This window comes from Carettochelys insculpta, chromosome 4 (assembly GCF_033958435.1).
Source record: "Carettochelys insculpta isolate YL-2023 chromosome 4, ASM3395843v1, whole genome shotgun sequence".
NCBI classification, from domain to species: Eukaryota; Metazoa; Chordata; order Testudines; family Carettochelyidae; genus Carettochelys; species Carettochelys insculpta.
In genome coordinates, this window is record NC_134140.1 from 108,374,650 (window position 1) to 109,528,082 (window position 1,153,433).

The window sequence follows — 1,153,433 nt, forward strand, 5'->3', positions numbered from 1 at the left end:
GATTTTGGCTGCTTTTATGAAACCAGGAATGCACCCCCAAATTATTATCTCAATTCAATAGGATATCTATGGTTTGACCACAGAAAAGGATTTCTTTTGACAGAAAAGCATTCCAGCTGTGATTTGTAGGTTTGCTCTTAAATGTCCCAAACCACCCCCCTATGACACATCCCAAGCCAAGCAACAATATTGATGGGACAAGTCACTGCAGGCTCAGATCCTCAAAGGTGTTTGCCCTCATAACATTAAATAGCTAAATAGCTTTGAGGATCTTCTGCCATACATTTTAGCCGGTTTAATTAAAAGCAGACAGTCACAGATTCTGATGTGACTCAAACATCACCCAAAGGACATTAGCTGAAACTGTTTTGCAAAATATTTTTGTTAGAAAACAACAGAAGATATCATTGAAATATTGTCAGATGGTGCAGATCCTATGCCCTAAATTTATTAAAACCTGTGTAAAAGATCATCCAGGCAATCTATGGTTACTCAGTGCTGGTTTAACCTTTCAATCTCTCTGTTAAATATTTTATCATATTTAACAGAAGGTCTAACCATCACTGTTGTGCAGAAAGTAATGATAAAGCAGATGGAAGCTATTAATTTAAAAATGGAACACTTACTTTTTGTTTGCAATGACATAAATACAGGGGTTATAAAATGTGGAAGATTTTGCAAAAAGAGGTGCTATGATGGCCATTGCAGGGGAAATATTTTTCGGATCTCCAAAGGAAGACCATAAGCATACAATGGAATATGGAGACCAAGCCACCAAAAACATCACAATCATCACAACAGACATCTGCAAAACAAGAAAAAATGTTTGACACTCATATATGCATAGCAATATCAAAATCAAACATTTATTGAAGAATTAAGATATCCTCCATCACCTTTGTTACATCTACTTGATCAGACCAGTCTATGTTGATGCTTTCCAGACAATTATTGGTAGTGTACTGTTTCATAGTTCGGGAAACATTGTAATAACAGTAAAACATGACTGTTAAAGGCACGACAAAATTAACAGCAATTACGGTCATTGTATAAGAAACAAAGGACCTGTAAACCAAAAAATAAATACAGGATATTACAACTGTGCAGCCAGGAAAAATGACTAAAAATGTGTTGTTCTCTCATGTTATATTATTAATAAAACAGTCAAAAAAACATTTTCAAATGGTAAGTACAATTTCTTCATTGACAAGTTTTATTAGGGTTAGTGATCCTTACATCTGGGTGCTTAACACTTTCCAATGTCAACAATTCTTACACCTTCTTCCTGTTTATTATAGACTACTTCTGTCCCTACTTCTGAACTGTTACTGATCTTCTAGAAATTGGATTGCATGTTGTAAGGACAAAACAACTGATCACAGTGGTGAATAAAAATAAGGGAGGGTCTGCACTGGAAAAGTAAAATAAAGATTTTCAAAATCTTACGCATCATTTTTCCTCCAGTTTATTGTGCAGGTGGCTCCTGTTGGATCTGGGGCATAGCTAGCCCAACCTACAATAGGCATCAGGGCCCAAAAGATGGCATTTATCCAAGCAGCTAGGATCAGGGAAGTATAATTGCGGGTTGTCATTCTTCTTCCTGTTACCAAGCAAATATTTTTACATCAGCCCGACTCTATTCGCTCACTGCCCGCCAAGGTTTTATTTGAACTCGGAATGTTTCCAAGCAAGACAATTAGCACAGCAATTATGATCCTTAAAAGCAGGTGCTTACTGCAGCCCATCTATTTTACTTAAGCTCTCCCATATCACAGCTAAATGACAGTTGTATACACCCAAAAGCAAAACTGGAATACATCTCAGCATTATCACACCTCCCCCTACACAAAACTTAGCAATAATAGATGTTTCTGATGCCAAATCGAAGACTTGAGAGAGAGGAAAAAGTGTACTGGGGGAGGGAGAGAGAGTTAGGGAAAATGAAGGAATTAACTGTTATAATTTTTAAACCAAGATAAAAATATAGTATAGAAAAAAAACAGTATTAAGAATATATGTCAGTTTCAACTAGTATTCTCAGTATTATTCAATTACTCACATACCTGAAGAAGAGCTTTGTGTGGCTCAAAAGATTGTCTCTCTCACTAACAAAAGAGAATCCAACAAAAGATATCACCTTACCCACCTGGTCTCCCCCACCAGCTTCAGTTATGGTCAGGAAACATTACATAAACCAGGGCCTACATCTTTCTTCCATACGCATGACTTTTTTAGCTATGTAATAGATAACTCACATCCAATTACTGCAGAACCATGCCCAAATTTTGGTAATTACATTTCCGTAAGAGGAAATAAAAGAGCTTGCACAATGGTTCATAGATGGCAACTAATAAATGATGTGCACTTTTGTGCAAGAATTATAACCAAAAGTACAGTACCTACATCAGGCCTGCAGATTGTCAGGTAGCGATCAATTGCAACAACTGTAAGCAACCCAATACTTGCCATTCCAAAGAAGATATTTAAGGCAGCATAGATCTGAAATTTAAAAAGATAACATGTCCATTTTACTTACTTTTGCAAATGCTTCCAAATATTTGAGTCTTCTCCTATGATGTGCAGTTAAGCATTAACCTGGTTGTATTCATTGCATTCTTTGGGGATCAATTTAACAAACTATTAACATTTTGGAGTAGGTTAAGTAAAACTAAACATTTTAATGCAAGCATGCATGCATAAATCATCATAAATCCCATTGAAAAAGTTTGCCAAATGCCACCATTTATTTTAACTCGTGTTAAATAATGAATCTCTCAATCTTGGCACACACAGTTGCTTATTTTTAACTAATGTTTTTGTTGCATATTGGGGAAGCACAAAAACAACATTTTTCTTACTGAACAAATTAACAAGAGTCTACAGTTTTAGTTTACCAGATTTCTTCAGCTTCCTTTAGTTGAGTTTAGAGTTCTAAATATCCTAAGAACTCGAATCAAGGCACAGGTAAAACTCTCAGATTTCATTCAAAAAATAGACATCATCCTAGATACAATCAAATGGGCACTCTGAATCACAGGTGTACATTGACTGAATTTTTAATTTGAAATCTGCAATTAGTCAAGTTTTGTTTGATTTCAGATCACATGGTAAGCATTCTGCTGCCCCTTTAAATTTTTTTCAGGCAGATATTTTTAGGGTATGTACTTAATATTATTTCTAAATACTCATTTTCTGGATAAAATCATATTTAAGTAACTGTATGCAGTCAGCAAAAATGATTACATTTCTGCTACAGGTATAAATTTTTATTGACAGTTTCACACAAACATAGAAAAATTGTGCAAATTCTAAAATAAAAGAATTCCAGTTTCTTTGACGTCCATTTCCTGTGTACCTTTATAGATAATGCCTTAAAGAGGCCTGATTTCTGAAAGTGCTATGTCCAAGTGATTTGCTCTGGCAAATCATTCTTTAAAGAATCTATCAGTTGACCATCAAAAATTACTAGATACTTGAAAGTCTTGCTTACTGAGTGGGGATTTACTTTGTAACAGCTATTTTATTATTGGATATTTAAAAGAAATGCAATTTTGTTTTAATAACTTTCCAAATTTTAATCATGATAATTAGCAAGGAATCCTAAAACAAATCCCCAGATCCAAGTGCCATTGAATTTTAAGGAACTTCAGATCCAGACCTGGACCCAAATTCTGCAGCTCAGACTCATCTCTAAAGAACGTTAAAAATCAAAAGAAGGTATTTTTCATATATTCAGATTTGTGTTTAATTGGTAAGTACTTGTTTGGTCCCTGATTTAATATTAAAAATCTCAGATACCTGGCATCCATTGTATCCAAATTTCCAGCTTCCATGTAGGTCTGAAGCAGCAGACATAGGATAACCAATGCCACTCACACCAATGTCAGTAAAAGCCAGGTTAATAATAATTGCATTTGTCGCTGTCCGAAGTTCCTTGTACTTAACAAAGATGCCTAACACAATTATGTTACTGAGAATGCTTATCACCCCTGTGAAAACACAGAAGGAGGAAGTTTTACAAGTGGCAGAAATAATGGTACTGTATAGATAGTATCAAAGCAAGATTCATGGTTTTATGAAATCTAAAGAGTGAATGGATTTATTTTAATCTGCAAAGAACATACTAAACAGAGAGCTCTCCTAACTTAAAGACTCAAACTCTGATTCAACAAGGTGTATCAGGACATGCTTACGTTTTCAGTACTAAGGAACATGCTTTAGTACAGGGCTCAGCAACTCCCAGCACAAGTTCAAAGAGTGGTATGCAAGCCAATTTTCATTGGCACGCAAGGTGGGAGCTCAGCCGTGCCCCTCTTCCCACATGCAGCTGGGAGCTTACTCAAAGCCATGCTGCCTGTGGATTAACACAAGACCAGCTAATGTTACAAACCACTACCTAAATGACAAAGCTCTGCATCTGCATTTCTTTATTGATGGAGCTGTTGTAAGCAGGACTGTTAGTGACTTTAAAAAGTATCACCGGTACTCAGACCATACAGGGGTCAAATGCCCAAATTTTGGCACTCTGCCTCAGAAAGATTGCTGACCCCCTGCTTTAGTACTTTGCTGAATCAGGGTTCAGTGGATGTGGCAGGTAACCAGCATCTCTCAGACTAGAATCTTAAAGGCTCAGTCCTGCAGAAGTATGCACAAGTGAGGCTTGAGCCTGCACTAGCGGTGCTGACCACAGTGCTTTGTCCTGATCCAGCAGAGTGAAGTAAACTGAAAGGAGTGGATGCTGCAGACTGTTTGGGCTGGAAAATAAAATCTGGATTTGAGCAGCGGGCTGTGAGACTGCTTCAGAAGATGCAAAAGAAGCTTCAGCATGGAAGACCCTCACAACAACAGTGACTTGCTCTCTGGCAATGGCAGCTCTGCAGCAGAATTTTAAAATAATGAAAATGGCTGTTTTGCACAGAATTTACAAGTGCTTAAGAATATGTAAGCTGAACTGCTTTCGTTATCCATCTCCATCCTGCCAATACCCACTTCCTCTCTGCTTATCAGTGCTCAGTTCATTGCAACCATGGGAGTTTGCTCACATTGTTGAACATTGTGTATTATTCCAATCCAGTAAATCCAACCCTGCTTCCTTTGAGCTTTCCAGTAGACTTCCCTAGCATCAAAGCGAGGGCCGTGCTACACATATGCTGTGTTCTGAGCACTCGCTCTACGCTGGAGACACTTACTTTCACCTGTCTACAGGATCAATGTGAATGAAGAGATGTCTCCATTTTTTGATCTCTTAGTTAACAATTTCCCTGTAAATCACTCAAACAAAACACCTGTACTTACACCAGCAGGGGTAGTTTCATAATGAGCATCAGTATATATACAGTCTCACTGAATAAACAGGCTGAGAAGCTGAAACAATAGCACCAATAGAGTTCTGAATCTTAATGGGGTGCTAAATTTGAATCCCAGTTGCTAGTAATCAGGTGCTTGGCACACACAAGCATGTACATGAACTCTGGCAGAGTGAAAGCTATGACGTTCAGACTGGGAAAGGCCCAGTTTTTCTTGGGGAGTGAGATAAGATACATTTCTTGGCTGATGAATAATACTCACAGTAGGTACAGTCCTGACTTTCCAATGCTGCCCTCTTGAGTTGCTAGTGTACATTCCTGAACTGCCCTCATCCTCCCCAGCCAAATCGCCTCCTGAAATCCTTCGTTCCTCCTGCTGCTTTGCTCTGGACCCTAACACTAATGGGCTTTATGACCTTCTGTTTGCTCTCCTCAGTCCTAACAAACATTACGCAGCTTCTGCAGACTCTGACATATGGAAAGAAGCGAAGTGTAAATCCTGAATTGAACAAAATTTAAATATTGAATATTGCTTTTCTGTATCTACACAGGTTAATGCAACAGTGTCCCACCAGTTCTCCATTACTGGTTTACAGGAAATTTTATGTACAAAGTACTTTGAAAAATTGGATGCCCCCCAAAAGCTCTTCAGCATAATACAATCTTCGCACGACAATATGCAAAGCCCAATGCCTTTGAAAGGAAACTCCTCTGAAAATACTGAGATAAAAAAAGGATGCATGTTGGCACCTACTCTGTTCAGAATATTCTTCTCAGTACTTTTGAGCTATGCATTTGTCAGGGCTGCCTCCCCACTCGGATACTCTGAGTGCAGAAAATGGGGGTCCACAAAAACCTTAAATATACCTCACCTCTATAAACTCTGCTTAAAAAAAGGTCGCCTAAATCACAGATTCCCTGACCCTGGGTTGATAGACTGCCACCACCCAAGTGAGAAAAAACCCCTCTTTAAAACCCAGGAAGAGACATTTAGGATGTCTCCCTGCAAGGTACCCCCCAAGCTTCACCCCTTCCTTAGGAGATAGCTTGGAAACAGAGAGCTGTAATCTGACAGCTGACCTTCCTTTAGGCGGGAATTCACACAGACCCCTCTAGGAGACAGAAATAAAAAACACTGCCATAAAAAAGTAATTTATTCAGAAACTGAGAGATGGAAAAATACCAAGAAAGTAACTGAACATACTTAATTGCTAGAGGTAATTAAAGCAACTGAAGATTATTAATATCAGAGCACAGAGAATTACTTCTCCAGGATTCAGCCTTAGAAGTTACAGAGTACAGAGGAAAGAATCAAATTAAGTAGAAAAACTCCACAAAGTCCCCCCCAAAAAAATAACCTGATCATGTCTAAACGTTTCCTTTCTACTTACATTTCCATGCTCTGATTATGTAGCAGCCAGGAGATTTACTGGATTCATTCCAGATGATTAGGATCAATCATTTCTGTCTGTCTCTTCTGCATCAGCCACACAGACAAAGACTCCTCAGACTGCAATTGTTCTCAGTTCAAAATATTTCTCTTCCTCCCATTGGCTTACCTGGTGGCCTCCCACAATCAGTCTTCTTTTAACTCTTTCCAGGCATTTATTCATGACAGCATTTATAAATGTAAAAGATGACATTCATCTGATGGCAAACCGCTCAACCTTGCTAGACTGAAAGTGAAGACTCGTGCAAAAAGCGGCTCTGAGAGAATTGTTTTATGTTGACGATATTGCTCGTCTCTCATAGTGAAGTTCACATACAAGAGATCCTACATCACCTACAAAATGTATGTTGAGCATTCTGATTCACTGTTAGTGTGAAAAAGACAACAATCATGGGGCAAGCCTTCCATTACACTCAGGAATACCAAACTGTGCACTCATTTTGCTAGCAGAGAGCTACCATTAACAAGAATTTATCTTTGGATGAGGAGTTGGACCTATGTATTGGATGCCAGCCCCCAGCTTTGGTCACCTCACAAAATGAGCATGGAAAATCAGGACGCTTACGATGAGCATAAAACTTTCATAATCAGCATCTTTCTTTATGGCACTCATATAGCTGGCAAGAAATGAGATTCACTAGCTTCCATCTGTGGTACCTGAGACATCCATTCTAAGCATCATCTGGCAAGATAAAATTAACATCAACAAAGAGACGCTTATGAAGGCAAAATCTTTTGCCTGACAGCTACTGTCAAGCACAACTGTCTTCTTTGGTTATATCATGTGCATAATATACAAGCTGGCTGATGTCCTAAAGGCATCTTATATGGTAAGTTAAAAGAAGGTCAAAGACACAGAGGACATCCAAAACTTAGGTTTCAAGATGCCTGTAAGAGAGGCCTAAAATGCTTTGGTATTGAGCCACAGAGTTGGGAACCCCAAGTGAAAGATCATTCACTAAGTCTGGAAACAGGCACGGCAGAATACGATAAACAGTGGCTCTCTACATTCAAAACAAAAAGAGGGAAAAAAAGACCGATTAGCCACATACAACAGGAAAACACATTTTGTTGCACTTGGTACAATAAAATCTGTTTGTCCAGAATTGGCTTTTCCTAACCCGCCAAAAAAACAGCAACACCCCAACAGTAATCTCACATCTACAATAAACCAAACAACCGTCAAGACAAAGGGGGCCATGTAGTATGTATGTAGAGAGAACAGATGCAGTACAGACCAATAGATATTCTCTCACCAACAGAGGTAGTATAACTGTAGGAGCTAATAGCCTCAAGCAGTTCAAGGCATTATGTACAACTCCCACTGGTGGTCAGTAAGAGACAGACAGACAGACAGACAGACAGACAGACAGACAGAGACAGACACGGCAATATACCTTTATGTATACAAATTACCTGGAAAATGACTAAACCATTATGTCCACCTGTGTAGCCATTTTACATATGCAAAGGAATGGAAATAGGAGAGGGGAAAACTGTAGCAATTTACATACAGAGAAAACGGAGGTGAAATCCTGGACAAGAACATTTAGAAACATGAGTACAATCCCAACATTTCAGTTCACAAATGAAATGGCTAAATTCCATTTTTGTAAATGGGTGAAATTTTATTACATATGTTCCTCACTGTAGGAGTTTCATTGCAATATATCATTAGTTAGCATGAATCACCTCCATTACACAAGCTCTCATACTTAAATATTTTAAATACAAATGTAGCAAAGTCTCACCGATTTTTCAGCTATATTCATTCCTTTTATTATCACAAGCTGACCAGAACATTAGCAGTTACCAGAGAGTGCATGTGTTCAAAGAGAAAAAGTTTCCTGTGCAGCAGGCATTTAAATAAATAGAAGCTGCTGGGTGTAATGAGACCACTTATACCTGGATGCTTACCCAACAGCAGGAATGGCACAGTGCAGACCTTAAAAATGAAGGAAAAACTTATCCAGATTGAGAAATAGTATAGAGGAGCCTCCACTTTATTCTGAGAGTAGTCTTGATATGAAAGGATTACAAATTCATAAGTTTCTTTAGTTAAACCTTGTGGATATTTTCCATGATCAAGGTAACAGAGTCTTGCAAATTCTTTGATTAAGAACAGCATAAGGGGCTGCTGTCTCTTAAGCCACTTGTTAAAAGATGTGAAGAAAATTAAGGTACTCTCTGTGCAATAAGCACTAAGGAAATAACTCAGGACCTTGTTACTATGAACTTCAAAATAATTAATTAAAATGAGACTCCTGAACAGTTGCAATGTTTTAACTATGCAGAGAGTTTGCAGCTTCAGTTAGTGACCCTTCAGATGCAATGAAACTATTCTATGACCAGGAAACATTTAAGATGACTCCAAAGAATTTCACTGTTTTGGGCGAGCTGCAGAGACAGAAATACTTTCAGTGGGTTGAACATACCGGTGTTCACCATTAAAACCAAAAATTGTCACACTATAAGCTAACCTCTAGCAGTTACTTCCTTTTTAGAGCCTGGTGAAATATCTGATGGTACTGTAGTCTGGCAGCAGTTGATAAATATTGACTTAATGGTGATTGCTCCATTTGCATTTCTTTTGTAATATTCTCCATCTTCTAACTAATACAATAAGGTTAAAAGTCTTCCATTAATGAGCTCTTTCTCCCTTGACAATGGATTAACTTGTTGCCAGATGAATTACTAGTTAACAGGTTCAGGATGTGGATTTTTTTTTAAGAGATATTCAGAAATGGGTCAAAATACTTAGCACAAGTTCCTGCACTAACCCTCAGTTCATACTATAGCTGCATTCATTGCTAGCACTGCTTCCCTAACCAACCAAGATGCCAACTTCCTGGTCCAGCACCCTCTGGACCACTGAGGTCCCAAACGAGGGATTTTGATGTCCCCAAGGGTCCCTGGCCCTCTGGCTGCAGTTTTCTGGCTTCCCAGCCCCCCACATGGTTACCAGGGGATGCTGGTTCAAGCTTGCCCTCCTGCCACAGCTCTTTGTTCCAAGAGCATCCCTGGTCCTGCTGGAGGAGGGATGTTGTCAGACCAAAGAGTGCCAGTTTTAGGAGATGCAATCTGTACCATGAAAGAGAAAAAGAAAGTGAAGGAAAAAGATTTTTCCTCTTTCGGCTGTAGTTATTTCAGACAGTATTCATAACGATTAGTAAAACATTTTCAGACCCAAGTATGAATGTTGATTAGACTATGTCCCTTTAACTCAAAATCAATACCAGAGGTTTTCATAATTTAAAAATACATACAACACATCCATTCGCAGAGCCCAAGTATCAGTGGACAGGTGAGAGAGAAACTAGAGAAGTTTTTGCCCTTGTTATTCTCCTGGTCTCCCTGTTCATTACTGCTCTTTATAAAATGGTCGAACCATTTGATAAAGCAGACATTAATACAACCCTAATCCAGTCAAGTTGAATTAATCAGTCTAAACAAATGGCATGCATGTGTGACTGTGTCAATATTATTCATTTACCTGCAAATGACCTGGGTGGCTCCAATGACAAGAAGAGCACATCTGAGATTTCAAGATAGTAAATGGATTATTATTGAATATAATATATTCTTAGTAAAAATATAAGAATTAAAAAAAGAGTACAGTTGTTAGACATATCCACCTTGATATAAAAAAAAAAACCTAAATGAGTTCATCTTCAACAGGATAATTTGCCAAAGACTACACAATAATATTCACTGAGTAAAATTTGATCTCCATAATTACTTGACATAAACCATGAGAAACAGACGAGTTAGTTGGAAAATATTTCATAAACTAAATCTAACGCTGAAATTGGATGGAAAAAGAGTGTCCAAAATTTACAGAGTATTTATACCTCAAGTGGCTTAATTTTTCAATTGAACAGGCATAAAACAAACAGGCATATTTTAAAATATGACAGCTTATAGAATTAAAGTGTTCACTTTAGAAACATTCAATTACCATATTGTAATAAAAAGATTTTCAGTAAAGTTATTTAATATTTGAGAAGAACCTCAGTTCCTGCAGCCCATGTCCATAAGCCCACTGCAAGCAGTCAGGGTACGCTGCCTTTGGATCAGGCACCACTTTCCTAAAATGTATCATCAGTGAAACATACTGCTGAAACGAGAGCCTGCTTATCTCCCATCCCTCTCCCTCTGTGACACTGCAACACTTCTGCTTACAACTCCCACACAGATACCCCTGCACCACTCAGCCTACACATATATTGCTTTGAACATGCCATCACCAGAGATACAGCAGGATAACTTCAAGCACATACTGAAAAATGCAAAATGTAGCAACTTCTGTTTTGACTGTTTTTGCACAGTCAGAATTCTGCAGGGTTTTTTTCCTCAATTTTTTCTTAAGTTCTATTTTTAGCTTTGATCACATATAAGCAAAACTCACATTTTAAAATAGGGCCAAGCCTTAAATTGTAACCCTGATTTTAAAAGGTTCTACATATTGTATAGCCACCCTAATGCTTATCTACCTTTTTTGAAAATAAAAGACATTTAATTGGCACTTTTCCCACATGTGAACATTAAAACCTAAATTCCCATTAAAAAGAAAAACGCCATCAACCACCATACCTGCTGTTATTAAGTAAGCTGCAACTATATTGTGCTCAGTCTGTGAAAAGGCTGACTGAAACTCATTTTCGCTGTCTGAGGAGTTAGCTGAGGCATTCCAAAACATTTTAGACTGAAGAAATTGAAGTATTCCCTCCATGTCAGTGCCTCAGAAGGGCATATACAAAAGTCTCCAAGATCCTTTCAGGCAAATTCTTTTGCTGTGGAACAAACTCACTGAATAATTTTTTAAAAGTTCCTCCCTCCCATCCTCCACTGACAAGCTACCAACAGGATTTAATTGGACTACACAAAGGAGTTTACATTCCCAATTTGTGCAAGGAAAAGCTTCGAAGCAAAACAAAGACTCACACAAAACTAGGTGCATTTCAAACAAGACGCTTACATTTCAGTCTTATGGCTAAAGAGATTAGCTGTCACATGCCCCCACATTTTACTTTAACTTCTTGTGCAACAGAAGATCTAGACAAAAGTTGGCTAGATTTGGTAGAACTTCAGTCTTATTTGGAATTAATTCTAATTAATTCCAGAAAGCACATGATAGGAAGACTAAAATAAAAATGCAGGATACCTAAACTCCACCTCTCCTCCTTACTGTAAGTTCTCATACATCTTTAGTTTGACTTTAAAAATTGTTAGTAAATATTAACTTTTCATAATTTTTGTATGCTAAACACTTATAATTCTTTTCATGTTAACCACAACCTTTTCATGTTGTATATTTCTCTATTTAGTCCCATATACCTACTGAAGTTGAAAAGTTCTTTGTCCTTCAGTTGAACCTAGTCCGAGTTCATGAAGAGAAAGTGAACTCACTAATGGAATGTATGCAATTTTTTACCATGACTTTACTAAGACAGCCAAGACATACAGGGAACGGACCCTAAATAAATATGTTAAAATAAATAAGGTTGGGTAATTGATAAGGGTGTGTGTGCTTATAATTTTAATTATGTTCTGTCATTTATAAGGGATGTTTGTAATCACAAAAGTTTTCTGTGATTTATGAGATTATGACCCTTGGAAAGAGGTTTTTAACTCAGAGGAAGTTCTTAACTGAGTTAGAAATTCCTTGAGCTTATCAATCATGTAAATAAATTTTCCAACAAGAAATTCCAAAAGTAAATCACACAGCTCAGCTAATGAAAACAGAATATAAAGCAAAATTAAGAATAGAAACTTTAGGCTTTCCCAACAAAAACACATATTTGTCTCACCCCCTAGGAAACAAAGCTTGGGAGTTAGTTTGGGAATGACCCCTGCCAATGTTCCAGTGTTACCGAGGAAGGGAACAGTGTGCCATCTTTTCACTGCTAGCAGGAGGAGATAAAAGTGTTTGTGTAATCTAATACTATATTAATTATTAATACTTTTGGTTAAATAATTCTATTTGGTCCTGCTATTTTGATATCACCCTTTGTTATTAAATTCAAACACACTATAATCAAATGAATGGCAGAAATGAGATAGAAAAAAACCACAACAACCAATATTTTCATGAATTTGAGCAGCTAATTTGAAATGCACTAAAAGGACCTGACTTTCTGCAGATGGGCATTCAACACTTTCTGGCTGTGTCTACACTAGCTCCCAACTTCAAAGGGAGCATGGTTAAGTAGGGTGTTGGGAGATTATTAATGAAGTGCTGTGGTGCATATGCAGCACTTCATTAAGCTAATTCTCCCCCCCGCCCCCCGCCCCCCGCCCAGCAAATTTGAAGCGGCAAACTTCAAAGTGCTGGCTTGCATGCAGCTGCGGCTAACCTGCCAGTACTACAAAGTGCCTGGGCTACTTTGAAGTCCCTTTACTCCTCAAAAGTTTGCCGCTTCGAATTTGCCGTGGGGGAGAATTAGCTTAATGACATGCTGCATATGCACCACAGCACTTCATTAGTATCTCCCAACACCCTATTACCTTTCAAAGTTGGGAGCTAGTGTAGACACAGCCTCTGAGGCAGGCCCTTTCTAAGTGGCTCACATTGAACAACCAAAACATGAGGCACCTTTACAGAATGGTAAACCGAGGTGGCCTCATGTGTAACTCCCTTGCTTCAGTTGATAACTGCCATAGTTGGCTGCGCATTACAGTACCTGAAGGAAAACATATCTCTTGCATCTCTCTCCAGGATGGAAGCTCTGCAGCCAGTCCAAATCTGGTACAGAAGCCGCAACTGCTAGTATTAGCTCTTTAATCAAATGTATACAAAGCACATGGCAGCACCCTAAACCGCAAGGTACTCTTAAACCTCTTGACAGTTATAAATGTTTTGACATTATTATTTGATATTTACATTACAGTGGCAGTTAGAGACAAACCAGTCTGGGGAGGTGGTTTGTACAGCATCTAACAAAATGGGCCCACAAAGAATCTACCTACTGCAATTTTTCCTCAGTACCAAAAATTACCACAAGCTATCAAGTCAGTGGTTTGCCACCCCTTTCCTCTCATAAAGTCATCTGGGTTTATTTTTATAGGGCTGAGCACATACTATCTCATGAATCTTAAATCTGTTAACTAACCCCATGTCTTCTATTACGCCTAGAAATCTGAAGTCACTACTAGACATTCTCACATTGCAGCAATTTACTTGTATCCATGGGGAACTTTTTGCCACATGAGGATGAGGACTTGAGTCAATCTTTGGAGTGGGGGCAAAGGAGAAGAGTCTGTCAGGGAGAAAATATGACATCATCTTGGCAATGAAACCATTTTCTTACTATCTGTTTCACAAGACCAAACCATAAAATATACCTCCACTGATAAGAGAATGAAATCTGTTCTTTCCCTAATATTTTGGCACAATTTTCAGAAGTTCTAAAGCTCTTGTAAATTCTATGTACGACCGCAGAGGTTAGCACCAGTCAAAAAGTGTACACGACTACTTTCATTCTAACCTGAATTTCAAACTCAGGTAGTGGCTAATGAAAACATGCACATTTTTATACCTAATTATCAGAAAAATTGCAGTTTTTTTATTTATTCAGCCAAGTAAACATCACAGAGCTATATTGCTTGATACCTTATATTCCCAAATTAGGATTTTTAGAGGAAATTCTCAGGCAAAAACTGTTAAGATTAAATTAAGGCCAAGACTATTTATCACTAACTTATGGATAAAAATTCTTACAAGACATTGCAGTTAGCAAAAAAAAAAAAAACAAAACCCCAAAGCAGTACATTCAAAATTATAGCATACAAAAAACCCAAGTATCTGAATGTGCATGTGGAGACGCACAATTAAATTAATCACACTGTCTTAAGTAAATAAATACTTAGCACTTTATCTTATAGCACAAGCTTGAGAAAATCAGAAATTGACTATAGGTTGAACCTCTTTAATCCACCACCCTCAGGACTGACTAGTGACGGACGAGAGAATTTGCTAGACTACCAGAGGTCAATATTGTCTAGCACATTATCAACCCTTTCACTGTTCCCTGGGCTCTTAGATGACATTTAGGGGTAAATTACATCTAAGTAACAGCACAGAATTCTAAGAGCCAGGACTGGCAGCTGGAAACAAACTTTATGAGACCCCACGAAACTTGTCCACACTCAGTATAAGCAGTCATCCTGCAAACTAAAATCATGCTGGATTACAGAGTTTTCTGGTCAAAAATTCCAGATTAGAGAGGTTCAACCTCTAGTTCTATCCATCAATAAGATATAGTTATTCAATAAGAACTAGAATTATTTATTCTTAATTAAAATGATAGTACCACCTCTAGCCTTGCTAAACAGCAAAACCACTTCTCAGACGATTTTTTAAAAATTCCTAACCAAAACCAGCTCACTGAATGCAATCATTCTCCATTCCTCTGTAAGGGCCCTATCCCGCAAGACGCTCAGTGTTCTGGGTAGGCAGTGGATTTAGCCTTATGACACAGATCCAGTGTCATTAGACATAACCAACAATGGAGGCATAAATCCAGAAAAGAATGTGCTCCTGGGTACTGGCCTTAGCCTGCTTGTGGATTCTACAAGTGCATAGCGTGGGGACATCACAAAAAGTCCATAATCCAAAACAGCTACAAGAGTCAGAAAGAAGATGGCATACTAACGTTGTCTTACAAGCATAGGTAGCGTAACTGTGAATTTGCGTATTTTGAAACGGTGGGGTTTCTTGAAGCTTGCTCTAAGATTTCCTGCCCGGATAATGGCTGCTTTTTTGCCAATCACAACTGGCTTGTAACAATTTTTACCTAGAAAGTTTTCCAGTTTGTCTAAATTATTCTGTACAGCTTCCAGTAACATATAGAACCATTAGAAAATGAGTTGCTTCTTTCCCATGAGTTTTCCTCTGCGCTATTCTCAGTCTCTTTGTTCAGCTTAAAAGCATACAGTATCTCGAGTACTTGTCTACATCCTAGATCATTTGTAGATTTTAAAATAGCTGAAGAGCTGAGCTAGACAAAAAAAAAAAGACTGAATACAATTATAACAAACAAAACTCTCCTCTCTGGCATCCTGACTCTTGGATTCACTCTTCATCTTTCTTCGCCGTTGTTCTATTGCCAGCACCACCACCCTAACATGTACAACAGATTTTATTTTCCTACTTTATCACATTCAAGACTTCATCCTGACTTGCAAGGCTATCCATAGCTCTGGCTCACCTTTAAGCAACCTCCCGTCCTTTCTGTGAGCTTTCTATACTCTGCAAATTTAACTCTTCTACAAATAATTATGCATCTCTGGCACTTCAGACCTAGCACATCCGTCCAGGTCTGAACACTAGTCTTCATATCCCTCTCACAATACAGTTAATTTTCCATCACTGTTCTCCACTCCAGCTCTCACTCAGAACACCATTCCAAAACTGTAAGGGTTCACTTGCAAAAGCAGAAAGGACAGTCAGGCACCCTACTTCTCTTGAGAAGATGAGAGCCTGACCACCCTGGCAAAGGGCTCCTTTGTTACAAAATGACACAGGACCAAGGATGCATATGTAACTGTAGTTGCCTTATGCCCCTTTTCACCCTCTGGCACTTTGTCAGCCTTTATTATTATGTGCAATTTAAAATTTTTAATCACCTTTGCCATTCAGCAGTTCTCAACCTGCAGGTCAGGACCTGAAAGTGGATTGGGGCTCCATTTTGATGGGCTCATCAGGGCTGGCATAGACATGCTAATGTCCTGAGCTGAAAGCCAACCCCCGCCACTGAAGCCTGAGAGTTTTAGCCCTGGTGGTAGGGCTCAGATTACAGCCGCCGCCCCCCCTCCTCGGGTCTGAAACCCTTGGACTTCAGCTCTGCTTGCCTGGGGTGGTGGAACTCGGACTTTGGCTCTCCCACCCAGAGTGGCAGAGTTAGGGCAAGCTCAGGCTTTGGTTGTCCCCAACCTTGGGATCATGTAGTAATTTTTGTTTTCAGAAGGGAATCGCGGAGCAATGCTTGAGGACCCCACTATAGCACATCCTTCTTGTATATAGAATACTGTGCCTGGCTAGCAGACTGTATGAATTATGACACAAGAGAGGGGCATGATTTGTGCCTACAAGGGACAAAGCCTCTTTCTTCATTAGATGCAGTTTAATCAAGATCAGTGGAAAATTTGTCTTGCCAGCCAACAATTATTAAAGGCATCAGTGAACTGAATTGAATACTTTCAGATGCAAGCAGCATAGAGATATCTCTATGTGATGACCGTCAATTATATCTGACAAAAATGAACTACACACAGACTCCATTTATTCTGTAATGGAGCAATGCTTAAAATACATTTAAAATCTGTGTATAGGTGACTAGTTTAACATTAAACAATAAGTGTTGCAAAACCAGGAAGAAAATTTTGTTTCTTGATGCCAAGACCTCCTGTGCTTGAACAAGCAGACAGTTTCCTCTCATAAAACACAACTACAAGAATTTGAATATATAGTCTTCCCTCTGTTCCCATCTATCGTAATTACACTGTAAATTTTTGGTGGGGCAAGGACAGCCGTTTTTTCTGCATTTGAACCTTTCATATTACAATAGGCTATGGACACCTGCATAAAGCTGCTAGGTGATATGGTAATACAAATCAGTATTTCACTATGTACGACAAGGACTGAAAAATAAATATTTTAGCAAAGGCGCATGTGTCAAAAATTATTATTTACAATAAAATGTGTTTGATATTAACCAGAAAGTTACAAAGGCATGTTCCACTCCAGTTTATTTTCTTCCAGATGGAAAATGCTACACAAAAACATGTATTCCTCATTTATTTTGTGTACCTTTAATAAAATGTCCAAGTCCGTGGTATAAACGATCTTGCTAAGGGCTTCCCTTGTTGACTTAAGATTTTATAAAATTATTCTTTCATGTTTGTCTGCGGAAAACAGATTTTCCCTCAATCCAAACTCTGAAGAGCCACAGTAGTTTTTAGCATTCCACTCATCCCACAATGCACGCCCTTGGACAAGGTTCCATAAACCAAATCTATAGGACAAATACATGCCAGCATATTGTGGAATCCTGTGCTCCTTTCTGCAATGCTTGTCTTACTGCATACATGCAAGAGACTAGCACCCCTCACCATTTCACTATGCCACATAATCTGACACTATGATCAAGGTGGCCCACAGAAGTACTTGGTATTAACAATCTTGACTTTCCAAAAAAGTTACTGGTCCATTTGCAGTTGTAATAAAGATTTATACAGGAAAACGTACAAGCATTCTTTGCTATCCTCGTTTCCCTGCACAGCGCATTTTATACAAATTTTCTACTTTTTAAAAAAGGTAAAATGTTGAAAAAGATGGTTTTTTAGATTGTGTTACTCATTAAAAATATTCCAAAATAGTAAACAAGAGAAAAACTTAAGCAGGGTATGTACAACAGACAAATCATAACTGACATGACAAAAGTCGGTGAGAACAAGATGTCATGTAAAATGCAGATTCGTATCTGTGCTTAGAGTCTGCAGCATCTTTTTTGTTTCTTCAGTAGATCGTTTACTGTCTACTTCAATGTGAAGACAAGCACTAACTGAAACAGACTGTCAGAAATAAAGAATCTAAAGATATAAAATTTAAAGTCTGCTTCAGATAATTACAAAACATTCAAGTATATTTCAAGTGAAGAATAAATAGCGTCCTCCAATTCATAAGTGAACACATCCTCTTCGTGTGTTGATAAGTATCCAGTAGGTGTAACAGTTAATGTTGGTAATGTATGTCGTTACCTAGATTTCTTTATTTTTTTTTTTAAATCTTTGTGGGTCCACTAGAAAATTCAGCAGTTAGATGCCACTATCTCCATTTTAACGTCCTCTACCTGTTTCAAAAGAGAAATGTATACATTAAACAATTCATGTCTTGAAGCAAAATGTCTGAAGCAAGCAAATAGAGCACAGATTACTGAACTGAGAAGACAGCAATTGCATTCTTTACCCAAGTTTTACCAAAGTTAATTTTGGTCTTATACAGAAATGCAGAAAACTGAACTTGGATTAGAGAATCTGTCACGAGGTATAGAAACCACCATACAGGCAACTTGTTGCGTAAAAACTAGTAGAAATGTATGCTTCTTTACAAGGCTGACTGCAGAAAAACGTTAAGTATTCGTTAACTTTGTTTCCTTAAATACCTCTTTAAACATCCTGAATTTAAACAGCACTCTTACCCCTGAAACCACGGCCACCACCTCCACCTCTTCCTCCTCTGAAGCCTCCACCACCTCTTCCTCCTCTGAAACCACCTGCACAAAAGGAAGTATGTTTTCAGAAGTTAGTTTGCAAGTCTGTTCTCTACTACGAACGTAGCAAGTTATGGACCAAACATTTTCTGTATGACAACATGTAACAAACATAACTATTACTACAAACAAGTTTTAGTGTCACCCAAGTCCCTTTTGCCATTAGCCACTGAAACTCCTGTCCCAAAACACCTGAAGGCAATTTTCAAAGACAAAAAACTTATTTAGACTTTCTACACCAAGCCGCTTTGGCCATATAGGCTACGTCTACACGTGCCCCAAACTTCGAAATGGCCACGCAAATGGCCATTTCGAAGTTTACTAATGAAGCGCTGAAATGCATATTCAGCGCCTCATTAGCATGCGGGCGGCAGCGGCGCTTCGAAATTGACGCCGCTTGCCGTCGCACGGCTCGTCCGGACGGGGCTCCTTTTCAAGAGGATCCTGCCTACTTCAAAGTCCCCTTATTCCCATCAGCTCGTGGGAATAAGGGGACTTCGAAATTGACGCCGCTTGCCGTCACGCGGCTCGTCCAGACGGGGCTCCTTGTCGAAAGGACCCCGCCTACTTCGAAGCGCCGCTGCCGGCCGCATGCTAATGAAGCGCTGAATATGCATTTCAGCGCTTCATTAGTAAACTTCGAAATGGCCATTTGCATGGCCATTTCGAAGTTTGGGGCACATGTAGACACGGCCATAGAGAGACAAAACAAGTTAATTTTTTTTAAAAAAAGTTAACAGAAATAGTTTCTTGAAAACTCAAATGATGTTTTATATGAAAGTTCTTGGAAATGATCTATCCTTGGAGGAGATGCAAAATAAAGTTTCAGAGCAAATTTTTCTTTTTGAGAAACAAAGGCTGTGTCTACACTAGCCCAAAACTTCGAAATGGCCATCTCCATATTACATATACAGTGCCTCATTAGCATGCCAGTAGCCGCAGCACTTCGAAATTATCACGGCTCGCCCAGACAGGGGTCCTCTTCAAAAGGACCCCACCAACTTCAAAATCCCCTTATTCCTAACAGCAGATAGGAATAAGGGAATTTCGAAGTTGCCAGGGTCCTTTCAAAGAGGACCCCGGTCTGGGCGAGCTGCATCAATTTCGAAAAGCCGTGGCTGCCAGCATGCCAATGAGGCGCTGAATATGTATTTCAGTGCTTCATTAGTAGACTTCGAAACGGCCATTTGCATGGCCATTTCAAAGTTTTGGGCTACTGTAGATGTAGCCAAGGTGTTTTTGTCTACAGATGCATGTTAGAAAAAAAAAAAACAGTCTTTTACGCAGAAACTTAGCTTTGACCTTACTTGTGGAGCAGTAATCACAAAGAAGTTAAATGTAAATCTCACCTTATATCCCAAAGCAGCTCACCTATCTAAGTATTTTCTCCAACCTTCATTTGAAATGTGTTATTAAATGGGGCTTTTGCCACCAACTTCAGGAGTATAGTCCATCATCTAATATATTTTACCGTTGGAAAATTATCTCTGGTATTCACCAAGTTTTCTTTTTCTTCATTTCATGCCTTTGTTTCTCGAGTGACTTGTACTGGACTACCTTTCACTGTGGTCTCACAGAGAAAAATATGTATAAAATGTGCATTTCTTTAAAAATGTCTAACGCATGGGGTCAGCAACCCCTGGCACAGCTGCCAAGAGTGGCATGCAAGCCGATTTTCATTGGCACACAAAGTGGGAGCTCACTCATGCAGCCGGGAACTTGCTCAAAGCCATGCTGCCGATGAATTAAGACCAGCTAATAATACCAATCAGCACCTAAACAACAAGGATCTGCATCTTAATTTATTTATTAATTAAGCTGTTGTGAGTAGGACTATTGCTGACTTTCAAAAGTATTACCAGCACTCAGACTGTACATAGAGGTCAAAAGGTCAAATTTCAGCACTCTACCTCAGAAAGGCTGCTGACCCCTAGAATACAATTCATGTGAGAGCCTGCATGCTTGCAAATTTTAAAGAAATCCTGCAATTTTTTTAAATGAACATTCACCTCCACCTCTACCTCCTCCTCTTCCACGTCCTCCTCTACCACCTCCTCTTGGACCACCCTTTTCACCTGGAGGCCTTGGCAAAAACCTTTGCAAGGGCAACAGCTTTGCTGGGTCAATATAAAACTACAGAAGAAAAGCAATGTTAGGCTCAGGAACAGCATAACATGAGTGTAATATTCACTATCTTCTCCCTCTCATCTATACATGTGAATCTGAGCTTTTGTTTTTAATTTTATGCCATGAGCATTTTTAAAGTCTCCTTTGCATAGAATGACACCAAATACCCAAAACTCTTTAAAATGTAGCTTGTGTCAAGAATATAAAATTATTTCTGTACCCCAATTAAGATTTGTTGTTAAAACAGTACAATATTCCAGGGCATCTTTAAAAAAGTATGAGAGCGCAGACAGGAAATGTAAATGAACACAATTCTAACAAACCATTTGCATATCAATGTTAACACAGTACTAACTAGACAAATCAACAGATTAAATAATTTTGGTTAGAGTGTCACGAAAAAGAAAAAAAAATAAATTCCTTGTATGAATAACTGCATACTAAACCAATGCACAACCCAAAAAATGTTACTGCATATGTATTTTACAGGGTCCCAATTTAACAAGCACTCTAGTGTTTTGCACTTCAATCATGAAATGTATTTTTAAATTATGTGGTGACAGGAAATTCAGACTACGTAAATGTTTATTTGGAAATTCTTCTTTAGATTTTATTTTCTTCATTCATTAACGAAAATAATGTTATACAATTAACGTACTCACCTTTTGTAATTTTTTGAAGGAAGAGGCCTTCATGTTCTCTGACAGTTTAACTGAAAAATACTGTTAGTTTGTTTAAGGAACATAAAAGTTAACTGCATTTGTACTTAGTTTTGTAAATGGACAGATGTTGGTATTCTACAAAATTAGGTTATTTAAATTAGATTTTTTCTTTACTATTACACTTAATCAATACAAGTGAAAGATTAAAGAAATATTTCTATTCACTTCGCTTACTGTGTGCATTTGACAGAATTTTCAGACTTAGTGTCTTTCTTCTGTATTAACATTTAAACCTGCAACAAACCAACAGAGGAAGTCTAAATTTTGGTCATACAATGTTATTGTATAACCACACAGACAGTATCAGAGAAGTAGCCATGTTAGTCTGTATCTTCAAGAACAAGAAGTCCTGTGGCACACACACAGTAGTACTCTTTTAGCCTTAATTTCAGCTCTGACATCTTGACAATCCAAGACTGAGACAATGAAAAAGTAAAGACCTGCAGGTTCTAGGTGGTTCACTTTTTGCTCAAAGAATGCCTATTCTACTAGGAGAAAACTTCCTGAAATTCAAGTACAATCCAAATGCAAAGGGTAGATCAGTGAGTTAACACATGAAAGCCAATATCCTCCCAACAGACTGCCAAAAATTAGGCACTAAATAGGGATCTGTAAACTTAAGTGCACTGATTTTCAAATATACTCAACATTCCAGTGCCCAGTAAAGTCACTGAGAATTACTAGGAGGTCTACACAGTACATGTGAAAATCCAGCACAATTGGGTATCTGAATTTGGATTTAGGAGCCTAGCTTCCAGTAGCTACAATGAGAAAATGGAGTGGGGATGAAGAGAAAATTTAGCAATAAAAAGAAAAAGGAGATGAATCCATTAAAATTCCTTGGTGGCTTACCGCTTCTGTCAACCAAGCCCCCTTTGCCAGTTTTATAAATATCAGCAACAGAAAAGTGAAGAAAGCAGCAAAACAGAGTTATAACCCATTCACAATCCAGAGTCCAGGTGGTGATTCTGGATTGTGAATGGGTTATAACTTTGTTTTGCTGCTTTCTTCACTATACACACGTTTTAACAGAGATTTGAGATGACCAAGACTTATAAACAGCCGACAGCTTTGTAAATGGAAAATGCCATCTGCATGGTTCACAAGCAATGTAAGAACCCTTCAAAGACAGTATTATTTATAGTACTATTAGGTACAAGTCAAGAAAAATTTGAGCCTTCCAGTCACAAGAATGAGGAAAGTTGTATCAATATATTAATTTAAATTCAAACCTTTACATGTAATTATATTAATAAGTCTCCGCTGTTAGAAACAGTCCAATATGAATAGGGTTTTCTTTTTGTTTTGTTTTGAGCTCATGTTACTTTGGAAGGTGTTTCAGGTAAGTTTAAAAAAAAATAAAAAAGGCATCATTATACCAAGTAAGTGTGCATGTTATATTGGTATTATCAGTTTTACTAGTAGACATTCTCAAGTTCACATGTCCTATGCTACTTTGAAATAGCAGATCAACTCTCTTCGGTATTGGCTTTAACCACAAGTATCCAGAAAAATTTATTTTTGAAGGATACAAAGTCTCTTAGCTGTCCAAATATTTCATCCACTTTGCCAATCTGCTCTTTGTTATCCAAGTAAACTGGTGCATTGAAATAAGGCACTCTGTTTTCTTCTGTTGTACATTTACAAACAATGTCATCTTCACAAGGATGCATGAACTCACCCAATACTGCAATAAGGAAAAAAAAAAGACACTGAAAACCAGAGCATTCATTCCAAACTAAAATAAATACAATCTTATGAAAGAACTTACTAACTACACTTTCAGGAGGTCCTTGGTCATATCCTCCTCTGTTGAAGCCTCCGCGTCCACCGCCTCCACGTCCAAAGCCACCTCGCCCACCTCGATTGAAGCCACCTCCTCCACCACGATTGAAGCCACCCCTGCCTCCACCACCACCTCCTCTGCCGCCACCACCTCCTCCTCTGCCGCCACCACCTCCTCCTCTGCCTCTAAAAGACATTTTCTACCTGCTAAACAGTAAAGAGGTAAGGTGGAAAACTATCAGTCAATTGAAAAGAAATCATGGAGAGCACTTCATGACTTACTAAATTTCCAAGTCAATGGTGACCCCAGAGTACCATGTAACTTGGGTTGCTGATTTAGCACTTATTGGTTTGGCTCACCACTGAAATATATTAGTTGATCAATGCATGATTCCATTTAAAATTAATGCTACTGCAGAGTCAATTCAGATAAACAGAATGGAAGGCAAAGATTTTTAAACTAGTACTTTTTAAATACAGTGCTGTCCATCTGTACATATAACACTTTCCCCCTTTGTTTTTATGAATGGACATTATAAGAGATTTCCGCTGTGACATAAATTAATAATGGCCACAATATAGGAAAAAAGATTCAGCATACATTTGTATTTTTTATTCTGAACATCCCCAAAATGAGTCTTAATTTTACATCCAGTATTGTTACAAGCCAAGTAAGGGCATACACAGACCAAACATTTCATCCAAATTGTCCATCTAAGTAAAATCCTAATGAAAAAGAATCAGTTTGTGGTTTTCATCTTCATAGGGAACACCAGATAAGGCCACAGTGTCCAACACGCTAGCCACTAGCCACACGTGGCTATTTGGCTGGATGAGTGTGGCTAGCCGGCTTGAAGAAAAAAAATTGTTTTTGTTACTTTATTAAGATCAATGAGGCCAGTTCACTATAGCAGTATTGCAACTACTGCTTCAAAAGCGTTTGGAAACCACCAAGTTAGTGTGTGTCTATACTGCAACAAAAGACAGACAGCAGCAAGTTTCAGCACCCAGGATAACTAATTCAGGCTTGGGCGCACAGCTAGCAGTGTAAGCATTTGGGCTTTGGCTGAGAAGTCTTTGAACCTTGGCTACAACCCAAAAATCTATGCTGCTATTTTTAACTCTACAGCATGAGCCCAAATTGATCCCGGCTCTGAAATCTGCTGCCACAGATATTTTATTTCAGTAAAAACATTCCCTTCGGGTACTTCTGCAGTAAGAGCCCTGCAACAGCTCCATGTCAGTCAATTCGAGCTTGTGGGCCTGTAAAACTGAAGCATAGACATTTGTACTCAAGGTGGAACCCAGGCTCCAAGACTCCTTGCTGCATGTGTTTTAGTGCAGCATAGCCCTTGTGGTAAGTCTTCATTGCCATTACACATACACAGCTGGCCCATGCCAGTTTATTGAGTTCATGGGAATTTTTAAATGCAGTGTAAGTGTTCAAAGCTCCGGGACCCTCACACTTCAAGAACAAGCCTGAACATCAAGATCACACTTAAACAATCCCACATCAGCTGGCATGGGCCAATCACAGGTTTTTAATTACAGTATGGATAAAAGCCCTAAGCCTTCTAAGAGTGTCTACACTTCAGCGAAGATCGACCTGGTCAGGGTCAATCTTCCAGAGTCTGATTTCACTCATCTGGTAAAGACACACAATAGCAATCTGTCTGGGGTCGGCAGTTGACCTCATACTCTTCAGTATCATGAAGAGTAAGGGAAGCTGATGGGAAACATGCGCCCATCAACTTTCCTTTGCGAAGACAGTCAAATAAGATGATTTTTATATGCTGATTCTATCTAGACAATTGACATAGCTAGACTTGCATATCTGAAACTGATCTTTGGGCGTAGTGTAGATTTGGCCTTAGAAAGAGCAGGAGCCTAGAGTTTACCCTGATATGTTAAATCAGGAGAAAATTACAAAGTGCCATGTGAGCACAAGTTAGCTGAGTGGAACTGATGCATCTTTCCTTGGCACAGACACTGCCCAGCATGACTTCAACATATTCTATACCACAGGCTTCTCACATTGGCCTAAGACCCACTTGGCTGAGGCATTATGAATACACAGATAAGTTTTATTCAAAGCTTGTTGGGGGCTCTCTGCAAAAGTATCCCTCCACCTCCAAACTGCCAAGCTTTTATAAATAAAAAATGAATGAAAGCCCCCTTGCTCAGGGTCTAAAACACCTTAATAAGCACTCCAGGGTTACTGACCAGTGCATCCTGTTCTCAGACACACACAGGACCTGGGCGACAGAGCCAGCTTGGGCAAGAGGCACTAAAGCATTTGGCCACACATGAGGCCTGAGTCCCAGGAGCACTGGGTTCTCTCCCTGCCTCTCCCCAACACCGGCCAGCGATGGGGCGGGTATATGCAGCCACACCCCACAACACATGGAAAGAGAAAGCGAGTAGCCCCAATACTGTTCCCCACCTCAAAGCTAGGACAGAAGACCGTTGGGAGGGCTACCTGCAGGCAGCAAACCTGGCACAGGGTATGGGCAGAGGCAGGGAAGTGGGGACATGCTCCGATACAGAATAGGGCCCAGACGAGACACCGGGCCGGGGGGCAGAAGAAGCGCTCAGGTGCAATGGGACCCAACCCAGCGGTCCGGGCAAGGAGAACTCTCCCGTGCGATGGGAGGGGAGGAGAAGAGGCCGTGAACAAAGGCCAGGAACTTCAAGCCCGTTGGGAGAAAGCGGCGGCAGCCCCCAGTGCCCGCGCTCTGCACTCACCCACAAGCACCCCACGTGTCCAGCCAGCGGCCGCTACTGATGTCGTCAACCAACCGCGACCAGCCAGGGGAGCGCGCATGAGTCCCCATTCCTCAGCCAATCCCAGATACGAACGGAAGGATCTACCGTAAAGCAAAGACATGGTTCTCTTTTCTTGTGCGTCAGTTAATACGTTTACGATAATGTGGGCGGTCCGCCTGGAACGGGGGCGAGCTGAGTGCTGCAGCGGCGACCAATGAGAGACTGTCTTCCTCCTTCCTGTTCCCGCCCCCTCAGCTGTGAGTGGCGGCGGGAGGAGAAGTTCCTCGCGAGCGGAAGAGGGAGGCGCATGCGTTCTCTGTCTTCTGTCGTTGCTTGTGTTCAGTCTGCCCTGTTGAGCCTCTTGAGCCCGTGCAGCGGTCCGTGCGAGTGCTGGGGCTCGTTCACGTGCGCTGGGTGGGGGTCAGCGAGGCTGGGGGCTGGAAGGAGGGGTGCTGCTGTACCCCGGGCTCTCCCCACCCACCCACCCAGAGCGTTCCAGTGTCCTTGCTGCAGGCAGGTGCCGTTGTTGTGCTCTGAAGTCCCAGGGTGCCCTACTCCTGAGTGTCGGGCATGTGTGGCAAAGGGGGCTCTCCTCATCCTGCCTGAGCGCGCAGGAGAAGCAGAAGCCCAAAGACTCAAATGACCAGACCTGCCCTAGTAGCTCTGCAAATGGGTGTTTTCGCCCCATACTTCCTGGCTTTTGCTACAGCCCCGGTTGACAGTCTCATGAGCAAACTCTGGGGACGTGGAGGGAGTTACTGTGAGGTAGATGCACAGCTGCACTCCGAAGGTCTGCATCAAGATTGGGTGGCTGCATCTGCTGGGATACATCAGGGCTGGTACTATGCAGAGGTTGCCTTAAGGAATTGAGTGATGGCATAGATAACACGCTTGTGGGTGACACCAAGCTGGGAGAAAGCACAGGGAGGACACTTTAAGAATTCAAAATGATCTCAATACATTGCAGAATTGGTGTAAAATCGGTATGATACAATTCATTAAAGGCAAGTTTAAAGTCATCATCATCATCATCATCAACAACCATAGGCTCAGTGCCCGTTCGTGTCTGATGCCTCTCTCACTATTTCCTTCCATCCTTCCCTATCCAGTGCAGAGTGGCTTAGTTTCTGTAACTTAACTCTGCACCAATCTACTATATGATAAACCCATAGTTGTAATTTTCTTTGGGTAGCCAACTTATCGACCCAACCCCTACCGCTCAATTGGTGTCGCATACTTAGTTTATCCAGGCGACGTCCAAGCCGGCATCTTTTATCATTTAGTCATACCGGCATAAGATTTCATTCGTATTGTTTCAAGGTCAGCGCATCGTCACTCATCTGACCAACTCTCCTCCTTTATCCAGGCTTGGGACTGGCATGGAACCCCCAACGGTTTCATGGCGGAGTTAAATTTAAAGTGCTATACTAAATAAATAAATGCACAGCTACAAAATGGGGAAGAGCTGCTAGGCATCCTTACTGCCAAAAAGGAGCTGGGAATATTGGGGATTATAGTGAATCACTGACTAAACACTGGTTAACACTAAAAACTTGTGTTGGTAAAACTACAGCCCTCAGGTGTGGATAATCCTTATCCCTGAGTTACACATAACACTACCCAGAAGAAGTCCTGTGGCACCTTATAGACTAACAGAGTTTTTGGACCGTAAGCTTTTGTGGGCAAAGACCCTCTTCATCAGATGCATGAGTTTGCCCACGAAATCTTATGCTCCAAAATATCTTACATGTTGGATAGTAACAGAGAGGGAGCCGTGCTAGTCTATATACTATCAAAACAAAAAGCAGTCAAGTAGCACTTTAAAGACTAGCAAAATAATTTATTGGGACAGACCCACTTCTTCAGACCATAGCCATAGCAGAACAGACTCAATATTTAAGGCACAGCGAACCAAAAACAGTAATCAAGGAGGACAAATCAGAAAAAAATGATCAAGGTGAGCAAATCAGAGAGTGGAGGGGTGGGGGTGGGAAGGTCAAGAATTAGATTAAGCCAAGTATGCAGATGAGCCCCTATAGTGACTCAGAAAATTCCCATCCCGGTTCAAACCACGTGTTAATGTGCCGAATTTGAATATAAAAGACAGCTTGGCTGCTTCTCTTTGAATAGCGGTGCAAAAATTTTTTTTCAGTAACATGCATACTCTTAAGTCATTAACAGAATGCTCCATTCCATTCAAATACTGACTAACTGGTTTGTGGATCAGGAGTCTTTTGATGTCTGTTTTGTGCCCATTAACCCTTTGTCGAAGGGAGTTAGAAGTCTGTCCAATACACAAAGCATCTGGGCATTGTTGGCACATGATGGCATATATGATGTTAGTAGAGGAGCATGGGAAAGTGCTCGTGATTCTGTGAGTAACCTGGTTAGGTCCAGTGATGGTATTTCCAGAGAAGATATGTGGACAAAGCTGGCAGCGGGCTTTGTTGCAAGGAAAGGTTCCAGGACTGGTGTTCCTGGGGAATAGACTGTGGCTATTTGTGAGCATCCTCATAATCCAATTCTTGACCTTTCCCCCCCCAACCCCTGCACTCTCTGATTTGCTCACCCTGATAATTTTTTTCTGATTTGTCCTCCTTGATTACTGTTTTTGGTTCTCTGTGCCTTAAATATTGGGTCTGTTCTGGTCTGGCTATGGTATGAAGCAGTGGGTCTGTCCCACAAAAGCTCACCTAATAAATTATTTTGCCAGTCTTTAAAGTGCTACTTGACTGCTTTTTGTTCCAAAATACCTGTTACTCTGTAAGGTGCCACAGAGCTTCTTGTTGTTTTTGAAGATACAGACTAACATGGCTACCTCTCTGATACATAACACTACTGTAACTTCTGTTTGTTTCCTGGATGTAGGGCTCAGGGGAGTGGGCTGAGGCCAAGGATTCTGCTTCCCACCACCACGGTGACATGGAACAACTCTGCTGGGAGTGGCGGTGGAGTAGGGCAGGCTGCTGGGCTGCTCCACTTCCCCCAGCTCCTGCCACTGTGGTGAATGGGGAGGGCAATCCCTGCTGCCATCCCACACTGGTTCCCCAGTAATTTCTGGGATGCGTCTCATGGGGAAGGAGACTTCAGGGAAGGGGTACAATGGAGGCAGGAGAGGGCAGAGAAGGAGCAGAACTGATGGGAAGGAGAGGGGTAGGAGTAAGGCAAGAAGGGGTGGGAGTGGAGCAGGGGCAAGGCTTTGGGAAGGGGTGGAGAGGGGGTGGGGCAGAGCAGGAGCTAGAATGGGGGGGACCTTGGGTAGGGAGAATTGCCCTGTGCCCCACACCCACCTAAGTACAGCCTGATGTGATAGGAAGTCTCCTGTCAGCATAAGCAGCATCTTCACTAAACACTGAAGTCGCACAGCTCAAGTGCTATAATATATAATATTAGACAACAATGTGATGCTGTTGCAGAAGAAGTTAATTTCATTGGGGGGTGACCAATTCTGAGTACCACACTTTCAGAAAGGTGAAACTATAAACAGTCCAGAGCAGTACAAATATTAGGAGGTTTAGAAAACATGACCTATGAGAAAAGATTGAATGAACTGAGCATCCTTTGTCTAGAGGTAACTTTTCTGCCAGGTGGAGTCAACAACACCCGGGGCTGGGTTCAATATCTCGGGGGTCCTCTCCCTCCATCCAACACAGAACTGGCTCAAGCTTCCACCCAGTAACCTGGGAAATTCACATATCACCCCTGGGTACCTGTGAGAGGCAATGCTTCCCCACTCACAAGTACAGAGGCTGAGTGTAGAAAAGAAACTTTTAATAAAAGGGATGGAAATACAGACTAAACCTCCCAAAACTGGAATTCTCTCCTCCGGCAACATCCATTGTCCAAAAGGACCACAGGTGTTACTGGACAACAGACCCAGGTTGGGAGATTAGTAAGGGAAGCCCGGTCACCTCAAGCAGGGGAGCCTAGCGGGGCTTGCATCCCTGGCCAGAGGCACAGACATCTGGAGCTGGCCTCCATGGAACCAGAGCTGCACCCGGCGCCCATGGGGCTGGTACCGTGTAGGCAGCCTGGCCGGGGCTGCACCAGGCACCTGCGGGGCTGAACCATGCTGACAGCCCAGCTGAGGTAGAGTCTGTGGTGGCTTCTTGCCGGTCCAGAGCTGGCCTCTGGGCTGGAGCTGGGGCCAGGGCCAGGGCCAGGGCCAGTGCCAGTGCCTGCACGGTCGGGGCCATGTCCTGCACCAGACAGAGCTGGAGCTGGGTCTGTAGGGCCCAGGCCGCGCCTGCGGCTCTGGCACCAAACAAAGAGCCCAGTTGGGGTGGAGCTGACACCGTTGGAGTCAGGGCCGGGGCCAGGGCCAGGGCAATGTCCAGAGCTGGCTGGGTCAGTGTTGGCCCAGGAAGGGCTGAAGTCCAGCAGGAGGTAAGGAGGTCCCAGTGCTGGGGGAGGGGATGAGGAGGAAGCAGCAGACACCCTTTGTCTGGCAAATTCCCTCATCCAGGACAGTAAGGACCCAAATGGCAGATGAAGGAGGTGCAACCTGCAACTTGGCATTAATTTGGGAAAACATCCCAAATGGGGTTCATAAACATAAAATATGAGTAAAAGTCCCATCCCAGCTAGGCTGGGCAGTGTCTTTTTCTTCTCAGGTTCTCAAGTCCAACTGTATAAATGTCCCCTTTGCATGCCCACCCCTTCTCTGCACGTCACTCACAGTTGCTGCTCTTGATCAGTGTAGAGCCAGAGTTCAGTGGTGCAGACCCAGAGTTCACCACTCACCCTGTATAGGGGAAGGTACAGAGGCATCTTACTCCACTGCCACTTGTTGCATCTCTCCACTGCCAACTGCTGGCGTCCACCTCTTGGCAGTGACTTCTGCCAATCAATCTCAAGCGATTTCAGCGGCTGGTGATTTCAGCTCTTACCAACCAGGATAGGAGAAACACAATTCCAACACAATTAATGTAAGAAAGAAGGACCTACTAACACCCTTTTAGGTCTTTTCTTTGAAGGGGAGAGATGGAACAGGTCAAACCAGTCCAGGCATGGCAGGCCATTCTGTTCAGAATAACCCTCATTCACCTCTCCCTCTCTGAAAGTCGAGGCCCTGATTAGCAAGGTAACTATGAGCCCCACAGCTATTTTACCTCATCCTTTTTTAAAATTGAATAAGCAGTAGGCTGCATTTGTATGATTAGAAAAAAAAGTTTTATCAGAGCCATAATTGCCTGTGACAAAACTTTGGGTGTATGATAGAGCCCATAACCTTCTCTAATCTCATTGTCAGAACTTTTGCCAAAATTTTGATATTGCTGTTATTGAGCAACATTGGCTCATCTTTGGAACACAGCACAGAATATTTTCTTCATTTTGGAGCAATGCATAATAGAACGTTTCTTATGTATAGGGAAGGGTGATTTCCAGAAGTGACTCATGAAACAGCTCAAACATCGTGACCCATGAGAGTTCAAGGAAGTGTCAATAGAACTTGGCAGAAAAGCCATCCAACCTGAGGATTTTCCCTACTTTCATTTTCTTAATTTCCTCAATTAACTTCACCTCCACCAGGGGAAAATTAAATCTGCCACAATGAGCACTTGTAATTTGTGGTAATGTAATTTTTTAAAAGCTGATCTAAAGCATGTGTGGGAGAGTTTGTTTCCAATTTGTCCAGGTCATTATAACTAAACTCATTATTAATATCTTTAGAAGCCTGTAAGTCTATTTTTGGCCTTTTCCTCTTCTCTGAGCTTTTTGATTGCTTTTAAATAGTATTAACTCACAAAGGTTGAGGGAGATTTTTATAAAGTAAATCAGCTGATTTTGCTATCTTTCCCTAATATTTGAAATGGTTGAGAAATACACAAGTGAGTGATAAGTTAGCAGAGTTTAACTCTCATTTTAGTTCCTCATATTCTAAATGCTTATTAGTTGTCTGATGGCTAGCACTAACAAGAAGATTGATATCGTAGCAGTAATTCAGTCTATTAAATCACTGATTAGTAAGCAAGCACACTCTAACTCATTTCATAAGTGAAAGTACTTTGTATATTGATTTCATTATACTGCTGGATAAAGTAATGGAAGGATTTGTGAGTTTAATTTCTTCATTATTATTCTATAGCATCTTTGCAGCATATTACAACAATTCCATGACTAAATTCTGATCAACCAAGTAAATAATCTGCATTTTTAAATATGTTTAGAGTCCTCTTTACACCAGAGAGTATTACAACTCATAAATTCATTGAATATTAATACTATATAAATTAATACATTAAATTACAAAATTTTAGAGGCAAACTGTAAAAGAAAACCCATCAAATTGAATTTAAGCCTAATATTTTGTTTTTAATTGGCCATGCAAGCTACCAAAACAATAAATTAAGGACTGATGTCTTTGCACTCTCTTCCATTTACACTAGTAGGGAGAAGGAACACCAGAGGAGGACATGGAGGAGGATTGCTTGCTCTACAGCATGCATGTTAATTCCCTACGGCCCCATAAAATTCCTTCTGTGTGGGGTTTGAGGATGGGCGGGAAGGAGGTAGACCTGGAAAGCATGCACTTTCCTCAGCAGTTTTCCTGCCAAACTCTTGAAGAACTCTATGATGGTGTAAATGCTGAGTCCACTTTCAAAGTTTGTACTACAAACTTTATAGGGAAAGTAGCTCTTGGCAAGTTGTCAGCATAACTCCTAAAGAAGCATCTGAAGAATAGGGCAAAGCCTCAGGGCTGCCTGGGGGTAAAAGTAACGTTCCTCAAAATACCCTAGGACATGAAGGCTCTTGGATTCTCTGCAGAACCCCTCATCCTTAACTTCAAATGAAGCATAAGCAGAAAACAACTTGTAGTTCAGGGTTTTTTGTTTTGTTTTGTTTTGTTTCTTTGTTTGTCTGTTTGTATTTGAGGCATGGAAAGGGAAATAATTTTAAATGTATTAAAATCCGTGAGGGGCTCCTGATTGCACCCTAGGAAACAGGCGTTCTCTTTGTTCAGAATGGGCAGTGGTGTTGCAAGCTTTACACCTTGACTTGGCTTTCTCCTAGGTGAAGGTAAGTCTCCACACTCTTCAGGCAATGATTATTACTGACTTTGCCAACAAGAGTGCCAGCTGAGATAGTAATTTTGGGGACATGGGCACTTGTCCTTTAAGAACTATACTAATACCAATTTATTTCACATAGGCTATCAAACAGTCACTAGTGGTAATGACCTAGGCTGGATTCAGGTAGGTGACCTAGAAGTGAAAGGATCCATATCCCATTGCTAGTCCTACACATTTCAGCTGTCATCATTAGGCTTAGCTGTTAAAATTCCTGGGCTTGAGCATTCCCTAATGCACAATAAAACATTCAAGTGCTGGAATTACATTACATATTCCTCAAAAACACCCCAAAGCACTGACATTTAGAAGTACAAAGTAAGTGCAGGAGGCAGTTGTCAGGGCCAAGTGACCAGAGTCCTCAAAGTAGTCTGAAATGCAGCACTTCCTTGAAAGGCAGGGAGGAATCAGTCAACACATTGTTCTTCTGAGTGCTGCTGTTCTGACTCTGACTGCCAGAGCAAGTAGCTGTCTAAGGTACAGTGATCACTCAGGCTATTTATATATAGGGTATGATTGTAGCTCAAGTAGGCGTAGCCTGGGCTACAATGTCCCAGGTTCTCTTTGTCCCTCTTTTGAAAGGTAGGTGCTGTCTCTGCTCTACTGCAGGCCTCTGGGGCCTCCCCCATCTTCCATGAGTTTTCAAAGATCACTACTTATTCTGACATTTTTTCAGCTAACTCCTTAAGTGCCCTAGGGCAGTGGTTCTCAATATGTGGTTCATGGACCCCTAGTGGTCCACGACCATTTTGCAGATGGGCTGTGTGCTCAGGACTTGCCCCCTGCAGAGAGAAGCCCACTTTGGTTCTCCAGCCGTGCGCCTTGCTTCCAGCATGTTAGAGCTGTGTATCTATGTTTGTGTGCTCCAGTAGACTAATACGAATAATTTAGTATTTAGAGATAAGCAAATGCATTTTGTCATTTTGGGTGGTTGGCTGGTGATTCATGGAAAAGTGTGTGTTGAGCAGAGTGGGCCACAGGCCAAATAATTTGGGAACCACTGCCTTAGGGTGAATTTTGTCAGTCCCTGTTGACTTGAATACATCAGATTTATCCAAATATGCTTTAATCTGTTCTTTGATGATCAAGCCTGTCTTTTTTTCCCTAACTACCTACATGTTATTTAAATAAAGAAAGTATAAGTGTGTGTGTGTATATAATTCTGTTACTTGCTTCTTTTGGAATATGAGGCAACAGGTGCTAGAGGGTAGATTTTCTTTGGCTTTGTTTTGATTCTAGTGTTCCTGGGAACTGACACTCCCACAATAAATCACACAATAAACACATGCTTTCACCAGTTGCCAAATAGTTAAGCAATGTCTCCTGACCACAGTCTTGAAATACGAAAATACAGTTCTCAGTATATCCTGGTTTTCCTCCCTTCCATTCCTTCTGATTATCTCAAAGGAGGCCCCTACATTGGAACAGCTAACAACTAGTATGGGAGCAACAGAAGCAGCCTGAGCATTTCAGTGGTAGTCTTTGGCAAAAGTGAGCAGTGGGGCCAATGATTGTGAATTAGAGCATGGAAAAGTGGGTGCTTAATGGGATCTGCCTTTTAATCATTTACTTTAAAGACTTTACTTTTGTTATCTTGCATTGCAGCAACAGTAAAACATGTTAGACTGAGGGAGGATTTTATGAGAAGCTCAAAATTATCTGTATTTGTGGAGGTTCCTGCTCCGTATTTGTAAACCGTTTTAAATATTTTACTAATGGTTAAAATTTAATCACAGACAAATACATAAGGCTACAAAGAATCAGACAACAAGAAATTCCTCTAGCAAGATAGACAAAAACTCTTCATCATGAAAGTATTACTAGTTCTCTTGGTTTTTTCATGCTCCTTCTTGCGTATTTGTGAATTAAAGGTAAGAATTTACTTAATTTTAAATAAGATGATTCCTCTATACATTTTCCTTAAATAATAGTTGTGAAAATATTTTCCTTTAGTAGCATCCATGCAATTATTTTAATCCAAACGTGAATACTTGAAATGTGACATGCATTTTTTCATATAATTGCTGTAATTGGAAATACATATCAGTATGCTTCTGAAAAAGGTGGATTAGAGAAAAATTATTACAGTTATAGTCCCAGGTCCAATCCAGAAAGGTACTCTGCAGGGGACCCAGGATCTGCCTATTATGAGTCAGTTGCAGGTTTGGGACCCCAGAGAATCAAATCTTGCAGTCTGCAGTCAGTTTACACTCAGACAAAACTTCTAATGGAGTAAAAGGAGGTATGCCAGAATAAGGACTGCAGGATTTGCTCTTAGTTTGGTCATAATTATAGGCATAATTAATTGAATTTAATTAATTTATGGACATTTAATTGAACTGAATTAATTACTGGCTTGAGAGTAACAGGAAGTATATAACACAATTACAAAACAGGGTAACATGTTTGGATGAAATCCTGGACCCTATGAAGTCAATAATAAAACATTCATCAGCTTCAGTGGGGTCAGGGTTTCACTTTTAGTACCTTAGACTTGAATTGTATTGATCTAATGGACACATTCAAGGTTGATAGTACCTTTGGCTTTTGTGTGCGTGTGTGTGCGTGTGTCTGTGTCTGCGTCTGTGTGTCTATATTTCCATGTTCTTTTTCCTGAAATAATAACAAGCACATAAAAGCACTCTGCAGTGAAATTGGTGTGGTTTTGCATTTTCAAGTTTCCAAGGGGTTGTTATAAATAATTGCCACTTCAGTGGACCTAAACCAAGCCAAAAAAAGTTAAACGTAGACTCACGTTTCTTTCTTACTTATGGCTTTTTAACATATGGGCATCTGAGTTTTAAAATCAATCAAGGAAGGCCAGTAAAAACTGTTTCTAAGCATGCAGCTGCAGGCTTTTAATTACAATTTCCTCTAAATCTCACTATAGACTGACTATACTTCCCTGGTCTAGCACCCCCAGAACTTGACTGGTCCCAAACCAGGGAATTTGCCACACCAGGGGAGGTCAATGCTGACTCCTATGCTGCTGCCGGCTGCAAGGCTTCACTCTGACACCCCAGAGGGGCCAGCATTGACTGAGTGGGGACTGGGGGGATGTTTGGGAGAAAGAGGCAGGGTGGCTATGGAGCCCCATGGTTGGAAGCCATGAAGGCAGCCCTGTGGCAGTGCACTAAGCACCACAGTTTCCTGGCTACGCTTCTGCTCCCTGCCCACCACTGGCCATAGGGCTGGGCTTCTGGCCCCCAACCCCAGGGCTCCCCAGCCACCCTGCCTCATCTCCTGAGCATCCCCCTGTTTACGCCCTTCCTCCTCCCTCCCTGAGCTTGAATGCTACAAATGATGCTCTGGAAGAGCAGGGGAGGACTTGCCAAGTGGAGTCAGGGGACAGCTTTTCCCCATGAATGCTCCAGCACACAAGCACCCACAGGGATGCCAGACCAGATATTGTTGGATGAGGGAAGTCTGGAATATAGAGGTCCAACCTTTTTCTACAAAACCAATATTTGAGTTTGTTAAGACATTTGTTTAAAATTCTAAAATCTGCTGTGCTGAAAAGTCAAGAACCGTTTGAAGGAAATCAGAAAGATCAGAGCTCACCCTGCATGAAAGGTCCAAAACAAAAGAGAGGAAGAACAATCAAACTCTAGAAAAATAAGAAAGGACCAAGGATACTACAGGTTGAACCTCTCTAGTGTGGCACCCTCAGGACCTGACCAGTGTCGAACAAAAGAATATGTGGAACCACGAGAGGGCAATATTGTCTAGCAGCATTACCAACACTTCCTCTGCTTACTGAGCATTTCGGGGTAAATTGAAACTAAATAATAGCACATAATATTGAGGGCCAGGACTGGGGGCTGTAAACAAACTTTATGGGACCATGGGAAACTTGTTCACACCATAATAAGCGGACATCTGGCTAATTAAAATCATGCTATACTCTGGATGTTGCTGGACAAGAGAGTGCTGGACTAGAGAGGTTCAACCTGAACTACAAACAGTGGAAGCGAAACACTCTATTGTTTCACAAAAATAGACAGTAAAATACAAGGAATAAGCTAGTGCTGCACCTGATCTACGACCCAATTGGAATCAATAGAGGAGCTTCCCAAAACTTTCAGTGAACACTGGACTGTGCCCTATATATCGACTGATTTGCTTCTTAACTTGATTTTTGATTTCAGGCTTTGCAGCCCAGTGGCAGCGAAGATGAAGAGCTAGCTGAGCAAGATCAGCCAGTTCAGCAAGAGACATTCCTGATAAAAGAATGCTTAAATCATAAGTACACTCATAACTCTTGTAAGAAAGTTTTCTGTGACGCATGGGAGAAATGTGTTGAAGGAAATTGTTTGTGCAAGCTTCCCTACCAATGCCCAAAGAATATCAGCTTTGTGTGTGCTACCACTGGAAGGACATTTCATAATTATTGTCAGTTAAAAGCCTATGAATGCCAGCACACACATGAGAAGTTTCAGAGTAAAAAAAGCTGCATAATTTCAGGTATTAAAATATCTTTTTCCATAACTTCACCAGCCACTGTGGTGGCAGGGGGAATGCTTAACTTTTTACTCTCAGACAGCCTGGCCATTTACTAGTAAATGTTTCTTTATACATGTGAAGCATCAAAAGAAGAATTGAAAGTAGGTAGTATTTGTTGATATAAAAAAATATAAAAAAAAAATAAAATAAAAAACTTCACAGGCCCCTCTACCTCCATTCCTTTCTGTTCCTGACAGCCCAGTCCTGATTCCACTGTAGACAACTAGATTTTTATTATTAACTTAGTGGGAGCACCATCCCATCTGGGCATTGCCTCAAGGTGTCATTGCTGTGTTATCAGAAGTCCCATAAGTTTTAATATTTCATCAATGCTAAGAGTCAGCGTTTTAGTGGAAAATTTCCTCTATAGATCTCAAAGCACTTTACAAAGGTGGGTATGATTATCCCCATTTTACTGAAAGAAGAAACTGTGATATATTGAGAGGAAGTGACTGGCCGAAAGTCACAGAATCAGTCAGCTGAAAAGTCAGAAATAGTAGTACAGGTTGAACCTATCTACTCCTGCACACTTGGGACCTGACCAGTGCTGAATGAGAGAATCTTCCAGACCATGGGAGGTCAGTATTGTCTAGCAGTATTACCATTACTTCCACTGCTTACTGGGCTCTTAGAAGAAATTTAGGGCTAAATTAAAGTTAAATAACAGCACAGAACACTGAGAGCCAGGACTGGTGGCAGTAACTAAACCATATGGGACCACTGGAAACTTGGACACACTCATGATAAATGGTCCTCTAGCTAACTAAAACATGTCAGATTACATCTTTATTGCCATGGTTATCTTTCATCTGATATACTTTTGCACTAATTGTTTTAGAAACATTTGAAGTTTCTTTGGACTACGCAAATTCATCATCAGAGGGTCTTATTCAAGTGAAGCTTGTGGATCAAAATGAGAAGTTATTCATATGTAACGATGAATGGAGTATGAATGAAGCAAATGTTGTCTGCACACATCTTGGTTTTAACATGTAAGCGTTTGGAGGGGGTTCAAAGATAATGATTATGTTTATGATTCATGATCTGGGTTATCCAGGCAGAAGCATGTAAGGGGCCAGACTTACACTCCTCTATGATGGTCACAAAGGGGCAAGTGACAATCTAAACGTGTGACGTCTAAACATCTTGCTGGAGCCCCCAGCACCACTTCTGAGACTGGTGGTCAGTTCCCTGTCCTGCAGTTTAACTCCTTAGAGAACAGCACACACGATCATAGATAAAGCACACATCCCTGATGTGGCTGTGACAAGATTTTCTGCAACGTTTACTTGAAGCAGATTTCTTGCATGCTCGATAGGGCACCAATAAAGTAAGTATAACAATACAAACAAGATATATCTAATCTTATTAGATCTGTGTTTAAAGGGTAATCTAATCTGGAACTAGAGCAAAGCTGCAGGATGTTTAGAAAGACATCTCTGTTGTTGTAGTTCTATTGGTCAAAAAGATTAGACAGCTAACTAATTCTTATTAAGGTTATGGTCCAAGAATGTCCGCAACACCACAAACCTTTAATGAGAATTGAAGGGGCTTAACATCATGCAATCTGGTCCCAAAATTTTGGATCGTGAGACTCTAGCCACCAATAAAGGTCTGATCCTACAAGTTGTTACAGATGGGCAGACCCCTGTGGTTGTGCAGAAACCCAGATATTTAGGTGTCTAATTCCCACTGAAATCAACAGGAGTTACGAACATTCTATATTGGTGTGTGTTCATGTTTCCCAGCTATATCCTAAACACCTTTCCCTTCATGGTACAGCAGGGAAATCAAGTCACTGCTACATAGTAAATAAATATAGATAATTCTCTGTGCAACAATAACAGATTTTGATATTTTTATTTCCACCTTCATAGGGGTGCTGAACATCACAATGAGACATTTGAAGTCCCAGAATCTGCTTTAACTTCATCTCAGTGTCTTCATGCTACTTGCAGAGGGCTAGAGACTAGCCTGGCGGAATGTACTTTAACCAAGACACCAACTGTTAATAGTAGCAAGAAATTTGCAAGTGTTGTATGCCCTGAAAAAGAGAGAGGTTGGTAAAATATGTGTGTCTCTTTTCTAAACACCCTACTTAGGTTCTTCAGTTTAAACATTACATCTTTAGACCTGGAAAGGACCTTGAGAGGTCATCGAGTTCAGTCCCCTGCCCTCACAGCAGCACTAAACACCATCCCTGATAGATTTTTTTAAAATCTCTTTGCCTCAGACATCCAATTAGGAAGTTGCAGTCTAGCTTATCGCATATAGTACCACAAGCACTGCCACTTCTAACTGTAGTTACATGTTTATAGTCTTCAAAATAATGTTCATCCTTTAGTCAGTTTAACAAGGAAATCATGCCATCTTCTGTCATCAAATATTTGAGTTAAAATTTTCAGAAGGAAAAATATGGCAAGATGTTGTGACTTCAACTCCATTCCCCCTTCAACCCTAAGAACTGCTCTTGCTGATGGAGTGTTTCTTAAAATCCTTCTCTAGAGGAACTTGTGCCACCTCTAGTAATTGTTGTCTTTCCTTGGTCAGCTGGAGGGGCGGACAGTGGCATCCTTCTAGCCACTGCTCTGTCCAGGATGACTGTGTAATGCAATTCAGAATATTTAAGAAACCAGTAGCCTGGTACCAGCCAAGAGCCTGAACAAGTGAATTGCTAGTGCTGCTGCAATGTGCTCAGGACCTTGTATCATTGCTCTCAAAGGCATTTCATTTCTGCAATTAAACCATGCTTTTGTTTAAAGCATTTCAAAGCTTTGTATTTTATATAATGAAATTGACAATAATGGGGCTTTCCTAGGCTGCTCTGGGAGATGTAGCCAATCGAAGAAGGGCTACAGATCTTTTCTGTCTGTGAGACAATAAAATATGATGATATTCTTCCAGAAGAGTGTAAGCCACATTTCTCACATAAACATCTAGCAATGAGTCCAAAATGGCATTGTCATCTTAGTACTTAAAGAGAAGTGAAGATCCTGTTTGCCAAGTTGCTGGAAGTCAGATGGGGAAAAGAAAAGGTCATGTTGTGGGTCTGATGCAAAGCTCAATGAAGTCAATTAAAAGATTACTATTAACTTGATCAGGCCCAAAAAAAAAACAAAAACAATTTTCCTCCTGCTTCTGATAATGTAGAAAGTTAAATAACTTTGTTTCTCATACTGCTTTGCAGAATGTACACAAAACGAATTCCGTTGTGTCAATCAGAAATGCATTCCTTTGACTGAAACCTGTAATGGAATCAATGACTGTGGAGACCTAAGTGATGAACTGTGTTGTAAAGGTAATGCTCTCTTCTACAGTGTCTCATAGTTAAATGCTTAAAGTTACAACGCATGATCAGTCCATTTCAATCCCATTGAGGAAAAAGTCTTTCAGCTATCTAAGGTAACAATATTACAGGTTCAATATAATTAAGCAAGCAAAGTTAGGTACTAGTTAACATCTAGAAGCATGTGGAGTATTAGGACAAAGAGAATAAAGCTGGGTCTACACATGACCACCCCTTCGAAAGGGCGAAAATCGAAAGGGGGCGGTTGAAAGCACGGCTTTCAAAAGGGAGCGACTGCACATTAAAAGTGGATTGACAGGTCCAAGCACTCCTTCAAAAGAAGAGAGGCAGAAAACGCTGTGGACAAGGGTCTCATGGCCGACAAGCCCTTCTGGAGCACAGCCAGCCACTCCCTTAAAGGACCCCTCTCACCCCCATCCATTCCTCATGAGCTGAGTGCTGCCTGGCTGTCCCCAGCCTGGCGGAGCTCACTCATGCTCCAGGATGGAGTCTCAGGAGCAACCCCTGCATGAGGACGCCCCATCTTAGAGAACCTCCAGGCATTGCTGTGCACCGTCACCGCAGCTGCCCCAGCGCTGCTCAGGGGGCTGAGCAGCCCTCCAGAGCCATAGGGTTCCCCAGCCCAGGACACAGCCAGGCCCCCCAGGGTGCCACTATGCCTCTGGACCCACACCAGCAGCACTGACTGATGGGAGCACTGACTGCTGGGGGAGTGGAATGAGGAGAGGTGGCTGTGGAACTTCCGCGTGTCGAGGCAGACCTTCGACGAGACCTACCACTGGCTCACCCCTACACACTGGCACCAGGACACCTGCATGAGGCCCGCTCTCACCCTGGAGAAATAGGTCACAATTGCCATCTGGAAACTGGCCATCCTGGACTCCTACTGCCCCATAGGACTACAGTTTGGGGTGGGCAAGGCCACCATCGGGGCCGTACTCATGGAGGTAAGTCAGACCCGGTTCACATGCCCCCCCATGGGTGGGTGGCGGTACCGGGGAAAGGAGAACCCTTGGCGGCAGGGGCCAGGCAGGCAGGGGGCAGAGGCAGGTGGGGCAGGGGCCAAGGGGCAGGCAGGAGGCAGGTGGGGATGGGCAGGGGGCAGACAGGTGGGCAGGGGAGGTGGGAGACAACACGCAATGCCCCCATGGGAGCACATGTCCCCCCACATAGGTTGTCAAAGCCATCAACACGATGTTACTGCACAGTCGTCTGCCTGGGGGATCCAGTTGCTGCTGTCACGGGCTTCGAGGACCTGGGCTTCCCAAATTGCTCTGACGCTTTGGATGGCACGCACATCCTCATGCATGCCCTGACACACAGCCCCAGCCAGTACATAAACAGGAACAGCTACCAGTCAGTGGTCCTCCAGGCCCTGGTGGATGCTACAGGCAGGTTTATGGACATCTATGTGGGCTGGGCCAGCCACACCCACCACACCCCCATGTCCAGAAACTCGGGGCTCTGCCAGCGCATGGGGGCTGGCACATTCGTCCCCCAGCATCCGACCTCAGTGCGAGGGGACATTACCATGCCTCTCTACATGGTGGCAGATGTGGCCTACCCCCTCCAGCCATGGCTCCTGTGGTCGTACACAGGTGACCTCACCCCCACCTGGGCTGCATTCAACCAGGGCCTCAACCACGCCCATGACATCATGGAGCAGGCCGTCAGGTGCCTTAAGGGGCAGTGGAGGTGTCTGCACACAAAGCTGGAGGTCAGAGTCCTCCATCTGCCCCAGGTGGTGGGTGCCTATTGCATCCTCCACAACACTGTGGACGGCAAGGGGGATGCCTATGTCCGGAAAGGCCAATGGGGCCAGCACCAGGTACAAGCAGCAAGGGGCCATCCGCATCTGCCAGGCCCACCAGGACAGCCTCTGCATTAAGAAGGCCCTCAGGCAGGCCTTCGCAGATGGCTGCCTGTGACCGACATCCACACACATCCCCTATGCATATTTGCGCCCCACCACCACCACACCTGCACATCCGCCACCCACCATCCCTCCCCGAGGAGCACGGCACAAGGGGGTGTGTGGAAAATATACATTTATGCACACCTAAAACATACATACAACTGGATGAGCAAGAGGGGATGTAGATGGTCAGGTCCCCCTCCTCACTCGACCACTCAGTGGTGCCCTAGGCCTCCTGCGGCTGCGGCTTTTCTGCTGATGTATCCAGAACTGCTGTGGGGGTGGGGGTGGGGAGCTGTCCCAGGGTCCCAAGACGACCCGTAGCTCCCAGAAATAGGGGCAGGTGGCTGGGGCTGCCCCAGAGTGGCCAGACTGGTCCCAGGCATGGGCATAGCCCTGGCAAAGTTTTTTAACTTTGGAGCATAGTTGGTCAGCAGTACACTCCGGGTGGCCCCTCATGAGGAGGCCCCCGGCCAGGCGGGTGAATGCTGTGGCATTTTGCTGGTTCACCCCCATTTTGTGGAGGACATCCTCCTCCTTCCTCAACCCAAAAAGCTCCCCCTCGGTCCAGGAGGGGGCCTGTTTTCTTCCTCACCCCCGGAACCCTGGGAGCCCTGGGAACGCTTGTGGGGGTGGGGTGCCGCTGCTCCTGTGGGGTCTGGCTACTGGCCACCATTGCCTGCTGCTGCTCTGGGGCTGTGCAGAGGGTGTGCTGCTGGAGCTCATGCTGGGGCTGCTTGTAGCATGCTCTCTGCTTCCTCCCATGGGGTTCCTGCATCCATGCTGCTTTAAGGCAGCTGGATACAGGGATCGTAGAGCCCCGCTGCTGCTGGCTGGAGCAGCCCTGCACTCCAGCTGACTGCTGCCATGGCAGGCCCCTCTTTCGACAAAGTGGACTGTGGAGCGTCTACATGTAGACTCTTCCGATTTAATTTTTTGAAAGGGGACGATCTTCCAGATATGGGATTGGGGTTTGAATTTTGACATCTGCTCCCCGTTCTTTCGATTTTCTTTCAAAAGAACGTGTTGCATGTGTAGATGCTCCTCCCATTCTTTTGAAAGAGAGCCACATATTTTGATGTTTCATGCATATGTAGACACAGCTTCAAGGTTTTTAGGGAACAGGTAAAATTTAATATCAAATTCATAAACCAAACCAAAAATGTGGCAAGTTGGCCTGAAAATTGATTATTAGAGATGGCCAAATAATAAATAATTCAACAAGTTTATATCTTTATTTCTGTTAGCAAATTGGCCACAAAACCAATTAAGATTTTATCAAAGTTACTTATAAAAATTATTCACAGAATAATATTCTTTTCTTGTAGCTTGTTCCTGAACAGTCATTAGCTGTGTCTACACGTGCACGCTACTTCGAAGTAGCGGCACTAACTTCGAAATAGCGCCTGTCGCGGCTACACACGTCGGGCGCTATTTCGAAGTTAACTTCGACGTTAGGCGGCGAGACGTCGAAGTCGCTAACCTCATGAGGGGATCGGAATAGCGCCCTACTTCGACGTTCAACGTCGAAGTAGGGACCGTGTAGACGATCCGCGTCCCGCAACGTCAAAATTGCCGGGTCCTCCATGGCAGACATCAGCTGGGGGGTTGAGAGATGCTCTCTCTCCAGCCCCTGCGGGGCTCTATGGTCACCATGGGCAGCAGCCCTTAGCCCAGGGCTTCTGGCTGCTGCTGCGGCAGCTGGGGATCCATGCTGCAGGCACGGGGTCTGCAACCAGTTGTCGGCTCTGTGTATCTTGTGTTGTTTAGTGCAACTGTGTCTGGAAAGGGCCCTTTAAGGGAGCGGCTTGCTGTTGAGTCCGCCCTGTGACCTTGTCTGCAGCTGTGCCTGGCACCCTTATTTCGATGTGTGCTACTTTGGCGTGTAGACGTTCCCTCGCAGCGCCTATTTCGATGTGGTGCCGCGCAACATTGAAGTTGAACATCGACGTTGCCAGCCCTGGAGGACGTGTAGACGTTATTCATCGAAATAGCCTATTTCGATGTTGCTACGTCGAAATAAGCTATTTCGATGTTGGCTTCACGTGTAGACATAGCCATTGTGTTCAATATTTAAAATTCCTCCTGTTGTGACTGGGAACAGGGAACAGAGAACAAAGACAGGTTATGTAATCTGACAATGTACATATTTTAGACATTTGATTTCAGAAGCCAGAAGCGTGATTACGAATTCAAAATTCTCTTTCCCTGAATAATGCTGATTTTGCTGTTTTGGCGATTGTTCTGCCAGGAAGTGCATGTCCATGAATATTCACAGCAAGTGAACAAAACAGGGGGTCAAACACAGTCAAATGATATATACATGGATTTTTAGAAGTATTTGACAGTCTCAGTTGTTACTTTTTTATTTTTATTGTAGCACCTGAATTGTGCTTATCAATGTGTAAAGCAAGGTCCCTGTCCTGACGCTCTTAGAACATACATAATATTTACAAGGAAAGTGTAAATAAAAATCAGATTTTTTTAAGTGTGATTAACAAAAAATCTCATCTTTTCACATGGTATTTAGATTATATTTGCATTACTGAAATCAAGTTTTTAAAGTTCAAAGAGGTTGCTAAACTATGGATTATTGGAGATAGAGATTTCTTGACCCCAAAGGTTGTGCATGAAAAGATTTACTTGAAGGAGTGCTTGTTCATGTGCTTAGTACTGTCTTTCTTCAATCTGGCCCTGATCCAAAGACTACTGATGTTAAATGCTGTCTTCCTTGTGCCTTGCACTTGTGTTAAGGAGCTTTCATATTTTCCATTAAATTAAAAAAAAATCCTGAATTTACAGGATTTAGAGCAGTGCCTGACTGTAATAAAGGGTCATGATCAATATTTTCACAATAGGAGTCTAAAGTTGAATTCCTAATCCTGTATTTCCCAGGAGAATTTTCAAAAGTATTGCAAACAATAGAATTTGTGTTCATTAAGGTGCCTAAATATGGACAAGAAGACTAACTTTATACTCCTACTTGTTGTCCCTAATCTTGGAGACATAAACCACTCTAAATTCCCATTGACAGCATTAAGCACACTAACAAGACCGAAAGGTGAGTGGGTGTTTGGCTTGGTTTTGGTATGGGCAAAAGTTCTGGAAAAAAATGGTAATGAGTCGTGCTCAAAAAATTGTTAACTATTTCATTAAAAGGGTGAAAGCATGGAAAGTGGAAACTCTGCTTTAAAGCTGGAAAACGGGAGGTCACCATCATTAATGGTATCAGTTTTGTTTTATTTATAGCATGCTTTATGTTTGGTTCCATTACCTATTTATGAACATTTTACTTCTGTCATAATTGTGCTGCATTGCAGTGATGTTAAATTAGGTTTTCTACAATGGCAAGACTGGTAAATCATTTGATTCCATTCTGCACAAACTGACTTTTCTCTTTTTGTTGCAGAATGCAGTAACAGTTTCCACTGTAACTCGGATGTGTGTATTCCAAACAAGTACCTCTGTAACAAGGAAATAGACTGCCTCGCAGGAGAGGATGAATCCCCAGCTCGCTGTGGAGGTTAAACTTTTTTGGATGTCTCTTCTTTGTTCTAGTCAGTTTAAATTACAGAATAAAGACTTTCTATTTTTTTAAATATGCAAGGGGGTCGACAGCTTCCCCGGGCCCATGGGCAATATATTTTGGGGGGGGGCAGCTCCATGCTCGAGAAATAGTGATGCTTACAATAGCTTCATTAATAAATAAATTAAGATGCAGAGCTTTACCATTTAGATGCTCCAGGGGGCCCTTTTGTCTACAGAACAGATCAAAATATCGATCTGCTTTTATGTGTAAACGAGATCTGTCGACAGTTTTGTTGAACCATCTCTTTGGTAAGAGAGTAATTTCTGTTGACAGATGCTTCTAGTGTAAATGTAGCCTTTATGTGAAGCTGTGTTGTTTCAAAATAAGATATTTTGAAATAGCTGTTTTGAAATACCTTATTTTGAAATAACTCCGTAGTGTAGACATAGCCTTACAGCCCTATGCTTTTAAGAGGACAGATGAACAATCAAAGCAGATGAAGCGTTCGGGAATGGGCACAAGAAGAGATAAGAAAGCATAAGAATAGAGGATGAATGTAAGTGTTTGGATGGTGAGAAAAAGAAGTTTGAACTTGAAGGAATGGAGAATGGGGAACACATCCCTCTAGCTGCTAATCCTACGTTTGTGTATTCATTAGATGATTTACCTGCAGTTGTTCAAATTAATTAATTCAATTAAATTATGATTTTTGGAAAATAACATGATAATGTACATGCTTCATTTAAATCATTGATCTGGGGATGACAGTTTCAGTACGCAAGCTGCCTCAGGGAGAGAGGACTACTCCAGTCCTCTCTCACTGCAACAGCTCTGCATGGTGGGCTGCAGGTGAGAAGTCTGCAACTTGGTTTGATGGACAACAAGAAAGACAGATATAAAATGAAGCCAACAGGAAGATTATGGAATAGCTTTATGCACAACTTGATGATTCTGTCTTACTTTAATGCACTAGGGTAAGAAGAAGAGTATTCTACATGTAATCCAGCCAGCATAAACTGGCTGATTTCTAGTAAACTGCAGTAGAAGTGGAGCTCTGGGGAGGATTTAAGGCAAATAGTAGTAGTATTACAAATTAGTTGAGGGAGGATGTTACAGGAGTACCATGGAAGAAAAAACAAAGAGGGTTATGAAGAAAAGGAGAGATGATCAGTCCTCAAAGGTATTTGGGCATCTGTCTCCATGGAAATCAAGAGGAGTTCGGTCCCTAAATACTTTCAGGAGCTGGGCCATAATTATTTATACTGTAATGATTTCCACAGAAGATTGAACATCCCATTGTTCTGTGCACTGCACAAACACATCAGAGCATTTGTGCATGCATATCAAAAGTGAGCAAGAACTTGACATATGTTGATGAGTTTGTGTTTTATTCTCACCGTTAAAATTAAAAATGCTTTTCCAAGGTTGTGAAACCTCTCCTTATTGTCTATTTTCTGCAAATTCAGCAAAGTGCACAAATTGAAAACTCTGTGTTGTAGCAACACTACACAAAGAAGTGTGTTCAAATTGTGCTGCTGTTTTTGTGCTTTATTCCGAGAAGATAAAAAGCAAAAATCAGTATCATCGGGTAAATGTTTTGTGTGTGTGCGAGAGAGATATGAATTCACAGGTATTTCAATCAGCCTGTATAATAAATATTTCTCAGTGCTAAGCAGTACAAATATGAGAGCATTTGTGCACGTGTGTCAAAAGGAGAGCAAAAATGTCATATACATTCATATTTCTGTGTTTTATTCCCAGCACGTACTTCTACTGAGGATAAAAGTAAAGGTAAATATTTTGAAGCCTTTATTTTTATATATTAATAGACTGCTACTGCGCATAGTTCTTCACATTAATTAGCATTTACATTAGCTACTGGGGTGTAAGACCTGCAAATGGAAGTCCCAATAATCAAAATTCCCATCCATTTCAAAGTGTGTTGCGTTTGGATAAAGCCTGAAGCTTCAAGTACAATATGGAACATTTACTTCATTATGACCTAGATACCCTCCTCTCACCAGGCTAAAGGAGGCATTTTGCAGAGAACTCTATCATCATCAAGCACACACAGGCTACTGAGCACTGTTGTGCCAGGCAAAGTGACCATGACTGGTGGCATCACACCAAGCATCATATAAAGCAGTGTTTCCCAATTTTATTTGGCCACGGAACCCTTTTAATCTCAAAAGAATTTTCCAGAACACCATTCCCAGGCTCTACTCCCCTTGGCCCCCAAACTCGCCCCTCATCTCCAGGTTTTACCCAGCTCAGTCTGCAGCCCCAAACCTGCCACCCTATCCCCAACCTTTACTTTCCATCCCACAGACCTGGCCCCCCATCCCCAGGCTTAACCCCTCTCAGCCCTAAACATGTCCACCCCATCCCCAGGACAAACCCGCCTCAGCCCCAAACTTGCCCCTGGGACTAATCCATCCATGGCACTGGATAGGGAGTCTATGCCAAGCAGCCATGTATTCCCCCCAGAAGGATTGCTGGCATGGAGGTCTTCTGCTGGCGGGGGTGAGCCAAGTCACACCCACCGGAGGGGTGTACTCAGGTATCTGGGTGAGTGAGGGGGTTCTCTGCACCTCCCTGCCCTGCTGCCTCTGAAATAATGGAACTAAATTCAGTTGGTTTAATGGCTGCATACCTCCTGCCTCCCTGCCAGCCATTAAGCCAATTAAATTTAGCTCTACTGTTTCAGGGTGGGGAGCCGCAGGGGAGTCAGCTATTCAAATGGAATTTTCTTGCAGAACTGTGATTTTCACTTCGCAGAACCCTGAGGTTCTGCGGAACACCATTTGGGAAACACTGATGTAATAAAATTCCCAGAGCTGTCTCAATCCCACAAATGCAGTAATCTCTGGGATGGTCCCACAGACAGCAAGAGGTACAATCGGGACATGTACCACTTTGTGTGTCAATGAGGAGTGTGAGAGTATAGTGTCTGAGATGTTTATCAATAACTGCCTCTGTAAAATCCTCGGAATCCACTGGCCATACACAAACAACAACCAAGGCCTGGGGCAACTGATTCACCAACTTCCTGCCAAAGAAGAAATCAGGATGTGAAGATTGCGATGGATAGGACATGCACTCAGAAAACCAACCACCAATATCACAAGGAAGCCTTAAGTTGGAACCCACAAGGAAAAAGGAAAAGAGGATGCCCAAAAAGCACCAGGTATAGAAACCTGAAGGCAGACACTAAAAAGATGGGATACACCTGGTCAGAATGGGAAGAGATCAACCAGGACAGGATACATTGGCAAATGGTCGTCAATGGAAGAGGCTTACTGCTACCCCTACTACTGATGACATTGCCAAAGTGCATACAGCACAGCTTTTCAAATTTAGAATCATAGAATTCTAGGGGTGGAAAGGACCTCAGGAGGTCTTCAAGTCCATCCCCCTGCCAACCCTAACTCAATCATCCCAGCCAGGACTTTGTCAAGTGAGGACTTGAAAACCTCTAGGGATGGAGATTCCACCACCTCTCAAGATAATGCATTCCAGAGCTTCACCATTGTCCTGGTGAAATATTTTTTCCTAATATGCAATCTACACCTCTCCCTCTGTAACTTGATACCATTGGTCTTTGTTCTGCTGTTCTTCTCTACTGAGAACAGCCTGTGTCCATCCTCTTTAGAGCTCCCTTTCAGGAAGTTGAAGGCTGCTGTCAAATCACCCCTCACTCTTCTCTTCTGCAAACTAAATAAGCCCAAATCCTCAGCCTCTCCTCATACGTCATGTGCTCCAGCCCCGTAATAATTTTTGTTGCCCTCCACTGGACTCACTCCAATGCATCTACATCTTTTCTATACTGGGGAACCAAGAACTGGACACAGTACTCCAGATGTAGCCTCACTCATGCCAAATAGAGAATAATAACTTCTCTAGATCTGGTGGCGATGCTCCTCCTAATACACCCAATATGCCATTACCCTTCTTGACTACAAGGGCACAATGTTGACTTATACCCAGCCTCTCATCCACTGCAACCCCCAGGTCCTTTTCTGATGCATGGCTAATTAGCCAGTGGCTCCCCAGCCTGTAACAATACTTTGGATTCTTCCGTCCCAAGTGCAGGACTCTGCACTTGTTCTTGTTGAACCTCATCAGACTACTTTTGGCCCAATCCTCCAATTTATCTAGGTCACTCTGGACCCTATCCCTAAGCTTCCACCTTTTACCTGTCCCCCTAGCTAAGTGTCATCTGCAAATTTGCTGAGGGTGTAATCTATCCCCCTATCCAGGTCATTAATAAAGATGTTGAACAATACCAGCCCTAGAACTGAAACCAACTGCCAACCAGACATTGAGCCATTGACCACTACCCATCAGGCCCAAATGTCTAGACAGCTTTCTATCCACCTTACAGTCCAGGTATCCAATCCATACTTCCTTAACTTATGGGCAACAATATTGTGTGAGACTATTAAATCTTTGCTAAAGTCAAGGTATATCACATCCATTGACTTCCTAGTGTCCACACAGCTAGTTACCTCACCATAGAAGCTAATCAGATTGGCCAGGCATGACTTGCCATTGGTGAATCCATGTTGACTACTCTTAATCACTTTCCCCTCTTCCAAGTGCTTCAAAATGGATTCCTTGGGGCTCCCCTACACAATTTTTCTGGGGATTGAGGTAAAGCTGACCAGTCTATAGTTCCCTGGATTGTTCTTCTTTTCGTTTTTACAGATGAGCACTACATTTGCCTTTTTCCAATCATCTGGGACATCTCCTGAGCACCACAAATTTTCAAAGATAATGGCCAATGGCTGTGCAATGACGTTTGCCAATTCCCTCAGTACCCTTGGATGCACTAAATCCAGACCATGGATTTATATATGTCTAGCTTTTCTAAATAGCCCTTAACCTGTTCTTTCCCCACTGAGGGCTGCCTGACTCCTTCCCAAACTGCATTGTCCGGGAAGACAGAGGGAAATAAAGCATTGAGTACTTCTGCTTTTCCCACTTCATCTATCACCAGGTTATCTCCGTCATCCAGTAATGGCCCCACACCTGCTCTGATCACCCTCTTATTGTTAACATGCCTGTAGAAACCCTTCTTGTTGTCCTTCACCTTCACTAGCTGCAGTTCCAGCTGTGCTTTCGCCTTCCTGATTACACCCCTGTATTCTCCAGCAATATATTTATACTCCTCCTTAGTCGTTTGTCCAAGTTTCCAGTTATTATGCACAGCCTTTCTGTGTTTAAGTTCACCAAGTATTTCCCTGGTAACGCAGCCTGAGTGCCTACCATATTTGTTTTTCTTATTGCACATCAGGATGGTTTGCTTCTGTTTCTTCAATGAGGCTTCTTTAAAATACTTCAGTTCTCCTAAGCAACTTTCCACTTTGTATTAGCTTCCCAAGGGATCCTGCCCGTCAGTTCTCTGAGAGAGTCACAGTCTGCTCTTCTGAAATCAAGAGTTTGTATTTTACTGCTCACCTTTCTTCCTTTTGTCAGGATCCTAAAAGCCATCATCTGATGATTGCTGCAGCCCAAGTTGCCACCCACTTCTATTTCTCCTAGTTCTTCCCTGTGACATAATGAGCAATTGAAGGAAGGCCACATGTCTGTGAGATTAGGACATTTCACACAAAGTACTTTATGCTCAGTGTTTGGTACTTACCACATATATAGATTGCCTCTTGTCTGCCTGCCTGAGACATTTTTGCATCCATTAGCAAGATACGGATTTCATACAGGAGGCAGCAAGACTTAATCACTGGAAAACATCCAGTTTATTGTCACTGTTTCAGTTCTGTTTGCAGGCTAGATAAATGAACTTCTCAGTGTACACACTTACACAGTTGGACCTTACAATAACCTCACCACATACTACTTCAGAGCTTCCTAAATACTGCAGAGCTTCCTAAAACAGATATCACAGGATGATGAAATTTTGGGGATTCATACAATCGGGGGGTTCATAGTGGAGGAGGATATTACTTGAAGGAAATGAAAAAGACAGGGAGGAAAATATTATCATGTAATTCTTTAGGTGCAGCATGCCCCTCTACTCTTGAGTTGTGGTGTATTTAGTGCACACATATAAATTAGACCTTTTGTTATTTGCATGCTACTTTTAAGCAGAGAAATGCAAAGAGTGTCATGTCATGTGAAGACTTAATTTAGAGAAATATCTATTAAGTACTGGGATGAAGAGTAATTCTAATAATGTGTGGAACAATGCATTTTCTTTCTTTCTTTTTTTAAAAAAAGACTACCTTTTTAATACAAACACATGTTTAAGTGACAGTATAATTTAAAATGTTTATAAACACTAAGCTATGTTAGTCTATTATTTTATTACAGAACAAAAAGACATCTCAAATACCAATATGGATGCAGGTAAGTTAGATTACAACTGTTTTTTCCTACCTCAATGCCATGTCGTGGGATGACCTTTCCCCAAATTCTCCTCAAGTGGAAGATCATCCATAAGAAATTTCAGGCCAATTGTACTAGATATATTTAAGTGATGGTAAATTCAGTTTATATCAGAAAGGTAGATCCACAAAGGTCTGTGGGCATCTATCTCCATGGAAGTCAAAGAGAATTTGATTCCTGAGTGCCTTTGAGGATCTGAACCATATTGGTTTCATTATGGTTTCCTCAGAGGAATGAGTATCCCATTGTTCCAGGTACTGTACAAATGCATATAAAACACATCTGAAGAGTTGACAGACACATTGTTAAGACCAATGAGTGTAACAGGCAAGGAAGAAGGAAATACAGTGAGAGTTTATGTGGTTAGACAGAGTAAGCTGTATGCACAACTTGATCGTACCAAATTATTTAAAACACTGAGGCGTTGGGAAGGAGTTTTGCTTGTGAGCTGGTCATTATAACTAGGTCTATACTTGCATTCCTCTTTTGAAAGAGGAATTCAAATGAGGGAAATTGAAAATGCAAATAAGGCAGTGAATTACATAGCTCTTTTGCATAATCTCTTTTCAGAAGAGGTTCTTTCAAAAGTAAAAAAGCAGTGTAGACAAGGCTCTTTCAAAAATAGGCCCCATCTTCGAGAGAACCCTTCTTCCTATTTTGGTTAAGGAAGGATTCTTCTGAGATGGGGTTTATTTTCAAAAGAGCCCTGTCTACATTGCTTTTTTAATTTTGAAAGAACCTCTTCTGAAAAGAGATTATGCAAATGGAGCACAAGCTGTGTAATTCAGTGCCTTATTTGCATTTTCAATTTCCCTCATTTGCACTCTTCATTCGAAAGAGGAATGCAAGTGTAGACATAGCATATCAGGCAGCTGATTTCCAGTAAACTGACACTGCAGTAAGCTTTTAGGAATGGTTTAAAGGAGATAATTGTGTCTTTACAAATTTGTTGAGGGACAGTATTTCAAATTTCAGAGGCAGGGCAGAGAAAAGCACAAAGGTGTTTTTTGGAGAACAGGACAGATTAGCATTTGGTGCAGTTGGGAAGTGACATATAAGAAATAAGAGAGTAACCATAGAAAACAGAACCTAAGTGCTTGGATCACAATATGAAGCTTGAACTTGTAGAAGTGGGAAATGGGGATCACATCCTTCTAGCTATTAAACTTAAATTTATGTATTTTAGAATTTATTCAAATATACCTATCTTTAATTCCATTTTGGTTTGATAAACTGTTCTGCAGTATCTTGTCCACTGACTCGTCTTTATCCATCTTTTGGCTGTGGGCTTTCTTGTGGTGAAATAGTCTAGTCAGGTTGAAGCTTCACATTCATGTTATGCATGGAACCTACAGAACAGACAGTGTTTCTTATTGGCAGAGGTATTAAACATACTCACCTATACCTGTTAGAGATAGTCTAGATAAAAATAGTCCTGCCATGAAAGCAGGGGACTGGACTAGATGACTTCTTGAGGTCCCTTCCCATTCTATGATTCATGATGTTAAATAAGAAATTAACAGTATTTTATTCATCCATTAGAAAAAAAAATAGACAAGGCAGATAGACTTTTCCAAATCTGTCCAAACATCTAGTTAATGACTGCTTTCTGCAAAATCAGCAAATGGCAGAGTTGGAAACGTTCTTACTGGAACAACGTACAGCAAACCGGCATGTTGAAACTATACTGAGGTTATTGTGTTTATGCCTTACGTTAACAGAAGCTAAGGCCAGAAGTTCCAGATAAATCATTTTTGTATTTGTTTATTTATATTTACAGTCATTTCAGGAATGTCAGTACAATAAGTATTTCCCTACTCAATGTTGTGCAAGTGTGGGAACTACTTGGATATCTTTATCTGTGTGTATGTGTATGCGAGAGAATTTGGTATATATTGATGTTTTTGTATTTTATTCCCAGAATGTTCATATGCAAAGTTTAAAATGCAAGATAAATATTTTGATGTCTTTTTATTTTTATACACTTCATTATAAACTGTGCAAAGAACCTTGTCAACAAGCCATTTAATCTTGATTTCCAACACTTCTGTTGTTATGCTATAGCATCTTTAATGAAAGTATACTGATTTTAACCCTTATTTAGGCAAAATCCTCACTGATTTCAATGAATACCTGGAGTAAAACTTGAAGAATCAAGTCCAAGAGACAAACTTCATATGGGCCAAATACCCCCATTAAGCAGGCTAAAGGAAGCATTTCACACACAACTGTGTCACCTAAATATAAAATAACCCTATTGCCTCAGCACACATAACATAATTTTTCTGCACATGGATGGAAAATATTAGAGGGAACATTGTCCTGAATGGTCATAGAAATCAAGGGTTTTTAAAGAAAATTTCATTTTGAGAAAAATTTATGAGTTCCTTAAATGGCATGCTCTTTCCTTTTTGTTAAAGAAAGAAGAAGAATAAAGACCTTGTTGCCTCAGTTAACATGTGGTATTACAAACCACACACTAACTCGACGGAAGCGAATCATAGGAGGAAACACTGCTGGAAAGGTACAAGAAACATGACCTAGTCTGAAATGTGTATATGTGTATATGCCTTGTTGTCTTCAGCTTTTGAGCACACTGATGTGCCACTGGAAGTATTGTCTTAAAGCATCTTAAATGCACAAATCTAATCAATTTGTCAGATTACCATTTTCGGAGCTAGTGAGAGCATGCCTTGAGCTGGGACTCACACTGCTAGCTTGAAGTGTAGACTCACCCAAAGGTGTTAGGAAAAGCTATAGTCAAAACTTGACTAGAAACTTTATACATTCAAAGAAAGCTCAGTCTGTGTCATGGTATAGGCTCCAATTTGCTCTTTTAAAAAATGCAAAAATCTCATATTTCCCTGTTTTGAAGATAATAGAAAAAAGATACTAGCTGTAAAACTAATTGAGTTGCACAGCAGTATTTTGAATAACTGTAGGAGTTTTATACTGCATCATTTGAAAGAGATGCAAAATCCCCAGCTGCTGTATGTTGGAGTAACACAATGCAGCACTACAGAATGGGAGTATAGTGAAGGTGCACCAGCAGAAACTGGAGCAAATAATTTAGCGAAATACTCTACCTAGAAAGAGTATCCTGCCAAAGCAGAATTAAAACTCAAGTAATATGCCTAGTGATAGTCATATATTATATTTGAGTGTATAAGGTCAGATCCTATCACATGAACCATACAAAAATCTTTTATAGGGTGAATTCCCTTGGCAAGTGGCAATTAGAGAAGGAAGTGGTTCCATTAACTGTGGAGGAATTTATATCGGTGGCTGTTGGATTCTGACTGCTGCACATTGTGTCAGGTAAAAACAACCATCCTACAAAGGATTTGCTTTTTGCAAAGTAGAGAAGACATTTTATAGGTTCTTGTATTTCTCATTTGCCTTTTTTTTTTCCGGAGTCTGATTGCTTATGGAAAAATACACTGAATCACACAAGTCAGTTATCCAAAAATTACTATAACGAAACAATTAAAAACCAGAAGGAGAGAGTCTGTACATTAATCTCAGTTCTCAGCTCCGAAATTCTTAATGTCATTTTTGGGTAGATTCAGCCCCATTCATATCATCATATCAGACACCTTCAGCTTCCACATCTCCATTTCTAGCATGTTCAGACTCTATCAGAAAAGATTTCCAGATCTGGTCCTCCTTAATGTCTGAAAATCCTTTCCTACTTTCTCATACTATTTATCTAGGCATTTATATAGCAGAGACTGCTACGGTATCAAGGAATCCCATAATGAGTGGTCTTATAAAGCTGAATTCTCTTCTCCTTTTCAGGAGCAAAATGAGATAAGTGGAGATAAAGAAAATCTTCAGGCTAGTCTGCCTGCTCCATCACTGTTTGCCTGCAGGTAGAACAGCCTCCAGATTCTCTGCAATTTAGCTTTGTTTCTCCTGTTTCAAGGGCAAACAGCTGAGGAGGTTTGCCTGCATTTTTCTTTCTGTTATGTGTTATGGAAAAGCTCTGGCAAAAGGACGGATCTTACAATTTGTCCTGAAAGTTGTCCTGTTAGGTCTGTATTCTTGAGGTAGGGAATTCCAAAATCAAGGAGCTGCAGCCCAAGTGGTCTCACCTCCAGCTCCCGCTAGTATTAAAGCCACCATAATGCCATACTCTCTCTGGGCTCTAGTTCAGTGCTGCATCTTTGAAGAGCAGCACAGACTCACCCCAGGAATCACTTTCCTGTAGCTAAGTAGCAATAGTACTCTGCCACTGGAGGGTGAATCAGTAGGTGAGATATGCAGGGGAGTATGTGCTCCACAGATTTTCTGTGGAACATCTCCTCAGGCCATCTCATGTCCTGGGAGCTCAATTTCACACTTCTTTTCACAGGGGTGTGGAATGAATTGGGGCGAGGGAAAAACAGTAACTTGCCTCTACACTTGATTGAAAAAGGAACAGGAAGTTCCTTGAATCAAAACTCTCCCCTACTGGCAGAAAAACAGCAGAGGGCAAACGTGGGCTTTATTTTGTCACTGTTCAACTTTACTGGCAGGTTGTGCATTAGAATATCGGAGAGGTTGCAAGAAGGCTTTAAAGGTGCCACACAAACATCCAAATGTACTTTTAAATCCACTTGTGTCATTTGTTCAGCCTAAATGCATAATTGATTTGTTTAAAATGTTGTTTACTAAGAGCTAAAGAAGTGCCATGCTGATATATATTTATTACTAAAAGATGCAAAGATAAGAAGAACTATGTCTTTGGTTGATGTGATTGGTGATGGTTTTTGGATCATTTGTCTGACCCTTCTCTGAGACTGAGCTCTCATGGGCTGTATGGCTATAACATTTATAAATGCATTAAGACAACTTTCCTGTCTCCCCTAAGTCACACAATGCATAGGTGATAGAGGAAAACAGAGCTATAGCAGAAGAACAATCTCAGCGGGGTAATTTACTCATTACAAGGACAATTTCCTTTCCTTTGATATTTGTAGGTATGGCAGACATCCCACTTAATTTACTTTGTTTTCTTTCTTTCTTTCTTCCCTCCCCGCCACACTCCTTACTTTTTACATTTTGGCTGATTCCTTAGTTCTCTCTCTGTTCTGCCCCAGAATCTGAAGAAGTGGATCTTTCTCATGAAAGCTCATGACCTCATAAATAAAATTGCTAGTCTTTAAGGTGCTACAGGACTCCTTGCTTTGTTATAGGAGAAGAGTTAGAGAAGGTGGGATATTTGGGTTTGGATTAGTAACAGAAAAAAATGTTATGTTTTTTTTTTAGTGATAGAGAAATCCCAGTTGTGCACGTTGGATGCAGAACATGCAGTAGAGGGCAGGTTGTAATCTGTCACAGTACTTGTGGGGGTAAAATAACTATTCCCTGAATGCACCCCTTCAGTATAGCATCTGCCCCTGCATTTGATGCAATTCAGAAAGCCCTGAGCAGAGTAAGAATAATACTTACTATGTGGTATTAACTATTGTTCTACAGAAATACTGATGAGCTGCTAAATGACATAATGCTTACCATACGCTAGAATTCATATTTGTGCTAGTATTTATTAACAAAGTACAATTGATGTTTCTTTTACAGAATGAGTCGAGTTAATCAGTATCGCATATGGTCTGGAATATTACATGTAATCCACTATAATCGAGAGATAGATACTTTTCAATTAAACCGAGTGATAATCCATGAAAACTACAATGCCTCAAACTATCAGAATGACGTTGCTTTGCTGGAGATGAAAAGTAATCGGAAAGGAAAACAATGTTCACTCGCCTACAGCATCCCAGCCTGTGTTCCTTGGTCAGAATATCAGTTCAGATCTGGACATCAGTGCAAGGTTTCTGGCTGGGGACTGGCAGAGGGTATTTGATTTTATTATAATTAATTATATATAGATAGATATTATGATAGTGTACAAGCGCTCATCTCCCTGCTGAGTACTGTGCAAACCCTCTGAAAGACACAGTCTGAATCCCAAAGCCTGTGTCTACACATGTCCCCTCTCAGAGGGGGCATGTTAAAGAGGCATTTCAGAAGATGCTAATGAGGCAATGATGTGAATATGCAGCACCTCATTAGCATAACGGCAGCCGTGCGTGATTTGAAAGTGATGGTTTCGGGACCCCACTGACTTCAAAAGCCCCTTCATCCTAAAACAAAAAACTCCATGTGTTTTATTTATAACATAAAATATAATTTTATGATTAGTCTGGAGAGGGGAAGGCACTCATGATTGACATGAAAAGGAAGCTATTATTGTTGGAGTGAAAGGGTGGCATACGTAAAGGAAGAGCAAAGCTGAATGGGACAGAAGGGAAAGAGAAATAGGGCAAAATATGTGGTGTAATGAAAGCCAAGCAAGGCAGCCAAGCTCTGGCAGTGATGTGAGAGGGGAATGATCAAGGAATAGAGTACATAAAATTCTGCATCCTGATTAGTTTGCACAGATGAATGGTGTATTTTCCGACCTGCATAGGGTAAAGACCTGAACATGTGTCGAAAGAAAGGATTCTGAAAAGCTTGCATCCTTCTGTTCATCACTTTTCTTGAAGTCCAGCCAGGTGCAGCCCTTCATTTCAGTCCTCCAAAGAGTATAAAAAGAAGGGACGTTTTTTAACGAGCTCTCTTTTTGCCAAAGAGATGAAATGATCATTTCACTCATGAATTACAACAATTGCTTAATAGTATATGGTGAATTAAAAGGCTGGAATGGAAGCTACATTTAAAACTGCTATAATATACTGTATTACACTCTAATAACATTACGCTTAGAAAATCAATTTCCATTTTGATCAGAAGTGGCTTGTGATTAAGGAGGTGAGATTTTACTTTTATTTTTGTTGTTTTTGTTGTCCCACAAACACATTTTAGTTTGCCCACAAGAAATGATGTGACTGTCATCTAGCAGCCCTTCTCTGGTGAAGAGAAAAAAGAAAAGGGACCATATAAGAGAGATTGACAGGAAGGGGAAATAAAGATAGGAAAGATGGGAGGACGAGGAAAGAGAAATTGCTAGTCCCTTGGCAAAATAATTAAATATTGAAAATACTCGTGCCAGCCAACGAGGGGCTGAGGTGGGAGCAGGATAAAAGGGGAAACTGCCACAAAGTTCAATTCAAAAGGCTTGAGAGTCCCAGATGTTGTTGCTCCTACTGTGGCTGCAGTGGAAGCCAGATCCCTGGCTCTTTAAATCACTGCTTGAGGCCAGAGCAGCACTCTGGTCTACCTGGGATAGCTGCCATGTACTCTAGGTGGGACTGAGGAATGCCTATGGGAGGGCAGCCCCAACCCTGCCTCTTTCACTTGAGACCCCGCCCTCTCCAAAGGCATGGAGCTACCCATGGCCCACCAGCTCTGCTCAGAGGCCTGGTGAGTCTGTCTAAATACTCCAACCTATCACAACATTTGTTTACTCCAAATGAGACCATGAAGATTTATGATGCTGGTGCATTTAAGAAGCCAAGCTGAAGAGCTAGAATGGAAAGCATAAAAATGGGATGACATTGAACAAGAATGCAGTATTTCCTTCATAAATAATTCTACTATTCTCAGACACAACTAATGTCCTCCCTTAAATGAGATTAAGATTTCCTTTCTTCACAGAAAATACAAGCACCATTTGACCACCATTTGTCATACTATGTAGTAGTCTATAAATTGCAAACACCATCAGGAAATGAGAAAACAAACTATGGAGGGATCAAGAACTGCAATTAAGTATGTCAGAAAATGTAATTGCTGTGTGAATCTGTAGTTGAACAGTACTGCTTTTATCTGGCTGATGCACTTATGCTACATACAAGGAGAAAGTAAGCATGCATTTAAAGTATGCATTGTATATAACAGAATAGGTTATAGTGAGTTAGGAAAGCTAGTATGAAACTTTATTTATGACAATGTATCTAAAATGTATTTCAAATTCAAAAATTCATTTCTTTCTTAGGTTATACCAAACAAATTGTTCTTCATTGGGGCAACATACATTTATTTCCAAACTGTTCGGATATCTATAAAGAACGTTTTTTTAAAGAAATGGAATGTGCAGGCAAGTAATTTCATCACTACTACACTATTTCTTTCTGGTGTCATCAAGCCAAACTTCCCAAATACCTGAAGTCCTACCACCGAGTGCTCTCTTTTCACCATGAAATATGTAAACTATACCATGGCAAAGCTCTTAGCAAAGCAGTAAGGAGCCAAAATACTCTTACTAGATCTGCTGTAAAAGCATGCAAACATTTAGGACCTATTTGCATGTACAGCTACACAGCTGTTTGCAAATGCCATTATGATTACATGCAATTACGTGTGCAAATTTTGGCATCCAGTTGTGTGTTAGATTGTGTGTAGATTTAAGCTACTCCCCATAGATCTGGCCTTTCCAGTCTTTGGCCCTGACTCAGCAAGGTAGTTAAGTGCATGTAATATACTGGTACTATGGCAATGGCTCTGCATTATTATATTTTCACATTCTTCACACTTTATATATACTTCAGAAGCACTATATACTCAATTAAAAAGTATGTTTGGTTCTTATTTTGGTACATTTTCTGTGGATTACTTTTGAAATGAGATAAAATACGATGACCTGAATTTTGCTGATACTCTGGTATAAAACTTCTTGAAATTACTAGACATTAGTGTAACTCAGGAGAATTTTGCCATCTATGATTTTAGAAAAGAACTGCAGTCTTCACAATAGGAAAAAATGCATGTAACAAATGTGCCTTTTTTGTTTTTTGTTTCTTTTGCCTTAGGTACCTTTGATGGTTCCGTAGATGCTTGTAAAGGTGACTCAGGAGGACCCTTGGTCTGTACAGATTCAAATGATCAGGCATATGTGTGGGGTATTGTGAGCTGGGGTGAAAACTGTGGGGTTCCAGGATACCCTGGAGTTTACACAAAAGTAGCCAGCTACTTTGATTGGATTAGCCGTCATGTTGGAAGGTCCCTTATTTCTCTGTATAATGTATGAAGCTGTGAGAACTAACTACTTCTTTCTCACCACTCACACACATACACACAAAAATGAAGATTAGTTTTAGCTTAAGATCAGCAGTTTTATTACATACTTAGTGACTCCTGCAGTGAACTAATGTCAGTATAAAACACTTCCAACAAAAATCATTACATTTATAGAACACTAACAGCATTTTCTAAAGTTAGCGAATTTAATTAGCAAATTTTTGAAAATAGTGTTAGTGTTCTATTAATGTAATTATATTTGTTGAAAGTATGTTATACTGAAATTAGTTCACTGCAAGATTCCCTATTAACTGCATGCTTACTATAGGGAAATTAAAACATCTGATTTTTAGGGGAAGAGGGATATAGGTTTCATGTTGTGCTTGCTTTGTGATGTCTATTAAAATGGAAAATTATACTGAAAACAAGGAATAACAAAAATGAATACATGCCGAGACTGTTCAAATCTAGCAGAGGGTATAGCAACCTAAATGCTCCAGAAATCCAGTCAATCACAAATACCTAAAGCCTCAAAACAGATACTTAATGTTCTACCAGCACCAGGCACAGAGGAATGAAACACTAATGTAAACAAAGGATGCCTCCACCCACAAAGGTGAGTAAGGGTCTGATCCTGCACAAATGAAATCTGAGAGCTCTGTCATGGATGCGAAGGTTACAGAATCAGACACCACAACTAGGGGTCATTTAATGGCAGCATGTAATAGGAGCGTCCAAATACAGTTTAGATTCCTCCTGAAGTTTTAATGAAGCCACTCTACCGGACCACTTGTGCTCTGCATGCAACAGAGATGGGAATTCTCGGGCAGAACCTAGATGATAGGTCATGCTCAACATGTTTTTACTGGACATGCTGCTGCACCATTTGGCTTGAAGTGATTTCCATTAAATACAGGTTTTATAGTTTGATTCACTGACTCTCAGTACTCCCACAATAAAAACTTCCAGTATCTGCCTGTTCCCTGGCATGAGGCACTTCCATCCCCGGCTGAATATTCTTATATTTGGCAAAGACTAGTTTGTGGCAAAAAGCTAAGTCTAGGTCCAGGGCAAGCCTGAAATCAGGCCAACAACAGTGGGCATCTGGATTCTTGCTAGAAAGTCAGAATTCTCATTCTTTATTCACGATAGGATAAAATGGTACAGACATTTTGGAGTGAATTCACAAGTCTGATTTAAACTGTACTTTTTATTTTCATCCCTCTTCCACTGCCCTGTGGAATCACAAATGACTGAATTTATTTTGCAAGGTGTGATGTACCAGTGTGCAAGCCAGACCAGTGAGGGACTGTCGCTCCTACACTGCAACCCGTCCTCATACAACCTTCCTGGTAGTAGCTCCCACAAACCACCTTACAGTGTGCAAATCACATTCTAAGTGTCTGCGTGTAACTCTAACCTGACAACCACACTTAGTTACACTCTCCTCCCACTAGCCTTAGTTACACTCTCCTCCCACTCATGATTATACTACATGAGGACATCAACACGCTCTCTGTCCCAGATATTTCACCAGAAGTTTATGTATTGTACTGCCCAAGCCTCTCCTTGGATTATTTTAAGTACACTTAATTCATTTAAGGGAACAACATATACCAGTTTACCACTTTAAATGGAGTTACCCAGACACTAATTGAAAACAATTAAATGGGTTTATTACCTCCAGAGACAGATTTTAAGTGAGTACAAGCAATAAGGCATCCAAGACGGAAACTGTTTTAAGAAAATTATGTTCAATTGTTTTTAGTGCCTAGCTTAATAAACTGTATATTAAATTCAAAGTTTCTCACCAAATGCTTCTAAAAGCATTACTCTCCAAATTTCAACATCAGGATCCCTTCTCCAGAGTCCACTATTTACTTTGTCCTCCCAGGTGTGGACAACAATATTTGCTCCTCCTTTTATAGGTTCAGTCCCTCTTTGAAAAATATTTGTAGCTGAGAGCCAAGAGACGGAGGGTATAGTGGATGAAAAAGACCTTATGTTATGGATGAAGACCACCTTTGGTCAGATGCAGATCTTCGTCCTTGCCCCATTTCCCGCCAAAGGATGGCCACCTGATAGGTGAAGGCCCTTCATCTTTGTTGACACTTTGATGGGGCTGTTAGTTTTCCTTTGTCTTTGACAAACTGGTTCAGCCTCTCCCCACCCCCATCTGGGAAACAAACTTCCCCTCTTTTCCCTTGATTCCTCAAAGCCCACTGTGACCAGATGCAGACTTTCTCCAGTCTCTTCTTCCCAAATCTCAGCTCCAGCAAATTCTGCTCACTGCTGCCCCTCCAGTATCACCCAGCTCCCATCTATGGCTCAGGGAGCCTTTACCTGGCCCATGTCTCCCTTCTCCCTCCAGCTGCCACACAGTGTCTTGCTCATTACATCCATCTCCACCAAAACTGTTCTACAGCAGTTCAGCTCTAGTGTGTCCTGCCCTTTCTGCTGTGCAGCCAGACACATGGGGCAGATGGCAGGCAAGAACTGGAGCTGCTGGGCATGGTCCTGCACCCCTCCAGAGTGGGGTTAAGTGACAGAGAGCTTATTCAAAAAGGACAAACAACCTTTCTTGGGGGTCCCAGATTATGGAGAAAAAAGGTCCTCATGAGGGGTGGTGGATCATCAGGGACAAGCCACTCTGCAGAGTGTGAGAATGGTGGGAAGAGGCTAACCAATCTCAGTTCCCACCCTGGTGCAAAACACTATTCCAGCCTCACCTCTTAGAGAGACTTCCATAAAGGATGCTGGAGACCAAATCCCTCACTCCACTTACATACAGGCATGCAGCTCCTAGTGGTGAAAGGGTAGCAGGGTAAAAAGCAAAAAAAGCAACAAAAGAAGAGAAAGGTGAGAGAATGGTGAAAAAAGGAAACCTAAAAGGAGAAACCCCATGTTCCCAGTGAAACTAAGGGACAAAATCCTAGGTGGGAATTAAAATTCTGCCACCTCAATCCAGCATTTTCATGGCTACAATTCAACCAGCACCAGGTGGATCAGACTGAACAGATTCCAAGCATCTCAGAGGGTCTTACCTCTCAATGGGGAAACTTGTTTTCAGTAAAACTAGGCAATGGAAAGGAGAAAACTCAAAAGAAATTCCTCCTGGAGGTACATACATAAGCCAAAATGCTCTCAGTCCCCAAGGAGAGAACTTGAGAAGGAGACTTGTGAAACAAAGCCAAAGGAATCTCTGAGGTTGGCCTGGCCCTGCACCCCTCTCCTGCCTGGATGATGTCAACCTCTCTCTGTCAGATTACCACCTCTGACCAATAGGCTGAGGTCCTGCCAAAGGCTGTTGTGATGTCACTGCCACACCCACCTTTTCCCTGCAGTGCTAATGTCTTGCCACTGGCCAGCCCCTTTGGATATTTAAGATGCTGCTGGTGATCACCTGATTCAATGACTGTTGATTCTGGGGATCCATCAGGATGCACAGTAAAATACCAGAGGCTGCTCCCTGTGCAGCATTCAGTTTTCCATCAGTTAGCAGACTGGGGCCAGAAGAGACTACTAGAGTATCTAATCTGGCCCTGTGCATATCACAGGTCTCCGGTATGCACAGAAGCCAGTTTTCCCACCAAACACATTCCAGATAAACATCTAGAGACTCCACCACTTCCCTTGGGAGCACGTTCCTGTGATGAATCATTTTGGCTATCAAATTTATGTCCATTATCAGAATTTGAGACACTGGGACTTGCTGTGCCTTTCTCTGCTGGATTAATAAGCACTTTAATACCTGGTCATTTTTCTCCATTAAAGGCACTTCAATACTTCAGTGAAGTCACCTCTCAATCTTTTATCATCTAAACAAGTTGAGCTCTTTCAGTGGCACATAGAAAGGCATTTTTCTTCAGCTCTCAAAATATTTTGACTTTTGCTGCTATAAATTTCTCAACTCTTTTTTCACGGGTGGACACCAAAACTGGATACGCTATTCCAATCTTAGTCTCATGCGGATGCTGGGAAGCGACCAGACATTTTCAATTCCCACCTAGCCTGAGACATTTGTATTTTGTTTTTGCCCTGGAGTTGTTCTCAAATGTCCTGTAAAGCAGCCTCTTCTGTGGATGCGTCCGCTCTCTCTTCCTTGACTTTCCAGTCCCTGGAGCTATCTGCAATAGGGAGGGAAGTTGACAGGGTGAGTCCTGCTGTCACTAGGTAGATGACAGAATGTGGTGGAGAGAGCAGGGTTAATGTCCCCTCTTCTACTTCAGGGACCCAGGACAGATCGGCTACGTCTACACGTGCACCCAACTTCGAAATAGCTTATTTCGATGTTGCGACATCGAAATAGGCTATTTCGATGAATAACGTCTACACGTCCTCCAGGGCTGGCAACGTCGATGTTCAACTTCGACGTTGCTCAGCCCAACATCGAAATAGGCACAGCGAGGGAACGTCTACACGCCAAAGTAGCACACATCGAAATAAGGGAGCCAGGCACAGCTGCAGACAGGGTCACGGGGCGGACTCAACAGCAAGTCGCTCCCTTAAAGGGCCCCTCCCAGACACACTTTCATTAAACAGTGCAAGATACACAGAGCCAACAACTAGTTGCAGACCCTGTATATGCAGCACGGACCCCCAGCTGCAGCAGCAGCAGCCAGAAGCCCTGGGCTAAGGGCTGCTGCCCACGGTGACCACAGAGCCCCACAAGGGCTGGAGAGAGAGTATCTCTCAACCCCCCAGCTGATGGCCGCCATGGAGGACCCCGCTATTTCGATGTTGCGGGACGCGGATCGTCTACACGTCCCTACTTCGATGTTGAACGTCGAAGTAGGGCGCTATTCCCATCCCCTCATGGGGTTAGCGACTTCGACGTCTCGCCGCCTAACGTCGATTTCAACTTCGAAATAGCGCCCGACGCGTGTAGATGTGACGGGCGCTATTTCGAAGTTAGTGCCGCTACTTCGAAGTAGCGTGCACGTGTAGACGCAGCTATCAGGTCCTATATTTCCCTCTCTCAAGGATGCCTTCCCCACTCAACTTCAAAGGCCCCTAGCAGAGAGCCCTCCCAACCCCCACTACTGTCCCCACCTCCCTGTGAGGTACCTGCTTCTCCAGAAAATTCAGGAAGGCAAGTGACAAACATTCCCAGTTCCCCTGGCCTAGTTCTCCTGGCTGCTGGGCAGCTGAGGGATGGCTGCAGGTGTTAGTGAGGTTCCCAGCATTGAAACCAGACACCTGAGATGGGGAGCCACACTGCAGAGCAATGGGAGAATTCCTGGGTCCTGTCCTCACTATCCCTTAGTTCAGCCTGGCTCCTAACCTGGAACAAAGTGAGACATCAGCCTGGCTGTGGCCAAAGTCCCAGGCACTGCAGCTCTCCCCCAGGAGCTGATTGAGCAGCTGGTGCTGAGATAAGTATCTTCCGACTCCTGCCCTGGGAGGGTGGATAGTTCTCAGATATGAGGAAAAATGATGCCTCTTGCTGGAAATCAGTGCCAGACTCCTGGGGGACAACCTTTCCACACAAGAGGCCCCACAGCCCTGCCTGGCTCCCCTCCTGGGCTGGGTACTATCTCTCTAGCTTCTTCCCAGGCAAACCATTTCTTGGCCCGGCTGGAGCTACTCCTACCACAATGTCTGCACTGTGAATTGGTCTCCTCTGCCAGAAGGCTGGGGACTCTCCGCTCCCAGCTTTACTGGGAACTACTTCCCCACCAGCATGGATGAAGCGGCCGCTATTCTGCTGGGTACTAGCCGCTTCCCTCAGGCTTCCTGCAGAACCTCCTTCCACAACTTCCTCAGGAGCCTGGCCATCCTAGAATCAAGCTGGGAGCAGATGTGATTCCAGACACTGACACTTGCTGTGCCTTTCTCTGCAGAAACTAACAGAAGCATGTCAAGGCACCCACAATAAAGAGGCCCTTTGGATACCTCCCAACATTTACCCCAGACACAGCAGCTCCTACTCCCCCCATAGGAATGCAGGGCATGCAAGCATGATACACAAGAAGGTCATTTCATGACCTGCTCCCAGCTTTCCACCTTGTCACCTGTGGTGTTACCATCTCCAGGGGGTCTCTTCCTTCTACAGCAACGGGTCAGTTACAGTAACCCTCAATCCCTTTTGAAAAGCATCCCACTCGTCCCATCCCAGGCCACATTTGCACCAGTGCTGGTGCAGAGGAATATAAACCAGGAATCTGGACTTCTCTTGGGAAACCGTTCCCCATGTCAAAGCCCCAAGTCACAAGGAGCCCAAGGCCCCCTCACTTCTCATTGATTTCCATACTCAGCACCCCAAAGTGTCTGGCCCAGCTCAAAGATGCTCAGTCTGGAGAACAGTTTCCCCCAAGGGAAGAACTGGGAGCCCCCTGAGTGGGGTGTTTCCAAAGGCATTGGACATGATTGTGGAGAACTCCCTGCACAAGGTGACAGTCATGGGATCCTGGGGGCTGTTTGCAAATCCAGTCTCCCTTGAGACATTCTCCATCCCAGTTTCTGCCTCTCTAAGGACAGATGTGGGAAGCCTCAGAAAAACCCAAATGCCACTCACATGCTCTAGGTGATGGATTGACAGGTGGTCATCAGCTGTCCCCTTGCCCTCCTCACTCTCCAAGCCCAAGGAACAGCAGGAACCTGAGGGGTTTCCCTACCCAGCACAGGCAGAGAATGACACTGGGTGATCAGTTGGCTATAAAAAGAAAAAGTCTGTCTTATTGCTAAGGGACTCAGAAACTCAGACAACTGCAGAGAGTTCAGAACGTGTCTCAGGTGCAGGGGTGAGAGTGTCTCCCAGCTCCTGACATCTTGGCACTTGACACACGTTCATGAAGCATCACAACCCCTCTGAGCTGTGGGGACCAGGAACGCAAACCTATCGATGGAAAACAGGCCTGGGGAGAGGAAGCTACTGACTCTGTGTCACGCCAAGGGTCAGAGCCACGGATGAGACCCAGCAGTCCTTATCTCCAGATCCCTTCGCTAATCACTGCTGCACATGCCTTCCCAGAGCTAGCAGTTACAGCCAGACACTCACATACAGTCTCCCGCTTTTGGGAAGTAGTGTGCTCAGCTGGGGTGACTGGAGAAGAGGACTGGGAGGCCAGACCCCAGGGTCCTATTGGTGGTTCTCTGATTGAGTTGGGGGACCCTGGGCAAGTAGCTTCCACTCTATGGCTCAGTGGGACTCACATCCTTCGAGAGGCTTTAAAAAAAACACTGGTTACAATTTGGCCCCAACCATTTTTTCCCCATAGACTAGCCATTTTAGCAAAGTTTAGAATTCTTTGGTGCTCTATGCCTTGAAACACACTTTTCTCCTTCACGAAGAGCTTAAACCCTCCATTTCACCCAGGCTCACTACTGCCCACAGGTAGAAAATTGTTCCCATATTCCCATGGGCCAGATGGGAATCCTGAGATACAGGGGAGGGAAGCAACCTCCCAGGGTCGCACAAAGAGAAGCAGTGGCAGAGCCAGAAAGAAAAGCCACCAGTCCTGACTCCTGTTCTAACTAACAAACAACTCCCTCATAGGCAGGGACAGAGCCCAGGGGATCTAGGGGGTGGGAAACATTTAACATCAGAAAATCCCAGCCAAATTAAACCAAAATCAGAACAAGCTGGCAGAAAATTCTTTGCAGAAATAATTTTGTGCAAAACAAAAGCAACTCCTATTTGTCACATTGTGCTCAACTGTCTCATCACACACAAAGAGGAGGTGATAGGATGTAGAACAGGGGTCGGCAACCCGCAGCACGCATGCAAGCCGATTTAGAGTGGCATACGGCATGGGGCTGAGCCCACCCCCACTCCCTCATGCAGTATAGGAGGGGCAGGAGCACAGGGCAATAGCCAGAGGCCTGCAGCAGAGCAGCAGCGTGAGGCCAGGGCCAGAGCCCTTGCCATGGCGCCCCCTCTGCAACTCAGACCCAGAGCCCCACAACAGAACCACAGCACAAGGCTGGGGCCATAGTCCCATTGGGGATCCCCTGCCATGGCTTGGGGTCAGGACCCCTACCCCCAGGGCTCCCACTGGAGGACAAGGCTGGAGCCCCCACAACAGCACAGGGATGGAGCCTGTGCCATGGGGCCCCTGCTGCAGCATGGGGTCAGGGCCAGAGCCTCTACCTCATGGTTCCCCAAAGCAGTATGTGCCACAGCACGCTGGAGCCCCGCTGCAACGTGGAGTTGGAGACAGCAGCCCCCACCAGCACAGGGCCATGGCCAGAGGCTCCATCCCCACCCCCGGTGCAGGGCAGGAGCCGGGGCGGATCTGGAGCCCCTGCCACAGGGCTCCATCTGAACCCCAGCAATGGGGTCCCCACTGGAGCATGGGTCAGGGCAGTAGCAGGAGCTGGCCTGCCCCGTGCGCACCCCGCAAGCAACAGGCACGGGGCCTAGGGGTGCACTGGCCAGTCCTTCCACCCACTTCACTAAATGGTAAAGCTCTGCATCTTTATTAATGAGGTGTTATACCTAGGACCATTAGTTACTATAAAAAGTATCACTGGCACTTGGACCATACACAGGGGTCAAAAGGTCAAATTTTGGCAGTTCGCTGAAAGGTTGCAATGCTTCAGTCTGAGCTCGCCTCAGGAGTTGCTGCTCCTAACAATTTCAAAACAATAAAGGAGAATCTGACTTATTATTTTTATGTCATGAACAGATACAATTCAAAATAATATGACACCTCATATTCTGCACTGCTATTAGTGACACTCATCAATGGATCCCCATTCTTCACCCACCATGAGGCAGGTAGCAGAGAGTTGTTATTTCTACTTACTGGACGGTGAAACCAAGGTTAAGAAAGAGAGAAATAGAAACGACTTGTGTTGAGTTGCACAGCCAGTCAGTGGCGGAGTTGGGAATAGGACCCAGGAGTCCTGACTTGCAAACTAACCATCAGATCTTGAATTTCATACATGGAAGGATGTGAAGAAAGTGCACTCAGATGAGTTCCAAATTAACTCTTCATGGCAACTATTCAGCAGACATCATAGGAGAATCGAAATTATCACTGAAATTATCAGAAACTGCTCTGAGACAACGCATGGAGAGAAGCTTCCAAATTGGTGAGTCACCTCATTGGTGATGACTTCTTTGCTTGGTCTTTAAAAAAAAAGTGTTCCTCTCCCACACTCAAGAGCCCGCTGCTGAGCCTATCAGGAGTGAGACTCTGAAGGGCAGGAGGCTGAGTGTTCTCATCAAATAGCCCAGAATGGCCCAGGTCATCAGAGATCACTCCCGGGCCACTATTCCAGCCCTATTTCATTGTGAGGGCCTCCCACAATGAGAGCTGGAGATGAAAGCCTCCACTTCACACACAGAGCTCCTAGTGGTGAGAGGGGAGCAGGGAAAAGAGGGGGAAAAAGCAACAAAAGCAGAGAAAGGTGGCAGGGATGGAGCAAAGAGGAAAGCAAAAGAAGGAACCGCCATATTCCCACTGATTCTAAGGGACAAAGTACTACATAGGAAATAAAATTCTGCTGCCTCAATCTAGAAATGTTTCCATATCTAGAATTTATCCAGCACTAGGTGTATCAGCCTGAAGAAGTTTCATAGCTCTTGGAGGCTCTTACCTTCTCAACGTGGATGTGTGTTTTCTAGGAAAATCAGGCAAAGGAAAGGAGAAAATTTGAAAGAGATGAGCCAAAATGCTCTCAAGTCCCCAAGGAGAGAACTTGAGAAGGAAACTTGTTGAAACAAAGCCACAGGGGTCTCTGAGGTTGGCCTGGCCCTGCACCCCTCTCCTCCCTGGATGAAGTCAACCTCTCTCTGTCAGATTACCACCTCTGACCAATAGGCTGAGGTCCTGCCAAAGGCTGTTGTGATGTCACCGCCACACCCACCTCTTGCCTGCAGTGCTAATGTCCTGCAACTGGCTGGCCCCTTTGAATATTTAAGCTGCTGCTTGTGGATGACCTGATTCAATGACTGTTGATTCTGGGGATTCATCAGGCTGCAAAGTAAAATACCAGAGGCTGCTCCCTATGCAACACTCAAGTTTTCCATCAATTAGCAGACTGGGGCCAGAAAGGACTACTAGAGTATCTAATCTGACCCTGTGCATATCACAGGTCTCCTGCATGGCACAGAAGCTAGTTTTCCCACCAGCCACATTCCAGAAAGACATCTAGTTGTCATTAAAAGATATCGCAGGATGGAGACTCCACTGCTTCCCTTGGCAGTTTGTTCCTATGGTGAGCAATTTTTGCCATATTTCTAAAAGGAATTGGTCTCTTTACAGATTCCAGCCACTGGGTCTTTCTATGCCTGACTCTGCTGAATTAATGGAGCCTTTTAAGATCCAATTTTTTTCCTATTAAGGTTCTTCAACACCTCAGTGAAGTCACCTCCCCATCTTTTATCAGCCAAACAATGAGCTCTTTCATTGTGTCACAGGAAGACAGTTTTCATCAGCTCTCGAAATATTTGGTGACTTAGGCTGTTCCAGCTTTCAATTTTTCAACATCTTTTTCAAAGATGGACACCAAAATTGGATACATGATTCCAGTCTCGCTGTTGCCTTGTCACTTCCCTCTCATATTTGCAGCTTGGTTCATATGTCCAATGATTCTGTTAGCTTTCTTCACAAGAGCAACCCATTAGGACCTCATGATGAACAGCTTGCCCGGTATGGACCCTAAATCCTTGTCAGAGTCACTTCTTTCTTGAATATACTTCTCCACGTGGAAGGTATGGATGGCATACTTTCTTGCTAGGTATAGGATCTTGCATTTGTCTCTGTTTATACATCTTTTCTTTAAATGGGTCCAGCTCCCCAAGGATTCTGGATCGCTCTGTATCACTTTCCCATCCTCATCATTCATTATACTGCCAATATTTTGTCACCCACCAATGTTAGCAGCAGTGATCTTAAGAGCCTCCTCAAATCCAGTCCCTGCTCCCACAGCAGAGTAAGGCATGTCATGCAGCCCTCCTGGGAGATAGGAGTGAAACACAGAACAAACACATACTTCAGAGTTGTGTTGTCCACAGGCTCTGAACAATAGTTGAGAGTCAGCATCTTACATACGAGCAATAGACCTAGAGTGTACCCTGGGTATCAATCTCCCATCCTGTAAAACAGGGGTAAACAAAGAAAATGTGACTACACTCATCACTCGTTAAACGAGTACTTCACTAACGAGTACTTGCTTAAACGAGGGACACATTTACTTACCTTCCCCGCTAATACAAGGCTAATCCCCTGCCCACAGCTCCAACCTGCCCTAGTCTGACCCCACAGCCAGCCCCGCAGCCCCAAACCACAACAGCCTGACTCCCCCACCCCCATCCCCGCTGGCCCTGCTGCAGCTTGACCCCTGCCGCTGGCCCCCGGCACCAACCTGCAGCAGCCTTAACCCCTGTGCCGGCCCGCAGACTGGCCCTGTGGCAGCCTGACCCCTCTCCCCCGCCAGCCCCACGGCAGCCTAACCCCTCTCCCCCCACCGGCCCCACGGCAGCCTAACCCTTCTCCCCCACCAGCCCCACAACAGCCTAAGCCCTCTCCACCCCCCCAGCCGCTGGCCCCTCAGACCAGCCCTGCATCAGCCTGACCCCTGTGCCGGCCTCACGGCCCCAACCTGCGGCAACCTTAACCCCCCTACCAGCCCCACAGACTGGCCCTGTGGCAGCCTGACCCCCTGCCTCCCCTCCCCACCAGCCCAGTAGACCTAACCCGCTGCAGCCTGACCCCCCTCCCCCACCCTACACCAGACCAGACACCCAACCTTCAGCAGCCTGAACCACCCACCCCCCGGACCCAACTAGCCACCAGGTTTTAACCCTCCCTCCCACTCATGGCCCTAAACTGGCCTCAGCCTTTAACCTTTTCCAACCCCCAAACCCAAGGTTCACTTACCCTTCAAAAGCAGCACCACCTGCTGCCACTCCTTCGCCAAGCTCTAGGAACCAATCAGAGACTTTTACATGTATTTTAATGAGAACTTAGTGTCCCTCTTACGAGTTTTTGCCTACGAGCACAAAGTTGGCAACCAATTGTGCTCATAGAGCAAAGGATGAATGTACTTCTATGTGAGAGTTGGGGAAACGGAGATAAACAGATGCAAAGAGAATCACTTGTGGTCTAAAAGCCAGGAACAGACAACCAGGGCGGATCTGCTGATTGCTAGCCCTGGCCACAGCCCTCTGCTCCAACTTCACTAACAGCCTGAGGAGAAGAAATGTAGCATTTTAAAGACTAACAAAATGATTTATTAGGTGATGAGCTTTTCGTTGGACAGACCCCCTTCATCAGATCAATCTCATTTCCAATACAGACTGTTGGAAATGAGATTGATCTGATGAAGTGTGTTTGTCCCATGAAAGCTCATCACCCAATAAGTGATTTTGTTAGTCTTTAAAGTGCTACATTTCTGCTGCTTTGTTTTGTTGGAGTACAGACTAACACACTACCTGTTACTATTCAGCCTGAGGAGAGGTTTTCTTCTTCTCCATTTCCTGCATCTCCATGTCACTGCAGAAGAATGATTTTCTCTTGGCCAACTGGCCAAGCCTGTGAAGGCTTTTCCAGCAGGTGTGCTCTGGCTCAGTCAAATATTAGGGGTTCACTCAGAGACACTTTCAGGCCTATGTTCCACAAAAGATCCAACTAGATGCACATAATGCACCTTTTCTGACATTCCAGTTTTAATGCTGCCAAGGAGAAAACTCTGGATTTATTTTCACTTACTCACTTTCACATGACATGATTTAAATTCAGTCCAAAACATTTCCTCTCTCACTGTGTCTTCAGCATCTGTTATAGTAAACTCTGTGGCTGTTTCTACACTCAAAACCAGCCCAAAATACGCTAATGAGGTGCGTATGTAAATTCCCGGGGGCTGCGCTTCTACACGCCATTTTGGAGTCTGGAAGAACGTCTTCCGGACTCCAAATCATGTGATCTTATGTTAATGAGGCACTAAGAATTTACATACGTGCCTCATCAGCATAATTTGCACTGTTTAGTAGCGTGCCACTTTCAGAGACAGTGGCACATGTAGAAACAGCCTGTGAGCTTCCAGGCTTCAGCCTGTCACAGGGAAGATGGCTACTAAGAGGACTGGAGCTCAAATGTACTGAGCCCAGGTTATGAAACTCCCCAGGGGAAGAGAATAACGGAGGGTGGGGGGCTGCATGACAACAAGCAGCATGTGCCTGGTAACCAGGCCTGCAGGGAGCCTGTGCTCAGTCAAAAGAGAGATCCCCCACGGGGAACAAGTCTGGCTTGGACCATCCTTGAAAAATAAGGGACCAGCCTGGAAGGGGCCAGGCTGAGCACATAGGACAAGGCCCTAAAAGAGAAAGACAAAGAACTTTAGGTACACAACCAAGTTGATAAGGATGGGAATGAAGCTTCTGGGCAGAGTCCAAGAACTGAAGTCCAGCATGAAAAAAGAAAGGATAGCTCGCAGAGCAACAACTCCAACTCTCATGGATTGTTCTTCTGTGTGAAACCAGGGTCTGTATCTGAGACAGAGATGGAAGCTGATGATCTCCCTGCACATGGTAATCATGGTGCAGGACAGCACTCAGGACTTACGGTTGCAGTTCCAGATCCAGGGCAAGCTTCCATCTGCTGGCAGGAAAGTGTGCATGAGGCCTTGCAGATTGGAGAGTGAGACAGGCACTGACAGGGGCATTTGAGGAATAGAACAGAAACCAGGCTTGAGAAAGGAGAACAGAGAGTTGGAAAGCAAAAGCAGAGGATCAAACACTTTGTGAAGCAGGGTCAGGATTATTCCCACTTCCAAGTGGGAGAAAGTAGGCAACACAGGGGAGAGGGACCTGACTGCCGCAGTACAAACAAAAGAGCTAAAAAGCGTCAGAACATTCCTCAGGGAACTGAACAGTTCAGGGCGGGACAGAAAATGGGCAGCAGTATATAGCATAAACCAGCATGCACTATGCCCCCTCAATGATCTTGGAGACAGAGGGGTTAGCGGAGCTTTCTATCAGGCACTCAGCTGCCATGAGTTTGGAACAGAAACCTCAAGGGACAATATGCTCCTTGGCTCTGCTACACACTCCACCCCCCAACCATTGTGATCTAAGACTTGGCTCACACTCCACTATTGTCTCTACATGTCCCAGTGTAAACCTGGGTGGGTATTTCATTGCCCTTCTCCAGTGCCTTTAAAAACACACACATACACACACACACACAAAATTCCCATAGAAAGGTAACTGGGGAGCCAGAGGTCAGTCTTCAAGGATTTTCAGAAAGGATTGAACAGGTTCCACCTCCTCACATTCAAGTCCTAAAAGAAACAAAAGAAAAGAATAAAGCAGCAGAAATGTAGCACTTTCAAGACAAACAAAATGATTTGGGTGATGAGCTTTTGTGGGCAGATCCACTTCATCAGATCAATTTCATTTCCAGTAAGTCTATATTGGAAATGAAATTGATCTCATGAAGTGGGTGGCCGTGTCTACACTAGCCCCAAACTTCGAAATGGTCATGTAAATGGCCTACTTCAAAGTCCCCTTATTCCCATGAGCAGATGAGAATAAGGGGACTTTGAAGTAGGTGGGGTCCTTTTGAAAAGGAGCCCCATCAGGACGAGCCGCGCGGCGGCGAGCTGTGTCAATTTCAAAGCGCTGCGGCCGCCTGCATGCTAATGAAGCACTGAATATGCATTTACATGGCCATTTCGAAGTTTGGGGCTAGTGTAAACGTAGCCGGTCTGTCCCAGGAAAACTCATCACCCAATAAATCATTTTGTTCGTCTTGAAAGTGCTACATTTCTGCTGTTTCGTTTTGTTAGAGTACAGACTAACACGGCTACCTCTCAGTTACTACAGAAAAGAATGGGATCAATAAAGTGTATGGTGAAGTAACAAAAATCTAGTTTTCACAACATAACTACGGGAAACAAAAGTAAAACTTGAACAACTCAGTCCACAGCAAACATGTAAGCAGAAAGAGAGATCCCAAAAGCTTGGGTTTAGTTCACCGAAAGATCAGTTAGTGTCTTTGATGACCAAATCTGAACAATTCGCTGAGTCTGAACCGTCTTCCCTTCACTTGCTTGTATGAATCTTCAGTTGGAGTCCCTGTAGATTTGCCTCCTCTGCGGACCATTCCCAGAGAGCTGGCTAACCGATTTAACAGAGTGACTGGTTAGTCACAAGTACGCAGGTTAAAGGACCCAGATTACAAGAAAATACAAAAACTGAGACTAACAAACTAGGAATGACGCTTTCCCCAGTACTCCATTCACACAGCCCTGGCAGAGGGTTAACACCATCGTTAGCTGCTGCAAAGTGTTTCAGAGTGAGGGACACCAGCCTGCTTTCTGCTCTTGATCTCAGCTTCTCCCCGTCTGCTGTCCCTCGGGGAGCCTAACCCCAGCACCAGACACAGAATCTAGTGGAGCAGACCCCACAACCACCACACCCAATTCCAGAACCTGCTGCCTGTCGAGAGTGCTAAATCAGCCTAGCAACAATGACCCAGATACAACTCACACCTACTCCCCTCCAGGGGTCTCTTAAAGAGATATCTCCCTATTAGCTACAGGGTACAGTTGCAGCTCTACAGACACTGCAGCTGGCTCATGCACCAGTGCTGGCACTGGCACTATGATGTGAGCTGGATGCAGCATTCTGCTTGCCTTCCTGCTTTCTGTTCTGCTGTCTTCATCCAGGAACCCCTGGAGCCATCTCTTGTGATGGGCCATGTTTCTCTCCTCCTGGGCAGTTTTGAAAGTAAGATACTCTTTGATCCTTCTTGTTCCTATCTTCAGAAACTCCTGCATGATGGTTCTTCTTCTGACCCACTGCTGGCCACTGTCATGCCCACAGTCCCAGGCAGCAGGCTTGGCCCAGCAGGTGCGGAAGAATCATCCAATGGAATGAAACACAGGCTGTGTTAATTGTATTATCATGGGGAGGAGGAGACAGGGGAAAAGAATCCTCCACTTTGCTTTCTTTCTAGTCACAAAGCCTTTATATGCAACACTCTGGCATTTCTACTATCATCATCAACAACAACAGCCATGGGCTCAGTGCTCGTTGGTGTCTGACGCCTCCCTCACTATTTCCTTCCACCTTTCCCTGCCCACTGTGGAGTGGCATAGTTTCTGTAAACAAGCTCCACACCAAACTAGTATATCATCTACCCAGTCTCTGTGGGGGTCTGCCTCTCCTATTTGAACTGTCCATTATGCCAGATACCAGGGTCTTGACTTTTCATTTGTCATTCATTCTGCAGATATGCCTGAATAGCTGTAATTTCCATTATACAACCTTCCATGGTAGGTTATCCTTGGGCTGCATCTTCCTATATAATTCCTTGTTGGTGACCTTCTGCATCCATCCTATACTCAGGATTTTTCTATAACAATGCCCCTCAAACACCAATATCTTTCCCTTTGAATCTTTTGTTATCACCCACGTCTCACATCCATAACACATGATGCTCAGCTTCATTCCTAAGCTAATCACTTTGCATTTCCAGATCTTATCCATCACCTTCAAACTCGCTCTTGCTTTCACTATTCTAGTCGCTATTTCCTTCTTACAGTCTAGATCATACGTCATGTTGCTCCCCAGATACGTGAATTCTATGTTCTCTAGTTCGATCCCGTGTACACTGTTCTTCCTTTCTATTTCCTTATCTCCAAATACCATTGTTTTTGTTTTATCAATGTTCATAATCAGTCCATACCACTTCCGTTCCTCATTTATCACCTACACTGTTCTTGCTAGCTTCTCTTCATCTTCCTCAATGATAACTATATCATCTGCGAACCTCAAGTTCTTAATTCACATCCTGTGCATTGATATCACTTCTACCTCTTCCTTGATCCTGTCCATCATGGTCTCTAGGTGCATGGTGAAGATACTTGGCATGGAACCCCTAGAGGCTTCATGGTGAAGTTGAATTTCTATCACTCTTTCATAAATTCTCACGTGTGCTTTATCTCATTTCTGTACTTGGAGGATTCACGCATGTACAACCTCTCCCTATGCAACTATGTAACACTGATTTTACAAAAACACATTACAATGACCATATTGGGTCTGATCAAAGATCCATTTAGTTTAGTATTCTATCTTCTGACAGGAGCAATCTTCTGTTTTCCATTCTCAGCTTCCAATAAACAGAGGCTTGGGACACCATCCCTACCCATCCTGGCTACGAGTCATCAATGGATCTATCCTCTGTGGATTTATCTAGTTCTTTTTCATATCTTTTTCTAGTCTTGCCTTTTTGTATGGTCTGGCAAAGATTTCCACAGGTGGACTGCGTGTTGTGTGAAGGAATAATATGTAAGGAATTAGATTTTGATACTGAAAAAGATGTTCTTAAAGTCTGCAACTTGTGAGCTGGTAGTTAACTCCTTGATAGCATTCAGCACCACGTCTGACAGGGTTCTAGGACTCTTTTTTCCCCTTATGACCCAGCCTCTGGTTCAAAATATGGAGATCTACACTTTTGACATAGTTGGCCATTGGGGGGAAAAACAAAACCTCACGGGGCAGACTGTGTGTAATTTACATGTGACGAGTGGACTTAGGTTCTGGGAGAAAAAATAAAGAAAAAGAGAAAAATAAGATTTATTAAAGAAAGAAAAATGAAGATAGTTTATTAAAGAGAGAAAATAGAGAAAAGATTTAAAGAAAATAAGGAATGGAAATGAGGCTCCTACAGACAGAATCCTTTGTTAGCTTACACAAGTGGCTGCCATAGTGAAATGACTCAGGGTATATCTATACTTACCTTGTTGGCATGCCACGATTGATCTTCTGGGGATTGATTTTGTCATGTGTGTGAAGACACAGGAAAATTGATGTCTCTGGGCTCGGCAGTCAACCTTATTACTCCATGTTGATATGTAGAGTAAGGGACATCAACGGAAACCTCAAGAGGCTTGATCTACACCAGGGAAGAAAGTCGATCCTGATATGTTAATTCTAGCTACACAAATGGCATGGCTAGAATTGCATACCTGGGATCAACTTTGATTCCCTGGTGTAGACTAGGCCTCAGGTCAGCATACTTTGGTAGCAAACCTCACCTTTTGGATACACCAATCACAAGAGGAAAGCATTTTCCTGAACCACTTAGAATGCCTGCCTTTATTTTTTAACCAATTAGAAATTGGGTGTCATGGAGTGGATTATTTGAAAAGCTCCAGCCAGTAAGTGTTTGACTAGCATGTATAAACTGAACAATTTGGCAAGTGGAATTTTACACTGGGAACCTATCCAGAATGGCCGTGTGCTTTTACCAAATGCCAAGTGTAGGAAAAGATATTTAATAGCCCACAGCTGGGCAAAATGTTTACCTGTCTCAATTGAAAATTTGGATCCAGTTTGCCTGTTGCACAGTGGTTTGAGAAAAAGTTATATAAACAATATAAGATAACATAATGTACATTTTCGTAGAGACTCAATTCCCCGCGTATAAACCCTTAGTAATTCTGCTGGATTTATATAGTATAATAATTGTCAAACAAAGTGGGTATAGTTACCATTCTAAATGAAGACTTCTTCCTTCTCTTCTCCAGTAACTTGGGCTACGTCTACACGTGCACGCTACATCGAAGTAGCTAATTTCGAAGTAGCGACATCGAAATAGCCTATTTCGATGAATAGCGTCTACACGTCCTCCAGGGCTGGCAACGTCGATGTTCAACTTCGACGTTGCGCAGCCCAACATCGAAATAGGCGCAGCGAGGGAACGTCTACACGCCAAAGTAGCACACATCGAAATAGGGATGCCAGGCACAGCTGCAGACAGTGTCACCAGGCAGAGTAGCGCTTCCGGGGCAACAGCTAGCCGCTCCCTTAAAGGGCCCCTCCCAGACACACGCAGCCTGCACAGCACGCGGTCTGCAGAGCCATAGGCACACAGACCCCGGGCGCCGCAGTCATGGACCCCCAGCAGCAGCAGCAGCAGCAGCAGCAGCAGCAGCCAGAGGTCCACCCAGCCCTCCTGGCAGGAGCAGGGCTTGCCCTGCTCTGTGCCATGCGGGAGGCAGCTGAGCACCTCCTTGCCCCAGAGGAGGAGATGCCCCCAGGGCAGCAGGGCTCAACCCCTACCCCTGCAGCACCCCGCCCCCCCCGCCTCACACGCCGACGGCTGTGGAGCTACCCCACCAGCACCGACTGGTGGGAGCGGCTGGTGCTTGGGGAGTGGGACAACAACCGCTGGCTCAGGAACTTCAGGATGAGCCGGCAGACATTTCTGGAGCTGTGCCAGTGGCTCACCCCCGCACTCAGGCACCAGGACACCGCCATGCGGCGTGCCCTCACAGTGCAGAAACGGGTCGGCATCGCTGTCTGGAAGCTGGCCACTCCAGACAGCTACCGATCCGTGGGCCAGCAGTTTGGTGTCGGCAAGGCCACCGTCGGGGCTGTCTTCATGGAGGTAAGAGAACCCATGGGGGGAGGGCAGGGCAGGGGAGTGGGGCCCGGGCACAGGAGGGCAGGGCAGGGCAGGGGAGGCCAGGGCAGGGGAGGAGGAGGGGAGGGGAGGCCAGGGCGGAGGAGGGCAGGGCAGGGCAGGGGGGCCAGGGCAGAGGAGGGCAGGGCAGGGCAGGGGGGCCAGGGAAGGGGAGGGCAGGGCAGGGCAGGGCCACGCACACCCTGCTCACGCCTCATTGGTGCTGTCCCATGTGCTTTCTCTGCAGGCTGTGCGTGCCATCAACGCCATGCTCCTGCACAGGCTCGTGAGGCTGGGGGACCCACATGCCACCATCGCGGCCTTTGCCACCCTGGGCTTCCCCAACTGCTTCGGGGCTCTGGATGGGACTCGCATCCCCATCCGCGCCCCGCATCACAGTGGAGGACGATACCTGAATCGAAAGGGCTACCATTCTGTCGTCCTCCAGGCCTTGGTGGACAGCCGGGGACATTTCCAGGACATTTATGCGGGCTGGCCTGGCAGCACACACGACGCCCGGGTTTTCCGGAACTTGGGCTTGTGCCGCCGGCTGGAGGCGGGGACCTACATCCCCCAGTGGGAGATCCCTCTGGGGGACACCACCATGCCCTTCTGCGTCATCGCAGATGCGGCCTACCCCCTCCGGCCATGGCTCATGCACCCCTACACGGGCCATCTCTCCGCTAGCCAGAAGCGCTTCAACCAGCGCCTGAACCATGCACGCCAGGTGGTGGAGCGCTCATTTGGCCGCCTGAAGGGACGCTGGAGATGTCTCCTGACCCGCCTGGATGCAGGCCCCAACAACATCCCCCAGATTGTGGGTGCCTGCTGCACCCTGCACAATTTGGTGGAGAGCAAGGGGGACACCTTTTTCCAGGGCTGGGCTGCGGAGGCCGGCAGGGCAGATGTCCAGCCACCTGCTGCCCCCAGTCGGCAGGTGGACCCCGAGGGGACCCGGGTCCGGGAGGCCCTGCGGGCCCACTTTGATGAAGAGGCCGCGGGGTGAACTCTGCCCAGGCCCCCTACTGCCCGCCCCTTCCTCCACCACACTCCTGCCCCAACACCTGCACCATGGAGCACCCCACTGCATCCCCCTCCCACTTGTCCTGGACAAATGACAGCACGCACTTGTGGCTGAATTTAAACTTTTTTTTTTTCTTTCCGAACCATTTTTTTTTAACTGTAAATATGCGAACCAAAAACAAAGTACGAACAAACATGTTGAAAAAAACTAATATGTACAAAAATAAAACAATACAAAGAAACAACTGTCCTCAATAATAAAAAGAAAACCAGGGAGGATAAAGGGGAGAACTATTTACATGGGGGGGACGGGGCAAACCGGGGGCAGAAAATAACAGGGTCCAACTATATACAAGGGGGGGGGCCACGTCCCGGGCCCCTCGCCCCTATAGCCCGGCACTGGGCGTGGGCGGCCGGGAGCCCCGCCACGGTCGCAGCCCTGTCCGGGGCTGGGTGGGGGCGGGCTGGACCGGAAGGTACGATGGCCGGCGAGTGTCAGGTAGCTCCAGGGGTCCCTCGGCGGTGGGTGGCGGGCCGACGGCGGACGGGACGGCGACGGGCAGAGCAGCTGGTGGTGGGGCTGCAGGAGCAGGCAGGGCGGGCGATGCGGCGGCCGGCGCGGCATGGGGGGCCAGGTAGTCCACCAAGCGGTTAAATGTCTCCATGTAGGCCCCCCATGCCTCCTGGCGCCAGGCCAGCGCCCGCTCCTGCAGCTGCAGGTGCTGCTCCGCAACCTCCAGCTGCCGACGGTGGATGGCCAGCAGCTGGGGGTCCGTCGCCGTCGGCTGTTGGTGGCGCAGGGTCCTCCGTCTAGCCCGCCGTGGGGCCGGTCGGTCCTCGGCCGAGGGGCTCCCCTGGAGCGATGGTCCCGGAGGGCTCTCCGGGACCACTGATGCCTAGCCGGCACTCTCTTCCGGTCCTTCTGATGGTGCAGGTGCAGGACACAGAAGAGGAGGGGGGGAAGAAGAATGGAGACAGGCGTTAGTGTGGGCCCCGAACCGTGGCCTTTGTCCCCCCAGCCCTGTGCTGCAGGTTCCCCATCCCCGTCCCCGGGAGATGCTGCTGTGATGGATGGGGTTCAGGGGTCCCCCTGCCCTGCACCCCGTCCCCTGGTGGGAGCGACTCTCACTTCACCCCCCAGGGTCTGACAGCAGGAGAGGTTTCTTAGGCCACAGATGCCCAGTTTCTCCCAGGAGTGACAGCACCAGCTGTCGGAAGAGACAGTCCTTCCAACCCATCCTGGGGAGAAGACCCCAAGGGGTGCCCCTCGGGGATGCAGCTTTCCCCCTCCTCAGGCTGGCTGCCTTCCAGCTCTCCCTTCCCCTAGCCTCTACCTGTGGGCCCCACCCTCGCCCCCCAAGTCCAAGCCAGCTCGGCTCCTCCCTCCTGTTTGTTCAGGGCAGAGGTGTCACCTGCCAGCTGTAGCCCCAGGATCCTCCTTTGCCCCTGGGAGCTATTCGGCTCTTGTTGCTCATATGTAGCCTGAGTCTCCCTTTGGCACTCCCCCCACTCCATCACATGCTGCTGCTGCGGGGTGTCCCACCCCCTCCTCCCAGCAGCCCCTCGAGGTTCCGCTCCCCCCTGCCCCGGGGATGGGGCATGGCACTGTCATGCGGGGTGCGGTGGGGGGGCAGGGGCTGATGCAGTGCTGTGAGGGCCATGGCCCTGCTGTCCTTGGGGCCATGGCCATGTGAGCATGTGGGGGGCCCTGGACACATATCTATTACCCCCGCCCCTCAAGCCCAGGGGTGTCCACCAGAGGGGGGTACCTACCTGTCGGTCCGCTCCCATGGTCCGGAGATTCCCGGGGGGCGGAGGCCCTGCTGCTGCTCCGGGATGGCAGGAGGAGGATCTGCAGCCCGGATTCTGCAGAGGAGGAGCCCCCCCCCCCCCCCCCCCGCCGCCGCGATGTCCCGGGGGTGGGCTCCGGGGGGGGCCCCCGGGGTGCGGGGCTTGCCTCCGGGGCGGACTCCGTCTCCAGGGCCTGCTGGGGCTCGTCGGCCGAGGTGTCAAGGGTGGCCGGAGGGGAGGAGGTGTGCCAGGGGCCCAGGATGTCCCTGAGCTCCCTGTAAAAGGGGCAAGTGACGGGGGCGGCCCCAGATCAGCCGGCCGCATCCCGGGCCCGGGAGTAACCCTGCCGCAGCTCCTTGACCTTACTCCTGATGTGATCAGGAGTGCGGGCAGGGTGACCCCGGGCAGCCAGGCCGTCGGCCAGCCGAGCGAACGCATCCGCGTTCCGCCTCTTGCTCCCCATTACCTGGAGCACCTCCTCCTCGCTCCAGAGCCCCAGCAGGTCCCGCAGCTCGGCCTCCGTCCAGGAGGGGCCCCGCTGCTGCTTGCCAGCCTGGCTGCCCTTCTGGCTGGGCTGGCTGCCCTGGCTCCCCTTGGGGGGGGTCCCCTGGGGGCACTGGGGGGGGCTGCCGGGCAGCCATCGCAGCTGGGTGGGGGGCTGAGGTAGGTGCAGGCTGGCCGCATGTGCAGGCTGCAGCCTGCACGTTCCCTCAGCTTCCTGCAGAGGAAGGGAGGGGGAGGGGACCTTTAAGGGGCCGCTCCACGCGGCCACCAGTGAGCTGAGGGGCTGGAGAGAGCGTCTCTCAACCCCCCAGCTGATGGCCGCCATGGAGGACCCGCCAATTTCGACGTTGCGGGACGCGCAACAACTACATGGTCCCTACTTCGACGTTGAACGTCGAAGTAGGGCGCTATTCCGATCCCCTCGTGAGGTTAGCGACTTCGACGTCTCGCCGCCTAATGTCGAAGTTAACTTCGAAATAGCGCCCGACGCGTGTAGCCGAGACGGGCGCTATTTCGAAGTTAGTGCTGCTACTTCGAAGTAGCGTGCACGTGTAGACGCGGCTCAGGTGTGTCAAAGATCCCTCAGGGTAAGGCCTTGCCTGTCTTGTGCCCTTCTAGTTTGAAGTCCTACAAGAATACCACAGAGCAGAGTCTTGGCTATTGCACTTTACAGCATTGCAGGCCTCTTCAGATGTTAATTATGAACTTCCTTCTCTTCAAAACTTTGGTTAACATTTATACCTTTACTGTCAAAAGGAGTCACAAGCCCCAGAAACATGCCCTGTGGGAATCTGATTACTAATTTTCTCTTAATTAATATTTAGAAGGGAACTGAAAAGATGCACTGACCAAAAACTGCTCCCCATTCACCCTCCCATCAATCATTCACTCAGGCTGCTAGCATGATGTCTTTCAAAGGGGTCATCTTGCCCCAAGTTACCTGTGCTAAATTTGCTGATCAATGAGTTTAGCTGACTGTTCTATTGTTCCTTAATTTGTCTCTAGTTCTATACCCCAGTCTGGATTATTCCATTCTATTTCTTCCAAATTTGCCAAAATTAACCTAGTGTGAGTTAGAAAGGCTTCAGTCATCTGGGGATGCCATGGGTATTGTTCCTACTGGAAATTATTTCTTCATGGTCCAGAGGCTATTGGTTATTTATTGTTTTATTATCTGTTTTGTTTCAGATGCCAACGGCTATGTCTACACTGGCTCCCCCCTTTCGAAAAGGGGATACTAATGAGACACTTTGGGATATGCTAATGAGGCACCTCATTAGCATACCCCAAAGTGTCTCATTAGCATCCCCCTTTTGAAAGGGGGGAGGTTAGCATAGACATAGCCAACATGTTTTATTTCACTGAGTTTTTACCAACCTTTTTAAAAACAATTCAAGCTATCAGGGTACCACAGCTGACCCGAGTACTCCAGGCAGTCGTGAGGAGCAAGGGAAGTTGATGGAACCTTTCTCTGACTGACCTCCTGCTGTGTGGATGGCAGCAAAAGTCGATTTTGGATTCATCAACTCCAACTACACAATTCTCTCAGCTGGATTTGTGTCTCTAAAATTGATTTTATCCCGTAGTGTATACCGGGCTAAAAGGAGACGATGAGAGTGTTTCTCCCCACTGTGGGGATGGCACCAAAGTCCAAATCAAGACAATAAACTCTTTCTTATCCAGTATTCTATCATCCAGAACTCCCAAATAACCAGTGTTTTAAACATAAGTAAATTTGTTGCATTTTCCATAAGTACAGTATAGTGAAAGTAAATACAAATAAATACAGCAATACAGTATCAGTTTACAGTCTACAATACAACTGTTGTTGGTAAATAACATACTCTGCATACATTTTTGTTTGTTTCTTAATTTCTGATTTTGTTTTTCTTTAGTGTTATGCATTGGTAGGCATACCTCTCAATTATTCAGCATCTTTGACTCTCCAGGAACCTCCAGGTCCTGGGACGGCCTGATAAGATTTTACTGTACATTGACTCCAGCTACACAACTATTAGAGCTGGCCTTGAGTCTCTTAATTGGCATTTATCCCCTAGTGCAGACCTAGCCTTAGGGAAGTCGATGGAAGTGGAGGGGAGCATTTTTCCTGCTGACCTGCTGTGGGGACACTGCGGCTACGTCTACACGTGCACGCTACATTGAAATAGCCTATTTCGATGTAGCAACATTGAAATAGTCTATTTCGATGAATAATGTCTACACGTCCTCCAGGGCTGGCAACGTCGACGTTCAACTTCGACGTTGGGCAGCACCACATCGAAATAGGCGCTGCGAGGGAACGTCTACATGCCAAAGTAGCACACATCGAAATAAGGGTGCCAGGAACAGCTGCAGACAGGGTCACAGGGCGGATTCAACAGCAAGCCGCTCCCTTAAAGGGCCCCTCCCAGACACACTTGCACTAAACAACACAAGATCCACAGAGCCGACAACTGGTTGCAGACCCTGTGCCTGCAGCATGGATCCCCAGCTGCCGCAGCAGCAGCCAGAAGCCCTGGGCTACGGGCTGCTGCACACGGTGGCCATAGAGCCCCGCAGGGGCTGGAGAGAGAGCGTCTCTCAACCCCTCAGCTGATGGCCGCCATGGCAGACCCTGCTATTTCGATGTTGCGGGACGCGGATTGTCTACACGTGCCCTACTTCGACGTTCAACTTCGAAGTAGGGTGCTATTCCCATCCCCATATGGGGTTAGCGACTTTGACGTCTCGCCGCCTAACGTCGATTTCAACTTCAAAGTAGCGCCCAACACATGTAGCCGTGACGGGCGCTATTTCGAAGTTGGCGCCGCTACTTCGAAGTAGCGTGCACGTGTAGACGCGGCCTGCCAAAGTCAGAATCAAGGTACTTCGACTCTAGTTACAGGATTAACGTAGCTGGCATTCAACAAGAAGTCCTGTGGCACCTGACAGATTAACAGGTATTTTGGAGCATAAGCTTTTGTGGGCAAAGACCCACTTCATCACATCCATGAAGCTGGAGTTGAGGCCCTTAATTTGAACTCATCCCCCGGCATAGACCTGGCCTGCCAGATGGGAATCCACGCGGGCACGACGTGTTAGCCCGGCTGTGTCGGGCGGGGGAGGGGGAATAGTACGCAGAACCGGGGCCTGTTTGTAGGGCGGGCGGCGACTAGCGCCGCACCTGCAGCAGCCGAGCCGAGCCCAGCGTCAGCGTGGAGCGGGCAGCTCAGGCTAGTAAGCAGAGCGCATGGCCCGTCGCTAGCAGGACTCAGGCACCCGGCCAAGCCCTGGCTCCGCCTCCCTGCCGAGCCCCGCCCGGGGCAGGGAGCGGCGGGCCGGGCGGCGCAGGGCTGGAGCCGCACGCGATGGTGGCTGCCGCGCGGCGGAGGCGAGCGGGGCAGGCCGGCCGCCCCCCGCGCACGTGAGAGGCACGAGCGGCATGCAGCCGGCCGGCGGAGCGTAGCGAGCGCCAGGCCGGCCCAGCCCCGCGGGCGATCTCCGGCGGCGGCGCTCCCGGGGACCGTCTGCGCAGGCGATGGCCTGGGCCCTGCTGCTGCTGCTGGCCTGCGACTGGCTGGGGGGCCGGCCGCCGCTGGCTCAGGGCCAGCAGGAGCCCCACACCCCGGACTGGAGGATGACCCTCAAGACCATCCGGAACGGGGTGCACAAGATAGACATGTACCTGAACGCGGCGCTGGACCTGCTGGGAGGCGAGGACGGCCTGTGCCTGTATAAGTGCAGCGATGGTAACGTGATGATCACCCCCCAGAACCTTCTTCCGCCCGCCCCGGGAGGCGGCTCTGAGGGCCCTGCAGCGGGGCGCTGGCTGGGGGTTGGAGGGGCTTATTGGAGCCAAACTTTGCAGCTGATTCTGCCTTACAGCTGTAGTGAACGCTGGCGGCGCGGAATGAAACCTGGCTCGAGGCATTCTCTCTCAGCTCTGGGGTAGCGTCCAGGGCTTGGGCCCATTTCTGGGGGGTGAATGATCAGTTTCAGCGGAGGGTGGGACTACTGCCTTCTGAACCCTTACATCAGCCCAGGCTTTTAGGTGAGGAGTTTCTCTTGCTCCTGTGCACTATCAAGTAAAGATCTCTCCCTCTGCCACCTTCAAACCAGAAAAGAACCAAAACTGTCAGTTTGTCAGTTATTTTGATAACTGATAACCTGACATTGGTATCTAGTCTGGAACTTTTTTAAACAAAGTATGTTAAACAGAATTAAATATAGCCCTGTCTAACACACAAGATGGGTGGTTAGTTTCCATGACTAGAAGATAATAGACTATTATCTACATGTTGAATAGTAACAGAGAGGGAGCCGTGCTAGTCCATACACTATCAAAACAAAATGCAGTCAAGTAGCACTTTAAAGACTAGCAAAATAGTCTGTTAGGTGAGCTTTCCTGGGACAAACTATTTTGCTAGTCTTTAAAATGCTACTTGACTGCTTTTTATATCTACGTGGTACATATAAGTCTGAAACTGGATTGTTTGTGATTTTTCTTAACTTTCATGACATTGGACTTTTGTTGCTTAGGAGCCCTCACTTCCTGGAGTTTATCAGTGAAAACTATTTTCAAAGGGATTGCTCTCCTCACACTGTAGTTGTTTGCAGCAGATGTAATTTAGTACTTTTGAAAGTTCAGGGATCTTTGTTACAGAAGTATTGGGCACTGAAAGGAAGGAACACTTAAGCACAGAATAGGTTTTGGCTCTTCTAGGATATAGTGATTTTCTGACTTTTGGATATAGAGCCCCAGAGGTACTGAGACCACTGACAAGGCAGAGTGAAGTCTCTGCTCTATAGCCCTGGCTGAGAACAAAGTGGGCGTTTGACCAGCATCTGATGAAGTGAGTCTGTGCTCACGAAAGCTCATGCTCAAAACTTTTCTGTTAGTCTATAAGGTGCCACAGGACCCTTTGTTGCTGTTACAGATCCAGACTAACATGGCTACCCCTCCAATACTTGGCTCATGCTGTAGAGCACATGGCTTTAGAGCTTAAGGATGGAGGTTCATTCCCTCATGCTTCAGTTACAGATATAAAAAATATGTTCCCTGAACTTCCCTCAGAATTGCCAATCTCCATTAAATATGCAAAAGAGATCCTGTTGAGATTATTCTAGAGAAGCTATCCTATTGAACGCACAATTGCTAGAAGTTTAACAAAAACCTTAGAACAAGAATTTAAATGAAACTTAAGTACAAGTTGACCATCTCTAGCCTGGTACCCTCGGGACCTGACCAGTGCCAGACAAGAAAATTTGCAACATCACAGGAGGTCAGTATAGTCTAGCAGCATTACCAACACTTCTACTGCTTCCTGGGCTCTTAGAAAACGTTTAGGGGTAAATTACCTAAATAAGAGCACAGAACACAGAGAGCCAGGCCTGGTGCTTGTAAACAAACTATGGGACCATGGGAAACTTGGCCATACCCTGACAAGTGGTCATCCAGATAAGTGAAATCATGCTGGATTGTGGATGTTGCCAGACTAGAGAGGTTCAATGTGTAACAGGGATTAAGCCAAAGCTTAAGTTAATGTATGGTATTTGTACTGGTAAGACAAGTTGAATCTTTGCCTGGAAGGGTTAAGACAGAATTTTTTACTGTAGTTATGGCATATTTAATTAGGTGCAGTGTGTTGGGGTTTACTTTCCTCTGCAGCCCTTGATATTTTTCACTACTGGTGTCTGTTTAGTACAGTGGTGTCCAAAAGGGAGATACCTGATCACCACGTGCTCCCTCGCCCCACCAGGTGTTGCCAGCCCCCAGCCAGGCCCCTGACCCTATCCTGTCGCTACCCCTGCAACCGGACACCCTACCCCTTTGCCCCCCAGTGATTCACCAGAGCTGCGCTGCTGGAGCCACCTAGCCGTGCAGCCCCGAGAGCTGCATGGCACCAGAGCCCCTGAGTCACCACCACTGTGTGGCACCCAGCACCTGAGGAGCAGCTGCATGAACCCCCAAGCCTCTGCACCAGTGTGCCAAGCCGCATTTGCCAAAATTCACTTCCTCATTCGCTGTGAATGGGGGGCATATTGGACACTACTGATTTAGTATATGCAAGATAGTTTAAGCAGGGTGTTTTTTCAAAAAAAATTAAAACATAAGATGTTAAAAATGGAGGTGGATTCAGTGGAATAAGTTTTTTTCAACTGGGATAGAATTAAGTCCCATCTAAAATTTTTTCCTTACAGTAAATGTGTTCTAGCTGTTTGTATGGACAAGCAGTTTTTCTTTGATGCTTCTCTCAGCTTTAGGAGTAGCAAGGACACTATTCACTGATTTCTAGCCTCTCGCCTCAACACGTCCTCTCCCATACACTCCCTTCTGTAGAATGTGTCCTTCAGTTTGGTCTCAGGTGCCAGAAGAAGTTTTGGTGTATTCTTTAAAAATTCCATACTTCTTATTTAGGGCGCACACAGTCATTTCATAGCTTTTCCCCTTTTAAAAATATCGAGGAAGTCCTGCTTAAACAGATTCAATCAATGCTGTGGTTATAGAAATAAGCAACAATATTTCTGTATTGTGTTCATTTCAACTATTATTTCTGATGTCTGAGATGACAATTCAGAGCAAAAGGTAAGTATGCAGAAGTCTATGTATATTTATTGGAACTTGTTTTCTGCTAGTTCTTTCATGTATATTGTACATTTCTGCTTTACCTAGTATATTCTTTGTAGACCAGATGCTTTGAATGTGGGTAATAAATTAAAACCTAAGAGGTTCTTAATACCTGTAGCTCCCCTGACTTGCAGCTTGGTGGAAGCTCTGAATATTCATATCCTCAAATTAGGGCTTTAAATGCCTAAAGTTAAGAATATCGTTTAGAAAACATTGGCTTATAGTGTTTTTAGTAGTAAGATAGGTGTCAGTAGTTTGAGGCAAAAGAACTGTACACAGCGTTTTTTAAATTTCCTTTTACAGGGTTGAAGCCTCTTCCTCGTTATGGGTATAAGCTTTCACCACCGAATGGATGTGGATCCCCGCTGTTTGGAGTTAATGTAAATCTCTGTCTTTCATCTATTTTATTTCTTCCATATCTACTTAGACTCTTATATTTAAAAGCAGGTTGTGAGTAGTCTGCTTCAAAAAGAAGTGTGTCAGTTTTACACTTCCATTCTAAGTACAGAAGTGTTGCTCATGTTTATAAGGCCAGTATGATCATTTTGTCTGCATAAAGAGGCCAAAGAATCGAATGCATTAATTTCTGCATGAAACCATAATTTCTGTTTTGAGTCATAGCAAGCCTTTTAGAAAGATATCCAGTCCTAATTTAAAGACTTCAAGTGATAGATCCTCTGTCACATCTGTATATAAAAGGTAGGGGGAGTAATATACAGCCCACACACCAAATTTTCCCTGCTGTGATTCTCCAGGCTGCCAGTGTCCCATGGCCCAGTGGGACTGTCAAGTAGGTACTATGTCTGCCGCATGTCACTCAGAGTGGCTGGGTACTAGGGCCAAGTGCATCTCTGCACACTGCAGGGAGAGGGGCTCTGTGAACTGCCTGAACCCTCAAGGGCAGTTTCCAGCCAATGGGAACTTTGACGATTGTGCTGGGAGTGAAGACGGTGCGTAACACACGCACACTCACTCACTCCCGGGGGCAGAATCGGTACACTTGGACCGAGCAGCCAGTCACTTTGGGCAGCGTGCAGGCCCCTGTTGATGGGGCACCCGCCCAAAAGTCCTGCTGTGTTGCTGACCAGAAGCCACCTAGGTAAGTGCCTCCCAGCCACAGTCTGCACCTGACATCCCACCTCCTCCCTCCTGTTCAATGCTGTGTCCCAGGTCACAACTGAAATCCTCTGCTCCCCTCCTGCATCCCTGCCCCGGCCACAGCTCCCTCCCAGATTCTACCCCAATCCCCTGCACCAGCTCACAACCCTCTTTCTTCACCAAAACTCCCTCCCAGACCCCACACCTCTCTTCATTCCCCTTCTCTATTCCAAGCTTCTTTCTGCATCCAACCTCCATCCCAAACATCACACCTCCACCATGGAAAAATGCAGCTCTTGACCACTTTCAAAATCTTGGTGGGACCACCCATCAAAAATTATTTCCCACCCCGATATAAACTGTTGTTTGCCAAGCTATTCTCACTTAAAATGTGCACCTGTTTTCTAGTCTGAACTTTTCTATCTTCAGTGTCCTACTCTGATGTACACATTTCAAAATAGGAGGCTGAAAAATGGGAAAAGGGTCAGAAAAGAGCTACAAGAATGATAAAAAAGCATGGACAGTGTGCTCAATAGTGAGAAAGTGTTTATTCAAGAGAAAGCTAAGAAGTGACTTCATTGTGATCTACAAGTACCTACATGTGGATATTTATGTTGTGTGGTCTGATTACCCAAATCCAATATTTCTGTTGTTATTACTTTGTTGCCAAACTTCAGTAATACTACATGGGAGGAAAAAAAATAGTCACTACTAATAATGGACTACTAAACATCCAGTTATTAATGTAAATATTTTTCTTCAGTATCCTAGAATATTAAAGGAAGTAAATTAAATAATAGATTCATTCCTCTCTTCCAGAAGATGTGAGACCTACTGTGGATAAAAACTTTTTCTTATTTAGAACTGTAGGCTGGCCCAGTGGTATCACACTCTCCTGCCATGAGCGAATCCCGAGTTCAGTTCCTATCTCACTGTCTGTGCCAGTAATATTTTGCTTGGTATTTGGAGTACTGAGTAATTTTTTCCCCCTGCATGTAAGTTCCTCAAACATATTATTCAGTGTGTATGGAAGCCAGGCAATTTTAACAATCCTTATGACAGGTTGAACCTCTATAATCCAGCACCCCGGGGACCTGACCAGTGTTGAATGAGAGAATGTGTTGAACCATGGAGGGTCACTATTGTCTAGCAGCATTACCAACACTTCCACTGTTTACTAGGCTTTTAGATATTTAGGGTTAAATTACAGCTAAATAACAGCACAGGCCACTGAGAGCCAGGACTGGTGGCTCTAAACAAACTATCAGATCACAGCAAACTTGACAACACTCATAAGTGGTCACCCAGCTAACTACAATCATGCTGGATTGTGGATGTTGCCGGACCAGAGAGTTTTGGATTAGGGATGTTCAATCTGTAATTACTGTTCAACCAATAATCTGAGGAAGTGGGTCTTACCCAAAAAAAACTCATTACCTAATAAATTTGTTAGTCTTTAAAGTGCTACAGAACTGCTTGTTATTGACAATCCTCATTCAACTCTTTTTTTTTTTTTTTTAATGTTGGCTGGGATACTAACCTTGAATTTCTTCCTTCACCAGTTTGACATTGGTATCCCTTCAATGACAAAGTGCTGTAATCAACATGACAGATGCTATGATACATGTGGCAGTAAAAAAAATGACTGTGATGAACAGTTTCAGTATTGTCTCTCCAAGATCTGCAGAGAAGTACAGAAAACACTAGGAATATCGGAGACTGTACAGGGTAAGGCAGAAAAATATTGTACAAGATTTACTGAATTGATCTTTTACCAAAGCTCTGTAAAGACTGAGACTGTAAGGCCAGAAGGAACTATCGTTATCTAGTATGACCTCCTATCACTGAAGGTCACAGAACCTCACCCACACATTATTGTTGTAGTGAACCTATAACCTCTGACTGAGGTACTCAAATCTTAATTTAAAGGTTTCAGTTTATAAAAAACCTGTCATTTTCTCTAATTCAAACCAACAAGACACTTATGCCCCATGCTACAGAGAATGGAAAAAACAGCACAGGATCTCCGCCAATCTGAAATGAGGGGAAAATTCCATCCTGATCCCCAGTATAGGTATCAGGACAGTGATACTTGGACTGAAGCTCACAGGCTGCAAGTACGTCTTAATGTGTCTTCTGTGGTTCTCTACAGTACATAAATCTTTTGTTTTTTTTAATAATATTAACGTGGCAAAAGCATCCTGATGGGTATCAATCAGTTGTACATGAGACAATAACTTAGTAGTTTTGCTGTGAGAATTTTATATTCTATGTATGCAAACACATTTTCAAAAGTAGCAAATGAAACAATGAATTCACTCTACTATGTCTGTTTTGGGTAATGCTGATTGCTAATTTGACTTCTGAACTACTGAGGTCTGAGTACCGTATGACGGATTAAGACAGGAAGATTTGGGTAGCCCTGAAAACTTGATTGCCAGAAAAACGCACACCTGTTAAAATTATCTTCAGTAACTTCTCCCATCTAGTATCCAGCCTCTCTGGCCATTGGAGATATTTGTTAATAGCAGCCATGGGTGGGCCATAAGCTGTTGTAGACTGTTTCTGCAGCTTCCAACTGATTGGTCCTCAGGCTATAGCAAAAATTTTTTTGTTAGATCCAGAATGCACGGTCTTGTATTACTGAATTTCATCCTATATCTATTACTCTAACTTTCAAGGACATCTAAATCACCTTGTATGATATTCTGGTTCCCCTCCATCTTAGCATTCTCCCTTAATTTTTTGTCATCTGCAAACTTTATCAGCACACCCACACTTATTCACACTCAAGGTCACTTCATAAAAATGTTCAGTTCTGTATGCTTAACATCCCCCCCCTCAAAATTTGTTTTAAGACTTTGTATAAAATAGAGATCAAACCAACAAGTCTATAGGTTCCTAGGTTATTTCCCCCACCCCCAGTCTTTCATTAAATATTGGTATTATATTTGCAGTTCTCCCATCTTAAAATATGACTGCTCTTCATTTTTATAGTAATTAAGTCTGTGCTGGAGATTATCCAGGGACCCTAGCTTGGTCCTATTTAAATATTTTGTTTAGTTCCACCACAGATGCTCATTTCCTGGTTTTCTTTTTACATGTATGGCTAAAGAACCCTTTACCCTTGCTTATAAATTTCCTCTGTAAGGTCCAACTCTGTTTGGCTTTTAGCAATTTTCGCTTTTCCCATATACTTTCTGACCTTCAGAAGTCAGGTTTCCTTCCTGATCCATCCATGGTTTTCTGCATTTTTGAGAACTTGTTCAAGCTAGTTGTACATCCAGTCTGATCTGCAACCCTTCTCTAATTTTTTCCCACTGGCTTGGAGTGCACTCTATCGGTGGTTTCTGCAGTTTTGATTTAAACTGCAGTATATAACTTATCTGTTACGGCCTGCCTCTACATTGCTCAACTCCACAAATCTGTTCGTAGGTTCTGTTTCTCTTTCATTAGTCACTCTTTGCCTTATAGTAACATGTTTCTGCTTACTACTTTTAGCATCTAGCAATCTGCCCTCACTGTTCTCTGAGCCAGCATGCATCTGGAAATCTTGATGTTACCTGTCAGCCTCTTCTTTCCTTCTCTTTATCTTCTCAAATCCCTTTCACAATTCAGCCAATAGATTCTATCTCAGCCATGTCAAACTTGTGGCCTAACTTTTTTTTTCTGGGTGGTTCAAGACTAGATGTTAATAAAACATCAAGTGCAGCCCACCTGGTCTCACACCCTTCTCTGGCATGTCCAAGTGGCAGGGGGTGGGACAAACACCAATCCTGCCACCTTGGGCTGTCCGTGTCTGTCGCATGCATATTAAAACCACAGGGAGCCTAGGGGGGTTTAATATGCCTGCGGTGGACAGACAGTCTGCGGAGGCGGGATTGGTGTTTGTACTGCCCCTCATGCGTGCCAGAGAATGGAGTGTGACCACTCTAAGGAGAGGGATGGTGAAATCCACATTGGCCAAGGCAGAGAGGGGCACCTGCCTGGGGCAGCTGCAGGAGGCGGAGCAAGAAGCAGCTGAGGAGCACGAGACAGAGTTGGATGGAGAGGGGATGGGGGGGTGCAGTGTCTGCATTGTAGGGTCTCGGGTAGTGCTCTGAGGGGCAGTGCAAGCGTCATAGAGCTTGGGGGGTAGTGAATTGTGGGGGGGCAGCAGTGCAAGCGTCAAGGGGTCTGGAGTTGGTGCCTGGGAGGTAATGCAAGTCACAAGAGACCTGGAGGGTAGTTCATAGAGGCAGGCAGCGCAAGGCTCAAAGTTCTGGGGAGTAGTGCATTGGAGGGTCAGTGCAAGCTTCAAGGGGCCTTGGGTTAGTGCATTGAGAGCTGCACTGCAATGGGTGGCGGTGCATTGAGGGCTGCAGTCCAGTGAGGGAAATACAAGCCCCAAAGTGTCTGAAAGCAGGGAGAATGCAGTATAAACCCCAGAATGTCTGAGAAGGAGGTGCAGAGAAATTGAGACGGGGGGGAGCAGGGTCTGGAGGGGAGGGCATCTAACATTTCTCCTTTGGTGGGACTGAAAGGAAATCTGCTTTCCAGACTTCGGATAATAGCCACAGAAGCTGTGAGATCCTGACCTGGCCTCTCCTCCCTATCACCCCTTCCCCTACTGTGGCCACCCAGCGCCCTTTTCCACTCTCCCTGCTTCCTCTGTGCAGAAGAAAAAAAAAAGTTGGATTGTCAGGTCTTCTGTGGTCCACTTTCTTCCCCCACTGCTACATGTATCGTTTCTATAGCTTTTTGTGCTATAAAAAGTCCTTCATAATGTCACAATCAAAAACTGCAAGTAGTAAATCTATAAAAAGGAAAATTTAAGACAAGCACCGAGTTTTCCAGGACAAATGAGAACTGTTATTTTTGTTGTCAACTTGATTGCATATTAAGCAGATAATCTTGCCTCTAAGTTATCAGTGTTCCGAAGGAGTATAACATCAAGCAACTTTATGAAACCCAGTCAGAAAAGTATGGCAAACTAGAAGGGAAATTACGGCAAGATAAGTTACTGGACTTAAAGATAACGTTGAATGGACAGCAAAATCTTTTTACAAAATTAACAAAGACAGTGACGCTGAAGTTAAAGCCAGTTATGTTTTGTCAGAATTAATAGTACATAGTTCAAAACCATTCACTAAAGGGGAATTTGTAAAAGAGTGCATGGTGAAAACTGCTGAAATTATGTGTCCTGGAAACATGACAGTGTTCAAAATTATCTCTGTGTCACAGAACACAGTTGCAGAGAGGATAAATGAAATGTCAAGATTTAAGTGATCAATTAAAAGATAAATCATCAGCTTTTGAAGCATTGTCAATTGCTTTCAATGAAAGTAAACATATTGGTGGTGTTGTGTACCTGGCTGTCCTCTTGCATGCTTGTGATGGTGATTTCAATTTAACTGAAGAGCTTCTTGAACTCATAGCTGTTCATGACACAACTGGTGAAGACTTTTTCAGTTGCATGATTATATTTCTCCAAAAAAGTACAGTTTAAATTTGTTAAAGTTGGTTTCCATAACAATCGATAGCGCGCCTTTGAAGACCAGAAAAAGAAAGTAGCTTTGTGACTAGATTAAAAGAACACCTAGCACCAAGAAACATAAAATTTAACCATATCCACCGCATCCTTCACCAGGAAGTGCTGTGCTCAAGGGTTGTAGACATGGAGCATGTGCTCAAAGCTGTGAAAAAAAATTATAAACTTTATGGCCGTGTCTACACTAGCCCCAAACTTCGAAATGGCCACGCAAATGGCCATTTCGAAGTTTACTAATGAAGCGCTGAAATACATATTCAGCGCTTCATTAGCATGTTGCCAGCCACACGGCACTTCGAAATTGGCGCGGCTCGTCCCAACAGGACTCCTTTTCGAAAGGAACTCACCTACTTCGAAGTGCCCTTATTCCTATGAGCAGAGTTCCTGATAAGAGAGGTTCAGCCTGTACTATTACTGCTTCTGTAGCTGTTGTAGCCTTCTCTCCTGAGTATCTGTCAGGAAGGAAGCGGACTGCGCCGCTTTGCCTAACTTCCTTGTTTTCATCCTGTTGCTGTTGTGCTAGTTGGTTGTCTTTATAGGAATGCCGATTAGGGAAGCTCTCTGCCCCCTAATTAAGGTTCAGGTGTGATCAAAACCTCTGCTTCTGTCATAATGTACTGCTCCTTATTAGAGTATGCAAGCTGAAAACCAACCAGCAAACGGACACACTCAAGAACTCACTCACCACCTTAAGGAACAGGGGCTTGTCTCTCTTCTCCTCCAATAGATATCCACTCAAATGCCCATTTTACCTGTGTGCGTAGAAGCACAGCAGCCAGCCCATTTGCATGGACTGTATAAACTAAGAAATTGAAATTCCTACTAGTAAAACTAATTTTATTTTGCTTTCCCACCATACATTATTTTAAGAGAAGAGATCTGTGACACATTTCTGGCTTTTACATTTGTAGAGCTATGAATGGCAGTGAGGAGGAAAAGAATTGCTTCCAAGAACTAAAACTAATAATTTTCCAACTCCTACACAAAGATCCCTTAACATATTATTGTGACTTGTATCTTCGTTAGACAGAATGAGAGATTATGAAAAGAATTCAGATAAATATTGGATGTTGTGTCTTAAATTCATGATCTTTTTTAATGCTCATGAAAAGCAGCAGTACAATTTCATAAAAACAACTATATTCAGGCTATTTGTAGTGCTTCAGTAATGTGTTGTGGCATTGTATGTGGTTTCTTCAACCTGCTACTCTATGTGACTAAATTGCAGGCAAATGCTGAGCTGTTTCCTTTTACATATAATATATACTTGCCTCTTAGGTAGTGAACATTAATCTTGCTGCATACATGTTCCTTTCAAGTTATAGACTCTTACTGGATTTATTTGCCAGTAACACACATACCAAAATCCAGTGGCATACCTGTTACTCTTGTGACAAGAGGCCTCTTAAGTATTACATTATGTGACAGGTTAGACTCAGTGATATTTTTGTGTTCTCTTAGGGTAGGTTTACACAGCACAATTATTTTGAGATAGTTGTCCTAGCATCTACACAATACACCTTATTTCAAAATCAGTAAACCTCATTTCATGAGGAATAGTGCCTATAATAGGTGCTGTTAAGATAGGGGCATGTGTAGACACGGCCTCTCTTTCAGAAGGAGCATATTAAAGCACTTCAGAACAGGTTCATTAGGTGCTGACATGCATATTCAGTGCCTCGTTAGCATGGTGGCAGCGAATCACACTTTGAAAGTGTTGCTTTTGAAATCCAAACTGGCTGCATTGATGCAGGTGCTTCAAAATAAATCCCACACTTCAGAATTCCCATATTCCCAAAATGAATTCTGGAATAATGCTGCTGTGTAGACATACACTTACTCCCATTGAAGTGAGAAGTAGTTTTGGCAGGGACTTCAATAGGAGGAGGACTGGGCATTAATGCAAGTAAGGGAGGAAAGTAAATGCCCTTTTCCACTGCTGTAGTGGGTGGAATTATCTTTAGAGAACAATACCACATTTTGATCAAAGTGGCGTATGTACTTCTGTGAGAGTGCAGACTTCACTACTTTATGATTGTGGGTCCAGTGCTTTAAACATACAATATATGACAGGTCCAGGATTGTTAAGTCCTATGCTCAATCAAGGCCATTTTGCTAGTTACAATTAGTATTATTAAGACCAATATGTTTGCAGGATGAGGCCCTCAGAGTAGTTTTTCTGCAGTGAAGTATTTGTCAGAACCATTGAGAGAACAACCATTTAAATCAGAGGAAGCTAAGCGTAAACTGAGTCTTAAAACTCAACTGTTTTACAAAAATAAGGTCAGCACTAAGCTGTATTAATACAAATTCAAGTGCAGTAAATTTGTACAAAAAATACATCTACTCTGTTAATGTTAATTTCATAAGAAATTCATCAGGTTGCGTCCACTCTCATGCCCTGGCAAGTTGAAAATCCTCAAGGAAGAAAAAGTCTGAGTAATGAATTTTTAGTTAAAGTATTTCATAATAGAGTAAATTCATTTTATAGTGATCATTTACTGATTTAATCTCTTCTGGTGTCTTGCAGCATGTGAATCAGCAGTACAATTGTTATTTGATGCAGTTATACATTTAGGATGTAAGCCATACCTGGATAGCCAGAGGGCTGCATGTATGTGCCAGTATGAGGACAAGACAGACCTATGAAAGAAGACACTACAAGCTCATGAGCTAGAATGAAGAAACAAGCAATGTGCACGGAGAACCAGTGTTTTGTTACAGAGATGTTTTATTTCATTTTCGTAAAACATAAGCACAAGAATGGTTCAAATCTACACTAAAGTATTTCCTAATTTAAAAGACTGCTTAGCCCTCCTTTTCTCCTACATGCAGATGGAGCTTGAAATTGAAAGTAGTTTCCTCCTTCAACACGTGCCCAGAGGTAAAGCAGGTTTGCTCATAAAATGCTACTGCAAAAACTACTAGTGCCGTTTGCTTTTAAAAATTGGTGGTGGGGAATGAAACCATGTAGATTTTCAAACTTTTTTTTTTAAATTAGGTCAAGTTTTGGGTTTACCAGCCTTTCATGTTTCTTGTATCTCTCAACAGGAAAGGAGGATTTTTTTCTATTGGAAATATTTTGTGTTTTCATGTAATTTTAAATGTCTTGCATATCTGTGCTTTTGGGGGAAGATCATTGATGAACTGACTTTTGTTTCTCTGCTTCAGCTGTTCTCATATACAGTATTTTGAAAACTAGACCAAAACGAGTACATCTTTCTCGCGATTTTACATATCAAAGTCACTTCTGAAACACAAGTCAGATCAAAAACACTTGACATTAAAGCTTGAATTGCATAATTGAACTGTCTAGAACTTAGCAAAATTTTAGGTGATACTTCTGATGTGACAACTTAGTGAAACATTGCTACTATTCTTACAAATTATTTCTTAAATAGATGTTTATATTTTTCAAATCAAATGTTATTTTTATTAATATGTACTACTGAGAGGCATTCTATTTAACACAGGTGTCTTATGTATAATAAGGATGGATCTCCATTGTCCAAAGAGAATGATTTATATTTAACTCTTGTAATGAAGACTTTGTTACTGTATTCACTAATTTTGTGGTTTATCTTCCTTTTATTCTCTTCTTAGGGGTTTTGTACGAATTATAAATAAGAAAAATAATTTAAGTGTTTTGGTATTTCAACTACTTGTACAAGAATCAGAATACTTAAGACCATCTTTTGTACAAATATATTGCACTGTGCAGCTAACAAATACACAATTCCAGAGTTTCCCTCAACTGTGCATTTTTTCCTATGTGACTTTTAATGTGGATCAGCTAAACCTCCTCAGTTTTATGTCCAGTGTGGTTTTATCTTAATTTTCTGTACTAACTTTAGAAAAAGTGCAAATTTCAGCAAGAGACCATGGGTTTTGATTGTTTTTCTCTAAGGCCAGATTTACACTACAAAGCTAAGTCTGATTGCCATAGCCATCTGGAGTGGGTTGGGAACCATACATCCCCACATTTCCAAGCATAGCTATCCCAGCAGAACACAACCTAACGCTCTCTGACTGGTCACTCAATAACAAGTAGGATGTCTTCATGTCACCCTCCTATTTGAAAGTCCATTGATGGCTGATCAGCCCAATTCTGGAGCTGCAGATCTTGTCACAAAAGGGGCAGATGTAAGGGCATGGGCAGTTTTTGACTCTTCTTTGCCTGTCCTTGTCTGCACTGCAGTGGGACCTCTCATATTGCACCACCCCCTCACAGATTACCATTCTCCACTGGGGACGGTCTTAGGCAAGGTTCTTCCAAGTGTCAACACTGATGCTGCGCTTTTTCCATGTGTGCCTTCACCATGTCCTTATATCACTTCTGTTGGCTCCAACACTCCTCTGACCTTCCTCCAACTTGGGAATGCTGATGAATGATAATGGCTTCCGTGCTGGTCATGTTCAACCGTTTCATGACACTAGTATACATACACATATCCTACCAATAGATTTTTAGGATTCCCCTGAAGCAGCATTGATGATATTGTTCAAGTGCCTTCAAATGATGCTTGTATGTTGTCCAGTTTTCACATGCGTACAGTAGCATTGTAACAACCACTGCATAGTATACAAGAAGCTTCGTCTGCAACAAAATGTTTAACTCTAAGACACATGATGTCCCAAACCAGGTATCTGCTCCAAATCTGTATCAAAACTGGCTAGAATATTTTCCACAATCCACAGAAAATAGTCGATTGGGTTGGAATGCTTTGAACCAGGCCCATTTGGCCTTCTGCGATATCACAAAAGGAGCAAGTGGTGTATTAATCTGCTAGATGGAACTGTAGTCCGGAGACAATTGCAATAAGACAAAAAAAAAATTATTTTTTCCCCAGTCGTGCAGCATAAATTTTGTTATGTGCACCAAGGTGTGTGTGGACTGGCACCACTAGTTGAAACACACAGGAACTGTGCTAATCAACTGTACAGCATTTGAGTCTCTTGTGGGTGGCTGCCCAACCACTCAGCTTGCAGGCCACACTGCTGCCCTGTTTACATGGCTATTTTTAGCCATGTTATGTTCCTATACAAGAGTGTAACTGGTAAGTCTCTTGGCAGTCACATGATAACCAGTAGGACAGTCTTCACTTCACCCTCCTATTTGTGAGTCTCTTGATGACTGACTAGGCTGATGCTGGAGCCACAGGTCTTATCACAGATTTGACATATGTTGGTAGCTGTTGGAGAGGGGTGAGGCAGGTTTTGCCAGTCTTCTCTGCCTTTCCTCTTCTGTGCTGTGGCAGGAGGTCTCAAATTGCACCATCACGTCACAGATTACCGCTCTCCACTGGGGACAGTCCTGGGCTAGGTTCTCCCAAGTGTTGACACCAATGCTTTACTTTTTAATGTGGGCCTTTAGCATGTGCTTACATCACTTCCTTTGTCCCCTAGTGCTCCTCTGTACTTCCTTCAACTCAGAAAACAGAACTGCAGCCCCATATGCAGAACGAATGACAAACTAAAAAGAATGTTTTCTTTTACTTATAGGCAGTTTTGGTCAGCTGCCCACTGGCTGCTGACATGTTTCTATTACATATAGTGTCAGGTATCACTCAGACACCAGAACAGAAAACCTGCTGCAGTTGTTTCCTGAAAATAACTGGGCTTCAGTTGCACAGTCTGTCAACATGAGTCTACACTACAGGAAAATTGAAAAGTAAGATAATTCCCTCATGAGCTAACTTTTACTTTCTTGGATTAATTTCATTCCTGATCAAGTGGCTCCTTTGAATGTGAAGTTTTAACTACATCACTTAATTTACGATTGAATTGCCATTAGGATTTAATGGGCAAAAACAAAGTGAGTGGGCTTTTTGTGTTTGGTTGGTTTGTTGTTTTTGGTGTGATATACTAGCTTTGCAATCCCCATAGAGGTGCCACATTTCTTCTGAATATGGCCCTTTTGGTTAACATACTGGACTATTTTAAAATGAAGGAAAGAACTTTAATCTGTTCTTTATTCTTTATGAAAAAGTTTCCTCTATTTCCCTAATATAGTTTACTTTGGAACTGGCAAACATGTTGTGATACAACTGTAGGAAGTAATTATATATATATAGCCTCAACACTTGTGGTAAAGGTACAAGAATAGTCCCACCTGGAGTTTTTCTTTACAAAATGAATAGGTGTGTAGATGAATAATTAGTATGGTATGTAGTATGCTCAACAGATTGGGATACCTACCCTAAGGTGTATGCAATGTAAGTGAAAAACAACTATGTAAGACAGCAATTCAGGTTAAAAAACAAAGCATGGAGAGACGAATGCAGGATAGGAAAGATTCTGGGCAGAGGCAAGCGGCCAGCAGGGACTGGAGGAAGATCCTGATGCTTGTCTGAAAGGAAATACCGTGACAAGTACAGAAGAGAGAAATGAGCAGGGGAAATAGGAAGGAGAATAAAGGGGGAATAACAGAGGAGAGTGAAGGGGCGCAGGAAGCTGGGTGGGAGGATATATAGGGCTTTCACTGTAACCGCAAGAAGCTTGCATTGGCTGCAGTAAGAGACAGAAGTCCAGTCAGTCAAAGGATTCCCAGGGGAGATAACTTGATCAGAACATCAAAGTTCCACAACTGAATGGACAAAACTCCGTAGCTGTGCGCGTTACCACCCGCATGTCCGGGGCCCAGGCAGGGCCGGCGCTTGGAGGCGAGGTCCGGGCCTCAAGGTACTGATTCAATTCACCGTTTAATAGCCCGGGGGCCGAGTCTGAAAGCTCCCACCCGCGGGCTCGTGCTGCTCGGCGCGGGAGTCTGGTCAGCCCGGGGATCCAAAACACAGCCGCTCCCTGGAGGAGGGCAGCGGGCTGGGCTGAACAATCCCACCGGGGGGGCCGGGGCCAGCTCCCGGATCCCCTCCCGGCCGGGCCGGGCGCGGGAAGGGGCGGGGGCGGCCGCTGAAGGAGGGAGGCGGGCTGGGGGCGGGAGGAGGCGTCCCCGGGCGGCCAGGAAGCCGCGGAGGAGGAAGACAGGCCGGGCGAGGCTGCCGAGGGGGGAGCCGCGCTGCGAGCTTCTCGGTGGGACCATGGCGAGCTGCAAGCACCGGCGCAGCGGCAGCAACTCGGGTAGGGCGGGGGCAGAGAGAGACCCGGGGCGCTCCGCGGTGGTGGGTGGGAAGTGAGACGTGGCCAGGGGTGCTGGGGAGGGCGGGGACCGGTGAGCCCGGGGGCTGCAGCACCCCCGAGCTGGAAGTGGGTTCCATTATATCCAGATTCTGGCTCCCTGGTTCCCAGCACCCCCCGCTCTGACCCTTGTCCCAATAGCCCCATGGCTCTTGGGAAGAGACGGCAACAGGCGAGAGCGGAGGGAGCCCGGCCTGTCCTTTCTCTGCGGCTCTCAGCCCAGAGCGTGCTTCCCAGCAACGCAAACGCCGCCTGCCCCGGGTCCCAGGGCGGCCGCAGCCCTGCCGAGCTTGGCAGGCAGCCTCCGGGCGGCAGCCGCGCAGGGCAGGAAGCAGCTGCTCCGGGGAATGCTTATTTGCACTGTGCTTCAAGCGGTGTTTTTACATCCATCGCTGCTCGGCAAGCCCAGAAACGCCGGGGACGCAACGGCCGCGTGGAGGGGTGCCAGGGTCAATCCCTGGCAAACGCCCGCACAAGTTAAGCAGTGGTTGCACTGTTTCTGTTCTGCAGTGGTAGGCAAACCCTCGGTTCGCTAACAACCACCAGCTTTGGGGAGCAGCATTTCAAACAGGCTGTGTAAATGCCTGCTGTCCACTCCCCAGGGCCACTGATCAAAGGAGGGAGAGAGAGAAATTATTCTAGTGCAGGTGGCGGCAGCCAAGATAGGAAGAAGCATTCTTTCCAATTCGGTAAAAAACTCAATAATTCAAGAGCCGCGATGCATGTGCACACAAGACAGTCTTTAATAAATATCAGACCCTGCTTTTTGCAATCCTAGTTGAAGAACAGCCTGCACCCACTGATTGGTACTGATACGTGTTTACTGCAGAACATTCACAACATTTTCACATAGTCTATTTCCTCACCCTTTACATGTGTGTTTGCACAGCTGTCTTCCTGACTTTCACTCCTGAACATTCTCTCTCTAGACATGCTAGGGGGAACTGTCCAGTGTTTCAAGATGGCATATCCTTTGCTATTTAGATATGAGTTGTTAATTTTTGGGCTTTTAGGTGTTCACCATGTATCAAAAATAATCAGGAGGATTTTGTTTTTATTTTTTTTTCCCCTAAACTTTGCAATTATAAGGTCTGGAGTCACAAAGGATTCCTTAAAGAGCCGCCTATGGCTCTGGAACCACAGTTTGCAGACCCCTGTTCTAGTGCAGGCATTGAGGGTTGTAATAATAGCATGGGCAGAAGTTGAGTCTCAAACTAATGTTTTCTTAAAATAAGTGAAAGCAGGTTTGCAAGGTGTGATACCAGTAATTACCTACAAAGGTAATTTAACAGTCTATTTTTTCTGAAAAGCAGTGTCATTTTTAAAAATTACAGCACCTTCTATTGTACTGTTTACATAAAAACATCTCAACATACACTTGATAAAATTCAGTTAAAAAGGAATAAGCAGACCTTCCCCCAGAACTGTGTGTGTAGCAGACTGCTTAAAAGTTTGTTCCCCTCTCCTGCCAGCAGACACTCAAACTTCAAGGTCTCGTGTACAGGGAAAATATATATATTTTAAACCAGTTATGCCATTGTAGTTATAGCTGTATAAACCTTTGGACACATTTCAGTGTAGGAGTGCCTTTTCCAATATGGCTTAACCAGTTTCCCAAGCAATATAAGCTAAACTGAAAGAGGCTGCTCTTATGCCAGAGTGAGACTTTGTCTACAATGCCATTTAATTTAAATATTGTACGTATTTTAGAAGCACTGCCTCCAAAGTGTGGGTGGAGTAGGATGTGGTTGCCTAGTCCTAGGTGCACCGTGTGGCATACTCCTAGCGTAGGTCAAAGGGCACCACTGGCACTTGCAGCTGACTCAGAATGAGATTAGAGAGAGTCAGGCTAGTGCATTGAAATTTGTACTCATGCTATCTGATATTTAGCTCTCCACCCACACAACCTGCTTATTGCTATTGCAGTAGAAGATATGCATAGTTGTGAACTCTAGTAACTCCTGGCTATGGGTTTTAGAGGTACGTGGCTATGAGTTCTAGTAACCAAGCCCTGTCATATCTCTATAAAAATTTGTACACACTGACTCATGCCTGTGCCTGTAGGAAAGATGGAAAAGGCATTTCTGATGCTAGACAAGGTTATCCATTGTAACTAAGTCAGTCTGCTTCAGATAAACACAGCTTTTGAAACAACCTTTCAGAATTCAACTCACACCTTTGAGCGATCACCACCCCCGTGTTAAGAATCATTAACTATACCCTCTCAGATTGTTCCCTTCTAGCCAGTCATCTATTTTTCTTCGCTAACTGAAACTAGTTTCATTCGCTTCATGTTGCTTCTTAGCTCTTTCCTTGCAAGGAGCTCCACACAGGAACAAGGTTGCATCTTTGCTAAGCTCCTTGCAGGATCCCAGCCATAGTGTGCAGAGCTCCTGAAATACATTCTATTTTCAAACAACTTTTTGGCTATTCACATATTTTAACTACTGATATTCTGCATTGTAGCATTATGTTGAAGTTCCCTTCAGTGAATGAGTGGAAGGGAGTGAAGTGTGTCAGAGGTAGAAAGTAGAAAAATGAGAAGCAGATGCAGAATGAGGGGAAGTGCCTCTTCCATTCCTCACCCCCAAAAACTTCTCCCCCCTGCTGTTGGTTACCATTAGCTTCTCCAAACCCCACAGTCATTCCCACAGCCCTCAGTATCTTGATTCTGTGAGTTGCAAGAGGACAGACTCTTTTAACACCCTACCCACTGCTATAGAACACGCATAGCAGGAAAGGTTACCATTTCTCCCTGACAAGAAATACCATGAATGGAGCTTTACAAAACTTTGCAGCAGTATTTGGCCTTTTTTGGTGCACTGGAATGGGCAATAGGAGGCTACAAGTTTAGTTCTAGCTCTTCCCCTGACCATGTACTTGGTCCTCAAAAGAGAATTAATGTTTTTATAGTTGGTTTCTTGGCATCTGATTTGCATAGGAGCTAATTATTCATTGGTCCAGTGGTTAGAGTACTAACCCGTGACTTGAGGGAACTGGGTTTAATTCCCTTTTCTGCCACAGACCTTAGGCAAGTCACAAAACTTTGACTTAACAACCTAACATTTAGACACTACTGATCTTCTCCAAACTCTTGTGTAGTTGGTGTCTTAAGTTTCCAGTGACAGGCATGTGCAAAATTGCTTGAGTCTTGATGCCTCCCCAGCTCATTTCTTAAGCTCCAGTAAGATTCTCAAAATTGTCATTCCCCTGCCTATCTTCCTAGTGGGGACTAATCCAGTTGATGTCCTCAGAGCACACAAACTGGTTCAGGGACTGCACAAAAATACTTCAAGCACCAGCTTGTCATTCTGTTCAGTAGACCCATGGTTAAGGCACTTTCCTGAGATGTGGGAGGTTCAGGTTCAAGTTCTGTTTGATGTGGAGCAGATGAATAGGAGGGCCTGGATACAAGATATCTGCTCCACATCAAACAGAGGCAGGATGTGAACTTAGTTTCCACATCCCAAGTGAGTTTCTTGCTTGCAGGGTTTGGGGACTTCCTCCCTCAAGCTTGCCTTTGGAGTGGTTACATTTTAAATATTTTTTGGAGCCAGGATTTGAACCTGATTCTCACGCTTCCCAGGTGGTACCCTAAAGCACTAGGTTGTAGAGCATAGGTAGACAAATATTGGCCCACAGATTGGATCCAGTCCCTCACAGTTAGTGCCTGACAAGCTCCCTTTCTCTACATTTACGTACGCCTTGACAGGGTTCAGGCAATTGCAGCTCTCATTGGCCGCAAATCATTGTTCATAGCTAACGAGAGTGGCAGGAAGAGATGTGCCACTCTGTGTTGCTTTCCACCACTCCCACTGGTCACAAACAGCAATCCATGGCCAAAGAGAGCGGCAATCACCAGATACCTGCGGAGGCCCAGGTACTTGTAGCGGCAGCAGCCCACCAGGGACTAACCCTGGCAGGCTGTTGCTTTTTTATTGCTTACCCCTGCTGTAGAGTCACAGTTTCTCTGGTCTGATGATAGAGGAGGCCTGAGTTTAAGACCCTGCTTTAAATTCCTGCTCTGCTTGATTTGAGAACAGAATCTTTCTGCACTGCAGGTGAGTGCCCTACCCACTGGAACATGGGGTAGGCAGAGCCAAATACTCCCCACCAATGCTTGTCCCTAGTTAAGGGCCCTGCACGAAAGATAGCTAAAAAGCATGCTCTCAGAGCATCTTCTGGTTTGATGCTTTTTGGCAAGATAGCTTTAGAATGTTACCAGGTCTTAGGAGTGACTATGGCATCAAGTAACTGAGTAGCACCAGCATTTAGGTGCTTTTATTCACTGCTGTTAACTGAAACTGGCTAGGGGACTTTGCCTGTATGGTTAAGCAGCAGCTGAACAGGGTGCTTGTGAATGTCATTGGAACTTAAATATTGGCCTGTGCTACTTAACTGCCTTTTAGGTTCCTAAATCCTTTTGTAAATCTTTGAAATGGGGATTATAACCTTTCCCTACCTCACAGAGGTGTCGTGAAAAGAGAGACACTGAGGAGTATGAGGTGCTCACATAAGGAGGTAAGAAACACCTATCCCCTGCATCACTACTAACTAACTCAGATAGTGAGTACTGAAGCTGTGGACCAAGGGCATCTTAGGCACTGGAAAGGAATAAGCAAGGAGTCAGGTAATCCTGAGTTCTAGAACTCTACTACTGAATTACTTGGTCCATTTGCAAAAGAGGGGGTAAGTACTAGTACCACCAAACTCTTAGGGAGTGTGGTGGTTAATTGGTGAATAGTATTCTGAAAATTAGGCCTTTCCAGTCTCAAGTCAAGTACCCAAACGTAGATGCTTTTGGAAATTTTGGCCACACTCTCTCTTTGCCATTGTGAAAGAGGGGACAGCATCACCCTCCTACCTCACTGGGTTGAAGTAGTGCTCTTAAAATAAATAAATATTTGTAAGTTACTAAATACTTATATATGGCAATGAGTGTCTTAGAAAGGTCAGTGAAGAATCTAATGGTTAAAGTATTTTGAGTATTGTGAAATCATGTCAGCCCAGGACACTTGTTGAATACCGAGGGTTAAAAATAAACAAACAGTTGCCCATTCTGTGAGTACCATCCCTCTTGAGAATGGAAGCAAACACAATATATACACTACAAAATATCATTTATACAGAGATGCAACTTAAGTTTTCACAGCCAGTATTAGTTTTGGCATTGCCTAACTTTTGTGTGCTTTACAGCCTCAAAGGTTTTTTTTTTTTTTTTTTTTTTTTTTACTAATTATAGATGTGCATTTCCCAGTTCCCAAAAAGCAATCCAACAATCTAAGCCTCAGTAACTATGCTATTACTGTGTGACTGTAATCATTCATATATTTTCAGTGCCCAAGGATCCTGTTGGTTAACTCTAATGGGGAGTACAGTATGCAGATTGGCATATCAGAACTTTGAAAGGAGTAGCATCACTTCATTTAGCCTACGTTTTAGACTTTAAAAAAAAAAAAAAAAACCCCCAACAACAAGAACAGCCCCACCAAACTTCTAATTTGGGATTTTCAAAAGGAGCCAAAAGAAATCTAGATTCCCAGAGCCTGTTGAATTGCAGTGGACGTTTGGTATCCCTCTAACTCCCTGCTATTCCTTAGGGGAGAAAAAGAAAATCTTAGCTTTACAAGATTTATAACTGAAGAACATTAGTTAAAAATGTGGAAACTTTAAAGAACAAAAATAAACAAACAAACAAAAAAGCCTTACAAACAACCCAGATGAACAGTTCCTAGCAGAATCCAAATATTGTAACATTTAAGTATATGAAACAAAGTAAAAAACTGACTAAACAAATGAAAGTAAGAGCAAGCAAGAAGTGCTTTTTAGTTTTCTTTAATCTGGTATCTAGTAAATAAAGGATATCTTATCTCAGTCAGATAAGACTTACCAAGGCTTACTTCAGTATAGTTCACCAAGAGACAATTCCTTTTGCTCAGCTGTTCTCTCTTAAAGCTTATGTGTCTCAATCCCCCTGCTTGATTCTGTTCCACTTTAGTGATATGATGAGGAATTCATTAATTCCCTGTAGCTTGCATTACCCTGAATATCGCTTCAGTAAGCACATGTAATCATTGCTCTTCCTAAATAGGAAGGCTAGCTTTCCTTGTCAATACTGATAGGGCCAAAACCCCTGATCACAGATACCTTAAGTATGTATTTGCATACTTATGTGTGTTGTTTTTTTTGGGAGAGATGGACAGTTAAACAGAAGCTTAACAAGGAATTTCTGAGCTAATGAAAAACAGTTTGTGAGAGAGACAGTAACATTTTCAAGGACTGAGTTTATTTTGCCTGAAGTGACATTTTGTCAGCCTTACTTCCAGGTTTGCAGGCAAAAATTATTGCGAGCCTCGTACACACGTGCTCTCTGCAATAGATTTTTTTTTAGGATTGTGAACTAAATCATCACTGCTAGGGTCAGTTGTGTCTATGCTAATACTTTTCAGCACTTCTCCCATCATCAGTCTAGCTTCCTTGTTACAATTTCTGTGGTAGCAGCTGTGGACTTGCTAGAGTAGGCAGGCTACAGGTGTTTTCTACACGATTCCATTTAACCTTGACAGACAACAGGAGCGTAAAAATACTGCCAGCTCATCTACATTAGCATTTCCATCTTTGCTGTCACCAGTGGAGCTGTACGTGTGGTAGATCAACAGTAGACATATCAACATAGATAAGACTTTAGTGACCTGATTTCAGCTATAGGGGGCTGATGGGGCAGGAGAGCGCAAAACATTTTCACAAAAGTTCACAAATATGGTCCCTGATGGCTCAGTGCTGTGACTCCATTAATTTGATTTATTATGGAAAGTAATTATGGAAAGGTCTGAGTTGTGCATATAAAATGTGTTTTTTTTTGTTTTGTTTTTGTTTTTTGCTGGTACAGTTATGTCTTGACAGTGCCATTGGTGTGTTGTTTTCAATTGCAGGGCAAATCCAAGTGGACAGTGGGCCAGCTTTAGAGACCAAAGGTACAGTAAAATGTAATAATTACATAAAACGGTTAGGTTAAAAAGAGTATTGTGGGTTGGCGCACTGTTGGTAATATGGATTGTGAGATATCTTAGGATTTATGGAGACACTAACATATAGGTGGAAAAAGGATTGGAACAGGATAGAGTTGACAGCTTTGTGGAACAGTAGGTCCAGCTCTTTATTCCTTGTGCATTCAATACTGTCATTAATTTCACTGGGAGCTCTGGGTATACTAACACCCCAGATGTAGGTATTCTATGCATTTTACCAAAAGAAAGGGTGTGAGTTGTTCACACATTTTTAAAGTTTTCTGCTAGTTCAATGTCCTTATACTTAAACCACCACTAAAGTGTTGAGTGATACAGCTAACTTCCAAAAATGCTTATTTCAGGCTGATTGCAATTGTCTTTAAAAGAAATGCCACAATGTGCTAGAAATTAAATAGCATACGCAGAAGCATGCACGGTTGCATGAAGTGACAAATACAGTGTGTTAAAATAACTAGACAACTTATTTTTATATGCAGTGTCTGTGGCTACAGACATACAATTTATGAAGGTGCAGTTTTAAAAATCTGGTCTTTTTGGAGTCACGTGTTTAAGAATGGCCTCCAAAAGTAAACTCATGAGATTGTGCCCCCATTCGTAAGTTTTAACACAAATCAAGTGATTTCATGCCTAATTATCCTGCCTGTACATGAACTGTCTTGTTTCTGTTCAAGTGTTCTTTGCAAATGGTCACACGTGCTCTACATCTGAGTCATTAAGAAAGAAGTCCTGGAATGGATTTCCAAAGTGATCACTGATACATGATAGTAACAGAACACTGCAAAACAAGTGCTGGAATGGCATTCTGGGGTCACCAACTGGTTGGTTCTGTGGACTCCCCCAGTCTATCATGATCTCCAGTGGTGCACTGGGGCTGTCACTAAGATGGGCTTGGTCCCTGCTGCTTGGCCCCATGTCGCTCCTGGAAGCGGCCAGCACAGCTGGGCTCTTGACATTCTGGTCCTGCCTGGAAGCACTGCCCCTGCAGCATCCATTGTCCGGGAATGGGGAACTGTGGCCAGTGGAAGCTGAGGGGGTGATGCCAGCAGATAGAGGCAGCACGTGGGGCTATCAGTTGGGAGCTGCCTGCAGTGAGTGCCACCTGGTGGGAGGCTGATCCCCCAAACCTCTCCTGTACCTCCAGCTCCAGCTCTGAGCCCCTCCCAGAGCCAGAACCTCAAACCTTCTTCTGAACTCCAAGGTCCTGCCCCAGCCCTACCCCACCCTCCCAGAGTGAGCACATCATAACCCCTTTTGCATCCCAAGCCCCTGCCCCAGTCTGAGCCCTTTCCCAGAGCTAGCCCCCGAAGCACTCACCTTTACCCCAACATTCTGTCCCAGCCTCAAGTCCCTCCCTGGTCCCAAACTCCCTTGCAGAGCTTGCACCCTTACTCACTCCTGCACCCCCATCCCCTGCCCTAAACTCAGGATGGAGCCCCCTTGCACATTGTGAGCCCCTGAGCCACAGCCATATCCTACTCCTGAACCCCAGCCCATGCTGGTGAAAGTGATTGAAGGTGGGGGAGAGTGAGCGATGGAGAGAAGGGGGATGGAGTGAGCAGGGTGGAGCCTTAGGGAAGGAGCAGGGTAGATCCTGGATTGTCCTTAAATTCAGGAAGTGATCTTGGGTGTAGAAAGGTTGGAGACCAGTGATCACAGATATCAAGTGTTCTTTTAATAACTGGTTTAGTAATTTTAAAGGCTCTTTGCTTTCTTTTTATTATAGGTGGAGACCAAAACATCACAGAAATAGATGCCCTTGGGAGAAGGTAAAGATGTTTGTTTTAATCAGAATGACTAAGGATGGTGATGGAAAGTGAAATTCAAAACATTTATAGCTAGGGGTTTTTATATCTTCGGTAAGAGTCCAAGCAGAGCACCCAGAAAAGCCCCCTAATGACACAGAACATGTGAATCAAAAACCTATATATCATTGCAGTAGTAGTGTAAATGATTATTTTATTATGGTTCCATTCAGGGGCCCCAGGAATCGGAGTTCTTTTATGCTGGACAAATGCATACAGTAGGAAGTAGGGACTGTGTAGTCATTGCGCGTCCCGCAACTTCGAAATAGTGGTGTCCGCCATGGCGGCCATCAGCTGAGGGGTTGAGAGACGCTCTCTCTCCAGCCCCTGCGGGGCTCTATGGTCACCGTGGGCAGCAGCCCTTAGCCCAGGGCTTCTGGCTGCTGCTGCTGCAGCTGGGGATCCATGCTGCAGGCACAGGGTCTGCAACCAGTTGTCGGCTCTGTGGATCTTGTGTTGTTTAGTGCAAGTGTGTCTGGGAGGGGCCCTTTAAGGGAGCGGCTTGCTGTTGAGTCCGCCCTGTGACCCTGTCTGCAGCTGTGCCTGGCACCCTTATTTCGATGTGTGCTACTGTGGCGTGTAGAGATTCCCTCGCAGCGCCTATTTCGATGTGGTGCCGCGCAACGTCGAAGTTGAACATCGACGTTGCCAGCCCTGGAGGACGTGTAGACGTTATTCATCGAAATAGCCTATTTTGATATTGCTACATCGAAATAAGCTACTTCGATGTAGGCTTCACGTGTAGACGTAGCCATGGCTACCTCTCTGATAGCTTTTTAGTATGCCTCTCTAGTTAGATGGAGGATCATTGTTTCATTCTGTAAGGTAATGTCTTTCTTCATTAGATTCTAATAAGGTGCGTGCACCAAATATTTATGGCTTACAGTCATTAAAGAAAAACAAACAGTTCCCCTCTGCCTGTGAGTTACTGTGAAAATGTATCTTTTAGACATTTAGACTGTTGCTGCTCAAGTGATCAGGAGATTATAGCTGGTTATCTTCTGCTATCTTTTTTGCCCCTTCCTGATTTTTGAGTGCTGAGCATGGTGATGCTAAGAGCAGAAATGCTGAATATTGCAGATTTGTCTCTTGGTCACTGGTATTAAGGACATTTTGATTTCATCTTGCTTGCATTTTTTGGGTTTAAGAGAACTTGTCTCAGATGAGCATGGATGAAAGTCCCATCTGTCCCATCACCATAAGAGCCTAACATTGCAATGTAGCCTTGAGAAAGGGGGTGGCTTATTTTGGATTTGACACAAATAAATCATGTCAAACCAACTTGACAACTTTCTTTGACAGCGTAACAAGCCTTATGGGTAGGGGGAAGTGTTAGAAGTGGCATAGCTTTACTTTAGTAAAGCTTTTGATACTGTGTGGCATGACCTTCTCATAAACTAACCAGGGAAATGCAACCTATGTGGAGCTACAATAAGAGGGTTGCAAAACTGGCTGGAAAACCATTCCTGGGGAGTAGTTGTCTATTGTTCACAGTCCCGCTGGAAGGGCATAACGAGTGGGGTGCTGCAGGGACCAGTTCTGGCTCTGGTTCTATTCAGTATTTTCATCAATGATTTATATAATGGCCTAGTGACTACGTTTGTAAAGTGTGTGGACAGTGCCAGGATGGAAGGGGTTGCAAGTGCTTTGGAGGGATAGGATTAAAATACAAAATCATCTGGAGTGACTGGAGAAATGGTCTGAAGTAAATAAATAAAATAAGGACAAATGTAAAGTACTCCATTTGAGAAGGAACAGTCTATTGCACAAATACAAAATGGGAAGTGATTGCTTATGAAGGAGTGTTCCAGAAAGAAATCTGAGGGTCACAGTGGACCACAAGTATGAGTCAACAGCGTTACACTGTTGCGCGCGCGCACAAAAAAATCACTTTGGGATATATTTGTAGGAGTGTTGTAAATAAGACACAAGGGCTACGTCTACACGTGCACCCAACTTCGAAATAGCTTATTTCGATGTTGCGACATCGAAATAGGCTATTTCGATGAATAACGTCTACACGTCCTCCAGGGCTGGCAACGTCGATGTTCAACTTCGACGTTGCTCAGCCCAACATCGAAATAGGCACAGCGAGGGAACGTCTACACGGCAAAGTAGCACACATCGAAATAAGGGAGCCAGGCACAGCTGCAGACAGGGTCACGGGGCGGACTCAACAGCAAGTCGCTCCCTTAAAGGGCCCCTCCCAGACACACTTTCATTAAACAGTGCAAGATACACAGAGCCAACAACTAGTTGCAGACCCTGTATATGCAGCATGGACCCCCAGCTGCAGCAGCAGCAGCCAGAAGCCCTGGGCTAAGGGCTGCTGCCCACGGTGACCACAGAGCCCCGCAAGGGCTGGAGAGAGAGTATCTCTCAACCCCCCAGCTGATGGCCGCCATGGAGGACCCCGCTATTTCGATGTTGCGGGACGCGGATCGTCTACACGTCCCTACTTCGATGTTGAACGTCGAAGTAGGGCGCTATTCCCATCCGCTCATGGGGTTAGCGACTTCGACGTCTCGCCGCCTAACGTCGATTTCAACTTCGAAATAGCGCCCAACACGTGTAGACGTGACGGGCGCTATTTCGAAGTTACTGCCGCTACTTCGAAGTAGCGTGCACGTGTAGACGCAGCTAAGAAGTAATTCTTCCCTCTGCTCTGTGCTGATTAGGTCCCAGCAGGATTTGTATCTAGCTTTGGACCCTACACTTCAGGAAAAATATGTACAAATTGGAGACAGTCCATAAATGAGCAAGCAAAATGATTAAAGGTCTGGAAAACATGAGCTATGAGGCAAGATTGGAAAAAAATTGGGTTTGTTTAGTCAAGAAAAGACTGAGAGGGGACATGATAACCATTTTCAAGTACGTAAAAGGTGGTTACAAAGAGGATGGGATGCATCTGATGAAGCGGGTCTTTGCTCACGAAAGCTTATGCTCCAAAATATCTTTTAGTCTGTAAGGTGCCACAAGACTTCTTGTTGTTCTGTTAGCAAAGGAGGCTTAGTTTTCACATTGGGAAAAAACTTCCTGTCAGGTTGTTAAACACCAGAATAAAGTGCAAAGGGAGGTTGTGGATTTCTCATCACTGGATACTTTTAAGAGCAGGTTAGACAAATACTTATCAGGAATGGTTTTTAGATGATACTTTTGCTCTGAGTGCAGGGGACTGGGCTAGATGACCTTGCGAGGTCCCTTGCACCCCTATAATTCTGTTAAAATTATGTCAATATATATGTTGCCATGTCCATGTTGCAAGTGACTTAGTAAACTGTAACTTGAAACAAATTCCAACTAATGCAAGCTTATATTACTGAAAGGTGTCTGCTCCCTAACTTTGAAAATAAGTCTGGCTAAAACTGTGAAACATAGAGAATCCATACTGGGTCCAAAGTCCACTTTATTGCACTGGCAGTCTTCTGTCCTGGCACTCAATGGGTAATCCAAGCAAACAATGAAAGTTACAGAAACAGCTTTTTAAACTCAGAATTTACTGGCCTTTATCTACTGCTGCCAGTTCTTGAATGAGATTTTTGAATCACTCATTTAACGTGCTCCAGATTCTCAAATGTGACTAGGAATCAGGTACCCAATATGTCTTGAAAATATTAGCCTCTGAACTTATATAGGTGAACGAATAACTATTTGTTAATTGAAAGACACTTTCACTCTTTGTAACAGCCGAGCATTTGATCCAGATGCACAATACAAAATGAACCACAGGCGAAGAGGGCTTGCTTTAATCTTCAATCATGAGCGGTTTTACTGGCACTTAACCCTGCCAGACAGACGTGGAACACACGCAGACAGGGACAATCTGAAACGCAGGTAAGAGGATATTTGGTTGCTTTACAGATGGATACTTTTTTAGATAAGTTAAATAAAAATACGCAATTGGAAGTGATTTGTTTGTCATGCAAGTTACATAAGCAGCTCTCCAATAACTCAGTTTCATTGCAATATGTGTTGAAAGATTTCTGCACAGTACAAAAAGACTTAAGTGCCACCTTCTGCTCCTTTAGAAATAATAGGCTGAACTCCCATTGATTTCAATGGCAGCAGAATCAAACCCTGTGAAAATAGATTGCTGAAGTACAGCGTGCAGAAGATTAAAGGGGTTGTCTTAATTTTTAAAGGCTTTTTAGCTGTGTGTAATTAAACAAGCTGTATTCTGGTGTCTCAGGGTCATGGGGCTGAGAAGCAGGATACAGCTATACTACAGCTATCTGTTGACAGAACTTACTGTTGGAAGATTATCTTCCGACAAAACTTCTGTCAACAGATTGCCACATATGAAAGCAGATCGCTCTGTTAATCCACTCTGTTAGCAGAGAGTGGCCAAACTGCCTGGCTGCTCTCTCAACAGAACTACCAACTGGAAGCACAGCAGGCAGAGCTGCCCGGTGTCCTGGAAGCCCTGTCTATTGGCAGAGGGCCACCCGGAACATCCACATTGGCTTTCTGTCGACAGATTCTGTCGAGAGAGGAGTTCTGCCTCCTGGGGGACCAGCAAAACACTTCTGTCAATGTCCTGTGAACGCATTTGTAATGTGGACACTCCACGAGTATTCCACTTCTGTCAATAGAACTTTCTAATGTAGATGTAGCCATAGAATGCAAATATTTCAGACATTAGTTGTAGAGAAAAGGTAAACTTGATTGTAATGTCACAAACTAGTAGGAAGGTCAGGCGTGCAGGAGGTATGGCACCTGAAATTATTTTTAACCTTTTGTAATTGACTAGATATCAAGTTGATATTGCCCATTTAATATTTGGCAACATTAGTTTATCTGATGTCCCTAAGGCATTCAAGCCAAGTGGTGTCTGGAGGCAAGTGAGATAGAAGTTCTATACAGGTGATTCTTTTAATTGTGCAGCTTATAGTAAAAGAGAAGTTGACTTTTTGCTGATTCATATCACATTGTCCATTTCTACACATGGTAATGAGCAGCCCGGAAGATGCTGATGAGGCTTGGATGTAAATTTCCTGTGCCTCATTAGCACAGGGCCAAGTGATTTGGAGTTGGGAAGAAGCTCTTCCAGACTCCAAAATACACATGTAGACGCGCAGACCGTGGGGATCTCCTAGAAGGAAACCCTCCTTCCAGAAGCCCCCTCTTCCTCAAAATTTTGGTGAATAAGTGCCTGAAAATGAAATTGCATTTTGGGATAATTGAATGTCCTACTTTATGTTGCATCTTGGTTGGTTGGGTTTCAGACAGTTCCCTCCGGAAGTATGTTGTTTTTTGTGTTTCTGTTGCCCTTTAAGATTATTTCCTATTTCATGAGAATACCTTCACTTTATAATTTGTCTTTTTTCTGTGCCTCTGTACGGGACTTCTGGCTGTCTGGTTTGGATGCTATTATGGAGCAACAAAATTGATGTTGCTTTTAGCTTAACCTAAAAAGATGTTTATGAAAGTGTGTGTGTTTAATGGTAGTTTGACTGAGCTTGGATTTGAAGTCAGATCTTTTGATGACCCTAAAGCAGAAGATGTGTTGCGGACCATTTATGAAGGTAGGAACCATGTAGTGAGTATGTCTGCTTACAGAAGCTGTTCTAGATAAGACTGTACCCCTCCATCATCAGTAGAAGGGATTTTAACAGTTAACCAGAGGGGGCTGGAGCAACCCTAGTGCGGGCTGTGGGTGAGGACTCTCCAGCCTGGCCAAAGCAGGTCTCCGCCCCCACCCCCACCCTTCCACATTGCCACACCAGCCCAGCCAGGTTGCACCACTCCCTTGCCCTGCCCCTCCTGTTTAATTGATCAGACTTATCCTGCACCCCCAGAGCCTTTGTATCTTAACTCTTTGTCCCACCCTAAGCCACTCAGCTTCAGCCCCCCCCACCCAGACAGAGTCCTTATGCTCCTGCACCCTAACCTGGGCCCAAGTCTGGGCCTCTCCCACACTCGGAGCCCCTTGGCTCCACAGCACCACATGAATTTTGTTATGTGCACTAATATGAAGGCTACATGTCACACATGACCTCCACATTGGTGCATATAACACCATTCCTTCAACCTAGGGATGGGACAGATTGTAATTCCCAAGAGGCATTGGTGACCAAGAAAAACAGTGTTTAATAAGCATCTCTCTAACTTCTAGTAGACTGGCTCCTCAGCCTGTATGAGCAGTGTAGCTCCTGACTTCAGCAGAGCTATGCTGATTTACAGCTGCAGAGAATCTGGCTCAACATATTTGGAAAAAGACTGCTTTGATATTAAATGGCTGAATGTGGTCTTGAGTAGACTAATTGTGTAAACTTGCATAATCTTCTAAACATCTCTTCTAGTGTCAGTGGACAACCACAGTGATGCTGACTGCTTTGTGTGTGTGTTCTTGAGCCATGGTGAAGATAATCACGTTTATGCCTATGATGCTAAAATACAAATCCAGAGAGTGACAAACATGTTCAGAGGAGATAAATGCCCGAGTCTAGTAGGCAAGCCTAAAATATTTATAATTCAGGTAAGATGTCTGTTTTTGAATGTATGTACTTTTTTCCCCCATGGAACAGAGGCCAGTTATTCTGGGATAACTTCTTCCCATGTGGAAAAAATGATAGGTATAACACTTCCAAGGGCACCTTGCTATTATCTCCCCTTAATGTGAGATGTCTTGTCTGTGGATTAGCTTCTTGTCTACATCAGTTTTTGGCAACACAAGCACTGCCTCTCAGGCCTCCACAGACATTACTGTTTCCCCATAGGTCAATGATAGGCATGTACCAATTCCATAGTCTTTGAGCATCTCCCGCAGCCCATTCCACTCAACGCACTCAGATTAATACAGTGGTTCACCAAAGAGAGAAACTTCTCCAGACAGGAAGCCAGAGACACTTGTTTCAAGATCTGCTGCCTTTAGCTACAAAACCTAAAAACATACTTGTAATTTTATATATATATAACATCTTGTACTGCTTGACATCTCCTGTGACACTGGCTTTCATCAGAGACTTTATATTACACCTTAAAGTGAGCACATAGGATGCCTTTATCTGTATGCCATATCTACTTTCTGTAATCCCCTTGGGTTATATTTATATAACCAGGGTTAGAAAACCTTAGCTAATGTGCTAAAGCTTTTGAGAATCAGTTAAACTGGATTTTTTTCATATGCATAACAAGAAACAATCTTGTACTGAAGCTGCCAGTGCATCACAATGGTAAAATTATACCGATACATGAAAGCCAGCTCAAATCAAGTATGAGAGGGGTAGCCATGTTAGTGTGTATCCACAAAAACAACAACAAGCCCTGCAGCACCTTATAGACTAACTGATCATTTGGAGCATAAGCTTTTGTGGGCAAAGAGCCACTTTGTCAGATGCACGTCAAATCAAGATGCTGTAGGACGGTTTGCCAACAATTACCCGGTGGCAGAGGTGCCTTCACCACCAGTGTTTGGGGGCGGGGAAAGTAGGTGGTCTCAGCTCAGTTCTTTAGGTGGCCACAGCTACATGCCAGACTTAGAAAAGCTGAAGACCGAAAAAGCAAATTCCGTGAACTATGTCCTTGCCCCATCAGCTGGTTCCTTCCCAGTCCAAGTTGAGGTCCCTTGATGCAATGCTTTGAGAGTGTTTACTATACAACCTGTGGCTTACCTTTTTGTGTAAACCCTGTGCCCCTCATATTTGGAGGTTGATTAGTCCTGCAGTATGATGGCCTCTCCTGGCCTTTTAGCAAAGGAGTTCTTGCTCCAGCAAGGTCTCAAACTGGCTGCATAACTCAAGATCAGTGACAGTGGCCAGGGCCTCCATTTACAGCAATCCTGGGCAGACCTGGCTACCACTTAAATCTGCTATCCCCGGATGAGCAACTTTATCGCACCTCTCCTCTAGGGGTAAAACTTCCTTCAGACACAGAGTTCCTGCAGAATTAAACCTGCTGTTAATTCAGCATCTTATACTAAAAGTAAATCCACTTTGGATTGTACAGAAGTCAGAGCGGCTAGCTGGGGATACGTTCAATACCTCAACTGGAAGTAGACACTAACCTAAAATCACTTCCATCTTTGCTGTAAATTAATTTACAATGCAAACTAAGACAGTAGTATAAGTTAATGTTTAACCCCTTGAAATACTGGAGGCTGCAGTGAGTCCCCTAGTCTGTTGTGCTTCACTGACAATACCAGGGTCATGCAACTGCTTCTGTCATCATTGTATCACCACACTCTTTACAAGCAACTGCTTATACACACACCACCATCACGATTCTCCAGAAGTGCAGAATAGGTCAGGATAGTGTCCCACTATGCTCTGATGTTTCTGAGTTGATGCCCTTCACTCTGAATCAGCTTGCTCTACTAGTGAAAGCCTTGGGGATGTACAAGTGGGACAGAACATAGTTTTTTCTTTGACACATTAATGAAGACCCTCTAAACAAACAGGAATGCTTCTACTTCTAGCAGTTTGTTCTGTGATTGCTAGCTGTACTTGGCAGATAAGAGGAGTCAACAGCTCATTCTCCTGTTAGGCATGTCGAGGAGATAAACATGATGACCCAGTCATTGCTCACGATGCAGTGGACAGTGTTACAGACAAGTCCAATGTCAATGAAACTGAAGTGGATGCTGCAACTGTATATACGTTACCTGCTGGTGCAGATTTTCTAATGTGCTACTCGGTTGCAGAAGGTACGTTGTTATTTTGCATTTATATTTCTAGCATCTAACTCCTGAACGAGTTTCACAGCTGGATTGTTACTGTTTTACTAAATACAGTAAGTTTGCAGCATTTCTTCTTTGCACAGTCAAAACAAAAGTTCAGGTTTCTTAAACTCCCCACTCTGCAGATCTGCATTAGTGGTTTCTCCCCCAAATGGTGTAAGGTTTGAGAATAAATGAACATATGCCGTCTAACTTGCAATCTTTAAATCATTTTGCACCTCAAGTCATCCTGATCCCATCCCTATCACTGAGTTACCTGTCAGGAGGAAAGAGTCTTCTGTGCCTCTCTTCAGTGTGGTGATTTGGATGTGATTTCTTAAACCTCCTCACACAGCTGGGTGCCCTGCCCAACCCATCTCTTACTCCTAAGGACTCTGCTATAATTCAATAGTGGGCATATTTACAGAACTGTTTGTCCTACTGAATCAATACTGCACTCCACTTAACATTACCTGACATTGGAAAGGTATACAAAATCATTTTTGCAAAACATGGCTAAGTCAAAGGGCAAAATTTATCACTGACTTGCAACTCCAGTGACAGAAATGGAGTTGCACTCATAGGTTTTGAGGAGAGATGAAGAAAACAGGGACTTTTCAACTTGGAAAAGAGACAATAAGGGTAGATAGGGTAATGGTCAATAAAATCATTAATAGTATAGAGAAACAGTATTACTGATCTATACAACCACCATGGGGGCTCCCCTGAAGACATTAAGAGGCAGCCGGTTTAAAAGAAAGAAAAGGAAATACTTCTTCACACAGCGCAGTCAACCTGTGGAACTTGTTGCCAGGGGATGGTATGAAGACCAAAACTATAGCTTGGTTTTTTTTTTACAAAAAAAGAAAAAAAAATTAAGTTCATGGAGGATAGGTCCATCAATGATTATTAGCCAAAGATGATCAGTGATGCAGCCTGCACTCTGGGTGTCCTAGGCTTCTCCCATCCTTGTCAGAAGCTGGGAGTGGATGACGGCATGCATCATTTAATAACCCCGTTCGGGTCATTGCCTGTGAAGCACCTGGCAGTGGGCACCATTGGTCTGATTCAGTGTCGATGTTCATGTTAATCCCATCTTAAGTTTGAGTATGCAAATTTGCCAAAGTACCTTTTTCGTCTCTGACATCTGAATACCCAAGATAGCACAAGCAGTGCACAGACATGTCTAAAATTTATCTGCAGTCCACAACAAATGTGGTATTGAGTGTTATTAATTGTCACTTGTAGTCTTCATTTAAAATTAAATGCAGTACTGTGCTCTTATTTCCCTGTAGGTTACTATTCTCATCGTGAAACTCTGAATGGCTCCTGGTATATTCAAGACTTGTGTGAGATGATAAGGAAGTATGGTTCTTCCTTGGAATTCACAGAACTTCTCACGCTGGTTAACAGAAAAGTCTCTCTTCGTGAAGTGGATGTGTGCAAAGACATTAATGCACTGGGAAAAAAGCAGGTTCCTTGTTTTGCCTCAATGTTGACTAAAAAATTACATTTCCATCAAAAATCAAAGTAGATATGCCCATCTGTGAGAATATCTTATTCAGCTTCACTGCAAAAAAACCTGAAACTATCTCTCTCACTTACACGCAGTCTAGATCACCAAGTGAAGGGATTTTTCTCTTTTTTTCAGTAGTTTATAACGTGATTTTTAATGTACCTACAGAACTACAGATTCAAATAATATGTTTTCCTCTACAGGTAGAAATTCTGGGATCAAATTTCAGAAGCCATAATTTAAATACTTTTTTATTTTTAAAAAACTTTTATATTAGAAATTATTGCTTTGTTATAATAAATCAGTGTTGCAGCAACAGCAGTCTCAGGGAATTTTGGGGGAAATAAATGTAACATTGATATCTGTGTAATAAAAATTGCCAGTGCTAAGATCCCGTGGTAATAGGATCCTAATAGAGAAATAATAATTCTCCTCATAGAGTAAGCACTTTTTAACCAGTTTTAAAAAATCTTTGGACTTACACTTGAATGGTACTTTGCCTACTTTCTAAATGTGTTCTACCATTTTGTAACTTTTTCACAATTTTTCTAAAATTGCATTAGATCATAAAAGCTTTATTTTTCCCTTGCACTGATGTTAACTTATGGGGAATACAACTAAGGTATGTTTGTAATGAATGTTTCTGTATCTTAAGAAATATTTAATACCTACATCACATTAAAATGTGCAGTGTGTGTTTCAGTAGGCTCCCAGCCTGTGTGGTATTTTTTTCAGGGGAGAAACTGAACATCTGAGCAATAGTGCTGTGGTTAGGCTCTTCCTTACTAGATCAATACCTTCACTTTACTTTAAAGTGCTGATGTAGTTAGAAAAGTGACAGTATGTGCTCCATTTATTCTCTGTCTAATTTACACTAACTACATTCAGCTCACAATCTAGAGAACCACCATCAATCAAAACCCCCCCAATCCACTATTCTTTTTGTCTTTTACTTCATCAGAATAGTAAACTCAGGTTGTCAAATATTTTACTGGACAGATTTAGTCTGCATTATTTTAAATACCCTCTTAGGAACTTGGAAGTCTTCACTGCAGGGTCAGATGTTTTCCCATAATCTTTGAATAGGGAAAAATAACATCTTTAAGTAAAATGTGCATTTAAAGTTAGAGTGCTCTGAATTCTGCATGCCCAATTAAATTACTGTAATAGCACCCTGAGTTTATATTAGTGCTACTTCAGAGAGCTATGTACGCATATTCTTCTGCCCCCAAACATGAACATATGTCATGCTGTAAAAATTAATACACAATACATTATGAATTAAGAAAATTGCAGAGAATTGGTGTCAAATTGTTTGAAGCACTGTATTATATAACCATTTGAGAGTTGATGTACAGTATATACTCATCTAAGATTGACTAGTTTTGTCACTGTTTTATACACTGAGTATAAAATCATGCACAGCTTGATTAGGACAAATGATCAACATATGTAACAAAGTTAGTAGTCTAAAATGAAACTGAGAACTTCTCCCCTGAATTTGATATTAGATGACAATTATGCTGTATGTTGGTGCTAAATGGGTATCTTTCTAAAAACTTATTCTGGTCATATAACTTAGGCTGTGGTTTTAGTGCTCTGATATTATCAGTTAAGACAACACAACTGCCAGAAGTTAGAAGTTTTCTTAATCCGAGGTCAGGAATTCCCTTAACTTTGGGTTTTAAGCAACCCACTTATTGTCTATATAGTTTACTTCCCACATCTGCAAAATGTGAACAAAACTTCTCCACTGTCATAAGTGGTGAGAGGTTCTGGATGGAAGGTGCTGCAGAAATATATAGATAGTGCTAATATATAGTAAGGACCATCTTTTTTGCTCTCATTCAAGCTTGCTTAACCACACGATTTAAAGTTAAGATCTGTCTGTCCAGGAAAGCACTTACACACATTTAATTTTAAACATAGACCTGTTAAAGCATAAAAAACACAATTGGTAATAAAAAACAGAATTACCTTTCCATGACATCATATTTTCTGAGCTATTAATCTTTTCTGTTAATAGTCTCATCAAAAGTAGTAAAATGCTTCAATAACCTAGAACGCATTCTGACTCTTATATCCGCATTAGTTCACTTAAATTGAGAGAGAACATTGTAAGATCTGAATGCGTATTCTGAAATACTTTTATTTTGGGAATTAACTTTTGAAAAATTAATGATATAATGTTCAGAACAACAGTGGTCAAAAATATCCAGTTGGCAACATAGTAAATAAATATTGGAATCAATTTTTGGACATGACAGTTCAGTTATGAAAAAATTAATCCTCATTAGTTTCGTGTATTGGAAGTCGCAGGTGTAGGGGCTGATGCAGGCGTCTCAGGGATTCTTCGGTCTGTAAACACAAGAGAAAATCAAATGGAGGATGGTAACAGAGAGATAGCCAGGCTAGTCTATATACTATCAAAACAAAAAAGCAGTCCAGTCGCACTTTAAAGACTAACAAAATAACTTATTAGGTGATGCTCTTTCGTGGGACAGTCCCACTTCTTCAGATCTTAGCCATACCAGAACAGACTCAATATTTAAGGCACAGAGATCCAAAAATGGTAATCAAGGTTGACAAATCAGAAAAATTATCTTCAATCTGAGCAAATCAGAAAGCAGAGGGGCGGGGGGAGGGAGTCAAGAGTTAGGTAAAGCAAAGGGAGGATGTTTGGTTGTCCATAGTTATCCCTATCAGTCATCCCTACTTTGTACCTTCCTTTCATTCTCTTGCTAGTCCTTTTATGTAGTCAGGTCTTTTGCATAAGACAACACTAACCTTATGACACCAATTTCCAACAATAATCAAGTGCAGCCATTGGTCATATAATTCTAGGAATTACCATCCCAAAACAATTCCTGCCATCAGTGAGTTAAATCTGTCAGGCAACAGACTGACCAACAGGAACTGCAGTTATACAGATACATAAACATCTTCCTTCCAGGCAACTCAATGTGTAACCCTGTGCACAGTGTCTTTGCCTAAGAACATTTATAAAGCCCATTTCCTCCAAAAGCAGAATTGATATATGTGCTCTAGCATAAATTGCAAAATTTACACTCCAAATTAGTGTCAGTGAAATTACATTTTGAAGTCCCAATGTTGATAAAAGGCACTAGTGTGAATCCTACCTAATTTTCTTTTTAAAGTTAATGTCATCCATTCACTAAAAGATCATGATCAAAAACCCACTAAAGCCAAGTGAATATTTCTATTTACTTTAATAAGGTGTAAAAAAGAGTTCTTTAATACCTCTGCCAGTGCCTCTTTTAACTTGTTGTACCGTTCCACATCAAAGTGCCGGCTTCTGGATTTCCGGTAGAAATAATGGAGGAATTGCCTGTCTTTAACATCTGGGTAAACACAATCCTGACAGACAGAAAAAGGATGCAAATGTTTGCGATTTGCGGGCAGGCAGAAGATTAGGAGTGCAAAGACATTTGTACAGACTGAGTTAAATCTAACAAACACACATAAAAAAAACCCTAAATCCATGACAAATAAATGACCTTATTTTAGACCAGCCGAGCACTCTCAGCTCTCATTGGAGTCAATGGGTGAGACTGTCAGAGCAGACTGAGGAGGAGGGGCTTTTGATTAACTAAGGCTTCTTTGAAAATCCCAAGTAATAGCAACCTCTGAAAAATCAGGCTATTAATGTACACCCCAATCAGAGCTGCTTCCACCCTCCTGAAAGTCAACAGCAAGAGGAGCAAAACTCATTCACAAATCCTGCTCTCAACAAACTAGCTGAGCTCCAAATCCCAGCATTCTTCCCCACCTGATGTTTCATATTTACCATAGGTTCCACATATGCAAGTATTGGACATTCACCAACTACGTTCATATCAAACAAAATAAAAATGCAGGTGTGCGTTATTGAATATAAATCACAAAAAGGCAGGCAAGTTATTATCCAACTATGTGTTTTAGAGGAGTGGTTCTCAGCCAGGGGTACGTGTACCCCTGCGGGTAGGTAGAACGCTTCCAGAAGGTACACTAACTTGGCATTTCTCAACCTTTTTTATGAATAAAAAAATTGGAGTTATTTTATGTTCATCTAATTTTTTTAATCTCTTTTGCACAATCATAAGTACGATGGCAAGTTTATTGCCTATACACAATTTCTTCCAATCAACCAGTTACGAATAAGTTGTTTAAGCAAATGTGTTGCAATGGTAACAAAAAATGGTGTGTGTCTGAAAATTGTAGGTACTGGGTACTTTATAAAGAAAGATTGAGAAACACTGCCTTAGAATACATTGTGGGACCCAGACATAAAATGAGCACACATGTATGTGCCTTTGGGTTGTAAAGGAGTTGATTTCCATTTTAACATTCTGCATTGTCCATGTTCTGGGATTTTGGTGTTCAGGAACTCTTTCCCCCTTCTCTTAATAAGCCTCATTCCAAATGGTGGCTTGTTTGCACATCCAAGAGCAAGAAAGGAAGTTGAGCCACTTAAGAAAACTCTGCATCTTACACAGGGACATAAACCAAGGTTCTCATACTGTGGATTGGAACCCCAAAGTGGGTCATCACCCCATTCTAATGGGGTCACCAAAGCTAGTGTTGGCCCTGAGGCCTAGCAAGTCCAAAGCCCAAACTCCATCACCCAAGGCTAAATTTACATACCTCCTCTTCCCATCCCCAGCTCTTCCCATCCCCAGCTCTTGAGCTTCCGCTTTGGCCCCTGGCTTGGGGCAGTGGGGTACAAGTGGTGGGGCTCAGTCTTCAGTCCCTCCTGCTGGGATTGGGTAGTAATTTTTGTTTTCAGAAGGGGGTTATAGTGGTAGGAAGTTTGAGAACCTCTGAAATGAAGTAAAGATCCTCAAAGGGAAAAATTTCCAAACCATTTGGCCTCCTGCATCAAGTGACATATGAATATCATTAAACAAAAAGAAACTCATGGATCTACCTTCTTGGCCCACTATTACGTTGCATTCCTTGACCAGCCCTGCTTTAGGACTTGCACTCTCTTTATGGAGAAGTATGCAATACAGTTACCCTACAGCCCACATATAAAGAATTGAATGAAGGAGGACATTTTCCACTTCTAGCATCGGCCAACATCTTCCAGTCACTAATTACACATAGAGTTTTTAAGTGCAGTTCAGAAGGGCAGCTTGCCTGTGAGGTACTTTATAAACAAAGTTCCTGCTTGAGTGCCATTCTACAAAACACACACAAGCTTTGATGTTTAAATACAATAATTTATTAAGTAAAATTTAATTTAAATGATTTATTTAAATACAATAATTTATTATGAAAATCAGTGTAATACTAACCTCAGACATGTCTATAGAATGGGACTTACCTGCTTAGTAAGTACAAAATAAGCATAGAATGCCAGGGCACTCCCATAAGTAATAAAATAGGTGACTGGTTCCATTATATCCCATGAATAGACCCACCACGTGAGCCAGGCCAGGGCTCCACCTTGAGTGGATAGTAGTGCTAAGCCAAGCCAAAGGAGCCTATTGGTTTTTGCATCCGCACTTGTTGCGATTCTGGCTTTCATCTACGACAAAGAAAGTTACTCATTCAGCATGTGGAAATTGATTTCATATGTTCCTCAGACACAAAGGAGAGACCATACCTCAGTATTAGAGTTGTAAAATCCCATTTAAGTCAACCGCTTATGTTTAACCGGTTAACTAAACGGGAGACGTGGGGAGTGCCCAGGGCAGAGAGGCCTGCTCCGGCTGGACAGGAGCACACCTGTCCACAGTTAACCATTAATATCCCTACTCAGTATATACACTTTCTTCCTGGATCAGTGTAATCCTACTCACTGGCAGGCCTTCCCTGCCCAGAGAGGCTTTGCATTTAATCCCTGCATGGAATACCTCTGGCCTTCCATCCACACCTTCACTCTCTACCACTTGGATTTGCATGCATCAGCTGATGTTGCCTGATTTTTCAGGCTGGAGCTTTTACAGCAGCAGAGTTTTCTCCTTTCAACATGAAGTTTGTTCCCATCCTATCAGGTTCTTACTAGTGTCTTCCTCCTTACCATCCCTACATGTCACGTGAGCTTGTCCTGTCTTAGATTCACCATGTTTACCCTTTCCATCCTAACTTACGACCATCATTAGTCAGACCCATTTGGCTGATATGGTGATAGCTTTGTAACAGAAAAACAACACTGTTTTTTAATTCACTCACCATTTGTTGTGACATGGCAACATCACTCTGGACACACAGGTGAACAACCAGGTTCAGGCAAAGTAACCTGGTGGCAGTCCAGGGTAATGCCAGCTCACCATAGTTTTTCTCCTGCTCTAGGTGTTCTCAATTACATAAGACAAGCAAAAGGAAAAGGCACTGGGTTGGAAATAATCCCGTCTCTGGATTGGCTATCACCAGCCTACCTGATGTGGAGGGCTTGCCCCATTCATTCATGCCATGAGATGTCACGTCATGGAAATTAGTCAAGAGAAATTTGGTTTTATATTTAAAAAATCTTTCCCAACCTCCTCAAGAGGTGCTAGCTCTTCCCTCAGGTGGTCCAGTTTCTGAAGCAGTTCTCTCTCTCTCCTTAACTGGTGATCTTCTAAATGAAGGGCCACGAATAGTCTATGAACCAAGGATTTGACATCTTCTGCTTCAGCAGCATGCTCACTACTTGACTTTTCTGAAAAAAAGACCATGAGAGAGATGGTGGGTGAGGCAATGTCTGTTAGTGGACCAACTTCAGTTTGTAAACATTTCCAAGCTACATACAGAGACCTCAAGAACACCTCCATGTATTCTTGAAAACTTCTCTCTCTTCCCAACAGCATTTTCTCCAATAAAAGATATTACCTTTCCCATGTTGTTTCTCTAATATCCTGAAACTAATATGGTTAAAAGACTGAAAACATGATTGTCGTGAATAGGAATTAAAAAAATGTCACTGTCTACAGAGTATATGTATGTGGTCATAAACTGAGTCTGAAAGGGGAAATGAAACTAGACTTCTTTTTTGTGGGGATTGCCATGATCTTTTAAAAAGACAAAATACACCTTGGAACAGATATAACTGGATAATTAGGTACATTAAGACTTCAACACACCTGTGGTTCTTACCTTTTACAGGGACTTGTACACTGTAAGTTATGTTGTTTATTACAAGTTTGAAGTCATTCATCAACAAAACTTCCATCAATGCTGTAGCAGGGACCTTGTTACCATCTGCAGGAGAAAACAGAAGGCTTACATCCTTCACACAAAAATGTGAAGTAACAACAGATAAAACTGCCTTTTAATAAATATTACATTAAGTTTGGAAACGGACAGTGTGCAGCTACAACAAACTAAGTGCTCTGAATGAATATGCTTCGTAACAACATTAAGCCAAGGAAACATCACCTCAGATATTTAGCATGTGCCCGTATTTCATTTGACCTGATGGGCATAACTCATTATTGCCAGTAGCCTCCCTCTTATTTCAGCTTAAGGAGAGGGACACTGTCAGGATAAAGCTACATTTATAGATTCTCTTTACCTGTAGCAAGACTAACATTTTCTCCACTTTACCTAACACTAAGTCTTGTTTACTTTTAACTGTTACTTTTGGCATTTGATTTTGTTCTGGAAAATTAAACTACTTAGATCAGAATGAGAAATGTTCTTGTGGTTACTATATAGGTCTCTTACCTCAGGAGATCTAGCTCCAAACATATTGGGTGTGTCTACATGAGCCCCTCCTTTCAGAAGGGGCATGTTAATGGGGGAGTTTGGAGGATGCTAATGAGGCGCTGCCAGGAATATGCAGTGCCTCATTAGAATAATGGCAGCCATGGCGATTCGAAAGTGCCTCTTTCGAATTGTTCGCTGCCTGTGTAGCCAGGGGCCTTTCAAAAGGACCCCCCAATCTTTGAAAGCCCCGTCTTCCCAAAACAAATGGGATGAAGGGGCTTTCTAAGATTGGGGGGTCCTTTCAAAAGGCCCCCAGCTACACAGGCAGTGTGTAATTTGAAAGAGGCACTTTCGAATCACTGTGGCCACCATTATGCTAATGAGTTGCTGCATAGTCCTCGCAGTGCCTCATTGGCATCTTCCAAACTCCCTCATTAACATGCCCGTTCTGAAAGGAGGGGGCTCACGTAGACACACCCATTGAGGAACCCAGGTATGTCAGAGTTTCTGTCTGCCTGTTTTCTCTTCAGCTATGTCTACGCTAGAGGGTTTTGTTGACAAAACCTGGGGAGTGTCCAGATTCCCAAGATGTTCTGTCAACAATAAATTGACAGAATGTAGCACTTTTGTCAACAGACATATCCCGTTTCCCACGAGGCAGAGCTCTATCGAAAGAATAGACAGAGCTCTATCGACAGAATGCTCAAGGACCTGATGGAAGAGATACCTGAGCCATTAGCTATCATCTTTGGAAAATCATGGGAGACAGGAGAGATTCTAGAAGACTGGAAAAAGGCAAATATAGTGCCCATCTATAAAAAGGGGAATAAGAACCATGCAGGAAACTACACACTGGTTAGTTTAACTTCTGTGCCAGGAAAGATAATGGAACAAGTAATTAAGGAAATCATCTGCAAACACTTGGAAGGTGGTAAACTGATAGGGAACAGCCAGCACGGATTTGCAAAGAACAAATCACGTCAAATCAAACTGATAGCTTTCTTTGACAGGATAACAAGCCTTGTGGATAAGGGAGAAGCAGTGGATGTGGTATACCTAGATTTTAGTAAGGCATGTGATACGGTCTCGCATGATATTCTTATCAATAAGATAGGCAAATACAACTTAGATGGGGCTACTATAAGGTGGGTGCAAAACTGGCTGGATAACCGTACTCAGAGAGTAGTTATTAATGGTTCTCAATCCTGCTGGAAAGGTATAACAAGTGGGGTTCCTCAGGGGTCTGTATTGGGAACGGTTCTGTTCAATATCTTCATCAACGATTTAGATGTTGGCATAGACAGTACGCTGGTTAAGTTTGCAGATGATACCAAGCTAGGAGGGGTTGCAACTGCTTTGGAGGACAGGGTCAAAATTAAAAATGATCTGGACAAATCGGACAAATGGTCTGAAGTTTAATAAAGACAAATGCAAGTGCTCCACTTAGGAAGGAACAATCAGTTTCACACATACAGAATGGGAACCGACTGTCTAGGAAGCGGTATGGCAGAAAGGGATCTAGGAGTTATAGTGGACCACAAGTTAAGTATGAGTCAATAGTGTGATGCTGTTGCAAAAAAAGCAAACGTGATTTTGGGATGCATTAACAGGTGTGCTGTGAACAAGACACGAGCAGTCATTCTTCCGATCTACTCTGCACTGGTTAGGCCTCAGTTGGAGTATTGTGTCCAGTTCTGGGTGCCACATTTCAAGAAAGATTTGGAGAAATTGGAAAAGGTCCAGAGAAGAGCAACAAGAATGATCAAAGGTCTAGAGAATGTGACCTATGAAGAAAGACTGAAAGAATTGGGCTTGTTTAGTTTGGAAAAAAGAAAATTAAGGGGGGACATGATAGAGGTTTTCAAGTATCTAAAAGGGTGTCATAAGGAGGAGGGAGAAAACTTGTTCTTCTTGGCCTCTGAGGATAGAACAAGAAGCAATGGGCTTCAACTGCAGCAAGGGAGGTTTAGGTTGGACATTAGGAAAAAGTTTCTAACTGTCAGGGTGGTCAAACACTGGAATAAATTGCCTAGGGAGGTTGCGGAATCTCCATCTCTGGAGATATTTAAGAACAGGTTAGATAAATGTCTATCAGGGATGGTCTAGACAGTACTTGGTCCTGCCATAAGGGAAGGGGGCTGGACTTGATGACCTTTCAAGGTCCCTTCCAGTCCTAGCATCCTATGATTCTATGAAAGCCAGTCTGGACATTCTAGGGGGGCCCCCTGTCGACAGACAGGGCTTCCAGACATCAGGCAGCCCTGTCTGCTGTGTTTCCACTTGGCCATTTTGTCGATTGAGCAGCCAGGCAGTCCAGCTGCTCTCTGTAGACAGACAATGGATTGCTCTTGCGATCTGCTTAGCAGTTTGGTCATGATCTGTTGACAGAAGTTTTGTCAGAATATATCTTCTGACAAAAACTTCTGTCAGCAAATCGTTGTAATCTAGTCATAGCCTTACTTGGAGATAATTCTGTTAAATTCTCAGAAGCTAAAAATGTTAGTGTTGTTTTGGATGGAGAAGGATGCCACAACATAAAACTGAAGACCTTAGAAATTCTACATAGGGACTCAAGGATTATTGAGAGATTGTCAATGCTTCATTGAAACTACTACATTTCCCAAATTATGTTTAAAACCTCAAAAAGTGCTCAAAGGCACTAGTTCTAAACAGGTAAAATCTGAAGTTTCTGTTCCAACTGGGGCTTAAACAAAATTAACTCAAAAATTAATTGTTATTAATCACGGTTTTAATCACATGGTTAAACAATAGACTACCAATGGAAATATATTAAATATTATGGATTTTTTTACGTTTCCAAATACGGTATATTGATTTCAATTACAACAGAACACAAAGTGTACAGTGCTCAATTTATATTATTTTTATTACAAATATTTGCACTGTAAAAATGAGAAACTCAATGGTATTTTCATTCACCCCAGATGAATACCACAATTTGTTATCAAAGTGCAAGTTACAAACGTAGGGGGTTTTGTTACACAACAGCACTCAAATTAAATAAATAAATAAATATAGAAAACCCCACAATGTTTAGAACCCACAAGCCCCACTTTGTCCTACTTCTTTTTCAGCCAAATCACTAAGAATAACAAGTTTGATTATGTTTATGGGAGCTAATACAACCACTAATACTACTTGCTTTTTATTTACAATGTCATCCGAAATTAAGAATAGGCATTTGAACGGCACTTTTGTAGATGGCATTGAAAAATATTTATGTGCCGGATATGCTAAACATTTGTATGCTCTTTAGTGCTTTGGCCTTCATTCCAGAGGACCTGGTTTCATACCAATGACACCTGTCAGAAACATGAGGCTGAACTCCTTGGGAGAGATTAGTATGTCTCCTACTCTATATTTCATCATATATTTCATGTTATAGCTGTCTTAGATGATGACTCAGTAAAGTTCATTTTACGAACACTCTGCCTGCAGATTTGACAAAATACAAAGGGTGCGTCCACACTTGCATTCCTCTTTTGAAAGAGGCATGCAAATGCGGTATAAATTTGCATATTTGGTGTCTCATTTGCATATTCTAATTTCAAAAGAGCTTCTTTCAAAAGAAGAAAGCCAGTGTGGATGCTGCTCTTTCGAAAGTAAACCCCATCTTCCAAAGAACCCTTCTTCCCATTAAATAAAGGCTTTCTTCTTTTGAAAGAAACTCTTTTGAAATTAGAATATACAAATGAGGTGCCAACTATGCAAATTTAGACCTCATTTGCATTTCTGGTTTACCTCATTTGCATACCTCTTTCAAAAGAGGAATGCAAGTGTCGATGCACCCAAAGAGAGTACCAATGTAAGATTTCTAAAGCTGTGTCACTCAGCCCAAGGTTTAAGAATCTGAAGTGGCTTCCAAAATCTGAGAGGGAAGCGGTGTGGTGCATGCTTTCAGAAGTCTTAAAAGAGCAACAACTCCAATGGGGAAGCTACAGAACCCAAACCACAGAAAAAGAAAAACAGCCTTCTGCTCGAGGCATCTGACTCCAAGTGATGAAAGGGACAATGTGTAGGTGTGCGCTGCTTTGGATTAGTATTGAGCAGAACCTATCCTTACCACAGATAGACGCCCTCTGGAAAGGTGATGGAAGAATGAATGAGCACATGAATATTTATCATATGTAGCACATAAACTTGCAGCGTGAGCTACAATAGTGCCACATGAAGTACTGGTCTGCCTTTCACGTGATATTATAAACATGAAGGAGATAATGTTATCTTCTGCAAATATAAAATGACTTAATTGAGCAATTGACTGAACAAGAAATAGGACTCAGAGTCATAGGCTCTAAAGTTTTCCATTGTTTTATTTTTTATGAAATTATTCTTCTACAGAATTTTACATTTGCATGTTCAACTTTCATCATAAAGAGACTTTACTACAGTAGTTCTATTAGGTGTACTGAAAAATACTTTCTTGTTTTTTACAGCACAAATATTTGTAATAAAAATAAATATACAGTAAGCAGTCTACTGTTGTAATTTAAATAAATATATTTGAAAAATGTAGAAAATATTTAAATTAAAGGTATTCTAATACTGTTTAACAGCGTGATTGATCATCTGATTGTGATTAATTTTTTAATCACTCGACAGCCCTAGTTGCAACCTATTTTAAAGATTCTCACACTTCGATTCCTCAAGGAAATAGTCCTTTAGGCTTCAAAAGGGAATGTGCAATATGAGTAGAGATTACAAGACTAGGCCCTGGATTTTTTTTTGTAAAGTTGAAGGAAAGATTTTTTTTTAAAAGTCAGATTTATGATGCAAAATAATATACAACCTTGATTATAGCACTGTTACTATGGCTCAGTTTCTCTAATTTTATTGTTTGAAACCAGAGTGTCAACCAGTGGAGGAAGACAGCTGAAGATGGAGTCTCCTTTCTATGGGGAGGGCTGACTGAACTGTCAGACCCCGGGCAAGGTGTGTGCGGTGGGTAGCTCTTGACTCTCTGAAGAGGCTAAGCCTCTGACTAAATGGATGGGGTGGGGACAGCCAGGCCACAGTGCTGCCCAGAGTGCATTTCCATCCCTCTGCCACCCTTACTGCTGGCAGAAGGCTCAGCACTCTGGCAGTAATTCAAAGGCACCCAGGGCTCCGGACACTGCTACTGCAACAGTGGCCAGAGCCCTGGGCCCCTTAAAATTGCTGGGCCCCAGGGAAACTGCTCCCTTTGAAACTCCCCCATCCCCAACCTCAGCAAAATGCGTAACACACATACACACACAAGGGAAGACTGACACACTGCAAGTGCAAAGTCCTTCTGCTTCTTTCCCCTTTTCTAATTGTTCCTCTTTCTCATTCTCTCCCTCTCTCTGTTTTTACTTTTCTTCCTAATTAGGACTGCTTTCTAGCAGAGACAAGACAAGGAATGGTGTTTGGGTCTGTATAAGGCTTAGGCTATGGTTTGAGTTAGAGGCTAGATCGCAGCTTGAATTTCATAGATTTTTTTTTCGTTGCTAACCAATGATACTGGTTTCCTACAAATTATTCTCAGCTAAATTCCTGTGGTATCAACTATTCCAGCAATATATCTGCCATAGTGAATGGTGGGAACCTTGTGAACATCATTGGCTTGTGAGAATTCATCAGCATCTAAACCAGAATGAGAAGATGGGTCTACCACTGAGAAGGACCTATCCCAGAAGCAGCAATGATAGTCACAGAGAAGTAGCCGTGTTAGTCTGTATCTTCAAAAAACACACCAACAGTCATGTAGCACTTTAAAAACTAACAAAATAATGTATTAGATGATGAGCTTGTGTGGGGCAGACCCACTTCTTCAGACCTGGAAATAGGATAGACATGGAGATTTCAGACCAATTCCCTGCCAAAAATGAGAGGGACTCAGAAATCAGAGGGTCTGGCTCTGTCCAGTATCTGCTTTTTGTTTCATTTTTTAAGACAGATTGCTGTTTTTAAATAGCTTCTCTCCCTTTTGTTCTGGTGTTTGTATTCATGTCCAATTGCTTCCAACTTCCCAATCTCCTGTTCTGTTGTTCCACTCCACCACACTCCCACTAGCATTGTTGACTTCAGTTTCCTTGTGGTCTACCGATGGCTCCCATTTTAGGAAAATACTTAATCAAAAGCTTACGTCCACTGCTAATGCATATAAACCAGCGCTTAAGTACTCTGCTGAACTGCACCTGAGATAGACTGCTCAATACATAGGGAAGGGAAAAGGTCTGAGAACGAGGAAATCTGTGCTCTGATCCCAGCTCTGACACTGACCAGCTGTTTGACTTTACCTCCTTTTCCCTATTATTGAAAGGGAATTGACATTACTGTTTGCAGACTCTTGGCTGAGAGGTGCTATACGTGTGGGAAAATACAAATCTACCTCCTGTCTTAGCATATTGCAGGTTTTATTCTGCCATGCTACAGTCTCAGACTTTCCATCTGTTTCCATGTAAGCCTGCTGTAAAAGGGAAGTGCAGGTGTGGACTTCATTGGTACTTTGTTGTCTGGATCCATTTGGCACTTATTTGCTGAGATTTCTATTAATGAGCTCAGGAAGTTGACACACCAGCTGGCTCTCCCTACACACTCTGCATGGGTAGACTGACAAACTGGGAGCCCTATCATTTTCAACCAGAAAATGTGAATTGTGCACATTAACTCAGTTTTTCAACATTTCACAAATGTCACCTTAATAATTTACATATAAATGAACTTCAGTAGCCTTATTAAAATGACATTTAGGAAAACAATACTTTAAAAAGGAGCACTAGTTTGAAAGTGACAAACAGGATTTATTTTCATATTTAATGCAGTATTGGGATGTATTAATCTATATAATGGTTTATTAACTGAAGGAAAATAGAGAGAACTGAAAGCCTGAAAAACAGCCATTTTCTGTGCAAGACAATTTTCCCTACCTTTGATCATACTGCAGGTGCAGAGATGTCAACCAAAAGCTTTTACTTTTCTAAATTTATACAGTATTAAAATGATAACCATAGAAAATTAAAGTAAATAAGCCAATTTTGGTTAGCTTATTTTTTTAAACAAAATATACAGTGTTAGAGTATTCTGCTTTCCTTAATCTAACAAAACCAGGAGAACTATCTGCATTTAAAATCAAAGCTTCTTAGGATATTATTTGTTTTTAATATTATATAGTCACACTTCAAAATGTAATAATCCATAGTGTTTGGCTAACACTTTTCAGTATAATACTCATTTCACGATACAGTAGATACAGACATCATCATTCATTGTTACAGTTTCTTGGCATTTGAAGGTATGCAGTGAAGATTAACAATGCTACCACTCTTAAATAAATGCAAAGCAGATACTACATCATACAGTATGTTTCTACTATCCTTTGTAAAGTTAGCTAAACTTCTTCTAGAATTGGACATCTGCAAAATGTGGCCTTATAATTTCTTATTGAAATAACATTGTGTCAACACAATAAATAAGTGTGAAGCTTGAACTGAAGCTAGCAGAGCTTGGTTAACATTACACTTTTGCAAGGGATAGGACTCTGCAGACAGTTATGTTTGTAAGTGTAGCTATGTAGTCTCCAAGAACATCAATAAGACTCCATACTGGGGTAGCTGTACTCATAGATTCACTTTCTGCAGGACCATACCTTGACTCAGTTGCTTGCAAAGATGGGGGATATTCCATATCACCACATAACGTATCACGAAACCTCATGCATATGGCCTTGTTTGGACAGTTCTGCAGGTAGCTATTTATCCCTAACCCATGTAAGATGCTTGTAGGGAATATGAGAAAATGTTACAGAAGATAAAATATAGTCATTGCAAATGACTGTATTTTATCTACATGCTCAAATAGACAATTGCATTCATAAAATCCATCTATATGCTTCATGGATTCAGAAGATAAAAAATATTTTAAGAGGTAAAAAATCAAATTACAAATAGGACATTAACAGCCTATTTTACAGTTCAAGTGTGATATGCTCTTTTGCTCCGGAAAGAAGAAAATCTATATTCCCTCTTATACTTGTAGAAATTTATAAGTGGAAATATGCTGCTTCAGTGATGACAACATTCTCATAGTAGGAGCATACCGCATTAGTGACAGGGTAGTTCTGGTTGAAAAGGCACCTTCATTATAAACTTTACTTTTCAGGAGATTATAAAAAAAGTTTCTGGCTCAAAAGCACACAAATTCAGCTCAAAGGTATGTCTTCCATTAGAAAGTTTGCCTAGTTTTATATTACACAGTGTGAAAAATAAAAATGTCTCATTCCCAGTTCAAAATCTACAGAAGATGCACATTCCCATAACTACCAAGCAATTTTGTGTTAAAGGACTGTAGAGCTCATAGCAGTCTGTGTTACTAGGGTGAATAGTTTGTTAAATTAAAGACTGGTAGAGAAATAGAGATACACAGCAACATTTTCAAAAGCACCCCAGTGACAATTCAGGTTCTCCTAAGGGCAACTCATCTACAGTAGGCATTGATATCCAAGTCAGGTGTCTGGAAGAATCTGTCACTCATTATCAGAGGCTCTCTGCTCTTCGGGGCTTGGTGATTTTGTTTTTAAAGGATTTATGCAGTCTATCCTCGGGACAACGAGTTCTACGTAGAGTGCCCTTGATCAGTACCAAGTTTTAGGGCTGCTTCAGTGCCAATGATACTTCCACACCCAGCCTTTTATTAACACTGTCTTCTCTGTGCAGGACTTTGGTATTGCTTATTTACTAGACAGAGAGTTGACTAAGGCTGGTTTGCCTTTTAACAGGATTCTAGAGCTTGTCTCCTCAGGACCTCATGGGACTTTCACAAGTTGCTCCAGAAGATGAAGCTTCACCATTGTTAGCTGTGACTTACACATTCTTGTGGAGAATGACAGGCTCAGCAGACAACAGATCCGCATATATAGCTCTCCTAACTAGATGAGCTATTTTTGCTCATCTTTTAGGAGAATGAGGACATCACCTGAAACTGCAAGTACACCAAGTGAAGTAGCCTGTACAGGGGAGCTGTTTAAGGAAGGTGGGGTTATCCTTTTATAGTCTAGGCCTCCACAACATCCTCCAACAAGGATTACCACAGACTGACAATTTTTTCACACAACTTAGAGTCGACCTGTCGTACTCTTGCCTGCGAATGTTGAAGACTATAAGAGGTCCAAAGAAGAATGAGATAAATTCATGGTGGATAGGTCCATCAATGGCTAGTAGCCAGACTATAGACCCTGTTTGCCAGAAACTGAGAATGGGTGACAGAGGACAAATCAATTGATGATTACCTGTTCTGTTCACTCCCTCTGGCATAAGCCAATATTGGAAGATTGAATACTGGGCTAGATGGACCTTTAATCTGATCCAGAATGGCCACTGTTATGTGCACAGCAGTCTAATCATCAGTGCTCAGTCCAAACAGGTCAATATTGATCACAGCAATCTTACACTGAATAATCAGAAGAGTGCTGAATGTTTGTAGAAAAATTCTGGAAGGGTTTAGTCAAAACTGAGAACTAGCACACTGGACAGGCTGCTCTGTTCTGCCTCATTGCCCGGGTAGTAAGCAGGAACTTACTCAAGAGGGAAGGATAAGGTCACTCTATCCTGCCTATTTAAGGCTGGAGAATTGCATTTGATAGACTTCATGGAAGACGAGTTTTAAGGAGGTATGTGAAAGAAGCAGCTTAGCACAGACAAAGAGCAAGTGTAGAACTTCCAGGGTGCAGATCAGCATGGAAGAAGGCACTAAAATAAAAAGAATGGTTCAAGGCAAGAATCCCTGGGCTGAAAAAAGAGATTTCTCTAGCATGAGATTAAAGAAGAGTCACAAGAAAGAGCATGGTGTTGTGCAGAGCCTTGAAAGAAAAGAGAAGTTTCAACCTGGTGAGAAGTCCAAGAGTAGGTAATGAAGGAATTCAGAAATTGGCTGCTAAGGAAGATAATCTTGGGCAGCAAGATCTTGAATTGATTGTAGGGTGTGATGTGGGAATTAAGGTGGTCAGAGCAGTTCATCTTGCATTAACCTGAGCAAGAGACAATAAAGCCACTTTGGGACAAGGGCTTGAGGAGGGATAAACTAAAGAGGAAGTCTCTTAGACGCATACAGTAAGAAGAAAGAGAATTTTGCAACACACTGGACATGTGTGGTGGAGGAAGAAGAGAAGAGGGTCTAATACAACACCGAGGCTGCAACAGGGATAAAAGTGAATTGGTAACAGAGAAAATAACATGACAATACTTGTTTTCCTTGTTGTGAGCTGTGTTACCCAGAGAGAGATAATTACAAAAAGAGACAGGATACGTAGAAGAGATTGTGGCAAAAAGGTACAGAAGCATGAGAGGTCGCCAAGGAAAAGTACATATGAAATTGAAGAAAACAGAAGCAGCAGGCCAATGGCAATTTTTAATTCATTAAGGTGTTTTAAATTTGAAAAACAAAGTCATTAACCCACTCAAAAAGTCCAAAATTGGCTTTTTGCTATATACTCATCTTTGCACAAGTCCTTAAGAAGTTCTATCATTCAGAGAATGACAAGAATTCAGCTCTCTGTTCCACGGTGCTTTTGGTTTCCAGAAGAATAGAACTCATTCAGTTGTGGTTGCAGAACAGCAGAAGACAGAGTCCTTACCATAGAAGGAAAAACCTAAGACCCCAAGAAAATGAAAACTCACCTACTGTTTTCTTAAGTCATCACCAAACTCTACGTCATACTTCCAGAAACACTGATAGGCACAGCTAGTCACATGGAGAGAGGCTCTCCCTCAACCCAGTGCTGTGTTCTTAAGACTAGCAGTAGAAGTACTAGGAAAGCTGGAAGGTACCCATTCTATCATTAAAAATCACTGTTTAAAAAAAAAAAGGATGAGCTTTTTGGAAAATGTAGCACAGAAAAATACTAGATCATAAGAAGGTTAAATTGATGGGATCAAATTTTGTATTTTTAATTAGGCTTCTCTCGGGAGATACTGAGATTAACTCATGAAACATCAATAATTTATAATGCTCTTAAGGAATACTAAACATTAAGAACCACTTGATCAAGAAAAAACATTACTATCCCAGACAATTATCCTTTAAAAGCTGTTTATGAAAGAACAAGTTCAGGTTATTTTAAATAGCAGCAGAAATTGCAAATACCGGTTGTAAAGGCTTCTGCCCTCTCAATTCCACTATCTTCTTTCTGTACATCCTGCAGGAAGGTCCCCACTTGTGTTAACATCGGCTTGATAGTAAACTGACAGCGCTCATTTCTTGAGGGTAACATAAGGGTCACCACAGGAAGGCCATATCTGTAAGTGATGGTTACTTCTGGGGAAAAATAAAAGAAAGCCAAATTGTAGTATAAAATACTTTAAATTCACACTTGTTTTTTAAAAAAAAACAGATGTTCAGTACAAAAAGACACACGGTAGTTAGTCCAGCATTTGTCAAATGTGCTGGGCTTCACTACAACACTATGATTTAAACTTTTACTTCCACAACATCTTTCATAATCAACAATAATGAAGACCCACCACACCACTGTGAAGCCAGTATCCTTCCCATTTTAATTCTGTGGCAACTGAAGCACCGAAAGGCAAAGTGAATTGCTCAAAGTCAGATAAGAAGTCAGTGGCAGGGGCTAGGAACAGAAACTCAGTTTCTTGACTCCTAGTTCTATGCTGTAACCCCTCATCAGGGCTGAAAGAGAAAAAATTTGCTGCTATGCAACCAAAGAAACACACATTTCAATTAGCAACAGAGAGAAAGCTGTACTAGTCTATATACTATCAAAACAAAAAAGCAATAAAGTACCACTTTAAAGACTAACAAAATAATTTATTAGGTGAGCTTTTGTGGGACAGACCCACTTCTTCAGACCATAGCCATACCAGAACACACTCAATATTTAAGTCATAGAGAACCAAAAATAGTAACCAAGGTTGACAAATCAGAAAAAAATTATCAAGGTGAGAAAATCAGAGAGCAGAGGGGCGGGGTGGGGAGTCAAGAATTAGATTTAGCCAAGTATGAAAAAGAGCCCCTATCGTGTCCCAGAAAATTTGCATCCCGGTTCAAGCCACGTGTTAATGTGTCGAATTTGAATATGAAAGAGAATTCAGCAGCCTCTTTCCAAATCAGAGTGAAAATTCTTCTTCAATAAGACGCAAACTCTTAAGTCATTAACAGAATGGCCCACTCCATTAAAATGTAGACTAACTGGTTTGTGGATCAGGAGTGTTTTGATGTCTGTTTTATGCCCATTAACTCATTGTCTGAGACAGTTTGAAGTCTGTCCAATACAATGCTTTGTATAGGGGCACTATAAGGGCTCTTTTGCATACGTGGCTTAATCTAATTCTTGACTGCCCCCCTGCCACCCCCTGCTCTCTGATTTGCTCACCTTGATAATTTTTTCTGATTTGTCAACCTTGATTACTGTTTTTGGTTCTCTCTGCCTTAAATATTGAGTCTGTTCTGGTCTGGCTATGGTCTGAAGAAGTGGGTCTGTCCCATGAAAGCTCACCTAATAACACATTTCAATGTTCTAATATGTGTCATTTTCCAAAGGCTGGAACTGAAGGGTCAGTTGATTTGTAGAAGTAATTGATGACACAACTTACCATCAGATGGCACCAGTGTGCCATAACATGCTGTTTTATGGTGCTTCAGAGTCCCGGTTTGGCTCAGACACTGCATCTGCAAGACAGATTTTAGCTGTAAGAGAGGGTTGGGATAGAATGCTTCCTTGGTAAGAGGCAGTCTGCAGCCAACATGGTAACCTACTGTACAGACTGCCTGGCAGATTTCTGAAAAATTGTCTCCCTAAATTCAAAAGACATCAGAGACCCCCAATTGCTGGGCAGGACCATATTCGGCAGGACCTAAACAAAAATACTGGTAGGGTAGAGGCAACAATTTTCACATACTATTAATATTTCAACCAGTATGCTTCTGATGTCTTAAGCTGAATGTTCTGCTCAGGAGTAGAGGAGCACTTCTTTTGTGTTAGGCAGTAAATCGTCAGGGTAACCTAAACAAATTACTTGAAATGTTCCTATTCTGTGATGGATAGCAGGACAGAATTCCATCACTCATTATGTGCTCACAATGCTTGGAGTAGGCCATGCGACCTACCTTTTATAATAGTATTTGTGTGCATTGTATGAAAAATGGATTATGAAGTACTGTATGTTTTACAAAACATTATCTGCTTGATAAGTAAATCACTAAGGCTACGTCTACACTAGCCAAAAACTTTGAAATGGCCATGCAAATGGCCATTTTGAAGTTTACTAATGAAGTGCTGAAATACATATTCAGCATCTCATTAGCATGCCAGCAGCCGCAGCACTTCGAAATTGACACGGCTCTCCGCCGCGTGGCTCGTCCAGACGGGGCTCCTTTTCGAAAGGACCCCAGCTACATCAAAGTCTCCTTATTCCTATGACCAGATAGGAGTAAGGGGACTTTGAAGTAGCCGGGGTCCTTTCGAAAAGGAGCCCCGTCTGGATGAGCCACGCGGTGGAGAGCTGCGTCAATTTTGAAGTGCTGCAGCTGCCCGCCTGCTAATGAGGTGCTGAATATGTATTTCAGCACTTCATTAGTAAACTTCAAAATGGCCATTTGCATGGCCATTTCGAAGTTTTTGGCTAGTGTAGACACAAACGGAAAATACAAGCAGCTGTGGTCCAAGGTTATTCATCATGTATTTCACAATGTACCAGTAATCACAGAAATTATTACTGCTTGCACTACAGTGCAACTCAGCTGCTAGAGCAACAACTTGAGACCATCAGCTCCACCCCACTGAAAGAGACCTACCAGGATGAAAAAAGCCCCACACTGCTACCTTCTGGAATGAACACACAGCATAATCACAGCAGGTGTTTTCATCAGAACAACGTCACCAAAAATATCCACCTCCTGAAAAACTGGTAAATAACTGCAAATATGCCTCACAAAGGGATTGTCTACACATAAAAGATGCTTTAATTATATTGGTAGAGTCAAAGCAGTACAACTCTTCTCATAGTACAGACCAAGTTAGATTAGTATCAAGATTCGTAATACTGGCATAACTTTTCCCAAATGGGGAGGAAATTGGCAATAGTCACCTGTATGGCAGTATCGCTACAACTTCACTAAGGATACCTATTTAAAAACAAACCAACCAACCACATGCACATGCTATAGTGAAAGTGACAAAACACTGTGTGGACAAGAACTAAGTGAAGATTTGAGTCTAGGCAGATAGGGAAGAAGGAAGCTGCAGTTTGGGGTCAATTTACCGCGTAAAAATGAGAGTAACCTTCAGGAAGGCTTGCAGCAGCCTTTCCATGAGAGGAAATATTTCTGCTTTCAGCACCTGCAAGCAAAACCTTTATGAAACATATCAAAGAGGAATTACAAAAGATCAAGGGACCCATCCTGCAGGTAGTGAAATGGGGAGCTGATTTTTATGTTCTTGTATTTAACTGAATTAAGAGCTTTTCATTTGGATATGCACCCTTTAAGGTTAGCAAAAATAATATATTTGCGAGATGTGATTCCATTGTATGTGTATTGTGTTTCATTTATGGGTGGTGCTTCATGGGGTGTGGATACAAGTTTTGTTCTTGTTTTTTTATTTTCATTTTTCCCCCATCCACCCCTCTTGCAAACTGGGGTTTTCCAGGTTTAAAAAGTTAGAGGTTTGGCAATCTGCAGCGAACAGGAGCTGTAAGAGCCCAGACCTGCAGAGGCACAAGTAAATACAGGGCCCATGGCCCACAAGGAGCTAACTTCATCTTGTTGCCCACCCCTGGGGCAACAGAGGGTGGCAACCGTCAGCACACTCTAATTCACTGGCAGCCCACAAGACATTTTGTTTGCAATCACTGTTCATAGGCACTCCTACAGCTCAAAGCTCCCAGTGGCCATAGTTCCTGTAGCCTGCAGCTCCCATTGGCTGGGAACGGCAAACAACAGCCCACCAGCAGATTAGCCTGATGGACTATGTGCCAAAGGCTGCCCATCTCTGCAACAACAGTTGGAAAATAAGAATTCACTTCACAGACGGCTCAGTAGGCATGAGTTCTTTAGAGCACAGGGATGTATTCTTCTTTAGAAGATTGGGTGTACTGTTTGTAATCCCCTGGAGGGGAAGAAAATCTCTGTATTTTGTTTTTAATAAAGATTTAAATGAAATTCTATCAATAAGCTAAAAGGGATATAATTTGGAACTGCTAATGAAGTACTGTTTCAATGAAACAAAAAGATTAGCTTCCCAAGCATATTTTATATGGTTCCTTTTTCTGCAGAAACTTGTTTCTGTGCTTCTCACCAATGCAACAAAACAAAATACATCTTGATTAAATATTTTTCTTTCTCACCTGAAAAATAACTGTTTGTAATCAAACACAATATTTACACAGAGAGAAAAAATGAAGGCAATTCAAGTAGCTTTATTAGCTTTAGGCAGTGGGATAGCAGGAAAGGTCACTGGCTAAGAGCAGAGTCATGCATTAGGGGATAAAATGCTTTGTTAAACCAGAAAATAGCTGAAAAAGGAATACTCCATGAGTGGCTATAACTGATAGCTGCATAATGGAAAGAGGTCACTAGGTGATATGCTCGAGGGTTTGTTTTTTGACTACCTTTGTGAGTGTGTCATATTTGATCAGCATATAAACATATAACAAAGGCTTGCTGCTGCAAATCATGTTCTAACACAGGGGTTCACAAAGTGAGGGCGGATCCCTGGGGGGGCATGAAATTTCCTAAGGGGAGCACAGCATGATTGGCTGCTGGATGTCAGGCTCATCCAGCTCATTAAAAGAATTTGAAATATGTTTCCGTTTTTATGTGCATTCACATTTATATACCAATCAATAAAGTTTTTACATTCTACAAACATTTTTTATACATGCTGAAAGGGTTTGTTGTTGGTTCCCCCCCACCCCATATGAACATAATTGAAATTTCCATGAGTTTGGATTATATCACACAGGTTGAGGAGACTGCTAATTGCGGGACGAAAAGTGGGACCAGACATAAAAAGTTTGCTCCCCCTTGTTCTAACAATTAATATTCAGCAACGCAACCAGACTGAGTTGGAATATTATGGTAGTTAAGCAACTGTCTCTATTTATGCACTATGCTGTTTAATGTATAAATATATGTTGCTAAGCCTAGGAGGGAAAACAACCATTAGATAGAGATGATACTTACTCAACATGACATTCAGGCAGCAGACTGATCAAGAAAGATTTATTTACAAATGCAGACTAATCATTAGTCATCTACACAGTGTATATAGCTGCAGTACAGGAAAACACAGGTACATCAAAGGAACACAATTAAATCAAACCAAGTGATTGTTTCAGTGCAAAGCCCAGTTTCTCTGCATGAGAAGGACAAAGAGGTGAGCTGACATTCCCACTCTCTACTCAGGATTTAAATCAGGGAGTTCCAGATGCAATTTCAAGTCTGAAGCTCTGGCCATTAACCTATCACCTCCGATTTAAAGCCGAATGCTGTGGTGATTGCAGTTCTGAAAGGTCACGATGTACAACAAAAGCTAATATCTTTTCAAACTACTGTCACAGTTTTTAAAGAGCCATGAAATCACCATACATTGTGCTACAACAGAAAGCAAAAACTCAAAATAGTAAGACTCAAAAAGCCTACAATGCTATTTCACATCCTGCTTCAGTAATAATGTTAACAATTCCAAGGAGTTCATCTTTAAGCATCTGAGGGATTTCCTGCATCCTAAGTTTGACTGCTAGACACAGTAACAAAAGTTGAAATCCATTACATTCTATCACAATCCACACCTGGCTTCACCAAGTATCATGTCTTCTGTTTTTAGGGTAAACAATACCATTTTAAGCTGTGCCTGCAACTCAACCCGAAGTGAGTTAAGGGACCCAGTTACAAGACTCTTGCAATGTGATCCTAAGTACGTTCTGTCATCAGTCACAAACGCGCGACTCCAATTACAGAATACTGTTCACCCAGCTGGACACAGAGGTTAGACATATTACCAACAGATCCCTTGACACGGTTCAGGCTCAGTGGATGGACCCTCAGACAAAGTCAGAAAGCAGTCACCTGTCAACCAATTCTTTTGCTGACATACCCCAAGAGTTCTGATTAAAACATCTGCCATTACAGAAACCATGCAGGCTTGTCCCTAGTACAGCACACTCCTCCGGGCATTATAAATCTCTTTTCTTATTGCTTCAGTCCTGCGGTGTCCAATACACACCCTGTTCGCCACATGTGCAAACGGGGCAGTGGGATGCGGCAAATGTGGGTCAGGAGAGCCACACATGTAGGGCGCCCCTCCTGGTGCTCCGAGCGCATGTGCCACCACTTGGCAGGACAAGTGCATGGTGGCAGCGGCTCTGAGCCATAGACTCCTGTGGTCCCGCGGGGCGGGGCAGGGCAGCTTGCAGGGAGGTGCAGCTCCAACCGCAGGGCATTCACATGGCGGTGCAGCTCCAGGCTCAGGGCACTCACATGGCAGTGCAGCTCCAGTAAGTAATCAGAGCAGCAGAAAGTGGGCAGGAACGGCACCTGGCTCACTTGGGGTGGGAGGCATGTAGCGATCCATTCCATTTCTTTTGGACACCACTGCTTTAGTAAATACATCTGGCTCCACAAACCCACAGACTCACAGATCAGCAGTTCTCAAGATCACCCTTAATGCTTTATTATTATACGTTTAACAAAAGGAGTCCACTTTTGCTACTGATCAAGAGAACTGATACTAATGAAATACAGTACATTTTTGTTAGCAGTCCAGTCACTTCATGGAGTTCCTTCAGAACTCAAGTGTTTGTGGTTAGCAGCATACAGAGATGACCAAATTAATGTATCAGCTTGTTCTAGACCTCTTCTTTTGACACCTCAGTCTGACAATTTCCATAGCCTTATATACTCTGTGTGTTAACATTTTAGTTTAACTGTTCTTCGGATTAATCCACCCAGTTTCATGTTATATTCCACCTGGCATAGTATACTTTGACTTCACTTGGGCTGGATTTCCATTTATTAAAGGATAGTTGATTGATTAAAAATACCACTTGGAGCTTTGCTATTTAACAATACCAATTTTGACTAGCTGTCTTACTTTCTTTTTTCATTTAGGAGCCTGAATGCTTTCTGTGACTCAGAGATAGTGCCCTTAAAAGCCTCCAGCCAGATTTTCATTGCCTTATTCTTGACTGTAAAGTTAACAGGTTTTCTAATTTATTTATTGTAAATCTCAATGTAATGTTGATGTTTATGGGTACAGCAATGGTTTCGTGCACAGTTCCAAAAGTGAGTTAAGAGACCTATCATTCAAACTGTAATCAGCCACAACCAAATCATGTTCCCAGGTTGAATCTCTGAATATGGACCACATCCAGCAAGAAGGATGAGGAAGAGGGGAGGAAATAAAAAACATCTGCTTTTATAATGCTCTTTGGTTTGCTGAATCAGATGTTAGCTATAGAGCAGACACACTTCAGTCCATGTTCACTGTAAGTACACATCCCACTCACTGCCAGCTATAGTGGCCTCATAATGATTGGTAGCCCAGAAGCCCTTTCTGTCGAAGCCCCTGGAGCATGCACACCGGCTTTTTGTCAACAGATCTCTGTTGACAGAGGTGTCCTTCCTCATGGTGAGCTGGGCACAGCTGTCGACAAAAGTACTGCTTTCTGTCAATTTACCGTCAACAGAATGCCCTTGGGAATCAGGACCCTCTAGTCTAGACATAGCCAGGGTAGTTAGTGTGGAAAGTTAGTGCTGGGGTCCAAAGCCAGTCCAGTCCAACATGGATTTTACCCAGAAGGCCCAGGCTTCTTCCAGATCAACCCAGGATTCTCTTGAGTTCCAGGGGATCTGTGGGATTCATTGGCAGAACATGTCCTGTTCTATGGAAGGAGGAGCCACTGCCATCTCAGCAAGATAAAGTGGAGAAGAAAGTTCTACAGAGGGGTTTAACAGTTTTCTTCCATCAAGAAGGTACATTGCCTCAATGCTCCATTGCAAAAAGACCAGTGAAGTTGATTCACTGGGACTGAAGTCAGTCTGATCTCAGACTTTCCTAGATGCTCATCTATCCCAGTGATGAACAAGAGGTACGCTATCTGAGTGGTTTCTATACTCCCCCACCTTGGATTAGGTAAGTACAGGATGGAGCTCTCTCATCTGGCACCCTCAGGACCTGACCAGTCCCAGATGAGAGAATTTACTGGACCATAGGAGGTTAATATGGTCTAGCACATTACCAACAACATTTCATTGCTTACTGGGCTCTTAGAAGACATTTTGGAGTAAATTACAGTTAAATAACAGCACAGAACACTCAGAGGTAGGACTGGTGGCTGGAAATAAACTTTATAAGACTACGGGAAACTTGGCCACCCACAATAAATGGTCATCCAGCTAACTAAAATCATGCTAGATTATAGATGTTGCTGGACAAGAGAGGTCTGGATTAGAGATATTCAACCTGTAGAACAATGCTTCCTGTACATTTATAATATCAACATTAAAAAATAAAATGAGATTAACATAACCTGCTATTTATGAGCAAGTTCTCCATATTTTACTTGCATGTTTTAGCATCCTCAGCACACAGAGACAGGCTGCTCAGAACACGGAAATGGGGAGATGCATGCGATATTATCTTCATTTTTTTCCTCTACGAGAAACAAATCTGGAAAGCACTTCATGCTGAATGACAAGTTTGAAAAGCCAATAGCTACGATTAGTGACCAAGCCTGTACTTCAGAAATATATGAAAATTTAAATACACAAAGGGTTTGCACATCCCACATTATTACTGATCTTCTACCTTACCCCAAAAAGAACTGGTCTTTCAGAAAAAGTTTGTGACATGTACAAGTGAAGTTACAATTTAACAGCTGTTCATAAGATTATTTTTTCCAGTGTTAGTTTTCTGTCAGTAAGGGAGCAAGATATTATAAGTCCTAATGAACACCCACCATCATTTTATCTAACTGTTCACTTGAGCTATGGAAATATACAGGGCAACACTTGTTTCAGTAATTTCTTCTTGTATTGACCAGAATTTCCATTGGGTTCTCTGCAGTTCCTAGAATTAAATCACTGTGGAATAAGACATTTTTCATACGATTACAACTCTTGTTCAGGAGGCTTGTAAATATGAGCACTTTATCAGCTAGAGGAGAATTAATTCCCTTTTCTAAAAATATCACTCCTTTTGAAATACTGCTGTGTACAGTTACAATTTCATCCCACAGAAGATAAAGGCCCAGAGCTCTAACTGTCAGAAACCGCTCCTTTATCTTTCGTACAGCAAGTCTTTGCAGATAAATTCTGTTATCTTTCTCACCAGCTTCTGCATTACAATAGGAACTAGCAAGCAACACACTAAGACGTCATAGTTATGAATGCCTCATGAATGGAGGTTATTTGTAACTGAAATGTTTGTGACTCTAAAGCAGGGGTGGGCAAAATTTTTTGATTGGGGGAGGGACTCCAAGAATCTGGTAAGTGGTCAAGGGCTGCGCTTTTCTATGATATTAATGTAGGGAGTGCAGGGTCTGAAACCACTGTGGTCCCCATCCAATACTGCCTCTGTATGGCCCTAAGAATGTCATGTCAGCCATGGGTCTCTGCTGATTGGGTCACAAGCAGCTCAGAGGTTGTAGGTTTAGAACTACTGTTGTTGACACTGTCGCTATTTTGAGATACCCGCAGCAACAAAGCATTCTTCCGGTCCTTGGGCAAAACAGCTCATGTTTAATATCTCTGGAAGCGAATGACACACAAGAGATGATCGTTCTTCTTAGTTGGCGTCAATTCTTCCTAACATTTGATAGCCACTAATGATCTTTTAATTTCCTCCCTCTGCATAGCCTTCTGCAGACGTTAACAAAGCCATCCCATCCACAGGATGAGGTGAGGCAGCCGTCCCAGGCCATGGGCATCTGGGGGGGGGGGGGGGGGGGGGGGCTGCAGTGGCCACCCCAGCCATCCTATGGATAAAAGGAGGAAGGAATACCTGAGATGGGGTGTGGGCAGGAGAAGCTGCAGGGTATAGCCTCCCCTAGGCCTCCATCTCCCCTCCCCAATGCATTCACCATGAGGCACAAGTGGACAAGCGGGTCTCAGCACATTGGGAGGACACAGTGGAGCACCATGTGGTGAGTGCAGGTGGGAGAAGTGAAGAATGCGGGGAGATGACCCACTGTGGCTGCTGCCACTGCCATCTAACCCTGCCCCAGGTAATCCCAGGCCTGGCTGGTGGGGAGAAGGCCGGGGTAAGGGTGGGAATGGGGCCCAGCAGTGGCGGGGGGGGGGGGGGGTCGGCTTCCTGGTGCCCTGCACCTAGACACTAGGTTGGAGAGTTGCCCTGGCCCCTGGCCCCACCCCCTCTGGATGGCACTGATGGTTAAACACTGGATTTAAGAAGCCAGATAAGTAAAATCAATGGCTAAAATGACAGCATTAATTAAGCATACTAAGATGTCAAAAATCACAGGACAATTTACCAAGAGATCAAATGTGGCCTTTCAAGAGCACAAAACTTTTGTAAACTTGCTTCAGATCTCAGTTTCAAAATTCACATGTGTAAACGAAGAGTGAAGAGTTGAGTTTTCATTATCTAAAAAGAAGAGTGCACTAAATTTAAGGGAAGGAAATGCACATGCTGTTGACATATCTGAAAGTGTTTTGTTAACATATGAAGAGACAGGACAAAGAGCTTCTAGCAAGAGAAGAAAGAACCAGGAATAAATCCAAAGTATTTTAACACCATTCCATTACGCTGTTCAGCAATAGCATACTAATGCTCTCTCCATCTATTGCTAGCTGTGCCTCATTTATCTTTTCTTAAAAACCTTATAAAATGAATATACAGTCTCAAGCTCCTTTGAATGCGAAGGACTACTTCAAAAGAAGGTACTTCTATAAAGAATTTATTCCTGCTAAAATTAATGGAGTAGGTAAGCCTTCAGCAAATAGGAACTGCATGTATCTTAACTCGCGCTTTGTAACCCACAAAAATAAAATAAAAATCAGAGTTCATACTGTTCTCCAAACATTACCTTGTAGTTTACACAAAACAGCCATTTGAGTAAAACACACAGGCTACATCTACACTTCCCCCAAACTTCGAAGGGGGCATGGTAATCAGGCTGATGGGAGGTTACTGATGAACTGCTATGATGCATATGCAGCACTTAATTAGGCTAATTCTCCCCAGCGGCAACTTCCAAGTGTCAAACTTTAAAGTGCCAGCATGCGTGTAGCTGCAGGCACTTCGAAGTGCCTGCGCTACTTTGAAGTGCCTTTACTTCCCAAAATTTTGAGGAGTAAAGGCACTTTGAAGTAGCGTGGGCACTTTAAAGTGCCCACAGCTACACAGCATGCCAGCACTTTAAAGTTTGACACTTCAAAGCTGCCACAAGGGAGAATTAGCTTAATTAAGTCCTGCATATGCATTGCAGCACTTCATTAGTAACCTCCTATCAGCCTGATTACCATGCCCCCTTCGAAGTTCGGGGCAAGTGTAGATGTAGCCACAGTAAAACAAGTGGCCAAGTTTATCCACTCTGCAATACAGTTATACCACTAATGCAGTTGGTCCATTATCTTGAGGCTGAAGCAAGATTAACACATGCCCTCCCGCACTTCATTTTTTATTCATCAGTTTTCTTTTGCTGGTTTCTCATCTCCTCACCCACTTCTCTTCTCAAATGTAATTGGCTTCTCCATCTCTACTATTTACATATGTCTATGGATATTAATTATAGCTCCAGTTATAAATTTAGCTGTTGAGTTTGGGATGTTTTGGAGGCACTGGTACTCATTGCCATCAATTTACTGTGTCATAACAACAGATGTTGAAAACACTAAGACAGGCTGAAAATTAAACCATAACCTCCTTTCTCTAAGAGTGCTACTGCAGAAACAGTGCTGTTAGTCTGCAAATGAGCAGCAATGAAAGCACAGGTGGGTGGGGGAGAGGCAATAAAACAAAAAAAACTGAAGAGGAGATTGGAGTTTCTAAGCACAAGAGCCACCAGGAAGCATAAAACTATTTGGAAACTACAAATATCCCCCAGCTTTCCCTTTCAAAGCAAGGCTGTCAAGCAAAAGTAAAAGGGTGGGCACAGGAAAAACAGACTAATATGGTGGCATGTTAGGTATATCTTAATGTGTACATATAAGTCATACTTGCATCAGTCAAGGAAGAAATTGTCTGTACTTCAAACTGATTTTGAAAATATATTTAAACATGAAGTTCAATATTTACCTGCTCAGTAAAGCTATTATGCAGTTGAGCTGATGGATAGATTATTTCTACCTTTTTAGGGAGGAGGAGGAGTGCAGGGAGAACTACAGCATATTACAATTATGACAATGAATTTTAAAATAGTTTTCAATCTTATCCTTGCTCCATGGTTTATTATTGCTTTCCTTCTCGAGCATCTCTCTTCCACACTTTACTGCCTCACACTCCAATGTGTCTCCCTGTGATCCTTCTATCTCTCTCTCTCCCCGGCCACCAACTCCATGCATGAAACCTTGTCCCTATTTAAATCAATATCAAAACCCCTAATGTTCAACTTTGAGCCTTCCATCACTCTCTCCACCTACTAGGTTTCCCATCCCACTCTTCTTCCTCAGAGGGAGAAGGAGGAACAACTCAAGTAGCTTCTGAAGGATTTAGGGTTTCAGGGCTCTGGCCATTCACTTTCAAGAAAGCTTACAGTTATAGTTCTCAGACTACAAAGAATCTATATAATCTTTACAATCTATTTTATTCACAGATCTGGGGCTGAAATGCACAGGGAGGCTCAAATCAGGATGAGTCAGACAGTGACAGGAAAGGATTATACCAAGAAAATATATCTGCTTCTAATCAGGAGGTAAAGTCTACATCTGAGAACTATGCCATCTCTCTTTAAATGGGATTCTCAGTCAAAAAATGAGCTTGTAGCAGACAGGAAGTGTTCACGTTGTTCTACAGAATACATCTCTGTTCTTGAGATCTGCTTCCAGGGATAAGGACCCCGCCCAGAGAAAAATTGTTGCAATCTTTGACTTTAAAACTAATGAAAAGAGACTTTATTCTTAAAAGCTGGCTTACAGCATTTTCTATTAGATCATCAGTATAGTTGCCTCTCCCCCTGCAAAGGTCTTGGGAAAAAGCTTGGAGAAGACATGCTAATTGGGTCTATCCCTATTAAAAATAATTCAGCCCATCTCTAGAAACAGCAAAGTTCTTCAGACTGCCTGCTAAAGTAAAGCCATGATTTTTGCCTTTGTATTTCAGCAGAAGTGAGATAACGGAAAAAAAAGAGTGTAAATCATCTAGTTAATCTGGTCATTACCAAAGATTTATGTTAAGAATTTTCTCTTCTGAAAAGCTTTTCAGTTATCTGAAACATTCCAGGAAATAGTGAAACCATTTTGATTTGCTACTCAAAATTGATTTTACAATTAAGTGATTTTGTTTAGTTATTTAAATAGTATTTTAAAAATTAAATTTTTTTTCAGCCATAAGGGGCTGGCAACAGAGGGGCTTTTAACCAGCAGAGGCAGGTCTACACAGCCTGCTTAATGCCAGCAGCAGCCTCTGCCGGCAAGGAGCTCTCATGTGGCTATGCTAATTAGCCTTTAGATTATGTTAATGAGCAGCCATTTGCAATTGCAAGGCTGCTTATTAGCATGAAGCTGCCAGGAGAACAGGTCAGTAGCCCCAGCCACGATGAAGAGCGAACAGATGGGTGCTTGAGGCACATCACAGGGTTTTGCTTTCCCTGTGGGCCTGACAGCAGGAAGCTTGTAAAGAGGAGCAGGAGAGGTGATGTACAGACGCTTGAAGAAGAGTGCAAACAGTGAAGGGCAACAGAACTCATAGAAAAGACAACCAAGAAATAAAAGCAACAAAAGAGAAAAATATAGATGAAAGTCCATCCTGCTGGGAGTGAAAGAGTCTTAATCCACCACAGTCAGCACGCGGTGCCACAGAGAGCAGACCCTGGAAAATGCAGGCGCATCAGCAACTAAGGCAGTGGTTAGAATTATCACCAGTGGAGCTGCGCTCTCCAATGACAGCATGCAGCTTTTCATCTCTTGTGGCAGTCACAGATCATCTGAAGAACCCCTCTTCCACCCCCAAGAAAACCAAAACCATATGATGGTATTAGTAATCCATTCCTGAGGGGCATTATAAGCAACTTATTTTTCTCTTCTACAAAGTCACATCCACCTATTACCCTCAGCGAAAACAATCATCTTCATCTTCAAGACCATAATCTTCTCTTCTTCAGTCTCCCTCTCATTTAATAAGTCATCAAAATATTTTGTTGTAGCTCTGACTCTAAAAGAAAAGGTGATGTGTTTTAACTGTAATCCAATTAAATGCATTTCACAACAGCTGAACTTCAGTTTTATCATTAGCATTCTGCCTGTGCAAACACTACCACGCTTGCCAAAAATAGAATAGATCTTGGCACCACAAAATTGTTAGCTGTAAATCCGACAGTTGTGCAAGCTTCCGTTTCGCTGCTTCTATCAAGCCTAGACTGTACAAACTATTAACAGCTGTGGACTCCCACCTCATTGCTTCATTTGCTCTTCTGTTCCCACCTTTAGCTCACCATATGGAAGGGAAAATCTTAGTGGGAAACACAAGACTAAGTCTTGTAAAATTCTACCTTCCCGCTCACATAGGAGACCACACAAGCAAAACATGAGGGACAGGTTCTGTGATGCATCTTTCAAGAGATACAGCTCAAATAGTGCAGTCCAACAGCATAGATGACAACAATCACCACCATCTGATGTAGCCCCTGAGGTAAATTACAGAAGCAAAGTCAGAATGTCTAACTTCTAAAGCTACTCCTCCCGTTTTCCTAGTGTATCTGCATTTGCAGGCATCATTTTTCTCACAGAAGTAATTTAAATCTGTAATTTAATGAACACCACACAACTGTCATTTCCTGAATGACAAATACCTCTCTACTGCTTTGTCTTTCATAAGGTCTGTGGTTAGGCCAGCTGTGGGCAGAAGCCTTTCCCAAGGAAAAATACACAATTTTTTTTTTTTTTTGTCCTTTAAACAAGTGAAGTAGGAACACAGGACCTATCACACTGAATCAGGTCAATGATCAAGTTAGTCCAATATCCAGTCTCTGACAATGGATGGCACCTTTATGCAGATGTAAGGTTCAGCAACTCTTACGAGTTACAGAATAACCTACCTATGGGGAAAGTTAGTGGTTCTCTCATATCCTGAAACACCGAGATTGAAAACTCCTCTAAATGTTACAGTGGAGGGTCTTGTAGGTCACAGAAGTGTCTAATACTTTTTTTAACTTTGCTAATATACAGACCTCAGCTGTTTATTCGAAAAGGGATACAAATAGGGCTGGAAGGAAGCCACGAAGAGACAAAATAGCAAAGGTCTGTCGAATGACAGAAAAAAAAATAAGGGTAGATTTTTTTAAGGAAAGCTTAATTTGCTAACAAATTATTGGATACTGGGTACTGGAGGTAAGGCTGGGTGGGAAGATTGGAAGAAACAATGCTGAAGCAACATCCCAAGTCCTAAATCAGGTATAAAAGGAAGATCTGAACTGTGTACTGGAGGTAAGGATGGGTGGGAAGATTGGAAGAAACAATGCTGAAGCAATATCCCAAGTCCTAAATCAGGTATAAAAGGAAGAACTGAACAAAAAAAGAATGCAGAACAAATAAAATACCTCAACAAGAAGAACACTAAGGATAGATTTGAAGAATGCACAACAACGAAAATAGGAGTAGAAGTCTGACTCAGGCCATGAGGTGGTGAGAAGGATTTGCAGACTGCCTGCCAAGTCCTTCTCTGCTTAGGCAAGGACATGAGGCAACAGAGGGCACATGCACAAACCACTGAACAGTAATACCTTTGAAAGCTCTGGGCACAGGGCCTCAGTGGAATACAACAGGGATCATCACTGGAAGAACAGAATCGCATTGAGAGATGAGGGCACGGAACCCGCAGTAAAACCAGTAATAACCAACAGATTAAAAGCCTCTTGCTTCACTGCACTCCTTGGAAAACAGCTGCAACAAGTCAGGTTTACAAGGCATTATAGTAGCAACAGTAACATTACACTTCAGAAGGCAGCTTCATTCTAAGTCCCTATTTTCAGGAGTTTATAAATATTCTAGACAATTTAATCCCCTCTTCCACCTTGATCTGAAGTAGCCCAAATCTAATGACATTCTAGACATACTGCAGCACTTATCTATGTACTTGGGAAGGAGAGATTTGTTGGGGGGAATTGTTTTGAATTGGCCCTATTTTAAGAGGATTATTTTATGAAGTTATGTCAAAGGGCCTACAGTATACATTAGTAACTGAAATATGAAGAAATAAGGGAAGTTTAATCATATTTAAGTAAAAAAGAAATTTACTTTTTTTTTCTTACAGCTTTAGCTAATCGGTAACAATGAAAGTAATTGCTGATGTAACTGAAGTCAGAATTTTTAATTAATTGATTGAACTGCACGCAAGCTGTTTCCTGAATAATTTAGATTAGCTGTGGAAAAGAAATTTCTTTTCTTATTTTGATTAATTTAAAATTTCCTCTGGGCCACATCTGAATCGTATGAATAGAACACAGATTGATAGGCTTCTATGTGATTCAGCAGACAAGCTTACACAATGTCCATCTTTCCTAATACACCAGAGAATGTTTTAATATGCTGTAGTACTTTGCTAAATACTATGATGAAAGCCTCTGATGTTTCTTTAGGCTGTAATTTTCTAAACTATTTTTTAGGAGTACTTTCTACTTTGTTTTAATACAAGACCCAGAATTATTTGAGGAGTATATTACATGATGTTTTTTCCCCAGGACTACTAATTTATTTTTTTTTTAAAAAGAGGTCTTCACTATTGGTTACTAAATCAATAAAAGTATTTATTATTCTCTCTGGAAATGGGGCTGTGGCTACACTGCCACACCCTTTCAGTAGGGGCATGTAAACGCAGCCGTTTGAAAATGCTAATGAGGTACAGATTTAAATATCTTGAGCCTCTTTAGCATACTCCTGCAGGATCTCGCTTTCGAAAGGGGCTGCTTTGGAAATGCAAACAGCTGCCTAGCTAAGGTTCCATCCAAAGGAAACCCCAATTTTGAAAGCACCCTTCTTCCCCAAAAAATTAATATATATAAAAAAACCCCTGATATGATACCATTATGAATACAGCTCAGATGATTCAATATTAGGGTTCTTAGAACAACCACATTTGACCTGTTCTTCACAAACACCATGACACTAAGCTTAACATCATGTCCCCTAATGCAGAATGCAAAGTGCATATTCAGTAATCTTTCAGCTCCAGCCTAGATTTTAAGGCATCCAGACAATTTGCTTATTTCTGTGAGACGTGGTGCTTGTGGCTATTCCATGTTTCTAACGGCTGTAGACCACAGATATCAAACAAAGACAGCATGCGCAGACTACAAACATGCAATCCTATTTTCTAAAAAATAAACTGAATGCAAAAGGGCAACTGAAAGGCACACAGATGACATGACAATGAGCCTGGTATTTGTCCGAGCGGGAAAATTTGATCTGTTGAGATTGGATTTAGTTAATGCACAAGCAAACCCTGACAAAAAACTTAACCTTCTTCCTAGCTAGAGCCTAGGCTAGAACTTGACCAGTTAAACGAATTACCCCCTTTTATTATGGGGAAAAGTTGAGTGGAGGTTAAGCACAAAATCAACAAAACTTCAGTCACTTTTCCAAGTCAAGACAATCCCCCATATAGGATGGATGAGAATTAAAGGCCACTAAAAGGCTGGAGAATGGATCAAATTTTTCCTGATTTTACAAAGGACATTGAAATTTCCAGGCAAATACTGCAACTGGCAGAATCAAAACAGAAGAGAAGCCCTGGAACACTAATAGGGTTACCATATTTGATCTTTCAAAAAAAGATGACATCCCTGAGCAGGAGCGTATCAGTACCAGTATCTACCAGGTCACATTGTATTAATGTACTATATATACAATAACACATTAATACAACATGAGTTGTTATATACTGATACACTCCCTCTCAGGGGTGTTCTCTGTTTTCTAGGGAACCCTAAAATAACAAGACCTTCAAAAAGTTAAAGCAGTATCTGCTTACATGCTTATACAAATTAGAAGCAAAGGCCACTATGCAGAATATTAATCAGAGAAAAGAGCCTAATACAGGCACTCTGCTTGGCAGAGTTATGATCTTCTATAATTTGCAAGCCTCAGATAGAAATTTATGCTGCTTCTAGGGACATGCAATATTCAAGAAGTTAAAACTATGGAAGAACACAGATCAGGTGACACTGAAGCAGTTCAATACTTTTAAATCAGAAATTTTAAAAATTGTAGAAAAATATGTATCATCTGTAAGCAAAGGCAACTGAAAAGTCTCCAATAAAAAAAAGCAGAGATTCATGTAACATAAACTGAGTTTTTGATTCAGCACAGCTGATCACTATAACTCAAAATTCAAGCACATATAGCTGCCTTTTCTTTAAAGTACGGCCAGGTACCAATTAATAGATGGTAGAAACATTTCTTTTACAGCATTGTAAAACAACAGAAAAACTCTTTGTAGATATGCGCAGATTGCCAGAATAGTCTGCTCCTAGGCAGCTGCTCTACTCCCCTGTCAATTCACCATGGCTTTGGTGGTGAAATCCCTGAGAGGATGTTTGGGGACAGAACAGTGTTTTTGTATCCAGCTTAGAGATCCCATGGAGGCAATTTCTGCTTTAAGAGAATTTTGGGGAAAAAGTTCCTGTGACTTTTTGGATGAAATACCAATTTTGACAAAGGTGGTAACTGTGGGTGTTGGAATGAACTTGGTTCTGACAGCATCACAAATGCTGAGTGCATTATTTCCAGGATGTTCCCTCTGAGCAAAGAGAAAAGTCAAAGATGGGACTAGGAAGAAACAGAGATCAAGGGTCTCATGCAGGGAATGCTGAAAGGGAAGGCAAAGCTCAGAACATCAAACAGGCAGATGAAATGTGACTTCATGTCAATGACAGAATGCCTGTCATAGACAGTGATTTTCTTGCCACAAATTGTGAAGTCAAATGGCCTTGTAGAGTGAAAAAAAAATCCACAAGAAACAGACATTGAGGATTTGCCATTGTGAAAAATTAAAGATATTGGCAATCAAAGCAGCTCATATTAGCTAAAAAGATGGGAAACTGACTATATCAGCTTTATTGCCTTTTCAAAAGGAGAATCACACTGTAACACAGGAATTCGGGGGTACAGGGTGTTGCTGAGCGTACCACCTCAGGGTGAACTGCTTACATAGAACTACTTACAGCCCAAGACTGGGGATCCTCTACCATAAGGCACAGACACAAAAAGCACATCTATTCAACCACATTGGCTTACAAAAAGCCATACAAGCAACTCCAGCTCTCCTGTGCCACCACCAGTACCTTTCCTTATACAGATGAGAGTTACGAAAACCAATCAGACTAAATAAAAAAAGGTCCCTCTGATCCCAAAGGGCCAGCAACATTACCAGGTCAATAGATAAAATTCAGAATCTGACCCAAAAAACGTGCTGTAAGCCAATCCTTTAGAACAGGAAATGGCAAAACACAGCCTGTGGGATGCATCCAGCCCACAAACCACCAGATTCAGCCTTCCACCATCTCACAGACAGTGTGAGCCTCAGGCAGACTCCCTGCCTGCAAGACCCCTATCAAAGCTGAGTGGAAAAGTGGCCACTGGAAGCCACCTGGGCCATACTTAAGGTTCAGGCAGCATGCAGAGCCCAGGGTTCTTGCTGCTGGCCACTTTGAGGAGCATGTAGGGGTGAAGCAGGCCCCCAACGAAAATTTCCAGTCACTCAGCTTTCAATGGATATGTCTACAGAGTCTACAGTAGCGAATCTCCACATTCAGTAGACTCAGACTTGCAGGGCTAGCATGACCACATTAAAAAAAATGCATAGACCTTGTAGTTTGGGCAGGAGCTCAGGCTCTGAAACTCACCCTCTTATCTAGGATTCAGAACCTCAGATGTAATATCTACTGGGTTAGTTAGAGACTCATAAAAGCCCAAGTCTGCTGATTCATTCACATGGGCTTCCACTTGCTGTGCAGACAGGTATCCGAACAAGCTAAACCAGAATTTCTAGCTAATTCTGAGTTTCCACTTTCAGGAAGAGTAAGGGTAATGTTGTTTATACCTGCAGGATCTTGTGTGAGCAGCTTCTCATGTGGCCAATTAACCATATCAAAGTTCGTAGCCCTCAAACTCAGGTTTGTCTCACCTTTTGAAAATTACAGGAAATATTATTAAAGCCAAACTTCAACTACAGGCAACTGCGCTATAAACTGGGAAATCTTATACCTCTTTTTCTAAAATCTATACTAAATACGTACACAAAAGTCACAATTTTCAGAACATTAATCATAACCAATTATAATGCATGCTCCAATGGTTCATGATATTCATTGGTAATAACCCCTTGCTACAGACAGAAAGCAATAGAATGCTAGATCTTACATAGAACTGAATCCTGGAATACTGTAGGCAAAGTAAATTAGATTATGCAGGATAGCTGAAAAACTACATTGACTCCCTTCCTTCTCCCCACTCTTTACCAAGATTCAGTACACAATCATATTCTGCTTTTAAATAATTAAGGGACACAAGAGAATGGAACATCCAAAAAAAAGGGGTGGGGTGGGTGGGAGCAGGGAATTGGGGGATTTTCTAAACCTACTGCAGCCCAGGACATCTCTGCAATGGAATGTCTATTCACACCCTACACGCAATTGTAATGATTTCTGTACAAAGTATACCTTGTACGATATCATTGAAAACTTAACTTGCTAGTCAGTATTGGCATGGTGAAATATACATAACATTGTAAGTGAAGTTATAAGATTCTCTTGTATTATATATTTAGCTCACGTTCCAAACATAGGCGATCTGGAGGGGAGGGGGGGCCACATGCACCTCCAGCATCACACCTCCCCCATACTCACTGTTGGCACCCTGCTGTTTCTGTTGAGTGAGGGGCAGTCCCGCCCCTCCCCTGGAGAGATGCAGCATAAGTGCAGCGTGAGCTTCCTAGCTTGCACTACTCTCAGGCCTCCCTGCTCCGAGGGATGGGAGGGGATGGCTCTGCACCCATTAGAAGCAGCACTGTGGTTCTGTGGGAAGAGGTGGGTGGAGTGGAGCAGGGCCAGTGACCCCCTTCAAATTCCCACACAAGTCTCCTCTGGGTCCAATCCCCACCATCCTGCTGAGGCTGAAACAAGATCTGCTCAAAGCAAAGGAATGTGTGTTACCTTAATTTAAACAGTATACAGAATCATCAAGCAGAAAGGGGGGAAACAAGAAGAAATTTCAAACATACAAAGGTGAAAAAAAAAACAACCAGCAGATAACTTTCTTCCACAGAGAATCTCCGTCTTCTGATTCTCACTATATGTGTTTTTCAAGGGACAGGGCCTGAAACTACAAGCGGGCAGGGCAAACACCCCAACTCAGTCCTCCTCTCTCTCCTTGTTCATCTCACTCTACTCACTTTAGACAAAAAGAAGCAGCCATGGGACCCTGAGGGAGGTGTGCTAACCTTGAAGGATTTGGCTAATAAAGAGGTTGGAAGCATCTGGTGAGAAACTTGGCTTAAAATGAATACAGTTTGTTAAGTTAAATGCTTAATGCCTTGTCTTTGTTTTTGTTGTAACCATTCCTGACTTTTATGCCTCCTTGCTTCTACCCACTTAAAATTTCTCCTTTTGTAGTTTATAAACTTTTTCCCCCCTAATCCTGTGTGTTTAAATTAAAGCATTTGGGTGACTACTTAATAAACCAGTGTATATCATTCCCTTAAAGAACAAGTGTCTTCATTATTTGAAAAGTCCACAAGAGGGCAGGAAATTGCAAGACATACATTTTTGGGGGAAAAGACCAGGAGTGTGTTGGGGTCTCCTGGCATAGGTAATCAAGACTGGTAAAAACCAGAATGTAACCCAACTGTGGGTGTCAGGCTGCAGTTACATGCAGACTCTCAGAAGCCAGTTAAGCAGTTTGTAGAGCCCTGGTCCAGAGAAAGTGGGGGCTCCTTCCCCACTCCTCTGCCTGCAGTATCCCCACCTCCCTTGGTACTTTAGTCAGGGGCTGGTTTGGAGAGCTGGGGCTTGCTTTTCTACACTCACTTGCCCAGCACTTCTGCCGGCGACCAGGCTCAAGGCACGGGGATTTCCCTGTTTCCTTGCAAGAGAGTTGGGTAGGCAGACGGGAATGGAGAAAGGCCCGACTCCTTGACCCAACCCTCCAGCAAGAGTGCTTGGTAGGTGAGTGGAGCAGGTCAGTGGATGGGAGTTCTCATTTTTTTCAGGGCCCCTGTTCATTGGCCCCCATTGGCCTGATGGTTAATCTGCCACTTCAGAGATTCACGGTACAACTTGCATGCTAGATGACTGTTCCCAAGTGGTCCAGGTTGGGAGCTACACTAGAAAGGCATTACTAGGCACCCCAGATTGCAGGGTAAGGAGGGACACACCCCTCATTGGAGCTGATTTCACCCTGGTACAGAAATGGATGCTTAAAATAGGTTAATACAGAGAGACAACCACATTTTTGTTACATCAATAAATCTATTTACTAGAAAGTCATTAACTACTCCCAGAAAATCAAAAGTGAAGAGTAACTAGATTTGTCAATGTGAAATTCAATTGATGATGACTTCTGGCCCTTAAAGATATTGATCTTGCCTTCCCATTTAGTGACTTTTCCCTGAATGATGAATGGGTACTCACATAGCTCATACCAACAGTGACATAGGTATAGAGCCAATCTCAAGTTTAAAATGTCGAATAATGGGCTAATGTGCAAGTGCCATGTCTTTCATGCGAATTTATTAGCCTCCACAAGTGTCCCATGTGTGTCCCACAAACCTACACACTGTGCCTGGCTTTCAGCTCCCCGCAACTAGTGGGAGCTGGGAAATTGACCAGGGCTGCTCCGCTGTCAATTTCCCAGGTCCCCCAAGCTGTGGGGACCCGGGAAACTAACCACACTGCTGCACCTGGCTCTCAGCTCCCTGCTACAGTAAAACTTTGATTTTACGGACCCCAGTTTAGTAAACTTCAGAAACAACGGAAGTCCACTTAAAAGTCCCTCCTGCCCCGCTCCCACCCAAAAATTAAGGGACATACCTGCTGCAGCCAGAGGAGCCTCTGCCACTGCCACCTCCTTTGCCAGAGCTGCCAGGGGTATGGTGGCCCCTGCTGCTGCCCACAACAAGGCAGCTCCGGCTACAGGCTGCAAGGACCCAGGAAACTAACCACAGTGTTGCACATGGCCCAGAATGCATGGCTGAGGGAACTGTGGGATAGGTTCCCATAATGCACTGCTGCAACAGTCAATGTTTGGTGGCTTCAGTGTGGAAGCAATATGTCAAATTTGTTGGGAGCCTGTGGGAAGTGAGGATACATGACAATGAATTTAAAAACCAGCATTATAAAATTGATTTTAATAAATTTGAATTTATCTTGTAGTATAGACGTAGCTTTAGAGAGGTGACTGAGAGAAGTGGAAAAACATTCCTCCTGCTACTCCACACTACTGTTCTCCATTTGCTTATATATGATTGCACATTTCCTCATCAAAAAAAATTACATCTCAGATAAACTCCAACCTTTGTCAATGAACAAGCACTGGAATTCCATTTGCTGCTGCTTTCAAAGATTCCTGGATGCAGAGATGGTCAAATTACAATTAATCAGGAAGAGCTCTCCAGCATCATTCAACAAAACAACTTCAGCTGAAGGCAAAGTTCTTGATTATCTTTCTTCCCAGGGCTTTTTTTTTTTTCTTGTGGAATGCACCAGAACTGAGTTCCAGCACTTTTTTCCATTGGCACACCAAAAAAAAATGTCACCGCCGGCTCTGCAGCAGTGCAGGAACCAGGGTAGGGGCCCCCACCACCCCACAGCAGCACGGGGACTGGGGTATTAAAATTGAACACCCTAACCCCTACGAAGAATCATCAGTCTTGAGTTCCGGAAGCCTTTTTTTCCCCTGAGAAAAAAAAGCAGTTTCTTCCTCTCATAAAAGTAACAGCAGAGTATACTGAAATATATGGAAGAGAGTCAAAGATTTGTAAGAAGTTAACCCTTTTGCTGCCATCAGTGGACTCGGTGAATCAGTGCCACTAATAAAATCCGGCAACGTCAAAACACTGTTTCCTTGAGAAGGTATGAAAAGATGTATGGTTAGACATAGAGTTTTACATTTAACTTAGTGAAAATGCAAAATGGAGGGATTGAAATTAATAAACAGCACATAACCTGTGAACAAAATCTAGGACTAACAGAAAATTACCTAGTGCTCACTACTCATACTGAAGGGCTCTACTTGTAACATTTCCTCTATCCTCCCATCCTTCCGGTATAATTTGCTTAACTTCTTTCAGGTAAAACATACTCCTTCCCCACTTTTGTATTATTATTTGGGGTTAATTAGTGAGGGAAAATGTGATAAAGTAGGATGGCCTCCCCGACTGCTGCAGCGGCAGCTAGCACCTGGGCTGAATGCAGATGCAGACTACATGTAACAGAGTGGGCCACTGGGTTCATTCTCTCCTAGGGGGCTTCATATTTGCTCTTTCTTCTTTATTTTCCTTAAACTGAAATAAAATATTGCAAGAAACTGGACTTGGTGACCTACTGAGATCATTCCAGACCTAAACTTCTATGATCATTCAAGTTCCTCTAGCTCACAGGTAAGCAAACTTTTAACATATGACCCCACTTTTCACCCGTGCAATTAACAGGCCCCCGGCAACCTGTCCAATGTAATCCAAATGACAGAAATTTCGGTTATATTCACATGAAAAAAATCCCTTTTGGCACATGTAAGAAAATAAGTCTGTAGAATGTAAAAACTTTATTAACTGGTATATAACTGTGACTACACGTACATAAAAACAGTAATGCATTTAAACACTTTTAACAAGATGGAGGAGCCTGAGATCCAGCAGCCAATGGTACTGTACCCCCTTATAAGCTTTTGCCTCCCCCACCCCCCCACTTTGCCCATCCCTGATCTAGCTCATCTCCCATGCCTCCCCATCAAGCCTCCCCATCTTCATAGATAAATAGACTCTTGTTCCTGCACAGTCTTAGGCACATGGTCAGCTTTAAGTGTTTCCCAGATTGGCTGCAGCCCATGCAAGCCAACATGACTCTTATGCTGGCAAGTGAGGCTGAGTCAAGAAACACAATGGCTCTCCTCCGTCCAAGCTTCTGATTGTACTCCACCCACATTGTACTTCCAGGGAGAGAGCTGGAGCCACCAACTTGAGTCCCATATCACTACCAGGCCAGTGCTTTGACTGCTTATAATTCTTTGATTCTATTCTTTCCTATTAAATGTCTTTAGTTTTCTGTGGCAGTTTGGCTGCTGTGCAGTGGTAATCCTAGCTGCAGTTTGGTAGGGTACACAAGCAGCCTTAGAGTTCACCACATGGGGGCTCCTTTTTGACCTGCTGAGCACAGAGGCTCCTATTTTCACAATGGTGAGAAGTAGTTTTTTCCTCCAATGTGCAAGATGTTCTAAAATTCCAGTCCCTGTATCTGGGTCATATCTTTCCCTACACTATCACAACAAAAAAAACAGTCAAGTAGCACTTTAACCAAATAATTTATTAGGTGAGCTTTCGTGGGACAGACCCACTTCTTCAGACCATAGTCATACCAGAACTGGTGCTATGCCAATGCACACCATCTGAGGCTCTGGCCTTATGTGCTCAAGCATTACAAGTTTAAATAATAAATGTAACTTATAGGGCAAAATTTGCCAACCAGACAAACAAACAAAAAAGCTAGCTAGTTCAATACTTTTCAGAGACAGGATAACAGTGTAGGGAAAGTAACAGAGAGGAAGCCATGCCAGTCTATATACTATCAAAACAAAAAAGCAGTCAAGACTAACTAAAGACTAAGGCTGTGGTCTGAAGAAGTGGGTCTGTCCCACGAAAGCTCACCTAATAAATTATTTTGTTAGTCTTTAAAGTGCTACTTGACTGCTTTTTTGTTTTGATAATATATAGACTAGCACAGCTACCTCTCTGTTACTTTCCCTACACTGGTATCCTGTCTCTGAAAAGTATTGAACTAGCTAGCTTTTTTGTTTGTTTGTCTGGTTGGCAACTTTTGCCCTATAAGTTACTTTTATTATTTAAACTTGTCATTGTTGAGCACATAAGGCCAGAGCCTCAGCTGGTGTACACCGACATAGAACCATTTTCAAATAAAAAAGCAGTCAAGTAGCACTTTAAAGACTAGCAAAATAGTTTATTAGGTGACCTTTCGTGGGACAGAAACTATTTTGCTAGTTGGTCTGAAGAAGTGGGTCTGTCCCACGAAAGCTCACCTAATAAACTATTTTGCTAGTCTTTAAAGTGCTACTTGACTGCTTTTTGTTTTGATAGTGTATAGATTAGCACGGCTTCCTCTCTGTTACTATAGCACCATTTTAATTGTATTCTCATTTGGTATAAAACACCACTAAGACTGTGACAAGGTGAGATTATGGAAGACACTTTGGGACTGTACCCTGGTATGCTGAGCAGGCCACTGACACCTACCTTCTTGCTTTTTGTGGCTTCCCATCATTCTGCCCTGCTGGGTCAGATCCTTTGGTCTTCCCCCCACCAAGACACAGAGTTGGGCTTACCACCCCACTGCAGAGCAATGCAGACCCTGATCCACTTCAGTTGTGGGAGGAAGCAGTTCTAGGGCACAGCACTCAAAAAGAGACAAAAAGGCATCAACCCTCAAATAAATCTCTCTCTCTCTCGGTGCAAAAGTAGATAGGCACAGTGGTGGCCCTGCATATCATCCAGGTAATAATTACTTACATTTGGCCCAATCATAAGAAAAAAAGACTTTTTATTAAACGTAAAGAGTAGGATTTAAGTGGTTGTAAGAGAAAACAGACAGATCAAAGCAGAGTTACTCAATGAAAATGAAAAGAACTCACATAGCTAGTTCTAATTTCCCTAACATTTGAAACTATAAACAGACTTATATTTCATATTTCTAACTTCACATAGAAGAATGATCCATGCACCAAAATAGAATACACAGATCCAGCAAAATGTAACGTTAAAACTGATAGGCTACATGAGGTATTTTCTCTAAACCATCTCTTAATTATGAATATTTATATTCACAAGCCAATTTTCATAAAGCATGGTGTGGCGGTGAGATTGTCACAGAGACAGTCTTCAGGTGTTCTTCATTACAGAAAGGTCAGGGTTCCGGAATGATTCTGCACCCATTTACCCAGATCTGCTCCTCCCACATCAGGAACACTCCACAGTAGCAGAGCAGAAGGAAAAGGGCTGCATATTCCTCCCTAAGGACACTCTGTCCCTTTATTTCCTTTCCTTTCAGTGTTAGCTCAAAACCACAAAGAAAATGAAAGTGAGGGCAGGAGGGCCACACAGAGCAATTAGCTAGGACAGTAGCAACATAAAGGGAAAAGTCATCAGCTGGTAAACAGTCCCAGAAAAAAGACCGGTAGCGCTCCCTCTCCTCCTCTGGAGGTCTGGCCAGTGGTCCCTTCGTTTGGCCCTTTGCAGGAAAAAAGAAAGCCAATAAACTACAACATAAATTTAAATTATCAATAAACCATCATTTTCCTTCATAAGATTTTAAATTTCTCATACAAACTGAGACCATTTCCTGTCTTATACCCGTCTTCTCCCCTAAAAACAGGGTAACCATCCGTCCCATATTTGGGACACCAAAAAGGCATTCCTACATATTTTTTAAAAGGGACTAACTGTCCCATAATTTGAGCCATCCCTCTCCCCCACTGACGTTTTCTGCCAGCAGCTGCTGGCTGGAAAGCACTCGGCTGCTGTGTCCGTGCCACTTCCCTGGGGCTCCAGGGAGGGAGGGCAGGTGGCTGCTGCTTCCTCGGGGCTGGGAGCTGGGGGGCAGAGCCGGTGGCTGCCACTTCCCCAGGGCTGGAGTGAGGGAGCACTGGTGGCTGCTGCTTCCCCTGAGCACAGAGGGGTTAGGGGGCGAGGGAACGCTGTTGGCTGCTGCCTCCTTCTGGGCTCCCTGGGACTTGGTGGAGCTGGGAGGAGCCAACCCTCCCTCCCCCATATTTGGGACAGGGAGATATAGTCACCCTACTTAAAAAGCACTAAGGAATATCATGTGATACTGTCCTTCATGTTTAACTGCAGTGGAGGATTAAGATAGCGCCCCTTCCTTTCAACTGTTTACTCTGTGAAGTCTCCACCCATTGAGAAGACCACAAGTAGTCAATGACTGACCAAAGCAGCCACATTATCTATTTGTGGAGTAAGGAGTTTACACTAGGAGTACAAAATAGTCTCATTTGAAATCTTTAATATGCCAAGTTTATGCCACTCTCTGAGAACACTGTTTGCATAGGATTTTGGTGTTGTACTGTCATGAGGCAAAATGCTATCAATGTTTGGAACCACTTTTTAAAATAGCTTTTCATTATCTGTTTCCTATTCCTATATTTAAAAAAATAAAAAAAGGCAAAGATTCTACTAATAACCAGCATCTGATGACAGCGTTTGCAGTTTTTAAATGCCCACACATGCAAATGAGAAACAGAAATTCTAATTATGCCTTTATGTGAAGTGTCACAAAACAGTAGGGATGTTGCAATTTCCATAAGGGAATGTTTAAGCCCTGATGCTGCATGTCATTTCTATACCAGGGTCAACAACGTTTCCGAGGTGAAGTGCCGAAATTTGACCTTTTGACATCTATGTATGGCACAAGCGCTGGTGATACTTTTTCAAGTCACTAATAGTCCTACTTACAACAGTTTCATTAATTTAAGAATAATTGAATTGAGAATCAGAGCCTTACCATTTAGGTGGTGACTGGTAGCATTAGCTGGTCTTTTGTTAATCCACAGACAGCATGGCTTTGAGCAAGCTCCCAGCTGCATGGGGGAGGAGAAGCAGGACTGAGCTCCCACCTCACGTGCAGAAGGAAATCAGCTCATGTGCCACTCTTGGAACCTGTGCCGGGGGTTGCTGACCACTGGTTTATATATTTATTTGTTTATCATTGTCAGAGGAAGTTATCTGGGTATCTTCATTCTGAAGTGGATTTAAAATTTGTGACATCTGCCACTTACAGTAATGACCAACTGCCATCAGAATTTACCAATTTAGGCAAAGTGACCAATGCGTTAACATGGAACGAGACTGTAGTACGTGATCACACATATTTTATATGAGAAAAGATTCTAAAAATCTATGTTGAAATAAGTAAATAAGTAAAAACCAGGGGTGGCAGGTTTATCAAGTTTTGGGGGTGCCCAGAATCATAGAACACTGGAACTGGAAGAGACATCAAGAGGTCATCAAGTCCAATCCCCTGCCCTTATGGCAAGACCAAGTACCATCTAGACCGGTGGTCAGCAACCACACTAGCCAGATGAGCCATCTTTTTAAAATTCCATAAAAAATTCAATAATTCAAGAGCCACAATGCATGTGAATAGAGATGATCCTTAATAAATAACATCAAACCATACGTTTAGTAACCTCTATTTTAAGAACACTTCATGTACAATGATTTGTAATGTGATACAGATTTACTTAAGGATGTTCACAAACTTTTTACATATTCTATTTCCTCACACTTTACATGTGTGTGATTGTACCACTGACTTCCTGAATTTCAATCCCAAACCCACTTTATTTATGGCAATTTTACTTCACGTTTAATTTCAGTTTTCTTTCTTAAAATGCATGCTGCCTTTCACAGGAGGAATGCCACAAGCTTCCTTTTCCTTTCCACAATAAAGACATTATTAGCAATATGATCAAAATACAGATACAGTATAAATGCACTGTCTATATTAAAGGGGAAGTTATCCAACATTTCAAGATCACATATCATTTGCTATTTAGATATGAGTTGTTCATTGTTGACGCTTCAGAAGATTCTCTGCAACATGGGCACGTGGATGGATGCCCTTCAGAAAGCGGAACAGAATCAGTACCGAAAAAAGTCTAAACATCTCCCCTCCGCCACCCAGTTCCCATAATTATTGACAAACCAAACAATTTGGTTTGAAAGTAACCTGCAGGGCAAGCACCAAGCAGAATTTTGAACATCTCAGATGTCAGGGTTCAGTTTTTCAAGAACAATAGTTACTTTATAAAAGATTTAGTTTAAACAGTGTTGGCAACAGAGAAGAAAAATATTCTGTAGCTGTTTGTTTTTCTGAGAACTTAGCACTGGTTTAGCATTATTAGATTTTAGAGACAGTCAATAACATTTTCCATAGCATCATAACCCTGCCCACAAAAACAAATCAAATCAGCTACTAGGCCAAGTTAATGGTCATCTGAAAATGCACAGATAAAACACAGTTTGCGTCAGAGGAGGGGTTTTAGAAGTGGCTTTTGTCTCTCAAATAAGCTTTTCCAGAAAATGTTCAGGGCAGCTCCCCTTCTGCCTCCACTTTACCCATAGATATGACAGCTGAATCAAGAAACTGAACTTCTGAAAGGCTTTATTTCAATACATCAAAAGTACAAGAATGCAGTCTTATGTTTACCTGCAGTACAAGTACTGACATACAAGATATGTCTACACTGCAAAGCTTGGGAGTGACCGTGCCACACACTGGCATATCCAAAACAGTTTTATTCTAGCTGGAGTGAACACCACCACCACTGTGGCAGTGCAGGATTCAGCATGAGCTACACAGGCCTGCTTTGGATCCTGGCTACTTAGTTATTCAGGAAGGAAGCACATTCTCCTACCACAGCTTTACTAACATTGGTACCAAAGCTAGCTCAAGTATATCCATTCTAATGACAATTACAACTGACATGCCTGAAAACTCACTCTCCATTTCTGAGTGCTCTGCTCAATACCTAAAATGTAATTACAATACAATAAATTTAAGTACTATAACAATTAATCTAGGTTTTCAGGGAAATTTGAATCACCATCATCCTTTCATTTTGTTCTTCAATCCATTTTTAAAAGAAGTCTTCCATCTAGGATATAAATCATCTAATACGATACGGACACCTATTGGTATATGAAATTGCTGAAAAAGGTCACATACATGTTTACTGTACATTAAGATAGTCCACGGACATGAAATCAAAGATGCCAATCTCAAGCTTCACCATCTGTGATGTTATAATTTTAGCTTTTATCCTCTTCCAATATGCCATTGCATGATCTGACAAAGAGCTTTCATGTCTGCCTGTGTGAGATATCCTAATAAAGTATAATTATATTGCTTTCGGTACGGAAAAAGGAAATGGCTTCTAACAAGAACTCGGAACTAAACTTATTTTAACAGCTCTGGTTCAGTATCAGCATTAGAAAAACGTCAGGATTTCAATCCTTCCTTAACAGAACATAGCAAGCAGCAACTCTCAACATTACGCCACCCATTTAAAATCCACCTTCCACTAAAAACATAGGAGTCAATCTTAAGGTGCTTTCTTAGCATGATCAAGAGTAAACAGACATTTTATTACGTGACTTTAGTCAGGAAAAGCAACTTTCAGGTTTTCCTCGTCTAATTCCTACATCCCATTTACAATGGGCAAGTTTACACTACAGCCTAAGTTGATATAACTTTTGCCATCCAGGCAAGTAAAAAAGGGCCCCCCACCCCTCCCAAGTGACACAAGTTTCATTGTGTCTATACCAGAGCTATGCCAGTGGCAGAAACCCTTCACTAGCCATGCTACAGCAGTGCACTTGTGTTGATGTGGAGTTGTAGTGCAAACTTGCCCAAAGATTTAAGGCACTACTGGACAGATTTAACTAGAGGAGCTATATATATATGACTAATTGTTTGGTGCACTATTCTGAAAAAATATTGGGGGGAAAGTTCATTTTAGGTCAACTCATTTTTTGGCTAAAAGATTTTGTTTTGCTTTGTTTTGTTTTGATGGTTTGATTATTTAAATAAAACTGAAAAACAAATAGTGTTCCATAAAACCCCATAAGCTTTTGAAAAAAATCAAAAACTGTCAATTTTTTTCATGTTTTTGTGTTTTGTACCTCCTCCCTACTGAAATAATTTGGCAGATTCAACACACATTCACAAAATGTTTCAGTAGATTCAAATCTCCTTTTTTTCCCCAGTGAAAAATTTCTCCCACATCTCTTTATTTTCTGTAATTTGTTCAAACTGTTAGTTTTCAATTCACTGTATGTAATTGAGAATAACTAGCAAGTACTGCAAGCTATACCAATTTCTAAAGTTTTCACATACACCCATCTTGCATACATTAGAGAGTATTTACCCAGTGTTCCTCCAGTGGAGATATAATTTAAAAGTGACAAAAAAATGCAGCAACTTATATCACTTCCCTGAACAAAATAAGCTACACCAGTAAAAAAAAAGATCTTACCAGTCTCTGGTAGGGTTTTTGCCTGAATAGCTATATCATTCAAGGGTGTAAAAAAGTCACACTCCAAACTTACATGCTGTCCCAGCAAAGTGTTAAAGTGTAGAGCAAGCCTAAATCACTCTCTTTATACTTGATAGCATGCAACAATTATGCCACAAGTACACACTAAATCAAAAAAAAAAAAAAAAGGAATCTCTCTTTTGTGTTCACTTTTGAATGGTAATACATACACACACACACTGGCAGAGATGTGGGTGACTGGGGGGGGGACAATGGCTAGAACTGTAACAGGACCAAGAGGAGTTGGACAGAAATCTTTGCTACAATGGGCTTTCCCCACCTACCATCAATATAGGTGAGGTAGACGGGGGACATGACATATAATTGCTTTATAAATGTGCAACAGTCCTTAGCCATTTCCACTAGTAGCCATGCTGGAATTAGTTCATATTCAGAAGGACAAAGTAAAAATAAATGCACAGATGGATCATGAACATCCATATTATGAGTTGAGCTAAAACCTAGTAGAAACTGATGTGTGAATGAATGCATCCTTCCTTCACTTATAACTGTAATAGACAGCTAGGGGGTCACACCTAAAACAAAGCATAATAGAATCTGTCCTGCAACTAGTAGCATGTGGGAGGAAGTTTCTAAATATCCCCTGAGTATTGTTGAGAGAGCAAGAGAGAGATACATATACAGAGAGAGAGTGTCTAAGGATACAGGAAAAGATTAGCTGGGGAATAAAGGGGCAGACAAGACAGAGGCATAGTAAAGCAGACAGTGTCTGGGAGAAGCCTAGAGAGGTCTGGGGTCAGGTGCGTTGGCTGGAAGAAGCTTGCACCTATAAATTGAGAAACTGCTCCTGTTCTTCATTTCTCCTGCATTCAGAAGCAGCACCTTGTACATTTCTTGGAAATAAGCAAGTCTGATTCAAATTAAATACCAGGCTCCGTTATTAATTTCTACTCCAAACTGGAACAGCTTACCAAGGGCTGAATTTTGACCTGGCTTGCAAAAAGGAGCAAACAGATCACAAAGTACTTTTAAAGATTAAAAAAAATTAAATAATCTCCAGTTTATATTTTCAGGGAGTGAGAGGAACGGTTTGGTTTTACACATACTGTACACAGGCACAAACAATTCTCAAGGCATTATTTCATAAAATGTGGTATTGCTTTGGAGGTTTACTGTTGATTCAAATTGGCAGCGTGTGTTTTTAAAAACAAATCCTCATTTTAACAACTGATACTTTACCACACCAAGAGTTTTTGGAGCTGATTCTCACTGACTTTTTTCTTTAAACCACATCAAAACACAAAGACATTATATAGCAAAATATTGACACAACAGCTAGGCTGTTTCAGTAATGCAGTCAGCTGTAATATGAGAGTTGAGGTAAGACAGCTTATTGTTAAATATATATTTATATGATGTATGTTGTACATAAATTCTTCCTGGTATTTTTTAATTAGAAATATTCTCTACTGGTTTTAATTAGTAATTACATTAACATCACATTAATATGCTACTCAAGATATTTTAAACCAAGCTTCCCAACATAAATAGAATGCAGTTGATTAATCATAGACTGCAGTGACAATTCACTTAAGAAAAAAAAGCAGCCTGGACTTCATACCACTAATCTTATATGTATATAATGGACGATGAACAAAGCCAGGGACATATGGGTTGCAAATATCAGAATACCCTCTATGTTCAAGGATATTGTAAACTTTTAAGAGTAAAACAGCATCCCATGAATTTCTAAGAGTTTTAAATCTTTTAGTTATTGCTACAAAATCTAACACAAACTTTGTCTGATCCAACTTTTTAGCAAAAAATTGTCCCCAATCCTGCAAACACCAAAGCTCATGCATATTTTTACTCACAAATCAGTCCATTTGATTTCAATAGAGTCAGTCATTCATATAAATGAAATTAGGCATGGACTAAATGTTTCACAGGACTGGGGTCTTTTTCGCACTGACATTTATGTGACCCTTTTCCTATGTGTTTGAGAATAAATTTCAAGTCTGTTTCTCTCATAGTATATAAATCTTTCTGAGAATGAGCACTTTAGAGAGAAGCTAAGTATCTTATAACCAGCATCCTTATTACTCAAGCAAATAATTTTTGGAGTAACAAAGACTTACATGAAAAACAAGTCCTGAGGCACAAGGACTTTGTTATTTTTGAAGATATAGACTAATATGGCTACCTCTCTAAAGACTACGTGCATATTTCAAAACTGGTTTATGTCACAGCTTGTAGATTTGAAAGCAGCAACTTCTGGAGAGCCAGGGACAACATAGCCACATAATCACTGTGCCTTTAAGAGGACACTCAAGGGCAAGTTATCAGCCTCTCTCGCACCATTTATTGCTGCAACATACTGTTTGAGTATGTCAACTCCTAGAGTGAGGATTTAACAAACAAAACCAGTTGAAGATGCTTTTGTCTCAGCTGACTGATGGGCATGCAGAACAAGAGCACATTAAACATTGAAAAAAAGAACTAGACAGATCATTCTATGAGAATGAAAGACTGAATCTGAATTAAAACATTGTGAGTATGCCTGTTATATACTCAATATGAAATAGTTTCTGGAGCTATTGCCAGGTTACCTTGTTGGAGGGGACAGGCAGTCAACACCCCCACATATAGACTTCCTTTGACTAAGAAAGTGCAGCTTGAAGATTTATTTTCTTATTAAGGGCTGAGATCATCCAGGAGCATCATGTATGTGAACCAGGGAGAGAATTTCCTTCAGCATGGATAGTAGATTCTTCCACAGCACGTCTGACAGTAATGTAAATTCCTCCCCACTCAATCTCCTGCACCGGCCTGTTAAGGACTCTCATATAAATTTACCCCTGAAGGGTTTCTGCACCAAAATGTACTGCAATGAGAAGTTCTCATCTGTTCTAAATTCAGAATCTCCAAGTTTTAAGAGCTGATGGAAAATTGCAATCAATTCAAACTGGTCTACAGTGAAATTAATATAATCAGATAACACTGCATGTCACAGAGCATCCAAAGTCAGAAGCATGGCATTTATGGCATAAATGAGGAAAACTTCTTCTTTACAGTTTCAATTATTTTCTCTGTGTAATGACAAAAAATGATCTACTTGGACAGTCACCCAAATTACTATCTTAAATGCTCACTCAGTTCAGAAATACTAGCCCCATGCATGGCTGCACACCAACAATGAAGCCAGTAATTCTAATTCTTCATGTTTTGTATAATATGTATCCTATCTGTGTGTCAATGCAGGATAACAGAAGAGAATAGAGAGCTTGAGCCATCAATCCTGCAAGCCGTGTGTGTTATGAAAACAAAGCCTGGGGAAATCAACAAGGGTTTCAAAAACAAAAACAAAAACAATCAGCAGAAGAATTATTGAGAGCTTCTGCTGACTGCAGTATTGATTACTGATCTCCTGTGGAAAATGTGTAACAACATATGGATGACTAGAAATTGGCCAGACAACTGGATCAAAGAAATCTTTCTGCTCTTACCAAAGGGGATAGAAGTGGTGCAGTAACTATGGTATCATCTCCCTGATACTGCATGTAAGTGAAGTGCTGGTCTACATAATTCAGGATTGCATAAAATGAATGATAGAAGAACCACCATACCACCAGCTGGTTTCAGAGGATGAGGCTCACATGATCAAACCACAATTACTGTATCAGTCATATTGTTGAGACTTGCAGGGAGTATGAAATCCCTCAGATAATGTTTGTAATTGACTACTCCACAGCATTTAATACCTTCTGATAGAGCCAGAAGAGGGGCACTGGCAGACAAGCAGATTCCAAAGCATCTCACTGAACTAATTGCAAATCTCTACTGTCAACAACATGCAATGTAAACAGCAGCTGCCAGCAGTGATGGTTTTCCACTGGGCAGGATTAGAGACAAGGATGTATTCTGTCAGCAAATATCTCCAACTAGGGATGTAAAATCCTTAATGATTTAGCAGGTTAACATTAGGTTTAACCAGTTAACTGATTAAACAGGTTGCGGGGAGTGGGAGGGGTGGCTGGTGAGGCTGGGTTGGAGCCAAAGACAGGAGCTACTCTGGCTGAGCTGGAACATCCCCCGCTGCAATGCTGGCATAGATGGGGATGCGCCAGCTGGGCCAGAGCACCCCCAGTCCCCAGTGGTACCATGGATGGGGGCACTCCAGCCCGGCCGCAGGAACCTCAGTCCCTGGCGCTCCATAGGCAAGGGCACTCCAGAGGGCTGGAGCAACTCCCTGCCTGCAGCAGGTAAGCAGCTGCTACACCCCTACCAATTAACCGTAAGGAGAGAGCCTCATCTGTTTAGGGTGAGGCTTACAGGTTAACTGAATCGTTAACATCCCTATTTTCAACATGTAAATACAATGGTGAGATAAGCCCTGGAAGGTGCTGATAAAGTAGAAGAAGCTGCCATTTCCACTGCTAAACTATGTATCTACATACACACACTGAAGATATGACAGTCTGTGCTGCAACTATGAATGCAAGGAAACATGTCTAAAAATACAGGAACAGAGACTATTCCTGAATGTGGCAAAACCAAAAAATTGACATGATAAACAATAACAGGATGAAAGCATGATTTACAAACTGTACAGGCAGTGGATCAGTTATCTGGGATCACATGAATCCAGCTACAGAGGTTGTCCAAAGAACTCAGAAGATGACTAGGGATGGCTCAGTCAGTGAATGCCTCCCTTATGGAAGTGTAGGAGAAGGTGGTATCTCAAAATGTCAAACCATTCAACCGGTAAGAAGCTTAATATTTTCATACAGTGACTTACAGATGTAAGTCCTCAGAAACTAAAGTAAGAAAATTGCCAGCACCATGTCTCAAAGGTGTCAAAGATTCTTGCATACCTCCTGGACAGAAAAAGTAAAGGACACTTACATTAGAATGGTTCAAATTCAAATATGGAGATATGCCTATCTCATAGAATTAGAAAGGACCTTGAAAGATCATTGAGGCCAGACCCCAGCACGACCTATTACTGACTGGTTTTTTTTTTTTTAAATCTATTTGCTACCTAAATGGCTACCTCAAGGATTGAGCTCACAACCCTAGGTTTAGCAAGCCAATGCACAAACCACTAAGCTACCCTCTCGCACAAGAGAACATCAGATTCCTCTTGCAACTCAAAAGTTAAACATATAGTTTGGTCACATCAGGTACAGAAATAGCATCAAGAAATCTATGCCCCTGACTTTAATAATGATGGGACACCAGAGAGGAGGTCAGTGAATGGTGGACAACAGACCACAGTGAGTTGGCCGCTGAGTGTCCAAAGTTAGCAAAAGATCCAGAAGTCTTCTGAAAGTTCTGCTATGATGTTACCAGTATTCAGCCATAAATATAAAGACTAATTTACTTGCAACAAGAGATTGTAAGATTCTGAAATAGCTTTCTCATGTATTTCTTTTAATAGTGTTTTTAACACTGTGCTAAGATTTTTGCAAAAGCAGACTTCAGATTTTCTCTATACCCAATGCAAGACTGGGACTATTATGGGTTTAGATTAGATCTTGGGAGGGTACTGCACCTTCCTGAAGATATACTGTTGGTTTACTATCTTTTCAAAGACTTTTAGACAGTGTTAATCCATCTTCATGTGTGGTAAGTAATTTCAGTTGCCAGAGCTCAGCCCAGATCAAGGTTTCTGTTTGCTCCATGATTAGACCACTAATGGCATGTTAGTCTTTAACTGCAGTCAAAACTCCATCAGACTTTTGCCTCAACCTCCCCACCCCCATTATTTCAATAAAAGTGCATGGCTGAATCCCCCACCCTTGAGAGAAACTTCAAATTAATCCTTCCAAGCCTAATTAAACCTAACTGGTAAATGAGAGTAAATTTCAATTTCACTGCATACACAGTACATTTTTTCATTGGTTTGTGCGCATCTTTTCACATGTGATGTTGACAATCTGTTTAAATGACCATGTAGTATTTTTGAATTTCAATGTCTACTTTCTTTTAATTATCAGATCCTTTCAATTTTTGACCCTCTTGCCCAATTTTCCACAGCTGTGAAAATGTAAGGCAAATAAAAACTGAAACAAATGCTGAGAGAAAAATATTATACATCAAAATTACTTTAGGAAATAATTTCTTTGGAGCTTACTTAAAAAGAAAATTTGAGACATCGCTAATTATCACCAAAACATTGCTTCAGTTTTAACTTTGCTCTTTGGGGCATTGTCTGTCACTTACTATATTGGTACAGCACATAGGACAACGGGCCCTGACATGGTGGGCCTGTACTTGTTTCCACAATAGAAAAATTAAACAGATGCAGATTTACAGAAGGTATGGGACTCTTGTTCTTTCAGTAAAGATTTTGCATGTTTCCTTCGATATGTCCTTCCCCCATCACTAAACATAATGAAGCATGGTTAAATTATTCAGCAGCATGAACACTGCAATCCACTACCTCAAGTAAGAAGCAGGCTAGTTCAAAAAATAAACCCAGTACATCAAACTGTGACTATTTCATATGAGCTGTGAAAAGGAACCCATGAACATTTCCTGGGAGGAAGAAAAAGCAAATATTAACACATTTTGCTCTGTAAGCAGTAAATCATATGCATTGCAGTCATAACTGACACCTGTACTGCTCAGACAGGTAACTGTAATCATCTTTTCATGGTGCAGAATATCCCTCTGGCCAAAATGGTTTTTCTGTGATGTAATTAGTTTCATGTTCAAGAAGGAAACAACAAGATTTCCCCTCTGCTGTGATAAACAGCAGGGACCTCTATTTAAGTACACCTCCTAAAACTCACCATAAAGCTGTCTCATGGGTCTCCACCACATCTTTCTCTAACAATGGAGTGATATTGATGAGATGGAATTGCCACCTATTGTGCAGGTAAAGAGAGAAATAATCCTTGCAGGGACCCAACCTGCACTCCCTCAGCAGCAGACTACAACTTGAAGGTTTTCAAATAACTCTGGTTTAAAAACCTTGGATGGTGAATATAAGAAGAGTTATAACTGCATTTGAATTCCTTATTCTAAGTAACAGGAAAATGTAATTGACCATTAAGATACTCAAACTGACTTATCTTTCTAAAGATATATACTCTGTGCTCATTCATGATTAATTCATCTTTTAAAAGAGGACACATACATTTTTGTAATGTGGAAGCTCTTTGCTTCAGCATCCTGAAAAAGCCTATACAGAGCAGAGAAAGTCAATGAATAACATAAGATGAAAGAATTACCAAGCAGACAAAATAACGTTAAATGTTCTTTTGGAAACAACAGTAGGAAATTCTGTCTGCCAATCACTGCACACAGCATGGAGTTATTTGTTTACCCACTTATTTTTTACTGCCACCAGAGCATCTTGTTTCCTTGCTCACAAGATATGAGACTCCATAGTTCTGTCAGTCCTTCCTGGATTGAGGAGAATTACTTTGCAGACTGAATAGATTACCATCTTTTAGTAAGCAGACAGCCAACTAATGTTCATGCTTAACTTTCACTCTCTTCTTTACATACACAGTTATGAGGAATATGGCCATCCTAAAGAGCATTTTATTTTGCTAGAGTTGGGCCTGACCTGAAGTCTGGATCTCAGCGTTCTTAAAATTCAGCAGGGACTCAGATCATGTATGCTATTTTAAACCATCTCTCTTTATAAAGGTGAAACTACAAAATATACATGACTAATCTACTACAACATAAAAGCACAACTGGGTGTGCAATAGTAAATTGCTATGTGACTTTGGACAATCTCTACCCCAAGAGATATTCCACATCACAGAGGAACTTGAAAAACAATCCCTTATTAGCCTATGCGAGAAATAAAACCTCAGTTGAGGTATACTCTCTCAAGACAATCCAGAATTCAAAGGACCCCCTTGAGGATGCAAGTAGATCACCGACAATTCAATAGCAGAACCACTAAGGGACAGGGAAAAGTTCCCAGGTCTGTCCATCTCACCCTTAACCTCCCATCCCCACTGCACCCTCTCCCAAGCATACAACTAATGACAAGGTTTAATGCTCACTGTTCTTTCCAGGCAGGTTGGGCTGCAGGAATAAAATAGTGGCCAATGAGAAGATAGAAAATGGTGACTTGATCAAAGGGCTCGTGGTCTTCCCACATCAAGGTGATCAGCAAATTCTTGGTAAATACTGAGACAGAAGGCATAGCCTCCCGGAGAACAAGGGATCAGGCCACCTCCTCCCTACCTACCTATGACAGGCCCAAAAAGAGACAAGAGAAACTAGGTAAGAAGATGAATTAATATGAGGAGCCCTGCCTTGGCACTAAACCAATGTCACAGCAAGGGCAGGCCCAAAGAAATTACATTTGAAACCTCAAATGAAATGAGGAGCACAGTCAACGCCCCACAACCAGCCACAGCAGAACTTAGCTCTTTCCATGAAGGGCAAGACTGGACATGCACCTTTACCATGGATTTGTAGACACACTGTTATGGGAGAGGTGAATTAGCACCATGCCACTAAACTTAACTTTCTGCACAGTGATATTCCATCAGCCTATTTCTATCCAATGTAAAAGAATCAAGGTTTATTATTTAACTGGAAGGTGTACAGCTCATCATTGAGGGCTGTCTATTGTTCTCTATGATGTCAGCAAAACCATAATAGACTTGTCCTAGTCTTGAAAATTTGATTATAAAGCTTGAACACAAACACTCACAGATGTGGGAGCAAGAATTGGTGGGGTCTGGAGGACAGATACAGACAGACACACCCTGGAGCACCAGGATTCCTGGGTTGGATTGCAAAAGTGCTCCAGCTGTAGATGGTCCATGGCCTGTGTGTTTGAGACTCTTGCATTAAACAGCTTCAATGATAAGGAAAGAGTTTTAAGTTTTAATAATATAAGATATTACTACTAACAGATAAAATTGTGTTTCTAAATATATATGCTTTATAATGACAACTTTTAAATATGAAATATTTTGTTAAAAAGGACTGTAAGTTTAAAATGCATTTTTACAAAATACTGTATTGTTTACCTATTAAAATAAAATGTTAAGTGCCATATAAAAACAGCAATAAAAATTTGGAACCAATGGTAGCTGCAGCTAACAGGCAGGATAGTCTATCTTCACATAGGCCATGTCCACACTACAAAAATAACTCTGAAGTTGCTTACTTTGAAGCACAACTTTGAGTAACAGACTTCGAAGCTCAGCATCTACACACACCCTACTTCAAAGTTAAACATCTAAGTAGGGCACTACTCCATTCTTGGGAATGGAGTGAGGACTTCGAAGTTGGGCTCCCTACTTCGACGTTAACTTCAAAGTAAGGGAAAATGTGTGCAGACTCTCTGCAGGCTACTTCAAAGTAGCGCCTAATTTCAAAGTTAGTTCCTAGCTTAGATGCACTCATATAGACCCAGATACCACAAAACATGTGTCCTTCGGAATCGTATTTAACCATTTCACTACAAGTCCCTATTGAAGACAGTGGGACTGAGGGGTTTCCTGTGCAGTATGGGCCTGTATCACCTAATGAAATGGTTCACAAACAAGGGTACATATACCCTTGGTGGTACGAAAATGTCTTCCAGGGGGTACATCAACTCACCTAGGTATTTGCCTAGTTTTATAAAAGTTTAATAAAAAGCACTAGTGAAATCAGCACATACTGAAGTTTCATACAATGACTTGTTTATACAGCTTCTTAATCTACACACTGAAATGTAAGTACAATATTTATATTCCACAGGATAAATTTTATAATTACTCTATATGCAAAAATGAAAGTCTGCATTTTTTCAGTAACAATGTGCTGTGTGATACTTTTTATTTTTATATCTGATTTTGTAAGCAAGTAGTTTTTAAGTGACATGAAACTTGGGGGGTACCCCAGAGAAACCAGACTCCTGAACCGGGTACAGTGTTCTGGAGACGCTGAGGAGCACTGAGCTAGTATGATCATCTGGGCACATCTCACATAAATCAATTCCCCTACAATTGCAGGGTCCTTGGACACTAGTGGCACCTCAAAATCTCTTGTTCTCAGTCTGTGATACAAAGCAGTTTAGTTTCCTGAGTACTGAAATGCTTCAGTGTAGCGAAAGCCACTGGGCTCAATATACTGCTATGTGAAATTTAATAGCTGCAATACACAGAAGGAAAGACTAGGTGATCTAATGGTCCCTTCTGACCTGAAATGCTGTGAAATCTACAGAACACATGATTAAATGCTGTGCTAGAAAAGTTGGTGTTTATTTCTTTTCATAGGCACCACTGCATAAAACACAAACACATACTGGATGGGTATATGTACAAACACCTGCAGTGAACATCACATAGAGACTCTAATCTTCTCTGGAAGCAGACTAGATTGGTTTTACAGCCCCAAATTAATCTCTTTCCTGCAGTTAGGTCCCTTCCAGCCCTACATGTCTATTATTCTATGTTATAAAACTGCATCAGCTTCTTTTAAACAACACTGTTACTATCTACAGCAGATGTCACTCTCAAATAGTCAGCAGAGCTGGCAATTACAAATCTCTTAAAATGTGAACAAAGAATATGGTATTATGTGGATAACTACATGTATATGCACATGAATGCTTCCTTGCCATTCAGAATCAATACTCAAAACAGAGACAGTGAGCTGTAGAGACCTACTGTATATTTTAGAGAGTGTCTGTCAGTCTGATTTTTTGGGAACTCCTCCTCAACAATAAGAGGTAGGACCACTACATTTGGTATGCAGCCCTCTCTTAGCAGAATTTAAAGCAAGGTAAGGGTTTTGTTGTGCCATGAAAATGGGCTGTACCTGCACTAAGAAGCAAACCCATAAAATCATTCAGCAAAGAGACCAAATCACCAGGCAGATGCTGGGCTGGCTGGTGGAGGGCACGTCCCTTTGTTCCACCATGATCCGGGACCGCCCCAGCTTTGAGCCTCACACCACAATTCCTGGGCACCCTTCAGGGGGGAGGGGGGAGGCTGTAGTATTCCCCCCTTCCCAATTGTACATGAACATTGCCAGCTGTTCCTCATCAACAGGGCTGGACAGGAAAGTGCACATGCAAAGGCACCTCCCACCTGGCCCCAAGCTGCTACGGTGAGAGAGTGCTTGGGGAGTCCACTCTCCTGGGAGCAGCATGAGTTTGAAGACCTCATCCACAGCCCTACCCCATGGGGTACGTATATTTATTAAAAAATAAAATAACAAAAATTCAGTTAAAGACCAGAGCAATGCCAGGTAAATCTTCTAGTCTAGTATATATACATATAGACCGTGTCTACACTAGCCCCAAACTTCGAAATGGCCATGCAAATGGGAATAAGGGGACTTTGAAGTAGGTGGGGTCCTTTCGAAAAGGAGCCCCGCAGTGGCGAGGTGCATCAATTTCGAAGTGCCGCGGCCACCTGCATGCTAATGAAGAGCTGAATATGCATTTCAGCACTTCATTAGTAAACTTCTAAATAGCCATTTGCATGGCCATTTCGAAGTTTGGGGCTAGCGTAGACGTAGCCATAAAGAGACAGTAAGTTTTAACTGCACTGTACCACAGGTGTCTCTCCTGTAAGACAGCTATTTATGTCAAAGAATATAGCTATATCCCAGCAGCCAGCTGAAACAATGGACAGCTTCCAAGCCCAATTCCATTATGACATATTGGCATGGACACAACATAAAAGGCTAACAAAGTGAATCTGCTGAGGCAGGCATGTTCCCTGAAGCAAGAGGGAGGAATGAGTGACAGCTTTTTTAAAAAAAAAAAAAAAAAGTAAAAAAATGCATCCATGACCATTTATTTGGCGGGTCCTACCAAATGTAGTCCATTTTGGCCAATTTCATGGTCATGGGATTTTAAAACTCATAATTTTTATGATTTCACTTATTTAAATCTGAAATTTCAGTGTTGTAATTGTAGGAGTACTGACCCAAAAAGGAGTTTGTGGGGAGTCACAATTGTGCTACTCTACTTCTATGCTACTGCTGATGGCAGCACAGCCATCTGAGCTGGACACTTGGCGAGTGGCAGTTGCGCCAAGATCCTAGATCTGAAGATGGAACCACCATCACCACCACCATCACTAGCAACAGTGCAAAACTATTGCCACGCAAACTTCAGTTGGAGGAATGTTGCCTTGGGAGCTGGGCACCTGGCCAACCACTACCATTCTCCAGCTGCCCAGCTTCTGAGACAGTGCAGAAGTAAGGGCATCAATACCAAACTTTCTAAAATTACCTTGTAATTCCTTCCAGAGTTCCTTTTTGGGACAGGACCCCCAGTTTGAGACACACTAGTCTCCCCAGTGGAATCTGTAGAGTACAGGGTAAAAGCACATAAAAGACCAGATTTCATGGTCCATGACACATTTTTCATTTGGTAGGGCCCTATTTAGTTGCTAGTCATTGCAAGTGCATAAATTCTCCACAAATAAACACTGCCTTGGGGTTGCGTGTGTTTTATTCACTTTTTATCTTCTCAGGTCTAGCACAAGTTTTATGTGCAGAGAATATTGGTCTATAAAATGTCTTTAATCTTCCACTGTTGGAAAGTGATCTATTCTTCTCAACTGTTGAGTCTAGTCAAGGTGCAATCAGTCCAAACCTGAGCATATGGGGCTTTAAGCCTCAAATAATTCCCTGTCTTCCAAGCTCGTCGGCGACCAATTCAGACCCTGGCGTAAATCAGTATGGCTTCAGGACTCTGCTCTAAGCAGTGACACCTACTACAACTCTTCAGGGTCATTGAACTGGCTGGAGTTCACCGCAGCATAGAAGAAATCTATTCACAGACTCTTCAATTGCCAATAAACCTCCTATGCCAGAGGATGACATAGAATGACTATTTGACTCCCTCCCATTGTTTGAAGTGGCCTGACCAGGAGACTGCAGATATGGCCTGAAGTTTGGAAGTAGAGGGACAAGAGAGGGTTAAACTGTACAAAGCTGCAGTTTATTTAGAATATTCAACTATATGGCAGCGGCTCAATGATGACTCATTTCTTGGGTGTGTTGAGTTGCCAGATTACAGCATTTTGCTGTAAAACTTGACAGTGAAGTGCAGGGATAAAAGGAAAAGAAAACAAGACAGACTAAATTTCAAATAGCCCTTTCTAAGTTGGTCCACATATTGGGTGTTGGCTCAGGAGCCGATGCACAACTGAACTTTAAAATGCAGTATTCTTAAGTACTACAGTAATTGGAGAGTAAGAGCGGACAGCTGGAGAGAAGAGGAAAGGATTGGAAAATTCACTCTGTGGAACCAGTCAACAGCTTACTAGCAGCAGGCATCACAGCATGATAGATTTTGGAGTTGGGGTTTTAAACAGGATGTAAATATCACTGGCAATTGAGAAGCAAAACACTTTTTCCTGCTGCCTGCAGATAAACAAAAGCTCAGTTTGCAACCAGAAAGACTCCTTCAGCAACAGGGTGACCTGCATAGGCCTGCTTGGAGCACAACATAGAAATTAAATATTCTTTCACAAAAAATGTCTAACTTTTTTTTGCCAGTTCTCTCACTCCTGAAATCTCCTGGAGAATGCATATTTCACTGCAGATTCACAGAAAAATTAAATTTTCACAGTGTAAATAACAGTTCCTCAAAACAGAAGACCACTTTTTAATAAACTGCAATGAAAAAGGGGACAAATTTTGAATTACCAATAAAATAGGAATACATTCAAATGTTTAAAATTTGTACTTTTGTACCTCTCGTCCTACTGAGAGCTATCATGATACTTAAAGAGTCTAGATTATGGTATTTCTCTCCTTATCCACATTCCTGCTGGTATCTGTTACAAAATAAAGCCCAGTCCATACCCAGGATAAGAGTACCAACATAACTTCCTGAGTGCAGACTTCCAGACTGGAGCTACTGCACCTGTGCAAAATGAGGATTGTACTTAAGTGGTTTTCTCTGGGTCAGCACCAGCATGGGTGATTTTGAGCTTACCCCGGTTTCACACCAACAGAAACCATACGAATGCAATCCCCATTTTGCACAGGTGAGTTACATCCACACTTAGGTATCTGCAACAGAGAACATCCAGAGCCCAAATGGCCCCGAGTTCACTTATGCCTGTGAATGGTAGGAAGAAGCAACATTCTCAGGCCTGCAGAAACTCACCATTCTTAATTAAAAAGATGCCAGCTGGGATAATTTGCAAATACATCCGTATACCAATACTGAGAATATTTTCTGACTCACTGCTATGCATGAACAGCAATAGCTCATAGAACAAGACAAAAAAGCAGTAAAGTAGCACTTTAAAGAACTTATTTTTTGTTTTGATAGTATATAGACTAGCATGGCTTTCTCTGTTACAAAAGAACAAGACAAGTGTTTTAGTTTTACTTCTGTATGTACAGAGCTACTCTCCAATAGGATTTTGAGACGGAAAACCTTTTATTTCAAGAGAATAGTGCAATCAGTGCACTTCTGTCAGTGAAGTCAGAACAAGATGTAATAATGATCACATAGAAATGAAAGAATTGGAAAGTGTTAGGTGTGAAATCTGTAAAATAATTCCAATAAAATTAAATAAATAAAAGAGCTCTGTGTGGCTCAAAAACTTGTCTCTCTCACTGACAGAAGTTAATCAAATAAAAGATATATTACTGTACCCACCTGTGTCTGTAAAATACTAATTTTGAAAAACACTAAGACTTTGATAACCATTTTACTATGGCAGTCTATTGTGTGTCATAAACTTTAATTTATATAACCTGCCATAAAAGTGCACCATTAAATAAATGCTTCATAGTTCTGCAAAACCTCCTCCTTATAAAAACAAACCAGTTCTGAGTGGTGGAGGGGATTCCAAGAGACACAGGAGATTCAACAATACAGAATGAATCAGCTTCTTCTATAATCATTAGTCAGCAGGCATAGTAATTACTCCAAGCTGGATTCCTGTGAACAGTTACATCAGCAGATTAGTTAATTTTGTCTGAAAATCACTCAGTTGGAATTCTCACAATTACAGATCCTGCCTTCCGAGAGAACAATAGACATCATTCCCTGCTTTTACAAACAATACAATAAACCCTCAAGTTTGAGAGGAGACGGGAACCAGTAGCCAGGACTGGTCAGTTTCTTGGCTCCCAGAGTGGTGGGGAGCCAGGAAACAGGGGGCAGCCTGGCTCTCCTCTCCCTAACATTTGCAGAACACAGGAAACTGACAAGCTCATGGCTGGTCAGTTTCCCCGACCTGCAAGCAGCCAGGAGAGAGGATTGAAGTGGCAGCCTCATCTGGGGCTGCCACTGAGGCGTGGGCTGGGAGCCCAGCAGCTTCTCAGCCGCAGGGCTGCAGGTCTTCCCACCCCTCGGCCAGGGACCCAGTGGCTGTCTCTGCTGGCAGCCAGATGGCTTCTAGCCATTGGACTGCAGGTCTCCCTGCCCTCCAGCTGGGGACCCTGTGGCTGGCTCTGTTAGCAGCCAGCTTGCTTCTACCCACAGGACTGCTGGTCTCCCTACCTTCTAGTCGGGGACCCTGTGGCTGGCTCTTCTGGCCAAGCACTGGCCAACTGGCTTCCAGCCACGGGGCTGCAGGGTCTCCCTCTCCACAGCAGTGCCCCCCAAACCCCACTCATGTAAACATGAGATACAGCATTTTGAATAAGCGTCTCTCAGGGTATTACTGTATCCAGCTGTCCTTTTAGGCACTTCAGTCCATTTGGTGCCAAAGTGGTCTATTTGTTAACCACAAAGGCAAACTTTTAGTTATAACAGGGTGGGGAACCTTTTTCGGGTTGGGGGCTGACACCTCAAACAAATCAGTGATAAATGAAGTGATAAATAAAAAACCTCACTCATATGGTTCCTGACTGGGTGGGGGACATGCTTATGAGGTCTAGCAGGGAGGGTGCAGGAGCAGGCTGGGGGTGTGGGTCTAGGTGAGAGGAAAGGTGCAGGAAGGTTTGGGGTGTGAGATCTGGGAGGGGAGGGACAGAAGCAGAGTGCAGCTAGGGAGTCTGGGTGGGAGGGAAGTGTGAAGTCTAGATGGTGGGGGACTGGGATACGGGGCCCAGGAGGGAGGGTGCAGGAAGGGAGTGGCAGGATCCATCTGGGGGGCATGGTGTCTGGGCAACAGGGTGCACTTACCTTTGTAGGATGACTGGATACATAAGGCTCTGCACCACTCCCCGCTCCCAGACACCACCCTTTGCTGCCCTGATTGGCTGGAGTTCCATGCAGCTCAGAGCTCTGCACGCTCCTCCTGCTGTGAGCCAAATGCCATGAAATGGAGCCCTGAACCTCAGGGTCCGGATCCGGACAAGTTGTGGCTCAGATCTGGGCTGGGGGTTTGCCACCTGTGAGTTATAAGTTCTAGCTATTTTAGGTAATGCCCCCATTACTACAGTATCTGAGTGCCTCAAAATAATATATTTGCCTTCACAACCCTTCTACGAAGTGGGAAATATTGTTATACCCATTTTATAGATGGGGAGATGAAGGCACTAAGTGACTTTCCCAAGGCAACACAAAGTTTGTGGTAAAGCAGAGAACTGAATTCTGCTCTCCCTAGCCTGCCAGGCAAAGCCCCTAACCACTGGAGATACTTTGTTTAATCCACAGACAAATGATGTGCCATGGACACAAAGATCACATATAGAAAAAATTGTTAACTGGAAAAGTTAGTTAAATTAGTAATTACAATGTCACTTAATCAGGAAAACACTTCTCTGGGACAACACTGAAGGCTTGTCTGCACCTCACAGAGAGGCCATAGCAAACTCGAAATGAGTTAGATTTGTATCATTATGTTGCTCAGTGGAGTGTGTACCCTACCTTGGGGACGTTTTCTGCGTGTTAAGTTGAATGAGACTCAGTTACATCAGACAAAGAAAACTGCTCAGATTGGTTTGTGGGGACAAATTTCAAAGCAAATACTTTGCCAATTATAACAAGAATCATATATAAGATTGTAACAGATCTCATCACTGAATAAATCATTTTGTTAGTCTTTAAAGTGCTACATTTCTGCTGCACATATAGGATTGTTATGGTAACAAGGCTTCAGCTGAATGAACTGAGCTGCAAATTCACAACTTGTGATTTACTGTTAAACATTATCTAACAAATGCTGTAAACACATTTATTTACAAACCTTGCTGCTAATATTTTAGATTAGAATCACAAATTAGGGTTAGAAGAGACCTCAGGAGGTCATCTAATCCAAGCCCCAGCTCGAAGCAGGACTAATTCCAACTAAATCATCCCAGCCAGAACTTTGTCAAGCCTTGCCTTAAAAACCTCTAAGGATGGAGATTCCACCATCTCCCTAGGCATCCCACCTACTGTTTCACCACCCTCCAAAGGAAATAGTTTTTCCTAATATCCAACCTAGAACTCCCCCACTGCAACTTGAGACCATTGTTTCTCATCCTGCATCTACCACCACTAACAATAACCTACCTCCATCTTTTTGGAGACTCTCTTTCAGGTAGTTATGTGCTGCTACCAAATCCCCTCCTCTTTCTTCTCTTCTGAAGACTAAATAAGCCCCATTCCCTTAGCTTCTCCTAATAAGTCACCATATCCACAGAGCCAAATTATCATCATATACATTATTGTGGCTGTGCCTGTCCATCTGTCTTGGCAAGATTTTACCACGTTCCCCCCTGCCTGCCACAAACTATGCCAGCCCCAGCCCCTCCCCCAGGCAGCATAAGGCATGGCACGGCCCCCCCAAAGGAGTGCCTTGCACACCATGCCAGCCCCTTCTCCACCCAGTGCAGGGCTCAGCCCTGGCCCCCAACAGTCCCCTCTCCCCTGCCAGCCCCAGCCCCTCCCCCAGCCAGAAGAGGGTTCAGTCCGGCCCCCCGACAGAGCCCCCCACCCTGCACTGTGCCAGCCCCTCCCCCACCCAGTGCAGGGCCTGGCACGGCCCCTCCAGCAGAGCTCATCCTGCACCATGTCAGCCCCAACCCCTCCCCCAGCCAGAGCAGTGCCTGGACCATATACTTTGGATGTATATTTCAAGTTTCTGTCTATAATTTTCCTCCTGTCCAACATCCACTTGGAAGCAGAGCTGCAACTGGACCTCTAGTTGTATTGTAAAAGGACAGTTGGGTGGTTACCCTATTTATTGTTCAATATTTATGTAACTAAGGAAGTCAATTTCACTTTACTATTACTACTTTCAGTTTCAGCTTTGTAGTTCTACAGTGCTGTGGCTTTCAAACAAGGCAGGAGAATGTCTGGGTGTTGTTGTTTTTAAAGAACATTTTCCCATATGAAGTACAAGACAGAGAAGAAAAAATTCTATTGATCTGAAGTTTTATAAGAGTGTTTTAGACGATGTTTTAGAAGAATGTCCAAGAAATTTGGGGAGGGACGGGAGTGGTGTCCATTTAAGTATTGGACAAATGTATTTTGGAAAGCAATGCCATTTTAATGAAACACTTCATTGGCTTCTAATATGACAGGTTTTTTTCTAAATTATAAATTTCCTTAACAAAAAGTTTCATAAAATTGCAACATGACAACACTTAGCATTGAATCCATGAGAAAACTCAATGGCAACACTCCACATGATTGCAAGAAGTCAAAATTTCACTCATGACCATGTCTCCACCTATTTTTCCATCACAATCATAGAGAGCACTGTTCTTTTCTGTGGCTTCACTTATACCATGGGTGTCCAACCTTTTGGCTTGCCTGGGCCGCACTGAGTGAAGAGGAATTGTCTTGGGCCGCATATAATATATATAATACAGTTAATGTATATAAATCACATAATAATGTTAAAAGTTTACGATCTTGTGGGGCCGCATTACTAGCTGTGCAGGGCCGCCTGCGGCCCGCGGGCTGCGGGTTGAACACGCCTGACTTATACCCTTCACCCCTGTTGACGAAAGAGAATCTTTTCCCTCCACCACCTCCAGCCCTTCGGAATGGCTTCCTGACTATATCAGCTCTCAATCTCATTTGACATTTTAGATTGTCCTCTCTTGGTAGCAAGGGAGAGAGCAGTCATTTCATACAGTTAAAGAACTGAATATTTTTTCAGCACAGCATTTTGAATTAAGTTTCCATGAAAGATGATATAAAAACATAAGACTAATCCCAAAATGCACTGAGCAAATTTCAAGAACAAGTTATATATTGCCTTATACTTAATTAAACTGTATTGTTCCAAAACTCTTATTGTACAAGCTATGAATTTGACACACAGAAAAATAGACTTAAGAAGATAATATACACATTACTACAATTTTATCTTCCTTTGGTGCAATTTCCTAAATTACAAATATAGATCCTCTGGGATACATACTTTACATAGGAACAAAATTTCTCAACTACTGAAAATTAAACCTGAATTTTTATCAGTCACCCTGTAACCCAACAGAAATCTGTTTTCAAAAGGAAGTTGACACTTTTTGCCTGGTGCATCCAGAAACCTTAAGGGGAGTGGAACATTTTCAAGAGGTGCACATGACAAAACCAGTTCCACTCCATTCTCTAAAGCTTTGTGGGACGGAGCAGGGAGTGACAGTTACAACACAAAGCCAGAATAATCAAAGCATATTTTCAAAGATCAGCAGAGGGTTTTTGTTGTACAAGGCCTACTGACGCATCAGTCCTCTGTCTAAAATCCCACTCAATTCAGAACCTAAAGTCAATCAAAATACTACCTGGTAGAACAGTTTCCTCTGCAATAAAAGAGATAAGAAACCCACACCTTATGAATATTCCAGATATAGCTTCTTTTTTATTAGAAAATTCACTAACCCACAGCGGAACCTGCAAGGATCTGAACCACTTCAGCCTTGCAGCAGGCTCCATGGAAGTAATTTCAGAGATGAATATGCCATTGTAGGCATGCCATAGATTTCAGAGTAATGTAGAAGCACTGGTGGAAAATATCTTCAAAGTGGGCACTGGGCATGAGCAGCCACTACACCCACGGTTTCCAATATATTTGCTACTTGCCACATGTCGTCAATAGAACACTAGGTCATGGTGAATGCATGCACACCTAACTCATAAGAATTAATAATTCTTTGAATTCATCAGACTTGCCAAAGGTGATTAGCACAGGCGCAATGTGGCGGGCAGCCTGCCAGCTCGTGGAGAACCCCTGAGGGCATTGACACTGCCCACGCTGAAAGGGGGCACTGCAGGGCATGGCAAGGATGGGGGGTTGGTATCATGCCCTCTAACATGTGGGGTCATCACAGCCATCTGCACACAATGTGCAGGAAACAGCTGGATCCATGCCACTCCCTGCTGTGCCGCAGGGTGTGCGGGGGGTTGTTATAGGCTCTGTGGGGTTCAAAGCCTTTCTGTAGTTAGCCTTTCTTTGCTGCAACAAGTCATGTTGAGTCTGTGACTATTACATCATCTCCCAGTCTCATGTGAATTCAAAGGCCAGAAGGTATTTATTTGTCTAATATTTAATGAAGTTTTGTGTACGGTAATGTGGCGAATATGGAAAGATGACAACATCAAACGTGGCGAGCTTTGAATTCCTATTGCAGCACTACACTGCTGCACTACACCAACCACAGCGTTGAATGAAACACTTGCTATGAAGGGGTGCAGTGAAGCCTCACATTGACCAGGCAAGGGGCTGTACATCTGAGAATCCATCCCCCGCTTCAGCTCAGCTATCTGAGGTTTTGTGAAAGAGGTGATTCTTACATTTACCGCATCAAACTGTCTGACTATACAAGTAATGAGGAAAAATTGACTAAGGATAATGTTTTATTTCTACAGGAAAACTGAGCAGCTGCAGCACTTCTAAGGACGTATCTATGCTAGAGGCTCCATAGTGACAGAGTTGAAGCTATGCTACCATAAGGTTCCTAACACAGAAGATGGCTTCCCACATTAATGGAACAGGGTTTTCCACCTAGGTAGGTTATCCAGCTCTGCAAGGAACTACCTAGGTTGATGGAGGAACTCCCCCATCAACCTAGGTGTTCCCACACTGGGGATTAGGTGGGTTTAACCAGAATGCCCAAAGGTGTGAATTTTTCATACCTGTGAATGATGTAGATAGACTAAAGGAAACGTTGAGTGTAGATCAGGCTCAGTAAAAACAAAGAATCTGTTCTTCTAACAGGCCGTGTCTATGCTAGCCAAAAACTTCGAAATGGCCATGCAAATGGCCATTTCGAAGTTTACTAATGAAGCGCTGAAATACATATTCAGCGCCTCATTAGCATGTGGGTGGCCGCAGCACTTTGAAATTGATGCGGCTTGCCGCTGCGCGGCTCGTCCAGACAGGGCTCCTTTTTGAAAGGACCCCGGCTACTTCAAAGTCCCCTTATTCCTATGTGCTCATTGTGCAGTGCCTATCTGCTCATAGGAATAAGGGGACTTCGAAGTAGCCGGGGTCCTTTCGAAAGAGAGCCCTGTCTGGACGAGCCATGTCAATTTCGAAGTGCCGTGGCTGCCCGCATGCTAATGAGGCGCTGAATATGTATTTCAGCACTTCATTAGAAAATTTTGAAATGGCTGTTGGCATGGCCATTTCGAAGTTTTTGGCTAGTGCAGACATACAATGTTTCACTTGAGAACATTCAACTAAACATCCTGAAGTTAAATTTTGAAAGTACATTACATGTAATCTGATTTGCATGGACTAGCCTCTGCACTTCAGCAGGGTCTCAAATGGGTGCAGAAGCCTGCAGATACAAATTAGACTGCAGAATAAGGGTCTAAATTAGAATCCAAGTTTTCCACATGGGCACAGCTTCCACTGAATTTCAAAAGAAAGGCAGGCATGTGAGGGCAGAATTTTACCCCAGGCTGGGATTTTTTTGAGTGGGTAGAGAGGAGGGTGCAGGTTTGAAGGAAGGAAGAATGGGGTCAAGGAGCAACGCCAATTAAATTATTTTTGCACACTTCTGTCATCTCTAAAGAAACTTCTCTCCTGAAGCATTTGTAGAAGGACTCAAACTTGCAGTCAGGCCTTGTCCAGACTAGGATAAAAAGCTATGTTGTTAGAACATGTTACTTTTGAGAAATATCAATGTAGGAAAGGCACATTGCCTTTAATATATGTTAAGTTAACAGAGCTTAGGCACAGCAAGCAGCCTAGTCTTTAAATTCCCTACTTCAGTGTGTGTTAGAGTACTTACTCCTTTGACTACAGCAGACTTTCAAAACATAGACAAAACAAGTTGTACCTTCAGTTTGTGTTAGCTAGTCAAGGTAAATCCTGGGAACTCCCCAGAGTTTAACTCCACCAGCACATATTAGCAAATACACCCTTCCTAGTGAAGACATGGCCAGAAACCATATTGCTTTCCTGTACCTCAGTACGGAGTGTCATCCATTTATAAGTCTCTGTCTAACTGCCATTCCATCAAAGCCAGCGTTCACCCTGTTCATTGCTTTCAACTGACTTTACAAAACATTGTTTCAGTAAAATTCAGTTAAGAGAAACTTTGCACATGTTAAATAAATGAACCTATAGTATTTACACTTTCTCTATTAATCTGACGGTCATGTTTCCTAGTCACAGATTTTGTCCTTCGATAGGTTAAAAATATACTGACAACACTTTGCTAAGCTTCAGCAGCGCAAACTTTAAAAAAGTTGACTCTTTAATAATCAAAAATTTAAAAGATCTTGACAGCTACATTTGTCTCTTTGTTCCCGTTTATTAGTACACAGTCACCTAATTACCTAGGGCTGCGCTGTCCCCAGAACTATCTTCTTTTAAAAATAACATTTTTGACAGTTTCTGCAAAGACAGTGGCCTGGGTCTTTAAAAAAAAAAAAAAGATTTCTTAAAGGGACTGACTTCAAACATTGAGACAGAAGAATGATTTTTTTTTTAAAATTTACTTATTTTACAGATAGCATTTAAGGTCACTACATAGAAATTGATAGGGGGATTCAGAAACAGGTGTATTTTTGGGGGAGACAGGGATTTCATTTAGTACTTTTTATGCATTTAATGCCCTTTTGAGAATAAGGCAATGAGAAACCAAAGGCCTGGAACAGGCAGCCCAAATGGATTTCCCCAAAAGCTTCAAGAGTAGAAGAGGGATTGCCTAGACTGCTACTACCTTAGGGCAGGGGAAAATCAGGAGCAGCTGTCACATCATCACAAAACAAAAAGTTATTTTCATCACAATTTCCAGATCTGAAGAAGTGGGTCTGTCCCACGAAAGCTCATCACCTAATGAATTATTTTGTTAGTCTTTAAAGTGCTACATGGCTGCTGATTTGTTTTGACAGAATACAGACTAACACAGCTACCTCTCTGTGACCAGTAACAACATGTAATTGGACATGACACTTCTAGTTCACCTGAAATAGAAAGAAGAAAAATGAAATTTACAATACAGATACCTTCATAAATCTGGAGTCATCAATAGCCTTTCATGTGCATCATAGAGTTCAAAGGCTCCCTTTTCTCTACCTGGTCTTCATTAAACTTCCTAACCTCAAAGCCTAATGCTACAACAGCCATCACTCTGGCAGACAGTTGGACTCCTAATCCTGTCAGCAGCACTCAGATATCCCTAAGAGTTGCCTGGGGCTGAGGGTACTACCTTCATAACTGTCCTTGTCCAGAAAACAACAGCTCAAAAACTGATCTCCTGCATTGCACTGCTACCCTTAGCGTTTATATTTCTGCAGCTCTTAGAAACCAAATGACCCCGTAAAAATTCAGGCCCTGCTGTGCTAGGTGCTGTATAAACACAAAGCATTAGACAGCCCCTATCCCAATGAAGTATTTACAACCTAAACAAGTAACTTAAAGAATAGCAGACAAAGGAAGTCAAAGAAAAATATAAAAGGTAAACAACAAGCAAACGTTTCTGCTTATCCCCAAAACTACTCCATTATCCCTACACACAACTGTTTCTTGCCCTAATACAACTGATCCAAAGAGTCCTTCTTTCAACCTACCCACCCACAAAGAAAAATACACTTTCCAAAATAAAGTGAGCAGGGAGTCCTAGGTCTCATTCTCTGTGCTTTGGTCAGATCCACACAGCTGGACCACCTGCACATATGACTTGGACAGACAACAGCAATGAAACCCAGACTACCAGATCACTCTCCTCAATCCTTTAGCTGTTCTCAGTCCATCTTTAAAGCATGATCATATTTAAGGGCTGAATACAGTATTCCATTTCAGCTGGTCCTAATCAAAATTAAACACTGACAACGCAGCCTCCCTAGTCTGAATATAAAAAATACAAAAGCAAAATACTTGAGCTACAGCTGCATTGTCAGCATGGCTATCTTGTATAGTTTTGTGTTAAAAAGAGGCAGGGAGAGATTTTAAGTCCATTATTGAGAAATATCTTCAAGACTTCACAATATTAACATTTCCTGTAGAGTGCTGAAAAGTCAGAAACTGCACTTAGCACTTAAGGAAGAAATTGGTAAGGATTATGAACAGAAACTGAACAAGAGGACTGTAACATCCACAGTGATGTTTTATTGTTTGGCTGACTTTAGGTTGACACAATAAATAGAAACGGTGAGAACTAAATTAGATGGAAAGAAACTTCAGTTATCTATTGTGTTGTTACTAAAAATAACAGCAAAAAAAAAAAAAAGCCAGAAGATGCTTATCCTGCCAGTATCCTTTCAAGAACTATGGTCAGTCTACCTTAGCCTTGGTTTTTACTGACTGGTGAAAGTGGAATTCTTTGTAAGATTCCTGGGGGTGGGGAGATCGGACGTTCCTCTTCCTCAGCCTGCTCCTAACCACACCTTCTTCTCCAAGGATATTTACCAACAGACATACGTCACACTCCGTGCTAAAACAACTGTTACTCATTCAGTTTGCACAGATGATTCACCATCAACCTTTCAGGGACCAGGGCAGCAACTAGAGGGAATGGAAAACACGTAAAGGCAACATGAATAGTCAACGTTTGCTGACTTCAGCTTCCCTCCTTCCTCAGCCTCACTCGGCGCGTCGCTCACTTCGCCTGACGCCCTACGGGTTCGCGTCCAGCAAAAGGCAGCGCGCCCCCAGGAGGCAGGCTGGCCGCGAGCCAAACCCCGAGCGCTTCCTGATGCCTCCGGTTCAGGTGCGCCCGGAAGCCAGGAGCGCTGGGCGAGCGCCCAAGGCGGGTGTCTGAGGTCACTCCGCTCTCCCGGGGAAGGAGGAGGCTGGGCGGAGTCACTGGCCAGCGCGTTTGTTTCACTAGCCTTTCCCAGCCGCTGCAGCCCCCCGGCGCTGATTTACTCCCCACACTGTGGGCCAGCCCTGGGCTGCTCCTCCAGCGGCGGGAGTGCGCCGGGACCCTTCTGCTGCTCTCGGGGCAGGAGGGGGCGCAGGGATCGCAGACTCCGCCCCTCCTCCACCGTGCACTCTGCTCCCCCAAACTGCTGCTGCCCGCCGGGCGGGGAAGGGACGTGCAGCCCGGCAGCTGCCCCCGCGCCGGAGTTGCCACGTGCAAACTTTCCCGAGCCGCGCCTCACCTGGGGAGCCGGCAGGCGGCAGCCGCTTCTCCCGGCTGGGGCTGAGAGGGGCCGTGGCCATCGCCCCCTGCCGCTCCGCAACAGCTGCCCGGCCCGCAGCAGCAACAGCAGCATCCTCCCGCTCCGGCCGCCGTCCTAGGGCGGGCTCTGGGGTAGGGGGGCTCTAGCTGGTGGCGTCCCGCCCGCAGCCTGGCTCCGGCCGCCGAAGGGGTGGCGAGTGAAAGGTGAGAGCGCAGCCTCCGGAGCGCGGCTTTCCGTTTGGCAGAGAAAAGCGAGGCAGCGGCCGGCGGGGCACAGGGAGCGGCTGTGCCTTCCCCGCGGGAAACATCCGCCCGCCGCGCGGGGGCCCTGGCAGCTGGGGCAGAGGCTGCGCCGCCCGCCTGCAGGGGCCGCCCCTTTCCCGGGCTCCTCCCTGGGCGGGCGGGCGCGCGGGCCTCAGCAGACCCCGGCTCGGAGCCGCTGAGCGGGAAGCGCGAGGCGGGCGAGCGCTGGTTCCTGGCGCTGTTCGCTCAGCTGCGTGGCCCTTCCTGCTGGGCAGTGGCGGGGGTCACGGGAGGGAAGGAGCTGTAAGTCGGGGGATGGCGGCGGGGGGGCGGTACAATACAGTGCCAAGTATCAGAGAGGTAGCCCTGGTAGTTTGTATCTTCACAAACAAGTCATGTGGCACCTTATAGACTAATAGTATTTTGGAGCATCAGTTTTCCTGGGCAAAGACCCGCTTTGTCAGATGACGAAGCAGGTCTTTGCCCACGAAAGCTAATGCTACAAACTATCAATACAGTGCCAGTAAGTGAAGAGCACACTAAAAAGAGCAGCCAGCGGCTGTGCAGCACTAGCCAGCCTAGAAATGCAAACAAATCATCACCCCACCTGCTGGGACCTGCAGAGAAAAGCCACCTCGAGCTGGTGCTTCCTACCCTTCTCCTGCAGCTGGGTCAAGATAACATAAGCAACAGGCCCTGTGCCAGGCTGGGAGTCGACAGAGGGGCACTTGACAATTACCTGTGATGGCCCCTTTATCTGAGGCACCTGTCTCTGCCCACCCTCAGATGGCAGATGACTGCTAGATGGACCTTTGTCTGACCCAGTGCAGCTGTTCCTATGTTCACTGACTAGGCAGGAGAAAGTTTCCAGCCTAGCCATAAGAAGGGTTTTTTTTTTTTGTTCCCCTCCTTCTGCCGTGGTAGACTGTGATTATCATCATGCGCTGAAGCATAATGATTTTGACCTAGCAAGTCCCTGACTGCCAAGGGACAGAGGGCATAATACCATACAATCCCTAACAAGCCTGATACAGGCATTGCCCTAACCCACTGTTGACCTAAACTAGCCACGGCCTAGGGGTGGGGTCACTGTCTGAGGTAGGGGAACCTAGACCATTCACACAGAGAAAGGAGGAGTCTCCTGTACAGTTTTAGCAGTGCTTTGGCTTTTAGCTCATACTATAGATGCTCCCACACTAAACCCCAGAGGTGCCGGGTATGAGTCTGCCTGGGGGCAGTTATGTAAAGTAGCATGCAAACTGGTAACATGTTAGTCATTAATATGTGAAGAATACGTTGGCAAACTTCCAGATGGCTTGAAGATTGTCTACAGAACAAATGGGAAGCTTTTCATTCCCAGGACATCGAAGGCTAGAAGCAAGACCTCCATGACCTCAATCATGGAGCTCCAATATGCAGATGACTACATGGTGGCTGCTCTTGTTCCCACTGCCCTTCAGACCATGTTAAGTGCCTTTGCTGAAGCATACAAGATTCTTGGCTTCACACCAAACATCAAAAAGACCAAGGTGCTCTCCCAAACTTCTACTGAAGTCAATGGAGAACTGCTGGAAAATGTAGAACACTTTCCAAACTTTCGAAGTAATCTTTCCATGAAGGTCTGTCTCCCTGCCCCATGGCACTGCCCCCTACACCCCTCTCACATAAATGCAAGATATGTACATTTTGAATACATATAATTTGGGGGATTACTGTATAGTGCTGGTCTGCCCATCTGGAAAAGGACATTGCAGAACTGAAGGAGGTTCCAAGAAGGACAATGAAAATGATCAAATGTGTTGAAAAACAAATATGAAAAGAATCTGAAAAATCTGGATTATTATCTTAGAAAGGAGATGAAAATAGGGCGCATGATATAAACATAAGAACATAAGAATGGCCATACTGGGTCAGACCAAAGGTCCATCAAGCCCAGCATCCCATCTGCCGACGGTGGCCAATGCCAGGTGCCCCAGAGAAGGAAAACAGAAGACAAGTGATTTATCTCCTGCCATCCATCTCCTGCCCTTGTTATGAAGGCTAGGGCACCATACTTTATCCCTGGCTAATAGCCATTTATGGACCTGACCTGCAAAAATTTATCAAGCTCTTTTTTAAACCCTAATAGAGTCCTGGCCTTCATATGAAATAATAGTCTAGAAATGGTAGATAGGAAGAACAGGAGATGCCAGTTTCATACAAAAGAAGAAAGTGACATTCAGTGAAACTGAAAACGAGCAAAACAAAAAAAATTTTGTAATGCAATTATACTGTGGAATTTATTGCCAGAGGAGGTCATTAAAATCAAGAATTTAGCAATGTTCAATAAGGGATTGGGTATTTATTTGGATAACAATATCCAGAGTTGTTATAATAACAATTGTGAAAGGGCTAGGAAAGCTTATTCTTCAGGGTTTAAAATTGTCTTTAACTATTAGAAAGCAGAATGAGACCTACTACGGGGTAGATATCTCACATTCCACAGCAGCATTCTTACACCTGGGTACACCTACTAAGGGACAGGCCCAACAAAGAGCAACAGAACAACACTGTCCAGTACCTACAGCCCTAGCTAAAATCTTTCCAACACATCATTGAGGATCTATAACCTATCCTAGATGACAATCCCTCAACCTCATAGACCTTGGGAAACAGGGAACCAGTCCTCAGTTACAGACAGTCCTCCAACCTGAAACAAATACTCAGCACCAACTACGCATGGCACAACAGAAACACTAACCTGGGAACCAATCCTTGCAACAAACCCTGTTGTTAACTCTGTCCGTATATCTGCTCTAGTGACACCATCATAGGACTTAACCACATCAGTTGCACCATCGGGGCTTGTTCAGCTGCACATATACTAATGTGTAATATATGCCATCATGTGCCAGCAATACCCTTCTGCTATGTATCTTGGCCAAACGGGACTGTTTCTGTGCAAAAGACTAAATGGACACAAGTCAGACATCAAAAGTGGTTACATTTAAAAAACAGTAGGCGAGCACTCTGACTTCCCTGGACTGTCAGTAACAGACCTGACAGTTACCATACTTGAGCAAAGAAAACCATCAAAACAGACTGCAGTGTGAAACTGCAGACCTGGATTCCTATGCAAACTTGACACTATCAAAATGGGTCTGAACAGAGACTGGGAATGGCTAGCTCACTAGAGAAAGTAATCCTCCCCCTTTTGGTAGTTTCATCTTATCAGCTGTTGAGAGTTGGCCACATCCACCATGTTGGAATAGGACTTGTTAGCCCTGATTTTCCACATAGTAATGGAGCTTCTTTGCACATGCATATATCCATGCCAAACTTAAGATTCCACTTCATGCATTTGATGAGCTTCTAGCCCACATAAATTTGTTAGTCTTTAAAGTGCCATGAGACTCCTTGGTGTTTTTTTTTCTGAAACAGACTAACAGGGCTACCCCATTGAAATGCTCTCCCTTATAATGACTAATTGCCTTATGCAAATAGGTGTAAGTAGATTACCTATGTATAGATAGGCAGTGGAATGTGAACTTCAAAGCAATGAGTCAGTGTGTGCTCAGGTGACATGATCTCTTCAAAACCATTGCCAGCCTGCTTCAGCTAGAAAAGTGAAATACGGGGACTGATATCCTGCATCTCTAGTCGGTCAACCTTAAACAGCGAAAGTGTAAGCCATGGGACTGAGAACTTCCAAACAGTTATTTGAAAAACTCCCAGGAAAGCATGAAAATACTTGACCAGACCTTACATCTAAGCTACATACAGATTCTAACCTTCTGAAAGCCAGCAGACTTATCTATCACTGCTACAAATCTGATAAAAGGACTTCGAACGCATTTGCAATGTATATAATCTTTAAACCATTCAATAACTCTTCTTTTATTAATACATATTTAATTAATTTACTCTAAATTTAGTTGACAACCTGATATTTGGGTAAGATCTAACACACACAATGACTTGGGGAAAAGTGTCTGATCCTTTGGTATAAGTAGCACCAACATCACCTATAATGATTTGGGCTTTTGATAAATATCTGACTATGTTAGACCTGTTTGTCTCGGTAAGGACTGGAACACTTAGAGGTCACCGTGTTTGGGTTCTTGTTCACCAGTGTGGTAATACAAAGGTCTTTTGTTCCTGGTTTGAGGTCTGTACAATAAACCCTTGAGTTACATGGGGGTTGTGCTTCTGCAGCCCCACATAACTAGAATTTTCATATAAGTTGAGGGGAGACTCCTGAGATTGCAGGAGCCAGGAAACTGACCAGCCCAGCAGGACTTATTCCCAGCTCCTGAAAGCAGTGGGGAGCTATGAATCAACCAGCTGCTTGGCTCCCGGCTCCCCTCTGCTTGCAGAGAGGGGAAACTGACCAGGGCAGCAGCCTTGTTCAGTTTCCTGGCTCCAGCCAGTGGAGGGGAGCTGGGAACCAGTGGCAGCCTGGTTCCCAGCTCCCCTCTGCTCCTTGTGTGGTGAGATTGCCAGCTATTTTTCTTATAGTCTGTCCTGCGTGTGATAGTCTAAGCGTGGCACATCCAAGCAACCAGTCACAATAACTTTTTCCATATAAAGCATTTTTCATCCAAGAATTTGAAAATATTTTACAAATATTAACTAAAGCTCATGTTCGCTCTTAGAAGAGGATGACTTCTCAGTTCTCAGACATCAAGTCAATGCCAGAGGAAGAAATAGAATAGAGACATTCAATCCACTGCTCTGAGTCTACTTCCTGCCCTCTTGAAAGTCATTGCCACATGCATTTGAATAGGAGAATGATTAGCTTAAATATACAATTCAAATTTTATATGCATTGGTTTCTGTATAACAGTTGTCACCCCATCTAACATGATAAACTAGGTCAGTACAGTAGTAACAGGCAAGTAATCATGTTAGTCTGTGTCTTCACAAAACAAACCAGCAGTCATGTAGTGCTTTAAAAACTAACAAAGTAATTTATTAGGTGATTGAGCTGTACTGGAAATAGTCTCTCCCCACATCTGAAGTGGATCTAACCCAAGGAAGGTCATCACCTGATAAATTATTTTGTTAGTCTTTGAAGTGCTACATGACTACTTTTTTGTTTTGTTTAGGGCAGCACACACATCTGCAAACTAAGGTTTGTGAACTTAAGATGAAATATGCAATGTATATTTTAAAGAAGTAAAATACCAGAGGTGGGACTGGGGACAAAAAGCATGGTTTTTGAGCTGTTTGGAGATGTTCTTCTCACTTTGACACCCATATCCTTAAAGATTCCAGATTAGTCAAATGTTCAGTGACATAAATAAGGGAGGAACGTCTGTTGCCAAAGCAATTGAGAAGGAAATTTCAGAGAGGCATTCAAAAGTGTTGGTTATTGATTATTAAAGTGTTGGGTAAAAAGGGGACCTGAAGTTGACATCACACATCACTAATCACTCATATTTGTGAACTCACCAGCCAGAGTGAATCTGAGACAGGTTTTTTTAAATATGTATTATATGGGAAATCATTGTAAAAAGATACTTAGAACACATTCAAACAGTTCAAAAGCTTTGTTTAAATTTTCAGTCCTAATATTCCTAGTCACATTATCCAGATTCTTCTCCAACAACATCACAGACCAAATACCATTAGAAAGGCAAAAATTGCTACTAGGCAGCTAAAGTCCTGTGGCACTTATAAGCCGTGTCTACACGTGCACGCTACTTCAAAGTAGCGGCACTAACTTCGAAATAGCGCCCGTCACGGCTACACATGTTGGGCGCTATTTCAACATTAACATCGACGTTAGGCGGCGAGACGTCGAAGCCGCTAACCCCATGAGGGGATGGGAATAGCGCCCTACTTCAAAGTTGAACGTCGAAGTAGGGCACGTGTAGACGATCCGCGTCCCGCAACATCGAAATAGCGGGGTCCGCCATGGTGGCCATCAGCTGAGGCGTTGAGAGATGCGCTCTCTCCAGCCCCGGTGGGGCTCTATGGTCACCGTGTGCAGCAGCCCTTAGCCCAGGGCTTCTGGCTGCTGCTGCTGCAGCTGGGGATCCATGCTGCATGCACAGGGTCTGCAACCAGTTGTTGGCTCTGTGGATCTTGTGTTGTTTAGTGCAACTGTGTCTGGGAGGGGCCCTTTAAGGGAGCGGCTTGCTGTTGAGTCTGCCCTGTGACCCTGTCTGCAGCTGTGCCTGGCACCCTTATTTCGATGTGTGCTACTTTGGCGTGTAGACGTTCCCTCGCAGCGCCTATTTCGATGTGGTGCTGCGCAATGTCGATGTTGAACGTCGACGTTGCCAGCCCTGGAGGACGTGTAGACATTATTCGTCGAAATAGCTTATTTCGATGTCTCCACATCGAAACAGGCTACTTCGAAGTAGGCTTCACGTGTAGACGTAGCTATAGAGTAACAGATATTTTGGAGCATAAGCTTTTGTGGGCAATGACCCGCTTCATCTTTGCTCACGAAAGCTTATGCTCCAAAACATCTGTTGGTCTATAAGATGCCACAGGACTTCTTGTTGTTCTCAAAGATACAGACTAACACGGCTACCTCTCTGATACTAGGCAGCTGCTTTTCAAAATTACAGGGACTGTCAAAGATGGGTTCAGGTAGGTACTTAAAAAGCTAATATTATGGCTGGACATTTTAGTTCGGAGCAGTCTGAGCTTTACATGTTCTTATTGTAAAAGCTATACTTATCAATTGAGATTTAACCTACTGGGGCTAAGACAGTCTGTGACATAACCTCTGTCTATTTAGGATAGCATTGGTGTGATGCCAAAGTTGAGAAATATATTGGTTACTTTTTGCCATAGTTATGAAGAACAGGAAATAATCTGAGTTCCTCCTTTGAGAAATAAGTGGTAGATAGTATTTCCCTGTGTGAAAGCTTGAAAATATGTTTTTAAACCAGCAAATCTGGTTGCTTCAAATATTAAACAAGCCAATACCTTTTTCATTCAAGTAAGTCTTAATATGTCCATAGGATGTCATAAATTGTTCTTTTCTGCTTCAATATATCACCTGTATTGTTTGGCACCTGGCAAACAAATGGAATAAAAATATGTATGTATGAATCAAGTTGAATTCTGAAAATGATGGGTCAAGCACATTTTTGCTACAGTCACAGAAGATATAAAGGAAGATACTCTGTTAGGAGGATCTACTTAATCTCAGACTCAGGGATATATGCAAATATGATTTAAATTACTAATAGTCCACCCTTTCATTTTTTGCTCCATATGTTTCATAAATCAAAGAATTACAAACAAAATCTCTTGTATATAAAATCTGCGTAATAAGTGAGGTTCTCTTGTCCTAGATGTAGATGTAATACTTATTAAAAGAAAGTTCCTGTCCTGAAAACACACATGGTTAACTTTATTAGTGTGAGCAGTCCCACTGACTTCAGGCTAAGCATATTGGTTATGTCTAGAACAGAGTGTTTTGTCACCAAAATGGCCGTTTAGTCAAGAAAACCTGCTGTGTGCCCAGATTCCCAAGTGTATTCTGTTGACAGTAAGTCGACGGAACACAGCACATTTGTCGACAGATATACCTCACTCGCCATGAGGAAGAATGCCGCTGTTGACAGAGATCCGTTGATAAAGAGACAGTGTAGACGTTCGGGGTGGGGGGGGGCTTCTGTTGACAGAAGAGGCCTCTGGGACATCAGACAACCCTGCCTGCTGTGCTTCTGGGTGGCCATTTTGCCAATAGAGAGGCTGGGCAGTCCAATCACATTCTGTTGGCCAAGAGGATTCCTCTTTCAATCAGTTTTAGCCATCTGGCTGCAATCTGTCAGAAGAAGTTTTGTTGCAAGGTATCTTCTGATGAAAACTTCTGCTGACCGATCCCTCTAATATAGACATAGCCATTTTAAGTGTTTGCAGAATTGCTACCTAATTCAATAAAAGTAATTGGCACTTACATAGAATATCTAACATTGGCCTGAGAGTGAAGGAACTAAGTCCAACCTCTCTTATTCTTCCATAAATAGGAAGCAACGCTGTTTAAATCAACAGATTTACACCAGTTTGAGATAATAATTCCACAAAATCTAGTACTATATCATAATCTGAAAATTTGGAATAAACTGCCGAATTTAAAATGACCTACTAAAAATTTACATCTGAACATCTGAAATTGCAACAAAAACAAAACAAGCAAGCAACCAACCAACCAACCAACCAAAACACAAAAACACGCCCCCAAGAAAACAAAAACAAAAGAAAAAACAAAACCTCCCTGAAAAATGTTCTAGAATTATTGCAAGAGCCAAAGGATACTAAACATTTGTTTCATGCCTGTAATAAAATTTGTTTAGCAGCTGAAAAATAAAAACAAACAATCTGGATGCACAAGAGAGGTCCAGCTGCAATTAAAGCTGTTTGCTAGGATTAGTGAGCTCAGTTCTAACATCTCAAAGAATCCAATGTCAAATTGAATTTAAAAATAAACCTTCAAAACCACATTTAGTACCTTACCTCTGAAGTCTGATAATCAGACCTTGATGTAAAGCCTTATAATACAATATTGTTATGAGCAAGAATAAGTTACCACCTACTATGCTATAAAGGAAAGAGTTTGCAGCATCATTTGTTCCTCCAATTAGAGAACAGTAAAGGATGCCAACCTTCAATTAACATTTCAAAATTCTGAACAAAATTTGACTGGAGCCTACAATTAGTTGGATCTGTAGAACACAAATTGTTGCTGGCAGCGCTTGAAACATCTACAGGAACGTATGCAGGTTTTGGGACTGTGCACAGGTGAAACCATATTAGGAGACTATATTTGCTTAAATACCACATTTTTAAAGGTGAACATGGGAAAATTACCTAGTGTACCAAGCCCTTCTCACACACAGCTCAAAGGGACATTTAAAGTGCTCAGTTTAGCCATTGCTAAGAAGGTATTATAGATTCCGGAGATATATCACTAGTTATTGTGCCTGGATAGATGATGGCCCTCTAAAATGCACTTCTTGGAAGAGACTTTTTTAGGGCATGTCTAATAAAAGCACTATTTTTCCACAACACAGAAAACACATTCTTCCTTCTGTCTCCCACATACACTTTTTACCTTTGTTTTGCTTATCCCATCCCACTCCTTTTTCCATTTTCACTTTAGTTTCTTTTACTTCAACCGTATAATTACATCATGGTTGTACTATCCTCCTGCAGAATTAGATGTCTTTCTCTATTTTCTAAGCTGTTAGTGCATGGAGTAGTTAAATTTTAGAAGAAGGAAGCAATATTGAATGCTAATCTGTATTTTAAAAATCTTTCAGACTTCAGCTTCAAAACATTTAAAATAACATAAATAAACGGAATACTGAAAATTTATCACAAACAAGAGTATGTACAGCCTCCATCTAGTACAGTGGTCAGGGAACCATAAGCATTGAACAAAAAGATTGGTTTAATATTTTCAGCAACATTATATTCTAATACAGTAGAATCCCAAGCTATGTGCACTCGACTTGTCGTATCTCAGGTTAACGCAACTTTGAGTGGTGGGGAACTGTCAGGTGCCAGCTCTCTGCCACTCAGAGCTGATCAACTGCTGTGCTGGTCAATTTCCCTGTCCCCGGGAGTGGCACAGAAGGGAAGCCTCCATGATGTGCTGGTCAGTTTCCTGGCTCCCCCTGCCCTAAATTTGAGTTAAGTGAGGTTGCCCAGGAACACAACCTTCATGTAACTCGGCAGTCTACTGTATACCTCAATGCTTTGTGAAGCCTCTATTATTAGTGCCTCTACAAGTACAATGCATCTATTACAATAGCAATACTAAGGGGAATTGGAGAGTTGAGAGGGATAGCTTGATGGTTTGAGTAGTGGCCTGCTAAACCCGGGATTGCATGCTCAGTCCTTGAGGGGGATGGTGATAGATTCTGCTGAGTGCAGGGGACTGGACTAAAGGTACCTTCCAGCTCTGTGAGATAGCTATGTCTCCATAACTAGATAAATGCAGGTACACATCCTGAGATAAAGGTGATCCACCCAAACTTAATGGATTATTTACATTAATAAGGTGCAACTTAGTGTAAAATTCTGGGGAAAAATTGGAACTTGTGCTAATTTGACCTTCCTTTCTTTTGTGTTATCATATAAAAACTGAAAAGCCTTTACCTTGCACGATGGACAAGTATCAGATGGGTAGACGAGTTAGTCTGTCTTTTCAAAAATAACAAGAAGGCCTGTGGCACCTTATAGGCTAACATTTTGGAGCATAAGCTTTTGTGGGCAAAGATGAAGTGGGTCTTTGCCCATGAAAGCTTATGCTCCAAAATATCTGTTAGTCTGTAAGGTGACACAGACTTCTTGTTTTTGAAAAGCCTTTGTTTACAGAGATTCCTTCTTGCAGGCTATATTCACATACTCTCTTAGTGGTAGATAGTTCTTTTGCTATGAGGAAAGTTTGATTTTTAAAAATGATCTTCCCTTCCTGTGCCCTAAGGGAACTGCTGCAGCAAGAGGCATCTGCTTTAGTAAAAAAAAGTTACTGGCACTTAAACCCATATTCTTTTCCATCTCACTTTGCTGCAAGGAACATTTTTACTCCACTTCCAAGCATGTTAGTATTCAGTTGCCAAAAAAAAGCACAATAATTTATGTTGGATGGAGTGACCGTAGAGTACCCAGATTTTATATTTTGTGTGTGTGACTATTTGCCAGAACTTTGATAGATAGTGTAGGTTTCTATTACGAAAATATTTTGGTCAACTCTACCCCGTCTTTTATTACTGCCTTTCCAGTGCCATGAAGACACCACCCTACTAAATGAAAACCACTGCTGGAATGAACTCCTCAGACAAAAGACACTAGTTCCATCCAGCACAGCACCTACAAATTTATTTAAAATTGGTCATAAGAATTCATCCTCATTTACCACGTTGTTTTTCTATCTCCTTTGTAGTCCCAAACACCAGTTCCAATACACATTATTCTGTAAGCCTGGCTATCTTTCTGTTCAAGACTATAACTCCCTTTATCTGGAAAGGGGGATTTTTTTTCCCTCCTTCATAGAAAAGCATTCTGAATAAACAATCTTGTAATAAAACGTTAAAATTTCTCCCAAATGAAAAAAATACAGTCCACCCCTAAGTACTACTTGTATCTTTGTACTGCTTTCCAGCTGGAAGACAGGTAATTTTCATCTTACAATTTCAACTTACAAAATTGTCTGACGTGCATTCGTGACTGTTCTGAATGTAGCAACCTCACAATTGTAATTAATCCTTTGTGGTACCTTAGTAGGCCAAAGAATATCTGTAACAGAGGTCCTGGGTTTCAGCTATGTGTGAGTTGGGATTCTCCTTCCAGATGATGTCACAATACCCACTTGTATTGAGGATGCCCTTCTGGGTGAAGGAACCCAGTTATTAGGAAAAGGCAGGGAATAGTTAAGGGGATACGATTATTAGAAATACATAGCTGGGTTGGTGAGAGCCAACAGAACTTCATGATGAATTTCCAGATGCAAAGTTGTGGACCTCTTGAGACATCTAAGTAGATGTGCAGCTGGGGAGAAGAGCAATGGTTGAGATACATGTAGGTACCAGTCCCATAGGGAAACAGCTGTACAAGACAAAGTCCAGGATTTCCACTGAATCTCTGAAATGTCAAGTCCCAAGTTCAGTGCCAGTTAGAGATGCAGAACTCCATGGTCTAAATGCCAGTGAGGTCATGGTGTGAGGAAGGGGGATACTTTATTAAGAATTAGGAACCTTTTGGGAAAGGAGAATTCCATACGGGTAGGATGGGCTCCACCTAGACCAGAACAAGGTTGATGGAATGTAAATTTAAAAGGCTGTAGAAAACAGAAGCTGACAAAATGCACAAGAAAAACAGTCAAAGGAAGCAGAGTTCCACTGAATTCCAACATGAAGGCAGACAATTAAATTGACAAATTTTACAAGTGCTTCTATATAAACGCAAAATGTCTAAATACTAATATGGTTGAAATTGACTGTCTGTTATTAAACTATATAATATGCACCAGAAATTTGAAAAATGACAATGGGACATGGTAACACCAAGCTATAACACCCCTCCCCCCCACCCAAAAACCCCCCCCACCAGGAATGAGAATAGATTGTGCAAGAAAACAAATATAGTAATCTTAAATTGATCAAATTGTGCCTCAGAATCTCTCTGGACAGAAATTCCACAACCAAGATGGTAACAAGGATTGTGAAATGCTTAGGGAAACTAAAGAGGCTTAACATAAATTCCTTACAGTAACAGACAGAAAGCCGTGCTAGTCTATATACTATCAAAACAAAAAAGTAGTCCAGTAGCACTTCAAAGACTAACAAAATAGCTTATTAGGTGATGAGCTTTCGTGGGACAGACCCACTTCCTCATACCATAGCCATACCAGAACAGACTCAATATTTAAGGCACAGAGAACCAAATAATCAAGGTTGACAAATCAGAAAAATATTAAGGTGAGCAAATCAAAGAGCAGAGGGGCAGAAAGGGGGGAGTCAACAATTAGATTAAGCCAATTATGCAAAAGAGCCCCTATAATGACCTAGAAAATTCCCATCCCAGTTCAAATCCCATGTTAATGTGTCAAATTTGAATATAAAAGAGTTCAGCAGCCTCTCTTTCCAAACTGTTGTGAAAATTCCTCTTCAATAAGATGCAAACTTTCAGGTCATTAACATTCCTTACAGGTACTGTTGTGTCCTACTTCCCATGTCCCCGAGGGTGCTCAGGGCAGGCAGTTGAGAGTGTGCAATAGGACATTTGTAAGAAATTACAATGTGGGGTGAGCGTGTGGGAGCTCAGGGTATAGGGTGGGGACAGTGGAGGAGTCTGGGTTGGGGTGCAAGGAGGGGCGCAAGGCAGAGGGTTGGGATGTGTGGAGGGATGCAGGAATCAGGGCAGGGAGTTAGTGAAATTGGCAAAGGGTATGGGAGGAAGTGAAGGGGGCAAGGGTACCATTTAGGGAGGGCAAGGGGGCGCTAACCTCCCCCACAAGATTTGTACCAAGATGTGTGCTCTTCTCCTTCCCATCACAATCAAGGAGCAAGAAGAAAGCTTGCAGTGTGGGTCACTCACTCCTCTGCCTCCTCCCCTCCCCAGCCAGGAGCAAGAGGAGTGCAGGCACCCTGAGTCCATCTCAAAAGGACATTAGAACTGGAAAAAGCACAGAGAAGTACAACAAAAATAATTAGGGATATGGAACAGCTTCTATCTGAGGAGAGATTCAAAGGACTGTTCAGCTTAGAAAAGACAAGACTGATGGGGGATTTGATGAATGTCTATAGATCATGAATGGTGTGGAGAAAGTATTATTTTATCCCTTCACATAGCACATGAATTATGGTCACCCAATTAAATTAATAGGCAACAAGTTTAAATGTGAGGAAATACTCTTCACATGACGCAGTGCATCTGTGGAACTCAATTTTGGGTATTGTGAAAGGAAAAAAAAACTGGATTCAAAAAAAGAATAAGTAAGTTTATGAAGGATAGGCCAACTGATGGTCAGGGATGCATTCCCTGCTCAGCGTCCCTAAAATCTCTGACTACTAACAGCTAGGACTAAACAACAGGGAATGGATTCCACTCTTAGGTTCATTGCCTGTGAAGCAACTGGCACCAACCACTATCAAAACACAGGATGCTGGGCTAGATGTACTATTGGTTCGACACAGTATGGCCATTCTCACATTTATTTGATAAATTTGTTCACTAGGAAGGGAGCAAACTACTGGAAGACACTTGACACCTTCCATTATTATGTATTTTGAATTCAAACAATAGATTAAAAAGGCACCTTAATGCCAAGTCCCTTGAATCATCTACTTTATAACTACCTTTCAGCATTCTAAGAGTTTCTGATGTCAGCTATTTTCGATGGCTAGGAGGCTGGATGTCTTCTATTTTATTTCTATGGCACATCCTTTTATTTTTTTATTTACAAAAATCTTTGTTTCATCTGAAGATGTAATGGGTCCAAGGAGCTTTGTTAATTTTTTAAATTATTAATAAAAGCCCAGCCCCCACCATAGACTGCTACTGATGAGAGGGTTTCATGCATCTTCACACACTTCTTGGTAGGACCACATATCTTATGGCTTACACACAGTTCTTTTACGATAGTTGGAAGAGAGACATCTGATATTCACCTACCATATAAAAAGAGCAGAAAACTACCAGCTTTTCTATATTGCAAATTGCTTTACTAAATAAATCAAACAGCTCATGTATTTTTATAACAACTTTTATATACAAAATATATAGAAGAATAAAGCTTTAAGTAGCAGTTTTACAGATTATGTCACCATAATCATTATTTTGAATGTGCCTGGATATTCAAAGTCAAATTCACAAGTCTGTATACTCTGAAGAACTGTTAAGATTATGCTAATACCCCCTTCTGACACTTCTTCACCTCTTACTCTTCAGTAGCTTGTACTCTTTATTTAAAATGTGCAGTATAAATAGAACAAAACGTGTAGTTATTTGTATTCTGCTGTCCTGATTTAGGGACACTATCCTGTATTTCTGCAAACATTTAGGATTAGTCTATACTAGAAATGCTATAGCAAGGCAGCTGCACGAATCAGCTGTAAAAGATGCTCTGTTGACGGGAAAGAAGTCACCCACCAGGATAATAAAATCACCTCTGCAAGAGTTGTTAGCTATGTTGGTAGGAGAGGGACATAGTGCTGTACACACAACAGTGCTGAGGCTGTTGTAAATTACGACAGAAGTCACAAGTTGACTTTCATCGCCCCCACTGACTGGCAAAAGTAATACCAACATATGTGGTAATGTGCACAAGCTTTTAGTAACTGACCATGAAGATGAATAATAAAGATTTACTTGTGTGTTGTCCTTGGTGTACTTGAATATATTTAAGGAGGGAAAAGATATACACATTTAAATAAGGAATCTCCAAAACTGTGATGTGATGCCAATACTCAGGATGGCACACTTTCAGGATTTGTAATAGAACTGCTGTAGTATTTAGCTGTTACATTTTTCTATTGAATACTGTACAGTGGACATCAATTCAATTTGAATCCACCGTTCCTTGGACAGGGTCACTAATATATAGCTTTTTGAATGCTTTAAAAATATTCTTCTGGATTTTAAAAAGGAAATATACTCACACAATTACCATTTAATTATTAAGCCCTTTTAGTTCAACTTCCTGAACACACACAGATTTAATTAAACCAAGCAAGTGACAAAAGTTCAGAGTGGACTGACCAAGTCTCAATCAGTAGTTGCAGCAGATAGGCAAATGTTCCTCCCTCTTCACCTGACACCAATATCAGATTTTATCTTTTGAGGCTAACCTGTGTTCAAAAACTCAGGCATTTAGTTGCATTTATTAGCAGAAATGAGGTTGTAAAGAAGGCAGCAGCAGCATGGTTGCATTTTGAAATAAGTGTCTTTAGCATGTACCCACTTGTCAAAATATTACTTTCATCTTTTAATAAAATATTTTATATCTTCCTATTTTTCATCACATTAGAAACCCTGTCATAGGATTCCACTCAATGATTACTCATGATTATTTTTAGAATCACAAAACTGAGCTGAAGAAATATGGCCCAGGATTGCTGTAAGTTTACAAAATATTAGGATGTTTTCCATAAACCAAATATATGCTAGGACCCAACTCTAGCCCTTATTGATACACATATTGAGCCTTTCAAACTATTAAATATTCTCTTTCCTGTTCTAAAAATCTGTCAAATTAAGTGAAAAACATTCTCTTCAAATGTGAACTTTAGCTTCAGTACTAGAGTTCAGATTCTAAATGTTTATCCATTGCATAAATATAAAACGCATGATCAAGCAAAATATTTTTAATTAGTAAGCTAATCATAAATAAATCCATGTAAAAGAATTAACAGGATTACAAAGTGGGTTTTTCCCATGTTATTCAGATTTCTTAATATGTATTATCTATCAGTCAATCTCATTTTAACTGGGCAAAATGATCTATTATTGAACACACAACACTGCTGCACACTGAGCAATTCATTGTGTAGTTACATTTTTACATTTTCTTTACAAATGTAACACTTATGTACATTATATACTTTATTTCTACAATTCGTGTACTGTACTGAAACTCTAATATAGTCTTCACAGGGAAAAGATTGAATTCTTTTTGTGAATACGACTCATTCCTTTTAAAAATATAAACAAAACACCATGTAGCACTGCCCTTGGCACCTCAGCAAGAGTTTGAATCCAGAAACATCATAATGTATGAAAAGGTTTTATCTAATTTTACATATCATTAAGAAATATCATCCCAAGTAGCTACATAAATTCAACAGCTTGCAATAAACAGAGCACCATACTGCTGCACTACTGGAAACCTGTGTAAACCAGTTTAAAATGCATTAATGAAAGAGCATCATTACTCCCTATCATTTTCAGGCTAAAGCGGATCTGTAAAACTCCTCCACAAGTGTGTATTTCTTCTTTAACTGAAAAGCTTCTGATACGGTGCTGTGCACTGTATGTTGTGAAGAGCAAATGCCAGTTGTGGCAATTTGCTATGTGCTTCTCTCACAGTTGACCTTTGTATTCAAAGTTGTGAATTTTCTTCTTTCTTCCATTTTCACTTACAAATCTGCTGTTGAATATGAAGTAAGAATTCATAGTAAGAGAATGCTGCCTCTGTTCGGTCTTCAATTAAGTGCTGGAAAAAATCTGTTTTGGCAGGACTCTCATCTCTGAAACAAGAAAATGTATTAGTCCAAGCACTATATACAAAGAAAGGCTATTGTAAAGATTAGCATAAGCAAGACGTCTGTGCACTGAATATTACTCTTGGACATTCAGGATTCAGCAACAAATGCTAATAAGTAGAAGTAATTGAGATTTTTTTCCCCATTTTTCTGAGGAAAATACCCTTTTTGCTAAAAATCAAAAATTTCCTTTCCCGTGCTGAAATTTCAGGTAGCCAAAGTGACAGCTCCTGGCTGTCCTCCCACTGCTGAGCACCCTGACTCTACCTCTCCTACACTTCAGAAGGGTTAGAGGCAGAGCACTCTGCCTTCCCACCATCCCTCACCAGACAGGCTGAGCATCCCCACTCCACTCTTCTTCTAGCAGAAGAGGGGATATAAGGAAGAGGACACTGTAGGGCCAGGCTCTCCCTATCTCTGGCTGCCAGAACTTGGGAGTAACTGGGCATATGTCTACACAGCAACTAGACACTCACAGATGGTCCGTGCCAGCTAATTCAGGCTCGAGGGTCTTGGGCTGCAGGATTGCTTCACTGCTGTGTGGACTCTGGGAGCTCGCATTTTCGGAGCGTGTGGGTGGGGAGGGGAGGAAGGGGGGAAAATGGGCAGCTTGAAAGCCCAGTCATCTGCTCAGCAACAAAACAGCCACATGGCCTGAGCCTTGGGAGTCTGAGCTGGCTGGCATGGGCCAGCTGCACGTTTTGTTTTGTTTTGTTTTTTTTGCTGCCTTATATATGCCCGGAGTAATCCTCAGCAGCCAGGCTCAAAGTCTCTTGTCAATTTCACTTTTTTGCTGGTGCTGAAACTTTCCGGTTTCCTGACCAAAATAGTTTTTTTCCTTGAAATCTGTTGCTGAGAAAAAGTTTCATGTTTCCACTTTGTAGTCCAGACAAAAATATTTTTAATTTTTCCACAGTAAGGGCTGTTCATTTTCTGGAAACTACTTACAAGCCTATCAGTTTTCCACAATAAAACACCAACATTCTTCCTGTTGTAAAAACAGGAGCTCTGCAATCTAGCTTAGAAATTATTATGTGGTAGACTAGGGAGAGGGGAAAAAAAACATTTAAAACCTTTAGGCTTAAAAAAAAACCCAAAAAGCCAAAATCAACAGGAAAAACCAGGATTTTTGTGAAGCAGGTGCCAGGAGTTCATTGACAACAATGACCTTCTGAGCTTGTTAACTTATATATTTTTAAGCTTTTCAAGCCATAGTCACTGCTGATATACAATCATCAACTTTTTCCTTCTGTGGAACAGAGTGAAAGAGGCAATAAGGCACCAACCCAGAACACACTATCAAATATGCTCAACTTTTAGTACATCAACATCCTCAAAGTCACTGCAAACTAAAAGCTAAGCAAGATTTTGTGCAGGATCAGGGTCTTAGACTGTAAATTTATTGGTGCACAAGCTGCCTCCAATTAATTGGGAAGTATCTACTGTAATTTGTGTCTCAGTCATTATTAAGGCTTCAGGATGCTATTGTAATTCAAACTGCAGCAGCTAGACTAAGAATTAAACATGGAATCTCAGCTCCAACTTTGAATTTCTTGTCTTTCATTAATTTCGGTGATAAAGAATTTAGAGATAAATTGAATACAATAACAACTGTAAGTATTAATTATCAGTAATTTCAGTTGATTTTTGAAGGTGTAAATATATATACTCAACATACAAGTATTTCACTCTTCACTTAAACAGTATCATCTGAAAAGTAAGAAATCAAAGGAAATGTTTGTTCAGCCAGTGGTGTCACTCTAATTTACCCAAACCTCTTGCTGATGTATAAAAAAAGACCAATATTTCCTTCATGGATAACAGCCAACATTCAGTGGAATTTCTCTGAAAAACCTATCAGACATGGTGTACCAATCACCATCACAGATGAATAATCTACTGACTGGATACAAGTGTAAGCATTTTATGAGCTCCTAGTTTTTGAAGTAGGCAATAGCTTCAAAAGAACAAGGACTTTGAGTAATTCAACAGTAGGTATAGTACTCTGATAAATTAGAATACAGGACTTATTTTATATTAAGGTTCCATTTATAAATGGTTTCTAAAGAATTTAATATATTATTAGATACCGTCAGTATGCTATAGACAGCAGTACATTAGTTTGGGGTGAGCACGGGAGTGGGGATGGGTCATTGCTTCCTGCAGCTCCCACTGGCCAGGAACGATGAACAGGGGCTGCAAGCAGTCATACCTGCCAACACTTAAGCAGATAAAGCATCTGGTGGGACACCAGGGGCTAACCCTAGCAATCTACTGATTGTCTATTCCCGTGTTGTATGGTGGTAGGCACACAAAGGCATTAGACATTGTTATAAACCATGGTTATAAGCTACTTATTGACCTGACTAAATCTACAATAAATGATTATCAAATTACTAAAACATCTATCAGGAACGCATTAGCTCTATAAATCATAGATTAATAGAGCCTTCATATGAACTGAAATTGGAAATTGATTCAGTGACTTCATCATGGGGCACATAGGCAGCATCTACACTAAGCGACCTTTTGAAAGAAGTAGTTGTTCTTTTTGAAAAAGGGCGCACATATAAAAAAACGGATTGAAAGATCGATATGCTCTTTTGATAGAGAGCATCCACGCAGCCTCCACTCTTTCAAAAGAATGAGCCAGGGATTGAAAAATCTGCTGCCATGAGGACTGCTCTTTCAAAAAAAGGGCCTGTGGAATGTCCACACATGCCTTTTTTTTTTTTTTTTTTGGAAGGATGCTTTCGAAAGGAGGTGCTCTTCCTCATCCAGGAGTGGAAGCCAGATTCCAGAAGAAGAGCTGTGTTCTTTCGATTTGGGATTGAAATAGTGCATTTTGTGTGTGGATGCATCGCGTTTTCTTTTGAAAAAGGGTGTGATTTTCCAAAAGAACTTGCTAGTGTAGATGCGGCCATATTGACTGGTAGACTCATAATACTAAAATGCATTAATATCTGACTAGGTATTCTAAACTTTAATGAATGTAAATATTTTGTAAAGCAATCTCTGCAACTAAAATGTTTTAGATACCACTGGGCCTCATCTTGTGAGGTGCTCAGCATTTCTAGTGATGTCCTGAATGCCTTTGCTTCCCACTGACTTCAATTAGAAGTTGAGGGTCTCAGTCTCGCTCATGATCATGATGTGAGAGCTGCTATTGTGGAATCTAATTCTGTTCTCCAGAGATGTCTAAAAGACGAGATGATAAAGTTTAACTGTAAAAATACTTACTTTATTACTTGAAGAACAGGGCTTAAAGGTCTACTGTCTCTAAGCCAGGATATAAAAGATCGGGTTCTTTCTGAAGAAAGCGTATCTAACTCTGGAAGCTGTGTCTGGTTGAAGAAAAATCAATTTTTATAATTAAAACAAATATAAACCTCTTTCTAACACACCTAATTAGTAAAATTAGTACATGCATACGAGTTAAAATCGTTTGGGAGAAAATGGATGCCAGCCATGACATGACCCACAAGGGAAACAGTCCAATCTGATCCTATAATATCATTTACTAGCAACAGAGAGGTAGCCATGTTTGTCTGCTACCTCTCTGTTGCTATTCAACATGCAAGGCACTACACTTAGCTGTTTGGAATGGAGATCCGTCAACAGTATCATTTACTATGAATTATATTACATAGGGTTATGCATTTTCTGTTTGATAAGTGGAAGAATCTTGTAATTTTTCTTCTTAAATAGAATTGCTCTCTCTATTTTAAGTACAAGACACTTCAGGAAATAGACCTATAAAAACTCAACATGTAGACTAATTGTGTCCTAACTATATTCATATTTTACCCCTTATTTCCCTCCAAAATCATTATTTTAACTTCTTTCCCATGCAGATTCCTAAGCATTGTCCTATATTACTTTTATAGCTCTAAAGAGACTCACATACATACAACCTCCACAAACAAACTCTGAATAGCAACCCCCCAAAGTTCAAACACAATGATCAGTCCTCTCTCCCTAATTGGCTGTGGGATTATTACTTAGCAGCAAAAGATGCTTCATTCTGCCTGAACTGATCACATTCCTTTTGAGGCTTGCTTAGTTTACAGGGCAATTAACACAGGATCAAAATTCATTTATCTAATTACAGTTTTAAAACTGATAACTGTCCTCTGTAGTAAATGGACAGAATGAATTGTATTTTTAAAAGGTTTCACTTATATTTCTGTAATGGTCAGTTCGACCCAAATATACTTCTGTTCAGAATTTTTTGCACAGTTTCTTAGTAAGATCCTTCTGTCCTCAGAACAAACAGCTGTACTCCGACATTTGGAAGTGAAATCTTAGTACCATCTCCAAATACATCTTGGGGGACATTTTCAAAAACACTTCAGGGAATGTCAAGTCCCAATGACTTTTAAAGACTGACTTTTTTGCTAAAATTGACCCTAAGCTAGATAAACTAAATAAGAAAAAATTAAACTCAATCCTCAATTCATGGTACTATATACTGGACTACACTGAGTTCAGAGAACAGCAACTCTTCATACATCATCATCTCAGGAGGCTAAATTATGAATGGATGAGTTCTAATATTAATTCTGGATTCCTTCAGTTTTGATAGCTGAGTCAGAAACTGTAATCTGATCACATGAATCCTTTGATATTTTTGTTCTGAGTGCTTTAGTTGAATTAGTTTTACAATTCAAACATTTTTATGGTGCTCAGAGAAAACACATACATATATGTTCTTTAAGCACATGTTAAACTTCTAAAAGATCTATGATTCACAGTGCCTACCAAAGCTGACAAATGGGTATTAACATTAAGAATGAAATAAAATCTAATTCAGTTTCATAATTTGATACAATACAAGGGAAGACATATGTATTATATGTCTAACGTGTTATAGTTCATTAAAACGCTTACCATATTCTGTGTTACTGATGCATAGTTAGGGAATCCAAGTACATCTTTTATGAAGCTATTATCACAGCTTTTCCCAATCCAAATGTAAAATATCTGTAAATGACCAAAATCCATTTCAATAAAGCAGCAGCCTTGGATATGTTTTAGTGTATCAAGTTGTATGTTTCATTCATTTTGGAGTTGTTTTTGAATGGAAATGTTTAGAATGATATTTTTCTGGTTTTGTCAGATTTCACGTAAAATTTCATAAATTCATAGAGAATTTGTTAATTCTTCCTACCAACTAAAGTTATCAGAATATATTTCTAATTCAAATGATCTGAGATGCAGCAACAGGAGCAATTTTATTCGATATTCTCCTGCTGACAATGATTTATGTGTTTATTAATCAACTGGCACCATCTACAGTTACTTCATTAAATAGCACATAAGAAGCTACAGTAAATACAAACTTTTCAAAAATGTTTTTAAAATTGAAGTACTCTCAAATTAATCAGACTAAGGAGGTCAACAGCTGTGATATTTGCAGGAAAATGCTACTTCACCAATTATGCTTGTCCCTCAAAACATACGAAGTTCAAATTTCTTCCTTTCCAGATGATAAAACTAAATTATACTTGATGGGAGAAAATATTTTTAAAGTACTTTAGTAGAAAACTGTTTTCTTCAATTGTGTCTGTATCCCTGCTTTCAATGACACAAGTATGAGCATACATACTTTGCTAGATTGGGACCCTGTTGCGTCCAGATCAAAACAACCAACATCATTAAGGGAACAACTGAAGAAAGGAAGGACAATTTAAATTAACATTGGTTTATGCGCAGAGCAGTGATCTCTGTAATTCGAGAGCTTGGGTGGCTGCCCAGGAGAGATTCAGGTGCCAACCAGCTGATTAGCAGAGTGCTCACAGAGTGCCTGAGTTTCTATTAGTGGTGCATATTCACACATGCCTCAGTGAACCTAACAAAATTATTTTGTCCATGGATGGAAAAAATTGAGAGAGAATACTGATGGAAGAGTAATACGGAGGAAGAACAAACAAGCAAACCCCACACCTTTAAAACATTAAACACCCATGCTTGTTTAGGAATTTTTTTGTATAAGAAAACTAGATATTTCTGTCCTTTGCTAATGTAATGTTGTCATTCAAAGCTGTCATTTGGGTCATGAATTTAGAATCCTGGAATACCTAAGGAGTTGAGTCTCTGCAGAATATTGGTACTGTTAGCTGCACTTAAAAGTCAGAAGTGAAACATTTGTCTCATTCGTATCAGATAAAAGCTACTGAAAAAGGAAGCTTACTGATCCACAGTCCATAAGAAAAGCTCCCTCTCTTGTCAACTTCTCTGCAGACAACTTCTGAAGAGGAGGCTGAGGAACAACCGTGTCATTAACATGTATTGCACCCTATAATAAAGAGGACCAGAAAAACCTATTATGTAAAAGAGGGCATATAATTCCACAGTGTTAAGTGTAACTAGTTTTTGACAAAACAGAAAAGAGACCTGTAGTTTTTTTTAGTTATGTCTCAGAGTCTTGTTTAACGAAAGGTCATATTTATCCTTCATGTGGATCTTGTGTCTTTCTAAAATGAACGACTAAAACTAATGCCAGGTGATTTTTTTCCAGACAGATCAAGAAATGATTACATAAATGATACTGCCATTATGTATATTTGTAACACATACACTAAGTGGATTCTCATCCTGGAGCTTCTAAATCTAAATATAAGCCAAGAAACCTAATCTCTGATATCTAATGAAAATAAGTTACAAATAGCCACAGCAATCTATGGCCACAGATTGTCTGTCACCAACCTCCTAATTTACAGAAACACTGTTATAGCAGATGTACACTATACTGAAAGCAGAACACTCTTCTTGGTAATAACTCAGATCATTAAAGCAGCTAACAAGGCCCTCAGACAAATCTTGGGCCTTGGCCACACAGTTCTGAAACAGCCTAATTGACCAGACTGCCCTGTATTTAAACAACAGGGAAGTAATTTTAAAAGCCTGTCTCCCACTAAGGGTGAATAAAACTGCCAGGCCTACAAAAGTTGGATCACTTCCACCCTGCCAGTGACCATCTGCCTAAATGCTAAAGATCTAACTGAAGGACATATGGATCCTACTGCACAGAAGAATATGGAAATTTGCAGAAGATGACACGCTCACATCTGGATTCAATATAATAATCATATTAAAAATGTAGAACTGAATTAAAAAGTCCACAGAGATACAAATTAACTTGTTAGTGGTCTAGTGGGATTTGTACATAGTGAGAAAATGAGAATTATCATATATAGCCTTCAAAAAGAAAAGCTAGAATGGACTTCACTGTACACAATTAAGAAGAGCATCAAGAGAGATGATCCTTGAAACTCAAAGGAAAGTCACCATCAGCTATAGCAGGGTTGGGGGACCCCTGGCCTGCAGTTTGGATGCAGACCGTGGCTCACCTGGATCTGGCCCCGTAGGCTCATGACTCCTTCCCCAGCAGCTGGCATGTGGCAGAATGAGGGGTGGGGAGCCCTGAGCCTCCTAGCCTGAATACAGGAAAGCCGTAGCAAGACCCAGACCACGGGCTGAGCTGAGAGACGGAGAGGCAGTGAGTGGCTCAGTGCAGCGCTGCTGCTGTGGGTCCCCCAGCTGGGGAAAGGGTAGGGGAAATGGAGAGAGCAGCTCAACCTGGAAGCTTTATTCTGGTACTCTGATTGGTCGAAATTCCAACCAATGAGAGCAGCAGAGGGTGATGACTAGGAGCAGGGAGAGGGGGCCCAGAGCCATGTGTCTCGGGGTGGGCGGGGAGAGGTGCTGCACAGGAAGTTGCATCCCTGTTGCCTAGTTTCCTGACCATCCCTGTTGCCTAGTGCTCTCTCTTCCCAACCTTTCCCACCCAGACTCCCCAGTTCCCACCCCACTCCTCAATTCCCACATCCCACTCCTGCAGTCCCTCCCACCCAGGCCTCCCAACCCACATCCCACTTCTGTACCCTCCCTCCTGCCCAGACCCCATACACCAAGATCACTTCCTGGCAGCCTTCTCTCACACTGAGCCCCTCATTTTTGGACCCACCCTAGAATGGCTCATAAAATGTATTACCCCTAGCTTTCCTAGTCTCTGGGGCAGGAAACACTGATGTAGGCAAAGTCTAATCAATCAATAGTATTCATGGTGGCAGAAGATCATCAAGAAACAGTATGGCTGCATTTTAAAAATTACAGAACAACACTATTAAAACAATCGCTATGCAAGGCAAGTCAATAAAGGAAATAAAATCTGATACTTCAAGGCCAAAGTTTGTTTCCAGATATGCCTGTGCCAATGGGCATAAGGGCAAATTATGTTTATAGCATAAACATTAAAAACATTGGGAAAGAGTTTTTTTTCCAGTATACAAACTGACTAGGTCATTATATTTATTTTGATCCTTCAACAACAGGTTTATCCTGTTGTAAGTCCAAACAATCCTATGTCTTCCCCACTCAAAGGGTTACTTAATGACTCGTAAGTAGGAACTGTGGCACATCATAAGTTATGAAACATATCATCATTATAACGAACAAAGAAAAACTGGAATTAGTTGGCTTGACTGGGCCCTCTTCTTGACTGTTTCTAATACAACTTAACTCTGCAAGGTTTAAACTGAGGATATACCCTGCGCTAATACAGACCATGCAGAATGAGGTATTTAAATTAACTTGTGCCAGTCAACAAAAATAGCAGACTGTTTTAAAAATATAGCTGTGCAAAAGACAAGTGGGTTAAAAACTTTTGACATGAGGAAATGGATCCCCCAATGAGATGTGATGATGTATTTCCATTAACACTAACTGATGAACAAACACATATGCTGACTACAGGTGTTTCAGCGTCAGTAGGAAAAAATAAAAAACTGATTGGCTTGCTTAAAGAACTGCTGTACGCAAACAAACTACCTTATTCAACTGGATGCATGAAAGGCTAGAAAACACCTGCTAAGTCATACACCAGAGTAAAGAAAACTTAGCTTCTTTAAACTCATTAATCAAACACTGAGATAGCACTGGTCAAAAAAGCTTGCAAGAAGTTTGTGAGCTGAAACCGTCAGATTCAATAACCATATGAAAGGAGTTATTATGTAGTGCTCTTTAAAATACTTAAAGGATAGTCCCAAGAAAACTTTCGAACTAAAGTTAGGGCGGTTATTTCATAAAGGACAAACTATAATCGAGGTATTAGTTATTTAAATGCAGATTTTATGATTTTGCAAACCTGATTAGCTTATATCCTGAGTAATACCCATTCTATACATTAAAAGGCCCTTTACTTGCAATCACTATAGCTCACCTACATTTTAATGGTTAGCAAAAAACAATCTTTTTGTAAAGAGTTGTAAAAGAATCCCACCAGCACATACTCAAACCACCAAGCCAGACATAACAACTTAGCTACTTTTCCGTTTTTTATGTATGAGGTAAGTATTTATCATTTCACTATGAGCCAGATAACTTTATCCACCATGTATTTACAAATTAAAACTCCCCAGTCTAACTACATCATCCACCCTTCCGCACACAGTTAAAGGAACAAATTCTAGTAACAGGCCTAATGGTAAATAGTCTCAGAGGCATAGCTGTGTTAGTCTGTAGCTTCATACTGTCTCTATTATTATTATTATTTACCATCATAAGAACAGGGGAAATAAATATTTACATTTACACCCAAAACTTCTAAAGGAACTTCAAGTGCAACACTGCAGTATGTTCAACAGATCATTCCACAAGAAATTATTTCATACTGTACCTCATCAGTCAATCTGTCTATCCTGTACAAGTTGGGATGTATCATTTTCATCAGATGAACAAGAGGCTGACTCTTTATCTGGCACATGGCATATACACGATCATCCAAGCGTGTGCTAGTGCCAGTTCGAAATGCTTTCTGTAAAAAAGTTATGTTGACTTTAGGCAACTTTTATATGTTTTGTATGGCTTTTAAATAAATCAGAAGTAAAATGTTTGTTTGGCACTGGCAATCTCCCCACCCTCAAAACCGTATTGTGAGCTCACAGATATATAATTGGCAAAAAACTTCCATTTTTCAAAAGGAAAAATTGGAATTAAAATATTTTAAAACATCCAACAAATCACGTTCAACCTCAATGCCAAATGTGATACATTTTAAATCCAATCCATCTTTCCTCTACTCAGAAGGAGAAGGACCAACAGGAATGATTCCCCATGTAGCATGATTTTACATTTTGTAGCCTCTATAATTTTCTTTACTTTTATCCATGACAAATATTAGTGTCCATGGAACTTATTGCTACAACATATCAATTAGGCTAAGAGCTTAATAGAAGTTAAAAAAAAAAACAAAAACCCAACCACTTACTTGGATAGCATGATGATATCCAAATTTACAGAAGAAAAGATTAAAAAATAATCAGAAGTTTTGAAAGTGATATCAAGCCCTTGTGTTTCTGTACACAAAGCAGCATCTACCAAATGAGGATTTGGACCCCTTTCCTTGAAGACAGGTTAGTCCATAATTTGCCTTCTTGCACCTTTCTTTGAAGCAGTAGGTACTGACCACTTTTAGAGACAGGATATTGAACTACATGGACTGGTCTGATCCAGTAGGGCAATTCTTATGCTCAGGAACCAGAAGTCTCTACAAAAAATGTAGTCAGGAACTCTGCTGGATTTGTATCTTTCCTGCTCTGGCACAAATTCAATTCTTTAGTATGACAAACTAATTCTTTGGTCTGTCATGTTTCTAAAATAATTCTGTATCCCACTGGGCTTCTGAATGAGAGAAAAAACATGTTTTTGTTAATCTCCCCAGCTGCTGTTACTTTTAAACCCATGTGACTTTCATATGAATTGAGTGTGTTAAAAAGGCCCCTTTTGTTGGTCTTATTTGCTAAGTCCTCCAGGGTAGCCTTAATCACTGCCCAATGCTGGTCCTCGGCTTGTAGCTAACTGTGAGCCCCAAAGAAGAGATAAGACATACCAACATCCCACCTCCCATTTCTGAGCCTCTGGTTTGAAGAAATTCTTCTTTACTATTTAATTGTATGGAGCAACCTTTGGTTTAGAAAATGTACAGGATATGCAAGCTTTACACCTGAATACCTCTCAGCTTTGGCCAGTATCTGTTGTTGGGATCAGGGCCTAAAGAGTACTCTTTCTACTTCTACCCTTTCAACAAAATTTTCCTTTGTTTTTAAATGAAAAGCTTTCACAAGTAAACATTTTGGCAGTGTCTACACTAGAGAGTTTTGTCAACAGAAGGAGCGGCTACACACTTACAGCATTCTGTTGATAGAGTCTCAACAGACCTCTGCATTTGCCTCGACAGTATTATCCCTAGAAAATTCAAGGCATAACACTCCATCGACAGAGTACTGTCAACAGAAGTGCAGTGTAGCCACTTCTGTGGACAGAGAGGACTTCTGGTTGCCAGGCAGCCCTCTTTGCAGCGTTGCCATTCCGCTTTCTGGCACCAGAGGGCAGTGCAGTCTGGGAGTTCTCTGAAAACAGAGCAAGTTGTGTGTAGCAGCAATCTGTCAACAGGGGTGTCGAGCCCTTCCATCGACAGTAATGTCTGTCAAAAGATCCTTCTAGTGTAGACGTAGCCTTTATTTTTATCTACATAATGGAAATTGAACAAAAAGAAATAAATGGCTTCTAGCCACAATTTCAAGCATCAGCGACCGACTCATTCCCAAATTTCAGAAATGTTAATGGGTTACAATATTGATTTCCTAGTTTGCATTATGAAAATGTTAAGAAAACTGATAGGAAGTACACGTTGAACTTCTCTAGCTCAGCTGCCTGGAAAGTGACCGTTGTCAACCTGAGAATTTGCCAAACCTTGGGCGGTCAGTACTGTATGAGCATTACCAACACTTCCCCTGTTTACTGGGCTCTTAGAAAACATTTAAGGCTAAATTAGAGCCAACTAACTGCATGGGACACCCAGAGCCAAGACCAGTGGCTGTACACAAACTTTATAGGACTATGGGAAACTTGGCCACACCCACGATAAGTGGTTATCCAGCTAACTAATATCATTCCAGACCATAGATGATGCTGGACCAGAGAGGTTTAACCTGTAATGAACTTCAGGAAAGAATGAACTGAAAGCTTTAGTGAGGAACTAATAACGCATCATTAGCAACATTTTTTCATGCAAATGAACCCTTCAAACAATTTATGTACAAAGATAATGTCCCCAAAAATAAAATGGCTAGCTCACAATTTAACAAAAGAATCTACCTCTGGAGGGGAAAGGGGACAACCTATGAATCTTATGCTTCTATCTTGCCTTAAAGCCAAAGACAAACCCGGATATCCAGCATGAACAATAACATATTATGAAGTACCTGTTTGAGAAGAGCCAAAACATATAAAGGAAATAGCTTGAGGGAATTTGGTGCTATCAGTGTGGATTGCTGCAGGTTTGAGGCAGTTGAGATATATGCTGACAATGAGTCTACTACAGCATTCACTAAGGCATCTCTTGCATCTGAAAGACTTGATGAAACTGATCGATCCACAGCTGCAGAATTAAAAGTAGACATACAGAAGCTTTAATTGCTGTATCTTTTTAAAGCAATCGTGAGAAGTATAAAAATCAGTTATGATTCCAACAAGTAATATTCTGAGATTTGAAAAACAGATATGATACTGGGAAAACAGAGCAATTATTACTGTGTTATGTGCCAGCTGTGACATAGTAACAGGAAAAAGAACACTGAATCCGAAGCAGTCAATAAAAAAAGAAAAAGAATACTGTGCTAAATGACAATGGTAAGGAAGTGGAAAACAGCTGACAATCATTGTTTTGGGGTGGAAGAAAAAATGAAGATGTCTGTCAAAAATGAATAAAATGACATGACATAACTGTTTTTAATGAACTGTACATACAATTCAGTCTCATGCTTTGAAAGACTGCAGGTCTTCCACTGTAAAAACTGACTAACTCCAACTTCAGAAGCTTTTTCCCCTGAACCTCTGCAGTTAGGATCAAATGTCTTAGAAAGAAACCTGATAAATGTTTATCATTTGTATTTATTTTAAAGGCAATCTGCACTTCAAATGCTTTACACTATTCCCATTTACTGAATGTTACAATCCTTACGACATTTTGTATACAATCAAAAAATGACTGGGGAAGAGTGAACCTATAGGAGTTTTAGTTGTCCTTTGGCCCACAGCTCCTAGCCTCCGATGGGCCTGGGCACACTCAAAATGTTAAAGCAGCACAGATGTGCCGCAGCAGTGCTTTAGCGCAGATAACAGAAGAGATCTTCCCATCAGCATAGGTAATCCACTTTCCTGACACACAGTAGCTAGGCAGAGGGACGAATTTTCCATTGACTTAGCACTTGACTATCTTGGTTTAACTATGCCACTTTTGTCTAACATCCGTGATCAATATTGTTAAATGGACCTAATTTTCTAGTGCACACCAGGACTAAGGCTTCAGATTTTGTTCATCATTCATACCAATGGTGGGCAAAATATGGCCTGCAGCCTGGATCTAGCCTGCCACTGCCCAGTGGGACCCCTAATGCGGGCTCTCTATCTGCCAGAGCGCCATATGCTGCACAAAATGGCCAGCCTTCTGCTGGGGACGATGTGTGTGTGTGTGTGTGTGGCATGCCCCTTACTGAGAGATGGGTCTCTACACATTGCCCTTGCCCCCCCACAGCGTAATCCTCATAAGCTTTTGTTCGTCAGAAACCAGCCAATGGGAGACACGGGCTGTGCCTGCAAACACATGAAGCAGATAGTTCCACTCTGTTCAACTATACTGCGTTGTCATCTATCAGTGGGAAAAAAAGCCCCGTCTCCACTAAAAGCTGAAGTATGTTGTTTGCAAAGCACTCCTGTTCCTCTCCTCTCCGCACCTAACAATAAAACTAGTTTCCTACACAGAACCAGAGAGTGAGCTGGCCTTTTCCAAGTAAACTCATCTGAAATTTCAGTGTAACTACTGAAAATCATCTGCAATATATCAGAGCTCCGAAGTACAGAGTAGAGTTCATTCCAAGAGTTTAAAAGAGTGTGGGTTCTGTCCCCAAGGACAGTGGGGGGTGTTGATAATAGCAGCTGCAATCAGTGGAAGCTCCTGCCCATGGGACCAGACAGATTGGCTCCAATGCTCTGAGTGTGTGTAAAGGTCAGGAAAAGCTCCAGCAGAAGAGCAAACTGCAGAACAGGGAGAGAAGCGCTGTGACTGAGGCTTGGACAGAGTATACACTAGGAGATAAATTCAAATTTGTTAACATCAATTTTGTAATTCTGGAATTAATAAATTCGATTTTGACTATCCTTACATCCCCACATGCTCCTCACAAAGTCAACTTATTGCTTCCACACTCATCTGGCAAACATTGACTGTTGCAGTAGTGTATTGTGGGAAACTATCCCACAGTTCCCTCATCCCCATAGCATTCTGAGTATGCTTGCTGGTCTTTGACGTCATCGCCCCACACTACATTTTCCTCATTCCCCTCCCATGCTAAGCAAACACCCATTTCGAAGGAAATTAAAGTAGTGCGTCCACAGAAATGGCAAAAATGTTTACAATAATCTCTTTTCTGTATCTGAATTCTCAAGTGGCCATCCACTGAGAGTCATCCCCCGCGTGACTGCATCCAATCCCTGAAAATAACACACAGGGACCCTGACTGTATTCTCAAAACAAGAAGAAAGAGGACAGAAATGTCTAGGAAGAAAGATTTTTGTCTTTCCTCATCACTACACACACATTGCCAACACGGGGGATGGCAGTGAAATCTCATACTGAATTTATAATGCAAACAGGAATCTGAACTGGCCCTCCCCACTGTATTTTTGGGGAGTCAAAGCATGAAGACATAGGAAATTTTAAGAAAAAGATTTTTGTAACAGAAATATCAAACCAGCAGGTGTCTGCATGGACAGCAAGACCCCAAAACTATTTTTGGCGGAGGTGGGTGCTGTGGTCTGTGGCTGCAGAGCCAGTTGAAATGTTGAAGTAGTCCTCCTGACTAGCTTAGCTGCTGGGGAAGATGTCCCCCTCCCATGGCAGTAAGCCCCCAAATATCTTCGCCACCATGAGAGACTTCCCTTTGGTGGCAGCAAGCCTCACTGATCCCTTGTGAGGGGCATAGCGGGGGCCAGTTGAATTAGTCCCCCCAACTATCGTAGCTGCCAGGGGAAACGTCCCACTGACGGCAGCAAGTCCGTGACTATTGTGGCCACCAGGGGAGAATTCCCACTGGCAGCAGCAAGCCCCTGATTATCTTAGTCCCTGGTGGCTGGAAGCCCACAAAATTCTTTCCCGCACTTGGAGTCCTAATCACGTGCAAGCTGGGACATGATGCTGCCTGGCAGCATGGTCAATACTGAACAGCAGGCACACCCTTTTACTGGGTCGGAGACAACCCACATGATGTGGGTGACTGTGGGAAAGACCCCGACTGTGTGGCACATGTGGGGGACGGAGGGTGGTTTGTACACAAATGTAAAGCCACTGAAAGAAGTTTCTTGGCCTCTTATCGCACGCAGGACCCCCACAACAGCCTTATTGCTATGTGGTGTGGCAGGGAAGCACAGGAATAAAAACAAGCATAGAGACAGAACCACAAACTCCGTGCAGAGGCTGTTTGTAGATTGCTAATTGGTAGATGTGCTCACAGCACTGATAGCAAAGACAGACAGACATTTCTCAGGCTCTCATACAAACATGAGCTCACAGGCATTTACAGTGAAAACAGTCACATGGCAATATCAAGTTAACTGCCTTAAATTCAAATTTATGTCGTAGTGTAGACACAGCCTTAGGGGAAATAGGAGGGAGAAGACTAATGCCTGTACTGAAAAACTGAATCTGGCTAGCCTCGCAGGACAGGCAGTTTTGTAAGTCAAATCAAAACATGGACTGCTGCAAGGTGTGCTTTTGTAGGGAAATGTTCATGTTTTGCTTAAGGAGCTACAGTTAAACTTTTCCTTTATTGCAATGTCAGGGCCATAAATAAGTTTTAGTTGTAGGAAGCCAGAATGGAAATTTAGCAACTATAAAAGTGAAGTGCTATTAGCTTCTCCCAATACAATTTGTTTAGTAGACTATTGGCATGAAAAACAGTATATACTAGAGTAGGGATAGATAGTCAAAGGGCAGACTGTAGCCTAATCAGGACTGCCTGATGGTTCTGAACAGACCCCAAAAAGCTATTAACTGATTTTTTTTTTAAAAAGTATTTTCCCTGGACTCTGGAGCTTGACCAAGAAACATGGACTCTCACAAAAAGAATAACTGACTACCCCTGTAAGAGAAGGTTACACTTTGTTTCTTCTGTAGGCTACTCTACACACGCAATGAGACAGAGCAGAATATGAAGCTACTGCCTGCAATGTGTAAGCAGCAGCACATGACACCTGCAGCAATTTGGTGCAGGAAGGGGCAACAAGAACTGAATTCAGGAAAACACCTTGGCCTCCCCATCAGCCTAGTGTAGCAGACAGATTGGTGATCTGTGGCACTACCTGCTGCTGTCCATATATATGAGAGACAGCAGCATAACTTGTTGGGTTCTGAGACTGATTCTAGCCTGAAGTCTAGGACTACATCTACACTACTGACTTCTGCCAGTCTATAGCACTGTTGGTCAGTAGTGTGAATAAGTGCACAGTGGACGCCGATGAACTGGCAAAACTGCCCTTTCACCAGTATAGTTTATTTCGTACATTTGGGGCAAGAGTGGGCAAGATGCAGGCCAGATCTAGCCCACTAAGCCTTCTGATCCAGCTTGTGGTCTGCCCTGCCAGGACCCTGAGGCGGGCTTCCTGCTTCCTGCAGCCAGAGGCTTCTCAAAACAGCTGATGGCTCCTTCTAGGCACCTTGTGCCCATTGGGGAGGACAGGGGAGGGCAGGGAGAGAAGGAAGAAGAGGGACTTTGCATGCTGCCCTCAACACGAGCCCAATCATTGCAGCTCCCTTGGGCCAAAAACATCCTCCTTCCTCCATTCAGTGGTTCTATGTGCACTCCCCAATTCCCTCCATCCTTGTACCAAGGTCTCCTCCTATTCTGTTTCTATTCCCACCATCTCCTGCCCCTCCACTAATGCTAAGGGCTCTCCTCTGTGCCCTACTTTACTCCATAAAAGGGTCTTCCTCAATTCCTCTTCCCCACACCAGGGGATATGTGTGCACACCCAGTCCATCCATGGCTGTTCTTCCCCTTACTTATTATTTTTCTGGGATTAAATCATTATGGATGTCAGCATGTTAAACTCTTTTGGGACGATGGACAGAGATGACGTAAGAGTAGTTTTATGCAAGAAAGTGTTAGGGCTACTATCAACCAGTTGTTAGCTCTACAAACAATTCCAGAGGTGTATGAAGCTATAGCTGTGCTAAACAGATTCAAGGATCCATGCGTTCTCTTCTCCCATAACAGGGTTCTGGTTATTGATGGCTAGAACATTTCCTAAAACAGAGTTGATCAGATGCAGCAGTCAAAAGTTATTGTGTTATATGCGAACAAACATAGATGTTCTATCAAGCTGAGAGTCAGCGGCCTTTGCAAACCTGGCCAATTACGTATTTGATGACCTATCTTCATACTCACCCATGTTTGCTAAGAGGCAGATAGCTGCTTGTACATCTGCTCCTGCATACACATCAGCCAATGAAGTGACTACAGGCAAGCACAGAGTGTGCACACGAATTCTCCGTTCACCTACACCAAAATGATGAACACATTAATAATGCAACATCCACTGATAGGAAAGAAATTGATTACTGTATTCCTTCTCTCATCCCAAACTCCTTTGCTTCACCAGTGACAAAAAGTCCTGAAGTTCACAATCATTCCCTTCCCTCATCCCTATGAATTTTTTACATGCTGTCTAATGTACATGAAATTTCCTAATCCTACCACCCACTTTACATTCAAAGATACCCTAAAAACTTACTTAGGCTACATCTACACTAGGCAAATCAAGTTGACCACAGATATGCAATTCTAGCTACATCAGCTGCATAGCTAGAATCAACGTATCTACACTCAGCTAACTTGGCTGTCTCTACTGAGAAAGGTGGACCAGAGTTTTTCTCCTGTCAGCCTCCCTTACTCCTCGCAGCTTGCAAAGAGTACAAGGGTAGATTGCATCCCCCAACAAGTCGACTTCATGCATCCATACTAGATGCACAAAACTGAACCCTGGAAGATTGAAAATCTTCAGAAACGTGTAGACATAGCCTCAGATAATGCAACATTCAAGCTGAGCTCATAACAATTTATAAACCAAATTTATTTACCAGAAACTAGATTTTCCAGTGATTCCTATGTATATTCCAACTCCCAGAATTCAAGATGCCTGCACCACAAGCTTTTGGAACTTTCCAGAAAGCCATGCTCTTCATGTCTGCACAAGCAATTTAAACTCTCACCAGTCCTTTGATCTCATCAGCAGTAATATACTCAAGCTCCTGAAGAGGAGATTTAGGACATAATCCAAAGGAAGGAGTAACTTATTTCCCTCTCTGTCTTCTAAATAATAAGGTCTTTGGGGTAGGACTATATTTAGCCCAGATTATGCATGCTATACTCAAATTTAGTACCTAATTCCACAAGAAGATCAACTTACTTCAATGGGATTATTCACAGAGTAAAGATGTGAGTATTTAGCCATTGGTGAACTATACAGTGGCAAGCACGTTACTGGTGATTAATACTATCATTTTAACTTAATTTTAACTTCCTGAATTACATTTTGTGTTACCTGAGTTAACTTAATTTGGGGGAAAAAAATCTAATTTGCAACAAAGTTTATAACCCTTAACCCTGGAAAGGCTTACATGTGTGCTCAACTAGTACACAAAGTGGTCCCATTGACCTCAACAGTGAGCTGAAGAGCACAAAGTTAAGACTGCGTGTGAGACTTTGCAGGATTGGTTCGTATATAAGTACAGCTCCATTAGGACATTTCAAACTTAGCACAAACCATTCAGAAGTCTGAAGTAAGTTGTCTGGCAGTAGGACAGTGCACTGTCATGAGCAAGAAAGAAATCTGTACTGAATGTAATGGGTCAATTAAGAACAGAGCTGGCCTCTGCGTGAGACATTAACTAGTAAGAGTATTTATTTCAGTGCAAGATGAACTGCTGTAAAACAGAAAATAAATTTCAAGACATGAAAGAAATAATGGAAAGGAAACTACTTAAGAGGTCACGGTTGAGTATAGAAATAAACACTGCTGCTTCAAAAGCATCAGAGGGATTTATATTGAAGAGAAACAGTACAATAAATTATTGGGTTTTTTCCAGTTACCTTTGCTGGAAGTATACAAAAGAGCAGTCTGAAAGCACACCAGAGATGTGTCTGTTAGACTTTCCTCAATGGACATTTGTACTGCAAATCCAGCATCAGGATTGACATTGGCAAGTGACAGCAAATCAGTAGATCGCACAAAAAAATTTCCATGGAAAGTATGTATTGAAAGACCTAGAAGCAGATGAAATCATTTAAAAATGGATAGTGGAAACATTAAAAAGAACTTGTATAAGCCTCCTATTTTATTTCCAAAAGGATAATATTTATGTATAAAAGTTAATTAAAAGTTATTTTCTACATACTAATGCAAATTCATCAATGACTGCGTAAGTAAAGAATGGTAAGAAACTTACAAATCATCTCACAAAATTCATATTTACATCCATTTTTGAATACTCTTTATAAACAAACTTCTGCACTGACTACAAACATTTAAACGTGAAAGGACGGACTACTAAATTTTAGGCCCTTGAACTCTTAAGCAGATGATTAATTTCAAGCAGTCTCATGGAACTTTTTTCATCCTTAAAATTAATCACATATACTGGAGCAAGACATAAATTCACATATTTTATTTTTGTATTAACACTGTCTCCAACTTTCTATTAAATGATAAAATATAACTTGTTCAAGTATCCCCACCTTGCTTTTGTTTTTTTTTCTTCCCCTTAAGGATTCTTTGGTACTCTCTCCGTCTCCTGTCCCACCTCCCACTAGCATGGGAGAGCATCTAGAAAAACTGGGGATGGATGAACGAACACCCCCACCCACCAGAACTGCTTATGGGAGAGCTGAAGGAACCGTTTTAGATGCTCAGCCTAAGATATGTAACTGTATGAAAAAGGTATTGAAGATAACTGTAAAAATAAAAAATGGATGTAGCCAGGCTTTTTTTTTAATTTTTTTTAAATAAAAAGATCATATTAGATCATTGTCCACAAGAATCAAGTCTAGAAGTCACATGTGGTTCCTAGACCACATGAGTAATGAAGAAAGCCAATTTGTTTAGAGAAATTTACACTTGAGTTATAAATGCAATTAACACTTCAAGCTAAGACAAATACTACCAGTGAAATAACTGACGATTTTTTGCCATAAAGGCTGATTAATACTGGCAAGTCTGTACAGCTAACAATGATACTGTAAGAGCCAATTTTTGTAAAGTAATGCACCAAGTCTCTAGCCATTTAATTTCAAAAAGGATGGTCTAGGCATGTTAGACACAAGCCCTCAATTAATTGAATGAATGTATCTGGACTTTCTAAGTACAAGAACAATTACAATTATTTGGTTTATCCAGTGCCAAATATTTTATATATGTGTGTGTTGCTGTTCTCCTGAATTTACAATGAATTAGTAACAAAATCTGACTGAAGCAGAGCAAGAAGAAAGGAATGCTGTCACAGCAATAAACTACTTCCCATGGATTTAGAAACCAGTCACTTATGAGAATCACTCAAAATCAGGGCATACAATCATCAAGTTCAGTAAAATAAATAATATAAAATTAGAAATGGTTCAATTTTAACACTGGAATTTAACATTTGTTACGGATGTTCACTGAGCATTTTGTAAATTTCTACAAAATCACACAGAAATTTTGAACCTTCATTCCAACTACTACTCCACAGATATAAATTACGGTATCTTAGATTGTTCTGAATCACACGACTGAGGATAAAATATAGTTAAAAGATTCACTTAGAGCACCAGAGAGTCTCATTTATACAAAATCAGGCATCAATGGCCAATTTTTGCAAGCACAATTCCTCCTTTTAGAGCACCTTAAATGTAGTCAATTGACAATTTAGGCAAAATTCATTCCCCTTGTGGAAGGTTCATGCAAGGCCATCAGTACTAATTAAGATTTGTGACATGCAGCAAGGGTCTGAAGGCATAGAGCTATTTATCCCTGAATGCAATACAAGGTAGACCTGCTTCATGTTTACATAATTCAGAGCCGATGGTGGTGATGAGACGGGAGACTCTATTATCTGGTCCATAATTCATAATTTTATCTCAAGGAAACTTCTTCCATAGGGTCGATGGAAGACAAGAAAACCAACTTTTTAGTGAAAATATGAACACTAACTATAATAAAGCTGTACTACTTTCACTGATACAACATCTCTTGCCTGTGAAGCCTGAGATCTAAGATTTTTGTTCTTCCAATAGTCACCTAATATGTGAAAAAAATACTATTTGAAAATATGCTGCACAGAAATTTATAATAATAGCTATAAGTTTCCTCCTAGAAAACGTCAATGTTAACAAATTTCAATGTATGCATGAAATCATGTCAGAGGCATTTCATTCAAGCAAGATTTTCCTTCTTTTTTTCCTCTCTCCCCTCTCTTCAAGGGCTGAAAAAATCTTAAATGAGAGCCACTATATTAGCAGATATAGGTCAAGAAAATGCATAAGTGCAAGAAACTACTATATATTTTATTTAAGGTTTTTTAAAAAAGCTGAAGTCCAAATGCTTAATGATACATGTATTGTATTTTAAACAGCTGACAGCTGACATACCAGTGTTCTCCAATGAGCCTTTTAAAAAGTAGCACATTTTGCCTCATTTACTTCAATTATCTACTGCAGGCAATTCCTGGTTTAACAAACAAACAATCTGAAACTATTTATAAAACAATTCCAAGATGTAAGCCATACCTTTTGTACACCTTATTCTCATGACTGCCTCAAATCCAATCTTCCTGGTAAGGTATCTTTTAAGATCTTTTTGCAATTTTTCTACTTGAGCAGGATTGTGGCGATGATGGAAAGATGGATAATAATAGATGCATCCAGCAGAATATTTGGATATACAGGCTTTTGAGAAGAAAGGGAAATGGTTAATATTTATATATGAATAGATGTAATATTTATACATCAAATTGGTTTTGATTTTTTAAAGAAATATAATCATCTTGCCATTTTAACACAGATTAAGCACGGAAAAAATAAATTGAAATTCAAGCCTTAACTAGTTAGTCCATAGGTGTTTTGAAAAGTTAAAGATGCTGTAATGGAGAAAGGATTTACAAGCACTAAGTACCTGGTTAGGTTATGACACATGAACATCGAAAATGGTGTTCCAACTTGCTGAAATGCCTATTCTACTTTCCTTGTGTGATCCATCTCTATTACTGCCAGTTACCAACTTCTTACTCAAGCCAAGAACTGGGAAGGGACCACGAGCCATCTTAGCCACTGTTATTTACCAACTGGTAAATAAGCATTTTAATGTAGCACACCACATTGTTAAGCGTATAGTATTCATGTAGACATAGCTAATTTCTGTTATGCAGTGACATAGTCCAGTTTAACGTTCAGGAAACTAGATGAGAATACTTTTCTTCTATGTTCTACACCAGTGGTTCCAAACCATTTCAGTAACACGGCACACTTTCACTGGACACAATTCCACAGCACACTCACTTTTTTCAGCTGAATCGACTGCTCATAAATGCCACATTTACTTACATTTACTATAGTTAGGACCTCACCACACAAGTTTGCAACATAGTATTGCATACAACAAGCTGACCATGGATTAAAAGCATTAATGTTTCAAATCCACCATAGAATATGATGTCACAGCAAGTACAGACACATTTTCAAAATCTGCTCAATGCCACGCTAGGGATGTTGAGTAAATGAGTAACCAATGAAAATTTCAGTGGATATTTGATTACTCGTGGGTGGGAGAGCTGGCTCCAGAAAGCAGGCTCCCCTCTCCTCCAGCTTGCTGGAGCTGGTATGCAGCATTTAACCCATGTCCCAGCCCCAACAGGCTCCCAGGCCAGGAAGTAGCATTTCAGCTGCCTCTCAGTGCAAATGGGGTTCTGCAGGGACAGCATTTTCCCAGACAGTTGCTCTGCAAAGAGCCACTGGAGGTGGTGGGAGGGAATTGATGAACCCACACTAGCTAGGACTCAGGCAGCCTTGCTGCTTGAGCCCCAGCTGGTAGGGGGTCATCTATTCTCTTCCCCCTGCCCTTTGCAGTGGCTCTGCAAGGAGCCACAGTGAGGAAAAAGTGATGAAATTTCATGGTACACTTGGGCAGTTCTCACAGCACACTGGTTGAAAACCACAGTTCTACACTGATGATTAACAAACTTGCCTTCACTCACCCTCTCTCTCTTTGCTTTAGTTTGTTCTTTTCCTGCATTTAACAAGACTATGCTCTACCTCTGCAATGGCAGAGCACCAGAAAAAAGCTGACTCTGATACCTACAGCCTGTTCTCTCTGTTCTTTCATGGTGGTTTTCATGCCAGCTCCCACACAGCAGAAGAAATGCATTTGGGGAAATGGTAAAATACTTCAACTGGTACACAGGAATTTTGTTTTAATGTGTTTAAACCACAAATTGTGGAAGCAGGTAAAAAGAAACTGCCATCTTACCTAAAGAAGCCAGATCAGAATACTGAGAACTTAGGAGAAACAAATCCACAGCTGTTTGCTGTCCAGAGCAGTCCAGTGCCAACTTTTTGTAAAAATCTGTAGCTGGGCCAAGATGCTGTACAACCTTCAGTAAAGAAATTACAAAACAAAGAGTACAAGCTGGAAGCATACTATTATTAAATAAAAATAAGAGTACAATATTTTGCATTTTTATAACCATTATCATTTGTAATTGCTTACTAACTTTTGCAGAAAAGTTTTTTTTCCCTACACTGAACCTACTGTTATATCCATAATCTTCCTTTAAATAAAACATATGCTTACAAAGAAATACTCTAACAATGAGCTGTTTAAACAACTACAGCATGCTCCTAGGACTTCTAAAATAACAAAGTGACAAAATGTTACAATAAGAACTCATGGTTCAGAATCCTTGTTGGTTTGGCACAGATATTCATTGTGGTTCCTAAGCCCATGTTTAATGGAGACAGTTAAAATAAAAAGCACTAGTGGTATTTGTCCATCACTGTCTATCAGTTTGTCTCTGGATTAAGGAAGATGGAACTATCTGCTCACTATCTGGCCATATGGAAAAGACAGAAGATATTGATGTGGATTTAAATCAGGTCACAATTTTATTATTAGATGTCTGATACTACCCAGCAGATAACAGTGTACAGTGCAGATAACCCCCATGTTTATTCATAATTACTTGGGGGATTTTTATTAGCTCCCTCTCTCTTCCATCCCTGTCTCTCCAGCAAATCTACTGCTGGGACTTTGTCATAACCTGGGTGAGGGGCTTCTACCCACTTCCCCTCTTTTCCCATCCACTGTCCTCAGTTCCCGACCACCCTGCCTTATTCACTCCTTTAACAAACACCTCTTTTTAAGTCCTTTTCCAAGCAATTCCAAGTCATCAGTGTATACCTCCTCCATGGAGTACCTGTACTGGACACCTGCCCTACCCTTAAATGAATTGCAACATATGGCCTACATATATGAACAAAGCCCTTTCCGAAAACCGTACCTAAGCTAATAAGGTGATAAGGGAAAAAATTCCTTCCCAGTACCCCTAAAAAGGGATGGCTGGCATAATGTTCACAGCAGGTGTTGACCAAGCCTGGTATTTTATCATCTGAAATGAGATTAGAAACGCACTGAAGTTTTTAGTTTCAGTAATAATGAATGATCCATCACAGAAAGTTAATAGTACCTTTGTGCTTGACCTTTGATTGGGATCTTCTCTGGAATGCAAGAGCCCAGCACCCAAGGATGGTAACTGTGACTGAAACACAGATACGCGGCCACCTGTTGGAGACATCAGTTTAAAGGCAGCCTGAAGCGCAGGACCCAGTGCGCTGTGTGTCTCTCTTGTATTGGTGAACATATTTGGTAGTGCGGTCAGCAAATCTTTTATCAGCTGCAAAACAAATTAAAAGGTATTACCGACAAATTAGGGATGCCCTGTCTCAGAGACTATACTCACATGGCTGACGACATGAGCATCTGGTGCTGAATAGTTCAGCTCATCTCAAAACACATATTGTATAGAAAACCGAGGATTTAAGTGACGAAATGGGAACTTTTTTGGGCTGGGGGTGACTGACCCACAGAAAAATTGGTCAGGGGCCACATAAAGTGAGGAATAAAAAATAACCCCCACAACCCCCCATTGATATGACTCCTGAGTGACATACCTCACTCCCCTCATGGGTTTGGGGTTCAGTATGTGGGAGGCAGCTGCTGGGCAACAGGTGTGCAACCTGGGTGGGAGGGAGGGCTCACGAATGGGCAAGGGTTGGGTGATCTGGGTGGGAGGTAAGATGCATAAATGGGCTGGGAGCAGCAGTTGGTGGGCATTTCACGAGCAGACTGGAGATGAAGAATCTGGGCAGGAGGGAGGGTGCAGGAAGAGCGTGTGGGTGGGGGTCTGAGTAGGATGGGGTGCAGGAGCCGTCTGGGCATGGGAGGGGCATTACCTCGGCCCACCATCATCCCCCTCCTCTGGCTGAGGGGGCACAGTGGGGAGAAAAGCCCTCTGAAGCAGCTTTTCTCCTGGCTACCAGGCATCGCCCACCTGCTGCTCTGAGTGACAGGAATTCTGGCCAATCAGAGAAGTAGGGGAGGAGTGTGGATCATCATCCAGGAGGTGCTGCACTACTGTTCCCCTAGCTGGGAAATGGGGAGGAGGAGCAGCAGAGAGAGAGGTGTAGGCAGCAGAGCTGTTTTCTGCCCCCACAAAGGCAGAGCCCTTAGGCTAGATCTAGCCCCAGACCATAAGTTCCCCAACACAATTTAATTGGAATAATAAAACAGCAAAAAAGGATTTCCAATTGCACACCACAATAATATCAAGACTTCCACCAAAATGAAAATGTTGAATTTAAGCATTATGTAGAATTGTAATCAATAGGATTTAACTGCGGGCCATATAAAAATAATTTAACAATATTTTTAGCATTTATTTTACTCATGAAATGTAATGGTACTTTTTTGATTAATCATACCTCTTTGCTTTCATGCAGATTTACAAGTAAACTATCAGGTGTAGGTAAGAAAACATCTACGGGGGAAGGAAAATACACATTTCATTAAAGATTACAAACATCACAATATATTAATTCTACGGCATGGTTACAAAAAAGGCCAAATAAAGCCTGTTTTTTCTGACTTTATATACAAAATGTTTTTTATACAAAGACGGCTGTATATCAGTGACAATATCAGTAGTATCTGAATTTCATTTTTAGGTGCAAGTATTTTGTAATTTACCTTCAAAGTGAACTTATTTTAACTGATCATTTTATATTATGCTGCTGTGAATATTCATCATATTTAAGCAGGACTTCAATCTGTCCTTAAAACATGAAAAACTAATATTTTTGATTCCTTTTCTTCTTGATACTTACCATCAATATCTGACACAATTAGCATTTGAGGCTGTGATAAACCTTCCTGCAAATTGTAGAACTGAACAGTGCTGTCAAATGTTATGAACCCTATTCTTGTTCTTGAATCTCCAGGCATCCTTAAGACAAAAAAGTCAAAATAAATACAAAGCCAGCTCCAGATCTCAGATATATGCCTGGAGCTTGAAATCTGCACCATAAAATGAAAAATCCAAAGCATTTAAGTTAAGTCTCTGTTCACCAGTTCCATTCTCCCATGTGGCATCCTGGCAGTTGAACTGTCACAGAATTTTGTAGGATGGATCTTTTAGCAGAAATACGTAGAACTGATATAAGAAGTAACCACCTTTAGCTATAGTTATTTTCGGCATTCAAAGTATACAACTTGGATTTTCTAAACAAACACTTTTGTAGATCACTTCTCACATTTATAGAAAGATGTTCCTTGCCATTACACAAATAGTCCTAAATTATATGGCTACATTCTTTTTCTGGACTATTACAGACATTTCAAAATCCAATTAAGTAAGCAGATCATTTGCTCTATACTGTTATATTCCATAAATGCTATATGAAAGTTGCAGTAAAATATACAACAGAAACTAACACTGCAGCCTGGTCTCACACACAAAATAAAGTCAATCCAAAAAGAAAATACTGTACATTCTTACTTCTCTAGGTTCTCCAGCAATGACTGACAAACAACTGTCAAGTATCCAGATTCCACTGCATTATGAGACACATCTAAAACAAACAAGTATACTGCAGGCTGAGGAGGACGAAGCTGTAAAGTATAAACAAGAATTAAAAATCCTGAAGTAGCAACAATGTTAATGGATAACATTTCCCTTTTGGGAGGCGAGAAAGGGAATGACTTGCATAAGGTATTCTCTCTCTCACACACGCACGAGAGAGAGAGAGAGAGAGAGAGAGAACTTCAATTAACCAATATCAGATTAACACTATCATTCTCGGCTTTTAACAAAGCACAATAAAAAAATTCTCTCTCATGCTAAATTTATCATTAATGTAGAAAACAAAATCAATACATTAGGCTGGCCCTTCCCTTGACTGAGACTCCCTCTTTAAACCCTCCTCTGGAACCCCACACTCATGCATCTCATGAAGCGGGTCTTTGCCGACGAAAGCTTATGATACAAAATATCTGTTAGTCTAAAAGATACCACAGGACTTCTTGTTGTTTTTGAAGATACAGACTAACTCAGCTATCCCTCTGATACAATAAATACAGTGTGTTTCTTCCCCATTCCTGATTTAGATGGACAGCCACTGCTGAGCTGTTTGAAGTCTGCCAGGACACATTTGCTATTTTTCGTCGCAGAATGGCAAAAAAGCCAGTCTCACTCCTCATTGGTGCAGTTATGTGAATAGCCTTTTTTCCTCAGAGACCGGCCTGAGCTAATATGGAACCTGTGCCTGTTTGAACCAGAAGACTAAAAGCCAAGGCTGGTATTAGAGAGTAGCAAATAGGGCAACTGCCACAGGGGACCTCAGCAAAGCTAAGTGCTCAGGGTTTGGCTTCAGCTTCCTGCCCTGAGCCCCAGAGAGTTTAAAGATGGCCCTGCTGTGGGACAGTAGTCCCTCCTCAGCGTCCTGAGCAGAGAGCTGCCCATCTATGCCCAAGACCCAATGTCCTGCTCTGCCTTGAGTTCCCCCCTCACACACAGCCCTGAGCACCCTCTTACACCCTGAAGTCCTCATCCCTGGTCCCACCCCTGGCCCAGAGCCCTTACCCCCTTCTGCACCTCAATGCCCTGCCCAGAGGCCTCCCCAAAACCTGAAGCTCCTCACCTATACTCCAAACCCCTCATCCCCAAGCCACACCTCAAAACCTCCATCCCCAGCCAGAGTCCTGACACCCAAGGCTTCTGTTCTATCTCTGAGCCCCTCAACCCCAGCTCCACCCTACAGCCTGTACCCCCGAGCCAGAACCCTCACACTTGTGCACTTCAACCCTCTGCCCCAGCCCTGATCCCCCTCCCACATTCACAACCTCATGGCCCCACTCCCACCACATGAATTTTGTTACTGGTGTTACGTAACCCAATAGGAAAGTGAAGTGTTGCACACCCGCAAATTTATTCTTTTTAGGGGAGGGAAAATTAGTATTGAGGCTAGTCTAAAAGGCTAGTCAGGGTACTAGAAATACCAGTTGAGGATGAGTCTCCAGAACACTTGATGTTATGGGACTACAAATATATTCTTCTTTTAAACTACTGAAGAGATAAAATTTCTCCTACTTGATTACAGCTCAAATAAACTGGAGAGACTCCATCTTGAATTTCAGCCTTGAACATTCAGCCACTTTAGATCCAAAATAGATTTTGTTCCAACTTCAATCCTTTTGAAACCACCAGTTGCCTATGCTAAATTCACATAATCTGCTGCTCTCTGATATCTAAGATGTTTCACTGTCTGTAGGTAAGCTTCCTCTTGATGCCAGGGGAGAGAGAGAAGAAGACGACTGTAGGAAATGGCAACTGTAAGCACAAGGGCAGAGCTTAAAGTCAAAATGGGACACAAAATGACAAGTGTCTGAAATGATCCCTCCCTGCTAGGACATAAAAGGTGAGATCCTTCTTTCTCTGAATCACTGAAACTAGGGGAAGGGAGCAGACAAAAAACCACTGACAGCTCTGGAAGTCCACAAAAAGCAGTCAAGTAGCACTTTAAAGACTAGCAAAATAGTTTATTAGGTGAGCTTTCATGGGACAGACCTACTTCTTCAGACCACAGCCAGACCAGGTATAGACTAGCACGGCTTCCTCTCTGTTACTATTAAAAAGTAGTTTAGATTCTTATTTCAGAAATGAGTAACTCCTGCCCTTTCAAATTCCAGATCTAGGTCGGGTGTTAATACATCATCTTTTGAAGTGGCTTTTACCTCACGAGTGCTTTCACTTCTTAGCTTGTGAGCCGCCACCACAGGATCACTCCTACAGGTCACGCCCCTCAACACCTAAATATTTCATATCCCCCTCTTAGAAAAACTGTCACACCCTGAATTGCTGATGGCTGAGTGGGCTGCTTCTACATGTTGCACTATTCCAATCTGCCTTGGGCTGCAATGGAATACTCACTTTCTGACTAACTGCTGGTCAGCAACAGTGGTTGATGGTCTTATTACAGGATGCACAGAAGCTAGGTATTTATTTTTTTGAAAAGATTGTCAAGTCCTATTTCCATGCTGAACTGTGTTCAAGATGGATAACAGAAACTGGCTGCAGGTTGCTTTCTAGCTGTTAATTTCATGAGAGGAAAAACAATCTGGGGAATGAAGAGCTCTTTGGAAGATGCCAAAATTATTCTGTCTGATCACATGTCCTGCCCATCTTTCCAAAGGAAAGAAGAAAGCCAGAGACTTCTGTGGCAGTCACAGAATGAATTTAATGATCTTTGGCAAGTTAGAGTGTAGGTGCCTTCATCTCAATTGGCTTTGACACCTTTACAATTAGTTTTGGCAGACAAAGATTCAAATGGGAACCTAAACTATCAGTTTTTCAGTTCTGGGTGGGCGGGTCCCTCCAAAAGAACACTCAGGCACTATGGCAGGGCACTGTGGGGAAGTGTGAAATGCCAGTGATGCAAACACTTTTTAATGATAAATAGGCTTATCACTTTAGTGCCTTGAACAAGTATTAAATTCACATACTTAAAATATATATTTTTACCATGTAGTCTGAAGAAGCAATGAACTCCACTGTAGAATTTTGGACCTCTGGTCGCTTATGAGGCTCCCCATAGGATCGTGTCAAAGGATTATACATAAATTCCTCAGGAACTAAACAAAAAGTATGAGTCCAAAGTGAATTACTCAGATATGCAGATTTAGTGCCTATTAATCACAAGCACCATAACTTTAATTGTATCATATGTATTTTAATTACAAAAAAGCATCAATTAAACCATAAACATTTAAAAAGTACATAAATAAGGAAACAGTAAAAATGTTATCAAAACTAAATATCATAGTTAAAGAACTGGAGACAAGAACGTCCATTTTATGGACAACAAGGTACATCTACTCTGTGCTTCCAAAGCCTTAAGACAACATGTTTCAATGTGCACTGTAGTTATGAAATTGATCTTTGTTTTTGGCTGCTGTTAATTATGACCATGACTTGACTGTGTATTATGCTAGCAGAGAGTGAGGAAAATTGCTTTTAAATTATATAGCTCAGCTGTCCAATCTGATATGTTTCTCTCAGGTTCATGACTTATTGCACAGTAACCTTCACTTGGGCAAAATACAAGTGCCTCTGACAAATGATTCAGATGCTAAAAATCCCAGATACTATAAGTGAAAGCCTTCTCAGCTGTTGAAACAAACGCAAAACATTTTAAATATGTTAGGTGGCTGCAAGAAGCCAACTATTTCTCTCTGTAATGAAACTTACCATCATTAACTCGGTAGCATAAGTTGCATTTCCATCTTCTTTGGTCTATGAAGGAAACAAATGGGTTGATATAGGTCCTGCAGGATCTGCACCTCACAATGGTGCTTGACGTTATCACTGGTAATTGCTAAAAAGTAAAATAAATCCTAGTAAATTTTTGTAGGACAGGATTATGCAATATCTCAATCTTTGAAAGCTTCGTAAAACTGAAATGTTCTGTTAATCATGTCTTCTACTTTGTCTTTTTAGCTCATGTATATACAGTGCAATATATCTAAGCCAACTCTCTTCCTTTACAATAGGAAGGCATAATAAAGTATTACTGTGATCTCCTATATCAGCGTAAACAATTACCTATTGCGTCTATAAAACGTTGGAGAGAAGAATCTGCTCTAAAAATGGACATTAACATATTTAGATGGAGAAAAAGAATCTGACTGACCACCAAAACTACAAGTGTCAGATAAGCAACCATTTATTGTAATTATACATAAGCGATAACAATGCTGAAGTTAAGTTATACAGTAATGCATGTACATCTTGGACGACTGAAGGCACTAGCTGTTGGATCCTGTGCCTGAAAGAATACACAAGAAAAGCAAATATCCATGGGGATAAGTTCTTGAATAAGCAACTGTATGCTATACAGAGAGCCACAAGTTTTCATAGCTTGAGAAATCGCTTAATCTGTATGCAAACTGTCTCACACACAAGATGTATTTTTAACATAATATCTGTAGACAGATTCAGTTTACCAAAGAAGAAATATAGTTGTTCACTTGCACAGTATATTATATATTTTTGAACTTGTTTACAAAGTGGATTAAATGGGACAGCTAGCACTTCTGCAATAGCACTGTTGGGACAAAAGACAGTCCTGTTCTGTTGCTTGAGCACTGCACATCTATTATTTAACTCCTTCCTTTGAAATAATTTAAAAGCTTATCCCATTCTGTGACAGCAGCAGTCACACTTGCAGTTAATGGGGAAGAGACTCTTCTGATTCTCATCTACTAAGGAGGTCTGCTGTAGTCGGGATGGAGTAATTTCAAAGATTCATTTCTGAGCTCCCTCCATTTTTCTCAATAATGTCATGAATAAAAAGGCTGGATGGACAAATGGATCTGCAAATTACGCTAAAATCTTAGTGGTAAACACTGTAGAATGACCTTGGATGTAGAAGGAGCTGATCCCTACACTGCTACCTCAGAATCTGATTAGTTGTGCTTGTTGAGAAGAGATTCCTAGAAGGTTGCACCTCAGCCGTGCAGAACGCAACACCATCAACAGCCTCAGAAACAACTCTGACGTTGTCATCCAAGAGGCTGACAAGGGAGGCACTGTTGTCATCATGAATAGGACAGACTACCAAAAGGAGGCTGCCAAGCAACTTTCCAATACCACATTCTACAGGCCTCTGTCCGAGGATCCCACTGAGGAATACACAAAGAAACTACAGCATCTGCTCAAGACCGTCCCTATAAAATCACAGGAACAGATTTACACAGACACACCCCTTGAACCCAAACCAGGTTTATTCTACCTGCTACACAAGATCCATAAACGTGGAAATGCCAGATGCCCCATCATCTCAGGCATTGGAACCCTCACCGCACGACTGTCTGGATATGTGGACTCTCTACTTAGACCCTATGCTACCAGCACCCCCAGCTTTCTTCGAGATACCACCATCTTCCTCAGGAAACTAGAATCCATTGGTGACCTTCCTGAAAACACCATCCTGGCCACCATGGATGTAGAGGCCCTTTACATCAATATCCCACATGAAGATGGACTCCCAAGCTGTTAGGAACATTATCCCTGATGAGACCGAGGCACAAATGGTGGTGGAACTTCGTAACTTTGTCCTCACCCACAACTATTTCAGATTTGGGGACAAATTATACCTTCAAATCAGAGGCACTGCTATGGGCACCTGCATGGCCCCACAGTATGCCAACATTTTTATGACTGACCTGGAACAACGCCTTCTCAGTTCTTGTCCCCTAGTGCCCTTCCTCTACCTGCGCTACATTGATGACATTTTCATCATCTGGACCCATGGGAAGGAGGCTCTTGAAGAGTTCCACTGTGATTTCAACAGTTTCCACCCCACCATCAACCTTAGCCTACACCAGTCCACACAAGAAATTCACTTCCCAGACACTACTGTGCAGATAAGCGACGGTCACATAAATATCACCCTATACCGAAAACCCACTGAACGCTATGCTTATCTACATACCTCCAGCTTCCATCCAGGGCACACTACACGATCCATTGTTTAAAGCCAGGCACTAAGGTACAAGCACATTTGCTCTGATCCATCAGACAGAGACAGACATCTCCAAGACCCTCACCACGCTCTCCTCAAACTACAATACCCACCTAAGGAAGAGAGGAAACAGATTGATAGAGCCAGACGGGCAACCCAGAAGCCACTTGCTACAAGACAGGTCTCTCAAGGAAAACAAGAGACCACCACTGACCATCACATACAGCTGCCACCTAAGGCCTCTCCAGCGCATCATCAGTGATTTGTAACCCATCCTGAACAATGATCTTTCACTCTCACAGACCTTGGGAGGCAGGCTTGTCCTCACCTATAGACAGCCTGCCAACCTTAAGCAAATCCTCACCAGCCACTACAAATCACAAACCAGTGACTCTAGGCCTGGAACCGGCCCCTGCAACAGTCTTCGCTGCCAACTCTGCTCACATATCTACACCAGTGACATCATCACAGGACCTAACACCAACTATATCGTCAGGGGCTCCTTTACCTGCACATCTCCTAATATAATATATGCCATCATGTGCCAGCAATGCCCCACTGCAATTTACATTGGCCAAACTGGACAGTCTCTCCATAAAAGACTAAGTGGACATAAATCAGACATCAGGAATGGTAATGTACAGAAGCCTGTGGGAGAACACTTCCATCTCCCTGGACACCCAGTGGCAGATTTAAGGATGACAGTCCTGAAACAAAAAAATTTCAAAAATCAAATGGACAGAGAAATCTCTGTGCTGCAATTTATTTGCAAATTTGACTCCATTAATCATGAATTAAACAGAGACTGGGAGTGGCTCACAGCTTACAAAGGCAGTTTCTCTGCTCTGGGTGCTAATATCTCCCCATTAGATTCTGACAAAGGCTCACATCCCCCTGTCTGATCTGACTTTTTTTTTCCTCTTTTGATAAGTACTGTTGATACTGGGCCATTTCCACCTTACTGAATAAACCCTGTCAGCTCTGGCCCTCCCTCTTACTGGGACCCCACTCTTTAAATACCCCTCTGAAATCACCCCCCCCACTCATGCATCTGATGAAGTGGGTCTTTGCCCACGAAAGCTTATGCTGCAAAAATCTGTTAGTCTATAAAGGTGCCAGAAGACTTCTTGTTGTTTTAGAAGGTTGGGATCTTTCAGATCTCTCCCTGTTATTCAAGTTCACCTTATAAAAATTAAGTCAACAGAAAGGTATATCTTCCATTGCCTATACAAAAGACATTTTCTCAAGAGGCAAAATTTCAAATAGCCATTAAATTCAGAGGAACAATCAATGTGTGGACACATAGAGCACAAGATGTGAAAATTTAAAAAAAAAATACCAAAGTAAGATGTTCCCTCTGATAAAGTTTTAAATAAAAGCCACAAAAAGACAATTTTGCCTGAACCACTCCTAAGTCACACTAAAGCATGTAAAAAGCCTTAATAGCTGCAATTTGTGTCATTTCTCTAAAATTTTGTTCAGTTTATTACATTTCGTTAAAGGATTAAATATTTATGTCGTAATTTCTTAAAGTATCTGAATCAATTTTTGTTGCATTTAAGATACAATTTTGAAACAAATTTTCACTATGATGAAGAACACCTGGAAAGACAAGCCACATAGAAATTCTACTTGAAAATAGTTCAATGCCTCTTGCTGTTGTTTAGTCCTAAGACTTAAAGAAGATAAAAAAAAAAAAAGGACCACAAAGTAAAAAGCAAAGCACTATGAGAGGATATTCAAAATAAAAATATTTAAATTTTACCGTTAGGTCTCTGAACGGATGCAACAGCAAACCCAAGGGAAGTTTAGCTTTATTCAGCAAAGCCTGAGTCTGTGGAATATTTGTCAGCGTACATCGGAATGAACTGGAAGGAAATCAAACAAAAATGAGCTTGCAAAGCAAACATGAGTAGAGAAGCTGTATTTGACAAAACTGGTGGAACCTCCATGCACAATATGTGTTTTGTTGACAAAACTTAGCACTTTCACTGGCAGCATTCTGCCTCTCGGCCATGAGGCATAACACTGTTGTTGACAGATTCTGTCGACAAAAAAAGCTGTGGAGGGGCCTTCTCTCAACAGACAGGGCATCCAGAACAATGGGCAGCCCCGTCTGCTGAGCTTCCAGATGCCTGTTTTGTTGAGAGCACAACCAGACAGTCCAGCCACTCTGTCGACAGAGCGGAGCACTCTTCCGATTGGCTTTTGTGTGTAGTTGAACTCTGTAGACAGAAGTTTTGTCAGAAAATCTCTTATGACAGTGACTTCTGTCTCCAGAGCACTGTAGCAGAATGATAGCCAAGGAGGAGTACTGCCTCTGAAATTGCTCCCAGGCTTAGGACTGAATGTAATATAATTTCCAATATAATTTCTCTCTTGGTTACAAAACAATACATTACCATTAGAGATTAGACCAAAAAGCAGACCCAAGTTTATACTTCAGATCGAAGCTTCTTTTGGAATTTTAACTAAGCTTTTGGGGGTAAAAACTCATTTTCCTTCTTTGCATGTGCTTGGCACAAGAGGTCTCAAGTTAGCAGAGGCCTTTATGCACCACTGCAATTTAAATGTTTAATCATAATGATGTCTCTACCACCAGTATACAAATGACTGGATTATTGTAGTGTGCTTGGTACAGCCTTCAAAAGCTGGCAGTTCAGTAATATTGAACATTTCCAAAACTGCACTATTTGTAGGCTCCTACTTCATATTCAAGCCAAAACAATAAAAGCATTCAGGCCCTGGTCCTGGCTTCTTGAAAGACTCTCTTTCCTAAAGTACCACCATTGCATCCAAAACCAGTTATGATTCTTTCCCTTAAAAGTCCCTTGATTTGAAAGCCAAGACATTCTCACCATAAGGAAGTTTGATGTGAAACTTGGTTTCTTCCACTGATCCCTCGGAGACGAACTCTGATGTGCCATTAGGACATAATATGAAGCCACTCTCTTTCCTTAGATTTTTATATTTTAGCAACAGACTTTCTAGTGTTCACACGGCTTACTAATTACATACAGCAATAGAAAGTTCTTAGCACTCATCCTTGGCTAAACTCTGCTCCCATTGATGGCAATGGGACTCCCAATGGCTTTACAGGGAACAGAGGTATGCCAATGACGGATGCTTTTGAGAAGTCTATGTTTTTTAAAAAATGATCACAAACTGAGTATTTTTTCAGTATTTTTCTCTTTTTTGCTTTTGCAAGTGATCTCTATTTGTCTTTGCAAACAGCACCACAGACAACAATAACTAGATTTTTACCAATAGATAGCATGAGGTGAATATTTGCTCAATATCAAAAGAAAACAATGGTAGAGTTGGGACTAGAATACGGCCTAGTCTGATCATGTTAAGGTTCATGAAGACTATTTCAACAGCTAGTTTCTAAAATGTTTCTCTCTTGATTTTAGAATATCAGGGCCTTGGGCAGGCCTGCTGACAGCAGTTGGAGGAGATGAGTGGGTCCCAGCGCTCATGCTGCCACCGCTAAAGTAGCGGCATCTGTGGGCAGCAGTCCAGGCCCTGTCAAACTGCCACTCTGCTCGGCTGTGGGATGGGCAAGCACCATGGTCTGGGTGGCACTAAAGGCTAGCTGCCTTTGGCTCCACCCCTTCTGGGGGCATGGAGGTTGTCCCTCCTCCCACCTTGCCCCATGGCCCACATTGACTGTTGACCCAACTGGCTTGGGGTTAAGAACAGTATAATGTTTTAACAGAAAGGAATACCATAAGTTATTCAACAATGATCTTGCAGACATACGACAATAATGGTAGACTCTAAAAAAGAGGCTCCACTAGTTGCCAAAGAATGGTAGCCATAATGCTAAGCCGTGGTGGTAGAAGATGTAAATTTGAAACAGCTTCAGTGTTCACACAGAAATTCAGAGGACTTAACCTCTTCTCTCCAGAGGCAACACCCCAAAGTGGTTGACCAGTGAAAGCAGAATATTGTGATCAGTTTCATCCCTTTTTTATTATTCTTAAACTAAAATATGGAAGGTCATAGAAAAATGCTATTTTTAATAGACTCAAAATTTAAAAAACTGTATACCTACTCTGGACTGCAATTTAATTTCCTAAGGTCTGAATTCAAATTAGGCACAGGAGCTAGAACAGGAGCAACAGGAAGAATATTCCTATCTTGAATAAGGTTTACTGGTCTCAAACTTTCTGGCTGCTGAGAATGCTGTAGACTTAAACCTCCCAACGTGGATGATAATTGGTTCACACCAGGATACTGCTGGAAAAAAATAAGAACATTGCAAAACATTTACACTGCCCTTTTAATGAATATAAACTTAATTCATCATGCTATTATTTCAGATCACCATAAAAGAAGATACAGCAGTAGCTAATAATCCTTCACTGATGAGAAGACACTAATTTTAAAGGGTTACACAAGCCTACTATCATTTTCCCAATTCTTAGTATATACACCTTTGAATTAAAAAATAGGATTATTCTCATTCTACAGCATGAAATCAACATAAAAGATACTTTTAGGCTGGGTCTACAATTGCCCCTAACTTCAAAGGGGGCATGTTAATCAGGGTGACGGGAGATTACTAATGAAGTGCTGCGGTGAAAATGCAGCACTTCATTAGGCTAATTCTCCGCCGTGGCAACTTTCAAGTGTCCAACTTCCAAGTGCCAACATACGTGTAGCTGCAGGCACTTCAAAGTGCCCGCGCTACTTTCAAGGGCCTTTACTCCTCAAAATTTTGGGGAGTAAAGGCACTTCAAAGTGCCTGCAGCTACACACATGCCGGCACTTCCAAGTTTGACACTTTGAAGTTGCTGCAGGGGAGAATTAACCTCACGAAGTGCTGCATATTCACCACAGCACTTTATTAGTAATCTCCCATCACCCTGATTAACATGCCCCCTTCGAAGTTGGGGGCAAGTGTAGACAAGCCCATAGAAGAACTGCATAATCCTCATTTTCAAGACATCTGAATCAACATTATCTAAAGAAATTTAGAGATTAAATCATATGATATGACAAGAAAACAGGTATTTCCCTCCTATTGTAAAGATTTAATTTTTTCTTTTTCCATATGAGAAACACAGCCTACACATATTCTATTTTCTCCCTTCAGTCTGGGAAAAACCTCAGACTGCCATGCATTTCCTTGTTTCTGTAGATTTGGAGAGATTATTTTAAATGAGTAAAAGCTCTCTCAATTGGGGGAAAAAAACCCTCAAATCCATTCAGGCTTTCTGTTTTAAAAGCAAAAAATGCTGGGATTTCATTATATAAGATTGCCTGGAAGAACTGTAGTAATGAGTGTAAGAGAGCTTTTTTTTTTTTTAAACCCATCTCCTCTTTGGCTCTAATCCGAGTTTCCAGGTGAATGCCCAATTATATTTTATTAATAAAATAGGGAAGGGTAAGACTATGGACCAAGCACAGAAAGGCAAACCTTAAGTTAAACAGAGCTTTGCTTTCCTTTCCTTTATAAGTATATTTTAAGAATTATTGCTACTACCAACAAATTTACATTCCCCAAAGTAAAAAAGTACTCTCTTCAGAATGACTGCCATCTACTACTAATTTACACAACCCAATGGGAAATCTAGATTGTTTTCTCGAAAAATTACCCATCTTCCTTCTTATTTTGTGTTCAATTCTACTATGGCTTCAATTTCTTAATCCTTCAAAAATAACAATAAAAGGCCTAAAATATTGAAGTAAAAAAGTTTTTGTTACTCTCAGTGAACAAGTACTTTCACGAGCTGCAGCAATTTATTATCCTCTTCTCAATAATTCAAGTAGCCATCTCATTTATTATACTAAACTTACAGCTACTACATCAATATTCAGAACTGTGTGATAGTTACAGTTCTTACACTTAAAACAGTACTCATTTTTCAATCAGGCTACTTGGAATGACACCAAAGGCATACCACTATACGCTTTACAAAAGGATTTTAAAAAAACCAACTAATTTCTCAAATAAAAATCTCACTTGTGGATATTGTTGAAACTCAGAATGATGCCCTGGATTACGGGGCTGCATAGCAGAAGTAGGTGATGCTGCATTCTGGTAGCCAGGTTGAAGAGCTGGGTATCCATAACCAAAGGGCTTCGGAGTCCTTGATGTCTGAGGAGTAGGAGCAGGACTGCTGGTCACAGAATTTGTCTCTAGGGTGGGGAATTCAAATATTATTTTAAATAATCTGTCTGTTGCACTAAATACAAGAAGCAGCAAAATCACAGCAGCTGAACATCAGAACAATGCTTTCATTAATTATAAACAAACAATCAAAATATGTCCCTGCATTGACCAAATGGATATTGTAAAAGAGTAGAAAAAGTTTCCCTCTCGCTGTCAGTATCTGGGGCAATATGCTGAAGCACCACAGAAAGTAAGACCTATTTGTCTTCTAATTCTTTTCTGCACTTAATTAAATGTAGGTCATCTACTAAGCAACTAAAAGTTCATAGTGACATTTTAACTGACTTTTTTAAAGAAAGGTAAAATATAATTGCAAAAATATAAAAATAAAAAATCTTTAATTATAATTTTTCTCCAAGATTGCTCTTGCTCCCTAATCTCCCCTGCCCTGTAGACGGCACCAAGATTTATAAGACTCTCTACTTCTCCTAGTCACCCAAGATGAGATTTATCAATTTTGTTAAGAAGCTAATTCTCTCTGGTTCCAGAGTGCACATGTGATTTCTGCTGAAGACAGCATATGGCCCATGCATGTATTCAAATATAGAATTTGGCCCAATCATTTTTAAAGGCCAATTTGTTTGTAGCATGCAGCTCCCGACTGTAAGAGTTTGTTACAAAGTGGTATGGAGAGGTAGATGGGGCAAGAAATATTAGTATTCATTACTGATTATGGACTAAGATGTCTCAACAGCTCTCAGAAAGGAAAAATACAACAGTTTTGAAAAGATCAACTTCAACATATGACCCTCCCTCCCTCAATGCCTTAAACTACCATCTACTGCCTGGGTGAATAGAGACTACTTGGACTTGAGGCACCACAGTGCAAGTCACCTATAGCACCCACCTACAGGGCTAATATTAACCTGTGCAAGCCTGAAAAGTTTGTAAGGCCAGAGAATCAGGGGATAGTCCCAGAAAAATTTAAACTGACACCTCCTTCCCACCCCCAAAAAAGGTGAATTCTCCCACTTCCACTCTTGTGCTCACAGGAAAGAATTAAAGCTGACATGAGTTAGATGCTACTGAACTCTACAGTGCTAAACAAATGTTTTGAAATAAACAAACCAGCTGAATTCAGAATCACTTTTTATAATATAATGGACTTCTCACTGCCGATAACTGAAAGGGGAGGAGACAAAGACAAGCAGGAATCCATGATGGGATTATGGGAAATCTAGGGTAAGAGGAAAAGGGAAATAGTTTAAAAAATGAATCTGAAATTCTAGAACTATATTAGTATACAACTAACAATTTTTTGTTTTATCATAGTGTAACAATAATTCAGAATTAACATGCAACTAACAGCTCACCTGGATAGCCACCTCCTTCAAGGGCATCAAAATTGTTGACAACAGGAGAGGCACTGCTAGTAGTGGACGAGCTGTCAATAGCTAAAAATAAAACAAAGATTTGCTTTGACAAATTGCAAGATTCTGTGAGGACAGGGCCTCAGAGAACATTGTTTTGTAAACTTTTGGTAAGAAACTGTTAAAGACATACAAAAACAATAATTCACTAAGAATCCAACAAGGTTATTACTATTGGAAAACACAAAGATCATGCCTAAATGTAGCCAATCTGGTATTCAGAAAATATGGAAAATGCAACAAATGGAAAAAGAAAACTAAAAGTAGAATGATTTCTTATTTCAAAGAGATTTTTAGATAATCTTTTCTAAATTCTTTTTAATCTAAAAGAGTTCAGGTAACTTAAAGTATTTCTATTTATGCCACCTCAGTGGCAGCATTCCCATATCATGCAAGACTTCCAATGATCTTCCAAAGGCAGTTTTGGCCAAGTTGACAGAGCTAGATAGATAATTTTGAAGTAACCTTCTCAGCTGAAATTATCCAGCATCCCTCCTTTAGTGGGCTGTTTCAGAGAAGTGACTTATTTTATTGTTAAATGCAAAAATTCTATTCACATATTCCACTGAACATTGCTTATTAAAGTTTTCTGCCATAGCCATAAAAGAGGATCATCTACTGCAGCCAAAAGGCATACCTAAGTATACTACAAAACTATGCATAACTGTTCCTACTACTACATACCTAGTTTATATTTAACTGATACATTACACAAAAATAAGAAAATGTTTTAAAAGCATTTATTTTAGTGTAGTTTCATACACATTTGCCACAAGAAAGGGAAAGGGGAGAATAGAAAGACTTTGTATGCTTGCTCCTTCAAAACAAAAAACACAGATAAATTCCCCCTCTGAATTACAAGTGACACTATGCAACACAAAGAAAATACTACATGGAAGAATGTAGCCAAAATAAAGCCACATAAAATTTCTGTGGATGGGGGAGACAGGATTAAAGGCTTTAAGAGATTCCCCTGCTGACTCAAGGTTATCAGCTACTGCAAACTGTCCTTCTCAGGGAAGCCAAAGGGGATTTAAAGAAATTAATGGAGAGAGCATGCCACCTCAGCAAACTGGGATGGTTCAAGTGCTCCATGCATAGCAGCAGAGTGAAATCCAACTGGCAGATAATATTACAGGTTGAACCTCTCCAATCTGGAATTCTCTCATCCAGCAACACCTGTAATCCTGTATGATTTTAGATAGCCGGATGACCACTTATTATGGGTGCGTCCAAGTTTCCCGTGGTCCCATAAAGTTTATTTACAGCCACCAATCCTGGCTCTTAGTGTTCTGTGCTGTTATTTAGCTGTAATTTACCCCAAATGTCTTCTAAGAGCTCAGTAAGTGTTAGTAACATGCTAGCCAATATTGACCGCCTGTGGGTCCAGCATATTCTCTTGTCTGGTTCCAGTCAGGTCTCGAGGGTGTTGGACGAGAGAGGGTTAATCTGTATTAGGAACATGGATATTCCACCATTGCAAGGATTATTTTGGGATTTCAATTGCAGCAATTTCTAGAAGTGTTTAAGTGCGATGTAAAACGAGGTTTAAACTCAACATTCAAAATCAGTTACTCTTAGGAACAAAATTTTACTTTCCATGATTAAAAATTAGATTTTTTTTTAAAAAAGTACAGCGTCAATTAAAAGCACCAAACCTGTGGTGTAAAGACCTTCCTTTGTTATATTTGTTTATGAGCTTGAAAAACACGTATTTCCCTAGAAACTTAAGTCTTTTTTCCCACAAGGGAAAAGCTCCTTAGAGCTGAAGCAAACAAGACAGCAGCCGCATAATGAAGACAAAATATAAAGGTACAAAGAATAGCATGAGGATCTTTGTGAGATGGATGACAACTCTGAAACACAAATGGTATCATTTTCCCTCATGTCACATTAAAAATTGAAATAAATCTGAATTATTTTTGATTTCTTCTATAAAAGTTCTTCAGGGCAACTTTGGGAGAAAAGTTCTCTATGAAAGAGATTTATACTTGGAGAGAAACATCTCAGGTTCTCCATTTTACAGGTCTAATAAGTCTTACACAATAAAAATAAGACTATGACTTATTCATATGAGAAACATATGACCCCATCCCAACAAAGAACTTTTACGTACTGTCCCTGCATAATAGTCATCAGAGGTTGAAAGTACACTGAAAAGTCTGAGGAACATATACATTTTTTTCCCACTGCAAGGCAAAGTCTGTTGATTGCACTACTCCACACTTACATTGCACTTTACACACACACACACACACACACACACACACACAGAGTCTCTGATAACATGAATTTTATGTTGTCTTCAGGTTCTGTAGTTTGTTCTGCAATTACTGTAGCTGGAATTTGAGACATTTCTGTAACCAGAATTCCACTACTCTAGTGGTACATTTGTTGCACAAGTATCTACTTGTAATTCTAAAGCAATTGTTTAGCTATAAGAAATAGATCTATTACTCCAGTGCCCCACATGCAATATCTAATTTCAATAAAATAAAGTGATATTTTGTAGCAAGGGCTTTAATGGCATTATTTTGCTTAAACTTCCTCCTCAGAGACGGAGGACCCAATGCTGTTCCCACTGAAGTCAATGGAAATGCTGAATCTAGAATTTCACACAGGCTGAACCTCTCTGGTCTAGAACTCTCTCGTCCGGCAAGCTCCGTAATCCTGCATGATTTTAGTTAGCCAGAAGACCACTTTTCATGGGTGTAGCCAAGTTTCCTATGGTCTCAAAGTTTATTTGCTGTGATCCGTCCTAGCTCTCAGTGTTCTGTGCTGTTATTTAGCTGTATTTTACCCTAAATGTCTCCTAAGAGCCCAGTATACAGCAGGGCCGTGTCTACACTAGCCAAAAACTTCAAAATGGCCATGCAAATGGCCATTTTGAAGTTTACTAATGAAGTGCTGAAATACATATTCAGCACCTCATTACAATGCGAGCGGCCGCAGCACTTCGAAATTGACGCGGCTCGCCACCACGCGGCTCATCCAGACAGGGCTCCTTTTTGAAAGGACCCCAGCTACTTTGAAGTCCCCTTATTCCTATGAGCAGATAGGAATAAGAGGACTTCAAAGTTGCTGGGGTCCTTTCGAAAAGGAGCCCCGTCTGGACAAGCCGCGTCAATTTCGAAGTGCTGCAACTGCTCGCATTCTAATGAGGTACTGAATATGTATTTCTGCGCTTCATTAGTAAATTTCGAAATGGCCATTTGCATGGCCATTTCAAAGTTTTTGGCTAGTGTAGACGTAAGCCCAGAAGTGTTGGTAATGTGCTAGAAAATGCTGACCTACCAATGTCCAGCAAATTCTCTCATCCGGCAATGGTCAGGTCCTGAAGGTGCCGGATGAGAGAGGTCCAACCTGCAGTGGCATTTGTAAGAGTAAAGTACAAAATGTCTCCTTTCTTAATCTCAACGAATATTTAACAATGGATATTTTCTAAAGAAAAATGTAAAAATATTACTGGTTAAAAAACTGATCATGCCCATTTGCTAGTAACAATTATACACGTTTTACAATCTGCCTTCATCACCTCTTCTAAACAGGTAACAAATTTGAGAAAATGATTACACAGAAAGCAACAATTGCTTTATAAAGAACAATTTAGCAGAAAATATTCCCCAGTCTTATGAAATAAGCCAGGAATAAAATTATTTTAAAATTAATCAGGATAAAGATTTTAGTTAATATCTTTCACCAATAAACACATTCTGCTTTTATTCAATTTTAATTTTCAACAACTCTGAAGACTAAATGGGTTAAATTAATTTAATTCAGAAGTAGATACTGGCCTCTGCCAACTGCTTTTCTGAGAAAAGTATAGATCAATCTTGCAATCTTTTTCTTTGGAAGAAGGAGATACAAATGTTATTCTGGTATGCCTTTTTGTTAAGGGAATTCTTCAGGAATACTTCTTGTTCAGTTTAATGCTTTCTGAACAAAAGCCGTTTATGAAAAGCATCCTCCAACTATATTTAATATGTGGGATTCATGAGCTGGTGTAAGACACAATGAAACAAATCACAAGCAAGAAATTATTCTCAAAGTATCTTTCTAAATCAGGGCAGAAAACGGACTTCAACACAGCACACCACAGATAAATTTTAGTGAACAACATGAAGAGCATGTATTTCAAAAGAAGCAGTTGCAGGAGCAGTACATTCAAGGCTATGGTGACTCATGACAGCATGGAGATATCCTCTCAAGCACAGCTCACGTACATTGTGCAAGAGAAGCAACCATTCTCTTCCTGAAATAAGACTTAACTGAGCCTGAAGCCTCTTCAGCTTTTAACAATAATACTTTCTAATAATCTTCCAAATCAACTGCACATTACACTTACATGAGCATCTATATGTTGGCCAGTAAGATGAACCAACAGCTACATACCTTTCTCTTTCAAGAAATCTCTCACACAATGAGATATTTAGCACTTTCCTCATCATCAAGGCTGTAAACAATTTTTTCCACTAGGGTTCATGCAGAGCAACTAAAAATAAATGACCTGAGAAACTATCAGAAAACATGGAACTAGTTTTGAAACCAAATCATTCAGATAAAAAGCAGATATGGCTCCTTGCCTGAAATACCCAACAATCCTACCCAAACAGTTTTCCAAGTAGGGGACCTCTCTAGGATACCCACCTGAGTTTGAGGACAGATAAACCACAAAGACAAGCAGCGTTAAGATCTCACAAGAAAAGGGAAGGACAACTTTGGGTCCACTTTACCTGTCACCCTAAATACTTGCAGCTAAGTGACTGCGGACAAATATTCTACTACACACATTGACATGTCTATTGCACATAATTAAGTCTCCATTATGAAACTGTACAAAACAAATTCTCTACTACATATCTTTTCTTAAAAAATAAACGAAATATCACAATGAAGGTTGAATAGACAGGGACAGAACTTTCTTGAAATGTTCTGAATTGTGAGGGTCTCACATTTTACAGTAGACTACAGAACAGAACTACTTGTGGGCCAACAGAAACCTGACAATCACTTTCACAGGGATCTTTATTAAAAAGCAAAACAAAACAAACACTGTCCTCCCCAAAGCCATGGCAATTGGTGATGTCTCTTTCAAACTGGTCACTGGCATACCAAAGAAGGAGAGTGAGGATGATATTGAGATTAAGTCACTAGATAGAGTACCTCAGGCATTTTATTTTTACCATTTCCTGCCTCCTCAAACTAAACATAATTGTCTTTCCCAATTCTAGAAGAAAAAAAAAACAAGACAGATTCTGTATTCTGCTACCACAATACCTTTCACTTTACCGAAATAATTACATTTCCTGTACTTCGGAGAAATACACACAAGTAAAAGATAAATGTAACTGTCAAAAACCATCTACTTCCATAGCTGAAACAGAGTAAAACCAATCATCCAAAAGCATTACATCCAAATAAATTCCATTAGAAAATTGCAAGTTTGCTTCAAGTTAGAATACTAAAATTAAAACATCCTCAAAGTGCAACCATTACACTATAAAATTTAAAGACGCATACTATTCAGAGGGAAACACTTTACTGAACCTATGCCAATTACTACATTCCATTTTAACTACCATATTCATACAATAGTCAGAAATTGTCCATTAGCTTGCTAGGAGTCTGAGGACTCAACTACTTCTGGATTTCCATTTTTAATTTCAGTAATTTCAAGGAGACTGAAATACAAAGAAAAATTTGGACAGGAAAAAAAATATACTGCCGTAAAGCTAAAGCAGACCTGCTTCCTCATCCTCCTCATCCTCTTCCTCATCATCTGAACTTGATGACAAGGGAGCTGGTGCAGAGCTAGCTTGATTATTAACATATCCACCATACTGCATGCCTGTGAAGTGGAAAGCACAAACACAAAAGAGTCAGACAGACAGGAAAGATGAGAAACAAAAGTCGCAAATTATTGCATTAGAAGTGAGAGAAATCAGGCATTCCAGGGACCATCCTAACATGCAAGTGATGAAAGCTCATTATCTAGTCTGAGACCACTAGTCCATCTCAGTAAGCAGTTTAGCAGAAGCAGCATTTTACCTAACTAGTTTGGTTCAGCATTAGCAGTAACCAAGAAAAATTAGCAGAAAGGAATATTAGAAAAAAAGAAAGAGAAAAATTAAACCTTTGCTATCTGGAGAGTTTTCAGAAAGGTATGTAGTCTTCACTACTTAATTTTAAATACGATGATAAAACTACTAGAAAAAATTAGAAGTTTGCTTGATAAGCATTCCCTTTTAAAAAAGAATTATGCCAATTCTTTAACATTTTGCAGTTTGGCAAGAGAAAAGGAAATGTACAATTACCTCACCATATAAGTGTATATATGTTCCATCTTTCTGAGTTTTCCATCACATTCTTATAATGTATTTTAAACAAGATATGTCAGTTTAATTAATGTTAGCACTACTGTGCCAGATAACTTGGTCACGATTACCAAAAATGAGGGCCTAAAGCCAGGCTCAAAAGTCCTTCTATAGGCCTGACTTTCAAATGCACTGAGCACCCAGCAACCTCACCACAAAACATTCCTACAAACTGTAACCAAGTTTTTAATTACAATAGGCACTATATACAAACATGAGATACACACACTGTGTAAAGTTGCGTAGCACAGTATACAGTACTGTTAAGTGTTGATCCCTTGACGCAGGCTGTGCCTACACTAGCAAATACTTTCAAAATATTTTTTGAAAGAAGGCGGCTCTTCAGAAAGACTCTATCGAACTTCTACACACAAAAACGTTCTTTCGAAAGTAAATCAAAATAATGTGACACTCCTTTTGAAATGGCTCTTCCTTTCCCGTTTCAGGAAGAGAACTGCCTTTCAAAAGCTTCTTTCGAAAGCAAACAAGTGTAGACTCTCTGACGGCCCTTTTTTCAAAAGAGCAGTCCTCATGGGGCCTGATTTTTCAATTCCTGGCCCATTCTTTCGAAAGAGTGGGGAGGGGAGCTGTGTGGATGCTCTTTTCTGAAAGAGCAGATCACTCTCTTGATCCGCTTTTTTGTATGTGGATGCTCTCTTTTGAAAGAAGCTCTTTCGGAAGACATCTTGGGGAAGGGCTTCTTTCGAAAGATCTCCGTAGCTACTGTGTGCACCACTACTGACTTTACATTACTCACATACTCAATATCTTCACCATCTGTTCATTTTACAGATGCAGCTTAACATAGATTTCCTCTTGGCAGCCCAAAGGACTATATTATGCTTTGGAAAACTTCGGACATGTCTGATTAAATTTTTTAGAGTTCTGTATTTTTCTAACAGAAGCCCTGATTCTACATTAGCCTAATGTACCACATATTAGATATGAAAATAGTTAACATTTTATTACATACACTAAAATTGTTGCAGATAAATCATATACATGTTAGCATTATGTATAAATAAAATTACATGTATATGTAATGACATTCAATTAACCCAAACTGTTGTATAATGAGCCATATTAACATGTATTTTATTAAAATACATACAAGCTAAAAAAGGGCTAGTCGTCATATTATTCCACTTCAAAAAGACACTCAAATGAACAAAATCAGGAATATTCAAATTGTACAAGTTGAACCTCTCTCATCCGGCACCCTTTGCGGCCTGACTGGTGCCAGAAGAGAATTTGCTGGACCGCAGGGGGTCAATAATGTCTAGCAGCATTACCAACATTTCCACTGCTTACCGTGCTCTTCGAAGAAATCTGAGGGTAAATTAGAGTTTAACAACAGTACAGAGCACTGAGAGCCAAGACAGGTGGCTGTAAACAAACTTCATGGGATCACAGGAAACTTGGCCACACCAATGATAAGTGGTCATCTGGATAACTAAAATCATGCTGGATTACAGATATTGCTAGACAAGAGAATTCCAGATTAAAGAGGTTCAACCTGTGCTTAATACAATTGACCAGGGTCAGATGGTAGAGCGGCTATCTAGTCAAATGAAGAGGAAATAAGACGCTAAAGAAAATACCAGAACTTTGCCCAGCCATGCCAGAAGAAAAGCTAGAGGCAACGAATGTGGTTTAATTAGTCCACACAATTTCAATAATCTAAACTATTTGAAAGTATCCAACAAAAATAGTACAGTACAAGCATTCCCCTAATCACTTCCAACTAATCCCCAACTTGGTTCCTTCCAACCATCCCGCTGGTGGACCCCTGATATCCTCCCCTCACATGAGGGGCTAGCCCTTGGCACCTCCTTTATGGGTAATTAGAAAAGACCCTACCAGCAGGTCAACTGCAGCTCAGAGTAAAGCAGGGCTTTAACCCTGGTGGGGAGTGCTAAATTATTCATGAATAGTAACAGAGAGAAAGCCGTGCTAGTCTATATACCATCAAAACACAAAAGCAGTCCAGTAGCACTTTAAAGACTAACAAAATAATATATTAGGTGAGCTTTGGTGGCACAGACCCGCTTCTTCAGACCATAGCCATACCAGAACAGACTCAATACTTAAGGCACAGAGAACCAAAAATAGTAATCAGGGTAGACAAATCAGAAAAAAACAATTATCAAGGTGAGCATATCAGAGACTAGAGGGGCAGAAGGTGGGAGGAGGGGGAGGAGTTAAGAATTAGATTAAACCAAGTATGCAAATGAGCTCCTATAATGACCCAGAAAATTACCATCCCAGTTCAAACCATGTGTTAGTGTGTCAAATTTGAATATAAAAGAGAGTTCAGCAGCCTCTCATTCAAGAGTGTTGTGAAAATTCCTCTTCAGTCAAACACAAACTTTTAAATCATTAACAGAATGGCCCACTCCATTAAAATGCTGACTGACTGGTTTGAGAATCAGGAGTGTTTTTATGTCTGTTTTGTGCCCATAGACAGAGATAATGCTACTTGACTGCTTTTTTGTTTTATTCATGTCGATCAAAAGCCAGAGTGAATGATCTATAACTGTCTCTCCCTATAATCTGTTCCTCTCTCTGTTCGTTGTGCCAACAACCACTGGCTCCAGCTATGCAGCAGCATCCAGACCTGTGTTGACTTTGGTAATCTCAGAGGAACGTACGAGGGTATGAAGAAGGCATTAGGACCCACCCAGAACAAGATGGCACCTCTGAAATCCAAATCTGGTGAAGTCATCGCTGACAAAGCCAAACAGATGGAGCGCTGGGTTGAGCACTACTCCGAGCTGTACTCACGCGAGAACGTTGTGGTTGATGCAGCCCTCGATGCCATCGAGCTCCTACCAGTCATGGACGAACTGGATCAGGAACCGACTGTAGATGAACTGAAGAGAGCCGTTGACAGCATTGCAGCAGGAAAGGCTCCTGGTCAGGATGGTATACCACCAGAGGTAATCAAGTGTGCCACGGACACACTCCTGGAACCCCTACATGAGCTGCTGTGCCTGTGCTGGAAAGAGGGTGAGGTTCCACAGGATATGTGCAACGCTAACATTGTAACGTTGTACAAGAACAAAGGAGACAGAAGCGACTGCAACAACTACCGTGGAATCTCCCTCCTAAGTGTCACTGATAAACTGTTCGCTCGCGTCATCCTTGGCAGACTCCAGAAGATTGCTGAGAGGGTGTACCACGAATCACAATGCGGATGCCGCGCAGAGAGGTCTACCATTGACATGATCTTCTCTCTAAGGCAGCTGCAGGAGAAGTGCAGGGAGCAGAGGAAGCCACTCTACATAGCCTTCATCGACCTGACCAAGGCCTTTGACTCGGTCAGCAGGGATAGTCTGTTCAAACTGCTCCACAAGATAGGCTGTCCTCCACGGTTACTCAAGATGATCCAGTCGTTCCATGAAGACATGAGAGGAACCATCCAATATGACGGCGCATTATCGGATGCTTTCAGAATCAGGAGCGGCGTCAAACAAGGATGCATGCTTGCTCCGACATTGTTCGGGATCTTCTTCGCACTCCTCCTGAAGCATGCCTTTGGATCTTCAACAGAGGGCATCTTGCTGCACACAAGATCTGACGGGAAACTGTTTAACCTTGCAAGGCTGAAAGCTAAGTCTAAGGTGCGGGAAGTCCTCATCAGAGACATGCTGTTCGCAGACGATGCTGCTGTAATGTCTCACACAGAAGACCAGCTTCAAAAACTGCTGGATCAGTTCTCCAAAGCGTGCAAGGACTTTGGGCTTACCATCAGCCTAAAGAAGACAAACGTACTCAGTCAGGATGTTGCTGAATCCCCATCAATCAGCATTGAAAACTATACGTTAGAGGTCGTCCATGAGTTCGTTTACCTCGGGTTCACCATCACTGACACCCTGTCATTGAACACTGAGCTAAATAGGAGGATCGGAAAAGCGGCCACAACTCTGTCCAGACTCAGCAAGAGTGTGTGGAATAACAAGCTGTACACTCACACCAAAATGCAAGTCTACAGAGCCTGCATCCTCACCACCCTCCTTTACGGCAGCGAGACTTGGACCCTGTATGCCCGCCAGGAAAAGTGTCTGAACGTCTTCCACTTGCGCTGCCTCAGGAGCATCCTTGGAATATCATGGAAGGACAGAGTGACCAACACCGCTGTCCTCGAGCAAGCTGGAATCCCAACCATGCACACCCTCCTCAAGCAGCGTCGGCTCCGCTGGCTTGGCCACGTCCACAGGATGAATGATGGAAGGATTCCAAAAGACATCCTGTATGGTGAGCTAGCCTCTGGCAAAAGACCTCCCAGACGCCCCCAGTTGCGCTACAAAGATGTCTGCAAGAGAGACCTCGGAGAGGTAGACACTGAGCTGGACAACTGGGAAGAACTAGCAGACGACCCCAGCAGATGGAGGCAGGGGTTACACAAGGGCCTTCAGAAGGGCGAGATGAGGATCAGACAGCTAGCAGAGGAGAAGCGAGCGCACAGAAAGCACACTAAGGACTTGCCAGACACCCACCACGTCTGCAAGAGATGCAGCAAGGACTGTCACTCTTGTGTGGGTCTTCATCGTCACAGTAGACGCTGTAAATGAAGTCCTCAATTGAAACTATAAAGGGCGCGATCCATAGTGTATGCGGACTGAAGGATGCCTACTATTACTACTCCAAAAAAGCTCAAAGTATTCCCAAGCCCCTAAAATCCTCATTGACTTCTTTATTAAATGTACATAATAAAATGGTTGGGCAGCTATTTCCAATGGCAACTAACAGTCTTGTGCAAAATGGCCAAAGTGATCCCCAGGCTACTACTCAGCATACAAAGTTAAGATGCCCAATAACTGATTGTAGTTCCTGCACTATATCCTTTCTGATCAGTATAGCCTTGATAATCAGTCCCAGAAGTTGCCCCAGAATATCCTGTGGGAATCTAAAAACACTGGGTTATCGATCTTGCTCCCTAAACAGGTCAGTTTAGCAGAGAGCCTTTTTTTTGGTTCCCCGCCCCCCCCTTACAGCCACCCAGTCAGCCAGAGTATCACCAACCTAACCATCACTCACCACCTATGGCTGTTGTCAGCATGCTCTTAACAAGCTGAGTTGTCAAATGCCATAATATGTTAGACAGGTTCAGAAATGGAGCAAGGTTGAGAATATCCCAGTTTTCCCAGTACGATATGCATTAACTTTCCCACAGGGACAATCATTTTGCTGAAGCTCCCATGTTTAACTGGCCACTGTGACACAGGCATAACCAAAAAACATGAAACAGATGAATTCTTCAGGTCCTTTTTGCAGCTAAAATGTGGAAAAGAACTTGTTCAGATTTTGTTATTCTCTGATACCATGGGGTGCAATGATAAAGAGGAGAAAAAGTAAAACACTCTTTCCACAGTACTAGACTATATTTATGCTTCCTCTTAAAATTTTATTTATGGCTCATCCAGAACTTCAGAGTGAAAATGACCAGGAATATGTCAGTCTCCTTTTACTATTCTACAGGGGCGATGAGCAATAATAAGAGCTGCAAAGATAAAATGAAGAGATGGGAGAGAAACAGATTAAGATCAGTTACAGAAGATGTGTGGAAGACAGAAGATAAGTCACAAAGAGTAGTGTCAGTTATGAAGAGGAGAGAGCAATATTAAAAGCAGTTAACTGTTTAAGTGGTATTGTATTCCACCAGCTGTGAATCAGAAGTTAAGACTGGGCTTGATCTCAAATTCCATGCCCCATAAGGAGACGGGTCTTCTTCAGGGGCAGTACATATAAACCATGAGGAAATACACGTTCAAAATCACTCTTTAATAATTCAAATCTATTCGGTAATCTGAAGCAACCATTTTCAAGAACTCATAAACAGGTGAGGCCCCAGAGACTAGCACTTGTCTTTAAAAATGTGAGCAAAGAGAACATGGGGACTTACAGACCAGTCAGTCTAATGTCAAAACGGGAACAAATTACTGAACAATCAATTCATAAGCACCTAGAGCAGTGGCTTTCAACCTGTGACCCGAGAACCGTTGGTGGGGTTTCACAACTCTACCTGAAGCGTTTTAGGGGACTGCAGATGAAAAAACGGTTGAAAACCAACAACTTAGAGACAGAGCCCTTGCATATTGCACATATCTGTGAAAAGTGGAGCAGGTACCTGTGCATGGCTCTCCCCTCCTCTGCCTGTCCACCAAGCAGGTAGAGGAATGGAGAAATGCCAAGGCAGCCCCCTGCACTGCCAGCAGAGAAAGGATGGAAGAAACTTCACCCTAATTTCCCCTGTAGGAGGAGCCAAGTGCCATCCCTGTCAGGCCTGGTGAGCATTGACCTGAAGAGCCCGTCAGCTCCTCCACATGGATGTAAAATCCTGGTTACTCAATTCAGAGGACGGGGAGCAGGTGAGGAGGCTGTTGAAGCAGCCTCCCCAAACTCCCTGCCTCCCCCTCCATGAAGTGCTGAGACTGGGGCTGTTCTAGCTAGCTGAATCACCCACCTACAGCATATTGGGAACCTGGGCCATTCCAGCCTAGCTAGAGCCTCCCTGGCTTGCAATGCTGCTGTGGAGGGGAACACTCCAGCACAGCTGGAACAGTCCTGGTCCCTGGTGCACCACAGGCAGGGATGCTTCAGGCTGGATGTTCCATCTGCTGCAGCCCTGCAGGGCTGGACCAACCCCTTGCCCACGCTGGATGGGGGACTGCTCCAGCCCCTACTGGTGAACCTATAACAGTGCTTCCCCCCACACTCAACCGCCTCTGCCCCGAGTCCCTCCTCACCTCTGAACACTCACTCCTGCTCCACCCCACATGCCCAGCCCCCTGCCCTGAGCCCCTCCACACCCAGAACACTTACTTCTGCACCCCCACACCCCTGCTGAGCCTCTCCTCACCCCCAAAACCTGACTCCTGCTGACCCTCAAACCCCAGCACCCTGCCCCTCCTCACGCCCAAACCCCAACTCCTGTAGCCCCCCTCCAAACCCCTGCCTTGAGCCCCTCCTCACCCACCACCCTGAGTTCTGCACTCCACACAACTCCAGCCCTCTGCCCTGAGCCCCTTCTTAAGGACCCAAGCAACAAGGGTAACTGTGCTAGTAGGATTATAAGGAACAGCCAGGATGGATCTGTGACATCTGTCAACAACCCACAGTAAACAAACAATTTTCTTTGGGTTACTGTCCAAGTGAAATGGGGAAGGGAGCAGAAGACATGAAATCTCTTGCTTTTAGTAAGGCTTTTTACATAGTCCCTTATGGAATCCTCATTAGCAAACTAAAATAAATGCAGCCTAGACCATATTACTGTCAGTTAGGTGCACACATTGTTAGAAGACCACATTCCAAGAGCAGTTATCAGTGATTTTCTGTCAAACTGGGAGAGCGTGACTAGAGGAATTCCACAAGGGTCATTCCTGGATCCAGTCACATTCAATATTTTTTAAATGACTTGGATGTTGGAATGGAGACTATGTTTATAAAATCTGCAGATGAGAGACTAAGAGAACATTTTGGAAAACAGGATTAGAATTCTGAAGTATCTTGACAAACTGGAGAATAGGTCTGAAATCAACAAGATACAATTCACTGGAAACAAGTATAAAACCCTTCACTTAGGAAGGAAAATTCAAAAGCACAACTACAAAAAGGGGAAATAACTGACTAAGTGACAGTACTGCTCAAGAGGAACATAAGGGTTATGGTAGATCACACACTGAATGGTAGTCAGCAATGTGATCCATCTGTAAAAAAGACTAATATTCTGTGGTGTATTAAACAGGACTATGATATGCAAGACATGGGAGGTAGTTGTCTACGCATGTTCAGTCTTAAGAGAAAAGATAACTGAGGACAGATCAGAGAACAGAGATCACTTAAGGTAGGACAAGTAGTAACAGGCTTAATCTGCAGGGGGATTTACATTCAATATTAGGAAAACCCTTCTAACTACATTATAAGGTAGTCAAGCTCTAGAAGGGAAGTTGTGAAATCCCTGCCAATGGAAGTTTTTAAAAATATTAGACAAAAAACTTCCATATATGGTCTACATTTATTTGATCCTGATTCAGTGTATGAGGCTGGAGTTGATGACATTGAGATCCCTTTCAGCCTTAATTTTATGAAAATGGACTAAACTAAACCCTCCTCAACTATTATAAAAAAGAGGACCTCAGAATACAGCGCACACTGAAACAGAAAGATGATGAAAGAGAAAAACTGGAAGGTTGCACTAAGAAATAAAATGCATGGATAGGAAAGTGAGAAAAAACAGGAGGAAAATGAAGGTAATTCTAGGGATATTTTATCTGGCATTTTTGACCAAAAGAAATTCCAAAATAAAGCTTCCCCTTAAAAATTTTTAGTGACAGCCTACCCACTCTAACAGTTGAATTTCCTGGGGAAGAGTGCTGAGAAGGAAGAGAAGTAGTAATAATTGCACTGGTGGGGCTGTAGTTCACTAATAAAAATTTCTTGAACCACTCAATCTTTGTTCCCTACCAGTGATACTCAGACCTGAGTGGCTCACAAGCCAAACTAGTGGTCAATACTATCAAAAAGATCCACAACAGTGTAAATTCAGAGTTTCATTTACTATAGCATTATTCATATTTATAAAGTATGACAGGAAATACTTAGTTTATTATTTTCACAGCAAATAAGTTAGTAAATTGAGCAAGTTGATAGTTGGTTGTTCACATGGTAAAAACGTATTCATTGGTTAATCACTCTGTGTTTTATTATGTGCTGCAAAGAACCACAGAAGATATATTAAAGAGCCTCTGGAGGCTTGAGAGTAGCAATTACTGGGTTTGGATTTCATTATAGTAGCAGTATCAAGAATAAAATAAGACCCATAAAATGAAAATGAATTAGATTATAAAAGTAGTTTCTTCACAAGTCTTCCCCTTTTATTACCCTCAGATTTCCTGTACAACTAACACTAAAGCAGTGGTGTCCAATAGTAATTCAAAGATCATCATACAGTGTGGTCCATTTTTAACAAACACAAGATTGATCTTAGTACTGTATTTGTCAGTGCCTACATACTCTAGTGCCATGTGTCCAACACATTTGCCACTCGCCACCTGTGTCGAACAGGACACCGCAGTGTGGCAATTCTGGGCTCTGGAGCCACACTTGTGGCATGCCCTCTGCCCATGCTGTGTACTTGCTCTACCACTTGGTAGGACAAACACAGCGGCAGTGGCAGCTCCTGCAGTCCTGGTGTGGCTCTGGCAGTGGAGGCTCTGGTGAGTCACTGGCATTCAGTTAGGGAGGAAGAGCTGGGGGGTGCCTGTCTCTAGGGGAGGACATTCAGTTGGGGGAACTGGGGTAGCCTGGCTGTGAGGGAGGAGGAGGGCATTAGTCAGTTTCTCATCCACTGAAATCCCAAGGTTCTTTTCTGCAAAACTGCTGCTTAGCTAGTCAGTTCAAAGTCTATAGCAGTGCTTGGGATTCCTCAGTCTTAAGTGCAGGACTCTGCACTTGTCTTTGCTGAATCTCAGATTTCTTTTGACCTAGTCCTCCAATTTGTCTAGGTCTGCCTGGACCTCATCCTAATCTCCAGTGTATCAACCTCTTCCTTCTAAGATTCGTGTCATCTACAAATTTGTTGAGGGTGCAATCCACCCCTCATCCAGCTCATTAATAAAGATGTTGAACAAAACCGGCTCCAGAACTGACCCTTAGGATACCGCACTTGTTAACGGCAACCAACCAGACACAGAGACATGGATCACTACCCATTGAGCCCAATGATCTGGCCAGCTTTCTGTCCACCTTAAAGTCTGTTTATCCAATACATAATCCTTTAACTTGCCAGCACCCTCCTTTATGGCAGCGAGACTTGGACCCTGTATGCCCGCCAGGAAAAGTGGCTGAACGTCTTCCACTTGCGCTGCCTCAGGAGCATCCTTGGAATATCATGGAAGGACAGAGTGACCAACAAGGCCGTCCTCGAGCAAGCTGGAATCCCAACCATGCAAACCCTCCTCAGGCAGCGTTGGCTCCGCTGGCTTGGCCACGTCCACAGGATGAATGATGGAAGGATTCCAAAAGACATCCTGTATGGTGAGCTAGCCTCTGGCAAAAGACCTCCCAGACACCCCCAGTTGTGCTACAAAGATGTCTGCAAGAGAGACCTCGGAGAGGTAGACACCGAGCTGGACAACTGGGAAGAACTAGCAGATGACCCCAGCAGATGGAGGCAGGGGTTACACAAAGGCCTTCAGAAGGGCGAGATGAGAATCAGACAGCTAGCAGAGGAGAAGCGAGCGCACACTCGTGTGGGTCTTCATAGTCACAGTAGACGCTGTAAATGAAGTCCTCAATTGAAACTATAAAGGGCGCAATCCATAGTCTATGCAGACTGAAGGATGCCTACTACTACTACTGCTGGAAAGAATACCGTGAGAGACCATATCAAAAGCTTATCAGGTTCAAAACAAAAAGCAGTCAAGTAGCACTTTAAAGACTAGCAAAATAGTTTATTAGGTGAGCTTTCGGGGGACAGACCCACTTCTTCAGACCATAGCCAGACCAGAACAGACTCAGTATTTAAGGCACAGAGAACCAAAAACAGTAAGCAAGGAGGACAAATCAGAAAAAGATAATCAAGGTGAGTAAATCAGAGAGTGGAGGGGTGTGGGGGAGGTCAAGAATTGGATTAACACATGGTTTCAACCGGGACGGGAACTCTGAGTCACTATAGGGGCTCGTCTGCATACTTTGCTTAATCTAATTATTGACCTCCCCCCGACCCCTCCACTCTCTGATTTGCTCACCTTGATTATCTTTTTCTGATTTGTCCTCCTTGCTTACTGTTTTTGGTTCTCTGTGCCTTAAATATTGAGTCTGTTCTGGTCTGGCTATGGTCTGAAGAAGTGGGTCTGTCCCACAAAAGCTCACCTAATAAACTATTTTGCTAGTCTTTAAAGTGCTACTTGACTGCTTTTTGTTTTGATAGTGTATAGACTAGCACGGCTTCCTCTCTGTTACTATTTATCAGGTTCAGTTATTTGAAAGTTTACACAGGCCACAAATTTTTACCCATTATAAGGAGGATGAAATCACTCATCTAATCTGTGTGTAAAAACCACATTGAGATACTGTAGATACTTTTAAAAAGAAAAACTGAACTTTCCCTGACCATTTTTATAAAATTGCTATTTTTAAAGTCCTATTTACATTTGATCAACATTGATCCAGCTTCCAAATATATAACAATGTAAACATCAGTTACATGAAAAGGCTTTCAAAACTGTGGCCTGAGTGACCAAAGTACTTCAGTTTATGTTTAACCAACTGAAGTAATTTAAACACTTTAAGTATTGAGGAATTTGGAATGGATAAGATGTAGATAAGACATACATTGTAATATACAGATCCATGGGACAAGGTAATGTAGTCACCCACAGCAGGCATATGTCATGGAGAACACACTTTATTAAACCTAAAAAATAATTTGTGACACTTTATATTCATCTGTACTATGTGCAGAATCCCTTCCCTAATGAAAAGTCACTGGCATTTCAATAGTGCTCTAACTGCAGTATTACACCATTTGGACAAGAACCTGTAACTGAAGAGGTTAAAGCTGATTAACTCCCAGTTTCTTCTGCTGGAGAATACCTACACCTGTTATTCATTTATCAAAGAAGATGCAAGTACAAAAACTTGATTGTGTGCATTTATTATTGATAACATTTAAAGCAAATATATGTGATAACCTTCAGGCTCCTGGCAAATTAAGAAGTGATCTGGTGTCATACCATTTGGAATCTCTGGCTTGAAAGTATAGTTATTCAGCTGTGCTATATACACCGTGAGAGGCCAAATTTACAAAGAAGTTTACATTTAGCTGTGCATTCAGCAGTGCTTGCAGTGATCTGTATAGAATGTATCAAATGTTCATGCTTTCTCTAGAAATAACTGCCAGTATGCATATATGGAATACTATACATCAAGATATATACATTTAAATATAAAATCATATCAAATTTGCTCCAAAGTTTGGAAATACAGATTCTAGACACACTTTGTAAGTGTGCTGTTGTGAGACTTCCTAGGAAGACTAACATTATGCTGTAGCAAACCCCATTTGGCGTGTCTACATTGCAATTAAATTTTGTTCAACTTTTTGTTCAACTGTAGGGTTCAAACCACTACCTAACATGGCTGTAAACTGTTTAAGAACCAAATGACAGATACATATCAATTTCCAAAAACATTTCCATATGATTCTAGAAGATTTAATAGTTTTTTTTAATCTCCACATGTTTGGGAGATAAGTCAGATCAAGAGATAATAGAAAGATTACTTGAATTGATTTTCCTGGTTTCTTTATTCATTGATAGCTATGGGTATTATAACAAATTACAAATGAGCTCTGAGATAAATTGTATATAAGCCAAGTATTTAAGATTACCATGCTTTTGTGAATTTTTTAAACCTGCACATATATTATTGTAACGGAAGCAAATGTTATCTGCTCAAATCAATGTATTCACTATTTAAACAAATGTATTAAAATGTTATTTTGTAGGAAGTTACAGATCTCTAAGTAGTCAAGAGAAAACACTGCAAATGTGTAACAGAATATGGAAATGGGAATCTCCATCTACACATATTATAGGAATTTACAACTTGGAAGGCAAGCAAGAACAGACCAGCAAGAAGCAGTGAGGAGAACGACAAAAGGTTCAAGACTCCAGATTCATTCCAGTTCTTCACTAGTACAGTGCTGCCATAAGTAAAGCACCAAGAAGCTTTTTTGATAACTCCCCTCCCTGCACCTACCGCAGTCTGTACTGCAGCTTGTTATGCAAGCAATTTACAGAGTACAAGATCAGGAAACAGCTCCCCCATCCCAAATGTTGTGTGTCTGCTTTTGCAACACAGTCCAGCTGCAACAGCATGTAACTAGATCACACAGTCATAAACAGGTGCATACTACCCAAATACAACATAGCATTTTGGTGAATTAGGGAACTGGAAGACAGAGAGACTAAGCAAAGGGGAGGAAAAATGAAAACAGCACGAAAAGGAGTGTGACAGGAAAATGAAAAAAAAAAGAATAGAATGAATGCAGACGCAAAATAATGATACATGGAATTCTGTATGAATGCTGCCAATGGTGCCCTTGCAATAGTTAACCACTGGAGTTTCACCCAAAAGCAAAAACCCTACTATAAATACACGTATGTAGGACAGGTTACAAATATGTCCGTTTTTAAAAAAGACAATCCCAAGTGTGTTTTATTTTAAATCAAAAGACAAAGACTCGCCCTGCATGCTCACTATGGCCATGTCTACACTAGCAAGTCCTTTTGGAAAGATCAGGCATCGATGCACAAAATGCGCTCTTACAAATTCCTTTTCACACAGCCCTATCTCTTTTGAAAAAAGGGGTAGGGATTGAAAAATCCAGCACTATGAGGACTGCTCTTTCAAACAAAGGTCCCCAGAGAGTCTACACATGCTTTTTTCTGAAAGACTTTTGGAAAAAGGTGCTTTTCCTCATTTTGGAGAGGAAGAGGGCCTCTGGAAGAAGTGCTATGTTCTTTCGATAGGATTTTTCGATCCCAGCCCCATTCTTTCAAAAGAGCTGGGGCTTTGTGGACGAGCTCTTTCGAAAGAGCAAATTGTTCTCTCTATCTGCTTTTTTGTGTGTGGACGTACTCTTTCCAAAGATCTTCCAGAAGATCATCTTTCAAAAGATCACTGTAGTGTAGACACGGCCTACAGGTATGTTCTGACAACAGGAAAAATGCAAAATAAAATTTAAAAACATTGAAATCTTGGTACATATTAAAAGTTAAGATGCCATCCTGTATTCTAAATTAAGCTAATTGTTCTATTGCTTTCAATACCTTCTTGAAGCAGTGATTCCTGTTGCTGTGCACTGGAAGGCACAGAAGCAGGTTCAGTTAAGTGGTGAGCAGCAGGTGTTCTTTTTGAAGAGGTCACAGCAGGAGAAACAACCGATGTTTCTATACCAGGCTTGGTAAACTGAACATTCTGGCTTACCGGATGCGATGAATCTACAATACCAACCGAAAACAGAGTGGGAAAAGAAGTTAACAGTTTCCTCATTAGCTAAGACAATTAACCAAATACTAATTAAATTAATACCGGTTTCATAGTTCCTAAAATTAAGTATATCAAAGATCAACAGCTTTAAACAGAGAGATCATGGATAAAGTAGAAAATCTTTTTCTTCAGTTGAACACCAGTTCTGTGAAGTAACCTTGCCCATTAAAATGAAGAGATTATTGTTTTGAACATTAATTATATGAAGAACTAAAGCAGAAGAAAGAATTTCACACAGAAGGCATCAGATAGCTGGATTAATGCTAAGCAGAGCCCTCCGATTCCCCCTCCAATAATCACTGTCATAGCCCAACAGACTGTTCTAATTTCCAGCCACAGATCTTCCTACCCAGTAAAGCAGCGTAGCCAAGATGCAGCAATCAGTGGTGCAGTGTTCCACTGCCTCTGCTTCCCTAACACATTTGGGCCCTTACAACTACGTGGCCCAGACACATAAGATCCTGCTTTAAATAGCAATGAGTAGTGCAGAGAATATTAAATTATTTCCAAAGGGTATCTGCAATGCCATTTTGAACATCTGAACATAAGATCTTGCCATTAATACACAAATGATTGTCTTGAGGCAGGATACAGCTGATTGTAGTTATTACTATATCAAAACTATCCTCACTTCAGTGAATTGAGTTTTAAAGGGGCACAGGTATTTTAAAAAGGTGTCAGTCAAATATAGTTATGAATACTTTTGTAAAGATACAATAATTTTGTTTCTACCAAAAATGAATCAGCCTGAATAAACTGCAGTTCTAGCAAGTGTATCCTAAAGCAACCTTTGCTCTAAAACTGAAAGCTCAATTCTCTCCTTATGAACCGACACTCCTGAGAGCTATTAGAAAACTGGTTATGCACAGGTGCTGAGCACAGACTTTTACCAAGTAACACCTGCCAATGCAGATCAATAAACCAGAATCCAGGTTCAAGTTGTGATGAGTCTGTTACCAAAACAGGCGATTAAAATGGCAAAAATAAAAAGCAAAAGCCATCCAACTGGTCACCAGTATTAGAACAGAAATGAGATAACTATCGTAAGTAATAAACATGCATTATATTTTTTAAAAAATAAAAACGGTTAAGGTTGCAACCAGTGTTCCCTGTAAGCTGAGCCCCTGCGCAGCTGCCCAGGAGAGAGTTACGTGCCTCCTAACTGATCAGTAGAGCATCCTCAGCTACCAACAGCTGGCACTAGGTGTTTTCTATTGGTGGTGAACAGCCACACATACCTTGGTGCAGATACCAAATTCTATTCCATCCATGGATGGAAAACAATGACAGGGAACACTAGTTATAGTTACAACTTAAGTCAGAAAAGGTTGTATGTGCAACTGAAACTCTATCCCCAGTGTATATATTATGACAGTCCAATTACATTATCCTATGTGATACTGCTTTTTTCAAACAGTACGCTATTATTTGAGTTGGTATTAGGGGACAATTGAGGAAAAGAAAGTCATTTAAAACAATGATTTGTTAGTTTGATTTCCTCAGCTGGTAAAGTTAAAATGTTAACTTAAATGTACATGAGAAAGGTTGTAAGGTGGTCATTGTATTTTAAGTTAAATTATTACAGTGCCTAACACTTTCTGAATGGCTTACCACTGAAATCTAAAGTAAACAAAATATATTAATGAAACAACATACTTTTTCTATACTGTACATACAAGTGTGAGCAGTTTCTAATAACGGGATTACTCACTTTTTATGCCACACAGTTTAGCTGAAACAGCTTGTACAAAAATAAGCAGCGGTAATGCTTCTAATACAGGTTGAACCTCTCTCGTCAAGCATTCTTTCATCCAGTAACATACATAATCCAGCATGATTTTAATTAGATGGACAGCCACTTATCATGGGTGTGGCCAAGATTCCCATGGTTCCATAAAGTATATTTACACCCACCAGTCCTGACACTCAGTTTTCTGTGCTGTTATTCAGCTGTAATTTACCCCAAATGTCTTTTAAGAGCCCAGTAAGCACAGGAAGTGTTGGTAATGCTGCTAGACAATATTGACTTTCTGTGGCCCAAATTCTCTCATTCTGCACCAGCCAGATCTCAAGGGTGCTGGACTAAAGAGGTTCAACCTATATTTAAAACACTGGTAAATGCATTAAAAGAAATAGCCACAGTACCTGTATGTGCACAATCATTCCAGTTAAAAAAAACTTAACCCATTTTCACAGGAACATTTGAAGATTATTAATGTTCTATTCCTTGCCAAATGTTAATTGTATTACAAAAATTGTTGCAGAAGAAACTAAAAAAAACTATTCAAAACTTATAGGGAAAGATTTGGGCCTTTCATTTATACTCTTTTAAACAGCTGAGTACTTTCTTTTACACTTTAAAAATATGATTTTGCTTTCAGGCCAAAACATTCCATACACAAAAGTTGTGGACAATGCTGAGCAACTGACAACAGGGGATAACAATGAGAACGCTTACACAATTTTAATTATCACCTTTGTTACTGGTGTAAGTATGTCATTCACTTTTGAAAGATCTCCACATGAACCACAGTCTTCAGCCATTTTAATTTTGCTAACAGTTTCTTTCTCAGCTACCAAGAAAATGAAATACACACTCAAGTAGTGATTAACCTACTATACTGCAATCAAGCTCAAGATAAACAGATGTTCAGTCTGGCTTTAAGTACATATTTCCTATTGGCTTACCCTAGACAGGCTTGATTAGCCACTACCACATTCTATTTAGCAGATGCCACAAAAATGCATCAATGAAACTAACAATGCTTTTCAGCTCACAATAAATGTGAAAAAGTGCAGAACACCTTTGAAAGTTAGCCAGCGTAAGTTGAAAACGTCAACACAATATAAAATATATTTGTGACATTAGTGAAGCTTTAATCACTAAAAATGTGTAAGAACTTATATTTAAAGATAAATTTAACAGGAAGCTGATATCTTCAGATTGACAAAACTTAAGGCAGAGATGGGTCAATGTACAATTGTATGACAAAGGAAAGTTGATGTTCAAATTTTATGTATTTTCTTAACTATAGTTCAGCCAGCTGCCTTGAAACCATGACATCCTCTTGCTTTATGAATTCAAACAATGAGCATCCCTCCCTGATTTTAAAAGTCAAGCTGGATCTTCTATTACAAATCATTAGTCAGTACAGTAGCACCCTTCACAGTTCAGAAATACAGAAAGAACTTTCAAAGGGTATTTTGGTGGACAACCTGTCCGGTATTTCAGATGACCATCTGGAGTCAGAAGACTTCACATTACAGCCAAGTGCAGCTGTGAAATCTGATTCAGAATTCTTCTCTTGCCACATAACTATACTCCTGTGTTTTAGCTGTCTTTTTATAGAAAGTAACATTTTCAGTGTTTGAGATTAAAGAAATAACTTTGCAAAGTGATTTGAAAATACACCAGTGCAGTGATTGTGTTTGCACAGACCTAAACCAGGGGTGGGCTATGAGCAGGTCAGACTTGTTTCACCTGTGCCAGTCACGGCAAGCCCCTAAATGCTCTATTTACCTGTGTGTACACAGGTATGCTTACACACAGCTCCCATTGGCCGCAGTTCGCCATTCCCAGCCAAAGGGAGCTGCGGCAAGTGGTGCAGTCCAGGCCACCCATTTCTGCAGCTCCCACTGACAGGGAATGGTGAATGGGAGCTGTCAGAAGCCATATCTGTGGATGCACAGGTAAACAAGGCATGTGGCAGCCTGCCGGGGCTAACCCTGATGAATCGCATTGGGCCTGTGGGCCACTTATTGCCCACCCCAGGCTAAAACAACATATAGTTCAGAGAAGTGTGAACTGCCTGATGCAGCAGGTGTTACGGAATATTATATTTTTCTAATATGCCACAGTGTTTGTCATGTGAAATGGATCACTGTGCTGCAACGAGTGCTGAACATTGTTGTTCTCCCTGCTTTCCTATAGCCTAGTGGCAACTGCTACCTCACGTTCCACAACTTCCCCCACAAAAGGAAACTGACAAATCATGTTAATACAATGTTACAATTTGTATTGGTCCATTAACCAAAATAAAACAATTCCAACAGCAATGTAGTCTAAGTCACGCTCAATATCCTGTATATTTTGTGCATACAAAAACGCAAAGCTAAGATAATTAACTATTTAAACAGATGTAGCAGAGGCAGACTTCCCACTGGACTGTGCTGGGCCCTGAAAGTGGCCAGCAGCAGGTCCAGCTCCTACATGGAGGCATGTAAGCAGCACCACATGGCTCTTGCCTGCAGGTACCCTGCCTATTAGCTGGTTCCCAGCCAATGAAAGCATTGAGCTGGAGCACAGTGTAGAGCACTGCATGGAACTCTACAGTCTTCCGCTGGACTTGCTGACAACTTCCAGGTCCATGGTATTCGAACAAGTACAGACACCTTTAATGGAGATCGTGACTCAGCTTTAGTCAGCTGCCAGGGCCCCTGAGCGCTGAGCAAGGTGACCCAGTGTTTTACATTCCACTACCCAGTAATGGCTGCAACCCAAAGTATGAAATCTAATGTGGCAAATGATGTGACCAGTTCAACACTGCTGCTGGCATTTCAAAATTATGGATCGCTGCTTGTTTCCTGCATGTTACAAAAGGACTCAAAATGGTTTTAGGAATATCTCCTGAGCTGTAACCTTTGCTACATCTTTAGATATATTTTAATCTGTAGGTATAATCTTAAAACCTTTCAGTATCTTAAAGTAAATAGTCAACAATTTCCACAAACTTATTCGCAAATGTAAGTCAAAACATCTCATTCTATGGATGCTCCCAGGAAGTGTGCTTTAAAGTTACCTTGAAAGCATCTGAGGTTCTTTCGACAACAAAATCTGTACTGTACCGCTGAAAATGAAACAATGAGGATGTGCACTTTGAAAATGTCTTCCTCAGACATTTAAATTACCTAAAATTCTGTTTCTTTTCAATTACTTTTAACAATTTTCAGATAAACCAGGAGAATGTCAATTTACTTCTAGCAGTGCCTGGCTTACTGGATTTTTGGCTTTATCTTCACATCAGTTTTGTTGTGAAAGAAATCCCTGTATAGATGAAGCTTTCAACACAGAAGATTTATTAAGCTGACCAGCTCCAAAACTGCAGCACTTTTTACTTCCAAGTAAAAATATTTCCAGTAAAATTATGCATAATAAGGTATGTTGTAGCATAGTCAATCAAATAGATAAAAGGGGAGCAGAAGCATTTAAAGTGATCAGCTCCAAGATTTTAAAGGAGCTGTTGTAAATTTTAAGTCAACATTCCCTAAGCCCAGGACATATTAAATGACACTATACAAAATTATCCTATATTGAACAAGTTACTACATAAGAAATAAGAGATATGGGGGAATGGAGATGAAAGAAGGCAAATCAAGAAAAATATTTGTGCTTATAACCATATTTTTCCCTAAATTTATGTGGTACTGGATTGAGGACTGGAGCTTTCATAAAAATACCAAACAAAATGTATTCAATCTCAAAATGCTTTCAGTCTGTGCCAAGAAACTGAAAACATAATTAAAACTATATAACAGACATGCCCTAAAGTGAATTAATTATACCAGGAACAAATAAACACATGGAATTGTTCCCTGAACTGACTTGCAGTAATTCAAGCTGTATTTTCATCATAATGCCACATGTTGCCATTGATAAAAATCGGCTGACCAATTTAAATGGAAAATGGAACATCACAGCAAAAAACTAATTCATCATTAAATGGACTACTATTTATTAATGCTTTGTTTACCTCAGGCTTCACAAATGGTGCCAATTACATTACACAATGGTACTGTATTTTGCCTAATTAAAATTAAAATATGCAGCCTGTCGTATGTAACATGGCACCCTCAAATAGAGGGAAATAAAAGTTAAAAATCTTTGGATCAGCCAGCAGTACAATTATCTACCTCACATTCAATGAGCTGTTATATTGGTCTAGCATAGTAAAAAGGAATACTATTATTAGTGCTTATTCTATAGTAGGCATAATATACTTTAAAGTTACATTATACCATAGTAGACAATTCCACTCCACCTTGGCTCTTCTGAAGCCCATTTTTTTTATTTATTTGTATTATGAGAGCACCGAGGAGCTCCACCCTGAATCAGGAGCCCCTTTGTGATAGGTACTATACATGCTAGCCCAGGAGAAATAGACTGTCCTGCCCCAAAGATCTTATAATCTAAATATTAAACTAGTTGAAACCTGAAAGTTAAAGTAAAATCCAAACAGATGCTTTTGGGAACTCAGTTAAAACCACACAAATATATCAGTGAAAAAATTTACAAAAACACAACTATAGCACTTATATTTCCAAGTAACCAATGAGTATTTATCTGACCTCTTCATTAAGGAGTGAAGTCCATAAAAATATCACCCCATACATCTTTCATATTCTCAATTAGGTTTTTGCCAGCTTCACTGCTGTCTTTCAAATCATGTCCCTTGGCATCAATGTTGTTAGGCATAAATAAATAATGGGTTTTATCATAAACAAAACACTCAATTTGAACAGACACAAAGGCTCACATTGACACTACAGATGTGTGTGTATGTTAGCTTTTTGGATTCTGTCAGTTTTTCCCAGGCTGACGCGTAATGTGGTTAGTTTAGTATTACCATGGAAACTATACATTTTCAATATTCTAATTTTTAATTTAAATTTTAAAACGTAACAAGATATTCACTGGTTTCTGTATTTTAAGAAAAACAAGAGGAGTAGGCAAGGAGAGAATTCAAGCAGATTTGGGGAAATTAAGTCATTTATGTCATCATCCTATTTCATATAAGTTATTAATGCAATGCTAGAAACTTCAATATGATTTAGTTTCAATTTTTAATCCTTTTTTCCAACAAGGAGGAGGGTGGAGAGAGGAAGAGCAACAGAGAGCAAGGAGAATGTAGAGGAAACTTTGAGGAGTGTAGCATCATAGCACAAATTGCACCTCCCTTAGCTGGCAAGCTCAGGACCTGACAGGTCCTGAAGAAGAGAATTTGCCAGACCATGGGGTGTCCAGGGTTTCTGCCCCCAGACAGCACTGTGTTCCAGTGCTGCTGCAGCTCCAGCCTACCTCCCCATGACTGCAGGGCAGACGGGTCTCCAGTTCCCAGCAACACTGCCACAGGTGGACAGGACTGCTGTCCCAGCCCAGTACTCTCTCACCCTGGAACATATCTGGTCTGCCAGATGAGAGTGTATCGGATTTGAGAGGTGCAACCTGCAGAAGAATCTTCAAGCAATGCAAATCTAGCACGGTTCTAGGCTGAAATCATAGCTAACTGAAGGAGACAAAGCAAACAAGGATTGTTAGAGGGCTCAGCACGGAACCTTCCATTCAGATAGAAGAGAAAAGCATTTTTTATTAGCTAGAACAGGGGTGGCCAATCTGAGACTCTTTGAGCCATTAAATGCAGCTCCTCCTCAGAGTCACAAGCTGAGAATGCTGTCTGCCATTCTGCACACAAGTCCCAGCAGCAGTGGTGGCAGCGGCTCTGGTGAGTCACTGCCATCAAGTTGGGTGGGGGATGCCTGGCTCTGTAGAGAGAACGTATTGGGTTAGAACAGGAACGCTGGGCATGCCTGGCTCTGGGGGAAATAAGGGGGATTGAGTCAGAGCAGAAGCTGGAAGTGCCTGGCTCTGGGGAAGAGGAGGGAGCTGGAAGGGACACAGAGGTGCCTGTCTCTGGAAGAGGGGGAGGGCATTGAGCCACATATTATATATTTATATTTAATCTATATATTACACACACACACACACACACACACACTTTATATCTAGATAAACAGACAAAAATAAACACACAATACATGGCTCTCTCTACTCTATCCACGTGGCTCTTCATCTCTAGATAGTTAACCACCCCTGAGCTAGAGGGAGGAAAAAAAAAACAGATGCTTTTCACTGAAGAATTCCAAGGATAAACATCCTCACGTCTTAGAATTGTTATGGTCAATATAAATAAGAATCATATACACACTTCTTTTTGATAATCTTTCGACAAACTATCACTTTCAACCCAGCAGGAGTCTAAGCTACACTACACTAACATCAAGATAAAAGTTATTCTTTATTCAAATTACAAAAATGATTCAAATTATTAACTAATTAATTAGCAAGTGCTTAGTCCAAAACTCTCTTTTAATAAGCCTCTAACCAAAGTCCCTCTTTTCCAGCTAGAAAAATTCTTACATCATCTCCAAATGTTCAATAAGAACCTGAAATAGCTGGTTGTTTCATTCTGGTATGTACAGAAGTTTCATATCCATTTCTCCCAGTAAAGGAAGACTATACCCATTTTGCTAAGATCACAGTTAGGAACTTAAAATAACATGACAAACACAACTCACTTTTTGTCTGAGGAGGCGTGTAACAGAACTAAGGGTTGGGTTTTTTTTCCTCTCTTATTACAGTTGATACTAAAAGCAACTACCCTGATAAAATTTGTTGTTGCTAATGTCCAATTAAGTTAGCAAGATAGCAAGTACCAGCAATAGTTTCAAATGCTAGCACTCTGTAGCACATTTAAAATAGGATTTTTAAATGCATTTAGGTTATATGCATTTATTTTACCTTTTGAATTTTAAGAGTGGGTTCAGAAAAGTAAGTACAGTTTTCCTTCACTAGCATCTGAAAATATTACACACCATGATGGGCCACAAGAAAGATTTGATTTTTTATTAGGTTCTCGGTCTCCATAGTTGACCGAGAGAAAATGTACTTCATTCATCTATTTTTCCCCTCTCAAGCACAGATATACTAGATAGTAGAAGTCTCTTTGATGTGACGGTTTACATCTTTTTCTTTCACAAAATTTTTATTAGAAACATTTGTTCAAAATAGTGTCTTTTCCTTAGCTGACTTCCAGAGATGAAAGTCACATCTGTCAGCTGTAACATTATTAGCCACTGAGAAGAGGATTGTATCCCTTTACGATGGAAAGGGACCTAGGGGTTATGGTGGATGAAAGGCTGGATATGAGTAAACAGTGTGCCCTTGTAGCCAAGAAGGCTAAGGGCATACTAGGGTGCATTAGGAGGAGCATTTCGAGCAGATCTAGAGAAGTAGTTATTCCTCTTTATTCGGCACTGGTGAGGCCACATCTGGAATGTTGTGTCCAGTTTTGCGCCGCCCAGTGTAAAAAGGATGTGGATTTGCTGAAGCAGGTTCAGCGAAGGGCCACAAAAATGATTAAGGGTCTGGAGCACAAGACCTATGAGGATAGGCTGAGGGATTTGGGCTTGTTTAGTTTACAGAAGAGAAGACTTAGAGGTGATTTAATAGCAGCCTTCAACTTCCTGAAGGAGAGCTCTAAAAAGGAGGGTGAGAAACTGTTCTCAGTGGTGTCAGCTGGCAGAACAAGGAGTAATGGTCTGAAGTTGAAGAGGGAGAGGTGTAGGTTAGATATTAGGAAAAACTACTTCACCAGGCGGGTGGTGAAGCATTGGAATGCATTGCCTAGAGAGGTGGTTGATTGTCCATCCCTTGAGGTTTTTAAGTCCTGGCTGGACAAGGTCCTAGCTGGGATGCCTTAGTGGGTGTTGATCCTGCTTGAAGCAAGGGGCTGGACTAGATGACCTCCTGAGGTCCCTGAGAGCCCTGTGATTCTGTGATCCCAAAGAAGAAATGATTTCAAAAAAGAGTGATTAACTGTATTCACAGAAATGTCTATTGAAACAAATTAACGAAAATGCCTACACTCAAATATTCTCTTATTTCCATGAGAAATCATAGATATAAACCAGTGTTGAGCACATAGCCCATTGGAGTTCTGTATGTGGCCCATCAGAGATTTTGTTTACTGTTGCCCACATGAAGGATTGCCAAACTCTGGTGGTTGCTGTTCACGTAGATTTTTTTTCCTCCACCAGCGTTACTGAAGTGACATGAACGTACAGCAAGGGCATGTGAAGTGAGATGTGTGCTGATTGTACAGACAATGATTATAAGAGCAGTGTTCTCCCTCTGCATTCAAAGTCCTACTATGGTTTAATCAGCATGACCCACAAATTCTAGGTACTCAAGGGCAGTTAGCATGATTACCCCATCCCAGGAGACTATCATTGTTAAGATAGTCTTGTAGCCCACTGAGATGGAGGGCAACTCATGCATCCCACTCACTAGCCTAGGTTACCCATTACTCTTATAAACTGTCACTTAAACGGTTATAATTAAGGAAAAAACTTCACTTCATTTTGAAGTTTCCTGCTTTTGGCATAGTACTATACCTGTATTAATCTGGTTGCTTGCTTTAGCCAGGGATCCAGTGTGATTCCTGCTGAAGTTGTCTTGACCTGACTGAAAATCTGAAGTGGACCATGATGTAGAATTATATCCCAACGGAACTTGCTGTTGCAGTGTACGTGTTGCAGATGTACTTTGACCAGGAAACGCATTATTTTCTTCAAACTGTCCAACAGTTGGAAGATTCTGGGAAGCAAACACTTGCCCATATGGACTACCAACAGACATGGAAGAATAGGAAAGATTAGGATGTACAGCACTAGAGACAGTAGGCACAGCATAATGACCAGAAGAAAGGGGAAATCCCTGAGATGCAACTGAGGAGCCAGTTGAAGAAATGTAGTGACTACTCAATGCAGAATATGACTGTGGAACACTTGGATGTAAATGAGATGCAGATGATATTGCTCCTTGAATAAATCCTCCAGTTGACTCCACAGGATGAGGAGCCCCACTGTACAACTGCTGTGCGTTTAACCTGCTGGGACCTAAAGAAGATGTCATGACATGTTGCGCTGGTATTGAATAGCGAGCAGAATGGTAATCAGCAACATACTGGTTATCCAACTGTGAAGGGATAGCTTCATGGGGCACTTGCGGATAGTGTGTGGAGGGAGCCTCATAGTTTTCAAGATTTAAGCCATATCTAGCAGGGAATTGCATCTGATTCTGCACTGGACCTGAAAAAAAGAGAAAAAGTAATACATATTAATGCTGTATGGATTACACTTATATCACAGTTAGTTGAGAGACAGACTAAGGGATCAGTGAGCCTACTACTGTTAACATGCCAGCAGGAAGAGCAAGCAACCAACATGAAAAAGAAACTAATTCTAAAACAGTGGAAAAGGTAGAATGGCTAAAGTAGCAGATGTGACAAAAAATATTTAAAGCCATTTGTGTGAACACACAGACACTTTTCAAAGTTCCATTTCAGATATATGAAAGTTTGTTGTAAAAAATTTCCCCAACCTAAAAACCTTACATATCACATTTACATTTGAAGGATTTTTAAAACAAACATGAAGCCCCTGAAAACGAACGGTATTTATAACAGATAAGTGCAATACGACATTTCAAAAACAACAACTTAAATGTGATAGGAAAAAAAATATCTTCCATTCATACAAATCTGTCACTGGAAGAACATTAGTAATATTTTGTTTTATGAATCCTTAATAGATGACTACAGTGAAATGCTGAGCAGCTTTTGCTTTTTCCAGTATACTCCCCTTCTTTTTTAAATCTGAAATTCCACAGAAGCCCAGCAAAAACAAACAGTACCCAAGAAGATAGCTCTTCATTTCCATTTACTGTCACATATTCCTCTACAGCACAGTCACTGCCAAACACTTTGATCAGATGAATTTCTCATTTATTTTTCCCACTCTATTTGGGCTTTACAAGAGAAGTTGCTTGCATCAAATAGGCTTTCATCTTTGGCAAGACTACCATGCATCCATACATTCACAGAGAATCTTGTATTTTGAGTAACCTGTTCGTACTTAAACAAGTATACCTCAAAGCACAGAGTAAATCAGATTAAGTAATGTGCCCTCTAAGGGTTTGTCTACATAAAATACAGTACAGTACAACATAATACAAGAAAGTTGCACTTTTGTAAGATGTGTGATTTTTAAGGCCCATTCAGCTAAAACATTGCAAAAGACTGCAGACATTCTTATTTTGGATTTAAGTGAAACCAAAATAAGCCTAGTTTAAATTAAAAATGAGACCATGTAATCCTTGTAATGATTTAAAAGGTGATTTAAACGAAAGTGGTAAAACTTATGTATGCAGAGGAGGCCTCAAGCACAGTAGAACCCTGAGATACATGCACTCAAGTTGCACATATCTCAGGTTAACACAACTCTGAGTGGTGTGGAGCTGGTGCCTGGCTCCAGGCTCCCGCCACTCAGGGAAGCCTGGAAACTGATCAGTGCAGCAGTGCTGGTCAGTTTCCTGGCTCCTGCGCATGGCAGGCAGCCTGGAGCCAGGTCCTAGCTGCCCACCATTCAGCAGAGCAGGGAAAATGACCACTGCTGCTGTGCTTCTAAGTTTCCCGTCTCCTGTGAGTGGCAGGCAGTGGGGAGCCAGGCACCAGTGCCTCACCATTCACAGGAACGACAGCCAAGAGCCTGACAGGAATGGAGAAACCACTCCTGTCAAGGTGACAGCCTCCCTACTCCTATCCGGGGCAGCAAGAGTCAGGCTGCCACCACTGACAGGACAGGGAGACTAACCAGTGCAACAGCAGCACTGGTCAGTTTCCTCTCTCCTATGAGTGGTGAGCAGCCCAGAGCCAGACACTCAGCTTCCTGCCACTCACAGGAGACAGGCTCCCTGAGTTACACAAAATTTGACTTAAACAGGGTTGCACAAGAACACAACCTCTGCGTAAGTTGGGGATCTACTGTACACGTTCTGGGGAGGCAATCATTCCCAACTAAAGGCCTTCCTCGGAACAGTAGATTTTGGAACAGAAATCAGGTTTTGACAGTAGCCAGCACCTGATAGCTAAATTGATGGGTTGGAAAATTGACGGGTTGGAAAATTGACCTGTGTTATCACTGCAACTGGTCCTACACACACACACATCCAGGTACAGTCCTGACAAGGACTTCCACTATTAATAGTAGCTGTGGCCCAATTTGACCTCACAGTTCATAGCTGTTTATATAAGTATGCTAGACCACAGTAAATCTAACCAGTTGGTTCCTCTCACTCTCTTTTAATGTGCCCACTAGATGACTATTTTCTCTTTGAGGATAAACCACTTTCCCATGGTTCTCTTAAAATTATTAACACCCCAGAGAACTAATTTACAATCACAAAAAAACAACCCGTTGTTTGGGTCATGTTGAGTTACTATACTGTTTTTTCTGCCATTACCTCACTATGCAGCAGAGACATGACATGACAACATGTAGTTAGGTCAAAAGCAATAGGAGAATAGACGTAAATAGTGAGAGAGGCATCAGACACCAACGGATGCTGAGCCCACAGTTATTGATGATGATGATGACGATAAAAGGAGAAGTTTGACATTCTGAGTGCTGATGTATGACTTAACCTTAAGTTTGTGTTTAACACTGTTTGGCTTCAAAGGAAAGTGAACATGTCACATTTTGGCCATTTCATTTAAAGAACCAAACAGTTTACTAAGAAATTGAGAAATATTTCCAGATAAAAACACTGATTTATTTGAAGAGCAGTTTGAATACTGTAACTATAAACAAAATCAATGCACTACTCATTCAAGGCTGCCTTGCGATTAGTTGACAGAGCCTTTTGGAAATTACTTGTCATTGTGGTCGATAGATGAGGAAGAAAGGTACTGCAGAGCAAGATAATGTACACGGTGGGGACAGAAAATGGAGACAGAGTTTGAGAGGAGTGATGAGGGACTCAGGGAAGGTAAAAAATAAAAAGGTGAAAAAATAGCCACCTTCTCCAGAATGCCAGGCTGCCCTTTCAACAGCAACGTCTCTCTCTTTTGGCATTCTAATCTACTATTTTAGCACTAAAGCTATATTGAGAGTCTTTAAAAAAAAATACAAGGTGAGGTGAGAGTATTTGTTAGGTGAAAGTGCCAGTGCAAGGGCTACTGAATTTCTGAGAAACAAAATATCACAAGCAGTCCAGGAAACCTTAAAAATGCTGAGAAAGAATATATTGAAATACTGGCCAAAAGATGCCTTCACCTCTTTCCCAAGTAGCTTTCAGAGTAGAAAGCTAAGATGAGTAAAGCCCATGAAAACATTTTAAAATATTAAATGTAAAATTAAGGAGCCCTATGCTAACAGTAATGAGCTCCATTACGGGGCATATGAATAGGCTACTGATGACTTCACGTCCTCAGCAACCTGAAAAGATGCATCAACACCCTGCTAATGCATTCCCAATCATGGCTTGTTTTAGTTAAATATTTTTCATACCTTACCTTTATTGGCTTTATACCTGACAAATTTTGAGACATTTCATTGATGATGAGTATGTGTTAACTGCATTTGATTATCTAAATTACAGTCTTTTAAATTTCTTATACTGATTCCAAAAAATTAAAACTATTTAGAAGATGAATTTTGTAGTGCAGCACAGTGTGTGCCTCACCACCAAGAGAGAGGGTTGTATATAATACCAAAACTTTATTATGCCTTTTTAAAATTAGCACTGAAAAAACTGGGAACTCGTACAGACTGAATCACTACTCTATCTCCTATAATGTCTGGGCTGTATTTATTTCTAGTCTTAAACATAAGTTTTAGTGTGTGCAGTACCCACTTCTAACTTCACAAACACTTTTTGTTCTTTCACAACATGTGGCAGATTACAGGCATGAAAACTAAAGAATAAAATGACAATCATGTGCAGCCAAGCCAATAAAGGAAAAATGTATCTCACAAAACCAAATTTAAAAACTGTCCACCATGACTTTTAGATTTAAAAAAAAAAAAAAAAAATCCAGTCCTTTCCTAGCAAATATTACATCTATAGAGGAAAGGTTCCGGGCATTTAGGGCCCTATCCTCCAACAGTAATTCTACATCAAAAAGGAATGCATTATCTTTCCCTTATGTATAGTTACATAAAAACCTCTTAGATTACACAACACTTACCAGCTACTATGACATTTCAACTGAACAACAGTTTAAAATGTCTAACAGTTTAAAAATAATTACCTCTGTTTCACAAAATAGTTTCACAATTCACTTATCCAGTATTAGCTTAAAAAAGTTCAAAACATAAAATCTAAAATATGCCTAAATATTAAGTGTAATTATATAGAAAAAATGTCAATTACAAAATTAGAAACTAAAGTTCTTCAAACACCAACCAGGTCTCCAGGAATTCAAGAGTCCTAAACTTCCAAAGGAGCTTTTGGAACAAATTTTCAGATTTGCAAAACTTTTAAAGCCTGAAAATTAATAAAAAACTCACTAGTTATAGGTTAAATTTAAGATACTGCTTTGTTGATGCCTCACATTTTGTTAGAGACTACAAAGGTGAATGGACCTTGGTCCAGTAGATTATCTTATAAATATGAAAAAGTTGTTCATTCAAAGTGCTAAGTGTATTTAACAAATACGAAAAATACTAATATAACATACAATTATAATACTAATATAATATACTCATATAGCAGACTCCTAAAAACGGAGGGTAGATTACCTACAATCTCAAATTCGCACCTCTTGTCCATGCAATTTGACTGACCAAAGAAAGACATGGACCTAAAATAAGATCTGGGCTAATTGGGAATATACCCATACCTTGACGTTCCCTCAAGCAGAGGAGGCTCAGATTCATCACTCATTGGATCAGAGACAATTTATGAAGTGGTTGCAACTACAAAGATAAAGTGCCTTTACCAAACTATATCTTAATCATAATTCTACCTTTGTTCTTTTACCTTCCTCCATTTCCCACATTTTTATCATACAGTAAACCCTCAAATTATGTGGGGGTTGCACTCCTTCAGTAACTCAAATTTTCGCACAAGTCAGGGGGAGCTTGCAGGAACCAAGAAACTGACCAACCCACCAGGGCTCCTAGAATGGTGTGGAGCTGGGAACCAGGAGGTAGCCTGGCTTCAGTCTCCCTGCCACTTGTGGGACCTGGGAAACTGACTAGCTCATGACTGGTCAGTTTCCTGGCTCCTGAAAGTACAGGGGAGCCAGGAATCACCCTGCTGCTTGGTTCCCAGCTCCCCACCCACTGCAGGAACTGCAAGTCTGACCAGCTCATGGTCCTGCTAGCAGTGAAGAGAGGGGATTACTGTACTGCTGACCTGCTCTTTGAAAACTTTACTCTTATGTATTCTTTACTCTTTCAAACAAATATTGCATATTACATCAAATGGTCTCTAGGGACGCACAAAAACAAAGATAACTGGGTTTGGATAACTGAGAAAAACATATGTGAAGATTTCATGGTGCTTCTCATTGATGTTTAGCCAGCTTAGCAGAGCTGCTGGAAGATGGATCTAGCTGTAAAGCTCCACAGAACTCTTTAGCCAAATCTTAGGATTTCTAGACAAGTGCTACTGCTGCACCAAACTGACTACACAAAAGCGCTATCATATACACAAACAAAAAAAGTATCTATTTTAATTGTGATCTCAGATATCACTTGTAACATTATAAAAAACCTTCCTAAAGAAATGTACTTTAAATTAGACTACCTCTTGAGTATTTACATTTCCAACATCTTAAGTTTTTAACACAGCAGTTCCTTAAGTATTGGAAAAAATCATGTATAGTCTGAATTCATATTATAGTATTGCCTTCATTAGGCGTCACTTTTCAGCCAGAAAGTTGCCTTCAGCAACGTGCTCAGTAATTTTATTTTCAAATATTTAGTGAGAAAATCTTAAACTTGGATTCAAGACTGATCAGCTAAGCAAAATAAGACATTTTTGAAAGACCCAAGCTTCGGTGAATAATCAATCAGGAAAAATTGAATAACTGGGAAGAAAACTATTAAGACAAACAAAAGGCAAGCCAATTTTACAAAATACTCTTTTGAGAAGAGCTACCTATCCAGTACACGTTGCTAAAGTATGTACCATGTGAATGATTCCTAACTTCTTTTCATACCGGTAAAAAAAAAATCACTAAGGATCTTTCACATTTCAATTACACACCTGATTAATTCAGACACTTCAGGCTCCCTTCTCAATCATCCGATGTAACAAAAAACACCAACTATTTTCGTTTTGATATGCCCAGACAGCTGCACATACACGTCTATGAAACTAAAAGTCACTCCTGCAAGGCTCTCCATATTGCCAAATATGTCACCCCAACCTGCAAATCACGCGTGTCCCTGAAATCCTCTCCCTCCCTCACACTCTTCTGTTACAGCCGCTCTGCCCCTCGTCCCAATCCCCCCACGGCCCTCCTCCAGCCCAGCCCCCTAGTCCCAACCCGCCCCCCCAGCCCTCTCTAGCCAAGGCCTCCTGTCCCAGTCCCTCCTCTAACCCAGCCCCGACCCTCCTCCATCCCAGCCACTTCATTCCAACCACCTCACTCCAGCTCCCCTCCCACCGCACTCCTGCAGCCCAGCCCAGCCCCATTCTCCACCCCCGTCACCACTGGTAGCGCCCCCCAAGCCCGGCTAGTCCAGCCCCGGCCTATATCCCGGGCCTCGGCTCCTCACCGTTTTGACAGGGCGGCGTCGTGGGCGGGGCGGCGGGAGCTCTGGGCCCTCTGGGGGCTGCGGCACTGTGCGAGGGGATCCCGGCGGGCGCCGACATAGCTCCCCGCTACGCCGCTGCCTCTGACCCGGCGGCCGTGCCGTACGTCATCAACGGAACCGACCCTGAAACGCGCAGCCGCAGCCTTCCGCCCTGGAACTGGTGCGCGAAGAAGCGAAAGCCCGGAGCCCCTGCCACAGCCCACAGCGCCCCCTAGCGCCCCCTGCCAGCCCTGCGCCACAGCCCCGATCCTACCGCCACAGTCCGCAGCGCCCCCTAGCGCCGCCTGCCAGCCCTGCGCCACAGCCCCGCTTCTACCGCCACAGTCCGCAGCGCCCCCTAGCGCCGCCTGCCGCTTTGTCCACAGCCCTCCCTAGTGCCCTCTCCAAAGTGCTACCCCACAGACATCTCTTGCCCTTCCAACCACATCTCATATGGATATACAAGTCTTGGCCTTACCTCTCCAGGTCCCAGTGCAGCCTTTTTACTGTATCTGCTCCATGGAGCCTCCCCTCTTGCTTTTCTCCTGCACCCTTCCCCTTAGATTTGAGCCTTGATGATCAGGGTGTGGAGTCCTTCAGCACTGGCCCCTTTCCTGTCCCCTCTCCAGTTGGAGTGTTCCTGAAGATTACAGCGGTAATAGTAAAGCTTTGTGAAGTATCTGGTTTCTGAGGTAAGAGAGGAAAAGTCCATGCAGAGATATGGAAGTGGTGCTGATCCTGGCAGAGCACTAATTTCAGTTTTCAGCTGGATTTAAGATAGGCAGAACACATGAGACTGATCTTGTCTGTTGGTGGTTACTAAGCCAAGGGAACAGTCACAATCTTCAGGCTAGACAGAGATCATAGAATCAAGAGGTCACTGAGTCCAGCCCCCCTGCTTCAAGCAGAATCAACCCCAGTTAAGTCATCCCAGCCAGGACTTTGTCAAGCCAGGACTTAAAAACCTCTAGGGATGGAGATTCCACCACCTCTCTAGGAAACCGATTCCAGTGCTTCACCACCCTCCTGCTGAAATAGATTTTCCTACTATCAAACCTACTCCTCTCCTTCTGTAACTTCAGACCATTGCTCCTTGTTCTGCTATCTGTCACCATGGAGAACAGTTTCTCTCCATCCACTTTAGAGCTTCCCTTCAGGAAGTTGAAGCTGCCAAGATGGACTAAAGGTGCTTTGGTCACTGTGACTTCATGTTCTTCCAACAGCAGCTGTGAACTCAACAGCACTTCTCCCAGTGGGATGCCTAATGGTAAAACAGAGAAGCAGATATCATGCCCATCCTGTTCTGGAGTCTACCAACATCACCTCAGTTTTATTCAGATTGAACTTCAGCCAGCTCTCTCTCACCCCACCCCACATCCTGGCTGGCTTGGATGAGACACAAATACAGAACCGGGTGTCATTAGCCTACTGAAAGCAGGGCATGTCTGCTGATTAGCCCCCCCCCCCCCCTTTAGCACCATATAGACACTGAACAGAAGAGGGAACAAGATCTAACCCTGTGGGACTCCATAACAGCACTAGTAGAAGCAATTGTCCAAACAATTGTGTGAGATCACTCATGAAACACCTAACAACAATTATTTCTATTCCACTCCTACTCCCATCACCTGAAAGTAAACAACGTTTAGTGACAATTGGTATCAAAGGCAGTGATAGCACTAATAGGCTATGTCTACACGTGAAGCCAACATCGAAATAGCTTATTGCGATGTAGCAACATCGAAATAGGCTATCTCGATGAATAACGTCTACACGTCCTCCAGGGCTGGCAACGTCGATGTTCAACTTCAACGTTGCGCGGCACCACATCGAAATAGGCGCTGCGAGGAAATGTCTACACGCCAAAGTAGCACACATCGAAATAAGGGTGCCAGGCACAGCTGCAGACAGGGTCACAGGGCGGACTCAACAGCAAGCCGCTCCCTTAAAGGGCCCCTCCCAGACACACTTGCACTAAACAACACAAAATACACAGAGCTGACAACTGGTTGCAGACCCTGTGCCTGCAGCATGGATCCCCAGCTGCCGCAGCAGCAGCCAGAAGCCCTGGGCTAAGGGCTGCTGCCCACGGTGACCATAGAGCCCCTCAGGGGCTCGAGAGAGAGCGTCTCTCAACCCCTCAGCTGATGGTCGCCATGGCGGACCCCGCTATTTCGAAGTTGCGGGACGCGGAACGACTACACGGTCCCTACTTCGACGTTGAACGTCGAAGTAGGGCGCTATTCCCATCCCCTCATGGGGTTAGCGACTTCGACGTCTCGCCGCCTAACGTCGAAGTTAACTTCGAAATAGCGCCTGGCGCGTGTAGCCGTGACGGGCGCTATTTCGAAGTTAGTGCCACTACTTCGAAGTAGCGTGCACGTGTAGACACGGCTATAGCGTGATAGAGTGTTTGTTAGCAGAGGGAGATTATAACAGGATGGCCTATCCCCCTGCACTGGAGAGACAGGGGCTAAGCTAACCTGAACATGAGCATGAACTCCACCTGAGAGAAATCAGGTATTTCCCCATACAGGGGAAAATGGTTCCAGTAAAGAAGGGAATAATAGGCCTAAGTAGTGATAAAGCTTAGCTGTTGTGCAAACGTGTAGGATGCCCTTTAGGTAGGGAAATCTGTGAGACAGCCTCACTAAGGAGGTAAGCAATGCATAGACTCACAGAGGAACTTAAGAAACTTGATCACAAGTGACTTGGGGAAAGTGCAGCAGTGGTAAAGTAACAGTTATAGGGTATGTCTATACTGTAACATCTGCAAACCAAAATGATGGAGGAAATAAGAAATGCGTTAGTGACGCTGTTGTAAGCCTATTGTTATAAAACTTTATTATAGCAAATTATTTATAGGCCACTATATGCAAATGTGAAATCAGAAAGAAGCAATGTTGTAAAATGGCACCAAAGCAATGAATCCAATAAAAATGTGTTTAAATTACTCATTCACAGTAGACTGAATAAAGCCTTCAAAATATTATGTCAGAGCAATCCTTTGCTGGCTCCAGGGAATGGACTAAATTTAGTTTAACAGGCCTTCCCCAGCTCTGTCTGTAAGTCACTGCATGTAATTGGCTGCAGTGATATTCACATAAATGTTCAACAACTCTTTAAAGACTTTAGAATAATCCCAAAACAGTTTAAACTTTAAAAAGTTCTGTATTTATTTTTTGTACTGTCATTTCTGAGAGGTTGGTTCAAAGTTGCCCCTTTTGCTGTCAACTATCTGCATTGTTGGACTTGCTTAAATGGTTGTAGGTTTCCTACGTTGTATATAAACTTGGGGGTTTTTCTTTTGTAGCTTTGGGGTTTTCCCCAATGATACAATTGTATTAGATGGACTTTTTAGCCAGACAGGTTACAGCGTTGCTAATGATGATGTTTAACTTTCTGTATAACAAAGAAAAATCCTTACACAAACATTAGCCAGATATCACATTAATCAGCACACGTGAAACAAAGCAGCGTTCTCATGAAAGGCATCCAAAAATGAGAGAATCCCATGAAAAACTTAAAAGGGTCATTTTGGAGCTTGTAGTATATTCCCAATCTATCTTCATGAAAAATTTACATGGTATTCAAAGTTTTCTCTGTCTAAATTTGTTATTCTAATTTTTTGTTTCCACAAAATAAAGTTTTAATCTCCTGCTAAACTGTAAATTTTGACTCAACTTTATGGAGTTTGCAATCTGAGCTATTATAACAAATTGGGTTTGATAATGGTATGTAGACAATTGCAAAGTAGGTAAATGCCATTTCAGTGGCTCTTACAAGGCTGTGAAATTCTAAGCTATGGTTTGATTTTATTTTAATTCCACAATTTTCAGACTAAATAATTAAGGGGTATATTTCCTAGGCACTAAGAGGGCCTCCAGGGCTGCTTGTTATTTGTGATTATTATTACTGTATTATTTGTGAAGCTACAGATTAACACAGTTACCCCGAGACTTTTTGCTATCGTATAATTATTCTTGGAAGGGGAACCCAGTAAAAATAAAAAAAAAATAAATAAAACTGAATCTACACCAAAGGGTTTGGCTTAGCTTTTACTGGTAAAATTATTTCAGTTAAAAGTCACATCTCTTCCTTAGGAGAAGGGGCACTTTGCAACTGGCAGCTGCCAGTTGTAAATAATGCCCTTGCACTGGGCTGAACAGAGTGGTCCTGTCTCTGGCTGCCCCTGAGGTCCAACACACTGTGTCATGCTTCATTGCCTCCACAGCAGCTCACGTATATGTCTGGCACCCACAAAAGTTTAATCTGGTCCTGACTCTGATGCCAGCCCAAAGATCCCATCATGCTTGGTCCAAGCTGGCTGTTTGCCCAAGGCTTCTGGCTGCCAGCTCTGCTGTTTTGTCCTGCCTGCCAGGGGCAATAGGTCAAAGGAGGTGCATCTCCACGTCCGAACTTCAAAAATTGATCCAGCTCCTCTCCCTCCTGTGGCCAACCTCACATGCATGGTGAACTAGCTTTGTTATTTGAATCTGTGTAAAGAGAGTGGATTCTTCTTATACAGTACTTTAAAACAACCTGTGTGAACTGTGTACCACTAGTGGTACATGCACTAGCTCACAGAGCTGACAAGTTCCATGATCAGGTCTTACTCTTTGAAATCAAGTATATAAAATGCAGAATTAAAGTTAACTATTGATTTTGACCTTCCGTGTTTAGCTCTGTTATACAGTGCTTGATTTTTCAATTTCACTGTTGTGTTAATAAGTTGTTGGGGAGTGTGTGTCTTTTATAGAATATATAGATTATGTGTAGGGAGAGATTTGTGTTTTCTCAGATGTTTATCCATCCTGCAGTTATTACATTAGTCTATTGCTATGGAAATTATTGTGATATCTAAACTAGTATTTAATATGCTCCCATTATAAAACTACAGTGCTAAAGTCAAAGAAAATGTAGTTTTGATGTTTAATTATTTTAAATATTGTTTTCCAAAGCTTAATGAACTGTTTTCCATGTATAGCATTTAGGCTGTGATTAAATCCATTTACTGCTAGCAAACCCAGATGTTCTAGCAGTTAACATATCAGCCCCACAAGGTAATTCTGTCATAAACTCAAATCCATTATGAATTGGGATGCATTTGCAAGAACTGGATATTAAATCTTGGAGCAGTTAATGCAACCAGTAACAGAAGAGTTGCCTTGCTTAATCAGATCATCGGTTCACCTAGTCTAGTATCCTGTTAAATGACTGAGGAAGGGAAAAAACGTGGCCATCATGCAGCTTGCCATTCATGCAGTGCTGTGGAAAAAATTATTTCCAGACCTTAGCAGTCAGTGATCTTATTCCCAGGGCTAGGTCTAGACTGCAGACTTCTGTCGGGAGACTGGAGGTCTTGAGGCAGAAATCTGCCGCATTGGAAACATTCTGCCAACATCCCTGTCTTCTTCTTTGACGAGAAAGAAGGGATGTGTCAGTAGAGGGAGCTTCCCTGACATCTGGCCCCGTGTAGCACCAAATGCCAGAAAAACCTCTTCCGACAGAACTGTCAGCAAGAAATACGCAAATTGCGTACTGCATTTGTGTATCTTTTGCCAACAGCTCTTGGCAATCTAGACACAGATCTACAAAGTCCAGTTTCCTTTCTATCCTTTAATTCCCATAAATTCAAGTATTATTGTTCATACAAATATTCAACCATTTAACACTTTGTCAGAATTGTTTTGAAGTAATATATTTAGTGCAACAAAGTATACTACTGTGGTTAAGGATCTGATCCTGCAAACACAAACTGTGGTGTTTATTATAATGAGTAATTTAATTACTAACAGTAAATACAGCATCTAGGGGCATTCACAGCATTGACATTGCTGATGGTTTTTGTTGGAAATAATGCAATTTTGACCATTGCTGGCAGTTTCATAATTACACAGAAAGTTCCAGCTCTCACAAGAATTTGGGGTAGCAAAATATGAGTGAACCTTTTCACCCCACAATATCCTATAGCCTAATTGAAAATGCATTACATTTACAAGCCCAGAGGTCATAAGTTAGGAGGATTTCAAATATCAGAAGGTAGCCCAAAATTATATTAAATCTTTCCCCTGGAATCTAGTGATTTTTGGGGAACAATCTTGTGATTTGGGGGAGGAGTGATAACTCATGACCTTTGGGGGGCTGGGAGTACTAAATGTAAATAAGCAGCGTCTGTATCTGTAAAACAGCCTTGCAAGTTTGCTCACTGAGATGTGATAGTACTAGCTTTTGAAGGGCTGACATTCATACTGACAAAGTCTCTTTAAAGAATTAGTTTCAAGGAGCAGATCCTTATATTGGCTTCTGCTGTCATCCGCTGACCCATAGGCAGAGGTAAGGCTTTGGAAACAATACCAAACTTAGGCCTTGCTCCTGTATACACTGAAGCATATGCTAATTTTAAATACAGAAATAGTCCCATGCACTTCACTGAGACTACAGTATTCTTGATTAGAGTAGAGCGTGTGTGTCTGCAGCACCAGAGCTTCAGTTTAGGGTTGCCAAGTGTCCAGTTTTTGACTGGAATGCACAGTTAGAGAGGACTCTCATACTTATGGTCAACACTGTTGACCAAGCCATTAAAAATCTGGTTGGTGGCGCAGCAGGAGCCCAGGACTAAGACAAACTCCCTACCAATCATGGCTCTGCACAGCTCTCAAAAATGGAAGTTACGTCCCTGCAGGCCCTAGCTATAGGGAGGCTCTTAGCACTGCACCCACCCTAAATACCAGCTCTCCAGCTCCCATTGGCTGCATGCGAAGGCAGCATGCGGAGCCTTTCTGACAGGCCACCCATTCACCTAGGGGCTGCAGGGACTTAGAGACTGCTTCCTGGGAGCTGCTTTAAGTGCCACTGGGACTCAACACCCCGAGTCCCCTCCCACATCCCCATCCCCTTCTCCAGCCAGGAGTCCCCTCCTGCACCCAAAACACCCTCTTACAGCCTGCACACTCTCACAATCCAATACCCTACCCCAGCCTGAGCCCTCTTCTGTACCCCAAAGCCTCATCTTCAGCCTCCCCACCCTCCACAGTCCTCCCTTTTAAATCCCACAGGTAAAAGTGACTTGAGGGTAAGGGAGAGTGATGGGAAGAGGGGGGCTTGGAGCCAGGGGCAGGGCAACCCTACTTTAGTTACATCGTTATTACAATAACCAGTGTGGTCAGAATATGAGGAAAGTATTGGGAATAAGATTTCACCCATTTACCATTTTTTCTTTTATTTTGGAGAGATGAATCCACACTAACGTTTGGAGCTCCCTGATGGACAGGAGCCAATATGCTACTGTTGCAGTTGGAGTTGTCCTGCAAATGGAAGAAAAGAGAGGAAAGGGTTTGATTTCTTTTTTTCTCTGTGATGTTTAAAGAAGGTTTGGAGTCTTTTTTTTTCCTTGTTTTTATGAGGTTTAGCTGATGAGTAAATCAGGTCTTCTCTGCTCTGAAAACTCTACCACGAATAAGGAATTAGTGATATGATATCACAAGATCTGAGAGCAGCGTTCCCCATAAACTGAATGCTTGGGCAGCTGCCCAGGAGAGATTCAGGTGCTGCCCAGCTGATTAACCAAGTGCCCACAGCCCCCCACAGTTGCTAGCATGTGTTACTGTTGGTGGTACACATCTACACATGCCTTGGTGTACATAGCAATATTTATTCCCCCCCCCATGGAAAAAATTAGAGGGAACACTGCTTGATAGAATAAAAGTTCAATAACTGAGACGAGACTTTTAGTGAGACTGCCCAAAATGTTGTGCTGTTTTTGACAGTCATTTAAGATGTTGGGTGGACATCTCTGATGTTTCAGAGTCTCTCCCCCTTCAGTAAGACTCAGGAGGAGGCCACAGTAATATGCTCTAAAACATCCAGGCGATCCACAGCAAAACAACCAGAGTGAAACATAAAACTCCTTATGATTCTAAGGGGGAAAAGCAAGCAAGAGAAAAGCCACTTTAAGCAATGGGAAGGGGTACAATACAGGTGCTAACATGGGGACAAAAAAGAGACAGCTTTAGTGCTTCCCTTTATAAGAGCAACTGGGGAGGCAGAAAGCAGTGGGACCATCAGCACAGATTAAGGCATTTCTGAGGCCCTAAATTGCACCCCTGCTTCAGTGGTGCAGCTTCTGGAGGCTTTCAGGGGTGCTCACCAATGCTCCTTCATGTCCTTGAAATACTCACTGCCTTCCTTAGTCCAACCCATTCCACACTGATCCCATCTCCATCTATTGCAGACCACTTCTTTGAACAGCTGTAAAGTTAGTGCAAAACTGGCAGAGCTGATTCTTCACGTGTCCACCTGGCTTAGGCCTGTCCTACTGTTTCTTTGGGTGTGTCTAGCTGGCACCAAGGGGCTGCACGACATTCAGGCTCCAGTTCTCAAAAATCAGTTGGAGGTCACCTTTCTAAATCCAAAAGGACCATTGGCATTATACATACACAATGGTACCTTCAACTTACCTCCTCTATGCTGCTTAGACCCCTCTTACAGAAAAGGTCGTGCCATCATGTATAATAAGATTGTTCAAACGGGAAAGACTTTGGAGGCTCAGTGACCTAGTCAGGCCTTTCGGTAACCGAAAAAGTAAGAAATGGCTAATACCAAGAAGAGCTGATAATAGAGACGGGATGCCTATGAAGGGAAGTATTGTCCTCTGTGACGGCTAAATCTAAGCAAAAGCATACACAGTGCTGTTCGTGAGATTCTGATAATTGGATTTGTTTCCTTTCCACTTTGAGACCCAAACATACTACAGCTTGAACCCCTCTAAGCTGGCACCCTCAGGACCTGACTGGTGCTGAAAGAGAGAATTTGCAGGACGACAGGAGGTCAGTATTGTATAACATCATTACCAACATTTCCACTGCTTTCTGGGCTCTAAGAAGACATATGGGGTAAATTAGAGCTGAACAACAGCACAGAACACTGAGAGCCAGGCCTGGTGACTGTAAAAACTCAGCTCACCCATGATAAGTAGCCATCTGGGTAACTAAAATGATGCCAGATCACGGATGTTACCAGGCAAGAGTGTGCTGTACTAGAGAGGTTCAACCTGTATAGAAATGATCCTTCTGCTGTGATCAGAACAAGTTGACCTTGAGTTTATGAAATACGTCAGTTGTAAATGATTACAAGTTTGTTCTTCCAGTAATATTTATTGAGCTTTGTAACAATAATAAACCACTGGAAGATTTATTGCCTGACATTTTACACATTTTCCCATTAAAAATGTGCCCTAGTTGTCTAATGCAATGGAGCTCCTACCTTCTTTCATGTGACTCCTCATATGCTTTTTGCCCCTAAAGCTACCCTTGCTGTTTGTGATGAAAGAACAATATAGTGCAAATCAGTGAAACTATAGTTAGAAAGAAATTACTTCAGATATATCTCCAGGAATGACCCCTCTCCATCTGTATGTTGGCAGGACATAGCAAACCCTTTAACAGAAACAAAACACAATTCAGTCTTTTCTGTGGGTTATAACCCTGCAAACACATGTTTCACTATGCATGTTGTAAACACAGGGCCTGCAGAGCTAATGCATGATAGCCTACTTAGTTTCAAAGGGATTTCTCACGTGAGTGAGATCATGCGAACTGTAGATCAAACCGTTCAAAAAGTAAACTATAAGATAATTAACCCAGTAAAAGCACAATTGAAGCTCAAAAGGACCATGCTGTGGATTAGCAGTTTCTTGGGAACTATAAACACCCAGGGTTCTGTGGTCTTAGTTTAGAAACTCTGGTGTTCTGTATATAGTGATTTCTAAACAACTTCAGAAGCTGAAACTGGCCAAATCTTTATGTGAAGAGACTTCTGCTCTCAAATGGATTGAGAAATTCCTTCCACAAGACACTTTGCAACACTTGGATAGCTTGTCGTGTCAACAAGCACGATTGCATGGAACTGATCAGGGCCAGATTTTCCATTGAGTATTCCCAGTTTGTTCTGCTGAAGCCAATGGGAAATAAAATATATACAATTACCTCTTATTAGGAAAAGCTTCACCCACATCATGTTATTCTATAACTTCTTGTTTTAGGAGTTGTGCAACTTTTTCTGAAGTATCTGGCACTGGCTGCTCATGGAGTAGTACCATGAATTAGATAGATTACTGGTCTTGCTTGTCATGGCAATATTGTGGTATATCGTATAAGTGGTAAATCTTTATCTTTTTAAAGTGACCGGGACATAACTGAAGTTCTGCTTCATCAAATCAGTCCGATTTTGCCCAGAGAAGTCCTGCTGGGTTTCAGGGGGACAAAGTGAGGAATGCACTACTCCGTGTAGGGAGGTAGGCAGGGTCTAGCTCTTGAATAAATTGTAGATTTCTAAAACAGAGGCTGCTCAAAATGATGACACAATGTTTGAGCCACAAATTGTGTTCACAGACAGCCTCTATTTTCACATTTCAAGTAAACACTAAGTAGCCCTTAAAGAGAAACTTTATTTCAAACCAATTTTAAGTTTTAAAGTCTCATATCTGTAAAATACTATTAAAAAATCCAATAGGCAGAGGTTAATTGTGTTGTAGCTATCCTAACTCAGATATCTCTTCTCTGTAACAGAGAGAAAGCCGTGCTAGTCTATATACTATCAAAACAAAAAAAGCAGTGAAGTCGCACTTTAAAGACTAACAAAATAATTTATTAAGTGAACTTTCATGGGACAGACCCACTTCTTCAGACCATAGCCATATCAGAATAGTCTCAATATTTAAGGCATAGAGAACCATATTTGGCTTAATCTAATTCTTGACTCTCCCCCATCCCTCTGCTCTCTGGTTTGCTCACCTTGATGATTTTTTTCTGATTTGTCAACCTTGATTACTGTTTTGGTTCTCTATGCCTTACATATTGAGACTATTCTGATATGGCTATGGTCTGAAGAAGCGGGTCTGTCCCATGAAAACTCACCTAATAAATTATTTTGTTAGTCTTTAAAGTGCTACTTTACTGCTTTTTTGTTTTGATCTCTTCTCTGTGTGTATGGAAGAGAGATGGGATGGGAGTCATGGGATTCTTCCCAGTAGTTACCCCCAATTTAATTTTGTTTTGCATGGAATGGAAATAGCATGTTAACTTTCATTGAATTAAATAGGTGTTCACTAGATACTAGGTTACCTGACAGGCAATCAGTCTAGCAAATATTTGTATTGGCCAGTAACAACATTTTGTTGTATGGTACTAGGGCAGGATAACAATAGTTGTAAAAGTGAACTGTGTCTATAAGCAATAGTTTCTCTTCAATAATAAGTAGCACACTGAACTCAAAATATATTTTCCAGATGTTCTTCACTGTCCGCTGTTGCTGGGGCCATAAGATGTTTTCTTTCATACATTTTGTATTACCAGAGGATGTCAAATTTAGCAGTTACTATAACCTAAACTTGTGCAGAGAACAGTGGCAAGGAAAATAATGTGACAAATTTAAAACTACAGCCTTACAACCAGGTATTTTCTTTACAGCGCTTTGCAGTGTTGGATTGGGCATTTCGCAAGCTTTAAAAGTTGCCCTGTCGGTCAAGGGTAAAGAAGGTAATGAGGTTCATAAACATCTCTGAACTTGTGTAAACCAAAGTTAGGTCAAATGGCCAATATCTAAAATCAGCTCAGTTGGTGAGTTCTCTTCAGATAAGGAACCTGAGTCTGGCTCTCATTCACAAAAGCATTTAAGCATATGCTAAACTTAAGTTAAATGTGACTTAATCATTTTCCTCATGGCACATTTTAAGGGGACATAGCCTCTTTGCAGATGAATTGTTACCCAGATTAATCTTCAGTTAAGTCCTTTAGGTGCTCTACCTCAGGGGTGGCCAACCAGTTAGGGACTAAGAGCCACAGATAGAGTTCAAAGAGCCACATATTCAGTCCTTGAGGAGGCCATTTAGAGGTCTGGGGCAAATAGATTAAAAAAAAAAATTCCATCAGGGATGGTGCTTGGTCCTCCTGAGAGAGGTCAGGGGACTGGACTTGATGACCTCCCAAGGTCCCTTCCAGTTCTATGGGATGAGTATCTCCATATATTTATCTATCTATGTAACCCTATACATTAGATATAGATAAAAATAAATATCTGTAGATAGTCGAATATAAATACTTAATGTGTAGCTCAATGCCCTCTCCCTCACCCTCTCCTCTAACTCAACGTCCTCCCCCTCCCCCAGAGCCAGGCACCCCCAGCCCCCACTCTAACTCATCATCATCAGAAACCATGGGCTCAGCGCCCGTTGGTGTCTGATGCCTCTCTCTAGATGTCAGCAACTTACCAGAACTGCCACCGCTGCTGCCGCCACATGCTTCTCCCACCAAGCGCAGGGGCTCATGCACAGAGCAGCGGATAGCACTCCTGGCGTGCAGCTCCAAGCAGAAGCCACATTTAATGACTCAAAGAGCTGCATGCAGCTTGAGAGCTGTGGGTTGGCCACCCCTGCTCAATCTGGATACTCATCACTGAAGCTTTTGCCACTTATATGATAGACAGTGTAGCACAGAGTGGGCAAGATACGGCCTGCGGGCCAGACGTGGCCTGCCTAACACTCAGGTCTGGCTCAGAGGCTGCACCTGGCCTGCATACTATTTATATCCTGCTGCTGGGGTTGTGATGAGGGCTGCAAGCCCATTAAATAGCAGCAATTTAAAGGCTCTGGTCACGTGGTTCCCAGCCCCTGCAGTTACCATATTGCCAGGCCACTTCTTAGGGTTTCTGTGGCTATTTAAAAGCCTGTGGCTCCCAGCCCCTGCTGCTGTGCTGACAATGGTGGGACTGGGAGCTGCGAGCACAGTAGTCAGGGCCGAGCATCCCTTCAAATAATTAGAAGCCCTGTTGCACCTGATAGACTAACAGATATATTGGAGCATGAGCTTTCGTGGGAAAAGGCCCTCTTCATCAGATGCATACTTCAAATAACATGAATTTAAAGGGCTTGCAGCTCCCAGCCCCCATTGCTACTGTACTGCCTGGCCAGCACCTGGGGTTCCTGCAACTATTGAAAAAGCCTGTGGCTTCCAGTACCCACCGCTACCCTAGTAGTGGAATATAAATAGTATATGGTCCACAAGCAGCCTGTGGGCAGGGTTCAGCCTATGGGTCATATCTGCCTGCCCATGCAATGAAGGTGAATAATTTCATTAATAAGAAAGGTACAGCCCCTGACACCTTTTCAAAATTCGTGGAGTGGCTGCCCAGCGAAAATTATTGCCCACCCTGATGTAGCAGCCCTCCTTGGTAGATGCCCTTTGTAAATAGTTCACCTAGTATGTCCATTCCCAGGGAACTGGTTAAAGAAAACCAGTGCGGATGGGGGCAATTCCTGGATTTAGCTAGGAATAGCCTCATTGCTGGTCTTGTCCTACCACTGAACACAAAGCACCTGGTGAAAATGATTAGAATGGGAAAAAAGTCCATCTGTCATTCTTCAGCCTTCCTCGCAGACCCTGTTTTACCACTGAACAAAAGAGACCTATAACTGTGGTTCTGGGCAGCTGCAGCTTATAACAAGCCTGCTGTCGCCACGGCACCACAAAGGGTCCAGAAGCTCCCAGAACATACCACTGGCTGCTGTTATGTAAGCATCCGGATCTTTCAAACATCCTCCTACTTGGCCTATGACTAAGTGTGCCTTTAACTTAACTTCAACAGGAGCTAATAATTTGCTCAAGGACAGGCCTGCTGACTGGAGGGGGGAGGGCAAAGGGAGCAGTTGCCCCCTGGCCTGGTGTTTCCTAGAGGCAGCAGCCAGCACGGTGGGCCCCTTTGAAGTGCTGCAGCAGCACTCCTCTGGCTGTGCACTGCTGTGAGGGAGTTGGGGGAGGGGCCCAGCGCCATGGTCCATGCAGTACTGAGGACTGAGTGAGCTTGGCCACGCCCCTTCTTCTCTTGGGCACACCCCTTATGGGGCAGAGAGCTGGATTCCCCCTTCCCACCTTTCCCTGGAGCTGGTGGCAGCTGTCAGTGCCACTGCTTTATGGGATGCCCTGAATAAGGCTGCCCTGTTCAATGCTGAGGATTTGCAATGCCCATTTAATTAAGGTTGAGTTGGGAGTGTTCAGCACCTTAGATGATCAGCCCCACTCTCTGAAAGCATGAAAACATTGTGCTTGTACTAATTTGCACCAAACTAGGCTAACATCTTGTTAACTAAAGATTTGGATTGAAATATTGTGTAGTCTTTTGCCATTGTGCCATGTTAAAGTTACTGGAGGGTTCAGTGTTGCTAATTAAAGTTAAATGTTGTTGTGCTGCTGATGGCAAGGACAGTGCTAAGAATGTAGAGTTGTTTCTCTTATAACTTTTTTGATCCTCAATTAATTTTTCTGTGCTGCCTACGTATTGCTAATTTACACTTCCCCCTTTTACATTCCAAGTATTGCTATTCCCATGCTGTCTTCAAATTATTTGGAATATCTGGAAATTATATGTTTCTGTTGTAATGCAGATGTGCATGGTTCCTGGCAGATGTATCAAAGAATAGGTCCTTGTCCTGGACTGCTTATACAAACAATGGAGATGGGAGGACAATAACCTCTCACACCCATGTAAATAAGTGGAATTACGCTGGTATAAAATCTGAAGTGAGAGCAGAATTGTATCGAATAGACCCCTGGGAACTGTGAAAACTCCACAGGAGTCCTGCCAATAAAGGATTTCTTGCGCCACTTTGTTCTGCCCCATTGATCTCCAACCACTCAGTGGACTAGTCCCATATCTCTAGAAAGAGCTTGGGTTGCTGGTGGCTTACGTTCTCCCAAGTTCTGGGGGTCTTGCTCTTAGTCTTTTTAATATTAGGAGTTGTGAGATAAAGAATAAATCAGACAAATCAAGCTCATGTGAATTTAACTGTAAAAAGGAAACATTGGGCACGTGGTTATAATATTCTCTTCTAGCTATCCACTAAGCAGTAGAATAGTATGGCCACTAGGAGATGCTGCTGTACATGGAAATACACTGACTATGCACAGATGAAGGGCAGAAAGAAGACCTCCTTGAAAACGTGTAGACTTGTCTCTCTCATCAGCAGAAGTTGGCCCAACAAAAGATATTAACTCACCCACCTTTTCTGTCAAATCGTGACACATTTTCAATAGCTATTTAAATGTGAGAGAAAGAAATGTCTGGCTGCCACTGTGAGTGGAACAGCAACTGTCAATTTCTAGTAACTGGAAGAAGGAATATTTTAACACTTAAAGGCTCTAACCTTGAGATTTTTATAGATTACATATGCAGTAATATGCATTACTGACCTCGGATTAGAAAGTTGTCTGAGATTGTTGTAGAAAAAGACTTAATGTGAGCATGTGGAGTTGGGGGGAGGTTATATGTGGTCAGCCTTTAACTTTGCCATATTTGGAGAAACTTGTGGGCTAAAATAAAAACTACTTTTTGGGGATGCTATTAAACTGAGGAATTAGAAATACTCTGAAAAATGTAAATAATGACATTTTTCTATGTCCGGGCAGAAACCTGATATCATTAATGATTTCCTTTTGAAACTCAGGTGTCTGTAAATCTTTTTGTGGAGCCAGTGGAAAGGTTTCCCAAAATAAAAATTAATTAAACCTCATAATGTGTTTCTGTTTGCTTGTCTGTGCAGCACAGTTCCTGAGTAGCTTTAATGTCCTCAGTAACTCGTGGTAGTACCAGGGCTCAGAATATTCTCTTGCCAATCAGATATTGTATTCGGCTGTCACTTTATTAGCCCTGCCATAAAATAATTGGTGAATATTAGTAGAACATTCCTTTGGCAACACAAAATGTTTATGTTGCCAACATAAATTACTGCTTATACACGGAACTATTAATGCTGAACAACTCTTTCATTGCCGCTGCACAAATCTCTGAATGGATATGGGACAGGGTGGGGGTTAACAGCAATCTGTTGGACGTGTACGTTAGGAGCATTAGAGCTATAGTATCTTATGGAGCAAGGCTGACATTTTCAGGCTTGGGTGCCTAGAAGCAAGCATTATTTCCATATTTAGTAAATGAGAAGTGAGGAGACTCACTCTGCCTGAAAATTAGGCTCCTAGATAAGGCACCTAAATATAGAGTTAAGAACCTAGCATAGTTTCCAGTAAGTGGCTTAACTTTCAGAGGTGCTGAGCCCCCACACATACATTGACTAAATATGGCTATAGCTGTTCAATTTTAAGCACCAAATTTTGACTTAAATACACAAAAATCTATGGCGATAAGCCAAAAAAGTTCAGGAAAGACATGCCACATGAAAGGGTGCCCAGAGGAGCTGGTATAAGATACTATAATTGGCCTTTTTTGTTGTATGGGTAGGAGGTGAAGTGTGGGGATGTGGCTTCTCCATATACTGGCACAGAAATTTTGGCAAATGACAAATTTCTTTGTTTTTCCTCTAAGAATTGAATGCTACGTTAGGGTGCTTTCTTCAGCAACTTTACTGTTAGAAACCCAGTTGAAATCCAGCTTACAGAACATATTGTTAGTAGTGGTGGTGATTTTAGTTCTATAATGCCATAAACATCCTTTGCAAACACACAAGACTAGGCTGTCTTAAGTAGTTTGCAGACTACTTCAGAAACCAATCACTGGATACTAGCTCAACATAAAGTGAGTACAGATGTTAGTGAGGAGACATCACTGAAAGGAAATGCATTTCAGGAGGGATTTGAAGGAGGAAATGAAGGAAGCTTGGCATGTGAGAAATATTTAGACTTTATCCATAAATGACCGGATAGCATTCAGAAGCCTCACAGAAATAGAGGGCTGGAAGGGATCTTGCAAGGTCATCAAGAGCAGTCTTCTGTACTGAGGTGGTATCCAGTAAACCTAGACCATCCCTGACAGCTGTTTGTCTAATCTGTTCTTAAACCTCCAATGATGAGAATTCCACAGTCTCTCTTGAAAGCCTGTTGCAGAGCTTAGCTACCTTATAATGTAATTAGAAAGTTGTTCTAATATTTAACCTAAATCTCCCTTGCTGCAGATTAAGCCTTGTCCTACCTTCAGTGGACATAGAGAAACATTTATCACTGTCCTCTTTTGTAACAGTCCTGAGCATATTACCAGGCCACACCTCACTCTTTCTCAGGAGTAACTGACAATTTTTAAGCTTCCCTCACAGAGCAGGTTTTCTATACCTTTTAGCCTTTTTATAACTTTTCTTTGGGCTCTTTCCAGTTGGTCATATCTTTCTTGATGTATGGCATCCAGAACTGGATACAACAATCCAGCTGAGGCCTCACCAGAGCCAAGTAAAGTAGAACAATCACCTCCCATGTCTTACATATGATATTCCTATTGATACACACCAGAAAGACAATAGCCTTTTTCACATCTGCATTGACTCTTATTCAATATGTGATCTGTTGAAGCCCCAGAGCCTTTTCTGCCAATTATTCCATACTTTTGTAGTTGTCCATTCAATTTTTTTCCTTCCTGAGTGTAGTGAGTTGTGCTTGTTCTTAATTGAATTTCACATTGCTGTTTTCAGAGCAGTTCTCTAATTTGTCGAGATCATACTGAATTCTAATTGTTCATCCTTCTTTCCTAGTCTGGTTTCATTTTATAAGTGTGCTTGCCCTTCTGTTATGCAAGACATTAATGAAAATATTAAATAGAACCAGAGAACAGACCCTTGGGCATAGGTAAGGATTTTAATTTTCCCCAGTGAGGGCTCCATTCTGCTCCTTCTGAGGCTTCACCCCATCAGCACACATACTCTGTCCCTTTTCCCTAGACCTTTCCCTGTTCCACCTATATCGTATGTCATAGAATTGGAAGGGACATTGAGAGGTCATTGAGTCCAGTTGCCTGCACTCACAGCAAGAATTATCACCACCTGTGACAGATTTTTTTCTTTAAATCTAACCTGCCTCTGACCCTTGAAAGGACCCACTAAAGATTGTGCTCACAACCCTGGGCTTACAAAACCAATGCTCTGACCACTGAGTTATCCTTCCCCCCACCTCTTCCTACCTTTAGTCCACCTCCTTGTCTCACTCCACCCTTGTCTCACTCCACCTCTTCACGTTCCCCGCTCTGTTCCCTTCCCAGATGCCCTGCCCTTGCTCTGCTTCTTTGCACCCCCACCATACCCCTCACTGAGACTTCCACTCGCTGCTCTCTGCCCTCCTTGAAGGTCCTCTCCAAGCCACCAAACACTGTTTGGTGGCTCCTTTGATCATTGTGGTTGGTGGAAGCTTCAGCCCTGGACCAGCCACAAAGTCAGTGCCTATGGCTGTGGGAATCCACTACTGATCACCTCCCAGTTTGACAGTGAACCATTGTTAACTACTCTTGAGTACAGTTTTTCAACCAGTGGCGCTTCTACCTTACAGTAATTTCATCTAGACCACGTTTTCCTAATTTGCTTGTGACTGTCACATGGGACTGTGTCAAAAGCCTTACTAAAATCAAGATACATCCTATCTACTGCTTCTTCATATGCTAGACTAACAACTTCATGAAAGACAGTTATTAGACTGTCTTGACCATGATTTCTGTTTGACAACTTCATGTTTGCTAATCTTTATAACCTTGTTGTTGTCTAGATGCTTAAAAACTGCTGCAGTATTTTTCCAGGTATGAAAGTTAGGCTGCCTGTTCTATAATTTCAGAGGCCCTTTTTTATAAATATAATTATTGTGTTTGTTTGTCTTCACCTGTGCTCCATGAATTCACAGAGATTATTGGTAATGGTTGTGAGATTGCTTCAACTTGTTCCTTAAGCATCTGAAGATGAATTTCATCAGGTCCTGCCAACTTGAATAACTCTAACTTATCTAAACACTCTTTAACATGTTCGTTCAGTTTTTTAGCTTGCATTTGATGTTAATTTTATATTTGAGTATCTGGTCGCTGTTCATCTTTTCAGTGAATACTAAAGCAAACTACAGTAAGGTCTTGACATTTGCGAGTGCGACATTTGAGAATTCAATTTTTGGCGAATGCCGCTTCTCCAGGGCTCTGGGGCGGGGAGGAACACCAGCAGCCGCCACTTCCCTGGGGCTCCAAGGCCCCTGTATTCATGAAAATCAACATTCGCGAGGGTTCTGAACACAGAACTCTCGTGAACGTTGCGACCCTACTGTAAATGTTAAATACCTCCTTCATGTCATCAGTTCTCTCTCCTTCCTTGCTAAGTGGAGAACATATATGTTGTGATTTTGTCTGTACATGCTTATGCTATTCTTTTGTACTCCTCTTTAGCAACTGAGCTATGTCTCTACTTTTTGTGGGATTCATTTCTGATTTTTCAGCCTATTAAAAAGCTCTTTATGGGTCCATAGTGACCTCTTTTTTTCTTCTTCTCTTTCTTTTGCACCAGGCTAGTTTGCACTTGTGCCTTTAGAACTGTCTCTTTGGAAAACTGCTTGCTATACAGTGCACAAAGTAATCAGGAATTGATCAGAGCTCTGCTCAGGATCTTTCCTCTAACAAGGGGAAAATAGCATGTTCAAAATAGCATTGGCTTTTTTTTTTTATTCTAGTAATTTGCATAAGCAAAGTAATGAAAATGTTGAAACAAAGCACAATGAAGGAAGGAACTGGAACCACTAATTGGAGGACCTGATCAAATCTCTTTTTCCTTGCTCTCTCTTTTTGCATTCTCTACAGTAAGAATTGTGCCAGACTAGAAAACTCAAAGCCATGTGCAGTGAATTTACAACAGCACCCATTCTTTTCCTTCTTGTTCTCAATACCCTGCGATTTTTAACTGCAGATTATGGTTGGGGCTCTCTGTAGGGGGATGCAGGGCCTAGGACAACAGGCAGCACAGCAGAGCGACCTGACTGGGAGATGAAGTGCGGATAGGCTGCTGGGTGACACTACTTCACATGGCTCCCACTGCCATGGTGGGTGGCAGGGAATGACGCCTGCTACTGGCCCCTGGCTCCCAGTTAATGTCCTCGCCACCCAGGGCCCCACAGATGAGGTTGGAGCTAACGTCAGTATAGGGTTCTGTCCTGTTCAAAGGATGGTTGGTGCAGCCACTGCAGCAGCCACCATCACTGCTCTCACCAGTGAGCAGTTCTGACTATATGGATATAATGACTGAGGTTTTTGAAATTTTCAGGGCAGTCTAGAGGACTTGGACCCATACAGCCAATAAAACTAGTGGCAGATGAATATCTAGAATCCTTTTAGCTGCTTTGAAAATCTCAACTTCTGCCTGTCTGATTATGATCACAGATCATTTGTCCACTAAGTGGCTTCATCCCTCCATCCTTCCCATGCCTATGTTGGCACACAGAAGGAATTAGCCTCATTTTCCTCTCTCATTTGCTGCAGCTTCCATCTGTTCCATGGTGTTGATCGACTGTTCTGCTCTCCCGGCTACAGAGTTCTTCTTTAGGTTTCTGTTGGGTGCCCTTATTTCTTCACCAGTTGGTTTATAGTCAATAGCTTCAAATGAAAATCTGTGTCTTGGTCTTTGGAGCACACATCCCAAATAGTCCATTGCTTCCCTCTGATTCATGTGGAAATTAGCTACTGGCTGGTGACCTATCAGTTCTCTTGGCTGGTAAACGAGTCTTTCCAACCAGTGTGCAGAATCTTTTGCATGAAATTATTTTTGAAGACATCTACCTTTTGCCTTGCAGAAACACTCTAGCCATCACAGCTGTATCTTAGCCATCTGTTAGGTAACAGAGATTACATTTGAATTGAGAAGCCTGTTTTGTTCTGATGCTATATTTACTTTTATCTAAATGATATCTTTCTTTTCCATATAAGCTGCTTCTACACATGCCGGCTACTTCGAAGTAGCCGCGCCAACTTCGAAATAGCGCCCGCCACGACTACACATGGCGGGCGCTATTTCGAAATTGACATCGACGTAAGGTGGTGAGACGTCGAAGTCGCTATCCCCATGAGGAGATGCGAATAGCGCCCTACTTCGACGTTGAACGTTGAAGTAGGGCACATGTAGCTGATACGCGTCCCACAACATTGAAATAGTGGGTTCCGCCATGGTGACCATCAGCTGAGGGGTTGAGAGACGCTCTCTCCAGCCCCTGAGCTCAATGGTCACCGCGTGCAGCAGCCCCTTAAAGGTCCCCGCCCCCTGCCTTCCTGTGCAGGAAGCTGAGAGAGCGTGCAGGTGGCAGCACAGCCATGCGGCCAGCCTGCACATCTCACAGCAGACCAGAAACACCCCCCCCGCTGTGATGGCCGCCCGCCAGCCCCCCAAGCGACCCCAGGGCACCCCCCCCAAGGGGAGCCAGGGCTCCCAGGCTGGCAGCCAGCCCAGGAAGAGGCAGCGGGGCCCCTCCTGGATGGAGGCCGAGCTTTGGGACCTGCTGGAGCTCTGGAGCGAGGAGGAGGTGCTCCAGGTAATGGGGAGCAAGAGGCGGAACGCGGATGCGTTCACTCGGCTGGCCGAGGGCCTGGCCACCCGGGGTCACCCTGCCTGCACTCCTGACCATGTCAGGAGTAAGGTTAAGGAGCTGCGGCAGGGTTACGCCCGGGCCCGGGATGCAGCCAGCCGATCTGGGGCCGCCCCTGTCACTTGCCCCTCTTACAGGGAGCTCAGGGAAATCCTGGGCCCCCGGCACACCTCCTCCCCTCTGGCCACTCTTGACACCTCGGCCAACGAGCCCCAGCAGGCCCCGGAGGCAGAGTCCGCCCCGGAGGCAAGCCCCGCACCCCAGGGGCTCCCCCAGGAGCCCACCCCTGGGCACCGGAGGAGGAGGAGGGGGGGATCCTCCTCCAGCGATGGGGGGCTCCATATCGCGCTGCCGTCCCAGAGCTCCAGCAGGGCGTCCGCCCAAAGGGTGTCCCCCAATCGTGGGAGTGGACTGTCAGGTATGTACCCCCCCGGTGCACACCCCTGGGGTTGAGGGGTGGGGGCAACAGACATGACCAGGGCCCTCCACATGCTCAGATGACCATGGCTCCAAGGACAGCAGTGGCATGTCCCTCAGAAGAGTGCATCAGCCCCTGCCCCTCAGCACGACAGTGCCATACCCCATCCCTGGGGATGGGGGGAGCGGAACCTAGGGTCCCCCGGGGGGAGGGGGTGGGACACCCATCAGCAGCAGCAGCATCTCCCAGGGACGGGGATGGGGAACCAGCAGCAGAGGGGTGGGGGGACAAGAACCACAGCTCGGGGGCCACACTAACGGCTGTCTCCACTCTTCTTCCCCCCGTGTTCCGCAGCTGCGCCATTGGAAGGACTGGAGAGCGCCAGCGAGGTGTCAGTGGTCCTGGAGAGCCCACCGGGACCATCACTCCAGGCCAGCCCCTCGGCGGAGCAACAACCAGCCCCAGGGCGGGGATGACGGCAGACCAGCACCACCCCTGGACGGCGACGGACCCCCAGCTGCTGGAGATCCTCCTGCAGCAGCTGGAGGTCTCGGAGCAGCACCTGCGGGTGGAGGAGCGGCGGCTCCATCTGCAGGAGCGGGCACTGGCCTGGCACCAGGAGGCATGGGGGGTCTTTATGCGCACATTTGAGCGCATTGCGGACTACCTGGCCCCCCATGCTGCTCCGGCCGCTGCTTTGCCCGCCCTGCCTGCTCCACCCACCACTCCGCCCACCGCTCCACCCGCTGCTCCACCCGCCGTCGCACCGCTGTCCACCACCGAGGGGTCTTCCGCCAAGGAGGACCTGGGGCCTGCTGACACCTGGTGGCCATATCTGACGGTCCGCCCGGCCCCCAGCCAGCCCTGGCCAGGGCTGAGGCCGAGGCGCGGGTTGCGGCCGCCCACCCCCAGCGCTGGACATTAGGGGGTGCGGGGCCCAGGACGTGGCCCCCCTCTCCACCTTTGTACATATCCCCTTTTACTTGTGTTTTGTATATAGTTTGTATGAGACCCATTATTTTATGATACCTGCCCCCCCATATAAATAGTTCTCCCCTTCCTTGTCTTCCCCTTTTTTTTGCTTAATCATCATATAATATATATAATATTTATATTTGTTGTAAATAATATAATAATAATAAGAGTTCAACGTTTGGTAGTTTCACGAACAACAGGTCTATTTTTATTTGCAAGAAAAGTCGGGGGGGTGTGCTCTTGGGTGCTCTGTGGCTTGGGCGTAGGGGCAGGGAGTGTTGTGGAGGATGGGGGGGTGCAGTGGGGGGCCTACCAGCATTCACCCTGCGGCCTGGTTGAAGTGGGCCCGCAGGGCCTCCCGGACCCGAATCCCCTCAGGGTCCACCTGGCGACTGGGGGCAGCGGGTGGCTGCACGTCAGCCCTGCCAGCCTCCACAGCCCAGCCCTGGAAGAATGCCTCCCCCTTGCTCTTTACCAGGTTGTGGAGGGCACTGCACGCGCCCACAATCTGGGGGATGTTGGTGGGGCCCACATCAAGGCGGGTGAGGAGACACCTCCAGCGCCCTTTGAGGTGGCCAAATGTGCATTCAACCACCTGGCGCGCGTGGTTCAGGCGCATGTTGAAGCGCTCCTGGCTGGCTAAGAGATGGCCCGTGTAAGGGTGCATGAGCCAGGGCCGGAGGGGGTATGCCGCATCTGCGATGATGCAGAGGCGCATGGTGGTGTCCCCCACAGGGATCTCCCACTGGGGGATGTAGGTCCTCGCCTCCAGCTGGCAGCACAGGTCCAAATTCTGGAATACCCGGGCGTCGTGGGTGCTGCCAGGCCACCCAACATATATGTCCAGGAAGCGGCCCCGGCTGTCCACCAAGGCCTGGAGGACCACGGAATGGTAGCCTTTCCTGTTTAAGAAGCGTCCTCCACTGTGCTCCGGGGCAGGGATGGGGATATGGGTCCCATCCAGAGCCCCGAAGCAATTTGGGAAGCCCAAGCTGGCAAACGCCACGATGGCGGCATCCGGGTCCCCAAGCCGCACGAGCCTGTGGAGGAGCAGGGTGTTGATGGCGCAGACGACTTGCAGGGGAAGGACATGGGAGAGCACCAGTGAGGGGTGTGCAGGGTGTGTCTGGCCCTCCCCTGCCAGGGCTCCCCTCCCCTCCCAGGGCTGCCTCCCCCTCCCCGTGGGTCCTCTTACCTCCATGAGGACAGCCCCGACGATGGCCTTGCCAATGCCAAACTGCTGGCCCACGGATCGGTAGCTGTCTGGAGTGGCCAGCTTCCAGACAGTGATGCTGACCCGTTTCTCGACGCTGAGGGCACGCCGCATGGCGGTGTCCTGGTGCCTCAGTGTGGGGGTGAGCCACTGGCAGAGCTCCAGAAATGTCTGCTGGCTCATACGAAAGTTCTGGAGCCAGCAGTCGTCATCCCACTCTCCGAGCACCAGCCGCTCCCACCAGTCGGTGCTCGTGGAGTAGCTCCACTCTGGCGGCGTGTGCGGCGGGGGGGTGGAGCGGGGGGCTGCAGGGTCTGGGGTTGCTTCCTCCTCCCCTGGGCGCAGCTCCTCTTCTGTGGCTAGAATGTGGTCAGCTGCCTCCTGCATGGCATTGAGCAGGGCGAGCACTGCTCCTGCAGGGGCAGCTGGGTGGACCTCTGGCTGCTGCTGCTACTGCTGCTGCTGCTGCTGGGGGTCCATAACTGTATCGCCGAGGTGTGCGTGCCTATGGCTCTGCAAACCGCGTGCTGTGCAGGCTGTGTGTGTCTGGGAGGGGCCCTTTAAGGGAGCGGCTAGCTGTTGCCCTGGAAGTGCTAGTCCGCCCTGTGACCCTCTCTGCAGCTGTGCCTGGCACCCTTATTTCAATGTGTGCTACTTTGGCGTGTAGATGCTCCCTCGCAGCGCCTACTTCGATGTGGTGCTGCCCAACGTCGATGTTGAATGTCAATGGCTGCGTCTACACGTGCACGCTACTTCTAAGTAGCGGCACCAACTTCGAAATAGCGCCCGTCACGTCTACACGCGTCGGACGCTATTTCGAAGTTAACTTCGACGTTAGGTGGTGAGACGTCGAAGTCGCTAACCTCATGAGGGGATCGGAATAGCGCCCTACTTCGACGTTCAACGTCGAAGTAGGGACCGTGTAGACGATCCGCGTCCCGCAACGTTGAAATTGCTGGGTCCTCCATGGCGGCCATCAGCTGGGGGGTTGAGAGATGCTCTCTCTCCAGCCCCTGCGGGGCTCTATGGTCACTGTGGGCAGCAGCCCTTAGCCCAGGGCTTCTGGCTGCTGCTGCGGCACCTGGGGATCTATGCTGCAGGCACAGGGTCTGCAACCAGTTGTCGGCTCTGTGGATCTTGTGTTGTTTAGTGCAACTGTGTCTGGGAGGGGCCCTTTAAGGGAGCGGCTTGCTGTTGAGTCCGCCCTGTGACCCTGTCTGCAGCTGTGCCTGGCATTCCTATTTCGATGTGTGCTACTTTGACGTGTAGACGTTCCCTCGCTGCGCCTATTTCGATGTTGGGCTGAGCAACGTCGAAGCTGAACATCGACGTTGCCAGCCCTGGAGGACGTGTAGACGTTATTCATCGAAATAGACTATTTCGATGTCGCAACATCGAAATAAGCTATTTCGATGTTGGCTGCACGTGTAGACGTAGCCAATGGCACCAGCCCTGGAGGACGTGTAGATGTTATTCATCTAAATAGCTTATTTCGATGTAGCATACACGTGTAGACGTAGCCATAGTGAGTTTAAGTAAATGCTGTGGATATCACTTTGTTCTTGAAGTCTCAACCAGTATAGCGCTGCCCAGATAGGTGAATTATTCTACTTGTTTTTTTCTGCTTTTTTCCTTCTGATCTAACGTTACTGCTTAACGCCTGAATTTCAAGGACCGCTGCTTTGGTGCAGGGGTCTGCAACCTGCAGCTCCAGAGCCACATGCAGCAAAGTTAAAAAGAAAACCCTCCTGATTATATTTGCTATTTCGGTGAACATCTAAAAGCCCAGCATTGAACCACTCATACATAAATAGCAAATAATATGTGAACTGGTAACATTGGATAACTCTCCCTTTAATATATGCAGTGCATTGTGGAATACACATGCGCTGTTCTCAAAATAGGGGTTACAAAAAGTATGGCTTGATGTTATTAAGGACCATCTCATTTTCTCATATTATGACTCTTGAAATATTGATTTTTTTTACCGAAATCAGAAAAATGGCTCTTCTTGCTATTTTGGTTGCCAACCTCTACTTTAGCATATTTATTTTTGAGCCCTGGGTGGCCTACTATGTTTGCCCGATAGTCTTTGTAACTTTCTGGGGCTGTCATTCAACAGTGCAGCATCAGTAAAGGTTAGGTCTTCTAAGCATTTGCAACTCAGCCATGCTATACCAATGTTTGTGTTGCATATATAGTTTATTATCCAGGGTAAGACACTGCCAAAATGCAGTAAAATGCTGCCCTGTCCTATGCTAGTCCCATGTTGAACCCCTCTGTGTGGTTGTTCAGAGGTTACTTGTGGTTTATGCTCGTGGAAGTGAGAGAAGAATCAGGCCCCCTGTCTCCTAATGACTGTCAAAAGCTAACCCAGTTAAAACAGACAAGAAGACTGAGAAGTGTGCTCTTGAACCCAGCCAGGCTGCGTGTGGACTTTGGGGGATCCACTTCCCCTTTTAAACCACTTCATAAAGTTGGTTCCTTCATTTCCTCAAAGAAAACTGATCTATCTGTGAACACAGTAGTTCTGTTGTTGGAAAAATCAGATACTGAGTGACATTAAGATTCTTGTGGGCTTTTTATTATTATTATAAGATGTCTTTTGAGTAGCTGTCATTTCTCATTGCTCTCATATTGGATTCTAGCTGCTAAAACAATGTTGCTGCTGGCATTGTGCCTGCTGCAAAAATAGTTTATTTGTATAGCTTTCTCATTCTTCATGCGCAGGAGACCTAATGCATTTTATTCATTCTTCTTGATAGAATGTGGCCACTTCTCATTCGCCTTTCATAATTTGTGTGTAGCTAACAGCTACCAACTGCTGTAGTGGAATAAGGATGAGGATTTGTAGTAACTCTCCTCTATTACCACAAGAAACTCTCTGGTCTTGTGCCAGCTTCTTCAGTGCTATCCCACTGTGAAACCGCCACTTGTGTTTCAGATCCTTAAGTCTCTTCTCTGCTATCCTATTCCATGCACTCGCTTCTCGGCAAGGCCTCCTTACAACACGATAGCACACAGTAGGGTTAAAAAGTTCTTTGTATTAGCACTTTATAAAGGGTTAAAACAGGTGTTTTAATCTTGGCATGCAGCTATCTAAGAAGTTGGAACATTGGCAGTTGCTCCTGGTCTGGCCATTCTGCTTTCAAATACCAGTTTATGTTGTTTAGCTTTTTACAAGTTTATATGTAAGGTGCACCATTCCTTCTGTAAGGGGTCAGATTAAAGAGTTTTGGAATGCAGACAGCCTGCACACCAGTCATTTGAAAATTGTAGGTTCAGGCTGTTTAGGCACCTAAATAGGTGGGATGACTTTAAGTTCAAATCAACAGAAGCTGAGCTACTGTGTGCTGGGCTCTTTTTAAAAATTCAGGCTGTTAATTTAGATGCCTAAAGCTACGTCTACACGTGTATGCTACATCGAAATAGCTTATTTTGATGTAGCGACATCGAAATAAGCTATTTCGATGAATAGCATCTACACGTCCTCCAGGGCTGGTGCCGTCGACATTGAACGTCGACGTTGGGCAGCACCACATCGAAGTAGGCGCTGCAGGGGAGCGTCTACATGCCAAAGTGGCCCACATCGAAATAAGGGTGCCAGGAACAGCTGCAGACAGAGTCACAGGGTGGACTAGCACTTCCGGGGCAACAGCTAGCCGCTCCCTTAAAGGGCCCCTCCCAGACACACTCAGCCTGCACAGCAGGCGGTCTGCAGAGCCACAGGCACACACACCCATCGAAGCAGTATGGCCCCCCAGCAGCAGCAGCAGCAGCCAGAGGTCCACACAGCCGCCCCTGCAGGAGCAGTGCTTGCCCTGATCAATGCTATGCAGGAGGCAGCTGACCACCTTTTATTCACAGAAGAGGAGCTGCCCCCAGGGGAGGAAGAAGCAGCGCCAGACCTTGCTGCCCTCCAACCCCCCACCCCCGCTGCACACGCTGCCGGCTGTGGAGCTACTCCACGAGCACTGACTGGTGGGAGCGGCTGGTGCTTGGAGAGTGGGACAACGAGCGCTGGCTCCAGAACTTTCGCATGAGCCGGCAGACATTCCTGGAGCTCTGCCAGTGGCTCACCCCCGCACTGAGGCACCAGGACACCTCCATGCGTTGTGCCCTCACGGTCGAGAAACGGGTCAGCATCGCTGTCTGGAAGCTGGCCACTCCAGACAGCTACAGATCCATGGGGCAGCAGTTTGGCATGGGCAAGGCCACTGTCGTGGCTGTCCTCATGGAGGTAAGAGAACCTGGGGGGGGGGCCTGGGGTGGAGGGCAGCCCTGGGTTGGAGGGCAGCCCTGGGGGGAGGGAGCCCTGGGGTGGAGGGCTGCCCTGGGGTGGAGGGCCAGACACACCCTGCACACCCCTCACTGGTGCTCTCCCATGTCTTTCCCCTGCAGGTCGTCTGCGCCATCAATGCCCTGCTCCTCCACAGGCTCGTGCGGCTTGGGGACCCAGATGCCGCCATCGCGGGGTTTGCCAGCTTGGGCTTCCCAAATTGCTTCGGGGCTCTGGATGGGACCCATATCCCCATCCGTGCTCCAGAGCACAGCAGAGGACGCTTCCGGAACAGGAAGGGCTACCATTCGGTGGTCCTCCAGGCCTTGGTGGACAGCCGGGGCCACTTCCTGGACATTTATGTTGGGTGGCCTGACAGCACCCACGATGCCTGGGTGTTCAGGAATTCGGACCTGTGCCGCTGGCTGGAGGCGGGGACCTACACCCCCCAGCGGGAGATCCCTGTGGGGGACACCACCATGCGCCTCTGCGTCGTCACAGACACGGCGTACCCCTTCCGGCCCTGGCTCATGCACCCTTACACGGGCCATCTCTTAGCCAGCCAGAAGCGCTTCAACACACGCGTGAACCATGCGTGCCAGGTGGTTGAGCGCACTTTTGGCTGCCTCAAAGGGCGCTGGAGGTGTCTCCTCACCCGCCTTGATGCGGGCCCCACCAACATCCCCCAGGTTGTGGGCTCATGCAGTGCACTCCACAACCTGGTCGAGAGCAAGGGGGAGGCAGTCTTCCAGGGCTGGGCTGTGGAGGCTGGCAGGGCTGACGTGCAGCCACCCGCTGCCCCCAGTCGCCAGGTGGACCCCGAGGGGATCTGGGTCCAGGAGGCCCTGTGGGCCCATTTCGACCAGGCCGCAGGGTGAACGCTGGCAGGTCCCCCACTGCACCCCCCCATCCTCCACAACGCTCCCTGCCCCCACGCCTACACCACAGAGCACCCAAGAGCACCGCCCACACTTTTCTTGAAAATAGAAATGCACCTGTTGTTTTTGAAACCAAAACACAGTGAATTCTCTTATATTAATACTAACAATATATATATATAGTAAGAACAAAAGGGGGGAACTATTTACATGGGGGACAGGTACCATAAAAGAACAGGGGTCTAACACAAACTATATACACAAAAATATGATGGGGGATATGTATAAAGGGGGCGGGGGGCCCACGTCCTGGGCCCCGCACCCCTCTGCTGTCCAGCCCCCGGGATTGGAGGGCACGACCCTCGCCTCAGCCTGAGCCCTGGCCGAGGCTGGGTGGGGGCTGGGCGAACCGGCAGGTATGGCCGGCGGGTGTCAGCAGGTCCCAGGTCCCCCTCGGCGGAAGGCCCCAGGGTGGCGGACGGCAGTGGGACGGCGGTCGGAGCGGTGGGTGGAGCGGCAGGTGGAGCGGTGGTCAGGGCGGCTTGGGGGGCCAGGCATTCTGCTATGTGCTCGAATGTGCGCATGAAGAACCCCCATGCCTCCAGGCGCCAGGCCAGTGCTTGCTCCTGGAGCCCCAGCCACTGCTCCTCCACCCGCAGGCGCCACTCCGACACCTCCAGCTGACGCCAGAGGGTCGCGAACATCTGGGGTCCGTGACCATCCTTGGGTGGTGGCTCCACCGTCGGCCCCATCCTGGGGCTGGTCGGTGCTCCGCCGAGGGGCTGGCCTGCAGCGATGGCCCCGGTGGGCTCTCCGGGACCACGGAGACCTCTCTGGCGCTCTCTGGGCCCTCTGATGGTGCAGCTGCGGATCACGGGGGGGGAAGAAGAGTGGAGACAGCTGTTAGTGTGGGCCCTGAGCTGTGGCCCTTGTCCCCCCACCCCTCTGCTGCTGGTTCCCCATCCCCATCCCCGGGAGCTGCTGCTGATGGGTGTCCCACCCCCTCCCCCCGGGGGACCCTAGGTTCCGCTCCCCCCATCCCCAGGGATGGGGCATGGTGCTGTCCTGCTGGGGGGCAGGGGCTGATGCACTCTTCTGAGGGACATGCCACTGCTGTCCTTGGGGCCATGGTCATCTGAGCATGTGAAGGGCCCTGGTCATGTCTCTTGTCCCCGCCCCTGAACCCCGGGGGTGTGCACCGGCGGGGTACATACCTGACGGTCCACTCCCACGGTCGGGGGACACCGTCTGGATGGATGCCCTGCTGGAGCTCCGGGATGGCATGGTGATGTGGAGCCCCCGTTGCTGGAGGAGGATTCCCCCTCCTCCTCCTCCTCCTCCTCCACCGGCATCGCAGGGGTGGGCTCCTGGGGGGCCCCTGGGGTGTGGGGCTTGCCTCCAGGGCGGACTCCGCCTCCGGGGCCTGCTGGGGCTCATCGGCCAAGGTGTCAAGAGTGGCCGGCGGGGAGGTGGTGTACCAGGGGCCCAGGATTTACCTGAGCTCCCTGTAAAAGGGGCAAGTGGTGGGGGCGGCCCCAGATCGGCTGGCCGCATCCTGGGCCCGGGCGTAACCCTGCCGCAGCTCCTTAACCTTACTCCTGACCTGGTCAGGAGTGTGGGCAGGGTGACCCCGGGCGGCCAGGCCCTCAGCCAGCTGAGCAAACGCATCCGCATTCCGCCTCTTGCTCCCCATTACCTGGAGCACCTCCACCTCGCCTCAGAGCCCCAGCAGGTCCCAGATCTCGGCCTCCATCCAGGAGGGGCCCCTGGGAGCCCTGGCTACCCTTGGGGGGGGTGCCCTGGGGGTGCTTTGGGGGCTGGCGGGTGGCCATCACAGCGGGGGTGGTGGCTTGGGGCTGCAGGGAGGTGTGCAGGCTGGCCACGTGTCAGTGCTGCCGCCTGCACGTGCTCTCAGCTTCCTGCACAGGAACGCAGGGGGCGGGGAGCTTTAAGGGGCCGGTGCATGCGGCGACCATCGAGCTCAGGGGCTGGAGAGAGCATCTCTCAACCCCTCAGCTGATGGCTGCCATGGCGGACCCCGCTCTTTCGATGTTGCAGGACGCGGCTCGGCTACACGTGCTCTACTTTGACGTTCAACATCGAGGTAGGGCGCTATTCCCATCTCCTGATAGGGATAGCGACTTCGACGTCTTGCTGCCTTATGTCGATTTCAACTTCGAAATAGCGCTCACCACATGTAGACTTGGCGGGTGCGATTTCCAAGTTGGCGTGGCTACTTCGAAGTAGCCAGCACGTGTAGACGCAGCTTAAAATGGACTTCAGGGCTAACTCCACAAAGAGACTTCTGCAGTGCGCAGTATTGCAATTGCAGACTTTTAGGTGCTTTGCCACTGAGTGAAATCCTCCAGTTTAGGTGTCTGAATTCCCTGTACAATGCATAGGGAGAGTTAGGTACCTAAGGATGAGATTCATAAAAGCCAGCAAGCTGAATGGAGTGCAGCCCAAAGCAATCTGAAGAAAGAATCTTTCACTTCTAATTGGACCATTTAGGCTCTTTATTCTAAAGAGCTTGGTTAGGCAAAGTCAGTTGGAAACATGCAATACATCAGCACCACACTGAATCTCTCACACATAAGCTTTAAGTCACTTACACTCTTTGCACACTCTACAAAATACTTCATCTTGTACTTGCGTCTACCTAAGGGTCAGCGGAATTTTCCACTATGGAGAGATTATAACTTACTGGTAGTGGAAAGAAAAATATCCTTTTAGAGGGTATTTAGAGTTCTATATTAGAGCCAAAGATGCCAAAGGTTGGCCACTCTCTTTAACAACCAAAAGGAATATTGAATGGTGAATTCTCATAGGGAATCAGCCAAATATTATTTAGCACAGAGGTTTCTGATGGCATAGCATATTGAGAATGCTTATAGTGTTTGTCTCCTCAGACTTTACCATGACCTAGAATGGTGCTATCTAGTATGCTGGCCTTGGACACAATTGCTATCCTGTCCATGCAGCGGACCTCATTTGGATCAGAGAAAAAGCTAGGCCATAGGCTCTCAGTGTAGCAGTTATATAAAAGTGTCAAGGAAAGTGGATATTAGCCCCCTCCTGCAGCCTTTAGCACGTGTCTACATGGGTGGGGGAATCCCAGAGGCAGGAAATGGATAAGTCTTAGAATCACTGATATAGCCTTAGGATATTAGCACTGTTATCAAAGTTGGTATTTACAAGTGTTTATATTATGGGGACCTACAATAAGTCCAAACTCCATGATACCAAAGCTGAGCACAAATATCGTGGGTGACTTGTATGTTTTGGGGTGATCATTGTGGTTCTAGGGCTATCTCAGTGATCAATAACCATGAAAATTCACTGATAAAACAGCTAATTTCTGTGCTGATGTAAATTGCATGTCTCATGTATATTGGTCAGAAAGAGAGTGTAAGTGATAAAACAGGGTATCCTGTTGCATTTACTGTATGTGAAACACATCGAATTATATGCTGAGTGGGAGGAGAATTGTATGTAGCAGCAGAAGCATTTAGTATGTAAGTGTTAAATAAAATAGCCCCTCTGATCCCTGTGCAATCCCCACTAATTGGTGTTTTGATACTTTTGCCCTCTACATATGCATGACACATTGCTTTTGCACATCCAGGTAATAGCAAATCAGTTCAAATTACTCTGTTTTACCATTTACACCCTTGTTTTCATTTTACTTACATTATCATTTTCATCATTGTTAAATTCAGTCCAGGGTTCCATATGGAGTGCATCAGCCCTGGTTCATGTTTAGCAGCCTTCTTGCTACACATACATTAGGATGAAAACCAACTAATTACAAAGCACAGTTATTGAAGAATTTGACTTCTCAGCCAGTGATCTCATGGGTGCCAAAGCTTTCATGAGCTTGGTAAAACAGGCAGTGGGGAACGTGAGCTCAACATTCAGCCATTTTAAGAACATACCTAAATGCTGATCCAGGTTATACTTGATCTTCAATGAACTTCTGTCCTTATGGGATTCACAATGATGAGATGAATGAATAGCGCACATTCACATAACGTCCTTGAGTCCTTGTGACATTAGGCCCTTGTGACTCTTTGCCTTGCCATTTATACTGAGCGTGCTTAGAGAGGACAGACTAAGATATGCAGGGTAATTGTTGTAGATGTCCATCTCACTGGAGAATAACAGTGCCAATATGCTGCAAGTATACACCAGAATAGCATGGTGATGGAGCAGAAAGGGAATATGATTTGTATGAAGTGAGATGATGACTCTTACTGAGTCCAGAAAGCTTTCAACCCAAGACGCTTTTCTGCCTTTTCTAAATTAGACTTAGCACAAATCAAATTTATGGGATTTAGGAATTAGTGAGAGAACGAGAGGCTGTCAGACTTGTTCATAATGAATAAAAGTGCAAGCATCCACAGAATATATTGCCTTATCTGTTTTTTGTCTCTGGGCAGGGGAGAGCATATTGACTTCAGAAAGTAGTTCAAAATACACAGTTGGCTAATGGTATACAACAGAGCCATAGTCAAGGTTTCAATATAGTGAAACTTTGCTTAGGTGCATCTCCCCAAAGGAGCAGCAGTATTCTGACTGATCCATTTCAATACTAAGGGCTTACAGGGAGCTCTTCATGTAGGCTATGTCCACAATTGCCCCCTCCTTCGAAGGGGGCATGGTAATCAGCCCAAGCCGAGTTTTTGGGAGGAAGGGCACTTCAAAGCTGTGCAGGTACTTTGAAGTGCCCGCAGCTACATGGCATGCCAATGCTTTGAAGTTTGTAACTTGGAAGTTGCCGTGGGGAGAATTAGCCTAATGAGGCGCTGTATATTCATCACAGCACCTCATTGTTATTTCCCACTCAGACTGATTACCATGCCCCCTTTGAAGAAGGGGACTAGTACAGACACAGCCGTAGTGGGAGAGGCATGCTGCAGATATCGATCTTTCAGGGTCAATTTAGTGAACCTAGTAGAAACCCACTAAATCAGTTGCTGATCATGCTCTTGTCAACTCTGGTACTCAACAGAAACAAGAAGAGTAAGAGAAGGTGATGGGAGAGTGTCTCCTATTGACCCACCAAAATGGTGGTGCCATGGCAATTCAACCTAAGGTACTAAGGTATTCACATAGCTGGAGTTGCATATCTTAGTTTGACATTGCCTAATTCTTCCTTCTACATAGAAAACAAAGTCTGATTCATGTTTATTTTGTTTTCTGTTAGGCAGTTGCTTTCCTGTGAGACATCACCAGCAAAATTTCCCCATAAGGGCTGTTTTTATCCTGTCCTCTACTCTTTAAATTAAAACAATGATACAACCACAAAGGTGGGACAAATACAGCTGCTCCCTCTTATACCAGGTCTGAATTTAGAAAGATAGGCTATAAAGAAAGGAAATAGATGAGTTCACAGTAAATTCATTTTGATCTTTTTTTTTATAGTGTGTATCTGGCTCACATGTATCCTTTACTTATAACCTTGGGCAGAACTAAATTAATCCCTTTTATAATGGTTCCATATTGCAACTGTTAGGCATCTCCTGAATTGAGAATAAATCACAAAAAAGTTTTGTGTTTTTGTTAACTTTCTATCCCCAATGGCTTAGAGTAGTAATCAGCTAATATTGGAAAAATGTCTGGCTTTTAAGTTTTAGAAACTCCCAAACTGTGCTGTAATCTTGCCAAGACACATAATTTTAAATTTATTAGTGATATAAATTTGATCTACAGAACATTTGATTAAAAAGTGCTGAAATGGATATCTAATTATTTTCAATATATGCAGTCAAATAGGATGAGAGGAAAGAAATAATGCTGAATAGTTCAGAGAATGCATGCAAACCACAGAATGGATACTTTTTTGGAAATAAAATGCCCCATCCCTGCCTTGAAGTATTTACAACATAATGGCTAAATAGCCTCCCAGAGCTACATCAGCAGAAAACTACATTTCCATGTCTCCCCTCAACACCATAGTGGCCAGGTTGACAGCTGCCTCTTCTCTGAACCCAAAAGCATAGTGGCCGGGTTGGTCCCATTTCTATCCCTGTACTCTGGACCCTATCTATGCAGGGATTTCTATGACTACAGAGACCTGTATATGAAGTCAGGAGCTAAGAAATGGTCCATTACACACTACAGAACCCACTTTAATGTTCCAGAGGCAGTCACCGGTGGCTAAAGCCCTGACTCTCATTCGTTTGGAGATGCATTGTCTGTGAGCTGGAGGTGAGACAGAGCCCTATAGAACCAGAGCAGATTCACAGAACCTTCATACTGATGGGCTAGTTTCCTGCAACCTACCCTGCCCCACCAGACTCCTCATGGCTCTGGTAGAATCCATAGCTTCTGGAGATGGAGCACTTGGTTCCACATGGGAACAAACATTACCCTTCCCTCCTGCTGAACCATTAAGAGGGAATGCCTTTAACTTGTGGAGTGTTCCTCCCTGAAGGTTTTCTACTTGGTATTTGCTACCAGAGGGGTGATATGAAGTACAGTCTCAACACTGATTTTTGCAAATGCATGTGTGTGGGATGCGGGGTGGGGGAATCAGAGCCCTGGCAAGCAGCGGCCGCCAGCACTCTCTACCCTGGAGCCCCAGGAAGCAGCGGCTGCCAGTGCTCCCTGCCTGGAGCCTTAGGTAAGCAGCGGCTGCCGTCACTCCTGCCCCAGAGCCCTGCGGAACCCACGTCAGCCACCAGCACTCCCAGCCCTGGAGCCCCAGGGAAGCGAGGCCACTCGTGAATAACTGAGTTCATGAATGAGGCACTCATGAATGTCTAGACTACTGTAGGTCCAACTTAGTCTTATGGAATGATGAAGAAGTGGCTGGGAAGGCAGTAGGAAAAATACATTTCTAAAGGGCCATAATGCTATAAACTGCTATCTGAGCATAATTCATTTCGCATTCCTTTTTGCTGCATGGAGCTTTCAGATAGTGGTTTTCTTCCTTCTTAAAGTTATTAAATGGATGATGTCTGGGGCAAAAACCAGTAAGAAGTCAATTATGGGGTTGGAGTGGTTAGCACTGGAAGCTTAATAACTAAAGTGTCTAGAATAGGGGTGAGAATGTCAGTAGTGAAGTTGCATGACAAACAAGATGTAGAAGGACATTCAGCTAAAGTTCATGCAAGTTCCACAGCTCAGTCCCTGTAAATGCTGAAAATGTACCCTGAAATGCAACATTGCTAAGTATGAGGTTGAGAACAAAGCATCTAAAGTATATATATTTTTAATTCTCAAACTCTTAAAAATAAAAAGACCAAAACCCATGCTGACAAAGTTTCAAAATAACATTTGGTCCTGGGCTGATGACTTTAATAGTGAGTTATGGATGAGCTACAAACCCTTGAAAATGGGGCTTATAATAAAAACTGCAACTCAACCATGTAACGATAGCATTGCAAATGTGATACTGTAATACCAAATCATTCACTGGCTGAATGAATTACCTATCTTGGAATGCTGAAGAAATCACTTGCTTCATACACTTCTTGTTTGAGCTGAAAAGAAATCAGCGGACTTTTCTCTGGATGAAAAGGATCATAAATGTCAGCATACTGAGAAATGCTATAGCTTATTTCAGGATTGGAAATGATAGAAGAACATTTAGAATAGTTTTAAATGGTTGGCAAACTGCAGCGTAGGCCACTTTGGGGGAAGGATAAAGATGCAGCAATTTAGTTATTTAACGTTTTGCCATATCCATAAATATGGTACAGATGTTTCTTATATGAATGGATAGTAGGCAACCAGTTTGAAAATAACTTCATTCCCTTTAAATCTACACAAAACTGTTTATATGCATAACTGCAACATAACAAAACAAAAACAAATGTTTTTGGACATTTCTTACAGTGTAGATTAATTGGATCATTATGGTATGGGAAATGTAGAGAGTTATGATCATGTTAAAGTCTGAGACACACCTAATTCTTCATGTAGAACAACACACTTTCTTGTCTTCTTTCCTAGGAGATAATGAGATTACATTTGTGTGGGATAGTACAAGTTGTTGCTCTATATGCCACCATTTTGCATTTATGCAAAATGTTAATACAGCAATCAGATAGAATTTTAAACTCACTGAAATCTCAGTAATGGAGCTAATGTTCCCTCTGTATGGATGCATTATGGTATTTCATTATGTGATCACATAACAAGGCAATGTAATAAAATGCGCTATTTTAGACATGTTGATAAATGTTTTACCCATGAGAATAGGTTTGGAATAATAAGTGATAGAATCTAGCATCTATAATGAAATGAAGGTTCACATATTTGTAGAGTTCATGGAAATTCTTTACCGGCATTGTGGAAATAACAAATTTTGAATGCTTAGCCCATCAGTTTAAAACAAATCTTTGTTCATTTAGATTGAGTTCTTGCTGCCTTTATTCCATTAACAGTCTGACTTCTCATTGAATAAGGAATTGTGCAATCTAAGTAACAGTGGGAAAATAATTTTGAAGCCAAAGATTTTTCAAAAGCAGTGGGTGATTTTTGAATGACCCACTTGCAATCCCCTGTAAAGAGAGATGATATTTCACTGGGAACTTATGTGACTGAGTGTTTTTGCCCGAGCCTAAGTTTGGATGCAAGTTCACCTCCAATGGTTTTTGATCCCAGACCTTCTGTATCTGAAAAGCAGCCTTGAATGACTTCCTCCCTATGATATCTATTATACATCGTTTTAAGGGAAAAGAAGACAGAAAACCATTGGGTTCTTAGGGAAAAGTGTCTCAAAGAAAAATTAGCGTCTCATAAGATAAGACTCTTCTGCATGGCTTGATAGGGGCATAACCTGCATTTCCCTCTGTTGCCTTGCCTCTCACATAGCACAAATGTCTGATCTAATACAGCATAGACTTCCAGTGGTTAGGAGCCAGGGTTGGAAGCCAGGAGTCTCTGTTATCCAGCTGGCTCTCATGCAAATTGCTGTGTGACCTTGGTCAAGTCTTTTCACTGTACTTCTGTTTTCTCAATTGCAAAATAGAAGTACTGGAATTTGCTCACCTTTGTAAAGCACTTGAAAGTCTATGGTGTGGAGGAAAAATACATACGTGTATATTCTGTGTTACTAGTAAGATACTGAGTCCAAGGATCATTTAGAAAGGGTTTGTTTTAAAATCTATACCTCCATTTTAAAAAACCCAACTAAATCAGAAAATACCTGAGATATTTATTTGCTAAGCACTATATTTCATGCCTTTTTGATGTCATCAATTTTGAGCTGTAAATATCCAAACTTCAAGAGTTTTTCCCCTCTTATTCTATTAACTGGCTTTATTAATGCCTTTCTAGCTACCCAGTAAATCTGTTCCCCCCAGCTATGAAGAGCAAGGTACAGAGTTGTCCCAGTACATCAGTAACAAGAATTTTGAAGCAGTTTCCAGGCCACTTTACTCCTCCTGAGGTGTCTTTTGTTAGAGAATTGCTGCTGTAGAATCACAAGGATGGCTTACAGGCTAAAAATTTAGCAACAGAAACATAGAAATATAGAACTAGAAAAGGCCTCAATAGTTCATCCAATCCAGTTGTCTGCACTGAAGCAGATAAAATATTATCTAGATCATCTGTGATAGGTGTTTGTGTAAGATTTTCTTAAAAACCTTGAGTACTAGAGATTTCACAACTTTGCTAGCTAACTAGTCTCAGTGCTTCACTACTCTTACAGTCAGAGGCAGTGCTAGCCCACTGGGTCTCCTAAAAAGGAATACATCCCCCAACACATAATAAGAGATAAAAGGAAGGTCCCATTGAATAGCTGGGCTCCTATGTAATTGCTTAGTCTTCTAATGCTTAGTGCTGGCTCTCCTTACACTTAGAAAGTTTTAACTCAGTCCAACCTAAACCTTCCTTGCTACAATTCAGCTCATTTCTTCTTGTCCCACCCTTGGTACTTAGAAAGAACACTTTTCACCCTCCTCTTTAAAGCAAGTTTTTAAGTACGTCAGGGCTGTTACCATGTTCCCTCTCAGCCTTCTCTTTTCCAGATGATACACACCCATTTTGTACATCTCTTCTCACAGCTCATGTTTTCTTGACCTTTCATCATTTCTGTTGCTCTCCCTGGATTTGGTCCAGTTTTTGCACACCTTTCCAAAGTGTGGTGGTCAGAATGGGATACACAAGACTTCTGCTGGTGTAATCAGGCCAGTGCTGAATAGAGTGGAGGAAACGCTTCTTGTGTTATTTACAACACTCAGAAAATCATAGGGTTGAAAGAGACTTCAGGAGCTCATTGAGTCTGTCCCCCCCACTATAAAAGCAGGAGAAATCCCAACAAAATCTTTCCATCTGGGACTTAAAAACCTCTAGTGATTCTACCACCTCCCTACATAACCCACTCCAGTGCTTCACCATCCTCCTAGTGAAACAGCTTTCTTCTAATATCCAGCTTAGATCTCCTCCACTGCAACTTGAAACTGTTGCTCTTCATTCTGTCACTGAAAACAGACTCTGTCCATCCTGTTTAGAACCACTCTTCAAGTAGCTGAAGGCTGCTATCAACCCACCTCACTCTTCTGTAGTCTAAATAAGCCCAAGTTCCTCATTCCTGCCCCTCAAAAGTCATGTGCTCCAACCCCTTAATTATTTTTCTTGCCCTCTGCTGGACAAACTCAAATATGTCCATGTCCTTTCTGTAATAGGGGTGGAGGGAGCATAATTGGATGCAATACTCCAGATGTGGCCTCACCAGTGCTGAATAAAGGGGAATAATCACTTCTCTAGATCTGCTGGCAATGTTCTCACTAATGCATCCTAATATTTCATTAGCCTTCTTGGTTTAAAAGGCTACATTGTTGACTCATATCCAGTGTCTCATCCACAGTAATCTCCAGAGCCTTTTGTGCAGAATTGTTGCTCAGCCAGCTGGTCCCCAGCCTGCAGCAGTGCTTGGTTTTCTTCCATCCCAAGTGCAGTTGTCTGTGCTTCTCGTTGAATTCCACCAGATTTCTTTCGGCACAATTGTACAATTTGTCTAGGTCATTCTGGACCCTATCCCTTCCCTCTTGGGTATCTTACTCTTCCTCTAGCTTAGAGTCAGACACAACCTTGTTGAGGGTGCAATCCATCCCCTTATCCAGGTAATTAATGTTGAACAAAACTGGCCCCAGAACAGATTCTTGGGGCACTCCACTTGATATGGACTACCAACCAGACATTGAGCTATTGAGCTAAAGATCCCTGCCTTCTATGCCCCTGCATGTGCTCAGAGCAGCTGGAGAGGTGACGTGTGCTGCTCTGAACTGAACGCTGAGAGCCTGGAGGAGGAGTACTTCACATGCTGCTTGTCCTGCAAACAAGAAGTTCCTATTGGCCAGAAACCAACAAATGAGAGCTGCTGGATATGGGCGCCGCATGAGATGCCTCTTTCCCCTTCTCCTCTGGGTTCTCAGCATTCACAGACACACATGTGGCTCTGCAGCCTGCTGTTCTGAGTGTTGAGCTGGGGCAGGACAAGCAGGGAGCCAGCAGAGGCTCTGTGGCCAGATCCAACAGCAAGGCAGGCTGGACCCAGCTAGCGGGCCATGTTTTGCTCAGCCCTGTGCTAGGATGTACGTCATCAGGCTCTGTCAACTGGAAGACCTCAAACTGATTTAAGTAATTCTTAACTTGCGCTTTTCCTATTTTAGTTTCATGTGCTACCCCATTTACACCGATGTTCGCTATGTTAATCACCTCATCACTTTTTTAGTGAAAATTAAAACATAAAAGGTATGGAATATTCCAACTGTTGCATGGTTTTCTATTTTCTTTCTCTTGTCATTAAATACTGGACCTACCCTGCCCTTGGTCTTCCTCTTGCTTCTTTATAAAATCTTTCCAGATACCCTTTATATCCATAGCTAGCTGGACCTCGTTTTGTGCCTTGGGTTTTATAATTTTGTCTCTATAGTCTTGTGGTAGCCTTTATGTTAATCCTTTTGTAATCTGGCCTAATTTCCTCTTTTCTGTATAACTGCTGAGTTTCAGTTCTTTGAAAATGTCCTGGTTAAGCCTGTGTGGCTTCTTACCATTCTTCCTCTCTTCCTTACATATTAGAATAGTTTGCTTTTGTGGTCTTTGTACTGTCTGTTAACACTCTCCCACCCCTGCCAAATCTCTGAAGTCTTTTCCCCTTAATTTGCTCCCCATGTGATCTTACCTACCATTTTTGAGTTTGCTAAAGTTTGCCAGTAAACTTATACTGTACCCCTTCAGGAAGTGGCAGGATATACAAAGCTCCTCTAGGTTTATTCATCTATTTAGTGTATATACATTTAATAAAGCTAATTTCCTTCCAGTGCCACACTTCTCAGTGTGTTCTCAGATATGCTTTCTGTATTTCTTTGATAGTCAGTGTTCTTCACACATACCTTTGAGAAAAGAAAGGTCTTCTAAATTCATTCAGTACCTGTTTCTGTTTTCACAATACCATATTCATCTTAGCTGTCACCATGCTAGAACACATGGCTGGTATTGGTCAATACGGCAGTCCAAGCACTTCACCATTGCTGATGCTTTTTTTAGTGGCAGAATCAGACAGATTCCATAACAGGAACTGCAGCTTTACAGACAACAGAACTCTTCTTACTTAACTTTTCCCACCATAATGTCAAGTTCTGTTACCAGGTCAGCTCAGAGTCTATGATTGGTCATCCTTTTAGCAATCAGACAGGACCAAATGGCTAAGTGAAGTGTTGGAAAAATAAAGTAGTAATTATTCAGTTACTTAGAGGGCTTTTTCTTTAAAAAAAATTCTAAACAGTTTGTCTGGTGGCACCTTATAGACTAACAGATTTTAGAGCACAAGCTTTCGTGAGCAAAGACCCACTTTGTCAGATGCAGTGTAGTGGAGATTCCAGAGGCAGGTCTAATTATACAGGCTCATGAAAAAGAGGGAGTCCCAATCAAGAGGAAGGCCAGAGTTGACAAGGTCAGTTCAGTCAGGGAGGATGTGGCCCACTTCCAGCACATCCACATTAGCTGCTGGAAGTGGGTCACAACCTCCCTGACTGAATTGACCTTGTCAGCTCTGGCCTTCCTCTTGATTGGGACTCCCTCCTTTTCATGAGCCTGTATAATTAGACCTGCCTCTGGAATCTCCACTACGTTGCATCTGATGAAGTGGGTCTTTGCTCATGAAAGCTTCTGCTCCAATATATCTGTTAGTCTATAAGGTGCCACAGGACTTCTTGTTGTTTTTGCAGATACAGACTAACACAGCTACCCCTCGAATAAATATTTGTGTCACACTGGATGATTCTGAACCATCTTACATGGTAACAGGACCAACTGATCTCATTCATTTTACCTTAGTGCTCCCTTTTCTTCTGTCATTTGTAATGCTCCCTTGTTGATCTTGGGTCATCCTGTAAGCTCTTCAGGGTAGGATCAGTGTCCCCAGTACTTAGGACTGTGGGCCCTACTGTGCTGGCTGAGGCTTTGGGTGCTATCACAATGCAGACAATTAATAGGTGTAAGTATCATGCTTGGAAAAAATTAGTGGGGGACATTAATTGCCATCTATACACAGAATAAATTTTGTTATGTGCACCAAAGGCATGTGCAAACATGTGCTACCAGGAGAAATACATGATGCTGGCTCTGCTAATCAGCTGGGCAGCATTTGAATCTCTCTTGGATGGCCACTCAAGCACTCAGCGCACAGAGAACATTGTTGGCAGCCCAAACCCATGACACCACAGAATTTTATGGTATCTCTTACCATTCAGCACAGTTAACACAGAAAGGGCTAGAGATCCTAATCCTGAATGTTAGGATCACTTGTGCACTCTGAGTATAGTTATTGTATTTCCAACTCTTTTTACGACCAGTTGGGATGTGAGTATTAAGAATTTTTTTCTGGACAATTTATTCTATTTCACTGGTATGATGAGTAGAAAAGTGAGAACACAGATGGCTTTTTACTTCATCATCTGTTTCCCCTGGTATAGGGCAGGGCCTCTAATTTCTAGGGCAGTCTAACCAAACTGAATACACCATTATGAATATAGGACACCAGTAAGAAGAATGAACAATGCCTCATTGTGAGAATGGAAAGAGATTGTTGATGGTTCAGCTTTAACCCCTGAATTCCCTCCTCTAGCTCCATATCTGACCCCCAAGAGCCCTTTCTCCCTGCCCATCACTCCTCTCCATACCCTAAGACCTCTTTGTTGTGTTGCTATTTAATAAGTGTGCTTGGTCTGCACATTTGCAAGCCAATGTGCAGTGCACTTCCCGCTCACAGATTGTCCCAAGCAACACTTAAGCTCCATCTCCAGAAGCAAACTGAAAGGTTTGGGAGCCCTTAAATTCATTCTTCAACAGCTGTTTTTGCAAAGCCAAAGGGGGGGCAGTCCCTTCGTTTAGCCTCCATAGTGTAGCTCTTTTACCAATAAAACAATGGAACACTTTTAAAGATTCTAATTTTAAAATCTTATGAGCAGCTTATGGTGCTGCTCTGCCCTCCTTTCAGGGAGAATATTTGTTATGACAAGGTTGTAATAAATAATGGCTTTTGGTGGACTGGGAGAAGGGTGAAGGTGGACTTTATTGTACAACACCCTAACTCCTTACATACGAATCATCAGGACTAAAACCTGTGACCACAGGGGTTCTGATGATTCCTCATTGTCCACAGAAGCTCAGTCTGGGTTTTTCTGATGAAGGGCCCTGAAGACCTAGGCACCGCAGAATGTACCACCCAGCAGGGCCTGAGTGGCAGCTTCAAGCAGCCCACTGATTAGCTCATGCTTCATGTATAAACAAGGAAACCATCTAGGAAGCTGTTTGAGGCCTGGTCCACACTAAGGATAAATGCTGATCCCAGACACGCATTTCTAGCCACCCCATTAGCATGGCTAGAATTGATGAACCAGGACCAACTTTGTATGCTGATGTAGACCACGGCTCTTCAGGCTTGTGCTGACGTCCCTTATTCCACATGGCTGCATGGAGTACCAGGGTCAACAGCCAAGCCTGGAGAGATCGATTTTGCTGCTGCTTCACTTATGCAGCAAAATAGAACTCTGGTGGATTGTAGACTTACCCTGAGCAATGATGCAGACTGTTTGCTTGGTTCTACTCCAGACCTCGCCTTGCTGTGAACCCTACATATTTGCTTCTGATGTGGGTTTGTCCCTGACTCTTTTTGATGCAGTCTGCAACCTGGACCTGAGATCTCACAGAACATAGTGAACAATGGATACATGAGGGATGCCCAGCACTGCTGCATGGAAATAGAGGAGCTCAGGCAGGCATACCAGAAGAAAAAGGAAGCAAATGGACATTATGGGGCATCACTACAAACATGCTAATTCTATGAGCAGCTGCATGGGCTTTGGAGGGAGAGATTCAAACTATCTCCCAAGAGATTTTGCAGGTAGCCTCTGGCAACAGCAAGGCACACATGGACAATGAGGAGGAGGATGACAATGGTCAGCAGGTGAACAGAACAGTTGCTCTAACCAACAGCTAGGAACTTTTTTAAACTTTGGATCTCATCCCCTCCTCTTAGGATGTTTCACTGCTGGACCCTGTTGACGGGCTGGGCATCTCAGGTGAGTTCTCATTTTTAATCCTGCTATTAGTGGGGTTGAGGCAATTGGGTGCGATCTGTGGCAGCCCCCCAGGAACAACTTGTTAACGTATCTTGGGATGGAGCACTGATCCTGCCTGCACTTCTCCATAAAGCTCTCAGGCGGGTACTCTTTAATTCATCTCTTAATGTTTTCGGTAAGCCCTGCTTTATTCCGACGTCCAAGAGAGGACACCTGTCTTCACCAAGCCGCCAATAAGTACACAAAGTGGTGCAGCATAATGACCAGCCTTCTGCCAACATTCAGTCAGCATCCATTCCTTTATCAATCTGCGTTTTCCTAAGGAGGCTAAAATCTCTCTTTGCTGAGCTTGGCAGGCTCACTGCTTCGGTCAGAAATGGCAGAGGCTCAAAAGACTTGTGCAGGATTGCGGGAGTTTTAAAAAAAAAAGCAGTGCAAAAATTACGGAATTAGGAAGGTATTATGGGGTGAAGGAAGTTGCATGCTGGAATCTTGACTCCTTGCTCCCAGAAATCCCTGGGATTTGTGGAAATGCCACAAAACAATGTGCCAAAAGGCTTGGTACTAAATGGGGATACTTATCTGTGGTACACTGTACTTTAGAGCATTGGAAGCATTCCTAATAAATATGTGCATGACTGCCACAAATAGCCACACATTCTATTGGCTGTTGGCCGAAGTAAATTGTGTCAACCAAAGTCTGTAGTGTTCACACGGTCTTACTCACCTGCCACCTAGTGAAGCCTTTTACCGGGATTTTCATGAACCAAGTTGTATCAATAGGTGAAAGTGTGCTGGGGAGATTTTTTCCCCTCCAATTTTTTTATTGGGTTGATCACAGATCCTTATTGAAATGCTGCCTGTTGGCTCCATCACTTACTTAAATAAAAAGTAGATGACAGTGCTTGCCATCAAACATACTTCCTGTTTTCTGTTATATGTATATATATTTATTAAAAAAAATAATCCTCCTCTGAAGCTTTATCTAACAGTCTCCTCTTCTGAATTAAAGTGGGTCAGCTCATGCCATTCCTCAGCTGTTGTCTTGTTTACATATCCTGGTTTAAAGAACATTCCCGCCATGGGACATATGGAGCATGTATGTTACATATTGCATTCTCAAGTAAGTCTGGTTAAATCCCATTTTTATGGCTTTAGTTTTTAGGTCCCTGTGTGACTTTCTAGTAGGAGACTGATGAGAGGGACAGGTGTATCATGCATTCAGCCTGGTGACAAGTTTTCAAATTCAACTGCATTCTTGCAGTGGCAAAGTTAGGAGCAGCTGGCTTCTCAAGAGCCTCTCTGCTTCTGTTGGAATTCCTGTGGCAGAGAAAAGAATGTACTATTTTGCTCTTTCTGTGAACAACACATCATGCAAGGCTGCCACATTTCAACTGAGACATGCCAGGTGCTTGGTCTCATCAGGTGAAATCTCTTAACGGATGATTTAACAGCCTTCATTTGCCCCAATCTGAGTATAGTTTTTATACCCTGATTCTGCAAGATTCTGAGATTATGATTCTTAATTTCCAGCAAGAACAGGTTTGGCTGCAGGTGTTCAGCATCTTTCAAAATGGGCCTCATTTTATGTAGAAGGCCTCATATTATGTCATTAATAGGACCTGTGAAATGAAAGTCATACTTTCTGGAGGAGAAAATATTGCAAAAGTGAAATGGGATTGTAGAAAAATCTCCCATTTTAGAGCTGGGGTGGGAATGCAATTCTTTCTTCATATTTCCCAGGCTGTTTAACCAATGTTTCTTTGGTGAATCAGCCATGTTAGCCTGTAATGGAGCAAGTTTAGAAGGTTCCTGCTAATGTGTCCCACACTATTTGGGCAGGCGAGCCAGGGAATCCATGTGCGACTGGAAATTACTCGGGCACAGGAGTGTTTCAGGCATCGTTAATCAGGCAACTTAGAAAATTGGGCACATAATAAATATGCAAAAATTAAACAAATGAATGTGATTACTGTTGCCAAACACCGTTGCATATGCTGTGGTGGGCTGACTTATGTGTCACTCTGTAGGAGTATAATCAGGAAGAGACTATTTTTACCCTTATTTTGTGTTCTAGACACAATCTGTTTCCCATCCTATGACAGCACAGAAGGAATGGCTTACATGCTGTCTAGAGGTGAGCCTTTCAAGGCGAGGAGTTTGCAGTGCTAGGGCAAATACTGTCTACACCTGTCAAACAGATGTAGCGTGAGTTCTTCTCTCCCAGTTCCACCCTAAGATGTTTCATTTGGATGATATTTTGTAAATCTTTTGTGTGTAATTTTGATTATTGGTGTATACCCGCTTCAGTGGTTCCCAGGGTAGGAGGGCTATATCCAATTCCTGGCTTCGTTTCTTAGGTCTCAGATAAATGCAGTCCTGTGGGAAAGTGACCAAAGAAAAGCAGGAACCTATCCCTGTGTTAGTTTGGCAAAGGGAATGGTGTGAGTCCCAGGGATGAAATCCTGGGCCACTGAAGACAATAGGAATGCTGCTATTGACTTTAGTGGAACCAAGATTTGTCTCTCTCTTACGGCCTGACCCTGCAAGATGCTGAGCTGTAACTGCGAATTGCTGAAGGTTCACAAGTATTGCTGAAGTCAATTGTAATTGGGTACACCGAGCAGTGTTCAGAAAGCATGCAGTACTGTGCAGGATCAGGCCCTTCTGAATCTTATCTGAGAGCAGCAAGAGAGATTTTTGTTACAAACCCAATTGATAAGGAATATTTGAACAGTATTAACTTTTTTCTTTTTTTTTTGGTTATGCTGTGGAGCTGCTCTGTCAGGCAACAGCAAGCCAAAGGAAACATTAAAATCCAAATAGTTTAGGTGCATATTTTCTTTGTCAGCTAGTGTGGAGCTGTCAGAACTGTTAACAATCTTATAACACAAAGCTGGGGATGGGTTTTTCTCACTATACGGATGCAGTTCCACACATAAGAAAGCCATCGCTTCTTCTGTTCCCTCCTCCTCACAGGTCATACAAAATGTAGAATTGTGTAAGTCACTCATAGCAAAGGCAGATGCTAAAGTTATCCTACCTTTAAAATTGTTAAGATTTTGTTTGCTGTTTTGTAATGGGAGTTGGCACCAGGGACCTCTCAACTTCCCTTATAGTCTTATGTACCATGGAAAGAGTAACAATAAATATCAACCATCTGATCACCAAACTATCAAATGGGTTTATTTTAAAAACAAAAACAAAAAAACCTAAAACCTCCGTTAAGGCTACCTTCACCCTCACTCTCCCCTCCCTCCAGAATCAGACTCTCAGAACAGCAGCTGTGACTGATGCATTCATCCAGTGGCTGGGAGGACAGTCAGCCTCTGAAACTGCATTGTTGCTTGGTAACCACCTGCTAGACTGAGCAAAAGTGGAACCACTAAGTGCCCTGGAGGCCGAGGACATCACATCTCATAGACAAATGGGTGCCTCACAGTTGGCCTGAGGATCAGCAGTGCTGAACACGGGTGTCTCTCTCATGGCAGCCACAGTGTTACACGCAGGGCCATCTGGCTGAGCCTCTTTTATATTGTGGTTCTTGTCTGATCTGAGCAGGGATAGTTATGTTATTTCTAGCAACAGTAATGTTCTCCTGCCACCCATACACTGGTTTAGAATACTGAAGGATATAAATTAAGAGCAGTTTTTATATGCAAATGAATAAGAAAAGACACTGCATCCTCCAGACTGTATTTGTATTTGGATATAACCATTTTTTACATCTTCAACGCAGAGACTTTCCTGTCTTATAATCCAGGTGTACTTTTAGAATTCAGTTTATTAAAATATGGCTCAAAATGTGGTGTTTCACTCCATATCAGAATCCAGATTAAAGCTAGTTATGGTCTGAAAACAATAAACAAATAGGCTATGTCTACACTACAGAGCTCTTCTGAAAGAAGCTCTTCTGGAAGATCTCTTTTGAAAGAGCTTCTTTCGAACGAGCGTGTGCACACACAAAAAAGCGGCTCAAAAGAGTGATCTGCTCTTTTGAAAGAGAGCATCCACACAGGCTCCCACTCTTTCGAAAGAACAGGCCAAGGATTGAAAATGAAGACAGTTCTTTTGAAAGAAGGGTCCTGTGGAACTTCCACACGTTCTCTTTCTAAAGAAGTTTTTGAAAGGGGGCGCTCTTCCTGAAACAGAAAAGGAAGAGTCATTTTAAAAGGAGCACCATTTTCTTCCGATTTATTTTTGGAATAATGCTGGTTGTGTGTAGACGCTCCATAGGCTCTTTCAAAAGAGCCCCCTTCTTTCGAAAAAATCTTCTGAAAGAACTTGCTCGTGTAGATGAAGCCCTAGTGTTTATGTTCAGATTAAACAGTGCTATAGTCCACTGCCCTGCTCTCTCACATAAGAGTTCAAATATTAGACATCTTGTGTAACTGAAACCTTGCAAGATCAGTTATTCTTAACAGGTTTCCACCCTCTTGACCTGAAATCTGATGAAAGGCAAATTTTTTGATAAATAAGAGATTTCTTGTACCATTGTATCCTCCAGTTCAACTGTATGTATGGACTAAAACTAACACAGAATTGGCAACTGACCAGAATCAAACAAGTCCAAAATGATACAATTGTCAGAATGAGGTGACAGTCACCAGTTAACCAGGCAGGTAGATGGAATCTCCCCACCATTGACTCACACAGCAGCACCATAATAGCTCTCATATGTGGAGGGGAAAGTTAGCAAGTTATTACTTACTCTTTACTATTTTTTAACGTTAGTTCTAAAGGACTGCAGAAAGCAGGAGATATTTGGCCCAGGTGATGGCACCTTAGGAAAAGAATATAAAAGACAAGAAAAAAGCATACACATCATTATTTACTCTCTCCACCCCTGCTTTGCGCAGGTAGTGTGATGGTGTAATAGTTTTGCTATCTTACTCTCTTTTCAAATGCTGTTCATCTTCTTAGCATCACTTGCTTGGTTTAGTAACAGAGAGGGAGCCGTGCTAGTCTATATACTATCAAAATAAAAAGCCGTCAAAGTAGCACTTTAAAGACTAGCAAAATAGTTTATTAGGTGAGCTTTCATGGGACAGACCCACTTCTTCAGACCAGAGCCAGACCAGAACAGACTAAATATTTAAGGCACAGAGAACCAAAAACAGTAATTAAGGAGGACAAATCAGAAAAAAATGATCAAGGTGAGCAAATCAGAGAGTGGAGGGGTATATTACCAGCAGGCTGTAGGTTCAAAATCCTACACAGAATCCTGTACTGTGGGGCTCCTCCTTAGCAGATGTACTAAAAATGTTTACAGTATTGCTAAGTCTAACAGTGCTTAGAATTAATTTCATGAGATTTGATGATTTTCTGAAAGCCCCGCCCTTTGGTGTCATACTATCATATAATAATTAATCTTCTTTACTAGAAAGAAAAAGTTGAGACGTTAGAGAAAAGTTTGAAAACACAAACCTTTACGGCTCAAAACCAGAAGCCAAACAAAAAAGTCAGAATGTATTCTTCAGGCTTGTGTGATTTCATGATGGGGGGTGGGGATGGTGTGTTTTTCAATGCTTGTGGTTGGCAAAGCTAGTGTGTGCATTTTGATTTGCTCTCTCAGCTGCTATTGTCTTAAATAATATAGCCAAGTTTCCTTGCATAACAGAATATGTAGGGCAGTTATGATTGGTTTAGGCTTGTCAGTAAATTATGCAGAATCACACTGTGGCTGACCCTTGAGCAGATGTGTGGGGTTTAATGGGTAAGCAAGCTTGGGCAGCCAGTACAAGGGCCTCTCATAACTGCATTTCTTATGCTTTGGGGCAGTGTTTTGAATCTGGGGTACATGCACTCTTGGGGGTACACTGAGGTCTCCTGGGGTACATCAACTCATCTAGATATGTCTAGTTTTAAAACAGGCTACATAAAAAAAACACTAATAAAATCAGTACAATCTTAAAGTTCATTCAGACAATGACTTTGCTTCCAGTGCTTCATGTGCCTTATGCTGAAATGTAAGTACAATATTTCTGTTCCAAATCATTTATTTGATAAGGAGATGGTAGAAAGTCAGCAAGTTTTCAGTAGTAGTCTTCTGTATTTTTTGTGTGTTTTTTAAGTAAGTAGTTTTTAAGTGAGCTGTAACTTGGTGGTATGCAAAAAAAATCTGACTCCTGAGAAGGATACAGTAGTCTGGAAAGGTTGAGTGGCACTTGTTTCAAGGCCTCAGATTGCCTTAGGACCATGTTTCTCAACTGATGGTACACATACCCTTAGAGGTACGCAAAAGAAGTCTAGGGGGTGCTTAAAAAAAGATTGAGAAACGCTGCTTTAGGGAGCACAAGGAACATTCCTTAAGTGTGTCCCCACAGACATAAGATGCCCCAAGAGGATGAGACAGGGAGGAAACAGGTCTTCCATTCCCTCCCAACTTCTCCAGCCAGCAGAATTGCCTGGCTGGTAGATCAGGGTCCCTGACACTCAATCTCTCCTGTAACTTATAAATACAATAATAAATACAATGCATAGCTTTCAGAGATAATAAATTGCATTTCTGCATCACCTTTCATCCTGAAAAATCACAAATGTAGCCCAGCTGAGATGCTGCCATCTCTGGTATGGAGTAGGGGGCAGCCATCTGGCACCCAGAATGCTGCATAACAAGGAGAGGAAGCATTAGAAGAACAATGTATATAAATGATTGCATGTCTGTGTTCTAATAGCTCTACTGTGACATTGTAAAACCATCAGGACAATATTATAGGGCCAATTTTCAAAGTGGTGCGCAGAAGATAAGTTCACAAATCTAATTCTGAAACTAAAAAAAGGTGTGGATCTCTACCAGGCTGTTTAATGTATTATTATGGCAAATATTTCAAAGTATTTTCTACAAATTGAACCTCTAAAACCTGGGACTTTTTAGTCCAGCCAATTCTGTTAGTTTTAGTCCACACATACAGTTGAATGACTTCAACTAGTGGTGTCAAATTGTACCAGTTTAGTTCAACCAGTGCAGTTCTGTGTGTGTGGCTGCCTTGCAATGCACCTTGAATCTTTGGCCTTGTTCAACTGGTGTAAGGCAAGCTAAACTACTATAGGCCAGGTTTACACTGATCTGAGTGCTCAACTACAAACTTGCACCAATTTACTTAAATTGGTGCAAGTTTGTACAGTAATCCCTCAAAATATGTGACTTTGAGTTGTGCTTAACTCACATTAACGTGAGTTAAGTGCAACTCAAAATCCAGCTCCCCTGGCCCTGGCTCAACCCCCCCAGCCCTGCGCAGCCCACTTCAACCCCCTCACCCAGCCCCCTTCAACACTCTCAAGGCCCGGCTCACCCCTCGGCATCGCTCCAGCTCACCTCCTCCCACCCAAAGCCCAGGTCTGGCTCACCCCCTTGTGCCTGGCTCCAGCTCAACTCCTCTCCCACCCTCCCACAGCCCTAACCGCCACAGGCTTAATCCCTCTGCCCCCTTCCCACATCCCCAACCCACTGCTGGGCTTAACCCTCCCCAACTGCCCTCCCAATCCCAGGACTTGCCTTTCAAAAGGAGCTCCAGGTGCTCCAGGCTGCAGAACATGTGTTCCTCCGGGAAAAAAAGCCGCTGCCCGACTTACATGAAATTCGAGTTATGCAAGTGTGTGTAGGAATGCAACCCTTGTGTAACTCGAGGGACTACTCTATGTAGACAATGTGTTAGGAGCATTGTTTCCATGCCTGAGCCTTCTCAGAGCAGGTAACATATCCCCTGCCACAGGTAGATTCCTGTTCCTTAGCTATCCTCTGCTATGACTAATATTTTCATCAGTCTTTTCCTGAGTCTGTGATGCAGACCGTAAATATTTGTTCCACACTGTCTGAAGCTGCCACTCACTTGTGATTCTCTTGAGACATAGTATCTGCTGCATGAGATCACTGAGCACCATCGAAGATTCATACAGTGCTGAGAAGTAATGTGAGTATACTGAGCGAAGCTGGTGGTGGCAGCAGCTGCTTTATATTGGCAGAGCTTCCCTGTATGATGGGTGCTGCCCTCCTCTGTACTAAAGACTGATCTTTGCTTCAACAGCATAATTGGCTTCTGATCTTTTGCCCAGGATGGACAAGTTGCAAACAGTATTTCACATACAATGTCTCCAACCCCGCTCAATATCATACAGTCTTTACATATCCCAAAGCTGGCGATAGCTACTGCTTCTCCCTACCTCTTTCCTTAGCATAATAAGAAGATAGATCTGCCACAGTGGTACTCAGGGATGCTTTTCACATCCACCTAGGTTTTGGTGTGTTGTTTGCACACTTTTTTTAAAGCTACTCGAAATGGTTGTGGATCATTGATTTCACCCTGTCCTGCTATAATATGCTGAGATGATGTGTTCTCCTTCAATTACCCTTTGTTTTCATTGTCCACAACTGTGGCTGTGACGTCTTTGTTTAATACAGGAGGTCCAAAGACCTGTTGTTGCAGGTTCAAGTCAGAGGCACTGCAGTTAAACTATAGTAGTTAACAAATGCTGTAGAAAAGATGGGATATAATAACATAAATTAAATTGGATAATGGTGCAAAGGCCAACAGGTTTTGTCTAACATACTGCCCAGGCAACTGTGAGCTGTGATGTACTATAAATATCTTCGAGACCAGGCAAACAAAATTCAAGTACTATACCTTGTAGATTCCTCCAAATCTTCATGCAAGTGCTAAGATGTGCTGCATTCGGCTTGTTTGTTTTAAATTATATCTGAAACATTTCCAGATTTTTTTTTTAAACTGAACTGCATTGGAAGCAACCTTCTGCCTTTCTCCATCTTTATTGTTTTGCTTCATTGCGTTAATAATTTGTTGTTACTGAAGAAATCTTTAGCTTACAACTGAATCTGAAGTTATTTATAGTTATTTATTAAACAGCTCATTGTGAGATGATGGAAATATAATTCAACCAGCAAACATAGCTAGCCGCTCATTTGTGTACAGCAATTGTTTGTTATTTCTGATGTATGGAGCGCCATTCCTATGTAAACTGGCCCATTAGGTTTACAGGAAAAATGTCCCCTCTACCCACTGCAGTGCTGTGTGTCAGTTGGTTAACTCCCTCCACCATAAAGATGGAAAAATAACGTTACTGGTACTGTCTGTACACAAAAACTGATTCTATCACAACCTTAATATTCAAAAAGAAGCAACAATGAGCTATTTATCCCAGTGAGAGTACTTAACATTACACCTGGTAGAAAGTGCTGGTGGTATCAGAACCATAATTTTTAAAGTGCTTGGGGATCCTTTGGGATGAGAGGTGTTAGAGAAATGTAAGTTTATACTAAGACAATGAAAAGAAATAAACCTGTTGGTTTCAGACAGATAAATATCCCTTCACAAGGGTAAAATATGGGAGGGGAAGTTCTGTCTGAATGGAAACAAGCGGCTGAGGGAAAAAAACAAGTGTCCCTAAATTCACAATGAAATGGAAAATAAAGTAAGGAACAGCATCTGGGGCATTTTTTGAGAAGTATCAATAAAGAGAGTGAGGGAAGCATTGTTAGAAGCATGAGAAATGGTTACAATATTAGTTTGTAAAGACAGAAACATAAGACAAAATCACCATGAGAGGTGAGAAATGCTAAGCAAATAAAATGGTTACAGTAAAAAAGGTGTTTAAGAGGTTTATTTTCCCTAGATGCCCACCCACAAATCTTATGAATAATGGCACTTAAATACATGGCTCAAGGAGCACAAATAGTGACCTTTATGTGTTTAAACCAGTCTTGTGAAACTCAATTAAAACCACAAATTGTGACCGTAAGAGGCTATTTAAGTTCTAGACATCTGTATTCAATGCTTTGAAATGATGCTATATTTTATAGTTAATCACGGGGAGGTAAAATTCAAGCAACAGCAACCAAGGATATAAGGACAATTTGATTTGTTTTAAAATTACCGTATTTCTTTTAAGCAAAATAATTTATATTGATTGCCTAATCGTCTACCATGGGAGATTACTTAATATATACAAAGCCATGTATTGAAAAGCAAAATGGCCAGATTCTCAGCTGGTGTCAATCATTGTAGCTCAGTTGCCTTCAGCTGAGCTGAACTAATTTTTACCAGCTGAGGATATGACCTATATAACTTTTGTATTAAAGAAAGACCAACCGATTTTGGCCAGTAACGGTGAGATCAGCTAAGACGACAGTAAATAATTGCAGAGAAACCAGGTAATGCAAAAAAGTGCTGCCAATAATTCATCAAGGGGCTCCTTCAAAAATATTCCCTCTTAACATGTGATAAATTTCACAGAAAAGAGGTGCATATGTTTGGCAAAAGAAGAGACTGGAGAATCCATTTCTTTCCACTAGCAGATTTACCCAGCATTGCTCGGATCCATAACTCAAATTAATTTTTGGGGGAAAATAAAATGAAAATGTACATGCTTTATTTAAATTATTGTATTTTTTAAAAATACTGTGTTATTTTATGAAGTTAACATTTTATTTTGGAGTTCTTTAAAAAAGGGATTATTAACATTTTTCCATTTAATTTTTTTAGTAATTTCTTTTAAATGAGAATTCCATCAAGTGTATTTGCTATGTTTCAACAAAAAGAGCTGTAGTCAGTTTGGTTTCACATGTAATTTTCTTCTAGTTTTCAAAACTTAAACATTGATTTAGCTGTGGCAAAATAGAGCACTACTCCACATTTCTGTTTTACCTCTTTTCTGTAAGGTTAAGCAATCTTATTCCAGGTTCATCTTGGTTCAGGCTCAACATTCACTCAGTTATATTAATTTTGAGGACTGTATTTGATTTGCCAATTTCCTCTTTTCTGTATAGATGCATGAGAAGCAATCCCATTATCTTCGCAAAACCAAATCTTTATATTGCTTTAAGTTATGAGAGGAAGCTGTGTACCAAATTTGGTTGTCTTAGGTCTTACCATGGAGGAGGCGTTCTTGAGCAAACAAACTCTAAAATCTATAGTAGAGTTGACAACAGTGCTACCTCATAGCCAGAACCAAAGAAACAGTGTACTATTTGTTATGCAAATTTTATACTGAGCAGTTTTTATTGGAAAATATACATGGCCACCTCTCCAGTGTAAATCAGTGGAGTTCATTGAAGTCCATGGAGTTAAGCTGATTTATTTTAGTTAAGGATCTGGCTCACTCAGTACTTTAATAGCGTTGTACTTGTGTAATTTGTAGAGGGCTCTGAGGAGGGGCTCCCTCCCTCTTTTCAGGGATGCATCTTTTCTTGAAAATAATTGATACTAGTTGACACTTAGTGCATTCCAAAGGCAGGAACAAAAGCCTCTTCTGAAGTATTTCTAAGATCCTCAGGAATAGGTCCCCTCAAGGAAGGGTTATGTAAGCAACACCTAGCGCCAGGACTACTGATGGGGGTTAGGTGAGGAGGAGACAAAGGAGGCAGCTGCCCTGAGGCCCTATGATTTAAAAGGGCCTGGGGCTCCTGCCCACTTCTGCCTCTACAGAGGCAATGGCAGCTGCCAGAGCCTCAGGTAATATGTACCAGGTGTTATTGAAAAACTAACTGGGGAAGGTTAACCCCTACCCATTTCACCCAATGCCCCGCACCTTCCAGGGGTCTAGACCTGCCTCCCCACACCTTGCATAGAGCCCAGCAAAAAATGTTGTCTGCCCTATCCAGAGCAACAATGAACTCCCTCAGAGAAAGGAAAGTTACCTGCACTTCCCTTCTCTTTGAATGCAGAACTTTAACCAGGAGAGTCACAGGAGCCACCACAGTAGTGCAAAAGGAAATAACCAAGGATTTATTGAGGTTTTCCCATTTTGCATTTAGGAGAGGTCACTCCATTTTGAGCTCCAAATCCTGGGCAAGTGACAAGGTGTCAATTATGCAGGAATACTTTCAAATTAATTTGATTCATGGTGGTACAGATGGTGTCACTAGTAGGGCTACAGCAGTAAATTACCCACTTGAAAACATAATCTGACAAAGGTTTACCTGCATTAATTTGTCAGTATCTTTTCAAATTAGACTCCAATATAGAAGTAGCTTGTAACCTCTTACTTAGGTGGGGCAGTATGCTGATAATGGGACACAACATTCCTCTGTTGCTCAAGAACGTCTTACATCACAGCTGTAGCTAATAATGTGTTAAAATGAATGTACTGTATTTTGTGCCAAGATCTTTCGGTGGATGCATCTTTCATAAATAAATAGGACTTACCATTTTCTTATAAACAGCTTGAGAAGAAGGATTGTGAGTTTCTTACAGTATGTAATCATATACAGCTGAGCTCTAAACTTCGCATAGGAAAAATCCAGTTTTATTTTAAGCATATGAGCTGGTAGTCCTGTGGGTAAACCACCTAAAAATTAGTTCCAGAACAGACGCATTAATAGACACTCAAATCACTAAAGCACATAGTATAGCTGATGAAAATTTGGCAGCAAAATCTTTAAGTATTTCCCAGAAAAGAGTGGGGTTCCCACTTTATAGCCAAATTTTATTATCCCTTTGATGACTGAGACTACCTGTATGTCCTAATCTTGGTATCTTTTAAGTATTTGTTACTCTCTTGAGATGAAGGTGTCCTTCCCTCAGCCATAGTACCTTGTGTTGTGATGCTGTCAATTTTCACAGATTAAGTAAAGGTCTAGCTAAGGTAGCACTTGCAGCACTTGTGTGATGCTGCTGATTCCATAGGTATACTTCTTCCTCCTGAGTCAATACACTGATCTGCTAACGTGGTGTTAGAGGGTGCTGTAAGTGCTATCTGTTTCATGAGGTGCAAAGCTGACATCCTACTTACTGTATACACTTGTTCATAAGCTGAACTTTCAGTGCATTTACATCCTCATTGTAGACTGGAATTGGCAAACTTTGGCTTCCAGCCTGCTACAGAAAGGTGTTGATGCATGGAATGTTTTGTTTACCTGGAGCATCCACAGTAATGGAGCCCTGCAGCTCCCAGTGGCTGACAGTCCCTGTTCGTGGACAACAGGAGTGGCTGAAAATGGCAGCCAGCATTTCCCTTGGCACACACCGCTTACTGCAGCTCACATTGTCCAGAAATGGTAAACCACAGTCACTGGCCGTGGAAGAGCTCCAGGCCTGTGAACACTTCAGGTACACAAAATGTCCCAGCACACCATTGGCTTACCCCAGATGGATGGGAACCAAATTTTTCTGACCCTGCTGTATTTTAAAATTTGACATCTCAAGAAGCATGGAAAGTTTAACTAAAACTATTTTAATGTAATATAACAAAAATCTATTATAATAACTGAACAAATATGTATTCACATACCTTCAAAGTTACAATGTTTTAAATATCCATTTACTGATTTTAAAGCCTCATATCATTCTAACGTACTTATTTAAAAAAAGTCTTAAAATCCTTCAGAGTTGAAATCAGACTCCGATTCACCACACAGTTAATTAAACTCTGCTTCAGTCATAGGTGCACCTACGCTGTAATTGTAGATGTTGGCAGTATCATCTTCAAACCAATTCCTTCTCATCCTCGGTTTCCATTGTGTCACTGTCAAATATATGCTATTGTCTTCTGATCCATCAAGTACATTGCTGATACAAAATTTCTGAAACATTTTTTCTGTCATTTCTAAGGGGATGAACTCCGATATGTTCTTGACCCACTGGGTAACCAGATTGATTTTGGGTTTCATAAAGTTCTTTCCTTTTGTTAGTTTCTCTGTGCCTGAGCACATCCGGTCAGACCACATTTAGCATAGCCTTTTTTTAAAGGATTTGTTCAGCCAGTCATCAAGCAGTTGTAGAACAGACGTTAAACCTCCAGGTATTACAGACAAAGTAGTTTTCATATTTTTGGGCCACGTTTCCCTCATCCATCTTGCATTCCCTGCACATGTCCCAAATGAGCATAGCAGTTTCTTTAAATGCTCATGGTCTTGTATTCCACTCTTTTCCCAGCCATTCAATAGTCTTACTTTCATCTGTTCATCATTTTTCACGTGCATTTACGATGGGACCAACAGGAAATTTCATGTTTTTAGGTAAGGTTTTTCTTTGAAAATAATAATAGGAGGGAAATTTGATCCATTGGCCAAACATGATAAAATCACTGTAAAATAGTGGGTTTCGATTAAATTGTTTTTTCACTAACACCAGTTAACCATTCGGTTGCTCAGGAGATTGAATGCCTTCAGTTTTTTGTCCATATGCTCAAATGCATGTTCCATTTGATTTTTTTTTATAATAAAACTTTGGAAAGATTCTTCTTTTTTTTCTTCCAGGTCTCTCTCAGTAGCTTTTGGGCTATCTTTGTTCACTGATGACGACAGAGGCCATCATGGTTCATGACACAAGTGCATCAATCCACTGATGTGAAAAACATTGATGATTTTACTGACTTGTATTTGTCACCTTTTGACATTTTCAGAACATGCAGACACATTCCTGTTCTAGTGGTGAGGTATCTGTTTTGCTGACATTTAATAATGTGATCATTGAGATGCCCAGGAAATTTCCAATGAGGTGTGCTGCTTTTTTTGATTCTTGACATCTTTTTTAGTGGTGGTTGATTTCTCCCCCGCATTCTCTTACTTTCCATTGAAACAGAGTTCATGAGCAGTGCCACAATTATTGTTTGTTTCTGCATAGTAAGAAACTTTAAGTTTGAATGCTGAGTCATAAGCAGACGGTTTTCTTTTGATTTCACCATTGTTCATTTTAAATACTAGTTTGAAAATCTTAGGCTATAATTTAGTTATAGATTTTGCAGGACTTTATATAGAAATATCACCTGCTTTATCACTGTCACATTATTGTTTCTTGTTTATTTCAAAGCAGCCCTGCAGATTGCCATGTTTATGGCGATAAAAAGCTATTTCAATGTTATTACATATTCCATGTATTCAGTCCATAATATTTTCAGGTTGGTCCTCCAGTAGTAGACATACACAGAGAGATCAAATTACACAGTAGCAGACTGACACCAGTGCCATAGTACTATCGTTCATTTTTCTGATTGGCTTGTAAGGTCTGGTATTTTGTGAAAGGCATGGATCAAATTTCATGCACATATGCAGCAACACTCTGTTAGCACTCTTTTCAAGCCCATCTAGTCCACAAAATACAGCCTTTGCGATTTTAAAATAGCTGCAGTATTTACATCAAATTATTTTATTGTCACTTACAAAGTTTGCAGATGATACCACCCTGGGAGGAGTTGCAAGTGCTTTGGAAGATAAGATTACAAATCAAAGTGACCTAGACAAACTGGAGAAATAGTTTGGGGTAAATAAGATGAAATTCAAAAAGGACAAATGTATACTACTCTACTTAGGAAGGAATAATCAGTTTTACATATGCAAAATGAAAAATAACTTCCTAGGAAGGAGTACCGCAGAAAGGGATCTGGGGTCAGAGTGGACCATAAGCTAAATATGGCTCAATCTGACACTTGCAAAATAAGTAAATGTCATGCTGAGATGTATTAACAGAAGTGTTGTGAGCAAGACATGAAAAGAAATTCTTCTGCCCTATTCTGCACTGATTGGGTTTCAGCTGGAGTATTGCGTTCAGTTCTGTGTGACACCTTTCAAGGAAGATGTAGCCAAATCGGAGAAGATCTACAGAAGAGCAACAAAAATGATTAAAGGTCTAGAAAACATGACCTATAATTAAACTTTGAAATAATTGGGGTTGTTTAGCCTGGAAAATAAAAGACTGGGAGGTAACATGGTAACAGCTTCCAAGTACCTAAAGGGTTGTTACAAGGAGAAAGGAGAAAAGTTATTCTCCTTAACCCCTGAAGATAGGACAAGAAGCAATGGGCTTAACATGCAGCAATGGTGACTTAGGTTGGACGCTAGGAAAAACTTTCTAATTGTCAGGGTGGCTAAGCAGCAGAATAAATTGTCTGGAGGGTGGGAGTGGGAGGTGGGGATTTAGAATCTCCACCATTGGATTATTTTACAAGCAGATGAAAAAAACAACTCAGGGATAGTCTAGATGGTGCTTTCTCCTGCTGTTAAATGCAGGGGACTGGACTTGATGACCTTTGTTGGTTCCTTACAGTTCTGTGATTCTAGAAAAATACCAGGAAAAGCAAATAGCTAATACTAGGAAAACTGAACTTTAGGGAAGCATGTATTTTTAAGTGTTTTGTTACATGGGCATGAACTGAGAAATTATATTGGTATCTATAGTTTTTTATTCATATTAATACTATTTTATCACAACTATCACATAACAAACGTACAATTTAAGTAAAATAAAATTTTAGTGCTTTCTTTTTTTAAAAGAAGGGAGTCCAGAATTGACAGTTCATCATCAGTGATCTACAACAGGGGCCAGAATACTTCTACTCCTGGCCTATGCTGGTAAACTGCTGGCACACTAGGATGTTTGGATTACCAGAAGCATCCAAAAAATGGAGCCCGGCAGCTGTCAGTGGCTGTAATTTGCTGCTCCCAGATGATGGGAGTGGTGGGTAGCACAACCCTTGGCCTGCACCACTTCCTGCAGCTCCCATTGGCTAGCAACAACGAATTGCAGCCACTGGGAAGATGCAAGGTTCTGTGCCTGTGGACACTGCAGATCCACAAAACATCCTAGTGCACCCGCTAGCTGGGAGCCCAAGTGTGCCACATCCTGAAATATAGGTTTGGTTTATAAGAGGATCATAGTGTTTTGCCATTTTTACCTATCCATCTTGGGTGGGGGCTCAGCTTATAAACAAAAAGGATAATGAATGAGTTGCAGGCATGGCAGTGTTAACGCTAATGTCCTAACAAATTCTGACTTACGCGGTTTATGTTCTATCTAATTTCACCCTGTGCTTTCTCCAACAGAGACCAATCGTCCCTTCCTTACAAATCTGTTGTGTAGGATTGATGTATGCTATTTGACATTTAACATATTTCATCCCTGATGGAGCTGAATTTGCTGGATAAAGTGACACTTCCCTAAGGTCTGTACATCATTTTATCATATAAATAGACCCAGTATCATGGTCATGGTGTGAGTCTTTCAGAGAACTGGGCTTATCCCCCACCTATGACTGACCAGCTGCCTCCTAGCCAACGTTGTGGCATTAGAGATCAGGTGACAATTGAAGATAATGTGGCTTCTTGAAAATAGTATCTTTCTTACTTGACTGACCAACTTGCTGTTTTTGTGAGGGCCACATTATTTTCAGTTATCTGATCCCTAGTGGAAGCCCTGAAGGAAAAGTCCTCAAATTCTGTAGCTGGAGGGGGTTTTTGTTTGGATTTTTTTGTTTTTGTTTTTTGCTATTTTTCTTTTCTTTTCATGCATGTATATTGGCTTTCAGACAGCTACTCTGTACATTTGCTAGTTGGGTCTAACAATTGGTATTACTAACAAAGATTTAAACTTATAGGTAGGCAAGGAATGTTGGGGGCGGGAGACACAAGAAGATTGCAGAGCAGCACAAGTCTTTGCTAAGCATTTCACAAAATCAGAGTAAATTGATTGATGAGAATTTGATGGTGGTGATGTCCTTTATAGCTCAATAACTTCTCTTTACAGTTAGGGGGAAATATTCATTTGTCAAAGCAAAATGAAAGTTTCTCAAAATTTTACTGATGATAAAGGCTGTTTATATCTCACTGAATTCTTTATGCTTTAAAATAAGATTAAACCCAGAGAATTTCAAATAGGTGTGGTTATTGCATCTTTGTACATAGAAATGCATTGAGAAGAACAGATCCTTGATATTGAGGTCACCGCACCATGCAGAATTATCTCTTGAATATGACCGTACTAATGATCCACATCTGGGGATGTTCTCACAGTGGTATGTTGGTGCTGAGGAAAAAGGATATTCTGCCCACACTTCTTCTAGGAATTGGACCCTGAACAAAGGCCCAAAAGAGCCAGACTGCCTTCCCCTATCAATTTTCTATGTATTGAGGCTGAAGTCCTCAAAGGTACTTAACGTCTCACTGCTCTATGCTGGAACACCTGATCCTAGGCATCTTGCTGGTGCCAATAGTCTTGCTTTCTTTCTGAGGCTTCCTCCATGCAAAAGTAGACATAGGGAATGAATGGAGTTCTTGTGGGGTGATTTGGGGTGGAAACAGGGCAGCCAACAGAGTTCACTGGGCCCTGGGCACAGTGGGAGGGGCTTGGCTCTGTACCTCAGAAGGGACAGGGCCTTGGGCAAAAGGGTGAAGATGGTGGCCAGCCTCCACCAGACAGCCTTTCAGTACTTCCTGTCCCATGCCACACAGGGTTCTGATAGCAATTTAAAGTGACAGTTGCTGGGAGCTTCAGGCCCTTTTAAATCACTGGGCCTTGGAACAGCTACCTCCTTTGCCCCCCTACCCATCAACAGGCTTGGTAGAACTTAAACTATATCACAATATCTTAGAAAACTTTGTTATTCTCCATCCTTTATCCTGACAGTTTTGTTAAATTCCACAAAATAAGGAGTAACAACCCTGAAATGGAACTAGGTCAAACCATAAAGTTTCCTCTCGTGTTGCAACTGCTTAGAGAGCTTTGCTAAAACACTGAGCAAGGAACTTTCTAACAATACACAGATTACATTTTCCCCTATCCCAAATGTGGTCTGACTGGGGTATGGAGCCATCTCTAATCATACCTCAGTGAAATGAGAGACTCATGAGCTGACTGGAAAAATAAAATCTCTCAAAACCATGCTGGCAAAATCTGCTGAAGTCTTCCTACTGCAGTTTTAATAACACACTTAACCTCTGTGCAGATTTAGCACTAGGTAAAACATAAAGGGTTTAGAATGGCAAAGGAAGAAATAAAGGTAGCAAAAAGGGAAGATTTATATTACTCAGACTAAGGGTGTTGGACATATAGCTAGAAATGTTAACATTTTGATAGTTCATCCTTCTCCACAGAAAACTGGTTAGAGGGAGAAGGATACATAGTCCTAGACAGAGCCACGGAGGTAATTCTAGACATGAGATAAAGCTAGCAGTGTGAGTGATAAGAGATTTTTATTCGAAACAAGCTACTATGTCTCAACAGTATTGTCTCCAGTTAGAACAGATACACTCCCCTTTGACAAATGACAAAACTCCTAGTCTTAAAAGGTCTCTCATTCTCTTTACAAATCTCTTCCAGTATCTGTGATAGTCTTCCTCACCTATTACACTTCATTTTCTACTTAAATAAATCAAATTATACTTCATCAGTTAGGTTTTTCCCCATCCTAAATCATTCTTCCCGTGATGGAGGGACAAAAGGCTTTTATCTCAAGAGCTGATGTAGTTTTTAGAGACAAGGGGCACACATTGTGCCCTGTAAAGTACAGTATGTTTTGTTCATTCTTATTTTCATTACTCTAAAGCAAAATTTTAGCCAAAGTATATGGATGGTGCTTAAGAAAGAAATATTTGACATTTACACAAGCACAAAATAAAACAGACAACCAAAATGCTCCAGATAAAACTGGAACCAATAAGGCACGTGGTAAACAGCACTTCTCTACTGTGTGCTTTTTGCCTTAGCCTATATCCTGTTCCTTGTATATATGGTTTTTGAATAGGTTCTCATCTTTCAAACACTACAGCACCTGTTTTAACTTTAATCTTTGACTTGGATAGGGCTACTCAAGTGTAAATTTATGCACGAGTGTTAAGTGCTTCCAGGATTGAATCCTTAGATTATTCGCTATTGGGGGGAAGGATCTAGACCTCTTATTTTTTCTGGAAAAGCCCATCCATACCAATGGTGCTATATATGTAAATAAAAGATCGGTGAACCCAGGGACCTTGGAGTCATAACAAGCCTCTTTCAGTACTAGGTTCTTAAATCTGGCCACCTCAATCCATTTCTGAATATAGTTAGTCACTCATCTTTGGCCTCCTGCCAGGATTTCCCAAATGTCAGCTGTAAAGGTAGGGTAGGGAATATTTGGGGGTCTGAAAACATAGGATTGATTTGTATCTAACGTGAAATGATCTATATTACATTCACACTAACAAGTCTATAAAAATACACAGTGGAGTTCTTCTTTGCACAATTATGAACCACTCAGAATAACTTGTGTAGCTGGAAATACAGAGGAGCAAATAATTAAGCAATTAAGCAATCAATTTCCAAACAGGTAGAAGATAAGGAACAATCACCATGGATTTTGTCAAGAACCAATCATGAGCTAATTACGTTTTCTGAGATGGTAACTAGCCTTGTGGATGGAGGTGAGGAGTGGTACATGTGGCATATGTTGATTTTAGTAAGGCTTTTGCTACTGTCTCACACAACCATCTTTCAAACAAGCAATGGAAATACAGCCTAGATCCAGCTACAAATACGTGGATGCATAACTAGTTGGATAACCATTCCCAGAGAATGGCTATCAGTGGCTCACAGTCAAGATGGAAGGGAATATCAGGTATCAGTTTTGGGTGCTGTTAGCTTTCAATATCTTCATCAGTGATTTAGATAGTGGCATAGAGAGTACACATAAAATTTGGGGCTATAACAAACTGGGAAGGGATGCTTTGGAGGATAGAGATAAAACTGAAAATGATTTGGACAAGTTGGAGAAATGGTCAGAAGTAAAAAGGATGAAATTCGGTAAGAACAAATGCAAATGCAAACAAATGCTCCTTCACATAGGAAAGAACAATCATTTGCAAAATACATACAAAATGAGAAATGCATAAAAAGAAACACTGCAGAAAGGAAATTGGGAGTCATAGTGGATCACAAGCTAAATATTAGTCAATGGTGTAACACTTGCAAAAAAAAAAAACCAAAAAAACTAAATGTCATTGTGGAATGTATTAGCAGGAGTGTCGTAAGATGCAAGAAGTAATTCTCCCACTCTGTTCTGCATGGGTCAGGCCTCAACTAAAATTCTGGGTGCCGCTTTTCAGCAAAGATGTGGACAAATAGAAGAAAGTCTATGGAAGAATAAAAAGAACAATGGAAAGTCTAGAAAACATGACCTATCAAGGAAGATTGAAAAAAATGGGTTTGTTTAGTCTGGAGAAGAAATGACTAAGGGGATACATGATAACAGCTTTCAAGTACATAAAGATTGTTACAAGGAGGAAGAAGGAAAATTATTCTCCTTAACCTCTCAGGATAGGACAAGAAGAATCATAGAGTCATAGGTCTGGTAGGGACTTCACAAGGACCAAGAAGCTATGGGTTTAAATGACAGAAAGGGCAATGTAGGTTGGATATTAAGAAAAACTTCTGGTTGGAATGGTTAAGCACTGAAATAAATTTCCTGGAGAGGTTGTGGACTGTCCTACTGTGGAGATTTTAAAGTGCAGTTTAGACACACACCTGTCAGGGATGGTCTAGATGGTCCTTCGTCCTGCCATAGGGAGGCTTTAGAATCTCCATCATCAGCGATCTTTAAGAGCAGGCTAGACAAACATCTGTCAGGGATGATGCAGGTGGTGCTTGGTCCTGCTGTGAGGGCAGGGGACTGATCTTGATGACCTCTCAAGGGCCCTTCCTGTTCTAATAGTCAATGATTCTGTATGGGATTGGATTAGATAACGTCTTAAAGTCCCTTCCAGTCCTATAATTTTCTGATTCTGATTGTATGATTAACACAGTGGTTTTTTGAAACAGTACTGTACTACATTGAAATGTACTAGGGAATTTACAGTGAGAATCAACAGAGTCTACACAGACCAGTTAATGAACAATATATTAGTCCTCATAAGAAATCACAGGCCTGTAGAGCTTACTGTGCCAACAAGACCTTAGGTCTGCCCTACTGCTCAGATTGTGTGCTACCTTGTCAGAGCTACACAGACATGGGTTCTGATGGTAGTGCCCACTAGTATGACCCACAAAGTGCACAGGAAAATGGACCGTACATCTAGGTGTACTTACAGGCGGGAAAATTCTTACTAAAGCTTCCCTTCCCTGCTGGAGGGTAGGAACAATGCTATTGCATTTGCTTTTCTTAGCAGGTGAATATCCCACAGAGAATGTGTCTGGGTACGTCTCTGGCCTGATAGTGAAAATAAAGTTCATGTCTCTGCTCTCACTGGGGCAAATCAGGCTGAATGAGTGAAAGAAATTCTTATTTCCAAGTATAATAAGGGGATGGGGATTTATAGGATTTTTATGGCAAGCCTCTGTGAAATCCATGTTACTGTTGAGGTGCCATGCTGCAGATGAAAATCTGGCATGTGATTTGCTTCATGCCACAAAATGCCACTTCCTCTGCGACGAAATGTTGAATCTGAGAACTTGGGAGTGTAATAATTCATGGGCTGCAATGCTAAGGCCAAAGAAGGCAAATAAAAAAAATCATTACAACTTCTATGATTTCCCAGCCACCTATCATGTGAGTTTAAAATTGACTGTATGAGCAGGAGGTAAGTTCCTCTCTGGGACCAGGTGTGAAGTGGAGAAGAACAGAGAAGTCTGCAAAGAGGAAAGAAAAACTAGAACATACGATTGACAACCCTGTAGTATATGAATTCAATGTAACATTTGAAACAGGCTAAAATTCCACCTTAAAGTTTTGGTGACTCCATTAACTTTTTAATCTTCACTCACTGGGTCTGAAACCAGAACCTCACAGGCAGAATCTCAGACCCAAAATTTATAGTTAACTATTTTCTAGTTTGTCTCCTGAATTTCTTGCCCGTGGATAAAAAACATTGCTTAAGCTCAGTGTAGCCTGTTGTTTAAGCAGATTTGATTTATACTTGTGTACTTCTAGTCAGAAGTTTGTGTTGTATCAGGTTAAAAAAATATCTAGATATTGGTCAGCTGGAGTGAGGCATGCTGTGGAAGTAAAAATATATTAATACATTCAGATACTAGATCTGTCTGAAAAAAAATGTATATCTGCAAATCTTATCCAGATCTCCAGTATAGGTCTGCGAAAATCAAATGGTAGCATCTGGTATAAATGCTTCTGTCTCGTTCATACACGAGATCTTCTGAAATGTGGTACTTTGAGATTTGGATCTTTAAAGGAAGCTCTTACTGTCAGAGAGCAACATTGCCTTGAGTCTTTGAAAACCAGTAGCTCTGAAGATCTGATTTACAATCCTCTTCCTTAGTTTTTAACTGACTTGAGTTTAGCTGCTGCAGAGTTGAGAGTTCTTGGGATACAGTTCTTGTTAAAAGCTACAAGATCTAGTTAGCTACCAAATAAAGAACAGGCTCTAAATATGTTTTATAATCTGAGTGTAAATACAATGCACTTTATCTATAACCAACTATATCTGAGGTACAGTTAGTGTTTCACAGAATTGGAGAAGACTAGGCTTGGCAGAGGCCTCTGGAGGTCATGTAGTGCAACCACTTCTCCCCCTGCTCAAATCAGAACCAACTCCAACTAAAACTTTCCAACCAGAGCTTTGTCAAGCCTGGCCTTAACAACCTCTAAGGATGGAGATTCCACGAGCTCCCTAGGTAACCCATTCCAGCACTTCCCTATATGCCTAGTGAAGTAATTTTTCCTAACATCCAATCTAGACCTCTCCTACTGCAACTTGAGACCATTGCTATTTGTTCTCTCGTTTGCCATGGAGAACAGCCTGGCTCTGTCCTCATTAGAATCTCCCTTCTGGTAGCTGAAGGCTGCTGTCAAATTCCCTTCCCCTTTCTTCTCTTCTGCAGACTAAATAATTCCAGTTCCTTCAGCTTCTGCTCATAAATCATGTGTCCCAAACCCTAATTATTTCAGCTATGTCTAGATTGGTGGCTTTTGTTGACAAAATGGCTACTTTGTTGATAAAACCTGCAGCGCATCCAGATTGCGATGTGTGTTCTGTTGGCAGTAAGTTGACAGAACGGAGTACTTTGTTGACAGTTGTACACTGCTCACTGCGAGGAAGTATGCTGCTGTTGATGGACATCTGTCAACAAAACATGGGTCTGGACATTCTGTAGGGCCTTCTGTTGACAGAAAAGGCCTCCAGGGCACTGGGGAGGTGCCTCAGTGCAGGTTCCTGCCTCCAGCCCTTCTTAAAGCTGCAGGGAGCCTAGGAAACCCCATGACAGGAAGTTGAGCATTAGAGCAGTAGCATGCCAACTGGCTCTCTCCAGCGTGCTAGCAGCTACACCTGGGAGCACCAGAGCAGAGCCACAGGTCTCATGAGACCCCCTCCCCCCGAGCCCTCACAGGAGCAAACTCAGGGCTCCCAGGACCTTCTCTGGGGCTTGAAGAGGCAGGCCCCATCCTGGTCTGACCCAGAGATCGAGAGCCTACTGGAGCTCTGGGCAGAGAAGGAAACTTTTCAGGACCCCCAGACCAGGCAGCAAAACATTGAAAACTATGACCACCACCCTGGCCAAATGTGGCCACTCCACCACACCAATGAGCAGGTCAGGGTCAAGGTCAAGGAGTTGCATCAGGCATATGTGCAAGCCTGGACACTGTGAGACGCTTGGTGGCAGGACCATCCTCCTGCCCCTACTACAAAGGAGCTGCAGCACATCTGGTGGGGGAGCACACCTCACCCCCCACCTAAGCCTTGACACAGGGCTTGAATCTTTCCCCACCCCCTGCACCCAGCACAGCAGGGCCCCAGGAGAGTAGGCAATCGAGGCACAATCACTGTAGTAGTTGGATTCCAAGGCCAGCAACTCCACCCTGGTGCTTGACCCAATCCCTAGCAGCCAGGCCACATCCTGCATGTCCTCCGTGCTGGGCGAGGGTCCTTCTGGTGAGTACCCCACACATCAAACACTCCCTCCCAGAGCTGCCAGGGCTGGAAGTGGGCTAACCACAAGGGCGCCAATGAGGAGTGTGGCACCCGGCACATAGGCATGCCCGCAAGTCAGAGGCAGCACCCACTCTTGCAGGCAGCACTGCGAGCCACAGGTGTGTGAGTGGGCCTTGGGGAGGGCTAGGCTGCTCCCAGCTCACTCGCCACCCATAAGGGGACCCCTCTGTGTGGGCAGACACCCCGTTGGTTGCCAGCCTGTTAAGCAGGGGCTGGGCAGAATGCTCAGCATGGTCCCAAGGCATCATGGAGGCCTGATGTAGCAGGACCTTCTGTGCAGGCCACACATGGCTTTGCCCCATGACATCCCTGTCCTGTGGCCCAGGGGGTGTTGGTCACTGTTCATGCTGGGGGGCGGGGAGGGCAGGACCTTAGGGATTGTGTTGTATGAATGACTCACCAACTCTCCCATTTGTCTTCTGCACAGCTGGACCTACACCGTCCGAAGGCCAGGACACCCACACCACACCGCCAGGCCACTCCCGCAGCCAGAGGAGTTGTTGGCAGGCACGTGAAGATTTCATGGGTCAGTACATCACCATCCTACGAGACATCCATGGGACCATGGAGCACCACCTCTGGATGGATGTGGAGTGGCAGTCGTGGGCCTGGGACCAGTTGATGTCCCACAGTGATGCTGTCAGCAGCATCTGCAGGGATGTGCTGTCCCATCCACCCATGGCTGTCCCCGTCAGACCTCCCCCTCAGTGCCCTGGGTGCCTGCCTGCTCCAATGGATGATGGCCATGGCCCCTACATTGGGCCCCCAGGCTCCCTCTGCTCCACTGGCCCCTGGTTTCTCCCTGCACCTCCTGCCCACCCAGACCCCACTGCAGTCCCTCCCCATCTGTACCTCCCCCTGGTCCCAGCCCCAGTCCAGCCCTGATGGCAGCCCTGAACCTGCAGTGGGAGGGGATCCAAAGGCCAATGTCACTTGGGGTCCTGCTCTTGCTCAGGTTCACAGCCTCACACCACCTCCCGTGTTCTGAGGTCCCCCTGTTCCAAGCCCCGCTAGCCCAAGATGGTTCAAAGATGGTTGCAGTTGGTTTGGTTGTAAATGGCTTTGTACTGCAAAGTTTCTTTTGCACACTTTTTTTGGGGGGGTTCAGTAAAACACTGTTAATTGTTCATCACTCCTGCATCCCTCTTCATTGCACAGGGGGTCGGGGAGAGGAGAGGGGGTGAAGGGAGGGGTTGTGGTGGGGACAAGGTAGGGCTGTGGGACTGAGACACCCACTGAGGGTCCCCTGGGGAGGGTTACTTCGTTTCATCTGAGGGGCTCTCCCTCAGGGCCTCCTGGATCAACAGCCTGTCCTGATGGGCCTGGCAGATAGTGTCTGTGCCTGGCTGCTCATAGGCATGCCCCTCACAGCCAGCAGCTGGCCCCCACCCTGGAAGAAAGGCCTCCTCCTTCCCCTCCGCAATCTTTTGCCATCAGCGGGACCAGTAGATGAAGCAAATTAAATAGTAAAATGTCTACATGCAGCCCTCTGGGGCTCTACCTGAAGTCCTCCGACCCTCTGGTTCCTCCCCTACCTCATGTGCCTCCAGTGCATGGGGGGATTGAACAGACAGGGGCTCCAAGGGGGCACAGGTGGAGCCCCAGAGGGCTGTTGGCTGCTGCGTCACAGCAAGGTGAAAGAGGGTCACTCATGAGACCCACTTGTGATTCATGGTTGCTCATCACTGATCCAGACAGAGACTGTTTCTGCACAGAAATGGAAATAATCTGCCATTTCCACCATGGATCTCAAGAGAGAATTTCTCATTAGTCTGTATAAAGCAGCTCCTAATGTTGATGCCATGCAAAACATAGCAGAGGCTATGTCAAGATTGCAGGCTTCTGTCTCTTGACAAGAATCAGAGAGGTAGCTGAGTTAGTCTGTATATTGAAAAATAACAAATCCTGTGGCACCTTATAGATGAACAGATATTTTGGAGCATAAGCTTTCGTGAGCAAAGACGAAGCAGGTCTTTGCCCACAAAACCTTATGCTCTAAAATATCTGTTAGTCTGTAAGGTGCCACAGGACTTCTTGTTATCTCCTGTCAGAAGTCTGCCACATTGGGAGACTTCAGCTGACATCCCGGTCTTCCTCATTCCACAGGGAAAAAGGGATGTGTCGTTAGGGAAACTCTTTGTCATTTGGCCCCGTGTGGATGGGCCAAATTTTGCGAATGCATCTCCCAACAGCACTGTTGGCAGGAGATACACAAATGCATTGCTTAATTTGCATATCTTTTGCCAACAGTTCTCAGCAATCCATTCATAACCTGAGAAAGGTACAGGAATTATCTCAGCTTTAATAGTGGCTTCCTCAGTAGCCTTAATCAAGACACTTAACTTGCCTCAGCTGTTAGCAAAGATAACCGTGCTTGCATACCTAAGGGGTGGGGTGTTGTTGAGGGTTGCTTCACATGGTCTGGTTATACATTGCAAATAAAGTGTGTTGCAAATTTAGTTCTTCAATGAGAGCAACTACTGTTTGAACTGAGCCTAAGAAAGTATTCATTATTCATCTGTGTTGGATAGTCTGTGTGATTTTGATGGGGGGGGCGGAATTTGTAAACTCTTCATTTCAACTGTTCAGTATTTATAGCAAGTGACTAGTCACCTAGACTTTCATGGGATTAGTTTCGCTCCCTGACTGGGAATTTAGATTAAAGGAAAAAACAAATGGAGAAGCAAATGACAAATAGCAAATGGGTAACTATGAACAATACACTTCTACTACAAATTTTCACACAAATCATTGTTTATGCTAGAATGGACAAGCTGTTGAGATGTGCAAATGGTTTTTATGATAGCAATGACTATCTGAATACTCCTAAACGACAAATGATCCCACTTAAATAAAACAACCCTCCCCTGTACTTGCTGCTTTTGTTTGTGAAAATACTCACAAATTGCTTTCAGTATTGTCTGACCAACTCTATTAATCTATTTGAGGTGGGATTGTGGAGGCCTTATTTAGTGCAGTGAGCACTTTCTCATGGAAGCAGTTCCATTGTCTTGGCTGAGAATATTCTTGTAAGTGCTCATAAGGGTGTATAAGGACTCTACTATCAGGCCCCTGAGTGTTTCAAAAGTTTGCCAAGCATAAAAAGTGCTACATAAGTGCACAGCATTTCTTTTTAGTCAGCAGCAACTCTTTTAGCTACATTGTGGTGAGGTTAAAATGGGAAACAAAACACAACAGGTAAATGCAGTGCTAGCAGGAAAGAGAGAGAAGAACTGAACTAGCCACTGGGTCACATGGTGATTCGGTGCCTGTTAATGCTGCTTTTCTAGTCATACAAATTGGGAATAATGGCAATTCATTTGTGTGACAGAGAGATAGCCACGTTATTCTGTATTCTAGCAAAACAAAAAAGCAGTCGTGTAGCACTTTAACAAAATAATGTATTAGGTGATGAGCTTTGTTGGGACAGACCCATTGATCTGAAAAAATGGGTCTGTCCCACAAAAGCTCACCACCTAATAAATGATTTTGTTAATCTTTAAAGTGCTACATGACTGCTTTTTTGTTTTGATTAAAATCATTAGTGTGTGTGCAAGAGTGGAGAAGCAAGTTGTTAAACACAGGAGGAATAAAACACAAATCCAATAGCTAAAATGATTACATACAAGCAGAATGTAGGGGAAGAAGTACAGGTCTCTCAAGTGATGCAGAATTTTGCATGGTTTGTGTCTATGTTAGAAAAAAACACATAGAGTAGAATCCGTGTGCACATACTTTACAAATAGCACCTAAATTGTACATGCAATTGCACTTCACATTCTTAAGTGTCATGCATCCCCCTTTAGAAGTGGCATCTAAATAATAATACCGTTCAGTTCTACATGTATTAATGAGTTATAGATCAACACCCTCTTATTCATCCCTGGTGAATGCAGGCAAGAATTATTTCTTCGATTTTAGGCTGTGCAAATGAATGAGTCACAGAAAAATTAGTTGATGGCACATGGCTTTGGAAAACCTGGCTCCTGATTGGGCTGGCAAGGGTATGTCTACACTGCAATAAAACACCTGCAGCTGGCCTGTGTCAGCCACCCAGGGCTTGCTGGGCCCAGAGCCCCAGCTCTAACCTGAGCCCATCTATGTTACAGTTTTGTAGTCTGGCAACTAGGCTAGCCACAAGTGACTTATTGCTGTGTAGATCTAGCTTAAATAGCCTCTGCTACCTTTCACACTGCATCAACTTGCCCCAGATCCCACGGCTATGTCTAGATTGCAGGCTTCTGTCTCCTGACAGAAGTCTGCCACGTCAGGCAGAGGTACTAGCTCTGTGCCTCAGTTTCCTTTCCATAACAGGAGGACAATGATGTTTATCAGCCTTGCACTTAGAGGTCTGTGGAGTGGAGGGAAACGGCAAGTACCAGAAAGTAGGACTCCTGCCCAACATTTCACAGGCAGTTTGCGGCTGAATCCGGAACGGAGCCAAGTCCGGGCTTTAAGCCACATACCCTCCACCTCTCCCGACAAGGGAGAGCTCTAATGTCGATCAGAATAAACTACCGCGAGGTTCTTTACGATCCCGGCCGACACACGGGTGGAGGGGGGGCGGCAGGAGCCTGAAGCAGAGTCGGCTGGCCCGGCGGCGAGCAGCCGCTACCCCATCGCCCCCCGGCAGCCAACCAGCTTTGGGTGAGCGACCCAAGATTCTGCATAAATTATGCAAAGCGCCGAATCCCCCGTCTTCCCGCTGGGTGAGGGGCTGGGCGACCTCCCCTCGGACTAGGTGAATAAATTATGTTAATGAGGCTCGGGAGGTTCTGTCGGGGGCTGGGCGGAGGCGTGTAGCAGGAGCTGTGGCCAGTACGGAGGGGAAGCCGCCGCCGCCGCCGCAGCCGCCGCCGCCGCTCTGTGCTACTGACACACATACAGCGCCAGGGCTCTGGAGGGCTGCGGACGCCTTGGGGAGCCGCGGGGCTGCAGCCACTGCCTGGTGCTCCCTCGCCGTGCCGCGCTGCGCCTCCTCGTCGCTCCAGGAGCCAGGTGGAGGGCGAGCGAGGGCAGCAACAAGTTGGCCCGCTCCTCCCCGTGCACCTGAAGTCTCACTCAGCACTGGCCGGGGGGCGGGGGCTTCGCAAAGGGCTTTTGACCTCCCGGCGGCTGGGAGGCTCTGAAACACCCCCCCTCCCTACACACAGCACCACCCTGCTGCTGTGTTGGTGCCCGGCTGGTTTGGGGGGGGGGGCTCTCCCGCTGGATGGCCGGTGTCTGATCCCTCCTGGGGGGCCCCTCCGGAGCTTGGCCATGAAGGCTCCGCCGCGCGCCCGCTCCTCGCATTGAAAACGTGCCACCCATTGCTGGGCGCTTTGATTGATTGATTTATTTTCCGTTTTCCCGCTGCAAACTAGTTGCCCTCGCCGGGGAAAGGGAAGCGGGACGGACGAGGAGCAACGGCTGGATCCGCCGGGGGGAAAGCATGGTGGGGAAAAGCCAAGAAGCCAAAGGCCAGGATGGCAACGGGGAGTCTGGCTGCCTCGGGGGACAGCGCCGCTGTCCGAGCTGGACTCTGCCCTCCAGTTCGCTGCTGGCTGCTTTGCTGTCAGTGGTGGCTGTAGCCTCCTGTGTGTACCTGGGGGTGAAGACCAGTGATCTGCACGCGAGGGTCTCTGCCATCGAGAGCGCCCGCGGGGACTTCGCTTCTGTGGCTGCTGCTTCGTACCAGCTGCTGCCCGGCGTCTCCCTGGATCAGCTAAATTCAATGATGCAAGAAAAAGTGGAGCGACTTCTGGCTCAGGTGTGAAGGACCGGGGTGCTGTCTGGGAGTCTGGTCAGGGGTGGGACTGGGTGTCCTGGGCAGGACCTTTCATTAGTCACTTCCCACGCGAGTTTCTACTTCACTGAGGCGAGATGAGTAGCCGGGGGGGGGTCTATTCGTGGGGAGGGTAGACACCCCCTTGCAGCACAGTGAAATTGCCAAATGTCTCTGGGGCACGGACAGCTCCAGAGAGGGGGACTTTGGCTTGTGCATTATGACCTCACGGAAATGAAGGGGAGTCCCTCTAGAACAGGGGTCTGCAACCTGTGGCTCCCGAGCCGCACACAGCTCTTTTAGGATTCTGTGGCTCCCCATGTCGTAATTGCAATTTTTTTTAAAAAAAACCTCCTGATTATTTTTGATAAAAGGTGAATATCTAAGAGCCCCCAAATAGCAAACAATGTGTGATCTTGAAACATTGGATAACTCCCCCTAGCATCCTCCGGAGAGAGAGAGAGGGGGTTCTAGAGTGAAAGTCAGGAAGGCAGTGGTACAAACACCCATGTAAAGTGTGAGGAAATAGCATATGTAAAAAGTTTGTGAATATCCTGCAGTAAACATGTATCACATTACCAATCCTTGTGTGTGTGTGCATGTGTGCGCTGTTCTTAAAATAGGGGTTACAAAAAGTATGTTTTGACGTTATTTATTAATGACCGTCTCCTATTCACATGCATTGTGGCTCTTGAATTATTGAGGTTTTTTACTAAATGGGGAAAAATGGCTCTTCTTGCTATTTTGGTTGCACTAGTTTGCTCTGCTCTAGCTGAATATTATTGATCTTTGTAAATGGTTTACTTGGGGAATATTGGATGGGAAGAAGCCCTTGGATGTGGCAGTTAAAGTAACATCTTGGTTTCAAATGGCTATGGTAAGGATCTCTCTAGCCCATTTGGAAGCAGTGGCTGAAATAACATGATAGAGTAGATAACCTTGGTGTGTAACGTTATTGACTCTTCTCTCTCACCCTAGGAACCCAAGTTCCTACATTTAATCCACGTGCCCTAGATGCTATGTGTGGGGGAGGAGGTATTTTGTATGGAGATGTAATACCACACAAGTAAAGCTGCTATGGGTAGAAACTCAATGCTCTCTCCCCTCCCCGCCCCGCCCCCCGCCTCTGTAAAATGCTCAAGTTGTGGTTGGGGTGTATAGGTCACTGATACAGTTTGGATCAAGACCAAGTAAAGAAGTCATCATTAGTTATGCAGTCTTTCAAGTAGCTGTAAATCATAGTTTAACACATGCAGGTCTGTAATCCTGGGTGTAATGGAGTGAGCTAATGCTTACCAAGCTTGCTAATGTTTCCCCTTCTTCCCCTCCCCAGAAATCCTATGAGCATTTGGCAAAAATAAGAATAGCAAGAGAAGTGCCTCCAGAGTGCAACTGCCCAGCAGGTAAAGAGGAACAACTTCAAAATGTTTCCTTGGATTCCCAGGATTTTGACTTTTTTCCTGTCTGTCAGCTATACATGCAATAAGAGTACATATTAATTATAGCATGGGGGAAACAGCTTTTAATAAATGAGCCTTTGAGAGAGAGGATAAAGTCCAGAGTGTTTTACTGTTTCCATCATGAGGTGGCATAAGATTGGAAGAAAATAGTCATGAAAATAAAATTAGACCAGGTGAGGCTTAAAAAATGTAACCAAGTCTAAATGCTGGCTTAACAAGAAGAAATATATTTCCTATATGCCTCTAGGCTTTTTGAAAGAAGAGAATGCAATATGTGAAGTACATGCAGTTTTAAAGAGAGTGAAAATTATTTGAGGGTTCTGTTTAAATCTGCCCTAGGGTACTGTGAACTTTTTGGTTATCAGTTTTTTTTTTAGCTCCCTTCGTTGTGACAAATGTGGTATTTTAGAAAGCAAAGTCGCATATTGTAGCTTGTGTTAAGGAATGTGGAGCCACTCCTGATGTCCTTATTCAGGTACTTCTCACGAGAATTTAAGTGGGTGTGTTGTCTGAGTAAGGATTTCAGTGTTGAGTTATGTTGTGGTAGGATCAATTGTTTGTGGACCCAAACAAAAGTAATATTGTTTCCTTCCTTTCTGTCTGGGGTTCTTTACTACGTGTGATCTGGTGCTACTTTTTAGGTAACTCCTGAAGATTAATTTTATTTTATTTATCATGCTTCTGTTGATATATACCCTGGACCATTCTGACTCCTGAGAATTTTTGAAGATAATGCCGTTTTTCAGTAGGTGCTATTGGGATGCTGGCACAGGTTGTGTGTGATGGGCCACCAAAGACATACAATATGCACTTTAAGTACTGTATTGTGTTGAGAAAATGGTTGTTTATTTATTTAAAAGATGGGGATGTTGACATGCATTGAGAGATGGAATATAATGAGTTAATAGTCAACAATATGTGCTTTTTATAAGTTATTTGTAGGACAGGAAGAGGTGAGATTGCAAAATAGGTGTTTAAGGAAGATCTTCTCGTCAAGAGATTAACTGGTAGCAAACTCGTCAGTTTTAGGGGATTACTGAGCTTCTGGGATGAAACTCCTCATGACAGTTGGTATAGTGTTTTGCTGATAATGCAACTGATAGTACTTTTTTGAAAACTGTCCTATATAGAAACCTTAGCAACAAGCATAAAATGGGATGTGATTATTGGAACAGAACTGTTTAACAGTATGTATAGAGTTACTCAACTCTTAACTAGCTAGGTTAAGAAAAATTATACAATTAGGGGGAAAGCAATAATAATTTTATCAGTCAAAATAATGGATCATGCATACAGCCTACATTTCATATTCCTAATGCTTAATTATAAAAACACTGATGGAGTTAAAAATTTAGCAGTAAATAAGTGTTATGCTTATGGACAGAGATGTATTCCATGACCCTGAATCATCAAATAGTTTTCTCTTTTATGTTAATTGTTTTAAATTAATCTTGTTACTTTCCAACTGTTCTATTTTCAGGCTTAGGACATCCTCTGTTATTGTCTCATTTGGTCTTATGTGCTGCTTTACTTCCTTACTACCACTAGAGCTCTACATAACACCAGTTTTTACCTGAATGTACTTTATTTTTATGCTATACATTTCATTATATTGTATCAAATGGATTGCAAACACTAGAATATTTTCAGCAGTCCTCACCAGAAGGGTTGGCATAAATCAGATGGCTTAAGTCAAAATACAATATGTTTGGAAGCATGTTTCATGATGAAGAATGTAAATCTACCAGATGAGGATAATTAATATGAACTGGAAAAAATATTTTACAAAGAGAATTAGCTGCCTAGAGGATTAGAAATAAGATAGAGGGCTTTTCACCTTTTTGTAACTGATTTCAGTTTGGAGGCAGGTGATGGTGGTATTTCGGACAATTTAAACTGATTTGATGCTCTCCTGTGCTTTCCCGGTAGACAGTTGTCCACATCAAAATGACATTGTTTTGGCAGCCTTGGCACAGAAGACAAGGACTGAATAGATACAAAGGCAAAACAATAGTGCCTTAGCAACTGTAGAAGGTGATGTTCCTAGATTGAAACAGAGTAGGAAAGTCAGGGAAAGGAGCATACTGTTCTTTCCCGTGGGATAGCTGTTCTGTGTATAAAGAATTATTTTTTCATCCAGGTAGTCAATATACTTTTCACATGTACAAATTATCTTTTATAATGTAAAATCTTTAAAATAATTGATTAATTTTCAGTTAGGACTGGTCTTTAACTCACATGAAGGGCTTTCTTTGGGGAATGTATATATATAAAAATAACATTTCCATCACAAACTCTCTATTCAGGGACATGTTTGACTTAGCAGGAATGGAATCATGGAAACTCAGTGGGCTTCTGTGGCTTGGCACATGTGAAGCCCAGTCCTGATTCAGAAGAGTAAATAGTGTCTTTACCATGACTACACAATCTCACTTTCGCTATTCTGCTTAGCTTCCTCAATTCCTCACTAGGGCCACATAGCAATAAGATATACAACCATTAGATCTGACTTCAAGGAGACCTTCCTAGGACACACATAGGTGGTCCTTTAATAATGTATGCTGGGAGCAAGACAGCTGCCAAATGGCCACCAAGATAGTCTTCCAGCATTGTTAGTCTCTAAGAGAAATGAAGATTATTTGAAAGTGGGTTATATCATCATCTATCAAAGTGAGAGAGGGAAATTCAATCCGCAGAGAAACAGAGTGCAAATATGATCTCTGATTTGTTATTAAACTTCTGCAACTGGTGTAGATCTCATTAGCTTGATTTATTCATCCCCTTGTGGTTGTCCATGATAGGAGCTCACATGTTCAAAGGAAAATGGGGTTTGAATAGCTTGGACACTGAGGGAAGCCAGATTCTCGACTTTCATTATCTGAAAGGCCATACTCATGCAGATCATTTTAGCCAAATAGGGGGTTTAATCTTCTTGTCTAGAGTAAATAGTGCTTTGTTTTCTCTTCGAAAAACTGGACTGTTCCACTAAACATGTTTTTCTAATTATGCTTTTTATTATAAAAAAAAGCTGCACAATGAAAATCTTGTTTAACATCAGGGAAATTAATGTTTTTATTTCAATTATGTGGGAATAAAACCAGACACTGAAAACAGGTAAATTCAATAATATTTACAGACTTTTCCAATGACAGTCATAGACATTCCTTTCCCTCACAAATCAGAACAATAATGTTTGAAATGTAAGTTCTTACTAACATGCCTCTTAAATTACTTCAGACATAATGAGAGAGATGGTTTAAGTCCTATAGTTGCAGCTAGCGCTACAGTAAATTCTGGCAAAGTGCCCTCAACCCAGGGGACTGCGAACAAGTTGGGTCGCTAAACCTTACATAATTTATTTCCCATCAGTTCTTTTGTCCTAGCAGGGAGTGGTGCTGGGGATGCTGCCACACTCCTCTTGCTTCAAGTAGTAATGACAAACACCAAAAATTGCTTGCATCAACAGCAGCCCAGTATAAAAATTTTTACAGTGCTCCTGAGAACAGGACATTTTTTGCTTAAATATAATCTATTTTCCAATTGTTAGAAATCTTTTAAAATCAGTAAGTCTAAAAATTTCAGTATGTTGACTTGTAATAGTACATAGTCAACCTGTGGAACCCTTTGCAAGAGGATGTTCTGAAGGCTAAGACTATAACAGGGTTTAAAAAAAACTAGATACATTCGTGGAGGATAGGCCCATTGACGACTATTAGCTAGGATGGACAGGCATGCAACACTATGTCAGAAGAGTCCCGGAAGCGAGTGGCAGGATAGGTCATTTCATGATTACCTTGTTCTGTTCCTGTTTTGTGTACTTGTCCTCTGGGGCATCTGCTTTTGCCACTTTTGAGAGCCAGGATACTGGAATCGATGAACCGTTGGTCTTTCAATATTTTGAATTGTTCCTTAAAATTAGTTTTATGGTTTAGTGTAGCTCTTGTACAGGCACTCCTGCCAGGTGCTAAGTCCCTTTAGCTCCCACTAAAGATTCAGTACCCCACAGAAGATACTAAGGATTGGTCTATGCTACCAGCTTGTATTGGTATAATGATGTTGCTTGATATGGAAAAAGCACCTATGAGCAACATAGTTGTACTAAGCAGACACCATGCATAGACAGGACTCTGTCAATGGGAGGGCTTCTCCTGCTAACAAAGCTGTGTGTCTTGGGAAGGGTGGAGTACCTAGGCCTAGAGGAGAACCTCTCTTATTAGGGAACGCAGTGTCTTTGCTAAGCACTACCACACTATAATTGTTGACAAGCCCTTCGCATTTTAGGATTGTGTTCTGTAGACCAATGGTTCCCAACCTTTTCAGTAACACGGCACACTTCCATGAGACAAAAAATTCCATGGCACATCCACTTTTTCCAGCTGAATCGATTGCTCATAAATGTCACATTTACTATGGTTACAGTCTAACCAGAGAGGTTTGCAACATAGTAGTGCATACAACAAGCTAATCAAGGACTAAATGCATTCATGTTTCAAATGCATCACATAATACACTAGGACATTGCTTTTAAACCATATCCCACCTCCACCCTCCCTCCCTCTCCTTTGCCACAGCTGGGAGGGTGGGCTGGTTCCCCCCCAGTTTGTTCTGACCAGGAAGCAGCATTTCAGCTGCCTCCCAGCACGAACGGCATCCTGTTGGGTTGGCAATTCCCCTTATGTGGCACTGCAAAGAGCAACTGTCGGGGTGGGTGACGGGAATTGTCAAAATTTCATGGCTCACTTGGTTGAAAACCACTGCTGTAGACTATGGCTTTGATTTAGCAAAGAACTTAAGTACGACTTTGACTTTGTACAGTCTGAAGTCATCATATTCAGTAATGCACTTAAGTCTATATGCCCTTACTCATGTTAAGTAGTGCTTTACTCCATGAGTTGTCTTGAGTGAGATTACTCGGGGACTCAGATGCTACTTGATATATGTAAGAGTGTCAGAGTATCAGTAGAAAAGTATCACAGTCTGACCCTAAAATAGTATTAAGGTACAGCAGTATAGCTTTCAAAGAAGATAAGAATTGTCTGGTGGCACTTGCACAAGAAAGTAGTCCGACACAAGAATAATCCTGAGGAAAATCGCTAAAAGTATCTGTGGGAGAAAAAAGTTTTTGTGGTTAACCTCCACTTTCTGAGGGTTACTGGTAGATTGAAGGGAAGCTGAAAAATGTAAAAACACAGGATGAGTCAGTCCTAGCTGGAAACTGCTGCTCCATATGTGATGGCTAAACATAGCAACGTTACAAACAGCTTTTATGTAACATAGTGGGTGAAATTACGTGCAGTTGTTTAATGGTCCTATATAATTTTTAAAATATCTTATTAGCCTTCAAACTGCAAGTGTAGTACACCCGTTTCTGAGGCAGGTACAGTTTCCTCCTTTCATGATGGAACAACATGAGCTATTCTAAAATTGAGCATGCTATATTTAGCCTGCAATTTTTTTAACCTATCTGATTTTTAAAAATTAAACTGCAGCAAGTGGCAGGGTTATAATGGAATCATTAATAGTAAATGAATGTAAGAAAGCATAAAAATCAAGATAAATAGGTTTTTTATATGAAATGTAACACATCATTGTAAATGCTAGATTGTCATTCTATATTCATGATGGCAAGCAATACATGATTTGTCTCATACAGCAGCAATTAATTTGGCCCTATCTGTTTTATTAACAGTGTTCTTCAAAAGTCTTGTAGCTATCATTGACTCTTACTGTACTTGCTCTACTTTGGCCAATCGTCATTGAAGAATATTTCAAGTAGAGTCCCAAAAAAGACCTGAATAAATGTGTCAATTTTTATTTAGCCCTTGTTTTACAGTATTGTACAAATGAGAGTTGGCTATGCAGTTGTCCCAAATGTCTGTGTACAATGTGCTGGTTTAATTCTGTACTGTCAAAAGGATGGCCTGTGTGATAACGTAAGTCTTTTTTCATGTCCGACTTCTCTTTTATATAGTACTCATACATATATTTATAATTTTACACATAAAATTTGTTCATTTTCTTTAGTCTGGTTTTTTGGAACCGTTGACTAAGATCAATTACTTGAATCCTTGGGTGGCTGACAGAATTTCCGGAGGCCAAACCAAAATTTAGTTTAGTTTTTCATTTTCCTTTCCATTTTTTTTACAAGAGGGTTCTTTTTATGTTGTTTTGTTGCTTTTTCCTCATTTCCTCACATTTCCCCACCTTTGACCTGTGTGTTCAAATACCTGTAGCTTGAAATCATTTCTGGTCTCTGGACACCATCCTAATTCCCAGTCTTCTCTTTCTTTATTCTTCTCCCATCTGCAGCTGTATTGTGCTCTTTCTGTAATCATGTCACCTTGATTCTCTATCTCTGTGTCAGAGATCCCCATGGTTTGGGATTAGAAATGACTCCCAGTTTACTGTGCAGTTTTCTACAGTCAGGCGATCAAGTTTGCTTCTGTGCCGTTATGTATGTAAGCACAGTCAATCTGTAGATGCAGCAATGTTGTAGGTCAGGTTTCTCAGGGATGCACAGTTCTAGTTTGTCCAACTCTGTTTATCATTTATTGTCTTATTGTGAAAGAACTATGCTCTACACACATAATAATATACCTATATAATATAGCAGAAGATTTATCATATATGCAAGATTTATTGTAATACCCACCGTACCAGGGCTGGTCAATTTCCTGGCTCCTGCTAGCAATGGGGAGACTGGAACCAGGCTGCCACTTTGCTCCCAGCTCCCCACCAGGCTGGTCAGTTTCCCAGGTCCTGCAAATGGTATGGAGATGGGAACCAGGCTGCTGCTGGTTCCTGCTCCCTGCCACTCTAGGGCTACGTCTACACGTGAAGCCAACATCGAAATAGCTTATTTCGATGTAGCAACATCGAAATAGGGTATTTCGATGAATAACGTCTACACGTCCTCCAGGGCTGGCAACGTCGATGTTCAACTTCGACGTTGCGCGGCACCACATCGAAATAGGCGCTGCGAGGGAGCGTCTACACGCCTAAGTAGCACACATCGAAATAAGGGTGCCAGGCACAGCTGCAGACAGGGTCACAGGGTGGACTCAACAGCAAGCCGCTCCCTTAAAGGGCCCCTCCCAGACACAGTTGCACTAAACAACACAAGATACACAGAGCCGACAACTGGTTGCAGACCCTGTGCCTGCAGCATGGATCCCCAGCTGCCGCAGCAGCAGCCAGAAGCCCTGGGCTAAGGGCTGCTGCCCACGGTGACCATAGAGCCCCGCAGGGGCTGGAGAGAGAGCATCTCTCAACCCCCCAGCTGATGGCCGCCATGGAGGACCCAGCAATTTTGACGTTGCGGGACGCGGATCGTCTACACGGTCCCTACTTCGACGTTGAACGTCGAAGTAGGGCGCTATTCCGATCCCCTCATGAGGTTAGCGACTTCAACGTCTCGCCGCCTAACGTCGAAGTTAACTTCGAAATAGCGCCCAACACGTGTAGCCGCGATGGGCGCTATTTCAAAGTTAGTGCCGCTACTTCGAAGTAGCGTGCACGTGTAGACACAGTTTAGGAGTCCTGGTGGGCTGGTCAGTTTCCTGGCTCCCTTCTCCCCTGAGTTGCATGAAATTTGAGTTACATGGGGGTTGTGAGGGGCTCTACTGTAATGGAAGAGGTGCATGAAACCAATACATTTTCTGTACATATCTGTGCTATTTTATTTCTTCTCAAAGCCGAGGGTCTGTTTTAAGGTACAGTGCCAGCAGCTGAAGTAGGATATACAGTGTAGGCAGAACAGCTTCACAGTGTTCCATTAAGATGGTTTCCTGGAGTATTACAAGTAATGAGACTGAAAAAATAGAAGAGAAATCCAATTTCAGGGATTAAAAGGATCCAGAAATTGACATCAGCAGGATATGTTTTCTTTATTATGACCACAGTGGAACAGCTCTACAGAAAATAAAGAAGTAAAAATAAGAGGAGGTGAATTAATATTTGCATGTTTGGGGAATCCTGAAGAATGGTATGGAATGATATAGAAAATATCAGAATCATTTTCCCTTGTTGTTTAAAAATCCAGCAGTTGTGATAATTTATTCCAGCTTCCAGCACTTCTTATCTCCTTGATAGTTCTGCCTCAGCTATTTCCTGAATGCAATAATCTGAAGAAGTGGGTCTAACCCATGGAAGCTCATGACCTAATAAATTTGTCAGTCTTTAAGGTGCTACAGGCCAGCTTGTTATTTGTGAAGCTACAGACTGACTTGGCTACTCCTCTGAGACGCTATCTTAATGGTAATTTTTTCTGACAGTGCTTTTATTTCCTCTTTCATGCTTTCACTGATTCTTTGATTCCTGTTCCTCAGCACAGATGATCTTTGATGTGCAGTAGTGTGTAACCTTCTGGGTAATCAATTGTCACTTTTGGATGACTGCTTAAGGTTACTGTTTTCCCCCACAGTACACAGAAATGATTTTATTGGCTAAGATGTTTTGACCTTTTAAATCTCTTCACTGTAGGTGGAATGTGTGTAATGTGATGAATGAAACATAAGGATGATTGAAGAAAGGATGATTGACAACAGTATACACCAAATTCATTCTTGGTATACCTCTATTGACTTGAGCAATGTTGCACCACCTGGTAATTTGGTCCTGTATGTTTTATTAATAAGGTCCTTCAAAAGCCTTGGATTACATCTTATTGAATGATCTTGCTCTGATTTGTCAAACAAGCTGAGAAAATGTTTAACTTCAGCTTCCAAGAAAGACCTGAATAGCTATTTGTCATTTGATTCTTGTATTTCAATACTATTTGTGATACACAGTATCTTCTGTTTATATTAATATCCTTCTTTCCCACCTGTCGATTTTAAAGCTTTGGTGTGTTCAGTTTGGTTTAGACAAAATTCTGTTGTGCTTTTCTTCAGTTAAAAGCTGGCACATTGAAGTGACTGGTGATGCTAAAAGAGTGGCATTACTGTAGGATGCAGCAGTGCTCTTTCTGATTCCCTTCTAAATTACCTTGCTGCAGCTATTCACACTATTAGCTTAGTTAGCTGCAGGACTGCACACTTCAGTGATTTGCTGTAGTGCTCAATACTGTAATAAGTAGCTAGCTTCGGAAGACAGGCTGGCTGACCATAGGAAGCTGTAAATGCCTTTGTAGGTCACCAGAAAGAATAATACATTTTCTCTGTCTGGTTATTGAGCTTTTTGAACAATTTTTTTTATTTCTAACACACGCAGCTCTATTATTGATAGCACTAGTTACAGCCCGTTCAGGAATGTCGGAGTATGAAGGGATTTTTTTCCCCCTTAATTGTTTCAGTTGATTACCCTGCCAGGTTTCCTACAACAGAATGGCTGTCTCATCATGCAATTCATTTAAGAAAATGGTAAAGATAGGTAGATTAATATGAACTGGGATTGCCAGTCTTTTCCTGTGTAACTGAATTTGCAGCAAACTTAGAAAAAAACATATACAGCAAAAACAAAATAATGTAATCAGGTATCACAGCAATGAAGAAGTAACATTGTATCTGTTTTTAACAACAGAAAATATATACCACCAGTGTATTTTTCCACTCATGGCACACTTGTGAGTTGTTCGCGGAACACAGTGTAAGAAACACTGCTCTAGACAATGTAATCTTGTAGACTTGATTTCTGAAAGTGTGTAACTCCAAGTTTTCCTGTTAGAAGGAAAAAGCAAAGTCTCAGAGCTGTACCAAAATTAATGTGTGTGTGTGTGCCTGTCTGCAGATCAAGACATGAGACCCAGTTCAGGAAAGAGATGGTCTGTGAGACCATGATAAAAATTAAACATAATGGGTGCATCTACACTTGCATTCCTCTTTCGAAAGAGGTATGCAAATGAGGTAAATAAAATGCAAAAGAGCTAAACATTTGCATATTTGGCATCTCATTTGCATATTAATTTCAAAAGAACATCTTTCAAAAGAAGAAAGCCAGTGTAGATGCTGCTCTTTTGAAAATAAACCCATCTTCAAAAGAATCCTTCTTCCCTTTATTTAATGGGAAGAAGGATTCTTTCAAAGATGGCGTTTACTTTCGAAACAGCAGTGTCTACACTGGCTTTCTTCTTTCGAAAGAAGCTCTTTCTAAATTAGAATATGCAAATGAGGCACCAAACACATAAAATATACTTCATTTGCATATTTGATTTACCTCATTTGCATACCTCTTTCGAAAGAGGAATGCAAGTGTAGACACACCCATATGGAATAACTTTTAATAATCCCAGCTATTGTGTGACTTGCTTCTGAAGATACGTAAATAAATAACAACACGGAAAACGAATTGCTTTAATGTTAGAGAAAAGAGAAAATCCTAAGTGTGGAAAATACTGCAGATTTTTAAGGTTTTCCACAATTTATGCAAATAAATTCAGGTTAAACTGTGATGGCAGACGGAAGAAACCAAATTCAAAATTAAGCCTTTATACGTTAAACAATCTTCTTTAAACATTTTTACTGTGGCTTTGGTTGTGGATTGTCTGGCAGACAAGTCATAAGAGCTGTATGTTTTATGGCAGGTCAGAAGTGGCAGCTGACAAATGCTGGATGGAGGGTGAACATTTTGGGTGTGTCTACATTTGCACTTCTCTTTTGAAAGAGGCATGCAAATGAGGGGAATCAATTGTAAACAAGGTATAAATTTGCATATTCTAATTTCAAAAGAGCTTCTTTTGAAAGAAGAAAGCCAATGGAGGCGCTGCTCTTTTGAAAGTAAGCCCCATCTTCGAAAGCATCTTTCTTCCCTTTATTTAATGGGAAGAAGGATTCTTTCAAATATGGGGCTTACTTTCGAAAGAGCAGCTTCTACACTGGCTTTCTTCTTTCGAAAGAACATCTTTCAAATTAGAATATGCAAAGGAGGTGCCAAATATGTAAAATATACCTCGTTTGCATTTTCAATTTCCCTCATTTACATGCCTCTTTCGAAAGAGGAGTGCAAGTGTAAACGCACCCTTTGGGTACTGGAGGAACTCCTTTTTGTTTCCCTCCTAAGTCCACAGAGGGTGCAGACCTGCAGGCTGGATAGACAGCTTTGTCTTGTTAGGAGTCAGCCAGCAACTGCTTGCAATCGAGCACCTGCTACCAGTTAAGGCCTCCAGGCTCCCTACAAAAGGCTTTCCCCAAGCAGCAGGAGAGGAGAGTGGTGCCCAGAGAGAAGGAGGCTGGAGTGGAGAAGGGCGGAGCAGGACAGGACAGAGTGGAGCTGAGTGACACCAGCCATGAGGTACCAGAGGGAAGTGGTGGGTGCAGAGGTCCAGGGAAAGGTTGCTGCCATGCAGTAGGGGCAAAAGCCCCACCAGCTCCCTGCTTCCTAGGGTACCTGGCCCAGGTACCCTGGCAGTGGGTGGGACTGGACTCCCCCCACCCTTCCCCTGGAGGGGTACCCAACTCGGGCCAAACTGGGGCGCTTGAGACCAGCAGAGAGGGACCTACTCCACCTCCACTCAAGACTGGCCTGTGATGAAAATGGCTCAGTAAAGGGAGACAAAGGGGCCTCTCTCAGTCTCTGAGGCACACAAGGAACCTCCCAGAAGCACAGGACCCCTAAGGAACAGGCAAGGGGTCTGTCACAGTGTACATCTGAAGTCACCATGGCCCAGATTCTCAAATGTTGGATTTCAGTGGGAGCTAGGAGACTAAATACATCAGTATTTTACATTTCCTGTAAACATGGGAAGGAAAAGGGTCTGTTGGAAAGAGACTTACGCAGCTCATTTTGGAGAAGCTGACCTTTGGCCCACGTGCAGTGTGAAATGGAACACAAACTCACAACCCCTGTGAAGCTGGAGAACTGAGTCAAGCGAAGGGGAAAGGAGTATCTGCACCCTCTTGAGTAGCCTCCTTCAGCTCCTCCATGGCTATAATGCACAAGCTCAGCTGAGGAACATGATCAGCTAGAGAAGCTGGAAGTGTTCAGGGAACAGCTGCTCTGAAGGGCATATTTTCTTCTCAAAGCAATGTAACATCATACAATATCTAGTATAAATTACTGTTACTCACAGCAGCTGTAAGTCCCTCTGTGCAGTTTTTCATGTTGTGTAATGGGTATATGCACATGGTAGGCTGAGAGCCAGCCCATGGCAGCATAGGTAGGTAGCTGTTGGACAGAAAGCAGCAGCGGACAGCCTGGAGTTGTGGGGCAGGCCTGTGTATAACCAGAGTGGTCTGCCTTGCTGTTTACTGTGGGCTGCAGATATTTGATTTATGCTATAGGATCATGGCCAAGCCCTGATACCCAGATATTGCTTCAATCTGTTGGTCTCAGGAGGATATTATGACAGACTGATGCTCAGATGCTCCCTTTCCACGTGCTTTTACATAGGAAGCAGAGCCTATAGCTTCATAAACATCCCTCTCATTCTCTTGAGAAACTGAGTTGTCACTGTGAATTACAGTTATAGGGGCCAATGGTACAAGTGCAATAACGAAAAAGCACAGGAGGACAGGGACAAAGAATAAACATATCATCTTCACCTGTATCACTCATGGCCCTCGGCTGCTTTGCCATTTGCAAGTTATGCCAACTTTAACAAAGTCGTCTTATTCCACCTTTCTATTTATTCTTTCTGTTCTCCTCTGTATATAGCAATATAGAGGAAAAACAGCAGGTCACACCAAATCCGCAAGTATATTTGAACAGTTTAGCTCATAATTGGGATTTTTTCCATAACCCAGGGAAACATTATTCATTTTCTGCAAACTGTACTTAGCGATATTTTGGACATTATTGATTGATGTGTTCAGCAGCAAGCTGCTTTTAAAAGAAAGCATAAAAATAAAATAAAATGAAGGGGAGAGGAAAATAGTTTTGAAACCAGAAGGAAGCTTTAATTGCTAAGGGGCAAAATCTGCCCTGAGATGTGTGACTCCCATCACAGTGATGGACTGTTGTGCTCATGAGATTAGAATGTTGCCATATATTTTGGTGACTAGAGACATGAATAAGATGCTAACTTATATTACAGAGGTGTAAGTTTTATTAGATCATCTACAAATGCAGGCTGCAGCCTGAACCCTACCACCAAAGGATGAAATACTTGGGTTTTGGCTTCAGCCTTGGGACTTGGGCTTTGTCCTCAGGCCCAAGTCAGTCTCATGCCAGCCCTGGAGATGGCATTAAAATGGGATCATTGTGACCCACTTTGAAGTCCTGACCAACAGTTTGAAAACTGCTAGACTAAAGCCCAGATTCTGCAGTGCCTAATGCCTTACTTGAGTCATCTGTGGGGTTTTAAATAGGACCTCCAGTTCTAAAAGTGAAAGCCTCTCAAACTTGAGTGACATGGGTAGCCCCTTTAGCTAGCAACTGTAGTAATCTGTTCCCATCTTCAGAAGAGATTATCTCAGGAATGAAGCTGAGCATCTTGAAAACTTGTGTATTCAGCAGCATGTTGTATGGATGTAAGACATGGGTGATAACTGAAGAGTCAAAGAGAAGGATATTGGCATTGGAGAAGAGTTGTTATATAAAGGTCCTGAGAATGGGATGAATACAGAAGGTCACCAACAAGGGACTATATAGGAAGATGCAGACAAAAGAGAACCTACTGCAAAAGGTTATACAATGGAAGTCACAGCTATTTGGGCACATCTGCAGAATGAATGACAAATGAAAAGTCAAGACCCTGGTATTCAGCATAATGAATGGTTCAAAAAGGAGAGGACTACGCCACAGAGAATGGGTAGATGATATAGTAGATTGGTGCGGAGCTATTCTACAGAAACTAAGTCACCACCATGTTGGACAGGGAAAGATGGAAGAATACAGTGAGGGAGGCATCAGACACCAACAGACGTCGAGCCCATTGTTGTTGTTGATGGTGGTCTTCAGGAGAAGAGGATTAGCTGCTAAAAGTCAGTAAAGAGCTGCACAGTTTTGGTACAGGTTATTCTCTCTCCTTTTATTGTGTTCATGTTCTTATTCCAAACGCATCCCCATAGTATGTGAACATGTATCCTCCCTTTTCCACTGTGCACCCTCACAAAGGGAACAGAAAGGATGTTCTCTCTAAGCTCCTGAACCTCTGTTCTCCATGCTCCAGCTTGTGCCCCATGTATGTACATCCAAGAGAGTGAAATCATTATGTTAAAAGACCACTGCACGTGTGCTGGAGGTTTCCCATGCTGCCAACTCATTCAGTGATCTCTGCAGGCATCAGTCTGTCCTCCAACTCTAGCCATTCCAGCACCATACCAGATGATGCTCCAGTACTGCATGTTCCTTGGAAGGCTCAGTGGATGCTTTATACCCAAGAAGGTATGCTAGCCTGCTGTAGGAAGACTTGCTATATAGCTAATGGCAGGGCCCACTACAGAGATGCAGTGTGATTTATCTAGTAGTGATGGCAAAGGACTGGGAAGTAGCTGTCCTCTATTTTGTGGTCATGACAATAAAAAGGGGAAACAATTTAACAAATTATTACAGTGTAATGCAGATGAATTGATACTGACCCAGAGTTTGGGTGGCCCACTGCTGTTGAGTCTGGGGGAAGAGATTGCAGTCCCTCTCTAAGTCCCACTGCCTGGATTTGAAGCTGAAGAAGTTGCTGACATCTCTTAAAGCCAAGGAATCCATAATCCCTTCAATAAAGTCTCACGTGTAATAATAATTACTATTATTTGTAAAAATCTTTGAGATCTTCAGATGAAAATTTGCTATATAAGTGGAAATGATTACTCTTACTCTGATAAATTATTAATAATCTACTGCTTGGGGATGAGACATCTTTTCTCTGATAAGATTCTGTCCTCTTTCCTTTGTTGTGGTCTTCCAGCAATTCTCTGTAGGTAGGACACATTTCAGCATTGCTTCTTTTTCGATCGCTACCATCAGATAGAATTCGTACGAGCTCCATGACTGTCAATTCTCTTCACATTTTTAAGAATACTACACTGAGATCTTATATTATGCACTCTTCGGTAGTCCCAAAATTACTGAACCATCACATATAAAAGGTGATTTCAAACGGATTGATTTGTAATCAAAGTAATTTTTGGGAGGAAACCAACATTTTGTTTTCTTCTAAATGATAACCCATTTGTATCCTAAAGTTTCCACTTTATCTTCTATAGTGAGTAAGATGGCATCAGTCCAATTACTGGTGTCATATTTCTTTTTTCAGAAATTATTTATTTTTAGAGAGGCATAGTACTTTATAAATAAAAACAAAGGTCTCCCTTGGACATTAACAAAGAAGAAATATACATATATCTCCTCTTTAGACTGAGAATAATATAAATTGAGAGGAAACAGTTTTTTTCCAAGTTCGAGAATAATATTTCAATATTTCAACAGATAAAATGTAATTGCAGTGCTTGCTTAGTCGGTGTTTGCAGTGTTCTAAAGTGATTTTTATGGTTTCATATCTATATTTATTTCTGGAAAGTTTCTTTTAAATTTTTTTTTTACATAATTGCTGCTCAGGGAGATTACTTACAAAGTAAATTCATAATAAAACAGAAGACACCAAAGAACATTATTCCCTGGTTAACCCAAGTGGATAAAAGCAAGTTCAGCTTATTGATACAGAGATGTAAGGTCTTATGCTCACATGAGAAATAGCCCAGGAGTGAGTTAGACTGATCCTAGGTTGCAGTATGTTTGTGCTAATAGAGACTTCACTTTCACAAAAAATTACTGAAATTAGCTTTACAATAGAATGAAAATAATACAATGAAAATAATTAGGTCCAATCCTGGAAACTTGTGCACATGTATAACTTTACATACCTTTTAACCCCACGATTTTCAACTGACGTAAGTGGAATTACTCTGGATTTATATCAGCATGCCTAAAAGCACACTTTGGCCATGTGTTGGTCTGGACAAGCTCTGAAAGCAAAATGCTACAATATTATGAACATTTTTGTAATACAAAAGAGCTACCTGGGCTTAAATGGTTATAACCTATATCCTTTTCAACCCTTGGTCCAAGAACCAAAATAATCACTTGTTGCATGTGGAAAGGAATGAGATTAGTTTCATAATGCTATGATAATTCTATTAGTACTCAGATGTGGCCTGAACACTGGAAACTGTTAAATGTATTTATTTTTATTGCAGGGCTGCATATTCCCACTTTTGTGTTCAAAGTATACAGGGCCTAAGAATATTGGTTATTTCCAAATGACAGGATTTAGTTACTTAAAAGTCCTACACATTTGTTCCAAGCATCAATTCTGGGATTTTTTTTTTAAATAGCACAGTAGATACAGCTGGGCCTTTGTGTTCTTTACTCTATCACTCTGACCAGCTTTTTCAGTTTTTTTCTGTCCCCAAATTACTTTCATTTTTATTTATATGTCCCTTCTACTCAGCTCAGATGGTTGTTTGAACTTAAAGTACCAATCCCCAGCTTCCAATACTGAACGTCAAAAAGTCACTGTTTGATGATCCCAAATGTTCTTCTTTCTTAACAAACTACCTTATGCAGGTCTGTTTGTGTTCAGTGTTAACAGGTTCCATTTGTGGTTTGCAGGCTGGCTGGCAGAATGTGAGAATTCTGTGTGGCCAGGCTGCTCCTCCTTCAGAGGAGGGATTGGCTCAACAAAACCCAGGCTCTGCAGTTGGACAGCCTGGTGACTGGATAGGCTGTGAAAAGACTCCCACTGGGAAGGGTGACATGACTGAACAGAAGAGGCAGGAGAGAGCTTTGTAACCACAAATCAAGCACAAAGACAAGGGTTAACCCAAGCCATCAGATGCTGGGTAAGGAACTCTTCCCATAAGTATTCTTGGTCTCTAGCAATCCTTCCTATATCTTGTCCTCTGACTTCCAGGAGAAAGGAGAGCTGGAGTTAGCCTCTTGCAACCCAGAGCCTAAATATTGTCCTGTCCGTTCTGCAACACTAGGCTTTGAGAGTGGAGCAAAATGAACTGGTGAAAAAAATTAACAAAAATATGGGTCTTGTTGGGGTTCTATCAGGCCAAGGGGTGTCCAGAGTTGAGCAAGGAAGGGTGACAATTCACTTAGTCACAGTCTCTGATGTTGTGTTTTCTCACAATACTCGTATGCATCACTTGGAAGATCTTGCACAAGAAAAGTCTTCAGTAGATTCACAAGGACGTATGCCCAAATCCACAAAAGTAACCTTCATGGAAGTTAGGAACCTAAATATTTTTCAGGCTATATTGCATGTGGAGGACATGTATAGTTAAGCAGGGACTTGTGTACCCACTATTTCTCCAAGAAGCAGCTACTTGAAGGGTGATCATGACCTTGGCTCCATCCCACTGACAAAGAGTGGTTCTCAGCAGGGTTAAACTGATGCAGATGTGGGAAGGGATACTTTGCTGTAGCAGAGTACTACCCCTGGCATAAGGGAATCAGAAGGAGGGAATCATAAATTTCAATCTGGGGTAGCATAGCTTCACTCCACCCCATATACAGGGTTTGCGGTAATACTGCCCTCCAGCCTTTTGTGAATACACTGTCCCTGCAACCTCCCTTTGGGCCCCAGAGAGTCACCCTATTTTGAATTGTATTCACATTTCTTGAAGCCCCAAATTCTGATGGGGATTATAGCTGCCTGCTGGTCTTCATACCCAACATATTAGCTTCCTATGCCTGCAGAAGGCTAGATTTGACTCTTTCCACAGGCTGTTAACTCCATTCCTGACATGATTGGATGGATTGCTGCAGAAGGAGATGACTCTTGCTCTTGCCTCTTGGGCAGAGCATGCTGCCCCCTCGCTGCTGCCACCCCTTGCTTGATGGGAAGCCAGATTAAACCCAAATCTTGAACTCCGATCCTGTACAGGGTTTCCTGTTCTGTGAGTAGTGAGCCTGGGAGGTTCCCATGTTTCCTCCATATGAGGTACATCAGCTTGTACTGCTACCTCAGTAAGAGTGAGGGCATACTGGAATTCCTTTTGGCCACCATTATCAGTGCATTCTTAACCACACTCATGCCACTGTGATGTACAAACTGCTTAGCTTCTCAGAATGTCCCTGTAAAGCACGGATGCGGTCTATTATCCTCCCATTAATCACACTTGAAGCTGAACTGTGTCTGTTTAACATAGTCAATTACTAATAATAGTTCTGGGACAGGGAGTAATGAACCCATGATTATTCAGACGCTTTGGGAAAATTCATGATGGTATTAAAGAACGCTTGTTTCCAGCTGAAAACAGATTTCCCCTCAAATCATCTTCTCTTTCTCAGGCGCCTAAGCATATCTCTCTTTGACTGCATTCAGTGTTCTTTAAACTGTATTGCAGAATATTACAAAGGGGGTTACTCACATCTCTGCATTGCATTGTGTCCAGATACACTAATCTTTTTGTTAGGCCATGATTGGTCACCTCAGTCTAAACCCCATGAAACTTCTGAGCAAAAGTGACTGGAGTGGGACTTTTTGTGACAGACAGTCATCAGTTCAAAGCCTGAGCAGAGGGGCTCATGAGGGGCAGTGGTGGGGGGGGGAAAGGGGTTATCCTTTCATTGCAAATGGACATGTTTTTTCTCCACTTGGATCATACAAAATACACAATGGTTTGAGCACTTGCATCCCCCCTATCTGATTTTTTTTGTGCAAGGCTGCTTCATGATGGGAGCATACACTTTTGATAGACTCAGCAGGGGGACATTTGCTTGTTGCTACTGTTCCTTTCAGTTGCTTGGTTGGGAGGATAAGACTACCCTTTTGTGAAGTGAAAAAGGGGGTTTAGTAAAACATCAGCTTCACAAAGACTATCATTGTTTACGCGTGTATCTTCTGTGTAAAAGCTAATTTTGTATTTGAAATACAATCAGAAAGGAAGGGTCAGTACCACGAATTCTAAATTGCATCATTTGTGTTTTGGTAGAATATAATATAATTAACTGTCTCAGTTGTGTTTGCAAATAATAAAATAGAATCAAATGAGAATTTTTCTTGCAGAAAGTTAATTATATGTTTCTGTAAACAAGGAACACATGAGTAAACTAATATTTCTTGCAAACCAACTCTTAGTGTTCATTGGCATTCATTACATGTGCTGCATTTTGTAATTGTCTTTTATTTTGCAATTATGTCTTCACAAAATATGATCTTTGGACATCAGCCCTTCCAGGGGTCTAAAAATGTTCTTGGTATAGTCACAGAGAGCAAAGAATTGTTTCTTCTTATTCTATGATCATCTGTGAACAAATTTAAAATACAGTAACATGAGGCAAAAGGGGGGACAGGGTGCATGCAATTGTTACCTAATCTCCAAAGAACACATTTTGTAAAATGAAAGTATTTTTGTTTGTCTTGGCCATTTTTCACTGAGGTCAATGACAATGTATCTTTTGGTGGTAAATATGCTATTGGAATATTTATTTACACATTCACTGCATGGAGTGGGAATAAGATAAGGTTAGAATCTTTCTGCTTTACTTGGCTGCCAACAACTAAATAACTTATTGGAAATGATTGTTGATAAGTTTGGCATTGAGAAGATTAATTGTAATGCTTGTAGCATTGCTAGTAGTTATAGTTCATTTGAAGCAATTATCTGTTTTCTTTCTGACCTTTTCCCTCATTGATCTTTCGTTGCATTAATGATGGCTTGAAAACTTGAAACCCAGCCAGATGTACATAAAAAGAATAGATTTTTAACAATATTTATTTTACTGAAAATGAAGAACATAAAATAGAGCAATAATAAGTAGACATTGCTACATCAGATAGTTCCAAACACATGAAGGCAAAGTGATCTTTAGTCACTTGATTTAAATGGGGCCCCTTATGTGGCTAAGGTTGCTCCACTTACATAAATCATGCAGGACTGAGTTCTCAGCATAAAGGACTTTATACTGAAGGCTTGACAGCAATTTGTCCCCTTGTCATGAACCAAGACAAAGTATTTACTTGAAATAAAAGGCAGTGTTCAGTGCCTCATTGGTAAAAGTTGCCTAAGCCCTTAATGTGTACACTTCAAAAAATGTTTAATTGCTAATTGCTTATGTAAAAATATAGTGGATAATGTAGTGTGAACAGAACTGCAATTGTGAAACAAAAATATTTTTTGCTCAAAAAATTTCAAAACTCAGTTACATGACGACTTAACCTGGTCAGAAAATGTTTCTTTTTCAAAACTCCTTTTGAAAATTTAGACTTTTCAATAAAAGCCTGAAAAGATATTTTGGTGGGTTGGGTAAAAAGGCAGTTGAGGGGTCTGTTAGAAAAAGATTTGTGGTAAAAACTGAAAGCTGCAAACATTTCCTCTGAAAGTGGGAAAAAAATTATTTTCCAAATGTTTGGCTTTCTGTCAAACAATCCAAAAATTCAGGAAAGAGAAACTTTACACACACAATATTATTTAATATAAAACCAAATTTTCTGCTGGAAAAGGTTTTGATGGAAGAATTTTGTCCAACTTAATAAAAACCAAGGAATAGCCCAAGGCCCTCTAATTCTATAGATATTACATTAGGTAATGCCAATGTTGATACCATTGGCCTCCAATCTGAGATCTTGTCCTTTGCCATTGTGGGAAGTAGAAAGACCTGGTTGTACCTGATGCAAAACATCTCACTTCTAAAATAAACAAACCTCATAATATAGCGCCCCTTGTATAATGCTTTCTGCCATTTTAGCTAATTTTATTACTCTCTGATTGCATCAATCACTACATTGTCACTTTGCAGAGAATCATCAATACAATGTTAAATAAAATACTTAGGATAAAATATAGTCCTCACAGAACATCAACATAGTAAATTTGGCAGGGGGAAACCCAAATATTAGGTAACCAAAACATAAAAATTCTCTGTATGCTCTTAATTGTTTCTCAAAGGTTATTTTCTTCAGGTATATCTACACGTACTGGGAGATTGACCCAGTCAGGGTCAGTCTTCTGGGGTTCAGTTTCATGCGCCTAGCGGGGACACACAATCGAACGATCAGAGCTCAGCAGTCAACCCCTGCACTCCTCATTACCATGAGGAGTAAGGGAGGTCATTTGGAGAGTTTCTCCCGTTGACCTCCCTCAGCGAGGATAACCAGATAAGTCGATTATAGATACTTTGATTCTAGCTGTGCAATTACCATAGCTGGAATTGTGTATCTAGATCAACTTTCAGGTCTAGTGTAGACCTGTCCTTTCACTCTTTTCAGTAAAATTAGCATCCATTTTATCCAATATGTTTATCCTGATGTTGGTAAAAGGAAAACAACATCCTGCCATCCTGTATACATCAGGAAAAAGCAAAGCAAAATCCAAGACAGGCCTCCTACGCTGTTGGAATCAATAGGAATTTTTCCATTGCCTTGAATCAGAAGAGGACTGAGCCCTGATTCTTTAAATAGTAAACTTCTTTTTATTATCCCATAAAATGTGTTGTAATTCTGGAAAAAATACTGGGCCAGATTCATTTTTCCAGCTGCTTTGATTCAATCCAACAATGCAAAAAATCCATAAACTGGGCCAGGATTAAGGCTGTGTTATGTCACTGGAGCAGTGTAAAACAGTCCTGGTGAATCTGGTCCACTATCCTTAAGTCTTTTAAAACTGCACACTGGCATGCTTCCCATACTCAATATTTTTTACTGTCAAGGACTGTATATTTTACTGACAACATACTAGATGTGAGTTTGGTTTCAAATGTGCTGTGACTCAATGTAAAGCAAATTTAAAATGTTCAAAAACATCTCAAATGTTTGCACCCTGATCAACACCCTTTTGTTATATTCATGGTGTACACACAGAGAAGGTAGATAAAAACATAGACTATGTCTCCTGGGAGGTTGCAATGTAACACCAAGTTATTCCTTAGAATTCAGAGCCTTACCACACAAGTACCAAGACCAGAAGATACAAAGCAAGGTGTGCTCCCTGAGGCAGAGACACACTTAGGCTAGCTTTTTGCATGCTTGACTGGAATGGATCCAGATTGTTGTGCTTCCCTACAAATCCCCCTGCTTTGCAAACTCTTTCAAGTTAAAGTGGCAGCTTGTAATTTCAACACACTTTTCAACACAGGTCTCCTTTCATAAAAATAACCTGTTTTTCTTTTCTACAGACCCTCTTGGGCAGCTATTATCATGACATTTCTTAGCCTGACCTTGTGCTTTTTATGTAGAGAATTTAATTATGTAAGGTACAGCAATAGTCATAGAAATGACCCTTTAAAATGGTTTGTGTGTGTGAGTGTGGGGGGAGGGGGGTTTCAGTACTGATTCTCTTTATGTTCTCTGTAGACCTGTTCAGTTTGCAAATCAGAAGATGATTTTTCTATTTGCTAGCACAAATTAGATTTTTCTTTGTGCCACAACCTATTTATTTGAGAATCAAGCTTCTTTGTTGTCTTTTCACCAGCAACATCATTAATATCCAAGATTCTGCAATAGCATTTATGGTGTAAAAGGCAGACGAACATGCATCTTGCACTCCTCTAGCTAGCTGTCCTGGGACTTCTGGGCAAACAACAGTGAAAATTAGGTTTCACAAATAAATTAAGTTGATAAGACGTGGAAACATACAGGAAGAAGATTTCTTGGGTAATAAGGTTCTACTTTTATGTGCCACTTTTTCTGACCAGAATTATAGTTTTTGGCATACATTTTCAAAAAAGGAAAGCTAGGTTTCTCAAAACAAGTGTACGTCTCTACTGTGGTTGCATATGCAAATTATGTGTTAAATGGCTGACTGTTACCTTCATTGTAGGCACATTTGTGCATGACTTATTTGCATACATATTTGTACTTTTTTCTTTTGAATATTTGGCCATGGTATTTGACTCTTTCATGAACAGTCAAAACACTGCTTCAGTTGTCATTTCTGGACTTTTTTCCCCCTCTGTCTTTAGTAGCCTTGAATGAAAATTTTCAACTACCTTATTCATGGGACAAATGTAGTCTGGATCACATCTAATTTATTGCTGATATCTGCCAAAGTTTTTTTCCTGGAGTAAATAGAATTTGGTAAGTCAGGTTTGTATGACCCTTTTTTATCCCCATCGTATTCTTAACATCTTGAAAACACCTAAACTTGTAATTTTATACTGTACAAATATTACAAATGCACTGTCTCGGAACATGGTTGATTCCCATAAACAAATGATGACAAGTGAATAATTTACATTCAGATTTTTTATTACAGTCTTCAGCGATATGTGGAATAACTGTAAAATAAAAAATAAACAAAATATGCAAGTTACTTAGGAGGGTGAACATTAAAGTAATAATTGATTAGAGAACAAACTCCTGTCCTAAAATAAATAATGGTTGTCTCTGTAATGTGCTTCAGAATGAGAAGTAAAATGACACTCTCCAAGTAAAAGCCTTTATTAAATCAATATTAATTGTATGCCACATCCCTACCAAGCGATTAAACTGTTTGATCAATTAGAAGATCATTTAGCTACTGTTGCTACTTTGTCTGTTGCACCAGCAGGTGAGCAAGTAGTTCCAGTTTTAATTTCCTTTTGGATTTTCCTTTTGGAGTTCTAACACTTTCTCTTTCAAAAAACGCTTTCTTGGCAGAGTTTCTCTGTTTTGTTCAAATCACCTAACCCTGATCGAAATAAAAATAGGAGTCAGTGGCCTGCATCCTAATTTGTGGCAGATGTCATTGCTTCCCCAAATCCTACGTATCCCTGATTAGCCACAGGGATATAATTTATGATTATTTCTGTCTTGGATTCGCTATTAACAATTATTAAATATTTAATTCCAGAGCTGAAAGGGGTACCCTGCTGATAATATAGCCTTTTTTCATTACTCATCTAACTAGGGGGCAAATGTATGCATGTGCTTAAAATATATATATATTAGTGGAACCTTCCATCATTTTCAGGTTTTTGTTGCTCGTTAGTGTGAAATAGATGATATAGCAATATTTACACAGTGAGCATGGTAGATTTCCTTTCAATAAATTGTTGGGTGAGTTACTATAAAAGGAAATTGGAGGATATCATAGAGGTGTCCAGATTAATTATGAAAAACACCTTTCAGGACTTTCTGTATAATCTGATTTGAACTCACTTTTATTTAATGCAGAGCAGCTGAGTTCTTAAGATACATTTGTGTTTGAAACAATGGATTCTGAGACAACCATTGTATTTTAACATGGAATGTTTATCTTGGTTCCAACAGAAGATAAGTCTTTGGTATTTTCGATTAGGTGCGGATAAGCAGTTTATTTTTAAAATGTTGCAGTGCCTGAACTATGACTTTTTTGTTTTGTTTTGTTTTTGTTTTGTTTTCTTTCCTGATCTGCACCTGTACTTCTAAGGAACAAGAATACCAACAACTCCATTTCTAATTGGTGGCATACAAGCAGTCCGAAACTGTAATTTTGTCCCAGTTTGTAAACTAAGTGAGTTCAGATCTAGTCATTACTTGGTCGGAAGACCTTTAGGGTGAGAAAAAGGGTCCTAGAGGACGTGTCTTGGTGAATTGATAGTGCTCTTTCTGCTGTGTAAGTATGGAGTCAATATTTCAGACCTGTGTTTGGTGTGGGGGAACTGTGCCTCTAGACCAGTGATGGGCAGCCATAAATTGTGAGTGGGTTGCATGAGTGGCCTTCTTCATTTCAGTGGCCTGCAGCAGCCCACAGCCCACTGGGGTTCCCTGTCTGTGCCACTCCCCCCATGCACCTCTCGCACACTGGGGCAGTGCACTTACCTGTTCCTCTAGTCCCTTTGGTAGCACCATGAATTGTCTGATTCACACTCTGTCCCTGCTTCTCCCCTGCCCTCCCAGAGCTTGAATAGCTACAGACAGCTGACTGACAGCATTCCAGGATTGGGGGCGGAGCCCAAATCAGAGGATTCTTTGTAGAGTTTGTCCTACAGAATCTTTGTTACTGGTAGTGGTGAGCAAGTAAGAAAGAAACCAGTTTAATTACCAAATCCTAAGTTGTCCACAAAGTCGGAAGTCAGAAGAAAGTGCGTATTCCATGCAGAAATTATTAAAATAAAATAAAAGCCTTCCATAGTCTTGTCTACAGAATCATTTTTTCGGAGTGGGTCTGCATTTAAATGCTGACTGAGTGAAACTTGTATGGTCTTAGCACTGATCTCACTTATATCAATTAATTCAAATATTCAACTATCAAGTACACAACTACTGATTACATTAGATTACTTCAAATTAATTTGTTACTTGTAGGAGTCTATTCCAGCAAAGAAGACATGAAATATGGGGCATATTGTTTTCATAGTTAAATGCTCACTGCAGGCGCTCATGTGAACTGCAGGAGGGTCTGATCGCCCTCAGGCCTGTTGGGGGAGGAAGCTGCCGCATGTCCAAGAGGGCAGTGGCCCAAGGCAGAGAGGGGTGGCTGCAGCATGAGCTTCCTGAAGCCACACTTCGATTTTAAAGCCATCTCATGATTTAAAAGCCAGTTAGGCTGCGCTGGGTGGGTCACAGGCAAAAGGTCATTAGGGACTCACGAAACGTCCCATGCATTGCCCTTTCAGTCCTGGTACAATATCAGAAATTTTGCAAGAATGCTCTGTGGAACCATGATTCCAGATTACGTACGGGTGGCTCAGTGTGACAAGGTGTCTCACCATGGAAGCAGGAACAAGTCAGGTCTCTCCAAAAATCTCATAAGGACAATTCATAACTGCCTGTCTAAGACCTTCAGCTTTATGTCCAAACAGGATCAGCTCTGCATCACCAGAAATATTAACAGCTGTTCTAAGGGAAATGGGCATAGACCCTCCCTCCACAATTGCAACATATGCAGTAGTCAGAAGGAAAAAAGAATGCTCACCAGAAGTGTCCTCTCCAGCATCCCGGTTTGCCTTCAAAGCCTCCTCCAACTCGAGAAACAGGTCCTGGCTTGCAGGGTCTGCTTCTGCACTCGACTGGACCCTGCTGTCATCCACCTCTTTCTTGTTCAGCAAATCAGACCTCTCTTCATCATCTTGCTGACCAACACATGCTGAGGCATCAGTTCATCTTCTGGGAGAAGAGGCTGCATCTGTTCCCAGAATAGAAAGTTCATAATATCAGTATTTCTAGGGAGATACCCCTGACAGACCACTTGCTTCTTTGCACTTTTGGTAGTTTTGCCTCAGCTCCACTGCTGAGCAGCCCTGGCATTCCCTTTCAGAATCATGCCATGCAATGTCTTTGCATAAATATCAGCATTTCTTTTGCTGGCTTTGAGCTGCAGGAAGATAGCTTCTTCCCCCCAGCACTGCAATGAGGTCCAGGATCTCCTGATGGCTCCAATCTGGGGCTCTTTTGCGACCCTGGGAACTTGTGACTACTAGATATGCTGCAGAGGTATGCTCCTGACCTCTGCTTTTCATGCTGGCCAAAGAGGAAAGGAAATCAAATCAAAATTCCAAGGCTGATGACACAGCTTCCTGTTCCCTACTTCCTGCTCACTTGGGCTGTGTCTACACGTGCCCCAAACTTCGAAATGGCCATGCAAATGGCCATTTCGAAGTTTACTAATTGAAGCGCTGAAATGCATATTCAGCGCTTCATTAGCATGCGGGCGGCAGCGGCGCTTCGAAATTGACGAGCCTTGCAGCCGCGCGGCGCGTCCAGACGGGGCTCCTTTTCGAAAGGGCCCCGCCTACTTCGAAGTCCCCTTATTCCCATGAGCTCATGGGAATAAGGGGACTTCGAAGAAGGTGGCGTCCTTTCGAAAAGGAGCCCCGTCTGGACGCGCCGCGCGGCGGCAAGGCTCGTCAATTTCGAAGCGCCGCTGCCGCCCGCATGCTAATGAAGCGCTGAATATGCATTTCAGCGCTTCATTAGTAAACTTCGAAATGGCCATTTGCATGGCCATTTCGAAGTTTGGGGCACGTGTAGACACAGCCTTGGATAGCAGCAGAGGTGAAGCGATGACCAGAAAGGAGGCATCGCGGGGCTGAGAGATTTAGGTTTGTTTAGTTTACAGAAGAGAAGACTTAGGGGTAATTTAATAGCAGCCTTCAACTTACTGAAGGGGAGCTTCTAAAGAGCGGGGTGAGAAACTGTTCTCAGTGGTGTCAGATGGCAGAACAAGGAGTAATGGTCTGAAGTTGAAGAGGTAGAGGTGTAGGTTAGATATTAGGAAAAAGTACTTCACCAGGAGAGTGGTGAAGCATTGGAATGCGTTGCCTAGAGAGGTGGTGGATTCTCCATCCCTCGAGGTTTTTAAGTCCTGGCTGGACAAGGTCCTGGCTGGGATGGCTTCGTGGGGGTTGATCCTGCTTGAAGCAGGGGGCTGGACTAGATGACCTGCTGAGGTCCCTTCCAGCCCTGTGATTTTGTGATTCTGTGATTGTGGGACAGTTTTGGAGGCTAATAAAATCACTTTTAATAATGCTACCCTCTGCACTTGCATAGGTTGACACTGTAAAACTGACTTTTAGGAGGTGCTCCTGGGGAATTCAGTATTACAAAAGCTGACCTTAGAACCCCTTGAAATTGACACATTGAACATTGTGGTGTAGACAGATGGTTTATAAAATCAAACTTAGACCCTTAAATTCAACTTAATCTCCTACTATACACATGGCCTTAGTAATAGCCTGAATTACACTTCTTCTGTTGATTTAAATATGCATATGAAACCTATCCACTAAAAGTATGGACTATTGAAAGAAATGGTGTTCATGGGCAATCCTTGATTGTTAAACATTGTTGTTTACTGATCAGTGGGTGAGCACGAAGGAGACCATTCCTAAATATTAGCAATGATAATACTTTGCAAACAATGAAAATCACAGTACTCCTCTAAGCAAAGTAACATAAGAACGGCCGACAGTGGCCAGTGCCAGGTGCCCCAGAGGAGGTGAACCGAAGACAATGATCAAGCGATTTGTTTCCTGCCATCTGTCTCCAGCCTTTGACTAAAGGCTAGGGGCACCATACTTTACCCTTGGCTAATAGCCATTTATGGACCTAACCTCCAAAAATTTATCAAGCTCTATTTTAAGCATTATTATACGTTTTATTAGTGCCTTTTTTTTTTTCCAAAAGAGGACCCGGTACTCAGCTGGCTCCCTGGGACTGCAGAGGTGCCAGTACTTAGCATTGGCAAGTACCACCACAAAAAATGCCCTGCCTTTTATACAGATGGGTAAAATCAGGCACCACAAGATTTCTTTTCTCAGTCTCACACTGGAGAGTTAGGGGAAATACTCAAGAATCACAACTTACAGTCTTTTAAGTACACTGCAAACAACAGTCCCTCCCTCTACCCCCCAGCAGCATGTTTAAGCGCCCAGGTCAACTGTAGGGCTTATGCGGTGGGACTAAAATTGGCAGTTTAGATATTCCTGCTTGGGCTCCAAGACCCGTAGAGGAAGGTCGGTCTGAGAGCTTGAGCCTGAGCCCAAGTGGGAATGGCTGTTTTCAGCCCCGTTGCTCTGGCCCCATGACTAGAGTCCAATTCAGTCGATACGGGTTCTAAGACTCTGCTGTGTGTTCTTGCTGTGTAGATGCACCCTTTGACTGTAGCTCAAACAAGCACATAATTAAAAAAAAGTCAGTGTTACAAAACAAGTCTTTGTATCTGAAGATTCCTTACCAAAATGACTTATAAATTCCTGGTACAACTCCATCTATAATGATCTCAATAAATATGCCTTTGTTATTTAGAAAAAAGAGATATTTAAATAAATATTTTAATCAAATGAAGGAGGGATAGAAGATGCTTCTGAGGCAGCTCCTGGGACTCTAAGAACAAATCTAAGAAAGTGGGCAAGGTCTCGAAGGACCCTGCTGTTTGTCCCACGGGTTTGCTATGCTTTTCAAAGGCTGGAACTGTATACATTACAACTAATTAATACATTTTAATAAGGGCAGTTGTATTCCCTCCAGTGCTCTCAGAATTCAAGCTTTGCATGGTAACTTGGACAAAGAGAATACTATAAACATTTTCCCTGCAATCAGCACCATAGGTTTTCTGGGTTGTTTCCCCCCAGCCTTTCCCTATGTTTCCTTTATAAATAAGATTAACATTTTCGCAAGAGCTAGAAGGCCTCTGTTTGGCCTCATTAAATTTACTTTTTGGCCTTTGGTCCCCTGTGGTGCTGGGAAACTTGTCTGTAGTTTTTGGGGTTTTGTTGGAATGAAGTGGAAAAGGGAAATTTCATTATGATCTAGATTTATGCAAACAGGGTGATGGCAATTTCCCTTTTATGAGTGTGCAAAGATACATAAAATTTGTTGAATAAGGTAGGGTTTTTCTGGGTGGGAGGGTGGCGGGTAGCTCTTGTAATGCATTATACTACATCCTTAAGATTTAACATAACAGAAGTTTTTCAAAGGTGCACGGAAGATGAAATAACAGCCTAGCTTAGAACCCACACTTCAAATAAACTAATGAAATCTTTTCCTTAGAAATGTCTGTTTATCAAGTTGTAAAGCAAAGGGTCTCAGTTATGTCGTAATGGTACTGAAAAAGTAAGCAGTGATTTGGCTCGCCTCAATTCAGCTTGGGAAACTTTGGGAAGTGACATCAGTTTTTTTTAATGATACAGTTATTGTAATTTTTTTTTTGCTTTTAAAAATACAGTAGTTACCTGATCAATTAAATATGAAATGGTTTCCCAAACCATATCTGTGTCGCGCTAAATAAACTTTCACACGTCATCACAAACCATTGTATTTTTTTTAAATCTCCACAATTTCTAAATGCATTTACCATTTTCCAAGGCTCAGACAATTCTGCTTTGTTAAAACAACCTTGAAAATTGGCACCTCCTTTACAGTCAAAGCTGCAGAACTCTGAAAGGATAACACTTTCATTTTCAGCACAGGTTATTCATTGTGAATTCTGCTTTCCATCCTATCATTTACTTTTCTTTATTAGCTCAGCATAGTTGTAAGGTTTTATGACAAATGGTTCCTGTCTTGCTATTGAAATAAAAGTTTATTTCAGTTTCTAATTTATCAAATACTCCCAAACTCAAGCTCTGGCATCTTTTACAAAATTTAAAAATTTGTTCATATATGTGTATTTTGTATACGGACATCCAGTTATAAATTACTCCATCCATCCTCAGAAGTTTAATGGGCAGTAATCTACTAACAAATCAGAAGATTAGTGAATAGATAAAAGCCTTACTTTTTAAACACTTATGTTTATCTAAAGCCTGATTCAGCACATGCAGAAAGTTAAAAATGTGGACCAAGTGGGATAGCAAATTCCAGAATCTAGAGTCACAATTGATTATGGAATTTGCTGGACAAGAGAGTTCTAGATTAGAGAGGTTCAACTTGTAGTTCAATTTGAGAAGGAGATATATATACCTCTCTCACAGAGCTGGAAGGGACCTTCAGAGATCATCAGATCCAGTCCCATGCCTTCTCAGCATGACCTATCACCATCCCTGACAGATTTCTTTTTTTAAATTGATTTATCCCATATCCCTAAATGGCCCCCTCAGAGGTTGAGCTCATAAGCCTGAGTTTAGCAGACCAATGCTCAAACTACCAAGCTATCCCTCCCGCATACAGTACCTGTATATAAGGTACATTAGAAGGCACATAGACTTCTAGGGACCTCAGGAGGTCATCTAGTCCAGCCCCCTGCCTGAAGCAGGATCAACCCCCATCCCACCCATGACTATGTCAAGCCAGGACTTACAAACCCCTAGGGATGGAGATTCCACCACCTCTCTTGGTAACACATTCCAGTCCTTCACCACGCTCCTGGTGAAATAGTTTTTCCTCATATCCAACCTACGTCTCTCCTTCCATAATTTCAGACCATCACTTCTTGTTCTGTCATCCGTCACCATTGAGAACAGTGTCTCTCCATCCTCCTTAGACTCCACTTTCAGAAAGTTGAATACTGCTATCAAATCGTCCCTCAGTCTTCTCTTCTGCAACTAAATAAGCCCAAATCTCCCAGCCTCTCCTGATAGGTCATGTGCTCCAGACCCCTAATCATTTTTGTTGTCCTCTGCTGAACCCTCTCCAATGCGTCCACATCCTTTCTATACCGGGGGCCCAGAACTGGACACAGTACTCCAGATGAGGCCTCACAGAACCAAGTAGAGGAGAATAATAACTTCTCTAGATCTACTGGAAATGCTTCTCCTAATGCACCCCAATATGCTATTAGCCTTCTTGGGTATAAGGGCACACTGTTGACTCATCCAGCCTCTCATCCATTGTAATCCCCAGGTTCTTTTCTGCTGCATTGCTACTTAGCCAGTCAATCCCCAGCCTGTAGCAGTGCTTGGGATTCTTCCATCCCAAGTGCAGGACTCTGCACTTGTCCTTTTTGAACCTCATCAAATTTTGTTTGGCTCAATCCTCCAATTTGTCTAGGTCACCCTGGACCCTATTCCTACCCTCCAATGTATCTACCTGACCCTTTAGCTCAGTGTCACCTGCAAATTTGCTGAGGGTGCAATCCATCCCCTCATCCAGGTCATTAATAAAGACATTGAACAGTACTGGCCCTAGAACTGATCGTTGGGGCACTCCACTTGAAACCAACCGCGAACCAGACACTGAGCCTTTGACCGCTACCCCTTGGGCCCGTCTGTCAAGCCAGTTTTCTATCCATCTTACGGTACATGTATCCAATCCATACTTCCTTAACTTATGGGCAAGAATATTGTGGGAGACTGTATCAAATGCTTTGCTAAAGTCAAGGTATAGCACATCCATTGACTTCCCCATGTCCACAGAGCTAGTTACCTTGTCATAGAAGTTAATCAGATTGGTCAGGCACGACTTGCCCTTGGTGAATCCATGTTGACTACTCTTGATCACTTTCCCCTCTTCCAAGTGCTCCAAAATGTATTCTCCGAGGATTCCCTCCATGATTTTTCTGGGGACTGAGGTGAGGTTGACCTGTCTATAGTTCCCTGGATTGTCCTTCTTTCCTTTTTTAAAGATGGGCACTACGTTTACCTTTTTCCAGTCATCCAGGACCTCTCCTGAGCTCAATGAGTTTTCAAAGATAATAACTAAAGGTTCTGCAGTGATATCTGCCAATTCCTTCAGTGCCCTTGGATAAATGAAATCTGGACTCAGGGATATGTGTGCAACTAGCTTTTCTAAATAGCTCTTAACCTGTTCTTTCCCCTTGAGGGCTGCCCATCTCCTTCCCATATTGCATTGCCTAGTGCCATAGTCCGGGAGCTGACCTTGCCTGTGAAGACTGAGACAAAAAAAGTATTGAGAACTTCAGCTTTTCACACATCGTCCGTCACCAGGTTACCTCCCGCATCTAATAACAGCCCTACATCCTCCCTGATAATCATCTTATTGTTAACTTACCTGTAGAAGCCCTTTTTGTTGCCCTTCACATTCTTTGCTAGCTGCAGTCCCTGTTGTGCTTTTGCTTTCCTGATTACCCACCAGCATTCTCCAGCCATATACTTATACTCCTCCTCAGTCACCTGTCCAAGTTTCCACTTCTTATACACATTCTTTTTGAGTTTAAGCTTGCGAAGGATTTCCCTTGTAAGCCAAGCTGGTTGCCAACCACACTTGCTTTTCTTACTGCTCATCGGGATGGTTTGTTCTTGTGCCTTCCATAAGACCTCTTTAAAATACTGCCACTTCTCCTGAACTCCTTTCCCCCTTCATATTAGCTTCCCAGGGGATCCTGCCCATCAATTCTCTCAGGGAGTCAAAGTCTGCTCTTCTGAAATCAAGGGTCTATATTTTACTGCTCACCTATCTTCCTTTTGTCAGACTCCTGAAATCTACCATCTCATGATCACTGCAGACCTGGTTGCCACCCACTTCTATTTCTCCTACTATTTCTTCCCTGTTTGTGAGCAGCAGGTCAAGCTGCTCATGGCCCCTTATTGGTTCCTGTAGCACTTGTACCAAGAAGTTATCCCCAGCATTCTCCAAAAAGTTCCTGGATTGTTTGTGTGCTCCTGTATTGGTCTCCCAACAAATGTCTGGGTGATTAAAGTCTCCCATGAAAACCAGCACCTGTGATTTGGAAGCTTCTCTTAGTTGTATGAAGAAATTCTCATCTATTTCATTTACTTGATATAGTGGCCCATAGCAGATACCAAACACTACATCACCTCTACTGCTTCCACTTCTAAGCTTAACCCAAAGACACTTAGCTGTATATTCTCCCTCCATAAACTGGAGCTCTGAACAATCATATTGCGCTCTCACATAAATTCCAACTCCTCTTCCTTTTCTCCCCTGCCTGTCCTTCCTGAACAATTTATACCCTTCCATGACAGTGCTCCAGTTATGTGAGTCATCCCACCAAGTCTCTGATATTCCAATCACCTCATACTTTCTTGGCTGTGCCAGGGCCTCTAATTCTTCCTGTTTGTTTCCCAGGCTTCTTGCATTTGTGTACAAGCACCTTAGATAATAAACTGATTGGCCTACTTTCTCCTTTTAAATGAGCAGTCCTCCTTTGTTGTACCTTCTTCCTTCCCCACTTACCTCAGGGCTCGGGTCACCATCACCCGACAAACCCAGTTTAAAGCCCTCCTAACTAGGTTTGCAAGCCTGCCTGCAAAGATGCTCTTTTCTCTCTTCGTTAGGTGGATCCCATCACTTCCTAGCAATCCTTGCTCTCGAAACAGAATCCCATAGTTGAAGAAAGCAAATCCCTCCCTCCAACTTCACCTTGCAACCATGCATTTGCTTCCATGATTTGACGATCTCCACCTGGACCCCTTCCTTAACAGGGAGGGTGGATGTGAATACCACTTGTACTCCATATTCTTTGATCGTCCTTCCCAGATTTACATAATCTACAGTGAACCACTCAAGGTCACACTTTGCTGTGACATTGGTTCCTACATGGAGAAGTAGGAAGGGGTAATAATCTGCAGGTTTGATGATTTCTGGAAGTCTTTCTGTCACATCCTGGATTCTAGCTCCTGATAAGCAGCAAACTTCCTGAGACTCCTGATCTGGACAGCAGATAGGTGACTCAGTCCCTCTTAGGAGGGAGTCTCCGACTACCACCACCCATCTTCTTCTCTTGGAGGTGGTGGTTGTAGAACTGCCATCCCTAGGACTACTCATCCCATGCCTTCCAGCCAGTGGGGTCTTCTGTCTTCTTCTGATCTCATCTCTGAGAGGTCTCTGCCACAGCATTCTCCACTATATCACCCATGCAGAGAGCTCGAAAGCAGTTTCTTACCTCTACAGGAATTGGAGATAATCAAATTGGCTTTCATCTCCTGGAGGTTACATGCTTACAGTTTTCTTCCTTGGTTTCTACTTCCCTCATCAGTTGCTCAGCCTGGTGTGCCTGCAGTACTAAATGATGCCTTCTATCAAGGAAGTTTCACCTTCTCTGATGGAACAAAGGGTTGATATTTGTGCCTCAAATCCTCTAAACTTTTCTCCCAGGATGGTGACCAGCTTGCACTTTGGTACATACAAAATCCCTTCCGTCTTTCAGGAGGAAAACAAACATAGCACATGCAGTGCAGGTCATAACAGCTGGTTTGTCAGTCGACTTGTCACTATCCATTTTTCCCCTTTCTTCAGAGAATTTGCTCAGAAGATATTAGAGCTGTTTTGGAGGGCAGAAGAGAAACAAAATTAATATATATGAAAAAAGAAATCAAATAATAATATCTGGCTTCCCCCAAGGTGAGCTCCCAGGCAAACTCCCCTGTTAGCAGCCCTCTGCTGGTCATGCTCCCACTGGTCACTAGCCTCTGGCTTGGGAAGCCTTCTCTCCTTTGGTCCCTCCTACTTTTGAGTCACAGAGGGAGGGGATCACTCACACAGACACTAACTGCCATTGTAACTGGGATTCAAATTCACATAGACAATCAGCCTAGCAATCTGAAATTAAGATTCAGAAATTCGAATTCACACAGACAATTAGCCTAACAAGCTGAAATTCAAATTCAAACAATCAGCCTAGTAGTCAAACTCACCCACAACTAACTGAGCTCAGTCAGTAACTGAAGTTCAAATTCAAAGAACCGAAAGGCCAGGAAACAAACACACCCAAGAGCTCTCATCTGATTCAGTGGGGTTCACCTTCTCTCCCAGGCAAACTCCCCGGTTAGCAGCCCCCTGTTTGCAGCTCCCTGCTGGTCATGCTCCCGCTGATTGCTAGCCTCCATGTCAGATAAATTGTGTCAGATGAATGGGGTTCTTTGTGCATGTTAATATGAGGGTAGAAGATATCAACGTGTCAGAACATGGGTTCTCAAACTGGAATCAGGACGTCTTCTGGATCACAAGGATACCGCATGAGCAGGGTCATGAGGAGGCCCGCCGACGAGGTTGAAGGGGTCCAGTGATTCAAAAGGTGACAGGGCCAGGAGGAGGGAAAATTGCCCTGGGCCTAGTGATTTCTGGCAGCAGTGGTGGTGGCTGAAGCTGTGGGCTCTTTAAATTGTCACTATTTCTTAAGGCTGGCTGAGGGAAGGTGCAGCATTGTCTGGGGGGCCCTGAGGGCTGCCCAGCCCTACCCATCCAATCAGGGCCCCACCCCTTCTGGGAGCACAGACCCATGCCCCCCACACCTTGCCAAAGATCCCAGCATTGCTGTTGGGTCTCTCTGGTTGAGAGTTGTTTATCTCCACTCCAGCCCCCACTTTGCCTCCAACATTATAATGCCATTAAATACATAAAGAGCACTTTTTAATTTTTAAAGGGGTTGCACTCAGAGGCTTGCTCTGTGAGTGGGGTCACCACTACAAAAATTTGAGAACCATCATATTAGAACAACCATAAGAGGTCAGATTGGCTACGTCTACACGTGCAGGCTACATCGAAATAGCTTATTTCGATGTAGCGACATCGAAATAGGCTATTTCGATGAATAACGTCTACACGTCCTCCAGGGCTGGCAACGTCGATGTTCAACTTCGACGTTGCGCAGCACCACATCGAAATAGGCGCTGCGAGGGAACGTCTACACGCCAAAGTAGCACACATCGAAATAAGGGTGCCAGGCACAGCTGCAGACAGGGTCACAGGGCGGACTCAACAGCAAGCCGCTCCCTTAAAGGGCCGCTCCCAGACACAGTTGCACTAAACAGCACAAGATCCACAGAGCTGACAACTGGTTGCAGACCCTGTGCATGCAGCATGGATCCCCAGCTGCAGCAGCAGCAGCCAGAAGCCCTGGGCTGAGGGCTGCTGCACATGATGACCATATAGCCCCGCAGGGGCTAGAGAGAGGGCGTCTCTCAACCCCTCAACTGATGGCCACCATGGCGGACCCCGCTATTTCGATGGTGCGGGACGCAGATCGTCTACACGTGACCTACTTCGACGTTCAACTTCGAAGTAGGGCGCTATTCCCATCCCCTCATGGGGTTAGCGACTTCGACGTCTCGCCACCTAATGTCGATTTCAACTTCGAAATAGCGCCCAACACGTGTAGCCGTGACGGGCGCTATTTCGAAGTTGGCGCCGCTACTTTGAAGTAGCGTGCACGTGTAGACACGGCCATTGTGTCACATACAGGTTGAATAGGAGTTTATAAATCAATTGGTCTCATTGATAAGTAAGGTGCTACTCAGTGACAAAAATGCACCCAGGTTACTTTGAGCTCCTATTTCTCAATATCTTAGCTTCCATTTATGTCATATAAATACCAGTGCAATAAAATGATTATATTATTTTGTATTAGATGAATGGTGTTCACAAGCCAGTTCTGTATTAGAATGGAATCTCGTTTCAAGTAAGTAGTTCTCCAATTTCATTGTACAGATATATTAGTTTATATTAGCTCAACCAAGTGCGAATACTAGAATGTCTTTGAATTATACATACTGTAGCTTTATCGTTCCATAACAAATGGATTCTTTTCTCAGTAAAAGGAAAAAAACCCAAACCCTCAAATAAACAAGCCCTGGGTAATTTTTTAAAAAAATTTAAATTGTTAACTGTAGGACATTATAAAGCTTTTACTATTTGCACATTTCTAATTCATTTTTAAGGAAAACCTTTGTAAGATAAGTAATTTTGATAAAAAGTGGCAAGGAGACTTTTGTAATTTCAGCAGTAAGGCCTAAATTCAGTAACCAATATTCAGGAATGTGCGTGAAGTACTGTGCTAATTCAGGTCCAAAACTTCCGCTACATGTCGTGCCTGATGTTTTGAAATACATGAAGAATGCATGCAGAAGTACCTGCGGCTGTGTTACCCTGTAATCAACTGAATCAATTGAAATTCATCTGAGCTTGTTCAAAGGCAATGCTGTTCCACTTGCAGTGATATTATGCCTGCAGTGCAGACCATTTGTACCACATACAATGCTGTGCGCATCAGGCTAAAAGCATTAGCCTAGATTCTGAGCACCTTGGATTATTTCTTTTCCAAAACTTTAGTAGGGGTCAGCGAATGGTGGAGGCAAACGAAAATAGCTGAAGAGACAGAAACACTGACTTAGATCTTAAACTTCCGATTTTCTCATTAAATAACAGTATGTCATGGGACTCTGCTGAAATGACTAAATCATAAACTTCTCAATCGAGGTGACGTTGTTACAAATGAAAATGTTAGTAAGGTCAGTGTGAGCATGATACATGATGACAAACCTGATTTTTATTTCATTTTTACAAAGGGCCAGATTAACTTAAAGTGATATTGTAGCCCTGTTTTACTATTCTGTTCCATAACGAATCCCCAATTTGCTGGCTTTTCATACTCTCTGGCAACAAAGCAACATGAGCTGAAGTAGCAAAAGACATTAATTACTCTCAGACAGCACACACTCTAGAAGCTGAGGCACAGTACTTCATAGGCAATTGACCTCAAGCAAAGGAACATTTCAAGGTCTAATTCAGCAGGGATGATTGTATAAAGCCATAGATTTTTGGGTGTAGACCTGGCTGAGCTTTGCAGTAGAACCTCAGCCAGGCTACATACAGTAAGTTCATTCATTAGTGTTACTTGAGGCAGTGGAGTTTGCAGGAATGGGAGGAGTAGGAGGATTTCAGAAAATCATGTTAAAGAGTTTTCCACCCCCTGCAGAACTCTGATCCTGCATTTATCACTAGGTAGCAGCCTTTTAAAAGCTTTACGTTTTCTGAAAAAGATTTTCTCTAGGGAGCTGCAGTTGCTGTAAGTCCTTTCGTGAGGCTGAACTTTAGCTCGGCTTTTATCTTGGGGAAGAAACAATTTGATTAGATGTTAAGCCCTAAAACTCAGGCCAAGTTTGCTGAGGTTTGACAACCTTTTGACAAAGATTGTGTCTGGAGTTCTGTGCCAAATTTTGAATTAACCTTGGCCAACGTATGGTTTCCTGAGGAAACTGGGCAAAACTAAGTAGTTGTAGCTGAGTTTCACTTTTGCATTTGGAACTTGGACCAAAACTGAGGATAAGACCCTGGCAAACCAAGCCAAGCCAAACAGGTTGGTGTAAACCCTAGAAAACTCTGGAGATACCCAGGCAACAGTTACAAGGAAATCTTTAGCTATTCCATTAACTTTGTGTCATGTCCAAAGCATACAGGAACTTTACACAACTCTACACAATCTCATATACTTCTGGTAGTATAAAAGAAGCTCAATACTTTCTCTCTGTTGCTTTGAAATCACAGTGGTTCTGAATATTGTTATGCCAGTGGAATTTTTAAAAGAATTCTTTTGCTTAACAAAAGTGCATTTTATGTGACCTGGCAAAGCATTGGAAACAATCATTCCAGTGTTATGAAATCAAAACTTGATTTGCTGCAGGATTTTTTTAATAGTACAACAACATGGAACAGAATAGCGAGAGAAGGTGGCTGAGGCACCATTGTGCAAATGATATATGCATGTATTTTGTGGTCTTACTATCATTGAATTCAGCCTTCTATTGTTGTCACAAGTGATATGGCTAATGTAAATTGCTAATAGCCATAAGAAGGTTAAAGGTCTATTACATTAAGGTCCCTCACTGAAGTCTCTTGTCTGCTATATGCATAGAAATGTCTAGACACAAACAAGTGTGTTAAAAAGCAGTTGCACTCACTTTGTCCACAATTTTGAATACTTCTGGTTCTTCAGGAGCAAATTCTGAGTGAGGATGGTACTGATGTTGTAGGTGTGAATATGTGTTTTGTGTGATTTAAAAGGTGAAACATACTACAGAAGAGAGGTCCCACTAACAGCCTGAGGAACATTTTAGTCTCTCCGTTAAGTTCTTAAGGTGTTAATGTGGCAAAACACATAAGCATGTGTTTACCTTTAACCATAAATAGATCATGACCTAATACATTTGTTAGTTGCTAAGGTGTCACAGGACTGCTTGTTGTTTGTGAAGCTAAAGACTAACACAGCTACCCCTCTGAGACTGTATACCTTTAGCCATGTTAATAGTCTCCTTGACATTCATGTAGCTACAGTCACTTGGGTACTGGATCAAGCTGCAACTGGGGTGAACAGGACCTATTTCACTTATAATATAGCTAATAAACATGGAACATGATAGCAATGAGGCTTATTTTTATGATCATTTATTTGCTTTTAATAGTATGATCAATGTAATATTATCTTCATGCTAATGCTATTGCTGCTAAAATGTATTGCTTCCTATGACATGTTATATAGAACTATTGAGATTAGCATTGTTGATTCACTTTAAGTTTTTAACATTTGACTGCAGTAAATCTACCAGACTTAGCAATATTAATTTGAATACCTTATTGCCTTGTCTTTTTCTTTTTTTTCCCCTCAGAGTAGAGATGCCAGTTGGTAGCAGCAGAATTTTAAATGTCAATTGATTTTGTAGAACTGTCTTGAGAGAAATCATTTTGTTTATGAAAAAAAGAATTAGCTCCTTACCGGTAATTCTCTCCCTGTGGAAAACACTGGTCGTGATCTTTTCTCCCATGCTGCTCCTCATGCACTCTGTAAAGTCACTTCGTTGTTGTTGTTCAGATCCCTGCTTACAATTGTCCCTTTTGCTGCAATACCTACATAAAGCTTAACAGTATTTCAGCTGCTGGTATGCTCAGACCCCTTATTGGTCATGTTTATAATTAGATTATAGGATCTTTGGGGTGGAGATTGTCTCTTAACTTGCATGGTTGGAGCTCCTCAATGTTATGGTGATGCAAACAATATATAATAATAATAATAACAGGCATGTGCTATGGCATTAGTGTTTTCCATTTGCCTTTATCATACTGATTGGAGAAAGGAGACTTTCAGGATTCCAATGGTAGACAGAAGCAATTTTATGAGAGTTTGGGAAGAGAAAGCTGCTTTTTTGTAAGAATGAATCTTGATTTGAGATACATAACTTTTAAAGAGTCTTCCAACAATGACATTATATCTTGGAAACATGAGATTGTTTTGTTTGTATATGTCTAGGGTCCTACCAAATTCAGGGCCCAGTTGGGTCAATTTCATGGTCATAGGATTTTTTTTAAATGGTAAATTTCATGATTTCAGATAATTAAATCTGAAGTTTCACAGTGTTGTAATTGTAGAGGTCCTGACCCAAACAGGAGTTGTGGAGGGGGAAAGAGGGTCTCCAGGGTGTTGTATGGTGGTTAGGGTATTACTAGCCTTATTTCTGCACAGCTGCTGACAGCAGCATTGCCTTCAGAGCTGGGCAGCTCACAAGTGGTGGCTGTTGGCCAGAAATCCAGATCTGAAGCAGAAATACTATTGGTAGCTGTGCAGAAGTAAGGATGGGATGGAATGGGATGATATTGCTACCCTTACTTCTGCACAGCCTCCCGCAGCACTAGGTCCTTGGCTATTAGCTGCCACACACTGGCTAGCCAGCTCTGAAAGCAGCACTGTGGAAGTAAGCAATACGGGTATTGTATTGCCATCCTTACTTCTGCACTGCTGCCGGCAGGGTGCTGCCTACACAGTTGGGCACCCAGCCAACATTACAACCATTGCTGTCCAGTTGCCCAGCTCTGAAGGCAATGCAGAAGGCTGGCAGCACTGTGACCCTCCTAAAATAACCTTGTGATCCCCCTGCAATTCCCTTTTGAGTCAGGACCCCAGTTTGAGAAACGCTGGTGTGCCCCATGAAATCTGAATTGTATCAGGTAAAAGCACACAAAAAGCCACATTTCCCAGGAGAATGTCAGAGTTCATGGTACATGACACATTTTACCTGGCTGTGAATTTGGTAAGGTCCTACATATGTTGTTTCCCAGCTTGATGGGCCTGAAAAACATAGCCCTGTGGTGAAGTCTTACCATGTTTTCCCTGTATGGAAATGCATTTTGCAGCCATAGAATATGTCTGCACAGCAAAGTTATTCCTGAATAGGTTATTCCAGAGTTATTATTCCAAAATAAGTTATTTTAAAATAATGCATCTACAGTACAAGGAAGCCTCAGAATAAGCAAGCATTGTTCTGAAATAGTGTGTCTAAACACAATAGATTCTATTTCAAAGTAGAGCCATTGGGTGCACTATGGCTTATTTCAAAATAGGCTCTATTCCCTGTCTACATGGCCCCTATTTTGCAATACCTACAGTAAACCCTTTGTTGTTCTTCAGAATTTTTGTTGACTTTGGGGATTTGGGGTGTGGGGGAGTGAATCTATTATTGGTGTAACTTTCAAAATGATACTAGTTTGTCTCTTTTATCAGAGATGTAGATAGCTGAATTTTTAGTGTCAAAACAAAAAAGCATTAAAATAGCACTTTAAAGACTAACAAAATAATGTATTAGGTGAGCTTTCGTGGGACAGACCCACTTCTTCAGATCATAGCCATACCAGAACAGACTCAATATTTAAGGCATAGAGAACCAAAAATAGTAATCAAGGTTCACAAATCAGAAGAAAAATTATCAAGGTGAGCAAATCAGAGTAGAGGGGTGGTGGGGGAAGTCAAGAATTAGATTAAGCCAAGTATGCAAAAGAGCCCCTATAATGTCCCAGAAAATTCGCATCCCGGTTCAAACCACGTGTTAATGTGTAGAATTTGAATATAAAAGAGAGTTCTTTCCAAAGTAGTGTGAAAATTCCTCTTCAGTAAGATGCAAACTCTTAAGTCATTAACAGAATGGCCCAGTCCATTAAAATGTTGGCTGACCAGTTTGTGGATCAGGAGTGTTTTTATGTCTGTTTTGAGCCCTTTACCTCTTTGTTGAAGAGAGTTTGAAGTCCGTCCAATATACAAAGAGTCTGGGCATTGTTGGCACATGATGGCATATATGATGTTAGTTGAAGAACATGAGAATGTGTCTGTGATTCTGTGAATAACCTGGTTAGGTCCAGTGATGGTATTCCCAGAATAGATATGTGGACAAAGCTGGCAGTGGGTTTTGTTGCAAAGAAAAGTCTCAGGACTGGTGTTCCTGCGTTATAGACTGTGGCTGTTGGTGAGAATCCTCATAAGGTTGGGAGGTCGTCTGTAGGAGAGAACAGGCCTGTCACCTAGGGCCTTCTGGAGTGTGGCATCCTGATTAAGGATAGGTTGTAGGTCTTTAATAATGCAGTGGTTTGAGGTGGGGGCTGTTGGTAATGACCAGTGGTGTTCTGTTCTTGGCTTTTTTGGGCCTATCTTGGAGTAGCTGGTCTCTGGGTATTCGTCTGGCCCTGTCAATTTGCTTTTTTTATTTCTCCTTGGGGGGTAATTCAGGTTTATGAATATTTGGTAGAGATCTTGTAGTTTTTGGTCTCAGTCAGTAGGATCAGACCAAATGTGATTGTACCTAAGGGCATGACTGTAAATGATGGATCTAGTTATGTGTGCAGGATGGAAGCTAGAAGCGTGGTTTTCCTGGGCTTATTTTGAAGATATGACCAGTTTTAAAAGAGGGACATAGAAGAAGGTGAGAAGTAGTTAAATATACACTTGAGACATGCAGGTCGATATTTAAAAAGAGGTCTGAGGTCCACGTGCAATTTGTTTGAGTACATTTTTAAGTACAGCTACTGCATGTTGTGCATATTAGACTTTTTGCACTGCAAATTAGTATTCAGATGTTTTTGAGCACAGTAATTTTGCATTAAATCTATGTATGTAAGTGTTCAGTGCAGATCTTTGGTTTCTTTGATTAGAAATCTAACGTAATACACTTTAGCATGAAATAAGCTATTATTGGGGCCTGAAACAAATATTGCCTTTATTTGTGTAAGTCACTTATACATCTCCAGATGGGAAATATCAATATTTTCTTAATTTATTTTTAAATTGATTTGGAAGGGAGATGTGGCATATTTAGTATAAAGTCTTAGTTATAAAAACCCTCAGTGTATCATTCAGAAAAAGGGGTAACTTTATCACAGTGCTTTTTTTTTTGTTTTAAAGATGTAGCTCAAAGGCCAAAAATAATAACTTCAATGGAAAATATATTCCTTCTTAAGGTAATTTAAGGGGATACCTCAATTGATGACTATGGAAACATTTCCAAAGTTGATATTTAAATTTTTAGGGGCCATAAATTCTCTTTGTGAAAGTGACACCCCTTCCGCTTGACAGTCTATTTATACCAGAAGACTTTGATCTTGAAAATTCATTGAAGGTCTCTTTAAGTTGTGTATAGGACAATCATCCTATTCCAATGATTGTAATGTAGACCCCAAGCTGTCCGTAGGATGCATTAACGTCCTTGTACTACATGCCAGATGCTCGTATTTCTGAACTTGAAAGTGGCTACACACCCTTCTGCATTAGACCTAAATATGGAGGTTTGTGTTTCTGAGCCAGGTTTTTGAGAACAGGAAGTTTCAAGCCTGTTACATCATATTCCAAGACTCGCGAAAGCTGTGTCCTTAAATGTAGTTGTCCTCAAGCTCAGGACACAACAGCTGATTGAATCAAAGTTTCCTTTGAAGGCAGCAGGCTGAAATCATAACCTGTCAGCCCCACTAATATTTGAGCTTATTTCTCATGCAATCAAACATGCTTACTGAGTGCTCTGAACTTCTCTCACTCAGGGCTGTGTCCACAAGATGAAATCAAGTGCTGATATAATTATTTTGCTCCTATGCTGGCTATTTGGGGCAAATTCTGTTCTCATTTATACTAACATAAATCTGGAGTAACTCTGGAAGTCAGTGAAGACTGACTAATCTGTTACCTGATAGAGTGCCTGTTTTGGATTTTGCTTTCACCATGTTCACCATCAAATTTACCCTGATACAGTTGAGTGCTGCCCGGGCTATGGCTATGTTAGTGAGTTTTGTTGACAAAATCCTGGTTTTGTTGACAAAACTGGTGGAATAGCCACGCACAAAATGCATTTTGTCGACAGTATGTAGACGAAAGTCAGCTCTTTGGGCGACAATCTTCCGCCTCAGCCAGATGAGGAAGAGCATTTTTTGTTGACAGGTTACATTGACAAAAAAGTTGTGTAGATGCTCTGGGGGCAGGGCCCTCTTTCGACAGACAGGGCATCCAGGACAATGGGCAGCCCTGTCTGCTGTGCTTCTGTCGACAGAGCAGAGCACAGCAGTCCTCTGATGGACTTTTGTGTGTGGCTACCCTCTGTCTATAGAATTTTTGTCTGGAAATCTCTTCTGACAGTGACTTCTGTTGACAGATTGTTGTAGTATAACCATAGCCCCAGTCTCTCCAGGTCAGGGTTGAGGCACATTGCTGGTCTTGGCATTAGTTTGGATTTATGAAAAAAGATGAACCTGGATAATATGAGCAGTTATACTGCCCTATTGAACACTGTAATCCCTGGAAATATGCGATTTCGAGTTGTGCTTAACTCACATTATTTAAGCACAAAATCTGGCTCCTCCCGGCCCTGGCTCAAGCCCCCCCAGCCCTGTGCAGCCCATTTCAACCCCCGACCCCAGTTCACCCCTCCCCCCCCATGGCCCATCTCAATGCCTGCATGTGCTTCCGGCTCACCACACCCCACTCATGGCTCCGGCTCACTCCCCCATACCTCGGAAGCCTGGCTACAGCTCATTCCCCCCGCGGCTCAGTTCTGGCTCACTCCCTCCCCATGCACCTGGCTCCAGCTCAGCTCCACCCTCCACCCGCCTCTGCAGCCCTAACCCATTCCAGGCTTAACCCTGCTGCCCCCTCCCACAGCCCCAACCCACTGTCAGGCTTAACCCTCCCCATCTGCCCCTGCCAATGCCAGGACTTACATTGTAAAAGGAGTTCCAGGTGCTCCTGCTGCTTTCGTGGCTGTAGAACTTGGGTTCCTCCATAGAAAAAGCCACTCCCTGATTTACGCAAAATTTGAGTTACACAATGTGTGGGAACACAACCCTTACGTAACTCGAGGAACTACAGTACAGAGAAAATTTGCAGAAAATAGTCTATTAGTGTCCATTTTCTTTATCTCATCATCTTGAATCTCAGCAATCAACTCTTATGCTTACGTAAACTTTCACATGTTTTTGATACAAATTGATTTATATGTTTTTGTTCCAGATTAATTTTCCATGGTAGATATATAGAAACAGGAAGTTTCTTTTCTGCCAACTCTGATGCTTGTTTGTTCCCATGGTACTATGATTTTCATAATCCCTTTGGTCATTCCAGAAATATTTTGAGTAGTGGATTAAAATCTCATGTTATCAACCAGCAGAAAAAGGCAGTGAGTTCTGATGGAAACTTTATAACTGCAGTATAAGTTAATAGCTTGCAAATATAAGATGAGAGTTTGAAAGGATGCTTAATGTGAATCAGGTTTATGTTTAAAGTATGTTTCAGACAGAGGGCAAAAGTTTGGTTTTAAATGGAACTCAGTTAGCTTTAGCTCTGGAAAAACAGGCTTATTTTTCTAATGACAAAATACTGTTCTCTATTCATCTAAATTAAGAAAATAAAGGATAGTGTAGAGGATTCCACTACACAATACATTGGATTTTTGAGGGATAGTGCAAAATCAGACCAGCTCTACAGGAGTGTGATAGTAGAATGTACAAAACTAAGAAAATCCCATATCTAGGGCTGATGTGCTTATAAATAGGATCTCACTATTTTTGATACAATCCTCAGACTGGGAGGCTTTCCTGGAACAAACTGACTCAGACTCTGAAAATAATTTATCCAAGAAAATGAAGAATATGAGCAGAGGATTAGGACTGCTAATGATACTCTCAGCCATCACAATTATATGAAGAAAGATCTGTTTATTTAATTCTCATGCTTAGATTCCTTTTCTTCTGATGAGAATAGGCAAGTTAGCTGTTCTGCCCTCTGAAATTACTTAGGATATCCTGGGGGTTAGTCAGGATGACCCTTGTGATTTCTTTTATCATTAATGATTCTGTAATTCACTAAATCCATCAAGTTGGGTTTTTTTTTGTACAGATATCCAGGCATCCTGATGTTCAGGGATCATTCCTTGGAAGGCTAGTGTAGCCAAGGATCCAGCTCTTTGAGTTTATAGTGGCAGTGTGGGGCTTTCCTGGCCATGCTAAGCTGTCATGCCATTTTGACATGTTATGTGGGGATTCCCCCCGGAGGTGAATATATAAGTGTACTTCCTGCCAACACGTAACTCCCTTTAATGTTTATTGGAATCATCAGCACCAAAAGTTGGTGCAAGTCTGAGAGCAGGATGGGAAGGGAGCCTGGGCAATGGTTGAAGGGGAGGGGCATAGGGCAATCAGCCTTGTTTGTCCCCCTTTCCCACACTCCCTCAGAGCCACACACGGAGCTGTGGCACAGTGCTCTGTGGCATTTCAAAGGGGTCCAGCGCTCTGGCCACTGCTGCTTCTACTTCAGCAGCTGGAGCTCTGGGTCCCTTTTGAAATGCTGGGTCTGGGGGCTACTGCCCCCTTTACCCCTCCTACCCAGTCAGGGGGCCTGATTGGAATTATGTGTTCAGGGAAGGGAAGAAGAAGGACAAAGGGAAATAAAGCCAAGGGTAGATTATTGTTCTGTCGCAGCTAGTGTGGATCCTGGCTGCATTATGCTAGGCATTGTACAAACAAACACACAAGATTAATGTGCGTGCTCTAAAAAGCTTACATTCCACATAGACAGTACAGATGAAAAGTGTGTGGAAAGGGGTACCGTGTAAACAAAATGGTGAGAGTGAAATGTTGTTTACGTGGACATGAATGTGTGCACATACACATGAGTAGAGCTGGGAGGAGTGACTGTAAGTGAAAAGTCTCTAGCAGGCACCTGGGAGAAGGAAGAAGGAGGAGGGGATACAGGGAGGTTATAGAGAGATACAGAAGGTGAAGGGTAGGAAGGATGAGGAAGAGGGAGAGGTTGGAAAGGACTAGCAAGGGGAATGAGAATCACAAGCAGCCAGTTAATGGAGAGGGAAATCCAGAATTCTGACTGTAAAGGGTAATGAAATAGTTTGTATCCAGTGGAGTCTGATAGCAATCCCGCAAATACCTAGTGTAACCCTTAATTGAGTGAAGTCAATGACAGCTACTGGTGAAAATTCATGCGGTTTAAGTGGCTAAATACGGATATTGATGCCTGTTGGCACAAAAGACCAGATTCTCTGATCTGATCAAGATGGCTTAAGTTAAATGGGGTTTACAGCTGCTTTGCATCACTATTGCAGTGCAAAGTAGTGGGTTCATAATCATACTGGTCCCAAAGCCTATGTACTTGTGTTGCAGTTTTGGTGGCCTTGGTGCAATGAAAAAGTATTAATGCTAGGTAATTAACATGAAACTTAAGGCTGTACAGGTTGAACCTCTTTAGTCCAGCAGCTGTGGGACTTGATCAGTGCCGAAGCAGAGAATTTGCCAAACCATGGGAGGTCAATATTGTCTAGCAGCATTACTAACATTCCACTGCTTACTGGTCTCTCAGAAGACAATTATGGGTAAATTGTAGCTGAATAACCGCACAGAACGCTGACAGCCAGGACCGGTACCTGTAAACAAACTTTATGTGACCATGGGAAATGTGGCCACACCCATGGTAACTGGATATTTGGCTAACTAAAATCATGCTGGAACATGGGTGTTACTGTGCCACATTAGAGAAGTTCAACCTGTTTTTTCTATAGTTTAAAAAATGACTATAGAGAAAAATACGTTTAATGTTAGCAGTTTACAGTTAGCTCTGTAATTTGGTACTGTGTAATTAAAAAGCAAAAACTGAGATAGTTTCTGTTAATGTTCAGACTTTCTGAAACTTCCCCAAATCTTTCCAGCACAGTAACAACAAATCTTTACATATCACTGGACTAAAGCATTTTTTGGTTAGCAAAATTAGAGCATCCTATAGTTTTGTTTGTAATCATATCACTTTTTGTTATCAACAAAAGAAAATCACTTTTTTATGAAAGGGGGAATTATCCAGGTGTCATAATTTCTGATCCATTTAGATTGCATAGTATACCTTGTCTATTTCATGAGCAATCTGTTGGCTTTTAGCCTAAGTCACAAAATATTTATTAATTTGACAAAAATCTGGAAAATATGTATTTAATGAAGAATTTCCAGTTGTGAAGGGGTGGCCAGAAAGGGTCAAAGACTTTAAATCCCAGTACAATTCCAGAAGGATTGCTTGTATGATTATACTTTGAGTGGATATGGACTGCACACATGGTACAAACCTGAGGAAACATGTGGCATTTCCTTGGTACTTTATATAAAGGAAAATTAGCCTGGAGAGATGCCTGACAAGTATGTACAAAGACGAGTGTTATTTTGCTTAGAAGCTTTGAAGTAGTGATGTCACACTTATAAAATGTATGTAAGAGGGGAAAATCAAGACTGCTATTAATATGCCAGGCCATTAAGGTTCTTTGTCTTTGTGCTGAAACAACTCAAGTGGGTGCAAGGTGAATTGAAAAGAAATCAATAGTGCTTCTGTAAATAACAAATCCATTTTATGTGAAACCATTTATTTATTTATTTGGAGTTTCAGTGCTATGGAAGCACTTTATTGTCATCAAAAAGACGTATGAACACATCAGGAACTTAAACAGATAAATTAGTTATTGAAGTAGTTGTCTGGGGTGAGATTGGGGTTACTGGGGTTTCACTAACTCTACTTCAACAACAAATTCAGAATGCTTCCTGTGCTGTAAATTAGAAACTGCTCTATTTTAATTAAGGCCATCTGGATGCTCCGAAGAACTATAGGTCTAAAAGTACTTAAAGGTGAAAACACTATTTTATACTCACATTCTTCTCAAACAAGAGACCTTCTTTACAAGCATGTGTTCTCCATGGTTTAAAACCCTAAGAGCTCTGAATTTTTTTCCTTTAATCAGATGTGGCTTTGATTGTATGTTCTGTGAAAATTGGCTAGGTGTCTTGACTGTACTGCATTTGGGAAGTTCATCCAATATTTCATTGAAAGGCAGGGCTGGAAGGGAGCTCAAGAAGTCAAGTGCAGCCCTCTGCACTGAGCCAGGACCAAGTACATCTAGATATGTTTCAGATAACTGGCTGTCCAACTTGTTTTTAAAGCTTCTGATAATGAGAGAGTTGACAACCTCCTTTGGAAGCCTATTCCAGAACTAGACTGCCTTTATTGTTGGAAAGTTTTTCCTAATATCTAATCTAAATCTCCCTTCCTTTAGATTAAGCCCATGACTTCTTGTCCTACTGTCAGTGGACATGGAGAATAATTGATCACTGTCTTTTTTGTAAAAGACATTAAAAATGTTGGGAGACTGTTATCAGGTAGGCCCCCAGTCTTCTTTTCTCAAAACTAAACATGCCCAGTTTTTTTTACTTTTCTTCCTGGGTCGGGTTTTCTGAGGCTTTCATTATTTTTGTTGCTTTTTTCTGAACTCTTTCCAGTTTGTCTGTGCCTTTTCTAAATAGTAGAGCACAGAGTTGGACACTGTTCTTCAGTGGACCCTCACCAATACCTGCATTTTACATATAACACTCTTGTTAATACACTGCAGAATCTTATTAGTGGCTGCAATACATTGACAACTCATATTCAGTTTATGGTCTACTATAATCCTCTGATCAGAGTTATCCTCCATTTTGTAGTTGTACATTTGATTTTGCTGTCTGAAATGAAGTATTTTGCACTTGTCTTTATCAAATTCCATCTTGTTGCATTCAGACCAGATCTACAGTTTGTTGAGGTCATTTTGAACTTGAAACCTGTCCCCCCATGTTCTTGCAATCCTTGCTGGGATGGTGTTCTCTGCAGACATTTTAGCATGCTCTCTACTCTCATTATCCAACTCCTGAATGGAAATATTGAATAGTACCAGACCCAGGACTGACCTTTGCAGAACACATGTAGATATGACCATCCAAGTTGACAGCAAAACATGGACAATTGCTCTTTGAGTATAGTCTTCCAGCCAGTTGTTCACCAATATTAGAGTAATTTCATCTAGACCATGTTCCCCCAGTTTCCTTGTGAGACTGTCACACAGAGCTGTGTCAAAAACCGTACTAAAAATAAGGTATATCGTGCCAACTGCCTCCTCTTAACCACTACGTCAGTAATCCTATCAAAGGAGGAATTTAATTTGGTTAGACTTGTTTTGTTCTTAGCAAATTCATGCTGACTGTTCCTTATAAACTTATTGCCCTCCAGTCGATGGTGCAATAATTTTCTCCAACATCTTTCTATGTATTGAACTTAGGCAGATGGGCCTCTTTGTTCTGCTTTTCAAAGATAGGTACTATGTTTCCTTTCCCCAGTCTTCTGGGACCTCTGTTGTCCTCCAGGAGTTCTTAAGGATAGCTACATGACAGCATAACCTCAACATAAGCTATGGAATTAGTGCTATGCAAATCGCATAGCTTATTTCGAGTCAATTTCAAAATAGGATATTTCGGCATGTGGTGCTGTCTAAATGGCTCCACTTGCCAAAATAAAGCACTATTTTGAGGCATGTCTTAGATCACTCCTTGAGGTCACCATTACCCTTTTTAGCAAATACTGAAGAAATAGAGAGATTTAGCACATCAGCTTTCTTGATGCCATCAGTTAGTAGTTCTTCTCCATTAAGTAGATGACCTACACTTGACCTTTTTCTTGCTCCTAATATTTTAAAATTATTCTTATTATTGCCTTTTATGTTACTTGCTAGGCGTAACTCACTTTGTGACTTATGGTTAGTCGACACTGTAGACTCTGTTGCTGTTGCACATCAGGTGAAGAGCTCTTCCATCAGTGTAATAAAATTTACCTCCACAAGAGGTGGTAGCTATGTCCGCCAATGTAGGATTGTCCTCAACATCACTTAGGTTGGCGTAACTTATGTCACATGGGTGGTGGTGGTAGCTTATTCTCTTCCTGGAGTGATGTAAGCTATTCTGAAATAACCTGTAGTGTAAACAAGCCCTTAGCCTTCTGATTTTGTCCCTACATACTTAACTGCTGTTTGTTCTCCTTATCAATTTGACTATACTGCCACTTTTTGTTGGATTCCTTTTTGATCTACAGGTAATTAAAGAGCCCCGATTGAGCCATATTGGTTTTTTAGTATGCTTCCAGTCTTTCCTTTGCTTTGGAATAGTTTGTAATTGTGCCTTTAATATTGGGTCCTTGTGGAACTGCCACCTTTGCTGAACTCCTTTTTCCCTTAGATTTTCTTCCCATGGGCCCTTACTTATCAGTTTTGTGAGTTTGTTAAAGTGCGTTTTCGAAGTACACTCCCCTGATTCTGCTGCTCCTGATTCCTGCCTGGTCCTTAGTCTTGAAATCTGGTATGTAGGTGGGAGCAAGTCTTTGAATTTGAATAGCTATTGGGGCAGAAACAAATTGGTTCTGTGAATTGCTGCATGGGATCATCTCTGAGCTGGAAGAGTAACCACTTCACAAGACTGAGCCCAGGTTTACTCTTGGTGTTAGGAGGGCAAAGGTGCTGCCACAATGGCTCTGAAGGCAGTTGAAGGCTACAGGAGACTACCAGTCATCATGGATCCCATGCCATTGGAACCATGTGATGGCTGTAGTGCAACAGTTCCCCCATGCTAAAAGAAGTCCTGCAGAGGTGTCTTACTCCGCCTTCTACTCTCCTAAACTGAAGCTCTCTGGTGACTGGTGAATGGTGACAGGAGTAGGATTGTGAAATCTGGAAGCTTTTAGTCAGGGACCAACATGTCGTCAGTGGCTGTATGTATGCCATTCTGGTTCGAGGACTGAGGTGGTAGAATGGTCCGGCTGCTGCATCCATGACTGAGCAGCCCTATTTAGGATCTGCTCTGCTCACCCCACATGGGGAGGGGATAAGAAGAAATGAGATCAGATATTTGCAGAGAACAAAAACAGGATGAGAGAATTAGTCATTAGTGAGATAACTGCATTAACAAAGGAGAGAATGAAGGTTCAGGACTATAAATCACATGTTGTATTAGTGAAATTAGCTAGTGAGACGTCCTTGTTGGGAGAGATTGCAAGTCTTCTGCACTGAACAGAATTTTGTGCTGAATTTCATTTGGTGCAAGGCCTCATAGAATGGGTAAGATTTATTCATTTCTTTTAACCCTGAAGGAGTGAAATGTCCATTTGTGATTGCATTTATGAATTTAATGGGGGGTTTTGAAAATGAGCTGGAGAAGTTACAGGTGTACTGGAAACTGCTTTGTGTTTCATCCAGTTTAGATTTAACATGCCCTGCCAGCTGCTGCTGCATGGCAAGCAGGAGAACACAGATGAGCTTGCATTGAAAGAAAAGGTATGTCATGTAATTTATTCAAGCTCTGTACTAAACTGGCTTTTTAGAAGAATATGGCTGGCTGTGTACAGGGCTTCTGGCAGCACTCTTTGACTCAACAAGAACTGAGTGACATGCTGAAGTTCAGAACTGTGGAAAAGGCTAATCCCATGTGAGTGCTCATTTGCAGCAGTTATGAGCAATTTTTCATATATTATTCTGCAATCATTTCCTTTGTTCTGAACGGAAAATTGTTTAACAACTTGAATGAAGATCAGAGGGATAATTTTTCATCTCCTGAAAAGCAGGCTGCCAGTGTTATCCATGGTGTTCTATTTAATACCTTTGAGGTTTTTTAATCAGACTTAAACTCACAGTACAGGTTACATTGTGTCTTGTGGCACATCCCTGAGTAAAAAGGGCAGGTCAGCGAGAAAGTACTTGGAAGCACAGATATGCCTCAGCTTCCCTCCGGCACAATCCCTGTGCGACTCTGGAGTCACACTACAGAGTGAATTGCTACAACCAATTAAAAGTTGTAGTGTAATCCTCATGCATATATCATTCTCTGCGCTGCAGCTGGGAGGGTGAGTCCCAGCTCCAGCAGACAGAATTATGATAGCATCCTAGAAATCACAGAGTGGATGTGACGTCTTGGGGGTGGCAGGAGCTAGCCACTGGAATCCGAACCTGCCCATTCCATTTCTGTCTGAGCTCAGGTGGGCTGGGCTGCCATGTTCCCACTACTGTTTGTAGCACTCTAGCTCGAGTTGAGCTAGAGTGAGTCTGTGACCCTGTGCTGAGAATCACACTTCCCAGTTGCAGGATAGGTCCGTGCACCTTTTGCAAGAGAAAGGCATGGTCCCGTCCCATCCTCCCTTCATCCTGTTCACTCCCAATCCTCCCTGGCCAGTTGGTCTTACACCAGGCTCTCCCTCTGGACCTTAATCTGATGTGTTGTGCAGGGGATGGGAGCCTCATGCCTTGCACAGCCATGTGAGACCAGGGCATGATCTAGCTCCATCTTTTATGTCGTACTTTGCGCAAAACATAGGTATAATTCTGATTTCATTTACAGTGGTGTAATACTGAGGCCATGTCTACACTACAAAAACAACTTCCAAGTGGCTTACTTTGAAGTACAGCTTGGAAATAACAGACTTTAGGGAAGGGTAGAAGAGATGACATAGGGAAGGGTAGAAGAGATGTTCTGGAGGCCAAATTTAGGTTACTAGGAAAGAGACTGAAATCCAGAACATCTTTGGTGGCATTCTCTGAAATGCTTCCAGTTCCACGCGCAGGGCCAGATAGACAGGCAGAACTTCAGAGTCTCAATGCGTGGATGAGACGATGGTGTAGGGAAGAGGGGTTTAGATTTATTAGGAACTGGGGACACTTTTGGGGTAGGGGGAGCCTATACAGGAAGGATGGGCTCCACCTAAATCAAGGTGGATCCAGACTGCTGGCATTAAACATTAAAAAGGACATAGAGCAGTTTTTAAACTAAGAGGTGGGGGAAAGCCGATTGGTGCGGGGGAGCACCTGGATCGGACGGAGACTTCTCTTACACGAGGCTCCATAGACAGGGATTCCCTAGAAGTTAGTCAGATAGGGAACGTGGGAAATAATATATGGGCAAGATCAGATGTGAAACAATCGTGCATAAAAAAATCCACCACGTCTGTGAAAGGCAGACATATAAATAGTGGTAGTTTTCTAACATGCTTTTACACTAATGCTAGGAGTCTGTCTAATAAGATGGGTGAACTGGAGTACCTCATATCAAAGGAGGAAGTTGACATAATAGGCATCTCAGAAACATGGTGGAATGAGGACAATCAGTGGGACACTATCATACCGGGATATAAATTATATCGGAAAGACAGAACAGGTCGTGCGGGTGGAGGAGTGGTACTATATGTGAAGGATAATATAGAATCAAATGAAGTAAAAATCCTAAAGGAATCAAAATGTTCCATAGAATCATTATGGATAACAATTCATTCCTCTAATATGAATATGGCATTAGGAATATATTACCGACCACCTAACCAGGACAGTGATAGTGATGCTGAAATGTTAAGGGAGATTAGAGAGGCTATCAAAATAAAAAACACAGTAATAATAGGAGATTTCAATTATCCCCATATTGATTGGGTGCATGTCACCTCAGGACGGGATTCAGAGATTAAATTTCTTGATGCCTTAAATGACTGCTTCTTGGAGCAGCTAGTACAGGAACCCACAAGGGGAGAGTCGATTCTCGATCTAGTCTTGACTGGAACGCAGGATCTGGTCCAAGAGGTAACTGTTACTGGACCGCTTGGAAATAGTGACCACAATATAATAACTTTTAATATTCCTGTGTTGGGAAGAACACCGCAGCGGTCAAACACTCTGGCATTTAATTTCAAAAAGGGGAATTACACTAAAATGAGGAAGCTAGTTAAACAGAAACTAAAAGGTAGAGTAATTAAACTAAAATCCCTGGAAGCTGCATGGAAACTGTTTAAAGACACTATACTAGAGGCCCAACTTAAATGTATACCCCAAATAAAAAAACACAGTAAGACACCTAACAAAGAACCACCATGGCTTAACAGCCATGTTAAAAAGGCAGTGAGAGAGAAAAGGGCAACTTTTAAAAAATGGAAGTCAAATCCTAATGAGGAAAATAGAAAGGAACATAAACACTCCCAAATTAACTGTCATAATGTAGTAAGAAAAGCCAAAAAAGAGTTTGAGGAACAGCTAGCCAAAAATTCAAAAAACAATAGTAAAATGTTTTTTAAATACATTAGAAGCAGGAAGCCTGCTAAAAAAGCAGTGGGGCCCTTGGATGATAAAGATATAAAAGGAGCGATCAAGGAAGACAGTGCCATTGCGGAGCGATTAAATGATTTCTTTGCTTCAGTCTTCACGGCTGAAGATGTTACAGAGGTTCCTAAATCTGAGCCAGCCTTTTTAGGCGACAAATCTGAGGAACTCACTCAGATTGAAGTGACATTAGAGGAGGTTTTGGAATTAATTGATAAGCTGAATAGTAACAAGTCTCCAGGACCAGATGGTATTCACCCAAGGGTTCTGAAAGAACTCAAATGTGAAATTGCGGAGTTATTAACAGTGGTTTGTAACCTATCCTTTAAATCCACTTTGGTACCAAATGACTGGAAGACGGCCAATATAACACCAATATTTAAAAAAGGCTCTAGAGGAGATCCTGGCAATTATAGACCGATAAGTTTAACATCAGTACCAGGTAAATTAGTAGAAACACTAGTAAAGAGTAAAATTGCAAGGCACATAGAAGAGCACGAATTGTTGGGCAAAAGTCAGCATGGTTTCTGCAGAGGGAAGTCGTGTCTGTCTAATCTATTAGAATTCTTTGAAGGGGTTAATAAACATGCGGACAAGGGGCACCCAGTGGACATAATATACCTAGATTTCCAGAAAGCCTTTGACACGGTCCCACACCAAAGGCTTTTATGTAAATTAGGTGGTCATGGGATAGGAGGAAAGGTCCTTTCATGGATCGGGAATTGGTTAAAAGACAGAAAACAAAGGGTTGGAATAAATGGTAAATTTTCACAATGGAGGGGGGTAACTAGTGGTGTTCCCCAGGGCTCAGTCCTGGGACCGATCCTGTTCAACTTGTTCATCAATGATCTAGAAAATGAGGTAAGCAGTGAGGTGGCAAAGTTTGCAGATGACACCAAGTTGTTCAGGACAGTCAAAAGCAAAAGGGATTGTGAAGAACTACAAAAAGATCTCAGCAAACTGAGTGATTGGGCAGCAAAATGGCAAATGAAATTTAATGTGGGTAAGTGTAAGGTAATGCATGTTGGAAAAAATAACCCAAATTACACGTACTACATGATGGGGTCAAATTTAGCTACGACAGATCAGGAAAGGGATCTTGGAGTTATAGTGGATAGTTCTCTGAAGACATCCACGCAGTGTGCAGCGGCAGTTAGTAAGGCAAATAGGATGTTAGGAATTATTAAAAAAGGGATCGATAATAAGACAAAAGATATCATACTTCCCCTATATAAAACTATGGTACGCCCACATCTCGAGTACTGCGTGCAGATGTGGTCTCCTCACCTCAAAAAAGATATATTGGCATTAGAAAAGGTTCAGAAAAGGGCGACTAAGATGATTAGGGGCTTGGAAAGGGTCCCATATGGGGAGAGGCTAGAGAGACTGGGACTTTTCAGTTTGGAAAAGAGGCGATTGAGGGGCGATATGATAGAGGTATATAAAATCATGAATGGTGTGGAGAAAGTGAATATAGAAAAATTATTTACCTTTTCCCATAATACAAGAACTAGGGGACACCAAATGAAATTGATGGGTAGTAGGTTCAAAACTAATAAAAGGAAATTTTTCTTCACACAGCGCACAGTCAACCTGTGGAACTCCTTGCCCGAGGAGGCTGTGAAGGCCAGGACTCTATTAGGGTTTAAAAAAGAGCTTGATAAATTTTTGCAGGTCAGGTCCATAAATGGCTATTAGCCAGGGATAAAGTATGGTGCCCTAGCCTTCATAACAAGGGCAGGAGATGGATGGCAGGAGATAAATCACTTGTCTTCTGTTCTCCTCCCTGGGGCACCTGGCATTGGCCACCGTCGGCAGATGGGATGCTGGGCTTGATGGACCTTTGGTCTGACCCAGTATGGCCATTCTTATGTTCTTATGTTCTTATGACTTTGAAGTTGAGCATCTACACACACCCTACTTTGAATTTAAGTAGGACTTTGAAGTCGGGCTCCCTTACTTCAAAGTTAACTTTGAAGTAAGGGAAAAACATGTGTAGACTCTCTGCAGGCTACTTTGAAGTTTGGCTCTGTGGCTACCTGAATAAAACATACAAATTCTGCTGAACTGGTGTTTGGTGCCCTAGAATAAGCTTCTGAATAACAGGAATAAGTGAATAATGTGCACTGAAGAGTTTATTTGATTAATTTAATTTCTTCCCCATCTCCCACTTGTGAGATGTCAGCAAGTGAATGATTTACTCCACAATGTTTTTGAGTTTTAAAAATATTTATTGTTTAGACCAGTGGTAAACAGGTTACATATCTTATAGCTATAACAAGCAGCTGTGCTCTGGAACTTTACAGACTAACATATTTCTTAGGTCATGAGCTTTATTAAAGATGATTACAGTAATCCCTCGATTTATGTGGCGGTTGCATTCTGGGCAACCGCCATGTAAATCAAATTTTGCGTAAATTGGGGGGGATTGGGGAGTGGGCAGCAGGGGGAAGTGGGGGGCAGCCACATGGTCCCCAGCTTCTGGCAGATAGGGGGGCACACAGCTGCTTGTGCCGCAGTTTCTCCCAGCTGGGAGGAAACCGCACCACAAGCAGCTGTGTGCCCACCTGGCTGTCCCAGCTGAGTGAGCTGGGAGCTGGAGGAGTGGAGCGGTTTTGATTTGCACTTAACTCACATTAATGCGAGTGCAAACCGAAATTGCGCTTCTTGAGGGCTTACTGTACCTCAGGGGAGGGACTATCCACCATTCTCTTTCATTTCAAGCTCTCATTGCTTTGCTCTTGTGAACCGTGATGATATCGAATAACACTTGAAAGTATGTCTGAGTAATATTATACATGACACAATCAAATATGTAATCATCTTTAATTGATTTTACAGTGAATTTGTCATTTGATTTATAATCTATAACAAATAAACTGTATTCATTTTGAAATCAATGAGTACTGATTATACTGTGATTAAGGATCTCTGCCTATTATAAGGGTCACGTTTCAGTCATTAATGAGATTAAGAATTATTACTTAATTTTCTCTAAGGTACTGTTTTTATTCTTTGGGTGGCATCCTTTAATTTCTTGGTGCAGGTGCTTCTGCATTTGTGCTTTAATGGCAATGACATTGCACCCTTTTCCCCACCCCTAAAACTTTAACAGACCTTCTTGGTTATTTTTTGAAAAAATATAGGGATAGTGTTTGATAAAATTTAAAGGGTTTTCTGGAAATTTAAATCTTTGCAGTGTTGAAACCCATTATTGGATGGGACATGTGACAGGAATTCCTTAATAAAATATAGCAACTGTTGATTTCTACCAGTTAGGAGAGCTGTAAGTCATAGGACTTGTGAAAAAATATTTACAGTGTAGCAACATATTATTATGGGAATTACATCAGTTCAGACAGGACATTTGAGAAATTCACTGTGTCAGAATTAAAGAGCAGGATGAGAAAAACTTGGGATGTAGTTTTCCTTAGTGCTTCTGGCAGCTACTGCCATCATGTTCCTGGAGAAAATTTTTCAGTTTTTTTTTTTTTTGATCTTTCAGTGCTAATGGATTTTTCAACTTTCATTGTTTTAAGGATTGTTATTTTCAGGAGGAAAATACAGTTAAGAACTATTTCACCCTTTAGATTAACTCAGCTCTTGGGTGTTTTTATTCATTCTCACTTCTAAATATTACTATTTTGTACCTTACTCACTTTAAGGAAGAGCAGTAACTATGATGGAAATTAACATCCATAGGAACAATTTAACAAAAAAGTAGTGGATTTTCCATCAGATGGCATTTTAAAATCAAGATTATGTGTCTAGCTAAAAGATATGCTGTAGCTTGTCTAGAAATAATGGGCTTGTTGCAGAAAACCCTGGATGAAATTTGATAGCCTGTATTATACAGGCGGTCAGACTAGGTGAGTGACTTAATGGCCCCTTCTGGCCTCAAAGCATATGAACCTGTGAGTGTAAAAAATCTTATTCTGTTTCTTTTTCATGGCACTTCATGTCAGGTATTTTAGTCAGGTAGCTGGAAAGAATTCATAGAGTACTAAAGTAACTCATCAGAACAGCAGCCAAAGTGTAGTACAAAGAAAAAACTCCCACTGAAGTCTTGATTAAGGACTGAATAAGAATTTGGTTGCTCTGGAATGAGACACAACGAAGTATAAAATGTGCTGCATAAATACACTTCTAGTGAGGGGTTTTGTGTGAGGTCAAAGGATGAGTGCCATTCATATAAATAAGCATGAATTAACAGGATTAGTTATAATTAGCCATGCATAAAAGGATCAACAAAATTGTTCATCCCAGCAGGCCACTCATTACAGGTTGGAATTCCCTGGTCTGGAACCACTGGGACCTGACTGGTCCTGGACAAGGGAGTTTGCTGGACCAGAGGAGGTTAATTCTGGCCATCCTGCCATTGGCCCACCACCCTGGCTCAGCATCTGGCTCAGCTTCTGGCCTTCCTACCATCTCCTTCCCTTCCACTGGCCCAGTTAGGATCTGGGCCACAGCAGGGCTGTCAGCTACCAGCCCTGTTGCCAGGCTGGGCTCCCAGCCCAGCCACTCTGTGCCATGCTGGGCTCTCAGCCCCAGGACCTGCTGCCGTGCTGGGCTCTCAGATGCCAGCCCAGCTGCTGGCCAGTCTTACTGTTGTGACAGGCTCCATGCTGGCCTGCCTGGCTCCTGACCACCAGCCCCAACATGTCTGTCCAGCTGCTCGTCTGGCCTGGAGCTCAGCTGCAAACTCCCTTGCCACTGGCCTGGCCAGGCTCACAGCCACCAGCCCTCTACCAGGAGACTCTGGTCCAAGAACATCCATAGTCTGGATGGACCAGACCGTACCAGTTTTGAGAGGTTCATGTTTTCAAGGAGATAGAAAATTATTTTAAGTCTTTGTTTGGAAGGTAGCATGGAACTACACATGAGAGAGCCTGTGAAATGGTCAGGTCTCTGAGAATTTCTTATTTAGTGTCCTCGCTAGGCCAATTTTTTCAAAAGGACTTGTCTCCAATTCAGACACCACATAAAGTGGCCAGATTTTCAGAAGTGTTCAGTACTCTGAAGCTGATTGCTCTTGTTGCCTAGGTGGTAGGCGGCTCTCTGGAAAATCCATCCACGTCAGTAGGTGCTGAAATAGGAGTTACTGGGTACAGAGGGTTTTTTTTTAATCCCTGCTGACCAGATAAATAGGTGGTCTATGTTAGCATCAATGACTCTCTCATATATAAACTTTAGGTAGGGAACTGTCCCTCTGGGGTGGACAGCTAAACGACATGTAGCATGCCAACATCTACAATCAATGCAGATTGTCTCTATGTTTATCACATTTAAATTTTAAGGGCCAGAGCCACCACTGTACTCCAGCTGTGTTGCCCTACATGGAGGATGCAAATTGCCATTAATAGGGTACATATGCTGAGGCTGTGGCTGTTTTACAATGCCAGAACAGAGCAAAGCAGCCAGAGTGTGTTAATGAACAGCTTTTAAGCAAGCTATGGTGACCTGGATGCAAGCATATAAACAAATAGTACTTGCTTATATTTTCAAAGCATGACTAGCAGTTTTGGACTCTGCCACCAGTTTATGTGGTATTTCGCTTTATCTGAAAATGAAGAAGTGTAGGGCCAGCTGAAAAATGCTTAGCAGATCACAATGCTAAGCAAAGAAATTTCAAGCCATGGAGAAGTCAGGTTTTGGGTGTATAATGTGCTTTGTTTAGGCCGTGCATTTAAATAGAGCAGAATTTTACCACACTGACCAGCTTTATTGTTTCACAGTCTGTGACTATGGCTATGAGGTCTTACACTCACTACAATATAGAAACATGACACATTAAGAATATTAAGGTGTTGAAATAGCACAGAAGATAAAAGAAAAAATGTATGGTCTTACACCATATGGTTTTGTGTTCTCCACGATTTATATTTTAACCATGCTTTTGAAAGAGTCACTTGGTAATCACTTTTTGTTGTATTATATAGATTTAGCAGTCAATTGTATATTTCCTTGGGCCTCATCCTTCAGTCCTTAATCAAGGAATGCTCCACTGATGCCATCAGTGAATTTCAGTGTATATTTATGCAATACAAATCCTTAGTGAATAATAGCAATCAGGTATATAAACTCAAGCATGATGCACTTGCCGAAATAGCTCTGTTTGTTTCAAATAATTATAATTATGTGGTAATTTTTTCCTGTCTTCCACAACAAAATAGCCACTGTGTGCCCGCTGAATGGCTTTGTAGACAATCTGTTTGTCTCCACTGAACTGCTTTTGTTACTCAGAGAGCAGTTTGGTACAGTCATTTCTGAATGTCTCTTCAGTGTGAGCTAAACCACTAATGCAAGTACCTACAATGAACGGGAGATCTGTTCAATTTCAAGGAGCTTTAAGGTTCTTGAACAGGGGTCTACTGAAGAGCAAATCAGTTAATCTTTAAAACAAAATGTAATGAGGCAAATAAGCAACTACAGTTTAATAAGCTGACATCATATCATGTCTCCCAGACAATACAAGACTTCTCATGAATGGGGGTTGGTATTTTTATAGACACAAAGATCCCAATTGACTTGAGAGCTCCAACAGCCAGATTTTTAAGTTCCTAAAGATGCAGATTGGTGTCTAATAGAGTTTCAGAAAACTCCTTATTTGAGTGAGTAAGGATTATTTAGGTGTGCACAGACTAATATATTTCTCCAGTAGCAGAATTACATTTAAATGTTTTCAGATAACAATTTATAAAATAGAATGGCAGAGGCTGTCCATCTCATTGTACAAAAGAGAAAAGTACCACAGAAGAGGAAAAACCTGGGTTAAAAATGAAGAAAATCGAAACCAGGGTTAATGGACACCATTATTTAAAAGTCCCAGTGTTTTCACATGAGGATTTTTATTGGTATTGTCCAGCATTTCAGTTTTACGAGGGATTATCTTTCATCAGGAATTTGGGTAAGTCTTGAAACTAGGAACATGTGTTCGAATGGCTTGAACATTACTGGATGGAGTTTTCAACCTCTGAGTGCTTTAGTTTCCTCCTTTGTCTTCCATCATAGTCACACAAGGTCTGAAAGCACCATAGCCACTAATTTTCCTCTAAAATGTAATTGTTTCAAGCACTGAATGGAGAGATGCCTTCAATGTCCCTCTTAACAGAGCCTCCTCTACTATTTCAGAATTACTTACAGCTGAGGGGAGAAGGGCTCTGGAGCAGGCACTGACTCTTCTTATAGTACGCCATTTCCTCAGATCACACAAGGGTCAGACTTGCGGAAATCTTGTCAGTGGACTCACTTCCTACTCTTATTCTGCTCTTGACTGTGATTTTTTGAGTGGTTGGATTGCTGTCTCAGAGGAGAAAACCTGCAGATGAGGGCTGTTGGGAGGCAATGTTGCAGAGATGCACCCACTAAAGGGTGAGGCCTCTCCTCGCAGAAAAAGCAGTGGTTTTACCTTATGTATCCTGGAATTGCCCTCAGATTCACTCAAGATGAAGGGCAACTGGCATAAAGATATCATTACCCTTATGGCTTCATGGCAAGTTGATTGCTTTATAGCTGATTGACAGTGATTCCTGGGAAAGGCTCCACCATGCCAACTGGGGATGGAGAGCTTGGAAGATGAAATGCAGCCAGAGGCATGTTCTTTTCTGCATATTTGCCCACAGGATCCCAACTCTGTCCCAAGTACTCTGAAGATTCTTTCCTGTTGGTTCAGCTGTAGATGGGATAATGCCAAGGGTCTGGATGGCTGGTCCACTAATGTGCCTCCAACCCTTACTGCTCTGCATAAAAGTATATACCAAATGTCAGTTCACAAGAGAGATGCAATCCTGCCTTTCATATTGCGAAGAAAACACATACATCATCAGTTAGCTCCCTATAGACCACTGAAGTTTATAGCCATCAACTTCCTGTTCTGCTTCTCAGTTTAACTTGTGGCAGAACTACTTTGTGGTATAACTTTTGGGATAGAAGGTAACTTGTTTCATCACTGTTACGACATTGACACCTGCAAGTTTTTTCAAAAAAGATGGGGCTCTTTTGAAAAACCATGTGATGGGGCTCAGGGGTCCCCATGCTCTGCACTGCATCTGCAGGCAGGTGTAACTCTCACTCAGCAGGAGAACAGCGGGTTTATTAGCCAACAAGGCACAGCATCATACAAAGGAGTCAGTACAGCAGTCAGAGACAGCCAGTCCAATTCATGTTGGGGAGAGGAGGCCCGGACCCATCTCAGACTAACCACTTTCCAACTCCCAGTTCCAATTCAACCCCCTCAGGCTCCACCTACCTCTTTGTCTGCAGTAAAGAGGTGTCACCTGGTCACCTAGGTTACCTTCAGCAGGAGCCCCACACCCTTTGTGAGCCATACATGCATACGCACGTATCCCCCACTACATCACAAACCCATCAGAGCATCTATACACAAAATGCATTCTTTTGATATTACATCATAAAAATGCAGAATTTTTTCTGATGGCCCTGTTCCTCTCCCAGATGAGCAAAAGTACCTTTTTCCAAAAGATTTTTCCAGGGAAAAATGTGTGTAAACGGCCCTTTTTTTGAAAAAGCAGTCTTCATGGGCACTGGATTTTTCGTTCCCTGGCCCATTCTTTCGAAAGAGTGGGGGCTGTGTGGACACTCTCTGTTGAAAGAGTGGATCACTTTTTTCAGTCCTCTTTTTTTCTGTGTGGATGTGATCTTTCAAAACAAGTTTTTTTCGGAAGAGATCTTCCAGAAGAACTTCTGTTGAAAGATCACTATGGTGTAGATTGAACGTGGTTTTTATTACCTAAGTACACTGCACATAGAAAGCTTGGAGAGTGTTTGTTTACTTTCCATATTTCTTGAAGTAAAACTAAATGCTGTGAAATAACAGATGACCCATCAGCCAGATATTCACATGAAAAATCCAAAGAGAAAGCTAAAGTTGTCAGCATAGTTGCCTATGGAGCTCACCAAACCCAGAGGCTGATGAGAGAATTTCATAGCATTTTACTGTTTTACTCCCATGATGATTAGAGTTCTCTTCCAAGCCAGCTATCCTGATCCCACTGTTGGGAAAGAAAATTCAGGAGGAAGCAGAGGGACAGCATACTTATTGATCTTTTGTTTTATCAAGCTAGGAGATTTTTGTTTAACTAACCAATGTTTTTCTTAAGAAGTAAATTCCAAAGGATAAATGCCTGCTCTGTTCAGTGCAAAGATGATGCATCTTCTGCCCGAGAAATTTTACCATAGAATTCTCTAGAATTAGAGAGATCATAAATTACTGTTGGTCTGAAGTGGCATGCCTTCTCCCAGACCTGCTTGTCATACATACATGTATATATAATGCTCTTTTGTTTGCCTGCTCATCATACCCAAATCATTAGTCAGGCTCCTTCTCTTAGTGTGATTTTCAATGCCACAATGACCTTCTGACCTTCTGCTTGCTCAGGAAGAAGAGGCTTCTTGAATATTCTCCTCTGTGCAGTGGCAGACACACAGTGGGAAGATCAGATGATAAATTGCATAACTGACAACGTTAGAAGAAAATTTCAGCACCCTCACCACCAGTGCTGCCCATCATCTTTAGTAAAAATGCAAAAAAGGACAATGATCACTTTCGTATTAGTCACCTGCATAAGTCTTCTACTGAGGAAGGTGCTGAAGGCAGTGAATAAAAAGTAAATGTGGGTTTGCAGACAGAAGTTGCTTCTTGTTAGACTGAGGAACCCTCCATGTTCCCCAGGAATGATTGAGAGGAAACCTGGTAAATGGAAACTTAGAGTTCCATGTGTGGGTTTTTCCCATGTAGGGAGCAGTCTGGGATAAAGTTGCTTCTTCTTAGCTTTTTGTGTTGTGATGTTTTATAGATGGACTTTTCTCGAGAGTTTTCACACCTGAGTATTGAAACTTTGGTTCCTTTTTATGTAATGCTGACCAAGAAGATATAATTGATGTAAATGCTGGCAAAAAAAATCTGCTTTTAATTTAGCTTGCAAATTATAAATGATTTGTACAATCCTTGAGACAGTTTTTTAAAAAGTCACTTTAAGATAAGTTTCAATAATGGGGGTATAAGCCCTCATATTTTAGAGTTTCTTAGTGATGGTGTTGGGAAGAATCCCCACCTCTTCCCCTACATACAAGTTATTCCGTAACTGTTTAACTGTTTAGTAAGCAGGTGCTTTTCCAATCATCATCATCATCAACAACAAGAACAATGGGCTCAGGCCCTGTGGTGTCTGATGCCTCCCTCCCTCACTATTTCCTTCCATCTTTTCCTGTCCAATGTGGAGTGGCTTAGTTTCTGTAGACTAGGTCCTCACCAATCTACTATATCATCTACCCATTCTCTGGGGGTCTGCCTCTCCTATTCGAACTGTCCATTATTCAGAATACCAGGGTCTTGACTTTTTGTTTATCATTCATTCTGCAATTATGCCTGAATAGCTGTAGCTTCTGTTTTTTAATCTTTTGCAGTAGGTTCTCTTTTTTTTTTGCTTTATCTTTGTGTATAATTCACCATTGGTGACCTTATGCATCCATCCTATTCTCAGGATCTTTCTATAACAACTCCTCTCAAATGCCAATATCCTTTCTCTTCAAATCTTTTCTCTTTTTGAATTTTTCTTCGAACCCATGTCTCACATCCATAAAACATGCTGCTGAATACACACAATTTCAGCATGCTCAGTTTCGTTCCTAAGCTAATCGCTTTGTTTTTCCAGACCTTCTCCATCACCTTCAAACTTGCTCTTGCTTTTGCTATTCTAGTCACTATTTCCTTCTTACAGTCTAGATTATATGTCATGTGGCTCCTCAGGTACATGAACTTCTCTATGTTCTCTAGTTCGATCCTGTCTACACTGATCTTCCTTTCTATTTCCTTATCTTCAAATACCATTGTTTTTATCAATGCTCAAAATCAGTCCATGCTGCTTCCCTTCCTTGTTTAGCACCTGCACCATTCTCACTAGCTTCTCTTCATTTTCCTCAATGATAACTATATCATCCACAAACCTCAAGATGTTAAATTCTCATCCCATGCACCCATATTCATTCTACCTCTTCCTTGATCTTGTCCATCACTCTCTAGGTGAGTCATGAAGATACAAAAAATGAAACAAAACAAAAAAACCCTTCTACACTGCATGAAAAATCCTAACTCATTCTCTTCATGGAATTTGCCTTTATTGAAAACCACAATAACAAATCAATAATAAAATAATCTGAATGTCAGCTCAGTCTTTCTCCCCAGTCTTGGCTGCTCCTCTGGTTTCTAGGCCTATATGCACTACCTCGATTCTCTCTCCTAAAGAGCTGCATACTGCAGTTGTTTGAATTGCCTATTACTTTCTAACAATGGAAAGATCATTAATGTGTGATTTCTAGCACTCCATGGGGCTTTTACACATGGCATTTGTCACAAGAAAGTGTTCATTGTATTTGTAACGGTAGATGAATACCAGCACAGATGTGTGCTAAGCATTCATAAGGTCCCTTGAATAGTTCTTATTCAGAAATACCATTGAGACATACAAGTGTGTTGGAAAATGAAAATAACAATTAAAAAGCTATTGCAAATGCTGTTCCTGCCTCCCTATGGAGTATTCTTTGTACTTTCAGTTGCAGATATACAGACTATATCAGGAGACTAACGGAAATTTTCTGAGCAGCTCCTCCGTGTCTGCTAAAACCATAAATTCCTGGTTTTGATTGCTCTCAAATTATTATTTTAACAAGACAAAAAAGTACATTTATTTTCTGCAATATCTGTTCCACACATTGTTCTCAGGCATTTTCACATATGTAGTCTATTACCATTCATTTATTAAGAAATATGAAATCATTAACTCTACTCAAGAATCTATTAATAATAGTTCCATAGAAACACTTCTGTAGGCTTTCATTGAGAACATCTTGTTGGTAAACTTATAACTCACCCAATAAATGACAACTATGGAAGTATCTGGCCACTTCCTTTTCATCTAATCCGAATGTTTTTCATTCCTCAAAGTGCCACATTCTGTTATTTTCAAATACTTGTTTCCTTTATTGCCTTTCCCTTTAATCTCCAAGATCTCAAAGTTATCCCCCGAAGGCAGTAGTTAAAGCTGTATTGTGTCGTGAGGGTATATTTTGACACCACTTCTTTTCATATGAGTAGTTATTCATTTCCATACCCTAACAAATATTTATAAACATTCACACTTCCTTTTTGCTGCTGAAGGCTAAGCCAATGCCATATATTTACAAGAGTATGTGGTCTTCAAGTCCAGAGTCTTAAATGAGGAGAGAGAGAGAGAGGAAAGGAGAAAGAAAGAGAGAGCATGACCGACTGACTGACACAAACACCCTCCTCCACCTAGTACAGTCCCCCAGAAGTAAACCATCAGGTCAGACTTATGAGGAAAAAATGCAGGACACTCCTGTGCAGCGATGAGTTTAGAAATATTCTATTCTTCTATCTTTCTCTTTTAAAGCCTACATTTATGGGCATGGGAATTGTAGGGCTGTACAGGTTAGAGTGGATAATTCATGGGGACCTGTGAGATTAGATAATTTAAACTGTCCCTGATGTTAACATTTTAATTCTGACAAGGCTGTCCACATGAGTAAGTCAACCAGTTCATCATGACATGTCTACTTTTGATCCATACACACTTTTTTTTAACCTATACTGGGATTCTGGTCTTATACTAAGAGTAGGTAGGGAGGCAGACAGATACTTAATGATCCTCAATTTGGGAAATTCATGTACTTCCATGGAAGCCAAACTACCTCAGTTTACACCAGTTTAGGATTTCCTGATCCAAGTACTGTAATGACACAAATCTTTTCTCACTTAAGTCAAAACAAAAAGCAGTCAAGTAGCACTTTAAAGACTAGCAAAATAGTTTATTAGGTATTATTAGGTTTAATAGGTAATTATTTATTAGTTTATTAGGTTTATTAGGTATTTATTATTGCTAGTCTTTAAAGTGCTACTTGACTGCTTTTTGTTTTGATAGTGTATAGACTAGCATGGCTTCCTCTCTGTAACTATTTAAGTCAAAACCTGTACTCTGGTTGAGTGCACTAGAATACTATAAACTATAGTCTCTGCCCAATGTTCCTGGAGAAATATTTTACAGATATTCCCTCAGTCTTATAAATGATCATCTAATTTGAAAGGAGGAGAGGAAGTGGAAGAATGAAACAAGTCTTGTTTAGTTTATTTATGGGCTAAGCATGGAATTCTGACTTCACTGAAATCAAGGGCAAAATTCCCTTTGACTTCAATGGGAGTAGTAATTCACCCTGGTTAGTGAGTAATGGGAGTGCATAGTTGCATTACCCCATGAGCACACCAGAGACCAGATTGTCACAAATGAATCCCAGACTGCCCCTTGCCCCAGGAGTGAAATAATCTGCATCAGCACATTTCCTGACACAGATTACATCCTTTTCCGCACAGGCTGGCAGGCTCCGGCGGGGCGGGGGTGTGTGTGGAGTGAAGGCTCTGCCCATCTGTGTCTGTCTACTTCTCCTCCACCTGATGGCATGTAGCAGCCCCCTGGAGTTTGGAGCTATGACATACAATGTGGACAACCTGCACCAGTGGAAATAAGGCACTCTGTATGGTGGGTCTTGAGTTAGGCCTTGAAAAGCAACAGTGGCAGGCAGTAATTATTAATATTACTTAGACAGGACAGGAAATGTGGTTGGTAGGAAGCCACTGGGTCTCGGGTGCCCCCTTCTCAAGAAACAGCAGTGACTAAAGGGAAAAGCATGGGTGATGGGTATAAAAGGTAAGGGAAGGCAATGACTCCTCTTTGTCTTAGGGCTCAACCACTCCCTTCTTCCTATCACCTTCTGACAGTTCCTGGAGGCTCCCCCAGCAGGCTGCTGCAGCCTTATGTGCCTTGCCCCAGAGCCATTGAGTGACAATGAAGCCATTTAACAGGCACGTGCCAATCCCAAGGTAGATACTGTCCATTTCTGAACTTCCTGGCCAAAAATGCAGTTGTGCATTACTGTAATAGTTTAAAATTTGCTTTAAATATTTCGTTAGTTTGTTGCTGAAGATTACAAAAAATCACATCTCTGAAAAATCCTTGCACAGATTTTTAGATGCACAACCTGAGTACTCATCTTTAGCCTTAAGTGCTTAGATCCCAGACACACCACACGATCCATTGTCTACAACCAAGCATTAAGATACAACCTCATTTGCTCCAACCCCTCTGACAGAGACGAACACCTACAGGATCTTTACCAAGCATTCTTGAAACTACAATACCCACCTGAGGAAGTAAGGAAACAGATCAACAGAGCCAGACATGTACCCAGAAGACTCCTACTACAGGACAAACTCGAGAAAGCAACCAACAGAACACCACTGGCCGTCACCTGCAGTCCTCAGCTAAAACCCCTCCAGTGCATCATCAGTGATTTACAACCCATCCTGGACAATGATCCCCAACTTTCACAGGCCTTGGGAGGCAGACCAGTCCTTGCCCACAGACAACCTGCCAACCTGAAGCAAATTCTCACCAGCAATTATACACCATACCGCAGCAACTCTGACTCAGGAACCTACCCATGCAACAAACCTCAGTGCCAGCTCTGCACGCATATCTACACCAGCAGCACCATCACAGGACCTAACCAGGTCAGTCACACCATCACGGTTCATTCAGCTGCACATTTACCAATGTAATATATGCCATCATGTGCCAGCAGTGCCCCTCTGCTATATACATTGGACAAACTGGACAGTTCCTATGGAAAAGAATAAATGCACACAAGTTGGATATCAGAAATGGCAATGTACAAAAGCCTGTAGGAGAGCACTTCAATCTCCCAGGACACACAGTAACAGATTTAAAAGTAGCTATCCTACAGCAAAAAAATTTTAAAACCAGACTCCAAAGAGAAACTGCTGAGCTGCATTTCATCTGCAAATTTGACACCCTCAACTCAGGATTAAACAAAGACTGTGAATGGCTGGCTAAATACAAAAGCAATTTCTCCTCTCTTGATGTTCACACCTCCAGATCAACTGCTGGTAGTAGGCCTCACCCTCCTGACTAGCTGAACCTTGTTATCTACAGCCTTGCTCTGGCCTGCCTATTTATACCTGCCTCTGCAAATTTCCACTACCTGCATCTGAGTGGGTCTTTGCCCACGAAAGCTTATGGTCATACATTTCTGTTGGTCTATAAGGTGCCACGGGATCCCTCGTTGCTTTTGTAGATCTTCAGACTTACAGCTTTTTAAACACATTCTTCAGAAAACTACCCTTTACTAAAATACACATTTTAATAACTATAGTACAAAAGCACACTTCCAGAGACTTCCTGTCCCTCCCTGCTCTCCTTTCACTCACCCTCCCTCCCTGTTGAAGAAGTCCTTTAAGAAGCAACATCCCTGTTCTTCCAGATAGCTGGACAATGAGTTTCCCTTTCTTTACTTCAGACTTTTGATGGATATAGTTTTAAGAGAACCATCCACTAAAATCAGCATTTTAGTAAGATGTAAAATCATTTGTTAGGCCTAATATCTTTGGAAAGATATTTTTGACATAAACATAACGATGGAATTTCATAAACATGTCTATTGTTCTGGAGATCACACAAAACACATTGGCTGTGGCTACACTGCCCCATCCTTTTGGACTATGCAACTATGGCTGATCAGCATTGAAACTGAGGCGTGGATTTAAATATCTCTTGCCTTATTTGCATGCGTGCATGGGATCTCAATTCCAGAACAGCTAATTTTGAAAGCCAACGCAGCCATGTAGGCGGGGTTCATTTGAAAGGGAACCCCGCTTTCAAAAGCACCTTTCTTCCTGAAAAAATATTAGGAAGAAGGGTGCTTTTGAAAGCAGGGTTTCCTTTCGAATGAACCCTGTCTACACAGCTGTTTTGGCTTTTGAAATCAACTCTTCTGAGATCGAGAGCCCACATGAGTATGCAAGTGAGGCAAGAGATATTTATGTCTGCACCTCATTTGCATTTCCAATCGGCTACTTTTGCATACACCTTCCAAAAGGGAGGGGCAGTGTAGCCACAGCCAATGTGTTCCCTTTTTCTAAAGGCAATGAACTTTGTTATGAATTTAGTGTTTTTAATTAGGTGTCTTCTGCATGTCCCACATCCACAATCTAGAATGCAGTGGAAAACATGATGCATTTTCTTTGGAAAGAAATTTTAGAACAGTGTTTTTTGCTGTTGTTTTTTGCTTTCTTTTTTGTTTTTTGTTTTTCTTCCCCAGATGTCTTTTGCTACATTTGGGTTCAAGATTTGGCAAGAAGGAATGAGCGGAGAGGGAAGAGATATGGGAGACAGCAGCAAGGGGGCTGGGGCTGAGCAGAATGTGGGGACAGTGCAGGGTGGCGCATGGGTGGGACCATCAGTTGGGGATCTTGCCTCCTTAAGCCATTAGCTTCCCTGGCTGCCCATGGGGAAAAGGAATCTAACTGCCCTTCGCTGATCACAGTACTGGTGAGCTAACTAACCTAACCAGCAACTATACACCTAACCAGCAACTATACACCGCACCACAGTCACTCTAACTCAGAGACCCATCCACGCAGCAAACCTCGTTGCCAGCTCTGCCCACATATCTACACCAGCAACACCATTACAGGACCTAACCAGATCAGCCACATCATCGTGGGTTCATTCAGCTGCACATCTACCAATATAATTTATGCCATCATGTGCCAGCAATGCCCCTCTGCTATATACATCGGACAAACTGGACAGTCTCTACGTAAAAGAATAAATGCACACGAATCAGGTACCAGAAATGGCAATATACAAAAACCCGTAGGAGAGCACTTCAATCTCCCAGGCCACACAGTAGCAGACTTAAAAGTAGCTATCCTTCAGCAAAGAAATTTCAGGACCAGACTCCAAAGAGAAATTTCTGAGCTGCAATTCATCTGCAAATTCGACTCCCTCAGCTCTGGCTTAAACAAAGACTGCGAATGGCTGGATAAACACAGAAGCAGCTTCCCCTCCCTTGGTGTTCACACCTCCAGATCAACTGCTGGTAGTAAGCCTCCCCCTTGCTGACTGAGCTAACCTTGTTATCCCCACCCTTGCTCTGTCTTATTTATACCTGGCCCTGCAGATTTCCAAGACCAGCATCTGATGAAGTGAGTCTGTGCTCACGAAAGCTCATGCTCAAAACTTTTCTGTTAGTCTATAAGGTGCCGCAGGACCCTTTGTTGCTGTTGCTAGTACTGGTGAGGAGATTTTTCTAATAGAAAATCGTATTTTGATTTTTACATTGGCATGAACCCTTGCACAATTCATGGGTCAGCAGAAAAATGCCAGGACTGCTCTTATGCCTCCTTCCTCCACTTGGCGTTCCTCTTTCCACCTCTTCCCCTCTCCATTTTTTTCTCCTCCTTTCCTTCCCTTCTCTCTTGCGGCTCTGTGACTTAGCTGATTGTTGAGCAGCCACTGATGTTGTCAGGTGAGCCTTTTCTTATTCCTTCTGCCAGGGCTGCTGTTGCATGGTTCACTGAGTGGAATGATGGTGTCTGTGGAGATCAGCGAGTGGTGCAGTGTGAGAGGAAGTGTCATACCGACAGGCAAACAAGGCTGTTACGTACTTAATATAGGCAGCCCTGGACTAATGTAAATGCCCAAACAGATGGCTGCACTTACATACATGCGGTGCTGAATTCTGCTAACATTCAGTCCTTTCCATATTTGCTTTTTTGTTTTTCACATATATTCCCCAGTCATAGATATAATTATGATTAATCAGAGAAAAGGATACAAAGGCTATGTCTACACTACAGCTATCTTCTGAAAGAAGTTCTTTCGGAAGATCTCTTCCGGAAAAACCTCCTTTCAAAAGAGCGCGTCCGCACACAAAAAAATTGGATCAAAAAATCAATCCGCTCTTTCGATAGACAGCATCCACACAGCCCCTGCTTTTCGAAAGAACAGGCCAGGGATCCAAAAATCCGGCACCACAAAGACTGCTCTTCTGAAAAAAGGCCCCATGGAGCATCTGCATGCTTTTTTCTCTAAAGAAGCTTTCAGAAGAAGGTGCTCTTCCTGATCTTGGAGCGGAAGCAGACTTCCAGAAGAGCTGTGTTCTTTTGATTTCGGATTGAAAGAGCACACTTTGTGTGTAGACATTCTGCGTGTTCCTTTGAATAAGGTCCGGATTTTCCGAAAGAACTTGCTAGTGTAGATGCAGCCAAAATGTGCAAGTGCTCTTATTTCTGTATTTCTGACTAACATGGCCTTAAGGTTAAAAATCTGACTCATGAGGCTCCTGTTTTAATTACAGTGATACGCCTGTTTCAGATAGCTGCTCTTTTGCCTAAGAATAGGGCATGTCAGTTATTTGTATTTGAGCCTCTTGTATACATTTATTAGACAGAAAGATGGAATCACGTATTTCAGGAGTGGCATTGTAAAAGGCCTACTAATTTTTGGATTGCATCTCAGAAAATCTCTTAGAGTTGTTTATGTATGGTGAGTACATATTCTAGTCAGGAAGTTATTCCTCACTTAGAAAGAGAGTGTGTAAAATCTCAGCAGCTAGAACCATGCATTATAGGTAGTGAACACAGTGCCTTGCTACAGAGTATGTGTATACATGTGAGAGGGAGAGGAAGGGATGGCAGTGTAATGGTAAGACCTTGAATGTCCCGTTAGCTATTCATGCAAATGCTGATATTATTTACATCTTCGTACTCTAAGGGCTGTGCCAAGATCTTTTAGCTTCTGTTTTTTCCCTGGCTAATTAATGATCTGATATGGGATGCTTTGACTAGGCTGTATCACATATACGCAGAGTGACGTACAGGGGCAGCTGGCATGGTCATTTCTAATTTCGATGTCTGGCAACTTCCGAAATCAGCCTGGGGCACATAGAAAGACTTGGCACTTCACCCAAAAGCAGGAAAGTCTTTCGCTTAACCCAGTTTGAGGGTATTGTAAACAGGATGTTCGCCCAGGGTCCCTTTGGTGTCAGATATCAGATTAAGAATAAAACACTATTTAATTTATGGACTGAACGAAAATACTTTTTACGATTCCAATTTCTTGTTTACATTTTTAATCCCATTTCCAAATTCACTTCCTACCTTAGTTGGCCACAACCGGGCTGTGCATAGGACTATCAAATTAAGAAAGGAATTGTTTGACCTAAGGCCACATTTTTTTCTACTGGCAAGACCCAGTGAAATGGCAGACATTCTCTACTAAACAGTAGTGATGCTAAGGCTGCATTATTTTTGCTGATTCTCACTTATTCCTGTGTGTTGATTCTTCAAGCTCTTGTCAAATCTATTTTGCAGGAGATGTAAATTAAAATGGGCATTACTATTTAAGTTAGTGAATACTAGAAAATAGGTATGGTGGAAAAAAGTACCAGCTTCCTCATTCTAAAACAAAAATTATTCCCTGAATTTGCTGAGAGAAAAGGCTGGATGAGAAATAATGGGACAATAAAACTTCCTATGCATGATTTCCTATAGAACTGAATTCCCTTAAATATGCCTTCAATCTCTCCCTAGAATTTTTTGCCAAACAGGGTAACCCCTGCCTCTCTGGAGCAGCAGAGCAGGCTGTATGAAATCACTCAGCTCTTAACTGATGTGCCTAAAAGAAAAAAAAAATAGCTGTTGGTATCTATGCTGGATCAGAATGTCATATTGGAGGAACATCTAGGGATTCTGTTTGAGAAAGTGTGTTGCTTAGATAGACTCCTTTGAATGGGGTGGGATTAATTCTACTGTTGCAATATGGCCACAGAACATGTGGCAGACAAATTATTCTGGAAACAAGCAATCTTCCTTCAGCAGCCTCTTGTTGTGTTACTTAGTTGCCTTCATTGAGCAACAAATATGTGGAGAATTCTTAAACGTTTATTCATAAAAGCATTGCTCAGGTCTAGTGTACGTAACCAAATTATACCTTTGGATATGCAGACCTATTGTGTGCTGACAAGGAAGACAGGTCAAATGTACTTGCATGTGTGTAGAGAAAGCTTGATTATGTAATATTTTAAGTGACTAGCTGGTCCTTTCAGTCTAGATTATGTATGCAGAGTTCAGATAAATGGCGATGTTTTGATAACTCCAGGTATGCTAACTATAAAACTGACAGAGACATAAGATTTTGGGTCCCTGTGTAGAAATGCAGTTATTTCTGCTTATGCACCCTGGTGTCAGAGGCTGGGAACCTGCACTTTGTTGAGGATATTTCTGCTGATTCTTATGAGTGGGTGAGTCCTTGGATTATTAGAAAAGAGCACCTATAGTTAAATCTGAGTTAGGAAAAGCATCCAAGGGTCCATCTGAGGCACAGTGAATCAGAACCAGGAACAGAGGGGCCCTGAAGGGAGAAATCCTTGCAAAAGGGCAGACTCAGGAAGAAGCTGACATTGAGATTTATTTGGTCGTTGTTTAAATTAACAAAAGCTAAATCCAGGAAGAGAGGGAAGTTTAGGACACTGGGAACAGTCCTAGAAGGTGAGGCAGTATTAACCCCAAAGGTTCAAAAATCACAAATCAGGCACCAAAATTCATAATTGTCTTTAAAACTAATAGATTTTAAAAATGATAAATGCTGCTCTCTTTATTTGTCTTCTGGTTTTTGAACCTTTAGACTTCACGTGCAACCTTTTTTCCACAATCATGAGGGCTAGATACATTTTCTCATGCAAGCTGTGATTGTTCCATAATCATAGGACTCTAGGCAATGTGGCTTTAAGAAAAACATCCATTATTATAAGACATGATAATATTACGAGAATCAGCTCCACTGAGAAAAAAGCTTCTCCAAGGAGATAAGTACTGTCAGCCCCCCTGGTTCTCTATGGCCAATGCCAACAGAGGGTTCACTGGCATGCTCGGGAGGCCTCCTTGCTGCCACACCCTTGAGTGGTGCTCCTCTGTGGGACTTGCCAGCTGTACTTTTGCTGTGGTGTGGTCAGAGAGTCATTTCCTCCGTTCCTCCAGTGTGGCTGGTATTGCATATGGCACTAGCCCTGAGGTCCAGGTCCTTAAGCAGGAGTAGGTGTAGAACTCCCTTTGTGCCTTTATCGTTTTCAGTGGCCAACCCACAGTTGTGTGAATGGCAATGAATTCTTACATGTAACTGCCAGTAATATATTTCTTTTGGTTTCCGTTGCACTCATGTATTGAAGCTGCCATTTCACAATCTTGTTATGAACTTGAGCAGGGAAATCTTGAGTTCATTTCACTGGTGACTCTGAAGAGATGAACACTAATCCTTCTTTGTCATTACCAGGCTCAGTTCTCTGGTGAACAAAGATCATCTTTCGTTTCCAGTGTCAAATATTGTCTTTGTTGGCCTTTGTACAGTACCTACTTTGTTGTGTCCTGCAGCCAGATCCCCCTCATTTGTGATTTTTGTGAACTTGCAAAAGTAGGCCTGACCAGCATGTGGATGGGAGACAGTCTGATAAAATCCAGCATTCTGTAGGGTGTGATGTTTACATTTCAACCCTTGGTACCCTTGGGTGTGAGAACAAGTTATTGTCTTTTGAAGGAGGTGTAAACTCATATCTTGACTATGAGCATGGCTTTAATCTGACACTTTTTTCCAAGACTAAGGGTGTCATTAGCCATACTGTCCTGGTTAACTTTCCAGGTTGGGAAATGCATTTTATCTACTGAAATTCATCCTGCAGCATCAGGTGGATTCAGTAACTCTGATTATGGTTTCGTGCTAAACTAAACCAGGAGGAATTCTGTAACTGGTTACAGGTAGACTTGAACCTTAGACCTCAGTGCAGGGACCTCTACAGCTTGGGCTGAAAGCCAGCTGGCTTTCAAGGGCACCTTCTTTCTCTGTGAAGTGGTCTGGGTACCACTACATGGAAGAGTTAACCATGCATACATGTGTGGGTTCCATACTTCCCTTAGCTGAGGAAGCACATCTTGCACTTCAGAGACCCAGCTGAAATCCCAGATGAGCCCCCACTTGTAACTGTCCGCAGGCAGAGTCAAACCTGGGACTTCAGTGCAGGTGCCTCCACAGCTTGAGCTAAAGGCTAGCTGGCTGTCAGCCCATGCTGTAGAGGACACATTCTTTTTTCTGTGAAGTGTTCTAGATACCACTACATGGAGCAGTTAACCGCACAGAGGTGTGTGGGATTGAAGTGTAAGTATTTAAAATCATGGTAAAAATGAAATGCGCTTAAAATGGGCTTGATATATGGGATATTTTGCACTTTCACTTATACCACTGTAAACCTGGAGTAAACTGAATTATTTTTATGGAATTAGTACAAATTTACTTGAGTATAATTGCAAACAGAATCAATGCCAGAGTCTTCATTTCCCTTCCTAAACTGTCATGGCTGAGTGCTGCAGTGCAATTGCCATAGAAGTGTTTCTGTTTCCAGTGACATGAACTGTATCTTTTGGGATGAAGGCACTATATTAACATAAGCTACACTGTGGTGATGCTGGAGGAGGTTGCCTCTCCAAATGCTACAGGTGGAAGGGGCAAGAGGCCAGAGCCTCTGGCTGGCCTCGGAAACTAGTGGAGGAGGAGGCACATGATGCCCACAGGAGAAGTCCCCCAGCATTCGCAAGCAGCCACAAGGGTGGGGGAATCGGAGCAACATGGCTCTGCTGCTCAGCTGCCACCTGGGCCAAAACACTGGGGAAGGAGGCTTGAGGGAAGAGGTGGGGTGGGAGTAGATCGGGGCAGTAAATGGGGAGGCAGGGCCTGGGGGCAGAGTGGGGTATTGTTCCGGTCTTCCTCCATGTGTGTGGGGAGGAGTCATGTGGGGGGAGTCAGAGGGCTGGTTGGTCCCCCACCTGTGTACTTCTTCACCAGTCACCATGGTAAGTTTTTATTCTAATAGTATTCTTGTTTGCAACAGGTCAGATGGGATTTTCTCTTATGTGCGAGTTACTGATTTGCTGCTTGTGTCAAAACTATCCCTCCTTCTGCTTTACAGGCACTTCTCCATAATGTAACCTCCCACCTGCCTTCTTCCCCTCTTCTCTCCTGTCCTGACCCCTTCTCCCTCTTTCCTGCCCCTTATGTTTTCAGTAGGCTGGTCCCTTCTCAGTAAACCCTTCCAAAATAAAATAATGCTGTGATACTATCATGGTGTTTGCTGCCCTCGCACCGTTCATCCTCCTGGTGTGTTCTGTCCCTCTTCCCATCCTGGATCTATCATGTGTATTTGGATTATAAGTTCTTTGTGTGAGAAACCATCTCTACTCTGTTACTATACAGTGCCTAGCAAAATAAGGCCCCATTTTTATTTGGTTCATATGCACTCACCTACTAAACATGAGTGAGTGTAATAGTAATTCATATGAATGCCATATTTTATTCCTTCGGTCTTATCCACTTGATCTGAACTTTCCTTTCCAAGATCCACACATATTTAGGTTGTGAACTTTTATTTTGCTCCAAATCAAACTTCTTTGCCCCACCGTTCCCCTGCTCACTTCCACCCGCTACCTCTGTCGCTTGCTCTCCCCACCATTACTCACTTGTTTGCACCAGGCTGGCTCAGGGAGTTAAAGTGCAGGAGGGGAATAGGCTCCTCATAAACAGCTGGTGCCCCTACAGCTCCCCTTGGCTGCATTTCCCAGTCAATGGGAGCTACAGAGCTGGCACTTGGGCAGGACCCCCAGCTGCTTTCATGAGTAGGAGCCGGAGGAGGTACACATCACTGCTTCTGGGAGCGGCACTGAGCTATGGCAGGCAGAGAGCCTGCCTCAGCGCCACTGTATTCCCAATGGGACTTTTAACAGCTCAGCTGGCACTGTGACTGGAGCTGCCAGGGTACCTTTTTGACAGGGCATTGTGGTTGAAAAGTGGGCACCTAGCAACACTTCTTATACTAGGGACTCAGGTTTACTTCTTAGTTCCATTTGATTGTCACCATAATCTATGTTACTATTAAGTGTATTTATGCTAGAAAGAGGGGCAGCATGGCAGGTCTAGAGACTGAACAAGCTAAGATTAAGAAAAGCACATTTTAATCTCATGAGTACTCCCCTAGTCTATCACTGCAATTTACTATTCTAAGTAAGCATGTGCTTAACCCAAGTACAGATATGTCCAACATAGTGTCAGAGCCAACTTCTCCCAACCCTGCAGCTGATACGCCTTTGACCATTTTTCTGCAGTGAGTGTAGTTCAGACATCATGTCCATCTGCTCTTTGGTGTCTCTGCAGAGAGCATATTAGTTCTGTTGGGGCTGTTGGCTTGTGTAAACTCCCTGGCCTATTGCAGTCGGTATCCCATCAGAACAAAATGGAATTGTGGTAATTCTTGCACATGTACTTAGATCAAGTGGAAGATACCAGAGAAGTTGACTTGGAATCTACTGTATATTAAACAGGTAAACAATTTTTAGAGCACACACCTCTCCTTTTCGTCAATTTTTAGGTGCTAGTAAATCCACGGATAGGAAGTAGATCAAATATTCACACACTTGTACTTTTAAGCCTTCCATAATAGTGCCCCATGCAGCCTTACTGCTTAGTTGTGCCCTGGACCTATGTGGCCAATGAGTGAGTGAAACACACAATCCTATGTGTGGTAGGGTTACCATATTTATCCTTTCAAAAAAGAGAACACTCCTGAGAGGGAGTGTTTCTGTTTCAGCATCTACCAACAAACATTGCATTAATGTACTATATATACTATAACACATTAATACAACATGAGATGGTAGACACCAATACAGATACACTCCTCTCAAGGATGTCCTATTTTTTGTATGGTAATCCCAGTGTATGGCTGTTTGGGACCCTTCTGGTTTGAAGGGGTGCCTTGGCTGGAGAGGTGCAATACAGTACGTCTTACACAGGGTGGAACCTGAAGGCTCAGTCTATTCTCTAAGGCTGTGGCCACACTAGCCCCTCCTTTCAGAGGGAATTGGTAATGTGGCACTTTGGAATATGCGAATGAGCCTCTCCCAGGAATATGCAGCACCTCATTAGCATAATGGCAGCCGCACATGCTTTGAAACTGCTGGTTTCAAAATGCACGTGCCAGTGTATCCAGGGGTCTTTCAAAACCAGGGGGGGCATTTCAAAAACCTCTTCTTCCCACCTGGTTTTGGAATAAGGGGCTTTCAAAATCAGGGGGTCCTTTTGAAAGGCCCCCCAGCTACACGGCTAGTGCACGTTTCACAACCGTCAGTTTTGAAGCACGTGCGGCTGCCATTATGCTAATGAGGTGCTGCATATTCATGGCAGCACCTCATTAGCATATTCTCAAGTGCCACATTACCATAGGGGCTACTGTGGCCACAGCCTAAGAATTTAAGGCCATATCCTTCAAAGACATGCATACCATTTCTGGTCAGTGCCTTGGCATCCACATGTGACCATATGAATTTGGTCCTCTTTGCACAGCTGCCACCTTTATTGAGCCAAACCGCTCTATGGCTTCAGCAGATGGCACTCTTGTCTTCAATGGCTACACTAACTGAGTGAAGCTGCATAAGAGACTAATCTAGGAGTCCTGAAATGGAAGTGGGGGAATGTTAAACACTAAATCAGAATATACGTGAGAAGAGATGTTTTGCTTTTTAGGTATTTCTCATCACAGTTGAAACAGTGATTTATCATTCAACGGAGCCCCTGAAAACTGTTCAAATTCTCTGAGCTCCCATCTCTTCTGGGAACATGGTGAAACAGAGTATTATAATTCACATTTCCTCCATGCCCCACAGAATATCCCAGATCCCTCCTTGCTGCAGTTCTGGTTTTCACAGACTGATGTGTAATTGAATAGGTAAGTTTTTGCCCATCTCCCTGCAGAGCTAGAGGCCTCTTCCTTGTGTTGCCATCATAATTCATATGGAAAATAAGTTAAAATGACTGAAATGTAATATTAAATAACCTGCCAGACAAGTGATACTGTATTTTAAAAGTAAATGTGCCTATTTTTGTTCATGCTCCAGATTTAGCTCAGGGACCTTAGTGTTCAAAACAAACTCTGTTATACTGGGGACATGAAGAGTGATGACATTGTGCAAGAACTGATTTTTGGTGCAGAAGATGGAGAGGAAATGCATTGTCTTGCTTTCCCAAGACACTGGTAGTCTAAAGAATAAGCGGCCTAAGTGCTAAACCAGGAGATTTTGCACATTCCCACAGCTGGAATAAAATAGCATAGAGGCAAGCTACAAAGGAAAAGAGTTCTCCAGGTATGAAACTAACAGTCTTTTGAGACGACTGACAAATCAAGATCGTACTAAATGTTCTTGGTTTAACACAGGCCTCTTAGGAGCTTATACAAAGATGTTACAAAAATAAAACAGTAAATGTTGCGAAATTACTTTGGTGTATGGAGTACATATGCAATAATAACAGGAGACCAGCCAGTTTCAAAGTGCTGTTAAACATTCAGGAAAGATGGAGGCAGTAAAAAAAATCCACTTTAGGTCTTTGGCAGTAGGGAGCAGGAACTGCGTAACTGTGGGAGGAATTGTCTGTCACATTCTTCTAGATGTGACTCTATCCACTTGAAAGTAGTATGTATATGACATGTACGTGTGTGTGTATATGTATAGACACATCCAGCACCTCTGTGATGCGCTGAAGATTTCTGATGAATATATTATTACAAGAATGTAGAATGTTTTTCTTCAGAGAATAAACATTTGGGTGCCACCCCAACCCTGTGAACATTTGTTAATGTGTTTTTTTTAACTTCACTGAGGAGAGAAGGAAAACTGCCCATCTTGGCTTACTTTCAACTTTGTCTTTACTACCGTGTGGCACGTTTCAAACCTCCTTAAAAAATTAGGTGCTGTGGCAGCCTCCGCTCTGGTTCAAGTTAGCCACATTATAAATGGTGCTATGTAGAACACCATTGGCGCCACACGTACTGTGTCAGTGTGTGTGTGCGTGCGTGCTGTGCACACATCCTGTCCACTCTGGTGTCTCTTCCTGCTATAAAATGTTGCTTGAATTGTAGATGGTGAAATGTGAGAGAGACTGGAATTGGTGTTCTGTGGATACGGATAGGAAAAATAGATATAAGTGGACAGGAGTCTTCAAAATCTGAGCCACGTTATGTTATATACCACATTCACTTCCTCTGCTGCATGCAGCTAAATGAAAACCACATGGAGTGACTTGTTGAGTTGATTTTATCCTGTGCTTCATCCTCATTATGGATCTGTTTCCCGAATCAAACGTTCTGAGGGTTGCTTTGTGGATGCTAGGAGGCTTGGAAATAGCACAGCATGTGGGACCCAGTAAAACGTGAATTTCATTTGTTTTTCTTGGCTTCTGTGTGTCATGATGTGTTCAAGATGACAGAGTCTGGAAAACTGTAAATTTGAGTTGAGTCTTGAGTCTGAATTTTAAGCCCTGTCTGAGCACCAAGAGAAGTCTACTAATAAGAAGTAAACTGATGTTCAGCTCTGTTCCTGAGGGTATACTGTGTGGTGTGTGTTTTGTTTACATTAAAGGTTACCATCAAGGCTGGTGGATTTGACATTCGACTTGATAGTTTTGTTTGGGTTTGCAGCTGTGTCAGGCTGCTCCTCTGTTTGCCCACTGTGTTCTCTGCAGCATTGTAATGCACTTTACCAGCTCTTAGGGCACTAGCAGCATGTATCTGCAATCTCATAAAATGAGACGAAGGTGGCGGACTGGAGAGATGGAGATAAGCTGAAAGACACTCAGCATCTTTGTTTGGTATGGCAAGAGGGGAGTTTAATTTGTTCTATTAGGACAGGTCTACACTACAGAGGAAGGTTAAATTAAGGTATGGAAGTTCTAGCTACGTTGATTATGGAGCTGTAGTCAATGTACCTTAATTTGGGCTTCCGCTCTGTCTCCGCTAAGGTCAGGTGACAGGAGTGTTTCCTCACATTGACTTCCCTGACCCCTAATGATGAGTACCAATTTAGGTGCTCTGTAAGTTTGATTTAACATGTCCTTACTAGTTGTGCTAAATTGAACTCCGGAAGATCGACTGTGGAAGGGTCCATCTTCCCTGCAGTGAAGACATACCCTAAGTCTGCAAACCTTCTTGGAGTGTGGAAGGTGATAATTGAAAATAGAATTTGGAAAATGAAATTTTCCCGTCTTAATTTTGGATTTTTCTGAAAGGGGCAGCAAATAACTCTAAACATTTAAAATTATTATAATTTAATATTTGTATTATATTAACATTTAAGGCCCCAGTTGTGATTGCGGACTGATTACACTAGATACTATAAAAATGAGGAGAAAAATTATCCCTGTCACAAAGAAATATTAGCCTGAACCCTGATTCAGCAACTTGTTCCACTCTGGCTTTGTAATTACATAAATAAGTAAATAAATATTAACTCCCCCCAAACAAGAATCAGTTCATATTGGAGTTTAACCTATTTTCAGTTCAAGTGACCAGTGGAAATAAACATCTCATAGAGCTGCACCTGGATGAAGCCAAAAATGAAAGTCAGTTTGCTGGTCCTTATTATTAGTGGGTGTTTGTCTTAGTCTGGGTCACAAGCCAGCAACTGTTTTTGTCATAACAGGCTCTCCCTACTTAGGAAAGGTTCAACACATTGAATAAGTCACCAAAGCTATGTGGGGAAGCATTGTTTTGCATATATGCCCTGCTGCACCTGCACTTGTCTAGGTGGGGCTATCAGTCCCAGAGTTTTATGAAAAAAATGCAGTTTGCCCAATTCACTCCTGCAGGATTTTTTTTTTAAGTTTGCATTCGTTCAAAGTGAAAAAGTCAGAAAGTTGGGAAAAGACAGAACCTCAGAGAATCAGCCTGCTAGTTAATGAGCACATGGCCCTTCAGAGCAGCTGCTCAACTTCCAGTGTTTTGTATCTGTGTTTCTTGCGGGTGATAAGTAAAATGTCTCTTGGACGGAGAGGGAATGAAGAAACATTGGGGTTCATAGCCTCAGCTGTTGAAGTTTGTCACCCAAGTCAGATAACTAGGATTCTCTTCTTACTAGTCTTCATGATTTCCCACCAGGATGTTCTTCCTTCCAGCCTGCAAGGTCAAATACATAACTGGGTATAGCAATAAACTTTAGCCTAAGTATGTTTCAGTCATGGAACTAATCATCTAAAAAGTGTTTTGATAAGCCTCATATTCCTATCAGCATAATGCTGGCCTGATTTTCTCCTTTTCTGCTCTAGTTTTACCCTGACATCACTTTATGGAGAATGGAATAAGGCTTAATGAGTATCTGTCTTTTGACAGTTAAATACCTAAGACGGTAGTGTGGCAAAGACTCACAGCCCTGCACTGGTGGCAGTGCAATCCACATGGCTGACTGGAGCAGCGGACAGAAGCAATGGAGCAAGGACTTTTCCTCCTCCCAGCCTCTTGCAGTCTCCTTTGCAGCAGGTATCAGTGCTGATGGTCCTAGCATTATGCAGTAGAAAGGATTTCAAATGCCCTCAGTGCATAGCATGACCCATTACAAGCCCAGAGTGTGCAGTCAGGGAATACATTTTAGTGTTAGAATTTCTATACTGCTGGAATTGCATACTCATAGTTATCACCTGCAAACACACATATAATAAAAATGTAATTACGTTGTGACAGATCCTCAGCTCATATTAACAGCAAAGCCCCTCTGAATTGTGTGGAGCTCTGCCGATTTATCCCAACTGAGGGTCTGGCCTATTGTGCTTTATTTTGGCTTTGAGCATGAAACTCAATGAAGTGTGTTCTTTCCAGATTGCATAGTGTGGCACACAGCTCCATATATTTATCTGGTATGTCTAGTGGACAGACAATGGATTACAAGAGATGCAAACTTCCCTGAAGAATACGGATTCAAATGGCCTGCAAACATCATGCTACAGCTTAAATGATAGACCTTGTGGTTTTTCTGTGTAATGGCATTATTGTTTTTGACACGCATTAAACTATGGGAAAACCCCAGAAGCTGGGGCTGTGTTTGCATTTGTTTTTGCATGTGTTTGTCTTCGTTTTTTATTTATTTCAAGCACCAGGTATGCATTTATTCAGCTCAAACTCAGAAGATGTGAATGAAAACTGTGTAGAAATCTAGAATAGGGTATATACAAACATGTCAAGTCTTAACAAACTCAAATTATGCCTTTTTCTTCACTATTTCATTTAGTCTGATATAAAAAGAATTGTTATTTTGCTTGAATTGTTGTATTGAAGGTCATGTATCATAACTAAGACTAAGACAGTCACCAGGTATTTTTACTAAAAGTCACAGACAGGTCACAGGTAATAAACAAAAAATCATAGTTCTGATCTGTCCAAAATAAGTATTACATAAATACCCCTGACTAAAACTCAAAAGCTTCTGGGACCCTGGAATCCATGACTTCGATAACTTTTGCTTCTCTGGGAGTCCCCATGGGCTGACAGCTAGCCCTTGTACTGGTGGTGGGGGTAGGTTGCCTGCCCCAGCCACCTGCTGCTCTAAGACCCAGGGACTGCTGCTTTGAAGCCCTCTGAAGTGCCCCCTGGGCCAAATGCTTTTCCAGCAATCCCAAGGCTGCCAGCAGCACTGTCTACTGCTCAGGTGGTCACAGGGACAGCAGCCTAACATCTGGGGTGGCCAGCCCCAGGGAATGCCCGAGCAGCAGTTCCCAGGCAGCTGGCTCTGGGATCTGCCCCAGAAGCTGCCCTGGGGTCCATTGTTCCAGTGGCTGGCCTGGCAGCTGACTCCTGAAATGCTCCAGCAGTGACCAGCAGTGGCTGGTGAGGCTGGCCACAGGGTACCCAAGCAGCTGGACTGGGGCCAGCTGCTCAGATGGCCCTGAGATCAGCCGCACCAGACACTGCAGCTGTGAAAGTCACAAAGATCAGAGAAAGTCACAGAATCAATGACTTCCAATGACCTCGGTGATAGAATTGCAGCTTTAGTTGTAACCCTTAGATATGCATGTAATTCCATGTAAGTTGTGGGGGTTACTTGCATGAGTTAGGGGTATGGTACTGAGCTTCAGGTAGTTACCTGTTTTAGTTCCAGTTCAGCAGTCCACCCCTGTTCAGCACGGTGCCTAAGAACATAGTTAGGTTTCTTGGATTAAAATAGGGTTTAAGTGTGTGCTTAAAACTGAGAATGTGCTTAAATACTTCAGTGAAGTCCTACCATGGTTATTCATGGGATATGCTTACTTTTTGGATGAGTTGTTCAGAGATCAAAGGTTTGTCTTGACAGCCTTCCACATTAAGGATTTGGGATGAGGAATGAAAACTGGAGCATGAGAGGGGAGGAAAAGAACAGTCAAAAGGAAGAATATTTTTCTTAATGGTGCAATAGAATTCCCAGTAATGAATCCAGCTCCCTAACCAGTGTAAGTGAAGGAAGATAGTAGACATTACTAGAATGACCTCCACATGCCGAGGTGATGACATGTAGAAGCATCTGGTGAAACATGCTTTGTGATTCAGTATGCTGACTTATGCTGACCAGCAGCGACTTGGATATGATCATTTCTGAGGTATTTTAATATTGCAGGGCTGTTATCACTCAGTAACATCACTGTAGGTGCTGGTTGCTATTATAATGTCAATCTGTGGCACGTAAGTATTTTGATGTTTTATTTGTGGTCTAATCACGACAGGAGCCAGATTTTTGGAGAGATTGTGTGTGGTTCAGAAAGGGCTAGATTGTCACGGTCATTCTGGATTTACAAAGGTGGGAGGGTAGGAGGATGCTTTATCTCCTATCTGCTCCTCCATATGGACTGATTAGTGACATTCCTTCTGTTTACCAGAGCAGCCACCCCAAAGCAGCGCTGCTTCGAAGAAGGCAAAGTTGTGACCCTTCAACCATGTATACCAGAGGTGAGAAAGAGAGGTGCCTGTTGCATCTGCTTAAGGCATATCAGAGCAGCCCATACGTCCTGTAGCACCACTCTGCCCTGAACACAGCCTCATGTTTTGAGTCATGATAGAGCCCTGAGAAAATCTCCTCAGTTTTCCAGCTGGAGCCTCAGCACTCTCTTTCTATACCTCTCTGTAATGATCAAAATCTCCATCTCCGTCACTATCCACAATTACAGATGCTCACCATAAGCTCTGTAAGTTCTGTAATTCTCGTTCCCTGTCCAGTAGATACAGTGCACAACAGAATTTGGCATTTTGAGAGGTGGGGGACACCAGAATGTACGCTCTACTTTGTATAGGAATTTGACTGTTTGTTTGTTTGTTTGTTTAGCTGGTATCCAGCATTGGCTTTGTGCAGTTCTTCACTAGGTGTCTAATCAGTCCTTCGTGACCCATTCCCTCCAGCCCAGGTTGCAGAACTTGTGAGGCTAAGGGCAAATGATTATGGCTGTTTCAACTGACTTTCTCTTTCTTCCTCCCCTGAGCATGTTGGAGAGCTTTGTTTTATCGTAGTATCAGAGGGGTAGCTGTGTTAGTCTGGATCTGTAACAGCAGCGAAGGGTCCTGTGGCACCTTATAGACTAACAGAAAAGTTTTGAGCATGAGCTTTAGTGAGCAGGCTCACTTCATCTGATGAAGTGACTCTGTGCTCACGAAAGCTCATGCTCAAAACTTTTCTGTTAGTCTATAAGGTGCCACAGGACCCTTCGCTGTTGTTTTATCACAGTTACTTATCACAGTGAGCTGAGGAAATGGGATCTTAGTGATGTCGAAAAAAGTAATGTCGAAAAAACCTGCAGTGTAGCCACAGCTCAGTCTCTTTGCCAAAGCATGAATGGACATAAATCCAACATCGGGAAAATCAGGCAGAAGTCTTTGTCTCTGTCCCCCTAAAATGTGCATTTCTAATCTCAGACAGCTCTGTAGATACTATCTGGAGCCTGGGGAAAAAAGACCTTTTCTTACTTAATCATCCAAAAACATCCTTGCATCCCATTGCTTTGGGAAGACAACTGTGAATGAAAATTAAATCTGGATTTGGCATGGCAATAAAAATGATCAACATACTTGGGTTCGATAGAATTTTTCCACAAAACTACAGTACTCATTCTTTTCGGCATGTGCCTTCTAGAGGAACATTCATGACTCCGACTTTAGTTATAAAAACACTACATGGAAATGTTCTTGTATATCAGACACCAACTGCATGTATGATAAAATGGATTTCTGTTCCAGCCTCTGCACCTCATTAGACTCAGGATGTGGTCTTCCTGTTAAATGCAAGTGTGTCCATTCTCTTCTGGTGCTATATAGGCTGTGAAAAAGTGATGCAAAAAATACATTTGGCAGTTTGTTTTCAATGGAAGCAGGGAGTGAGGGCAATGAACTCTGGGATGATGACGTTAGACACCCATAACCACTCACGGCACATATCTTCCCATAACACAGTGGCACAAAAACCCAGAATGCTGTGGGAGTGCAGGAATTCTGGGATAGGTACCCACAATGCATTGCTGACACAGTCAAACTTAGCCAAGGTAATGGGGAAATACTATATCAGTTTTCTAAACAGATGGACACTCACCATTAACTTTATAAAATCTAGTGTTTTAAAGTTGACTTTAATAAATTTGACTTTATATCTTAGCCTAGACATAACCTTAGATAATCCTAGTTTTTTAGTATTAGAATGCCAATAGCGTACTGAAGATACCTAAAACCAACTGACGAAAAATTACCTCATTTGATCAAAGTGAGTGGATGTGAAAACAACATTGCTTGAGACTTTACACTTGTGTCATCTAAAAGGAGGACTTTGAAACTGCAGCAAACTCAGTCCTGAGGTACTAAGCAAATTCAATCCTGAACTGCTGAAATCAGGAGATTTTTGCCATTTGACTGTAAAGGAGCAGAGTCAGAGCTCTGTGGGGAACATGCTAAACCCCTCAGAATACTCATACTAAAGGAGCTATGTTTGGCTCGTTCTTGTGGATGCCTCCCCCTCACCCCATTGTTAACATGTGTTTTGAATAAGAACTTTCTCATTCCTGGCCCAATTTGTCTTTCTCATGTTCCTGTGGTGACATCATCATCCTGTCATTCATAGCAGTCAGGCACACAGGTTTGGTGGCAGGGGAGATACTGAATGTGCATAGGGCCTCTTCAATGACCTGGTAAGGATGTGGTGATTCAAAGGCAGCTGGAATGAACTATAAAGTGGTCATCTGGCCCATAGATGGGTCACCTGATTGAAAGCTTTGAAACAGAGCAGTTAGCCAGTGTGCGGAGCCAGGACCCCTTGTGAAAAAGATCTACAGGCAGCGGGAGTCAGATGTTCCAGTGACTACCACAGCCACATCTCTTGAACTCATTTATGACTTTGCTTCTCCCTCTCCTGCTAACCTATGAGGCACTGTCTGAGAAGATGCGGGTCTTTGCCACCATCACTTTTAGCTGTGGGGCCTGCTGTCTCAAAGTCAGGTAGTTTCATACTCTGTGAATTTAGGTAGCCAATTGGAGCAGTGGCCCCTTTCTGCAATATGAACTAGGCTCTGAGTTTGGCTTGACAGACCTAATTTATGAGCATTCAGCAATTAACTTGAAACTCTGAGAGCTCCTTTTCTTCTAAATAACTCATGTTCTTGCCTAATCTTTGGCAATAAAACTGTCATGCTGAGATAGCCATGCCTATAGAATGCAAACATGCAGCAGACATGTAGCAGGAAAATGAAGCAAAGCCTATTTTCGTCTTTGTAGCAATAAACAAGTTTGAAACAGTCTGTGGTCAGCCCTTGTGCCCATGCAGAAGGAGGTAAGTGGCTGAAAAGATTCCCTTGAATTCCTGTGCAGGGATAATTTCATTCTTTGTACATTTATGGTGAGTGCAAGGACTATGTATACTAGCTGCCTCAAAGGAAATGAAGGGAAATATAAATATTAGTTTGCTTTGGGTTCCATGATAGTCACAGGAGCTGGCTGGTCACAGAGGAGAGAGTTCATTTTCTAAATGGGGTGGTGTAGCAGCTCTTCTCTGAGATCAATATCAATGCAGGATTGTACCTGAAAGGCACAGAAGAGCTCTTTATATTTCATTAAGGTAAAGAGGCTACATTTTCATTCACTTAAAACATTTTCTGCTGCATTGTCGGTTAAAAAAGATAATTAAACTATGTAAATCCTTCATTTTGCAATGCACTTTTAATTATTACCAGAGTAGCATTGCAAACTGTGGTGCATAGCAGTCTGAAAGGTGATTTCCTTTTATTAACATCACCACCAAGGGCTAGAGACCTATGAGGTTGTGGAGTGCTGTTACTTCCCTTTGAAGTGGTGGTTCGTGGCATTTGGTGTCATGTGACAATGGTAAAATGTCACGGGGAGAGCTGCTGTTTTCTAACACTGAAAGAGGAACTAAATATATTATCCTTAATGTTACCTTGCTTCTGCCTAGACCTGTGCCTTCCTACCATTCAAGATTGGATTCCAAGTTCTGTGATGCACTAGTAGCAGCAAAGGCTGCAAAATTTTGCATAAAGTATCTTTTTCTTAAGCTTACTTACACACCTTAGGCCACACATACACCATAGGCACTACAGTGGCTCAGCCATGGCACTGCTGCTATGATGGTGCAGCGCTGTAGTATAGACAGCTCCGATCACAATAGAAGGGCTTTTTCTGTTGCAATATAGGTCGGAACACTCTCATCCGGCAACATCCGTAATCCGGCATGATTTTGGTTAGCCGGCGACCACTTATCATGGGTGTGGCCAAGTTTCCCGTTGTCCAATAAAATTCGTTTACAGCCACCAGTCATGGCTCTCAGTGTTCTGGGCTGTTATTTAGCTGTGATTTTCCCCTAAATGTCTTCTAAGAGCCCAGTGAGCAGCGGAAGTGTTGGTAATGCTGCTAGACCATATTGAACTCCCATTGTCCAGCAAATTCTCTTGTCCGGTTCCAGTTGGGTCCTGAGGGCGCTGAACGAGAGAGGTTCAACTTGTAGTTAATCCCAGGGCCATCCTTAGGATTCATGGGGCCTTACACAGTACTGTTAAATGGGTGCCCCTATGCTTGATGACAGCTGGGGAGTGATGTGATTATAATCTTCACCAACATACTAATGAAATTTTTAGGTCCCCTAATCCCCTACTACTTCCCTCTACACCCCACATCCGCATCCTATTCCTGCACCCCCTTCTAGACACCCCCATCCTTCAGTCCACCCCTGCACCCTTGCCCCATCCAGACTTCCCATTCCTACTCCTCTCATGTACCCTTCCTCTCACCCAGACCCCACACTCCCATCCCACCCCCTCCTGCATGCTTCCATCCATCCAGACCCCACCCACACTCTCAGCCCACTCCTGAACCCAACCTCCTGCCCAGACCCCCCATCCTCAGCCCGCTCTTGTACCTTACCTCCCACCCAGACTGTACCTCAAGTGTGCTCCTGCACCCAACCTCTTGCCCAAACTCAACATCGCTAATCCAGCCTGGTCCCTGGGAGCCCTCTCCTGTGCACTGAAGGCCTCATTTTTGGCCCCTTCTCAGAACCTGGGGTGGGGGTCCCATAAAATGTTTTAGCCCCAATCTCCCTAGAGGTGCAGCTGGAGCGTAGTGTGGTGAATATCTTGTTATTTTTTTCTGCTTCGGGGGTGGGGGGGGCACATCTGTGACGACTCTTTTCTCCTCACTTGTGCTCCCGACTGATTTTTATGTGGGCCAGTGGCCACCGACTCGAAAATGGATTGCCAGCCCTGTTTTAAACTCAGGTCCTGTAGACTACCACAGTAAATTCATAAGTTGGCTGAAGCTGACACTTACATGTTAAATGGCTTTATTACCACTTGAATGGCTCTTTCACAGGTTCTGTTTTAGCTCTGTTTTTTTTTGTTTTGTTTTGTTTTTTTGTTTGTTTTTTACACTGTAAAGTTAACTGGGTCCTCCCTGGAGGAAGCAGATCCACAGAACAGGGATAGGAGGAGGCACATGGGTGGACATTATGACCCAGTGGTACCCCAATCTTTGGGTGCAGCTATGTAGTTTTGTGTATGGGAAAGATGGCTTCTCTGAACAGTGACTGCTAGGCTGACAGAAGAATTCCTGGGTTTAGGGTGGCTTAATTGTGGTGATTGGGGTGTGAATTTTTCACACCTGAATTGATGTAATCAGGGCGATCTAAATTTTGTATTTAGACCAGGCCTTATAGGACTTCAGACAGAAATGAAAAATGAATTTCCTGTTTGGGATTTACTTTTAAGTAATACTAAGGATGCTCTTTCCCTTGTTAGCTTTGACTTGAGATGACAGCTAAATTTATTGCAGCACAGCTCTTACATAATGCCATGCATGGCACAAAATGAAAGTGTAAAAATATGTTCTAACTTGGAAATACACATGCAAATTTTGATACAGGATTTAGTTTCTTAAGTCCAAAGGAGCTGGAGCAAATGTTTGGGAGTGTGACAACATATCAGAGGTCTCGGATGACGATGGTCTAACCAGGATGAGACCAACATGCATAGTTTAACCGTACAGGGCTTTGAAATCAGTAGGACTGGCTGGAGCTGTCCAAACAGTTGTTGTGTCAGGTGCAATTGGGGCCAGTCAAGACAGGTTGCATGGCAGGCCATCTATGACGCGGTGGAGGATGTGTTCCTTTTGCCAGGTTGGAGGAATTCCAAAATCAGCTGCCCAGAACATTAATCTTGTGGGGGCACAGATGGGGACTGTCACCTTTGGTGGTAATATTGTAGTTAGTGCAAATTTGTGGTCACTGGTGACTGCTAACAAGGTTGTGAGGATATGACACTCAGCATTCCTGTACCAGGATGGCAGAGCACATTCTGAGGATGTCAAACATTGACCTTCCTCTTATAAATGACTAAAAGAAGTGATGCATCAGTTACACTGTAAGCTATAAAAATGAAGGATTATCAAAACTTAGACTGAAAGCTCCTTGGAACAGGGACCAGGGTCTTCAGAATTGTTTGCAGTGCTCTGAACATAGGACCAGTTCTCAACATATAAAAATATAATAAAGACATAATTCATCATTTTGGGAATTAAAAAAATATTTTACTTTCTGTTTATTAATTCAACTTACACTCCTGTTACTCCAACTGAGTTTGACTCACAATACCTGTTCTAGCAGCATGCCAATTTTCTATGGCATGTAGGGAGACTAGAGTAGTTATAAAATCCCTAACAGTTGCCTGTTCATGTCTATTAAAGCATCTAATAAAATTGCTAAGCCTGACATGCCTGAGTTATGGGAATTTATAGAAATACGTCAGGCTGTTTCTATTCCTACAAGTAGTATTTTGACGTCCAAAGTGCACATTACTTAATATGCTTTAGCTAGCACTCACATATCCCTTTACAGTGGTAAACCAGTAAAAAACATTTGCATTTCTTAAACTTGCAAATGCACAACAGGGATATGTGTGGGAAATATAGAGATGAGGGTTTCTTCCACATCCTTGCTGTTACTGGGTATCAATATATTTGTGCCTGAATTTAATGAAAGAGTGATCCAGAGAGAGCGAGAAGATAGAATGCAGGCTTATACACAGGGGGTGTGTGAAGAGTGGAATGCACCTTCACGTGTCCAGTTTCTCTCTCTGCTGCACAGTGGGTTGGGTGAGGAGGGGGTCCAGGGCATGATTCGGGGGAGGAGCAAAGGCACCCTGGGACCTGTAGTTCCTTGGCCAGTTCCTGCCCAAGGACCTGTCCCTGGAGCAGGGTAGGGACTGCATTTCCCAGCATGCCCTTGGCTGCTAGCAATGGGAAGGGGATGAGGGAGAAGCTGTGAGATCCCTGAACATCACTTGCTGTGCATGGAAGGGGCTACTGCAAAGGGGTGGCACCGCGGGTGGAGAATGTGGGTGCACAGGGAGTAGGTGGCTTTGGCTCAGATCTCACCCTCAGACGTCTGGAATATTTTGGAATATTGGTTTTTCATTTATGAAATTACAAGATCCCAGAAGTTAATTTCTATAAATCCTTTATTACACTATACATTTTTAGTATGTTGTAACAAAATCATGTTACCAGTCCCTGTTTACACTCCAATTTTTCATTATCCTCTCTTATGCACACTCATTGCACAACTATTTTGAACTCCCTTTATATTTAAAAATAGTGTGGTCCACATTTATGAAAAAAGCACACACACACCTCACAGAAATTCTTGTACACAGGCCTGGAATGTGTATTCCACTGATCTGACCACAAGACTGTGAGAGTGGTATCTCCATATTCTACTTCTGACTCTGATTTGGTCTTAAGCCCTGAGCTAAGGCTAAAAGTTTCGAATATGTGTGCATGGAATTAATAGCTTGCATCCACCCTGAGGCACCTAAATGAAGGTGGCCTGATTTTTCAGAGGTGCTGTGCATCCAAAACTCTTGTTGACTTCAGTGACTCTAGTTTTGGGTCTTATTACTTTGGGACAGGAAAGTTGGAGGAGAAAATTGTTTTAATTAATTTCAGAGAGAGAGTCTGTTTCAGCAAAAACAGCAAGGAGTCCAGTAGCACTTTAAAAATAAATTTATGAGGGTATTGGGGCATAAGCTGTGTGAGATACAACTTGCTTCCTCAAGCTTGGTCTACACTGGGAAGGTAAGTCAATTGCAGAGATGCAATTCTAACTACAGCAATTGCATAGCTAGAATTGACTTATCTGCAATTGACTTACCTGGCTGTTCTCACTAAGGAAGATCAACAGAAGAGTTTATCGAGCAAAATCAAATCCCAGAAAATTGACCTTGAGCCTTCCGGGCAATGTAGACATGGCCTCATATGCTAAAGAGGAAAGAAATGGGGAACAAGGAAGGGATTGAGAAATGGGAGTGTGACATCAGCCCTAATTAAGTCAGAATGAATGTGGCACATTTTCAACAGTGATGAGAAAGTGAGAGTACCTGAATGGGAAATTATCAATTGTAATATGAGACCCACTCCATGTTTCTATTTAAAAAAAGTCAAGCCCCAAGAAGTTTCCATTCTAGATATTAGATATCAAATTAGTGAAGGAGACAAGCTGAAGGGTGGGAGTGAGCATTTAAAATTTTAAAGCATAATTATGCTGATATAAAACAGATTCTGACTACTGTGTATCTTGCAATGTGTGGCTAAGACCATAGCAGGGCTTAATGGATCCATAAGGTAGTCCATTCATTAATCTCTGAAGGCATAGACTAGAAGATCATGTTTGTTTAGATTAAATCAGTCATATATAAAAGTTCACAAACTTTGACCTTCCCAGTACTTGGAGGTTATAGTAAATAAAAGCAGCCTATTGGGGTGACAGTAGTGCAATGTGTTGCCTTCTAACCAAATTAAACTAGACTTGAGTTTGAAAGCTTTGGGATGATCTAAACTGGTCATACTGCACAAAGGATTATATCTATCTCTTAAGGGAATATTGCATCTGATCAGTCAGTATCTTAGCACTGGAAATGATTTACTTACATAGTTTCCCAAGTATCAGGGGGTAACCGAGTTAATCTGTATCTTCAAAAACAACAAGAAGTCCTGTGGCACCTTTATAGACTGAGATATTTTGGAGCATAAGCTTTTGTGGGCAAAGTCTCACTTCATCTGACCCACAAAAGCTTATGCTCCAAAATATCTGTTAGTCTATAAGATGCTACAGGACTTCTTGTTGTTTTTCAAGATACTTCTTGTTGTTCTTATAGTTTCCAAAGTGGATGATTCAAATGTCACAGTAATGCAATCAATAAAAACAAGGAACAAAAGATGTTAAAAATATGAACTGCGTGAGAAAAATTGTAAATAATTGAAAATAGTTATTTTTAGACTCTATCAAAGTCTGCAATAGTTGACCTCGCCTATAGAATTTTAACTTAATTTCACATTGTTTTTAATTCTGAAGATTTATATATTTCCATAAATTCTCAACTGTGTTTAAAAGACTATTAATGGCAGCACAGCTCAAATATTCATTGTCTCTGTGGCTCTTTGCTTCTAGAGACTGTAACTTTTTTTTTCTTTTGCAATATTTATAAAGTTAATTTTGATAATAAGCAAATTTACAGTTGGTAATGTCTGTTGTAGATGCATACAAACGCAGAGTCTGCTGGTGCTATAATTAAACAATGAATCACATTATCTGGCACATCAACCTCTGAAGTTTTTAACAAAACAAATCAGCAGAAATGTAGAACTTTAAGACTAACAAACTGCTTTATTTGGTGATAAGCTTCTGTGGGACAGATCCACTTTTTAAAGTTTTTGAAGTTTTTAAGTTATTCAAAAACATTGTTGCTAGCTGGCATATCATTTTTAGCATGGATCTGGTCAGTCAGGCTAAATCAATAATGCAGGGAAAATTCATGAACTGCTATGCTTGTCACCTCCTGTTAACTCACAAGATAAACTTGGCCTGAAACAAATCTCAACTGGGAAGCGTGTGGATGGTATTGATAGCAGATGGTAACTACTACAAAAACCCTGAAGGAGGTCAGCTCTGTGCAGAGGGTTTGGGTGAAGGGAGAGGGAGACACTTTTGGAGGAAAGTTTTGTAGCTCATTTTAATGATGGGGAGATAACAGAGAAGTTGCCTGCTTTTTTCTGCTGAGGAAGTCCTGCACACACTTGTGTGTGGGCCCCTGTAGCTGACTGAATACCATGATGCAGGGGAGAGAAAATAGTCATGAGCGTAAGTGCACTCTGCTGTATTTTCTTCAGCACAATTTTCTGCTTTACAATTTATTTTGTAGAAATTAAGTGATCATTTCACTAGAAAGCATTACGTTTGTGTCATGGGTTCTTCGGTTTGTTTGTGGGCACAACAGCAAAGTCTGTTGGTCAAATTCTTCTATTCACATGCGCTAACTCACAACGCAGCCAGGGGATGGAATAAGTGACCTTGCTTATGTGGTTCATCCCAGCTTGATCAAACTCCCATAGGATTAAATTCCTACCCCACTGTAGTCTACGAGGGATTTGCCATTGACTTAACTGAAGTTGGGATTTCACCCATAGAGGTCACAGTCCACATGATCTCCAGGACTTATTTCTGCCATACAGTGCCTCTTCCTCCATTGTACTGACAACTCAAAATATTTATTGTTTCTCTGACATCATTTAATGGCAGCAGCTAGGGAAATGTGGACTTTCACAATGGCAATGTTCCTGACCTAATTTCAAATCCAAACTGAAATGTGTTCTTGTGAGAAGGCAGAATATGCAAACCAAAAAGTCTGAGCCAGGTGTCTGAAGTAGAAAATTTAGAATTCTGGATATAAGTTCTTGGCATGCTGGAAGGTATTAGCCAGGAATTTAGTTAGTTAAACCCGTGAACCCCACGTGGGGCATAGGTCATCCAGAAGGCTCCTCCATCTGGTTCTATCTTAGGCAATGGCTTCAATCTGGTCCCATGACTATTCCAGTTCTTGTGCTTCTGTGAGTGTAGATTTCCTCCATGTTATTGGGGGTCTTCCTCCTCTGCATTTCCCCTGAGGATTCCATTTTAGGGCATGTCGAACAATGCTGAATGGGGGTTTCCTCAAAGTATGTCCCAGCCATCCCCATTTTCTCCTTTTTATTTGGATCCCCACTGGCTCTTGCCCTGTTCCTGTCCACAGATGGTCATTCGTGACTTTGTCTTGCCATCGTATTAGCCATGAGTGGGATATCAAAAATGCTGGCATTACAATTGATTGCAATAGTTGGTATTTTATCCGCAGAAGAGTGAGATGCTGCATAGCGCCCATATCCTCATGATTGAACTATCAGGATAAACACAGTAAACGAGTTGTCTTGTGTATTCAGTACTAGAGCTATGTTATGTCACTCAAATTTCTAGCCAGCTTTGGTGTCATTCTGTATGAACTTAAGTTTGAAAATGGCACATTGAACATCTGCTCACCCATTTTGGAAAAGCCAGCAATGCCATATGAGTGAAATTAGTACTATCAGAAGGAAGAACAAATTAAAAAAAAAAGTATTTTAAATGTAATGCCAACAGACTTGGAGTTACCAGCACCAGGGGTAGAACCTGTGAGCGTAGGGTCTAAATCCTTGCATTCTACCACATGAGCTAGATGGCAGCTGGCTGTAAGCTGAGGCTGTAGAGCAGAGACTTCACTCACCCCAGATGAGGTCTCAGTGCCTCTGAGTACGACATAAAGATTCTGGGTTTTCTATGATTTTGGTATCCTTACTTCTGTGAGAATGTTGGTGGCACTCAAATGGTAGTGTCAATGTAACAAGGCAGAAAACAGCTGTTTGTAGATAAGTAGGATGGAAATAGCAGTTATTCATGCTTTTCACAAAATCACAACTTCTATCTTTATTCTCATTGTGCATGACTCCAAGTCTGTATGTTGTTATGATACAGAAATAACTTTTATATTATGCACCTATTATGAAGGAAAATGCCTAATTTATGCATCTGGTTTGAGGTGATTGTTTCAACAAGCGAGCTTTGGTCTTTTATGGCATTTACTTTCATTTGCAAAGAGATTTGTAACTAGTGAGTGATGTAGCCATGCATGCAATATCAGATCTCGCTTCATTTAAGAATATAAATGTCCACCAAGTCTTGTGCGTGTACAACCTGATCCCGCTTCTGCTTATACAACTTGATCCTGCCCCTAAGTGGAATCAATGGAAGCTTTCAGTTTGACTGAGTATGTTGTTCACTGCTTTAATAATAATAATAATAATAATTAATAATAATACTATATGGGCTATGTCTACACTAGGCAAAAACTTCAAAATGGCCATGCAAATATATATTCAGCACCTCATTAGCAGACGGGTGGCCATGGCACTTCGAAATTGACGCAGCTCACTGCCGTGCGGCTTGTCCAGTCGGGGCTCCTTTTTGAAAGGAACCCATCTACTTCCAAGTGCCATTATTCCTATGAGCATGCTAATGAGGTGCTGAATATGTATTTCAGCGCTTCATTAGTAAACTTCAAAATGGCCATTTCAAACTTTTTGGCTAGTGTAGACAGGGCCATGGAGAGACATCTCATAGAGCTGGAAGGAAGCTTGGGCAGTCACTGAATTCAGTCCCCTGCATGGGTCAAGCACCATCCTTTTTCTCAAATGGCCTCTTAAGGATTGAATTCACAACTCTGGGTTCAGCAGGCTAATGCTCAAACCACTGAGCTATCCCTCCCCAAAGGGCTACACACACTTCTCATGGAGCTGGAAAGGACCTTTTGGCAGGATGAGGTACCCTCCCTTTTCTTAATCTACTTACCCCAGATCTCTCAATGGCCCCCTCGGGGACTGAGCTCACAAGCCTGGATTTAGCAGGCCCATGCACACACCACTGAGCTATCCAAGCACTTGAAATACATACAGAGCTGGAAGGGACCTCAGGAGGTAATTCCCTGCCCTCTTTGCAGGACAAAGCACTATCCATTTTTATATAAATTAAGCCTGTTTGCTCCAGATCCCTTAACATCCCCCTCAGTGGCTGAGCTCACAACCTGTGGTTTAGCATGCCAACTGCTCAAACCACTGAGCTGTCTCCTCCACCCTATATTGCATAGGTAATTATTGGGAGCATCATAGGTTTTCTTATTGAGAAACATGAAAGAATAACTGAGAGAATAGAATAATTATGGTTGGTAGGAAGCAGGGGTGTAAATCTAATCCACGCTAGCCTACTGGGCTGTTACACACTAAAAGTTTCCCTACTGTGTCTCAATTTACTACTCTTTAAAAGTTTTACACCCAGCTTGCCACAAACAAAGTGTTTCCAAAGACGTGTCTTGCCTGTTAGGTGTTCTTTTTGCGACAGTTGCTATTTGGATGACATTTCAGGGTATGATTTGGATTAATAATAATTATCATTAATAAATAATGCATAGCTTACGCATGATGTGTTTTAACAATAGATCTCCAAGTGCTTTTTCAAAGGGCGGGATCGGGGGTGGTGGTGGTGTCAATATTATTATATAAGTATCATGGACAAGTAAAACGTCATTGGATATGAGAGTACATCATTTAAATTGCTCTTCTCACCTTTGGTTTGGTTGTAGGCATGCTTGTTAAGCATAATCAATTTCAAGATATGGGCAACATAAAATAATTTTGTTATGTAAAACAGTATGACTTTTCTATTTCAATATCCATTGTTTTGAAAAGCACTAACTAAATTTTATCAGTCTGTTTTATTTTGCTGTCAAGGGAGTAAATGTAATTTTGCTTCTCCATGATGAAAATAACATCCGGAAAATATATATCATAATACTAGTTTAATTTCCTTCTTGCCTGCATTACTCCTCTGGAAAATTATGAAGTGTTATCTCAGTCAGTCGTATGAAATGTACTCTTCTTGTTCTTGACTTTGCTGTCTGACAGAGACATTTTTTTTGCAGAATAAAACCAATGAAGTTAGTTTTAGATGAGGTAGTCAAGTCTCTTTACTTTTACTATTCAGTGAATGGAATCGTAGAACATGTAGCCAATAGTTAGATGTTGATTTACATAAATGAATTTTCTAGTTCTAATCTTTATATTTAATGGTGTTTTCAGTGTACACAAGGTGAGTTAATAACAGCACAATAAGGGCTCAATCTTACAGTCTGGAACAATCTTGAAAAGTCAGCTGCTGGGTGTACTTGTATGAAAGGTGAACCCGGGAGAGTGTATGCTTGTATGTCTTGGGGAAATAACACCAAAACGGAGTGGTTCAGTAGGAAGAGATGTGAAAATCCAGGATGCTTACAGCTGGTAGTGAGAAGTAGTCTAATTGTGTGTTGGGTATACAGTACATTTCAAAGAGACAGCAATATGATTTTGAATTGAGGATACTGGGGTATAATGTAATTAACCAGGGAACAGAGAAGACCTCTCTGAGAGACTTCACCTCGAAAATAAATGCAGGACTCTTAATGCCATAGTAAATTATAGAAACAATTTAGATATTCAGAGACCAAGAGGAAAAATTAAAAGGACAATAGTCATCTGTTGGATACTCAGCATCTAGTAGTGATCTTATAATCATTTATGTGTATTTGAAGGATGTTAATACCAATAATTATAGGGAAAAATTGTTTAGGATACTCAACAGACCATTCAAATAAGAATTTTGGTTTGGAATGAAATTAAGCAATGGGAAATGTATGCTGAATATTATAAACAAATCCTTACAATCATGTATCAGACGATAGAATAATCTTTCAGGGAAAATGGGAGAATCTCCATTACCATGTTGACGAAAAATTAATTCACTGACCCCAGCACTGGAGAAAATATAGGATAGGGAAACAACCATGACATTTCCAATCCGACTGTTTCTGTGGTGTTAATATGCATTCATTTTCTCGATAAAACCTAGGGGTGTTTGTGTTTGCCTATTTTAATGGAAATAGTGAGTTTGTTGAGCATGTTTGTAAAGTGCAAAGCAAATGGTAGTAGTGTTGTCTTGCTTTTAACTGTTTCATAGATGAAGGAAGGAACCGTAACTCAAAAGAGATGTTTCTGTGAGTTATTGTGTGCAACAATCTCTGTTGTATGAACTAACAAGAGAAAAGATTATTTTATTAATCGTGTCTAAGTAGTAGTTATTTTCTCAGTATTGGATGTCTGCAATGCTCAACACGTTTTGCGCAAAACTTTAAGGACTATTAATGTCATTTTGGGGGTCACTCATGGGCTATTCAAACAATGGTTCCGAGGTCATTCACTGCAGAGGGATTCCGCAAGTCATAACGAGTTTCTCAGAAAGCTTGTTATTAGCGGTTTATTTGTGGCTTTGCCACAAGCTGTGGACAAGAAGCAAATGCATTTTTGCACTGCCACGGCAGCAGGTGGGAAGTCAGATTGTGACTCAGAGTCACAATCTGCTGTCTGTTGCGTTCTGCTCCAACGGAGGAATACCCTGCATAGGGTAAAGACCTGGTACCACCAATGTCTCAGGATGGATCGTATAGCTATAGTGGCTGCTGTCAAGTGGAGCAAACATCTGATCTTATCACTCTTCTGCCTTGGGACCTGGATAGGGAGGTCACTGCCCTGCGGCCTGGCGAGTCTAAAGGATCTGAAGCTCCTGGCCTCTGCTATTTGCAGCATCAGTGGCCAGAGGCCCAGGCCCCTTAAACCACTGCCAGAGCACTGTGCAGCATACTCTGGGCAGCTCTGAGGGTTGCCTGAGTGGGGCATGGGCTGCAGCATGGCACAGTTGGGGCAGCGCTGAAGGCTGGCTGCCTCCAGTCCCACCTGTTCAGCCTAAGGCCCTGCCCCTTCTGGGATTGCAGAGCCAGTCCCCACCTTGCCCCAGGGCCTGACAAGTCTGTGAGGTCCCCTGAATATATGTATGCAAGAGAGAGAGAGAAATGGTGGCACAGTGTTGTTTAAAAGTTTTGTTAATAAGGGCTTTGATGACTTCACTGTACACAGTACGTTGGGAAAGCCACATGTGAATGATGCAAGCCATAGCACATAAGAACTGATAAAGCCTGCACGGCTCACTGTACCACCTTGTGTATGTCACCTATGCTACAGAAGAGTACTCGCTGAATGTTTTAGACACTGTAAAAATTGTTTGGATTATTTCTTGTATCCATCTGTGCTGCCCAGTTACCAGTGAGTCCAATTAAATGGGACTAAAATAGATTTTTCCAAAATAAGAAAGTCAGAATTTTAAAGTCCATTACTTCTAACACATCTATGTCTAAGCCAGGTTTTGTGGTCTTCTTTTCTCACAGCTGATAGTGTCTTATTCAGAAAGTATTTTGGAGTTTGCCAGTTCTCTGCCTAGTGTCAGCCATTATTCTTTAGAGGTGTCACTAGAAGGCAAATGAATCATATTACAAGTTAGATTGCATCTTCTGCTAACTGAATAAACTGAGAACAGAATGTGGCCGACTGAGCATATGTGTGAAGTTAGAGCTCTGTCTTTACTATTCTCAAAAAACATTGGTTCTAAACGATTTCTTGCATACTGAAAGAAATTCAGTAAATCGCTTCTTCAACTTGTGTCACCTAGCAGATGGTAGCAGAAGGTGTTGAGCACATTCTTGAACAAAAAGAAGTCTGGAGATTTCACAGTGCCGTGCAGTCTTCTAACAATAAACACATTTCATCAGTCACAAAGTTGACTTCAGGAAGAGATCAGTGGAACATAAAGCCCATTGCACCAATATTTTGATGTTTAGGCAGGTATTAAAGTGGGGAAGAGGGAGCACTTTGGCACCCGTTCCAGCTGTGGCATGCATAGTACAAATAAATACAACAGAGAACTGGCCCAGCAGAATGCAGCTTAATTATTTTCATTTGTGAGCCAGGAAAACGGGGTAGATTACAGAGTTATACAGAACGGATTTGTGGAAGCTTAATTCTGCTGAATTTACACCCAAAATTGAGCATAGAAAAGGATTTCATTGAGCAGGGAAGAAAAGAGGAAAGTTTCAGAATAGCATTAGGACACAATTGGCAAAGAGGAGCAAATGAGTTACATCTGTATTTAAAAGAAACACTTTCAGATTTTGAGAATTAACTAGAGATGGATGGAGACTGTGAGGATGCAACCATGGTGCCAAGTGAAACACAATTTGTTATCCAACAGGGAATAAAATATACGCTACTGAAACTCTTCAGCACTTTTTGAAACTTAATATAACTAAAGTATATTTAAAGTGTGCCAATATTTGTTAGCAAACAATAATTTCATTCTTGTTTCTTTTTTTCCCTTCTGTGTTCCTTTGTGCATGCCTATGTGATCTTCATTGCATTTGAAGAATGTATTATGGTAAAAGTGAATAGGCTGATACGTTGTAATCTTGTGGGAATGATGGATTCAAGGACAAATGTTTGTTCTTCATTGAACATTGGATTTACAGGTATGAATCTTACTTGAAATGTCAGAAAATCACCAGCAAGTTGGCACTAAATGCTGCTTTCTGTGCTTTTGTGCAAAGGACTGGAAAAAGGCATAACAAAGTCAATTTCATTCCAGGGCCGGTGACATTGTAACTTTTGTTAATCCACAGGCAGCATGGCTTTGAGCTCATGGGGGAGGAGGGGTGGGACTGAGCTGATGAAAATTGGCTCACTTGCCACTCTTTGCATCCATGCTAGGGGTTGCTGACTTCTGGTTTACACACACAAGCATGTGGACCACACCCATGGACACTCAGCCAGACCTTGTGCATTATATATATATATATATATATATATATATATATATTGGACAGACTTCTAACTCCCTTACACAAAGGGTCAACGGGCACAAAACAGACATCAAAACACTCCAGATCCACAAACCAGTTTGTCAACATTTTAATGGAATGGGGCATTCTGTCAATGACCTAAAGGTATGTGTGTTACTGAAGAGGAATTATTGCACCGTTCTGGAAAGAGAAGCAGCCGAGGTGGCTTTTATATTCAAATTTGGCACATTAACACATGGTTTAAATCGTGATGGGAACTTTCTGAGTCACTATAGGGGCTCGTCTGCATACTTGGCTCAATCTAATTCTTGACCTTCCCCCCCACCCCTCCACTCTCTGATTTGCTCACCTTGATTATCTTTTTCTGATTTGTCCTCCTTGCTTACTCTTCTTGGTTCTCTGTGTCTTAAATATTGAGTCTGTTCTGGTCTGGCTATGGTCTGAAGAAGTGGGTCTGTCCCACGAAAGCTCACCTAATAAACTATTTTGCTAGTCTTTAAAGTGCTACTTGACTGCTTTTTGTTTCACTCAGGAATGAACTCTGTACAAAACAGCCACCCTGTGGAGCTTTTCTGCTTTTTCCAACATATGTGCCTATGTATGCATTGATTTTTAAAATGCCATTTCATAACAGGGATTACCGTTTTATGGGAACGGGTGGACCCCTAGAAGGCTGCACATGCTAGCTGTGCAACAGGCTAGATGAATCAAGGAGACAATAATTAGTGTGTTGACTTAAGCACCCTGATTGCCCAATATGCTGGAGAGCTGTGCAGCATCATAAAGTCTTCTAAATGAGCTTCTCTTCTGTGAGCTTTTCAGCCGCTGCCTCCTCAGTGAGGATTGCACAGACTGTGGGAGTTTTTGCAGTCCTTTTGTGGAGGAAAAGAGTGGCCCTGAGAGGGAAAGATACTGATTTACCATGAGGTGCACATAATGCTGCAAAAACAACATAAGGATGCTGGTGCCAGGTGTGGTGAAGTGCACCTTCTTTCCCTCATTCACGTCAGTCTGACTTTTTGGAATCTGTGACTCCACATCTGGGCAGAGGGAGTTTCGTACTGAACTGGCACTTTAAAGGAGTGCTGTCACAGTAGTGGAAGGAACAGCTTTTATGTGTGCATAGCTAGAGTGGCTGTCAAATGTACGTAACCCAGCAGCTGCAGATACACTGTTGTGCTTGATTAGGCACTGAATATCATATTGATATTTTCATTCTGAGATCTTTGTGAAACACACTACAGCCAAGCTGATTTCTGCTATTTTATTATTTGTATTGCGTTACCACATAATTTTAGACCAGAACTCCATTGTGCTGGACCCTGTATCAACACAGAAGAAAAAGATAATCCCTGCTCCAAAAGCTTACAGTCTGAGTTTCCTTATGCTAGAGTGGTATGGAACCTTCCTGCTTTTGCGTAGCCATGTATCATGCAGTAGTTTTCACTGGTTATGACTCTGTATTTTGTCTTCACAAACATATGTTTACTTTTGCTGTTGTTTTTCTTTAATAAATGGAAATTGGTGTTCCACCTGTATATTATCTAAGACTGTCCTAGCTTATATTTCATCTGAATTAATTTCATTTTAATTATTATTTCATCTTAATTCATTTGAATTAAGCCCCATTTGGCTTCCTCTGGTGCCAAATGGTGATGATTTGATGCATAGAAAAGGCTGAAACTAATTAAAGGGGCATGTTCAGTCTCTGAGGCTTTACAGTAGACAAACAAAAAACCAAACCTAAAACCCAACCAAAAATCCCTGGCTGTCTCTTTCTTCTATAATATTCACATAGTCTTTTCATACACAGAAGCTTGATGAAAAAGTGTAAAAATTTCAGTCAGACTCCAGCTATTTAATAATTAACACTGGAAATGCCATGGAGCATATTGCTTAGTTCCAATATTTATAATGAATATGTAGAAGTCAGGATAAACCAGTGATAGTAACCACAAATATTTTGAAAGTGTTAGTGACTCTTATTGCTTGGTTGGATTCTGTGTGACCAACAGCTGTGACATCTATCTCTGAGGAAACATATGTTGAGATTAACTGGATGGGTGAAAATCACACCAAAGTAGCAAGAGACTATGAGGTGCTGACAATGTTTTGCATGTACAATTACAATGAAACGCAGGGAACATCTCTGTGCACTTGAGATTTATTTTTTAAATCGTAAAGATGAGTTTTCTTAGAAAACAAAATAGGCCATAATGTGGAGGGGCTGTTATGTGTGCAGAAAGAGTTACAAACAGCTCTGCAGGCTATAACAAAATAGCATTTCTACAACAAGGCAGGACAAGAGATTTTTAACAGCTGCAGTGAATCTCAGACGTTTACCTCAGTTTCTGATACTGTATGTGCAATTAACAGGCTTCTAATCTGATTTAGGGCTTTGATATTTTGCTTGCTTAAATTTGAGAGACAAGGGAATATCTGGGAGGATACTGATGACTATACTAATATAATGACCCTAATCTTTTTGAATTCCTTTGGCAAGAAACCATAACAATACTGCCTTTTTAAACAAAAGGAGTTCCTGATATCGTTCTATAAATTTGGAATAGGCTATCATATTGACTGAGGATTATGAAAACTATGTAGGCCCAACCCAATCAGCAGTATTTGATCTGTCCAGTGTTGGGGAGTATGAAACAATTATAAAAAGAAAAAAGTTAGACAAGGATCTCAGCCATTGGAGCAAATACAGAGCATGCTGATAAAACCACTGGCACCAGGAAACAAAAGTCTCATTTTTAGGCTTTATGGGAAGTCATAGAGTGAAATGGGTTATGTGGGTGTAACTGGAATGTTATTTTTTTATAGAACTATCTAAGTAGGCGTGGAGGGCACAAACTTTTTGGGCTCTATTAGGGTTGTGACTGGGATTTTAGGGTTTAACCCTGAAAGTCAGTCATTTCGAATAGAAAGAGTTTGATCCAGCAAATGAGCCAAATCATAAGGACAGGTTAGTACTGCAGTGCAGAGAAAAAAAAGAGGATCAGATTGGGAGCACTGTAAACTTTTATCATGACTGATGGGTCAAAGAAGGAGAAGTTGATGAGAGCAGCAACCCAAAAGGAGACATTCGAAAGTGGAGAAAAACTGTTCATTTTCTAGCCGTAAGCCCAGCAATGCCAACCTGGAGAAAATACCTTACAGTGATGAAGAATTTTTTTCTAAAAAAGAGCATCTCGGAGGAGTAGCCAAGTTAGTCTGTAGCTTCACAAAGAAGAAGCAGTCCTGTGGCAACTTAGGGACTAATGAATGTATTAGGTCATGAGCTTTTGTAGGTAAAAACCACTTCATTGGATAGAAGAATCTGAACAACCATGTGAGGAAGTGAGTTTTAGCCACAAAATTTCTTGACCTAATAAATGTGTTTAGTCTCTATGCTGCCTCAGGACTGCATTTTATTTTTAAAGAAAGAATGTTATTATTTTTACAAAAGTCTCAGATCTGCATGCCAAAAATGTGCATGCATCTGCATGTCAATGTTTGCATAAGCAGTTCCACAAATTGCATATAAATATTATATTCTAGCATTTCAGAAACTCAGTTTTCCATTTACAACTTCCCTCTTCCTAATCATGAAAGGATTATTAAGGCTTTTATGATTTTTTAGTTTTGATTTTATATTGTCACATATGTTTCCTACATATATAGTCAATACCTATAAGAAGCTGTTTAGAATGAAATTAAAAGTAAAAATACTGGTTAAGCAACATTACCTTGCTTATTTGAGCATATAAAATATTATATTTGCATTTGGTCAAACAATGGACTGCTGAGACCTAGCAGTCAGTTAACTAACTCCTAATGCTGGAATGCCTCCCATTTTGGGGTAGAATTTAAACCGCCGCATGAAATGTATTCTTGGTCCTTAGACACTATTTTGTGATGGTATAAAAAGGTCACGTTTGCAGAGTGTGAGTTTTCCCTTACTCCATCCTGATAATATTTTGTCTTTTGGAAATTAACCATAAATTGCAGAACTGCAAACTCAGTAGGAAGCCTCAGGGACCAATATTTTCAGGGTTGCAGAGAACTGACAACACCCCTTTAATTTGAAAAATGATCACCAGAGGCTTAAAATGTAATGGTGAGCGGCAGCGGACACATGCGGAAGTTTTTCTAACCAAGTCTTTTGCAATGAAATCCTATGCAGTTTTTTTCACTTTATTCTAGGCCCTGCATACATATTTCCTTTATGTGAACATTTGAACAATTTCCTTAAATGTCTGCACATCCATATCACCAGTTTAGCGTTCTGACTGGATAAGAGAGAGAATTTTTGACATCATTTGTCGCATCTGACATATGACAGATCCTGACCTATGTCATGAAATCCTTTAGATATATGATCACCTATGACCTATAGCTCCTTTAAGAGTCTTGTTTTTTGAATGAACTGAAGATGTTGATCAATGCAGAGTTAATGAACCTGATTCTGATCTTAGGTACAGTGATGCTTGTCAGTAGTAACTCCATTGAAGTGAAGTTCTCAGGCACAATGACTTCAGAAGCACAGTGACTTCACAATGACTTATGACTAAAGATCCGGCAAATTCGTCAATGCTGATAATCATAAATAAGGCTGAAAGTCTTACTACTTAAAGGCACACTTCTTTATAGACAAGTCAAATAGGTATCAATCCCTAACGGCTAAGAAAGACGAATCTTACAGTTGGATTCATTGGTCTACTTCTTGTGTCTCTTGTGTCTGTACTGGGGCAGACAATTTAGTGGGGACTGGTCCTGCTTTCAGCAGGTGATTGGACTTCATGACCTGAGGTCTCCTCCAAACCTATGACTCTATGATTTGTCTAGCTCTCTGCAATCAGTAAATAGGCTACCCAATAGCTCCCCACCTAATGGAAAATATTTAGTGATTCTCGTAGAGCTCTTTCCCTGTTCTCAGAACTTCTCAGTGCTAATGGAAGTAATGTTATCTTCCTAACTATTTTAATATTCACCACTATTAGATATGATAAAAAAGTTTTAAAGTGGGGGCATCCTATGAAGTACAGTAGCTGGGACTCAAGGTACAGTGTCCTTAAACTGAGAGAGGGCTATAAAAGAATGTTTATAGAACTGATGGACTGTATTATAATTTTGTACACCTTATCCAGTCTGTATGAGAAAAAATAACATGCTAAATAATCCCTTGCATTAAGAAGCACATAAGAAAAGCTGAAAAGATATGTGATATCTAGAGGTAATCACACTATTTGGGGTCTTGATTTTTTTTTGTTTGTTTGAGAAATTACTCATTTGGCCTAGCCTGTGGAAACCATTAATCATAATAACCATTTTAAAGCACTGCTTTTCATTTAACAGCTAGGCCACAAGGTCATTAGCTTGTCATTCAGGTCAGTAAATGGGTCACACATCTCCTCCCAACTGACTACTGGCTCAGCATATGAGTTGTCCTTGGGGTAACAATAGGCTACTCTTCTGGCAATTATAGAAAAAGCGGTACGTTTGTACAGCTGGACAAAGGTCAAACTTGAAGGAACTTACAGGTGGTGGCAGAGCCTGCAGCTCAAAACTGAAACGACAAATATTAGCCAAATCAGTTTCAGCCGTATCAGAATTTGTTTATTTCCTAGGATTTGGCCAAAAGGTGTTTGTTAGTTTTAATCCTAAAGGATATATTGTTTGGGCTTCATCTTTGTGTAAACCAGGAACACAGAGAGCAGCTTTTCATAATGATGTATATTACATATAATTTTCTTTTGTGCTTAGGATATCATTATCCTGTGAAGAATGAAGAGTGTGTGGAACTTTAAGCATATGGTTTTATACTTTGCAGAATCAGGACCAAGAACACCTAATTCATTCCAGCAGTTTAATATATTTCTATCCATACTCTAACACAGTAAATGAAAGCCAGTACTAGAGACAGAAGCTGCATTTTCTATCTTTGCTGTACTTTCCTTTCCCCATTAGTATGTGTTTATCTTGGAACAAGATTGGACTTCAGCAGCAATGACAGCTCTTGCCCATCTCAGCTAACGTCTTTGCTTTTCCCCAGAAGGACAGTTATTATATTCCTTAATACCTTTTAACAGGTTGTCAAGTAGGGATCTTTTAATTCTAAAAAATGCTCTTCAGCAAAAGGGAAGGGGAAAGAGATGTTGTTAAAATGAAAGCTGTATTCAATATGTTACATTTGAAATCTGTTACTTGTCTTTCCTTTTTTAAGGCAATATGTATAATAAACCCCAAATTTTGTTTAAAACTGTTTAATGCTGGTGAGCAGCAGAATCATTGTTGACTCTTGGGGCCCATTTATTTCATCTACATTAATAAAGTAGAACCTCAAGATTTGTGTTGTTCCCCACAAGTTTATTATTTCTCATTTAACAACAATGGCCTAGATTCTCCATTACATTGTGCCAGTGGGCTAAACTGGCAGTAAAGTCAACATAGTGGACTGGGAGGGGTTGGGGAGAGGAGGGAGAGGATTCACTGCAGTACAAAGACCTTCTGATGACTTCAGCTAGCATAAGTGTGTAAATCGCTCACACTCCCTGTTGTTACAGGTTGTCAAGCAGAGGGCTTCAGAGTATGCACCGAGGTGTATGTGAGTGCAAAGGTTTGCAACCACCCACTTGACTTAAGACTTGTGCTGGTCAGCTGGATTCTAGGTTCTGACCAATATGTGCCGTATAGTACCTAGGCTTTGGAATACATCTCCTGATTATAAGGAATGACTCCCCCCCACTTATACCCACTCTTTACATATATATATAGTGAATGCAATTGGTATATTTGTAGCTTCAACTTTCTTTGTGTGTGTTTAAGGGTTATACAGAAAACAGTAAGGCAGTTAGTAAATTTGAGGAAGCCAGATTCCTGTTATAGCACAAGTCCCTGGGAAGAGACAGAAGTAGGGTGTGTATAGAGCTCTGATGGCCTGTAGCCACTAGATCTGTTTGAACCAAACTCTCTGATCTCAGTGTCTCCAAACAGAGGGAAAGTTGGGACCCAGATGTCAACTTTGTTGCTCGAGCCCTGGTGCACACATGTTTTAGTGAAGTGTGAAGAGTTTTTAAAAAGAATTAAGGGATTTAAACTTTCATCATCACTCAGACGTGAGTAGTGGTTCAGGAGCCAAATTAGTGATGAAAGATTACCCAAAAGAGACACAGTCGTGTGGCTTAATTTTTTTCATTTATTCAGTGCCTTTTTTGTAAAAAAAAAAAAAAAAAGAAGAAAAAAAGAGGAGCTGTTATTCAGCCAGCTCTCTCCCCTTTCCCCCTGCTTCCAATCCAATGGCTGGGGCTGCAAAGGTGCTGGTGCTCAGTTCCAGCAAGTACTGGCACAAAAAAGCACTGTATTTAATCCCAATTAGCTAATAACATAGATTAATTATTAATTAAATCACACAATGGTTTAATAACGTGTTGCAAAGAGCCTCAGGAGACCCACTGAAGAGGTATTTGTGAGTCCTGAGCCTCAGTCTGAGTATCCATTGGGAAAGTTCCCTGATGGAAACCGTACCACAGTGGCTGACTGCAGACTTTTTGTACACCTCCCTCTGAAGCAGCTGAAAACTGGAATAGATGAACTACTGATCTGGAATGGCACACTCTATTTCTTCATAATTTTCAGAGAAGTAGAAATGAACTGTTTTACCTAGCTTGACTGAAATTCTAGTATTTATTGATTTTTGGTATATATTTCTGTGCTACTTAAAACCTATTTAGTAATGGTGAGAGCTATTTAGGTATTCTCTGTAAATCATGGCATCTATGCTTTTAATAAGGAAGTCAGGACATTTTTGTATTTAATTACACAGATTACTTATTGTCTGAGTTAGAATTTTATGCCAAATGGATATGCTTGATTGATTCCTACCACTTTGGGTTCCCAAGTCCTTCTAGCTTACTTGAACACTCCTTTTTGCCCCTTCTTGCTTATATTTTGCTGTTTTGATACACTTCCTGCACACCAAACCTGCTTTTACCCTTCTGCTGCTGTTTTTTCCTGTAGATTCTCCTCAGATTTGCTTGCCCATGTTCCATTCCCTCATCTTGGCTAGTAGATTAATTTTCTGTTCACCAGCATCACAATGATAAAGGCTGCATATATTCACAAGAACTTCACCTGTAAAGTGACTGTGTTCAATTAAAACTCAGATTTCTAGATCTAGCCATCCATTTAGATTTCTAGGTTGCCTTTGTTTGGCTCTTATGTGTGGCACTAGCAGAGCTCTGTTATGGTCTCGTCCCTGAACTCTTTTCCTAAATGTCCCAAACATATTTTCTACAATTCCAGTCTTCTTTTGCATATAATGTGCTATTGATTCTAACAAATCATATATCCTTGCTCTTTGAAGTCATTTATGTCAGACTAAAGAAGCAACAATTTATAACAAACTTACGATTAAATTTACCTATCATTCAACCCTAAGTTCTAGTATTCATTTTGTCACCACTTTTTCATGTTTTTATTTTTCTGTCTTGCTTTTCCTTTCTGTAAACAGAGGTGTCCTCCATGGTTATTCAATGTGATGACATCTTTGCCACAGTTCTTTTACTCCAATTGCCATGACTCTGGGGCTACGTCTACACTAGCTCCTTACTTTTGGAAGGGGTATGGTAATGAGGGAGTTGGGAAGATGCCAATGAGGCACTGACATGAATATGCAACACCTCATTTGCATAATGGTGCTGCTTTTGAATTGCATGTTTCCTGTGTAGGTGGGGACCTTTCAAAACCTATTTGGTTTTAGCAAGAAGGGGCTTCTGAAGTTCAGGGGGTCCTTTCAGAAGGCTCCTGTGTACACGGGCAGCGCACTATTTGAAAGCGGCGCTTTCGAATAGCATGTGGCCGCCATTATGCTAATGAGGTGCTGCATATTCACAGCAGCGCCTCCTTAGCAGCTTCCCAACTTGCTTGTTACTGTGCCCCTTCCGAAATGAAGGGGCTAGTGTAGACACAGCGTGGTACAGCTCAGAACCTAGTTGATGGTTCCACTGCGTCATTAACCATAACTTGCAAGTTACTGTCTCTTACATTCTCTTTTATGTTTGTAGCTTGAGCTGCGCCACTGATCTTCCTGCTACTAACTTTTATATTTGCAACATTCTTTAGCCTATCATTGTGCTGCATATTGGATAGGAGGACTTGTACACATTTAGGCTATGTCTACGCTTGAGAGTCTTGTCAACGAAACCCTGGTTTTGTCCACACTAAAAATGCATTTGACAGCCTTCTACCTGTCCCCCCAGGAGGCAGAATGACTGTCTTGATAGAATCTGTCAACAAAAAAAGCCATGTGGATGTTCTGTGGGGGCTCCTCCGTCGGCAGACACGGCTTCCAGATCACTGGGCAGCGCTGTCTGCTGTGCTTCCAGTTGGCTGTTCTGTCAAGAAAGCGGCTGGACAGTCTGGTTGCTGTCTGTTGACGGAGCAGATCAACAGAGTGATCGACTTTCATGAGTGGCCATGATCTGTTGACAGAAGTTTTGTTGAAAGGTATGTCCCGACAGTATCGTCTGTTGACAGGTCGCTGTAGTGTAGACATAGCCTTACAGCCTGTACAAAGAAGGATGAAAGGACAGGAAAAACAATGAACTATACTGGAAAACCAGCCTACCAATAAATCCCACTATCTTCTTGGACAACTAGTACCAGCCTAATTAAATCCCCAATTAACATTTAAAACTCAAGGAAACTGAGTACACTCTCTCACACTCTCTCTCTCTCTCTCTCTCTCTCTCTCACCCACACCTTCTTCCCCCCAGAGGCCAATAAATGTATTTTTTTTACAAAGACAGTCTCAAATTTTTGAATCAATAGTTCAGATTTGAATTCTTTATCTGTGCTCTTTAATGATGATTGATAATGGAATACACTGTCTTTTGCTCCCAGGTAAACCAGTTCAAACTTACCTCAGGTTACTAGTCATTGAAAGCAAGTAACAGCTTAACAGCTGATAGTTTACATGAAATGAGTATTTGGTCCTAGTCCAGTTCCTACTGAACAGTTGTCCACAATAACAAAAAAAAAAAAAGCCTCTATTTGTATTGTTATTCTATCCAACAATTGTCGTATGAGGCTAAAAGACTAAATAAGTATAATGACTGACCTGCTCTGTCACCACTACAAGGCAGTTATTTCTAGCTGGGGGTGAAGTGTATTTGTGGCAAACTGCTGAAGTTTCTAGGTCCTACCATGTGCTGTTCCTGTACTGTAAAGAACTGAGGGAATTCAGTTTTTCGCCTGATCAACAAGGCATCTTTCAAGAGAATGACGTTCTTATTACAGCAAAACTGACCCCTCCCCAAACCGTTTTTTAAAACCTATAAATCAGAAATATAAATTTTATATCAACAAATCTTTGCACTTTAGACCATTTGAGGTAAAACATAAACAGAACATACTAAAAAAAATCATTGGAAAAATAAGTATATTTCCCTTTTCCTTTTGAATACATTTTGAAATTCTTTCCAATCTCTTCAGTGTCTCATCCAGTTTTCTTTTCCAGTGTCTTTTACAATACCAATTTTTTCTAGCAGATCTTTGTGTAACCTGTAAGGGAAAGATGGAGTACATACAGTAAAACCTGACATTTGAAAGGGCTAAATGCCCCTGTGGCAAGCTTAGGAGAGTGAAAATCTGATAAATGAAATCGAGACGTTGTGGGGAATAGAGAACTAGAATATTTTTAGGTGGCTCATATGTAATTTTTCCATGAAAGACATGTTCTGTAGTACATGCTGAACATCTCTAGTCTGGCACTTACTGGTCCAACAAAATCTGTGGTCTGGCATGATTTTAGGTAACTGGATGCCCAGTTATCATGGGTGTTGCCAAATTCCCCATTGTCTCATAACATTTGGTCACAGCCACCAATCCTGGCTCTCAGCGTTCTGTGCTGTTATTCAGTTCTAATTTACTCTTAAATGTCTTCTCTCAGCCCAGGAAGCAGTGGAACTGTTGAAAATGCTGCTAGACAATATTGACCTCCCTGTGGTTTAGGAAATTCTCTGGATTGGCACCAATCAGGTCAAATGGGTACTGGACTATAGAGGTTCAACCTGTATATATTTATATGTTGTTTTAATTTTTCCCAGAATTTTTTAGCACCCAAAGTTCCCATTAAAGTCAACAAGAACACTGGGTCTTGGCAATGTTGAAAAATCAGGTCAGCAGTATATAATAGAATACTACATAAATACTGTTAGGCTGTGTCTACATGGGCACAAATCTTCGAAATAGCCATATTTCAAAGATTACTAATGAGGTGCTGAATTGAATATTCAGTGCCTCATTAGCATTAGGACACTTCCGGCCGCGGCGCTTCCAGACCCCCGCTTTCGAAAACGCGCGGCTTGGCACGGCTACACGGGGGTCCTTTTCGAAAGGACCTGCCCCTTTTGAAATCACCGAATTGTGATCAGTGATCAGGATAAGGGGATTTGGAAAGGGCTGGAGTCCTTTTGAAAAGGACCCCCCGTGTAGCCGCACCGAGCTGTGCGCTTTCGAAAGCAGGGCTTTTGAAGTGCCGTGGCTGGAAGTGTCCTAATGCTAATGAGGCGCTGAATATTCAGTTCAGTGCCTTTTTAGTAATCTTCGAAATGGCCATTAGCATGGCTATTTTGAAGATTTGTGCCCATGTAGACACACCCTTAGTGTGCATGATTAAGATTTTCTAGCTTTTTAAAACACGAAAATAAACATGGCAGTTAAAACCTGTGAAACCATATTGACCATCTATTTGCCTCTGTTTTAGAGTGTTGTAACTCGGCTAGATTTGCATGGTTTTTCATGGGAATGGCAAGAAGGCACCTGGACACTTAAGTAAGCTGCCTCCTGATTTTCAGTTTTTCAGGACCCTGCTCTAAAACGTGGAAGGCCTAGCATATCTGAATAAGCTGGCTGCAAAAAATTTTGTAACCTGGCCCAAACGAAGTAATTTTCCCTCAATTTTTTTCGATGAAACATCTGGCCTAGACAACTTCAGCCCAGGTAGTCAAATTTGGCAAAGTTTTAAACAAATGAAAACAGGCTCCTACAAATAAAAGCATTATACCATGCTTGAAGGTATATTCGTAGAATCATAGAATATTAGAATTGCAAGGGACTTCAAGAGGTCATCAAGTCCAGTCCCCTGTCCTCATGTCAGGACCAAGTACCATCTATATCACCCCTGTTAGATATTTATCCAACCTGTTCATCAATACCTCCAATGATGGAGATTCTACAACCACCCTAGTCAATTTGTTCCAGTGTTTAACCACCCTGATGGTTAGGAAATGTTTCCTAATGTCCATCCTAAACATCCCTTGCTGCAGTTTAAGCCCACTTCTTGTCCTTTCATCAGAGGCTAAGGAGAATAATTTTTTCCTCCTTGTCGTGACACGTTTATAGGTACTTGAAAGCTGCTGCCATGTTCCCTCTCAGCCTGCTCTTTTCCAAACTCAAAAAACCCAATTCCTTTAATCCTGTGGTGTCCAATATGCTCTTGTGGCAAATGGGGAAGCATATGGTGGTGAAGGAGGGTTGGTGAGCTAGGTGGCTCGGGAACTCGGGCCTCAAGTAGCTGGTTCAGAGGTTGTGCGGTGGTCAGTGAATCCTTGGAGCTGGTGCGGCAGCTCCTCTGGCACTGCACCACCAGAGCCACCCAGCCCCAAGCCGTGCAGCCCTGAGAGCCATGCAGTGCAGCACCCAAGGAGCCACAGCACCACCATGCAGCTCCTGAGCCAGCCCCACGGTGTCTAACTTCCCAAGCTGCCACCACCATATAGTGCCCAAGGAGACACCGTGACACCACCTGAGCCACCGCACCAGCTCCAGGGCTGCACAGCTTGGGGCTGGGTAGCTCTGGCATTAGCTCAGGTGAGTCACTGGGGGTGGGGGATGGGATGCCTGGTTGCGGTGGGGATAGGGTGCCTGGCTGGGGGGTGGCGCCTGGCTGGGCATGGGGCCATGTGGCAATCGGGTGTCTCCCTTTTGGACATCACTGCTTTAATATTTTCTCATAGGCCATGTTTTCTAGATCTTTAATCATTCTAGTTGCTCTTCTCTGGACCTTCTGCCATTTCGCCACATTTCCTAAGATGTGGTGTCCAGAACTGGACACAGTACTCCAGCTGACATAGGCACCACTAGCAGCTCTCCTCATGATTAGTGAATAAATTGGATGTGTAATTATTGTCTTTATTTAAAGGAATTTCAGGGATGGTGCATATAAAATAGATAATTTTGGTAGAGATTTAAAACCTCATCCAATTGTTGCCAATTGAAGTACTGTTTGTGCCTGATTCTTGCATGGATCTCAGGGTTATAAACTCACGATTTTAAGTAAAACTCCAAAAGTCATGGGACCCAGAATTTTATCAGGAGTCCAGCAGTGCAAGTAGTTTTTCTTGCACATGTTTTCTAGTTTTTCTGCGGCCCAACAGATGTATTTAGTAATATGGCATACTGGAAAGACTCTACCTCATCCAGCCTCTCCAGGTGGCTGCTTCTCTTTCCACTCCCTCTGTACAGCAGAAGCCCCTCAAGAGAACAAGGCTAGCTCAAGGGGAAGGGCATGGAGTCTCTGAGCTGCGGATGGGTCAGAGTCACAAAGAGGGGAGGTCATGTGCTGTCTCTCTTAGATGACGTCTCACCCCTTTACTGGTAAGAAATTTATTTTACCTGCACCATTGCATGAGTCCGATGATATTTAGTGCTTTACTTAAAGACCCAGTTCCAAGACTCATGGGAATGTGTTAAGCTCTCAGCTTTTGGTAAATACCTTGTTTCTTTCTTCTTTTTTCAGACCTTTGTGGTTGCAGAGAAAACCTTGAGAAGTGATCCAAGTACAGCCTAAATCAGGATGCAAAATAACCCCACAACCTAAATTATTGTTATTGCCATCTCCTTATTTTTACCTCAGCTTCACTGTTTCTGAATGCTTGGGGCTAGCAATGTATGGGTCCTTCCAGGCAGAAAGCCGGGAGCCTTCCTTTGACTCCTGAGCAAAGAGACACAGACACTCATTCTCCGCAGGGAAAGCAGACAACATTATTCTAAGGGTCGGTGCAACCTGAGAATTCCCTCGGTGCACTGGAGAGCTTTGGAATGGAGGGGGTCTCTTGAGCCATGATCCCATCTGGTGCTTCCAGTGAGGCTGAGCAGCGCCACAACTGCTCCACATAGAGCCATGGATATTAGGGAAAAGAAAAGAAAAACGTCAGGGAAAAGAAAAGGGAAAAGAAAATTGTCAGGAGGACATGCATTAAAAGGTGGCCTCACAAGGGCACAATGTTATCTAGTTTTTCTTCAGCCCGACAGGTGGCTTGTCAACATAACTGTAATTTTATATAGAGGTATTTGGGAGCTTTGGGGACATAGACTATGGCATTCCAATTATGTCCATGCCTTTGATACTGTGCTACAGTGTTAGGAATGGTAGGACACTATTTAAACTCAGTGTTGGCTACATGGTGCCGGCTGCCAGCTCTACGCTTTCTTGTATCAATGACTGCTCAGGCTGTGCATGCGAAAGGCAGCTGTATTAGTTAAAGCTTGGGTTTCTTTGATTTGTGGCTCATATAGCTAAACACCATTGTTAGAAACATTGTCATAAAACAGCTTCCTAGATAATGTATAAAATACTGTAGTGCAAAATGGTACCTTTGTCAATAAGCAGAACTGGCCAAGGCAGGACACATGTCTGAGGCAGTATGTTCTATGTATCACTCTCAGTTTCAGAAGCAGTTTCATTATATTACAGGCAACAGTAAGTTAGTCAGCGTGGGCTAAAGGAATATGTTTAGCCTTTTAGATCAAAAGCTAGAGTTTCTTAGAAGTCATACAATTTGAAAAGGAGAGAATAGTTTCTAACAGCCTGGTCCCCCTCTCACTTACACTGGATAGCTTTGTTGACTTAATTGATTTATGGCAGTATGTTTGACGGGGGAATCAAATCCAAGGTACCTATTTTTGTCTCAGTGCCACTGTGTCACTCCTGTTTGATGGGGGGTGGGGGCAGGGAGCAACAGGGTATGATAACACCAAAATATGTTGTATGCATTAACTGTTTGATGCCCCCTCATTGCTCTGTAACAGGAGTTAAACAACAAAAGACCCTGTTCTTACTCCCTTTGAACTGAATGGGAGTTTTGCCCAGACCACAACAATAGACCTGTTTACAAAGAACAAACAAGGCATGAGGCATGAAGCGCCCAGCAGTTCTTAGCCAGTTGTTGTAAAAAGTCTGCATCATCATCTCCCCATCATCAAATACTACTACATTTGCATGTGCGTATATTAGGGTGTTCACAGATTTTACCATGGAGGTGATCGGCGTGTGAAAAAAACTCCATCTAAATGTGTAATTAAAAACCATTATAATCTAAACTGGAACCCCAAGCACTGAAATGTCTTAATCATGATTACTTTGTTGCTCAATGTCATGAGTTCCAGGTGCCTTACTGTGCTTTTCCATTCTTCATGGCTTTCTTTTAAGTGTAACCTTGACTCTGAATTTTCTTGGTTTCTGTTGTTGTCTCGGAATAATTACAACCCTGTAATGATTTTTACTCTTGAGTTATAGCTGTGTACTTTTAATCTTAACTCTGCTTTAATTTTTTTTCATCTTGGACTCTGTGTATGCAATAATGTCAGATTGTTCTTTTACAATCAGTGAAGTAAAGAAAAAAATTACCATTTTTATACCTATACATTAGTTCAGTGGCTCTCAAATTGTGTACTGTGGGTCTCTGATGGTTCACTACATTTGAGGTCCCATGTTCTAGCTTCTCTTAATTTTCAACTGCTTTTTAAAGGGCCTGGACAGCTGTAGACACAGTTCTTAAGAAAAATAAATAAAAGGAAGAGCAATCAGAGGCTTCCCAAGAAACGGCTGCTATCATATGAGCAGAGGAGGAGAGGAATCCAAAGCTATTAGTTCAAAGAAATCTAAAATCTGTCATATACAGAAAAGCCAGGTAGCTGCTAGCAGGGCTGGAGACAGAAATGTCCAAGACATGACTGGGCATGGTAAGGATGTGTTTGGAAGCGGGGCATCTACAAACAGGAGACTAGATAGAACAAATGCATGGGAGCATAGGTGTAATTAAGAGGGTGAATGAATGAAGGGACCTCTTACCCCTTAGAACTTTCAGCATGTGATGACCAACATAGGTTTCTCCACCAGCTTACAGCCCCATTTGTAGGAGGTGGGACAGAAGATGGAGGAGAGAGATCAGTCCTGAGGCTGTCTTAGACCACAGTGCTCATCACTTGTCCCTCCGCCCATTAAGTTTTATGAGCTAGCTCATATTTTTCAGGAAGAAGGGTTCTTTTGAAAATGAGGTTTCCTTTTGAATGAACCCCATCCACACTGCTTGTTTTTTTTCCCCAAAAACAGCACTTCCGGAACAGTGATTGGCTGCCATTATGCCAATGATGCACATGTATGCAAATCAGCACCTCGTTTGCATTTCTGATCGGCCACTTTTGCATTTCCCTTCTGCAAGGGGAATGTAGTGTAGCCGCAGCCATAGACAGAAAGGAGGAAGCCACAGTTGCAACCTCCTGCTAGTAGAGCTGGAGCCGCTATGCCTCCTGCTGAGCACAGGAAAATATGTCCTGCTCATTTAACCCGGAGTTGAGATCCAAGCAGGCCTGGCCTTGCAGAGATGGGTTTTGGGTTTCTGGTGGCTGGGGCTGCCGGGAGGGCTCCTCACTCCAGCCTGCTTCCAGCTGCGGGGTTGGTAAGGTTCCCCCACCTCCTGCTGGGGATCCTGCAGCTGCTCTCTATTTACTAGAATATTTGAATATTTGGCAACCTCCTGGTTCCGGGGTTGCCAGATATGAAAGAGTTTACTGTATAAGGTAATGTATTTAAAATTTTAAGTAAATGCATGATGGATTGTGCACAGTTCTAGGTTGCTGTAATGAGGAATTAGAATCCTAACGCAATGACAGTTTTTCTCTGAATAAGTAAAATCTCTCTTCTGGCAGTGTGTATTGCCTGTCATTAAAGTTTGCATAGACAGGAAATTGCAGGTAGAGGTGATGGGTGGCTTTTGCAACAGTACTTGTTGGTTGATGGGTTTTACTTTTAACTTACTCCTTGAAGACGCAGCAGTTTGGGTAATGCGTTCAGAGAAAGAGCTCGCTGGATCAGCGTACTCCACTCCTTCCTGAGGACCTAGGAGGTAACAGCCTCTGTTTTGAATATCTTTAGCATTTTTCATATATTTTCCAGGAAGTGCAGACAGACCTTTATTGTTCTTTGAGCTGATTTTACATGCTGATGTTCCTTATCCTGCTGCTACTTGATCTTGAAACTCATCTTTTTTCAATGTGTTGCTCTAAACTGAGATGGTCCAGAGATATTGTGGTATTTGAAAACCTGTCTATAGTCAACTTCAAGGTGATTTCTTGCATGAAATTGGTGGCTGGATTTCTCAGATTTGCAGGCTAGATGGTTCTGCCTTCTTGACTGTCTTCATGGTCTGCTTCCCGGTCTTTTACAGCTGCAAGGCTTGATGCTGGATTTAGCCGGGTTGTCTTCCTGAACCCTCAGGAAAGAGTCCATAGATGTTTGGAAAGTTGTGCTGCAGTCCACTGTGGGAGCCAAAAAATAGTGTTTGGATTTTCTTAGAATCCTCGTTTCAACTGGCACACTCATGGAGACAATTCTTATCTGTAGTACTGTACCATGGTCATTCTTTACCAGTGTCATCCATATAGAAATATTACCACATAACTAATAATGATAGCCAGTGCATTGTTGGGTATTTATTAATCATTCTCAATAATGATCCTATATGATCTGCATCATGTTCTTGTTTTCTTTAGGGGCTCTATCCCTCCAAACCCACCAGCCCTTGAAGTAGCATGTCTCAGCTCAGTGTCTGAGATGTACCCATGCGTGCAGCGTTGGTAACATCATGACAGATGTAGGTCTTTTCAGAAAACACTTAGTTTATAGGGACTCTCATCAAAGGGTACATGTTTAAAAATTGTGTGTGTGTGCATATGTGTGTAAAAACAAAATTACACACACACACAGAGTTTAGAATATAAAATAATAATGCAAATATTCAGCAACATTCTGCCAGTTAACTCCAAAGGGTTCTGTTAAACCTACTACAGGTTTCTGTGGTGGACTTGACATCTCTAACAAGGCTGCACTCCAGGAAAACACTTATCATGTATATCAGTGCTTTCTTGCATAGTGATACATTTGTTAATTGGGGCCATTGGGGTTATTAGAGACACGAAGGTGAGATCCACAATTTTAGCCTACTTGGAAAAGTGTTAAATCATGTGTTTGAATAATGCCCACAACCTTACTTGTGGAGGAGTCAGTACAGAACTTATCAGCTAGTTAATTGTTCTTGAAATACTTCACAATCATGTTGAGATGTCTGAATTTTCTGCACACACTGTAATACTCTGAGGAGGAAAAAGAAGGTGGTTTCAACATTATTAGTTGTCCTTATTGTAGTACTTGGAGGCCAGCTTCAAAATCTGGGTTTAAAAAAGTCCGTAGCTTTTATCTGGAGTAGACAAAGGCCTTTAAGAAAATTCCTTTAGCTTTTTGTTTCTCTTGACACCTCCTCATGGTGTCCACAGAACCAGGTCTAAGTGGTTCCTTTTCATGCATTTCTAATTGTGATTCTTTCTCCAAAGGGTCAAATTAGAGCTCCTGCATGCTGAGCTCTGGGAGTGAGAGTTGACAGCATTAGTTAAGTTCTACCTCATGAGTCATGTAAGGCAGCTGCATGGAGGGATATTTTTTAAACATAAGTTTCATGAATGTTCCTATGCTGACAACACATCTAATAAACTTTCCAGGCTCATATTGGCTTTATTCCAAAGGTTGTTTTCTTAACTTGAATATCTCACTCATGTTTTCTCTGGTGTTTGCCTTGCCTTTTATGTTAACCATTACACATCATTGGTATGCAATGCAATTTATTATCATGAATACTCACCCCAGGTAATTATATGTTAACATATGTAAAAAAAGCCAAGAGTCCAATACTGCAGACACTTCTTGCTTTACATAATGTTTACTGCTTCAGTCCTGTTGTTTTCTCTGGGATTATTCATGGTAGGAAACACTCTGTTTTGTACTAAACATCTGCAGGATCCGACTGCTCAGTTGTGCTTACAAGTTTTACTTAGTAAGAGCTGTAGATTCACAGTCATTCACTGCACTTCCTAGACAGCTTGGTTGCTGTGGGAGAATTCTTAATAAGTAGCTAATGGTTAAAAGCTGCAATACACAGTGCCAGATTTCTGGTTAGGCGTGTGATAGGGGCCCCAGCATTGTCGGGGTACCACCTTACCTCTCTAAAACTGTGTGCAACATGGTCACCTGTAGGCAGGGGAGCTCTGAAGATACTGTGCTTCAGGATGCAAAAGATGTAAATCTGGGCCTGTGAACGCATACTATCTATTCCTTTCATTGAACTGCTGTCATGTAACCAAAGATATATGAGGAAGGAGGGAAAGCTGAGGGTACCTTTAAAAGTTTACAACTTGGTAAGCTGCTTCTATTTCATATGTGGAGGGTACAGTCTTCCTTTTACCGTTGTTAGAATCATTCAGATGGCAGAATGCCTACATGAAATAAAAAAGGAGTTCTGTTATTAAAGCGAGTAATACAAGCTATCTCAGTGTAAATGTGTAGGTCTGGAATCTGGCCTTATTGTATTTAAACCCAGGGTGACTATATAATAGGCAAAGGAGTTATTTTGGATGTTTATCTGTGTAACTGAGAGCAATATCGAGCTCTGCTGGGTTACAGGTATATATTTTTTACTTCAAACTTGCAATTGTTTTTAGAAAGTTAGTAAGAATTTGAAAAATTATGGAGAGAATCATATGACATGGCCAAGATGGCAGGCAGACTTCAATGGAATTCTACCTTTAGGTCTATCTTTACTGATTCTGCTCAATCATTGCACTTGGGGCCAAATTCTGTTATAGAATAGGTAGTGCTTCACTCCTGGAGTAATACCATTGAAGCCGATTCTTGTAATGAACAGCTCTTTAAAAGTTATGAAATTGACACCTAAATCTGAATAAAAATTCATGGAGTTCAAGTCTTATATTATTGGATTAGAGTCCTGTTGCTTTACATCACTGGAAGTAATTTGACTGTTAAAATAAGAGTGATGGATAGGGATCTGGAGTATGTGTTGCATTTTCCCAGTAGGCTAAGAGGTTCACTGTGAAGGTCAGACAAGCTTCACAGGAAGGTTTTTTTTCTCTTTTGAGTGCCTTGGTGGTTTTACATTTAGAAAAGACACTGATTGTTTCTGAACCGTTTAAAAATGGTTTCAAGAGATTCTCTCTTTTTCTGTTGTAAACTTTGATTCTCATTTTGTCTTTCTATAAAAGTAGCTGCCATTGAACTTGTTGGAAAAGTTTTAATGTTACAAACGTTATTCTTTTGTGTTGTAAATTGCTCATCTTTTACATCAGATGGTTTCACTGGAATGTTCCAACAGAGTTTTATTAATGCCATCTCAGTATGCTAGCTTATATGCCTGAATCACTGAAACAGAACATAGAAAATAACTAGTACTTGTATATCAAGTTGCCAGTGTGGGATATTGCCCAGTACTTTGTCCAGTCATGTCTTGTGTTCAATTATTTTAGTGCTAGAATTTTATTGATTCCTTCAAGAAATGATTCTATGGCTAGACATTTTACTTTGTTCAGCTCTATTCACTTTTCTTCCTTAGATTCAGTCCTGGTATAACATAACATTGGCTACGTCTACACGTGAAGCCAACATCGAAATAGCTTATTTCGATGTAGCAACATCGAAATAGGCTATTTCGATGAATAACGTCTACACGTCCTCCAGGGCTGGCAACGTCGATGTTCAACTTCGACGTTGCGCGGCACCACATCGAAATAGGCGCTGCGAGGGTACGTCTACACGCCAAAGTAGCACACATCGAAATAAGGGTGCCAGGCACAGCTGCAGACAGGGTCACAGGGCGGACTCAACAGCAAGCCGCTCCCTTAAAGGGCCCCTCCCAGACACAGTTGCACTAAACAACACAAGATCCACAGAGCCGACAACTGGTTGCAGACCCTGTGCCTGCAGCAGGGATCCCCAGCTGCCGCAGCAGTAGCCAGAAGCCCTGGGCTAAGGGCTGCTGCCCACGGTGACCATAGAGCCCCGCACGGGCTGGAGAGAGAGCATCTCTCAACCCCCCAGCTGATGGCCACCATGGAGGACCCAGCAATTTCGACGTTGCGGGACGCGGATCATCTACACGGTCCCTACTTCGACGTTGAACGTCGAAGTAGGGCGCTATTCCGATCCCCTCATGAGGTTAGCGACTTCGACATCTCGCTGCCTAACGTCGAAGTTAACTTCGAAATAGTGCCCGACGCGTGTAGCCGCAACGGGCGCTATTTCGAAGTTAGTGCCGCTACTTCGAAGTAGCGTGCACGTGTAGACACAGCTATTATGTGTTACATGAAAGTTATAGAAGAGAGAGGACTGCCTTGAGCAATTTCTTGGCTTCCAGGATGTTGACACTCTTCAGATACTTTTATCAAATGCCAGCTGAGTAATTGGTTAGTCTAACTGTATCTACTTAGTCTCTACTGCATATTCCTCTCCCGCTTAAAAGAATAAAGGAGAGCAGTTACCTGAAAAGTTGTATGGCAAAGGAGGGAAGCTAAGCGTCTCTCCATCCATCCCCCAGCTCCATGGACTGGTAGCAGCATAGTTGAGATAGAAGATTTGCTCTCAGAAATGGAGAAGCCAAGGGTCCATTGATTACAAAGCATCAAAATCAATGGCTCCTTAGCCAGCTGTTGCAAAGTAATCTTTCACTGTTATTAGTGCCAACACAGGCCACTAATGATTGTCACAGAGGATAAGTTAGCACTCCTCCAAATTTAAACCTTCTAGTGTCAGAAACATGATTTAATGTGACTTGCAATGCTCTTTCAGACTTACCCTGTGCTTTATTCTTTAAATGGTAAACATGCATAAGCACTGGTGCAGGTTGCATTCTTGAACATTTATGTGAAATTGGTACTTAAATACTGTGGTAATAAGCATATTATAAATACCTAGATAAGTAGGTGTACTGTACATATAAGGACAATTTAATATAAGGAGTGACATTCCTGAGAAGACAAGTGATTGTAGACAGATCATGTTTTCTTCTGTTATGCTCATATTTAATATACTTCTATAATGTTTTTCTTAAATTATGTTTGTACTTTTCACACATTGATCCCCAAAAGCAGAAGCAGGGTCTGGAAGCAGAACCTTTGACCTCCAGTTGAGCAACTTATTTCAAGTATTAAAACAACCCCAATTTGTCTTTAGTCCTAAGGAAATTTCAATAAGATTAGATTAGTAAGTAAATTAGTATATTTCAGTAAGCTTAGTGGACAGAGTCATCCTTTTAAATGATATTTGATATATTCTTCTCACATATTTATTAATATTAATATGAAAGGCAATCTTTTCCATCCTTAAGTATCTACTCTTATTAAATCTTTCACATGCAGTATCTGAACTTCAAGAAGTCCTATTAACTTAATTTTGTCTCAATGGAGCATGATCTCTAGGATATTAACAGAATAAACAGAACACCTAATTAATTTTCCTGTAAATTCATTAGTGAAATGAGTTCTCAATTATAGGTCATCACTCTATCTATATCTATATCTCTCTATGAGTGAGAGTATTTGTCATAAACCCAAGAACACAGCTCTATTTTTACAGGGGAAAAAAAACTTGAGCCTTCAATATAAACCACAATGTGGTTAAGTGCTGTAACAACACTTGTAATTGTTTTAAAAACATGGGGCCAAATTCAGCCTAATGAGTGCAATAGCACTAACTGCAGAATTTGATACTTCTTAACATACATAAAAATGCCAGAATCTGGCACTTCTGTTGTAAACTTTTCAGTGTCTGTATTGTCTTATACATAATGGCAGCATTTCACACACTGTAAATGTTGCTGGAGTAAAGTATTAACAATGTGTTCCCAGTTGGACACCTCTCCTGTCATTAACATAAACATTTATATTGGTTAAAATAAGATTGTGTGTCTTTTGCTTGTCCCTCTCTTTGTTCTCTGTGGTAAATAAATACCCTGAACCTGGTTTGTCTTAATAATGGGACTCAGCCCCCCAGCAACCGAAGGTCTTTCAGAAACTTGGGTGCCACATTTTAGAAACGGGTGTTTCTGGCTATTATAGCCCACATAGTGGTTGGGATTAGCATAGCAGAAGGCAGGCTCAGGCCAAGTGGGAAATACAGCCACAGTCTATTACAGTGGCTATTACAGCGGGTTTGTCTGCCCAGTAGCTCGAGGTGTAATTCGCAGCTTGGATACATAGCTGTGCTAGCTGGGATCAAGCTAGTCCTCTGGAAGTGGAAGTACAGCTATAATTGGTGAATAGCCACAGGGAGGTAGCTGTGTTAGCCTGTATCTTCACAGAACAAGAGAGCATTCCTGTAACCCTTTAAAGACTAACAAAATGATTTATTAGGTGATGAGCTTTCATGGGACAGATCTGAAGAAATGTGTCTGTCCCATGAAAGCTCATCACCTAATAAATCATTTTTTTAGTCTTTAAAGTGCTACAAGACTACTTTTTTGATTCGTGAGCCATAATTGGGTGGGTGGTGAGAAGGGCCAGCTGCCCTACGTCTGAGGCCCTGCATATGTACTTAAGATGGCAAGCCCATCCTGCAGGTGTGCTGTTGTGGCTACTCTTCTGTTTTTAATATGCTACGTTGGTCATAGCATGCGTAGTTACCCAGCCAGCTCTGCAGAAGAAATAGCCAAAAATAAGTCCTCAATTTAGCCCTTAGGAAAGGACTTAACCACGTATCATGAGACATAGTCATGCACTTAATGTTAAGTCTATGCTTTTGTCAACAGAGAAATATTTAAGTACATGCTTGGTTACTCTCCTGCATGGGGGCCTTCATTATCAGAACAGGACCAGTACAGGCAGCAGCACTGCAAACCCCTGCAGAATCCATCCCTCCAGTGTGACTGAACCCTGCTCTGGAATGACAGCCTCTACGGCTGAGGGGGAATTCGGTCTCCATGCCAGTCATTGGCCTCTCTGCTGAGATTGCCAGCTAACTGCCAATTATGATGGTGGATTTTGTGAGGTGCACAGGTGTTCTCTAGGAATTGGACCAAGATCACCAATTCATCTGGCATGGGCTAGTAGACAACAGAGAATGAGTATTACTGTATGTGTAAATGCATTACTGTGTGTTTTAATGTTTATGTACCATATAATTAGTTCCCAGTGTACTGTGTTTAATAGCTACAGTAATATGTTTATTATAGCTAGGTTTAACACAAAAAGTACAGCCAGAGGGCTGGACTGGTCTGCGACATGGAGATTTCCTGATTGTAAACAGTTTCTGCCATGAAGCATGTTACAAAAATAATTGTGGTAACAGGAATGTGTAGTGTTGTGAAAAGCTATTTGTATCAACTTGATTCCTCCCATCCCCAGGCACTTCTTCTCCAGACCTACTTACTCCCCATCCGTGAAGTCCAGTGTTCACAACACACCCCTTGTTCGGATTTCAAGGGAGGTCGGGAAAGGGGAGGACAATGCAGTATAAGTAGAATTTCTCCTTTCCTCTGCTTTTCACCCAAAATTCTGGAGATCTGTATTCCCTGCTCCCATTTGCAGAAGTTTTGGGGAGAATCAGTCCATGATTTGTAACACTGAGAATATAGTAACTTTGCTTCTGGTGGTTGTAAACAAGTCTGCAGGTAGCTACAGTACTGCATTTTTGGTTTATTGTTAGAACTTCAATGTTTAAATATTTTGTCATATACTTTTAAATGGGGTTAAGGTCCCTTTTTCTGACCCAATTTGCTCTTACGTATTTGCACCTGCAAAATGAACTGTGGTCATGAATTTAGAGAACTTGTTTCTTTATATTCTTAATTTTCCTCTATGGTTAGGTTATGGCAGGAGTTCTGATCTGTGCTGTCAGGTTCTGCAAATCTTAAATATTGAGAATGATAGGGTAAGCAAAATAGGCAATAGGAGAAGAAAATAAAATAGTTCATGTATATTTTGCCATTTCTTTTGCTCTGCTATTCCCGATGGATAAGATTTCAGAGCCTGACAACATGATAATTAAAAAACATAAGTAGCTAGTACTAGGCTGGAAATGCTATCCTATTGGTATTTTTTTCCTTAGTCCCTAAAGATCAAGAACATTTGCATGGTCACATCAGTTTTCAAAATCCCTGTTCTCATGTGCGTCCCAGACTCAGCACTCAAGTGGCTGTTTATTCTTGACCAAGCTTTTGGACAATTTGGTCCATGTTTTTAAGAAACCTCCCCTTATTTCCTTTGCATTTCACTTCGTCAATACCATGAACTTGTGCAAAGCTAGTTTTAAAAAGCAGTGACCAGTTCCTTACTTGTAGCTGGTGTAAGCCTTTTCTACCAGGTCATGTGAGGCTGATGTTTTGTCACACTAAGACACAGGTGTCCCACTGGAAAATGCTGAAATGTTGTGAGTGTTGCTGCATGGTCTGGGGCAGATAATGCCATTTAGGAAGAGAGAATGAACAATAATTCATGAGGAGCCCAAATATGGCTGTGAAGTTTGGAATATCCTTGTGGCAGGGCACTTGGCTGAGCCTTTAAGGATGCAGTCTTTGTAGATATCCAGTTCAGAAACCCTGTGTCCAAAGAACTAGGATCACTCATATTCTGTTTTGAAAATGCCCTTCATTTTCTGAGCTCCTAGACTTGACAGTCATATCCTTTACAGATTGCCCATTGGAGGCCTTTTGGAAATTCTGCTTTTAATTTCTCTATGGTTCATTGATTTTACAGATGGAAGAATGGAGACAATGCCTACTTCAGAGGATGACATATTAATTAACTTTGGTAAAGTGCTTTGACAGCCGTAGTAAACCATACTATTTAAGTGTGTGTTGTTATTGTGAATGTTAAACACATTTTTTGAGATTTTTTTTCATTGTCTAAGCATAATGTGAAGGTCACTTTTTAGCATTTTAATCAGGTTTGAAAGAATTATTATTCCTTCCAGTACTTGATTCATTTTCCCCATGCTTGTTTGCTTGGTGTTTTTGAATTAACAGTTATTTCTGATACATGCTGTTAAAATAAATTAGAAAGCTTCAAGGACTTTTCATCAAGTCAATAAATTTGTCTTTTGCCCAGACAAAGTAGTGCTTCACAGCAGTTGCATGCTTGGAGTTTATCCCAAATATAAAATCCCATTTCATAGCATTCAAGTAATTATGACCCTAGGTCCTTCTCAGAAGAGCTCTTAGGAGGTATACTTGATTACTGGGTTGAGCAGAACTGCCAGAGACATGAGAAATTCAGGAAACCTAATAGTTTCTAATTTTGAGAACCACATTGGAGTAAGCCAACTTTCAGAGTAATGACAATGAGATAGATTTTGAAGTGCGCAGTTATGCTATCATGACAGTTTATGAATGGACCTTTATGTACCTCACCTGTTCATATTTGGCCCGCCACCAGATTTATGTAGGAATTGGATTCCAGCAAATCAGCCAGTGTTCACAAAATAGCACACAATGGAAATAGTCAAATATATTGTATCATTTCATGAAGAATTAGATGTCATTATTATTATTTACCTTTCCTTTTTTCATTGTTTTTGTCCTATCGGCTTGCTGCAGGCTGATTGTAAGAGGTTGGCTGTCAGAGAGGTAATTTTTGAAGAATTATTTTAGTATTTTTATGAGGAGTTGTATAGCAGCTCTCATTGCAGTTGAGTGTCTGAGTGCACTGCATGTGGCTTAGATTAAGGCAAACATAATCCTTAGGCATAACGGAGAGAGTAGATACTCAGGAGTCTCACTGGGCAACGTGAAGGACAGAGATAAGGACTTTGATGGTGGTTTGTTTTTTTCTTTTCCTGGAAGAGGTGGCTGGGGATCAGAGGTACTGTAGCAGAACTGGCAAGTCTGCTGTCAAAGTTAAAAACAGTGCATATCTGTTTTTTGTATTAGAAAAGATTTAAAAGTTTAACTGATCAAGATCCATGGCTAACTTGGTTCACCTCTTCAAGTTTGTAATCCTTAACAGGAAAGATTTAACTTGATTATTATCATGTTGCTTAATAGTCTCTCTCTGTTGATTTTAGCAATTTTTTATCATTATTCTGATCAAGAAGAAAGCCATGCAGATACTGTTATGTTTCTTTTCTTGTAATCACGTTATTCTTCATAAAGGTCTCCAGTGAGAAAGTCAGTGTACTCCAGAATGTATGTATTTCCCTAAAAACAAGCAGACTTATAGCACCTTAAAGACTAACAAATTTGTTTTTGTTGTTTTTGTGAAACTACAGACTAACATGGCTACCCTTCTGAGAATAATTGCATAACATCAGTACAACTTAATTTATTTTTCCTGTATCATTTATAGCAAGAAATAATATCCATCTCTCTAGCCCAGGTTAGGCTGTGCACTGTAAGTAGGATTTGGCCTGGTAATTATATTATATTATATTATATTATATTATACCCCATCCTTTCCTTGTGCACTCCTTGGACTGCTTGAGATGATGGAGCACCAGTCCAGTGTAGGAGTGAACAGGAATGTCAGCTGCTTTGTGCATCCAGGTGGGTCAGTTTCCCTGCATGGTTGTAGAATGGGGTGCAGAAGGTGCGAAGGGTAGGAGTGAAGGGGCACAGTGTCGAGGGCACAGTGAAGGAGCTGGGGCACAGGAGAGAGGCGCAGACATTAGAGGCCAAGAGACCATAGTGCAGGGAGGGAGGTGCCTGAGTTTGGGGAAAACAAGTGTGAGGGTCCTAGGGAGCCTATGGGGAACTAAAGTCAATGCTACCATCATGACCACTTAGGCCAGGGGCACCAAAGTGTAAATTTGCCCAGGTGCCATTTTCCCTAAGGCCAGCCATGTGCAAGACACTCACCCAAGGAGCCCCCTCAGACAGCTGGTCAGGTGCAAGGTTTATTGTCTCCTCTAGTGCTACTGCAAACATCTTTGTCCTCAGTCATGGGTGTAGGGGACTGGGAGAGGGGGGCTGCCAATCATGTCACATCCTCCTCCCCTTCTCCTGTACAGGTGGAGAAGCCAGAGATCATCTGAGCCCGCTCACTGAGACACTGATCATTGTCCTTTGCAGCTCTGCATGAAGCAGCTTTCAAACTCTGAGGGTAGGTCTACACAGCAAAGTTAATTTGAAATAACTATCCTAGGTCTATAAAACTAACCACAACTTCAAAATATTTTCAAAATAGCAGTTGGTTTATTTCAAAATTGTTAAATCTCATTCTGTGAGGAATAGCTAAGACAAAGAATAGAGCCTATGTTGAAATAAAGCATAGTGCATCCAAGGGCTCTATTTTGAAATAGGCTCTATGGGTGTAGACACCATATTTTGAAATAGCTAAGTGCTATTTTGAAACACAATTTTTTGTACCGGAATAGCTCATTTCTAAATAATTATCAGAGAGTTAGCCAAGTTAGTCTGTATCTTCAAAAACAACAAGAAGTCCTGTGGCACCTTATAGACTAACAGAAAGCTTTTGCCCACGAAAGCTTGTGCTCCAAAATATCTGTTAGTCTATAAGGTGCCACAGGACTTCTTGTTGTTTCTAAATAATACTGTTATGTAGACATACCCTGAGAGACCTGGGTCTCTAACACTGCTGAAGCTGATCACTGAGCTGTGAATATTCATGGGTCTAAGGCATCAGCAGCTCATATAACTCGCTGCCTATGAGCATTACTGTTCTTTCTGGCCGTTTCAACACATGCCACTTTCGAAGGTTTAACAATTTCGAAGAAAGTGGCATGTTAATAAATGGCCTGAAATATGCTTATGAGGTGCAGATGCAAATTCCCCACATCTCATTAGCATAAGGTCACGTGATTTGGAGTCTGGAAGACATTCTTCCAGACTCCAAAACGCCGTTTAGAAGCGTGGCCCCCGGGGGGTCTTCTGGAAGGAAGTTCTTCTTCCAGAGGCCCCTTCTTCCCAAAAATTTTAAGGAAGAAGGGGCCTCCGGAAGAAGAACTTTCTTCCAGAAGATGCCCCAGGGGCCGTGCTTCTAAACGGCATTTTGGAGTCCAGAAGAACGTCATCTGGACTCCAAATCGTGTGACCTTATGCTAATGAGCCTCACGGAATTTGCATCCATACCTCATCAGCATATTTCAGGCCATTTATTAGCATGCCACATTCGAAGAAAGTGGCATGTGTAGAAATGGCCAGAGGGAATAGGAAAGGAACAGATGAGGATGGTTTCCGTCTCATCAGGGCAATTTATTTTGGCAGAGGAAGGGAGCAAAAAGCTTAAATAGATGACTTAAAATTACAATATTTTTGTGAAAATCATCAAAAGGAAACCCCAGAAGAACTATGAAAGGCTCAGTTTGCACATATGCAAATTCTTGCATACAGTGTTGTTGTAGCTGTGTTGGTCCCAGAATATTAGAAAGACAAGGGGAGTGAGTAGGATGACTATCCATCCCATACTGGATGGGACGGTCCTGTATTTGGGATGCCAAAAAGGCATTCCAACTTATTTTTAAAAAGGGACCAATTGTCCCTTATTTAGGCTCTTGGGGGTGGGGGTGGGAGTGACCATGGCTGCTGCTTCCCTGGGGCTCTGGGCAAGGAGCACCTGTGGCCACTGCTTCCCCAGAGCTGAGGCCGGGGACTGAGGTTGCCAGACAAGAGAGGTTCAACCTGTAGTCTCATTTTGCATTAAAAATCACAAATTATAAACCCAGAAGGGACAATTTCAATGGTAAGAATGACCTCCTGCTTAAAACATATCATGGAACGTTGTTGAATTAATTCTTGCTCGAATTAGAGCACATTTTTTAAAAAAAAAAGAAGCCAATCTTGATTTAAGTATGTCTGTAATGGAGAATGCATCGCACTCCTTAGTAAATTGTTTCAATAATTAATTACACTTGCGTTTAAAAATTGCACCTTATTTTAAGTCTAAATTTGTCAAGCTTCAGCATTCTGCCGTGGACTGGAAGTTGAAAAAGAGTCAGAGACAGATTGAAGTCAAGTATTTTAAAAGTAACACTTGAGTTTTTCCACTTTGTATATCCAAAGGGAGACACCTACAGCTCCAAAGTCTTCAGTGGGAGTTCTGGGTTATCAAGATTGCTGAAAAATAGGGGAAGGTGTCTTCAATTGTTTCCACCAAAATTGAGGCATATAAAATCAATAGCCACATTTTAAAATGTTATCTCAAGTGACTTGCCACTGGCACCGCATGAAAAGTTTGTGGCAGAATGACAGTAAAATCCAAATCTCCTGTGGGCTTATCTGCACTACTGTGGAAGACTGACCTGCTCACGATCGATATTCTGGGGTTTGATTTTTTGTGTCTAGTCTGGACATGCAAAATCAAGCTCTCAGGGGTCACAGTTGGCCCCTGTACTCCTCGGCAAGGAGTAAGGGAGGTCAAAGGGAGAAACTCTCCCATCAAACTTCCCCTGTATACATAGATAAGTTAGCCAAGTGCAAATCTGTTGATTTTTAGCTGCACAGTTGGCATAGCTAAAACTGCATATCTTCAGTCAATTTACTTGGTCTAATGTTGATGTAGCCTTAATCTCAGACGTATACCTGAGCCATCTGTCTGTACTCGTACATTCTGCCTCTCATTTGAGGACTGTAATTAGGCTCTTGAAAGGTTGAATCAGTTAAAATTTATGTTCTAAAAGAAATATAAAAAAATTCATATGTATTTTTCTCTACTTACAAGATGTAAATTTCTCTGGATTGCAGTTTTCATCAGCTGAATGCAACCTTGTTTTGTCTGTGCATTTTTTTGTTTTTTTTAGTCCATCTGTTAGCACCTCCGATTTGCAAAATTCTCCATTTGTAAGAGACAATTTCTGCCCTGGGTCATTTTCAGATGTCAGACATCACTGGTGAGAAGTCTCAAAGCTCAGTCATTCCCCTCCCCCCACACCCTGAGTAATGGAAGCAAAATGGTAGGAAATGAGAAAAGGAAACCCCAGGTAATGCGACTGCATGGAAATCCATTTTTGCGTATTTAAGGGCAGTTGTAGTTTTGGGACATGGTATGCATCACTGCTGCCTCTTGACAGGTTCACCATGGACAGATGCAAATTAAATTCTTTCAGTTCCCATTTGGAAGCTAAAAATGTTTGACTGGTTCAGCCCCTGAATGGTATTTAAGGAATAAAGGGAAAAGAGCAGGAAGTTCTAATTGGCAAATTACTCCTTGTTATTTAGTTTGGATTCTAAGTTGGAAATTACGATAATGAGGCACTTTGTGGGACCTGCCCTTGAACAGGACCAGGAGGCTTTTTGTTCAATTACTATTTAATGTGAAGATATTCAAGGAACATATTGTAGCATTTAAGCCATCACTTTCTATTAAACAAATATTTTAATGTAATAATTTTTAAATCTATCTCCCTGGATGCTTTTATGAAGTAAAATATCTAAATGGAAGATAGAATGCAAACAAGGGCTAAAAATATCTTCTTGTTACTTAACATTTATCAACGTTTGATTCATTTGTAATGCAATAAACCCCATTTGCTTTTTATGTGCAGTAACTTCAGATTGTTCTAAAGCGTTAAACTCTGAAAGAACAGTCTTATGAGATACCAAATGCCTCATACATTTAGTAAGCAGCATTCACAGTAAAGTGCATGACTCCATTTACTAGTGTATTTTAAAACCAATCAAGCTTACTCTTACCATTTTTAAAAAGGAAAAAGGTCAGGTTGGGAACAGAAAGCCATATTACCATGAAGGGTGAGCGAGCCTAACAACAGAAATATACTTTAGCAACCCATATCACATGACTTACCCATCTACTTGCATGATTGGCCCGAAATTTCTATGCATTTGTTGTTACATAACATGTGTAAGTCCAAAAAAATGCATAGTGAGTATACTTGTAGGCTACAAAACTCAAGTACGCGCATGCACTGAGAGAAGTATTGGGTTATTAATTATAAAACACTTTTTTTTATCTTCTACATCATGGCCTTGTATTGGTTGACCTTGTTAAAACTAGTACTTGTCTGAGAAATTCCATGTAATAAACATAGCTTCTTCACTTTCCCTGTGTACAAAAGACTTTGGAGTTTTTGTTGATCTATACTTCATACTTACAGTAACAAAATGGTAATATTGTGCTGGGTGCTGTACAATACAGACAAAAGGTCTAATGCTCTGATCCTGGAAACACATGACCAGGGCCAAAGTCTCTGCCTCGATGTGCTGAATTTATCATTTTAGACATGATACCACAAATACAGTAACCAGCATTAAGGAGTGGAAAGAATGAGGAAAGACAATATCCCACAATAAGACCGCACAGTTACTCAGCATACAGCAGGTTTATAACTTAACAATTTAAGAAAGACTTTAAAAAAAAAAAAAAAAAAAAGCTAATTATTGTTCATGCTCTTCTTTTGTGCCTCATGGAAGAAGTTGGTTTTTAAAAGGGATTTTACGAATGAAAGGGTAGTGGATTGACAGACCAGAGTCAGCAGTTTATGATTTAATTAGATAATTGGATACTACAGTGGACTGAAGAGAAAAAGTTAATATTTCCAGGCAATATTTGCATTTTGAGGTATATTGCTCCTTTCCCTTTCTCTGTTTTCGTCATATCTTTATGTATTTGGTTCTCTTCACTTACTGTAACACTTCTCAATCTTCCAATGAGAGGTTGTACTGATATTAGTAAGTTACTTTATAGAGTTAGAACATTAGGGCTACGTCTACACGTGCAGCCAACATCGAAATAGTCTATTTCGATGAATAACGTCTACACGTCCTCCAGGGCCGGCAACGTCGATGTTCAACTTCGACATTGCTCAGCCCAACATCGAAATAGGCGCAGCGAGGGAACGTCTACACGTCAAAGTAGCACACATCGAAATAGGGATGCCAGGCACAGCTGCAGACAGGGTCACAGGGCGGACTCAACAGCAAGCCGCTCCCTTAAAGGGCCCCTCCCAGACACAGTTGCACTAAACAACACAAGATCCACAGAGCTGACAACTGGTTGCAGACCCTGTGCCTGCAGCATAGATCCCCAGCTGCCGCAGAAGCAGCCAGAAGCCCTGGGCTAAGGGCTGCTGCCCACGGTGACCATAGAGCCCCGCAGGGGCTGGAGAGAGAGCATCTCTCAACCCCCCAGCTGATGGCCGCCATGGAGGACCCGGCAATTTCGACGTTGCGGGACGCGGATCGTCTACACGGTCCCTACTTTGACGTTGAACGTCGAAGTAGGGCGCTATTCCTATCTCCTCATGAGGTTAGCGACTTCGACGTCTCGCCGCCTAACGTCGAAGTTAACTTCGAAATAGCGCCCGATGCGTGTAGACGCGACGGGCGCTATTTCGAAGTTGGTGCCGCTACTTCGAAGTAGCGTGCACGTGTAGACGCAGCTTAGGTAATTTATTTCACTTTTTTAAATGGAGTACTCCTGGCAGGCCATAGAGAGAAGTTGTGTAGTCTTGGGTAGCTGATTTTTAGTCTTACAAAGTAAGCTGCCTTTGACTGCCATGTCTGCTAGATACTGAGTACATATTTTTCATTTTTTTGCACTGCAGATTACACAGCTGGTGCATTGGTTAAAAGCTGTAGGCAAACTAGTTGTCTGTAACTGTAAATTGAATGAGAAGGATAGAAATTGAATGAGAAATTTCCTGGTAAAGGCACTGAACTAAGGAGAACTGGGTTCAGTTTTGAGCTCTGTCATAGATGGTGCGTGACCTCAGCCAAGTCACTTACTTTCTGTGCTACAAGGCCCCATCTACCAAATGGAAACAATGCTGGTTTCCTCTTTCTCTCTTTTCTATTTAGAGCAGGAACTGTCTTTTAATATTTATCTGTGCTGCCTGTCAATACATACATCTCATGCACAGGAGTTATACTACAGGCTTGTCACTTCTTCCTGTGAGGTAAATGTGTACTTTTGTCTCCATCTCTTCTACCAGAGCTCTGGTCCTTGCCCTATTCAGCCTTCTCCTTACCTTCTCTACATTCCATATTTAACTGACTTATTCCTTTTCTTATTGTTTCTTTTTATTGAGGTTTTTTTAGTTCTGTTTTACTCAGTTTGTTGCATCTATGGAATTTGCCCACACAGTGACTAAATAAGGACGTCAGGGTTTGATCCAGATTGATTAGACTGTTGTGGACAAATCACTTCCTAAACCATAAACAGCCTAAAAGTATTAGGTGGTGCTCTGTGATCCCGCTCATTTTTTCCATCCATGAGAGAAATAAATTTTGCTAGGTGCACATAGGCATGTGCACATGTGCACCACCAGTGGAAATACATGTGCCAGCTGAGGATGCACTGCTAATCAGCTGGGTGGTACCTGAATCTCTCCTGGGCCGCCACTCAAGGGCTCAGCTTGCAGGAAACATTGGTGGGGACAGCGTGTGATTCTGCATTGTTTAGAAATAATGATAAAATGGGCCCTGAGCTGTCAGGAGTCAACCCACCTAAATATCTTTTCTCTTGCTCACTTTTCTGTAGTTAAACTTTTTTTTCCATTGCAATCTAAATTATAAATCAGGAACTAGAAAGGTTTTCCTACCTTCCCAATATTTACATTAACTAAGACTAGCTGAAAAGACTGTTGGGGAAGTTTAACTTGTTCAGCAAATTCTCTTCTGAATTAGGCCCTTTCATGCAAAATTTTGGCCTAGAGCAAATATACTTAATGCCAATTTATAAACCTCTCAAAACAGGGATATACAATAGAAACACTGACAGATTCTGAACTATAACTATTATTGTTTCAGTGTAAGTATAGGACCAGTGGATAATTCACAGCTCACTCTTCTGTTCAGAATAGAGATCTATTTCAGAGTGAACCCATAGGCAGTTTAGTCTATGTTTTCTTTTGGTTACTCTGCCCCAACAAAGAATAACGAATTCATTTAAAAAAAAAATAAAAATAAATAACTCTAAACACTCTGTGAAAATTCAGCATAGCTGAATTCTGGAAATACTATTGCATTCATAAATATTTGTGTAATATTTTCATAAGCTGTTTTAAACAAATACTCTAGTTTGATGGTGTTCCATTGAATTTATATAATGTGTGTATGTATATGAAAGTACTTTATTTTGTACATCAGTGGTCTGATTTTGAATTGTTCCCTATGAGAGGAAAAGTGCTTCATATCAAAGATCTGAGAAACATATAATCACAAATAAGAATCAGAGAGGTAGCTGTGTTAGTCTGTATCTTCACAAAGCAAAAAAGCAGTCCTGTAGTAGGCCCTGTCCAACGAAAGCTCATCATCTATTCAATAATTTTGCTAGTCTTTAAGGTTCTACAGAACTGTTTTTTTTTTGTTTTGTTTTTGTTTTTGTTATGTAGGAATCGGTTAAAGCAGTCATTGCTTTTGCTTTCATTGGAGACCTGAGGCATATGTGGATAATTGACAACTCACTTTACTTTGGCAGTTCACTGTCTGAAATCTCAAAGTGTTGAGTATGCCCCATTGGCAGAAAGCTGTCATTACTTTCCAAAATGACACCATCTAACGAAAGATAGAGTCAAAATAAAATTTCTTTCTCCTGTGGTAAATGCTCTTGGGTCGTCTGTCTGATGGCGTGAAATTTGTAAATCGCTTTCATTGTTACATTAGCTACTGACTCATTGGTAAGCAGCATAAATCACATATTTGTTATTTTAATGATGCTTCAGGCATATTTTAAAAACCCTGCTTTCAGATAATACTTTATGATATGGAAATGTATTTGAGTGCCATAATGTTGAATGAGGGGTCCTGTGGCACCTTATAGACTAACAGAAAAGTTTTGAGCATGAGCTTTTGTGAGCACAGACTCACTTCATCAGATGCATCTGATGAAGTGAGTCTGTGCTCACGAAAGCTCATGCTCAAAACTTTTTTGTTAGTCTATAAGGTGCCACAGGACCCTTCGTTGCTGTTACACATCCAGACTAACACGGCTACCCCTCTGATACTTGACATAATGTTGAATGAGTTTACTGAAACTTTTTACCCATGTTCTTAAATATGCATACAAATTTTTGCTAAAGAAAAGATAATTAATTCAAAAAGTGACTTGATTATGAGGCTAAAAGCAGAAGAACCACCAATGGATGGAAACTAAAGCCAGACAAATTCAAATTAAAAATAAGGAGCACATTTTTAACAGTGCATGTGATTAACTATTATGATAAAATACCAAGGAAAAAGACAGATTCTTCATCTCATCACGGTATCTTCAAGTCATGACTGGATGCTTTTCTTGAAGGTAGCTTTAGTCAAATGAGTTATTGGGCTCAGTGCAGAGCCAATTGGGTAAAATTCTCTGGCCTGTGTTATAAAGATCACACATGATCATTGGATGGTCACTTCTAGCCTTAAAATCTATGCAACAAACTCATTGGGCAATTCTGTCTTAGACACATAACTTTATTGATTCAATTTTTCTGATATAATATCTTCCTAATCCATATTGCAAGGTATTAAAATTATGTACAAGTAATTGTTCTGCATCAGTAGTTTATTACTTCTTGCCCATTGTAGTTGTTATTTTGGAATGTGTTGCTTGTTTTTCAGATTGAATTGAAATATGTGAATTGAAAATTAAATTGAAATGTGTTTAAAAACAAACAAATAAAAAACAACAATAAAAATTCCAAAGCTGAGACTCTGCCTAGCCCTTAGATATGTGCACAATGTGTTGTGGGTACTGTGTAAGGAGCCTTCCTACCTATGCTTGTGCAATTTTATAGGGCATTGACATAATTTCAGTGTCCTCCTCCGCCCTGTGTGCTTAGGAATAATATAGATACTGGCACATTCTTGCTTCCTTGGGGGCACACAGCACTTAAGGTGGGCCTAGCAAGAGGACATAGACACTACATGACTGGACGGTATTCTGCACCACCCGAATAAAGTGACTTGCATTTCCCTAGGTCAGTGAAATTTCACACAAACCTGTAAAATTAAGCCCCAAATCATTACCTGTTTGTGACGCACACACACACAGTCTTTGGTGCTCTACCAAGCATCAGTTTTGAATGACAACATCATATTTAAGGATCATCCTAGTCTCTTTTGTAGGTTCTTAGAAAAAAATCTACTTTTTCTGATTAAATCAGTGGGGCTCAGATTAGCTCTGTGTTCTGCTATGAATTGTGTTAGAAGGTGTATATAATTTCTGTGGAGATTTATGCTTCTGTATCATTTTGTATGTTTCTTTGACTTTTTGTCTGTAGAGTTGATGTATTTGAAATAATAAGATGCATTACATGAATAGCATGCAGTTATATTGCTAGCAGTATTGTGCTAAGCAGTCAAGGTAAACCTTGATATCCAGGAAAATTACTCTTTGCCTGCCTGCAGGGTTAGCAAAATGGTGTAATTACGATTCTGTATTCTCCAGCACTAGGGTGTTTTAATCCAGAGACTCGCTCTGCTGGAACATCTGTTTTTTTCAAAAGTGAGAAATCTGAGAAGTAACTAGGACATCAATCTATAGTTAGACGTGGGCATTTTACTGTTATTTTATGCTTATATATACATAGACATGCTAACAAATGTCCTGATGGGAACTTGATGTTTGCAAAGCAAATCAATCAAAAGGCATAATAAGGCAATCGTTATTCTGATATCTGGGTGAAATTTTTCAGACAAAACCTTTTTTTGGTGAAAAGTGCAAATTTGCAATCATCAAAACATTTCAAGAACTCATCTTGATTTCCCTGAATTATTCATTTGGGGGAATTGAAACATTTAATTTTAAGATGTGCAAAACATCTCTGTTTTATTTTGAAACAGTTTTTCATTTCAGAATTTCTTTTTTTAAAATTTAACATTTTTAAATGAGTGGTTTTCATCAAACTACAACAAATTTATATTCAATGTTTCAATTTGCTGAAAATGTTGACAGTTTTGGGCTACGTCTACACGTGAAGCCTACATCGAAGTAGCCTATTTCGATGTGGCGACATCGAAATAGGCTATTTCGATGAATAGCGTCTACACGTCCTCCAGGGCTGGCAACGTCGATGTTCAACATCGACATTGCGCAGCACCACATCGAAATAGGCGCAGTGAGGGAACGTCTACACGCCACAGTAGCACACATCGAAATAAGGGTGCCAGGCACAGCTGCAGACAGGGTCACACGGCGGACTCAACAGCCAGCTGCTCCCTTAAAGGCCCCTCCCAGACACACTTGCACTAAACACCACAAGATCCACAGAGCCGACAACGAGTTGCAGACCCTGTACATGCAGCATGAATCCCCCGCTGCAGCAGCAGCAGCCAGAAGCCCTGGGCTAAGGGCTGCTGCACACGGTGACCATAGAGCCCCACATGGGCTGGAGAGACAGCGTCTCTCAACCCCCCAGCTGATGGCTGCCATGGAGGACCCCACAATTTCGACGTTGCGGGACGCGGATCGTCTACACGTTCCCTACTTTGACGTTGAACGTCGAAGTAGGGTGCTATTCCGATCCCCTCATGAGGTTAGTGACTTCGACGTCTCACCGCCTAACGTCGAAGTTAACTTCAAAATAGTGCCCGACGCGTGTAGCCATGACGGGCGCTATTTTGAAGTTAGTGCCGCTACTTCGAAGTAGCATGCATGTGTAGACACAGCTTTGGTGTTCAATGCAAACCAAAGATGTTTCTTTTTAAATAGCCAACACTTTGAAAAATCTGCTAGTTGCCTAGCGCTTGGCTTTATTCTTTGGTTAGTTGTGGTTCACAGATGTATTATTATGGACTGGAGGAACTCAGTACCATACAATGTGTAGAGGAGCTCTCCCATGCTGGTAAGGCATAGCTCAGGGGTACAGGACAGTACAGAGCTCCCTGGCCTCTTTGGGGATCTCTGGGGGCATTCTGCAGCTGAGAGTTAGGGAGGTGAAGTGTACCCTCTGTTCTACTTCTTCATGAGATGCAACATATGTCTCCTTGTGCAGCAACCCCCCTCTGTGTGGTGTTGTGAACTGCAGAGCTGTGGCCCCACCATGTATCTATTCCTCTCCATCCTCTGTGGAGTGCCATGTGTCCCAGAAGGAGCAGGGACAAATCAGTCCCTTTGTGCAAGGTTCCTTACACTTCCTTACCTCTCCATGTGCACATACTGCATAAAAGTACACGGGAGAATATTACTCAGTGATTTTTTTTTCATTCTCTTACACTCCAAGGTGCCTGGGTGAGGAATTCTCCTCTCCTCACCCTGTATCCTTGCACATATTAACTTTTGTTGTATTACCCTCACTGTTAAATAGTTCCCTTTAGTTCAGCCTGAGTTTATCCAGCCACTGTATTGTGTTATACCTTGTCTGCAAGATTGAAGACTTAAACTTGACTTAAACCCTTGTAGTCCAGGTGGAACATATGTTATCCACAAGTCTCCTCCACTTCACTCTGTCTCAGGACAAAACCTCTAAATGAACCCAGAAGTATTCCAGTTGTTGTCCTTCAATCTCAGTAGATCTTCTCCACATTGTCCGTGGTGTTCCTCTTCTGTATTTTCCTTGTGGGTTCCATTTGAGAGCTTGATGGACTATGCTGGATGCTAGACTGAAGAACCCATTATCAAATACTGGTGTGCTATTTAGTTTCTTAGAGACTGTAATCAAGTCACCCCTAAACCTTTGGTTTATTAAGCTTCATAGACTGAGCTCCTGGAATCTCTAACTATGAGGAAAGTTTTGTAATCTTTTAACAATTGCCATGACTCAGCCCTGAACCTTCTCCAGTTTTTCAATATCCTTGAAAATTGCAGGCGCTTGGACACAGGTTTCCAGCAATATTCACACCAGTGCCAAATACATGGGTAAAATAACCTCTTTGATTCTACTTGAGTCCCCCATTTATGTATCCAAGGATCACCTGATCCGTTCTTGTCAGAGCAGTGCGTTGGGAACTCATATTCTGATCAAACACAGTAGGAAGCTGAAATACCTGTTTACTTTTGTTTTTCCATTACCAGTAAAGCCTAACCACAAGAAGACAAAGGTTTTGATATTCACTCAAAGGTCTATGTGTTGTACAGCTGGCAGTTATGTAGGAAGTTTAATAAATCTGAATGATGTTGCTCAACAGTCAGAGTGGCATTCTTAAAAGACCTCATCATGGACCTGACTCTGTTCCACTGAAGTCAATGTGCAGTGGACTAAATCTTTCCTCACCGAAGTCAATAAGGCCTTGCTGTTGGCCCCAGTGGGAATGAAATATGGCCAACCCTATGTGCTTTCTAAATGAAGAATTTAGGCCAGCATTTTGAAAGAGGGTGGGGATAGCTAAGTGGTTCAAACATTAGCCTGCTAAACCTAGAGCTGTAAGTTCAGCCCTTCAGGGAGACATTTAGGAATCTGGGGCAAATATATTAAAAAAAAGAGAGGGTGCTTGATCCTGCCAAAAGGGCAGGGGACTGGACTCAATGACCTCCCAAGGTCCCTTTTTGTTCTATGTGATGTATGTCTCCACATATTTATATTTAAAGAAGCCAAAGGAAATTAGGTGCCCAAATCCTATTCAGTGTCAATGGGATTTAGGAGCCTGACTCTTAAGATTTTATGAAAATCCCACCTGATGTCTTCTTGTATATCAGAGATTGGCATCTTCAGGTATTTTTGCAAATTCAGGAGCTTTAATCCTCTTTTAAAAAAACATCTTTATAAAAGCCAGTGATTATTAAAATGAATTTGTTTCAAATCAATAATCCATGTTGCAGGATCAGTTAATTACAGTTTTTCTTGTTTTTAATTAGGAACAGTTTTAGAATATCCACTATTGCACATATCTGCAGAAATATGTAGTGCATATCTCGCAGCGCAAAGATGTTCTGAGGCTCAACGGCCTGGATTGAGAAGGAGATACATGCTTGCAAGTGCATTCATTAATCAAGTCTGAGAGGTAGCAGTGTTACTCTGCATCTCCACAAAACAAAAAAAGCTGTCCTGTAGCACCTTAAAGACTAACAATATTGTTTATTAAGCGATGGACGATCTTTTGTGGGACAGACCCACTTCTTTAGATCTGGCAAATAAACAATTTTTAATAAAGCAAAAACACAAAACTGCAGGTGAGAAAGGGTGAGGTGAGAGTGACAAGTGCTCCAAATAACTAGGGCACAATGTGGCCCAATTTTAAATTTGATAAAATTTGGTGCTTAGATGCTGGAGCTAAGTTTGTGATCTGCTGACAAAATCCAAAATTCTTAGAAACCTGATGCTGCATTCCTCATGCCCATAGATCTTTAGCTGACTTCATTGACTTCAAAAGGAATGCAGGAACTGGCCCTGAGGCTTGCTCTTTGGGCCAGGTTCTGACCTCAGTTAGTTCCAATTTGAATCTGAAGTAATGCTATTGATTTCAGAGCCTGGCTCCTTGCCATTAAGCACTTGTCAAGTTCTGCAGGAGGGAGAACATTATCAAGAATTTTGTTGCCTTTTCTGTGTTGATTCTTTTACAAGGCCAGATTCAGCCCTGGTGTAAATTAACACAAATCTACTAAATTCAGTAGAGTTGTCACTCACGCTATCGCTGCGTCTACACTATGCGATAAATTTGAATTTATTAATATCAATTCTGGAATTCTGGAATTTATGAGTTCGAATTTGACCATCCTTACCTCCCCATGTGCTCCTCACAAAGTCAAATTATTGCTGCCATACTCTAATTCACAAACATCGACTGTTGAAGTAGTGCATTGTGGGAACCTATCCCACTCTTCCGTCATCCCCATAGCATTCTGGGTATGCTGGCTGGTCTTTGAGATCATCTTCCCACACTGCATTTTCCTCATTCTGCTCCCGTGCTCAGCAAATGTCCAGTTTTCCTGTTGGAAGGAAGGAAAAGTTGAGCATCAACAGAGATGGCAAAAAAGTTTACAGAAATGTCTTTGTTCTGTAGCTATATACTCAACTGGCCATCTACTGAATGCCCCCCCTCCCATGATTGTGTTTGATCCCTGAAAATAATAAAGGGACCCCAAAAAGCTTGACGAAAGAGATGACAGAAAGGTTTTTCAAAAAAAGAGAGTTGCTGAGGAGAAAGTCTTTGGCTTTTCCGGTGCACTATAAGGCTTCTGAGGACAGGCTGTATTCTCTGTTGGCCATCCACTGAGCATCCCCCCTCCAACCCCCCAGTCACTGCATCCAATTCTTGAAAATAAAACAGGGACCCCAAAAAGCTTGAAGAAAGAGAAAATAGGGAAGTTTTTCAAACAAGAGAGTTGCTGAGGGGAGAGCCTTTGGGTTTCCACTGCACTATTGCAATGGCTGTGTTCTCAACCGGTCCCCACCCCCATGATTGCATCTGCTCCTTGCAAATAACACAAGGAAAAGACTCAAAGTGAGAAGAAAGAGGACAGAAAAGTGTAGGAAAGAAGATCATTTGCTTCTGTCTTTGCTACACAGACACGGAAAACATGGGGATTCTTGGTGGAGGGCTACTTGGTAGGCTTGTGGTGGAGGTTCATGGGGGAGCTTCCCCCAAGGTGGGAGAAAGCCCCTGCGTATCTTAACAGCCCTGGGGACAATTTCCCCTGGTGGCAGCTAGCACTGGACATGGTTTTCAGCCTGGGGAGACTTGCCCCAGGATCATCAAGCCACTGAAAATATTGTTGGTGGGAGACCAATTTTTAGCGACATGGAGGGGCTCAGTTGATAGCTTCTCCCTGGTGGCTGCAAGCCCTAGTGATCCTATGGTAGGGCTGTGGAGGAGTTCACTGGGGGGCCAGTTGAAATGGGTCCCCCCCTGACTATCTTAACCACCGCAGGAGACTTCCCCCCAGCAGCTGCAAGCCTCCAACATTCTTTCCTGCCCTTGGAGCACAAAAGGTAGGACATGGTGCTGCCTGGCAGCATGGTCAGCATCAAATGGCATGTCCTTTTATTGGGTCGGAGGCTACTCATGTGATGTGGCTGAGCACAGGAAAGACCCTGATCATGTAGCACCTGTGAGGGAGGGATGGGGGTTCGCACACAAATGTAAACCACTGAGAAGAAGTTTCTCAGCATCTTATGCAAGAACGATGCCCACAACAGCCTTGTTGCCCCCGTGGACAGCAGAGCAGCAGCTGGTGCCAGGCAGTGCAGAAAAAAATAAATGTAGAGACAGAACCACGAACTCCATGCTGGGGCTATTTGTAATGGGTAGATGTGCTCACAGCGCTAATAGCAAAGAAAGAAAGACACTTCTCAGGCTCTCATACAAATATGACCCCACAGCCCCAGCCTTGCTGCTCTTGCTTTGAAATTCAGTCTCTCTGTTACCTAATTCAGGTGCACCTGGAGACCAGTGTCCAGAGCAGAGCACTGAGGGGCATTGTGGGTTGCATACGGGACACCTCTGGAGGCTAATAAATTTGATTTTAAGACCCTGGTGCTTCCACACTGGCTTTTAATTGAACATTTAAATTTGAGCTTGCCACTGTGCCCTTCCGGTAACGACGATATTATAATCTCAGTATTAGTGCTCCCAAAATTGAGTATTTAAAGTGAAGACAGTCACATGGTAATATCGAGCTAACTGCCTTAAATTCAAATTTATCTGGTAGTGTAGATGCAGCCGAAGGCATAATCTGGCCCCTCAGTTTAATGTTCTTTATCAGAGGATTTTGAATGTGTTGTGATGGAACTTCACTCTAGAAAAAACGGGGTCTGGTAACTATCTCCCATTCTGCCTGGTTTCTGTTTTATACTAGTCTGGAAACATCAGTAACATTCAGGTCACTGAAGACATAGGTACAAACACACTAATTACTCCACACGGCAACTCTAAACTGAGATGATCACAGACTGCAGATTTGGGACTAACTGTGAGCAGAAAAACTCTCTTTAGTGTGAAGAATTATTTCATTTGTCAATGGCTGTAGTTTAAAAATGTTTCTGCTTCTTTTTAATGTGTATCTTTGTTCAGGGAAAAAGCAGTCAAGTAGCACTTTAAAGACTAACAATAATTCATTAGGTGCACTTTCGTGGGACAGACCCACTTCTTCACTATGTTCAGGGAATTGTGTTATCAAAAGACATATATGAAACTTTTACCATCTTAATTAATAATTCTGCTTTTTGTGTGTATCATAACAGATCAGAACTGGTTCCTTTAGTTACAAACGTAGTTTTTTTACTGCATCTTAGTTTATTTAGTTCTACAGAATCAAATCAGGTAGAATGAATTGCATTTTATTCCTTCTCTATTACTGTCCATTCCAATCAGAGCAAATTTACTAAAAGTAATGAGGTGAGTAATGTAATGCATAGGTTTTCAACAGTGACATAATACCAAGACAGTTAGATTGCACAGGTACTGTTAAGAACCAAGAGCTAGTGTTCAGTATGCTATGTGCACTTAGCTCTGTGTTTCCATTGCATCAGTCCCAGTTGGTACACGAGAATAAATCAACCTGGTGTTTTTATAAAATGCAAGTGGGCATAACTCAGACAAGACCACAATGAAGTTGGTGAGTTACAAAAAGAAACTAGAAGAGTTGGCAAGGGTAATATCTGCACTATTGGTTGAGGTTGTACATCTGCAATTTGTGACTCAGGTTTTTATTATCAGAGCTTTATGAGATCTCGGGGAGACCAGATAGGAGCTTTAATAAAAAAGTGAGGAGTTGCTTGCATTGCTCTGACATTTTCCTTTCAATGCTGTGTAACCTACCCACCTAGGTGTGGTTCACTGACCCATATAGGGACACCTAGAGCCCTTACACAGAAGAAGAATGAGTCTCCTCTAGAGCCTTAGCTCAAACTGTAGAGGGGCCTGCACTAAGCTCCCAGGTTTGAGTCCGCCTCTCAGTGGTTACAATTGCCCTCAGTACTTTGATTTGTGCCTTTGTCCTTTTGAAAGGAGATTTCACTAATGCATATATTCTAATAGATTCCAAAGTGTGGACCATTGTGTGATCCTGTAGCTGCATGTCCTGTATAATGAAAGGCACAGAATTTCTCCAAAATCATTCCTCAAGCATATATTTTAGAAAAAAATATCCAATCTTAATTCAAAATTTCCAGTAATGGATAACCACCATGATACTGGTAGGTTGTTCTGATAGTTACTCTCACTGTTTAAAGTGTCTGACCTATTTCCAGAATGAATTTGGTTAACTTCAGCTTCTAATCATTGGTCATTTTATAGTTTCAACTTCCAAGCATTAAGTCATGTTATATGCCTTTGTGGCCAGGCCCTTTCTCCCCTTGCTAGTCTCTGCACTTCTCTACCCCACTTGGCAAAATGGGCCTCAGGTAAAGAACCTCCTATCTGCTGCATCCAGGCAGTCAGTTTTCCCTTTAGTAGAGGTTTAAGCTCACTGCTGTCCTCAAGCAAGGGAGCTCAGCCTCTAGTGCTGCCCTATTGTCTCCAACTTAGTCGCCCGTTGAGCATAGGTAAGTATTCCTTTCCCTTCACCTAAGATAGAAGAGTTTATAATGGTCTCAGGCAGCTCTTAAACGGAATCAGCTCATCCTACTTGGGCCAAGGCAGCCCTGGCGCAGCTGATCCTAATGTGTCCAAGGCAACTCCTTTTCAGCTGATCCTGTTTGGCCTGCAGAAAATTAATTCCCTACTTAATTGGGGAATTAGCCTTTTACCCTCTAGGCCTGCCTCTTCCCACTCTATTGCAGCCCTCTGGCCTGACATTGTCACAGATTTCTTTGCTTGAAGGAAGAGCCCATTATCAAACATTTGTTCCCCTTGTAAGTATTTCTATCCTGTAATCAAGGCGACCCTCAGTCATCCCTTTAGTAGGTTAAATAAGGTGAGCCCTGTGAAGTCGGTCCTTGCAAGACAAGTTTTCTAATTCTTCAGCCATTCCCTTGGCTCTTGTTTGTGCTTTCTCCAGTTGATGAGTGTCCTTGATTTGTGGAGAACAGAATTAGGTACAGCATTCCAGGAGTGATTGCATTACACCAAATACAGAGGTAAAATAACCTCTCTACTCTTGCTCAAAATTCCCCTTTTCTACCCCCTTCCCCACAAGGATTGCATTAGCCCTTTTGGCTGCCACATTATAGTGGTCAGCTGATTATCTTCCAGATCCTCCAATCTTTTTCAGAATCATTGCTTCCTGGGATACAGTATCTCATTATCTAAGTATTGAGACTATTTGGAAGGTGTGAAAATGTAGTAGGTGACTCAGGCTGGTGCCTAGTACATTATACAGTTAACATTTAACAGCAGTATTCTGAGAGATGTAGTGCATCCTAATATGTTTTTGGTGGAGCTTGTGTTTTTAAAGATGTCTATGTCTCTAGATATGTAGTAAATAAATAATTTATTCTTAAGCCATTATATTACAAATTATGATATACATGAAGGCTGGAGCCCAGTCTGACTTTCATATCTTGGGATGAGTTGGTGGCGTAACTGAACAGCCTTTATTTAGTTGAAAACTGAGCCTGTTTGGTCCTGAAATCATGCAGATGCCAGGTGCTGGGACAATTTTTATAGTGAAGGTGCAGAGAGACATTAAACCAAGCTATAAATAATGGAAACCCTTTCAACCCAGCACCTAAATTAGTCAATTAACAGCCCCACAAATGTCATTCTCAGAGTTCCATATCTCAGTATCTTAAAACACGATGAAATATCCCATAGTAATACCACTTGTTCTGTGAAGTATGGTGTTTGACAGCATGAAAATATGTCCACTAAAACCCACACTGAAATGAAAAGTTCCCAACAGAGATTTCCATTATTGTGTTGCACCTTCAGATGCATGTGCTTCCTTCTAGTGAGGGCAAATTATGTGCTAAACAGATTACAAAGTTTACAGGAAGAGATTTTATTTTTTTGCTGTATTCCTTAGTCTCACAGTCTAATGAAAGTCTTTCCCCTAATGGACATCTATGTGATTTCTCTCTTTTTCTTGCTGAGTGGAAGTAAACGGGGAATGGCTTACATTTACAGACTCCTTTGATATATCATAAGAAAAAGTAAAATAATTTCCATCAACATCAGCTTTTGTGTAAGTTCTGTTTGGAAAGTATAGGCATTTTTTAAATTTCTTTCCCATCTTATACAGGATGTATCCTGTGTAGCCTAAATATACTCCACAATGTATTATCAGCCAATTTATTCTCAACAGATGTAATGGAAAAAATAACATTTCTGATTTGTGATAACTTACCTTGCTCTTTCTACATACATTTGAGAATCTGCGACATAAACTGTTGCATGTGTAATGCATAGTTTTGTATAGGTTTCTGTATGAATCATCTCAACCTCTGGATCTGTAAGACAACCTGAAACCTATTGCTGTTTTGAGAGGATTTTACTTAATGGCAAAATGAGTAATATGGAAATAAATGAGATCACTAAAGAATGTTTGAAATGTCAAGTTATGATGTAAAATCCAAGGCTTTGTTTGGAAGAGATTTTTAAAGCTTTGAATTTGGGCGTGTTGATTTATTTTGTTTTTGTTCTGTTGTCCTCCTAACCCAAAACAGTGTACTAGTAAAATGGCTAATTAATTTGTGGTGGCTTTTGATAGCTAAACTGTATTTGAAGGGGACTTTACCCGTAATGGTCAGATTCTGCTACACCTACTCAAATACAGAGTAACACCTTATTCTAAAAGTAACCCAGTTGAAATTACTGGTATTATACATGGAATGTATAAAATATTCAGTGTGAAGTAGGATAGCAAAACCTGGCCCTGACTGACTTGGAGTTATATGAGGGCTAAATGAGAACACTTTAGGTAGTTCACTGTATGTTTTTGATAGATGGAGGAGAAAGAAATATTCCCCTGGAAAGAAGAAACCTATCTACTTTCCTTCTTTGCTAACACCAGCTCTTAATGTGACTTCTAAGCTTTACTTTCATTGGCATAATAAGTAGTAATGCCTTCAGTAGTAGGAAAGCACAGTAAGATGCGGGCAGGCAAATGTCATTAAGATTTATGGGAGTAATTGGCAGTTGCATGTTTTGTCCTGTGCAATTCCTTGTCTGAAAAGTGTTTTTGCTCAAAACATTAGCTATGGCTACACTATAGTTGCTATTTCAGGCTACGAATGTATCCTGAAATAGCAACTCTGTGGCTCAATACCTTGCTTGAAATAGCAGTGCTATTTTCAGCATGATATTCTGGTTCCCTTGTCATATGAGGGGTTGCGGAAACTTTGAAATAGCTACTTGTTTCGAACTTTGGTGCCATATGGATGGCATCAAGCTCGAAATAAGTTAATTCAAAATAAATTACACAATTCAGGCATCGCTGAAGTGGGTGAGTGAGTGTGTGTGTTTGTGTAATAACCCGATCTGACCATAAAGTAATTTGTACTTCAGAATCAGTTATTCTAGGCTGGTTATGTCTTTCGAATGAGCTCATAGTAAATAGACAGTGTGTTATTTCTCTGTCTCAGAAGCACACTCACACTGTCACAATCTCACTTCTACTTCCATTGCTCCTGGAGCAAAATGCACTGGCTGTTTTCCTATGTGGCCTATGTTCCCCGGCATGCCTGTGCAAGTATGTCAGCTGGTGCATTGGAGGAACAGAGCCAATGCTCTCTCCTGCCACTGCCCTGTTCTGATCCTTTCTGCCCACCTGAGTGAAGGGCATTGAGGGGAATGTAGTGGCTCTGCAGAGTTGGCTTCCTTCCAGTGCTCTAGGTGACCAATACCTAGGTGGTGCGAGGGGAAGCCTTGATCCCTTTTACACTGTACTGCTGTTGCTTTAGCTGAACCAAAAACTGGCCTTGTAATTTTCCTTCCTTGGAAGTGGTGGTGCTTGTTTCTGGGTAAGCCTAAATTTTCAGCAAAAGTTTGGGTCTAGCTCACCATTGCTTTGTGTGAGAGGCACTCCACTGGAATCGAAGGTTACTCTTGGAGAGTGTGGGGTATGTGAAAACATGTATGTAAAAACAATGACATACAACATATCTTTACCACGTATGCACCTCCTCCTCCTGGAGCAGGTAACATGGATGTAATAAAGGTTGGGAAATGTAGCTCATTAGTCCCTGTACAATAATAGAATTACTAGTTAATAAATTATAGCAATTGGGGAATTATTACCCTCTGTTTTTGCTAACTTGTAGTAATAGTCTGTGCTAACAAATACATCAGACATCTAGATTAAATTTGTCAGCATCTGTAAGTCTCTCTCTGTTAATGTTTGACACACAGTCTCTTTCCACTCCGCTGTGTTGCTGCCAAAGCATTAGCTCCACTAAGCATGTTTATGCCTATAAATGGCATTGGAATCAAATGTGAGTTGCATATGTCTAACCAAGGACATAATGGAGTGCTAAGACTAGGGTGACCATCAGTCCTCTGTTGGGTGAGACAGTTCAGTATTTGGGATGCCAAAAAGGCATCCTGACTTATTTTTTAAGAGGCACTAATGATCCCATATTTGAACTGTTCCCCTTCCCACTGCCTTTTTCCACCAGCAGCTGTGCAGGCACAGCTGCTGGTGGGAGTCACTTCCCTGAGCCGCTGGGAAGCAGGGGACCATGGGCAGCTGCTGCTTCCCCAGGGTCCTGGGGAGCACCGGGGCCTGCTGCTTCCCCAGGACTCTTAGGGAGGGCTGGCAGCTGCCATCTCCTTCCCGGCTCCCCGGGACTTGGGGGAGCCGCCCCTCCGCACCCCCTCTCCCCCATATCTCCCTGTCTCATATTTGGGACAGGGAGATATGCTCACCCTAGCTAAGACAGTACAACTTCTTGGGGTTCTGATAGCACAAATCACTTGAAGTTCTGATTACCATAGCTCACATCAGACCCTCTTGATATGTGCATACAGTCATGTAGTTTACATTTGCTTAAAAAGGGGTTATTCTCTCCTTGACTCAGGCATTTACATTTGGTATGTTGATAGACGTTACTGTGTAAATCGAGTGAAAAAATAAGTCATTGTTTCCTCTCTGTCTGTACAGACTGTACAAAACCAAGGACAGCCTACCAACATCTAACATATCCTGCTCTTCAGATCTAGGATGCCTTTGTACAAGACCTTTGTCCTGTCTTTGATCTGCATGCAGTTGATTACAGTACTTCATCTCTGAAGTGTGGGTCATTTTACCAGGCAGATTGAGCAAGGAAAGAGGAAGTGATGAGTAATTAAACATTTTATTTGGAATGATTCATTGCTGTGTAATGTTACAGTCCTTGTGATGTTTATAAAACACTGCAAGTTATACTGTGTTCCAGGTTGCCATATCAAGCAGCAACTATGGGGATCTAATTTTGGTCTAGGGGAAGAGAAGAAGATAAACTTGGTTCCAGACACACACAACTCAGGGTTGAAGATTCCTTTGTTGTTTCACCCCAGTGAGCAGTTTTGGTTCAAAAACTATCATTGTTATTACTTGGTGGCATCAACCCACATTTCAGGTGAACATGCATATCACATTAATGCCTATGACATGCTCATTCCTCTAACAATTTTGTAAGCTAAAATCTGTTAAAAACAGTAGGCGACCTTAATGACATTAATTTCTCCAGAATTCCAAAGACTTGTAGCCAGCTTGAGTCTCCCAAATGAAATTAACATCATTTTTGTAATCATAGAATCATAGAACACTAGGACCGGAAGGGGCCTCGAGAGGCCATCAAGTCCAGTCCCCTGCCCCGACGGCAGGACCGACCACTATCTACACCATCCCTGATAGACATCTATCTAATCTGTTCTTAAATATCTCCAGCGAGGGAGATTCCACCACCTCCCCTGGCAACTTATTCCAGTACTTGACCACCCTGACAGTTAGGAACTTTTTCCTAATGTCCAACCTAAACTTCCCTTGCTGCAGCTTAAGTCCATTGCCTCTTGTTCTCTCCTCAGAGGCCAAGAAGAACAAGTCTTCTCCCTCCTCCTTATGACACCCTTTAAGATATCTGAAAACCGCTATCATGTCCCCCCTCAATCTTCTTTCTTCCAAGCTAAACAAGCCCAATTCTTTCAGCCTTTCTTCATAAGTCATGTTCTCCAGACCTTTTATCATTCTAGTTGCTCTTCTCTGGACCTTCTCTAATTTCTCCACATCTTTCTTGAATTGGGGTGCCCAGAACTGGACACAATATTCCAGCTGAGGCCTAACCTGCGCAGAGTAGAGCGGTAGAATGATTTCTCATGTCTTGTTCACAACACACCTGCTAATGCATCCCAGAATCATGTTTGCTTTTTTTGCAACAGCATCACACTGTTGACTCATATTTAACTTGTGATCTACTAGAACCCCTAGATCCCTTTCTGCTGTACTCCTTCCTAGACAGTCTTTTCCCATTCTGTATGTGTGAAACAGATTATTCCTTCCTAAGTGCAGCACCTTACATTTATCTTTATTAAACTTCATCCTGTTTACTTCAGCCCATTTCTCCAATTTATCTAGATCATTCTGAATTATGACCCTATCCTCCAAGGTAGTTGCAACCCCTCCCAGCTTGGTATCATCTGCAAACTTAATAAGCGCACTTTCTATGCCAATATCCAAATCATTAATGAAGATATTGAACAGAACTGGTCCCAAAACAGACCCCTGTGGAACCCCACTTGTTATGCTTTTCCAGCAGGATTGAGCACCATTAACAACTACTCTCTGGGTACGATTAGCCAGCCAGTTATGCACCCACCTTATTGCAGCCCCATTTAAGTTGGACTTGCCTAGTAATGTGGTAAGAGGACATTTTTATGGCTGACCTCTTGCAGAAAACCCAATGGTTATATTTGGAATTCTTCTTGTACTCATCTGCCCCTACTAAATGAAGCTGTGCTCACTTTTATTGTTCTAGGTCAATGGGAAAATGGTAGTTAATTTTGTTGGTCAGCCACCTGTCAGAATCATCTGTATTACTTTGGATTATAACTTCAAATATTTTTAAAGCCCCCATTATAAAGGTGCTGTGGTGCATAGTGTGGAGGGAGGAGGGCAAAATATATTCCTGTGCTGAGAGGGAACACAAGACACAAATGCCATTTAAATCCCGTTTGGGGTAGCATTGGTGAAACCTGCCTTTCAGCATGAAGAGGGGATACATTAGATCAGTGCCTTTTTTGTTTAAATAAATAAATAAATAAGAGGAGCCAGTACTCAGCTGGGCCCCTCCCCCCTCAAGTCCCATGGCTGGGGCTGTGGAGGTGCTGGTAATCAGTACCAGCAAGTGCTGGCACAAAAAACCACTGCATCAGATAGAATGAAAGGACCATCTGACAGACTGTTGCTGCTCAGAAACTCATTCTTTGATGATTGCATAACCCACTTGTTAAAAAAAGTTTAGCAAATCCTGTTACAACACTTAGAAAATATTTTTCTTTGGAATGTTAATGACAAATATTTTAAAACTTGTCTGAAGATGAATATACCCCTCATCATTGGAATAACACTCTTGAACTTAATATCCAGGGCAATAAAATCCTCACGTGCTCCTTGAAAATGTAACAGTTCACTATTGCTGTGCTTATAACAATGGAAATGTCTTTCTTCAGACCATTCCAGTGACCTAAAGGGATTTCCACCCAGAAGGAATCATATTTCCTGTTTGTGGGATCAGCTTCTGTCTAAAAACATGACATATAAACGTCATTCTGCAACAGAGGGTCCTGTGGCACCTTATAGACTAACAGAAAAGTTTAGAGCATGAGCTTTCGTGAGTTAACTCACTTCTTCAGATGCTCCAGCATTCCTTTGCATATGATATGACCACCATCAATAGTACTGTTTGCTTTATTCACTTTTTTGTACTTCTTTGCATGATTTTTTTATTTAGGTAAACAGATAAATGGAATAGAACCTGGCCTGTTTAATGGAATCACTCTGTTGCAGAATAGTATCAGAGGGGTAGCCGTGTTAGTCTGGATCTGTAGCAGCAACGAATGGTCCTGTGGCACCTTATAGACTAACAGAAAAGTTTAGAGCATGAGCTTTCGTGAGTTAACTCACTTCTTCAGATGCTGGAGTTTAGATGCTCTAAACTTTTCTGTTAGTCTATAAGGTGCCACAGGACCCTTCGTTGCTGCTACAGATCCAGACTAACACGGCTACCCCTCTGATACTATTCTGCAACAGAGTGATTCCATTAAACAGGCCAGGTTCTGTTCCATTTATCTGTTTACCTAAATAAAAAACTCATGCAAAGAAGTACAAAAAAGTGAATAAAGCAAACAGTATTATTGATGGTGGTCATATCATATGTAAAGGAATGAACGGCTTTTGGTCCAGTTTGCTTTTGATTTAGTTCTCAATGGACTGATATCCCTATCACAAAGCCAAACTTCACAATTCCACCTTATTGGAAGCCTTAGTGGAAAAGCAATGGGCTAGGCTAGGAGAGTGAAGTACCATGATCCCAGGAAGTCCTTCATCTCAAACTTGAGATATATCTTGCATTGCCACTCTCTGTGCTGTGCCAGTCTTATGGCTAAATACAGCTCTTCAGTTTAGTGGATGTCATTCTGGACTGGCACTCTCAGAAGTGCCAAATTTCATTAACTCCTCCTTCCACCATGTGTCTGAATGTTTAAAAAAAATTCTACTCAAACATATACAGTGTGTAGAAAGCAAAGCATAATTTCAGTGTAAAGTGTGTTTTTTGGTGAGAGTGCACACTGAAGTATCTAGAACACCATACACTATATAAATACATGATTTAAAAAATAACCCATCTACCTGTAGAAATAACTATTTAGAGTCAGATTATGAATGCCTTCTTATGAATGGCAAGTTGTTACTTGCATAAGTTGTCCCCTAAACTCACCACTGAGAACAAAAGGTTCTCAGAATGGCCAATGATAATTACTCCTTTTAATTAATTGTTACTATATTCTGGATTGCTTAATATTGTTAGTTCCCTGGTGCATTTATTTAAGGTCATAGGGTATGCCAATGTATGCTAGAAGGGGTCTCATTTCAAAAGCAGTCCACTGTTTGTGTAGATTCTGCAAACAAGAACTAAAAGTTCCTTAGTGCATGCGCTCTGTCTCAAAATGTGTGGAAAAGTATTTTACTTTATTATTCCAAAAGTTAAGAGTAGAAAGAAGAAATAATGGCAAGGACATAGTAAATGTTTAGTGGCTGGATAGGCCTCTTAAAAAGCTCTATGGTGAGGAGTTTTAAAATAAAAGATCTTAACAGTAAGAAATATACCTGTTGAACATCACTGGAAAGATGTATGTTAAAGTCTCTCTGATGTTGTTTAGAGGTTATGAGCAGTATTCTTTGGAAAATGCTGTGCTGCTGCTCTGTATAATATCAGGGAGGAAGAATCTGTTTTGCACATTTGGGGAAAATCTCTTCCCATGGCTGCAATACAATTTTGTTTCTGTCATCAGTGGGTTAAAGAAGCAGTCTTCTTCCTGTTCTGCTAAGGGAATTCCATCCCTCCCCCATTTGTTCAGGGAAGCATGTCAGGGAAGAAGATTAGTGACAACTGACCAATGCTGCTGTAACATTGTGTTTTGTTTTATATTTCTGAAGTACAAGAACATTTTGTGCATTCTGTTTATCCGGTGCTAAGAAAATTCAGAGACAGATGTATTCTTGTCAGTTCAGAAATTTCTCCTAGTTCTGCCACCTTATTCATGTTGAGTATCATGTTATTCCAAAAGCCCTTTGGAATCAATCAGTTAAAATAATTAGGGCCACTTTGGGGGTAAGGGGCTGCTTGCTATGAGTGAAGATGGTGGAGGAGATGCATGCATGTTTTTGTATGTTCTGACCAAATATAAACTTCAGCCTCTAGAACCTTCAGTTATCTCACCTTTGTGCCTGTACTTATTACAGGCCTCATGTTCCCAAGCAGGTATGTGTGTAGCCTCAATAACTTCAGTATAACTGTTCATGGTAATAAGTGCTACTCTGAGTAATAAGTGTTTATAGAATTGAACTCTTAATGAGGTACCTAGCTGTAGGATTCCAGGCACTGACAATGATCCCATCTTTTCCTTGTGAGTCTAAAATCTTCCCAAGTGTATCAATCAAAAAATTGCAATGGATCCATTGGTCTATATGAAGTTTTTTGGCATCCAAGACTGAAGGATTATTTTAATGGCAAAGTCTAATAGTAATTCGTTGTCTGGAATGAACATCTGCTTAATTAGTTAAACCTGCTGATGTAACCATTGTAACTGATATGCTTAAAACTAGGTTTAATAGTCATTTTTGAGACATGTCAGTAGTTTTTCTCTCTGTGCTCAATTATGCTGGTGCTATGAAACAGCTGTGAGAGAAGATGCTGATTGCTATGTGAGATGACCAGTAGGAATAGTCACCGCAGTCTGTTGGAACTAAGATGAAGACTGTAGCACTGACAGTTTTCTAAAACTTTTTTTAAATTGAGAGTTATGTTTAGTATCAGCTTCACTTGACCAAATTTCAGGATAGACTGAGTGTCAGAATATACACCCCTTTATTCAGATTCGTTTGTCTTGTGAAGCATCACTGATGTTAGCAGAGAAGTGGAAACGGGATTTTACCCAGCTTCAGTTAGATATGAAAATGTCTACAGAAAGAAAGTAAAAACAATGAAAGAAGACAGTTCATTTAAAAAAAAAAATTAAGAGGAGGAGGAAAATGAAAATGAAAATAAAATCTTGTGAGGGAGATGGGGGATTTGAGAGAGTGCCTGTTGGCCTAGTTTCAGTTGTTTGCTTTGGTTTTTGCACTGACTTTTTTGAGACAGTTTCAGGACTGAAATATGAGCCATAGGGGCCAAACACAGAAGGGCCAGCTCTGATGTCACACCAGTTTCATACCATTGATTTCAGTAAAATTGTTCCAGGTTTATACCAGTGGGAGATGCTCTAAAGACCTGGAAGGGGCTTGCATGAGCTGCTTGACGAAGTTGGGCTTTGGGAGCTCATAAAGCTGAACGTTGGCTTTTGCTCAGAGAAAAGAAGCCCTTTTCCAGGTACAGAGCCATAGAAACATAGATTGGTCACAAAGTCTGAAAGGACCATTTCTGGAGCAGAAGCTGGGGGAGACAGTGTCCCTCAACCCACAGACACAGCCCTGCCCCACACTCAAATTTCTATAAAATGAGTCACTCCAGTGATGGTATGTCCCAAAAATCATGATGTTAGCCCTCCCTCCAATAAGTCAGGTGGCCCTGTGCAGCGCGTTTGGGATTCTGATGGGTAGGCATCAGCTGAGTTCTGAGAGGGCAGTAAGAAACCTGTTTCACAGCCATAATCTCCAAATGTCTGGGGCTGGTGCTGAGCTAGCTGCTGCTCATTCAGGAAGATGTCACACCACTGCTGCGTTCCTGCAGTTGTCGTAGCAACTGCTACTAGGGACTCCTGCTTCTTGTGCCTGATGCTGTGACCAGCACTGGGCATGAGGGATTGCAAATGCAAGCCCTGTACCCCACTCTTTACACTGGAGGGCTAAGCTGTGCTTCATGGAGCTGCCTCCAGGCACCTCTCTCTCCAGTGCTGCCTGCCTGTCTGTCCAGCCCTGGCCCAGCTCATCAAAGTAGATGGGATTGGAGGAAGCCTGTTTTGTTGTCCCACTTGTTGCCTCCTCCTTTCGTGCTCTCAATACGTAACACCCAAAGGCGACCTGCTCCACTACCCAACTCTTTATACCAGCTACTGGTAAAGCTAGCGGACAGGTGAGGCCTACCTGTCTGAAGAACCAGAGGAGCTCTATTCCCTGACTGGCTGTGCAGCCTGCCGCCAGAAGGGAGGTGTATTCCTGACTGCCAAGGGTAGTTTTTGCAGGGCTATCATCTTGTTAAAATTTATCAATGCACTACTAGTGGAATCATGATCCCAGGGAGCTAGTGCTTGGTACAGGATTTGAGTCTTACACAGGGTCAAGCCATTCATATAGTGCAAATCTTAGCTTTTTAGGCAACAAGACTGGCTATTTCCAGAGGCATGCTGAGAGATTAGGTGGCAGACGATCTCATCTGGAGGAAAATTCTGTGGGCCAGATGCTCTATGTTGGGTAACCAGTGCAGTTATACCAGCAGAGAAATCCAGCGGAGACCTCCCTTGTGAAAAAAGATCCTCCCTTGTGGATCTTGTGGGGGAAGAGAAAGGAGGCAAGTGGCTGATCAAAAAGGAGGGGACATATCTGGGAAGAAGAGAGTAAGAGGAATGGAAGAGCCAGACTTTGCTAATCCTGATTTTCAGTGGGGGTAGGGTACTCCACCAGGAGTGTAATATTAAATAGCCCTCCTTCAGGTGTAATTTAGTGGGTCCAGGCAGAAAAGAATCAAGAAGCTGTTATGGCATCCCTGTCATCCCCCTGAAGTCCAGCAGGTAATCCAGCTGTGTGTTCCTGTATTTCCATGCATTGGAGTTGTGCCTGAGCATTGCATGGTCTCTGTAACTCAGGCTTAGTGCTTAATGATTCAGTGTTTGAAAGGCATGGAATGAGAGTGATTGGTTTGGAAACAACATGGATGCAAACAATCATGAAAGATGCAGAGGGTGCTCTTATGTTGTTCCAGTCTTTTAAAAAGATCCCTTTGTTGCATATAAAAACCTTCTCTCCAGAATCTACTGTCTTATATTGCTACTACCCTCTAATTAAACATTCCTGAATTTGTATGGCAGTGCCCATGTAAAACAGGAAATACTCTGAGGCTGCTGGTGTTTCAAGAATGTGCATGTTGCAAACACCACAAAATGGTCTGCTATAGAAGCCGATGCATTTACATCAGACAGAATATTTCCAGAGCCTTCCCCCCACCCACACACAATTTGTGTGTCAATACAAATTGAGCACTACAGATTGTCTGTCTCAAAAATTCCAGTGGAAAAGCCATCTGAATTCATAGACATTAACTACAGTAAACCCTTGATTTAATAGACTAATAGGTGGGAAGGGGTATCCATTAGTGCTGAAAGTCTGTTAAATCTGAATGGTTATACTATATGACGATGCATTGATCTTTCCAGCCCATCACTTACTCCTGTCCTCTGCCCACCCCTTCCCTTCCCCTCTCCTGCCCCATTCTTCCCCTTGCACTTCTGTCTCCCTCTCCCAATTACCAGGAGAGGAGCTGAACGCTGGCCTGGTTCCTTCCATCTGCTCCCCCAGCAGTTCTCTGGCCCCAGCTGCTCCAGTGGCGGCTCTCCAGCCCTAGCGGCTACTCCGGCCCCAGCAGCCCCAACAGTGAGTGGTCAGCATATATTGCAGGGGCATAGAGAGGCTTGCAGACAGGGTCCATTATTTCCAAAGTCTGCTGAGTTGAGGTCAGTTGAATTGAGGGCTTACTGTATGCTATCCTAAGAGTCATGCGCAGGCAAAAATCAGGAGAGAGATTTATTGCAGTTGAATATTTACTTCGATTTCATTTTCTGTAAATTTAAGAAACTGAATTGTCATATTTCAGATAGAGGATTGGTATAAGAAAGGGAGGGAACTAGGAATGCAGTGGAAATACTGGTTTGTAGAACAATTTCTGTTATATTGGGTGTGAAACCCAAGGTCTTTACAGGCCTTTTTCTGGGAGGTATACCTGTAGGCATATCCTAAGAAGTACTCATTACCTTCATCAACCCTTTAGCTTGAGTGGAAACTGAGAGGTGGCTACTGTATCACTAACCCATGGATATTGCATTATATAAACTGTAAAGCCAACTGCACAAAACATTATTTACTGATAGCCATGCAATTAGTGTAGTATTTTGATATTCTACCTGTGTGTTTGTGTGTGTTCTTTTCTCTGAAACAGCCAGTTATTGATTGGCAATGTCAGTACTGTCCTAATGGCTGTTTTCTGTAAATACAGTCTGGTATTTCTGATTACTTCATCTTAATGTTCTGCATAAAAGAGGTGATGAAAGATTGACAGTTATCTTCCCCACCCCCGCTTTATCTCAATGTCACAGGAACACATTTTGTTGACGAAAGGAGACAGTTTTGTGCAATTTCTTTATTTTATGCTAATTTAGTAAACATTTAGTGTTATCTTCTCATTAGAAACTGAAAGACAATTCTAAAATTTCTTTTGACGGCTTAATGAGGCAATAACTTTTAATTTCACCTGCTAATCATTTGCTTCCTTAGAGCTAAAGTTATAAGCCACAAAAACTTTATTTACTTCTTGATTGTCAACGTTATCCAGACAGCTTTCAGCTGATGGAAATTGCTATTATAGAAGGAAAAAAACATTTATTTGTAAGGACAGAAAAGGAGCTAATATGGAAGCTTTTTGATAAAAGATGGTGCAGTCACTATTTGGATTCTGCAGTAAGGTAATTTTAGCATCAGAGACAGAATTCTACCTGTATAGTACATAGGTATTTCATGATAGATTCATGCATGATTATTTGCAAGATGGACTTCTACTGAAACTAATTGTTGCTCTAGATTATTGTTTGGAAATCTGTGATGAAACAACTCATACAGTGAAACTGGTGACAATTAAACTAAAGCATTAATTTCTCCTCCCTTTAGAAGAGAAATAATTACCCCTAAAGTGAACATCAGTAAAGCTGTAGATTTTGATAAAGCTTCAAATTATTTGGAAGTTTAATACACCTTTAGAATGGCAGTAGCAGAACTACTAATGAGGTGTATATTGCTCTCAACATTGTACTTCTCTTGAGCAATATGAGTTCTGAGTGCCTGGAGATGATTAAGACTATGAAAAAGATGCTTTCATGAGTACACATTCACATCTGTGTTACCAGCCAAATCCTCCTACAAGGTTTGACATTCCAGGGCTTCTGAGCACCTTGGAAGGTTTTTTTTCAATCATTGCAAGGTTTTGTGGTGGGATGTGTTTAAGAAACGTCTTCCTTGCATTGTTGTTATAGACAATTTTCAGAAGAATGAGGTTTGGTATTCTGTCATTGTTGATCCTGTAAAGATGCAGGACTGGATAAGGACTGTCTCAAGATCTGTGCGTGACCTTCGAGCTCCATAAACGTCTTGATTTTTTGAAAACTTCATAGGGGATTTGGAGGTACAGTAATTGTGCCTAATTCTTTCCTAGTCTATGCCTCATGCAACTTTATCAATAATGCAAAGCGTAATTGGCCAAAACTTGAATATAGGTGCCAAAAGTGAAGCATCTAAATCCATGTTTAGGAACCCAAATAAATGTCCTCAGTGTGAGAGGCTGATGGCCCACAACTTTTATTGAAGTTAGCTTTAGCAGGGGATGCACAGCACCTCTGAAAATCAGTCTAAATGTGTTTAGATGACTAATTTTATTCACATTAGTTTAAAAACTTTGGCCTTTGCACCTTTCTTTTGCTGAGCTAGAATTTCAGATTCACTTAACATTAGAACATTGTTTTCTTACCCTTCATCCCCTCTGAAACCACAGCTTTGTTCTTAGTCTTTCCCTAAGAATATGATAGTGGAAAATATGCATGGTTGATTCATTATGCCTAATAGGTTATCATGTGTGACTATATAATTTGATATATATCTTCTACTCCATCATACTCTTGTGTAGAGCTGGTAATCTAGATTTCCACAGTACTGAAATAATTTTGACAGAGGGCCTTAGAGTTTCTGTGTAAATGTGTAAAGAAAATACTTTGTGGATTTAGTGGACAAAATGTGGCCGAGCTAAATTGCAAAACCTGTGTTGACTGCATTAAGATTGTCTGAACAATATATCTGCATTGTTTTTCTATGTTATTTGGTAGTGTTTTATTTTGGAGTTGATGAGGGTGCTCCCACCCCCTGCCATCAAGAAGCAGAACCTTACTTCTTCTAGTCACCCTTCCAGCTTGCAAGTCATTTAACAAGAAACACTGCTAATTAAAAGGTGACCACTCTGTATCCTGAGTGAAAATTATTTTTTCCTTTTACATACTTGTCTCCATTTTGTTCAAAACTGTGACTCCTGTCACTGACACTAGTGGCACTCTTTGTGGTACAGCTCAGCATTCTTCCCATGCTAACAACAGGATCATTGTAATCTGTAGGACTGATCCCACACTCCTTCAGCAGCCAAAAAGCCGGTTGCTGTAAATGGAGTTTTGGTGGCCCTATGAGTGTAAACGTGAACATGAAAAGCATTGTCTGCTTGTGAAACAGAAAAATAGGAATTATATGGTTGCTCCTGAGGCTTGGCTCCCATGTGAAAGTGTATTTAAAGCTGATCATGAGGAATAGCTTAACTTTAGGCCTTCTGGAGAAAGCAAAGAGTGGGTGTACAGGTGCAGAATTGCATTGCCTGCAGTACACAGCAAGAAGTAGTGCCATAGTTTGTCAAAAAGTAAGAGCGTATGTCTTTTCTATTTCATTGTAAGCAAGTGGGGAGAGAAAAGAGAAAAGTTCAGGTTAATTTGGGTCTTCCATCCCCAGTTCTTTCCATTATCTACAGTATTTGCTGCTCAGATTATGTTTTTTTCTATATACTGGGGTGGGCAACCTAGACTAGGGAGTGGTGCTGCTTCATCTCAGAGGGCTGCATGATTGTCATAACCGACATGATCTCCTGCGGTAGGGTAGTTTTGCTTACTGCACTTGTGCACTTAGAGCTTGCGGGTTGTGCTGACTGAACCATAGCAATGCTGTGATTGGAGACAGAAGGAGCACAAACAGCTCTTCCAGTCAGTGTTGTGTGCCATCACCACACCCTTCACTTCAAGTGCCCTTGCTTTATGTGCATGTCATTTAAGTAACACAAGTCGTGTGGGGGGAAACTATGCAGATGGAAACGAACAGAACCTGGCAACCCTGTGTGGGAAGCGGTAAACAAAATGTGTGTCAGGCCACACAAAGAACCCTGATGGGCTGCATATGGCCCGTGGGCCACAGGTTGACCACCACCATTATAAACCACATTCTTGCTAAGACCAGAATCATTCAGCTCATTCATATTTGCTATTGTTTCAAAAAGGATAGGGCAGGGCAGACAATAAGCCAAAGGTGGCTCACCAGGATTAGCCTGTGGAGGGTTGTTCGCACTCTGTTTACTTGTGCATCTGAAGGTAAGGCCACTCACCACTCCTGCTGACCACGGAGTGCTGTTTCTGGTCACTGGGAGCTGCAGAAAGTGGCATGGACAGGGACGTCACAGCCTACAGCTCCCAGTTTCTTCAAGTGGCACTCTACAGGCAACAGCAGTTGCAAGCAACTGTACCTGCGCACATGCAGATACATAAAGTGCAGGCAGCCTGCCAGTGGCTAACCCTAGAGAACTGCGTCCGACCCACAGGCTGCTTCTTGCTCTTCCATGGTATAGGGAATGTTACTGGGAGTAGTATTTGCTCTTCATAGGTACTGTGGCTGGGTCTGCCGGGCAGCTGGGTGGGTTAATGGTTAGGTCCCAGTGTTAACTTGGAGCCTGGGGTGTAGGACTTCCAGTGGATTACCAGTGTCTGTTCCTTTAGTATGGGGGGGTGTTCCCAAGCGTGCACTTCCCCTTTCCTCAGTGGGATTTTCCTTTGGGTTCTCCCTCTTTGCACCTGGAGGAGAGTTTGGAGGCTTGCGTCCTCCTGCAGTCAATCCAACAGACAGCTCCAGCTCAGGTCCTGTGGACAGCAGAACCAGTTCCTGCCTTCTTGCTGGTCAGTCCCTAACTGAGCTACGTTCCCTCCTTTTATTCTCTCTTGTGGCCTGAGACTGGCTGCAGGTAAAACGGGGTGGGACTCATTGGGCAAAAAGGCGTTATCTAGCCCCTGCACTGCCAGGCTACACATATATGCACAGATCATGACCACATCTGATTATTCCCCTGTACAATATTTTGAAGTACTTCTTCTCAGTCCAAGACTTTCTAGATGAGGCAAAATTGGGACTGCAGACTTGTAAGACAGGCTATGATGAATTTTTTTGCTTTAAATTAATAAGCTGATGAATATGATTTATACCAGAAAGGTATGGGGGTAGGGGTATCCCCAGAGCTCCTTCCTCTTTCCCTCTCAAAGGCCCACAGCAGGTTGACAAACCCTTCTGGCTGGTAAGAGGTAAATGCATCTCCCACTGATGCCAGTGCTGCTCCTAGCTTGGTGAGAGGTGGTCTTTCAAAAGGGATGTGAGGCATTCCTTCCTCTATGAGAACTGGTGGGCACCGCACTCTCCACAGTGCTCCCAGTTATTGCCCCTTTGGGATTAAACTTGGAACCTGAGTTTAGATTTTCCATGGGGCACAGCTTAATGCTTTCACTTGACCTCCAGGACTCTTGAACGTGATCAGATCTTCATTCAAAACAATACATGTATGAACAGTGAGTTTGGTAAAGTTCTGTGTCTGACAAACTTCATTAGAAATATTCAGGGCCAGGTCCTGCTGTCTCTACTTTACTACTTCTTGCACCAGGGCAAGTAATATTTGTACCACTGCAAGCATGCTGTTGCTCCTTACTGAGCTTGGGGTAAGAGTATCTTGTAAAGAATTTAATTGCTAAGGGAAATAATAAAGGATTTAATAGTATAAAGGGATATGTTCCTTGTTATTTATAAAAACTTTTCTTTCATGTGCTTCCAGCCTACTTGTAATATTGTGTGTTTTTATAAGGTTCGATGTAGTGAACTGTTGGTTATGAATTTCTCATTGGGGACAGAAAGAAAAATGCCAGTGGTAGCTCAAATGGCATAGTTTGTATGAAGGGAAGGCCCAGGAGAAGCACTGAGAGTCTCATTTGCTGTGGGGGGACAACCAGATGTCAACTTGAAAGGAATTTTGTGTGTGTTTCTGTGTAGGATAGAGTGCATTTCTCTCAAAGTATAATCAACATATGGACTGAGTTACTGAGAAGGCTGTTGAAGCAAATAGTATAAATTAGTTTGAGACTCCTAGATCTGTTTCTGGAGAAGGTATGTATTGAGAGAGATTGTGAGAAACTAGAAAGGTTGGATTAACTTCATCCTAAACCAAGTTGGTCTGTTAGGATGGATGGCTTTTTGTTCTTAGCACTTCTTCTGTGCTTTTAACTCCTGGAATCTCTGTTTCTTATCTTCCATTTCCAGACCCAACCATCCCAGGTGCTGTTTGACTCATCACCATTATGGCCAGTGTTTGTGAATTTGTTTGAGTTAATAATTGGATAGACTGGATTGCTCAGGGAATCAGCAGTGGATTATGGAGCCATCCACTTCTAGCTGGCTGTTTGATGAGCTACTGGTTTGGGAAATAAGTTGGTTGTCTCAGGCCATTTCCTACTGGAAAGTTCTACACCTAACTGCCTCCACAGTTGGCTTTCAGTGGGATCCTTGTTGGCAGCAGAGGCCTGGGATAGAATGGGCCACAGAAAATGAACTGCTCCTTCGTTACTCAAGTTGGTCTCTCAAGGTCAGGGTTAAGTATTGTGGGGCAGATTGTATTCACACAGCTTGTGCTTTCACAGTGGTTAAACAACAGGCTTTTTTCATCAGAATTGTCAACTCAGCACTTTTCATAAGTGTTAAATTAATTAAAATATTATAAAGCTGTTTGTTTGTCAAGGAAAAAGCATTTAAAATCCATAAATGAGCCAACCACACAACATCTTTTTCATATACCAAATTAGGTTTTTGTTTTTCATTAAAGTCTCTGTTTGAACAGATAAATATAAAAAGATGTGCGAGACTGTCAAATGCCCAGCTTTTCTTCACCCGTGTAATCGACAATAAAAATGTGTAAAATTCATTTACTCCTAGGCTGAGATCTTTGCACATTTTGTCTGGAGTATATTTTTATAGCTGACTTGCAGACACTTGAATGGGTTTTCTAATGTAAATGATGGCTCAAGTTTATTTTGATGCAAGAGGCCTTACTTAGAATAACTAATAAGGGGCTAAAACAAGAAGTGAATACATTTAAGCACATTACTGAATAAAAAGTACAAGTAACAAATACGTATGATCATGCTTTAATATAGTCTACCCATTTAAGGACTAATCCTGCCGTTTCAATTCCCCATTAAATTAATGGGAGCTGAGACTGATGGAATCTCACAGGACTGGGCCCATAATGTTTGCTACTTTGCAGTAGAGAGGACATTATTTTTTTAAAACTGTCATACTCTGGAAAAAGCAAAAAGATGCCCATATGTGAAAGGTACATAACAAATCAAGCCAAAACAATTTTATAATAGTCTTCAATGAACTGTATGTGTGTGTGGAAATACAAGGAGGTCCTGTAATTATGCCTGAATAATCCATTCTCATTCAGAGGTCATGTGTGTCTTTACTAGGACGCCTCTTAGATCCTGATGAATGAAATTCCACTGAAGTCAGCTGTAGGGTGGACAGCCACTGCAGTCCCCAGGGCAAAGTGGGAGGGGAATCCCAGCTCCAAGGTCCCAGAAGGGGCGAGGTCTAAGGCAGTCATACCATAGTGCCACTGGGACCATGGCACTGCACCGCAGTTCCTCACAGCGGCGTGCACTTCTGGAGTATTGCTGCCACGGCACTTCAAAGGGGCTCAAAGCTCTGGTCTTTGCTGCGGCAGAAGTAGCAGCGTCATCTGGAGACCAAGGCTCTGTGAAACTGCCCCATTTGCTCCCACCGTTCACATGTCTGGAAGTCAGTGGGGCTGTGCACAGATGTTGCAGTTTGTTTTCCTGGGTCTGATGACAGAATGTGGCCTTAATCAGTAGAATGATTGCTGGACATTATTCCTGTGTATTCATGTGGGCCCTGACTCAGCAAGGTATTTATGCACAACAGAGATTCCATTTGTTTAAATTTGAGTCTTTTCACATGTTTAATGTGAGGAAATAGATGCTTAAAATTAGATAAGTAAGAGGGGATCTTGATGAATCAGAGCCTTAAACAAGATAAAGAAAACAACAGGAGCACATCGAGTCTGGCTTCTGTATGGGTACACAAGGGGATGAGGGCACAGAAAATTCTTCCATCCTCTTGCTTGTTCTGCCCCTTTCCCTTGGCACCTTCCAATATTATAACCTTTTTGCTAGTCTGACCCTTAATTGTCATAGCTGTAAATTATTATTACACAATGTAAAAGCTGGAATTTCCATCTCCATCTGTTGTACGTAGGGAATGAGAGATAGAAAGGTTCAGCCAGTCTTAGCTCCCACTGACTTCACTGGGAATTGAGGAGATTCATGTCTCTATAGGAAGTGCGTAGCACCTGGCATGATTAGTCCTTACCCAAAAAGAATACATCGAAGCCTAATTATTTATTTGGTGCACATAAAAGACACACCATGCCGAAGTGCCAGCAGAAGCAACTCAGTCACAACTGGGAAACAAAGTTAGCTGTCAAAATATACTTAATCATAATTTATTTCATTGATGCAAAGGGAGATTTAGAGGGTATAGATTCTGATTTAATGCCTTTGTGAATAGGAGTAGTTGCTAAAGTCAATGAAGTTCACTGATGAAAAGTAGAAGAAATAGGCCCAGAGATAGTTTAACTGGTGAACTACCCCAGCACAGATGTTCAGACAAGTTTTATTAACTTTTGAACATTGGCTCCAGCCACAGGTACCCAATTTGACTCCTATGTAACCTGCTCCTGTCTTTCCTCAGTGAAGAATGCTCTGAATTTGCTGAATTCTTGACTACTGAACCCTGTAAAACAAGCAACTCCAGTCCCTATCATCTACAGTTCTGAATAATCCCAATGTGTTTATGGAGATTATTTGTACCTTTCCAACAGTTCATGTGCGATGGCTGTAGAAGTGGCAGATTAACATAGAATCATAGGACACTAGAACTGGAAGGTACCTTGAGAGGTCACAGGAGGACCAAACACTATCCCCGATATGTGTCTGTCTAACCTGCTCTTAAATATCTCCAGTGAAGGAGATTTCACAACCTCTCCAGGCAATTTACTCCAATGTTTACCCACCCTGATGGTTAGGAAGTTTTTCCTAATGTCCAGCCTAAACCTCCCTTGCATGACAGGCTTTTCTTGTGAGGTAGAGCTCTGTGTAGTTCAAAAGTGTGTCTCTTATCAACAGAAGTCTTGTCTCTCTAGTGTCCTGGGACAATAAGGCTACAAAAATACTGTATACAGGCTTTTCTTATGGCATTTCACACCAAACTAGAGCCAGGAAGTCCTGGAAATTCTGTGTTCTGTTCTCACAAGATTTCTGAATGCTACACCTCATCTGAACCTTCTCTCTTACCCTTGAGGTAGGTCAGTGCCCCAGGAGATACCAGAAGACAGTTCTCCTTGCTCTCAGTAGAGTGGAGGGATTTCAGCAGTGCCTAGCTCTAATGCAGGTTCTAAAGGGAAAAGGCTGCTTGTGCCCTCTTCTGGTTAAGCACCTGTGCTAACCCTAATTAATTATGTATCCCAACACCACTATTCTGCTAAAAGAACCCAGGTGTCCTCAATCCCAGTTCCTTGCTTTGATCACCAGACAATATGCCCTCCCTGCTCTAAGATTCAGAGAGTGCTGCACTAAATAAGGCAAGCAGATCAATGGGGCTGTGTTTTCTTTAAGTCCATTAAGTAATGAAATGCCTTAAAACAGAATATAGTTTATTTTCAGTTTAGAATAAATATATTTGCCTTCAGTGAGATGAATGGAACTGGCCACATGCATTAGGCTTGTTTGCAAAATGACCCCTGCATTACCTCATGCTTTTGCCTAGTCCTGTCACAAAGAAGTTTCTTGAATTTTTCTCTCACTCTTTGTATATGACATAACATATAAACACGTCTGTTGAAATATAGGTAGAGCATTATCTTTGTTGAAGACTGACATTGTTGCCTTCATATAATGAACGTACTGCAAGGTTTTCTATACACAATCCTGTTCTTGAGCCATTATTTCACAAATATATATGTACAGCATTTAAAAACACACCATTGCTCTGTCTAGACATGTAAATATTTGATTTGTGGAAGTCGAACAAACAGTGAGGTTTTTTAAATGAGCTCAGCATGGCCTTTCCATTGAGTCAAGTTGCTAATCTCTTCTTTTCTGTTAGGTTTACCTTTCCCAAGCAAGGCATTTTGTTACAAATGAGTTCCTGAGTAAGATTTCTGCTGGTGAGGCTGAATTCACTGTCGATTGCATGTTTACTTTTAAAACCTCAAGAAAGGCATTATTATAAAACAGCTGTTACATAATGCCCTACTGACAAAATGCTGGTGGCTATGCATTGCTTAGTAATCTCACTTGTTCATTTGCCAGATGCTGATTTTTAGAAAAATAAAATAAAATAAAGTGCTGGCATAAAGAGCTTGATGCATCATGCCATTTTATATAGATTTGTAGGGCCTTCCAAGCTTCCTCAGCCAAGAAGTAGAAATGATAGCAGGACTTTCCAGTGGTGATGATGACACATGATTGTAAATTTGGGATCAAAGCTAATTCATTACTGCAAAATGCTTAATTACTACTCTGAAATGAAAAGAAAGGAAAATTATACATATGTTGGAATGTCAATGGTAATTAAATTAGATTCAAGCATACTTTCCTGGCATGGGAGCAAACATTCCAGTAGCTTGGAATGCAGCTGGTGTTTGCCAGTATCTTCTAAATCTGTGCTGATGGATAGATAAGTGTTTGCTGGATTTTGCTTAAGCAAATAGTGGTGTCAAAACCAAAAGCATCACACAAGTCAGATGTGCTGGTACTTTAGTCTCCCAAATGATTCCTGTGTTTCCTGTTATAGTATTCCTACATGTTCAGTTCCACTATTGCTTCAGGTTGAAAAATGCCATTGTCTTTCTGCGTGCAGACACTCACCCACATGATAGCTTGAGTCTTGCAAAGCAGGTATCAGCTTAAGCAATTTAACACCACTATGTCTGCTTAAAGAAAAGCAGCACACTATAAATCCAGAAAGCATGGGTTTTTTTGGTTTTTTTTTTTTTTTTTCATTCAGGAAGCGCATGATTTTGATGTAAAGTGCTGTCTGGAGCAACAAAAAGCTTTCACATGTACTCCACCAAAGAGTGATAAAGTACCTCTGCAGAGAGGAGCCCTTTACAAAATTGATAGACCATCTGTCCCTCAGCGGATGCTGTTGCCTCATCATTTCGAATGAATGTCATTTGTGGCTTTAAAAATGAAATTTGTTGTTTACTTGGGACAATATAATCGTAATTAAGGAAGTTCACGTGCCCCATAATCAGATATGAGATTGAGCTGTTTTGTATATCTGCAGCTAAGTTGAACTCCTGGGCAAGTTCGTCTGTTATGATAAAATGCCATTGTGTTATATTTAAAAAGAAAATGTAGGAGATGATCTAATAGAAAGTCAAAATCATTTAAATGAACAAGATGACAGTAATCCTCCCAGATTAATTATACTTTCTACATGCTTTATGCAAACAAATAGAACTCTGATTTTACTCTTCTGTTGATGAGTATACAATATGTGCCCTCAGTGAATAGTAATACAATAATGTGGATGAGGAGGTCTGTGTAAAAGACTTGTGAGGTGCAGTTTTGTACCAGACTCTAGCCTTCTAGGAACAGTCACCATGTGTCATTACCAGCGATAGAACCCAGGACTGGCAGCATCACATTTTCTTTTCCTTCCATTTGTCATGGGTTATGCTTTGGATGCTGCATATTCCATCTCTACTGTATGTGTGCATTCCTGGTTCAGTTGGTAGTGGGTAACTTCCAGCTTTTGAACTAGCTTCCTTTTCTACTTGCAGCAGCTCCAGCATTCAACCTGGTGTCTCGCCCACAGACCTTTCCACAACATCTGTGGTCAAATAATTCTGCTAATCCCTAAATGACCATACCCCACCTCAAAGCTTCTAAACTCTGCTAGTACATCTACAGTGTCTCTTTCAAAAGTTCACAGCACAACAGGAAAGCTGAGTGAATTTCTTTCTAGGTGTTGAACCTTCCTTTTTACTGAGATGGGGACTCAAGTCTCCTTCCCAGTCACCAAATGCTACTTTAGCTCCATTCCTTGAAGATGTGATCCCCTTACAACCTTTAATGGCTGAACCTTTCTACTATCCTACATCTGATCTCATCCAGTCTACCCACCAGCATTTCATACTGATCAGGCTTAGGCTTGGTCTGTACTAGGAAAATAAGTCAATTTCAGATACACAGTTCTAGCTACGGCAATTGCGTAGCTAGAATCGACATTTCAGAAATTGACTTTTTTGACTTCTCTTCAGTAAGGAAGGTCAGTGGGAGCATATCTCTCATCAACCTCCCTTACTCCTCATGACAGAGTGGAGTACAGGGGTCGACTGCCAACCCCAGAGAGATCAATTTAGGTCATCTTTACCAGATGCGTGAAACTGAACTCCAGAAGATCAACCCTGACTGGGTTGATCTTCAGAGAAGTGAAGACAAGCCCTTCTTTCCATTTGTCATCTACACTGAGGCACTATCCTGCACTTATCCAACTGACTTTACTATGGAAATCTAAAGAGAACAGGCTGTCTTGTGAGATTTCTACCTCCAGATGAGTCAGGGAGCAAAACCTCTTTTTTGGAGTGTTATTTCAATTCTTCCACTTCTGATACTAGGGAACACTGTGAAGTTCAGATGGCATGTGACTAGAGTTTATTGAAAAATAAACAAAATGTATTTTTTATTGAAAGAGAGCCTTTCTTTAAAAACCAAATTTCAATGAAAGGATTTTTTTTAAAGTTTCCATATTTTCATAGCCAGAAAAATTACAATTTTGTTTTTCAGTATTTTGGTTTTCTCCTGCCCTCTTCCTTTATTTTTCCTGCTCACTAACCCCTTTCCAGTGACAGTGGGGAAAAAAAGAAATTAAGGGGGGAAATTTAGAAAGTGGTAAAACATGGAAAAACAATTTTAAACCACAAATTTAAAAACAAATCAAAAAGAGTTCTTTTCTAAAATCTGAAGAATTTTTAAAAAATCAAGAAAAATCTTCACTGTTTTTCTACCAGCTCTTAGTGTGATTAATTTAAACAAAACTAAGCAAAATTAATAGATTTTTTTTCAAACCTTTGAGAAAGGTTTGGTTTAGAAAAGTTTGTTTTTAAAAATAGTGTTTTAGTTGATTCTTATTTTCTTCTGTCTGGCTTCCCATTACTGGTCAGAATTCACCAGGAATTCTGCTCTCATTACTTTTCTGCAAGAAAATGATTTTGTTTTCTGTTAAGTTACTTACAAGACCTCCAAACGTGCTTTAATTAGTGGTGCATTGTTAAAATAACTACCAGAAAGTTTAGTGTGTTCATGTAAAAAAAATCACATTTTGGCTGCTGAATCTTAGAACCTTCAAAAGTTTTTGCAAACATGTGGTAAGAGGTCTATTGCCAAAATGGAATGTCTTAATACTGTGATATAAATTATCTGACTGAACTGACAACCTGCTATCAAATATACGAACGTTACATCAAGCAGAAGGTATGCATATGAATCAAGCTATATCCTCTTGAAAGTAGTTATGGTACTTAAAGATATAATAGAGGATTCCCACATATCTAAAAAGGAAATTGTACACAGTGTCTGTTAGAACATTTTAAAAAGCAAGTGTTCAATGATATTGATAGGGAGAATGGTAATGTCTTTAGTAGGTTTCCTCTCTTCTGATAGCATTTTCATGCCAAGCAGAGGTAATGGAAATGAAAAGAATTAAAATCAAGGGCTATTCTTCTGCATCTGTAGGTTGTCTGGCATATTCTGAATGCAGAAATTGTTTTCTAACTCTCCTTAAATAAGGGCGCTGATCCATCACATATGTGGTCTTGATGCATTTTTGTGTATTTTGTATATATCTCGCTGTGAAACAAAAGATGTGGGTTAGCTTTCAAGAAATTGAACCTTGCAGTGATCACCATGATCGTTTTCAGAAAGGATACAAGTCATTGATTTATGTGAATACTTTACAGCTCACACTGAGCTTGAGTTTTCTCTGGCCTGTGGCAAAAGCACTGTGAGGGTGGAATCCTAGCTTTTTTAGACACAGGTTTTGGTTGGAACAGCAATTTCTTTTACTATGTTAATGTTAGGTACAATAATAAATGTATAGGTGCTTCCATAGATTGGGGGAAAAGGGTATCGCAGGCAGGGGAAGGCTGCACCTTCCTAAACTGCCTTACCTGGTGCTCCCCAGGCTCCACTGGAGGCTCTCAGGTTGCCTCCCACAGCCTGCTCTTGCAATGGCAGAGACTGGGGCATGCAGGCTGGGGGCTGTGCCTTGCCACCTGTCCTCCCAGCAGTGGGACTAGTGGCTTGTCTGTAGGAGGCTGCAGCCAAGCCACCTGCTGGCTTCCCAGAGCTCTGGGGCCACACTATCCTGGGCTGGAGGCCAGAGGCACAGTTGTGTGTATGTTTCGAGGGGTAGGCTAGGCCTTGGACAGAAGGGGCAGGGCTGTGGATGCTTGCCTCCTCAAGCTATGGGGTCACCTGCTGCCCAGGGGTGCTCCTAAATAATTTTGCTGGTAGAAATGAAGCCTATTATGAAACGTAAATAAAAAGAAAGAGTTGAGAAGTGGAGTTGCATTTGTATAACCTTTGGATTATAGTTTGGGAAACCAGCAAAACTTGTAACCTACATTGTTCAGTCAAATCTAATGTGGCAAACACGAATGAGTTCTTGATTGGAGCTCGGTACTGGATGCTTCAGGCTGTATTAACTGTAATTTGGCTGTAATTTGTTCTGGAAATTATTCTGTCTCTTCACAGCTTTTGAGTCTAGGTAGGCTCTCTTGCTTCACTCATCTGACCACGCAGCTTGGTAGCTCTTCAGCTCAATACCAAACTTTGCCTGTGCTGAAATATAACTTGAGACCTGCCTCCAGGAGGAGAGCTTGCTTGTCATTACCAGCCAGTGGGTGCCCTTACATAAACCAAGGGAAGTTTTCTAGAAAAATAAGTTAAATAGCAAGCAGAGTGGAAAGTGACAAGGGAGAGCCAAGTCCCAGGGTGACTTCAGAAGGAGGGTGAATAGACTTGCTGGGCTCCTGGGCAAGGGGGTGGGAGCGGAAGCTCTGTGGTACTGGAGGGGGAAGGGTATCAGGCTGAAGGGGTCGGGGTGGGGCAACCAATCTTTAGTGCTGCCCAGAGTGCACCCTGCCAGCCTCCCTTCTGCCAGCCCTCCGAGCTGGCTGGAGTGCGTTGTGTGGTGCTCTGGCATCAATTTAAAGGGCTCAAAGATTTAAAGAATCTTCTGCACTGGTGGCAGCAGCAGCTGGGAGCCATGGACCACTGTGCATTGCCACACTCTGGGGCAATTGTCCCCTTTTTCCCTCCATCCCTCTCCTCCATTGGCAGGCCTGGACACCAGTATCATTCTTCCTCAGGCTAACTAGGTAGATGAACATTTACTTGAATCTAGATCTACCACATCCCTAGAGAGTGTCCTAAGTACTGGGCTATAAGAGTCGGTTTCTCTCTGTCTCTCCCTGTTTCAGTGCATATCTGTGCATACAAAGGGGGAACTGCGCTAATCAGAGGGACTGAAAGATAGACAGAAGCTAACTGTAGCACACTTGAACCTAGGCTCAAGTTCCTGCTTTGCTTGATTCTAAGCAAGGATTTGAATGTGGGTCTGGCACATCCCAGGCTATTTAACCCACAGGGTTATAGGCAGTGTACCTCTTTACATTTTCTTTGGTGACCTCCTAGTTCTTGTGTTATGGAAACAAGTAAATAACTTTTCCTTATTTATATTCTCAAAACCAGTCATGATTTTATAGACCTGTATCATGTCTCCCCTTTGGTCTCCTCTTTTTAAGGTGACCATCTTTCCTGTTTTTACTGAGACAGTCCCTTGTTTAAGCTGTCTCACAGGCATCCCAATTTATTAAAGGAATTTTGCATATTGTCCCATATTTTTTCAGGGTTGCTGTTGCCCAGCACCTGGTGTCCTGAAGGAGCAGCCTCTGCTGCTGGGGAGTCCCACTTCAGGGCAGCTGCCCAGATCCCTGGTATTTCATGCCTTGAAGTGGCATCCCCTCTGCCAGGGAGCTCCTCTGTGGGGTGGCTACCTTTTCTCCGGCCCCATCCATCCTACCTGTCTGGAGGCTGTAGAAGCCCTATTCTCACCACCACCCTCCATCAGGAGGTTGTGGAACCCCCATCCTCTGCTCACTTCATCAAGAGGTTACAGAGCCCAGATTCCTGGTGTGCCCCTCATCGGGAGGCTGCAGAGCCTCCATCCCTGGTGTGTCCCCATCAGGAGGATGCAAGCCACCATACCCAGTGGAGTAGCAGACCCTATTGCCAAGAAGCCCTGACGTGGAACAGCAGACTCCACTATCCCCAGAGGCCAGTGTCCCATATTTGTCATAGGGTAGTGGGTCACACTACCTCTTTTTCAAAGCTGAGAAGTCCTAGTCTTTTTAATCTCGCCTCAAAAGGCAGTCATTCCAACCCCCTGACTGTGGCCTTTGTCAGAATTTTTTCCAATGCCAAGATATCTTTTTTTGAGGAGAGAGGACCACATCTGCATGCAGTGGGTGTACCATGGATTTATATAGAGGCAATAAGATATTCTCTATCTTACTCTTTTTTAATGATTCCTAACATTCTATTTGCTCTCTTGACTGCACGAGTGCACGAGTGGATGTTTTCAGAGAACTGTCCACAAAGAGTCCAAGATCATGTTAGCTATCCTCCAGTCATTTGGTACAGAAGATGATTTAAAGGGTAGCATGCAAACCACAGTTAGTAGTTTTGCCATATCACACTTCAGTTCCTTCAGAACCCTTGGGTGAATGCCATCTGGTCCTAGTGACTTATTACTGTTTAGTTTATCACTTTGTTCCAAACCCACCTCTAGTGACACCTCAATTTGTGATGATTCCTCAGATTTGTCACCTAAAAAGAATGGTTCAGATTGGGGAATCTCCTTGACATTGTCAGCTGTGAAGACTGATGCAAAGAATTTGTTTAGTATCTCTGCAATGACCTTATTGTTCTCAAGTGCTCCTTTCTCAATCATCTAGTGACCCCCACTAGTTGTTTAGTAGGCTTCCTGCTTCTGATGTTGTTACAAAGTTGCTATTACATTCTGATTTTTTGGCTAGCTGTTTTTCAGATTCCTTTTTGGCTTTGCTAATGATATTTTACATGTCATTTGACGGAGTTTGTACTCCTTTTTAATTTCCTTACTAGGATTTAACTTCCACTTCTTAAACAACACCTTTTTATCTCTCACTGCTTCTTTTATTTGGTTGTGAAGCCATGGTGGCACTTTTTGGTTCTCTGGCTGTTTTTTGATTTGTGATATACATTTAAGTTGAGCCTTCATTATGGAGTCTTTGAAAGGCTTCCATGCAGCTTTCAAGGATTTCACTTTTGTCAATGTATCTTTTAATTTCTGTTTAACTAACCTATTTTTTGTGTAGTTCCCCTTTTTGAAATTAAATGTCCTGGTGTTGAGCTACTGTAGTGTTTTTCCCACCACAAGGATATTAAATTCAATTGTGTTATGGTCAGTGTTTCCAAGTGGTCCAGCTAGTGTCACCTGTTGGACCAGATGCTGTGCTCCACTTAGGACCAAATGAAGAGTTACCTCTCCCCTTGTGGGCTTCAGAACTAGCTGCTCCGAGAAGTCATGTAATGTATCAACAAGCTATTTCTGCATCCCATCCTGAGGCGATGTGTATGCAGTCAATAAGTGGATAGTGAAATCCCTCCACTATTGAGTTTTTTTATTTTTATAGCCTTCCTTAGCATTTCACAATCACTATTACTACCTTGATCAGGTGGTTGATAATATATCCTTACTGCTATATTCTTATTTTAGATAATGGAATTACTTTCCATAGAGATTCTATGGTACAGTTTGGTTAATTTACTAATTTTATTTCATTTTATTCTATGTTTTCTCTTGCATATAGTACCATTCCGCCACCGGCATGATCTTGTCCATTCTTCTGATATATTTTGTACCCTGGTATGACTGTGTCCTGTTGATTATCTTCATTCCACCAAATTTCTGTGATGCTTATTATAACACTATTCTCTTCAATACGAGGCACTCTAGTTCACCCATATTATTTAAGACATCTAGCATTTCTATATAAGCACTTTAAAAACTTGTCACTGTTTAGCTGTCTGCCATTTTACGATGTGACTGAATGGTATTCTTTTTCATTTGACTGTTTTTCATTTGATCTTACTCAAATGTTATCATCTTGCATCCCTCTCATTTTTATTAGGACATAGAGACTCACTATTAATAGGCCCTTCCCGAAGGGGTGACTCTGTCTGATCTATGTGCTCCTCTGCACCTTAGTTTAAAAACTCCACTGTGACCCTTTCAATTTTAAGTGCCAGGAAACTGGTTCCATTTTGGCTTAGGTGGAGCCCATCCTTCCTGTATCAGCTCCCTTTCCCAAATGTTTCCCCAGTTCCTAATAAATCTAAACCACTCCTTCCTATACTATTGTCTCATCCATGCACTGAGACCCTGTAGTTCTGCCTGCCTACCTTGCCCTTCGTTTCAGAGAACACTACCACTGAGGTCTTGGATTTCAGTCTCTTCCTAGTGGCCAAAATGTGACCTCCAGGACCTCTTTTATATCCGTTGCTATGTCATTGGTATCTACAGGCACCACAACCACTGGCTCCTTCCCCTCCCCAGCACTAAACATAAGTCTGTCTAGATGTCTCCAGAGAGCTGCAACTTTTGCACCAGGCAGGAAAGTCATATACAGTTATTTTAGTCATTACAAACTCAGCTCTCTGTTTTCTAATGACTGAATCTCCCCATACTAACACCTTTCTTTTCCTAATAACTGGAGTTCCCTCCCCATGGAAAGGCATCTTCTGTATGAGAAGAGACCACAACATCATCTGGAAGAAGGGTCCCGACTGTGGGATCATTTCCTTCTGCTCCCTGAGCCTTTCACCCTCCTCAACAGCACAGAAGCTGTCTGACTGAGAGGGTGTAAGGTGGGAGCAGGGAAGGGAACTGTTCTGTTGTGCCCCAGGAAGTCTCATCTATGTACCTCTATACCTACCTTGGCTCCTCCAGTTCAACAACCTGAATGACAATGCTTTGTGTTACACAAAAATGTGAAAAAAAAAACCTGCACTACAGAAAAACACATGCTACACTAGGGCTACGTCTACACTAGCACACTTCGTCGAAGTAGCCTATTTTGACGTAAGAACATCAAAATAGGCTACTTCGACGCATATTGTCTACATGTCCTCCAGGGCTGGTGCCGTCGATGTTCAACGTCGACGTAGTGACGGAGAACATCGAAAGGAGCTGCCCTGGAAAGAAATGCGGAGCATCCAAACACACAAGTGCTCCCCATTGAAATAAGGGGCCAGCAAAGCCCCAAGCTGCTCCCTTAAAGGCCCCTCCCAGACACACTTGGCCTGCACAGCATGAGATCCACCGAGCCGACAACTGGTTGCAGACCCTGTGCACACAGCTTGGACCCCCAGCTGCAGCAGCAGAAGCAGCCAGAAGCCCTGGGCTAAGGGCTGCTGCGCTCAGTGACTGTAGAGCCCCCACAGGGGCTGGACAGAGCGTCTCTCAACCCCTCAGCTGATGGCTGCCATGGAGGACCCCGCTATTTCGAAGTAGCAGGACATGGATCATCTACACACGCCCTACTTTGACGTTCAACGTCGAAGTAGGGCGCTATTCCCATCTTCGGATGGGAATAGCGATTTCGATGTCTAGCCGCCTAACATCGATTTCAACGTCGAAATAGCACATGGTGCGTGTAGATGCGACATGTGCTATTTCGACATTGAGCCGGCTACTTCGAAGTAGCCAGCTAGTGTAGACACACCCATGAGCAGTAATTTTTGAAGAGGTGGCACTCCAACAATTTGATAGGTGATTAAGGACCACACTTTTCAACGTCTGCTCTTCCATCAGCCTGAAAATTAGCATAGGGAAATCATAGACTAATCAGAAATTATCAGAAAAAAGAAAAAGCTTCCAAAACTGTTCTAGAATTTTATTTTTAATGAAACCTTGCAGTATAGTCACTGAAAACAACTCAGTTTGCTGTGAAGTCAGTGCAGATTTTGCCTGAGTAAGGTCTGAAGAGGAAACCTTCCCATACAAGGAAAGGCACAGTGAGACTGCAAATGCAATGAAATTCAGGGAGTAGCTAGACCATGCATGTCCCATGGATGTCCCTTTCTTGCCACAGAGCCCAGTCCTGCGATGACCTCTGCTCTTGGCTGTCACAAGGGGAGGTTGTGGATGGGGCTTAAGGAAATGCATGAGTCTATGAATCCTTGCATCAAAATTCATGTATACTGCCTGTGAATGAGGCTACTGTAGCGTGCCTATGCGGGTGGGTTCTGCACCCTGTCTTGGATAGGTGGCAGGATTCTACCTTACACGTACCATGTACTATTTACCTGGAGTAAATCCTGGCTAACAGTTTGCTGTGGGCCTTAGGTATTTAAATGTTTCTTTTGTTCACCGTGGCCCTGATACACGTTTATTTTTATGTGTATTATGGTTCTATCGATCTTTAGATCTGGTCTGCAGAACAAGAGCAAAGACAGGATTTTTTCTAAAAGAAGTGTTATAGCTCAAGCAGGAATTAAGTCAGGGAAGACTTATGGTTTCTGTTTTATAGGAGGTTGTACTAGATCATCGCAGTGGTCCCTTATAGCCTAATCGATGGAAAGCAGAGGTTGAAATAAAACTAGCAGGTTTGGGGAGATGGCATGTGTGCGGGGGGCTGAAGATGGGGGTGGGGGGCCTCAAGACAGGTGGGAGGTGCAGAAGTTAGGGCAGGAGTCTCAGGACAAGATTATGGGAGGTGGGAGAGTAACTGGGGCCACCTGTGATGGTGCAGGAGATGCTGCTCCTTCAGAAGTTTCTCTCGTGGGATCAGGGCTGTTCTCAGGCAGTGATTCCTCTTGGGAGGGAAAGATCAGGGCCTGCATGATTGTTGGGTGGGGACTCAGGCTCTGAGTCTGGCCCTGGCCTCCAACTGCCCACCCTCACCCCTACCCTGGCCCGCTGCCTGTCTGAGGGGGGCAGCACTTTGGGAGCAGCTCCCAGCCTCCTGTTGACCATAGGCTTGCAGCTACTTCAGGAGGTATATGTTTGGCATCTGTGGCCTGTTGTGGGGGTAAGCAGTTCTGTGGTGGCTGATCCTCGTCTCCAGCTGTCTCCAACCCCCACTGTTCTGGAGGGTGGATCTCTCTTTCTTCAGAGAAATAGCCTTCTTTCCTCAGGTAAGAATCTGAGTAACTAGATTGAAATTTCAAGTTGGCCTAGATGTCAGCACACTTGAGTTCTGCTGAACCTATGAGGAAATGAGTTCTACAGTCTAAAATGCCCTGATAAAATGTTTCACAGAGGAAAGTGCTCAGTTCTTATGTGCCTGGAAGTAATTTGGATTTGCCAATCTTACTAATCAGAATAAATCAGTTATTCAGGACTTTGGATGTATTATAATTTATGAAGAGATTCCAAAATAAAATGGCGAAGAACCACATGTAGTATATAACATGCAGTCCTGTAGCACTTTAGAGAATAACAAATATATTAGGTCATGGGCTTTCATGAGTAAGACACACTTAGTGAGATTTCAGTAAGAAGGTCTCACCCATGAAAACTCATGACCTAATAAATAGGACTTCTTGTTATTTGTGCAGCTACAGACAAACCTGTCTACCCCTCTGAGCACAGTTAGTATGAAATTAGACTCTATGGGCTCATCTCTGAGGGCAGAATTTGGCCCTCTGAAAAATATTTGGCTAAATGTATTCGTCCATGCTGTTCCACAGATATGCCTCAGCTTCCTCCTACACTCAGTCCCTGATCTCTCAAAGGAGACTTGTATTGCAGAAGTGGTGGTTTTGCAATGTGTGGACATCGCTCCACAGGAGTCATAACCAAGATGAATGAATTCGTGTCAGACACTAAAGACCACCAGATAATGAAGTGATGATGCCTTTCAGCTGGTAATAATCTAAGAACTAGTTGCCCTTAGGCTTTTGAAACTGTATTTAGGTACCCAGATAAATGTCCTCATTTTCAACACTGTTGAGGACTCAGTGTGCTTCAGTGATTTCAGTGTGCAGATGTTCCAGTTTGGGGCTCCATTCTAATCTGGGATATATATCAATTAGTATTCAAAGCAATGTCTTTGGAAAATCCATTGTTGCACATGTACTCTCAAGTACCACAGCAGATTTTTCATGGTAAGTGGTGACAAATTTTAGAGTAGAATGGATTTCACTGAAATGAGTCTTGAAGACAGAAATTTGTTAAATTACTGTTTTACCTGAAGAGCTATTATCTCCCATATGTAGCATATGGAAGATTTTGCTACAAATTACCAGTGGCCTCTGAAAACCAGAAGTACTAGTAGAGAAGGTGATTTGCTTACCTCTGAAATGATGCTTGAAGCAGTAAAGGTTTTTGGATACCATATATTTCTTGGTATACTTTTGATAAACGTATACTGTAATTGATTTTCCTCAGTGAAGAGCCTTGGGAATGATAATAAATATTGAAATAGGGTATCAGGGTTATGGAAAGTATTTACATTCATTTTTCTGTGTTTACATTTTTATTTGGACATGTAAGCACTTCTTCGAATAGTGGTATCATTGTCATTGTCCTTGGTGAACCTATAGGAAGGCACATACATTTCTGAAAGTCATCAATCATGACTTCATTCTGAACTGAAGATAATTACTTCAGTAGCTGTCACACAATGTTATGTTACTCCCATAACTCTCAACGATGTTCACTGAGAAAATAAACTTCCAAGAGGAACTGGAAGTTTAAGGCAACTGTATATGTTCTACTAGACTTCCAAACATAGATGTTGTTGTTTGAAATTGAAGTGTCAAAAAAAAAAGTATTGCTTCATAATACTTAAGAATAAACTGCCTTTATAGTAATGCCTGAAACAAACTGGAGAAGGAAGGAAACCAGTCACATTTCAGCACCTGAAAGGGAGAGTTTTTAATGCTTGTCTTCTGTTCCAGAAATGAACGTTTTAAGTACACAACCTTGATTATTTTTCTCGCAGTTTTTACCAGTTTGATGTAAACATAGTAAGTTTCAGATGACGGACATCTTCCTCATTGAGCTAACCAATATGGAAAATCATTTGTAAAACCAAATGGTAATTATGTGCAGGCAGAATATGGAAGGCAAATAAGGCAAATCTGTTAGCATGGAAACCGTTTGAAGATTAAAAGTTCAGCATAGACGTTCATAAATAAGTTATCAAAGGTTTTATCAAATCACTAAACCTTGCAAAAGCATGACAGCCTGCCTACATCTCTTTTCTTGACTACCTGGAATATACTCTCTACAGTCATAAAACAAAAGTCTGCTTTGTTAAAGACAAATAATTTTGTTTGACAGTTTGGATTTCTCCAGGAGTGACATTTTTAGTTTCACATCACTTTACACGTAGTTTTGGAATCGTTATTTCTATATGAGCAAGTATAATGCCATTTTATCAGACTTGTGATATAGGATCCTAACATTTCTCTTAAATCTTTGCAAAAAGTACATTTTTTACCTGGATGTGACATCTGTGTCGTACATGCTGACACTTATTGTGTTTATTTCTATTCATAAGACTACTGAACTAAGTTTTCATTGCTGAAAAGCTTGATCTCTTCTAAGAACACTTACCAGGTAGTGTGAATTTTTCTTTACCAAATGCTTACAAATCTTATCCAAACAATATCCTAAAGTCCAACAGAATAAAAAGCTCTGCTCACAATTTTGGGTGGAGTTGGTTAGTTTTATAAACATTCCCTTTGGAAGCTGAGAAGACTGACTATAGTAGGGTGAAACACTGCTCCCATACCCAGTAAGGCATGTTACAGGGCTTTGCTTTGCACATCCAGCCTTTTGGTAGAGTGCAATCCACTTGCAGGGGCACTAACACAAGGATTATAGCAATGGCTATAGTCCTTTGCGCTCACCTTGCATGTGATTGTAGTCCACTGGATCTGTCAGTTCCAGTGGCCACTACCTGTCCATGAACCCTTCCTCTGTGCTTCTGTGTGGAATGGTGGTGGGCAGCAGACTTTGGAGCCACCTTTCAAAACTTCTCTTCTTCTCTGGACCTCTCTGCATGAAATGTTGCATTTTTGCTAGTCTTGGAGCCTGCCAGGGTCAGGCAGAGGTGTATTTCCAAGCACAGCTGGAGATATTTGCTGGGTGTCTGCTGTGAATTTAAATTGTTCCTCCCCTGATGTACGCAGGTAGAACAAGGCAGTTGTAATTTGCAGACTGAGGAGTCCAAGTCAGGAGGAGAAGGTGGGAAGCAGCTGTTGCAGCTATTGCTGTTTACGGTAGTCAGTCTCAGAAATTTCCCTTTTTATAAACCCCAAATAAGGTACTTCCTCATCTTTTAATACAGTGTTCATTCATTGCCACAACAACACCATCTTATTAAATCAGCTTTGCACTTAACTTCTTGAATTATAATTTCCTTACCTTTGGATGTGTAATAATGGTAGGAACACCATGTGGAATGCATGCCATGCAGTAAAGAGAGAGAACAGGATCCTTCTCCTAAGCCAGCATAGTGGAGTATTTGTGGGACTTTCCACTGATCATTAAAGCCCTTTAATGATTTAAGAAAGGCAACCCATCTCTCAGCAAGTGTAGGAGACAGGTGGACTAGAAAGAATGCTGTAGATAATACTCAGGAAAATACACCATGGAAACCAGTGGGAGTTTTACTGGGATTGACTGCTGCAGGTTTGGGTTTACAGAAGTCGGGGTAGAGGTAAATGGAGAAGGAGGAGTAGATGTTTGGATTTGTACATCTGTATGGTGACATACTTAGGAGGGAAGAAATAGAAGTAGGGAGAACCACTGATTTTAGTGGGAGCAGATAACACTGAGCATAATCCAGGAGACTCTGATCACCTTCTGGGATCAGGCTCATATATCCCCAGGCTTTCATGCATGTGCAAGTGTTTCTCTTAACTTCCTCAGTGGTGCTGAGTAGAGCCAGGGGCTCTAGATCTGAAATAAACATCCTGTGCATGACAGATGAGCGGTGCTTCTGCAGTTTCCATTTAGACTGGAAGGCTATCTTGCACCTGTGCAAGTTGTTAGCTGGGGAGGTGGACAGTAACTAGTACACTGGGTCAGAAAGTAGCAGCTGATCATGCTGGCATTAGTCAGGCAGCACTGTCTGGATGCCTCACAGCACTTTGCTCTGCCATCATGCTTCATTTTTGAGATACAAGTTCAAATTCTTTTCACTGCTTCAGTAAATATAAAGAGAAGGAAGAGTTTTGTGTCATGGGCCACGTTAACCCAGTGTATGTGTCTGTCTTAACATGAAAAGATTTTATAGAAATTAGGAATAATAGCATAGTAGGAATTTCTAGCTCCCTGCTGAATGGCTGGGATCCAGCCGTGATTCTTACATTTCTTGAATGACACAGCTCCATCAGCTACTCGGGACACTTGGACCAAACGCCGTGTAGTTGATAGACAAGTCCATAGTTGGCTGTCAGCATTACTCACACCCTGATGCGGTTACTGTTGAAACTGTATAGCATGGATTCAAAACAGACTGTAGACAACAGCAGGTGTTTCATTACTCGCTGTCTCACAACCCTCCCTTTGCCCACTCCTTCCCCTGCTGCCCAACACAATACAGCATACTGTGCCACTAGTGCTGGTACTGAACGTTTGTGGAACTGGCATCATGCTCTGTAGGTACCTGAGAAAGTCTGGTGGCCTTTTAACTAATTCCTTAGGAGACATGTGAAGCTTTGTTGTATAATCTGTGTTGCCCAAATGAGATACTTAAGAGAGGCATGCCAAAAGATGAAGAGCTTTTACTTTGTTGCAAAGTCTCTCAAAATGCTTTGCAAGCATTAATGCGTTCTTCAGTATCACCTTGGCCGTGTCTACACGTGCACACTACTTCGAAGTAGCAGCGCCAACTTCGAAATAGCGCCCGTCACGGCTACAAGTGTTGGGCGCTATTTCGAAGTTGAAATCGATGTTAGGTGGCGAGACGTCGAAGTCGCTAGCCCCATGAGGGGATGGGAATAGCGCCCTACTTCGAAGTTGAACGTCGAAGTAGGACACGTGTAGCCGATCTGCGTCCCGCAACGTCGAAATAGCGGGGTCCTCCATGGCGGCCATCAGCTGAGGGGTTGAGAGACGCTCTCTCTCCAGCCCCTGCGGGGCTCTATGGTCACCGTGTGCAGCAGCCCTTAGCCCAGGGCTTCTGGCTGCTGCTGCTGCAGCTGGGGATCCATGCTGCATGCACAGGGTCTGCAACCAGTTGTCGGCTCTGTGGATCTTGTGTTGTTTAGTGCAACTGTGTCTGGGAGGGGCCTTTTAAGGGAGCGGCTTGCTGTTGAGTCCGCCCTGTGACCCTGTCTGCAGCTGTTCCTGGCACCCTTATTTCGATGTGTGCTACTTTGGCATGTAGACGTTCCCTCTCAGCGCCTATTTCGATGTGGTGCTGCCCAACGTCGAACTTGAACGTTGACGTTGCCAGCCCTGGAGGACATGTAGACGTTATTCATCGAAATAGACTGTTTCGATGTCGCTACATCGAAATAAGCTATTTCGATGTAGCGTGCACGTGTAGACGTAGCCCTTGAGTTTGATCTTATTGTGCCTGTTTTACTGAGAGAAATTGAAGCTCAGAGGTTACATGAGCTGCACTAGGTCACACAGTCATATGAGTGTCAAAACTAGGAAAGGCACTCTGGTTTCCTGTCTCATTCCCAAGATATTGTGTGCTCAGTGTTGGTCAGTTGTACATTTTATACAAAACCCCACATTTTATACATGTGAGAGACAGCATGCCAAGCCTCTTATTCCACAAGCCTCTAACCTTATATTTGTAGTTCCTTTGTCCATATACCAGTTACTGGTAAGAAAAAACATTCTTTGATATATATATACTGTAAGTATTGTTTAAAAATATATAGGGCTTTAAATGTTTATTATGAGTTATTCCCTTTCTTTTCCTGAGTCTAGCGCTCATTTCCAGGAGAATTCTGCATTAGTTGCTTTTCTAACATTTTGTGAACCATACAAGATACTATGCATTTTGAGAAGGTACGCTTTCAAGGATTCTTTTTCTCTTCCTGTGCAGGACATTATAATTCCCTACATTTGTCTGGGATAATCAGCATATCCATTGAGTTAAATGGGCCAGGCCCACCAAGAGCAATCTCAGGCCCTAGGGCAGAATAGTCAAGCGGCTACCACATGTGCACAAGCCACCCAGTGCTGACAGGGTCTGCCTGACACTTGATCGGTGCTACACCTATGCTAGCTGGTGCGCAGTGAGCTCTTGGCTGTGCTGTTGGGCCTGAAATGAACAGTTATACATTATTTATATTCTATTAGTTGCAACTAGGTAGAGCAACCCAAGTGATTCCTTTCTGTGATGACTAGCAACATAAGCCAGGAATGCTTCACTTCAAGTATAGATGGGATTGGGAAGTAGTAATAAGAATGAGCATATTCCAAGCTTGACTCCTTGCGATCCAGAAAACCATTGCCCTGGTCAATAAGGTGTGATCCCTGATCCAGCAAACAATCCTGTTAAGCGTAATGTAGAGCGTCCCCACAGGCTATTGCTGCATTCATATCTTGACTTTGTTAACTTTCAGAGTGGTACAGTACAAAGTATTTATCTGAGCACCTGTTTGGGATAAAGTGCTGGCAGAGTATAAAATATGAATTACTATATTATGTTACAAATGAAAATGGCCACAGGAGCATGTTACAGTGCTTTGGAATTTGCTCACAACCTCATGCCATTCCAGTTTGCTTCCAGAAAAAAATTGCTTTTGAGTCCAGCAAAATAACTTGATATGAAATCCATCACTTTAAACAAAGAGCTAGAAGGTGACATACCATTGTAATTTTACCAAGCTGGGCATTTTGCCCAACTACAGATGGGCTTTAGCTATGGGAGGATAAAATCCTGCTTTGCAATTTTATTCACAGCCTTGATAGCATCATGGTATAAACACCCAAAGAACACAATTGTTGTAATAAAGTGTTTAGGCCCCCCTGTAGTGTTAGTGAGTTAGTCAGTGATGTGAAAATAAATGTATCCCAGCCATCTGGTTTCATGGAAGTTATTGCAATGTCTCTGGAGCTTATGGGGTAGCTATATGGCCCTTTAAAGAAGATTTTATGATGGGTGACACTTTGTAACTATTCCGATTGTTGGTGTTAATGTGTTCAGGGCTGCAAAATACTGACCTACCTGAGGAATCCCTTTAAAAAGACAGAAAAAATGAGAAGCTGTGGCTCCTTATAGACTAGCAGATTTATTGGCACATAAGCTTTCATGGGCCAAGACCCACTTCCTCAGCCTGGCCAGCCCCTCGACTGCCCCACCAAACAGACTGCAGGATGGAGGGGACCACTCCAGGCTGGGGGTAGTCCCCAAAGAGCCAACCCCCAGACAAGTACACGGCTGCAGGTTCAGCGGGGGGCCAGGGTCAGCCCCCAGAGCACTCTGCCCTGTTCTGCATCCTGTTGGTGGGGACCCAGTACCCCAAGCAGATCCCCCCTCAAGCAGCTACAAGCCCAGAGGAGGCAGCAGCAGCCTGGTGGCTGCCCTCACAGTGCTTCCCCCTAGACAGGCTGCAGGTTGGAGCGGCAGCTGGATGCCAGGGCTAGACTGCAGTCTGAGTTCCCACCCAACAAGAATGCAGCTCTAGATCCCTCCCTCCCAAGAGGAGCCGCTGGCCTGCCAGCCCTTCCTCTGCCCCCTCAGGAGGAGCTGCTGGCTGGGGACTGTTGCCTGTCCCCTAGGAGGAGCTGCCCCAGAAGCAGCAACACCTTCACCTCTCGGCCCCCTGTCTTGACACTCCTGCCTAACCTCTGCACCTCCCACCTGCCTTGACTTCTGCACCCCCTGCCTTGAGCCCCCACACCACCTTACAGTCCTCTGCCCTCAGACATCCACCTGTCCCTCCCACCCCGAACCCTCACTCCAGCCTTTGTTTCTCTTCATTTTTGAAAAATACTATGACTGAAAAAAGCACGTACCTTTTTATTTATTTTCAAAAAATTAGTTCAGTTAAAGACCCAAGAAATGCTTGGTACTTTTACTTGTCTGAGAATAAAAAGGAGATGTAGGAAGATGAGGTCTTTAACTGCTAAAATCTTGCAGGACATGGTGATCCAGAAACAGTCAGTTCAGATCACAAACTGCAGTTAATACGGTTTTTGTCTAATAAATGCAATACACATGTTAATTAACTTACATTTTTATGTACCCAGCACATTAAAATTTAAAATTCTGTTCTTGACTTTTTAAATTGAATTACAAATTGCATCTGATTCCAAATGCAGGTTGGCACAAATCCACAGTAAAAAAGTTATTCTTATGGTAAAGGAGCTATGCATCACTCACTGTTGTCTAACATAATAAAAAGGAAGAAGTCGGAATCTTAAGATACATATTCACTAAAATAGATGCATATAGACATATTGTATCCTCTTGGTTAACAAAGTGAAGTACTGAATTTAGACTAAAGGCTGTGTTGGATTGCAAATTAACATGCAAATGATCACTGAGAAACAATGTCTTTAAAAAGTATAGATGGAAAACAAGATTAAAACTGGTGATTTCAATCAAGTTTTCTTTGCTGATTTAAAGCACAATTTAAAAAAAAGATTACTTAAATCCCTTTCAACCTGAATTAAAGGCCCAGATTGTTTTTACTTTAGCTAGTGTGGATCAGAACTAAGAAATGCCATTAAAGTAAATGGAATTTTGGAAGGAGCCTGGAGTAGTTATAGTTCAGGAAACAGGTTCCACTGGTGTCACATCAATTAGTGAGATCAAAATTATGCCCCATCTGCAAGAATGTGCTTGCATCAGCTTCTGCTTTTGAAGGTTGCTCTGTTTCTTAAGAAATCACTCATAACTCATGGCCAGATTATTTTCTGATTGAGAGACCATAGGCTTCATTAAATTGATTGGAACAGACACACACACATACTTAGATATCCAGTATTAAATTTTGCCTTCACTTAACCTCACCGCTCCATGAGTTCCATAGGAGTTGTACATGCATCTCTGAGGGAAAAGTTGTGTCCTACATTATTTCTTTTTGTTTGTTGAGAATTGTATGTGGGCAATTATATTAGAATTATTGAACATTGTTGTCTGTCCTGCGGATGAGTAAGATGATGCCATGGAGACTGAGAAAATAAGAGAGAGAAAAAAGCTAACAAATTTATCCTTTAAAAGTATATGTAATGAAAGTATATTTAAAATATGGATAAAATAGTCTACCGTGGGGTCCTTTGTTATACTTCTCTGTTACATCTATGTATCTTATGAACTATCTCTTAAAAGAGACTATTTCACAGCTTTAAAGAGTTTTGTATTCAGAGATCATGTAGCACCCGAAACAATTAAAAGGCTCCTATGTTCAGGCCACCACCAAAATTTTATCCCAATACAGGAGGCAAAAGCAACAGTGCCACCAGTTGTGGTACTACGGACACCTCTTGAAGATGTTTGGGAGCATAATCTTTCATGGGCAAAGATCCGCTTCGAAAGCTTAAGCTCCAAAATATGTATTAGTCTATAGGGTGCCACAGGACTTCTCGGTGTATTTGCATATACAGAGTAACACGGCTCCCCTCTAACACTTGAAGATGCCATTCAGTTGGCCTTCCACCCTTCACAGCTGAGAAAGACACAGGATGTCCTTACTAAGAAAAATAAACCTTGCTGATTCCTGTAAAAGGTTATCTTTCACTGTGCATTCAGATGGCACAGGGATATGGACAGGAACAACAGGTGTACATGTTCTTTGAAAACAGCCATTAAAGTTTTGACTCTTCAAAAACTCTGGAAAAAATTATGAGGGGGTTTACCATGCATGTTGTACAAATAGCAATTATGGCTGTACATAATTATTTAGTTCTGTAAACCTTCCATAGCATAGATCCACCGTCTGAGGCAGCTGCAAGAATGTAAGTGAATTTAAATCTTGGAATCAACGAGATTTGCTACAGCCTTGTGGTAGGAAGCACCTATAATTTTGCCCAGGCTATCAATAAACCACTTAATGTGTTCAGCCAGCAGAAGAACCAGTGGGATTTGCAAAAGCTCCCTCCCACTGAGCTGTTCTTCCAATACGTGAAGCAAAACAAGTACTTACAGCTTTTTTAGGAAAACCTCCTAGAAATACCCGCATCGCCAGTCATGCTCATGACAAAGAGTGAGTTGAAAACAGAAACATAAATCATGTGGCAAAACTACCTGTGGAACACATAGTTCTCTAGGTATGAGATTCAAAAGAACAATGACCTGGTTGCTGAAGTCATGACACAGTATTTCCAGTGCGAATCCTATCATGTGGTTTTGCTATGTCTGAATTTTCTTGATTCTTCTGGAAATGTGCGCTTCAGGTGTTGGTGTCTGTATTGTATATTGGCAAATGAGGTAGAAAGGAGTTGTGTGCATAGTACATTTTTCTGTTGGCTTTTTTAAATTATTTTGCATTATATCAGATGTCAGGTAAAGTAGTAGTAATAATAACATCACCTAGCTCTTACATAGTGCTTTCTGTCCATAGATCTCAAAGTGCTTCATGTTAAGAAGTTAGCATCACTATCCCTATATTACAGGTGAGGAAAATTGGGCAGAATGAGGAAGAAGACTTGCCCAGTGGCAGCCAGCAGGCCAGTGGCAGAGAAGAGAACAGAACCCGAGCCAATAACAACAGTGTGATATATTTGTCTGCTTTTTTTAGTTCATTTTGCTTTACTGTGTCTTAAGGACTTCCTGGTCCAGAGAAAACAAAATCTTGTTTAATCTGTTTTTAATATAACCCCTGGAATAATTAATTCCCTGCTTTTAAAAAAAAGATGCTTTCAGAAAAACCCTTTTGCCATCACAGCAGAGCCTGAGTAAATAAACATCATCCCTTTAGTAAGAATAAGCTGATGAAAATTTGGTTGTACAATATTGTTAGTGCTTAGTAATATGACTGCCTTTCCATAAGTGATGAAGCAGTCGTATGGCATGGTATAATGTACGGTGACCATCCGTCCCAGTTTAAATGGGACAGTCCCATATTTGTGACACCAGGATGGTGTCCTGATTTATTTTGTCAAAGGGGCTAATTGTCCTGTATTTTCCTGCAGCTGCTGTCCACTTCCCCCAGCTCCCCTGCATCAGCACAGCTTGCCCCCCAGCTTCCCCTGGCTGGGGAAGCCGCACCTGGCTGTGGTTGCCCCACTCCCCCAGCTTAAGCCAGGAGTTCCCAGCTTCCCCTGGTTCCTCTGCGACAGCATGGCTGCCCCACAACTTCCCCTGCCTGGGGGAGCTGGGAGCCGGACTTGCTCCATAGCTGCCCCCACAGCTTCCCTTAGCTGCGGGAGCCAGAGCTGGATCCTCACAGCAGCGTTGCTGCCCCCCAGCTTCCCTCAGCTGTGGGAGCAGGGAGCTGGAGAGGCAGATGGTGGCCCCCCCAGCTGGTGGAAGCCAGGAGCTTCCCTGGGAGACTGACAGACCCCACAGGGTAGCCACCTCCTGACTCCCAGCTAGGGTGATCATCTATCCTGTTTTGGCTGGGATGGCATCGTTCCCCTTGTTCCATATTTGGGCGGGGAGATATGGTCACCCTAGTATAATGGGTAGAGGAAAATCTAATTAAGAGCAGCAAGACTGAGCAAGGCCCATGAGACTGAATTAGCTGAGGAAGAAAGCTGGACTTTTTCTGTCAACAATAACACTCCAGGGGCAATCAAGACCAAAAAACAAAAAAACCCAAAAACCAAAAACTTTCCATCCTCCCTTTTCTCCACCAAATGATTCTGTAATACATGATATTGAATAACCCTCTATCAAAATGCAGTTTACATGATAAATTTCAGAGCTGTAAAAACATTGATGTATAAATTGTCCCTGTCAAGGTTATAAATGACCTCTTACATTTACAGATATGTTTGTCTTCCGATCCATCCTTATCCCAGAGCACTTGATTTTAGGACATCTTTCAACACCGTTGATTATGATGTAGTTTTAAAATACTTGTGGGATACTGCCATTCTGTCTGATTCCTTTTCAAAGTGATTTCAGTCATAGGTACCTGACAGTCGAACAGTATGCTTAAATTTATATAAATAGTTAAATAATATGCTTAAATAGGTGAGTGTTTTTCTGACATAGATCTGGCACTGTTTAATATCTATGTGTGTTTCTTTCATGTCAGATTATTCATAGACACAATGTTTGCTTTCACGTTTCTGCTGGTAAAATATGAGCCACCAATTGTGGATAAACTGAATGATGATGTATTTTTGGCAAATAATATCACAAATACTAAGAAACAATGAATGTTAACATTTTTTCCAATTGCTTCAATTTGTTACTATTTTTCAATTACCTTAAAGTAAAATTCTAATGTTAATAGTTTGCTTTCACCAATAGGTTAAGCAAGTAAATTTGAGAGATGAATGTTGACTGGAATTACAAGAGTAAGAACTCTTCCTTTATTTAAGTAAATGTCTGTTCTATAGTTAAAGGTCCAAACTCTGTAGTAAAACAGATAGGATTTGATGCTGATTTCTGTGTCTTATCTGTGAAACACTCTTCATCATTTTGCCAAAGAGATAGCTGTAATAATGTAGATTTTCATACTTAGCTGTAGAAGGATTTGGCTTCTTACATGTTTTGAAATGTTTTGCTTGCTTGTGTGTATGTTATCATTTTCTTGTTGCTGGTTATGGTGGTATGGCTAAGATAACAGGTGATTTTGCAGCATTATCTAAAGTTGGATAGGTTTTGGCTGGTTTACTCCAGTATTCTCTTAACTAGGTTTGGTATTGTTCTGAATCCAGAAAATTTTGACTTTTGTGTTCAGCAGATGACTATGAACTTGTATTATCACCTGAGGAACACTGAAAGCTCTTTACATGTTTTTCCGTGACCGACCCAGAGAAACAACTCTAGCCTTTATTTCATTAACTGGACTGTTAGGATGTTTCTTATTTCTTTAAAAAGTTGTCTTCAGTTCTGGTCAATTCATTATGACAAAAGTGTTTGACAAATTAGCCAGAATTCTTAGAAAGACACTGGTAGGTCATCAACCTGCTGACACAGGCAACACCCAGTCAAGTAATTTAGGAATGATGGGTCATATCATGGAGCTCCTGCACGGGCATGCAGGACTAATACAGAGCACTAGCATGGCATGTTGGCTAAAGAGGGAAGAAAGAAGCAGAATACCTTGTTGTTTTGCAGCTATCTGCATGGTGGGTTTCCACAGCTCACCGTGGAGAATGTAGGCATGCCACGTGGCCATTGGGTCCATTCACAGTGCAGCTACAAAGCTACATACAAAAGGAGGAATGAGCAATATCAGTTTGTAACACCTAGCTGTTATTGAATGCATTTTCCATATGTCTCAAAACTCTTACAGAGGAGGTCAGTACCTCTCTTTTACAGATGGGGAATCTGAGGCTCAGTGAGGTCAAGTGGCTTGCTTACTGTCAGCCAACAAGAGAGTGGGAGAGTCAGGAATAGAACCCAGAGCTCCTAACTGCCAATTCCCTTCATGTTTGTTTCTAACTGATATGCCTGGTTAGACAGAGGTACAACTTAAGAGCTCTCCAGCTGTATTGCTGAATGGAGACCTAATGAGCTCCTATTAATCCCTTTTTCTGGCTTGGAGCTGATTGGTGGGTAGGTAAAATACTGTAGCTACTTAGTGGCTTATCACAATAATTTCCTTTTCAACGTTGCTTGACTTTTGAGATTTAAAAGCAGCTACAATTCCTGTTTGTGTCTTACAGGAAAGAAATTGTGTTCAGCTACATTTTATTTACTTGGGCTATATGATAAGTGACTTATTTCAGGTTATATATAATGTCCCTGTGTATGTCTTTTGTTTTTGTTCTTTCTGAAATTTAGTTAGCTGATATACGAAAGATGACACTATATATTAGATTATATTTATTATTCTGAATATAGTTGGAAAAAATAAAATCTGGTAAATTAATTTTTCAAAGTAACAGGGAGGTAGCCATGTTAGTCTGTACTCCAACAAAATGAAGCAGCAGAAATGTAGTACTTCAAAGTCTAACAAAATGATTTATTTGGTGATGAGCTTCTGTGGGACAGACCCACTTAAGCTATGTTTTGAGGTACTCAGGCTTTATTGAAGTTGTACTTGACAAAACTCCCATTAATCAAAAACTAAGTGAGGAACTTCAGGAACTAGCTTTAAAGCAGAAAGTGTGTGTGTGTGTGTGTGTGTGTGTGTAGACATAATAAACACTAGTTTTACTTTTTTTGTGTGTCTGGCTGCCTAAAAGTGTAGATCAGTTCAATAACTGAGTTTTGCTACTTATTAGCAGAAGTGGAAGAAATACCCCAAAATTTATTTGAGTAAAAGTGCAGCTACTTTCACTTCTGGATACTTGAGTAAAATCTAAATATGACGTGTGTGTGTATTTACTCAAGTAGTTTTCCAGAGGGCCACTGGAACTTGTACTTAATTTCATTCTTCCCAAGTAACTTTCTGGGTACTTTTTCACATCCGCTTATTAGTAACTAGGCTGATTCTTTAGAGTCTTTATTGTATCATGAGGAAGACCTTGGTAAAAGAAAAGGGCATAGGTTCCACCTGTGAAAAGGCAATAATAGAGTGGATTAAGTTCTTTAAATGCAACATGGAGTTGCAGCTGGCTGTCAGAGTTACTCACTGGATGATTTCCAAGCTATTGAAGGTACAGATGGTCAGAGAGAAGCAGCTGAAAGCATCCACCCCTTTTTGCTGCCTTTTGCATGTTGTGTAGAACATTTCTTGCATTCAAGCCTGACATTTTCATGCTTGCTTATTGTTTGTTTGTTTGTTTTTGAACATTTTTACGATCACTTGAAAATCTTAATGACTTTCTGTCCAGAGACAAATCTGTGAAGATTTTTCAATAAAATGTTCATCCTTCAACTCTGAGGTCTCTCTGGCCATTTCTACACAGGCTAGTTCCTTTGGAAGTGGCATGCTAATATATGGAGCGAAATATGCTAATGAGGCATGGATGCAAATTCCCCACACCTCATTAGCATAATGTCACGTGATTTGGAGTCCAGAAGACCGTTCTTCCAGACTCCAAAATGCTGTGTAGAAGCACTGCCCCTGGGAGGGGCCTCCAGAAGAAGGACTTTCTTCCGGAAGCACCCCCCCCGGGGGCTGTGCTTCTACACGGCATTTTGGAGTCTGGAAGAACAGTCTTCCGGACTCCAAATCACGTGACGTTATGCTAATGAGGTGTGGGGAATTTGCATCCATGCCTCATTAGCATATTTTTGGGAAGAAGGGGCCTCCGGAAGAAGCACATCCTTCTGGAAGGCCCCCCAGGAGTCACACTTCTACACGGGATTTGGAGTTGGGAAGAACGGTCTTCCAGACTCCAAATCAAGTGACATTATGCTAATGAGGCGTGGGGAATTTGCATAGTGGAAGGAAGTGGACTGTGTAGAAACAGCATCTCTGTGTCCAACCTGTTGTAATTTTCTTTACTCACCTGATGTTTGACACATCTACAGTTAAAATAATAAATGCCGTCCCTTTCCCAGCATACCCAAAACTGTGATTATGACTATCCAGGGCACCAGCATTTCTACTTTAAATCTCCCCTGAGCCAAAGACTGACTGGATTTCATCAGTGAAATCTTACCAGAGTGACTGAACAGGAGGACATTGCTGAGGACATCAGGGTAGTATGTTCACTGAGCACTTATAGTACAGTTTGTATCCAAGAAAATCGCTTTGTTGAAGTCACCGAGCCCTAGCCCCAGAATTTGGCTCAGAGTGAGTAGCATGTTGTTTTTTATGTCACCAAAGCATTTTACCTCTGTCTGCCAGGATGTGCTAGTGTTGCACCTGGGTTGGTCCCAGGATATTAGAGATAAAGTGGGTGAAGTAATATCCTTCATTGGATCAACTTTGCCAGTCATAGAGATAAGCTTTTAAACTTGCACACACATCTTCTTCAGGTTCTGCACCTGGAATATGCAGGAGATCAAACTAGATGATCATTACTTTAAAGTCTACATGTCCTTGAAGTCAGGGAAATATGCTGAGCTGTTCCACTCTGAGTATAAAGCATAAGATCAGTAGTTACCATATTTCAAGGGACCATTCATGGTGAAGTGGCTTGTTAATACCTCTCTTGTCATAGGTTGTTGTAATAAGGAATAAATCCAGTGTCTCTATTTTGGTCCCTAATTTTTAGTGTCTAGCAAAGTTACGAATACATCTCTTTTAGGAGCCCAGTGTAATCACCACTAGAGTAGCCCAGCAGGGGCTCTGAGATGTAAGTTATCAGTAGTAAATTACTTTCTATTTGTTGTTTTTGGGTCTTCTATTGTTGTTTCCCCTCTCTGTGTTAATCCAAAAAAGGCATTTTAAAACCTAGGAGTTCATTTTTGTTTTGTTCTGTTTTGTTTATGCATAATTGAGCATGGGTACCACTGCCGTAAAATATCAGTGGAATACCTGTATCATTTGTTTGTCACAAACAATGTCATTACCCTTTTGCTGCGTGTGTCTTACATGTTCGTTCAGTATTGTTATGCAATATGGGATTATTAAATGTTTCAAAGTCACTGATTATTTTTTGTAATTAGAACAAACGTGTGCAGCTGTCACTAAGCTCCTCTTCCAGTGATCTATTTATTATGATAGAAATGAGAGTGGGCATATGAACAAAACTTTGAAAAGAATATGCTCAGCTCAGAGCAGGGTATTATGTTTAAATGGACAATCTGCATATTTGAGTTAGACCAAGATTGTTGCAGTATTAGTGTGGCCAACTTACATACCGGCTTTAATCTTGTAGTATTGTATTTCATTGTCACTCGATGCACTACTGTCACAAGTGAAATGAAAAACCTCTAAGTTCAATGAGCACTGTAATCTGTCATCATAATCATGAAAGTCTGATCAATTTTGGCCTAAAAGTTAAGCATGCAGAACAGACAAAAAGAAACACCTCGACCTCACAATGTAAAAAGACATTGCAAAGGGGAAGTGCATTAAATATTTGTCTCTTTTATGTTTTGTTATTCTACATGAACATACTAGAATTGGTCCATATGATCACAAAACAGGAATAATGATAATGCTACTCCTTTCCCTTGAAGGAGGAAGTTGCTGGCCAAAAATACAGCACATAAACAAGTGAAGGATTACTGCATCTTCTTAACCATGTGTATGTGTCAGTGTTTTTCAGCCCTTCAGATCTGCTCTGCCAATAAATGCAAGACAGTGGAGGTGGGTTGGGGGAGCATTCTGTTGCTTCAGAAAACTGACAAAATGAGATCACCATATATTGACATGCAATAACTGAAACTAAATTTGTTGCATCCAGAAGAAAGTGTGTTTGAAAACAGAGTTATGTCCTATAAACAAATACTTTGTCAGCTTTTGAGTGTTTCAAAACCCTGGCATAAAATGAATTCAGTTGTCTTTCATTTATGCAGTATAATAGAAGTCTTACTACTGCAAAATGAAATATAAAGTAATATATTTTACTTTTGTCACAATAGTGAAGTCTAGTAGAGTGCTAAAAGAGCTTTCTCATGTAATGGAAGATACTGTGACTTCAACAGGAGATTTTGCCAGTTTGGGGCAAGTTATATTAGAGACTAATACAATTTTCTGGAGATGAAGCTGGTTTTGGATCTGTTGGAATAGTAGCGTGAAAATTTAAATTGAGACCATTACTTTCGGTTTTAAAAGCACTTAGTTGAGCATTAAATTAGCTCTTTTAATAAACATTTATGGTGGGATTTTCAGAAAACCTAGCACTGGCTTAACTCTGAATTCAGTCATAAAAACACCCAACCACTATTCTGAATACCCTTGGAAATCCCACATTTGGCAGTGAATGGTCTTTGTTTTGGGATGTCTTTTACTGTTCCCTTTCAAAATCCCTGCTATTTGACCAAGTTATAAGCCTTTGAAAAAATCACATGGTGGTTAGGAACGTGTTATAGTTTGGACACTAATTTTGTGAGTATTCTGTCTACATGGATCATGTTCCACTGACTCACTGCTCCCACATGGGACAGAATATACAAGCACAAAGCCTTCCGCCTCCTGACGAGTGACTTAGCCTGTCAGGACTGCTAGGGCTGAGTGGCAGTATTTTCTCTACAATTGCTGCTCCCATCTTCTGGACAGCCTGTCTGGTCTGGGAACAAGATCTCAAAGTAGAGTACGTCTCTCTCTTATGCTCTCAGGGTATGTCTACACTAGAGGGTTTTGTCAACAAAGCCCAGACGGCGTCCAGATTCCTAAGCATGTTCTGTCGACAGTAAGTTGACAGAACACAGCAGCTTTGTCGCCAGCCATACCCTGCTCCCCATGAGGAAGAATGCCTCTGTCGACAGATCTCTGTTGACAAAATATGGGTTTGGACATTCTGGGGGGCCATCTGTTGAGAGAAAATACCTCCAGGGTGCCACATAGGGGTCCTGGGGAACATCCTGCCCACAGCAATCAGTGCTCTTTGGTGCCTGCCTCTAACCATTCTTCAAGCCGCAGGGAGCTCAGGAAACCGTGGCATGAAGCTGAGAGTGTGGAGGCAGCAGAGCTACAGGCTGCAGTCTCCCACACCCTCACAGTCACATCATAGTGAAGAGCTCTGCAGATGGCTGAGCAGCAGTCACACTGTAACTCCCCTGGGCCCTCGAGGGACCAGCCGGAGGGTTCCTGGGAGCCACTCCGGGGCTTAGGGTGGGCCCTCTGCTGGACTGGGGACAAAGTCCAGGCCCTGTTGGACCTGTGGGAGGATGAGGAGAACCTCCAAGATGCCAAGGCAAAGTGCCACACACACCCATCTATACTTGGATGACCACCAGCCTGGCAGAATGGGGCTACCCCCTTGAACCATGATTCAGGTCCGGGCGAAGGTGAAGGAGCATCTCAAGGGCTACGTCAGGGCCCAGGACACCACCTGACACTCAGGGCAGGACCCACCACTTGCCCCTATTACCAGGAGTTGCATGACATCCTGGGGGCAGGACACCTCCCCACTGTGCTGCAACATGGACATGGCACTTGAGACCCGCCCCCGCCACAGCTGGGGTACCATTAGCAAGAGGAGGACGCCTCTGAGCCCCCAACCCCCACTGGAGTTGGAGCCAGAGTGTTGGAGGACAGCAACAGCCTCTTCATTGTGCTGGAGTTGGTCCCTACCACCCAGGCCACCTCCCAGACTTCGCTGGTGCTGGGCGAGGGTTCCTCCAGTAAGTATCCCACAAGTCACACACCCCAGGGTGTGGGAGGTGGGCACAGATGGGGCATGCTGCCTTGTGCTTGGTCATGGCATGTGGAACCATGTGAAAGGAAGTGTGTGCCAGCTGGACCCAGCAGACTGCCCCCAGCATGGGCGAACCTGCTGCCAGCCTCACTGGAGGCTGGATGAGCCTCAGGCCCTGGGGGTAGGGGAGAGATTCTGCCAGCACATGCCATGGCTGGCAGTGGGCTGGTCAAAGGGCACAAGCCTGACCCCCAACACACCGAGGACTGTGGCACGCAGGCATGCCCATAGGAGAGAGGCAACACCCATACCTCTGGACAGCGCTGTGAGCTACAGGTGTGGGGCGTGGGGTGCTGGGGAGGGCCAGGCTGCTCCCAGCTCACCCACCACCCATGAGAGAATCCCTCTGTGGCCAGACACCCACTGTGGCTGCTGCCCTGTTGAGTGGGATGGGAACATGGGCCTGCTGCAGTCAGCCTGATCCCAGAGGCACTGTGGAGCCCCTGTGTGTCAGGGCCCGTTGTGCAGGCCACACATGGCTTTTCTCCTGGGACATTCCCATCCCCTGGCTCGGGGGGTGTTAGTTGCTGCTCATGGTGTGGAGCAGGGCCCTAGGGGCTGTGTATCCCTTCCAGTTGATATACTTGGCAGTGCTATGCTCCAGGGCCCGGTTTGGGACATGGGTCTCATTGATGACCCTGATGCAGTTCGGGAAACCCAGGGTGGCAAATCTGTCCATGAATGTGTCCACATCTCCCATACAGTCTGCCGATATGGGCAGTCTGGCCATGCTCTGTTGACAAAGAGGATTGAAAGAGCAATCCATGTTGCTGTCTGGGAGCAGCCTGTCGACAGAAGCTTTGTTGGAAGATATCTTGTGACAAAAACTTCTGTCGACATCTCTCTCTAATCTAGACATAGCTTCAGTGACTTCCCCAACAGCGTCTAGGTGGCAAAGAGGAAGAAACAACCTGATTCAAATGCAGAGGGGGAAAAGAGTTGACCCTCTTGAGACCATCAGCAAAGGCCATAGCTTGGGACAAGAACCTTGGAGAGAGTTGCATGCGCACTCAATTCTGGCATTTCTTAACTTTTGAGAGCTTGAATTTGCAAAATGTTGTTTTGATGTAGTTTTATGTGCAATTTAACATTTATATAGTACTAGTACATGAATGTTGCAACCATTTTGGACCCTTAGTGTTAGGTTATACCGAGGGGAGGAGACATTGGCTGGCAGAAAAAACATGAGCATTTATGTACAGTGGAACTTAAGATATTTCATCATTATCCTCTGTTATGTATCCCAGGTGTTCCTCTGTGTTACCTTAAAAATATTACTGTTTCATGGTGATCATTACAGACTTCCTATTTCAGATTTTGCATGCTTCCAGCACTTTACCACTGAGATAGGTTATGAGTGTAACCCTATGTCAACTGTGACCCAGGAATTTGAAGAGACTTGTCCAGAGCCAACCCACAAATCAAAAGCAGAGCCAGGACTGGCAGTGGAGAATTCTGATCTCTAACCTTGTGTTCATTTCTTTAGATAATGCATAAAATGTTAAATGCCAGCTGAATTATTAGATTTACAGTACAGATAGTGCATTACTATAACGTGAGTTGGTACATACTGATACAAATAAACTCCCTTTCAAGAGTGTCCTCATTTTTGAAAGTTCAAGTATGGTCACCCTAGAATTATATTAAAATATTCAGTGTTCTTTTAAGTCCTCACAAGGGCCACAATCTGTCCTTATTACCTGGGTGCAGTTTCCATTGAAGTCAAGGGCAGAATTTGACCTTAACATCATCTGAAGCCACTTAATTTGCTTCAGTAAGAGATCCTACTAGTGACAGGTGACTCTCTTCTTCCTTCCCATCTCCCCTCCCCACTATATAAACCCTGGATTCTGTTTTTCCACTCCATTCATCTGAGGAAGTAGGTTTTACCCATGAAAGCTCATTACCTAATACATTTGTGAGTTTCCAAGGTGCCACAGGACTGCTTGTTATCTTCTTATGAGTTCATCAAAATTAAATATGTATTTGAAATTGTTAAATGAAATTATAGTTATTTTCTCCCTATATAGTATACATTTTGTGTCAGGGTAAGGAAATCTATTGGCATGGCAGCGCTAGTAAGACAATGGAATGGCAAATTGAAAGTATGAGAAGGCTTTCATGCCTTACTAGTATAGAGTGGCTATGCCTGCTTACTTCAGCTGTCCCTCAGCAGGATTTGTCAGCCAGGTGATGATAGCTATTTCTGTATTGCAAAGAGGATCATGTGTGCCTGCAGTGTTGTATGCTCATTAATTGTGCCGCGCCACCCTGCTATATGTGTTCGAACTAATCATTGCCTCTGGCCAGGCTACTTGAAACACTAGTTAAGCACAGAGCCAGAACAATGAGGTACATGGCTCTAGCAGGAGGTTTACTAATACCTATGCAATGGAGACACAATCAGTAAAGTACTGACTAACTCTCAAATTTCTGGCGCAATAAGCACTGAGATTATATAAAACATGAGATGGATTGTTTTCCATAGTGAATTTCTTCCTTAATGTCTTTATTGACATGGTCTTGATTTTGAACATCACAATTATTTAAAAAAAATAATTACTCCAAAGCAAATTGTTTAAACTAAAAGATGACAACAGACTGTACTCCACAGACTGAATTGCTCTCCACCAGGCCCGTTTCATTATGCCAGGAAGACAGTGAAGGATGCAAGTAGGTTTTTGAATATTTGTGCTACTTGGTTTAGCCTTTCCAAAATAAAATTAACAACCTACTGTGCACATACATACAAAGTCCATATCCTGCTGACTGGTAGGAGGAGAAATATATATCCTTATGTGTACACTTCAAAATGTCATAGCTCCTCAGGTACTCAGGAAAGTGCCATGGCTGTAAGTCTAAGAGAGGACTCGTGTTAAATATGTAGATGTGGTCAAAAGAAGCAAGATATTGGACGTGTAAGTAATTGGATGGAGAATATTACAGAAACTATTGTAATGCCTCTGTTTAAATCCCTAGTACAGCTTCACCAATATTCTGTGCAGCTAGTCACCCCATCTCAGACAAGATATTTCAGAATTAGAAGAGGATTTGAGAAGGGCAGTCATATGGGAAAATCTTTCATAAGGGGAAAGATTTGAAATATTGGGATTGTGTAGCGTAGAAAAGAGACCAAGGCTACATCTATACTAGCCATCTGCTCATAGGAATAAGGGGACTTCGAAGTAGCCAGGGTCCTTTCGAAAAGGAGCCCCATCTGGATGAGCCGTGCGGCGGCAAGCCGCGTCCATTTCAAAGTGCCGCAGCCACCCGCATGCTGATGAGGCACTGAATATGTATTTCAGTGCTTCATTAGTAAACTTTGAAATGGCCATTTGCATGGCCATTTCGAAGTTTTTGGCTCATGTAGACACGGCCCAAAGGAGACATAATAAATTCGTATAAACCAATGAACACGAGAAGAAGGCAGAGTGAGAGATTCTATCCTTCCTGTTCCATTACCAGAACAAAGGGACATTGAATGACCTGGAAAAGTAGTAAATTCAAAACTGATCCAGAGATAAGTTTTTTATGCATATTCCTAGACAGTTGTTGCAGGAAATTGCTGACACTAAGGCTGTGTCTAGATTTCTGAGAACTGTCAGCAAAAGATATGCAAATTGTACATTGCATTTGCCTGTCTTTTGCCAACAGTTCGATCAGGAGAGGCTTTTCTGACATTTGGCCCATCTATATAGGGCCAAATATTGGAAAAAATCCTCTGTCAAGACATCCCTTCTTCCTCATGGAATGAGGAGCACGGAGATGTTGACAGAATGCTCCCATCTGGAAGATCTCTTCCGACAGATCTGCAATCCGGATGTATGCTCTTTTGACACAACTTCTGTTGACAGAAGTTTGTTTGAGAGAAGCCAGCAGACATAGCCTAAGGGTATGTCTAAACAGCAAAGTTATTTTGAAATAGCAACCACTATTTCAAAATAATTATGCAAATAATTCTGTAATAGTGGATGCCTTATTTTAAAATTGGTAAACTTCACTGTAAGAGGAATAGCAGCTATTTCAAAATAGGGACTGTGTAGACAAGGGCTATGTCTACACTAGCCCCTTCCTTTTGGAAGGGGCATGGTCATGAGTGAGTTGGGAAGATGCTAGTCTAATTGTGTGCCACCCGTATAGATGGGGGCCTTTCAAAAGGACCCCCCAGACGTCAAAAGCCCCTTCTTCCTAAAACCAAATAGAAGGGGCTTTTGAAGTCCAGGGGGTCCTTTCGAAAGGCCCCTGTCTACACGGGTGGCGTGCGATTTGAAAGCGGCACTTTTGAATTGCGTGTGGCTGCCCTTGTGCTAATGCTAATATTCATGGCAGCTCCTCATTAGCATCTTCCCAACTCGTTCATTACCATGCCCCTTCTTAAAGGAGGGGTCTAGTGTCAACGCGGCCAGGTAATAGGGCCTATTTCAAAATAAGCCATAGTGTGGCTCTATTTCTAAATAGGCTCTTTTGTGTGTAGATGCTCTATTCTGAAACAGCTGAGCAGTTTTTGAAATGCATTTTGTGTGTAGCTGTGCTGTTTTGAAATAAGCTATTCTGGAATAAAGCTGCTATGTTGACATAGCCTAAGGGTATAGCAGGCTTCCCAAAGGGAGTAGACATTTGTGTGAATATACTGTACTACATAGACCACAGTTCTAATCCTCCTAATCCCTTTGTTACTTACTGAAGCAATATGAAGCTAGGCAGATTGTTTTTGTACTTCTCCAGCCATGGTATATAGTTGCCTCTGACAGATGTACAAACCCTGATATGCATTGAAGTTTCAGGTGAGTCAAGATGCTATGAGTGGGACAATGAAACAACTGAGGTTTGAATGGAGGTACAGAAATACAGGTGAGCTGTCTGAAATTACAGGCAATATAGAGCAGAAGGTTGAGATGCCAGCTGTGGTGAGATTACATAAAGAAGAAAGCCTTATCTAACATGAGTTGAGGGAGTTTGGAGGAAAGTTCTAAGAGAAAAGGCCCATAGGAAATGAGCTGAACAAATCCATGTGCTATTTTAAAATCCACTGTCTTCATGCTCCCCTTCTGCAAAACAATGTGTGTTTACCCAAACCCTTGTATCTGCTGGAGTGAAAAATCTTTCCGTTCTCTCTTGGTTGGGTTGAGGTCAGCAGCAGGATTGTCAAAGGGGGCCTTGTATTGTGGCCTGCAGTTTTCACACTGACAAACAATCCAGAGAGCAAGACCATAGGTATCCCTGTCTCCTTCTGCTCACATGACAAGCTGCTCCTGTTTGTTGTGCTGTGTGACCAATGCAGTGTGAATAGCATAGCACAAAGGGATAGTTATTTGAGCAGCATTAACTTGAGTTCACTTTGTGCATACCACAGGAATACTTCACAAGAATGTGTCACATTCAGCAGAGGATGTTCATCTCTGCCTCTTTGTCTGCACACGTACGTCCACTACAATATCATGTAGTGCTTCAGCACAGAGGGGTATTGGCATAGTGACAGTGAAGCTGACAGCTCCTGTGGGCCAGAGGGGTCTGGCCTTCCGCCCTGGAAGGGGCAGGGCCAATGGGAGAAGGGGCGGGACTTAGGGCTGTCAGCCCTGGCCTCCCCCCCAGCACACACACACACTGCACATGGAGCAGCAACGCAGCACTCCACAGCATGTCAAAGGGACCCAAAGCTCTGTCTGCCACAGCTGCTACTGTGAAGGCAGCTGGAGCTCCAGACCCCTTTGAAACAGGGTGACCATCCATCCTGTATGGGCGGGACGGTCCCGTGTTTGGGACGCCAAAAAGGCATCCCGACTTATTTTTTAAAAGGGACTAATAGTCCTGTATTTGGGGCATCCCCTCCCCCTCTCACTTTCCTGAGCCTCGGGGAAGCAGGGGGAGCACAGGCACCTGCCACTTCCCTGGGGCTCTCGGGGAGCGCCAGCAGCTGCTGCCTCCTTCCCGTGTTTGGGACAGGGAGGTATGGCCGAAATGCCCCTTTGCCCTTCCCTCCCTGCTCAGTAGGCCGGCACAGTGAGGAAGTTGTGGCATAGTTTACTTCGTTCCCGGTTCAGATCTGCAACTAGTTCGTGATTTTTTTTTTCCTTTTAGCAAAGAGAAATCTAGGACAAATGAGAACAGCTGAACTGGAGCTTGAAGTAAGTAGGGAACCAGTGAAATGGTTTGCAGACTGAATTTGCAGTTGTTTATGTCAGGGACAAGGCTGATGACAGCTTTCTGTCCCTGCTGAAGTCTGGTTGGAAAGGCCAGTTTGGGGTAAAAATTGATTGGGGTTGTTGTCTTCTGTCCTTTTGAACCTTGGCCAAGTTGTATTCTCAGTTACATCACTGAGAAACTGAAACAACTCTACTAATTTCAGCCAATGTACTCTGGATTTATACTCATATAGCTAACACAGTAGTAGGAGCCATTACCTTTTATAGCCAATAAGAGGTGGATTAGCATGATGCTGTAAAATTCAAATGCCAGCAGTTACCTTTTTAACTGCCTTGGTATGTATTCTTTCTGTGTCAGCATGAAATTCCAATTAACTTCAGTGGTAATTATGTGCAATGAGGAGAAATGAATGATCCAAAGGCTGGAGCATAGTTAAGCAGCTCTTTTGCATGTCTTTCTGTTCATCTTTCTTGGGTGGTACACTGAGTCAATGCATCTACCTTTAACCTCTGCAGTTCTGTATGCAAGTCTAAAATTGGGTCACATGTATATTCCAGGTCTTGTCTGATCAAATGAAAAAGCAGCTTGGCATGACTGGCAGTTGCTGACAGGTATTGATGAATAGAATTATAGAATTTAGGAACTAAAATGATGAAACGTCTAGAAAATATGAACTATGTGAGAAGATTAAAAGAATTGGGTTGGTTTCATTTGGAAAAGAGAAGGCCGAGAAGGGACATGACACCATCTTTCAGGTACCTTAAAGAGTGTTATAAGAAGGCAAAAAAAAATGATTCTCCTTAGCCTCTGATGATAGGACAAGAAGCAACAGCCTCAAATTGCCGCAAGGGAGGTTTAGGGTGGACGTGAGGAAATTTTCCTATCAAGGTGGTTAAGTACTGGAGTAAATTGCCTAGGATACTTGTAGAATCTCCATCACTGGAAATATTTAAAAACAGGGTAGATAAATATCTAACAGGTATGTTACAGATGGTGCTTGGTCCTGCTGTGAGGGCAGGGACATGGACTTGATGACTTCTTGAGGTCCCTTCCAGTTCTATGATTCTATGATTAATTTATAAATAGAAAAGACCTGCCAGTTTGCATTTTTAAAGAATAAGTGCCACTACCCATAAATAAAGAATAATTTGGGCAGTAGCATAACTAAATTTTTGTGTGCAATAATTTCTTTGCGGTTCATGCATCAATATGCATATATTTGCTAATATTGCGCTACTTCACACTGATTTAGGTAATTCTTTGCTAATATAGAATTATTCTTTAACAGATCAAGAGAGAGTTGTACTGCCAAAGCAGGTTTATGGGAAATTTGCACAGATTGAAAGCAGTGACATTCCATGAGGCAACACCAATTTACACCGGTTGGCCCCTACCTCCCAAATACTACGTGCATGTATATTTTCACCTGTAATATCTAAACTCTTCCTTCTATAATCAAAATTATGCCAAGAATAACACATTGCTTCATTCTAGGTAGACCATATTTAATGATTAGTTTTGAAGAAGGACATTTCTACTTTTGGTGAATTTCTAGTTCAAATGTGTATGAAATGTCAGTGGGCTTTATTTCCCTCATAAGACTAGTCTCTGTTTTAGAGTGTGAGTGAAGAAGAAGACTAAAGAGAATCCCAATTTTCATTAAAACCCTGCTCCTTCTACCCTTTTTCTCTCTCTCCTGCACACCAGGATTCTTTTCTGGCTTCTAAAAAATCAAATTAGAATCAACTACAGATTGAACCTTTCCCATCTGGCACTCTGGGGACCTAACCTATATCGGATGAGAGAGTTTGCTGGACCATGGAAGGTCTGTGTTGTCTATCAGCATTACCAACTCTTCTGCTGCTTATTGGGCTCTTAGAAGACATTTAAGGGTAAATTACAGCTAAATAACAGCACAGAACACTGAAAGCCAGGTCTGGTGGCTGGAAACTAAATTTACGGGACCATGGAAAAGCTGGCCACCCCCATGATAAGTGTTTGTCCCTCTAACTCAAATTATGCTGGATGGTGGATGTTGCTGGATTAGAGTGTTCCAGATTAGAGAGGTTCAACTTGTATTTGGAATATTCACTTGGGTCCTATGAGTTTTACCAATCAATGTTGAGTTTAGAATAATGGGCTTAAAAATATTAGACGAGAAATGTTTTTCAATCCTTTGAGGTACCCCCCCCTCTTTTTATTTCTTTTTGCTCATATGCAATGGAACACTTAAGTAATCTCTCACTACATGTAATGCATTCCCCTTTAATGATAAATTGTCTCCAGAATCACAGAGGGGGGAAAACATCTAATAATGAAACACTTTTTAGGAAGTATGAATGATAGAAATAACAACTGTCTCACATCAGACCTCATTAGAAGTAATGAACTGACTGTGGTATTTAACAATTTCCAAAAAGTTGGCTGTACTTCACAAATTAGAATAATTCATAAAGTACTTAATTCATAAAATGCCCCTGTTGAAAACAGCAGCAATACACAAACCATGATTTATCAGGACCCCTTTTTCAAGAGCCAAATCTAGGAGTTGGAAAAATTCAAGCATAAATAAAAACTAAAAAGATTTGGGCTTTATAGTCATTATATAGAGTTTGAAAATATATATAATTCCAAAACTAAAAGTCTTTGTTGCAAAAACCAGTCAAAGCTGATAAATGACAAAAATATAAATCTACCGGATTGTTTGCAAAATGCAGGCACTTAAAAGCAAGGAAATTAATTGTTAGGGACAACATAAATATTATTCTGGGAAAATACTAAATATAGATATGTTGAGACACAGGTCTCTTAAGGCTGCTTCATCCTGTTCTAGCACCTTAAAACCAATTTAACTGCATACGGTAATCCTTTTGTAGGCATAGTGGCTCCAATGCCATTCACCCTCCTGGATCCCTAGGTGTTGAAGTGACTCTTTTAGGGCTCCTTACTTCCTCTACCTACTGGAGAAAATCAGTTAGTTAGATCCTATGAGCTCATAGGAATAAGGGGATCTCAATGTTGCTGGGGTCCTTTTGAAAAGGACCCCCATGTAGAAGAGCTGCAAGGGAGCGAAATGCGGCAATTTCGAAGTTCCGCGGCCAATGGCATGCTAATGAGATGTTGAACATGCATTTCAGTGCTTCATTACTATTCTTTGATCTGGCGATTAGCATGGCCATTTCGAAGTTTTTGGTAAGTGTAGACGTAGCCCTTCAGTAGTTATTGATGAGGGAAGTTTTGTGCTTAATTCATTGAACATTGTGGAACCAGTTAATCTGTGTAACTCTTTCATTGCTCCATTAATTGACTTGGAAAGCATACATCAACATTAAAGTACCAAATCTAAAGGTATTATGTATCTGAAGTACAGCATTTCTTTATTTGATCTCATCTACATTTTTTTTCAAAAAGCTAAGGTTTTGCAGAAAGTAATACAAAAATTAATAGAATAATCGGGGGATGGCTAAGATATGGAATTTCAAGAAATAATTCTACTGATTATCAATCAATTTCTATTACTAGGTAATTCTTTTATTACATAAACTAGGTAATTACTTTTAGATAAATATGCAAAAATTTGTCAAAATTTTATGTGTAGATCTCAAATGACAACATTTAATATGTTAAATTTCTAATGGCAAAAACCTTGTCTTTTTGTTAAACTTTTAATTTAAATTGAGATTTCCAGGAAATGGACTCATATGCTGTAGCCTCAAGAATGAACGTTGTTTAAAATATCTCTAACATGAACCAGGAAGAAAAGGAAACAAGAGTTGTTTTTTTCTAATCTTTCACTTGCACTTCTAACCTGGAGGTAAATCTAGAAACCCTGTAGATCAGCATGTTGGCAGCTCTTGAATTTAGCTACTGTAATCTGGTTTTCCCTGCTGCCTATCATTTGGTATCATTAATCTTCATTAAACCCATTTATCCCACTGAGATTAAAGCCTCTTTCTTTTTAGAGACTTCAAAATTGAAAAAGACATTTAAAGCAAACAAGGCTTGTTTAAGTACTCTGTATGGGTGAAATATAAATCAGTATAGAACCTGCTGATCACATGCCACAGGGATTATATCCAGTGTGAGAAAGTACAGTACATTTGCTTTAGGTAGAGTCCTGTATATCAAACCAAACTGTATACGTAAACATATGTTGCACCACCTTAAAATGAAGTATCATGCTTAATATAGCTTTATAGTTATTGATGCACTTCCTCCAGATCTGTGTGTTAATTGTAGGGTTATAATAATACAAACATGGAAAAATGGGGACGTTTGTATTTCAGGATCAATGCTGTTGGTAGCTGGACACCATTAGGGCAGCAGATAAGGCTAACAGCCCTGATTTATGAAAGTAACAAGTACCTAGGCATATGTGCTAGTGCTTTTCCAAATTGGTGCCTGTCTTCATGATAAATACATATAAGAATCCATTGCATATATGAAACAGTTTCTGTATTCTTTTCATATCGTCTGCTGGTATTCAACATTCCAATGAAGGAATCTGCCAATTATTTCACAGTTTACATTCCCACATCTCAAGGATCAGTAAAAAGGCCACCATGGTGGCTGTGTGGTATTGGACAAAAGTTCCTAACAGTTTAATTAGGAAGGAGGAGGGCCTCATGTCATTCAGCAGCAGTTCCTCCAACTACAGAGGGCTGGCTTGGGGAGCCAAAGGTCAGGGGCCAGGTTCTGATCTCTTTTATACTGACATAAATGCAGAATAATTCCATAGACTTCAATGGTGTCATGACTGTGGAGCTACAATAACAGTTAGGATATATCCAGTGATTGGCACTTATCCATTTTTTTCATCCAGTGATCTCAAGTTGTCAGCATAGTTATGATCTGTGTTTGATGCCAGAAGTATTTGAATAGTTTAGTTTCTCTTTAATGACTAAGTTGCTGGGCCTATTATTTTATTGCTGTGATGTATCTGCCTGATCCTACATTTAGCCAATGAAGTCAGTGGAAATGTTGAATGTTCAACATGTACACTGGATCTTGATTCTCTAAATGAGTGTTACATACAGGAACAGAACATAGCTGTACAAAACTTCAATTTAAGAAATTATACTCTGTTTATTCCCTCAGAGTTTCACTTTGAGTTCTCAAGTTTGAATGCAAAGTCTCAGAACAGCTGGAATTACAGTTTCACACCATCTCAAGTAAAAAACATAATCCCTCCTTAGCATCCATGGGAAGGGAGGCTATGTGTGCAAAACGTGGCCAATGCTCATTGGAAACCTTTCCAAACATCAGGCCCTGGTTTGTGCTGTGGTCTTTTTTGGGCAAGTTCTAATTGACTTCAGTGGAAGTTTGCCCAAGTAGGGACTGATATAAAAACTGTGTAAAAGAGGGGGAAAGTGGAAAACAGGGACCAAATCTGGATGGTCTTTATTTAGGTTTACAAATAATAGTTTTCTAGAAAAAATCTTTAAACTGAGAGGATTTGATATGCTAACACATTACTCCAGTTTGACAGCGGTGTTAACTTCAGTGATTCCAAAGAAGATACACTGGCATAAAATTGGAGTAAAGCAACAGTGATTGAGGTCCATATTCTCTAAATTTCACAAGATAATTCTCTGCCTTTCAACCCGTGTATGCCAAGTCTCAAAGAGGAGGAAATTTATGTACAAGTTGCCCTGCTGAAAACAAAGTTGCACATTAAAAAATCAGATGCATGCTGAAACGTAGTGTTGAGTATGCTACACAGTACTGTAATGGAATATTTTACTTTGTTTAAGCCCACTAATATTTTCTTTCAAGCACATGTTGCCCTTTCACTGCCTGAGAAGAATGCTTTCCCTGGTCCCATGAGTTCCTATTGGCATTAATTGGCAGTTTCACATGTGGAGGCCTTGAAAAGAAAACATACTTTATGACAAATAAATTCTCTTCACATCCTCTCTCTTTCAATGGCTTCATTCAAATAAAAATTACAATTCTCTTTGTGTGACTCTGCAGTCTGTTGCTGTGTGAAAGTTTGATTTCTGGTGTTTAGTCGAAGTTCATGAGACTTATGCATCTGAATAACAAAAGTTTGCACACCTGTAGCACTTTTCATCCAGGTATTTTGAAATGTTTTACAAGCAGTTCATTATGTCTCACAGTGGTCGTGTCTACACTAGCCCAAAACTTCGAAATGGCCATGCAAATGGCCTTTTCAAAGTTTACTAATGAAGCATTGAAATACATATACAGCACCTCATTAGAATGCCGGCAGTCGCGGCACTTGAGGTCCTTTCGAAAAGGACCCCCATCTGGATGAGCCGTGTGGCGGCGAGCCGTGGCAACTTCGAATTGCCGCGGCTGCCGGAATTCTAATGAGGTGCAGAACATGTATTTCAGCGCTTCATTAGTAAACCTTCAAATGGCCATTTGCATGGCCATTTCGAAGTTTTGGGCTAATGTAGACATAGCCAGTATGTCTTGAGGCAGAATGGTATTACAGTTACTAATGATGTGAATTTTGCAGAGGAAGGAACTGGCATACAAAGAAGTTAAAGTTTTCAAACTTGGGTATTTAAAATCAAGCACTTAAATCCATATTTATATTCCTATGATGCAATCCTGCTCCACTGAAATTCAATGGCAAAACTTTCCCTCCTGTATTGCAGGATCAGGTCCTTAAGGGCGGCTTGATTTTTCAGATGTTCTGTGTCCCACTGAAATTCATGGGACTACAAGTGCCCAACATCTTTAAAAATTCAGCTCATTAAAATTTAGGTACTTAAATATGGAATTGTCTAACTTAAGCCAGCCACACTGGGCAATTTTGGTCTAATTGCCTTGACTAAAATCACACAGAAAGTCGTTGGCAGAACTGGGAACCCTGACCCCGATGCCTCGCCCTCCATTTCACCAGAAAACCATTCTTTCTCAGTGATCTAAGGTCAAGATTGTACCCTGACAAAATGTACCTCTGTGTACCTAGCACATGCCTCTGTACTCACACTAATATTTTGAATTTATGTCTCTTGATGTCAATGAGAGTTTTATGGTTTGATGATTTCAGGAGCAGCCTAATGGTGCACAACTGACTTACATTTGGCTAACTTATCCCCTTTTGGGGGATAGGCATAGCTCAGGGGTTTTAACATTGGCTTGCTAAACCTGGGGGTGTGAGTTCCATCCTTGGGAGGGCCATTTAGGGATCTGGCACAGGTACTTTTTTTTTTTTTTTTAAATAAAAGGATGGTGCTTGGTCCTGCTAAGAGGGCAGGGGACTGGACTCAATGACCTCCAGAGGTCCCCTGCAGTTCTATGAGATGTGTATCTCCATATCTAAATGTCACCTTAAAATTAGGGGCTGCACATTCCTGCAGATGAGCTCTGGTAAGGAGTTGTGTGTGAGATTTTCAAAGGAGCCTAACAACCAACTACATTCAGCCTATTGAATTTATGGGAAAGGGGAGATTTTTGAAAGAGATCAAAGTGTTTAAAAACACAAGATTCACAGATAGTTGTTGAAATTTGAGCTCCTATATGCTTTAGGTACTTTTTAAAATCCCACTCTAGGTGCCTAACTCCCTTAGGCTCCTCTGAAAATCCTTGCTTCTGTGTCCCCATTGTTCGCCAAAAACAAATTCTCACCATGCTGGGAATCACTGCCCTGCGCCTCTCGGCTCCTGGCCTGCCGGCACTGGGGGGTAAAGTGGGAGAGATCTGACTTGGTGATCTAATGGTCCATTCAGGCCTTAATATCTGTGAATCTGAATCTTACTGTTCCTAACATCTATGCAGCCAACTAGGAGCCATCCAAGATCTGGACCATTATGAGTGGGCTTAATCCTACTATGTCAAAATACAAACTGCATTTTAAATGTCAAGAATAGTGTGAAATTGTAGAATCACAATCCAGAAACCATTTGCTTTTTTCAGGCCCTCCAGGGAAACGAGGTAAGAGGGGCAGAAGAGGCGAAACCGGTAAGTTTTCACTTTTGGAAGCAAGATGTCAGATTTTATTTGGATGGATGTTTTTCTTGGTATTTTATTCATTTTGTGCAAATGTATCTATTCTCCTGAATAGCTGAGGATTCAGACACTTTATTTTGGTTTGCATTTTTTCTTGGGGGCAGAAGAATGCACCTAGCATGCCTTATTTTGGTTCTTTGTTGCTTGAGAGTTATTGGAAGAAAAGACCTGTAAAAAAAAGCTGATAAAAGTTTGATGATCCTTGGCATATAACTTGTGGCCTTCTAAATAGCTTTTAATGTCAAGTAGTTATTAAACTATAGACATGCTTCACAGTGCTTGCTGCATCTGTAGGTCCTTTAATAGCTTTTGTACTTTCTGACGTAAAAAGATATAGATAATAAAACAAATTATTGACAATTCTGAAATAATTCCAGCACTCTGAGTTTTCTCTCCTTTTTATATCTGAGCACATCTACATAAATTCACTAAAATAAATCCACAAACCAGTTAGTCAGCATTTTAATGGAATGGGGCATTCTGTCAATGACCTAAAGGTATGTGTGTTACTGAAAAGGAATTATCGCACCTTTTTGGAAAGAGAAACAGCCGAGGTGGCTTTTATATTCAAATTCGGCACATTAACACATGGTTTCAATCATGATGGGAACTTTCTGAGTCACTATAGGGGCTCGTCTGCATATTTGGCTCAGTCTAATTATTGACCGTCCCCCCCACCCCTCCACTCTCTGATTTGCTCACCTTGATTATCTTTTTCTGATTTGTCCTCCTTGCTTACTGTTTTTGGTTCTCTGTGCCTTAAATATTGAGTCTGTTCTGGTCTGGCTGTGGTCTGAAGAAGTGGGTCTGTCCCACGAAAGCTCACCTAATAAACCATTTTGCTAGTCTTTAAAGTGCTACTTGACTGCTTTTTGTTTTGATAGTGTGTAGACTAGCACGGCTCCCTCTCTGTTACAGAGGTAGCCGTGTGAGTCTGTATGCTAACAAAACAAACCAGCAGTCATGTAGCACTTTAAAGACCAACAAAATAACATATTAAGTGGTGGGCTTCTGTGGGACAGACCCACGGAAAGAAAAGAAGCAGGTCTGTAGTGGGTCTGTCCCACAGAAGCTCATCACTTAATATGTTATTTTGTGAGTCTTTAAAGTGTTACATGACTGCTGGTTTGTTTCACTAAAATAAGTAAGGTTACAATGGTATATAGATGAGTGTAAAATAAAGCCCTTTAGGATAAGGATTGTGTTATGTGAACAATCATGGAGATACACCATGGGCCCTGGGGCAAGGGGGTGGCTCTCTTCTATCAGAAGGGGCTCTGCCTCAGGCAGAAGGGGCAGGTCCTCAGGCAGTCAGCCCTCAGCATTCCTGGACTGAGGTGTTGGCCCTACCTATCCCTCAGAGCCGTGCGGAGCAGCGTTCTGGTGCTGCTGCAGCAATTCAAAAGGGCCCAGGGCTCTGGCTGCTTACCAGTCATGCATCCAGGAGTTCAGGCCCCCTTTGAAGCTCCTAGCCCTTGTGTATTTTCCTTTCTTGTGTCCCACCCACAGCCATCAGTGGGCTTGCAGAGATAATGTCTAAATAGCGTGAGCTTTGTAAAATAAGCTGTGGACTATCAAAAACTTTCAGTATATGGGATCTCTGGAACTAAAATCCAGCCTGAGTCAGTAGCTGAAGGTTTGCAAATGTAGCACATAAATAAAGAAAAGCTTTTTCTTTGTGTGGAAAATGCACGTGGGGCTTGATCATCTCAAATGGTGGACACCTTCTGCTCCTGTTCACATCAGTGGGAGTTGAAGGCACTGGTCACCTTGCAGAAATCAGCTCTTTGTCAGGATGGTGTTTCTAGAAGTGGCATCAGAGAACTGGGTACTCCCAGTATACTGTGCATTTCTGGCTACTTGAGAATTAAACTGGCAGGTTAGGATGAACGTACAATGTGGTTGATACCCATAAAAGTTAGTTGTTCATAGTAATTTATTGTTTTGTTTTTTAGATAGTTATAAATTAGAACTTTATTGTGTTCTTAGAAAATTATTTACTCCTTTTCCTTGGATAGCTAAGGTAAAGCCAAGCTCTGATAAAATTAGATAAGCTCACAGATATACTAATCATTTTATGATACTTCCTGCAGAGAAGAGAGTTACTGTGTAGCAGGCTAGTGACAGAGAGAGAGCTGTGTTAGTCTGTATTCTATCAAAACAAAAAAGCAGTCATGTAACACTTTAAAGACTGTTCTGGAATGGCTATGATCTGAAGAAGTGGGTCTGTCCCATGAAAACGCATCACCTAATAACTTAATTTGTTAATCTTTAAAGTGCTACATGACTGCATTTTTGTTTTGTATAGCAAGAATCACTCAGATTGAATTTGGCTATGCAAATGATTTTGACAAATCAAATGAACTTGGCAGCTACCTTACAGTATGCTTCCCTGTTCATTTTACACATCAAATAAACATACATTAAGATATTAACAGAGGAAATAGATCTCTTTCTTTAGAAACAGACCCTCATATTAAAATGCTCTTTGGAAATGTTTACCCATATAAAGAAATTACCTTATTTACTAGACAATAAAAGCATGTAGTTAAAAACAAAAGCATGACCATATCAAAAGCAAACTGCAAATACAGCTGTTGCTATTTAATACCCCCTTTGCACCTCACTTTATTCAGAAGTTAGAGGGAGGCAAGAGAGCTAATGAAAAGCCATTGATTTGGGAGCTGCAGCTGCTCCACTTAATAAGAATGAAATATTAGATTTGATTTGTAGCCCTTTGATAATGTTCTCAAGAACTGCTGTACAAAACCCTTTGAATCTAAATAATTGGAAAAATGTGCAAATATCACTTCACAAAGTGTGACATTTTAATAGGGAGCATTTTATAAGTGGGTCTTGAAAAAAGATGGTGATGAAAGGAAATTTCTGTAGGGTCAGGTGATCACTGGAACTTCTTATTGGCAAAGGAGAAAGGTAGGGAGATTTAGATACAAGTATTTCTGTATCAATGCCAAGGTTAAATGCCAAGGGTAGAAAAATATTATGTAATTTTGCAGACAAGATGTAATTTAATTCCCAGTTGCATGGCTAATTGAAGCTGGTGGATATAAAAATATATGCACTTGTGAAGTCTGAGGAAACAAATTGTGTTTCATGGTCAATACTTTTTGGCCTGCCAAGAGACTGCATGAAAATAGATGAAGAATAATTAACATGAAATTGTGTGGAAATGGGAATATTTAATTCTTTAGCAAAGAAACTGCATGTATTTTTGGCATCACTACCAGTCTTAAAGTACCATTGAAGAAAAATATTGTTAGCGAACAAAATCTAGACGGTATATTGATTATACTAATTAATAATCACGTGGTCTCATTTTTGGTTTCTTGCATATGAATCGACAAACTTCATAAACTTATATGTTCTTTTTTTTTCTCTTTTCCCCACACAGGACCTCCTGTAAGTACAGTTGATACCTTGTTGGGTCTCCTAGATTGAACAGGATCAGGCAGAAAAGGGGTTTCGACCCTTTTAAATAATCTCCATGGTGAATGGCTTATACTTGATCCAGCAGAAATTTATAGTTATTGTTGGTACACTGTAAATTGTTACTATTTTGCTGATGTGGAATGATTTATTTGGAAATATTTTTTACACAAATCTTTGAAACAGTTAAACTTTATCTCAGCCTTACAGATAGCATTTTTGAGTCAGAATAGCATGTAAGTATGTCATATTCATTTTGACTACTGGTTATTAATGTCTATTCATACTGGCATTTAAATGTTAAACAATAGCAGTACCAGAAGGTTGAGAAAGACCTTATAATTATAGGTACCAATTCAACCATCTTTACTTGCACTGAGTATTAACTTATAAAATAAGCTCCTTGAGACAAAGTTTGTCTTTTCTTGTGTGTATGTATATTGCCTAGGATAATAGAGCCCCCTTGTTCCAGACTGCAGCTACTAGATGTTATTGTAATGCAAAGGTAATAAATCTGGCCATAAATTAGTGTCTCATGAAATAATACAATTTTTTTTCTTGTTTACACCTTTCTAGACTTAAATCACGTTTCTTTTACGAACAGTGTCTACGCTACAAAAATAACTTTGAAGTTGCTTACACAGCATCTACAGACACCCAACTTCGAAGTTAAACTTTGAAGTAGGGCACTACTCGATTCCTAGGGATAGAGTAAGGACTTCGAAGGTGGGCTCCCTTAACTTCGAAGTAAGGGGGAAAAAAAAAAATGTGTGTAGACTCTCTGCTGGCTACTTTGTTATAGTGCCTAACTTCAAAGCTAACTGAAGTTAGCTCCTAGTGTAGATGTACCTTTGGTATAGTATTTAAAATATGTATCTAAAGTATCTGAATTTGTTACAATACTATGCCATCTGCGTATAACAATGCAATCATGAGAACAGTGATTTTAGCATATAACTGATTGTTCTACAGTAAGAGAAATTAGCAAAACAGATAGGCTGTGTCCATGCTACAAATTAACTTTGAAGTTAACTTCAAAGTAAGGGGCTACTTTGAAGTAGCCTGCCGAGCAGCTACACACGCTTTTCCTTACTTCAAAGTTAACATCGAAGTAAGGGAGGCTAACTTCAAAGTCACTACTCCATTACTGGGAATGGAGAAGTGGCTTACTTCAACCTGTAACTTTGAAGTTAATGCGTGTAGACACTCTGCACTCCTTACTTTGAAGTAAGGAGTCCTCCAAGGAGGGCTCCCCGCCACTCCGGAGGATGGGGACAGCCTAGCCAGCCCAGGCAGGGCTCTATGGTCTCTGCCGGCTGCCTTAAAGGAAGCAGCTCCCTGGCAACACCAGGCAGGAAGCTGAGAGTGTGCCACACGTAGGGGCAGCACGAGCTCTGCTCTGGACTGCCCCTGCTCGAAGCACCTGCCAGCCTTCGGAGCCTCTATTCACCATGGCTGCACAGCAGGATCCACCCCCCTTCCAAGGACTCCAGAGGAGGGGTCCCAGGACTCACAGGGCACAACCAAGGGCGGCCCCGGGAGGGGACCCTCCCCGGACAGAGGCAGAGCTGAAGGACCTCCTCACTCTGTGCGGGGGAGGAGGAGGTCCTGTGGCAACCTGGAACCCGCCAGTAGAATGCCGAGGCATTTGACCGGCTGGCCAGTGGTCTCGCCACCCGCGGACACCCCGACCGGCCTGGTAGCAGCATCCGAATCAAAGTAAAGGATCTGTGCCAGGTATATATCAAGGCCTGTGATGCTGCCTTCCAGTCGGGGGCACGGCCCGTCCACTGCCTCCACTACCAGGAGCTGTGCAGGCTCCTGGGGCCAAGGGAGGTGGCCAGCCCGAAGCACCTTGTGGACACTGCTATTCCCATCCACCCCCCCGTGGACAGCAGCAAGGAGGCAGACCCTTCCAACACCACCAGTCCCCCACGTGGAGACTGGCCCGCTGAGACCGAGGTCAATGACGGGGGCTCCAGCGATGGGAACCTCATCATCACCCTCACCTCCGGAACACCAAGCCAGGCATCATCTAGCCAGGCCTCACCCCAGCCCCAGGAGGTCACAGCTGGTATGTTCGGGGAGAGTGGGACTTTGCAAGGGATGGGAATGGAGCCCCTCCCAGAATAGTCCCACAGTCCACACACCTGAGGATGAGGGGTGGGGAGCATGGGCTGATCATTGCCAAAAAGGAACTCCTGGGCATCTGGGATCCCACGAGCCATTGGGCGGCAGGGAGGTGGGGTAGAGGTCAAGGGAGTGCAAGATCCAGCCCCCTCCCCCGGTCGGGAGCCAGCACTCACGGTCCATCCCCCTGTCCCCTCCTGTCTATACAGGTCCCTCGCCAGCCGGCCGTCCCTGCAGTCCTGAGCGGACTGCAGTTGTGGAAGGCCAGGAGGCCACCCCATCGCCTGAGTCCGCATCCCCTCAAGACTGTGGGTGGGCCCCTCAGAGAAGGCGGGGGAGGGATGAGGAGGTGGCCGCCAACCGGGCGGTTGTGCAGGAGTGGACCGGCGTGCTGCAGGAATGGCTGGTGATACAGAGGGATGTGGGGGTGAAGCTGGCCAGCAGCATGGATGCCATGCTCCAGGCCTTGGCTGTCTGCCTTGCCCAGCCTCTCCCCCGCAACCAGCCTGTCCTGTGGCCTCCCCTCCAGCTGCAGCCACCCCTCCAGCCACCTCCCGATGTGTGGCGGACCTGTCGCCAGCTGAGCGCCTTGAGCTGGCCCGGTGGCTGCTGACAGAGGTGGGCACTCCTCGCCCAGCCCCAGTGACCCTCCTTTCTACCCCATGGGGGCAGAGCCCGTAGCACCCCCCACCCCAGCCCTGCCTCCTCGTGCTCCCGGCCCCATCACAGCTCTGCAGGGGACCCCGGTCCTGGGGTGGTAGGACCGGCCATGGCTGATGTGGCTCCCAGCCCCCCATGCCTCAAACCAACCCCCATCCCAGCCCCTCCTCTAGTCCAGTCCCCCACCTGAGCCCCCGCCTCCCCACTCCCAACCAGTCCCCCCCATGCACATGAAGGTTTCCACGTTCCATTCAGTATTGTATGTTACTTTATTTCCCCCATTAAAACTTCCTGTTCCCACCCTAGCCCGTGTCCCTGGTGCTTCCTGGGGGGTGAGGGGTGCAGGGTGGTGTGGTGTGGTGTGTGGCTGGGGGAGTCAGGGCACTCGACTGTGCCCCTGGCATGGTTGAGGCAACCATTAAAGATGCCCTAGGCTGGTGTGGTGTGGCCAGTGTAGGGCCGCATGAGCCACAGGTGTAGCGGGTACGCGGCGTCGGCCATGATGCAGGGGGCATCGTGATGTCCCTAAGCGGAAGCTGCCGCTGGGGGTACATACATGCCCTCCTGCATCCGGCATCCCAGCCATGAATTCTGGAACACCCAGGTGTCGTGGGCCCTGCCCAGCCACCCCACACATACGTCCAGGAAACGGCCCCTCATGTCTACCAGGGCCTGGAGTACCACTGAGTGGTACCCCTTCCTATTTATGTTGGTGCCCCCACTGTGGTCCGGAGCCCCGATCGCAACATGCGTCCCGTCCAGGGCTTCAAAATAGTTGGGGAAGCCCAAGTCCGTGAACCCAACAACGGTTGCGTCCAGGACCCCCAGGGTCATGACACATTGCAGGAGCACTATGTTGATGGTTTGGACGACCTGTAGGGGAAAGGGGGGGATGTCCAAAACCACCGGACTGGGGGTCCCACACCCTCCACCGGGTGCCCCCTGCCCCCTGCCTCCCATCGGCAACCCCCTGCCCCCCACTGGGATCCCCCTCCCCAGGGTGGTCCATGGTGAGGGCTTGCCACACCTCCTTCAGCACTGCTCTGATGGTGGCCTTGCCTATGCCAAATTGGTGGCCAATGGATCTGTGGCTGTCAGGTGTGGCCAGCCGCCATAGTGCGATGGCCACCCTCTTCTGCACCGGGAGTGCTGGACGCATATGGATGTCCCAGTGCTGGAGGACTGGGGCGAGCCAGTGGCAGAAGTCCTCAAATGTCTGCCGGGTCATCCTGAAATTCCTGAGCCACCGCTCGTCATCCCAGTCCTCCAGCACCAGCCAGTCCCACCATTCAGTGCTGGTGGCACATGCCCACCGGCTCCGGCTCAGGGGAGGGAGAACGGGGGAGGGGCAGCACGAGGGTGGTAAGGGCCTCAAGGCTGGGTCCCAAGAGAGCAAGCTGCCTGCGCTGCTGGTGCTGCATGGTGAGCAGCACGGCCAGCAGGCTGAGCAGGATAGTGAGAGCATCGTCCTCGCCGAGGGGAGGGAGCTGGCATGGTCTCCAGCTGTTCCCCTGTGTACGTGCTGCTGCTGTCTTCAGCCTGCCAGCCTTGAGCATGTGTGGGCTGTGGGTGCTGGAAGGGGCCCTTTAAAGGGTTGGCTGGCTGGGAGTCCAGATGAGCTTGTCAGCCATGCGACCCCATGCCTGCATCATTTCCTGTCTCCTTACTTCGAAGTAGGGAGTATTTGTGTGTGGACGTTTAACTTGGAAGTAGGGGAAAGCGTACTTCGAAGTAAGGGAGTGTGCATTTTGTTTGTGGATGCTCTACTTTGAAGTTGCTTACTTCAAACTTGTACTTTGAAGTAAGCAACTTTGAAGTTATTTTTTTAGTGTAGACACAGCCATAGTGAAGGCTACCTACTGTTTTAGCAGAATTCCATTTACAAAAAAATGTAGAGCCATACATTATTAAGATACCCCTGAACTATCTCTGAGGACTGGAGGTAAAGTTCTCAAAAACATGTAAGTAATTTAGGAGACTAAAGTTTATTTTTAAAGTTACTTGAGTACCTAGGGGTGACTTTTAATGAGGCATATTCTCTAAAAGGAGGGACTTTTGAAAAGCACCAGAGTCCAATTTTCAATTTAAAAGACTGAGTCTCATTGGGAGTCAGTGAACTTAGACTCCCAAGTGCCTAAATCACTTCTGAAAAAGTATTACTCTAGCTTTGACCCTGTATACCTAGTGATAAACCTGAAAAACTATGCTATGGTTATCACCTGGTATTCCACAGTAGTTCTCTATGTTTATAATAGTGAATAATTATGGGACTTTAGGTAACATCAGGTAGTAACTGAGGGTGGTTATTGCATCTTTAAAGGTGAGCGATGAAATTTCAGCTGCCTTTTCCTTTCTATAAGTGGTGTGTCCAGTGGGTTATAAGACCCAAAAGAGTGTTCTACAATTTCTTCTTTGATGCTGACATATTATCGGTAGCACACCTTCCATCTATCTTATTTTGTTTCTGCCATGTGCTGCCCCGCAATCTAGGTATACAACTTTTACTGACAGCAAGAGCTCCGTTAAAGATCTAAGACAATAAATGGTCCTTTTGTCAGTTATTTTTAATTTGGCTATGTTTTATCTTGAATAATGTGCCTTGCAAAAAATCCTCACACTTGTTCGCAGTATATTTCAATGTCATACTTGTTCCTCTGTAAACTATAATCAGATATAAAGGATCAATGGCTATTTAAATTTATTTTTTTGTGCTAGCATACTGCACATGTTGGTAATTTCACATGTCATGAATATGCTCTTAATAGCTATGTCTACGCGTGTATGCTACATCGAAATAGCTTATTTCGGTGTAGCGAAATCAAAATAAGCTATTTCGATGCATAGCTTCTACACGTCCTCCAGGGCTGGTGCCGTCGACGTTGGGCAGCACCACATCGAAGTAGGTGCTGCAGGGGAGCGTCTACACGCCAAAGCAGCCCACATCGAAATAAGGGTGCCAGGAACAGCTGCAGACAGGGTCACAGGGCGGACTAGCACTTCCTGGGCAACAGCTAGCCACTCCCTTAAAGGGCCCCTCCCAGACCCACTTGCACTAAACAACACAAGATCCACAGAGCCGACAACTGGTTGCAGACCCTGTGCATGCAGCATGGATCCCCAGCTGCAGCAGCAGCAGCCAGAAGCCCTGGGCTAAGGGCTACTGCACACGATGACCATAGAGCCCCGCAGGGGCTGGAGAGAGCGTCTCTCAACCCCTCAGCTGATGGCCGCCATGGCGGACCCCGCTATTTCAATGTTGTGGGACGCTGATCGTCTACACGTGCCCTACTTAGACGTTCAACGTCGAAGTAGGGCGCTATTCCCATCTCCTGTTGGTGATAGTGACTTCGACGTCTCACCACCTTATGTCGATTTCAACTTCGAAATAGCGCTCGCCATGTGTAGACGTGGCGGGTGCTATTTCGAAGTTAGTGCGGCTACTTCAAAGTAGCTGGCATGTGTAGACATGGCTAGTGTGTGTCATGCTCATTTCATCTCATTCAACCAGGGTCACCCAGGGCGAGATAGCGACGTTGTAACTGCTTTACCATGTATTTATGAGAGCTTTTAATACTCTCGGAATCATTTTTGTCTTTTCTTTTTGTTTGTCAATTGCTCATTAGCCTACAGATGAAGTAGGGAAAATTCACCCTTCCCTGATGTTTCTCATGGGCCTATGAACATGAGGCTTTTTTTAAAAAAATGTTTGCTTCTCCATGTTGCAGTTCTTTGTAAATGTTCTAGAGAGATGGACATGCACAATAACCCATCAATACAGTGCTGTGTTTGATACCAGAAATGTTTTGTTTATTGAACTTGTGAATGCTTGGGCACATGGATAATTTTGTCACCTTCATTTTAGATATCTAATTTTAGATTTTACTTAAACTGGATCTTGCACACCAATTTTCTCTCTCTGAAAGCTATTCAGCTGGCCTATTGAATCTCCAAGACCTTCACTCCCATTCTATTTTGGTTTTTTTGGCTACTTCATTGTATGCATTTTAAGCAAAGTCATTGCTAAGATTAGGGTTAGTAAAACATAGAATAGAGAAGTTTTATGATAATATGTATAATTCATTTTTGTGTCATCTTCCTGTCTTTCTAAACATTTTGAAATGTATGAAATAATGCATCTTTTGGGAAAACTACAAATAAGAATTTTAGAAAATAACCAGTCAGCAGCACAAGCTTGAGTTGTACTGTCACCTTTGTGAAATACAGAATGTGCCTTGTATCAGACATATTTTTGAAATCAAATTACAAAAGATAATATTAATAAATCTGAGAGAGAGAACAGACCAATTGTTTGTCTGATTCAGATCTTGTTTTAAGCACTTACCAGTAGGTTGGGACCTTCAAAACTCTGGTTTGCTTGTTCAAATCGGGCAGTTAGATGTCTGATTGCTCAGTATTTGTTAACATTTGATGGGTGTGCATGCAAACCACAGTACTGGACAACTCCATATTAGAAGGGAGGGCAGGAGTGTGCGTAGAACTACCAACACAGTGTTATCAGCACAGGTTGAACCTCTCTCATTCGGCAATCTTGGGACCTGACCGGTGCTGAACGAGTGAATTTGCTGGTCCACAGGAGCTAAATATATACTAGAAGCATTACCAACATTTTTACTGCTTTCTGGGCTATTTGAAGACATTTGGGGTGAATTATAACTAAGTAACAGCACAGAACACTGAGATCCAGGACTGGTGGCTGTAAACAAATTTTATGAAACCACAGGAAACTTGCCACCATCCATGATAAATTGTCATCCAGTTAACTAAAATCATGCCAGATTACGATGTTTCTGGATGAGTGAGTTCTGGATTAGGGAGGTTCAACCAACAGTTTAAAGGCAGCATTGTGGTAAAGAAGCCAGCAAACAATACAGCAGAATTGGTTCTAAAGAACATGGATACACTGAAATTCTGTTATAATCAAATACTGTAGACTGAAAAACCTAAATTGCTTTGTAGTACAAATTGCAGTTCCATTCATAATGTTTAGTCAACTTAGACTGAAGTTGTTCTGTATTGGGGGAAAAATTGACAATTATTCTGTTCTGCTGCATGCATTGTGCCTACGTGTTGCGATTACAGAGAATAGTGTTTGCAAAAAAATTCCAGAGATCTACACTCCAAAAATATAGGGGGATTCAGTAGGAACTGGGTGCCTAATTCCAGCCAGAATCGCATTTGTCATTGACACATGGTGAAGATAATGTAGGAAGCAGAAAGAAGCCAGATTAAATTTTTATTGGTTTGAGATATGAACTGAGAAGACTTGATTCACAAATAAGTAATTTGTCAAAAAGATGGTTACAGATGTATGCCCAGAGAGTTTTTAACTGTAAGTATATTCAGAGCCTGAGAGCCCAATGTTTGGTCCCACTTCTTCTACCTTGGGCTCTAGAATCCAGAGGCTGCAAGAGCTTCTAAAAACAACTTTGACTTATCTATCCAGCCTTCAGAACATGGACCAGAGTTCTTTAGGGGCTACATGGTAAAAGTTAGAACTGAAATAATGCTGATTGTCACTTTTGTCATTGTTAATTCATAGAGCTGTCAATGGCAAACACTGGGGCAGATGGTGGATTTTGTTTTGTGTGCATGTGTGTAAGAAAGGGAGAGAGATTTGGAAAAGTGGTCATCATTGTCATAAATCTGCTACTCCTGAATAGGAGCGATGAGTAGAATTTGGCCCTAATTATCAAAAGCCGTATTCTTACTGGTTGATTGGCACTTTTTGGTGAAATTACAGCCACCTATCAACTTTTCTCCTGAATGGAATTTAATTACAGAAGATACATTTTTAATTTTAATACCATCCTATGCAATTCTATATCAGGGACCTCATTGTCTGTTAAATTCAGTGAATGTTTTGGAAACCTGTTTGATTTCTTATTGCTTTCTTTATGGTTAAGCTTTGTAGGAGATATTAAGTCATCTCCATTTTCTGTCTATGTATTTATGTAGTCCCCATCCCCTTAGTGTTTCGGGTCTCAATAGATGTGGAGTGCAAAGGGCCCCAAGAGGAGTATTCCAGGGGAAGAGGCAAGTTTTGTGGGATTTCTCCTCGACTCACCTATGGTTGATGCAGTGCACATGTAGACTCTTTGTTAGTTGTGTTGACCCTAAAAGTTCTCCAGCTGGTGTCCCTCAATGCTCACAAGAGCAACTGTTCTGTTGAAAATTTTGAATTCCACTGCCCAGCATTCACAGAAACCAGAAGTCTACAACTTCACTTTGAAACCTCATGCATTCTTGAGCGTCCACCTTCGTAAGCACATCTAGCAGCTCTCTTTTGTCATGTTAATTCAACTGTCCATACCAGCTCCATGCACACGGAGAGCTACTCAACATATTGCTGCCTGAAATAGGGAAAAGCAATGAGGGGTCCTGTGGCACCTTATAGACTAACAGAAATGTATGAGCATAAGCTTTTGTGGGCAAAGACCCACTTCGTCAGATGCCCACGAAGCTTATGCTCATACATTTCTGTTAATCTATACCGTGCCACAGGACCCCTTCTTGCTTTTGCAGATCCAGACTAACACGGCTACCCCTCTGATACCTGAAATAGGCAAGAAATCTTTCTTGAATCTCCTCCATATGTGTGAGGAAGAAACTTTGCAACTGCGGCTAGAGAGCAGCTGTAAAATATTGTCTTTGAGGAGTAAATTGCATGGGCAATGTTGACAGAGTTAAGCAGCACCTCTGAGTGAACACAAAGGCGCTATGCCTGATCTGCTGCTTTTACAATGAGGTAAATGCCATACTTGACACTGACCACACCAGCACTCTGCAGACCACTGTGGATATCTGAGAGAGACTCAAGCCCCCTGCCATGAACTTTGAGGAGGAGTAGGCCGGAGAGGGAAGGCACACAGAAGGGGACTCAAGCCATACTGAGAGCCAGGAACTGCTTGACACTCCACAGGAGTCCAGCCAGGTGAGGGAAGGTGAGCTGCTGATGAAGGGGAAAGGTGCTGAGGTAACTATGTATGTGCATTGTTTCTTGTAGTATATATATTTGCTTTCCCTTTCCTCAGACCTCATATCCCGCTCTCCTCCTTACCCCTCCCTTTTGTTCCCCATTTTAAAATGGTGCCTGGTTCATCCTTAAATTAAGACAGAGGTATCCGCTTTTCATTGCTGCAACTTTATAATGTAGGACAACACAGTGTTAGGGAATGGGTTCAAAGAGAGTAGTAGGGCAGCCTGCTTACAGAGTCCACATCAGATCAGTGTCTTGTGCTTGTGCTTGGGTAGAGATAGAGAACAAGCAGAAGTAGAACTAATACCATCCTTTCATTTCTTTGTTTTCCTGGGCTAGGCCGCAGAACCTATGCAGTATACTCTGTTTACCTGAATAGACATGTATCTCTTATCCTCTAGAGCAGTGGTTTCCAACCTTTTCACTCGTGTGGATGCCCGGTCACCGTCCAAGATGTTCCCAGACACCCAATCACCCTCCCCAAAGGGTGGACCCCATCAAAGCCAATTTTATTGATCTTTTATTTTTGGGGGGTCCAGGGACCTCAGGTTGGAAACAGCTCTAGAGAGATCTCAGAGACACTTCCCTAAGGATACACTGCAATTCCCTCCTGAAAATGTTTACTTCCATTTTTAATTGGGCTTGTAAACTCTGGTTGACCCTGTTGACAAACTTTTTTAAACCTTGTATGCATGTGTTTGCCCTTCAATTTTGTTAATTGCTGTTCTGCATATAGTCTTATTTTTGGAAATTAAGGGGATACTTATTAGCTCACACCAAGCATTACAGCATTCATAGCATATATATGTGCCAATCCAGGTCGAATCTGAAGTACACAAGAGAGAATATTTCATGACAGCAGAAGAGAACTGCAATACATCTGACTCTTAAAATGCTCTTTTAAAAGCTTCCTTAGCTGTATAGCTCCATGGTTGGTCCTTCTAACAGTGCTCATGTCTGAGTTTTCACATTCAGCAGAGTGCCAGTTAACCTTGCCCTTCCACCCTGGGGCCATCTTTTCCCTTGTTGCCGCACAGATAGTGTGACTTTACATCATGCAGGTATAACCACTGAGGTGGGTTTTTTTTGTTTTGTTTTTTTTTGCTGAGAGCTAGTCTAGTGAGTAAACCACAAGAGTGGTTTAGACTTCATAACTTGTCCCTTCTCGTAAAGAAGAGATAGAGTTCCCACACTGCTGAATGGGAGTGTATCCAACTTAATCTCTCCAGCTGTAGGTTTGGAGAAAATTTGGATATTACCACTTTTCCAAACTGTCTCTTAAACACTTGGGGTTTTCACTGGTCACTAATTAACACCCTAGAAAAATGTTAAAATATATTGAACCATGAATATTGTAGCTGACGTACTGTGTAACTCATTTCATTGTTTCCATTGTTAGGCTGTGAAGTAGAGCTAAACTGTGTCATGTAGGCACAACCTATATTAAGGGCGTGGTGGAGCCATCCTGCCCCAGTGGGAGCACTGGAAGGAATTTGTGTAATGAGACAGAAGGTCTCCTGGAGCTCAGAGAGACAGTAATATTATACATTGTGCAGCCCCTGGGCAAAAGAAGGAATGCAGGGGCTGTAATTCTTTCCAGAACTTACAAAGGTGACACAGTGCTGTGTGTTGAAGTTCCTTGCACTCTCCTCAGATCAAGCACAGAATCTGGCCCTCAGTTTCCCCTTTTGTCTGTGTCAGTCTTTTATATAGCAGGGCTGACAGCCTTGCTGGGCCCTCTGAGCAATGTGGAGGGGGGCCTGTTCCATAGGTGGGGCCCGTGGCAGAAGGGGAGGGCCTGGGGCAGCCAGCCCTCAGCACTGCCGGAGCTGTAGCACGTTCTCCTTGCAGTGCTCAGCACTGTCTGGAGCATGCCGTGCTGCATTCTGGCAGCAATTTAAAGGGACCAGGCCTCTGGCTGCTGCTGATCTGGGTCCTTTCGTATCACCAGCCCCCAAGGCATTGCTCCCGCCACCATTCGTGGGGCTGCTTTCATGCAGCAACAAGGGGAGGAAAGATACTTTTAAATATCATAAAGCAATTCCAGAATGCCAGACATCGACAGCAGGACTCAAGGGCAGCAGTGCAGTACAGGAAACTACTTTTATTAAAAGTTTATTTTATTCTGGTTTGATTTGGAGTTGATGTTGTCCCTGGAAAACTTTGCATAAGAGAGACATCAGGACATCTGTAAAGTCGAGAGGGCCAGAATAGCTCTTTTGGTTTTGGTTATTATTTTAAATAGTTTTATACTTTTCTAGCTAACAAATACCTGTGTGATTTTTTTAAAAAAGAATCGAAGTCCAATTAGTACCATATATGGTACGTTTTCAGGGTTTTCTGTAGAATCCCTATTTTGCCAGTTCTACTCCTGCCTCAACAATGACTCTGGAAGATAGCATGGACAGATTCCATGCTTATATGCCCTCCTTGACTTCCAAATCAAATTTGCTGCTTATATCCTGCTACTGCTCCCTCTGCCCCCAAGGAAAAAAAATCTAACAGTAAGTTCATTAGGGAATACGGAAGTGAAGGTGGCTGGTTTCTGGCTGGTGCATCACTGTCAATGGCCTTGATCCCATTGAAGTGAGTTATGGGTGAGAGTGAGGTGTCACCCCTCTAATCCTGCTGAGATAGGTTCTGATTACTGTCGATGCTGTGCACCAGAAAGCACACAGCTTGACTCTCAGACACCACATTCAATTAGCAGGCCTAGCAGTTAGAAGTAACATCTGTTCCCTTCCCCTGAAACTGAGAACATTTGATCTGGAAATCATTGAAACAAAATAAATGTAGACCCCCTGGTGCCATTTATGTGGAGGTGGTTTTCATAACAGATCCACACTTTGTGTTGTCTCTGCTCATGCAACCTAAGCTTGCATTCAGTTTTGGTGATGCCGTATCCTATTTCAAGTTCATGTATAATTTATAGTCCGCTATGACGCCAATGTCTTTTTGGCTTTACAGCTTTTTAAGGTTTTTTCTCCCATTGAAGATCTGAGGTTTGGAGGATTCTTCCACAGACATTCCAGCCTCCTGATTCCTGCATTTTAATACTTTCTCCCACTAAATCATGCTCATAGGGGGCCAAATCCTGGTCCTTTTGCACCCTCCAATTGAAATGGTGATATGCAGGTAGGTGAGAGAGAGGGTACCCTCCATCACAAGCCTGGTGCACGATATGAAGTCCTTGTACAAGCCCTTCTCAAAGGTTTTAGCCAATGTATGCAAAATTCCCACTGCTTGTGCCCCCTTCCATGGGCCTGAGTACCCTCTTTGCACCTTGGCCTTTCCTCCACAGCAAGACAGTGGTGGTTCTGCTACATCCCACAGTCCTGCTTCACCTATGAGAATTAGGCCAATGGTTCCATAATTCATCAACATCTGTTAAGAAATGTAATACCCTTCCGTGTGTCCCACTGCATACTGTCTTGTCTGGAAGATGCCTCTGCTTACTGGTACCAACAATATCCTTATTGTTGTCAAGCAGACCCAGGATGGCTATTCCGATGATTAACTTCTGTCCATTCTGTATCATACAGTTTTTTCTCAGTGGCACAGATTCTGCCTTGACCTAACTCTGACAGATAGTGTTGGGAGGAGGGCTTAAAGCTTCGTACCCACACTTCCCCCTTCCTGGCACAGCCAATGGAAGAGCCAGGCACATTTCCTCGAGCAAACCGCAGGAGCTTTTGTCCAGCCCTAGTTCCCTGTGAAAGGTGAAGTTGGAGAGAGAGGAGATGGTGTCCTGGCACTGTCCCCACAGTAGGGGTCAGCAGAGAAAACCTCACAAAGGCACTTGTCTCTGTGCTCCCAGGATTTCTGTACATGACTGCGTGTGCTGCCCATCAGACATCTAGATAGCTACAGCCTCCTGCAAGTACAACTATACAACTTGACTGTTTCTGCAGAAAAAGAGTTGCTCTTGAAAGCCCAGAATCACACATGTCCGAAAAACAGCACCAGTATTAATCTATTCAAGCAAATGCTGAACATTTGTGGAAATATATTATTCAGAAAGCCACCTCTTCTCACTAGGCTTTATCAGAAACCTGATACGGCACACATTGACATCAATGGCAAATTCCTTTTGATGTCAGTAGGTGCAGGATGAGCTTCTAGGTTTATCATTCGTTCATTAGATATCACCTAAAAAGATGGTCTAAGAAGGTAGTCGCACTTGGAATGCTCTACTGCAGCAAGCTACAGCCTGACAGGCATGCCTGGCTCAGTTTTCCCTCCAAAGCTAGACCCCAGACTTCATGCCATTCACTTTTGCTTGAATAATTTTCTTCCTAAGAACCAGGTTATTACAGAACATAATGCAAATAATCTGCTAAGAAAAGGTCTAAAACAGTCCCTATGGCCTCTCTTGCAAGCAATCCTTAAGACTGCTCTTCCTCAGGGATATCACCACCAGCTTCTCTGCTAGGAGTGCATTTTCACCATACATTGATTCACCATACCATATGTCTTCTGCCACCCATTCTTTGTCCATCTTCCTTTGTCCCTCTAATAGGACAGCCAGTCCAGCCCTTCCAGCTCAAGTGTAACTCTGCTCTTTCCAGCAGGAACCTCTGGGGCTTTTGTGCCAGGAAATCATTGTCTCCAGATGTGCATCCCTCACAGTCCTTGGTCTTCTCTGTAGCCTTCAGTCCAGCTCTCCTATGTGGAGATGTAAGTTGGTAAATCCCTCCAAGGCTGCCCTACCATCAACCTTCTACACCCTCCACCTTCAGCTCTCTGCCTTACAGCCTGTAGGTATCTCCCTCTTCAGTTCCCCTTGCCTTCAACTGTCTAGCCCTGGCTCAAAGAGGTCAGCCAGCAAATTACTCTTGCCGCTTTTCTAGCCTTCAGCCTTTCCCCATGTGACATCCTCTGGCTCTGACTGCTTTCACCTCCCGCCAATATCCTCCTTCCTGTCACTCCTTACTCACCAGGCCTCTCTTCTTCTAGGACCCAGGTGCATTCTTGTAAGATAAATTGGAATGAGCTGATGAGAAACGGGGCATTTTCCCCTTGTTTTTTCTTAAGGATGCCAGCCACTCTGTGACAAATGGCCTTCTTTGCTGTGCTAATACTGTCATCAACTAGCTTATCCCATTAAACAGTGCAACTCTAGGAAGTATCATTCAACAATGCTCTGAATAGAGAAGGTTCTGAAATAGTCAAAATATGTAATATACTCTTTGGTCTGCAAACAATTCCAAGGTTCTTCAGCTCACCTCTAGTGAGCATCATCTTGGGGGTTTTATTTTATTTTATAAATTAAATGGATGTAAAAAGGAACCCTTCCAAAAGTGAGCTTTTGTGCCAAAACTTCAGTCCTGGCTCTGGTTTGACAGCTGAGTTAGACTATGTAACTGTAAAAATACAGAACAAAGTAGCAGAAATGTAGCACTTTAAAGACTGGTGAAATGATGTATTTGGTGAATACATTTATTTGGTGAATAAATCATTTTGTTAGTCTTTAAAGTGCTACATTTCTGCTGCTTTGTTTTGTTGGAGTACAGATGCACACGGCTGTTTCTAAAAATACAGAATTACAATGGGAAAAATTGTCAGAGCCTCAGTTGTAGTAGAGCCAGTGGCTTCCCCTTTAACATGTTGCAGAAAGGCCATGTATGGTCTTTTTTCTTGGTCTAGTTAATGCCTCAATACCAAGGCACAATCAAGATTAAAATTCTTTTATTTGATTTCTGTTAGCAATTTAAAAGTGACCTTTTTTCTCTTGCCACTGGAATAAATGTGTATTGTAGTGCAGATTACAGTGTTTTCCTGAAGAGTATATCAGCATAGCAGGGAAATGTTGGAAACATTCAACATTTGTTTCAGAGCCTACTAGCCCATTTAACTTTTTACAGGTTTGTGAGAGAGAGCAAGAGGAGGAGGAGAACGGATTTCATAGAAGCAGATTATAGCAAACTCAGATAATTTGCAGGGTAAGGGGCTGTAGGAAAAAAGTTCATGAGGAAGGAGGTGGTCAGGAGGGCTGGCAGGTTCTCAGTGAGACAATTCTAAAGGCACAGCAGCAAGAACAGTACAAGTGTGAAGCAAAGATAGGAAAAAATAGCAAAAGACCATTATGGCTGCATCAGAAGCACTTTAATGACCTGAAAATCCAAAGGGAATCCAAGTGGAAATATGGACAAATTGCTAAAGAAAAGTGCGAAAAATAGCACAAATGTGTGGGAAGGAAATGAAAGGTCAGTGCAGAAAATGACTTACAACTAGCAAGGAACATTAGGCAATAAGAGTTTCTCTAAAGCACTAGAAGCAAGAAAAAGAGAAAGAAAAGTGTAGGTCCACTAGGTAGTGGTGAAGAAAAACTAATAATGGATCACATTAGGAAAGTTGAGGTGTTTCATGCCTATTGTATTTTGTTTCTCACTAAAAAGGGTAACAGATAAATCTTAACACAATTTGTATTAACAAGGAAGAAGGAACACAAACCAGAATAGGGAAAGAACAGGTTAAAGAATATTTAAGAAAGTTAGATGTATTCAAGTCAACAGGGCCAGAGGAAGTTCCCTTAACTTAAGAAACCAGATGAAGCAATTTTGGATCGCTTAGGCTGTGGCTATACTACCCCTCCCTTTTGGAAGGGGCATGTAAATTACAACAGTTTGAAAATGCAAACAAGAAGCCCTGATTTTGAAGCACCCTTCTTCCCAACTGTTTTTTGAAATCGGGCACTCTTTCAAAGGAACCCTGGCTACACAGCTATTTTTCAAAATCAAAATCAGCACTTTCAGTGGGCCGGGTGGCTGCCATTATGCAAACGGAGTGCTGGATGTTCATATCAGTGCCTCATCTGCATTTTTGAATGGCCATAATTTAAATTCCCCTTTCGAAAGGGAGCGATAATATGGTCACAGCCGCAGTGATTATCTTCAGAAGTATTGGTCAAGTCCCAGGGGACAAGAAAAAGGCAAACATAGTATGTATCTTTAAGAAGGGAGCAAAGAGGATCCTGGGACTTATAGACAAATCAGTCTAACTTTGATTCCTTCAAAGATACCCAGCACAAATTATTAAACACTGTGTAAGCACTTGGAGGTATATAGGGTTACAAATAGTGGCCAAAATGGATTTGTCAATAACAAATCATGCCAATCCAACTAAGTTCCTTCTTAGATACGGTTGCTGGCCTTGTAGAGGGAGAAGAAGCTGTAGCTGCGATATATCTTGATTTTATTGAGACCTTTGACAGAGTCTCACATGGTGTAAACAAACTAAGGAAATACAGTCTAGATTAACTTATTATAAAGTGGGCTCCCAACTGGTTGAAAAACTGTGTTGAGATAGTAGTTATCAGTGGTTTGCTGTCAAACTGGGAGGGGATATCTAGTTGCGTCCCACGGGGAGTAAGTCCTGGGTCTCATGTTATTCAGTGTTTTCATTAATGACCTGTACAGTGACACAGTGAGCATGATGACACTGAGAATGGAGGGGTTGTAAGCACTCAAAGGCCATTTCCACACAAGCCACTTTCTCTGAAAATGGCACCAATTTCTCTGAAAATGGTTCCACTTTCTCTGAACATGGCATGCTAATAAACAGCCCGCAATATGCTAATGAGGCACGGGTGTAAATTCCCGGTGCCTCATTAGCATAGGGTCACATGATTTGGAGTCCGTAAGAAGCTCTTCCAAACTCCAAAACAGCATGTAGAAACGTGGCCCCTGGGGGATCTTCCGGAAAGAAGGGCCTCACTTCTACATGCTGTTTTGGAGTCCGAAAGAGCTTCTTCTGGACTCCAAATCATGCGACCCTATGCTAATGAGGCACCGGGAATTTATATCCATGCCTTATTAGCATATTTCAGGTCATTTATTGGCATGTGTAGAAATGGCCAAGAGGACAGAATTCAAATTTAAAATGATCTTGATAGACGGAAGAATTGTTCTGAAATCTGCAACATGACATTCAGTTAAGACAAATGCAAAGTACTATCCCAAGGGAAGGGAAGAAAAATCAGATGGACAGTTATAAAATAAGGCATCACTGGTGTGGATTGTGAGTTACAGTGGATCATAAATTGAATATAAGTCAACAGTGTGATACAGTTGCAAAAACACTAATCAACACTCTATCAACACGAGTGTTATATGTAAGACACAAGAGGTAATTGTCCCATTCTTCTCAGCACTAATAAGGCATCAGTTAGAGTATTGTGTTCATTTTGGGGCTTTCAGATAGATGAGGAGCAATAGAAGAGAATCCAGAGGACAGCAGCAAAAATGATAAGAGTTTTAGATAATGAGGCCTGTGAGGAAAGGTTAAAAATGGATCTTGTTTAGTCTTCAGAAAAGAAGACTGACGGGCACCTGATTAAAATGCTCAAATAAATTAAGGGCTCTTATTAAGAGTATGTGATCAATTGCTCCCTATGCCCACAAAAGGTAGGACAAAAAGTAGTTGTCTTACTCGGTAGTCAGGGAGATTTAAGTTTGAGATCATGGAAAACTTCTTAGCTAGAAGGATATTTAAGTGCTGGAATAGATTGCTAAGGGAGGCTGTGCAATCCTCATCCTTAGAGGTGCAGAACAGATTAGACAAACACTTGTCAGGGATGGTCTAGGTGTACTTGGTCCTGCCTCTGTTCAGAGGACTGGACCCGATGACCTTAAAGCACATATCCAAGCCCCCAGTCAGACAAAAGAGAAGGAAACTCCAATCTGTCATACTGTAGCACATGTATTACTGAGCAAAAGTCAGTCCTCAGGATGAACATACCAATAATTTACCCTGCCCCAGGTGAAAATTAATTCTAATATTCCTTAGATGGACCATCTTCCTCTTTTGTGTCTGCTCTTGTGCTTCAGTCCTGCAAAAATTGGTCTCCCAACAGCAAACCTAGTATGGTTTCACTGCCCAAGGAGTTGTGGGAATTGGAGTGTGTGGAGAGGGAACACAGCATGCAGCTCAAGCCTGTGGCTCCAAGGAGCATGGTGTGTAGGGACAGGACAGTTGTTCAACAGGTGTGGAGAAAAGATGCTCTCTGCATTTTTTCATCCACACATATGCCCAGGCTCCAGCCCAAGAGTGCCCATTGGAGTCCATGTCTACAGACCTATGCCATGTGATCAGGTATAAACTTTTGCAATTCTAATGTATAGCATATGACTGTGGCCAGTAAACAAAGCTCAGTTTCCTATGTAAAACTCTGGTTAAATTGAGTTCTTGGGCCTAATGGTATTGTTTAGATAGATAGCCCCAGACAGGCTCTTGCAAAATCCACATTCCCCAGGGTGTGGGATAAACTATGTGCCCTGGAAAAAGCTTTGCTAGAGCTTTCCCTCTGCAAGTTGTCACCCTGTCCATGGTGTACAGCTTATGGCCTGTTTATTCTTGATATAAATTACCTCTGTGCAACAGAAAGTTTTTATGGCACTTGAGAACTATCCCTAAGTTATTATGCAGTGGTTCAGAATTTCTCAGCAATACAATACTAGCTGGGCTATCATTTTACAAAGCTCTCAGATGCATTCCTTGAGATCACAAAAGACTGGTAATAAGTTAGCTAGCCAAGCAGTAGTGTCGTACTGTCAGAAATCAAAAGCAGGGTGATGCATTTTTCTGAGAAATATGGTAGCTGACAACAAGTAATATAAAAAAGAAATAAATCTCCAATTTTTATTAAGTGACATGGAGACTTGACATTTGTATTGCTGGATGAATTGTTATTGTGGTCCATGTCATGCCTGGGGTCAGGCTGTCTCAGGATGATAATTCTTTCAGATCCATGAATCATATGTAATGCAATTGATAATTTCTTCATAGAAAAAACAGTTTAAGATTCCTCCTTAATAGTTATGTGAACCGAAAGGTTGAAAGCTCTTAAATTTTCAGCTACTTCCAAGTATAACAAAGGTCATAGTGCTGGCTACATCTCCTATAATATTGTACTAACAAATGTACCCAGCATTTCTTGGGTCTTTGTGGGGGCACAGGGCAGGACATGGGGGTATAGGAGTCAGTGCAGCAGGCTGGGTAGTGGGCTGGGGGGTGTGCTCAGGGCAGGGTAGGTGGGTACAGGAATCACGGCGGTGGGTTAGAAGGTGTGAGGGGGCTCAGGGCAGGAGTTGAGAGTACGGGAGTCTGGGCAGGGTTTGAGGGCCTGGGGTGGGGGGTTTGGACAGGGGTTTGCAAGTTATGGGTGTGGGGCTCCAAGAAGCCCTGAGGCCATCTAGGGCTGCACTGCCTATCTGGTGGCTGGAGTCTGGGAAGGCTGCAGCACTACACTTCCTGTCCCTGGCCAGCAGCCCTTCCCTGGAGGCTGGGGGTTGTGTTGCTTTAAGTAAGGGTACAGGAAGCGCCATACCAAATGAGCTCACAGACAGTTGGACAGACAGACACACCTTTCTAAAATATACAGGAGATGCTGGCTTGTTATAATCCTGTTCTGATTATATACACCCTATGAAAGGGGCCCTATTTACCTAAATTACTATGGTCTGGTCTCTATTCCCTTGAATCATCAAGCCCCGGAACATTTGCCTCCTCCTCCTTCCCCCACATCCCTATGTATGTGGACATTTGGCTGTTGAAAACTCTCAGTTCCAGGGCTATCGGTTACGAACTTACCATTTCGTCCTGAAGTTCTACCCTGCATGTTGTTGCTGTATCCACCTGGAGCACAGCTCTACTGTATGTAATATATGAGCAGGATTTTGTCCTTCTATGTGGACTTCTTACCCATGATCTTTAAAGAGGCCTGATACGTTGCTAGAAAACAGCGTATAAGAACAGGCTGCCCAATAATCATAAAGTTTTAAAGTCTCACAAAACTCAAGACAATAATTTTGGATGAAATATCTCCCAGGTATTTACATATTGGCAAAATAATTCTCTCAGAGCCACATTATGGATCTCTGTTGAGTGTTATGCCGTCATTCTGCTCACAGCAGACACAAGGACAAAGTTTGGTGTTCTATGTATAGGGCATAATACAAATGTCACAGGTACAATGAATACCATAGTGTAGTAAACATTGTAATACAGGTTGAACCTCGCTAATGCACTCTCTCATCCACATCTGTAATCTGGCATGATTTTAGTTAGCTGGAGAACCACTAATCATGGCTGGGTTTCCTGTGGTCTCATAATATTTGTTTATAGCCATCAGCGCTGGTGCTCAGTGTTCTATGCTGTTATTTTGCTCTAATTTACCCCTAAATATCTTCTAGGAGCCCAGTAAGCCGTGGAAGTGATGGTAATGCTGCTAGATAATATTGATCTCCCATGGTTCAGCAGATTCTCCCATTTGGCACTGGTCAGGTCCTGAGCATGCCACACTAGAGAGGTTCAATCTGTAGCACCCTCTTTACTGAACTTTGGGTAAGGCCATCTTGAATTTGGTACATGAAACTAGTATAGACTATACAACAGATATGCAATATTCTTTTGCTGTATGCAAAAGTCCACATTTTGTGTCTGGGAGGCACATTTTACCACTTTTACCATGTACAGTTATTAAAAAGACATAATTCAAACAACTGTATATCAGACACCTTTTATACTTATTTCAGAAAAGGATTTGTGTTGTAATAAACATGCACCTGTTGTGTGTCCAGTTTTAAGATCAATGAAACTTTTCCATTCTATTGTTGAGCTCATTTTAATATGTTTTGTTGTTTCATTTTGTGAACATCTTTGCAAATAACACGACTATGCTATAAATTAAAAAGGTAATAGGTACCCGAAGAGGCATGATTAGTGACTCTGCCATCATTTATCATATTTATAGTTCTCATGCAGCTTCTTTAAATTAACACGTGGGGCCCAGTTGTAATGTTAGTCGTTGGTAGATAACTCCGTTTGTCTTGTAAAACCAATGTATGTGCATGGAACACCGTGCAGTAGTTCACTTGGCAAGCTGCATATCTATATATAATGAAAGCTGAGCCTAATAAAAATTGGATGTTCTGTGTAGCTAGTGTAAATTGATGTAATTCTGTTGATAACATTTGGATGTAAGGTTACTTATGCCAGTTGGGAAGCTGGCCATAAGCACGTAAGAAAATAAAGAGAAGATTATATTTGATGGAAGGGAGGCAGCTACATCTCCTGGATGTCTCTAAGCTGCTGACTGCCAGAAGCTCAGAATGAAGGAAAGGGGTTTGGATCACTTGCTGGTTTGGTGGTTAGACTTTTCATTCTCTCTAGAGCGGCTGGTGTCAGCCACTGTTGGAAGACAGGATGGTAACTGAGTTAGATAGACTATTGGTCTGACCCAGAATGGCCCTTTTAATGTTCTCATGGTGCATGGATGGGTACACAGAGACAGCTGAATTTAATTCTTTCACTCATGGTACATTTTTCCCCCAGTTTATTCTCTTCTCTGTTGGAGCTCTGTGTGCATAGAGAGAAAAAGAATAACTTAGGGCTAGCTGGAGGTTTGGTTCTGCCATCTATTTGAAAAATTAGCAGTAGGTAAGTTTCTGTTCGCACTGAACAGATTTATTCTTTGTTCTTGCTACGCTGACTTTCAATTGGCAAATAAGCATGTGCTGAACAGGCTGAAGACAGGGTTTTCATGTTCGTGCTTTGGCAAATGTGATTCATATTTAACCCATACCTAAAACCATTTAAAGGTCTCTAGTTTTGCCGTTTTTGTTTTGCTTGTTCTGACTCTCCTATACTGAGCACAGTAACTAATAATTTCCTTACAACAGACAATATAGAGCAACAGAATAGATGAAAATAGCATTATATAGGAAATAAACCAACTTTGACTTAAACTTCAGGTTCCAAACACTTTAGCTGACACAGACATAGGCAGGAAATGTAATACTGGGCCACAGGTATCAAACTGTATTTGTGATAGTTACAAGCTAAAAGTGTGCTTGTGTGTGCACGTGTGTGTGTAACCCAATCATGAATTAATTCACCAATAAATGTTTTATTGTTTTAAAATATTTCTTACCATTCAGTCAACATATTGTTACACAATGGGGTCCTGAAAGATCAGAAGAAAATATTTAATAGTTATATTAATGGTTTGTGTTTATTTCTGTTACTTATAACATGAAGATTATCTGTCTCCCTGTCATGGGTAGAAAAAAAAACCCTTACATATAATAACGAATGTAATTCATTCACTCCTTTGTAAGTACAAAGCTCTCTATGACTGTCACAAATCAACTGATATCCCTGAATGCTAGATTTTCCATTTGGATCTATGATATTGCTGAAAGATGTAAACTCCCATGTAGCCTGAAAATTCCCCAACTGATATGCATATGAGGCACACATGTGCATTGTTGATCGTAGAGATGTCAAAAATAATCTCCAGAATTTGATCCCAAACCACATTACTTCAGCTGGTAGTGTTTCTGTGATCTGACTGAACAAAAGCATGTGGTGGGAGCAATATTTCAAGTGCATTTAGATACCTAGTGGGAATCAGGGTTTGAATTTGAAAAATTTCCCCTAACGATACTGAAGGAACAATTCTGCACTGTGGCTGGACTGGGTGACCTAATCTTATTGTAATGTACAAACAATTTGTAGGGAGGGCTAAATCCTCACATGAAGACACCTCAAGCAAGCATCACCCTCCTCTCCTGCTTCAAGAAGAATACCAGTATACTCTTCGGGCAGCAGTTTTGTATGGAGGCTGTTGTTAGCTCTTCTCATGCACAAATTCCTTCACTGGTGTGTATCTACATGCTGGACAGCAGAAATAAGGGTTAGTTAGAGCAATTACAAACATGCTTGTCTAGCATGAACAACTTATCAAATCAGTATGGAATGTCAGTTGACAAGTTTCCCATGACGATACGCTGTACAGAGCATAAATCAGCCTCTCAAAGGGGTTCTCTGAAACCACATTGTAATTTTGTTTCTTGTATTGATCTCTTTTGCTTAAGGTAAAACAATTAGCATTTATTATTTTCTGGTGTTTAGCTGAACGTAGCATGTATGGGCTATATAACATAAAATCATCATACAAGTTGGGAGTAATTATTGCTAACATATACTGGTATACTGAACAGAATTTGTCTCCTTGTTTTGTTTCTCTCTCAAGGCAAGCATGAGGAAAAGCAATTGTGAGCATGAATGCTCACTAATTCCAAGAAGTATTCAATTGTAATGTAAAAATCAGTGCAGTTTCTTGCTATTACATGATTTTTTAACAAATAATGTTCACTAGATGTTCCTGGTCTGTATATTTCCAGCTTTTAACAAAAGAAATAGATGGAAAACTTGGAAATTTCCAACATTTTTTGACAGACATCACACAGAGGGTTGTGGGTTTTTTTGTTTTTGTTTTTCATAAAAGTCCCTTGTGACCCTGTTAATTATAATAATACTGTATCGTCCTTGGTTCTGTAATCCTTATTCACACTGAGCAGAGCTTGCCCAGGAGAGTAGTGTCATATTACCAGGCCTACTGCTCTGAATAAATAATACCATAAGAAGGGATTGCAGCTCTGGGGCTTACTTCAGGGAAAAAAAATAGTAGTTGATTGAGAAAATGCTGAAGGCCTATGTTTTGCTAAGCAAATGACATATATGTCTTATCCTTGAGTTTGAGAAATTACAGTTTATGTTCAGATATTCAATTTCATTCAACAATGTTAGACACATAATATGTCTCTTGATTTGCAGTTATCAGGATGACTTGAGTCTGCCACTTACAATTGGTTCCAGAGAGCATTATTAACAGCCTTGCAGGCTTCCATAGGTGCAAGTGAATGTTGAAAGAGCATATTAGAGTTCTCTGCAGGCACCCACAATAATTTAGAACAGTTGAGTATCTTTCATCATCCATAATCTAGCACTTACACCCCTAATCAACATGAATGTGTAAGTGCTGATACATTTTTATAGAAAATGTCCCACTGAGTTGCACTAATTGGCCTCCCCATTAGACTCTGACAAAGGCTCACATCCCCCCATCTGATCTGACTTGTATTTTCCCTTTTTATAAGTACTGTTGATACTGGGCCATTTCCACCTTGCTGAATAGACCTTGTCAGCTCTGGCCCTCCCTTTTACTGGGACCCCTCTGAAACCACCCACCCACGCATGCATCTGATGAAGCAGGTCTTTGCCCATGAAAGCTTATGCTCCAAAATATCTGTTAGTCTATAAGGTGCCACAAGACTTCTTGTTGTTAATTGGCCTGTGGTATTCCATCTGGTAGTCTAACCAATTAGCCATTCCTCACCATATCCCTAAACAGAAAATGACCAAACATTTCCACTTCCAGATGTGTGAATCAGTTATCTTGAAATTTTTTCCCATTGTGCATATGCAAGGAGAGCTCTCGTTTTGGGATTTTGCCCTTGAAGTCTGGATAGTGTTATCTGCTACCACCATCAAATGCACACATATAAATTGTTCTTTGCAGCCTGTGAACACAAAGGAGCAAACATTTGTTCCTCATATTGTGACTGGCTTTTGCAAGAATCCTTTGTAAGCTTGGCAACTACAGGAATATCCTGGTGTTTCTTTTGTTTGGGGGGTGGGCGGGGGAGGGGATTTGGCATTCAAATGGGCAATAATATACTGGGTTACCATTAAAATACATACTTGAGTGGTAATTGTATTTTCATCCAGCCATAGTTCAAGGCATAGATCAGATATTGCAACCACAATCAGAAGATGAACCTTTGTTAACTTGGTCAGATTATTTAAATATGGTGGCAACATTCTGCTCTTGGGTGTATCTGTTCAACTTCTATGAACTTCAGTGGGTGTTGAATCTGTGGGCGGCACTTTGGTGACTGTTAAAAAACGGATAGCGTGGAAATGTGCGAGCTGTTGAAATATCGTTCACAAAAACACAATTGTAAAACATTTATGGGTGAACAGATTAGATTTTTTTTTCATTTTCTATGTACTCTCTCACTGACGTGTTTTCAGTAACTTTCGGTTTAGTTTCTGCAGCAAAATTTAGTTTGTTCGTCTTGTTCACTACTGTTCTCATAGCAGTGCTGGTAAGGAAAAAAGGAAGGATTCTTTTCTCAAATACAAACAGAAGTATGAAGGCTATGATGCCATTTTGAATTATGTGGAAACTTCAGAACCATAGTAAGAAAATCAGTGTATTAAGTTCCAGATGCACAACCTGCAATAAATTACGTTAACCACAATGATCAGGGCACAGGTACAGAAGATCTCACTGGCCCTTTCTAAATAACTTTTGAAAAAATGTGAATCCATTAGACAGATTTATGGATAAAGAGCTGTGTTCTTGCTCCTGAACATGAAGAGAGACTTCTGTTTCATTTCATATTTAATACAATTCAAAAGATGTAATTGGAAACAGTCATAAAAGTTTCCATGTTTCACCACTAACAGCCTTCTTCACTGATCCCTTTTAAGGTCCCTGAAGAAGTCCAGCTGTGCCAAAATCATGGAAGTTCTGACTGTTTTCAAATACATCTCTTGAATTCTGCTCAAAAAAGAGAAATGCAAGTTTCCCTTCCCTGGAAAAGGAAACAGGCATGAAGCTCTGTTTTGTTAAGAACTGTTTTACACAAAATAAAACACAGAACTCTCTCTCTCTCTCTCTCTCTCTCTCTCTCTATATATATATATATATATATATAGTGTGTGTGTGTGTTCATCTATATTTATCTATCTAGATTCATATAGATAAGGGTCAAATTCTGCCTACAGTTTAGGTCCAATCTGGAATATCCAGAGTGCTCTCAAATTGGGACATGGGATGAAGGATGCAGCAAAAATCAGCCTTTGTCAGAGGACAACTGGAAATGAAAATGAGGCTTTCAGAGCTGCCACTTCCCCTGCTGCCTTTGTTTGCTCTGGCAAGATGGAGGACGAGGTGAAACAGCAGGTAGGGGAAAGGCAGATGACAGAGCTACACAGGTCTCCAGCTTGTGGGGCAAGATAAGAGCAGGAGAGAGCAGGGATTTCCTTCTTTTATCCTCCCACCGAAGCACTGTTGCTATTTCCCTGAAAGGTGGGTTAAAAAAAAAAAGTGGCAATTTTGTGGAATATCTCCTCTTCCATTTCTATCACAGTTGCTTCTGAAAGCAGCCAAGTAATAGAAAAGCAACTGAGAAAGAAATCACATTGTTCACAGTTTCCAAAAGATAGTCATCCTGACCCTTTCTGCCTACGGGGTTTATACCTTCCCAATGCTCTCTTCTTCCTCGTTCCTCTTATTTCCCACATGTGGTTTGCTACCTCCTTCATCCTCTTCTCTTCCCAGCCACTCGTTGCCTCTGTTTTCTTCTGGCTGGATTTGCTGGAGGGTTTGGAGGCTCATGAGGTTTCCCAGATGTTCCTTGTGAAAATGCTAGTCCTACCAGACTGACTCTCCTGTTTCTTTCTCATGGCATCATTCCCTTTTCAGATACCTCTAATTAGTATCTGATAGAGATAAGTTATCTTGGTTCTTGTTCACAAGAACATACTTCTTCTTCCCTTTGCAATGAACTTGATTGTACCAAACATTATTAAACAAGGCTCCTGGTGAGGGGTATTCCTGTCAAAGTCATCACTGCCATAATCACCCAGCACTTGAATGCTGTGCTGTATTATCAGTCTGGCCCTGATTGTCAAACATATCAACATCAATGGAAGTCTTTCCACTGACTTCATTGGGCTTTGGATCAGGTCCTACGTCTCCAAAGGACAAAGAACAAACATTTCTAGTGAAACGATGCAACAAGATTGGAGCCACTTGTTGTGTTGCTTGACAGCCCAAGTCAATATTGCTTGTTGTCCTCATTTAAGTTGAGGATGCTCCTGGCACGTGTTCAGATTTTGCAGCCTCAGACCCTTATTGCCATTTGAGGTCAGTGTATTCATGAGAATAGAATTTGACTCCGTAGCCAGACTAGGTGAACTAGTTAAAATCAAATCTTATACCTCACAAACAAAGATATTAAAGGCTTCTGTAAACACTTTGTGATTTATTACCTTGGTTACTGCATGTTCAATAAATTAGATTTCTCGGGCATGGGAGTAGACATTTCTTCTGGAAACTAAGTTTTGTTTACTGTCATGGAAAAGATTTAAGTGAATGCTTTTCTTTTAGGACTAGATACAAACCTTTGTTCAGATATGAGGTACAACAGGTGGCTTACCGTTATATTCTATAAAGGGAACTTAGTATTAAGTCAGTTTTTGAAATAATGTATTTAGTGTACTTTATTCAGTTTCTGACCCTTCGTAGAAGTATGTTGATATTCAAGTTCATTTTAGGGTAGGAAGAGCTAAACACAGGAGGATGATAAGTGAAGATAAGGAATAAATCTTTGCATAATCAAAAATACAATTGTCCCTTTACAGTAACTACAAATAAATGTAATTGAAATACAGGAAGCTCGTGACACACCTATCTAGAATTCGAACGGACGTGCACATACACAATTGCAAATTCTAACATCCAAGCACATGTGGCAAAGTTTTTATGGGGGGGCAAGGGTTGAAAGCCCCTGTTCTCATAATAAAATTTAGCATGCTGCATTTGAACAGTCTTTTCCTATACTTTTAGCTCGGCTGTAACTGCTGTACTCATGCATCATGACTAAAGAGGAACACTGGCTGGAGATCAGTGAAATTAAGTGCATGTCTACTCCACCATCAGATTGTGTGATTTCAGCATATGTAGGCATAACCGAGCTAGTTTTAAATATCAGTAAAGCCACAGCAACAGACACTTTGGTGTATGCTTGAAACTGAGTGAATACCAGGATTTTTTAGATGGGTTTGTGCCACCCATGCAGAAGCCACGGCCATCATGGCATCACTGCTGGATGCACTGATGCTAGCAAGATTTAAACCATCTTGGGAACACTGACATAGGCTGTCCTCTAATTGCAGTATGGACATCCCTGAAGAGTTGCACAGAATAGTGTTAGATAGAACAGTTTTTTAACCTTGAAACCTCCCATAGCATTTGCTTTTTTAAAGACTTTGGCCATGATTGTTCCCTGTACCTCTATATGTAGTGGAACAGCCTTCTCTCACTGGATTCCTCTAAGGGATTGCAGAAATGGGAATTGTTAAGTCTATCACCATTCCTATCCTTCTCTCAAGCCCCGGAATGTTGGGGGACAATTCTGGGTACTCCACATTTCAGGTTCTGCAGGCATGTGGAGAGGCAGAGTGGAGGGAAGGACCGTTCTGTCATATTCCTATAATTTTCATTTGGTGGATAGCTGCCTGCCTATCTGTGCTCTAGAGGCAGTCTTCTCACTCTTCACTTGGAAGCAGCTTCACATCTGCACTTCTTGGGTGAGGGAGTTTTGGTTTTCGTTTTGGTTTTTTTAGAATGCATAGATGAAAGTCCAATGGTAGCACAGTACTTCCATGAGGTGGTATGTTAGGGAAAGGTGGAGGTCAGAGAAACACCAAAGAGGTTCACCCTCCTTGGGAGCTGTCATGGTGGAAGACCACATTTGGGGTTTTCTTAAACCTTCCCCCAGAGGGGACTATTTGTAGAAACTGAAAAAAGAACAAAAGCCTTCCGAAAGAGAATTGAATAAAATTGTATTTTCATTGTTCTATGGAGAGTCTCTGTGGTTGTCAAAACAAAGATAATAGAACAGATTATCGGTTAGTATGACTTATGTGGACAAATGGATTGACTTCTGTAGGGGTGGGAAGTGGTTCTTCAGAATTATTTCAGGAAAGAAAAAAAAAATCTAATTAATCAAAGTCACCATGCCACAGCTGTTACAACAATCCATTCTGCAGAACTCTAGCCAGCTAATTTGGGGAAGTGACATTTTTCACAGTTTATTGTTTTCTCATCAACATGACACCATCCACATCAAATATATTCTCAGAGTGACATTGGCATTGATGAATTAGCCATGTGCTTTCTATTTAGGGGTGCAGGAATTTCAATTTCTTCAAGAGAAATGAGACATTTTAGGTACAGAGTTAGAGATTCTTATCTATTCTATACCCATACTTACTGTCCAAGTATATTGTCCTTTCATGCGCATGGGTGAAGAGAGTAGGCAGTCACTTCAAAACCACAATTTTGATACAAACTGGTCTTTTCCGACCAGCTGTCTATAGTCTGCTGTTTTTGTGCACTTTATCATTCATTGTCACCCAGATTTAAAATTAAGTAGCCTTAAGGTCTTTTTTTGTATTTAACAAAGTAAATGAAAGTTGTTTAATTATCTTTGATGGCAGAAGGAAATTATGTTGGGTATTACTCTCTTTTCCCATCCTATTAATCGAGGGCACTGATATACGCTGATATGCTAATACACTCTACACCAGGCAAAAAGCAAGGAATGAAAGAGCACATCAGTGAATACTTCTATATAAACCCACTCATTTCCTTCCCATTCCTGGAAGAAGCAGCTGATTTTCCTTAGCATTACCCAGGCTGTACAAAAACTGACCAGCATGGCTCCACATACAGTATGATGTATTTAACATTGCAATTAGACAGAATCTGTTGTGGATGTGCCTAGTTCCATCTCTTCAGGTGATCCCTGAGCATCATCCATAAGTATGGTGAACAAACCCAGAGGAATGAACTTGCAACCTGAGGGGCTAAAGCCACGTGCTCTACCATGTGAGCTAAAAGCCACCTGCCTCTCAGCTCATGCTGCAGAGCAGAAACTTCACTCTTTCTTATCAGTGGTCCCAGTGCCTCTGATTTATATGTAAAGATGCATGGAAATGATCTGTGGGGCTTTAGGCAATGTTGCATCTTTCCTCTGAAACCACCTTGGCAAGTCTCACAGGTCAAATGAAACATCAAACATAATTCCTAAATTTTGCAGGAGCATGACAGACATCAGGCTCTTTTCAACAACATTGCACTTGACCCATTGCTTGGCATTTCTGTCTTTAAACTATGGAAAGATCACAATATTTTCTGAAGAGGGTGATACTCATTCCACACAGACTTAATAAAAGCTTTAGTTGATACCCTTCCCAATAGATACCCAGGATCTTGCCAATGGTGAGCAGACCTATCAACACACTTGTCCCACAGATGTATAATTATTATTTATCCTTGGGAAACATGTTTCAATGGATATGTGATTTATGGAAAAATCACGTGCAGGTGATTCCTGCTCTTTGATTTTTCTATAGAACATGACATTTCTGTAAAATTCAAATGTTCAGTTTAACCCCTATTGGAATATTTCATTTTGTTGAACTGACCTGAAATGTTTTGTTTTGAATCAGTCCAGTAAAACATTAAACCAGGTATCCTTCTCCTCACAATAGATTCAGGGAGTTGTAGTTTGGGACCCCATTCTCTCCTTTGGGTCAAGCTCCCTTACATGACCTGATCTGCTTCTGACTGTGGTTGGTGTGGTACAGCATGTGAATCATGTGACTGGTTACATCATGAGAAATATAGTCCTGCCAGGATGCCTAGCACATAGAGGGGAACAGAAACAATGTGCTGCAATGGGAAAAATCAGTTAAATTTGATCAGACCAGAAATTAAACATTTCCAGTCATCTCAATAAAACAAAATGAAGCATTTCAATTTCAGATATGTTGAAATGTTTCATTTCAATTGAAAATATTGAAGCAAAAGTTTTTGACATCTCCAAATTGAAAGTTTTCTGATTTTGCTGAGCTGTACTACTGATATTTCTGGTAGTGTCTCCAGCAGTAAGTTACAGCCTGTGTCTACAGCCGTGGTAGTCAAAGAGCTTGACATACTGAGTTAGTAAATGGTGAGTGAGTCCTGATTGATTTTCCTCAACATGTTGGAGGACTGTCAGATGCAAAAGAATTATAGTTACTCTGTGGGAAGTTTTCAGGGAATGCACTGCACCTCAAACATACCAAACAAGCTGCTATCATTTTTGCAAATATACGGTTAGTCAGGTGGACTAGCTTCAAAGAGTGATCTGCATCTGGAGATGGTCCCATTGCTGCCTAATGCACACAAGCAAGACTGAAAAGTAGCTTGAAAGTCATCTCGTCTACTTTTTACAATGTGTTTGGCTATGTGCCTATGTATTTGGAATGCTTCTTTTATTTTGGCCATAAAAAGGATGGCTCTTACAGAAGAATTCATCCCATGTTGGGTCCATTCCAGTTCCTTTTGTGTATCTGCATGAATAAGAAAATCAGTCAGACACCTCTGACACATCTCAATTCCTTATATTATATGAAAAATCTGACAGATGCTTTCTTGTTGGGTAGAAATACACCTGGCTGCAATTTTTTTTCTTTTGGCCCAAAAGAGGTTTGATTACTTCAAGTATTTTTCAGTTGCAAGATGTACTTTTGATAGCTTTAGCATTCTGTTTTGTTCCACAAGACTTTCTGTCACACTGACTTATTGTCACCAGATGAGGTGGTTTTGTAGTTCACACCATGGACAGTCAAACTCGTGCAATTTTTCATTTTCCAAACTCCTCACCTTTAGATATAAAGACTCATCATCGTCTTCTTCCAAAAAAGCTATTTGAGTATTCAGGTTGCCTTTCAGGCAACAGCTAATGCTACTGTAAGGAACATGATGACTGCAGACAAGCTGCTATTCATGACCTGAAGTTTTCTCTTGGACTTTTCAGAGGTTTACTCTTTTTTTTTGCTTCTACTCATCCTCTTACTGTCCAAGTTAGACTAATAGGACGTTAAACTTACTTAGATTCTGTATTCCTTTGGCTTCCTAAAATAAAAGAAGAGATGCATGAAGAAGAAGGCAAAAATTCAAATAACAGAAAATGCTACATATTTACTGGTACTCAGGCTAGGAACTGGTTTGACGGTCTTGGTCACTCTGGTTTCAAGAGTTGGGACCTGGTCTGAAGTTTTTTTTCTTTTGCCTTTCCAGCTGGTTGGGAGTCCTGTATGGAGTTTATGTTAGTGTCATGGGCTTCCTGCAATTCCATTTTAGCTGAATTGTTGCTGTGCCTGCTTCTGTTCCTCCTCTTCACCTGAAAGGAAAGATCTTGGGTTCCTGTTGCACCATCTTCTTGAGTCAGGCAGCAGCACTCACAAGAGTTGGTGATACAGAAAGTGGTTGCTGTTTTACCCCCTCCAGGCAGCAACTGTTGCCCGGGGTGGCAGTAGCAATGATGGTGGCACTTTGGGGCCCCAACCTTGGATCAGTGGTTCAGCTTTTTCACTTATGAGAACCTTTGTTATGGTAGTAGCTTGGTGCCTCTCCTCAGAGCTATGGTGGCTGCGATACCTGGTCAGTGGTCATTTTGTTGAGGCAGTAGTGATGCAACTACTGTGCAGAGGTGAGTTTTAAGGCGTTTGAAAGCAACAACATAATGGTTTTGTGTTTTTTTGGGGGGAACTCTTTCCATGAATAAAGGATGGGAGAGCACACGGGTGTTTGAGGTGAAAATTGGACTGGTGGGTAGTAAGAAGTGGCATTGTGGGCATAGGGGAAGCAGAGCTTGAGGGCTTGAAAAAATTAGGAGATGATGGTTATTTTGGGCTACACCATTATAGGCTTTAAAATTATAAACAGTGTGTTTGCTGCTGTGGAAATAGGAAAACCAGTGGAGGGTTGCAAAGAGTGTGTGTGTGTGTGTGTGTGTGTGTGTGAGAGAGAGAGAGAGAGCGAGAGCGAGCGCAATGAACTGGGAAGGTGATGCTGGCAGCAGCATGTGAATGGATTTATGAATGACAATATGTTCTTTGTCAAAAAGCTGTGGACAAGGGACTAGTGACAGGATTGGGGTCTACATACAATGCTCCTGATTAAGGCCAGCAAGGCACAGGCACAGTTCTGCTACAAAAGTTGTATTAAAATCATTTTATGGCAGAAGTTTAAAACAATCGATCAGTTCTCCACTTGTAAATGATTAATTTCTCTTACCATATCAAATCAATGGACTGTTTAATCTACTATCGTGTTACTGTCAGAGCCGAGTACCAAATGCTTCAGAGAAGACTACAACAGATTCCAGTTTAGACATTCTGGAATGACCTGCCAATAGTGTTTTCATGCATCTCTTCTCTCAGTGCTTTAATTTTTGTGGATTGATTTCTTTCTTTCTTTATTTATTGAGGAAGAGGGATCTTTTCCTTCCTCTACATTTCATTCTCTGGTGGGTGACTATCACTCCAGGCAAAGAGGACTAGGCCCCTTGATCTTGTCACTGATGTTCCACTGGCCAGAATGAGTTGTTGCAGAACGTTTTAAAGTGCTGCCTCCCTGCAGGAGACTAGGCACACAACTTCTGCAGCTGAGCTGTTTGCACGTGCTCTGCTTTTTAACTGCAGTCTTTGAAACTCACACAAAAGGATCCAACATGTTTTCATCAGTTGAAGCGATTTAACTAGTGAAGGAGCTCCTCTTTAAAAGCCTACCACCCACCTATGTTCTAAAAACTTTTGCAAGAAAAAAACTCATCAGACTACTAGGAATATCACATTAAAACAGCTAATTTAACACCAACCTTGCTAAACATGTAATTAGCTGGAAGAGTGGGTGAAGAGGAAAACGAGGTCAATTATTTTTAATGGCTTCCTCACGAATACATTTGACAAGAATCAGGTTTTTAACGATTGTGAATCTGGATCTAACCAAAGCAATGCAAAAGAAAAATGTGCCATCTTTTACCTTATTGGGATTTAAAGTGGACAATTTGTAAATTACTAGTTGACACTGAAAAACTTTTTAAAATAGGCATATTAAAGTTCTCTCTGAAACTATAAGTGGTTCACAACTTATGCAGCTGCTTTAAAGCTGAATTCCTGCTTTATTTTTCTGAAACTGCTGGAAACCTTCTAGTGGATATATATTTTCGCAAATGAATTCAGACAGTTGCTTGTAACAATTTCACAACCTATCTTACTGCATAGCATCTAGAAAACTGTCGTCATTTTAGTCATTTCAATCAGAATCAGTCTATGAGTTCCAGTATGCATCTGTGACAATCTTAAATAACATGTAGTTTTGAATTACTGTAGAACGCCCAAAATCCATGAGTCTTTCATCCAGCAATATCCGTGGTCCAGCAGGACCATGGAAGTTGGTTGCTGGATAAAAGAGCCTCAGTGGCCAACTGGGAGTTTTATCTTAGAAGTCCCAGGTGGGGCCAGGAAACCAGCAGGAGCTGAGATGCTGGGGCTGGGAAGTTGGCAGCAGGGGCTAGGATGCTGCAACTGTGACCAGATCTGGGCTGCTGCAACAGGGACTGGAGAACCGTGGCTGGGAGTGGGAAATTGTGGTCAGGGTCAGGCTATCGCAGCAGGGGCTGTGAAATTGGCATTAGCCAGGGAGCAGGAGCCACAGCAGGAGCAGAAACCTGTGGCTCGGGCAGTGGCGAGGGAGTGGGAACCTGGGAGCAGGCCAATGGCTCAGTGGGGAACCTAGAAGCAGGGTCAATGTCCAGCAGAGGATCATCATCCTCCTCTGGCCCAGTAAAATCCCTAGTTTGAGACCATTTAAGTTGCAAGAGTGCTGGACCAGGGAGGTGCAACTTATATCTTAGTGTCTGAGGAAAAAAAAATCACTCTGGTGAATATGTTAAAACATGGTTGGACAATAAAGTGCCAACCACTCTAGTGGGTCTTGTATTTAATCCAAGAATAACTTGTTCATTTGTTAAATTAGTACAGTGAGATGGACAAGTGTGTCCCGTTAGTTGTATTTGTGAGCAAGAAACCTTGCATAAAAAATGCGAGATCAGACATTGATACTTATTTGTACCATAAAGGCTACGTCTACACGTGAAGCCTACATCGAAGTAGCTTATTTCGATGTAGCGACATCGAAATAGGCTATTTCGATGAATAACATCTACACGTCCTTCAGGGCTGGCAACGTCGACGTTCAACATCGACGTTGCGCAGCACCACATCGAAATAGGCGCTGCGAGGGAACGTCTACACGCCAAAGTAGCACACATCGAAATAAGGGTGCCAGGCACAGCTGCAGACAGGGTCACAGGGCGGACTCAACAGCAAGCCGCTCCCTTAAAGGGCCCCTCCCAGACACACTTGCACTAAACAACACAAGATCCACAGAGCCGACGACTGGTTGCAGACCCTGTGAATGCAGCATGGATCCCCAGCTGCAGCAGCAGCAGCCAGAAGCCCTGGGCTAAGGGCTGCTGCACACGATGACCATAGAGCCCCGCAGGGGCTGGAGAGAGAGCATCTCTCAACCCCTCAGCTGATGGCCGCCATGGCGGACCCCGCTATTTCAATGTTGTGGGACGCGGATCGTCTACACGTGCCCTACTTCGATGTTCAACTTCGAAGTAGGGCGCTATTCCCATCCCCTCATGGGGTTAGTGGCTTCGACATCTCGCCGCCTAACGTCAATGTTAACATCGAAATAGCGCCCAACACATGTAGCCGTGATGGGTGCTATTTCGAAGTTAGTGCCGCTACTTTGAAGTAGCGTGCACGTGTAGACACGGCTAAAATGTATCCAAATTGTATGAAGCAACTTCCTGCTCTTGGATCAGCAATGAGGATCTTATTTCTGTTTTGCACTCCTGCAGATTTCCTGTATGTGGGAATTCCATCTTCGTCTTACATGCAGAGTATACAATAGAGAGAAGATGCATTGGTCCAAAATATTTCATTTAACATGAAATGGACTGGAAAAGCAAAGTGAATGATTCAGTCAAGTTTGGGAGCTCCATGCAGATTTGGAGCTTATTGTATTAGCTTGCTAGTATACGAGTTTACTGCTAGTTACTCACATAAACATGAATGTGTTACACTGTCAAGAATGTTCCTTAGATAATTTTCAGAGAAAAACTGACTCACAACAATATTATTAAGATAAATTGTCCTAATTGTAGTATAAGTGGCTTGAGCCTCACACCAGCCATGATAAGACAATACATCCCATAGGCTACGTCTACACTAGGACACTACGTCGAAGTAGCCTATTTCGAAGTAAGAACGTCGAAATAGGCTACTTCGACGATTATTGTCTACATGTCCTGCAGGGCTGGCAACATCGACATTCAATGTCGAAGTAGCGCTGGGGAACATCGAAAAGAGCCTCCCCAGAAGGAAATGCAGAGAGTCCATACACACAAGCCCCCACTTTCGAAATAAGGGGCCAGGAAAGCCCGCAGATCAGGTCACAGAGTACACTAGCCCTTCCGGGGCAGCTGCAAGCCGCTCCCTTAAAGGGTGCCTCCCAGGCACACTCGGCCTGCACTGGACGAGCAGCCCTGTGTTGGTGAGACAAGCCTTGCAGACCTCGAGCCCGCAGACATGGACGTCCAGCAGCAGCTGGAAGCCCTACAAGCTGCCTACCACGGAGCAGGCACCCTTCTAGATGCTGCCTGGGCAGCTGCCCAGCAGCTTCTGGAATGGGAGCCCTCCCCTGGAGCACCAGGAGACGCCCCTGACCATCGGGCCCTCCTCCCCTGCCCTCCGCCGGGGGCCCCGCTGACTCTGGAGCTACCCCTCCAGCACCGAGTGGTGGGAGCACCTGGTTATGGGGGAATGGAATGATGACCAGTGGCTGCAGAACTTCCGCATGAGCTGGCAGACCTTCATGGAGCTCTGCCAGTGGCTCACCCCCGTACTCAGGCACCACAGCACCCAGATGCGGCGCGCCCTCCCCGTCGAGAAGAGGGTCACAATAGCTGTCTGGCAGCTGGCCAGTCCAGACAGCTACCGCTCCGTGGGACAGCAGTTTGGAGTGGGAAAGGCCACAGCTGGGGCTGTCCTCATGGAGGTAAGGAGGCCTGGGGCTGAACCCCCTGGGTGAGGGGGGCCTGGCGAGGGGGCCTGGGTGAGCGGGTCACACTCTGCAAACCCTCACAGGCACCCATGTTCCCTCCCCACAGGTGGTGCTTGCACTCAATGCCCTGCTGCTGAAGAGGGTCATCTGAGTTGGGGACCTAGATGCGGCAATCGAGGGATTTGCTACCATGGGATTCCCCAACTGCTTTGGAGCCCTTGATGGGACCCACATCCCCATCCACTCCCCAGACCACAGGGGTGGCCGCTACATCAACAGGAAGAGCTACCACTCTGTGGTCCTGCAGGCCATGGTCGACAGCTCTGGCTGCTTCCAGGACATCTACATGGGCTGGCCTGGCTCTACCCATGACGCCCGCATTTTCTGGAATTCGGGACTATGCCGCTGACTGCAGGTGGGGACCTACATCCCCCAGAGGGAGATCCCTCTGGGGGATACCACCACCGTACCCCTCTGCCTTGTGGGGAATGCACATACCCCCTCCGGCCCTGGCTTATGTGGCCCTATACAGACCACCTCACTGATAGCCAGGAGCGCTACAATGCCCAACTCAACCGTGCCCGACAAGTGGTCGAGTGAGCCTCCGGGTACCTGAAAGGCCGCTGGCATTGCCTCCTGGCACGCCTAGACCTGGGCCTCCCAAACATCCCCCAGGTTGTGGGGGCCTGCTGCACACTCCACAACCTGGTGGAAAGCAAGGGGGGGGCCTTCGTGCAGGGCTGGGCACAGGAGGCTGCAACAGCCTACCCCCAGCCAGCCGCCACCCCGACCTGCCAGGCCTACCAGGACAGGGTCCGGGTCCGGAAGGCCCGAAGGGAGTACTTTGACCAGGGGGCCCTGTGAGCAACCCCCTGGCCATCCCTGCACCCCACCCCAGCACCCACACCCCACCCTCACCAAAAGCACACGGGACACAGGTTTTTGGAAAAGTAAAACTATTATTATTTACAGGAAAAAAATGTTGCCTCTTTTCAGCATATAATATTAGCAAATAAAACAGATTCAATGAAAATAATAACTATATACAAGTGGGGGCATCTCTAATAAACTACGTACGGGGGTCAACTATAAATAACTATATACAGGGTGGGGACAACTATGTACAGGGGGGAGATGTGGGCAGGCCACACATCGGCCTATCATTCTGGGGTGGGGGTGGAAGGGCTCGAACCCCACCGTGTTCGGCTGGCCAGTCTCCCTCTCAGCCAGGGTTCCCGGTGAGGCCGGCTGGGGGCCGGGAAGATGGGGAGGTATGGCCGAGGCAGGTCCTCGACCCTGGGTGGCTCCTGCCCTGAGGAGCTGGTGGGTGGGGCAGGAGGCAAGACATCAGGCAGGGCAGCAGACGGGACAGGTGGCCTCCCACTCCTCAAATTGGAGCTCTGCTCCATGAGGTCTGTCTGGCACCAGAGGGCTGCAGCCACCTCGGGGTCATATGTGGTGCGGCAGTGACCCCGCTGGAGGTGGGCCCGTCCTGGGGCAGGCAGTGACCCAGGGCGTTGGTGTTCCGGTGGTCTCGGAGGGCTGTCTGGGACCACAGATGGTGCAGCTGCAGAAATAGGGGGAAAGGCGGAAGGGAGGCCATGAGTACCCAGCCTTGACCCGTGGCCCACCCCCCATCACCCCAAGGGCCTGTGTCCCCCCCATCCATCCCCCATTGGTGCATTCAGTGATCATGTGGGTGGCCCCTTCCAGTGGTCCGCCCCTCTCCACTCCCACCAGGGGTGGGGCACGGCACTGTCCCTGGGTGGAGGTGCTGCTGGGCACTGGTGGCTGTGGCACCGTCCCTGTCCTGTGGTGTGCCCGGGCCATGGCAGGCTGGGGTGTTGTGGGGATGTGTGGGGCCCCCGGTCAAGTGATGCCCCCGCCCTATGCTCAGGGGGTCTGTGCCCTGTGGGGTACGTACCTGACGGTGCACTGCCAGGATCAGGAGATGCCCATCTAGCGGACACCCATCTGGAGCTGCAGGATGGGATGTCCAGCACAAGGTCCCCCTCCTCGCTGGACCACTCAGTGGATGGGGTGGAGGGTCCTGGCTGTAACCCTGGGGGGGTAGGGCTGGCCTCCAGACCTGACCCTGGCTCTGAGGCTAGCTGGGGCTCGTTGGCCGTGGTGTCAAGGGTGGCTGGGGGGAGAAGGTGTCCCGGGGGCCCAGGATAGCCCTGAACACCTGGTAATAGGGGCGAGCGCTGGGGGCAGCCTTAGACCGGCTGGCCGAGTCCCAGGCCCGGGCGTAACCCTGCCGCAACTCCTTGACCTTACTCCTGACATGGTCAGGAGTGCAGGCAGGGTGACCCTGGGCAGCCAGGCCCTCAGCCAGCCGGGCAAATGCCTCTGCATTCCACCGCTTGCTCCCCATGATGTGCAGCACCTCCTCCTCCCCCCAGAGTCCCAGCAGGTCACAGAGCTCAGGGTCAGTCCAGGAGGGGCCCCGCTTCCTATCCAGCCAGCTGGAGGCCTGGGATCCCTGGGATGGCCCGGAGGGGGAGCTCTGGGGGCGCTCAGGAGGCTGGCTGGCTGCCATGGTGTCCCTCAGGGCTGTGCAGGGACACCTCATGGCACGGCTGCTGCATGCACTGTCAGCTTCCTGCTACGGGGTTTTTGGGTCCATGAGGCTTTAAGAACTGCTAGGCGCAGAGATCATAGAGACCTGCAGGGGCTGGCCAGCACGTCTCAACCCCTCAGCTGATTGCCACCATGGCGAACCCTGGTATTTCAAACTAGCAGGACGGGGATCGTCTGCACACACCCTACTTTGACGTTCAACGTCGAAGTAGGGCACTATTCCCATCTTCTGATGGGAATAGCGATTTCAACGTCTCGCCGCTTAACGTCAATTTGAACGTCGAAATAGCACACGGCGCGTGTAGACATGACGCTTACTATTTCGACGTTGTGCCGGCTACTTCACAGTAGCCGGCTAGTGTAGACGCAGCCATAGTATGCCAAACAGGTAGAAAATGTCCAATGCAGTTAAGATCTGCATGCATCAGGTATTAGATCATAACTGGTTTCAACTGAGTACATGTGTTACAATTAATTTTGGTGAGATTAAAAGGATCACCTATGGGTGATCAAAGAATCTTAGAAACTAGAGGAAAAAGAAGATGTTGGGCTAGGTCTACACAAGAAACACAAAATCAAGCTCCAGAAGATCCACCCTGAACGGGTTGATCTCCCAGTAAGTATAGACAAGCTTTTAGGTCATCTAGATCGTTGCTCTTTTTTTCTGCCTTTGTTTTCCTTGGAAGGCTCTATTACTGCCAAATAGCTTTCAAGAAGTGTTTCCTGATGTGGAGCATACTTTTTCTGAATTTTACCAATTTCTCTTAGGCATGCCCAAATGGAGAGCAAGACAACATTAATAAAGCTGATATCTTTGGGAAGCACACACACGTATATATATATATTTTTTTTTTTTCTAAACTGAGTTTTGAAAAAAATATGTTGATTTTAACTATTGGCTTCAACATTATTCCATAAATAGAAAGATTGTAAACAGGAAAAACTGATTTGTTAAAATTTATCACTTTTGCATATGTAATTTATTTTGTTTGATGCTTTTCCAGTGCTAAATATTCTTGAGTAAATTTTGTCTCTCTTCATAAAACCAAAACATTTGAGCTGTGTGCGAGGACATATGTGGGAATTGGGGCAATATGGTCTCCAATAGAGCAGCAAATTCAGTAGCTCTCTATTAAGAGGACATACATTAAAGATAATAATGGAAACCTAGGAAGGAACTGCATATCATCAGGAGAGAACATTCTGTTCCCTGTATCTTCCACAAAGTCCACAAGAAGTGAATGATTAATAGTCCCTTTTCTCATGGTGGATCTTAGTCTATATAGCTCTTAAAAGAGATTTGACAGAAAATAGCTCATACAGTACCATATACTGCTGCTTGTCAAAGAAAAGTAATACAGATTGAACCTCTGTAGTACATCATGCTCTTGTCTGACAACATCCGTAATCTGGAACAATTTCAGTTGGCTGGATGACCACTTATCATGGATGTGGCCAAGTTTCCCATGGTCCCAAAAAAGTTTGTTTATAGCCACCAGTCCTGATTCTCAGTGTGCGTTTACACTAGCAAGTACATTCGAAATTTAGGATCGGAAGACAAAGTTCTTTCGAAAGAAGCCGCGGAGGGTCTACACTGGCACGGCACTCTTTCGAAATTAACTTCAAAAGAACTCCCCTGTTCTTTCGAAGTTGGTCCTCCGCTCCTGGGATGGGAAAAGCACCCTCTTTCGAAAGACAATTTCAAAAGAGAGCAAGTGTAGACGCTAAAGAGCGGGTCCTCCATGGCCACGATCATCTGGCAAGTGGTGGCGCCACTCACAGCACAAGCAGAGCTCTATGGCTCCCGCGTCCGGCCGCCTTTCTGCACACAGGCTCCCAGAAGCCCTCAGGCAGGAAGCTGAGAGTGTGCAAGCAGCAGGGAGCCCACGCTGCTGCCCAGCAATCCAGCAAGGGTGACGCTCCACCCCACCTCTTGCCGTGCTTGGCACCATGGCCAGCGCCCCGACCCCTGCCCACCCCAGGGGCCATCCAGGGACCGGGGGAAGTCCTCCCAGGAGGGGAGCCAGCCCCCCCAAACAGTGGGCCCCCTCCTGGACAGAGGCCGAGCTGCAGGACCTCCTCACCCTGTGGGAAGATGAGGAGGTCCTGCAGCAGGTGGGGGTCCGGCACCGGAATGCTGCGGCATTTGAGCGCCTGGCCAAGGGCCTCACTGGCCAGGGTCACCCGACACGGACCCCAGAGCAGGTGAGATCCACGATCAAGGAGCTCTGGCAGGCCTACTGCCAGGCTCGGGACATGGCTGGGCAGTCGGGGCAGTGCCCACCAGCTGCCCCTACTTCCAAGAACTTGACTGCCTCCTTGGGCCCAAGGAGGCGGGACCCCCAGCCATGTACATGGACACTGCTGACCCCGGACCAAGCTGGAGGAGACAGGGATGGGAACCGAGGGGGAGGACGGGCCTGGACCACCGGCCACCCGCAGGTGCCCCCCATGGATCCAGGACACCAGCGATGACAAGGGCTCGAGTGAGGGGCCCTCGTCATCGACGTCCCCTTGGGCTCATCCAGCCTGGCCCCCTCTGACCGTGCCTCGCCCGAATTCCTGGAGGGACCCACAGGTATGTACCATGAATGCTGGTGGCCACGGGGCTGGGGGAGGGGGTGCACAGTCCCGCACAGGGTGGCCGCAGCCCACCCGCAGGGATATCAACCCCAGGGTACGGACAGGCCAGATGGCCCCACCACCCCCATCTCAGAGGGCTGACGTGTGGCACACAGCACCATGTGGGCCGGACAGTACCACAGGCCACTAGGCTGTGGAGGGACCGAGGGAGGCAGAGGAGAGCCAGCGCTCCCGCATCCCAGACGGGGAACTCCGGATGCGGTCCCTGCAGGACTGCCCAGATGGGATGGGCAGGATGGGGTGCGGGTTCAGGGGGTCCCTCACTGGGGCTAATGGCCCGTTCCTCTCTCTTTTTTTCTCCACAGCTCCAGCAGCCATCAGCTGGACCAGCTCCGCGACGGGCCAGGGGGGCCCCACCACTGAGGGCGACGGGGAGTGGCCCAGGCCTCGGACCGCGATAGCGCAGCAGTCCCTCCGTCGGTGACACCAGTTCGGGGAGGAGGAGGCAGGGGACACGGCCCACATGACCACCCTGAGGGAGCTGACAGGCATCGTGTGGGAGTGGCTTGCCATGGAGCAGCAGCCATGGGAGAGGGTGGGGTCCAACTTGGACGCCCTCACCCAGGCCATAGTCGGCCACCAGGCCCCTGCCACCACTCCATCATGGGTCACTCCCACACCCACACCCCCTGCCCCCCCCACAACACCCCCCCCAAGCAGGCTGACCTCAAGGCCCAGCTCCCTCCCCACCTCCCCCTGGCCAGCCTCATCTGCCTGGCCCACACCCTGCTAGCCAGGGCTGGCCAGGTGGAGGCCGAGCGCCCGGCTCCCCCCATGCCGAGCCCAGCACACACGTGGGGTCTGCACCCCTACCTCCCTGTGCCACTGGCCTTGGCCCAGCCCCAGCGGCACCCCCAGACATGTGGAGGAAGGGGCAGGCGTGGGTGACGGGGATCCCAGCCATTGAGCCCCCTGGAGCAGTGAGGCCCCTCCACCCCGGCCACCCTCCCCGCTCCCATGTAAATAGTTCTCCCTTTTCACCCTCCCCCCATGTAAATAGTTCTCCCCACTTACCCTCCCCCCACCTGTATATAGTTCCCCCTAGAAAATGAGGGGCACAGTTCTTGAGCAAATAGTTTATTTTTATGGTTTAATCTGTGTCCCCTGTGCATGAGTGCTGGTGGGTGTACGTGTGTGTGCAGGGTGTGGGTGGGGGGGGAGTATGCAGAGTGGGGTAGGTTACCATGGCCCCCACTCAAAGGCTTGGCACAGGGCCTCCCTTACACAAACCCCGTCCTGCTGCGCCTGGTGGCACGGGGTGGCAGGGGGCTGTTCGTACCCTCACCCTGCCTTGGTGGCCCACCTCTGTATATAGGGCTCATGTTTCGCTTCCACCAGGTTATGGAGGGTGCAGCAGGCCCCGACCACTGCCAGGACGCTGGGGAGGCCCACCTCTGACCTGGTGTAGAGGCATCTAAAATGCCTCTTGAGGCAGCTGAATGCCTGCTCAGCGGTGTTCTGGGTGCAGTTCGGCTGCTTGCTAAAAAGGTCCTGGCTTGGCTGGGTGTGCCTGGTATATGACCGCATCAGCCAGGCCTGCAGGGGGTAGGCCGCGTCTGCCACGATACAGGGTAGCATCATCATGTTCCCAATGGGGAGCTCCCGCCAGGGGATGAAGCTCCCCTCGGCCATACGACATCCCAGCCCTGAGTTCCTGAAGACCCTCGCATCATGGGTGTGGCCTGACCAGCCCACGTAGATGTCCTGGAACTGGCCGTTGGAGTTGACCAGGGCCTGCAGGACCACCGACTGGTAGCCCTTGCGATTCACGTAAGCCCCGCAGCTGTGCTCCGAGGCCCAGATGGTGATGTGGGTGCCATCCAGGGCCCCAGAGCAGTTGGGGAGCCCAGATCCTGGAATCCCCGGGTGGTGTTGTCCAGGTTCCCGATGCGCACCAGCTGCCTCAGGAGCACCTTGTTGATCGCCCGGACAACCTGCAGGGCATGGGGGGTGCGCTCATGAGCGTGGGGTGGAGTGTGTCTTGCCCACCCGTGCTCATCCCCATCCCCACCCCTGGCCCCAGGGTGCCTGCCTGTGTCCGTCGCCATCTCCGCCCCTCGCCCCGGGGTGCCCTCCCTTCTCCTGACAGTGCCTGTTGCCAGGCTGCTCCCTGCCCCTTGCATGCACTCTAGGTGTGAGCTGGACACGGCTTACCTTGATGAATATGGCCCCAATGGTGGCTTTGCCCGCCGCAAACTGGTAGCTGATGGATCAGTAACTGTCCAGGGTGGCCAGCTGCCATAGGGTGATGGCCACCCTTTTGTGCAGGGGGAGCGCCGGCCTCAGGTGTGCATGCTGGTGCTGGAGGACTGGGGTGAGCCAGTGGCACAGCTCCAGGAATGTCCCCTGGGTCATGCTGAAGTTCTGTAGCCACTGGTCATTGTCCCAGTCCTCCAGCACCAGCTGGTTCCACCAGTCGCTGCTTGTGGGGAAGCTCCACAGGCGGCGGATGACCCAGGGGACCGGCTGGGGACATTGCACCCTGAGGATGGCATTCAGGAGGGTAGCTATTGTGCTGGCTACCTGGAGCTGCTGCAGCATGGCGGGCAGGAACGTGGCCAAGGTGCTGGCCACAGCTGCAATGGAGGCGGGGTGCTGCTCGGGGTCCATGGGAGCCCGGGATGCCACCTCTGCTCTCTCTCTCTCTCTCTCTCTCTCTCTCTCTTTCTCTCTCGTGCTGCCTGGGGACAGGGTTGCTGGCCTTCGGAGTGTGCAGGCTGAGGTATGGGGGGGCGGCCCTTTAAGGGGATGGCGGGCAGCAGCCCTGGAAGGGCTCGTCTGCCATGCGACCCTGCCTGTGGCGTTTCCTGTCCCTGCTCTTTCGAAAGAGTGCTCTGGCATGTGTGGACACCCTCTTTCAAAATTGTGCTGGGGGCCTTTTGAAAGAATAGACCAAACCTTTGGTCCCCGCTGGTGTGTGTGGACTCTCCGTTTCGAAAGAGCATCTTTCAATGTTCTCTTTAGAAAGACATTCTTTCAACACAGAGCTGTAGTGTAGACACAGCCTCAGTATGCTGTGCTGTTATTTAGCTCTAATTTACCTCCAAACGTCTCCTAGTATTCCAGTAAGCAGGGGCGTGTTGGTAATGCCACTAGACAATATTGACCTTCTATGGAACAGCAAATTCTCTCATTTGGCAATGGTCAGGTCCTGAGGGTGCCAGACTGGAGAAGCTTGACTTCTATACCAAGTAGTAATAATAATTTTTATGTTAGAAGAAACATGGGTTGTTTCCAATTTTGAAAAGCGCGTTATTTGCCTGCTGTCAATAATGAAAAAAATAATGGAGGAAAAAATAAGTTAATTTTTAAGTTGATGGTTCAGGTTCAGTATTTTTATAAATAAAAATCTTATATATTCTTCTGGTAATTGCCTCAAAAATAAAAAGACCATTTTAAGTATCTGGCATTATTTTGGTTTTATTCTTCTGTAGCTCAGCATTCCCCAGTTAGGTTTTCCTTTCTTTTCACCCCATTTTAAGGGAAATTCCGGAAGAAATATCCAGGGTAAAACCAGGCACACGAAAACTTTAATTGAAATTAATGGGAGCAGGATTCAACCCCATTTACTTTTATTTTCAGGCTCATAGGAATTTCCCCTTCTGCCTTCCAGGAGTTATGAAACACCAAGAATCATGGACTTACTAATAGAAAATATATCTCGTATCGATCCTCAACTCTAGCATAGTAGTGACATTACATGGCTGTACAGCTGGTAAAAGCTATAAAAATAATTAATGCTCATTATGTAGGGTCTCAAAGCTGGTGATATAAAATATGTATAATGTTTATTCTCAATTAGGCAAAAGAAATTCTCTGTTCATTTGGAAAATAGAATCACGATTTTAATTGTAAAAGATGAAGTAGACCAGAGGACCCATTGAGGCCACAGTGTCTGAGCCATTGTTACAGTCTATGACGAGTTTTCCTTCTATACATACTTGTATAATACTTTATTCATTCATTATAAAACTAATTAAACCTTTGGGGTTCAATGTTAAGACAACAGTTGGCCAGACTGATAGACTCACCTATTGGCCCACATAGCCACATGGGGAACTTAGGGAAATTTGTATTTCCCTCTACTTACTTGCTATGACTCAGAACTGTAATGAGGATTTTCAAGAATATGACTTACAGTCAGGATTCAACTCAACCTTCATTTCTGCACCTGTAACAAATTGCAGGCCCAAATATGAACAGTTAATATATTTTGCTTTTGTACTGGTAGTTGTATATCTAGCTACTAGATCTCTACTTACAAGTACTTTATGTGCACCATTGATTGTGGAAGCAAAAATGCATGTGCTATAATTTTAAGATATAAGATTGTATACACAAAACCAAAGATCATTTCTAAAAGTGTAGGCCATAAAAACACAATAAAATAGTTAGGAAATCATTTGGTGATTTCTGTCTGGTATATGTTAGAGGGTATCAGAGAAATATAGTCACAAAAACTGCCCTTTTTATAAAAGGGATACACGCTTTTCTTTAGTATCTATTAATAAAAACTGATATTGGGGGGAAAAACAAGTTTTATTTCTAGAAGACCAATTAGAAGACTATGCAGGACCACAAGACAGCTGCAAACTTTCTCGTAGCGTCTTCAAACCAGCGTGTTATAAGCCATTGTTTCAGCTCGTATATGCTGTGATCCAGTATTTTTATAAATGAAGGTAAAAGGGCAAAGAATCAAAAAATGACTTTCAAGGAGTAGATTATATCATTGCATACTGATGTTGTGTTAGTGTTTGATGCAGAGTGAGTCATTTTATGGCATGATGTTGCCTTGGGGCTGATAGACCTTGGGGCTCATGTTTAGTTGATGTACAGTGATATGCTGATAATCTCATCAAAACATAGATCTCATCATGCTGGGAAGCACAATGTCTTACTGGACAAACTCTCAGAATGAGCGAAGGATTCTTCTGTAAATCTGCTGCTAACTGAACAGATGAGTAACCAGAATTACTGAAGGGCATAAACATTTGTTGGAGGGCTGTAGTGATTCAAGAGCAGATTTTCCAGAGCACAGCACCCAGCTGCTCCCATTTAGATACCTATTTAAGTGGTCAGATTTTCAAAAGAGCTCAGTGTACAGTAGCTTCCAGCTGAAGCTGCTGAGAACTTTTGAAAATCTGGCTTGAAATCTTAGGCTGGGTCTACACATGCCCCTTCCTTTTGAAAGGGGCATGTTAATGAGCAGGTTCAAAAGATGCTAATGAGGCACTGCAATGAATATGCAGCGCCTCATTAGCATAATGGCAGCCACGGCTATTTGAAAGTGCGGCTTTTCGTATCGCGCACTGCCCGTGGAGACGGGACCTTCCGAAAGGATCCCCCCAGTTTTTGAAAGCCCGTCTTCCTATAGCCGCACTTCGAATTGCCGCGGCCGCCATTATGCTAATGAGGTGCTGCATATTCATTGCAGTGCCTCATTAGCATCTTTCGAACCTGCTCATTAACATGCCCCTTTCGAAAGGAAGGGGCACACGTAAGCTCAGCCTTAAAGAATAACATTCCCAAAATATCTCAGCACATTTAATATGCACATTCTGAATTTCAGCAGTTTGGATCAAAACAACTCCACTGAAGTGACTGGAGAGGTTCTCATTTTACATCCATATAACTGAAATCAGAATCTGGATATTGGGTAATAATAAGTAATCTCTGTTTCTCTGTCTGTGTCTCTTTTTGAAATAGCATGTTGCAATAGATGCACTTGTTAGAAAAAGCCAGTATTTAACAGAGGTTTTTTTCCTTCCCTATGTACATCGGAAAAGTTCAGTACCTCAGCCAATGCAGTGTAGTAACTATTGGCAAAGGCTTTCTTTTTAATAGCATTCATTGGAGTAACCTCGTCTGAAAGCTAAATTACTTCTGAGATTTTTTGAGAGCGGTGTTTGCTTTGTTTAAAGTGTTTCTGATGCCATAATTGTGATAACAGTGATACAGTAAATGGCTTACCTAATACAGTTTCTTAATTGCTTAAAGCAAAATACATAAACCAGATGCATTATTTCATACGTTCTGTCATATGGTACCGTTGTGGATTGCAAACCTAACAAATCTTTCATTTCAAGTTGAACTCTTTCTCCTCAAACACCAGCTACTACCTGATTATTTCCTACCATATTGTTCTGATTACTGCCTTCTTAGGTCTGCTTCTCCTGCTGTTCCCTTTTCTTACCTTTGGTGTCTGAGATGCCCGTAGGGTATTGCATTTAACTGCTGACGTACACTAAATCAACTTCCAAAGCCCACAGTATTCCACAAGTGTATATATGCCCCGACATCAGCGTTTCTATGATTTAACTGTTTCATTTTGTTTTGGCTTTTGGTTATCATGCGGTCCTATTGGTATGGGTGAGAAGCTGGTAGGTGATTGTGCAAACTAGTTCTTTTCACACGTTTTTCCTTTTTTTCTTTGTTTTTTGAATCATTTATGCTAAAATTTACACTAGATTAAATTTATAGTCAGCCTCAGATGGTTCATCTTGGTGTAACTCATACAGCCATCAGTAACCTGTGTTTCATGTATTCTTTGTGACCAACCACCTTTTCTTTTTTGTGTTCATCCGAAGTAGCTGGGAACAGCCAGGTTAACTCTGCATCCTGATCACATTTTGTCTGGATCATGCTGGGAAGGACCAGCTCAGTTCAGGATCTTTGTCTGTGAAACTCAATCCCAGCAGGTCTATCAGAGTAGCTTGGTGGTTTGTCTTCAAAACTTAGCATGATGTCTGCCTATTTGCAGTAACACATCTGTGATTCTTTTTTTGTCAGCCTTTTTTTCACTAGATCTTCTTTCTGGAGTTTTGTGTCTTTGTCCTGTGTTGTTAGCAGATGGTATCTCGGTTGGCCTGGTATTGGTTTTATAAGTTGTTTGTATCATATCACAGACACGTTTTGGAGAGATGACTGTTTTAAAATTTTAATTAATGAAATCAGAGGTGGATTTTAATTTTGTGGCGTGCACTCTGTTCAATGATCAGTTGTTGCAGCAATTTTTTTTTCAATTAGAAAATTCATACTGGAGTTTCTGTAAATTGTGATGGAAGATCTTGAAGGTTTTGGTGTATGGATCCTTTAAATATTTAAAAAAAAATTGTAGGTGATTCATAGGACTCAATTTCTGATTCCAGTCTCTCTTTTTCAGCTCTTAAGGTGCTCTCTGTGTCTTTCGTGATCCCTCTTTCCCTCCCTTCTCATCCTCTTTCGACTTGGACTGTTCATTTGCTTTGATATCAAGAATGTGTATCTTTCTTGCAACTCCCTCTGTTTGCTACCAGCCGCACTTTCAGCTGGCCACTCCTATTGCTACTTCTCCCAGATGCGAGCTTCCCTCCCCTCCTTTCTTTAGCCTTCTGTCTATTCTCTATGGGTCTGGTTCTGTTGCAAGCTAACCTTCCTGCTACAACTGCCACCACCGCTCACTACTCTGCTTCATCTGTATTTTTTTATCACCTTTGTTACTTGTCTGGAAGACTTTTAGTGTTGGCTTTGATCCCACAGCTGCTTAGAGTTGGCTCTCACTTCCTTGCCCCTCCTTTCAGTATCACTTGCCCTCTCAGTAGCTGATATCAAATTAGCTGGGAGCAGGAGATCATTTTGCAGCCAGGCAAAATCCCTTTGATCAAGACAATTTTGAAGAAGCTTTCAGATTGAAATCGAGCATTATGGAGCCAACAATTTAAAGTGAAACTCAAACCCGATTATGTTTATCTACCAAAACAAAAAAAGGTACATATGAAGGAAAACTGTTCACAAGGCTCAGCTGAAAATGGGGAACAATATGTAGCTCCCGTTATCGTAACATTCTATGCGATAAGTCACGAACGGGCAGGCCCATCAATGGTGGAGTGGGTGGGGCAAAAGGGGCATTTGTCCTTGAGCCTGGCCTTTCAAGGGGGCTACTAGAGCTCAGCCAATCACTGCCCCTGCTACGTTAGTAGTGGCCATGGCGGGAGCTCCGGGCACCTTTGAAGTGTTGGTAGTGCTGCTCTGCCGCTCCATGCAGCTGTGGGGGACCCAGTGCCAAGTCTCAGCGGCATTAAAGGCAACTGCCCTTCGCCCTCCCCTTCCACCCTGGGCCTCACTCCATCTGGGGGAGCAGAGCTGCCCCCCCACTTTGCTCCAGGGCCTGCAGTGGCTGTAAGCCCAATTGGGAATTGATGGTGTCTAATGAAATAGGTAAGGGGAGATCGTTGGTATAATTGTCACAGAAGTAGTTCTGCATTTGGTTCAAAGCAGCTACCACAGTGAGAATGGCAAGTTTGGATACCAGCATAGGGAGTGAGTTGTAAGGTCGTGTTCAACAGCCTTGTGCTAGTGTGTAAAAAATGGAAAACTACGCAAGCTGATGGAAGCATCAGAAGGAAATAAAATATGTACCTCCAAGTGGGAAAGCAAATACAAGTGTTAAAATCAGCCATCTTTAAAGTAAGTCAGTCAGAAAATATAAACAGGCCATCTGTCAGTGCTTGACCTGCGGTTGTAGGTGACTACCACATCTTCATGTCTCTCTGCTGGCGGTTAACTAAAAAAATAAAAAGGTACACACCATCACTTTTACGGCACAAGCCCCCAATGTTTCCCAGTCAAAATAATCACACTTTCTGAAGATCAACTTACATGTTTCAAGTGCATCTCTAAGACATTTTTGCTTACTTTACTTGTTGCTGTTAGCTTTGGAAGGGGCACTATATGTGTGGAGAGAACAGGCTGGATTTTATCCTGCCTCAGAAAGTGGTGGTGTTGGAAGTGGCAGTAAAACACCAGGCTGACCTTATAGATGTGACAGCAGAAACACCTTCAGACCTTCAAGATGAGCAAATTTGACATGACAGTCATTGAGAGATATTTAATATGAAGATCCACAAAGACATTTTTAGAGTCACTTTCCAACATGAAATTACACTTCAGTCATCTAACATTATAAATTACACAAGTGTTCTGGTCTGGCTATGGTCTGAAGAAGTGGGTCTGTCCCACGAAAGCTCACCTAATAAATTATTTTGTTAGTCTTTAAAGTGCTACTTTACTGCTTTTTTGTTTTGATAGTATATAGACTAGCACGGCTTCCTCTCTGTTACTAAGTTAAGGAAATTATTCTTTACTAAGGTGACCATGTGTCCCATTTTTAACCAGGACAGTTCCTTATTTATGCTGTCTCACAGGCATCCCAACTTTTTAAAGAAAATAGGCAAATTGTCCCATATTTGGTGGGGCTCCTGTTCCGTGGCAGCTGGTGTTTCAGGACAGCAGCCCCTGCTGCCAGGGAACTCCTCTGCTGGGCAGTTGCCCTGTTCTCCAGCACCCTAAGGTGGCAGCCCCTGCTGCTGGCAAACTCTGCCATGGGGCAGCTGCCTCAGTCCCTGGTAACCCAGACCTATGTAAGACAGCTCCTTTGTGGGGCAGCTGCCCCATTCCCCAGCATGGCAGCTCCTGCTGCCAGGGTCCTCAGCGAGCTATCACGTTACCTTTCCCCACCCCCTAGAGGAGCCTGAGGAGCCCCTCTTCTCATCATCCCCCACCAGGAAGTTGCAGAGCCCCCGTTGTCCACTCCCCCTCATTGGGAAGCTGCAGAGCCCCCAATCCCTGGTGCCTTGGGGCAGCAGCTCCCATTGCCAAGGAGTTCTGAAGGCTCCCGGAGTCTGGAGTTCTGTATTTGCCGTGGGGAAATGTGGTCTCCCTATTCTTCACAAATTAAATTGAACCACTTCTGTTCTCAGCTATCACAGTAGAAATTGCATGTCTGCAGTGAAATGTTAAAGTGGAATTCAACACCATATCTTGGTATCACTTCTTAATATTCAGTAGAAATATTAATTATACATTATGAAGCATGTTTTAATAAAGAAGTGCTAACTGGTGTTTCGTAGTTAAGATTCTTCCTGCGTTTTAATACTGAAGCTAGTTTTTCACAATTTTGTCTTAAATTTCATAATTAATTCTCAGCTAAAATCCTGACCTACAGCATCATACAATGTATTGTGTTGAAGATTCCTGTTTCTCATGCATATGGGATAATTCTAATATTAGCGATATGCACTGTCCTTTGGCATTCCATTAGAAATGCACCATTGCAGTGATTGAAATGGAGTTGCCTAGTAGAATTTTCAAAACAAATCATGTTCATATTTTAATTAAAAAAACCCACAAAAGCCACTCACCTGCTGTGCTTTTCCCCTGTGTTGAAACACAGGCAAAGAGAAGGACATGATAAACTCCTTCATGCTCTCTACCTTTAACTTCTTGTGCTCCAGGTCAATGAGAATGGTAGTAGAAATTTTCAAGGTAGTCAGACTCATGGTGCTATCCCTCCATCTGCACTCAGCCAGGACATGTATATATAGGTTGCTGCATCATCTTTTTTGTATAGTATATGGATTATTTTACATACAAACCAACAAACACATAAGGGAGACACATGAAAAGTGATAGTGAAAACAGTTTGACAACTGCAGTTGGTGATTATTAAGATAAAATATCTGACCTATGAAGGGCATATAGAAATATGTGTTGATCAAGAAGAGTTAATAGCCATGAAATAATTAGCCCAGTTGACACAGGGCTCCATATTATATGTTCACGTTTGTTAGATTACAGCAGACATGGAGATATTTTTCTAGCTTTTGTAGTGGAGTGTTTTTATGTTGGTTAACCACGTATACAGTTGCATGCTGGATAATTCTGGTGCTGAAACTGAGATAGCTTATTACTAAATCAAGCTTATTAAGGCTGATGCAGGGCCGATGCTCCTGAGGATGTCCACAAAGCACTGTGGCCCCCAGTCCACAAAGGTACAATGTTAAAAAGTATACAAGATAAAAGAAAAGAAAAGTTAAAGTGAAATCCTGGGCATGTTGAGATCACTCGTAGAACCCTTCCTGACTTCAGTGGGGTCACAATTTCATCTTCAATCTTTAATTCACTCATCTATGTGCTGTGCAACATACTCCTCTCTGCAACACTCTGTAGGCCCAAGGTATGGAATTAAGAAGGGAGTAGTGGCTTTCAAATCTATTATTTAATCAATGTATTGCTTTATAGCAAAACCCTAGTACTGTTGTGGTGTTCCTGAATTTATGTTGATACTTGTGTATAACTAATATTTGGGCCAAATTTTCAAGTTAGATGTGCACGTTTGTACTTTTGTTGTGCACATCTAGGTAAGACCAGAACATGCTTACAGAATATGTATGTATGCAAATCAAACGTTTGTACGGAAGTCAGTGCTAGGTGCACACAAATGTGTACAACTGACTTTGACAGTCTGTCTGGGCGTCCTTTAAGTTTCAGTTCTTAGGTCAGTTGAAGAAGCCAAAATGTTGAGAGTATTTTAATACAGTCTCTTACAGATATCTCAGAATATACTATGGCTTTACATGTGGTTTGTGTGTCTGTGTCTGCATATGTGCATGTGTATATTGTTCCCGATTTAGTTTATCTGTAGTGGGCGCAGTCCTGCAGTCATTACTAGGCAAAATTCTCATTGATTTCAGCATGTACATCTAAAGTATCACTGACTTGCAAATTGTTACCACCAGGTGGGACAAAGTATAGGCTCTGTGGAAATCCTGTGAGACTTTGGTAATTCTTTTCATTGCTTTGGATTAGCCAAAAGTGTGAGCCCTAGAGCTGACAAATTTAAAAGGTTCATTTTACGTGAGAACAGTTTAACAACTTTAAATATTGTTTTGATCTAATGAAATGAAGCTTGAAAATCTTCCAAAGTGGATGGTTTTGAAACTCGGTCCCCAGAAGGTAGGAATAAAAATGTCAACCACATGCTGAGTGTTGAGAGTTTGTAGTTCTCTCTCAGTGCATACCTGATGGCTACAATTGTACTACACTTTGTGATAAGTCTGTTACATTTTAGTACTATCTGCTAAGTGGTGATCATAGAATTCTTATAGCGAAATAAGTATTTGTAACTTGAAGGGACTTTCTTTCTCTATTTAGTGTAATAAAACCTGATCAACTCTAAGGAAAAAGTGTCATTGTTCAGAAATTTTGTTTGTGGGTAATAGTCTTTAGGTAGAAAGCATCTCGATTATGGTCTTTATAGTTCTGGGGGAAAATATTTGAGAACAGATCAAGATAGTTACCTTTTGACCCATTCTAAGAATTACAATATCCTGAAACTAAAGTGAAGACATTTTTTATTTCTTTTAAAAATGTCTTTAGGTGCAGTTACATTCAACAAAGGGAAAGGTTTTTCTCATTAAGCTAAAGTATTACTGAGTTACTAGAAAAGCCAGAATCTTAGCTAGTTCTAAAAACTCAAACATTTGTCTCCTTGTAAAATTCCTCTTTGTCTTCCAGTGTGATTTGATCCTCTGTGAGGTTGTAGTTCACAATCACACTTACTATATTGTACCACAGTACATTTCCTCTTTCACATGTACTCATGGAACTTGCTAAATTTTTCCAGAGGAATCCAAGATGCAGGGACCTCTGTGGTAGAAAGTCCATCCAGAAACAGTGGTCCTTGGTGTGAGATGGGGCCCTCAGCTAGCCAAATCAGCACTGCCCCACAAAAGCCAGGGAGGGAATGGATTGCTCGTCGGGGAAGATGTGGATAGGAGATGCGCTGAATCAGTGTATCCACAAGCAAATGGTGGCAGGAATCCTGTGGTACTGCAGCCTGTTTAAATCTACCCTGTCTATGGCAGTGTGGAAAGACCAGGTAGCCTGCCTAAAAGGTGTGCTCCTTGACATGCAGCCCTTATTAGCACAGTAGAGAGTAATTTGTACCTCCCTGGATCAGTGAATCAAGCCTGATACTGTAGTCTGTTTGAAATAAGTAAAGCCCAGTGTTTTAACTAAATAACGCAATATCTGTCTCTTCACCCTCACTCCTGTGTGGTTAGTCCTTCCATCATTTCTGAATTACACTAATCTAATCAGCAGAACTATGAAGTTTCTTAAATGAAGGGTTATTTATGTATTATTGCCATAATTTCCCATGGATTAGTTAATTATGACAAACTGCCACTTGTTTTAATTCTAATTAAACATAATGGTAAGACTCTAGAATCTAACTTTATCAAGGTTGCGTCTTGCTGGAATGTTCATCATCTCTGTATCAGACAACACAATCAGATTCTGTTCAAGTTAATGATACCTTTTTGTAACTCTCTCTCTCTCTCTCTCTCTCTTTTTGCAGGGTCAGCCTGGTCCTCAAGTAAGTTTCATCTTGTTCTTATGCACTGAATTATGCTTAACTGTTGAGTCAATAGAACTCTGATTATATTCATATTCTTTTTTATTTTTTGGGACTGGCATTTAAAAAAAGCCAGAAGCTGGTAATCGTTACACAACACAGTAGACTAAATATTCCCCCAGAGAGAAACAGGGGCCCCCACATGGTTGTTTTAATTCCATCAGCTGTTTGACCAGATGGTGGGTTTAACAATGTATTACCAAATAAAGCAGATCACTTAACTATGGGTTGAAACTTTGCCACATAACTTTAAAGCAAGATGAAATAACTTAGCAAATGTGTAGCGGGAGCTGGTTCACATTAACTGCTTATTAATTACATACTAATAATGCTGTTATAATCCAGGCAGGCTTCAGTTATTTGAGATATTGCACTACTGACTACTTTGATTAATTATATACAATCCCTGAATTAGTTCTGCTTTGGTTAAGAACTGCACAACAATATGTCATTTGAGGTGTAATTAAAAAAATGGGAATTCAGTGAAAAGGAAATTCATCCTGAGCTCTTATTCAGACACAGCACATATAAAAGTGGACATGTAGGTATAGCCGAAATTATATATAAATTACTTGGGTTATATTAAGAAAAAGTGAAAGGGCAAAAGAGGAGAAGGACTAGGCCAAACTAAATTGGATTTTAGTTAATATAAAACTAAGGATGTATCAATTTGTATGGTTGTGTTGCGTCATTGGAGAGTTATAGACTCCTAGTTCCAAGGGTAGGTGGAACCATTGTGATCATTTAATTTAAACCTCCTGTACAACACGTGCAATTGAAATTTCTCAAAATAATTCCTAGAGCAGGTCTAATAGAAAGACTTCCAGTCTTATTTTTTTTTAAAAAATCATTGGCAAATTGTTCCAGTGGTTAATTATTTTAAGATGTCTGCCTTACTTCCATTCTGAAATGTGTGGCTTAAACCTGTATCCAATGGAAGGTGTTAGACTTTTCTTTGCTAAATTGAAGAGCCCATTATCAGATATTTATTCCCCAGGTGGGTGCTTACAAACTGGGATCCAGTTAGCTCCTAAATGTCTCTCTGTTAAATTAAATAGGATTGAGCTCTCTAAGCCAATCGCTGCATGCAATGTTGTCTAATCCTCTAATAATCATTTTCAGAGCGCTTCTCTTGTCTAATTCATCAAAGTTTTTCTTGAATTGTGTGCCCAGAACTGGACGTAATAGTCCAGCAGAAGTTGCACCAATGTTGACTACAGAGGTAAAATAACCTCTCTGCTCCTTCTCAAGAGTCCTTTGTTTATGCCTCCAAGGATTGTATTAGCTCTTTTGGCTGCAATACTGCTCATGTTCAGCTGATTAGGCAACATGACCTCCAAATCTTTTTCAGACTCACTGCCACTATGATAGAGTCTCCCATTGTGGAAGTGTGGCCTATGTTCCAGGATGTATACATTACATTTAGCCATATTAAAGCATATATTTTCGCTTGTGCCCAGTTAATGAAGCAATCCAGATAGCCAGGTGAGCAAATTTGCTGGACTGTGGAAGGTCATTATTTTCTATCATATTACCAACACTTCCACTGCTTATTGTCCTCTTAGGAGACATTTTGGGATAAATTACAGCTAAATAACAGCACAAAACACTGAGAGTCAGGACTGCTGGCTGTAAGCAAACTTAATGGGACCATGGGAAACTTGGCCACACTCATGATAAGTGGTTATCCAGCTAACTAAAATCATGCTGGATTACAGATGTTGTTGAAGGAGAGAGTTTCAGATTAGAGAGGTTCAACCTGTACTACCCTTATTGACCAAACATGTAATATCATCAAAAAGAATATTGGTTTATTTGATAGGATCCATTTTTCATAAGCCTATGCTAATAATAATTTATATTAGCCTCCCTGAATTCTTTAGTAATTAATTCCTGTATCAGAACCTCCATTGCTGTGCCCAAGATCAATGTCAGAATAACAGGTCTGTAGTTAACTGGGTCACCCCATTTACCCTTTTGAAATATTGCCACAACATTGACATTCTTCCAGTCTTTTGGAATTTCCCTAGTGTTCCAGAACTTAGAGAAAATCAACATTAACAGTACAGTGAACTTCTCAGCTAGGTCTTTTAAAATTCTTAGATGCAAAGTATGTGGATCTACTAATTTTAAAATGTCTAGCTATGGTAGTTGTAATTTGAAATCCGCCTGAGATACTGATGGAATGGAAAGAGTGTTATCATCGTTATCTGATAAGACCAAATCATCAAAGATGATGCCTAGCCCTCCAGGGTATCCTGGTCTCCAGCAGAGAAAGGAACTATGAGGCACTTGACGTGCAACTCCCATGAAGCACAGTGGTAGCCGGTTGTGTCCTTAATACATCTAGAATACCTTTTTCAGAGGTTCTTCATTATGGAGAGGGACTTTGAATTCCTTTAAACAGGCCTGCCTATCTTTTTACATATTCAGAAAAATAGAGTGAAAATGTTATTTAAGAAAGATCATCTACTTCCATGTGAGTTGCCAAAAGGAGGTGCTATTCACAGTCAGTGGCACAGATCCTCATGCTGTTTTGATGAGCACTGGTGGTAATAATTGCCCCAGTTGTAACTATGCTCAAGAGAAATTTGGAGTGCAAAAAGTGAGTTGGCTTGCTTAATCTCAAGGCTTCCTGCCTCCAAAGAATACATTTCCTATGCTGACAAAGGGCACACTTAGGAAGTTTCCTGTGTAGTAGGTCTATTTGTCTGCACTAAGAACAGAGCTAAAATACAGTGCTGTGTTCTACATTAACACCTATTCTTTGGTCAGCCTTGATATCTATGAAATTTTTATTACATCCATGCAACACGTATCTAAATATGCTATCTAAATCCACATTAACTGAAAGTGAATTCATATTCTTATACCTAAATTTTATTGATTCCCTATCAATGGGGTCTTTTTTCTAATGACACAATATAAAAGATCATTTAAATTTATGAGTTTCCTATTTTGGCTCTATAAAAATGATCTCTGTATTACAAACCATGAACATTTGCTATAAAAGCTCCTGCTTCTTTTCTACTGTTGACAATATTGAACCCAAAGCAGAACTATAGATTTTTTTTCATAGCCTTTAAATAGAACAGCTCCTATTTATGGTTACTTTTTTTCCTTTGAGGAGAACATAGTTTTGAATACTCTACTGTTTGCAGAATTACTCTGAGAAATTGTGGCAATATATGACTCAGCACTTGGGGTCTTTAAAGTTGAAAAGCTGGTGCTAACATAATTTCAAAAACCATCAAGGAGTGTCTGTCTTAGGATGTGAAATCCAGTGATTAGCATTCACCAAAGGGTGTCATTTCCACAGTGAATCCATAGGACCTCAGTCTACCCTCAGACGTGGTCATGGAACTCCTGTTCAATACGATAGAAGTACAGACCTGTATCGAAGAACAGAACATTGTCTATAGGATACAGTTAAACTTGCATGGAATGTAATATGCTGGTAATGAAAAAAGATAGGTTACAGTCATGAGAAAAAGAGTAATTTTTTTCTTACTGCTAACAAAAGCCACATATATGTTAGAAAACAATGAACACACTCAAGGGCCAAGAGACTCACTGGGACCCAGGCAAAGCAAGGAGGGTGGCAGCTCTCTGGGGCAGGGCCTTGGAATGGCGTAGGTGCAGTGAGGCAGCCAGCCCTCCTTGCTCTCCAGAGTGCACCAGGTCTCTCCCAAGCAGTCTTCAGCACTGTCCATAGCATGCCGCACTGGGCAAAAGCAGTGATTTAAAGGATCTGGGGCTCTGGCCACTGCCACAGTAACAGCAGCCAGAAGCCTGGGGGCTGGAGCATATGACTTATGAGGAAAGGTTAAGGAAATTGGGACTGTTTAGTCTGCAGAAGAGAAGACTGAGGCGGGACTTGATAACAGCCTTCAACTTACTGAAGGGAGGTTGCAAAGAGGCTGGAGAGAGACTGTTCACAGTGGTGTCGGATGGCAGAACACGGAACAATGGCCTCAAGTTGCATTTGGGAAGGTCCACGTAGAACATTAGGAAAAACTTTTTCACTAGGAGGGTGGTGAAGCATTGGAATGGTCTATCCAGGGAAGTAGTGGAGTCTCCATCCCTGGAGGTGTTTAAGTCTCGCCTCGACAAAGCCCTGGCTGGGCTGATCTGATGGGTTTGGTCCTGCTTAGAGCAGGCGGCTGGACTCAATGGCTTTTTTAGGTCTCTTCCAGCTCTATTGTTCTATGATTCTATTATTCTAAGCCGTGGGCTGTTTTGAATCACCAGGTCCTGGGACAGTTGCTCTGCGTGCACTCTCCCCGTCCTGTCAGCAGGCCTGAACATACTACAATAATACAGGTTGAACCTCTCTCAATCCAGCACCTTCAGGACCTAACTGGTGCCGGATGAGAGAATTTACTGGACAAAGGGAGGTCAATATAATCTAGCACATTGTCAACACTTCCACTGCTTACTGGGCTCTTAGAAGACATGCAGGGGTAAATTAGAGCTAAATAACAAACAGTACAGAACACTGAGAGCCTGAACAGGTGGATGTAAACAAACTTAATGGGACCATGGGAAACTTGTAAATGGTCATCCAGCTAACTAAAATTATGCTGGATTATGGATGCTGCTGGAGGAGAGAATTCCAGACTAGAGACATTCAACCTGTGAAAGGAAACAGCCAACTTGCTTAGGAAATCCCATTGTGAGCTGTTTTATTTAAATATTGATGTAATGCCTGGCACAGTGGGTGCAGATCTAATACTGTAGTTCCTAGTACTTCAGTAGTACAAATAACAAATAAAAATAATACCCACCATCAAGAAATAAAAATACTGTCAAACCTCTTCACTGTGACCTTGCTACAGTCAATCTCCTGGTTTTCCCCAGCATCACATGGAGGTATCCTGTGTTTGGCCTTTTTCTGGTGCAGTGTACTTCTTCCAGTGTTCCAACATAACTACTTGGGAAAAGTAGCCAAGGAGACCAAGCCCAACCGCGCAGGGCTTGCCACCTGCACTTTATGTGACACATCACAGCCTTACAGAACGTGCTCTCCTCCCTTCAGTGACACTTCTGTGACAAATCTTTACTTTAAAAAAAAAATTGGGCAACGATACTTTGTTATAGTTGTTCCCAAAAGCCCCACGGTATTGGTTCTGGTTTTCTGATTGGTTGAAGCTACTCTATGCAGTCAATGGGTTTAGCAGAAAAAAAGAACACCCTGACGTGTTTTCTAAGAGTTCAACTTCATATTGTAGTTTTCTCTATGACAGGAAAAAACTTCTCACATTGAACAGAGTAGCTCTGTGCTGTCTTGTGCTGCAGTTTATCCATCCTTAAAAGAGCTTCCAGGTTTCTGGGGTAGTAGCGTTGATGACTGGAGGTCCTACAAAGGCACTGGAATAGAGAGCAGTGCATCCATCAGAGATAATAGTGTGAAGGGTAGCAGGATACAGGTTGTCTGGCTGAAGAAGCAATCACAGAATAGAATTGGAAACAATTGTTGTGGGCACAGTAGATTGCAAGTGATGAGTTTTTCTGTAGGTACAGGTGGTTTGGATAGCCATCCATGTTCAGCTTTTTGAGGTATCTCCCTCAGTAGCCGTGTCTACATGTGCACGCTACTTCGAAGTAGCGGCGCCAACTTCGAAATAGTGCCCGTCACGGCTACACGTGTTGGGCACTATTTTGAAGTTAACTTCGACGTTAGGCAGCGAGATGTCGAAGTCGCTAACCCCATGAGGGGATGGGAATAGCGCCCTACTTCGACGTTCAACGTCGAAGTAGGAACCCTGTAGACGATCCGCATCCCGCAACATCGAAATAGTGGGGTCCTCCATGGCGGCCATCAGCTGAGGGGTTGAGAGACGCTCTCTCTCCAGCCCCTGTGGGGCTCTGTGGTCACCGTGTGCAGCAGCCCTTAGCCCAGGGCTTCTGGCTGCTGCTGCGGCAGCTGGGGATCCATGCTGCATGCACAGGGTCTGCAACTAGTTGTCAGCTCTGTGTATCTTGTGCTGTTTAGTGCAAGTGTGTCTGGGAGGGGCCCTTTAAGGGAGCGGCTTGCTGTTGAGTCCGCCCTGTGACCCTGTCTGCAGCTGTTCCTGGCACCCTTATTTCGATGTGTGCTACTTTGGCGTGTAGACATTCCCTCGCAGCGCCTATTTCGATGTGGTGCTGCCCAACGTCGACGTTGAACGTCAACATTGCCAGCCCTGAAGGACGTGTAGACGCTATTCATCGAAATAGCTTATTTCGATGTCGCTACATCGAAATAAGCTATTTTGATGTAGCGTGCACGTGTAGACATAGCCAGTGTGTGTGTGTGTGTGTGTATATAAAATTTAGTTTTGGCGAGGCTGGTTCATACGAGGCTGCTTAGGTGCAGGCTATGTTGAAGCTATAGTCATGGTGTACAAGTCATGAGAATCAGAAGTGTTGTGATACACTAAGAAATTGGAAAACAGACCAGGTCATCTGCTGCAACACCATCACACCACAGCTCAACATCACTATACCTTAATCCCCTCAAACTGGCTTCCCTTTCCTTAGCTGCTCCAACCTGAGATTTAAATTATTTAACAGTTTGTCCACATGGATTCTTGCAATTCTGCCATGGATTGGAGGGGTTGAAGGAGAGGGAAAGAAAAGCTCACAGTGTGCGGAACCAGAATGGGGTCCTGAGAAGTAGCCCATGGCTCCTGACACAAAAAAAGTGATGCCCCATTTACTGCCTCCTTGCCCGTGGGCATCTCAGTCAACTGCAGTGCTAGCTGAAGGACAATGGCTGTCCATCAGCGAGCGATCCCTGTCAACTAATACTCACCCTGATCATCCACTGCTTTGTCTTCATGAGTCAGAGAAGCTCCAGACACACAGTAGATGGCTATCATCTGTGTCTCCACCTGTTCCACTCCGCAGAAAGATTTGACAACTGTTTCCCTCTTAGTGGCCTCTGATACCTGACTTCATCAGGTGCTCCCTCCTTCGCCAAACAATAGAAGGGCATAGGCTCATTTGTTATTTGAAAATGCCATTTGTTTTGCATTGTGTGTGGTACCTTTATATGCAGCTCAAACTTGAGTCCCAAACTTCACAAATTTGGTCAGTGTGACATAAAGTCATGTACAGTCTCATGAGTCCTGGATTTCTAGGCATAGTGGATGGCATTAAGTGTGCAGCAAAATTGGTATAGTTGTGGTTATTAGTTTAAATGATACAGTTAGAACTAAATATCTCAAGATAGGTATGCTTGGAAGGATTAGATTTTTATCAGTAAAAATTGGTACATATCAATTTCACCTTCTACACACTTTGAGTGTCTACAAAATGCAACCACTATTTTGAAATAATTTCAAAATACCAGATGGCTTATTTTGAATTTGGTAAACATCATTCTACAAGGACTAGCCCCTGTTCCAAAATAGATATTTCAGGATAGGGGTTGTGTGGACAGGGAATAGGGGCTATTTCAAAATTAACTGTAGTGCACTGAAGAGCTCTAATCCGACATAGACTCTTTTGTGTCTGGACACTCTATTTCAAAATAGCTAACTGCTATTTCTACACATGTTTTGTGTGTAGATGCACTGTTTTGAAGTAATCTATTCCAGAAAATCTCTACAGACGCATTGACACTGCCTCTCCCTTTTGAAGGAACCCCATCTACAAGGCCATTTTGCATTTTGAAAACAGCACTTCTGGAACAGCGAGTGGCCACCATTATGCAAATGGACACTAAATAGGGAAAGAAGGTCGTTATTTGCATTTTTGATCAGCCACATTTGCATGCCCATTTCAAAAGAGAGGGGCAGTGTAGATGCAGCCTTCAGGAATAGCTTATTTCAAAACAATGCTGCTGTGTAGACATAGTGTAACTGACTAAAAAATATTTCCGTTAGAGTTAGGTGAAGTAAGAAAAATGCTGGCTGAGAACTGACTGGAGTTTGATTTAAGAATATTTGCTTGTATATTTTGACATGTGATTCTGACAGTTTACGTTTCAATGACTAGCAGTCATTTAACTTTTTGAATCTCAGAATTTCTGTCATTATACAATGGGGAGGAGGGCTAGTCAATTATTTAATTCCCCATGATTTATAAAAATATGAAAATGTAAATTGATACAAGTAGGGAATGCTGGTTAAAATAAACATTCATATTATCGATTGAAATTTTGTGTAATTATATTCTTCCTAGCAGATATATACGTTATGAAGCTCTTATTACATGTGCATGTTCACTCATCTTTGTGTAAAACTGTATTTTCTTAAGTAAAAATGAAGTTTTAACTGAAATTTAAGTAACAAACAATGTTTCAACTCTTAGCACCTCATTACTGTAATCTTTCATTTCAAATGAAGGCAAAACCTTTTTACATATAAAAAAATTAGGTCAGTTTTTTTATTTCCCCTGCAGCAGATTACCTCACTAATACATAAACAGTATAGAGAGCCACTGCATATCCCATTTCCTGCACTAGGTGTTTGTGAGGTCTGTGTCCATTGAATGGAAAACAAAGAACCCTGAAATTATTTCTTAGCGTGGTCTGTAAACTAATGGGGAAATTGTTTTCTTTTTATGGGAATTAACAATGTAGTAGACTTTTGTAAGAAGAAAGAAGAGACATTGAACTAGAATTAAATAATGTGTGCTTATTTTGGAGGTTTTTTAAGGTGTTTACAATATTTATAGTTTGTCTCTACATAAAGATGATTCTCCTCTTAGTTGCAATCATTTATATTCAGTATATCAAGACAGTACAGTTACATCAGTGTACATGAGAAGAAAGTTGGGACCAGCCTCTGATAATTTAAACTCTTACCTATATTATTTTGTTGATATTAAAGTTGTTTTTAAACCAAACATTGCAGTTCACTTCTAGCAACCGCAAATAGGTGATGAATGTAACCAAACATAGAGCTAGAGAGAGAGAGAGAGAGAGAGAGAGTGCACAATTCCATTTGCTATGTCTGCATTTTGGCAGCATGAGTCAAAATTTATTCACATTGAAGTTAATGGGAGATTTGCCATTATTTTTCGTGGGATCAGGATTTTGCCTTGAAAGAATGTGTCTCATAAATAAGCTTGTCTGAACAAAGTAACTTTAAGTGTCTGACTAATACAGCTGCAGAGAATATTCTGGACACTTTATTACTTCTCTAATTTGGGTCTGTTTGGTAACATTCCTTCCTTTTAAAAGCCATAATGTAATCTTTGTACAGTACTGAAATTTAATGTGATCTTTGCAGGAGACACTAAGCCAGCATTAAGTTGTGTAACTCATGAAACAAATACCATATCCAAGGTCTATAAATTTATTTACAGTAGTTGCCTAGTAAAAGGCAACAGACTTGTTCTCTTCTGGCTCCAGTATAACTCTATCGACTTCAGTGTGGTAATGCTCCTGATTTTTCACCACAGAGATCTAGACTTGGGGCCTTTTTTTTTTTTCTTTGTGAGGTCTGAGGTTTTAAAAAACAAACTCCCATGTGAACACACACAAAATAAGGTGTATGACATTTACTTTCACAGAAGCAATTAACTTAATCCTTGTTTGGAAAGTGTGCGAATTTTTTCAGGCTTGAGTATAACAAGGCAAAGACAAATTAAAAAATAGCCTTTTTACTACAATTTGACAGGCAGGGACACATGTACTTAATTGCAGCAGATAAATATGCACATGGGTGCATGCAAGTAATTGTGGATGCTTAATGTTAACTGCCCACTCAGACAAGTGCAGGTCCACTGACAGGGGGTGTGGGGGAGAAGTAGGAAGTTGCCCTGGGGCCTGGCATTTCAAAGGGTCCCAGAGCTCCAGGCCCCTTTGAAAGGCCACGGCAGCGCTGTGCCACTGCTTCACATGCACATGAGACTGGGGTGAGCCAGGGCTGACTGCCCTAAACCCTGCCCCTTCTGCCCTTATCCCTGCCCCTTTCAGGGATAGGGAGCCACATCCCCCTCCCACCTTGTTCCCAGACACACAGTGGCTGTCAGCACCACTGGGCGAGTAACTGAGCATATACCATGGACACAAAGTGCAAGAGCCTCTGCCAGAAACACAACGTTCAACTCACACTAGGGAGCTGCTAAGGTGGCTTTAAGTCTATGCCCCCTCATGGTCCTTGGCTGCTCAGGAGACTAGAGAGGTACCTGGTGTTTATGGCAGCCTCCCGGGCTGGCTTTGTGGGCAGACTAACTGAGCAAAATCTCTGGAGCATTGCATGCTGGGCCTTCACCTCCACCATACCCTTTTCAGCCCTGACCCTAATCCACCCACTCCCACTGCCTTTGCCAGGCCTTGTGAGGTGGTCCTTGCAAAGGTACCGTCGGGCAGTCGTCTGTTGTACTTATGCCTGGTGAGTATTCCCTGACCAGATCCAGGGATTTTAGTGACCCTTAACACCAATATTTCCCCTTTTTGCCAGTGGAAGTGGAGTGGGGATGAGATTGTCATGCAAAATATATTTTAAGTTGGTTTACCTACTTTGTGCATAATAAGCATTTTGCTTGTTCAGTTTCCTACTTAGGGCTGCAGTTCAGATAATCAGCTTTGGAATTGTTGTGCTCAGACAGTGGGCTATTTAAGTGCTTGCCAGAAAATCCAGGTCTGATGTCGTATAGATTTATTCTTCTGGCACAGAGAGATGTCTGGTCAAATCTGTTAATTCCAATAATATTTTAAAGCTGCTTTCAGATTTTTTTCCAACCCCCCACCCAAAACCATAAGAATATAAACCAAAGTAACAATCAAAAAGAAAAAGAAAGAAAACCATTGGAGTCAGCGTAATTTAGAAACAGCTTTGTTAGTCTAACAGCAGTGCCAAGGGTGCTTGTCCACAGCTAAGGAGTTTTTATTTCCTCCTCTCCTGGTGAAAGACCCTCTCAAGAGCACCTGCATATAGCAGATGAAGACAAACTGGAAGGGCAGCATCTCTGAACAGGTTGGGCTCAGCCTTGAAGGGCACTGAGCACCTTCGGCAGCATGGTGAACACCTCCATCTCCCAGTTAAACTCATGGGATGCAAAGGCACTTGAAACCTACAAATAGCTACGTCTACACAGGTATGCTACATCGAAATAGCTTATTTCGATGTAGCGAAATCGAAATAAGCTATTTCGATGAATAGCATCTACACGTCCTCCAGGGCTGGTGCTGTCGATGTTCAACGTCGACTTTGGGCAGCACTACATCGAAGTAGGCGCTGCAGGGGAGCGTCTACATGCCAAAGTGGCCTACATCGAAATAAGGGTGCCAGGAACAGCTGCAGAAAGGGTCACAGGGCGGACTAGCACTTCCGGGGCAACAGCAAACCGCTCCCTTAAAGGGCCCCTCCCAGACACACTCAGCCTGCACAGCAGGCGGTCTGCAGATCCACAAGCACGCACGCCCCGTGGAAGCACTATGGACCCACAGCAGCAGCAGCAGCAGCAGCCAGAGGTCCCCACACCCGCCCCTGCAGGAGCAGTGCTTGCCCTGCTTAGTGCCATGCAGGAGGCAGCTGACCATCTTTTATTTCAGGAAGATAAGCTGTCCTCGGGGGATGAGGAGGCAGCCCCAGACCTTGCTGCCCTCCCCCCCCGCCGCACACGCTGCCGGCTGTGGAGCTACCCCATGAGCACGGACTGGTGGGAGCAGCTGGTGCTCGGCGAGTGGGACGACGACCGCTGGCTCCAGAATTTCCGCATGAGCCAGCAGATATTCCTGGAGCTCTGCCAGTGGCTCACCCCTGCCTTACGGCACCAGGACACCTCCATGCGACGTGCCCTCACTATCAAGAAATGGGTCGGCATCGCTGTCTGGAAGCTGGCCACTCCAGACAGCTACCGATCCATAGGGCAGCAGTTCAGCGTGGGCAAGGCCACCGTTGGGGCTGTCCTCATGGAGGTAAGAGGACCCGGTGGCGGGGAGCCGGCGGGGAACCCTGAGGCGGGGAGCCCGGGGGTGGAGGGCCAGACACACCCTGCACACCCCTCACTGGTGCTCTCTCATGTCCTTCCCCTGCAGGTTGTCCGCGCAATCAATGCCCTGCTCCTCCCCAGGCTCGTGCGGCTTGGGGACCCAGATGCTGCCATCGTGGGGTTTGCCATCCTGGGCTTCCCAAATTGCTTTGGGGCTCTGGATGGGACCCATATCCCCATCCGTGCCCCAGAGCACAGCGGAGGAGGCTTCCTCAATAGGAAGGGATACCATTCTGTGGTCCTCTAGGCCTTGGTGGACAGCCGGGGCCGCTTCCTGGACATTTATGTTGGCTGGCCTGGCAGCACCCACGACGCCCGGGTATTCAGGGATTCAGGCCTGTGCCGCCGGCTGGAGGTGGGGACCTACATACCCCAGCAGGAGATCCCTGTGGGGGACACCACCATGCCCCTCTGCATCGTCGCAGACGTGGCGTACCCGCTCTGGCCCTGGCTCATGCACTCTTACACGGGCCATCTCACAGCCAGCCAGGAGCACTTCAACACGCACCTGAACCATGCGCGCCAGGTGGTCAAGCGCACTTTCGGCCACCTCAAAGGGCGCTGGAGGTGTCTCCCCACCCGCCTGGATGCAGGCCTCACCAACATCCCCCAGGTTGTGGGCGCGTGCAGCGCACTCCACAACCTGGTGGAGAGCAAGGGAGAGGCCTTCTTCCAGGGCTGGGCTGTGGAGGCTGGCAGGGCCGATGTCCAGCCACCCGCTGCCCCCAGTCGCCAGGTTGACCCTGAGGGGATCTGGGTTCGGGAGGCCCTGCGGGCCCATTTTGACCAGGCTGCAGGGTGAACGCTGGCAGGGCCAGCTGCGGGCAAGCCACACACAGCACCCCCCGCATCCTCCACAACACTCCCTGCCCCCACGCCCACACCACAGAGCACCCGAGAGCACCCCCCCCACACTTTTCTTGGAAATAAATGGAAATGTTGTTTCAAACCAAACCGTGCAACCTCTTATTAATAACATATAGAAAAAAAGGGGGGAACTGTTTACATGGGGGGGCAGCTAGCAGGACAGAACAGGGGTCCAATGCAAACTATATACAAATGGGGGATATGTACAAAGGAGGGGGGGCCAAGTCCTCGGCCCCGCACCCTAATGTCCAGCGCCCGGTGTTGGAGGGTGCGACCCTCGCCTCGGCCAGAGCCCTGGGCGAGGCTGGGTGGGAGCCGGAAGAACCGGCAAATACGGCCGGCCAGTGTCCGCAGGACCATGGTCCCCCTTGGCGGCAGGCCCCAGGGTGGCTGACGGTGGAGGGACGGCGGGCGGAGCGGCGGGCGGCGCGGTGGAGGGGCCAGGTGTTGCGCTATGCGCTCAAAGGTGCGCATGAAGGCCCGCCAAGCCTCCTGGCGCCAGGCCAGCACTCACTCTTGGAGCTCCAGCCGCCGCTCCTCCACCCGCAGGCGCCGCTCCGACACCTCCAGCTGACGCCGGAGGGTCGCGAGCAGCTGGGAGTCCGTGGCCGTCCTCAGGTGGCTCTGCCATCAGCCTCGTCCTGGGGCTGATCGGTGCTCCACTGAGGGGCTGGCCTGCTGGGATGGCCCCGGTGGGCTCTCTGGGACAATGGACACCTCGCTGGCGCTCTCCGGGCCCTCCGATGGTGCAGCTGCGGAGCACAGGGGGGAAGAAGAGTGGAGACAGCCGTTAGTGTGGGCCCTGACCCGTAGCCCTTGTCCCCCCACCCCTCTACTGCTGGTTCCCTATCCCCATCCCCGGGAGATGCTGCTGCTGCTGCTGCTGATGGGTGTCCCCCCCCGGGGGACCCTAGGCTCTGCTCCCCCCATCCCCAGGGATGGGGCCTGGCACTATCCTGCTGGGGGACAGGGGCTGATGCACTCTTCTGAGGGACATGCCACTGCTGTCCTTGGGGCCATGGTCATCTGGGCATGTGGAGGGCCCTGGTCATGTCTCTTGTCCCCGCCCCTTAACCCCGGGGGTGTGCACCGGGGGGTACATACCTGACGATCCGCTCCCATGGTCGGGGGACACCCACTGGGCGAACGCCCTGCTGGAGCTCCGGGACGGGAGGGCAATGTGGAGCCCCCCATCACTGGAGGAGTCCCCTTCCTCCTTCTCCTCCAGCATCCCAGGAGTGGGCTCCTGGGGGGGCCCCTGGGGTGCAGAGCTTGCCTCCGGGGCGGACTCCATCTCCAGGGCCTGCTGGGGCTTGTCGGCCGATGTGTCAAGAGTGGCCGGGGCGGAGGAGGTGTACTGGGGGCCCAGGATGGCCCTGAGCTCCCTATAAAAGGGGCAAGTGGTGGGGGCGGCCCCAGATCAGCTGGCCGCATCCTGGGCCCGGGCGTAACCCTGTCGCAGCTCCTTAACCATACTCCTGACGTGGTCAGGAGTGCGGGCAGGGTGACCCCGGGCAGCCAGGCCCTCGGCCAGCCGAGCGAAAGCATCCACGTTCCGCCTCTTGCTCCCCATTGCCTGGAGCACCTCCTCCTCACCCCAGAGCCCCAGCAGGTCCCGGATCTCAGCCTCCCTCCAGGAGGGGTCCCGCTGCCTCTTCCCCAGCTGGCTGCCAGCCTGGGAGCCCTGGCTCCCCTTGGGGGGGGTGCCCTGGGGGCACTTGGGGGGCTGGCTGGCTGCCATTGATTTAGGGTGTTGGGCTGCAGCTGCTGTGAGACGTGCAGGCTGACCGCGTGGCAACGCTGCTGCCTGCACGCGCTCTCAGCTTCCTGCACAGGAACGCAGGGGGTGGGGAGCTTTAAGGGGCTGCTGCACGCGGCGACCATAGAGCTCAGGGGCTGGAGAGAGTGTCTGTCAATCCCTCAGATGATGGCCGCCATGGCGGACCCCGCTATTTAGATGTTGCAGGACGCGGATCATCTACACGTGCCCTACTTGGACGTTCAACATCGAAGTAGTGCACTATTCCCAATTCCTGATGGGGATAGCGACTTCGACGTCTCGCCTCCTTACGTCGATTTCAACTTTGAAATAGTGCTCGCCATGTGTAGACATGGAAGGCGCTATTTCGAAGTTGGCACTGCTACTTCAAAGTAGCCGGCTCATGTAGACGCGGCTATGTTGTCCAGCAGTTACAGAATTATGCCTGGGAAGACCTACATACAACTTAATCAAATACTAATGGGGGTATGAAGCAGAGACTGCAGAAAGAACAAATTAACCATCTACTTCTATATGAAGGTTGTTATCTCTAGTTTCTTTTTGTTAAGAGTTGTATTGTCTGAAACCTTCCTCTATTAAGACAAAACTAGGGGATCTGTTTCCCTCATCTCACACACTTAATGTTAGTGTTAAGTGGAAACATACCATGTACATTCTGTCTTTTAACTGGAAATTGATTTCACACTCATCACCATGATATTTGTAGAGCTTAGATCATCTCACAGCAAGAAAAGCAAAAATGGGGTTTGCATTTCCAAATTCTGTATAGTATTACTCAGTAACGCCCTGGAGTAAAATAGGCCAATTGCAAGCCAATTACTGCAGTTCTGTTCGAAGTCTACAAACATCTTGTCAAAAAACAAAGATCTATGAAACATCTCCTGTATTCCCATGGCATTGCCTAATTTTGAGTCAGGTTAAAGTTCACATGTTAGTGATGGTGTTCTAAAAGCTGTGAAAATGTAGTAGCATCGTCTATGTTTTTATCTGGAATTACATCAGAGCAAACTACTGAACCATATTCAAGCATATAGTAGGGTATTTTACTCTCCTGCTTCATGTTTTGCATTTCATATTAAACGCCTACTTTCTGAGCATTTTAATGATCCCCATGCTCTCTTTCAGTTCTGAGTTTCAGCTCAATCAATTGCATATCCCCACAGTTTCACTGATGCTAAATAAACAGCAACAAAAATAGTAATTTTATTCTTTCTCAAGCTACTGAGTGGTTTCAAAAATATGAGCTGACCTTTACTATCTTGGACCCAGTCCCGTACCTTTTGTGAAAAATAAGTCAGTTCTTAATCATGCGAGGTACTAATGTTTTGTCAAGGATAAATGGGCAAATGGAATGATGAGGTAACTGTTGGTTGGTTAGTCTGACATTAATCTCTTACAAAATAATAGAAAAGCTGACATGGAATTTAATTAGACTCATAGGCTATGTCTATACTAGAAAGTTTTTGTCGACCAAACCCACACCATGTCCACATTCCCAAGGTGTTCTTTCGACAGTAAATTGACGGAACGCGGCACTTCTGTCAACAGTGTACTGCCATGCCCCCATGAGGCAGAACACCTTTGTCAACAGATTCTGTTGACGGAAAGCCAGTCTGGGCATCCCGGGGGTCCCTCTGTCGACAAAAAGGGCTTCCAGGATACTAGGCAGCCCTGTCTGCTGTGCTCCTGGTTGTCTGTCCTGTCATGAGAGCAGCCGGGCAGTCTGGCCACTCTCTATCAACACAGCGGATTGCTCTGTCGTTCCACTTAGCAGTCTGGCCATGATCTGTCAACAGAGGTTTTGTCAGAAGATATCTTCTGACAAAACGTTCTGTCAACAAATCGCTCAACTGTAGACATACCTTTAGACTGTAAGGCTAGAAGGGATCATTGTCATCATCTAGTCTGACCTGCTGCACATTGCCGGCCACAGAAACTCACCACTCCTCTAATATACTCAGTAACCTCTGGCTGAGTCCTGAAACCGTGGTTTAAAGGTTTCAAGTGAAGGAGATTTCCTCATTAATTAATTAATTAATATTCCTGCATGCCTCATAGCTTGGGAACCATTGAAGTAAAAGTAGTATAGCTCTGTGCTTTATTTCTGCACATTCATTATACATTAGCTTGTGTGTGTGTGTGTGTGTGTGTGTGTCTTCCGTTTCCTTTACTTTGACAGCCTGGCATTTACACTTACACTAATTTATCATTAACATAAACCCAGCTACATAATGTAATCTATTGGAATTTTCGTGGTCATCCAAAAAACAGAAAAAATTGGGCAAAAAACAGTAGCAATTAATAATAATTTTTGTAAAACCTAGGAATTTTGCAGTAAAATCAGTGAAAACTGAAAATAAAGGGCCTTGCCAGTGGGGATTCATGATCAAATGGGGTGTTTTTACCTGGGCCATGAGGCCTGTCTCTAGTCAGAATTTTCATCAGGGATATGAAAATAAAATTTAAAATTAGAGCTGATAAAATTTGCACGAGACCAACTGTCAAAATAACAAATAACAATGAGGGTAGGATATTCAGAAGCTGGATCCAATCAAGCAAAGTCTATTTTAATAGAGCCAAAAGAAAAGTTATACATCTAGGAGCAAGGAATGATGGCCAGGCACACAGAATGGGAGACTGTTTGGAGAAAGCAGAACTGTTCAAAGGATTTCAGTGTCATCATGAATAGCAACTGAATACATGCTCTCAGTATGATGGTGTAGCAGAAAGAGCTGATGCAACATTGGGACATATAAACAGCAGAGTAGAAGCAAGGAGTTACTTTTACCTCTCTATATAATTGGTGAGAGTAATACTGTAGTTCTTGTGTTCACACTTTTAAAAGGATGTTGTAAGGAAGGAGCCACCAAAATGATTTGCTGGCTGGAGAAAATGCCTTACAGTGAGAGATTTGAGAGCGTGGTCTGTTTAGTTTATCAAAAAGAGAATCAAAAGATAACTTGATTCCGGTGTGTATGTAACCTAGTGGGAAGAATGTACCAGTTACTAAAGGTCTCTGCGGTCTAGCAAAGAAGGGTTTAACAAGAATCAGTGGCTAGGAGCTGAAGGCAGACAGATTCAAAATGGAAATAAAGGGCACGTTTTTAACAGTGAGGGTGATTAACCTTTGGCACAAGCTATCAAGAGACAGTGGTGGATTATTTATCCCCTGATGTCTTTAAATCAAGACTGGATGCTTTTCTGGAAGGTATGCTTTTGCCAAAAAGTTATGCTTTAGCTAAACACAAGTTATTTCACTCAATACAGGGATAACTGGGCGAAATGTAAGGTAAATCAGACAAGATGATCTAATGGTCCCTTCTGACTTTAAATTTATGAATCTGTGAGCAGTCCAATTGAGTTCAACAGGACTGCTTACTAGTGTAAAAATTACTTGTGTGTATAAGAGCTGGATTAGGCCCTATATTAGCAATGCACACCATGATAAAAATCCACATTTCACTGAAGTCAGTGAAAGTTTTGCCAGTGACTTGAGTGAATCCTGGTTTTACCCCAAATCTTCAGTAAGGGCCCAAATTACAATGGTTTGTGCACGTAAGTAAACTTACATGCATAAGCATTTGCAGGAGCAAGCCCCCAAATATTTGTCCCATAACTGTGTTGCTATAATGCCAAAATATTTCAGATTTTAGCAGGAATTTAACACAGTATGTGCATTAGATGAGGTGCTGGTGTGCATAGCTGTGAGGATGTATTATTCTGCTTATGTGCATATGGGTCACATTTACACGAGGTTAACAAGATGAAAAAAGAACTATGTCGTAAGAAATACTGTCATTCTTTTCATAAGGACATGTCAAAATGTCCTCTGTCTTTTCTATAATTTGCCTGTTTGCATCAAGATAGACCAGGGCATGCTGCAACTTGTAATCTCTCCAGGTCACCAGTGTCTAGAGCAGGCCATAATTCAGAACTCCTTGGGCCACATTCTACCCATAGAATACACTTTGAGATTATCCAAAAGCCTCTGTTATACAGCAGGGCATCCAAACATTGCCATTCATAAGGAATGTTAAACATCATGAGCTGCTGAGGAATATTTAAAAGACTCCCATATTTCTGGAGAAATATAATACAATTGCAATATACAGTGTGTCTGCTAGCGATCATCTGCCAAAGAATAAATATCCATTTATATATTCATATATGGTAATTTCTCCTGAAGATGGTCTGAGTTTTGCAGACAAAATAATTGGTCTTAGGAAAATTTTTAGTTTTATTTTCAATAAACTTTATGTTGTTTTAAATTGCTTCCTTTTTTAAAAAAATGTTGCGAGACTCAGAGGTTTAAAAAATCTCTTTACCTCAGGCTTATATATGCACTAGTCTAAATATGTATAGATATGTATAACAGATGTACAGTCATATAGCATCTATAGGGTGTTTCATCTTCAAAGCACATTATGTATATTAGCCATTTCTCAAAATACTTCTACAAAGTGTCTTTATTGTTGCCTATTGCAGATAGGGAGACTGAGGCATTGATCTTAAGGGCCCGATCTTTCCACCGTCACTCCCACAAGTAGACTTTATTTATATATGTAGCCAGATTGACTTCAGCTGACTTCCTTGTGTGACCCAGAGCTGACAGATCCATGTTAGAGCCAGAATTAGAACCCTTTCCCCCGAAAGTTCCAGACTTTTCCTGTCTTGTCATGACTCGGATGAAATAGTTAGGTGTCATGTAGTGTTCTCTTGGATTGTATTTTGTGTAGTATATAGATGTAAATTGTATAAAGTTCTACAATTCTTTTTACCCATATTTGATCAACAGCCATAATGTACTTCTGTTTTAAAAAGATGTTATGATTTGTTTACACAATGTCTGAGGTTGCAACAACATTGGCGGACAGAGGAAATATTTGAGGATCTACACAGGATGTGCGAGGTAGGGTGAAAAAGGAGGAAACATAAAGGTCCCACAGGAAATTTTAAAAAGCAATTTCAATGATGCATAATTTCACTCCAGCATTTTTGCGCATTATTTTCCCAAGCTTTTAGCATACCCCAAGGATAAAAAAATTACCTAGACTGTGAAATAATTCCTTTACTCCTAGGGTATGGGGATTATATTACAATCTCAGAAACTCTTCTGTTCCCTTGGGCAATATTTTACACAACTATGGCTTCATATTAATATTTTACTACTCTTGCCCTTCTAACAAGCCACTTCTTTTACAATTGCATTTTATAGTGGTATTTGTAGACATTTCTAAAAGGAAATCTAAATCTTTCTTTTGTTTTCTGCTTCCTTGAAAGAATGAATGTGTGTTTTGTAATGTAGATTGTAATTTAGATGAGATGTAAAACAGTACATGCATTGGTTGAAACATTGCTCTCATTGAAACACAGATAAATACAAAATAATTTCACTAAAGTAAACAAAGTTACTCTGGATTTGCCTTAGTGAAACTGAGAGCAGGATTTGGCCTCTGGATTTTCAAATGCTTATGTTAAAAGCCAAATGCTAATAATGCTCAATGTAGCTGTTCAGCAAATTGCTTTCACTGTGTTTTTAACACCACATTCCCATTTCTGCTCAGTTATATAAGTGCTAATTTTATTGCTGTCTTTTGGATTTCATTTGTGTAACCTGGTCAAAATGGGCCCAAAATTCTTCAAAAGAAGCACGACGGCCGTGTCTACACGAGCCCCAAACTTCGAAATGGCCACGAGCTGATGGGAATTCCCATGAGCTGATGGGAATAAGGGGACTTCGAAGTAGGCGGGGTCCTTTCAAAAAGGAGCCCCGTCGGGACGAGCCGCGCGGCGGCGAGGCGCATCAATTTCGAAGTGCTGCGGCCGCCCGCATGCTAATGAAGCGCTGAATATGCATTTCAGTGCTTCGTTAGTAAACTTCGAAATGGCCATTTGCGTGGCCATTTCAAAGTTTGGGGCTCGTGTAGACGTAGACGACATTTAATAGTAGATATTATGAGATGTTGTTTTTAGTATTTTCCATATCTAAATCTTGTTTCCAGGTTATCAAACCAAATGGTCTTGAAAAAGTCGTTCAAATCTGAAAAAATATGCAGTGGTCACAATTACCAAGTTGATATTACCTACAAATTAGTACGTAGTTATTTCACTAAATACTGTGCTGTGAAACTGTTGGTAAATAGTAACATTTTAATGGTGACTCCTGCTGAATGCTGTTAGTGATGGATGAACCTAATCACTAATTAGATGCTTCATAGTTTTATTTCTAGCCGCTTATCTCAGAGTTTTGTGTGGTGCCTATCATGTGGGCAAGGTCTCTGGTGGCCCGTATGAGTCTTGCGCTTGTAGATTCTTAGACTTTAAGCCCCGAAGGGATCGTTATCACTATGTAGTTTGACTTCCCTCAAATCGCAGGCCTAAGAACTTCACTTACCCACTGCTACAATACTCATGATCTCTGACTGTGTTAATGAAGTCTCAAATCAAGACATAAAGCAGTGGTTCCCAAACTTTTCAGCATCATGCCCCCACTTCTGATTTTTGAGAAACCTTCACGCCCCACCCTCCTCTAACAAAAAATGCAGTTAGTAATTTACGATAAACACAAACATTTGATATAAAAATGTTATTTAAAATTTAAAATAAGCATAAATAGTTTTCTTTGACCCCTTGTGGATACCTGGTGCAGCCCCAGCTGGCCAGCTGCCTGAGCCCCGTGCCAGCTGCCCCTGTCACCTGAGACATGTGCTGCCAGAGCCACCTGCCCAAGCCCCACACCACTGGGGCCAGCCGCTTGCTCACCCACCAGTCTCCCACCCCAGCTGTGGGCCTGCCAGCCCGAGCCGCCTGAGCCCCACACTACTGGAGCCAGCTGCCCTCCCACCAGCCTGAGCTGCCTGAGCCCTGTGATGCTGGGGCCAGTTGCCCAAGCCCTATGAATCCCGCAAGCCCCACAAGCCACCCTCCCAAGCCCCTTCTCTCCCACAAAGCCAGGCATCACCAGCCCCCGGCTGTTACCCCATCCCCACCCCCCTTACCCGAGCCAGGCACCCCTAGCCCCATATCTAACCCCATCCTCCTCCTCCTCCTCCCAACCCACACTCACTCACCTTTGCATGTAGGTTTTTGCTGGCTGCCTGCTTTTTAGAGCGGCTGCATTGGGTCACCCACTTAAAATGGCAGGGGCTGAGAGCCAGAAGCAAAAGCCGGCACTTTCTTCTGATGGGGGAATGACCGAGGCGGGGGGAGCATGCAGATCACCTCAGCTCCCCCCCTCCCAGAATTTCTGCATGCCACCCTAGGGGGGCATGCCCCCCTAGTTTGGGAAACCATGATTTAAAGAGTTCAAGTTACAAAGGAGTCCACCATTTATATCTGCTGTTCTCCTTTCCTGGTCAAAGGAGCAGTTGCTTGGGGTATAATTAAATGCTTTTTCACAATAATAAAAGTATAGAGAGATTTCACCAAGCCGTAAAAGTGGTCAGAGAGCTTGAAAGACAGATGTCCCTAAGTAGCAGTGCTGTCCATGAACTAGCTACTAATAATGGCAAGTTCATATTCCTTTCAGAGTGCGTCTACATTGCAGCTTGGAATGTGCTTCCCAGTACAAGCTACCTCTGCTTGTGCTAGCAGGCTAAAATAGAAGAGTTGCTGCACTGACTTGGACTAGCTACCCACATACATACCCAGGGGGTCAGGTGCATATTGTACTGGATGAATAACGCATGATTTGCCCAAGTCACCATAGTTACACTGCTATTTCTCACGTGCTAGTTCAAGTGTGGGTCTGTCTCCCTGCACAGAGAAGCACCTTCCTAGCTGCAGTATAGAACTATGCAGAATTGGCATTGGACCAACTGGATTTTTTTTTTGCCAAAGTAAGAATTTGAAAAATATTCATTTTGGGTTGAGCAAAAATTAAATTTTTGCTTCCGAGGGTTTTTGTTAACCTTTTAAAAAGTTAAATAGAAATAAAATTTCACACTGAAAAATTGTTTTGATTCATTCAGAATTTTTTTCACAGATAAAACAATTAGACAGACTGGTCATGGATTTTCTACTAGTTCAATTCACCCAAATATACTATTTTCATTAAACAAGTTGTGCCCAAAATATTTTGCCCAACTATACTATGACCCTTTCTTGAACCTTCTGTGAACTCTCAGGAGACAAAATTTGCTGCATGATGCTTACAATCACCCTATCAAGTGAGTCTTTCACAAGACACTGGGTTGTCCAGCAGACCACTGAGTAATTGGGCATACCACAACAATCTTTGCCTTAAAGGAGCTGCTTTTCATGTTTAAGCTAACATGAATAAAACATTACATTGTGAACTACAATTAGCTACAATGAGAGAGAGATTTCCTAGACCTCATTGTGGACCTTGTTTTCATGTTGTACTGTTAGGAGTAAATGGAAGAACATGTCAATTCAGAAAACGCTGCAAAGGGAAATGTTAAAAAAAAATTAACAGTATGTTCGTACAGTAGTGTGTCAAGATTTACGCATGTAATGTTCGCAAACGCAATGATTCACGAGTGGCCAAGTGGCCACTTCCCCTGGGGCTCCAGGGCATGGAGCACTGGCAGCTGCTGCTTCCCCATGCCCCGGGCAGGAGCACCGGCAGCCGCTGCTTCCTCGGGACTCCAGGCTTGGAGCGCCAGCAGCCACTGCTTCCCACAGTGCTTCGGGCCCAGAGCACCGTCAGCTGCCACTTCCCTGGGCAGGAGACCCAGCAGCCACTGTTTCCACTGGGGCTCTGTGTAGGAGCACCAGCAGCTGCTGCTTCCCTGGGGCCATGGTCAGGGACTGCCGGCAGCCGCTGCTTCCCCAGAACCCACACAGGGACCTCCGGCAGCTGCCTCTTCCTGGGGCTCCAGGGTAGGCTGCTGTATTTGTGAGATTCAACATTTGTGAGGGTTCTCAACACAGAACCTTTGCAAAAGTTGAGACCCTGCTGTATTTCAGAAGACTAGAGGGAAAAAGGGGATTTGTGGCTTTGATTGGCAGGAGGTGTAATTTTGCTATTTAATTCGTATTGTGCTAGGAAAAAAAAAGCCGGAATGTGATTTTCTGATCCATGAAGTTTTATACTTCCTGAATGTCATTGGACTCTTTTTGGCTACATCTCCAGCATGCTGCTGCCTGCAGAGTCATGCAAATGAAAGCACTTGACAATGCAAATGAGACACTCATTTACAAATTGTGCACCTCATTTGCATACTCTCATGTGATTACTCTCCCAAAAGAGCCTTCAGTTGCCATAAAACAAGCTGTGTAGATGATGTTCTGTCGACCAACCCCCCCACCTTGTCGACAGCTCCTTATCCCTCTTTTTTTCAGGGATAAGGGGCTGTCAACATGCAGGGGTTTGGTCAACAGAACCCTGTCTTCATGGCTGTTTTGTGGCACCTGAACCCTCTGCTGGGACAGCGATCATGCAGGAGTGTGAAAATAAGGTGTGCTATTTGTAAATGATCACCTCATTTGCATTGTCAAGTGCCCTCATTTCCATGACCCTGCCGCCAGCAGCACCCCATGTAGACGTAGCCTATGAGTCTTTATTTTCAGGTTCTTCTCCCCTCCCCCAGTGTTTTTTGAGTTCTAGACCACATTAATTGCTTCTAAAAGGCAGAGCTTTGTGACCAGAGTCAGTACCCAGTGGGCCTTCTTAGGACTGGCTTAAATGAAAATCAAATATTTTGAGAAAATAGCTCAGTAGAAAATATATCATCACAAAAGTATCCTCAAAATAATAATACACACCTATTCTATATCACTGATAGTCTTAAAACTGGGAGGCAGGGGGAGAGGTGCTTATTGGAAATTCTAGCGTTCTATTTATTTTTCTCCTTTTCTTCTTTCGTTTCATGGCCACTTTAATCTTTAGTATAAAACAAAATGTGTGAAGTCTGAAGTCATACATCTCTTTGTCGCTATAACTCCCTTTTCCATCTTAACAGAGTTTGACACCATAATAAACACAATCTTTCTGGGGAAAGGTGCTTTGGTAATTCTTTGCCCAGTCTCTAGATCCTTTTTGTTGTAAATGCTAAGGTAGCCTGTTCTTCTTTTCTTCTTCTTTTTTCAGTTCCTGCAGTTTTGCAGCTGATTAATTTATTGTTCTTCTACTTGAGTGTCAGTGCACTAATTTCTGTTGACTGCAGTATTTATCAACAAAAGCACACTGACAATCAACGCATTTCTCTTGCTATTAAATCCTATCAAGTGTCTGTGGCTTCTAATACCTTCCTCTAGTATTAGGGGGTATAGGAATGCATTTTTTTCTCTTCCAAGTCTGACATGACTGATTATGCTCACGTTGCTTATGAACAGAGATTCAGAGTGAACAATAGTGTGAGAAATATAGTATTCCATTGAACTTGTGGCTTGGGTACATGCACATAATCCCTGGTCAGAGAGAGAACATGACAAGAAGAAGAAAAGGACACCAGACAACATCTTCCAGAATAGGGATGGAATAGGACTCCAGCCCCAGGGCAGGGCAAGAACGGACTGAATAGGAAGATACCAAAATGAACCTGAAGAAAGAAAAAGGAAATTTACAGGAAATTTGCTGCTTCAGTCTTAGGCTATGTTTAGACTATGGTTGCTATTTTGAGATACAAATGTACCCGGAAATAGCAACTCTGCGGCTCCTAACCATGCTCGAAATAGCAGTGCTATTTTGAGCATGGTATTCTGGTTCTGCTTCCCCTCGTTGTGAGAGGTGCTTATTTCAAACTTCAGGGCCATATGGATGGCACCAAGTTCGAAATCAATTATCTTGCAATAATTTACACAGTTTGTGTTACGCATATTTGTACATTGCTTTGAGATAGGGATACAGTCTAAACACAGCCTTAATGACCTGGTTTTTAAGATAACTTTGACTCAGATGGGTTGTTATTGAAAGTTATCATCAAAGTTTTTCATATGCCTGCATAACTTGGGTGGTTTCATTCCATTCTCCAAGGCACAGTTCTCCATAGCCCCAGAATAAAAGCCAACATCAGCCTCAGCTGAGATGCCAAGGAGTGAAATGGCCATTGAGGCTGAATTTCACCCTGATAGAGGTACTCCCTGCAGATCAAGACTGAAACATGTTGGTGGGTTGCTTCACCTGTGCTGCACTTTTTCTGTGGGTATGTGGATGACTTCAGTCTACAGTACTCTGTCAGCACTTCTTGCCAGTACTTGATGATTACCTGTTCTATTCATTCCCTCTGAAGCACCTGGCATTGGCCACTCTCAGAAGACTGGATACTAGGCTAGATGGGCCTTTGATCCAATCCAGTATGGCCTTTCTTATGTACTAGATTCATATGTTTAAGCAGTTCAAAATTTAACAAAGTTTTGGGTGCATATCTCAACTGGCCCCTATATCCTAATCCTTCTATGGTTTATCCATCACTAATTAATTACTGTATAGTTGTCCTGATTATAACAATACAAATATAGCTTCATGATATCACAAGAATCTCTTATATGACTGTGAATTCACTGCACCGTGTATCCTTGTAAGTTCTCAAAATTTACAAGAATACGTAAGAATATCAGTAAATTCATGTTTATGCAGAGACATGAAGTATGAGATTATGAAAAGCCATTGTGACCAATGAGGTGACAGCTCAAATTACTTTGGTCCAGAAAGTACAGTCATTGTATTCTGGTAGCCAACAAATGGCATCTAGGAACTGTTGGACTATTCTGGATTAGAGAATTGCCTCAGTATTCTGATTTTGTTCATGTACCTCATTTCTCTGCCATTATATTCTCAGGTGAAGGATCATGCTAGCACAGTGGTCTTAGGAGTATCCTGCAGATACTCATCTGACTCTGGCTCAGAAGACACTTCACCATTGATTCAGATTATCATTATGCTTCACTGATGGTTTATAGTGTTGGACTGCTAAAAAGAGAAATGGGGCCAAATGCACAGGTAGTGTAAGCAGGCTAAGTGCTACTGAAGTAAATGGATTTGCATTCACTTGCACTAGAGGTAAATTTGTCCTTTTGTCTATAAAACCAGTGCAGCGGACACTTACCCAAGTTCTTTCAAAGTCCTGGGTTTTTGTTTAGTATCATTTGCACTGAGGATTGTGTTTTTTCCAAGAAAAGCATGTGGTGAAAATGAAGACAGCTACGCCCTCAGTACCCATTGCAGTCCAGCGACAAAATCTTTGTGAGGTTATTTTGTCCAAAATTAAAAATGAAACCTTCATTCACTTTAATCCTGGGAGCCAGATCCACCCCAGTTCTATATGTACAGGGGTCTCCTTGACTCCATAGGCACCGACTCTGTCAGTGCTCTGGAACTGGAACAGCCATAAGAGAAAAAAAATGGTGGGTGCTGAGTACCCACTGGCAGCTCTTCTGATCAGCTCCTTCCTCTTCCTTGCATGCAGAGGCGCGGGAGTGAGAGAAAGGGAGGAACAAAGACAAGGGCACTTGGGTGATGGTGCAGAATGGAGTGAAAGAAAGGGGTGGAACGGGGCAGAGCAGGGCTGGGAAGATGAAGCGTGGGGGGCAGGGGCTGGGGTGGAGAAGGGGTTGAGAACTCTCTGCTACATTAAAAAATTGGGACCTCTGCTGGGCCCACTGGGGGATTAGCTGAGGGGGTAGGCAAGAGGAGAAGGGGGAAAAGGTATTTTCACACCCTTCCACAGTGGTTCTCCTAGGGGAGAACAGCTTTTTTTTACAGTTCTGGTTCCAGTGAAGCCCCACTAGTGGATGTACTCACTGTGTAGACCTTGTATCATCAGAGGCTACTGAATGCAGTCAACTGCGTTGACCTTGATTATCACAGTTCATGGCCTGTGCCAATCAACTCTGGCCTCCAGAGACTGCCAATAAGTTATACATCTGCTATACTGCTTCTAGTGTAGTGAACTAACAGTTAACAGAGACCACAGCTTGGGGTACACAGCTTTGAATCTGCTCTTGTATTGGTATCCTGGAGACATTGCCATATATCTTTGACCCTCGTCGTCATGCATTTCCCTGATAGTGTCAGGTGTCACATTACATTATGAACTCAGTATCTTCCCTGTTTAATTGTAGAGCCTCACTCGTTATTGCCCTATTTAAGTTTTTGTACAGGAACAGATGGTAATACAGAGAGACCACAGAGTAAAGTGGGGACACTTCCCTGTTGAACGTTCACTGTACTGGTTTGTGATGAGAGACGTTGTGCAGATTAAAGTAGGGATCTTTAATAAAGGGAACATTATGACCGTTTGTTCTTTTAAAGAAAAGCTGGGCCATCTGGAAAGATATCAGACTGTACAAACTAGTACATTTTTTAACATTGATTTCAATACTGGCTGTTGGTTGCTGTTATGAGCCTCAGAAGACCTATACAGGTAGGAAATAGCAGTCACCCTAGAGTAAAGAAAAAACTGGCACCTTTCAGATAATGTGACATGAAAAACTGAGTCAAATCCTGCAGATCTTACGCCGATAATTCTCTCATAAACCTCAATGGAAATCTTGTCTGAATGCAGATTGCAGGATTTGATCTTATATTTTCAGTTATTACACTGCCCAGCCCATCCATTTCTTGTATACTTATTTATAATATTGAGCATGTGACAAAGGAATGGAAATGTAGCAACAGTCAAAACAGCAAGAAAGAAGCACCTGCCATTCATCCTGCATGTAGCTTGCATCTTACTAAGGGGCACCAGCTGCAAAATTTACTTGACCCTTACTTCTAGCTTTGTTCCCAGTTAGCAGGTGCCTGGACGCCTTTCAGTCTGCTTTACAGCACCCTGTTTTAAAAAGAGCTGTATTTATCGCCCAATTCTGAATGCAAATTTTGCATGTGTTTGTGATTTATGAGGCCTTGCTTATGCCAAACAGGCTATAAACTCTATTTGAAAGCGTATGGCAGTCTGCAGCAGATAATTACGCTTTGAAAAAAGAGCCTCTGTATCCAGTGAAAACACTGTAAAGTTATTTCAGAAATGTTCTGACCTCAGATGTTTCACATAACTGACACGAAATGCTTTCACATTTGTGCAGCAGCTAGAGGCCTGATCTCTGCCATCTCACAAACAAAATCACAGAAAGCTCTTTCGGAAAAGGGCGAGATGTCCCTGCTGCGGCCTTCAAAATTAGCATTTTTTTAACTCATTCAGTTCTTTGTATCTCTGCTCTTAATGAGAAGAAAGAATAGAGTTTTGGGAGAAACAAACAAATAGTAGAACTAGTTCTGCTAAAACTTATAGGCTAAATTCACACACATGATCCTAGTAGGGATGTTAATGGTTCACCAGTTAATTGGTTACCGAATAAGACTTACCAGTTACAGTTAACTGGTAGGGGCTCCAGCAGCCCCCTGCTCACTGCAGGCAGAGGGTTTGTCCAGCCCAGTGAGGCCACCGTGGGTTGGAGTGCTCCAGCACCTCTGGAGGACTCCCCATCTGCGGCATCTGGAGAGAGAGAAGGGTGGCTAGACAGGGGTGAGGAGGCTGGCCTGGAGTGCCCCTGCCTGCAGTGCACAGGGGGGTGGGACTACTTTGACCAGCTGGATCTTCCTTGCCTGTGGCATACTTGGGACTGAGGCTGCTGGTGGCTGGATAGTGGACAAGGAAAGCTCCAGCTGAGCCAGAGCGACCCAGGTCCTTGGCTTACTGAGGTAGGCGGAGGGGCCTGCCCCGATGCCCCCCGCCTTTAAGTTGTTTACTGGTTAACCATTTAAATGATATTTTACATCCCTAGCTCCTAGGACTGTAGCGTGTCTCCTGGGAGGAAGGTTGTGATGGTGGTTCAAATTGACATCCTTACCTCTGTCAGAGCGAACTCATTACATGCCTGTGAGCCCAACAAGTGGGTGGCAGTGGCGAGGAAGGGGTAGAGCTGCATTAGCTGAAGCATGCCTTCATCAGTTTCTGCCAGTGGAGTTTCTATTGAGACATGACTGTAAATCAACTGCATTCCACCCACCCCCCACCCCAGCAGAAATCCCAAGAGGGGGTAGTGGCATAAAATTCCCTGCCCTTCCTGGAGGGTTGCAGGAGGCCTCACCAGCACAGAGTGTAATGTACAGCATTACTGAATCACGTCCTTTAGCTATAGTGCACAAGTGAGGTGTTACACAGGGTCAGGCTTAGGATTATTTTTTTTAAGATAATGGAATGTAACCATGGATTATGCTGTATTCTTGGTTCAGGACTCACTGTGATGAAGTCAATGTTTACCAACAATTACTACACACGTTCAACACTCTCAGATGCTATTTTGCGACAAGTATTGGTAAATGTTGATAGATGTTTGTCTGGGATCTTGCAAGCTTGATTTATATTCACATGTTTTAAAGCAGACCTGCTGAAAACGTGTGGCATTATTATCCCTCTGAGTAAGAACACTACAAGCATTCATAGGGTCAGTTGTTGGACACAGAATGCAGAATTTTAACTGTTTGGCCTCTGCACTGAGAAGAAACAGTAAGAGATGTAAGTTGGACAAATGGAGGCACCCAGACAAATGTGCACCTGAAGTGTGTTTGTGCTTTAACTTGTCCTTTAGCATGAGAGAGGGACTGTGTCCAGCTTCTATGTGGTGGCATAATGGGGAGAGGCCACACTGACAGTCTTTGTATTCAGTGGAGTGCAAGGACCCCACTCCTCTAGCCTTCCGGGAGAAGTAAATGGGGAGATAAGGAGGAAGCCAGGGCTTGATTTCATTTCTCCTCCCTCATCACCCTCACATCAGCCAGAAGAGATGGTCAGCTACAGAAATTAACATACATTGAGTCAGGAAAGGTGTAGCAGCAGGGGCTCTCATACAGAAAAAATACACAGGAGTTTTCAAAAGTGTGTACAGTATAGCCAGCATCCAGAGGGACAGTGTTTCATGCAGCACATTTGAAAGTCACGTGAATTACTTCCCCTCCCATTTGTGGTCATGAAAGATCTTTCTGGTAGTTATGCCACTTGCTTAAGCAGCATTAGGGAGGATTTAGTTATTTTAATTATGGTGCTGGTGGTCTCATTCTCTGGGAGTGATGCTTGTTTCCTCTCCTCTTGCTATAGCTATGGCCCCTACTGAACACAGCTAGACTGGCATTGCCTCTTTGTTCCCAGCTGTTTTGACTAGTGCCCAATCTCTTCTTTGCACTGAAACACCTGGATATCTTCAAAAGGAGCTGGAGACACGTAGGCAGAGTCAGCACCATGTAATCTGCCAGTTCCGTGCAGACTACCAGAAAGTGATCCACAAACCACAGCTTGAGAACTGAGTCTGAAAAGGTGATTCCAGACAGTCGCAAAACACAGAAGTTGGAAACTTGCTCAACCATAGAATCACAGAACACTAGAATTGGAGGGGACCTCAAGAGGTCATTGAGTCCAGGTCCCTGCCCTCATGGCAGGACCAAGCAATGTCTAGACCATCCCTGATAGATGTCTGTCTAACCTGCTCTTAAATATCTTCAGCGATAGAGATTCTACAACCACCCTGGAGAATAATGAAAGACTTGCCAGTGCCACCCATGGGCACTGGAGCAATTTTCATAGCAGGGGTGCTCAGACACATGGAACCTTACTATAAATCCTGTACAAAATGAAAACCCTTTCAAGACAGGGGGTATGGCAGCACCCATACTTCCAGCATCTATGGTACCAGGAGCACTACACCATTTTGTTTCTCTGGTGCTAGAAAAATAATTATCCTTCATTCTGAAAAGTTATATCAAGCCAAATTCTGAGGAAGAAGAGCTCGCTTTCCTCTACCACATCACAGCATGCCACGGAACTGAACATGACTTGCTGTGCTTCGAGAATTCCTAATCTAATTTTCCTTTACAGTTCTAATTTAAGAAGGCTGCCAAAATACATGACAGATTTATAAAACTCTGGATTTATTAACTATATGTGGTTAAAAAAAAGTTTTACTGTTTTAGAAAACATTTATTACCAGATGTAGGGTGAAATCTTGGCTCCACTAAAGTCAGTGGGACTCTTGCCATTTGCCATTGCCAGGATTTCCCTCCTATTTTTTTACTATTGTGAGTAGTCCTACTGAAGACAGTGCGCACAGCTCTACAGAAGTAGCCCCATGACACCTTCTAATAAATCCTTACAGAACCTTTCCCTTAAATACAGGCAGCTTCTGGAATGAAAACCACGAGAAATCACAACATTACGGCTAGATCTCTGAATCATTCAGATCTGCTTCTTACTGTGTCCTTGTAACTGGTCACTGAATTTCATTAGCATCAATAATTTGTCAATTCTTTTCTGTTTTTTTTTTTTTTTGCAGGGCCCTCCTGGTCCAAAAGGCGAGAAGGTGAGTAGATGTATTGTCAACGCTTAAAAAATAAATGGGAAACCCCTCTGGTATTAACTAAACACATAGTTTGTACTGACGCAGTATGATACGAGATTATGTAAGATAGTTGGGTAGCACACAGATGCTGTGTTAAAACTATCATCTCATCTTTCCACTTTGCAGGGAGATCAAGGTGATCAGGGCCCTCGGGTAAGCATCTTAACAAAAAATGTTACACTTCACCTTCCCTGAGTAAGCAATTAGTCCTTAGCGCAAAACTAAATTAAATGGTGTCTTAGCTAATCACGCTTATTAGCTGCTTTTACCCTGCATGTTGTAGTAAGTGTCTGCAGGACAGAAATACCAAATATAACCAAATAATCTCTGAGGAGCATTTGAGTAACAGTAGCCATACATTAATTACTGCATTTGAAAATATACCTCTGCTGCTAGTAGAGGAAAATGTATTTGACAGGCGATTTTGCTCTGCTGTATAAGAGTTGGCTTGCCAGAGCAAACCTTCCAGTTTCCCCTGCCATCTTTCAGGACTTGCATGGACATCTACAATGCAGAGAGCCATTGGGGTTTATTAACAACTTTGGTCCTGTATTTCCTCTTAAAAATAGCCATATTATTTAGCATATTATAAAAACATGGTACATTCATAGACTAGTACTTGTGCCTATATACATGTATGTAGGCACAATTAAACAATTAAACATAGTATTTATTTAAGCACTTAAAAAGAGAGCAAATTTTTGGCGTTAGTAAACATACCACATTCCTTTTGGGGTTATTTTAGTTTTTAGCTATTGTGTTTGTTTTAATCACAAGAACACAATAGTGAACATATTGTTAAGTTGGTAGTGCCAGTTCATTCTCTTTACATCTGTTCTTCATTATACAAATGTTTGGACATATTGTTCTAATGATGCAGCAGCTTAGTTCAGTTACATGTTTATGAATTTTCTCATGACAGTATGTGCCAGGGCACGTTTTCTGTCACTTAGTTAATATGTTTTAATTATACTGTGAGTGAGAGACCTTTGGAATCATAACATATCTGCTTATCCATATTATTGTGATGAGAATGGTATATAGAAGCCCCAGTCAGGCTGCATTATGCTTGGTGATATAGTTATGTACAGAAAGCTGCAGTTCTAGTCCAAATAACTTAAAATCTAATACGAGAAAAAGAAGAGGAGGAAACAAACAAAAAGCAGGAATGAGGAAGGAAGACGAGTAATAATGAAAGCAGCACATTGTTAACAAGACTTGTTCTGTGCACAACTAAATGATTCTGAATCATTTAAAGTTGTTTTTAAATATAAGATAGAAGCACCCAAAACAGAGCTCCAGAATCCTCAATGGCTATCTACTTGAGCTGGCTGTTTGCTGAAGGAATTGTGGCAAAAGTGAATCTATAAGCAGGGATTTGGAGGATGGAAGGATAGCATCTCTGTGCTACTTTGGAGAGGTATTCTGTGTATGAGGAACAGCATAGAAGACCATGGAAACATGACAATGGGACAAAGTGAACATACTGGCAGTCAGACATGGCCTGGTCAGGGAACATCTCAGTAAGGTACAAGACAAAGATGTATGGAAGGCCAGAGTTATGGAATAACTGAAAAGCTGAGGATGAGATTCTTGACTTTGATGTGGTGGAGAAGATATTTTCAGTGGAGGAATTCAAAGGCAAGTTATCAGGCCAGAACAGCAGGTCTGAGAGAGGCTAGAGGAAAAGGTGCTGCAGAAATTAAACCAAGAGAACATCAGGGCCTCGATGAACAGAATGAAAAGAGAGAAGATCTTGGCACTGGGAAATTCTGTTCACTAAAATAATGAGATGACCAGTTGGGTCTGGCAGGACAGAGGATAGAGTCAAAAATGGCTTCAAAGTTATGGGAGAATGGAGGCAGTGTTTGAAGTGACAAGGAATGAAAGGACTGAAGAGAGTATGGGAGTCGCGAAAAGGGCCCACATTCTGTAAACAGGGCCAGCGGTCTAGCACAAATCCAAAGTGAGGGGAAGGGAAGAAAGTGGCTTTAAACCATTTCTACATCTCTTTGGTCCTGGGACGAGCAAGACTAGCCTGATTTTTAGACTAGTGCAATGCAACTAGAAGGCAAAGATAAATCACATCCAAGTAGTTCAACTTCAAATGTGTTTAAGTTGTTAGGAATTGGATTTTCAAAAGTCCTGTGTTAGCCTGCCTCATTAACTCTGAGACCAAAAATATATGCCAGTTCTCAGCACCCTATCTGTTTGGTCTTGCCCAGTGTTTGTTTTTTACATGTATGTTTGTACCTCACTTCTCACTAATCTGTTACTTATTTTAAAAATTCTCATTGAAGCAGATTTTTGATCCTCTGCAGAATTAGAAATTCCACCAATCACAAATGCTTTAGAGGCTCAATTGTTAGCTTCTTCTGAATCAATCTCCATTTTGCAGAGGGTGCTTGTTTTGTGTCTGTAGAGGTCTGCAGTGCTGTACTGACATTGAAAATGTAATCTGATGTATTGTACCCTGTGTTAAAATAGGTGCTGATGCCGAGCTATTGCTCAGTTCCTGTTGCTCAGCTTTATTTCAGTTTAAACCAATCAGATTAGAACCTAGCAAAGCCTATGAAGAATTCATAATGATTTGTACTTAAGAAACTCTGTCATCTTTAGATTGCAAAGGATTTATTGTCCAGGCAGAGGTTGAAGCCCAATTAATGAAAATAGCCCTTGAGAGATGAATGTGCAGAGGCCTATCACCTATATGCACAGTATCTTAATCAGTCTGCTATCATTTTCCTCCAAATGACATAATAAAAACCTTCTGCCATTCACTCCTGATACATGAAAGATTTATTGTTTATCAGGTCTAAAAATCATAAGCCAGCAGCTGGTTCTAAATTAGTTTTGGGAGCTAGGTGCACTCTAACAAGCCATCCAGGAGCCATACATAACAACTTTCATAAAATTATTTTTTCCTTGTGGTGTGTTCACATGAATTTTCCCAACAGCTGGGTCACACCAAGCTGATAGCATCTTTAAAATGTCTTCAGCAGGAGAGATTAAATTCCAGAAAAGGAAAGCATTCAGAAGTTTATTTTATTATCTTAACCTTTGTTGACTTGAATGATTAAACAGATTCTTTTGCTCTGTTAAAAAGGTTAGGCCCAAATAGTAAGGCAGTGTTCTTAGTTGCTTAACCCTTGCCTCCCTTGCTTTTGCCTTTAACGAATTTGCTGCTTATTTGCTGCTGTATGTATTGTTTGGGAAAAAGGAATGGGTGTGTTGCAATTGATGCTTTGCAGGTTCTTTACTTGAGTATAGGGAAACAATTTTAATTCCTTCCAGTATTGACAGAAGTTGGCATGATGGCAGCAAACTCATTAAAATTTTAAAATGTCCCGGTTACTCATTAAAAATCAAAGAATGTTTTTGTCTTGTATGTTTCAGACCCTAGTAGATTTTATAAAGTCTTCCATGTTTAATGGAAACTAAAGACATTGGTAAATTTTGCCTGTTGAGGGAGTGTTTGGAGAAAAATTAATTTGTTTGTAAAACCTGATTGATTAACAGACGACGTGTAGGATAGATTTTTTAGTTAATATGTTTCCAGTGAATGCAGAGTGAAAACAGTGCGTTGGATCCATCCTGCTCCCACTGAAGTAAGGCTAGGTCTACAGTACTGTGTCGACAAAACTTCCTTTGTTTAGGGATGGGAATATTCCACCTCTGGAGCAACATGAGTTAGACCAACATAAGCCCTACTGGGCGCTGCGTTCCTGATGTCTTCGGTTATGTCACTCATGGGGTATTTTTTAAAGCTTGCAGGCAGCAGTGAAGTATGGTGGCACAGTCTGGTACACTTTACCAGCAAGATTTTTATGGCCAGTACAAGGTAGCAGGAAGACATATGAGAAGCAGAATGTGGGGCTGCCTGGTGCTTCCATGCTGACAGCTCCTCTGACATGGTTGCACCTCCCCCAGCCCTGCCACACAGAATCTTCTCTGTCTGTGCAACAGCCCTGCTGGACGACATGGCAGGGGGGTGCAATACAGCCACGCTGCAGGAACTGCAGGCGTTGGGATGCCTGGTGGCCCCACATTCTGCTCCTTTCCCCACTGCAGTTCTTCGGAGAGCCCTGAGGTTCAGGAACCCTGGCACAGAAAAGAGCAGAATGCTGGCAACTCCTGTGGCATGGCTGTACCACCTCCAGCAAGGCTGCTGTGTAGCCCCATGAGACGCAGCTGCATGGAGCACTGGAGTGCGTTACCTAGAGAGGTGGTGGGATCTCCATCCCTAGAAGGTTTAAAGTCCCGGCTTGACATAGTCATGGCTGGGATGATTTAGTTCTCTTGATCCTGCTTTGGTGGGGGCAGGGAGGCTGGACTAGATGACCTCCTGAGGTCCCTTCCAGCCTCAGAATTCTATGATTCTATGACCATAGGATCTGTCAGCCTTCTGCTCCTTTCACCACTGTGATTCCAAAGTCCGCAGCACATCCCTGGAAGGCCCCCAGAATCTTAGCTGCCCTGGGTCCTTGTTGGGGTGTCAGGGCATTGGGGGGTTTCAGTGAGGGGCAATTGAATTAGTTCCACGGGTGGCTGCAAGCCCCCACCTTTTGTAGGTGCCGAGGGGGAGACTTCCCCCAATAGTAGAAAGACCCCAATAATGTTAGTCACTGGGATCCTTGTTGGGACAGGGTGCAGGAGGGTTTTCAGTGGGGGGACAGTTTAAGTAGTCTCCCAATGTGGCAGCAAGCTCCCACAATTCATAGCCTCCAGGGGAGACTCCCCCCCGCCCCCCGGCAACAGAAGGGCCCTAAAAATCCTAGACTGTGGGGCATACTTCTCCCTGATGGCAGCTAGCCTCCCAGGTCCTTGTTGGGGTGAGGGGCGGGAGGGGTTCATTGTGGGGGCCAGTTGAAGTAGTTTCCCTAGGCAGCTTCAAGCGCCTGCAATTCATAGCTGCTGGGGGAGACTTTTCCCCCAGCGGTAGAAAGGCGCCAAAACTCTTAGCTGCTGGAGGATGCTTGGCCCCACCGACAGAAAGGCCCTGAAAATATTTTCAGTAGGGAGCCAGTGGAAGGAGTTCCCCCAGATGGCAGCAAGCCCCTGAAAATGTTAGCTGCTGGGTGAGACTCCCCAGCCCCCAGACGGCTCTAAGTCCCCCGAAAATCTTTCCCACCCTTGAAGCTCTGTCCACATGCCAAGGCATGGTGCTGCTTGACAGCATGGTCAGCACTGAATGGCAACCACATTCTTTTATTGGGTCAGAGGCTCGCACAGTAAAGACCCCTCTTGGCCTCTTATGCAAGCATGACCCCCATGACAATCTTGCTGCCACATGGTGTGCTGGGGCAGCTGCTGGTGCCAGGCAGAGCAGAAAAAATACTAACTGTAGAGGCAGAACCATGAACTCCATGCAGGGGCTATTTGTAGTGGGTAAATGCTCACCCAGCGCTAATTGCAAAGAAGGACATTTCTCAGGCTCTCATACAAACATGATCCCACAGCCACAGGCTTCCTGGTCCTGATTTGAAAGTCGTGATCTTCCTGTTACCTAATTCCTGTGCACCTGGAGAGCAGTAGCCAGAGTGGAGCACTGAGGGGCATTGTGGGATGTATACGGGACACCTCTGGAAGCTAATAAATTTGATTTTAAAATGTGGTGCTTCCACATTGGCCTTTATTCAAACTTCAAACTGGATGCTACACCCAGCAGGTTCCAACGATTTTATGATATTGATACTAGTGCTCCCTAAATGGAGCTAATGGTATTTACAGTGAAGACAGTCACATGGTAATATCAAGCTAACTGCCTTAAAGTTGAATTTTTCTAGTAGTGTATGGGTAGCCTTAGTTCCCAAAGTAGGAATTGCCATAATGTATGAAACCCTTTGTTCATCTAATCTCAGGGTCTGCTCTAAGTAGTGGCTAGCGCCCACTTTTTGGAGTAATAAAAGACTCTCCAAAATGGCAAATGAAATTTAATGTGGGTAAGTGTAAGGTAATGCACATTGGGAAAAATAACCCCAATTATACATACAATGTGATGGGGGCAAATTTAGATACAACAGATCAGGAAAGGGGTCTTGGAATTATAGTGGATAGTTCTCTGAAAACATCCACGCAGTGTGCAGCGGCAGTCAGTAAACCAAATAGTATGCTAGGAATTATTAAAAAAGGGATAGAGAATAAGATGAAGAATATCATACTTCCCCTATATAAAACTATGGTATGCCCACATCTTGAGTACTGCGTGCAGATGTGGTCTTCTCACCTCAAAAAAGATATACTGGCATTAGAAAAAGTTCAGAAAAGGGCAACTAAAATGATCAAGGGTTTGGAAAGGGTCCCATATGAGGAGAGGCTAGAGAGACTGGGACTTTTCAGTCTAGAAAAGAGGAGATTGAGGGGCGATATGATAGAGGTATGTAAAATCATGAATGGTGTGGAGAAAGTGAATATTGGAAAGTTATTTACTTGTTCCCATAATATAAGAACTAGAGGACACCAAATGAAATTAATGGGTAGTAGCTTCAAAACTAATAAAAGAAAATTTTTCTTCACACGGCGCACAGTCAACCTGTGGAACTCCTTGCCAGAGGAGGCTGTGAAGGCCAGCACTCTAACAGAGTTTAAAATAGAGCTTGATAAATTTTTGGAGGTTAGGTCCATAAATGGCTGTTAGCCAAGGGTAAAGTATGGTGCCCCTAGCTTTTAGTCAAAGGCAGGAGACAGATGGCAGGAGACAAATTGCTTGATCATTGTCTTCGGTTCACCTCCTCTGGGGCATCTGGCACTGGCCACTGTCGGCAGACAGGATACTGGGCTGGATGGACCTTTGGTCTGACCCAGTATGGCCGTTCTTATGTTCTTATGCTCTTATGTGTATAAATTAGTGTTGTGATGCAACAATTTTTTCCAAACCACTATACTTTATGCAGGTTTATATTTTATGCAGCTTTGTTATCATAGCTCTAGTTTATACAGTCACAGTGTAATATTTGTCTTGGTGCTTTCCTGGGTACCTTTCATTTACTGAGCATATGGCTCATCAAGAAGTGTTTCCATTTATTTGTCCTAGAAGGACTGGCCATTAACTTTATCTACTATCCTATTGATTTTGGTTAGTCTGATTAAGTGAGGAAATTATCAATTTTAATTACACTTGCCATAATCAAAATCACGCTTGTCGAAATCAAATCCCTTCTAGCACTTCGCCTTTTCAGATTAAGGAGTTTTAGGGCTTGTCTACATGGGAAGTGATATCAGTATAAAAGAACCTCAGAGTTAGAAACACTCCAGAAAAGGAGGTTGTTCATAACTGTGAAACAGTGGGGTTGACAGCCACGCTTGGGCCCAGGAAAAGGTGGGAGAAGTCCCTGCTCCGCAGCCCAGCAGGGGTGAGGCTAAGGGTGGAAAAGACGGGGTTTAGGGAAGTCAGCTCTCAGTGCTGCCAAACAGTGGTGCTGCCCTCCCACACTCCTTCACAGCTGCACACAGCTGCGGAGCAGTGCTGCTCCAGCACTTCAAAGAGGCCTGGAGCTCCAGCTGCCACTGCTTGCAAAGTAACAGTGGTAGTGACAGTCAAAGCTCCAGGACTCTTTGAAATGCAAGGCCCAAGGACCCCTGTCCCCTTCACTCTCCCTGCCCCCCAGTCAGTGGGCCTGCTCTGAAATGTTCATAAATCTGAACAAAGCATTATGGTTCTTTCAGATTTTTACAACTAAACATTAACGTGCTGCTTTCTCTTCGCTCTTTTTTTTTAAATAATTTATGTTTAATACATTACTGAATTGCTTCTACTGCTTCTCTCTCTCTCTCTCTCTGCTGCTGCTGCTGCTGCTGCTGCTTCCTGATTGTGTACTTCCGAGTCCAAATTTGGTCTCTGGTTGACTGGTCATAATTCTTGTGTTTGTAATTCTGAGGTTCTATTGTATTAGGTGAAGTTTGAATTTAAACTCTCCAACTTATAATAGTATAACTCCCCATGTGAATGCTTGTATTACAGAAGAATGATTTTATTCTAGTGCAGGTTATGTGTCTTTGAAAGTAGTTTAGGCTAAAGCAGAGAAAGCCATGCCTATGCCAAATAAATGTGTTCACTATGACAATTTAAATTCACACCTTACTCTATCATGGTGAAACTTCCTATGTCATCAAGCCCTTAATCTGTGCATTGTTTTGTCAAATATAAATAAAGGTGTAACTCATACTACCTTCAATATCTTTGTTAGCTGTTCAATACCAAAGCTCAGCAAGTTTCAATGACTTGTCTGGGTGACACTGTGCTCAATACACTGCAGAGAGAGAGAAGGGCCTGTCTTAGTTTTAATGTCAATGGGGCCTACAGCCACCATGGGTCCTGGGGTTGGGGTGGGGCTGGTTCTGCACCCCTGGAAGACGCAGGGCCTCAGGAAGAAGAGGTGATGCTGGGGCAGCCAGCCCTCAGCCAGCACGTCCTGAACCATGGTGCCAGCCCACCCCAGTCATCAGAGCCTCAAAAAGTCCTTGGCACAGCAATTCAGAGGAGCCAATGGCTCCACTTGCAGCTGCAGTAGCAGCAATGGCATCCAGGATCGCTGTCCCCTTTTGAATGGCTGGGTCCTGGGGCAAATGCCCACCACTCCCCCGCCCCCCATCAGTGAGCCAGTCGGACTTACTGGGCAACCTTGGACAAATAATTTAACTTCTCTGAATCTCAGTTCCCCTATCTGTAAAATGGGATCAAAGATTACTACTACCTACAAAAATGGGCCTGTTTATCCACTCTTCTACCCCAGTTTTATGTCATTGTATCTCCATTTACACCCACATGAAAGCAGCATAGCAAGAGTGGAAAATCATGCAGTGAATGCAAGCAGTAGAAGTGGTGAGAATAGAACTCAAATTCTCCTGGCTGTCCGCCCTACATTTAATCCATTCAAAAATGTAGACTTGGGGCATCTCTTCTTTTACAAGTCACAAAAGTGGCCTTTTGGGATTTTTCAACCACCCAGTGCCAGGTCATGGCTCTGGGGTGTCATAGGAGAGGTGACATCCTGGGGAAGTAGTCAGTGTGCCCATACCCCATATCAGAATGGCAGCATAACAAGTGTAACAGTTGGGGACAGTGTTTGTATTAGGCTGCTTAGCATGGTGCAAGGAGGGCAGGAGTAAGGAAAGCTTTTTACATCCTGATCTCCATTGCTTGCACAAACATGCACAGGCTAGTCTCAAGGTTGAAAAAAATATTATGCCTCAAAAAATATTATCACCTCAGATGTTGACATTTTGTAAAATGGTTTCAATTACCTAGAAGTATTGCACACTTGAAATAGACAAATTTGGTCAAATAAAACTCATGATGAATATTTCACCCAGCTCTAATAAATACTCTAAATGCAAGTGTGCCATTTATCTGTTCAGACACTGCAGCGTGTGTGGAATGAACAGAAAGGAAATGAGAATATTTTGAGATGTGTGTCTAGAAATGTTCCCTCTGATTTTTCATCCATGTGAAGAATAAATGTTACGTGCACTGAGGCATGTGCACCATCAGTAGAAACACATGCTGCTGGTGGTGAGTGCTCTGCTAACCAGCTGGACAGCATTTGACTCTCTCCTGGGTGGCCGCCCATGCGCTCATCTTACAGGGAATGCTCATGTCCAGCAGGGAGTCATCTGCTTGTGAAGACCCATCTAGTCCAGTTCACATCTCAGCTGAGGAGTGCAATTTTGTAACGGTTGCAGATGTAACCAGATTGAGGGGCCAGACGCACCCCTGTTGACATCAGCAGGATTCTTTCAGTAGGAGCTGAATTGACCCTGAGACGTGTTTAGACAGGATAGTTCAGGTAATTCAGATTGAACTTGTTCATTGGAACTCTCATTATGCCTGACAGTGGCATATTTACTATGTAGGCAACTGGATTGCTGTTTCATTTGCTTACTGTCGTTTAAAATATACTTGTCATAGGAAAGAAACTGAGTGGCAACCATGTTAGCCTGTATCTATAAAAACAAGGACGAGTCCTGTAGCACCTTGGAGTCTAAAGAATTTATTAGGGTCTGAGATTTTGTGACTAAAGACCATTTCATCCGATGAAGAGTGGGTTCATGCATGAAGCTCATGCCCTAATGAATTCATTTGCCTCCAAGGGTGTGTCTACACAGCAAAGTCATTTTGGAATAACAGCCACTATTCTGGAACAACTTTGCGAGCATCTACACAACACAACAGCTATTTTCAAATAATTGCAAAATAGCGCATGGCTTATTTCAAAATTGGTAAACCTCATTGAATAAGGAATACCTTCTATTCTGAAATGGATATTGAGGAACAGGGGCTATGAGGGAATAGGAGCTATTTTGAAACAAGCTACTCTGGAACATTTTATTGCAAAATTATTCTGCTGTGTAGACATAGTATTTCACAGTGCTTCCAGGGACTCTAATCAAAAATAGGCTCTGTTGTGTGTAGACACACTGTTTTGGAATAAGTTTTGTTATTCTGCGGTTTCCTTGTAGTGTAGACACATTATTAAGTAACATCTTATTTTGGAATAATAACACCAGAGCAAGTTATGCCAGAATAACTTTGAAGTGTAAACATACCCTAAGATACTACAGGACTTCGCATTGTTTTTACTTGTCTTTGAGTTATTTCTGGAGGTGAGATTGTTTTATTGGGAATTCATCTAATGCTAAAAGCAGAGTAGGTCAGTCAGAAGTCCAGTATGAAAGTTTAGTGATCAGGTTAGTTTGTGCTAGTTGCTAGGCATCAGGTTTTCGTTGAGTTGATATAAACTCTTAACAGTGGCATAATACATGAAAATTAAAGCTCGGTGTTGTACTATTGTATATGTGAAAAACCTCTGCAATCCTTGTCATTCATTAGAGCACATTGTGGAAGTTAGCAGAATTCTGGTGATGGAGAAAGCAGCAGTTGTGATGAAAGGGTTTGTATAAAAGAACTCCTGTTGAGAATCTGTGGCATAGCACAGAGTGATACTGGACACTATATTCCCCAGGGCAGGTACAATAATTAGCTGCAGGACTGGCACTTGGTCTGAGGGATTAATTAGAACTTGGAGTGGCAGAGGTGAGGGTGGGGGGGGGAAGTCAGCCATAAAGAGTGTCACAGTCACTCTGGCCTGAAGCCTGTGTGATTTGATGTGAAATAGCAGCAGCTGGCTGTAACCTTAGGAAGTGCAAGTGAGCAGCAGGTGGTAATTCCTGTCTCATTTACTATGTCCTCACAGGAACATGTCAGCTTGTGCAGCAAGGGTCTATTGACAGGTCAGAAAGAAAAGCCTAAGGAAGACTTTGTATGCCCTGTTGTAGCTGTGTTTGGTCCCAAGATAGTAACAAGACAAGGTGGGTGAGGTCATATCTTTTATTGGACCAACTTCTGTTGGTGAGAGAGGCAAGCTTTCAAGCTTATTTCAGGTCTCCTGAAGAAGAGCTCTGTACAAGCTTGAAAGCATGTCTCCTTCACCAGCGGAAGTTGGTCCAATAAAAGATATTACCTCACCCACCTTGTCCGGCTAATGAAGATTTTGTCACTTTTACCATAATAAGCAAACCCCACAATCAATACACAGTATATTCAGCATTATATAAAGCTAGTAATAATGACTTTATAATATTACTTCATTTACAAGACAGTAGTAAAATAATGATTTTTTTTTTTAAATATCTGAAAGAAGTTGTGACCTTGTGAAGACTGCTCCACTGGGCATGGTGTACTGTGTTCGCTCCAGAGTGTATTCTGGGGGTGCTGGTGGGAGTTTATCCAGGGAGGAAGTTAATATGCAATATGATGGATGTAACAAGAATAGTTTCGATATTTGAGTGAAATTTCTAAGGAAGGGGAAAACATCAGAAAGTTCTAACATTCCCATTATGGCACTTAAGAAGGAAACTGAAGAATGTGCAGCCTGAATATAGGTTTCCATGTTGGTGAGCAGGGCCCTACGTATTGCCATGGCTGTGGCCAAGCTCCAGAGCTCGTGGTTTTGTTTCGGTGTTGGGGAGGGGTTGTGATGAGGGTGTGACTATGTGCTTAGCTGGCTGTTGTGAGCTCATGGACTTCTGGAATGGGAATGAATTCAGACTGTATTGTCAATGAATCTTAGTGGTCCAGTGTAGTTGTAGCTCATCGTGGTGCCCTAATTATTGGAAGGGGAATATGGCATGTGGGTGAGTGCTCTTATTATGTGTGTGTTAAAACTCAAACAAAGTAAATGAAATAATCCACTGCTGAGCAGCGTTGAAGCCATTGCTTGTAACAGCTCCAGCTGCAGAGTCGGGGGAGGAGGGGACAGGTGTAGGTACTCTACAGCAGAGGAAGAAAAGAAGGAGTGGAACTCATGTTATGGAAAAAATAAATCTTTCATGTCCTTTAATTCTGAGCAACTTGCTGAGCAATAGCACCACCTTTCCTGAAACCCAGACGGTAGAATGCCTCCTTATGCTCCCCAAAATGCAGACACAATGTACCAATTTCCGCTCACCTTCACAGGGTTCTACTTAGCACCTGTGTAACCTTGCCTAGTTCCAGAGAATACATGTTGGGGAGGAATCATTATCCTGCCTCCCCTCTACCTCCCTTTTGGAGCATGTTGTGCCCTTAAGGCAGTAGCAGTCTCTGTGCTACCCCGAGTGCAAGGTCTGGCTTTTATGCAGCTGTGCTTTTCCCTACCACTGTGCATCTTCGTAAGAACAAATCAGAATTTGGCCCTAAACTAATATTGAAAAGAGGATTTCTCACTTGCCCTAATATATCTGTACGTGCAAACAGCTGCAATCTTAATAACTTCTCCTTAATTTGTTGATATAGATACAGAGGAGTTGTAAATGCCAGTGTGGTATCTGCAATGCTTTATGATAACATTTTGTAAGGGGCTGCACAAAATTTTCACAAGCTTGAGCCTTTTCAGAGCTTTCAAGTAGAGCAGAATGGCCCCTTTTCTGAGCAAGCTCTCCTTTTCTGTTTCATCCACAGGTCTGGGTCATATTCAGAAGGGAATAAATCAACACTAATATGATTTCCATTAATATTTTTAAATTGCCAAATTTAAAGCCTGTTACATTCAGAGCTAACTATAAAAAATCCTGTATTATTATGTTGCAATTGAAGAGCCTAGAGTAGAAATGAAGCCATTAAAAGATTTTCAATTTGTCCTTTTTTAAGTGAGACTTAATATTTATCACTCCTATTCAGGCTTTAGCTCTTTTGTTGGTTATTTTGTTTTGTTTTGTTTTTCTGTTTGTACCTGTTTTCATTGCACAAGTAGTGTAGTTTTGTCAAGCAACGGAATAAACCATGTGCACAGTACAGCTAATGAGTCACAGATGTAGAGATTCTGGCATTTTACCATCTAATAACTTTTAAAACTCATATTGCATAGTAAGACAAAAGCCTATTAAATACATCTGTTTTCCAAATTATGCATCGTTCCTATGTTTGGTAGCAGTGTGTGTTCAGATGGTTTTAGCTTATTTAAAAAGCATATAAAGAGGACAATGCTGTTCTTACAAAAATGATACCTCCTGAAGATAGCAGAAAGTAGCAAGGCTAATAGCGTTTACTTTGTTTCACTGCAGTTTGAGGTCAAAGTCTCTGCTCACTTTACTGGTATATTAAGGAGTAATTCCACTGAATTCAGTGGAGGTACCTCAGCCTAAAACCAGAGTGAGAGGAGTCATGCCCCGGTTCTTAAGGTGTGATTTAAATGGACCATTGGAGAAATGCAACATGCATTAAAAAATTCCTTTAACTTTATTTATAAGGCAAAAATCTTAAATCACTGTGATCAAAGAGGGGAGGGAGGAATGGGAGTGGTTTTCAGCTATATGTAATGGTTAAAAAATTCCACTGCAGCCTACAGCCTCTGTCAGGCCAAAAGTACCTTGAGATGTTTTAGATAATATGCTATGCTTCTGGCTAGACAAGGCTTTTGTTTAAATATACTGATCAACTGTGGAAGAGAGAGAGGCCTTTTCCCTTTGGTAACGGGGCTAACTCCCACCCTCCAGTGAAATATTGGGAAGGTGTATACTGGGTGCAAACTTCACCTCTCACATCCGTTCAGCTGGTATTCTTCTCTTCCTTCATCAGTGCAATGGGAGTCCTGTGTATGCAGGGAGAGTAGAACATAAGAAGCCACTGTGGTGGGATCTGAGAGGGAAATTTTGTCCTGAAGGTAGAAATGCTGCTGTCCATGTCAAGAATGTTGAACTCAGTCAGCTGACTGCTCCTGATTTAGCCATACAGCATTATTTAATGTGTATTATTGTATATACACTCTCAGTTTATGTGCTGAATGTCATATGTTAAACAGAGTATTATAGGCATAATAATTCAAAACCATTTCAGGATCTGCTCTCAGTCTTTCAGGTTCCTCAGTGATCTCCAGGCACAGCTTTGCACAAGTACCTCTCTAAAAGTATTTTAACACGTATTGGTTGAAAATGGCTTGCACCTCAACCAACTGTAGCTTAAGAAATGCTAAATGTTCACAAAAATATCATCTGTTAAATAGTATGATACATTATGCTACCCATAATAATATTTGACACTGCTGAGTGGCTTTTCTCTTTACTATTCCTTTATCTTCTTTGTGCAAAATAACCAACCGAGTCACTGATGCACGGCTCACACTTAGTCCTGTTTCCCATGTGGCAGACAAAGCTGTCAAGCTGTTAATAGACAGTAGGATGTACTAAACACGGTGTTTGTTCTGTTTGTCCATTAGTAAATTGTCTGTGTGACGTTTTGTGTCGTGTTGTTTTGGTCCCATGTTATGTTGTATCCCTAGGGTCTGCCAGGCTTCCCCACAGTTGCTGCTCTACACAGTAATCAGATCCTCACCGTCAAGGTTTGTGGCTGACATGTACCTGTTCAGTCAGGTCTCTCTATCAGCATAAGAGTGCTCATGATTCGTTCTGTCTTCTGTGGGATGCCAGTTAGTCCACCTTACTGACTAAGGGCTTAATTCTGATTTCACCACACCCAGGTTTCATGCTGTAACTCCACTTACTCCAGTGGAATTGCTCCTGAGATCCAGTGTGGGTGAAATTAGAATGCAGCGCTGTGTGTTAGTACCTGTGCCAGCATCCGCATCACACATATTCTTGAAGACCATTTGGTTTTTTGATTACATTTTATGATAATTGTGCTTTATTAAGACTTACGGGAGTATGGAAAATGTCAAACTATTGTACCTCAAGCACCTAATGAGCACAGGCAGATTCAATTATCTGTTTATGTGTCATGCACCAGTAGTTTAAGCTGTACCCTTGCGGATGCACTTTGAAAAATGTGGTAATGAAGCAGGAAGCATTTAAACAAGCTGGGTATGCCTGGATTTCAGATAGCATTAAATTGGCACTGGTCTTCATGGCACAATATGCTGGTTGGAAAATCTGACTGAAAATTGAATTGGTGCTTTGTCTATGGAATCTTTGCTGAAAGGCCAGCATATAAAAATATGCTGAGTATAACCCTAGGATTATAAACTGTTCATGAATTTAGAGATGCCTAGAAGAACGACTAACAAGAAAACTTGTGTTATGTTGCCTTCAATTAATCTATAAGTAACAAAGCTTTTCTCTTGTGTCCTGTGAATCTACAGGTTAACTCTCTTAAAAGAAAAGGCAGAGATTTTATCAGACAGAAGCACCAGTTTATACTATATTAGCTATTATAAATCTAATGTATATATCTTTATTTCTTTCTTGGGGCCTTCTGATGTCTATTCTTCAACTCTCTCATCTCTGAACTTCAACCTTTGACCTCACCTGCCTGATCAGATGGTGTTTCCTAAAATCAATCATGGGTTTCTCTCTGCTGATCAGCAGCTCATTAAACGCCGCCTCATTAAGGTAGTGCTTAATCTCACTGGAGTCTGGTTCTTCTTTTCATTTGATTATTACTCTATGCTGTACTTTTTATCAAATGCCTTATTTTAGTGGGTAAATTAATCTGAAAACTGAATTGGAGCCAAACCATTTTTCATGAAATATGTTTGTATAAAATAGCAGTGGAAAATTACACAAAGCTTTGCTAAAAAGTTCATATTTTAAGTTTAGCCAATGAGTATTCTTACAGTAGTTGGCAGTAATTTTCTGGCAACTGAATAAAATACTATTTTTAATAGGACATGTGTTTTGATAATTAAGTTATCAAGCTTGACAGTTAAGTAAATTAAGTTATTGCTAAATAACTGTATCTAAATCATAAAAGTAGTCTCTCATCACTGTGAAACAGCTACTGAAAACAGAATGTTATATACAACTTTTCAGCAAGGCAATTATTTTTTGCCCTCACGTTAGAACTTCACCAGTGCTTGATTGTTGAGCTTTGCAAAATTACTTAGAAAATGTACAACCTGAGACAAACCTACTCACTTAGTCTTTGTTTTGAATCTATGAGGATGATGATCACAAAGTGCAAATTATACTGGACCAATCAACCAATCAACCACTTGCTTTGGAAACTGAGTGGGTAGAGTTTTTTCCAGGCTATACTAAACATTGGTGTACATCCTGCTATTGTTCAGAAGCTGACTGTCACCCTATGTGGCTCTATTGGCTGGTTGCACCGTACAGGTGCAGCAGACTAGTCTTCTGAGGCAAAGTGAGATCTCTGCCCTAAGAAATGAAGAAGCTGTGTAAAGACTGTCTCGATCCATGATGAAAGTAAGCATCGTGCTCAGAGCAGCTATTTCAGCTCATTAGGTACTCATTACAGGTCAGTTGATGGCTTTTTGTGAGGATTTGTACATCTGAAGACAAACTTCTGATGATGATTTTTTCAGGGTGACCAAGGACAAGCTGGACCCCCGGGTCCTCCAGGACCACCGGGACCCAGAGGCCCTCCAGGAGACACTGGCAAAGATGGCCCCCGAGGGATGCCTGGAGTACCGGTGAGTTAGCCTCGAGGATCTAGTGGTATCCATATGGCGTGTGAGTGTTTCACAAGCATGAATACATTTAGCCTCACAAACACTCCTCTGTGGTGGGAAATTTTATTATTCATGTTTCATCAATGAGGGAAACTGAGCCAGAGGGAGGTTATATGATACGTTTAAGGCAACACACAGTGTGTAAATAGCCAGGGTAGGAACAGCACCAGACCTTATGATTCACAATCTTGAAAATTGTTTCCTTCAGCCCCTGACCTTTCTAAATAGTTTCCTGGTCCTTGAATTATTGTAATGGTGGGCAGCCTCTTGGCAAATAGGGAGAGAATGTTTCCACATAGCCCCTCTCTTAAAGCTAACCTTGGATCTAAGCTATTGTGTGTTTGATCTGACTTCTAGCTTCCTAATGATGATAAATATTGTAAAAATTAAGTTAGAGGAAATAGATTATTAAACTGTATACACTATTCTCAATGCCTGATTCTTCTATTCAGACTCAAGACGAGCAGTATACTGCTCCTCAGAAAGTCCCATGTAGTATAATGGTGCTGCTACTCACAATCATCATTTGCTTGCGAGGAAGAATCCGGCCTTTAGTTTTTGGCACTTTGTTTCTGGAGGTCTGACAAAGCTTTTTAAAATTAAAACATAAATACAAAAGTCACTTGTCCCTATTTTTAACAAGTCTGGGGACATGCTTATGATTTTACATTTTTGTAACTTACTGAACTCTTTGCGGGTTTTTTAAGAGGCTTCACTTTTCATTTTCATAGCTGTATGGGACATAAAGTCAGCACTGTGCAGGAAAATTCACGGTTCAGTATGTGGGTTTAGGGCAGAAAGACATAAACCTTTCCTATGGAGCCCTTTTTTGGTAAAACCAAAAGGAAAATACATCCAAGTTCATGCTCTGATCTCATTCTGAATGCCTCATTCTACATTATATTCATTACATAAAATTATAGAACGTAACAATAATACCTCAGCTCTGTTAAAACTTGTTGGGAAAACCCAGCAAGACCTGGTATTTAGCTAAGTCCAAAAAACCTTGCAAGACTTGCCTTGAAAAACCTTTGGTTAGAAGAACACTGAAAGGCCATATGCACCTGCTACTTTCCATGCCATAAGGTTCATCTCAGCCATCCAATTGCATCTACAAGCAATGCGCGTGTGTGCACGAACGCACACACACCCCATTGTCAAAAAAAAAAAAAAAGACGTTGGACTTCATTCTGATATCCCTTGCCCTGATAGGGTAGTGGAGATGCTCCTGAGTTACATTTGTGCAAGCAAAATCAGAATCAGCTGTCTTATTCCACCAGTGTAATTTTCTCTGGATCATGCACAAGAGGTCGGGGGAGCTCAGCATTGATGGAAAGCGAGGCTGATTATAATGTGACTTCATTGGTGCTCCTCAAGCAAAGTGTTTATCGTAACAGGAAAAATGCATCTTCTATGCACAATAGGAGTCATCAAGAATCAAAATCCAATGCCCTGCAACAATAGTAATTTTGACTTTAGACAACAAGGGACAGATTATATTTCTTTCATTCATTCATTTGTTCTTTCACTTTAAAGAATGTGCATCCCTAAGGGTTTCTAGGTACATGCATACGCAAATTACAACAGCACTTCGAGAACAGATAGGATTAATGCCTGTATCAAAATTCTAGCAATGCCGGTTACTAGTATCTCCCTTCCCTCTACTCCCACTTCTTTATTGCAGAAAACCTGGAGCTGAATGGCTGTGGCCACACTACCCACTCCTTTAGGAGGGAACAAGGTAATGTGGCACTTTGGCAGATGCTAATGAGGCACTCCCATGAATATGCAACGCCTTATGAGAATAATGGCATCCACACGTACTTTGAAAGTGCTGCTTTTGAAATGCACAAGGCCTATGTAGCCAGTGGCTTTTTGAAATGACCCCCTGATTTCAGAAGTCCCTTCTTCCCATTTGGTTTTGGGATTAAGGGGCTTTTGAAGTAAGAGAGTCATTTTGAAAGGCCCCCGGCTACACGGGTGGTGTGCGAGTCAAAACCAGCCCTTTCAAACCACACGTGGCCACCATTATTCTAATTAGGTGCTGCATATTCATGGAAGTGCCTCATTAGTATCTGCCAAAGTGCCACATTACCATGCCCCCTCCTAAAGGAGGAGTTAGTGTGAACACAGCCTATGCGGTTTACCTATTTGTTGAATATAATACGTATTGTGAATTTACTTCTTTTTTTGTGTATGTGAAACATTTGCAAACTGATCTTGGTTGCTGCAAAAGGGCTATTTGTGGCTATTTGCCAGACATTTTGAACATACAATTTTCAGTCTTCATGTTTTTCACTGTTCAGTGTGGCTATACACAGTTCATTAGCCATAAGTGAGTAATTGGTTGCTTAAGGGACATGCTATTTTGTCCTCTGTGATTGGACTGAAACTTTTAGAACAACAGATGAATGGAGAAACAAGTGTTTCTTTTCCTCTGTGAATACCCTTGTTTGCATGACAATAAATAGCCATTGCCCAGTCAAACATGTGCACAAATATGCATTCACATGAAAGATTTCCACAAGTGAACAAAGAGGCGCCAACATGGTTGTACTGAACAATAGTTTGGAATTAGAATGAATGTTTGAAAATACTGTTGTGCACTGGCAACATGTCTTGAAGGTAAACAAATCCACATTCTTTTGGACCAATGGGACAAAGTGAGCACCTCATTCAGACACTCAGCCAAATCTCTTACTCAGTTTTTACTCAGTCAAGGTCCAATTAACTGTAGTTGGCAAACTTTGCTCATAGTTTCAGGAGAGAGGCCAAAGAATGACTAGGCACAGGGACTGATTTGTTCTCTTATCTTTAAAGTCCTTCCAAGCCAAGGAGGCAATTTAATATAACAGGCTGTGAAACTGCACACTTAAACTCCTCTGTACCTTTTCTGTGGATGAATACCTTCAGTTTCTAGGGCAGTCCATGTGTCACTTTTAACAAATGCTAATTAACACTGGCCATTTATGGGCATATTGCACCTAAGTTTCAGTAATGCCTGTGTCTTCAGAAAGGAGTAGAGAGAGAAATCAGGTCACAATAAAGGTATTCTGAGGAGTTCTCAGTTCCTATGTTCCAGACTACAACATGTACTTCTGAAATTTTAATATTATTTAAGTGGGTGCCTCTAACTTGCTCAGAGAAAGTGTGAAGCAGCCCTGGCTGTGCTTTGCCTCCTTTACATCTAATAAGATAGTTGCAGCATAAAACTAGTCATCTTTACCATCTCTGAGCAAATGAAAATGTTCATCTCCGTTAACAGGACACTAATTTCTCTTCAGTGGCCTGCTCAGTGTGAGAATGAGTTGGGGGGAAAAAATCTAGGTTGAGATTTTAAAGCCAACTGTGTGATTTAGACAAACTTTATTTCTCAAAGAAATTCATAGGAACTGTGTGGCTTTGAAAATCTCCAGCCTAGTTTTTTTAGTAGTTTATGCCTGTTGTTGAGAGCCTAACTCCATTCAATCTGAAATAAGATGAATATCTCCAGGGCCATTCTGAGGATATATAGGACCCTATGCAGTACTATTAAACAGCTGCCCCTATACCCAGTGGCAGCCAGGTGTGAGGATGTCATTTTGGGGGGGACGTGATTTTATAATCTTTGGTAACACAGTACTGAAATATTGTTAAAGCAAAATTTAAACTAAGGCCTTATAGACTAACACAGTGAATCTGAGAAAGTGGGTCTTACCCCCAAAAGCTCATTGCCTAAGAAATAAATTTGTCAGTCTTTAAGGTGCTACAAAGCTGCTTGTTACCGTGAATTCAATAGCCACTTCAGACCTGGGGGGCAAGGTGGGATGGGGGCCAACTCCCTGCCCCAGAAAGGGTCGAATCAGGGTGAAAAGGGTGGGGCTTAGGGCAGTCAGCTCCAGTGCCCCCCACCCATACACACTCCCTCAGAGCTGTATGCGAAGTGGCAGCATGGCCTTCCAGGGCATTTCAAAAGAAGCAGGGGCACAGAGCAGAGACGGGAAAAGGTGGACACTAAGACCCAGCAGTGCCCCAAATTTTAACATTCTCTACAGAACTGCATATGGGTAAAGACCACACTGAGTACCACCACTTTTAACCATCAGGTGAAAGTGGCTGTGGGCCAGTGCACATTTGATATGTGGTTCATACACAAGACTCTCTCCAGCTAACAGGAATTGGTCCAATAAAAGATATTACCTCTTCTACCTTGTCTGTCTGATATCCTGGGACTGACATGACTACCACAATACTTAACATTGTAAAGTCAATTATAAGTCCACTAACAGAGAATATAATATGCAGCTATGAATTTATTTGGAATATACCAAAACTGGATCCTAGAATGCATGTGCAAAGCAACTTTACTCCATTTTCCTTTAAAACTGCAGTTTACTAGAAAGGAATGTTGTCTGTTCATTAGAACCAGGGGACTGGAAATCAGGATGTTTGGCACTTAAGAGCTCTTGAATTTATAGAATTGCCCCATTAAAAGGATGGAAAAACCACTAACAAGTCTTTGAAGCCCATCATGATACCAGAATGGATTTTTTTTTACCTGCCATTTTAGTAGTCAGTGGGTCATTATAGATATTTGTGCAGCTATCATGTGCTTCTGTAGGTGTCACAGTATAATGTAGTTAATAGATATTTTAATGTTATTAAATAGGGGATGAATATAAATAACATTATTGACATAAATCCAATTTATTTTTAAGGGAGAGCCAGGAAAACCAGGTGAACAAGGGTTGATGGTGAGTACCTTTATTTCTCCTGCGTCCACATCACTAAACAGTTCTAAAGAGTGCTTTTATGTTCTTGTCAGTGGTAATCACTCCAAAAACTCTTACAATTTTGTTCTACTGAACCCTTTTTTTTGTTATGAAAGTGTATGTATTCTCTTTTGTGATGAGAGCATAGAATGAGAGATCTCCCGTGGTGACAATCCTGTCACTTTTTTCTTGATGGAACAATAAAGAGGAACCATTGCATACTGAAACTTACAGCATGTTCTTCTCCCTATGAATTTCCCACCCCCTATATATGGAGGTATTTGGCTTTTAATTTAGTCATCAAGGGGAGGCATTTTATGAGTACAGTGATCTGGGAATAGGTTTGTTCTGTTGCCTCAAGAACACCAACCTCATTCCATTTGAAATAAAAAAGTATTGTTACTTTTAACCCGAACTTCAACAAAGAAGCAGGTGAAAGAGTGGCTGCTGCCCAGTGCACTCAAGATACACGGTCCGTACACTGTTTTTTGTCCCTGAGATCTCCTCTCACAGTGTAGGTCAGGTCCAACCTGCTTTTTTTATGAGAGATGAAAAAGTTAACAACCCTTGAGCCTTATGGATTTATGGATATCTAGAAACCCTGAGCAGCAAGATAACAGGATCAGGGATTAGATGCAAATATGATTGCTTCTAGTCTGAATTTATGGAGTTTTGAGGAGAAATGTATTATTTTACCTTGAAAGACTTCTGATTATTTTGGATGGCAATAGGCATGTATTCTTAGAAGCTGATAAACTTAAGAGTCTAGGCTGTGAAATGCCCTGCTGGAATCAGGCAGTTAAAGAAAATCCTGTGGTTTGTTCTTTTGAAGTTAACGATTAAAGAAAAAGGAGTACCACTGAATGTTCTAATCCAGTTTTTTTCTTATGTCTTTCCCTCTTCTGTTTTCTTGATTTCCCATTGAGTATATTGTGCACAATATCTTTGGATTTCTTTTATGTTTGTTTTTAATACTATTTTACATTCTGTCATTATGTGACAGTGTCTTCCAGTACAGAACTTGGCACAGAATCACCAGTGGTAAAGTCTACCTGGATTAGGTTTGCAGCAGTGCAAAGTGCCTGCATTACAGTGGAAAGGTGCCCTAAAGGCTTGAGGCAATCTTGATGCTGTTGCTGCTCCCTTATTATTACGGAGATACTGGCAGAGTGTCAAAGGAGGAAGGGTTATTTTCCTGCCAGCATTATGGAAGACCAGCTTTAGGTGAAAAGGATTGAAGATACAAATTTTTAAAGTGAGGAAGTGATAAAGGAGTATTAATTTGACTACGTCTACGCTAGCGAGTTCTTTCAGAAAAGCCAGGCCTTTTTCAAAAAACTCCACTGAGCGTCTACACACAGAATGTGCGCTTTCAATCTGAAATCAAAAGAACATGGCCCTTTTTCTGGTGGCCCTCTTCTCCCCGTTGAGGAAGAACACCTTTTTCCAAAAGATTTTTCAAAAAAAAAAAAAAAAGCCCATATGTAGACACTCTGCAGGCCTTTCTGTCGAAAGAGCAGTCCTCGCGGTGCCCGATTTTTCAGTCCCTGGTCCATTTTTTCTAAAGAGCAGCTGCTGTGTGGATGCTCTCTATCAAAAGAGCAGATCTATCTTTCGATCCGCTTTTCTGTGTGTGGACGCGCTCTTTTATAAGAAGTTTTTTCAGAAGAGATCTTCCGGAAGAACTTCTTTTGAAGGATCACTGTAGTGTAGACGCAGCCCTTGTGTCTTGAGTCTAATTTAGATCAGGCTCACCAACAAGGGGGAGAGGGATGTAACTGCCACAGGGCCCAGCAGTTCAAAAGGGGCCAGAGCTCCTAGACGCTGCTACCGAAGGCAGCCTGAGAGTGGCTATCCCTAGCCTAACCATACCACCCAACAACCTGCCTGTTCTGGGGGAGCTGAGCTGCCCTCCCCCCATGCATTGCTCAGGGGACCAGCAGGTCTGTTGGCCCCACTATGCCCATAAAGGCTAAGTGGCAGCACCACTAAGTATGAGTAAAGGTCCCAGGATTTCCGCTTGAGTGTTTGTAGGATGGGGAGAAGATTCAGAGATGGGCTAAGTTGTGGAGTTAGGCTAACGGGAATCAGCTCTGAATTCTAGGTTAGCTAATGTGAGGCTATTTAGGGCCACACAGAACCAAGTTAAATGCCTAGTATGTGCAGGGTTGTGAGGAGAGTGCCGAACGGTCCCCACACTTTGAGGCCTGCCACTTACAATCCATGGCTGTATCTATATTTTAGTCACCTGGTTGTCCTGATCAGTACACTGCACAATCTGCACTGCCCGAGAAGTGGTCCCCTGGTTGCAGAACTGAGCACAAGACATAGAATTGCTGATAGCCTTGTATCTGGAGTTAGAATTTCTGCTTGCAAACTAATGAGTGCCTCGTTTGTGGTTAGCGACAGGAAACCTCAGCTTCTGGCACTGAAATATTAATATTCTTTTGCTCTTTTATATGAATGCTCCTCAGCCTGCACTTGGGATGTTTAAATACTTCTTAAAGCATTGTGTGTCGAGTTGAGAGGTTCATGCCAATTGCTATGTGCCATGTCGGTGGCCCAGAGCAGCTGAGCACCTGGCTTAACAGTCAAATAAGTCAAGCTTACAGCTGTTTTCCATCCCTAGAGTAGCACAAAGCGGCCAGAGTGTAAGGGTGGTAAATATAGACCTTTGCTTTTGGATTTGAAAAGTCTCACGCTACAATAATCACCCCCATTGCAAACCTACCCCAAGGTAAATATAAAGTTGTAGGATTAACAACTTTGTGTTTATCCATTTTTGCTTGGCAGCTCTTCTAGAAATATTATCTACAAGTTCATTTTTTCAGATATGCAAAATAATGTCCTAATCCAGGAATCTCTAATAGGAGATTGTCACCCTTGAAGGATCCTGAATTCTCAAAGTGCCATATCTTGAAATCGAAAACCTGTTACTTTTCATGTGGAGAAAATTATCTAATTGTGTGAAGTAAACTCACAAGGGGATGTAAAAACTTTAGACCCTGTTAAATGCTATTAGTTTAAACTTTGGTGAAATCCTCAACTGATATTAATTCCCATAGCTCCACTGATTTCAGTGAAGTTAGGGTAACTATGGGGATTTTCACCAGCTGAGAAATTGAATAATTTTGCTTTTATATGGGAGTATATAGACAAAGCTGTAATGCGTGGTTTGTGCTATTCTGGCAGTATAGTCAATATAAACCCTGGATGAGGTTATTTTAGAATTGAGTTGGCTGAAATTTCCAACATAAGAGCTAAAAATTGGCAGTCACATATTCAGCATTTAAGTACTAAAACAATTATTCCTTCTCCCAATACAAATCCACATGGCTGTGAGAGTTGCTAATGCTACTGCTGGTAAGAAGGCTAGTCAGAGATTTTTTTTCCTTTTCAGTTCTCTTATGTTTCTAGTCTCTGCATATTTAAATTTAGCATCTCATATGAAAATATAATACATTAGTATGAGTTTGTATTTGTAACCCAGAGACATATGTTTAAATATACCTGAGGAATCTCTGGTATCTGTGGGTAAACATGATGTGGTTATTTTTTGGAATGAATAATTCTCTCTCTATTTTGGAAGAAAAAGTGTGTAACTAGTTAACATACAGAGGTGTTAGCCAAATTTTCAAAGATCTGATCAACAGGTGAGCTCTACAAAGTGTATGTGCACAAATTGTCTGTATAGGCCAACAAATAAGAAAATGTTTGCATGTGTAAATATGCAAATGAAGGGTTTTGCAGAAGCAGCAGATGTATAGATATGGTTTGTAGGTTCAAAATGTTAAACGCTCAACAAACTATGCACTCCACAGAAGCACTACTTTTCCATTAGTGTAGAATAGTGTAAAGTCACATGGATGTACAAATGTCTCCAGTGGAGTATTTATGGTCTGGTGAACAAGTAATGAACATTTAGGGCTCTATCCAGCTCATATTTTCTATAGCTTTCCAAAATGAGAAAGCTGCTGAAGATTAAAGCTGCACAGCTGGCCAGCTAGAGTCAGGTGATCTTTGCCTACCACAAAAGTCCTTTATCTACAAAAAACAACAACCACAAGCCCAAACCTGGGTGACAGCATGTTGCAAGAGGCATGTAAGAGGTAAAATATAATTTCCTTAACTGCTATTTGTTCAGGCAGACAAATTTCTCTCTTCTTAAGAAAAATGCCATCATAGTTTTGATGATCACAGACGATCAATTCGTGGTGCCAATCTTATCCCCAAAATAACACTTCCTATGGAATAGCATGTGTAGGATCACATTGGTTCAGTATTTACTCATAGGAGTAAAGTACCATTACTGAATTACCTAATCTACTTTCTGAGGTGCCCGGACTTTATGTAGGACTTTTACCATTAAGAAGTTCATTACTGAAGGCATCTAATCTTTTTTGTTCAAGCTTTTTTACCATGTAACCCTGAGCAATTTCAGTGCTACCAGATAAAAGAAAAAATCAATCTGTGCATATTTCCACTTGCCTTCTCTTTTCCTTCCTGCGTGTCTTTTCTTTTCTATAGCTACATCAATGTTCCCTCTATTTTTCCATTTGGGGGGAATAAATTTTGTTCTGTGCACCAAGGCATGTGCAGTTGTGCACCAATGACAGAAACACATGCTACCTCCTCTGGGTGGCTGTAGGCACTCTGCTAAACAGCTGGGTGGCATCTGAATCTCACCTGGGTAGCTACTCAAGTGCTCAGTTTATAGGGAACACTGATCTACTGGACCTGTTCTGAAGGAGAATGTGCATCGAAGTAGGAAAAGGCACATTGCCCTACTTGCTCTTTCTGTTGCTTTTGATGCATTCCCCTCACCACGTGTTTGGCATCCTACTCCCTCCTTTTGGTTCCTTTCCTCCCAATTCTTTATGTTCCACTCTTTCCTGTTTTATCGTTAGTGCACATGTGCTAGTCCTCAGACCTGCCCTGTGGCCACTCAGCCCTGGCTCCTCCAGTTGGTGCTGTCCCTATATTTGCCTTTGCCTCAGACTCATTCATCCTACGTCCTCCCAATGTGATCTGTCTGTAACTCACGTATGCTTATTGTCCTCAGGGACCAGTTAATTCACTGGGAGATCATTTGGCTTTAGTTCCGGTGAGATCATTAGGGGATAAGTTAACTATGCATGATGTATGTTAACATTTAACTGTTTCTGAAAGATTTTTCTTCTAAAGTACAGTAGATATTTTTACTTTCTTTATCCACTTGGGACCCTGAGAATGAGTTAACGGTATCTTTCTTTGCCAGAAACTTTGAGCCATAAATCATGGAGGAACAATGGAGAATTGTTGTTTGTATTTTTAAAATTATACTATAATATTTAAAAAAAATTTACAACAGTTTTTGCATATTGCCCTTTAAATTCATGAATTATTGTCTTTGTTCTAGAAATTCTGAGTCTGTCATTCAAAAAATTGCATGGCATAAATGGATGAAAATCTGTGCACATAGGCATCAACTCTTTGTTCAAGGGGAAGATTTGCAAACATCAAGGAACCTAAACAGTTTGAAAAGAGGAAGCAAAATTGAAATGTTAAAATCATAATGCTAAACAAATTAAATGTTAAAATTATGGCAACACTGAGCCAGATCCGTAACTTGTATAAAAGACTTACCTGAAGCTATACCAATTTACATCAGCTGAGGATGTGACCCATGGTTTAGTTCCAGGAGTATATTTCTAAATTTTAATAGCTCTTCTTTATGTTTGTTATTATCAAATTGACTGGCACATATATTTCCTGGAATGTCATAGCAACCATCAGTAGAGATCTGATGAAGAAAACCAATGTATGAAAACTAATTAATTCTTGTTGCTGTTGTTGTTGTTTTTCTATCAGTGAATACAATAGTGTCAAGGCCACTGCTTAAACAGAATTTGTTGTTTCCCATTGATAATTAGTTTGTTTCTTATTTAGCTTTTGTTTTCTCCATTTGACTTCACTAGTACTAAAGCCAAATTCAATTTAGTGTACTATAAGAGCAAATTACCACTGCATGGGGCAGGTCTCCTTTGGAACTCTAAGGATCATATTTTCAGAATTTCCTCATGTATCCATTGTGCACGCAAAACACACAGTGAAGTCAATAGCAAACCCCTCATTGATTGTGCAGCCTGGATTTCACCCCTTATGTATAAGGTTAGAGCTTTACATTGCCCCTGGTTGAAGTTTCTGTTTCAACTTTTCTGCCCTCAGGATGTCAGAGGCTGGAAGTTTGCTAGAACCAGTGTACAGGGAGCGACAAAATGTATACTGTGTCTTTAAAGGAACAGCTAATTTTTGAGATTTGAGAGAGTTCTTGTGAGGGCACTGGACATTGCAGAAGAGACCATTTGGGGGAAACTTGGCTGGAAGGGCTCTGATGTCACCTTGCAAGTAATAACCAGGCTGTTGAAGGCCATTGTTCTGTGACCCAGCTCCTGCTGCTGTCAGGGCTCTGAGCCAAAGCTGCACAGAGCAGAATCTCCAAGTGTTACAGGGCAGGACACAGCCACTTACTGGTCTGGCTAAAAGTCCCAGGCATCACACCAACATGCAAATAGTCAAGAGAGGAGTTTTTCAGCATCATAATATCACACTTTACTGATACAATGATTTATTGCCATGGAGAGGTCCATTGTGTTTTTAAAACATCTATTATGAATACGCCTCAGTAAGCAAAAACACTCACGTCCTTTACTTTTTCATTACGTTTTCTCATTTGGTATTTACATTTACTATCCACGAAATCTGATATCTTGTAAAACAAATCATCTGTGCTATGCCAGACATACAAATAAAAATGGTCAATGTTTATATTTCTAACATTTCCTTGAACGTTAAACATCTAGGTAAATTGAAACTGGATACAAAAACACCTTGAGTGGCTCCTCCTAAAATACTGCAAGCTGAAATTACTTTACTTTTGATTACATTGTAATCTTTGAAGGGTGCCTTTATATATTTCCTTTGCACTGTAACACTTTTTCCTGATCTGTATCTTTCTATAACGCACCTAATTAACAGACTGTGTTCAGAAATATTAGGACAATATAATGATTATGGGCCTGTGATTACACCAGTTTTTTACTTTAATATGAGAGTTGGCTGAGCAAGGCCATTTCTGGCCCCCATTGAAGTTTATAGGACTTTTGCCATTGACTTCACTAGCGACAAGATTTTACTCAAGATATTTTCTAACCAGGGAACACTCAAGTATCAGATCATTTGACACAGCTCCATCTGTTCATCCTTGCTGTTCTGAACCCTGGAAACAACAGAGACCCATTAAATTCACAAAGTAGTGATTAAAGTCAACTTGGAAGGTATTCCAGCTTTTACATACACAGTCACATAAACCTGTTGAGGCACCTTATTCCAGGATAGCCTGTCTTCCATTGTCATCAGATGGATACATGTGCAATGTGTTGTACATGTGCTTACAATCAGCTGAACCCAACCAACTGCCTCCCCGGGTGCAGTTACGCACAATTAGCAATCTGGGGTTCTCATGAACCATAGCCTCCCTCTGGTTGCTCATTCAGAATGTATGTTCCAGTAGTTAGATTCTCAAAGCCATGACCAAATCTACCTCCTATGTCTGGTAATGCTCTGTATTGCCTTCTGAGATACTGGCTAGCTGATTTATTCACTGTGTATCTAAATATAGTATACTGTTTTCAGAAAGTTTACAAAGCTTTTGACAGACACTCTACCAGGGGCTATACTTTTTTTATAGTATTTTAGCATTTTTTCAGCTCCCTATTTTGTGTGGTATTACAGCCAAAGAATTCAGTCCTAATGGCAAAGGGTGACCATCTGTCTCATTTTTACCAGGACAGTCCCTTATTTAAGCTGTCTGACAAACATCCCGACTTTTTTTAAGAAAATGAGCAAATTGTCCTGTATTTTGTGTGGGTCCTGTTCCCTGGCAGTTGATGTCTTCAGGTAACAGTCTTCACTGCTGGGGAGCTCTGCTGCAGGGCAGCTGCCCAGTTTCCAGGTGCCCTCTGCCTTGAGGTGGCAGCCTTCACTGGTGGAGAGCTCCTCTTGGGGGCAACTGCCCTGTTCCCTGGCACAGCAGACCCTGCTGCCAGGGACCCCTGCCACTGGGTGGCTACTGCATACCCTGGTCCCCCCAGCCCTCACTGGGAGGCTGCACAGCCCCATCCACTGTGCCACACTGTGGGGCAGTAGCCCCCATCACTGAGGAGCCCTGATGTGGGACAGCAGATCCCCAATCCCCAGACACTGGTGCCCCATATTTACCATAGTGCAGTGTGGTCACCCTATAACTGTATCAGCTTAGCCTTCCCAGTCCACACTGGACTGCAAATAAAAATGGCCTACTCTTCAATGGCGTTGAGCACCATCAGCTTCCATTGACGTCAGTAGAATTTCAGGGAGCTCAATGCTTCTTAGCACCAGGCCAGTTTAATTTAGGTTAAGAGGGATTTAGGAGACTAACTTTATGTACCAGGTTTGAAAATGTTGGCCCAAATCTTCCAGCAGCCTGGTAAAATCAGTAAGAGTTGTCATCAGAGGAGATGATAGTACAAAGAGATTAGCAGATTTAGCTAAGGCCACTTAAACATCTTCTTCAGTAGTAGCGAAAATAGAAATTAGGTTAATTCTTTTGTTCCCAAGCCCTATTCCTTAGCTGCAGTAACATCCTTTCTACTGCATATGGCAGTAGGACAGGCTCTATGGCACTCTATGCTTTGCAGGTGGAAAGTGGCAAAGTAATGTAGATTGGACTTTTCACTAATGAAGACTGCTGTGTGTTTCCCCCATCTCCCTACATTGCAGAGGATCCGTGGCTTGGGGAACAGATAGAACTGAGATAGGGAAGACAAGAAGCTTCTCATGTGACGTGTGCCCTTCAAATTCAAGCAGAAACTGAATGTACCTCTGCAAAGCACCACTGAGAAGGGTTCTGTTGAAGTCACTAGCATGTACCATAATGTGGCTGCTGAGGGCACTGTGGTGTTGAAAAGAAAGGACTTAGTGAGCTGTCTGGAAACTGAGGTTCTCTGTGGATGCAGAACCCAAGACCTAAAATGCACAGAACGCCATCAGATGGGCAGCACAGCCTTCGCTGTATCCCAACGAGCAAAAAGGAATATACTATACAAGTTTGCGTTCTGTTTCCTAGCTAGTGGCAAAACCCACGTAGTCTTCAGTGGGGCAGGACTGGAACCTAAATAATAATGAGTTTTCCTTATTTAGGTGACATCTAGTCCAGCAAGCAGGGAATTAGTGCTTGGAAGCGACAGGGTTTCTAGTGGAGAAATGGAAGAACATTCTATATCTGCATGAGCCCTTTAAACAAAAGCTTCAGCCAAAGGTTGAACCTCTCTAGTTCATCATCCTCAGGACCTGATTGATGTTGAATGAGAGAATTTGCCAGATCACAGGAGGTCAATATTGTCTAGCATATTGCCAACACTTCCACTGCTTGCTGGGCTCTTAGAAGACATTTGGGTGTAAATTACAGCTAAATAACTGCATAGGACACTGAGAGCCGGGACTGGTGGCTGTAAACAAACTTTAGGGGACCATGGGAAACTTGGCCACACCCATGTTAAGCGGTCATCTGGATTACTAAAATCATGCTGGATTATGGATGCTGCTGGATGAGATTGCCAGATAAGAGAGGTTCAACCTGTACTACCTTAATATTTTCAAATGCAGATTCCCAAAGTTAGTTACATAAATTCATGGGTAAAACTTATATAACTCCATCCCTGCTGGCAATTTTAGGATGATAATTCACTACCATTGGAACTCATTCATGTGAGCAATAATGGAAACTGTGATGTGTCACCTAGCCCATCAAGGATTGAACAGCTGAGAACTTCGGACGGTTATTGTGGCAGGGAGAGTGTGCTGAACAGAGCACATTTGGCACCATGGACATTGTAAGGGTCTCCATCTCCACTGGCCAGTGGTGGGGTGAAGGGCACTCTTTACCGCATGAGAAATATTTTAGTGACTGTTCTTCCACTGTGTGTCAGGAAGCTCCAGGAGACCCTGGCCATGTCTACACTAGCCAAAAACTTCGAAATGGCCATGCAAATGGCCATTTCAAAGTTTACTAATGAAGTGCTGAAATACATATTCAGCACCTCATTACCATGCGGGCAGCCGCGGCACTTCGAAATTGATGTGGCTCGCCGCTGCGCAGCTCGTCCCGATGGGGCTCCTTTTCGAAAGGATCCCGGCTACTTCGAAGTCCCCTTATTCCTATGAGCAGATGGGAATAAGGGGACTTCAAAGTAGGCAGGGTCCTTTCGAAAAGGAGCCCCATCTGGACGAGCCGCGCGGCAGCGAACCGCATCAATTTTGAAGTGCCACAGCCGCCCACATGCTAATGAGACTCTGAATATGTATTTTAGCACTTCATTAGTAAACTTCAAAATGGCCATTTGCATGGCCATTTCGAAGTTTTTGGCTAGTGAAGACATGGCCACCGTGTCCCTTGGCAAACTCTGCCATGCCTTCATATGCCTATAAAAGCAAAATCCAGGCCTATGTATCAGAGCAGCATTTTCATTGTACAAGCTCAGTGTCTAAACAAGTCAATCTCTGGTACTGTTCCCTTCTTTGACTTGGGGGTAAGTCACAAAGGGCTGAATTCTGTGTTCTTGGATCACTTTGTGACACTCAGGCAGCACAGAGACAATGGACATGTCTAACCAGTCAAGAATTTCCCTGCGTTGACGATCTCTCCATAGGTATAGGTTTGGATGAGGTGGCAGAACTAGCTCCTGTAACCATTGCCCCACCTCTCTATGACCATTGCCTAGGAGAAGGGATTCAGGAAGGAGTTGTGTTGGAGCCGGTCTAACTTCCTCCAACACCAACTGGAATGGATCTTGAAGCTACACTATTTCCCTTCTGCCTTTCCTTTCCTTTGAGGCCAAGCTCCACTTGGATGGAGTGGACAGTTGGGCTCCACCAGTACAGGTGAAACCAATGGAACCTCAGCAAATGCTTAGCACCAAGCAGATGTTTAAGTACTTTTAAAGACAACAGCCCTATAATCTCTCTGATCATCTATAAAATATGGATAATTATGCTTCCGTGCTGCTGAAGGGTGGAGTTAAGAAGAATTGGTTAGTGTTTCTGAACTGTGTTGAAGAACAAAAGCACTGCAAACATCCCACACATGTGGTGATTATTTTGTGCAGATTAGCTCAGCTACTGACCCTGGACTTAAAGAGATGTGTGTTGGGGAAAGAGGGGAATTCATTCAGCCTTTTGTCTCCAAAAAAGTGTTCACTGCTAAAATCTTACCCTTACATTGCCAGGCATATGTATACTGTAGTGTTTTGCTGTAGAAGTTTACTTGCCTTTTATCTGGTTTATCCCTTAGCTTTTTGAACACTGACACTTTTTCAGCTATAAGAAGAAACAGACAGAATGGAACATAAAAGGTGAAAAGAAGTGGGGAAGTCTGATTTTTCCAGTGTTTAGTTATGCTGTTCCAAAAGAGAGGAGAAAAGATCCATTGTACATTTCCAGCAGAAAGTTTTACTTTTCCATGATGTCCAAAACATCAGCTGGTTTCAGGCCAGCATAAGAATGATTACACAATGGGACATTTTAAAGTGGTCATTTAAGCTTAAATTGGCTACATTATTATGCTAATTTAATTTTTTTCTCTTTTCAGGGACCTCAGGGACCTCCAGGACAAAAGGTATGGTATAAACAGCAATACTTGCGAAAGTGATTATACTTTCTAGTGCCAAATTGCAAGCAGGAGAGGTGAATGGAATTAGCTACTGTACACCCCATTGAAGCAGTTTAGTCTGTGTATTTCTGAAAATACAACTACATAATGTGAGACACAAGATTTCTAATTTCCCCCATTATAGGAAATTCAATCAGTGCAGAGCAGACTGCTTTCACTCTGTCTGCCGAATTTGTGGGTAAAAAGGTCACTACAGTTTTCTTATTCAAATACTGTATAGCTATGAAACCAAACTTAAAACACAGTGAAAGGTGGGGGATAAAGTTTCAGATTGAATGCATGTCATTACTCTAGTAGATCAGTGCCATATGACCAAAAAAAAAAAAAAAAAAAAGACCAAAGACCAGACACCAAAAGAAGTAAAAAATGTAGGTGTTACTGATAAATGGTGTTTGGTTGGCTGTATTCAGGTGGTCTGCTGGTGTCTTCCTGTTTCTATGGCAACCTGACAACTGACTTCCTGTGAATGCTTTCACCATTATTTACACTCATCAGGACTGACTGCAGTTTGATGGAGTGAAACTAGAATTTATGGGATTGAACCATTAGAGCAATATTAAATATAACAGTAATGAAAACTAGTAGATGGCACCTTGCCAGCATGTCACCCTATTATCACAAAGACCAAATTTTTTGAAAAGTGGTTTCAGAAGATAAACAACATTGTTGAAGAAGTTTAATAAAATTCATTTAATGATTTAAAATCATCTAGAGAAAATAATTATTCCTTCATAGGTGGGAAAAATACAGGCTTCTGTTTTTCTGCCTCTGAGACTGTCACAGGTGCAACATTATTTAAAATGTTGGCTATGTGGCACTAGTTAAACAAAACCTTTCAAACAAAAAAAGGTAAAAGCCATGAAGATGTAACAACTTGTTCGTACACCATTCAAATCAATGGGAGATTTTCCACTGACATGCACAGGAGCAGAATCAAACCCTAGAGCTAAGGAGAAAAGCATTATATGCTTAGCAATATAATCTCTAATTGCTTTACAATCACACACACACTATCTTAGTGTTCATGTTGTCAATTTAAAATCACTCCTTCAGACTCGAGAGGTACTTCACTAGCATGCTTAACATCAGCTAAACTTTTTTTATATTATAAAATCTGAGCTCCTTTTGCGTAATTAAGCATATGCTAATTTTAAACCTATTTTATTTATGCACGTTAACGTCTTATAATATCACAAGAAAAATCAGCAGGTATCAACCAGGGAAAGAGCCATGCTAAAAACACAACAAATGCAAACCAGTTTATCTAAAGCCTGATGGCTTAACTCCCTTCTGAGCCTGTGCTTTGACCTCAGGTTTTTGGGAGGAACAGCAAGAATATGTGATTGTTTGCTAATGCCTACTCTTCCTGATTAGCATTCACGGGCTGCTTTCATCAAGCAACAACAGGGCTGGTACAGACAATGCTGCCAAGTCTGCATCCTCAGGGGGCCCTCTGGCTCTTGGAGTCCTGTTCCACCCCCACTCCCAGGGAAAGGGTAAAATGCTAGTTTGATGTCTCTTGCTAAACTTACAGTGCCACACTGTATGGAAGACAACCAATTTCTGACTGACTCACACAGCAGGCAAGAGCTGGAGTCTTCTGAGAGAGCTCAGGATGTTTCTCCCATTATTGTGGTCTATTCCGGGACACATGACACATTTCCTTCTTTTCTTATTTAAGAAGAAACTTCCATCTGTTTGTATCCTATCCCCATGCACCCACAAATGCTTACACCAGTATTGGATACATTCTCCAATGCCTTCTGTGTCCCCTGATTTTTACCACTGGACTGAACCTCCCAACTGGTGTGAATAGCTAGGTGGAAGGGAGAAGGTCCCCCCACTGATTCTTTGATCTTCCAGAAAGCAGACCCAAATGAATGGGTTTTCCAGGGGCTTAGTTTTGTTCAGGTCCTGGGCAGCAGTGCTTCCCATCACTGGCAATTCCTGATCCTTTAGAACTAACTGGCCTCTTTAAACAGATATTCCAACACTTGTGTTTTAAGATGGGGATGTGTCTGTAAATGAGAGAGAAATTAATGGTTTCAATTTATTTTTGCACTGAAACTTACTGTTTCATAGTGGACTGCTGCTTTCCTCACCTCCTGAGTTGTCACTGAAAATTTGTAATGACAGTCACACAAGGTACTGCAAAAAGACAATACATCATACAGAACTTTGAATTTGTGCTAAGGCTTTGCAAAAAAGTTCCCTCTGATGTTACATTGCAGTGTCGATTTCTTTTTAATTCTTTCTTCACATCTGCTTCTCGTTTGCTCTGTAGTGATTGTTAAAGGTTTAATTGTAGTAAGTGAAACTAAGCAGTTTAACAGGGTGGCTATCGCTTGCAGTGCCAGGCAATATTAATTCAGCCTATCCCTTAAAAGTACCAACAACAGATCAGTGCTATTAATTGGTAACTTTGGAGCTTTATTTCAAGTATGTTTTTGATCACACCAGTGCAAATGCTAAATTTAGGTGGGTCAGTCTTCCAGATTCATTCAAAGTGATCTGAAGAACTGAATTATAATTCTTTAGTTTGTACTGAAGGTTTCATTACATTATAGTATAATCAGACATTTGAACTTGGTTAATGAAGTAGGACATCAAGTAGCACAATAATTATAATGCTAAGTCATTTCTGATTAGTGCAAAAGGGTCAACAATGTTTAAAAACATTTGCACTTATGGCAAGTATATGTTCAACATAGTTTTTGAAGTATTGTGTTTAGAGCTGATATATTTTGTGGTTTGTTTGTCTGTTAAACTTGCTAAACCCAAGTCTATTGTTCCCCCCAGGGTTCTGTTGGTGTACCTGGTGTTCCAGGAAAAGATGGACAGATGGTGAGCTCAGTCTAAAACATTTTTAACCTTTTTTTAGTGCTGAAAATGCTAGTTAGTTGAGTTTCTAAAGCATGTCAGAGGTTTTCTGCAGAAGAGAATTGCACTGATGAAACAAAACCTGTGATTTTAATGTATTTGGATATCTTTGTGTCAGAGCTCTGTGGACACTTATTTTTGCTTGAAGGACTTTTTCTGATTTAGCACAAGGCAACTGGAAACAGGGTTGAGTAAACTGAAACAAGCCACTGTAAACTGAACTCAGAGGCTATATCTACAAGCTGAGTTGGCTTCTAAATAGTTTATGCAATTTGCATTTGCAAATTCCTCAAGTTATTTTGGAATTCCTTATTCCAAATTTCAGAGCTGTCAAAAGAGCACCAAAGTTCAAAATTAGTGGCTATTTGGAAAGTTCTGTTACCCTTCATATGATGAGGGGTACTGGAGCTGGACTATCATGCTCAAAAAGCCAGCTCTATTTTGAGCACAGGGCAAAGCCATGGCATTGCTGTTTTGGGATACATTTATATCCTGAAATAACAATTGCTGAGTAAACAGGTAGAAAATCCTCAGTCGTTATGTCTCATCAGGGAGAGTTTTTAATTAGCCACTTTATACAGTGAAACTTTAGTTTTCTGAACTCCCGGGAAAGGGTTTTGCAATATATCAGGATCAATGACTGGGTGTAAATACAGACAAATCAGGTTAGCAAGATAGATGGAAGAAGATTCTGTTCCAAATGATAAGACTAGTACAAAAAAAGATTGTTTAGGTAAATATATACAATGATATTGTTAGTTTTAAATTGAAGTTTGTGTTCAAGGGTTTATTTTATGTATAGCCAAATACTGCAATCCCCAGTCATGTGTTACTCAGACACAGTTCCCGTTCAAGTATGTGGGAGCTCTGACTGAATGAAGAGTAAATAAAGATTGTGGGATCTGGCCCTCAAATGGAAAGGAGATAAAGCTTTTAAGCTGAAACAAATGCAGTCCCATTGGTTATGAAAATATGTACTTTCAAAGTCTCCTTACAAGTAAATTAAGACAACAAATAGCCTTACATTTCTGTGTACACAGAAAATAAAATAGTCTTAGAGTCTTCTGTTGGACCCAGTCTTATAGACAGCAATTTTAGTCCTGTGAGTACTTCCATTCAAGATGATGCTACTCATGTGAGGGTCTAGCCCCAAGTGAGCAGTGCTCTCCATCTGCAAGATATCTATGAAACCTGAACCTAAAAGCAAGCTTCTTCCTTCATTGCCACATGCAGCTGTATTTGTCTCTTTCAGCAGAGCAGAGATGCCCAAACCTCAGCTCTGCAGCAACATGTGCCCCTTTTATAGTTAAAGTGGAGATACACATCTCATAGAACTGGGAGGGACCTTGGGAGGTCATTGAGTCCAGTCCCCTGCCCTCTTAGCAGGACCAAGCACCATCCTTTTTTAAAAAAAAACTATTGGCTCCAGAGCCCCCTCAGGGACTCAGCTCACAACCATGGGTTTAGCAGGCCAAAGTGCAAACCATTGAGCTATCCCCTGCCCCCCAAGTGTTGTTCACAGAGCTCTCCATGCTCACCCCCCAAGCCCCCCACCACCTCCCCAGTCTCCACCTACTAGGCTGGACTGGGAAGCTCAGGGCTTCTGCACTCCAGCAGGGTGATGGAGCAGAGATGACTGGTGCCTGCTGAGAGTTGGGAGGCACAATTTAAAGGTTTACCCACACACACCAACAGCTTGAGTCATGTCCCTCCATGCAGGCCCCTCTTACCCTCAGCATTCCCCCTCCCACCACACTGCAACTCCCAGGTATTAGCTCTACATGAAGAGGCAGAGGCAAACATGTGGTAGCTGCAGGAAGGCGTGGCTGCTGTGGCTTCTCCTGGGGAGAAGCAGTAGCAAAACAGTGGGTTTCCCAGAAGCTCCCAGCTTTTTGCAATTACCTTTGTGTGGGGCTGGGCGCAGTTCCCACTTTGCCAACTCCACCAGCTGCCATGAATGGATGGGGCTCTGTGGCACATATCACCAAGCACTGCCAGCAAACCCAGGCAGAAATCTGGGGTGGAAGGGCATATGACTGCACAAGCTCCCCTTTGCATTGCCTCTGACTTCTGCCTGGCAGGGAGTGAGGTCGCAGGACTTCAGGCTTACAGGAAGCACCTTCTTGAGCTTGGAGCTTCAGAAGGAATAGGGCTGAAACCCTGAGCTTTGACAAACACATCCAGGCTCTCAAACCTTTGAAGACTGCCTTATATGTGGTTCTGAGGGTCAGTAAATTATGGATAATGCCAAGTTCTGCAACTAGGTTCAGGGTGGTAAATAGAAGTTTGTCAGATAGAAGTATATAACTTTAGACAGTATATCTACGAAAGAAGAAAAACATTAAAAATGTTTCTCAGTTAGTTTTTTTTTCTTTCTCATGGCTTAATGCCTTGCTGTAAAGGCCCTTGTCTTTTCCTGGGCTATGCCTGCATGCACAAAAGCAGATCAGAAGATCATTGCACTCTTTCGATGAAGAGCATCCACACAGCCCCTGCTCTTTCGAAAGAACAGGCCAGGGATCAAAAAATCCAGCACCATGAGGACTGCTCTTTCGAAAAAGGGGCCCATGAAGTGTCTACACATGCTTTTTTTCCCTAAGGAAGCTTTTGAAAGGAGGCACTCTTCCTGATCTGGAAGTGGAAGAGGGCTTCCAGAAGAAGAGCCTCATTCTTTCCATTTCAGATCGAAAGAGTGCATTTTATGTTTAGACACTCCGCATTTTTCTTTTGAGAAAGGGCCTGATTTTCCAAAACAACTTGCTAGTGTAAATGCGGCAATGGTGTTTTTACAGTGCCTAGTACATTACTGGGCTACCAGCAATAAATAATGAATAATAAATTAGATTAGAAACATAGGGGGAGCATAAACTTAGATTCACTGTGGAAAAATGCAGACTAATCCGTGTGGGGAAAAATAATTCCCAGTAGAGTTTCTCTGTTGGGAGCGGAGTGAAAGCAATTTGGTAGTCATAATCTTTTAATTCCATCACCAAACTGACTCACCGTTCAGCATGACTGATGGTTTCTGTGTGCAAGAGAGGCCTATGGCTAAGACAGCAGGGGTATTTCACATCAGCATTAAGGTCTGTTGGCTGTACTGGGTGGGGAAGTTTACATAATATGCCTGGCCCAACTCTAGACAGTCCTGTGCATCTGTTTTTCTCATGATCACTAACTTTCCTACCAAAGTTTAGAACACTTGCAGGGAGTACAGAAAGGAAAAAATATATATAATTGATTCACTGTGTTTGGATGCTCAGCCATTGTATGTAAAGATTGTATTGTGCATACACAAAAAATCTGAAAGCAATAATTCAGAACTTTTTGATCACTTATTTTTAAATGTGTTTTTCTTAACAAAAGAAGTATAGCATTTTAACTTATAATTTGATGATAATAATTAACTTTTAATAGTAATTTCAATTTATTGCTAGTAAAACATGAAGCTCATTTTGCCATTATATGTGAGGAAGACAAAGTATAAGCTTTGTCTGTTGTAAGATAGCAAATATTTTGGAATCAGCATATGTGAGTGCTAAGAAATATTAAAATATCATCAACCAAATTTTTCATGGTGTCTCAGATTTTATGCCTATGCTCAGTCAAGAGAATGATTTTGCACACAAACAGTAGAGAATGTAGACTCTAATTACCCATGCATTATTTCTGTGTTCAAATGGTGATTGTGATCAGGTAGTCTACCATCTAAATCATGGTTTCCCAAATGGGGAGGCATGCCCTCCTGGCAGGGGCATGAAGAAATTCCAGGGGGTGTAAGGTGACCCAACCCCTCCACCCCATCATTCCTCCCACCTGAAGAAAGAGCCGGCCTTTGCTCCCAGCTCTCAGCCCCAGCCATTTTACGTGAGTGACCTGATACGGCCACTACAAAAAGCAGGCAGCTGGCAAAGGCCCACGTGGAGCTAGCTGCCTCCTGCAAATGTAGGTGACTGTGGTTTGTGGGGGGAGGAGGAGGATGGGGTTAAATGGGAGCCTGGGGGTGCCTGGCTCAGGTGAGGGAGATGGGAATGGGGTAAGAGCAAGGGACTGGCGGTGCCTAGATTTGTGGGATGAGAGGGGCTCAGGCGGGCTCATGGGGCTTGCGGGGCTCAGGCAGTCAGCTGGCTTGTGGGAGTTGTGGTGCTTGGACAGCTGGCCCCAGCATCGCAGGGTTCAGGTGGCTTGGGCTGGCAGCTAGCCCTGGCAGCACGGGGCTCGGGTGGCTGGCCCTGGCAGCTCAGGGCTTGGGTGGGCAGCTCAGGCATCTGGCCTGTGACTGGGGCAGGTAGCTGGTGGTTCGGCTGCTGGTCCCAGCAGTGCGGGGCTCAGGCAGCCAGTGAGCAGGCAGGCAGCTGGTGGATGGGTGAGTGGGTGGCTGGCCCCAGTGGCAGGGGGCTTGGGCGCAGGTCTCAGGCTGACAGACAGCTGTTGTGGTCAGCTCTGGCAGCTAGCATGGGGCTCAGGCAGTTGGCCAGCTGGGACTGCACCAGGCAGGTGCAAGGCGCCAAGAAAAACTATTTGTGCTTATTTTTAATTTTAAATAACATTTTATATCAAGTTTTTGTGTTTATTTTAAATTATGAATTGAATTTTTTGTTAAAAGGGGGGTTGGATTATAGTAAAGAAGAGGTGGGGGGCATGAGGGTTTCTCAAAAATCAAAAGGGGGCGTGGTGCCAAAAAGTTTGAGAACCACTGATCTAAATGATGTGAGCTATATCCACCAAAATGTGGGTGCAAAATTATTAACACCATCTTTGAAAAAGTGGCCTATTCAGTTGTAAAGGAAAGGATAGGATTAATTCCAGGCAAACTGAACTATATTTAATGATTCACTTCTTATACAATATATTCTTAGGTGTTTGAGGCCACAGATTTACTCAAGCAAATAGTTTTTACTCACATGAATAGACACTGATTTCAATTGGGCTACTCATATGAGAAATATTATTAAGATAATGTGTTGGAGAGACCAGATATGATTTTGTGATTTCAAAATATATGAAATTTAACTTCTGAATGTTACTTGTAAAGTGTGATGTTCATACTTTACAAAAAAAAAGTAAGTATGTAGTTTCTGTTGGGGGGAAAAAGTTACACATTCTTTCATGCTACTCATCAAATTTAAATTGTGCTTCAAAGATAGAGCCTGACATTTTCAATTTATGGTTTTATGTTCCAATTTCCTTCAGTAGTTGTGACATTTTCAAACGTTTTCCTCTGTGTAATTTGAAGTCACTGTTAAATGGTTATATGTTTCCTATTAAGGTGTCAACGCATTTTCATTCAGGTTGAACACTTTACATTTGGCCTGGAAGAAAGAATGTACACGTTACTAAACTAAGAAACTAAATCATGGAGCAATGCTATAGAGATCTACAATAAAATATAGTCAAAGTTCTTTTCATTATGCCACAATCGTATTTCATGGCCTTTGACTACATGTATTTATTCTTTTTGAAAGAAAATGGATTATTTTAACGTAACACAAATGTGACAAAGGTGACATGTTCCAATTCCTTTCAGTAAATGACTAATACATTCTATTTATTTGCAAATATATGAAAAAGAATATTGAAAGGCTAAACTAAATTAGCACTGTATATTATATGAAGAGGTGTATAATATACAAAACACCATGCAGTGTAAGGCACCGTTCCTGCCAGTGAACTTTGCAAGTGGATCCCAGTGCTCATATTTTGGTGCCAAAAGTTAAATCTTACAGATAACATGTAAGCCATAGTTCCATACATAGTTCCATTTTATGCGGGAGATATTGTTGAAAGAAATGGAATAGTAACTTTAGCATCTGGTTTATTTTTCCATTGTCCATTGTAAGCTTCTCTTCCTCTGTAGTCTCAAACTAGAGATAGGTACCCTTGGAGAAAGGTATGTTTATTCTCAAGCTAGTCTTCATGAATTAACATTAGAACATGTTGTGGGCTGCTGGCTGATGATTCTGGCATCTCTCTTATGGATTTACTGTGATTTGCAGAATATTGAACCAGCCTCAACTATGTAATGCAACTTATCTTCCTGGAAGACATATGGGTAAAAGGTTTAGAAAAGCCTTAGAACCATGATAGCCTTTTCATAAGTGAACCCCCTCCACCTAATGATGTATTGGAGTAGAATGCAAGAGGCATTAACAGGGTAAGTGGGGTTTTTTGTTTGTTTTTCCTTAGGCGCCAATTCAGGAAAGTATCTCTGGCCAGGAAAGCCCTGTAAGAATGTGCTTAACTTTAAGCACGTATTTAAGGCCCTCGGATTTAACGTTAAGCATGTGCTCATATGTTTTCCTTGGTGTTATCCCCCCTTCAGAATTAATCACTCCCCTTGAGGAAATTTTGCAAGGTTGTGGTTACCCACAGCAATACCCTCAGAAATAAAATTACTTTTTCTCTTAATACATGCAGTTGGATGGACAGCTAAGCAATCTGAGTCATACAAGGGTTTTCTGCATTCTTTGTTTTTCCCTTCGTCCATCCTTTAATTGGAATGGGGAGATAGTTAATACTTAATGACCAACAGGTCTGAGATGAGCTACACAGCAACGCAGACAAGCACAAAGCTCTGGGAGCTGTGGAAGGATGTAGATCCAAGCAGTGCCTTCTCTTCCTTAGTACAAAATACAGTGTATGCTGGTTCCTGTGCTGGCTTTGCTCTCCTGATTAGTCCAGAGAGATTGTGGGGCTCTATCCCAGCTATACTCCACCCTCCTTGCAGAGTCAAATGCCAAGGTTGCCAACTTCTAATAACACAAAACCCAACAGTTTTGTCCCATCCGTTCTCTGAGGCCCCGCCCCCTCACTCCATGCCCCTCCCTTTCTCACTTGCTCTTCACCACCATCACTTGCTCATTGCTACTGTCCTGGGGCAGTGGGTTGGCTGAGTGCAGGCTCCAGAAATGAGGTGTTCAGGGTAAGAAAGACAGCTTTGATCTGTACCAGAGGATAGGGATGTGGGACGGGGTGAGGACTCTGGCAGAGAGCGTGGAATGCCTCGTCAGTCAGTCCCTAACCTGAAGCAGTGTTTGGGATCCTTATGTCCTAAGTGCAGGACTCTGTACTTCTCCTTGTTAAGCCTGTCTCCTCATTGTGCACTGGAAACAAAGTGTAGGACTGTGCCTGGCCTTACACTGCTACACGTGTATCACTAATATTAAACAGGCTACAAAAGGGCTCTTTACGAAAAGGATATGACCCAAGCCAGTTATTCCGTATGTGGATCTCACTTAAGCAGAACTCCTGTTGTCTCTAATGAGCCAGGAGGACTTTTGAAGCCAGTAAGAGTTTTGTCTAAGTAAAGACTGTAATATATTTGGCCTGAAGGAATCGACTTTCCCATTAATGGATTGGAAATTTACTTGAACGGTGTAATTCTCATTAGCTTTAAATGGGACTTTCTTTCAATGCATAAATCCTCTCCTCTTCACAGCCTACATAGACCCCTATTTGTATTTAAACATTACTTGGGAATTTTTTTGGAAAGGATGTATTGGAAGCAAAATGTGTGGTCAGTGTAGATCATTCCACTTTAAATTGCTTCAGTAGTTTGACCAAGTTACCCGATAGCAGTTTGTTAAACCTTGAAAGAATTTTCCTTGTTTTAAATATAGTAGTAGATTTAGAGCCTAAGGGTGCGCAGATTTATTATTACTCTTTTGAGTGTTTATTTATTATTACTTTTGTGCATATACATTTCTCCTTCAGTACTATTTATTATACAGGATACATGTCTTTCAAAGATTTTTCTTTAAAGTATTGTTTGTGGGTATAAAAATCATGTTGTATGAACTGCAGTTTATTAAAAGAAAGAATACAAAGAAAGGAAACGTCAATGAGTATAGTTCACAAATTCTCAGACGAGTTTGTGGGCCAGCTGAGCCTTGTTGAAGAGTCTTTTCACTTAATTTCACCTGGTGAGTGGGCCAGGAGAGATTTCCAGTCCTTAAACAAACAATTTTAAGTTCTTTTGGGGGTTGGGGGTGGGGGGGGTGAAAAGCAAGTTGAAAGGAGGTAATTCAACCCTTGCTTGAAATGAAAATCACAGTAACGTCTGAGAAACCACTTCCCCCTCACCCCCAACCCTCGTTTATGTATTTTGCAGTAAAATTAGCCTGGATTAGATTTGGGGGACCTCTTGTATTTCCTCTTCCTTAAAATTAATTACAGTCTAGTGATGGAAAAATATAGCAGCACTGACAAACCTTTCCTCTCAGGGAGGGAAAAATCAACCAGATGCTATACCAAGAGCTATTTGTCACACCAAAACTACACTGGCATGAAAGAGGCTGAGGAGTTTTTTTCTTGCTTTTTTACCCTTTTGGTCTTTTTTCTTTTAAATTCAATGCATATACAGGGAAAAGTAAAGTGAGTTACCCACCTAAACTTTTGCTGAACTGTCCTGATTTTAGATCCCAGTCCTGCTGGGCATATAACACCTGCAAGGTGAAACATGCTCTCAACTACCTTTGCCTCCTTTTCATGTCTTTCCTGCAGCTTATAAGATGTCAAGACATTTCTAATATATATTTGGAATACTAACACAATGTCTCGCTAGTACAGATTGAACATCTTTAATCCAGAAATCTCTCATCCAGCAAAATCCATAATCTGGTACGATTTTAGTTAGCTGGATGACCACTTATAATGGGTGTGGCCAAGTTTCCTGTGCTCCCATAAAGTGTATTTACAGCAACCTGTCCTGGTTCTCAGTGTTTTGAGCTGTTATTTTGCTCTAATTTACCTCTAAATGTCTTCTAAGAGCCCAGTAAGCAGTTGAAGCATTGGTAATGCTGCTCAACAATATTGACCTCCTGGGATCCAGCAAATTTTCTCATTCAGCACCGGTCAGGTCCTGAAGGTGCCAGACAAGAAAGGTTCAACCTGTATGTTGTATCAAAGTCCAGTCGCAAAATCTAAGTTTGTGTGGACCTAACAAAACTTAAATAAAACATGTACAGATAAAGACGTGCTTATGTTTCAGCAAAAAAATGTAGAGTCCTGTGGCATTTCAATGCTTAACAAATGTATTTGAGTATAAGCTTTCGTGGGCTAGAACCCACTTTGTCACATACATGAAGTGGAAACTTTAGTTTGGTAGTGATATACATACAAAGATTGAGAGTGTTTTACTACTAAGCTGAGAGCAAGTGTTCATGAGGCCAATTCAGTCAGGCTGGATGTGGCCAACTCCTAATAATTGATAAGAAGCTGAGAATACCAAAAAGGGGAAAATGCAGTTGTCCAGACATGAGACATTAGTTTAGTTATCAGAAGCCAAAATTTCTCAGAGTTAGGTAATTATGGAAAATTGCTGGCAAACCCTCATAGCTAAAGAACTTATACTTCTAATAAGTATCAGAAGTGTAGCTGTGTTAGTCTGTATCTGGAAAAACAATGAGAAATCCTGAGGCACATTACAGACTAACAGATTTTTGGGAGCATAAACTTTCAGGGCAAAGACCCACTTTACCAAGATCTGGAGCCATCTTATACTAGATGTACTACCCTATTTACAGGAATGAAATGATCTGCACATGGCTGTAGCCTGCTTGTGAAAAGGACCATTCATTCTGATCCCTGTGCTCTCCAAAATTCATGAAGAACATCAAAGTATGAACATGCATGTCACAAGCACTACAATCTGTGTGATAGCCCTTCTGAGTAGACAAATTCGGACCTTAGTGTAGAGGGCTGTTTGATATTTAACAAGTTTTTAAAAAAAAAAAAAAGAAAAGAAAAGACAGGACCATTACTTTCTACAACAGTACCTGACAATCCATTGTAGCAGATACCCACAGATTTGTTTTCTGGAAAGGATACAAACACATTATTGTAATCAAATAGTTCTTTGGATTTATTGACTTGGATATACTTACATAGATTCATTAGCTCAGGTCATCCAGAAACTAAAGTCAGTTTTTGCAAGACATGGAGTTCCTGAAGTCTTCATCTCTGATAATGGACCTTAATTTACTTATAAAACATTTCTAGGATTTGCACAGGATTTTATTTTGAACATCATTCTAGTATTCCCCTTTGTTCTCGGAACTGTGAGTAGGTGGAGAAAGTGTAGGCTTTAAAAGGACTGCTTAAAAATGAGCGGACTCATAACAGAGCACTCCACAGATATTAGTCAATATCAGTGTTCTCTGTAAGCTGAGCATTTGGCCAACCACCCAAGGGAGATTCAGGTGTTGCCCAGCTGATTAGCAGAGCGCCCACAGCCACCCATGGCCAGAAGCATATGTTGCTATTGGTGGTGCACTTCGACACATGCCTCTGTGCACATTAAATTTATTCTGCCCATGGATGGAAAAAATTGGACGGGATACTGGTTTATACCCCTTGTGTCTGGACTGTCTCTAGAACTTGTGATAAGTTCTCAGGATAACAAAGGACTGACCTGAAGGAATTTTGAAAAACGGATGCTGTAATAAAAATCCTGCAGCAACAAAACTTCGTTACTTGGCACAGAAGACTGAACTGAAATGAGACCAGACAACAAGGCTTGTCTCAAAAACTTTCCAGACACTTGGAGCTGTTCCCAGTTTGGTAGAAACTCCCCCAGTCCAACCTTCTGAAGACTCCTAAAGGATTTTCTAGAAGAATCAGGTTTGTCTTCAATACTTCACGACCCAATGAAGAGAGGATCTAGATCCTGCAGCTGTTCTTTTGGGAAGTGAACCCCCTCAACAGGAAACACTATGCACAAACTCATCAGAACTGACAACAAGATCTGGAAGACTGATTGGACAACCTGAAAGGCTTAGAATACTACTCCAGACTATTATAATGCAGTTGATGAGGGGACACAGTGGTGCAAAACATTTTAAGGAAACTGAAGATTATTCCAAACTGTTGTACATCTGTCTATAATTTAAGTTGTAAAATTTCATGAAAAAGAAAGGGAGACGTGAAGTGATTATAGAGTTCCTGGTCCTCCACAGTAACCAGAGGGCCAGGATACATTGTGGCAGATTGCTTAATGAGCATAGGCACTTGCTGTTTAGGGTGTTCTTTAGTTGCTACATAGAGCTTGGCTCTTTGTGTTTATGTCCTCACACTGTTGGCAGTTCAAGATGATCTCAGAAGTTTTGGGTGGTAGGTGGTGTTATTCAGACTGGTTCAGCTATGGGGCTAGTTCAGTGGTTTGAACATTGGCCTTGTAAAATTGTAGTTGTGAGTTCAAGCCTTGAAAAAGCTGTATAGGGCTGTGGGACAAACAGACTTCAAAAAAAAAAAAAACTTTCAGGGATGATGCTTGGTCTGACTGAGAGTTCAGGGGGCTGGACTCAATGATGTCTCAAGGTTCCTTCCAGCTCTATGAGATGATATATATTCTTAGTGACTGTGCCATATGATGTTTTTGTGCAATGCAATGACATCAGAGCTTACCGAAAAGATCTCTGTTTTTACCATTGTCCGTCACTTGATCTCGATAGCAATAATAAAGACACATTCACTTGTGTCCCTCTATTGCCAGAAGCTGGGAATGAGCGACAAGGAATAAATCACTTGGATCACCTGTTCTGTTCCTTCCCCCTGGCCATTGTCAGATGGAACTTTGGTCTGACCCAGTGTGGACATTCTTACATTGTTAGCATGTTGCTGCTGATGGTACATGACAATGCAGATTGTCCTGTCAGTGCACTGTATGTTGATGTGCTGAACTCCACTTAGTGACTCTATGCCGAAAAGCTGACTCCTGTAAGGTGTTAAAGCCTTCTCTATTATTGGCAACCAGCTGAATGTTTCAGCTTATTTGTGTGTTTGTTTGAAAATGTACCATCATTACTGCACAAATGAGAACCTTCTCTCTACAGTATATAAACAACAAAAAAATCCTCCTGGGTCAGTAGTTCTGTATTTCTGTGTCACCGGTCAGCACATAAACTACTCATTGAGAGGTCAAAACAGGAAGCTGAGGTCAACTCATTAGCTGGTGTTACATTGTCATGGAGTTCTGAATGCCACTCATAGCACTTTGTCTGCTAGTGTCTCAGTTTCTTTGGTGTGCAAAACTAGAACGATGCTTCCCTGCCTTACAAAGGATTTGTGTGATTTAAATGATGTTTATGCAGTGGTTTGAGACACTTGGTTGAAAGGCACAGTAAGAGTCCAAAGGAATACCTGGAGTCCATCAGGAATACCTGATTCTGATGTCTTTTATACCAGTACAAATCCTCTGATGGGATTCATCCTGATTAATACCAGTGTAAATTAAATAAGAACTCAGGCCTTCATTGGGTGCTGTGTGTTCCTTTTTCACCACTACCTGCTTCCACATTCTGCACATATACTGAATGCATGGTTTTTTGGCAACTTCTGTAGTACTGAGATATGTGCCGTGACTAAAACTCCTTATTCATATGGCAGACAATATAACTGGAAAACTTCTACCAAAGTGCAGAAAGGTCCAATGTAACTATTTTGTAGGTCAGGAGTGAGCAAACTCTTTAGGTCACACCCCGCTGTTTGGTCCTGCAATTACCCACCCCACCCCGAATTATGGGAGGACCACAGGACAGGATGTGGGCGGGGAGCACTCAGGAAGGGGGTGCTTGGAGGCTCCAGGGGATGCCCCAAAGTGGGAGGAGTGCTCGGGGGGATGATCCCAGGAGGGTACCTTTTAAATCCAGGAACTTGCTGGCTGTTCTGTTGCTTGACTCAGGGCCTCTATGCATGCTGATTGGCCCAGCAGCGGGGGGCAGGGCATTCCCTTGGAAATGCAGCAGCTGTGAGAGAGAAATCAGAGGCCTGGGGAGGCAGCGGAAGTGGGGGAGAGGTGAGCCAATTGCACTGAACCCCCCTTATAAAATGTCACACCCCCGCTTGCGCACCCCTGGTGTAGGTCACTATGAACCTCTCATTGAATTAGGAAGAGACTCCTGTTAGCTTCATGTCCTTTTGTGCTGCCTTTAGCTTAGCGATTCTCAACCTATGGGTCAGGATCCAAACATGGGTCCCAATTAGATTTTCTAAAGGTCGCCAACTGGGCTCTTAGGGAGCCATTTGCCACCTCTTGATTCCTCCTTGGCTCCCAGTCCCTGCCCTGCGGTGCTGAAATGGAACTCAGTTGAATTGGTTTAACAGCGGGCAGGAGGGATCCTGCCCTGAAACCAATTAAACCGAGTCCCATTTAAGGCTGCAGGGCAGAGAACTGACCCTCTGCAGGTGGGGGAAGGGACTAGGAGGGCTGGGTGGGGGAGCTGTCCAGAGAAGGAGGTGGGGGTCAGCAGCAGCAGCTTGGAACTCCCCTGTGAGGTAGGTGGGGGGCCAGGGTAGCTATGACAAGTTTAAGCCTGTGGATGAGGGGGATGAGAGCCTGTCAGGGCTCTGTATCCCAGCCAGCTCCCACCACGCTGCTGTGGGATCCCCCACCCCCTCACCTGCGATCCCATGGCTGGCGCTGCTAGCCAGGGTTAAGTACCCCAGACGGTGTCAAGCTGTGGGACTGTGGGAGGTTCCCCCACCGCCCCAGGCAGGGATTCCATGGCTGGCCCTGCCAGCCAGGTCTCTGCATTCCAGCTGGCTCCCAGCTACAGAGCTGCCAGGGTCCCTACCCGCTGCCCCAGTTTTTGGAAAGCTTATGCAGGACAGACAGCCTTGGCTGGGGATCCCATGGGTGGGGCTGCCTGTCCCATGTAAGATTTTTCCAAAAGTTTGGCAACCCTAGCTGAGAGGGGTTCAAGGCTGGGGAAGGTGGGGTGGGGATTGAGAGGGGTTTAAGCTGCGGGGTGGGAGGTGTTTTGGGGCTGAGAGGGGTTTAAGCCAGGGGGTAGAGAAGTGCATTTTTCCCAGGGGAAAACCTTCTCTTCTCCCCCCGCCCCACCTCTGGTTTTGAATCGCCTTGGGACACAAGGTCTTCCTGAATGATCAAAATGGGTCCCCATCTTGAAAAGGTTGGGAACCACTGCTTTACCTAAAACGACTTGATGTCAGACTGCCATGTGGTCATCTTGTGTCTGCAGTATTTAATGCTTCAGTGTTTGGCCAAATGCCTGTCTTGTTCCCTTTAAGGTTTAGATTCCTATACTCCCTGCCAGTCCTTTCATCATTTGCATTTCCAGCTTGGGCATTTCTGCAGAACGGTGCTTAGCAGCATATCTTGGTGTCAGGCACTCCTCTGTATTGATTTTTGTTTCTGTCAACTGAAGCAGCAGAACTTGATTGTCTCTACCTTGGACACTAATGTGTATGTACCACTTCTCTAGAAAAGTAAAGATAATATCTATTTAAGACTGAACTAAACAGCTGCTCAAATGCTATCTCCAATTAGGACTCCCTAATTAACATACATTTTTGAAAATATTAGCTTGTTGGTGCAGTGTTGATGTAGTTCAACTACCAGTTTACAGAAAAGTTACGAATGTGGCTAATGTGACTTCTTGTTGCCAATTTTACATCTCTTGAGCCACACTGATGTTAATTTTTGAAAAATGTTAACTTCAACCTATGTGTGTTTTCTGGTCTTTCTTTGTCTTTTGTGAGGGAGCCTCACTTTTTTTCATTGCCACCTCTGCAATTCCCTAAGCCCCTCCCTGCACAGAAAGGATTAGGACTGGGAATACTCCAAAGATGACTTTATAGAGTTTCCTGGGCCCTCTGTCAATTCCCACCTGAGGGGAGGATGCACTTCTCGTTCTCATTTTAATGACTAGATTGGATTATATTTTTGCATATGCATTAGAAGATTATAGAATGTGTTGCATTTGCTAGGTGAATTCCCCCCTCCTCCCAAAAGATGGTGTCTTTTGTTTCCCAGGAGCTTACAAACACAAAAGTGGCCCTTTACCTATGCTTTCGAATGTGCTGTGGACAGAGTAACTACTTGGAGGGGAAACGCTAAAACTCCTGAATAAATTATAGCACTAAATGATGCACAGAAAACACCCATTTCCACAGTCTAACATCTTCATTGTCGTCATTACTAAGGACAGACTATAGTACTAGTCAGGAAACACATGCACTGCAGCATAGTGAATGTAAAATTGTATGTGATTTAAAGAATGAAATTCACAACTTTTTTTCAGGTGACTAATGCCAAGCTGAAAAACAATTTGACTGAAATTATTGCATATGATAGTACTGTTGAGTGACCAATTTTTCATGTGGTGCCTTGTTTCCTTATAAAATGGCGTAACTCCTTTTCCACCTTAAAAATGATATAAATCTTTTATGTTACTTTTTGAAACAGTAACCTGAATGGTTGGGGGGCGTGGGGGAAGAAATAAAACCCAAGCAGTATTTTGCATTACAGTTTTAAAATGTGTTTTGGTTAAAAATGTATAAAGTAATAAGCCTGGCTTTGTATAAAAGGCCTTCAACATTATTTTCAGCCTAAATACTAAAATGGCCAGTTGGGACCAATACACTCAAAATAATGTTGTGTTTTAGGGTATAGCAGAGGAAACACCATCAATCTACCTGCATTTAAAACGTCAGCTGCTGTTTTGCTTTTATAACAACCTGTGGAATTTCCTCCTCAGCTGAGTGTTCCAAATGGTGTTGCATTTTGGGGGTGTTTTAAAGGCTTTGAAAAACTGGAACTTTAAAAAATAGCCACGTTGAGGGCCAGATCCTGCCCTCGGTTCCAGTGACACAACAGAAGAGCAGAATTTTGTCCATAGTATACAGCTGTCAGACAAACATGCTAAAAATCATAATGGATCATGGATAGTGTCTCACTTAGAGATTTGACTTCCACTAAAAAAAAGAACCTTTGCAACTTACTATGTTCCCTTGTGTTTTGGCTGCTGTTCCTAGTGCATGATCCAGTACTTCTTGGAGACAGACTGACTGTCGGTTTCTGTCATTTTCCGCCTGTTGTGGTTATCTTTCCTTGCTTGTAATAAGTTCTTTGCAGGGCTGGTTTGGTAGGATACAGTTTTTATATGCCCTTCTGTCCCCAGAGATGTAAGGCACTCCTGTACTGTGTAGTCACTCCCCTGTTCATGGAGCTACCTCAAGAGTTTTGGAATAAGTTAGCAACGTAAGTCTTTGGAACACCATAATACTTGACCAAAGTTTTATCTGTAGAAAGATGTAGGGGCAGGAGAAGTCTTTAGTTTCTCACTAGTGTCCCACTGCAGGAGAGATGTAGCTAATTGTTTGTGATAGGCTACATGGCCACCTGTTAGGGAATGTTTAGTACAGGACAGAGATACAAAAAAGCCTAGTGAGGGTATTATGTGCCACTAAGCTCCCATCTTCTGGAGGGCTCTGTGTATGCTGGTAAAAGGTAACACATTTTGAAATAGTGAAGGGGAAATTAGTGATGTCCCTTTGGCCAGGAGGTCAGATATATGGATAATGGAAGAGGGCTGCAGGCTCCTGAAATGACACAGTCCTATGAACATGAGTGGCAGGTATCACAGGCAGGGGAAAGCAATGCCTTCCAAAACTCCTCACCTGGCCCCCTCCCATGCCCCACCAGAGTGCCCTGTGCCACAGAGCCTGGGACAGGCAGGCTGGGGGCCACATTGCATGTCCTCTTGGTGCTGGGAACACTGGCTGCCCAGTGCAGGGGCTGGCAGCTTGGCTGGACAGGTGGGAGCTTGCTGATGATGGGTCCAGCCAGAAGGCGTGGCCTGAGAAAGCTGGAGCTGAGCCACCCGCCAGCTCTCCAGAGCTTCTGGGCTGGGGCAGGCTGCAGCCATGCTTTCTGCTGACAGCCCTCTGGAATTCTGTCACTGGAGCAGCTCACCAGCTTTCTAGAGCTCTGTGGCAGGAGAGGCTGTGATCACTCTACCCCAGGATGCTAACCTGGGGTGGGGTTGCGGGGGGCGGCAAGGGTCAGCAGCTATATTTGGGGTAGACTGGGCAGGGTGCAGCAGCATCCACAGTGGAAGAGCTGGGCTCCAGTTGACATGGAAGGGGTGCAACTGAGGGGGCTTGCATCTGCAAGCCCATGAGCTGTGTCTACACGAGCAAGCTCTTTTGGAAAATCAGGCCCTTTTTCAAAAGAACAAGTGGAGCATCTACACACAAAATGCACTTTTTGGATCCAGGATCAAAAGAATGTGGCTCTTTTTCCTGAAGCCCTCTTCCACTCCTGGATCAGGAAGAGCGCCTCCTTTCAAAAGCTTCTCTCAGAAAAAAAATCATGCATAGGTGCTCTGCAGGCCCTTTTTTTTGGAAAGAGCAATCCTCATGGCACCAGATTTTTCAGTCCGTGGCCTGTTCTTTTGAAAGAGCAGGGGCTGTGTGGGTGCTCTTCATCGACACAGTGGATCAATCTTTTGGTCCACTTTTTTTGTGTGTGGATGTGCTCTTTCAAAAGAAGATCCTCTGGAAGACCTCTTCCAGAAGATCATCTTTCGAAAGATTGCTGTAGAGTAGATGTAGCCAAGGGATCACATGCACTCCTCCCCATGCCTATGCAGTTCCTTAGGTCTGGTAGTTCTGAGTTTGCTGCCAAGCTTTTGAGACCACAGGTAGACATAAGGCTAATCCTAATCAGCAACATCATAGCAGATTCACCCATCCAGACTCTCCGAAAACTAAATAGGCTGCAGAAAAAGTCTAAGATAAAAATCTGCAGAGTGGGATACGGTGAGCATGACAAAAATCAGAACATGAGTGTGATGGTTGAATGACAGACTGACGTCTGTCTTTCTGGTTTCGTGGACTCCCCATGATCTTGTGGTCTTCCCAAGCAAACCACAGAGTTGGGGTTGCCACTGTCCATTGCAGAACAACACAGACCCTGAACCAGCTCAGCTCTGGGAGGCCTCAGCTATAGTGGATCAGCACCCAGAAAACCAAGTCCCAAAAGGGACCACAACCCCAAACAAACTCATCTTATCATGTAAAAGATTTTACACAGGGAAATCCATAAGGCCCACCCACTTTATGAATGGAAAAGAGAGATACACAATGCAGGTCTGAGAAAAGGTGGAGGCTTGTAACCCTGACACTTCGACTAAGGCGTTGAGCCCTTGGCAAGTGTCAGCAGATAACAGCTGTTTTAAGTGAAGCAGGGGAGAAATGAATAATGACTTGTTTTCTGGGGGCGGGGGGGTGACAGAGAAATGAATAAACATACCAGTGTTCATTCCAACTCAGTGTCTCAAATGACAGGTTTCTTTAAGTAACTTTTAGTTTGGCCCTTTGTAGAACACGTATGTTTTATAGTCAGTAAATTTAAATCCTGGCATCCTGATTGATCAGACTTAATTGCTACAGTAGCTGTCTTGTAGTGCAGCTAACCCTCCAAAATTGTCCTGGAGTCTCCCAGAATTAAAGATTAATCTTTAATTAAAGATTACCATGCAATGAAACCTCCAGAAATAGATCCAACCAAATTTGGCAACCCAAAGATGGACTCAATCAAAAATATCAGGCACCGTTGACAATAAATTGTGTGAATTGGCCATATGCCATGGTGCTCTGATGGCTAACTTCTCATTCTCTGCTGGGAAAACTTCTCTCCTTAATGTCACAAGTGCTTTTGGAAGAATATTCTTCTTTTGTATTATTCAAATTACGCCACTCTTGATAATCATAATATAGTCCTCTTTTTTGAGACTTAGTTCAGAAATAGACTGCCACATGAGTCTGAGGAATGGGTACCACAGAAGTGTGGTTTATAACTGACGGTAGTATTCAGGATAGAAAAAGCCTCTGGCAATGGAAGATTGTGTTGTGGGAAAGTATAATTTCTCCATAGCTGTGGTTGCAATCATCTTCCATTTTAATTGCCCTCTAATTTTGCCAGATTGTGAAGACAGAAGAGAATATTTCTGCAAAACTTGAAGAAATGTTCCCAGTTTTTGTTTTTGGGGATTTCTTTGTTTGTTTGTTTTTGGGTTTTTGGTCAGCTCAGTTCTGTGTATAATGTTTGCATCTGTCTCCGGTTTGGCTACAATGGAAGCTGCTGCATGTTCAGCAGTTCTTAAAATTAGACCACTTTCTCTGGGGACTTGATACACGTTTAGAAGGCTAGCTTTATGCATATTTTTAAGATTGTTTCCTGTATGCCTTTGAATATACTTAATCAACAGTCAAGTGAAGGTAAGCTGTGCATTGCATTCATGTGATTCAAAGGTTTGAATGAGGCAGGATTATATAGGAGCAGTTATTAGCTTGGCCAGCACCACTAACTTTTTAAATAACCTGTTGACCTCTCCATTACATTTATTTAAAAGTTTTAACTGGTGTCTTTATTTACCTACAGAGAGGGGAAAAAAACATGGGAAATTTCAGAAAGTTAAAAAAAAAAAATTTAGGAAACAGGTAACATTTGTAAGTGATAACATTCTTATCTATCACTTCACTTGTGAAAATCGTGGCAGTGTTTTGACTACCTATACAGTAAACTAACCATATTGAGCATTAGCTAATTACCATTATCCCAGGGACAGCTTTTATGGACATCTTTGCACAGGTCTGTCCTGCTTCTCCACCCTCAGTACTAGGGAATGAGAATTAGGTAAACAACTCCATATTCAAAAATGAAAAAGAACACCCTACTTTCCAAAACTGCTCTCATTTCTAGAGTTGGACCTTTTTGGAAGCAAATATTTATGTCACGTTTTTTCACATGCCTCTGCACATCTATCTTACAGAAATACCAACATAACATTTAAAAAAATGGCTGTTCTTGTGCTATTTCTAGGTCACAGAGAAGGAGGACATGCTGGCAGTCTTGGAAAGATGTATGAGAATAATGGCCAGTTCTGCCAATTCAAGGCCCCCGATTCTTCTCCTAGAACAGTTTGACACCATTGTAACTCTAGTGACTTCAGTAAAGTTATTCCTGATTCATACTGGAGCAAATAAGATCAGCCCCAACAAGCTCAGTAAGCTTTGTATACCCCAAATTAAAAAACATACTAAGAGACCAAAAAGAGAGCCACCATGGGTTAACACCCATGTAAAACAAGCAGTGAGGGATAAAAAGGCATCTTTCAAAAAGTGAAAGGCAAATCCTAGTGAGGTAAATAGAAAGAACATAAACACTACCAAATTAACTGTAAAACTATAATAAGGAAAGCCAAAAAAGATTTTGAGGAACAGCTAGCCAAAAGCTCAAAAAGTAATAACAAAATATTTTTAAATACATTAGAAGCAGGAAGCCTGCAAAAAAGCAGTGGGTCCCCAAGACGATACAAATAGAAAAGGAGCAGTCAAGGATGATAAAGCCATTGCGGAGAGACTAAATGATTACTTTGCTTCAGTTTTCATGGCTGAGGATGTCGGCGAGATTTCCAAACCTGCACTGTGTTTTGGGGGAAATGAAACTGAGGAACTGTCCTGGACTGAAGTGTCATTAGCGGAGGTTTTGGAACAAATAGATAAACTTAATGTTAACAAATCACCGGGACCGGATGGCAGTCATCCAAGAGTTCTGAAAGAACTCAAATGGGAAATTGCAGAACTATTAGCATTAGTTTGTAACCTGTCCTTTGGATCAGCTTCCGTACCTAATGACTGGAAGATAGCTAATGTGACACCAATATTTAGAAAGGGCTCTAGAAGTGACCCAGGCAATTAAAGACGGGTAAGTTTAACGTAAGTTCCGGACAAATTAGTTGAAACAATAGTAAAGAATAAAATTATCAGGCATGTAGAAGAACGTAATTTGATGGGCAAAAGTCAACATGGTTTCTGCAGAGGGAAATCATGTCTTACTAATCTGTTAGAGTTCTTTGAAGGGGTTAACAAACATGCAGATGGGGGAGATCCAGTGGATATAGTATACTTTGATTTGCAGAAAGCCTTTGACAAGGTACCTCATCGAAGACCCTTACGTAAATTAAGTTGTCATGGGATAAGAGGGAAGATCCTTTCATGGACTGAGAACTGGTTAAAAGACAGGAAACAAAGGGTAGGCATAAATGGTAAATTTTATGAATGGAGACGGGTAACTAGTGGTGTCCCCCAAGGGTCAGTCCTAGGACCAATCCTGTTCAATTTATTCATAAATGATCTGGAGAAGGGGGTGAGCAGTGAGGTGGCAAAGTTTGCAGATGACACTAAATTGTTCAAGATAGTCAAGACAAAGGCAGACTGTGAAGAACTTCAAAAAGATTTAATCAAACTGAGTGATTGGGCAAAAAAATGGCAAATGAAATTTCACTTGGATAAGTGTAAGGTAATGCACATTGGGAAAAATAACCCCAACTATACTTACAATATGATGGGGGCTAATTTAGCAATAACTAATCAGGAAAGAGATCCTGGAGTTATTGTGGATAGTTCCTTGAAAATATCCACGCAGTGTGCAGAGGCTGTCAAAAGGCAAATAGGATGTTAGGTATTATTAAAAAAGGGGTAGGAAATAAGACAAGGAGTATCTTACTGCTCCAATATAAATCTATGGTACACCCACATCTTGAATACTATGTACAGATGTGGTCTCCTCACCTAAAAAAAGATATCCTGGCACTGGAAAAGGTTCAGAATAGGGCAACTAAAATGATTAGGGGCTTGGAACGGGTCCTGTATGAGAAGAGGCTAAAAAGATTAGGACTTTTCAGTTTAGGAAAGAAGAGACTGAGGGGGGACAAGATAGAGGTATATAAAATTATGACCGGTGTGGAGAGCGTTAATAAGGAGAAGTTATTTACTTGTGCCCATAATATAAGAACTAGAGGACACCAAATGAAATTAATGGGTAGCAGGTTTAAAACTAATAAAAGAAAGTTCTTCTTCACTCAGCGCATAGTTAACCTGTGGAACTCCTTGCCAGAGGAGACTGTGAAGGCTAGGACTATAACAGAATTTAAGAAAAAGCTAGATAAATTCATGGAGGTTAGGTCCATAAAAGGCTATTAGCCAAGGGTAGGAACGGTGTCCCTGGGCTCTGATTGTCAGAGGCTGGAGATGGATGGCGGGAGACAAATCGCTTGATCATTATCTTCGATGCACCCCCTCTGGGGCACCTAGCACTGGCCACTGTCAGCAGACAGGCTACTGGGCTAGGTGGACCTTTGGTCTGACCCAGTATGGCCATTCTTATGTCCTTATGTTTATCTAACCATCCCAACCTTTGGGTTTTAATCCAAATTTAACCCTCTTTGAGGTTGCTCCATCACTATTACAAACCCAGTAGGAGACATTAGGTGGAATATTGTTGATATGTTTCAGCTTCTTTTTCATAACACCTCTATCTTTGTTTTCATTCTAGGGTGAGCCAGGTTTGCCTGGCGCAGTGGGAGAAATTGGAGCTCCAGGGCTTAAGGTCGGTGCAGAAAACCAATTGAAAAATAAAGCACAGTTCAGTCTTATATATGGATGATAGTGTCAGGGGGTTTCAAGTTGTGTATCTTTACTAATTGGTAGTGTTCTGCATCTCAGCAGTACAAACTGGTGTTTCACCATAAAGGACTTGTTTTTCTGCTGCACTTGTGTAATGCCAGTCAACAATGGTGGTTGTATACGTACACAGTAAGGCAAATTTTCATGCAAGCTTTTGAATACTTGGAACCTTGTTTATATGTTGGTATTTATGCTCCTCATGATGCATTTTAGACCCTTTTTCAAGAACCACTGCAGCCAATTCTTTGATGAATGTCAGAGTTAATCAAGAGATCTGATCCTTCTTTGAAAGTAAAACAGCACGCTTCAGTGGGAAAAAGTTTGAATGCGTAGTAGGCTGCTGATTAATCACAGTTAAATCATGAGATTATCTCAAAAATTAATTGAGATTAAACATCATGATTAATCACACTGTTAAATAACAGAATACCAATAGAAAATTATTAAATATTTTGAATGTGTTCTACGTTTTCAAATATATTGATTTCCACAGAATACAAAGTGCACATTGCTCACGTCATATTATTACTTTTGATGACAAAAATTTGCACTATAAAGCAGATAAACAAGTAGTATTTTTTCAATTCTCATACAAATACTGCAGTGTAATCTCGTTATTGTGAAAGTGTAATCTACAAATGTAGGGGGTTTTGTTACATAGTTGCACTCAAAAACAAAGCAATGTAAATCTTTAGAAACTACAGGTCCACTCAGTCCTAATTCTTATTCAGCTAATCCCTAAAACAAGCTAGTTTGTGTACATTTATGGAAGATAATGCTACCTGCTGCTTATTTACAATGTCAAATGAAAGTGAGAACAGGCTTTGCATAGCTGATGTTGCATAGTATTTACATGCCAGATGTGCTAAACACTAATATACCCCTTCATACTTTGGCTAATATTTCAGAGGACATAATTCCATGCTGATGATGCTTGTTAAAAATATGTTAATTAAATTTGTGGCTGAACTCTTTGTGGGGAGAATTATCCCTCATGTTCTATTTTACCTGCATTCTGCCATAAGTTTCATCTGATGACCCAGCACACGTTCCTTTTGAGAACATTTTCACCGCAAATTTGACAAAACACAAAGTCACCAATGTGGGATTTCTAAACATAGCTACAATATTCAACCCAAGGCTTAAGAATAAGTGATGTCCAAAAGCCTGGAGGGATGAGGGAGTAGCGCAAACTTTCAGAAGTCTCATATAGTAATGATCCAGTGCAGAAGCAGCATAAACCCAAATCACCAAAAACGAAAATCAACCTTCTGCTGGTAGCATCTGACTCAGATGATGAAAATGAACATGTGTTATTCCACTCTGCTTTGGGTTGTTATCAAGTAGAACCAGTCATCAGCATGGACACATGCCCACTGGAATGGTAGTTAAAGCACGAAGCAATATATGTATCTTTATTGCATCTGACACATAAATAGCTTCTGACAGTGGTTCCAGAAGTGCCTTGAGAATATCTGTTCTCACTTTCAGGTGACATTGTAAACAGGAAGTGGGCAGTATTATCTCCTGCAAATTATAACCAAATTTGTTTGTCTGAGTGATTGGCTGAACAAGAAGTAGGACCAAGTGGACTTGAAGGCTTAAAGTTTTACATTGTTTTGTTTCTGAATGCATTTTTTAACATAATTCTACATTTGTAAGCTCAACTTTCATGATAAAGAGATTGAAATACAGAACCTGTACACAGTGAATTGAAGAGTATTTTTTTGTGTTTCATAGTACAAGCATTAGTAACCAGAAATAAATATAAAGTTAGCACTATATGTTTTGTATTGTATGTTGGTCTTAAAATTAATATATTTGAACATGTTGAAAATATCCCAAATATTGAAATAAATGGTTTTCTATTACTGTTAACAGCACGATTAATCACAATTAATTTTAATCTCTGTATAGCCTTGCTCTATAATTATGACAAAAAGAAAATGTTGCCTTGCATTTATTTTTTGCTAATTATTATTTCTTACTTGATTCCAAACAGATCAAACTGACACACAAAACTTAATAATACTGTTTGAATAAAAGTAAGATACATCCAAAATGCTTTGATTGTTGGGCCTCTCAGAAAGAATAGTACCAATTTTTTATCCCATCAGCTGTGTCTGTATATCTGTGAGAGCATATATGCCTCTCAGCTGATTTTACAACTCACATTGCTATTGACAGCTAGCCAAAGCAGTCTTTAAAATTTACTGACTTGCCACTTGTTTCTCATGAAGGGAAACACACCATTTGGAGGCATATCATGTTCTTATTTTATATACAGTGAAAGTCAAGTTCTTGCATTTATTGCTTAATTCATATTCACAGCAGTATTATTTTAAGTTGCTAGGCAACTATCAGCCATCAAAAAGAGATATGGATAAGCTAGAATAGTCAAAAATACTGCTATGAGTTGCAAGGGTCAGAGTCAGTACATGAAAAGGGATTTGTCATTGTACTGGTTTCTCAAAGAAATTACAATTTAAAAAGTAATGGTTTTGAGATGTCTTTTTATATAGAATTCAGGGTGCACTGGAGACTCTTTGCATCTCAACCAGGTTACAAACCTAAATAAGATATTTCAGGGGTTTTCATGTCTCATTAGGCATCCTCTAAGCTCATCTCCAAACCTCAGGACCTCCCTCTTTTTTTCATTTTATTCTTTCCTTCAGTCCCTCCAGAATAAGGTGGACTAGACACGCCCCCTCTGGTTCCTCTCTGTCCTAATGGGTTACTTTACCTCCCTTAATCCACAGTAGAAAAACAAGGTGAGCCTTCCACACAACTGTCCGCCTTTTTGAAGAGCATTGCACTGCGTGTCAAGTATTGGTGGAGGCCATCAGATTAGCTTTGACTCATTTCTGATGTGGCTTCTTCTATTGAATAATCTGATATTAAATAAAATATAGCTGCTCTATAGAGTTGTGCATGAAATATGTTCTCTAATATTTCATGGCTGTTCTGTTGAGTTATTTTGTGACACCATCAGAACATTAGCTATGTTAATAACATCAGGATTTCTTTGTTCCCACTCTTTTGATCAGGGTGCCCCTGGGGAACGAGGAGAAAAGGTGAGGCCTATTTCACTTCACCTGTGTTTGTTTTGAAGAATTCTGGATTATTGGTGAAGACTGATCTGTTTTAAAAAAAAAAAGATCTTCTATGTTAACCATTAACTAGAATTCAGTCACTGAACTGACAAAACTGCAGCCCTTGTGCCGCCCTTGTTGTGGATACCTTTGTTGGTGCTGAATGGCACTTGTGCAAGCAGTTCATTGACTTAATGGAGCTGCTCATGTGAGTATTGTATGTGCTTGCTAATATGTCCTAGGGCTATACAGCTGGGCTCTGGCACTACCAAAAATGATGTTCCTGCTATGTATAAACAGAAAAGCAAACTGGTTTTAAAAACCTAGTGTTGTGAGTGTCTGTGGTGAATGTCTTAAAGAAGGCATTCAGTTAGCACAGTGATATGCATGTTGAGTTCTCTGTTGCATCCCAGCTCTATGGAATAATGTTGAGAGAATCTAGTCCATCTGTCTCAGACTTTAGACTTCATGAAAAGGTGCAGAACAAAAAATCCTTTACTTATTCTGTTCTCACTTGCATGGGTACCAATGAGAACCAACTCCATAGAAATCAATGGAGTTACACCAGTGCAAAATCACAGATCAGAATCATCCCCACTCTTTGAGCAACTATGGGTCCAATTCTGTCCTAAAAAGACAGAATTCTAATGGGACTACTTACACGAGAAACTGTTACTCAATGACTTTGTCTACACTAGCCCCCTTCTTTGAAGGGGGCATGGTAATCAGCTTGATCGGAGAATATTAATGAAGTGCTGTGATGAATATGCAGCACTTCATTAGGCTAATTCTCCCCACGGCAACTTCGAAGTGTCAAACTTTGAAGTGCCGGAATGCTGTGTAGCCGCAGGTACTTTGAAGTGCCTGCATGACTTCAAAGTGCCTTTACTCCCCAAAATTTCATCTCAAGACTTCATTGGTATTCTCCGATCAGGCTAATTGCGATGCCCTCTTCAAAGAAGCGGGGAAGTGTAGACCTAACTACATGAATGAGGCTAATGGAACTGAGCCTCCCATTACTGTGCCTGAAGTAATGGACTGAAAACAATGGGGCTAGTCAAGGAACAAATTTCTCTGGCCACATGCCACCCAATACTCAGGCCAGTCCTAGAATTTACCTTATACTGGTGCCAGGAGGGAAATGGCGTAAAGACTCCCCAACTATGTAAGCAGGTGGGGCAGGACACCAGGATGGGGCCCAGTGTTCCCTGTGAGCTGTGCATTTGTGTGACCACTCACGAGAGATTTAAATGCTGCCCCACTGACTACCAAAGTGCTCACAGCTAGCTTTTTTGTTTCTGTTGGTTGTGCACATTTGCACATGCCTCAGTGCCCATAAAATTATTCCTCACATGGATGGAAAAAATTTGCATAGGAATGGAAACATGTAATGGGGATATTGATTGGGCCATGCTGTTTTTAAAGGTGTGCATTTTGTGGGGGCGGGGGGTTGGTAGCTTTTTAATGATCTACTCAGTAAAATTTCCAAAATGGTTTCCAAATCACTTAGAATTCCTTAACAATTTTCTTTATAAATTACAGCCACCCATTACTTGTATGGAAATTCCTTTCATGTGTTATCAGTTCACTGCTATACTCTTTGGCCCATTTATAGATCATATTTATCAACAAATTATTTTTAAAAACCCCTCTCTTCCTTTAAAGTACTCAGAAGCCTGCAAAAGTCTTTGGACCAGATTCTCCCTTATGCTAAAGCCCTTTTACACTTCTGTGGACGTGTAGTGGCTAAATAAGTGCAAAGTAGGACCGAGGCCTTTCTGGAGAGATGAAGCTTTTAAAATATTTCTTTCAAAAAGCTATCAACAATTTTTAAATAGGGACATTTTCTCCCAAACAAAGAATATTTCTCGAACATTATTTCTTTGAATAATAAATAATGCTTAGCATTTACAAGGAGACCTGAATGTTTTGTGTAGTGTATTCTATATTTTAGTTGTTTTGCTAGGCTCACATGGATTCATGGGGAAATACTTGAAATTCAAACAGCATATCCTGAATTGCTTGAAAATCATAATAAATATGTATTAGAAGCCAGTGATGGCCAGCTCTCTCTGATCAGATGAGTCTATCAACATGTTTGTGGTAAAAAATATGTACTGGCTATTCCTAATGCTGAATCATTATAAAATCATTACTTCATCACTGAACCAGAATGAATTTGGGATGTCTGTGGACTAAATTGACAAGAAGATGAAACAACTTGGCAGTTTTTCTTTTCTCAAGGTATTTTAAAGGGGTTTATAGCTTGGAAATATCTCTCCTATCAGTGATCAAATAGATCAGTTGTGTAAGTTATATTTCAGACCACGAATCCAAAATATATCAAAGAACACTAGAACTGGAAGGGACCTCGAAAGGTCATTGAGTCCAGTTACCTGTCCCCATGGCAGGACCATGGTTATCAGTTCATGGTTTTCTCTTACTATGGATTATTTTGGATGAAGGCTCTGAGTTCATGCTGTAAATGTCATATTACATTTATTTGAGAGACACAATGGTAAATTAAATACATTTTATTTGGTCATTTTTATAGATGTTGGTTAGTGAATTAAAGCTGTTAGCCTGGCAATAATGTTTGCAAATTGAAAATTATTTCTACATACTTTGTGAATACACAAAAATTATTTTAAAATTTGCAAAATTCAGACTTACAAAAATTTAATTTTAATTTTAGGGTGATGCTGGAGAAAATGGACCCAAAGGTGACATGGGTGAAAAGGTACATCTGTTAGTGAGTAGAGGTGAAAGGATATGGTAAAGATCACAAAATCTAACCAGAAGATAAAAGGGGGATGCTACCAAAAGGAAAATATACAAAGAGACTTTTTAAAGGTTGAATGGTCTGGCCTTCACTCATTCTCACAAACAGCAGAAACTCATCAGTTCTAATTAAGTACAGAGGGCCTGCTGATGCTGAAGTAGTTAGAACAAGGAACCTGACAGTGCCTCTTTTATAAACCTCTAAATATGTATCACTTAGAAACTTGGGTCAGAAACTTTCAGATATTCTTGCTATGTCTATTTGGTAAATGAAGCAAGTTTTTAGTGTTATAGGCCCATATTTTAAAAGCCTGTGGACATTGCTGTGTTCAACATTGGAGTGCCTAACTCATGTAAGAATATAAGTCTTATTTTCAAAAGACATCAAAATCCTAGCAACAGTCAGTGATATTTGGGCAGCAATGTCTAAATACATTTAAAAATAAAGTCCAAAGTCATAGCTACTGTGTACTGCCTGAGTACTGAGGATGTAGGAGAAGCAAGACTTCTACAGCCAGGATATGAAGCAACATCTCCCTGTGGATGGTAGTTCAGTCCCCATCTCCCTCCCATAACATGCCTCTTTACATGCCAGGCAGATCCATTTAATCACACTGCTAAGCAGCTGGAGCTAAGGGAAATATGCCAAAGCAAAGGACCCCCATACAGAGACCTAGTGACTCCAATAAATCCCTGAGATCTCATGAGATCCAGGGTTTCCAGAAGAACCAAGCATGTGCTTTTACAGTATGAGGAATGCTGTTCCCTGAGAGTAGACAGCAAAAGAAAACTCTATAAGGAGAAACAGATCCTCTTTCACATTGTCTTCCAAAAAAAGGGGCCAAGGCAATCTGTTATGCAGAATTGAAAATATAATCCCAGTGGCTGACCAAAACCACCAAAAATTTGGTATTTCAGAATGGAAGTTAAAAAATATGTTTCAAACTTTATCTCACGCTAAAGATCTGGCTTCCATGTTTTTCGTTCAGCTCAGTCTTCTCAGTTACCCTGTTCTTTGGAGACTTCTGAAACATCATTTTATATCTCATGTGCACTATGACTGGAAAAGTGGAAATTGAGATTGTTACCACTGACAGATTTTATTATTTAAGAATAATGGGAAATAGAGAATCATATCTGCAGGTAATTAATTCAAATCCAGCCCACATCCCTAGCGCTCAGAAATCATTGCTGTCAGTCTTTGGAAATTTAAATTATTATTCTATTAGTCAAAATATGTTTTCATAACTTATTTCCTGAGAGACCAAATTGCATGTGTAGAGGCATTTTTTATATCCTGAGATTATCACACTTAGCCAAATGGGCAGTAGATGTTATGAACAGGTCTCATATGTGTGTGTGAAACACTATTAAGGTCCAGCAGAAGATAAAAATGGACGTTCAGAATCTCTTCTATAATGATGATGATGATAATAATAATAATAAAGCAGTTATATGATAATCTTCATCCAAAGATCTCAGATATTAACAAGCATCAAGACACAGCAGTCTTGTGACGTGCATAAGTATAATTTATCCCCATTTTATATGCAGAGATACTGAGACAATGAGAGACAAAGAGATAAAAATTTCAAACCTGGATGCCTAAAATTAGGCTCATAGGCCCATAATTATGCACCTAAATGGAAGTTGTACCATTTCCCCAGATGATTCGCATCTGCAGCTCCCATTGATCTTACTATGTAAACATGAACTTAGTTTCATATATTTATACATCCAAGTTTGACAATGTTGGCCTCCATGTCTTCTCTTAGGTCACATACAGAGTCAGTGGCAGAGGGGAATGAAACCCACTCACTGGTCCTTGCTTCCAGTCTCCTGCTCTAGCAATCAGCTTCTCAGGCAGCCAAAATCCTTTTGAAGTGCTTTTCCATTTGTGGTTTTCTCCTACTAAAATTCTTTCATTTTCATTCCAGCTGACTCAGTGAGGCAAGGAGAACACACTCTGGCTACGTGGTTTTTTTACTTTTATTCAGTATTAGTTTTCAGTCTTGAATGAAAGTGGATTATAAACACTCTGGCTATGTCTACATTTGCCTGCTTGTTCGAAGGGGACATGGTAATCAGGGTGATGGGTGATTACTAATGAAGTGCTGCAATGCATATGCAGCACTTCACTAGGCAAATTCTCCCAAACAGCAGCATCGAAGTAGCGCAGGCACTTCCAAGTACCCGCGGCTACATGGCATGCTGGCACTTAGAAGTTTGACACTTCAAAGTGCCTTTTCTCCCAAAACTTTGAGGAATAAAGGCTCTTTGAAGTAGCGCGGGCACTTTGAAGTGCCCACGGTTATACAGCATGCCAGCACTTCTAAGTCTGACACTTTGAAGTTGCCACATGGGAGAATTTGCCTAATTAAGTGCTGCATATGCATCACAGCACTTCATTAGTAATCTCCCATCACCCTGATTACCACGCCCCCTTTAAAGAAGGGGGCAAGTGCAGACATAGACTTTGTGGCTTATCTGTACTATTTCCAAGGTTATCCCTTAAAATGTTCAGCTTGTAACAGTCTCTCAGCTGTTGCTTTGCTGCTTTATAGCTATTAAAAATGTCTTGAGATTTCACAGTGGTATGTGCTGGGAGGGGAAACAGCAGTTTTACTCAAGCATGGGACAAAATGGGACAGCTCAGGTTATCAGGTATAAATCAGCCTTTCAAAAAATGGCCTTTTGTTTTCTCTTTGCCCTCTGAAGGGAAGCCATAATAATTATGAAAAGGAAATCCAGTCGGAAGCATCAGCAGATTTTGAACACAATACATGGCATAATTTCATGTTCAATCTAATGCAGAAAAGTCACATTTGGTACACATTACATTCATTTATTTAAATAGAAAAAACAGGCTTTTAAAATATGAATCACCCTGACTCTTCATTGACCTTTTCTGAACCAAAGGACAGCTCATCAAAAAGCAGTGTTTCAACACTATAGTTTAAATGTATTGTTTTATATCGTGCAAGACTAATAATAATATTAGTAATAATAATACTTCGCATTTATGCTGTGCTTAATATCTTCAAAGTCTGTTACAGATATTGGCTATTTTATTCAACATGTGCATCAGTATCATACCGCTTTGAAACACCAAGTAAATATATTTACAGTGATCTGTTGAATTTTAATGATCAATCATAATTAATTCATAGTGGTAATAAGGAAGCTATCCAAATACAGGTGCTGCTGTAGATAGTGTATACAGTTTGCACGTTTGACCAATTTACATGAATAAGTTGACTAGTGAAACTTTTCAAGTGGGAAAGGGCATTCAATAATTTAGCTTCCTCCACTCTCCTTTGGCTCTCATGCAAGACAAAGTGATGTGAACTGAATGTATGAGAATTTTCAGAAGTCCATATAGCTCATGTAGAGCAAAGAACTGAGAACTAGAAGCACTCTACCTCAGCCACTGGCTGATACTTTGATGTTGGGCGTGTTACCTCTTATCAAATCCAGTCAACTCAGATAGAAGCAGAGGAAAACAAAGGAGAACCTCTTTGAAAGCTAGTTGCTTCATTGTAACTGACCTCTCCTGAGCAAGTAAATTGCAGGTCATCTGACATTCTGCTACTTACAACATTTAGCTTCATTAAAGTGCCAGGATAATGAAGCGAAAAGCTGCGGGAAAGAGATGGATACTCTGACATGTCTTGATAAAGATAAACTGGTGGGTTACTGGATTCTTTGAGGTTGAATGTCATTAGCACAAAAGCTTTGTCAATTAAGGTCTGACACTTGTCAGCTGTAGCTATAGACTAAAGGGATCAGTGATGCCCTTTGATATGGCAAATGATTTTGAATTTGTGTCAGAGATTTGGAGATGTCAAAACAAGAAGAGACATACCACTAACAGATGGCTTCCTGCATCACATCTCTTTAAAAGCCTTTTTTATTATGGTAGCTCCATTATTGGTTGTAAAACTTTTCTAACACAGATATAGTTTATTATGTTGTCTGTATGAGTAAAAAGAAAATCCCTCACCTATATTTCTTTGAAAACAGAATTATTCCTCTTTAAGAGTCAGCCAGCATTATTCAATGGTCAAATTGATAAGAAGTGTTGCAAGATACATTTAATCTCGCTACAGTCCTTGACTACGTCTATGCTAGAAGCCTCTGTCTACAGAAGTTACTGTAGGAAGAGATGTTCTGACAAAACTTCTCTCGACAGATTGCATCTATATATAAAAGCAGATTGAAAGAGCAATCTGCTCAGTTGGTAGAGAGCAGCCAGACTATCCAGCCCTCTCTCAACAGAACAGCTGACCGGAAGCTCTGCAAACAGGGCTGCCCAGGGAACCAGAAGTCCTATCTGCGGACAAAAGGGCCCCAGAGTGTCTGCGTGGCTGTTTTGTCATCAGAACACTGTCAGCAGAGTTGTTGTATCTGACTGGGGAGAGGTATGACACTGCTGGTGGGTGTCGGGTTTTGTTGACAAACTGTCAACAAAGTGCATTTTGCAAGTAGACACTCCACGTTTTTTCCCGACAGAAGCTCAGTTTTCCTGGGAAAAGCCTCTCCTGTAGACATAGCCCTTGAGAGGTACTTAAGAAAATTCCAGGATAATCATATTTCATGAAAATTTAAATTTTGAGTGTGATCGTTTTTTTCTTGTGAATTTAATATCAGGGTGACCCTGGATCTTCTGCTGCAGGAATTAAGGTAATGTCATATTTATAGTGGTCATTTTTTTGCAGAAGCCCTGTCACTTTATAATTCTCACCACAAATAATTTATAACTTTTTGTTCTTCTTCTCCAATCCTGACTTTTTTTTTAACTTTCTCTGATCTTGTTTGTTTAATGTTTCAATCAGGGAGAACCTGGAGAATCTGGTCGTCCTGGACAAAAGGTAATACATGAAAATATTCAGTCCCCATTTTCCTCATGAGTAGACTAGTGATGAAATCTTGTTTATCCAAAATGTTTATTACTGGAGCTTCCCTCTTGCACTTAAATCGCTTTTTTTGTAATAGCAATGATTGCAAGACAGTGCACTTTGACTGATTGCTCACCATGTGTGTGTTTGGTTTTGAGTTTTGAAAAACAAACGAACAAATATGACCCTGGCTAGAGTGAGAAATGATGATTAGAATAGCCCAACCACTCTTACAACAAATGGGTACTTTTTTCCACATGGAAAGTTAGCACTCTCTCAGCTGTCTGAAACTAACAAAGAATGGCTCTGCTGCCTCTCTGAATGTTGACAACCAACTCTTACATGCTTAACTAAATATTGACCTACAAATTATAGTCTGGTAATACATCTTTCTAAACTGAAATAAACCTTGGCTGTAGGGCTCAATGTTCTCATTTATTTGTACATGTAGAGAAGTGCTAAACTGGTGGAAGTGGACACGGGCACTTAAAAACTAGAGAAGCCCTTCTGTGCAGCCAAAGTTTCTTTGGTAGATGCGGCTATAGCAGAGGAGAAGCTACCTGATATGGCCTGATGGCCTCTCAGCCTAAGAAATTTCCAATAGGAAATCAGTAGTGCAATAAACAGCACTGCCTGCTCCCCTCAATGCCTTTGATCTTTTTTCAAAGGATGAGATAGGATGCAGGCAAGATGGGAGAGCTGGTGACTATGTGTCTCCACAAGGAACCTGAAGGTGCTGGGGAACACCAAGGAGAGGTTGGATTATAATGCTACAATCCTGGGATGTGTGGGATAGCAGTTTGGCTTCCATCTGGAATCTAGAGGGCAACCTTTCATCATCCCTATTTCTAAAGTAAGAAACATCTCTCCCATCCCAACAGAGGAACTGGAGTCTTCTTGTGCGAGGTACACAGTGAAGATTTTCCAGTACAGAAGGCAGGGAAAAAGTAAAACCATGTATAGTTGATAGGGAATCTCAGGCCCACTATATTCTAAAACTCCATTCAAATCACAGCTGAGTGTCTCTATTTGTCAGGTTTTAATTGAAATTATTTGTAACAGACTTTATAAGACTATAATGACATATAAATTAAATGTGTTGGTAAAGCTCAGTATCAGTTAGGAAAGCTAGTGAAAGCAGTTTTAACTAGCTAACCTATGGAATGATTTTCTGTTATATACTGTATGTTCTACTTTAATAATAAACTACGGAATGCACTTCAAATGTTTAGATTTAGGCTCTCATTTGCTGCCTGCCAGGCAGGGAACAACTATCAGTAATTTATTAGAAAGCTGTTGTGTCTCACTACCCAATACAGTCAGGTTTGATATGATAGATATGTAATATAGATCACCTGTAGTCATGAAGTCCACATTAATTTAGAGTTTTATAGGTTGAGTTTGTCTTTTTGTGGTTGCTTCTGACGTTACAGAAAAAAATAATAAATTTAGAGAGTTCACTTCTCTGGAATAGGATTTTTCTCTTCTGAAACACTGTACTATTTTGTACTTACTGTACTATTCTGAAACCAGAGGACAAAAAAATATTACTTCCACATTTTGAAGACATCAAAAGTGTCCAAATTTTGTCTCAAGCATTTACGTTGCCTCTAATATTTTGAATACTCATGTTCCCGCTGCATTTTTATAGTTCTCTTTTTTTAAACTTAGGATTGAATTGGGGCTTGATCCTTAAAGGTCCTAAAGTCTTTGGCACCTTCCAGAATTAGGCTCTTAGTGTATTTAATGGGATTGTGCACATTTCCTTATACTGCCATTCCCGTGTACCTCAGTCTTGACCCATAGTTTGAGCATCAGGCCATACTTGAGCATAGGTTGCCTGCTATACTAAACTGAGTGATTGTTTTGTGATGAGGTCTAGGGCTGCTTTGAAACCACAGAGCATATATTACTTGTGATCTACTGTAAGTCATATTTGAACTCAAGACATCAGAAAAAAAAAAGACTTGTAGATTGATGCATTGTGGCACACAGACCATTTGTTTTCCTTCATTTTATTTATATCTAGATAGAGAGAGACACACACATGCAATCTGGAGGCAAAAATATGCTCTTGGTAAGATCACTGTATATGTAATAGCAAACTTGAAGTGAAGGTAACACTGTGAATAAACCCAATATCTCACCTGAAATAAGACAGACAAATGTTTTAATGAGTAGATGTTAAGGGTCATACACACTTGTATTTAGATGAACATATCAGTCACTTAAATGTACAAAACAAACTGCTTATTGCTCATAAAGTGTCTATTTGCATGCACAGATGACCACTTTTGATCACAAGTGCGCATCTGTGGATTTCTGCTTCTGGTCCCTAAAAATTTGACCCCGAGAGAAAAATTCTCCTCTCTGATCCACAACAAAGGTTTTATATTCACTGCAGTGCAATCTTCGTTGTGTTGTCTGTAATCCACCCTACATGGAACACCTACTCACACCAGGCTGAGTTCAGAGTGTAGAACAAATACAGAATGTCCTGCAGATATCTGAATTACTGTGAATAAAAGATCGGTATTGTGGATCAAGGGTAATTTTGCCTTATATTTTTACTTGCCTGTGAAAAGAGAATATGGAGTAAATCCTATAGTTCTTACTTAGGCAAAATTCCCTTTGCAGAAAATATTAGCTGTTCTTGAATAAGAAGTAAGTAGGCAGTGAGGGTTTGACCTTTCTCATATATTCAGGGAAAGTACAGATTACTGAATAAATACATATTCATCCGTATTACGCATTAATTGAGATTCACAGTTTGAGTGTAAATATAATGAAAGACATAAAACTATCAATGAGAAGTTTTTATATAGACTGTTGCAAATGTCAGTTTCACAAACTTTTGTTCTCCCCTCTTACAAGGACACCTTTAGCATGTACATCTCCTTTTACAGCCCCCAACAGGAGTTTTCTCTGATTAAATACTAAGAATTTGATCCTCTGTTAGTATTCACTAGAATAGATGTGTGTGGAAACCCGTTGAAGTGCCACATCTCAATGCTGAATTGGAGCCTTAATTTTTACTCATGGAAAACTCCAGTTGTGCACCATAAAATAATAAAAAAGACAGAGCAAGCTTTTGATCCATGTTGTTTATTTAATGTATGTAGTCATGTATTGATTTATATGTGAGGATATTTTTGTATGTCTGAATGAAGTATGTCCATGAGTGAATGCATAAAAGAAAGGATGATAGTGTTCCATATACGTCATAGGGAGAGCCCATGTATATTATATATGTTCTATAACAACTTAGAATATTTGTCTAATTTAGTTTGATAGACTGAAGTTTGTACTCACCTTTTATTTGTCCTTGGAGTCATTTGATCTCATAAATCACATCAAACTTATTTTTGGAAAAGGTTACAGAATGGAAATACTGTCCATTCAGCTACAGTGAGCTTTATAACAGATGAAGGTAGTAATTGAAATGTGTTTTTAATTCTTGTGTATTTAAAAAAGTATTGAAGCATCCATTTTATTTGCTTTTGTTAGATCACTTAGAATATGAATTCTCCAAGTCAGGGACTGTCTTTTTGGTATATGTGTGTGAAGGGCCTCGTACAAGTGGGGTTCTAAGGCCTGCTTGTGAACTATACATGCCATAGCAATAAAATAAGAATAAAAGATCTATTAATTATAATTACTAAACATTTATGTTAGAAGTCAATTTTACTTATTTTAAGAGGAGGAAAAAGTCACATCTTCAATTACAGTAAATGACAGAATCAAATATTAGTATCTTGTGTTTCACCAGCATATCTGACTCTTGATGCAAGACAAAAAAAAGAAGATGGAGTAGAACTCTTGGACTAGTGCTATCTCAAATGTTAATGTAATACACCCCATTCAGAGAACTTCTCTTTAGACAGGAGTAATGGGCCACTTACTGTTAGACAGTGGCAGGCAGTATATCAACCACTAATAGAATCTCCGGAAAATTATATTCTGTCCTCCATTCCTTTATTATATTCCACATTTAAAATTCTCAGTGTGGATTGCCCTTTTCTGGTAGCTTCAGTCAAAAAGATTTATTAAAATTGTGGAATGATTGAAACCTATAGGAAAACTGGTATCGGATACTCCCAAAAATGTTTAAGAATTCTTTCATTTGATAAGTCAGTTTTCAAATCAACTTCTTTTTGTTTGTTTTGTTGTGGCAGACTATAAGTTTGTTAGAAGTTCTTCAAATATATTGTGACATTATTTCATAAAAATAAAGTCCAATTGGTTATGTAAACTAAGGAATTTGTGCAATTGTAATGGCCAAGCATGGGCCCAATCCACCAAATGGACATCTGAATTTCTATTAAATTCAGAAATGGATGACTGCAGAGTTCAGTTTAGCAGATTATAGGGATAGAGACCAGCTAAAAAGCTTGGGACTGATCTTCCCTATACTTCAGGAGTGTTCAGATCCTTGGCATGTGTTCTGGTCCATCTCTGTGATAAATGGAAATCTACTGTCTGTCCTTAATGCTGACTTTGATTGATGTTCTTCATTTTACTTTCTCCTAAGAGGACACAGTTTCAGCACCATTTCAACTAACATCTTATGATGATTGTATGTGTGTAAATGTTGGATTGTCAATCTCTCCCATAGAAAAATATTAACTGTATTCCAAATCAGAATGCGTTCAGGCTTCAGTTCATGTTACACATTTTCTTCTGGAAAGTATAGTAGTCTCATTCTTTTTTTTTTAATTGTAATGCTAAATAAGGAAGGTATTTATTAGTAGAAGTAGCTCTAATTCACATGCTTCTGATACTTTGTGGTGTTGTAGAGATATGTGTGTTTGTGCACTTGCATTGAAATCAGGACAGTATTGATGGTTTCATAAAAATGATAGTTAATTATGACTGAGTAATCCTCTTGAAAATGTACAACTTGACTTTAGCTTTTTGTATTGCTTTTGTAGCTAACCTGGACAATTACACAGCACCCTATACAGCTAATATCTGAATAGGGGGTAGAAGTCATTATCTGTTGCAAATGCAGTAAATGTTAATAATCATATTATCTAGTTAATACTGTTTATTCTCTTTCCTTTTGATAAAAATACTGGCCAGAAATTTCAGCCTATGTATCTTGTTAGGCTCCTACATCCATAGGGAATGTTTCAGTTTCTAAAGGTAGATTTAGGAGACTAAATTTAGGTATGTAGTTTGTGTTTTAGCCATATTTCTAGGTTAGCAAGCCCTTTAATTTAAAATGTATTGGCCTGAGTATCTGTGATCCCTGAAACGAATAGCAATCACATATGGGTGTGTGATCACATAATGTATCAACTACATTGTATACCTGGTTGTTTTCTGTGTACCACTCACAATATTGTTCTGTAATGTTATATAATTTTCCTATGTAGGGTGAACCAGGTCTTCCTGGGCTTCCTGGACTCCCTGGGATAAAGGTAAATATTAGTGTAATATCTATGTAGTGGTTCTTTACATCTTTCTAACCATTTTTTTGTTTTAGAATAGCTTTCATCACATGAAGGTCTCTCAGAAAACTGATCATGTATATATGACAAAATGATCAATATGCCATATACTTTAATGTGCCATAAAATGTCACCTTGCTTTGAAAATAACCCTGAACCACTTAAAAATAACATCTTTGTTACATTTTTATTTAATTCAGGAGGCCTGTCATTAGTGTTTGGTGTGCAGGTTAACGAGTATTTGCCAGTAACAATAATCTACAGAACCTGCAAAGCTAACAGCCAGAGAACTGTCTTCATTATTCACAAATTGTGAAAAGCCAGCCCTGCTTATGAGCAAAACTAATCTGTGCTCTAATTGCTTATTAGTAATTTCCAGTGACAAGTCAAAATACTTGAATAAAAAGCCTCTATCCAATATTACCATTAAGCTGTCAGACAGCCTGTGGACTAATAACAGATTTATCTGCTGCTTTCAGTCTGCCTGTTATCTTTAGGCAAAATATTATAAAAGATATGCAGTCAGTTCAGCCGTGGCATAAGTGTTGCATTGGGAGTTGCTGCCAATTATACTAGAACTCAGTTTGATTCATACTGTATGATACCACAAAAGTGAGCAGATTTAGATGTTATGGATGCGAACTGACTGGATTGATTGCTTCTCTTTCATGGCAGGGGCTATTCTTTCACACAATGAAACATCTTAGAATTTCCTTATATTCTGTCTTCAGCATGGGCCCATGAAAAGCTGATGAAGAGCTGTTATTTTATCCCTGCTGAATACATAGTATGATATAAATCCTGCCCCTCTCAAAGTATAAACTCCCTTTGACTTCAGTGGGACCAGGATTGCTGTCAGGGTATATAACATATGCAGTCGCTTTCTCAGTGACAATGGCCAAGTGCCACAATGTTTTAATGTAGCATCCTTTTTCATTTGTAGAAAATTGTATGAGGAGTTAAATAGACATCTTGCACACACAAGAGCATGTGTGCTCATTTTAAAATGTGGAGTTATGTGTTTTAATATTGAATGGTGCAGGACCTGGAGATAGACATTATGTTAGGTTCTCTGTTCAGTTAAGAAAGTAGCTTATCTCAGCCGTGCTGTGAAAGATCATGTTGCAAATGGATTCTTCAGAATGGTTAAATTTATAATGTAGATGGAACCTTACTCTATGGGAAGGTACACTTTTAGTAATTATCCACTTTGGAATGTCAATATAGAAATAACATTTGTTTTGTACTATGTCCATAGTATGTTTCAGTTGGAGGCCACTGCGAGCAGATTAAAAGCAATTATCAAAGCTAGCTTTGGGCGCTGAAAATCCTGAGATTATGAGGAAACCTATACAAAAGATCTTGTTACAGGAACATCTTTTGGGGGCTAGTAGAAAGAGCAGATTTGAGATTGTTCCCTCTGCGCGCACGCATAAAAATGCAGAGAAAGATGAAGCTTCTTGGGAAAATTACAGCTGCATCTCTTAGTATAGATTCAGTTTCTAGACAGGATTTTTTTTCTAGATTTCTTAAGGGGCACCCAAAATACCAAATTCTCTTCTGAGCACCTTTATGATATAATAATAATAATAATAATAATAATAATAATAATAATAAAGAGAATGGTGCTTTGGTCCTGCCAAGAGGGCAGGAGGCTGGACTTGATGACCTCCCGAGGTCCCTTCTAGTTCTGTGAGATGTGTATCTCCATATATAACATTATTATAAAGTGAAAGGGTACAGAGAGGTCCACCTGAGAGAGAAAAGATTATTGAGATAAGAAATATATGGAGCATGAAGTTCTGAATACTGTGGAATAAATGTTTTCCAGCATTAAGTCTCTTGGGGATGCTGCCTTCTGCTGGAACAGTGCAGGGGCCAGCGGTAGAATTCATGTTTGCCATGTCAGAGGCCCAGCTTCTATTCCTAGGCAGTTCAGTACTGAACTCTAGGTGTCGAGATACTAAGGTGCTGATTGTGGTATAAGAATCTATATAGAACAGGGCTCCTGGTGGTGAAAATCCTCTCTGGATTGTTTGAGATGCTTTCAAATGCTGTTTCATTTGGGAGCCTGCAGCCAGTCAGTGCAGTAGAGGTAGGACAGGTGATAGCATTGTGTCTAAAATTTACAGATTCTTGTGGAGCATTGGGTGACATTTGGGGCTTGTCTACACTACCACCTTCCTTCAAAGGAAGGATGGTAATTAGGGTGTTGGGAGTTGTTAGCCGATGGCTGGGTAATGAGTGGTCTGTGAGCCTTATCACAGCTGAGTCTTTAACTGCTAGGACCGGCAGTCCCTTCGCAGCGGGCACCCAAAGTGGCTGACGGGTGCCCCAGAGATCCACCCAAGTCTTTAACTGCTAGGACAGGCAGTCCCTTCACACCGGGCAGCCAGTGTGGCTGACGGGTGCCCCAAATGTTGGTGCAGAGAGCTTATTCCACCCGAGTCTTTAACTGCTAGGACAGACTGTCCCTTCACAGTGGGCAGCCAGGGAGGCTGACGGGTGCCCCAAGAGTCTGATCCGTGGAGGCAGCACGACTCAGCGCTCAGCTTTTACTGCACCTTACCACTGACCAGGCTGATATAACCAAACCAGCTGAGGTTCTTTGTTTGTGTTCAGCCGAGTTACAGTAACTGGAAGGAGTCAGGCTGAAAGCTTAGATGGTTGCTATTTATTAAAAGCAGAAACACGAATCTTAATGGTTACAAGGTTATTGCTCTATCTTCTTAACTACTAGTAGGATGATACATATGACATGCCAATTAGATTACAAGTGAAAAGTTACCCATTAGAGGACCAGACGCCTCAGCCTAAAGAGCTCTGACTATTAAATGTGCACAAAAGTACATTGCAGGTATAATTCTCACCCTTGCGTCCTTTGACTCCTGGTGTAGCCAATGTCGTTCACTGAATCCCTCGGGAAGAACTGTACGAGGAGGGCATCCCCTGGGTCCTCGGGAGGCAATGACCTTACCCGACCGGCAGGTATAGGTAATTGGAGCTCGGTTAGAGTGGTCTGCCAGGCCCTTCTTTATACCCCTTGGGTCACGCACATTCTTCCTTATCTAAATGTACCAATTGTGCTAGTCCGTCTTTGTGAGGCCAGTTCTCACAAGGCAGTTGCAATTTAATTTACACTTGTAAGATAGAGATAACTAAATCATTAAAACAGGACATTCTTTTCATATGGTGGGAGATTCCTCTTCTGGGATGACAATGTGGGCGTTTCAATTATCAGTACCAGCCAAGAGCAGTTTGAGGCCCTGTGATCAACAGCTAGCCTGTTAGCCCCCTTGTCTGTATTCTTCAGTCCAGGGTCATGCTGACACAGCACATCTGTGTTTTGAAGCATCAAAACTATACTTGAGATAAGCGCATCTGTGCTTTCAAACATTCTAAGACTGTGCTGTTTCTTTGCTCTTGTGCTCTGAGGCACCTAAAAGGGGCAAGATGGAATAGAGCAGGGGTACTCTGTCTGACTACATTCCACCCCCTTGATACGCCACAACACGTCCCAGAATGCAAGGTGGTGGTGATGCCAGCACCTCTTGCCCTCCTTGGAGGAATCTAGAAGCTTCCGATAGGTATGGCCTCATTAGATGACTTACAATCAAGGGATTGGTTAGGATCACTTTCCAATGCCATGTATCGAATTTGTGCAGAGGACACAGCTCCATAAACTAGACGTTTAACAATGCACAAAATTATACAACAAGCAATTACAACAATCAAAATGGTTAATACAGTAGTTATAGTGGAGTGAAGAAATGGAGTAAGAGAAAATCCTAATTGTTGAGCTAGCCATTCTAACCATGAGGCTTTCCCATCCTCAGTTACAGCACGTAAAATTTTAACTGCACCTTTGATGACAGATACATCTTGTTCAATCTGCTGTGAGTGGTTTACATAAAAGCAACAAGATTGGTTAATTACAGCACATACTCCTCCTCATTGGGCCAAGACCGCATCCAAAGCCATTCGGGTTTGTAGTGCAAGTGGGCTATTGACTGCACGTGCTCATTGAGCAGGCTTAAGGTATCAGCAGTATGGTTAAGGGCTATCTCTATCTGCCCAGAGACATTTACCAGGGCTTGCTCTGAGGGTACTGACTAAGATCCAGGGGCACAATGGTAGCATTACCCATGCCAAATAGGAGCCTATGGCCAAGAGAAAAGTTAATAGTATTTCCCCAGCAATTCAAGGATCCCCTATGTGTGTTACTGTCCTGGTCAGAGTAGGTATCCCAGGATCCCAATTTCTCATTAAAGACCACAATATGAGTGCACTAGCGATCTTCCAAATGGCCTAACTTAGGTCCAGTGCCAGCCTTATTCTCAAAGCAAATGGGGTACATTTCCCTAGAGGCTCCTGCTATGTATTCTACCAGTTGGCCCCACACCGTAAGTCGCCATTGTCCATGTTTTCCCCAGTATCTCCCCCTAGAGTCATTGAGGGTTATGGTAGTAGAAATCGCTGTCGTCAAACCAGACTGGTCCCCACCGGAAGATGTCGCTCTTGTTCCACCAGTTGTGCAGGTTCAGAGGGATGAACTCTATTCCCAATCTGGTAGAGGAGTTCAGCAGGGCACACATCCAGCAATCTGTGGCACCGGCGGCAGAGACGATGGACTGGATGGCATTCTTGAGGGGATGCTCAGGTGTGGCAGAGGTCAGCGAGATAGTCAGGAGGATGACGAGGAGTTGATGTGCCATGCTGTTACCTGAGTTGGAAATAGCTACACGGCTCGGTTTATAACAATTACTAGAAGTCTATTATCACTAATATAGCAGTGTGCATATACTAAGTACATCAAAGTTCTTTGGTGTGTACTGATGTTGCAGGTAGCTGCTGCCTTGCTTCCTCCCAGGGAGGTGTGTATTCCAGGTGGTTCCTTCTCTTTCTGGAGAGAAAACACAAGGTCAGCCGGTCTTGGATGTGATCCAAGCCTTGGTAATGGTTATTGGTTCCTTTTCAGAATCTAAGGCAGTCCATCCCCCTTTCCCTTCATAGGCATGTACAACACATGTTCGTATTCCCAGGCTGGGATGTTTAATTACAACAGTGTCTCCAGGAGCGTATTTGGGATTCTTAAGTGGTGCGGTTGGGGTTGAGGGGATACCCCCTGTAGGGAAGAATCCCTTGCTAATTGGGCTGCCTGTAGGGGTCTGCTGATTGTTTAACCGTTGCACCACTGTATCCAATCTCTCTCTCCATGTACCATTGGTGGGCTTCAGGTGATCCTTTAACAGCCTATTCCAGCGTTCAACCATGCCATTAGACTGGGGTCGGTACGGGAGGTGAAAGGTCCACTGAACTCCATTGTGGAGTGCTCACTCTTTTACAAGTTTGCTCTTAAAATGTGAGCCATTATCAGATTGAATTTCTTGGGGGATTTTGACGATTGCTGTTAAGCGGTTCAGTCCCATAATAGTGGACAGTCCTGTTGCCAATTGAGTTGGGTAAGCAAAACCGATTCCTGAGATAATCTCTACTCCAGTCAGAATATATTTCCACCTTTTTCTAGTGGTAGGTAGTGGGCCAATGTAATCGACTTGCCAGGCTGCCCATATTGTTTTCCCATCTCTTAGCCTAGCAAACCGTTGCCCTTCAGCTATATGTTTCCGGGTTTCAGCACAGATAGTACAGGCTTGCACCAGGTCTCTGGCCTGTTGGTGGGTAATAGGCCACCCCCTGATATGTGCTTGCTGCACCAGCTCATCAATCCCTGTGTGTCCCAGAGTCTCGTGTAACCGTAAGTACAGACGTTCCCAATCTACTTGGGTGGTGGAGATCTGGGCTGCTGCATCTGCCAGGTTATTTAGCAAAGGGGTTTTATTCCTTTGGTGGACTGACACATGTCCTATACTTAGGGATTTCTGGGTGGCATGCTGGTATAATCATTTCAAGTATTCCAGTCCCCATACAGGCTTCCCTCCTATCTGCCAGTTGTTGTTTTTCCAGTTAGTTATCCACTTGGTGGTGCCTGCCCATACAGCGCAGGAGTCAGTATAGATAGTAGTAGCCCCCCGCCCCACAGGCCAGCTTGATTGCTGCTAGTTTTGCACGTTGGGCTGACCCTTTTTTTTCAGTAGTTAGAGGTGCAGCAGGGTTGTCTGCTGACACTGCAGCAACCTTTCCTTTCCATTTTCCTTTAACCAGCTAGGCACTCCCATCTGTGAACCATATGCCTTTAGGGTGAGATGGATTGAATGGGGCAGCGTCTCGAATAGGAGACAATTGCGGGGATAGGTGGTACTCACTAGGCATTCCCACCTTCCATAGGGATTCCTTAATTAAGGTGGGGTTCTGTGCATTATCAGCTTTCTGGCATGGATATGCCTCTACCCACTCCGAGAACAAACAAACAATAACCAGCACATTTTTTTTTTATTTTTTAAGATTTACATTTGGGTAGTTGAATGAAGTTCATTTGTAACTGCAGGAACGGTCCTAAAGGCAGAGATCTGGTTGCCAGAACTGTCTTTACAGGTTTGCCCACGTTGTGGGCTTGGCAGACAGGGCAAGCCAGACAGTAGTTTTGGGCCACTTAGGAGAATTTTGGAAGCAAACCAATTTTGTTTGAACAGCAGTAATCATCCCCCTGCTTCGCTTACATGAGCTACACTGTGATGCGTGCAAGCAAGATAAGGGAGAAGGACCTTGGGCGCAACCAGGCGGCCATCCGGGGCGCGCCAAAGATGTTCAGGATGCAAAAGACATTAATCCAGTCTCCAGATAGTCTTCTCCGAATTTAGGGCCTGATCTTGGAATAGTGCAGTATCAATAAGAGTTGCAATGGGAGACTGGGAGTCTGTAAAAATAGGAAATAGTGAAGTGGCCCAAGACGGAAAAGGGCTGCAGCGTTAGCTGCTGTGTTAGCCAAGGCATTTCCACATGTAACTTCATACTAATGAAGTGCTGCGCTGCATACACAGCACTTCATTAAGCAAATTCTCCATGCCCAGCCCCGACTCCCCTGCGGCAACTTCAAAGTTTTAAAGTACCAGTGCACGTCTAGCCACAGCTCACCCACCAGTACTTCGAAGTGCCAGGGCAACTTCAAAGTCCCTTTACTCCTCAAAATTTTAATCCTGTCTTCTGGGTTCAGTTTTCCACTGACAGGTTATACAGTGTTATGCTACCCTGAGGGTTTGGTCAGGGAATGCAACTTTAAGGGCTTGTCTACACTACCACCTTCCTTCGAAGGAAGGATGGTAATTAGGGTGTTGGGAGTCTACTAATGAAGTGCTGTTCTGCATACGCAGCGCTTCATTAAGCAAATTTCCTCCCCACCTCCACGGCAACTTCGAATTTTTAAAAATTTTGAGAAGTGAACGGACTTCAAAGTTGCCCCAGCACTTCGAAGTACCAAGGGGTGCGCCACGGTGAGACGCGCAGTGGTACTTAGAAGTTTAAAACTTCAAAGTTGCTGGGGGGGAAGGAATTTGCTTAATGAAGCACTGCGTATGCAGAGCAGCACTTCATTAGTAAACTCCCAACACCCTATTTACCATCCTTCCTTCGAAGGAAGGTGGTAGTGTAGACAAGCCCTTAAAGTTGCATTCCCTGACCAAACCCTCAGGGCAGCATAACACTGCATAACCTGTCAGTGGAAAACTGAATCCAGAAGAGAGGATTAAGGGAACATTCAGTCATGCCATGGATGAACTAGTCCAGTGAATAAAGAAATACAACAGGAGTGTGTATATCACATTTGATCACATTTTCATTGACACAGCCTATAGTATAGGATGGTGATGTTTGAGGCGCACGTGTTCCAAATTCCCTTTTAATTTGCTGGTAGCCTACAAACTGATGCACATAGGCTTTCTCCATCAGAGGTATGGCAGGGGAGACTTTCTCTTGTGCCACCAAATACAAAGAAAGTTTCCCTTAATGTCTTCCATTCTGATGACTGGAAGAAAAAAGAAGAGCACAACACCATGGCATTCTTCTGTTTTATGTATGTCCTAATAGATAAGAGGTATAACCTCTTCTGTTCCTTGAATGTGTAATGACATCTACAAATTCTTCTCAGCAAGAATGAACACTCTGACAGGCTGAATAATGAAACGCAGTGTGCAACTGTAAATATGCATACTGTATATGGCACAAGTTTGAAAGTGATCTTTGTGTAAACTTTGTGAATTCAAAGGTAATTTCAATAAATGAACCATACCTTTCAATCTGCATTTTATCTTTTGCATACTGGGTATGGTATATCTGTAAAGGAGTCCATAAATATATTTTTGAAAGAGTAGCCAAAATTACTTACAACATTAAGAAATATCAGTCAGGAGTATGAGTTACAGTTTCTTAATGCACAATTACTCAAATTAATTATTTAATGCAGCAGTTTAGTATTTTTTCCAGAGAGCCAGTTAGAGATTGGTTGAACATGATTTCAATCTAAACGAATGGTCATATCAGAAAGACACATGAGTATCTTGTGTTAAATCAGTATATGTGGCAATGACCTTATTAATTAGACTACTATCCTCATGTACTACATGCATATGGATATTTCTGGAGTGCTTCCTAATCCTTTTCATGCCTCTCCTGGTCAGTTGGTACCATGGAGAATACAGAACTTCAGCCAGTTATTTCAAGACTGTGATAAAACCAGCAATGACATACAGTAAAATCTTTTCTTGACCACTTGTTGCTGTCAAGAATGGCATCTGACCATTTTCCACCATGTCATTCAGAAAATGAGAAAAGCACCTAAACATAGAATATTAATTCAGCTCTGTGACATCTCAGGTTAGCCTTAATAAGACCCTAATACTGACTCTTAAAAAAGTCATGGAAGTACTTACAAAATGACTCACTCATTGAAACTGAAGGCATTTGTAATTTCATTCATTTGCAATCTCTAGACCTTCTCTCAAGATAGCCTGGCCTGGATAAATTCTGTGGCATTTAATCAATAAAGTCATTAATTTGGACATCATCCCTGCGTAATTTTTAACAGAAGATGAGCTCTTTGCAATAGCTGGTCCAATACAATATATTCTAAGAGAACAGGCTTTCCATCAACATTAGGCCTAATCTGACTTCATGTCCCTCTTATTTTATGAGGTATATATTCAGGCAAATTGTTAAGTCCCAGCAGACCTTTCAGTAAGCCTTAATCAAGCAAACTCCTGTTGAAGGATTTTACTTCCCTGCCCTACTTTCTTTTTTTGACAGGGAGAGACCAAAATATAACAGTTTGCCCTATTCTCAACTCAGTTGGAACTGACTGAGTTACTTACACAGAGTTTCCAATATTCAGTCACCTACATCTTCCTAGATAATTGCTTATATAGACCAGGTGAATTAGATCCAAGCCAATATACTCAATTTCCAGCAGCATGAAACAGAAATCATTATAATTTTACTGAGTAAGGACTCAGTAAAAACTGGCTAAGGACCTCAGTTTCTGCCCCATATTTATCTAAAGCAAAAACAATTCTAACCGTCAATTGTATTTTGTATTTTAGTTTCACTATGTCTCTCTTTTACAATATCCCAGGATCTTGTTCCCTGCTTCTCCAATAGAACTTAAAGGCCTAAGAATCATGTCTGAAATACTTACAACTTTTCAGAACTAAAGTTTTATATTTTTAAAGAGTCAAATAAACTGCATCAAATAGAAAAGTGACTTCCATGCAGATAAACCTTTAAAAATAAAAGCCAAAATTTTGAAACCTGGGCACCTAAAGATAGGGTTGTAAATCTCAGATTTAGACATTATAGAAATGGCTTTCCATCTTGCCATGGTGATGCTTACTCTTCATTCTCTTTTCTTTGGGCTTCATCTGTTCGGTCTGTTTTCTGGCATTAGAAGGACTGACAAGTTTCTGAGTTTTGGTAGGATCCTCTTCTTGGCTCTCTTACAAGAGGAATTCACAAGCCATTCCTGCTTTCTTCAGGTTTTCCTTTTCTTTCTTTAGAAAAATTCACAAGAAGTCTTACATTTTGCATGGTGTCTCCCTCACTATGAAAAAGGGGAACTCATATATCTGCTCCCTGTGCACCCATATGTTGCTGCCACGTATACAACTTGTATTAATCCTAGAGACCCTCATTCTAAAAATTCCTGCTTTCTAGGCAAAACTTGGAAAGAAGATAAGGGTTGGCTCTGGAACTCCTCTAAAAAGACCAGCTCACCTTGTGACGGCCATCTAAACAAAATTCCTTTGATTTTCAGAAGTGCTGAAAATCTCACTGAGGTCACTGAAAGCTGAACAAATTCAGCTCCAATCTATCTTTTTATGAATACTTACACTCCTTCCTAATGTACATTTGCCCATATTTGAAATATCTGGTGGAATATGCAGGTTAGCTAGCTCTCATCCTTTCCTCGTCTAAGTAAAGAAGTCTGGGGGGAGGTGCAGGTTATTGCTGGGCACAGAAAAAGTAGATAGTGAATGCAGGTCACATGCTGGAAAGTAGAGTTCAATGAAGTGTGTGTCATGATAAAAACAGACACTGGCAGGAAGTAATGTCAGACGGGTTTACAAGTGTTATATTGATTTGTAGGCTTGCTTTCAAGGTACATAGATGGTATTACATGTAAAAAATGCACAATTGTACAGTTAATTTGAATACGCAATTACCAAGATTGCAATACGTGCATACATCAGATAACTGGATGCAAGAGTTACACAACTAACTGTACATTTCCATGCCTACTTATCTAGCTTCCTTATGCTATTATCACAGTTGCACAAATTAGGCATGGAAATGCCCGGACCTGATCTCAAAAATAAAGCCTAAAATATGAACTCATTTTTAACAATGGATTATGATACATGACTAACTTGCAGAGGACAAGAGCATTTCTCGCAATATATGCAATTCTTTGTAAGCCATCAAAAACAATGTCCTCTAAGGCTACATCTACATGAGAAGCTTCTGTTAATGGAAGTCACTGTTGGAAGAGATTTCCCAGCAAAATGTCTATAGACAGATTGCATCTCCAAATAAAAGCAGATCGAAAGAGCAATCCACTCTGTCAACAGAGAGCAGCCAAACTGCCTGGTCCTCTGTCGACAGAATAGGTGACCAGAAGCTCTGCAGACTGGGCTGCCCGGTGAATTGGAAGCCCTGTCTGTCAACACAAGGGCCCCAGAGCATCCACATGGCTGTTTTGTTGACAGAACACTGTTGAGAGAGGTGTTATACCTGAACAGGGAAAGGTCCAGTGCTGCCAACGGATGTGCTGGGTTTTGTTGACAAACTGTCAGCAAAGCACATTTAACGTGTGGATGTTCTTTGGCATTTCCCAGAAAAAGCCCAGTTTTGCCAGGCAAAGCCTCCTGTGTAGACGAAGCCTAAATCTACAATAGCCAGGATTTTTTTCCTGGGAAAAACACTAAAGTGAGAAAAGAATAAAAGGTAAGTAACTTAAAAACAGGATGTGAGTTATGTTTCCCCAAAGGCTGTTAGAGGTTAAAAGATTGATCTGCTAGGGCAGGAGCTGTTTTACAGCATCTTTTCATTTGCTTCTTTGTGCTGGATAAAGTCAATCCAAATTTAAAATCCAGTTGAGTAATCTGAGAGCCCAATTAGCAGACCCACGTATTCTGTAATCTGGGATTTTATCAGCCATAATGGAGACCTGAGATCAGTAAACTGAAAACATTCTGATGATGTAATGCCACCATAGAAAATGTTTTCATGATTTTAGATAGTCATAAATGAGCAAAAACAGTTGCAGTTCATTTTTAATATTAGCAACAAAAGCCATTTAAATTTATTGTCTAACTTGGTCCTAGAGGGAAGCAATTTTTGGACAGACTGTAGAGCCTCATTCTTTTCTTCTGATAATTTAGCAGATCAATCATTTCTAAAGTTGGCTGCACTTAGGAAAAAATGAGTCTCTTATTACAACAAATGTTTTTACTGTAATCCTCAAAAGCAGGTATCATGCTGACTTGAATTCTAATTAGCCTTTAAGTAAAAAGTAGTCTGTATGACTAATGCATGCAGAATCATAACACATTAATCAGAATTATTGCTGATACTTTTAGCACGCTTGCAAATCAGCACATATTTTCAAGTACCGCTGCACTTTTCTTAAAATGAAAATTGGGCTCACCGAAAAGCAATAAATGTTTCAGAAAACAGAATCGGGTTGTAAGCTGAAGTTACAGGTTTTGAGGTCATTTAAAGAATAATTCATTTTGCCTCTAACAAATCATAAAAATGGAACAAATGATGGTCATAAATACAAAACCAGAGATATTTTTCCAAGTTAAGAAATTGATTAGGCAACTGGGTTGATCAGAAAGTCAAAATACAGTTTCATGGGTGAGGAGGCAGGCAGGGAGCCTGTGCAATGGGGCACCTATGGAAGCAGTTCTGAGTTACTATTGAAAATCTAAACAAAGGTCTAAGAAAACATGAAACATTGTTTAGGGAGTTTCCCTTTACCTCCTTCAGCTCCTTATTGTAGACTACCTATTGTAGTCCTTCTGAGAACAAAATAGAAACAAAAAGCAAAAGCCAATGTCTGAGAATCAACAGAGAAAGCAGGGGCAGTGACTCACATTCAGGCTGATGTACTTCATTGTTTTCATTAAAGTGCTTTATTTTGTTCTTTTTAATCTCATTCTGCCTATAAACCTTTTAATGGCATAATGAGAGGAACCTAGCTCCTATTGGTTCTGTTTTTAAAATGCCTAGGACTGAATCAGCAAGGTCTTTCAAGGCTGGAATATCCCTATATAGGCTAGATAAAATAAGGGCATTTCAGTTTGCACAGTCCAAACTGAAAAACAACCAAAGGAGTAATTCAGTGCAGAATTAAAGAGTAAATAATTTGGATGGGAACTAAAACCTGAATGCCAGGCTTCCATAGCTCTCCCTGCTAATAGGAGCACAAATTAAAATGGACATAGAAAAACATGGTTCACACCCCTGTGCAGAGGGCTGTCATGGAACTGCAGCTCGGGAGCATGCATGGGGGCAGGTGATGTGGCAGAGCAAGGGGCTGGTGGCTGGTGAAGTGTCTGCTCTGTGCAGCCACCAGCAGAGAACTCCAAGGCATGTTGCTACAGAGGTTCATGCTGGGAACAGTACTAACTCACTAAGGAGGATTTTTCAGTAGAGACCTGTGGTAGGAGAGCAAATGGGAAGGACAAGTGCTTGTCCAGTTTGGCTGGGGATCGATAAGGCTTACATCTGTGTTCCTTGTAAACGAGTCTAAATGTCCTTTGCCCTCCTACTTACATGTAACTGATACAACTGCTTTCAAAGGAGGAACCAGTGATAAACATACCACAGCTTCACCTGGTATTCTGGAAGCGTCTTTGCTCTGTCAAGAATGTTTTTCATGAGAGGGAGAATTGGACCCATTTTTAATAGGTTTGCACAAGTATTTCAATCAGAGAATTGAAATGTCTTTAAATTCCCCAGTCATACAATTTCTGTACCACTGACTTCTGAAGGTCAAAATATGCAGTGTTATACCTCTGTTGGTCCCAAGATATTAGAGAGACAAGGTGGGTGAGGTAATCTCTATTATTTGACCAGCTTTTGTTGGTGAGAGGGAGCTTTTGAGCTTAAGCATCTGTCTCACCACAGAGGGAGGTCAAGATGTCAGTTGAGACTAAGACAAAATTTTAAAAAGTCGCACTTTTTAGTACAGTTTTTGTTTTAAAGCTTCAGTTTATTTGTGCGTACAGTGATCTAAGAAATTGTAACGAAAACATTAATGATAAAAGTAAAGCCCCAGTTAAGCTTTTACATCCAAATGTATACTATTAACCTGCAGTTGTTACATGTATAGTTTAATGTGTTATTCTACACAGTATATTTATATTATTGTAAAAATCCATATGCTAGAGAAATATATCCGAGGCACCAAAAGCAGAGTAGACTTATGTGCAAGTGTTAAGCGGTGAATAGTTCTGCTGATCTGCATGTGAAATGGGAGATGAAGACCCAGCCTAAGTCAGTAAGTAGTTAGACATCCTCTGCTAAAAAGTTGCAGTGTAAATCCTTCAACAAATTAATGGTGATTAAAGTGCTGTTAGGACAGCAGGTGGTGTTTTCACCAGCAGGGGGCTGAAAACAGAAAGTACAAATTTGCAAACCTATAACAAGCAAGATACCCACAGTAAATGGTGTTGGTCTTACCCTTAGCCTTTCATATCACAGCATGTCTCCACTTCCTCCCGTAAAGGTTTGATAAATGTGAAACAGACATGGAGGAAATTGTCTAGATAATAATCTTTGTAAAAATAAAAAAGTAGTGTCCTAAAATAAAGTTTATCGTCATTAAAAACTTTCCTATTTCTGAATCGAAAAGCCCATTTAAGTATAAATTATTAACTAAATATATGTGTAACTTACATTCTGCTCAATGTATGGCATCTCTATTGTCTTTATGGACTAACATATTTCTTCATTTTGATGTCCTGTGCTTACCTGTTGGAGCTAAAATAATACTAACAAGGTTTGCAACAAATGTGTTGCAATTTGTCATTCACCAAGCTAGCAACTTTGCATTGCATGAACACTCTTGGGAAAAACAAAGAGTCATGGATTATTGTTTCCGGTAGCTTGACGTGCTTGAATTTAACAGTTTACAATATTATCATTAATATTAATAATGTCATGGTGTCTGGAATGGCTCAGGAGCGAGACTGACAACCTCGAGGCAGATTGTGAAGAGGTGAGACACAAATCCCAAGCTGTTTGAAAGTTCAGTGCTTAGATTTCACCAACCCAATCACAAATTTAAACTCCTCAGGCACCATACAGCCTTCACATGGTTTCACCAACTGTCTTGCCACCCAGACAAGCCTGAGACTGTGATAAAGGGTCACTTTACACCAGCGATCACAAAACATTCAGCTTATTCCTCATCCCAAAAGTCCAGTCACTTACTTACCTCAGGTCAATTTCCGCCTTAGATCTCACATCACAGACAACACATGTAGCCAAAACTGTAGTAAATTAATGAAGGATTTATTAACTGAGGGCATGTCAACACTGCCACTTCTGTCAGCAAAACTTATATTACTCCATGGTGTGAACAAACACACCCTGGCTACGTCTACACGTGAAGCCAACATCGAAATAGCTTATTTCGATGTAGCAACATCGAAATAGGCTATTTCGATGAATAACGTCTACACGTCCTCCAGGGCTGGCAATGTCGATGTTCAACTTCGACGTTGCGCGGCACCACATCGAAATAGGCGCTGCGAGGGTACGTCTACACGCCAAAGTAGCACACATCGAAATAAGGGTGCCAGGCACAGCTGCAGACACGGTCACAGGGCGGACTCAACAGCAAGCCACTCCCTTAAAGGGCCCCTCCCAGACACAGTTGCACTAAACAACACAAGATACACAGAGCCGACAACTGGTTGCAGACCCTGTGCCTGCAGCATGGATCCCCAGCTGCCGCAGCAGCAGCCAGAAGCCCTGGGCTAAGGGCTGCTGCCCACGGTGACCATAGAGCCCCGCAGGGGCTGGAGAGAGAGCATCTCTCAACCCCCCAGCTGATGGCCGCCATGGAGGACCCGGCAATTTCGATGTTGCGGGACGCGGATCGTCTACACGGTCCCTACTTCGACGTTGAACGTCGAAGTAGGGCGCTATTCTGATCCCCTCATGAGGTTAGCGACTTCGACGTCTCGCCGCCTAACGTCGAAGTTAGTGCCGCTACTTCGAAGTAGCGTGCACGTGTAGACACAGCTCCTGAGTGACATAAGCTTTGCTGGCATAAGTGTGCACAGCCAGGGCCATTTCTATGGGGGTGTAGGCCCAGAGATACCTTTCTCTGCCCCAGGTCCTGCCCTCACCCTGCTTCTTCCCACCCATATTCTGCCCCATTTCCAGCCCTTCCTCCAAGCCCTGCCCTCACTGGCCCCATTTCACCCCTTTGCAGAAGACCCCTCCCCCAAGCAATAGGGCCTGGGGGATTAGCAGGGAGCCTCGCACCATCAGCAGTGATTGAGCCCACCCTTGCACTCACCAGTGGCAGCAGGAAGTGGAGCAATACCATCCCAACCTACCCTGCTTTGCTGGCTCCCAGCTAGATTGCTCCATTTCCTGCCCCCATCCCTGGTGAGTGTGGGGGTAGGCCTGACCTTTTCCTCTAAGCCTCTGAACAACCTGTGCTGGGGCTTCGTCACTCCACTTCTTGACACCACTAGTGAGAGCAGGAGCATGCCCAGTCCCTTCTCATAAGCCCAGAGAACACAAGCAACACATCTGGGAGTCAGTGGAGCAGAGCAGGATGTAGCTGGGTCACATTGGTTCCGTCCATCTCCAGTGAGTGTGAGAGGCAGCCCTGCCCCCTATTGCCAGCGCAGACACTACTAGTTCCCTGGGCTGCTCTGGCTCACGTGCCCTGCCCCCACCCCAAATACAGGGCTCAGGGCAGTTTCCCCAAACCAGCCTATGGATGAGATGGATCTGTGCCCAGCAGTGTATTGACAGAGGGACTTTTCCTGCTGACCTAGCTACTGCTGTTCCTTGGGGTGGTTTAATTGTGTCCACAGGAGAGCTCTTTCCCATGAGCATAGAGTAGCTACACAAGAGATCTTTCAGCTGCCTCAGTACAGCTCTGCCACTGGAAGGTCTCTAGTGCAGACATAGCCTAAAAAACAATGAGAGTCATTTATAAAGCTAAAAATGTAAACATGCACACCCGTACAAATTGCAGGCTTGGGTTTCAAATGGTGATAGAACTGCTGAAATTTGCCATCTCTATAAAATTCCTTAGGCCTAACTCAGGTTATTCTGAAAGAACTCTTGGTTGTTATTTAGGGACCCTTGCATCTTAGGATATGCCTATATATGCTGCTGACAAAGCAATGTTTACACTTGCACTTGCCTCACCAAAACTTCTGTTGTTTCAGGAGTAGGGGCGTTCGGCAGCTACGAACAGTAAAAGTTTTGTATGTCAGTTGCAAGTGTAAACATAGCCTTAGAGTACATCTACACTTACTTGGCGATTGACCCAGTTAGGTTATAAACCCAGTTAGGGTCAATCTTCGAGGGTTTGATTTTGCATGCATATTGGGGATGTGTATCAGAGAGGTAGCCATGTTAGTCTGTATCTTCAAGAACAACAAGAAGTCCTGTGGTATCTTATAGACTAACGGATATTTTGGAGCATTAGCTTTTGTGGGCAAAGACCACAAAAGCTTATGCTCCAAAATATCTGTTAGTCTATAAGGCGCCACAGGACTTCTTGTTATTGGGGATGTGTAAAATCAAAGTATCAGGCTCAACAGTTGACACCTGTACTCCTCTTTGTGTCACAGGGAGTAAGGAAGGTCACAGGAAAGTTTCTGCCATTGACCTCCCTCAGTGAGGACAGCCAAATAAATCGATCGTAGATATGTCAATTCCAGCTACACAATTGCTGCAGCTACAATTGCATATCTAGGATTGACTTTCAGGTCTACTGTAGACCTGCCCTTTGAGTCTGAGCAGTATAAAAAGATCTAATTCCTTCCAGCCAGGAATTTTATCTTCATTTCCCTAGAAACCAAGCTGATGGAATAAGCACTTCTGTGCAGCTCCCTCGTTGCGAGTGTGCTCAGAGCCATTCACAAAGTTCTTGATCTTTGATGACTTACAGTGGCCCATTTGGATTCAGTGGGCCAAAGATAACCAGTCGTCATGGGTGCAAACAGTATTTCACACTTGCTGTTATTTCTTGCCTGGATTACAGTTTCAAAGTGATTATTTTTACAATACAGAGCAAACACTTCAGTATTATCTTACAGCCTGGGTCACATATATCATAAGTTCCATAATATAAGCAAGTGTTTCATAATACTAACAACACAAACATTTTCAGCTAAAATATGAACAGATAATTCTCAGTGTTTCTGGTTTTATTAAAATTATTATTATTAAGCTGCCTTATGAAGCTAATTGAGGAATTAATGATCTTCTAGAACATACCAGTGGCCAATCTCTTACCACAGTCCTCTTGCCTGCCTAATATGTCACCTTCAGGATTTCAGCACTGACCTGCTAAAACCAGGGTTGTGAGTTCAGTCCTTGAGAGGCCACTTAGGGATCTGGAGCAAATAGATAAAAAAACAATCACCAGAAAAAAAAAAGGGATAGTGCTTGGTCCTGCTAAGAGGGCAGGGGACTGGATTCGATGACTTCCCGAGGTCCTTTCCAGTGCTATGAGATGTGTATCTCTGTATATTATATTTCATGTTTTTGGACCTCCCCAGATCACTTTCCTTCCACTTTCTAAATTACTTATAGTAGATCCTTAGAAGATAAAACTTCTGTTTTACTTAAAGAAACTGCACCAGGTGTTCAGATAAGTTGAAGGTAAATGTCATCTTGATTTCATAGACAGCAGTGTTCACTTCAACATCTTGGAGTATGAGAACCTATGGATTGTCTGGATGTTGACATGGTTTTTATTTGCTACCTAACTACAAGCTGTATTACTTTATATATTGATTCTGTTTCCAGGATCATAACTTTTTTCCCTAGCCTATTATGTGTATCAGTGGTAAAGCAAAGACAATGAAATGAGATGTGAGAGAGACATTCTGCTTTCTGATATTTTTAATCAATGATGCAAGCTGAATCCAGTTTTTGAGAGTATATCTTTAGGAGAATACCACGACAGCAAATGTGATTCATCATGTAGATGAGTGTCTCTCAGCCTTTTTTGTAAAGTACCCCTTTTTAAAAAAAAAAAAATAAGTACCCCTAGTACCTACAATTTTCAGACACGCAGGGTTTTTTTTCCTACCATTGAAACATATTTGTTCTACTATGTCAGAACAAATGTAGTTTTACTAGCACATTTAGTGTTCTAGAACTTTTGAAAACATTTTCTGAATAATTTCCTGAATATTACAGAGCAGTAGTTCTCAATCTTTCCAGAGAAGTGTAACCTTTCGGGTGTCTGAGGGGCACACACAAGACCAAAGTTTCACGCTTCACTTTTAAAAACTACATGCTTCCAAAATTAGACTTTAAAATACAAACGTGTTGCAATATACTATTACTGACAAATTGCTTACCTTCTCGTGTTTACCATAAAATTATAAAATATTAACATTGTATTTAAATCTGGGTGTTTAAACTACAGAGCTCTACAAACAAGTATGAAATTTATTTGTACCAACTTTGATAATGCTTTTTTCATAAGCCTGTTGTAAAACTAGGCAAATAGCTAGATAAAGTGATGTATGCCTTGGAATACCTCTGAGTACCCCAAGAGGTACATCTGTACCTTTGGTTGAGAATCACTGATCTGGATGACATTCTAGTTTGAAGGGCCTATTTGAGTCCTTTATGTAGGAAGTAGAAAGGTTGGCATGAGTACTCTATACTGGTGTGAATTTTTCATTATTGTACCTACTACAAAAATCCTTTGCTAAAATAAAATAGATTAGCATGTGTGACAGAAGATACTGTAAATCCTAGTGATATTAGTTCCCTGCATTAAACTATGCTGCATCCCACAGTAGCTAGAACCAATTGTCAATTCACTTACTCAGTGCAGCTCAGGAGTAACTGTGATGAGGTCAATAGTTAAACCAGAATAAACAATCGAGGTAAGTGTGATCAAAATCCAACCCATAGGCTATGTCTACACTAACCTTCCCCCTTTGAAATGGGGATGCTAATGAGCTACTTTGGGATATGCTAATGAGGTGATGCATATTCATTGGAGCACCCCATTAGCATATCCCAAAGTGTTTCATTAGCATCTCCCTTTTGAAGGTGAGTGGGGGGCTAGTGTAGACATAACCTTAATGTTGGATTCCTGTGGCAATGTGCAGGATTAAGATTTTACTGTCCAGTATTTTTTTTTAAAAAATCACAGTCCTTGATTTTCTAGCCTTATGGCTTCTGTGTCTCATCTGCACCATGGACTAATCAGAATTATTTCCCAGCCTCCCCCTTCCTCTGCATTGCAGGGCCATCAGCATACATTACTGAGATAAAACTGTTTGTTTTCATTACATTTAACACATCAATGACAGCATTAAAAAGCCATTTGCTTGGTCTGAGCAGCGTAGATGATGATAAAACAGAAATCTGGCAATGTTAGAACTATACAATAGGTAGGATGAATATACATTGTTTTCAAAACAAACATGTCCTTTATAAAAACAAAACAGCAGCCGCAGCACTTTAAAGACTAACAAAATACTTTATTACGTGATGAGCTTTCATGGGACAGACCTATTTCTTCAGATGTCCTTTATGAGTAATAGCAAAGCCACAGAATGGGCTTCTTAGAGTTACCTGCATGTACTGTGATGGCACTAAAGTTCTTTTTTATGGGCATTTGCTGTCAGTAAATGTGCTGTAGTAACACTGAAGAGCTGTCAGATGTTAGAAATGCAGTCAAGATTTAAATCATATTGCTAAAACAATTCGTTTTTAAAGTTGAAAACAATTGTTTGCAAATCACTCTTATCTGTGAACATTTGAGCTACCTATTTGGTCATGCTAACTCTTTGAAAATACTTTAGGTTCTCTATGTTCCTGAGGCTTCCCCAGGAGTCCTCTGGGTTATGCACCTCACTACCCCGTCTGGGCTTTCCTGGGTCAGCTCTCTGACACCACCAGCTTCTGACAACATAAGCTCTGCTTGCCAGGCCTCTACATGCCTTATTCTCTGTGCAGGTTAATAAAAGGCACACTCCAGCACTCAAGTCATCCAGGTATCTCTCTGGAATGCCCTGCCTCTGATTCACTGGCACTCAGAATTCCCAGAGCCTCTGTTCCCAAAGGATCAATACACTGCAGCTTGCCACTTACGTCATACAGCACAGTTCTGGTTAATACACAGCACTTATGTTTGTTGAAAGAGAGAGCAAGTGTAAGTTTCTGTAACAAAGCACAGAGATTTAATCATACAAGTTTTAATATTGGAAACAAAGGGTTACATATAAAATAAAATCATAGATCTTAAGCTTAACTTCTAAAGCACTGTCATTTTCATACAGAGCAAAAGCTCAACCAAAACCCATCAAGCGCATTACATGCTTAGCTGTATTTTCCATTCATGAGACAAGTGTGCTTTCTTTTCAACTCCTCAATGGAAAGATCCAGAGTTTGTCCATGTCTCCAGAGAGGGGGTGGCCATGGTTGTCACTTAGATGTTCAGGGGAGCAAAGGGATAAGGCCGTCCTGGATCCATACTCAGACTGTGACTGTCCATTGTGAGAAAGAGCAGGGACTACTTACCCTGGGAATGAAAGGAACCCTCGTTCTTAACCACATCCACTGACTGCACCGTGATGTTAGTCTTACCATGGTGTATTTTTTTTTTTCGAATAAATTGCAGTATAATCTAGGGCCATATTAACAGTCCTCAGCTTGAAAGAAAAAAAAAGATGTTTTCCAATTTATTTATTTATTTGATTTTTCTCAAACTACCTGAGGTTTTGCTCCAAGAAGTATGCTGATGGCAATAATTACCAATGAATTAATCATCCCTAATCAATCTCTCTATCATAACTGGATCGCAGCTGGAAAGCCACGAGTGGTTAAAAATAAATTGATTTTATTGTAATAAGTTGCTATTGAAAGAATCATCATCTAATATGCTCTCATCTTTTAAAGGGTGAACCAGGTTTCATTGGCCCACAGGGAGAGCCTGGATTACCAGGGTTACCAGGAACAAAGGTAAGTTTAGCTTCTCCCACACACTCACATTGGGTTCCTTCATGTTAATGCTAAAAAAAGTTAAAGTGAAGTTCAGGTTGGGAATCTATAATCAGTCATTTAATGACACCCCTTAAAAGAACATCATTCTTGAAAAAGCTAGTGCAAGTTTAGAGTTCAGGTTAAAATTTTGAAGGACGACTAACATTTGAAAGAATTAAAATTCATACTTTGGTACCCCAAGTTTTATATTTGCCCTTCAGTGTGCCATGAGAAAATGAGAAGGTCAGACTACATGACCACTCATAGAAGTTTCAAGCTTCTTAGCTGCCTTAGGGTGTGTCTACCCAGAAAAATTATTTTGGAATAATGGCTGCTATTCCAAAATAACTTTGGGCACATCTACACAATGAAATTGCTATTTTGAAATAATTTCAAAATAGCTAACAGCTTATTTCAAATTTGGTAAGCCCCATTCTAGAAGGAATAGCACTATTCCAAAACAGATATTTCAGAATAAGGGCTGTGTAGACAGGGAATAGGGTCTATTTCAAAACAAAATATTCTGGAATAGCTTATTCCAAAATAACGCTTCTGTGTAGATACAGTATTTCAGATGTAGAGCCTCTGGAAGCAGAGCTTCCAGGGACTTTAATACAAAACAGGATCTATTGTGTGTGGATGCGCTATTTTGGAATAAATTTTGCTTATTTTGGGGCTTTCCTGTAAAGTGGATGCAATTCTGGAATAGTTTATTTTGGATTAACAACTCTGGAATAAGCTATTCCTGAATAACTCTGTAATGTAGACATACCCTTACTCAGTGTAGCCTCCCTTAAGCTACCAAAAGCTTTAATTAGGTCACAAGAGCCGACATGCCAGTGTGGACAATCCATCTGAATAACTTTTAAGAAATTGACTCAAGCAATGAATCTTTGATCCTGGGCACTAGATATTAAATATGTAAATCCATTGAACATTGTTCTTTCTCTCTCTTTTTGCCTGTTCTTTTGCAAGTGAGTGGGAAATAAAGTTAAAAGAATTTTTGAAGTCCTGTGGACCTCATCTGTTGAGAGAGTCAAATTTTGTAAACCCATTATCCCATTCACTTTGGATTTGGAAGAAAAAAGACAGAGCTCCAGACTAATTCTGATGCCAACTTTTGATTTTTAAAATGTTTTTTGTGTTTTAAGGGAATGCTGAAGAATGTAGAACAAGCTTGGAATCAAAAGTGTCAACCTTTACTGTAGAGTGGTGGTATATCTGTACTTTTCTATGAGGGCATGATTTATTCCTAGGTATCTAGAATCCCAAATTGCTTCATTAGCCACCCCCGCTACTTAAATGAAGGCCCCTCCTCAGTATTCTACACCTGTATTACTTCTAGATGATGTGGTTACTACAGTGAACTTTATGTGGGGAGAAGTGTGAAAAGCACTCCACAGCTCTCACTTTTGCAGAATACAGCTGCTCACTTAGTTAGGGTGATCCAGTGTTTGCTGGACTGGCTGTCAACAAGCTCCTAAAAGGCCACCTCTTCATTTTTCTACCCATCACATGACCTACATTCATTCAGCACACCAAAACTAACTCACCCAGGAGTTATGAGAATGGAATAAGAGGCAGCACTAGCTTAACTTTGCTCCCTTCTGTCTATGCCTTATTCTGCTCTTCCATTACATACTGCTTCTCAGATATTATAGTCTTGTTCCAGAGAAAATGATTCAGATCAGGCTACAGAAACATCCACTTCTGCTTCCAGGAATGCTGTAAATTTACCTAGGAAAAATGTTCTCTATCCCAATATAGCTGTCAGATGGGCTTGAAAGCACATTCTTTTTAGTTTTTCCAAACTAACTGTGTACGGTATTAGAGACTGCCAGTGGTTTGTGATGTGTCCATGTGTGTTGTGATGTTTGACAGGGTGAAAGAGGAGAAGCAGGGCCTCCTGGGAAGGGTGAGCGAGGTGAACCTGGAATTCCTGGGCCAAAGGTCAGTCTGATTTGACACCGGCAATTTTTTTTTTTTTTTTTGCTAATTTTATGAGCATATAGACTCAAGAACTACTTCAAAAATACAGAACAAAAAGTAACACTGTAAATTCATACCTGTACACTGCAGTGGGGCTGGGGGTTTCCAGCTTGGGTAGATCTATACATGCCAGACTGCATCAAGCTAACACACACAAAAATTAATTGTAGTCACAGCAGCATAGGTGGTGGGATGAGCTAGCTGCCCCAAGTATGATCTAGGGTCACGGAAGGGATTTTACTTGCCACTGTGGCTACACAGCTATTTTAACATGTTAGACCAGTCACAGCTAGTGTGTGTATCTCTACGCATGTTGGACATTATATCTCCAGCTGCAGTGCAGACACACCCACAGTTTAATACAAAAGTGGTAACGCAGGGTGAGCTATTGCAGAATTAGGCCAGCAGTGGCATCCCTTGTTTGGACTGACAAACAGACCCTCAGATAGTATAAATTTTGAGGGAGCTAAGGCAAGTGATACAAGGTGAAGCTCTGCCCAGAATTGGATAAGTCTATAAGCACCCTAGGTTGAGCTGTTTAAACACTGTGACCTCTCAAGTCCATATTGCTTGTTGGCTTTCATTTTTGTAAGAAAAGCATAAATAACCCAAAGTACATTGCAGTATCTTCTGAGCATTTTCTACTGTGGTTAGTGACTGAGTTTTGGTGGATCATGAAATGGGAGTCTGGCTTCTCTATCACAGAGATGTCTATGCGGCTATATGTCCTGGGAAAACTTATGCTGGTAACACTTTATTTTAGCAGTACTGTTCTGTGAACACTAGGGCTGTGTCTACACATGTCCCCTCCTTTCGGAGGTGGCAGGTTAATGAGGCAGTTCAGAAGATGCTAATGAAGTGTATACATTAATATGCAGCACCTCATTAGCATAATGGCAGCCGTGCACGATTCAGAAGTGCCACTTTTTGAACGCTCACCACACATGTAAATGGGGGCCTTTTAAAAGAACCCCCCAGACTTCAAAAGCTCCTTCTTCCTAAAACCGAATAGGTAGAAGGTGCTTTCACAGTCAGGGGGTCTTTTCAAAAGACTCCTGTCTACATGGGCAGTGTGAGTTCCAAAAGCGGCACCTTCAAATTGCACACGGCCGCCATTATGCTGATCATTATGCCATCATTAACATCATTATGCTAATCACTATGCCTCCATTAGCATCTTCCGAACTGCCTCGTTAACATGCTGCCTCCAAAAGAAGAGGGCACGTGTAGACACAGCCTTGGAGAAACTATTTACTTCTCTGTTCTTGGAGGGCCTAACAGTACAGTGGGCAGCCCTGGCAAGCCAGAATTATTTGTGCCAGTCTTCTGCGAGACTCAATAAGAGAATCGTTGGTGGAATTTCTGTGGAAGAGGGGAACCTATGGTATATGCACATCCATTACTGTGGGTGCAATTAGACTCAGTACTATATGGATTAATTAGGTTGTTCATAGAAAATAAAGTATTTCCACTGCTCTCTACTACTGCTAGCCAGAACTAATTTCATTTTTCCTCTGTTCTTTCCTTTCTCTTTCATTTTTCTCCTGTCCATTTTCTACGTCTTCCTCCACACAGGGAAAATCAGGTGAATCTGGAACTAGAGGCCCAAAGGGGTCCAAGGTCAGTGCCAACCAAATTACCTTTTTTGGTGTAAAATGAAGATTTTCAGGGCAAGTTTTTAGTAATATGGCATGGACTGTCATTTCAAAAGAAATGATAACTGATCCTGCAGTCTTCACACAAGCAAAACTCCCAGGGGTTTTGCTGGGCTTTTTAACTATATCAGGTCCACAGAATCAAGTACTACATATTTTGTACACTATGATTGTATTCATTCTTTATGTGTTGTAACATCTTAAAATGATTAGTCTAGTTTTTTTTGTCTGCTCTCTTTTACTGTGTACCTGCTTTGTGTCTCTCTGTTTGATGTGTTTTCATCTATTTTCTTGAGGGTGGAAGGAGAGAGGTGTTAAAATTAATACTTTCCACATTTTGCTGGTCCAATAAACATTGAAAAATATTTGATTTAAATGTAATTTTATTGTTATTCTGTTGAGGTTTGTGGGTGGTTATGGCTGTTGATTTTGAATCGTGGGCAGTGAGATGTAGATGATTTAGTTCTCTCAGATAGTTCTTTTAGCTAGTTGAAAAACTGCCTTTAGCTTTGACAAAACTTTAAAGCTTCAAACGGTATGTACAAAAGCAATTAAAGTAAAAATTTTCAATTGATTTACAGTATTTTTTCAAAACTATATACTTAGTCGTGTCTGCCAGTTTGTACCAAGGGTCCACATAAAATAAAACTGGACTACTTATTCTTTTGTTTAATGTAATCAGTTTGCAGGAGCAAAGATGTGCTGAGAATCATTTCTTTATTACTTTTAACATAGACTTCCATTTGGCAAAACACATAAATACGCTATTAAAGTTAAGTACCTCTGTCCTGTTGACTTCATGAAGTTTGCTTTTCTGAACTGGAGTTATAGTAAAATGTAAAAAGTGATTCACAGAACCAAAGTGGTATAAGCAACAGTTAAAAATCCCCTGTTTCTTTTAATCTTTGTGCTGAGGAACTTGATCCCAACTGGACTGTTAAACACAGAATAATGTGGGGTTTTAGGTCTGATCTGCACTGTAGAATTAGTTGATGTACGTATCTACACTTCAATTTTGTTCCCATTAACATAACTCACCTGCTACACCGACTTAATAATGTCTTTCCAAAAGCAATGTAAAGTCAAGGTCAACATAGTTAGCTTGACACAGTGTCAATGTAGACACAACATTGTTTATGTTGACTCTTACTGGCTTTCAAGAGCAATTCCACAGATCCCACTGACAGTACAGTAGGTACAAGCACTCCTAGTGAGGACATTTGCCATGGACACAAAGAGCGAAATGTAGACACATACAAGAATGTAATTGCTGCAATGGCTGTATACTGACATGGGCTAGGTCAATTTAATGTTGTAGTGTAGACCTGTCCTTTGTGCCTGATCCTACACCAAATCAGTGGAATCTTCAGCATGTGCAGTATGAAATCTTAGTAGCACCTTTCACCCATAGGTTGCCAGCATTTAGTTTCACAAAAGGGAGCCTTTGGGAGGGGATGGAGGATGATAAAAGTGTGCCTCTTGAGTGAGAGAGGGAAAGCACTGTCTATTTCTGAGACCACCGTCACTATGGAGACTAAGCACATCCCAGATCTTTTGCTATGTATCCATATAGCATCCCAGTGAGGTAGAGAAGTGTATTTTTCCCCTTTTACAGAAAGGCCACTGAGGTGCAAAAAGCCAGATTTTCAAAGGTATGCAGATAGGTACCCAGTGGGTTTGCAAAAGCACCTGAGCAGCAGCGTAGTCACCTAATTCCCTACAGGACCTGGGCACCTGCATCTTTAAGCACTTAAATACCTTTGAAAATCTGACCCAGAGAGGCTTTGTGACTGCCCAGAGTCACACAGCAATTGCGTAGCAGATCTGGGAACTAAACTCAGATTTTTAAGTAGTACCCCAGTGCCATAGCCACTGGTCCTCAGTCCTCCCTTGCTACAGAGAAGACCACACAGGAAATAGAGCCAGATGGCTTCATACAACCAACAATGTTGCCTTCGCCTCTGGGTATGCACCTCTCTTTTTTCCTCAGATACACCTTCATCTAATCCTCAGTGAATTAACGATCCTTGTCCAACCAGTATCACAAAAGCCAATATTGATCCAACCAGGCGCAGAAGCAGCACCGTTTAATTGAATTTTGTGACACAGGGAAAACAAGAAAGCTTGCCGTGAAAATGATCTTGAATGTGAATTAAGTCCTAGGCTCTAGATTTCAGGTTCTGAAGGAAAGGGCCAGCTACAAAGCTTGCTATTATGCATAATTTTTTCTGCACCTCTGAGCTTATTTGTGACAGCCAAGAGAAAAAAAAGGTGAGTTAGACACTAGAGATCTTTATTCTACCTGGGATACTAAGGCAAAAGAATCACTAAGTACTGACAATGATGATGTGATCGTAAGAAAAGCACTAAATGGGGAAAGAAGTTCTGAAACACCAGTGGGCAAAATGAGCACAGAAAGAAATGCATGTGTGGTTTTGAAGTTGTGTAGCAAGAGTGCTGCAGGTATATATGTCTACGCAGCAACTAAATACCTGTGGCTGGTCCACATCAAACTTCGTATTACAAAGAGGGTTTTCATTCGCCTTTGTTCTGTTGTATATCACTCTTACCATTCTATACTAGTGTGGTGTGTGCCTCCATTTCCCTGTGCACTGCACCAGTTCCTCAGTGCTGGGAAGAGGGAGTGTGACTTTTGCTGAGGCCCTCAGGGCAGGTGGGACTGCTCAGAGGTCTGTGTGTAGGCAGTGGCCTATGCCTTTGGTAACCTGAGGCTCAGACGGGGGATGTGAACAGGCTTCACCTCTGGGAAGCAGGACAAAGACTGGAGAAGAAGCAATGGGAGTGTCAGAGGCCAGGCAGAAGGCTCCAGGGCAGTCTGTGGTCAAGAACTAAAAGAGGAGTCCAGGCTGTCTGGCCCACAGTCCCCCATGACAGATGTTGCTGAAAGTCAGACTTCTGTGCTAACAAGCTGATGAAGGGAACATGGATTTCTGAATACCCTGGGGTCAGATCAGGCCAGGCCAAAGATGAGCAGGCCGCTTGCCCTGGACAGAATGCCCTGAGCAGAGTTATGCTGCCTAGAGTCCTGGCTGGCTTCGTATCAAGCAGTTCTGGAGCATCAGACCTGTGGTTCCATCACACTTGGCTAATGGGGCTTGGGTTGTGGGGCTGTAAAATTGTAATTTGGACTCTGGGACCCTGTGCAGAGGGATGTTTTCAGAGCCCAGGTTCCAGCCTAAGCCCAAACATCTACACCACAATTTTACAGACCTGCAGCCCAAGCCTTGTGAGCCCAAGTCAGCTGACATGGACTAGCCACAGGTTTTTAATGGTTGTGTACAGGAACCTGTAGTGACTTACCCCTTGAGCTTTTTGGTAAAGCTTCTGATAGTGGAGCAGCCATGTCATCAAGAAAGACGGGTGGTTTCAATGACCTAATTTGCAGTCTGCTTTTTATCTGACCCTTTGTTATTTCTTAAGCAATTCCAGTAAATGTATTCTACAGTAACTGCAACACACAAAGAGCCCAGCTCTGTTCTTAATTGCAAAAGTGTCACACTTCACACTCCACTGACATTAGTGGAAGTATCCCTATGTAACTAAAACTGATTTATTTGAATGTTTTTTCTTTTTAAATCCATGTCCCATTTTTGTTTTGTTTTTTTAAAATAAATTGTGTCAGTTCTCTTCTAAATATGCTCACTTGGAGACCAATAAAATATTTAAGATATCAACAATAAAAAGTGTTAGCCTGACTGTTTATCTTTTTTTGCTTACAAATATAACTTTTCCATAGGGTGATCCTGGAGACAAAGGTGATTCAGGAACAATAGGACCAAGGGTAAGTACATTTCATTTTAAACAGGCCAGTAGAAATCTTCATTGTTACACGTAGACTAAGTGAACAAACAACTACAGGTGAAAGCAGCCGAGAGCCAAGCGTAGTTAAACATGATTGTTGCTAACATAGTTGCGGCATGAAGAGTTGCTCATAGTGTCAACAGGAAACCTATGTTATAAATCGCGCTCCAGGTGCCTAGAAGATTGGTAGTGTCTTTTATTGGACCAACTTCAGCTGGTGAGAGAGAAAAGCTTTTGAGCTCTGTGTGAGATCACCCACCATGTCTCTCTAATATCCTGGCATCGACAAAGTGCTACACTGCACAGACAGATAGTTGTCCTCCAATACTGTTAGACTAATGTTTTGCTTGTTGTAGGAATCACTTGATTCCAGGCACAGTTTAAAATATGTCTCTGTTCTATAGAATCCTAAGTGTTCTGTATCCCATCTGTCTGGAAGATTCCCTCTGCCCCAAGCTTTCTTTAAGGAAGGAGGAGAGTAGATTGGAAAGCTGACTGAGAAGATAGGGGGATTCTGGATTAGAAAATGAATTAGACAGAAAATGTCATAGGCTGGGTCTGTTTTTTTTTTCCTTTTCAATTGTATGATTCTAGAGAGAGTAGGGCTCGTATAGTATTCTACATAAATGGTTATATATTTATTGGTGTTACCTGCTGCAACACAATTCACTGTGTTACAATTTACTCATTCATATTTATCTTTTTAAAAATGTTTGTTCCTCTCAAAATAACCTCTGGTTTTACACTAACTTTTGCAGTCTGTGATTTAGTGAAGATGCAATAAAGTAATCAAATGAAATGTACCAAGATCCAGCGAAAAGTTCAGGGGATGAAAGTGATTGAATAAATAGCACAAGTGTCAGAAAACTAAACAACACTTTGCTACATTGAGTCATGGAAACCTTGCAGAAAACATGCTTATGATAATTGAGTTTTAACAGCATTGTTTCTAGCACAGTCTTGGGTGCAGCGTGAAAGAGGTTTGAGTTTATATTTCTTATAATAGATAGGATGAGTGTCATGCCTTTGAAAACCACTTCAATGAAAATATAATGAGACAGAAACTAATGAGTTATGGGGCACCAGCAGCACTAACAGGTGCCGCTGGACCCAGGGAAAGGGGGGAGGGGTCCTGATGCCATGCCCTGGAAGGGGTGGGGACAAGGGCAAAAAGGAGCAGGGCCTCTAGAGCATTCATCCCTCAGCATCACCTGGACCACAATGCTATCCTCTACTCCCCTCACACACACACACACTCCCTCATAGTGATGTGAAGCCAGAGCACCTCTGCCATGACACTTCAAAAGGGCCTGCAGCTCTGCCTGCCACCACAACACTAGGCCTGCAGGCAACTGCCCCTTTTCCCCCTCCCTACCCCCTCAGTGGGTCTGGAGGACCCAAATGGAGACACAAGATTCAGGTCTAAGCTGTGCTTTCTGATACTCATCTTGTTTTGCACCAGTCAAAATCTGCAAGGAGTTTGGTGGCACTTTAAAGACTAACAAACTTATTACGGGGTTAGGGCATAAGCTGGATGTGGGTCATCTCCAACAGCGATGAGAAGAGGGAAGACCTGAATGGAGGTTTTCCCACCATCGCATCTTGGAGATCAACATATCCTCTCTGATTTTATTGCCACTAATGTCACACTCCTATCTCTATATCCTTTCCATTTCTGTTTTCTCTTCAGCATCTGAGGAAGTGAGTTGTATCTCACGAAAGCTTATGCCCTAATACCCTAATAAATTTATTAGTCTTTAAAGTGCCACTGGACTACTTGCTGTTGTTTTTGCTGAAACAGACTAACATGGCTACCCTTCTGAAACCTGTCGTCAATCAAAACCTGAACTTTTCAGCTCAGGGAGATCTTTCTAACACAGGCTGACTATGGAATAAAACAATCTCAGGCTAAGATACACTAGGATAAAACTGTCAGCAAAAGCTTGTGTGTTTTAGTTAAATAAAGTAATGTTGGGTGGATATGTTACAGGGCCCACCTGGACAAAAGGGAGAACAAGGTGCAACGGAGATAATTGACTACAATGGCAATATCCATGAAGCTCTGCAGGTATACAGATATAAGCAAGTTCAAATGATTCAATACAGGAAAAACAGTTTTTTTGGCTGGTATAATTATATTTTAATTTTGTGTAGGACATGAAATTACTCTACCACAGTATCTTAAAGATTTTCTGGAAATATTAATTAGAAATTTCTTGGGCTTGGAAGTTAGATTTTCTAGTTGGTGTTAGACAAAATGTTTCTTAGATAAAAAGGTTCATATATTAACTGTATATATCCCCTGGACTGCATTGACATATTGAGGGCAGACTTGATTCATTGCTGGTTCCAAAGCTGGGAGTGCTGAATTCATCTAATAAACCATTTGCATAGATCCCACAGAAGTGTCTGCTTTTCACTTCGTGTAGAATAATATTGACTCTCTTTCTTTGACTTTTTCTTATTCTCCTTCTCACACTCTTTCCACAAAATGTAAAGAGCAGAAACTTTGAGGTTTGGAAACCAACTCACTTATTCCATTAGCAAGCTGTGGATTCAATCACGAACTTGAATTAGGATCGTTAGCAGTAAATATATTAAATAGACCTATTTTTTCAGCCCTAGAAAAATAAGTGCCTTACAAAAAGTGTGAATCAATGTTCTCGTGAAGGCCAAGCGTCCCACGGTGACTTGCAAGCTATAAGAATAGTATTTGGTGGTCTTTCTCACTACCAGTTCAGTCCTATGAGATGCCAAGCATGCCCAGTTTTTATTGTGCCAAAGTCTTGGAGGTTCTGGGACTTGCAACTCCAACTTAAGTTAATAGGAATTTTCAGTATCGGGTTAGTGTTCAGTACCCTTCAGAATGTAAGTAGTAGGTGACAGTTCACAGGATCCAGCACCTGTCTGCAGTCTCACACAATTTGGGAAGAAATCCTAAAGCAGTCGAAAAGACTCAGACCAATTTACAGTGGCTTGACTTGTGCCTCCCATTCCACTTCACGTGTCACCAGAGAATCAGACTCCTTAGTCCATCAACACAGAAAGTGGTGATACAAAAATTATCGCCACCATTCAAGAAGGAACCATGCAGAGTTTATGTATCTTTGACTTAGAGGACCAGACACAAAATATGTAAATGAGCCTCTCTTTGGATCTGTTCCCAGTTCTCACAGAGGCAAAAGTAAATAGCTGAAGTGGACATATTTGGAGGATCTGCAGGATTAGTGCTTTGTGTATTAAAACTTTAAATATGTAATTAGAAATAAACACTGAATATTAAATATATAGCAAGAAATGTGAAAATTGTAAATTATTGAATTTGATGTCATTAAATTGAATTTTACTGCTATTTTAAAGCCCTTTAAATATTCCCATATATATAGGATGAATGCAAATGCACTGCCATATGAAATGCCATCTGTTAGAGATTTCAGTTCCAAAGTTACTTTGCATTAATGTGATTCCAGTTTTATTTTAAAAAAATCTTGATTATGCAATTATATGTCTGTTCAACTGAATAAGACTAAATCTTATATTTAGACTGACACATTAAATGTATCAACATCTTTGGTAGCACAGAGTAAAACTGTTTTTATGGCTAAATACTGTCTGTTATTTGTGTAAGTGGTCACATTGCAGTCAATGAAACAGCTGTTTGAATAAGCCAAGAATAATTGAGCCCTGACTATGTTTAAGCAATATAACCAAATAATTTTATTGCCTTTTGAGTATTGTTACAACTTTTGTTTGTTCATTTTTAAGTTTCAAAGATAGAACAATCTAACAAATTTGCATATTCCATTATAATCTTCCAAATGTTTTAAATGAAGCTGAAGTTAACATGGCTGATATTGCGAATCAGCGGCTTCACATATAATACTTTATTGCTTTAGACAATCAGGGTTTGTGTACTGTCCTTACTACTATCATCACAGTTCTGCAAATTGTATTTGTTAATGATACAGAACTAGCAGGGGACTTCAAAGTACTGGGTAAAATAACAGCTCTTAGCGAAGGAGAGGAGTGGAAGATTAATATATAGATTCAAATAAGAGCCAAAAATTTTCCCTTTTCAAATTCTACTGTTGTTAAGGTATATTGCATTTGGACCTGAACATTCTATAGCCGGATCTGTAAGTCTTCACTTACATAAAACTCCCATGTAAATGAATGGAGGTGAACCACTGATATACTGAGTGCATGGTTAGGTCTTGATGACTGTGTATTTTTCACATTAGCTCTTTTAAATACAGATCTCCCAAATGCATCACAGATAGAGGAGTTCATTACGAAACAATTAAAATAGTTTATTTCAATATTCACATCTGATAACACTGTCTCTTGTTAATACATTTTGCCAACAGAGGATTACCACCCTAACTGTCACGGTAATTCCTACTGCATGACTTACTGTGCTTTGTGGCTGTTTTATTCTGTGTAGTTGCATGTTCACAATTCTTGCGGATTTAGGGTGTATCTTCATTTATCTGTTGTTGACCCTGTTTGTCATCATGTATGTCTTTTCACTAATTTTTTTCTTTACGATGCACATATTGTTGAAAACTAGAGCCCAAATATGTTCCTATCAAATAATGACAAAACTCGGTTGATATAAGTAGGAGACAGAATGGACATACAAGGTTTGTAGGATTATTGGTATGTACCAGCAGCCAGAAGAGCAGATCCTGCATTTGCTCTTCTCTGAAATCTCTCGTTAATTTAAATATGCATTCTGCGTGTGCAAGCAGTGCAGGAAGGGGTACCAGGTAACTGTCTCTTGTCAGCTTTATTTTTCAGGGAAGGCAGTTATTTTAAATTGATTTGGATATAAACTTCACGTGCTAGTTCACTTTCCACCCCTTAAAAATAGCCTATTTATTTATTTATCATATATTTAGGAGGAATACACAAAAGGAATTTAGTGTGGGGATTTCTGTTTCCCTTTCTTATCCAACGTTGTTAAGGAGGTTGTTGCAGGAAGTACTGAAAATTTCACAGTACCTACAGATCCCATCCTGAAGAGTTCTGAGTATTTTCTGTGCCTTGAACTATTGCTAACTGCCACTGGAGGTTTATACCCATTGGGCCAAATTTGGCCACATGCATGACTTCACTGGAAATTTAGGGGTCTCAGTGTGTCCTAGGATGCACTTAACATTTTACAGAATTAGGCTCCAAAGGAGCAGCAGATTTGATAAAATTTTTTCCTGTTTTGTTTGTTTGTCTCTTACATTTTCATTAGGCCTCTCTCACCATCCTTGTAAATGTAGTTGTGATACTGATGAATTTTTTTTCAATTCATCCCCCCATTGTGCAGCATTCAGAACAGTCAGCAATTCTTTGTGTTGTTTCTACCCCAGGTGCTAGACAAAAGGGAATAAGTAAACCCTCAAACCCTCATCCCAAAAATACTGAACATGCTCAAAGACTTTAGGGGATGGTCAGTACCTTGTAGGAATAGCCAGCCAGGGTCTGATTCAAGGTCCACTGCAGTCAGTGAGAGGTTGGCCATTGACTTTGGTAGTCCCTAGATCAGACCTAGATGCCAGCTTTAAGTTTTCGTACTTTGGGATTCTGTCTTATTCCCAGTGAAATCAATTAAACTTGTGCCATTGCCACCTATGGGAGAAGGAGCCCCTTCATTTGTTCAAAACCATAAATATGCAGTGTTGTTTTACCATTGGTTTTTGTGACTCCATTTTGTCTGTTGACAGATGTCATAAATTAACAACCTGTTTGTAGCTGGTGTTGGTATTTTTCCCTGTAAGTTTTCTTAGAAAGACTGGTTGTGTTATTAACAATGGTGAAGTTCACACTTTTGTGTATCCAATATGTCCTGTGAGAACTTAGACAGTTTAAAGCTAACATGTTTCTGTTTCTGTGTCTAGGGTCCACCAGGGCCACCTGGACCTCAAGGGGCACAAGGACCAAAGGTGATCTCTCTTTGCTGACACATCCTCTTATAAAAGTCTAAGATTCTCCAGTGGTTGGAATTTTTTTAAAAGCTTTTTTCTGTGAAAAGCATTGGATGATGCTGAAACATTTTGCAAATTCATGTTGCTTTTAACAAATTGTTTTAGTCAGGAAAATAAACTATGTAAAATTCTATAAAATTTAAATGTTTCATTTTTAGATGTTCTAAATTAAGTGTTTTTTATTCAAATTACATTTTCTCTAAAAAGTTCCTTTATTTTTAAATAAAAATGGTCAACAATTAAATAAATGCTATGTCTACATTACATTTCTCTTTCGAAAGAGGAATGCAAATGAGGGAAATCTAAAATGCAAATGAAGCACTGATTTACAAATCTCGCACTTCATTTGCATAATCTTGTGCTGTCGCTTTTTCGGGAGAAATGTTTTTCCAAAAAAAAAAAAAAAAGATTTTCAGAAGACCCCTTATTCCTCATTTTTTTCAAGATTAAGGGTTCTTTCAAAAAAAGGAGTGGGTTTTTTTTTGAAAAAGTGATCATGTGAGATTATGCAAATGAAGCATGAGATTCATAAATCAGCATTTCATTTACATTTTTGATTTCCCTCATTTGCATTCTTCTTTCAAAAGAGAATGTAGTGTAGATGTAGCCAAAATGTTTTATTTAACCCAAACTGACTCTTTGCAATTTTTCAAAATTGTCAGTGAACCAAAAAATTTTATATGTTCAGTCGCATTTTCTGTATTTTATTTGCTTTCATTTGTGGTTCATTTATATACACAATATACTGTATAAGTGAACATATACATTTAGAATATTATACGATGGATTTATGTCATTATATGCACCTTAAGTAGTACAAAAATGTGCTGTTTTGGTTGGCTATTGTGCGTAGGTGCCCAATAGAAAATCATCCATGCTCAGCCACTATGTTGTGGTGTATGTGTTCCCTCTAAAATCTGCGCTGAGGTTGCTCTGTAGGACTTATGTTGTGGAGGAGGGTCCCCAGTTATGGCCTAGTGGTTGGGGAGTTTGATCCACGTATTTTTCAAAGTAGCTGCTTCACCAGACAGTGTCTTCCTTGCGCACAACAACATCCAAAGAGTTTACACTCTTCGCTGTCAGGAATAATCTGTACTGGGGCTATACATGTAAGTGCCTGACAAAATAGTGCCTCCCAAAATATAGGGACGAGAAAGAAAAAAGCTCATTATACTGCTGCTCCAAAAAGGAGTAGCACAGTCTATTCCTGTGACTTGTCACCAAAAGTGTTTGTACACTGGGTGCCTGGAAACTGGCTTCAACCCCAGGCTAATTGATCCTATCTCTTAGGTGCCATGGAGCACTATTAGACCCATTAATCCAGCACCATATATGGCACTCCAGAGAACTAAGAACCTATTCTGCCCTGTATTTCCAGGGATATGAAAGGATTGAGGAAGTTCCCTCTTCCACTCCAGTAAACCCACAGGAAAAGAAAAAAAAAACATGGAACAGAGCCTTGCTGTCTCCCTCTGGCTATACATTTTTTCATGTAAAAGATGTCTAATTAGGTAATATTTATTAGTTGCAATTCAAAACTTGGTCAAATTGCACTAGTCTCTCTATTTTCTGTGTGATGATACACACATTTAAGGGAGCTACATGGTCTGCAATTTCCAGATGGGGCTCTGTTTTTATGGTCTAGATCACAAAGCTGGCCCAGCATGGCCTGGCCAGTGGGCAGGATCCAAAGCAGCATGCTGGCAGTGCGGCCCAGTCAGTGGGCAATGGATCCTATAGTCAAATGGAGCACAGGGTCCTGAAGGCCTGGAGCCCAAGACAGCTGCCTTACTCACCTTAAGACTGGGCCTGCTAAGTCGTGAATTGCTTTCACTTACAAGTGTTGGAGGTTTTTTAAAGCAGAATATGATGAGTGAAAAGTGGATCCTTCCCGAAGCTCGTGTGGGATTACTAACTGATTAATTAGGAAAAAATTATCATAGTTAGGGCGGCTATATCTCCCTCTCCAAGATATAGGGGGCAGGGAGCAACTCCTCCCAGCTTCACCAAGCCCTAGGGAGCTGGGAAGGTGTCAGCAGCTGCTAGCCCTCCCCCCAAGAGCCCGAAGAAGCAGCAGCCGCCAGCCCTCCCCTGCAGCCCCAGGGAAGTGCCAGCTGCCAGCGCTCCTTGACCCCTGGGGAAGTGGCACCCACCAGTCCTTCCCCCACTTCCCTGAGGCTCAGAGAAGTGACTCTTGCCAGCAGCTGCACCTGCTCAGGTGCTGGCGGAAAAGGTCAGCAGGGGGGAGGGCCCAAATACGGGACAATTAGTCTCTTTGAAAAAATAAGTAGGAATGGATGGTCACCCTCATCATAGTTCTTAAGAGGTTATCTTATAATACATCTTCTAGGAAATCCTGTTTGGGTAGCAGCTAACTTTCTTAGTGATTATGAGTTTTCATGAAGAGCAAATATTCTCTTGTGCAGCCTGTAGTGGAAACAATGCCATTTAGTTTAAACTTATGATGCACAACATCAGGAGAAAATGATATCAGGGAAAATGCATCACTTCTGATTTATCTAAAATTGTCCTTTTCACCAAATGCCAATAAAGATGTGAGTCAGGGCAAGTGTTTATGAGAAAACAGTGTCATTCTGTTTTTCATAAACCTACGATGGATGGTATATGTGAGGGCATAGAAAGAAATTCCAATAGGATCTCTGCAGTTCAAAGAGTCTGCAGCTCCTGGTCATGGACAGGGTTTGGAAAATCTCGGGTACGAATGCAGAGACAGCTCCCTTGTCCAAAAGGACATTTTCCCTTTTTAAAGAACCAGGTAAAGCAGAAATCTGCCTTCCAGAGGTTGGAACCAAAGTTCCCACTCTTACTCCTCCATATATTATCCTTTGGGAATGACATTCTGGAATCAGTGCATCCTCCTACATTCTCGTGAGGCAGGGGAGGCACTTCCCTGGTTGACTGACATGGCCAAATTAGAAAGAGAAGAAAATGTAAAGTGTCTGATTGGTCCACATTTATTCATACAGACTGTCAGCAACATAGTTGGGCATCCTAAACCACTGACCAAAGCCATAATTTTATGTTCACTTATGTCAATGACAAACTCTTGTTTGACATTAATGGTTCCAAGTAGGTGTTTTTTGGGAGAATGGTGGAATTTTTCTCCTGTATAAGTCACCAATGTGCAGTCATTTTATGCCCCTTTCTGGGCCTTAAACAACCTAAATGGCACTGTACCTGCCCTACTGCCAGGGCCCATTGTAAGTGTTCTGTGTATGGAGATAGCAAATATATTTCAACAACAACAGTATAATATGCAGCTATGTCATAAATTGTGCTGCTATGCACTGCTACAGTTTGGAGAGTGTTCCTGACTGACCTGATTTACTTACCACATTGTAATCTCCCCAATAATTGCAGTATTAAGAGACGGTAATGCAATTCCTCCTTATGTTTTGCAGGGTGAACCAGGGTCTCCAGGAATGCCAGGTGCTGAAGGGGAGCAGGTACACCTGGAATATATCACCCTATTTCCAGACCCTATGAAAAATTATGGCCATTTTTTAGAATAATGTCATTGTATGTTGTGGATGGGGTGGGCTCAGAATTCATAATTACATATTATTCAGTGATGTTACAGTAAAAACATTACTATGGGCTTGTCTACACTTGCCCCCAACTTCGCAGGGGGCATGGTAATCAGGGTGATGGGAGATTACTAATGAAGCGCTGCGGTGAATATGCAGCACTTCATTAGGCTGATTCTTCCCCACAGCAACTTCGAAGTGTCAAACTTCAAAGTGCCGGCATGTGTGTAGCTGTGGGCACTTTGAAGTTCCCGCACTACTTCAAAATGCCTTTACTCCCCAAAATTTTGAGGGGCAAAGGCACTTCAAAGTAGCGCGGGCACTTTAAGTTGCCGCAGGGGAGAATTAGCCTAATGAAGGGCTGCATATTCACTGCAGCCCTTCATTAGTAATCTCCCATCACGCTGATTACCATGCCCCCTTCAAAGTTGGGGGCAAGTGTAGACCCAGCCTAAAAGAGGCAAAAAGGCACTCTATGTTGTACTGGTTCTATCTTTGAACAAATCTAGGGTTTGATTTGTGTGTGAGCACAGTATAAATTATTTTCATGAGAAAAATATGACTTTTCAGGGTCCGAAAGGCTCAAAGGGGGATGTTGGTGAGTCTGGCATGCCAGGAGAAAAGGGAGGAATTGGACTCCCAGGCTTACCAGTAAGTATGCAAACTAAATTTAAGTTAGCTGAAAGCTAATTTGGTTTTTTAATGATGTCTTCCACATTTGGTGATTCTTAAGTGTTTATAAGTTGCTGCTGTAGCAAAAAACCTAAAATGTAAGTGATAATAGTTGTTCCATTTCTAGTCCAGGAAAAGGCATGCACAATAGATCAAAAAGCTGTTAGCCAGAACTTTTTGTTCTATTTATGGACAACTAAAATCTCACCTTGGAAAGATGGAGATGAGCTGGTATGCTGAACAAGTGTATTTGTTCTTTGTACGAGTCATCAGTCCAGCAGTGCTTTGACAAAAATAAATGTGCTAAAGTTCAGGAGAAATGAGCTGCTTAATTATGATATCTTGGTACTGGTACCCTTATGTTCTTGAAGGAGAGAAAAATTCACAAATACTTATGAAAAGTCTATTTTTGTACTTTTAGAATGATTATATGGAAGCGTACATGCTACGTATGTGTGAGGTGAGGCAGTGTAATATACAGTGACACAAGCCAGACGGCTGCAGTAGGATGGGAAAAGGCATCTCTAGAAGGGTATAAGGCCCACTCCTCTATTAACTAGGGAAGGAATTTACTGCAGGTCAATCAGGATCAGCTGAAAAAGAATTGTCCCAGGCAGATATCAGCTGTGACAGGGCTATCTTGGACAAATTAGGATCAGATGATTGCATTTCAGGGCTGCCTGAGACCTTCTTAAACCCTCCCTTCTTGGGAGAAGTGGGAGGAGAAGAGAGGGACACTGAAGTGTCTACTATGCTGGAGACATCAGGGGAGTGAGTAGCTTCAGGAGCAGAGATGGGGCTCCTCCCCTAAGAGAAGGCAACAAGCCTAAACCCTGCCTCTGGGGAAGGCTGACTGCCTGATGCAGTAGATGGGGGTGCTTTACCTGAGGCCCATCCTGCCAAAGGAGGGGGAGAAGTGTAGAGGCTGGCAAGGGGACACAATAGACACATGTAAACATACTGGCTATGTCTACACTTGCCCCATACTTTGAAGGGGGCATGGTAATCAGGCTGATAGGAGATTACTAATAAAGTGCTGCAATGAATATGCAGCACTTCATTAGGCTAATTTTCCCCCACGGCAACTTAGAAGTGTCAAACTTTGGAATGCTGGCATGCCGTGTAGCCGCAGGCACCTCAAAGTCCCTTTACTCCCCAAAAGTTTGACACTTCAAAGTTGCCATGGGGGAAAATTAGCCTAACAAAGTGTTGCATATTCATCACACCACCTCATTTGTAATCTACCATCAGCTTAATTACTGTGCCCCATTTGAAGTGTGGGGCAAGTGTAGACATAGCCACTGTTTATTTACACACACTCACATACACAGTATATAATGAAATCAGTGTAATTACAAGAGAGAGACCTTTTCATAAACTTTTTGTTGTCTGGTTTAGCTATATTTTAACCATGCATTGTAAAATTAATATTTGTCATTATTTGATAGTGTAGTAGTTGGTGGTTATTATCATGGGGTTTTGCAGTAAGCATACATTTATAATATATGTTGTCAGATGAAAATCAAGACTGTTAGAGATGCAATTCCATTATAAACAATACTTTTATTATGAAACACAAACGTTTAATTACAAAAAATGTTTGTTTCTCTAGACTGAATGTAGCTGTTTGTGGGACTTACAATAGTTTGATGTTTCTTTATGATTTTGTAGGGAGCCAATGGTATGAAAGGAGAAAAAGGAGATGTTGGTTTGCCTGGTCCTCAAGGTCCTTCTGTAAGTTTTCCCATGCTGTTCTGTTTGTTCATTATTATAGTAGTGGTTCTCCACCCTTTTTCTCTCTAAGGCTGCATCTAGATTCAGTCTGGCTGTCAGCAGCATGATGCAAATGAGGGCTTGCAAAATTGCAAATGGATGCTCATTTGCATATTTGCGTGGCTCATTTGCATATTTGCGGCAGGAAACAAGCCATGTAGACATGGTTCTGCTGGCGAAAACTCCGTCTGTTACTAGCCCCTTATCCCTGATTTTTTTTTCCCAGGGATAAGGGGCTTGTGACAGAGGGAGTTTTTGTTGGCAGAACCATGTCTATATGGCTTGTTTTCTGCTGCAAATATGGAAATGAGCCATGCAAATATGCAAATGAGCATCTATTTGCAATTTCATGAGCCCTCATTTGCGTCATGCTGCTTAGATGCAGCCTAAGGGTATGTCGACACTACAGAGTTATTCCAGAATAGTCTATTCTAAACTATTCTGGAATAACACATCCACACTACAGGGAAGCCTCAAAAGCAGGAAAACTTATTCCAAAATAGGGTGTCCACGCACAATAGAGTCTGTTTTGGATTAGTACCCCTGGAAGCCCTGCTTACATGGACTTTAATCTGAAATACTATGTCTACACAGCAGTCTTATTTTGGAATAAGCTATTCCGGAATAGCTTATTTTGAAATAGCCCCTATTCTCTGTCTATACAGCCCCTGATCTGAAATATCTATTCCTCATAGAATGAGGTTTACCAAATTCAAAATCAACCATCTGCTATTTCAAAATTATTTCAAAATAGTGGTTGCATTGTGTAGATATTTGCAGTTATTTCAGAATAGTAGCCATTGTTCCAAAATAACTGCTCTATAGACACACCCTCAGAGACACTTTGTATTAAAAGAAGGTGGGACCTTCATGGATGACTGCTGCTGCCAACTCCCACAGTTTCCTACGATGGGGTTTTTAAAATGTTTCATTCTGTGATCAACCAGGGTAACAAAGTAGACCTCAATGGACAATAATTTGAGAATAACTGGTCTATACAGAATTCTGGAAAACACGACACCAGTTTACTAACATAATGCTGTTCTATGCAGTTAAAAACAATGTAACAATTCAGAACCCCAACATAAACCAACGACAAAAGTTCCATTGGCTTTAGTGATAATAGGAAACATCCTATCTTGTGTAGAATCACAGAAAGAGAAGTTTGATGGGAATTTCCTGTCTCAGCAATCTGTCTGTCAGCTTTGCACAGTGAGCATCTCAGAGGGACCGATAAGAAGTAGATCTTCAAAGGGCTATAGTGACAATAGGTCCCATTACAATGCCCACTGAAGTCAAGTAAAGGACTCCCACTGATTTTGTTGAGCATTATATCTGGATTTTAATGACTTTGGGCCTGATCTTAGAAATATTTAGGTGTGGGTGTGTCTTTACTGGTGTGAATAGTCCCATGGAATTACTTGGGATTACTCACGTGAGTAACGGCACATCTTCACCACAGAGAAGATCGATGCTGCCACACATGATCTTCCAAAGTTTGATTTAGCACGTCTGGTAGGGACATGGTACATCAAACTCACAGGGTGCCCCCACCTGTGCCAGTACTCCTGCCCCTTACCAGGAGTAAGGGAAGCCAGTGGCAGCATTTGCACCCATAGATCTACCACAGTGGAGACAGTACGGAAGCTTGAAATAAGGTATGTTGAATCCAGCTATGCAATTAATGTAGTTGGAGTAGCATATCTTAATTCAACCTTCTCCTTTACTGTAGACCTGGCCTAAGTGTTTGCAGTATCACACATATATGTGGCTCTTCAAAATATTTTACAAACACAGAAGTCTCACAAGGCTCCTCTGATGTAGGTAAGTACCATTAACTCAATTTTACAGGCCATGAAATGGATGCAAAGATGTTAAGCATCTTGCCCAAGACAACAGGGAGTGAGTGTTAGAGCTAGGATAAGAATTCAAGAATTGCTGGCGCCGTGTCCTGGGGCACCTGTAGATACCATCTCTCATGATAGAACGTAAATGTTTCAATCTAGCTCTGAAGGGTTACTTTCCAACATGATGCATGTGTGTGGAACTCAAATATCTCAGTACCGATTTGCTGCATTTCCTGGTGGTGTTTTTGTAAAAGGCTTATCCCCTTGAGAAAATGGCCTTGGCATTCATCCTCATTTTCTTCTCTCAGTGGAGGTGTCATTGCTCCTGTCCACTCCTAGGAGATTCCCACCAGCCATTATCAACCCTTCTCTCTCCATCCTGTTTTATATTTTAAAACCTGCTTTGTTGACATCACACTTAACTTCAGAGGTTTGGCTACAAAAGTCACTAGGGATGTATAACAGCAACGAAGGGTGCTGTGGCACCTTATAGACTAACAAAAAAGTTTTGAGCATGAGCTTTCGTGAGCACAGACTCACTTCATCAGATGCTGGTCTTGGAAATCTGCAGGGCAAGGTATAAATAAGCCAGAGCAAGGGTGGGCATAACAAGGTTAGCTCAGTCAGCAAGGGTGGGGCTTACTACCAGCAGTTGATCTGGAGGTGTGAACACCAAGGGAGGGATAGGGATGTATGTTAATCCTTGGGACTGGTTGTGCCAATCTCCACCCTTGCAGTGGCTCAGTGCAGTTGTCACAGTCCTCATTCGTAGCTCTTTTGAACTGAGCCCAGTGTGAGAAGTGGTGTTAAACATTATAAACATCGCAATGAAGTTCTTCTTTCTGGATTTGGTGGGATCAGTAAAGTAAACCAGCATGTAACGAGCACATGCTGAAAGCTGAGTAACCTGATTGCTTGTTTTAATGAGTTCCTCATTAGGATTAAACCTGAATATTTGGTTTAGTGCATCTTGGGCAAAATTAAATAAAAAGTGAGGCAGAGGGCAATTCAGACATGTCCCAAGACTTAAGGTAAATTATTCAGGTTTATTTCCATTGATCAGAAGTGGAAAGGAACCAAGGAATTGTATCACAGCCTCCCTCACTATTCCTGTAGAATATTGATTGCAAGTACAGCAGGGAATACATGCCAAAAAATAACAGAGCCAACAGTATCTCTACTCAGGATTGGAAGCAATTTACTACTAGATAATATTTTTAAGTTACCTAATGGTTAGAGTAAAGGACTGTATTCTGTTTCCAGCTCTGTCTCTGACATGAAGTATAACCATGGACATGGTGTTTTTAATCTCTGTGCCTCAAATAGCCTGTCCATTAAGTGAGAATTATAACAATGTCTGTCAAGTTATATATGTGTGTGTGTGTGTGTGTGTGTGTATGCAAGTTCTGTGTTACTTTTCAAAATGTTCTCCCAGTTGACAGCTCTTACGCAGCTGCAGCCCTCTGCAGGATTCTTCATCTGAATGGTGATAAATGGTATTAGCAGAGAGGTGTAGAAAAAGTCTGACTCCTTGTATTTACAAGGCAGATTCTCTCCACTACATGTGCTAATGGCATCATTTTCTATATGTAGGTCATAGGGCCACCAGGACCACCAGGACCACATGGGTCACCAGGCCCTATGGTAAGTTTTTCCCTTTCTCCACATGTAATACTTGCTAAATAAAAGTACTGTGAGTTGGGCTCCAGCCATGATTTTGGGATCTTAACCCAAAGTTCTTGAGAAAAGGGGGAAAGAATTGTGGTGGAGCGTTAAAATGTTGTCCTGTTTTGTTACCCCAATGAAGCACTTGGAGGTGCAACTATTTATGCTGACACCCACAATTTATTTTGTGAAGACAACATGCAGGTGCAACCCTTATTTAGAAAAGGCAACAAACCTTTATTTTCTTCATTAAAAGATTGAATCTTATTTTCAGGGCCCCCATGGACTGCCTGGCCCAAAGGTAAACAAATAATTGCCGGGATTCTTTAAGTCAGTAATGTGCCTTGTTATGTTCTTTGTTAACCATAGTGAATGAAGCATGCAGCTATGTTGTGTCATTTGTCCCATTTATTTGTTAAATATTTAAGATACTCTTAAGCCTTTAAGCAGATATTTACAATAAAAGTTAAAGGATATATGTGAATTCTAATGATTTTTAATCATTTCTTGTGTGTGTCTCCAATGAGCATAAATGGAATTCGGTTTTTATAATGATGATTATGAATGGGGATTAAAATTATCCAGCTTCCTGTTTGCTGGTGAGAGTTTCATGCTGTTCTAAGTAGTGCTTTGCAATTGCCTTAAATTACACATTAGAAAACAAAGGATGAGTGCTTTGTATCTGGAGGAGATGAAATCAAACAAACTCAGTTTCTACATACACCTCATTTCCTTTATTCTCTCTCCTATCCCCAATACCTTCCAAGACAAGTTCATCTCACTTCCCACAGTCCCCACCAGCAGCCCTACCCCAGATGTCAGTTTTTCTTAGTGCTGCAGGAAACACTCCCTTATACCTTCCCTAGCATTCGCACATGCACACACCCCCACAGAAGCCATACAAAAGTCTTAGACATCATCCAGTTTCCTGAAAACTAGGGTGATTTTGAGCAGAGGGTTGTTTAAAAAAACATGTTTTAATTTGTATTTCATTTAAATTAACACATTAACTTAAAAAAATTGGGTATCACACTCAAGCATAATGAATCCTGTAATAACCATTCTAGTTCTCTGTTTATATTCAGCTTAAAAAAAAGAGTTATTTGTTTTTTGAGGTGTGGGGGGTGAGACAGTGAAGTACATTTTTTAATGTTTGAGCCATAGTTAGAATGTGTCAAACTTTCCCTGTCACTGGGGGCTTGTGTCAGAAATGATCTTCTGAAATCAGGTCTATTCTTTCTTAGCCTCAGATCTGTCTTACCTCAGACTTTTGACCTGGGAGTCAGGTTTATGGGTGGTTTCTGCTTCCAAAATGTCAGAGAAGGGATATGGCATGGTTATGTCTACTCAGTCTGGAAATTACATTTTCCAACTCCATTGCAGACATATCCATTGACTCAAATGAAGGAAGAATAGAGAAATTACCACTGGTTTTCAGCAGCATACAAAGGAGAAGTCACTTAAAGTAGAAGCATAGATTAAATTATTTTATGGTTTGGTTTTTGTATGGCAAAGAAAACCCATGGTAACAGGGCATTGGGAACAGTCTTGGGAACAGAGAAGATTCTATGCATTTCCATTTTGCTGCCCTGAGTTGTCTGTAAGCTACCATGCTGAGCTTTACATGGTACGATGATTCTCGAAGGGACAGCCATGGTAGTCTGTATCTGTAAAAATAGCGCGGAGTCTTGTAGCACCTTAGAGGCTAACGAATTTATTAGCACATAAGTTTTAATGGGTAAAACCCACTTCATCAGATGGAATGGAGAGGAAACAAAAGGGCATGTATATGGTGAGAAGATTACTGCAAAAAAGTTACTATCCATTGTAAATTAGGATGATCAGTCAGGGTGATCACAACCATTCATTGTAGCTGATAGGGAAACATGAATGTTCGTCAAGAAGTGCCTCTGTAGACTGTTAACCAAATGAGATCCTTACTGAGGCCTAACTATATAATACTGAATTTGCAAATGAGCTCCAGTTCAGCTGTTTGCCTTTGTAACTAAGTTTTGAAGGGTTTTGGTACAAGGATGGCTACTTTTAAATGCTTTCCTGCATGTGTGGAGAGGTTAAAGTGTTCCACTACAGGTTTATATATGTTCCCTCTCTTGATGTCTGATTTGTGCCCATTCATCCTTTGTCACAAAGACTGACTGGGTCTGTCCAATGTACATGGCAGAGGGGCATTGCTGGCACATGATGGCATATATCACGATAGTGGAAGTGTAGGTGTCTGAGCCCCTGATGATGTGGCATATATGGTTAGGTCCTGTGATGGTGTTACTTGTATCAATATGTAGACAGAGTTGGCAACAGGGTTTGTTGCAGGGTTAAGTTCCTGGGTCAGTGTTCCTGTCCTGTGCTGTGTGGCTGTGACTATTTGCTGAAGGTTGTATGGCTCTGTGAAGACAAGGATTGGTCTGTCTTCCAAGGTCTGTGAGAATGAGGGACAGTTCTCCAGGACAGGTTGTAGATTGTCAATGATGCACTGGAGCCGGGTTTTACCTGGGGGCTGTAGGTAACAACTTTACTTTCCTTGGTGGGCCTGCCCCAAAATAGGTCACTTCTGGGTACTCATCTGGCTCTGTCAATCCTGTTTCCTTACTTCCTCAGGTGGGTATTTAAGTTTTAAGAATGCTTGATAAAGATCTTCTAGGTGCTTTTTGTTGATGTGAAGATGTTTTCACATGTAGCCTACATCCACCGTTATTCATTTCACAATTTTTGATATGGTGATATCTACATAACTTCATAATTGCAATCTTTACACAATATCTTTTGTTCTAGTATAGGTATTTTTTTTGTGAGATCAGTGAACTTAGGGCCCCAGAAATGCCTCCTCCTAGTACAATACACTGCTCCTCTGAATTTCTGCACAACTATGTGTGCTTAAAGGTTTAAAGTATCTTTACGTAAGATTGAGTTGCAAATTCCAGTCTGGGGTCAGAAGAGAATGCCTATGGCAGAAATGAGTGGGCACAGACGAAACTCAAAAAAGACAGGAAAATTACAATTGACCCCACATCAGAAAAACACTTCAATAATTATTTAGAAGTAATTCAAGAAAGTCTTACACGGCAGAGTCTCTTGTATTATTTCAACACATAGTTCTCTTTAAAGTGACCAGTAATTGTCCACTGTATATTTTAATACAGGCCAATTCAATAGTACCTTACATTGAATAGACCTTGCTGTTGTTTAGAACTGGAATTTGCAGCTACATCTGAAACTGGCTCTCTTCTGTCCCAGCCTAAATACCCATTATAGCACCAAAAATTGGCATTTATACTTTTACATTTAGGGTGAACCAGGGTTAAATGGTCTTAAAGGATTGAAGGGTGAACCAGGTCAAAAGGGTGACAGAGGGCCCCTTGGTCTTCCAGTAAGTAAAAAAACCTATTCCGTTTCAGTGCAAATCAGACTTTTCTCTCTACTTTCAACCAACAACTCTGGTTTACTCAATAGCATTGCTAAATCTCTATCTTGTTGGAGCAGAACATCACTCTTGTTTTGTTGTACCCAGAGTCTGTACCATTGTCCAAAGTCACATCCTGTAACACTTAGTGCTGTCGGTTTCTTTTTGTCACGTGTCAGTGGATAGTGTTAATAGCCTCATGAGGATGCTGTCAGCCCCATTACATTAATCATGTTGTGATTGCAATGTTGTGTGGTGTTTGCTTTAAAACCATGGTTTTATCAAACACGCTGTGTTTTAGTTTTTGATGTAACCTCAGTGATATTTCCTTGGAGAATTGCCATTACAGTGGAAGGTTTGCCTGAGTCAGGACAGAGTAAAATCTGAGTGAAGACCTTGGAAACTGGCTTACAGAATTGTAAAGTGTTTCTCATTTACTCTGGGATGCTGGATATTTTTAGCTTTGCCTTGTACTGTTTAGAACATTTCTCATTATAGGTACTTGGCACACATTGATCTTAAAGAAACACAACAGACTGAAAAATCACATTTCCATTTGAAAATTTTGTCCCAAGAGATACCAAAGCTGAAAGTGCTTAGAAGAAAAACAGTGTATTTTAGTGTGTTTATTTTGTGCACTTGAGAGCACTTTGTGAAAAATCAATGTGATTGTTTTCCACTTAGACAGTTTGTTTCCCCTGTTGTGTGGGTATCGCACACAGCAGCATTTTAGAAGTGATCAGGAAAAAACCGGGCCAAAAACTTTTAAAGATTTGCAGAGAGGCTCTGAAGAATGTCACCTTTACCAAAAATATTTTAGTTTCTCTCAATGAAACTAACCATTTTCAAGTTGACAAGATCCCTTTGATAATCCAGCAAAAAGTTTCCAGTACACCAGTCTTAACGTTATTCACATAAAATCCACCAGGGGTCATACAGTCCCCATGGATGTTAAAGTGAATAGCTCAAAGTGCAATGCATTCTGCGTGCTTCCAGCCTGGAATTAGATTCATTGTTCATGCATATGTGCTGCAATTGTAATTTGCTGGGGGGAAAAAATAACAGGAAACTTCATTGTCTCCTGGGGTCTTGAAATGAATAAAACCATTGTATCAGGGGCCAAGATTTTGTTGGTGATGTTACACTATTTTCTTCAACCTACACATTTCTTATTGATCTTAGAATGTATGTTTTAATTATGTTGCAAAATAGAGTAGTCAGTGTTGTCATTGTTTTATAAGTCACATCAGCCAACCTACTAGTTAATATTTAAATTAAGTATTTCTATATTAAAGCACAAGAAGCACCATAATGTCTGTTGTTTGTAGCTCTAATATGTCTAGGGACACATTCGGATCTCAGGTACTCTGGTGTAAATCAAGAGTAATTCCATCGGGTCTGTGGCGTAACATCCATATGACATCACTGTAGCTGAGATTAGAATCAGGCTCTTAATGTTGTATGTAATTTTTAACTAACATGTTGTAATAATGTGATCCTCATTCCCAAAACCCATAACAGCTTATATTCTGTGTTTGTTGTGTTTATTCATCAATACCACTTACTAATCTCACATTCTTGTCATTCATGTCCTACCCATCATCCATGCTTCCACCTAATCATACAGGGAGCATCTGGCTTAGACGGAAAGCCAGGACCCCGGGTGAGTTCCTTGCATTCCTGTGTCATGTTTTGTGACTGAGTCTGTGTATTTCACAGTGATCCTGTTTGCTTAGTTTATACATGTGACTTACATGGAATGAGGCAAAATTTATCAAGCAACTTACATGATGTTGAATTCAAAGGAAGTCTTGGTATAGGTTAGCAGTGGGGAACAAGTAATGCTGTGCTCTTGTGGAAAAGACCTTGAGTCTTAAAAATGTGTTGTGGGGTGAAATTTTGGTTGGAGCGGGTCTAGTTAATATAATTGTACAGGAGAATCTGTTAAAATGGGGACATGGCTCAATGTATCTAAGTATATTCATCTTCTTTCTGAGCTTTAAGTTCATCCTTAGTATACATTGGCCTTGGAAACAGTAGCTTTGTCACTAGATTTCAAGTCCCATGTAAGGAAAACTGCAATGTGAAGCATGCTATATATCTTTCTTTTCTTATCTTTTGCTTGTACTTTTTCTTCTGACTTCAGCACTGGAAACCATGCAATGCTTGGAGCATCAATTCTGAGCGTAGGAAAGGGGGAAAAAAAACACTGAAGCTCTGATGGATTTTGTACTAACTTGAGAAGATCAAGAAATATGGAGTTTGTGAGGGCGGTGTAAAACTGCTACAGTTTTGTCTTGAGCCTTCTGATATTTGAACAAGTGTTAGCTGCAATGGCATATATAGGCTGTGTCTACAATAGCCCCAAACTTCGAAATGGCCATGCAAATGGCCATTTCGAAGTTTACTAATGAAGCGCTGAAATACATATTCAGCGCCTCATTAGCATGCAGGCGGCTGCAGCACTTCGAAATTGATGCAGCTCGTCACCGCACGGCTCGTCCCAACGGGGTTCCTTTTCGAAAGGACCCCACCTACTTCAAAGTCCCCTTATTCCTATGAGCAGATGAGAATAAGGGGACTTCGAAGTAGGCAGGGTCCTTTCGAAAAGGAGCCCCATCAGGACGAGCCGCGCAGCGGCAAGCCACGTCAATTTCGAAGCGCCGCAGCCACCCGCATGCTAACGAGGTGCTGAATATGTATTTCAGCGCTTCATTAGTAAACTTCGAAATGGCCATTTCCATGGCCATTTCGAAGTTTGGGGCTAGTGTAGACACGGCCATAGTGATGTAGAAGGAAGGGAAAAAGTGAAGGGACAACATAGCTGCATATTTAAATGCCTTGTTAAGCCTGTCATTCATCATTATGGCCTCTTATATTTAATCTACCTTGAGTATAACTCTTAATGACAGAAATTCACTCTACATTACAAAACCTCTATAAATCTGTTGACTTAATCAGCTGTTTCCCAATCAATTAGATGAAAGATAAGCTGCATCACAGCGAAGGGTTTATAGGCAGGATTTTGAAGCCAGCTTCTTGATTTGGATGCTCAATTCCCATTATAACTGAGATTTGAAAATCTCAGCCTATATTTTCAGCCAGTGCAAACTGAACTGATTCTAAGGCCGTTCCTGACGGGAATAAAACTGCTAAGAGATTTCAGGGCATTTGTTTTTCACTACTTGTCTGTTTAATCTTTTAGGGTCTAGATGGCCCAGTCGGTCCACATGGCCCAGCAGGTCCTAAAGGAGATAGCGTAAGTATGCGTTGTGCGATGTTTCTCCTTATGAGGAAAACACTGGGGCAAAACGTTGTTCTAAAACTAATGATACATGTGAATGTTATTGAGCCAAATAGTACCTCATCTGTTTAAGTGTCAGACTTCCAAATATAGTTTTAAAGTGCATGTTTAATCAGAAAAAAATGTAAATTTTGCACATTCTTACTCGGATGATTGACTCCCTGCATGTATTGAGTGATATCGGCTTAATTTAGTTACTCGACTAAGTTTTTATTGCTTCTCATTCTGGTTAGCCCTGCTGCATTAACAAAGATGAAGGGAAGGGAGGGAGCTGTATGCCAATCCTTCCTGTGCACAGTGGGAGGACTGTTTACTGTGTTGCAGTCAGTTACGACAAGGCAAAGATATTGACAGCAATAGGTCTGCACAGGCATTGTAGAGGTCCCCAAGCTGTGGGGGGGCACAGCTGCTTAAAGTAAAGGACAAATCCAGAGGCATCCTAATATACCTGGCTGTTTGCTGGCCAATTGCAACCTGCTGAGAGGAGGTAAAAAGAGAGCTATTATACAGCAGACGACAGTGTACTTGCTACTCTCAAAATACTCTCAAAATGGGACAAGTTTTGTCTGCTAGCATGACTTCAGGCATACTCCATCAATGACTTCATCACTGTCAGATATACTGGACTACATCCTAACACTAAAAAAGTTCCGGGCTATCACTGAGTTTCATTAGAGTCCATGTGTCAGCCACCCTGACCTTCCATTCTCTAATACAGGGTTATTCCATATTTTGCCCAGCCAGTTACAGTGAACTTCCTCAAGGGGTTTATTCACGTCAAGAATTGATATCTTGTTTGGAACTTCCATCTGGTGCTTAAATGACTTACAACTGGTGGTTACCTATGCAGTTCTCCATTTATCCATGAAAGTGGCATTCCTTCTTGCTACCACATTGGCACAGTGGGTTGCGGAAATACGGGCCCTTATGGCATATCCCCTTTTCACGATGTTTTTAAGGACAAAATCACATTGCAACCGCACCCCAAATTTTTAAAGTTTTTCTGAATTCCATGTTAACCAACCCATTCATCTGCTAGTGTTCTACCCTAAATCTCACCTAGACAAACAAGAGGCTCTGATGCACCTCATTAATATCAGGAGAGCCTTGGCCTTCAGTCTGGTTAGGACTAACCACTTCAGAAAGACCCCCAAATTGTTTGTCTTTCTCACAGGTAGGCTGAAAATGTCTGCAGTTTCTAATCAAAGACTTTCTAAGTGAATATCTGGCTGCATAATTTCTTGCTCTGAATCTTGTACTAGTCAAGCTCCTGTGGACAGGCATACTCACATTTTGATGTCCATTTCCATTTCTCTGGCATTTCTCAAAAACATGCCCATTATTGAAATATGTAAGGCCACTTCTTGTGCTTCTATACATACATTCACTGAACACCACACAATAACTCATGACTCTGCTACTGTGTTCGGCTGGGCTGTACCTTCTTCTATAGCCCTCTCCACCTTAGCAGAAATTGCTTGGTTGTCACCAATAGGGCTGCTCCATGAGGTCCCTCTCGAAGTCCCTTCCAGTCCTACTATTCTATGATTCTATGATTCTATGAAGAAGATACCTGTACTCACTCTCTGCAGCAACTGCAGTTCTTCAAGATGTGCATGCATACAGGTGCTCCTATACCTGCCTTTCTTCCCCACTGCTTTGGAGTTCTTTGCTACAGAGCTTCACAGCAGAGAAGGAAAGGAGGATCGTTTGCTGCAGTTCTATAATCTAGGGGTACAGGGCATGAAAATGACAAACATGCATATGCAGGCCAGACAGTTGCTGCTATGAGCAAGCTGGAGCTGAGCCTGTCGTGACTCAAAATCCACAGGAAATTTCCTATCGATTTCAGCCTAAATAGGATGGAAGGCTTACTTTTTTAACTATGAGTCTGTCAACCTTAACACTACTTTAAATTTGCACAGCAAAACAAAACATGTTACTTGATCCTGACCAAAACCTCTTAGGAGTCGCAAACCCAGAATTCTGTCTGTTTGGATTTCTAACAAACAGCTGTGGTAACGCTAGTTCAGAGCTGCCATACTGAAGTCATTGCTAAGTATGTGGCATGGATCCAATTAGCTGTAACAGTGGCTCATCCGAGACCTCATCTGCATGACTTGAGCATTCATTTTTGCAAATATATGTGGTGAGATATAACATCTAGACATGTACTATAGTCTAAATCTGATACAGTAGCTAATGTTGCCACTCAGTTTGGTTTAATAGTCTTGAGGGCCATAGATTATTTGTTGTAAGGGATTACACTACTCAAGTCTTCTTTGAAAGATACACATCTCTGTAAGTGTAAAGACATAAACACGAACAGTCATACACTGAGGCTGTGTCTAGACTAGGAAATAAAGTGGAATTTATTAAAGTCTACTGTATACCACTAGATTTTATGAAGTTGATGGTGAGTTTCCATACATGGTTAGAAAGTCAACATGGTGTGTCCCCATTACCTTTGCTAAGTTCAACTGTGTCTGTAGTGCATTGTGGGTATCTATGCCACAGTTCCTGCACCCCTGTTGCATTCTGGGTTTCAGTGCCAGTGTATTATGGGGAAAAATGTGCTGCAAGTGGTTGTGGGTGTCTGATGTCATCATCCCAGAGTGCTTTGCCCTCACTCCCTGCTGCCATTGAAAAAAAACTGACATGCATTTTCATGACACTTTTCCACAGCCTGCCCCTGGTACACAAAGCTAGTGGGCCAGTCCTGAGAAATGTGAAATGCAGAAATAAAAAGCTGAAAAGCTTCAATTTGGAGCTATTGAAAAGTTGTCTTTTTGGTGTTGTTGAAATGCTCCATTTTGATAGTGTTTATTTTGATTCATTTCATTTTCACCTGGCAGCCACATGGTGGGAGGATGGGGCAGCTAGAGAGCCTAGCAGCTGCATGGTGGGGGGAGCAGCTGGAGAGCCCAGGCTGAGTCCTGTTTCTTACTTCCTGCTCACCTGGAGAGGAGTAAAGGTGAAGGCAATGGTCAGAATGAACACATTGGGGGCATTGTGGGATACTTCTAGAGGCCAATAAAGTTGAATTAAATAATGTTGTGTCTGCACTAGCGTTAAGTCAACCTTGTAAATTTGAATTTGGAATTACTTGTGAAAAGGCTGGAGTAGAAAAGTCAACCATAGGACCCCTTAAAATCAACCTAACGATATTTGTAGTGAAAACAGGTTAATTTTATAATGTACCTAACTCCCTTAAAATCAACTTTATACTCTAGTAAAAGCAATGAGAAGTCCTGTGGCACCTTATAGACTAACAGGTTTTTTTGGAGCATAAGCCTCCATGGGCAAAGACCCACCTTGTCGGATGTTATGCTGTAGTGTAGACATAGTCTAAGCAGCAACTGGACAGCTTACTGAACCAAGAAGTTCCTATGTTTATTAAGTACCTTGCTGCAATGCATCCTGGTCTTGTGTGATAACTGTGCAGGACCAGGAACTCTGTAACCACTCCAGACATTTTTGCTTTTAAGGAAAGGTTAAAACTTAAACTATAAACAACAGGTGTTGTGGTCTGTTTATAGAGGTTCCAGCACAGTATGATCCCAGTCCGTGATTAGGGCTTCTATGCACTATAGTAACATAAATAACAAAAAGAATGAATAGTAAATCAATTTAATGATGGGGGGTAGAATGGAGCTTTTGTAGGTGGTAGGCTAGCAGAGTTCTTGCCTGAATAATTATTTAATAATGTTGGGGTTTTGCTGAGGTGTTTGTAACAAGTCAGGGTAGCTAACCTTGGTAAAAATCTCTTTTATTAGCTATCTAAACTGGAATAAACAATAAATGCGCTGTCATCTATTTTTGTGTGTCCTTACAATTTGCACATTACTTATTGAGATTTTGTGTGCAAAAGAAGGAGCACAGATATTTTGCCTTTGGACCTCAACCTCTACATTTCTAAATAATAACCCAGAATAGGACTGCTGGATATCACAGTAGTGGATCAAATTTTGTCCACGCTGACAACTAAATCTTTTGTTTAAGAGTGGAAGCTAGTGTTAAATTGGAAGGTGCGCAGATGTCTCAAGGTGAAATGTTTAGGAAGGGACAGTTAAAAATACACAGTAAATTGTAAATCCACCTATACTTATCAATTGGAAAGCTAATCTCACTGTTCTAAAAGACACTAGTTGGGTACAGATATACGACTCCTTCAGTGTTTCAAGGAGCAAGGAAAAATCAAATTAAAAATATTAGTTACTTAACTATATAGAATCATTTTTATATGTGCAAAATTTTGAGCATTGATGGATTCACTTGATGTAAGAACATTTATCATTACTTGGCAAGTGACAAAAATATCATTGTCCAGATCTGAAATATTTTCAAGTTCAGCTATTTCACTGGAATCCCAAACCTTGAATATTCTATATACAAAAGCATATTCAGAGGGAGTCAGTGTGGTCTAAAGAACTGGTTCAGGGGATTCCAAGACAGGAAACCGTATTTCTAATGCTGTATCTGACAGTAACCCATGGTATGGCCTTGGTCACATCATTTAACTTCTCTTGTCCCAGTTCAATTTTGGTGTCAGAGAATAGAGCTCCCATTGACTTACGTCAAAGTTTCACCTACTTAATCTAGAGCTGAAATTGTTGCTTTTTGTGTCAGTGTCTCTTTTCGTAAAACTAACATGATGATGATTGCCTAATTATGCTCTATAGTCATTAAGAAAATATGTGCTTTAAAAATATAAGACATTGTGTAAACATTGCAAGTGATTGTTGTCTGTTACAAGGCAATGTAATGCTCTCAGATGACCGTGGACAGGCTTTCAGGCTAATTCTTCATGGGCTATGCTATATTTGTACATAATGCTTCTTGTCATAAAGGAGATATGATAATTGAACACTGATATTCTGGTATGGAAGGTACTATGTGCATTTAGATTTTTATTAGTCCACTGAAAATAAGCCTTGCCATCTCATCAGGAACTGTTGGAGCTTTTCAGCCCATCTCCACTTATATTTAAATGATTTTTCTAACCAAAAAAGTGAGCTCATTGCTCAATAATAGTATAAAGGCTGGCTGAAAGACCTAACATCTTCTAATATACATTATCTATTTACCATTTAATTCTGTTCTCCTTCTGGACAGTCAAACATCTTGGAGTGATTGTATTTTGTATGTCCTTACCACTAACAAGACTGCTTTTTCAGTCTCTTATCAGTTTAAAAGGTCTTGCAAGGTTAACACTTAATGGCCATGTCTACCCTAGCCCCAAACTTTGAAATGGCCACGCAAATGGCCATTTCGAAGTTTACTAATGAAGCACTGAAATGCATATTCAGCGCTTCATCAGCATGCGGGTGGCCGCAGCACTTTGAAATTGACGCGCCTCGCCGCTGCGTGGCTCATCCCGATGGGGCTCCTTTTCGAAAGGACCCCACCTACTTCGAAGTCCCCTTATTCCCATGAGCTCATGGGAGTAAGGGGACTTCGAAGTAGGCAGGATCCTTTCGAAAAGGAGCCCCGTCAAAACGAGCCGTGTGGCGGCAAGGCACGTCAATTTCAAAGTGCTGCGGCCGCCCGCATGCTAATGAAGCACTGAATATGCATTTCAGCACTTCATTAGTAAACTTCGAAATGGCCATTTACGTGGCCATTTCGAAGTTTGGGGCTAGTGTAGACATAGCCAATGAAATACAAATTCCAAGGGATTCTTACCTTTATAGCAAAGTTATGTCTCTGAACTCAGCTCTTCTGGGGTCCTCAAACATTTGGCTTGCCTAAAACTTCAGTCATTAAAGGCATTCAAAATATGTTTGTGTTTCTGATAACACATTTTTGTATTTCAAACTCTCCTCAATGGAGTAGCTTCCCCAATTAATCTGTGTGCAGGTTCCAGGGAGACTCCAAATATAACTAATTCCTGCAAAAACAGTACTTCAGCACAACACAGAACAACATAGCTCAGGTCACTGGGTATAAAATGGCAGCAGACAACACTGAACAACCACAAGTTGTTGTTTTTGCACTGGCAAGATTCTGAAAATAAAAAAATTAAAAGCTTCTTAAAACTGGACTGCGAATGTCTATTTCTCTGAAGCTAGTAGTTTATTTCACTGTTTGGGGCAGCAGTCCCAAAAGTCTGCCCCCTTCCCCTTATTCCATCCTTCTCCATAGCCTCTGACGCCATGAGCCCATGTTCCAAACACCTTTCTGCAGGTGCTTCACATTGGAGGCAGCAAATCTGCAGGGAACGTATCCAGTTCAATTTTTATGTGTAATAGATGGGATGACTTCTCTGAACTGATATGCCAAACCATTTGCCAATATTTTTATGTCTACCATATGTTTAGCAATTATTATAGGCTTATTTTGAGAGGCTTCCATATGGTCTAGATCAAAAGGACATTATCTAGTCTTGATGAATCTCAAATATGGCTCAAAAAACCTTGTAGCTGTTACATAAGGAGGTTAGCGACTCTCTTAGCTTCTTCTGCCAGGAAGTGCTGAGGCCCCAGGGAATTATTTTGGTAAATCAGCAGTTACTTCCAGTACCTCCTGTTGTTTTACAAAGGTATTTAGTCTCTCTGCCTAGTCAGAAGCAGTTTGGGAGATGAACAGAAAAATATGCAATATGCACTATGGTTACATTTACACTAGTTCAGAAGATCAGCTCGCTCAGGATCGATCTTCTGGCATTTGATTTCACGCATCTAGTGAGGACACGCAAAATTGACCTCTCAGGGGTTACAGTTGATCCTGCTACTCCTCACAAGATGTGAAGAGAAGGGAGTTCGACCCAAGAAACTCTCCTGTTGACCTTGCTCCAAATGGACAACCAAGTAAGCCAAGTGCAGATAGGTTGATTCTACTACACAGTTGCCATAGCTAGAATTGTGTATCTGTAGTTGACTTACTTTGCTTAGTGTAGATTAAGCCTTATTGTCACCCAGACTTTGATGCACAGAAGGAGCTAGGATCTTGATCAAAAATGTAAAATGTATAAAACTGATCAAATGACCATCTCCCTAATGCACTCCTTGCTGCGGGGATTGTTAAACAAAGAGGTTGAGATCCTTTCAGCTAATTTTTTTCAGGAGCCTACTTGCTGTTATTGCCCAAGCCATATGATTTACATGTAAAGTGGTATATTCTCAGAGCATTGCACAGGTTTTATCCATGACACTCAAAGATAATGCATACATCTAAATCTCCAGACTATGCTTTTAAAATGTGGCTTTTCCATTAATAAATTGACGCAGACAGTTCATCTACAGTTCATCGACCACTGAATTGTGGTAACTTCCAGGATAGAACATTATGTCTTTGCATGCCAGGAACATTACACTAAAGCTTTGTTCATATTAAGGAAAAGAATAGAAGATAGCCAAGCAGCACTTCATGAGAACATAGTCACACAAGCAGCTTTGAAAACCATGTGACCAGAACTTCTCTTTTTTTTTTTAATTTATGCAAAACACAACACTTCCAGCTGCATGATACCACCCAAAAGTTATTTGATTCAGTGCTTAGTGATAGGGGAGAACTCCTGAGAAAGCAAACCTTTCATTGCTTATTGCAAGATTTGTTTCCTGAAGTCTATCATCTTGTTTGTCACCAAACATGTCCCTGTTTAGCATACATGATTTAACAAGATCACCACCAGTGGTCCTGCAGTTACAGGGTTGCAAAATCATGGGTAAAGTATGGAAGACCTTTAAGAAGTTGAGTTTGGTTTTGCTTTGCTTAAATGTTCAGCTGCAGGGTTGCAGAGTTGTATGTCGGCTGATTTATTTTTTTTTCCTGTCAACCTTGGGGGGAAAAAAAATGAACAAATCCACTGCAGATTCCAAACTTACATATGTTTCCTCTGTACTGGCTTGTAAAAAGATAAGTGCCTAGCTGCTTTGACAGCACCCCTCTTTGGAAACTATTTTGAACTGACATAAGCAAAGAGGAGGATTCACATCTATTTGTCTCACCCCCGGTTAGAAATTATTGTCATGTATCTGAGTAGAGACATCTCTAATTTTAGGGTCTGAAAGAGCAGCTAAATATGTGGCTTTATATATGGTATGGTCTTAATGATATTCCTGCTAATAATATTACCTATTAAACCCAAGGCTTCATTGACACTAATTTTGCTGCTCATCCTAGCAAATCCCAACTGTTCAGACAGAACCGGATGCAAGGTGCTGAGCACCCACAGCTTTCATTACAGTATTGGGTTCCTACTGAAGGCCTAGGGCTCTAACTGTTAAAGCTTGTAACACTGGCTGGAAGTTAATAGGTCTGTGTGTTTAATTACTACACACACATTTGATACTACACAAACAACACAAAATGGCATTAATACAGGATAATGTTTACATTTATCACAGTTGTTATTTATCATGCTGCACTGGATTATCTTTGTTTTGCCCAGAAAGAGACACAGTCAGTGTGTCTGAATATAGGAATATACAGCCCTGTAGTTTTCACTTGACTGTTTACTGACAATCAAATTGACAGATGTCATCCAGCCAAAGGATTCAAGACACATGGGCTTCCACTTTTCAGAAAAAGTGATCATTTTCACATGAAGGCCCAGTTTGCTGATTGAAGCAGGGGTATGTTTTCAATATTTTATTTTTTTCTAGGGTGAAAAGGGAGCTATTGGTGACCCTGGACCCAGAGGACCTTATGGTTTACCTGTAAGTTGCATGTAACTTGTGTATGTTCAAAGTTGTATGACAACTTTCATCACTCCTTGATTAAACTTTTCTGTGTGTTATGACCATTTTCCATTCAGCAGTGTAATTAGTTGAGAATGATAAAGGCAGATACTAATCCCTAACGATTCAAAGTCACTGTGCTTTAAGTAGACCCATATCACAGACTTATCCAGATTCAAGAGCATGCATACATCTATGCAAAAGTAATGGAATGAATATAACAAACAAAAAAATTAGGAAATCCAGAGTTAAAGTGTCCCGTATTCTGCAACTTGTGCTCTTTTGATTACCTGTGCTCAGTACACATTGGCAGTGTCTACACAGGCACAAATCTTCAAAATAACCATATTTCGAAGATTACTAATGAGGCACTGAATTGAATGTTCAGCACCTCATTAGCATTAGGACACTTCTGGCTGCAGCACTTCGAAAGCCCCGCTTTCGAAAGCACATGGCTCTGCATGGCTACACAGGGTCCTTTTTGAAAGGACCCACCCCTTTTGAAATTGCCTTATCCTGATCAGTGATCAGGATAAGGGGATTTCAAAAGGTGTGGGGTCCTTTCGAAAAGGACCCCTGTGTAGCCGTGCCGAGCCATGTGCTTTTGAAAGTGAGGCTTTCGAAGCGCTGCGGCCAGAAGCGTCCTAATGCTAATGAGGCGCTGAATATTCAATTCAGCGCCTCATTAGTAATCTTCGCAATGGCCATTAGCATGGCTATTTCAAAGATTTGTGCCCATTGTTAGACACACCCATTGTTAGATGCCTTCAGATCACCAAAACAGACTGGCAAAAAGTTCAGAAAAGAGTGTAGCCATGGAAGCTTTTGTCATTATGCTGTTGCTGTTTTTTGTGGTGTTTGCATGTGGAAGATTTTGGTTTGCTTTGGGTTTTTTTGCATTTCTGTGTGTTCAGGAAGGGAGATCTTTAAAATGTTCAGAGTTTGGGTTTGCTTTGGTTAAATATTCAGAAATTCAGATGGTTCCCTGAAGCTTATCCAAACCCCTCAGGTTGGCAGATTGGTCTAGAAATCTCACTAACTTTATTATAGCATTTTGGCACTTGTTTCCTGATCAGAAACCAGAAGTGATAGAAATTTTATCTAAATACACCAGAGCAAGCAACTGCAAGGGGGGGAATGAGGATATGGGGAAGGCAATTTTTTTTTCTATAAGCTGGTTAACTAGTTTATTTATCCCTACTGTGTGTACGCCAGGGCTTCAGTTGATGTAAATCAGCATAGCTCCATTGAAGTCAGTCAAACTACCCCCATTTATTCCAGCTGAGGTTCTAGTTCAGTCTGTGTGTCCATGTCTGCTGTGGGCACTTGCACAAAGGCAGTGGCATGTTACAAACACAGATCTGTTCCAGTTTTAGTAAGATCATGTGGTTCCACGAAATTACACTGAATCATTATTTACAAAAGAAGAAGAGTGTGATATATATCCTGCTTCATATCCTGCTTCATTTGTCTGAGCTGGATTTTCTCCGGAGGGAATAGGGATCTGTAATCTACATCACCCTGCACGAGAGAGACGCCCAGTATGGGACCGGCTGGAGTTGCTACCGTCATAGTCCCTTGGCAGCCTACCACAGTAGGACAGTTTTATTTTCACGTGGATCTCCCATAGGCTGTTGAGCGGAATGTGCTAAAATGGAGCATCCCCTGGCAGCACTGCTTTCCTAGCTGCTGCCACTACTCTTTTGAGGGGGTAAGTTGGATTCTGATAGGCTTCACAACCCAGACAGAGCTAGCTACCAACAGTCCCTCCAATGGTGGTGGACTTTCTTCCTCTAGAACTGTGACATGCCAAGTAAACCTGAGCCAAAGGTGACCCATATTTATGTTTACAAAAGATGAAGGAACAAAGAGTATAAAATGAGCAATCAAATGCATCACAGGCCCAGACCTACAGTACTTAGTCCAGGAAAGATTCCAAGATGTGGGCCGGATTCTCTGCTTCTTTGCCCGTTGTGTAGTGTTTCACAGCCGTGCCAAGTGAGAACAAATCAGGATTCTCCACTCCTGTGTGGCAATGTAGCACCTAACAGCCACCCACCCAAGATAAGTAAAATAAAATACAGTGGAGAACAAGGCCCCAAAAGTGTAAATGTTTCAGGATTGGGCCACAAGACTAGATCATTTTTAAAACGTTGACAATTTTCACATAATATTAACGTCACTTGGATGTCTAACAGCACTCTCACATCAGATGTTAGATAACAAAGTGACATTGAGAGGTCAAGTCCAGTCGCCTGCACTCACAACAGGACCTATCACCATCCCTGACAGATTTTTTTTTTCAATATAACGGCTGCGTCTACACGTGCACGCTACTTCGAAGTAGCGGCAGTAACTTCGAAATAGCGCCCGTCACGTCTACACGTGTTGGGCGCTATTTCGAAGTTGAAATCGACGTTAGGCGGCGAGACGTCGAAGTCGCTAACCCCATGAGGGGATGGGAATAGTGCCCTACTTCGACGTTCAACATCGAAGTAGGGACGTGTAGACGATCCGCGTCCCGCAACATCGAAATAGCGGGGTCCTCCATGGCGGCCATCAGCTGGGGGGTTGAGAGATACTCTCTCTCCAGCCCTTGCGGGGCTCTGTGGTCACCGTGGGCAGCAGCCCTTAGCCCAGGGCTTCTGGCTGCTGCTGCTGCAGCTGGGGGTCCGTGCTGCATATACAGGGTCTGCAACTAGTTGTTGGCTCTGTGTATCTTGCACTGTTTAATGAAAGTGTGTCTGGGAGGGGCCCTTTAAGGGAGCGACTTGCTGTTGAGTCCGCCCCGTGACCCTGTCTGCAGCTGTGCCTGGCTCCCTTATTTCGATGTGTGCTACTTTGGCGTGTAGACGTTCCCTCGCTGTGCCTATTTCGATGTTGGGCTGAGCAACGTCGAAGTTGAACATCGACGTTGCCAGCCCTGGAGGACGTGTAGACGTTATTCATCAAAATAGCCTATTTCGATGTCGCAACATCGAAATAAGCTATTTCGAAGTTGGGTGCACGTGTAGACGTAGCCAACCTGCCCCAGACCCTTGAAAGGCCCCCTCAAAGACTGAGTTCACAATCCTGGGTTTACTAGGTCAATGCTCTAACCACTAAGCTATTTCTAACAAAAGTTATGTACACCCTCAAAACTTCAAGCACAAAAGAGGGATGCCAGGATGGGGCTGATCTGAAAGCTGGGCCTATTATGTGTTCTTTTTCTGGTTGTTGTAATTGCAGCTCAAGTGCCTCCAGCCCTCTGTGGATGCCTTCCCATCACCAGGCCCTGTGCAAGAGCCAGACATGATCAGATTTCTTGAGCACAGATACCACAAGGAGTCTGCAAGACTATCACTTACAGTAGCATTATCTTTCCTGAAAAGAGAATGCGGGGGGGTGGGGGGACCTGTATGTCCATCTGTCTTCTCAACCCAAGAAGTTTGATTCAGATTTTTTTCTTGGGCTTTTAGGTTTATTTCTTCTACACAAAATTAGTATAGTACAGGTTGAACCTCTCTAATCTGGCACCCTTGGGACCTGACTAGTGCCAAATGAGAGAATTTCCCAGACCACAAGAGGTCAATATTTTCTAGCACTATTACCAACACTTCCACTGCTTACTGGATTTGTAGAAAACATTTAGGGGTAAATTGCAGCTAAATAACAGCACAGAGCACTGAGAGCCAGGACTGCTGGCTGGCAACAAACTTCACGGGTCCACAGGAAACTTGGCCACACCCATGATAAGTGGTCATCTAGCTAACTAAAATCATGCCAGGTCATGGATGTTGCTGGATGAGAGAGTTTCGGATTAGAGAGGTTCAACCTTTATTTAGGTAGATAGCTAGATAGATAGTCCCTTTAACCTAAGCCGAAGTCTTCTGCAGGATCCTTTTTATTCTTTGCAGATCACTTCCTGGTAGTCATACAGCATTCCCACAGGAATCAACTTACTTCCTATAGTTCTCCCATCTTGATCCAAGGGGCTATCTGCTATAGCCTCCCTATTCTTGTGAGCACCCTAGCCCCAACTAAATCACTTACTGGCTTTTATAATTATGTAATCCCTAGCAGATCAGTCTCAGCTGGAAGATAACTGATCCATCATCGGCGAAACTCAGTTACCTTAAAGATCCCACCACTCTCTAACTGTGGCAGAACCTGGCTCCATTTTCCCTGTGTATTACCTAGCACAGCTGTCCCTGCTAGAGAGAGGATGACACAGCAGCTTCATTTTGCATGTGGGCCCTACTGCTTTGAGGCTCTGTTGCCTGAGCCATATTTCTTAGTAGTGTTTTGTCTGAGCCTTGAAGAAATTAAATAACTCAGTGAAAGAAAAGTGTAGAAAACTGTGCCTTTGCTATTGGCGACCTGGCATGACGTCAGTGCATTCTGTAGGGGTGCTTTACTGAAGGTGGACGAGGTCATTAACAGACATGGTGTCAGCATGAGGCTTATCTTTGAATCTCTGCATGCTGTGTGTCTGATCTGCTGAGGAGCTGAGTGCCCACAACCCTCACTGAAGTTAACGCACCTAATCCTGCTCCGTGAAGTCAATGAAAAAACTTCCATAGACTTCATCCGGAGCAGAAAGCCAATGGGTACTGAGGGCTTTCAGCTCCGTGTACTAAAAAATTCTGTGAAATACTGGCTGCGTAATGAGTTTGAAGTGTGTGCTTATTTGCTGACCACTTTAACAATTAAAAACCTTCACCTTTTCCTCCCCTTTTGTGAACTGAGACCGGGACAGTCCTAGGTAGTGCTTTATTTTGACCTGCTCCTGGAACTTGTGCGATAAGCTTCAATCTACAGCACCATTTTACAGTCAAGTTATCAGTTCCTGGAACCAGTGGTAACACTGAACACTGACAAAAAGACCGTTCACGAATGGCAGTGCTATTTGTGTAACCCAAGAAATGTGTGTTGCTACTGTACAAACAAAAGGCTGTTGTTCTCCTGTAGGCAGAAGCCAGGTGCTTGCATAGTAAGACAGCTTTCACAGGTGTCATTAGATAAGACATCACCTAGTCCTGAGGCTTAGGGATGCTAATATAGTTTATATGGTTCTTTGGCAGGGCAAAGATGGTGAGCCTGGCCTTGATGTAAGTAACATTTTTGACCAATTACTCCTACTCATAGGTAAATAATTCCATCATTGGGAGCAGCACATTTATTTCCTGTTTTCTATTAATGCTGACTGGGCAGAGAGCATACTAAATATCTGGTAAAGAGTGGTGAGAGAAACTGCACAATGGTATTTTGAGAAAGTTCAGCTCAACCATGCAAAGCCTGCAAGACACAGAGCTTACTACCGAAAATAGTCCCATGGACCAGCGGGGCACTAATCAAACTAGTAACTACTACGCCTGATAAAAGCAGGGCTGGCTGGTTCAGAGTCTAACTGGTGCCGCTCACTTAGGAGCAGAACAAGGAGCCACTAACATTTGTTTAAGTAACTTCATCCCTGTTGAAAAAAACATGATCATCCCTCAGCTCTACAAATGAGACATTTTTCCCAATTTAAGAATTCTTACAGCATGCAAGTGAGAGACTGTCGCCATCCCTATTCTCATCCCATTCCCACCTTCCCTACTGTCAAAGGCCCCAAAGTGCAGCAACCCCCTTCAGAGCCCAATCATGTCACTTAGCATGTCCAATAGCAGGAAAGTGCAGGATAACAAACATGCCGAATATGAGCCACCTTCTTACAAAGAGCACGCATTGCATTAGTCTTTTTCCCTGTAAGTTTCCCAGCAGTATTTTGAAATGTAACCTACAATGAGAGAAGAGCCAATAGATATCTTTGTTCATTTCTTTTTATAGGGTTTCCCTGGGCCTCGCGGAGAAAAGGGTGATCTAGGAGAAAAGGGAGAAAAGGTGACCTCAGTGCTGTTATCTGCTGTTTGATTCCTCCACCCAGTCCATTTGGCTGTCCCAAGCCTATCATTTGTCCGTTAAACCTGATCTTTCTTCTAACTGTGTGCCAAAAGGCAGGTCATGTGTATTTGCTAGATAAAGTGATCGAAGAGGAGAGCCAAAACCTCCGTACAGATCCACTAATATAACACTTCCCAGGATAGGAGGGGAAGGGTTTGCCCACTCTCACCCTACAATCAGGCTCCTTTTCTGTAACCGTGCCATGCCTGTTGACTGTCCGTGTCAGTCTGTGACTCTCAATGCACATGACAATAGGGTGCTAATTTTTTGGAGGGGCCGCTGGCTCAGGACCTTACCTGATGTAAATCAATGTAGTCCCAGTAATTACGGTGTGTCTTGGTAGATTTATGCCAGATGAGGATCTGGTTCATTATGAAGTATTCTAGGGATTGTTTTTAAAAATTACATACTTTACAATGAAGAGAAGTATCTTAATGATTTGCATCCAGTTGCTTTTCTGGATTAAAGCTCTTCCCTATAGCTTTGTAAAACTATAGTTTTTGTAAACCAGAAAATTCGATATTCCTCTAGTGCATGAGAAACATACAGTGAACTAGCTTTATTTCTCAGCCCAGGCAAACAGGAAACATCGTGAAAATCAATGTATACATTTAGGGCCAGAATGTGACTCTCTGTGGGGACGGGGCACAAGGAGAGTTCATAAAGAGACCCATACTTACAAGTGCAGTCTCTCTAAGCCCACAGAAGCAGAGGGGCTGCTCCTTCAAAGAGGGCGTGCGAGAAGTTGTGATCTTGGCTTTGTCCCATGCACCAGCCTGTAGAGCAAGCCACTTGTGCGGGGGAACAGAGCACATCATCCGAAAGGGAGACCCTGCAAATGGTCCCAAAGAATATGAACTTGAGTTTTTAAATGGCTTCATTTTAACTGTGCCTGCACCACGTTTGTGTTCCTGCCAAATGGACGTTCATGTAAGCAAGTTTAACTGGCATGAATGCTCACAGAAAGGGAACCTCAGAGTCACATACACAACTACGGGCAGACACAGAACTGAAAATACTCCCATGCATGATGAGCATTTGCTCCAGAAGTGCCTGTGCATCTTACCAGTCAGAGGACAGAAACAATATTGTTGCGGCAACGGGGCTAATACCATGTCTGTTATGAATCATGGAGGTATAAGCATTCAGGAGGATTAAACTCTCCATAGAAAGGGATCTGTGCAATACTGCACCCACACATTTTTTAGAGGATTTATAGGTAAAACTCTTCTTTCTGATGGAAATTTGTTTTTAGAGTCCTTTTGTGTTGTAGAATAGCAGCAGAGTTAGCCAGGCCAGCTTTGGAAACCCTGTGATCCTAGATCAGAGATTTCCCAGAAAGCTCAGAGGCTGAGGTAGGAAGGGGGACAACATATTAAGCAATGACATTCCAAGAGAGAGCGCCAAGACAGATGCTTCTTAATAAAAAGGCAGAGGTGTCTCAGCTGAGGTTTTCTTCAGGTTTTTTATGACTTGTGTTCAAAGAAATAGGAGGTGTGTACCTCTTGGAAATAAATTATACTAGAAAACACCTTCGTTCTGCATGCTTCAAATGGGAAATAGATCCACAAGGCCTCAGGATCTGCTATTGCTTGGCAAGGGAGAACAACACCTTGTGACTTTATCTGCCAAACTATCTCTAATTAGCACAATTTTCTGAGCAAACAGCCGGAACTTGGAGAGAAATATTCATGTACAATCAATGTATAGAGTTAAAGAAATGTAATACCTCCTTCCTGCGCCAAAAAAATCTGATATTTTTGGAAAATGGATATGAGGAAATCACAATCTGCTTGTCATTGTTCCAAGATCAGAACAAAGAGGCAAATTTTATCCAATACATTTTTCACTAAGGGCTAAATTCAACTGATAAATCTTTCATTGTAACTTATTTTCTCAGCTGTAATAGTTGAGCTAAGGGGGAAAAGTCAGTGTGCTAAGGACAGGTCCTTAGCTAGTGTAATTTACCTGTACTGATTTCAATTCAGCTATGCCAATTTATACCAGCTAAACCATGATTTTTCTTTCTGGATGGCATCACTTTAAATATTGCTGACTGATAGTGACTGCTAGGCTGAAGTTACAGAGGGTCAGATTATTATATTTCTACACCAAAAATCTGAGGTTCATTGCAGAAGTTTGTAGCACAAACATGGCATTTTTAGTGATCAATAACATCTCCTCTGGTATGTGTGTGCTCCTGTCCAATACCGTTGGGCAGCGCCCAGATCTGCAGCTGCTTGGGTCTGGATTAAATCGCAGACTGAACTCCTCCAGGTGTTCACTAGCTGTACTACAGTGAAAGTGAGTCAGTGTTTGCAGCATCATTTCTGCATAACTTGGCTGTAAAAACATAATTGCTCAGAGCTGTAAATTGACATACAAGGTAATATCCCAGGAGCACTTTTTGAGAAATAGGTTTTTAAAAGTGTCTTGATTGTTTGCTAGTTTGCTGGGCGGAGGGGTTGTTGCCTGTTTGTTTTTTAAATTGTATTAATAAAAAAATGAATTGTCAAAAGACTGCACTTAAACAATATGGTATTTTGAGTCATTAAAAAAGTTTTAAAAAGCCCACTTAATATAGAGGCCAGTAGTTTAGCTTTAAAAAAAAAAAGAAAAGAAAAGAAAAACCATCTTAGCATTAACCATTAAAAAAGAACAGAGATTTGTTCTTCTGGACCCAGGCTAAGGCTCAGTCTCATGAAGTTCCTTGCACTCTCCACTCTCATTGATGTTAGAGAAGTGGGTGGGGACCAGGAGAGCGATCAGAACCCCATAGGACTGCACTGTCCTTGTGCTCCCTTCTGTTTGCTGAGGAGAATCTGCATCGAGGGAAAGTAGGAGCCTGTGTCTGACCCCTAGTCATGTAGCTGTCTCTCTGTTGAGGCTTTGGGATCAAACAGGCCTGAAGAACAAAGCAAGCAATCCTGAAGCACTTAAAAGACTAACAAAACAAAAAGCAGTCAAGTAGCACTTTAAAGACTAGCAAAATAATTTATTAGGTGAGCTTTCGTGGGACAGACCCACTTCTTCAGACCATAGCCAGACCAGAACAGACTATGGTCTGAAGAAGTGGGTCTGTCCCACGAAAGCTCACCTAATAAATTATTTTGCTAGTCTTTAAAGTGCTACTTGACTGCTTTTTGTTTTGATAGTATATAGACTAGCACAGCTCCCTCTCTGTTACTATTTAAAAGACTAACAATTTTATTTATTAGGTAATGAGCTTTCATAGGAAAGACCCACTTCTTCAGATTCTGGGGCAGAGCTGAGAGAAAACTGAGGAATCAGCGAAATATAAAAATGAAAACTAAGGGGGAGGGAGGAAGGAGCAGAAAAGAGAGGGTGAAACATCTGGGAAGAGTAAATTAAGAGTGATGTCTGCCATCCCTGCAAACAGCAAAGGTGGGGAAATTGTCCTTATAATGAGTAAGATAATTGCGATCCTCGATGAAAGGTATCAAACTTGCGGATGAATTCCAATTCAGATGTCTCCCTTGCAATCTGGTGTTAAAATCCCTTTATAGTAATTCACAAACCTTAAAGTCATTTATGGAGCGTCGTGCCAGCTTAAAGTGCTCACTTATGGGTTTATGTATATTCAAATTCCTAATGTCTGATTTGTGTCCATTCATCCTTTGACAGAGGGACTGTCCAATTTGTCCAGTGTACATGGCAGAGGGGCATTGCTAGCACATGATGGCATGTGTCTTGTTAGTGGAAGTGCAGAAATATGAGTCCCTGATGGTGTGACTGATGTGGTCAGGTCCTGTGATGGTGTCGCTCGTGTAGATAGGTGGACAGAGCTGGCAACAGGTTTTGTTGCAAGGCAAGGTTCCAAGGTTAGTGTTTCTGTGGTATGGTGTGTGGCTGCTAGAGTTTTCTTGAGGTTGGGTGGCTGTCTGTAGGTCTGAAGAGGGAGAATAGGCCAGGGGAACCAGGTAGAATTCTGTTGATTCTCCATCTTTAATCACATGATATGTCCTTGGGGGAAAGAGTCTGGAGTCAGGACCTATAGAAGGATCCTTTGAAGCATTTGAAGCATGGTTGTTGCAGGAGCTGTGCTTCCCAATATCCATCAGTGCTGGACAGAAATAGGGACACATAGGGCATTCACGCAGATGCTCTGTGACTCTGAGGAAACCTTACAATCTGCATAAAATACAGGCGATTAGGGAGTAAGTAACAGGTTAAGGAAACAGGAAGAAACCTCCCACTGTTTCCCCTCCCTTTTTCCCATCCTACCTGGTTCACTGAAGAATTAATAGGAGGCTCCATGAGTTAAAGCTAATAGAACCTTGCTTTATATTTAAAATGTAAGTTGGCATAGTACCAGTTCACAGGTGTGTGAAAAATCCACACACATGCACCCTAAACACCAGTGATGCTGATCTAGCTCTTAGCAGAAGCGGCTAGGTTGATGGAAGAATGCTTTCTGGCACACAGGAAAGAGAGAGATGAGGCATTCTTTTCTCATGATGCCATAAATACAGTATACCTGTTTATGGGAAAACTTCTGTTTACATTTGAATGGGACAATTACTGTCGTATTTCATGTATTTTGTGTCTTCCCTTTTGCAATTACATTGTAGTAAGACTGCTTGATTCTTAATTTAATCAATGTTTATGATAAAAAAAGCCATTTCTAAATGGATTTAATCTTTGTGTTGGTGTGAAACTGGTTGAATGTCCATCGACTGTACTTCGTCCTAAACATGTCTGCCTTTCCAGCGGTGCATTCTTTCCGTCTCCTTTTACCTTCTTTCCTTACAATTCCCTCTGGTTTTTTTTACCCTTTTCCTTACAAATTGAATCCCTCCCACAGCCACAAGCTTGAAAGGCTTTCCTTTGTTGTTCTCCAGAGTCATACTAATTTTCCTTTTGCTATTTTCCTATTTCTTTATAATATACCCAATGTTTCCCTCCCTTTTTCATTTTTTTTTGGTCCTAGTCCATTTATTGATTGATTTATTTATTTATTTATTTATGGCTTGATCGTTTGTTTTCAAAAGAAGCAGTTTTGGTTTTTTAAACTGCAAGTGAGCCTGAAACTCATTTACCATTGTGACCAACTGGTGTGAAATCAATTTCAAAACTGATGCTCCAATTATCACATATTGCTTGGAGGGGGTCTTCTTTTCAGGGGTGCCCAATGGGAGAAGGAAAAAAAAAAAAGATTATTTTCTATGTCTCATTTCTATGGTTTACCGAAAGCTGTGAAATTTGCTGTAAACTTCTACTTCAGAAATCTTAATTGTTTGCGTTTTTAAAAAAGTAACAGTGCAAAGTCAGTCACCTTGACGAAGGGAATAACGTAAAACCAATGAAATTTTACCTGCACTGGAGAGATTGAATGTGAAATTTAAATGAAGATATACCTTAGCCCTTCTAATTAGTTTCTGAATACAGAAAGGAAAATTTTATAGCCCCTCAACATCAAGTAGTTTGAATCTTCTGAGTGTTTTAGTTGGGTTTGAAATGACAGGCCAAATTCTGTTCAAAGTGGTATCTGTGCCATCCTGTTGATTTCACTGGGTTTGCATAGAGGTACGTGATGGCAGAATTTGGCCCAGACTGTACTGAAACTGATGCTTGCAGAATCCATTCAGTAAAGGACATGATGGAACACTGTTGCCCCTGCTCTGACTCTACTGAGTCACAGTGGCAATCGGTTGCTCTCATTATTTTCATCTCCAGTCCCCCCATTGCCAGAAATTAAGTTGATTTGTTTAATTGTTCCAAAGACACCTCTGACTAGAAATTCCACTTCCTCTGTAGCTCCTACCAACAGGACTCATTCAACTTGCCATTTCTGTCCTTGCCCCTGGTTTGAATCAGGAAGTCAGTCTATCATTTCAAACCCTACTTTATGATTCTAATATTTCATTATATTGACATTAATATACAAAAGCTTCATGATAGCAGCTGCTGCGCATCTTGTTGATGATCGTGTCATTTATTTTCCACATAATGCATCATGCAAACCAGAACACAGTGGTAAGTGTCCTTTCAGCCATCTGCTAGCAAAACAAAAAACAAAAAAAACGCCATCTTTTAAACCAGTCTCTTTCCATTGTATTTTTTTTTACCCAAAAGAATGAAACATTTGTTTTATCCAAACCATTGTGTCCACAGGGGGAAAAGGGAAAGAAAGGCAAAAAGGGGCCTAAAGGGGAGAAAGGAGAACAGGGTGCCCCTGGATTAGATGCACCTTGCCCATTGGTACGTCTCACTCGTGTATTGGAAATCGCTCCTTCTGCTGTAGATTATAATGCCATAAAACGAGGGGAGAGGAACAAGCCACAGCAATAGGGCAACCTGATATCATTCAAAATGCTTCTATCCCCTGGTCTACAAATTACAGCCTGAACTATTCTTGTCCTCATAATTCAGTTTAAACCACCAGTTTGACGATCTTAAAAACGAATGTCACTTATGGAATATTTTTCATGGAATGCACTGTGTAGACATGCTGACTACTTGTGCCTATCTGCCAGTGTTTTCTGCATATTGGAAACCTCTTCAGCTACATAGTTTTCTTGAAAAGTGAGCCATGAAGAAGCTAAGATCCTAGATGTGAAATTGCATCTGGGTCATTTCCACACAGGTTTTAATCACTGGTGCTGTGAGCTTGCTCCTTTTGGTCTCTTTGTTGTTGTCTTTTTTTTCCTCCAGCTAAATCAAATACGAAAGACACTTCTTTGTCAGTAACGTTGCAAGTTAATCTTTACAAACAGGGATTCCGTGGAATTAAGGGGGAAAAAGGGGAGCCAGGCCAGCCAGGCCTGGATGGGCTGGATGCCCCTTGCCAATTGGTACAGTATTTCTCTTTCCTACCAACCCTGCATGCGATTCCTTTGTATATAATCAGTCGTTCTCAGTGTAAAGTGGTGTTTTTCTGAGCAGACGATACATTATCCTCCTAATATGTGCATGTGCATGAACAAATCAGTTGTTTCAGCAATCATAACAGTATCGGGAAGACACATTCTGTCAACACCTGGAACCTAACTCCCAGCATTGTACTCTCACATCACACGGTAGTTTGAGTATGTGTTCTTCCAACATAATTTTTCCTTTGGCACTGTTTGTTTCCCTCTCCCACCCCTCCACCCCAACCACCACAAATGCCTTTTGCCTTACTCACTAAGAATGAAATACACTTCTGTGCAGAGACCCAGGGCAAGGACCGTACATTATTTGTCCCACAGTGTGGGGATCTCATACTGGCTCTCTGCATAGGCGTGAGTTTCAGCCTAACCTGCACCTGAAACTGTTCCATACACTCAACTCCAGCTGAAATCAGTGTGCCTCTTTTTCCAGGATTGAGCCAAGGTGACATATACACAGAGAACTAGATAAAATCCATCTTTCAACGCTAAATCATAGAGCTTTGCAATAAGCAAAGATATGAGTAAAATCTGCAAGATCAGGCTCTATGAATAATTTTTTGGGGACCGGGCTCATAGATCAGAATAGTACTTAAATATGAAACACAAACCTGAGCTGAGCTTTGTAAGAAGGTAACAGTCTGCAGCCCAAACCCTCACTGTCTTCCTTATTTAATGTTTTCAATTTAATGGTCTTTCCTTTGGAACTTACCTCCCTGCAATACACATAGTGCTGCTCCACTTCCTCCACTCTGTGTTAGCATGAACACAAGTTCCCCTTCTACTAAAATTCTACTTGTGACCCTCTCCCTTGTACCAATCTGGCAACACAGATGTTTTTTAAAAATCCAAGTATATTTTATTTTTTACGATTCAAATTGAACCGTACACACACATTTACAAACAGCTCAAGAGATAGGTGGTTTTAACTGTTGGCAGTTAAATTTGATCTGCATGTTCTGATAATGTTTGTTAGCTAAGCACGATTCTCTGAAGATGAATGTTAAAATTAAGCAGGTTTTCTCTCAAATATAAAGTTTCTAATCTAAATTGTCAATGGCATTTTAATCTGAAGTACATAGTCCATGTTATTTTTGGTTTGCTTCTGAGTAATGATAACCATATCTCATATTTTTGAGGGAATCAAGCATGCCTTCATAATTAAAAATGTGTTTGTCTCTGTAATATCATTTATAGCTGAAGAATCCTTATACCATTGCTGTGAAAAATACTCTGCTACGGGTAGGATCGATAGGCAGTTATTAGAATAAGCTTTTAAACAACCAGCACCGTTTCTTGTTCTGGAAGGGAGGTACTTCTTGTCAGAAAGTTGTAAGGAGAGACGAGGGGAACACCTGAGACACACAAACTCTGTTTCCGAATTGTTAGCAGATAAGGAATCCAAGTCTAAAGTAGTAGTGCCTTTGACCTAATAAATGACTGGGGCCTGAGATTCTCCTCTCAGTTGCAGTCCATTTCTTGTGATGTGCTGAAGGCCTTCAACTTGGTACACTCATCACAGTATAGGATCTGTCCTCTACACCGCTGCAAATAAGGTGTGACTGCATTAAAACCTGTGTATTTCAGATCAGAATCTATCCCATGAGCTAAACTGGGGACACAGATCATTTTAAGCAAAAAGAGAATAAAGTGCTGGGGGTGTATTAAAGTGCACACTAACTAGCACCGTCCAAGTAACAAATAGCTTGACAGCCGTATGGGACAGAACATTTACTTTCTACCATAGTGCCCTGCTCTCAGGGAAACACATCACATGGATTTCAGTGTTACAGGTTGCACCTCTCAAATCTAGTACTCTCTCATCCCAGGACGAGAGGGTACTGGGTTGGGGCTGGGGCCACTGCCTGCCCTGCCTGCCCTGCCATAGTTGAGCCCACTTCCCATGCCAGCCCTGTGGCAATGCAGGGCAGAGAGACAGAGACTCTGCCTCCCCCACAGCAGCTGGGGGAGGAGCAGGAGACCCCGCCTGCCCTGCTGGGCCAGGAGACAGAGCCGGAGTTCCCTGGCTGACCTGCAGCAGCCACCAGGGCAGGGGCTGGAGCCCAAGAGCAGCTCAGGAGAGCCCAAGCTGTGGCCGCAGTCCCAGGCGAGGGAGGTTGGAGGCTAAGTCCACAGCAAACCCGGGAGCACAGAGCTGTATGGGCCAGAAGCCCTGAACCCCTTCTGGTCTGGCACATTCTCTTGTTTGGGACCTATCAGGTCCCAACCTTGCTGGACAAGGGAGGTGTAACCTGTAATAGGGTCAGTCCTTTAGTTTCCATTTTATTAAGGTAAAAAGTAACATGTATGAAAATATTCCCATAGCTAGTTTGGATGTAAACATCCTATCAATGGGTTAACTTTGTATCAAGACCATAAAAACAATAAATGATATGCTATTGCCAACTGATTTATAGCTAAAGGACTTATAGATAATTGACATTTTACTTTACACTATATAGTTCTGCAGGCAATGATTCCAGCTCAGCTGATTTGACGCCAATGAGGTTGCCCTGGCAGCAAAAATATAGTAGTTATGATTTAAAGTTGTTACCAAGATTAGGCCCATTTTAGGTGGGATTGAAGTTTTTGGAGTGGCAGGGTTGTATGTATTTACAATGTTAGCACACAATCTTTATTGGATGCTGGAATTTTTCTCATGCTAAGTGACAGAATTATTAGTTAGGGAGTGGAAGCTAGTCATGAGCTAATAAGGCCTGGTTGTTTTATCAGATGTACTGTCAGGCTCAACTATGCTCTTTTTTATCTTTCTCCTTGGAACAGGGGCCGGATGGATTACCAATGCCTGGCTGTTGGCAAAAGGTAAAACATACCAAATTATTTCTGCACAGAGGCACTGTCCCTTTTCTTTGTCATGAGAGAACCCTTCCTACCTCACACATTCTGATTTCAATAAGAATAGCTGTCGGCTTTGAGAATACACAGCAGCCCAAGATATAAGTTCCCCTCAAATATTATCTGCATGATGAATTTGTACGATGTAAAGTTATAATAGCAATTGATTTATGCCCTATTTCAAAACAATTGGCACCTGAGTCTCTGGAAGGTCACAGGAAGAGCGACATTTCCTTCAGCCCCTACATGTGACTCGGGAAGTAGTATCAAACCTGACCATCAATGACATGGCAAAGTCTGATCAAAATGTTCATATCGATTGAAGAGTTTTGCATTTTCTGGGTTACACAAAGGGACATTGCCTCTTGTTTCCCATTTGCCTCTTTCCCAGCCCCCCAGAACACTGCACTTGCATTTTATTAGAGCTTGTTGCTGATATACAGCAAAGCTGAGTGATGTTACTTTGATAAAGATTTCTGCTATTTCACGGTAGAACTCTGACACTGCTAGATTAAAAGCATCAGCTTTCAGAGCAAATGCACCAACAAAAAGATGTTTATTCCTCTCTGAATACAGATACATGAATTCACTGGAAAGAATAAACCATGTGTGAAATGGCAAACCTGGGAATGGCAAACCTCTCTAACTTCAGGGGAACCAGGATTTCACCCATGAATTTTTCACAAGCTGATTCTGCATCATTATGGGTGCATTGCAGTCTGACTAACAATGGAAACAACTGAATGTTTGGTTTGAAAAATACCAGCTGGCAGGTGGAGCTGTGGGTCAGGCAGCATGTGTAGCCCTCAAGCCAGAAAGCAGGGGTACTGCCAGCCTTAGGTGTGCTACACTGGCAACAGAGTCTAGGTATGAAATTACCCAGCTAAGAGGAGCCACAAACACTACTCACTGGACAGCAGCATACTGCGGCAGCTTGTACTGAGTTGGCCTATCTAACAGAGCAGCCCAAAGCCAGCAACTGCAGAGCAGGATTAGCTGAATGTGCAAACCTTAAACAATGTATAGGTTGGACTAAATTAAAGATTCCACTTCTAAGCTGGGAAAATACGCATACAGAAATATAGCTGAATTTGTAGAGTTGCAGAGTTGTCTTCACTACAGGCTGGATTGATGGGCAGCAATCAATCCAGCGGGGGTTGATTATCACGTCTACATAGACATGATAAGCCAACCACCGAGCATTCTCCAGTCAACTCTGGTACTCCACCAAAACGAAAAGAGTAAGCAAAGTTGATGGGAGAGCATCAGCTGCTGACTTATTATAGTGAAGACGCCGCAGTAAGCAGACCTAAGTGCGTCGACTTCAGCTATGTTATTCACATCTCTCAAGTTAAGTAATTTAGATTGAGTGCCTGTGACAAACTAGACAAGGCCTCAGTCAGTACACCTGCAGCTTTCCTTGAACTACTGCCTTCCTTGACAATAGAGGTACTAGTTCAGCAGTGACTTTCAAAACAGGCGAGGCAATTCAGGAACTGCTGTAGTAGTTGGAGCTATTTATTACTCATCTTCTAGCCCACCAACAGAGGGCAAAGAGGGAAAATGCCTCAGGGCCAAGCAATTCAAAGGGGCCCAGGGCTCTGGCTGCTGTCTCCACCATAACTGCAGCAGTGGCTGGAATTCTGGACCTTTTAAGTTGCTGCTGGAGAGAGGAAGGCCGTGTGCTCCAAGCCAGTATTAATGGCTGGAGGAGCCGGGGTGGCAGGGAGGTGCTGTGCTCTGGGCAGTTCCGAGGGCCAGCTCATCCATGCCTCTTCTGCCCTTGGCCTCACCCTTTTCAGGAGCACAGAGTTGGGCTCCCCCACACTTTGCTCAGGGGGCCCAGAGAGGTTGTTGGCTCAACTGAACATCTTTGAAGATGACCAGTTCTAAAATTGATGGTGGTGTTTACCCAGGTATTTCTCTTCTTGCTAAAAGTAAACAGGAGTCACTGTTTGCTTCCCAGGATAATAAGCATTGTTTTTCTTCTCAAAAGAGGTCAGTATCTGCCTATAATTACTAAGGTGACTGGCAACTGGAGTAGGTATGTACATTAAATCAGTGAGTCTTAGTTTTCCAGAAGGACTACGTCTACACTACAGAGATCTTTCAAAAGAAGTTCTTCCAGAAGATCTCTTCCGAAAGAACTTCTTTCGAAAGAGTGCATCCATGTACAAAGGGTACATCTACATAAGGATCTAACTTTGAAGTTAACTTCGAAGTTAAGGACTGCTTCAAAGTGGCCAGCAGAGAGTATACATGCATTTTCCATTACGTCAAAGGTAACTTAAAAGTAGGGAGCCCAACTTTGAAGTCCTTACTCCATTCCTGGGAATGGATTAGAGCCCTGCTTCCACGGGTGTGTATAGACGCTCAACTTCTGAGTTGCTTACTTCAAAGTTACTGTGAAGTTATTTTTGTAGTGTAGACATGGCCAAAAATGCGGATCCAAAGAGCAATCTGCTCCTTCGAAAGAGCATCCCCACATCCCCTGCTCTGTCAAAAGAACTGTCCAGCAGTCAAAAATCAGGCCACATGAGGACTGCTCTGTCAAAAAAAGGGGTCTGCAGAGCATTTACACACATTTTCATTTGAAAGAAACTTTCAAAAGGGGGTGCTCTTCCTAAAAGAGAGAGAGATTTTGAAAGGAGGGCTGCATTCTTTCGAGTTGCATTCGAAAGAAAAATTTTTGTGTGTAGACATTCCTTTCACTAGATCTTTCAAAAGAGGCCTCTTCTTTTGAAAACTCTTTTGAAAGAACTTGCTAGTATAGATGCAGCCAAAGAGTTATTCATGGGGACTGGATAGAAACTTATAGCTATTTGTCACAGCATCCCTGAACAATGGTTTCTCAATAACTCTTATAGGCATTTTGGAAGCAATTGTGGCTAAAAGAATAAAAGATTTTTTGGAGTTCTACCCTGTCTTTATGCACTTGGAACAGAAGTTTGATTGCTAGATTACTAACCTGGCCAATTTATCTCTTTTTGTCTCTTTGCAGTGATGAATCTAACCTTAGAAGCATGAAGTTGTGTATAATGCTCCACTTTTTGTATTTATAGTTGAAAACAGAAATTTTATTTTACAAGTCTGAGATATGTTTACATGTAGCTGCTTCTACTTGTTTGCAGTAGTCCATGTGTACATTTTCTTCACTTATATCTGCAGTTAAGCAGTATATATAACTGCAGGAAAAACCTGCAAAAATAAAGATCCGTCTCTCTATAGAGATATCTATACAGAGATAAATCATGGAGATTTATTTTTTTCTGCAAATTTTCTTATTTTTGGCTTGTGGACCTGCATGGACAATGAGTGCCAGGAACTAGTTTACATGAACATGTGACCAAATATGAGCTAACTGCTATGATTTGTACTGTACCAACTGCCATTGGAATTTACTGACTTTGCTTCCATGTTCATCTTAAACATCATCACTGACTCATGCCACCATCCATGCTTGTACAGACTATAAAAGAGCATGAATTGTGTGCCAAACCTGCTTGTTGTGTGATCGCTCCACATGCTAAATGGCTGCTCACTGTGACCTCTGATCCAAACTTCTGAATTATTTCCTTTTATTATCTCAAGGGAGTCACACCATGGCTTATTGCCAAAAAGAGATAAGGCAGAGGAGATTAGAAAATGGTCTTGAATTTTTGGGGAACACAGTTCCAGCTGCAGGTGGATGGCTTCCAGTTTGGTGGGTCATGTGACAACCCCGCCTTTAAACAGGATCATGTGACACCCCCGTCAAAAAGGGTCATGCCTGTTGCTCAGCATCGGTTTTTCTTGCACTGCTCACAGTCACAAAGACATTCGCGATAGATGGGTTTAGATGCCAAGTGCTGTCAGCTGTTTAACCAAGATTGGAAGAAGTTTGAAGGACAAACCAGACTTCCTCTGTGGGCAGTTTGAAAAGGTGGCAAAGATGCTAAGTGGATGGTTTGACAGCAGGCCCTGTTTGAGATTGGAAGCTTCTCAGCCAGATTCAAGGATTGACACGATATGAGCCCCATATATTGTATTTTTGGATTGCTAAAAGAAAGCATTCTTGGCAATGGGGATGTCTGAGAACCCTCAGCTATGGACTAATGTAACTGACAGGACCTGTGTGTGGAGGTTTTGAATGATCCAATTTAAATTACACAAAGCTTACATCTTCTGGGAAAAAATGAAGCGAAATTAACCACAGCTTTTGAAACTTACAAAAGAGTCATTTCAGTAGCCTCTTTCAGATTTGTTGCGACACACAAGCTTTGAAGGAAGTAACTTCACATCAGATGTTCCTCTGGTTTCAGTATTATATATTTTTAGTCTTTGAATCCTTTAAGTTGGAAAAAAGTTACTTAATTTTATTTTCACTGTGTGATTTATTCATGTGGTTCTTTTTCTGCAATTGCAATGATTTTATGGACATGGTTGCCCAAGAATGTAGAAAAGGCATGAACCCAAGTCGTCATCATGGTATGATAGTCAAAATACACTCTATAAGGTATAATTATTTTTCCATTTCTGGTCAAGTGACTAGTACACAAAAGAAGCAGAGAATATTTTGTTTGTCTGCATTTGATTGCTGGAAGCATTGAATTGGTGCATATTTTGTATTTTGAACCTGATTAAGAATTTGTTTCTGTTTTGAGTCTTCATATGGTGCATTTATGGTCAGATTAAGAGATTAATTTCTATGGAACTGTTTTTTCTTTGGTAGATACAAATTCGTTTTAGATCTAGTCCAGTAATTGTGCATACTGAGATGATCACAATCTTTTTAATATACATTCTGAGAGTTTGTTTTATAGGAATACTAGAAATAGAGTTGCAGAAAAAGAGTATTTCTCCATCAATGTGTAGGCACCCTTTCATTCCTGGAAACATGCATAATGTGCTGCTCATTGGGTTTGTTAGATCATCTGGAAGTGGGCACGTCTATCATTTCACTCTGAAGTGGATGATTACTCCCCATTAGAATCTCCGGTCACACTAGAAGCCACACTGTGTGTCTTTCTTTCATTCTGCATGATATTGTTATTGGCATTTCAATATATCAACCCCCAGAAAAGAAAATAGCTTTTCAAAGAGAAAGAGTTGTTGATTTATTTAAATATATAAAGATGACTTCTTACCTAGACCTCTATCTTCGTTTCCTGCAGAAAGCCTGTTTACAGGTGCAATTCTTCTTTATTCAGCCCAGCAATGCTGGGGTGGAAATGGATGTTTTATTTTACAGTGCTAACGACAACCACCAGCAGTCTGAGCCTGCGACCCTTGCATGGGTGCTATGACTTCAGTGGAACTTTGACCTATGAAGAGGATTACAGGATCAGGGCAAAAGCAGCAACATTCCACCCTGACTCTTCCTTATTTTATTCTGCTTTCTTGGTAAACATTCAAGCTGTCCTCTAAGCAGGAGAGAATCCTTCTATCCAGGTGCTAACTGATATACACTGGGTTCATTGTGCCCGTGTAGCCTGGAATCCATAGCATCTTTCTGTGGCACATCAAATTTTGGGAAGCAACAGAAGCAAGTTATTGGACTAGGTGAGCTATTGTCTGGTGCGGTATGGTGATTCCTATCTTCTAATGAGAAATTTACCTGGTTAGCTAAATTCTTCTATATGTTAAGATAAAAGATGATATCCTGAAATCAGCTAGTTTTAGTTAAAAAAAAAAAAAAAAAAAAAAAGGATAGGTTCAGGTTCTTCATAACATTCTCTGTTTGCCGAATAAGTGAGGAAAGTTCCTTTAGTGGTAGCATGATGAATATAGCAACAAAAACTTGGAATTGCCCATGAAGACAAGTTGATCACCACACTAAAGCACTATTAAATATGCGTAGTCACTTATCACCCCCATATTTTTATCTGTAGCTGATTTGACATCAACTTTAAAAATCTTATGTTGTTAACCAGAAAAATGCCTTTTGTTGAGGCTTAAAATCACTCATGAAATATCAGCAAAATAGTTCTCTTGCTTATATTTGGTGACTAAAACACAGGGCCAAATTCAGCTCTGGCATAAGTGTGCTATAATCACCAATGCCCTTCAGAATGCTTCTGCTGTCCATTAATGTCCATTAGATTCTTGGATTTTGGCTCATGTCAAGAAAGGATTGTTCCATTGAAAATGGCAGGCAGTGTCTCAATCCAGCCAATCAGATTAGAACAATAATATAAACATATTAACTGGTATTGAAAGGGTGCCTACAGCATGCAAAGTAGTGGGAAATCTGAACAGCATCTAGACAAGGTTGATGTGTAGTACAGATAAAGCAGCTCAGGTTGAATAGTTCATAATGAAAAGGACCCTCTGAAGACTTGCAATATATTTGTTCGGTTTAAAGATAGGGCTTTTTGGTGCTATTATTTCTTGTTTTATTTGCTTAGAGGTGCCATTTGGTTGAAACCGCCATTTTGTTACATTTTAGTAGCATTCCTGCAACACATATCATTTGCTTTGTTTAATTTTGTGAATATGCAGAAACAGTGGTTCATCTGCCAACCGTTTCAGCTGTAACAATGTGCAGAGGACATGAATTTACATTCTGTATCTCTAGCTTTGTTTTGTGACTATTTCTTGTACAGTAAACTCTTTCATATCCGGCATTCTATTATCTGGAACTCTCAAATAACCAGCATCTTAACCCTAACTAAATTGTAGTTACATTTTCCAAAAGTACAGTATAGTGAAAGTAAATACAAATATGTACAGCAGATGTAGCATAAGTTTACAGTGTACAGTACTACTGTTGTTGGTAAATAAAGTACTCTGCACACATTTTTATTTCTTAATATCTAATCTTGTTTTTCTTTAGTGTTACACGTTGCTAGGTATACGTCTCTAGTACCCAGAATATTTAATATCTGGCAACCTCCCAGTCCTGGGGCTTCTGGATATGAAATAATTTACTGTACCTTTGTTGAGGATTTTCAGTATTTGGTACCATTCTTCTTATGTATCTTTAAATGTATTGCAGCCACATTGAACAGTGGCCTTCCGTCTTCATTTTCATAAGCTAGTTGGGGGGGCAGAAAGGGAGATGAACCTTCTTATAGGGTGCTTTAAAGCCTCATTTTTTCAAATGAAGCATGAAACATTCTTTCACAGTACTGATGTTATTTTTCTTCGAATATGTATTTTTAAATTTATTGGTGATTTTCAGTGTCACTCTCTGACAGTCTGGGGAATCAGAATGACTCTATGCATCCAGCCGTTTATCTGTGTTTTCTCTGTGTACCATACAGCTGTTAGGGAAAAGTTTGAAAGAGGTCAAATCAGCATGTCTGTGATGGTTAAAAGAAGCATATGTGCTCCAACAGCAAAAATGTGTTATCGTCAGGTTGGCTACGTCTACACGTGAAGCCAACATCAAAATAGCTTATTTCGATGTAGCAACATCGAAATAGGCTATTTCGATGAATAACGTCTACACGTCCTCCAGGGCTGGCAACGTCGATGTTCAACTTCGACGTTGCGCGGCACCACATCGAAATAGGCGCTGCGAGGGTACGTCTACACGCCAAAGTAGCACACATCGAAATAAGGGTGCCAGGCACAGCTGCAGACAGGGTCACAGGGCGGACTCAACAGCCAGCCGCTCCCTTAAAGGGCCCCTCCCAGACACAGTTGCACTAAACAACACAAGATCCACAGAGCCGACAACTGGTTGCAGACCCTGTGCCTGCAGCATGGATCCCCAGCTGCCGCAGCAGCAGCCAGAAGCCCTGGGCGAAGGGCTGCTGCCCACGGTGACCATAGAGCCCCGCAGGGGCTGGAGAGAGAGCATCTCTCAACCCCCCAGCCGATGGCCGCCATGGAGGACCCAGCAATTTCAATGTTGCAGGACGCGGATCGTCTACACGGTCCCTACTTTGACGTTGAACGTCGAAGTAGGGCGCTATTCCGATCCCCTCATGAGGTTAGCGACTTCGACGTCTCGCTGCCTAACATCGAAGTTAACTTCGAAATAGCGCCCGACGCGTGTAGCCGCGACGGGCGCTATTTCGAAGTTAGTGCCGCTACTTCGAAGTAGCGTGCACGTGTAGACACAGCTGTTATGAACAATGGGAAAAACTCAGAAGCAAATTAATCTTTATGATATTGAATACACACAGATTAGGGACTGTTGTGCATTTATTGTCTGATGACACTGGCACCTACTAAAATCCTGTCTCATGCAAATAGACCTTAGTTGCTTAAGGCAGTGTGGCTTAATGGCTAGAGTGGGTTGGAACATGGAGGAAAAGGCAGGAAATCCTGCCCGCTCTTGAAGTGAATGGCAGTTGTTCCATTGACTCATGCTAGGGTTTCCTCCCTGGATTCTACTCCCAGCTGCACCAATGCCATTCTTGGCAAGTCACATCACTCAGTGCCTCAGTTTCCCCAGGTGCAAAATGGGGATAATGCTTCTGACCTCCTTTGTAAAATATTTGAGGTCTACTAGTTACACATGCTGTAGAAGAGCTGGGTATCATTGATCACGAGAGAAACTTCATTGGCTTCAATGGGATGGGGACAGAAAAGATCTTTTTCTGAAAGTGAAGAAGGTCCTGCAAAGCATGCAGAAGTTGATATTTTCTTTCAAACTTCCTTACCACCACCACTGGTCCATCATGTGCATGTATGTGTAAAGCTGCATCTTTACATTTTACCCAAGGAGAATGCCTCCGTTTCCAAAAAACAAACAAACAAAAACAAAACCTCACTGAAATGCTGACTTTGCAAAGAGACCCATCAGAAGCAAATACGGAGTTTGCTGGTTATGAATACTGATTTTTTCTTGGGCCTCTAAAATACTAAGCCCTGACATCTGATTTTCTTTCATTTGGCAACTTGTTTTTATGAATCAGTGTTACAGTAATGTGAAAACAAAGGTTCTCTCAAGCCTTCTGTAATTGAAGTATTTTACATGGTGGCTGGTTTATTAAATGACATTGCAAGCAAGTGCCTGCCACCTTCATTTCTGATAGGATTTGAATATTGATTCCACTTTTTTGTGGAGCAACGTTAAATAATCTTCTGGAGTGTTGTTTGTTTTGTATTTTTAACTATATCACATTAATGCTGCTTAGAAACAATTGTCTTTCTTTAGAGAATGGGGGCCTTATCCAACCTGGGACCTTTAGTGTTTTATTTGTTTAACCAAGGAATTATATGAATTTCCCAAATACCATTGGTACTTGCACATTTCTCTGAAGTATTATTGAAGAGGTTGGTTTGTGGAAGAATGTTTTACATATTGTTAACATTTATGTGAATATTCTTATATTATTGTACATGTTTGGGAAATATAATATCACACAGCCTATCAACATTTTTAAAGATGTATGTATCTGACTTTTTTTTTCCTTTGGAAAATATTATATATTTTTATTTGTATTTTTTACTTTTTTCATCAATAAGTGCAGTTATTTTTGTATTGTAAATGGTCTCTTGTAAGTACAGTAGAGGAGGTAAAAATTCAATGAAAAGTAATTTGGCAAGAGTTACACTGCTTTTGGGAAAACATTGAGTCAGTCTCCTGTGGTCAGTTCTGCAACAACTATTTGGAGTGTCTTACACTGTAAATAATGGCACAAAATCTGTTTTAGCCAGTAGTGTAAAAAATTACAATGTTTAAATAATTCATTTTGTTATTTCCACTTTATTGTGGCTTGGGTTCTGAACCAGATCAAACAGCATGGTTTTGGTTTTGTTTTGAAAGTTTCTCCTTGGTTTTTCAATTTTTAATATTGTTTTGTTATGAAATTTGTACTTGGGTTTTTGGTCCTAGCTTGTGAGAAGTTGATCTTCAGAATTATTTTTACACTATTTATGACTTATTTTCATAATGTAAAAAGTATGTAATTATTAAAATATTAATCCAACCATTGATGCTGATTTCCACAGTTATAAAGTTCTCAGTGTTGATGCAAAAATTTTGTTCTGGTGTCTGGATTGAAAACTGTATGTACTGTGTTATGACAAACTGTAGTGTGAAATACAATGCCATTCCTTCCATTTGTAACCCCTTTTTTTTTTCCTCCCTGGGTTCCTTGGGAGCAGGCAGCACTCACTTGTGTGCCTGTGCACCTGATGGGTTTAATATTAAAGGAGATCCTGAGTGTGCCAGTGATGATGTTGGGTAGTAGGGCATCCCCTTTCCACCCCGATCACTAAAGGTTTGTAAAATGGTGGTTCCTGTACCTGTCTGGCCCCTGTACAAACTTAATGGTACACCTTCAGAGCTCTCCAGGAGGGGAGGGATAGCTCAGGGGTTTGAGCATTGGTTTCCTTAAACCCAGGGTTGTGAGTTCAGCCCTTCAGGGGACTATATAGGGACCTGGGGCAACTACATTCTAGGTGGGGAGGGGCATAGCTCAGCGGCTTGAGCATGGGCCTGCTGAACCTGGAGTGATGAATTCAAACCTTGAGGGGACCATTTAGGGATCTGGAGCAAATAGATGGTGGTAGGTCCTGCTGTGAGTGCAGGTGTATGACCTCACAAGCTCCCATCTGTTTCTATAAGATAGGTATATCTCCATATACTAACTTATTCCAGTTACCATCTGGATTTAACTCCAAAACAGCAATATATATATATATATATATATAAACCCAAATTAGAATTAACACACTCCTTTACTTAGAGTAAGCAAACAGGATTACAGACTAAACATGAGTAAAATCAATTAACAGTATACACAGAAATAAATGAAACTATTAACTGGTGTCTGCACTGCCATTGGTTATCCCACCTCAGAGTGTACACTCTTCAGTTATCAAAGTTGCAGATGTTGTTCCACTGGATTGCAGAGAGTTTGGAGCAGGTTCTGCGTGTCAGTCTAGGAAAAGCAAGGCAACAAACTGACCAGTCCCTCTGAGTTGGAGCCCCCTCTGCAACACTTTAAGGCTACGTCTACACGTGAAGCCTACATCGAAGTAGCCTATTTCGATGAATAATGTCTACATGTCCTCCAGGGCTGGCAACGTCGATGTTCAACTTTGACGTTGCGCAGCACCACATCAAAATAGGCGCTGCGAGGGAACGTCTACACGCCAAAGTAGCACACATCGAAATAAGGGTGCCAGGCACAGCTGCAGACAGAGTCACAGGGCGGACTCAACAGCCAGCCGCTCCCTTAAAGGGCCCCTCCCAGACACAGTTGCACTAAACAACACAAGATACACAGAGCCGACAACTGGTTGCAGACCCTGTGCATGCAGCATGGATCCCCAGCTGCAGTAGCAGCAGCCAGAAGCCCTGGGCTAGGGGCTGCTGCACACGGTGACCATAGAGCCCCGCAGGGGCTGGAGAGAGAGCATCTCTCAACCCCTCAGCTGATGGCCGCCATGGCAGACCCCGCTATTTCGAAGTTGCAGGACGCGCAACGACTACACGGTCCCTACTTCGATGTTGAACGTCGACGTAGGGCGCTATTCCCATCCCCTCATGGGGTTAGTGGTTTCGACGTCTCGCCGCCTAACGTCGATGTTAACATCGAAATAGCGCCCAACACGTGTAGCCGTGACGGGCACTATTTCGAAGTTAGTGCCGCTACTTTGAAGTAGCGTGCACGTGTAGACACGGCTTAACAGACACAGATAAAGTTCCTTCCCGGCTGGGTCTCGTTAGTAGGCTGTAGCTCCCCAGAGCAGTTCCTGGCTGGGAGAAAAACCACACACCTGAAGTAGTCTGTTGATCAGCCTTAACTCTCCAAAAACAGGGAGCCCACCATTTTCTCCCCACAGCCTCGCCAAAAAGTCCCCACCTTCCTTCCCTCATGGGAGTTGTAGTGTCTAGATCCAGATTGCAGTACATAGGATCTTCCCAATAACAGTCAGGGGCTCTATTTACAGATGGGTCTGCACAGTTAATATTTATACCAAGTGTAACTCCTACATCACTGTTTCTCAATGGGGGATTTTCACCCAGAGGGACACCAAAAGGTGTTGAAAAATTTCTTATAGTCTACACTAAAAATCTTGTTCTCCCCCACCATTACATTTCAAGATCAAATATTCCCTGTCACTCTTTCAGAACACAAGTGAATTATATGGGTTTATCCTTAGTAGTTTTTAGCTTTTACAGCAAATTTAGGACAGTGATACTCTAAAGGTAGGGGTGAGCAACATTTTTGTGCAAGGCTCCACTTTTCATCCCCCAACCCCAGCCTGTCTAATGTAATGCAAACCAATGGAACTTCTGGTTATGTTCATATGAAAAAAAATTCTCTTGGTATGTGCAAGAGAAGTAGTATATAGAATATAAAACCTTTATTAATCTGGTATACAGTAGACTCCCCCCCCCCCCAATACCGCCCCGTAAATCAAATTTCATGCAAGTCGGGAGACAGGAACCAGGCAGCAGCTAGTCAGTTTCCCAGGTCCCACAAGCAGGACCTGGAAACCAAGCAGCAGCCTGGTTCCTTTCTCCCAACCACTAGCAGGAGCTAGGAAACTGACCAGCCACTTCTTGCTGGCTTCCCCCAGCGGTGCCAGCTATCTGCCCACCTGGCTTTCTCCAGCTGGGGCGGGACCTGGCAGGCAGACGGCTGCCCAGCAGCTTTGAGTTGTGCTTAACTAGCATAACGTAAGTTAAGTGCAACTTGAAGTCTTGCGATTCAGGGGTTTACTGTATAACTGTGAATACACATACATAAACATATTTCAACATTTTTAGTGAGATGGATGAGCCTGAGCCCCAGAAGCTGATCATACTACACACACCCCTTATGAAATGTCACACACACCAAGGAGGCCTGCTCCCAATTTGCTCACCCCTGCGCTAAGGTCTACAAGCTGTGATTGGCTCCCTAATGCCTCCTCTGCAGCTCATCATATTAAAACTGTTTCATTTACTATAACACTAGACTGTGGCACTTTTGTGGAATGTTGATTGCTAATTTGGCTCCTGAACCACTGAGGTCTGACTATCACTGATTTAGCAGGTGGCAAAAATTTGATGTAAAGTAAAGGGGTTGCCAATCTGAAAAGGCTGAGAAACAGTCCTACCTGAAGCTGCTTATGGCACACCATAAACAGGAGAGTGGAACTTGGTGGAACAGCTTCAGTTCTGTTACTCTAATTGGCGCAGCAGCCATCATAACAGTTAAAAGTTGCTAAAGGGTTTCAGTTCTAGAGCTCTGTTCTTGGGCCGACCCAGGCTTTCTAAGACATGCTCTTGGAAGGTTTGGGGTGTTGAGATGTTCCAGGCTTCTCTTCTTCCTAAAGGTTGTGAAAGGTTTTAGCAAAAGCATTTTACCCCTTGGAGAGAAAGATGTGATTTAAAAATGTATTTCCACTTATAACACTTTGGGTCCTGTTTAACAGTCCAGAGACCAAAATGATTTTGGAAGTTGCAGTTTTACATGGAAAATAGTCATTGATGAGAGACACAGGCCTGTTTTGGCAGCAGTTGGTTCAATCTGACTGAATTATTAACATTCAAAAATTGCACCGTGCAGCATGCAGTGCTGTGGAGTTGGTTGAGGGTGCACCTATCGAACAAAGTATTGCATGTGTATGAAACTACTCAAACTGGCAGAGACAGTTTTCCAGATGTTTTTGGAAACCCCGAGATCTAATTTAAAGGACTCCTTCCCATTTTGCTTTCCTCACCAGAATCCCTGCTGAGCTCAGGGGAATTAGTGCAAGGGCTGAGTGTTGAGGTCATGACTTTTATTGTAAGTTCTTTACAAACTCTAAATCTCTGTTCTCAATCTAACTGAGTGACACCACATACTCCTAGAGGGAATAAAATAAATGATGCTGCTCCATTACTCATCTGTGAAATTTGGCACAGGGAGGTTAAGTGACTTGCTCACTGTTACACAGGAAGTGTAAGGCAGCGCTGAACCCAAAACTCTGATGCTTTTGGGTGCTTATCTAATATGGTACCTAAGATATCAGAATGCTTCTTTGGCGTATTGTTTTGAAGCACATTCCTTATTACCTCTATTTCGCATGCAGCATAATGCTGTAGCCACCCTTGCAATGTGCTGGGTATTTTGCAATTTAGGGTATGTCTTCACTACTCAGAGGATTAACCCTGAGTGGTTCAGTCTTCCAGGGTTCAATTTCACGCACGTAGGGGGACACACAGAAAAGTCAAACTTTCAGGTTGACAATTGACTCCTGTACTCTATTCCGCAAAGAATAACGGGGGTGGGGAGTTTGATGGAAGAGTTTCTCCTGTTGACGTCCCTCAGTGAGGATGGCCAGGCAAGTTGATTGTAGATAAGTCAATTCCAGCTACTCAATTGCCATAGCTGGAATTGCATATCTAAAAACAACTTTGAGATGCAGTGTAGACCTGGCCTCAATCACCACATTGTCAAGCATTATCCCCTACAAGGGGCAAGAATTGAGACAGAAGAAAGAATACAACCAGACATGAAAGCAGTACATACCTGAACAACTGGAAAGGTTAAGGAAACTAAGTGCAGGTCTACACTACCCCAACTGTGTCGATCTTCCAGGGTTTGATTTCATGCATTTAGTAGATGCATGAAATGGACCTCTCAGGGGTTGCATTTGACCCCTGTATTCCCCACGAGACTGGAGGAGTAAGGGAGGTCAACAGGAGAAACGCTCCCATAGACCTTCCCCACTATAGACAGCCAAGTTAGCCTGGTGCTGATACATCAGCTTTTTAGCTACATAATTGTTGTAGCTAGAGTTGCATACCTGGTTGACTCTTAGCCTAGTGTACTCATAGCCTAAGAATCTCTTACCTGTCTCACACCAGAATAGTTATCCACCTGCAAAATAAGGCAAGATGTTCACAAGGCACAGGAGAAGGATCACACACACACATAGCAAAGCCCTACTGCTACAAAGCAAACTTCCCCACTCTTTTTTCTGGCCCAAGGAACTGATTGGAGCCCTGGTGCTGTCATCAGGGCAGTACAGCAGATCGTGCCCACTGATTTCTTTGCTCTTCCAAACAAAGCTGTTCAAGACCTGCCCAGCAGCCTGTCTGAGTGCAGGAATACATCCACCCCTCATTCCTTCTGGGAGCACATGGCAGGATTTGTGCAACAGTAAGAGTGCCAGTTTTATTTGCAGAGTGAGGCTGGGTGACTATTTAGAGAAGACGCAGATTGTAGGTGTTCATTGTACTTACTTTCTAATTTGGAGTGTGCTCCTATTTCATGTTACAACAAGCTCATAAATGAGGTAACCGAGGGACTTCCAGGATTATAACCCTACCCTTTTTTAGAGGGTCAGGCAGAGTGGATGTAGCAGTTGGGCTTTGTATGACAGTGACTAACTAGAGTCAGATCCACTGCAAACTTCTTGCAGAGTGAAGGGAACTTCCCATTACTGCTTCACTCCCCAGTTTTAATGGGAGAGGGATGCAGGGCTCCATGGGGATGAAAACAGCAATATCTGACTGAATAGGAGAGACAAGGGGTCAGCCTGGGCTCCCCATTTCCCTAACAGTCCCCCCCCCCAAAAAAAACCCACTATCTTCCATACTTCTCCCACTCAAACCTCCAGGTTCACTAAGTCTCCTGCCTAGCAATTACTTCCCCCTCCCTCAGCTCCTCCATTACCTTTGACTTCCCATAGCCTTTGCAGTGCTTCTTAGGCATGCAGGAAATAAGCTTCTGTGATGTACTTTAAATCACTTATACTTAAGTTTCTATGTTAATATGCCTAGCAAGGATTCCAGTTGTTAAAAATGTTCCCTGAATCTTTTTTTGTCTGTGTTGTTACAGACATGCTTGCTGGCAGGTATTTTGATGTAAACTGGCAAAGTAATTGAAACTAGTATGATTATATTTTGGCAAAGATATGCAGAATTTTAAAGGCGTATGCAGATTTTAATTTTAGTACAGTATTCCCCCAGGAGTAATTCTATAGTTTACATCAAATTGGTAACAAAACATGCTGTCCTGATCACCATACCATGGAGTCACAGATAATCCCCCTAAGATCCTCCAGCCTGTCTTACCACAGAGACAAATTGAATTTACTGAGAAGAGGTTGTTAACAAGCACTGCACTTCCAGTTACTCCCAATCCCAAAGAATCAGGCACTTACTCCAACTCTATAGATACTCAATCTCACACCAAAGCCAATGCCTCTGGTAAACTAATGGTTTATTAGCCAAGAAAGAGTGTTGCGATGTTAAAGCAGATAAACTACATTAACAGATGCACCAAAGTTTGTAAATCCAAAATGATGCAGCGATGTAGTACCCAAAAGAGCTTTTAGGAGCTGGGTTCCATCTGGAATGCTTTCCTTCAGGAGTCCAGAAAGTTCAGAGATAAAGGTTCATTCCTTGAATGTCTTCTATGCACAAAAATAGTTAGTTGACAGGTTCCATACCGACCTTCTAGGCTTTTCTTAGTTGGCTGTGCAGGAGGAATGAAGATTGGCTGTTAATTCCAACTGAGAACTCATTGCTTCTGAAAGGAAAGTTATAGTGTGTGTGTAATGCAATTGCCTATCATAATGGATAAGTGAAGACAATACAAGTATATATAATATTTCTTTGACATGCATGTATAAGTGAATGGTCCTGACAAAGACATGTGCTAGCATCTGGTCTGTCAGCATCACAATTAGTATGTTGAGGCACTCTTCCAACAGTCATTCCATTCCAATCAATAAGGTTTTTTTTCCTGTTATGCTAGGCATATCCACTCACAGCTCTGTTAGCATTTGCTCAAACTCTTGCAATCTTTCCAACTGTTTTGTCATCCCCATGAGTGTCCATGCTTGCCCTCTAACTGTATACAATGTTATGCCATCTGTTCTACAACATTATCTACAGGCTCTGCCCCTCCTTAATGCCTTAAAATACTTGGACCCCCTCCCCCCACGCTCCAATATTTACCATACTTGCATATTCTATTGTAGTTGTCTGATTAAGGTTGCCAATATGTCATAGGCTTCATGCACCATTGCACCAAACACTGCATTTACTTTGGTCTCCAAGTCTAGTCTGAATCTTTGTACTCTCTAGTGACCTTGAAATGGGTCTGCCGGAGGAGGTGCATGTGCAAAGCTACCATCTCTTTTTTCCATTTTTCCCTGGGAAACTACTGTACTTGTGTGAAAGGCCCTCGCTTCTGCACCGCTCCTTGCTTTAAGCACTTCACATTGCTTCAGTGCCCAATGTTTCATCTTAGACTGGGATTCGTTTTTAATTTGGTTGAAATAAAGAATTTACAGCAGCAAAAAGGAAAAAGGCGCCAGTTCTGAAGGGGGCAGAGGGAGAAGAGAACCTAGTGGACCATTAATGAAAATGCTTACCCTTATTTGGGTCTGAATATGGACTGAGCAAAGGCCAAACCACGCAAATTGTATTCTGTCAATCCCGTCTTCTTGCCTGTCATTAAAGATTTCCCTATTTCTTTACTGACGTCTACTCATTGACAGGAAAAATGTGAATGTGACATTCCCATGACCCAGCTATTGATTGCAGTAGGGACCTATCTAAGTTCCTGGCAACCCTCTGACTCCTGGAATACTTGAGTCTCTGAGGGAAGACTGCACAACAGAAAATAAATCCCATTTTCAAGAGCTGAAATAGCTTTCAGGAACAGAGGATAAATATTTTATTTGTATTAAAACAGTTCACTGGAAACTAAAACCATGGTGGCTAGGAAAGCTAGCTTCTGTGGAAAAAAGTAGGCAAACATTAAATAGATTCTTAATTTTGTATTAGTGGTTAAACACACCAGGCAAGGATAGGATTATTTTGCATACTGCAGTGGAAATAAGGTGCAGTTTAGTTTACTACCCCTTTTAAACCCAGGCCTGCTGCTCCCTACAGAAGATTCTGGTTAGACTTAATGTGGCTAACATACCTCACTACGGCCGTGTCTACACTAGCCCCAAACTTCGAAATGGCCACGCAAATGGCCATTTCGAAGTTTACTAATGAAGCGCTGAAATGCATATTCAGCGCTTCATTAGCATGTGGGCAGCTGCGGCACTTCGAAATTGACACGCCTCTCCGCCACGCAGCTCGTCCATCAGCTCATGGGAATAAGGGGACTTCGAAGTAGGCAGGGTCCTTTCGAAAAGGACGAGCCGGGACGAGCCGTGCGGCGGCGAGGTGCGTCAATTTCGAAGTGCTGCGGCCGCCCGCATGCTAATGAAGCACTGAATATGCATATCAGCGCTTCATTAGTAAACTTTGAAATGGCCATTTGCATGGCCATTTCGAAGTTTGGGGCTAGTGTAGACATAGCCTATGTGTGCAGCGTGAGTGAAAGCCCTAAGAAAGAAGTCAGAATAGCTACCAGCACCCTCCCACCCATGCTGGCTAGCTTCACACAGGGGAAGGAATGCCTCCCCCCCTCGCCCCCACACGTAATTTGTTCACAGAGGGGTACCTAGAAGAGCATTTGGAGGTATTCAGTCCCCCCAGAGACAGCAGGTGAATGCCTTCTATCATTGAAGTCAATGGCAGATGTCGTCAACAGGTGAAGGATTTCACCGAGCATGCCTCTAATTATTCCCAGCATCACTGTTCTAATACTACACCATCCAGGGAAACCCTTTATAAAGTGGCTGAGTTTGTCTGCATTGCCAGAGTGGTATGGAGAGGCCCTAGTGTACTGCAGGATCAGGATGTCTGTGGGTATGTATTATGAGAACAAGTATTAGGATTACTGGTGCCCATCAGGCTCTGCACTACATCAAAACAAATGCATTTAAAACAAAACCTCTATTTCCCCACAGTTACAGCAAAAACAGATGTTCTTACTGTTAGCAGTTCTACACATAGCACAACCTTAGCATCAGGTGATAGCACTGTCATTTTTGGCTCTAGCATGGGGGTTACAGCTTTCAGCCTCCATCTCGGTTCACAGCTTCTGTGCTCCAGCCATCTGGGCAGGTCCCTTCACCAGCTATGTTTCAGAGGGAAAGCCCAGCCAAAGAACAAACCAAAACCCACCAATAATTCTATTGCCATTCTTGGGCTAGAGGAGAGCACTCAACTCCTGGCAGAGGTCAACTTCTGGACCCTACAGAGTTGTGCCAGGCTGCTTCTTCCCAGCATGGTTCCGCAGGGCCTGGCCTTCCAGAGGATTCAAATGGCTACTCTCAAAGCCCTTACAGACCTAGCACCAAATCTGTGCAGCATCTTCTGGTCCTCCACAGCCTCTGTCTCCAGGTAGCAGGAAATCCCTTTCTTCTGCTCTCTTATATCTTCTGCCCTCACCTGCATGCTCCTTGCTAAGACCTGACCCTTTCACAGCTGAGGTCACTAACGGTAATTAAGCTATAGGCTGAGCTGGAGGCCCACTGCTACTTCCTAGGTAAGTCTGAGTCTGCGCCCCCTTTAAGGGCCACTCAGGCTGTGGCACTTACCCAAATGCAGTATTCAAATGCCAGGGCCTTTCTCATGGGACTCAATGAGAAAGCGTCACTCCAGCACATCAAACCTACTCCTGGGAAAGCTGGTGTCATATGTCCCTGACCACAAATGCTTCCCAGTTTAATATATAGCTGCAATGGGAATGCTGACCTGACATCAAGAGGGTCATGCAGAACACTAATTTGGAGGCTGCAATGCCAAAGAGAAACACAGACCACACGTCAGGCTTGAGCAGAGGGTCACACATAGGTTAAGTGAGCACCATTTGGATGCAATGAGGGTCAGAAAGCACCAAGGCAGTGGGCTCATGAAGAGATCAACAAGGTTAAATTTGGGGGTTAGGAGGTCAAATGGGCAGACACCAAGGGTGCTAAATGGGGAAGTCAAGGAGGTTTAGTCTGGATGTATGAAGGGAAACAAGCCCAGCAGGCACAAACCTGGAAGTACTACAGCAGCATGAATGAGTTAGTTAAAATCAATTGGAAGGAAATCAGAGTCATGGGGGGGGGTGGTAAATGTGGGCAGTTACCTGGGCACTGGGTTCATGAAGGGATCAGTGCGGCTCAATTTGAGGAAAATGGGGGGGGCGTCCATTAGGGACAGTGTGAGGCAGCCTAGAAGCAAAAGGGTTCATGAAGGGGTCAATGAGGATTAGATTGGGAGTAGTAGGGGGTCAAATGAGGACACAGCGATCCAGGGCAGAAGCAGGTGTCATGAAGGGGTCACCGAGCTTATTAGGGCTGTAGTGGGGTCAAATGAGGATGCAGGGGAAATGACTGCAAGTCCCAGGGGTCAAACACACATTCATCAGGCTGCATTTGGAGGCAACCAGGGTCATACAGGGTTCAATGTGGGCAATTTCATTCATGAAGGGGTCAGTGAGGGCCTCTTTGGAGGGAATTGGGTGGGGGAGGGGGCAATTGGAGACCATGAGAGGCAGCCTAGATGGAAAAGAGTTCATGAAGGCATCAATGAGGATTAGAATGGGAATCGTGGGGGGGAGGTGTCAAATGAGGTCATGGAGAGCCAGGGCAGAAGAGGTCATGCAGGCATTAATGAGGCTTAGTGGGGGAGTCAAATGAAGACACAGGGGAAAAGTCTGTAAGTTCCAGGGGCCAAACACACAGTCATCAGGTTGAGTATGGTGACAGCCAGGACTGCACGGGTGGGAGGGGGGTTTCAAGCTGGGCAATTATCCAGGGAGTGGGTTCATTGGGTGGGGGGGGGGCGGGTAATGAGGTGTAATATAAAGAGAATGGAGGTCAAATATGGACACTGAGAAGGAGACTGGACTCTAAAGGTGTCGTGGGGGGGGGGGGTCAATGAGGATTAGTTTAGCACGTGGGGGGCATCAAATCAGGCCAGGGAGAGCCAGGGAAGATTCAGAAGATGTCATGAAGGGGTCAATGAGGCTTATTAGGGCTGTAGTTGGGGGGGGAGGGGTCAGCTGAGGACACAGGGGAAACGGCTGCAAGTCCCAGGGGGTCAAAGACATTCATCAGGCTGCATGTGGAGGCAACCAGGGTTAAATGTGGTCTGTTAGCCATGGTTCATGAGCAGGTCAGTGCGGGACTCTTTGGTGGGCATGGGGTGGGGGGTCAATGAGAGGTGGGGAAAGGCAGCCTAGACACAAATGCAGTCATGCAGGTGTAAATGAGGATTAGGTTGGGTTAAATGAGGCCACAGGAAGCCAGGATACAAGCAGAAAAGATTATGAAGGGGTCAATTAGGGTGTTAGTCAGGTCAAATAGGGAAAGGTCTGGAAGTCCCAGGGGTCAAACACACATTAGTCTGGCGAGAAACAGGCTCAGTCAGGTGTCCATGTGGGCATGGAGCAAGAAAGTGTTTTTTGTGAAGGGGTCACTGAGGTGCTATATGGCACCAACAGATCAAATCACAATACAGAACAGAAGACTAAACGGAGACTAGGATCATACAGGGGTCAATAAGACACAATGGGGGGGTGTCAAATGAGGCCACCAAATGCAATTACAGCAGCAGATGAGTTCATTTGGGGTCAACGAAGTTTATTTTGGCATTGTTGATGTCAAATAATGCCACAGGGACCCAGTTTGGAAGTCCCAGGGGGCAAACAGCAGTTTGTTGAAGTCAGCTGAGAAGCATTCAGTGTCACACAGACGTCACTGAGGGCAAGCATTAAGGCAATCATTTCATTGGGCGGGGGCTCAATTGATGACTATTTAGAGGCAATAGGGACAAAGAGAGGCAGGCTCAAAGAAGAAGGGACTCTCAAGGGCAACGAGGGTTGTTTTGGAAGTCGTGGGGTATCAAATGAGGACATGAGCGGCAAGCTGGGATAGTATTAGCGGTCACACGACTTGATTTGCCTCAAACTGGAGTCAATCCACATCACATGGGGGTCAATAAGGACATGAATCAAGGCTGTGGGGTCCTGAAGGGGTCAGTCTAAATATAGAGCGAGTGGAATCAAACAGAAAGCAAATTTGGAGGTTCTAGGGGGGGACCTGCAATGGTCAGTGAGGATTCTTTTGGTGGTAGTGGGGACAAATAAGCCAGGGAGCTAGGCTGGAAGTCACACACAGGTAATCTGGAGGCACGCAGGAATCTAGCTGGATACTTATCAAGCCAGTCTGTTCATGAAGGAGTCTGTGATGTGTGTTCTAACAGGAACACAAGGTGTAAACCTGAAGTAGGTGAGCCCACCTCTGGAGACAGTTCAGTTTGTTGTGTGTGTAACAAGGGCCGGGGGCGGGGGGGCTGTGGGCAGCGGGGGTTACACTGGCTCATGGACAGCAAGTCTTGTGGTAGTGCAGTGGGGGAGGGTCACACACGGTGAGGCTTACGGCAGTAGACAGCACAAAGGGGGAGGGTCACAGAGTGCAAGGATGGCAGCACTGGGGGGGGCGGGGAGAGGTGCTCAATTAGGAACACTCAGGCTGGAGTGGAATCATGCATGCCACCTTCTACCCCCTCCCCCGGCCCCAAATGAGCCAATCCATGAAGTACACTCCCTTGGTCTTTTTTTCACAGGGTCAACAGCCTGCCGTGCCATCTTGTGGCCCCAGCATTATGAGGGGCCTGGCTTGGGCCACCTTCTACTCAAGGGGCTTAGTGCTCATGTCACTGGCAATAAATGGGAGGATTGATGCCTGCATTCTCCAGGTGCTGGGCCATGGCTTCTCCCTACTCTCTGGGGATGGGAGCACTTTCCCACCACTCGCTTACGTCATTTGGCCCTTTGCCCATAGCATCAACGAAAACAGCAAAAGCCAGGGTGCAAGGCCCATCTGCAGGGATGATGGTGCTTAACACACTCAGGCCCACAATGGTGATTTTTTTAACCACCCAGGCTAGTCTGCCTATGTCAAAGGCCCTTTCCACAGCCAGTTCAGGTAGATGGCTGCAAAGGGATGCCACAAGGGTGAGGCCCTGGTTTTTAGTCAGGCAGAGCATGCCTTCTGCATACGAGTTGTAATGAAAGTGACACCTGCATTCTCCCGCCTGCTCTCCTGTCGTGGGGGGAACCAAACTTTTGTTATCACTTTGCTCAAGACCCCAGAGCTACCACTATATCACTGGCATGAGACAGGTCAGCTGAAAGTGGGGAAGTAGTTCAAGCTGATTTTCCAGCTCCTAGAATGAGAACTATTTCCAGTTCCATTGTGAGGCAGCCAGCCTGCTTCCAGCCCTAGTTTTGGTCTTCTGCTCTGCGCAGAGAGGCAAAAGCCATGTCCTCAAGGTTCGGCTGTACCAAGGGATTCAAGCCCACAACCATAGCAGTAACAGCACCACACATGAACGAACTGAGCTAGCCAACCCATGAGAAATGCCCTTCCCATGATAAACTCAGAAAGCAGTAACATGCTGCTTCAGGGATCTTGCCACCTCTGGTAAGACATACGAGGTCAGGAGTTAACTTCAAGTCAGGGATTAACTTGAAAAGTACAGCAGTTGCTTAGTACACAAGGGGATCTTGTGACCTGATAGGCTCTGCTACCTCTGAACAGAGTCACAGACATGCTGAACTAAAACAGACACCCTCTACCTGCTTCACAAAGTGTTAGTTTCATGGGACTCCTAAAGAAAGGGAAAGTTTCTACTGTGGTATATGCATCATGTTTCTTTAATTGAAAGCGGGAATACCAGGCCAAGTGGAAATGTTAAATTATCTATCAGTCTAGTCCATGGTGTTTATATCCATCACCCTATCGTCCTTTAAACAAAAGGATAACACAAAAGAGATACTATGAATAATCCCTAATGAACCAAAACACCACAAATGTTTCACAATGTCATTATATTTATCATCATGATATTCCATGAGCTAGGCAAGTGGTAGTGGTACAGCCCTTCTTCCAGAGAGAGAGCAAGACTGACTTGCCTTAAATTGCCTTAAAATAATGTGATTATATTCCAAAAAGTGACGCTGTAGATATGGTGTACTGGGTTCTTTATTTGTTGTCGCTCAGTGATTGCCTGATGAAACTTGCTCAGTTTTCAAGTATGAATGTGGCTTACTAAACCATCACCTCAAGAAGCTTGACTGAGATTGGAACTCAAGCTAAGTTTTGTTTGTTTGTTTGTGAGAGAAAGTGGCAGTGGAAGGGTTTGTCTTGTCCGACAGCACCACTAGTAAAGATTCTTTCATCAGCCTATGCATCAATAACTGTGTGATAATGCAGGAGTCAGGTAAGAGTCTAGCTATGTTGGTTCTTCAGGGATAACATGAGTGACATTTAGGAAAGTATTACATCAATCAGAAGATATGACCAAAAAACGTACCATATGACTGAAAAGTGCTCAAAGTTGATTTAACTGAGTTCCCATTGAAATAAATGGTGAACGGCTTTTGATTTCAATGGAGGCCATGATGCCAGAATAGATTATGGGACATGCTTCATGTGTCAAAACCCCTGCAGACCCAGATTCTAGCCTCTGTGTCCTTACAGATGGATTACCAGCAGTAGTGACGTTCTTTGCACGACAGTTTGAGGTTATAGCCTGCCTGGGTCTGTTACAATAGCATCTGGATGCCAAATCTTGGAATACTTACTGCTAGATTGAGTGATACACTTTAATAAATTTTGCTCTTACTTGCTGTGTGGTTTATGTCCCCTGGAGTTGCTAAGCTTTAGCAACATGTGCCTTAAAATTTCTCTCTACGCATTTATGTTCACCTGTCCAGCATGGTTGCATCTGTGGGCTGCCCTAGAAAACAGGTGTGTGATGCCCTTGCACACATCTCTTCCAAGGTCATGAGACTCTGTCTATCAATATCAATAGGAGTTGTCCCATTGACTCCAATTGCTAGTGGGTTCAGCTTGGTCCCTATAGCCGTGTCTACACATGCACGCTACTTCGAAGTAGCAGCACTAACTTCGAAATAGCGCCTGTCACAGCTGCACGTGTTGGGCACTATTTTGATCTTACCATCGACGTTAAGTGGTGAGACGTCGAAGCCACTAACCCCATGAGGGGATAGGAATAGCGCCGTACTTCGACGTTCAACGTCGAAGTAGGGACCATGTAGTCGTTGCGTGTCCCGCAATATTGAAATTGCGGGGTCCTCCATGGCGGCCATCAGCTGAGGGGTTGAGAGACGCTCTCTCTCCAGCCCCTGCGGGGCTCTATGGTCACCGTGTGCAGCAGCCCTTAGCCCAGGGCTTCTGGCTGCTGCTGCTGCAGCTGGGGATCCATGCTGCATGCACAGGGTCTGCAACCAGTTGTCGGCTCTGTGGATCTTGTGTTGTTTAGTGCAATTGTGTCTGGGAGGGGCCCTTTAAGGGAGCGGCTTGCTGTTGAGTCCGCCCTGTGACCCTGTCTGCAGCTGTGCCTGGCACCCTTATTTCGATGTGTGCTACTGTGGCGTGTAGACATTCCCTCGCAGTGCCTATTTCGATGTGGTGCTGCGCAACGTCGATGTTGAATGTCGACGTTGCCAGCCCTGGAGGACGTGTAGACGTTATTCATTGAAATAGCCTATTTCGATGTAGCGTTCACGTGTAGACGTAGTCTGTAAGAGCTAGCCCTCAGATGCATTCATTTTGGTGGGGATTAGAGCAAACACTGCAGAGTGTCTACAAAGGGTTTCTTTCAAAAGGCACTGTTCCTGGAACGGGAGTGGAACAGCACTTTCGAAAGGAGCACCACATTCTTTGGCTTATTTTTTAAAATACTTTTAGCAATCCACTCAATCACTGGGGCTAGTTTATGGCATTTATACCATAGGCCTGTTGGGATGCGGGAGGAATGTAGAGCCCATCATCCCAGCAAGTACTCTGGAGAGAGTGTATCTGAGCTGCAGTCTTTCTGCAGCTGCTCTGTACCAATACCGGAAGGTATGCATAATTTGTCCCACCCAATAGGAGGGAGCAGATTATTCTCTCTAGTGAACTGATTCTTGTAGGAGCGCAAAGATTATAAGACAGAAGGCTGGAGGCTTCTTGAGTGTCATGTAAAAGGCCTCTTTCAAGCTGTTCTCTAACAAACAACCTATTTATAGCTTGTACCTGCCCTTTTGCTGCTGGAGGTTATTGTTCCCATACCAAGACCCCTCTCTATGGGATTTCTATTGATAATCTTCCCTCTCTCACCCCTCAAACTTCATGAAACTCATTGCACAAGTCTAATGGACAGAAGTTAATGTGCACTTCATACCAACAGAGGGCAGACACAGACAGTGAAGGGAAGTGGCTTGTCCTCATATGCCCTTACAGCCTCCTTTCAGATTCCCTCACACTCATTTACATGATAAAGGAGTGGAACAATGGCTGGGCTGGGCAGTCTCTTGTTTATGTCAGTTTAATAAAGGGATGGTGACTAGGTCAGTATAAAATGTGCATGTCCTGAGCTTTGTCAGTCACATCACATTATGATCCATGCATCATTGTTTTGCAGCTTCTAGAAAAGGAAGCAAGAGAAAAAGGCAGTACAAATTGGCTTGGAGCAAGACTAAAACCAGGTTTGGGCTTAACACAGCATCTGTCATGCAATGAGGTAAATGTATGGGGTACCTAGTCTCTATCCACCTCCATTAGGGGTGAATCCCCTGGTCTCCATGTACGCACTGACCCAACAGATGGTAACAAACAACCTCACGAGGTTGCATAGTCTCTGATGTCTCTTCTACAAGGGCGAGGGTCCTCTTCCTCCCACCTCCCCCCCCACCACTCCCCTGTTATATAAACCTTGGATTCTTATTTTTGCAAAAAATCTGATGAAGTGGGTCCTAACCCCAAAAGCTCAATACCTGATAAATAAAATTGTTAGTCTTTAAGGTGCTACAGGACTGCTTGTTTTTTAAGATCATATAGACAGAGAGAGACTGAAGGCTGATTTAAGCAAATTAGATTGAGCTAGCTGTGTTGGTCAGATGCGTGAAAAATCCATACCTCTGAAAAATGTAGTTAAGCTGACCTGAGTTCCCATGTAGACAGTCACTATTACTACAGATTGCCCATGGTATTTTGTTCTGTTGACCTAACTACCAGCTCTTGGGGAGGAGATGTCTCTTGTTGTAGTGTCTACATTGAAGTTCTATAGTTGCACAGCTGAAGCCCTGCAGCTGTGCTAATGCTGAGTTTTTAAAACAGTGTGCCACTGTTTTGATTTAAAATTTAGATTCTGGAGTAAAACACAGACCCCTAACAAAGAAAAGAAAGCGATAAAGAAACAAGACAATAGAAAAAAAATTGTTCCTAGAGCTGATACTATTTGACCTAATACAAGGGTCAGCAACCAGAATAGTAAGAAAAGCAATTTTTTCACAGTCGGTAAAAATCTCAATAATTCAAGATCCAAAATGCATCTGAATATGAGATGGTCCTTAATAAATAACATCAAACCATTCCTTGTATAACCCTTGTTTTAAGAACAGAACGCACACACAATGATTTGTAATATGATGTGTGTTTACTGCAGGACATTCACAAACTTTTTTACATATTCTATTTCCTCACACATTACGTGTGTTTGTACCACTTCCTGACTTTCACTCCTACCAACTTTATTTGCCAGTTTTATTTCATGTTTAATGTCAGTTTTCTCTCTTAAAATGGGTGCTGCCCTTCACAGCAGGAATGCTGCAAGCTTCCTTTTCCTTCGCAAAATCAAGACTTTATAAGCAACGCGATCAAAACACAGATATGGTATCATATCCCACAATGCACTGCACATATTAAAAGGGGAATTAACCAACATTATTTAGATATGAGCTGTTCATTGTTGATCGTTTAGACATTCACTGTTTATCACAAATAATGACGAGTGTGGGGGTGGGAGGGTTGTTTCTTTGTTTTTTTACTTTTACTTTGCAATTACAGCATTGGGAGCCACAAAGAAGTCCTTAAAAAGCCACATGCAGCTCCGGAACTGCAGGTTGCAGACCCCCTGGCCTAATGCAAACCCTGATCTTTGCCTCCTAGAGATGTTTAAGGGATGAGTGTAAATTTCCTGATGTTTGTAAGACACTTTACAAATTCAAAAATATGAATAATGGCTCATCTGATTCCTAGGTTATGATGATTCATTTGGCTTGCAGCAGCACAAAGAGGATCCAATGAAGGATCAAGGCTCCATTGTACTTGCGCATGGTGTATACACAGAACAATGAAGATGGCTCTTGAATATTTGCCTGATGTTACAACTACAACAAATATAAGATTTGTAATAATGGATAGATTCTGGGAAGTATGTAGATAAAGTTTTATAGCTCTTGAATTATGGCTCCAGGTTTGGTTAAATTAACTACCCAGGGTTCCCCATCAACTGAATTTATAGCTAAGATAATATGCATAACAAAAGTCATCTGTAAGCAAAATTTTCAAAATAAAAAACAAAAGCAATACTGTTCTTTGCTCAGGGACATGTTTATGATGTGTAGGTGGTGTGTTATGTACAAATGTCCATTGTATATTTTAAAGGGTCTCCCGTAAACTAATTTGGTAGTGCCCCTTTTAATGTAAAGAAGTTTTGAAAAAAAATGCAGTTCCAATGTTTGCAAAATTATGCTGTTTATATTTTATGAAGCCTTGATCAGTACATTAAAAAATACAACTCAAATATGTTCTGCTAGGGTACTGTGGCAATTTTCTGCAGCAATTTTATAAGCAGGCAGAATGACTTATCTATCCTCTTTATCAGACAGAAGCCAAGCTGTTTACCAGTTATTTTTGGCTAACCCCTGTATAGTATTGGAAAATTTGACCAGGAAACTAAAATATTCTGTCCTTCAAGACAATGCTTTAAAAACTCCAACCTAGCATGCCAAGTGAACATTAATATTTATCTCTTGGGTTGCATTATCCATGTTCAGATCTCTCATTGAGCATGAAGGAAATAACCCCCACAACACCCCAGTGAAGTGGGTAAACAAGTACTGTATAGGCTGCTTCTACACATGCCACCTTCTGGGAGGTGACATGGTAATGAGGCAGTTTGAAGCAGGCTAATGAGGTGCTAACATGCATATTCATTGCCTCATTAGCATAATGGTGCCCATGTGAATTTCACAGTGCACACTTCAAATTGCAGATCAACAGGGTAGATGGGGGGCAGCTTCGAAATAAGCACCCCACTTCGACATTCCCTCACTCCCCCAGAACTAGATGGGAGTAAAGGAACATTGAAGTGGAGCGCTTATTTCAAAGCTGCCCATGTCTACACTGTCAGTCTGCAATTTGCAGTCTGAACTTAGGAATTCGCATGGCCACCATAATGCCTATGAGAGGCTGAATATGCACATTAGCACCTCACTTGCCTGCTTCAAATTGCCTCCTTATGGAAGCAGCCATAGAAGTAAATCAACCACACCATAGCATAAAAAAGCAATAGCAACAGGAGGGCTTAATACATGAGCCAATATTTGTAGAGGCCTATTACACAGCCACCTGCAGTGAAGAGGAGCTAGGTGGAGAATAAAAAAGGTGATGTTTGATCCTCTGAGGCATATCCTCCACTGGGGGGCGGGAAAGGAAACGCATAGAGGCAGCTGAAATAGGTAGGTAGGTTGGTTGGTTGTTGCTGGGGGGCTGAACACCATTGACCAAAGTTGTGAATGATGGAAGCCGCACGCAGCTGAAGGCAGCCCTGCCAGAGCGCTAGGGCAGAGCGTGGCACAGCCGCGGGGGATGGGCGGAGGGAGGTTTCTCCCGGGCAGGGAGGGGGCAAAGGAGCGGTAGGCAGGGCGCAGAGCAGAGGAGGGGTTTGGCAGGAGGCAGAGCAGAAGCCGCGATAAAAAGGAAGATGAGAGTAACGTCCCAAGGCGGCGGCTGCGGCGGCCGGGCCGGGCCGAGGAGGTGGCAGGATGAGTGAGCTGTACTGCAAGGCGGAGACCCTGGCGCTGAGGAGAAAGCACATCGGGTGAGCGCGGCGCCGGCTGGCCGGGGGGTGCGGGGCTGCTGTGTCCGTAGCCTTCCGAGCTGCCCCACGTGGCGAAACCCTTTTGCACCTGCCACGTGAGCTATTGACCTGCAGTCCCTGCTGCTGAGCTGCGGCTTCTCCACGCTGCACGTGGGGGCTCTGCCCTCGGCAATAGCCGGTACAAACAGGAGGCAGAGCCGCTGCGGCTCCGCCTGCACCTGTCAGGTCCTGAAACCTACAAACGCGGGGGATCATCGCTGCTGCCGGCCAGAATCCCCCACCCCCATAAGGGGGCGTGCAGAAGAGTCGTTTCCTAACGCTTCTTGTTACAGCGACCACCTAGTGCGCTTCCGTCTTAATTACAGACACGACCTATGCGAACGACCAAAATCCAAGCTCGGAGCAGTGTTACCACTACGCGCTAACCCACCTGGCCCCAGTGCCCGGGACTGCCACCCAATGACAGTGATGAATAAAAGTGTCCTGTGCTGCACGGAGCCGCAATCATTTCCACCATCACAAAAAACACCAACGCGCTCCAAAAATTAACATAATCTACAAATTAGACAGCGCTCCCTGGCGGCAGGGCAGCGAGCAACAGTTCTGGGGAGCGGGTGACCGTGGTAAACAGCTGCTCTTACATCAAGCCCGCAGACAAGGGAAATCCTGCCTGCTGTTGGCCCTGCGCCTTCCAGGTAGTTGGCCTGAAGTTAATTGGGTTAGCACTGTAACTGAGCACACCACCTCCCATGGGATCTTGGCTTTAAGGGTCTGATCCCTCCTGGAAATGACATAGAATGTAGATCTCCCACCTGAGAGGTAGGAAGGGCTGAGTCATTCTGTGGGTAATCTGTGGCTTCAGGGGCTTTTGGCATTTCCTAGCTGTGATCCTTAAAGCGGTAGACCATCTTCCCTTGATGCTTTCTGTTTTGGCTGCAAAGTAATGTGAGTTTGCTTATATCAGATTTAAGTCATCATATCTAGGTAGTACCTCCTGGTAGATAACTGGGGAATAAAATTACAAAGCAAGCCAGGGGAAGGTTAGATCCTTAATTTGTAATTCAGGCATTTAGACTTTGCCTCTTCCTGACAAACACAATCTCAAACACAAACTTGTTTAATACACTGTACTTGATGGTAGTTTTCAGAGATGTGAGAAACCTGAACTATGAAACAAAATAAAATGTTCCTGGACAAATTCAGCACTTCTAAAACTATAGGTATTTTGTTTTAACATATGAACTCTATAAATCTCATACATCAAATTCACCATAGTCTTCTACTGTGCAATGAATTTTAGCAATATGTTGTTTTAAAAAAATCTTTAAAATGAATCCTATATCCAGGATTAATGTTATATAAATGTTCATAATGTGTAACTTAATAAGACTGTCAGTCAAACATAGCCAGCCATCCAAGAATACAGGATGGTGCTCATTCCATTGTGCTCACAGGTTAACTATACAGAGGATGTTTGTACACTGGGACACCTGGGAATGTTAATTTGAGCTATGTTTTAAACTGGATTAGCTAAATCCTATTAAATTCCTGGGGGGGTGCTTTATTCAAAATCCAAGGGGTCATTATTAAGTTTAGCCACTGCAACTCTGAATAAGCACATCCTCACAGGCATGTACTTTCAGAGCAGTCCTTTAGTTCATTTGGATTAATTTTCTGTAAGGGTCACCATTTAGATAAGTTGTTAGATGTGGAAGCAGGGGTTTGAAAATGATCTTGTTATAAGGACCAACTCCTGTACCCTTTGCAACCAGTGGAAGCCTTTCCAGTCCTTTTAATGAGATAGTTAAGGCCACAGATATATATATTTTTTAAAATTAGGTCTGTTTCACAGGCACTTCAGGGAAGAGATGGCACTGTTTACTTATAATATACTGAATGATGTTCATAATTTTAATATTTCAAGCTTTGCAACTTCACAGATATATATTAGTGTATACCCTGGACTTTGGCAGCTGTCCCTATGAAGGTAATGGTATCTTTGAAGTCAACTTTGCCTGTGCTCAAAGTGCAGGAGTATGTGGGATTCAGTTGTTTTCCTAAGCCCCGAAGGTCATCGACTCTCAAGATTCTAAGGAAGGGCAACAACTGAGCAAGCTGAAATATTATTATTTTATACTTTTTTAGACCATCATGCAAAGTTTTCTTTGCTAAGGACCCTATCAAGATAGTGCGTGCTCGGGGGCAGTATATGTATGATGAGAAAGGCGCAAAATACCTGGATTGCATCAACAACGTCGCACACGGCAAGTACAAAAAGTTCATTGATTAAATTTACTGTCATTCTCATCAGAAATCGGATGATCCTTTTTTCAGGGCTGTGGGAGATTGAGGAGAGCGCCCAGTCTGCCTCTGTGTGATTCATAACTGATTACCTCTCAGTAATTATTAATAATTTGCCTTGTTTAGTTGGCCACAGCCATCCAGATGTGATAAAGGCTGCTGTGAAACAGATGGAACTGCTCAACACCAATTGCAGATTCCTGCATGACAACCTTGTCCAATACGCTAAGCGCCTCACAGCCACCTTGCCAGAGAAACTCTCCATTTGTTATTTTGTTAACTCTGGGTACGTCTGAAGAATTTTTCATTGACACTATTTTATTGCTGTTTAACAAGGATACTGCCAGGTCAACTTGGGCCCAAATTTTAAACAGTGGGAAAAATGGGGTTTAACAAAAGTAACACAAATGTTTCCATGGAAACATAATTTTTAAATAAAAATCCTGGAGTTGTGTTTTGTCAAGCTCAGAAATATCCTGTGCAGTGTTTGATCACCTCCCCTTGCTGTACTGTCTCAGTGCATGAAAACCAGAAAGTGAAATTGAGCCTAAGCAACGTGAAATGGATTAGTCTGTTTTCATTGTCTGTGCCAAGCTTATGCAAAAGGGAAACAAACAACATGTAAATAATGGGAAACTACATATAAACTAAAATGTTTAACAATTCTTTTAGTCAATGCTAAATGTGTGGTTTCACTGAACAAAACTGCATCTTCAAATGCATTCAGCTTCCAGTTTCCCAATCATATATATGTTGTACCAAATTAATCCCCAGCGTAGATACCTGGAGAACTCGCTCACTTTGTGGATCTTTCATGGTTGACGATTGCTATGATTGGTCTTTAACAGGAAAAATCCAGCTCCAATTGGAGTGGATGGCAGTCTTTCCATTGACTTCATTAGGCCCAGATTTGACTCACCATATGAAAAGTCATTATCCTTTTCTATATCAACTAGAGGAGACTACAGCAAAAGAGTGGACACCCTGTCTCTTCTGACAATAAATTTGTGTATTTATAAACAAGAAGAATCAAAAGAAAGAAGAAGAAACCCAAAAATAAAATTCAGAGAAAGTTACTTAGTTTTCCTTGGTTGATCTGTACAGAGGCATTGTGTGGGTCTGTTTTAATCAACAGTCCTTTTGCTAGTATGAAATGCTAAACGCTGTTTTATACATCAATATCTATCCCAGTCCACCTCTGAAGAAGTGGATCTGTGTATTTAGCATAGCCAGGGAGCTTGCATGCATCAGTACTGCCTAAAATCCTTCCTCGGATATTGCTATAATGTGGCCCCTGAGTGATATGCATTCCCCACCACAAGTCTTATTGCTCTTTTGCAAATGAATTGTTGGTGTACAGTATATGGGTTGAACTGCATTTTAAAGGGGGCGATATTGCAGTAACGATGATGTCACAAGATGCTGAGCAGGAACTGACCCAGGCAGAGGCAGGGAAGCAGCTGTGCATTTTGTAACTTTAAGATGAGTGGCAGTTGCGTTGTTCTGTCAGCTGCTGGCAGATGTATGGAGTGGCATTATCTGTACAAAGGGGAGAAAAAAAGCCCACAAGCAAACAGGGCTGAGGTAGAAAGCATGTCATTGTTTGCTGCATATACAAAGAGCTGTTTTCCCTCTTATGCTGTATTCATGTTCTGAATCCTAGCATTCTAATCTCTGTAACAAAGCCTGCTGTGTTGATTGTTTGTATTCATCACTTCCATACTCATTTCTCTTTTTAATTAAAACTACTGATAGGTGCTTGCTAGCCACCCAGCCCTGGCGGTGCAATAGATTTTGCAGTTGTACAGTCCCCTAACATGTATGTTATTTTGTAGCTCTGAAGCCAATGACCTTGCCTTACGATTGGCTCGGCAGTATCATGGACATCAAGATGTGATCACCCTTGACCAGTAAGTTTGCAGAACAGTATTTATGAATGTAACTAGCCACTCCTGTGGCATCTTTAGAGGGGACTGCTATCCAGATGTATTGGCATAGTTCAGTGAACGATCAGCTTTGTTGTCTTCACAGAGACATAAGATTGGAAGGGACTTCAAGAGGTGATTTAGTCCTGTCCTCTGCATTCATGGCAGGATTATACATTATTATAGTTAGATACAGAACATTCCATTTAAATTGATGTTATCTAGGTTTTGAGATACAATTTGACAACAGCATGTAAACTTTATGAAGGAACACAGGTTTGAAAGCCCAATCTACCCTTGTACATGTCCTAAACTAGGCCAGATATCTCATGCTTATGAAGGCAAACAACCAGAGAACTGCACTCAATGGACACTGCTTGTGTGACATCTACAGGATTAGAAAATTTACAATTCCCGATATGTAGGGACTCTGGGGAGGCTAGGAGATTTATGCAGTGGGGTTTTTGCTTTTAAATGGAAGACACACACCGTGTGATTCACAGAGGTGGAAAAAGCACCCAGAAAGTTACTTGAGTAAAAGTGCAACTGCTTTCACTTCTGGGTACTTGAATACCATCTAGATATGTCATTTGTTTGTGCATGTGCACATGTGTGCATGCTTTTACTCAAATAGTTTTCCAGAGGAACCCTGGTGACATGGACTGAAGTACATTCCTCCAAAAGCATCTGTACTTTTACTCAAGTAACTTTTGGGGTACTTTTTCCCCTTATGGTGATTCACAGTGGCCAAACTGGTGCTACAACATTAACAAATAACTTTTCAAAAGGCCTGATGCTCAGCCTCCCATTTGCTGTGTGGGGCAGGTATAAAATTTATGCCTCCATAATTAAGTGGCTCAAATCTGAGCACTTGTGTCCCTGTATGATTTGCAGCCACCTTTCAGAGTGTGCCCAAGTCAGACGACATTTACTGAATCCCAGGTTTAAAGGGCCCTTGTGGAATACCTCCCCAGTGAAGCCAGTCCTGATACTCACATATCATAAATGCATGTGACAGGCCATAGCTGGAGCAGAGGTGGGACATGAATGGCTGAGGGGCATGGAGGGGGAAGAGGATAGTGGTCAAGATGTACTTGTTGCCAGCGATTCTACAGCCTTTCAGAATCCACCAGGCCATTGTAACAGGTGGATTTAGGAAGACACTAACTTTTTTTCGCCTTGCAGTGACAGGAATGCATCTGACTTATTGGTTCCGATCCCGTTGTGCTGAAGTGAATAATAAAACACTCACTGTCTACATTAGGTTCACGAGTAACCAAATGAACTTGAGTAGCCCTCATAAACACAGCTCCTATGTTTCTGGGTACTCTTTTTTAAATTCTGGGTTGGCTGTGTATAGTTGTGAATTTTAGCTTGTCTAAAATCTCAAGAATCACGATTTTGCATTTAACTCCCATTACAGTGCTTACCATGGGCATGTTTCTTCTCTGATTGACATTAGTCCATATAAATTTAATCAACTGGGAAAGGAGGGCAAAAAAGAGTTTGTGCACGTGGTGAGTATTTTTTCAATGACATATAAATTACTGTCTGTTGGTGGCTTTTCCCCTCCTTCCTCTAGAGTCATTCCAAAACCTGCCCCATGCCGGTTTTATGTTCATAGATTAAAGTATTCCTAACCTGTCACACAGTACACTTCTGTGCTTTTATATCAAAGGATTACATTCAGCAAAAATATTTGCTGCTGGATGTGTAATAAGTGGCTTTTTCATTAGCTTTGATACTGAATTCCCTCGTGCTCTTACCATGAATTGTGGTACAAGGTAACAATATATGAAGTTTGTATAGAACAATATATGAAGTTATAGGTAAAGAAATCAGTAAACAGCTGTTGGGAAATTAACACTCACCTAATTAAAGCTACAGTTAGCTTCCAGGCTAAAATAGTATGTGTGACTATATCCCAGACTACACCACTCTATAATTGGTTCTGCAGCTCTCTATGCCCAAGAGGTTTCTACCTTCTAATGACCCTATCCTGGCCGTAGGATTCTTCTCCATGCAGTGTGCAGGGGTTAGCAAAGCTGCCCCCTCTCTCACAGAATGGGAACCCAGCAGTGCATCTGAAGTGCAAGTGTCCCCTGGAAAGAAGGGGCATCTTCCAGTCTGCAACAAATGGAGGCAGTTAGGACCAGAACTGGCTACAGGAGACCTCAAGTGAGGATGTTAGGTCTAAGTGGCTACAGCTGCCACTGGGGAAAGTGAATTGAGATCACTCTGAGTAATTGCCACTTGGTTATTCCTGAATGAGTTAAACTTAAATAATGGGGATAACCCTGCCTTCATACAGGTACTTGTCTCTGTATTTCCTACAAGTAAATTACCAATATGCCCTGGAAGAGAAGTGCAAATACATGTTCGAAATCCAGAGAAAACTGTTTTCCTGTGATACATGATACAAACTTTGACTCCTCATAGTTTACATGGAGTTCATGGAAGAAATTAAGACTATCCAAACTTCAATATGTATGAGAGAAATGGTATTTGTTCTATAGAGTTACACCCCAGATGAAAAACACTGGCCCCTGTCCAAGAGAAAGTGAATATTGAAAGGAGACATGCATTTGAAATAAGCTCTGCTGCTTTCAGGCTCCTTCTCCAGATATCTACAGAGGAAAATACAGAGAAGATCACCCAGATCCAGCAAGTGCTTATGCAGATGATGTGAAAAAGATTATTGAAGAAGCTGAAAAAAAAGGGCGCAAGGTTTGTCGCATGCTGTAGAAACAATGTGGCCCTGTTCATGTGCAGTAATGAAACTACATCTGTTCGCAACAGAATAGGGGGAAAAGGAGACAAAAGATCAGCATCATTATGTACAATACAATTTCCTCTCCTTTTCTGCGCTTCCCTCTTCTGTTGTGAATTTTGTATTCTTCCATTTTCCTCTTGAGGCCCTTTCGTAGCTCCCAGTAACATCCATGAAAGGGTATAGGAGACTAGACTCAAAGTAAATGCACAGTTGCTTAATTCACTATTCTCTGAGCCTTTGAAACACAGTCAAGCTTCTAAGTCCTATTTGAGCGATAATGGTGAAAGTCCTAGACAGGCTATGTAGAAAAACACTGCTTGGAGAAGAGATAAATGAGGAAAAGCATAGTTCAAAATTCACCATTGCATTCAAGTATATGGAGGTAAACGTATTCAACTTTCACACCTCGTAGCTTGAAATCCATGCACAAGTTGGTGATAGGCCCCACCCCAATCTCATAAAATATGATTTAGAACATCAGTTACTCAGTGCTTCCTTAGCATGTCTGAGGGGTTTTGTTTTTTTAAAAGACTGCTAGGGATTGAGCTGAAGCCTGCTGATGCCAGTAAAAAGACTTCAGTGGACATTGGCTCAGACAGTCCCCTTTTCGTCCAAAGGGTTATCTCCCCTGTCTTTTAGTTTCTTCATTTTTTTTCTCTTTTTTTTGACTGACTGTTTTTTTTTTCTTTTCTTCCTTTTTTCCCTTTTTTTTTTGCATATCTTCATAGGTTTTGGTGCCATAGACCGGTGGCAGGACAAGTTGTGATAAAGGCTAAAGTCTCACATACTCTGGGGAGCCTCGTACTGTTTGGCAGTAATATGCCTCCACGAATGTAGTGTACGCTTCTTTACACATTACTGCTTGGCCTTGTTTCCAGGAAGATCAGTCTGCTGGCCAGCTCGTGTGCACCTGCTGATGCTCAGGGAGGGTTGCACAAGCAGTGGGGGAGGCAATCTGTTACACAGCAGACGTGTGGTGACACTCGGGAGAGTTGTGGTAACCCTGGGCTGCACAGACTTAATGTTGAGAAGGAATGTGAAACTTGATGTACCAGTGTATCTGATCTGCTGCTGTTGCCCTACCTGCTTTGGAATAACTACCTTTTTCATTCCTAGCAACTGCAATTACTTCATCGATAAAGTCTCTTTTGTGAAGTGCCTTGCCCTAATATATTCCCTGTCCAGTCATTTGTCAGAGGCAGGGGTGAGCATAGCCAAGGTGTTCTAAAAATGTAAGCTCTGTCTTGTCCTCTCCCTGGGGCAATTTTCTAACTGAAATTTCTATGTAAATTTACACAGACCTTATATAAGTCTGCATGAGCTTAATGCAACTCCCACTGAGGCCAAAAAGACATCAGTGGTTGTTGAATTAGGTCCTGGATGTGGCCCTTTGATTTCTGGATAGCTGCCAATGTGACCCTCGGTGTTGGCAAATCCAGGCACTCCAATGGAAATTGTATGCCATCGCCATTAACAACAGACCACAGCTGTCCATCCCAGCCTGGAATCTTCACAATTTTTTTTTTTTGGAGGCATTAGCTTATTTGCAGAGGCTAGATACAGGAACATTGCTCTTACTTCATCTTCTTTTGTGTAGATTGCGGCCTTTATTGCTGAATCCATGCAGAGTTGCGGAGGCCAAATAATTCCACCTGCAGGCTACTTCCAGAAAGTGGCAGAGTATGTACAATACTTGGAATGGGCATAGCTGAGTTACACAGAGGCATAGATTGAAGCTATAGGGTTATTTTATTAATCCATTAGGGATGGGATTTTTTTTCATCTGTAGTTTTTGTTCCACCTTTTAAATGCCATTACATAACTCATGTCCAATGGAATTTTTAGTTGCAAATCACTTGAAAAATACAATATATGTGCATGTCACTAAAAAAAGCAAAGAAAGGACATGAAATGGAGTAATTTACATAATCAACCATAAAATGTAGTTGTGGGGTTTTGTCTGAAATCTTTGAAATTAAATTGTATGCTCAATATGCAGGGACTGAATCAAATCAAACTTCTGCAAAAACACCCTCCTTTGTGCTAAAATTAGGCCTGGACATGACAATCCTATTATGTGGGGGTGGCATTTGGTCTGTTCCTTTTGTTTCCAGATATGTGCATCAGGCAGGTGGTGTCTTCATAGCTGATGAAGTCCAGGTTGGTTTTGGTCGAGTTGGGAAACATTTTTGGGGCTTCCAGCTGCAAGGCAAAGACTTCGTGCCAGACATTGTCACTATGGGAAAGCCAATTGGCAATGGCCACCCAATGTCGTGCGTGGTTACAACAAGAGAGATTGCTGAAGCCTTCGGTGCCTCTGGATTGGAGTATTTCAATACGGTAACTTTCCAGATGAGCACTTTCCTTTTTGCTCCTACAATGAATTTAGTCTGCATTCAGTGCTTGGAAAAGATGCTGGGTTGGCAGAGCTGGAGAACTGTGAGGGCCTAAACCGAAAAAAATTCAGTATCAGCCTTTGGGGCCAGATTTTCAGAAGAGCCATTCCCACTTATGGACCTAAAAATGAAGTGACTGCATTTTCAGAAGTGCTCAGCAACCAGCAGCTCCCACTGAGAAAACAAATGCCATGAGGCCCTTAATTTCTTTGCTTCTCAAGGACAGCTAAATAGCCTCCCTTTGATTTCCTCTTGCCTGTTCAGTCAGATGTCTGCCATCTCCTCTGTTGCAACTGAGTCCTGTCACTAAATGCAGCCGAGTTCTGTTACTGTAGAGTGAGTCCTTTAGGCTTTAGATGGGCAGTGACAGTGGGACTGTCAATGGGGATGCAGTGAATGCTGTTTGCTAAGAACTTTGGAAATGCTACCATTGTGGTTGACGCAGATCACCAACTTCTTTAAAAGGATGCTTCTTTAACATTACACTCAGTGAAACCAACCGCCACTATGGATGGGCCCAGAGGCAAGGCATAGGAGTGGCTCCATGGGCAGAAGCGAGGGAGGCTTGAGCAGTCAGCACCTTGTGTCACATAGGCCACAGTGTGTCCCCCATCCCAACCTGGCCTGCCATCGGAGCAACACAGAGCAATTCAAAGGAGCATGGGGTTCCAGGATCTCTGGACCCCTTTAAATCTCTTGAAGATTGCCTCCTTTGTCCACCCGCACACACAAACCATCACCAGGCCTGATTACACCCTAGCCAGTAGAAGATAATGGCTCACATTGCCCAGCTGAGTTCACGCACAGAGAGGATACTGAACATGGATCTTACCTTTTCCATATGGAAGGTTTGTAGACTGTCAGTGCCAGCATCCCTTTCTCTCTCTCAGTTGCTGGGCCAAAAGAAATGGGGTGATGCAGGCCAATAGCTGTGCAACTTCTGAATCAACCAAAAAAGGGGAGATGCTATATTTGTATAGATCACAAGAATATCCGGAGTTATAATAATTAATGCCAAAAATGAGTGCTGGAAGGAAGATAAAGCCTCATATTTTGGGTCTTAAACTGTTCTCTAACTATTAAGAGTTAAGATGAGACCTTCAGAAGTGTATGGGGTGGCGGGAGAGGGAAATGGGAGAGATTACCCGACATCTGTCTGCTGCAGTTTCTTGCAGCTGACTCAGAAGCAACTAAAACTGGCCATGATCTATGACAGCTGCTGGAGGATATAAACCTTAGGGCTGATGCAGCATCGCGGGTCCTGTGGTGCTGTGTTATTGCACCCAAGGCTGAAGAGCAACAAGTGGGAAAGAACATCTTAGCTGCACTCCATTTCATTACAAGGTTGGGAGAAGAGGGACAAGTGATGGAGGATCCTGCACCCCTTTTTTTGCTTGAGCAACCCAGCAGAGACTAAGTACAATATTGCCTCAGTTCCCTTTCATTAAGCTTTGCTCCCAACTTAGTGACTTGGGAAACATTAGTGAATCCCCCCAAGGACAGAGGCAGAAAAGAATGTCAATCACTTTGTTTTCCTCTTTGTCCTTGCTGTCAGTTTGGAGGCAATCCGGTGTCCTGCGCTATTGGCCTGGCTGTGCTCGACATAATTGAAAAAGAAGATCTCCAAGGAAATGCCATACAAGTAGGGAATTATCTAAGAGAGCTGCTGAACAAACTAAAGGAAAAACATCCCTTAGTAGGAGATGTCAGGTAGGTACCCCACGATACAATCAAGATGTTCCCCAGCAAAAGGTTGGACAGAGAAGTGGTTATTTTGGTAGCCCAATAACAAAGAGAGGACAAAAATGAGGCAATTGTAAGGGATGATTATGCCATGTTTTTATTTGTAAATTATCCAAAAAAGAGATCTCCTATAATTTCCTGGGTTTTTATTTTATTCATGTCATGAGTTAAAATCCCAGTCCAAGCTGTAAGTGTAAAAGGCAACGAACTTTCAGGTTGTTTGGACCTACAGAAGATAACAGTTTTGCTCTTTAACTGACAAAGAAAACTTATTAAGCCAGCTCCATGTATACTTTTACAAATAGTCTTGAAGAACTTAGGACATGAACATACGGTATCTTTCTCCATATAGTTTGACTCACCTGCTGGAATTGTCAGAGCTGTGTTACCTGTGCAAGAGAAAAAGGTTTTTCTATTGTACAATGGATCTTACCCTTCTTCCCCGGTTTATTTTCTAGGGGCATTGGTTTGTTCGTTGGAGTAGATCTGGTAAAGGATCAACAAAAGAGAACACCTGCCACAGCTGAAGCCCAGCATATCATCTACAAGTAAATATTTATCTTCTGTGTCCATGCACAAAGCACATTGTGACAATCTCAACCTGACCATTTACCCATCTTTTCTTAAGGAGGCTTGTTTTTTAACTCTAGTAGATGTAGACACAAAACTTAACTTGGAAATTGATATAACTTTTGATTTAGCATTAGAAAACTTGACCTGGTGTAAGCAGATGTAATTCCCTGAATATCAGCATTGCTACGTCTATGTACAGCACATCAGCATTTGGTCTGATGCACCTCTCTGAATCCTGACACGTGCACCTAGCTGCATTTTTGTGTGTGGCTCATTTGTTTTCCATACAGATTAAAAGAGCAGAGGATCCTCCTGAGTGCGGATGGACCCCACAGAAACATTCTGAAATTTAAACCACCCATGTGCTTCACTATGGAAGACGCAAAGCTCGTAGTGAACCAAATTGATGAACTCCTCATGGGTATGCGTTCAGTATTGATTGTTCCTCCTTGTTCCTTTTCAAAGGATGTGCAGGAAACACCCCCCAAAACACACACTGAAATGTATAGCATGGTTTCCCAAACAGGGGGGCATGCCCCCTGAGGGGGCATGAAGAAATTCCAGGGGAGAACAAGGTGACTCAGGCCCCCCCCGTCATTTCCCCCCACCCAAAGAAAGAGCCGGCCTTTGTTTCCAGCTGTCAGCCCCTGCCATTTTACGTGGGCGACCCAGTGCAGCCACTATAAAAAGCAAGTAGCCAGCAAAGTCCCACATGGAGCTAGCTGCCTCCTGCAAAGGAGAGGGGTTGGGGAGGGGAGTGGGAGGAGGAGAAGGATGGAGTTAGATGGGTGCTGGGGTGCCTGGCTTGTGGGAGGGGGATGGAGTGAGTGGGAGACTGGGGGTACCTGGCTTTGGGGCAAAGGAGGGGACTTGGATGGGGGGGCTCACAGGGCTCGGGCAGCCGGCTTGTGGGGCTCATGGGGCTTGGGCAGCTGGCCCCGCATTGCAGGGCTTGGGCAGCTCGGGCTGGTGGGCGAGTGGCTGGCCCCAGCACAGTGGGGCTTGGTCAGCTTGGATGGGTGGCTCTGGCAGCACAGAGCTTGGGCCGGCAGCTGGTACAGGCAGCTCTAGCAGCTGGCACAGGGGTCAGGCAGCTGGGGTTTCACCAGGCACCCACAAGGGGCCAAGACAAACTATTTGCACTTATTTTTAATTTCCAATAACATTTTATATCACGTTATTGTGTTTATTTTAAATTACATATTGAATTTTTTGTTAGAAGAGGGATTGGATGATGGTAAAGAAGATGTGGCGGCATGTGAGGGTTTCTCAAAAATCGGGGCGTAATGATGAAAAGTTTGGGAACCACTGGTCTAGACCATTGCATCCAGAAAATGGCAGGAATGTTTCGGGGAAAAGCTGGCTTTTAGAATTTTGTTTCCTTCTCATTGATAGAGCTGTTCACCAGCTCTATCCTCTTAATACAGTTTATTATACACTATATATATGGCCCTTTATTTACATCTGTGCAAATCTGGCAGGCCAAGTCCTACACTTATCTCTGCCACAATCCCATTATTCATTACCATCTATTTGCTGTACACCATGTTAGAGGTACCACTAGAAACACAGTTCCTCCCCTCAAAGGTTTTTGAAGTTAATAGTGTTCAAGAAGGTGTAAATCACAGCATTTGGCTGACTGACTTCAAAGAGGTTGCACGGGTGTTAGATCAGTAAATGGCTAAACTTTCCAAAGTGACCTCTAACATAGGATTCATCGGTTTCTCATTAGAATTTGCTGAAAATTGTGCACTCTGTGACATTCCTGAAATCCTGCAGACTCCTCTGTCCTGTGCCAGGGATTTGACCCAACACCAAAGGACCCTAGAAATGTGGGAGCCAAAAGGCTCTTTTATACTTTCTGCTCCTCATCGGTACTGATTACTCCTCGACCACAGTTGAAGTAAATAAAGTCTAAATTAGGCCCTTTATTTATTCACTGATCTGTAGGCAAATGTATTCAGAAGCACTAAGCTTGCAAATTTCACCTCTGCTGTAAATGTCCAACATTCTCAGGCTACTAATCATAATAAATCCATCATTTTCCAAAGACGTGCTAGAAATGGTTAATTAGTTCTTAAGTTTGTTATCTTTCTGTGCAGTAACTAAGTGGCTAGCAGCTCAAGTAACAGATATTAAATATTTTTATGGGGGCAATTATCATAACAATGTTTGGCAATGAAAGCATGACTATTGAATACCTTTGCTTGTTTTAGCTTTGGAAGAAGAAACTGGAGCTGGAACAGGAAATAGGAGATGTGCAACTGCACAACATGAAAGAAAAGTATGTGTTTTTTTTTTCATTTTGGGCTAAAAAAATGGTATTGGAAAATGTACAAATGACTTTAATGGTGGTATAGCTTCGACATAGAGGTGTGAGTGATCTGAACTGATGTAACTGAGATCAGAATCTGATCTATGTGAAGACAGAGAAAACAATCTGTAACCTTCCTGTTATTGAACAAATAGGAAGAGCTAAGTAACAAGCTGCATTTTTTAAATTGTGGTGGCCAACCACTTAAAGAACCAAAATAGATGTAGATAGAGTGCAAAGAGCTATGTATTATATATTTTTATATCTCTAGTCCCATAAAAATATATAATATATGGCTTAATCCCCTTCCCCTTCTCTAGAGCAAAGCAACCCCAGCCTCCCTGCTCTAACCCAATCCCGCCGCCCCACCCTCCAGAGCCAGGCATCCCCCACTCCGGTTCTAACCCAATCCCCCTCCCTTCCTCCAGAGCCAGGCACCCCCAGCCTCCCTGCTCTAATCCTTTTCCTCCCCTAGAGCCAAGCACACATGACCCCCAACTCTCCAGCTCTAACCCAATGCCTGGGACTCATTGGAGCTGCCTCCGCTGCCTCATGCTTTTCCCCCAGGTATTGGGATGTGTGTGAAGAGTGGTGGTGAGCAGTCTGGGTGTGCAGCTCCAATCAGGAGCTACATTTCATCTAGCAAAGAGGCTCATGTTGGCCACCCCTTCTTTAAATATTATTTTCAAAAAAATTCAATGATTTCACTTCCGCATTATAATTTTGAGCAGGCGCAGACTATGTGACTGAATTCCATAGATTGTAATGTTTCTCTTGGACAAAACATATAATTCTTTGTGCACGAAAAATATGCATATTACAGACACCTCTGCAACACACCGTAATGAGCCTTTGCTGGATGTGTTTACGGATGATGTCCAGAATGGCTAGAGAGCAATAATGGACTTTCCCAGTAGGAGACTATTAAGGCAAAGATCCTACACTAATGGCTACTCTAGAAACACCATAAATGGGGCCTACACCTCCTCTTGCATATACTTGAGTAAAAGTGGAGTAATTCCATTGCTGTGAACAGAATTATTTCACTGAAACAGGAGAACAAGGCAAAGAGTTTCCTACCCCTAAAGCCAAAGTTCATTATGAGAAAGAGATATACATATGCTTTGAAATGTTGTGCCTTTCAGATGACTAATGAAGGGAACTCCCAGTCAGACGGTATTAGTGAAAGCATCAACCATCTCAACGGAACTGCCTTCAGACAAAAAAATGACTTGTACGCTGATAATCATGCAGTGCCCTGTAAAAGGATCAGAACATGAAAGAAGCTTTCTTTAGATCAGTGTGTATAAAGAAAAAAAAACAGAAGAAGGAGGAGTGGGTATGTGCAGGTATCATACTGATTACTCAGGGTCCAATCCTGCCTTCCTTACGTGAGTAAAATTTCATGTAGTTTCACTGGTAGTTTAAAATACATTTTCACCTATATAAGGACTACAGGGTCAGGCCTTTAACTTAACCAGAGAGGTGTGTGTTAAATAAAGATTTTATTTTAAGCCTTCTTGGGTCATCTTTAGGCCTGGTGTAAGCAGCTGCAACTCCACTGAAATGCATGGAGTTGCTCCTGCTTGCATGAGGTCTGATTTTTGGCCCGTTGCACTTAATAACCCTGAAACCATAACATCAGTCCTACTAAATCCTTGTTTAATATGCATTACACATTTTACTGTATCTGAAATTTCAGTATGCAATACTGAGATGTTAATTACTCACCATGTTTTAATGGCTTGGTTTGCAACACAAAGCGAGAGAGAGAATTGACGCTGGAAGAAGATTTGATGACTACGGAGCATGTCTTTAGCAGTTATAAACTGGCACGGCTGTAATCAAGAGAACAGAGCTCTGCCAAAGTTATAACCACTAAGGACTGGGATGTGGGAGTATAATGATATGAACACAACATATATGTAAGATTCTCATGTAGTATTTAGAGATGAAAAGAGTTAGGTCATAGTTTTCTACATAGCAGGTAATTATAATTTATTAAACTTTTTATGATGGGTAAGTGGTAATCTTCCCAGTAAAAATTACTGTAAAGTAAATCTGTTTAAGACAAAAGGCATCTTTCCATGCACAACAAGTATAGGAAGATTTTAAAAATCAATTACTTTAACCTCAGGCTAGCATGAAAATGAGATTTCCGGGGGTAGTCCCAATTTGCATTCTTACGATTTTAGACCATTTCAGTTGCTGTACTAGTCTCATATAGAGTCAGGTCTGCTCTTTTGAAGAGCTGAATGCCATCTGCTCTCATGGATGATATTCAACAAACCTCAAAGGTGCTTTACAGATGGCAGGACTGAGACCTCGTACATAGAACATGGGTTTGCTTGTAGTAATGTGAGTTCCACAGAACAGAGTGTGAGACACAGAATAAACTAACACAAGGATCTGACTGTATTCTTACTCCAGTTTCCCACATGGGTATGACTGGGAGGAGAATCCAGTGGAGCTCAGCTCTCTTCTCTCACTCACCTCAGCTTAAGCACTTTGGGCTTATTATTCTGCCTCTAGCTGAACAGCAACATGGACCTTGCACTGCGCTGTGTGAGTATTAAAGTTGGATCAGCGCTCTCACATGCCACAATTGTAATGAATGCACAAATAGACTTTATGGAACTAAGGGGGGAGGGCTTTTAAAATGAGTTCTGTTCACTTTTAAAAAAAACAACATGGCTTTGTAATTTTCATTTGTTAAGTCTTGCTGTTTTATACTTGCTGTACGTGACTTTTTATTAATCGCATATGATGCCTGAAACCTAAGAGTTACTGCTATTTCTAATCAATCTTTCTGAGGTTTATACATTCAACCATTATGTTATGTTATATTGGTGTTTTCTGCATGAACTCTTCTGGTAACGTCACGCCAGCCCATTTTCTGCTGAGTGGTCATAGGTTATTTCAAAAATTTAAGTTATTTGTAACCAAAAAGACTTTCTGCATTCTGCTTTACTCTTCTAAACACCTACTTAGTTTATGAAGAACATGGTGTCCTGGAGTTTACTCCTGTCCACCCCCCGCCAGGCAAGGGTTGGCTATATATTGACAGTATATATAGGCAATCATGATATAACATGACTTCATTACATACATTGTAAACTAGTCAGTTTTGTCTTTTCAGTAGACCCTGACTTACGCAGAGGTCATGTTCTCACAGTCCCTACATAAGTCAAATTTTGGGCAACTCGGCGGGGAGGGGAGAGCCAGGAAACTGACCAGGACAGCAGTCTGGCTCCCCTCTGCTTACAGAGCTGGGAAACTGACCTGGTTCCAGGCTCCCTTCCACTCACTAGAGCCAGGAAAGTGACAAAGACTACTGCCCTGCTCAGTTTCCCCGCTCCTGTCAGTGGCAGCAGCTGAGAGCCTGATTCTTGGCTGCTGCCACTGACAGAAGCAGCTGCTGCCACTGACAGAAGCAGCTGCTACCCCTGATGGGAGCGGGGAAACTGCTCCTGTCAAGGGCAGGGAGAGTCAGGCTGCCACCCCGGACAAGAGCAGTTTCTCCACTCCTGTCAGGGGTGGCAGCTGCTCCTGTCAGTGCCAGCAGCTGAGTCGGCTGCTGCCTCTAACAGGAGCCAGGTGAATCACCGGCTCAGCAACACTGTGTTAACCCAAGATACATGCAATTTGAGTGTGCATGTCTCAGGGGTCTACTGCACTGGAATCAAAAATGGCCTTTAGCACCTTCCTAAAACAGTTTTTAAACACTTCTTTAAAAAAAAAGCTCTAATTCAGAAACATGAGAAGATCTACACATTATATCTGTGACCATCTCATTTTACATGATGTATATCCACAGGCAGCTGATTGACAGCACAGATCCTCAAGCTGCAGGTCCTGTCTGCATGAGAACATTACGCTGGTAGAAGTCAGGGTTTTTTTTAACTCATTTAATTAATCCCATGCCCATGAGAGTTAGGTACCCAGGCACGTCTGAAAATCCCATTGCACCTTTCCAAGCCCTAATACCCTTACAAACCTGGGACTTGGTTGCAAATATAAAGTGAAGAGGGAGAATGACTGTCCCTTCAGTTTGTAGTCAGCCTCCTCTCTTGCCATGTCTGGGTGCTCTCCTGACAAGGATTTCAAGACTGCAAGCCAAACCTTCTAAATGAGGCATATTTTACTTTGCTATGTTCTAAACTAGTTGAGTTTGTGTCCAAGCCCCTCCTATGCTTAAACTACTTTCAGCTAGTGGTAGGGCTGCAAAATGGACAAGACAAAAACAGAAGACCCTCCCTGGCCACCATAACAGAGGTAAAGTAGACAACACAGATCAATAGGTAAGGACTAGGGCTGTCCTGAGGGAAGGGAGGAGACAGAGCCTGGGGCATTTCCATTCCCCTTCCTCCAGGTATGGGGTCCCAGGCACACTCCACCCCCTATCCTGACCCCTAGTCCCCGCCTCAGCCAGCCTGGCTGGGGATTACTGGGGTAGAGGGCAGCAACAGTTACCAGGGGTTGCCTCCCTCCCAGCCTTCCTTTCCCACATTCATCATGTGGTACCCCACTGCTGTATCCCAGCCTGCTGAGCCCTGCTTCTCTGCAGGCAGCTGGGAGAAGTGTGGCTCAGCAGGCAGGAGACAGCAGCAGAGCAGAGCAAGCTGCTGCTCACTCTGCAGGATGAGCGCAAGGCAGCAAGGGGGCCAGGAAGAGGCAACCCCCTGCGGCTGCTGCTGTCTCTGGTTGCTCTGGCACTCGTACCCTGCTGCAGGTAATCCCCCCCTCCCATCCACAGAACTGCTGGGGCAGCTACCGCGGAGCCCCCAAAAGCCCAGGGCATAGGCGGCCACCCCGCTTCAGCCTATGGGTTCGGGTAAGGACAGTGGCACAAGTGTAGCTTTAGCTACTGACAATCATTAACCTGAATGGAGGACCACAGCTACTGCTGGGGAGTGGGGAAGAGGAGAGAAGCTAGTGAGATTCAGAAGTAGCTGGAGACTTCTATTGAGGAAGTATGGTGCTCTGAGCCTTGTCAGCTGCTGGAGGTCTGGACGTGGGCTGAAGACGGACGGATACAGATTCTAGATCAATCTGCATCCAGCCCTGTGTGTGTGCACAAGGAGGCTAGGGTGCAAAAAGGCTTCCCTGTGCTCTTTAACGCTGGGGGAGAGATGAGCAAAATAGGAGCATTTGTCCTCTTGAGTGTTCTGCTATCAGCCCCATTTATACGCTTAAAACAAGGGTTCCCAAGCTGTGGGTCAGGATCCCAAAGTGGGTTGTGAACCCATTTTAATGGGGTGGCCAGGGCTGGTTTAGAGCAGCTGGACCTGAACCTGAAGCCTGCGCCCCACCGCCAGGGGCCAAAGCCCAAGTCCTCAAGGGCAGGGCTTGGGTTACAAGCAACCTGCCTGAGGCTGAAGCCTTTGGGCTATAGGCCACATATCCCAGGCAGTGAGGCACAGGCTTTGCTCTCCCCACCTGGGGCAGTAGGGCTCAGGCAGGTGCAGGTTTCAGTGCCCCTTCCTGGGGTCATGTTGTAAATTTTGTGGTCAGAAGGGGCTTGCAGTGCAGAGAAGCCTGAGAACATCCTCCTTAGAAGAGCTGTGTGCAACCCAAGGTGCTTACCACATTATACAGGCCTACTGCGGAAAGTTCCTTCTGGTTTGTTGGGGGCTAGTCCATAGAGTACAAAGGTAGGAGGTGCATCCACATTGTGTGAACTACATCACATGAACTGTCAGTCAATTAAACCCATCCAGATAAAAATGCCTAGAGGGAGGAAAGGGGATGGAATTAATTTTCCAGCCATAGAGTATGGCTCCTCTGCAATGAAACATCCATGACTGGCTTGCATCAGCTGACTCAGGTTTGTAGAGAACAGGCCAAAGTGCTGCTGATAGTCTCAGCACCTTGAGCCTGAGTCAGCTGGGGTGGGGTAGGTCTAACTGTAGCAGAGATGGATTCTCATGAGTTTAGCAGTAATTCCCCCCCCCTTACACTGCATAAAGTATTGTCTGGCCCATGTAGAATGCCTCTGGAGCTCCTGCAGAGAAAGTATGTTGCTGCCTTACTCACTACTGAAGGCTATGCACAATTTAGCCCTCTTCTTGCACGAGCCATTGGCTAGCATATTTTTCCACACGTTACAAAGAGAAACTGCAGAGCTACAATTCATTTGCAAATTTGACATTACTTATAAAGGATTGAACAGAGACTGGGAATGGCTGGTCAACTACAAAAGCAGTTTCTCCTCGCCTGGTGTTCAGCCCTCCACATTAGCTTCTGGAAGTGGGCCACACCCTTCCTGACTGAACTGACCTCATCAGCTCTGGCCTGCCTCTTGACTGAGACTCCCTCCTTTTCATGAGTCTGTTTAATTAGACCTCTGGAATCTCCACTACACTGCATCTGATGAAGCAGTCTTTACCCACGAAAGCTTATGCTACAAAATCTGTTAGTCTATAAGTTAGGATAGGACTTCTTGTTATTTTTACGGTTACGGACGAACCTGGCTCCCCCTCTGATAAACGTTACAAGTAAGGCAAAAGCAGTACACGGTGCCCAGTGAGCGAAGTCCAGTAGGCCTTATTAGGAAATTTACTTTCAGAAGCACAGCTCAACAAGCTTTACCATGCTCCTAATGCTACTCCTACCCCACTCCTACTGCTGAGATGCTATTGATCTTGAATTTCATAGTATACATTAAACACAACATTTTCCTAAGCACTGAAAGTCATATACAATCCATTAAATCTAATGGGCCTACTGCACTGCTGCCTTGCCCTGTGTCTAATCATGATTCCTACCCAAGAACCGGGTGAAAACACTCTGATTCTTATTTGGTAGGGTCCTACATGCACACTGTGCTACACTCATGACCAGCAGCAGACATATCATTATTTGTTTAACTGACAAATAAATTTGCTGTGGTTTTAGTTTCCCTGTAAGAATCCATTAGAATGTGAATGGTTTTAGGGCACAGAAGGTTTTATGGCACAAAAATCCTCTATGGTGAATTAGCATCTGGAAAAAGACACAAAGGATGCCCAAAATTTTGTTTCAAGGATGTCTGTGTGACCTCAAAAGAAATGGACGCGGATGTGAACAGATGGGAAGATCGCATTCAAGATGACAGTCATTGGAAACAAAGAGCTTAGAAAAGGTCACTGGAGTTATGGGAGGAAGCAGTCCAGTTTAGTAGAGGAGAAGAGAACTTACAGAAGGCAAAGCCCAAAGGGTCGAAGCATCACAGTTAATTGTGTCTGGTAAGGCAAAGATTGTTTCTCTCAAGTGCCTCTCTTCAGCTGCATTCTTGGCTGCCATAAAGTCAACTGATTAAATTCTTTACCCCTCAGGAGCGCATGCCCATGTTCTCTTGAGACTGAAAGATGCCTAAGACTAGTCATATTTTTGGGCCTCAAATGAGATCCGGGGCCACGGTGCAGACAGTCGCCATGCTGAAGAATTTACAATTTAAATAGATGTGTCAGACTAATGAGTGGGAGAAAGGAAGTAGAGGTGGGCAGTGTAGGCAAAATGACTTATAGGAAGCGGGGAACTGAGCGCAGATTTCTCGAGTTCTGTTCCATTGCATTGGTCATCTGACCAGCATTTTCATATCATGATACATGCTCTGTTTCTTAGACAAGTTGGAGTGGGAGAAAACCATTCCCAGCAAGTGCTGTGCTGTTCTATGAAAGACTGTTGTCCACAGCAGGTACATCTACACAGTAAGCAGGATCCTACAGAAGCATGGTCTAGAGCCCAGGTTTACAAATTCAGCCTCACACTAGGATGCTAAGAATACCTGTGCAGCTAATCGCTCTCAGGCTGAAGCATGGGCTTCATAACCTGAGCTAACACAGGTATTTTTAGCACTGCAGCACAAGACTTGCAAGTTAGGGACTGTATACCTGGTCTCTGACAAGACTCACTGCCATGGGCTCCTGCTTGCTGCGTAGATGTATCTATTGTGGCCTCATACAAGCACAAGTGACTTGCACAGGGGCACTTTCTGTAACATGCTTTTTCATGACAATCCAGAGCTGAAAGGAAACTATACAAGAAGCAACTGCACCTTTAAAAAAAAACACGTATTCGCATTAGGTCTGAAACATTGCAGTATGAACACAGGCTCTTGACAAACATTATAAAAAAACCAAGGTTTGAATTGCTTCCATGCTTTCCGCTATGCTAACACTTGGCAAAATCTCTAACCCCAGAGGCCTAACTGACTCTGGCACTTAAAAAGTGGTGTAGGAAGAACTAGTAACTCTATATGTATAGGATTCCCCTCATTCATGGACCTTGTGTGTACACACCAAACACACAACGGCACCCTGCATGATGAGTGTGTCCACAGCAGGAAAAAAAAAAAGGGCGGGGGGCGTGTTTAAGAGCTGTGTTATCTAACATACGGCAAACTCCGAGGGTGGATGAGGCAGATACATGATGCTAATAATGGGAAAGATCTCTTGTTCACACCGGGAGCATACAATATGTCAGTTAATAGGTAGTTTAACCCCAACACCTTCTCTTCCCCTCAAAGGAGGACAATGCCAGCTCAACAATAGCACTCCTTTGTCTCTTACAGTTCTTGTATTCCCTCCTATCAGCCCAGCTCAAGCTCTTGATTTTACCAGGCACTGTGGTCTGGTCTAAGAGGCAGCAAACGGAGAATGAAATGATCAGCATTCTATTCTTGTATTTACCACTGAATCAGTATACATGAACAAGTCACCCCCAGAAACCTAAGTGCCTGAATACCTTTGAGGATCTGGGCCTTCACCGCTCAGTACCTCCGTTTCAAGATTTGTCAGATGCCACCACGGAGCATTAGGAGAATTTAATGGACTATCAGGATGGACATCTCAGAACTAGAGAGTGGCCTGAATGAAAATGCTAGATTCAAACACTTGAGCAGCTTGGAGCAAGGTCTGTATTTCAAAAACTCAGGACACATCTCTATTAAACACCTGAAACATAAAGTTGGGGCAAACAACATTCTGACTGCCCCACTCTCCTGGGTAAGGAGTTTTCAGATGGGCAAGAGGAAAAAACGGAAGATGAGATGAGAAAGATTCCCGAATAGGTCAGTAAGGCTGCTTATGAGTGTCTAATCAGATATGGGCAAGGAGTTTAGTTTTGTGGTTAGAATAAAAAACTGTCAGGATTCCTGGGGTCAATTTAGCCATGGATTCATTATGTAGCTTCGTCAAAGAGGTATTCATGATTCCAATTTCCTCTAAGTTCAGTAAACATTAGGCACCTAAGTACTTTTGTGGTCCTGGCCTTTGTATCTGAGCTTTCCATCTGCAATAACCACTGCGTGGGATTTGGTATAGTAGAGAAAGTGCAGTTAGTGATGTAAAGGGCTTAGAAATTATTGGATAACAAACACTAACTAGAAATGTAAATGATTATTCTCAGTAATGAGTCACACACTAACAAAGTACAGATAGTACCGATTGCTGAATCTGCACATGATGCAGTCACTTGTCCTGCTTTCGCTTATCATAGGCCTCACCTATCGTGCAATTTTGCAAGCTCAAAAAGCAATCATCAGTAGGACATAAAACCTGGCTTTCTTTGGCATACAGTCAATCCACCACTGTGTGATAAAGCACACACACAGGACAAAAGGCCAGGAAGTTCTCAAAACATGTTTTGAACTGGCACAGAGCATTTTAATCTTGCACAGATAAAACTAAGGATTGTTGATTACTCAGTTTCTTCACGCTACTTAGGCACAAGGAAGGCGAGGAGTGCATCTGGAAGCACATACATATAAGGCTCCATGCTCCATAATGCTTGAAAGCAAAGCATTCTGGGTCTGGTTTCATAGAATCATAGGGCTGGAAGGGACCTCAGGAGGTCATCTAGTCCAGCCCCCTGCTTCAAGCAGGATCAACCCCCACTAAGCCAGGACCTTGTCTAGCCAGGACTTAAAAACCTTGAAGGATGGAGACTCCACCATCTCTCTAGGCAATGCATTCCAATGCTTCACCACCCTCGTGGTGAAGCAGTTTTTCCTAATACCTAACCTACACCTCTCCCTCTTCAACTTCAGACCATTACTCCTTGTTCTGCCAGCTGACACCACTGAGAACAGTTTCTCACCCTCCTCTTTAGAGCTCCCCTTCAGGAAATTGAAGGCTGCTATTAAATCACCTCTAAGTCTTCTCTTCTGTAAACTAAACAAGCCCAGATCCCTCAGCCTATCCTCAGAGGTCTTGTGCTCCAGACCCTTAATCATTTTTGTTGCCCTCTGTTGAACCTGCTCCAGCAAATCCACATCCTTTTTATATTCAGGGGGCGGGGGGGGCGCAAAACTGGACACAATATTCAAGATGTGGCCTCACCAGTGATGAATAGAGGGGAATAACTACTTCTCTAGGTCTGCTCAAAATGCTCCTTTTAGTATGCCGTTAGCCTTCTTGGCTACAAGGGCACACTGTTTACTCATATCCAGCCTTTCATCCACCATAACTCTTAGGTCCCTTTCCATTGTACTGCTGCTGAGCCAGTCACTTCCCAGCCTATAACAATGCTTGGGATTCTTCCACGCCAGGTGCAGAACTCTACACTTCTCCTTGTTGAACTGCATCAGATTTCTTTTGGCCCAGTCCTCCAATTTATCCAGGTCACTCTGGCTTCTATCTCTACCCTCCAGTGTATCTACCTCTGCCCCTAGTCTTGTGTCATCCACAAACTTGCTGAGGGTGCAATCCAGTCCCTCATTCAGGTCATTAATAAAGATGTTAAATAATACTGGCCCCAGAACCGAGCCTTGGGTACTCAGCTTGAAGCCAACCGCCATCCAGAAATTGAGCCATTGACCACTACCCATTGGGCCTGACCATCAAGCCAGCTTTCTATCCATCTTATAGTCCAAGGATCATTTCCCCATTGTCATGGTCATAGTGTCATGCTAGGTCCACTTTGAACTCTTTGAAGAGACATAAATGACTCCCAATGAGGGACTACCAATGACAAATCAGGTTCCCTGAAGCCAAGAATGGGAAAGGTTTGTGGGTAGGGGACAAAGCTATAATTATACAGGTAAACTAAACTGAATGTGTGCTTCCACCCCTGCGTGGCTGAAGCTCCTTCCCTTGCGAAGGAGAGGGTCCACAAAACACAATTTTCACAGTAAGTTCTGCTGCCAGATGGTCCATTAGGAATTGGTTTATATGGGGTGTGTTATTAGAATTTACTGGAATTCTGAGAGTTGGGCTAAAAAAAACCCTCCCGATTCCTACCCTAGTATCTTATATTAATGTGTTGGTGCTAGTTAACGTCATTGTCCAACTGCTTTATTGATAAAAAGAAACCAAACAAACCCCATGTGCTGTCAGGAAGCATGGAGGATGCAGTGGCAGACATTGGTCCCCTGAGTCATCAATTTCAACAATGATCCAGATACACTGGCAATCATGCAGACCAGTGGCTGTGGATGAGATACAATTCCACGCGCCATTGTCACCGTTTGTGCAGGTGGAGGTCACAAATATGTGAAGATGGGATCAGAGCTATTCTCTTTGTACTGGGGAGTGCAGAATATCATGGGAATGGCCTGGCCCTTGTTGTGGGAACGAGAATACCTACTGAAGAGAAATTTAACTCTTCTCCCGCATCTTGACCAGGCCCTGGATATAGTACGTAGCACATCCATCAATCTTACCGAACAAGTCAGAGGATTGAGCTATACTTGGAGATTAGATCTAATTTAGGTGACTTAGGTCAAATTGCTAAGGAATCAGGCCCCCACACCTGTAGTTGAACTGCTCCGTACTGCAGTCCATACTGCCCATGTACGGCGTCATAAGCCAAGGGAGAAAGGAGTAAGCTGATTCACCCAGCATCACTATTGGCTTCTCCAATGGTGATTTTTCTAGTCAGGGAAGAAAGTCCCAATCTGCAGCTTTCTAAACAGACCAGCATTGCTAAAGAAGTGCATCATGCACCTTTCCTGGCCATCCCGCACTGACGTCAGTGAAATGAACCTTGTGATTCACCAACGCCTGCAACACCGTGGAGAAGTACCCCCTGTGGTTTATGTGCTCTGTGGCAAGGTGGTCTGGTGCCAAGATGGGATGTGTGCTCCATCTATCGCCCCACTGCAGTTAGGGAGTCATCCACTGTATCTTGCACATTTCCCAGAGTCACTGTCTTTCGTAGCCGAAGGGTATTGATCGCCTTGGCTACCTAGATGACAGCAGCTCCCACTGTAGATTTGCCCTCTCTGAATTAATTGCCCACTAACCGGTAGCTGTCTGGTATTGCAAGCATCCAGAGAGCAATCGTCCCTTGCTTCTGAATTGTCAGAGCAGGTCTCATTTTGGCATCACAGTGTTTCAGGGTGGGTGAAAGCAATTCACAAAGTTCCACGAAAGGGGCCTCATGCGTGTGGAAGTGTTGCAGCCACAGCTGATCATCCCAGACTACAGAACAGTACAGTCCCACCAACCTGAGCTAGTGTCATTGCACCAGAGCTGGTGCTCCACTGTGTGCAAACCATTGTGTACAGCCAGCATCTCCCTATTCCTCTTCTCCAGTGTTTCACATTCAGGTAGGTCCCTGTCCTCCTCCCAGTCTTCCTCCGTCTCATGGCTGCTTAGGCTCTGCACATACTGCAGCTCAATGCATGAGGTGCTCATAATACTTGCCACAACAGTTTTAAGCTGTGCAGGTTCCAAGTTAGACTTGTGGTGTGTGCATGGATATGAAAAAAGGGCACAAAAACACTTTTTGCCATTGTTTTCCAAAGGGAGGGGGGAGACAGAAGTACATGATGGGATGCTGATGACACACACCCACAACCACCCATGGCACATTTTTTCCCTCATTGCACACTGGGACAGAAACCCCCACTGCAACAGAGCAGCAGGAACTGTGGGATAGGTACCCAGAATGCACTGCTGACAAAGCTGAACACTACATGCTAATGGGGACACACCCCATCAACTTTATGTACCAGTGTGTACATGCACGTTTGACTTCATAAAATCAGGTGCTAGAAAAAGTGACCTTAAATTCAACCTAGTTTCACAGTGTAGACATACCCTTAGTTTGGCCTCCTTTTGTTTCTTCCCTTTGGGGTGATGAAAAGTGGCCAGGTTTTTTTTTTTAAGCCAAAGTATTGTTTATTTTAACAGTAGGAACAGAGTATATAGGAAAAATTAGTTATAAAAGCAAACAATCTACAGGCTCTCTCACTTAAGGTTTAATAATCCCCCGAAGGTGAGCTAGGCATACCTATCCCTGGTGGCTGGAGTGGTGTGAGTCAGTCTGGGTCCCTCAAAGAACTGCTCACCTCTCCTGAGAAAGGATCCCTTTCCTGCCCTGGTTCACGCCTTTTTCTATGGTCACAGACCTTCTCCTGCCCCTTCCAAACCAGGTTTTAAGGTTGGCTGAAAACACCACAAAAAAGAAAAATTGAGGGTAATAGTCCTGGCATTGTTGCATAAAATTCTTTAAGTGTTTTCCAAGAGGCAATTTATCTTGAGCCATTTGGTTCCTTCCTGTCTGTTAGCTCTCCATTGAATTAACTCCATACATTCACAATAAACATTCCAATAATCAGACCACTGTGTAGCACTCATAAGTCACAAAGCAGCTCCAAACCCATAACGTGCATTTGCTCCTGATATACTATTGCTTTTTCTTTGATTTTAATAAAAGTGCCTGATTTGCATTGTCCTTATCTTTTTACATTTCCTCCTCTGCTTCTGGATCCATATATCTTGCAGTTCATTGTTTAGGGTGTGGGTGGGTGTATGCCAGCAATTGAAGGATAGGAATCATCAAGTAATTTGGAAAGAAAGGTAGGGTGGCTTGTGTTGGTGTATAGGCCTGCGGAGCCCTACAGTTTTGATGGCGACAAAGCTGCCTTTGGACAGTTTAATTTTCAGCCGTCCCCACTATTTGGCACATTCCTGGAAGGTCAGAGAAAAATGTAACAGAGGAGTAATGTATTATATAGGGATGGACACATCTGTCTTGGCAGCATCTGCCAGATTAAGGGAACTTTGAAAAACTTTTTTTGAGTACCTTTAACAGGTGTCAATGAGAGGTTATAAAATAGCACATAATACTTTTGGAAGAGGCCCTCTTTTCAGCTGTGTCACTCTGGTTTTCTAGCTCAGGTGTTTCTCTGACCAGGAGCCTGGCTAAATCTCCAAATGAGTCTCTAGCTGGCTGCAAGATCTTGACTGTCCAAGCAATTTCCTTCTGCTCAGGGTCTGTGGTGGTCTGTATAGCTTCTGAAGGTGCATCTGCCTCTTTGGGGTCTGACGTGAAATCATTCAACACATACTGAGATTCTGTGATGGTCTCAGGTGACAAGGGGGTCTTAGCTCCTTGTGGTAAGCACATATGTACTAGGAGCATTACCAGAGGGTTTGCTTCTTGAGAGAGAGAGAGAGAGAGAGAGTGTGGCATTTTATTAATTCTGCCACAGCCACTTGGCAGCAGCACAGCTCTGGCATGCACCCAGGGAGTGTCCCTTGTTCTACACTCCTAGCTCTTGGTAGAGTGTTGCATTAGTTACTGCTCAGAAAACAAGACTCAATATGTTCCTCTCCCTGGAGGGCTAAGAAGTCCACCACCTGCTGATGTGACCATGTGGCAGCATGGGGCACAGTGACTGTCATGGACTTTGTGTCTGAACTTGCCACGAGATGCTGTCACGAACTGATGCACATAAAGCACGCCCCAGCATTTCACAAAAGAACATTGATCAAGCTGACTGCAGAGCAGCAGCAGAAAACACGCAGATAACCAGATAAGCCAGCTAGGAGTCAGGGCATGCTATAATGCCAGCCTCTGGCCCCTGCTGAGCACAGCTGTCCTGTACTGGGCCATCTAACTGGCAACAAGAGTCACAAGGCAGCTCTTATGCTCAACAGCAATAGCTGTTTCATGGCGGTTCAAAGCACTTGGCTATGGCTATGTTAGTTCTTTCTTCTGTTCTGGAGCCAGCCCTTTCCCTGTCCAGGAGCCAGCTTTGCCTCCCTCCAGGTAACCCAGCTCTGACTCCTAACTTGGGCTATGACCATTGGCTCTAGTTGCTAGCTTCTGACTCTGAACCTGCAGTCCTATTTCTGTCTGTCTGAACCGTGCTCCAACCACCAAGCATGACCACCCATGGCCCAGTCTCTGCCACAGTCCAGTAAACACATTGTAGGGAAACTCTCTGAAGCAGGATAGTTCCATCAAAATGGGGTTACATCCACATGAACCCTATAGCAATATAACTCATTCCAAAATTGAGTTCTGGTGCTTCCAACCTAATCCAGAGAGATACTAGGGGAAAATTTTCCTATTGTAGACCAGGTCTAATAGGCAAGACTACTTACTACAACAGTAAGACAAGCATGATTTAACTGTAACATTGCAAGTGTGAAGCTGTAATATAGGAGCATTTTACAGTAAAGTAGTAAAAGCTGTATTTTTACTTACTCTTGTAAAAAATGGTCACCTGCTGGCATGTATCATCATTCCCCCATTATGAAACTATCTTTATTTACACCAGCTAAAGATCTGACCTATGTTCAACCTAAGGCTATGTCTGCACAGCAGCCTTATTTCAAAATAAGTTATCCCCGAAGAACTGTTCCAAAATAACTTATTTCAAAACAACACAGCTACACGTAAAAATGCATTTCTAAATAGCACTTAGTTCTTTTGAAATACTGCATCTACACACAGAGCCTATTTCAAAACAGAGCCATTGGACACACTATGGCTTATTTCAAAATAAACTCTATTCTCTGTCTTAACAGCACCTATTCCTCGTAGAATGACATTTACCTATTTCAAAAGAAGTCAAGCACTATTTAGAAATTATTTTGAAATAGCAGTTGCATTTAATAGACGTTAGGATTGTTATTTCAAAACACTCAAATGCTCAAAACTTTTCTGTTAGTCTATATGGTGCCACAGGACACTTTGTTGCTGTTATTTCAAAACAGGAACTGTTATTCAAAATAACTTTGCTCTGTAGACTTACCTCTGAGACATTCTTGATCTCCACCTGCAATTAACATACTAAGAGAACTCCTATTTATACAGGTAGCAGAATATCAATTGTTAGTAAAATGATAACATCTTATGCACTTTTGTAGCATGGGTTTGTGTATGTTATAATGAGCCCTTTGCCTCTCAGTCATTCCTCTCAGGAAGTCATATTCCCAGCTTGCATCCTCAAATAATCAAGAGATGACGTGCAGATCTTAACAACAACAGTAATAATCAGACCTAATCCTTAAGGTAACGAGCTGTCCCGTATTAGGTGGGACGGTCCTATATTTGGGATGCCAAAAAGGCTTCCCTACTTATTTTTTAAAGGGGACTAATTGTCCTGTATTTGGGCCCTCCCCCGCTGAACTTTTCCAACAGCAGCTGCTGGCCGAAGAGCACTAGGTCACTTCCCCAAGCCTCAGGGAAGCATGGGTGGCTGCCACATCCCTGCTGCTTCCCTGGGGCTTGGGGAGTGCTAAGGCCTGCCGCTTCCTTGGGGCTCCCGGGGAGGGCCAGTGGCTGCTGCCTCCTTCCCAGCTCTCCAGGGCTTGGTGGAGCTGGGAGGAGCTGCCCCTTTCCCCATATCTCCCTGTCTCATATTTGGGACCGGGAGATATGGTCGCCCGACTAATCTTTTCATCAGTCTATATTGTGCTTCTCCCACTGGAATCAATGGAAGTGTGACTCAATGGCAGAATTAGGCTGGAAAGGCCCGATGTTCAGCTAATGTAGGATACCAGTTTGTCCAAGTTCATCCCTGTGTACACTAGTTGAGGATCTGGCCCAAAATGTACAACGTTATAAAACCACAATAGACACACACAACGGATAGCTGAAGCCTATATAGTGCAGCTTAGGAACATGTTATACTCAGTTCATTTTTTCCTGAGCTATATTCTGATCAGGTCCCTACCATTCTAGCATTTCAATATTTTCATTAAGAGAAGAGAGCAAAACTCAGCAGGTCTGTTTTGCAGGGGTTTCCATGTAAGCATTTCCTTCTGTTTAAGCTGTTTTCTCTCAAATTGCACAGAGCAAAACTCAATTTAAGTTAAAAAAAACTTTGCACATTGCCTGGCTTGGACTCAGTATGTCTAAATGACAATGATTTTCAAACTTATGACAAGCTATTTTCCTTTTAAGAAAAGCCAAAATCACTAATCCTACAAGTGCGCACTGCGCCTGTTGAACTCATAGATACACCTCCATACACCCGCAGTGAATTTAGTCCAACTCCTGTCTAAATTGCAAAACTAAGGCCATGTCTACACTACGAGACAATATCGATTTTACCAAGTGCCTGTTTCCACTGTAAATTCCATTCTCTCAATTTATGATGCACTAAAATCGACATATCAATAGAACATTGTCATAACCTGATGGGTGTAGCGTTCAGTTTGAATTTAAAATTCCGAAGGAAGGCTAGTGAGGAAGCGCCATGTCTTTAAATCGAATTCATTAGCCTCCAAAGATATCCCCTATGTGCCCCACCATGCCCCAGAGTTCTCCACTCCAGCCTCTTCCATCTCCGCTGCTCTCAAGTGTGGAGGATATAGGCAACAGGAATACTATTTCAGTTTGGAACTTGGAAGTCTGCGGCTGTAGGATCATGCTTGTATGAGAGGCTGAAAAATCTTCTTTCTTTGTTATTAGTGCAACTGTAGGACCTGTGGTTCTGTGTATACCTCTGCTAGCTGTCTTTTTTTTCTGTGCTGCCTGGCACCAGCCACTGCCCCACCGTCGTCCCCAGGCACCATGCGGCAGCTAGGCTGTAGGAGGGGGTTATGCTCGTACGATAGGACGAGAAACTTCTTTTCAGCCATTTACATTTTATCCTGCTTCCCACATCCCCTTCCTTCCCTCCCTGAGAGGCACCACACATTCTGGAACTTTCCCTCGCACACACCATGTGGCAGTTTGTGGGTGGGGGGCGTGCTTGGACAAGAACTTCTTTTCAGCTGTTCCATTTTGTCCTGACCCCCACTTCTTCTCCCTTTCCTTCCCCCGGATGCGCCACACAGTCTGGAACTTTCCCATGCCCAGCCACATCACGTGGCTTGACCCTGAACCAATAAAAAGATGTGGTGCACAAGGTGCCAGGCAGCTTGTGTGCAGTGAAGGTCCTGTAGCCAGCTGGGGAAAGTCTCCTTCAGCAGGCAGGATACTGGGGGGCTGGTAGCTATTCGGGGGCCTGCAGCCACCCTGGGGAAGTTTCCTTTGGCAGACACAATTTTTGGTGAACGAAAGAAAATACTGTGTTGCAAGAGAGCAAGTGGTTTGTATGGGCTTTATCCAAAGGCCAGGAGGCTGCCTATAGTTAAGGAGTCTTGTAGCTGCCTGGGGGAAGTCTCTCTGGGCGGACACAATTTCCAGGGGCTGGCTATAGTCAAGGGTCTTTTATCCATCCCAGGGGAGTCTTGTTCAGCAGTCACGATCTTTGGGGCTGGCTATAGTTGGGGGGTCTTTTATCCACCTGGGGGGGGGTCACCCTGAGCAGACACGGTTTTCAGTCAACAGAAGAAAATACTTTGTCACAAGAGTGGCTGTTCTGTCAGAGCAAATTTTTTGTATAGGCTTTCTCCAAAGGCCAGGGGCTGGTTATAATCGGGGGTCTTTTAGTCATTGCAGGGGTAAGTCTCCCTCACTGGTATGATTTTCAGGCTAGCTATAGTTGGGGGTCTTTTAGCCTCCAGGGAGAAGTCTCCCTTGGCGGTCACGATTTTCGGGGCTGGCTATACTTCCTTCATTTGTTCCCATAAATGTTTGTGGAAACCATATCAAGGAAGGGTGGAGTCATGAAAGCCATCAAGAAGAATTGGCACATCCTGTTCATTGAATTTTGTGGTGTTCTTCCATATTATTAATCTGTATCTTTCATTCATAGCTTTAAAAGCCTGAACTGTCTTATCCTCCCTCTTTCCTTGACTTTCTCCTTCCCTTACCCACCCTTCTCGTTTCTATTCTTTCTAAAGGTCTTTGCATTCATTTAACAAGGACCTCCAGTGGAGGAAAAAAAAGAAAGACAGCAGAAAAGACAAGGGAGCTCAGCAGAGGAACACTTCCATTAAATAATTCCTACCATTGTCTTTGAATATCATGACATATGTTGCAGTCAAAGATTCCAGGAAAACTAGGGTTTCTGATTATTTTTGCATATACAACTTCTGAACCCCAGAAGGCAAAGAGCTATGTGACTTGCATAACCAGCACTAAACAAACAGTTCTGCAGGGGTAAGGGGCAGGTCATCACTGGCCAATAAACGTGTAACAAACAACTGAGTCAAGGAATTGATAACATTAATACAGGCCCACAGTCTTACACAACAGCTGGGTGGCTGTACAGGAACAAACTCTAGCAGGGGCTCAGTACACAGATGACAGACACATGCAGTAGTTCTCAAGGCTGGCAGCTAAAGAACAGCTCTTCTTGTGAGAAGGACTGAGTCCAGAAAAACAAATTACAATTTTTGACTCTTGTTAAGAGATTTATTTTCCTAACCTCTTACATTCTTAGTTACAAATCCAGACAGTACAGAACTGTGAAACTTCTATAGCAAACGGTAAATCCAGACAGCTCATAAACTCAAAGGAGGAATAATAAAGTCACATGCATAGGTGATTTTTCTTCACAGTTTGGCTGCAACAATTGATATACAAGAAAGATCAGGTACAATATCTGACTCTGGGAGGCCAATCAAAACAATCCGTACTCATTCCCCTTCCCCCTACCATAGCTGTGGCTTTGACTAGTCTAAGAAGTTGTTTTCTGCACTACTAGGTGCACAATCTGTTTTTGATCCCTAATCCCTTGCCCTTAGGCTGGGAAACTGTTTTTCAATCTTAGCTCTCATCTGGGTGTACTTAAGAGCTTGTCTACATAGTGCACTGGTGCACAGCCATGTAGTGTAGACCAGTATGTTTCATGCTAATGGGCCCACATGGCCCCTGCTGGGGCACACATGAGTTCCCTACTTAATGTAGTGTTATTTGAAATGTGCTTGAAGGCGGTATGGCACCAAAATGCCTTTGAGGATTGGGCAGAGGTGACAGTCTGGTATTGACCAGTCAAAGCCTTTTTAACTCACGGAGGTAGCGTTCCTTTTAGGTGCTTGCATTTATTCAACACCCCCGCAACAAGTTTTCCCCCAATGACAGTGTGGCTGTGTACATGCATTGGGTCAAACCTGTGCTGATGTGATTCCTGAGGAATGTTTGCCACCCCAAAGGCTTTTGGTTTGGAGCAACCTAGCAGCAGGAGCCTCCTCTCCCACTCAGGCAACACAACTGAGCCTCACGAGTTTCCACATGAAATAATAAATCCAATCGGATAAACCCAGAGGCCTTAAATTACAATAAGTCAGCAGTTCGAAGCTGGTATAAAATCAGTATAGTTCAGTTGTCTGCAGTAGAAGTATGTCAAGTTATACTAGCTGAGGCTTGGGGCTAAGGAGTATAATACATCAGACTCAGCACCAGTACAAACAGAAATGGATCAAGTTTGCACAGGGAGTGGGAGAAGGGATTGTGTATGAGCTACATCCTACCCCACTGCCTACTTGTTCCTACTGCTCCATCTTGTTTAAAGTAGTTGGGTTCTAAGAGGTTGGTGAAGGGGTGAGTAGCACATGTTGCATAGTATAAAGCAGGTGCAATCTGTTTGTGTCAAGGTCCACGTTTCTTGGAAAAGGTATATCCAAGATCCAGACACCAAAGAAACTAAATAAAAAGATTTTCAGGCCCATTCCAAACCTCCTGGTGCAATTTGGCCTGCCATCTGCCGTGGTACAGAGGGTTCCTTTTCCTCTCAAGCTGATCCATGGTTCTCATAGCAGGTTGCACCATCTCACAGCTCCTGTTCTCTCAGGCCAGGTCTACACTAGACCGGAAAGTCAGTCCTAGATATGCAATTCCAGCTACAACATTTGCATATCTGGACCCAATATATCTATGACTGAGGTATTTGATTGTCCTCAAAAAGGAAGGTTGATGGGGAAACATAGACATATCTCCACTTTGCTGGCTGCAATGGCCAACCGATCTTCAGAGCAGCTGCCCCATTAGATCTTCCCCAGCCCTACACGCAACCTCTTTGTGCACAGCAGCATAGTGGAAGCTTGAATAAGTGCTCCCCAAATCCTGCCTTTCCCCTGGAACAGAGTCTCTCTGCCTCCATTGCATCAGAGACTTCTGCTATCCCGGGTGAGAGGTTTGGGACCTGACATTCAACTTCTGTTAGCTGCACTGACTGCACTGTAGCAAAAAAAGAAGCAAATGCTGCCTGTACTAACTCATGACCAATATTGCTAACAGCTGTTTTATAATAACTATTTGGAAGCGTCTGCCCGCATTCAATTCGTAGGAATACGAGTCAGACCCGGGGTACTTTGCTAGGGGAACCATATCTCCCTGTCCCAGATAATGGACAGGGAGAGATGGGTGGGAGGGGCAGCTTCTCCTGACTCCACCAAGCCTGGGGAGCCGGGAAGAAGACGACAGCTGCTGGTGCTCCCCAGGAGCCCCGGGGAACCTGCAGTCACCAGCCCTCCCCGGGAGCCCTGGGGAAGCAGCAAGGATGTGGCAGCTGCCCATGCTCCTCCTCCTTCACCAAGGCTTGGGGAAGTGACTTCTGCCAGCAGCTGCACCTGCACAGCTGCTGGTGGAGAAGGTCAGGGGGCTCAGCCCAAATATGGGACAATTAGTCCCTTTTCAAAAATAAGGCCAAATGCCTTTTTGGCGTCCCAAGTACAGGCCTGTCCCGCCCCCTAGAGGACAGATGGTCACTGTATACATTGCAAAATCAGGCCTGTCCTGCATGCACACATTACAAACTGGTTCACTTTTTCCAGGGCGCATCCTTACTGACTGAAGCCTTGTATCAACCTACATTTTCTTCTATCCCTTGAGAACCCAAGTCGGGGAAGCACTCACATACTTAAAGCAGATGCTTAAATCCCCATAACTTCAATAGGATTTCAACACTGTGCCTGTGATCTTACCCACACAGTAACTAATGAGTTAATGCAAATGCTCTCATTCAGAAGTAAAGGGGCCTTTATGCATTAGAGGAGGATGTTAAGCTAATGAAAATGTGACCTCTTTACTTCTGAAGAATAGCATTTGCTTGGGCCTTAACTTCACACAATTAGTTGATTAGTCTTAATTTTCCAAGTATGTCTTCTTACCTTCTCCCATAAACAAGGTAAGTAATCCACCACCCTGAAAAGCAACAACTAGGTTGATAAAACAATTCTTCCAGTACTGTCTAAATAATTCTGATTTAAATCAACCTAACTCCAGCCTCAGAAACCACATCGCAAGCAGTTGTGTGCCCCCCGCCCCAGCTGGGAGAAGCCAGGGGGCCACATGGCTCCCCCCCACCTTCCCCAGCTGTCCACTCCCTCAACCTCTCCCCAGTTTAAGCAAAATTTGATTTACACAGAGGTTGCCCAGCATCCTCCACGTAAGTCGAAGGATTACTGTAGTTATAAGTACTTAACCAACCCCAGTCCCCACTCCACCCCAGAGCAAAGTCAATGGAAGAGCTTCTCTGTCCACATAGCCGCTGCCTCTTGAGGAGGTGGGTTAGCTATGCTGACAGGAAAAGCTCTCCTGTCAGCCAGCATCTTCACTGAAGTGTTCCAGCAATACAGCTGTACTGAGGTAGCTGTGCTGCTGTATATGAAGGCAAACCCTTCTGTTATAAATCAACAGTTTCTGTTAAAACAACATGAAGTCCTCTGGTACCTCATAGACTAACAGATTTTTTGGAACATAAGCTTTCGTGGGCAAAGAAGTGGAGTGGAGATTCCAGAGGCAGGTCTAAGTATAAGAAGGAAGTATGTATCAAGAGGAAAGCCAGAGTTGAGACAGTCAGTTCAGTCACGGAGGATGCGCCCCTCTGCCAGCAGCTGATGTGAAGGTGTGAACACCAAGAGAGGAGGAACTGCTTTTGTAGTTGGCCAGTCATTCTGTCTTTGTTCAACCCTTGACTGATAGCGTCAAATTTGCAAATGAATTGCAGCTCTGCAGTTTCTCTTTGGAATCAGTTTTTGAATTTTTTTTTTTGTTGCAGGATGACTACTTTTAAATCTGCTACTGAGTGTCCAGGGAGCTTGAAGTGTTCTCCTATGGGTTTTTGTATGTTACCATTCCTCTATATGATTTGTGTCCGTTTATTCTTTTATGTAGAGACTGTCCAGTTTGGTCAATGTATATGGTGGAGGACCATTGCTGGCACACAATGGGATATATTACATTAGTAGAAGTGCAGGTGAATGAGCCCCGATGGCGTGATTAATGTAGTTAGGTCCTCTGATGGTGTCGCTGGTGTAGATATGTGGGCAAAATTGGCACCAAGGTTTTTTGCGGGGATTGGTTCCTGAGTTAGAGTTTCTGTGGTATGGTATATAGCTGCTGGTGAGAATTTGTTTCAGGTTGGCAGACTGGCTGTAGATGAGGACTGGTCTGCCTCCTAAGGTCTCTGAGAGGTAGGGATCATTGTCCAGGGTCGGCTGCATCACCCATGATGCATTGGAGAAGTTTTAGCTGGGGGCTGTAGGTGATGGCTAGTGGTGTTCTGTTGTTTCCCTTGTTGGACCTATCATGTAGCCACCTGCTACATGACAGGTCCAACAAGGGAAACAACAGAACACCACTAGCCATCACCTACAACCCCCAGCTAAAACTTGGAGTACACACTTGGCTCTGTCAATTTGTTTCTTCACTTCCTCAGGTGGGCATTGTAGTTTTCGGAAAGCTGTTAAATGACCCCCCACATAAAAGGTTTAAAATAATAAATGTGTTGATTTGCCATCTGGTTTTTGACCTTTCAGGTTCCACTCTGGTCAAATTTCCAAGTTTTAACCCACATGGTTATGGGGAAAAATAGAGCTATTGCAATAAACGATATCCTCCTCCAGCAATATCCACATGGCCAGTACCACTGTCTCCTATCTCATCCAAAACCATCCAGCTGGACTGCCAATATATCAAAAGCCTGCTCGTATTAATTAATCACTGAGGATTGCCACATTTATGTTGCCTGACAGCAGCTTGAAAATGATATTGGCTCACTAAAACCATGTGATATATGGATACCAGAAATGGCATTGGTTATGCGATACAAGGTGTTTCTGAGATCCCACATCTCAGAATTCCAGTAGGTATCCCACAAAATCCTATGAGAAAAATCCCAGAACACCTAAGAGTGGAATATTATTCCATGGGGTACTTGAGGATGGGCTGAGGATATTTAAAAAAGCAGAGCTCTGTGGGTCAGTAATACACAAGGAACGTAGAAGTTATAAAATCAAAAACGTAGAGCGAAAATTACCTTGAAAAGTCATTGAGGCCATTTTACTACACTTACACCAAATGGAATACCTAGGCTCAATAGCTTTAACCGGAATAAATAAAGTGGGGTGGATACACACTCTCAGTAGATTTTTACCAGTATAGCTAATATGTCCCCCACCAGAAAAATACAACCTTTATAATCCAACTATGTCTGTGTCAGAGTAGGAGACATACAACACTGAAATTCTCATGTAACAGGCTTGTCTATACTTACCACTGGGTCAACACGATGGGGGTTGATCTTCTGGGGGTTGATTTAGCACTCCTTATAGGGCCATGCTAAATCAACCACTCAGGGTACTGCCGCTGTCTATCCTGGTGCTTCTTGCAGTCATGTACAAGGACCATTTCCCCACCTTTGATATTTGCAGGAATTGCACCAATCCCACTTAATTTACTTCTTCAACAGATCCTATTAATGACAGGTGACTTTCCTCCCTCTCACCCTTCTTCTTCCTCCACGCCCCTCCCCAGCTATATAAACCCTGGATTCATATTTGCTCCAAATCTGATGACGTGAGTCTTACCCACAAAAGCAAATAAATACAATTGTTAGACTTTGAGGTGCTACAGGACTGCCTCTGTGTGTGTGTGTGTGCAGGTGTGTGTGTGAGAAGCTAGAGACTAACACAGACACTCCTCTGAAACTATCCTCCACGTGTTTATCTAGTTCTTTTTTGAACCCTGCTGCAGCCTTGGCCTTCACAACATCTTTTGGCAAAGAGTTTCGCAGGTTGGCTGTGCGTTGTGTGAAAAAAATATCTCCTTTTGTTTGTTTTAGACATATTGCCTTTTAATTTTGTTTTGTGACCCCTAGTTTTCATCTTATAAGTAGTAAATAGCATTTACTAATTACAAACCGCACCAGTTCTAATGGCAAAAAGCTGTCCATCTGTTCAATGATTTTTTTAAAATCTTTGAAGCCCATGGGCTGTGTTGTAAGGCAGTACACAATTAAGTTACCTTCCTCAAAGATTGAGGCCTTTGAAACATTTTCCCTCTTGAACCACAGCAAGACTCATTTTGTAATACATTGAAGAAAGGCGTTAAATTCATGCTCACTAGCTTTCTGTACACAGTGCATATTGTGTATTAGATGCATTCTGAGAACAAAGTATGTTACCACTGGTCTTCGCAGAATATATTGAAGATTGTCTAAATTTAAAACAAACAGGATAGGCTTAATTCTTATGTCACTCTAGACTAAGTCACAAACTTTTAGGCTGAAAGGCTGAATTTTCTGAATTCTGCTCTAAGATAAAGCAATGCTTAAAAAGAGACAAGCTAATAAGGAGACATCAGACTTACTTATTAACTTCCTCTAATATCACCTCGCTTTTATGTAACACCTTTCATATGTAGATCTTAAAATGAGGCAAATATTATACCATCATTTACAGATGGTTAAGCAGAGGAACAGAGAGTGACATGCCCAAGGTCACCCATCAGGCCAGTGGCAGAAATGTTAAGGGACTTCAGGTATGGAATCTAAGTCCAGTACTTTAGCCACTAAATTTTGGCTCAGGCTGGTGTAAAAAGACATGTCTTTAAAATAGCTCAAAAGCCAAATTAACCTTTACAACTGTGGTATGTAACTTTGACTTCAATGATTGCCAACTAATGTAAGGTATCAGAGAGGTAGCTGTGTTAGTCTGTATCTTCAAAAACAACAAGGAGTTCTGTGGCATCTTATAGACTAACAGATATTTTGAAGCATAAGCTTTTGTGAGAAAAGACCCACTTTGAAGCTGTAATTTAAGGTATTTCAGTCTAGTGAAGGCAAGCCCCCGACCCCAGGAATAAATGGCATATGGGGGATAACAGGCTCTAGGAGAAATCTCATGGTTTCAGTAAGACTTACGCACAAGTAAAGTGAGCAGAATTTAGTACTAATCACCCACAAGGCTAGAGCAGCTCTGATCTATTCCAGTTTAATCTGTTAAACACATTTTACACTGTACTGAAGTAAAATAAACTTGATATGGGCAGCGTAAGTCTGTTTAGGTCTTTCCTTATATGGCCCCTCATTCTTTAAAGCCACAGAGATCCTGTCAATTTCAGCAGGAACTCACCGCTGGAAGGGTTGCAGAACTTTGCACTTCATATAGCAGCCTTGCTGTCATAGCAGGCTAGCGTCTTAGTACTGTTCAAAATGCTCATGTAATATTCGTGCATAAGAATTCATGGCTTAGCGCTGGGGTACACGGGTCCCCGTGGGAGGCCTGACATTTCTTAAGAGGGGTGCAGCACAGTTGGCTGCTGGGTCTGAGGTTCATCCAGCTCATTAAAAAGTTGAAATATGTGACTGTTTTTTTGTCTGTATATTCATATTTATATACCACATAATAAAGTTTTTATATTCTACAGACTTATTTTCTTACACGTGCCAAGAAGGTTTCTTTTTTTTTTTCTTTTCCATATGAACACAACTAAAATTTCCATTAGTTTGTATTAATTGCAGGGACAAAAAATGGGCCTGATGTAATTTGCTCACCCCAGCCTAGTGTGTATGGTTGTGTATGCTCACTGTGGCTCAACACTGCTCAGGAAAGCAGTGTCACTGCATTGCTGCAACAGGGCACCTATGCTGGTGGGAGACAAATTTAAGTGGAGACGTATTCGCAGGTAGGCCTACAAAAGCCAGTTAACATCAGCCTGCCTTAGCAGTGTAGACCAAACCTCAGTTTCCACCAGAGCTAAGGGTGTACAGTTGTTTAGCCAAATACCTGCTAGCCACTGAACTTGGGGCCATTTTTATGTGAAAATTGGGCATGACTACATAAAACTTTAGACTAGATCAGCTTTTTTGAAGGATAAAGCAGAGAGATGGAAAAGAATTTTCTATAAGAATTGGGGACTGTCTCTCCCCAATAGTAATTTATATTGATGTGCATCTCTGCAGTTGAAAATCTGGAGCCTGCATCTGATCTCACCTATAGTAGGCTAAATCAGGCACAATTTCATTGAAGACAATGGGTCAAACAGGTGTAAACAGCTACCAGGTCAGAACAGTACTGTTTTACATCCACTTCTGCACAGATGTACGTGAGTACACAAAAACTAAGGATTAAACTGGAATAGTGCTACTTTAAAGCACAGGCATTTGCAAAGTCCCCCTTCTGTCAAAGTCTTGTTCATTACAAGCCAAGATTTCCTTTGAAAATAAAATAAGAGCTGTGAAGGAAACCTTGAGAATAAGACAAGCGTGACCAATGTCATCTCCATGTGTCTGTGGAGTGCCTGAACCAATAGCTCAGAGAAGTCAAGTTCACGTCCCACCATCCTGGGGACGTTGCTGACAGTATCACAGCAGAGAAGTGCTGTGGGCTCCACCCACACCATCTGAAAAGGACCTGGAAAAGCAGAGGTATAGCTGAGGTGATAGAGGCCCTGCTGCACTTCACCCACTGCTTCTACCATGCTGCTGATTGTCCTTTATTTAAAAAGGAGGTAGCTGTGTCACCAAAAAGCCCCAGGTAGGTGATGGAGCCATAGGGCACCACATGATGGTGTGTCCTAGGCCTCAGAATGCCCTGTTGACTTCATTCCCACAACACCAGTTGAGTCAATAAGCCTGTTCTACAGTAACCAGAAGCATTAGATCAGCCTCGTTTCTGGAGATTTACAAGTTTCTCTGTCTGCTGCTATCCTACCCACTTCCTCAGCAACAAGGAGAGGGTGAAGTCTCATTATCTATGTCACAACAGATGTTCTAGACGTTCTTAGAGGCCAGGAATACAGCTGATAGTAACCAAGGCAAACAGCATGACTTCAGTTCTTAACATAGCAGCAGCAGACTTTCTAGCATGCACGTGAGAGAGATAGGAGATCCCCCTGAGGACATCAGCTGGTTGCAGGAGCAGAACAAAAAGTTTCCTATTACTTCCAGAATATTCCAGAACAACATTCAAAACCAAGATGCCACTGAAGCCCTGCTACTGTCAGTTTCCACCTTTAAATATAAAGTGACCACATTTCCAGAGAGGCAGAACCACCACAGCTGCACTAACTGCATGTGAGCTTGTCTGAGTGGGAGATGTGGATGCTCAGGACATCTGGCAATCAGCCCCCTCCCCCTTTTTACTTGAGTGTCTATTTCTGATCCAAGTAGCTTAGCTCTTGGTGGTAAGTGAGGCTTGGTTTATACTGCTAAGGCAGGTTGCTATTAACTGGCTTGTGTATGCCTAACTGTGAATATGTCTTCGCTTACATTTATATTGGTGGGAGACAAATGCCCTGTTACAGGATTGTAGTAACACTGCCCCCCTGAGCAGTCAAGGTATGTCAAAGCAGCATGAATGCAGACACTGTTTATGTCCACCGTAACACTCTGCCAGCAGCTGTTCCATAGTGCCTGACACAGACTGCTCTGGTCACAACTGTGAACTCCACTGTCCAGGGGTCATGCAACCCTACATATTTTTGAAATGCCTTTTCTTGATTGTCTAGCTTGATAAACATGCCTAGCAGTTCTCTACTGCTGTGTAGAACTGCCCAGCCGTCTATGACAGGAACATGTTCCAGCTGTGCTCCAACCTGGAGATCAGGGATCACCTGGGCCTATGGAAGTTTGCGAGGTGACTTGTTTATAGATACCTTCAAATTAGGAATTAGTCACATTTTCACAGAGGGTTAATTACTACCCAAACAAACTCCCAAGGGAAGTGGTGAATTCTGCATCTGCTGCTGTCTTCAAATCAAGACTGGCTGCCTTTCCAGAAGTCATGCTTTAGACAAACACAAGCTATTGAACTCAGTACTGGGGGTGAAATTTAATGGTTTATGATATACAATAGGTCAGCCTAGATGATCTAATGATCCCAAATGGACAAACCCTATACTCTACGAGCAGGTTGCTTGGGTCCTTAACTGAATTAATGATGTTTTGCAGTGGGTTTTTTTTTGATTTTTTAATAAAAGGAAAGCTTACATGCTTTTTTTAATATTACTCTATTTTTCAAGGTAGTATTTTTATGAAGTTAATTTTTATTTTGGATTTCTTAAAAAAAGGGATTGTTAAAATTTCCATTTAATTTTTTTTTAAATGGGCATTCCTATTAATTCTGATCATTTGCTATGTTTTAACAAAAAGGACTATAGTCAATTGGGTTTCCAATAACATTTTCTTCTACTTTTCAAACTTTACACACAGGTTCAGCATTGTCAAAACAGAGCACTACTCGCCATTTGTCTATTTTCTCTCTTTTCTGTAAGGTTTATTGAGAAGCTATCCTATTTCAGGTTCATTCAATTTTTGTGTTTCTTCTTGGTTCTGGCTCGTTCATTTGTGTCAATTTTGAAGACTGTATTTGATATAGAGTGTGTGTGTCTCGTCTGTACATGGTTTTAAGAGAAGCAATACAACTCTAAGCACATCCCATTTTCCTGTTACACCCAAACTAGTAAATTAACCCTTAATCTGCATGAGGCACTGCTTTCTGGTCATTGATAACATTTGTTATTTTTAAAACAGTGAACTTTGATTCTATTAGCTGTGCTTTTGCACTGCAGTTTCTTTTTTGGGGAGTCCAATTCTCCTGGCCTTTTTAGCCATTTACTCCTATGCAACACGGGTGTAAAATGTGACTGTTTTGATTCAGCAGGGTTACATACTTCGCTCACCCTGTGCAAGAGAGCAAAGAATCTGCCTTGGCACCTGCACGGACCCCATTTAGTGATGCGTGACCTTTGCTCATCACGTTTACTTAAAACACTTTAGCACCATTATTGATTGGCATTATTAATGCCCAGATGCTGTTTGGCATAGTCCCAGGTATTGACATCACTACAATTTCTTTTGTCCCCATTGCAAATACAGTGGCTAGATAGTGACTCTCAGTTACTGTCCAGACTGTAACCATACCCCATTTGACAAGCATTAGGGTCTGGTCTAGATTCTGAGCTTCTTTTGAAAGCAGTACCACTCTTGACAATGCTGGACATCAGCAGGAGATCAGTCGTGTTGAGCCCTCCTGTAGGATTTTCCCACATACCTTAGGTTTCTGCATTGACAAGTAAGATATTGCTGATGTTTTTGGAGGTGCCCTTCAGTGGCTCAAGTCATATATAGGAGACACAGAAGTTAGGTAGAATGCTGTTTACATATAGGAGTCCTTGTTTTAACACAGGCTAGGGGCCTAAGGATACACAGTTGTCATTTTTCTAGAGGAACCTGACAGATCAGTCTCTACCTTGGAAGAAACTTTGAATGACTGCTGCCAACAAGATACATCCTCAGACGTTGCATTGTGGTAGTGGGAAGTCCTCATTTTAACCCTTGTTTTGTGTTCCTGCTTACTTATGAAACTAATGTACGATGTTAATCTTGGCTTTACTTTGTAGCACCCCTTTTCCATAGCAAGCCATGAAGCAACATGCAACGAAGATGCCCTCTACTCATCACCACAAGTTTCACAGGTTGTGCTTTGATCTGACAACCCCTTGCAAAGTTAATACATACCTTCATGATCATGAGGCTGATTAGTGCTATGCCCTGCTATCTGGGGCTTATCCAGCAGTATTTTTCCACTGTGTCCAACACTGTTGTAACGTGCTTGCTCTCACTTTAATCCATCATAATCATCTGGGCTGTGTTCATTTCTGTCACAGCCTTGAGAATGGTTAACTGACTTCATCCCAGCCCTTTTGGTTTTTAAAAGCCCATAAATAGGTAGGTGTTGGGTAACACAAAACCTCCTCCTACTACCATCTTTGGTGACAATTTGCACTCTGATCTCACCTTGTTTTTAGGGTCTATATCATTATGGCAGGAAATTATACCTTTGCTCTGATGGGTCTTAAGGTCTAGAAATCCCTCCAGCTTGATATCTATCCCATCTACTCAATCCCCACTGGCACATGACACTGAAAACATTTTTCCTAAGATTGTAGTTAGTGAGACCCTTGTTTAATACCTTTTCCCTTGTATCCTCAGCCAAATCGCTTTCATTTTTCCATCTTCTCTCTTAAATACTATGTCTTAGCTCAAACAGAAGCTACTGGCTTGATACAGGAATTACTGGAGGAAAATCCACATCTTGTATTGTAATGGAAGTCAGGCTAAATTATGCTGGTCTTTTCTGGTCTTAAAAATCTCTTTAAGAAAGTAATATTTTTACTAGGAGGCTGCAAGTTGTTTTCATTACTTGGACTGCAAGCTCTTTGGGGCAGGAAGTGCCGTTTTGTGTCTGCATAGCACACAGAACCACTGGTCCTGGTTACATCTCATACAAATAATAAAATAAACCATGAAAGAATCTGTGTATTGATATGAACTTGAAGAGTACCCTGGGAACCTTTGTCATGGGGACTACACTAGAAATTTAAAAAAAAATCAACCATTAAAATCTCCCATTGGCCTGCATGGGTAAAAACCTTTCACAATTAACTGGGAATAATCAGTTGTTTTGCATTTGGGGTGGAAGTAGCTGTCCTTGCATGGGAGCCAAAAAATCTATTGTGTTTGCACTTGCATCCATCCATACTGAAGGAGGGTTGAGAACAGATGACCAAACTTCAAACCGTTGTAGATTAAATTGTAACTAAAAGCATTATGCAGCCCAAGTTAAAAAACAGAGCTGCTTCATGTAAAACAACAAGCCTTCTTTTTAACAAAAAATAAATAAATAAAGGAACTAGTAATTTTAGACTATTTCTAGAAGTACTGTACGTTTGTATAGCAATGCCACTTACATGTCAGTGTTTCAGGGCACTTGGAATTTGTACAACTTATCAGCGCAGCAGAAGTTCATGGCTAACCTCAAAATCAACTTGTTTCAATCTGTTCAATATAGAACAGGGGAGGAGTGCATCAGAGCGGCAGATGACCCAATCTTCGGGAAGCCAACGTCACTGGCCAAACTATCATCCAGGTGGTTCTGCAATGCACAGGCAGTTGGCCAGCTGATTCCAGAGCAATGGAGACTTGAGTAGATGGTGAAACATGAGGAGCAAAAATCTTCTTCCTCACAAAAAAAGAGCTGTGAAGTATACGAAAGGACTCCAAAACCCTGCCCTGGATGTGCAATTCTGTGGAAAAGACTGCCCCCCTCATCTCTGCTTTGGAAAAGATCACGCTAAGACCTGAACCTCAAGCTTTAAAGGGTTGGAGCATCGCTAAAAGGATCTACGCATACTGGATCTGCCTGGGGTGAAAGACAGCCATAGGCAAAGTCAAGTCACGTGACTGACAGACGGTCCTAGAGAGCCAGTTCAGATAGATATCCAGCTGTGCAAGACACAATCTTGTCCTTGAAGTGCTCCACAGGCAGGACTCCATCATTCGGAAAAAAAAAAATTTTTTTTTTTTTTTTTTTTAGCAAGAGAACCTTGTTTGTCTGATTGTCACTTTCCACAAACAGGGTTCCCTGGGCACCAGATTCCCACCCAGCTCACTCACCCTGTAGAACTGTCAGGGCAGCCTGGTGTTGATACATCCAAAAGGCAGACAAACTCAGCAGAGTTCTAGCATCTCAATCCCTTGATTACCTCTGCTCATGGGTTAGGCAGACTCAAAGCCATAGCTGCAGTACTCTAGGACACAGGATTGCCAAACAGAATAGTATTTCCTACCCACCATGAAAACGTAAACTGACTTCATGGAGTTCAGCCTCTTCACTACTGCATATTCCTCCCTACATTATTTCCAGTTCAAGTACAGTGCTGTGATTTGACCTACGACTTTGCTACTGCAGCCTGTTGAGCACTGGATGCAGCTGACAATTTGGGCTGTGACACAGAAAATATGAGAGGTTTTAAATTTCCTTGTTAGTGAATCAAATTTAGCAGCTGCTGGTTTTCCAGCTTAATTTATTTTTCAATCTAAGTTACAAATGTTTCATTTGGAGCTTGCTTCAGAAGTTTGAAGAGAAGAAGGTAGTGTGGGCGACTCTCTCTGGTAGAAGTTATTTAAAGCATCCAGCGTACAAACTAACGCCAGGGTGCACAAAGCGGGTGTGACATTTCATAGGGGGAGCACAGCACCATCAGCTGCCAGCTCTAAGGCTCATCCAGCTCGCTAAAAATGTTGAAATATTTTACTGGGTTTAGGTGTATTCACATGCCAATTAATAAAGTTTTTACATTGTACAGACTTGTTTTCTGACCCATGTCAAAAGTTTGTTTTGCTTTTTTTTTTTTTTTAATATGAACATAATCAAAGTTTGTCAGTTTGGATTACATTAGACAGGTTGGGGCAGGGCCCCTGCTATTTGCAAGGACAAAAAGTTTGCTCATACCTGAACCACAGCACGTGATACTTTTGTAAAAGGATTCAGAGAGGTAGTCACGTTAGTCTGCAGTGTCAAAAAACAAGCAGTCCTGTAGCACCTTAAACACGACCTAGTAAATACATTTGTAAATGACCTTTTGAGAGTAAGACTCACTTCTTCAGATTGAAGCAGATAAGAAGGATCCAACATTTATATAGCAGGGAGAGGGTGAAGGAAGAAGGAAAAAAAAGGCAGGGTGAAAGGGGAAGTCACCTGTCATTAATGGACCAGCAGAAGAAATAAATTAAGTGGGATGAGTGCCATTCTTGCAAATACACATTACAAGGGCAATTTACCCACCTTATTAGTCTTTAAGGTGCTACAGAACTGCTTGGGTTTTTTCCCCCACAAAAGGAGTACTTCAGAGGCACCTCAGATCCGATTACACCTGGAAGTGAAGGCACTCTTACATCTATGATTAAAAAAAATACAAAGCCTGATTCTACAGTTCATACTATGCCCCAGCTAAAATCCCTGGGAGGCTAGCCTGAGAAAAGACTGCAGGACCACACACAGACAACTAAATATTTCTATAGTGATTATACCAATTTCAAAGTGTCTCTCCTAGACCAACAGTTCTTTCAATTAGTAAGTGTAGCTGATTTTAAATTAAGAGCTGTGAAACTGGGGGAGAGAGAGAGGATTCCTAATCTGGTCTCCTCTTGGCATTTGAGAGTGAAAGTGGCAGGTGAATGTATCTAATATAGTATCTTCATATTTTCCCCCAAATAGGATCAAAGTCACTTTCTATTTTTGAACCAAGCTGCTACATCATTCTTCACTTACCCTTGTACTGTAACCTAAGCTGGTCCTAGCAGTATTGCATTTTCATGTTCATTGACCTTTTGGCTATGAACTTGAAACTGACTGGTTTTATCTTGTCTGATAGAGCCAGGTTTGGTTACGCTGATAGTACTTCATGACAGGAGATAACAGCAGGTAAGGTCGTCTGAGCTTTCAAGCAGAAACAGGGAAGGATAATGGCTTACCTCCAATTAAATGACTTCTGTGTTATTTTGGAACACTCCCCCACATTGACGGAACAGCACAAGGGTTAGCACTTCTAGCCTGCATAAGCCCTACATTTTGAGGGCTACATGGGGACTTGAGTGAAGCACAGACTCAGTGCTGGGTCTCCTCCTGCCCCTCCTCCCCCAACATACACACTGAGCCTACATACACACTCTGCAGTTCTTATGTAACCCACACACCTGCTGGGTATTGTTCACTGACCCACATAGAGGCACTTAGGCTCTGTCTACACTAGTGAAAGAGTTGATTGCAGATATACAGTTCTAGCTGCACAATTGCCATATTTGCAATCAACTTACCCAGCCATCTTCAATGAAGGTTGGTGGGAGAGTTTTCCCTATAGACCTCCCTTACTTCTTGTGTCTCATGAGGCATACAGGGGTCAACTGTCGACCCCAAAAGTTTTATTTGCGCACCTCTACCAGATGCATGAAATCAAACCCCAGAAGAGCTACCTGCCCTGGGTCACACACACATAGCATCAGTGAGCTGTTAGTTTGAACTGTAAAAGCTTGTGTGCTGAGCTCCAGGGGTCCCAGGTTTGAGTCTACCCACCTGTAGTTACATGTACTTGGAGAAGACAGCTATTAAATGCACTGGATAATTTTTCTTTTGTAAAGGAGGATGGCAACAGACCATCTTTTATGTCCCACAGCTTGCCTTCTCTCTTTCAAGTGCACAAATGGCTACACATGTATATTAAAAGCCCCAAAATAATTCACTGCACACAGTTCACTCCAGAGAGACACGTCAGCATTTAGTGTAGAACTGGAAGGTATTGAGATACTACAGTGATGAGTTCAATTTAAAAACTTGTTTAGGTCTAGATTAGAGGAAATGAGGCAAATGAGCCTTGATGCCATATATCAGCAAGATGTTTTTTGCTTCCCTTACCCATGGCAGGGAAGGAGAAAAGGGGGAGAGATTTTTGTTCTTGTTGCTTCAAAGGAGGGGTTATTGACTCACATTATAGTCACTGGCTTCCTGGATATATTTGTTGGAGCTCACTGTTGTGACAGCCTTGGAGACCAAAAATATTCTATTTACCCCCATTGGTTGCACTGCTGCGGTTTATTTTGCAAGCATCTCTCTGACTTGTCCCTGGGAGTGGCTGCTTCAATTCAACTTTGAAATAAACTGGAGAGAAGAGGGCAATTCAGCCTTCACAGCCCACTGAATCCATTGCCTGTCTGCTAAAACTGCCAACAAGATGGCTAACAGTTAGTGCCAGTCCTGATGGTCTTTGTGATAAAGAAGCTTGTCCTTGATTTCATAATATACATGCTTGCAGGTGTTCTCACCATCAGCTGAAGTCTAACTCTCCTTTTTAGGCAATTGTAAAGCTCTACCAATTTGTCATGCTCTAAAGCCAGAAAACAATGCTATTGAACAAGACTCACCCAGGGAACTTGCATTTCAGGCTATCATTTCATAGCCAGTATGATACGTGGGGGCCTGGCTATGCAAGACTGATAAACATATTGAGAGAAGGTAATAAATTAGTAAGCCAGCATTGCTAGTTTAGAACAAAGAACCTGTTGTAATGCATGGGATTCGTGCATACATGCAGTACTCTCTAAAACATGCTACCTGATAATCATTTTAAGAGTTTACCATTCAAATGTTGTCTTCTATGTTATATACATATATATCCATCCAGTGAGGTACACTATTTGCCTCATCACTCACAGCTCACCAGCATCCAGCATCTCATTAGATTAGCTCTTGTTACCCCACTCAGAGCCCTCACCTATTTATTCTTGATAGCTGAGAGCCACATTTCCCCCACTCTCTGCTCTGCCGATGCTTCTCACAGCCTCTCTCATACATCCCCACCCTGTAATGAATGGTCTGATCTGAGCCCATCTGCAAAGCCCCTGCTCTAAGAGGCCCACTATTGCTCTGCTATGCAGCTTCAGTGAATCTGGCTGACTGGTTTTTAAATGAACCCTCTTTTGTTGTTATACCTCCTCTGGCAACCTCTTCGCCCCTCCTTAAATTGTTCCTTATGGTACTCCCAATCTGTCCTTTCTTGAAGGTTTATGAAACCTCAGCATATTGGGCAGGCCATCATAAATAGAGAGTGATAATACCAGGTACGAGTTTCCCTATACTGTCTCGTGGACATTCTCTATGGGAGAGAGCATAACTCAGTCTGTTCCTAGTCTGTCTCGGGACTCTGCAGAGACTGTGTGGTAGCGTTGATGAGGTAGTGTCAAGTACAGAAATGGATTTTGGTTTTGCCACATCCCCAGAGAATCCCAAATTCATTCCATGTAAGCCACCATTAGACTAACTCTGAGCCCTATTTAAAGACAAAATGAAAAATGACACATCTTGTTACCAATTCCTGAATCATTCACTTGCTCTTACTGAAAATAAGTTTAAGCTGGGGAAAAAACGTTAATCATCATTTGTGCTTCGTGACCCTATGAGACAAGGTGAACCAAAACATGTTTTTGGGCTGATCATCTTCTGTTGTGTCCTGTACCCACAACTAACCACTAGAAATGATTATGTGAGGTAAGTCCAGAAATCTCAGCCCTTAAACAACCTCATGATTTGTTTAACCAAAAGTGTCCTCACTTATAATGGAAGAGTTAGTATTGGCGCTGCCAGCCAGCCAGAAGTGCTTAAATGGTTTTTAGAAACTATGTTATGGACTCATTGTGTGTTTCCATATCCTTAAAATGTTATCTTTCAACATTAACAATAGACATTGCTTTCCATGAGGGCACTGGACAGTGTTTTAAATTTGCAAACAATGAGCATGCATTTTCAGTGACTTTTTTGCACCTTTCACAAATACTGTATGTATCCTATGCTGGGAGTGGTGGTGGTGCTCCCTCAACTTCAGCAAAACAACAAGTCAACACCTGCACTGTTCGGTTAAGTCTCAGTAGTTGGATAGTCTACAGACAGTCTGCCTTCTTACACATGTAAATTCATAGAGAGAGTAACTTAACTCCGAATTGCACCCATGCAGCAAACCTGACTAATTAGATATGATGTGCCTACCATTCTTCACCTCCCCAGTGGTTAGTCCTAGGATTTTCACTGAAAAAGAAAGATCCTAGACCCAGGAACTGCACCATAGGAAAAACAAAAGTTAAATGTTTGTTTCACTGTATATAATTAGCAAGAAAGCACTTGTGCTAATAATAAAAGCACTTGTGCTAATAATAAAAGCACTTGTGCTAATAATAAAAATGTCAACATGCATCAGACTTGAGAGCTAATCCTCTGTATTAAAAACAGGTCTATGCCCACAGGACCTATGAAGTCCAGGATTTATAGGCATAGCTATCAGAAATCCATCCAGAATCAATCTCCACTTGGAAAAGTTCTGTACTCTAGCATCTTGAGTTCAATATGTCCAAATGAAGCACAGAACAATGGGGCTCCAGCAGAAAAAACAATGAACATAATGCTATGTAGCATATGATCTGGGAGACCCCCAAAACTATAACAGAAGAAATGAAGGTGTTTGCCAAGTTTTGTTTAAGGATGACAAAGATCAAGTGCATGGGACAAATAATGGCCTAATAAGCAGCAGAGATGGAAAAACAATTTTCTGAGGAGGCAAAACCAAAAACAGTGCAACCACAAGGGTCCACAGTATTCTATTCGTATCTCCACTCACCACGGGTGGGAAGGTTTCCTCCTTTAAAAGAGAAGGATGAGAGAGACTATTGTAAATTCTTTGGGGCCTCCCAGTGCTGTGCACTGTACTCAGTCCTGGGAAGACAGGCTGAGAGACTATTTGAATGCTGGGAAGTGGGCTGGCCAAAGCCCTCCCTGTGCTGAGGGCCCTCCCCCAGCCTAGTAAGAAGAGTTGCTGGACCCAAGATCCAACTGAGTGCTTGGCTGAGACCCCAGTCTGGATTGGTACTGCTGTTGCCACACCTCAGCTGTATATAATTGAACACACCCTACACACACCATAATTACTGTTTGCAAATTCAAGAGCAAATCAGGGAAACAACATGAAAACAAGAATATCAAAACCTGAAGGTGGAATTGTCAGATGCAGTCAGCATTCACCCAGTTCTGCTTTCATTGGGGCCACCAGGACTTCTACTACTGCCTTGAACAAAACAGAGTTAGCTCCTGCACCTAAATCCTACTTACAAATAAGATTAACGTCAAACTCAAGTGTCTCATATTTTAAATAACATATCGCCTACCTCAAGACTCTAGGTGCTTGGTCTCTGATCTGTTCAGCTTTGTTGTACTAAAGATACATTAATAAAAACAGAGAGAAAGGATTGTAAAGATAGCGTAAACCAGTCTACTCACTGCTGGGCACCTTCTCATAGCCTGGTATAGCAAAGCACCTCTCTCGCTCCCCTAATCCCTAGCATTCCTACTGCTTAGGGTCACTGAGGAGGTCTAGTATTTTCTCTTTCAGTGACTCAGCCCTCCCATAGAGCCACCATTTGAAGCCTACCCCTTTCAAGATCACATTTTTCCAAACTAGAGTCCTGAAGCATCTACAACATGAAATCCTTCCACCTTCTGGGTGGCTCTTCCTCAGAGCCTCGCTAGGGTTCACCACCCCACCCCCAGGTCAGTAACCCTTCCAATAGGCCAACAGGGGAGTTCAGGTTCTTCCTCTACTCTGGGCTCCAGCCCAGGCCCTGGACCGAACAGCAAAATCTGCTTCTTTACCATCACTGCAGTTTTCCCTATCCCACATCCTCCCTCACAAGGCTGCTTGAACTCCCAGCCAGGTTTTCCAATCCCTTACATGCTTAACTAGGGCCTGCACCCAAGTCTCCCCGTCTGAGAATTTTACTTACTGCTGTAATCCCCCTACCTAACTCACACTCCAATTTCCTGCCCGGCTGGGATTTAATAGCACTCAAGCCTGCCTCTCCTTTCCATTACTGCAACTGCCATCAGGGGTGGCTGATTCTGCAATCAGGTTGATTTAGCCTCAGGCTCTCCAGCCTGAGAGGCAATTCACTCCTTTACAGACAGATTTTGGCCTTTAACCTGGACCCAGCATGCCACTGCAATAGCATACATGGGCCAGAACAGTGTCGTAACAGACATACAGAAAGGCGTGTTGTGAGATAACAGGCTTCAACAACAGACCTTTTTGCCTGCTAAGACTGGACTCTAGGACATACCTCCCCTCCTTATACACTGCCGCAATGAGCTGTGGGCATCTGATTAGAGGACAGGCTCTCTCCCTATATTTTTTGCTCCACATTTTAAGGCACCACAACAGCTCAGAACCCTGACTGCCCAAAGGTGGTTTCATTCTGTACTCTAGGACGCTCAGCTCCAAGTTTCAATCATATAGAAGAAGAGGAAAACCTAGATCCAAACCTCCAAATGTTGAGCAAATTTGATTAGATTGGATCCAGATTCACTGGTAGCCATGACTGTTTTCTGTAATTGGCCAAACCAAAATCATAGCGTCAAAGACCACTGTACAGCAGGGAAGCTAGACTCTCAGTCAGTAACTTAGCTTTGTAACTTAAATTTATCTAGCTACAGCTCTCTTTGGTGAATCAAATATCAATGAATTCTAGAACTGCCATTGGGCTTTCTAAGCCTACGGGACACTACAGATCTTTTCTTCCTGTAAGGACAGGGACTGGAGACATCAGCATACTCATCCCTCTCTGGTCCACAAGTGAGAGCATCCCCCGGAAGACTGTCCTGTTAAGCCTCCCCAGAATGAAGCCGAAAGAACTAGAGTGAGCTCATGTGAGGCCAATGTAGCAGCTCCAGACTTCTGAGCCCATGTAAAGAATCTTATTTTCATTAAAACAAAAACCAAAACAAAAAAAAAAGGTTAAATCGCTGACCCTTTTCAGTATACAAGAGACTTAAAAATATAAATCAATAAAAACTAACCACAAAGGTGGTTAGGAATATGCTTCTGAGATTCTCTTCAGTAGTAGGAAGCTAAGGGAAAACTAAAGATCCCCCACCACTTACTGCCTTTGTTAGAAAATGAGTCAGGTGGGGGTTATCTAAAAAAATATAACTGAACCACCCCAGAATTGCCAAGCTAGTTCAAAGGGTTGTGATGGTGGTGAACAGGACTCAGTTATGTTGCTTGCAAAACATCAGTGTAATGTTCTCTCTTGCAATAGTATGGCAATAATTTCTTACAGTGGGGACTGGGCGAACCCAGAAGAGAAAAAAAAAAGTAGCTAATGTAATGGAAATATCTTCATAAGTATAGGGTTTGCTGCTAAGCTCTATCCGTAACAGACTGCTAGCATCTCATAGAAAAATTCTGCTACATCTAAGATTTCCTGTAACTATTTTTCTGGACAACCACTCCTCAGTGCAGAACCTGACCTGCTATGTTAATCATTCTGAGTGGCAGCTAAATGAAGCACACCATGAGTTCAAACGCTCAGGCTCGCAGACTGTCTGTCTGTATGTTGCTGGGTGTTTACAAAAGCACATCTGATCAACACCACAGTACAGTGAGGGGTTAGCTTGGGACACAAATGAATGGTGTCAGCAGGAAAATGGATTGGGCAGCAGTAGGGGGCCTGTCAGGTTTTGTTCTTAGGCAAAAAAAAGGCTCAACACCAAAACAGGGAGAAAATTACTGAACAGCAATTTGAATTAAGACCTGGGGGGTTTAGAAAACAATCTAATTAGTGTGTCAGCAAATAGATCTCCAGGGAGGAGTGTGAGAGAAAGGGAGAAAACAAGAGAGAAGAAAGTGGTGCAAGAGGCAGCCTTTAGGGAGTTCCAAAAGGAGCTTTTTTAAAGCTAAGACTAAACTTCAGCCTATTTGCAGAAGAGCTTAGACAAGACGTAGAGAAGATTCTAAATTACCTAGTTCAAGAAATGTGAAAAATGTATTCATTTTCTCAAAACTTCTGCTCTATATATTTATTTTTTAAACCAACCAGACAAGAAACAACCCTCTCCCCCCAGCCACATAGTTCACTTGTTTGGCCAAAAATGTTTGCTCCTACTTAAAACTGTCTTCCAACCAGCCACAAAATTTCAGTTTTTGGTTATCAAAAGAAATAAATACTTTTGTTTTTCCCCTTTTATTTTTTGTTACAAAGAACATTTCCCATAAAAAAAAATCTATTTAGAGAAAAGGCATTTCACCCTCTCTAACATTTGAGCTATCATGCTATGAAATTTTTGACCAGTTCTAGTAAATATGTACTGTTAGAATTAATTCCCATCCATAGCATTTAAAAGCCAACTAGTCCTCTTATTAATGTAGAGGAGTGGGGAGTTAGAAGGAGCTGCACTCTATTCTTAACTTTGCTGTTACATGATGTTGGGCAAGTTGCTCTGTGCTTCAGCACCTTCACGTAAAAGTCACCTACCTCAGAGGCTCAGTGGTGAGGCTTAATTCACTATTGTTTGTGAATTTCAGAGCATTAGGAAGGAAGCCAGAGCTCACAAGTGCTGTAGCTCAAGTTCCAAAGAATAGGCTGTACAGTCATACTCCTCCTCAGACTGCCTCTTTCTCTCCTAGTTTCTGTTTACTATAGGTCTAGAAGGCATACACATCATGGGGTCTCATTTAATTCTCCATTCCACTCAGTAGAAACTTCCCATTGAGTTTGGTGGAAGTTGGATGAGACTTGTAGTGTCTTGATCAAAGAACTTCAGAGTTTGGCCCTGAGTAAACTGGGATATCAAAAGGGAGGCATTCATGTTACTCCTAGAGAGGGGCCTGGAGGGCAAAGCTTGAGGTTCAGGTCTTAGTGTGATTCTTTCCAAAACTAGACTGTATTCAGAGCTATATCAGAGAGGTAGCTGTATTAGACTTTATCTTCAAAAACAACAAGAAGCCCTGTTAGTCTATAAGGTGCCACAGGACTTCTTGATGTTTTTATTCAGAGCTAGTGGTTTTCACCTAGTATTTATAGACAAAGGTTGGCTGTGGCATCCACAGCCAAGTTTTTCCAAAGTTTACTGATGTATAGCCCTTGAATTTTGGTTCGTGCTCTTGTTTATGTAGCATTTAATTTCAGTACTATTTAACGTCATGAAAGTACTTCAGATCATGCCAATATATGTTCATTCCATGTCTGTCTCTCAGGGACCCATGTCACCTAACTCCCATCCTTGGAGTGTACAACATTTACAAAAGCAAGATTGAACCACAAAACTGAAGGCAAATCAGAAGGAGAGCAGAATATCTCCATATCCTGGCACTTCTTCCTGGGTGCCAGGAACAATATAAAATGTGTCACAGTGACACAGAAAGACTGAAAATGCTGTTAAAGTTTGTAATGACTCCTTTAAACATGTTTTTTTTTCCTGCAATATGTAGGGTTGACTGATAATTTGTATGTGTGGTATACTAAAGTCAAAGTCTTACTGCTCAGATTTGCATATGCAAATTTGATAGCTACATAGTTATGTTTTTTGGCACTCAAGACTGTGCAAGTACAGACTCAGAAAAAAAAATCACCCTACTGTACATGGAAAATAAATTAGCAATGTGCCTTTTTGGTAATTTGATGCTTCTTAGTGAAGGGAGGATGGTCATATGGTTAAAATGTGGGACTAGGAGATAGGGCTTCTGTTCTCAGAGCTTTCCCACATGTTCTATAACCTCAAGCAAGTCAAATTCCATCACTGCACTTCAGCATTCTCATTTACAAAATATGAAAAATCTTACCCACTCACAGAGGTGTGAATTGATTCAGTCTTTTAAATAGCTTTGAGAGCCTTGGATAAAAGGGCAAAGTCATCTTCTTTGCTGTGTGTGTCTTTTGGCCTTGAAGAACACTCTTCAGTAGTAAATTTTAGGCAGGGTTTGCTGAGAATGAGACAGAGAAAAACAATTAAGTGTGAACTGTCCCTCCAAAGACCTCTACAACTGAATTATGGTTGAAAACTCAGCCATAAGTTGTTCAAAGAGAAAATTTGTACTCACGTTTGTACCGTTAAGAAGCAAAAAGATGGTGTGTTAAATACAACAACAACACTAATACTTTATCAGGCAAATCAGACAAAATGTTAAAAAGTGCTTGTTTAATTGTTCTGCAGTATTTTTCCACTTGTTTTTAAAAGGAGATGCTCTTTAACACTTCTACAGTAGCATTGTACTGAGCACCATCCAGTGGTCAACCAGCAGCAGGACTGACTCTTCATATTGCAGATAAACACATTTATATGAAGCTGAAAAGTTACAGCAGAAAAACATAGTAGAGGTTGGGTCGACGGTGCTGCTAGAGTTACCCTAAGACAGAAAATTATTATTTGACCAGGTGCAGAAATGTTTATAATTTTGAAGTAAAGTAAAAAGCTTTATTTCAAGAGGATTTCTCTGCCAGTAGCTGAATAATGTCTGGTTGTAGTGGAAGTTTTGGGTTCAGTCTTTTTCTAGTTCCATTTCTACAGAGCTTTCAGTCAAATTTAACAATGATGCTTATACACAATTAGAGCCATCATGGCCAGAGCAGGTTATGGTTTGCTGAGGCAGAGTAACGATCTCTGATCTACCTAAGTGGGGTACCTTAGCTAGAGTGAGCTTTGAAGATGTAAATAGGTTCGAAAAAGAACTAGGTAAGTTCATGGAGGATGTGGCCATCAACAGCTATTAGCCAAGAGGTTCAGGGATGGAACCCTATGCACTGGGTGTCCCTACACCTTTGACAACCAGAAACAAGGAGCAGAATAAAAGGTTGGTTCTCCCCAAGGGTATGTCTTCAAAGCAGCTGTATTTCCAAATAAGCTATTCCAGAAGAGCTATTCAGAGAGGGGCTTGTGGCACAGTTTCTCCCAGCAAGCAGCTGTGCGCCCACCAGGCTCTCCCAGCTGGGGAAGCAGTTTCAATTTGCACTTAACTCACGTTAATGCAAGTTAAATGCAAATCAAAATTGTGCTTTTGGGGGTTTACTGTATCATTTTCACATTGAAACAAAAAGCAGTCAAGTAGCACTTTAAAGACTAGCAAAATAGTTTATTAGGTGAGCTTTTGTGGGACAGACCCCGATTTTGCTAGTCTTTAAAGTGCTACTTGACTGCTTTGTGTTTTGATAGTGTATAGACTAGCACGGCTTCCTCTCTGTTACTTTCATATTGGTGCACCTAACAAAATTCATGTGGCGAGGATAAGGACAAGGGGTTCTGAGTGTGCAAGGGGGCTTGGGCAAAAGGTGTGGGTGCCTGAGTGTGAGGACTTGAGCTGGGGTGCAGGCTCTAGGCTGGGGGCAGTAAGGGGTTCCTGCCTTAGGGAGGAGCTCTGGGATCGGGGATGGTGTGGACGAGCAGACACAAGCTCGAGGTTAGGAGTGTGGGCTTGGGGGTGGGGCAGGGCAAGGGCTTTTGGATGTGGGAAGATGCTTGAGGCTGAGGGAGAGTCAAAGCGGGGCAGGAGGTTGCAACTTGGGCTTACCTGGGCAACTCCCTGCTGGAAACAGAAAAGAGGGGCCCCTTCCCTTTGGCTGCAGCAGCTCAGTGCTGTGGATGGCGGAGAAGGAAACACTCCCTTCCAGTCCAGGCAGCTTCAGGGTTTGGGGAGAGAGATCTCTCTCCACTGCAGCCTTGAGCTCCCATGCAGGCCTTACTGGGAAACTATACATCTTAGGGGGAACTTTGCACCTCTGAATAATGGAAGTTTTGCCCATTCAATTGCTACTGTAAACAGCCTCATTTTTCCTCCACTAGTGTTGGTTAAAATGCAACTTGTATTTCCTGGCATCTCACCCCTCTGCTGGCCCTCTTGATGGCCCTGTTTACTGAGGATATGTCTACATGTAACAGAAGACCGACTCCCTCAGGGTTGGTCTTCCAGGGTTTGACTTAGTGCACCATGTAGAGAGGCACAAAATTCAAACCATAAGGGTGCTACAGCCAGCCCTGATACTCATTGTCGTGAGGAAAGTTTCTCCCATCACCCTTCCTGTGTGTGAACCTCCAGAAACATCAATCTATTCCAGCTACGCAATTGTCGCAGCTAGATTTGTATATCTTAGAGCAACTTTTCAGGCTATTGCAGACCTGGCTTAAGTCAAATCACCATTCCTTTCTGTAGGGAGGAAGCCTATTTGACATTTTACTTAGGCAAGGCCATCCATCTTAAACATTTTCTAGTAACATCAGAGTGGGCTGGCAGTTGAGTATGTGGGGGGGGGCTTCAGAACTTTACATAGGATGAGTTACAGAGGATGAGTTTTTAAACGATGCCTCAGAAGACATATTGTTCAAAGATTATTGAAAGTATAGGATGTGAATATCTGGATGTCTTGGGTCACACAGTGTTCCATTCACTTCCACAAGGGGCAGCATTTTACACCCCTTTTATGAAGTGTAACAGGGGATCAGGCCAATCCGAGGAAGAACAAAGATGATTATTAAATCATCTCTCTTAGATTAGGCCTAACAAATCTACATAAAGATAGACACCCACTGCAACATTTAGATGGCCTTAATTACCACTGAGTGGTTCCCAGTGTCACAGTCCCCATGAGAAAGGCTTTACATAAGGGAACCGAGGCAAAGAGATTAAATGGCTTGCCTAAAGCACACAAGTAGTACTGGTAAAAGTGGAGAACAGGACCCAAGTCTCCTGAGTCTTGGACTAAAAATATAGAAACAAATCTTCTCTCAAGAAAATGACAAATAGCAACAGGCTGCTGTAGGAGAAAGAGCCTGAAGGATGGGCCTGGTATAAGGCCAGAACCGAAGTAAGCAAGAGTTATACTGTAAGTAATGGGTAGGCCCCGTCAAAGGTAAATGTTTGCCTGCAAGTCAAAGCCCAGCACTAGTACAGCCAGCACTGATAAAACACATAGAATATGTAAGTACATTCCACCAGGACAGTACAAGGGCAAGCCAACCTAGCACACACTGGAATAGTTTGACAAGAGTGATAAAGAGTTATTTTTGTCTGAAACATCAGGAGTGAAAGCACAGGTGGTGAATAGGAATGCTTTCTCTGAAACGTCAGGACAGCACAAGCGGAGGTAACAAACGTCATTAATGCATGAAATGACACGTAAGATGTGTATCATAGATTGTCTACAAACACTAGGGTACCTCGACTTAACTCTTTGTCTGGCCTTGTGGGCAGTGTCACTATCCTGGTACCAACTGAGCTGGTTCACTGTTAGTGGGTACATAAGCGTAATGGTTTGGTAAAGTCTGCTGATAACTATAACTGTACCTTGTTTTACAATAAACCTGGTTTGGGTACCTTTGTAGCATATCTGATTTTGTGGTCTTTGAGGGCTCTTTTGAAGCGCACTAAGTAGCCACTTGCACAGGGCTAATATGATACAAAGCAGGAGCAAGGTATACAGCCTCAAGATTATCATCAACAGAGCAGGAGACCTGTCAGGACACCACACCAGTGACTGCAGAACAACTACAACTGCCTCTATGGCAGTACAGAACTAAAGATTTTTTTACTTTCACTGAAACTGAAAGAGACAGCTTCTTCCCATTAGCACAATTTAAGCCCGAAGACAGTGTGCCAAAGTCTGCTGAAGTTCTATGCTGTATTTTAAACAGAATTTTGCAGTTGCCTTAGCCAAGTTGCTTAGGTCTAAGTTTTCAGATGTGCATATTAGTTTTGGGTACTTTGTGATACTGCAGATCTGGTTATTAGAGGTTCTAAATATTTACACATCTCACTAAATTCAGATGGAGCAATAGACGCATGTGAATGTTCGAGATTGGGTTGTCCAATATGGGTACCCCCAGATTCACCATATTAACGGACAGTTGCAGGTTCAGTATCAGTTAATGCATTATAAAACAGGAAGGTGTCTTTTCTTAGGTGATGAGAACATTGATGTTTGTGAATTGCTCTACAGAAGAGCACTCCTTAAGAATTCATAAACAAATTTATGGGTTTTTTTTAAGTTGTTATAAAAACTATGCAAGTTTTAACATTCATTGACTAGAATCGAAGATTTCCATACAAGCTCATGCCACAATCAAAATTTGCCATGTTAGGATATTAACATCAAACACTGGTCATATTTTTACATTACTTGGAATGAGGACATAGTAAACTGAAGAGAGATAATATTGAGTAAGATACTGCAAGTGCTACAGTTACAAATTTGTATTATTGTTAAAATTCATATATGAATTGGGCGACTACAATTAAGAAAAAAATATTTAGAAATAAATTGCCCTCATTAGAGGTATGCAAAGCCTACTCAATTATACCCTTTCCAGTACAGCAATGTGCACATTCTGTGCATTTGACAAGCCTTTGTAAAATGTTTATCCCATTCACTTTAATTACATATATACACCCCCACACAGTGAGACTAGCAAAAATGCCAGAGTAATCATAAAACTTAAACCCTACTGTAAGTCTAATGATTTTAATAGCTTAATGTCTTTACCAGCACATCTTCCAAACCACTTAAAAAATGTAGTTGATTCAGTGCCACAAGTACACCATGTCCTGCTTCTAATCTATGAATTCTCAGCAGACTGAGGTGGGATTAAAAAACAAGTCAGGACCATTCCCAATCTTCATAACCACCACTTCTAGGCAGCATTTCCACATTTTATTTTCAGCATTATTGTCAGTCTAATACCTCTCAACTTGCTTGGAGTGCTGACATAGCTTCCCAGCAGTTTACAGAGGAGCAGGCAAGTATTCCAAATTCATCTTTTTCTAGCACAACAGGCTAGAAGGGACAGTTTCGTTTTTTTTTCCAAATTTCAACACAGGAGTTCCTAATTAACTTCTACCAAGTAAACAGCCTTATTTTTATTTCCCACTATGGAGAGAGGTTTTTCTATTACCAATATCATTACCTTAATGCAGCTTTTTCATCCAAAAAGAGCACTGAACTATGACAGGTTCTCTCCTACCATATGCTTTAGGGTGGGATGGGCCAGACAAATGGTAAAAGCAATTTTTTTTGTACTTGCACTCATTTGTACATTTTCTTGAATAACCCAAACCCAGGCACAAGAGGCCATCTGCTGGTGTATGCAGTAAATAGCATGCAGTTTTACAACATACACCAGCAGTGGGCAACCTAAGCTATCGAGTAGCCCTCCATCTCAGACAGCTGCAAGATTGTCATAACCAAGAAAGTTCCCAGGATAGGGTAGTTTTGCTAACTGCATTTGTGTACCTAGAATTTGTGGGGACTGAACCATTGTCACACATTGACTGGACACAGAGGCTGCATATGGCTCTTGCAGCCAAAGTTTTGTGCAGTTGACATGCATTTCAATTCATGTGCCCTTGCTTTACATGCCTGTCATTTTCATAATGCCAGGGGGGTGGCGGGGGGGAAAGACCTACAAGGATAGAAACAAGAGGAATCTGGCAACCCTGGGCATGGACAAGGGTAAACAAAATCTCTCAGGATCCACACATAGAATCATGATGGGCCACGTGCATCCCATGGGCTGCAGGTTGCCCACCCCTGACATGAATGGGTGTCACCCATTCACATAATTAAAGAGCCAGATGACATACAGCAATGCCTCCCCTTTATACATCCTCACAGAAGAGCCTTGCAAGACCATGCCAGCATTGAACCAGGTTCAATCCCGCACTGTTTTACCACCCAAACCACTCCTGTTCCTGCATGGTGTATCCCACCTGTGGGCCCCATATGCTCATTACTGCCCTCATTTGTTTCTTTCTGTGATCTCTCGTTACAGCAGAGGATAATAGCTGGCCTGTACCAATCCTGTAAATAGTAAACTTCCCACTGAGACCTGCAGTATCAGAGGGATAACGAACAACATACTTGGAAAAATTGCAGGACTCCTGTGGTCATGAATATCCATCGGAACTCACCTCCTAACTTTTTTCCTTGAAAGCTAATTTCACAAACCCTCCTTATAGACAAAGCTGTAGGAAAGCAAATGAATGTAGCGCTGAACATATGAAAAACACAAGAGAAGAAATGAGTAGAAAGTTTGTTTCTCACGATGGTGTATCAGGGAGTAGATCTCAAAACCTGTTGGCATACTGAGGTCCTAACCAGGATTATGACTCCCAGTGACAGAAGTAACTTCTGAATATGGAGGATAACACAGTACTTTAGCATCTGTGACTAGGTAAAGGACAATGCTGTGATTTTAGACAAGATTGTCCTTCCCACATTGAGAAACAACGCATGATCTGCGCAAAGATTGACAATTAGAGTAATCAGATTATCTCCTCTCAATGTGTATATTCCAATAAAAAAAAAAAATACGTAGATGTCTCTGACCCTAACCACAATGAAACAAAAATCAAAAGCCTCCAAATAATCCACTAACTCATTTTGCTGTTGGCAACTGTGTACTATTTCAATACAATACATGTCTAGAGAAAAACCACAAGCTCTTGTGAACTGGAGAGACAACTATAGCTGCCCCATAGTCTCACTATCCAATAAGATGCATTAAGCAAACATCGACTGTGTAGCATCATTACTGCAGAAGCTATAGAACATACTGAGTATAGTTTTCAAAGACTGCTTTAGAAACCACACAAACTGCAAGTGATTTAATAGAAAACATGTTTAATTGGCTTTCATACACTGTTCCAAAAAGAAATGCGTTAACACAATATTGTATGCAGTACACATCTGGATTTCTCAATGCACTGCCATGAATACCAAGGCAACAGGTGCCTTAGAAATAACTTTGCTAGACCCAGTGTTTTTTATATCAAAGCACCACCAAAAGTTATCAGCTTGGAATGGGGCAGACCACACCAAACAGCCCAGAGTGCTGCACACTTCACAATCAGGAATTGTAAACCATTTGTCCAATACTTCAGTCAGGTCAAGGGAAAAAAAAACAAAACAAAAAACACCAATTTTATACTGATTTCCCCGCCTCCTGCCAAGACGTAAATTCATACCTAGAGCAAAGTAACAGCTCAGTAGCTTTTTCTTTTTAAAGACAGAAATAGACAAATTGATAAAATGCTGTTTTAAAAGTATGCTAGCCACAGGCAATGATGACTTTTATTTATAAAAGGAGACGGAAGCACTTCTTGCACTTGGTGATTTTCATAAGTAGAGTTTTCTTGTGTCTTCTTGAGGTGGGGGAGACAGTACACTTTTTGCTGATTGCTTCTTTTTAAGCTTTTCATGAAGAGGAGCAACTCCATCTGGTGCTTGCATATATCACACAAGGCACTAACCCATCAAGTATCCCCTACAGGGCAAAATAAAAGAAAGAGGTTAGCAGCACAGCAGACCTAAACTGAACAGATTTCAAACTCCAAAACAAAGGTATACGAAGTTACCAGAGTACCCATCTGTCCGACTTAACTGCAAAAGTTTAAAAAAATATCATAGTGAGCTAACAATAGTGAAAATCATGACCAGTTTGTTACAATGACTGATTAAGACAAATAATTTTATGGCATAGATTTTGATTAGAAACATGGTCAATGGATACTTACAAAACTTTCCACACAGTTAAAACTTAAGGAGATTATTCCATATTCAAATTTTCATCAGTCCACACAACCTATTCCTGCAGTGTATGCGATATGTATTAATGCATGTTTAGTTCCACAATTGCAGAGCTTCTTTTGATATGGATTTTCACAAACCCTCCTTATAGACAAAGCTGTACCAAAGCAAATGAATGTAGTGATGAATATATAAAAACATAACAGAAGGAACAAGTAGAAAGAGTTTGTTTCTCACGATGGTGTTATCAGGGAGTAGATCTCAAAAACTGCTGGCATACTGAGGTCCTAACCAGGATTATGACTCCCAGTGACAGAAGACCAAGGGATAGAGTTCTTCATAAAGTATGAATCCAGGATCCTTTTGGATCTCCCTTTTCAACATTAATTAGCTTGAGTTTAATTATAATTAGATTTCAGGTCCAAAAACCTGACTTTACTAGCTGCTAGCCAGATTAGTCTAAGGTCAACTTCAAACATTGGCTTGTGGTAGAAACTAGCTGCGTTGGCCCCAAAAATCACTCTCTCTGAATACAAGCTTCTAGTTCATTTATATAATACTAGAAAAATAGCTAGCTCCTGCAATTACCTGAAATTTAAAGAAATGGGAGTTCTTTTAGTTCTAACATTTGATAGTGAAATTCAAATTGGTAACTTTGGCTATGTCTACACCAGAAGCATCTGTCTATGGAAGTTACTGCCGGAAGAGATGTTTCAACAAAACTTTTGTCGACATACCATGTCTTCACATAAAAGCAGATCAATCTATTGACCAGCTCATTCAACAAAAGGAACCTCTGGAGCATCTACATAGCGTTTTTGTCAACAAAACACATTTTGTGTGTAGACACTTCCTAAGTTTGATCAACAAAACCCCAGTTTTGTCTACAAAACTCTAATGTAGTTGTAGCCTTTATTGTGCTTTTCTACTTTACTAACATAAGCAAACAAGCTCAGTAATGGTAGGAAACACTTTTTGAACACTTAAAGCACCTATTCTGTGTCCTTAGAAAAGCTTCAAGTTTGGTCAGTTAAAACATATCTTAAAATTCTGTCTTATTACTTAATCACATTCAAGTTCATGGGTTCTAGGCTACGTTTATCAAGCAAAAACAGAATCAAAACCAAAACCCTGCTCTAAACAAAAAGGAAATTTTCTTTTGATGAATATTCAAGATCAAAAACTTTCAGACATATGATCTGGGGAGTCTATAGTCCTCCCTGGACACTCAGTACTACCCTGAAAGTTGCAATGCTTGAGTAAAAAGTTGTCAAAACCAGACTTCAGTGTGACACTGCAGAGCTGGAATTTATATGCAAACTCGACCTCATCAGACAGTCTGAATAGGGAATGTGAATGGCTAGCACACTACAAAAAGTAATTTTCCTTCTTATGGTATTCACACCTTCTTATCAACTGTTGAGTGCAGGCCACATGCACCCTGACTGAATTGGTCTCGTTAGCACTGGTTCTCCCTATAGCAGTGTAACACTCCAAATTTTGTTGCATGCATGTATATATCCCTGCCAAAATGAAGTGTCCACTAGATCATAGAAGAGTAGGACTGGAAGAGACCTCGAGAGGCCATCGAGTCCAGCCCCCCGCCCTCATGGCAGGACCAAGCACTTTCTAGACCATCCCTGAAAGCCATCTATCTAACCTCTTCTTAAATATCTCCAGTGATGGAGATTCTACCACCTCCCTTGGCAATTCGTTCCAGTGTTTGCCTCAGACAAAGTGGCACCAGCCTCAGACAAAGTGGGCACAAGCCCAGGAAAGTGTATGCCCAAATAAATGTGTAAGTCTTCAAGGTGCCACAGGTCTCTGCCTTGTTTTTGCTGAAAGACTAACATTTTATGAAACTTATAGTCCTCTCAAGTTCATCTACAGATATCTCAGGTTACCAGCACATTAATTTCTGCTGATTGCCTGGATTATTTATTTACTTTTAAAAATGATTTTATAAAGAATCCTGTAAAATACTCTTTGGGAGAAACGTCTTCTGTTCCTTTTTACCAATGTGTAGTACATTGAGACATTTCTTTTTTAGTGGCACAACTGTAGATGGGGATCTAAAGATGAGAACCATTGCTGACAGTTCTGCATGGCAATTGTGCTTGGGTATAGGTAGCTATAGCCAGGTAGCTCTGAAAAGTTATTTCAACAGGCTAGATAGAACTCCTATACTAGCAAATACAAGGGGCGCCTTCACATACCACCACTTCCTGGTTTTAGTGTTTGTATCACTAACTGCAGAGAAACTTGCAAAGAGATTCATGGGTGAAAAGAGCTTGCTTTGGTGACAAGCTTGAGCACCTCAATCTCTGACCCTCGTTTACTCTGATTTGATTGACAGAATAATCAACAATTCGTTCCAATGTACCCTTTATCATCATGAATTCTGGAAGCCTTTATTACATTTTGTGAAAGGTTCCAAGATTGTACTATTCACACAGACTATCAGTGTCAAGATCCTGCATCCTTCAGCCCAAACTGGTACAATTCAGCCCCAACTTTTCTCCTGTCCTGTCTCCTCTAACCCTCACTACTTCAACAAACTAAAATAACTGCCAAAACATATATATGACTTACAGGGTAGTTGTATATTCTCCTTCTCCTTCCTTTCCCACAATTTTCCCTGGTCTGTCTATGGTTCTCACTTTTTAAATCATGTCTGAACCACACCATTTCAAAGCAAAGAATGTATTTACTTGTTTCTATGAGGCATCTAGCACAAATTTTGGGTGTTTGGAAAATCAAAGCAAAAACCAAAGGGGCAGCCTAAGTTTACTGCTGTGAGTAGAACAACAAAAGAAATCATGGATTTAAACTGTATTAGTTTTTAGGTTTTAAATCTGTGGTTCTTCGGTGCAAAACTAGAATAATATCCACATTAATCAAAACAACATACTGAAAGCCACCAGAATACAAAGGTTTTTCTGTGTCTGAAATGACTTAGGAATTGCCTGCCTTTCAATAAAAGTAAATCTCATTTTTGTGTCCCATATCTATCAGGCAAGTCTTACGTTTTCATTAATAAGGATTTAGCAAGTTGTGTGGCTCTCATGTGACAAACTTTCATCTAGGAAAGATATACCTGAATATTAAATAATCAGCCAACAAAAGCCTGTTAGGATATTAACTGAAATGATGCAAAGTTAATAAACCACATAAAACCTTGTTATTGTGAGATTACATTTCCAAACCACAAATGATTCTTACAAGATTTCCTTCCTATTCTTTAATGGTCCTCAAACATGACTAGGAACTCTTGAGGCCAGCCATATTTGATTAAAAATATAAATCTATTGTATGCTGATCCTTTATTCTGCATTGCCACACACTGCCAGGAAACCCAACACTTGCACTTTACAGGCCAGCAGTGCCTAATTATATTGCAGAGAAGATTTAGTGAATCTCCAAGAAATGGAGAACAACCATATTGTTTAAAAACAAGCAAAAAATATCCCCTGCCAGTTAATTCACTGAATGGTTTTAGCAGTGGCCCTCAAAAGAAACTGCTCTTCTTGGCAGCTCTAGGGGTCATAGCAGGGTTGAGAAGTGGAAAGGGAAGGTAGACAGCAAAAAGATAATAAATTCATTATAAGCTACTGAACAGACTGAAAAAACACAGAATCACGAAGATGGAAAGCCCGGTTAGTACAAGGAAGAACAAAGACTACTCTACCTTCCTTAGAAGGCTGGGAAGTTTTCTACAGGCTGCAGAATGAATAGCCTCAGCTTTCCTTCTTAATTTTCACCTTGTTATACTCCTAATCCATCTCCTGTCCTCCCAATGTTTAGCTATTTATGCTTCAAGACATACTCTGACTTTTAGACAACCTGTATAAATTGAGTCTTTTAATCTTTCCTCAAAATCCAACCCACTCAGTCTACAATCAGACTGAATTTTAGCTATGATTTCTGACACATTAAGGAACTTGTGACACTCCCAATATCCAACATGATATCTCAGAAAGGGCAGACGAACACACCCCACACCTCACTGAAGAGTAGATTCCAATTTTAAATGAAAACATCTTAGAGATGCTGTGAATGTTTAAATCTACACCATTTTTTCAAAGTAACAACAACAGTAATCTTACCCTTGCAATACATGTATTACTCTGTAAATTTAAACAGCTGGGATCTAGAAATCTGTTACAGAACAACATGGAATTTGCTTTTTTACAGAGAATCTTCAATTGTGTGTGTGGGGGGAACCCATTATTTTTATTGATGAAAGCACCAGTGCCACTTATTCCATGGGTGCAATCTCACCCTCCTGTGGTTGCTGTTTGGATACAAACTGCCCTAGCCCTTGCTGCAGTCACTCCCAGGCAGCTGGTGTCTGAGTTAATGTGAACAGCCTAACCATGGTTGTATAGCTAAAAACACTCCAGTAAACTGTTTCTGGCATAAAGAGGTTACTCAATGACTTATAAGGATCCATGTTTTAATACATCTCCAATTTCACTTCAGCCATAGGAATATGGCAGAAAGTAAATGTTTATACAAAAGCAATTTTTTGCTTTTTTGTGCATAAAATTTCTTTTTCTGAAAACAGAGAATGCAGTATTTGCTATATATAAGAAATACAAACCACAGTTCTATTAATTTTATTCTAATGATTGATGGCACTGGAAGACTTAAAATTCACTGAAATTCAACACAATTGTTTTATTGACATTTACATTGTGAAATTCAGCATTCCACTTCAATCGTAAAAAACATAAAACTCTGCATTTTATCGCTGAAAACTAGGATTCCTACTTATCAGTAATAGAAAGGGAGGGGAGAGCAGCATGAAATGTACTAAACAACTTACGGTAATTTCATCCTCATGAAAACTCTTGCCATGAAGAAGCTCAACAGGACACTGACAAATCCAATAAAAAGCAACAGAAATCTATTGAGCTTCGGAATATTTGGTGCATTGGATCGGTCCAGAATTATGAAGCCTAAGCCTCCCATTGTGAAGAGGAAGCTGGATGCAAGTCCTTCCATAATATATTGTCCATTTACTCTGGTAGGGTTAAAAAAAAAAAAACAGGAGTATAAGTTGTTTCAGAAGAACACCAGTCAACAAGGTAGTATTTCCACTTCAAGAGCTAGCTATTTAGGCTACTCTACACTAGAAGCATCTGTCAACAGAAGTTACTGTTGGAAGAGACGTTCTGATGAAACTTCCATGGACAGATCGCATCTATACATAAAAGCGGACTGGTCTTTCAATCTGCTCTGTCAACAAAAGGGTCCTCTGGAGCATCCACCCATCTTTTTTGTTGACAGTTTGTTGACAAACTGCATTTTGTGTATGGAAGCTCCGCAAGTTTTGGCACCAAAACCTCAGTTTTGTCTTTAAAACTCTCTACTGTAGACGTAGCCTTAGTGTAAGATTCAAGATGTGCTTTGGTTTTATAAAAATCCAGGACAGTTCATTTTGCTACATACACTTAGATCCATAAATGTGTGTTATATTCCACTGTTTTCTGATAGGAAGTCTACCATAAGGGATTAATATAAACTTTAGCTCCTGTATCAGTACTCTGCAAGTTGACAGAAACCTACTAATGCTTATAGTAAATTAATTTCACTTCTAATAAAATATAACCATAAATAGTCATAAAAGGGTAATGTATAAGAGCTGATATTACAGTCACGTTACTTTATTCAGAATTTCAGATCTGGTAATGGTAATTTCAAATGTATCTTAGTTGAAAGTAAAAATAAGTTTACAAATGAATCTAAGTAAGGACCCAAGATTTCTGAACTGTTGAGATTTCAAGTTTGTTTCTCAACATAGAGCTTAGAAGACAAACCCTAAATTGTAGGCACTGCAAGAAGAGACGAGTTATTCAAGGCCCTATTAAGGGAAGAAGTAGGTTTCCTTGTTCTAGCACAGCATTAGAAGTAAGGTGTGCTAGACCAGTGGACTGAGGCTACCTGAGCAGGTTTAAGGGGCTCTACCAAAGCAGGACCAGCCTTAGAGTTGCTGTGACCCAGGGCAGAAAGCCAAAGCCCCAGGAAAGGGGACTAAAGTTCAGGTCTGCAAGCCTCACCATCTAGGGCTGAAGCCAAAATCTACACAACTTAGCTGTGGTGTCCCCAGCAACTGCTCTGCCCAGCTACCTCTTTACACTGGTGCTACCTTTTATATGAAGAAAGACAGTTGTTGTGTCACTGATGAGCCTTGGACACATCTGTGGCTCAGGCTTTCCCATTTGTAATACAGGTATACACAACCTGTTTGGTAAAGCATGCGCTGGAAGAATTGACAAGGGTGCCAAGCTTTTCATATTAATGTCTAATCTTGGTAAACTGCAGTTTAACGTTTTATACTATTCTTCCCTATGATTTTACTAAAATGCTCCCACCTTCCTGGAGCAACACAAGTCTTGTATATTGCAGGGGCTCAGAGACATCAGAGGCATATACTGGAAAATGTTAATTACAGCATAAACTGTACACACAAAACTCCCAGAGTCAAGAGCAACAATGAGAATGACGATATGTTTTATGATTTTTATAGCGTCAGCTCTTTTTACAATCAGGTGCATCTAGTTGAACAAAAACCCAACCTATCACTCTCTGCGGGAATTAGGAATAACCTACCCAAATGGTCTGTAATACGTTGCTGAATTAGTTGTGAAGGATAGACTGTAGATTTGTGGTTCAAGCTGAAAAAAATCTGGCTCTAAACTGCATTTCTTATGGGTGGTCCCCTGCACTCAAAGCAAAACAACTAAAACATTGATCTTGCAAATTTTCAAAAGCCATCATATTACTTTGGGTTTACAAACTGAATGCAAGCTGTAAATTGTGGATGTGTGTTCTCCAGTTTATTGCTGTAGAGAATTAGAAAAATACAGTTTTGTGATTAGACCTATGCAACAGTACTATTTGTGGAACAGAAAAATAGCAATTCAAAATAGGAGAAAGAGTTTGGGAAGGAAAAAAGTGAAAGCCAACTTAAGGCATCTTGTACTACTACTACTACTACTACTACTACAATTTACACACACACACACCTAAGTCCAAGGTATCTAGTTTTAATTGTCACATATTTGCAGCCACACATTTTTCCTTTCACACACAAGCACACAAAAACTATCACCCACTATTAAATAAAGTTTAACAGAAAGGGAAAAATATTGCACAATTGGTGTATACTATCATCTGACAAGATATTATAATTGTGAAATATGATCCAATACAGCTTCTGATTGTTATTAATCATGACTACAAATGAAAATTATCTACTTAAAATTTTCTGTCATGCAAAAATGTAAGCTGATAAAAACACAAAAAAAATCTACTGAAGTTTCAAACAATAGAAGTCAAATCCTTACAAGCCAATTTATAAAGAAAAGTATACTGTGGCTATTTAAACAATTCATATGCAAATGAAGGTTCTAACAGTGCAATCAGATGCATATTTGTGGATCCCTCAAAGAGCATATCTGAAGTAATGAAGCTCAGTACTTGTGCTATGGTTCAGTGCCATTCATCTTTTTGTAGGTCAGACATAGACCATTCAATTATGAAAAGAATTTCTACCTATATGCCAAGAAGGCCACTGGTCTCTGATGTCCATGTTCATCTGTCATAGAACCGACACTGGGAGGTTCTACAATCACATCATAGATTATTCCTATAAAGAAAAAAAAAAAAAGTTTTCACTTTAGTTAGGAATGATGGGCCAGCATCATCCACCTCTAAATATTAAGAATGGTTTCCTTCTAAAGCCAACATGAATAGGCAAGGAACAGTAGATTATATGCCCTTTGACATCTGTTAAAATGCTAGAAGGCAATTACACATCTTCAAATCCACATAATCAATTAAGGCATAATCTTAAATGGCAGTAGGATGAATATCAGACTATCAGAAAATCATACCCTAACATAAAAACATATTGATAGAACCCAGCATGGATACAAAATATCTACCCACATCTGGAAAAAAATCATCCATCTGCAGCTGTGGATACCAGTAGATATAAAGTAGACATCTGCTAACTTGCAGGGTTCTAGATACAAAATTAGTACCTGAAACAATGAACCAAAGATAGCTGGATCCACACTCACGGATGCAGAAACAAAGGAGGTACCCATGCATACGTAGGACTCTATTTATCTATACACCAGTTTCGAGCACAGTTCTGCTCAAGCTAGCATACAAGCAACAGCATGGCCACCATGCCTCAGGCTAGTATATTTAATCTTGCCCAACTCCCTGGACAGATATTCAGGGTGGTGAGCAGCCACAGCACCCCTGATATATTTAACACACCAACTCAACAACTCCTAGCGTGTGTATATCTACCAGAACAAAGAATGGTGACTTCACCTGCTTTGTAGACATACCCTTCACAGTAAGTGGCTTATACATGACTAGTGCTCCACTGACTTTAAACACAGTCATAAGTGTTCATCACATAGCCAAAGACAGTCGTCCTTGTTTTCATACTCCCCCTTTCCCTCCCCCTCACCTCCTGACGAGGAGAGCAGCAGAGCATGGACACTGCCAGCAGGCTTTTCCCAGTGGTCCTGTTGGCCACAATTCTGGAATCGAAGCCAACCGGAACAGCAGGAAGCCATGCCTAGGAGCAGCAGAGGGTCACAAATCCAGGTAAGTGCTTTCTGTATTCCCCTCATGCCCAGACTCTTCTCCCCCTCTGCCTCGCACAGGCATGCATGCACACACACATGAAATTCCACACCCCAAAAATTTTACAACCACCGACCTACATTGAAGTCACTATTTTGATTACTGATTCAATTCTAGGTACTACACACTAACAAGTCCTATTCCAGCATTAGGATTAAAGCAAAATTTCAATAATGGACAGAAAATGGTGGGGTTCTGAGCACCTACCACCTCTCCCGGACATAATAAGTAGCTAATCTAAACATTAGGTGAGCGTAGGGGCTACTTTTCACAGACTGCTCAACAGCTTCAAGGCAGGAACTTTGAAACAAAAAGCAAAGTCCTTCATCAACAGGGGAAGATGCTTTAAGAGGTGGCAAAATTCTCCCTTCCAAAGAACTATTTTCCAGTCTTAGTTTACAGAAACAAATATGCCTCGCTCCTCTCCCGACTCACTCAAAAACCACAAGGAGCGCGCACGTTTGAGTTCCGACGTCCCAGGTGCTGTCCGGAGAGGGACTGGGTCCACAGATCTCTTCTGCTACTACACCTGCACTTACATCCTCACCGAGGCCTACGGCTGAACCACTCATCCAAGGCCTTGCCCACCGCCCGCTGGTCAAACGGCTGCGACATCGCCCAGGGGCGCGGGGAGCTCCGTGCCACCCTCGGCGCGTATACGGGAGCTTACGCCCCGGCAAAGGCGATGCCAGAGGCGCCTGACAGGGCGCAGAGCAGGATGCGCCCCTCCCACCCCTACGCCATGCGGCTGTGGCGGGATCACCCGCATTGCGCACGCCGGGGTCTCCCTCAACCTCTGCCATACGCGACCCCCGCCAGACTCCAACCAGCGAGCGTAGGGCGGCGCCCCCCCATCTTGGGGTAACCCCGCCATCCCTCGCCCCAGCAGACGCCCAATCTTGGCCCCCGGCTGTTCCTGCCCCAGGGCCGCTACCTCCGGTGATGAGAAAGTACGACACCACCACCAGCGCATAAACGGTCATGGCCGAGGGCGTGTGCACCCAGCTCGGCCGCTTCAGCTTGATGTTGGGGCACTGGAGCACCGCGAACGGCACCCGGTACAGCGTCTCCATGATCGCCGCCTCCACAAAAGGCTAACTCGAACCGGCAGGGCCGCTACGGCGGCTTCGGCTTGGCACACCGCAGCCGCCGTCCCCGGCCTCTACACGAATGCGGAAGCGGAAACCAGCTGTGGAGGGAACGCCGGGATAGGGCGGGGTCCTGGTCGGAGATAAGAATAGGAGGGAGAAGTGCAAAACTGCAACGGGCAAAGATCACCTGAAGAAAAACCACGAGACATCATACGCTCTCTTTGTCAAAACACCCACCAAAATCTGGAGCTACAAGCCGCCTATGTATATCTGGGGAACATGAGTACTGTAATCTGCCAGATCCTAGCAGCTCCCGACGTGGCCCTGTCTTGGGCGGGAATGGCCACCCGGAGCTCCGCCCACATACGAGAGGACCACGCCCCGATGATCAGTGGCTGCACGTGAGGCGTAGCATGCTGGCCAATCCAGTAGGAAGCGTCTAAGCAGCAGTCACGTCCCTTTGCAATGCCCTAGCACAGATTTTCCCACAGTGTGGTCCATGGCCCAGTGTCGGTCCTTGTTAAAAAACACTGGTCCTTAGAAAATATACAGATTATCACTATGAACTGTTAGTATTGGACTAAACAGCGAAAATGTATTCGTCATTCTTTTTTATATGCGTTTATATTTTTGGGCTGCAAAAACGGTACTGAAAAACAACAGGTCCCAACTCTACAAAGTTTGGGAAACCCTGCACTTGAACATCTGGCATTAGCAATTGCAGCCAGAGCCGGGCTCAGCCACCACAGAGCACAGCTGCTGTGCTGGAGATGTGTCAGAGCTTGTCAGGTTGCCAACCATCATGTTCACCTAGTTGAGGGGTGGGCAGTAATGTTTCATGTGGGGGGCACTCCAAGCATCTGGTAAGTGGTCAAGGGCTGCAATCTGCCATGATATTAACAGAGGAGATGGGAAGTCTGGGATGGAGAGTGGGTGCTGAGGGGAGTTCATGGTTGGGATGTGGGGTTCAGGAGAGGCTGTGTGGTCTAAAATGTAGCTTTGGTCAAGGAGTGGGTGATAATCTGGTGTAGGAGTATGGACTGTGGCCTAGAATAGGAGGGGGCTGAGACATGGGGAAGGGTTATGGATGCAGAAGAAGCAGAGACTGGGGGTGCAGGAGGAGATGAGGTACCAGGGCCTGGCTCCAGCTAGGAAGTACTTACCTAGGTAGCTCCCAACTAGCTGCCCAGCATGACCATGAGGCAGGCTCCCTATCTTCCATGCCCCTTCATGCTGCTAAGAGTGGCTGGCAGCAGGGGTCATGTGTCCTCTTTGCAATGCAGGCCCCTGGCAGGGAGGACATAGGCTACCTCATGCTCTACCTGAGCAGGAAGAATAGCCCAGTGGCTCCCTTTGTCTAGTTTCCAGACAATGGGAGCTGCAAGACACCACTTGGGGCATGGGCAGCACATGGAACACTCTTCTGCCCCACCCCCACATAAGGCCCTCGTAGCTGCCTGTTTTGAGTTGTGCGGAGGGCAACGAAGGCAGGAAAGCCATCCAAGGCTCCCACTAGGCCATGGGTCAAATCTGGCCCACAGGTCCTATTTTGCGCCCCCCCCATGAGTTAGATAACTATCTCTTGTGGTGGTTCCCAACCTAGTATGGTCAAATCCCTCTGTTGTAGTGGAACAGTCCTTGGGCCTTCTAGTGTACCTGAAGCTGCCTTTATTTTTGTTTTTTCCATCTGTCTTCTCATTTTTCCTTCTTGTATTGTTCCTCCCTTCTGGCTTTTATTGCCTTTTATCTTCTAGCATTATTCATCCCCTCTGTCATGCGCAACTTCCGTTGTTTTCCAATTCTTCTCAATTTTCATTCTTTCCTGCAGTTTTCCTCACCTTTCTTCTCTTTTTCTCCCCATTCCTTACTGCTGTGGTCTGTCTTTCCTGGGTTTGCATTCTACCATGTTATGGTATGGTAGTGTTCTGTGCTACTGAGGGCTGGGAAGAGAGCCCAGAGTGGGAGACAAGTCATGCCCAGCAGTTTCTCCAAACAGCCTAGGAGAGTGACAGCCCCATGGCAGTAAACTCTGATGGGAAATTCAGTCTTAAGAAGTTGATTTTTTTTTGCTGTCTGAATAGATTAACAAACAAACAAACAAACTGTAGCTGAAGTGAAACTTATCCTGATCGGCTTAGTTGAAAGTCCTTTTGTTTCATCACTCATTACTTTCATATATTATTTTAACTGAGCCCTTTTTAAACTGTAGTTGACTGGGGTGGCCACAGCGTGGTAGGAGTACTCTTTTCAAGTAACTGAGTCCACAGCAATTTAATCTTGACAGATGAAAAAACATGTAATATTTTGGATGTTCCCAGAAAAGACAGTAACAGTTGCTCAGAAAAATAAGAGGCAAATCTAAGGAAAATACTGGGAATAATACATGAGTGAATGAAGAAAAAAGGACTCAAGTCTTAGAGGATGATTATACAAACAGCATTCTTGAGACGACTGGAGGGTCATTCTTAAAGACTTCTAAATTGTTCATTCAAATTTGGACCAGGTCATATTAGTTCAAAACTTACTACCCCTCACTTTTCTCTGTATAGATCCCAGTAGAATGTAGCCTTAATCAGGGGAACATGTTACTATCAGGGCTTACGTTCTAAAGAGCCCTGTCATCTCCCACAGGACTGAAACCCCAAACCCCAACATATGCAGGAGAGCTCTCCCAGGTTTGAAACTATTTATGAGAACTTCTCCAGATGACAAGAAAAAAGCAGGGAAATCTTTGGGGCAAGAATCAGAGAAACAACCAGCCAAGAGTGGTAGCACTGGTGAAGAAGATAAAGTATCGAGATGACATGCTAAGAGACTGACAAGCCAAGCAATGAAGGACCTTGAATTTGATACTGTGAAAGGAGAGCCAATGGACAATTCAGAGCAAAGTGGGATGATTAGGAAAACGGGCAAGGTAGATGATCCTACTAAGCATATTTCATGAGGATCAAGTAAGGGAGCAAGTTGGGTCAGAGATGAGGTGATTGCAAGAGCCAGAATGCGAGAAAACGAAGGTCTGAACAATGTTTAGGTATCCAGAAAGAAGGAAAATGTCATACCTTAAAAGCATTATGGAGCAAACGACAACAGATATGGAGTTAGGCTGGATCCATGGACTACGATGAGGGAGGAAGGAATCAAAAATAACTTCCAGGTTTCTGCCCTGTTTGAGAGGAAGAATTTGGCAGGGCCACAGATTAAGGGTGGGTACAGGATGAAATGTTTTCTCAAAAGCCTCTCAGATTTGGATGAAAACAAATAACTAATTCATGAAGCCCATCGGAACATTTGTGGGATGCTGATATGTTTCTTTTTACAATTAATACAGTGCTGCTTGACATGTTGCTGACTTTTCTCACAATTTAGAAAAGAGCAGGTAATATTCAAGATGCAGTAAAGAACCCAAATTTCAGTTACAGAAATGGAAACTAATTTTGATCCATTTCCAATATTATCACAGTGCTTTAATCATGATGAGGAAAAATAATCTTTACTTCCTCGTTGTATTTGCAACCCCATTAAATTAAAGAATACCCTCTATATTTCTGAGGCTGTGATGTCCAATAAACTAGCCACATGTGTCTGTTTGGCCAATTGAGTGCGGCTATTTGGCTTCAACAATAAATACATTTTCAGAACATAGCTAGTTCGCTGAAGTAGCTACTGCTTCAGAACTGGTTGGACACCACAGTTCTAGGGGAAACTGATGCAGCAACAAATCTCTTAATCCACCTACAATTTGTGCTTTAAGAATTGCAAACACAGAAAAGCAATTTCTACTATTATCATAAGCACCCCACATCTCTACCCAAAACAGCATTACCTGGCCAGCCCACATCAAGGTCATTTCCACTTATATGTCAATTACAACCTGCTCTGATTCCTTATGAACGGCTAAACTTCTTAGTTGACAGCAGGATGATAAGGCTCAGGACAAGGATTATGTGGTCTTAAATATGTGTAGAGTCTTGTAAATAGGTACATTACTGTCATTCAGTAGGTATAATTTGACTCCATAGTTGAAGCAGCAGGACTTGTACATGAAATCTAAGCATCCCTGTCTACCACTTTTGGTTATTTTTAAGTGTTTAATGGGTTTGCACTGCATGAAAATATACCTTGTCTCTCTAAATAATTGAATGTAGTGACTACACTGAAGACATTGCTAGTTAAGAGGCACATCAAATCTCTGAAAACTGCAGAGATATCTAAATTGCAGTTGTCTGCTTTGACTCTATCATCAGTGTAAAAACCAAAAAAAGCCCTCCCAGATCTAACAGCCTTATAATCATTCCCCTGATACTTTGGCTACTGAGTACTATACATTTTTATTTTTGCCACTGGCCAGGCTATCACACATGTAAACTAAAAATACTAGTTGCCTTTGTTGGTCATTCACATTTCATTTTTTATAATTGATTACTTTCCTTTCCTTCCAACCCCCTCCGCCCCCACCTATTCAGAACAAATGCCTATGTCCACTGCTTTCTGCTGTTCATCTATGAACAATAATTAAATTGAAGATTTTATACAAACCCAAATGGAAGCACACCATGAATGTCAACTCCGTTCCCACCACCCCCCATTCCATCACTGCAGTGTGCATCTACACAGTGGGTGCCTACAGCATAGTATGCATGCTGCGTGCACTAAGGGCACCATAGCAGGTCCTTCAATTTCCCTCATAAGCTCATTCCTTGCTGTGTGAGCACAACTGGCTCCCAACTCTGCTCACAGGCAAAAACGCCTAAGAGGGACACAATTACCATTAAATATACCTTCAAGTCTCTGATTGGTTCCTAGTGCTCCTAACGTGGGGAAGGAGTGGCAGCACGTAGCACTGCTTTTGAAAGGTAAGTGAACATTGGTGGGGAAGGAATTGGAAAGGGTTAAAGGCTGGGGGCAGTGTGGGGCCAAGTGGAAGGGTTAAAACCTGGCAGTGATGCCGATGGAGGCTTGTTCCTCCAGGGTGCAGCAGCAGCACCTGTTGGAGAGGTGCGGCAGCTGGGGTGGGTGTTCAGAGGCCAGGCCAGGGGTGCACAGGATGTTGTGGGCCAGGGCTGTTGGGAGGGGGCTGGGCTGGCTCTCTCTGCCCTGCCCCCCCCCCGCCCACCCAGCCAAGGACACTGCAGCTATAGTGGAGCCAGCCGTAGGGCTGCAAGTTTCTCTGCCCCCTGGCCAGGGACCCCATGGCTGGCTCATATAAGTGGGGGAAGTTCACTCCTTTTGTGAACGAAGGTATGTATCTCCCTTGTTTTATCAAGTACTCATAAGTAAAGTACTCGTTAAATAAGGGATGAGTGTACTTTTGTTGCCTGCCCCCACGCAGATTTTATACTGCATTGTGTGGTAGCTGAACACTGTTTATTTGCTGTTGCTTCCCTGCCACTTATTTTCTTTCCTGAGCATAACACCCTGTCAGCTGGGGTTACTAGCTCCCAGCTCACCAGTTCAAAGTAAATGTTAATTTTCAACTGTAGCAGCTAGTACAGAAAAGTTTCATCTTCCTTATATCTGGCCTGTCTACAGCAACATAGAGATTCAGCCTCATGTAACCAGTTATCCTTCCAGACACCACACTTTGGGAAGTTGCAGTAGTTATGTGACATTAATAACAAAAGTCACAAAATTATATTCAAAATGGAGGATCAGTGAGAACGTGCTCCAACTTGCTGAATAAGGAGAAGCACAAGTTACATTTATGGACATACCCCAGCCACCAGCATGGCTTCTCTACCAGCGCTGCAAAGCTCTTCTCTGCACTGCTGCCTACAGCAGAAAGGTGAACTCCCTCCCCAACAGAATTCCCTCCTATCTCAGCTGCATCCACATTGCAGAGGAGTTCTGAAGTTCACTGACCCTTTTGTACTGTGGCAATTCAAGGCCAAGAGGGGAGGCTTGAGTGGGGCACAAAGTTAAATGTCATTTGTCTCATGCACAGAGATCTGAGTGATCATTAGAAAGTTGCCTGTCTGTGCAGTGGTTTTAAAACCCTATACAGAGCAGCTAAAGCAGCCAAGAGAGATCAACTTGTGAGTGAAGACTGCACCATAACTCTAAATGAAAAATTTAAAGCTCGGGGGATGAAGATGCTTTCTAGCTTTTGACCATACTTATGTGAAAGGTGTGTATAATGGCAGAGGACACAAGGAAAGTAGACTTCTCATTTATTAGGCAGATAATACAGAAATTCACTTAGATTTCTGACTCTGTGCTTGTGCCTTCAACACTTTCACAACAATCTTCTGCTCCTCAATAAGGAAAGCTCGTTTGATTCTAAAGAGGAAGAAAGTTTCATTAGCTCTTGAATATGTAAACAATGCTTTGATATCATACATGTTTCTCCAATCCCAGCTATTAAGCACAAAATTATACTAAAAACCTAGTTTTAAACATCTCTACCTCCATTTTTCACCATTCCCTGGATTACAGAAATATGACATGCATGCAATTTGAATTTAAAAATGCTTCTTGGCAGTGTGGGCAGAAAGGACATGTCAGAAAACCACACAGGCCAGGATATTTCAGGGTTAAAGAGTTCCCCCACATGATCACCTCCACCCACCCTCCCTCTCCCATTCACACACAAAGGCCAGTAATGTTTACACATGGTTATTTTTGTAGGCTAGATATAGCCATTATATACATGATTTCAAGCTTACAAGTCACCAGATAGCTTATTTCACTGTTTGCCATACCCAAACACAAATAAATAGTAACTAGAAGTGTTCACGTAGTAATTAATATAAAGCTGATTAAGTGGCACGAAGGACAGTTTAACAATCTCATCAAAAAGCTGCTGTTAGCCTAAGCACTACTGATGGAATGAAATACTCCCCCCATCCAGCCCCACTCAAAAATAAATACTAGAAATGTGCCTTGCCACACCACAGCAGACACTTGTTGCACTGACATCCTGCTTGTGGCTTCTTTCTACTGCCCAGAAACCCTGCTCCCCTCCTGAACTGTAGTCAGGATCTTTTTTTCCTCCACTAGCCTCATCAACTCCAGTGCCATATGCAGATTTACCTATATGATACTGAGAACCATTTTGTGACCCAATAGCAAAATAACCCCACAATTGTCATCACTTACCCAGTTAATTTAACTGATCCCTAGATCGCCTTTTCTGCAGGTCCTAATTACTCACCCCTCTCATACCTACAAACTTCTTTCACCTCAGTTCTCTTTTCTGGAGTTCTATCCTAACACCAAATTTCTTGGCAAGCTGTTATGACAATCAATGCTCCACACTTAACTAAAATAACCCTTTTGACCTGTGCAGAACTACCACTTTACTCCTGCTCAATATTTCTACATTCTCACAATTACCATACACATTTTTCATGATAAAGCTAATTTCTGCATCAGCCAAGCCTGTGATAGGCTGATGGCAACAAGACAACTTTTACATAGATTAGACAGATGTACGTGCTAGCATACTCAACAAGCTTAGCTGGGGTGGCATTTATCATGGAAAATCTTTAACTAAATTATGTCTATCACACAGCTGATATTTTCCAAATAGCAGTGCAATTCAGTTTTTAAAAATACTCAAAAGCGAAAGACTAATAGCAATGGTTCTAGAATATATTAAGCAAGGAATAGTATGTTAAACTTTTAACTTTGGCAATCTACCACATGCACAGAAGATCTTTGCATTAGGGACCTTTTTGTTATATCTGTCTAAGGCATGGCTAGTACGCTTTGGCTATAAAAAATTAATTAAAATGGCCTAAATCCAGCATGCAACGTAAAGTTTACCATATAACAAAGCCATTACATCAACACTGAGATGCTCTATGGGCCAGTAACAGGGAAAATAATTATCAGAACTCGGATTCAGTGAACAGCACAAAAAAGCTAAACACTTCAACTTATGTCAATTATTACTCTACTCACTGTTCACACAAGACACAACTATCTTTAATAGCCAGGTTGTAGGAATATTTGCTATGCATGCAGAGTCAGGGCATGTCTTCACTAAGATGCCAAGTTCATACAAAACAAAAAACAGTCAAGTAGCACTTTAAAGACTAGCAAAATGGTTTATTAGGTGAGCTAGGTCTGACTATGGTCTGAAGAAGTGGGTCTGTCCCACGAAAGCTCACCTAATAAACCATTTTGCTAGTCTTTAAAGTGCTACTTGACTGTTTTTTGTTTTGATAGTGTATAGACTAGCACAGCTTCCTCTTTGTTACTATTTAAGTTCATACAAGTTACTTGAGTTCTTCATCTTGTTGAGGGCGATTAGCAAAGTCCACTGGAAAACTCTCTCCCTATCAACTTAGCACAGCTTAATCAGACTCACTATATCAATGCTCCTGCACTGACCACAGCAGCACCAATTCAGCCTATAGCAAAGACAAGCCCTGAAAAGACAGCCGCCCATTGACAATTTAACTAGCATCATACTTTTATAAACAGGGTTAACTTTGGCATTAACACTTTCCCTTAAATAACTCACCTCCCTCATTATCAATCAGTATTCAGAACAGAACTCAAAGTGCATGCTTAACATAAAAAAAAAAAAGAAGCCATGATATTAGACGGTAAAGTAGAATAGAGACTCTAAAACCATATAAAAAAGGCAGTAAAAGCAGGAACCAGTTGGAACCCAGGAGACAAAATTTGGTACTTATAAATGCATCTACATTATTACATCATTGCTGAGTTTTGCAGCCCCATGTTTTCCCACTCCAAGTCACTCAAGAAAATACACTGTTAAGCACCAGGACTGAAAAATTTGGCCTATAAGAAAAGGTGTTACCACTAATATGATGTGAACAGTCATTTCCCCCCATTTTGATCAGTATTTTTGACAGAGTTGCTTAACTTCCTTGAAATTTACCTGTCACGGACACATTTAGCACACATGGAACCACCATAGGCTCTGCTAACATGCTTCTTTGTTTTTGACAACCTCATAAGGACTTTGGGGCGCACAGCACGAACCTATGAAGTAAAAATGATATTGTCACATAGAATAATTCATAATCATGCATACTTATGAATATTTACCATATCAACAAGAAAATCAAGCTGGCCAGGGTGTCACCTCAGATTAAGCACAAGCATACTAAGCAGTTTCTCTTGGGACAAAGTTAACTGTTGCTCAATGTGCAACAGATTTTTACAAGATGGCACAAACAGCTGTATCTCTTTACTACAAATATCTGACTAAAGAAGTCCCAACTTTGTTAATTTGTTGGTCTAAGATTTGAGTCAAATCATACAGGCACTGTGGTAAACTGACAGATAAATGTCAGTATAGATTGCTTGGGCTTGTATGTATATATTACAGTGAAAAGTCTGCAACAAAAATACTGTAAGAGGGCCTAAAAGAGAAGCTGAGAATTAGGCTATAAAAATAAAGTCTAAGATTTGATCAGTTGCTAAATAACTCAAGGTGGTGTTAGTGATGTAACTAAGGAAACTTGTGTTATATACATGTTACTTGACAGTGTCTCTTCAAGTCATCTTTTATATTCTACACCAAACTTAATAATACCATAGACTACACTGTGATAGATATTGTTAATAGACCACTTATCTTCCTTCCTCATTTGAAATATTATAATAAAACAGCTGAATTATGCCAAGCCTATCCATGCTCAACTGGCTTTGAAGCCATGGATTATGAGCACCAAAATAAAGACGCAACAGCATCATTATCCATTAAATGTTTAAGTTTACAGAGTTAAGAACTAATCTCCACAACACACGCATGAAGTAAACAGAATCTCCAATTAAAGATGGAAAAGCACAAGGCAACATGCTTACCAGAAAAAAACCAATCACACAAGTCAGCAACAGCTGAAGTATGTGATCACAGTACCAAAATTGACCAGGTAAATGAGTGCAATACTTACACCACGAAGTCTCCCTGGACACACACCACATGCAGACTTTGGTGCTTTGCCAACTTTCTTGGTGTAAAGGTAAACAATCCTGTTACCTGGTGTTCGAGACCTGTATGCATCAGAGAAACATGAAGTTAGTGTAAAATCAGATTCAATCAAATAAACTCTCAAACATTGGATCTTACTTACAGCCTGGTCTTGTTAGAGGCTGTGTTGTAGGACAACCTACGACGGTATGTCAGGCGCTGAACCATTTTTTATATCTAAATATAAAGAGTAAGAAAAAGAGCATCAGACTGACAACAAACTTTCACCATAAATTTACAACTAAATGTGTTAATTTTAGACAACAAAAAGCAGCTAACATCAATGAATCATATTTAAATAGCCCAAGTTTGACACAGACATTTGAATGCTTCACATCTGCTATCAGTAAAAATGCAGTCAATACCTACTAACAAGTCACAGAGGTAGCCCTGTTAGTCTGTATCTTCACAAAACCAAACAATCACGTAGCACTCTGAAGACTAACAAAATAATAAACTCTCAGTCACAGCACTTTTCACCTCTAATTCTAAAAGCATTTAATAAAAAAGGGGGAAGTATCCTCATCTACAGACAAGTTAATCTATGCACAGACTTTGCCATATCAGCATGCTAAAAACCTACCAATACACCAAGAGCTTACAAGCCGCTGTACCTTTTCAGAGCGTGTTCCTGGTCTCTTGTCCATTACCCACCCCTGCACCAGAAACATCTCAGCACCCCCGTCTTCCCTATCCCAATCTAAAATGCAGCAGTCACTAGATGGCCTCAGGGCTCCTTATGTCCCTACTTACACCGGTGCACCAGCGGAGAAAGAGCAGGCCCTTCCCACTCCGTGGTCTGGCGCTGCCCAGTTTCGGAGTATCCCCGTGGCCCGTGGATAGCTCCGATGAAGCGCAAAGCCGCAGGTTTCGGGGCCAGCGAAAGCCTCCACCATATCCCCGCACGGAGCATCCCGCCCCAAGGCGCTATCTGGGCCGCGCCGCAATCCCGCTAGCTAATATCGCCTTTCTGCAGCTCAGCATAGTCCGGTATCCACCCCGCACTGAGCCCCCATCCGCCACAGCTCCGCAACCCGCGGATGGAAGTGGATTGGACCAGCCCCCCGACACAGAGCAGCAGCGGGAAGCCACCCTACCTGGTCTCGCCGGGACCGGAAGAGGAAGAGAAAGGGGACGGGTGAAAGTTCAAGTTGTGCCCAAGCACCCCCGGAAGTAGTATTAGTGCCTACACGTTCATCTTCCTTATGGCGTCCCTCTTCTCTAACTGAGGGTGGGTGCTGCCATGTTGTACGGAAAAGAAGCTAGTGTCCAGAGTGTGAGTATCGCCCCTGGGACTGAGGGGACTTCGAAGTAGGCGGGTTCCTTTCGAAAAGGAGCCCCTTCGGGACAAGCCGCGCGGCGGCGAGGCTCGTCAATTTCGAAGTGCCGCGGCCGCCCGCATGCTAATGAAGCGCTGAATATGCATTTCAGCGCTTCATTAGTAAACTTCGAAATAGCTTATTTCGATGTTGCGACATCGAAATAGTCTATTTCGATGAATAGCGTCTACACGTCCTCCAGGGCTGGCAACGTCGATGTTCAACTTCGACGTTGCTCAGCCCAACATCGAAATAGGCACAGCGAGGGAACGTCTACACGCCAAAGTAGCACACATCGAAATAAGGGAGCCAGGCACAGCTGCAGACAGGGTCACAGGGCGGACTCAACAGCAAGTCGCTCCCTTAAAGGGCCCCTCCCAGACACACTTTCATTAAACAGTGCAAGATACACAGAGCCAACAACTAGTTGCAGACCCTGTATATGCAGCACAGACCCCCAGCTGCAGCAGCAGCAGCCAGAAGCCCTGGGCTAAGGGCTGCTGCCCACGGTGACCACAGAGCCCCGCAAGGGCTGGAGAGAGAGTATCTCTCAACCCCCCAGCTGATGGCCGCCATGGAGGACCCCGCTATTTCGATGTTGCGGGACGCGGATCGTCTACACGTCCCTACTTCGATGTTGAACGTCGAAGTAGGGCGCTATTCCCATCCGCTCATGGGGTTAGCGACTTCGACGTCTCGCCGCCTAACGTCGATTTCAACTTCGAAATAGCGCCCAACACGTGTAGACGTGACGGGCGCTATTTCGAAGTTACTGCCTCTACTTCGAAGTAGCGTGCACGTGTAGACGCAGCCCTACACGCCAAAGTAGCACACATCGAAATAAGGGAGCCAGGCACAGCTGCAGACAGGGTCACGGGGCGGACTCAACAGCAAGTCGCTCCCTTAAAGGGCCCCTCCCAGACACACTTTCATTAAACAGTGCAAGATACACAGAGCCAACAACTAGTTGCAGACCCTGTATATGCAGCACGGACCCCCAGCTGCAGCAGCAGCAGCCAGAAGCCCTGGGCTAAGGGCTGCTGCCCACGGTGACCACAGAGCCCCGCAAGGGCTGGAGAGAGAGTATCTCTCAACCCCCCAGCTGATGGCCGCCATGGAGGACCCCGCTATTTCGATGTTGCGGGACGCGGATCGTCTACACGTCCCTACTTCGATGTTGAACGTCGAAGTAGGGCGCTATTCCCATCCGCTCATGGGGTTAGCGACTTCGACGTCTCGCCGCCTAACGTCGATTTCAACTTCGAAATAGCGCCCAACACGTGTAGACGTGACGGGCGCTATTTCGAAGTTACTGCCGCTACTTCGAAGTAGCGTGCACGTGTAGACGCAGCCCTAGGCTACGTCTACACGCGCAGCCAACATCGAAATAGATTATTTCGATGTTGCGACATCGAAATAGTCTATTTCGATGAATAACGTCTGCTTATATTTGGAGGTTTTGGGCTTGTGTGTTTGTTTGGAGTTTGGAGTTTGGAGTTTGTTTGTTTGGAGTGCTGAGCTGAGTGTGTGTTTGTTTGTTTGAAAGGCCGTGTGCTCAGGCAGGCAGGCAGGCAGGCAGTTGGAAGCTGATTAGGTTTGAATTGAAACACCGTGTGCTGATTGGCTGAGCTGTAGGCAGAGGGAGGAGCTATCAGGGAGGCCGAGCACTTAAACCCTGCTAGTAAGCGACCAGGGAGCTTTGCGACCGGGTGCTGGCAAACAGGGTGCGTGCTAACAGGAGGGAGTTTGGAGAGGGGAGCTTGGAGGGAGCCAGTGACTTACTTCTGTTGCCCTTAAACTAAATCCTTTATAACAACCTCTATCTGAAACATTTAATTAACCCTCATATATAACTAGAGTAGGAAATGGAGGCAGAAGCCCAGCAGCAGAGTGGGGGCTATCCTGTTTATTGTGTCGAGTGCAGTATGTATGACTACCTACCCTGTGGGCGGGTGGCGTATGTGTGCGCTCGATGCAAGGAGCTCCTGGCCCTCAGAGACCGAGTGCGTGCTTTGGAGGCCAGGGTGGCTGAACTGGAGGAGCTAAGGAAGGCAGAGGTGTTTGTGGATGAGACTTTCCGGGACATAGTAGGGCTGTCCCACCTCCAATCTGACAGTCCTGAGGCTGTTACGGAGGATGAAAGGCTCAGGGAAGGAGAGCAGTCAAGGGGAGCAGAGGGAAACCATCCCGTAGTTGGGACCCTCCTTCCAGAGGGTGATGTTGTATCCTCTCGTGCCGAGGATACTTCTCCGGGGGAGGGAGCGCCAGCTGTTAGGAAGAAGCAGGTTTTAGTAGTGGGGGATTCGATCATTAGAAATATAGATAGTTGGGTTTGTGATGACCGGGAGAACCGTATGGTGACTTGCCTGCCTGGTGCGAAGGTTGCGGATCTCTCGAGGCATCTAGACAGACTTATGGGCAGTGCTGGGGAGGAGCCGGTCGTTGTGGTACATGTTGGTACCAATGACATAGGGAAGGGTAGAAGAGATGTTCTGGAGGCCAAATTTAGGTTACTAGGAAAGAGACTGAAATCCAGAACATCTTTGGTGGCATTCTCTGAAATGCTTCCAGTTCCACGCGCAGGGCCAGATAGACAGGCAGAACTTCAGAGTCTCAATGCGTGGATGAGACGATGGTGTAGGGAAGAGGGGTTTAGATTTATTAGGAACTGGGGACACTTTTGGGGTAGGGGGAGCCTATACAGGAAGGATGGGCTCCACCTAAATCAAGGTGGATCCAGACTGCTGGCATTAAACATTAAAAAGGTCATAGAGCAGTTTTTAAACTAAGAGGTGGGGGAAAGCCGATTGGTGCGGGGGAGCACCTGGATCGGACGGAGACTTCTCTTACACGAGGCTCCATAGACAGGGATTCCCTAGAAGTTAGTCAGATAGGGAACGTGGGAAATAATATATGGGCAAGATCAGATGTGAAACAATCGTGCATAAAAAAATCCACCACGTCTGTGAAAGGCGGACATATAAATAGTGGTAGTTTTCTAACATGCTTTTACACTAATGCTAGGAGTCTGTCTAATAAGATGGGTGAACTGGAGTACCTCATATCAAAGGAGGAAGTTGACATAATAGGCATCTCAGAAACATGGTGGAATGAGGACAATCAGTGGGACACTATCATACCGGGATATAAATTATATCGGAAAGACAGAACAGGTTGTGCGGGTGGCGGAGTGGTACTATATGTGAAGGATAATATAGAATCAAATGAAGTAAAAATCCTAAAGGAATCAAAATGTTCCATAGAATCATTATGGATAACAATTCATTCCTCTAATATGAATATGGCATTAGGAATATATTACCGACCACCTAACCAGGACAGTGATAGTGATGCTGAAATGTTAAGGGAGATTAGAGAGGCTATCAAAATAAAAAACACAGTAATAATAGGAGATTTCAATTATCCCCATATTGATTGGGTGCATGTCACCTCAGGACGGGATTCAGAGATTAAACTTCTTGATGCCTTAAATGACTGCTTCTTGGAGCAGCTAGTACAGGAACCCACAAGGGGAGAGTCGATTCTCGATCTAGTCTTGACTGGAACGCAGGATCTGGTCCAAGAGGTAACTGTTACTGGACCGCTTGGAAATAGTGACCACAATATAATAACTTTTAATATTCCTGTGTTGGGAAGAACACCGCAGCGGTCAAACACTCTGGCATTTAATTTCAAAAAGGGGAATTACACTAAAATGAGGAAGCTAGTTAAACAGAAACTAAAAGGTAGAGTAATTAAACTAAAATCCCTGGAAGCTGCATGGAAACTGTTTAAAGACACCATACTAGAGGCCCAACTTAAATGTATACCCCAAATAAAAAAACACAGTAAGAGACCTAACAAAGAACCACCATGGCTAAACAGCCATGTTAAAAAGGCAGTGAGAGAGAAAAGGGCAGCTTTTAAAAAGTGGAAGTCAAATCCTAGTGAGGAAAATAGAAAGGAACATAAACACTCCCAAATTAACTGTCATAATGTAGTAAGAAAAGCCAAAAAAGAGTTTGAGGAACAGCTAGCCAAAAATTCAAAAAACAATAGTAAAATGTTTTTTAAATACATTAGAAGCAGGAAGCCTGCTAAAAAAGCAGTGGGGCCCTTGGATGATAAAGATATAAAAGGAGCGATCAGGGAAGACAGTGCCATTGCGGAGCGATTAAATGATTTCTTTGCTTCAGTCTTCACGGCTGAAGATGTTACAGAGGTTCCTAAATCTGAGCCAGCCTTTTTAGGCGACAAATCTGAGGAACTCACTCAGATTGAAGTGACATTAGAGGAGGTTTTGGAATTAATTGATAAGCTGAATAGTAACAAGTCTCCAGGACCAGATGGCATTCACCCAAGGGTTCTGAAAGAACTCAAATGTGAAATTGCGGAGTTATTAACAGTGGTTTGTAACCTATCCTTTAAATCCACTTTGGTACCAAATGACTGGAAGACGGCCAATATAACACCAATATTTAAAAAAGGCTCTAGAGGAGATCCTGGCAATTATAGACCGATAAGTTTAACATCAGTACCAGGTAAATTAGTAGAAACACTAGTAAAGAGTAAAATTGCAAGGCACATAGAAGAGCACGAATTGTTGGGCAAAAGTCAGCATGGTTTCTGCAGAGGGAAGTCGTGTCTGTCTAATCTATTAGAATTCTTTGAAGGGGTTAATAAACATGCGGACAAGGGGCACCCAGTGGACATAATATACCTAGATTTCCAGAAAGCCTTTGACACGGTCCCACACCAAAGGCTTTTATGTAAATTAGGTGGTCATGGGATAGGAGGAAAGGTCCTTTCATGGATCGGGAATTGGTTAAAAGACAGAAAACAAAGGGTTGGAATAAATGGTAAATTTTCACAATGGAGGGGGGTAACTAGTGATGTTCCCCAGGGCTCAGTCCTGGGACCGATCCTGTTCAACTTGTTCATCAATGATCTAGAAAATGAGGTAAGCAGTGAGGTGGCAAAGTTTGCAGATGACACCAAGTTGTTCAGGACAGTCAAAAGCAAAAGGGATTGTGAAGAACTACAAAAAGATCTCAGCAAACTGAGTGATTGGGCAGCAAAATGGCAAATGAAATTTAATGTGGGTAAGTGTAAGGTAATGCATGTTGGAAAAAATAACCCAAATTACACGTACTACATGATGGGGTCAAATTTAGCTACGACAGATAAGGAAAGGGATCTTGGAGTTATAGTGGATAGTTCTCTGAAGACATCCACGCAGTGTGCAGCGGCAGTTAGTAAGGCAAATAGGATGTTAGGAATTATTAAAAAAGGGATCGATAATAAGACAAAAGATATCATACTTCCCCTATATAAAACTATGGTACGCCCACATCTCGAGTACTGCGTGCAGATGTGGTCTCCTCACCTCAAAAAAGATATATTGGCATTAGAAAAGGTTCAGAAAAGGGCGACTAAGATGATTAGGGGCTTGGAAAGGGTCCCATATGGGGAGAGGCTAGAGAGACTGGGACTTTTCAGTTTGGAAAAGAGGCGATTGAGGGGCGATATGATAGAGGTATATAAAATCATGAATGGTGTGGAGAAAGTGAATATAGAAAAATTATTTACCTTTTCCCATAATACAAGAACCAGGGGACACCAAATGAAATTGATGGGTAGTAGGTTCAAAACTAATAAAAGGAAATTTTTCTTCACACAGCGCACAGTCAACCTGTGGAACTCCTTGCCCGAGGAGGCTGTGAAGGCCAGGACTCTATTAGGGTTTAAAAAAGAGCTTGATAAATTTTTGCAGGTCAGGTCCATAAATGGCTATTAGCCAGGGATAAAGTATGGTGCCCTAGCCTTCATAACAAGGGCAGGAGATGGATGGCAGGAGATAAATCACTTGTCTTCTGTTCTCCTTCTCTGGGGCACCTGGCATTGGCCACCGTCGGCAGATGGGATGCTGGGCTTGATGGACCTTTGGGTCTGACCCAGTATGGCCATTCTTATGTTCTTATGTTCTTATGTTTTATGTTCACGTCCTCCAGGGCCGGCAACGTCGATGTTCAACTTCGACGTTGCTCAGCCCAACATCGAAATAGGCGCAGCGAGGGAACGTCTACACGTCAAAGTAGCACACATCGAAATAGGGATGCCAGGCACAGCTGCAGACAGGGTCACGGGGCGGACTCAACAGCAAGTCGCTCCCTTAAAGGGCCCCTCCCAGACACACTTTCATTAAACAGTGCAAGATACACAGAGCCAACAACTAGTTGCAGACCCTGTATATGCAGCACGGACCCCCAGCTGCAGCAGCAGCAGCCAGAAGCCCTGGGCTAAGGGCTGCTGCCCACGGTGACCACAGAGCCCCGCAAGGGCTGGAGAGAGAGTATCTCTCAACCCCCCAGCTGATGGCCGCCATGGAGGACCCCGCTATTTCGATGTTGCGGGACGCGGATCGTCTACACGTCCCTACTTCGATGTTGAACGTCGAAGTAGGGCACTATTCCCATCCGCTCATGGGGTTAGCGACTTCGACGTCTCGTCGCCTAACGTCGATTTCAACTTCGAAATAGCGCCCAACACGTGTAGACGTGACGGGCGCTATTTCGAAGTTACTGCCTCTACTTCGAAGTAGCGTGCACGTGTAGACGCAGCCCTACACGCCAAAGTAGCACACATCGAAATAAGGGAGCCAGGCACAGCTGCAGACAGGGTCACGGGGCGGACTCAACAGCAAGTCGCTCCCTTAAAGGGCCCCTCCCAGACACACTTTCATTAAACAGTGCAAGATACACAGAGCCAACAACTAGTTGCAGACCCTGTATATGCAGCACGGACCCCCAGCTGCAGCAGCAGCAGCCAGAAGCCCTGGGCTAAGGGCTGCTGCCCACGGTGACCACAGAGCCCCGCAAGGGCTGGAGAGAGAGTATCTCTCAACCCCCCAGCTGATGGCCGCCATGGAGGACCCCGCTATTTCGATGTTGCGGGACGCGGATCGTCTACACGTCCCTACTTCGATGTTGAACGTCGAAGTAGGGCGCTATTCCCATCCCCTCATGGGGTTAGCGACTTCGACGTCTCGCCGCCTAACGTCGATTTCAACTTCGAAATAGCGCCCAACACGTGTAGACGTGACGGGCGCTATTTCGAAGTTACTGCCGCTACTTCGAAGTAGCGTGCACGTGTAGACGCAGCTCATGGGTGTAGAAGAGACAGGGCAGGAGGAACCCGCAGTTCCCCACCTCCGGAGCGCCCTGCGGCTTCCAGTTACTCAGTGATCTGCAGGCTCCAGCTCCGCTGCCTGTCCAGGGTTGCTATTTACTTCCTATTTTCCAGAAAACCAAATACCCGCGCCCCACTTCTCCCCATTGCTTCCCCCGGGCATTTTCACCAGGCTGGGACATGGGTGGGGGAGGGGAGTCTGGTTTGGGGCTCCAGGGGACCGAGCTGGTGGCTGGGGTGTGGGAGCAATAAGGGCTCTGGGTTGGGTATGTGGACTCTGGAGGGACCTGAGAGGTGCAGGAGGGGCTCGGGGCTGGGGCCGAGGGTTCAATGTGAGGGAGGGTTTCAGGCCAGGGGGTGGGGGAAATGAGAACTCCAACTGGGACATGTGAGTTACTGGGTGGGGCCAGGGTTGAAAGGTTTGGGGAGCAGGAGGATGCTCAGGACAAAGGACTGGGTGTGGAGGGGCTGGGGCAGGGTAAGAGGTTGGGCTTTGGGATAAGGGGTGCAAGATTGGGGCAGGACTCAGTTCAGGTGCCTCCAAGAAGCAGCCACCAGGTTCCTGTGACTTCTGGGTATAGGGCTAGCCAGGGAGGATCCACATGCCACCCCCACAGGTCAGTGCCGCAGGTACTGTTGGCCCAGAACTCCAGCCAATGGGAGCTTCAGGGACATAGTCAGAGGAGGGTGTGGAGGCCCAAGCAGCAGCTCTGTAGCTACGTTTGCCTTGGAACTGCAGCTAATGCAAACTGCAGGGATGGAGCCAGTACTCAGGAGCAGTCACAGAGAAATGTCATTACTTACTAGCAACGAAGGGTCCTGTGGCACCTTATAGACTAACAGAAAAGTTTTGAGCATGAGCTTTCGTGAGCACAGACACACTTCATCAGATGCTGGTCTTGGAAATCTGCAGGGCCAGGTATAAATAAGCCAGAGCAAGGGTGGGGATAACAAGATTAGCTCAGTCAGCAAGGGTGAGGTTTACTACCAGCAGTTGATTTGGAGGTGTGAACACCAAGGGAGGGGAAGCTGCTTCTGTATTTAGCCAGCCATTCGCAGTCTTTGTTTAAGCCTGAGCTGAGGGCATCGAATTTTCAGGACCAGACTCCAAAGAGAAATTTCTGAGCTACAATTCATCTGCAAATTCGATGCCCTCAGCTCAGGCTTAAACAAAGACTGCGAATGGCTGGCTAAATACAGAAGCAGCTTCCCCTCCCTTGGTGTTCACACCTCCAAATCAACTGCTGGTAGTAAACCTCACCCTTGCTGACTGAGCTAATCTTGTTATCCCCACCCTTGCTCTGGCTTATTTATACCTGGCCCTGCAGATTTCCAAGACCAGCATCTGATGAAGTGAGTCTGTGCTCACGAAAGCTCATGCTCAAAACTTTTGTTACTCTATAAGGTGCCACAGGACCCTTCGTTGCTGTTACAGATCCAGACTAACACGGCTACCCCTCCGATTACTTACTAGATGGCACATGAGGTCAGTGGCACCCTGAGTTCACCCACTCCTTCTATACCTCAGCCTTCTTGGGCCATCTAGACTTTTAACAGCTCAATCAGTGGCGCTGCCTGGAACCACTAAGATCCCTTTTTGACCAGGTGTTCTAGTCCAGAACTAGACATCTGACAACCCTCCTATCCCAGCCCAGAGCAGGGTTGTGGAATGAGCCTGCCCCATACTCTCCCCTGCACTGGCAGCTCCTGCTACAGGACAGCCTGTCTCCCCACACCTCAGTGCACCCAGGCCTCAGCACCACTCAGGTTTAGACTCGTTACAGCCCTGTACCAGTGCACCCAGGGCAGATGGGTTGAGCTAGGCCTGCTTTCTGTGGCTACGTCTACACGCGCAGCCAACATCGAAATAGTCTATTTCGATGAATAACGTCTACACGTCCTCCAGGGCCGGCAACGTCGATGTTCAACTTCGACGTTGCTCAGCCCAACATCAAAATAGGCGCAGCGAGGGAACGTCTACATGTCAAAGTAGCACACATCGAAATAGGGATGCCAGGCACAGCTGCAGACAGGGTCACAGGGCGGACTCAACAGCAAGCCGCTCCCTTAAAGGGCCCCTCCCAGACACAGTTGCACTAAACAACACAAGATACACAGAGCTGACAACTGGTTGCAGACCCTGTGCCTGCAGCATAGATCCCCAGCTGCCGCAGAAGCAGCCAGAAGCCCTGGGCTAAGGGCTGCTGCCCACGGTGACCATAGAGCCCCGCAGGGGCTGGAGAGAGAGCATCTCTCAACCCCCCAGCTGATGGCCGCCATGGAGGACCCAGCAATTTCGACGTTGTGGGATGCGGATCGTCTACACGGTCCCTACTTCGACGTTGAACGTCGAAGTAGGGCGCTATTCCTATCTCCTCATGAGGTTAGCGACTTCGACGTCTCGCCGCCTAACGTCGAAGTTAACTTCAAAATAGCGCCCGACGCGTGTAGACGCGACGGGCGCTATTTCGAAGTTGGTGCCGCTACTTCGAAGTAGCGTGCACGTGTAGACACAGCTTGTAAGTGCAGCTGAATCCATAAGTACTAGTTGCAGCCACCGCTGACTCTAACCCACACAACACAGCATGCACCTTACAAACAGAAACCCTACCAGAGCCAAGCACTGTGCTCAATTTTCCCCTGAAGTGGAGGAGGGAAGTGAATCACTGGTGGATCTTGGTTGCCTTGCTTAGTATGCTGCTGGAAGGCTGGGCTGATACGCTTTAGGCTTAAATGCTAGGTTCAGTGGGACACTACTTCTGACCACATAGAGGCTACGTCTACACAAGCCCCAAACTTCGAAATGGCCACGCAAATGGCCATTTCGAAGTTTACTAATGAAGCGCTGAAATGCATATTCAGTGCTTCATTAGCATGCGGGCGGCCGCAGCACTTTGAAATTGACATGCCTCGCTGCCGCACGTCTCGTCCCGATGGTGCTCCTTTTCGAAAGGACCCCGCCTACTTCAAAGTCCCCTTATTCCCATGAGCTGATGGGAATAAGGGGACTTCGAAGTAGGCGGGGTCCTTTCAAAAAGGAGCCCCGTCAGGACGAGACGCACGGCGGCGAGGCGCGTCAATTTCGAAGTGCCGCGGCTGCCCGCATGCTAATGAAGCACTGAATATGCATTTCAGCGCTTCATTAGTAATCTTCAAAATGGCCATTTGCATGGCCATTTCGAAGTTTGGGGCTCATGTAGACACAGCCAGAGAGTGGGATGGATTTCAATCAACTGGAAAACCTGAAAATTTCCCCTTGGTTGCTTTCTAAGTTGCCACACCTGGACTCATTCTCACTCTCAGGCAGAAAATGACATATGATAACTTTTTATATAATTTTAAATCAGGAAAATAATCTACTCCAGACTTCACAAGTTTTCTGACAAGTTAAACCTAAAAATTGTATTAGCAGCTTGTCTTGGCAGGCCCAATCTCCCTTTTTCCCCTCTAATCTTTTGGATGCCATTGGCTCGGTTTTGGCTGCTGCAGACATACCTATTGCATTGACAGCACTGATCTCACCCATAATTATGAGATTTTGGAAGTAGCTCTGAGGATTTGAAAAATCTGCTGGAATTTTGATCAGGGTGGGCAATAAGAGGCCTGTGGGCCAGCCGTGATTCACCAGGGTTAGTCTCTGCGGACCGCCAAACACTTTATTTACTTAAGTGCCCACAGATGTGGCTGCTCCCAGCTCCCGTTGGCCATGGTTCAGCTATGGGACGTGGCACTGGCTGGGCCATTGCTTCCTGCAGCTCCCCTTGGCTGGGAACAGCAAACTGCCAATAGAAGCTGCAAATGGCTATACCTGTGGATAAATAAAGTGCCTGGTGGCCTACCAGGGGCTAACCATGGCAAACAGCATCTAGGCTGCTTATTGCACATCCTCTGATCTTGAGTCTTCAGATAAAAGCCTGAAAAAAATGCACAGCTAGAGGTATGTAACACCTGTGAGCTGTTTCCTTAGATACCTGGAAACATTGATCTAGTAACAACCCAAGACATCAAAGCGATAATTTTTTGGATAGCCAATTAAGGAAAAACTACTGAGAGCCCTGATCAGGCAGTTTCTCTTTAATCCCCTGCTGGCTGTAGAATTTAGCAGTCCCTGGGACTGTAAGCCTTATGCTGTCTGTCGCTACAAGCTGGTGGGAACTGTACTGTAAAAAAAGAGCATGGGTTACTGCACCAAAGCAAAGGTCACTAGCTGGTTTGTGGGTTCAGAAGTCACAGAAGATAGAGGGGACCACCTGTACCATATTACAGAAAGTCACGAATAGTTGTACTGTTTAAGCAAAAATGCCACTAAAAACTTGCCCCAAGTACAAAAGTTTCCTGAATGTTAGACTACACCACACTCCTGTGCACATCCAGTCATCTTCTACTTTTTTATTCCTGTCTTACTCAGTCTTCAACATGCACCCCTTTGCCCTCCAAAATTCAGCAGTGACATGAGCTTCCACTGAGGTTACAGCTGTATGCAATATTTCTTGTTCTACTTCAGCTGAACTAGGAGTTCTGGATAGGGATGCCTCTCAAGAAGTAGGTTTCTTCATTCTCTGTTAACACTCACCCATGTAATCCTGCTAGAACATAAACATAAAAGTAGAGGATTCTTACAGGGGCGAATCTGAGCCTGGATAGCCCATCAACAGACTGTGCCACTATGTGAGCTTGTACTATCTCCTGCTTCCGCAGCAGGGGACAGATGGTAGGAAGCACTGAAAGTTGAGAACAGAGGAAGTCACATGGTCTCCCGACAACCCATGAGAGCACTTCAGTGGTACCAACCCTGCCCATATAAAGCTGATGTTACCTCCTTATTTATTTTGTAAAATGACTTCTATCAATCATTTTCAATTACATGTAGGCAATGGAACATGTTATGTACACTGAAGAAAGAAAAGCTCGCTTTAAAGATGCCCATTGTAGTAGGTTTCTTAAGTCTCTACAATTGAACCTGTGTTCTGCACATTAAGGTGTTGATAGGTTGAGGATTATGTTGACAAGAATGGCTGGCCTTTTCACTTTGAAACTGGTACCTAGCTGGCAACAGAAAGGCCCATGTTGTTAATTTTGTTCTCATCCTCATGGAAGCTGCTCCCATCCTGGTGTGGAGCACCAATGCATCAAAAAATGAAATTTCCTCCTGCTCCTGAGCTGTCATTGCTAATGGTAGTTCCACTTGTGTCTATCCCATGTGTGACACAAAGTCCATTGTTTTCCTCACACTACACATGACAATGCATTGTGGATAATATGATAATCAACAATTTAGTTGCATTTGATTTATGACTTGAATGCAACCCCTCCCCTTCCCTGGGAGCAAAATTTCACCCAATGAGTGTAAGCCCTGAAGTGTTCACTGCTACTTTTGTTTAAACAATATGTTTAAAAAATAAATTACATTGTATACATTTTCATAGGACCTGTACACACATACCTCAAGGTTCTGATGTGATCATTAGTCACTTGAGCTTTGCTCTTGGAAGTAGCATGTATATAGAAACCTTTGATGTGTTTTCACAGACTTATTTATAGATTTGTAGCTCATAGTTTTGTGCAAAATTCTCCATCTTATATCTGTAATTATTATTTTGGTTAATTATTGACTCTTTTTAAATGCAAATTATGGTCACCAGATTTTTCCTGCTTCATGAAAGAGAAAATATGTCTGAACTAGATATGAGAGTATGTTTGAAAAAACAGCACATTTTAGACAAGTGAATTTCAGAGCAATTAGAGTATTTAATACGAAATTTCAGGGTCCAGAACCCTAAAGAGAGTAAGGAAACCAATTAAACTGAATTAAATAATCATGCTCTAAATAAAAAAAGCAACTATCCAATTGTTAAAGAACAGCGCTATTAAATTACTGATGAACTAGTTTAGAAATGCAACAGTTTGCTATCTTACTAGCAAACAGTAGTTACTGATACTATCGAGACTTAGCACATTTGGACCACAATCTCAACTGTTGGGTAGACAGAAGTAGCTGCAATGAAGTATATGAGGTTGCGCTGATTTATATCAGCTGTCCTGTTATTTAAAATGCATGCAGTTTATGTTGTACAATTAACAGGACTGTCAAACAGTTTGCAAAAGCATCTTTAAACATTAGTTGATAATAACCTTTTTAAATACTGTTGAAGTTGGTGGATCATACCTGAAGTAGGAACGTACGAGAGTAGAACATAGCTAGTGTTGTTCAGATCAGTGACAGTCAAGTGATTTGACCCTCCCTTTGTTGCTCATACTGCTTCATAGAGAGCTGAACTGACATTCTGGAGCCACTGTGGCTGATCGGTGGCACTAACTTTTTCTGCACCCTCTGCTTCCTTTAGCATAATGTGCTGCTGATGGGTGACCATCAAATGCAGCACAGAGGCTACGTCTACACGTGCCCCAAACTTCGAAATGGCCATGCAAATGAGCTCCCGTGAGCTCATGGGAATAAGGGGACTTCGAAGAAGGTGGCGTCCTTTCGAAAAGGAGCCCCGTCTGGACGCGCCGCGTGGCGGCAAGACTCGTCAATTTCGAAGCGCCGCTGCCGCCCGCATGCTAATGAAGCGCTGAATATGCATTTCAGCGCTTCATTAGTAAACTTCGAAATGGCCATTTGCATGGCCATTTCGAAGTTTGGGGCACGTGTAGACACAGCCAGAGAAAAGGAGGCCAGGAGTGTCACTTAAAAAATCATTTTCTTCAGTGAAATCCCTAGGTGCATAGCTTGGGGTGGGGGAAAAGGAGTTTGTGTGAATCTTACTTCCTTAGACAGCCTGTGCCTCACATGATGTCCAAATCACACTCTTGTCCTCACTCCCATGAGTGGTAGGTGAAAGGCCACGTGGGAAAGGCAGGTCTAGCCCCTTCTGTTATCTACCATTGCAGAACCCAGCCCAGCCTTCACCCCACGTTATTGTCCCCAACCCCTAAGTCCCCCATCACAGAAAGTGGCATGGTCCCACCATTCCCAGTCAGTAACAGCGCTCTCCAGCAGCTGAACAGGCACGGCCAGAGCCCTGACCCTCCCCAGGTGGCCAGACAGCTTGAGCCCTAGCCCTTTCTTCAGTATTCCCTGACAGCAGCAGCCCTAGTCTTACCAGGACAGCTGTGGCAGTGGCACAGGCTCTCCACAGGAGGCTGGACAGCCATGACTCCAGCCCTCCCAAGAAAGCCTCATTCCTGGCCCTCCTTGGGCAGCCAAGCAGCTATGTTACAGCCCCTGGTTCCAGCCCTCCATGGACATCCACGAAGCCAGGCCATGGCCCCCATCTTCCTCACATGGCTGGGCAGCTGTGCCCTTCACCATGCCTCTTCTGGGTATGGAGCCAGACCCCCTTCCATCTTGCTCCAGGGCCCATGGCAGCTGTTGGCACCACTGCTTCCCAGTGCCCACACACTAAACACAACAACTGAAATTTGGCCAAAGTATTACAACTCACAGGATGTTGAACTATTATGTGTCACAGGCAAGGAATACGAGGGACTGAGGTGCACCAGTGTCTGAGGCTACCACAATAGCCAGGAAGTGATTAATCTTCACAATTGACTCACACCCACATGCTGCAGAGGAAGGCACAAATCCCCCAAAGTCACTGACAATCTGACCTGGGGGAAATTTCCTTCCAAACAGCAATCAGATCCCGAGCCCATAAATAAGAACCAATTAGCCAAGCACTTGAGAGAGGGAGAGACTGCTCAGTGCCACCTCAGAGCCCTGGCCCACCTCACCAGTATCTCATGGACAACTGCAGCCATATCTTCAGAAGGACATCAAAACCACTCCCACCCCCAGAATACACTGAAGGGAATTCCCTTCATGATCCCCACACAAGACCATCTGAAACCCTTTTAAGAACTCAAGATATAAACCAGGGGTCCCAAGGTCTGTTAAGTCTTGTCCCAACATTCATTTGGCTGCTCTTATCCAGTCCTCCCTGACCACTTCTCTTCCCAAAAGCCTCAGTTGTCCACCTCCATACTCACACTGGAGAACACTCATGCTAGTAGCTTCCTTATAGTGAGAACTCTTAGGGTATGTCTACACTACCAGGAGGGTCGACCCAGTCACAGTTGATATTCCAGACTTTGATTTCACCTGCCTGTTAGAGACGTATGAAATTAAACTGTATGGGGTCAGCAGTTGACCCCTGTACTTCTTGATAACACAAGGACTAAGGGAGGTCAATGGAAGAAACTCTCCCATCAAACTCCCTCTGTGTTGACAGCCAGATAAGGTGATTCTTGCTATGCAATTGCTGTAGCTAGAATTGCATATCTGCAATCCACTTTACTCCCTACTGTAGACCAAGCCTTAGGCTTGCATAATTGGGCTTTCAGAAGGTATCCTATCACCACTTTCTTTGCTTTATCTGTCTGTCGGGTCTCATTCTGATAGCCTAGTACTCTCCAGGCTTCCACTGTAAATCCACTGTGATCCCTTGCACTCTCATAGATTTCTGCAGTCCACTGTGCTTTTCTTGTTCATAAAACTCACTTTAACACTGAATAACTGCCTAATCTCTTATTCATTCATTGACTTACTCACTTAGTCTGCCAAAATTCTAAAAGACATCGGGGGTAAAGCAAGTGCTGTACGTACAAGAAAGTACAAAACAGAGAAAAGCAAAGCTACAGCTGGGGAATATGTTGAATCTATATATCTTTTCTGAAGTGAGGCAGCCACATCTGTATGCAGTATTCAAGGTGTGAACGTACCATGGATTTATATAAAGGCAATAAGATATTCTCTGTCTTATACTCTATCCCTTTTTAATGTTTGCTCATATTCTGTTTGCCTTTTTGACTGCTGCTGCACATTGAGTGGATATTTTCAGAGAACTATCCACAATGACTCCAAGATCTCTGTCTTGAGTGGTTATAGCTAAATTAGTCCCCACCATTTTGCATTTGTAGTTGGGATTATTTTATTTGAACGTGCATTACTTTATATTTATCAACATTAAAATTTATTTGCCATTTTGTTGCCCAATCACTTAGTTATATGAGACCTTTTTGAAATGCTTCACAGTCTATATTGTTCTTAATTATTTTGAACAGTTTAGTATCATCATCAGATTTTGCCACCTCACTGTTTACACCTTTTTTCTGATCATTTACAAATAGGTTGAACAAGATTGGTCCCAGTACAGACCCTTGGAGGATACCACTCTGAAAATTTACCATTAATTCCCACCCTTTGTTTCCTGTCTCTCAACCAGTTTTCAGCCCATGAAAGGACCTTCCCTTTTATCCTAGGATTACTTATTTTACTTAAGAACCTTTGGTGAGTACCCCTCACGCACATAAGCAGAGGTTACAGTAGACTAGGCGGGAGGGGATGAAAATGAATGGAGAGGAAACCTGTAAGATGATGTCTTATATATAATGGACAGTTATCATTATTGAGTTTTTACTGGTCTTTACATAACTTTGGTGGCTGGCATAACTGTGTCATTTATGTATGTGAGTTTTTACTGCTAGAACAACCCCTCTGTCGATCCCTGTACTCTTCAGTCTTGCAAGGAAGAAGGGAGGTCAACGGGAGAGTTCCTCCTGTCGACCTCCCTCAGCGAGGACAAACAGGTAAGTTGATTGTAGATAAGTCAATTCCAGCTATGCAGCTGCCGTAGCTGGAATTGCATATCTACAATTGACTTTAAGGTCTGGTGTAGACCTGGTCTAAGTTATAGAGTTACACTACACAGGTATAATAAAAGCTGTACAATCCTGCCCCGTACAAACTACATTGGTCTAAGGCATCCTTATACTGGTATTACTGCGTCCAAGCAATAGCTATACCAGTATAATTAAAGCAATACAATTTGTGTGTGCAGAAAAGTTCTTTAACTTCATGATACATACCATGAACAGCATGACTTGTAAGTACTTTTTTTCAACAGATTCTATACTTCTTCCTCTGGGTTTAAAAAAAATCTAGCAGATACTTTTACTATTCACAGCTAAGCAGTCCCTGAGTTATAAATTTGGGATGAAAAAAATGCTGTATGCTTTGCACAGTCATCCTGTGATTTATTCATATGAATGTACTATAGTGTCTCTCATCTTTCATTAATGGCCTGACATGTAGTCCTCACTCAGTCCATATATTCCCTGATTGCAATGAATGTCCGTACTTTCACTTACACTTAAATCCCTTAGGACTTGTCTACACTTGCCCCCAACTTCAAAGGGGGCATGGTAATCAGGGTGATGGGAGATTACTAGTAAAGTGCTGCAATGCATATGCAGCACTTCATTAGGCTAATTGTCCCCCGCGGCAACTTCGAAGTGTCAAACTTCAAAATGCCAGCGTGCATGTCACGCTACTTCAAAATGCCTTTACTCCTCAAAATTTTTGGGGAGTAAAGGCACTTTGAAGTCACATGGGCACTTCAAAGTGCCCGCAGCTACACACATGCTAGCACTTGAAAGTTCGACACTTCGAAGTTGTTGTGGGGAAGAATTAGCCTAATGACGTGCTGCAGATACATCACAGCACTTCATTAGTAATCTCCCATCATCCTGATTACCATGCCCCCTTCACAGAAGGGGGCAAGTGTAGACATAGCCTTTGTGCATATGAGAACCTGGCCTAGAGTATTGGTTCTATAAGAAGAGCAGGATTGGACTTTAAATAAGGAAAAAATATTAAGAAATCTTTATGGAGATGTGTTATGAATTGGGTGAAAGGGCAGAAAGAGGGAAAAGCCCTAAAATCTTGTGTCCCTTAGAAACTCTTTAGCCTTAAAAAAATCACAGCCTTTTCTTGTTAACTATGTGATGTCTGTCATGATTCATTTGTATTCAGCTAAGCCAATGTAACCTTTCTTGACATGGACTTGTAGAAATTACAAGTAACCATAGTTCATTTCCATTTCAGTGGGAGCTTGTGAAACAACCAAAATTATTTTGTATCAGTGGGGAAAACAGTTTAACAAAATGCATGCCTAGCATAAGAAATACATAAATGTAGTGTTTGAATTGAAACTTTTTCTGTCAAAAATGTCATAACCTCATAAGAAAGAGAATTAAAATCCCGTTATTTTAATTTATATCTAGCCACAAGATAAGTAAAGTTATCATTGAAATTCTAATTAAATAGGATGATTGACTAAGGTAGGACATCAAAGAAGAGAAGTGAATATGATAAGTCAAAGTCTTATTAATTAGTCTGCGTGGAAGAAATTCCAGGGATGTCAAGCTGAGGCTGCTGCAAGGAGAAAAAAAAGCAGACAAGAAAATGTGTGTTTCTTTGAAGTTAGAAACTGAGATGGTGATGGAGGTAATTGTGTCTGACTGGATCCAGTAATGAACAGCCATAAATCAGACATAAGAATTGGAGGAAAGATTCTAGTAACGAATGTGGCTGCCCCCCTGCTGCGAAGAAACAGAATGCAGAGCTGACTAATTGACCCAGTCTATCTCCCAGTAGCTCTCTGTTATTATTTATTAATTTTTAATTTCTGAATTATTTACGTTCTGGGAAATTATTTTTGACAGCCTGTTAGGCGCACTAAAGTTAATGGAGGATGAAAGGACCAGTACCAGAATTAGCAGGGATGTAGTCACAGGCTACTGAATTTAATGATTATGGAAGGGAAAATTGATTTCACACAGTGTGTCACTTTATACTACTTTAGGGATATACCAGTATTTGATTAATTGAGGAATAACCAACTCAAAAGTATATTTGAAGTGTAAATGAATTACAGTGCTCAGCTGTTTATTTTTCTCTTTTGCTGATTAGAGTGCCGAGTTTGCTTAAAGTTGCTGATTAAAACCAACATAGGTAGGCCCCCTTTGTGTACCTGATTAGTTCCTCCTTTACCCTGACAAAAATGTCTCACTCTCTGGAGGAGACCTTTACTCCTCATGTTCCCTAGAGGTGAAATGTAACCTGTTTTGCACTAAACCTAATTAAATAGTCTCGATGTGCATCTCCCCACAGGAGTTATATGGGATAAAGTACAACAGCCAACCCATGGACAGATCATGTGGTTGAAGCACAGACACTCTATGGATGCCCTCCTCATAACTTCTTCCAGCTTCTGAGTTGTAGTGGCCCTGGCCTAACACATAACATATGCAGGAAGTCAGTGCACCAAAGGTACATAATTGCTGATATATGGTGGCATCAGTCTACACTGTGAAATAAATTCAAATTTATTAATACTGATTTTGTAATTCTGGAATTAATAAAGTCGATTTTGACAATCCTCACTTCCCCACATGTTCCTCACAGAGTTGACTTATTGCTGCCACACTTTACTGACAAACATTAACTGTTTCAGTAGTGCATTGTGGGAACCTATCCCACAGTTCCCTCAACCCTGTAGCCTTCTGGGCATGCTCGCTGGTCCTTTGCTAGGGACATTGAGGGGGTTCAGTGGGAGGCAGTTGAAGTAGTCCCCCTGAATATCTTAGCCACTGGGGGAGACTTCCCTGTGGCAGCAGCAAGCCCACTAGTATCTTAGCCGCTGGAGCAAACTCTCCCCTAGCAGCTTCAAGCCCCACAAATTCTTTCCTGCTGGGGGAGACCTCCCTCCGGTGGCTGCAAGCCCCTGAAATTCTTTCCTGCCCTTGGAGCTCTAAACGCATGCAAGCCAGGAGGTGCTGCCTGGCAGCATGGTCAGTACCAAACAGCAGGCACATCCTTTTATTGGGTCGGGGGCTACCCATTTGATGTGGCAGAGCATGGGAAAGACCCCAACTGCTTGGTGCCTGTGGTGAAGGAAGGGGTTTCTTGGATTCTTATTCAAGTATGACCCCCACAAAACCTTGTTGTCACTTGGTGTGGCAGGGCAGCGGATGGCACCAGGCAGTGCAGAAAAAAATAAGTGTAGAGACAGAAGCACAAACTCTGTGCAGGGGCTATTGTAATGGGTTAGCAAATAGCGTTTTGCACTAAAGCTAATTAAATAGGCTCTGGGTGTGTCTCCCCACAGGAGTTATTGTGATAGAGTACAACAGCCAACCCATGGGCAGATCATGTGGTTGAAGCACAGACTCTCAATGGATGCTCTCGTGTAACTTCTTCCAGCTTCTGAGCTGTTGCAGTGACCCTGGCCTAACACATAACATATGCAGGGACTCAGTTCATCAAGTGCATAATTGCTGATATACAGCGGCATCACCCTTGGTCCATCCCCATGCTCCAATTTACACAAGACTATATGGGATCAGTGCAGATGCCTTCACCCCAGCACACTAAGTTCAAGATTTGCTCCACTCTGCCCTGAGCTCCCTGCCATGAGGGCTGCAGTGGGACATTCAGAATACAGAAGGCCTTTACAGGCCTTTTGCATTAACTACATATTATTCTTCATATGAGATGCAAGCTAATTTTGTTCATAGCTTATGCCCACTCTGTATAAAACCCCTCTTGCAGTAAAGTACAAAGGACTCTGAGAGGTGCTGTAGGCTATTTGTTTGCCACATTACTACGTGACATGCTCACAGTTGCCTGAGCGATTCATGCTAGAAACCTCTCCACAGTTCTTCACTGTTTCATGTCATTTATGGGTGGGTATTAAAGTGAGGAACATGCTTCTGTTTGTCTTACATTATAGATCAGGGGTGGGAAATAAAAAGCAGGAGCCCACCAGAGCTTGTCCCTGGTGGGTTGCAGCCATTATATTTACCTGTGCCTCTGCAGGTATCAGGCAATCACAACTCTCATTGGCTCTGTAGCCAACGGGAGCAACAGAAAGCTTTGTGGACTGGGTCACTGCTTCCAGCCACTCTCTCTGGCCAATGAGAGCTGTGATCACCCAATATGTGTGGAGGCACAGGTATATATAGAGGTAGGGCCCACCAGGGACTAACCCTGGGGGACTGAATCTAGCCCACCGGCCAATATTTGTCCAGCCCTGTTATAGAGCAATTGTGTGCATCAGAGTTCTAAAACACAGGCTTAGGAGGTGAAGAGCTACAGAATTCTAATTGTCATTCTGACATAGTCACTTAGGGCCAATATCCAAAAGTGGCTATTGATTCTGGATGCCCCAGTTTTTGAACACCCAACACAAGACACATTAAGCTCTCATAATGGGCACTCAATACCTGAGTCAATAAAATTGATTACATTTTCATCTTAAAATTTCTGCTTTCTATTTCCCCAAGTGCCAAACAGGGTAATAACTTTTACTCACCTAGGTTGGAGGTATGTTGCAAGGAGGATAATTCATCAGCTAAGATATCAAAACACTTTGAAGACCAAATGTCCTATGAAAATGCCAAACACTGTATGTTAGAAGCTGCTAGTCCATTCCACAATGCACTTCACCACAAGAGCTGACTCAATTTGGCCATGAGATAAAAGAAGGCCAACCAAGGCAGACGAGAATGATTTGGGCTAGATTCTGCTCCCATTGACATAAAAAGCAAAACTCCCTGTGACTTCAATGAGTGAGCATAGGGCTGAGCAGACAGCAGACGACATACAGCAGGATAAGGGAACACCAGGGAGCTGGTGTCCCATTGAATCCTACAGAATAGTGCAGGATCAACAAATACACCTAATACTGGCACACTGGTGGGGTGGGGAGAAATGATGAAACATCAGTCAATATAATGAGTCAATATATCCTTAAAATACGTATTTGTGCTCTTAAGTTAATGATCAATGAAGAGATACAGGAAGGATTTGCTGGTGAGATATTCTAAGGGATTTATAAGTCAATTAAACATCTCATTGTTTTTTCTGAGCCATTCAGGAGCACAGTGATCATTTTTTGCAATGTTTTACTGATAGGAACAAGCAGAGCTAGTCTGGATTTAGCTGTTACTTTTAGGATTATATCACTGGCAATTAACCATGCAAGGAGGATCAGCTAGAAGAGAGTGTTATGTGAGATGCCTGACCCGTGGCCTCTTCTTCAGGGATTGCTACTTTATCACTTTCAAAGTATGTGCAGCCTGGATTGGCTCATGGAGTGTTAAAACCCTGAGTGTTCCTGGGTCTCTTGAATGGGCTAGAGATATTTTATTATAGTAATTAAAAACTATTCAGAGAGAGAAATAGAATGCATATGAAAGCTGAAATACTGCACAAGGATGTAGATTTCTGTAGCACCTCAAACATGCCACTTTTTAGCAGACGTATTACATAACTGCTCTTTTTTTTCAGTGAAACCTAACTGAAACTACTATTAGCAAAATATTAAGGCCAAATTCAGTTCTCGGTTATATCCATGCAACCACAGTGAATTCAATTTGCTTTGCACAGGTGTCACAGAGACCAGAATTGAGCCTCGTGTGTTTTCTATGTAGTGTTTTATCCATTTAGACAACAGATGAAAGAACAGTTGGGCCATATCTTCAGCTGGTATAAACAGGTAGCACCTTTGAAGTCAACAGAGCTATGTGTATTAATACCAGCTAGGGATCTGGCCCTATTTTCAAAAGAGTGTATGGAAGAGATATTTATAATCCATTAAAATACTCTAAACATCTCCCAGGGTGCATTTATCAAGATCACCCCTAAATGTATGCATCAAATGGCTGCAATTAAGCATTTACATAATGAAGATTTTTAGCATGCACTGCTGCTTACATAGCATAATGCACATGGTTTCCTAGATCACAGTGCTGGCTTCTCCCTATTTCAATATTAAAACAAAGGATTACATTTTCAGTACAGTACCTTGGGAAATCAGCTCATAACTCCAATTAACAACAACTAATTCCCCATGCTGAATATTTACCCCTAAGAGCTGGCTAGATATAATAAGTCATGCATTTTGCATTTAAGCTCTTAATGCCCAAAGGATACCAAAAATCTATTTTGATCACTTTTTATCATCATATGACGAGAGAAGAATGCATCCCCCCATTAATCATATGCATCCCTGAATTGAATTAAACATATGAAGCAGACTGACACACCCAGACAACAGTGTCTTTTGAATTTAAGAGGAAAAGAGGGCAACCGGATCCTTTTGGTTTATTTCCTTCTAGCTACATAAATGTTAAAATGATGCAAAATTATCCATCTTTGCCTGAAGGATAGTCTATTGTTAAGGCACTGGACTGAGACCCTGAAGATCACCACTAAATTTGCAACTCTATCATAGACTTCCTGTGTGAACTTGCTGGGGTGGACGGGTGGAGTGAGGGCCTTCACTCTTTCTGCACTTCAGTTCCCTACTTGTAGAGCAGAGATAATAATACAGTTTGGACCTCCCTGGTTCTGCACCCCAGGGTATCCACCAGAGCAGGTGAAGTCTATGCTGGCCCCTCTGTTGCTTCTGGCTGTGGGGCTTTGCTCTGGTGGCAGGAGAGGTGCTAGCATTGTCCAAGCAGGAACTGGGAGGGGTGCTCCACATCCAATCCTGCTTCTTCCCCACAAGCATCTCCCATCCCCACTCCTCCCCAGTCCCTGACCACAGCAAGCAAGCTATTTGTGGTGCTCCAGAAAGTCTGGGACAGCAAGGGAGGAATTACTGAGTGTGGGGCCCCCTGCTTTTCCCCATGAGTGCTCCAGCACAGGAGCACCCACAGAGCTAGATGCTGGACCACAGAGATTGCTGGACTATGGAAGTCTGGACTATAAAGGTTGAGTCTGTATTACCTTTCACCTGAGGTGAGAGTTGACATCCTCCGCGAGCCCCTGGGCAACGTGTGTGTGGGGGGCACTTGGCTCCACACTCCTGGAAGAGGCAGAGCCAAGGGCAGAACGGGCAGGGCTGAGGGCAGTTGGCCCTCACAGCTGCCTGAGCCCTCACTTCTGCCTGAGCATGGTGCAACAGCTCAGCCTTCAGTGCTGCTTGGCATGCGGCATGCCCCACCTACCCTTAGCCCTGTCTGAAACGTGCAGCCCAGTGCTCCGGAGGCAATTTAAAGGGCCCGAAGCTTCAATTGCTATCACTGCTGCTGCTATTGTGGCAGTGGCAGTGGACAGAGCCCTGGGCTCCTTTGAATTGCCATGCCCCAGTGCCTTCTTTTTGTCTTAGGGTAATGAACTATTTTGTGCTATGTGTTTGCACAGGTTTAGCACAGTGGGGCCACCAGGTGCACCAAATAAATAAATAAATTATCATAGTACCAGCACCACCACTAAAAGCTGCAATTAAGCCAACCTGTCATTTCATTGATTAATAATAATGTCTTATTGGTGCTGTCTGGAAGGCTCAGCTGGGATCAGACCTCATTGTACGAGGCATTATATACGCACATGGTACAAAACTGTCCCTTCTCCAAAGGGATTACAAACTAACTAAACAAAACAAATTAAGTGTGAGAGGGGAAGCAGAGACAAGGAGAGATTAAGGCCCAGACTTTTTAAAGGTGTTTAGGTGTTGCTGTAATCATGTGGTTTAGAAATAGAAACATTTTAAATATTTTAAAAAGTGATTTAGACACTGAGACAGCTTAATGACATTCAAAAACTGTGGGACTAAATGACTTGCCCAGGGACACACTGCACGTAATTAGAAGAACAAGGACTAGAACTCAGATCTTTGGGAGCATAGATGAGTGGCCCAGCTATTGGCCCACAATGCCTCATTCCTCAAAACAAATACTTCTGGGTCACAATACAACCAAAATAAATCTAAAATGTACCTTGGGGAGACTGCTGAAAACAACAGCAAATCGCTTTAGGAACCAAAGAATATTGTGCTACTATGTGATCCAAAACACAAAGGAGAGTCCTCTTCCCTCCCCACATTAATGTGTTGCACTTTGAATTTGACCTCCACGTTCATTCTGTGGGTTAGTTACACACCTGTGCAGCCCCAAAGAAGGACTTACTCATTGACAGAAAAGAAAAACATACACATAACATTATTTTTCTGTAGGGACTAAAATTGACTTAAGTTTGAAGCTGTCAGGAATGTGGCAATGAATGTGAGAAAACATATTTAAATTAGCTAGTTAGGTAGTCCTCCACGTGGGGGAAAAATACAGCTAAAAGCTATCTATACCCATGCAATGTGCAACATACATGGCAATTTCTTGTAAAAAAATTAGATATTGTGTGTTGCAATAAGGAAATGATGCTATACAATACAGTGGCTCATTAGTCTCCAGTTACACTAAGCAGATTGTGCAGGGTTACTGGCTAATTCAAAGGATTCTCTGTTTTGTGAAGAAAAATACAGCAAGACACAGTACTTGCTAGCAACCACACACTGTAAGTCTATATCTACATAAGAGGCTTTTCCTGGGCTTTTGTCAGGAAAAACTGCAGAGCGTCTAAACGCAAAATGCACTTTGTCAACAAAACCCGGCACATCCAGCGGCAGCGTTATACCTCTCTCTGTTCAGGTATAATGCCTCTCCTGCAGTGTTCTGTCGACAAAACAGCCATGTAGATACTCCAGGGCTCTTTTGTCGACAGATAGGGCTTCCGGTTCATCAGGCAGCCCCATTTGTAGAGCTTCCAGTCAACTATTCTTTCTAGAGAGGTCTGGGCAGTCTGGCTGCTCTCTGTAGACAGAGCAGATTGCTCTTTCAATCAGCTTTTAAGTGTAGGCACGATCTGTCAACAGAAGTTTGCCAGGAGATCCCTTCCAACAGTCACTTATTTTGACAGAGGCTTCTTGCGTAGACATAGCCTAACAGCAAAACAGGATCATTAAGTTAAGCCTGCCGTAGACATCTATGCTTACGATCAACAGGCAGAGAACACACAAAATATTTCTACAGTGTACCTAACTCTGTGTGGAGAAACCCTCTGTAGATTTTACCTTTTCATGAGTTTGTGACAAGCTGGTTATCTGAATTAGATCTCTACCTGGTGAGCTGTTTCTTGTACAGGAGTCTGTACTGTTTATGGACACACAAAGGTCCAGATTTCATGTAGTTAGCTTTCAACCACAGCCTCAGATTTTCAGAAGGGTTCAGTGCTTTTTGTGCTCTTCTGAAGAAATATTCTGGCTTATCTTGTCAACAAGCAGATGTTAGTTCATTCTGCACTCTTCCCACAAGGCGGCCCCCATTAAACAACAAAAAGAGCAATCCTGTGACAGCATAAAAAGGGCCCTGCACAGAACAAAACAATAAACAAATTAACATGATACCTCAGGTCAAACTTCCCACACGCTGGAAACCAGAAGAAAACAGCAGTACTAATGATTCTTTTATTTCCAAGGGCGCTATATTGTAAGTGCTTGGAGGAGATAGAAGGCAAGCATTAAATTTTGATTAAAGGGACACTGTGAACTTATTTTAGGCTTAGAATTTAGGCCTTCCTAAAAATCAGAGGCGGGTGGAGAAGGGGCTAGTGTGTTGGATGTAAATATTTCTTTGCAGAACACAAACCCAAATATATTCTCATTGTGCTAGTGCACGAGAATGTCAAGCAAAACAATTAGGAACAGGACATAACACTGCCCAGTGTAAATCCACTGTTGAGGGGATTCAACTGCAGGAAGTAAACACTATTCTATTATATATAAAAACATAATATTTCCATGGGAAATAGGCAGAGCAGTGTGGGCAGGACCATGGGGGAAGAGTGAGAAATGAGGGGGAGCGGGGCTTCAGGGGAGAATATGGGAGACATGATGACCTGGCTGTTTGGGGAGGCTGATGACAATGACCAAAGTGAACTAAGTCCTGTTTTTAAACATAACACAGAAAATGAGGAACCTAAATCCCACTGACTTTCAGTGAAAGGTTTCTGTGCCTACGTCACTATTGACTTGCCTGTCACTTAACTAAATAGACACTTGCAGTAAGTAATTTTCTTCTGCCTCCTCCCCACCCTTCACCCCCATCTGATTTGTCAGTTTTTATTTGTTTTGTTTTGTTTTGTATCTCTGTTATATATTCATTGTGCCAGTTCACTTTCAGCACTATTTTCAGGTCTGAAGAAGTGGGTCTGCCCTACTAAAGTTTATCACATAATAAATTATGTTATTAGTGTTTAAAGTACTACGACTGCTTTTTTGTTTTGTGAAGATACAGACTAACACAGCTACCTCTCTGGCTACATCTACACTAGAAATATCTGTCAACAATAATATCTGTTGACAGACTTCTGTCAACAGAGTGTTATTCCTCACATTTTTGAGGGATAACACCGTGGAGAGAAATGCAGAGTTCTGTCGAGACTCTGCCAACAGACCACTTTATGAATGTAGACATTCCCTGAGTTATGCCAACAGAAGGCCTCTTCTGTCAATAAAACTCTCTAGTGCAGACACAAGCTCTGTGACAATGCCTGAACCAGAGCTCAGAGCATGATGAGAGTAAAGGCAAAGTGTGTAAATAAAAAGTGTGGCAATAATTTCTTACAGAGGGGAATGGGTGAACGCAGAAGAGGGGGGAAAAACTGTGGCTAAAGTAATGGAAATATATTCATGATTATAGGGTTTGCTACTAAGCTAGGTCCATAAGAGACTGACACATTTAAATTAGGCCTTAACAGAGATCTCAACTATCTTATATATTACCAGGGAAATTTCCCCACTTTGATATTCTCAGAAATGGGGCACACCCTACTTAATTTGCTTCATCTACTGGTTCTACTAGTGACAGGTAACCCCCCTTTTTTTCTCCTCCTTCCTTCAGTCCCCCTCCCTCCCTGCTTTATAAATACTGGTTTCTAAGGCTTGGTCTACACTAGGGAACAAAGTCAGTCCCAGAGATGCATTTCTAGCTACACCATTAACGTAGCTAGAATCAACATATCAGAAACGACTTTCTGCCTTTGTGTAGATCAGGGCTTTTCGGGCTCAGGCTGACATCCCTTACTCCATGCTATAGCATGAAGTACCAGGGTCAATGGCCAAGCCCAGAGAGATCGATTTTGCCACGTCTTCACACATGCGGCAAAATCGAACCCCGGAAGGTCAATCACAGTGTCGCGATCTTCCTGTAAATATAGACATACCTGAAGGCTGCAGCTACACTGATGAGGTTTGCTGACAAAACCCCAGTTTTGTTGACAAAACTGCTGGAATGTTCACACACAAAATGCATTTTGTCAACAGTGTATCAGCAAAAGTCGGCACTTCCACCAACAACCTCCTGCCTCTCCCAGATGAGGAAAAGCACCTTTTGTCAACAGGTCACGTCAATAAAAAAGCTGTATGGATGATCTGGGGGGCCTTCTCTCAACAGACAGGGAGTCCAGGACAATGGGCAACCCTGTCTGCTGTGCTTCTGGTTGGCTGTTTTGTCAAGATAACAGCTCAACAGTCTGGCCACTTTGTCAACAGAGTGGAGCGTTCTTCCGATTGGCTTTTGTGTGTGGCTGCACTCTGTTGACAGAAATTTTGTCAGGAAACATCTTCCAACAGTGACTTCTCTCAACAGAGCACTGTAGTGTAACTATAGCCTAAGTATCTACTCCAGTCATCTGAAGAAGTGGGTCTTACCGAGGAAAGCTCATGCCCTAATAAATTTGTTAGTCTTTTAGGTGTTACAGGACTGCTTGTTATTTGTGAAGCTACAGACTAAGATGGCTGCCCCTCAGACTAATTCCCTTCTTTACTTCTTCTCTGAGCTGCAAACTCTATCATTGGGAGGAATTCACTTGCATAACTAATCTTCGTGGGGATAAAGGGGAACAGGGTGGTGTATACAATAAAGCCTTTTGTCCTCTTTAATGTTCCACACCAGTCCATCTGTTGTCAGTGGGCCTTTTGGGGCAGGATATAACGCCTTCTGTTGGAGACCAGCATTTCACACCAAGTGATGTTTCTTTCCTGTCTGGTGAGTTCAATGCACAGAGGTTTACACTACAAATGCGTAAATATAGCCTTAAAGTATGGGATACAGTTATTATAAGTGGGATTAATGGAGGCAGCAACTCACAAGCATTCAATACAGCCTAAACACTGAACTCATACAGTACTTACAATCCTAAAACCTAACAGGACTAACACAGGTGAGCCAAATTTATGCCAGCTATGCATTTGTCAGGGTTTAGTTGAGAAATGAAGACACTGACATGAGCTGGTTTGTCAGTGTCATAAATACACACATCAATTCAGATCCCTTTGAACTAGTTTATCAGGGTTTGGTTGGTTTGTTCTGTTTGTTAGAAAAACTAATTATAGCAGACATTGTGTATTGTCTATTTGTCTGTGCAAGTTTCTCATGAGTCCTACCAGTGTGTCTCTCACCTGACTCACAAGCTTCCCCATCCCACAGTTCTCTTGTAACCCTCCCCTCCCTCTCTCTCAAGCAGTTAAAACCAATCAAGCGGTGACGCAGATAAATGTGGGGATCACACAATTCGTTTTTTCCCATGATGTACACTGTTTGAACCAAATACTCCAAAAGTAAAAGTCTACACTATAGAATCTTCCTGCATGTCACCACTTTAACTCACTATGAAACCGTGTGGTGCAAAATCTCATTTTTAAGGAAAAATGACAGTACTGTGACACAAAACCACAACCTCAATTGGTGTAAAGGATCTGGGCTCACACACAGAGAAATATTTGGCCTCAGTCACAGCAGTCTCCTGCAAGGAAGGTGAAATGCACCTTCGCTATAATTATACAGAGTTATTTCTGTTACAAGCATTTCTACATTGCCTTTGCAATTTTTATTAATTCAGATAAGTCCTTTGTAACTTGGCAGAAATGGCCAAACAAATCAAAAGGAAAAAAATGGTGCCTAGACTTGCTCACCTAAGTAGATGCAAAGAACGATGGAACAATCAAACAACAAGCCTTGTGGCTTAAGATACATCTCAAGGGCAATGAGAGTGCAACACCTCAAGGGGTGCTTTCCAATGTTTTTAAATATGTATATTACATCATATAACAGGAGAAATGAAATAATGCTGTGTTACTGAATCTGAGATGATAGAGCTTAGAGGACTGTTGGAACACAAAATGAAAACTAGTTAAACAAGGTTAATTTGTTCTTATTCCTCTGTATAAAATAGCTTCAAACACTTCTAAAACTAGGTCATTTGACTTCTCTGGAAGTACATGATGCAAGACAGCGGTCTTTAGCAACAAGTTTATTGAAGAGTTTGATTGCATCCCAAAAGCATGATAGATATTTCTGACTATATCAAAGAAAACTCAACTGTTTCATCACAGCACACTAATGAGACAGTTTGTTTAATTGAAATGCTTTAAATTACCATGTAGTACAGCATGAAAAAATCATTATTTTCATTAGATGAGATACCCATTAGCCAAAAATCCAAGTTACAAAACATCACTGCATGAGAATAATAAATACAGTGTAGAAACACTAAAATCAGACTATTAGGAGGAATTTTCATTTAAAATACACAGCGATGTCAGTTGAGTGCAATCTCTAATCATATAAATCAGGTATGGGTGTGCTTAATTTGTGTCAGGGATGAGTACCAGCACCTCTAGGCTTGGCAGTTCATGGTCCCAGCACCCCAGGCTTGCTGCATCAGTTATAAAAGGAAAAAAGATATTGCTTGATCCTTAGTGCCTGATTGCTTGAGCCCTGACATCTCTTTCATTATAAAGTAAGCGCTGAGTTTGGGTGTTTGAAAAGGACACTCTGACAGCCACAGAAGTCACTGTCAGTGTCAGCACTCCTACTCCTTAGTTATGGGAGAATTTCTTTGATTATTGCATGCCATTTTCAGTAATAATAGCAGTTGTGGTAGCAACAGGTGAACATTAGAAGGTTCTAAGGGCTTGTCTACACTACCACTTTTGTTGGTATAAGTCAGGGGTGAGCAAACTTTTTACATCAGGCCCTGCTTTTCATCCCTGCAGTTAGCAGTCTCCCAATCCCCACCTGTCTAATGGAATCCAAAACAACTGAAATTTCAGTTATGTTCATGTGGGGGGAAAAAAAAACCTTTCAGCATGTGCAAGAAAATTATTATGTAGAATGTAAAAATTTTAAGAATTGATGTATAAATGTGAATACACATACGTAAAAACAGTCATATATTTCAATCTTTTCAATGAGATGATGAGACTGAACTCAGCAGCTGATCATGCTACATGTCCCCTAATGAAATTTCATGTCCTTGCACACCCCAGGTAAAAGTTATGTCCGTTGGGGGGGTGTCAAAAACCTCTTCAGAAAGCATGACAAATTACACTGACAGAAGTGGTGGCGTGGACTGCACCATGTCAGAAGGTTATGTTTACGATTAATGGGAAATTGACAAGTAACAGTACAGTCAGGACCCATTGAGGCTTGATCTCCTGGAGTTCAATCACACATGTTTGATAAAGGTGCACAAAATCAATCTTTCTGGGGTCCAGGGGTGATCCCCTGTACTCCTGCTCTCGCGAGAAGTAAGGAAGATCGACAGGAGAAATGCTCCTGTCCACCTCCCACAGTGAGGACAGACCTTACAGTTGACTGCAGATATGTCAATTCGAACTACACAATTGCCATAGCTAGAACTGCATACCTGCAGTCGACTGTAAGGTATAGTGTAGACCAAGCTTAAGAGAGGTTCTCTCACTCACATAGATACTCCCACTGGCCAAGGTGGTTTTATTATGTCAACAAGAGATCTCTCCTGTAAGGTAGAGAAGCTATATGGGCAATCTTACAAACAGGTCAACTGCATTGGTACAGCTATGCCTCAGCACGTGTGTGCTGCTGTAAGGTCGCTAGAGCACACAAAGCCTTAAAATTCAGAGATTTGCATGAACTTACATGAACTTGCATGAATACAAGCTATTCTGCATGAAGGGAGATTAGGAAAGTAGCAAAACACAACACATATGAAATTCTTTAGTTTGCTAGCATGATAAGTTTACATTCTGGCATACTCAGGCCTTCTTCCTTAAGCAGAAAAGTTGAGTTCTGTGCAGTTTACTGGAAGAAGATCTTTTAGAGTTAAAAAACAAGAGCCTATTCACATTGAGGTTTAAGATTGTTTAGCACTTAATAGCTGTGTCTACACGTGCACGCTACTTCGAAGTAGCGGCACTAACTTCGAAATAGCGCCCGTCGCGGCTACATGCGTCGGGCGCTATTTCGAAGTTAACTTCGACGTTAGGCGGTGAGACGTCGAAGTCGCTAACCTCATGAGGGGATCGGAATAGCGCCCTACTTCGACGTTCAACGTCGAAGTAGGGACTGTGTAGTCATTGCACGTCCCACAACTTCAAAATAGCGGGGTCCGCTATGGCGGCCATCAGCTGAGGGGTTGAGAGACGCTGTCTCTCCAGCCCCTGCGGGGCTCTATGGTCACCGTGTGCAGCAGCCCTTAGCCCAGGGCTTCTGGCTGCTGCTGCTGCAGCTAGGGATCCATGCTGGAGGCACAGGGTCTGCAACCAGTTGTCGGCTCTGTGGATCTTGTGTTGTTTAGTGCAACTGTGTCTGGGAGGGGCCCTTTAAGGGAGCGGCTTGCTGTTGAGTCCGCCCTGTGACCCTGTCTGCAGCTGTGCCTGGCACCCTTATTTCGATGTGTGCTACTTTGGCGTGTAGACGTACCCTCGCAGCGCCTATTTCGATGTGGTGCCGCGCAACGTCGAAGTTGAACATCGACGTTGCCAGCCCTGGAGGACGTGTAGACATTATTCATCAAAATAGCCTATTTCGATGTCGCTACATCGAAATAAGCTATTTCGATGTTGGCTTCACGTGTAGACGTAGCCAATATAAGTGGGTGCTTGTCCTTTGCCAAAAAATCCTTCTCCCTCCTTTCTATTCTCTGTCTCAGATTGTGTTTGTGATTTTTGTGTGTACATAATTTGCAAACTGTTTTGGGATAAAAGCTGTTGTGTGAATCAAATTGTGACTGCTACAGTGCGGAGAAAAAAGTGCAAAGGATTCAGGCTGCTCTTTTCTTATTGCACACACATAGCAAGAGAAAAATGAAGTTTAGTTGCAGATCGTGGCAGATGTGAGTCAGAGTCAGACGCAGTGCTAGCATCTCCAGTAGGAGTGACACCTGAGCGTGATGTGTCTATAGCCCATTCTTCTGGACACCAACAGAACTACACTTCACCTTTTCTACAGATGTAGAAAGAGCATCTGCCCAGCATGCTCCCCTATCACCTCTGGAGGACCTGCTAGGTGGACAGTGTACCTTCTTCACTTCTGCATTCTGGCTCAGCCCCATAGAGGTATAGCTGAGCCCTACAGATGTAAGGAATTGTTGGTGCAGCGAGTGTCTGAATGGATTTTACACATTTTGCATTATTTCTCTAGAATAAATCCCCCCAAGATACTCCTGTGCTGCATCCTGGCGAAGTGATGCCAATTCAATTCTTCACTCAGATAAGATTCTGTCATGGAGCCACTTTCATTTCATAAGCCCAGAAAAACAAAAGACCTATTACACGTGGGGGAATGTAAGATGAAACCTGGCAGACAGTGTTCCCTGTAACCTGAGCACTTGGATGGCCACCCAGGAGAGATTCAGGTGCCATCTGGCTGATTAGTGGGGCACCCACAGCTGCCTACACTGTGCATCGTATGTTTCTATTGGCGGTGCACATCTGTGTATGCCTTGGTGCACATAACAAAATTTATTATGCCCATGACTGAAACAAATTAGATGGAACAGTGGTGGCAGAGGGTAAATAGAGCAATTAGCCACCCTGGAACTCGGTCCTATTCCAAGACTTCTGAAAGCCCTGGAGACCAGTGAAGAAGAATAAAAGGATTTGGGATGCTACTAAACTATAAAATAAATGACATGCTGGTTTTGAGGAGGTTTCTATTTGGGCACCCTATTATGACAGCTTCCTACACATGTTTAGGACCACAACTTGACTCAGCTACATTAACATGAACGCAACCAAAACACATCTGGCCATCGGACGAGGGACGGTACTCACAGGACAAAGCTACTCTAATATATAATAACTGGGCGCCAGAGTTGTGAGGCACAAGCAATCAGGGGAAAACACTGCAAGAACTGTTTCTGAACTAATAAAGGGGTTTGCAAAGATGGAATCCATCCTGATCCCGCTGGCAAACCATCTGACCTCTTAGAAAAAATTACGATTGGAAAAGCAATAGGGTAAATTAATCCCTAAGATAAGCAGGTTCCTTCTGACTGATTTCAGTGCAGCAGTGCTTCCTTCCCAGTTCACTGGATGGTGATTCAGAGCAGTTTGCTATCAGCATGGTAAGGAACCAGAGGAGATACTTGCATTGGTCCCAAATAAAATCTCCTCTGGAATGAAAAGAAGGAAATTGGTTGAAAATCTGCCAAAAATCCTAAAGGAAGAAGAAGAAATAGTAAGGTTAAAAACTAGTGAGAATGATCCATGCACAATGATAACCACTATCATTAAAAATGCAACGCATTAGTTTTAATGTAATGTAAATGTGCGTCTTTATGGAGAGGAGGGCTGCCACTGAATCCTAGGTAACATTTTCCCATTGCTGTGAGGACTTTCTGATCTTATAGAGTCCCAACCTCTTTTGGTAATGCTGAATGCCTCTGAAACAATGAAAGAACTGAGGTTCTACAGCAAACAACAAAAAAGTTCAGAGCTGCTGGGTGATGATGAGAGAACTCCAGCTGAGTAATCTGGAGAGCAATAATCAAGAATTAAAGTCTTGATTTTGTAAGCTAACAAATGAAGCTTCCTTATTCGACTTAAATTGGATAAAACGACCTACCAAATAGAGATAACACTAGTATTAATCTGCAAGCCACATCTCTGCTGGCCCCTGGGAAAAAAAAGGGATTCTAAAACTATTTAACAAAACCCACATGAAAAGAGAAGAGCAGATGATAACACACAGTCGTACAACTTTGAAAAGCTTGACATCAGAAATGGAAGGCTACAGCTATACAGAGCCATGCTGCCGGCAGCATGATGCAAAGGAGGACTCTTGAAAATTCAAATGGCTGCTCGTTTGCATAGTTACATATCTAATTTGCATACTTCCACAGGATCACCCTACCAGCGGAGACTGCTGTCATCAGAAAACATGCAGTGTCAATGTGTTTTTTTCCAGGGATAAGGAGCTGCCAAAAAGGGCGGTTTTGCTGACAGAATCACGCCTACATCATACTTTTTCTGATGACAGCAGCCTCTGCTGGCAGAACAATCTCACAGGAGTATGCAAATTAGCTGCATGACTATGCAAATGCTGGCTTTTCAAGAACCCTCCTTTACATCACACTGATGGCAGCATGGCTCTGTGTAGATGTAGCTTTCCATTTCTGATGCCAGGCTTTTCAAAGTTTTATGACTGTGCATTATCGTCTGTTCTTCTCTTTTTATGTGCGTTTTGTTAAACACTTTTTTGAGAGCCCTTCTTTGCATCATGCTGCTGGCAGCACAGCTCTGTGTAGACGTAGCTGAAAGAAAGAGGTGGGTGGGTGTGGTGCAGATTTCCTACCCTCTCCTGCAAATCTTTCAGAGTTCACACTTTCAGGCCTCTTGCTTTTTACTTCCAGGCAGAGGTGAAAGAAAGCTGGTTAGATCATTAGTGGTATGATCAATGGCTCAATGTCTGGTTGGTGATTGGTATCAAGCGGAGTACCCCAACAACCATTCCAGAGGCCAGTTTTGTTCAACTTCCTCATTAATGACCTGGAAGAAGGGATGGATTTCACCCACTGCAAGTTCATGGATGACACTAAGATAGGGGGAGAGATACATAGTCTGGAGGGTAGGGATAAGGTCCAGAGTGACCAAGACAATTTGGAAGATTGGGCCAAGAAATATTTGATAAGGTTTAACAAGGACAAGTGCAGAGTCCTTCATTTAGGACATAAGAATCTCAAACACTGCTACAGGTTGTGAACCAACTGGCTAAAAAGCAGTTTTGCAGAAAAGGACCTGGGGATTATGATGTATGAGAGGTTGGATATGAGTCAACAGTGTGCCCTGGTAGCCAAGAAGACTAACAGCATATTGGGCTGCATTAGTAAGAGCATTGCCCTTTATTTGACACTGGTGAAGCCACGTCTGGAATATTGTGTCCAATTCTGGGCCCCCCATTACAAAAAGAGTTCAACACTGGGCAACAAATTGATTAGAAGGCTGGAGCACATGACCTACGAGGAGAGGCCGAGGGATCTGAGCATATTGAGTCTACAGAAGAGTGAGAGGGGGTTTGATAGCAGCCTCCAACTATCTTAAGGGGGATTACAAAGAAAATGGAGAAAGACTGTTTTCAGTGGTGGCAGATGAGAGAATGAGGAACAATGGTCTCAAGCAGCTGTGGAAGAGGTCTAGGTTGGATATTAGGAAAAACTATTTTACCATGAGCATGGTGAAGCACTGGGATACATTACCTAGAGAGGTGGTAGAATCTCCATCCCTAGAGGTTTACAAGTTCTGGCTTGACATAGCCTTGACTGAATGATTTAGTTGGGATTGGTCCTGCTTTAAACAGGGGGTTTGGACTTGGTGACCTCCTGAGGTCTCTTCCAACCCTATCTTTCTATGACTCTGTGGTGCGCAACACCAGCAAGAGCTGGCTGAACTGTGACAAAAGCCCACAGGGAGCTATTTAAGGAGCTGGCAGACACCCTGCTTGCAATAGGATAGTACAAGTTACTTTCACCACTACTTCCAGGAATTTCAGTCCTTGTATATCCTCCTTGGTTGTGATTATGTGTGTTTCTGGCAGGAGTGATCTGAGCAGTGGTGTGGAAAGGGGTGATTTGCCCATTCCTTGGAAGGCCTGAATATTAGTTCACTTTACTGTCATTGGCAGCATCTACTGACTGTATGCTCCTTTCTGCACAGATATTGTAGAAGGCTTGATTTTGGCCCATCGTGTCACTAGTCCACCATTTGCAATCTGTATGCCCTTATGTTACTGGGCTATTCAGGCAAAGGAAGAGAGCAGAGGAATACAAACAGTGTTCCCTGTAAGATAAGCACTTTGATGGCCACCCAGGAGAGATTTGGATGCCATGCAGCTGATTTGCAGAGCACTCAGAGCCAACCACAGTGGACAATGTGTTTTTATTGGTGGTGCACATCCACAAATGCCTTGGTGCACATAACAAGTTTATTCTGTCCATGGATGGATGGAAAAAAATTAGCAGGAACACTGAACATGAGTGAAGTTAGCTAGAAGATCTACCTCTCTATGGATTATCTCAACCGTCTCCTGTGCAGATACCAAGATGCAGATGCCAAGTTAATAATATATGTGCAGCTATACGCTGAGGAGTAATTATTATTAAAATGAGAATTGAGCAAGAAAAAATTATTAATCTACAGTCAAGAAGCAATGATGAAACTGCTCCCAGGGCCATATTATGGAATAGTTGTACTATGTTCTTTTGCTGGCCCCACTCAAGTGTGCTAAACCAAGCAAGAATCTAGCTTGTGGCATAGCAGAAGGAGTCTGTTTATTCCCCTCCTCCTTTATTATTATTCTTTTGTATTTTCACAGACCTTTGCATTTTCACAGATCTCTGCCTTAGTACAACTGTGCCTCAGCACAGCTGTGCTGCTGTAAGGTCACTAACGTACACAAAACCTTAAAGAGCTGAGATCTAGTCCTCACCAAAATTAAAAAAGTTTAGTAAATGAAGTAGAAATAATGTAATTTTACAGCGAGAAGGCTCCCAATAGCTAACTGCACTGAGGATGAGTTAGAAATAGCAATAGGCTAACAAGAAACACTTAAGGGGTGTGAGCACCAGTTTGAAAAAATAGGAACTTTCCTCCTCTGTCCCTCAAAATTTTTGTTCTCCCACTTGAAGTTAATCTTTTTGGGGAATTAAAAATTGCCTAATTTTCTTTTAAATTACTTGCATTGCCTTTGTGACACTGAAATGTCACAAATGCTGGAAATGCTGAAATGTCACAAAAAAGGCAATTTGCTCCCTTGATATTCCCAGGCCTACCACAAACAGGAAGTACCCAGAATCTCACCAGAAAGTCCGTTCTTATGTGATGTTCGGCCCTGCTTTGTCAGGCCTGAGAGGATTGGAACCAACATCCATAAAATACCTATTGGGAGTTTCTTCAAAATGAATTTCCAAATCATCTGAGCTTTAACCAAATTACACATTTTGGGGATTTGCTACTTTTCAGCTTTTATCCTCATGATAAACAAGAAAATACAATGGGCCACTTTCACTTACAAGGTTAAGTCACATCTTAGTGGTGGGAATCATTTGGTTTCAAGGGGGAGTTGATGGTTCTCAGTGCTTCTGAAATCAGGCCACTTTTATTTAGAAGCTATAATACAGATGTAGGACCCTCCATTTAGACACCCCAGCTTTAAACATTGTGGACTTAACTTTTTTGTGTCTGAGTTCCCCACAACTCTTGTGAAGCTTAGCTATTTGTAAAACATTTAGTAAAAAAGTGCTTGAGAAATACAGAGTTCTTGTTATCAATTACTATTTTACCTGCCTTTTTTCTGAGCATCACCCCAGGCTGTTTTTCCTCTCTGCAGTTTTCCACTCTAATTACTTGAAAATGTTTATTCTTTTGAAGAGTCAAGGGGACAGGTTTTTATTTAGTTATATATTTTGGCTAGATGAAATTGTTCTCATTGCTGTTTTTTAATTGGTTTTTTTTCTGAGCATGGCTGTCTGATTTGTGGTTCACCTACTGAAATTTGAGTTGATTAGTGTAACCTAGAAAGAGAAGACACTGGTATGGTATGGTATATTATGGTATGGTCCATAAGAGACTTTCCTGACCCCCTTACATCTCAGAAATATTTTGTATATATCAGGTTTTCCATTAGTGTTATTCAGAGAATTCTGAAAACTCTGCCTTCACTTACTGATTTTCACACAGTAGGTGGTCCAAATGGATCGCATTGATACTTTTCAGCTTTAAAAGTAAAAAGTATTATGAAATGAAAATCTCTGAGAACTGCAGTTTGTGATCTGGAAGCCAAGGCAGCAGTTAAGTTGTGAGATAGTTGAATATAGAAGTAGCAGTATAACATTATTCATATTATTCACCGTGAATAAGGTCAACTCACATTTTTCCCTGCAGCTGAACTCATTATCAACAGAGGGCAGTACAGGATGAAAAAGTAATCACAATCAACCTATTCAGTTTGTTGCCTTCTGTACCAATTCACCCATTTTTGTTTAACATACTTTGAAAATGACTCTTTCATCTTGAAAACAAGGAGCCTGCACTGCTGACCATATGTGTGACATGCTGCCACCACCCTTCTGTCATCCTCCTCCTGCACCATTCACACTCCAGTGCAGTTTTAAGTTGTGCACTGTGTATGTTTGTGTGCTGACCCAGAAGGAAGGAGGAAGCAGGGTGGGAGAATAAAGGCCTTCTGTTCAGGAGAAAGTCATTAGTCACCTTTGTTTCCAAGGGAAGAGTCCTGCCATTATTCCCTGCCTGCAGCCACACTCCTTGACAAGTACCATGTATCACTGCTAATTTGTATTGTCCTTCTTAGATGCAGCACCAGATTTTCTCGGTGAAAACAAATGCACAGGAGTTTCCAAAGTACAGAAATGCCCCCTCCACTACTCTGTGAAAATTCATATTTATCCAGAGGTGAAAGTAAGCAGGTGCATGCTGTTGTGCAGCTCTGGCAAGAGCTGGCTGAGCTATGGCAAAAGCCAGCAGGGAGCCATTTAAAGAGCTGGCAGGGACCCGGGTTGGAGCAGGACAGCACCTGTGAGAAATTTTAGGTTACTTTCACCCCGTGTTTATCTTCACTGAAATGTCAAGTACCATCTATTGTTTATGGGGCAAGAGACAAAGAGCAGAAGCCTGTCTGGGAAGAGGGCTGGGAAAGAATTTATGGGGATGGATGAGGGGAAATCAGGAAATTCCTCTAGAGCTTTGTAGTGGAGCAGAGTGGCCACCTCACTACCTACAAGAGGAGGAACCTTTCTGGTGGCCATTTTGTAGGGAGCCTGGCCCCTCCCAGTCACCTGACCGGAAGTCAGGCGGTGGGGCCAGGACTAGAAAAGCCCATCTTGAGGACTTGGTCTGGGCTGAGCCTCTAGAGAGGTCAGAAGATGGCTCTGGGCTCCCTGGCTGGCAGCCTGAAGACTCTGCCAGGGGCCAGACTCCAGGGGAGCCAGAGGATGGCTCTGGGCTCCCAGACTGGGAGGCTGAGGCCTGGATTGGGTGTCTGGGCCCCTGCCGGTCCTGACACCCTGCAGACCCCAGTGGAACCTGCCTGAAGAAGACCAGCTGGACCCTGACAACTGACCAGAATATCCACCTCAGCCTGCATCCTGAGACAGCAGAATCAATAGGCTGCATAGGCCTGGACCTCATGAACTGTTGTGTGTTGCCCCACCCTGAGCTAGGGCCTGGGGCCACCTAGAGATTGTGGTTTTGTTGCCCTGCCTTGCACCAGGGCTTGGGCTCCTTTGGTTTTTCACCTGTCCTGAGCTAGGGCCTGGGCCTGCTCTGCCTTGCACCAGGACGCGTGCTCCTTTTGACTGTGTGCCATCCCACTCTGAGCTAGGGTCAGTGGCTTTCTAAGACTCTGGGTTTGATGCCATGCCCTGAGCTAGGGCCAGGAGCCTTCTAAGACTGTGGGCCTGCTGTTGTCCAGACTTTGGGCTTGGCCCTGACGAGAGCTAATTTTCCCCAGCACCTGCCTGATGTAAGGCAGGGGGCTTTGAACTGTTGCCTCTCACCCACCTGAGGCAAGGTGGGATCCCCCAAACTAGCGACTTAGGGGTGTTGGGTACTCGTGGCAGTGGGGCGGAATGGCGGCCCACTGGCCCAGAAGGGGAGGAGCCCTTCTGCGAGCCCTGCACCAGCTACACGCTTCCACACCAGAACAACCTTCTACCTCCCACCCTGCATAGACTGTGGTTTAATATTGCCCTTCATTTTAATGATGATCCATCCCTACTGCTGCTGCCATTCCCGAAATGGCCAGAAGACTCACTAGAGAGCAATACGAAGCGCTGCTTTCTCCTCTCTGCCCAGCAGCTGAGCTCCCTGACTACATAGTTCACCTACAACTGCACTGTTCAAAGCTGAAAATATCCCCATCAGTGATGATGCCTGATACGGTTGGGTGCCAGCTCTGAGTGTTCCCTCCTGCAGATGTATCAGAACAGCAGTTCAGTAGCACATTCTCCCAAGAGGTGATGAGGTCAGTTGGGACAGTAAATAATTAGCTTTTCTGCCTTTGGCTATAGAAATGATTATGAATTTTTAAGCACTATGAGTGATTGAAGTCATTTCTATTTGCTTTTTTTCTAGTCACATTGCAAACTTTAGCTCCAAGAAGGAAAATACCCTTAGAGCAGGGGTATGCTGTAGAAAAAACATTAAGGTGCAAAAGGCAAGGCAGAAGTACATTAAGGCAGGGGGCGAGTAATTTTGAGCCGGGAGGAAGTCATGATAAAAGGGGATTTTGTAATAAAGAAGTATCTTGTTTGCTCTGTTTGGCTTTTATCTGATAATGGAGAATTCCCCAAGCAGATTGGTTGTATTAGTTCCTGAGCTGTTATTTGTGAGTGGGAAGCTCATGTTTTGGCAGAAGTCACCTTTTAGTTTTCAAAAAATGTATCTTGAATTTTTTACATTAAAATACTGGCAAACCGTGCTGACTTGGACAGCAGCAGAGACTCAAGTTTCCCTATTTAGACAGGGACCAGGTATATCTAGGAGCGTCACTTTCCCCCATATTCCTCTCAATCCTGATCTCACTTGGCCTTTTCTATGCATAAAAGGTCTCCAGACCCATTTGATTCTTGACCTCTCTGCTAAGACTTCCAAGAAGGGGGCTAATGCGTAGTAGCCCTGAGCACCACAGCTGAGATACTACTAGCAACTTTATTACATAGCCACCTGTCAACTAAGACCTGAAATGAGGCCGCCAGTGTATTTCATATGGACCACCAAGCAGTTACTATCAGTCTGGACCATATTTAAAGCAGTGGCTTCTTAACATATTGTGCAACTGCAAACCTTTCTTTTCTGGCTGTTTCCATGTTGCAGTGATTTATTCCTTCTGTGATTCCTAGATTAAATTCGTGTGCTGCCCTCTATTTGGGGCTACCCTTGAACATTAGTCACAGGATGCCATTATTGCACAATCTAGAAAAATGACCAATCAAGGAGGATTTTCCCCTGCACACTACAACCCACACTCTGGCTGCCTGTTAGTAGGGGAAGGCCTGATCTGAGAGTCTTGAGTCAAGGCCCACTGAAGTCAGAGAATTTCTAATGCCACCCCCTTCATGGCTCTCGCCTCTGGGGTGTGAATGAGTAAGAGGAGGGCATGGCTGGGGCTTCCCAGAGCTCCACTTCCTCTGGCTTTCTTAACTGCTCCTTGGGATTATTGGCAACTGTGGCAAGGAACTGAAACAACAGCACAGACCAAGAGCATCTTTCATGTCCCTCATACTCAACTCTGCTTGACATTGCTTGGCCACAACTGGCACCTTTTTGTTCCTAACAATGTTTTAAGAAATCAAGAAATCTCTGTTCTCTGCCCTCTAGCATTTTCTGTAGCATATACTGATGATTTACATTGCAATAGAAAAAACAGACAAAGATGAATAGTACAAAGGAAGTGGCTTCCCATATTGCTCTTCCTTAGTTGTGAGGTGTGGAACCCTTAGCCCTTGTCTGGATCTGAACCCCAAGTCTCAGGGTTCCCTTCCATAGAATCAAGCCTATAGTTGATGGAAGACTTGGAGCCCTGAGCTTCATGGTCTGGATCAGACAAGCTACAGTCCAGACCCAGACTGCAGGCTCTTCTGGGGGCCGTGGCAGAGGCCAGGGACTGGGTGACAGGAAGTGGATCTAGGCTCTGCTGCTGGTTGCTGTGCTTCTTGCAGCTGAGAAGAGTAGCAGCAGCCTGGACAGCCTGCCTGGAGGCTTTCTACCACTGCTCTGATTGGATGGTGCCTGAGAACAGGAGGGATGGAGCACAGAGCTATATTCATCCAGGGATGTTGCAAAAGTGCACCCCGGTTGCCCAGACCCCATGTCCCCAGAGAGCTCCTGCATCCCCATCCAGATCCCCACTTCCACTCAGACACCTCCCCTCCAGACCCCACATCCCAAACCCCTCACTCTCTTTCACCCAGACCTTACATACTGCCTCCTGCTCCTTTCTGTCACCCAGACTCCCCACCCACATCCTGTTTCTGCCTTCTCAGTCCCAGACTCCCTCAGTCTCATATTCTGACTCCTCCCTTCCAGATCCCACACCCCAAACCCTCCCACATCCTTCCTCTCACCTTGATCAACACCCTCAGGCTGCTCCTGCACCTTCCTCCCAGCCAGACCCCATAGCTCTGGCCCTCCCAAAGGACCACATCAGTGAGATGTGGTGCATTCCTTTTTTTGGGGGGGGCAGGAGAGGGGGTTTTGCTTTTTACTTCTGTGGCGCCTGCCCTGAAAAAGTTTCCCCACCCCTGGCTTACATAGGTTTTCTAGTCAGATCACTGAGGCATCAAATGTTAAACTTTTCTCACCTCCCTTTTTAGTTTGCTCAGCTATTTATTGGCTGGTGCTGTGGCCTTTTTTCAGGCAGAATTTCTCATGAAGGTTTCAAGGGGACCTGAGCACACATCTCAAAAGTCCGTGCAATCAAAGCCAAAATACAAAACCTTAACAATACTCAGACCAACTTATCCAGCCCAAGTACTCAACCAGATGGACTCAAAGCGTGTGGGGAGAAACCAAATAGCCCTCAAAGCTTGAGCCGCTGTTGTGCAGGGATGAAATGCCAACTGAGAGAAAGAATGGGGCGAAAAGAAGGCAGAAGACGCAAAAGAAAAAAAAAAGTCAGGGGGACCAAAAATCAATTAAGGATTGGGCAACTGGACCAACCATGTTGTCCTGACCTTTGCAGAGAATAGACAAGTCATGTTGGGTCAAGAACACACTGCTCATGGGATTTACAAAAGCAATCAGCCTCGACATAACTCCGCTCCTAGCACAGTCAATGGGAGTTTTATCATAGACGCTAAAGAGAGCAGAGAGAGACAGCTTTGAAAACTCCGCCCTGCTTGTCATTTTGCAATAGCCAGATTTATACAAAGGGAGAATTCAAAACAGTCTTGAAAAAATTGAGAACTGGTCTGAAATTAAGAGGATGAAATTCAGTAAAGATAAGTACAAAGTACTATATTTAGTATAGGGAAAAAAAATCAAATGCACCGCTACAAAACAGGCAATAATTGGCTCAGTGTTAGTACTGCTGAAGAGGATATGGGGCAGATTGGCTCACAAACAATATGAAACAACAATGATGTGCACTTGCAAAAAAGACTAATGTCACTCTGGGGTGAATTAACAGGACCATTGTATCAGACAAGAGGTAATTGTCTCACTCTACATGGCACTGGCAAGGCCTCAGCTGCAGTACTGTGTCCAGTTCTGGGCACCACACCTTAAAAAAAGATATGGAGAAGACGAAGAGGAGAGCAACAGAAAATATAAAAAGTTTAACAAACCTGACCTATGAGGAAAGATTAGAAAAAACTGGCATTTTTAACCTAAAGAAAAGACTGAGGAGGTACCTCATAACTATCTTCTGATACGTTAAGGACAGTTTTAAAAATATGGTGACTGAATGTTCTTCATGTCCGCTGCTAGTAGGACAAGAAGTAATGGACTCAGGCTATGGAAAGGGAGATTGAGATTAGATATTAGGAAAGCTTTCTAACTATAAAGGACAGTTAAGTTCCAGAACAGACTTCAAGTGAGGGTCTTGGAATGACATTCACTGCATGCTTTTAAGAACAACCACCTTTCAGGGATGGTTTAGATATACTTGGTCCTTTCCCAGTGCAGGGAGCTGCAACTGATGACTTTTCAAGGTCTTTTCCAGACCTAGATTTCTAAGATTTTATGATATCTAAATCAGAAGTGGTGTCCTCTGTTATTAAAAGTGATGACCTGGGTAATTATAAGCTTTTCAGCCTGACATCTATCCTGGGCAAAATAATAGAACCGCTGATATGGGACTCAATTAATAAAAAATCTAAAAGGAGGGTGACATAATTAATGTAAATCAGCATGGGTTTATATTCCTGTCAAACTACCTTAATATCTTTTTTATGAGATTACAAATTCAGTTGATAAAGGTAATAGTGTTGATGTAATATACTTTGATTTCTGTAAGGCATTTCACTTGCTATCCATATAACATTTTGATTAAAAATTAGAGTGATATAAAGTTAACAGGACACATGTTAATGAATTAAAAACTGGCTGATAGGTCTCAAAATGTAACTGTAAATGGGGAACCATCTTTCAGTCTATTTAGCTTAACAAAAAGATGATTAAGGGATGATGATTAAAGTCCAGAAGTAACTGCATGGGGTGCAAATATTTAATAACTGGCTCTTTAATTTAGCAGAGAAAGGTAAGAGTCCAACAGCTGGAAGCTGAAGCTTGACAAATTCAGACTGGACATAAGGCATAAATATTTAATGGTGAGAGTAATTTAACCACTGGGACAATTTACCAAAAGTCCTGGCATATTCTCCAATGCTTTTTTTTTTTAAAATGAAGATTGAATGCTTTTTTTTTTAAATATGCTCTAGGAAATTTTTTTTCTTTTTTGGGGGGGGGGAGGGGGGGTTGGGTTTTTTATAGCCTGTTTTACAGGAGGTCAAACAATATGCTTGCAATATTCCCTTCTGGCCTCGAAATCAGAATAAACTTGTGATTTTCACTGGTAATTTACTCCGAAAAGCTCAACTAAGAGGCAAACTCAGTTTCCAAAGGTTTCCTACCCTTCTGTGGGCTGGCTGAGGTCCTGTGAGTTGCCCAGGGAAAAATGATGAGTCAGTACATGATGAGTCATCTCAGATTATAGCCCATTGCCCAGGACCTTCCTTGACTGCAGTACTTCACTTGAACTTTTTGATGCCAGTGTCTGCCATCACTTGGGTATGTCACACCAGTGGTATTGCTCAACACCTCAGCAGAGAGCCGGGCATGAGTGCCCTAAGGAATGTGCTGTTACCCCTAAGGGACCCAAGAGAGTGTAACAACAGAGAGAAAGAGCCTTATACAGAAGGGAGAATGTTCAGTGCAGCTAAACCAAACATTTCTTTCCCTTTCCTTTGGGATAAGATTCTTTCCCATGGAAACTAAGTTTGTGCCCCTACATGTGCAGCCTGGGGAGAGATGCTTTGATGTGAAAGAGGATCCTGGTAAAGTGCCGGATGCAGAAGCCGATGTGAAAACAGGAGGAACTTCCAGAGGCAGGAAAGAGCACTCATTGTCCCAGAGAAGGCTTATTTCATTCCCTCTCAGTCATTATTCAGCCTGTCTGGTTAATTTCCTCCTCCTGGTCACTCTGTTGTGAGGCAAGTCCTGCGTTAATCATGGGGCAAAAATTGATACAGTTGATGAGTTAGTCAAAATGAAAATGTCAGATTTCACAGTGTGACCTAGATACTAAAAGTGAAATGAAAGCTCTGCGCATGAAGAGCCAATTCTGCTCTCACTCACATGCTGCAAACTCGAACAGCCACAGCAATGTCAGCAAAACTATTCTGGATTTATGCCAATGTAACTGTAAGCACAATTTGGCCCAATATGTTCTATGAAAGATGCCAGGAAAGAAAAGCGAATACAGATGTATGACCCTTTCTGGCACATGCAACCTACAATGTCGAAGACACAGTTTGGGGCTCATGGAGCACCTTTCCAAAAGGGAGGCTACTTTGTGGAGGCCCCTTCTTCAGTTTGCAGATGTCTGTGTCACAGTAAGCTCTGCCACTGTCGAATGCATGTAGCTCAGGGGTACTCAACCTTTCCAGACTGATTTATCTCTTTAAGGAGTCTGATTTGTCTTTCATACCACCAAGGGGATATCTCACCTAGAAATTTACTTGCTTACACAATCAGACACAAAAATATAAACATTACTGCAAAATTGCTTACTTTCTAATTTTTATCATATAATTATGAAATAAATGGATTGAAATATAACTACTGTACCTACATTTCAAGATATAGTATATAAAGGAATATAAAAAAGTAATGGTATGAAGTTTTAGTTAGTACTGATTTTGCTAGTGCTTTTTCAGCAGCCTGTCAAAAAACTGGCAAATACCTAGATTGTTGATGTACCCCCCACCCTGATGACCTCTGTGTGCCCCCAGAAGTACATATACCCTCGTTGAGAACCACTAGCCTATCTAACCCTGGTCTAAAGTGAAAAGGAATGCCTGTGAGCCTGCTCCGAAGTCTTCTTCCTCTGTCTGATCACCAGATGTTAACAGGTTCGTTCCCCCACAGTTTCTTCTGGGAGGGTTAGTGTTGACAGTTGTGCTAGACTCAAACAGTGCCTTGCACAAAGTAGTGCAAGGACTACTATTCTGTGATGTGCAAGGGAAGAAAGCTCTCCGAGTCTTCCGCTTTGGGGCATCCATGCAGACAGACTTTGGTTACAGTCTGGCCCTAAATCTCTTCAGTCATAACGAGGAACTTGCCAAGAACATTTCCTTTCATGTAATTTGTCTCTTTTCTCAAGTTTTCTTTTGTATGAAAATTCCCCTTTCCAATTGTGCTAAGGGAGCTGATGTATGAGGTCAGATATTGTTTGTTCCAGCCTGTCTACATGGCCTGAGTAAGGATTTGAAGGCTTAGTTCACTAGTTGTGCAAAAGTGCCTCATCATTTTCTGTACTCTGTGAATTATGGTGACTTGTCAAGGATGTAACAAAGATCAGTCAGTACTTTCACTACAAAACCCTATAGCTGGGTCTACAATACAGAGTTCTGTTGATAGAAGTCATTGTCGACAGATATTTCCTAACAGAATGTCTATCTACAGAACAAGTCCACACCTAATAGGGGCTCCCGCTGTCAACGCCCTCTGTTGACAGACAGCGGCCAGACTGCCCAGCCCTCTGTTGACAGAACAGCCAACTGGAAGCTCTGCAAACAGGGCTGCCTGGTTAACCAGAAGCCCTCTCTGTCAACAGAGAGCCCCCCGGAGCATCTACACTGTTTTTCTGTCAAGAGAATCTGTCGACAGAGGCACTGTGCCTCAAACTTTCAAGATATAACTCTGCTGGGAAAAAAGGTTACATTCTGTTGAAAGATTCTAGACAGACTGCATTTGTAATGTGGACATTCCTAGTTTTGTCAACAGAAGGCCTCTTCTGTCCACAAAACTTGGTAGTGCTTGCAGTGTAGACCCAGCTTATTTGCAGAGGGTTAAAGCTTTTATAAACTACATCCCAGACGACACACAAGTTTGAAGTCAGAACACTACTTTTAAATTAAATTATTTATTAAGATGTATGTATTAAAGTTATTTCAGTGATAACTAAAGGGGGCGTCCTTTTTAACAGGCAATCAAACCTCTCAGATTAATAGCTAATAATGCATTTATTACTGGATTAGCATGAAATACTTTCATGTGATTATTGTTACGTGCTCACCATCCTCTCCTTACATTATAAACGTGACTTCTCTGCCTATTGTTTTCAGCACTACCTATGCAAATACCTGCAACTGCATTCCATTTGGCTTTAGGAACTCTTTTTTAGACATCCCCACTAATTCTGCTTAACTGAATTTCTGAATATCCCAGCTGAGACATACTAGGTGTCCGAAAATGAGCATCCAGAATTTGAGGGTCCCTGCAAATTAGTGGCCTCCTTTGAAAAGTTATTTGTAAAAGCTGTCTGACTGAGTTTTCCTGTCCATAAAATTGGGGGGAAGGAATATCTTACTATTTCACAAGGGTGCTCCAAGGCTTAATGTCATTAATGAACACTGAGATTCCCAGATTGAAAATGTTATAAAAATAAACATGGTCTTAGAGTGCCAAAGCCTGAGGTCTTATTAAGGCAAACTTCCCTTGACTGGAGCAAAAGCTAATTAAAAAGAGACTGAGGATCTCAAAATTTTGTCTTTATTATTCAGTCAATATTATGCATTTTCCCCATTTCTGGGCATAAAATATAGAATCCCAGAGTAATTTTTAAGGGACCAGTTGTGAGCTGTTTAGTCCCAAAACTGAAGAGTTAATGACATGAGTATTTCCAGCCAAGCCAATAGGACTACTCATGTGAGTACTTGCTCACTAATCAAAGCAATCTGTTCTCATTAATAACAATTTAAAAGAAGCTGAGAAAGATGAAGCCGGGAGGTAGATTCAATTTAATAAGCTGCCTTCTTTTACCTCAGTTTTCTGTGTTCTTTTATCCTTTATCAAGGAAGCTGCATTCTAATCTGCCTCAGGGTACAATAAACAACAGAAGGTGACAGAATGGCTGCTCATTACTGCATGACAGGTGAGTTACCCACTAGCTATCTGCTTTACTGGGACAGATCACTTGGGGGCTGGATCTGAAAACACCCCAACCCACAAAATGCAGCACAGTAAAATGTCATGGTGTGACATGTTTGTCTCTTTATTTCTATTTGAACTTCTTTAATACAATTTACAGTTACAAAAATGTAATGAAGGGTATCTTTGCAGCATGTGTAAAGTGACACATGCCACATTTTCACTAAGGCTCTACTAGTACCACTGGGCAAGAGCCAGCAATACTCACTCCAATTGCATAACCATTAGTCATGAGTCCCATAGACTACAATCAGATCATTTGTGTTTCTCCCTTAATGGTCATATTGAATCTGCTGTTTTGAATTAAATACCATATGTCATATTGTTTGTGTGGCATGGAAATCTGCTCTCTTTGTCAGACTTATGGGATCCACCTGAGTCTGTGATATGTAGTTTATTCCAATGAGCAATACCTTAACCTTTAAAGGTGACCACACATACTGTACAAAATGCAGAATGCCTCCATTGCCATTTCTTTTCACACGACACCGAGATCAGATGGGACACTGTTCAGGAACTCAGAAAGAGAGATGCAGTGAATGGAGAAGAATGTTCTGGTGGTCTCCTGTCGCTCTTATTCAAGCAAAAGCCTCATTAACTTCACTGCCTTAAGCATATTATCTATTGCCTGTAGATTTTAATAGCTGCAATAAGTTCATTATTAGAAAATGAAGCCTGGGATATTTTCTTTTTACATCTTGATGCTATGAAAACTCTTCAACCCAAGTGAGGAGCAGTGCCAGGTGAGACTCAGAAGAATACAGGAATTGTGGATCACATGCCACCCTCATGTCTACTGGGACATTAGTGGAGGTGGAGGCAAGGTGTCAGCAGAAGCATTTTAGATGGAGACGGAGCGAAAAAAAACGCTCTCTTCCCCTTTCAGACTGAGAACCTGGGACACTTTATAGTACAGGGCAGCATGCAAGAGAACAAGCATTCCTCTCTCAGTGATCTCTTCACTGTTTTCTCCTTCTATCAGCCTCTTCCCCTTCTGTTAGCTCCCCCCACCCAAACTTGCCACCAATTTGCCCAAACCCTCATTCCCATGTGATTCCAATTCTGCTTTGCACACAACCTGCCACCCAAACATTCTCCTCAGATCCCACTTCGTGCCTTCGCAGCTGCTCCCAAAATCCCCCGCACCACACAACCTGCCACCACACACATATTTCTGAGATCTCCTCCTTTTCCAACTCAGCATGTCCACAGTTTAGAGTCACGAATCTCAACTGGGGAACATTTCCCTGCTTGGCAGTCCCAGACCCAGAATACCCCCACTATTTTCTCTCTCTCTCTCCCTTCAGAACACAGCTCTTTCTCCTCCCGTCTCTCAGCACTGCTGAGCTCAAAAGCCCCCTTTTTGAAACTCCCTCCTCAGTTCAGAATCCACCTTGCCACATCTGGTTTAAACTCTCTCCTCCCCCAGCCCCCAGGCTGTGAGTTCTACGCTGCATTTCTAAATAACTGCAGCAGCACAGAATTTGGTCCCTACTCTGAACACTAAGAGCAAAATTGTTTTAAGTTTGCCAAACAAATGAGGATATTTAAGAACTAAAATACCCTGATCAAAAAAGGAGAGGAGACTGGATATAATAAGCAGAAAGAGACATAGTAGATCCTTTCAGCTATTTATTTATTGGTTACTGTCTTTGCAGGGCTGTATTTCCATTTCAGGAGCCAAATTCTGCCTTTGGACACAAGCCTGCAACTCACATTACTTGCAACTGCGTATATAAAGACAGAGTTTGTCCTATAGATTTTGAATTCCATATTAGTGGAAAATATGTTGGCATCTCACACTCTCCTTTGATTTTAAGGATTTATAATAGTGAGGATGGCTGCTTCTCTGTGATTAAACTAAATTCTTGAGAAAGAAATCAGACTGAGATCTCCACCCTTGTGCTTTCTATTTACCTCTGTTTACTTTAGTAAGGTGCCTCAGTGAGATCAAAGAGCTAACAGTTATTGTACAGTAGCTCTCCATTTTAAATACAGAAGCTGTAGGAAATAGAATGGTCTCTTTGTTCATTTGGTTGGATTTTACAGCTGGAGTCAACGCGAGGCCCAAAAGGCTCATGTTATTTTTATTTTATACAAGCAAAAAACTGTTTTGTGAGGGAGTGGTGAGTTAAGTGTCCTAGCGGAAGAGGAGTTTTCAGTTACAGACACACACTGCTCTGGGAGTACCCTTCATCAGCTTTCATCTTACATTCTGGGCTGTATTAAATTGTGGTCAAGTCAGTCCATCATTCTGGAGAGCTGAGAATAATGCCAACATTTTGTGAGAAACATGGACTTAAAAAAAAAAAAAAAAGCAGCAAAGATCTTACTGAATTGAATAGGCAACTCAGGCCCTGACACTAAGGCTGGTCACTTGCTTGTTGAATAAAAGGGGGGAAATAAATGATTTCTCTCCCCTCCACACAGTTTTTCAGAAATTTGATACTTCAGCATTTGAAATGATTTGCAATGTAACATTTCAATGTTCAAAAAATACTAACCAGCTCAAAAAAAAAGAAAGAAAGAAAGTGGGTAGGAGGGTGGGAGGAGCAGGGGAAATATTTGCAAACATTTTGTCCAAATTTTTCCTATTTATTTTTCAAATTTCAAAATACTGAAATTTCAAAATTTTAAAAATTATGACTAGTTTTTGTGGTAGTGAAGCTTAGGTCAGACAACTGCAGAGGCGAGGGGAAACAGTGAAGGAAGAAAACTATTTAAAACTTTTTACTAGAATGAGGATAAATCCCAGTGACCCAGAACAGATATTTTATTTCCAAAGGTTAAAGTCAGTTGGGTCTATCTGAAGAAGTTAACCGTGTAACATAAGTTACTGAAATCTTGCCATATGACATTAATTTTAGACTCTTCTAGTGAGAAAATATTTTTCCCTCTTTTTGGTTATTTTTTAATTCAGTGTGATAACATCAAGCAAAAGCGACTGAAATGATGGATCAGATCCTCAGCTGATGTAAATCAGCACAAGTTCATGGCAGTCAATGAAGCAACTGGAGTTTACGTCAGTTGAGAATCTGGAGCAAGAGAGGGACCTAAGTGTCTCTTCTGGTGCACATTTAACATCAAAAGATTAATTGCTCTGTGTGTTGTGCAGAGGGGAAAAATTCCAAAGCAAGACAAACAAAATTGCACTGTGTGTCAAAGATAAACTGGAAAGGTCCATGAAAACAGAAGTTATGCTGTCCTTATGTCTCTGCCTTTATAGGAACAAGCACGTTAGGAGTTACACTGCACATAGAGGCAGAAGAATGTGAAGGTAGTTCATAAAGATTGTGGTTTGACTAAAGGCAGAGCATGTGCAGTATGTTTATACAATACTTTCCGGTGTGCTTGGAGAAAAAAGCACTCCAAAATCATACCGTAAAGCAGCCCTAGGTGACTGTGTCTAATGCATTTCCATGTGCAGCACAGTACAGCTGTGACTGACCTCTTAAGTTGCTGGTAATAAAATACATTAGATGGCATATTGGAGACATAGGACGTGATTTCTGCCACTGACTTCAAGGAGATCAGGATCAGGCCCTTACACCTGTGTAACAGCTGCTTAAAGGAAAAATGTGCATGCTAATCTCAAAGACTAAAATTGTGCTCTGTGGCATGCACTCCTGATGTTTGACTTCAATAGACATATCAGAATGATTAAATGACAATAGAGTTTTACGGAGTATCATTATGAAACCCATCTGCTCTCATCTTCCCTTTCCCTGCCCCCTCCTTTTTTTTTTTTTTTTTTTGCTTCATAACCACCCCTTCCAGCTGAATAGCCTTCAGAGATGATTTTGTGTCTAATGCCAATTAGGGAACAGATAGCATATTGCATTGCTTTTCCAATGTAACAAAGATAACCCAAGCTTTAATGTATATATTATCTTCCCACTCTGTTCCTCAGGAGTAATGGGCTTGATTCTCCTCTGCCTCACACTGAAGCGAATTGGGAGTAATTCTGTTGGAATCAGCAGGGCTAAACCAAAGTAAAATTGGTGTAAGTGGGAAGCGAATCACCCAGGACTGCCAACTCCTGAGATTTTAATCACCGATCTCATGGCGTTTGGTGATTATATGAAAATCTCAGGTTGTATTTTAAAAATAAACTTTCTAGCCCTCAGGAACACAGAAAAAAGCTTGAAACTGTGACCCAAGGGCACTTGGAAGGCTCAAAAACAAGAACGAATCCAACACTAAATAAAAACTTTTGATTTTTAGGGGGCCTAACTCATGATCATTGAATGTTTGGAGTTGACCGTGCAGATCCTCCTCACTAAACTCAGTTATCTCTTGCTCTAAAGCACTGTGTCCTTGGCACAGTAGAGGGTAGTAGTTCTGCCACTCACATAGCTTAGAGCTACCTCTGGGTAGTTCAGATTTGTACTACAGACACAGCAGCTTCAGTGACTCCTACACCAGTGGAGGACTGCTAATGCAGAGCTCTTCTGTCTCACCCTTTCCTGCTTCCACACAACACTTCGCTCCCTGTTCCTATCCTGTTTGTTCCATTTTCCACTGTTATGCATCATATTAGCTCATGCCTTTAAAACAGGAACACGCCTGAGCTTGGACTTTGCTATTTGTTCCGTATAATAAACCCACCACACTGAAACCACCACAGGGATATATAACAGTAATTATTAATTATTGGTCAGAAACAGAAGTTTCCATGAGCACATTTGTATCTGACTGAAGGAACCATTCACTATTTGTACTACAGTAGCACCTTGAGGCCCTAACCAGGTTGGTGCTCCATTGTGCTAGGCATCATACAGTCCTAAAGAAGGGAGCACTCCCAAAAGACTTGCAGTGTAACTTAGCTAAAGCACACCTACATCTCCTTGAACTATGCTGACTGATTTCTACTCTTATTGCTTATTCTCTGCAGGCATAACTGCATTCCCATTCTCCACTCATCTATTCTCTTCTAACTGGATGCAGACTCTTGCTGATACCATCTCTGCACTGCCCAGCTCTCTCCCTTGAGCTGCTCACTGTGGTTATGGGCAGCCTGGTAGTTTGTGGATCTCCAGGACTCAGAAGTAAGAGATGTTACTTATAGTCTCTTCCTTATAGCCTTTTCAGCTAGCCTCAAAGAAATTAAACCCACCTATTGCTGATAGTATTGAACATTCATGAGGATATAGTGGCATTTCAAGCTTCCCTAGCTGTGAGCAGGTAACAAAAGTATTTTTTCCACAGAGTGAAGTATTTTTCACCCAGTGTCCCTTTTGGAATAAGGGTGCAATCTGACTCTATAGGTGAACGTGTTGTGAAAAAAAAATAATCCTGGATTTAGTTATTTAGTAAGAAATCAATTAATTTGTGTTATCTTGACTCTGTGAGTTCTTGCCTCAGACAACTCTCTGAGGCAGAAAGCTAATGCAAGAGACGATGCCTCAGATTATAGTTTTTCTCCTGAACAGAAGAACCTCTAGGGCAGTTTTCTTACTAACCAAAAATGTTACACTTTCAAGAGCTTACAGAACAGTGGCAGGAAAATGCAACAACAGCCAGTTTTATATGTTCTCTTTCTTCCGATGGAACCAGCCCACTCCCAGGCCCACTGAGATGGGGGGAAACTGGAGAATCCCATTATGAACACAAGCATAATTCCAGCACATGACTGAGTGGAGAAAGGTTATGCCCCACAAGGGCCAGGTACTGCATACTATTAACCAGTGCAGACTTTTGCTTAGTAGACATATTGTAGCAAGAATCAGAGGAAGGTAGAACTGGAAGGAACTTTGATAGGTCATGTAGTCCAATCCCTGCTTGGATGTAAGACTCAGTGTTACCTAGACCAGCAGTTCTCAAACTGTGCTTAGGGAGTCAAACCCCAAAACAGGTCACGAGTGAACCCATTTAATGGGGTCACCAGAGCTACATTGCTTAGATTTGCTGGGGCCAAAGTCGAAGTCTGAAGGCTTCAGCCCTAGATGACAGGGCTCAGATGTCAGGCTTCCTGCCTCTGGCTGAAGCCATTGGGCTTTGGCTTTGGCTTTGGCTTTGCCCTCCCATCCTCTGGCCCAGCTGGGCTTAGGCTTTAGTCCCCCCTCCTGGGATTGTGTAGCAATTTTTGTTGTCAAAAGGGGGTTGTGGTGCAATAGAGTTTGAGAACCCTTGACTAGACAATCCCTAAATCAGAAGTGGGGAACCTTTTTCAGGTTGGGCACCACTGACCCACAGACAAATCAGTCAGGGGTCAGACAAAAGAAACACTCCACCCAAAAATCAAACAAACCTCAGACATTGTGTGTGAGCTATTCTTAAAATAGGGGTTACCAAAAATATGATTTGACATTATTTATTAAGGATGGTCTCGTATTCACATGCATTGCGAATCTTGAAATATTGATTTTGTAAATGAATTTGAAAAAGTGGCTCTTCTCACTATTTTGGTTGCAGACCCTTATTCTAGACTTAACTTTTCAAGAGCACAGTGCAGAATTTTTCAATATGAGATTTCAATATGAGAATTCACTAATGTTTTAATTGCTTCTAATCCAGAAGACCTAACACAGTGAAAATACCCAATGACATCCAGTCAAATCTCCCATTTACTTAACTGATATTTGCACATTTTGTCATTTATTAGATTAACAATGATGCAAATATCATTTGCAAATCTAAGGGCAAACTTTTCCATGGTGAAACTCAGTCAAAGCCAATGGCTTTACATCAGGGCTGAATTTGATACATAATCGCTTGCTGCTACTGCATAGGGGGGCAGTGCATGTATGGGATCTATATAATAGTAGCAAATTATTGTTAAGTGCTAATAGCAGTGAAAACAATACCACAGAATGCAAAAATACAGAGAACAGTGAAAAGAGACAGGAGTAGGCATTAGGAACCATTGAAAAAACAACATCTGAGCAGCTGCTCAGCTGAAGAAAGGGGATATGGTGAGCCATGCTGTGCTTAGATGACCTGGTCTACCCACTCCAGACCAGCAATCAGGGAGCTCCCTTTTCTGTCCATACAGCATGCAAGGGACTCAGTCGATGGTACTACATATAGTCCAGTAGTGACAGCGGTGATAGTGAGAATGTGGAGGCTGGAGCAGAAAAGGCTGCTTATGCAGGAAAAACTGGTGAGGCTGGAGGCAGAGCTGGAGTGACAGAAGTTTGCTGACTCGACTCTACAGTCTCAGTGTGAGGAAGGTAAAGGGTCCTGAGCTAGGTCGATAAGCTAGCTTAATTCACTTTGGCCAGCTCAACACGGAGGGAGAAAGCCAATTTAAGATACAGAACTCCAGCTATGTGAACAGCGTAGCTGGAGTCTTGTACCTTACGCAGAATTTTTGCAGCATTCCCCGCTGCAGGAGGTCAACGGGAGAAACTCTCCAGTCAACTTCCCTTACTCTTCGTAAACACATGGAGTACAAGGGTCAATGGCAGTGCAATAAGCTGTCAATTTAGCATGTCTACTAGACCCACTAAATTGCCACTTGGGAGATTAATCTCTGGAGCGTCAATCTCCAGATAAGTGTGGACTTGCTCTTAGTGGGGGAAAAAGGCAGAGGTGATGAAACTGAGGTTGCATCACATGGCCTGGGACTATGGGGAAGAATGTTCACTATGCAATCTGCTGCCATCTAAAATGATGAAATGTACTGGCAGTCATGCCATGCAGGAAACAAACCGGTGGGTTCCACTACTAGGATGCTGGTCAAACACTCTAGGCACACCCACTTTCTTATGGGGATCTGTGTGTGTGCGGGGGGGGCATGTCACATAGCTCAGAGTGATTGAGGTGGGTTGTGTGGATTAAAAACATCACCCGAGGAGGCTTGCATGTGCTGGTTCGTACTTCATTTTTCCAGACACCATGAGGAAGAGAGAGTTTTTGATATAAAAAAGATGCATTTAAACTCACTGTTGTTTCTGGTGTAGCAGATGGACAACTCTCTCTGTCAAATGGAGACCCTAAATGTTGCAGAAGGGTTGAAAAGACTTTAACCTACCAGGGCCTACAATATTTTGTTACGATCAAAAGTTTCCATTTTTTTTCATTAAAATAACACAAAATGCTATGAAGACTTAAATGTCTGTCTATATTAAAATTTGGGAACTATTCCAGGTTCAGGAAAAAGCTATATTTTTAATTTTCTTTTGAAATTATAAACAGAAAATACTTACCATTTTCTGACCAGGTCTAATGGATAAAGGAGCTGGTTTTGGGGAAGGGGAGGAGGGTTTGCTAGTGAGACACTCTTCTAAGGATAAGATTAATTGCTTAATGCATTAGTAATTCCCACATCCTACCAATGTATAACCAAAGTGAGAAGACTAGTATAGGGACCAGATGTGATGACAGCAGGTGTTAAATTTTACATTACATACTTCCAGAACCACACTGGCTGTGTATATGTTGTTGTGGAAGACAATAAGATGTCCTTCTTCCAACACACACGCTGTTGAAGGTCCACTACCAGTTGAAAGCAGACTTGCTTGATTTACTGACCCTTGCAAACCTTTTGGTCACATTTGTCACTTCAGGAGAAAAAAAAAAGTCATGTAGCAGTTGTGTAAAGAAAGGCATTTTAGAATAAGGAAAAATGGGCCTTTACATAGCATGAAAGTCTCTGCATTTGTTTAAAAATGAGAGCAAAAATACCACTATTTTCTTATTAACTTATATACAAGATAAAGATTTCACAGCTCTTCTGTTGATGTTTATAATGACTTTTCACTGAGTGAGAAAATAACTATACAAAGGGTGTATGAAATGGACTAGACATAAAATGTGGCAAAACGCACAGAATAGACAAACTGAAAACCATTTTCCCCACTAATTTCCTTTAGTTACAATAATTTAACTATTTACTACAAACAAATGCCAACTGCTGCTATAACTATAATAGAGACAACATTTTTGGCTTTCACATAGTCTACCCTTTTGCATTCAGTATTCTCATGTCTGTGAAATTAGAGAGGAAGTGTGTATATATATTCAGAAGAAAGAATTAGAAACCATAATAGTCTAATAATGATCATCAATAGAAAGAGTCTGTCCTTATGCAATGGGACAGAATTTTAAGTCAAAGGTAATGCAGATGTAAGTTAAAATCTATTTCTGACAGCAAAAGTATAGCACAAGGTATCTGTAATGTATTTTTGTGAGAGTGGGATTTTTAGGGTTTAAGTTTCATGCCTTTTTGATTGCCAGGTAAAATATATATACTTGATCAGGCTCAAATGTTGGTAATTTCTTAAAATTAATTAGGCAATGGCTTCAAAAAGATGTGCTTAAATAATCCTGCCTGTGTGTTTGCAACTGCCAAGAAATGTAAATACTTTCTGTATTGCCAGCAGAGAGCTGCACAAAGTGATGCAGTCTTGGGCCTTATTGTTTCCCCTTTGAAGTGAATGGAGTCTCACAGTAGACTTGAATTGTGTAATAACCACCAACAACTACACTGGCTGTCAGCCAATGTCTTGGCAAGTAAAGGGAAGCACTGCCAAATGGAATGCCTGGACTCACAAGCAATCAGAAGATTCCAGCTCCCAGGGTCATGTTAGCTAGAAGTGTCTTAGACCAAATGCTCCAAGAGTCATAGGGTAGGAGGGTGCAAAGTGGGGGATGTATACTTTGCCTTCTTCTTTCTTAGCACCCTCAACTTATACACTGGTGTGAGGTCACCTTTGAGGAAGCTGCAAAAGGTAGCAGGGTGAGTGCTATGAATTATGCTCTGAAGGAAGGAAGACATTTGGTGGACAATTAGGTGTTTAGTTGAGGTTGCTGTGCAAATTGATACAGCAGCAGGCCAGGGAGAAATCAAGTTGATAACAGCATGACACAGCTTCTTCCTAAAGAGCTCTGAAGAGACAACTCTCGTGTTTTATGATAACTTTCCCTTTCAACAAAACTAAAATTTTTTATACATTTTTGTGAAATGGAATTTAGTCAGAATGGCTGTTTTCAGAACAAAAACCTGAGTTTTCAACCCTTCTCTTGCTTTGAAAGTAACCAGAGTCCTAAATTTGAACAATCTTCTAGACCAAAACTTAATTGAAACAGATGTATCTCTGCTCAATGTTTTGTCTTGAATGCAACTGCGTATTTTGATATTTCATTTAGTCATAAATGTTTCAACGAGCTCTGTATCTGACAACTCGTTGGCTCTGAATGACTAATGATGGTAGCTCTGAGTATGGCTCAATGGTGACCCAAAAGGAAGGAGTAAAAACACTACCTGAATGAACTTGTTGGCCATAGTCAGATTATATAAAGCACAGCCCAAATGAGTTTTGAAGGAGTAAGGAAAGAAATCAGTGAGGCATATTGAGAAATACATACTATAAGTGGACAAGGAGCTGTGCATCTCTGAACAAAGCCTGGTGGGAATTCTGCTGCCAGTTTATATCCTATCCTTAAATAAATACCACATTAATAGAAAAGAAAACATTTACTTTTAATCTGACTGAGGGTGGGCAGGGGATCTTATGAATTCACAACATTTGGATACGTCCAACTTGAATAATACTATGCTCCATTGACAGATTTGTGTGTTATTGGCTAAATAAAAAAAACTACAGCACATAGCTGTCATTAATCTAAAAATTATATCTCCTAAAGGGGGAAGAAGTAAAGATACAGAGATACTACTATTCCTCTAATTTGTGTTTTGTTTTAACTGACAATTTGAAATTCTGAGTGTTATTTAAATTAGACTAGCTTTAAAAATTAGAGAACTTCAAATTGATTTTGCAGGTTCACACCCAAAATTCCTTGTGCAAATCCTCAGAGGCCGCGTCTACACGTGCACGCTACTTCGAAGTAGCGGCGCCAACTTGGAAATAGCACCCGTCACGGCTACACGTGTTGGGTGCTATTTTGAAGTTGAAATTGACGTTAGGCGGCAAGACATTGAAGTCGCTAACCCCATGAGGGGATGGGAATAACGCCCTACTTTGAAGTTGAACGTCAAAGTAGGGCACATGTAGACGATCCACGTCCCGCAACATTGAAATAGCAGGGTCCGCCATGGCGGCCATCAGCTGAGGGGTTGAGAGACACTCTCTCTCCAGCCCCTGCGGGGCTCTATGGTCACTGTGTGCAGCAGACCTTAGCCCAGGGCTTCTGGCTGCTGCTGCTGCAGCTGGGGATCCATGCTGCATGCACAGGGTCTGCAACCAGTTGTCGGCTCTGTGGATCTTGTGTTGTTTAGTGCAACTGTGTCTGGGAGGGGCCCTTTAAGGGAGCGGCTTGCTGTTGAGTCTGCCCTGTGACCCTGTCTGCAGCTGTTCCTGGCACCCTTATTTTGATGTGTGCTACTTTGGCGTGTAGACGTTCATTCGCAGCACCTATTTCGATATGGTGCTGCCCAACGTCGAAGTTGAACGTCGACGTTGCCAGCCCTGGAGGACGTGTAGACATTATTCATCAAAATAGACTATTTCGATGTCGCTACATTGAAATAAGCTATTTCGATGTAGCGTGCACGTGTAGACGTAGCCTCTTTAACCATCATAATTTCATTTACTGCACTGGGGAAATGACAGTTTATACCTGCTGGGGATTTGTCATTACTGCTTTGGGTATTAAAGAGTTCACATTTGGTACTGAATCTGCTACTAATACTTTGAAAATTTTACTCTCTCTGAATGTTCTTGTACAGGTGAAGCAAGAGCTGCCCACAGGTAGAGGTAAGTTACCCTAGGTGGTGCTGTTCCATGCAGCTGTCTTTGGTCCTATTTCCCTTTGACAAGTGCTTCTGGCATTTTGAGAGTAACACAGGGAAATCCCTGTACTGAGATAATCTGGGATTAGAGATAAGTAGTATTGCAAGTACCTGAGGCTGGTGAAGTAAATTTGGACTTGGACTACAACCAAACATTTCTGAAGCCCTACTTCTGTACAAATGGAGACATGCATTCAAGTATATCATAATCACCTTTGACGGCTGTTGAATATTTTGGTCTTTATGTTTGTGTGAACAGCTCTACAGATATTAATAGTTAGAGTGAGCTCAGAGATGAAAAAGAGCCTAGAGTGTCAAAGTAGATAGCTGATAGGAGTGCCAGTTTTGTGCCTGGTAAGGGTCTTAGCAGAGCCACTATATGCAAAGGATGGAATGGGGGCAAGGACCCTGGACTCATCAGCGGGATGTGGGCTTCAGGGCAGCCTGAGGGGTTAGCAGGAAACCTGGTGCTGGCAGCAGTAAGCAACACAGCCCCAGCCCACTGTGCTCTGCTGACCCAGCTCCTGGCATTGTTTGGGGAAGGGGTTGGAAGCCAGGAAGAGTCAGAGTGGAAGCTTAGAGGAAGGGGTGGAATGTTGAGGGGGATAGAGGGAAGAAGAAAGGACAAAAAGAGGCAAGTGGGAGCAGAGCAGGGGTGAGAAGAGGACAGAGGCATTGGAGGAGTGGGCTGACATCAGTTGCTTTCTGCTGCCAGTCTCAAACCCCCCACGCTGCCCTGGACCCTGCATCCCCCTGAAGTGCACAGCATCCCAAAGAACAGGGCCTACGTTGGTTGCCCTGATCCATCCTATTGATAGGACTACCCTGAAAATATAAGGCCAAACATTGGTGGAGCTAGGTCCAAGTTCCATAATACTGGAAGAGCATCTATATAACTCACCACCTATGATAACTGATTCTCTTTTCTGAGAGTCCAGTGACTGAGAATGAATGGGAAGAATCCATTTAATCATCATATACCAAAAATACTGAGTTCCATGGTTAGACATTGAGCCTCCTCCAGACTAAAAGGAGGCCCAAAGAAGGCAAAATTAACCTTCATTATTGCTGTCCCCAAAAAGCTGTCAAGATCAGATTTGGAGGCAGAGTGTTTTCCAGCACACTGTCAGCCAATCAGGAAAGAATTTAAAATGCTCTCTGGTTTGTGGCGGGCAGCAAATGAGTGGAAGAGAGAAGCTCATCTGAATACTTACTCACTCCTCTGTTGAAACCTCTGCCCCCTTCCTTCATTCCAACACAAATGTATTTTATAAATAATTGATTGCACGCTCCACACCGGACAGGGAAAGATGGAAGGAAATAGTGAGAGAGGCATCAGACCCCAACGGGTGCTGAGCCCACAGTTATTAGTGAGGATGATTGATGATGAGCCTGATTAAAAAGGCCGAACACTATTTACTGTCCCTACACGTGAGCGGCAGCTGTTGTCATTTGTATGATGTATGTGTGTAGCCCTTGGCAAAGAGACCTCGTGGAGGGAAAGCAGATACCTGAATATTAGAGATAATGACTCAACTACTGCCAAACCCACTAGAGAAAGAAAGGCAAGAGCCAGTAAGGAAGCCTGCTTCCTTATGTGGGGCCAGATCCAGTGCCCATTGCAGCCAGTGGAAAGAGTCCCACTGATTTCAATAGGCTTGGATCAGGCTCTGGATAGATAGATGAGACAACCTCATGCCCCTGTTCTCGGCTGAGAGGAAGGGAGATGATCCCTGGCTGATCTAGAGAGCTGATCACATAGTACATCTGGAAATGTTGGCAATTAGGCTGTACCTAGTTCAGCTCCCCTTCATCTTATTTACACTGAGACCCATTTACCAATTAATAACAACTCTGATAAGGCAAAAGGTCCTCCTCAAGAGGAGATTTTTATAAAAATAACTACAGATTGAACATCTCTAGTCCTGCACACGCTCATCCGTATACTTACTCACTCCTCTGTCGAAACCTCTGCCCCTTCCCTCATTCCCACGCAGATGTATTTTATAAATAATTGTGTGCCCACAGCCTAATTAAAAAGGCTGAATGCTATTTGCTGTCCCTACTTTTGAATGACAGCTGTTGTCATTTGTATGATATGTGTGGGGCCCTCACTAAAGAGACCCCGTGGAGGCCATAAACAAACAAACTTTATGGCATGGCAGCAACATCCATAATAGCCAGACAACCACTTATGTCTTACAGGATCACAATGGTGCTGCCTGGTCTTGGAATCTATACGTCTATACTCTTAACTTGATGAAACATTCCCTCTCAAAACAAGATTCCCCAAACCACTAGCTCCCAGCACTGAAATGCCACCACTAGAGTACCACACCATAGTGATGTAACATAAGCCATCACATTAAGAAAGATCTTATCTGTGGATATTGTACAATCATCTCAATGGCTCCTTGGGATTGGTGACATTTTATAGATTGGGGAATTCTTTTGTTTTTGGCAGTATCTAAAAACAGATGGATGACAGCAGGAACTTCACAATGAGCACGATTTTACTCCCCTTGCTTTTACACATATGCTGAAGTACCTTCTTGAATCAGGGTACACTATTAGCCTACGTTGTTCAGATTTAACCCGGTCTTGGAAATACCAATGATCCTACACCATTATCATTTGATGGCTGTTTGGCAGCCTACAAGAAATGAACTCTGGGTTTCTTTCTAGTTCCAAGTGTAAAAATACCCACATGTATTGCATTGGACACTAACAGCTACCCATGTTGACAGTTCATCAGAATACGTAAAGAACTGAAAGTATAATGAAGAGCCATACTTCTTACACTTGGTAAAGGTTAAGGCACACTTACAGGATACTGCAGGTAAGCTTTCATCAATATGCTTGCTCTGTGGAAAAACAGAGAACTTCACGTTCCAATGCTATCAACTCAAACTGAAGACTAAAATTCTCCACCTAAGAAAAAAAAGATTCTTGCACAGATATTTTGTTCTTTAGGACATCTGTGGTAAAGAAACAGCAATACTATCTAAGTGACTTCTTGAGGGATTTTCTTTCCTACAAAGCAGGAATAATTCTGAGGTCCTCAAATTTTACACGATACAGTTATTACTAAATTAACAGGGAGCACCCTCAAATTACTCAACTGATTGAGATGAGCCTTTGATGTGACATGGCTGAAACAGAACATTGACATTCAGTGCACTCAGTTATGGACTGCTGGTTGTAGGTGTGAAGGAAAGGCCATTTCTATTACTACATGGCAAAAGTGCCCTAATCAAACAGATATTATAGTTATTTTCTTCCAAATCAAAAGCATCCACCCTGAAGTTCTTCAAATATCATTGCGAACATTGCGTACACCTGAAATGACAGCTCAGTAAGGGCATGTCTACACTACAGGGCTATTCCAGAACAGCCTATTCTGGAGTTATTATTCCAAAATAAGATATTCCAGAATAATGCATCTACACTTCATGGAAGCTCTAGAATTAGCAAAACTTATTCTGAAATAGTGTGTCTACACACAATAGCACCTAAGTTGGATTAGAGCCCCTCAAAGCACTACTACTTTGGCTACAGAGCAATGTAACTTCAGAAAAAAGTTAGTCTGGAATAGCTTATTTGGAAATAGCCCCCATCTCCTGCCTCTACCTCCCCTATTTCAAAGTGCCTATTTCAAAACACCGATTTGAAATAGGCACTATTCCTCATGAAATGAGGTTTACCAAATTTGAAATAATCCCTCCACCAGGTCAAAATTATTTCGAACTAGCGGTTGCGTTGAGTAGACACTTGCAAAATTATTTTGGAATAGCGGCCTTTATTCCAAAATAACTTTACAGTGTAGACACACCCTAACTGTACAACATTCCTGCAACATGACTACCAGAGACTATTTCATTTCTTTGTAACTAGGGAAACACCCCCTACCCCCAAAAAATCTTTTTTAAATTAATTTTCAACCCCAAATAGACCCACAGGCTCCAATCCCCAACTATGGATAAGCAGCACACAGCACAGCTGTGTGTGTAGAGAGGTGGCATTTGTGGTCCCTTAAATCTTTGCTAGCTCCATGCAAGCTTAATCCTCCAGCATCACTCAGCACAGCCAGCAAGTGTGATGTTAAGCAGCTATGGTGCACCAGAGGATCTGACCCATTATCTTCACAGAATTTCAGCTCCCCTTGTGGGTCTAGAGTACATGCCAGCTGTTCCTCTAAGAATCTCACCTACTGCAGTGGACAACAGTAGAGTTAAAGAAGTGTCCCTGCCCTATTCTCCACCACTGGCAGGCACAGCCTGAGCAAGGTGTGACTTTGCAGTAACATGTTATATTGCACCTTTCATCAAAGGACCTCAAAGTACTTTGTAGATGCCATTCAAGGTTCACAACGTCTTTAAGAAACAGGGAAGTATCACTGCATTCATTGTACAAATGTCTAAACTGAAGTACAGAGAGGCTAAGTGACTTACCCAAGGTCACACAATAAATCGGTGCTCAGGGCAGAATAGCATCCATTTGTTGTACAGCCTAGTTCCCCTACTCTCACTACTTGACAGCACTCCCGCCCCAGTAGAAACTGTGAATAATATTATATATAGGGAGTGACAGTTACAGCACGTACACCAGAAACCAACCTATTTTAAAATTATCTTGTTTTGTTGCAGCTTGAGTTTAGAATTGCTATATTAGCATGTACCACTAGATGGTGCAGAATAATTAGAGAGCCCTAATGTGTACAGTAAGCAGATTGTGAAGCCGCATAATAAAAATAATAGCTGTTTCCCTTCCTGCCTTTCTACTTCCCTCCATTTTCCCAGTTTGGCTGATGTTCTAAAAGTGTTTTTTCTGGAGTGTCTAATGATAACAGAATCCCTTTCGTATTTAAGGCCAAGGTGGACAAACATCATTAGTGGACTCATCCTTTTATCTGATAGTAGGAAGGGAACAGCCTCATAGCATGAAGTATAAGCTGGCAAGCTTTTTGTCCATCCTCTCCATAACAAACTAGCTTTTGAAACACACAGATTATGTGGTTTTTAAAAAAAAATTAAAACAGACATTGGACAATGGATCACCAGAGCCCATAAAGTCAATGCTGGGCACCCACTAACCTGAATATTTATTGTTGCAAAAAAGGGTGTAATTGTAAGGCTGAGAAATCACACAGAAGAACACAAACAAATAGTCCCTTGTAAAAATAAAGCCCATGTCAAGATATGAAATCAAGTTTCCTTTTCAATTATGTTCAGTTCTGTCAGAGTCCTCTTGGCAGCATGTAACAGGAGCTTGCATTCAATTATAGATTTGAAAAAAAAAATACCCCGTCCCCTCATTTTTGTCATAAGAAGAATAAATAAAAAAATAGAGGCATCAGAACTGAAGTCAAGTTTCAATCTTTCCTGTCTACTAGCTGGAGGGGTGGCAGTGAACCTGACGAATGAGAGACCCTAACAGGCTCAAAGGAAAACCTCCTGGGTGATCCACAGTGGGAGACAACAACCTGCCTTACACAGTGTGTAAAGGTTAGATATTGAGGTGATATACAATTATGGAAATAACTATGCCCAGAAGAAAACTATTTTGCCTCCAAGTAACATGTCATTTCTTGACTCTTAGCTCAAACCCTCTTGAAAAGTGCTTCCATGTACAGTGGAGCTGACAGCCTCTGCGAGCCCCTGGGTAACATGGAGGAGGACCCCATCTCCAGGCCCTCAATGCTGCCCAGAACCCTTAGTGCTGCTTAGAGCTCATGGCCTGGTGCTCTGGCAGTGATTTAAAGGGCCTGGGGATCCAGCTGCCGCTGCTGGTACTGAGGCAGCAGTGGCAGCCAGAGCCCCAGGCCCTTTTAAATCACTGGGTGTTGGTGCAATTGCCCCCTTTGCCTCCTCCCCAAGTCGCTGCACCTGTCCCTCTGTGAACGCTGGGCAAGTCCTCTTACAACTCCAGCCAGCAACAAAGAAACTTGGTGCTGGGTGTGTTTTTGTGAGTCAGAAAAAAGGGGCATGTGGGAGGGATGTGGGAGACTCCGTGGGATGATTGTGAAAGAGAAGGGGGATGTGAAAGGGAAAGAGAGAGAGCATGTGTGTGGGAGCACGAGGGAGATAAATAGAAAGTGGCTGCATGTAGCGGACAACAGACGGGTTGAGGTATGTCTTCACTACAGGGAAGATCGACCCTGCTGCTGTCAATCTCCCAGCGTTTGATTTAGCACACCTAGTGGGGACGTGCTAAATCGAACTTATAGGACTCCCCCATTGACCGCTGTATTTCTGCCCTCCATTAGGAGTAAGGGAAGCTGACAGGAGTGCAGGTTCCCATTGACCTCTCTTAGTGGAGATGGCATGGAAGCCTGAATTAAGGTACATTGACTCTAGCTACATAATCAATGTAACTGGAATTGCACACCTTAATTTGACCTCCTCCTGTGGTGTAGATTTGGTCTCAGTGTGAGGTATAACACATGGAAGGGGGGGTCAATATCTGAGGGGGTGTGTGTGTACTGTTTGTGAGAGAGGTGTGGTGCATGTGAGAAATGTGTGAAAGGGGATGAGTGTGAGCCGTGTGCATCCTGGGAATGCCGTCACAAATCCCTCATGGCCGAGGCTGTTGAGAAATAAAACACATTTGTAATTGCAATTCCTGATTTTTAAAACAATCACCAGAAGCAAACGGGTGGAGGGGGAGGTGAGGAGGGAAGGGAGACAGGTCTCAAGGGAGTTGGTAATGAATAACAAAACTGCTCTAGTGCATTGTCCAGAACGGCAACCTGTAAACACACATAGCAAAGATTTAATGTGACAGACCATCATGGTGTTTCCTCTGCAAGTGGATACTGTATGACCCATGACTGATCACAGCGATTAGCCCAGCACAAAGACTGCTGGTCAATCTGCGTGCCAGAGAGAAAGATCATGCCTGGTATGGTTTACCACTCCAGTGACCACAGCAAACATCGTAGAAAAGTGTGGCTCAGGACTGCTCCTTATTGCTCAAAGCTATTCGAGTTGGTTCACTTGGGCAATTTGAATCACAGCTGTCTTACGCAGGGTGCTTCTCTGAGAAAGTCTGTAGTGGTGTACCAAGTCAAGCAAATAGAACTGTTCAAGAGAACTAAACCCAAGACAGCAAAGGAAAGCACAATAAGGAGGTGGAGGATACAGAAGAAATATAAAAGGAAATGTAGAGTCCCAGAGCCAAATTAAACTAACTGCACCATATCTATAGTCACAGTTGTGACAAAAAGGATGAATTTGGCCCATTGTTCTTATCTACTCTAAATGAAACATGGGAGAAAAGGATGGCTTAGCAGACACGTCATTGGATTGGGATACAAGAGACCTGAATTCGTTTCCCTCTCACAGGGAGCCAGACCATGGACAAGTCACTTAATCATATGCCTCAGGTTCCTTTCTGTAAAATGGACATTAATAATTTCCTGCTTCAGAAAGGTGTCCTGAGGATAAAATCCATGACCAACCGCAAGTTGCACAGATACTACAGTGAGGACAGACAGTATTTTTAACACCTCTGTCATGGTACTACCTAAATGCTGAGCACCTATGACTACTGAAGCAGCACATCAGAATTCAGCAGATCTGTGCTGTTCACAATTAGTAGCTATATGGAGTAGGAGAAGAAAAAGAAACCACATGGGAGTCTTTGCAACACTGAAGCATTATTCTGAAAACGTATGCTATTGAATTGTGCCTCTAAAAAAATACTTAACCTCTAAAATCACTCTGACAGCTTCAGACCTGCAAACATTTGGGTATTACTCTTCACATCACGGCTGTACATGGAAACTTTGTGGACACCACAGCTCCAGGCAGTGTTGCGCAGCATTGCTTGTTAAAACTAGTGAAGGCCCCAGCAGCATGGCATCTATCAGAGCACATTTCATGATGCCAAGTGGTGGAGACCCTTTGTAAACATTTGGCCCTGGGTGCATCCTTGTCAGCACAGATCATGTGGGTTATTCAGTAGCCATGTTACATTCTCTCCATGCACCTCTTGTAAATTGTAATCCATGTCCAAATGACACTAACAGTACACGCCGAGGAGATGACTCCTACTGGATTATTATGAAGTGATGAAGGACATGCCCTTGGAGAGAGAATTTCTCCTAGAACTGACCTATAGCCTTGATGTATGATAGGAGAACTGTGTTTTCAAAACATGTGTTGCCATTTTCTCTCCTCCCTGTTCACTCCTCGCCCCTTTCACCTATCTATCCAACTATGGCAATTGTACTTTCTCCAGTCTCTCCCTCACACATGGGTAAGTTTTCACCTTATTTCCTCTCCTGTCTTCTTCTTTATTGCTTTTCCCCAGCTATAGCTTTCTTTCTACACTCCAACACTAAGTCAACTTTTACTTCTTGTTCCGCTGCTTCTGCCTGTGGCTTTTGTCATCATCCTGCTATTCCTGGAGTTTTGTTTCCTCTTTCTCCATCTCCTTCTTTTCTCAGTCAGATCTTTTTTCCCCTTATTATACCTTTCAGGTCTATACCCCAATTTGGACTCCAGTCCTCACTTGTGTCAAGACTCTACCTACTACTCTTTCACATCTCCTCTTCCCTTCTCTAACCCAATTCATCCCCATCGACTCCCATACTCTCCTTTCTTTTTTCTGCCCCACACCTCTTTGCTGGCCACAGGCTGAAGGAAGCCTTCCTGGTAAACTGAGAACCCACTGCTGCTTCAGCTCTCCTCTTTGTACCACTCCCACTGTTGCCAAGAGTCAAGGTGGCTTTAATTCTCTTGCTGATCAGCTGAGAAGCAGATGGGACTGGGGGAAAGCAGTGACATTGCATGAGGCACACACTGCTGCACTAATGGAAAGGACCAGACAGACCAAACCTGCCATGGGATTTTAATGGAACAGACAAAATAACTGTCTCAAAAAAGTCCCTTCAAATCAGGACATAGCAGCAGCAGCATATCCCAATGTCTGCTCAAATCTTGAGGTCTCAAAACCTGGCCCATTGTTTGGTAAATAGTATCGCTAGTAGGGATGTAAGTCACACGGCTCAGTAAGTTTTCTTCTGTTTCATCCTGACTGGAGAAAGAGTATGTATTTGAAGTCTGTGAAGAAAACGTCACATGGTCTGTCAGGCTACTTCCCAGGAGATCGGTGTTCAAGCCCATGAAAATTCCCATACAGGATCTCCTAGGCTTGCCTCCAGGGGCAAGATGGCTTTTTAAAGAGATACCAGCTTCTTACAGTTGCAAACATGTATTGAATGCAGTTAAGCACATGAAGTTAATTTCATAAATAAACACCTCAGCCAATGACGACTCTGAATAATCTAAACCATAAAGAGATAAAACACTAATGTTCCAGCTAATGAAAATCAGTTATTGCTTTATTGACTATAAAGAAAATGTGCATATGTCAAGAAATGCTGTATTAACACATGGCTTAACTAAATTAAGTGCCACTGCATTGCACAAAATTTGCTAATAAGATACTGTTGGCATATTTCTGTATGGTCCACAATATTAAGGAAGGAAAAATAATACGGTACTGCAAAACCAGTGAGGAAAATATTTTTCCAGAACCTAGTCATAAATATTTTTTTTTTAATTTTTGAATGCTTGGGGTTGTGTCAGGAAAAGAAAAACAAGTGGTCAGCAGTCTCTTTACAAAAGGCAACAGTTCAACACAATAGTTCATTGTTGCTGCGATGCACAGCATTGCTTACCTCTCATAGAGTTTCCAAGTCCAAACTGCTTCAAACAAACCACAGGCGGATTCTAAACTCAATCCATCCAACAGGTTAATAAAACAAATATTGACTGGATTGTAGGGCCATAGTAGTAAATTATTGCTCTTAGGTTAAAAGAGTTTCTTTGTTTGAGCAATATTGTCCAAAGCCTTCAAGCAATGCAGTTCTGACTCAGTCTCTGCTGAATCCTCAGGTACTATATTACTGGTTTGTCCATCATCTCACAGATGACTCTGAGTTAGAACCTGTAAAAATGAATGCTTTCCTTTCAGATAATTCTTTATCTGAGGAACCTTGATGCATCTTGTCTTCACCCAAGTAGCTGACTAATTCCTCAGGACCTGATTTGTAACACTTGAAGGATCCATTTCAGCCCTCAGTGACTCACACAAAACTCTCATTGCCCACAACTAAAGTTGTCTGTTAGTAGCCATTTGCTTTAAGATATTTAGAAACCATCCCACCTCTGTATGCTGAGACCCTCTACTTGTATTTGCTCTGAACTATTAGAAGTATATGATGTGTTCAATTCTGCCTACAGTTACATTCATGCATTGCCATTGGCTTCAATGACACCAAATTCAATGGGAACTGCTCTATATGCCTGAGTGCTCTAAATCTGGCACAGTTGGCAGGATTTTCTAAAAATTTCTCCTCTCACATTAACGCTCCAGAACAAGTGACTGGACCTGCAAAAAAAAAAGGTATGGATGTTGGGTATTGAGCTTTTTTTAAAGTTCGTAAGTTCATCCCCAGCAGGAGGTACAGAGAGTTTGAAAAGCCTGACTCACATAAGTTCTACACAGTGCTTTTTTTGTAAAAAAAAAAAAAAAAAAAAGAGCTGGTTCTTTGGTTTCAACATTAGGAAGAAGGGGCTTTCAAAGTCTGGGAAGTGCTTTCAAAAGGCCCCCATCTACTTGGGCGGTCCGCAATTCGAAAGCAGCACTTTCGAATTGCATGCAGCTGCCATTATGCTAATGAGGCACTGCATATTCATAGCAGTGCCTTATTAGCATATTCCCAACTTGCTCATTACCATGCCCCTTCTAAAAGGAGGCGTCTAGTGTAGACATGGCTTCTGTGTATGAAACAGGTCTGTACCCAACTACAGTATGTTGTCCTGGAGGAGGGGAAAAATTGCTATTTTGATCAAAAATGGAAATAAAGGGATTAAACAAATCAGACAAGTGATTTGTAATTCGTCTCCACATTGCTCTTCTTCCTTCAGTGAAGTCAATGCCAGCGAATAAAACTGCACAGGCAGACGTTATTAACTGCAGCTTTTCTTTCCAACCCTGGGATTAGTGGACTACTTTAACCTTGACACATTCATCTTATACTCATACAGCTTCACTTTTAACAGTTTCTTCTCTTTTCCTTCTCCTACTTGTCTGATTTTGGCAAATTCCTCTGTAAATTAAAAAAGGATAGTGCTGTGTCTCTTTTTCAAAAAACAAAAAATGATTTATTTCATTATCTTTGTTAGCAAAAGCATCAGGGAATTCAATATGGCTTATTGCCACATACTCAAGGAGCCTATCACAGATGGCAAAAATAAGGCCTCAGTGGAGATTTGTAAAGGTTTGCTCTCCAAAGAATAAATGCACTAGGCAGTTATTTAAATATATTCTAGTAAAAGTAAAGATGCACGTCTTAGTCACTTGATTATAATGTAAATCAAAGAAGGCAAATACATGTTCTGTATGTATCTGACAGAAATGATGCTACTTTGAAGGTCCACTTATTCTAGAGCAGCAGGGCCAACAACCACAGAGGGCACTGGGGCAAAGTGGGAAGGAGGACCAGCTCTGCACCCCACCAGAAGTGGCAGGGCCAAAGGCAGAAGAAGCAAGGCCAAGGACCGTCAGCCTTTAGTACCGCTTCCCTCCACACACCTACAGCAGAGCAGAGCAGCAGACTTCAGCACTTCAAAGGGGCCCAGGGGCAACTGCCCTCTTTGCTCCTTCCCCATCAGCGGGCCTATTCTACAGCAAAGGTTCTGAAACTTTTTGATTGTGCCCCCTTCTTTGTGTCTGTTGTAGCTGACGCTCCCTCACCGTACAAATACATATGCTGGTGAAAATATCAACTTGCAACTCTCACTGGATATCAACAATAAGGCCTTGATTCAAATGGAGCCAATGATCCTCTGTAATAAGAAAAAGCAAAACTGCAACTGTGGCTGAGGCTTACAGTCAACTGCGCAGACTGTGATTTAGCAAACAGATCTATGTGACAGCGGCACATTAGCAATGGCAATAACTTTGTACAAGGTTATATGCAAGCTTTACACAAATCTGTCAAATCTACAGTGCCATGCCATCTGAGGACCTGATATGTCTGGAAGAATCAACTTTTCTAGTTCTTCATTGCTGTGGATAAAATGTTCTCAATATACATTTCCGCACCTTTCTCCAAGCTTCTCTTGCCTTCAGAGAATACACTCCATATCTTCTTGAGGGCCTGACCCTTCAGCGTGAGGACCTCTAGCCTAGAGAAGTCTGGGGTAAGATTTTCCATGAGCACTTAGCACTGGTTTAACTCTGTTCCTAGTGAAGTCACAAGTAAAATTACTAACGCCACGCATATGTGTATAAAAACGTGGATTTGATAACTTCTGCGATGGCCTCACCTGCATGGTTAACAAGAGCTGGCTGAAATTTGTGGAAACCACTTGGTGGGGTAGCCAAAAATGCAATCTGGAGTCAACCAAAACAGTTCATGAGTCTGGGTCAATGACAGAAAATTTTTTCAGCTGGAAAAAAAAGAAATAGGAAAAAGAATGAGAAATGTCAGAGCAGTTTGGTTTGAAAATTCATTTTTGAATGAGACTTTGCTTCAGAATTTCCCTCCATATTTTATTTAAGAAAACATTTGAAAAATCCACAAAATCAAAAGAAAAATGTTTACTTTTAAGACTGACCAAACTGTTTTAATTGACTCAGAATGAAACATTTTTCCAACATTTCAGTCTGCCAGAGATTTTGAAACATTTCAGTTTCAGGTTGATCCAAAACTGCTGTTTGATTTGGATATTTTCAGACCCTTTCCTAAACTAAATATAGGAAGGCTTCAGACTTACAACACGACTGATTCCTGCAAAAAGAATCACAAATCAAACTTTGTAACTTGAAATCGCAATCCATTCCATTGTGGAGCTGAGCATCATGAAGCCGAAACTAATGTACGTCAACTCAGAAATATCGCTACGTGCCCTTTGTTGTAAGTCAAACATTGCTAAATCGAGGACTGTTTGTATTCAGTTATTCTCATTGTTTTACTCCCAATACACTTAACTTGCACACTCACAACTGTAGGAGTCTGTCAGAGTGATGGTGGGGTATATGGGAGAGAGGTAGTGAATGTGGTGTGTGGGAGAGGTAATTGAGTGAAACACTTGAAAGTTAATTGCTGAATAAAAGAAGATCCCTCAAAGGTACGCATTTCCCCAGTGCATTGATTTATTATAATTACAGAGTTTACCTTTATCTTTTTTCTTTATCCAGCCACATATTTGAGTTGCTTTAGATTAAAGTATATGTCTTGTTAATTACGGCATTTAGTTTTGAAATTATAATTGGTGTCTGGTGTTCCTAAGCTCCTATAACTCTTCTTGTCACTGTTTCAAGAGGGCCTGTTTAAATTGCCTTAGGTTAACTAAAATGGAAAGTACCGTCTTACTTAAGTAATTTGAGTTATATCCTAACCAGCAACTATACACCGCACCACAGTCACTCTAACTCAGGAACCCATCCACGCAACAAACCTCGTTGCCAGCTCTGCCCACATATCTACACCAGCAACACCATTACAGGACCTAACCAGATCAGCCACACCATCGTGGGTTCATTCAGCTGCACATCTATCCATATAATTTATGCCATCATGTGCCAGCAATGCCCCTCTGCTATATACATCGGACAAACTGGACAGTCTCTACGTAAAAGAATAAACGCACACAAATCAGATATCAGAAATGGCAATATACAAAAACCCGTAGGAGAGCACTTCAATCTCCCAGGCCGCAGAGTAGCAGACTTAAAAGTAGCTATCCTTCAGCAAAGAAATTTCAGGACCGGTCTCCAAAGAGAAATTTCTGAGCTACAATTCATCTGCAAATTCGACGCCCTCAGCTCTGGCTTAAACAAAGACTGCGAATGGCTGGCTAAATACAGAAGCAGCTTCCCCTCCCTTGGTGTTCACACCTCCAGATCAACTGCTGGTAGTAAGCCTCACCCTTGCTGACTGAGCTAACCTTGTTATCCCCACCCTTGCTCTGGCTTATTTATACCTGGCCCTGCAGATTTCCAAGACCAGCATCTGATGAAGTGAGTCTGTGCTCACAAAAGCTTATGCTCAAAACTTTTCTGTTAGTCTATAAGGTGCCACAGGACCCTTCGTTGCTGTTACAGATCCAGACTAACACGGCTACCCCTCCGATACTTGAGTAATTTCTTGTGGCTTTAGTGATTTAATGTTACATTGGGATGGGGCAGGGAGGAAGGGCTTACTATGGGCAGTGCTATCTGCGAAGATTTAATCAAGAATGACATTCAGCATCAGTAATAATAATAATGATGATGACAATAATAATAGAGGGTTTCGTTGCACTTTATGGAAAGATAGAAGTGACACTGTTTAAAATACACAAACAATACTACACATTGACTAAAACCATTAACCAAGTTGATGAAGACTTCCATGAAGAGCTCTTCAGACAAAACTTCTGTCGACTGATCACAGCCACACACGAGAGCAGATTGCCCTGTTGATCCGCTCTCTCAAGAGAATGGCCAACTAGAAGCACAGCTGACAGAGGGGCCCCCCCAGAAAGTCCACATGACAGAATCTGTTGAGAAAAGCGCTCTGCCTCATGGGGGAGAGGCAGAAGGCTGTCCACAAAAGTGCCGAGTTCTGTCGACAGTATGTCAACAGAATGCATTTTTAGCGTGGGCGCGCCATAAGTTTTGTTGACAAAACTCTCTAGTGTAGATGTTGCTTACGAAATTGGAGCCTGCCTAAGTGCAGGGACAAAAACTTCTGCTACATCTTCGTGGATACTTGGGACTGACCCACCCTCTGGCTGTCAGATGCCAAACAGTGCTTGCTATCTTAATTTTTGCTCCTGCTTGCTGTACTTTTAGGACTGAGTATTCAAAAAAGGATCCAAAATTTAGATTCCTAAATCCATATTTGGGCACAGAACAGATTTTAAAAGGGCTGACTACTGAACAATTCCATTCACGGTAAAATAAAAGCATCACTAACTTTTCTTCCCAATAAATTAGATGATTGCAACAGCAACACTCTAAGAAACTAAAAAAGTTAGCTCATCATCTCCCATTAGGCTGGACTAATACGTCTAGTAAAATAAAATCTGATTAGCCACTCATCCAATCCCCTCCCTTTCCCACCCATTTAGGCATCAGTACAACAGATCAAAGCTAAAGTAACTGATGTTCTTTACATTGCCTGTCTGCAAAAATTCCTGCACAGCCTGTCTGTCTTGCACACCTGATACATTTCCACAGTAGCTAGTTCTTCTGTTCTACAAGTCCCTGGTGTTTGGACATGTCCAGGTGTGTCATTCGCTGCTCACTGAGCTGCCATCCTGCAGTAGGCAGGGAACAAAGTCTCAGCCTGTCACCTATATGTGGAGTGAGAGCCTTCTGTTCCAGCAGTGCCGTGTTTGTGGAAGACAGTGATGGACCTTGGGGAGGAAACATCCTCTCTCATTTCTTCCTGGAACAGATGCAGCCTGTGTGGGTGCCTGGCTGTCCCATTACCACCCTCTCAGAAGCTGAGTCAGGGTTATCCTATTTGACCTTTCAAAACAGAGGACACCCCCCAGAGGAAATGTTTCTGTATCAGTGCATACCAGCTCACATTGTGTTAATGTCCTCTATCTACTACGACACCTTAATACAACATGAATGGGTAGATACTGATAAAGACAAACTCCCTTTCAGGAGTGTCCTCTTTTCTGAATGGTCAAATATTACAACCCTAGAGGTAATACCATTCCCCCCAGCGCTTGGCACTTTCTTGCAAAGGACATCAGCTGTGCCAAATTAACCACAGTTCTCACCAGAAAGCAGTTTCAAATCCAAGCTTTTTTAAATCAAAAGGGATGGGCTTTCACCAATCTATGGTAAAGACATGAGTTTCATTTCCCAGGTAGGTAGGTGGCCTTTCCATGTAGCCATCAGGTGTGTGCTCTCCACTGGCTAACAGGCTCTGGAAATTGTTCTAGAAAGCTCCTCTTTGCTTGGCTTTGGTGGGACTGAGAGGCCAATGGGATCTGGCTTGTAAGATTCAACCCTGATGGAAACACTAGGAGCCCCAGTGCTAGAGTTATTTGATAACAGAAGGAACAAGATGCTACAGGCTTGATTGTACCACGTACATAAGCCCTGTGCTGAGAGCTGTGTGGAACACCCCTCACACCAAGACATATTCCTTTTCAGACCGTCCCCTCCACTCTAAACCCCCAGAAAGCAAATTCCCTGCAACACTTTTTAACCACTGCAACATGCTTCCCTCCTTGAGGTTGGCCAGCATGCAAGTGGCAAAGCTATGGTTCTGCCTACTGCTTGTTCCTCCCTATCTCCTTTGGGGTGCTGTGCTTTCTGCAGCTGCTGTGCTCCCCTCACCGCAAAGAACAGGAATTCTGCACATCCCTTCCGCAATCCTAGCAACGGGAAAGTCCCTTACTCTTTTCCACACACCCCAGCAGATGTGTGTGCATGAGGCAAAACCTAGTCCCGTGAAAGCATACTGTAAGGGAAAGTCCTGCACTGGCACATGGGGGTGCATTAAATCAGATGGTTCCATGCTGTAAGTCATTTCCACAAATCACTTCTGTAGCAGCTGCTTCTTTGAGCCTTCTAGCATTTATCACTGTGTGGTCTTCTTCTTCTTTTCTTTAGCTGGCTTTTTTGGCCTACAATATATCTTATAATTTAATATGCTTATTTTCCTTCTGCATGTGCTCGGTTCTGTTTAAACACACATTACATTCTTCAGTACAAAAGATCCAAAAATATATACTGTTTTCTTGCAGTTCATTCAGGATAACCATAGATTTTCTTTTTCAAATGGGTAATTACCATTGGCATTAACTTTCTTAATGGTTAACATTGTTGCTGACATAATTTCCCCACATTTAACCCATATAACATGTAGAAGAATATATAATGCTCATCCAGATATATATTTAAAAACTTTCCTTGCAGTTATGTTTTTCTGCTACAGACTTCAAGAATCAGTAAAAAGAAAAAACATACGGATTCGCCATCAATCCTCAGTATGGATTTTACACATAGCTCAGTCAGAATCTTGTAGAGTGGTGGTTACGGCAAATGGTTAAAAACCAGAAAGCTCTCCCATTCTCTAACTCTAGCTGAAAGGCCAACTCACTGTTTAAGTCCGAATTAGTCACGTAATCTAGGTTTGTTTTAGTCATCCCTACCTGGAGAACTGGTCCTCCCAGAAGATCAAACATTTTAGGTAAAATAGAATATAAACAAGAAAAATAGACAATATTTTCATTGTGACAAATTCAGGCATCAAGTACAGTAGGGTCTCAACATTTGCGAGGGTTTGAGAATAGCTGCACCTGGAGCCTACCTGCCAGGGCTCCCACCCAGAGCCCTGAGCGAAGCCGCGGCTGCCGGCGCTCCTACCTGGAACCCCCAGGAAGCTGCGGCTGCCGGCGCTCCTGCCTGGAACCCCCAGGAAACTGCGGCTGCTGGAGCTCCTGCCCGGAACCCCCAGGAAAGAAAGGTTACTCACCGTAGTAATGGTGGTTCTTCGAGACGTGTCCCCGTGGGTGCTCCACATTAGTTCCACATTAGGTGTCGGGTTCGCCCGGCACCACAGATCGGATCTTCCAAGCAGTTTCTGCCGGACCGCGCATGCGCCAGTGTGCGCCGCTCCCTTGCACGCTCCTGGCCGCGTGCGTGATCCGGTCCCCACCAGTTCCTTGACCAACCGCCTCGGATGCTCCTGAAAAACACTAAACAGAGATCCAAAGCGGGGAGGATGGGCGGGTGGTGGAGCACCCACGGGGACACATCTCGAAGAACCACCGTTACTACGGTGAGTAACCTTTCTTTCTTCTTCGAGTGTCCCCATGGGTGCTCCACAATAGGTGACTACCCAGCAGTAACCCAAGATAGGAGGTGGGTAATTGGATTATGTGCAGCTTGTCCCCGAGAGGACCGCTGCAGAGAGACGGGTATCCTCTTGGAATACCCTGTGAAGGGCGTAATGTTTGGCGAAGGTGTCATAGGATGACCAGGTCGCCGCTCTGCAAATGTCTTTTAGCACAACGCCCTTGAAAAAGGCTGTTGATGCCACCACCGCCCGAGTGGAATGAGCCCTGGGCGTGGCCAGTAAAGGAGTCTTTTTGAGTTCGTAGCACATTTTTATGCAGGATACGATGTGCTTCAAGATTCTCTGCAAAGAGAGACCTTCTCCTTTCGATTTGGGAGCGAGAGAGACTAGGAGTCTATCCGTTTTCCGGAAGGACTTGGTCCTGTCTATATAGAAGACTAGCGCCCTCCTCACATCCAGGAGGTGTAGGCGTGCCTTTTTGTTAGAGTTATGAGGCTTTGGATAAAACGAGGGTAAAACAATAGGTTCGTTAATGTGAAACTCAGAAGAAACTTTAGGAACAAAGGCTGCATGCAGCCGTATGGTTACTGCCTCCTTGGAAAAAACAGTGCAGGGTGGCGTTGCCATAACTGCCGCAAGCTCGCTCACCCTGCGAGCTGACGTGATTGCGAGAAGAAAGGTCGTCTTTATTGTAAGGAGGCGGAGGGAAACCGTGGCCAAAGGCTCGAACGGTGGTCCCGTTAGCACATTAAGCACCAGGTCCAAGTTCCATGAAGGTGGAAGCGGTTTCCAAGGGAGGTATAGTTTTACCAACCCTTTGAGGAACCTGGTAACTATGGGATGGGCGAACACCGTGTGCCCTTCCTCTTCGTGTCTGAACGCCGAAATGGCGGCAAGGTGGACCTTTAACGTGGATAGTGAGAGTCCTCCTCTCTTGAGGTCCAGTAAATACTCTAATATTACAGGTATAGGCACCGAAAGGGGGGCTAGCTGTTTGGTAGAACACCATGCCGTGAAGCGAGTCCATTTCTGCTTGTAGGTCTTCCTGGTGGAAGTCCTCCTGCTACTTTCTAGGACTTGTTGCACTCCCTCCGTACATGTGCTCTCTAGGGAGCTGAGCCATGGATTAACCACGCTTGTAGTCGCAGGCCTTGGGGGTGCGGATGCACTATGGACCCCTGGGCTTGAGTGAGCAGATCTGGCGCCACCAGAAGGGGCATCGGTGGATGGTCCAACATGCACAGGAGTAGGGGGAACCATTGCTGTCGATCCCACGTTGGGACTATCAGGATCATTCGGGCTCCTTCCCTCCTGGCTTTCTGCAAGACTTTGTGGATCAGCACTGTGGGAGGAAAAGCGTAAAGCAGGGGGCCCCTCCACGAGATCGCGTATGCATCCCCCAGGGACCCCCGTCCCAGTCCTGCCCTGGAGCAGAATCGTGGGCACTTCTTGTTGTGTTGAGTGGCAAACAGGTCTATCTGGGGAAAACCCCATGCGTGAAAAATCAGTCGTAGCAGATCGGGACGGATCTGCCACTCGTGCGTGAATGCAAAACGCCTGCTCAGCTGGTCTGCCTTCACATTGTGAGCACCTGGTAAGTACGAGGCTTTCAAGATTATATTGTTGGCGATGCACCAGTTCCATAACCAGACTGCTTCCGCACATAAGGCACGGGACCGAGCTCCTCCTTCCCGATTTATATAAAACATGGTGGAGGTATTGTCTGTACTGATCCCGACTACTTTGCCTTGTATATGGTCTCGAAAGTGTCTGCAGGCGTTGAACACTGCTCTGAGCTCCAGTATATTTATGTCCAGTGACTGCTCCGTGGAGGACCACAGCCCTTGAGTCACCTCTTCGCCCATGTGTGCTCCCCACCCTATGAGGGAGGCATCTGTAGTAAGAAAAACCGATATTTGTGGTTGGTGGAAGGGTACCCCTGCTAGCAAGTTCTTGGGGTTTACCCACCATTGCAGGGATTTGCGCACCTCTGCTGTGGGTGACAGCACCCTGTGAATGGTGTGTGCTGCCGGTTTGTATACGCTCGCCAGCTAGTGCTGCATACTGCGCATGTGTAACCTGGCGTTCTGTACTACGAACGTCGCTGCTGCCATGTGGCCCAGCAGCTGTAAGCACGTCAGGACCGGCACCGTAGGGCTGAAGGTGATGACTTGCATGAGGGAGCCGATGGCCCGAAAGCGAGTCTCTGGTAGATACACTCTCGCTGTAATAGAATTTATGCGTGCCCCTATGAACTCTATGTCCTGTGTGGGGTCTATCTTTGATTTTGCCAGATTGATAACCAGGCCGAGTGAAGAGAACGTGCCTGCTGTGACGCGTATCATGCGTAGTACCTCCTCCTTCGAGGCCCCTTTGAGTAGGCAGTCGTCCAGATACGGGAATATAAATACCCCCTGTCTGTGCAGGTAGGCTGACACCACTGCCAAGGTCTTGGTGAAGACTCTGGGGGCCGAGGAGAGGCCAAACAGTAGGACCTTGTATTGAAAATGTTCTTTGCCTATCATGAACCGGAGGAATAGTCGGTGAGCCGGATGGATAGTTATGTGAAAATACGCGTCTTGTAAGTCGAGGGTTGCGAACCAATCTCCATCGTCTAGTGCCGTAAGGATGGAGGCGATTGTGATCATCCGAAAGCGTTGCTTGCGCAGGTACCGGTTGAGGCCTCGAAGATCTAAGATGGGCCTCCAGCCTCCTGTCTTTTTCTCCGTGAGGAAGTACCTCGAGTAGAACCCTTTCCCTTGCAGTTGCTCCGGCACTCTTTCCACTGCCCCTATGAGCATGAGATGGTCTACCTCCTGCTTGAGCCTCGCTACTTGGGAGGCATCCTGGAGGTGGGGCCTGGGTGGAGGTCGTGGCGGTGGGAGCGACTGGAAGGGGATGGCGTACCCCGTGGCTATGATCTCCAGCACCCATTTGTCTGTGGTGATCCTTTGCCACTGGTCATAGAATGGTCAGAGGCGATGGTGGAATAACCGCTTCGGATGACCTTGTGCGATGGTAGTGATGGCGCAGCCCTGGATCTGTGTGTCAAACTTGTGGCCTTTGGCCCTGCCCCAAGGACGCACGGCTCTGTTGGGAACGTCGCCTGGGAGTTCTGTACTGCTGGTGCTGTTGATGTCGCCCTTACTCGTAACCCCTGTGGTACTGGGGACGCTGTTGCTGGTACTGGTACCGTCTTTGTTGAGGGTAGTACTTTTTCTTTCTGTATGGAGGGGTGTAAATCCCCAGGGTCCTAAGTGTGGCTCTTGAATCTTTACTGGAATGAAGGACCGAGTCAGTTGATTCAGCAAACAGCTTCTGCGAGTCGAAGGGAAGGTCGACTATCTTTGCCTGCAGATCCCTCGGTATACCCGAAGTCTGGAGCCAGGACTCCCTTCGCATCACCACTGCCGTAGCTGTGGAGCGTGCTGCTGTGTCCGCAACATCCAGGGCGATCTGAACTCCCGTCCTTGAGGCCGCGTAGCCTTCTTGCACGATGGCCTTGAGCACCGGTTTCTTGTCCTCTGGAAGCGAGTCCATGAGGGAGGTTAACCTAGTGTAGTTGTCGAAATTATGGTTCACTAGATGCGCTGCGTAATTTGCCATTCGCAACAGTAGAGTGGAGGAGGAGTAGACCTTTCTGCCGAACAGCTCTAGCTTCTTGGCATCTTTGTCTGTTCCCCCCGTCTTGAATTGAGATGTCTTTGATCTTTGTTGCGACGACTCCACCACCAAGGAATTTGGTTGTGGGTGGCTGAACAGGAACTCCATGCCATCACAAAGTATTTCTTATCCGCTCTCTTGTGGACAGGCGGAATAGTCGCAGGGGTCTGCCATATCATAGTGGCGGACTCCAAGATTGCTTCATCAAGTGGTATTGCTATTTTGGAGGAGGCCAGAGGTCTCAGATTTTTGAGGAGCTTATGGTGTTTCTCTTGCACTTCTGCTGTCTGGATGCCTTGCGTGAAGGCTACCCTCTTAAACAGCTCTTGAAACTGTTTGAGATCATCCAGAGGATGGACGTACCCCGGGGCCGTAGCCTCGTCCGGGGAGGAGAGCAAGGAACCACTAGGGTACGCCTCTCTGGACCCTTCCGGTTCCTGTTGGTGATGGTACATCCGCTCACTGGAAGCTTGCAAGGGAAAATCTCGGGGTTCCATAACCAGTTCCCCCTGAGATACTTGAGTCTCTGTCCCCGTTCGCGATTGCCCTCGGGGATATGGGACCGTCTGTGGGGATCTTTCCCTGGTAGATTGCCGGTGGTGTCTATGCCCCGTGTGATAGGGGCGACCATGGCAGCATGGGCACTGTTCTTGGGAAGGTGACCTAGACCACTCCCTTGGTGCATACCCTCTGCGTCTGGGGGAGCGAGATCGTCGAGAGACCTGGGACACTGGAGAGAGCAATTTGTGATAGTACTCCAGCGGCTCAAACCCCAGGAAGGGTGAAGGTGGTCCCAGCCAGGGCGAGGCTGGTTGTAAAAATGGAGATGGGGGCTCCGGGTAGGCTAGGGGGGACCCCTGCCTTCTAGTTGGAGTCTGCAGCATGAGTGGAGGGCTGAGAGAAAGCAACTCTGCAGCCCTGTCTGGAGAGGGGCTGCGGTGACTTGTTTTGTGTGCAGCCTTCCCCCTCCCTTGAGGGGGTAGCTCTGCCCCCTGACGTGTAGGGGATCTCGGCCCCGTCCACGCCGTGCTCGGCACGCTTATGGGCGGTGCCGCACGGGCGGTGTCCTCCGGTGCCTGCAGGCTGCGTGCCTGCGCGCTCTGCTCCGCCGGTTCCCCGGGGGTCGGTGCCGCTGCTTGCGGTGCCGCCGGTACCGGCGCTTGTTTAGCCGCCACCCTGCCTGCGGTGCGGGGCGGTTGTTTGATTATTGGAGGCTGAGCCGCCTCCACGTGGCTCCACGTGGCTCTCCGTGCCGCCGCCGATCAGCTGTTGCTGCGGCTGGGGGCTGTGCGCTCCTCCCGTCCCGCTTGCTGTTGCTGCCGGCAGGGATCGGGCTGCATTTTAAGCCGCATCTCCCTATCTTTCCTTGCTCTGGCTGTTAATTTTGCACAGAAGGAGCATTTCTGCGTGACATGGGACTCCCCCAGGAACCTTATGCAGTGACTGTGCCCATCAGACGCTGGCATTGCCTCTCGGCAAGACTCACATTTCTTGAATCCTGAAGAGGACATTGTTGGTGAGTCTTTCAGTTGTTAATGGGATACTTAGCACCTTCTCTGTGCTGTTTTCCCCCTCTCTGATAGCCTGCCGCAGCAGGAGGGCTAATGGCCCTAGGCTCCTGGCCTCCGGTGCTCCGCTTGTTACTAGGACCGGACTGAATGCCGTCCCGTTTGTTGTTTCTTTTTTTTTTTTTTTTTGAAAATAACAACTGGCTAACTTAACAGTAGCCTAAGAACTTGAAAACTTTAAAGAAAAACAGTTGAAACCATTGAATACGCTAACTTGGCCGTAGCCTAGTTGGATTCCGTCTGCAGCCGACGGTGGTTAAGAGGAACTGGCGGGGACCGGATCGCGCACGTGGCCAGGAGCGCGCAAGGGAGCGGCGCGCACCGGCGCATGCGCGGTCCGGCAGAAACTGCTTGGAAGATCCGATCTGCGGCGCCGGGCGAGCCCAACACCTAATGTGGAACTAATGTGGAGCACCCACGGGGACACTCGAAGAAGAAGCTGCGGCTGCCGGCGCTCCTGCCCAGAACCCCCAGGAAGCTGCGGCTGCTGGCGCTCCTGCCTGGAACCCCCAGGAAGCTGCGGCTGCTGGAGCTCCTGCCCGGAACCCCCAGGAAGCTGCGGCTGCCAGCGCTCCTGCCTGGGACCCCAGGGAAGCAGCAGCCACCTGCGCCGCTGCATGGAGCCCTGGGAAGTGGCAGCCACTAACTCTCCCCTCCCCGGAGCCCCAGGGAAGCGGCTGCTTGGGGCTGCTCACGAATAATTGAATTCATGAACCTTAGGTTCGTGAATGTTGAGACCCTATTGTAATATTTTCAGATGTGACTATGTGACTAAGGACCCTAAGTGTCTTTTCTGAAGTGAAGCAGACACTGGGAAACAAGTTTTGAAAATGTCACTTTGGAACTTCTGAAAATTTTAGCTTTTTCTCCAGAATTATCTATACCTAAATATTCAAAAATCAGGAGTCATGTGCCTCTCTCCTGGTATCAGGAAATTGGTTTAAAAGCATGAGCGTATTTTAAAAAATAATGCCGTAAATGGATTCTTTTTATTTGCCTTCTGTTTATTGAACCTTTAGGTTGCATTTGGATCACATTTTCAAAATTTTCTCTGCAATCAATTGGGCTGGAAACCGACTCTTTTAAAAGTGAAAGCTGCAATTCTCATGTAATTGCTTGTCTCCCAAAGATGGCTCTTTTGAGTTACACATCAACTATTGTGACTCTTGCAATAAGTTAGATGAGTTGGCAGTATTGCATCAACAATGGGTATGAAAGTACGGTCATGTTAACAACACTAGTTTTAGGTTCCATTTATACTTAGGTTCAAACAGTTTTACTGAAGAAGTTTCAGGTATAGTTTGGCTGTATAAATCAGGTTAAAAATCAGAAAAAAAAATTTGCAAACTGTTTCCCAGCCCAGGTTTAGGATTACTTAAAAGAAGAAAATGTGGCTTTGAAATTGACACTGCTGTATTGTGTCTTCACATCGTTGTCTGTCCACTTTAGAATGTTAAGCACAGAGTTCTTCCTTTCTGGGAGCTCCAAAAGCACTCCGTAAATGATAAATAAAGCAATCACAAATAATAAGAGTCAGAGCCTTAAAGAAACAATCTCAAGCTAGGTAACTGATCTGCTTGGTCTCATTCAATCATGAACTAACAGGCCAGTTGTATATATGTGAAGGACTGCCAATGGGAACTTTTATTCTGAGTAGCGTGACTTTTCTAACTTCAGCTTCATGATACATAGATATCTGGAGATAGTTTTAATTCAAGAACACTTCCTGTGTTGAGCTTTTTGTGCTCCGAAGTCGATAAAGTTCTTGATACAGAAAGGCAGTTCAAGATGTCTACAAACTCTGCTGGTATAGTCATCAGAGATCTCATTCCTGCAATGAGTGCTATGTGGGCTCAACCTTCTGTCTGAAAAGGCTTATTGCAGGAGCAGGGACAGAGTTTGCAAGCTCCACACCCCCACTTGCTCTTTAAACCCTGTAAGTCCAGTTACTACAGACTCAGGATCTACAAACTGTGCAAGCTCAATAGGTTTGGATTGTTTCTTTTGTCAAGAAAGAGGAGGGCAGGCCCACCAAAAAGCAGGATGTGGGGGGGGAAACAAAGGGGAAAGCCCCACCTTTTAAAGGGACCCAGATCTCCAGCCGCCACCGCTGTTACTTTGACAGTGGCAGCAGCTGGATCTCTGGGCTATTCTGAAGTGCTGTGGTAGTGGTCCAGGAAGCACTCAGCGCTGTCTGCCCTTGGCCCCACCCCATCTGGGTGTACATTCATCCCACCCTGCCCGGGGTCCCACATTGTCCTTTGGTCCCACTGGAGGAGGAAAATGAAAAACAGGAAACACTGATAATGTAGTATGATGTTAAGTTTACAGTTATTAACCAGCATAAACACATAGAATCATAGAAATGTAGAGTTGAAAAAGACCTTGAGAGGTCATCTAGTCTAGTTCCCTGTGCTGAGGCAGGACCAAGTGTATCTAGATCATTCCACACCAGTGTTTGTCTGATATGTTCTTAAAAGCCTCCAATGATGGGAATTCAACAGCCTCGCTAGGTAACCTGTTCTATTGCTCTAAACATATTTAAATCCCACTGAAATCAAAGGGCCCAAAGCACTGTGCTTAATCTCAAGAGGTGAAATTCACGCTGGCACAGAGGGTAAATCCATGGACTATGGACTGTTTTAATTCTTCTCAAGCCTTATTTTGAGGACTAAAGTGGGAGTCAGATGGTTCAGAGTCTTTATGCCAGTCTTCAGTACACAGGTGAATTTATACAGAGTGTACAACAAAGATGGGTTAAAAAAAAACAGAATCTGAGACACAAATATCATCTTAGCCTTTTAAGGTAGAGAATATATCTCCCTATTTGTTTGCACAGTACTGGCACAAAAAAGCCCAGATCATGACTGGGGATCTCTTGGTGTTACAGTAATAGAAATATTAAATTATAATAATGCACAAAAAGCCACCACCCAGGAAGCAATAAATATGGAATTCCTACTCAAGTAAGCAATATAAAGTTTTATATTATAATTGTTTCAAATTCCAACTCCCAAAAATCCTTTTTATATTTAATACAAGATAATTTCCTTATTATGTATCTTGATATTCAGGTAACCTGAGAAAGCTAGAAAGGGATGCCTGCTGTATTCTCTCCTCCAGGCTACTTATAAAGAGAATGATGTATAACATGAGAAACTTTACTTGAGAATCACCGCAGACTTTCATTTTACAATGTTAAGAACACGTTTGGGGAAATTCTGGCTCACAATTTAGAGTCCCTCTTCTTGGCAGCTTCTCCTGTAGCAGTTTTGCTCCCTAACCACAACTCTGTACCACAGTGAATTTCACCTTTTGAAATTAAGCCAACACACAAATATGTAACGGTAACTGAAGCCCTCGTCTTCATGACCCTTTCTCAGTATGCTGGACATGAATTAGCCACACAAACCCTTTGCCAACACAACCTCTGAGAGGGTCAGTTAGAGCATCCAATAAGACATACCAGGGACATGTTTTCAAAGGTGGACACGCTGGATACACTTGGAGAAAGACTGATGCATTCACATAACAATACTTCATCGGTGCCTGCAGTTTGGGTAGTTTTGAACACAGATACATGTTTAGGAATGTAATTCCTGGATGTGCGCATGCAAGAAAAAAAAAGCATTTTTTCAGGCACATCCATTGACCCACGTACTGGAAAATTTAACCCAAAGAACTGAATAAGGAAGCAGATGTGAAAAACAAACATAAAAACCTTACTGTTTATACCAGACAGCATCAAGTCCAGACCCAGGAGGAGATGTTGAAGATGATGGTGCAGCAAACATATCTCTTGAGGTACCTGGCAGAGGAGCACAGAGCCCCACTGCGGCCCATCCTGAACCACATGCCCTCCTCACCATGTTTCATACCCTCCCCCTCTCGGCACCCCACACTGCAGGGAGGAGGGGGAGTCAGGGGGAGCCTTGAATTCCATTCTCAGGGACATTTCTCAGAGCAGAAGCCTGACATTCCTGTGACTGCAGAGCGCCTCTTGCCCTTGCTTACTCACCTGCAAAGCCCTCGCTATGAATCCTTGTACTCGGTGCTTCTCTTTGTCCCCTACATAAAAATGCATAACGTCTCAGCAACCGCGTCTTTATTGCTTGTGTTGCACAAGGGTGTGGGGAGGGGGAGTTTTACAGTGTTTACAGGCCAGCACACATCATACAGGGAGCACCTCCCTAAACAACAACAGACATGAGTGAAATGTTGCTCTCTGGTCCTTCATAAGATGTTTTTCAAAGCCTCCCTGATTAGCAGTGCCCCTTGCTGTGCTCTGCTCATTGCCCTGGTGTCTGGCTGCTCATAATTAGGACTCCTCTCAAAGCTGCGGCCCCCCTGCCCTGGGCTCCTCTCCTGACATTGGTCCCCGCTCCTTGGCCCCGCTCCTGGCCAGGCTCCCTGCTTCCATGCATCTTCACTCCTGGCCACAGCCAGGCTCCTGGCCACTGCCCTGCTCCTTCCCCACCACCATCACTAGGCTCTTGCCTGGCACCTGCTCCCAACCACCAGAGTACTCTCGTGTGGATGTTGATGGATTTGAGAATCCCAGACTACAGAAGTTCAACTGTATTTTCAAACCTTTTCCCGAGAAGAGAATTCCCCCAAGCATGCCCTAAGGCCTTTGCCCTTCTAACTTACACAACTGCAGCACTGTGTTCTATTATGTATGATCACATATACATGCACACAATTACTGAAGGGCAAAGAAGAAACATGTCCAGCAAAGTTTATTTGCTGAGTGCTGCTTTGTTTCTCTCTTTGTTATACTTCTGAGACAGCAGGTTTGTTGAAGTAAGAAAACAAATGGACACATTCCCCAGGCCCACTTTACACAAGGAGCACATGTGTCTGGCCTGAGGGCATAGCTCAGACAAAGGGTGAATATTTTTGTGGAAGCCCCTAGTTAAACTATTGGAGCACTTCACTGCTGAAGTGATACCACAAAGCTCTGTTTCCCTCCCTCCACCCCCATTTGCTACCACAGGGACTGATTGAATATATTGCTTAGAAGCTGCTGCAAAATATGGAGTAGAGTTGAGAACACCATGAATACATTTGTGAGCCCAGTAAGCCAGGAAAAGATGCTCATCTGATTTGGAAGAAGAGGACCATCATGCCTACCTTAAAAGCCCCACTGGAGATGTCAGTTCCATGTAGCTTGAAAGCTTGTCTCTTTCACCAACAGTCCAGTAAAAGGTACTGTCTCACCTACCTCGTCTTGCTAATTCAGAATAGAGGCTGAAACCCCCTAATGCCTGTCATTTTGCCTAGGTATTGCAGGACAATATGCTTATCACTGAACAATGTGCAGTCTTATACATGTAAGGAATGTGCCAGCAGGAACTCAATGCAGGCTGGGAGGAATGCATCTCCCAGAGATCATTTGTGTGAGAATGCAAAGGTGTGCATATGTGAAACCTTGCAAACAAAGCCTGATGGGTAGCAAGGAAGCAATGACGTTTTGTTTATTGTAAACACGTTGGAAAATCACAATTTACGCTAACATTCCATATAAGAATTGTGAAATCTCACCAATGCTCCAAGTTGTTGGGAGGCGGGGGTGGGGGGACAGGGCAGTCTTCATAACTGTGTAAGACATGGATTACACAGGGCTCCCCTGGTTTAAAGCATTGTAAAGCAGAAGGGGAGGGATATGGGTTGAATCAGCTAGCTAAGTGCCCTACCTAAACCTTGGCTATATAGCTATAAGCCTGGTTTAATAAGCCCTCCCCACCTGTTAAAAGATAGAGCTGGATATTAGTGTTTGTATTTTGTATGAGATTCTACTTTGGTAGATGCTGTGAGCTGAAATCACAGTGTGGCAGCTAAGGCCCCTAAGAGCTGAAATCACAGGGTTTTGCCTCAGGCCAAACCAAGGGCGGTAGATGAACAGACTGTGCGTCTGGTGGACAGCCGGTAGGAGCAAGCAGAACACCGGACCAGCACAAAGGTGGAATTGTCTCAGGTTCCATGAAGGAATGCATCAGTGTGAAGTGTCAGTGCCCGCACAGACTGGACCAAGTTGTAAGCGGGGCATTTGAATTGGGGGTGTGGAGAAAGTTGGGTGTGTGGACTGGCTGTTTACACTATTGGACTGGTGAGCCTGAGAGGCCAAGGACATTGCTCAATGCATTTGAGCTGGGACAGTTACTTGAGGATTGGTGATGAACTCTGGGTGTGGTATTTTCCCAAGCTTATGCTAATTGACCCTTCTTCCTCTTTTATTAAAAGTTCTTTTCTACACTCAGACTCTGTACTTGCGAGTGGGGAAGCACTGCCTCTCCGAGGTGCCAGGGGTGTGTGAAGCTCCCAGGCTACTGGGTGGTGGTTTGAGCCAGTTCTATGTGCGATGGATGAAAAGGAACACTGAGATGTTGAACCCAGCCCTGGTTGCTGCCAACTCCTTCCGGCAGAAGGGTTACATACATGCATGCATGATGTGGGTAAATATAGGAAGGAAATTTAGGCTAAACTCAGAAGTTGCTGGTGTTTGTGGGTTTTAGGGTTATTTCCATGAAGTCTGTAGCATGCTGTAATTGTACAGGTTGAGTATTGGAGGGGTAGCCGTGTTAGTCTGGATCTTTAACAGCAACAAAGGGTCCTGTGGCACCTTATAGACTAACAGAAAAGTTTTGAGCATGAGCTTTCATGAGCACAGACTCACTTCATCAGATGCTGGTCTTGGAAATCTGCAGGGCCAGGTATAAATAAGCCAGAGCAAGGGTGGGGATACCCTTGCTCTGGCTTATTTACATAAGAACATAAGAATGGCCATACTGGGTCACACCAAAGGTCCATCCAGCCCAGTATCCCGTCTGCCGACAGTGGCCAATGCCAGATGCCCCAGAGAAGGAGAACAGAAGACAATGATCAAGTGATTCATCTCCTGCCATCCATCTCCTGCCCCTGTACTGAAGGCTAGGGCACCACACTTTACCCCTGGCTAATAGCCACTTATGGACCTAACCTGCAAAAATTTATCGAGCTCTTTTTTAAACCCTAATAGAGTCCTGGCCGCCACAGCCTCCTTCGGCAAGGAGTTCCACAGGTTGACTGTGCGCTGTGTGAAGAAAAATTTCCTTTTATTAGTTTTGAACCTACTACCCATCAATTTCATTTGGTGTCCCCTAGTTCTTGTATTATGGGAAAAGGTAAATAATTTTTCTATATTCACTTTCTCCACACCATTCATGATGTTATATACCTCTATCATATCATTCCTCAGTCGCCTCTTTTCCAGACTGAAAAGTCCCAGTCTCTCTAGCCTCTCTCCATAAGGGACCCGTTCCAAACCCCTAATCATCTTAGTCATCCTTTTCTGAACCTTTTCTAATGCCAATATATCTTTTTTGAGGTGAGGAGACCACATCTGCACACAGTACTCAAGATGTGGGCGTACCATAGTTTTATATAGGGGAAGTATGATATCTTTTGTCTTATTATCTATCCCTTTTTTAATAATTCCTAACATCCTATTTGCTTTACTAACTGCCGCTGCACACTGCGTGGATGTCTTCAGAGAACTATCCACTCTAACTCCAAGATCCCTTTCCTGATATGTCGTAGCTAAATTTGACCCCATCATGTTGTATGTGCAATTTGGGTTATTTTTTCCAACGTGTATTACCTTACACTTACCCACATTAAATTTCATTTGCCATTTTGCTGCCCAATCACTCAGTTTGCTGAGATCTTTTTGTAGTTCTTCACAGTCCCTTTTGGTTTTGACTGTCCTGAACAACTTGGTGTCATCTGCAAACTTTGCCACCTCGCTGCTTACCTCATTTTCTAGATCATTGATGAACAAGTTGAACAGGATCGGTCCCAGGACTGACCCCTGGGGAACCCGGCCCTGCAGATTTCCAAGACCAGCATCTGATGAAGTGAGTCTGTGCTCACGAAAGCTCATGCTCAAAACTTCTCTGTTAGTCTGTAAGGTGCCACAGGACCCTTCGCTGCTGTACAGGTTGAAACTCTCTTGTCCGGCACCCTTGGAACCAGACCCACGTCAGATGAGGGAATTTGCCAGATGATGGGAGGTTAATATTGCCTAGTACATTACCAACACCTCCACAGTTTACTGGGCTCTTAGAAGACATTTAGAAGTAAATTACAGCTAAATAACAGCACAGAACACTGAGAACCAGGACTGGTGGCTGTAAACAAATTTTATGATATCATGGGAAACTTGGCCACATCTATGATCAGTGGTCATCCAGCTAGATGTAATCATGTTGGATTACAGAGTTTGACACACAAGAGGTTCCAGATTAGATAGGTTCAACATGTACTTTTGTCATAGATGGCAAATTAACGTTTTTATTGCCCTTTTCGGGTATTGGTTAGCTTTTTATTTTTTTTTCACACTGAGGCTATGTTTACACTACAAGATAATATCAATTTAAAATCAATTAGCCTGATTTTTCCAAGTGCCTGTCCTCACTGTAAATTTCATTAGCTCAATTTATGGAGCTCTAAAATCAACATAATAGTCAAATCATAATATCGTAGTAACCTGATGGGTGTAGTGTTCAGTTTGAATTTAAAATTATGAATGAAGGGTAGTGAGGATATGCCATGCCTTTAAATTGAAGTCATTAGCCTCCAGACATGTCCCGTATGTGCCCCACAATGCCTCATCGTTCTCCACTCTGGCTTCTTCCATCTCTGTGGCTCTCAGGAGCAGAGCAATTAGGCAACAGGAAGACCGTTTCAATACGGGACCTGGAAGCCCGTGGCTGTAGGGTAATAAGAGACTGAAAGATCTTTTTGTTTGCTAACAGTGTGGCTGTGGGGTCTGTGGTTCTGTATATACTCCTGCTAGCTGCCTTTTTATCTGCACTTCCTGGCGCCAGCTGCTTCCCCTCCCCCATACCATGTGGCATCTAGGCTGTGGGTGGGGGTTGTGCTTGGCTGGTAGGATGAGAAACTTCTTTTCAGCCATTTATATGTTGCTCTGCTCCCCACATCCCCTCCCTTCCCTGCCCGAGAGGCACTATGCATTCTGGAACTTTCCCTCACACACTTCATGTGGCAGCTAGTCTGTGGGTGGGGGTCATGCTTGGACGAGAAACTTCTTCTCAGCTGCTTTCATTTTGTCCTGCTCCCCACATCCCCTTTCTTCCCTCCCCACAGAGACACCACACAATCTGGAACTTTCCTGCACCCAGCCATATCAAGTGGCTTAACCCTGAACCAATAAAAGGAAGTGCTGTGCAAGGTGCCAGGTAGCTTGCATGCAGTGAGAGTCACGATTTTTGGGTGCTGGCTGTAGTCTGGGGTCTTGTAGCCACCCGGGGGATGTCTCCCTCAGTGGTCACAATTTTCAGGGCTGGCTGTAGTCTGAGATCTTTTAGCCTCCCTCAGAGGTCATGATTTTCAGGTGCTGGCTGTATCTGGGGGTCTTTCAGCCACTCTGAGCCATAACTGTTTCAACGATTCATTTGAGTTTCAGTGTAGCAACCATATCTACTTAGGGCCGTCTTTTCTAGGAGGCCCAAATCTAGACTGAGGTCCAAACATAATCAAAGCATGGGCACACTGCGAATAGGGGCAGGTGGTGGGTCTCCTTGAGCGGTCATGATTTTCGGGGCTGTTAAACATCTGCTGTCTTTTAGCCACCACAAGCCATAACTGTTTCAATGATTGATTCGAGTTTCAGTGTAGCACTCATGTCTACTTAAACATATTTTCTTTTGAGGGTCTTCTTTGCCAGAATGTCTAAATCCAGATCCAAGCCTGCAAAGAACCAGTGCTTTTGCATCCCTTTTCCAAACCCTGTCAGTTGGGACAGGTTTACTACCCCTCCCATCCCCTCAGTTATAAAAAGCACTTCTCTTATAAAGACAAGCCAGATCCCTGTCTGAAAAAAGGGACATTTGTTTAACACAGCAGGGATAGAGGGGAATGAAATGTGGGAAGATGCGTCAGATACCCACATCGACTTGTGGGGCGTTTTTTCCCCATGCTGTTCCAGTAAAGATAGCCAGAATGCTACAGGGCTCAGGGAACTGTGGCATAGGTTCCCACAATACACTGCTGCAGCACTTGATTTAAGCTACTTGTGTGTGGCAGCAATAAGCCAATTTTGTAGGGAGCATGTGGGAAGGTTAGGATGCTCAAAATTGAATGGATAAAACCCAGCGTTAATAAACCAATTTTAACAAATTTGATTTTTAGCTCGTAGTGTAGACACAGCCTGAGATGTTCCAAGCATGTGTGAACACTGTGTTTCATCATGAGACTAATTAAGCAATGCACCTGGAAGAGGACCTACCCCACAGCCTATTGTTTACGAGAACAGCCGATCCAAGATCCACATCTGTGCTGAGTATAGCATACGGCATCAAGTTCTCATAGAAAACATGTCCTTTGCAAAACTGCCAACCACACATCTTTGAAATGGCCTGTCAAACATGTTCAACGCTTGGTTTTTTGCCAGCATGACTCAGGCAGTCTCTCCTTTGGTTTGTATTTGTAGATACAAAGATATCACAATAGATAAATGTGAACACCTGGTTTAATCCTGACTCATCCCCATTGATTTCCCACATGACTCAGTTGGGTGGAGGAAGGCAAACAAGCTGGCAATACGATTTGTGTCATTAGATGAGAGGACAAATTGCAGACTTTCTGCTTTCATAGAGAGTCGTGCACAGTTACCTTTGCAAATCCGCAACAGGCAGAGAGCTAATTTTGTTTATTTCACATGTCACAGGCAGAAAAACAGTTCCTTAAATCCTCTAAGCAGGCCTTTGGGCCTGCCTCAGATAGGGCAGGACTGACACCATCCAACAGAGCCAGCAACTACCCCTCCACCGTGGGCCATGATGCAAATAGCACATGGGTGTCAGATGGCTTTCTAGCATTTGGAGAAGGTTGTGACTCACTTTAAGAGGGATCTTGGACAAATCACTTTAATCTCCACTTGCCTCAATTCACCTCTCTACAGACAAAGCAATTTCCAAGCTCCCCGGGTTTGTGAGAAGGCTCGAGATAGTGCCTGATCAGGTCTAGGTGGCAGATACAAGAGGTCTAGGGAGGTTAAGCCTCTCCAAAGAGTGAACATGCTGCCTTTGATGTACAACCAGCCATGTCCCATGCCCCAAGGCCCCGTCCTACGTGTCCTCTTCCCCCGAGGCTCTGCTTCTTCCCAACTCCGCTCTGCCCACATGGGCCTTCCACCTCACCTATCAGTTTTCAGTTGCTGTAGAAATGCCATATTCCTGCCTCCAAAAACTCAATACCATTTACGTTGTTTAGACCACTGCCTAATGTGCTGACCAATGCAGTCTCATTGAACTCCCCAGTCTTTCTATCTGTACCCATCCGTTGCATCAGGTCTTATACTGAAATCACTGGCTCTATAGGGCAGAGGCCAGCTTTTTGCTCTTGTGTTTATACATCATCTAACACAAGGAAGCCCTGTCTGTGATCAGGGTCATGCCAATACAAATAAAATAAAATAAAATAATCATAGGCCAACATCAGCAAAGGCCTCTCATCTAGGCAGCTTTTAGCATTAAGCATGTTGGAGTCAAAGTTAAAGCTCTGATTCATTAGAGCTAGCCCAGGCTGCTGCAATGGCCCCAGGGGACTGGTGCAATTGGGTGTCAGTTAGAAAAGCCACCACTAAGCCACAAGATCAGAAAAGGGAGAAATAAAGGTGGCATTTTTTTCCTTCTGGCATTGCCTCACAAACACTCAAGTCCTAGCAAGTGCAGCTCAGCTAGGCTCAGGATCCTTGTTAGGGGTTTAGTCCCCGATATTTGGACTAGAAAGTAAATGCAGCACTACAGATATCTCTGGGTGCTAACCTCTGGTTAACGTTTATTTCTAACTGGCCACCCCTTTGCATTCGGGAAGCTGAACAAACAGGCACACAGATAGGCAAAAGAGAAGAAAAAAATTAACCGGTATTTTCAGTGACAGTGCGGACAGTTTTTCTCATGAACACAAACCAGTACAACTCTTTGTGAAATCAGATGATGTGCCCATTCAGCCAGGGCCCAGGAAACAAAATACTTACACCTCTGTACTCTAAGTGGAGAATAGGTCATCTACAAGTCTCCTTCACTTCACTTGGGACAAAACTTCTAGCTGACTCCTGGAGTACCAGAGTTGAAGGATATGTTGAATTTGATGGGCAACTTCAATGCAAAAATTGGAAGCATAAATACAGGCAGAGAAAAGACCATGAGAAAGAAGGCCTAAGCGAAATGAATGAAAATGGAGAGTGCTTCAGTGACTTTTGTTCCTTCAGTGGATTGGTGATAGGTAGTGTTTTTCCACCCAAAAAGATCCATAAGGAAACAAAATAGCCATCCAAATTAATCTCTTGACAAATGGATGTATTGCTGTGGACCCCTAATTTCAATCCTTTATTCAACATTTATGCTGTGGTAGCACCTACAGGCATCAGCCAGGCATGGGTCCCACTGTGCTAGGTACTGTACAAACAGCTGGTAAATGGTCATCCCTGTTGCCACAAGCAGTCCCGTGGCACTTCAGGCCGTGTTTAGACTGTGGTTGCTATTTTGCGATACAAATGTATCCTGAAATAGCAACTCTATGGCTACTCCCAGAGCTTGAAATAGCAACACTATTTCAAGTGTGGTATTCTGGTTCCACAGCACCTCGTTGTGAAAGGGTAGCAGAACCTTTGAAACAGGTGCTTATTTCAAACCTCACCACCATTTGGAAGGCTCCAAGTTCGAAATAAGTTCTCTCAAAATAATTTACGCAATATGTCTCACAAATTGTGTAAATTATTTTGAACTAGAACCACAGTCTAGACAGAGCCTTAGATACTAAAATTTATTAGGTCATGAACTTCCATGGGAAAAACACCCACAAAAGCTCAAGACCTAATAAATATGTTAGTCTCTTAAGGTGCCACAGGACTGTTTGTTTGTGAAGTTACATGCTAACCTTGGCTACCCCTCTGAGACATCTATAATGCTCTTCTTGAGCTGACCTTGAGGACTAACTAACTGGGGCTCCTGGCCACTTAATGAGCTCAGTGGGATTGCAGTTGGACTGCCTGATTGGCTGACCTGCCTGACTGGCTGACAGAAGCCAACACACCTGCTCTTGAGCTCAACAGCAGGTTACAGGCTGCTCAGTGCTTTTGCCTGTAGCTGCGATTACTCCTGGCCCTGCCTTATTTCCAGCCCTATTCTTGTCCTGCTCCAGTCTTGTTTGTTCATGACCTTCCAGCTCTAGCCCTCTACTTTGATTCCTGATCAGCATTCCCTTCAAATTTGTTTTTCCATCTATGGGCAGAAGAAATTGTATGTGCACCGAGGTATGTGTGGCTATGCACCACCAATAGAAACACATGCTGCCCACTGTGGGTGAGTTTGGATTTTCTGCTAATCAGCTGGACAGCACCTGAACTTCTCCTGGTGTTCAGCTTACAGGAAACACTGTTCCTGACTCCTGCTCCAGGCAACGGGCCCTGAGAACCCAAGTCAGGGTCATGGCAGGTAGATGCAATAAACCCTTCACTAGCAGGAATCATTGCTCATTACTTGTCCATGCATTATCAGGCACCAACCTCATTTCCTCTTCCCTCATGCTCTAAAGTTTCATTATTGATTCATTTTAGGACTGGATTAGAAAGTGGTCTCCTGGCCAGTTGACTAGGAAAATGAAATTTGCCATACAGACACCTAATGACTGTGATTGTAAAATGAGGGCAGAGGAAAACAAGGCATGAAGACAAGCTTTTGAGTCATCCTGCTTCATGCTTATGCCAGATGGTGTAGAATTATGGAACAGGCACTGATGTACTCATGAGAGAATAGGCTGTTGCTTTAGATTTAGCCTCTCCCAGAAAGTGCTGCTGTAGGGCAGTGGGACTGAAGGGAGTTGAAGAAATGGAATTGTAACTGGGAAAAGAAGGGGAGGGGAAGAAACTTCTCAGTGCATAAATGTCAAAGGCTTTATATCTTTTGGCATCTAATTCTCACCTGCCTACTTTAATGAGCGCTGAGTGGGTAACTAGCAAGTCTTCAGGATTAATTCTCTTTGTGTATTTCTCTTTCTCAAAGTTTTACCTTTACAAACCTTATTCCATAAGCATTTGCTCAGTGCTTCTCAAAGGACTCAGCAGGAGATTATGGAAAGATTTTGTTGCGCTAAATGGGCTAGACAGGAGTAACAGCCAGTGCTTTCAGAGTTGAGGTGTGCAATACTTTGGTAATAAAATCTAGAAGACTGAGGGCCCAGAATTCATGTCAATTGCTCAGGATGTTTGCCAAAATTTGCAAACTTGGGGTGAGATGGGTCAGAATGAACCTGAGCCAAATTGAATTAGGTTGATTTTAAGGGTAGGGTAATTAATTGTTTTTTGGCAAGATCCAAATTTCTCGGTCAAGGTGCAGTTGAGGTCCAGACTCCAGAGAAACATTTTTCACACCACAATAACAATAATGGTGATAAGAAGTAACTAAAAAGATGTTTTGGTCCATTCAAAAGCATCTGATAGTCTAGATTTTACCCATGGTCTGCCTATTGACTACCCCTGAAGGGTCACAGATTGTACATTGCAAGGAGGTGGGTGAATATGCATTTGAACATTGGTTAGCAGACTTTACCAGGCTATGCCGTCTGTGTGAAAGTGTCTCCTTCCAAAAGCTTCAGCCCCCAGACAGGTAGTAAGTAGAAGATATGAGTGTAAAGCAATACAGAGATAAGTTCACTGTGCTTGAACCAAAGCTTGATTATGGTAACGTGGGGTCTTGGTCTAGCACCTCTTGCCCGTCTTCGACCCTAATAGCCCCACACCAACTGGCCAGTACGTAAGCTCTTTACGGACAAAGAGCATCTTTCTATTTTGCATCCATGCACCACTCAGCATGGTGGCACCTTGATCTATAACAGGGACTCCTAGACACTATCACAATATAAATCAACAATAAAATACAATAATATAAAAAAAATCAGTCTCTAAAGTGGTGTCTGCTTTCTTATCTTCCCAAGTGTTCAAATTATTCATCTCCTATTTGATACTGCTGGTTAAAATTTTTCAACAACAATAAAAAAGGCAAGTTCTCTCTCACACACAAAAAATCTAGCCAAACAAAGATCCTGTTTTTCTACCAATGGAACCCACGCTTTGCAATGTAAGAAAGAGCCCGAAGACCTGAGCATAGCTCACTGCTCGGCGCTAGCTAAAAAATCCACTGCATTGGCTAACTTTCATCGGGAGAGAAGTGGTGAAGTGAGGCAGAGACCATAACTGGTTATGGGATGGTATATGACTCACTGGCCTATGAGTCAATCTAGCCCTGGCCTGAGGAATTTCAAGTTTGGAGTATCTCTCCAACGAAGTCACATTAACACTCAGGTCAAATCCAGGCCTGAATAACACCAAATGCGGAACTGCAAATTCAGACCCATCGGGTCAGGTTTAGTACTAATTTAAACCCCATGAATTGCAATGTTGCAAATTTGTCCTGGGTGTAAATTCACAAATATCAATAGACTTATGCCAAGGAGTTCAGCAGGATAATTGGGACTAGTCTGATTTACATTTTTTAGCTATCTGGAATCTAAGAAGCAACAGAATTTTCAGGAGCATTTTTGCACGTGGTCAATAAAAATGTAACCATCTAGGCTAGGGTTTTCAAAAGAACCTATGGGTATTAGGTGTCCAAAGTACTTGAAAATCTCATGCTTCGCATTTTATAATTCCAGGGCCAAGTCATATCCTCCCTGAGCCCAATGGCTTCCAGGATGGCTAAGGAGGACCAGCAGCACCTTTGGTGGCTTTCTAATTTGTTCCTTTATGAAGTTTTCCCTCTTTCTCTTCAAGTCAAACGGAAAAGAGGCAAAAAAGTATATTGGAAAATGAAAGAAAGTTTCTGTTTCTTTGACATCTGTAGCTGATTAAGGAGACACTCAGAACAGAAGACAGTTTGACTAGGCAAGATCAGGCTTCCTATGGTACAGACCTGACAAATGGTACTAGTGGTTGATGGAACCTCAGGAATCACTGCCTGTCTGGCAGAAGCAGCGGCAGCCACCCCAGTGTGAAGTGCACTCGTAGGTGAAGGCACCCCTGGAGGACTGAGAAACTACCTAAGGAGACACAATCTCTTCAAATGACTTTGGCATGTCCAAACCCACAGAAAAATGTTCCTTCTATGTATTATTTATTGCTTTCCTGTATTTATATAATATCCAGCTTCCTGAAAGTAATTTGTTTTGGATCATGTAACACTGGGCAGAACATCAAACGTATGTTAATCAGTGGCAATAAAACACTAAAGTTTATGGTCACTGAGGTATTAAATATTGCTAATAAATTACAGGGTTAGCATTTTAAATGAGTGATAGCTTGGAGAAGAGCAGTAGCACCAAGTCTAAAAGCATTAATTGCCATTGCCTGACTCCATAATTATCAAGAGATTCAGATTTTTTTTTCAAACCAACATATCACAGTAGGATATGCCGGCGATGAGAAACAGCTGCATTGAAGAGATTCAGTAGTGCTTAGCACTTAACCCCTTCAATGCGGTCTATGAAAGTTAAAACACAACACCACTGTTAGGTTATTAATTATCATAATCACTTTGCACATACGGGAACTGAAGCACAGAGAGATTAACCAATTAGAGATATTGGGGTGGGCTGCTCAGAACTAAAGGCCCTAACTCCTCAGTTGAGGGGGAACCACAGAGCCCGGACCACAGAGAAGTTAAATGGCTGTTCTAAGACCACACAAATTTAGTTTTCAGGAGCTCAAGGTCCGCTTGCCCCTGCTTTCAGGACTAGACATGACTGCACCCTTCACACACATCCTGTATACAGGCCTCCTCTCTCTCAAGGAAGAGACTCATTCCACCTACTCCTCTTGAACATCTCAGAGTAAGAGGAACCTGCTGTAGCTTGGGAAGGAAAAGAAGACAAGAAGAAAATCCTGAAGACCAAGGCACAGTCTGACATTTCATAATCACGTGAAACATGGGGATAAAAATTGCTCACAAATTTCACAGGTAACAATTACACATCCAGCATTCAAACCAGGCGTGCTACAAAACATCACAGTCAAGAAAATGACATTTATAAAATGAGAAGATTCATGTCAAAGTTTCTGCAAGAAAAGTTCTCTAAACTTTGTAGCAAAAGATCAACATTGAATATAACAGTGGCAGAGCTGTGGGCTCCTTAACTGCTCTCCTTAATTCTGTCTTTTTATGCTAATTAAGAATATTGAACCAGTCATTTCACTTGCTCCAAATATGGATATCTGTCATAAAAAATGCAAACTAACACCCCAGTGGCACAGGGCACTCAGGACTCTACTGACATTACGTAAATGATAAATGAGACGATCTGCTGGAAAAACCACTGGTCACAGCTTCTGTTCTTAAAAGCTCAAAGCCATCAGTAAAACCCAACGTAGCTTTTTCTCTCTGCTGAAGCCTTTAGTGCATTCTGCAGTTGCACACTGGAGCCACTGATATTCCCTCAGAAAACAAAAATAATGTGTTCAGTGCCAGGCCTTCTTGTCTTTTTACTCTGGAGTCAGTGGAACTGCTTAAGGAAGATGGCAGGCATGTTGGAACAGCTCATGTTGGAACAGCTATGCTCTAACTTGGGCAGCTGCTACAGCATAGGGTTTGAATATTTCTCCATGACTCATCCCATCCATGCTATCCAGCCAATTGTACATAGAGCCACTTTTGGCCATAAGTAAGTGGCTCAAAAGGGTGATTAAGTGAGGTTTTGACACTTCATGATCATGCTGGTGTGGACAGGCCCTAATACGATCTTAGTGTATCTCCCTCCAGTTGCCTTGTTGGGGCTTGATCATTGATGAGAGTGAGAGTTTTTGCTATAAGGTTCAGTGGATGCAAGACCAGGAGCTTGGTACAGTAGGTACTGGAGCTTAAAAACATTTTGGTTGGAGTCTCATCTGCTGCAGCACTAGAACAAGTCCAGTCACTAGATGAGAGTTTGCTCTAGCAGCCTACATGCACCTGAAGAGTCTGGTTGCAGGTATTTCTTCCCTGGAATACTAAAATGCTGAAGGTAGTTTTCCCCATAGACCACCCCGAAACATTTTCGGAAAGCTGATTTTGGAAACCACAAAAGATGACAGCCCTGCTGCTGCCCAGAACCACTTCCACATCAAAGCCATCTTCTTTTGCCAGATTTATCAGCTTTTGATTCTTATCCCCCCTGACAACCTAAAACACCACAGGTATTTAAAGTTGTGTCCAACATACACTCATTTCCTGCTTGAGCACTGCATGCAACAGTACTTCAGTTGTAAGGCAAACACATGTCCCTTTCCACCACCACCACCCTCCTCCCAACCCCTTATTCTTTGTAGACGTAAGCTTCCTTGGCCAGTCCACTTGTGCAACCTCTGGCAGCAGAGACCATGACATTCCTCTCTCTTTCAGTCTGATCCCACTTCCCTTGTGTGGAGTGGCAAGTGTTTCAGGGGCACATGAGGCCACCTAAATGAAGTAGTCTATTACTGTGGTTCTTAAATTCTAGCTCATGCAGCTGCTTAGAGGTTGACATACACTTCTTGTGGGGTAGACGTCATGAACACTCTGCTAATTATTATCCATCCTCTTAACGTGAGCAATCCAGTGAAAATGTCTGTTCCTAAGCATTGCTTCCATGCCCATGACACCACACAGCTTAAGAACCTCCGTTTTAGGAGTTTTGTCCCACCAATTCACTTGGGCAATCTTCCTCAGACAGAGCATATGGAACTGATCGAGTTTCAAAATATGTCGGCGACCTACTGTCCATGACCCCAAGCCATACAGCAGGATTTTCAGTACCACCACTTGTTAACTGCTACCTTGGTATGGAGTTTAATCCCATGGTCATTCCATAGGCATTTGGTCAATTTTCCAATGGCAGCACTGGCTTTTGCTAATCCAGCAGATACATCCTGATACACATTTATACTAGAGGACAGTACACTTCCAAGCCTTCAGGACTGTAACAGCAGCAGCGATCACTGGAGTGCTGGGCTCTTTCCAAACAGGCCGAGACATTACTTTGTCTTTTTTGAGGTTCACTTTGAGCCAAAAGCAGTGAGCAGAAGTAGATGTTGAACAAGAGGGGAGCAAGAACACATCCTTGCTTTGTACCGTTTTGATATTTCAGAAGGTGCTGATGTCTCTCCATTGTTTAGGATGCAACCAAGCACACCATCATGAAAAGACAGAACAATGCTGATAAATGTTTTGGGACAGCCAATTTACCCAAGTATTTCTGTTGACTGTGTTGAACATCTTGGTGAAGTTGATGAAGATCACATAGAAGTCCTGATGTTGCTCTCTGCATTTCTCTTGTATCTGTCTGGCTGCAAATATTGTATCAGCAGGGAGATGAGCCAAGACCACACAGGGGGTTGAGCCAGGACCGGGCAGCCGAGCGGGGGTTCAGAGGGTTGGTTGGGCCAGGCCTAAGTGGGTGGGCTGAGCAGTGGTGGAGCTGTAGGGGGGCAGTATGTGGCTGTGGGGGGGGGTTCACCTGAGGGGGCTGTAGGGGGGTCGGTTTGGGGCTTGAGTTCCAGCACCTTTTTGTGTAGAAAAAAAAGCACTGATTGTGTCTATTAGCTGCATCTTGGAGTTTAACTGCTTGATATTTCCACCAGTCCTCTTTCATTTGTCATAATTTGACTTGTGCCTCCTGCTTGGCTCAAATATATTCTGATTTCCTGGAGGTGTTCTCTTTATCATTGATCCAAGCCAGGTGTGTCACATGCATCTTATCAAGGAGAGCTTGGGCATCTCTGTCCTTGTCGTCATACCAGTCCTTGTCCCTGTGGTTTCAGAAATCGAGGATCTACACAGCAGTTTTGTAGGTTGTTTCCTTGATGTCAGTCCAATCATCCTCAATAGTGGGTGCCCATTCTGGATCTTCATTCCTGATGACTAAGGAAGCATCAAGACTGTGTCGAAACAGTATTTGTGTCTCAGGTATTTCAAATTTACTTACATCCAGCTTTTTTCAGCATACAGCAGAATGATGACGTTTTAGCAGACAAAGGTTCAACGAGACAACCTTGTACCATGGAGACGTGGTTCAAGGAGACAGGTACCATGTAGTAGTCAGACCAGGAGCCAGTGCCATGCATTGCATGAGTCAATTTAACATCAGAAAGATCTCTTTCTCTTGTGATGAAGCTTACACCGAGGGTGCATCCAAGTTGCTTTGTATCCGTTTGCCTGTTGAAAGAATGTGCTTTCAATAGCATGCTCATGCTGCACACAAGTTTGAAGAAGAAAAGTGCCATTTGAATTCTCACTTCCAATGCCATGATGTTCAAGCACCTTTGGCCATGATGTAAACTAATGCAGACCTGATCAGATAACATCCAAACCATGTCACTGTGGTCTCTTATTTGTCTGCTCTCTAGGACTAAAAGCGCTTCCCTGTCTTCCTGAAAGGCTGCTCAGCACAAAATGTGCATTCATAGAAGCTGTCCAAGCCCTTAACTTTGTTTATAAATAAATGAAATTCCACTACAGAGCAGCGACACAGAATTAGCACTTCCCTGATACCCTTACCATAGGACTGAAAATCAGAAACAGAGCTAAGGATGAAGTGGGTTGGCTTCAGACAAGCCAAATAAGCAGGTGTCTGGGTACTGCACTGTAGTATGTGTTCTAGAACTCTCAGACTATCCCTGCATTCACTTCCACTCATGTTGCCAGAGGAGGAAACAGCTGTCTACATGATCACATATTTAGGGTCCTTTCAGAGCTAGATCTTTGTCAATTTTGAGGTGAAATCCAGAGCAGTGAGGGGTTGTGTCATCACCTATGCCTCAATATTGGGAGTCTCACAATGCTTTGCTGTGGAAGCACCCAACCAGGGCTACTTACAAACAGCGTAACAGCATGTTGGTCACACCTTGGCCATGTGTGTGTAGCTGGTCCAACTACGTTGACTCAGCCGCCTGCCAGCAATGTCCCAGTCACACTCTGGCTTTCACCTGCCTTTGTTACTACTTGCAGAGTAGTCCTCAGTCACAATTATTCCCAAAGCATTTATTCTGCACTGTCCAACCCTTTCCTGGACAGTTCAGATATTAAAGGTCTACTGCCACCATAAAGGGTCATTAGTCAACAGTGGAATTACAGTTTAAACTCTGCACTTGTTAGATCAAAAAACAAAGTTTATTTAACTACAAAGATACAAGTTCTACATAAGTATAAAATATCATAGTCAAATTATTACAAGAAAAAGATAACATGCTTTCTAATATCTTAAATTTAACAAGCTAACTTTGTTCAAGACAAAATCCCTCTGCAGGATCTTACTTGTATCACATAGTGATCTCCAAGTGTTGATTACAAATACTCAGCAAATAATATACAAAAGAATAAATAAGCAAAGTCTTTATAATGACCTTCCAGATGTCACAGTGATTGTTTATCCGTAGATAAGGGGTTGTCTATATGTAACTGTTATTCTACAATAAAGTAGGGTGAAAATTTAAAACACTAACTATTTTGGACACGTGGACACTCCTTCTAGAATACGAGTGGCTTTTTCTGGTTTTTTCAAACCACAGATTAAACTAAACTGAAAAAAGGGTGCTGTCATTTTGGATTAAGAAGTTATTCTGGTTCATTTCCCCTTGCAGAAAAGCCCTAAACACAGGTTACAGTAGGATTACCGTATTTGAACGTTGAAAAAAAGGAGGACACTCCTGACCTATAGCAAGTTCACACAAGGTGAGTTGGTAGATACTGATACAGACACACTCCCCCTTAGGACTGTCCTCTTTTTAGAAAGTTCAAATATGATAACCCTACGTTATTGACCTGAACCAAAATTCTGTATCTCAACTCCAAGTCTAAAGATGAAGTCTGCTCAGTTGTCAGCTACATTATGCTTCTCCAGTAGTGCAAAAGGGGCCATAAAGTCAGTGGATATAGCTATCTCATATAAGGGGTTTCCTTGGGTGAAAAGTTAACATTGAGGACCATATACATGAAAGATAGGATGTAGCCAGAGTAATTCCTTGGGGCCAGGTAGCAGAACATATATTAGGACATGTGTCAGGTTGCTTTGTTGTATACAGAAAGCCTTCTCTAGAATATGAAGGTGCAAAGGTGGTGAAAAGCTGTTTTTGTCCTCCACTTCCAGATTCTGTGAGAAGCACAGGGCAGCCAGATAAGTCCTTGTACTTCTGTAATGGGCTACACCCAAATTGCTGATCCAGGGACTGCTGTACCTGGGGTCTTGTAGTAAATCAGAACTTCCCATACTTCAGAGGGTTCAGGTGACTCATCATCACTTTGCACTCCAAACTCAGACTGACAACAGCGACTTACGACTCCCAGCGATGGTCCCAAATAAGGGCTTTCTTAAGGTTGGAAGGACTGTCTTTCCTTACACTTTATTCTGACATCTCTCCATTGTGGCTCCCTGCAGTAAAATGGAGGGTCCTCCACTATTATAAACAGTCCTAGGTAGCTGACAGAGTGCCACCACCCTTGCTCTGCCCAGTCCAGGAAGCAGCTGCACTGTCTTTATTAAAAAGAGGTAAGTCTTTTGAAATCCAGTGGCTTACCTCCATTTTTTCTCTTTACCTAGCTTCTGTGCAACAATCCAACCCCCATAAAGGCTTACTACTGGCTCTTGCCCGTAAGTACACCTCACTTTACCAACTGTTTGCATGATTGGAGCCTAAGAAAAAAATAAACCCATCCAAAGCCAGTATTGATATTTTTACACTACATACTGCTATTTCAAATTTGGATCCAAACTTCCCTAGAACTTGACAAGGTTCAGATCCTACCTGGTTATCAACCGGGTCCATCACCAGTAGCCAGAAGTAAGTGGAGATGGGAAAACAATCTTTTTTTATGGGAGAGGGTTGTTTATTCCAGGCCAGATTATGGATGATGCTGTCCAAACTAAATAATATTACCGCAGACTGGCCAATAATAAATATTTATCGAGCACTGTGCCACTCACAAGCAAGGGGGCCAGAAAGCAGCCCAGCTTGTTCAGCACTGACACTATATCAGTGCTGCACAACATGTCAATGCAGTGCTGTGCCCCAGTCTACAGGATCTGTGTTTAGGTTCTTGTTCTACATCAATGGAAAAGGAATGCTAAGGCCCGCTTTGTGATTCTGTGTTTACTGCCAGCCCACATGGCCTCTTTTTGCAGTACTTTCCTTTCAGATATCTTATCCTGCTTGGCAGACCTGAGGGAGTGGAAAGCAATGTGCTCTGCTTCAAGGGTAGCCTACACTGGCATACGCTCAGAGCAGCCATAACAGATTGGTCCTGGACAGATTCTGCAGGAAGCCCGAGCCAGCTCTCCTGGCTGGAGGAAGTATTGGCATAGAGATTCTACAGAGAGGAAGGAGAGAGCAAACAACAAACAGGGAATGGCTTCAGGGCCCTTTACTCAGCTGAAAAGACAGTGAAAGCTTACCAGGGATGGGAAGAGGAGATCACAGGCTTGCTGGTAGCAGTGTCACTTCTGCAGTGACCTGTATTGGATGCATTTTTAACCCCCCGCGCCCCAAACATAAAGCAGAGACTGAAAGAGAATCTATACCCAAAAGATTTTACTGAGGTCCATGCGCCTATAACACAGATAACAGACAAGGGGTACAGTTCTACAACCCTTACGCAGGCAATACTCCCTGTGAATATAGGACTGCGCAATCAAGCCCAAGAAAAGCCAGGCATAACTGCTGTTTGGAAGGAGGGAATGGGGAGCTTTACTGGACAGAACAGAAGATGAGAAAAGAAGTTTACTTCTGGCCCAAAGCTTTGGGTTTAGGTTTTTAGGGATTTTCCAAGATCTTACAGCTGCTTCCAAAACCTCAGGGACTTCAGGTTTTTCTGCAGCAGTGAAAGTAGCAGGTACTATGGCCAAAGGGGTCATTACAATAGAAGTGAGAATGCAGAAATTATTCCTGTCCTAGCAGACCAAACGAGGCAGTTCTGGAGCCTCGCCTTCGCCCAGATTCACAGAATATTGCATCTTCTCCATTTAGAAGCTAGTTCTCAATTTCTCCTGTTTTGAAAGATTTTCCCTGGTTGTTTGTGAGCAATTATTTGTCACTAGGTTTGTAGCCTACCAGTCAGGACTACAGTTGTGGAAGTAACTGAATATTTGGCTGTGGTGCAGGTCCAAAAGCACTGGGGGGATGGGGAGACACACAACATCATGGGTCAATCAGCAAATGTTTTAAAATTTTCAGCATTCAACTATGTCAGAAAAAAGTTTCATTTTGTTTGAGGTTGTTAAGCTGTTTTAAACTATATATTTTGATAAAACTGGCGGAATTTCTAAAATAAAAGCTTTTTTCAAAAACAAAAGATTTCATTCTGTCAGCAGTAAAGCAAGTTGTTCCAAAACAAATCCCACCCCACAACAAAAACAATTTGCCCAATCTAAATTAAATTCTTGACCTTTTTTTTTTTAGTCCACTCAAATTTGCATTTATTTTGGATTGAAGAGAATTAATGCGACTTACATGAAAGGTCCAGAGCCTCAGCTTTGAATTCCACAAACAGGACTGCTGGTTGACATGCAAATTCAGGAGAGCCTCTGCAATTGTTGTGTGCTGCTATGAAGCAGTGGTGAATTTTCTTACTGTAGCACACCTTTACATTTCTAGGTATTCTTTGAGTATGCAGAATTCTGCTACTTTATTGTTCTTGGAGCTCAATATAGCCAGAGTGTGAAGAGAGAGCCACACCATGTTTTCTCTTGGAGACTTCTGGTCTTGACCTATTATTCTCTTAATCATTGATTAAAATTATACAATTGCGCAGAAAAAAAATTGTTTCCCTGATAAATTTCTTTTCCCTTGAAAATCTTTTAATTCTGTAGTTCCCTCAGAATTAATAGTGCATTCCCTAAAAGATGTCATGAAACCAGTTCCACTTTGTGAAGAGAAACCCTTTATTCTGGAGTGCAACAATCTTGGCAAACTAAATCAGGTCCTGAGAAAGATGACTGTTAGCTGGGGAGATAACAGGCTTTGCTGTTGTCAATTAATGGATAACAGGAGTGCCTATAAGAAAGGAAACTACTCTGCCTGACAAAGAGGTGGGAAAAGTACCCCAAAAGTTACTTGAGTAAAAGTACAGCTGTTTGGAGGGGTAGAGTGGGGTGGGGGTGCACTTACATACAAGTCACCAGTGTCCCTCTGGAAAACTACTTGAGTAAAAGTGTAGACACACACACAGAGACCGATCTTGAGTGTACTCAAGTATCCAGAAGTGAAAGCAGCTGCACTTTTACTTGAGTAACTTCTTGGGTACATTTTTCCACCTCTGGGTCCTGACATCAAAGGGGCAAATGGAGAATAAGTTATATCCACTAAAAAACAAAACCAAACAAAACAAAAAACAGAAAGTGAATGCAAAATTGCCAATATTAACTGGTCTTATGAAGAACTAAATCTCTTTGCAATATGTTGCATCAGTTCTGGTCCCCACTCTCTAGCTAACAGCATTTCAAGCTTTACCTAAGTAGTGGTGAACATTTTGTATTGGCAGATCATTATTAGTTTGGAATCTGTTTTAGCAAAACCAAGGTTGTTTTGGGATTTTTGTCAAATTTTAACTCTCCTGTTCCCAAATTCAGGTGGGCAGGAAATTGAAAAAAATAGTCCATGACTTAGTCTTTCCTGTAGCCCTGTTTGTTTAGTAACTGCAGTTGTTCAAATTATTGTCTATCTGATCACACTTGATCTAATTACATATTAAGGTGCAGAAGCACTGCCTATTAAATTATTTAATGAACAATTCAAGCCTAGTCACATTTAGTCTTCTAGTCTTCCTTAGTCACGGTTGTTTTCTTTTCATGGACAGTTCCAGTATTTTTCTCTCTAGCTTAGAATTTTTGTATTAGCCCCAATTACGGTAGCATCTGATTGGATACTTTGCTTTATCTAATTCTTGACTTCCCCCGTCTTCTGCCCCTCTGCTCTATGATTTGCTCACCTTGATGATAATTTTTCTGATCTGTCAGCCTTGATTACTATTTTTGGTTCTCTGTGCTTTAAATATTGAGTCTGTTCTGGTATGGCTATGGCCTGAAGAAGTGGGTCTGTCCCACGAAGCTCATCACCTAATAAATTATTTTGTTAGTCTTTAAAGTGCTACTGGACTGCTTTATGGTTTTGATAGTACATAGACTAACACAGCTATCTCTCTGTTACTAGTTATACACAATCACTGATGTGGATACACAGCCCACTCATAAGATATGGGCCCAGCCTGATAAATAAACATTTAAATCAAAATATTTCTAGAGCAGGGGTTCTCAACCAGGGGTACATGTATCCCTGAGGGTACTCAGAGCAATTCCAGAGGGTACATTAACTCAGTGTTTCTCAATCTTTTTTATGAATAAAAAAATTGGATTTATTTTATGTTCTGCTAATTGTTTTCATTTATGCTTTTTGCACAATCAGAAGTATGATGGCAAACTTATTGCCTAGAGGCAATTTCTTGCAACCAACCAGTTATGATTAAGGTATTTAAACAAATAGGTTGCAATTGCAGAAAAAAAAAACGCGTGTCTTAAAATTAGAGGTGTTGGGGGTACTTAATTTTTTTTAAATAGGGGTACTTTATAAAAAAAGGTTGAGAAACTCTATTCTAGAGCACAAAGAGATGATTTATTACAATTGCCATTTGCAACGATGTTACAGTAGAATTTAGCACCATAGTCATGTGCAGCCCATCAACAAAAGTGGTCTGCTAGTGCACAGTAGGGTGACCAGTTATTAACTCAAATTCTAGGAAATGTGGTTTGTCTGTCTTGGCAACCAGATCATGTTTGTCCACTGCTGAGGAAGGGTCTCAGAGAGACATTGCTGATGCCTCTTGTTCACTAGGGCCAGCTACTATTATTTGTTTTGTGGTGCGTGCTGCTCAAACATAAAGTAAGCCACCAAGGAGCTCTTAATTTAATTGAAATCAAACAACAGGCAAAGGAGAGGAATAAAACATATGAAGTACAATCAAAACTCTGTTAGTTGGCATGCTGAGAGTATAAGAGGTACCGGTAAATTGAATTTTCTGGTTAACAGTTATGCTTTTAACAATGGAACACTAATTTTTAATTAGAATACAAAAATATGAATCCAGCATTAAAAAGTACACAGGTACTCACCAATTCACTAGCAGTACTTCACTGCTGAGTGGTTTTTTGAAGCACTTAGGTATATAGAGGTAATGTTTTCCATGTAGGTTATCTTATGACATCTACGTATCATTCTGGTTAGTACAGCCAGATCACTAAAAATAAACACAAACTGTACTGACCATAATTACATCTTTCTTTGATGATTCAGAAGGCTCTTGAGGATCTTGCAGTGCCTTCAGGATCATCATCAATATCAGTTATCATTGTAGATGTAGGAGATTGGGCTGAATCTGTAATGATCTATGACACACCCTGGAAGTTGCTTTTTTCAAATAGATCCCTGATTTCAGTTTGCTTGTATTCTGCCTCTTTTGCATAAAAGTAGAATGTGCAATTGTATAACCTCATGGACAGTGTACTAGACCCGGTTACTAGACTGAAGAGTTGTAGTGGGAAATATCAGGAGTGCCCGTTAATTGAGCTTTCAGGCTAACTAAGTACTAGATAACAGAGTTTTTATTATATAACACTTCTGTTTTAAATTGGCATCAATTTTTCTAAACTGGCTGTCTACCCAGCTGTTACCCTGACATTTCATGGTAGAAATAGGTCTCAAAAGAGAAATCTGGAGAATGAGAAAATAGTGGTCTTACAGACTAACTCAGAGAGGATTGTTCCTTGGTAAGAGGTGGTACAAAAGCAAGTACACAAATAGATAGGCTAAATTCATAAATGGGATCAAAACTATTATTGGAGGAAGCTGATGGTGGAGGTGAACCAGGGCTCGGTGATGAGGCTGTGCCCAGATAGAGACAAAAGAACCAAGGATGAAGGGAAAAGTGAAGTGGGAATGAGCAGAACAGGAGCAGTGTTCAAGGTAGACAAGCGTGAAGGGCCATTTTGGTGAGTGAAATTGTTGATCTAAGGCTGAAGGTCAAAGGAGAAGGACAGAGAGCAGAAGCAAGAGGCTAATGGATCAGGCAAGATGACAGTTCAGGAGAAGTCAAACTCACAGAGGATAAGGGTGAGATGAAAAGAAGTTGTCCATGCCCATATTGGCCGTGTCTACACTAGCCCCAAACTTCGAAATGGCCACGCAAATGGCCATTTCAAAGTTTACTAATGAAGCGCTGAAATGCATATTCAGTGTTTCATTAGCATGCGGGCAGCCGCGGCACTTCGAAATTGACACGCCTCGCCGCCGCGCGGCTCGTCCCGACAGGGCTCCTTTTCGAAAGGACCCCGCCTACTTCGAAGTCCCTTTATTCCCATGAACTGATGGGAATAAGAGGACTTTGAAGTAGGCGGGGTCCTTTCAAAAAGGAGCCCCGTCGGGACGAGCCGCACGGCGGCGAGGCGCGTCAATTTCGAAGTGCCGCGGCTGCCCGCATGCTAATGAAGCGCTGAATATGCATTTCAGCGCTTCATTAGTAAACTTCAAAATGGCCATTTGCGTGGCCATTTCAAAGTTTGGGGCTAGTGTAGACGTAGCCATTGTGTCCAGAGGAGAAGGGGAAAACCTGAGCAAAGGGCAGAAACATGGCATACAAGAATGTACTGCCAGGACACGATTGTCATGAGTGAAAATGGTCAGGATTGTGAGCCATGTGGTATAAATAGATGGTTGTGCTTTTTAAAAGTCTGGCAGGTTTTCTCTGATGCCAGCCCCTACCCACCCAAATCCCTTTAAGATGAATGGCTCCATTCATTTTAAATGGACATTTGCAGGCATTTATTTCAGATTCTCTTGTAAAACAAAAATTTATTTGAGGCCTTTGCCCCTTGACTTACCCATTTCCTGAGAGTAGCCTTGAGATCAGAGGATTCTTGGTATATGCCCTCAGGAAAGGGGAGAGCCCAGCTCACAATTCTGGGGAGGCACAAAAAAGTCATTAACCAGTAAACCAGTCCCCAGTTGCACAGGCAAATATCTTACAGAGTCCTCTTGTTTGCATTTGTCAGCACTACCTTCATCTAAGAGATCAGTTACTCTTCTCTAGTGTCTAAACATTTGGCATTAATTTTACCTTACAGAGAGTATTGGCATTGGTCATAATTTTAAGGTTTTAGCATTTAGGTTTAAAATTCTGAAAGACAATTGCAGCAATTATTTTGCAGCATTGGGGGGTCTGAGGAATTCTTGAAACAATACAGGTTACTGATTGCACATATTTTTGAAAGAAGTTGCTACATAAACCATGAAATCCAGTGAGACTAGAATAGCACAGTACTAAGCAGAAGTCAGCAATGGTTAGGCAACTGCTGCACTGAGACAGCCGCTTTTCACACGGGCCGGCATTGTCTCACTGTTTTTTGGTGTTCCTCCCTCTAGTTATATCCTGCTTTGTTTCTCATCTTATATTTATACTGTATGTTCTTCGGGGCGGGAGCATCTGTTCGTTCTGTGTACGTACAGTGTCTAGCACAAGGGCTATGACTGGGGCTCCTAGTCACTACCAGGAAAGACAAATAATTAAAATAATAGCAGCTCTGGTGAGTTACTAAATGTCATATATAGCTCTCCTACATGCAAAATTGACGTAACAAAAAGTATATTACATTTAACATAGTGTTGCTAACATGCAGTACCATGAAAAAATAAAAAGGCATCTTTAACATGTAGTTTGTAAAAGGGGATGATGGGGGACCAAATAGCTTTCAGGGATGAGGAACAAGACAAAGAAACTTTTATCTCTTAAAAACAATGAGAAGTCCTGTGGAACCTTATAGACCAATGAATATTTTGGAGCAGAAGCTTTCGTCGGCAAAGACCCACTTCATCAGATGCATCTGACACACACACGTGAAAGTTCATGCTCCAAAAAATATGTTAGTTTATAAGGTGACACAGGACTTCTTGTTGTTTTAACCACTCAGGCATTTGTTGGGAGACCAAAAGAGCAGCACAGAGACAATCCAGGAAGTTTTTGGAGAATGTTGGGGATAACTTCCTGGTACAAGTGCTGAAGGAACCTATTGGGGATGTTCACAGCTTGACCTGCTACTAACAAACAGGAAAGAAATAGTAGGAGAAATAGAAGTGAGTGGCAACCTGGGCTGCAGCCATCCTGAGATGGTAGATATCAGCATTCTGACGTAAGGAAGATAGGTGAGCAGTAAAATACAGACCCTTGATTTCAGAAGAGCAGACTTTGATTCCCTGAGAGAACTGATGGGCAGGATCCCTTGGGAAGCTAATATGAAGGGAGAAGGAGTTCAGGAGAACTGGCAGTATTTTAAAGAGGTTTTATTGAAGGCACAGGAACAAACCATCCCAATGAGCAGTAAGAAAAGCAAATATGGTAGGCAACCAGCTTGGCTTACAAAGGAAATTCTTGGTGAGCTTAAATTCAAAAAGGATGCATATAAGAAGTGGAAACTTGGACAGACGAGTAAGTAGGAGTATAAACATACAGCTGGAGAATGTCAGGGGGTAATCAGGAAAGTGAAAGCACAGTTGGAATTGCAGCTAGCAAGGAATGTGAAGGGCAACAGGAAGAGTTTCTACATGTATGTTAACAATAAGAGGGTGATCAGGGAAGGTGTGGGGACATTATTGGATAAGGGAGGTAACCTGGTGACACATGATGTGGGAAAGGCTGAAGTATTCAATTATTTTGCCTAAGTCTTCACTGACAAGGTCAGCTCCCCAACTATGGCACTAGCCTATGCAGTATGGGAAGGAGGTGGGCAGCCCTCTGGGGAAAAGAATGGGTTATGAGCTATTTAGAAAAGCTAGATGCACACAATTCCATGGATCTAGATTTAATGTGTTCAAGGGTATTGAGGGAATTTGCAGATGTCATTGCAGAGCCTTTGGCTATTATCTTTGAAAACTCGTGGAGATCGGGAGAAGTCATGGATGACTGAAAAAAGGCAAATGTATTACGTATCTTGAAAAAAAGAAAGAAGGGCTATCCAAGGAACTATAGACCAGTCAGCCTTACCTCAGTACATGGGAAAAGAATGAAAGGGATCCTCAAGGAATCCATTTTGGAGCACTTGGAAGAGGGGAAAGTGATCAAGAGTAGTCAACATGGATTCACCAAGGACAAGTCATGCCTGATCAATCTGATTAGCTTCTATGATGAGGTAACTGGCTATGCGGACGTGGGGAAGTCAATGGATGTGATATGCCTTGACTTTATCAAAGATCTGATACAGTCTCCCACAACATTCTGGCCCATAAATTAAGGAATTATGGATTGGATACATGGACTGTAAGATTGATAGAAAGCTGGCTTGACAGACGGGCCCAATGGGTAGCAGTCAATGGCTCAATGTCTGGTTGGTGGTCAGTTTCAAGTGAAGCGCTCCAAGGATCGGTTCTAGGGCCAGTATTATTCAACATCTTTATTAATGACCTGGATGAGGGGATGGATTGCACCCTCAGATTTGCAGATGACACTAAGCTAGGGGGTCAGGTAGATACATTGGAGGGTAGGGATAGGGTCCAGAGTGACCTAGACAAATTGGGGGTTTGGGCCAAAAGTAATCTGATGAAGTTCAACAAACACAAGTGCAGAGTTCTGCATTTGGGATAAAAGAATCCCAAGCGTTGTTACAGGGTGGGGACCAACTGGCTAAGCAGAAGTGCAGCAGAAAAGAACCTCGGGATTACAGTGGATGAGAGGCTGGACATGAGTCAACAGTGTGCCCTTGCAGCCAAGAAGGCTAATAGCATATTAGGGTGCATTAGGAGAAGCATTTCCAGTAGATCTAGAGAAGTTATTATTCCCCTTTACTCGGCACTGGTGAGGCCACATCTGGAGTATTACGTCCAGTTCTGGGCTCCCCAATATAGAAAGGATGTGGATGCATTGGAGAGGGTTCAGCAGAGGGCAACAAAATGACTAAGGGGCGGGAGCACATGACCTCTGAGGAGAGGTTTAAGAGATCTGAACTTATTTAGTTTGCAGAAGAGAAAAGTGAGGGGTGATTTGATAGCAGCCTTCAACCTCCTGAAAGGGGGCTCCAAAGATGATGGAGGGAGAGAGACTGTTCTCATTGGTTACTGATGGCAGAAGAAGGAGCAATGGTCTGAAGTTACAGAGGGAGAGGTGCAGGTTGAATATTAGGAAAAGCTATTTCACCAGGAGGGTGGTGAGGCACTGGAATGCGTTACCGAGAGAGGTGGTGGAATCTTCATCCCTTGAGGTTTTTAAGTCCTGGCTTGACATTATTATAGCTGGGATGATTTAGTTGGGATTGATCCTGCTTTAGTCAGGGGGCTGGACTAGACAACCTCCTCAGGTCCCTTTCAGCCATAGAATTGTATGATACTTCTTACTCTTTAGGGAGGCAGCAGGGGCACTCTAGGCAAGGAGCAGAGAATTGAACTGGGGTCTTCCAAGTCCTAGACTAGCACCCTGTCCACTGAGACCTCAGTTTCCACCTCATGCCCTAGGTTTGTAATTATGAGTCAACTGCATGTTTGCACTAAACCCGGATGGGTTTCACCTAATGTTAAGCCTTATTGCAAACATTGTGCACATCTCTTGTTGAAATTCACCTGTAAGCAATTTTTCTAAAACTGACAAGGCTTTGAAACCAGCTTAACTATATTATTTTCTGGGCTTTTTAAGCTATGCCACTGTTCTTCACATAAGTAGAAGCTTGAAACCTGAAGGCCGTTAAGTTGACTGTTGTTTTGACTACCTGAAGCAGATTAGAAGAGATAAACGTAAACACTACCAGCCAATGCATGAGTGTCACAAGATTTTTTGTTATTCAAGGCCTTTAAAAATGTCTCGGTCCATTGAAGCTAAAATACATGGAGGCCACACTTGTAAACAAAAAGTGAAACTTAGACAGACAGCCTGAAAACTTTTCAGGGATACCTTCCCAGAACCAGCCCTTGCTATTTACCTATGGTTAAATGTGAGGTTTCTGTAACTAATTTTAAAGAGAGAGGATGGCTAAAAAGTGTGTAGAACAGGCCTAAATTCCAGGTCCTGACATGACTCAGCTGGGTTGTGCACTTCATCCCTGAATCATCAATCTTTACATGGGATGACAGATATGGGCTACGTCTACACATGCAGCCAACATCGAAATAGTCTATTTCGATGAATAACGTCTACACGTCCTCCAGGGCCGGCAACGTCGATGTTCAACTTCGATGTTGCTCAGCCCAACATCGAAATAGGCGCAGCGAGGGAACGTCTACACGTCAAAGTAGCACACATCGAAATAGGGATGCCAGGCACAGCTGCAGACAGGGTCACAGGGCGGACTCAACAGCCAGCCGCTCCCTTAAAGGGCCCCTCCCAGACACAGTTGCACTAAACAACACAAGATACACAGAGCTGACAACTGGTTGCAGACCCTGTGCCTGCAGCATAGATCCCCAGCTGCCGCAGAAGCAGCCAGAAGCCCTGGGCTAAGGGCTGCTGCCCACGGTGACCATAGAGCCCCGCAGGGGCTGGAGAGAGAGCATCTCTCAACCCCCCAGCTGATGGCCGCCATGGAGGACCCAGCAATTTCGACGTTGCGGGACGCGGATCGTCTACACGGTCCCTACTTCGACGTTCAACGTCGAAGTAGGGCGCTATTCCTATCTCCTCATGAGGTTAGCGACTTCAACGTCTCGCCGCCTAACGTCGAAGTTGGTGCCGCTACTTCGAAGTAGCGTGCACGTGTAGACGCAGCTATGGTGCTCTACATTGAGAGCAAAGTGGCTTCCCCTCTCCTCTATCTGTACAGACCAATGGGACAATGGCATTTACTGCTAGTGTTTCTCAACTGCCTGCTTCTTAAGCCCAAGATTTCTTCTATAACAGTAGAATTTTATTTGCTTGGAACGCACCACCTTATCTCTAGGGTGGAATAATCTGTTATTGTTTTTAAAAAACATACTGGAGATAACACATTTAGAACTATAAAATAATATATAATAATTTCTGGTGTTCCATCATCCAAATTGACAGCTGCTTGTTTGAGACCCTCTCCTTAATGCACATGGAACAAGGACACAGATTTCAAGCCCTGCAGAGATGAGAAACTTGGCATTGCTCTTTAACTGGATACATAGACTTTCCTTTCACTGTAAAGCAAACTAACCCCTTAAGTACCACTTTACAGTGCATTTTGACGTCAAGCTGTTATAGGTGCCAATCCAAAAAAGCATTTAAGCATGTGCTCAACTTTAAGCATATGAGTGGTTTCAATAGGGCACTGTTAAATTGGATGCCAGGGCCTACAATGTTTATCCATGGGGCTACTATAGCGGTATCTCTCTGCTGGACATGGTCATATGACTCAGAGAAGCTGGGCAAGCTTGTGTTATATGTTGGGGGCGGGTGCGCTTTGTAAACTTGACTGCTGTGCTTTAATTACCTAATTAAACTCTTGAGCCCCAAAGAAAATTATTTAAATTCCTTAAGGAGAAGTGTTCTTTAATGAATCAAAGAATCTGAGGGCTTACCTGCATTAGAAAATATAGCAGCCTACTATTTTATGGAGGTACAGTAAATCTTACATTAAGTAGGGATGTTCAAAATATTAACAACAAACTAATCTGGTTTCAGGTCTCCTTACAAACTCCAGACAGCACAAATCCCTGTCTGTTCAAACTACAGATTTTTCTCACACAACTGCCACCTACAAGGCAGCAAAGTCTACATAAAAACATAAAAACAGATCATGTCAAACCAATCTAATAGCTTTCTTTGATAGAATAATGAGCCTTGTGGATAAGGGAGAAGCGGTGGATGTGGTATACCTAGACTTTAGTCAAGCATTTGACATGGTCTCACATAATATACTTATCAATAAACTACGCAAATACAACTTAGATGGGGCTACTGTAAGGTGGGTGAACAACTGGCTGGATAACCGTACCCAGAGAGTAGTTATTAATGGTTTTCAATCCTGCTGGAAAAGAATAACTAGTGGGGTTCCACAGGGGTCTGTGTTCGGACCGGTTCTGTTCAATATCTTCATTAACGATTTAGATATTGACATAGAAAGTACACTTATTAAGTTTGTAGATGATACCAAGCTGGGAGGGGTTGCAACTTCTTTGGAGGATAGGGTCATAATTCAAAAGGATCTGGATAAACTGGAGAAATGGGCTGAGGTAAACAGGATGAAGTTTAATAAGGACAAACTCAAAGTGCTCCACTTAGGAAGGAACAATCAGTGTCACACATACAGAATGGGAAAGGACTGCCTAGGAATGAGTACAGCAGAAAGGGATCTAGGGGTTATAGTGGACCACAAACTAAATATGAGTCAACAGTGTGATGCTGTTGCAAAAAAAGCAAACATGATTCTAGGATGCATTAACAGGTATGTTGTGAACAAGACATGAGAAGTCATTCTCCCGCTCTACTCTGCGCTGGTTAGGCCTCAGCTGGAGTATTGTGTCCAGTTCTGGGCACCGCAGTTCAGGAAGGATGTGGAGAAATTGGAGAGGGTCCAGAGGAGAGCAACGAGAATGATCAAAGGTCTAGAGAACATGACCTATGAAGAAAGGCTGAAAGAATTGGGCTTGTTTAGTTTGGAAAAGAGAAGATTGAGGGGTGACATGATAGCAGTTTTCAGGTATCTAAAAGGGTGTCATAAGGCAGAGGGAGAGAACTTGTTCTTCCTTGTCTCTGAGGATAGAGCAAGAGGCAATGGACTTAAATTGCAGCAGGGGAGGTTCAGGTTGGACATTAGGAAAAAGCTCCTAACCGTCATGGTGATCAAACACTGGAACGAATTGCCAAGGGAGGTGGTAGAATCTCCATCACTGGAGATATTTAAGAAGAGGTTAGATAGATGGCTTTCAGGGATGGTCTAGAAAGTGCTTGGCCCTGCCATGAGGGCAGGGGGGTGGACTCGATGGCCTCTCGAGGTCCCTTCCAGTCCTACTCTTCTATGATTCTATGATTCTACATCAGAGAAAACTATCATTTTCATTAGAGCTGGGTCAAAAGTTGACACTTAGTATGACACCTCCTCACATTTCAGTGGATGTTTGCAGTCACAGTGTACCCAATGCCGAGATGCCCTTGCACATACACTCATCCCTTGTTTAACGAGTACTCTACTTATGAGTACTCGCTAAAAGGAGGGATGCATATACTTACCACTGTTCACTATCTGAGTGAACTTCCCCTGCTCATACAAGCCGGCTGCGGGGTCCCTGGCTGGGGCTGGACACCCACAGCACCACAGCTGGAGCCGAGCCCACCGCGGGGTCCCTGGCCCGGGCATGGGGAGACCCACAGCCCCGTGGCTGGAGCCGAGCTGGCTGCAGGGTCCCTGGCCCAGGCGTGGGGAGATCCGCAGTCCCACCCAGCCCCATCCCAACACTCCCCCTGCAGCAACTCCTCGCACATCTCCTCGCCACCCTGCCGGTCTCACCATCCCCCCCAGCCCACTCCCAACACCCATCCCATCCCCTTCCAAATCTCCCTGCACTCCTCCCAGGTACCTCTGCTGCAGCCGGGAGGAACAAACCACCACCTCCTCCACAGGAGCCACCTGCAGGTTTTAACCCGCCCTCCCACTCATGGCCCCAAACTGCCTCCAGCCTTTAACCCTCTCCAACCACCTCCAAACAAGGTTCGCTTACTTTCCAAAGCAGCGCCACCTGCTGCCACTCCGCTGAGTTTGGAGCATTAGGAACCAATCAGACACTTTTACATGTATTTTAATGGTAATTTAATAACCCTCTTATGAGTTTTCACCGCTGCTGGGGTCACAGAGGAGGAGGAGCATCGAGGGGCCCAGCCAGAACCAAACATGAGGTCCAAGGTCAGTGAAGGCACTCTAATCATCGTCCTGGACTTGGGCCCCTCCAGCAAGGTGATGCCCGCCCACTAGCCTGAGCCACCTGAGCCCTGTGATGCCTGGGCCAGCCGTCCAAGTCCCATGAATCCTGCAAGCTGGCTGAGTCCTGCAAGCCCTACAAGCCGCCCACCTGAGCCCTTCCCCTTCCACAAAGCCGGGCACCACCAGACCCCGGGTCTTACTCCATCCTCATCCACCTTACCCAAGCCACGCATCCCCAGCCCCACATCTAACCCCGTCCTCCTCCTCCTGCTTCCCACTCAACCCACACTCACTCACCTTTGCATGTGGGTCTTCGCGGGCTGTCTGCTCTTAATAGCAGCTGCATTGGGTCACCCACATAAAATGGCAGGGGTTGAGAGCCAGAAGCAAAGGCGGGCTCTTTCTTTAGGTGGGGAGAACGATGGGGGGGGGCTTGACCACCTTGTGCCACCCCTGGAATTTCTTCATGCCCCCCCTCCAAGGCTCACACCCCCAGTTTGGGAAACCATGGCTTAGAAGGATATTGGCCTGCAAAGGTCCTACAAGACCAATAGGTGACTTGTGGTAAGCTTTTATTGTTTTATAAAAGGTTACTCTGTAATGCTTTCACCTTCAAAATAAATGTGTTGGCCTGTAAAGAGCTGTGTAGTAACCCCTAACTCCTGAGCATTTTATTGTTATGTAGACTTCAAAGAAAAAGCAAAGTTCAGACTTCAGACTGTTCAGGCAATCTGGCTTGCTGGTGATATCACAGTGTAGGTGGGGGAACTGTGCAACCAAGAGGAACCCCAGGCAGAAGGTAAGCAGAGACGTCTCTCCACTCAAGAGAGGTGACACCTGAGGAGCTACAAGCTTAGAGTAGCTGTTTTCAGGGGACTATGGAAGGGGAATACAGATGCAGTTTCTCTCAACTGTGGCAGCCACTTCACAAGGTACCATCTCCATTGAACCTGAATCCAAGTTGTGATTTGGCCATGAATGCTACCCTATACAGATGTGCATCCCAACCTGAACACTGTCTCTTTGGCCTGTTTTCAGAAATAATCTCTTTTTAAAAGAAACTGTGAAATTAGTAGGTTAAATTTTTGGTAATTTAGAAATTGAATATGAAGGGATCCCTTGTAGATTTAACAAAGTACAACCTGTACCTTCTAAGCCAATCAGAAGGCAGCAGCAGAGGGAGTTTATCAGGGTTTTCTATTTTATATGATAAAGCCCAAACTTCTCGTACCCACCACAACATGGCAGTAAATGTGACTCAGTCAGTACGCATTATGTGCACTAAATAAAGATGCCAGAATTAGATATTAGGACTGAAATCAATACAGGATTCTCTTTTACATATCCCAACAGTCTCATTAACTTCAAAGTAGCTGATATGAATGTAATTAAAGAGCAGAACAAACAGGGGAAAAAAAGAATGGCCAACAATTCATAAGGCCCTGTTTAAGATTCTCTCTAAAATGACATAGTATTGGGCTGTACAGTAAACCACACTATATTTTGTGGCAAACCTAGCATAATTTTTTAAACAAATAATACTAGTTGGCATTTTTCTCTATTTAAATGTATCAATATATGTGTCTGGGGTTTAAACACAAATAAGCACTGCCGCTGGGGAATAAATTTAAAAAAACAACCAAAAAAGTTTTTGAGACTTCAGTATGCTAAACCAAACTCAAATATTCAGTTGACTACTAGAACTAAACCTGCATGCTGCTCGCACAAGATAATCCTGTAAAAAGAAGAGCTGTGTGCACCATGACTGAACTGAATACTAAAGCTTGACTGGAGCAAATTTGCAAGTCTTCTTTGAATGGCAACAACCAGAAAACATACCACTGTGCAGCATTTTAACATACACAGCTGCTAGCTATTAACCCTTTGAGCTGTCACTGCTTTTCCAGTTGAATATGAAATATAATAAAAATGATCAGATGAAAGAAGTTTGGTGGTCTCAATCCAGTTAACAGTAGACAGACATCTACTGCCCAGAATGGGTACTCTCAGGAAAGAGTTCTGAGAAGGTATGTCTACACTACAGAGCTTATTCTGGAGTTATTATTAAGAAATAAGCTAGTCCGGAATAACACATCCACACTACAGGGAAGCCCCCAAAATAAGCAAAAGTTAGTCCAAAATAGTGCATCCACACACAATAGAGCCTATTGCAGATTAGAGCCCCGGGAAGTACACAAAAGATAGACACTTGTAACCAGTGTCCTATGTCTGCACAGCAGTGTCATGTCAGAATAAGCCGTCCTGGAGCAGCTTATTTTGAAATAGCTCCTATTCCCCATCTATAGAGCCCCTATTCTGAAATATCCACATTAAACCCTTGATTTAACAGACTAATGTGGGGGAGGGGTGCTCATGAAACCTAGACACCCATTAAATCAGAGGATTTATTGCGACCCACCTCCACGAGGCTCCCCCACAAAAAATGCCCGCGATTCACCGCCACAAGAGGAGCTGCTGGAGCACACCACCACTGCTAGGGGCCCTGCTGTGGTTGAGGGCCCCATCCCAGCAGCAAGGGCTTCCTTGCATGTGGCAGTAAAAGCCCAGCTGTCTGCAGCAGTAAGGGCCCTGCCATGGCTGGGGACCCTGTTGCATGCAGCAGCAAAAAGCCACACTGTGCATGGCAGCAAGGGCCATAGTGCAACTGGGGCCGCTGCTGCATCCTGGAAGAGCCACTGCTGGAACTGCCCTGTGTTCCTCCCACCAAGGGTGCGGCATGTACGTGAGTGCATCTGCCCGCATATGCACCCCACCCCTGGTGGGAGGAGTATGGCATCTCCAGGGGAAGAGACAATGGCTCCTCCAGGCCGTGGTGGCTCTGCAGTGGTAAGTCCATTGGGGGAGGGGGCATTTAGGATTTTACGGGCCCCAGTTAAGCGGACTTCAGGAACAACAGAGTCTGTTGTTCCCAAAGTCCACTAAATGGGGATCTGTAAAATCGAAGCTTTACTGTATTTTGGATAGGCATTATTCCCCATACAATGAGGTTTACAGAATTCAAAATAAGGCATCTGCTATTTCAAAATTATTTCAAAATAGCAGTTTTGATGCTTGCAAAGTTATTTTGGAACAGCGGCCGTTATTCCAGAATAATTTTGCTGTGTAGACATACCCAGAGACTGCTATAGCTGGTCCCACTGGGACAAGGTTGAAAAAGCAATAGGTGGGGCAGAGTATGCCTCTGTTAACTATGCTATCTTGTTCTGAACATAAACCACAAGACTTCTGTTTTGAGAGATGACAGGTGCTGTTGGAAACACCATGGGAAGGAACAGGGTATGAATAAGTAGGCATGTGCAGCGTGGATAGAAAAAATTGAGTATCTTTCATGAGTTATTTACCTACATCCACCACCATCTCATAAAATGAACTGGAAAGAGTAGAGTAATAGCACAAAATGCCTTTAAAGGAACATCATGGTCCCCTTTACACATATATTAGTTGAATGCTCCTACCAAGTGCTAAATTAACATTGACAGTAGTGTTAATTGAAGTTGCATTTCTGTGTGTGCTGCTTGCTGTTAGGAAGGATGAAATTTTTTTTCTTTTAGATTAAACTTCAGTAACATCTTCTTTGTGCTTCATATCAGTTTAATGCCAGCACAAAACATAATTATAGTATGCTGCTAATGGATTAGATGAATGGTGTTGCTGTCTAGCTGTGTTCCAGGTTTTCCTCCATTGGTTTCGTGCTCTCTGTTGTCATTTTCTAATTATCTGTTCTCTTTTCAGTTGGCAGCTTTAATATTTGGGAATATTATTCCAATCCAAATTAACGTATTTTTTCCAGGAATTGCTTGGAGACTGAGTTATTTGGAGCGTGATTTCAAAATAAAAATGTTATCAGATGCCACATTTTGGAGATTGCTTTTTCACCCACATGACTTTAACTTTCTTGAAACCATTAATAGTAGAATGTGGAATCAGCAATACAAAATGCTGACACTGCAAAATAAAACAAAACCATTTTCATGGGTTTTGCAGTTGTTTTGATACTAGTCTTCTTATGGTCTGATAACCAGCCACAACTTGCAATGGATCCTCCTGATAGTAGATGGGAAAGCACCTCCTCTGGCAAAGACGGCTCATATATTCAAATCCTTACTGATCCTTAAGGTGTTTACAGTTACAATGACACCCATCATTCAAAGTCCATCAAGAACATAGGGAGAGAAACCTGGCACTGAAATCTGAGGGTTTTTAGTCCTGCAGCCAGTAAATAAATACTGCCACTGTTTATCATTATTGAGAACCCTCACATCCCAGTCTGTAAGGGCTGAACATCTTCAACTCCTACGCCAGCCAGCACTTTGTAGACCCAAAATCTTTGGAGCATAAAATATTATTCACTCATCAGCTACTCTGCTAATCCTTGTGGTTTGTTGTTGTCAGACCGGAGAAACATACTGTAGAAAATTATTTGTGAACAGCCATTTTAAGTGTCTGTACGGAAAAGTCCACAAATGCACAGTCAGCCAGATACTAAGGGAAAGTCTAAGAATTCCTAAATCAAATTTCTTGGATGCAACCAGCTCCCAGCACTTCATGTGTTTGCAGTTAATCAAGCCACACTAAAGAATGTCTTGCAACATTTCAGTTTTAAAATCACCAATAAACCTCTTGCATTATCTCTCAAAAACCACAGTAATTAAAAAAGGCAAAAGACATGCAGAACAGAGTTAATTTGAAACTAATCAACCCCTGCCCTCATTTTCTTCCACAGCTTCAGAAATCTCTTTTATTTTAATGATGAATTCATTTTCAAAGGCGTGCCGATCCTTTTAAGGGGAATTCCACACATCACAGCTGCACAGTCTGCCCTGCAGTGTAGGTCTTCCTCACCCACCTGCTGCCTGCAAACCAGCAGGAACTTTCCAGTGCTGAGACTGTGCCAGTTTAATTGTCCTGCACACTAATCTCCTGATCATTCGTAAAGTCAACACCCAATCTATTATCTTCGAAAATAAAGTTACAAGATTCAAAACTGCATAATGAAGTAGTTAGCTGAATTATTGTTACTTTGCAAAGTGCTGTACTGTATTAAGGATAGGTGTCTGTGAATAAGCCACAGTCTCCTATAGCACTCAGAAAGCCACTTCATTAGACAGTTTTGTTTTAAGAAAAAATTGTTGAGAATGCAGCTCCTGACAATGAGATATATTCTTGTCCATATTCTAAGTATAATGCACATGCTGAGAATAAAGTCTCAGTTGTATTTTAAGCACATACTACAATTCATTTTTTGAAACATCATGAACTCTATCATCAAGTACTTCCCATTTGATACAGTTGTTAATTTATTCTTTCCTGCTTTTGTTTTCTCTTTCATTCATGTAGTTCAGTGGTATATATTAAAATTTTAATATCCCTGCTTGCTCTGTGTTCAGGTGCTAACAAGGAGCTGGACTTGATCACTTATAAAGCTCATTTAGTGGGCAAATGTATGCATCCTTTTGTTCTTCTAGAGGCCCAAGTTTCTCTCATTATTGTGGGAGATTAAAAGGGCTGACCACTGGCAGTCAGACATACAGTGGTAACTTCTAAGCAGAGACTCAAATGCGCTATAGAGCCATGTTTCTTCATACCTTGCAGAGCACTAGATCTACTGTGTTTGCCAGCAGTGTTTATTTTATCTTTAATCTTATGCTAGCATTAGCTACTGAATTGGCTATACACTAAAGAAGAACAGCTCAAGTCAGGACTTGATGAATCCTATCTGATGGATAAGTATATCAATAGGAAAAAATACACAATCATTCTAAGGAAAATGTAAAAGAAAAAAATCACACGCACTTCTTGCTGTTGTGGATTCTTTCTACTCTCCCACACACCGAGGGCATAACCAGCTCCCACAGTGCAAATGTTCACATGGGAACAGAATACACTCATCAATACAGCGGAGCAAAATTTCACCTCGTCCTGTTCCTATGGCCTGCAAGCAAAGACAGGCGATAGCGAGAGGAACATACGTGACCTCTGCCCCACCATGGGTAAAAGGCAGCATCACCAGCGTTATAAAAACCACAGTTCTTTCTGGCACCCACCAGCCACACATGCAGCAACTGTGAAAAGAGCTAACTATGTTGCCAACTCTCACAATTTTATTATGGGTCTCATGATATTTGAAGCTTTTCATAATTCTCTAGCTTCCGGAGTCTTGTGATTATGTGGGAAACTCAGCTTTCATTAAAAAAAAAAAATCTGTAGCCCTCATTATAGTGTCGAGAAGCTTAAAAATGTTAACCACGTAAGCTAAAAAAAATCTGGGAGGTAAATCTCCAAATCTATCACTTTTTTAAAATCTCATGATTTTACCCTCATCTTTGAACAGTTGGTGCTGGCAGAACTGTATCAGCAACGTGTCATAGACTGCTCACCACAAGGGCAGCAAAACAAGGTCCAACACAGCCAGCATAGCGTACTGTCAAAGCCCATGTCTTTTACAATAGTGGAACACGGTCTTCTGTGGAGAATGGAAGCAGAGTGCAGCCTATCAGCAATGAGAATACACTGTGAAATAAATAAAGTTGCCAGCTGTACCAGTAGTAGACTCTGGTACCTAAAAACATTGATTTATTGTTTATTGCTAGACAATGTCTGGGCAATAGACTTAAGACTGACAAACTCACACTATTCCATTTCAAACCACTCAAAGCATGGCTGATATTAGTACATTGACTACATAAAAGAGCACAAACATCATTTTACTCACGAGAATTGTTCTCCAGGCACCTGGAGTCATCCTAATTGTTTTTGGGAAAGAAAAACACCACCACATTTCTATTCCTTCCTACGTCATTTCACATGCCAGTACTAAATGACTATGAAAGAATGAACTGGATTATTTTCCGATTTTGGTATCATGATTGGAGTTGTGCACTAAAATTTCAGACGTAAAACTTTTATGACATTCAGATCCGAGGCTCAATTTGTAAGGACAGTGTTTAGTAAAAAAAACTTATTTGTAAATTGTAAAAAATTGATAGTCACTGAATTGCAAAAAGTTTAGTGCATGGATTTCATGCTATTGATAGTTACTTTTGAAAATACTTTTACAGTCACTTAAAGTTAAAGAAAAATATCAGAAGAGCATACCGTGTATTCCCCAGTATAGATATAGCTAATATGCTTCCATTGATCAAGCTACCATAATCTGAGGAGGTTGTATCGAAGGCAGAAAAAAAAATCTTTCAATTGGTGTAGGCTAATTTTCAAATACATTTTCTCTGGAGTATTATTTTCTTATCAGTCATCATCATATTTATTTTTCCCGGGCTGGTTTAAAGTACAACTTTCTTTACCCAATAATGCACAATGGAACTTCCAATTAACCCTAGTACTAGAAAAGTGTCTGAAAATGTGTCTAAATCTAAGTAGATTAAATAAAGCTACAGAAAACAATAAAGCTCCCATTGGGAGAGAAATAAGTAGCGCTCCCCCGGGAGCTCAACATTTCACTGCGTTAGATGCAGCTGGTGTAGTTTAGCAAATTTTACAAGGAGAATTATAGGCATACCATGCATCTTCAGGATACAGCATCTTATTAGTATCATTTCTTTACTCAATTGCACTGAAACTGGGCACAGCTGTTAGATGATAGTGTAACACTGACAGACAGAGCAGAACATGGGACCTCTTGAGCTTATTGCATGATCCTCTATAGCTCAATCTAAAAGCTAGCAGGCTCTCAGCTAAGGCTGCAGAGGAGACTCATTCTTTTTCCCTATAAGTGGCCTAAATGCCACTACATGGAACAGTGAACCACACCTAGTAGGTGTGCAGGATACAATACTGCTACCACTTGTACCTCAGATGTGATGATCTAGGGCAATACCAGAGAGGAATATATGATAGACTAGATTATGAAAAGCTCTGACTGGAATGAAAAGTAAAATCTCATAACACCAGAGCCTAAACATCTGAGAAACATATTATCCAAAAAAGGCATTACACTAAAGAAGTTATCAGGAAAGGAAAGTGGTAGTACGCTAAAATGACAGGAATTACTGACATGTTTAGGAATGCTTATGAACTTTTCCAAACTCTTGCAATAAATGTGAATGGTTTAGTACCCATACTCCTTAGACAGTTACAGCAAAGGACTGCAGGCTTGATTCATCCTGTGGTTACATCAGCTTCTACTCTGAAACCTTCTAGATACAAATTCCAGTAGAGGGTGACAATGCATATCTTCGCTCTACTAGATGGTCAACAGCCAGCTAAAAATAGGCAACATGGGTCTAGAAAGAAGCATGAACAGGGCACCTCAGCAACATGTCTTAGCATGGTGCCCTAATCGAAATGAGTGCTTGCTGGATGTAAGCCATGAATCCTCACAGACAAAGATGTGAGCCCACTCAATAGCTATCAGAAGCAAAATTCATTAAAACGGTTGAAAACACAAGTAACTGATAAGAAACATTCTTACCTAGAATTGTTTTGTTCCAAACAAAGCACTTAAAATGACTGTCGGTACCTGTACAAAGTAGATTTGTTTCTGTTACAAAATGAGCCCACGAGTGCTTTTGTTTCCAAAGGAATGACTCCAATTTAAAAATAAAAAGAGAAAGTCAACAAAGCTCTTTCAATATGGCACTTTCGTGGAGGGATCTACTCACAAATACTGCAACATGCTAAGTTCTCTTCAACTCATGTCGTTTGCACCACTCACAGCTATTAATGGACTAGCTCCTCCATAGAGGTCCCATACTGGACAGCTGCTCTCATGCTCTATGCTACATGCAGATTTTCCAGTAGGAATCTCCAAAGCAGTCCTGCACAGTCTGTCAGCCACCTCCCACATCCGAGGAGCACCTTCAATAATGCATTTAAGCAATGAATATGTGATTATTACAATGCCCAATATGAAGATCTGCTCTAGAACCTCTACTAGTGTAAAAAGAAGATCACTGCCCATAGCATTTAGGCATGAAACGTTTCACCAACATATTCCTGGGATTCATGGGAAACAACTTGGGACAGTAACTGACTATAACTTATTGGATATCATTCTTAAATGAGGTTTGACTAGGGTACCCCACCAAAATACAAAGGGCACTGTTGATATTAAACCAGCAGCTCCATTTAAATTGTGTGCCAGAAAACTGAAAGCATCATGGAATGCAAAACAGATGCACAAGAACATACTGCACTTATTGAAACCCTACTATTCTCATTGGTTAAGGATATTAATAAAAGAAACTTGCAAGGAAACAAGACTGAAAATCCCTCAATGCACAGAGGTTCCAAACAGAAGCTGTGTGTCTGGTTTTTTCAATCCATTTTACATAGTCATTTTATACACACGTTGTTACGTTAGATCTTAAAAAGACATTTGAAATTTCTTAAGTAAACTGCCTAGCCATGCTATGACTATATATTCATATAGACTTGCAGCCAAAGCCAAACTCCCATCGATTTGTCTGGGAACAGATCCAAGACCCTATTGTGTATTATTCTTATGTTGTAGTAGAACCTAGTGGCCTCAGTCAAGGATCGGAGCCCAAGGATTTGGGCTGTATGTGCACATATAATGAAAGGATAGACTACATAAACTCTTTGGAGCTCAGACTAAGACAAGAGACAACAGGCAGATACACTCCTATCAGAATCCTTTAATGACTGCATACCATAAAGGAAGTGCTCTGGGCTGATGATTCATAAACTAGGGTGTTTTGCATTTTAGAACTGTGGATGAGATTTACTACCCTGGAGCTGAAAGTTGAGCTCTTAAATCCCTGTGGAGATGCCTAAATAAGCAGCCTGATTTTCTGAAGTGGTGAGCGTCTACCAGCTCTCACCAAATACCCCGAGTCTGAGAGCCACTGCATTACTGAACTGCTCATCAGCTTTCAGGCTTCATCCCTGCATAGGAGCTGCATCTTTATTTCCTGAGAGAATGCTTTTTTTTCCTGGGAATGTATTATGGCACAAAAACAAAACCCGGACCCTCAGAACTTGTTACCTGAAAAAGAAGAGCATTCTGGTGACCCTTTCATCTGCTGAAAAAACTAAAAGGGTCACGTGTCCAGCTAAAGAGGTTTTTCACTTAAAGGCTAATTCAGCAGTTGTGTTCAATGGATGTATCCGCTGACAAATATTTCTCAGCAGTATGGTTTTCTGTAGGAGTCAACCCACTGGCCCAGGCTCTGACTGGGAGGTGCTTACCATAGGTAGGCTCCCAAGCTGCCATGGCCCCATACACCACTCAAAATGCTCAGCTGCAGGGGCCAGCATGTGTGTCTCTGAATGGCATGCCCCTTGTGTGGGAGGGCAGAAGGGAGCAGTAGGTCTCTACATACTGCATGTGCCTGCAAGCACTGCCCTGGCAGCTCTCATTGGCTTGTTTCTGGCCAACTGGAAGCAGTGAGGATGGGGCTGGGACCAGAAGTAGAGCACACAGACCTCCCTACTCCCTTAAGGTGTGCATGTCATGCAATGACTCACACAGTGTCCCCAGCAGCTAGCCACTTTGCGTTTTATGTGGGGCTGAGGCAGACAGGGAGCCTGCCTGAGAGTCTTGTTAGAGTGGGGTAGACCAGATCCAGCCCATGGGCTGTACTTTGCCTGCCCCTGCTTCAATGAAACACTATACAACAGCTTGCCACCTTAAATACAATTGCCCCACCAGTTTAATTTAAAACCATTTGAATGAATAAAACCAGAAAATGTATTAACTGCAAAGTGATAGATTTTAAGTGAATACAAGCAATGAGGCATCAAAGTAAAAAATAGTGAAAGGAAAAATAAATGTAAAATGCTTTTGAGTGCTAAACTTAACAGACTATTAACACAGAGGAAGGCGTGCTAGTCTATACACTATCAAAACAAAAAGCAATCAAGTAGCACTTTAAAGTTTTGCTAGTCTTTAAAGTGCTACTTGACTGCTTTTTGTTTTAACAGACTATATTAGAGTCAAGCAAAGTTTCTCATCACAGGCTTCCAACAGCATTACTGACCAAATTCTACCAGTCAGGACACCTCCCTCAGTCTCCAACAGCTGTTTCCTTTCTCTTCCCAAATGCAAAGAGTGAGAGAGGAGGGGTATCTTGGGCTACATGTACACTACAGCCATCTGTCAACAGAAGTCACTATCGGAAGAGCTCTTCTGACAAAACTTCTGTCAACAGCGTGTCCACACACAAATGTGGATTGAAAAAGTGATCTGTTCTGTTAACAGAGAGTGGCTTGACTGCCTGGCCCTCTCTCAACAGAATGGCCAACTGGAAGCACAACAGACAGGGCTGCTTGGTGACCCAGAAGACCTGTGTGTCAACAAAGGGCCCCCCCATAACGTCCACACAGCTTTTTCGTTGACAGCTTCTGTCGAGAAAGGCTTTCTGCCTCATGGGCTAGAAGCAGAAGTCTGTCAACAAAAATGCCCAGTTCTGTCAACAGAACATGTTTTTAGTGTGGACGCTCCACAGGTTTTGTCAACAAAACACCTAACCCTCTAGAGCAGATTTAGCTTTGGGATGTTTCTCTAGCCTTCTTAGGCTATGTCTATAGTAGACAGTTTGTAGACAAAACTGGGTTTTGTAGACAAAATTTGCAGAACATCTGCACGCAAATTGTGTTTTGTTGAAAGAAACTGTTGACAAAAAAGCTGTGTAGGTGCTCTCGGGGGGCCCTTTTGTTGACAGAGTGGATCAAAAGATCGATCTGCCTCTATGTGGAGATAGGACCTGTTGACAGAAGTTTTGTCAGAGCATCTCTTCCAACAGTAACTTCTGTAGACAGATGCTTCCAGTGTAGATGTAGTCTTATAGTTTCAGTCTCACTCTGAAAAGCACTTACAAATGAGAACCAAGAAAATTGGGGCGGGCAGGGGAGAAGAATGAAACTTTGTGCTATTCCTACGCTATTCTCTCTTTTTCCTTACCCATCTTTCTCACCAAAGGATGGCCACTACATAGGTCCATAAACTTTTCTGACACCTGGCTGGGTGTAAGTTTGCTCTTTATCTTGAAGAAATTGGTTTAGCTATTCCCTAGACCTATTTAGGAAACACATTTCAGTGAAGATTTCAACTTATGTTCATACCCGTACAGAGTGTGCTGTTAAATGCATTTTAAGATATTACTGATCAGCAAGTTCTGAGTTCTCAAATGATACCTCACAAGGTACACCGTGTACGAAGACTATTACAGTAGTGTATAGGGTCTGAATATGGGGCACCTTCCATCATAGTGGGTCCAGAGGGAAAACACAAAGGAATATAAGTGGGAAGAGAGGGTATATAATGCTGTAGGAGCAAAAAATGTAGACAAGAACTGAACTGTGACTATCCAAAATCTAACCCCATTATTCAAGCACTATTTAGCTGAAAATCCATTTAAAAGTTAGGTGCCCTAGCTGGGGTCAGCTGCCCTGATTATGCTATGCACCATTTATCCAAATCCTTGGGATACTCTCAAATCCTTTTTGCTAAGAAGGCTTTTGCTGGATTTTTTTGCCTACGTTCTCACTTATCACTAAAACAAACCATTGCCTATTACACTAGCTTAATACCAAGTCCAGGCAATGGCATTTTTCTCCCATGAATAGGGTAAAATTAATCCCTTTTTCATGGCAACCTACAAGCTGTAAACATTTATACCTGATTGGAAAGAAACTGATGCAAGTATATGAACTAAAGAAAAACACTTTAAAAAGTTGACTAAACATTGATCACCATCCTAAACTAGCTGGCAGGTATAATTAATTTGTATGTCCAGACATATTAAATTGCCAACATAAAACAAGCTAAATAAAATGCAGTTAGGGATATGTAGTTATTTCTGTCTGGGCAAAGTGACCCTCATTGATGGCCTGACAGCTAATGAAGCTGAATTTAAAAGAATTTATTGTCCTCCCCCAAACAGTATCTTTATTTTCTCCCAGTCTTAATAGTGAAGCTACAAAATGTTATTAAAGATGTTCCACTATCTGGAGGAGGGAGGAAGCAAAAGATAAAAACTCCTGTTTCCCTTGCTGGGTTAAGAAACCTTCTACCAACTAGGAGTCATACACTCAGTTGCTGTTAAAGTGCTGTAGTAGGTAGCAAAAAATCTAAAGGCAGTCTATGCAACAGGCAAGGGGAAAGAGTGGCATTAGCTCAGGGACTATTTCTATCCTGATTAGGGCTAAGAGTTAAAGGGAAACACAGCCAATTGCCCAAAACTATTGGGTAAGATAGTCCTCCAGTTTATTATTATAGGGCCTCTTTATATTTTAGAGAAGCCCCTGGTGTTTGGAGTAATTCTCTGGTATTGGGCTTTTGGCTATGCTGAACAGAAGGGCTGAGGCTAAGTCTACACTAACAAGTTTTGTCAACAAAACAGGTTGACATCCAAAAGTCAAGAAAACAAAAATTGCCAAGCGCTTCTTCTGTTGATAGATCATGTCCACACAGGGGGTGCCATCATCAACAATGTGAGCAATGCACTCTGGGTATACATCCCACAGTGCAGTGTTGTGGTAAGGCAGAGCTGATTCCCTGTACATTTTGGGCTTCCCTTTGAGCTGTCCCATAGCCTCCTGGCTGTAAGCCAATGCCTTTACTTTGATAGTTTGCTAGCTGGCCAACAACTCTTCCGCTTTGCTTTACACTGAATTTTCCTTCCAAAAAGGGACTTTTCTGACCACAGATGAGCTGCCATCCTCCTTGAGACAGGTTATGTACCCAGAGGCTGGACCTGGGAAGTTCTATCATTTTGTTGTTGGGCTTCTGAAAGACATTTACCTGTGACTTAGAAACTAAAAAGACAGGGAGTGCTCATAAAATGAGTGCTTGCTTCTAAAGACCTTCTGTTGTTCTGATGCTGGAGCAAAGTCCAGCTTCTATATCACCAGTGTCCATTCACCTGCCTACACTGCAGATAGCTGTTCTTCTCCTAATGCCCTAGCCCCTCTGGATGAAAAATTCATAGCATGCTGGCATATCAAGTCTTTCCCCAAAGGAGAGTGTATTCTCAATACATAAGAATTTTGAGAAGTGACTCAAAGATCCAAACAGGTTCGAGATTAACGGCATATTAACTATGTTCATGGGAAAACACTAGTTTTTCTGCCATAAAAAGTGGCCTATATAAAATGTAGGCATTAGTACAAGGGCTTACTTTTCCAGCATGTGAAAGTATGTTGTACCAATTTTGAGAAAGTTCAGCAGCAGCCTAGCCTCATGACATACCCAGAGGCAACTGCATGACTCTCAGCAAAACTGCCCATGAGAAATGAGCCAGGCCAACTCATAAAGTAGAGCAAAACATGGTCAAGAGAACAGTAATTTGCAATGGGTATTTTCATAGCACCATGCAAATTTGAGCCAACTCTAAAGTCCCTTTCTTCTGTGGCATGGTATTTCACAGCCGCTCTGCTACCAAAAAGTCCTAAAAATTTAATTGGGATAAAATTAATTAAATTCTATAGACATTCCTCTGATCACTTATAAAATATTCTTCCTTTTTTAAAAAAATCAGGCTATAGAGATCTACAGAATGACTCTCATTTTCTCATACATTCTCAAGAGCAGTTCAGGTAATCTACAATGATTAATAATTTCTCTTGAATTATATAGGACTTTTCCACAAGCATAGTAATTTGGTTCAGATTGTGACAAAGACAACATCACAAACTGGGAGGAAAATAAAAGACACACAAAAGTGTGTTCAAATATGTGTTCGATACTCTAACAAAGTATTTTATAGGGAATCTGAAGGCCTTTTGGATGTAAGTGTTATGTACAAGTACATAAGAGACTGATAAAAGGAGGAGTTAGAAGAATTGTTCCTCTTAATCTCTGAGGATAAAACAAGATACTGCGCTTAATTTGCAGCATGGGAGGTTTAAACTGGACATTAGGAAAAACTTCCCAATTGTCAGGGTGGTTAAGCACTGAACTAAATTGCCTAGGGAGGCTGTGGAATCTCCATCACTGGAGATATTTAAGAGCAGGTTATGTAGACATCTATTGAGAATGGTCTACATAATACTTAATCCTTCCATTTGTTTATGGGACTGGACTAGACAACCTCTTGAGGTCCCTTTCAGCCCTATGATTCTGACTCTATGACAATGTTCAATGTGAATTTTACCTACTGAGCAGCGTGATCTACATTTTTATTGGCTGTTTTATTAAGATTGTCTGATGTCATCATATACCTAAGATCCTTGATCGAAGTAACATCTCCTTGATAGCTTTTGTCCAATTAGCTGTTACTATTATTCCTGGGAACTCAGCCAGAAGGAACCATATAATAAATTAACCAACCAAGACTCTTCTGAAAGATATTTGAGACCTGCTGTGTCCTTTGGTTTTTACACAACAACAACATAAAGAAACCACAGGGAACAGCGGGTTCCCAAAGAAACATGTTTACTGACACTAAATAAACATGCCACACTTAGCGTTGCCCTCTATGATTTCTGGCAGTGACTAAACCAGGGAACACAGAGAACACCATGAATGGGGCTTGCAAGCTACTTAAAGAGATAGTAGCATGCTTCGATACACACCAAAGATAATTAAGCATATTGAACAGTGTGTCTGTAAAGAAAAAACTAGATCCAAGTGTCAGAGATGTTGAGCTCCTGTAGCGCTCATTGATTTCAATTACAGTCATGGAGAATACCTCTGAAAACCAAGCCCACAATCACAAAATGTCTATGCAGGCTTGCAGGACAAGGGGGGAAAAAAAGAGGAGTTAGTTGAAATGGGTATTCACAATAGAATGGGACTTGTGGATGAGCAGACATCTCCCAAGGGCGAGTTCCAGTCCAAAATGGACTACAGAAAGACATAACCCCCTAAAAGAGTTGGCACAAGAGAAGATGTTGCTGCATCCCACCTGTTTCTAATGAAGGCCTCTGAGGCATCTCCAAAATGGACTTTAAAGCCCCCACAGGTCTGCAGAGAAGAGAGTGTAGTGCAACGGGCCACTCAGAGATACACTGAAGGGCAAAGCTGACAGTGAGCAGAACTTCAGTGAGCCAGAAGAGATCCCGCACAGCTCCAAACACTCACTGTAGAATGAAAGAGGTGGTCTCAGTGGTCTCCTTGATCAAAAACATCATGCCCAAATACCACAACATGAACCCTAGAATTGGCTGCTCCTTACCTCAGCCTAAGGCTTCTCCCCAGGGAGCTGTCCCCAGGGACCTCACTGCAGGATTGTAGCCTACAAAGAGAGGAAACAGGGAAGCTAACGCCACACAAAATGATGTCAAAATTACAAAGTAAGGGCTTGTCCACACTTACAGTGCTGCACACTGGTGCAGCTGCACTCCTGAAGTACTTACTGGAGTCATTCCCTACACCAATAGGAGCGCTTTTCCCCTCCCATAGGTAGTCCTCCTCTCCAAGAGGTGGTTGCTATGTCACCATGAGGAGTCCACCAGGTGACATAGTGCTGTCTATGCCAGAAGTTAGGTTGGTGTAACTACATCAGTCAGGCATAAGGGTTTTCTACGCAGCTGGCTAACTTAGTTATTCTGGCAGACATTGGTAGCATAGACTGGAGCTACACAAACTGGAAAAACACAAAAAAAGTCTGAACTATTCTTTCTCACTGATGCTTTTCAGGTATAGTGATTATTTAGGTGTCACTCGTTCTAACAGTAAGCACACCTAATTTTTAAAAGGTCACACGTTTCTCTGTATTGTTATTATCCCTTTAACTTCTTTTTTGATCTTTTAAGTATCGCCTGAAACTATGGCAACTATTTTAAATGGAGAATGTTAGGCTGAGTTTGCTTACAAATCTAGGCTTTATTTTAAAAAAAATAAGCAACTATTAACTTTTGATGAAATATTAGGATGAATATTTCTATTAATTTTTAACCCATATTGAAACTGTTCCTTTTTCTCAAAAACCCAATAGGCATTCATCGGTACTGTTTGCAGCGCAAACATCGTAATATTGTACGAGTGCATGAGAACCTGTAATTGAAAAACAATTGTAAGCAAATGGGAAATTGACTAGTTTATTCTCAACTTACCGACTTAGTTACATGTAAATAATAAGCAGAGATTAATTTGTTATTTTAAAATTCTGTTTTTGTTAAATAGGGTGGTGCTCAGAAGATGGCTAAAGAAATCTGTTCCTTTGTAAATATATTATTTTTAACTGGATAGATGCCCTCCTTCAAAATTCATCCCTTACTGGCTACGTCTACACGTTAAGCCTACATCGAAGTAGTCTATTTCGATGTTGCGACATCGAAATAGGCTATTTCGATGAATAGCGTCTACACGTCCTCCAGGGCCGGCAACGTCGATGTTCAACTTCGACGTTGCGCAGCCCAACATCGAAATAGGCGCAGCGAGGGAACGTCTACACGCCAAAGTAGCACACATCGAAATAGGGCTGCCAGGCACAGCTGCACACAGGGTCACAGGGTGGACTAGCGCTTCCGGGGCAACAGCTAGCCGCTCCCTTAAAGGGCCCCTCCCAGACACACACAGCCTGCACAGCACGCGGTCTGAGGAGCCATAGGCACACAGACCCCGGGCGCCGCAGTGATGGACCCCCAGCAGCAGCAGCAGCAGCAGCAGCAGCAGCTAGAGGTCCACCCAGCCCTCCCGGCAGGAGCAGGACGAGATGCCCCCAGGGCAGCAGGGCTCAACCCCTACCCCTGCAGCACCCCGCTCCACCCCCCACCTCACACGCCGGCGGCTGTGGAGCTACCCCACCAGCACTGACTGGTGGGAGCGGCTGGTGCTTGGGGAGTGGGACGACGACCACTGGCTCAGGAACTTCAGGATGACCTGGCAGACATTCCTGGAGCTGTGCCAGTGGCTCACCCCCGCACTCAGGCACCAGGACACTGCCATGCGGCGTGCCCTCACAGTGCACAAACGGGTCGGCATCACTGTCTGGAAGCTGGCCACTCCGGACAGCTACCGATCCGTGGGACAGCAGTTTGGTGTCGGAAAGGCCACCGTCGGGGCTGTCTTCATGGAGGTAAGCGAACCCACGGGGGGAGGGCAGGGCAGGGCAGGGGGGCCAGAGCAGGGCAGGGCAGGGGGACCAGAGCAGGGGGGCCAGAGCAGGGCAGGGGGGCCAGGGCAGGGGGGCCAGAGCAGGGCAGGGCAGGGCCACACACACCCTGCTCACCCCTCATTGGGGCTGTCCCATGTGCTTTCTCTGCAGGTTGTGCGTGCCATCAACGCCATGCTCCTGCACAGGCTCATGAGGCTGGGGGACCCAGATGCCACCATCGCCGCCTTTGCCACCCTGGGCTTCCCCAACTGCTTCGGGGCTCTGGATGGGACTCACATCCCCATCCGCGCCCCGCATCACAGTGGCAGACGATACCTCAATCGCAAGGGCTACCATTCTGTCGTCCTCCAGGCCTTGGTGGACAGCCAGGGACGTTTCCAGGACATTTACGTGGGCTGGCCTGGCAGCACCCACGACGTCCAGGTTTTCCGGAACTCGGGCCTGTGCCGCCGGCTGGAGGCGGGGACTTACATCCCCCAGCGGGAGATCCCTCTGAATGACACCACCATGCCCTTCTGCGTCATCGCAGATGCGGCCTACCCCCTCCGGCCGTGGCTCATGCACCCCTACACGGGCCATCTCTCCGCTAGCCAGGAGCGCTTCAACGAGCGCCTGAACCGTGCGCGCCAGGTGGTGGAGCGCTCATTTGGCCGCCTCAAGGGACGCTGGAGATGTCTCCTGACCCGCCTGGATGTAGGCCCCAACAACATCCCCCAGATTGTGGGTGCCTGCTGTGCCCTGCACAATTTGGTCGAGAGCAAGGGGGAGACCTTTCTGCAGGGCTGGGCTGCGGAGGCCGGCAGGGCACACGTCCAGCCACCTGCTGCCCCCAGTTGGCAGGTGGACCCCGAGGGGACCCGGGTCCGGGAGGCCCTGCGGGCCCACTTCGATGAACAGGCCGCGGGGTGAACTCTGTCCAGGCCCCCTACTGCCCGCCCCTTCCTCCCCCACACTCCTGCCCCAATGCCCACACCATGGAGCACCCCACCGCCCCCCACCCCCACTTGTCCTGGACAAATGACAGCACGCACTTGTGGCTGAACGTAAATTTTTTTTTTTCTTTCCGAACCGTTTTTTTTTTTGGATGTAAATAAATATGTGAACCACAAACAGAAAACTAGGTACAAACGTTCAACAAAAGCAATATGTACAAAAATAAAACAATCCAAAGAAACAACTCTGTGCCATAAATAATAAAAAGAAAACCAGGGAGGAGAAAGGGGAAAACTATTTACATGGGGAGGACGGGGCAAACGGGGGGACCAAAAGAACAGGGTCCAACTATATACAAGGGGGGGGGACCACGTCCCGGGCCCCTCGCCCCTATAGCCCGGCACTGGGCGTGGCCGGCCAGGAGCCCCGCCGCGCTCGCAGCTTGGTCCGTGGCTGGGTGGGAGCGGGCTGGACCGGAAGGTATGGGGGCCGGCGAGTGTCAGGTGGCTCCAGGGGTCCCTTGGCGCTCTGGCCCTCGCGGGTGGGTGGCGGGGCGACGGCGGATGGGCCGGCGACGGGCGGAGCAGCTGGTGGTGGGGCTGCAGGAGCGGGCAGGGCGGGCCAGGTAGTCCACCAGGCGGTTAAATGTCTGCATATAGGCCCCCCATGCCTCCTGGCGCCAGGCCAGCGCCCGCTCCTGCAGCTGGAGGTGCTGCTCCGCGACCTCCAGCTGCCGACGGAGGATGGCCAGCAGCTGGGGGTCCATCGCCGGCGGCGGTTGGAGGCACGGGGTCCGCCGTCTAGCCCGCCGCGGGGCCAGTCGGTCCTCGGCCGAGGGGCTGCCCTGGAGCGATGGTCCCGGAGGGCTCTCTGGGACAACTGACGCCTCGCTGGCGCTCTCTTCCGGTCCTTGTGATGGTGCAGGTGCAGGACGCAGGAGAGGAGGGGGGGAAGAAGAATGGAGACAGGCGTTAGTGTGGGCCCCGAGCCGTGGCCTTTGTCCCCCCAGCCCTGTGCTGCAGGTTCCCCATCCCCGTCCCCGGGAGATGCTGCTGTGATGGATGGGGTTCAGGGGTCCCCCTGCCCTGCACCCCGTCCCCTGGTGGGAGCGACTCTCACTTCACCCCGCAGGGTCTGAGAGCAGGAGAGGTTTCTTAGGCCACAGATGGCCAGTTTCTGGCAGGAGTGACAGCACCAGCTGTCGGAAGAGACAGTCCTTCCAACCCGTCGTGGGGAGAAGACCCCAAGGGGGGCCCCTCTGGGATGCAGCTTTCCCCCTCCTCAGGCTGGCTGCCTACCAGCTCTCCCTTCCCCTAGCCTCTACCTGTGGCCCCCGCCCTCGCCCCCCAATTCCAAGCCAGCTCGGCTCCTCCCTCCTGTTTGTTCAGGGCAGAGGTGTCACCTGCCAGCTGTAGCGCCAGGATCCTCCTTTGGCCCTGGGAGCTCTTCGGCTCTTGTGGCTCATATGTAGCCTGAGTCTCCCTTTGGCACTCCCCCCACTCCATCACATGCTGCTGCTGCGGGGTGTCCCACCCCCTCCTCCCGGGGGCCCCTCAAGGTTCCGCTCCCCCCTGGCCTGGGGATGGGGCATGGCACTGTCATGCGAGGTGGTGGGGGCACGGGCTGATGGCTGCAGTGCTGTGAGGGCCATGGCCCTGGTGTCCTTGGGGCCATGGCCATGTGAGCACGTGGGGGGCCCTGGACACATATCTCTTACCCCCGCCCCTCAAGCCCAGGGGTGTCCACCAGAGAGGGGTACCTACCTGTCGGTCCGCTCCCACGGTCCGGAGATCCCCGGGGGTCGGAGGCCCTGCTGCTGCTCCGGGATGGCAGGAGGAGGATCTGCAGGCTGGATTCTGCGGAGGAGGAGCCCCCCTCCTCCTCCTCCTGCCGCAATGTCCCGGGGATGGCCTCCGGGGGGGGCCCCCGCGTTGCGGGGCTTGCCTCCGGGGCGGACTCCGGCTGCAGGGCCTGCTGGGGCTCATCAGCCGAGGTGTCAAGGGTGGCCGGAGGGGAGGAGGTGTGCCGGGAGCCCAGGATGTCCCTGAGCTCCCTGTAAAAGGGGCAAGTGACGGGGGCGGCCCCAGATCGGCTGGCTGTATCCCGGGCCCGGGCGTAACCCTGCCGCAGCTCCTTCACCTTACTCCTAACATGGTCAGGAGTGCGGGCAGGGTGACCCCGGGCAGCCAGGCCGTCGGCCAGCCGAGCGAACGCATCCGCGTTCCGCCTCTTGCTCCCCATTACCTGGAGCACCTCCTCCTTGCTCCAGAGCCCCAGCAGGTCCCGCAGCTCGGCCTCCGTCCAGGAGGGGCCCCGCTGCTGCTTCCCAGCCTGGCTGGCCCTCTGGCTGGGCTGGCTGCCCTGGCTCCCCTTGGGGGGGGTCCCCTGGGGGCGCTGGGGGGGCTGCCGGGCGGCCATCGCAGCTCTCAGGGGCTGAGGGTGGTGCAGGCTGGCCACGTGTGCAGGCTGCAGCCTGCACGTTCCCTCAGCTTCCTGCAGAGGCAGGGAGGGGGAGGGGACCTTTAAGGGGCCACTCCACGCGGCCACCAGTGAGCTGAGGGGCTGGAGAGAGCGTCTCTCAACCCCCCAGCTGATGGCCGCCATGGAGGACCCGGCAGTTTCGACGTTGCGGGACGCGGATCGCCTACACTGTCCCTACTTCGACGTTGAACGTCGAAGTAGGGCACTATTCCTATCCCCTCATGGGGTTAGCGACTTCGACGTCTCGCTGCCTAATGTCGAAGTTAACTTCGAAATAGCGCCCAACGCGTGTAGCCGCGACGGGCGCTATTTCGAAGTTAGTGCCGCTACTTTGAAGTAGCGTGCACATGTAGACACAGCTATTGGGGCAAGGGAAACATCAGTTTCACCTAAGCTCAACTCTGTGTGGGAAGAGACACTTAGTGTGATACTTTCAAAGCAGGCCAGAGGATTTCAGCTACCCAACTTTCATTAATATTATTGTGTGTGGCTAAATTCCCTGGATTGCTTTCAAATATTTCCCCTATGTTCCCCAGCCCACCCGCTGCGTTAACTCCTGTAGGACACGGTGAGTGTGATTGTTTTTGGTTTGTCTGAATTCCTGGCAAACATGAACGCATTTCTTTTGGGTGAAGAGTGGAACAGGAACTGCATCACTTGCTGGGGCACATCATGGTTCTGTCCCCAAAGAAACCTTATTGAAGGCCCAGGAATGAATGGGAGAAGGGCTGTCTTTGGTTTGGCCTGGATGTAGGATTGTCTTCTGTTTGAAAACTCCAGTAACAAGGCTGCTGTTGTGGACAGAAAGCATTTCTGGTTTCACAAACAAAGGCAGCCAACTTTCCAAGATTTTTTACGTAATCTCCTGGCCTGCCAAGTGGCCCAGCACATGGTGTATGCAGATGCAGTAAGAAGCAGACAACTTTCATACCATGAATTCCTTTGATATGCTTTGACTGTGTATGACAAGAACATTTCACACTTGTATCAATGGAAAAAAACCTCTGGTTTCATCATAGATTGACCAGCTAGCTACGCATTGTAACATAGCTGTTGCTGGCTTTTCCTTCTGTCTGGTCTTTTTCTTTCTTCTTCTTTTTTTTTTTAAAGTGAACATTTGCTTTTTAACATTTAATTTCTCAGCAGGACTGCTATGTGCACCAGTTGCTACGGGAGGCCAGCTGGCCAGGGTGTTAAAAACATAAGCGGATTTACGTATGTGAACCTGTGTTGTTAACAGTTTTGCTATGCAATGTGCATCAAACTCACTCCGCAAGTTGGGAGCAAATTCTCCTGAATGTGGAGATCCTAGTAACAGACAAATAAACTCAAAAAGCAAAGCTTTGAAACACTTGCGCAGTTAATGCAAATGAAGTGTCTGTTTCTTGCTGAGTAGCATTTGTGATTCTGAGAACTCTCCTCCGAGGGAATGTTTTCTCTTGCTGCGGTAGATAAAATGATTTTCAGAGACATGAGGCCCACAGGTGGGAGATGCAGGTGTCGAAGTCTGTTGCTAGGGATGGCATATTTTTTAAGTGATAAAGAAAGACAATGGGGTAAAGTCAGCCCAGGAGCAATTGAGTACAACAGGCAACAGGGCTCCATTCTCTTCTTAGTTATTTTCGTGTAAATCAGGAATAAGTTCACTGAATGCTAGTGGAGATACACTGGTATGAAACAAGACTCCAGACCCTGGTTTCATTGAGATATGGACTTGACTTCAGAGACAGCTATACTTATTCCAGAGCTGGATTTGATGCATTACAAGGACATTTTTGAAAACCCCACTGCTTGCGTTCACTGCTTCAGCTGTTGGGGTGTTGGCTTCCTGTGGCATATGTTCAAGAGCCTTCAGCTTGTAGAGGAGTCAATGGCTGTTATGAAGGCAACAATGAGAAGGCATGGAGCAGCTCACTAAAGTCATTAGCTAAAGTCACCTTCTGTGCCAGGTGATCTAATCAGACCCAATATTGAGCCACAGCTTTGGCTCTAACTTGTACAAACCTTTTTCTCCATTACCCAAATCCTTGGCAGTTGCCCGAGTTCTTTTTATTTATTTAAATATTATTATTATTATGGAGTAGTAGTGGAAATCTGACATGTCATTGTCTTTATAGGGGAAAGGTGCAGAGGGTCTTATTTTTATGCTGCATCCATTTAATGAAAGATGAACATTTTGTTAACCTCTCATCTCTTTCAGTGGGGTAGCCGGCATGCTCTAAATGCCTGCTAACTTCAGTGGTGACAGCTGCATGAAATAGACTCGTGTATCACAAACAGTGTGCAATAGGATATAACTGAGGGCTTAGGACTTCAAAGACATTGGTTGAAACCATTCCCAAGACATAGGGCTGCTGCTGCTGACAGTTGGTAGCTCCAAGCGCAAGTGTGTGGACGCGGGATCCCAAGCAGTTGAAAAGTAGCCACATCTTGGAGGTGATATATATTAATCTTGAGGGCAGGGAAGTTAAAAGATGGAGGTTAGAAAGCAACCAACTACTGGGATACTTCCACTGGCCTTTGGTTCACCCTTGAATGTGCACTAGTATCAAAACAAAGAAAAGGTTGGAATCAGAGAGGGAAAGAAGTGGGCTCTTTCTAGTTTAATGTCCAACACACTGTTCTAAACATATTTGAAAACCTCCTGTGCACAGAAATGCAGAAACAGCTGGTGCAAGTTAGAATAGCATCCAAGATGTTTTAACTTGAACTATAACAACAAGAGGTCCTGTGGCACCTTATAGACCAACAGATATTTTGGAGCATAAGCTTTCATGGGCAAAGACCCACTTTGTCAGATGAAAGCTCATGCTCCAAAATACGTTAGTCTATAAGGTGCCACAGGACTTTTTGTTGTTTTTGAAGATGCAGACTAACCTGGCTACCTCTCTGATAACTTGAACTGTGATATCGTCTCTGGCCCCAAGAGGAAATTCTCACCCGGGGGACAGCTGGAACTCTAAGGGCTTTCTGCCTTTGTCAGGAACACTCCACCTACTGCGAGAGCCAGGCGGGGGGTAATTGTGGGCAGGACCAAATAGAACTCATAGGCGAGCTCTGCATCTCCAAGGCTGATAGACTTCCTAAGGAATGGTTCATACGGCTTATGGCTACGGCAGGACAAAGCAAAAATCAACAGCAAAAATCCATTTTAATTTCAAATCAAAATGAAAAATGGCTACCAGTCAGGGGCTTGCCTAACAAGACACTCATCCCCTTGCTGTGGGAAGATTGCTAATGAAAGGCCTTTCTCTTTGTGACACACCTACCAGTCGAGTAAATGTTTGTGCCAGAGCTCCATGAACCACATGCAGCTAACAGGCATAACACAACTAACATTTTAGGTGTTCAGTATAAGGTTGTCTGTGTGGCGTTTAACCACAGGCCAGAAAGATAATCCCACTGACATGACTACCACACTATGCATCTGTAGGTGAGAAGCAAGGATACATTGCTGCTAAAGAATAACAGTACAGCCTGGAGAAGATAGCTTTCGTTATTTCCTCACCTTATTGCTACCAACACCATACTGATTACGTATACCAAGTAGCCCCATTCCTGCTGTCAAAAACTCTTTTTAGTAGATAATACTTCCTGTGCTTCTCTGAGGGACAAGAATCAACACCTGTGCAGTAGAGTGCGGTCCCAAAGCACTTCCCCTCACAGTATAGCAGGCGCCCTGCCTCTGCTTCCCCTTACCTGTGACAAGTCTCTCCATCTTCCTTGCAGTCCGGTGGTTAAAGTTGCTTAGACCTGCAGCCAAGTCACAAAAGTCCTTCTGGGCCCAAAGTCCAAAGAAGCACAAAAACAGTTTTTCTACCCCAGCCTCTCTGGGCACGGTCCTTCCTTCCTGAGGATCTGTGTTCTCTTGTGCACCTCTTCCTACCCAGCCCTTCTCTGGGCTCTGTTCTTGTCCCTCCGAGCTCTGTTCAGTCTTTCCGTCCTTCTACTCACAACATTCACAGCATCACTTCAAGAGGCGAAAACCCACTCCCATCCCTAGTATGGGTTCCAAATCCTGGCAATTCTAAACGGAGCCCTGAAATTCAAACCTTTATTCACTCTCTTTCCTTCCCAGGGTTCTGGCTAAGTACTGGTTTTTCTGGAGAAGTCTTTTTAGCCCCAGTTCTGCATTCAATCTTCTCCCCTAACTAGAGCAAGATAACTGCAGCTACCCTTCCACCAGCAGTTGTGCTTCATTTCTGGCAGGCCTCCCTATCTCTCCAGACTTCTGTTGTACTCCAGGGACAATTCTCTCTGGAAGCGCCTTCTTGACCCTTCCCCTAAACCACAGAGCAAGGCTTTATCATGCTCAAAAAGCAAATCTCTAAGGCTACAGCTACACTGTATCCCAAAATAGCAACTATAGTGTAGCCATAGCCTAAGGTATCTTTACACAGCAAAGTTATTTCGGAATAATGTCTGATATTTCAAAATAACTCTGAGTGTCTGCACAGCAACGCTGCTATTTTGAAATAGCAGATGGCTTCTTTCAAATTCTGTAAACCTGATTCTATGAGGAATAGTGCCTATTCCAAAACATATTTCGGAATAGGGTGTCTAGAAAGGGAAGAGGGGATATTTTTAAATAAGCTATAGTGCTTCCAGAGGCTCTAATCTGAAATAGGCTGTACTGTGTGTGGACACTTTCTTTGGAAATAATTGAGCACTATTTCGATACGCATGTTGGGCTATTTCGAAATAAGCTATTCTGAAAAATCTCTTCTATAATAGATTATTCTGAAATAATGCTGCTGTGTAGATAAGATATAGCCTAACTGACCCCAGGCCCCCATTTCTACCTTGAGCTACTAATGCTTCCTGAACATCTTATTCTGAAAGGGACGAAGCCTTAGAATCAGGTTGGCTGTCTCCAGGCATCTGCTGCCCTTGAAGATGACAGAGCACCCTGTTACAAAGTATTTCCAGATGCACATTAAGGTTCTCTCAATGCTAGTGAAAACAAGCTGATCCCTAGAACCCTGCAAATCCTTGGGTAGCCGGGGTTGATAGGAGAGCAGCTCCTACCACCCTTGCCACACAGAAGACACGGCTATAAGTACCTCAACTTCACTTATCCTCTTTACATAGGTGAAGTTGTGTAGGTTAGATTGATGTGGGAAGGTGTGTTACAGTAGATAAGGCCTAAGTTTTTAGTGTTTGGTCAAAAGAGCAAGTAAGTAACGGAAGCAGAAAGCAATTAGTTTGTCAGTAGAATGATATATTTTTAAATGTCAAAGTATTTCTTATCTGTACATGTGCAACCTGAATTTCTTTAACTGGTTTCTAGATGTCACATCTAGCCAATATTGTTTCTGCTTTTGTTATTCAGATTTTGGTTCTCACCTTCATTTTCATCTATTTCTTGCCATTACAACATACCTACTGAGGGGCAGCGAGTGTTGTCACAGCTCCATCAATGGAGCAACGGACAAAACTTAACACCAGCTGAGAATCAACCCCAAGAATGTGAAAGTCTTCTTACTAGTTGCTATGGGGCTCCTTACAACACTCCCTGCTCAGCAGCCCCTCTCCAGCCTTTCTACCTTGAGTTTTCTCCTAAGGCTCAGACTCTTATCCAAGTTAGGGGTTTCCAGCAGAACTGACTACTCACTGCAGCTTTTCTGCAGTCTCTGCCACAGCCTCCTCTTCCTCAAAGGTGACCATCTGTCCCATTTTTGGCAGGACAGTCCCGTATTTGGGACACCAAAAAGGCATCCCTACTTATTTTAGAATAAGGACTCATTGTCCCATATTTTCCGCTGGCAGCCACAGCTGCCCCATCCCTGCAGCTTCCTCAGGGCTCGGGAAAGGTGGGGGAAGCACCGTGGCTGCCCTGTCCCTGCAGCTGAGGCTTGTGGAAGGCGGGGACGGAGGGGAAGTGCCGGGGCTGCCCCCTCCGTGCTGCTTCCCTGGGGCTTCCAGGAGCACTGGGAGCTGCTGCTGCCCAGCGCTTGGCAAGGGCAGGCGGCTGCTGCCTCCTTCCTGGATCCCTGAGATTTGGAGGAGCCTCCCCTCCCCCCATATCTCCCTGTCCCGTATTTGGGACAGGGAGATATGGTTGTCCTATGTTCCTGGTCCCACTGTGAGGTTGTTAATGAGGCACAGGTGGGCTGGACCAATTCCCACTAACTGGGCCAGTCCACTTTGTCACCGTAGTACGCAGTAGTGTGAAGTATGCAGAACACAGATATATAACCCATTACAAAGCATATTTGACTACACTCAGATTGGTGTAACTCCACTGAGCCAGTTTTTATCCACAACTACACCCCCCCACGCCCTCAATGATTTAATCAATAGCAGAAGTTGGCCCATTGTGGCTACATGTTACCCCCTTGATGAGAGCTTTCTCTGTGAATGCTCCCACAGTGCTGACATGATCATACTGTTACTCTTAGTTTCAGAACAACCCTATTTAGAACAGTAGTTTTGGGCTTTATGTAGGCAACATATAGAAAATAATATGGATTTCAGCCTATGAGCCTCCCTAACTGTGCTGGAGTGATAGGTTGGACACATCCCCATTCTTTGATCATCTCTCTCTCTCTCATATTCCCACACACGACTGAGTATATAAGGAAGAAGGAGTACTGGTCAATGGTTACAAAGGCCTTGGTAGATCACCATGACACAGATTTTAGTGGGTCTGGATAGTTCACGACACCCAGCTTTTTAGAAGCAGCATAGTTTCTGACAAGCTGAAATTGGGCATTTTTTCAATAGATTGTCCAATTAATAGGTTTATTATTCATGATCCAGCCTACCTTTTATTTCCCTGTCTTGTATGCCAGTGACCTGGACACAAACAAACACCTTGAAAAAGTTATTTGCCACCTGAACAGATGGAAGGGCAAGTGGAGATGTCCCATGAAAAGGTTTAATCCCAAATACTTCTGCATGATCTGCATTGCATAACATCTGTGAGACCAAAGGAGATGAGTGAGGTGGAAAACAAGCTATTTAACAGCTACTGCCAGTGAAGTTCAGGTGAAGAGAGCTTGAGAGCTTTAAAAGCTCACTTGGAAAATGAGTAATAGCCTGCCAGTGCAGACATACTCGTAGAAACACTAGACTGGCAGATGTAATGTCTATGCTAGCTACATTTCTATGTCTAGTGTGCTAGCTCCATCACAGCTGGTGTGGATGTACATCTCCTTGAGCTGGGTCTACACATCTACACCAGGTCTAGTGTAGATGTACAGAAACACTGGTAAGCTATTGCCCACTGTCCAAGTAATCATTAGCGCAATTGGTTGTACATTGTATTTGTACACTGCTTGAGCCTGTGGGTTTTTGTTTTATTCTGTGACATATATAATCAGTGGATTTTATGGCATGTTTGACTGGTATCCAGAAAACTGACAGTGAGCAATCATGAAATGAGTGTTGGTTACTTTTAGACTGAGCAAAGGCAATTGCTTTGGTAGCATATATGGACGATGGACTTTGAAGTACTTGTTCATCAAGTTAATGAGCTATGGAACCCTTTCCGGCCACATGATTACTAATGCTGTAGGCCACTCTGCAATGCTACAAACACAATAAAGACGCACCAATTTGCAAACAACAGGTACAGTATTAGCCACACAAAATGCTGGGCAGCACAAAAGCAAGGCAGCCATTTACCAGCAGTGTGGGCTCTACAAACTACACTTTGTGTGCATCACTATATGGTGCAACGTGCAGACTGGCTGTCAGCACAACACAGATGACAAGAGTTACAGCTAAGCCTGTTCTTTATGTTCCCTGAAGAAGAGTGCCAAGAAAAGTGACATGGGTCATGGAAGCTAGAGGAACTGGGGGCATAAGATCCCTGCCAGTAGCCAAGACTGTCCAGCCTTTGGAGTGGGCAGAACTGTAGCAGTGATGTCCTTGGTGCTGCCTAGTTAACAGTTAATTCAAGTAGCTGGGTCTGCAGCCCCAGTCGCTGCTCCATGTCTTTCTGCACCTCTCCATCCTTTGTCCTTTCTCCCAGCAGCTGTTCATGCCACTCTCTAGCATCATCCGCATTTTGCCAGGAGCCCTGTACAGTCTCTGAGAACACAGACTCCTTTGTGCACTTTCTGTTGGCACTGGGAGTGAGCTGAGGCTCTCCAGGTAGAAGTGGGCTCTCCTGAGGTCCTTTCTGCAGAGGTGAGGTTAGATGAGGAAGTAGCGAACAATGGTTAGCTGGGTAGGAGCACTGGTGTGCCACAACAGATAACTGAAGCAGCTACTCAGATATTTCTGGCTCATGCTATGTATATAAATGCACCTCCTCAGACTTACAAGAGCCTTTTACCTACAGGTGAGACTTAGACCCTACAGACGGGGAAGTATATTGGCATTTCTAATGACATAATTTAAGAGGAGCAGGTGGAGGAGGAGGTTATTATGGTATGTAAAAGGATATACTGTTTAGTAAAAACAGCTGCACACATTTCAGGTGGTTGTGCTCCCTAAGGATTTATCCATGAGTTAGATCCCCAGAGGGACAGAGCAAGTTGCTGTTCAAGAGGCTTGGAGCTATGCAGCCAAGCTCAGTGCTTCTGGTGGAGTGGAACAGGTATGTGTCACACCAGGGCAGGATGGCCAAAGCAGGTCTGCCTCGCAATAGCCAAGCCAAGCTTAAATACTCAGGGCTGGAAACAGCACTGACATGCTGGAAAGCCACATGTGTAAAAGTTAGCAGGCTGCTCCAACTGGAGGCCATAGCACTGCAAAGGCCAGTTGCTGAAGTATGTTTGCTCACTTCTGTGCTCTGTCCCCACCCAAGCTGCACCTGGAATTTTTCCAGGCTCAGTGCGTATGCCATCTATACCAGCTGCAGTCCAAGCACATGCAGGGTATGTTTGAGCTCATTGCTGAGGTTCCCAGTGCCTTCCTAGATTGTGTACTGCGCTTCCATATCAGTATAATGTTGCATTGCTACCTCAACCATGAGAGGAAGTGTATGTTGTATGGCCTTGAATGAGTCAACTTAAAAGAGCTCTTTGTGTTTTTATTCGTAATTTATGGGGCCTTGCCACCCTACTTGTCATGTCATAAAGCACTGCTCTGTTGTCAGAGAGCCATGTGTGTACGCTAACCCTGTACATACACACAACCCTTCTATCTGAGCCTCAGGAAACCATTTATCATCGACGCTGCCTCATTTGCTTTGCTGTGAGCACTGCACTATTGACACAGTAAGGGCAGCGTCCTCTTCCATTCCTACATCTTGGAGCATAGGCCACTGATGACCATTCACCAGCATCCTCTATCCTGGGCGATCTTTTCCAGTTCTGACCAGGTGTATCCTGTCTTTTTAGTGTCTGCCTTCAGGTCTCTATGCCAGGTGTTTCTTGGACACCCTCATTTCCCTTTTCTTTGTGGGTTCCAACTTAAGTCTTGCCTTGTGATGTTGGTGGTTGGTTTTCTGAGGGTATGTCCAATCCATCACCATCTTCTCATCCTGATTTCTTCTACAGCAGAAAGTCGGTGAGTCAGCTGCCACAGGTCTTGGTGGCTGATCATGTACGGCCAGTGAATCCAGAGGATTTTACAGAGGCAGTTACTGATAAATGTCTGGATTCTTTGACAGTCCTCTTCATTGTTCTCCAAGCTTCTGCTCCATACAGTAGGACTGATTCGACACTGGAGCTGAATAACCTGATCTTAGTCTGAGCTCTGCTTTTGCAATAAAAATGCTGATTGTAAAGGGAAATTTCCTGCTTGTCTGAACCCTGGGGGATGATGTGACTATAACACAGGCCCAGGAGCTGTGTTTGTGTTCATCTCACACTATAAACCGAGCAAGTTAATTTGGGTGCACTGAGAATGTGAGAGGCCTATGGGGGAGCCATCGCTTTGCCTGCACATACTCATCTTACCTCTTGCACAAGGAAAACAAGTGCTGCACTCCTGATCCAGGCAGCAATGCTGAGTCACAGCAAGGGGCTTCGCTCCCAGCAAAATGGCAGCAGGTAAGAGGAAGAGATGTGGTGGTGAAGATCACATGGAGCATTTCAATGTAAAGTGAATGATGGTCACTGGGGTAGCCTCCTTTAAAATTCAACTATAGTGACCAAATTTACTCAGACACACCACCTGAGCCCTGACCTGGATTATTCTATTTTCTTCCTAAAATCCATAAACCTGGAAACTCTGGACACCCTATCATTTCGGGTACTGGCACCCTTACTACCAGACTATCCAGCTATGTAGACTCCCACCTCAAATCCTACTCCAACAGCACTCCTAACTATCTCCAAGATACCACTGACTTCCTGAGGCAATTGCAAAGCATTGGAAACCTTCCTGACAACACCATCCTTGCCACCATGGATGTAGAAGCTCTCTACATCAATATTTTACATGTAGATGGACTACAAGTGATCAAGAATACCATCCCTGATGTTACCATGGCATATCTGGTGTCTGACCTATGTAACTTTGTTATCACCCACAATTATTTCCAATTTGGGGACAATTTATACCTCCAGATTAGTGGCACTGCTATGGGCATCCACATGGCCCCACAATGTGCTAACATTTTTATGTCTGACTTAGAACAATGATTCCTCAGCTCTCATCCCTATTATACCTCCTTTACTTACTCTATATCGATAACATCTTTATCATTTTGGACCCACAGTAAAGAGACTCTGTAAGAATTCTACAGATATTTTAACAACTTGCATCCTACCATCACTCTGAGCCTTGATTATTCCATGTAAGAGAAACATTTCCTGGACACCACAGTACAAATCACTGATGGCCACATCAATACCACTCTCTACCAGAAACCCACTGACCTACTTGCCTCCAGCTTCCACCCAGCACACACCACACGATCCACCAGTTATAGTCAAGACCTTAGATACAACATTTGCGCTGATCCTACCGACAGAGACTGAAAACTTCAAGATCTCTATCAAGCATTCATAAAATTGAATTACCCACTGGGAGAAGTAACAAACCAGACTGACTGGGCCAGACGCATACCCAGAAACCAGCTACTTCAAGATAGGCCCAAGAAGGCCAACAACAGAGCACCAGGTATAGCCACAAGCTCAACCCCATGAAACTCATAATTAAAAACCTAAAACCTATTCTAGATCACGATGCTACACTCTGGAAGGCCCTAGGTGACAGGCCTGTACTTTTCTATAGACAACCTCCTAACCTAAGAAAGATTCTCACTAGCAATCACAGGGTACATCACTATAATACTAATCCTGGAACTTTTCCTTGCAACAAACCCTATGCCAACTTTGTTCACATATTTATTCTGGGAATACTATCACTGGACCTAACCATGTTAATTACAAGATCAAGGGCTCATTCTCATGTACCTTGACCGATATCATATATGCCATTACACGCCAGCAATGCCCCTCTACAATGTACATTGGACAAACAGGGCAAACACTTCACCAAAGAATGAATGGATACAGAACAGACATCAGGAATCTGAATACACATAAGCCAGTCAGTGAGTATTTCAATGGAATGGGCCATTCTGTTAAAGACCTGAGAATATGCATCCTACAACAAAGAGACTTTAAAAACAGGTTACATAGGGAGATTTGTGAACTGGGCTTCATATTCAAATTCAACATATTAACACTTGGTATGAACAAAGACAGCAATTATCTCACACATTACACGGACTATTTTTTCAATGTAGTTGATGGAGCTCTATTCCAAATGGCTAAATGTAGTGCCTTGCATGTTGAATAGTAACAGAGAGAAAGCTGTGCTAGTCTAGTCTCTTTGTTACTATTCAACATGCAAGGCACTACATTTAGCTGTTTGGAATGGAGATCCATCAATGTTTTGATAGTATATAGACTAGCACAGCTTTCTCTCTGTTACTATTACAAGGACTGTCTCCCTTCCTTTGATGTTCGTAATGATCTCAGACAAGACACTTAACGTTCACCCTCCCTCCCCTCCTTCAGTTCATGTATTTGATTTGTCAGTTTTTATTGCAATTTTTTTGGACCTCTGTACTATACATCTGGGTCTGGACTGGAGATTCTATAGATCTAAAGAAGTGGGTCCGTCCCATGAAAGCTCATCACAGAATAAATCATTTTGATAAAGTCCTACGTGACTGCTGTTTTGTTTTGTTAGAATACAGACTAACATGGCTACCTCTCTGTTACTGTCCCTTAGGGTGAGCTCAGCTCCTGTGGTGCTAGTGGTTTGGAAATAGGGTGACCCTTATCCTGTACAATTCCCTTCCACTGGGCATCCGAGACACACACATTAATATAATAGTCAAAACAACAAAGTCAAAATGTTTCATTTTGCTAATTTGTCATCCATAAGTCAATGAAACTGATACATTCCCATGAAAGTCTGATTTTTGCCTAATCATCATTTTCCAATGGAATGCTATTCCACTGGAAAATTTTTTGGCTAGGTCTACCTGAGCCACTTCTGAAAACAGAACACCGAATCTCCCTCAGGCTGGATTTCTCTTTGCAAGCAATCCTCACATACTCTTATGTAAATTCACCACAGTGCATTATGTGTCCAATCACTAAAAGGCTGTTCCCAAGCTCCAGCATATTCCCTTGGCGTATGGGGTGAGGGAAAAGAGAGAGGTATCCCCTGTCTGACACCCTACACTTCTTTACTCTTTCTTCCAGACTCCCTCTCTCCCTTCCTGTCTTCCCTTTAACAGTCCCTAGCAGGTGAGCTGAATCACCTTGTTAACTGGTTAATTGGCAGTCCGAATCAATTATCTCCCAATTTGGCCCTTGCAGGGGCATTTACTGGGGCACAGAGTGGTGAGCGAGGCTGTTCCCACTCTGACTGTAACACACCTCCCTGGCTTCACCTTTTCTGTTTGTTTCCTATCAGGATCTTTTCTCTCAGTCAGGCTCTGTCTTGCTTCTAGGGCTGTTAGCCCCTCCCATGAGCAAAGTTTCTTTAAATTGGCTCTCTAAAACTCCTCCAGGGAAATTCTCCATCTTCCACCCCCAAAAGGTGTATTCAATAGAGGGATAACACCCACATCTCTGTTTTTGCCTACCTGTCTTCACACTGTGTACAACCTTTTATACGGTCAGATTTCTTCCCAGCTTTTGCCCTCTGAGTATCTCCTTCCTCTCCTTTCTTCTCCTGCAGTCTCACAATCATACCACACGTGGAATTTGTGCTGCTGTGGAATCTCAGTGACATTGTACAGACAGTCCACTATGTCAATGTAGATAACCATGGTTAACCCTGGACAGCCACAAACTATGATGCACATTGGTGAGAACAACAAAATGACTCAACTTCCTGGAGGTCTTCATGTTTTGAACATGGTTGGCAAGAACACAGTGAGCTAACTGCCTACACCAAATAACTGTCAGTAGTTCTCCACTTTCTGGTGTCACATTCTTTAAATGGACAGGTTGTTTTACTAGGGACACCAGCTTTCACAAACACCTCACTGAGTGTAATGGCAGGAGCAGGCTGGTGCCTTCGCTCCCAAAGCCTCGGTAAACTGCAACAGATGTTCCAAAATAATGGACTCTCTCATCTTCCCAGCTGTTCTGTCACCTGGTCTCAGCCACCTACTGGCTCAATCACATTCTCATGCACTGAGTGTAATATGCTCACACTTTGGATAATACTGTGATACTAGTTTCCCCATCTAAAAAAAGATACAATAGAATTGGAAAGATACAGAGAAGGGTAATAGAGATGATCAGAGGTGTGAAACGGCTTCCATATGAGGCAAGAGAAAAAAGAAAGGGACTTTGGGGTTAGAAAAGAGACGACTATGGGGGAACTATGATAGCGGTCTATACAATCATGAACCAAATGGAGAAAGTGAATATTGGAGAAATAATGGAGAATAATGGAGAAAGTATTATTTCCCCCTTCACATAACAAAAGATCTCAGGGTCATCATGACATTATAAGCCTCTGGTATGAAAGAAACATAAGGAAGTACTTCTTCCCCACAACCCACTGCCAGCCTGTGGAACTCTTTGCCAGGAGATTTTGTCAAGGCCAAAAGCATGTCTGGGTTCAAAAGAGAATTAGATCAGTTCACGGAAGGTAGGTTCAATTGCCAAGATGGTCAGAGATGCATCTCCGTATTCTGAGTGTCCCTAAACCGCTGACTGCCAGAAGCTAGGACTGGCCACCATGGAATGGATCACTCAAAAAACTGCTGTGTTGTGCTCATTCCTCAGGAAGCACCTGTCATTGGCCACAGTCAGAGGACAAGAGGCTGGGTCAGATGGACCAATGGTCGGACTCAGTATAGCCATTCTTATGTTCTTGTTAAATAAAATAAACTTTTTAAACAAATCTTGTGATTTTTAAGTCAACCTTGTGATTGTAAGCACTTGGAATTAGCAATGGTGGGATCTTAATCCTACAGAAGGAAGTCAGGCTGCAAATTCGTATAGGGGCTTTCCTTTTATTCTGTCCTGGTCTGCTGTTTTCCTTTACTCTATAACAAAGATCACTCAGAATGAAAAAGTGTATGTTTCCCATGTAGTGTAAAATGCTGTGCACTGCTTATCCCATATCTGAAGTTAACTCTTTCTGGGATTCAAAAATGCTGAGAAGCATTGCTATTTTTCACTTTCATTTACTTCTGCATTTCCTAATTCTGATGAGCATCTGACACCTATGTGCTATTAATATAGCCAGACCCAAACAGAGTCTACTAGTTTTGGATAGAACTCAGCTAAGCAGTTGATCTTTGGCATGCTCTTCTACTCTTGCCTTAATAAAAATCTGAATTTCCTACTTGAGTGTGAGATCCCACTAAACCAACCTGTGCAAAATGAAATCCCTCTTGGCTTCTAAGCAGCACCTGGTCCTGCTTCCTTAAGCACTCATTCGCACAAGAAAAAAAAAACTGAAGAAGAATATGAGACAGAGATAGATCTTTTGCTGCAAAGGGGAATTCTACAAATATTCTGGGGAATAAAACTGAGTCTGAGGGATTATAACTCTGTCAATAACATACTATACATGAAAGGGTCTGGGTATATATATCACTTAGCAAGCTACATTCTCCCTTTTAAATGGAGTTACTATATGTAAAACTCTTACCTGATTTGATGGACCAGTGCTTTCAAACTAGTCAGCACCTGCTCTCAGACTTGATACAACCCTGATCTGTTTCAAGTGCAGCCAAAGGGATCAAGACTTAATTAGTGGTGAAATATCTCTTATACTGATCTACTCAATACTGACTCCCTGAGGGACACAGATTTGTCTCTATTTGGAATCCCCACCCCATCCTCACATGCTTGTTAGGTGGTTTGTGGTTTTATGTCATTTGGCAGACACTTGCCTGCTGCAACACTCCTTATGGCAGGAGTCTTAGTGTCCTCAGGAAAGGGAAGGCATGTTGAAGCAGCTTCACTTCATGCTAAAGTTCTGGCTCTGCCAAATCAAACAAGGCCAGGTGACCTGCCTCTCAAGGTGCTCTGCAAACAGACACTTTGTGTTACTTATATTTTGGTCCCTTGAAGTGTAAGAGAAATTAATTTCTCCCCCTCCCCCGGCAAAAGAATAACTCACTCAGATGAAATACTTGATTTACAAGGCTGTCCTTGAGCAGCAGCAGCAGCAGTAGTAAACACAGCCATCATATGGGGAAGGAACCTTGCTCCTACTACCTGATGCTTAAATTATGACATTTTTGCAGGTTATTAAGAACAGGATTTCACTGAAGGCTAATTGAATTACGCATCCAATCCCCATGCAGTTCCAAGCCCCCCAGGAAGCTTCATTTGTTAATAGAGGTATACTGGGGGGCCAAGAGCCTTTGTGGGCTCCTTGCCAGGCTCCATGCTTCCAGAAGGGCCACAGCCTCTGGCAGAAGGGGCAGGACTGGGGTAGCCAAGCCCTCAGTGCCACTCATAGTGCACCAGGCCACACTCTGGTGGCAATTTAAAGGGCCCCAGGGCAACTACCCTCTTTGCCCTCTCCTGTTGGCAAGCCTGAATGTGTGATGTAATTCCATCAGAGAGAAAAACCAATGGGAATTCAGCACAGAAGAAACTCCACTCTACCACTCAATTATACTGAATGGCAGCAAAAACAAAGGACAAGCCAAATACACTCTATGGCCATGTCTACACTGGGGTGATCCGTCAACAGAAGTTACTTTCAGGAGATATCCTCTGACAAATCTTCTGTTGACAGAGAGCAGCCAGACTGCCTGACTGGGCTCTTGACAAAACGGCCCACCAGAAGCACCGCAGACAGGGCTGCCTGGTGTACCAGAAAACTGGTCTGTCGACACAAAGCCCTCTGGAACGTCCAGACTGACTTTCATCTGTCAACAGAGGCATTTTGCCTCATGGGAGAGTGGCAGAACACTGTTGAACACTCTTGACAAAAGTGCTGCACTCTGTCCATTTACTGTCAACAGAATGCCTTGTGAATGTGGATACTCTGCAGGTTTTGTCAACAAAATTCTCTGGTGTAGACATAGCCTATAACAGACAGGCCCTGGCCTCTAATTCACTTCTGGCCATAGCCATTTTTTTTTTAACTTAAACAGCACAAAGTGGGGTAACCTGGCTGTTCCCTTAAGTTTTGCAAGTCTCTATATACATCAGCAGCCTGGATTGGAAAAAGAAATAAGAACATAATTTAAGCAGTGGTTGTCAAAGCTAACTCCTCAGTCTCTGCTGAGATTGCTGGTAGAATAGTCAGTTTGGCTTGCCATCCTTCTCACACAGACAACCTAGTAGTTGCGTGTTTCAGGGCAGGACCTATGCTTATTGTCAGGTCTGTAGAGGAGCGCTAGAATATTTTGACTGAATGCTCGCCTTCATTTTCAATCAAGCATAATCCTAGAAAAGAAATTATAAGAGCAAGCCACCTTCTGCCAAGGAGAAATGACTCAGAAGTGAATTAAAATGTTGCTGAAGTTCATGTATAATTTGGAAGAGTAACCTGTTTAGAAGCAAAACAGCTGATAGGACATGTCTGGGGCATTTCTCGTCCCCTGGTTCTTTGCCGTTTTGAGGACATTTACTTGGTTTCCCTGTGTTAAGAGGTCATCTGCTTCTCCCATGGCAGTTGTCAAAACCTCATGTTTGACATCATCATCTCCACAGTACCCAGCTATTGTGCTTGTGCTGTTGCCCCAAAGGAGGCAGTTTAGAGGAAAGTAATGGGGAAAGGGAGAAAATAAAAGGACTGAAGTGTAGAGTATACGTTCATGATTGAGTTAGTAAAGGACCAGAGGGAACCTTCACAAGCCAGTGGGTTTCCATCTTCTCTGTCTCTACACTGCTTCCCTGACCCCCACGGCAGCAAGCTGCACTTGCAGATGTTCCCCTATTGGCAACTGTCTGCACAAGGGAGGATTTCAGAGGGACAGCCTTAGGAGACTGGGTGCAAAGCGAGAATTCTCCTCTATTAAAGCTGATTTACTAATAATTTGCTTGGGAAGAGATTCCCCATCAGGTTGGTTGGAGGAGATAATGTCATTGACACAGACAGTAAGCCTGGTACTGCATCCTCCATACATACCAGAGCTGGGTCCAACAGAACAGCAACAGACAGGGTGTAGAGGAGAAATGGAGGATTTAAAAAAGGTAGCTTTCTGCCTTTTGTGGTCACTGTGCAGCCAGCTCTTCTGGCATATGAGAAGAAAGCAAAGTAAGTATCAGCATCTACAGTAGTAGAAAAAAGGAAGAATAGAGCAGTGGGAATAATAATAAATAAAATAAAAATAAAATATTATCTAGCTCTTCTCTAGTGAATGTGAAAGTTTGATGAAGAGGCAAAAATACAATTCAATTAAAGAAACTATAAGTGGCTAGGACCTTCTAAATCATCTAGTTAATTCCCTCTTAGTGGAAGCCTGTTCTTTCCACAATTCAGGTATTTTTTCCAATATCTTGCATGTCCTCGATTAGTCAGAAATTGTTCTAAGCTAATAATTACCAACAGAGAAGTATCAGAGAGGTAGCCATGTTAGTCTGTATCTTCAACAGCAAGAAGTCCTGTGGTACCTTATAGATTAACATATCCTGGAGCATAAGCTTTCGTGGGCAAAGATCCACTTCGATGAAGCGGATCTTTGCCCATGAAAGCTTATGCTCCAAAATATCTGTTATTCTGTAAGGTGCCACAGGACTTCTTGTTGTTCACCACAGAGAAGTGTTTCCTGACATTTACCTACTTTAATAAGTTTCCTTTAATTCCATCCTACCATTGTTACCTATTGTGTCTTGTGAATCTGTGCGAGTATGAAGTCAGATGTAGCCAGAGGGGACAGGAAACGGGTAGGGGAAAATACCAGAAATGCATGGGTAAAATACAGCTTCCTGTCACTCATTTCTGGTCTTCTATGTTCATTTGATTTGCATTGGGTTATTTTAAAATGAGGGTTGGTTTAGAAAAATTAGATGCACTCTCTGCATCTGCTAAAGTCCCAAGACACTGGGGGTGCTTTGCACTATTCAACTTCAGGTTCAAAACAGTTATGATTTTTCACCTCCTAGGTGCACCTTTACTTTCTCAGACATCTGAATTAATGAGAGGTTAATTTGGCTAAAAAGCCCCAATCCTGAGGGTCATAGGTGGTGTCCTGAACTATGTGGGTGTTTGGCTAGCCAGTCAGAGATCTGACCTTTCTGTAAACCTGATCAATGTGTTTGACCAGCTAACAGCTAGTAGAGCTTTCTGTTTTGCAATATCAAACACAAGGTTTATGGGTTTATGCCTGAAAACCACTTTTTAAAAAACAATTTTTGGTTGAATCTTGTCATGTGAAGTCTCAGCCTGCAAGGAATTTTGTTTAATTAAATTGGCTGTTTCAAACAATTATGTACGGAGGCCACTTTGGAGGAGAGTGAGCTTCTTGGCAATTACCTCCTACCTATTGCTTCTCATGCTGCAATCTGTAACCCAAAAGGGGGAGACAGACCAGGGCCTTAGAAACACTGGGTGCAACCTTTATGCCATTGAAGTCAATGAGGATTGTGCCATTGATTTCAGCCAGGATGTCATCCACTGTGTTTGTGAAAATAGACATTTTGTCACTTTTTCAAAGCCACATATGCACTAGCAAGCTTACTAGATCTCTTATCAACATAATAACTTAGCAACCTTAACAGTGCCAGCAAGAGAGCTTAGAGGGCTGTTTTTTCAGACCCCCGAACGGCATAAGTTTTGCTGAAATAAGGGGCAGTGTAAACATGGCTCAAGGGTCCTCCTTACTTTTGTCTTCTCTTTAATCTCCTTCCCATGTCTTCTCCTCTGCTCCTGATCAAAGAGAGTTATCAGTGATTCTCTTTTAAGGCTCAATCGTGCAAATTGCTGAGCCCCACTGAACTCCCATCTATTTTCACATCCCACTGTCATTTAGATGTCTCTCACTAGATACTCAAATTGAAGAATGCTGCTGTAATCCATAACGCAGCCTGATTGTTTGTGATACCATGTTAATTCTACAATTCCATGGTGTCCTTGTGGTTAAAAGCCCTATACCAGGAGTTCTCAAACTTCACTGCATCGTGACCCTCTTCTGATGACAAAAATCACTTCACCACCCCCAGAGTGGGACCTCAGCCTGAATCCATCCAATCCCCACCCTCTGGACAGGGGACCAAAGCTTAAGCTCTGGGCAGTGGAGCTTGAGCTTCAGCCTCTGACATCAGCAAGTCTAAGCCAACCTTGGTGACCCCATCCATAAGGGGTCACAATCCACTCTGGGGGTCATGACCCACAGTTTGAAAATTGCTGCCCTAAACTTTGACCCAGGTCCATGTTAGGAGCACCCACAACTGAAACCTGTAATGGAAATTATGGATCACAGGCACCCTGCAGAAAAGACAATACCTACAAGAAAATGCACTTATTTAGACTACATTTGAGATCTTTTAGAAAACGAGGGCTTGTATTCCAGAAAGTAATTCAATGTCTGTGAGTTTCCTTATGACCATGAGATTGCCATTCCCCCCACTGTTCATGAACAAAAAGCATCAAGGGATTACTTAGCATTTAAAGTAATAAAATAACTGGCCATTCACAACCACTTCATGTACTCAAAATTCCCTTTGCTCAAATATGACATATAGGACACAAACGAAGCAGGGCTGGTAAATTTGTCTCTGTTATAAACCCCCTGGAGCATCCCAGAAAAGGAGAGGCTGTATCCAACATGTGGGATATTCATGTGGGTTTGCAGAGATCCTGCATACATCTGTAACATAGCTGTCTCACAGCAGGTAAGATTTGAAATTTCACTGCCCTTCTAGTTGGCTCAGTACGTCTCACCCACAGACTGCATAGTTTGTTTGTTTCTTATATTATGGAAGCATCTAGGAGGCCTTAACCATGACTGGGGGCCCCCCTGCATTAGGTGCTATTGCACAAACACAGTCCTTGGCCTGAAGAATTTAGAACTATTGATCAGTTGTATAGTCAATTCCTGGACAACACTTCGGTTTGTTAAAAAATATACTTAAATTTTCAGTAGCCATTGCCAGTCAGGTTTATTCGTAGGGTACAGTGAAAAGATTCTACATGATACCAGGCTCCGGGGAGCTGCCCCACGTAGAAATGTGCTCCCCAAATTCAGCTGGTATTATTTATATAATGATTTAAGAAGTTACCCATCTCTCAGTTTGTCCCAGATCTCTGTCCTGTTGCCCTTTTCCTTCCTTATCATTGCATAGGATAACAACATTCCAGATAGCGGTCTGTGAAAGTACTCCCCTAGCTCGTACTAAGACACAGAATGAATGTACTTTGATTTGGACAAGTTTCCTATCTGCTTAAGCCAAATGCAAGGCACTATAAGATACTTAGGTGACCAGGGTGATGATATAGGCCAGCTTAGACTATCTCAGTGTTACAATATTTGTGCTTAATATTATTGGAGCTTAATAAGTACAGGTTGAACCTTTCCTGTCTGGCATCCACGGGACCTGACTGGGGCCGAATCACAGAATTTGCTGGACTGCAGAAGATCAATATCATCTAGCAGCATTATCAACACTTCCACTACTTACAGGGCTCTTACAAGACATTTAGGGGTACATTAGAGCTAAATAACAGCACTGCACACTGACAGCTAGGACTGGTGGCTGTAAACAAACTTTATGGGACTGCTGGAAACTTGGCCACATCCATGATAAGTGGTCATCTGGCTAATTAAAATCATGCCAGCTCTTGGATGTTGCCAGATGAGAGCATGCTGAACCAGAGAGGTTCAAGCTGTACTGCTATATAAGTATGGTGCGGATAATTCTTAATATATGATCTGATAGACAGCATATATTAATCACGACAGCCTACTAAAATATCTTTAATACAGTTTCTCAACAGACATCCATGCAACAAAACAGGATTAAATTAATCTATGAAAACATCAATGGAGCGCACATACAAACGTTCAGCACAAAGCAAACGAGCTCCTTTACCTGCATTTGAGGTAATGACACGTCTCTTTCTGGCATTGTAGCTAGCACAGATGACGTTTATCTTCCAAGATACCAGATCTCAGTGAACTTGAAGAAGCTGATGAGCCTGTGGCATTACCAAAGAGACCTTTGAAACCACTTGTCACCCCTGCCAAGCCACTTGGCTCCTATCCTACCACACGTCATCGTAACCAATGTTTATTCACCATTTAAGTCTATCCAGCAGCAAAACTAAAACAGAGAATCTGTAAATCCCACTACAAGTTCCCCCATTATATGGCTCACTTTGTTATATCGGAATAAGGGGTTCGGCTCTGCTGGACCACATCAAGTTGGTCTGTGTGAAGTATCACATTTTAGATTCAAATCCCTGCTAAACCCTCTTCTTATGCTCGTGGTTAACATTATTTTTGTATCTGTCTTTAGAGATGACAGACAGAAGCAGCTCGCACGCACCACAGTGACAGCAGCAGCAGCAGCTTTTAGAGGCAGACTCCATAGATTAAAGGGCAATACTCTGAACACCGAAATCCCACCACCCCAGTGTCTACTGATTAGGTTGGGAGTAAAGCTGAATGACAAACATGTTTCCAATCTGCCTAGCCCATGCAGCGAAATGGAGCAATCTGGTCTGAAAAGGGATTTAGGCTTTTTTTGTGGCTGAAGAAGGGGAAAAGCTCATTTAAATCCATGAACAATGCTTTCCCTCTGGGTGATCTTGAAGATAAGAAACCAGAGGCTGGCCACAGTTCATATCCTGCTTCTCCCCATCTCCCCGTGTTTCCCCTGAAAGACAAAAGAAAAAAACCAGCCATACTTGCAGAAATCAAGCAAATGATACTGTGTGTGAGCATTCATAGGAAACACATTGTGCAGTGCATGCAGTCTGCTGGATGTTTTTGCTCGAACACTTTTTAAAACGATAGTGCATTAATCTTTCAACCCATCTAGAGAAACATACAACTCTTTAATACATCAAAAGCATTTCCTTTATTGATTCAGCACTATGAGTATGCAGTGAGTTTTATAGGCAAGTAAAGAGTCCAAGTCCTCACCCACATCTCTTGCAGACTAAATTAGATAGGCACCACAGCAACAAATGACAACAGACCATTGTATGTAGAAGTAAAGAACACAAAACTGAAAGGCATCAGAAAGGTAAAGGGAAAAGGAACACTGCTTCTGGGAAACAGCTTGTGTGATCTGTCCAATTCTGTGTATGTAGCACATGCCATACAATGCACTTCACTGTAAGTGGCATGAAGCGCCAGCCATTAAAAATCCATATCTACCTATTGCAACAAAGACAGAGGATAAAGTGGATAGAAACACGTACTTGCTATCCACTTCAGAAGACCACTGCCAGTTCCATGGGAAAAGATCTTTTGCCCACTCTAAAGAAATGAGAAGGTTAAAAAAATTATGGAGAAGTTTGGATGGCTGTAGGCAAATCTGCTGTCATTATAAGCACTCATTTAAAAATAAATGATGTAGACGGTCAATCCCTGTCAGAATGCAAAGAAGCTTGCTTTCTTGTGGCAGAATTGTGGATGATCCCCTATGATGGCTGTGAATAATACCAACAAAATGGATGCCGGAAAATAGCAGCAGCAGCCGCCTCTGCTGCTTCTGTTACTCCATGGCTGCCCCTTGCTATTGGCATTAGTGCTGGGCTTTCTCATTCACAATTATTAAAGCAGTCCCCAGCCATCTCTTATTGCGACCATATTTGGGAAGCCACATTCAGATGCAGATCGCCTTAAATCCCATCAATCCACTCAACCATTGGTGCATGAGTGTGTCTGCCTGTGTGTTTATATGTATTTACACATATAGTCTCCCCCATACACACACACACTACCCTACCAGTAAAAAATCAAGCTAAAAATTGTGAGAGGAGAATGTTTATTTTCCAGGCTACTTCGTCAGTTGCTCATGTGCTCATCTTATAAATATTTCATACCAAATATTTAACATTATTCTTTCCCCCATCGGATCAGCTTTGAAATGCTCCTCAAAGTGAATTCTCCCCTAACAATGGCTTGATGCGAAAGCCTTTTTTCCCCTCTCTTAAGAAGAAGCTGCACATGGTCTGCTGCCATAGCAGCATGAATAGTTTTTCTTTAATGGAAAATAAAAGATACTTTACACAAATTCAGGGTTGGGGGCGGGATGCAGGGGAGGAAATCTGGGCACATATGTACCTTGTGCTTCATACATGGAGGGACAGCATACCTTGACCTTCCCTCCTGTGGTCCCATGATTATCACCCAGGCTGCATTAGAACCATAATGGGAAGTGACAAGTTTATGTAAATGATCCACACAAGGATTTTGCTCTTGTAAAACAGAGCAGTTACTGTGGGCTTTCTAATTATTTCATGCCTTGTGGTTCTGTGATGGGGCAAAGATGACTATACTTGAAAAGTATATTGTGATTGACAGGTCACTGTCCCCCTGGAACTCATTAAGGCCTATGCTTTGTAAGTGGGGTGGGGGGAGGAGAATGAGGGGGGAAATCCCTACCAGGCAGAATATATATATTTGTGCCGGAGGTTCTTTCACTTCACTTACCGGGAGTTTTGTGTTGGTGGTAAAATCAGTATCTATCTGAAAAAAGCACCACCTGCTTTTCTAGAAACCGACCAATAATCTGCTGCCTTTTGCATTTTAACCTGGTATGTTTAAAAGCAGTGTAACCATCAGGCTTATACCAACTCAGTTTTTAAGGATGCAATCATTTTTTTTCCCCACAGTGAAATATTCCCTAGAAGAAGACAGAGAGAGTGAGAGAGAGACTATATCATCGGCCATTGGTGAACAGCTAATATGTGATTTATGCAAATGCCTTCCTATAGCTACACTTAGATTACCTGTTTGTGAGTTGAATGTCCAGAAAAATCCATTAAGGGAGGAAGGGCAAGCAAAAGGGCAAGTTGTTAGATGAAAACAGAGCATTTTGAAACATATATCACACTCCAACTATGGGGAAAAGGAAAATCCCATTCAGTCAGCTGCTTTAATGCATCGAACTGTAGAGCTGGTTTTAAATTCCGATGTTGGTTTTACATGTAACACAGTTTAGCATAAAATCTGTACAGTGTTGAACAGTGGTTGAATCATATAGGGTGTGAATTCATTCAACTTTTCCTACCTTTATGGTTTATGACTGAACTGTGATCTCCGGAATGGCTGATGGGTTGGCACATGATCCACAGTTGCATTATCCTGCCAATTAATATTGTTACCATGGGCTGTCTTGAATGTTGCACAATGAACATTGGAATCTGTCAATCACAATTTGCTTTTCAAGTATAGCCATCTTTGCCTTATCGTGGAACCACAAAACATGAAATAATTAGGAAGTCCACAACAACAAAGAGCCTTTGGCGACTTACCAGACTGCTATTGGCTAGGAGGTGCTATTTACCTTTCCAACTACCCATATATTTATGTTTGGTTGATGCAAGAATACAGCTGGGGTAACTTTTTATTTATTTATCATGTTCAAGAATGGGCTGGAGTTGAAATTACAGTTCCCACCAGTGATACTTAGTCTTGTGGAGAACTGAATGATCTAATTCATCAGAAGCCCACCAAAGAAGTGTGGGTCATGGGTATTAAATACCATAATTAGTTAATTAATTAATTAATTGCCTAAAATTGACTTTCCCAAACTCAGACCAAAAGCAATGTACCTTGACATTTACTATCATTACCACAGCATGAAGAAAGAGAACAAGGAAAAAAAAAAAACAACAGAAGCAATTAAAAGAAGTGTCCTTTAAAGCCATTTTGTTTCTTGGAGTAGAAATAAATTAACAGTGGTGTCAGCCCTGAGTTAAGGTGGGTTGTCAAAATTTCTAGACTCTGGCCTAACCTGATTCGTATTGAAGTCCTGTGAGGTATCATATAAGAGTAGAGAAGGTGCAACTGCATATAATCCCACTGCATACCTTAGTTGAGTCAGGTTTATTAGAAATTACAGAATGCACTTGACTTTCACATTCCAGAGTGAGTTTGCAATACTGGCAGTTAGAAAACACATCATTTTATTGTAAACTGAGCAAATATGTCTCTCACTGATTTTCAGATCAATGAACATGGGACCCCATCAGGCAGACCCTATAGGCTTACCGAGCCCTGGGCAATGGAAAAGGGGCTGACTCCATGCTCTCAGAGGGCAAGGCGGCAGGCAGAAAGGGCAAGGCTCTGGGACTTGCCATCCAGCAGTGATTTATAGAGCCTGGGGCTCTGCCGTAGCAACAGCAGCTGTCAAGAGCCTCAGGTCCTTTTGAATCACTGGGCCATGGGGCAGTTGCCCCCTTTGCTCCCTCCACACCCTGCAGCAGGCCTGAACCCCACAATACTATTCTTCAGATTAAAGGCTCCCTTTAGTCCCTTTGCAACAGGGAAATCCATCCTCATCAAGCCAACTTTGGGCTCTAACTGATGTTAAATATGGAGATACACACCCATCTCATAGAACTGGAAGGGACCTTGAGAGGTCATCGAGTCCAGTCCCCTGCCCTCTTGGCAGGACCAAGCACCATCCCCTTTTTTTCCCATCTATTTGCCCTAGATCCCTAAATGGCCCCCTCAAGGACTGAACTCACAACCATGGGTTTACCAGGTCAATGCGCAAACCACTGTTGTTCATCCATAAAGCTGGGTGGGGAATAGTTTTCCTATCCATCAAATATTTTCAATTGTTTGATTTCCTGCCCACCACCCTCACCCCGTGCATCTTGAATAAAGACAAAAATCAAAATTTTGAAAGTTTAGTAGATAAAAAAAGAGAAGGCCTAACGCATTAGAACTATCCAGATATCTCCAATCTGCAAAACTGGAACTTTCACAGGAATGTTCATGTCATGGGGCCCCTCCCACACTTTATCAACATTGGCTTATGAATATGCATGACTTGAAGATGCTTTAAGCAAAAAAGATTGTGTGACATCAATTTTAGTTACAATCTGCTGAATCTGCATATCTTCTTGTGCACATATCATTCTGGTATGTGAAGTTAGAAATATGAAGTGTGGATCTGTTTATAATTCTGAATGTGCTAATGAGGCCCATCACTGATGCTTCAGAACCTGGGTGGCTCAGTGATCAAGTCAACAACACATGAATAGCCTTGTTTGTCCTCTAAGCCCAGACTGTGTTTGGCCATAAAAGGACATGTAGCCAGGCTAGCTGAAGCTGAAACTCATTTTGGATCTGGTAATTTTCCATGCAAGATGAGAAAAGCTTGAACTAAGCCCAATGAATTCCCATGTTAGGCAAAGGGATACAAGGAGAAAAGGGGGAAAAAGGGGCAATTGCCAGGTGTCAGGGTGAAAGATCGGGCCCAAACGAGGAGGCTGCTTTGCTTATGAAAGATTCTTAGAATAACTATTTAGGTAAAAATTTGCATGTAACAAGCTTCTTAGCGGATTAGAACTACCTAAGCAGTTTTTTATTCATTTTAATTTAGTTACTTATTTTCATCTGACTCTTTTTACTTGCAACCACTTAAATCCTACTTTTTATACTTAATAAAAACACTTTTGTTTATTATCAAGTCCAGTATAAATAATTGTTACCTGGGGGCAGTGGGGTGGAGAAAAGCACCCATTGTGTGTCTCTCTTTCATTGATAACGGGGGCCGATTCATGAGCTTTCTGGGTAAAACTTTTACACAGCCCAAGACAGATTTGTTAGGGGTTTTGGTCCCAATTTGGGGTTGGTTTCCTGTGTGTTGGCCCTTAGAGCTGAGATCTCCTGGAGTGAACTGATCCAATGTTTGTGTTGCTCTGCAGAAGAGGCAGTAACCCCAACTTTGTGACTTGGCAAGAGGAGAACAGAAGATCTGGACCAGCACAACTGTGGGGTGGGGAGCCCCAGACAGAAAGAAGGCGGGTGTCAGTGGCATGATCAGCACACTGTGGAGGACTTCTGTGAGGACTTCTATGATTTCAATCTATCACAGTCCATTCTCGCAATACTCTGACATTCCACTTCTAGTCTTAGCTAGAACCAGGAAGTGCAGTCAGGTGATAATGAAATATGGGTTCAGTTTATATCACCATCCAAGTGTTGTAAGCCCTACCCATTCCAATCTCAAGAACTTCTTTACTAGTCACCATATTGTCCCAGTCCTTCAAACAGCACTCCAATTACCTCCACATAACTGCAAGTCTTTGTTGTAAAGGATGGCATAGTGGAGACATGGATCATCACACCATGACTTTGTTAGTGTGTTAGAAACACCAAAGACCATAGCTAAACCCATTGGATAACCCAGATCCCTGGCTAAGAGAAGACTGGCGTGAGCAGTGCTGGATTATGCTTTTGGTAAATGATGAACCTAAACAAGAATTCAATGATGCATCTGACAAAGCGGATCTTTGCCCACGAAAGCTGATGCTCCAAAATATCTGTTAGTCTATAAGGTCTGTACTTCTTGTTGTTCTGGAAGATACAGACTAACACGGCTACCTCTCTGATAAGAATTTAATGTGGTGCACCACCCCACCCCTCTCGGTCACAGCAATGAGCATTTATAGAGTATAATACTGACTGTAAACATCTCGTAGGCAAACAAGACACTGGCCTGTTTGATTGCTGATTTTTCCTCTGTAAGTGCTTCAGAATTAGAGCTGACCTGCTTTACTACCAGTAACATGGGCACTGAACCTTGACTATATGTATCTTTGCTCCTTTTGCTCTCTCACTTTACCCTCAACCTACTCTAACCCAGGCAGTTATTGCACAGCAAATGATTTTTTCTTCCTGAACATGACAAGGCAGGAATAAGTTTGCCCACCATTAATCTGTTGCTTTCTTTTTCATCTTTATTACATTTATATATCTTTCTCAGAGGTCTTGTTCACCTAAAACAGTGCACTTGGATGCAGTTATGTTTAACGAGTTTCAGTGTAACAACTACAGTGCAAGCAGCGCACATTCACTCTAATTGTGAATCATCTGACCGCATTTCAATAAAAGAAAACATCAGCAAATGGTGCCAGGAAGCTTCTTTCCAAACTTTTTATTACCAAAAAAAGCAGCAATAAATTCTGAATTGGGAATAGATGTTGCTCAGGCTAAAAGCAGAAACAGTAGTGGAATAAACCCCTGTCTGTTTCAATTTCATGTTTTAGGATCACTGGCTCCATCCTGCTTCTATAAAACCTCTGCTGGAGATGGTATCCTAAGGTCAGTCAGATTCTGGCCCCAGTCACACCCGTGAAGTCAACAGGTTATACACATATGTAAGATTTTGGCCCTGGGTGATGATGAGGATGATGATGATGATTATACTACAGTTCAGTTATATAGCTCCCAGAGATTAGACCCAGAATCTGCCTTTGGATTATTTAAGTACCTTTTGTATATTGTCTGTGGAAAATTGGTGCTGAATTTAGCTCAAACTTTATCCAGTGCAGTTATAAATGACTGGTGAACAACCCAGGATTACTGAGTGAAACAAGAAAGCTTCCTTGGATTCAGTGACAAGGCTGTACAGTCATTACGATACTGCTGTGAATCGCTTCCCTCACCACTTTTGTCTACCAGGAAAACTCAAAACAACACGTGTGAAGAATAACCCTACCCTTCCCTTATGATCTTGATTCTATTGGTCTTTGTGACAGACTGACAATATTCTCAACAAACCTTTTGGAATTAAGATAAAATGTACTGAACTAAGTAAAACCTTATTTAATTAGCATCAATATTTGCGGGAGTACTTTGTATTAAAAACACAATTGTGAGTGTGTCATGGTGATGCTGCTTGTGCTTTCTCTGTCAGCACCAGATGCTAACTTAAACTCCCGCTAGAATTCAGGGGCACTGCACAATGAAGAATTTGTTCGAAACCAATATTCCCCTCAGAATTCTATTTTTTCTCCACATAGAATTGTAATTTCTACCAAAACGCTTCCTTTAGCAGGAAATAACTTAAGAGCCAGCTGTTATACTTATTTTCCCCCAAACAATAAAACACTCCAGTTGCAACTCAGCATTAAATTCTGCTTTGTAGTTGCTTTAATAAGAAAACAGATGTAATAGTACAGATAAAGATACATTCTGATTCGGAGGGCTTCTGAAAAGGTTTATTAAATGTTCTCTGATGTACAGGGCCTGGGAGATGGTTAAAAAATAAAAAACTTTAATTGGAGAAGAAAATACATGAGTGCATGCCAGAATAACCATTAAAAAAAGCAAGTGCTGAGCAAAGGATTTGTGCAAAAAAGTTAGAAAGGGCTGAAGGGAGCAGGTGGCGTCTTTAAATAACCCAAAGAAGAAGAGGGAATAAGTCCATAGAAAAGTATGCTGACAGAAAGGAAGGAGGGTTATAAATTGTAAAAGAAGAAAATTCTTAATGACACTAAACATTCAGCATTAAGGCCTCCTTACACTGCCAGAGCAAAGAAGATGGAAGTTAGTAGTTTGGAGGTTTGGTCTGAATAAGCCACACCCACACCAACACACACACACACCAATAAAAGGCTGAACGTTTTACCATTGCCTGGCTGAAATATATGAGCCTTCTGGCTCAGCAAAACTAGAATAGAACTACTGCAAAGATATCCCCTCTCGTGCCATTTCAGTCCCTGACAAAAATCCAAAGTACAAAGAGACACAAAAGTAAAGTTCATGACAATTGTTAACTTGCCACCATAACTCTGAAGATTTTTGAACCTCCAGGAAGATTCATTTTGAATTACAATCAGCAGTTCACAAAATGAGGAGGGCAAGGATGCAGGTTCCTCATTTTATATTTTTTTATTTATCACAACCTTAATCCAGAAAAACACATTATAAGAGAAGGAGATCCCCTTCATTTGCTGTACATGTCTTGTTCTCTTCAAGGGCTGCTGCTACGCTTGCAGGTGAGGGAACATTCCCAGCTCATGTAGACATATTTGTGCTCACTGTCAGAGCTTGCATGCTAAAATCTTAGCGTAGGTGCGGTAGCACAGACAGGTACAAAGAGTAGCCAGGGCTGGCCACCCTGACTATAAAACCTCCATGATCCCCGCTAGTATATATTCAGGGATGCTAGACTGTCCTCCTGCTGCCCATGCTACAGTAACTACACTATTATTTTTAATGTGAGTGAGAAAAGTACGATACATCTCTACCTCCAAGGGAAGATATAGCCTAATTTTTTAATCCAAATGCTGTTTTAGTTCTACAGCAAAGTCCAGGTCTTTACATGCTATGTAAATCACCTTGCTATGCAAATCACTGACGACACCACATATAAACGTTAAGTAACAGCAATAGTCAGAAGAACTCCTGAGCTGCAAAACATTTTCTAGCCTAGAAGGAGTCATGCAGACTTTGTGTAACTCTACTTTCAGAGACATTCCAGTGGAGATGGCTGAAACCCAGCACTCAGTCTGATGAATGAATTAAAAGCAAATTCATCGTGAAGTGTTCCTTAGCCTTTCCATGCAAGTTTACTGCCCTATACACCAGAGCTGTGTCTACATTTGCATTCTTCTTGTGAAAGAGGCATGCAAATGAGAGAAATTGAAAATGCAAATGAGGTGCTGATTTACATATCTGGCATCTCATTTGCATATCCTCCCTTTGGGAAAAAAAATAGCAGTGTAGATGCGGCTCTTTCGAAAATAAACCCCATTGTCGAAAGAACCCTTCTTCCTGAAACAAAATGGGAAGAAGGGTTCTTTCAAAGAGGGGGTTTACTTTTGAAAGCTGCATCCACCCTGCTTTTTTTCTTTCGAAAGGAGAAAATGGAAATGAGGTGCCAGATATTTAAATCAGCACCTCATTTGCATTTTCAACTTCCCTCATTTGTATGCCTCTTTTGAAAGAGGAATGCAAATGTAGACACAGCCCTGGGATTATAATTTTCCAAGTGCCAAAGTGACCTAGGAGCCAAAATTCCATATTCACAAATGACTCAGGCTTCTAAGTACCACTGACTTTCAATAAGACTTAAGCTCCCAACAGCCTAAGGATTTTTCTATGTAAAGAATGAGAACACAGCAAGCTGATGTAGGACTCCACCCTGCACTATCTTGCAGCAGGTTAACAGGTCTATGTTTGCACGACTGATGCACACTAACACTGCTGCAGAGTGCCAAGCAATCTAACAAACTGGTAATGTGCCTCAGCTGGGTGCATACAGACAGCTAGACTGCAGTAGGCAAGTGCAAGGCAAATTCACACCCCAGTTTGCTGCAGTCTGTTCGTGTAGGTAAGCCTTATGTCACATTTGACAATGGGACTTGGAATCCTTGCTCCACTAATCCTTGCTCCACTAATATTAGAAGTTTTTGCCATGGACTTTAAGAGACCCAAGATTTCACTCTTAGGAGCCTAAATCACATAGGCACTTTTGGACATGTGCACCCCTCCCACACCTAGAACTCTTTTTATCCCCTTCCTCTGTAGGCAGTGTGTCTGATCCAAGCCCATTAAAGCTAATGGGAGTCTACTGATGTCAGAGTTACGGGGGAGGGCTTTCCTTCCTGAACCTCTTCCTTCACAGTCAGCAGTCATTACTCCCATCTCTTTTCTTTAGCTGATCACTGTGCTAGCTTCCTTTCATTTCAGACATGACAGCTGTGAGGACAGCCAGGCATCAAGAGAAAGGTGAGAGGCACATACTTTAAGTACAAGTCATAGTACGTGTATTATCAGTGAACAACTACAGTTCCTAAAGATAGGAGTAGCTGTGGGCATGAGTTAAAGGTTTGGGCTTGTGTCTGAACATTTCCAAGTTCAGAGGTTGTCAGATCCAGGGGTTTTGTTTGGGTCCATGTGTACATTTAAAAAAAAAAGTAGAAGTCTGGGTTTGAAAGGAAAACTCAACACAAAGCCCCACCCCACTCAAGGGAAGAAAAGGAAATACACACAAAAGACCAAAACTGGCCTGTATTATCCCAGCTTCACCCATTAAAGAGAACAGGCTCTGTGCCCTGGGCTGTGCACCATTTCAGTATACAAACTAGGCTCTCTCTGAGTTCTAAGTTTGTGTCCAAGATGGTAAGGAGGGAAAAGAGCCAAAACCAAATGTATCATCATCTGCTTGTGTTCTCTCAACATGATGGAGCAGACCTGTAATGAATGTAGCTTCCGGCCTCTTGTCTTAGGCAGTTCTGTTTTATGCAGTTCTATTCCACACCAAACACTTAATTAAAAGATTGCTAAGGTGGAAAGTGTGTAATATTATACAGCCATAAAGCCAAACAAATGGTTCTCAGCCTCCCTATGACACACATACTAATCACTCCGCCACCCAATTTATATTAGGAATTCAGTTATCTAGCCATTTCCTCACTCCTACATGACGTCATCCCAAACACTTTCAGGTATTTCCATGCACAGGCACAATTGTGCCTTTAATTATTACTGAGAGGTGAAAGAAAGATGCATACAGGGAGAGCCTGAGCAGATGACGCTGATGCAGATACATGTGGATTTAGCTGCTTTTTTTTTCCTTTCCTTAGCATTTTAACAGCCCAGCTATAAAGTTGAAAGCTTATGAAAACGTTGGTGTGTATAACACAGTGGTACATGATGCAATGTCAGTACAGGTTGAACTTCTCTTGTCTGGCACCCTTGAAACCCGACGGGTGCCAGATCAGAGAATTTGCTGTATCATGGGAGGTCAATAGTGTTCAGCACATTACCAACACTTCCACTGCTTACTGGTCTCTTAGAAAAAAATTAGGGGTAAATTACCATTAAATAATTGCACAGAACACTGAGAGCCAGAAATGGTGGCTGTAAACAAACTTTATGGGACCATAGGAAACTTGGCCACACCCAAGATAAGTGGCCATCCAGCTAACTAAAATCATGCCAGATTATGGATGGTGCCGGACAAGAGAGTCACCGATTAGAGAGGTTCAACCTTTAGAAGAACATTTCTCTCTGGAACTGGCTGCTCCAAGTGATCTCTATTAAAAGAGGTACATTGATAGAAAATGCCCAGATTGAGGGAAACGAGCTTGGTCATCTAATTCTTCTAGTTTTTGCCTTCTGTGCAAATAGCTGTGATTTTGATCTGCTTGGCAGTTTATTTCTGCCTGTCTCTTGAAAAGTCTGGGAATTTCCTGCAGAGCATGGAACATGCTTGAGGCATCAAGTTTTTAACATTTGCCAAAAAGGGTGTATTGTTTGGCTTTTTTCCACAATTACTTAATTCAGGGACTATGAAAAGGAGAAAATGGAAAGCACCTTTCAGTTACTAAATGCTGCATACATGATTCTGAATCTGGACATAATAAGCCACAAAAAAAAAAAAAAAAGGAAAAAACATATAAACCCAGTGCCTGTGTTGTACAAAAAGAGGTGCCAGTACTCAGCCGGCTCCCTGCCCCCAGCCAATCCCATGGCTGGGGCTGCAGATGTGCTGGTACTAAGTACCGCAAAGTACCAGCACAAAAAAAGCACTGTATAAACCCAAAGTCACAGCAGTTTTTTGTTAACCAGCTGTAAACACTATTAGTAAGACATACCCAAGGCAGAACAATGTAGCACAGTGGTTAGAATGGGGAAGTCAATTCAAGAATGCTATTTTTCCCCTGTGCTAAGTGACCTTGAGCAAATAATGTAGCTGCTCTGTGCCTCAGCTTCTCCATCATTAAAATGGGCATGATGATGCTTACCTACCTCCTGGTTACAGTGAGGCTGAATTAGTGCTGCCAGCACTCATGATTTTGCTGTAAGTCTCACGGTATTTAGAGAGCTCAGTTTCAATTTAAAAAGAAAAAAGAAACTCTCATTGTCTCAGTTGTAGAACAAAATGAACATTGTGCATCTGAAACTGCCAACAGGTGAACCAGAACCTTAGGACTAGGTAGACTAGAACCTTGGGAGCTTTGTGCATTAGCCTCTACAGTTTGAGCTAAAAGCTCTCAGGGGAGGCTGTAGAAGAGACTCATTCTTTTGCTCTGTAAGTCGTCTAATTGCCGCTACATGGGACAGTGAACTACACCCAGTGGATATAAGCCACATCCAGAAGCAGAGATGCCCACCTCAACCCTAGTATCTTTGAAAAACTTTGGCCCCAATCCAGAATCATCCTTTCACCAGAATGAATACAGCCAGTCCTGCAACATGGAGTTAGCCCAAACTGCAGGCCACCCACATAATCTAAAACCTCCAGTACTCCCTAGAATAACCCTTATTTAGTCAGAGCAACAACAAAACCCTTTGCAGCCTCAAGCACTTTCTCCTGAAGTCTGGTTTCACCTCCCATAATGAGCTGTAGAATTATGCCCCAATTGTTTTGTTACAGCGTCCAGTTTTCCTCGGCCACTGACTCAAGTTTTGGTCTACTGATTCTACATTTTATGCATCGTCCTAGATGCCTGGTTTTGGATACATCAGAAAAATAACAAAATATATGCATAAACTGAAAATAAATGGACCTTACCAATTCAGCGAACACAGAAAAGACAATGCAGCCAGTGAACACCCTGCTTAGGGCAACAATGAAATAAAACACAGAATGAGGCCAGGAACAAAGAGAATGGATTTTGTCTTAAGCCTCCTGGGAGCCTGTCTTCCCCCTGTTTAAATGTCTATCTTGTTCCAAGGATCATTTGCAGCTACGTGGATTTTAGTTATCACTTCCTGGACTAATCGCATATTGAGAATACACCTATCTACACTGAGCTATGCAAAAGCCTGCTACCAAATTTACATAAATTAACATAGAATTTGCAAAACCATGACTTATCAGGAAAAAGTTCCCTTTAATTTCCATTCAAGGGAAATTTAACCCATCCATTTCAACCAGTTCTCCATGATAATTTCAGAGGGATCTCCCTGTCACTTTCTGAAGGTGCCACTTTTCCGCTGTGGTTCCTTATTTCTCCTTCCTCTGTAGTTATTCCAATCTCTCTTTGACTCCATTTCTTTCCTTTCCCCCATCTCCTTCTACTCCTCCTTGCCATAGTCCTGAGGCGTCACTTGCACAGATCAGTGGAATTCAGTTAGTTGATCCAGCTTTTGCAACAACTACTTGCTGCTGTACTGCTGTTGGGCTGGCAAAACAGTTTTGCAGTCAGATTTTTTTTTAAATGATGGCTGTCTGAAATATGTTCAGCAATGCAGAAGATTAGAAACCCTTGCTGAAATGAATTTGAGGCAAGAGAGAAAACTCAAAAGTACATCGTAAATATACTTTATCACTCGGCTCCAGAATGTATTACACAGTTGTTATCTATTCATATTCAAAAGCAATAAGTAATTACCTAAATAATTATAGATAATCATGACAGCAGTTTTAGAACTTGCAAGGAGATATCTAGACAGAGTCTTAAATAACAAAAGAGAGAAGAAAGTTCCCACACTTTCTGCAAACAGACAAAAGTTGCTGAGCTAATTAGGATCTATCTAACTCCAAAGCTTAGTATAAGGGAGGCTATGGGTTACCATTATACAAACAAAACTATTTCAAGTACCTAAACTAAAATATTACAGTTTTAATGGTAATTATGGAAGCCTTTTCTTAAATCTCTACAACAGAATCATTACTGTCATTGTCCTGATTTTCATACAGGAAGCTGTTTGTTTTTTTGTTTGTTTTTTTTAATTTCTATCTTCCCTATTAGGTTTAACCATAAAACTCAACCACATAATCTTATTCAGCAAATTACTTAATTTACGTTCCCTTCTCTCCCCTCCCAAAAATAAAATAAAGGGCTCAGACCTTCATGGGTTTGGGCAGAAAAGATTAGAATTATGGAGTCAGAATGATGCCCTAAGGTTCAACCACAAGCATGATTCAAGGAAACATGCAGATTTAAAGAAGGCCACAGCTTCCATTAGACAAATTCACACCTCATTTAAACTTTTGTGGAATAACTTACTTGACATTAGTGGAGTTACTCTGGACTGGCGCCAGCAAAACTGATCACAAATTCATCCACATCATGTGCTAGATTACAAATATTCTTATATGAAAAGTTTCCTTTCACCACAATCAACCTTTTTGGACAAAATGCTTCCCTCTTTCACTCCCACATACATACATTGAATTCATGGCTATAACTCAGAAAATAAAGAGAATACGTAGATTCTTTTTAAAGAAGTGGCATGACACTACTAATATATTAACTCCAGAAGAGGATAAAGGGAATTCGCCTCTTTCCCAGTTTGACAATGTATTCTGAAAAGACACATTTAAGGAATAATAAATTGAGTGGCAGGACATTTGCTTGGATTTAAAGACTGGGCAGAAGGGCATGGTTGCCCAAGGCACAAATTACAACCATAAACTCCAGACAATCATTAATCTATAGGAATTACATATAGCTAAGAATGTAATTGCTATTTTACCTTCCCACCACCAAAAAAAAAATTCCCAAAATTTGTTAAAAAGCAGTTAAAGTTGCTCAAGTGCAAATATTAACATGACCATAAAAATCATGAGCCACTATTGGTTGAACCTTTCTAGTCCATAACTCTCCTAGTGTCTTACCCTAAATAGTTCCAACTGTATCTCACTTAAATTAAAACTAACTAAAACCAAAATCCACACACTTCAATCAGTGGCAATGCGAAGCCCTTGGAGATGGAACAGCAAAGCATGAGAATCTACACCATGTAGGGAATCGATAAGATGACTAAAAATTCCTTGGCTGATACACGTGAATATTCAAGTCAGAATTAAATTGCCTCCTGCATAGCATATCTCCCTGGATTACTTTTCATTCCTGGAGGAGAGGAAATCCTTTTTTCAGTGTCTTTTTGTTGTTTCTTTACCATGGGCAGGAAAGGGGAGTACTACCATAAACTGAGCTTTTGGAAGAATACCCTAATGACTCAGAAACACAAACTCTCTGGATATACTTGTTTTCCATGTTTCATCCAGCAGCAGTCCATCCCTTTTTAACCCTCTTCTCCTGCAATGCTAACATCTGTGGCCTGCTTCATTCTTCTGGCATCTGTACAATCTCCATTCATCACAGTGGACCAGTTGGGCAAAAAACAAAGCTGTGAATGAAAGTTCACTTAATAGTCTCAAGCCATGCACCTCATGATGATCACTCATTACAATATTCCAGCTTTATACCCAGATGCCCAGCCCTGACAGGCACAGAGACATCTGGCTCATAACCACATAAAGAACAGCAGGTTTTGTATTACAACAAGAGAACACACATCACATTCCTTCTTGAAAATTGGTTGCTTTTTCCTTTTTTGTTTGTTTGTTGTTATTTTGACACTACACATGTTGGTTTTCTTCTCGGTTTGTTGATGAACTCCTTGGAAGTCAGAAAAAGAAGATTCACGCTGTAAAGTACATGCCAGCAGTTGCAAGATCTTAAGCAGAATGTGTTACAGCAGAGGGAGGTTCTATACTGTGGTTATATAATTAAACCTTCCATGTCATTTGTAAATTATGCTTTATTTGCTTGCATGTATTTTAACAATGAAACATCGGAGTTTCTACAAGGAGTATTAATACAGTAAATTCTGTTCAGAGGCAACTGTAACAGTAACCAGAAAGGCATATATAGCACCCCTGAACATATCTGTAATATTGCATTGAAAGAAGGCACTATACAAAGTATTCCAGGAGGACAACCCCAATCTGGGCACGAGAAACGACTATTCAATGAGCCTGAAGGGCAAATCAAATGAACTATTTCTACACAGGCACAAGGGCAAGGAGTAGAAAAACTGGCTGAGTTTGTAGCTTTGAAAACCAGCAATATCATTCAGCCCTAGGGCAAAAAGGTTTACTCTTTAATGGCTCCATGCCCTCTAATTAAGGTTTCCAAATGCAATCCTTTTGAACAAACGTTTAATGAGAACAACAAGATAAACATACTTACTCATCAGAGGGCCCTGCAGTTACCTAATAAGAACAACAAGGCAAACATTAATCATCCGAGGTCCCTGCAGGTACCTACACACAAGGTAGATGAACCCCATGGCCAAAGCAAGGGTTTGGTTTTGTGTTTTTAAAAATATGTACCTACGTGATTTGCACAAACAAAACAAAAGCAAGTGTTACCATGTGAAAAATCTATGTGTGCAATTGTGGGTGCAAATTTACAGACTGAGCTAAACCTCCTTTGAAAATTTGACTCATTGGCTGTGTCTAGACTAGCCCCGAACTTCGAAGGGGGCATGGGAATTAGTATGCTGGGAGATTATTAATGAAGTGCTGCGGTGTAGCACTTCATTAGGCAAAATCTCGCCCAGGGCAACTTCGAAGTGTGAAGCTTCGAAGTGCCAGCTTGCGTGTAGCTGCACGTCAGCCACAGGTACTTTGAAATGCCCACGCTCCTTCAAAGTCCCTTTACTCCTACACGCAAGCCGGCACTTCGAAGTTGTCGCGGGGGAGATTTCGCCCAATGAAGTGCTGCATATGCACCACAGCACTTCATTAGCACTTCCTGAAACCCTAATTACCATGCCCCCTTCCAAGTTCGAGGCTAGTCTAGACACAGCCATTGTGTTTTAGGCTTTCTGAGGAACAGCGGGATATTCTCATCCAGAAGCAGAACTTAAGCATCTTCTCCACTGAAAAGTTGCATAAACTTCCTTTTCAAACGAAAGGAATGTCCACAAAGGAAGAAAGTGTGGGCTGCTGTTTCAGGCACCGACACTCAAGACCTGGACATCTGGGTTTAATTCCCACCTCCACCACAAACTTCAATTTCTTCGTGTCTCCATCTTTCATCTGTTCTATGGGGATAAGAGCACTTTCCTGTCTCACAGGAGTGAAATGAGATGAAATTCATTAGTAATTGTGAGATACCCTGATGGAGGTCATATGAACTATCTATGCAGATATGTGATCTACAGGCGAGGACGTGTATTTGAAATCCCTCATTTCTGAGAGATGAGGATTATAACTCCCTCAGAGCCCATTTTCACTGCTCTACCAGATTTCATCCTTACCATTAAAGTCTCTAACTCTAGATGTGGACCTTCTGGCTAGCCAGTTCATCTTCAGTCTTCCTTTGTCATCTCGAAAGCTAATCATCAGCAACACGTCACCCCACGCCACACAACGGCTGAACACAGCCCTGTCAGCTCTTCCTTCATCCAGAACAAATGAGGGACATAGGCCATGAAAGAAACTCATGGCTCTCTTCCTGTACACAATGCCTGGCTCCCAGGAAGTCCCTAGCTGCAAATAGTTACCTCAGACTCTGATGCAATGTAATTGATAATGGATGTTAACTCTCCCTCCCAACCCTTGCATCTCTGTCCCTGTATCATCCTGGGGCAGCTTTTGATGAGCAGATATAGAAGTTAGATCACAAAGGTTCATTGCTAAAACCCAGGCACAACCTTAACTTATGTGTTACATACCGGCACCATTATAATGATGTAAACCTTTAAATAGAGTTATTTATTCAGTAGGATGACCTTCAGGTGGAACATGTTACAGCAATGGTCTATTACTTCATGTTACCATCCTCCCAAACATTGCAGACAAAGATTAATACATATAGCAATCAGTAGTAAGAAATGATCCACATGATAATGAGTAAAAAGATGAGGAATCACTATGAGCTCAATGTTGCATGTTTGTCCAATGTAATCTGATTTTAATATGCAACAAGAAGAGACCTACCAGTACTGCACCCTCCTATTGTCCTCACCATAGAAAGAAGGGGGCTTACATTCACAGAACTATACTTCCTTCTTCTTCAGAAGCTTTTCAATAAAAGATAAAACCCATCCCAGCCCCCAGTATTTTGTTTGCCCTTTTGGTGTGTTAGTTTTTTCTGTGTGTTCCTCCTTAGTGGAAGGCCTTTTTCTAGGATGGAATTCCACCAATTCTACCACTTCTTATCCCAACAATGGGCTACAGGGCTCTGCATTACCATACCCTGTGTATCAACTGTATTTACCTAGCAGGGAAAACTGAGCTGGGATGCACAAGGTTCTTCTTCTCGGCAGCCTTGGACTAATGGTGTCTAGTGATAAAATAAGCAATATTTTAAGAATGCTGTTCTAATGATAGGAACGAAGCATTTAGAGAAAAGGGATTTTTAAAAAAAGCAAGCAGTCCACATCCTAGTCTCTCTGAACGAGACATTTACCATCACCTGATCTAGGCTAGACAGACAGTGAGTGTATGGAAAAGTCAGATGTGTCAGCAGGTGCCTGTGTTTGCCTGGTTTCCCCAGAACCATTACCACCCTTCCCGGAGTATGTTCCTTTTAAAACCCACTAAGGTTCTTTTATCTCCTGTGTTCAGGGCCTCTTCCTGTCCTAGCATTGTCTTCTCACAACTCAGTGTTTGCTAAGAAGTGGCTTACCTTGAACCATTCTCTCTCTTCTTGCCTTCCCCTGCCCTCAAATTCCTATATTAAACAACCCAACATATTCATGCTGTAAACATCCTCCCCCTGCAAAAACAAAAACAGGTCAACATACAGTTTTCATCAATTCTTACAAAGCAGCTTGCATTTAAACTGCCCTGAAACTTGTAAAAATTTGCATCTAGTTCTAAATATGAACTTTCTGATAGATCTAGTAAAGACACATTTTCCGTTAAAACTGTAACGGGAACAGAATAATTGCCTTATCACATCAGATCAATCATACAACTGTAGTATCCTGATATCATTAATGGCCAATGTGTGAGGCGGTAAAGCTGGGGTGCACAAAATGGGGGGTGGGCATGAAATTTCATACTGGGGGCGCAGCAGTATCAGCTGCTGGGTCTCAGGTTCGTCCACCTAATTAAAAACAGTGAAATTTGTTACTGTTTTTATGTTTTAAATATTAAGTAATAAAGTGGTTACATTCTGCATGATTATTTTCTTATCGATATCAAAAGGGTTTGTTTATTTTTTTCCATGTGAACATAAGCAAAATTTCTGTCTCTTTGGATTAGACAGGTTGGGGGGACCCTGATAATTGCAGGGATGAAAAATGGGGCCAGACATAAAACAATTGCTCACACCTACTTTAAAGGAAGAAATTCACAGAAAATACCCATTGCCCTTGATAAACCTGGCCAGTTGTATAAAGTTGATCATGGATGAAAAATGCCATCCTGGATCATATACTAATCAGTTGCTCCCATGAAGTATGTGATTTGACTAATGCTATGCTACACAGTTACAAGCCAAGAAATCTAGCTCTGAAACCAGACCTCAGATCTGGCATATGGGTTACCCCTGTTATAAAAGTAGGTGTAACTTTTGCATTCAAGAGCTGGATCCGGGATTGAATTCTGAGCACCCGCAAAGTTCAGGGCTGTTTTGGATCCTTAACTTTGGCTGGAGAATACGTCAGATTCCATGCTTTATAATTGATCACAAAATGATCACACCCTTTTCAATGTAACCCAAACACTGAACTCAAATGAAAATTTACTTGCATACATACAGTACGTGAAAGGAAATGCAACAAGCAAATCCACATGCAAAAACAGCGCTGACAGTTACCATTTGTGCTGGGTGGTGCTATCCAGGTTACATTGGGAGACATTAGCATATGACCTACATTTTAAAAATGATTTTTTGTTCTCAGGTGAGGTGTTCTCTGCTTTCCTTCCCCAAAGGTAATGGATGCTGTTGTACGTGTATTTATGTATCTGCTCTACTGTGTGTTTCCCCACCCTGCTAGAATTTGCAAGTAGAAAGGGGAGGGAAAACATACTCTAGCAAGGGGAAGCCTTTCCAGTAATCCAAGGCCAAGCATTGCTTACTCAACTATTCTGCATACTGCATTTCTCACGTCAGCAAAGCAGAGGCAGCAACCAATGAGGTTTAACATGGGGGGCTGTTCGAAGCTCTGAGGACAAAGAATAAACTGCACGGAAAATGGAGGAGGAAGAAACTAAATGAGAAGCAGTCGGTTAAAGTCTACAAGGAAAAAAGATAAAAGACAGCAAGAAAATAAGTTAATTTGAGCCAAAAGGGACTTGGGGAATTAGGAAGGTTTCTACAAATGTCCTGGAGGGGGACCCAAACATTTGTAGAGGAAAGATGGAGCCCTTCATTCAGCAGGCGAGGGTTGATACGAATAGTTCTGAAATTGTTGACTTCCAAGTCCCCTTTTTAAAACTGTCTTTAACAAGAAACATGAGCTACATCTACACTAGAGAGTTTTGTTGACAACCTTTGCGGAGCATGCACACTAAAAATGCGTTCTGTCAACAGAAATCGACAGGTTTGTCAACAACCTTCTGCCTCTCCCCCTTGAGGCAGAACGCCTTTTTCAACAGAACCTGTCGACAGAAAACCTGTGTGGACGCTCTGGGGGGGTGCCCTATGTTGACAGACAAGGCTTCTGAGTCACTGCGCAGACCTGTCTGGTGTGCTTCTGGATGGCCATTCTGTCGAAAGAGTGGGCAGGGAGTCTGGCCACTCTGTGTTGACAGAGTGGATCGACACAGCAATCTCCTTTTGTGTGTGACTGTGATCTGTCAACAGAAGGTTTGTTGGAAGATACCTTCCTACACTAACTTCTGTTGACAGATTGCTGTACTGTAGACGTAGCCATGGAATTTGGACAGTTAGGAAATAGGGTGTGTAAAAAGACTAATGGATATAAAACAGATAAGGGTATGCTTGGAAAATTAAGAAAGGTTTAGACAACAAGTGTTTTGAGGGGTGGGAGGACTTACAGCAGCAAAAAACAAAACAAACAAAAACATACAAACAACCTCTGACATAATTTAAAAGGACTGGGGAAGATAGGGAGAAAGGGCACATGTATTATTTTTTTGAAAGGAAGAATGAGTGATCATGGCAATTATTATCCTCCATATTAACTTGAGTCCCTAAGTAATAGCAGTTAATGCTGGAGTAAGATGATGGGCTTTTACCACTTGAATTCAAGTCAATGGGAGTTAGATACCTAAATATCAGTGAGGACCTTGGCCTGTATCTCTGGGACCAGCTGTTTGAGGGAGGCATAGAACGGGACTACCACAGGTGACATTAACCTTCCTCTTATGTTGACATAGTCCCTTTTTTCCCCTTCCCTAGCTGAGAAAGCCTGGGTTCTTGGTCTGTGACAACATGGCATTTGTTCATGTCTTCTAGTCTCATTAAACTGTCCCACATTGTTACTGTACTATGTAAATACTCTATATTGCATCAGTAAGGAGTTAAATTATTGGAAAATTAAGTTAGAACAGCTTCTTTTGCTTTGTACATCCTCTCTCTTTTTAGGGACTGTCTAAACAGGTGCACAAGTATGGGTTGCGTAGATACATACAGCTGCACAATGTAGCCTGGATCACAAATTGGGGCCTTTGTACTTTAATTACATTAAATGAGCTCTTTAATTGTTGCCCAAATGATGCTCCTATTGAATGACTGATCCTGATCCACAATAATTTATTTCTTGGACAATATTTACAATACCTACAAAAATGACTAATTTTAGGAGGGGCAGGCCTCTTATTAGATTATGCTGACTGAAAAGGCTGAAAATATTAGGAAGAAGTATGACTTCTAAGTGTAGATGAAAGTATGTATCATGTTTGTAATTGTGATGCCTTCTTGATCTATGCATTCAAACTCAAGTCTCCTTCATTCCTTACTCAATGAAAAGATTTTCCAATGAAGCTTTTGTTGAAATTAACTTCCTTGCCTTCCATATTTCACATGGGAACTGTGGGGTAGGCAGTTTCTTTTCTCAGTTTGGATGACTCTATCATAAATTTAACAAGAAACTCTTTATGTAATGCCCCCAGGATACGAAGGGGGAAAAAAAGAGGTTTAAACATAAATGAAAGACGACAGCTAAATCTCTAAAATCATAGAAACACTAATCTCTCTGTTAAGCATAATAGCTGCAAAACCACATGAGTTCACTATAGAGAGCCTGCTATTTTGTCCTTCTGGTTACAGGGAGCTGTAGCTTAAAAAACTGACTTTGAGACAAACTGTTAAGTCAATCAGTGGTGTCCTACTTAACGAAAATAATTGAAATCAAAATTTCAATTACTACCAAAGTACTACAAAGAGGTGAAAACAGCTGAACCAATCAACAATAGTGACCACAATATAATGAAATTTAACATCCCTGCAAGGGGAAAAATAGCAGAGAGAGCCACTGCAGTAGTAGTTAGCTTCCAAAAGGTGAAATGCACAAAAATAAGGAGACTAGTTAAATGGAAATTAAAAGGAACACTCATGGGAGTGAAATGCCTGCAAGCTGCAAGGAAGCTTCTTAAAAAAACATGGTAATAGAGGCTTAAACTTCATACAGAGCCCAAATTAAAAAGAAGATGAAGATGAAAAAGACAGGCCAGAAAGAAAGGAAGAAAAGTAGACAAAAAAATGCCACTGTGGCTAAAGAGAGTAAAGGATGCCATTAAAGTGGGAAAATATCTTTTAAAAACTGGAAGGAAAGTCCAACTAAGGAACACAGAAAGGAGCATGAACTCTTGAAAGTCAAGTGTAACAGCATAATTAGGCAGGCAAAAATAATTTGAAGAGCAACTAGCAAAAGACAGCAAATACTTTTATTTAAGTACATCAAAAGCAGGCAAACTGCCAGTCAGTGGGACTACTTGATGACTGAGGTGCTAACTGAGCACTCAGGGAAGATAAGGCCTTTGTGGAGAAATTAAATTAATTCTCTGACCTTTCAAAAAAGAGGACGCCCCTGAAAGGGAGTGTATCAGTATCTACCAACTCACGTTGTATTTATGTACTATACTTACTACAACACATTAATACAACGTGAGTTGGTAGATACTGATACACTCCCTCTCAAAGATGTCCTCTTTTTTGAAAGTTCAAACATGGTAACTCTACTCTACATCAGTCCTCTCTGAGGACGATGTGATGGAGAATTCCATACCAGAGCCATTCTTTTGAGATGACAAATCTGAGGAACTGTCCCAGACCTAGAAGAGGTCTTGCAACAACCTGATAAACAGTTATAAATCACCAGGAACATATGGTATTCACCCAAAAGTTCTCTCTGGAATTCCAGAACTACTAACTGTGTTATGTAACCCAACACTTAAATCAGCCTCTGTGCCACTAATGTAACATTGATTATTGAAAGGCTCTAGGGATGATCCTGGAAGCGGGGCCGACAGCCTCTTTGGGCTCCTGGGCAAGGCAGGGCAGCAATACACCCCCAAGAAGGAATGGGGCCTCAGGCAGAAGAGGCAGTTGTCACCTTCCCCAGAAGCCTCAGCGCTGCCCAGAGCACATCACACCTACCCCAGGCAGCCCTCAGCACTGGTTGGAGCAAACCACAGGGGGCTCTAGAGCTGATTTAAAACGTCCAGAGCTCTGGCAGCCTGGAGTCCAGGGCCCTTTTGAATCACTGGGGACACAGGTAGCTGCCCCCTCTGCCCTGACCCCCACTGTCAGTGGGCTGGATCATGGCAATTACAGGCTGTTAACCCTAATTTCACACCAGGCAATGGGCAGAAACTATAGTAAATATCAAGAATTATCAGACATAGATGAACATGATATGTTGAGAAAGAGTCAACACAGATGCTTTAAAGGGAAATCGGACCTAACCAATCTAACAGAATTCTAGGGGTACGTGGACAAGGGTGATCCAGTGAGATAGCTTTTGTGTCAGAGGCTTGAATTCCAACTTTCTGAGAGGTCCCTCAGCAATGGCTCTTAAACAAAGTAAGCAGTCATGGCATAAAAGGGAAGATCTTCACATAAATCTGTGATCAGTTAAAGACAGGAAACAAAGGGTAGCCATTTTTTCACAGTGAATAGGTAAATAGCAGTACTGTTCAATGTATTCATAAGTAATCTGGAAAAAGGGGTAAACCAGTGGTTTTCAACCAGGTGTACACATACTCCTCTGAGTAAATGGAGGTCTTCCAGGGAGCACATCAATTCATCTAGATATTTGCCTAGTTTTAAAACAGGCCAGCAAAGTCAGTACAAACTAAAATTTCTGAAGTACAATATTATATTCCAGTTGCTTTATTTTATAATTATGTAGCAAAAAAGAGAAAGTCAATGTTTTTTCAGTAATAGATTTCTTTGCCAATAGAGTTTAGGAGCAAGTAGTTTTTAAGGGAGGTGTAACGTGGGGGTAACACAAGATAAATCAGATGCCAAAAATGGTACAGAAACCTGGAAAGGTTGAAAACCAATTGGGCAAACAATGGGGTGGCCAAGTTTGCAGAGGGCACAAAATTACTTAAGATAGTTAAGTTTACAACTGAATGAAAAGAATTACAGAGAAGCTCACAGAACTGGATGACTGGGCAAAAAAGTGACAAAGGAAATTTAATATGGTAACCCCCCTGAGTTAGCAGACCTCAATTCAATGGACTTCAGAAACAATGGACGTCCCCCAGGCCCCCCCACCATTGTTCCCGAAGTCCACTGAATCCACGTCCTACCCACCACAAAGAAGGGGCCTGCACCGCAACTGGAGCTGCCAGAGAAGCAGCAGGAACCTTCCAGTGGCTAGAGCTGCTGTGACTGGAGGATATGTCACCCGGTCCTCTCACCAGAGATGGGTCTCAAACGCAAATGCCGTCTGCCTGCGTATGCACCCCACCCCTGGTGGGAGGAGTACACACTGGCTCCTCCGGCCGTGGCCGCAGCTCCTGCTGCCACACCAGGTCCCACTGTGGCAGGCGGCTCCTGCAGCTGCAGCTCCTCCGCTGGTGGTAGATCTCATGGCTACAGTGGCTCCAACGGTTCTGATGAGTTGCCCAGTGTTTTGGAGGGAGGGTGGGGTCTGAGGAAGCCTGGCTGGGGGGATGCTAGGGTGAATACAGTAAACCACATATATCAGACTTCTGGCATCAACAGACTACCCCCCTCCCCATTAGTCCATTATATCAAGGGTTAACTGTATTGAGAAATACAAGGTAAGGCACACTGGAAACCAACCGCATGTATCGATACAAAACAATAGAGTCTAAATTCATTATACCACTCAAGAAAGAACTCAGAGTTATCATGGAGAATTTGCTGAAAACGTCTGCTCCATGTGCAGTGGCAGTCAAAACAGCTACCAGAACATTTGGAAGCATTAGGAAAAGGATAGATTATAGGATAGGAAATATCATAATGCTGTTGTATAATCACAGTATGCCTACACCTTGAATACTGTGTGCAGTTCTGGTCATCCCATTTCAAAATGGATATTAGGATTGGAAAACACACAGAAAACAATAAAAATTATTAAGGGGGTGGAGATATACCTGTCTCACGGAGCTGGAAAGGACCTTCTGAGGTCATCAAATCCAGTCCCCTGCCCTAACAGCATGACCTATCACCATCGCTCACTTTTTTTTTTAAAACCTATTTGCCCCAGATCCCTAAATAGCCTCCTCAAGGACTGAGCTCACGCCCCTGGGTTTAGCAGGCCAATGCACAAACCACAGAGCTCTCCTTGCTCTCTTACTCTGAGAAATTTTGAAATAATACAGTTTGCTACAATAGCGCTGAACTAAATGATTTCTCTTCAGCCAGTCACAGAACCTCACTAGCATCCCCTAAGGCATTTGTCAGGACCCCGGCCTACAGCAAGCTAGAACTCTTCAGAATAACCTTTATGGCAGAGCTCTGGCTGTGCCCCAAGGGTCCTGCACTTCTGGCAAATAACGTTTGCCTCAGAGGCTCAGCATGCCCCTCCACACAGCCCCTTTCCGAGAGGCAAGGAACATGGCCTACTCAGGCATCTTCACCATACGCTAGTCCACAGTTTGAGGTGAAAACCCCTCCACAAGGCTGATTTCCCCTCTCCAGGGAGAGTTCCTGTAGTGCTGTGGGGACTCTACTCCAGGGTTCTGGCCCAGGAATCCTAAGGCAGCTGCACCAGACAGGGTTTCTCCTACTTCCAATCTGGCAGCTTCTTACTCTGGCCCCTTCCCCAAATGATCCCTCCCAGTACCTTTCCCTCAGCGCCTAAGCAAGTCCATCTTGCTCAAAGCCCTCAGCTCTTGCCTGGTGCACATCTTCACTCTCACATCCTGGATTCCTGTCCTCCCTACATGGAGACTTCTTAAACACCCCTCCACCTCTACCCAAGCAGGCCTTAAAGGGCTGCAGGGGCACTGATTAGCCTGCTGCTTCCAGCAAGCTTTTCACTTGCCCCAGGTGCCTGCTTGATTGTGCTGCACTAGGCACAGCCTCTGTACACACTCATGCTGCACATGCTCCACCTCCTGACCCTCAGGTCCCTCCCCGACACCAAGAGGCAGGACTATGTGCCACCTTGAGAGGGTGAGGAACCCCAGTGGGCCTGCCTCTACTCCACCCTGGTTGCAAAACCCACCAGGGATATCAGTTGGCGTCTCCTTCACAGACTGTGAGCACAGGCATGTACCTGATGTGTTTCACCACCATCTTTGATGCCTGCCCCTTCAGCAGCGTGAGGGAAAACCTGGTGCACGCCCACCTCAAGTGTGCCAGTTTGCAGCCCCTGATCTGGCTCCTGCAGAACCTGCTCCTGGGGTTCTGGCTGCACTTTTCCCCCTCACCTGTTTATTTATGCACACCCCTCCCATGGCCCCATGAAGTCACAGGACCTCCTCGTCAACCTCCTCCTGGCCCTAGCTAAATTGGCCACCTCTAACACCAGGAGGGGGATGCTGGACAGGGGATAGGGAGTTGCTCTGCGTATTTCTGCTCCTCTCTTGTGTCACGCATCCAAACAGAGTTCCTCTGGGCAGTGTCCACTGGCTCCCTAGACAGCTTTGAGGAGCAGTGGGTGCTATCTGGGGTTCTCTGGTCAGTGTCCCCCTCTGTTTCCCTCGTTTTGAACCTGTGACCTGCACCCCCACTCCTATTTACTCATTAGTTGTCCCAAATAAATCATTTGGGTCCTGCATCCAACAGCCCCTCCTGCTAGGCTGGAGGAGGGGCTTTAGCATTAGGTGGGCTTAGGCCGACCCACCTTCCAGCATCCAAACAGTACTCAGGGAAGAGGAAGCTGTTTACCCAGAGCCCAGCATATATGCCTTCCCTTAGCATGCAGCATTTTCAGTTGTCCCCCATAATTACTTGGGTTCCCAAGCCCAGTGTATCCCCCTCATAGGGGGGATCTTTTAGCTGTGGGTGGGCTTGCACCAGCTCACTACTCAGATCCCAACAGGATCAGCATGTGGCAGCCAGCTGGTCTGGGTCTGTTACACCTTGTTACTACCAGACTAGCTGGATTCAGAGTGAGAGGTGCCTGAAAAATATATGATGTGACACATGCTTTCACGGCCTTCCTTTTTTGGCAAAATTAGTTCATACTTTAACCCCTTCCTAACTGACCAGCACTTACAATATATTTAATGCCGCAGTGACAAGTAAATGCATGTGACTACTCTGGATTAAAATAACTATTGACAAGATCGTTTAGCATAATCAAAAATTATAAAGAGCTACAGTATGGTAAGGAGATGAATCCAAGAGCTGGTGGACTGGAAGGGCCCAAAAAACTATGTTGAGTGGCTGTGAATCCTCAGAGATGAGTAACAAGTGAAACAGACAGAATCTAGTCATGCTGTTACTTAGTGACTTAGTTACTTAGCGAAATCAAGCGTGTTATGACTCTGAGAGAACAAAAGTTCCCAATTTACTATCTCTTTGCTCTTCGTTGTTTTGTGTCCTTTTCATTTGCTCTGCAAGGTAAATAGTCTCAGTCTTTTCAAAACGCACAGGAGTTTTTCCATGCCCCTAACAATCCTTGGGAAGATTGGCACAGTGGTTGCACTCTCTAGAGACAGTGTGTCCCGGAGCTTCCACTGGGTGATACTCCCGGGCCCCTCACCCCAGTCCCAAAAATCACTTGCATCTGGAAGTCAAAGCAGAACTGGAGCACTTCCCCCATTTGAACCTCATCAGAGGACACATTTGAAGGACAACCCAGGACTATCAAAACAGGACTTTTAAGAAAAGTAATTTGGCACTGATGTGACTTTTTTTCTAAAACAGTTCACATCACATTCTCACCTTCATATTATTAGAAGCCACTGATCAAAAAAGTAAGCAACATGAGGCCATCTCCTTCTCCCATACGAGCCAATGGAACGTCTCCTCTCCAACAGCAGCAGAGTGCGTGCAATGCAAAAACAAACTAGGGTTGTTTCAATTCATATGATATGCAGCTTGCCCTAGTTTACACATACTGCAGCATTAAACAATTAGACATGCTGAACTGGCATTATCTGCCTGATGCGTAACTGAGCTTCCCAAGTTCAGGCTCTCTCTCTCCCCTGAAGAGCAAGTAGGCTTCTCTTTTTGCCACGCCCACTGAATAGCTGCCCAAGAACTAAAGTTCGCCTAGCCTTCTTTTGTTCAAGTGACTTTGGCTCTTTAAAAAACAAACAAATCAAAACTAGAAACCTGCATGACAACACTGATTGTTTTTAATGACATTTTATGGCTTGGGGACAAATCTTACATAAAATTTTATAAGTTTTCATTTGTCAGTTTTCATCTTTAGCTGAATGGTGCCTTGCCAATTTTAAGTGACAAGCTTAGTCCCATGGTGGGGTTTTTTTTTTTTCCAAATTAAAAAAAATGCTCATTTTCAAAAATTATCCTAGAAAAATCCAAAACATGGAAAGCTTCAAAGTGTGGCCAGTTTACAACATTCAGCTAAACTAAGCAAACTAAGAAATACCAACACCTTTTTTGTTTTGTTTTGTTTTTTGACCAGCTCTATGAATAAATTTTAGAGCCCCTTGCCAAGGTACTTAAAATAACACCAGCAGCTTGGCCTGTTATATCTTAAAATCATAGTGACTGTTGTAGAGCTGGGCAAAAAATTTTCTAATTAACAGTTTATTTACCCCACAAAAATGCAAAACTATTTGTGAGTATGTATTATATTTGTCCAATAGTTTAAATCAAACTAGAAGAGTCACAACATTTTTCTAATGTTGACACAAAACTCTAAAAAATAATTTTGATTTTAAGGCACTATGATAATAGCATTCTATTAGTCCATTATGCTCATCAGCAATGTGTAAAACAAAGGTTCAGTTCCCCTCTCTGCCTGATGTGGAAAAGGGATTTGAACTCAGCATACCCATAGCCTAGAGCAAGGGTGTCCAACCTTTTGGCTTGCCTGGGCCGCATTGAGTGAAGAGGAATTGTATTGGGCCACATATAAAATATATAATATAGTTAATGTATATAAATCACATAATAATGTTAAAAGTTTACGATCTTGTGGGGCCGCATTACTAGCTGTCCAGGGCCGCATGCGGCCCACGGGCTGGACACGCCTGGCCTAGAGTGATCATCCAAAACACCTGGTCTGCTATCTCTTGTCATTCATAATGGCAATTCCTAGTCATTCTCAGCTGCCCCTAACCGCTACCAAGATAAATGTCATAACTATCAACAATGTAAATCTGAAGTAAGTACGCTAATTTCAGATTTATATCAGGGCATCCAAGAGCAGCATATGGCCCACAAAATGTAGAGAAAAACAAGACCTCATGTTTTCTAGTTGATCCCCTTATTCCCTCCAGTATATTTTCAAGTAGTGCATTCAAACTACTTTTAAATATCCCCAGATGGGTCTTCCACTATTTCCCTAACAAGACTACTCCTCAAGCTAACAGATCACACGCCCGGTAAGTGTATGCCTTGCTCTTTGTTGTACCATTTGGACAATTCTAAATAATTTATTATTTATTCATCTAAATAAATTAATTTTCCCATGTGCCATCCTTCTAAAGCTAGCAGATGGTTATCAAGTCAAAAGGAAGAATTGTTAGGATTACAGCTATATGCAAAATTACAGATAAATGCATTAGAAAAATTAACACTGAGCAGATACAGCATGGAGCATCTAATAATACCTCAGTGCTGAACTGGAATGGAGTTGAATAAAGATAAAGCCTTACGCAGTATTTAGATATGGATAAACAATGCAGTTAAGCACATGCATGTGAGTCTGAAGGAGAGAGAAAAAGATTATTATCCCTTCATGTTTTGTAGATTAGCAGCCTCATTTAAACATAATTTCGAAAGTGTTTCCTGGCTGAGTCCAGTGTTCAACTCTTTTGAGGAAAGTTGCTGTATCCCACTTCAAGGACTGACCATCCTGCAAAGAGGAAGACCACTTTGTTGCTGCAAGCAAGTTTATTCAAAAAAAAAAAAAAAAAAAAACCAAAAAAACGCTCTTTGCCTATTACTTATTAGAAAAACATTTACCAACAAGCCAGACATTCTTCATAAGACAATCTTAATTTATTTTAGTAAATGCTGGATTTTCTTTTTGTTTAAGGTACACTGAGGGTATGTCTACAAGGGTTTAAAAAAGAACTAGATAAAATCGTGGAGGTTAGGTCCATCACTGGGTATTAGCCAGGATGGGTGAGGAATGGTGTCCTTAGCCTCTGTTTGTCAGAGGCTGGAAATGGAAGGCAGGAGACATCACTTGATCATTACTTGTTCAGTCCACTCCCACTGGGGCACCTGGCATTGCGCACTGATGGCAGAAAGGATACTGGGCTGGATGGACCTTTGGTCTGACCCAGTATGGCTGTTCTTAGGTTCTTACACTATGATATAAATTCAATTTCATTAAATTTGATTTTATAACACTGGATTTTAAGAATTCAAATTTGAGTATCCTCACCTCTCCACAAAGTTGAGTTAGTACAGCCACACTGAATCACCAAACATCAATTCTTGCAGCAGTGTATTTTGCCTGATCAGTCAACTAGCGAGCCAGGCAGGGGACTGTTATACCCACATGCCAGAATGGCTTTGTGCCCTGTGATCACCCAGGTGACTGTGACATCTCAACTGGTCCCTCAGCTATTTTTCTCCCCTTGAAAGTACAGTATGTACTCTATGACACATCTTGCAAATAATAATGGAAACAATTCTGTTCACTGAAAACAAAAAGTGCTTTCTTGAAATGGAGCCAAATTTCCAAAGCTTGTGTTGGTACAATAGCTCATGCTATGGGGGTGGGGGGTGGAAGCTGAGGGACCAGTTGACATGGTCCCTTCAGGAGACAGGGCCCTTCGGGGGTTTTCTCTGGTGGGGAGAGAGGAAGGAGGCCAGCCTCAAATATCATTGAGTGTGGGAGCTGCCCCCCTACACACACACATATGATCAGGGCTATCATACTATCACATACGATAGTTGAAGAGCCAGTTGACATGGTCCCTTCAGAGGCTCTCTCTGGCAGAAGGGCCAGTCCCGAATATCATTTTGCAGGCTTCCTGTTACCTGTTTCCTGTGTACCCAGAGAGAAGCAGAGTTGGAAGAGGCCAGAGCAGACAACCATGGGGCATTGTGGAATACATACAGGACACTTCTAGAGGCCAAAAAGTCAATGTAAATAATTGCCATTTTCACACAAGCATTAATCTGACCTTTTAAATTAGAACTTGGCACCATGTCGACTCGCTTTGTGGGTGTAATATCATCCTTAGCACTCCCCCAAAATCAACCTAATGGTGTTCACAGTGAAGACAGTGACATTGTAAAATTGACCTAACTGCCTTAAAATTGACTTTATGATGTAGTGTAGACATACCTTAAGCAAAAGGTATCATTTTCCACTGAAGAAGGCCAGATTGTGAATCTCCTACTCATACTGTGAAGAGGCACGTGAGTTGTCCCACAGACATGGACATTGTGAGGGAGCTCTGAAGTTACATGAAGCTACCCAGTTTTGGTCCCCTTGTGCTAGGAGGCAGCAGGGTAGGGAAACTGCTGGCTGCTGCTTGACTGGACATTGCAGGTACATCAGCCTGGGACTAGAGTATTGGAAGAGACTCCTGAGGAACAGCATTTTTTCTGCCTCCTTATCTGAACTGGCTGGAATGTCCAGCTTGTAGTATCCTCCACGGTTTCTGAGACTGAGGCCTAGAAAATGGCACAGTAGGCTGAGGTAATTTCTGCCTTCTTCACCAAAAGACAGGACAAAAGCCAGGAGGGATATCAAGTAACATTGTCCTTACTAAGGTATCATCTTTCCCTCTATGCCCCCATCACCATGCAGAAATATGTTTTTTTCTCTGCTGCTCTCCAGGTGCACAGGAAATAGGTTCCAAAATTTCTTCTGTGAATCTCTCTGCTCCCTGCTCTCAGTTGCTCCACAGTCACTGCACAGTATTAATTCACAGTAAATTATTTCATAGCCGGCAGCACTGGGACCAGGAGGTTGCCGGATATTCAAATATTCTAGGTAATAAGAGCGGTATACCTTGCAATGCATCACACTAAAGAAAAACAAGATTAGATATTTAAAAACAAACAAAAATGTATGCAGGGTACTTTAGTTACCAACAATAGTAGCACTGTACACTGTCAACTTAGAGGCTACAGCTATGTGAGAGGCTTTTCCAGGCAAAACTGGGCTTTTGTCAGGAAAAAACTCAGAGCATCTACACGCAAAATGCGCTTTGTTGACAAAACCCAGCACATCCATTGGCAGCATTATACCTCTCCCAATTCAAGTATAATGCCTCTCTTGACAGCATTCTGTTGACAAAACAGCCATGTGGACACTTTGGGACCCTTCTGTTGACAAACAGGGCTTCTGGTTCACAGGGCAGCCCTGTTTGCAGAGCTTCTGGTCAGCCATCCGGTCGAGAGAAAGGTGGGCAGTCTGGCTGCTCTCTGTTGACAGAGCGGACTGCTCTTTGGATCTGCTTTTATGTGTAAATACAATCTGTTGACAGAAATTTTGCCATGAAATCCCTTTCAACAGTGACTTCTGTCGACAGAGGCTTCTCGTGTAGCCGTAGCCGTAGCCGTACTGTATTGCTGTAGTTATTTGTATTTACTTTCATTATACAGTACTTATGGAAAACATAACTAAAATTTACTTATGGCTAAAATGCCGGTTATTTGAGAGTTCTGGATGATAGAATGCTGGATATGAAAAAGTTTACTTTATCCGCCTTAAAACAAACCTCTCCTTTTTACTGACTGTGAGGAAGAATCTGTGATTCAGCAGAAGCTACTTTGTGAAGAAACTTGTCAATTTGTTTCTCATTTACCTTAATGCCCCCTTTGCACCGTTTTGGCAGGGTAAAGGAACCTGAAAGTGAATGTACATGTCACTTATGTTCATTTTAAGGGCCTCTGACACTGCCAGAGCAGCATCAGAGTGACTCAGTATGAAGGAGAGTCAGACTCCATAAGAACTCATATGCAAAGCTGGCTTGTGTGTGGGAACTTTTGCAAAAACCATCTCCCACAGAAACTCTTAACCCAGGCTGATACATGTTCCGCTGGACACATGTGGCCTACAGATCTTTTTAGTTCATCAGCCTCTGAACATATGTGATGGCGTCTCTGTGCAGTGGAAAAAAGAGGTGTCTCCAGAGCCAAGCCCACAAAGGATGTGAGCAAGCTGCATATATTTCTTCACTCCAAGTCAGTCAGTAAAATTAGATCCTTACATTGCCTCCTCCCCTTCCTTGAAGACATTTAATGAGTTGCACATTATGCTTTATAAGGGCCAGCATTCACGCATGAGTACTGTGGGTGAACAGTAAGAACCACCACTAGACTGGTTTTTGGCACTACACTCTACAATCTTTCTGATAGGCAGAAACCTTAGTTTGGTGGAAGCTAATCATTGAATCTGAAGGCTAGGATTAATATAGTGGAATTTGTGAAATATATATTGCTTTATATTATCAAGCTTTCTATGGGATGACTTTATGACTTTATTATGACTTTCAGATTAACTAATTTTTAATGTATAAGATGTTTGCACACTCTTATTCAATCATTATTATGTATTCCCGGCTTTGTTTTTATTTGTGTTTTAAGATGAAAGTAAATAATGCAAGGTTATCCTGAAGACAATCTAGGTAGTAAGGTTTTTGTTCATGCTATCGACAGAGGAAAAGCATGCAATACATTGTCAAGACTTTAAAATAATATTTCAACTCACTATAACATCAATACAATGAAATAATGATTTATCTAGAAAAGAAAAGCACAAGTTATTTCATCACGTACAGTCACTCCAGAGAAGACTGACATAAAAGAATTACTTTAATATGGCAAAAATGGAAGGTAGATTCCCTCCATCTGCCTCATCTTAAAACTTGAGGCAGTCCCAGATATCTGAAAACTTTGTTCTAACAATGTGGCTCAGAACTCTCTCGTGCAACTCTCCAAGTTCCCTATAGGCCAGGGGTGTGCCAAGTGGGGCGGGGGGGGCAAATCACAATTCCACATTCTTATTTTCTTACACATGCCAAAAGTTTTTTTTTTTTTCATATGAACATAAATGGAATTTCTGTCAGTTTGGATAACATTAGACAGGTTGAGGGTGGGCCCCGCTAATTGCAGGAATGAAAAGTGGGGCCCGACATAAAAAGTTTGCTCACCCCTGCTCTAGGCCAAAAAGAAATGTGTTTCCTCTGTCTCATGATTCCAGATTCCTATTTTTGAAAATGGGTACTACTTGTCATCATGGCATTTTCCTTCTTCTTCCACCCAATGGTTCAAGAGAAGTTTAAAAAGAAATTTCAGCAACGTACACTTTCCTCAACACTATAAAAAACAAAAGCAAACATCACTTTGAATTCCGGTAGAATTTACCAAACCTTCACAAATGTCTCCATTCCCTTTCCCACACATGAATAAAACTCAGACATCCAGAACAGAGAAACTGGCACCCTCAGCTCTGTTCTTTCTTCTTCCGGAATATTACATTCATTGTAGACACCCTGGAACTGTCTCTCGCTTCTGCTTTTAATTTGTTACTTTGCATTTTACTTTTTATCAGAAGGTCGAATACTACCAATATATCCTTCTCCTTCCTATACCTTTTACATGAATTCATTTTCCTCCAAAGGACATTTCTGCACCAAGACTTACTGGAATGACTGCTCATTTTCCATAGAAAAGCCCCATATCCTACCACAATGCACAGTAGCACATTTTAAGTGCTAGGCATTATAAGCCTCAAAAGCTTATGGTACTCTTGTCATTCCATGCAAATTCTCTTTCTAAGTGTACATTTGAAACATGTACAGCACTCCCCGTAACTCCCCTCCCTGCATCCCCACTGCAGGAAAACTGCAAATGTTAAAATGACAAAAAGTGCTCCTGTCAAATTCCTACTCTTAGAATCTCCTAAAGTTGAATGCATCACTGTGTACATTTATTGACACCTTCTTTTTAAACCAGGCAGGTCAGGAACGGAGAAAAAAAAATAGGGAAAGACCTGCTGAAAGAGTTAAACTTTTCCCAATAGTTTCCCTAAGCGGAACTGATATTCTTAGTCTGACTTAAGGATATGGAATAGAAAGGCTGCCAACTTCTGTTGTGGTCAGAGACAGATAAAAGAGACTAATTCATAGCTGGAAGAACGCATGTACAGCATTCTGTGTTGCATTACGCTTTTCAGAAAAGCATGCAAAATAGGGTCTGATAATGTGGAAGACAGATACCCACCTAAACTTCTCCACTGTGGGGACTGAGAGGCTTCCTAAGAATAAATACACCAACAGCATCCTCACATTAAGAAAGAGAGAGCATGTGCAAAGCATGAAACACTAAGATTCTAATGATAAAATTCCTGGACTGGAAATATTACTGGAACAGATCAAAAATCCATGTTCCTAAATAAAGCAAAAGTAAAGAAGCAAAGAGTAGGTGACAAATGGCTTATAAATATAGCACCTGATTTTGATCTCACACAAACGTAAGTCTGGAATATCTCCATGGCAGTCAATAGGACTATGCCAGTGAAAAATTGACATGGAGTCAGAATGAAACCCACAGAGGGCACACGCAAGACAATTAGCTCATTGTATTATCTCCCTTTCTTGTGTGGCTTTTTTTTATTTGTTTGTTTTGTTGTTCTTTTTGGTTGGGGTGCAGGGGGGCACTTTAAGACTGATCTCTCTAAAGAGAAAGAAAATCATTGTCTGAAGGGATGTCAAATGGCACCCATGTCACTGTAGGAAAGGAAAAGCCTACAGACAAGCAGTAACATGCTATGATATAAAAGGATCCAAGGTTTAAATTCTGTACAGTATTGTTTTGCTGTCAAAATTCATACAGAACTCCTAGTGGAACATCAATGGAACCTTTGCCCGAGCGAGGACTGCAGGATTGGCCCACATGTGCTTAAACTAGGTGACGTAGCTGTGTGTAAATATTTACAGTCAGAGATCATACAGTTAGGAATCACTGGCAATGATGATTGTGGCCCAGATTCTCCACTACGTTAAGCATAGTGGATAGCGGCAACCACAGGGAATGGTTCAAGTGGCTCAGTCCTGCTAGAAGTTAGAGTAGCAGGAGGCTACTGACATGAAGTCTGGTCCTTATATGAACAGAATTCCACTTCACCTTCCTCCCATGCCCTGCCTCTGGAAAGCCTCTTGTCACATCTCCCTACCCTTATGGTGGAGGTTTGGAAGCCACTGGCCTAAGAAATGACCCCAGCTGAGAATTCTCCTATTCAAGGGGAATTCTGTATTGGCTGCCTCCAGCTTTCAGAGCCAGTTAGCGCTGCTTGACCTTAAACTAGAAATTCTGACTTAACATTTCTAAATGAATATAAATAAAGAAAAATCTAACAACAGGAGAGGACAATCTGCATCTGAAGAGGTTCCATAATCAGGAGAACTTCTTTGTCACTACTCTCTCTTCATTGTACATGTGTAATTGTGTATGCATGCAACACTGCAGGTACAAATTTTAAGGCTGCTTCTGTGTGGCTCTAAGGGATTGTAGCAGGGTTCCCCCAGGACTGACTGCTCTAAGCCCCACTCCTTCTGCCCTTGGACTTGCCCCTTCTGGGGACTGGGAGCCGGACCCCCTCCCACCTTGCCCCCACGCCTGCAGTGGCCGTCAGCCCCATTGGACCCACATTGCTTATTTTACTATTAAAATCTATGCTCAAATGCAACAAGCTATTTGCATGTTACATACATACACACACTAAGAATTATTAAAATGATATTTGAGGTGTCGGCACTATAGAATAGTTATACACACCTATTTCAGTGTTACAGTCCCAAAATACGTCTCAGACTACTGATAGGTATTTTTTCATGCTGCTATTTTTATAAATAGCAATCTGTTTTGAATAACTACTTTATTTTAGATGCATGGCAATAAAATGATTTAAAACAAATTTTGAGATTTAAACTACACATCTCCAGCTATATATCAAGATCAAGATACATATTGCTACTTACTTGACACACAAAAATTGTCTCACTGGAGTGAAAGGAAGGATCACAGTCTACTCTCAGCTACTCACTGCATGGCTCCCAGGTTTTAAATAATTTATGTGTCGAAGGAGCTAACAGAGGCCTTTGCACAAAATTTGATCCACTAGGATTTTGCCATCCAACTTGTGCCAGTCTCCACTCCATATGTCTTGCACATCTGTGATGGCAGCTCCCCCCAAAAGGGACATTGTTTGGGCAAAAGTGGGAGGATTTAGCCCACCACACAAGTTCGTCATGTACCACAATCCAAAATAGACTTATCTGGAGCCAATTTACTAGGCATAATTTATACCAGACCCTAGCTGGAATAACTGGCACTTTTGCAGCTCCTCAGATGTGTAGCCAATAGGGAGCTCTCAGCCTACACGGGTTTTTATTCAGAGATCCAAATACAAAACCCAGCACCCAGAGACAGCATGTGGATTTGTGACACACTCTGAAAGAAGCTGAGCCAATAAATCAGGAGATGGATTATGTACATTCATAGATTTTCTAAGCTGTGACAGTTATAAAATGGGAAAAGAATCTATGTTAACACTTAAGCAGTATGAACTTCAATGAACAAATCAACCCAAACATTTAAAATAAGTTAGAATTGTTTGTGTAGAATCATTTTTTTTCCACTGGCTAGTGTGCGGGCCTGATCCTGAGAGCTATTGAGCACTTGCAACTTCCACTGAACTCTCCAAGAAAATAAGGAAGCTTATTTTGAATTTGCAGGTTCTCAAAAGCTTATCACAAACATGAGCTTCTGAGCATGAAATATAATATGCTATACAGTATCTTCCCATGTATTCCATATCAATTTATGACAGTTCCAGTCATTCCATGTAGCCAGCATTACAATTTGTACATTGCCATACATTCCAACCATTCTGGAAACTCCCTGTAATAAATGAAGTCTCACTCTAAATTCCTTGCTGCACGATACACAATGTGAAACCAAGCACAGCGATCAAATCCCTTAGGTTATTTGGCTATAATAAAATAATTAATATATTTGTTTAATTACTGCTACCATTTATTCCTTATATAATAAAAGACACCGGCTACGTCTACACTAGCACACTACGTCGCAGTAGCCTATTTAGAAGTAAGGACATCGAAATAGGCTACTTCGACGTGTATTGTCTACACGTCCTCCAGGGCTGGTTCAGCCGACGTTCCACATCGAAGTAGCGACGGGGAACATCAAAAGGAGCCACCCCAGAAGGAAATGTGGAGTGTACACACACACACAAGCGCTCCCCATCGAAATAAGGGGCTAGCAAAGCCCCAAGCCACTCCCTTAAAGGGCCCCTCCCAGATACATTTGCCCTGCACAGCACAAGATCCACAGAGCTGACAACCAGTTGCAGACCCTGTGCAAGCAGCATGGACCCCCAGCTGCATGCAGCATGGACCGCCAGCTGCAGCAGCAGCAGCCAGAATCCCTGGGCTAAGGGCTGCTGCACGCAGTGACCATAGAGCCCTGCAAGGGCTGGACAGAGCACCTCTCAATCCCTCAGTTGATGGCCGCCATGGAGGACCCTGCTATTTCAAAGTAGCGGGATGCGGATTGTCTACACATGCCCTACTTCAACGTTGAACATCAAAGTAGGGCACTATTCCCATCTTCGGATGGGAATAGCGATTTCGACATCTCACTGCCTAACGTCGATTTCAACGTCAAAATAGCACATGGTGTGTGTAGACGCGACGCGTGCTATTTCGACGTTGTGCCGGCTACTTCGAAGTAGCTGGCTAGTGTAGACGTACCCACTATGATATTGATCTGTGCTGCAGCAGGAACAGAAAGGCCTAGGAAATATATTTAGGTTTACAGGGCCCAAGATAAGACACATGCTAAGCACAAAGAACATACCTGTTTATCTCATAACATAGCTATGGAAAACACAAACAGATCCACAAGGAGCAGAATACAACACACATTTTACTGACCTCCTGGCATGTAGGAATCTTCCAAAATTGTTCTTAGACATCTTATCCTTCAAAAAGGACAGAATAATCCTTTGAGAACCTCAGTAACATTCAGTCAACTGAGCTGAGAACATAAGAAGTGATGACCTTCTCTCTGGCCTAGGTTCTTATATTCCCCCATTGATGCAGTAGCTCAATATCTCATATTATTAGTGTATTTATCTTCACAACACCCATGTGAGGTCGAGCACTACTACTATCCTCATCTTACTATCCTGGGGGTCTGGAGCAAAGAGGTTTGCCCAGGCTCACACAGGAAGTCAGTGAACCTACATCTGACAAAACATACTTTAGAACCCTAAACATTGACCATTCTTCCTCTCTCTCAATGAATCTTCCATGAAATCTGTGGTACTTGTTCCTGTAAGTCTATGGCAGAATCCTACAGTCTGTGATACTCTGTGCAGCAGACTGAATATTTTACAGCAGCCTTACTAAGGCCAGGTCTACACTAGTTCTTATAGTCAATTGTAGACAGGCAGTTCCAGCTACAGCATTTGCATAGCTGGAATTGACTTACCTACAATTGACTTACCTAGCTGTCTTCACAGAGGATGTTCGATGGGAAAAACTCTCCCGTTGGCCTCCCTTATGCCTCATCATATTGAGGAATACAGGGATCAACTCTCGACCCCTTAGTTTGATTTCATGTGTCCTCACTAGACATGCAAAATCAAACCCTGGAAGATCGACCCTGACTGGGTCAGCCTTCTGGGTAGTAAAGACATACCCTTTGACTGAGTGGATACCCCCTTCCGATCTCTGCTTAGCTTTACCTATTCATCTAAGGAGCAGCACACTCTGGAGTCAAGAATACCCAAAAAAGAAAAAATGGACACGAGGACTACAATCAACTCATTCCAAGAAAAACCAGAAGGGTGGAAAAGGTGGGGGGATCTGCTGCTTACTGAAACATTAGGACAGGGCTCAAGTGCATTTCTCACCACTTTCTAAACTAAGCTGTCATTTTTTTTTTGTCTCTAAAGTTCATTTTATTAGGCTACAAAGAGATTTTTTTCTTTATTTCTGCCCTGCTACCCAGCTTCCTCCATCCTATTGTAGAGAAACTTAGGATCTGATTCTGCAAAATATATAAGCATATTTTAACTTTAGGCATAGGTTTAAATGCTTGCCTGAGTAGGAGTAGACTTAAAAGCATTCTTAACTTTAAGCATCGGCTTGAGTGTTTTGCTGAATTATGCCCTTAGGTAAAAAACAGAGGAGGAGCCAGAAGGGATAGAAGAGGGCTGGATTCAGTACAGTCTTTATTGCCACATGCTGACCAACCCGGAATCATTGTTTGTTGGTGGTATGTCCGCTCTGTCAATAGCAGCTGACTCTCCCTTTTCCTGACTTCCATTTGAATTCTGCTCCCTGGGATGGGCATTGTCATGAATAGGTGTTTTGCCACATTTACAATATTTTATTCCAATACTGGGCAAGCCAGCTATCCCTGCGATGAGGATATGATCCACTGCATTTTCTTTAAGGGTTTGGAAAAAATCTCATTTTTTGTAGCTTGCCCTGCTGAAGGACCATAGGCTCATATGTTTTCAGCATATACTCACGTTGTACCTTCTTTTCCATACTCATGGTCTAGAACTCTCATTTCTAAAACTGCATCTAACACAGCTTTTCCAGTGTAAGCTCTGGACCTCTGACATTTATTCTGCGAAGGCTGGCTGATGAACAAGGTTAAATAATTTGCATTTTGCTCATGACCCAAGTCAACAAATTCACATGTGAGTGCTTGTTATGGGAATCTGGCCCCCGGTCAATGTCTCCCCTGGTTCTTTTCTCTCTTGCCTGAAGATAAATATTTCATTTAACACCTTCTTTTAGCACATAAATGGAAAATCAGAACATTAAGGGATTTTTTTTCCAAGGAAATCTTAATCTTTGCTAGATGTTTTGCTGGGCAGCAATTCAAATGTTTTTCACCTCCATGAAATAAGCAACTTGTTTAGCAGGTGGGAACCCTGTTATTTTAGATTTCCAGTTGAAGTGTCGTGAGCCGCTTCCTGAATTTACTTTTCCATTTTTGCCATTGCAGAGCAACAATCTTGCCTTCTGGATATTAAATGTCCATGACAAAGATAAAAGGGAAAGCAGCAAGGCATTTTCATTAGCTCTTTACTATTACTTTTCTCTACCTGTGATTTTATATAGTTTCTTTTTGGTGTTTATCTAGTTTATTGCTGTTTCCTCATTAGTTCTGTGCGCTTTTGTAACTGCTGAGTTTATGAGCTGTTCCTGGTTCAGTGATTCTAATCAGTGGAATCAATGTTCTTCTCCTATCAAAGATGGCTATAGCTGGTTTCCTTAAGCCAGGTCTACACTAGACCTTAAAATCCATTGTAGATACACAATTCCAGCTACAGCAATTGTGTATCTGGAATTGACTTATCTACAATCGACTTACCTGGCTGTCCTCACTGAGGGAAGCAACAGGAGAAACCTTCCCTTCGACTTCCCTTACTCCTCACAAGATCGAGGAATACAGGGGTCAGCTCTCGACCCATGATAGTTCAATTTCACACTTCCCCCTCTAGGCATGTGAAATTGAAACCCAGTCAGGGTTTCCTTAGTTTGCCTTCAACAAAGATAGGAACTGCATTTTTTGGCATACAGAAAGCTACTTTTCCAATTATGTTTAATGGAATGCAGAAGCTTTGCACAGAGAGTTTTAACTCACTGCTTACCTATCCTAAATGTACTCAGGAGAAAGAAGGAAAGTAGGGACTGAGGACCCAGTCAGACACTTTAGAAAAAGTGATTACCTTTCCATGTATTTATGTGATTCTCATTATGTTAATGTCAGAATGCCTCCACAGAATTCATGGATTTATCCTGATTCCATCTTCATGAGGGCAGAGAAGTATTACTCCTATGTACACATACAAAAATTGAGGCACAGACACATAAAGTAACTTGTCCACACCTACATAAGGAGCCAGTGATAGAGGTAGGCACTGAACCCAGGTTTCTTTTGCCCCAGCTTAGTATCTTATCCATAAGGTTGTCCTTCCTTTGTGAAGCCTTGACACAAAAAGAATACAGTTTGGGTAGGTTGTGGGTTTTTGCTAGACAACAACTCATATTATGTAATACTGTCTTCCTTTTTGGAGAAGGGAAGAGGTGTCTGACCACAGTGCATCATGAGAGATGAGAATCCAGAAGCAATGGTTCCCAGATCTAATGGTTAGTCCATACTTCCCATTCAGTTTGTATCCTAATGTGGGACAAAAT

At 42.5% G+C, this 1,153,433-nt stretch overlaps 10 protein-coding genes and 1 long non-coding RNA gene across 20 annotated transcripts in view; 4 read left to right on the forward strand and 7 right to left on the reverse strand.

Annotated features, from left to right (window-relative positions):
• The window catches only part of RRH (retinal pigment epithelium-derived rhodopsin homolog), a 13,027-nt gene extending 1,130 nt beyond the window's left edge, over positions 1–11,897 (reverse strand). Inside the window, exons 1-6 of the mRNA XM_074991973.1 lie at positions 11,350–11,897; positions 3,799–3,989; positions 2,400–2,499; positions 1,447–1,600; positions 897–1,065; positions 627–805 (exon numbers count right to left, since the gene is read on the reverse strand). Of these exons, the coding sequence (XP_074848074.1) occupies positions 627–805; positions 897–1,065; positions 1,447–1,600; positions 2,400–2,499; positions 3,799–3,989; positions 11,350–11,488 (932 nt within the window). The 5' untranslated portion in view covers positions 11,489–11,897. The remainder of the gene's footprint in view (positions 1–626; positions 806–896; positions 1,066–1,446; positions 1,601–2,399; positions 2,500–3,798; positions 3,990–11,349) is intronic.
• Positions 11,898–14,277: 2,380 nt separating this feature from the next.
• On the reverse strand, positions 14,278–26,419 carry GAR1 (GAR1 ribonucleoprotein). 2 transcript variants are annotated; one of them, XM_074993449.1, is made up of 7 exons: positions 26,408–26,419; positions 23,649–23,869; positions 23,410–23,564; positions 21,818–21,877; positions 21,038–21,161; positions 18,957–19,031; positions 14,278–18,608 (listed from the first exon to the last, which is right to left on the reverse strand). In XM_074993449.1, exons 2-7 carry the CDS (start codon positions 23,857–23,859, stop codon positions 18,595–18,597), a joined length of 639 nt encoding a protein of 212 aa, XP_074849550.1. In that variant the 5' UTR covers positions 23,860–23,869; positions 26,408–26,419; the 3' UTR covers positions 14,278–18,594. The 2 variants fall into 2 exon arrangements, with proteins under 2 accessions (XP_074849550.1, XP_074849548.1); XM_074993447.1 differs by lacking the exon at positions 26,408–26,419 and adding an exon at positions 26,106–26,384.
• An 8,511-nt stretch (positions 26,420–34,930) lies between these two features.
• On the forward strand, positions 34,931–62,302 carry CFI (complement factor I). Its single transcript, XM_074991974.1, has 13 exons — positions 34,931–35,369; positions 37,647–37,962; positions 38,840–38,993; positions 39,879–40,060; positions 41,189–41,299; positions 46,633–46,746; positions 48,514–48,543; positions 53,083–53,118; positions 55,578–55,681; positions 56,369–56,475; positions 58,720–58,997; positions 61,079–61,180; positions 61,893–62,302. Exons 1-13 carry the CDS (start codon positions 35,307–35,309, stop codon positions 62,108–62,110), a joined length of 1,815 nt encoding a protein of 604 aa, XP_074848075.1. The 5' UTR covers positions 34,931–35,306; the 3' UTR covers positions 62,111–62,302.
• Positions 62,303–88,056: 25,754 nt separating this feature from the next.
• Positions 88,057–124,869, forward strand: LOC142012726 (caspase-6-like). 4 transcript variants are annotated; one of them, XM_074993455.1, is made up of 10 exons: positions 88,057–88,513; positions 91,696–91,772; positions 94,053–94,218; positions 112,087–112,128; positions 113,906–113,948; positions 117,672–117,818; positions 119,433–119,509; positions 120,287–120,462; positions 122,469–122,628; positions 123,936–124,863. In XM_074993455.1, the coding sequence occupies exons 1-10, from the start codon at positions 88,303–88,305 to the stop codon at positions 124,172–124,174; spliced, it is 1,338 nt and encodes a 445-aa protein (XP_074849556.1). In that variant the 5' UTR covers positions 88,057–88,302; the 3' UTR covers positions 124,175–124,863. The 4 variants fall into 4 exon arrangements, with proteins under 4 accessions (XP_074849556.1, XP_074849555.1, XP_074849554.1 ...); XM_074993453.1 differs by lacking the exons at positions 88,057–88,513; positions 91,696–91,772; positions 94,053–94,218 and adding an exon at positions 104,608–104,701 and having other exon boundaries at positions 123,936–124,868; XM_074993452.1 differs by lacking the exons at positions 88,057–88,513; positions 91,696–91,772; positions 94,053–94,218 and adding an exon at positions 104,980–105,097 and having other exon boundaries at positions 123,936–124,869.
• Positions 124,870–126,297: 1,428 nt separating this feature from the next.
• On the reverse strand, positions 126,298–201,027 carry MCUB (mitochondrial calcium uniporter dominant negative subunit beta). Of its 2 annotated transcripts, none has more exons than XM_074993451.1 (8): positions 200,643–201,027; positions 144,376–144,451; positions 142,910–143,077; positions 131,237–131,341; positions 130,642–130,802; positions 129,483–129,686; positions 127,418–127,534; positions 126,298–126,514 (listed from the first exon to the last, which is right to left on the reverse strand). In XM_074993451.1, exons 1-8 carry the CDS (start codon positions 200,754–200,756, stop codon positions 126,440–126,442), a joined length of 1,020 nt encoding a protein of 339 aa, XP_074849552.1. In that variant the 5' UTR covers positions 200,757–201,027; the 3' UTR covers positions 126,298–126,439. The 2 variants fall into 2 exon arrangements, with proteins under 2 accessions (XP_074849552.1, XP_074849551.1); XM_074993450.1 differs by having other exon boundaries at positions 126,300–126,514; positions 142,910–143,080.
• Positions 201,028–215,064: 14,037 nt separating this feature from the next.
• SEC24B (SEC24 homolog B, COPII coat complex component) lies at positions 215,065–296,401 on the reverse strand. 4 transcript variants are annotated; one of them, XM_074993457.1, is made up of 24 exons: positions 296,225–296,401; positions 289,049–289,744; positions 278,599–278,769; positions 264,130–264,234; positions 258,330–258,410; positions 256,807–256,982; positions 254,893–255,074; positions 252,601–252,703; positions 248,561–248,687; positions 247,835–247,944; positions 244,814–244,926; positions 244,143–244,261; positions 243,741–243,796; positions 242,447–242,653; positions 241,231–241,354; positions 239,496–239,654; positions 236,826–236,999; positions 235,122–235,232; positions 229,884–230,059; positions 227,297–227,434; positions 223,811–223,915; positions 222,508–222,600; positions 220,858–220,961; positions 215,065–217,602 (listed from the first exon to the last, which is right to left on the reverse strand). In XM_074993457.1, the coding sequence occupies exons 1-24, from the start codon at positions 296,319–296,321 to the stop codon at positions 217,488–217,490; spliced, it is 3,642 nt and encodes a 1,213-aa protein (XP_074849558.1). In that variant the 5' UTR covers positions 296,322–296,401; the 3' UTR covers positions 215,065–217,487. The 4 variants fall into 4 exon arrangements, with proteins under 4 accessions (XP_074849558.1, XP_074849557.1, XP_074849560.1 ...); XM_074993456.1 differs by having other exon boundaries at positions 254,893–255,077; XM_074993459.1 differs by lacking the exon at positions 264,130–264,234 and having other exon boundaries at positions 254,893–255,077.
• Positions 296,402–370,407: 74,006 nt separating this feature from the next.
• On the forward strand, positions 370,408–838,574 carry COL25A1 (collagen type XXV alpha 1 chain). The gene is made up of 37 exons (XM_074993461.1): positions 370,408–370,544; positions 370,910–371,295; positions 372,644–372,713; positions 648,233–648,250; positions 680,097–680,123; positions 680,289–680,315; positions 695,910–695,981; positions 696,917–697,024; positions 701,761–701,796; positions 713,480–713,506; positions 716,360–716,404; positions 738,579–738,632; positions 741,757–741,783; positions 744,497–744,541; positions 749,233–749,265; positions 749,418–749,453; positions 754,859–754,903; positions 776,516–776,578; positions 778,481–778,549; positions 780,164–780,208; positions 784,001–784,045; positions 786,056–786,133; positions 788,433–788,456; positions 789,957–790,001; positions 793,466–793,510; positions 794,162–794,242; positions 795,935–795,997; positions 799,477–799,527; positions 799,823–799,849; positions 804,594–804,629; positions 806,172–806,225; positions 814,877–814,930; positions 820,015–820,041; positions 820,763–820,816; positions 827,012–827,098; positions 830,551–830,589; positions 833,624–838,574. Exons 7-37 carry the CDS (start codon positions 695,910–695,912, stop codon positions 833,624–833,626), a joined length of 1,518 nt encoding a protein of 505 aa, XP_074849562.1. The 5' UTR covers positions 370,408–370,544; positions 370,910–371,295; positions 372,644–372,713; positions 648,233–648,250; positions 680,097–680,123; positions 680,289–680,315; the 3' UTR covers positions 833,627–838,574.
• LOC142012141 (uncharacterized) lies at positions 395,836–404,704 on the reverse strand. Of its 2 annotated transcripts, none has more exons than XR_012645274.1 (3): positions 404,353–404,704; positions 398,465–398,674; positions 395,836–395,864 (listed from the first exon to the last, which is right to left on the reverse strand). It is a non-coding gene; the product is annotated as an uncharacterized LOC142012141 (long non-coding RNA). The 2 variants fall into 2 exon arrangements; XR_012645275.1 differs by lacking the exon at positions 395,836–395,864 and adding an exon at positions 396,169–396,256.
• A 21,570-nt stretch (positions 838,575–860,144) lies between the features above and the next one.
• On the forward strand, positions 860,145–877,669 carry ETNPPL (ethanolamine-phosphate phospho-lyase). Its single transcript, XM_074993462.1, has 13 exons — positions 860,145–860,287; positions 862,433–862,551; positions 862,715–862,874; positions 864,424–864,498; positions 865,937–866,030; positions 867,124–867,240; positions 868,884–868,966; positions 869,401–869,626; positions 871,238–871,392; positions 871,884–871,973; positions 872,289–872,419; positions 874,215–874,282; positions 875,458–877,669. Exons 1-13 carry the CDS (start codon positions 860,232–860,234, stop codon positions 875,590–875,592), a joined length of 1,509 nt encoding a protein of 502 aa, XP_074849563.1. The 5' UTR covers positions 860,145–860,231; the 3' UTR covers positions 875,593–877,669.
• Positions 877,670–924,393: 46,724 nt separating this feature from the next.
• OSTC (oligosaccharyltransferase complex non-catalytic subunit) lies at positions 924,394–935,171 on the reverse strand. Its single transcript, XM_074993463.1, has 4 exons — positions 934,924–935,171; positions 932,877–932,970; positions 930,145–930,342; positions 924,394–925,053 (listed from the first exon to the last, which is right to left on the reverse strand). The coding sequence occupies exons 1-4, from the start codon at positions 935,060–935,062 to the stop codon at positions 925,035–925,037; spliced, it is 450 nt and encodes a 149-aa protein (XP_074849564.1). The 5' UTR covers positions 935,063–935,171; the 3' UTR covers positions 924,394–925,034.
• A 6,059-nt stretch (positions 935,172–941,230) lies between these two features.
• RPL34 (ribosomal protein L34) lies at positions 941,231–946,149 on the reverse strand. Its single transcript, XM_074991975.1, has 5 exons — positions 946,127–946,149; positions 945,133–945,206; positions 944,953–945,052; positions 943,932–944,035; positions 941,231–941,356 (listed from the first exon to the last, which is right to left on the reverse strand). Exons 2-5 carry the CDS (start codon positions 945,195–945,197, stop codon positions 941,272–941,274), a joined length of 354 nt encoding a protein of 117 aa, XP_074848076.1. The 5' UTR covers positions 945,198–945,206; positions 946,127–946,149; the 3' UTR covers positions 941,231–941,271.
• Positions 946,150–1,153,433: the final 207,284 nt, after the last annotated feature.

Coding starts and splice junctions, on each gene's coding strand:
- GAR1 (XM_074993449.1), bottom strand. CDS start 23,859: ATGTCTTTTAGAGGCAGAGGAGGAGGTGGTGGCGGCAGAGGAGGAGGT. Junction 21,878..23,409: donor TTGGACAGCTAAGAGACTTT/GTATCCTTCAAA, acceptor ACAAACTAACAG/TATTTTTCAGTTAAACTGTC. Junction 21,162..21,817: donor CCTTCAAAAAATTACAAAAG/GTGAGTACGTTA, acceptor TTTCTTCTGTAG/TTTTATATTGACCCAGCAAA.
- CFI (XM_074991974.1), top strand. CDS start 35,307: ATGAAAGTATTACTAGTTCTCTTGGTTTTTTCATGCTCCTTCTTGCGT. Junction 40,061..41,188: donor ATGCCCTGAAAAAGAGAGAG/GTTGGTAAAATA, acceptor ACTGCTTTGCAG/AATGTACACAAAACGAATTC. Junction 55,682..56,368: donor GAGGAAACACTGCTGGAAAG/GTACAAGAAACA, acceptor AATCTTTTATAG/GGTGAATTCCCTTGGCAAGT.
- LOC142012726 (XM_074993455.1), top strand. CDS start 88,303: ATGGCCTGGGCCCTGCTGCTGCTGCTGGCCTGCGACTGGCTGGGGGGC. Junction 88,514..91,695: donor CCTGTATAAGTGCAGCGATG/GTAACGTGATGA, acceptor TTCCTTTTACAG/GGTTGAAGCCTCTTCCTCGT. Junction 119,510..120,286: donor GTTGCGGACCATTTATGAAG/GTAGGAACCATG, acceptor CATCTCTTCTAG/TGTCAGTGGACAACCACAGT.
- MCUB (XM_074993450.1), bottom strand. CDS start 200,756: ATGCTGCTGTTGCTGCTGCGGGCCGGGCAGCTGTTGCGGAGCGGCAGG. Junction 143,081..144,375: donor CACACTGGTGCCATCTGATG/GTAAGTTGTGTC, acceptor ATTTTTCCCCAG/AAGTAACCATCACTTACAGA. Junction 127,535..129,482: donor ATTTTGTACTTACTAAGCAG/GTAAGTCCCATT, acceptor TCTGTCTGTCAG/GATTGTGTTTACCCAGATGT.
- SEC24B (XM_074993456.1), bottom strand. CDS start 296,321: ATGTCGGCGCCCGCCGGGATCCCCTCGCACAGTGCCGCAGCCCCCAGA. Junction 247,945..248,560: donor ATGCTACCGAGTTAATGATG/GTAAGTTTCATT, acceptor CTTTTTGTTTAG/TTCCTGAGGAATTTATGTAT. Junction 241,355..242,446: donor ATCAAAGGTCAAGCACAAAG/GTACTATTAACT, acceptor TCTTTACTGAAG/GTTGTACAGCATCTTGGCCC.
- COL25A1 (XM_074993461.1), top strand. CDS start 695,910: ATGGTGTTTCCTAAAATCAATCATGGGTTTCTCTCTGCTGATCAGCAG. Junction 695,982..696,916: donor TTAAACGCCGCCTCATTAAG/GTAGTGCTTAAT, acceptor TGATTTTTTCAG/GGTGACCAAGGACAAGCTGG. Junction 776,579..778,480: donor CAGGGTTACCAGGAACAAAG/GTAAGTTTAGCT, acceptor GATGTTTGACAG/GGTGAAAGAGGAGAAGCAGG.
- ETNPPL (XM_074993462.1), top strand. CDS start 860,232: ATGAGTGAGCTGTACTGCAAGGCGGAGACCCTGGCGCTGAGGAGAAAG. Junction 862,552..862,714: donor CATCAACAACGTCGCACACG/GCAAGTACAAAA, acceptor TGCCTTGTTTAG/TTGGCCACAGCCATCCAGAT. Junction 871,974..872,288: donor GCCCAGCATATCATCTACAA/GTAAATATTTAT, acceptor TTTTCCATACAG/ATTAAAAGAGCAGAGGATCC.
- OSTC (XM_074993463.1), bottom strand. CDS start 935,062: ATGGAGACGCTGTACCGGGTGCCGTTCGCGGTGCTCCAGTGCCCCAAC. Junction 932,971..934,923: donor GTACTTTCTCATCACCGGAG/GTAGCGGCCCTG, acceptor TTTTCTTTATAG/GAATAATCTATGATGTGATT. Junction 930,343..932,876: donor GTGGCCTTCTTGGCATATAG/GTAGAAATTCTT, acceptor TAACCCTACCAG/AGTAAATGGACAATATATTA.
- RPL34 (XM_074991975.1), bottom strand. CDS start 945,197: ATGGTTCAGCGCCTGACATACCGTCGTAGGTTGTCCTACAACACAGCC. Junction 945,053..945,132: donor GCCTCTAACAAGACCAGGCT/GTAAGTAAGATC, acceptor TGATGCATACAG/GTCTCGAACACCAGGTAACA. Junction 941,357..943,931: donor GCTAAATGTGTCCGTGACAG/GTAAATTTCAAG, acceptor CTTCCTCTTTAG/AATCAAACGAGCTTTCCTTA.